Source organism: Pan troglodytes, chromosome 10 (assembly GCF_028858775.2).
Source record: "Pan troglodytes isolate AG18354 chromosome 10, NHGRI_mPanTro3-v2.0_pri, whole genome shotgun sequence".
NCBI lineage: Eukaryota > Metazoa > Chordata > Mammalia > Primates > Hominidae > Pan > Pan troglodytes.
Genome location: NC_072408.2, coordinates 110,118,687 through 111,272,119, shown reverse-complemented (window position 1 = coordinate 111,272,119; position 1,153,433 = coordinate 110,118,687). Strand labels below are relative to the sequence as shown.

General features: G+C 41.7%; 12 protein-coding genes, 5 long non-coding RNA genes, 2 other non-coding genes and 2 pseudogenes across 75 annotated transcripts in view; 9 read left to right on the top strand and 12 right to left on the bottom strand.

The window, feature by feature from the left end:
• CHST11 (carbohydrate sulfotransferase 11) overlaps positions 1 to 2,648 on the bottom strand; it is a 305,461-nt gene extending 302,813 nt beyond the window's left edge. Inside the window, exon 1 of one of the 2 annotated variants that reach the window (XM_009426132.4) lies at positions 1,901 to 2,648. In XM_009426132.4, coding sequence (XP_009424407.1) covers positions 1,901 to 2,018 — 118 coding nt within the window. In that variant the 5' untranslated portion in view covers positions 2,019 to 2,648. The remainder of the gene's footprint in view (positions 1 to 1,900) is intronic. The other variant, XM_001159706.7, reaches the window with a different exon arrangement.
• Positions 2,649 to 60,882: 58,234 nt separating this feature from the next.
• On the bottom strand, positions 60,883 to 74,827 carry LOC107967625 (uncharacterized). The gene is made up of 3 exons (XR_001708247.3): positions 74,619 to 74,827; positions 62,111 to 62,285; positions 60,883 to 61,154 (listed from the first exon to the last, which is right to left on the bottom strand). It is a non-coding gene; the product is annotated as an uncharacterized LOC107967625 (long non-coding RNA).
• A 37,720-nt stretch (positions 74,828 to 112,547) lies between these two features.
• TXNRD1 (thioredoxin reductase 1) lies at positions 112,548 to 174,822 on the bottom strand. The gene is made up of 15 exons (NM_001122669.2): positions 174,672 to 174,822; positions 172,746 to 172,855; positions 150,337 to 150,459; positions 148,416 to 148,488; positions 145,819 to 145,938; positions 142,661 to 142,803; positions 142,109 to 142,224; positions 140,378 to 140,603; positions 137,325 to 137,417; positions 136,333 to 136,409; positions 135,081 to 135,237; positions 131,120 to 131,227; positions 128,439 to 128,534; positions 123,506 to 123,640; positions 112,548 to 114,405 (listed from the first exon to the last, which is right to left on the bottom strand). The coding sequence occupies exons 3-15, from the start codon at positions 150,421 to 150,423 to the stop codon at positions 114,337 to 114,339; spliced, it is 1,500 nt and encodes a 499-aa protein (NP_001116141.1). The 5' UTR covers positions 150,424 to 150,459; positions 172,746 to 172,855; positions 174,672 to 174,822; the 3' UTR covers positions 112,548 to 114,336.
• A 40,991-nt stretch (positions 174,823 to 215,813) lies between these two features.
• Positions 215,814 to 216,468, bottom strand: LOC100614425 (large ribosomal subunit protein uL6-like; annotated as a pseudogene).
• A 108,081-nt stretch (positions 216,469 to 324,549) lies between these two features.
• On the top strand, positions 324,550 to 345,474 carry NFYB (nuclear transcription factor Y subunit beta). Of its 9 annotated transcripts, none has more exons than XM_016924077.4 (9): positions 324,581 to 324,724; positions 327,335 to 327,419; positions 331,027 to 331,111; positions 334,348 to 334,441; positions 336,638 to 336,768; positions 339,464 to 339,661; positions 341,564 to 341,645; positions 342,409 to 342,488; positions 343,120 to 345,101. In XM_016924077.4, the coding sequence occupies exons 3-9, from the start codon at positions 331,103 to 331,105 to the stop codon at positions 343,150 to 343,152; spliced, it is 627 nt and encodes a 208-aa protein (XP_016779566.1). In that variant the 5' UTR covers positions 324,581 to 324,724; positions 327,335 to 327,419; positions 331,027 to 331,102; the 3' UTR covers positions 343,153 to 345,101. The 9 variants fall into 9 exon arrangements, with proteins under 9 accessions (XP_016779572.1, XP_016779569.1, XP_016779566.1 ...); XM_016924078.3 differs by lacking the exon at positions 324,581 to 324,724 and adding an exon at positions 324,758 to 325,490; XM_016924080.3 differs by lacking the exon at positions 331,027 to 331,111 and having other exon boundaries at positions 324,552 to 324,724.
• Positions 345,475 to 359,427: 13,953 nt separating this feature from the next.
• Positions 359,428 to 398,144, bottom strand: HCFC2 (host cell factor C2). 5 transcript variants are annotated; one of them, XR_010147733.1, is made up of 16 exons: positions 397,865 to 398,144; positions 396,273 to 396,421; positions 394,499 to 394,659; positions 383,089 to 383,297; positions 381,911 to 381,995; positions 380,142 to 380,248; positions 379,847 to 380,035; positions 375,741 to 375,908; positions 374,782 to 374,834; positions 369,267 to 369,444; positions 367,269 to 367,472; positions 366,399 to 366,472; positions 365,142 to 365,185; positions 364,353 to 364,490; positions 360,741 to 360,926; positions 359,428 to 359,935 (listed from the first exon to the last, which is right to left on the bottom strand). XR_010147733.1 is itself a non-coding variant. In NM_001280186.1 (15 exon segments), coding segments are annotated over 15 exon segments (2,379 nt in total). In that variant the 5' UTR covers positions 398,028 to 398,057; the 3' UTR covers positions 359,441 to 359,620.
• GLT8D2 (glycosyltransferase 8 domain containing 2) lies at positions 398,116 to 471,492 on the top strand. Of its 5 annotated transcripts, none has more exons than XM_016924072.4 (13): positions 398,116 to 398,434; positions 409,236 to 409,421; positions 412,318 to 412,713; positions 439,164 to 439,298; positions 440,988 to 441,034; positions 445,429 to 445,521; positions 457,246 to 457,417; positions 461,045 to 461,162; positions 463,011 to 463,095; positions 463,699 to 463,811; positions 466,032 to 466,198; positions 467,027 to 467,139; positions 470,902 to 471,492. In XM_016924072.4, the coding sequence occupies exons 5-13, from the start codon at positions 441,016 to 441,018 to the stop codon at positions 471,069 to 471,071; spliced, it is 1,050 nt and encodes a 349-aa protein (XP_016779561.1). In that variant the 5' UTR covers positions 398,116 to 398,434; positions 409,236 to 409,421; positions 412,318 to 412,713; positions 439,164 to 439,298; positions 440,988 to 441,015; the 3' UTR covers positions 471,072 to 471,492. The 5 variants fall into 5 exon arrangements, with proteins under 5 accessions (XP_016779561.1, XP_024203795.1, XP_009424400.1 ...); XM_009426125.5 differs by having other exon boundaries at positions 398,135 to 398,639; XM_024348027.3 differs by lacking the exon at positions 439,164 to 439,298.
• Positions 471,493 to 471,608: 116 nt separating this feature from the next.
• On the bottom strand, positions 471,609 to 494,680 carry TDG (thymine DNA glycosylase). 2 transcript variants are annotated; one of them, XM_509324.7, is made up of 10 exons: positions 494,402 to 494,680; positions 483,402 to 483,544; positions 480,382 to 480,623; positions 479,501 to 479,570; positions 477,545 to 477,680; positions 477,261 to 477,343; positions 477,090 to 477,184; positions 475,552 to 475,723; positions 474,750 to 474,875; positions 471,609 to 473,529 (listed from the first exon to the last, which is right to left on the bottom strand). In XM_509324.7, exons 1-10 carry the CDS (start codon positions 494,422 to 494,424, stop codon positions 473,387 to 473,389), a joined length of 1,233 nt encoding a protein of 410 aa, XP_509324.3. In that variant the 5' UTR covers positions 494,425 to 494,680; the 3' UTR covers positions 471,609 to 473,386. The 2 variants fall into 2 exon arrangements, with proteins under 2 accessions (XP_509324.3, XP_054520601.1); XM_054664626.2 differs by lacking the exon at positions 483,402 to 483,544 and having other exon boundaries at positions 494,402 to 494,658.
• Positions 494,681 to 494,733: 53 nt separating this feature from the next.
• On the top strand, positions 494,734 to 509,405 carry UQCC6 (ubiquinol-cytochrome c reductase complex assembly factor 6). 3 transcript variants are annotated; one of them, XM_003952277.4, is made up of 3 exons: positions 494,734 to 494,947; positions 503,859 to 503,976; positions 508,982 to 509,405. In XM_003952277.4, the coding sequence occupies exons 2-3, from the start codon at positions 503,869 to 503,871 to the stop codon at positions 509,087 to 509,089; spliced, it is 216 nt and encodes a 71-aa protein (XP_003952326.1). In that variant the 5' UTR covers positions 494,734 to 494,947; positions 503,859 to 503,868; the 3' UTR covers positions 509,090 to 509,405. The 3 variants fall into 3 exon arrangements, with proteins under 3 accessions (XP_003952326.1, XP_003952327.1, XP_003952325.1); XM_003952278.4 differs by lacking the exon at positions 494,734 to 494,947 and adding an exon at positions 503,210 to 503,459; XM_003952276.6 differs by lacking the exon at positions 494,734 to 494,947 and adding an exon at positions 503,384 to 503,530.
• A 3,292-nt stretch (positions 509,406 to 512,697) lies between these two features.
• HSP90B1 (heat shock protein 90 beta family member 1) lies at positions 512,698 to 535,753 on the bottom strand. 3 transcript variants are annotated; one of them, XM_063784793.1, is made up of 19 exons: positions 535,515 to 535,753; positions 530,690 to 531,341; positions 529,631 to 529,733; positions 528,838 to 528,979; positions 528,314 to 528,430; positions 526,970 to 527,301; positions 523,472 to 523,583; positions 522,817 to 522,936; positions 521,003 to 521,119; positions 519,079 to 519,216; positions 518,919 to 518,996; positions 518,728 to 518,793; positions 517,831 to 518,100; positions 517,306 to 517,551; positions 516,746 to 516,882; positions 513,926 to 514,004; positions 513,681 to 513,836; positions 513,193 to 513,312; positions 512,698 to 512,990 (listed from the first exon to the last, which is right to left on the bottom strand). In XM_063784793.1, exons 2-19 carry the CDS (start codon positions 530,736 to 530,738, stop codon positions 512,961 to 512,963), a joined length of 2,412 nt encoding a protein of 803 aa, XP_063640863.1. In that variant the 5' UTR covers positions 530,739 to 531,341; positions 535,515 to 535,753; the 3' UTR covers positions 512,698 to 512,960. The 3 variants fall into 3 exon arrangements, with proteins under 3 accessions (XP_063640863.1, XP_016778093.1, NP_001233416.1); XM_016922604.4 differs by lacking the exon at positions 535,515 to 535,753 and having other exon boundaries at positions 529,506 to 529,733; positions 530,690 to 530,904; NM_001246487.1 differs by lacking the exon at positions 535,515 to 535,753 and having other exon boundaries at positions 530,690 to 530,846.
• Positions 535,754 to 545,255: 9,502 nt separating this feature from the next.
• TTC41 (tetratricopeptide repeat domain 41) lies at positions 545,256 to 617,047 on the top strand. The gene is given in 16 exon segments (XM_016924071.4): positions 545,256 to 546,159; positions 549,739 to 549,919; positions 554,912 to 555,126; positions 563,710 to 563,870; positions 567,443 to 567,884; positions 571,203 to 571,442; positions 577,014 to 577,212; positions 578,118 to 578,296; positions 590,412 to 590,551; positions 594,261 to 594,437; positions 598,519 to 598,661; positions 599,536 to 599,662; positions 599,664 to 599,689; positions 603,558 to 603,691; positions 616,156 to 616,285; positions 616,377 to 617,047. Coding segments are annotated over 16 exon segments (3,978 nt in total). The 5' UTR covers positions 545,256 to 545,339; the 3' UTR covers positions 617,041 to 617,047.
• A 2,471-nt stretch (positions 617,048 to 619,518) lies between these two features.
• NT5DC3 (5'-nucleotidase domain containing 3) lies at positions 619,519 to 693,682 on the top strand. Of its 4 annotated transcripts, none has more exons than XR_010148142.1 (17): positions 619,520 to 619,840; positions 644,631 to 644,815; positions 652,832 to 652,906; positions 653,384 to 653,439; positions 661,085 to 661,175; positions 662,732 to 662,869; positions 665,763 to 665,823; positions 666,248 to 666,350; positions 666,495 to 666,596; positions 670,851 to 670,932; positions 672,237 to 672,323; positions 674,293 to 674,433; positions 679,495 to 679,559; positions 681,771 to 684,371; positions 688,566 to 688,754; positions 689,844 to 691,099; positions 693,593 to 693,682. XR_010148142.1 is itself a non-coding variant. In XM_009426121.5 (14 exons), exons 1-14 carry the CDS (start codon positions 619,633 to 619,635, stop codon positions 682,021 to 682,023), a joined length of 1,647 nt encoding a protein of 548 aa, XP_009424396.1. In that variant the 5' UTR covers positions 619,520 to 619,632; the 3' UTR covers positions 682,024 to 687,582. The 4 variants fall into 4 exon arrangements, 2 of the variants coding, with proteins under 2 accessions (XP_009424397.1, XP_009424396.1); XR_008538561.2 differs by having other exon boundaries at positions 689,749 to 691,099; XM_009426121.5 differs by lacking the exons at positions 688,566 to 688,754; positions 689,844 to 691,099; positions 693,593 to 693,682 and having other exon boundaries at positions 681,771 to 687,582.
• A 103-nt stretch (positions 693,683 to 693,785) lies between these two features.
• Positions 693,786 to 872,224, bottom strand: STAB2 (stabilin 2). 17 transcript variants are annotated; one of them, XR_010148140.1, is made up of 70 exons: positions 871,930 to 872,224; positions 868,454 to 868,587; positions 864,984 to 865,099; positions 838,811 to 838,896; positions 837,252 to 837,321; positions 827,668 to 827,763; positions 822,100 to 822,225; positions 821,111 to 821,307; positions 819,068 to 819,201; positions 811,292 to 811,425; positions 809,531 to 809,613; positions 807,402 to 807,551; positions 805,359 to 805,502; positions 804,749 to 804,805; positions 804,475 to 804,600; positions 800,002 to 800,055; positions 799,270 to 799,350; positions 797,044 to 797,196; positions 793,685 to 793,747; positions 791,285 to 791,371; positions 790,387 to 790,473; positions 789,207 to 789,318; positions 785,932 to 786,112; positions 783,998 to 784,091; positions 782,391 to 782,549; positions 776,736 to 776,831; positions 774,942 to 775,037; positions 771,819 to 771,866; positions 770,046 to 770,182; positions 769,490 to 769,604; positions 767,136 to 767,213; positions 764,362 to 764,460; positions 764,166 to 764,273; positions 760,774 to 760,905; positions 757,043 to 757,171; positions 755,700 to 755,756; positions 754,587 to 754,682; positions 753,327 to 753,522; positions 751,779 to 751,874; positions 748,813 to 748,858; positions 747,884 to 747,960; positions 746,559 to 746,684; positions 744,439 to 744,512; positions 742,498 to 742,569; positions 735,245 to 735,364; positions 734,172 to 734,219; positions 732,980 to 733,063; positions 731,335 to 731,481; positions 730,076 to 730,216; positions 728,696 to 728,755; positions 727,149 to 727,325; positions 724,906 to 724,995; positions 722,698 to 722,844; positions 721,012 to 721,068; positions 719,700 to 719,826; positions 717,900 to 718,049; positions 715,178 to 715,282; positions 713,757 to 713,864; positions 711,348 to 711,541; positions 709,792 to 709,933; positions 707,158 to 707,291; positions 705,316 to 705,448; positions 705,041 to 705,206; positions 704,790 to 704,896; positions 702,223 to 702,342; positions 701,239 to 701,379; positions 699,098 to 699,208; positions 698,107 to 698,235; positions 696,901 to 697,017; positions 693,786 to 694,219 (listed from the first exon to the last, which is right to left on the bottom strand). XR_010148140.1 is itself a non-coding variant. In XM_016924065.4 (70 exons), the coding sequence occupies exons 1-70, from the start codon at positions 872,005 to 872,007 to the stop codon at positions 694,169 to 694,171; spliced, it is 7,791 nt and encodes a 2,596-aa protein (XP_016779554.4). In that variant the 5' UTR covers positions 872,008 to 872,223; the 3' UTR covers positions 693,786 to 694,168. The 17 variants fall into 17 exon arrangements, 9 of the variants coding, with proteins under 9 accessions (XP_016779554.4, XP_509322.6, XP_016779557.4 ...); XR_010148138.1 differs by lacking the exon at positions 705,316 to 705,448 and adding an exon at positions 704,122 to 704,424; XM_016924065.4 differs by having other exon boundaries at positions 705,316 to 705,453; positions 871,930 to 872,223.
• Positions 739,297 to 739,399, top strand: LOC112205167 (small nucleolar RNA U13). Its single transcript, XR_002939016.1, has one exon. It is a non-coding gene; the product is annotated as a small nucleolar RNA U13 (small nucleolar RNA).
• LOC104001670 (uncharacterized) lies at positions 742,083 to 755,106 on the top strand. Its single transcript, XR_673589.4, has 4 exons — positions 742,083 to 742,186; positions 749,991 to 750,055; positions 751,710 to 753,923; positions 754,411 to 755,106. It is a non-coding gene; the product is annotated as an uncharacterized LOC104001670 (long non-coding RNA).
• On the top strand, positions 803,706 to 805,876 carry LOC129136680 (uncharacterized). Its single transcript, XR_008538562.2, has 3 exons — positions 803,706 to 803,814; positions 804,402 to 804,489; positions 805,189 to 805,876. It is a non-coding gene; the product is annotated as an uncharacterized LOC129136680 (long non-coding RNA).
• Positions 867,251 to 867,382, bottom strand: LOC112205129 (U8 small nucleolar RNA). Its single transcript, XR_002938983.1, has one exon. It is a non-coding gene; the product is annotated as a U8 small nucleolar RNA (small nucleolar RNA).
• An 8,346-nt stretch (positions 872,225 to 880,570) lies between the features above and the next one.
• LOC104001668 (uncharacterized) lies at positions 880,571 to 911,813 on the bottom strand. 4 transcript variants are annotated; one of them, XR_002938860.3, is made up of 6 exons: positions 911,682 to 911,813; positions 910,009 to 910,108; positions 909,023 to 909,132; positions 901,994 to 902,181; positions 895,717 to 895,861; positions 880,571 to 881,198 (listed from the first exon to the last, which is right to left on the bottom strand). It is a non-coding gene; the product is annotated as an uncharacterized LOC104001668 (long non-coding RNA). The 4 variants fall into 4 exon arrangements; XR_001708236.4 differs by lacking the exon at positions 910,009 to 910,108; XR_010148136.1 differs by lacking the exon at positions 910,009 to 910,108 and having other exon boundaries at positions 895,717 to 895,858.
• A 42,351-nt stretch (positions 911,814 to 954,164) lies between these two features.
• On the bottom strand, positions 954,165 to 955,800 carry LOC100615572 (glutaryl-CoA dehydrogenase, mitochondrial-like; annotated as a pseudogene).
• A 1,084-nt stretch (positions 955,801 to 956,884) lies between these two features.
• C12H12orf42 (chromosome 12 C12orf42 homolog) lies at positions 956,885 to 1,153,164 on the top strand. 13 transcript variants are annotated; one of them, XM_063786012.1, is made up of 6 exons: positions 956,885 to 957,037; positions 980,691 to 980,789; positions 1,050,430 to 1,050,498; positions 1,083,290 to 1,083,401; positions 1,146,114 to 1,146,485; positions 1,149,913 to 1,153,163. In XM_063786012.1, exons 1-6 carry the CDS (start codon positions 957,026 to 957,028, stop codon positions 1,150,359 to 1,150,361), a joined length of 1,113 nt encoding a protein of 370 aa, XP_063642082.1. In that variant the 5' UTR covers positions 956,885 to 957,025; the 3' UTR covers positions 1,150,362 to 1,153,163. The 13 variants fall into 13 exon arrangements, with proteins under 13 accessions (XP_063642082.1, XP_001157072.1, XP_016779548.1 ...); XM_001157072.7 differs by lacking the exon at positions 956,885 to 957,037 and adding an exon at positions 957,513 to 958,132; XM_016924059.2 differs by lacking the exon at positions 956,885 to 957,037 and adding an exon at positions 962,948 to 963,202.
• LOC107967622 (uncharacterized) lies at positions 961,410 to 963,064 on the bottom strand. Its single transcript, XR_001708235.2, has 3 exons — positions 962,851 to 963,064; positions 961,867 to 961,925; positions 961,410 to 961,505 (listed from the first exon to the last, which is right to left on the bottom strand). It is a non-coding gene; the product is annotated as an uncharacterized LOC107967622 (long non-coding RNA).
• Positions 1,153,165 to 1,153,433: the final 269 nt, after the last annotated feature.

The window sequence follows — 1,153,433 nt, the reverse complement described above, 5'->3', positions numbered from 1 at the left end:
TACTGGCATTCACGGTCCCAGCAAAACCTGAACACAGCTCTAGAGTCTAGACCAAATCACCGGCCCCTTGTTTAAACTGTTTGAACCCCAGTGTATCTGTACACCACCAGTCCCCTGGCGCTCTGGGGTGAGTCTGGCCCGGTCTCCGGTGGCCCCAGGAGCTTGGCACTCTGAGATGCCCCTGGCTGTCTGGTCCTGCCCACTGCAACCAAGGCCTGCCTGCCGGAATGCAAGCCAGGTCCATTTTTAAATTCCTTTATAAGTTTCACAACCGCAGGTTTGGGTGAGGAGACAAACACCGCTGTAGTTTGCTGACATTAAACTAAAAATACCCAGCTGCAAACAAAAGCCATCTTTAACAGGGCTGGCTCGGACGTCCTGAGGTTACATGTGGTAGAGTCGGAACATATCCTTGGCAGTGTGGCTGCCTTAACAACTGCTCCAGACCGAGTGGGGCAAAGGGGCCGTCTGTCCCTGCGCTGTCAAGGAATCTGCAGCCTGCAGCCCTGCCTGTTTGATGGAAAGAACAGCTTTATTCCTCTGCCATCGACCCAAACGCAGGCTTGATGAATTTGGGACTGCGTCTGCTTAAAGTGTTAGATACACAGTGAAAGGAGAAGGCGGGAGGCAAAAATGAAAAACACCAACCCCACTTCCCTGGAAGGAAATGCGTTTCCACCTCCCTCCTCCTTGCAATTAGAAAAGCAAATTATTGCTGTGACTACGCTGAGAAAGGCAACTCGGAGGCGTAGAAAATGGATTTCTGAGCCAACGTGGCCCGGCAGGGGGCTGCTAAGGGAGGGTAAAAGGGAGCAGGGGAGCCACGGCTTGGCGGGGAGACCCGCGTTACCCGGAAGGCTTCTCGGAACGTTCTACCTGTTGGGCTTCGCAGCCGAGCTGCTCACCCCCGGCCGCCGCGCTCGAGGGCGCCCCTCCCTCTCCAGAACCCAAACTTTCCCTCGCACCCCTAGGAAGCGACGAGCCTCGTCCCTCCCCCAGTCCAGATTTCGGACGTGGAACTTTGCCTGAGCCACAAGGGACCGGAGGAATGGGGTTCATTCCCACGCCGCCCGGGGGATTCCCGTTGCTCGGATCCCAGAAGTGGGGGATGCAAAGGAACGGTCAGCCCAGGACCTGGCCAAAGTTTCCTCCAAAACTGCAGTGGTCAAGGCGTGACCCAGGAGCTCGGAGTTTCCAGCTCAGGGGCTGGGGGCTGGAGCAGGCCCCGGGGCACCAGCCGCAAGGTCACTGCGGAGCCGGACCCCGGGGGCAAACGGCCGGCGCGTGGTGGAGGGGCAACGCTGGGCACCCGACCACTCTCCACACCTGCTCAGCTCTGCGCCGAGCCCGGGACACGTGGGAGCCCAGTCCCGGGCTCCCAGCCTGCTGCAGGGACTCGCAACCTCGCCGGGGCGTACACCCTTCGCCCCCGGCCCGGCAACCAGGAAGAGGCGGCTAGCCCGGGCGCAGAGCAGCCGGCTCCGGGTAACTCTTTCATCCTCCGACCTCGGCAGCAGCGGGGAGGGAGTTTCGCTCTCCTCAAACCAGCCCCTCACTCCCGGTTGCTTCCCACACCTCTCCGTTTCCCTGCTACCTCGCAGACAGACAGACAAGGGACACAAAGAAAAAAAAAAAAGAAGAAGAAAAAAAAAAAAAAAAAACTACCGCCCCTCCTGGTCCCATCCTCCAGCCCGGAGCCGGGAGGAAGAAGAGGGGGAAGCACACCTTCCCTTCTCCTCCCCATCCCGACGCGGTGACCCGGGTAGATCTGGGCAGCCAGGAGCCCCGAAGAGGCCGAAGGCGGAGAGGTAGGGTTGGAAGAGGCAGAAATCAGGCGGAGCGAGCGAGAGCGCGAGAGAGAAAAAAATATCCAACAAAACCACGCTAACGCGCCCCCTACCTGGGTGCAACATACTTTGGAAATAGAAGATGACCAGGATAAAGGATCCCAAGCAAGTGGCCAGCACCATCCGGCAGATTCTGTTCATCCTCATCACTTCCAGCAGCGCTGGCTTCATGGCTTTGTCCTGGCTGCGGGGACCGGGGTGTCCGGGAGGCGCGCCCGGGGCGCAGGAGCAGGGACCCCGCCGCGCGGACCGGAGCCCGGGAGGCGCGGGGCAGAGCTGAGCAAGGCTCAGAGGGAGGATCGGACTCGCTTCGCGGACGCTCTCGGAGCCCCCAGCCCGGGCAGGGGTGTGGAAGGTGCCGGAGTTGGTCTGGAAGTGCTGAGATGCGTGGACCCGCTGGCTGCGCGCTCCTGCTCCTCCTCCTCGCCGCTCCGCCGCCTCCTCCGATCCCGCCGGCGGCCGCCGCTGCCTGGTCGCGGGCCGGGCGGCTGGGGTGCGAGCGGTGATGGTGGTGCCGCCGCCGCTGCCGCTGCGCTGGCCGCTGTGGCTGTCCGACGGGCCCTCTCCCTTCTCTCCAAAGGCTACTTCATTGCGCTCCAACGATCTATATATTCCGGGGCTGGGTTTTACCAAATGCAACTCGCGGCCCCCGGCGAGGGGAGGGCGCCTGCGGAGAGCCGGGAGGAGGGAGGGACCCTAGCGCCGGGGCGGAGCGTCGCGCTCCCCCCGCCCCTACCCGGGATATGGTCGCGTCCAGCTGTTGCCCGGGGAGTGCGGTGTGCGCGCCGCGCTCCCGCAGGGTCCCAAAAGCCCTCAGTACCCGGCCGGGCTCGGCCGCCGTCTGGAGGTTGTGTCAGCGTTTCCATGACAAAACCCGGAGAAAAAAAAAGACGAAGAAAATCGCCTCGGTGCTGCCACCCACCCCCGCCAGCGTTTGGAGAGGGAAGTGGCAAGCAGCGGGCTGGGTCTCGGAGGGAAGAATTAAGGGTTAGGGGGTTTCTGGCGGCTGGCAATTATTTAAAATCCCTGGGCGACGTAGCGGGGAAGTTGCCCCAAACCCCCAGGGAGCGAGTGCCCATTTTCCGACGCTCAGAACTGGGCGGTTTCGTTTTTCTTTCAAAGGACAGCCCAGCTGGGGAGTCGGGGTTAAAGAGGGCTGATTTGAAGTCAAGGTTAAGGAAACTGCACGACCCTCGGGTCAGGCGACAGCTGAGCTTTCCCGGGGACTTATACAGACAGAATCTCTGACACCCACCATCACCACCATTCCTCAAGGCAAAAGGGATTTGTGGGTTGCAAAACTCTGCTACCCCAAAGGGTAGAGCATCCTCCAAATTATTCAAAATTAACAGCAGTCTTAGCTGGGAGGGGGTGAGAAAATGCCCCTAGGAAGCCACCTCACCCAAGTCCAAAAAACTGCTGGAAAAGCCAAGCCAGCCATAGCACTGGCAGGTACATGGAAAGATGGTGTTGCTTTCTTGTATTGTGTAAAATGACTTCCAGTTTCCAATTCCATGCATTTAGGCTGTTTCACAGTCAATAAAGTGGACACAGCCAATAGTGTAGGGATCACTTTTATGTCAGGAAAAAAAAATGTTATTGTAAAGACTAACCTTTGTGCCTTATCAAGTCATTACTAATTCAATTAAAAATGAAATAAGATACTGTGTCTTTCAATGCCTCTCACAAAATAGGCATTTGATAAATTCTTATTGAATCTGAATGTAATGGGCCTTATCCTCCCCTCGATAGACAGAGACACAACTTGCAGTTAGACACATGCAACAAAAACCACCTGGGCAACCTCAGTTCCCTTCCCCCAGAGTTCTCCTCCAGCAGTTGCATGGTGGGGAAAGTAACAAACTCAGCAGCCTTGCCTTTGATTACAGAAGACAATCAAAGCACAATATTTATGTAGCCGGTGTGCGCTGTATTAATTTGGACTTACCTGTGAATGAGTTGCTTGCTCAAGGAAGCCAGGCTGAACAAGCTTCAGACAGAGTCGTTCTCCAGTGATTCTTCTGCTCTGGTGATAGGAGATCAGGAATGGGAGTTGCACTGCACCCTCCCCACCTCCCCACCATCATCACTAAGAAAGGGGATTCCTTGCAGAGGGCATGGCTTAGATGGGCATTTGCACAAAGCCTTTGCCTGGAATATCAGTCTTTCATTTAACACTTGGCTTTACAGAGCCAGGGAGGGGAAGGGATTTACTCCCAGGTCACCCAAGTGACCTCTCACCTCATAGGCCAAAGACTTCAGTTACCTGCCCCAAAGCCTGGACATGCACAAGGCAGTTTGGGAAGTCACAGGGTCAAGGGAGAGATCAGAAGTCTAATTCCCTGTGAGTCATAGAGATCATGGAGTTGGCCCACATGGTGGGGGAGGATGGTGAATCATGCCCAGCATCCATTCTTGCATTCCCACAATCAGGAACCTGCCCAAACACAGTGAGGATTAAGCCTGTGACACATAAGCTACCACCTCTCCCAAGAAGTCTTTGCTGTTTTCTCACCTGAAATTGCAACTTTTCTCCTCTGCGCTGTGAGCACTAGGTCCAAACCTCTTTTGGGCCACTGTACCCACTAGGCTGAACTCCTTCCTGGAGATCCAAGTTGTCTTCATCTCTGTCTCTTTCTAATGCCCAGCACAATGACTGGTACATAGTAGGTACAAATAAGTCAGAGGCAGAGAGGTAATGCCTACTTGGACTAGGAAGTTAAATTAGATCACCTCTAAAATCTATGGCAAAGGTCAGTGGTAATGGTCTGTGATTCTGTTGTTCTATGCACATTGAGGGGTGATGAAAAAATTCTGTTTTCTCCTTCATCACACTCTAAACTGCCCAACTACAGTTAGAATCATTGCTTTCTTTCCATTCCTAGCCTAAGAAAATTTTGTTACATCTTATGCTATATAACAAATATTAGCCAAGTAAAGGACAGTATTAACTGATAAAACTGAGGAGAAAAATTTTATACTTTGAGCATTGAAAGAGGAACGGATCAGTCTTCAGATCCTTTCTCCCTCATCTTTCTAAATTCCCTTTTGCCCTGAAAGATTCTGCAGATTGGCATTGTGCTCATTGTGGGACCTGGCTTGATTGATTGACTCTCCAAATTCAACAACATGCAAATGAAACTGGGGCCTGCCTTTTTTTTTTTTTTTTTTTTTTTTTTTTTGAGATGGAGTCTCACTCTGTCGCCCAGGCTGGAGTGCAGTGGCGCGATCTTGGCTCACTGCAAGCTCCGTCTCCCGGGTTCACACCATTCTCCTGCCTCAGCCTCCCGACTAGCTGGGACTACAGGCACGTGCCACCACGCCAGGCTAATTTTTTGTATTTTTTAGTACAGACGGGGTTTCACCATGTTAGCCAGGATGGTCTCGATCTCCTGACCTCGTGATCCGCCCACCTCGGCCTCCCAAAGTGCTGGGATTACAGGGTGAGCCACCGCGCCTGGCCAGGGGCCTGCCCATTTTAAAGCCTGGCATGGCCCTGAAAAACTGGTTGAGGAGAAAGTCTTATTTATGTTGACGATCTTGTAGAATTTATAGCAGGGGAAGAAATCGGTGTGAAGTCACAATTCGGGCTTGTGGGTGCTGTTGTCAATGGACTGACAGATGTTTATGTGGCCCTTCCAATCCGCGCAGGCTGAGCGCCTCCTCATTCCGGCAGATTATACCTACAATGCACTGTCTTGTTACGATCTTGCAAACCTGGCAACGTTGCCCTTTTCTGCACCTTGTTGGAGAGAAAAGTGGGCCCAGGGTACTAGTAGACAGAGAGCTCTTCAGCATCCTTGAGGGGAGAGAGGGATGTGTCTTCTGCCAACATCAGCCAGGGGCCCCAGACTGGCTCCTCCAAGGACTGGCGCTGCCATTTGCATCTCTCTGGCACCTCTAGCACAAAGGACACTCAGTTAACCAGAGCACAGTAAATATTTGTGAAGTTGAATTATAAACCATTTGCCCGCAGTACGTGGAGATCTTAGGGTACAAATTTTCTACAGGTAGGTAAACCGCAAATAACACAAATGGGTTACTCATGACATGACTCTGAGAGCAGGCTCTGCTTTGCAGGCTTTTCTGAACAAGGTGGAGAAAAAGACAGCAAGAGAGAAAGGGATTGAAGAAGGGAAAGAGAAAGGGAGAAAAAGAGGGGAAGGGAAGAGACGAAGGGGGAGGGAAGGAGAGGAGAAAGGGTTGGAGAAGAAAAGGAAAGAATTGCCTGGGAAAGAGAAGGAGGAAGGATGGGAGAGGGAAAGGGAGAGAAAAGAAGAAAGGAGGAAGGAAAGGAGAGAAGGGAGGAAGGAAGGGAAGACAAGATGAAGAGGGAGGAAGGAGAGAGGGAAGAAGGAAGAGAAGAAAATAAAGGAGGGAGGAGAGGAAGGAGGAAAGGACTATCCCTCATTATTCTGTCTCACTTTCTTCTTCTTTTTTTTTTTTTTTTTTTTGAGGCAGAATCTATCACTCAGGCTGGAGTGCAGTGGCGTGATCTTAGCTCACTGTAACCTCCACCTTCCGGGTTCAAGCAATTCTCCTGCCTCAATCTTCTGAGTAGCTTCAGTACAGGCATGCACCACCATGCCCAGCTAATTTTTGTATTTTTAGTAGAGATTGGTGTCACCATGTTGGCCAGGCTGGTCTCCAATTCCTGGCCTCAAGTGATCCGCCTGCCTCAGCCTCCCAAAGTGCTGAGATTACAGGCGTGAAGCACCGTGCCAGGCCTTGTCTGACTTTCTGATGCCGCCTTTGCTCCTCCACCTAGTTTAGGCCCGAAAGACTCCTCTCCCTCCCTTACTGAGGACCAGGTCTGTGGGACCCTTGGGCCCTACCCCAAGCCGACTCCAGCTGCCCTCTGGATAGCCCTGGCCACCTCCCTGTCTCCAGGCACAGCCCAGAAATCAGTTCCATGAGCCACTCATCCCTCTCAAATATTTCTCAACTGGTGGCCCCTGATCAACTCCTAAACTCTATCTGCATAACTAGGAAACCTCCAGCTCCTGGCCCTCCACCCACCCCCTCCTCCCCCCACCAGGTGCCTTCACTGTGTTTTTTTCACTTTGCCCCTGCCAGTCCCTCTGCTGGCCCCATCCACCAGATCATGCAGGTCTTTCTATGGAGTCTTTCCAGGCCCCCTGCCTGCCTCTTGCTGCTCCTCAGTAAGGACATTAGCATTTCTTGAGCACACTTTGACGTTCATGGCATGATAATTTATTGAAATATTCATTTGTGTGTGTTATCCTCCTATTTCCACTTCTCCACGCCCCCTCCATTTCAGGCAGGCTTTGTGCCACCTTGCCTGAGGGATTTGATGAAGGCTTCCTGGGAGAAAAATTTAAAACTGTGGAAGAGATAATGGCAGGGAGAGAAGGGGGTGTTGGGGGTGGATTTGTGAAGGAATAAGTGAGTGCCCTGCCCCCTTTTGCCTGGGAGGTGGATGCTCCATAGGTACTAGTACCTGGGATGGCTAAAACCTGGCACAGTGATCCCAGTGCCACCAGGGATTCCAGTGCCCTAAGCATGGCACAAAAGTCACAGAACTGCTGACCTGAGGGAGCTTTAAGGACAGAGCCAGGCAGATGCCTTGGAGGTGATTCGTGTGGCCAAGAGGGCCTGTCATGCTCGGTGCCAGGGCCAGATTAAGATGCTGAGAACCTCTGAGTGCTGGGAGCTTATGGTGTACCACTCCCATATGTAATTCAGAATAGAAATAATACTAAAGAAGGAAGCTGGGCGCATTGGCTCACGCCTGTAATCCCTGCAATTTGGGAGGATCATCTGAGGTCAGGAGTTCGAGACCAGCCTGGCCAACATGGTGAAACCCCCATCTCTACTAAAAATACAAAAATTAGCTGGGCATGGTGGCAGGCACCTGTAATCCCAGCTACTTGGGAGGCTGAGGCAGGAGAATTGCTTGAACACTGGAGGCAGAGGTTGCAGTGAGCCAAGATCGTGCCACTGCACTCCAGCCTGGGTGACAGAGTGAGACTCTGTCTCAAAAAAACAATAATAAATCAAGAAGGAAATACCTTTTAAAAGAGCAAAGTTCAGATTTGTTAATGTTTTTTCTCTCAGCTTTATTTAAATATAATTTACATAAATAAAATATATTCATTCTAAGTATACAGCCTGCTGAGTTTTGGCAATTGTCTATAGGTGTATACAAACCCTCATCACCATAACCAAGACACAGAGCATTTCCATCATTCAGAAAGCTCCCTCTTACCCCTTTGCTGTTGATCCCCAGCCCAGACCCTGGACCCAGGCAACCACTGATCATCTTGCTTTCATTATAGTTTTGCCTTTTCTAGAATTTCTTATAAAAGGAACCATACTGGACACAGCCCATCATGTCTGGCTTCTTTGACTTAGCAAAGTTATTTTGAAATTCATTCATCTTGTTGCATGTATTAATATTTAATCCTTTTTATTGTTGAGCATGGATTTACCATAATTTAGTTTTGACTGATGGACATTTACACTGTTTCCAGTTGTTAGCTGTTACCAAACAATGTTGCTATGAACAATTGCATACAAGGTTTTGTATGGACAAATATTTTATCTTGGGAAAATACTTAGGAAACTTTATAAAACACTGCCAAACTCTTCTCCAAAGTGGCTATATCCCTTTGCATTTCCACCAGCAAGGTAGGAAAGTCTCACATCCTCACCAACACTGAGTGTTGTCAATCTTTTTAATTTTTGCCATTCTACTGAGTGTGACATGGTATCTCATTATGGTTTGAATTACATTTCCTTAATGACTAGTGGTGTTGAGTATCTTTGCATGTTTGTTAATCATTCATGAATTTCTTTATAAAATGGCTGTTCAAATCATTTGCCCATTTTTAAATTCATACTAGTATCCAGTTGTTCTAGCACCATTTTATTGTATTATTATTTTATCCCGTGTTGTGCAATTAGAGTATGCTGCATCGGGACATAATCCTCACAGGCAAGGTATAGTCCTCAAGGCATCGATAATAGACCTAAGATTCTGAGGATGTTGTAGAAATGAGGCCAGAAAAGCATAATCTAGTTCATGTTGTTCCCCTAGAAAATCCTTCAGGATGTTCTGTGTTGTTCACCTACTAGCTGTTGTATTCCATGAGTTAACAACGGGCAAAAAAGAACATCTGTCCACCAAGAAACAAGAGGCCACATCACTGTAAAACCTCAGTGGGCCCGTTTTACTTTATTCATTAAGGACCTGACTGGATAATCCAAGAAATGCAAATTACAACACCCCTCATCACAGTTTACAGTAATTACTGGTTTAATGTCTCTTTTTCCTGCTGGTCTCTGAGCTTTCAGAGGGGATGGCTAGGACCATGTCTTTATCACCACTGATTAACACAGAGTTGTCTAAAAATACATATTAAATGAGTAATATAATTTTTACCTGGCAGCTTGGCAATGACTGTAAAACACTGACAATTGTCAGTACTGGGAAGGGTGTAGGAAAAAGGGAACTCTTATAAACTGATGGTGGAAGGTGGTATAAATTGATACAACTTTTATGACATTTCTGGAAAGTGATCCAAGACCAAAATCACTAAGTTATTGATTGATGAAACTGAGGCATTCATGTACTTAGCCGTGCTAAAATAACCTAAATTTTTAGTAATAAGGATTTAAATAAATTAGAAAGCCTCTGTATAATGGAATATTCTACAATACTATATTTACATATTCTCCTGTTTTTTGCATAAATAAGCAAACATAATTGTATTTATATACAAATATATATGTTCTCCATACAACAAAGTATTGATAGTAGGTATTCTTGGGCAGTGAGACTTTTTAATTGATTTACTGTATTATCTAAGTATTTTTAAAAGAGTACATATTATTGTTTAAAAGGAAAAATATGTAGCTATTTTCATTTTCAGATGGAAAAAATTCTGTCTAATCAAAGAATATGTTTCTTAAATCATCAACACCCAACTTAAGCTCCTACTTCTTCCATGAAGCTTTCTCTAATTATTTCAAACCATAGAGTTATCTTTATGCTTATAAGAATTAAACCACTCCTCTATAATTTGGCACTTCATATACAGTTGCAGAGTCATTTTGTGAGCTGTGCCCTATCTCCTTGGCCACACCATACAAGCTCACGCAGGTTGACTGTTAGAACCTGCTGTCACAGAACTTGGTGCAATGCTGACCACACACTGATGACCCACACGAACTTGCCGATTAATTTCCTGGTATGTTAGAATGGCCTCTGATTGCATACCCACTGTGGGCAGACTCTGCTATGCACTTTACATACACGACCACTGATCCTCATCCATCACACAAGGGCAGCATGAGTATCCCCTCACACAGATGGCAAAACTGAGCCTCACAAAGCTTAAGGGACTCACTCTTACTTACACATCTGTTAATTGGCAGAGGTGGGGTGGGATTTGAACCAAGCTTATAAGGCAGCAAGGCCCATGCTTCTGAGAGTCTGAGAGTATCCAGCATACGTTCTTTTTTTTTTTTTATACAGGGTCTCACTCTGTTTCCCACGCTGAATGCAGTGATGCAAACACGGCTCACTGTAGCCTCAAACTCCAAGTCTCAAGCTCCTCCTGCCTCACCCTCGTGAGGAGCTGAGACTACAGGTACACGCCACTACACACGGCTAATTTTTTTATTATTTTTTGTACAGATGGGGGTCTCACTATGTTGCCCAGGCTGGTCTGGAACTCCTGGGCTCAAACGATCCTCCTGCCTTGGCCTCCCAAAGTGCTTGTATTACAGGTGTGAACCACCACAGCACTTGGCCTCATATTTGTATGTTCTACCCATGTCTAGCAAGCACCATCTCCAGGCTTCTTGTCAAGATCAACCTTTAAAGGAGCTTGGGAGAAGCCTGGGGCTGCAGGATAGGAAACAGGCAATTAAAGGGGAGCTTTTCCCCCAGGCAGCTGGGTCCTCCCTTCTCACTCACAGACTTGCTCACTTCCAGGGACTTTCCGCAGGGCAAATCTCATGACTTTTAAAGCCCCCTGTCCTCCTCTTCTCTTCCCCTAAAAATAGTTGTTTAGAAAGAAGGATAAAATGAGTCTCTGTAAATAATTGGTGCAAACAATTCTCACCTTTGTCTTTTTTTTTTTTTTTTTTGCCCTAAAGTGCAGTGAAAAAGCATGTCTCTCAGAGTTGTTTCTGGACCTCTCTCTAAAGATGAAAGGGCTCTCTATAAACCTGCTCACCCAAAGGACTGGGAGGTAGCAGGGAGTCCAAAAACAGGAATTATCTAAGTATTCAGAGAGTTTTTTTTGCCTAAAACAATCCCTTGCATTATGCGGGCAGCCTGAGAAATATTTGTTAAATATTTGTTCATAAATGTAAAACTTTTGTATGTCAAAGGAAAAGGAGCAAAGTTAAACAGCACATAAAAAATGTGGTGAAAATATTCATTGAAAAATGAAAGATAGGCCAGGCACTGTGGCTCACACCTGCAATCCCAGCACTTCAGGAGACCAAGGCGGGTGGATCACTTGAGGTCAAGAATTCGAGACCAGCATGACCAACATGGTGAAAACTACAAAATTAGCCGGGCATGGTGGTGGGCATCTGTAATTCCAGCTACTTGGGAGGCTGAGGCAGGAGAATCGCTTGAACCTGGGAGGCAGAGGTTGCAGTGAGCCGAGATTGCACCGCTGCACTCCAGGCTGGACAACGAACTGAGACTCCATCTCAAAAAAAAAAAAGAAAAAGAAAAATGAAAGATAAAAGGTTAAACGTCTTTGTGATATGCTCACACATCTCCCATTAGAAGTGAGAGCTAAACATTGGGTACGCAAGGACACAAAGATGGGAAGAGTAGACACTGGGGGTTCCACAAGGTGGGGAAGGGGATGGGGGACACAAGGGTCGAAAAACTACCTATTGGCTACTATATTCATTACTTGGGTGACAGGATCATTAGAGGCCCAAACCTCAGCATCACGTAATATACTCATGTAACAAACCTGCACAGGTACTCCATGAATCTAAAATAAAAGGAAGAAAAACTTCTTTGTGATATGTAAAGATCTCATACAGACAACTAGTTAACCCCACAAAGATCCCAATAGACACAGGAACAAAAACAATTGACAAGATTTTTCACACACACACACACACACACACACACACAAAGGACATATACCAGATAGTAAAATATAAGGAAGCATCTAATCTGGCTTGGTTCTGTGTCCCCACCCAAATCTCATCCTGAATTGTACTCCCATAATTCCCACAGGTTGTGGGAGATAATTTGAATCATGGAGGCGGTTTCCCCCATATTATTTTTGCGGTAGTGAATAAGTCCCACGAGATCTGATGAGATCTCATCAGGGGTTTCCGCTTTTGCTTCTTCCTCATTTTTCTCTTGCTGCTGCCATGTAAGGAGTGCCTTGCACCTCCTGTCATGATTCTGAGGCCTCCCCAGCCATGTGCAATTGTAAGTCCAATTAAGCCTCTTTTTCTTCCCAGTCTTGGGTATGTCTTTATCAGCAGTATGAAAACAGACTAATACAGCATCCAACCTCAATAATTAAAAAGAGGCAAACCGAAATAATAAGACACCATTTTAGTTTATCAAATTAGCAAAGATGTGTGTTAGACAATACATTTCCCTTGAGGCTGGAAAGGGTGGAATGCAAAGGAGCCACCCAAGTGTTGCTGGTAGAAGCTACTGGAACAACCTCTTTGAAGTACACTTTGGAATTCTTTTATCCCAGCCATGGGATGGAGTTACCACACTGTGATTACTGGGAGAGTGGGCTTTGGAGTCAGACAGGCCTGAATTTGCCTGTGGCCAGTCACCTGGCATATTTAAGCCTCAGGTTCCTCATCTGTAAAATGGGAATCATGACACATATTTTCAGGATGTTGTGAAGACTACACAAACCTAAGTCAGAGCACTCAGAGGCACCTACAGCATGGGCTGGGACAGGAGCTGGTGGTGCAAAGAAGCAGAGCTGGTAGAGAACCCACTTTCGTGGTGGCCACAGCAAATCCAATGGCTGTGGCCGTGGTGGCCTCACTGGACCAACCATGTGCTGTGATCTTGGCTATTGCTGACCTCCCTTCCTTCCTGCTGATTTTCAAGCCATTTCCCAGCCTTTTTAGCGTTTCTCTGTGTTACCCACAACACTTTCAATAAATTCCTTTTTTGCCTAAATCATGCTCTCCGTTGCTTGCAGCTAAGAGCCCTGAAGATGCAGATCACAAGGTATGGGCAGAGAGGCAGAACCTATAGCTGGGCCACCAATGTCTAAGGAGATTGATATTTTCCCTTTTGTGGCCCCTTGCTACTAGGCAGTAAGCTAAAATGGATCCCAAAGACCAGTCATCGTAAGTATCATTCTATTTTCTAAATACCTTTGTTTTTCTAAATGCATTTGCGACCCAGCCTGCCCAAATCTTATGGGGGTTGAACTCAGAGGTGGGTTCGCAGTCAGGAGGCCTAGGCTCAAATCTCAACGTGCCTCTAACTAGCTGTGGGAGTGTTATGGACTGAAAATCATATGCTGAAGCCCTAACCTGCAATGTGTCTGTATTTGGAGAGAAGGCCTTTAAGGAGGTAATTAAGGTTAGGTGAGGTCATGAGGCTGGGGCCCTAATCCAATAGGATTGGCATCCTTGCAAGAAGAGAAAGGGACACTAGATAGCTCAGTCTTTGTGCCTGCCCAGAGGAACGGCCATGTGAGGATACAGTAAGAAGGCAGCCGTCTACAGGCCTCACCAGAAACCAACCCTGCTGGCACCTTGACCTTGGACTTCTAGTTTCCACAGCATGATGAGAATAAATGTCTGTTGTTGGAGCCACCCAGTCTATGGCATTTGATCTGTCGCCAAGGCTGGAGTGCAATGGCCCGATCTCGGCTCACTGCAACCTCTGCCTCCAGGGTTTAAGTGATTCTCCTGCCTCAGCCGGCTGAGTAGCTGGGATTACAGGTGTGTGCCACCCCACCTGGCTAATTTTTGTATCTTTTGTAGAGACCGGGTTTCACCATGTTGGCAAGGCTGGACAAAGTGATTTACCCAAAGTCACTGAATCAATCTGTTCAGGCTGCTACTATAAAACGCCAACAATCGAAATGTAATCTCTCATGGTTCTGGTGGCCAGAAGTCTGAAATTGAGATGTTGGCAGGGCTGTGTGCTCCCTCTGAACTTTCTAGGGGAGAGTCTTTCTTTGCCTCTTCCAGCTTCTGGCGGCAACCAGTGTTCCCTGGCTTGTCCCCATATCACTCCAGTCTCTGCCTCGGTCTTCACATGGCCTTCTCTGTGTCTGTGCTGTCTCCTTTTCTGTATCTTATAAAGGCTTATTATTTGTTATTTGATTTAGGGCCCACTAAGATAATCCAGAACCATCTCTTTACATTAATTACATCTGCAAAGATGCTTTTCCCAAGTAAGGTCACATGTGTAGGTCAGGATGTAGACATATCTTTTTGGTGGCCACCATTCAACCGACTGTAGACAGTGATAGTGATATATTTACTGGGGCAGCCCCTGCAGTTCTTGTTTCCAGTTGCATAGGCACATACCTGCTTCTCTGACCCTCCTAGAATTTCTGTAAGCTACCTTTAAAACATTCATGTTCTTAAGTTAGCAGAGTACTTGCCTCTAAGCAAGAACTCTGACTGATACATACTTGACTTTCCAAGTCTCACTTTTCCAACTGGAAAATGCAAGGATCGGACCAAGTAACTTTTAACATCCCTTCCTATTCTGGTTGATTCTAGAATTGTCAGTTGAGCTTGGTTCATGGAGAAGTGACAGATCAATGCCATCAATATTAGGAACTCAAACGAAGAGTCTTTAAAATGTGATCTCCATAAGGAGGCTCTGGGGAGCTGTCTCTTGCCCTTCGGAGTGATGTTTCTCAAAAAACAGCAGGTCAAGTGATGAGTTCTGGTAAATAACAATAACCTTGGAATGCAAATCTTACTCTGTGGTGTCAGATTTTTAATATTCAATATGTTAGATAATCTCTTCATGATAATGATAAAGCTAGGCTCTGAAAATGAAATTGAGAATGCTGATCAGCAAGGGGAGAGCAACAAGAACTAATTGCACACAGCAGGGTGTGAATTTTCAGAGCCATAGAAACAGGAGTGACTATGCTCACAAGAAAGCTCGAAGCAGCATGCTTCAGAGAGCACACAGCGCTTAGGGTCAGAGTTCTTATCCCAGCCTGGCCACCAGCCGACATGTGTCCTGCAGCCAGTCACTCCCTTGCAGCCAGTCACTCCCTTTCCCTGGGTCTCCATAGCTGCATGAAATGAAGCCTGAGGAAGCAGTATACTGATGTACAAGGGTTAGGATTTGTTAAGTGAAAAGAACTGAAGTAGTAACTCTCAGCAGGAACATCCTCTGGGGGAAAGGGACTCAAATTTTCTCCCCGATTTTAATTGTAAGATCAATGGCATTTGGGTACTAACATGCCTTCTCTTGGGTGGTACTGGATGGTGCTCCATAGTGTTGAACTTCCACAAAATCAATAATCAGATCATCCAATTTAGGTGACTCCTAACCACATAACACTATTAGTCAGAAACATCTGGGTTCAGAACTTCAACTCCAACTAGCTTAAACAAAAAGAGACTTGATTGGCTCCTGTCATTGGGATCTTTAAGCTGTCTTTAGACATGACCTGATTCAGGTTTCTAGCTGTGTCTTAAGGAGAATGCCTCTCTTTCCAGTCCTTGGCTCAGCTTTCTTTTGTGTTGTCTTCATTCTCAAGTGGCTGCCCGCCCGTTCCAGACTTCTCTCCAGCTCAGTATCCAGTGTAGAAAGGAAACACCCCCTTCCTAACAGCTCCAGCAAGAGTCTAGAGCTGCCTTCTGAAGGGCCTTGCTCACCCCTGACCAGCCACCGTGACCAGAGAATGTAGCATGCTTGTTGCCCAGGCCTGGAGGCTATGTTCTGCCCTGGAGCCAGGAGTGGGGTCAGCCCCACTCACGTCACCAGACCAAGAATGGGGCCAGGTGGTTTCTCCAAGAGGCAACTACCTGGAGAGGCCGAGATGAATTCTATTGTAGTTAATAAGAGAGGATACTGCATGTGTTAGTTTGCTATTGCTGCTGTAACAAATTACCACAAACTTAGTGACTTCAAACAACACAAATGTATCATTTTACAGTTCTGGAGTTCCAAAGTACAAAACCAGTCTCAGTGGGCTAAAATCAAGGTGTCAGCAAGGCTGCCTCTCCTCCAGAGGCTGTGGGGAAAAGGTCTGTTTCCTAGTCTTTTTATAGCTTCTGGAGGTCTGTCACTTGCATCGCTTGCCTCATGGCCCCATCCTCCATCTTCAAAGCCACTGTATAGCCTCTCTCTTCCTCTCTCTCTTCCCCTCTCTCTTCCCCTCTCTCTCTTCCTCTCTTCTCTTCTTCTCTTGTCCTCTTCTCCTCCTCTCCTCCTCACTTCCTCTCTTCTCTTCTTCTCTTGTCCTCTTCTCTTCTCCTCCTCTCCTCCTCACTTCCTCTCTTCCTCTCTCTCTCTCTCTCTCTCCCCTCCACCCCACCTCCTGCTTCCCTCTTACAAGAATGCTTGTAATTACATCAGGTCTACCCAGATAATCCAGGATAATCTTTCCATTTCAAAATCCTTAATTGGGTCACATCTGCAAAGTCTCTTCTGCCATTCAAGGTAACATAATCACAGGTTCCATGGATTAGGACAGGAATATATTTGGGAGGCCATTTTTGTGGATGGGAAAGAACAGATATTCCTTACAGAATCTGCACCTGCCCATAGATTATAAGAGACAATAAAGATCTAATGCTAGCAACAAATAATATGTAGCAAGAAGTTTAGTAGAGTCAAGTGTGAAGATATAAATTCAAGCCTAAACTCCACCATTAACTAGCCCTCTTTGACTCAGTAGTTTTGTCTGTATAATGGACATGTCTACCTCAATCTCTGAGTTATCATGACCAAAAGGTCATGAAAACACGTTTACAAATGCAAACTATCATTTCTAGAATGAAAATCATGGAATGAAACTGGGGGATATGAAATTTCACTCACCTTTGCAGTCATTCACACCAACCCTAATCTATGAGGCTTCTTTCTCCAGAGTAAGGAAGGCTCCATCTAGAGCAAAAAGGTCATTCATCAGATTTGGATATTAAAGTAGCATGAGGCTGTGCACGGTGGCTCATACCTGTAATCCCAGCACTTTGGGAGGCCGAGGCAGGTGGATCAACTGAGGTCAGGAGTTCGAGCCCAGCTTGGCCAACATAGTGAAACCCTGTGTCTACTAAAAATACAAAAAAAAAAAAAAAAAAAAAAATTTAGCTGGGCGTGGTGGTGCACGCCTATGATCCCAGCTACTCGGGTGGCTGAGGCAGGAGAATCGCCTGAACCCTGGAGGCAGAGGTTGTGGTGAGCTCAGATCATGCCACTGCACTCCAACGTGGGTGACAGAGCAAGACTCTGTCTCCAAAAAAAAAAAAAAAAAAAAGTAGCATAAAAAGCCAGAATTTGCCAAGAGATAAAAGGATTTACTATACTCCCCAAGGTCCTGTTATGTGGCCATTAGGTCATATAATGTGCTAACACATTAACAACAGCTAAAACTGGCTGCCCAGGTGCCAGTTTTACTGCAGATATGATGTGGTTTTAGAGACATGGGAAGCCATGTATTCCCACCTCAGTGTTCTATGGGCAGGAGAAAAGACAAAGAGGCAGAGTGAGCAGTTTAAATGCCAGCGTTCTTGTTCCCTCTTCCCATCCGCCACTTCGGGACAAACATAGATGGATAATAGGACCCAAGGGGCACTTAGGTTACTAGACAGTGAGGAGGTCATGCTAGACTTCCCCATGTGTACCAGTGGAGGGGAGAGCATGGCAAAGAAGTCCCCATGTGGTCACATCCAGCCCAGGGTGGTAGCATTGGTGGAAGGAAGTGCCTGTCTGGCTAGATGGCCTGCCACAACCCTCCTGGCTTTCCATGGCCTGCCCAGGATGTACAGGGCTTCAGAGAGCAAATGGTCTCCAGCAGGACCTAGAACCTACTGTGACTCAATGGCCTCCAGTCCAGGGATGAGGGAGATACATGTGGCTCTGAGGCCTCTGGCAGAAAAGAGTTATCATAGTCAGTTTGAGACTGCTTGCAAGGTTGGCCCTTGGCTGGCATCTACAAACTTGGATTTGGGGTGGGTTCCCAGCACTCCCAGAAAGGACAGGAGCAGCTCGCTGCGCCTGAACTCTTTGTACAAAAATGTGGTTTATGCTGAACACCTGCCTTCCTTCTGGAAGCCCGGACTTTTGGTACATCCTAGGCCACAGATGCTTATGTGACTGACCCTCAGTAAAATCCTTCGACTGACTCCTAGGCTTAGTGGCACTTCCCTGGTAGACAGCATTCCACATAGGTTGTCACAGTTCTTTCTAAATAAACTAAGTATACCCTGTGTGACTTCTTGGAATTTTGCATCTTGTCTCCTCCAGCTTTGCCCCATGTGTCTCTTTCTTTCACTCATTTTATTTTGCACCTGTTCACTATAATAAATCATAGCCATGACTGTGACTATATGCTGAGTCCCATGAGTCCTCCTAGCAAGTCTTTGGAGCTGAGGGTGGTTGTGGGGATCCCCGACTCAGGCCTTTCTTCCCCTGCCCCCAAGATGTCCCTTGAGTTCTCTTCTATACACCCAGCTGACTCTTGCAGAGAAGCAGGAGTGGCATGGAATCTGAACCACTGAATGTGGAGCTGACAGGCACGTCCCTTCCAGAGGCTGTGTGTATTACTTACTGGACTAAATGTTGATTTCTCTCCTTCTTACCATTCACTACATTTTTGGATACTTCTAGGTGTAATGTGAACAAACACTCAAGCCCTGTGTCATTGTTATTGTAAAATGTCACTTTCTCACTATTCCCATGTGTCCACCTCTACCCTCCCCACTCAGCAGGTGACAGGGCAATCTGTTCATGAAAGAATTGGTCTCCCCCTCATCAGGCCAGTTCCTAGGAATCTCCAGCACCAAGTCCATGCTCAGATCCATCTCCTCTGAACACTGACCCTATCTCTTCCATATATATATATGGAAGGGAAATAGAGAAATCCTTTTCTCTCTTGGTAAATTCTGGTTTTTCATGCTACTTCAATACCCAAATCTGACGAATGACCTTTTTGCTGTAGATGGAGCCTTTCTCTCTCTAGAGAGAGAAGCCTCATAGCCTAGGGTTGGTGTGAATGACTGCATATATATGGAAGAGATAGGGCCAGTGTGTGTTTTTTAGATATTTTAACATATACATTTAACATATATGTATACACATGCATCTTATATATACATATATACGTCTCATATATATAATCTCATATATATACATCTCATATATACACATCTCATACACACACACACACACACGTTTGGTGGCCTGTTTTCTTATCTGTCAGATGAGAGTGGGAATTATAAAATACCTAAATTGTTGACCATTGCACATGAAAATTGCATAGTTATGTGTGAGTGTATGTCTCAGCACAGACAAATAACGTGCTAAGCACACATTACATTCCTCAGTAGACTTAGGAACTTTTTATTAAGCTTTCTTTTTTATTCATTATCCTTAATACAATCCACAAGTCCTCATAAAGAAATTATATTTATATATAGATTCATTAAAAAATTCCCAGTTTTGGCTTGACCATGGAGAATAAGGTGTTTGTCCATTTGTGTCTAGGTGGGTCAAATGTAAATAACTTTAGCACCAAAAGTTTAACCAGTGAGAAAATATTCCCTGAAATCCAGGGGCCATTCCATAAATTGATGCCTGTGAAACACTGGCCTAGTAGATCTGAGAAGCACCTGCCAGGGCTAATAGACCAGGATTTTTCAGATGGAGTTCACTCCAGGCAGGTGTCAGGATCAGAAAGCTCTTTTTTGATGCTGCAGTTTCATGTTTCTTAGATCGTATTGTTAGTGGTGAAAATTATCCAATTCACATGGTACCAAAATATGTTATCGGCAGCAAATTTGTAGGGGTCTGCAGCAACCTCAATTTTTGCCTCCTCAGAAGAAAGAATTCAACTAAGGGGCAGAAGGCAGAAGGAGAGACTGGGGCAAGCTTTAGAGCAGGAATGAAAGTTGATTAAAAAGCTTTACCGCAGAAACAAAAGGCAGGAAAATACATTTGGAAGAGGGCCAAGCGGGCAACGTGAAAGGCAAGTGCACGGTTTGACCTTTGACTTGGGGTTTTGTATGTTGGCATACTTCCAGGGTCTTGCGTTCCTTCTCCCGATTCTTCCCTTGGGGTGGGCTGCTGGCGCTTGAGAGGGGAGCGTGCGCAGTGTGTTTACTAGAGTTGTACCCATGCTCACTTACAGTGTTCCTCCCTTACCAGTCCAATGTCCCTAGGAGGTCATGTGCCAGTTAAACTCCGCCATTTTCCCCTTTAGTGCTCATGTGTGAGCCCAGTCTCCCAACTCCTGAGATCTTATCGGGTAGCTACTGATAATCAGTTTCAGGTTTTTCTTCTCTATAGGGAGACTGCCTTTTTCTGGGGCTGGCTGCAACCAATTATTATTTTAGAGAGACAGTTAACCACCTGACCATCACCTGATGGCCACCTGACATTCCTGCTTGGGTTGGAGCGGGGCCTCTCCTGCCCTGCTCATGTCTGACTAGCTACTCACTGGAACAGGGAGACACGTACACACACACAAAGTGGAAGATGTTTTCAGAGAGTTACTCTGGAGTACTTTGAGGAAAATGAAATGGGGTTATGTGATCGAAGCTGGCTGGTGCAGAAACACTGCCTTAGAAAGGGTGGTCAAGGGAAGGCCCAGTAAGGATCTGACATTTGGGCCAAAACTGGAATAATGAGAAGTCAGCCATGTGCAAATCTGGAGGGTGCATCTCAGGGGCAGAGAGTGGCAGCACAAAGGCTCTAAGGCAGGGATAAGCCTGGTGTATTCAAAGGACATTAGAAGAGGCCAGAATGGCTACATTGTGTTGAACATGGTCGAAGAGGTGGGGTCAGATAGCAGGCAGGGGCCCAGTAGCCTAGAGTTTACAACCCAGATACGGCAGGAACTTTTGGCCATTCCTACCAACCCCAATATCTGGTCTATTCTTTCATAGCAATAAAACTTCCAAGTTTTAGCTAAGCACATGACTTCCTACAATAAAAACGACATCTCCCAGCCTCTCTTATAGTTAGATGATGTAGTCATGTGACTAAGTTCTGCCAATGAAGTCTTAGCAAAATTACCTTGCTTAAAAGATAGCTAGTATATGCTCTCTGCCCCTTCTTTTCCATGCCTCCTTCCTACAGGGGTCCTGCTACTTGGACCCATGATGCAATGACTGGTGCTTTTGCTGTCGTATTGTGTCATGAAGAGGTAGATCACATCCAGGGATGGTGGAACAATGACCTGAAAGGTGCCTGCATCCCTGAGGAGTTCATGGAGTTTAGATACACTAGGAAGTCTGGACTACCTACCTCCCTCTCTACCGGAGGAAGAAATAAACAAAGTAGATTTCTATTTTTTTAAGTCACAGTTATTTTGGGTCTCTGTTACCCTCAATTAAACAATAGCTGCCTTTGCTATCGATAGCCATAATAAAGAATATGGGTGCCTCCTAAGTTTTTGGCTTGAGCAATTGAATAGGTGTTGCCATTTAAGGAAGTGGTAAAGACTAAGGGGAAAAAAACCAAAAACAAGATTTGGGTGCAAATCAAGAGTTTTCTTTTGGTTATGCTGGAGCTGAGATGCTATTATACATCCAAGAGGATCTATAGACAGGCAGGCAGCTGAATATTTGAGTCTGAAGCTTGGGAGTGGGGAGGAGGCAGAGCTGAAGGCATAAGTTTTGAAGCCACTGTAGGTTGAGATGTCTCAAGAGTCATCAGCAGCACCATGTCCTCCAAGGGGGGGATGACCTTGCCTTGGCTGTGAAAGGTAAGCTTCATGTTATACCACAAATTCTTGGAAAAAAATGGAATTTTGGTAAATCAAATTTCATTATACCTATACTGGACAAACTTGCTATTTCAAAACATCCTTTCATTAATTATTTCAAGAAGTCTAAGTTTTTTTTCTGCCACTTCTTCTTTTACTTGTTTAGTTTGTCCAAATTTTGGTATTTGGGTCTTTTTTTTTTCAAGCATTCTTGCATTTTCTTTCCTGTAAATGAAAGTGTTAAAAAGATATTTATGCTGTTACAGTAGGTAGCTAGTCAGACATGAACAGGGCAGGAAAGGCCCCCCCACCCACCACCAGGAATGTCAGGAGACCATCAGGTGATGGTCAGGTGGTTCTTAACTGTCTCTCTAAAATAATAATTGGTCCAGCCAGTGCCAGGGAAAGGCAGTCGCCCTATCAAAGGGAAAAACCTGAAACTGGTGATCAGTAGCTTCCCGGTAAGATCTTAGCAGTTGGGTGAGTGGGCTCACACATGTGCCCTAAGAGGTAAAGTGGGTGAGTTTAACTGGAATATGACCTCCTAAGGGACATTGGGCTGGTAAGGGAAGAACGTCTCGAGTGAGCATGCGTACAACTCCAGTAAACACACTGCGCATGCTCTGCTCCCAAGCACTGGCAGCCACTGCTCATGCGGACAGCCCATCCCAAGAGGAGAATCAGGGAAGAAGAGACGTAAGACCCCAGAAGCATGCCAATATATAAAACCCCAAGTCGAAAGGTCAAACTTGTCTTTTAAGTCACCCACTTAGTCCTCTTCCAAGTATACTTTCCTTCCTTTTGTTTCTGCAGTGAAGCTTTTTTTTTTTTTTTTTTTTTTTGAGACAGAGTCTCACTCTGTCGCCCAGGCTGGAGTGCACGGGCACGATCTCGGCTCACTGCAACCTCCGCCTCCCGGGTTCAAGCGATTCTCCTGCCTCTCAGCCTCCCAAGTAGCTGGGATTACAGGTGCATGCCACCACGCCCAGCTAATTTTTGTATTTTTGGTAGAGACAGGGTTTCACCATTTTGGCCAGGCTGGTCTTGAACTCCTGACCTCAGGTGATCCGCCTGCCTCAGCCTTCCAAAGTGCTGGGATTGCAGGTGTGAGCAACCGCGCCCGGCCAGCAAAGCTTTTCAATAAACTTTCACTCCTGCTCTAAAACTTGCCTCAGTCTCTCCTTCTACCGTCTGCCCCTTGGTCAAATTCTTTCTTCTAAAGAGGCAAGAACTGAGGTTGCTGCAGACCCCTACAGATTCGCCTCTGGTAACATCCCAACTCAAGAACATAAGCTTCATCAGGCCAGGGACCTCAGCTGTTTTGTTTAGAGTTAATTCTCCACACTGGCATAGAGTTGGTACTCCATAAATACTTGTTAAATAAATGAATGAGCTTATCAATTAGTTTTTCTCATCAACACATTTGAAATTGAATTTATCAATTTGTTTTATCATTAGTATTCCTGAGCTTCCCACAGAGATGCTACTGCTGTCTGGACAATTTCTTTGCTGCTGAGATAAGGAAAGGACTCATTTTCCCTGAGGCCTCATCAGGAGAGGAGGGAGAAGACTTCAAAGGAAACTCCGACTTCACTGCCTGAACTGGCCCTAAAGGAAAGGGGAAGAGAAAGATCAGGAAGGTTTTTGCAGCCTTTTGTGCTACCATGCTGTCTGGAAGTTTCTGAGCTGGGTCTCTGGGTGGTGGCTGCAGCTCCTGGGCAAGGTGGGCTGTAGCAGTCAAGACCAGTCTCCTTCCTAGTTCTACCACTTACTGGCTGTGTCAGTGTAGCATTAGGCAAGTCCCTTAAACACTCAGTGCCTCAGTTTCCACATTTGTAAGTTGACACAAATAGTGACAGCTCCTTCATCACGGGCTGTTGTGTTGATTAAATTAGTTAAAATATGTAAAGTGCCTTTTAAGCTGAATATATAATAAGCTTTCAGTCAATGAAATCGTTATTCTTAGATGCCAGGCACTTTGAGTATACTTTCTCTAAGTCTCCCAGATAACCTTGAAAAGGTAGCCATTTAACTGACAAAATAGAGGCTTGGAGACAGCAAGTTTTTTGGCCCAAAGAACTCCAGGGCTCCTTATACCTAATCGATTACCCCCGTAATGTGACTGAACCCCCTGAAAACCACCTGGAATAAGTTCTGGTTTCAGGGGCAGGACTACCGTCTTGATGTGCTAACTCAGCAGGTATGACCTGAGTGGCCATCACACTGGCTTATTTGGCTAAAACAAAAGTTCTTAACTTGTACTAAGACTTTACCCTGAGCTTAACCCTGGGATAGGCACTGCAGATGCCAAAGGTGCAGGAAATCAGCCCTTGCCCTGAGGAAGCTCACAGATCACGGGGGAGACAGGTGTGCAGACCAAGCCCCCAACATTTCAGTAAACAGTGGCCAGTGCTCTGCCAGGGGCCATGTAAAGCTTCCTAGAGGAAAGGAAAGGATGTCAGACTTCAGTCTAGAAGGAAGAGCAGAAAATAACGAAGCAAAAATGTGGGTGGGAGTAAGGAAGAAGAAGGATGGATCTGGGAAGAAAGAGCTTCCCAAAGAAAGGGAGCTGAAGGGACAAAGGTACAAACGTGTGGAGCAGGGATCTTTGTGTCGGTCACTGCTAAATCTCCTAGAATGATGGCACATAGCAGGTGACCAATAAATGCTTGCTGATTGAATAGGAAACCAAGGGAAATTAGGCATTATTGTTTGCAGAGACAAATGAGACTCAGAAAGGCTAAATAGTTTTCCCAAGGTTCACAGAGCTGGTAAGTAGAGTATCCAGGACATGAATCCAGCACTTTTGACTGTGAGCTGCACACAGACATAAAATAATAGTAAAATGGTAAAAAGTGGAGCTACCCAAACCAGGAGGAAAAAAAAAAATCCTCTGTCAACTCCAGAATGGATAAATTAAATGTGGCGCAGTCCAAGCACAGTGGCTCAAGCCTGTAATCCCAGCACTTCATGAGGCCGAGGCAGGTAGATTACTTGAGCACAGGAGTTTGAGACCAGCCTGGGTTACATGGAGAAATCACATCTCTAAAAAAAAAAAGAAAAGAAAGAAAGAAAGAAAAAAAAAATTAGCCAGGTGTGGTGGTGCATGCCTATAGTCCCAGCTACTCAGGAGGCTGATGTGGGAGGATTGATAGAACCTGGGAGGTGAAGGCTGCAGTAAGCCTGGGCAACACAGTGAGACCCTGTCTCCAAAAACAAAAGGGTGGTATAGTCACACAATGGAATACTATACAGGAAAGAAAATGAAGGAAAAACTGTCACAGGCAACCACAAGAATGAATCTCACAAGCACCATGTGGAGGAAAGAAGCAGCCACAAAAAATTACACAGGCTATGGTTCAAGCATGTGAAGTTTATAAGCAGGCAAATCTTTTTTTTTTTTTTTTTTAGATAGAGTCTTGCTCTGTTGCCCAGGCTGGAGTGCAGTGACCTGATCTTGGCTCACTGCAACCTCTCCCTCCCAGGTTCAAGCAATTCTCCTGCCCAACCTCCCGAGTAGCTGGGATTACAGGCATGCGCCACCATGCCTGGCTAATTTTCGTATTTTTAGTAGAGATGGGATTTCACCATGTTGGCCAGGCTGGTCTCGAACTCCTGACCTCAAGTGATCTACTTGTCTCAGCCTCCCAAAGTGCTGGGATTACAGGCCTGAGCCACTGTGCCCAGCCATAAACAGGCAAATCTAACCCATGATGTACCAAGTCAGGACAGCAATTACCTTTGGGAAGGAGGAGGGGGTTAGAGGTTGTGCAGGATCCCAGGGTGGCTTCCAGGGAGCTGAGCAGGCTCACCTGGTCACACAGGTGTGCTCCCCTGTGATAACTCATTGAGGGGCACACTTACGGTTCGTGCATTTTTCTCTGTTATATTTCTGTTTAAAAGTTTTATATTTTAAGTGGGGATGTCTATACTTTGCTTTAAAATTGGTTTCAGGATCAGTATTCCAGAAGATGTCTGTGATCACCCAGGTTGAAATTTAAATGAGCGAATGCCCCAAAAGCACTTAGCATGATGTCTGGAATGGTGGACTCTGCTCCATAAACGCTAACAGTTGTTATTATTACTATTATTATGTCTTTCACTTTCCAAACGGGAGCGGATAATTTTTTAAAGCACGCCGCAACACAGGTGCACCTCAAGCACCAGGAGTCCACCTTAAACAGGGGCAGTAGAAAAATAAGGGCAAAATCCCCCACCACTGGGCCCATCCAGCACCAAAGCTAATGCAGTTTGCCTGCGTGGCCATATGCCATGGGAGGGCCAAGCTGCCTGCCAAGCTCCAGTGCAGCCCAGATCCTTTCCCAGGTCCATATGTCTTTCTTTGCCCTTTTTTTCCATTACCCTGCACAGGATACCTTTTCATAACATGAGGCTCCTGGACTCAGACTGACCACAGGCGCTTGTGTTTTTAGGGAAGGAAGGCGGAGCAGCTGCTTGGAGCTGCTGGCCACAGGTGTGGGGAACACATTGTCCTATAGCTCACCGACTCCCTTCTCAGATCCCTTGTCATTTGGTGCAATCCCCCCAGCCCTTCTCGTCCTCGCCAGGCACCTACACCCCATCCTGGGCTTGTGTCTTCCTGCCAATGACACCCAACCCTGTGTCCTACCCCAGGACTGCTGCCCTGTCCCACCTCCTCCCGATACACTATAGTCATATGTTCACACATGCACACACATGCTCAGTCACACTCATATTCACTTCCACCCCATGCTTACACATACACGTGCTCACACACATTCTCATGCATGCTCACTCTCACTTATCAAGAACAACTCACAACAAAGAAATGTCCCTTGAACACCAGAAAAGCCTTGTGAATCCGGGGCAGAGTTTCTGAAAACACGGTCTGAACATCATCCCATCATTGTCCTATGTCACAGTCATCTGCAGTGGAAAACTTCACATCCTCCTCAGCCAAGCCCTAGACTTACTGAAACAGCATCTGTGGCAGCATAGCCCAGGAATCTGTAGCTTAACAAGTCACGGGTGGTTTTTACAATGAACCTGAGAGCAGGAGAAAAGGCAGGAGGGGGTGACAGGGTGCAGGCACCAAATGCTTCTGAGGTAGGGGTGCAGAGGCGAATGTGAGTCCACACCCCTGAGCCACAGAAGCCCCCAACTCTGCTCTAGGCATAACGGAGATGGGTCTGGCTGGGCTCAAAAGAGTCTGGCTATTGGCTGCAGGACTAGAGAGGGAGGCAGAGGCTCACTTTTTCCTCTTCAGTCGTGGGAACAAAGTGCCCAAAGACCAGAAAAGGGCAGATGTAGCTCTACAATAAGGTTACTTTCATTATCCTGGGAACTTCTGACAGGGGTTGAACATTAGATTGCTCAGTTATCCGTCGCTGGATAACCAACCATTCCAAAATGTAATGGCTAAAATGACAACCATTGTATTACATCTCACAATTCTGTGGGTTGACCAGCTGGCTCATTTCTGCTGCTCTTACCCAAAGTGTTTTGTATGGCTTCAGTGAGGGTGGCAGCCAGGGCTGGAACATTCAGCATGGCTTTGCTCATATGTCTGGCACCATGGTGGGGATGGTTGGAAGGCTCTCTCCACGTGACCTCTCCACACAGCTAACCTGGGCTTGGCTCTCTCCACGTGACCGCTCCACACAGCTAACTTGGGCTTTGCATGGCAGCTGGGTCTCAAGAGTGAGCATTCCACAAGAAGTCCTACTTCCTCACCCCAGATACAAAAGGATACAGTCATGGGTCACTCAATGACAGGGATACATTCTAAGAAGTGTATAGTTAGGCAATTTCATTATTGTATGAACATCATAGAGTGTACTTACACAAACCAAGATGGTCTAGCCTGGGAGCAATAGGCTGTATCACGCAGCCTAGGTGTAGACCTAGGCTACGTGATACAGCCTGCTACACCTAGGCTATCTGAGACAGCCTACTGCTCCCAGACTACAAAACTGTACAGCACGTGACTACTGAATACAGTAGGCAATTTTAACACAATGGTAAGTATTTGTGTATCTAAACATATCTAAACGTAGAAAAGGCACAGGAAAAATACAGTATTAAAATCTTACGGAACCACTGTCATATATATGCAGTCCATCATTGATTGAAATGTCATTATGTGATGCATGACTGTACATATGATTGCATTATATTAAATTCTAGAAAATGCAAACTAATCTATAGTAGCAGAAAGCAGATCAGTGACTGGGGACAAGGGTGGGGAGTAGAGAGAAATGGATTATATATACAAGGGCATGAGGAAGCTTTTGGAGGTGATAAGTATGTTCATTATCTTGACTATGGTGATGGTTTTGCAGATGTACAATTATATCAAAACTCATCAAATTATGCAGTTTATTGTATATCAGTTATACCTCAATAAAGCTTTAATAGAAAAATAATAATATGCAAAACATAGAAAATATATATTGAAAATATGTTTTCTACTGCAAAGAGCTGCCCAAAACAAGTATATATATTTGTTTTGGGCAGCTCTTTGCAGCAGAAAACGTATTCTTGAGTTTCATCATTTATAAGCCTTACAAATACTAAGACATGTATTGGCAAAATCTGTTGACACATCAACCTAGACAGAGAAGATACTGCTTTTCAGTTTATTGCATGAACCCCTTCAGCATCATGTGACATCCCATCAATACATTGATTGATATTGTATTCCCTGAGAGTGAAACCTTTCCAATCCCTCATACTGCATCTTGTCCTGGCAGTTTACTCACTGAAATTTTACAGGCATTATTAGGTTCTCACTACCTGTGTGGCCTTCCCTTTTCTGGCCAATAAGTTCTGCTACTAGATCTTGCTTCCTGTGCCTGAGGGTGGATTTTTAACAAAAGCTTTCCACTCTTTGAGATTCCAATTGCCATTTAAAATAGCCTCTTACCTTACCAATAGCAGTGACGCGTAGGTCAGTATGTTTTCAGTCTGCCAGGCCACTGTTGCACTTGTGAGTTGTTTGCCACAGAGACACACGGTGGGGTGGGTGGAGGGGGGTAGGACCACGTGGATCACCAGCCTGCACAAAGCTCATTGAAGAGTGGCTTTCATCACAAGGAGCAGCTTCTCTGTGTCCTGAAGATTGTTGTCTTAGTCACTTCTGGCTGCTATAACAAAAATACCATAGATTGGGTGGCTTAAACAGCATTTATTCCTCAAAGTTCTTGAGGCTGGAAGTCTGAGATCAGGATGCCAGCATAGATGGTAAGAACTCTTTTCCGAGTTTGCAAATGGCTGCCTTCTTGCTGTATTCGCATGTAACAGAGGGAGAGAGATTATCTCTCTCAGTGTCCATTTTTATAAGGACACCAATCCCGTTCATGAGGGGTCCACCCTCATGACCTAATCACCTCCCAAAGCCCCCACCTCCAGATACTGTTACACTGGGGTTAGGTAGGGCTTCATATGTGAATTTTGGCCAGAGATATAGGCATTCAGTCCATAGAAACTGTAATTCCTCATTGATGACTTCAGTTTCAGGTCCTATGTGTGATTTTCCATCACTGATTTTACCAGGACTGTCTGTAGGTCTAGACCTGGAACTTTCCTCCATCACATCATACATCATCTTTACAACTCACCACATGACACTCAAAAGAAATTGTAAACACAAATGTTAATAAAATACAAAATAAAAAGCACAAGAAGTCCGAGTGCCATGGCTCACGCCTGTAATCCCAGCAGTTTGGGAGGCCGAGGCGGGTGGAAAGCCTGAGGTTGGGAGTTCGAGACCAGCCTGGCCAACATAGTGAAACCCTGTCTCTCCTAAAAATACAAAAATTAGCCAGGCATGGTGGCACACGCCTGTAATCCCAGCTACTCTCCTGGAGGCTGAGGCAGGATAATCACTTGAACCTGGGAGGCAGAGGTTGCAGTGAGCCAAGATCATGCCACTGCACTCCAGCCTGGGCAACAGAGCGAGACTCCATCTTAAAAAAAAAAAAAAGAAAAGAAAAGAAAAGAAAAGCACAAGAAAATGAAATACAAAACACAAAACTTCACAATACAAAGTCTGTTTTGCAATGTTTTCAATGACAGCGAAGAGGCAAGGTGAGGCAGCTGGGTCACAGTGGGTGAACATTTCAGTCTTAAAATTTCTGAGTTTCTATTACACCAGTAGAGCTAGTTTGCTCCTATAAGCCAGTCAGCAGCAAGTAAGGGGAGGCTGTGGGAGGTCACGTGGGAGGGAGAAGCTCATGCCATCATCCTACCCTCCTTACTTCTGGGCAATTCAGAATTCGCTTGTTATCCACAGCCTCCCTGTCTTGACTCAGTGGACTCATCTGAGAATGGACTCAACAGAGTGGACATAGCTCTCCAGCACACTGTGACAGGGTCTGTGACAGTGAGTTTTAGGTGCCAGCTTGGCTAGGCTGCAGTCTTCAGCTACTCAATCAAACACTAACTACTTGTTGCTGTGAAGGTATTTTACAGATGTGGTTAAAGTCTATGTATTAGTCTGTTTTCACACTACTACAAAGATACTACTTGGGACTGGGTAATTGATAAAGGAAAGAGGTTTAATGGACTCACAGTTCCACATGGCTAGGGAGGCCTCAGATAACTTACAATCATGGCAGAAGGCAAAGGGGAAGCAAGGCACGTGTTACATGGCAGCAGGAGGGAGAGAGAGAAGGGGTTAGTGCCACTTATCAAACAACCAGATCTTACAAGAATTTACTTATCAACATTAGAAGAGCATGATGGAAACTGCCCCCATGATCCAATAACCTCCTACCAGGTCCTTCCCTCAACCCATGGGGATTACCATTTGGATTATAATCAGAGATGAGATTTGAGTGGGGACACAGCCAAACCATATTAGTCTATATAATCAGTTTATTTTAAAGAAGGAAGATTATATTACATCGTCTGGAAGGGCCTGATTTAATCAGTTGAAAGGCTTTAAGAGCAGAACTGAGGCTTCCCCAAGGAAGAGGAAATTCTGACTGTAGGACTATAGTTCAGCTCCTGCACCTGGGGTTCCAGGCTTCGTTCCTCATGGCCTGACCTACGGATATCAAACTTGTCTAGGCAGTCCCCACAATGGCTTAAGCCAATTCCTTGCAATACATCTCTTAATATATAAAACTTACTTATTCTGTTTTCCTAGTAGAACCCTGATTGCTTGATTGATTCTGGGGTTAAAAGACCTTTAACAAAATTGCAAACAGAGTTGCTGTGTTGAAGTCCTTTACTGTATACATAAACATAACATGGCACACAAATTTAAGTTATGATGTGGGCTCCTTTTGCAATAACAAGTTTTCATGGAACTGGGTTCTGTGAAACTCTAGTCTAGAAACTCTGGTTCAAAGTTGCAGTTCTGGGCCACTCATTGGCCCTCCTTCTCCATTCAGATCCAGTATTCTTTCTGACTCGGCTCATCCTCTGGTGTTTAGTTTATTATCTGAGCCCTGCTTTGCAGGATGTTTTAAATAAGCAACGCTTCCAGTTCTTCATGGTCCAGGGACTCTCTCCTACCCTATTACCCTGTTCCTCCTGCCCTTGAAAACCAATCCCCAAAAAACTATCATTGGACCCAAATAGAAAATCAAGCTCTCCTTTCCTTATGTGGAAAACAAAAATAATGATTCTTTTCCTGTCCAGCTTCTTAGGACTGCCATGAATCAAATGTGATAAAGGATTATTCTGAAAATGTAAAGTCATGAAGATAGTTATGTCATCATTATCTTTATAATTATCTTAATTATTAATATAGTACTAAACCCACCAATTATTCTCTTCCTGCCCACACCTCCTTTTTTTTTTTTTTTTTTTTTTTTTTTGAGACAGAGTCTCGCTGTCTCACCCAGGCTGTAGTGCAGAGGCGCAATCTCGGCTCACTGCAAGCTCCGCCTCCCGGGTTCACTCCATTCTCCTTCCTCACCCTCCCGAGTAGCTGGGACTATAGGCACCTGCCACCATGCCCAACTAATTTCTAATAGAGATGGGGTTTCACTGTGTTAGCCAGGATGGTCTCGATCTCCTGACCTCGTGATCTGTCCGCCTCGGCCTCCCAAAGTGCTGAGATGACAGGCATGAGACACCGCGCCCTGCCTTCCACACCTCCTTTCTAAGAGAATTTGCCTTCATCATAAACCAAGGTGGTGGTAAGCCACTACATTTATACCAGGTAGTGTAGAGAAGATAGATTACTAAAAACATTGGGTTTCTTCAAGAATTGGCTGTAGTTCTGCACTCAGGATCCATCGGTTAGGGCTCTTGAGTTGCAAATTTCAGACACCTCAACCACATTGACTAAAGAAAAATAACTTATCAATCCCATAAACTGAAAATTCATAGTTGACTGTCACCACTAATGATTACATGATACTAGAGGCCATAGCCAATGAGAGAGGAAGAGAGTGAGAGTGAGAGAAAGAAAGAGAGAATGTAAAAATTGGAAGGGAAGAGATAAAGCTGTCATCATTTACCTAGGAAAATCAACAGGATTAACAGGATAATTACTAGAACTTAGAAATAGCATTGCCAGATACAAGATTAGCCCATAAAAATCAATAGTATTTCTTTACACTAGCAATAAATCAATTGAAAAAATTAGACACTTTTTAAAACATTTTAATGTCTCTAAAATAGAGATGCATCTTACATTGATAGCATCTTAGATTTGAATAAATACAGAATAGAAAATAAGACACCATTCACAACAGCCACAGACATTTTAGTGTTTTGGAAATAACAAAGGCCCTCTGTGGAGAAAACTTTAAAATTCTAGTAAAGGAAACAGAAGATGATCCCAATGAGTGAAGTGACTTTCTTGTTCTTGACAGGATGATTTAATATTATAAAGATGTTGATTCTCTCCAAATTAACCTATAAATTCAAGGCAATCTCAATAAAAATTCCATACAATTTTTTTAGAATTTTTAGTTATATAGAATTCCATAAAATTCTATATAACTTAAAGACCTCAATATGAAAGATAAAGACTATAAAGTTAACAAAACAAAATGTAGGCTGTGTGCAGTGGCTCATGCCTGTAATCCCAGCACTTGGGAGGGTGAGGAAGGAGGATTGCCGGTGCCCAGGTGTTTGAGGCCAGCCTGGGCAACGTAGTGAGACCCCATCTCTACAAAAAATCAAAAATTAGCCAGGAATAGTGGTGCATGCCTGTAGTTCCACCTACTCAGGAGACTAAGTTAGGAGCATCACTTGAGCCTGAGAGTTCAAGGCTTCAGTAAGCCATGATTGTGCCACTGCACTCCAGCCTGGGCAACAGAATAAGGTCCTTTCTCTAAATAAATAAATAAATAAATAAATAAAATGTAGAAGAATATCACTGTGACATGGGGCCAGTGTTTTGCAACCTTCTTTTAATTATCACCTAAAACTCATAAAAACTCCTAAGAAGTTTTTTTTAAGACTTTTTCTTCCTAAATGTAACCCTCCAGGGGGGATGTTAATGCCAGTTATGTTGGTTTCCTATTTATATATATATTGTGCATATATAGATATAGATATATAGATATAGATATCTGTGCTTTAAACATAAAAGAGTTGGGTTTTTTTCACCTCCCAAGAACCAATTTTCACCCTCATGGCGGGGGCAATAACACCCTACAAGGCTGAAAATTCATGCATGCACAGGGGTAAGAAAAAACTTGAAAAAAAAATCCAGACACATAAACCATAAGGCAAAAGATTGACAAGTATGATTTCTCTATTAGTTTCCTCTTGCTGCCATACAAATTATCACAAATTGATTGACTCTCATTTATTATCTCACAGTTTTGCAGGTCAAACCCAGTGGGCTCAGCTGGGCACTTAGGCTCTCACCAGGCTAATATCAAGGTGCCAGCTGGTATGGGCTCTTATCTGGAAGCTCTGGAAGAGAATCTGCTTCCGGACTCCTTCCGGTTGTTGGCCAAATTCAGTTCCCGGCAACTGTGGGACTAAGGCCCCTGTTTCCTTGCTGGCTGCCAGCCCAGGGGCCCTTCCCAGCTTCTAGAGGCCATAGCCAATGCTTGGTTCGTGGCCTCCTTCCTCAGTCTCTCAAGCCGGCAACATTCAGGCAAGCCCTTCTCATGATTCACACCTCTGTTTGCTCCTTCTCCATCTGTCCTCCTACAACTCTTGGATGCCAGCTGGAGACATTTCACTGCTTTTAAGGACTCAAGTGATGAGATTGGGCTTACCCAAATTATCCAGGATAATCTCCATTTTAAAGTCCTAACCTTATATAAATCAGCAAAGTTTCTTCTCTGCAGTACCTAGGTTAGTGTTTGATTAGATAATCAGAGAAACGAAATCTTGGGATGACATCTTTAGAATTCTGCAGACCAAAAGAAAAAAAAATAGAATTCTGCAGGCCAGAATTCCATTAAAATTAAGGATCTCTGATCCACAAAGGACACTGTGGACAAAGCTAATGGGTAGATTAAAGAAAAGGGGAAATATCTTCAATTTCTAAAACCAACAAGGGGTTAAATACCATACTACATATGGAACACTTGTGAACCAACAAGAAGAAAGCAGCCCCAGTAGAAAAATGGGTGATGAATATGAACAGGCAGTTTATAGAAGGGGTAACCCCAAATACTTACAGGTATATGGAGAGATGTTGCAAGTTATTCGTAATTAATGAAATGCCAATTAAAAAAATATGAGACTAGGTGCGGTGGCCCACACCTCTAATCCCAGTACTTTGGGAGGCATAGGCAGGAGGACTGTCTGAGTCCAGGAGCTGGAGACCTGCCTGGGCAACATCTCTACAAAAATTTTGAGACCCCCATCTCTACAAAAATTTTAAAACTTAGCTGAATGTGGTGGTGCACACCTGTGGTCCCAGCTACTGGGGAGGCTGTGGTGGGAGGATCACTTGAGCCCTGGGGGTCAAGGCCGCAGTGAACCATACTCATACTACTGTACTCCAGAGTGTGACCCTGTCTCAAAAAAATAAATAAAAACATGACATATTACCTTTTTAAAATTTGACCAGCAAAAATTAGAAACCTCAATAATGTTAAGTGCTAGTGGCAAACAGAGATACAAGAACCCTTGGGTGGCAAATACAGATACAAGAACCCTCGCCACTGGAAATGTAGACTGACATCCATTACTCAGAGAAATTAGCCATTACTTAGTCAAATCAAGTGTCTCCTCAGACCCAGCAATCCCACTGCTAATGTTATGACCCAAGGAAATTGTTACATAGCTCCACAGGAGACACATACAGCATGTTCATTGCTGTCAGGGGATTTTGTGATGGTGGTTGTGGGGTATAGATATGAAAAAACACAGTGAATACACACCATGGAGAAGTATGCAGTAATGAGAAGCAGTTAGAAAGCTGTTAACCACAGTAGCATCATGGAAAGACCTCAGAGACATGGTGCTCAGTGACAAAAGTAAAAGAAAGAAGATATGATAAAATTATTTGAATAAATTAGAAATGCTTACAACCACTGCAGACAAAGTCCCATATTAACCATATTAGAGTGATTGCCCGTAGGAAGAAATGGGGAAAGGGGAGAAGGGTAAGAGTTAATCAGAGATGAAGAGATTTTGCATACAGTGCCGTGATCTGAGGATGATGATGAACTCAGCCTTCTGCACAGATGTCTAGTTCTTTAAAAAGGCAGTAGGCAGAGATGGGTTCAGGCACAGCTTCACTCAGGCCTCAGGCAATGCCACCAGACTCCGTCTCTCTGCTCTGTGTCATCTGGAATTGGTTCTACCCTCAGTTTGGCTTGGACAGAAGTGGAATTTGATTAACTACAATTTTCAAGGCAAATATGTGCTCTGCTTAATTGAGTAATCCAACTTACTAGGCCATACCTAGACTTGTGGTTGAAGATGCAACATTTATTAGTGGTCTTTCCTGCCTTAGTAATTTTAGCCAATTTGCATGTGACTTACTAAGGTGTCTGGCATGTCCTTTTGAATAGTTGTGGTCGTCTTCTCAAAACTAACAGTACAAACATTAAACTGTGGGTAAAAACATCTATGCTGATAAGAGATCTCCCTTGCATGTGGTTATGTTCTAATTAAGGACTTGAGATAAGCTCATTTACCTATTTTCCAACAAGTGAGGAGAGAGGTACGAGTGAATGTTCATTCCATAGGGACTCTAGCTTAGTCAGAATTAAAGCTTTCATGAAAGCTTTCCTCTTCCAGTGTGATTTTTATTAGTGATAATATTGGGGGAAGGCCTGCTTCAAGTCTCCCCCTCAGTGAGCTCCATGAAGTTCCCACCCCGATCCCCTTCAAAAGTAATTTATCTTCCTGGTGAGTTTAGAGCGGACCAGGGCATCCCTGGCTCTGTCCTTCCCTTTATTTTCACTCTGTAGCCCCTGGCAGCATCATTGTCCTTGACTGTTGCATTAGTGTCCTAGGATTGCCAAAACAAGTTACCACAAACTGGATGGCCTAAAACTAAGAAATGCATTCTCTCACAGTCCTGGAGGCTGTAAGTCCGAAATCAAGGTTGTCAGCAGAGTTGATTCCTTCTGGAAGATTCTGGGAGAATCTGTTCCATGCCTCTCCCCTGGCTTCTGGGGGCTCCTGGCAAGCTTTGGCCTTCCTTGGCTCATAGCTACATCCCTCCAATCTTCTCTCATCTTGGCATGGCTTCTTCTCCATGAATGTCTCTCTGCGATCTCTTAAAGACACTAGTCATTGAATCTGAGGCTCACCCTGATCCAGAATGGCCCCGTCTTAACTAATCACATCTACAAAAACCCTATTTCCAAATAAGGTCACATTCTGAGGCCCAGGTTGATGTGAATTTGGGGGGATACTATAATCCAAAACAATGGTCTAGACCTGCAATCACCCAGGCCTGGGTGGGTGAATTGGCCTAATGCAGAGTGAAGGCAGGCACGTATGGATTAGTAAGCAGAGTGGGCACATATGGATTAGTAAGCTGTTGGGTCAGACGTAGGCCACCCATCTGCTATCGCTTCATCAATAATAAAGGTCAGAAGGGAGTTCTGACAAATCTCTGCCTTCTGCAGGCAGCAAAACACCTTGTGCTCCAGTGAGAAGTGAGGAAGAACAGTAGCTTGCTTTGAGTCCCCTTTAAGACCCTGCGGTCCTCCAGGTGCCCCCCTGGCCATCCATCTGGGAGCAATCAACATTCTCCAGCTTCCCTGGGTAGTTCTGTGCTGTTCAATTATGCAGCTACCAACCCCGGCATGTGAGCAGAATTTCTAACCAAAACCCCTACCCTGCAACAGAGAGGCGTATCCAAGGAGACTGGCAGGTAAATGCGAACACGATAAATCAGGATCTTGATGCTGCATTCTTATTGCCTTTTTCCTCTGAAGGGACTTCTGTGCTGCCCTCTCAGCAGACTTGTTACAGATGTCATCAAACCTTGGGTGGCACCTGAATGAGAATGTCACCCCATGTAGTTCCAGAACTGTTAGGATACAATCCTCTTATTCTGGAAACCCAATTCCAGCTCCCTGCTGAAGATCTGGCTTGGTTGGGAGGGAGGGGGGAATCAATACTACCGCAGAAGGATCTCTCGACTCTTCCTTTCTGTGCAGCTTCAAAAAGACTATTTTAAAGATATTTGCATATGCCTTCATTTTCAGGTCACTGAAAAGATTCTACCTAACCAAGCATAAGAACTTAGTCCACTTATAAGCCCAAAAGACAAAGATGGTGGCAATATTTTTTTACAATGGTTACTATCAGAAAATTGGAGTTGAGTGTCTGGAGTTGAGCAGAGGAAATTCACATTTGAACTAACAGTAAAAGAAATAATAAATATTCTTGGCCCTCAGCTCATATTGTAGGCATTGGATCATCCCTTCTCTGACTCTAACATCAAGTTTACAAGGTTTTTCCTTCTTTTAATTCCCCACCTGGCCGTGGTACTGAAGCTTTTAGTCTGGTGCAGGGAGTGTCTTCACCACCATATGTCACTGCTTTGTCATTGATAGTTTCTTCTACTGAACTTGTGTAAATGAAGAAGCAATTGGGAACTTCCAGTGTGTGTTCTGACCCTGCAAGTGGGCCACTAGTGGTATCCTGAGCCCTGAAAACCTGTAACCTGACAATATTTCTAGTTCTGGTGGAACATGTTATTGTATACATGTTGCTTAAATTCAAGCCACCCTCACTGGTATCTCATCAAAACCAGTCAGCCTACTGTGCATTCTAGAGGATTTCTTCTACAGAAAAAATGCAAGTGCATTGTCTCAGGGATAGGACCCATCCTCACTCAATACAATTAACAGTCTCATTGGGAAAAATTTCAAAATGCAGGTGAACACATCGACAAGCCCTTGAACTGCATGGCAGCGGGAGGAGGTTGGCTCTGAAGTCTAAGCAAAGATGTGCAACATTTAAATTACCTGAGAAAATCCTTTAAATGCTCATCAGGTACACAGTCTTCCTCCTGCATCTCTACAAAGGGCTAGCATGGTTAGTTTTCCCTCCAATACTGGGGCAGATTTCTGTTTCTTTGGTTGTCCCCAAAGATGAAACAGCAGGCTTGTACTTGGAAGATATTTCATATAATGATGTATCTTTTAGGCACTTTAAGTGCAGAGGCAGGATGCTCACACCACACAAGTTGCATGGAAAGTAAGACTGGGGGAACAGCTGAATCTCTTCTCTCCCTCTGGGATGTAGACTCTGGCTTTTTACCTGTCCTCCATAAACATGTGGAACCACTGCTCATTTTACCCTGCACACACTGTGGTTTTCCACTTGCTAACTTGATCAAGGATGCTTTTCTCCACAGTCTCTCTCCTATTCAGCTCATGTGTCACCTCCTCCACGAAGCCTCTCGAATCAGCCTCCCTTGCAAAGCTGGGTTATATGACCCTCTGTATCCCACAGGATCCCGTTCGTCTCTCTATCATTATGCACTATTTCATTAGAGAGTTTCTGTTTCTGCCTCATTACACGGTGAGCTCCTGAGGACTGTAGCTGCGTCTCACTCAACTCAACATTGCCACATATATTGGCATCTAGAAAGTGCTGGGTAAATGTTGAATAAGTAAACAAATGGTTGGCTTTAAAAGATGGCTAGGGTTGAAATAGATTGATAGGGTATTCTGGGCAGGAACAAAACTATGTGCCTGGCACAGAGTAAATTTTCAAAAAAAGGTAACTGCTACTATTGTTTGTAGTGCTTTCTGGAGAAATGGAAAGACTGATAAGGCCCCAAAAGCACTTCTTGAGTGGAAAAATCAGATCCAGCAGGGTTTTTTTTTTTTTTTTTTTTTAGAAAGATCTCGCTAACTGTCATGATAGTGACATGGGGCCAGCTCCCTTAGTGAGGTTACTGAAGTCACTGAAGACTCACAGACTGGTGTATGTCAACAGAAGGTGGGCAGAACCAACTTGTAGGGACTCAGTTGCCTTTCCCTAAGCCAGTGTACAAACAGAAATGCTGATTGATTTTCCTATTCACCACAGGAATCATAGCTCCTTTCTGCAAAGTAGACCCATTCGTTTCTCCCAGGCAGGTCTTCAAAGGAGGCTCTAAATTTGAGAGACGTTCGCTCAGTCATCAAATGATTGAAGTGGCAGGGATCTGTGGTTCTTGAGAAACATTCCTATTCTAAGGCCAGGTGCAGTGACTCACGCCTGTAAATCCCAGCACTTTGGTAGGCTGAGGTGAGAGGGTCACTTGACCCCAGGAGTTCAAGACCAGCCTGGGCAACACGGTGAGACCCTCACCTCTACAAAAAAATTAAATAATTAGCTATGTGTTTGTGGTGCACACTTACTGTAATCCCAGCTACTTGGGAGGCTGAGGTGGGAGGATCGCTTGAGCCCAGAAGTTCAACCAGCCTGGGCAATGTAGTGAAACCTCATCTCTACAAATTAAAAAAGTAATAAGGTAGCTTGAGGTAGTCAGAAAGAACCTCTCCTCATCTGAGAGGGTCAACATTTTTTTGTGTGTTTTCTCTGTCTCTGCTTTCTGTGAATATCTATGCCCCTTACACCCCTTCTGGACTCTTCCTTTAGGCATATTAATGAGTTAGTCTTGTCTTAATTGTGCCTAGGAGCCATTTCCAGGTTAAAAGAAAAAAAGACCATGTCTTTCAGGAGTTTACCCTTGTAGGAAACACAGACTTGTAAAAATAATTTCAAAATAAGGGAAGTGCTGCAGGAAAGCTGTCTTTGGAACCAGAAAGAGGGGGAAAAGGGAAAAAGAGTAAAATCAAAAGAGCTGGGTGTGACTAATACTAACATAAACCAAAAATAAAATTCTAAGTCCACAACTGGCCAATGGACCCCACCCTCTTGGCCAAGGGCATTCCAAAGTTAACCTGAAAAGCTAGTTCAAGCCATGATGTGACGTGAGGTTCAGACATGCCTCATTATACCCTCCTCCCATTGGAATTTAGGCACAGCTGACTAGCATTAACATAAAAAGAGAGACCTTAATACAGATAGACTCTTTTACGTCTGATCAGAAACATTCTCTTCTGTTGATTTTATCTGCATAATGGGAAACTTGGTCACCACAACCCCTTATCTTAACCCAGACATTCCCTTCCACTGATTCTAGGTCTTTAAATAATAACTCTTTCAACCAATTGCCAACTAGAAAATTCTTGAATCTGTCTATGACCTGGAAGCCCACTCCCCCACGAGTTGCCCCCCTTTTCCAGACTGATCTTATGCGTATTGATTGATTGATGTCTTATGTCTCTGTAAAATGCATAAAACCAAGCTGTAGACTGACCACCTTGGACACATGTTCTCAAGATCCCCTGGGACTGTGTGATGAGCCATTGGTCACTCATATTTGGCTCAGAATAAATCTCTTCAAATATTTTACAGAGTTTGACTTTTTTCATCAACACTGACTAGGCGGACTTGGGGGCCTTGGAAACCTGAAGCATAATTAGGCAGATAAGAGTTCAAAGGAGAAGACAGATTCCAGGACATATTTTTGGACAGAGTATGAACTGAGTGATAAACCAAATTGTGGATGGAAAGGAAATTGGAGAAAGTCAATGATAACCCTTGGGCTGCCCCTGATAAATTCTGCTGCCTCCCAGGTGTGGAAGAATTGGTGATGAAGGTAGAATTTCCAAAGATATATTTGCCTAAGGCTTCTGGGTACTAGAAATGCCTGAATCTAAAGCAACTATCTCATTCACGCTTTTATCATGACCCATGAAATTATTTTCCCTGGTGGCAATTGGGAGAGTAAACAAATATGTTGCCAGAAGCAAAGGTGTAACAACTATTGGATCAGAATCAGACAAAGCCGGGCTTGAGTCCTCACCTAATGGCTTAGAGGCCATCATTTCTCTGAGCCTTAGGGGACAATAACAATATCCTAAAGGCTGGTGAAGATAAAATTAATAATAGTTAACATTTGAGCACTTACCAGGCACATGCACCATCTCGAGTGGTTTACATGGACCAACTCATTTAATCCTCACAACCCACTATGGTAAGTGCTGTTATGATCACCCTTGCACTGATAAGGAAACTGAAGCACAGAGATGTTAAGTGAGTTCTCCAGGGTCACACAGCTGTGAATCTAACCTCTATCCCTATAAACTGTAGATAACTTACAGAACCAAAAAGTGTCTGAGGGAGCTGTCTTAATCATTTAGAGGTTTATTTAGCCAAGGTTGAGGACACACCAGGGAAAAACACACAAGTCACCAAGGTACGTGTGACCTATGCTTTTCCCAAAAGAAGCTTTGGGAACTACAGTGTTTACAGGGGAGAGAACAAGCAGGAGGGGAAAAAAGGGAGGGAGGGTAGACAGTGAGGCAGACGGTTACATTTTTATAAGGCTCTGGTTAGCCTCCATAAATCTACATTTTACATGCTAAAAGAGAATAGAGGAAAAAATCAATTATGCATTGTCTTGTGCTCAGTAAATCTATATTTTACCTAAGGTAAAGTAAACATGTGAAAGGCGAGAGGACAGGAAATGTGGCTATGACAGGGGTTGTGAAATTACAGCTATCTGTTTGAGAACAAAAGGAAGACAGCGTTGGTGACTCAGTTCCTAGGCTTAACTTTCCCTTTGGCATGGTGAGTTTGGGGTCCTGAGAGTCTATTTTTCTTTCACATTTACAAATGTTAGTTAATGGTAATTATTTATCAAGGCCTGTTACACTGCAGGAAGTTTTTTTAAATTATTTATTTATTTATGTATTTTATTTTTTGAGACAGTCTTGCTCTGTCACCCAGGCTGGAGTGCAATGGCGTGATCTCAGCTCACTACAACCTCCACTTCCCAGGTTCAAGCAATTCTCCTGCCTCAGCCTCCTGAGTAGCTGGGATTACAGGTGCATGCCACCATGCCCAGCTAATTTTTGTATTTTTAGTAGAGATGGGGTTTCACCATTTTGGCTGATCTCGAACTACTGACCTCGTGATCCATCTACCTTGGCCTCCCAAAGTGCTGGGATTACAGGCCAGGAGGTTTATTTGTATTATTTCTAATTCTTAATGCAATGCCAAGAGGTAGAAATCAAATCACTCCTTTTTACAGATGAGAGAACTGACTTCTAGAGAGCTAGGAGCTAGGTACAGAGCTGGGAGGCAACCGAAAAATTCAAGCCCAGCTCTGTCGCATCCCATACCTCTCCATTCCAAACAGGCCTTTCTGAGGAAAGATCCAGAAGCTGAACTGAAGACCTTAGATTCTGGATAAGAATTTACCTTCCATTGTTTAACGAGTATAGAGTTTCAGTTTTACAGGATGAAAAGAGTTATGGAGCTAGATGGTGGTGATATTTTTACAACACTATGAATGTATTTAATACCACTGAAATGCACATTTAAAAATGGTTAAGATGATAAATTTTATGTAACATGTATTTTAACACAATAAAAATGGAAAAAAATTACTTTCCATAATTCCCTCTACTACTCTGAGAGAAGAAATAATTTTGGCTCCTTCTAAAATCTGAAAGAAAAGAGAGAAAAAGCACATATAAGTAATGAGAGAAATAGTTTGGCATTTTCAATATCCCCAAACCATGATAATGATAATAATTTTTAAGCAGCAAAACCCTTTCCAGGGGATAAAACAATCAGTGTCCCAATAAGGTAGATGGATGTAGCCAACTACTCAATTATTTGACCTTTGTCTTCTTGGACAAAGGTCCAGTGCTTCTTGTCCAGCATTGAGCACCCTCTAACCCAGGGCCTGCTGGTCACTTAGGGCAGCAGGTATCACACTCCAGCATGCACAAGTCTCTTGGAGATGCTGATTAAACACAGATTTCTGGAAATCATGTGTCCTTACCAAGACTTGTACGTGAACATTTATAGTAACTTTATTCATAATAGTCATAAACTGGAAACACCCACATGTCTAATAAATAGACCAACTGTGGTACATGCTAGAGTACTCCTGAGCGACCGAAAGAACAAACTTGGAATCTACACAACAGTATGGATAAATCACAACAACATTAGGCCATGCCGAAAAACCCAGATACGAAAAGATGCATCCTATGTGATATCACTTATGTGAAATTCTACAACAGGTGAACTAATCTATGGTGATAGCAAGCAGATCAGTGCGTATCTTGGGCTGGGGTGGGGAGGTTAGAAGGGAGACTGACTGCAAAAGGATACAAGGGGATTGTGTGGGGTGATGGAAAAGTTTTATGTTTTGATTAGGGTAGTGATTACATGGTTGTATATATTTGTCAAAACTCACAGAACTGTAAGCTTAAAAAGGACACCTTTTATTGCATGTAAATTATACATGAATAAAATTGATTTTTAAAGCAAAAAAAAAAAAAAAAACAGATCCTGGGCTGCATTTCCAAAGATCCTGATTCAATGGACCTGGGTGAGGCCCAGGAATATTTATTTATTTATTTATTTATTTATTTATTTATTTATTTATTTATTTTTGAGATGGAGTCTTGCACTGTTGCCTGGGCTGGAGTGCAGTGGTGCAATCTCGGCTCACTGCAACCCCTGCCTCCCAGGTTCATGCAATTCTCCTGCCTCAGCCTCCCAAGTAGCTGGGACTACAAGCACCCGCCACCACGCCCGGCTAATTTTTTGTATTTTTAGTAGAGACGGGGTTTCACCGTGTTAGCCAGGATGGTCTCGATCTCCTGACCTCATGATCCACCTGCCTTGGCCTCCCAAAGTGCTGGGATTATAGGCATGAGCCACCGTGCCCAGCCCAGGAATCTTTATTTTTAATAAAGTACCTTATGTGATTCTAACGCAGGTAGTCAAAGGCCACACTTAGAGAATCATTACCCTGGAGGGTTTAAGGAAGACCAAATCCAGGGTCCCTAGAAATGGTTATATCTAATTGTTAACCTTTCCCTTCTTGTACCTGCAAACCTTTGCCTTGTCAGTCAATAAATATTTATTGAACTGTTGAGGACTATGAACAACACTTGGCTTTGTGGTAGAAAGACAACATACTATTTATTTCAGCAAACTAGGTGAAGAGGTAGGACTGCTTCATTAAAAGAGGAATGAGTAGTCCAACTATCTTCCTATTCCTTTCTGTCATTGTTGTTCTTAACCTCAAGGGCACAGAGTCCTTGGTTTATGACACCTTCCCATCATTGATCCAAGAAAGGCTCTCTTTTACTTAAATAATTTATTTTAGTATTAAGAATTTAAATGTAAGGCGAGGTGCAGTGGCTCATGCCTGTAATCCCTGCACTTTGGGAGGCTAAGGTGGGTGGATCACCCGAGGTCAGGAGTTCTAGACCAGCCTGGCCAACATAATGAAACCCCATCTCTACTAAAAATACAAAAAATTAGCTAGGCGCTGTGGCATGTGCCTGTAATCTCAGCTACTTAGGAGGCTGAGGCAAGAGAATAACTTGCTCCCGGGAGGCGGAGGTTGCAGTGAGCTGAGATCATGCTACTGTGCACTCCAACTTGGGCAACAAGAGCAAAACTCCATCTCAAAAAAAAAAAAAAAAAAAGAATTTAAATGTAAAAAACAAAACTTGGCTAGGTGCGGTGGCTCATACCTGTAATCCTAGCACTTTGGGAGGCTGAGGCAGGCAGATCATCTGAGGTCAGGAGTTTGAGACCAGCCAGGCCAACATGATGAAACCCCATCTCTACTAAAAATACAAAAATCAGCCAGGCGTGGTGGCACACACCTGTAATCCCAGCTACTCTGGAGGCCGAGTCAGGAGAATAACTTGAACCCAGGGGGTGGAGGTTGCAGTGAGCCAAGATCACGCCACTGCACTCCAGCCTGGGCAACAGAGTGGTACTCTGTCCCAAAAAAGCAAAACAAACAAAACTTGAAAACTTTTAAGAAAAAAATAGGTTAACTTTTTAATTCCAGGGTAAGAAAAGATTTTTCTTAAGACACATAAAGCATCAACTATAAATGAAAAGTTGATAAATATGATTACATTAAAATTGAGCTTCTATTAATTAAAGAACACCTTAAAATGAAAACACGATTTACAAACTAAGAGGAGAAATTTGCAACACATGTATCTGACAGGATTAGTATTAAGAATACATGAAGAACTCCTGTATATGTATGTTCAGTTTGTGTATCCAACTGTGTATTTGACATCTTCATATGACATTCAAATTATAAAACTAAGCTATGAATACCAACCCACCCAAAACCTGTTCTCTCACCATCTTTCTCATTAGTTAACAGCAATCCCATCATTTTAGTTGGACAGGCAAAAAACCTTGGCATCATTCTTGAGTCTTTTCTTGCTCTCACACTTCACATTTATCAGCAAGCCCTGTTGGCTCTGTCTTCAAAATATATTCAAGTCCTTCTCACCACCTCCACAGATACCACCCTGACTCAACTAACTATCATTCTTCCCCCAGATTATTGCAATAGATTCTCTGATGGCCTTCTGTGTTTGCCTTGTCCCTTCATAATCTGTTCTCAATGTAGCAGCCAAAATGGTTCTTTTAAAATGTAAGTCATATCTTACCTCTCCTCTGAACAAAGCTCTCTGCACCTTCCCAAGTCGCTCTACAGGAAACCCAGTCTTTCCACTGGTCAACAAGGTCTCCATGATCAGGCCCTCTCACCTAACTGACCTTACTTCTAACTACTTACTCTGCGTACCCTGCGCCAACCACACTGACCTTCTTGCTGTCTTAGACATTCTGGGCATGTTCCCACCTTGGGGTCTTTGCACTTGCTGTTCCCAAATATCTGCATGGCTCTCTCCCTTACTCCTTCAGGTCTTTGCTCCAAGGTCCACTTCTCAGTGAGTCTTCCCTGACCATTCAGATATCAAATTGCAAGCCCTTCATACATGGCTGCACTTCTCTCCCTATTTCCAACTTTATCTTAATAGAACTTCACTGCCACTTAGAATGCACATATTATGCTTTTTAAAAAATGTTTATTGACTCTCTCCCCTGAATAGAATATAAGTTACATGTGGGCAGCAAATTTTGTCTTCTTATTGTTGTGTTCCCAGTGCCTAGCATTCTCCAATTTGTTGGGTTGATGAATTAACTAATGAATACAATCTCCTACAACCCTCCTCTGTCTCTCCTCATTTTTGGATATTTTCTGTACCATCCCCTATGCTCCATTCGCTCTGCTACCCTGGCCTTCACATACGCTTTTCTCTCTTTCTTTTGGCTTAATAAACTCCTGTGCAATTGCTCAGACCCAGATCAAATACCACCTCCTCTCGGCAGCCTTCCCTCACTCCTCCAGGCAGTATCAGCCACTTTGTTCTCTGAAGTTTCCCAGCTCCGTGGTAGATCTATCATGCTGTGCCTCACCCAGGTGCACAGTGATCTCTCACTTGATGATGAGCCTCAAAGACAGTGGCTGTGTCTAATTCATATCTATATTCTCAGCACAATCCCTGGCTCTTCTCCCACCTGTCTGCCTTTATGACCCACACTAGTCCCACTGGCTTCTTTCTACTTCTGAACTTGGCCGAACCATCCAACCTGAAGGCATTTGCATTAGCTCTACACAGAATGCTCTTCACACACACGCACACCCTTCACCTGCTCAATGCCATGCCTTTTTTTTTTTTTTTTTTTTTTGAGATGGAGTCTCACACTGTGGCCCAGGCTGGAGTGCAGTGGCGTGATCTCGGCTTACTGCAACCTTCACCTCCCAGGTTCAAGCAATTCTTTTGCCTCAGCCTCCTGAGTACCTGGGATTACAGACGTGTGCCACCACACCCGGCTGATTTTTGTATTTTTAGTAGAGATGAGGTTTCACCACATTGGCCAGGCTCATCTCAAACTCACGACCTCAAAGTGATCTGCCCGCCTCGGCCTCCCGAAGTGCTGGGATTACAGACGTGAGCTACCGCACCCAGCCACCATGCCTGTTAGATTCAATCTTCAGGCCTCAGCTTAATGTCACCTCCTCAGGGAGTTCTTCCCTAATCTCCCAGGCTAGGTTAGATACCATCCCTCCCCGCATTTTATATTCTCAGGCTATCCTCCATTTTCCTCCTTAACACTTATCACAATTAGAATTATATAATCATTTGTGGAATTACATATTTGATGTCCATCTCTCCCACCAGTCTACGATCCAAGAGACCTTCATTCTCCTGTACTTTACTATCCCCCAGTGCCTAGCACAGTGACTGACACACAGTAGGTGGTTGAAAATCATGTGTTGAATGAATGAGTGAGTGGATGCATGGATAGATAAGCACTTTGTCCTTCACTTACATTTTGGATAAATAAAGTGTTTATCAGGATGATGTGGGCTGGGTTCCTGCTCACCTCTCCCCACTTCCTTTCCTATAACTTGATGAATACATCAGAGTATTATTTTCTTTCACCCCAGTCTTGTGATTGCTACTTGATTTTATATAAAGGGATTACTGGTAAAAAGGATTAGTTTGGACTATGATCCATTCCTGGTAATACCCTACAGGGAACATTTTCTTGAGGATTAGAAAACAAAATTTCAGAGGCAAGATCCTGTTATGCATAGGATTGATATTGGGCAACCAGATATCCTCCAGCCCCATGATTAGACACAGGGCAGATAGGAATTAAGCCTCAGGCAACGTCCCTATGGAAGAAGGACAAGCCTTGTTGGATTCTTATACCCCAATCGTCCCAGCATGCGGTGTCTCAAAAACATTTCAGCCAATTCCCTGATTTTGAACACCACTAATTTTATGAACAAGAGCCCATTTCTTACATCTATTAGGTTGTTAGCCACAAGTTTTACCAATAAAAACCTACTTCTGCTATTCTCTGTGCTAATTAGTAAGACACCTGGTGTTGGTCAGTGATATGGAAAACAGAAGAGCTGGCAGCAGGTGTCCTGAGGTGTGACCCTTCTGCGTGAATGTTAATTAATCACCCCTGGGGTGTAGATTCCTAACTGGCTTAGTCAGTTGAGCTGCTATAACAGATTACCATTCACTGGGTGGTTTAAACAACAAACATTGATCTCTCAGAGTTCTGGAAGCTGGGAAGCACAAGATCAAGGTGCCGGCAGATCTGAACGCCTGGTGGGGACCAGCTTTCTGGCATGCAGATGGCTATCCTCACATGCCAGAAAGAGAGCAAGCTACCGCTCTGACCTCTTCTCATCAGGGTACCAATTCCATTCGTGAGGGCTCCACTTTCATGACCTAATCACCTCCCAAAGGCCCCACCTCCTAATATCACACTGGGGATTAGGCTTCAACACAGGAATTTTAGGGGGACATATATATTTAATTCACAGCACAAACACACACAGGTATATCACGCCACGCCACCTAGAACTATGTATCTTAGAGTAGATTGCAGACCTTATAACGCTAAGGTTTTTTTGTTTTGTTTTGTTTTTATAACCTGAGGTCCACAGACTCCCAGGGAGTCCTTGCATATAATTCAGGGAATCTAGATTTTAGGTGGGGAAAAATTACTTCTTTATTTTCATTGACCTCAGTATTTGCAAAACCTGTGATTTTGTCATCAACGGAAGTCAGATATTTTCATATCCCAGTATAACTGCTGTGCATATCTTGAGATATCATTAATATTCATTGACTCTTCTAGATGATTCATCCCACTGATGGATCTTTCATTAACTATATTACTGTATCATAGTAATTTCTACATTTTTTTGCCATATATTAATATGTAATAAATCTATTTCATAACGGTTTGATAACTGTATTGCAATAGAGTGGGTTTCCTTTACAATCCTATGTCTTTTATTTTAGGCATTTACAAACATTAATTTAAGAAGGGGTCCATAATACAAAAAAAGAATTTTGGACATGTCTGAGAACCTTTTGCCTCATAGGCTAGTCCTCCAACACATTGCTTCCCTTCTCTGCTTCTGGACTGAAAATTTGCAGTACAGTCTTTAAGATTCTGGCCAACCAGAAATATGTATTCCAGTGGCTTAGAATCATTCTGCCAAGATACTACTATCCGTTGGGTTCCTGGGAAAGTGGACTCTGAGATTGAGATTTGCATGCAGGACATTTACTGGGGACTACACAAAACCTGTCCTGTAAGGGGAGTCAAGGATACAGGATTGGAAAGAGGGAGAGGCTGGATGATGGCGCAATCACAGCAGAGGGCCTAGCCCAACCAAAGTGGCTGACCCCAGGGAAGGAGATGTCCTGGGGTGAGGCAAGGCTGTGTGGGGATGTAGCTATTAGCCATCAGCTACCAACAAGCCCAACAACTGGGACAATAAGTGATTTGGTCCTGGAGGGGCCTGGGCAGCCCAACATGACATCCAGGACACCTACCCCACACCGCGTCCTGCTATGAGTCACCCACCTGCACAAGCTCTCTCTACTGCACAACTGTTCTGCAAGGCCCACTTATCACCCCATTTTACATCTGAGAAACTGAAGTTCAGAGCCAGTAGGTGATGCCTCAGTGAAGTGCAGCTGGGAGGGGCTCACCTGGGCAACTCTGAGGTCTGCTGGGCTCCCGGGTCCCCTCTGCATATGGGGGGGTCAGTGTCGCCAGCTGACCCTTCTCTTAAATCTGAGACTGCAGGTGATACAACTCAACCAGTTCTCCAAATGAGAATCAGTGAGCTGAAGAATTCTTCTGTTTTCACTCAAGTTTCCCCTCAGAACTTGCGTCTCCCTAACACCTCCTGTTTCTGGTCTGAAACCTCCCTATTTAAGTCCACAGCCCTGGTCTCTTCCCCACTCCACCATCAAATCGTGCCTCCCACCATCCTCCTCGCTCCCAGTGCCCCCACCCTTCGCATGCATTCCGTCCTTCCCTTTCCACGGCCACACCCACTTTCACCTCAGGAGCCTGAAGAGCTGTCTGGTGGCTACTGGCGCCCTGTTTCCAGCTGTATTAGCCTGTTCTCATGCTGCTGATAAAGACATACCCCAGACTGGGTAATTTATAAAGGAAAGAGGTTTAATTGACTCATAGTTTCACAGGGCTGGGAAGACCCCAGAAAACTTACAATCATGGCAGAAGGGGGAAGCAAACATATCCTTCTTCACATGGTGACAGCAAGGAGAAAGGCAGAGCGAAGGCGGGAAAAGCCCCCTATAAAACCATCAGATCTTGCGAGAACACACTCAGTGTCACGAGAACAGCATGGAGGTAACCGCCCCCATGGCTCAATTACCTCACACCCAATCCCTCCCACAACACGTGGGATTATGGGAACTACTATTCAAGATGAGATTTGGGTGGGGACACAGCCAAACCATATGACTGGCCTACTTTCTCCCCCTCCCTGTCCCCACCAGCCAGACGGACACGCCTCGGTAGCCCCAATCACATCTGGTCATAGCTCCCCATCACCTCCCAGATTAAGCATCGGGTCTTCATCACCGCCTTCCTCACTGCCTATCACCTCCCACACATGCTGTGCTCAGGCTGCAGCTGATCTGTGTGACTCACTCCATTCCCCACTTTTGCTCATGATATTCCTTTTGCTGGAAATTCTCAGGAGGAGTGTCTGTTGAGTGCCTGCCATGCCAGACACCACTGAAGAGAGAGCAATGGAACGGGGTTGTGTGTTACAGGGCTTTATTCTTTACTGGAAAAGGCAGGCAGTGAACAAGTCAATCAACGCCATCATCACAGATCCCAGCAATTGCTATGAAAGCGGTAAAACAGGTTCAGCTGACCTTCCTGATCATGCGCCGTGAGTGGATTACAGATGTGCAAAATGGGGAGCCCCTGGAAGTTTCTGCTACCACCTCTGGCTTATCCATTCAGTCCAGCAAGCCACATAGAGTACTGTTTCTGCCTCTGCCATAATGTGAAAAAGGCTTGAAAAGCATGAGTGCTGGGGAAGTCCCATGTGAAATGGGTGCCGCCAGTGGCCTGGCTGCTGCCTTGGCATTTGAGCTGAGATGGAAGAGAAGCCCCAGGTAAGAAGGTTCAGGGAAGAGCAATCCAGGCATGGAGGCCAGCAGGTGTGCAGAGCTGCAGGTGCTGCGAAAGCAGAAAGGAGTCCCTGGGGCTGAGCAGAGGGGTCGGGGTGGGAGATGATGCAGGAGGAGCGAGGAAGGGCCAGATCCTCCCATTCATAGTGCAGCCTACAGACCCACCTCACCTGGAACTTGCTAGAAATGCAGAAATTTGGCACCACCAGGGGACTACTGAATCAGAATTTGCATTTTATTTTATTTTATTTTATTTCATTATTATTATTATTATTATTTTTAGACAGAGTCTTGCTCTATTGCCCAGGCTGGAATGCACTGGTGCCATCTCGGCTCACTGCAACCTCTGCTTCCGGGGTTCAAGCAATTCTCCTGCCTCAGCCTCCCAAAGTAGCTGGGATTGCAGGCACCCGACACCAGGCCCCGCTAATTTTTTATATTTTTAGTAGAGACGGGGTTTCACCATGTTGGCCAGGCTGGTTTTGAACTCCTGACCTCAAGTGATCCTCCCGCCTCAGCCTCCCAGAGTGCTAGGATTACAAGCGTGAGCCACCACACCCAGAATTTGCATTTTAGTAAGATCCCAGGCAATACATATGCACATTAAAACTGTGGCCAGGACAAGGCCACATAGGGCCTTATAGGCCATGAAAAGGAATTTTAAATGATCTCTCCCTCTTTTTGAGGTCAATGCCTAGTGCTTATTCCTCTAGGAAGCCTGTCTTGATCCTTATAAGCTGTTGAAATTTACAATCTTTTAGGTGACTAAAATGTACTTGGCCCTAGTTACTGAATCAAACTATTTGAGGTCCAAGAGTATGTCTTAGTCATTTTTACTTAATTTAGTTTTTTATTTTTTGTTTGTTTTGTTTTATTTGAGACAGGGTCTCACTCTGTGGCACAGGCTAGAGTATGGTGGCACGATCACAGCTCACTGTAGCCTTGACCTTGTGGGCTCAAGCAATCCTCCCACCTCAGCCTCCTAAGTAGCTGGGACTACAAGTGCATGCCTCCACAGCCAGCTAGTTTTTCTATTTTTTACAGAGACAGGGTCTCACTATGTTGCCCAGGCTGGTCTCAAACTACTGGGCTTAAACAATCCTCCTGCCTCAGCCTCCCAAATTGTTGGGATTACAGGCATGAGCCACTATGCCTGGCCTCTTAGTCATTTTTATAATCTCCAAATCCCCTTGTAACATCTTGCTCATAGTGGGTAAATTGCCAGGAAGAAAAAAACAAAAACAAAAAATAATACAGTCATGTACTGGGATATGTCAGGTAGAGTGATACCATATTCAAATAAGACTCTGAACTCTTTGCAGGTAAAGTGACAGAATCCAACTCTACTGGCTTAAGCAAAGAAAGGGAGAACTTATCTCCCATAATGGAAAAGTATAGGAGAATAGCTTCAGGCATGGCTGGATCCAGGTGTTCAAACTATAATATGTAATCAGGAATCTGTTTCTCTCCAGTTCTCTTATTTGCTTTCCTCCATTCTGGCTTCATCTTTAGGACCAAGTCCACGTATTGACAAAAATGGCCTCCAGCAGTTCCAGACCTATAGTGAACCAGCCTAACAACCTAGAAAAAAGAACCCTCTTTCTCAATTTTTTTTTTTTTTTGAGATAATCTCGCTCTGTCTCCCAGGCTGGAGTGCAGTGGCGTGATCTTGGCTCACCACAACCTCCGCCTCTCAGGTTCAAGTGATACTTGTGCCTCAGCCTCCTGAGTAGCTGGGATTACAGGCATGCGCCACCAAGCCAGGCTGATTTTTGTGTTTTTAGTAGAGATGGGGTTTCACCACTTTGACCAGACTGGTCTCAAACTCCTGACCTCAGGTGATCCACCCGCCTCAGCCTCCCAAAGTGCTGGGATTACAGGTGTGAGCCACTGTGCCCGGCCCTCTTTCTCAATATTGAGGACTTTGGTCCTAGGCCAAAGAGGGCTCAGGAGGTAGGATTTAGCCCCACCTGAACCACATGGCCTGGGAGTTGGGGCAGGGGAGATCCCTAAAAGAAAATCTGATGCTGTTAGCAGAAAAAGGAGGAAGGATGTCGAGCAGGGAGCAAAGCCATTCACTACAGCTGGCATCAGACAGATGCTGTGCCAGCATTAAAAATCAGGATGTGGAATGACATCTGTTAACCTGGGGAAAAATTCAGAGTCTTGCTAAGTGAAAAAAGTAAGCTGCAAAACACTACTGTGAAATGACACCATTCCGAGGTATGAAAATATTATAGTGTAAGTATTCCTAGAATTAATTCTTAAGGCAATATCCCAATGCACCCTGGTGAAGTGGAAAGTTTTCTTTTTTATATTTGTTTGCAATTTTAAAATTTCTATACTGAATATCTATTGCATTTACTATTATTTAAAACACATTTTAAAATTAAGGTGTGTGTGAGGATTGATTTTATGTGTCAACATGGCTGGGCTATGGTGCCCAAATATTTGGTCAATCATTCTGAATGTTTCTGTGAAGGTGGGTATTTTTTTTTTATGAGATTAACATTAAAATTGGTGGACTTTGAGTAAAGCAGATTGCCACCTATAATGTGAGTGGCCCTCATCCAATCAGTTGAAGGCCGGAATAAAACAAAGACCAACCTTCGGAGCAAGAAGGAATTCTTCCAGCCGGCTGACCTTGGACTTGAACTGCAACTTTTCACGGAGTCTCCAGCAGGCCTATCCCATCAGATTTTGGACTCATCAAGCCTCCACAATTGTGAAAGCCAATTTCTTAAAGTCTCTCTCTACACACACACACACACACACACACACACACACACACACTCCCTGTTGGTTCTGTCTCTCTGGAGAACACTAACACAATCCAGCTCCTGCCTTCTATCAACTCCCCGAAGAAGATAACAGCAGTCAGGAAGCTTGTGTCCCAGCCTGGGGCTGTCTCTTACCAGAAGGTTGGTCCCAGGCAACTCCATTCTTCCCTGAGCCTAGCTTCCTTATCTCTAACCCCGAGGGTGACTCACTATTCCAGCCTTGACTGACTGCCAAATGGCCCCGACAGGGCCAGTGATAGTCCCACAGTGCCCGTCCTTAGTATAATTTCTCAACACTGAGCTGCCAGTCACTTATTTCTGAAGATTAGGTACTGCCATGAGTTTCTTTACACAAGAAGTCAGTGTGGAAAAAAAAAATAGAATAAAACAACAAAATCTCCCAAGCCGAGAGACTTTTCTAGTCACTGATGAATAGATAAAAAGAAACGTCTGTTTCATCTTCATGCTTAAAACACCTGCAATATCAATACACTTCCCGATGTCATCATTAGCACTGAGCAGACTGATCCATGCTTAAACCCAACAAGACTTAGCTCCCAGTGTAAAGGGCCTTTGCCTCTTGGCTCACCTCTCTGGCTTTGTACTTTCTTTGTGCACTGAAGATCAAATGTGGCATGAAGTGAGAAACTCACTTCAAACCCCCACTCCAAATCGTTGAACAGGTTCTAAAAGCACTGGAGCTGAAAGGCCCCTCTCATGATTCCAGCCCGTGTGCACCGGACATGCCCAGAAATGAAGCCCTGCCATTGTCTGGGATGTGTCTCATTGACGTCATCAGCAGTCTTCCTTGAGTTTCCCAATGTCCCCAACGCTTCCCCTGGTAGTCAACTACCCAGGTAGTTCTCTTGTGGCTTCAGGAATGCTCAAGGAGACCCCTAGGGCCTGTTGAAACAGTCCATTAATGAAAATCATTCTGTCCAGCCTATCATTCTTATGCCTCTCAGATATGGCAGCCCCTTTAGAGAACAAAAGATTTCCATGCTTCCTTCACTATGTGGAAATGAAATTTACAGATAATTTTACCTCCCTGCACACACAATTTAAAAAAAAATCAATAGAATGTCCTATCTATACTATGAAGAAGGAATAAAAGTAATTTAGGATAAAAACAGACGTAATGTAGAATAAAACAATATCCATGCTGTCAATCATTCCACAGTGTTTATGAGTGTCTCCCTCCAGGCAAGGGTGTCAGTGCAGAACAGCAAAGAAAACTGTCAGGAAGGGGGATACAGCATTGAAGGCGTGGGCTCCTAGCTCAGGCAAGACCTTACTGGAAGTCCTAATGAAGTAATTAGATGCTTGCATCTCCTGTGTTAATGAATTCAATGAATATTTACCAAGTGTTGACTGTGGGGCAGGCACTGTTCTAGGGGACAGAAAGTCAGGAGTGAACAAACCCTTTCCCCGCCGGGTTGCCATTCCAGGCAGGGGCATAAGTTTCAATTTAAGAGGAATGAGGAGGTCAGGAGCCAGTGTCTACAAGGAAATCAAATGAGCTGCAGGTATGCAAGGACATGAGAAGAAATGTGAGAATATCATATCCTGCAGGAAATGGAGGGAGGGAGAGTCATGGGTCACCCCCAGGTCTCAAGCCCTGCTGAAATTTAGAGCAAGAATGCTTCACTGGAGCAGAGCAAGAAAAGAAATATATCTGTGTCATCTTAGAAAATACCCCAGACTTCCCAGATCTTGAGACCTTCAGAAACACAGATTAAAAGCAACCCCTAGGCATCCTTCTGCCTCCCACCTCATAGAATTGATTTTGGTTTTTCCTTCTCCCTAGAATGCTCTTTGCCCAGGAATCCTCACAAACTCTCTCCTTCACCTCATTCAAATTTATGCTCATGACACCCTTTAGGGAGGACATTCATGTCCACTATATGCAAAAGAGCTCCCACCCTCACCCCATCCCAGCCTGCCCTCCTACTCCACTCCAGTTGTCACTCACCACTCCTCAACAGTGTGTTATGTATTTACCAGTTCCTTTGGTGGTTGTCTTGTCTCTCCTACTCAATCTAAATTTCATTAGAGCAGGGGCCACCTGTTTCATTCATTGCTGTCACATCAGCAATTGGGACACTGCCTGGCACACAAGAGGCCCTCAATAAATATGTGTATGTTCTGGGTACTGTGGCTCACATCTGTAATCCCAACACTTTGGGAGGCTGAGGTGGGCAGATTGCTTGAGCTCAGGAGTTCAAGACCAGCCTGGGCAACATAGCGAAACCCTATCTCTACAAAAATATAAACATTAGCCTGGTGTGGTGGTGTGCACTTATAATCTCAGCTACTTGGGAAGCTGAGATGGGAGGATCACTTGAGCCCAGGAAGTGGAGGTTACAGTGAGCCAAGATCACTGCACTTCAGCCTGGGCAACAGAGCCAGACCCTGTCTCAAATAAATAAATAAATAAATAAATAAACCATAGAATCAATATCCAGTGATGTGCTAGAGCTGGCTGACTCCAGCATGAGAGAGTCAATTGCATGCCTCTGGTCCCAAATGTGTATTTCATGATGTAGGGTTGGTATCTTAAAATCTGCCATGATGGGAGTATTTACACCACAGTAATTGGCCAATGCTACATGTCAGAGCTCCTTCTCCCACTGGAAAGCTGGTTGTTATACATTTATCAGTACATCATTGGACATAAATAAACATATGCTACTGGAGTATATCACCTTTGTTAAGAGATGTGGTTCCCCTACAGCTCTGAAGACAAACCATTTCAACCCCAAGTTGCTGCTTCTGTCATAGGCCTAACAAACTGGTTGAATGGCAAGAAACCCAAACACCTTATATTTATTCTCTGCACACAACGTTACTGATATTAGTGTGGAAGTGCATTCTTCGTGACACTAGAGCCATCTCAGCTAAGAGGCAACCATTTTTTTTGCCCTAGTAATTAAAAAATGGCAATTGCTAGTTATTAAAATAGGAAAGTAGATAAATAGCAATGATAATTACTGCATTTTTCTCTTCAGAGAAAACAGCAATACTGTATGTAGTCATTTTCGATAAATATAGAAAATAAGTAATTATTGCTGAAGCTATTCATTATGAATCTCTATTCGCAATCTCACTTCTGCAAACACCATTCATTGTTTAAAATAATGGTTCTAAAGGGCAAGGCAAACTTCTCATTACCGGCTGGCAGGCACCCGTGGATGGAGAGGTGGCAGGCACACGGGGCAGCTTGGCTAGTTGGTCATCTCAGTGCTGATTGTGAAAATAAGTTTGAAAAGATAATCTTATCCAACATAGAAAAAAACAAAAAGAGTGGCCGGGCGCGGTGGCTCACGCCTGTAATCCCAGTACTTTGGGAGGCCGAGGTGGGCAGATCACGAGGTCAGGAGACCAAGACCATCCTGGATAACACGGTGAAACCCCGTCTCTACTAAAAATACAAAAAAATAGCCGGGCGTGGTGGCAGGCGCCTGTAGTCCCAGCTACTCGGGAGGCTGAAGCAGGAGAATGGCGTGAACCCGGGAGGCAGAGTTTGCAGTGAGCCGAGATCGCGCCACTGCACTCCAGCCTGGGCGACAGAGCAAGACTCTGTCTCAAAAAAAAAAAAAAAAAAAGAAAAAAACAAAAGGAGCAGAAAAGACTAGTGCATCTGTCTGTGGGCCAGCCAAGGGCGGCTGCAGGTCAGGAGCTCTAATTAAGCAATGTGCAGTGGGTGGAGGGGAACTTGGTGTCCACTCAGCCACAGTGCTGTTTTCATGTCTAACCTTGATTGAACCAAGCTTCTCAGAAAGCCCAACCCTAATGGAAAATAAATTCTGCTGAATTCGAATGGAGCCATTAACGTCTCCCTTCTCAGGTCTTGAAACATTTATTTGCTTTAAAATACACGCACTCATCTCAGTTCTATTAGGAGTCAGAGCCAGCTTTTGCCTGGGAGCAGATTTATCTCTGCCCACACCCTCCCACCCCCTTGCTGCTCTCCTCCCCAGGCAGGGCTGAGCCGCAGGGGAGAAGGGACAGGGGCAGAGGCCAGAGCATCCCAGGGGCTTCCCTCCTCATCAGCTCATGGGAGTTGCCTTAGTACCACCCTGCGGTGCTGAGTCCTGATGAGCCCCAAGCCCCTGTCCCTCCAGGAGCTTCCTTTATGATCTGAACAAGCCCTACTCTCAATGATTGGAGAAAAAGTCTTTTTTTTTTTTTTTTTTAAATTTGAGACAAGGTCTCACTCTGTCGCCTAGGCTGGAGTCCAGTGGCCTGATTGTGACCTCCTTGGCTCAAGTCATCCTCCCACCTCAGCCTCCCAAGTGACTGGGACTACAGGCATAAGCCACCATGTCTGGCTAATTTTTAAATTTTTTATAGAGACAGGGTCTTGCTCTATTGCCCAGGCTGGTCTTGAACTCCTAGGCTCAAGCAATCCTCTCAGTTCAGCCTCCCAAGATGCTGGGATTATAGATATGAGCCACCTGCCTGGCCCTAGAGAAAGATTCTTAATCCAGTGTCAGGAATTTGTTCCAAATGCTGGCTTCATCATTTGAGGAAGCCTGTCTTCCTCCATGGGTCTTAGTTTCTTCATCCATTTGGAAGGACAGGCTGGATCTGCAGTTCCCAGGGGGGTACTGTCCCTATGAGGTGTTTTGGAGATCTTCCAGAGCATCTCTGATTATCACAGTGATTAGAGACACCATTGGCTTTCATGGGCATTGGCAGGCAATGCCTGGGACAGTCTTGCACAGCAAAGAACTGCTTCATGTCCCATGTGACTTTCAAAAACCCCACTGCACATTCCCATACCTGTGTGACTTTGTGAAGTCACTTTGCTTCTTCATACTTTTACTTTCCTCTTTTTTTTTTGAGACGGAGTTTCGCTCTTGTTGCCCAGGCTGGAGTGCAATGGCACGAACTCGGCTCACTGCAACCTCCGCCTCCTGAGTTCGAGCGATTTTCCTGCCTCAGCCTCCCAAGTAGCTGGGATTACAGGCATGTGCCACCACGCCCTGCTAATTTTGTATTTTTAGTAGAGATGGGGTTTCTCCATGTTGGTTAGGCTGGTCTCGAACTCCCGACCTCAGGTAATCCGCCCGCCTCGGCCTCCCAAAGTGCTGGGATTACAGGTGTGACCCACCACGCCCAGACTACTTTCCTCTTCTTTAGCTAAGAAGTATTGTTCTCAAGGCTCAGGCCAGGTTGGGCAGTGTAGGAGTCTATGAGAGGAATTCAGATAAGTATGTTCATTCATAACAAATATTTCTTGAGCACCAACCAAGCACTGGGTTCTGGGTTGGATGCTGGGGATACAGCACTCAGTCAGACACATGTAGTTCTTGTCTGCACAGGGCTCATAGCCCAGTGTACTCAAATCTGTGATTCTGGAAAGGATGTTATGCCCCTTTAATAATTAACACTCAGTCTCTATTTATGTGGCCCCATTAGGTGCTGGGCATGGAGCTACTACTAGAGATTCAGAGATGAAGGGCAGTAGGCAAGTAAACAGCAAACCAGAGGTGGTGGAATCCATCCTGTAATGCAGGTTGCATATTACAAGATGAGAGCTACTATCTGTCACATACTTACTATGCGCCGGACCAGGAGAGGGACTTTTGTTGTTGCTGTAGAGACAAGATCTTACTCTATCATCCAGGCTGGAGTGCAGTGGCACAATCACAGATCACTGCAGCCTCCACCTTCCGGGCTCGAGCAGTCCTCCCACCTCAGCCTCCTGGGTAGCTGGGACTACAGATGCACATCACCATGCCTGGCTAATTTTTTGTACTTTTTGTAGAGATGGGGTGTTGCCACGTTGCCAAGGCTTGTCTCAAACTCCTGGGCTCAATCGATCCACCTGCCTCGGCCCCCTAGGCCAGCTCACGAGAGGGACTTCACATACACGATGTCATTTGAGCCTCACAATAACCACATGGAGTAAGCCAGCCTGTGTGTCACTGTCACAATTTTTGCCATTTCCACCTGCCACCTTTTGTTATTTACTTGACATTTTTCTTTAACCAACTCGCATAATTAAACCAATCTTTGTCCTAAGTGATAATATCTCTGAAATCATAAGGCTGACGAGGTTTTTGTGTGTGTATTTAATACTTTGTTGTGGTCTGAATGTGTGTGACCCCTCAAATTCATATGTTAAAACCCTAACCCTCAATGGGATGGTATTAGGAGGTAGGGCCTTTAGGAGTTGATTAGGTCAGGAGGGTGGAGCCCTCATGAATAGAATTGGTGTCCTTATAAAATGAACCCCAGACACACATACGTAATGGAATACTATACCATATTATACCATACTATACCAATACTATACCATACCATAAAAAAGAATGAGTTCATGTCCTTTGCAGAGACATGGATGAAGCTGGAAGCCATCCTTTTCAGCAAACTAACACAGCAACAGAAAACCAAATACCACATGTTCTCACTCATAAGTGGGAGTTGAACAATGAGAACACATGGGCACAGGGAGGGGAACATCACACACTAGGTCCTGTTGGGGGGAGGGGGGCAAGGAGAGGGAGAGCATTAGGACACATACCTAATGCATGTAGGGCTTAAAACCTAGATGATGGGTTGATAGATGCAGCAAACCACCATGGCACATGTATTCCTATGCAACAAACCTGCACGTTCTGCACATGTATCCCAGAACTTAAAGTAAAATAAAAAAAAAATAAATAAATAAACAAAATTTTTTTCAAAAAAGAGACCCCAGAGAGCTCTCTAGCCATCTTTCCATCAAGTGAGGATGCAACAGGAAGTTGACAGTCTACACACCGGAAGAGGGCCCTCACCAGAACCCGACCCTGCTGGCACCCTGATTTTGGACTTCCAGCCTCCAGGACTGTGAGAAATAAATGTTGCTTAAGCCACCCAGTCTATGGTTCTTTGTTAATAAAGAAATACCTATAAAACAAATATGTAATACATCAAGAAAGCATACCTATAAAACAAATGTGTAAGAAGTGAACATTTAAAACTGTTTGGGTATACTTAAATCATCTTGTGTATCAGACACTGGGAAATGCTGGGTAGATGGGCCTGGGTAAGGAATGCTAGCTGCTATAAAAGCAACATGCCCAGTGTTTATTTTTCACTCGTGTCACGTCCAGTGTAGCTGATTAGGGGGTGGAGGTTCTCCACCAAGTCACTCAGGGACTCAGGTTCCTTCCATCTAAAAGCTCATCCTCCTGGAGCCTTAGAAGCTTCCCCCTGGATTCTCAGCTCCCAGCTGACAGGTGTAGGAAGAGAAGTCATCACATGCTATTGGTCAGAGTCCATCAATATGACCCCTCCCTAACAGCAGGGACACTGGCATGTGTGGTTTGTCCATGGGCCCTGGAGGAAAGAAAAACAAGTTTTGGTGAAGATCCTAGCATGGTCTCTGCCACACACAGATAAGAATTTCTACTTTGGAAACACTAAGGCAAGAATTTCCATTTTACAAGGGAGGAAATAAAGGCTTTAAAAAGCAAAGTGCTGCTGAGTGTGGTAACTCATGCCTGTAATCCCAGCACTTTGGGAGGCCAAGGCGAGAGGATCACCTGAGGTCAGGAGTTTGAGAACAGCCTGGCCAACATGGTGAAACCCCGTCTCTACTGAAAATACAAAAATTAGCCTGGCACGGTGGCGGGCGCCTGTAATCCCAGCTACTCAGGAGGCTGAGGCATGAGAATCACTTGAGCCCAGCAGGCCGAGGTTGCAGTGAGCCGAGATCACGCCACTGCACTCCAGCCTGGGTGACAGAGTGAGACTCTGTCTCAACAACAGCAAAAACAACAACAACAAAAATTAAAAAAAAAATTAAAAAAGGCTGGGCACAGTGGCTCATGCATGTAATCCCAGTACTTTGGGAGGCTGAGGTGGGCGGATCACCTGAGATTGGGAGTTTGAGACAAGCCTGACTAACATGGAGAAACCCTGTCTCGACTAAAAATACAAAATTAGCTGGGTGTGGTGGCGCATGCCTGTAATCCCAGCTACTCGGGAGGCTGAGGCAGGAGAATCGCTTGAACCCGGGAGGCAGAGGTTGCGGTGAGCTGAGATCGCACCATTGCACTCCAGCCTAGAGGCAACAAGAGCAAAACTCCATCTCAAAAAAAAAAAAAAAAAAAAAAAAGAAGTGCCTTTCCCCAGGTGACACAGGTATTAAGAAGTAAGGGTGGATCCAAGCCAAAGCCTATGTTTCAATCTCCCTCTCTCTGTGCCCCTCAAGGATTGCCATAGTGCTATCTCCTGTGAACTCACTCCTGACCTCCAGATCTGCACCTCAAACCTTCAGCAGATGTCCTCACCTGTTGTCCCTCCAGCACTGCTAAGCATGTCCTGAACCAAGGTCATCCTTTCTCCCCACTTCCCAAGGCCTGTTGCCTTCTCCTTCTGAATGTGCTGTTATAGAAAATGGATCCACTGATAAAGCCAGAAAACTGGAGCTTCTTCTAGAATGTCCCTGTCTCAGAGTGCATTTAGCTGCAAGTAACAGAAAACCCAACTCAAAATGACTTAAACCACTAGAAAATGTCCCACTTCCTATAAAAACAAGTCCCCACATGTGGGGGTTTCAGGATTGGCAAATGTGGTGGTTCAACCACACAATCTAAGGACCCAAGTCCCTCTGTCTTCCCACTTGACCGCCCTCAGCCCTTGGCTTGATCTCTTCATGATCTCTTCATGGAACTCCACTGTAGTCCCAAGATGGCTGCCTGGTTCCAGGCAACACACACAGAAAGGAAAGTTTCTACTTAATAGCCTTTTGCCAGGATTGTGTCACATGCCCATTCCTAAACAAGTCGTGGGCAGGGGCTTCCCATGGAATGATCAGAATGGCTGAGACTAATAACGGTTGGATTTTGTGTGGAGACCTAGCAGCTGCTCTCCACAACAATCCTTTGGTTTTATAAAGGATGAGCACCTTTCCTGCCAAGAGAGGATGAGCACCATACAATATCTGTACACTACCCTCTTCCTTACTCCAACTTCTAGCCAATCACCACAGCCTGCTGATTTCACCTCCTTCATTTCTCTTGGTTCCATATCTTACTTTTGATCTCCATTTAAGCTATCATCATTCAAAACCTCAGGAAGTTGGGCAAACTTTTAACAGTGAATTACTTCATTAACATATAAGTCCTTAAATGCTAAAAAGCACATTCTCTTAAATGGTTTGTCCTGTCCAGTTGCTCCAGCAAATAATCTTTTCGTCACAGATATACAAAGATAAATTTTATTCTGGTTTTTGTGCAAATTGAAAGAAAAGAATAAAGAAATTCTAAAAGTGAGACATCAGAATTCATGGGTTGGTACTGTATTTGATGTTTTCCAATTCCAGAAATAATTATGACTAAAATTATCATAACATCTGATTTTTTTTTTTTTTTTAGACAGGGTCTCTCTCCCATCACCCACACTGGAGTGCAGCGGCGTGATCACGGCTCGCTGCAGCCTCAACTTCCTGGGCTCAAGTGATCCTCCCACCTTAGCCTCCCAAGTAGCTAGGACTACAGGCACACACCACCACGCACAGCTAATTTTTGTGTTTTTAATAGAGATGGGGTTTCTCTATGTTGCTCAGGCTGGTCTTGAACTCCTGGGCTCAAACCATCCACCTGCCTCGGCCTCAAGTGCTGGGATTACAGGTGTGAGCCATCATACCCGGCCTAGAATCTGATTTTTGAAGATGCCTTAAATAACTTTGTTTTAAGGTGGCTCATGGAGAGTATTTAGATTCTACATATTGGTAGCTAACTACCATTTGAAAAATTAGTGAGAAGTATTATCACAAAAATAGATACTTATGTGTATTGTACATATCCAAAACTTGCAATCAGCTGGGTGCAGAGGCTCACGCCTGTAATCCCAACACTTTGGGAGGCCGAGGCAGGCGGATCATCTGAGGTCAGGAGTTCGAGACCAGCCTGGCCAACATGGTGAAACCCTGTCTCTATAAAAATTAGCCAGGCATGATGGCAGGTGCCTGTAATCTCAGCTACTCAGGAGGCTAAGGTGGGAGAATCACCTGAACCCAGGAAGTGGAGGTTGCAGTGAGCCGAGATTGCACCAATTCACTCCAGCCTGGGCAACAGGGCGAGACTCCATCACCAAAAAAAAAAAAAAGAAACCCTGAAATCTCCCTGTAAAGAAACGCTCTACCTACACTCATCTTGTGATATCATAAATACTAATTTTATTCTTCCAGTTGCCAAAAACCTTGTGTATTAATTATATATTGTGGCATAACAAATTGTCCCAAAATTTAACAGTTTAAAAAGCACACATGTATTATCTCAGTTTTGTGGGTGAAGAATCTGGATATGGCTTAGCTGTCCCCTCTGCTTTGGTGTCTTTCTCAAAGAACAGTCACACTGTTGACTGGTGCCGTGCTCTCATCTCATGGCACAACTGGGAAGGATGCACTCCAAGCTCACGTGGTTCAAGATTCAGTTCATCAGGGGTAGCTGGACTGACATCTTCAGTTCCTGGCTGGCTGTTGGTCAGGGGCTGCCCTCAGCTCCTTGCCATGTGGGCCTCTCAACAAGGCAGATTGCTTCACTGAAGTGTTAAAGCCAAGAAAGCAATGGAGAGAATCTTCCAGCAAGACAGAAGTCACAATCTTGGTGATATATCCACAGAAATGAGATCCCATCAACTTTGCTGTAATCTATTCATGATTAAAAAAAAAAAAAAAAAAAGGCGGACAGGGTGCAGTGGCTCACGCCTGTAATCCCAGCACTTTGGGAGGCCGAGGTGGGTGGATCATGAGGTCAGGAGTTCAAGACCAGCCTGGCCAAGATGGTGAAACCCTGTCTCTACTAAAAATACAAAAAATTAGCCAGGTTTGGTGGCGCACGCCTGTAATCCCAGCTACTCGGGAGGCTGAGGCAGAAGAATTGCTTGAACTTGGAGGGTGGAGATTGCAGTGAGCCAAGATTACGCCACTGCACTCCAGCCTGGGCAACAGAGTGAGACTCTGTCTCAAAAAAAAAAAAGTCACTAGGTCCATCACAGACTCAAGAAGAAATAAGTTATACAAGAGCATGAATACCAGGAGGTGGGGGTCACTGTGAGCTGTGTCATAAACTGCCTACCACGCATTGGAGTCATCCTCAATTTCTCACCTTCTCTCATATCCTCTATCCAATCCTTCAGGCAGTCCAGCAGGCTGCACCTTCAAAGCAACTGACTCAGCATCAGTTTGCTGATGGTTTGCTCAAATGTCACCTGTTCAGTGGCATTTAACCATCTTACTTAAAATTGTAACTCACCCACAGACACACATATTCCCACTCCTCTTCCCTCGTTTTTCTTTATAGCAGCAATCACCATCAGACATTCCAGATATTTAATCGTCTTTTAAATTTGCTCTCTCTCCACCTTAGCATGTAAGCTCTGTGAGGGCAGTGGTTTTTACCTGTTTTGTTTGCTGCTGTATTCCCCAGGCCTAGTGCAGCACACACAAAACAAATATTGTGGAATGAATAAATGTTAAAATACATGGAAATATGTTCTCTTTTAAAAAAAAAAAAACCTAAGGGAACACCTTATTCAAAGAATGTCAAAGATTCCATCATCTATACACACATAAGTATAGACTCTGTTGGTTTCACTAGGCTCCTAAATGGAGACCATCACAGCTCTAGCCACCTACTACCCATTCCTAACCCCTCCTATACCAAAACCAGGTGAGATTGGCCAAAGGAACAGGCTCCATTTCAGACTCAAAATTCTGGGGTGGTCTCTGACTTAGCCTTGAAAACCACACTCCATGGACCTCCTGGTCTAAAACTACAGGGGACACTCTGCCAAGGAAGCCCTTAACTCCAAAAGACCCTGCCTGCCAATGGGCAGACCATGGTCATGGGTAAATAGCAATGGGAGGCAGCCAAGGACAGAAGGAACCGGGTGTATTTTTCTGCTTAATGACCAATGGCCAAGAGGCTCAAGGGACTCTTTGTAACCTAGAGCGCCTCAAACTTTTCCACACCAGTATCGTTTGGGGCAGCAAAAATGATCACTGAATCCTGGGGGCTTGGAGGTCTAGACTGAGCTGACCAGGAAGTTAGAAATGTATCTGCTCATCTTAGTTTTCACTTTAAGATTCACCTGGATTTCAGATATTCCCCAGTAATGCAGCTGCATTGAATTTAATGCAACAATAATGCTTTAAATTACTTACACATTTTTTCAAAAAATTCTACCTTTTTTTTTTCAGTCAATGAATGCAATGCTAAAGTACCAAGAAATTCTGGAAAATTTGTACTGAATTGAAGTGAGTGCATACTGCAAGCAGATTCAGGGCAATTTCTTTTCATGATAGCTGGAAAATTCAGATGCTCATAAACATTTGGGTGCAGAAAGCAGATGGCAGACAGCAAGGAAGTCTCAGGGGAGAAAGTGCTGTCAGGGAGGAAGTACCACGCACCTCTTTGAGGCTCCTATCCATGGACATTCTGTATTAGACCATTCTCACACTGCTAATAAAGACATATCCAAGACTGGCTTATTTATAAAGAAAAAGAGGTTTAATGGACTCAGTTCCACGTTCCTAGGGAGGCCTCACAATCATGGTGTAAGGTGAAGGAGGAGTAAAGGCACGTTTTATATGGTGGCAGGCAAGAGAGAGTGTGGAGGGGAACTCCCCTTTATAAAATCATCAGATCACGTGATATGTATTCACTATCACGAGAATAGCATGGGAAAGACCTGCCGCCATGATTCAATTACCTCCCACTGGGTCCCTCCCACAACATATAGAGATTATGGGAGCTACAATTCAAGATAAGATGGATTTGGGTGGGGATACAGCCAAACCATATTAATTCCATAAACATCCTCTTAGACAGCAAGAAGCTGGTATCAGATGGTGGAATTTAGCAGTCTCTGATCCCAGTTGCTCTTTCTCTCTTTTTTTCTGTCTCTCTCTCTCTTCCCCTCCTTAGAAAACAGTTTTCAAAAGATATTTCCATGAACTAAGATGAAAGTTATTTCCATGAACAAAGATGACTGATTTTTTTTGTGTTCTATTTTATCACCAAGGCTGTAACTTTTGTCACCTGAAAATGAATTAAGCCTCCAAAGACTCGGTCTCCATAATCAATTATAGCCATTGATATCTCAAATTTCATTGTCATCCTATCAGTCTTGTAAAATACAATAAAAGCAATAAAATAAAATAAAATTTGAACTAATTCAGCCTTTTTAAAAAATCTGCTAAATACAGTATTGAGGGCTAGGCTTTCCTATTAGGTCAAACACTAAATTCACAGGTTTACCCTTTGTCCTAATGTCTACTTAAAACTTGGCAAACAATAATAACTCAGGCCTGAATTCAGTCCTTGACAACTGAGATTGCTTCTTCCCTTGACAAAGGCTGCAAACATCTGTGTAGAAGTCATCAAAGTCACTCCCCATTTCAATATAAGTTATGAGAAGAGATAAGTACCCAAACTACTTTTATTTCTACTCTTTTCAACACTCCATGGAACACAACGAGAAACACTCTGGTGTGAGAGGCCATACATGAATGAAGCAGCACCTTCTGGAATGTTCTGGGTGATAAATAGCGTTGATGCAAGTTTCTTCTGCTGCTATTTTACCAGTCACACAATTGGCCTCATTTTCACAACATATTTGCACTTTTTTTTTTCTTAATCAGTGTTATGCTTGTTAAAATACAAATCTGGTCAACAATTCACCAGTTATTATCTGACACATTGCAAAGTAGCACCTCTCTCGGTGAGATGCTATCATACAGACCCTGGGGCTGACTGCCTGGGTTGGAATCCCATCTAGCTCTACCAATCTCTGCCTGTGTGGTTGCATCTTCTAAGTGCCTCAGTTTCCTTATCTATAAAATGGCTCTTGAATGAGTTAACATGAATGGAGCACTGACCCATGGCAGATTAGAAGTTCTATATGTGTGAACTGTTACTGTATTTTATTGTATGTAATATGTTGTTAATTATAACATGCACCATTATTTTATATATCATTGAGGAAGCAAACCGAAGATGCTACTAGTTAAATTATGACATAGTACTTTCTTAGATCTCTTAAAATTTTTAAGACTTATTGAGGGGGTGGAGCCAAGAAGGCTGAATAGGAACAGCTCCAGTCTACAGCTCCCAGTGTGAGCGACACAGAAGACGGGTTATTTCTGCATTTCCAACTGAGGTACCGGGTTCATCTCACTGGGGAGTGTCGGAAAGTGGGTGCAGGATAGTGGGTGCAGTGCACCCAGCATGAGACAAAGCAGGGCGAGGCATCCCCTCAGCTGGGAAGTGCAAGGAGTCAGGGAATTCCCTTTCCTAGTCAAAGAAAGGGGTGACAGATGGCACCTGGAAAACCGGGTCACTCCCACCCTAATACTGCACTTTTCCAATGGTCTTAGCAAATGGCACACCAGGAGATTATATCCCGCGCATGGCTTGGAGGGTCCTGCACCCACGGAGCCTCGCTCCCTGCTAGCACAGCAGTCTGAGATCAAACTGCAAGGAGGCAGCGAGGCTGGGGCAGGGGCGCCCGCTATTGCCGAGGCTTGAGTAGGTAAACAAAGCGGCTGGGAAGCTCGAACTGGGTGGAGCCCACCGCAGCTCAAGGAGGCCTGCCTGCCTCTGTAGACTCCACCTCTGGGGGCAGGGCATAGCCAAACAAAAGGCAGCAGAAACCTCTGCAGACTTAAATGTCCCTGTCTGACAGCTTGGAAGACAGTAGTGGCTCTCCCAGCACGCAGCTGGAGATCTGAGAATGGACAGACTGCCTCCTCAAGTGGGTCCCTGTCCCCCGAGTAGCCTAACTGGGAGGCACCCCCTAGTAGGGGCAGACTGACACCTCACACGGCTGGGTACTCCTCTGAGACAAAACTTCCAGAGGAACGATCAGGCAGCAACATTTGCTGTTCACCAATATCCGCTGTTCTGCAGCCTCTGCTGCTGATACCCAGGCAAACAAGGTCTGGAGTGGACCTCCAGCAAACTCCAACAGACCTGCAGCTAAGAGTCCTGACTGTTAGAAGGAAAACTAACAAACAGAAAGGACATCCACACCAAAACCCCATCTGTATGTCACCATCATCAAAGACCAAAGGTAGATAAAACCACAAAGATGGGGCAAAAACAGAGCAGAAAAACTGGAAACTAAAAATCAGAGCACCTCTCCTCCTCCAAAGGAACGCAGCTCCTCACCAGCAACGGAACAAAGCTGGACGGAGAATGACTTTGGCGAGTTGAGAGAAGAAGGCTTCAGACGATCAAACTACTCCGAGCTAAAGAAGGAAGTTCAAACCCATGGCAAAGAAGTTAAAAACCTTGAAAAAAAATTAGACAAATGGCTAACTAGAATAACCAATGCAGAGAAGTCCTTAAAGGACCTGAAGGAGCTGAAAACCATGGCACGAGAACTACGTGATGAATGCACAAGCCTCAGTAGCTGATTTGAAGAATTGGAAGAAAGGGTATCAGTGATGGAAGATCAAATGAATGAAATGAAGCAAGAAGAGAAGTTTAGAGGAAAACGAATAAAAACAAATGATCAAAGCCTCCAAGAAATATGGGACTATGTGAAAAGACCAAATCTACATCTGATTGGTGTACCTGAAAGTGATGGGGAGAATGGAACCAAGTTGGAAAACACTCTGCAGGATATTATCCAGGAGAACTTCCGCAATCTAGCAAGGCAGGCCAACATTCAAATTCAGGAAATACAGAGAATGCCACAAAGATACTCCTCGAGAAGAGCAACTCCAAGACACATAATTGTCAGATTCACCAAAGTTGAAATGAAGGAAAAAATGTTAAGGGAAGCCAGAGAGAAAGGTCAGGTTACCCACAAAGGGAAGCCCATCAGGCTAACAGCTGATCTCCTGGCAGAAACTCTACAAGCCAGAAGAGAGTGGAGGCCAATATTCAACATTCTTAAAGAAAAGAGTTTTCAACCCAGAATTTCATATCCAGCCAAACTAAGCTTCATAAGTGAAGGAGAAATAAAATACTTTACAGACAAGCAAATGCTGAGAGATTTTGTCACCACCAGGCCTGCCCTGAAAGAGCTCCTGAAGGAAGCACTAAACATGGAAAGGAACAACTGGTACCACCCACTGCAAAAACATGCCAAATTGTAAAGACCATTGAGGCTATGAAGAAACTGCATCAATTAACGAGCAAAATAACCAGCTAACATCATAATGACAGGATCAAATTCACACATAACAATATTAACCTTAAATGTAAATGGGCTAAATGCTCCAATTAAAAGACACAGACTGGCAAACTGGATAAAGAGTCAAGACCCATCAGTGTGCTGTATTCAGGAAACCCATCTCAAGTGCAGAGACACACATAGGCTCAAAATAAAGGTATGGAGGAAGATCTACCAAGGAAATGGAAAACAAAAAAAGCAGGGGTTGCAATCCTAGTCTCTGATAAAACAGACTTTAAACCAGCAAAGATCAAAAGAGACAAAGAAGGCCATTACATAATGGTAAAGGGATCAATTCAACAAGAAGAGCTAACTATCCTAAATATATATGCACCCAATACAGGAGCACCCAGATTCATAAAGCAAGTCCTTAGAGACCTACTACAAAGAGTCTTAGACCCCCACACAATAATAATGGGAGACTTTAACACCCCACTGTCAACATTAGACAGATCAATGAGACAGAAAGTTAACAAGGATACCCAGGAACTGAACTCAGCTCTGCACCAAGCGGACCTAATAGACATCTACAGAACTCTCCACCCCAAATCAACAGAATATACATTCTTTTCAGCACCACACCACACCTATTCCAAAATTGACCACATATTTGGAAGTAAAGCACTCCTCAGCAAATGTAAAAGAATAGAAATTATAACAAACTGTCTCTCAGACCACAGTGCAATCAAACTATAACTCAGGATTAAGAAACTCACTCAAAACTGCTCAACTACATGGAAACTGAACAACCTGCTCCTGAATGACTACTGGGTAAATAACAAAATGAAGGCAGAAATAAAGATGTTCTTTGAAACCAAAGAGAACAAAGACACGACATACCAGAATCTCTGGGACACATTCAAAGCAGTGTGTAGAGGGAAATTTATAGCACTAAATGCCCACAAGAGAAAGCAGGAAAGATCTAAAATTGACATCCTAACATCACAATTAAAAGAACTAGAGAAGCAAGAGCAAACACATTCAAAAGCTGGCAGAAGGCAAGAAATAACTAAGATCAGAGCAGAACTGGAAGAGATAGAGACACAAAAAACCATTCAAAAAATCAATGGATGCAGGAGCTGGTTTTTTGAAAAGATCAACAAAATTGATAGACTGCTAGCAAGACTAATAAAGAAGAAAAGAGAGAAGAATCAAATAGACGCAATAAAAAATGATAAAGGGGATATCACCACCGATCCCACAGAAATACAAACTACCATCAGAGAATACTATAAACACCTCTACGCAAATAAACTAGAAAATCTAGAAGAAATGGATAAATTCCTCGACACATACACCCTCCCAAGACTAAACCAGGAAGAAGTTGAATCTCTGAATAGACCAATAACAGGCTCTGAAATTGAGGCAATAATTAATAGCTTACCAACCAAAAAAAGTCCAGGACCAGAGGGATTCACAGCTGAATTCTAGCAGAGGTATAAGGAGGAGCTGGTACCATTCCTTCTGAAACTATTCCAATCAATAGAAAAAGAGGGAATCCTCCCTAACTCATTTTATGAGGCCAGCATCATCCTGATACCACAGCCTGGCAGAGACACAACAAAAAAAAGAGAATTTTAGACCAATATCTCTGATGAACATCGATGCAAAAATCCTCAATAAAATACTGGCAAACCAAATCCAGCAGCACATCAAAAAGCTTATCCACCATGATCAAGTGGGCTTCATCCCTGGGATGCAAGGCTGGTTCAACATACACAAATCAATAAACATAATCCAGCATATAAACAGAACCAAAGACAAAAACCACATGATTATCTCAATAGATGCAGAAAAGGCCTTTGACAAAATTCAACAACGCTTCATGCTAAAAACTCTCAATAAATTGGGTATTGATGGGACGTATCTCAAAATAATCAGAGCTATCTATGACAAACCCATAGCCAATATCATACTGAATGGGCAAAAACTGGAAGCATTCCCTTTGAAAACTGGCACAAGACAGGGATGCCCTCTCTCACCACTCCTATTCAACACAGTGTTGGAAGTTCTGGCCAGGGCAATTAGGCAGGAGAAGGAAATAAAGGGTATTCAATTAGGAAAAGAGGAAGTCAAATTGTCCCTGTTTGCAGATGACATGATTGTATATCTAGAAAACCCCATCGTCTCAGCCCAAAATCTCCTTAAGCTGATAGGAACTTCAGCAAAGTCTCAGGATACAAAATCAATGTGCAAAAATCACAAGCATTCTTATACACCAAAAACAGACAAACAGAGAGCCAAATCATGAGTGAACTCCCATTCACAACTGCTTCAAAGAGAATAAAATACCTAGGAATCCAACTTACAAGGGACGTGAAGGACCTCTTCAAGGAGAACTACAAACCACTGCTCAAGGAAATAAAAGAGGATACAAACAAATGGAAGAACATTCCATGCTCATGGGTAGGAAGAATCAATATCATGAAAATGGCCATACTGCCCAATGTAATTTATAGATTCAATGCCATCCCCATCAAGCTACCAATGACTTTCTTCACAGAATTGGAAAAAACTACTTTAAAGTTCATATGGAACCAAAAAAGAGCCCGCAATGACAAGTCAATCCTAAGCCAAAAGAACTAAGCTGGAGGCATCATGCTACCTGACTTCAAACTATACTACAAGGCTACAGTAACCAAAACAGCATGGTGCTGGTACCAAAACAGAGATATAGACCAATGGAAAAGAACAGAGCCCTCAGAAATAATGCCGCATATCTACAACTATCTGATCTTTGACAAACCTGACAAAAACAAGAAACGGGGAAATGATTCCCTATTTAATAAATGGTTCTGGGAAAACTGGCTAGCCATATGTAGAAAGCTAAAACTGGACCCCTTCCTTACACCTTATACAAAAATTAATTCAAGATGGATTAAAGACTTAAATGTTAGACCTAAAACCATAAAAACCCTAGAAGAAAACCTAGGCAATACCATTCAGGACATAGGCTTGAGCAAGGACTTCATGTCTAAAACACCAAAAGCAATGGCAACAAAAGCCAAAATTGACAAATGGAATCTAATGAAACTAAAGAGCTTCTGCACAGCAAAAGAAACTACCATCAGTGTGAACAGGCAACCTACAGAATGGGAGAAAATTTTTGCAATCTACTCATCTGACAAAGGGCTAATAGCCAGAATCTACAATGAACTCCAACAAATTTACAAGAAAAAAACAAACAACCCCATCAACAAGTGGGTGAAGGAGATGAACAGACACTTCTCAAAAGAAGACATTTATGCAGCCAAAAGACACATGAAAAAATGCTCATCATCACTGGCCATCAGAGAAATGCAAATCAAAACCACAGTGAGATACCATCTCACACCAGTTAGAATGGCGATCATTAAAAAGTCAGGAAACAACAGGTGCTGGAGAGGATGTGGAGAAATAGGAATGCTTTTACACTGTTGGTGGGACTGTAAGCTAGTTCAACCATTGTGGAGGTCAGTGTGGCGATTCCTCAGGGACCTAGAACTAGAAATACCACTTGACCCAGCCATCCCATTACTGGGTATATACCCAAAGGATTATAAAACATGCTGCTATAAAGACACATGCGCACGTATGTTTATTACAGCACTATTTGCAATAGCAAAGACTTGGAACCAACCCAAATGTCCAACAATGATAGACTGGATTAAGAAAATGTGGCACATATACACCATGGAATACTATGGAGTCATAAGAAATGATGAGTTCATGTCCTTTGTAGGGACATGGATGAAGCTAGAAACCATCATTCTCAGCAAACTATCGCAAGGACAAAAAACCAAACACTGCATGTTCTCACTCATAGGTGGGAATTGAACAATGAGAACACATGGACACGGGAGGGGGAACATCACACACCGGGGCCTGTTGTGGGGTGGGGGTAGGGGGGAGGGATAGCATTAGGAGATATACCTAATGTAAATGACAAGTTAATGGGTGCAGCACACCAACATGGCACATGTATACATATGTAACAAACCTGCACGTTGTGCACATGTACCCTAAAACTTAAAGTATAATAATTTTTTAAAAAGACTTATTGAAAGTAATTTTTTAGACTTATTTAGACATCTCGTGTCACCCTTGGGCACTCAAAATAGGAAAACAAGTGAAAAAGGTTGGTTAAGTTATTCCCAAACTTTTTCAGAGAGTCTAAATCTTGTTTGTGATTTTCAGCTCAATTTTGTCATTGTGTGTATCTCTCAACACAAAGTCACCCTTTGCCATCAAGAGCGTTGATGAGGAAGCAGTTCTTACAAAGATGCTACGGTGAGGTCTCAGAGGTTTCTCCCAGGCTGCTGACACTCACTCATTCTGCAAATTTTGTTCCCGGGTCTTTCTGGATCTCACCAGAAGGTGTCGGCAATGACAACCATGTTATGACCTTGTGTCAATGACTGTAAGACACTGATCTTAAGACCCATCCCAATTACACAGCTGCTAAAAATGTATGTGGGTTAGGGGGTGGGGGGCCGTAGAATTGCAGCTTAGAACCAATGAAATGTTACTATTATTACATTTTCATTACAAATAGAGCAAATAAAGCTTGCTAAAATGGTTGAATCATCAATGTCACCCTTTCATCAAATGGTAAGGTAAAGAACCACTAACCTGTATCAGGATCTCAACTAGTTCAAATGCAATTTCTGAACACTTTCAATTTGTCATTTCACAAAGGCATGATTTTCAGCGTGGTGCTTAATTTTGACCCAAATCAGGTTCGTGCAATTCCACCAAGGTTTTTCTTGAGATGTTCAGGTCACTGTCCAAGTAGTTCTCAAAGGAAATGTCAATTTTTACTTATATATTTGATTATGCATCTGTAGGAATAAGAAATACACATGATGTTGATTCCCTTCAATCAACTTCTCTTTATCTGCGCTGGGCTGCCTTGCCTGTGATTCCTGGGCACACTCTGAAATAGAGTTGCACCTGAGCAGTGGTTCTCAAATCTGGCAGCAGTACAGTGCCCTGGAGAGCTTAGTGACAAGAGCATAAGGAATGGTTGCTTCCACAGAACACCTTCTCCAAAAGTGACTCTTTTTCAACAACTTTTGCAAGGTAATACATTGATTTTGTAGGGGTGTTAACATGTGATGAAAGAAGTGAACGCAGCTATGGGGAGGGTTTAGGTTACAATGCTGTCTGCCTCAATCACAAGTCCAACCCCAGTCAGATGAAATAATTTGGCAGTTTGCCAGCTACCCAGGAAGAGTCCAGCAGAGTGGTCAAGCAGCTCGCTGAGATCCTGAGGGAGCTTGTCCCTTTCCGTCCCTCCTCTCTGCCACACTCAGCGTTGGCTTCATCAGAAGGCTGGAACCCTCACGACTGTAGAGTGACTTCCAGGAAAATCGGAGTAATGTGCTCACTGAGGAGGCCCTAGGAAATGGCAACCAACTGATTCACCTGTTTAGAAATTACTGTGAGGGTTCTTTAGAAGAAATAAAATATAGAGACTACTGTAAAATAATTCAAAGGATGTTTTTAAATACTCATAATCCCAGCAGTCTTACAAAGACCTTACTTCCATTTGTTAATTATGACCTTCTCATTTTAATTCCTCACAGCATATCTATATAGTTTTGTGTATAATTTTTTCTCTTGGTATCTTTATGTAAACATTTCTTCATGTTTTATAGTCATTGCGTTATTTTAAATAACAGCATGGCATTGCTTTTTATTGAGATACCACAGCTTGCTTAACGAAACTCTATGATTTCTTCCAGTGATTCACTGTTGCAGGCCGTGCTGTGATGAAAATTTTTTGCATATGGCACTTTTATACACCTACTGCATAAATAATTTTCATTTTCTTTCTTGCCCTATGGAAAAGAAAGGAACTTTCTCAGGACCTCCAGCAAACAGTTCCTCAGCTGCATGGGTCACATGTCTGTTCCCGAACCAATCATCAGAAGCGGGTGGGGAGTGTCCTAACACCCGCCAGTCCCACCCCAGAGCTGCCCAGAACAGTGCCTGGACCTCAGCAGTGCTCAACAAATACGTGGTGAATGAATGAATGATTTCTTAAATGGACAGTCCAGCTTCAGTGAGCAACTACATCAAAGCAGCTGAGAGTCCTAAAGTTGCCACCTGGGCTTCTAACACATTCCTTGCTTTCACTGGCTGAAACTGTGACTGATAGCACGGCAGAGAAGCCAGTGTCTCTGGGAAATCATTGAACTATATTGATTATGTAGAAATTTATTTATAAAGTCTCATTACAGGCTATCTTCCTCACTTCCCAGCTTCTCTTACTTTTCCAAGAAAGATTTCTAATTAGTCATAAGTCTCTTAAGTAGTTGGAGGAGGAGGAAGAGGACGAGAAACTTTGATGGTCTCAGAGGAAGAAACAAACATGACAATGTGTAAGACGTTTTAAATGAATTTCTTTTCTTTTCTTTTCTTTCTTTCTCTTTTTGAGACAAGATCTTGCTTTGGAGTGCAGTGGCACGATAACAGCTTGCTGCAGCCTTGACCTCCTGGGAAGTTATCCTCCCACCTCAGCCTCCCAAGTAGCTGAGACTACAGGCACAGGCCACCACACCTGACTTTTTTTTTTTTTTGTAGAGACAGGGTCTTGTTATGTTGCCCAGGTTGGCCTCAAACTTTTGGGATGAAGCAATCCTTCCACCTTGGCCTCCCAAAGTGCTGGGATTACGGGCGTGAACCCCCAAGCCTAGCCTTAAAATTAATTTCTATTGGCTTCATTTGTTAAAGTTGACAAGGTGAGATTGCTATTACTAGCATTTATCTTTACTGAATTTGATCAAATTTATTCTCTCCTTTGCACACTGGAAGTGCGAGTAACATTTCTTCCTTCTCCTGCTCCTCCTCCTGATAACAATGGTGATGATGATGGTGATAATGATGGTGGTGATGATGGTGATAATGATGGTGGTGATGATGGTGATGATGATGATGGTGATGATGGTGGTGGTGATGGTGGTGATGTTGGTGGTGATGATGGTGGTGGTGATGGTGGTGGTGGTGATGGTGGTGATGTTGGTGGTGATGATGGTGGTGGTGATGGTGGTGGTGATGGGGGTGGTGATGGTGATGTTGATGGTGGTGGTGGTGGTGGTGATGAGAGTGGTGATGGGAGTGGTGATGGGAGTGGTGATGATGGTGGTGATGACGATAACAAACATATATTAAGACTTACCATGGCCGGGCATGCTGGCTGATGCCTGTAATCCCAGCACTTTGGGAGGCCGAGGCGGGCAGATCACCTGAGGTCAGGAGTTCGAGACCAGGCTGGCTAACATGGTGAAACCCTGTCTCTACTAAAAATACAAAATTAGCCGGGCTTGGTGGCAGGCGCCTGTAATCCCAGCTACTCAGGATGCTAAGGCAGGAGAATCACTTGAACCTGGGAGGCAGAGGTTGCAGTGAGCCATTGCACTTCAGTCTGGGCAACAAGGGCAAAAACTCCACCTCAAAAAAACAAACAAACAAACAACAACAACAACAACAACAAAACCACATGTCAGGCACTGTTTAAAATGCTTTATATGCATTAAATCATATAATCTCTCAACAGTTGTCTCAAGTAGGTACTATTATTTTCCTGATTTTACAGATGAGGAAACCAAAGCAGAGAGGCTATACAGTATTAGATACTGGGCAAAACATGGAAGCAGAGGGAACTACCCACCCACCTGGGCATGCCAAAGACCACTAGTTAGGTATGTTGTGTGGCTGATTCTTCTACCTATAACATAGTTTTGATTTGGACCTTAAAGATTGGGCAGTTCCATTAACTCATTGCATTGGATAGACTCAGATAGGCTATGCTACAGTGACAAGCATTCCCCAAATTTCCTGTTTGTTTCTTGGTTATATAAGCAGGTAGGTGTGGGTAACAATCCAGGGTGCCTGTTCTCCAGGCAGTGACACACAATCCAGGCTGCTTCAGTCCGTCTTGAGAGAAGGCCTCTACATTTAACATGGCAGGGAAGGACAGAGGCTGAAGTGTCACATGGAGGCTTCCACTGACTCAGCCTGGAAGTAACACACCTCACTTGTGCTCACTTTCATTGGCCAAAGCTAGTCATTAGTCATGTGCCCCCACCCAAAGAAGGAGAGGAGAGCTGGGTATTGGTGAGCACCAGTAATGTTCACCATACTCACTCATTCAGTAAGTAAGTACCTTCCAGGCCAAACAGGCAATGTGCTAGACTCTGGGTGTTTTAATCCATTCAGGCTGCTATAACAAAATACCACAGACGAGGTGGCTTATACACAACAGAAATTTATTTCTCCCAGTTCTGGAGGCTGGATGTCTAAGATGAAGATGCCAACAGATTCAGTGTCTGGTAAGAGCCTACTTCCCGGCTCCTAGACGGTGCCTTCTCACTGTGTCCTCACGTGGTGGAAGGGGCAAAGGTCTCTCTGTGGCTGTTTTTATAAGGGCACCAATCCCATCATAACAGCCCAATCCTCATGACCTCGTCTAAACCTAATCACCTCCCAAAGGCCCCACCTCCTCATACCATCACCTTGGGGGTTAAGTTTTCAGCATATGAATTTTGAGGAAACACAAACATTCAAATCATAGCACTGGGGATATAAAGATAAAACCACATGAAGCCCTTTCCCAATCCTTATTTATTTTGAACTGGATCTGTTTTCGCAGAGTGCTACACTGAATAATGGCCCCCAAAGACATCCATATCCTAATCTTTGAAATCTGCGAATATGTTACTGCCCATGGTAAAAGAAAATTTGCAGACAGGTTATTAAGGATCTTGAGATGAGAAAACTATCCTGGATTATCTGTATGGGTCCAAGGTACAAATCCTTAAAAGGACGCAAGAGGATCAAATTAGTAGCAGAAGATGGGGTGACGGAAGCAAGAGGTTGGAGAGATGTAAGAAGGGGTCACAAGGCCAGCAACATGGATGGCCTCTGGAAGCTGGGTAAAGCAAGGGAACGGATTTTCCCCTGAGGTCTCTGGAGAGAACACAGCTCTGCCAACATCTTGATTATAGACTTCTGACCTCTAGAACTGTAAGAGAATAAATTTGTGCTGTTTTTAGCCATTCTATTAGTAGTAATGTGTTACAGCAGCAATTGAAAACAAGTACACCTATGCTAGGGCTGAGATGGGAGAGGTACAAAAATTAGTGACAATAGGAATGGCAGGGCACGGTGGCTCACGTCTGTAATCCCAGCACTTTGGGAGGCTGAGGTGGCGGGATCACCTGAGCTTAGGAGTTTAAGACCCAGCCTGGGCAACATGGTGAAACCCTGTCTCTACTAAAAATACCCCCCACCAAAAAAAATTAGCCAGATGTGGCAGTGCACACCTATAATCCCAGCTACTTAGGAAGTTGAGGTGAGAGGATCACTTGAGCCCCAGAGGCAGATGTTGCAGTGCACTGTGATCATGCCACTGCACTCCAGCCTGGGTAACAGAGTGAGACTATGTCTCAAAAACAACAATAATAATAATAATAAGGCCGGGCGTGGTGGCTCACGCCTGTAATCCCAGCACTTTGGGAGGCCGAGGTGGGTGGATCACGAGGTCAGTAGTTTGAGACCAGCCTGGCCAATATGGTGAAACCCCATCTCTACTAAAAATATAAAAGTTAGCTGGACGTGGTGGTGTGCACCTGTAGTCCCAGCTACTCAGGAGGCTGAGGCAGAAGAATCACCTGAACCTGGGAGGCCGAGGTTGCAGTGAGCCGAGATCGTGCCACTGCACTCCAGGCTGGGTGACAGAATGCGATTCCGTCTCAAAATAAATAAATAAATAAATGTGATAAAATAATAACTGCCAATGTCCATCAAGCACTTACTCGATGCTGGGGCTGGCATGGTGGCTCCCTGCCCGTAATCTCAGTGCTTTGGGAGGCCAAGGTGGGAGGATCACCTGAGCCCAAAAGTTGAAGGTTACAGTGAACTATGATCGTATCACTGCACTCCAGCCTGGACAACAGAGCAAGATCCTGTCTCTAAAAAAATAAAAAATAAAACTTCACTACACTATGAGATGAGATGAGTGTCTTTATTATCTCCAGATGACAGTTGTGAACCTGAGGCTCACGAAGGTTAAGTAACATTCCTAAGAGGGCACCACAGCTGTGGGTGGTCAAGACAGGATTTGGACTCAGTCCAGAATCTAGCAAAGATGTGTACAAGTCTTGCCCAAGGCACACTGCTAGCGGCAGAGGCAGGACAAAACCTTGAGCCTCCCAACTGACTCCAGAGGACTCTTTCCCTAAAGTATACTTAACGTGGTGGGGTAGATCAAAGTATCTGCAGGGGGCAGGATCTGGAAGGGGTGTGGGCATTGAGCCAGCCTGGAAGGGACGTGGAGCCCAGGGTAGATTCTTTAAGATTCTTTCCAGGCCTGGCCGGGGTGTTGACACTTCATAACCACACAGAGGCTCCGCGTGGGCATGCTTGTCTCAGCAGCCCACACGGAGGTAGGTGCCTCTGACATCTCGCAGGAGCCTCCAACCAGCACCACCTCTCAAGCCTTCCCTCCTTTGTCAGTAGGGAAGTCAGAGAAAGTATTACCAAGTCCACCAACCCAGAGCTCGTGGGGTCCTTGCAGCTTCTAGACTCTAAAGTGCATCTCACTTAAAGAACAAATGCCCCACAGACCAAATCTAGCTAAACAGAGGTTCTTCGGTCCACTGTTGGCCTCCAAGAGCAACTGTATGTTTTGAGCGCCACCTAGTGGTACCCAGGCCCCCCAGCGTTTTTGACTTCTCAAACCTGCCCTTAAGGACGGAGCTCCTACCTCCCGCCTCGGAGGTCTCTCCAGGTAGGCTAAGGTGACTTAGAGGACCGCCAGCCCTTCTGGTTCCAGAGCTCTTCAGAGAGGTCCAAGGCCAGCTGGTTCCTCGAAACTGTGGGTTTACATCGGGACTGCCCCATCCTGGACTCTGCCTGTCAAGAATGCTGTCCTGGATTAGGGCACAGGAGAATGCGTTTTGTCATTGATCTGGAGGGAGGGAAGGCATGTGGAGGAATCAGCATCTCATTTCAATGTGAGAGAAACTAATGGAGGGAAGAGAATTTTTTAAAGCTAGTGAGAACACACATTCGTTTGACAACTTAGTTAAAAAGGACCGATTCCTTGAAAAATACAAATGACTACAACTCACCCAATGTGAACTAGATAATTTGAGTATGCCTACAACTGTTAAGGAAATTGAATTTGCAATTTTAAAACTCCCAAAAAAGAAGTCTCCAGATCCAGATGGTTTCACTGAAGAATTCTACCAAATGTTTAAAGAGGAATTCACACCATCTCTCTACATTCTCTTTCAGAAAATAGAAGAGGAGGGAACACTTTCCAATTCATTTTATGAAGATAGTATTTCCCTGATATTAAAACCACAGATAGGACTGAGTACGGTGGCTCACACCTGTAATCCTAGCATTTTGGGAGGTCAAAGTGGGAGGATGACTTGAGCCCAGGGGTTCAAGACCAGCCTGGGCAACAAAGTGAGACCCTGTCTCCATAAAAATTACAAAAATTAACCAGGCATGGTAGCATGTGCCTGTAGTCCCAGCTACTCGGGAAGCTGAGGCCAGAGGATTGCTTGAGCTTAAGAGGTTGAGGCTGCTGGCTGGGCACGGTGGCTCATGCCTGTAATTCCAGCACTTTGGGAGGCCGAGGTGGGCGGATCACTTGAGGTCAGCAGTTCGAGACCAGCCTGGCCAAGATGCTGAAATCCCATCTCTACTAAAAATACAAAAATTAGCCAGGCATGGCGGCACATGCCTGTAATCCCAGTTACGCAGGAGGCTGAGGCAGAAGCATCACTTGAACCTGGGAGGCAGAGGTTACACTGAGCCAAGATTGCGCCACTGAACTCCAGCCTGAGCAACAGAGAGAGACTCTGTCTCAAAAACAAACAAATAAATAAATAAAACCAAGGTAGTAAAAAAAACCTACAGATCAATATCCCTCATGAATATATACATGAAAATCCGTAACAAAATATTAACAAATAGAATTCAGCAATATATCTCAAGGATTGTACAGGATGACCAACTGGAGTTTATTCCACAGATGAAAGGGTAGTTGAATACTTGAAAATCAATCAATGCAATCCACCATATTAACAGATGAAAGAAGAGAAATCATATGATCATATAAATTAATGCAGAAAAAGCATTTGACAAAATTCAGCACCCATTTGTAAAAAAAAAAAAAAACTTACAAAACTAGCTAACACACTTAATGCTTGAAAGACTAAATGCTTTCCCCCACAAAATTAGTGACAAGGCCAGGAGGTCCACTCTTTTTTTTTGAGACAGAGTCTCACTCTGTCACCCAGGCTGGAGTGCAGTGGCATGATCTTGGCTCACTGCAAGCTCCACCTCCCGGGTTCACACCGTTCTGCCTCAGCCTCCCGAGTAGCTGGGACTACAGGCGCCCGCCACCACGCCCGGCTAATTTTTTTTTTTTTGTATTTTTAGTAGAGACGGGATTTCACCGTCTTAGCCAGGATGGTCTCGATTTCCTGACCTTGTGATCCACCTGCCTCTGCCTCCCAAAGTGCTGGGATTACAGGCGTGAGCCACCGCGCCCGGCCAGGAGGTCCACCCTTATTCAGCATAGTGCTAGAAGTTACAGCTAGTGAAGTCAGGCTAGAAAAAAGAAAAAGGCATACAGTTTTGCTTATGTTTGCAAATCAAGAAGATTAAGGTCACTTATGAAGCATAACGGGCTTTGTCTGCTCAGGGATTCTTCACACTGGTCTTCATTTTAATTTATTTTAACACTACAGAGATGAGGAAATCACTTGAGAAATTTTGTAATGAACTAGCAAAGCCCAAGTTCCACTCCCCATGACCGGCTTCATCTGGTCCAGGGTAGGGCCTGAGCATCTGAATTTTGTAACACTGCCCAGGTGATTCTAAGGTGCACATTTAGCAAATGTGAGAACCACTTTACTAAAGGGAGAGCTTCCAAAAAACACCCAAATACAGCGCATCTCCGGGTTTGGTTCCTGACCAGTTGGCAGCCTCAGTGTCACCTGGGAGCTTGTTAGAAATGCCCAGCCCCAGGCCGGGCGCGTTGGTTCACGCGTGTAACCCCAGCACTTTGGGAAGCTGAGGTGGGAGGATCACCTGATTTCAGGAGTTCAAGACCAGCCTGGTCAACATGGTGAAGCCCTGTCTCTACTAAAAATACAAAAATTAGCTGGGCACGGTGGCATGTGCCTGTAATCCCAGCTGCTTGGGAGGCTGAGGTGAGAGAATCACTTGGACCCAGGAGGTGGAAATTGCAGTGAGCCGAGATCACATCACTGCACTCCAGCCTGGGTAAAAGAGTGAGACTATGTCTCAAAAAAAAAAAAAAAAAAAAAAGAAAGAAAGAAAGAAAGAAATGCCCAACCCCAGACCCCACCCCAGACCTACTGAATGAGAAACTCTGAGGATATGACCCAGAGATCTCCTTGTTCAGAAGCCCTCCTCTGATTCTGATGCCCACTCAAGGCTGAGAACCTCTGCCTCAGCAGACGAATTCTAGGAGAAACTGATTCACAAACTACAAACTAAACCTGGTTAAAAAGCATCGAGAACATTGTTCAGCCTCCGTGGTGATCAAAAGAAAGGCAATGTAAAAACAGCAGTGAAATCCCATGTGACACCTGTCAAATTAGTAAATTTCAAAATCAGGCAAAGAAATAATAGTACTTCATGATTCCCTTTTCACACAACTAGGTTAGTACAACCATCTAGTTTGCCAAGGACTGAGGTTCCCAGAATTTGAGGCTTTCTGTGCTAAAGCCAGAAAGTCTCTGCAAGCCAGGACCAGTTGGTCCTTCCATACAAGACTCATCAGATCGGTATCACTATGGTTTACTCTCTGTTGTCCCCATGGGACTGTAATCCATAGGGACAGGACCCTGTGTGTCTTGTATTATAGCCTTCTCAAAGGCATCAGAGTCTAGAGGGGAGGAGAATGAGTGCTGAGTTCGGTCTGTCTGGCTTCAAGTCCTAACTCCACAGATTATCAGCTGTAAGACCTTGAACAAGCTATTTCTACTTTCTGTACCTCAGTGTTCTCATCTGAAAAATGGGTATGATAAGAATGACACAGGACTGATCTCATGAGGATATTGTGAGAATTGAACATGAGTTACTGCATGTGACCCACTTAGAATAGTGCTGGGCATATAGAAAGTGCTCGATGATGTTAGCTACAATTATGAAAGGAGGGGAGCCCGCAAACCCCATTTGAGAGATTGGAAGTAATCGCATGGTGGTTACAGAAGCTGTAGGTGGCTGGATTTTCTGGATGGTGGATAGACAGCAGCCTCTGGCTATCTCCAAAGGGTCAAGAGGGAACTTTTCAGGGTGAGGAAGATGACACAGGGGGGCCGCAGGCTGCCCCTGGCCTTCCCCTTTCTGGGTCCCCTACTCATTTTCCCTTAGACAGACTCCCTAGTGCCTGGGGTCCTCAGGGCTCCTGGCCTAAAACTACACTTTCCATTGAATTCTCACTTGAGGAGGCCCGGGGCTCTCACTGGAGAGGCCACCACAGGAGGGTGGATGCTTCTGTTCATTGTTGAGGAACCAGGACTGAGCTTCTAGCACAGGGTAGGTACTTTGTAACTATTTGTTCAATGATTAATTTTAATGAGTCAATCTTTGTTTTCTTTGTTTTTATTTTTGTTTTTGTTTTTTTTGATAGGGTCTCTCTCTGTCACTAAGGCTGGAGTGCAGTGGCACAATCTCCACTCACTGCAACCTCAACCTCCTGGTTTCAAACAATCCTCACACCTCAGCTTCCCAAGTAGCCAGGACTACAGATGTGTACTACCATGCCCAGCTAATTATTGTATTTTTTTTCTTTTTAGAGATGGGGGTCTCACTATGTTGCCCATGCTGGTCTTGAACTCCTTGGCTCAAGCAATCCTCCCTCCTCAGCCTCCCACAGTCCTGGAATGACAGGCATGAACCACTGTGCCCGACCTACATACCTTTTTAATTATCGTCATCTATCAGTGCCCAGATCTGCCTCATCTCTGGTCCTGCCCTTGATCAAGACCCTCCCAGCTGTGTCCTTCCTGTTGGGTCATGAACCAGGAAGCAGAATGGCCATACACAAAATGGCTGCACCTGGGAATCCCCCAGGGGTCCTCCTCTCCCCATTCGCCGCCTTGACTTGAGAGATAGCAAAGGGAAAGAGAACATACTGGATGCAATAGTCAGATGCCTAAATCGTCTTCTTTATCACCGTCATTAGGAACCTAACACAAGAGCCCTGTGTCCTGGCTCCTCAATGGCATTGCACATATTCTCTCGGCTCTGAGGCGCTAAATAGCCTGGTTGTTAGACTTAATGGGAGCGTCCGTCCAGAAGAGAGTGCTTGTGAAAGCAATGAAGGCTGAATTCACTCCACTCTTCCCCTCACCCTGCCCTCTGGAATGTATTATCCTTCCTGTGTGTCCCTCCGGGACATGCCACTACCAACGCTTTAACAAACTTGCTCATCAGTTTCCCTTTCCTAGCCCGTGAGTTTTTGAAGGACAGGGACCCTGTTCATTCATCATTTGTTTAGGGAACCCCTACCTAGGAGGTGCCTGGTACTACCCTAAATAAGGCAAGCAGAGATGAATAAGACACAGCCGAGGAATTTATAACTAGCTACCTCCTGTCTTACTCATCTCTGCCTCCTTGGCATTTAACACAGTGTCTGGTAAATAAGACACATGTTTGTTAAATAAGTGGATGAATATCCCTAAATGACCCCAAATCAGGCTATGGAAGGTGCCGTAACTAAAATCCATTGTAGCACTGCTGTGGCAATCTAGGCCTCCTCCTTGCCCCTGCCCTCGCGGAGGGGCAGCGATGGGGACAGGCCGGCTCTGAGTCACGTAAGGACTGAAGGCATCCTTTACAGGGCAGAGCAATAGCAGTGCAGCCAGCTACTGATCTCAGCCCGGTCCTGCCTTTTGTGGAAGAGAGACCTGCAAAACCGAGACCTGTTTTTCAGGAGTGGAAGCGGATTCACAGTGTCACAGTGATCTTTGTTGTCATTTTATTTTTTTCCCTTTTAACAAAAATTGGGTCACATAGTACATGCTATTTGGTAACTTTGTGTCTTCCCCCACCCCCCAGCACTTACTAGCTATAATGAATATTTTTTCCAGATTACTAAACTTACACATTAAGCACCCTTTTAATTTTTTTCTGAGACAGGGTCTTGTTCTCCCATCCAGGCAGGGGCGCAGTGGTGCACTCACAGCTCACTGAATCCTTGCACACCTAGGCTCAAGCAATCTTCCCACCTTGGCCTCCCAAAGCACTAGGATTATAGGCGTGAGCCACCACGTCAGCCTTAAGCACCCTTTTTAATGGTTATATAATGTTCCATCTAAGGGAGGTATATCACCCTTTACTTAACTATTTCCCTGCTTTGAGATTTTAGGGAGGTACCAGATTTCTGCTATAATGAATATTCTTATCCTCAAATCCTTAGGAAAAATTCCTAGAAGAGGAATTGCTGAGTCAAAGAGCGGGTGCATGCTAACCACTGCTGATAGTTATTGCCTTACAGAAAGACTTTCTATGAGGAATGTATGAGCAGCCCCCCACCTGCCGTGAGCATTAGTGGACCATTTTATACAGATCCACAGCCCTTGTCTGAATCCCTTGGGACCTGATGTGTTTGAGAATTCAGGATTTCCTAGAGAAACACAATGTGTTTCTGCATACCCTGTCAGATTCCCAGCAAGGTCTAACAGATCCACAGTCTAACTCATTCATATTTCTTCAGGAAATCATGTGAACGTCCACAATAAGTGAGATAAATCAAGACCACAATGAGCCTCATGGCAGCTCAGGGCAAGTTTTCCCATGAATAAACTTTCCATTTTCAGAGTTTTTGCAGGCGGGATTTCTGGAGGGGAACATGTGCACCAATGTCAAGTTGCTCTGCTGCTTTGCAAGGGAAATTGGCTTCGGGAAGACACGAGAAGGTAGCTCAGGAGAAAGATTAAGTCACCTGCTTGGGAGGAAAATTAGATCTGGGTTTACATTCTAGCTTCACCTACGATAAGCTGGGTGACCCTGGGCCAGTGACTCACCCTTTCTGGGCCTCAGTTTTGTCATCTCTGAAGAGTACACCCATGCCAGAGCTGTAGAGATGACAAAGGATAAGGTGTATGTAACGCTTAGCACACACCTAAATGGCGTTGAATCGATGGCCTTCAACAACTTGCGCTAGTAAATGGCAGAGCTGGGAGGTGACAGCTTCTGCTTTTCCCGCAGTGCCAGGTGGGACCAGTTGAACACTAAGACCCTTCTCATCTGGCAGCCCCCAAAGCCAAAGCCCAGAATTCCCACTATAATTCACTCAAGCAGAAGGTCCAAAACTTTGGGTGGAAGGAAGGCCCAACAGGAACCTCAGTGGAATTTCTCTCAGTGGCCCCACATGGCTTCTGCCCACCTTGGTGGTGCTGGGGCACTCTGTCTCCCTGGCGCCCTACTTGGGTGGGGCCAAGCCCAGGCCAGCCCCACCCACACCTCCGCCGGGACCTATTTTGGTGTCCCAGTGTGTGGCTGTTGCAAACGAAAGCCTGAACAGTTTGATGCTACAGTTCCAGGAGCAGGCCAGCCCACCACCCCTCACACCCCTCCCTGGGCAGGACACCAGCAGGTCCCACAAAACATCAAGCTGCCTCATTAAGGACAGGGGCTGTCCAGCGGGAGGGGGTGTGAGAATGGGCAAAGGTGTGGTGTCCTCTGTCAGACCACAGGTGGGTGCTGTGGTGGGAGGGGAGTGTGAGGGCAGCAGGGGTGGCGGGAAGGGATACAGGTCTGCAGGGACAATGCGAGGCCTCTTTCCATCTCATCCAACTCCCACAGACCGACAAAAATCATCCCTGGGATGTTTACAAAACTTGGGGAAAAAAAAAAAAAAAAGAAGGAGGAGAAGGAACAGAGTGGGAAATAAAGGCCTGAAAAGGCCTCTGTGGAATCCCTGCTGTTTACAAAGCTTCACCGACACAGATTCTAGCACCTCTGTTGCTAAAGGCTCTTTGCACTGAGAACTCTTTCTGAGATGAGCTTGCCTTTGCCAAGAATAATTTTGCCAGCTCTGAGTTGCTATCCACCAGGAGGTGGGGAGATGGAAATTTCCAGAAGCCCCCTATCCAATGGGGCCTTTCACAGCTTACTCAATGGACTCTGGAAAATAGCAAACCACCATCTCATCTGTTTAGAAAATACTGCAGGGGTTTCTTTAAAAGAGTTTAAAACATATTCTAGAATCCACTGTAAAACATTACCAAAGGTGTTTCTTAATTGCTGCTAATTTTACACAGCAATGACTGTATCTCTAAATGGGCCTTTCAATCTTCATCTATGTAGATATACACGTTTACATTCTTTAAATCACAGTATTATTAAATTTCATTTAGCAACATCCCGTAAACCTGTTCTCCTGGTTTGATAGTCCTCTTGTTAATTCTAATAATAGCATGCCATTTCATTGCATTCATATACTACAGATTTCTTAACCAGATAGTACAAAATAATTTTCTACCATTATAAACAATGCTGCAATGAACATCTTTGTGTATATGCTCTTTTCACATATGAGCTGCTTAAATTAATTTTCAGTCATTTGCTAAGCTTATGTTTATTGGGTACCTACTATGTATGTTAGGACCTAGGGGTAAGTGAACAGAACAGATGCAGTCTCTGCCCCACAGTCTAAATGTTCTATATTTTAATAATTTTTGGATCTTCCTGTGTGAGGCTCAAATATATTTTTTAAAATCCTCTGAGTTTAAAATGGTAGCATTTGCAGCTGAGAAAGTATACACTGAGGGCTGCCAGCTTCAGGAGGAGATGGAACACAGAGTTTCCCGATATTGTTGGAGGTGGGGCTAGTGAACCACACCCCTCTCTTGCCTACTCATGGAGCCTGCCAGGGTCCCAGGGATGGACAGCAAAGTGGCAGCTCATTTTTACAAGAGGTAGGCTGGGGATGAGGCCGGGCGTGGTGGCTCATGCCTGTAATCCCAGCACTTTGGGAGGCCAAGGCGGACGGATCATGAGGTCAGGAGATCGAGACCATCCTGGCTAACACGGTGAAACCTCATTTCTACTAAAAACACAAAAAAATTAGCCGGGCATGGTGGCGGGCGCCTGTAGTCCCAGCTACTCGGGAGGCTGAGGCAGGAGAATGGCGTGAACCCGGGAGGTAGAGCTTGCAGTGAGCCGAGACAGCGCCACTGCACTCCAGCCTGGGCGACAGAGTGAGACCCTGTCTCAAAAACAAAAAAAAAGAGGTAGGCTGGGGAACGGGAAGCTGGGGACAATGTGCAAGGCTGCCAAGACTGCAGTGCACAAACGAACTTGCCCATCCATCACAGAGGCTGCTGGAGGACCTCTGCAGACCTCCATCCACCCCCAACCCCAGGGCCTGGCCCTCTTCACCCTTGGTAGGGGCTGGCTCCTACAGGGGAGGGATGAGCTGAGCACGCTCACTCTTTCTCCTGAGCTCCCTAAATCGGGTAACTCTCTCCTCTCCTGACAGAGGCCGGGATGCTGCTCTCCTCTGGGGGCCCTTCTGCATGGACACATAGATGGAGACCTAAAGCTCATGGGCAAGGTTGGCCAGTCTCTGCGGCTTACAGCTCCCTTCCCCCACCTGACACGCACTCCTAACACTCACCTCCTCTCAAAGCCCAGCCTGGCCCTGCTGGGCTTCCAGGGCCTTGTCAGAGGTCCTTCCGGCCCAGGGAAGTCTTGGTACTGCCCGTGCAGCACCCAGGGGCTGGGAGACGGCTGGAAGTGGCTGGACGGGGAAGGGCAGGATTCTCTCCTCAGCCAGCATCTGCTTCCACCCTGGCGCTGCTGGGACTGCCATTCAGGAAGGTGGTGGATTCCGGGGCAGATGATCAGGAGGCAAATCCCGCTCCCCCAGCTGCAAGCTGATTTTCTGTCACATCATGGTGGCTTCAGCATGGCTGAATTAACTGATTCAATCCTTCCTCTGTGCCAGGCATGGCGCTGGCCTTTTGACATCTTTGCTCTATTGGATCCTCTGAGCAGCTCTAGGGTCCAGGAGCATTCGTTGTTTCTCCTTCACACGTGAGGGTAGATGACTTCTCCAGGATCACTATGCTAATGGGCAGTGACTGAGTTCAACCCAAAATGTGTCTGACTCCAGAGTTGTAGTTCCCAGCCTTTCTGCTTTGTCGTGTATACAGCACCTGGTAAGCCTTCCCCACCCCCTTCCCTAGTCTCTTTTGCCTTCTTTCCTGAAAATGCATGAATTGCTTTCAAAACCACTTCTTGCATTAGCAAAGAGGAAATAAAGAGGTTCTCAAGATGTCTCTGAGACAAGGGGTCCCCAGCCTCTGGGCTGTGGACCGGTACTCATCCGGTCTGTGGCCTGTTAGGAACTGGGCCCCACAGCAGGAAGTGGGGCGAGTCACTGCGGGCAAGTGAGCGAAGCTTCATCTGTATTTACAGCCGCCCGTTATCCCTGGCATCATCGTCTGAGCCCCGCCTCCTGTCAGATCAGTGGTGGCATTAGATTCTCATGGGACCATGAACCTTATCGTGAACTGGGCATGCGAGGGGTCTAAGTTGTGTACTGCTTATGAGAATCCAACTAATGTCTGATGATCTGAGGTGGAACAGTTTCATCCCAAAACCATCCTGACCCCCCTCACCCCCCGACCGTGGAAAAAATCGTCCTCCATGAAACCGGTCCCTGATGCCAAAAATGTTGAGGGCTGCTGTCTTAGACCACACAAGACGTTCATAGTCATCATCAGGAAAAAAAGTAGCATCCCTCAACGGCCAGACCTTCCATCTGCTGCTGGTTCACACGTAAGAATCACCAACACTAACATAGCACGTTAGAGGCCAGCCCCTGTCCTCGATACCTTACTCACCCAGAGTTAACTTACTTACTAATTAACTTTCCTTACTTCCCTGAGTTAACTTATTTTGTCCTGACAACCACACAAGGGAGGTGCTGCTATTGCCACCCCCATTTTCCAGCTGAGGATGCTGAGGCACAGAGAGGTTAAACAATATGCCTGAGGTTACACAGTAAGTGATTCATCCAGGATGTGAACCCAGGCTAGCTGGTGTTAGAAGCTGCCGGTGTAGCCACATTCCTCTAATTCCTTGAGACAAAGGAAAACAAAGAAGCCCATCCGTTTAGGGAACCAGGATGCTGTCGTGGTTGGCAGTGGTGGTATTTCCGTCAGTCCTTTTGGCATAAATACCTCTAGATTATTTCACAAAACAGCCCCTGGCAAGCGTCCCTTATTTCCTAAAAAGGGGTGGCAAGGTGGCAGGTGGGGCTGGCTTACTGAAGCCTTATTCTCCTTCTTAACCAGTAGACTCGCCTTATTCTCAAACCCAAGTTCTTAACCCTTCTTAGCCCCTTTATTGACTCTCCCTGATTCTCAAGTGTCTCCCTGCATAAAACATGCCATTTCCATAATGTGGCCTTTCTTACTTCTGGAGACGTCTCTTCCTCGCAAATATTGACAGAGCCTTTCCCTGCCGCTGAAGTAACACTCACCCCCACCCAGGCGGCATTCTCTGCTCCCCTGTATACCTTGAAGTGTATCTACAGGGTTGTTCACTGATTTTATTTGCAGGAAGAACTGACAGGCCCCTCGAACTTGCAGCAAACAATGAACAGAACGAGGATTGAAAGAGGTGAGATTTTTAAAGTAAATGCTTTAAAAAGCAAAATATGTGGTGGCTCATGCCTGTAATCCCAGCACTTTGGGAGGCTGAGGCAGGAGGATCACCTGAGCCCAGTAGTTCAAGACCAGCCTGGGCAATGTGGTGAAACCCTCTCTCTACAAAAAAATACAAAAATTAGCCGGTGTGGTGGTGTGTGCCTGCAGCCCCAGCTACTTAGGAGGCCGAGGTGGGAGGATCACTTGAGCTGAGGAGGTTGAGTCTGCAGTGAGCCTAGATTGCACCACTGCATTTGAGCCTGGATGTCAGAGTGAGATCCTGTCTCAATAAATAAATAAACAAATAAATAAATAAAGGAAATACTTAGACTGCTTAATGACGATTTACTTCAAATCCAAACCTTCCAAATAGGAAAAAAAAAAAAAAAAAAGAAAAGAAAAAGAAAAAAGAAAAAGCAGGCTGCTTTAGGACGATTCACTTTGCTTTCCCTTTTGGCAGCTCTGATATTCTGCATGATGGCTAAATGATAATGAGCCCTTATGACAACTGCTGGGGAGAGACGGACCTTGGATGGGGTGTGGGGCGCAGACATGAAACACACATCCATTTCGCCTACCTCCCTTCACTGTCTAGTGGAGTCTCTGCTTTATATGCTGAGATAGACACTCTTCATGTGCTCTATAGATTAGAAAAGCTAAAACTCGGCCAGGCGCAGTGGCTCACGCCTGTAATCCCAGCACTTTGGGAGGCCAAGGCAGGCGGATCACGAGGTCAGGAGATCGAGACCATCCTGGCTAATATGGTGAAACCCCGTCTCTACTAAAAACACAAAAAATTAGCTGGGTGAGGTGGCACACGCCTGTAGTCCCAGCTATTCGGGAGGCTGAGGCAGAGGAATGGCATGAACCCAGGAGGTGGAGCTTGCAGTGAGCTGAGATCGTGCCACTGCACTCCAGCCTGGGCAACAGAGTGAGACTCTGTCTCAAAAAAAGAAAAGAAAAGAAAAGAAAAGCTAAAACTCACTTTCTCAGCTTCCCTTGCAGCTAGGGATGGCCCAGGACAGAGATCTGGCCAATGAGTTAAAAGCAAAAGTGTGTCAGGCAACACCAGGATGGCTGTGGAAAGGGTAGAGAGGCAGTCCTATCTTTCACCCCCTCTTCTTACTGCCTTACTAAATACAGACTTGATGGCTGGAACTACAGCAGCCATTTTGTGACCATGAGGGAAAGAATGAGAAAATTGCAAAGAAGCAGATCCAAAACCTCTGACGTTACTGAGTTGCTTCTCCAATGTCCACAACCAACTGGCTGCGACTCCTTATGTCAGAAAAATGACCATATATTTATTTAAGCCCCTGTTAGTGGGTGTTTGTTACTTAAAGCCAGGAACACACCTACTTAGGTGTTATTATCTCCATTATTCAGATGAAGAAAGTGAGGCCCAAGCCAATGAGTGTCTTGTTGAAGGTCCCATTGTTAACCAACAAAACGTAACTGAAGTTTTTCCATGCTTTGTCCTGGCCTCTCCCCATTATTTCTCAGCTGCCTCCACCAGCCCAGCAGAAATTCCATGCAGCAGAAGAATCTATTGACCATGAATGACTGGTACTTCATTCAAGCAGTTAAGGAGTTTCCCTGGGTCAGTGGTCCAAGTGTCTGTGTGCAGTCATAAGGCTCCCTCAATGTTCATATGTTACTCAGTTGGGCCTTTGTCATTGAAAGCGAAGAGGACATTGTCTTAGCTGTCAGAAGCTTTGGGACTGTTCTTTAAGTCTGGCTTAAGTAATACTCAGTGACCTTTCCCTTCTCAGCTTAGAGGTATGGTTGAGATCAGTCATTGGCACCCCCAGGTCCTGACCACCATCTTACTATACAGTGGCAGGGAAAAGGACAACTGGACATTTACTGTGTCCAAAAGGGATGTAATGACCTTGCCCTCCTTCTGCCTGTGTAAATGCTTGTGTGGACTAATCCCTTACAGGCCGACCCAGCAAGACTTCTCCATTAACTCCCTTCTGCATGCTGGGCAGGGTGGTTTCCTGGATTCTTATCCCCAGTTCCCCAGTTCCCAACCTCCAGCCCTGGGCTATGGTGATTTTCCTGTTAAAATATTCTTAAGTCCTCTGTATCGTATGTTGCCTCACTCATCACAATTGTAATGAAATCATGATTTATGCACCATTGTTTGTTTAAGGTTTGTTTCTCCTATTAGGCTGGAAGCCCAGGTGGGGCTTGGAAGTAGAACACCTTTAGTGATGGTCTTTGGATAAATAAATGCAGGGATAACTGGGTGGTTTCAGTGGCTCTTTCTTCTTCCTGCGAATCCCCCAATCTCCGCATCTCACTCCAGAAGCTGGCATGTTCTCTTGGCATCTGGCATTTTTTCCTCCTTTTCTGACTTAGCTTTTGTTTTGGACCTTGAGATATGCATAGAGGTAAATAATAATAATAACAATTAGCATTTTCAAGTACTTAGTATGGCCAAGCACTGTGCTAAGTGCTTTGTAAGTATGATCTCATCTAATCTACATATCCACTCTCTAAAGCAGATGCTACTGTTATTTTCATTTTATGGAGGATTCGGGGCACAGTGAAGCTCAGTCTTTTTTTTCAAGGTCACACAGCTAGTAAGTGGCAGATCCAGGATTCAACCTGGACTCCGGGCTGCATGCTCCCCTAAATGCTCTCACTGTCCAACAGACGTGGCCCTGATCATTTTGGATCGTCCAGCCAGGTTGAGGAGAAAGTTGTTACTCAAATAATCCCACTGTATTAGGCAGGGTTCCCCAGAGAAACAGGAGATAGATGATAGATAGATGACAGGTAAATATATAGATGATGATAGATAGATAGATAGATAGGCAGATAGATGATAGATAGATAGATGATAGATAGGAGATTTACTATGGGAATTGGCTCAGATGGTTATGGAAGCTGAGACATCCCACCATCTTCCACCTGCCAGCTGGAGAGCCAGGAAAGCTGGTGGTGTAATTCAGGCCAAGTCTGAGAGCTTCAGAACCAGGGAAGCCCATGGCAAGTGGGCAGGGGAGGTCACTGGTGTAAGTCCAGAGCCTGAAGGTCTAAGAATCAGGAGCTCCAATGTCCAAGGTAGGACAAGATGATGGATATCCCAGGCCCCAAAGAGAGAGCAAATTCACCCTTCCTCCACCTTTTTCTTCTATTCAGGCCCTCAACAGATGGGATGGTGCCTCCTGCAGTGGTGAGGGTGGATCTTCTTCACCCAGACTAATTCAAATGCTAATGTCTTGGTAAAGGAATTTAAGAGATGAAAAAAGAAAAAATGCTAATCTCCTCCAGAAACACCCTCACAGACACACCCAGGCATCATGTTTTATCAGCTACCTCGGCATCCCTGAGCCCAGTCAGGCTGACACCTAAAATTAACCATCACACCCACCATGATCAGCACTGTGAAGAAAAATTCTGAGGGACCCTGGCTTTGATCACCAAATCCTCTGTGACATGGGGACAGCCTGCTGAGCACCAGGGTTACTCCTTCGGTGCCCTCCTGGGGTGAAGCCACAGTGGATGCAGGGAATAGCTCTTCATGACTATGTCCCTGGCTTAGGTTCACAATCCCTGGAACGCATGCCTGTAGGGCTGGAAGATGCTGCAATGCTCCGCCTGGCCTCCCTTCCCGGACGCTGCTTTCGCCCAAGCCCTCATGCACTTGGATTCTCTGCAGGCCCTGCCCACTCGTCTTCATCCGGATTCCCAGGCTGCCTCTAGACAAGACGTAGACCAGCCAGGAGCCCTGTCCTCTGGAATGCACTTTAGAATCTTCCCACACAGTGCCGGGCATAGTGGCTCACGCCTGTAATCCCAGCACTTTGGGAGGTCGAGGCAGGCAGATCACCTGAGGTCAGGAGTTTGGGACCAGCCTGGCCAATATGGTGAAACTCCATCTCTACTAAAAATACAAAAATTAGGCCGAGCGTGGTGGCTCATGCCTGTAATCCCAGCACTTTGGGAGGCCGAGGCAGGTGGATCACAAGGTCAGGAGTTTGAGACCAGCCTGGCCAACATAGTGAAACCCTGTCTCCACTAAAAATACAAAAAATTAGCTGGGCATGGTGGCGGGTGCCTGTAATCTCAGCTACTTGGGAGACTGAAGCAGGAGAATCGTTTGAACCTGGGAGGCGGAGGTTGCTGTGAGCCGAGATTGCGCCACTGCACTCCAGCCTGGGCGAAAGGCGAGACGCTGTCTCAAAAAAAAAAAAAAAAAATACAAAAATTAGCCAGGCGTGGTGGTGGGCGCCTGTAATCCCAGCTACTTGGGAGGCTGAGGCATAAGAATCACTTGAACCGGGAGGTGGACATTGCAGTGAGCTGAGATCGCGCCACTGCATTCCAGCCAGGTCGACCGAGCAAGACTCCATCTCAAAAAAAAAAAAAAAAAAAAAAAGCCAGGTGCGGTGGCTCATGCCTGTAATCCCAGCACTTTGGGAGGCCAAGGCGGGCAGATCACCTGAGGTCAGGAGTTCGAGACCAGCCTGACCAACATGGAGAAACCCCATCTCTACTAAAAATACAAAATTAGCCAGGCGTGGTGATGCATGCCTGTAATCCCAGCTACTCTGGAGGCTGAGGCAGGAGAATTGCTTGAACCTGGGAGGCGGAGGTTGCGGTGAGCCGAGATCACGCCATTGCACTCCAGCCTGGGCAACAGCAGCAAAACTCTGTCTCAACAAAAAAAAAAAAAAAAAAGAAAGAAAAAAAGAAGACTCTTCCCACATAGGGAGATGTAAAGGTGACTTAGATCTAAGCTGCCCTCAGGGTGGTCAGCTGTCCTAATCAGGAGCATACATTTCATCAAGGTCCACACCCTAGAGGGGTGGCTGCGTGCTTCAGCTGTCTTCCTCTCTGATCTACACTGGAGATTTTGCTGTTTAGCAAGAATAAATGTTAGAAGTGGGTTTTGTTGATAAACTAGTGCCTTTTTAATGACTAGAATGGAATCTAAAAATGAGCTCTCTTTAGTAAAATTTGTGATTTTCAGGTATGCGGATAAGCTAAAATATTCTAGAGCCAGTCCCCATCCCTGTGGGAACAGGGTATAGATCTGGTGTTAAGGCTTGTGCCATATATCCGGTTCATGAAAGGGCCTGAGTCCAGCTGCCGGTTCAGAAGATGTGGGGACATTTGCCTCGGTGAGCCCTTTATCCAAGGTCCGGGTGGAGCACCTAATAGGGCAAAGAATTGGGCCTCCTCTGGGTTTATCAAACAGGTTGAATGACTGCTTTGGGCCTTCTTGCTGGTATGTGTCAATCGAGTAGTGACATTTTAACCAAGTAGCGAGGTAGGGGAGTAACTTACCTCACTACCTCTGACAGCTAGTAGCCTCTGCTAACCTACCAAAAATCACCTAATTATTGTACACGCAACCCAATACCATAGGTGTGGGTCCTTTTAGAATTCCATGGGGGGTTTTTTGTATAGCTTTAGAAACAGCTTTGACAGTCTAAGTTCTTAATACTTGACAGAGGCCGGGCGCGGTGGCTCATGCCTGTAATCCCAGCACTTTGGGAGGCCGAGGCGGGTGGATCATGAGGTCAGGAGTTCGAGATCAGCCTGACCAACATGGAGAAACCCCGTTTCTAGTAAAATTCAAAAATATGCCGGGCATGGTGGGGGACGCCTGTAATCTCAGCTACTCGGGAGGCTGAGGCAAGGAACTGCTTGAACCCGGGAGGTGGAGGTTGCAGTGAGCCGAGATCGCGCCACTACACTCCAGCCTGGGTGACAGTGACAGGGCGAGACTCTGTCTCAAAAAAAAAAAAAACTTGACAGCAGCGTTTCTCAGCCTCAGCACTGCTTCTCATTTGGACTGGACAAGTCTGTTTTTGTGTTTGTTTTTGTTTTTTAGACAAGGTCTCACTCTGTCACCCAGGCTGGAGTGCAGTGGCATGATTATGGCTCACTGCAGCCTCAACCTCCTGGGCTCAAGCAATCCTCTCATCTCACCCTCCCAAGTAGCTGGGACTATTGGTGTACACCACCATGCCCAGTTAATTTTTAATTTTTTTGTGGAGACGGGGTCTCAGTATGTTGCCTAGGCTCGTTGCAAACCCCTGGGCTCAAGCAATCCTCCTGCCTTGGCCGCCCAAAGTGGTGGGATCATGGGCATGAGCCACCGTGCTGGGCCTGGACTGGAAAAGTCTTTGTTGCGGGAGCTGTCCTGTGTGCTGCAGGACGTTTAGCAGCATCCTGGCCTCCATGCATTAGATGCTGGGAGAAACACCCAATTCCCATGCCCAGTTGTGACAACCAAACATGCCTCCAGACATCGCTAAATGTCCCCTGCCAGGCAAAATTGCCCTGGTTGAGGATCACTGCTCTGGTACAGTAAGGTGAGAAATTCCAATACAGTTAATATGTCAATTAATCAAAGAAGGGATCCTTCAACCTCCCACTTGAACTGGGGCTGTGAAGAAACATGTTGGCCAAAACACAGTCCCAGGTTTCCACTTTCTAGTGGAGAAATAACCTTAAAAATGATGGAGAAGCCGAGCGCGGTGGCTCACGCCTGTAATCCCAGCACTTTGGGAGGCCAAGGCGGGCGGATCACCTGAGGTCAGGAGTTCGAGACCAGCCTCAACATGGAGAAATCCTGTCTCTACTAAAAATACAAAAAATTAGCCGGGCGTGGTGGTGCATGCCTGTAATCCCAGCTACTCGGGAGGCTGAGGCAGGAGAATTGCTTCAACCTGGGAGGCGGAGGTTGTGGTGAGCCGAGATCGTGCCATTGCACTCCGACCTGGGCAACAAGAGCGAAACTCCATCTAAAAAAAAAAAAAAAAAAAAAAGATGGAGAAATTAGATCTGGTGCACATTCTAATCTTTTTTTTTTTTTTTAAGATGAAGTCTTGCTCTGTCGCCCATGCTGGAGTGCAGTGGCGCAATCTCAGCTCACTGCAACCTCTGCCTCCTAGGTTCAAGCAATTCTCCCACCTTAGCCTCCCAAGTAGTTGGGATTACAGGTGCACATCACCATGCCTGGCTAATTTTTGTATTTTTTTAGTAGAGATGGGGTTTCACCATGTTGGCCAGGCTGGTCTCGAACTTCTGACCTTGTGATCCGCCCATCTCAGCCTCCCAAAGTGCTGGAATTACAGGCGTGAGCCACTGCACCTGGCTGCACATTCTAATCTTTAAGTCATCTGAACACTTGGGCAAGAGCACAATCCAAACACCCTCAATGAAACAGGGGCCCTGGAACATGAGCCACTATTGCCATCTTGGCTGTCCCCGAGCAGTTAGCAATGCCAGAAAGTCCCACATCCCCATGGTCAGGAGTGGGTCTTTCCACCTGAGATTGCTTTGTACAAGTGTGACATTTGATCACTGTATAAATACTGGAGCCTTAGCATCCTTGAAGTCACTCAGCTTCCCTGAGCCTCTATGCCTCCCTTTGGACATTAAGGCTGGGAAGGCTTCTCCTTTTGTGCTGGACAGAATGGGTCCTTGTGGCATCTTTCCTCCAGCTCAAAGATCCATCCTCCTCCTCATGATGAATGCACAAGTGCATCTAGAAACAATATGCTGAGCGATACCACGAGCCAGGCATCCTTGGAGATGTCACTCCTCTCTGAATCCCATAGGGACTTTTAGGTGTCATGGCCCTCTTTGGAGCTCTGATAGAGATCAGCCACCATCTCCCTGGAAAATATACATGAGCACAGGATTTTGCATAAGGTTTCAGAGGCTTCACAGGGGACCCCTTTGGGAGTGAGCGAACCAGGTGAGGAATATTTGGCTGGAGGCCTCTAAGACTGCTTTCAGTTCCAACTTCTGTTCCTGGAGCAATGGTGGCCTCGTGGGGGAAACCCTGAGTCGGAGACCTGGGAGAGAGGGCGACTGAAGATGGAAACTGAGACGGCATGAATAGCACCATCGCAGGGTGGGAAAGAGTCCCTCACGAGCTGTCAGCTTTTCTGTTACCTCAACTGGATGCGAAAGCCCCTTTACCATCTCCCTCTGCTGGCGAATGCTCCGCAGCAGAGAGAAGCCTCAGGTTTAGCAACTTCAGCTGGCAACAGCGTCTGGCCAGAATCTAATGCCAGTGTTTTGTTTTCACATCTTTTCTTCCCCAAATTCTTTGTTTTTATTGAATTCCAAAAGCCAAAAAAAGTATAAATGGAAATACACAGGAATGTTCCTTAAAAGTGGGCCCCACCCCTGCCCCTAGCCGTGGGTTCTTCTCCCCACAGGTAATCACTACGCACCTCTTCTATGTCCTTCCAGAAATACCTTATGCTTATGCAAGCTACAGAAATAGGTGTTTTTGCATTTATTTTAAAAATTAGTCTGTATGGAAAATGAGACTGGTTTCCATTTATGGTTTCAATCTATGGGTGTCTTTTAAGATAAATGTGTTTTCATTTAAAAGAAGTAGGAATCGCTTTGATGTGCAGTGTTAGTAAATACAGTGATGACAAAATGTATGACCGAGGCGCGTGATGACACAGACCAAGAGCTGCGAAGCCCACGAGCATCTGCTCCCAGTTCTGCTCTCCGCAGTGGGGGAGGTTGGAAGGTCTTCCGTTTAGATCCAGGCCCCCTGCTTAAGAGCAGCCCCTGACAATTTCCCTTCTTCACCTAGGAAGGACAGAAAGACCCAGTTGGAGGCAGAGACCCTGACCAAAAAGGCTCCCAGCCATTGAAGGCATCTGTAGATGGGACTTGGCCAGAATATCAGAAGCGTTTGGGGCCTCTCTGTCTCTATTGCTACATCCAAGGGAATGGCGGTTCAGGTCAGGTCATACCTGATGTGTATTTGCATCCAGAAAGAACGTATCACCTGGATGCCATCCCTCCCCTTGCTGCATGGGGGGCGTGGGTGCAGGTGTGTACAACACACATACGTGTGTGCCTGTGAGCCCAGGGTGTGAGCCTCAGTAAAGGAGAGGAGAAGCTGCAGAAACAAAGCAGTGACTCAAAACTCCCTGTCTCAGCACAGCACTGATCTCTCCAGCAGCAGCATTTAATAGTTATGCATAAAACATGAACACTTATGCATGAATGAATTTCATTATAAATACAATTAATGATCTCGTTCTCAGATACAACACCTCAGGAATCTAATGAACAAAGTTTACAGAGAGTCACATATCACTCTCTATAACTAAATTCAGATTTCAGGAGAGTGCGTGAGGCAGGACAGGCAAGCCCTGAAATTGGGGCTTAGCCCAGGAAGGTTCTTGGCTTCACTCAGGAAAGATTTCAAGAGCAAGCCAGTGGTAGAAGAAAACAGCTTTACTGAGGCAGGAGTGTTACAGCTCCATGTCTGCTCCCACAGAGCAGGCTACCCCACAGGCAGTGTGCTCAGAGTAGCAGCTCAGAGGTCGTTCTGCAGTCATATTTATACCCACTTTTTATTACATGCAAATTAAGAGGCAGGTTATTCAGAAATTTCTAGAAAAGGAATGGTAACTTCCAGGTGTTGCCATGGCAATGGTAAACTGGCATGGCACTGGTGGGTGTGTCATATGGAGAGGTGCTTTTGCCCCTCCCCTGTTTCAGCCAGTCTCCAATCTGGTCCGGAGTTTGAGCCCTGCCTCTAGAATAGAGTCCCACCTCCTACCTCATATGCAGACCGTCGAAATCAGCCCACATAACTCAGAAGCACGTACAATTCTTATCAACAGCTTTAGGACCTGTGTTGAATTCCAAAATGATGAGACAACTTTACCATGGCACAGAACAATTCTGAGATTAATTTCAAAAGGGCAAAATAAAAACACACTCAGAAATGCATGCAACTGCCATAAATAGTCACTGTATATACCACTGATCGTCACTTACATAATAACAGGTTTGATTTTCCTAAAGCCACTGGATTCCTGCTCATTCATTGGTTGGAAGGATCATGTGACTCTCCAACCCAGTTGAACTTTGGGGAAACCTACCCGAGCATCTGGCAGAGAGATGTTCACTGGGAGATAAAAGCTCCAAGTTCCAGGCACTACCTTCAAATAAATGTGTGCCTTGCTTCTCAGCAAGCCTTGAGAAGGCTGAGGCCACACCACAGAAAAAATGTGAGTCTTATACACTTGGTAGACACCTATGTAGTTTTTAAAATAGACTTTCTTTTTTAGAGAAGTTTTAAGACCACAGCAATACTGAGCAGAAGGTACGGAGACTTCTATATACTCCCTGCCCACATACATGCACAGCCTCCCCCACTATCAACTTCACCCATCGAAGTGGTCTATTTGTTACAATTGACAAACCTACACTGATACATCATTATCACCCAAAGTCCAGAGTTTACATTAGGGGACACTCCTGGTGCTGCACATTCTATGGGTTTGCGCAAATGTGTAATGACATGGATCCCCCATTGGAGTATCACACAGAGTAGTTTCACTGCCCTAAAAAAATCTAGTTTTTATATACCAATTTTTTTCCACTGAGGAATACACTATAAGCTTTTTTCTCATATCATTAACTACTTTCTGAAAAACAAGATTTAAATGGCTATATTAGTTGGAGTACAGACTAAGCAGCTATGTCAGAGACCCAAAATTCAGTGTCTTCAAAGAGTAGTCTACGTAAGACGTTTGTTCTTTCCCACCCAGCAGATGGAGGTGGGGGTGGAGGATGCTACAGGGTGTGGGTCATCAGGGCCCTGGTTCCTTCCAACTTGTTGCTCAGCATCTGCTTGCTTCTTGACTCATCTGCTTGCTCATGGCTGGCCTCCAGCCCTCCAGAGTGGGTGTCAGGTCATTCACAGATGCAGGGGAAAGAGAAAGTGGAGAGCAAGTGTTTTTCTTACACGGAACATAACACTTTCACATCCATTCTATCCCAGAGCTTAGCCACAGAGCAACTTAGTATCATGGAGGCTGGGAAATTCAGTACATAGCTAGGTGCCCAAGCACATTGCTAAAATCTATGTATGTGTAGAGGTTGGGGGGGGGGCAGGGGGAGGTTCTACTACCAAAAAGACAAAGGGAAGAAGGACAGAAGAACAATTAGATCTTTCCAATCATTTGGATGAACTGTCTCCCACAGTTGGATATTTCAATTATTTTTCATTTTTCACTAATATAAACACTGTGAACACCCTTATACACCTAGCACCCCCTTTGTGCCAGCCACACTATTCTAAGCACTTCATGTGTGTGTTAACTTGATCCTCACAGCAACTCTGGGAGGTGAGCACAATTATTATCTCTATTTTATGCTAAGAAAACAGAGGTACTGGGGGCTAAGTTACCCTGCTGCAGGGGCTGGGCTTGTAACCACTGCTTGTAGGAAAGCCTGCCTGGGTCAGTGCTCTTTCTCTTCAACACCTCTCTATTTCCATTCACTTCCTATTTCCCTCTCCATAGACGGCCCCTCTGATGCGGTGCATGTGTGCTATTCTGCTTGTAAAACATGTACCATGGTTTCATGGGCATACATTTTTAGTACACAGAAGCGGTTATAGGGGGCTCGGTCTCTTTTTCTTTCTACTCGCCTCTACCCATGTCATGAGTACTCCCCAAGTACTGCTCCATCATCTTGCATCTGCCGCAGCCTACTCATCTATTCCCCAGTGAGGGTCATCAGGATGGAGTTCAATTTCCCCACACTGCACACGGTGCCATAACGGGTGTCTTCATGCACGTTACCTCGGGGATACACAGAATTTCTCTGGGGTTGAGAGCCAGGAGCCGTATTGCTGGGTCATGGGCTACACAGTGCTTGAGGTCTAAACACTGAGCAGCAAACAGTCTCTTCTCCAATCAGCAGGGCCTGATGGTCCCCTCGCCTAGCTCATCATTTGGCATTAACCAGCTTTCTGATGTGTGCAAATCTGATGGCTGTAAAGCAATCTCTCATTATTTTAATTTGCCTTTCTTAATGACTCGCAAGTTTGTACAGCTCTCCTATCCTGGTTGACTTTCGGGTTTTATCTTTGGTGAATAAGCAGTTCAATGTCCTTTGCCCATTTTCTTTTGTGGTTCCTGTCTTCTTGTTGATTCGCCAGACTTCCTTGAAGTCACCTGTGTCTAAATTCCTTATCGGTTTTAGACACTGAAAAGTCCCTTCCCACATGGTCATCTCTCTATTAAACTTTTTCCATGATGGTCTTCGTGAATCAGAACTTCTGGGGCAACTGGCACATCAGTGCTTTGCCTTTTGGTTTGTGCTGGAGACCATGGTTTAAGAAACCCTCACCCACCTCTAGGTCACAGAGGTATTTTCCTATATGTACCATATAAATTTTACGGCTGTACCATATACATTTAGGTCTTCAATATGTTTCAAGTCTGTCTTTGTCATCCAGTGTTAGGTAAGGATCCAGTTTTATAGCTACACACATAGCAAACAAGTTTTCCCAGAATTATCTGCTAAACTGTTTGCCCATCCCCCCTTGATTTGCAAGCCCTATAAAATTTTTTAGCTATGTGACCTTATTCACTCAAGCCCATAAACAAAGTGTGTTCCAGTAAAACTGAACACCAAAGTGGCAGCCTGCTGTTCACAGGGATGGACACTAGGAGGCACACCTTCTCTTTTGCTTTGGAGTCACCCCATGCCACAGAAGCCACATAGTGTGAGCCTGGGCAAGTGACTGACTCTGAACTTCCCTTTTTTCATCTAAAAAGTGGGTGTAGGGCCGGGTGCAGTGGCTCACGCCTATAATCCCAGCACTTTGGGAGGCTGAGGCGGGTGGATCACTTGAGGTCAGGAGTTCAAGACCAGCCTGACAAACATGGTGAAACTCCGTCTCTACTAAAAATACAGAATTAGCCGGGCATGGTGGCACACACCTGTGATCCCAGCTACTTGGGAGGCTGAGGCAGGAGAATTGCTTGAACCCGGGAGGCGGAGGTTGCAGTGAGCCGAGATCATGCCATTGCTCTCCAGCCTGGGCAACAAGAGTGAAACTCCATCTCAAAAAAAAAAAAAAAAAAGAAAGAAAAAAGAAAAGTGAGTGTAACACTAGTTCTAAAGTTCTTATAAGATTAGTGGAGCCACTGCGTGGACGGCGTTTTGGATGTGCAGTTCTTTCTCTGCCTGCAGCTCTCCTCAGTAACGCCTCTTCTCTTTTCATTTCTTCTCTGGGCCATTTTAAGGCCTTTATTCCTCTACGCACTGTACTTCCAGAGCCCACATCATTCCAGACATAATGAAATGCATCACTTTCCCACTTTCAATGTACTTCATTTACAGACATACAGGAATCAGATCTAATTGCATTTGATTGGCATAAGGCAAGTATGTAGGCATTTAAAGATTTGTCCGTTGTAATTTTCTTCTGTTGAGTTATTTTCCTTCATATTCTGGAGCATTTTCAAAATGGTTTCAAAGGCTTTTGTAAACACTGGGCGTTTTGCTCATGGCACTTAGTGGGGATGAAACAGCCTCGCCTTCTCTACCTTAGCAACACTAACAGATCTTGTGGATGTCATTCGTTTTTTTGTGTGGATATTGACTCAGAGTCCTCCACTCTCCTCCCTCCTGAGCCCCAGAACCACCTTCCTGTCTTCTCATTGGTGGACCCCACTGAGTGCCTGGCCAGGACTTCCAATTGAGGATGAGTAGTGGCCATGAGGATTAAATGTTGCTATGTGCATAGCACTTACAACATAACCCTACTACGCAGGAAGTAAGCATATGAGAAAAATGTGACTATTATTACACGATTTGGTCAGAATGGAGAGTGGAAAGGAAGGTTAAAGAGACAATTTAGTAGGCAATTGCAAATCAGAGCAAAAGATAAAGGAAGCCTTTAAAAAGGTGGTTGCCATGGAAAAGACGAGACCAAAGAGAATGAAACCTGTGGGACTTCACAGTGTTCTTTCATTCCAATGATGTATAAAGTACCAACAGTGTACTTGGAGCTGCTCTGAGAGCTGGGTTGATGGGAAAGCAAGAGAAAGTCTAGTCTTCCAAAGAAGAGTCCAAGGGGGCAAGAGGAGGTGGGAAGACAGCAGCCTCCACACAAAGCTTTGGTCTCCCCACCCTCAAGCTCGGGACAGGCAGTTCAACAACAGAAGCCTAAAAAGTGGCTTATCTGTTGGCCTGAAGCATACAATTACTGCTCCTATTTTACAGAAGAGGAAACTGAGGCCAAGTGAGGTTAAGCACAGATAACTTGGCAAAAACTGCGCTGCTGGGATTCAAACCTGTGTGGCTTGGGAATTTAATCTGCTCAGAGCCCAGCTGTTTATTGGTTCTGCAGGGCCAGGCTTAGGGTGAGGGAATAAGAAACTGAACTCTCAGCGCTGTTAAAGGACCGATCTTGCTCTGGGAGAGCATGTGCCTCCTTGGATTTTGCGGCCGGAAGCCTCAATCTCATCCCAGCCCTGTCCCCGTGTGCCTTCTCTGCTTCCCACTGCCCCAGAACGGTGCCCAGCGTTGGCCTGCATTTGGGCGCTTCTCTTTCTGTCTCCATGCCCCTCCAAGCCCCGAACCTGGACTACATCCATGCTTTCGCTTGCCAGTGGTCTGCCTGGAGCGTCCTTTCCTCGCCCCTGTGTTTCTAGATCTAAACCTTACCATCCCTCATCATGGACAGGGTCTCCAGGATCCCCAGGGAATCCTCAGGCAGCTCTGTTCCAGTGTGGGCCCCTCCTATAGCTGCAGGTTCCCAGCAGAGCTTATCTCTTTTCTATAAGCATTCGTGCCCTGTGGTACTTCATTATTCTTGAGACCTTAAATACCCTTCTGGGTTGATGCTGTGACATTTGTTTAACTGTATCCTGGACTTCATTCTGGAACTCTGGACTCATGTCCAACTGCCCACTCACCATCTCTACTCAGACGTCTCATAAGCATCTCAAACTCAGCGCCCAAAACCCAAGCATCTGATAATTCCCACCCGTCTTCCTATAGTTTTCCCACCTCAGTGAAATGACACTTCCAACCTCAGTCCTTCCAATTCTTCAAGTCCAAAACTCTGGAGTCATCCTTGACTCCTCTCTCTCCCCCACCCCACATCCAATTTAACAATAAATTCTACTCTCAAATTAGGTCAGAATGTCCATCCACTGCTACTACCATGGCTTAGGCATCATCTTCTCTCCCTTAGATTACTACAGCGGCCTCCCTGCTGGGCTCCCACCTTCCACCCTTTCCTCACCCTCAGGCTGCCCTCAGCCCAGCCCCAGAGTGCTCCTGAGCACCTGTAAGTTAGAAGCACACCCCTCCTCTGCTCAGAGCCCTCCAATGGCTCCCAATGGTGCCAGTGCAACAAGATCCTAACCACCTGCCCCTCTCTCCCTGTTCTGTCTCCAACCTTGACTCCTTTCCCCACTCAACTCCACCGTACTGGACATCCCTCCAACCTCCCAGACATGTGCTGCCTCAGGGCCTTTGCACTTGCTGACCTCTGTGCCTGGAATGCGCTTTTCCCCAGATATCTGCTTGGCTTTCTCCCTCACTTCCCTTGAGTCTTCAGCCAAATGTCACCTTCTCACTGAGGTCTTCCCTGACCACCTTAATTAAAATTCCACTGCCTATGCCCCACAGCCCTAACCCCGCCTCTGCTTAGATTTTTCTCCATGGCACTAATTTCTATATAGTTTACTTATTTGTGTTAGTTTTGCCTGTTTACCTCCACTATAACATAAGCCTTTCAGGAAGAGGATGTCTGATGTTTGTTCACTGCTCAGCTCTATTACCTAGAAAGGTGCCTGGTGCATAGTATTTGTTGAAGAAATGAAGGAATAACAATTTTTTTACACTCACCCACCTTACGTGACCACACTCACCCTAGAGTTGTGTTTCTTCATTTCGTGTCCACTGTGCTCCGGACATAAAGGATAGTCCATAATTTTCTTCCTTGACTCTGCTGACTTAGCACACACTCACCCAGACTGTTTGCCTTTGCAATTATTAGGCAGGTTCTACCTCATTTTCCCGACATACAAGAGGGTATCACCATCATACACAAAAGGAAGCCAATGGCAAGGACTTCTGATGCCTCACTTGAGGTCTGTAGGATGTGTTTCCCGCATACCTACCACATGTGGACTGCAGGGCCAAGGACCTGTCGGCTTTTTTTTTATAAGCAATGTATGCTTTCTTCACACTCTTCAATTTCACTGCAATCAAAAGTGTGCTTACATGGCTGGGTGTGTTTAAGAATGTAGGAGAATCTACAAAGATGATGATGGGCAGGATGGTGGCATGGAAAAATAGATAACTGGAAGTTAAAACTGGCTTCTGTGTTTGGCTGTTTAACCTTGACCTTGATGTTGACTCGGTAGCTTTGCCTATTTAGCCCTCAGTTTCTGCATCTGCAAACAGACTTGGAGGAGCTGACCTCCCTTTCCAATCTCAAATACTATGAAATAGTGCTGGATAGATGAACAACTGTACTAAAGGACGTTCACTGGTAAGACCACGCTCACTTTGAGGGCCAAGGGACGCAGAAGCATCCTAGTCTGCTCTGCTCAGCTCCTTGTGAGATCTTGTGGCACAAAAAAGTGCCCAGAAGGCAATGTGTCAATGCATCAGTGAAGTGTATTAGCAGGAAAGGTACTGCAGGGAAACCCTGCTTCCTTGCTATGGAACCTCACGTTTAAAAACTTAATGCATCCCTTTTCCTTTCCTAAATAAAATCTTGTAAAATGTTAAAAGTTGAGTGCTGTGATATAAAGGGGGTATAAGGCCTGGCTACTTGTTCTGTAACCTCCCTCTCCAACTCCCACGTATTATCTATTGCTGTGTCAGAAATTACCCCAAAATTTAGTGCATGTTTAACCCATTCCTCGACTTCAGACTGATGTTGGAACCATGGTAGGTGATGGTCAGGAAGGGCCTTCTGCTGTAGCATCTTTCTTTCTAGTCTGGTCTATTTCTGTATGTGAAAACTTGATGGACATATTCCTATTACCTAGTATTCTGCCAATACTCCAAGCTGCACCCTCCACCCCCACCTCTTCTAAGCTGCTTGTTTTAAAAAGTTTATTAAAAATATAGATATTATCCCTTAATAGTTTAAGGTAGAACCAAATAAAAAATAGATAGATAGATAATACTGATAAACAAATGCACAAGTCCTGAGCGACCTTTCAGTCATGGTTGCCCCTTCCTAATCCCATCTTCTATTGTTTGGCTGTGTCCCCACCCAAATCTCATCATAATTGTAGCTCCCCTAATTCCCACGCGTTGCGGGAGGGACCTGGTGGGAGATAATTGAATCATGGGCAGCTTCCCTCATACCGTTCTCATGGCAGTGAATAAGTCTTACGAGGCCTGATGGTTTTATAAGGGTAGACCCCCTTCACTTGGTTCTCATTCTGTCTTGTCTGCTGCCACGTAAGACGTGCCTTTTGCCTTCTGCCATGATTGTGAAGGCTCCCCCGCCACGTGGAACTGTGAGTCCATTAAACCTTTTTTCTTTATAAATTACCCAGTCTCGGGCATGTCTTTATCGGCAGCGTGAAAACAGACTAATACACCATCCACTGTTCTACCCCTTCATTGGTAACTACTAGCTTCTATTTTATGATCATCATTTTGAATTCTCTTGCTTTCCCTTAGGGTATTACAATTTTATCTCTAAACACTGTATTTCTTAGCTTTGCCTGTCTGTACACATAATGAAATCATATTGCACATACTCCTTTGACTTTTTCACTCAATACTGTTACTTAGATCTATTTTGTTACGTATATCCTGCTGTTCGTCTTCTGTTACATGGACACACCACAACTCATTTGCCCATTCTCATGGTGATGGATATTTGGGCTGCTTCCACGTTTGTTTTTGGGATTTATTTTGTTTTGCAATTAATAACAGTGTTATGAACACTCCTGTACACGTCTTTAGGTACGTAGACAGTGCATTTGTGCTGGGTATACACCTAAGCGTGTAACAGCTGGGTCATGAGCTATCCATGCGTTTAATTCTACTGGGTAACGGCCAGTACCGTTTTTTGGTTTGGGGGGTTTTTGCTTACACCTAAATGATGAAAAACTCTATTCTGCATCAAAGTATCTGGAAAATGAAACTGCACTGGGTGCAAATGATAGATGAGGAATGACCTATGTGTGTTAAGTACAAAACTCAATTATACAATTATAGAATTACTATTACTAGTAACAGATACTCCAAATTATCAATGTTTAAGTAGAAGTAAAACATGATTTACCATACTAAAAGGCTAGACGTGACATATGACAGAATTTTAAGCCAGAAGCTATAAATGTAGCATCTATGTGTATATTTTAAAAATCAAATATTGGGAAAAAAACAAATATTGAGGAAGAGCTCTGGCCTTAAACACATCTTACCTGAAATCCAACCAGAAAGCCAGTCCATGATCTTTTAGCAATTTAAATTCATTGTATTAAAAAAAATTATGAATGCTAAGTGAATCCAGGGACAAAAAGGGCACCTTTTTTTTTTTTTATTAAAACTACAAAATAAACTGGCTTTGTTAAAACATGTAAAAAAATTTCAAATCATTTTCGAAATGTTTGATATGCTGATCTTCACTGTTTTCCGAAGTGATTGAATAATTTACATCCCCACCAGCAATAATAATAAGCGTTCCAGTTGCTCCATGTCTTTGCCAACACTGGATACTGGCACTCTTAAATCTGCCATACAATGGGTGCATGAGGGCTCTCCACAGAAACAATGGATTTTATACATATGTGTGTACATAAAATACGGAAAGAGATTTTTAGGAGGGATTGGCTCATGTGATTATGGAGCCTGAAAAGTCCCACAGTCCCATCTGCAGGCTGGAGGCCCAGGAGAGTGAGTCATGGAGTTTCAGTCCAAACCTGAAGGCCTGAGACCAGGGAACCAAGGGTGCAAGTCCTAATCTGAGTCTAAAGTCCCAAGAACCAGAGCAGCAAGGTCTGAGGGCAGGAGAAGATGGATCTCCAAGCTCAAGGGCAAAGAGTAAATTCACCTTTCTGCCTTTTGTTTGATTTGGGCCTCAAGGATTAGACAATGCCTACCCACATTGGTGAGGGTGACCCTCTTTACTGTCTCCTGATTCGAATCAGTGTTAATCTCTTTCAGAAACACCCTCACAGAAACATCCAGGAATATTTTACCAGCTCTCTGGGCATCCCTTAGCCCAGTCAAGTTGACACATAAAATTAACCATCCAGGCTGGGACAGTGGCTCATGCCTGTAATCCTAGCACTTTGGGAAGCCAAGGCAGGGTGATCACTTGAGCCCAGGAGTTCAAGACCAGCCTGGGCAATAGAGCAAAAAACCCAATCTCCACAAAAACTTAAAAAATTAGCTGGGCATGGTGGTGCATGCCTGTAGTCCCAGCTACTTGGGAGGCTGAGGTAGGAGGATGGCTTGAGCCCAGAAGGTCAGAGGCTGCAGCGAGCTGTGTTCACACCACTGCACTCCAGCCTGGGAGACAGAACAAGACCCTGTCTCAAAGAAAAAAAAAAGTAGCCACTCACAGTGGGTATAAAATGGTATCTCACTTCAGCTTGATTTGCATTTCACTGCAATTTAATTTGCATTTCCCCTCACTAGTGAGGCTGACTTTTTTTCTGTTTAGGCCCTTTCTACTTTCATTAACATTTAAATCAATGGCTCCTGACATAACAGGAAGAAATTAAAAGGCTTCCTATATGGCCATCTCTGATAGTTATGGCTCTACCTGTCAATCCAATTACACCAATGTTCTAAGTGCTTCTGTAGTGCCAGACCTTGTGCTAGAAGCTGTGGGGCACACAGAGGTAAAGAACCCTCATTATCTAGTGGTGGTGACAGACACACACACTACACTCCATGCAGAGTAATTCAAAGAGCTCTAGAGACAATACAGAGTACCCTGGGAGTACAGGTAGAGAACCAGCTGGAAGTTACGCAGAGCAGGTGACCTTTGAGGGAGGCTAGTAGTTATATGGGGACATAGAGCAGATGTAGCCAGAACAGGCATGGGAAAGCGCAGGCTAGAGCTGCAGATAACAGGTTCAGGGTCTGGCAGGGGACTGTGGGTCTAGTTACAGGCCTTGGGAAATCCTCAAAGGCTTGAGACAGGGAAGTTCAGGCAATAAGAGCCTGGCTCTAGTGGGAAGTAAACTGGCAGTGGAAAGTCCAGTTAGGAAAGTGTTAGAACATCTCAAGACAAGGTATTTATTAAGCGTGTAGACAGCATTGCTTGACGGCATGTGAAAATGTGAAGTCCCAGGAATTGATGCAGCAGACCTAAAAGCTTCCATTTGTCAGAGATGAATGGGAGGCTGCACTGCGAGGTAACTAAGAGGTAGCGCCTTTGAGGTCACAGACCCAACTCTGGCCTCAAAAACGTGATGCATTAACTGGCTGTGTAATCCTAAGAAAGTGACTTACACTTCTGAGCCTGTTTCTCCATCTATAAATGGGTGCAAAAGCACCTTCTCTAATAGGATTGTTGTAAGGATCACATCAGCCAGGGTGTGTCAAGCACAGTGCCTGCACGTGTTGCAGTAAACACTCATTTAGCTGTTGTTATTATTAGCACCCTGCAACTACTTACCACAGAAAGAAGTACAAACTGGGAAGGTTTTTGGTAAAGATTACATAAAAGAGGAGTTTCTGCTTAAAAAGTGATACCTAAGAAGATTAAGTGCATGTGAATGCATAATCTGAACATGGTAATTAACATTTCTGGAAACATTTATTGACCATCTATGTGCCTGATACTGCCACAAGATGGGAAATGGCAATGAACTAATCAGTCTTTCTATACTTAAATCAGCATAGCATCATTGGAGCCTACTCAGCAGCTAGCTTTTCAACACAATATCAGAGATCTACTCAATACTCTTGCAAAGACTCCCAAGACCATCATTCAGTAAGAAGGCACACGTGGATATTATTAACGCCTTTTAATTTTAATGTTTCACATTGTTTTTTTTTTTTCAGAAGATTTGTAACAAAAATACATGGAACTTAGTATATGTTTCAATAAAATGGGTAAATACAGAATCTGAACAAGACAAGTCTATAAGATATAATCCTTCTTGTGGGGATAGAACATTCCACTCCACTAAGAAAAGAGAATCACAACATGATTAGGCCTGATTATCTCATACCGCCTACTGTTCTAATTTCAGAGACTGGTGGACTTGGAGAAAAAAACAAATTAAAAATAAATAAATAAAACTGAATATGGTCAACTGCCTCAATTGCTCTCTCCTTTTCCCTTTTCCCATTTCTTTACACAGCCAAATGAGATGAGGACGTGAGGCAGAGCCCTGTGGGGGACGGTCAGGGGCTCTGCTGCCTAAATGCCAGGCAGATGCATGGGTTCCCTGAGGTGGCCCAGAAATGTATTTTGACCACTCAGTGCTGCAACTGAGAAATACAGGTAGAGTAGCAGGAATGAAAAAGAAGCTTCAAGAACTGCTGGCAGGAGGCCTGATGTCCACAAGCACGTGTTCAAAACTCAACTTACACAGTTAGAAAAGACAGCTGAGATAGAATCCTCAGCCAGTACATTGACAAACACATAACTGAGGCATTAATACCTCTTTATAATAATGCAAGTTGAAATGCTAACAAAGCATAAACACTTCTGCAAAAATTCCACAAGGCACAGTTGTTCATTCAACAGAAAAAGTCAAAACCACTTGGTTTTTAAATGAAAATCCTTCACATCCACCTGTGTTCAAAATATTAATAATAACTTATGATATTAATAACTTCCTTTAAAAAGCAATTACCACAAAACAGCTAAATCATAAGCATGAAAAGACTTATTTTCCTACTAATGTAGTCTTAGAAAGAAATAGATACCCAATGCCATTATTTTTTTTAGCATAAAGCTAAAGCTACCAGAAAAACTTTTAAACAAGTTACGTGTTTTCCATTGCAAATGATCTCAGCTTGCTTAGACCAGCACACAATAAACTAAAGACAGAAAGATATGTACTGTTTCTCCCACATTTCTGGTGTATGTCTGCCTCCATGACAAATAATGGTGAGAATCATACTATACTACCAAATGCCAGGCAATGGCTGGCCAAGTAGCCATTTCCCTTCCTAAACAGACCTTAAAATAATAATCATCCATCATGTAGCACACAGGGGCAAATTTGGCTAGAGTTGATCGCAGATGTACTTGTTTTGGGAATATATGAGAGAAGAAACTGCTGAGCAGGTCAGTAAAGAACAGTCCATTTCAGCTGCAGGACAGTTCTCTTTCCCGGGACAAGCCTACATAGCCTCCAAGGGAGCCAAACTATCCCTTCCATGCAACAAGACACCTTGCATGGATACTCTAGCCATGACTTGCTTTTGGACAAAAATCAACTGCTAACGTTTTTCATCTCTAATATCATTAACACCATGGAGAAAAAAGGAAAAAAATTCAACACTAGAAAACTTGACAACGAGAATAAGAAAATCCACAAGGAAAGGTCATGCTAAAACTGATTTGACAGTTGTTCCATCACCGCCTACCACATGGGCTTGAGACTGGTGACTTCATGGATGCATCCCTTCGATGCCCTGCCAAATGTCAGCTTCAAGTCTGTCAGTGACCCCAGTGTGATGCTGCCTGCCGTCTATTCACCAACTCTTATCCAAGAGATCCAAGGGGGCCTTGGGCGGTGGTAAGCACAGGACACGCAGGTGCCAAGAGCCCAAGAACCCTCTAGAAAACTTCGCCTTGGATTTGGGCACGGAAACGAGTCAGTGGTTTGCAGTCTTGGCAACAGCATCCACACTGGGGCTTAACCTCAGCAGCCAGCCTGGAGGATGCTTGCCCCAGAGCGCTTGGTCACAGACAATGTTGTGAATACCTGCAGGGGAAGAGAAAGCACAACATCTTCAGATGCCTGAGCAAATGAGGTAACAGGGAACAGTTCAGATAATGCCATATGCATTAAAACCATCTTAGGCGACTACCAAAATGAATAAAACAGAGAAGTAGTATGATCAAGGATATCTTCTATTTCTCCAGAGAATAAAAGGGAGAAGACATTTTAAAACCAAGATGAAAGAGAAAAAAAATTTAGGTTATATCTACTGAAGAATTTTGTTAGCATGAGGATGATTAAAACAGATCAGGTACCCACAGGTGCTTGTCAACCCTCTAAAAGAAATTCACCATAAAATATTTTGGATATAAAGAAGGGTGCCCAGTTAGCCCTGTGTGTGCCACCCCATTGGCCTTTTCCTCCTTTCCCTCCACCGAGTTGGTCTTATCATTCCTAGGCATTTCTTCCTGCATTTCTCTTGTTTTTTTAAGAAGCTTTACCTGCAAATGGCAAGATGATGTAGATTCTTTTGTTACCCTGCTTTTTTGTATCCCATATGGATACAAATAGCTAATTCTTCCATTTTTTTCACTGAATGGAGTTTGAGTCAATCACTATAGTATAGAACAACACATACAGTCTAGTATATATGGTGTATATTGTAGTATTCAATTATTCGACTAGTGAATATGAATCACACATTTGGGCTCCTTCTGCTGGCCATCCAAGCTGTTGCCAATATGCTCTTTGCAATACGATGCTGTGACATTCCAGCACATCTCCTTGCACACAGAGCTGAAGTACAACTGCTGAGTCAGAGGGCAGGTGAAACTTTGGCTTGACTAGACTTTCAAGGTACCTGAACCAACCTATACTCTCATTTGCAGTGACTAACAAGTTCTCCTTGTTTCATATCCTTGCAAACATTTGATGGTTGTGGACTTGACAGTTTTAGACAATCTTTACTTGCTACTGCTCAAGATTGCCTGTACGTAAAAACAAAAATACTTGTGAATAAGGGGGAAGACAGTTTTGTGTAAGGGAGGAACAATACTGAGAAAAGTCTTTAGTCTGTTTTAGCCTCAGAGGGTGACAAAGCCTTTACTTCTCAAAAAAATCCAGACCAAATACTAATGGCCAGTATCTTAAAAAGTTTTAAAATACAAATGCATTAGAAAATATGGATAATTCATATCCAAAAAAAAAAATCATTATAAGAAGAAAGAGGCTCATCATTGTTAGCAAAGATATGCTAAAATCCTTGAAATCGTTATTTTATTATTATTTTTATTTTTGAGACAGTCTCACTCTGTCACCCAGGCTGGAGTGCAGCGGCACAATCTTGGCTCACTGCAACCTCTGCCTCCTAGGTTCAAGCGATTCTCCTGCCTCAGCCTCCCGAGTAGCTGGGATTACAGGCACCTGCCACCATGCCCAGATAATTTTTGGATTTTTAGTAGAGACAGGGTTTCACCACGTTGACCAGGCTTGTCTCAAACTCCTGACCTCAGGTGACCCACCTGCCTCGGCCTCCCAAAGTGCTTAGATTACAGGCATGAGCCACTGTGCACGGCCAATAGTTATCCTTTTTATACTCATTATAGAAAAAACATTGACACTGAATTTTGCAACATTTTAATTAGCACTCTTATATGCAATGCTGGTGACATTGTAAACTAGTACAACTTTTTTTGGAAAGGCAATAAAATTCCTTTGTTTAAAAAAATATAGGAGTACAGATGAGGACGGGGAAACAATACATGATAATAAAAATAACTGTGTTAGAAAGGGGTATTAAGGGCAATTCAAACATGCTTTCTTTTCCATTTTTATAATGAGGAAAAAAATAAAGAGCCAAAGAATACATTTAAACAAATTCCAGGCTTATCAATTTGCAAGCCTGGGTTCTATTTCTCAGAAACTGATTTAGAAATAGAACTTGTAGGAGATGTGGATACAAAACTAAATCCACCAAAATGAGCTCTTATCTGTTTTTTCTCATATTGATGTTGTTCTTATGTTAAAAAGATGGAGGAAGCCAAACTGCCATCGTTGAACAGTCTAAATAAAAAACTGGCCAGGCACCGTGGCTCACGCCTGCAATCCCAGCACTTTGGGAGGCCAAGGCGGGAGGATTGCTTGAGCCCAGGAGTTTGAGACCAGCCTGGGCAACATAATGCGACCCTGTCTCAAATATATATATATATATTAGCTGGAAACAGTGGCATGTGCCTGTGGTCCCACCTACTCAGGAGACTGAGGCAGGAACATCGCTTGAGCTTGAAAGGTCAAGGCTGCAGTGAACTGAGATCACACCACTGCACTCCAGCCTGGGTGACAGGAACCCTATCTCAAATAAATGAAAAAAACTGCTTGGGTCAATTTTGACAGATTTCATTCGTACACAACTGTTTTAGAATTTTTATAAAAACATGTATTTTTAAAAAATGAGCAGAAGGGGCAGCCTCCATGCCCTTCCATCCCAACACACAGGACTCGTACAAGGGTCAGGAGCTGCTGGAGGCTTTCCACCTCACATACTCTTATCTGTCCCCACCACTTCCAGCCGCAGAAGGCTCCCTCACTTTAGAGTGGGATTATATTGACTATTAAATTAAAAACAAACAAAAAACACAAAAACTTTTAATATTTGGCACTAAAATTCATTTTAAGACATTACAAGGAAGTATTTTCAAATGCTTTCCTCTTGAACTATTGTTTTTCTCCTCTACAAGTGAACTTGATTAGTTGAAATTACTACTCATAATTATGTGTAATCCGTTTCCTACTCAATGACTGTGGCTCAGGTGTTCAGAATAAATGACCACCAACCCCATCTCACACTGAATAAGGCAAATGCATTGCTAATGCCCCAGGCGCTGAGAATCCCTCTCACACAGGACGTCAGTCAAAACAAGAGTAGCCTCTCCTCTTACAGCAATTCTAGAATTCTAGTAATTCCCTTTGGAAATTACTTTGCTAAGGAATTTGTCAACTTTTGTAAGTAATTACTCCTCAGAGTCAAAGACTGCTCTCAATTGCCCAAGATTTTTACCAAAGTGAGTCACTGTGCCAGCCTACCACAGCTGGCTCTGGAGCTGCGGCTATTTTTGAGCACTCAGTTTAAAGTAGTACTCAGGACTGGTTTAAAAATTATTATTATTTCTAATTCATCCACTGGACTAACACTTGTGAAATTCACTGACAATGTACTGGGGAAATGAAATTTTAAAAGGCATGTAAAATTAAAACACCATTGTTTATTACTAGATCAGTCACTGTCAAATTATTGTTAAAATTTCTAAACTTTCTTCTTCGTTTCTAGCCTTCTTTCATTATGGACTAATAACAAACATTCTGTGGACCACTTCTGAACCGCATTCCCCACAGAATATCACATTCCCCACAGAATATGTCTGGACGATAAAAACAGTGGGTCCAGTAGCAAATCCAAATACTATCCAAGTCAGAACCCAGCATTTGGCAGAGAAAAGAGTTCCTCCTATGAACCCCTAAAAGACTTCCTTGGGATAAATGCCCAGTTAAGTAGTGGGATTGCTGGATCATATGGTAGCTCTATTTGTAGATTTTTGAGGAACCTCCATACGGTTGTCCACAGTGGCTGTGCTAGCTTACTCACAGAAGTAAAAAGTAGAACAGAGATTACTAGAGGCTGGTAAGGGTTGGGAGAAGGAGATAGGGAGAGATTTGTTAAAGGATATAAAACTACAGCTAGATAGGAGGAATATGTTCTATAGCATCTTAGGATAACTATAGTTAAACAATAATGCATACTTTCAAATAGCTAGAAGGATATGGAATATTCTCAACACAAAGAAATGGTCAATGTTTGAGATGATTGATAGGCTAATTACCCTAATCTGATCACTATAAACTCTGTGTTTCAAAACATCACTATGCACCCCATAAATATGTACAATTATTGTGTCAATTAAAAATAATTTTTTAAAATGTCCATAACTAGGAGTTTAAAGCCTTTGGTTTTTCAAAATCCAGTATCAACGCAAGTAGTTCACAACCAGGGTTTAAAAAAAAAAAAAATCACTGGAGCTTTTTCACAGTATGTATCTCTCTCCAACCCCCATTAAAAATACTGGCATGATGACCTTTCAGTCCAGCCACATCATCTCCCCTCCCAAGCCACAGCCACATCTATAATATCCTGGGGAAAAAACAGCTAAAAGGTGCAGCTATTCGGCATCTATTAAATGCCAGGAACTCTCCTACTACACACTTTACAGGTTGCATTTTAATCAACCCTACAGTTAGATATTCCCTTATTTTATTTTACTTTTTTTTTTATTTGAGATAGAGTCTCGCTCCAGGCTGGAGTGCAGTGTCGTGATCTCGGCTCACTGAAACCTCCACCTCCCAGATTCAAGCAATTCTCATGCCTCAGCCTCCCGAGTAGCTGGGACTACAGGTATGCACCACCACACCAGGCCATTTTCGTATTTTTAGTAGAGACAAGGTTTTGCCATGTTGGCCAGGCTGGTCTTGAACTCCTGACCTCAGATGATCTGCCCACCTTGGCCTCCTAAAGTGCTGGGATTACAGGCGTGAGCCACTGAGCCGGGCCATTTTGTTTTATTTTTTTGAGACAGGGTCTCACTGTCGCCCAGGCTGGAGTGCAGTGGCGTGATCTTGGCTCAGTACAACCTCTGCCTCCTGGGTTCAAGTGATTCTTGTGCCTCGGTCTCCAACATAGCTGGGATTACAGGCATATGCCACGATGCACAGTTAATTTTTTGTTATTTTTGGTAGAGATGGGGTTTTGCTATGTGGCCAGGCTGGTCTCAAACTCCAGGCTTCAAGTGATCCACTCGCCTCAGGCTCCCAAAGTGCTGGGATTATAGGAGTGAGCCACGCCTGGCCTCTTACTTTATTTAATGTGGAAACTAAGCTTCTGAAAACCTGGGTGGTATGGCCAGGTCTCACTGAGAGGAATTGGCTGAGTGAGATTACAACCCAGGTCTGTGTGTCTCCACTACATTCGTGTTGCTACCAAGAATCATTTCCATTTTTAAATTCTATGCCAAATATGGTAGGACAGTCTGTGGAGATGAAGTATCAGCTGCACAATGTGGTGCTTTGGGGTCTGGACTGCCTGGGTTTGAATCCCAGCTCGGCCATGACCAGGCTGGGTAACCATGGGCAAGTTACTCAACCTCTTCGTCCTTGGTTTCCTCGTCTGTCAAATAGATACACTACCGCATCCACCGCATGGGGTGCTCACAACGACTAAGTTAGTCAACAGGCAGGGACACAGTACCCAGCACACAGCAGGCCCTCACACACATCAGTGGTTTCGTCCTTGCTGTCACCTCGAGTCTGCTCTTGCTATTACTTCCTGCTGCAGGACACAAACCTGAGTGGTCTTCAGCTCTCCCTCTTCCCATTCCCAGCCAGCTGCCAAGTACTATCAACTCTGCCCTCAAATACAACCGTGTCACTCCATTTCCACTGCCACACCTCCGGCCACTATCATCTCCTCTCATGCACCTCACCAGCCACATAACTGGATCTGCCACTTCACTTGCTCGCTCAGTCCCACTTCCACGGTGCAGCTGGAGGAATGTTTCTGAACAATGTACCTGATCATATTACTCCCTGCTTTAGACCTTTTGGCTGAATCACAATGCCCCAAAGGCAGTCAAAATACCCTTCCTTAGTTTACAAGACCATCACTTACCCACCTGTTTCTCCAGCATATATATACAAAAAAAATATATATATATATATATTTTTTAACTCTCTAAGCTCTTTAAGCTATGCCAATATTGAGGGTCTTCTTCAGTTCCTTGAATGAGCCATCCGCTTTCCCACCCAGGCCTTTTGTACAGTGTTCTCTCACTAGCTAACACTCACACATTGTTCTAGTCTTAGGTAAGAACTCCCTCCAGAATCATCCTGCCCCAACATCCTACGATATTGTGAAATGAGAAGAAATATGTATTTGGTCTTCCATCCTGTCCCTGGTTCCTGGCAAGGGAGCTTCTAAAACCCTTGGAATTTCCCGAGTGACACTAGTGAGATGAGCATCTTTTGCTATTCATATGAGCCCCTTTCAACCACACCTGAGCTTATGCTAATGATGTGACTCTTGGTGGGGCCCTAGATAGCTTCAAGATGGCGGCTGGTTGCCAGAGGAACCAACCATGTCATCAGAGGTAGAATTTTTAGCCCCAGTTCTGGTCCCCTACATCTGGGGAGGGAGCAGGAGATTGGGTAATTACCAATGGTCAATGATTAATCAATCATGCCTACATAATGGGACCTCTATAAACACCCCTAAATAAGGGGTTTGGAGAACTTCCAGGTTGGTGAATATCAAGGTGCTGGGAAGATGCCACACCTAGAGAGGACATGGAAGCTCTGTTGTCCCCCGCCTCCCCACAACCACCTTGCCCTGTGTATCTCTTCCATTTGGCTGTTTCTGAGTTGCAACCTTTATAATAAACAAGAAAATATAAGTAAAGTTTATTCCTGAGTTCTGTGAGCCATGCTAGCAATTTATCATGGGAACCCCTTGACTTTATAGCTGGTAGGTCAGAAGTACAGGAGGCCTGGGCTTGACACTGGCCTCTGCAGCGGAGGCAGTCTTATGGGAATGAGCCCTTGCAGGATCTGATGCTAACTCCAGGCAGCTGGTATCAGAATTGAGTTACATTAGAGGTCACCCAGCTGGTGTCTAGAAAGCTGGAGAATTGGTTGTTCTAGACAATTGGTTGTTTCTAGACACCCAGCTGGTGTCTAGAAAGCTGGAGAATTGGTTGTGTGAGCAAAACCCCCACAAATCTGGGGTCAGAAGTGCTCTGTGAGTAAAAAAACAGATCACAAGAATCTCTGAGGCAAAGACCACAAAGGTGGCACCCCAGTGCCTCCAGCACTTTATATCTATCCTGATCCTAGGACCCATCAGGCAGAATTGTTAACTGGCACATCACCTAGCTGCCTCCTCTCCTCCTAAGCTTATCTCAAATCCCTGCTGTGTCCCCAGTGTCCAGCACGGCACTGTGCACACAGCTTGACAAGTGTGTTCACAGAGTGTGATTTCACCCAATTTTTTTTATCTTCTTAATCAGCCAACAGCTTGGGGAAAACAAAATATCAGAATCCTATCAAAGCACCAGAACATTCAGCCTCTGAGCTTCAACATCATAAGAGGACCAACAGATGGAGATGCGCAGCCTCAAATGTGCCAGGCATACGAAGGAGAACAGGCCTTTGGCTGACCTCCCCACAGCCATGGGCTTCAGGAGACGTCCTGTGTCCTCACTGCATCCTTCTGCTCAGCTGGCAGTCACCCTGCCAGATGCTGCCGTGTACGCTGCTGCTGGATCACAGCACAATAGCCTCCTGAGGGGGTCAGAGGCCAGCACACAGCAGTCTTTCAACAAGCCCACTGAGAGCTGAATTCAGACAAAAAATTAGACACTCATATACAAAAGACAATAAAATCGTCTTTTCCTTCGTCCCTATCAAAAATGGTTATTGAAGCTTGTGAGTATCTTGAAATGGCATCTACATTTTTAAATATACTCACTATTGTGGGTTGAATTGTGTCCCCATAACCCTAAAAGGCATGATCAAGTCATAACCCCCAGTATTTGTGAATTTGGAAATAGGGTATTTGCAGATGTAATCAAGTGAAAATGAGATCATGTTGGATTAGAGTGGGCCCTAATCCAATGACTGGAGTTTCTTTATAAGAAAGAGGAGGGAAATTTGGACACAGACACACAAGGGATGAGGCCATGTGAAGAGGGGGGCAGAGATTAAAGTGATACATCTGCAAGCCAAGGAACGCCAAGGATTGCCATTGCTACCAGAAGACAGAAGAAGAGGCAAGGGAGGATTCTTCCCTAGTGCCTTTGGAGGGAGCTTGGCCCTGCTGACATCTTGAGTTTGGACTTTTTTGCCTCCAGAACTGAGAGAGAGGAAATATCTGCTATTTTTAAGCCACCCAGTTTGTGGTACTTTGTTACAGTAGCCCTGGGAAACTAATGTACTCAAGAAAGCAAAGTTAATTGGCTCCTTCCCAACACAGGCAGTTTGAGTCATTACACTGAATAAAAGATCTATCGCACATTAAAGGCATTAATCAAGACTTCAGTTTTTATATATTTTTTTGAAGCTTAATTCTATTTCCGTCACAAAAACAGCAGCTTTCTATAAATGAAAGAAATAAATGATGCCCTAATCTCTCAACATGTTAATATTTTAGGCTTATATCCCAGCCAGGTGCCTATTAATAGAGGAGGATTCTCGATCACAGAGAAGACAAAGCAAAAGAAAGCTAAAATGTTTTTCCAGGTCTTAAAGCTGACATTCCACATACTCAGCAATGAGTTCAGTTGTACAAAAGCAACCATGAACAGACAGAACAACCAGTCATGGAGCTGCTGGATGAAATCTGGCAAGAATGTGCATATGTGTGTGTGTGCGTGTTTGCAAGTGCAATGTACACCTTGGAAGCCACTGGCTACAACAGATAATCACTGCAATTTTCAACTCCATATATAAGCTGGTATAGTATGACGTGCCTCCTCCCACACCTTCCCAAGTTCTCCAATATAAACACATTTTTGGCTTACCATTCCTATGCAGTTAAGTATTACAATATTCAACTCTTGGATGATCACTGGTAGCGAAGAAACACTGACACCCAGAGGCCTAGATTGGTCAATTTCTAGTTCTACTGTCATTTGATCTTTTGAAAGCATCATTTTCAAATCTCATTCACTGATACCATAAGCTGAAGAGGCAGACAGTATCAATTAGCCTCAAGATAGCTGTGGAATAACTAAGATTGAAGCTCTTCCATTATTAACTGATTGCCATGAAAATAATTTAGAAGATATGATAAATAAAATATTTAAGGCACAGCTCTATAAATCACTCTCATAATTTTTACCACTTAACGACATGACGGAAGCCTCCAGCTCATACCATGAGCAATCAATATTGAAAGACGAAAACTAATTTTTAGAGACAAAGCCCTCTTTTGAGGAATCATCATCAAACTCAGGGTCCTACATCTGCCATGTATAAGCTGGGTGGTGTGCTTCTATGTGGCACATTTTAAACATTTTAAACTGTATAAGTGTAGATGACCCACCTCTGCACAGACAGGGTGGATTCCAATTGTGCTGTCCAGCTGCTTTTTGGTCAGTCCACATTTGAGCGCAGCTGCAAAGCCTTGTGTAACTTCTCCAGCATTTGGACCCAGTACGTGAAAGCCCACAACACGTTCCTAAGGCAAAAAAAAAATACAATAATGCAATTAAGCTGATTTTTCTCCCCTTCTCACAGCTTAGAGCATTTCTCCAGTCTGTTTCTTAAAAATCCAACTCAAAAATGACCAGAGACTGACCGGGCGCAGTGGCTCACGCCTGTAATCCCAGCACTTTGGGAGGCCGAGGCAGGTGGATCACGAGGTCAGGAGGTCGAGACCATCCTGGTTAACACGGTGAAACCCCGTCTCTACTAAAAATACAAAAAATTAGCCGGGCGTGGTGGCGGGTGCCTGTAGTTCCAGCTACTTGAGAGGCTGAGGCAGGAGAATGGCGTGAACCCAGGAGGCAGAGCTTGCAGTGAGCCGAGATCGTGCCACTGCACTCCAGCCTAGACAACAGAGCGAGACTCCGTCTCAAAAAAAGAAAATGACCAGAGACTTTTTTTTTTTTTTTGAGATGGAGTATTGCTCTTCTTGCCCAGGCTGGAGTGCAATGGCGCGATCTCCACTCACCGCAACCTCCGCCTCCTGGATTCAAGCGATTCTCTTGCCTCAGCCTCCCGAGTAGCTGGGACTACAGGCAGGCGCTACCACGCCCGGCTAATTTTTTTGTATTTTTAGTAGAGACGGGGTTTCGCCATGTTGGCCAGGCTGGTCTCGAATGCCTGATCTCAGGTGATCCACACACCTCGGCCTCCCAAAGTGCTGGGATTACAGGTGTGAGCCACCACACCTGGAAAAACGGCCAGAGACTTTAATGACTGCTGCTAACAGCTACTTAGGCTAAAGACTCCCCAACATGAACCAAAACATAGAGTATGATGTTCACTTCAAACAGGAACAAAGAGACAAGGGACAGCTACAAGTGTTTACTCAATTTTATGAGAAAAAATACAAAAGGCAAAGATGCCTGCAAGTCTTTAATCACCAAAATGTTCTGGAAAATATTATCAAAGGGCAGGGTGTCCTCACGTCCTGTATTTGATTGTCTCAGCTCCACAGAGACTATCTGTAATAGCTGGGACCCTTAAGAGTAGTCATTCAAATTAAAAAGTCATTTTGACTGGGCATCATAGCTCAAGCCTGTAATCCCAGCACTTTGGGAGGTTGAGGCAGGAGAATCACCTGAGGCCAGGCATTCAAGACCAGCCTGGCAACATAGGGAGACTCTGTCCCTACAGGAAAAAAAAAAAAAAAAAAAATTAGCTGGGCACGGTGGTTCACATCTGTAGTCCCAGCTACTTGGGAGGCTGAGGTGGGAGGAATGCTTGAGCCCAGGAGGTTGAGGCTGCAGTGAGCTATGATCACACCACTGCACTCTATCCTGGGTGACAAAGTAAGACCCTGTCTCTAAAAAATAAAATACAAATAAAATTTTAAAAGTAATTTTAAATAAGGTTTTGAGGATAAATAGTGCAAGACCATTAAAGTCTGAAAACATTTTTGTTTTGTTTTGTTTTTAATAGACATGGGGTTTTGCCATGTTGTCTAGGCTGGTCCCGAACTTGTGAGCTTAAGCAGTTCACCCACCTCGGCCTCCCAAAGTGCTGGGATTACAGGCGTGAGCCACTGTGCCCAGCAAAGTCTGAAAACATTTTTGAAAGCAAAAGAAAAATGTCTGGCACTCTAAAATACCTGTGTAGAAATTATTTTGGATAAATTTGAAATCTCAAACTCTGGCTACCTCTGCCAAAAGCAGAGAAATCTGATGCACTCTACTGTTGAGCTGATAGATTTTCAGCGCAGACTCTGACTAGACTATCTAGTGCAATCTCGTCATAACAGATGAGGCAACTCAGGCTGTGGGGTGCAGAGCTTGTCTAAGGTTCCATCACTCCCTGGAAACAATCAGGAGGTTGTTTTGTTGACAAAGGACTGTAATATATTGCATATGGTACTCTTACACATATTCGCCCTGACGATTCCGGGTTTATGGTATGAATAAAGTGTATCCATAGGAGGAACTACTAAAAAGCACTTAAAATAGATTTCCATGTAATAATGTGGAAAGGGTCTCAAAAAACAAGAGATTATTAAAAAGTTGCAGAGCTCTACATAATGAGGATGCCACCTGCAATTAAACCACGAACACTGTATAATGTGTATGCATTCATAAATAGGTGGCAAACATAAGAACGTAAGCATGAGACCCTTCGACTTCAAAGTTTTACCTTTTGAAGTGAAGGAAGACAGAAGACTGCATAGGCATAAGATAATAGTTAATAGCATGGTATCTACATTGTGTGAGAATAAATGTACAGATCTGCCCTTCCCTAGGTAAATGATTTGAGCACAGTTACTTAACTTCCATGTGCTTCAGTTTCCTCATCTATAAAAAGGGGGAAACAATAGCATATATACCTCACAGGACTGTGTAAGGATTAAATAAGTTAATACCTGTAGAGCTCTATAGTGCCTGGTACACAGTAAGTGCTCAATAAATATAAGCTGTTATAAACTGCATATATGATGGTTTATCTCTTATAAGAAAAAAGCCCTGAAACAAATACAGCAAAAATGTTAACATTCCTTGACTTTGGATGGTGAGTACCTTCTTCATCTTTATTATAAATATTTTATGTAAAAAAAAATAAAATAGCAGAGAACAAAAGCCAGCAGATAATAAACATTGTAAGTACAATTTAGAATCAAGGACATTTAGACACTGAAGTCAAGTGACTGATTCAAAATGAATAAAGCACGCCCCAGGGATAGTGAAGTTCTACAAGCTTTTACCTCAGATTACTCATGACAAAAGAGCAGTAACAGATATTCATCTTCTCTATTACTATCTTTATCTATGAAAATAACCGAAAACACTGTCACCCTACTTATGACCTCAACTACTGACAGGTTTATTGGTAGGAAAATTATTTTCCACATTATTCTAGCAATGCCATTTGAACAAATGTAACATTGAAAAAAGAGCAAAATACATATGGTTAAAATGGATTTGCTTGGTAGGAAGGAAACCTTCAAGGTTTCACTGACTGCTATGAGCAATTGAAGTCTCTCTCAGTGAGACAGGGGCAGTTAATGTACTGCCAGTGAGAATGGCTGACATTTTCTCCTTTTGTCTGCAGTAAAAGTGATATCTAATGTATACTCATATAAACAAACTTTTGAGAAAATTTGCCTAAAAAGAAAAAGACAACTATATATACAATTGTTATTTATGTTAGCTGTGTAGCTCATTATGGGTTATCCTAGTATATTCATTTGAATCTTTTTTGCAGAGGATTCAAGAAAATGTTTTCTAAAACCCTTGGTTTTACCAAAAAACCAACCTGTAACTGTCCTACTGCCTAAAGCAGTAGTTTCCAAATAGGATACATGGCTTAATTATATTCAAATTTCAAGATTAAAACATTATCAGTTTACTAGGCTTTTAACATACAGATTCTTTAACATCATTTATATTTTCACTAGGTCGTTTCTTTAAAAAGTGTCAGCTAAGTTAAAAAGATCAGTTTTCTTAAGAGTCAATATTAAAGAGAGTGTGTGTATATGAATATACCAGTGTCCCACAGTCAAAAAACTTCAAAAAATATGAATTATCCAATGCCTCATTTCATATATATGGAAAAAAACCCTGTGAGGTATAGAGTTTGCTCACAGGCTTTCACAGGTTTCTGCTAAAAAAGTACTGTAATAGGCCGGGCGCGGTGGCTCACACCTGTAATCCCAGCACTTTGGGAGACCAAGGCAGATGGATCACCTGAGGTCAGGAGTTCGAGACCAGCCTGGCCAACACGGTGAAACCCTGTCTCTACTAAAAATACAGAAGAGCTGGGCATGGTGGTGGGTGCCTGTAATCCCAGCTACTTGGGAGGCTGAGGCAGGAAAATCACTTGAACCTGGGAGGCGAAGGTTGCAGTGAGCCAAGATCACGCCACTGCACTCCAGCCTGGGCAACAGAGCAAGACTCCGTCTCAAAAAAAAAAAAAAAGGACTGTAATATATTGCATATTGTACTCTTATTCACCTGGACAGTTGGGGGTTTATGGTATGAATAAAGTATATCTGTGGGAGGACTACTAAAAACCACTTAAAATACATTAGATTTACATGTAATAACACCAGACTAGCATTACATGTAGCATCAGGCAATGAAATCTTAGAACTCAATTAAGAGCTCTTTCTTAGTAGTGCCAGCTGCTGAGGATCAAACGTGCATTGCTCCTGTTCTTTTTTGTTATTCATTGTATTTAGATAGTCGATGACTTTATTGTTCCTCTTCTATAAACACAAACACAGACAGTTCTCAAGTTGTGCCTTTGGTTCCTTCACTCAGTAAGTTTTGGCTGCCTGTTGACTAAGTGTAGGGCCCTGTGCCAGTGAAGATGAGGGGGCAGCAGGCAGTGCAGCCAAGGTCCTTGCCAGCTGCTGATATCTATTAGCTGAGACAACTGGCATGCGAAATACTGAAGGAATGCCATCTGCACCATGTGACCAACTAAGCTATATATTAAAAACTAAAGCCGGGTATGGTGGCTCACACCTGTACATTCCAGCACCTTGGGAGGCCGAGACAGGCAGATTACGAGGTCAGGTGTTCAAGACCAGCCTGGCCAACATGGTGAAACCTCCGTCTACAAAAATTAGCCAGTGTGGTGGCGCGAGTCTGTAATCCCAGTTAGTTGGGAGGCTGAGGCAGGAGAATCACTTGAACCCAGGAGGCGGAGGTTGCAGTGAGCAGAGATAGCGCCACTGCACTCCAGCCTGGGCAACAGAGCAAGACTCCATCTAAAAAAAAACAACAACAAAAAACAACAACTAAATAAAATTACTGGAAAGGATTGAGAATTAAACTTACATTGTCTTTAGTATTACAGATTATTTTTGCATAACATTTGTTGTTATCTCTTGACGGAATCGTCCATTCCAATGGCCAAAAGTAACTATGGTAAACCTAAGAATATACAAAAGCAAAATTTAGACCCATTATTTTAAACATTAAGTCTGTCAAACATATATGGTGAAAGACGGTAGAGACTCTTTAATAAGTAGACTTTCATTAAATAATAAAATTCATGGAATAAATAGGAATCTGGTCAAAAGGTAAATGACTTTCAACTCCTTGCTGTCAGGCACTTTTGCTATAAGCTCATCCCTTAATTATGTATATCTCTACCTCAAAATAGTACACCCTAACTAATAACAAAAAAGAGCAAGGGAATGAGAGAAATAAGCCATTTAATTACCTGCTGTCATACATTGAAAACACACACACACCCAAACTCAATACTATCTTGTTATCCACTGTGAATGACAACTTGGGCAAGAAAAAAATAAGGTGCCAGGATCAATTAAGGTAATTATCTAGTTCTCTTGCTAAATGCTTCCAAAAGACATTTCCTCCTTTGGCATTATTCACTAAAAGCAATGAAGGAAGGAGATAGGGAAGGAAAGAAGGAAGGAGATAGGGAAGGAAAGGAGGAAGGAAGGGTGGAACGACAGCATCCTTTCTAATGTAATTCCTGGTTGACTAAATGGATTTTTTTTTTCCTCCAGCTGCTAGCCTCAGTTCAAAACATGATTCGCTACCTTTTACGAGCAAACTGATTATGAAGACATAAGAAGTGTTCTTCCATGTTGTGATAAATAATATAATTTTAAAAATAAACATGGGTTACAAAATTTAATGTACAGTATCACAGTATCACAATTATATAGGAAAAAAATTAAAGGAATCACCCCAAATTGCTAACAATTGCTGTTACAGCTCTAACTCCATAAGTAATTGTTTCCTCTTTCCCTTACATTTTTCAAAGTTTCTTCAACTCAAACACGTTATACTTCTATAATAACAAAGCAAATTTTAAAAAACTTATTGTCTATCAAGAAATATGAAATATATATTAAAAATTTCAAATTTTAATTATATATGTATGTCATGTATATACACACTCACACAGGAAATCTATCTTCAAAAAATAAACTGAGAAACAATGAATTATGAAGATGTCATTCTATTTATAATAATGAAAAACTGTAAACAACCTAATCAAAGAATGGCTTAACAAATTACAGTACAGCACCCCTTAAAAGAAGAATTACACATTTTTTTTAAATGGAGATTTTAGAGAATTAAAGACAGGAAATGTTCATGACGTAACATTAATATTAAGCTTGGACCTAAAACTGTGAGTAACTTCATCAAACTTTGAAAAACATTAAGACATACACACTCACACAAAATCACACACACATATATATATATACATAAAATATAAAAACGCATCAAAATTAGAGAAAAAGAAACTGGAAGGAAATACACAAAAATATTAATGGCAGTTATCTCTTCATGAATTAAAATTTCCTTTTTGATATTTTCCTAATTTTGAAACTTCCTATAATAAAGATATACTATTCTTTTTTTTTTTTTTTTTTTTTTTGAGACGGAGTTTCTCTCTTGTTGCCCAGGCTGCAGTGCAATGGCGCAATCCTGGCTCACTGCAACCTCCGCCTCCCGGGTTCAAGCGATTCTCCTGCCTCAGCTTCCCAAGTAGCTGGGATTACAGGCATGCACCACCACTCCTGGCTAATTTCGTATTTTTAGTAGAGATGGGGTTTCTCCACGTTGGTCAGGCTGGTCTCAAACTCCTGGCCTCAGGTGATCCACCCACCTCGGCCTCCCAAAGTGCTGAGATTACAGGCATGAGCCACCATGCCAGCCAGATATACTATTGTTATAATCAGAAAAAAAGGTTAATAATGTGTTACTAATAGACCAACATATTACATGCTACTACCAGTGCATGTAATAAAAGATTATTAAGAGATTTAAAATAGGCTTTTTATTTTTAAAAATTGACTTATTCACAAATTTGGTCTTTCAAAAGGTTTTATTGGAAATTTTCCCTAAAATGATTTAAAACAGCAGTCCTTTTGGGTGGCATTATTTGTATATACAGAAATAGTGTATTTCATGTGCATTTTCTTTGACTCCATGATAAAATGTGAGCAGAAAAGTTAGTACAAATTAGAGAGTAATGCTAGAAACAAGTAGTACTAATGGCAGGAGCAGTGAAAAATTTTTATTTTTTCTTTTCATTTTCCTATAATTAATCCAGAGAAATCAATAAATGTGATTTTAAAAAGTAAAAGGAAATACGATTGGGTCAACTGACAGAATTAGAAAATGAAAATTAAATCAGATAAAAATATTACACCAATACCAAATTTCCTGAAAGTGGTAACTACACTACGGCTATATAAGAAAATGCCCTCGTTCATAGAAATACACAATAAAGTATTTAGGGGTAAAGGAGAATTCAACTTACTCTCAAATGATTCACAGAAACACACACACACACAGAGAATGAGAGACTACTAAAAGTGTATAAAATAAATTGGCACAATGTTAGTAATATGAATCTGGATAACGGGTATATGAAAATGCTTTGTACTATTTTTCAAGTCTTCTATATATTTTAAATTCTGAAGAAAAAAAAGTAGTGATATAACATAGGAGAAAAGAGGAAAAGAACTTACCTCAATATTTTCTTCCCCAAACTTCTCCACAGCTTTCTCCTCAGAAAGGCCACAAGCACCATATTCCAAAGGAGTAAATACAGTGGTTGGAACATTTTCATAGTCACACTGTTTAAAAATGGAGGTAAGGAGTTATAATAGGCAAAGTTATAACTTAAAAAAAAAGGTATTCAAAAAAGTCAAAATTGACAAAGGAAATAAGAGTAATAAATTTCTACCAAAGTATGTGAAGTCTCAATCCGAGATATTAATTAATTAATCTACTACATTGAGAACCATTAACTTATTTGAAAAGTTTAGTAGATAGAAGTGTGAAGTCTGGTAAGACTATGAGAAAAAGATTCATGCAGCTTCTCCATCCATCAACCAACTGATGTTATCAACAATGACACACTTTTTTCCCCTTAATAAAGCAGCCAAAAATAATACTGGTGTACCCAAATCTGATAGTTTTGGATTATCAGTGATAAAAAATTAAAAGATTTCTTTAAAACATCAATTAGGTAATACATATTAACAGCCATAAAACATTTTATCCTTTTGGCCCAATAATCCCACCTTTAGAAATCTATAATAAGATAATAGATATTATAATTTAACATATAGATATATAGTACGATATATTACTATATTTTACTATAATATACAATACTAACATAGTAATAGTTTGATATACAGAAAAGGCTACATGTATTAACTGAACATTGCTGTAGTACTCAATAGTGGCAATGTTGGAATAGCTTAAAAATCCCAATTAGGGCCAGGTGCAGTGGCTCACACCTGTAATCCGAGCACTTTGGGAGGCTGAGGCTAGTGGATCACCTGAGGTCAGGAGTTCGAGACCAGCCTGGCTAACATGGTGAAACCCCCATCTCTACTAAAAAATACAAAAATTAGCTGGGCGTGGTGGCAGGCACCTGTAATCCCAGCTACTCGGGAGGCTGAGGCAGGAGAATCACTTGAACCCGGGAGGCAGAGGTTGCAGTGAGCCAAGATCACGCCATTGCACTCCAGCCTGGGGGACAAGAGTGAGTCTTCGTCTCAAAAAAAAGTAAAAAAAAAAATCCCAATTAGGAAGTGGTGCTATAGTTCACACCCTTAATGTAAAACTGCACTATGCAGCCATTAAAATGGTAAAGAAGACCATGGGGAAAAAAAGGTTAACTCTTAGGACTATTTTTCAAAGCATACTGTATGATGTTAACAGGTATAGATGACAAGGGGATTCCATAGTCAAATGAACTTGTAAAGAACTGGATTAAGCAAATAAATGAGTTCCTCTATCAGATTTCTCAGAACTTTTAATATGCTGTGAATTGTGAAAAAATATATTATGTAAATGCCAAGGGTTTATAATGCCATCTGGTAAAAGCCTAGCAGTTATACTTATACACAGAGGCAATCCAAAGTAACATTCTGCATTTAAAATAAGAGAAGTACAATTCTCACTCTCTAAAACAGGGAGATAAAATCTTTAAAATATGCTCCCCTCTAGAAACAATAAATATAATCCATTTTCTCTAAAAAAAAATACATAGACCCTTGGAATTCTAATTTAAAATAAAGGCAGACAACCACTTATACCACAGTGGTGTATCAGGGACCACATTTACCCTCCTGCTTTAAACAACTAGGAAACCAGACAGGGATGAAGCAACACATTTTAAGACATCGACCAAGAGGCAGTGCAAGCCTGTGATCCCTGCGGGAAGGGAAACAAATGAGATGAGTCCTGTGACTGCTCCAGCTTACTGCTCAGAGACAGTTTCTAAGCCTCAGTGCAGAGAGGGAGAGCTCAAACAGAGCCCAGGGTCTTTCCTGGAAGCCAAGGTGGTTTCAAGTTGCAAGGCAGAAAACCAGAAAGGATGGAATTGCACGCATAAAGAGAGTTCTTGAGGTCTGTAGAGGTCTTCCTAGATTACGGCTGAGACAGAGAAGAGTATGTCCAACGGAAACAAAAAGATCCATGAATTTTTTTTTTTTTTTTTTTGGAGACAGGGTCTTACTCTGATGCCCAGGCTGGACTGCAGTGTGTGATCACAGCTCACTGCAGCCTTCACCTCCCAAGTTCGGGTGATTCTTCCACCTCAGCTCTCTGTGTAGCTGGGACTAGAGGCGCGCACCACCTCACCGATCTCATTTTTTGTATATTTTGTAGAGATAGGGTTTCGCCATGTTGCCCAGGCTGGTTTCGAATTCCTGGGCAAGTGATCCTCCTGCCTCAGCCTCCCAATGTGCTGGGTTACAGGTGTGAGCCACTGTGCCCAGCTGTACCTTACTTTAAAGTACAACTCCATTCAATGTTTTAGCCTTTTTTTTTTTAAGGAAACCACTGAGATATGAATTTAAGAATAAATTAAGTGCATCCAATCTCAAGCTATATTGAGGTACCAGATATTCAACAACTGCAACAATGCATACAAGATGTAATTCAAAGAGGTAGTCTTGTTAAATTTATTCTAAATAGTAATACGAACCAACTGCTATTCCCTCAATAATCAGTCAATCTGGCATTCAAAATCTTTTTTAACCCTCAATCCATTAATTCAAAATATGAGATTTTATTATGCTACATCCCAAATAACCCCAGGTCACAAATTTTGCTAGCATCACTCTTTGAGATTCCCATTGCTGTAACCAACTGAAACCAATGTAAGGAAAATGGGTAATGCCAAAATTCTTTACAACTAATGTTTCTGGAAACCTTTTTAAAAAACAGCTGTCTTTATTCTTTTCTGGCCATCTAGTCCCATGAAACATACTGAAGTGTTTTAACATCCTATACTGACTTTTAAAAAATCATTTTAAAATTCAATATAACATTTAACATATTCAACATCCTAAAACAGATATTTTCCTTTTTTTTTTTTTTTTTTCTGAGGCAGAGTCTCACTCTGTCACCCAGGCTGGAGTGCAGTGGCGCAATCTTGGCTCACTGCAAGCTCCGCCTCCCGGGTTCAGGCCATTCTCCTGCCTCAGCCTCCAGAGTAGCTGGGACTACAGGCGCCCGCCACCACCACGGCTGGCTAATTTTTTGTATTTTTAGTAGACACAGGGTTTCACCATGTTAGCCAGAATGGTCTCGATCTCCTGACCTCATGATCTGCCTGCATCAGCCTCCCAAAGTGCTGGGATTACAGGCATGAGCCAACGCACCTGGCCTCTAAGACAGATATTTTCTAAGGACTGGGTAATAAGGCCTGAATAGTGGTTTAAGCTACTTTGTACACCGACACCATTACCTAAATCCTCAAGTCCTTTTATAGCCTAGATAAGTGCCATAAAAAGACTCAGAACATTTTATTTATATTGGTAATGACGAAATTGACATAAAATACAACTGTTTAGAGTATATGGATATAAAGTACACTATTCAACAATAGTGCTGAAACTTGATTAATCAAGCTCTTTTTATTCATAGTGTGAATCCAAGATGTCAATTTTCTTTTTTTTTTTTAATTTTTTTTTTAGATGGAGTCTTGCTCTGTAGCCATGGCAGGAGTAGAGTGGCACAATCTTGGCTCACTGCAACCTCTGCCTCCCGGTTCCCCGTTCAAGCAATTCTCCTGCCTCAGCCTCCTGAGTAGCTGGGATTACAGGCATGCGCCACCATGCCCAGCTAATTTTTGTATTTTTAGTAGAGATGGGGTTTCGCCATGTTGGCCAGGCTGGTCTTGAACTCCTGACCTGGTGATCTGCCTGCCTCAGCCTCCCAAAGTATTGGGATTACAGGCATGAGCCACTGTGCCCGGCGGAGTGTCAATCTTCATAATAAAGTCACAATGTACAGCAGCCTTAATAATATCTTGTCTGGAATACAACTAATAAAGGACATCTAGGATGCCATCACCAGAATAACTAAATTATTCAAGATCTGCGAAACTTCCCAACTGCCCCCTAAATAAGGAACTGGGAGTATTACTGACAACAGTATCTAATGGGCAACAAGCACAACACTCACCTTGACAGTGGAACCTGCATAGAGCCTCTGAGCCAGCAATCTTCCTGCCTGGATTGCAACTGGGGTGAGCTCCACCTTATCCTCCAATATATCGCCAATGGCATAGATGTAAGGCACATTGGTCTGTTCTTCATCTGTGACAGGTATTTTTCCAGTCCTGCAATTTTATTCAGTTAAAAATCATCATTAATTACCATTATTAATTAAGGAGAACAAAATCTTCCGTTTTTCCAGGGAAGCCCAAAATTGTGACTCTAGCTGAGGGCAATGTTCTAACGTATTAAAAATAAAACAAAACAGCTCAAAGGAACAAAAATCTTATCAGATAATGACAATTCTGTCCATGGTTCTGAAAATCAAAGAAATAAGAAAACTCTAAGAAATCTGAGAATGGAAGAACTCCAACACAGTGGTTAAGAGTGAGGATTCTAAATTATAACTCCCCTCAAAATGGATAAAAGAAAACAAACAGGAAACACTAATGTGAATGGCACTGGAAGAAAAGTTTCATTTCTTCATAGTTGAAGAGCTCAACTATGGTAAAAATTAGGTTTAAAAAATCTAAAATTCGGCCAGGCACAGTGGCTCACACCTGTAATCCCAACACTTTGGGAGGCTGATGTGGGTTATCACTAGAGGCCAAAAGATGGAGACCAGCCTGGCCAGCATGATTATAGGTGTGATGGCAGGCGCCTGTAATCCAGCTACCAGGGAGGCTGAGGCACAAGAATCACTTGAACCCAGGAAGCAGAGGTGGCAGTGACATGAGATTGCACTACTGCACTCCAGCCTGGGTGACAGAGCGAGACTCTGTCTCAAAAAAACAAACATACCAACAAAAAACTAAAATTCTATAATTGACCAATGCTGTAAATAACTGAAATAGTATTAAATATGACATAATGGGCCAGGCACAGTGGCTCACACATGTAATCCCAGCACTTTGGGAGGCCAAGGCAGGTGGATCACCTGAGGTCAGGAGTTTGACACCAGCCTGACCAACATGGCGAAACCCCATCTCTACTAAAAATACAAAAATTAGCCGGGTGTGGTGGTGCATGCCTGTAATCCCAGCTACATGGGAGGCTGAGGCAGGAGAATTGCTTGATCCCAGGGGACGGAGGTTGCAGTGAGCCGAGATCGTGCCATTGTACTCCAGCCTGGGAGACAAGAGAGAAACTCCATCTCAAAAAACAAAAACAAAAACAAAAAAAACCCCACAAATATGACATAATAAAGATTTTTTTCTTACTTTTCATTTATCTTCACCCCTACGGTTTCTAAGCCAATTTTTCTTGTGCAAGCATCTCTTCCTATTGCCAGCAACACCTGAAAAATTATTAATATATTAGTGACTAATAACAAAAAGGCTTTGCATTTATTACCTAATCATATTTTTCTCTGCTTATTAAGCTAATCTGATTTCATTTTTCAAACTTGGAAATAAATATTTCAGTAAGAAAGTAATGCAAGAGTTTAAATAAATTAAAATCTTCAGAAAAAAAATCCTTTGAACATATATGATATAGTAGAAATTATTTTCCACTTCTGATTAGGAAAAAGAGAATTCATAATGTCTTAATAAACCTATCCAAGTTTAAAGACAATGACATCATAGTCTGTAACTAAATTATTTTTTAAGTGGTTGCGTGGGGAGATGAAAGGAAAGAACACGGGACAGAAATTCTGGCTCATTTAAAAATTCTGTTGCCTTTGTATAGCCATTTGACTAATAATACTTTAAGTTACAGTGGAAAAAATCTGAGGCCATCCCTTTACCAAAACAACTTTTTTTTTTTTTTGAGATGGAGTCTCGCTCTGTCACCCAGGCTGGAGTGCAGTGGCACAATCTCGGCTCACTGCAACCTAGGCCTCCTGAGTTCAAGCGATTCTCCTGCCTCAACGTCCCGAATAGCTGGGACTACAGGCGCACGCCACCACGCCCGGCTAATTTTTGTATTTTTAGTAGAGTCGGGGTCTCACCACGTTGGCCAGGATGGTCCCGATCTCTTGACCTTGTGATCTGCCCGCCTTGGCCTCCCAAAGTGCTGGGATTACAGGCGTGAGCTAACACACCTGGCCACCAAAACAAATTTTAATATCATAAGTTATTGAGATGTCTAAGAATTGGCATAGAACCAGTACATTTGGAAATCACTAAGAGCCATTTTAAGTTCCTATAAGATACCCAATAAGCATGTTATTTGCTTTCTGATAAAGTATTAACCTGGGCCCATTCCTTACCGTATTATATTCTCCTTCAATGATTTCCTCACTATTGGTGGACTGAGCTACTACTCTGAGTCGGCCTGGTGTCCCCGCTTCAATTTGTTCAACCTGTAAGAGTGATAAAGTTTTACTGTGAAATAAAGACATTTATCAAGTTGGATTCTCTACCTTCCCCTTCCATCTGGTTAACCCAAAGTTAAAATATAAAATCGTGCTTGAAAAGTCTTTTATGTCCCATCTCCCTCACTTAACATTATTAGGATGATAAATGATTATTTCCTTCTTTTTCACTGCTCAATGTTGTCTGCTAGAAGGGCTTTCTTTGAAAGAGTTCTCAAACAATAAAATTCAGAGAAAAATGGGGGGGAAAAGCAAGCTACAGAAAGCACACTACCATCCCTAAAATCAAACCAATGACTTACTGCTTTTCCCAGGTTTCTATCTTGTGATTCACCCAGAATCATTAATCCCATGGAGGGCAACTGTTGCCCAAATTCAGAGATTCTCTTTTGACCACAGATGCTCAGCTTTCATTGACAACAAAGGATAGATTACATTACAGCAGGTCCATAGTGGTATGGGTAACAGTTACAAAGTCTTAAAAATCGGAGTGGGCAAGGAGATGTGGGTGTTTATCAGAACCAGGGGGTGTTTTCAGTTGTTAAGGATGCAGAAAGAAATGAGCAAGCCCTGATACTTGAGTGATGGCAGAGGAGAATAAATATACCAACCCACTACAAATAGATGTCAACAACAACCTACAGACTAGGTATAATGACTTAGAAACCCACCTGGGGTCGGGTGCGGTGGCTCACGCCTGTAATCCCAGCACTTTGGGAGGCTGAGGCGGGAGGATCATGAGGTCAGGAGATCGAGACCAGCCTGACCAACATAGTGAAACCCCGTCCCTACTAAAAATACAAAAATTAGCCGGGCGTGGTGGCAGGTGCCTGTAGTCCCAGCTACTTGGGAGGCTGAGGCAGAAGAATGGCGTGAACCCGGGAGGCGGAGCTTGCAGTGAGCCAAGATCACGCCACTGCACTCCAACCTAGGTGACAGAGCAAGACTCCATCTCAAAAAAAAAAAACAAAAAAAAACGAAACCCACCTGGGAAACTATCCAGGGTTATTTTATTTGACATCAATAAATAATAAAAATTTCTTTCCTGAATTCCCTTTCCTTCTTATATAGTTAAATGAGCCTCTCTGAACATACTGGAAAAGTCTTTCTTGTTTAATTTTAATCAAAATGTTCTAATCCTTGGAAAAGAGCTTAATTGGTCCATTGCTTAAGATTTGTTTGGAAATGATAAGGGCCTCATCCCACCTCCACCCTTATTCACTTTTGTACTTCAATCAGGCCTTTTTGGTATCTAGAACAATATTTCTCCCCACAGAGCCTTTGTACACATACTACATTCTCTGTCCAAAATGTACCCTCTCCCCACTCTCCACAGAAGGTTCCTTCCATTCGGTCACTTTATAATACAGCAAGAGTTTAATACCAGCTGTGGGAATCAGATACTCTGGTAACCCTATTTTACTAGGAATAGTCCACCAGGTTTTCAAAAGGGTCCACAACTCCCCAAATGTTAAAAAATTGTATATAGGAAGATGTTACTTTCTATCAGTACAGCATATACATACAGCTGTTGTTTACGAATCATAGCTCTAATGCAAATATAGCATATATACCTCTACTCTAAAAAACAGCTACAGGCCAGGCGCAGTGGCTCAAGCCTGTAATCTCAGCACTTTGGGACGCTGCACTGGGAGGACCACTTGAGGTCAGGAGTTCAAGACCAGCCTGGCCAACATGGTGAAAGCCCTTTCTACTGAAAATATAAAAATTAGCCGGGTGTGGTGGCACGCACCTGTGGCCCCAGTTACTCAGGAGGCTGAGGCACCAGAATCGCTTGAACTTGGGAGGCAGAGGTTGCAGTCAGCCAAGATTGGGCTACTGCACTCCAGCCTGGGTAACAGAGCGAAACTCCGTCTCAAAAAAAAAAAAAAAAAAAAGGTAAAAATAAAAAACAGCTACAGTAATCAAGCACTGACAGCTTCCAGGAAATTTGTGCCTTAATCTTCATAACAATATTATGAGATGATTCACTTTAAACTTACTCTCTACCAGGTACTTTTCTAATTACTTTATAAGTGTTCGCTAATGCAATCCTCACAAGAATTGTTAGATGCTATTTTCAACCTCATTTTACAGAAGAAACGGGTTCAGAGAGGTAACTCTTCCAAAGTCATAGAGCAAGAAACTGGCAGAATATTATCTGAATTCAGGTCGTTCTGATCCCAAAGTTCATATTCTTATCTATCAGCATTAGGAGATCCATAGTCACATACACAAGTCAACCCACTGAGAGATGAAAAAAAAAAAGACAACTATAATTCCTTAACTTTAACAAAATAGTCCCACCATTTTCCCTGCACTAGAGAAAATTATCTATTAGTCTGAGACACACACTAAGTGTTCAATTTTGTCACTCATATATGAAAACATTTGTGATAATGGTAACAAATCCCAGATGTGACTTGGCATAGTATTAGCTCCTTTCAAAAGATTAAAAGAGCGAAAAAGGTTAGCACACATAAATAAATGAGATAATCACTTTCAGGGATGCCAGAAGTATGTAGTGTTTATGTAGTGTTTATGTTATCATATACCAAGGGGAAATGTCCTGTGGGGAGCCAGGGAGTGCAGGTGGGGCCTAGTGTTGAACTCTTATTTAAATCTCTGGTACATATGAAGAAACAAAGTATTAACAGACCAAAGATGACAAAGGAATGCATAAAGGAAAGCATTAAACAGAAGAGAAGAAAACCAAAATTTAGAAAGTTGACAAAGGAAGAGATTATTAATCTACAAATAAGAACAAAGCTATATAGGTGTTTAGATGGTAGGGAGGTACAAGTTTATATACCAGTATACAACAGTAGGGGAATCAGCATTCCTGATGGTTTATAATGCTGAAAGGATGCTTCTACCACCAACTCAACTCTCTTTTTGCCTTTTACCGTGAATGTAGAATCAACAAACCTACAGGCAAACCCACTTACTTTAATTGGTACGAACTGTCTTATAAACTTGATGCCATGTTCTTCCATGTGTTCACCAATTTTGTTGGCCATGTCCTGGTCAAATCCTCTAAGAAGAATGGACCTAACCATAACAGTGACGTCTAAACCAATACCAGCAAGAAATCCAGCGCACTCCAAAGCGACATAGGATGCTCCAACAACCAGGGTCTTACCCGGGCAGTAAGGCAAGGAGAAAAGATCATCACTGGGGAAAAAAAAAAAAAGGAAGAAAGAAGAAAAAAAAAGTTCCTATATAAATAATTACTAAATCCAAGTACACATTTTTACTTTGACAAGAACATACTTTCAAGATGATAAACATTCTACTAGCTACACACATAATACATGAGAAGTTTTTATAATTCTTAGATACCCTTTCTTGCCACTCAGTTGCTTTGGGAGTAGCTCAAGCTACCCATAGCTAAACACAGCAAACTGTGTAACTTCTGATGTTAGTCAGTTAGTCCAATTCATCTTCACACTAAATGATTTTGAACTGTTTGGAACAAATTATAGATTTGCAAACCCTAACCTCCATCCTCATGCCACCACTCAGCTCTGAGGTGGAAAAACCTGTGTTGCTTGTCCTCAGCTGAAACACCAATTATTATCAAGAATGTGGACTAGGATGCAGAAAAAAAAAAAAAAACTTTCAATATCTTATAATATAAAAGCCAACTATAAGGAGTAGAACCTGACAAAAGTCTTCTAGTTGAGCTAGGGACACAGAGATCATAAAAGCATGTTAGAGAATGAGTTTTTAAAAAATAATGGAAGGGAGCCTGCTATTGTCTGAATGTTTATGTATCCCCAAAATGCACACATTAACATCCTAAACCCCAAGGCAATGATATTAGGGGTTGGGCTTTTGGGAGGTGATTAGGCCATGAGGGCAGAGCACTCATGAATGGGGCTACTGTCCTCATAAAAAAGGCCCCAGAGACCTGCCTCTCCCTCTCCCACCATGTGAGAAAGGATAAAAGCATATACCAAAAAGAGCCTGAAGGAGTAGAGCAATTTATAACACAATCAGAAACTCCTGAGCAAAAAGCATCCAAGAAGACACATTTACCAACACTCTGTCTTAATGACTTCATAATTGAAAGCTCCTGAACAATGTCAGCAGTGTTACCATTTGACGGGCAAAAATAAACCACACAGCAAAACATCTCCTTGCTTGACTTGTTTCAGGAGGTCCTTCTACACTGACACTGCAACCATTCAAACAGCATTGAGTAGGGTCTAGATTCTGATAAATCTAAATGGCCTGACAGCCTCTAATTCTTTTAGCAGCCACTCTGCAAGTGTTAAAGGGTAATACATGATCCTCATTTTACAAAATCTAAATGTATATATGTATCATACCTATTTTACAAAATGTTTGTGAATATCCATTTGGTTTTATTACATACTTTCATACTCATACATGCATAAATAAATTTCGAATACAAATGTAAATCTATACTAGTATGTTAGTGATACTCTGTGTAGCAAGATGACCAATGTTTGAAGTTTTCAATATTTAAAATGTTCTCCTTTAAAATCATTTTTCCTTTTTCTCTTTCTCCCAAACCGCTGCCCCCAGAGAGGGCACAATGTGGCAAAGAAATCTGTCTGAAGCCCAAGAAATTGACGCAGTGGGTTTGAAGAAAAATGCGAAAGCAATATCCACAAAGGGTTTTTCTTTTCCACCCTGCTTTTTTTCTTTACCTGCTGATGCAGTATTCTTTGTCACCAGGGATGCCCAAGTAACGTGGTCTTTCACCAGTGGCAATGAGAAATCTCTCTGCTGAATAAATTTTTTCTTTGCCTTTATTATTTGTTGCCTACAAAGGAACCAATATGAAAACCTTATTAAGTAATCATTCCTCAGAATTGTAAACTTCATAGTTAACAAAGGCCATTCACTACATTGTCTCATTTCATCCTCATAATGAGGACAATAATATAGTAAAAAGGATAATTAAAAAAAAAAAAAGGATAAATTAAGACTGAGTAGTTAACAGACTTACTCAAAGTCACAATGTTAGTAAGTGCTGGAGCCAAGCCTCAAAACCAGGCGGTCTGGTCCAGCATACTTACACTTTACCATACCTCCACACAAGGCCCCATAGGATGATATGATAGCAAAATCACCAAACTGGATAGTCTGGGTCACAGTGGCTATTACTTTTATTATAATACTTTAACATTTTCTAACCAAAGCTTTTAAAAAGAGAAAAAAGAAAAAAAAAAACGCTAGTCAGGATGTCACACAATTACCTTAATCCTGTGAGGACCAATAAATTGCCCGTAAGCATTCTCATAGACGACTTTTTTCTCCCGCAGAGCTACTCGGTAGCCCCAATTCAAAGAGCCAATGTGATTCTGTACAGCTTCTATCATTCTGTCCCAATCATGCTTAACTGTATAAGAAAATAAGACAAAATCTTGTTTGGCTTTTCAACTGCTGGCAAAGATCATTTCTCAATAACCACTCAAGTGAAATACAGGGAGTAGAGCTCTAAAAGGCAATCTGAAAGGGCAAATCCTCCATTTTGAGCACATATGCCACTTTTTCATCTTCAAATATTCTCTTATAAGACTAATACAATTAAATAATACAAGACAGATCCCCTGACAATTTTAAACTAAAATAACAATACACAAACTTTTTCCTTCTTTATCTAGAAACGAACTTGAATTTTACTGATTTCTGGGATATATTAAGGCTTAGGATTCTGTGTTTGTAAGAAAATCCAAGAGATTCTGATGTAGCCGAGTATGGAGTTACTACACTAGTAACAGTGTTTATGCCAGGGGCTGGCAAACTGCACCATGGGCCAATCCAGCCCATCAGCTTTTTGTAAATAAAGCTTTATTAAAATACAGCCATGCTTATTTATTTCGATATTTTCTAGTGCTACTTTCACACTACATAAGCAGAGTTAAGTAGCTACTAGAGACCCTATGCCCCAAGAATCCTAAAATATTTACCATCTGGCCTTTTACGGAAAAAATTCACTGACTATTCATTTAGACAGGATTTTAAGAGTCTTATCACATTTCCTCCAAACTCCCATATCTTATCAAAGAGAAAACTTTTTTATTCTTTTTGATTCTGTCATAATTAAATTAATCCTTTAAGTCAGGACACTAAAGTAATATTAAATTTCAAAGGATAAAAATCAACCCTTTGGTTGCCCAGACTGCCCAGACTGGAATGCAGTGGCTCAATCTGGGCTCACTGCAACCTCCGTACCCCTCAACCCAGGGTTCAAGCTATTCTCGTGCCTCAGCCTCAAGAGTAGCTGGGACTACAAGTGTGGGCCATCATGCCCAGCTAATTGTTTATATTTTTAGTAGAGACACAGTTTTGCCATGTTGGCCAGGCTGGTCTCAAACTCCCGACCTCAAGTGCTCTGCCGACTTCAGCCTCCCAAAGTGCTGGGATTACAGGCATGAGTCATTGCACCCAGCCTCAATAATCTCTTCCTTAGAGACAGGGTCTCACTCTGTTGCCCAGGCTGGAGTGCAGTGGTGCAATCAATCACAGCTCACTGCAGCCTTGAACTCCTGGGCTCAAATTATCCCCCTGCTTCAGCCTCCTGAGAAGCTGGGACTATAGGAGAGGGCTTCCAGGCCCGACTAATTATTCTTTGTAGAGACAGGCTCTTGCTTTGTTGTCCAAGGTAGTCTTGAACTTCTGGTCTCAAACTGATCCTTTCCCCTTGGCCTCCTAAACTGTTGGGATTACAGGCATGATCCTGGCTGGCTATACAGTAAGTTTTGAAAATAGGCTTATAACACTTACTGGCCAGCCTCTGGAAGTGGGAATGACAGCACAAAAAATTGATTTATAGCCTCCAAGAGAACAGATAGATCATGGATATTGAATTCATATGATCATAATGTTAGAATTAGAGCAAACCTTAAGAAATTGGTTCAACTGAAAAAAAAAAAAAAAAAAAAGTAACTGCAGATGCCACTGCGGTTATGGTTCTAGAGGACCAGGTAGCTTGTGGGTAGGGAAGGCTGCAGGAAGCTTGGACTAACCTCCCTGCCTGGCCTCTGTCTACCACCACTACAAAAGGCTCAGGACTTGCTGTTTCTCTGCTAGGAGTGGAATAGAATAGTATATAGCTCACCCACATGTGCTAATCATCTAAGCTGCAGTAATTATCAATGTTTTACAAAATTTCCTCTTATATCCCTCTCTCTCTTAAGGGTCTGAGCAAACAATGTGACCCCAACATTATAAAACTTTAAAAGTTAGTGATTTTCTAAGATTCCAGACTTGGAAAAGGTACTATTATTTTAAGTAGGAAGTAAAAGCATCAACAAGAGAAGCATAACTAGTTTGAGTGAGAGCAAAATTTTTCCAAGTATACATTTATGCCTTATCTTTACATTTAATAAACAATTAAAACCCCAAAAAAGCCACAAAATGTTTATCCTGGCTACTGGCTAGAATATTTTCCCTCAAATGCTCCATAATGCATAGGTCTCAAACCTCAAATCACATAGGGGTTGGAGTTTCACTCTTCACAACAGAGTGACATATGTCATAAATTAGCCAGGAAGCTATGCCAGATCTCATTTTATTCTTCTACTAAATAATGCAATCTACTTTCTAAAATTAACAATTCCGCCAGGCACGGTGGCTCACACCTGTAATCCCAGCACTTTGGGAGGCTGAGGCAGGTGGATCATGAGGTCAGGAGATCGAGACCATCCTGGCTAACATGGTAAAACCCCATCTCTACTAAAAATGCAAAAAATTAGCCAGGCGTGGTGGTAGGCGCCTGTAATCCCAGCTACTCGGGAGGCTGAGGCAGGAGAATGGTGTGAACCCAGGAGGCGGAGCTTGCAGTGAGCTGAGATCGTGCCACTGCACTCCAGCCTGGGCGACAGAGTGAGACTCCGTCTCAAATAAATAAATAAATAAAAATAAAATTAACAATTCCAATCTCTTAAACTCGTCTAGGGTTTCTAGGGTACTCTAAATAGTTTTAATCCAACAAAGCCTAACCACCCCCTCCTGAACAAACAACCCCCACCCCCCACAAACATCAGCTCATGAAACAGACTTCTTTGGAGGGAGAAAAATGCAACATGAAAGAAAGCAAATGCAATTAGTACTTCCTTACAAATTATAAACATTGTATGATTTCTCACAAATACTACATGACAATATATTCAAAAGAACTCTAATTTTATATTACAGAAATACCATAGTCCAAATGCAGTATCTGTTGTTACCATAACAACTATGTAAATACTTGACAAAGGATAACTCCAGTGATTATATCCATCAAAAATGTAAACAATAAAAACAACTAGGCTATTTGCTATCTTCATGAAAATGGACAACGCATTACAAAGATTGCAGCTCAAACCCCCAAAAGCACAAACAGAAGAGTAGCTTTTCCCTCTCATACCTGTCTCCTCGACTTTCCATCCATAATTTCGAGAGTCTTGCAGGGCTTGTCCTAACAAAGCTGCTTGATGCATCAGTTTTTTAGGTATGCAACCCACATTCACACATGTTCCTCCGAGACCTACAACAACATTGAGAAATCAGTTTATAACCTGCTTTCCAAGCCTTACAAACATTCAAAGAACAAAGTCAACAATTATTACAACTCTAAGAAATATTGTATTATATTTGCTTAATGTGGTCAGTAATAAAGTTTATTCCTAACTCTTACAACATTCGTAAGTTCAGAGACCCTTACATACCAAACACGGTAACATCATCCTAAAACAAAACAAAAAGAGGGGCAGATTTCCACAATTTCCGTATACTTCAAAGATACAAAATTAACTGACTGCTGATAAAGATGCCAGAAATTGAAATCTTACTATGTACACAACCCTATACAGACGACCCGACTTACGATTTTTCTCTTTATGTTGATACCCATACACCCATACTGTGTTTCACTTTCAGTTCAGTATTCAGTAAATTATGTGAGATATTCAACACTTTATTATAAAATAGGCTTTGTGTTAGATGATTTTGCCCAACTGTAGGTTAATGTAAGTTTTCGGAGCATGTTTAAGGTAGACTAGGCTAAGCTATGATGTTCGGGAGGTTAGGTGTATTAAATGCATTTTCGACTTGTTTTCAACTTACAAAGGATTTTATCAGGATGTAGTCCCCCATTGTAATTCAAGCAGCATCTGCACTTGCCATTGAATCTATGCAGAGGTAACTGATAAAGGGGTTGCTATGCTGGGGATGATTAGAGTGCAGTGGGTCTTAAACTGCATATAAAATTTGGTGTATATTGACTGGGCGTGGTGGCTCACGCCTGTAATCCCAGCACTTTGGGAGGCCGAGGCGGGTGGATCATTTGAGGTCAGGAGTTCGAGACCAGCCTGGCCAACATGGTGAAACCCTGTCTCTACTAAAAGTACAAAAAATTAGCTGGGCATGGTGGTACGTGTCTGTAATCCCAGCTACTCAGGAGGCTGAGGCAGGAGAACTGCTTGTACCCAGGAGGTGGAGGTTGCAGTGAGCCGAGATAGCGCCACTGCACTCCAGCCCGGGCGACAGAGTGAGACTCCATCTCAAAAAAAAAAAAAAAAAAAGAAAGAAAAAAAAAAAGAAAAAAATTTTGGTGTATATGTGCATTTTTTTAAGGAGGTGGCCTACAGCATTCACTTGGTTTTTTAAAGGATGCATGACTTCCCTTGCTCCCTAAAAATAGGTTTAGTATCCCTAAGCTTAAAGAATATGGTGACAGCTTGTTTCCATTAGAACAAAACACATGCAGGTGACCAAAATGACATAAGTAAGAGTGAAAGATGGCAACAGACTTCACAGCTCAAAGTAAGTCCTCTGAGTAGAATGCTACCAGTTGTCACTCTGGAGTATATGCTCCACAGGTCAGAAGGGATATACCTAGTACCAAGAGCAGTGTCTGACACAGATTGACACATTAAATATCTGCTGAATGGATGAATCAGAAATTGTGACATCGCCTTATCTGGACTTCCTGCTTCTTGGTTCCTTCTAATGCAAGCAGCCAAGTAATCTTTAAAAAATCTTATATTATCACATGGCTCCCCTGCCTTAGAGTCTTCAAAGGCTCATTTATATGCTCTGATTAGTCCAATTTAGTCCAAATTATATGCTTTGATTAGTCCAAATTCCTCATCTTGGCCTACAAAGCCCTCAATAGTGACACCTGCCTTCCTCTCTGGTCTCATCTCACACTACCACCTCCAGCTCCCATTATCCATGCCACAACCATGAAGGACTTTTACCTACCTCAGGGCCTTTGTATGTGCTATCCTCAAAGAAAGAGAAGCGGCCTGGAAGGTTCTGCCTCACCTTTTGACAGCTGGCTCATTCTCATTCTTTGGCCTCTTCTAAATGTCACCTCTTCAGATGTCTTCCTTGATAATCTTCTCGAAGTTAAATTCTCCTTTATCCACTTCCTCTCTATGCCACTATATTAATTTTTTCAATACCGCTTACCACAACTCCTAAAGTTCTTAGGTATCTTTTGTCTCCCCACTTAGAATATAAGCTTCACAAGGGCATGAACTTTGAATATGCCAAGTTTGCTGCTATATCGTCACTGCCTTGGTTCATAATAAATGTTCAGTAAATATTATGAACATATAATTCATCAAGACTCAGAAGCAGCAAGGGCTATACAGTAGGGTATCTGATTCCAACTCTTGTTGAATGTAGGAGGTAGATTTAAAACAAATCCACATATGAAAAGTTTAAATTTTCAGTTATTAAGCCCCTATATATGCTAGATTACTCAAATATTTACCTTTAAATCATAGCTTGTAGACAGGGTTCTTACTTCTTGACTCTGTGCCAAAGAACCTAAATTTTTAGCATTTAACCTGATCCATTTTAACTTGGCTCAAATAAAAGATATATATGTTTTGGGGCTGGTTTTTCTTTAACTTAGTTTTTGATTTTTTAAATTAGGCTTTAGGAACCAGTTAGATTATTGCCAGGGGAAAACTACTTCAGCAACGTCACTTCTAGAGTATCTTAAAAGCTTACCCCATCTAGTTCCAAGAGGGGTGGGAGTGACAAAGTCCAGGACCATCACCTTCTTGCCATATTGGGCTGCCTCCTGGAAAATAAAATTATTAAAGTGAGTTGGAAAGGTTTACATGACAGATTGGAAATGGGCTGTTAAAAATCCATGATTTTTTTTTAAGCTATAGAGCTTAAAGCATAACGAATAATTAATACCTGGGTACTTCACACACCATGATGATTAGTTAAACTCCAGGATAAAAATTAACAGATATTCAGATAGTTCTGAGAGTAGATTTTAAAATTATGCAGAATAGAGTAGTAAAATTGTTAGAATCAGCTGGAAACCTTAGACTTCTCTCACATAATTCCACTCAAACAATAACAGATTCAGCAATAACCTGAAAAAAGAAAGTGGCCATTTCCAAGCAAGTTGCCAAGTAGCTGAAAAAGCAGGTTTACTGATAGTCTACAGCCCTTAATGCAACCTGTATCCTATAAGGTGATATTTTAAAAATCATTTTAAAGTTTAATCTAATTTGGTTTCTAAGGCAGAATACTGAAGAAGTTTTTCTTCTGTATTACAAGATTTCCTAAAATTTTCACATGAGGCGCTCATGAAAAAGTTGACAACATCTATGATATTTCCAAATATATTTTTAGGGAGGGAAACAAGAGTTAGAAGTTTGTTTTGCAGAATATCTTTTATCATTCTCAGAGAATAAGCTTTGAATATTGGCAACTAGACCTCCAAAGGTTATTTGAAAAGACTGAGTCTACACGTCTTTCAAACACACCACCACTGGAGTAAAATACATCAGGTATTATTCCTCAATTACTTTCAGTAAAGCATTGCTTCATGCTACACACTGGTGTGCAGTATTTGGGCAGCTTCTACCCATTACTGATTCAGCACAAGCTATACCTTAGGGAATTATAACCACTTCATCTTTTAAAGGAACCTGTTGGGTAAGGATGACAGGCCCAAGGGGTCCTCACATGGGAAATTTATCTTGATTCAGAACCAGGAGCCTCACTGCTAACCTTCTTCATTTATACATCCTCTTCCCAATCACCCTCAGACCACAGAGTTAGTGGTTATTAGATAACCTCACATACACAAAAAGCAAATCATTTTTAATAAATGGGTTTAAGAAACCCAATTGCTCCCCATCTTTTTTTATATTGGAGAGAAGGGGTTATGAACAGGGAAATCATTCAAGTGAAAAAGACAAATATTAACTAAGAAATATTAACTAAGAAACATATTTGCTTAATTTCAGACCATTTCCACACAATACCCATATATATGTGTGTGTGTGTGTGTGTGTATATATATATATATATATATATATATATATATATTTTTTTTTTTTTTTTAAGACAGAGTTTTGCTCCTGTTGACCAGGCTGGAGTGCAATGGTGCAATCTCAGCTCACTGCAAACTCGGCCTCCAAGGTTCAAGCCATTCTCCTGCCTCAGCCTCCCAAGTAACTGGGATTACAGGTGCCCACCACCACGCCTGGCTAATTTTTGTATTTTTAGTAGAGATGGAGTTTCACCACATTGGCCAGGCTGGTCTTGAACTCCTGACCTCAGGTGATCCGCCCACCTCGGACTCCCAAAGTGCTGGGATTACAGGCGTGAGTCACCACACCAGGCACAACACCCTTATTATCTCTGAAAAATCAATTAAACTTAAAGTGAACGGAAACATGTTCCAAAATACTGGGCCCTATACTTTAATATAAGGAATGTATATTTTAATCAGGAAAAATGATTTATAAAGTGGTCCCTTACGATGTCCATGTCCTGCCCAAGTTAATGTGCAAAATGTCACAGGAGTGGATCAAATAAATTCCACAGAGAGAGGAGAGAACCCTGTCAGGGATGTTAATATTCTAATCACCACCCAGACAACAGACAACACAAGGAGCCTTGCCTTAGCAGCTGCCAGACCTCCTGAGCCACCTCCAATGATGATAAGGTCATAGTCATAGGACTCGGGAAGATCTTCAGGGCCGTTCATTTTTAGTAGCTTCTGAAGTCTGCCCTCCTGATAAGCCTAAAGAAAAATAACAGAAGAGAAAATAATTTAACTTAAAATCAGCAATGTCCAAAAAGCTTTGTAAGAAAATCTTTTCTTAAAGAAAAACAAAAGGAATTTTCAAAGGGAAGATGTTGTTTAATTACAGCATACAGATGGAAATATTCAACCTTCCTTAAAGTTGTGAACTGCTTGCTTTATCTTAGTTTATTAACCCCAAAGACGGTCACTGCTAACTACTTTGAAGTGTTCGTATAGTACCTCTACATAAGTAAACCAACTTAGGTCTAAATCAGGTTTAATCATTAGCCTTTTTTTCCTAGAATTTTTAAACTAGGTTTTAAAGATAGGGGCTTGGTAAATATGGGCATAGCTTAATCTCAATATAACAATTTTAAAAGACCAGCCAAATATTTATTTAAGACATTTCTATACTGTTTGGCTGGGGCATAACATCTAAAAATTCAGAACAAAACTGTCAATTGATACTGACCTGCATGAAAAGTTAAACGTGAAAGTTGCTGCTTTTGTAGGATATTTTAAATAGGCACAACTCTGCAAAGCTCATTCCTTTAATTTGCATATGCATGAAGTCTCCCATATTTAATATTTACTTTCCATATACTTAGCAAGTAACAGACTTTTATAATTTAGGTGTTAGACTTAATTTTTAAAAAATCATTTCATTCCACTAATATAATTCTGATACACATTAATTGTATTTCATATTCGTTTAATACAATATTTTGGTGATATATTTAATATTATCGCTTACTAAAATAAAAGTCTATGTTAACAAGAGATAATGACTGAGAAAGTTGTTAACAAGCACAATAAAATGTTTTCAAAAAATCAAGTAGGCCAGGCACAGTGGCTCACACCTGTAATCCCAGCACTTTGGGAGGCCAAGGCGGGAGGATCACTTGAAGTCAGGAGTTTGAGATCAGCCTGGCCAACGGGGTGAACCCTGTCTCTACTAAAAATACAAAAATTAGCCAGGTGTAGTGGCGGGTGCCTGTAATCTCAGCTACTCCGGAGGCTGAGGCAGGAGAAGCGCTTGAACCCGGGAGGCAGACGTTGCAGTGAGCCAAGATTGCGCCACTGCACTCCAGCCTGGGAGTCTCACAGAGTGAGACTCCATCTCATTTTAAAAAACAAACAAACAAAAAGCCTAACTTTAATAACAAAAAAAGCCCCCAAACTTACCAGCCCAAACTGCACATTTCTCTCTTGCCTACCATCAGATGTAGGGAGTGAAAGGCAGAGCTTGGGGTCAGCGGAAGAAGAAGGTTCTTGGGATGTGGAAGGGGGTGCGGTGGAGCAATGTGAAGGAGGAAGCACAGCACTGTGGCTACCTGTTGGCAGCATGGCGGGCATACGTAGTGGCTCAGGGACTGAAGGGAGAACATCTGGAAACCAGCAACAGTGGGGGCAAGACTGCACCACCCTGACAGTCTGCACAAAAGGCCTAGCACAAGAGGCTGGTAAACACAGCCAGTAGTCATCAACTGGCATTATGGCCAAGGTTCCTCCTTCAATACAAAGCACTGTGGGGGAAAAACAATTTGGTAATAATAGCCATTCGATCAAAGGATCAATTATGCTTCAAGTAACTAGTGTGACTCCCTACTCGGTCTCAAAGAGCATGACTTCCTGGTTTAAGAGTTAACTAATAAATCCAGTTAGATGTTCTGCTGGAAAAATAACATACAATCATTTTTTATCTCAACCTCATTTTATCTGCATGAAATTAGCAAAGATGGTGACAGAACACAATAACTGGCTGTCTAAATGAAAACCATGGTTCTAGGAATCCCCCTCCTCCAACATACCTACTAGAACAAATACCAGAAAATGTATCCTCATGCTGAAAAGTCACATATTCCCTTCACCAATGTTTACAATCTGTTCCTTACTGAAATTCTGTATGTAACCTGGCTTCTCCTGGTTCAAGCTTAAAGTCAAATTGTATCAACCAGTGCACAGATTTTACCAAAAAAGCTCTGAATGAACCTCACCATTTTTAAGCACTGTAGGTAAAATTTACCAATTGGCAAGACACAGGCAATTGAAGCATTCAGTTGACCTTAGAATGAAACATTATGAGACTGAGTGAGGTGGCTCATGCCTGTAATCCCAGCACTTTGGGAGGCCGAAGCGGGCGGGCTGCCTGAGCTCAGGAGTTCACAATCAGCCTGGGCAACACGGTGAAACCCCGTCTCTACTAAAATACAAAAAAAATTAGCCGGGCGTGGAGGCCTGCACCTGTAGTCCCAGCTATTCGGGAGGCTGAGGCAGGAGAACTGCTTGAACCCAGGAGGCGGAGATTGCAGTGAGCCAAGATCATGCCACTGCACTCCAGCCTGGGTGACAGAGCAAGACTCCGTCTCAAAAAAAAAAAAAAAAAAGAAACATTGTTTTTAAAATTTTAACCAAACTTAAAATTGAAAGTGCTATCATTCAGTTCCATGTAAGTGGTACTTCACCTGAAATATAAATAAGACAGACAGTAGAAAACAGCTCCCCCAAACAGTAGAAGGTAGCACAGAGACGGGATAAGGAAAGGAGAAAAATTCCCCCATCCTCCTCCAACTACAACTGCTAGAAATTATGTCCGCTGACTGTGGTGGCTGCTACAGAGGTTCTCAAACTCTTTCATCTCAGGACTCCTTTACAATCTTAAACAGAGCTTTAAAATTGAGACTCCAAAGAGCTTGTTAATGTGGGTTTTATCTATTTTCTATATTAGAAATTAAAACTAAGAAGAAACTTAAAATATTCATTAACAAATTAAAAATAATATATTTATTAAATGTTAACGTATTTTTATTTTACAAAATTTTTTAATTAGAAGAATGGCACTGTTTTGTATCTTTGCGATTCTCTTTAATGTCTGACAACAAAAGACAGCTCATATCTGTTTCTCCATTCAATCTGTTGCCACATCACCTGTCATATAACCTCTGGAAAACTTCACAGTTTACATGCAAGAGAATTAAGAGTGAAAAGGGCAGCCAGGCATGGTGACTCACGCCTGTAATCCCAGCACTTTGAGAGGCCAAGGCGGGTGGATCATGAGGTCTGGAGATGGAGACCATCCTGGCTAACACGGTGAAACCCCGTCTCTACTACAAATATAAAAAATTAGCTGGGCGTGGTGGCAGGCGCCTGTAGTCCCAGCTACTCGAGAGGCTGAGGCAGGAGAATGGCGTGAACCCGGGAGGTGGAGCTCACAGTGAGCCAAGATCATGCCACTGCACTCCAGCCTGGGCTACAGAGTGAGACTCCATCTCAAAAAAAAAAAAAAAAAAAAAAAGAAAGAAAAGGGCAAACAGCATCTTACTATTATGAAAATAATTCTGACCTTAAAGTATGCCAAAAGGGCCTCATACACTTTGAGAACCAATGCTATAGAATATGAGATGACCTGCAGGCAATTGTCACTTGTTGGCAAGGCTTACACATTAGATAGTCTTCCCTTTCATCCACCTGCCTGTCATAGTAATCCCTTTCCCCAGACCCACTCCTAGTAAAACACTGCTCCAGGCTCCCCCAAAAAGGGCACAAAACAGAAAGCAATTCAACTGTGGCAGTCTTTTAAAATCGGAATAAGCAATCCTGACTTTTCCCCTAAACATAGTTTCTATCCTTTGCCAGATTTGTACTTTTATTTCCCCTACCATTATAGATGGCTCTGATGCAGAAATAACCTGCGTTGAAATACTTGCTCTACCACTCACAAGGCCAGGTGACTTCGACCAATCACCTAATCCTTAACGAAGCTAACAGGTTCCTGACCTCATCAAATGGCTGAGTTTAAGAAAGATAATGCATGTTAGCATAGTGGCTGGTAGGAATTAATCCCTTTAAGTTACTAATTCTCCATCTCCTGAAGAAGGGAAATTGCCTGGAACTAAGTCAAGAAGTGCTGGAATGTATTTACACTGGTGTCCTCCGCTGAGCTTCCCTGCGTCAATCTCCACTATTTTGAAATGCCCTCTTCCTAACAAATCTTGATCCAGTATATAGACAGACAAGCATAATGTTATTTCTATTCAGTATACAAACGTATTAGCAAGAAACAAGCAGATTTGCAGTTTGATTCTTAAACTCTATAAATTTTTAATCTCCTTTTTTCTTCAAGGTAAGCAGTCACTTTAATTTCAAAATTTCAAAAATGATGAGGCAATCCATCCTCCTCATCATTTTACTGGTTGGTGTCATGCCAACCACTAAAAATAGAAACAGAAGTGGTCAACTTTATATTTTAACAGCTATTAACTTTAGAGAAGACCAAAAAAATTACCTCTCCTAAGCCTCCAGATTCTCTATTAATGCTTTTAAATCATCACTGTCAAATACTCCTAGTAAAGACATGAGACATTCAACAGAGCAACTGAATGTCAGTAAAGTACTGGGGCGGGATCTTTTTGCTGTCATTAAGAGTACTTTTTCTTCCAACAGCAGATCTCTGCAAAACCCAAGGAACTTGGTTGGTAGAGACATGCTGGAAATGAGGATGAGTGAGATCAAATGGTGCTTCCATGACTGCTACTATAAATCAAAGGATACTAGACACTAGCAAGGGTCAGCGCTCTTTCATATGTGAAAGGAGTAACTAAATTTAGAAAATAATTTGCCAAGTTTCATGAGAAAGTTCTATTTTTGCTAAAACCTCTACTCTATTATTGGTGAAGAACCTCATCTCCATACATGAAAAATCCTTCCTCTCAGTCTTGGTGTCATTTGTTGAGTCTTTGGATTTCCCTTTCCTGTACCACTAGACTTACTAGGAAAGTTTGCCACTGCTATGCATAACAGATACCTAAACATTTGCCAAAGTATTGTTTAATGGCAAAATTCCACGACTACCAAAAATTAAGCTCCTATAGGGATCAAGGGGAAGAAAGCTTATGGGCATGCTTACTGCACCTTCTCAAGTTGTTTTCTTAATGACCCAAACTTTTGGCAATAATCTCCAAATAAGGTTGTAATTTATGCAACGGAAAGAAAAAAGCCTTTATGGCTTTACACTAAGTGAAGAACATCCAGATAAACTAACATGTTTTAGTTTCAGCAGGGTCAGTTTCCTGGCATTTAAAGCCCTATTAAGAAATGCAAAATTTGGCTCACACTTGTAATCCCAGCACTTTGGGAGGCCGAGGCGGGTGGATCACTTGGGGCCAGGTGTTCGAGACCAGCCTGGCTACCGTGGCGAAACTCTGTTCCTACTAAAAATACAAGTATTTGCTGGGTGTGATGGCACACACCTGTAATCCCGGCTACTTGGGAGGCTGAGGCACAAGAATAGCCTGAACCCCGCAGGCAGAGGTTGCAGTGGGCCGAGATTGCACCACTGCACCCCAGCCTGGGCAAGAGTGATACTCTGTCTCGAGGGGGAAAAAAAAGATAGAAATGCAAAATTAAAGTGGGACAAATATTCAAAGTTGTTACATGATGAAAAAGCGTAGATTGTGAAGGACATTCTATGTACTAGCAAAGACCACAAAGGGACACTAGGGGCCAGAGAAGAAATTCAGTAGATAAAAACTACAACTGGATAGCAAGATTTTGTGTTCAATGTATAATAGTTTGACAAAAACATCTTCTCAGGATACTAATAGATGAAGTTATTCAATTGTTGCCCAGCTTATCAAATATAATAGTTTTTCCATAAATCTAATGGTCCTCTCGTGCCTAACTTCTAACAATTCCATGCATTTGACCTTGCTATTCTCTTGCCTAGAATGCCTTTTCCTTCTTCGTGTTTCTACTCACCTTTCATCCTTAGCTGATACCTCAACTACTACAGCAGAGACACTACTTTTGCTGAGTACAATAACAGAAATTGTTTAGAATATGGATACTCACTCATAAATCCTAAGTCTTCTTTGCAATGACTTTTTTAGTCTTAATGTTGCATATTCACTGCCTTACAGACAGGTTTTTTTTTTAACTTTTGTTTTTTACCCACTCTTTCCCCAACCTGGTTAGGAACCCTTTCTGGGATTCTCTTGGTTCCCTATTGACAGAGAAAGCAACGCATCACAGACCATCATCACTGATTTTCGTAAATTATTATGTTTTGCAAATTATCAAATATCCCTTAATTTGGTATCCAAAACTTGTTTTTATTAATAGTCTTAAAGGGCATTCAATAAAACGCTCCCATAAATATGCCAGTGAATTTGTTTTAATAACAGAAGATCATGACCTTATAAATTACTAAGAAAAATATGCTGCACAGTAAAACAATGTCTGATGTTCTTGAAAATACTTTTTCACTTTACAAGAGATACAATATGTGCTTCAGTTTACATTTTACTCTCCATCTGAGATAACTTCAGAAAAAAACACAAAAAGGATCCTATACTAAGAAATCTTTAGTATGAGGAGTATGTAATCATAGCCTCAGAAATTTCAAAAGCTGCCACAATGTTTTTCCACTCCTGTAAAGTCAAAGATATAACTCCCTGTTTCCTGCCATGGCAACTGGAATCATTTCCCTCACCCATTTGGTTAACATTCATCGGCTCTAATATTGGCAGCCTGTCTTCATCAAGCCTTATTCTTGCAAAACCATCTCTTACCATAAAAGAAACATAAAATATATTCTCCACAGTACGAGAAAAAGAGTTTGGATCAACCACAAACTCAAAATAGGACACAGGAGTATCAGGACACTTTCGAAAGTAGGTTTGCAACAATCCCAAAATCCTTTCTACGTTTTTTTCTGTCGATTCTGGATAACTACTCAGGTCCAACTTCCGCAACTTTGTAGGCATGTTGCCATTTTCTTCCATCTTGCGAACTTTTTTCTGGTGTTCAAGTCGGGTCTTTGGTGCAGTACGTTCTAGCTTGAATGAACCAAAAACAAAATGGAATGTCTCAGCTTTTACCATCCAGGATGTTGCTTCCTTTTCTATTGCCTTCCAGAAGGAAAGAGCTATGCTATCATCACAATCACTCAACTTGTCAGGATCGCCTTCCATCCAATTCAGACCCACGAACAGAAACAGAAAGTCACAAAATGCTAACTGATTAAAGAAGTTCATATCTGAGTTTAACTGCTTTGCCTTTTCTTTACCCAAATCAGAAGCCATAACAAGAAACCGGGCGTCGAGGGCTGCTTCTCTGGTTCGGCTCACGCCATCAAAGAGGACGTTGGCTTCCTCCAGGGCCTCGGTTAAGGAGTTGTTCGCCGAGCTCACGATGTCCTCCCGGTTCTGCCGCACGCAGTACATGAGCTGCCGGTACTGCCTGCGGATGCTGCGGCACTTCTCCTCGTCAGCGGTGAGCTCCAGGAGCTTTGGGTCTATGTCGGCCTCCCCAGAGCTGAGGTCGTCGGAGCAGCCCGCGGCCCTCACTGACACATCCATCTTCATCGGCGCTCCCTCCGCCGCCGCCTACTTCGCCGCGTACTCGCTACCGGGGATGATCACGAGCTGCTCCTCTCCTTTCTCTTCGTCTCCCTTCCGGGAAGCTTTTTCAACCAACATGCCGGCCACGGGTATCTCTGAGGTAACGGCCCTCCCGGCGTGTGGAAACTGGCGGCAGTTAGAGCCGAGGACGCCCGCCCATGCGCACTAGCGGCCCGGCCCGGCGCGACCCGCCCCCAGCACGCTCCGCGGGAAGACAGCCCCGCCCCGGCCCGGCCCAGCCACAAGCCGAGGCGCTCGCTCATAGACCAGCGCGGCGCTCCCAACACGCGCAATGATGGGCCCTGACCTCACACGTGACTAATGCCCGCTCAGGGGACAGCTATTCTTTTTCAAAGCGTTTACCGACTGGATCACCTCACTTTAAAAAAAAACACTTTTGGACAACTTTAGACAAAACTATTGAGGAGACTAAAGGTCCTGCGCTTTAAAACGCTCGCTGCCATCATATACTGCAGTGAGGTCGACCTGGTTTTGGTTTTTTGTGAACTAAATCTGGCTGGACTGTAAACCGTCGGTAAGGCCAAGGACCGTGAAAAGCAGAAACTCCATTAAGCAGGCTGAACTCTCAGTTCTTTTGCAAGGTGGTGTTTGGACTCATTATACAAATGTAAATCGGGTTAATTACTTTCACATGTCCTCTTAAAAACCAAGCCCCCTCCAATACCCATCCCGAGTATCTGTGGGATCGGGGGAGCCTCCAATATCCGTGCTAACCCCTGCAGGAAACTGGGTGCTGGGCACGGGCATTACTCAGGTGAACTTTGGTTCTCCACTACCCAGGAGTGGAAGAATAGAATGGGTAGAGATCTCTGCAAAAGAGCTATTTACTTGGAAGCTTGCCAACAGCTAAAGGCCACCGACACTGAATGGGTAGTAACTCTGAACCCTAAAAGGTGGGCAAAGCTATGAAAATTTCAGATACAGTCTAAGGATATGAAAGCTTAATCTGTAAACTGGGTGAGTAATCTGCGTGGGAAAATTTACCCATTGGATTTAATGGGGTCACTGGAAACTCAAGTGCAGTTAAAGACGTGACTCCTTATCTGTCTCACCAGCAGCAAATTGCAAATAGCAAATAACAATGGGAATGGCCGGGCGCGGTGGCTCACGCCTGCAATCCCAGCACTTTGGGAGGCCGAGGCGGGCGGATCACGAGGTCAGGAGATCGAGACCATCTTGGCTAACCCGGTGAAACCCTGTCTCTACTAAAACTACAAAAAATTAGCCGGGCGCGGTGGCAGGCGCCTATAGTCCCAGCTACTCCGGAGGCTGAGGCAGGAGAATGGCGTGAACCCAGGAGGCGGAGTTTGCAGTAGGCCGAGATCGCGCCACTGCACTCCAGCCTGGGCTATAGAGCGAGACTCCGTCTCAAAAAAAAAAAAAACAAAAAACAAAAAAACAAAAGGGAATGAATACATCTGGTTTTTAAAGAGAACATGCGCACAAACAACCCATGAGCATCAACAGCTTTTCAAACCTGCAACAGGTACACCTTAAAAAAAAAAAGACACCCACAATTGCACCTGTCCAATTGCCAGTTTCATAGCACCAGGAAGTAAATTAGCCCTACCTTCCTTTATGCATATAGACTTGTTCTATTTCTTTAGCATTAGCAGAAAGTTTTTTGTAAATGTATAAACAGCAAAATCTAGTAGTATTAAGTTACTCCAAAATCCTTATATTACCATTTGCTCCCAATTATTTTATTAACTAGGGGTAATTCAGGGAGATACGTGCATTTTTCAAAACACCATGCATTACGGTTAGTTGTACATATATATGATCCTACCCTATTAGATTGTTGGCTTCTCAAAAACAAAAGCTGCGTTTTAGATCTTCCAAACATAGCTGTTTTTACACGGAGATGCACTTATGTACTGAATGTATAACTTAAAATAGATTTAAAACTATCCCAGCATCTACAAGTTATTTGGCAGCAAAGATTTAAGTTCACAGATTCGTGGAATTAATCCTACACACTGAAAGGAAAAGTTGACTGCTCTTCAGAAAAAGTTCTTATCCCTCTTCTAAAATAAAGGAAAAATAAAAGAAAGGTAAGTTGAGACCCAGGATCATTAAAGGATCGTATCTGTCCCAAGTCTGGCCAATTACAAACTAGTATTTAAACTTGTTTTAAATCTTAGGTGAAAATACAGTTAAGAATTCCAAGACCGAAATCCAAAAAAGTCTGCTTTTACAGTGAACGATATTCTTAGGAGCTTCTCACATCCACTTTAAATTCAACAAAAGCAGCTGGGCACGGTGGCTCACGCCTGTAATCCCAGCACTTTGGGAGGCTGAGGCGGGCGGATCACGAGGTCAGGAGATCAAGACCGTCCTGGCTAACACGGTGAAACCCTGTCTCTACTAAAAATACAAAAAATTAGCCGGGCGTGGTTGCAGGCGCCTGTAGTCCCAGCTACTCTGGAGGCTGAGGCAGGAGACTAGCCTGAACCCAGGAGACGGAGCTTGCAGTGAGCCAAGATCGCGCCACTGCACTCCAGCCTGGGCGACAGAGCGAGACTCCATCTCAAAAAAAAAAAAAATTCAACAAAAGCTACTTACAAAAGAACTCTAACAGATAAGCCAACCCTTCCCACCCTATGGTGCCTATTTTCTTCTGGCTCAGAGGAAGGAAAATAGGCTGACACCAATTTGCTACATAAAGACCCTTTCATCTAAGAATTTCAAAATGCCTTAGAAAACTATATTCTCCCAACCTGCTTATAAAGTATTACTAATACCATTTACAGGGATTTCTCAGGAGATAACAGCCCACACAACTTGCTCAGAGCAACAAAGCATATCAAGGCAAGCATTAAGTTGTGATTTACAGTGCTGAATGCATTCTATGCTAGATCTCCAAGAACTTTATTAACATGTAACTTAGATCATCCTAAGAAAGGCAGACTTGCATTATGTTCCACCTTTAAAAATCTGCCTTTAGGCCAGGTGCGGTGGCTGACACCTGTAATCCCAGCACTTTGGGAGGCCGAGGTGGGTGGCTCACCTGAGGTCAGGAGTTTGAGACCAGCCTGATCAATATGGAGAAACCACGTCTCTACTAAAAATAGAAAATTAGCTGGGCGTGGTGGCGCATGCCTGTAATCCCTGCTACTTCAACCTGGGAGGCAGAGGTTGCGGGTGAGACAAGATTGCACCATTGCACTCCAGCCTGGGCAACAAGAGCGAAACCCCGCCTCAAAAACAAAACAAAACAAAACAAATCTGCCTTTAGACATTGCTACAAAATAAAACAATCTCAAGTTCAATAACTCTCCCCAATCATATAAAGAATGGGATTTCCATGCCGGTTAATCTTTAAGTCATTAAACAGTGATTTCCTAACCTAAAGTCCAAGTGCTACTAATAATTATTTAAATGAAGCTTAAAAAGAAGAAACTGCACTACTGATAAATTTGTCTGTGACCAGGAATAGAAAGCAAGAAGCGCACTGGTACTTCAAAGAAACCAGTGGCGTCTACCTTATTCCCGCAGTATAGACTAGTTCAGGCAACCATGAGACTGAGTTGCCTCAGAGATAATTTAGCTCCCCTCTTTCCCCTTTTTCCTCTTTCTTCGCTCAAGAGTTGCTACCCAGGGTTCAATACAGACCTCCATTTCCTTTCCTCTTTTCTTCAGCCTTTTCTCCTATATTTTCAGTTCCTTTTCTAGGAGTTTAGGTTAATTCCAAGCATTCTTGAGCTCTTTCCCACAACCCATACTGCTCAACACAAACGTGATAGGATGGATGACAAAGGTCACATGTCTCCCTGTAACCAAATAAAGGAAGAAGTCACGAGTCCACTATTTTTCTCCAGTGAGGTTTTGCTGTTAACACTTACCTATAACAAATGGATTTTTAAGAGACTTTTTGGAGCCAAAGCCAGGAATCAGTCAGGTTTGAGTCCCACAATCTAACATATACACTTATCCTAATAGCTACCTCCCTAAACTTTTCTGTTCCTTCTTTCATAGCAGCTTTTCTCCCTTCATACCACCATGGCATCTGTTTAATATTGAGTTGTGAAGAAATGTGGTAAAATTCCTAGTTTGATTTGCCAGAATTAGCAGGACATTAGGTATAGTTTCTCTTTCATCTTAACTTTTTTTTTTTTTTTTTTTTTTGAGACGGAGTCTTGCTCTTGTCACCCAGGCTGGAGTGCAATGGCACGATCTCGGCTCACTGCAACCTACACCCCCCGGACTCAAATGATTCTCCTGCCTCAGCCTCCCGAGTAGCTGGGATTACAGGCACGAGTCACCACGCCTGGCTAATTTTTGTATTCTTAGTAGAGACAGGGTTTCAGCATGTTGACCAGGCTGGTCTCGAACTCCTGACCTCGTGATCCGCCCACCTCAGCCTCCCAAAATGCTGGGATTACATGCGTGAGCCACTGTGCCTGGCAGTTTCTCTTTCATCGTAATTTTCTTTAAAGTTATGTTTGTGTGTATATATTTTGTGTTTTGTTATTATTAAAGGTGAACTTTGCTATGATAAGACAGATATCTGTATTTTTTTTTTAATGAAAATTAGTTTCTGAAAAGACCACAGACTGTGGGAGGGGACGATCTGGGTTCCAATCTTGACCTATTACCTATTAGTATTATCTTAGCCAGCTTGCTTAACCTCTCAGCCTCCAGTGTCTTTATTTATAAGACGGGAATACTACTGCAGTTGACCCTTGAAGGAAACAGCTTTGAACTGCACAGATCCACTTATACCAAAAGCAATAAAAAATACAGGTCTGCCTGCTCCTTAAAGAGGAAAAAGCTTGTGAGAAATAAAGAAATAAATACTGTATTTGTGAGATGTGATGTTTCACATCCGGTGAATACAGAGAGCTGACTTTCCATATATGCTGGTTCCACAGGGTGGACTTTGGGACTTGAGTATGTATGAATTTGGGTATACACAAGGGTCCTGGAACCAATCCCCTGAAGATACCGAGGGACAACTGTATTTATACCATATAATTACTACAGTGAATGAAAATTATGTAATATATCTGACAGTGTTTTCAACTACTGAGTAGGTACTTAATAAATCAAACAATCCCAAAGATAGCAAGTGTAAAAAAAAAAAACTGTATACAAACCAGTAGTTTCACTTCTGAATGTTGCTTTAGGAACAGAAAAAAATTTAATTTATTTTTTATTTTTATTTTAGATAGTCTCGCTTGGTCGCCCAAGCTAGAGTGCAATGGTGTGATCTCAGCTCACTACAACCTCCGCCTCCCGGGTTCAAGTGATTCTCCTGACTCAGCCTCCCGAGTAGCTGGGATTACACGTGTGCGCCACCGTGCCCAGCTAAGTTTTGTATTTTTAGTAGAGATGGGGTTTCTCCATGTTGGCCAGGCTAGTCTCAAACTCCTCATCTCGTGATCCACCTGCCTCAGCCTCCCAAAGTGCTGGGATTAGAGGTGTGAGCCACTGCGCCCGGCCCCAGAAAAATATTTTTAAAGGTTAAATCAATAAGGAGGAACACAGGAATATATTCCACTATAACAAATACCAGTGAAAAGAAATTTGCCATATAACAAAATTTTAAAAACCTACGAAGGCTTCAACTATTCAAAGTGTGTACAGTAACACTTTGAAGGGTAATTCTCTGTACCAGATATTCTGAAGCAGATCCACAAATAGTCTGAGTTTATATGCAAAATTATTTATGTGCATTTTTCTCAGGAATAGCTCCTTAGATTTCAGCAGATTCTTAAGTCTAGTATCTAAAAGAGGCTTTGAATAACTGCTTTATTCAAATAAGATGGCATTATTATTGGAGAAGTAAAAGAGTCACTAAATAATCTGGACTCACTCATTTGAAATACTTTGGAGTAGATAAAATCTCCACCCTTGCTCTGTGGTCAAATCATATACTTAATGACACTTTAAAAACCCAGTGCTGGCTGACTTGCCAAGCCTCAAGAATATAAACAAGGGCGTGAGATGAAAAGAACAACCTTTCAGGTTACAAGAGCCTCCACAACACCTCAAAAGGCAGCAATGACTAGGAGTGTTATTTTGATAGACAGGGAGGGTAAGAAGGACTGGGTATGTGGCTATAAAGGATGCAGCATTCTAGGAACTCCACTAAGGGATCAAATGAAAAATATCTGCATTATTAGTTTCCACTTACTTTCTTCGAAAATTGTAACATAAGTCTATCAGATGTCTCACTCTGCCATACAGAGTGGTTGTCATCATTAAAAACAAAATCAGGCCGGGCGTGGTAGCTTACACCTGTAATCTCAGCACTTTTGGAGGCTGAGGCAGGCGGATCACCTGAGGTCAGGAGTTCGAGACCAGCCTGACCAACATAGAGAAGTCTTGTCTCTACTAAAAATACAAAATTAGCCAGACGTGGTGGCACATGCCTGCAATCCCAGCTACTCAGGAGACTGAGGCAGGAGAATTGCTTGAACTCAGGAGGTAGAGATTGCAGTGAACTGAGATCACACAGTGCACTCCAGCCTGGGCAACAGAGCAAGACTCCATTTCAAAAAATAAATAAATAAATAAATAAATAAATAAATAAATAAATATAAATTTATTTGTCAACAAGTGTTTGTATATTACTTTTTTTTTTTTTTTGAGATGGAGTTTCACTCTTGTTGCCCAGGCTGGAGTGCAATGGCAGGATCTCCGCTCACCGCAACCTCCACCTCCCAGGTTCAAGCGATTCTCCTGCCTCAGCCTCCTGAGTAGCTGGGATTACAGGCGCCCGCCACCACACCCGGCTAATTTTTTGTATTTTTAGTAGGGAAGGGGTTTCACCATGTTGGCCAGGTCAGTCTCAAACTCCTGACCTCAAGTGATCCACCCGCCTCGGCCTCTCAAAGTGCTGGGATTACAGGCATGAGCCACCACGCCCAGCCTGACAAATGAATTTTTAAATAAGTACATTGCTCTACAGACTTGCGTTAGAGATTACAAAGATAGTGCCTAGCCCGAGGTCAACACAGGTGCTCAGTAAATACTAGCTAAATAGATGTGAAGTGACTTTGTTCCCAACTGACCTGGACACACCTGCATAGAATGCTGAAGGCAGACAATGTTGCTGTCATACAGCTTTTAATTCTGAACTGCTTTCCAATATGCTGCCTAGAATCTCTTCTGAACAACCTAGAGCTTGGTTCCTGATAGCCCATCTTCAATAAAACCAGATACCTTAGAGCTAAATCCTTTAAGTGAGTCTCTTCTGGCCCTACCACCATCTATTCACTCAATACATATTTACTGAATGCACACTAGGTATTAAAAAATAAGCCGAAGCCAACAAAAAGCCTTTTGTAAAGACCTTATCTTACAAAAAATTTAAAAATTGGCCAGGTGTGGTGGTACATGCCTGTATTCCCAGATACTCAGGCGGCTGAGGCAAGAGGATTGCTTGAGCCCAGGGGGGTTGAGGCTGCAGCGAGCCATGATAGTGCCACCGCGCTCCAGCCTGGGTTAGAGCGAGACCTTGCCTCTAAAGAAATTTTTTTCAATATATGGAAGATATTAAAATGTATCTTTTTTTTTAGAAGCCCAGCCTCATTGTTCTCTTAAAGAAAAGTACAAGTAGGCACAGAAGAATGAAGTTCCATTCAGCAAGCATGTAATGAATGAACACCTACCATATGCCAGCACTATGCTAGGAATACCAAGATTTGCATGGGCCTGACCTCGAATCATGAGCACACCACAGCATCTCATCAAGGACACAAGCATGTATCTCAATAGCAATAACATTAAGGCCAAGTGCCAGAAGTATGAGTACATGAGAGTGAGCTTTGCAGGCAAGCAGGCCTGGGTTCCAGTCCTGACTCTGCCACTTAACTAGCTTGTAATCTGGGCATGCTCCTTAAATTCTCAAGGCTTTTATTTTCTCTTCTGTAAACCTGGATAATATCACCTCCTTCACAGGACTGTTGTGGGGATTTAATCACTAAGTATTAACAACATTTAGAGTCTAACACATAATAGGTATTCAACAAATAAATGTTATAATCATTAACAGGCATATTTGCTTAGGTATCTGCTGGGCTCTAACATATGCCTGGGACCACAGGCATAAAGAATAAGACTAGCTCTCTGACCTCGATAGGTAAGCCAAAAAGTTATCATTGGCAGGATTCCTCCTTTTCCAAAAATAAAGACTTATGGGATTGTCGTGGGAACAGAGGAGGAAAGGAATGGAAAACTTTGGTCTTGTATTCTGAACGGGTAGGCAGTTGGAAAAGTGGGTTGGGGTAGGAAGAGAAGACAGGTGTTGAAATAAAGAATAGAAGCGAGGAGGAAAACTGTAGGGAGAAATATTTTAGCTGCAATGATAGTCCCGGGAGCCTCCAGTAAGTGAGGGAGCAGAGCAGGAGATAATCAGAACAGCAGGTTGGGGCTAGACCCTGGAGGGCATTGAATACCAAGCTAAGGAGCTCCCACTTCATTCTGGATGCAGATCTGGGGCCAGCGAGTAGCAATCAGGAAGATGACTGGCAATATGAGCTGGAAGAGAAGGGAGATCAGAAGTGGGAGGCCAGTTAAAGACTGATGAAATGGTCCAGGCAAAAGTAAATAGGGGCAAGAAGGTGATGCCTAGAATAGTCAGGCGCTGGTGAGTAAACAGGAGAAGTGACCGGAAATCTGAAGTCTATACCACCAGAATTTTGACGCTACTATTAAAGAACAGATACACAGCAAAAAAAGAGATTTGTGTTTACACCTGGTAGAAGTAGGAGGAGCTCAACACGACTCTACAACCAGTAAATTTCTACGTTTATTTGCAGTTCTAACAGTCTAAGACTCTAATAAATCTTGGTAGTCCTCACCCCTTACTTCCTTTTAATGTACGCCAGAGAATCTGTCACTTCCCTCATCTTCAAAGCAATCCTCCAGTCCTCCTCAGGCCTCAACTTTAATCAAGCCAAAAGCAGATACATTACTAATGCCTCCAAAAAGAAGGGATTATTTAAGAGGATAGAAACAAAATAAATTGTGTTTTCTGTCAAGTTCTGGTAGCCTCTGCAGTTAACAATAGTTAAGAAAGGGGATGGTTGGAGAGTTATTCAATTACCACTCATGTCCTGATGTCTATTCACTTAAGATTCTGGTTTCTGGTAACTTTAGAAGTTAGACTTGAAAGGAGACCTGGCTGGGTGCAGTGGCTCACACCTGTAATCTCAGCACTTTGGGAGGCCAAGGTAGGCAGATGGCTTAAACTCACGAGTTTTGAGACCAGCCTGGACTGTGGGTGGCAAGCCACCCAGGCACCGAGGCAAGAGACAGAGGACACGAGCTGTTCCAGTATAATATAAAACAAGAATTGTTATACCAGATATAGATCTTAGATGTGATTATATGAGTATCATTAATCATTAGTTGGTAGCAATTACTTCTTATTCCAATATTACGATAATCCTCACTCAATAATCATAGCCTAGGAAAAACCAGGCCATACAGAGATAGGAGCTGAGGGGACATAGTGAGAAGTGACCAGAAGACAAGACTGCGAGCCTTCTGTTATGCCCGAACAGGGCCACCGGAGGGCTCCTTGGTCTAGCGGTGATGCCAGCATCTGGGAAGACGCCCGTCACCAAGCGGATCGTGGTCCAGCAGTAGCAAAAGGTGTCAAGAAACAACACCCGCTACTTAGCAGACCGGGAAAGCGGTGGGGGGAGGGGGGGGGGGTCTCCCTTTCCCCGGGGGAGTTTAGAGAAGACTCTGCTCCTCCACCTCTTGTGGAGGGCCTGACATCAGTCAGGCTCGCCCGCAGTTATCCGGAGGCCTAACCGTCTCCCTGTGATGCTGTGCTTCAGTGGTCACACTCCTAGTCCACCTGCATGTTCCATCCTGTACACCTGGCTCTGCCTTCCAGATAGCAGTAGTAAATTAGTGAAAATACTAATAGTCCCTGATGTGTAGAAATAATGGCGTAAGCTGTCTTTCTCTTTGTCTCCTCTCCCTCTCTGCCTCGGCTGCCAGGCAGGGAAGGGCCCCCTGTCCAGTGGACACGTGACCCACGTGACCTTACCTATCATTGGAGGTGACTCACATTGTTTACTCTGCCCCTTCTGCCTTGTATACAATAAATAACAGCGCAGCCCGACATTCGGGGCCACTACCGGTCTCCACGCATTGGTGGTAGTGGTCCCCCGGGCCCAGCTGCCTTTTCTCTTATCTCTTTGTCTTGTGTCTTTATTTCTACACTCTCTTGTTGCCGCACACAGGGAGAGACCCACCGACCCTGTGGGGCTGGTCCCTACACTGGACAACATGGTGAAACCCCCAATATACAAAAAATACAAAAATAAGCTGGGTGAGGTGGTGTGCGCTTGTAGTCCCAGCTATTCGGGAGGCTGAGGTGGGAGGATGGGTTAAGCCCAGGAGGCGAAGGTTGCAATGAGCCAATATCAAGCCACTGCACTGGGCAATAGAGCCAGACCTTGTCTCAAAACATAAAAGGAGACCTGCCTTTGTCTCAGCATCTACCCCGCAAGACTGGAACATGGGGCCACCGCAACTGTCCACAAAATTCACCTGGATATTAATCCCGCATTGCTTTGTGCCTGTCATCTCTCCTAATATTGCCCTGAAGAAATTATTTAAGCCTCGAGTTGCCAGTTTTAGTCTTATCTCCCAGGATTACCTCAAACTACTAAAGTCTTAACTATGTCTGACACTTGGTATTATTCCAGTAAATACTTTTTCACTCACTCTGCTTCTCCTCTCAGTACCACCAATAGGCCTCTCTACAAGTGATTTCAAAACCCTGGAATCCTGAGGGAGATGCTGATTTACATACAAAAGAGGTTCCCTATAAGAATACTGGAACTTTGCTTTAAAAACCAAGATGTTTATGAAAGCCATGTCTTTGAGCAGTAGGAACTCTATTCATAGTTCTTAACCATCTTGGAGGTCCCTAGTTCCAACTTTATACATGAACATACAAAAGCCCTGGCTGCAAACAGCTTGGTTCCCTATTTTTCTATTCATTGTTAAAGTGTTCAACAAAAAGTGTTCCTCCCCCATTGGGTTCCTATTTGCTGTTTTCTAACAAATATGTTTTGGGTATTAAAGACTAGTCCTTTGTTTTCCGCAATTCTAATTATCTCATCAAATGATCTTGATCAAACTACCCTATGTACAATAATATTAAAGCGTCTCAAACTTGACATTTATCCTAAAAATTATTGGAGGGAGCTTATTTAAAACAAAACAAAAACAAAAAGGCAAGCCGGGCGTGGTGGCTCACACTGTAATCCCAGCACTTTGGGAGGCCGAGGTGGGTGGATCACCTGTGGTCAGGAGATCGAGACCAGCCCGACCAACATGGCAAAACCACATCTCTACTAAAAAAATACAAAATTAGCCAGGCATGGTGGTGCATGCCTATAATCCCAGCTACTTGAGAGGCTGAGGCAGGAGAACCACACCACTTGAACCCAGGAGGTGGAGGTTGCAGTGAGCTGAGCTCATGCCACTGCACTCCAGCCCAGGCAACAAGAGCAAAACTCCATCTCAAAAAAAAAGGGGGGGAGGGGGTAGATTCCTAGCTCTTTCCCGAGTCTACTTCAAAAGAACTCGGGTAAAGCCTGGGCATGCATGCTTAACGAGTACTCCAGGGGATTCTGAGCAGGTGGTCTGGAGACTACACTTTTTTGGAACACTCTTCTGCAAAGCTTTCATCCTTTATCAAGGGAGTCACCTAGGCTCACCAACTTCTTCCAGCAGGATTCTCTCTCCCTTGTCTTCTATAGTACACTCACTGTGAAAGCAGGGTAGGTTTTGCTGCTGTTGTTTATTCAGGGAAAAGGGGATGAGGAAGAAACAATATTAAAAGGAGAAAGGAAAAGTGGACATTTTGAAGAGCTCCCTCCATTATTTATGTTGCAATTAAAGTATGAAATCTTAACCTTCTTTTTAAAGGTGTGGCCTTTAGGACTATAAGCACTCAATTCTCCACTAAATAAATGCCTTTCTCCACTGAAACCCAAAGCTCCCTTAAGGGTTTCAAAACCTACCATTTAGCCCCAAATGTGGGCAATAATTGGCTGAAAAGTTCACAGATCTTTCAAACCAATAGTCCTTACCTTGCTGTTTCTCCTTTCATTTTTTAGCACTCATTAAAAAACAAAAATAGGGCTGGGCCCGGTGGCTCACGCCCATAATCCCAGCACTTTGGAAGGCCGAAGTGGGTGGATCACGGCGTCAAAAGTTCAAGACCAGCCTGGCCAACATGGTGAAACCTTGTCTCTACTAAAAATACAAAAATTAGCTAGGCACGGTGGCAGGCGCCTGTAATCCCAGCTACTCGGGAGGCTGAGGCAGGAGAATCACTTGAACCCGAGGGGCAGAGGTTGCAGTGAGCCAAGATCGCGTCACTGAACTCCAGCCTGGGCAACAGAGTGAGACTCCTTCTCAAAAAAAAAAAAAAAAAAAAAAAGGCTGGGTGCGGTGGGTCACACTTGTAATCCCAGCGCTTTGGACTACAAGGTCAGGAGTTCGAGACCAGCCTGACCAACATGGTGAAACCCCATCTCTACTAAAAATACAAAAATTAGCAGGGTGTGGTGGCGTGTGCCTTTAATCCCAGCTACTCGGGAGGCTGAGGCAGGAAAATCGCTTGAACCTGGGAGGTAGAGGTTGCGGTGAGCCAAGATCATGCCACTGCACTCCAGCCTGAGCAACAGAGCAAGACTTTGTCTCAAAAAAAAAAAAAAAAAAGACACAAAGTAGAATAAGTTTACTTAAGAAATATGCTAAATGATTTCTTTTAAGTGTTCTTGGTGGTATGCTTTTCATTCATGGCACTATACCTCACTAAATGTCGTGACCTGCAGTCCCAGCACTTTAGGAGGCCAAGGCCGGATGATCGCTTGAGCCCAGGAGTTCAAGACCAGCCTGGACAACATAATGAGACCTCCATCTCTAAAGAAAAAAAAGTTTTCAATTAAAAAAAAAGAAAAAACATCAGAACATCAGACCAAATCAATTAAGTGAGTTCCAAAGCTTATAAAAAGAGTGACTCTTTTTACTCCCATTGCCATTAAAACCAGGAGTATCAGTAGAATTACATAAAGATCAAATTACTATATAACTTTGTAAATGTAAACTTATGGCACAGGTGAAAATAATAGAATAATCAGACGGGAAGAAATATACATATATATATATATATATATATTTTTTTTTTTTTTGAGACAGGGTCTCACTGTCACCTAGGCCAGGGTGCAGTGGCGCAATCTCAGCTCATTGCAACCTCCACCTCCAGGTTCAAGTTGATTCCCCAGCCTCAGCCTCAGTCCCAGAGTAGCTGGAACCAGAGGCATGTGCCACCAAGCCCTGGCTAATTTTTTTATTTCTAGTAGAGACGGGGTTTCACCATGTTGCCCAGGCTGATCTGGAACTCCTGAGCTCAAAGCAATCTGCCTGCCTCGGCCTCCCAAGGTGCTGGGATTACAAGTGTGAGCCACCGCGCCCGGCCAGGAAGGAATATTAATATAATAGACCGTTGTCTCTTTTTACCTGCAAACTAAAGGTCTGAGTAACACAATATATTTTAACTAAAGCTAAAAGCCTCTGTATTTCCATTAATTTTCCATTAATTTGCTGTTTGAAGTCTAGATCCATTCCCTATAACCATTTGTCAAAAATAAATAAAATACTTTTAAAAGAAAAGGTAATAAATAAAAATTCAAATTATTAGTATTTTTCCTAAGGCTGCAACACATCTAAATATATTTTTACATTTAACGCAGGCGTTAGGTTTACTTCTAAGAAGGCAATGTTTTCATTTCTTAAAAATTACAGAGATATAAATGGATAAGGACAAAAATCACATGGATCGTGGTGATGGGACTACGGGAAGTTTTCTAACCTGGTAATCTACCACAGGTGAGATAGAACATCACCCAGGTGTCCTGTTCCCTTAAACATGCACCCAGCCATGGATCATCTGAGGTCAGGAGTTTGAGACCAGCCTGGCCAGCATGGTGAAACCCCATCTCTACTAAAAACACAAAAAATTAGCTGGGCGTAGTGGCGGGCACCTGTAATCTCAGCTACTCGGGAGGCTGAGGCAGGAGAATTGCTTGAACCCAGGAGGTGGAGGTTGCAGTGATACAAGATCACGCCACTGCACTCCAGCCTGGGTGACAGAGCAAGACTTTTTTTTTTTTTTTAAATACATAAATAAAACATACATACACCCAGCCTCCAAGCATTTTTCTAACACTGTAGGCTATAAATCCCTCAGTGGCTATAACTCCTCAGTAGCATAGGTCTAAGGAAGGATTTCTACTGCGTTTGCTACCAGCCAAAGGGAAGACTTCTTCCTTTCCCTTCACCCAACTATTAACTCTGGGCTAAAAAGACACACCTGAAGGAAAACGAAGTCATCCCAAGAGCTTCCTGGTTGCTCTCCTCCAGACCCTGGGGTTTCCGGGTCCCCTACCCCTGAGAGAATTAAGAGGAAGATTACAGGGCCACCTTGATGACAAAGATAAGCATTTCCTGATCCCCTTTTCTCAGGACTTCCCTAAACAACTAACATTTAGCAGATTACATTGCTGCTAAAAAATTTTATTTACAACTGGGAGGGAAAGAGGAAGGGGAAATAGGAGAAAAAGGACATTTTAAAAAAGCTATTTTAAAAGATGAAAAGCGTTAGAAATTTCAAGTTTCCCGAGATGTGAAATTTGTCCAACGTCTCATCAACTTCGATTAACACATGCGCTAGCCCACGAGCGTTTTTTCGTCATTTCCCAGCGCTGCGTCCCGTTTGGAGGGTCACATCCACGCTGGCTTTAAAAGGCAGGCTGTGACCACGCTGAGCTCAACCAGCTCATCCCCCGTTTAAAAAGATACGTTACTCTCTCCTACCTTCAAGGTTGGACCATGGCCGCCTATCTTTCTCTGTTTCACAAACACAACGGGCAGATCGGTTTCCGCGGCCAATTCCGAGAGCGTTCCTTCCAGGGCCCGACCGTCCTCTGTGTGGCACAAAAGCAGAGCGGAGCGTGTAAGGTGCTTCTCCCCCGCTAACAGGCGGGAACTGCGCAGGGGGCGGGGCTTCCGTCCCGGCCCCGCAGGCACCGCGTGCCCTCTGTTGACTCCCTTGCAAGTTAGCATGACTTGCTGCATTTCTGACAAAGGCTAGAACTCACAATCAAGCTTGGAGTCTGACCCCGGCAAATCCGCACACTGGCTGAAAACATGGCCTCAAGGCTAGCTGTAAACGTCAGAGTTGTAGTCAGGGTTAAATCATTGCACTACTCCGCTAAAATTAAACGTCCTACTTTCCCGGTAAATCCCCAATTCAGAAAAGCTTCAAAAAAGAAGCTTAATACACGTTTATCTCAACTTTCACAAAACACCTCCCAGTTTGATCTTGCTTTCAACTCTGCATCTATACTGAATGCCAAAATCCAACTTCCAACGTTTCCTTGACATTTGAAACCGTGGAGCAAAATTAAGAACACTCTGCCTACCTGGTGCATTCTTAAAAAGAATCCTGAAGCAATACACAACGCTACAGATGAAACTAGGCACTAATGGTAAAATTTCACAAAGGGGTGAACTCAGTGGAACATACAGATTCCACAGTTACACTGACATGAGGCCTATTCATTAGACATAAATCACGCCAACATTCAAAAGTATAGCTGCTTATTTGGGAGGCCGAGGCGGGTGGATCATGAGGTCAGGAGTTCAAGACCAGCCTGGCCAAGATGGTGAAACCCTGTCTCTACTAAAAATACAAAAATTAGCCGGGCGCGGTGGCAGGTGCCTGTAATCCCAGCTACTCAGGAGGCTGAGGCAGGAGAATCGCTTGAACCCAGGGGGCGAAGGTTGCAGTGAGCCCAGATCGTGCCACTGCACTCCAGCCTGGGCGACAGAATGAGACTCCGTCTCAAAAAACAAACAAACAAAAAAACCAACAAAAAACAAAAAACAAAGTATAGCTGCTTAATTGTAATAATAGTAGCTAACATGTCTATACTGCTTCACATATATTTACATTTCAACTTCACAACCACTCTACAAGTAAGTATTACCAGGCCCAACTTACAGAGAGGGAAACAGGTACAGAAAAGCTAAGAAACTTGTCCAAGCTCAAGGAGCTACTCAAAAGCAGCGGCAGGATTCAAACCCAGGCAATGTGGTCGACGCGTTTAATCACTATCCTGTACTGCCTGAGAGAGTGAGGAAGCCCTGGGGTCGTCGTCGCCGCCCCATTTAATAGTCTGTGTCCAGCTGGGCACGCCACTTGATCTTTCTGAGCCTTGCTTTCCCCACTTGTAAAAACATGGAGACCCCATGTGTTTTGCCAACGTCTCAGGATTTCTGAGGATTAAATGGTGTGAAAATTCCTAGAGAAGCATTCTTACATAGTTATACTTTCTTAATGTTCTCAAGGATCTGTCAGTCCACTCAACACATTGTCATCTACATTTCAAGACTCGGACTCTGTAAGAAACGATACAATACCCATTTTCTCCGCTGTTCTGCAAACTGTCTCTACAAAGACCAAGAGGAAGGAAACCGCCAGCCTACAGGCGCCGGCCTCACCTACCACATGCTGAAGCTTTGTGTGACTGGGTCGAAACCGCACACGCCACGAAGCTGCCTGGGTTTGGAAAAGCCTCCCCGTCTGCTCAGACACGCCTTAAAATATCTTCCCTTCCCGGAGACGCACACTGCTGCACCCAGGCGCAATGCTGTCTTCCCCGCCGGCAGGCCGTCCCCCCGCGTGCTCCCATCCCTGGGCTCGCGGCTTTGTCTGGTTTCACCCGACGCAGAGCTTACAAGAATTTGAGAATGATGAAGACATCAGGCCCTCCTTCAGGACTCGACCACCTTTCGCTCTGCTGCAAATGCCGGAGTGAAGAAAACTGAGGTGAAACGGTTGCTGTTTCCTAATGGCTACGAGAAGCCACGCCCTGCGCCGAGCGGGCGGGGTAACTGCCAGAGTCAGAATGACAAAGCAGAAATCCACTCCTCGTGCAGCCCTGGCAACCTATGCTAATTGGCCTAGTAAGCTGAGAGCTCCTAATTGGGTGACACCACATCCTCTGCCTGCTCATAGCCGCCCCCAACCTAAGAACAGAGCAAAAACAATTTAAGGCAATTCTGGAACCAAATTTGGAATAAGTGTGTTTTTACTGAAGAAATTAGACTACGCCCTAAGGCAGTAGCTACAGAACTTTGCTAGCTGTTGTCATCACGTGAGGGTCTTTAGAATCCTGGTGCCTGGCTCCCACCCCTAGACATTCTGATGTCATTGGTGTGGAGTGTGACCTGGGCCTCTGCGTTTAAAAAAAAAAAAAAAAAAAAAAAAAAACTCCAAAGGTGATTCGAGTTGGCAGCAAAGTTTGGGACCCACTGCCTTAAGGTCATGGATTAGTCAGTTTGGCAGTTCCCTAAAGGAAGTTATTAGGCTTTTGAAAAGAAATGTCTAGTTCATCCTGACTAATCCTGAAAAGAAATGACAAATTCTTAGGAACACACCTAACTTCCCCTGAGAGCACCTCTTCCTTATCAGATTCTAAGTTTGGTATTTATTGTTTTTTTTAAGAAAAACTCAGAGTGTCTTTTAACTCCAGCTGCACCCAGCCACCTGCAGCTACTAAGGTGAGCCATGCTCTCTCATGCTTCCCTGCTCTTACTCATGTTCTTATTCAGCACTGTGCACTAGCAGGCTATGAATATTTGCTGAATAAATACATAATAACTGAATGAAGGAAGGAATGAATGTCTTTCCCACTTCTTTGATAATGCCAGATTGAAGCAGTCTCAGGTGAGAGCGTTGCGGGCTCCTAACAGCCAGTAGAAGCCACACTCCCTCTAAACAAACAGGCAACCACTGCCAGGTCCTGCCAGGCCCTTCCAAGGTGAAACTCAGAGGCTTGATTTAGCTTCTTCACCCTCTAAATGGGCACACACACACACTACACACACTAACTTGACACTTCCCCTATAAGGTGATTATTGACATGAGTGTTTGATTATTGACATGAGTGTTTCACCTGATTCTGGAGTCCCTAGAACAGAGAATGGATCTAGTACATGGGTGTTGAGGAAACAATGTGATTTAAGGAGGAAAGAAGGAAAAACATGAAAAGACTGGGTCTAAGGGAGAACACAAAACATTTACTCCTGGCTCCCAAGCCAAGTTCTGTATTAATCATTTTATATGCCTTTATCTCATTTAGTCTACCCAATGACCCATGAACCAGGGTCATAAACTCCTCATTCTTAGAAATATATTGAAAATACACCTTATTTCAAAAGCATGACTTAGGACACAGAAGGATCATTTAACTTGAAATAATGTACTAAAAGCAAGTAATAAGGATTGATTTGAAGAGGCTTGCCATTAAAAGCATCTTGTATAGACAGCTCAGAGTGATTATAATTAATATTTTCTAACGGCATTCCAAAACAGGCTAGATAAGGCATTTTAACTTCACATTGTTCCTAAGTGAGCAAATTATAGCAAAGATGCCCAGAGTAGCACCATGTAGTTATTTTTCTTTAAATTAAAATCACCATTTTAAAACCATCTTCTTTTCTTTCAAATCCTTCTTGCTGCTGTTAATAGCCCAGATGCCTTACCCTTGTCGTGAATTCTAGAGGAAAAACTCCTTAGTTCTATTTAGTTGCTGGTTAACGGAAGAAGAACCTCATCTTCTTCCACCATTTCTCACCATGCAGCAATTTATTTATTTATTTGTTTGTTTGTTTGTTTGACAGTCTCTTGCTCTGTTGCTGTGGCTGGAGTGCAGTGGCGCATCTCAGCTCACTGCAACCTCCACCTCCCTGCTTCCAGCGATTCTCATGCCTCAGCCTCCCAAGTAGCTGGGACTACAGGCATGCACCACCACACCTGGCTAATTTTTTGTATTTTTAGTAGAAATGGGGTTTCAACACGTTGGCCAGGATGGTCAAACTCCTAGCCTCAAGGGATCCGTCTGCTTCAGCCTCCCAAAGTGCTGGGATTACAGGTGTGAGCCACCGTGCCTGGCCGTAGCAAATCATAAACATAAAATGTTTTAATCATACATTTTGCATCTCTTGACTGGGCTCATTCTTCCTTTTCAGAATTATCTTCCCTCCCTAAGGGCCTAGTCCTTCAAAGCTCATCTGAAATGTCACCTCCTCTGGGAGTCTTCCTGGATTTTCACCCAGTGTTAATTGCTCCTTCCCTCTTCTTTGTCCCCCAAATACCTAATAATAATTACAAATCTTCTACAAGAGCTTTGGATAGGCAAACCTTTGTTTATTTTGTCTTTACAGAACCTGGTATATAGTAGGTACTCAGAAAATGCTGGAAATAGACCTCTCTATGTTCCTGAACTGTCATCTAAGCTACAACAAATTTATGCAGGTGTTTGATAAAGGCTCCTATTGTATTAAACTACTGTTCTACCTATAATAAGCCTTTCTCTCATACACACACACACACACCATACTGAGCTAGAATAATCTTTCTAACACCTAAATCTTCTTTACTCAAACCTTCAGTAGCTCTCTAGGGCCCTCAATATGAAGTCCAAGCTTCTCAGTCGCGTTGACATGGCAAGGCCCACCCTTGCTGAACCTAGCTGTCCACATATTCTGTACTCCACTTAAAGCAGGAAACATTGCTGAAGGAAACACAGAAATTAAAAGTGATTTCACTTTAAAGTTAAGACCACAAACTTCAAATGTATCCTCAATGTTGCCCAGCAATCCTTTGCATCCCTGGAATATTTGTTTTCTCAGGATCCAAAATGACAGTTTCACACGTATCCCTCTTTCCTCAAACTTCTAATGCCCCTACACCTTGCATTAGCTCATGACCTACTTTCTACTTTAAGAAAATAGCATCAATCAGACAGAACTCCCTTAACCAGCAAGCTGCCATATTCTCTGCCTTCACTCTTATTATTTCCTGATGAGAAAAAAAGTGGTAGGTAGTGAAGTCAGGAGTAGCCAGAGGTCAGACCCATTATCAGGCCACAGTCAGGATTTTGGATTTCATTTTATTTTTTTATTTTTTTGAGACGGAGTCTTGCTCTTTCGCCCAGGCTGGAGTGCAGTGGCCCGATCTCAGCTCACTGCAAGCTCCGCCTCCTGGGTTCACGCCATTCTCCTGCCTCAGCCTCCTGAGTAGCTGGGACTACAGGCGCCTGCCACCACGCCCGGCTAATTTTTTCTATTTTTAGTAGAGACGGGGTTTCACCGTGTTAGCTAGGATGGTCTCGATCTCCTGACCTCGTGATCCGCCCGCCTCGGCCTCCCAAAGTGCTGGGATTACAGGTGTGAGCCACCGCGCCCGGCCGTCATTTTATTTTTATTTATTTATTTATTTATTTTGAGAGAGAGAGTTCTGTTCTTGTTGCCCTGGCTGGAGTGCAATGGCACTATCTCGGCTCACCGCAGCCTCCGCCTCTCAGGTTCCAGTGATTCTCCTGCCTCAGCCTCCTGAGTAGATGGGATTATAGGCATGTGCCACCACGCCTGGCTAATTTTGTATTTTTAGTATAGACGGGGTTTCTCCATGTTGGTCAAGCTGGCCTCCAACTCCCAACTACAGGTGATCCGCGTGCCTCGGCCTCCCAAAGTGCTGGGATTACAGGTGTGAGCCACTGCACCCAGCCTGGATTTCATTTTAAATGTGTTAAGAAGCCAGAGTGTGAGGCCGGGTGCAATGGCTCACGGCTGAAATCCCAACACTTTGGGAGGCGGAGGCAGGTGGATTACGAGGTCAGGAGTGCGAGGCCAGCCTGGCCAACATGGTGAAACCCCGTCTCTACTAAAAATACAAAAATTAGCTGGGCATGGTGGTGGGCGCCTGTAATCTCAGCTACTCAGGAGGTTGAGGCAGGAGAATCGCTTGAACCCAGGAGACGGAAGTTGCGGTGAGCCGAGATCATGCCATTGTACTCCAGCCTGGACAACAAGAGCAAGACTCCGTCTCAAAAAAGCAAAAACAAAAACAAAAAAGACAGTGTGAAGAGAAGAGATGGAAATGATTGTTGTACATTCAAAGAATTGCTCAGTTATGTGGAGAATAGTGAAGGCCAACTTCACTTGTGTGTGGATTCTCATCTTTTATTTCCTTCTTAATATTAATGAACATCACTCTTGAAATTAGCCTCCCTCTCTGGCATCATCAATTGCTTGTTCTCTACCTGACCATTAACATCATCATACAAATGCAATGTTGTTTTACCATTTTAAAAAAGCCTCCCGACCTGGTGCAGTAACTTACACCTGTAATCCCAGCATGTTGGGAGGCTGAGGCAGGAGGATTGCTTCAGGCCAGCAGTTCAAGACTAGTGTGTACAACATAGCAAGACCTTGTCTCTACAAAAAAAATTACAAAAGTCAGCCAGGTGTGGTGGTACCTGCCTGTAGTCCTAGCTACTTGGAAAGCTGAGGTGGGAGGATCACTTGAGCCCAGGAGTTTGAGGCTGCAGTAAGCCATGATCATGCCACTGCTCTTCAGCCTGGATGACAGAGCAAAACTGTTCCCAAAAAGAAAGAAAAGGCTCTCATGATCCCATGTGCCCCAACCCTTGCAGTTACCACCACCCCATTTCATTGCTCTCCTTCACACACACACACAAAGCTTTTCTGAAAGAGTTCTTTGTACCTTGAAGAAGAATAAAGTAGGGTAGGGAAGTCAGGAAAGATCTCAGAATGTGATGCTTGAGCAGAGCCCACAGTGCTATGAGGGAACAGGCCATGAGAGTACCTAGGGAAGAAATCTTTCTAAGCAGAGGAAAGAGGAGGTACTTGTGAAAGCTGATCATAAAATTGGGTCATTCTTGTCATTCCCAATTAAATCAGAGCCAAGGGGCTAGGGGGAAAAGCACTCAGCGTACAAAACATTGCTCCAAGAATGTAATTCTCTGCAAGCCTGACTGCTGAAACTGCCTGTTGTAACCTGAGACCAGCTTTATCTATAAATGCTAAGAGAACTTGCTGAAACTCTAGGACTAATTTTGCCCACTGCCATCACTCACCAGAGCTTGCTAGCTCCCCAAACCCTAACTAGTCCCAAAGAACTTTCTTGAAGAGCAATATGTAACAGCTCTCCTGTTTCTAAAACCTCTAACCTTCTCTTTGTTCTTCAGACATACTGAAGACCACCCTGTCTGCATATATGCCCCAAATTGCTATTCTTTCTTTCCAAATAAAAAATTTTAATTTAGAGACTTGTCTCACATTTTTATTCTGGCTTCAACATACTAAAGCCCTAAGCTAGGAGTCTGCTTGACTTATCCAAGAATCCACAAAGTAACCAGTATGTCTAAAGCATAATGAGTGAGAAAAAAAGTGGTAGGAAGTGAGGTCAGAGGAATAGCCAAGGGTCACATCCATCATCAGGCCATAGGCAGGATTTTGGATTTCATTTTAAATGTGGTAAGATGCCAGAGTGTGAAGAGAAGAGAAGGAAATGATTGTTGTATGATAAAATAATTGCTCAGTTGTATGGAAAATAGGCTAAGGAGGGCAGGGACTTAAAAGTGGAGATATGGCCGGGCACGGTGGCTCATGTCTGTAATCCCAGCACTTCAGGAGGCTGAGGCGGGCGGATCACGAGGCCAGGAGATCGAGATGAGCCTGGCTAACACAGTGAAACCCCATCTCTACTAAAAATACAAAAAATTAACCGGGCGTGGTGGCAGGCGCCTGTAGTCCCAGCTACTGGGGAGGCTGAGGCAGGAGAATGGCGTGAACCCGGGAGGCGGAGTTTGCAGTGAGCCGAGATCCCACCACTGCACTCCAGCCCGGGCGACACAGTGAGACTCCATCTCAAAAAAAAAAAAAAAAAAAGGGGAGATATACAGACCTGCTAGGAAGTTACTGTCCTGGTCCAAGCTAGAGATAATAAAGGCTGATTAGTGAGGTTAAAAAATACATTTGAAGGTAAAGCTAATTGCACAGATATATGTTGTACAGTTGTACAGATGGATGGAATAAGAGATGTAAGAGAAAGAGAATCAATGATAACGCTAGATTTCTGGCTTTAGCAATGGGGTAAATAATAGCACTGTTCAATGAAAAGCAGGAACACCCAGAGAGGAGGAAGAAAGATGGGAGGTGGGGGAAAACAATAGTTTGGGACAAATCCATAGTATGGGTTAACAGATCTATTATTATCCAAATGGAGAGGTTGACTAAGCAGTTGGATATGTAAGTATGGAGTTCAAGGGAGAAGTCAAGGCTAGAAATAAACATTTGGTGTCAAACATAAAAGATATTTAATACCATGTGTATTAGTCACAGCTCTTCAGAGAAACAGAACCAATAGGATACATGTATAGAGAGAGAGATTTTTTTCTTTTCTTTTTTTTAAAGAATTGACTCACACAGTTGTGAGGGCTGATAAGTCTGAAAACTCCAAGGCTGGCTGATAGGCTGGAAATTCAAGCAGGCATTGATGTGGCAATCTTGAGACTAACGGTGGTCTGGGTGCAGAATTGCTTCCTCTTTGGGAAACCTCCATCTTTTCTCTAAGGTCTTCAACTAATTGGATGAAGCCCATCCACATTATGGAGTGTCACTAGCTTTACTCAAAGACTACTGATTTTATTGTAAGTCACATCTAAAAAATACCTTCACAGCAACATCTATGCTTTTATCTGCCAAACAACTGGGCACCGTATGCTAGCCAAGTTGACACATAAAATTAACTGTCACTCCATGGGACTAGATGAAATTACCTAGGAGTTAATGTATTTAGAGAAATAAAGATGGCCCAGGACAGAGCCCTGGCACGCTCAAAAGAATCCAGCAATGGAGCCTAAGAAGGAGCTGGCAGGAGGTAGGAGGAAAACCAAGACTGTGTGGTGTCTCAGAAGCCAATGAAGAAGTGCTCCAAAAAGGAAGATCAACTATTTCAAGCGCTGCCAAGAAATCCTATAAGGTAAGGGCTGAGTCATGGAGGTCACTTATGAAAATGGTGGTAGGTAAGAAATCCTAATTAGAAGAAGTTCAGCAAGAAACAGAAAATAAGGAAATGGAGGGAGTAAGTATAGGCAACTCTTAAAGGGGTTTTGCTATAAAAACAAAACAAAACAAAAAAACAATAGGAAAGGAGCTAAAGAGGGATGTAGGATAGAGGAATTTTTTTTTTTTTTTTTTTTTTTTTTTTTTTTTTTTGAGACAGAGTCTCACTCTGTCACCCAGGCTGGAGTGCAGAGGCACGATCTCAGCTCATTGCAACCTCTGCCTCCTGGGTTCAAGCAATTCTCCTGCCTCAGCCTCTCGAGTAGCTGGGACTACAGGTGCATGCCACCACACCCAGCTAATTTTTGTATTTTCAGTAGAGACAGGGTTTCACCATGTTGGCCAGGCTGGTCTTGAACTCCTGACTTCGTGATCCACCCGCCTCGGCCTCCCAAAGTGCTGGGATTACAGGGGTGAGCCACTGTGCCTGGCCAGACTTTTTGGTTTTTTTGGTTTGTCTAAGAAGGAAATTATTACAGCATGTTTTTATGCTAAAGGAATAATCCAGTAGAGGGAACTTTGGCAATTTCCAAAGAAGGAGCAAAAAGAGATAATTGCAGAACCAAAGTCTGTTTAATATACCCTTATTATGCAGTGTAGACTTTGAAGTCAAATCCAGGTTCTATTACTAACTGCACAGCCAAGTTACTAAGCCTCTCTGCTTCTTCATCTTCTTTCTACAAGGCCCTTTGTGGTCCTTCCACCCCTTCATCTCACCCAAACTTCTCCTCAATTCAGTCATTAGCTTGCTTTCAGTCCCTGTAATTACTGTCCTCCCTCCCACCACAGGGCTTTGCTAACTTCCAAGCATTGAGCAAATCTAGTTTGAACAGGTTTTCCTTGGGAAAACCAACAGAGAAATCCCCCTATGAAATGTTCTCATGTTACCATCTATTCTTTCTGCCTAGTACTTACTACCATTGCAATCATACTTTTATGAGTATTTGATCAATGTCCGCCTCCCTCACTCTAGAATAGCACAGTCCAAGAGGACTTTCTGTGGTGATGAAAATATTCTAAATCTACACTGTCCAACCCAATAGCCACTCACCACATGTGACTATTAAGTACATAAAAGATGGCTAGTACAGGTGTGGATGTGAAGTTCTAATGTTATTTAAGTTTAATTAATATAGATGTACATAGCCACATGTGAGCAGGGACCAGGATTAGTTATGCTCACCATCATGTTTCCAGCACTTAATATAGTATGCACACATAGTTAACTGATCAATAAATAATTGTCGAGAGATTAAATCTGTAAAAATGCAGATATTACTTAGTTAATTTGTATATTCCATCTTTTTCACAGAGAAAAGGAGAAAAGCTTTTACATGGTAAATGTTAGGGGGTCCTCAGTTTTATAAAGGTAATTTGGCCTTTAAGAATTTGATCAGAGGCTGGGTGCGGTGGCTCACGCCTGTAATCCCAGCACTTTGGGAGGCCGAGGCGGGTGGATCATGAGGTCAGGAGATCAAGACCAGCCTGGCCAACGTGGTGAAACCCTGTCTCTACTAAAAATACAAAAAAGTAGCCAGGTGTGGTGGCGTGCACCTATATTCCCAGCTACTCAGGAGGCTGAGGCAGGAGAACTGCTTGAACCTGGGAGGTGGAGGTTGCAGTGAGCCAAGACGGCACCACTGCACTCCAGCCTGGGTGACAGAGTGAGACTCCATCTCAAAAAAAAAAAAAAAAAAAAAAATTAGGCTGGGCGCAATGGCTCAAGCCTGTAATCCCAGCACTTTGGAAGGCCAAGGCGGGCGGATCACGAGATCAGGAGATCGAGACTATCCTGGCTAAAATGGTGAAACCCGTCTCTACTAAAAACGCAAAAAATTAGCCAGGCTTGGGGGTGGGCGCCTGTAGTCCCAGCTACTTGGGAGGCTGAGGCAGGAGAAAGGCGTGGACCGGGGAGTGGAGCTTCCAGTGAGCTGAGATCACGCCACTGCACTCCAGCCTGGGCGACAGAGCAAGACTCCGTCTCAAAAAAAAAAAAAAAAAAAGAATTTGATCAGAGGCCAGGCATGGTGGCTCACACCTGTAATCCCAGCACTTTGGGAGGCTGAGGCAGGCGGATCACAAGGTCAGGAGATCAAGACCATCCCAGCTAACACGATGAAACCCCCTCTCTACTAAAAATACAAAAAAATTACCCGGGCGTGGTTGTAGGCACCTGTAGTCTCAGCTACTCGGGAGGGTGAGGCAGGAGAATGGAGTGAACCCGGGAGGCGGAGGTTGCAGTGAACCAAGATCACGCCACTGCACTCCAGCCTGGGTGACAGAGTGAGACTTCGTCTCAAAAAAAAAAAAGAATCTTGCCAAAGGTCACAAACCAGGTAAGTGTTGGAGCTGGTATATAAATCCAACTGTGCCTATCTCCAAATCCATTGTTTGTCTTACAATTAAATAATATAGAGTGAGGAACAGGCTAAAAACAGGTAAAAACAACAAGTAAATCCAGTAAACTTGATTTGTAGGGACAAAAAAAAAAAAAAAAAAACCCGGTAACCTTCTGATAACAAACAAGGAAAAAATCATCCATGAAACATCCACCCTGAAAACTTTGGAATCTACTCAGGGGACTATGACCTGTAGTCATTCTGTCTTTATTTCTTTTGTTTATTTGTTTGTTTTTTGGAGACAGAATCTTGCTCTGTCATCCAGGCTGGAGTGCAGTGGCACAATCATAGCTCACCACAGCCTCAAACTCCTGGGTTTAAATGATCCTCATGCCTCAGCTTCCCAAGTAGCTGGCCAGAGGCACATACTACCGTGCCTGACTAATTTTTTTTTTTTTTTTTTGAGACAGAGTCTTGCTTTTTGCCCAGGCTGGAGTGCAGTGGCGCGATCTCAGCTCACTGCAAGCTCCGCCTCCTGGGTTCATGTCATTCTCCTGCCTCAGCCTCCCTAGTAGCTGGTACTATAGGCGCCCGCCACCACACCCAGGTAATTTTTTTTTTGTATTTTTAGTAGAGACGGGGTTTCACCGCGTTAGCCAGGATGGTCTTGATCTCCCGACCTTGTGATCCACCCACCTCGGCCTCCCCAAGTGCTGGGATTACAGTCATGAGCCACCACACCCGGCCTATGCTTCATTTAAAAACTTTTTTTGTAGAGACAGGGTCTCACTTTGTTGCCCAGGCTGGTATCAAACTCCTGGGCTCAAGCAGTCCTCTCACCTCAGCCTCCCAAAGTGCTGGGATTATAGGCATGAGCCACTGTGCCCGGCTCCCATCTTTATTTCTTATATCAAGCTATATGAAAGACATCTGTTTACATGTCCCCACTCTTAGAACCATCACTTAATGAACACCTCTGTGCCAGGAACTTTACATGTTCTCATTAGTCATCTCAATAACCCTTTGGGATATATATTATTACCTCCATTTACAGATGAGTAACCCAAGTTTAAGTGACTGTCCCAAGAGCCGACAGCTAGTCCAGGATTTACGCCTGCATGCTCTTCACTCTCCACCACAGTATTATTTACTTGAGGGGTTGGTCTTTCTTACCCTGGCATCTGGCACAGTGCCTTTCCCATAATGGGCACTCACTCAAGCTTCAAATTCAACTGGCACTTCAGCAGGCTTTTGACTGTTAGTGAAGTGGAAAAGAGAAGAAAGGGAGTGTAAAGTGTTCTGGTAAACCAGTTCTGAGTGGTGGTGGGGAGGCCCTGATTTGTAGTATTTGCTAATTTCTGGAGTTGAATACTCCCACTTTGGCTAATTTCAAGCTACCAACCTACTTGCAAAATTCCTTGATGTTTAACAAGGGGTCTCTTGAGCTGGTACGAGCCAGCTCCAGCACACTGCCCAAAAGCTCAAGTCGTCAGGTACAAGTTACTTTCACTTCTCTGTCTTCTCTTCCCAGCAGCTCTCTATACTTACATGTCACTGCAACCTCAGAAGAATAAGGATTGTTCTACCTCTGCTAAAGCTCGCCTTTACCAGAGCACTGCAACCTATAACCTATCCCAATTCCAAGTGGTCTTAGGTGACCCCACCTTTCTTCAACATCCTCTTCCTATCTTGTATTCAGGGCCGTTCAAGCCATTCCGCCTTCAAATGTGCCCAGGTCTCCTCTTTTGTAAATCTCTGGGCTAATCCCATAGCATCATCTGGCGTTCTACTAACAAGCAGTATAGCTCAATAGTTATAAGAGCCTGCAATGAAATCACGTAACCTGGCTTTTCTGCTGGCAAACTGTGTGCCCTTAGGCAACTTCTGTTACCTCTCTGTGCCTTTGTTTACTCATCTATAAAATGGTGATAAATACAGTATCTACATCTCACGTGGTGATTGTGGAAAACGAGATGAGTAAATAGATGTAAAGGACGTAAATAGATGTAAAAGACTCAATAGCTTAGTTATTATAATCATTATGTCCTCATGCATGGTATAAATCCATGATGACCTCAGTGTGGTTAGAAGTTTGGATTTTCCCCTTTTACAGGTTGGTCATTCACAGTAACTGTCAACAAAGCATTACAGTGGACACCCATCAAAACTTAACTCAAGGCTGGGTGCAGTGGCTCATGCCTGTAATCCCAGCACTTTGGGAGGCTAAGGCCGGTGGATTACCTGAGGTCGGGAGTTCGAGACCAGCCTGACCAACACGGAGAAACCCCTTCTCTACTAAAAATACAAAATTAGCCAGGCATGGTGGTGCATGCCTGTAATCCCAGCTACTCAGGAGGCTGAGGCAGGAGAATCGCTTGAACCTGGGAGGCAGAGGTTGCAGTGAGCCAAGATTGCACCATTGCACTCCAGCCTGGAGTAGTACATTCATTTTTTCATTTTACTTTTAATTAGCAAGCAGTCTGTGGCTAAGCATGCCATTTTCCACAGTGCATATATTCTCATTACTCAGAGCTTGTCTTTTCTTGCCAGAAGAAGAAAAACATAATTTTCTTTTTTTTGAGATGGAGTTTGGCTCTTGTTGCCCAGGCTGGAGTGCAATGGTGCGATATCAGCTCACTGCAACCTCTGCCTCCTGGGTTCAAGTGGTTCTCCTGCCTCAGCCACCCGAGTAGCTGGGATTACAGGCATGCACCACCACACCTGGCTAGAAAAACATAATTTTCTTAAACAACTTGCTAAAAGGAGTGAAACGAACATGAAAAAAAAATTAGTGCCTGCATTGTGCATTACATGTACACATATGCATAATATGCACATGCTAGTACATGCAGAATATTCCCCTTCTGCAATCCACTTGCTTTTGGTCGCTCAGTGTCCCATTTCAATCTTAGAGGAAAGAAAAAGTTTTCAGGTAGAAAACCACTGACCAGAAGTACCTCAAGAGGTACAGGCTCCATTCCAGTCAACTCTCAGATGTTTCATCTCATAAAAGTGCAGATCAACCACCCTCACCACCAGCCAAGGAGTTACATACTAATTAGTAGTGGTAAACAGCTATTAGATCCTAAGATGAAAGAAGTGCCATATAGCTTACTATTATTATTATTTTTATTATTAATTTTTTTTTTTTGATATGGAGTCTCGCTCTGTTACCCAGGCTGGAGTGCAGTGGCACGATCTCGGCTCACTGCAACCTCTGCCTCCCGGGTTCAAGCAATTCTCCTGCCTCAGCCTCCCGAGTAGCTGGGACTACAGGCGCACGCTGCCACGCCCAGCTAATTTTTTTTTTTTTGTATTTTATTAGAGACAGGGTTTCACCGTGTTGCCCAGGCTGTTCTCGAACTCCTGAACTCAGGCGATCCACCCGCCTCGGCCTCCCAAAGTGCTAGGATTACAGGCGTGAGCCACCGCACCCGGCAGCTTATTATTATTAACCTCTAAATTCTTAAACACTATTAGATAGTTGATCTTGAGAAGAACATCCCCCTCTAATTTCTCTGAGAGCCAAAATCCCAGAAGCCCGAGACAGTTGATGGCTACTAGTCGTTAATGGAAAGCTATGGTCACTTCATGGAGCTGGGCCTGAAGGAGCCTTGGATCTTTCTAATGCTCTAGGCCCTGGTTTGAATTGAGAGTGACCTATGTCTCATTAAGAGGCATTCAGACCAATTTCTCCACCCCAAAGACAGATGAGAACCTTATAGTTCTCCACCAGTATATATCTGAATTCCTTTATCTATAGATTTTTTGTTTTTTGTTTGTTGTGTTTTGTTTTGTTTTTGAGACGGAGTCTCGCTCTGTCGCCCAGGCTGGAGTGCAGTGTCACTATCTCAGCTCACTGCAACTCCGCCTCCCGGAGAACTCACACCATTCTCCTGTCTCAGCCTCCCAAGTAGCTGGGACTACAGGCGCCCGCCACCAAGCCTGGCTACATTTTGTATTTTTAGTAGAGACAGGGTTGCACCGTGTTAGCCAGGATGGTCTGGATCTCCTGACCTCTTGATTCATGTTTTTGTTTTTGAGAAAGCCAGCTGACTATTGCTTTGGGGGCAGGTTTTCTAATCCGCTTCCTCTTTCTTCACCATCACAGGCTTCTGGATGTGCAGGATGGCGCTGGCCTGCAGAAGGCTGCCACGCGCAGGTCGGGGCGGTACTTGTTCTTGAGGATCCTGTGTCTGATGCTGCTGAGGGTGGCGCGAGCATTCTTGTTTTTTTCTGTTGTTTGTATGTTTGTTTTTTTGAGATGGATTCTCACTCTGTTGCCCAGGCTGGAGTGCAGTGACGCAATCTCAGCTCACCACAACCTCTGCCTTCCGGGTTCAAGCGATTCTCCTGCCTCAGCCTCCTGAGTAGCTGGGACTATAGGCGCACACCACTATGCCTGGCTAGTTTTTGTATTTTTATTACAGACGGGGTTTCACTATGTTGGCCAGGCTGGTCTCGAACTCCTGACCTTGTGATCCACCCGCCTCCACCTCCCATTAGTGCTGGGATTACAGGCCTGAGCCACCCTGCCCTGCCCGAGCATTCTTGTTAATGGTGGTCTGCACGTAGAAGGTGGCAGGCTTCCACTGGCTGGATCTCTGCTTCACAACTATGAAACCTTTGCCGTGGGCTGCCGGCTCCACTCCCACAGTCTTGCGTTGAATAAGCCCATTGTAGTGGAAGCAGTTGCAGGCCTTCAAGTTATTGGGCACGGTGCTGTAGGTCTGCTTATTCCTCTTGATCAGGAAACTGGAGCAGTGCCAACCACCCGTTGCAGATATGCAGACATGACGGCTTCTTTCGCAGCTGCAGCCGGAGACTGAAAATTATCTATAGATTTTAAATGCTTTTTTTTTTGAGATGGAGTCTCACTCTTGTCGCCCAGGCTGGAGTGCAATGACGTGATCTCGGCTCACTGCAACCTCTGCATCCCAGGTTCAAGCAATTCTCCTGCCTCAGTGTTAGATATGAGTTCTAAATTTCTTTTCAAAGAATCAATATATCAGTATGTTCAATTCTTTGCCTTCTACTTTTTTTTCTTTTCTTTTTTTTTTTTAGGGGGAGTCTCGCTCTGTTGCCCAGGCTAGAGTGCAGTGGTGCGATCTGGGCTCACTGCAAGCTCCGCCTCCCAGGTTCATGCCATTCTCCTGCCTCAGCCTCCCGAGTAGCTGGGACTACAGGCGCCCACCACCATGCCCAGCTAATTTTTTTGTATTTTTAGTAGAGGCTGGGTTTCACCATAGCCAGGATGGTCTTGATATCCTGACCTCGTGATCTGTCCGCCTTGGCCTCCCAAAGTACTGGGATTGCAGGCGTGAGCCACAGCGCCGGGACTTTTGCCTTCTACTTTTAAACTTAACTTCCTCGTAAAGCAACCTTTTCGATTACCTACTCCACTCTGACTCATTCCGATTATCTGCTCCACCCTTAAGTCATTCCAATTACCTACCCCACCCTGACTCATTCCGATTACCTGCTCTGTCATAACGATTTTTCCCGCCAAACCACTCACCCTGTCACTCTCTTTAAATTAGTGAATTGGAATGTTTAGCCTTTGCGATCTAACCCTAGCCAATAGGGGAACGACACAGCAGCAGGGGCCACATGTGTCAGGGATAAGAACCCCTTCCCCTCCCTTATCGAAGTGTGTAACTTGCCTTGCTGAGAATTAAAAAGAAAACTTTATATTCCAGTGCAATTTCTTTTGCGGCACCGAAACTTTACTTATAACATCAGCCTCCGGAGTAGCTGGGATTACAGGCACTTGCCACCATGCCTGGCTAATTTTTGTATTTTTAGTAGAGACAGGGATTCACCATGTTGGCCGCTGGGATTACAGGGGTGAGTCACCGCGCCTGGCCCTAAATGCTTGTTTGCTCTTTCTTAAAGTGAATCCAAATACATCTTTCTTTCTTCTTCTTTTTTTTTTTTTGAGATGGAGTCTTGCTCTGTTGCTCAGGCTGGAGTGCATTGATGTGATCTTGGCTTACTGCAACCTCTGCCTCATGAGTGTCAGGCCTCTGAGCCCAAGCTAAACCATCATATCCCCTGTGACCTGCATGTATACATCCAGATGGCCTGAAGCAACTGAAGATCCACAAAAGAAGTGAAAATAGCCTTAACTGATGACATTCCACCATTGTGATTTGTTTCTGCCCCACCGTGACTGATCAATGTACTTTGTAATCTCCCCCACCCTTAAGAAGTTTCTTTGTAATTCTCCCCACCCTTGAGAATGTACTTTGTGAGATCCATCCCCTGCCCACAAAACATTGCTCCTAACTCCACTGCCTATCCCAAAACCTATAAGAACATTTAATGATATGGCCGGGTGTGGTGGCTCATGCCTGTAATCCCAGCACTTTGGGAGGCTAAGGCGGGCAGATCACGAGGTCAGGAGATCGAGACCATCCTGGCTAACACGGTGAAACCTCGTCTCTACTAAAAAAATACAAAAAATTAGTGGCGGGCATCTGTAGTCCCAGATACTCAGGAGGCTGAGGCAGGAGAATGGCATGAACCTGGGAGGTGGAGCTTGCAGTGAGCCCAGATCGCACCACCGCACTCTAGCCTGGGCGACAGAGCAAGACTCCGTCTCAAAAAAAAAAAAAAAAAAGAAAGAACTAATGATAATCCCACCACCCTTTTCTGACTCAGCCTGCCTGCACCCAGGTGAAATAAACAGCCTTGTTCCTCACACAAAGCCTGTTTGGTGGTCTCTTCACACAGATGCGCGTGAAACTGAGTAGCTGAGATTACAGGCTTGCACCACCACACCCGGCTAATTTTTTTGTATTTTTAGCAGAGACAGGGTTTCACCATGTTGGCCAGGCTGGTCTCAAACTTCTGACCTCAGGTGATCCACCCCCCTCGGCCTCCCAAAGTGCTGGGATTATAGGCGAGAGCCACCACACCCGGCTAGTTAATCTTTCAATTATCTCAGGAATATCCTGAGGCTATATTGCTGTAAAGGAGGCTATATTACCTCCTACTCTGCTTGACAGGATTCAATGTTGACCATTAAGTGGCTTTCCTCCTTCTCTGAGGAAAAACATACATTAGGCCAGTATTTAGTCATTGCCCTTTCTAAGATGGCAAAGTATTTTCCGTCTCACTACTATCAAATAATGGCCATATTAAGGTGTTTCTATACTTATGATTTAAACAGGAGACAAATGGACTTACAATGAAAATCCTAGGGCCCTTAAGAATTATGATAAATCTACTCTGCCTTTGCTTTAGAAATGGAACAACAAAGCCTGAATGACAGCACATCTGTTTACAACTTGGTTTATTTTAAGCCCACTGTTGAGACCTATTGCTCAGAAAAAAACACTTTTGAAAATATTACTGCTCATTGACAGTGCATGTGGTCACTCAAGAGATCTGATGGAGATGTACAAGGAGATGAATGTTGTTTTCATGACTACTAACAAAATCCATTCTGCAGCCCAGGGATAAAGGATTAATTTTGACTTTCAAGTCTTATTATTTAAGAAATATATTTTATAAGGCTATAGCTGCCATAGACAGTGATTCCTCTGACAGATCTGGGCAAAGTAAGCTGAAAACCTTCTGGAAAAGATTCACTATTCTAGATGCCATTCAGAACATTCATGATTCATGGGAAGAAGTCAATAATATATCAACATTAACAGGAGTTTGGAAGAAGGTGATTCCAACCCTTATGAGTAACTTTGATGAATTCAAGACTTCAGTGGAGGAAGTAACTGAAGATATGGTGGAAATAACAAGAGAACTAGAATTAGAAGAGAAGGCCAGGCATGGTGGTGCACATCTATAATCCTAGCACTTTGGGAGGCCAGCATAGGATTGCTTGAGCTCAGGAATTCAAGACTAGCCTGGGCAACATAGTGGGACGCTGTCTCTACAAAAAAAATTAAAAATTAGCTGGGTGGGCTGGGCGTGGGGGCTCACACCTGTCATCCCAGCACTTTGGGAGGACAAGGCGGGCAGATCACGAGGTCAGGAGATCGAGACCATCCTGGCCAACATAATAAAACCCTGTCTCTACTAAAAATACAAAAAAAATTAGCTGGGCATGGTGTCGTGTGCCCGTAGTCCCAGCTACTTGGGAGGTTGAGGCAGGAGAATTGCTTGAACCCAGGAGGCAGAGGTTACTGTGAGCCGAGATCGTGCCACTGCACTCCAGCCTGGGGACAGAGCAAGACTCCATCTCAACAACAACAACAACAACAAAAATTAGCTAGGTGTGGTAGCATGTGCCTGTAGTCCCAAGTACTTGAGAGGCTGAGGCAGGAGGATCACTTGAGCCCGGGAGGTTGAGGCCACAGTGAGCCATGACTGCATCACTGCAGCACAGCCTGGGTGACAGAGTGAAACCCTGTCTCAAGAAAAAAAAAAAAAAAAAAAAAAAAGAAACACAGAAAAAGAAGAAGAAAAGAACCCACAAAAAGTAGAGTCTGATGACATGACTGAATTAATGTAATCTCATGTAAAATTTGAATGGATGAGGAGTTGCTTTTTATGGATGAGCAAATAATGTTTTTCTAGAAATAGAATCTACTCCTGATGAAGATGCTGTGAACATTGTTGAAATGACAACAAAGGCTGGGCACAGTGGTTCACGCCTATAATCCCAGCACTTTGGGAGGCCAGGCAGGCCAGATTACCTGAGGTCAGGAGTTTGAGACCAGCCTGGCCAACATGGAGAAACCCCATCTCTACTAAAAATACAAAAATTAGCCAGGCATGGTGGCAGGCGCCTGTAATCCCAGCTACTCAGTAGGCTGAGGCAGGAGAATCACTTGAACCTGAGAGGCAGAGGTTGCAGTGAGTTGAGATAGTGCCTGGGCAAAAAGAGTGAGACTCTATCTCAAAAAAAAAAAAAAAAAGAAATGACAACAACAGATTTATAATATGACATAAATTTAATTGATAAGCAGTGGCAGGGTTTGAGAGGATTGGTTCCAGTTTTGAAAGAAGCTCTACTGTACGCCAGGCGCGGTGGCTCACGACTGTAATCCCATCACTTTGAGAGGCCAAGGCGGGTGGATTACATGAGGTCAGGAGTTCGAGACCAGCCTGGCCAATGTGGTGAAACTCCATCTCTACTAAAAATACAAAATTAGCCAGGCGTGGTAGTGCAGCCTGTAGTCTCAGCTACTCAGGAGGCTGAGGCAGGATAATTGCTTGAACCTGGGAGGCAGAGGTTGCAGTGAGCCGAGATCGTGCCACTGTACTCCAGCCTGGGGACAGAGTGATACTCCATTTCTTTCTTTCTTTTTTTTGAGACGGAGTCTCGCTCTGTCACCCAGGCTAGAGTGCAGTGGCGCGATCTCAGCTCTCTGCAAGCTCGGCCTCTCGGGTTCACTCCATTCTTCTGCCTCACCCTCCGGAGTAGCTGGGACTACAGGCGCCTGCCACCATGCCCGGCTAATATGGGTGGTTTTTTTTGTATTTTTAGTAGAGACGGGGTTTTACCGTGTTAGCCAGGATGGTCTCCATCTCCTGACCTCGTGATCAGCCCACCTCAGCCTCCCAAAGTGCTGGGATTACAGGCATGAGCCACCGCACCCAGCCAGTGATACTCCATTTCAAAAAAATAAAATAAAATAAAATAAAAGAAAGAAAGAGAGAGACAGAGAGAAAGAGGAAGGGGCCGGGTCCAAGTGGCTCACACCTGTAATCCCAGCACTTTGGGAGGCCAAGATAGGTAGGTGGATTACCTGAGGTCAGGAGTTTGAGACCAGCCTGGACAACATGATGAAACCCTGTCTCTACTAAAAATATGAAAAATTAGCCTGGCGTGGTGGCAGGTGCCTGTAATCCCAGCTACTTAGGAGGCTGAGGCAGGAGAATTGCTTGAACCCGGGAGATGGAGGTTGCAGTGAGCCCAGATTATGCCATTGCACTCCAGCCGGGGCAACAAGAGCAAAACTCAGTCTCAAAAAAAAAAAGAAAGAGAGGAAGGAAGGAAGGAGGGAAGGAGGGAGGGAGGGAGGGAGGGAGGGAGGGGAGGAAGGAAGGAAGGAAGGAAGGAAGGAAGGAAGGAAGGAAGGAAGGAAGGAAGGAAGGAAGGGGAAGGGAAGGGAAGGGAAGGGAAGGGAAGGGAGGAAGGAAGGAAGGAAAGAAGGAAGGAAGGGAAGGAAAGGGAAGGGAGGGAGGAAGGAAGGAAGGAAGGAAGAAAGGAAAGAAAGAAAGAAAGAAGGAAAGAAAGAAAGGAAGAAAGACACCATCACATCTGGGAACACCTATCATGATATCAACACCATGAACATTATACGTAAGACAGGTGGGGCAGGTCATGGAAGGTTCTACGGGATAGTCTCAGAAAAAAGAAAGAAAGAAAGAAAGGAAAGGAAAGGAAAGAAGGAAAGAAAGAAGTAAGGCAGGCTGGGCATGGTGGCTCATGAGACTCCAGCTCTACAGAAAATACAAAAATTAGCTGGGTATGGTGGCACATACCTCTACTCCCATCTACTCGGGAGGCTGAGGTGGGAGGATTGCATGAGGCCAGGAGTTCAAGGCTGCAGTGAGCCAAGATCATACCACTGCACTATAGCCTGGGCAATAGAGCAAGACAGACAGACAGACAGAAAGAGGAAAGAAAGAAAGAAAGAAAGAAAGAAAGAAAGAAAGAAAGAGAAAATAAAGAGCTATATATAAAGGTTTCTTCCTATTATTATTAATTATTATTATTATTATTTTTTTTTTTTTTGAGAGGGAGTCTCACTCTGTTGCCCAGGCTGGAGTGCAGTGGCGCGATCTCAGCTCACTGCAAGTTCCGCCTCCCGGGTTCAGGCCATTCTCCTGCCTCAGCCTCCCAAGTAGCTGGACTACAGGTGCCCGCCACCAGGCCTGGCTAATTTGTTGTATTTTTATTTTTATTTTTTTATTTTATTTTATTTTATTTATTTATTTATTTTTGAGACGGAGTCTCGCTCTGTCGCCCGGGCTGGAGTGCAGTGGCGCTATCTTGGCTTATTGCAAGCTCCGCCTCCCGGGTTCACGCCATTCTCCTGCCTCAACCTCCCGAGTTGCTGGGACTACAGGTGCCCGCCAACACGCCCGGCTAATTTTTTGTGTTTTTAGTAGAGACGGGGTTTCACCCTGTTAGCCAGATGGTCTTGATCTCCTGACCTCGTGATCCGCTCGCCTCGGCCTCCCAAAGTGCTAGGATTACAGGCGTGAGCCACCACGCCCGGCCCTGTTGTATTTTTAGTAGAGGCAAGGTTTCACCGTGTTAGCCAGGATGGTCTCGATCTCCTGACCTTGTGATCCGCTTGCCTTGGCCTCCCAAAGTGCTGGGATTACAGTCGTGAGCCGCCGCGCCCAGCCAACTAATTTTTTTTTTTTTTTGAGATGAAGTCTCACTCTGTCACCAGACTGGAGTGCAGTGGCGTGATCTCAACTCACTGCAACCTCCACCTCCCGGGTTCAAGCGATTCTCCTGCCTCAGCCTCCCTAGTAGCTAGGACTACAGGCATGCGTCACCATGCCCAGCTAATTTTTGCATTCTTAGTAGAGACAGGGTTTTACCATGTTGGCCAGGATGGTCTCGATCTCCCCACCTCGTGATCTACTCACCTTAGCCTCCCAAAGTACTGGGATTACAGGCGTAAGCTACCGCACCGGGGCTCTTCCTAGTATTATGATCCCATGAGGAAAATGAACAGGCAATTCAGATAATGAAATACAACACAGTGACTACAATTTAGATAGTCCCAGCTACTTGGAAGGCTGAGGTGGGAGGACCACCTGAGCCCAGCAAGGTACACATAGGAAATACAACATACAGGAAAAAATATTGTGCCTCATTAATAATCAAAGTGATACAAATTAAGATAAAGAAATCTGTTTTTACCTCTCCAATAGGCAAATAATGATTTTTAAAAACCTATTATTATTTCTTTTCCTTTTTTTTTTTTAAAGATTTTGTGTGGGACTGGCTCAGTTTGTCCAGCCAGATCACTTTTTTTTTTTTTTTTTTTTTTAAGACGGAGTCTCGCTCTGTCACCAGGCTGGAGTGCAGTGGTGTGATCTCAGCTCACTGCAACCTCCACCTCCCGGGTTCAAGCGATTCTCCTGCCTCAGCCTCCCAAGTAGTTGGGACTACAGGCGCACGCCACCACGCCCAGCTAATTTTTGTATTTTTAGTAGAGACGGGGTTTCACCATGTTGGCCAGGCTGGTATTGATCTCTTGACCTCGTGATCTGCCTGCCTCAGCCTCCCAAAACACTGGAATTACAGGCAGGAGCCACTGCACCTGGCCCAAAACCTATTATTATTTCTTACTACTAAGTACAGGGAACTCTTTGAGCTTATGAAGTTATTAATTAGTACACACCGTTTAAATGGCTCTAGAACCTTAGAATTGTTCATACTTTGACCCATAAATCCATTCCAGTAATCTATCCTAAGAAAATAATTCCAAATACAGCAAAAACTTCACATACAAAGAAAAACATTTCTAACCTATTATTCCACAATAGCAAAAAATTGGCAATAGACTGTTTGTCCAAATATAGTAGAATGGCTAAGTAAATACATGGACTATTTTGTAGTCATTGAGAAAATTAAGAACTTATATAACATGTAAAATATTAAATAATAAAACAGAACAGAGTTTACAAAAAAGACATAAAATATTAATAGTGGCTATCTCTGGATGCAATTATATGTGATTTTTTGTATTTTATTATACTGTGGTTTCCAAATTTAAAAAAATTAACATTTTTATAGACAAAACCAAAATGCTTAAAGAATATTTTGAGCCTCATTCATAAAATAAATAGAACAACCTCCCATGTCTCCTCATTCTCTATGGGAGAAAGCCTCTTTACTTTTCAACTCTTAACCTCTCATCATTCTCTGCCCCAGGCCTTGCCAGTTTTGCTCTAAATGAACACGCCATGATGTTTTCTAAGTTGCTTTTGTTTACAAATTTAAATGTCTTACCCACTACCTTTGTCCGCCTGTGATCCTACAGCCTTTAGAGATACCAGATTACACTGAAATTGGAAGTGAGGCAGAGGCAAACAAGTAAAATGATCTTAAAGAACGAGGTTGTGCCTTACTCATCTTTTCTCTCCTGCCAGTGCTTGGCATATAAATAGGTGCCCAAAACAAATCTGTTGAATGAGTAAGTATCAATACCAAAGTGGTGAGAACTGAGCTAGCTAGGGTACCTCTGCTCGTGAGGGGTTTTTATTTGTTCAAGGAAAACAATGCCAAAGAGGCAACCAGGGAAGCAGACAGGCCTGGGCTTGACACAGCAACATTGAGCAAGTTATTCAAATGCTGAGCATCTGCTTCCTCACAACAACAGAATTAATTCCAACAACCACACAAAGCTGTTGTGAGGATTAAGTAAGAGAGATATGAGACACTGCCATAAAAAGAAACTCAAATATTAGTTCCTCTCCCTCTTGCTGAAGGCGTTAAAGCCATGTCCTCCATAAGCAGCCAGGAGACATGAATAATACACATCAGAACCCCCAAGCTAGTGACATATGGCATCCAGATGCACACTTTTGGCAAACTCCTGAAATCTTATGTCTGTTTTCCACATTTATAGCTATAGAATGTCAGCAGCTGCCAGACCAAATTAAGATGATTACACTGATGTTGTCTGTTCCTTAGATCAAAGCTCCTAGGAAGACACCTGAAGTATAGATACAAGTCTTTGTAAATCAACTGGCCCTGTGAGTGGCAGCTCATCCACAGGGATAGCCAAGGTGTGTGTAGCTGGCATGGTGGCAGATTGTACAACCTCTGCCACCAAACACACCACATGTGTGTGCAACAGACACCATCACATCTAGGAACACCTATCATGATATCGACACCATGAACATTATACATAAGACACTAGGGGCAAGTCATGGAAGGTTCTACGAGATAGTCTCAGGAAGTAGTGGGAGGGGCCACAAGTTGCCAATAGGTTCACTAGAAAGCCAGCCACCCTGTATACTAATACTTTACTATGTTTTTATTTCCTCATCATAAGAAGGTGATATCACCACCTACCTGATTGGTGGTATTCTGAAGATTAAATAGGAGAACATGCATGAGCCTCTGACACAGGGAGGATAGCATGTATGACTACTACCACTACCTACACACAGGACATGAATGCCAGGCCTCCCGGTTCTGAGTTTCTCTCTCCAATACCAATCTCAGTAGGACTCAGTGGACCCTGATGGTTGTTTTCAAATAATAACCTTAATTTATGTAGACTGGCCAAAATACAGCCAAAAGAAGGAAGAAGAAAATGTTAGGATGAAGAGAGAGGATCCCCTGGTAGCACAACTTCTCTTCTTGATTTTCTGTGAGAGGTGATACTACTGCAAACACAGGAATTCACGGGGCACTCACTCCATTACCAATCCAGTTAGGCAGTACACAGGCCCTCAACTCTAAAGGAAAATAAGAGGAATTTGCTGGAAAAAAAAAGAAAAAAAAACACAAACAAGTCTAATTCCTTTAGACAGGAAGCACACCTGCCTAGTATACTACTGTATTCCCAGTGCTTAGTATACAGAGCCTAGTGCACAGCAGGCACTCAATAAATATGCTGAATGAATAAATGCACCCATGTGATTCTATGCCAAATACTCCTGTCTACCAATTGATCTTCTGACTTTTTAAATACCCACTATGATCCAGGCCCTGGGAAGATTACGTAGCCAACACTGGTGTGAAAATCATGCCTATGGAGGGTTCTTTTGGAACCCAGACGAAACAGATAAAGGAGGTGTTTATTCATGAAACCAGCACTTAGAAGACTGCATCAGCAGTTCCAGCTCCATGATTACAAGCTCCTCGAAGACATCAACAAGATCACATCTCTCCTGTGTGGCTAAGGCCAACTGCACATGTAGAATGGTGTTCCTCCTATGCTTGGGACAAATAAATCTCACAAAATCAAAACTGTGTTAATATTCATGCTTCCTACTTGCCTTAGAACGGGGTGTCAAACTTGGTCTTTTTTTTTTTTTTTTTTTTTTTTTTTGATACAGAGTCTTGCTCTTGTTGCCCAGGCTGGAGTGCAATGGCACAATCTCAGCGCACTGCAACCTCCACCTCCTGCGTTCAAGCAATTCTCCTGCCTCAGTCTCCTGAGTCGCTGGGATAATAGGCGCCCACCACCATGCCTGGCTAATTTTTGTAGTTTTAGTAGAGACAGGATTTTGCCATGTTGGCCAAGCCGGTCTCGCGCCTGTAATCCCAAAAGTTTGTGAGGCCGAGGCAGGTGGATCACCTGACATCAGGAGTTTGAGACCAGCCTGACCAACATGGTGAAACCCTGTCTCTACTAAAAACACAAAATTAGCCGGGCATGGTGGCACATGCCTGTAATCCCATCTACTTGGGAGGCTGAGGCAGGAGAATTGCTTGAATCCAGGAGGCAGAGGTTGCAGTGAGCTGAGATTGCACCTTTGCTCAGTGAGCTGAGAATGCACTTTCTTAGTGAGCTCAGTGCATCTTTGCTCACTGAGCTGAGAATGCACTTATTTCGTCTCAAAATAAATAAATAAACATAGTGAGAAGACTGGCATTGTTTCACATTTTTTGAATTTTTTAAGCATCGGTCCTAATAAAAAACAACTAGATTCCCATATTTGCTTCTGGATTAATTTGTTGCAATATGCGTTGTTTTGGTAGAAGTAAATGAAAAATCCAGTCTCACACAGAAAAGTAGTTGGAAAAGGAGAAATTTAATAGATTTTTCAGTCACCGCACCTCCCCACTGGCAACACACATTTAAAAAAGATAAGAATAGTCTGAAAAATGATAGAGAAAGTAAAGAGGACATTTAAGAAAGAACAAGGGGGCCAGGCGTGGTGGCTCACGCCTGTAATCCCAGAACTTTGGGAGGCCGAGGTGGATGGATCACCTGAGGTCAGGAGTTCAAGACCAGCCTGACCAACATGGAGAAACTCTATCTCTACTAAAAATACAAAATAAATTGGCTGTGGTGGCGCATACCTGTAATCCCAGCTACTCTGGGGGCTGAGGCAGGAGAATCGCTCGAACCCGAGAGGTGGAGGTTGTGGCAAGCCCAGATCGTGCCGTCACACTCAACCTGGGCAACAAGAGCAAAACTCCATCTCAATGAAAAAAAAAAAAGAAAGAAAGAGCAAGGGAAGTATAACTGGGGAACCACCAGGACAAAAGTCAATTCATAATCCAATGCTTATTTTCTGGGACTGAAAATAAAGTTCATACATGTATTAAATCACAGACTCTTAAAACTTCCTTAGCCACTTACTAACAGATTTAGAAATAAAACATCTGCCATTTGTTACCAAAAAACACAAGTTTTCCAGATTCAGAGAGTAAATCCTTACAAATCATGCTCCCCAAGCACTTAGTGCATTCATCCTGCCCATCTCTTCCGATGTTACCTCCTTCACCTTTCCCATCCTTGAAGGACATGTTCATTTGCTTTATCTTATATTAGTTTAATTTGCTTGTTTGTTATTGTTCCGTTTGGTTATTTTTCCCTAGTTCACAGCAAGTTGCAAGTGACTTAAGTTTCCCGGGAAAATTTGTATTTTTATAAAAGGCTACTTTTGGACCCAGAAGAAATTTTATTTATTGAGATTACCTTTCATACTATGGAGTATTTGGGGGCAAGAGCCTTCCTTGATGAAGGAATAGAAGGGTCACCGTAGAGGAGCCAGACAACATGGTATTATGGAAATAACATAGGCTTCAGAATTACATGGGCCTGTGTTCAAATTATAGATCCAGTATTTATATGAAGTTAGGGAAGTTTTCTGTTGTTGTTGTTTTTGTTTGTTTGTTTGTTTGTTTTGTGAGATGGAGTTGTGCTCTTGTTGCCCAGGCTGGAGTGCAATGGCGCGATCTTGGCTCACCGCAACCTCTGCCTCCCGGGTCCAAGCAATTCTCCTGCCTCAGCCTCCTGAATAGCTGGGATTACAGGCATGAGCCACCATGCCCGGCTAATTTTGTATTTTTAGTACAGACAGGGTTTCTCCATATTGGTCAGGCTGGTCTTGAACTCCCGACCTCAGGTAATCCTCCCACCTCTGCCTCCCAAAGTGCTGGGATTACAGGCGTGAGCCACTGCACCGGGTCAATGTTAAGGAAGTTAATTGACTTCTCTGGGATTCAATTTCCTCATTTATAAAATATAGAGAATATCTTCCTTGCTGAGTTCATGTGAGGATAGGTGACTATACTTAACCCAGCATAGTCCATGTAAAACAGGGACTAACACTCTATATTTGGTAGTTATTATGTGATGCTCTCTGTGTTAGAGAACCTGTCTTTAGAAACATCAAGTAATATGTCTTGCCACACAACTACCTCCTTCCTCCTGACCCTAGAAATGAAACTTATGGCCGGGTGCGGTGACTCACACCTGTAATCTCAGCACTTTGGGAGGCTGAGGCGGGTGGCTCACCTGAGGTCAGGAGTTCAAGACCAGCCTCAACATGGAGAAATCCCATCTCTACTAAAAATACAAAATTAGCCAGGCGTAGTGGTGCATGCCCGTAATCTCAGCTACTCAGGAGGCTGAGGCAGGAGAATTGCTTGAACCTGGGAGGCGGAGGTTGCGGTGAGCTGAGATCGCGCCATTGCACTCCAGCCTGGGCAACAAGAGCAAAACTCCATCTCAAAAAAAAAAAAAAAGAAATGAAACTTATATGCCAATTGTTCATATCTCCCAATTGCCATATATCTTTCTCTGTCTAGTTGAATCCTTTCTTTGTTGTTGTTGTTGTGGTTCTGAGACAGAGTCTCACTCTGTCACCCAGGCTGGAATGCTGTGGTGCGATCTTGGCTCAGTGTAACCTCTGCCTCCTGGGTTCCAGCAATTCTCCTGCCTCAGCCTCCCAGGTAGCTGGGACTACAGGCGCACACCACCACACCCAGCTAATTTTTTTTATTATTTAGTAGAGACGGGGTTTCACCATATTGGCCAGGCTGGTCTCAAAGTCTTTACCTCAGAGAATCCAGCCACCACAGCCTCCCCAAGTGCTGGGACTACAGAAGTGAGCCACCATGCCAGGCCCTTTCTTTGTATTCCTTTGGAGACTGAGCAGAAGCTGTCAATGCCCAGGACTCTGCTTCCTTAAAGCTACTAGGCATGAAGTTTACCTCCTCTTCCTAATCTGGAAGGGCCCACTTTTCCTAATAGAAATGATGGTGCTGGCCACTAGCAGACCCTTTTTATTTTTCGAAACAAGGTCTCACTCAGTAATCCAGGCTAGAGTGCAATGGTGCAATCATAGCTCACTGTAACCTTGAACTCCTTGGCTCAATCAAACCTCCTGCCTCAGCCTCCTGAGTAGCTAGAACTATGGGCTCATGCCACTGTGCCTGGTTAACTTTTTAATTCTTTATTTTTGTAGAGACAAGCTCTCACTCTGTTGCCCAGGCTGGACTCAAACTCCTGGCCTCAAGCGATCCTACTACCTTGGCCTCCCAGTGTGTTGGGATTAGAGGCGTGAGTCACCAACAGGCCTAGATTAGATTCTTAATAATGTTTGCCTGTGAGCCCTTGGGATTTTCTGACCCACAAAAAAGGAGCACCATGGTCCTAGAAAGAAGCTTTCCATTTTACTCCACCAATCTTTCTCTCCCTGGGATTTCCCAGTAGCACTTTTCATGGATCTTTCACCTTTACTGATCTTTGTATGTCCCTGCCAAAATTTCTGAATGCATCTCAATTTATATTTAATTCAAATACTATTTGTATTACTTATCAGAAAGGAGACAAATTTGCAAAAGTAAAGTTACCATAAAACCAGCAAATACTGTATCTGTAACTAGATTCATGAGTAATAAGAAGAATAATTTCAATAAGAGGAAACTCTGGGTAATACCAAGGCTATAAACTAGGTAAAGGCTAAAGGTAAATATGATTAGCTCCAGGAGAGTACCCTGTCCAAAACACCAAAAAGAAGAATCAGCTAGCAAGTGCTCACTAAACAATAAAAACCTCAAGGAAGACAAATTAAAGCCAGATAGAATAAATGAGATAAAATGTACAGTCAGCAGCTATGATTTACATATTAAACAGAAACTTACCTGTTTGATCAAGTTCAAGCACAAAATAAGGAACACACAGAGATTTAAATAACTTCTTTACCTGGAAGAAGTTGAAAAACAAGGAGGAAAATGAAAAATGAGGTTATAACCAACAGGAGAATCTCTTATCCAGCTTTGTTACTTCCTTCCTCAACCAGCCTTCACCTTTGAAAACTTTCCAATTCACTTTTATGTAACCCATAAGATTCTCCCTGTTGACAGAAATGATATTTACAAGAGTATCTGAAGTCTGTTGATTCTATTCAATTGTCAATGATTCATCTGTATCGCTTCATAAGACACATTTTATATGTTTAGTGACTCAGTCTACCTCATTATAAAATGGGTTTAATATTATGTTTAAAAAAGCAGGCCGGGCGCGGTGGCTCACGTCTGTAATCCCAGCACTTTGGGAGGCTGAGACGGGCGGATCACCTGAGGTCAGGAGTTCAAGACTAGCCTGGCCAACATGGGGAAACCCCGTTTCTATTAAAAATACAAAAAAATTAGCCGAGCATGGTCGTGGGCACCTGTAATCCCAGCTACTCGGGAGGCTGAGGCAGGAGAATCACTTGAACTCAGGAGGCGGAGGTTGCAGTGAGCCAGGATTGTACCACTGCACTCCAGCCTGGGCGACAGAGTAAGATTCTGTCTCAAAAAAAAAAAAGCATTGGAACACTTAATGTTTCCAAAGCATTATGTGGCAAACCTGGGAAAAATATATTCTACAATAGTCAAAGTATTATTTCTTTTTTGGCTGAGTAACCCTCAACCAATAAATCAGTTACAAAAAACCTATTATGCTCTGAGACTATTAAATAAAACAAACAAAAAATCTTATGCTCATGGTTATACAAATTATACTGGTAAAAAACAAAATTTTATTTAAAAGTTACTTATACCACTAGATAACATTTAAACTACTGACACAAGAGACTTTTATGTACAAGACACAAACAGTCTGTCAATAATTTAGGAAAGTTTAGAACCATATTCCTCCAGTTATACAATAAAATTTAAAAGGCCAGAGTAGCCTGAAGTTCACAGAGATGATCAATGAGGAAAATGATTCTTGAAAAAAAAAAAAAAGAAAAAGAAAATATATTCTTGTCTCATTCTAAACTTAACTACTAAAACAGTACTTCCTATTGTATGGAAGTACACTGGGAGATTTCTATCATTTCTATAGGACCAAATTCAACATTTTGATAAAATGGGAAAATAAGTTCATTCATACAACCTCATTAGTCTTCTTTTTCTTTTCTTTTTCTTTTTCTTTTTTTTTTTTTTTTTTGAGACAGAGTCTCACTTTGTCACCAGTGGAGTGCAGTGGCACTATCTCTGCTCACTGCAATCTCTGCCTCCCCGGGTTCAGGCGATTCTCCTGCCTCAGCCACCCAATTAGGTGGGGTTACAGGCATGCGCCACCACACCCAGCCAATTTTTGTATTTTTAGTAGAGACGCGGTTTCACCATATTGGCCAGGATGGTCTCTATCTCCTGACCTCGTGATCTGCCCACCTCGGCCTCCCAAAGTGCTGGGATTACAGGCATGAGCCACCATACCCAGCCAGTAGTCTTTTTCTTAAACTCTTTTAGATGTCACCTAAGCCCCAGTCTGAATCTGAATTCAGTTCCCCCCACCACTCTGAAATAGCTATAAGAAATAAATATTGCAATTCTGAAAAGGTGGAGAGGGATTATCTTTGCACTTTAAAACCTCTTCACAGCAAGATGCATGCAAAACACATATGGTAACTAATGTGTTATGCAAGAGCGGAAAGCTACCTTTACGTAGACGTTAGTTTCCTTATGGGCACTTCCCACCTTGAATTAATGCAAATGACATTACTCATCCCATAGAGAAATACACATTCATCAGACCAAGTACAAATATAAAAACAAAGTTTCTCTATTCTGATTTACTCATATCCCAGTTGTTAAATGAGATGATTAAATAAAAACTAAAGAAAATAACCTGGGAAAATTCTACTTCAAGGTAATTTAAATAAATAAATAAATGTGAATAGCTAAGTATATGAGTTGTACACCCTCAGAAGAAATTCACCACTTTACCAGGAAAAGCACCTAATCATCTTTCATGGCCAAAGACATCGAAAATTAATTTCCAAATTAACTGGCACCAATCTGAAAACAATCTGAAATCAACAAGGTAAAACCAGGGGATGTTTATCTAGAAGACTTGACATACCCAGGGATTGTTTGGATAATGATATTAAATAAATTTGCCAGGATGACTATATGTTGTTGTTGTTGTTGAGACAGTTTCACTTTTGTTGCCCAGGCTGGAGTGCAATGGTGCGATCTCGGCTCACTGCAACCTCTGCCTCCCGGGTTCAAGCAATTCTCCTGCCTCAGCCTCCCTAGTAGCTGGGATTACAGGCATGCATCACCAAGCCCGGCTAATTTTTGTATTTTTAGCAGAGACGGGGTTTCTCCGTGTTGGTCAGGCTGGTCTCCTGACCTCAGGTGATCCGCCCGCCTTGGCCTCCCAAAGTGCTGGGATTACAGGTGTGAGTCACTGCGCTCAGGCAACTGTATGTTTAAATAAGCATGCAAATAACTAACCAACAAATGTTATAGGAAGAGTTCTTCATTCCCAGGCTAGTTTTAATTAAGTAAAACTGGGGGAAATACAGGCAAGGCTTTACATTTTCAGGGATAGGCAGGAGAGCTGGGAAATGAGGGAGTTAGTAGATTTCAGAGATCACAGTAAGAATAAGAACATTCTGGGGCATAATAGGGACTAAAAAAAGAAAAGAAAAAAAGAACAATGACAGGTCAAAGAGATCTGGGATTGCAAGGAGCATACTGACTATCTACCACTAGTAGCAATCCTGACCGCTAGCCCAACTTTTCATTCCAGAACTACAGCAGGGTTAAAATTGGAATTTTCTGTTTATTTATTTATTTCTTAATTTTTATTTTATTTATTTATTTATTTATTTATTTAGATAGAGTCTTGCTCTGTCACCCAGGCTGTAGCTTAGAGGCACGATCTTGGCTCACTGCCACCTCAGCTTCCCGAGTTTTAAGTGATTCTCATGACTGTGCCTCCTGAGTAGCTGGGATTACAGGCATTCACCACCATGCCTGGCTAATTTTTGTAGTTTTAGAAGAGACAGGGTTTCACCATGTTGCCTAGGCTGGTCTTGAACTCCTGGGCTCAAGTGATCTGCCTGTCTCAGCCTCCCAAAGTGCTGGGATTACAGGTGTGAGCCACTGTGCCCATATGTATTTATTTTAGAGACAGGGTCTCACTCTGTCACCAAGGCTGGCGTGCAGTGGTATAATCATAGCTCACTGTAACCTTTAACTCCTGGGCTCAAGTGATCCTCTCACCTCAGCCTCCTGAGAAGCTAGGACTACAATCACATGCAAACCATGCCGAGATATATATATATATATATATATATATATATATATATATATATATATATTTTTTTTTTTTTTTTTTTTTTTTTTTTTTTTTTTTCCATAGACATAGGGTCTTGTTATGCTGCCCAGACTGGTCTCGAACTCCTGGCTTCAGGAGAACCTCTTGCCTTGGCCTCCCAAAGCATTGAGATTACAGGCATAAGCCACTGTGCCCAGCTCCCAAGTCTTTAATAATGTTTGAAAATATGAGTAGAGTGACCGAATGCCTGGCACATAGTTGGCATTCAAATGGTAGCTATTTACCCAATGATAGGATTAATTGTACTTAGCATTAAGTCAGGTATTTGTTGATTACCATTTAATCTAGCCTCAGTACTGACAGAAGGAAGATTAACCACCCAAGGTTTTAAGTCCTGATAGGAAAAGGAAAAATGCAAGTAGTTCTTTTATCTAACAAACACTGATATAGTGTTTACTATGTGTCAGGTATGTTCTATGGCTTTTATAAATATTAATTAATTTAATCCTCATAACAAACTTATGATATAAATACTATTATCATCCACATTTTACAGATGGGGAAACTGTGGCACCACAGGTAAATAACTAAAGTCACATGGCTGATAAATCACAGAGCCAAGATCCACACTCTGACTTTAGAGTCCAGGCTCTTAACCTGTTTGGTAACGAAAAAGACTAGACAAGCACGTAATTTCAGAACTAAGAAAACCCTCAGGCTGGGCGCAGTGGCTCACGCCTATAATCCCAGCACTTTTGGAGGCTGGGGTGGGAGGATCACGACGAGCTCAGGAGTTCGAGACCAGCCTGGCCAACATAGTGAAACTCCATCTCTACTAAAAATACAAAAATTAGCCAGGCATGGTGGTGTGCACCTGTAGTCCCAGCTACTTGGGAGGCTGAGGCAGGAGAATCACTTGAACCAGGAGGCAGAGGTTGCAGCGAGCCGAGATCACACCACTGCACTCCAGCCTGGGCAACAGAGCGAGACTCTGTCTCAAAAACAAAAACAAAAAAACCCTCAATAAGCAACTAGTTCAAGCACTTCATTTTAAAGATTAAAAAAAAGGAAGTGGCAGGCGGTGGGTGGGAGGGGCAGTAGGTCCCAAAAGCAGATAAGAATTGCAGAGCTAGATAATTAAGCCCCCAGAGGCCAAGAATTACATAGCAGATTTCTAATGCCCAGCCCTCTTCTAAATTCTCTAGCACTTACTGCCTGTCCAATCATGTAGAATTTAGCATGGGTTATCTGAGATCATTTTTCTTCTTAAGCCTATGTTGTGCCCTCAGTTGAGCTAAACCCCCAGGGATGGGACTTGTGTCTTCTGCCTCTTTGCAATCCTACTCCCAATATGATGTCCTACATGAAAGGCATCACTATCATATTGATAGGGATGAAGCCTAAGGTGGCATCGATGCAGAATGTGTTCAGGAGAGACACAAGGATGAAAGGGTCTCCCTACTTCAGTGTTTTCGCCGCCCACCTTCCTTTTTCTTTATTTGGGAAAAAAGTGCACGTGTGCACAGACACACACACATGCAGAATGAGAGAGAGAAAGAGAGAGAGAGAGAGAGTCCAAAAAGCCCATAAGCCCATTTATTTCTATGTAAGGCTTCCAGAATAAAAAGGCTTCTGAATTCAAACTCCTTGAGATCTGGAAAGTAAATCATGGGGCAGACAAGTTGAGAGAAAATTAAACTTAATAATAAAATCGGCCGGGCGCGATGGCTCACGCCTGTAATCCCAGCACTTTGGGAGGCCGAGGCAGGTGGATCACAAGGTCAGGAGATCGAGGCCATCTTGGCTAACACAGTGAAACCCCGTCTGTACTAAAAATACAAAAAATTAGCGGGGTGTGGTGGCGGGCACCTGTAGTCCCAGCTACTCAGGAGGCTGAGGCAGGAAAATGGCATGAACCTGGGAGACAGAGCTTGCAGTGAGCCAAGATTGTGCCACTGCACTCCAGCCTTGGCAACAGAGCGAGACTCCGTCTCAAAAAAAAAATATATATATATATATATATATAAAAAAAATAATAAATTAACCTCTCAGTGAACCTGGACAGATAGCCAGTTATATTTACCTAAGACTCCATTGTGTAGGCCTAGAGCTAAACTTCAGTGACATTTAAATGCCCTCAGCCTTCCTATGAAGCACCAGACAGATCAGGTTTGCCTTTCAATTCTCACCTTCGTTAATGGTTAATTCCACCCTGGTTTATTCAGGGTGGACTAAACTAATCCTCCCCTTGGCTGTAACCACTGACCTTTTCTCTCTGATAATCTAAGATTAAGAACCAAGTAGGAAACAGTTTATTCTTTGTGAAGTTATTTTCCCCATAGTAAACCACAGCATGAAGAGATACTTATCAAAATTTGGTAGTACCCTAAGTAACCATTCCTTATGAAATATTCCCTACAGACATATCTGAAAGGGCCGCAAATCAACCGGTTTGGTAACTCCCCCACCCTAACCTTCCCTGACCTCGACTACCTGAATATGTCTCATACTTCCCAAAAGCTCAGAAAGAGATTATTCAAACAATATTTTGTTATCAAATCCACATTTTACAATTACTCTGAAGCAAGTTACACCTACATATACTTTTCCTTTTTTTTTTTTTTTTTGAGATGGAGTCTTACTCTGTACCCCAAGCTGGAGTACAGTGGCACTATCTTGGCTCACTGCAACCTCTGCCTCCTGGGTTCAAGTGATTCTCCTGTCTCAGCCTCCCGAGTAGCTGCGACTACAGGCACATGACACCACGTTGGGCTAATTTTTGTATTTTTAGTAGAGATGGGGTTTCATCATGTTGGCCAGGATGGTCTTGATCTCTTGATCTTGTGATCCGCTCACCTCGGCCTCCCAAAGTGCTGGGATTACAGGTGTGAGCCACCGCGCCCAGCCTACATACACTCTTCCTAAAGGTAAAATCCAATTGTTTACATTTGAGCTCAAAAGTCTGTCAAATTCCTTCAATTCCATTTAAACCCCTTGAGTTTAAAGCCTTACCTCAGTACAGCGTGTGCATGTGGACCTACTGAAGATGACCACAGAGTGACCGTCTATATAGGCCTGAAGCAGGGCTCTGGAGTCTGCAGTGGCCGTGCTGGTGAATCCTGCTGGGTTCTCTGGCAAAGTTTTACCAGGGTGATGATCTTTAGCTAGAAGTAATGGAAGTAAGGATGGTAATTATCACAAAGGAAAACATGATGATGCATTTTCTAATATTAGGTTCACTCTAAAAGCATTACCATTTAAGTCCCACAGGCCAAAATAAGGAATCTGAGGAAGGAAGGACTCTAATGAAGATTATAGATTTACTTCTTTCATCTGACTGGAACCTCTGACATATTATTCAATATTCCTAACTCAGATCACACTCAAGATATGTTCTCAGGGGATCCTGCCAAGTAACAAGCCATAATCAGAACCTTCCCTGGACACAGGAAAATAAGTTAACAGGTTGGAAATACTGAGGCCACATTTTATGCCATCTCTATTCCCAACCATGGTTTAAATGCAGACAGGCCAAATGTCAGACAGATGTCCCCTTCCAACACAACCCTGCTTACAGACATAGGGGCAGACCAGTCAAACCAAGGCTTACATGTTTTCTCCCAGGCTAACTCCTGGATAAGCAGACACAGGATCTTCAGGCAAGATGCAGCAAGACTGCAATAAAAATACTTTCTGCGAATTATTTTCTCCTCAGGATTTTGTGCTGGCCCAATCAGGCATCAAAACAAACATGATCCAGCTTAGTGGTATGTTATCCCCACATGACAGCACTGTCATCCTGGGCATCATCACCAGTCAAAACCACCAAGAGATTGCTACCTCCAACTTGTAAAAATGTTTAAACTATCCATCTTCTTCAGGGCCCACGAATAAACCAAGTTCAAGCCCACCCTTACTACTTGTTCCTTAGGTGATTTCTTCTCATTTCTGCTGATCCAAGTAAGCCATTCATCCTTCTTCAATCTCCTTATCATCTTCATAGTTGATATTGTATTTATCCAGGACTAGACAGAGGGTTAATGTTTGTATATCTCCTTTCATTTAATCCTTCCAGCAATATCGTTAGGTGGGCACTGCTACCATCATCCCCATTTTACAAACAAGGACACAGACTCAGAGAGGTTATGCAACTTCCTCAGGGTTGCACAGCTTACAATAAGTAATGGAGCTAAAATTCAAACTTAGGTTATCATTCTCTAGAACCTACACTTAAAAAAAAAACAGCTTTAAAATATAGAAGTCTTTTTGAAATATAGTTTTAAATTTTGATCAAGTCAAATTTATCTTTTTCTTTTTTGCTTATACTTTTGGTGTCATATCTAAGAAACTATTGCCTATTCCAAAGTCACAAGGATTTTATTTTTTTTCTAAGAGTCTTATAGTTTTAGTTCTTACTTTAGGACTATGATCCATTTTAAGTTAATTTGCATGTGTTCTATGAGGCAGGCATCCAACTTTCTTCTTTTACATGTGGATAACCTGCTGTCTCAGCACCATTTGTTGAAAAGACTAATCTTTCCCTATTGATGTATCTTGCCAACCTTGTCAAAAATCAATTGACCATAACTGTAAAGGTAGCGTCCATGCTTTTAACCAGTATGTTACACTGTTAATACACCTAGACTGATATTTAAATGGTGTTAATAAAATCAGCTAAATCCCCAAAATGTTTATCATTAATCATTATTATTATTAATCATTATGTCTAGTAAGCTTTCACTTTTTTTTTTTTTGAGACGGCGTCTCGCTCTGTCGCCAAGGCTGGAGTGCAGTGGCACGATCTCGCCCTCACTGCAAGCTCCGCCTCCCGGGTTCACGCCATTCTCTTGCCTCAGCCTCGCGAGTAGCTGGGACTACAGTCGCCTGCCACCACGCCCGGCTAATTTTTTGTATTTTTAGTAGAGACGGGGTTTCACCATGTTAGCCAGGATGGTCTTGATCTCCTGACCTCGTGATCTGCCCACCTCGGCCTCCCAAAGTGCTGAGATTACAGGCGTGAACCACCGCGCCTGGCAAGCTTTCACTTTCATCGTACTTTTGGTACTATGTGTTTTTAAACCATGAACATGTATTATTTTATAAAAATAGTTTTTAGAAAGATAGTTAATTTAAGAAATTTTAAAATAACCCCTATCATACAATGTCAAGACAGGGCAACAACCAAGAGACTGTTTCATTATATACCAGACAATCAAATGTTACTAATACTTAACATATGGATAGAAAAGTGAAGAGGAACATAGAAATCTCCTTATCTTTGAGATATAAGCACTATGATCTGAATGATTCTATACCTCTAAAATTTCTCTGTCAAAATCTTAATTCTCAAAGTGACAGCATTAGAAGGAGGGGCCTTTGGGAGGTGATTAGGAGCCCTCAAGAATGGGATTAGCGCAGTTATGAAAGAAACTCCAGAGAGCCCATCTCCCCTTCCACCATGTGAGGACACAGCAAGAAGGTACCTACTGAGAATCAGGAAGTGGGCCCTCACCAGACGTGGAATCTACTGGCACCTTGATCTTGGACTTCCTAGGCCACAACTGTAAGAAATTGTTTTCTCTTGTTGATAAGCCTCCTAGTTTATGTTATTTTGTTTTACTAGCCTGAACAGATAAGAAAATGAGAAGTGGGTTCTTCTTAAAGAAAAACTAGCTTGTTGTAATTTCTCGCTTGTAATTTCTCTGGGCGGGGGGCGGTGGCTCATGCCTGTAATCCCAGCACTGGGAGGCTAGGCAGGAGAATCACTTGAACCTGGGCGGCGGAGGTTGCAGTGAGCCGAGATCATGCCACTGCACTCCAGCCCAGGTGAGAGTGCGAGAGACTATCTCAAAAAAAGAAAAAAAAAAGAAAAGAAAAACTAACATCTGTGCCAATTAATTATAGGATCCCAGAAGAGCAATGGGACTTATGTGTTGCAGAGTATACCAGACCAATCTATTCCTACAGTATCTGCCTTCCGTAAGTGGAAGGGAGGCCTCTCAACGCTTATGTGCATCTGAATAACCAAGACTTCCTAGGTCTCATCCTTGTCCCTACCCTACTGAATCAGACTTGCAAGGCATGGGCCTAAGCATGCATATTTGTGTGTGTGGCCAGGCGCGTGGCTCACGCCCGTAATTCCTGCACTTTGGGAGGCGATGCAGTTGGATCACCTGAGGTTAGGAGTTTGAGACCAGCCCAACATGGTGAAACCCCCTCTCTACTTAAAATACGAAAATTAGCTGGGTGTTGTGGCATGCGCCTGTAATCCCAGCTACTTGGGAGGTTGAGGCAGGAGAATTGCTTGAACCCAGGAGGTGGAGGTTGCAGTCAGCCAAGATTGCACCACTGCACTGCAGCCTGGGCAACAGAGTGAGACTCTGTCTCCAATAAATAAATAAGTAAATAAATAAATAAACAAACAAACATTTATGTGTGTATATATTCATATATGTTCACACACATATATGCATATATTTTAAATGTTCACTGGTAGTTCTAATGCATACTGTTAATTAAGAACTATTGGACTAAAGCAACATGACACATGACGATAGCCTCATCAATGACACTTCAAAATTTTAAAATTAAACTCTAGTTCTCATTTTCTGTTCTCCATTTTTCTTATTTTAAAAAGTAACGTATAAGTAAACATTCCTCGTGGTAACATTTCAGAGAATGAGAATCACAGAATGTTAGCTTGGGAGAGACATCTGGGGTCACTAGGCCAACTGTGTTCATTCCACTGATGAGGAAACTGAGGTCCAGTCAGGTAATTAATTGGTATCAGCATCAGAGCTGTCACACAAGCCTCCTGATTCCATAACGCCTTACTGACTCCTTCGATTTCATGGGATGACTGACTCTAAAAGCAGGTGACAATTCCTTACATAACATCTATGCCAAGGGCACCACCCAACTATTAGGCTCAGATATTTGCCAAGACACAGAACAGAGAAGGCCATTACAAGGAAAGGAATAACTTCTGTGATTAAGAAGAACTGCATTCTTAATGGGGAGAGATTGTTTACCAAACAAACAAACAAACAAACAAATGTACAAATAGATGGAAAGATAGGTAAATAAATCGTAAGAGGTTAGCCACTAACTGTAATCAAAATCATCAGAATTTTTCCTTAAATTCTGCCTCTAACAAAAAAGGAAAATAAAATTTTGTTTATGTTTATCATTTGCTTATTTTTCCCCCTCAATTTTGAAATAAAATTTGAAGCAGCATTCAAAGAAACATGTTAAGTAAATGTTGCAGGAACAGCACAGAACCAGGTAGTCAGAAAAATGCAGATAAAACTGTAATGGGCCAGGCGTGGTGGCTCACACCTGTAATCCCAGCACTTCGGGAGGCTGAGGCGGGCAGATTGCCTGAGGTCACGAGTTCGAGACCACCCTGGCCAACATGGTGAAACCCTGTCACAATGAAAAATACAAAAATTAGCCAGGCATAATGGCGGGTGCCTGTATTCCCAGCTACTCGGGAGGCTGAGGAGGGAGAATCACTTGAACCCGGGAGGCATAGTTTGCAGCGAGCTGAGGTTGCGCCATTGCACTGCAGCCTGGGCGACAGTGAGACTCTGCCTCAAAAAAAAAACAAAAAACAAAAAACAAACAAACAAACAAAAACTGTAATGATAGGTTGCTTTCATTTTGCCCCAAATTTTTTGCCTAAGATCAATTCCTAATATTTGGATCCATGAAGTACTTACTATCCACTTGTAACAACTGAAACTAAAGAGTAATAATAAAATAGTCTCCCTACTTGTATTTATAAAAGTAAACAGAGATCAGTAAAAGAGATTAGATAGACCAGAAAGAGACAAATACAGAATCATTTATGATTTTTAAAAAGCCATCACGTGGCCGGGTACAGTGGCTCACACCTGTAATCCCAGCACTTTGGGAGACCGAGGCGGGCGGATCACAAAGTCAGGAGATCGAGACCATCCTGGTCAACATGGTGAAACCCAGTCTCTACTAAAAATACAAAAATTAGCTGGGTATGGTGGTGCACGCCTGTAATCCCAGCTACTCAGGAGGCTGAGGCAGGAGAATGGCTTGAACCCGGGAGGCAGAGGTTGCAGTGAGCCGAGATCGCACCACTGCACTCCAGCCTGGTGACAGAGCAAGACTCCATCTCAAAAAAAAAAAAAAAAAAAACCATCACAAAGCAATAAAATGTACTTTCAAAATAGTATGGCAATGATGACTTGATAATTTGGGGAAAAGTTTTGTTTTTGTTTTTGTTTTTTTGTTTTTTGTTTTTTTGAGACAGAGTCTCGCACTGTCGCCCAGGCTGGAGTGCAGTGGTGCGATCTTGGCTCACTGCAAGTTCCGCCTCTCAGGTTCACGCCATTCTCCTGCCTCAGCCTCCCGAGTAGCTGGGACTACAGGCGCCCGCCACCATGCCCGGCTAATTTTTTTGTATTTTTAGTAGAGACGGGGTTTCACCGTGTTAGCCAGGATGGTCTCGATCTCCTGACCTCATGATCCCCCCGCCTCGGCCTCCCAAAGCGCTGGGATTACAGGCGTGAGCCACTGTGCCCAGCTGGGAAAAGTTTTTTTTTTTTTTTTTTTGAGACGGAGTCTCGCTGTATCGCCCAGGCTCCAGGCTGGAGTGCAGTGGCGCAATCTCAGCTCACTGCAAGCTCCACCTCCCGAGTTCACGCCATTCTCCTGCCTCAACCTCCCGAGTAGCTGGGACTACAGGCGCCCGCCACCACGACTGGCTAATTTTTTTGTATTTTGTTTAGTAGAGACGGGGTTTCACCATGTTAGCCAGGCTGGTCTCGAACTCCTGACCTCGTGATACGGCCGCCTCGGCCTCCCAAAGTGCTGGGATTACAGGCGTGAGCCACTGCGCCCGGCTGGGAAAAGTTTTTTCATTTTATTATTGTATAACACAGCATATTAAATGGAACCTTTTCTATATCTCTAGTGAGTAATAACTTCCAAACTTAGAAGTAAATACAAACAAAAAGAGCAACAGACTATACTGTAAAATAACAATAGTTTTTTGGGGTTTTTCCCCCAAATCAATAGGTCTTTTATTGTATCATTTAAATATCACAAATAGGTCTTAGGAATCATCCGGCATCTTGTTTCTATAGCTGGACAACTCTTAGATCTTATTTATTAGCCTGCTGAATAGTTCCTTTTTCAGAGACATAGATGCCATCCCCAAATTTCCTGATATCCTTGTTTTTAACTGTTTGTGGCTTGCTGAATCAAAGCCACTGAATATGAAACAAGGTCAATGTCGTTTCCTTCAAGGATTAATTCATCTTTCTGGGCTTGAGATACTGAACAAGCAACACCTGGCCTCATCCAAACCCTGCAGATGTATTTTTCAGCCAAGAAATTTCGGATTTCAACAAGAGACTCATTCTCCTGGATAAGGACGTTGATGGGGAAGTGGGCATACACAGACCTCATCTTGTAACGGAAGCCCATTGTAACACCCTTGTTATACCCTTCTATGCATGATTACAAATAGTCTGAATGCCAGCCAGCTCCTTTCTGTTTCCCCACCATTTGTCAATCTGGTGCCTCTTTTTTTTGCTGAGTTCTTTCTACATTGATGTAATTGAAGTCCCTCTACAGGGTTCCTCTGGGGCCCTTCACAATCACTGTGTGTCCCTTCAGAGTAATGTCAACAGTTTGATTGCTGAGAATGATCTTCATTCTTGCAGTAGATGCAGCAAAGAAAGATAATAGTTTTGTATAAGGTGAAAGAGCAGCATAGGGAAAATACTTGTAGGAAAAAAAAAAGAATAAAACAACAAAAAGAACTCCAGCAAATTGGTAAGAAAACAACAGGACCACAAATGATAAAATGAATAAAGAACAAAAACAGCCAATTCATTAGAAAGAAAATATAATAAAAGATCTATTTATTTTATTTTTATATCATAATGAGAAATGCAGATTCAAGTGATGAAATGTCTTTTTTTTTCTTCTTCTTCTTTTTTTGAGATACAGTCTCGCTCTGTCGCCCAGGCTGGAGTGCAGTGGTGCAATCTCTGCTCACTGCAACCTCCACCTCCCAGGTTCACGCCATTCTCCTGCCTCAGCCTCCCGAGTAGCTGGGACTACAGGCGCTTGCGACCACGCCTGGCTAATTTTTTTGCATTTTTTTAGTAGAGACGGGGTTTCACCGTGTTAGCCAGGATGGTCTTGATCTCATGACCTCGTGATCCACCTGCCTTGGCCTCTCAAAGTGCTGGGATTACAGGCGTGAGCCACCGCGCCCGGCCCCGAAATGTCATTTCTTACATACAAAAAAAATGAAAACTCCCAGTGCTGATAAATGTACACTGAAGTGAGTCCACAGGGCTGTGTAACACAAGCTAATACTATTCTTTTGGAAAACAATTTGACAGTGTGGGTCAAAAACTACTCAAATGGCCATACTTTTTTTTTTTTTTTTTTGAGACAGGGTCTTGCTCCAACACCCAGGCTGGAGTGCAGTGGCTCCATCTCGGATCTCGGCTCACTGCAACCTCCTGAGATGGCCATACCTTTTAACTCAGTATTCTTTTTTTTTTTTTTTTTTTTTTTTTTGAGATGGAGTTTCGCTCTTGTTGCCCAGGCTGGAGTGCAATGGCACTATCTTGGCTCACTGCAACCTCTGCCTCCTAGGTTCAAGTGATTCTCCTGCCTCAGCCTCCCGAGTAGCTGGGATTACAGACATGTGCCTGTGCCACCATGCCCGGCTAATTTTGTATTTTTAGTAGAGACGGGGTTTCACTATGTTGGTCAGGCTGGTCTGGAACTCCCAACCTCAGGTGACCCGCCTGCCGCAGCCTCCCAAAGTGCTGGGATTACAGGTGTGAGCCACCACGCCGAGCCTTAACTCAGTATTCTTATTTGTGACGACTAGCTTTAAAAAAAAAAATCTAAAATAATGAAAACATTGAAAGACCCCTACCTCCTAGCCTTCTCTTAGGAAAAGCTTTCAGTAGTTTTTATTAACATAGCTACTATCACCTAGTAAAATGGGGATAGTCCCAAATTCCCTTTCAATAAAAGTGCTATAGCTTTAGGATCAATCATGTTAACTCCCTGTAAAACCCAGTGGAACAAAACAGGCCACAGGCCTATCAATACTCACTATTCCCGACCTCCTGAACATGTCCATAACCTTTCTAGATACAGGGACAAAGTTATACCTTGCCTCAGCCTTTCTCTCTCCCAAGCCTAAGCTGCAAAGAGGTTCTCTCCCTGCTCTACAGCCTACACCCCTTTCTTTTCCCTGTCTTCAATCCCTTCTTTTTATCCAATTATTACCAACGATTTCATTATAACATCATTAGCTATTGCAAAAAATTAGAAACAACAAATGTCTGACATTAGAGGAATGGCTAAATTACAGTAGCTCTCTTGTTCTAACCTTATTTAGTGGCCGCATACTATTCAAGATTCAAAATAATGTGGAAATAGTTTGACACAATTGTTAGTTTTTAAAAACCTAGAATACCAAGTCCTATGTACCATAGTTTTTACAATTCTGTGAAACTCGACATATAGGAATCCTGAAAAAGAATGTGCAAAATGGTCATATTAGTTATATTGGCATGACAGAATTATCCATGACTTTTCTTTCCTGTATTTCCCAAACTTAAAAAAAAAATTAAAGTAGCATACCAGCCTATTGCATTTGTTCCTGTCTCTGACTTCACTAAACAGAGAAATTCATTGAAATCTTTGTACTCTTAGGGATATAAAGCAAGATATTTGAACTGTGGGATTAGTAAAGGGATTACTAAAGGAAAACACTTCCACTCCAGGACACTCCTCCTCAAGAAACATCTTCATACAATTCATATGTGTTTGTACCTGCCAAAACCACTGACTCTCACCCATGACTACTGCCACCTGAAAGCCTGCAGAGAGCCAGGTTTTGAGTGGCTCTCAGTCTACACATTGCTTAGAGAGCTATATAACTGATACTTATCTCTTTGGAGAAACCTTGATCAGCCACTTAGCTGTGGGAAGAAGCTCTAGTTTGACAACAGAGGAACATCATGGTACATAAGGAATGCAACTTAACTGGGGGAAACTGGAAAACAGAAAGGTAGCATGAAATATGAAAAGCACAGGTAATAAAGCCACTCTCCTATTTTGAGTTATCCCCAAGTGGCATTTCACAGTAAACCAGGACAATGAATGAACTTCAAAGCAGGGAAACAAAGGGGAAAGCAAAGAGGAGCCGGGCAGATGAAAGCACATGGCAAGGCTAAACACAGACGAAAACTGCCATGTGTTAGAACTTGAGTTTTCGCCATTAATGAACAACACGATCACTTCAAGTGTGATGATAAAAATTTTACAGCACGCCACTCTGCCTGCTGTCATCACTTTCTGGTTTACAGGTTTGTCATGCACATATTTTTACTGGTTGCCTGTGGTTAAAAGCATCTGGACTGCAAGTCAGAAGAAATCAAGGATTTCCACAGAACCCCAGACCTCTTAACAAAACTTATTCAGTTCAAGCGCAAGGAGTATGGCAAACACACCACCACTCTCAGAAGATTCCTTTTAACAAAGTAAGAATTATTACAATATTTTATTCAACCCACAAGACACACAAATATTACTCTTGGGTCTGATAAGACCCCATCAAGTAAAGAAGTTACGCCATAAGAGACCCAAGAGTAGGGAAGCTTAAATGGGTAAGCTATACCCATTACTGTGTCTATAAATCAAGTGAAGACAAGAAAGTAGTTATATGTGTTTCTGAAAGTCTGTAGGATATGAGACAAGCTGGAAAAATAAAACAGAAGTCTTTATGGAAACACAGGAAGGAAGACTAAAGACTCCCTAAAAGGACATGATAATGAATTTCTAGTGTTGAAATTAATAATAAGTACATTGTAGTTATTAGTATTATTTATTTACCAAATTGAAATAAAACCCTAGGTAGGTTTTTTAGCCTTAAAAGGATTTTTAGTTTTTACAAATAAATGTCATAAGAAGAACTTAACTGCTATAAAAAGGACTACAATATCCTGGTTATAGCTCTTGTGCTTGTACCTCCTTCAAAGGAGTCTTATTTAAGGTTAAGATTAAACCTTAGTTATGTTGGGGTCCTAGCCAAGAATTCCCACTTGCCTCACTCCACAGTTGTATTCTAATATGATTATATGCCAGGTCCAGGATTCAGTGGCTGTGTGAGCCTGAGAATACACATTTGAAAGGAACTCTCTTTTCCGCAGAGGACTGGTTTATGGAATGGTTCATGATAAGAGAAATTACGCCAGAAATCCATGTAGGCTACCACTGTAACTAGACACTGTGTTTGAGGTAGGAGAGGGTGGGGGTTAGTCTTGGTTTACTGGATCACTCAGCCCCAAGAGTCTCCTGTCAGGGTTGGGCTCTACCACAGGGAACGTGGAAGAGGTACTGAAGGACCAAATGGAAGAAGAAAAACATATCCTTTCTTTCACCTAGCTGTAAATTTAATATTGATGCTGTTAATAAGATAAGAAAATCATTTTAAAAGCAATACTACAGAGCTTTTTTTTTTTTTAGACGGAGTTTCACTCTTGTCGCCCATGCTGGATTGCAATGGCACAATCTCGGCTCACTGCAACCTCCACCTCCCAGGTTCAAGCAATTCTCCTGCCTCAGCCTCCCAAATAGCTGGGACTACAGGCGTGCGCCACCATGCCTGGCTAATTGTATTTTTAGTACAGACGGGGTTTCACCATCTTGGCCAGGCTGGTCTCGAACTCCTGACCTCATGATCCACCCGCCTTGGCCTCCCAAAGTGCTGGGATTACAGGCGTGAGCCGCCGCACCCAGCCACTACAGAGCTTTTAAAAAATCATTAGTAGGCCGGACACAGTGGCTCATGCCTGTAATCCCAGGACTTTGGGAGGCCAAGGCGGGTGGATCACCTGAGGTCAGGTGTTCTAGACCACTCTGGCCAACTTGGTGAAACCCCATCTCTACTAAAAATACAAAAAAATAGCCAGGTGTGGCGGCGTGCGCCTGTAATCCCAGCTACTCAGGAGGCTGAGGCAGGGGAATTGCTTGAACCAGGGAGGTGGAGGTTGCAGTGAGCTGAGATTGTGCCCTGCACTCTAGTCTGGGCGACAGTGAGACTCTATCTCAAAAAAAAAAAAAATCATTAGTATAAAAAAGAAAAGATGTTGAATGAAAAAATAAAATGTTAAAGTTTTTCTTAGCATATCACCTTTTAAAACTGACTTAAGAAATCAGACTTTTCACTGAGCATGGTGGCTCACACCTGTAATCCCAACAGGGAGGCTGAGAAAGGAGCATCACTTGAGCCTAGGAGTTCAAGACTAGCCTGGGCAACACAGTGAGAACCCATCTCTACAAAATAAATAAATAAATAAAAGTAAAATTTAAAAAGAAATCAGACTGGCTGGGTGTGGTGGTTCACGCCTGTAAACCCAGCACTTTGGGAGGCTGAGGCGGGAAAATCACCTGAGGTCAGGAGTTCGAAACCAGCCTGACCAACATGGAGAGTCCGTCTCTACTAAAAATACAAAATTAGCCGGTCGTGGTAGCACATGCCTGTAATCCCAGCTACTTGGGAGGCTGAGTCAGGAGAATCGCTTCAACGTGGGAGGCGGAGTTTGCGGTGAGCCGAGATTTGCCATTGCTCTCCAGCCTGGGCAACAACAGCAAAACTTCATCTCAAAAAAAAAGAAATCAGGCTTTTCTCATCTGTGAGAGAAATACCATTGGCAGCCGGGCACAGTGGCTCACGTCTGTAATCTCAGCACTTTGGGATGCTGAGGCGGGCGGATCACCAGGTCAGGAGTTTGACACCAGCCTGGCCAACATGGTGAAACCCCATCTCTACTGAAAAATACAAAAATTAGCCGGGCATGTTGGCGTGAGCCTGTAGTCCCAGCTACTTGGGAGGCTGAGGCAGGAGAATCACTTGAACCTGTGAGGCAGAGGTTGCAGTGAGCCGAGACCGTACCACTGCACTCCAGCCTGGGCGACAGGTGAGACTCCGTCTCAAAAAAAGAAAAAAAAAACTGGGCGCAGTGACTCATGCCTGTAATCCCAACACTTTGAGAGGCCGAGGCGGGCGGGTCACGAGGTCAGGAGATCGAGACCATCCTGGCTAACACGGTGAAACCCCATCTCTACTAAAAATGCAAAAATTAGCCAGGCATGGTGGCGGGCGCCTGTAGTCCCAGCTACTCAGGAGGCTGAGGCAAGAGAATCGCTTGAACCCAGGAGGCAGAAGTTGCAGTGAGTCGAGATAGTGCCATTGCACTCCAGCCTGGGTGACAGAGCAACACTCCAAAAAAAAAAAAAAATTCCACAAAGATATCTTTTCTGGACAAAAAACATATACACAGAAGACAATGTAGGTGCTTTTTCTGATTGTAAAACCTGAATTACAGTCATTAAAATATAAAAGGAATCTGTGGACAATTACTAAACTGATCCTTCATATAAACACATACTATATACCAGTTGAGAACTCAATTAAGCTAAAAAGTTCTCTTGCCTATACTAGACCAATAACTCTCACAATTTCACTAAATATGCTTTATACATATATACAGAAAATACGTTCTTTTTTCATACTGTTACGTTAGTATTAAGAATATCCAGTAAGTGGAGTAATCCTAGTTCACTAAAATGTTCAGTCAATGTGACCAACAACAGGGCTTAAAAGAAACTACCTGAATCAATCTTCCCAGTTGAGATCTCTCACAAAAAGTTGAGAAATAAGACACGTGGTTACACTGTATTTCAACAGATTTCTTTTAACCCCAAGGTTTAAGAGAAAACTGCAGAAAACAATGGTACTTAGACTCTCTCTGATTCAGTAACATTTTCTGTTTCTCACACACACCTACAAACAGGATATCTGGAGGAAAATAAAACTTAATAAAAGATACCCTACCAATCTATACAATCTTGTCCAGAAAATACAAGGGGAGGGGCCATTTTCAAACTTATTTTATGAGGTCAGTAGTATCCTGATACTCAAACTAGACAGAGACAGTACAAGAAAAGGAAACTGTAAATCAATATCCCTCATAAACAAAGATGCAAAATTCTTCAACAAAATAATGGCAAATTGAATCCAGCAATATATAAAAGGAATAATAATATTCCACGAGCTAGTGGGGTTTGTCCTGGGAATGCAAGGCTGGTTTAGACTGCTCATATTAACAGTATAAAAAATTCAATTATATGCCAACGAATTAGATAACCTACATGAAATGAACAAATTCCTAGAAAGACATGATTACCCAAACTGAGTCAAGAAGAAATGAGGCTGGGTGTGGTGGCTCACGCCTGTAATCCTAGCACTTTGGGAGGCCAAGGTGGGTGGATCACCTGAGGCTAGGAGTTGGAGACCAGCATAGCCAACAAGGCGAAACCCCTGACTCTACTAAAAATACAAAATTTAGCCAGGCATGGTGGCATGTACCTGTAATCCCAGTTACTTGGGAGGCTGAGGCATGAGAATCACTTGAGTCTAGGGAAAAAAAAAGGAATGAGAAGCTAAATAGACTTATAATCTTGAATAGACAAGAGATTGAATTAGTAATAAAAACTCTTGGCCAGGTGCGGTGGCTCACACCTGTAATCCCAGTACTTCGTGAGGCCGAGGCAGGAGGATCATCTGAGGTCAGGAGTTCGAGACCAGCCTGACCAACATGGTGAAACCCCGTCTCTACTAAAAAGACAAAAAATTAGCCAGTTGTAGTGGCACACGCCTGTAATCCCAGCTACCCAGGAGGCTGAGACAGAAGAATCGCTTGAACCCAGGAGGCAGAGGTTGCAGTGAGCCGAGATCACGCCATTGCACTCCAGCCTGTGGAACAAGAGCGAAACTCCATCTCAAAAAAAAAAAAAAATTCCCACAAAGAAAAGCCCAGGCTCAGATGATTTGCTGATAAATTCTCCCAAATGTCTAACACAGAATTATCAGCAATTTTTCACACTCTTTCCAAAAACAGACGAGGAGGGGATACTTTCCAATTCATTCTATGAGATTGGTATTACCCTGATTCCAAAACCAGACAAGGGCATCACATGAAAAGGGTGTGGTGGCGGGCATCTGTAATCCCAGCTACTTGGGAGGCTGAGACAGGAGAATCGCTTGAACCCGGGAGGCAAAGGTTGCAGTGAGCTGAGATCACACCATTGCACTCTAGCCTGGGCAACAGTGCAAGACTCCGTCGCAAAAAAAAGAAAAGAAAACCACAGACCAATGCCCTTTGTAAATATAGACAAAAAAAATTATCCACAAAACATTAACAAACCAAATCCAGCAATATATAAAAATTTTATACACCACGAGTGAATGAAATTTATCCCAGGATAAACCTTGCACAGGTTGATTAAACATATGAGAATCAATCAATGCAATACATCATATTAATAGAATAAAGAATGAAAACCACATGGTTATTTCAACAGATGCAAACATTTGACAGAGTCTAACACCCTTTCATGATAAAAACACTCAACAAACTAGGAATAAAAGGAAACTTTTCTACCTGATAAAGGTCATCTATGAAAAATCCACAACATCTTTTTTTTAAGGCTGTAAATAGTTCAAAATAAGTTTCCTTGACTCTGAAAAACAAAACAAGGATCAGCAACATTTCAAGCAAAAGTCAAAAAGGGTGCTTTAACTTTCTGAGTGCAATCCATTTAGTTAACTTGTGTTTTGCTTGATATTTGTGAACATGTCAGTTCTTTATGAGTCCCATACATTCTTTCTCTATGTCAATGTTACAATCTTAAAAGCTATTAAAAACCTGCATTTGAGAACACCTGTTAACGTCCTTAATATAGCTTGATTATAAACCGTCTTTTGAGAAAGAACAAAGCAAGACAACAATTGTCTGCGAATGATAAAATTTGCAGGATAGTTAGCTAAAAACATGACTGTAGACCACCTATTTGCATTTTGATGACGCTTGCATTTTACCAATAATCCTTGAGACTATTTTTATTTCTCAAAGTCATGTGAACTAGAAAATTTTTTATTTAAGCGTTTATTTTTCTTTTTTCTTTTTTTCTTTTTTTTTGAGATGACGTCTTGCTCTGTCGCCCAGGCTGGAGTGCAGTGGCGTGATCTCAGCTCACTGCAACCTCAGCCTCGTGGGTTCAAGCGATTCTTCTGCCTCAGCCTCCCGAGTAGCTGGGACTACAGATATGCGCCACCACACCCAGCTAATTTTTGTATTATTAGTAGAGACGGTTTTACCATATTGGCCAGGCTGGTCTCGAACTTCTGATCTCATGATCCGCCTGCCTCAGCCTCCCAAAGTGCTGGGATTACAGGCATGAGCCACCACGTCTGGCCTAGTGCTTATTTTTCTTTAAGCCAATCAATTAGAGCTCTTTTTATAGACATTACACACAACACATCTATAACAACACAGACAGAATATTCAGCACTTGTTAAGATTTTTCATTTGCCAGTTTCTTAATTGTATTACTGGCTTTAGGGTGAAACCCTTGGAGGAACGGGGCCGGGTAGTACGTGTTTTTTAGGGCCTAATAAGCAGGCACAACTGAAGGCAAAGACAGATCCCTAAAATTAACGGTGCCATTTTATACTGGATTTTGGGTCCCCAAAAGGAGGAAGATACTATGGGAGAAGACTGTAGTGCTTCTAGCATGCATTTCATTGCAAGGCAACTCCAAGCTAATTGGCTTAATTTGTAATTAGCCCATCCCTCAAGGGAGTCTCATCTCTTATTGGGGTATGGGGATGTCTCCATATCTTTCAGATGGCCCAGAGCATGCTTCTCTGATTTATAACTACTATTAGCCACCCTTTACAGTGTATTTTCTACACTGTAAGTTATTACACACCAAAGCTCTCCCACAGTGTGAAGTAATTTGATACCCCCAAAACTCAAAAGCGGTAGATAACACAATACATAACAGTACAGAGCCTTTGATTTTGAGGGAACTATCTGCTTTTAATTTGGAGAGTTTCATGAGGAAAACAGAGGTTTTTTTGATTTGTTTCTTATTCCCTCCCAACCCCCCCAGAACGGAGTCTGTGATGCCTCCTCTGTTTTTCTCCAGGAGTCCCATGTTACCAGAAGTTATCTTAGGGCCTCTCATGCATGCATTAAGAGTGGTAAGACAAAAAATGGAGAAAAATAATTCAGTCAACTGAGAAGAAAAGAGCCTTTTTCCAGAAAAACAAGATCCAAGAAGAGAAAAACATAAAGGCCTTAAATATACCTATAACCCTGTAACTTGAATATCCACTTTTTTTTTTTTTTTTTTTCGAGACAGTTTTCACTCTTGTTGCCCAGGCTGGCATGCAGCGGCGCAATCTCAGCTCACCACAGCTCTGCCTCCTGGGTTCAAGCGATTCTCCTGCCTCAGCTTCCCAAGTAGCTGGGATTACAGGCATGCACCACCACACCCGGCTAATTTTGTATTTTTAGTAGAGACAGGGTTTCTCCATGTTGGTCAGGTTGGTCTCAAACTCCCGACCTCAGGTGATCCTCCCATCTCAGCCTCCCAAAGTGCTGGGATTACAGGTGTGAGCCACCATGCCTGAACTTTTAATTAAGCTCAGTGCTCTTTAAGAAAATCCTTTAAAATCCCTTGTTACTCGACTTTAGCCATGCCAAGCAGTTAAGATTTTTGGCTTTTGAACTTTACAAACAGTAACCTCACAGGTGAAACCAATGAGCCTTAATTAGGTTATGACTTAATGCAAGTGTACAAGGTATTTTCAAAGGAGTGATAGGAAGCTTTTGAAACAGTCATTGCAAAATTGTGACTGAGACAGTGAAAGAGATCTGACCCAAACAATTCCATTTTGTTTTCAGCCCCCAAGCTGTCCTTGCCCATCCCTGGTTTAGGCCGAACCAACTTTGGGAGGAGTCGGATTTACAGTCTATAGTCTAAAACAAAGATGATAACAGCATTTCCCAAGATATACTTCCCTCTTGCCTGGGAACAGACCAAGAAACTAGCCACAAGATTAGAAACCATGGCCCAGGAGCCTGCAGCTGGAGGCTACAAGATTTTGACCCTCCCTAAACCGCTCTTAAGGTTAGCACTTAAGATATTTTGTAAACCCTGCCCTTGATGGATCAGCTGGCACCACCCAGATTAACAAACTGGTTTACTTGATTTTGTGGCCCTCACCCAGGAACTGACTTAGCACAAGACAGCCACCATTGTAAAATTGCAGGGACTAAAATAAAGTATTGCCACATGGCTACAGGTTATGTTCCCAAGGACATGAAACAACATGGAAGCTTGTAGCCAAGTTTGTTACTGACCATTTTGTTGGGGTGGCTCGAACAGCAGGCTTATGGGTTTCTGGGCCTGCATTCTAACCTAAGATACCCTTTCCTCAACAGAACCACACAGAAAGGCATGCAAAGCACACCAGATTGTCTACAGCTTAAAACTAACCTCACAAATCCTTTTTCATTAACTATAAATTTACAGAGAATATAAACAATGATCCTTATTATCCCTTTTACTGGTTTGCACAAGGAAAGAGAAGCCAAAAGCCCAACTGGTAAACCTTTTTACCCTCTTGACGGCATATCAGCCTTCTGGGTTCCCTTTGCTGGAAACAGTGAGTTCTTCTTTAAAGGTTCTGCTTGTCCTCTATTTTCAAAGCCTAACTTCCTTGCCTCCTTGCCCCTAGGTACGGTAAACAACCTTCCAGCCATTCCCAATCTGTAACCCACATCCGTTCCCAATCTGTAACAACCCACATCTGTTCCATATTTGGCACCCTTACTTCTGTAGCCCCCACCCCTGCTCCATTTCAAGTAGCAAATCAGGATCAGCTTAGATTGTGCGGTCCGACCCCAACCAATGGGGATCAGACACAGTAGCAAGGACTGACTGCATTAGGGATAAAAACCCTTCCCTCCTTTGTTCAGTGTGCTCTCACAGTGACCAGAAGAATGAGCAGCACCTTTCTGCAGAAGTAGATTTGCCTTGCTGAGAAATTGTTTGAGTGCTCATTTTCTTTGCGACTCCGAGCTCTTATTTCCAACACCTTCCCCCAGCTCAACTCTAAGCCAAGCATTTTAAGATTTGGAAAATTAACTTTTCCCAGGTTGGAAGAACATTACTTAAGAGATAGAAGCCATTTTAAACTGCAAAAGAAGGAGAAACACCATAGAAAGGAGTTCCAATTGAGGGTCATCAAGAGGTATTGCCTCTTTTCCTATTGGGAATGGTGTTCCCCCTATTTCTTTGCCTTCCCTATTTTTTCTTTTCCCTTCTGGCCTACTATAGGAGATATATTGCTCATCTCCAAAATTTTCTTCTGCTTGCAGAGCTGCCTGTTCTAGCTGCAGTTAGAGTTTGGCTCAGAAGCAGCATAACATTCCTCCATGAGAGGTCAAATACCTGAGTTAAATTTTGGAAGGCTTCTTTTTTTTTTTTTTCCCCTGACTTTAAAATGTTTATTCTTTAAAAAATTAGTTGCTTTTTGGCCAGGCACGGTGGCTCACACCTGTAATCCCAGCACTTTTGGGAGGCTGAGGTGGGTGGATCATGAGGTCAGGAGTTCAAGACCAGCCTGGCCAATATGGTGAAACCCCTTCTCCACTAATAATACAAAAATTTGCCAGGCATGGTGGTGCGTGCTTGTAGTCTCAGCTACTTGGGAGGCTGAGGCAGAAGAATCACTTGAACCCGGGAGGCAGAGGTTGCAGTGAGCTGAGATCATGCCACTGCACTCCAGCCTGGGTGACAGAGTGAGACTTCATCTCAAAAAAAGAAAAAGATGTGCTTAAATCAAATACTTTTTAGTTCATGTGACTTTAAGAAATAAAAACAGTCTCAAAGATTATTGGCAAAATGCAAGTGTCATCAAAATGCAAATAGGTAGTCTACAGCCATGTTTTTAACTGTAATTCCTGCATATTTTGTCATTTGCAAACAAATTGTCTTGCGTTGTTCCTTCTCAAAGACAGTTTATAATCAAGCTATATTAAGGACTTTAACAGGTATTCTCAAACACAGGTTTTTAATAGCTTTGAAGATTGTAATATTGAAATAGAAGAAGAATGTATGGGACTCATACAGAACTGACATATTCACAAATATCAAGCAAAATAAGAGTTAACTAAATGGACTGCACTCAGAAAGTTAAAGCAACCCTTTTGACTTTTGCTTGAAATATTGCTGATCCTTGTTTTGATTTTCAGAGTTAAGGAAACTTATTTTGAAATATTTATGGCCCTAAATGATTCAGTAAGGGAGCCAGGTGCAGTGGCTCACACCTGTAATCCCAGCACTTTGGGAGGCCGAGGCAGGCAGATCACCTGAGGTCAGGAGTTCAAGACCAGCCTGGCCAACATGGCGAAACCCCATCTCTACTAAAAATACAAAAATTAGCCAGGCGTAGTGGCTGGCACCTGTAATCCCAGCTACTCGGGAGGCTGAGGCAGGAGAATCACTTGATCCTGGGAGGCAGAGGTTGCAGTGAGCCGAGATTGTGCCATTGCACTCCAGCCTGGGCAACAAGAGCGAAACTCCATCCAGAAAAAAATGAGTAAGGTATACTCCTGTGAACAAAATTTGGAGCATTTTTATTTTTCTCCGTCTGGTTCCTCTAGAATTTGGAAACTCTGTGAGTACTCTTAACTTATGGCAATATAATTGTTTGCATCAGTGCAATAAAAATCCATTTTTCTTTGTCAACAGGACACAATTGGAAAAACAGGTTATTTTACCGTGAAAAGTAAAAAGTTCCTCTTCAAAGTTTTCCTTTTTGTTAAAGAATAAATAATAAATGTTAGAAATAATAGTTTCTTTTAAAAACTAACTTCCTTCAAGCTTCCTTGCTTTTTGCTAGTAACTCTTTGTTAAGCCCTATGTAGCTGTTAAATATAGTAAGGGAATAAGTACATTCTATGTCCTTGTACTTTAACCAAGTTATTTGTTCTGGCTTATAACCTGCTCAGACATGTCTGAAAATGCCCAGGCATTCCCAGCTTACAGCATACATCTCTTCCTTATTTGGAAATGTTATTATTCTCCTAGTTTGCAAACAACCCCCTTCCTTCCTTTGTTCTCCATTGTGCATTTACCTATTTAGGAAAGTTTTAAGTTTTTAGCCAATCAGGATCAGTCTAGATTGTGCAGTCCAGCTCCAGCCAATGGAGATAGGACACAGCAGTAAGGACCCAATGTGTCAGGGATAAAAACCTCTGCTTTTCTTTGTTTGGTATGCTCTCATGACAATCAGGCTTCTTAGAAGCATCTTTTCTGCAGAAAAGTAAAGTTGCCTTGCTGAGAAAATTCATATTCGAGTGCTATTTCCTTTGCAGCACCAAAAATTTATGTCTAACACGATCAAGGCTTTGACTGAAAGGGTGTGTTTCTCTTTAAGGAATCAAGCTTGACATGCAGAGCCAATAAAAGCCCTTGGGGAGCACTGGCCTCATGTCTTGTCTACCCAGTCCCCACACAGAGTTCCTAACCTGTGGTCAGTAAAGAACGTCACTTTTTTTTTTTCATGCGGTGTCTCGCTCTGTCACCTACGCTGGAGTGCAGTGGCTCCATCGGCTCACTGCAATCTCCACCTCCCAGGTTCAAGGAATTCTCCTGCCTTAGCATCCCAAGTAGCTGGGATTACAGTTGTGTACCACCACACCCAGCTAATTTTTGTATTTTTAGTAGAGATGAGGAGTTTCACCATGTTGGCCAGGATAGTCTTGATCTCTTCACCTCATGATCTGCCCACCTCTGCCTCCCAAAGTGTTGGGATTATAGGCGTGAGCCACCGTGCCAGCCTAAGAATGTCACTTTCTAATAGGCCAGGAACTCCAAGTTTATCTTGGGACCTCAAGGAGAAGAGGATCACCCAAGTTACAGATATTTGAGGATACAATCCCATGGCTGGGCTTGGCTTTAAAGGTCTTATCTGAAATTCCTTGTGGAATAGTGTTTCATCAAAGCCAATCCAAAAGACCTATGCAGAAATAACCATTCTTGCTGCACTTTAGGCAAATAATCAGGCCAAGTATAAGACTAAAGTTTATTCTATGAACAACACACACAGTCCTATAATAATTTGTTTTTACCAAAAATAAGGACTGGAGAGAGAAATTGTTCTCCAAAGCTTATCATACATTTGTCATTAAATCCTAGTCTCATTAATTGTTTTTAAGCTTTTTGCCTACATTTTAAACTAACCCTGCTTATTCCTGTGGATGAAGTGGTGATCTCCTGCAGCTTGGAAGAAACAAAAAGGGATGGGTAACGTAAAAATCCGGATCAATATGGTAGTTCTGAGCAATTATCCTGCAAATTTTGCCAGGTAATGAAAGTGAGTAGGGTGCCCATAACCCAGAGGTTTCTTTGTTTGGGAAAATAAAATCAAGGAACTTCACAGACACCCCCCAGAGGGAAATTCTATATCTTGGCAAGTAAAATTTTAGATGAAAATTATTTACTACACCACCCTGATGGGAATTGCTATACTCACTCTACTATTTGCAATAGGGTTACAGGTACTTAAAGATCAAATCAAAATTATTGACAGGCTGAGGGAAAAACGGAGGCTTCAGCCCCGGGTGGCTACAATCCCTCTTTAATGCATTCCAGTCTTCTTTATGGAATTGGTTAACCCCTTTATTAAGCCCTCTCTTGCTTATATGTCTTGTATTAATATTTGAACCCTGTATTCTCAATACTATAAATCAAATTGTTTTCTCTCGCCTAGAAGCAATCCAACTCCAAATGCTGCTGCAAACTGAACCATGCATGGACACACCATTCTTCTGAGGACGCTTATCGACCCCAGGAGGGGCCCTAGCTGCTGTTCCCCATTTGACACCCCTTTTCAGCAGGAAGTAGCCAGAAATAGTTGTCGCCCAAAACCCCCTAACAGCAGTTAGGGTGACCTCTCCACAGGGGAGAATGTTATAGGAGTTATTAATAAATTATTTTAGGCAGAGAGACAGGAAAAGGCGTCCTTGGGAAGTTTTCGTTTCTTTTAAAGCAGCTCCAGAAACGTTTCTTGTCTAGCAGGAAAGACCGGGCTCTTAGAGCCGGGCAGGCAACCTTTGATATGCAAATGCAGGCCATTAGAAACTGAATCCACCCAAACATGGTGATTCCCACCCTCTTTTTCTTGCCCTTGCCCCGACATGTGCCTGGCAACATGGTCACCCCCACACATCCTCACGTGTGTAAAACATCATGGCGCCCTGCATTTGCATACTAAAAAGCTAGGGTGGGAGGGCCAGATTTTTCAGGGGCTTCGTGAATGACATGCTGATCAAACCAATCCACTGAGCCCTATGCAAATCAGACACCACCTCCTCCAGCCTCCTCATATAAGTAGCCACTTTTCTGCCCCACACAGGGTTTCCTCTTGACTTTCCCTCTGTCTCTGTATGAGGGAGCTTCTTCCTTCTTTCTTGCCTATTAAACTTTCCGCTCCTTAAAACAAAACAAAACAAAACAAAACCCAACTAAAAAATCGAAAAAGACTTTGAACAGACATTTATTCAAAGACGATAAACAGTAAGCACGTGAAAATATGCTCAACATCATTATTCATTACGGAAATGCAAATCAAACCACAGTGAAATACCACTTCACACCACTAGGATGGCTAGAATAAAAAAGATAGACAATAACTAGTGTTAACAAGGATGTGGAAAATTTGGAACCCTAATACATTCCTGGCAGAAATGTAAAGTAGTATAGACACTTTGGCAAACAGTTTAGAAATTCCTCAAAAAGTTAAACATGGCTGGGCGCAGTGGCTCATGCCTGTAATCTCAACACTTTGGGAGGCTGCGGTGGGTGGATCACCTGAGGTTGGGAGTTCGAGACCATCCTGGCCAACATGGTGAAACCCCATCTCTACTGAAAATACAAAAATTAGCCGGGTGTGGTGGCACGCACCTGTAGTCCCAGCTACTCAGGAGGCTCAAGCAGGAGACTTGCTTGAACCGGGAGGTGGAGGTTGCAGTGAGCCAAGATCACACCACTGCACTCCAGCCTGGGTGACAGAGCAAGAATCTGTCTCAAAAAAAATGAAAAAAATGTTAAACATATAGTTACCATATGGTCCAACAATTCTATTTCAAAGTATATGCCTAAGAAAAATAAAAAATATATGTGTACATGAAACTTGTACATGATGGTTCTCAGCATTATTCATAACAGCCAAAAAGTGGAAACAACCCAAATGTCCAAGAACTGGTTAAAATAGAAATAAAAATTGGCTGGGCGCAGTGGCTCACACCTGTAATCCCAGCACTTTGAGAGGCCGAAGCAGGTGGATCACGAGGTCAGGAGTTCAAGACCAGCCTGACCAACATGGTGCAACCCCGTCTCTACTAAAAATTCAAAAATTAGCCAGGCATGATAGCGTGCACCTATAATCCCAGCTACTCAGGAGGCTGAGGCAGGAGAATCGCTTGAACCCGGGAGGCAGAGGATGCAGTGAGCTGAGATCTCGCCATTGCACTCCAGCCTGGGCGACAGGGTGAGACTCCATCTCAAAAAAAATAAATAAAATAAAATGTTGTATATTCATACAATGCACTGTTATTCAACAATAAAAAGAAGTACTAATACATGCTGCAATGTGAATAAACCTTTAAAATATTATGCTAAGTGAAAGAAGCCACTCATAAAAGACCACAGATTGTATGATTCCACTTATAAGAAATGCCCAGAATAGGCCAAGGCAGGCAAATCACTTGAGCTCAGGAGTTCAAGACCAGCCTGGGCAACACGATGAAACCCTGACTCTACAAAACATACAAAAATTAGCCAGACATGGTGGTGTGTGCCCGTAGTCCCAGCTACTGAGGAGGCTGAGGTGGGAGGATTGCTTAAGCCTAGGAGGCAGAAGTTGCAATGAGCCAAGATGACACCACTACACTCCAGCCTGGGTGACAAAGTGAGACCCTGTCTCAAAAAAAAAAAAAAAAAAAAAGAAAAGAAAAGTAATGCTCGGAATAGGCATATCTATAGAGACAGAAAGTAGGCTAGCAATTGCTAGGGAAAGAGTGAAAATTTACTGCTAATGGGTATGGGGTTTCTTTTTGGAGTAATGAAAATGTTCTAGGCTGGGCGCGGTGGCTCACGCCTGTAATCCCAGTACTTTGGGAGGCCGAGGCGGGGGGATCACCAGGTCAGGAGATGGAGACCAGCCTGGCTAACACAGTGAAACCCCATCTCTACTAAAAATACCAAAAATTTGCCAGGTGTGGTGGCGGGCGCCTGTAGTCCCAGCTACTCAGGAGGCTAAGGCAGGAGAATGGCGTGAACCCGGGAGGTGGAGGTTGCAGTGAGCCGAGATCAAATCATTGCACTCCAGCCTGGGCAACAGAGCAAGACTCCGTCTCAAAAAAAAAAAAAAAAAAAAAAGAAAAGAAAATGTTCTCAAATTCAATAGTGGTGAAGGTTGCATTCTAAACTGTGCACTTTTAAATGGTTATTCCCCCCCGCCCCCACTTTATTTTGAGAGAGAGTTTCACTCTTGTTGCCCAGGCTGAAATGCAATGGCGCAATCTTGGCTCACCACAATCTCTGCCTCCTGGGTTCAAGCGATTCTCCTGCCTCAGCCTCCCAAGTAGCTGGGATTACAGGCATGTGCCACCGCGCCCGACTAATTTTGTATTTTTAGTAGAGATGGGGTTTCTCCATGTTGGTCAGGCTGGTCTCAAACTCCCAACCTCAGGTGATCCACCTGCCTCAGCCTCCAAAGTGCTGGGATTACAGGAGTAAGCCACCACAACCGGCCTATATTTATGGTATGTTAATCAAATACCGATTTTTTTTTTTTTTTTTTTGAGACGGAGTTTTGCTCCTGTTGCCAGGCTGAAGTGCAGTGGCACAATCTCGGCTCACTGCAACCTCCGCCTTCTGGGTTCAGGTGATTCTCCTGCCTCAGCCTCCCGAGTAGCTGGGATTACAGGCATGCAACACCACACCCAGCTAATTTTATATTTTTAGTAGAGATGGGGTTTCTCCATGTTGGTCAGACTGGTCTCTAACTCCTGACCTCAGGTGATCTGCCCCACTCGGCTTCCCAAAGTGCTGGGATTACGGGTGTGAGCCACTGCACCCAGCCTTATATATCAATTTTTAAAAAACGTATATACCAATGCTTATAGCAACTCTATAATCACTAAAAAATGGAAAAAATCTAAATATCCTTCAATGAATGAAAGGGCAAAAAAATTATGGTACATTTGTATAATGTAATACCACTCAGTAATAAAATGAAGTAAACTATAGATACACATGACAAATTAGATGAATCTCAAAAGTATTATGCTGCGTGAAAAAATCAATCTCAAAATGTTATTTTGTGATTCCATTTATATGGCATTCCTGAAAAGACAAAACTATATTGATGGAGAACAGGTCAGTGGTTCCAGAGATTGGAATACAGTTGTATCCTAATCAACTGGGGAGGCTGTAACCACAAAGGGATAGCATGGGTGAAATTTTGTGGGGTAACGGAACTGTTATGTATCCTGATCATGTATACATATGTTAAAATTCATAAAATGAACACCAAAGGCCAGACACGGTGGCTCCCACCTGTAATCACAGCACTTTGGGAGGCCCAGGAGGGAGGATGGCTTGATGCCAGGAGTTTGAGACCAGCCTGGCCATCATAAGAAGACTTCATTTCTACAAAAATAAAAATAAAAAAGTTAGCCAGGCATGGTACCACTCACCTGTGGTCACAGCTACTCAGGAGGCTCAAGCAGGAGGATTACCTGAGCCCAGGAGTTTGAAGCTGCTGTGAGCTATAATCACACCATTGCACTCGAGCCTGGGTGACAGAGCAAGACCCTTTCTCCAAAAAGAAATAAATTAAAATAAATAATAAAAAATTAAAAGGACACCAAAAATCTATTTTATTTGTATACCAATTTTAAAAATAAAATTAAAAAGATATCCTACTAGATATATTCGTTACTCAGCAGTTGTTATAAAAGACTGCACTAGAGATCTTAGGAGGAGGACATGAATTTAAGGATCACTACTTTCAGATAACTGGTTCCAGAAATGTACTTGAATGTAGCAAATTCCTCTACCCAAATCTTTTCCAAATATAATTGACAGTCTTTTGGGTCTTAACATATTTATTACTTTAAAGCAAGTTATTCCTTACTATCTTGAGCTACTGACTTACCATATAAAATAAAGTGAATGAGTTAAAACCTTAGTAGTCATTCAGGCATGCATTCCAGGAGCCAAGACCGGAAAAAAAGACACGTCTTAGATAACACATGGGAAATTACCTTGCGTATTGTGGAATCCAAAAATGCTAGGTATTTTTATTTGGAATTATTACATTTTCTATGCATTTACGGGCCTAATTTTAATTTTATGGGAGACAGACCTACAGAATTTTACAGCTTGAGAGGACTTAATATTCATCCATTCACTTCATTTTGCAAATGAGGGAACTAAGGCGCATAGGTGCTTTGGAACTTGTCTAAAATCACACAGCTATTTAAGGATATAACAGAAACTAGAATTCCATTCTCTTCACTCTAATTCTCTTTCCACTTTGCTCAAATGACTTGTGGAGCCATAATCTAAATAAGTAGCCTGAAATATAACAGGAGATCTCTGTAAAGATCATCTTATATTGGGGATCAACCTTAGAGGCTACATTGTTATTATATCAGGCTCTTCTGCTTCAAGATTATATTCCAGGGACATAACTGAACTTATGGAAATGAAGTGATAAAGGTATTCTACAGTGCTTCATAGGCAAGGGTCAGTGAGCCCACAGCATTCAGCATCTACAACCTAAGCTGGACATTTTTGGCTGTCTTCAGCATCCGTATAACTGTCTACCTGTCCCTAAATATAAGGTTAAACTGTTATGAATAAGCTCCTTTTTCTTTTTCTTTTTTTTTTTGAGACAGAGTTTCACTCTTGTTGCCCAGGCTTGAGTGCAATGGCGCCATCTTGGTTCACTGCAACTTCCACCTCCAGGGTTCAAGTGATTCTCCTGCCTCAGCCTCCCAAGTAGCTGGGATTACAGGTGCCCACCACACGCCCAGCTAATTTTTTGCATTTTTAGTAGAGATGGGGTTTCTCCATGCTGGTCAGGCTGGTCTTGAACTCCTGACCTCAGGTGATCCGCCCACCTTGGCCTCCCGAAGTGCTGGGATTACAGGCGTGAGACACCGTGCCCGGCATAAGCTCCTTTTTCTATTGTTTCCAGATACTGGTAATCCACTAAAAAGTTTGATTTTATTTCAACTGCTTATTTTAATGGGAAACAGTGCTTCATGTTCAGGTCTTATGAGGGGATAGAGGAATCCAGGTGTATTAGTCCATTCTCACGCTGCTATAAGGACATATCTGAGACTAGGTAATTTATAAAAAAAAAAAAAGAGGTTTAATTGATTCATAGTTCTGCATGGCTGGGGAGGCCTCAGGAAACTTTTAGTCATGGCAGAAGGCACCTCTTCACATGGTGGCAGGAGAGAGAATGAGTGCCAAGCGAAGGGGGAAGCCCCTTATAAAACCATCATATCTCATGAGAACTCACTCACTATCATGAGAACAGGCATGGCAGAAACCGCCCCCATGATTCAGTTATCTCCATCTGGTACTGCCCTTGACACATGCGGATTATTACAATTCAAGGTGAGATTTGGGTGGGGACACAGAGCCAAACCATATCACCAAGGTTTCATTAGACGTGCCCAATCACTCTATTAAGTAAGGCAGTAGAGCACAGTGGTTAAGTACACTAGCTTCCGGCATGAGAATCCTCGCTCCACTACTTAATAGTTGTATGCTTGTTACCTCTCTGGGCCTCACTTTCCTCATTTGCCTGTTGCAGTGATTAAATGTGTTAATACATATAAAGCACTCAGCACAGTACCTGGATCATCATAAGCATTCAATAAATGTTACTCCTTTTCATTAAAGCTCTCAGAAGTTCTACATTACGCTAGAAAACAACTCCATATGGGCATATTTACTCACAGATCCCCAGCACCTACAACAATGCCTAACATATGGAAGATGGTTAGTAAGTATTAAATGAATAAATATTATCTAATTAACAAGACTACTTTGGTGTTATCCCCTCTTTCAAAAAAACTGTATTACTGGGAAATACAATGTTCCATATGGGACATTGGAAATACACTGTAAAAAATCTGCATTCTCTCACCCTCATAACAATGGCAATTTTACCTGCCTGAGATGTCCCATTTGTAGGATTCCAGTGATTCAGGGGCAAGAGAGGTAGATAAAAGAAGTTTTCAAGGGGGAAAGAGATTCCTGGGTTGATCAAACAGTGGGGGAGAAAATCAGGAGGGAATAACTTGACACAACTACATCTGAACATTTACCGAGCATCTACTATGTGCCATGAACTATCCCAAACAGGAAATTCAACTCTAAACAAGACAGCTACCAGGCGCGGTGGCTCATGCCTATAATCCCAGCACTTTTGGAGTCCAAGGCAGGCAGATCATGAGGTCAGGAGTTTGAGACCAACCTGGCCAACATGGTGAAACCCCGTCTTTACTACAAAAACAAAAATTAGCTGGGTGTGGTGGCCACCTGTAATCCCAGCTACTCGGGAGGCTGAGGCAGGAGAATTGCCTGAACCTGGGAGGCAGAGGTTGCAGTGAGCCGAGATTGCGCCACTGCACTCTAGCCTGGGGACAGAGCAAGACTCTGTCTCAAAAAAACATAAATAAAAAATAAACAAGACATCCTTACCCCCAGGAGCTCAGTCTAGTAGAATGCTACACGATACACTATATGTCCTATAAAAAAAAAATGAGAAGAGCCACAGATGTCCAGAAAGGGCAAAACTATCTCTACTTGGGGAATTACAAAACTGTCATTTGGACTGCATCTTGATGTGTGAGGAGAGTTTGCCCAGCAAAGAGAAGGAAGGATATTTTAGGTAAAAGAGAACAACCATTCATGAACAGATGAGTGAGGGAGTCTGGCAAGGTCAGGGAACAGGAAAAAAAAAACTTGTGCCACAAGCTTAAAAGGAGACCTAAACTTGTCAAACGTCCTTCATCCTTAAAGGAAATTTCATCAAGAGTTACAGCTTTGACTAATCCAGTGCGAATGGTTATGCATCAGCGCCTATGCAAAAAGAAACAATCTCACATATATTTCCTTTGCAATCTGCCCTCTCCCCTTCCCACACTACTCTGCCCACACGGAGGGCCAGAGTAACTAAGTTGCCTTTGTTGTTGTTTTAATAAACACCATTAGCACTCCTTAGCAAGTCTGCACCAGCCACTGGTCCCCAAAGCCGGCTGCCAGATGCAGCAGTTCATGCTCCCTCCTCACCAGTCCCCACCTTCAGCTGCCTCTCAGTGAGTGATTCAAGAGTTTTTACCACTTTTTCCCAGTGCTTGATCAAGGGTCACCTCCCGGTTTAGCTTTCCTTTTATTCTGCTTCAACTGGACACACCCTCCCTACCCACAGGTAAGGATTTTTACCAGTCCAGCACATCTAGAAAGATCCCATGGAATCCCATGAAAGGAATGGTACAGCGAAACCATGCTCCTTGGTCTCCCAACAATGGTAGTCCAGTGTTACATTTCTAACAAACTTGACTTGGGAGTGGGGAGCTGTTTGCTAAGTTCTATTCCTTCTATTCCCCTTCTTCCTTGATCTCACTCTATACATAAAAGAGTGAAATCTAGCTCTTGCTCCAAGAGGTAAGATTACTTCTCTAAACCTAAAACGAATTTGATGACCAAGAGCCTTGTACCCACTTCTAAACAAATCTTTGTGATAAAGCACTTAATGAAACATTGACCCCATATAGAGTGCAGCAAGCCTTCAATTTGCTCACAGTTGTTTTAAACATTTTTAAAAGTTTAAATGCACATACTTGAGAAAAGCTGCTGCACATACTTGAAAAAGTAGAATTTTGGCAGCACATTTGAGGGGATTAAGCAGCTTAAAATGCCACTATATAAGTGAGCAATAATCTCAAGGCAGCCATAGCTACACTGTAATATCCACAATCTTAAGAAAAATGTCCAAACTTGGAAGTAAAGAAAGAAGTTGACTAAATGTCCTTTCAATGTCATACTGGACCATGTTTAACAAGCCCACCCAAGGATCATTTAATTTTCTTAAGAGAGTGTATCTGTACTTGACTTTGCTGTTTACTATTTTATTAGAGCCTAGACACTGAAGTTTCATGTTAACTCGTACATTTCTGCTCAGTAATCCCAAAAGTTCGTTTTGTTTGTTTGTTTGTTTTTTGAGACAGAGTCTCACTATTTCACCCAGGCTGGAGTGCAGCAGTGCAATCTCGGCTCACTGCAACCTCCGCCTCTCAGGTTCAAGCGATTCTCCTGCCTCAGCTTCCTGAGTAGCTGGGATTACATGTGCATGCCACCACCTGGCTAATTTTTGTACTTTTAGTAGAGATGAGGTTTCACTATGTTCACCAGACTGGTCTCGAACTCCTGACCTCAAGTGATCTGCCTGCCTCAGTCTCCCAAAGTGCTGGGATTACAGGCATGAGCCACTGCATCTGGCCCAAAAGTTAGTTTTATTGCTCTGTGAGACATTAACCAGCTTTGTAACTACTGTACTAGCAAATTCAATTCATCATTTCTTTGATTATATGTCCCTAGTCCTTGAATTTGCCTTTAAATTAGCTTTACCATTTTATTGGTTCTTTCATTTATTGGTTTAATTAATGACTAAGTTTTGATACCTGTTTTTTTTTTCTGTACAAGATCATATTTTTAACGTTTCGAAAACCATACTTTGACAGCGGTCATTTACACTGTTCACTCAGACACTTCTCTGCACTGTGTTACTATCTAAGAAAAACTGTTTTCTGCCCCAGCCACTTCTATACATTCAAAAGACACCATTTTTTTCTCATTTTTAAAATGTGTGCCAGCTTGACATTATTCTACACATTCACAGACCATATTTACCTGCAATCACATCTTGTTTGACCCTCAGTATTTTGCTTAATTGCATTACTGCTGACATTCACAAGCTGGGAAGTCACAAAAATGATAAATAGAGATTTCTAGTTTCTCTTGAAAAAAAGCAGGTCTGGCCACACTACACTCATTTTCCCACCCAAAGAAAGGGAAGCTCAGTAGAAATTGCCCTGTCTGTACAGCATTCTCTCCTCAGTCCACCCCAGTCTCCACCACTCTCTGTTGTTTACTACCTGCCTGGTTCACTCATTTATATGACCTGCCTGTCCCTGTAGATTTTTAATTTTCGACCCATTAATTGTGGCCTCTTAATTCTTCCCATAATAAGTTATTTCTGGGTCTATACAACTTCCCACCACCTGCCCAGCTCAGTTTTTCATCTAACAGACACTGTCATCTGAAGTTTCTGTATACACCTTCCATAAACACACTAAATTGTGGCAAAAATAACTTTTCTGTTTGTCAAAGTTGGGAGCGTACTTGAATGTTGAAAGCTGAAAACCACTGCACTACCACTAAAACCAACAGGTGGCCGGGAGCGGTGGCTCATGCCTATAATCTCAGCACTTTGGGAGGCTGAGGCGGGCAGATCACCTGAGGTCAGGAGTTCGAGACCAGCCTGACCAACATGGAGAAACCCCTGTCTTTACAAAAAATACAAAATTAGTCAGGCGTTGTGGTGCATGCCTGTAATCCCAGCTACTTGGGAGGCTGAGGCAGGAGAATCGCTTGAACCCAGGAGATGGAGTTTGCAGTGAGCCAAGATCATGCCAATGCACTCCAGCCTGGGCAACAAGAGTGAAACTCCGTCTCAAAATAAAATAAAATAAAATAAAAATCCAAACAAACGAAAAACCCAACAGGTAGATTTGTTGCTGTTTTTCTGAGACAGGGTCTCCCTCTGTCACCCAGGCTGGAGTGCAGTAGCCTGATCATGGCTCACTGCAGCCTCGACCTCCCACGCTCATGCGATCCTCTCACCTTAACCTCCTGAGCAGGTGTGACTAACAGACGCACGCCACCATGCCCAGCTATTTGTTTTTGCAGAGACTGAGGCTCACTTTGTTGCCCAGGCTGGTCTTGAACTCCTGGTGTCAAGCAATCCTCCCAGCTGGGCCTCCCAAAGTGCCAGGAATACAGGCATGAGCCACCACAACCAGCCAGATAGTTTGTTTTTAACATCAAAGAGTGATTTGTGATAGTCATTTATAGTTATATACATGTAGACTAGTTTCTACCAGCAAAGTAATGCTCAGAGCTAGAAAGTAGGATAAGGAATATTCATGAAATATTCTCTGATGTTTTATGAAGGTAAAGAAAGGCATTAACAGATTAATTCCTTCTTTTGAGTTCTTTCAAGGATTTAATCCAACTGTAAATCTAAAATACCGCCCCCCCCGCCCCCCTGTTTTTTTTCTTTTGGAGACGGAGTTTCGTTCTCATCACCCAGGCTGGAGTGCAATGGCATGACCTCAGCTCACTGCAACCTCTGCCTCCTGGATTAAAGCAATTCTCCTGCCTCAGCCTCCTGAGTAGCTGGGATTACAGGTGTGTGCTACCACGCCCAGCTAATTTTGTATTTTTTTAGTAGAGATGGGGTTTCACCATGTTGGCCAGACTGGTCTCGAACTCCTGACTTCAGATGATCCAGCCGCCTTGGCCTCCCAAAGTGCTGGGATTACAGGCATGATCTACCGCACCTGGCTTAAAATACACTTTTTAAAAAAGCTAATTTAAAAGCTTTAAATACTCAGTACACATTAATACAAAGAAGTAAACATTCAAATGTGAAAATCCAAATAATGAGTAATGACTTTAAATTACCTGGTTAAAATCAACAAAAAGCAAGATTACTCTACAATTATCTAGCGCATCGTGTAATACTAACTTCTGATTGCAGATTGCATGACTGCATGCCAGTCACGATCTCTGGTTCCATTCCAAAGCTTTCAATTTCCTCTTGGGGCATCTGACTCACCTTTATCAGCCTCAATGATCTGCAGTAGCAACCTCCACCCCAGCCTCAGCCCCATTGCTATGGATAGGCACCTCTGCCCAGAAATAGGTGATTTGACGCTGGCCTAAACACCTCACTGCAGTGTTCTCAGGCCTTGGTTCAGATAGAATCACTTGAGACACCAAAAATGAAGCTTCATTCACTCTGAGGCTGATTTAGTAGGTCTGAAATGGAGAACAGGAAAATGAGTTTTTAATCTACACATCCCCAGCATGTAATTAATTCTCTTGCAGGTGGTCTTAGGACCGCACTTTGAAAAAATACTGTCTCCTCTCCTTACTAGAAAAAGCTGGTCAATGTTAATAGCATTGGCTTTTGGAACATTCCTCACTTATTAAAAAAAAAATTGCCCTTTGCCATATGAGTCATATAAACACATTTACTGATTTGTAGGGCAGTACGCCAAGGACTGTGGGAGATAAGATAATGAACAAAACACATTCCTGATCCTCAAAAATCCAGCAGGAAAAATGTTTGCAAGCTCATTAAAATAGAATGGAATGTGTGTTACAGAAGAAATACTAAATGCTAAGTGCCAAGATGTTAACTCCCTCTGCCATTCTCCTGAAGTGGTGTGTACCCATCTACTTTTATGATTACACATCATGACACTGCATTTTCTACGCCATTCTTCTCCACGAGACTCTATGTTCAAGGACTGAGATCATGCCTTGTTTATCCCTGAGTTCCCAGTGCCTGATAAATAATAGATGCTTGGTTGAAGAGTCATTCAAGCAAAACCTTCTGCATCATTAAGAAATTAGTTTCTTGAAACTTAACCACATAATTTTAATTTGAGAAGGAACTTAGAGATCATATGGTACTTAAGGAAGGTGGCTTCTAGAGTGTTTGTAGGTGACACACAAAAGAACATTTTTAATGTCAATAGTTATGTATAATATGGGCCTGGTGCAGTATACTTCGGGAGGCTGAGGCAGGAGGATCACTTGAGGCCAGGTGTTCGAGATCAGACGGGGCTGTTGTTTAGTGAGACCCATCTCTACAAAAAATTTAAAAATTGAGGCTAGGCATGGTGGTGTGTCCCTGTAATCCTAGCTACTCAGGAAGCTGAGGCAGGAGGATTACTTGAGCCCAGCTGTTCAGTTTCAGTGAGCTATGATTCATGCCACTGCACTCTAACCTAGGCAACAGAGTGAGACCCCATCTCTAGAAAAATCATCATCATCATTATGTATATATGTATGTGTATAGAAAAATATCTAGGCTGGGCACAGTGGCTCACACCTGTAAACCCAGCACTCTGGGAGGCTGAGGTGGGAAGATCACTTGAGCCCAGAAGTTTGAGACCAGCCTGGGCAACATGGCAAGACCTCATCTCTACAAAATGTAAAAAAGTTAGCTGGGCTTGGTGGCACACTTTATCACTCGGGAGGCTGAGGTGGGAGGATTGTTTAAGCCCAGGAGGTTGAGGCTGCAATGAGCTATGATTGGGCCACTGCACTCCAGCCTGGGCAACACAGCAAGACCCTATTTCAAAAAAAAAAAAAAGAAAAGAAAAAGAAAAATACCTAGTATAAAGCCGTGCTTTAATAGATTAATGCTTAAAATATGCCTAAATTTAAGTTTCAAAAAGTAAATGTAAATAGGTGAAATTCTTCTATGCTGTTAGAAATCAGAGTAGTGTTTGCCCTTGGTATGGGGGTAAGAGACATTAGAGGGGCTCCTGGGGTACTGGAAACGTTTATTTCCTCAGCTGAGTGTGGGCTGCATGCATGTATTTTGTTTGTAAAAATTTAGCAAGTTGTGTTATAACGAGTGAGCTTTTCTGTATTATAAAATAGTTCAGGCCGGGCGTGGTGGCTCAAGCCTGTAATCCCAGCACTTTGGGAGGCTGAGGCGGGCAGATCACGAGGTCAAGAGTTCAAGACCAGCCTGGCCAACATGGTGAAACCCCGTCACTACTAAAAATACAAAGATTAGCTGGGCATGGTGGCGGGCGCCTGTAATCCCAGCTATTTGGGAGACTGAGGGAGGAGAATTGCTTGAACTCAGGAGGCGGAGATTGTGGTGAGCCAAGATCATGCCACGGCACTCCAGCCTGGCGATAGAGCAAGACTCCATCTCGGGAAAAACAAAATGTGGTGTGTGTGTATATATATATTCCATTTTGTGTGTGTGTGTGTGTATATATGTGTGTGTGTGTATGTACATATACACACACACAATGGAATCTTATTCAGCCTTAAAAAGTAAGGAAATCCTGTCGCATGCTACAATACAGATGAAACTCGAAGACAGTATGCTAAGTGAAACAAGCCAGTCACAAAAAGACAGACACTGTATGATACCAACTTATATAAGCAATCTAAAGTAGCCAAATTTCACAGAAACAGAAAGTAGAATGGTGGATACCAGGGGCTGGGGGAAACGGAAAATGAAAAGTTAACGAGTTGGCATGGAGTTTCAGATTTGCAAGATGAAAAAGTTCAGGGGATCTGCTTCACAACAATGTGAATATACTTAATACTGCTGAAAACTGTACACTTAAAAACGGTTAGGGTCAGCCGAGCGCAGTGGCTCATGCCTGTAATCCCAGCACTTTGGGGAGCTGAGGTGGGCAGATCACCTGAGGTCAGGAGTTCGAGACCAGCCTGACCAACATGGTGAAAACCTGTCTCTATTAAAAATACAAAATTAGCCAGGCGTGGTGGTGCATGCCTGTAATCCCAGCTACTTGGGAGGCTGAGGCAGGAGAATCGCTTCAACCTGGGAGGTGGAGGTTGAGGTGAGCCAAGATGGCGCCATTGCACCCCAGCCTGGGCAACGAGAGCGAAACTAAAAAAAAAAAAAAAAAAAAAAATTAAGATGGTAAATTTTTTTTTTTTTTTTAACCACACACAAAAAGAATGTAGCTAAAGAAAAACAGTAAATAAATGGAAGGACATAGATATCAAGAAGATCCTGAGGATGGTACATGAAAGGTCAATTTGGGATGCACCTGCTCAAACTCCTTCATTGTACTAATGGCCACAAATTAGCTGCCTGACCTTGACCTTGCCTGACCTTGCTCCTACCCTGTTCCTTTATTCTTCCCTTCCCCTAATCCAAGTCCTCAACTCCAGCAGGATATACAGGCCTCCCTATCTCTAGCATGGTCTCACCGGCTGCTTCCCCTAACAAGAATGTTCTCCCTTCAGACACCTCTGCCAAATCCTACCTCTGTGGGAGCTGCCATCCCCACTTGGCTGTTTTTACCACTCCTTTTAGCCCTTCACCATATGCTGCCTTGTAACTAAACTGTAAGCCTTTGAAAGAGGCAGATCCTACAGCATTTAATAATTCTAGCCATTGGGCAAGGCACTTTTTGGAGCCTCACTTTCTCAAGCCTATAAAAAAGGTGGAGGCGGCCATATGACTATGACCAGGGCTTTTGAGTCAGATGGCCTCAACTGGTATCCCAGCTCTTCCGCTTACTAGTTGTGTGCTTTGGGTAAGTTTTATAACCTCTTTGCTTCTCAGTTTCTTCATCTGTATAATGGGGTTTATGATAAATCTCTCAGTATGGCTGGAAACATGAACCAAGATTATTACCCATGTCTAGTGCTTCCAAAGGCCCCTCTCATGTCAGTGCTTAGTAACCACTAGCCATTATTGGCATTATCCGGACAATGGAGAAGAGACTGGGAGCTTTCTCTTCTGGAAGAACAAGTGAAGGGATAAAGCGGGATGATGGTGGGAGAAATGTGCCCAAAATTCAAGGCGATGGAGAAAGGGGGCCGGGAAGGCGTGTCGGACAAGATTCTCGATGGAGGAGGATGCTGGGAGTGGGCCGGGGGCTTCTGGAGAGGTGAAGGGGCACCCCCGGACTCGGCTGTCGGTTTGGTCGCTTCCCCCGTAACGTTTCTTTGGAAACACGGTGCTTGTAGGAAGAGGACGCCCTAACGGGCCCTGAGCGAAATCAGGCGGGTCGCTGCCTCTCGGTTCGGTTTCCGACAGGTTTCCGGGCAGGTCCTCGCGGCGGGCCCGCTCCTCCTTCCACCTCCCACCTCTCTCACAGCCAGCGGGCGGGGCAGCCCTCGGCCGGCCGCCGGCCTCCGTCTCCCGGGGTGACCTGGGGGAGCGTTTCTGGGGTCTCCAGCGTGGCGCGCGGTCAGTCACTGACTCCAGTGAGGGGCTTCAAGGCCGGGGCTCCGGGGCACTTTATCCCCAACCCCGGCCGGAAGGCCCGCTTCGGCCCGTCGACCTGGGGACCAGGCCTTCGCCCTCGGTCGTACCTGACCTACGGCGGCCATCGCCGTTCTTGCCTTTCGTCTGCAGCTCCGTTGGGGCGGCCGCCGCCACTGCCTTGCCCTCGGCGCAGCCCATGTCGCAAAAGGCCCTGTGGGAACTGACGGAGCCGAACGACGCCTGGCGGAGGCCGCGAGCCCCCTGCCGGCCGCGGGTCGGAGAACGCGGTGGGCGGGGCGCTCGGTGACAACAGCGAAGTCATAGCCCGTGTATCTTCTTCAAGGTCGTGAATTTTTTTTTTAACAGGAAAGAACGGTCGCTAAAGGTAAATTGGAAAATGCAGAAATGGAAAGGAGAAAAGAGCGCACCACCCAAAATCTTATCCTTCGGCCGGGCGCGGTGGCTTACACCTGTGCACTTTGGGTGGCCGAGGTGGGAGGATTGATCGCTTGAGCCCAGGAGTTTGAGACCATCCTGGGCAATGTAGGGAAACCCTGTTTTTACAAAAAATAATTTTAAAAAATTTATCTTTCACACAAACTACTTTTGCTGTGTTTACTATTTCTTTCCAGTTTTTCCCCTCTATGCCTAGTTTTGCATCCAGCATTTCACTTAATACTAGTATTTTCCATACTATCACATTGTCTTGTAAGCCTCCCAGATAACCACCTGGCTTCCACTGTCACTTCAGTCTTTGACTCTTTGACCGTAGATGAAGCATACACTGAACATCGTAGTTTCTTTTTAATACACTTTATTTTTTAGAGCAGTCTTTTTTTTTTTTTCGAGACGGAGTCTCACTCTGTCACCCAGGCTGGAGTGCAGTGGCGCGATCTCAGCTCACTGCAACCTCTGCCTCCCAAGTTCAAGCGATTCTCCTGCCTCAGCCTCCCGAGTAGCTGGGACTACAGGCGTGTGCCACCATGCCCAGCTAATTTTTTGTATTTTTAGTAGAGACGGGGTTTCACCGTGTTAGGCAGGATGGTCTCGATCTCCTGACCTTGTGATCCGCCCGCCTCGGCCTCCCAAAGTGCTGGGATTACAGGCGTCAGCCACCGCGCCTGGCCTTAGAGCAGTCTTAAGTTCACAGCAAAAAGACCATCCTATTTGAACAGAAATCTGGTCACGCCACCCTCAACTCTACCCCCACCCTTTATTTTATTTTTACCAGCACTGAGAGCCTTCTAACTTACCCTATATTCTCTGTCACCTGCTCCCACTCCCTCCGCCAGCCTCCCCACGACACCCTGCCCATGTAAACGCTGCCAAAATAGAACCTTTGCATTTTTTTCTTGTATCTTGGCCTTCAGCTCAGGCCAGGTGGCCTCCCCCACCTCTTGAAGGAAAGCAGGGAGGAAGCGGGGAAATATTAATTTGAATAATTATAATAATGTAATAGTCCATCCAATAGAGCTACTGGACGATTACATAGCCTATTATTAGATGTTCAGTTTGTTTTTTATTTTTAAAAATTATGAATAAGGCTGCAGGGAACATCTTTGTGTTTATAGTTTTAAGGCTGTCATTACACGTTGCCAAAATTGCTTTTTTGGAACTGTGGTTCCCATTTGAACTCCTACTAGTAATGAATGAGAGTGATTTTTTTTAACACCAAACCACATTGCGGCACATCAGGTGCACAGTCACTGTTCTCTATCAGTGCAGTGCTCTGTTTTTCCTTCTTTCAATTAACTAACATATGGTAAGCATCCAACTTATGCCTGGCTTTGTTTAGGGTTACAAGGTGACTCAAATTCCCTGGTCTCAAGGAACTTCCACCCCAGCTGAGATTTAGCGAACTTGTCTGGTCACCAGATGCGTGGCAATTGTGTGGGCCCTTTGTTTTCATTTGGGTTTGTGGACAAGCTTATACCCTGCTTCTCTGGAGAGCAGCCCAGAGTCAAAATGCTCTTGGAAAACACTGGGTGTTTATTTGCTTAAACACAGAAAACAAATAAAACCGAACCAAAGGCTTTTTTTTTTTTTTTTGGAGATGGAGTCTCGCTCTGTCGCCCAGACTGGCATGCAGTGGCACGATCTCGGCTCACTGCAAGCTCCGCCTCCCGGGTTCATGCTATTCTTCTGCCTCAGCATCCCTAGTAGCTGGGACTACAGGCGTCCACCACCACGCTAATTTTTTTTGGTATTTTTAGTAGAGACGGGGTTTCACCGTGTTAGCCAGGATGTTCTCAATCTCCTGACCTTGTGATCCACCCACCTCAGCCTCCCAAAGTGCTGGGATTACAGGCATGAGCCACCATGCCCGGCCACCAAAGGCTTTTAATAACAGACATTGCACAAAGCTAAAGTAAATCTCTCTCTCTCTTTTTTTTTTTTTTTTTTTTTTGAGATGGAGTTTTGCTTTTGTTGCCCAAGCTAGAGTGCAATGGCACGATCTTGGCTCACTGCAACCTCCACCTCCCAGGTTCAAGTGATTCTCCTGCCTCAGCCTCCCAAGTAGCTGGGATTACAGGCATCAGCCACCATGCCTGCCTAATTTTTTGTATTTAGTAGAAAAAGGGTATCACCATGTTGGTCAATCTGGTCTCAAACTCCTGACCTCAGGTGATCCACCTGCATCAGTCTCCCAAAGTGCTCGGATTACAGGTGTGAGCCACCGTGCCCGGCCCTAAAGTAAATCCTAATAACAACTTCATCCAAGTGTTTGGTGTCTGTAGTAACTAATGCAACTAAGCCAGGACCCTTTAAAAGCAAAGTTCCCTCCCTCTGCGAGCCAGGTCTACAGTTCCTCGGTTCCACTGGAATGACTGTTTCAGAGATTTTTTTTTTAAATATGCTATTCAATTTATGTTAAAATTACCATTTTATCATCAAAATTCCAACTGTGGCTGTCATGTATTTTTCTCTATTTAGTAGTACATATATTTAACTAAAATGATGGCTTTCCTGTTATTTTAAACACCTAGGCAAAAGTATCTGAGAGTCATGTGCCTACCTGTGTCATCCTATCATATGTATAATAGCCAACAATTTGTTGGGTACTTATGGCGAGCCAGGCATCCTGCTAAGTCCTTTACTGGCATAAAAGTATGCTCATCTCATGTTTTTCCTGCAAGAGCCACATTTAGAAGGGTCTCTTATTATTCCTATTTTACAGAGGAGAATCCTGATGCTTAGGGGATTAATTGCACAGGATCACAGAGCTTGATACTGAAATCCAGGTTTCCTAATTTCCAAGCCTCTGCTCTTAACCACTAACCTCTCTTATTACTATGACATCACACTCCACTAATTCCTATACATGAAAAGAATGTTTCCCTGGGAACTTTGTTTTGAGTTTTAATTTTTTTTTTTTTTTTGAGATGGAGTCTCACTGTGTCGCCCAGGCTGGAGTGCAGTGGTGAGATCTTGGCTCACTGCAAGCTCTGCCTCCTGGGTTCACGCCATTCTCCTGTCTCGGCCTCCTGAGTAGCTGGGACTACAGGCGCCCGCCACCACACCCAGCTAATTTTTTTGTATTTTTAGTAGAGACGGGTTTCACCGTGTTAGCCAGGATGGTCTCGATCTCCTGACCTCGTGATCTGCCCGCCTTGGCCTCCCAAAGTGCTGGGATTACAGGCTTGAGCCATTGTGCCCAGCCTAATTTTTTTTTTTTTTTTTTTGAGATGGAGTCTCACTCTGTCACCCAGGCTGGAGTGCAGTGGTGCCGTCTTGGCTCACTGCAACCTCCACCTCCCGGGTTCAAGCAGTTCTCCTGCCTCAGCCTCCTGAGTAGCTGGGACTATAGGTGCACGCCACCACACCTGGCTACTTTTTTGTATTTTTAGTAGAGATAGGGTTTCACCATGTTGGCCAGGCTGGTCTTGAACTCCTGACCTTAGGTGATCCACCCACCTTGGCCTCCCAAAGTGGTGTGACCCACTGCACCTGGCCATTGAGTTTTAATTTAATTATACATGATTTGTTTAAAGAGCATCAAAAGGGAGGGCATCTCTTCTTTTTTTGAGACAGAGTCTCACTCTGTCGCCCAGGCTGGAGTGCAGAGGCACACTTTCAGCTCACTGCAACCTCCATCTCCCGGGTTCAAGCAATTCTCCTGCCTCAGCCTCCTGAGTAGCTAGGATTACAGGTGCATGCCACCACACCCAGGTAATTTTTTATGTTTTCGGTAGAGATGGGGTTTCATCATGTTGGCCAGGCTGGTCTCAAACTCCTGACCTCAGATGATCCACCCACCTCGGCCTCTCAAAGTGCTGGGATTACAGGCGTGAGCCACCATGCCTGGGGGAGGGCATCTCTTTTCTACCCAATAATAATTAATTCCCAGTCCTCATCTTCCTTGGCCTATCCATGACATATGACCCATGTTTCATAATCTCCTCCTTAGAATGATTGGCTTCCAGGGTACCACACTAACCTAGATTTTCTCCTATTGTACTGGGTGCCCCTACTCAGTCTCCTTTGCTGGTTCCTCCTCAATTTTCCTGGCACTTAATATTGAAGTGCTAAAGCTCAGTCCTCGAACTTCTCCCCTCCTCTCTCTCTTACAATCTGCATTTGCTTCTCTGGTGATCTCCTTTAGTCTCAGAGCTTTAAATGTCATCTATCTGCTGACAACTCCCAAACTCATGTCTCCTGCTGCAGCCACTTTCATTAACTCCAGGCTCACATATTCACCTGGCACCTGGCATCTCCACTTGAGTGTCTAATAAACACCTCAAGCCTAAAATATCCAAGCAGATTGTCCCCTCCCAAACCTACTCCCACGGTCTTCCCCATCTCAGAAAATGGCAACGCCATTCTTCCGGTTGCTCAGGCCAAAAACCTTGGCGTCATCCTTGATTCTTCTCTCTCATACTCCACCTTCAATTGGCCGGCAAGTCCTGTCCACTCTACCTTCAAATGATATTTTAAAATGAATAAATTGGCCGGGAGCGGTGGCTCACGCCTGTAATCCCAGCTCTTTGGGAGGCCGAGGCAGGTGGATCACGAAGTCAGATCGAGACCATCCTGGCTAACATGGTGAAATCCCGTCTCTACTAAAAAAATACAAAAAATTTAGCCAGGCGTGGTGGCAGGCGCCTGTAGTCCCAGCTACTCGGGAGGCTGAGGCAGGAGAAAGGCGTGAACCCGGGGGGCGGAGCTTGCAGTGAGCCGAGATCCCGCTACTGCACTCCAGCCTGGGCGACAGAGCGAGACTCCGTCTCAAAAAATAAATAAATAAATAAATAAATAAATAAATAAATAAATTCCCTACATCCAGCTTATAGGAAAAAGAAGATAAAGGAACAAATTAAACAACACTATGGGGATGTAAATGGCAAAATCCAGAATCTGCCAATTTCATCCACAAATACAGTAATTGCAAGGGAAGAAAAAGAGGAAGTGGGAACTTATTGATGAAAAGAGACTTAGGATATATGAAGTACCCAGAGTTGTCAAATTCACAAAGACAGAAGGTAGAATAGTGGTTGCCAGGGATTTGGGGGAGGGGGAAATTAGGAGTTTAATTTAATGGGTACAGAGTTTTAATTTGGTAAGATAGAAGTAGTTCTGGAGACGGATGGTGTGATGGTTCCACACAGTGTAAATGTGCTTAATGCCACTAAGCTGTATACTTTAAAATGCTTAAAATTGTCAATTTCTCATGTATATTTTACTACAATATAAAGAGGGAGAGAGAGAGAGAGACAGGAGACACATCAACCAAATGCAGTGCACTTTGGGTTCTGATGTCAAAAAACATCAACAAATTAATTTTTAAAAAAATTGTGGCCGGGCGTGGTGGCTCACGCCTACAGTCCCAGCACTTTGGGAGGCCAAGGCAGGTGGATCCCCAGAGGTCAGGAGTTCAAGAGCAGCCTGGCCAACATGTTGAAACCCCATCTCTACTAAAAATACAAAAATTAGCTAGGCGTGGTGTTGTGCGCCTGTAATCCCAGCTACTTGGGAGGCTGAGGCAGAAGAATCGCTTGAACCCAGAAGTCGGAGGTTGCAGTGAGCCGAAATCACACCATTGCACTCCAGCCTGGGTGACAAGAGCCAGACTGTCTTTAAAAAAAAAAAAATTCTTTATATCTGAAAACATTTTGAATATGGACTGGATACTTAAGATTGTTAATGTTTTATTTGTGATTCTATTTTTGTAGTAAGGTTTTTTAAAAGTACTTTTCTTTCAGAGATACATCCTGAAATAGTCGCAACTGAAATTATTATGTATCTGGGATTTAAAAAAAAATCTAATAGGCCAGGTGTGGTGGCTCAAGACTGTAATCCCAGCACTTTGGAAGCCCAAGGCAGGTGGATCACTTGAGGTCAGGAGTTCGAGACCAGCCTATCCAACATGGTGAAACCCCGTCTCTACTAAAAATACAAAAAAAATTTAGCCGGGCATGGTGGTGCATGCCTGTAACCCCAGCTACTCCGGAGGCTGAGGGAGGAGAATCACTTGAATCCAGGAGGCGGAGCTTGCGGTGCGCCGGCATCGTGCCATTGCATTCCAGCCTAGGCAACAAGAGCAAAACTATATCAAGAAAGAAAGAAAGAAAGACAGACAGACAGACAGACAGACAGACAGAAAGAAAGAAAGAAAGAAAGAAAGAGAGAGCAGAAAGAAAGAAAGAAAGAAAGAGGGAAAGAAAGGAAGAAAGAGAGAAAGGAATCACCTTCTATATAATGCAAAATGGTAATAATATAACAACATAAGGTAACCTATAATATAGCATCATAATTTGCTATGCTATGCTGTAGACATTTTACATAACTATCTTGGTTATTGTCTGCCCTCCCCAAAATAATGGACACTCATCAGGGCAGGAACTTCTGTCTTTATGTTTACTACTGTATCCTCAGCACCAAGAACAGCATTGCTGAAGGAGACAAGAAGGAACATCAATGCAATTTACAAGCTGATGATCTTGGGACAGCATTCATTCACTCAAAAATTACTTGTGGGCTGGGAGCATTGGCTCACGACTGTAATCCCGTACTTTGGGAGGCTGAGGTGGGAGGGTCGCTTGAGCCCAGGCATTCAAGACCAGCCTAGGCAATATAATAAGACTCTATCTCTACAAAAAAATTTACAAAAAAACTTAGGTGGGCATGGTGGCGCCCGCCTGTAGTCCCAGCTACTACTTGGGAGGCTGAGGTGTAAGGATCACTTGAGCCTGGGATTTCAAAGCTGCAGTGAACTGTGATCACACCCCTACACTCCAGCCTGGGTGACAAAGTGAGACCCTGTCTCTCAGAAAAAAAAAAAAAAAATTACTTATGGAGCCCTTGCTGTGTGCAGGCCACTATTCTAGTTGCCACAGGATAATAATTTATAGAACTCACCACCCTCTACCATAATTTTCAGTATGAGATGATTGATGGAAAAGCCACCATCAAACCATATTCAGAACATCCCATTTAAAATAAACCATCAGTCCACCTCAGAGGACCTCTCCACAGTTGGAGTTTATCAACAAAACCCTAGAAGTCTCAACAAGATTAGGTTCCGTGATTACGTGGTTAATCTTTAAATGCTGGCAATTCAGATACAGTGCATTCTGGAATGGGTTGGAGGAATACTCTGTTCTAGTTAAATCTGTTGGCCTTACATGGACTTCCCTCCCCCTGCCTGCTCCTCGTACCATCATTCATGGTTACAGTTATCCCTAGCCAGCCAAGTTCTGCTCATTCTACCTCCTAAATATCTTTCTAATCCTTCTGCTGCTCCCCAGCCCTACAGCCAGTGTCTTGGTCTCCCCACCCCTCATTCCCCACACCCCACCTTGATCATAGTCCTAGCCACAGTGTCTTCTCCACCTTCAATCTTGTCCCCATCATATCCTTCCTCTGCGTGGCTGCCCGCAAGTCCTTCTGTGACATTTCTGCCTCATGCGGTTCCCAAAATCTGCATCCATTCAGCACACACACTCGACACCTGTTCCAGGTCAATAAATCACAGTGGGAGGAGCCAGGACTCCAAAGGAGAATAAAACAAAACAAGCTTCCTGTCACCTCAGTGTGGTTGGAAGAGAGGAGAGACACGCAAATCAACATGCAAATTCCTGAGCATGGCACAGGAGTTGGCCCTTCATTAGTCTGTGTCTCCCATTGCTTTCCCCAAAGCGAAGTGCACCGTGAAGCCACATCACCTGTGGGCCACCCTTCCTGGGCTGACTTATCTCTACCCCTCTTTCAGCAATGGGCTTGCTGGGCCAGGTGCTTCCAGAACATTCTGTCCTCCTATCATTGCACTTGGGCTGCATGGTATTTATTCCTCAGAGCAGCTGCAGAATGTCTCTTACAGAGGACTTCAAAGGACAGAGACTGGATAGAGAAAGAATTTGAAGCTGGGTTGACCAAGTACTTCACATGAGATCATGAAAACTCTAACTATATCAAGAAATAGCTGTGGCTGGGAGGCTGGGAGGAGGGAATAACTAAAGTTCCCCCAAGCTACCCTGTGATACCACCACTGTTTTACCTACAAGATTGTGAACTTGTTAAGGGCAGCCTGTGTCTAATTCACCCTGTGTCCCTGGGGCCCAGCTAAGTGCCTAGGAGAATTATGTAAATAGCCTACAGCAAAACATCAATCACCAATTATATACTGAAAATAATTCTAGGCCGGGCATGGTGGCACATGCCTGCAACCCCAGCACTTTGGGAGGCGAAGGCAGTTGGATCTCCTGAGGTCAGGAGTTCAAAACCAGCCTAACCAACATGGAGAAACCCTGTCTTTACTAAAAATACAAAATTAGCCAGGCGTGGTGGTCCATGCCTGTAATCCCAGACACTCGGGAGGCTGAGGCAGGAGAATCGCTTGAATCTGGGAGGCGGAGGTTGCATTGAGCCAAGATCGCGCCATTGCACTCCGGCCTGGGCAACAGAGTGAAACTCCGTCTCAAAAACAAAACAAACAAACTAAAAGTAAAAAAATTAGCTGGGTGTAGTGGTGCACACCTGTAATCCCATCCACTCGGGAGGCTGAGGCAGGAGAATCGCTTGAACCTGGGAGGTGGAGACTGAAGTGAGCCAAGATCGCACCACTGCACCCCATCCTGGGGGACAGAGCAAGGCTCTGTCTGAAAAGAAAAGAAAAGGAAAAAAAGAAAAGGAAAACATTCTAGTTATTTTAACTTTCTGGTTGTTTGAATTTTGCACTGAAATTTAGACTTTAGGGCCATTTCCCTAGATCTAATTTCCCTAATATTCAAACTTTTTGCTTGAGTCACACACAAACTGTGTTACATTTTAAAAGTGATTGTAATACTCAGTCGCCTATTTGTAAGACCATCTGTGGTCTAGTCACTCAAAACAACCAAATATGCAGACAACATAAAGATGAAATGAATGTTGGTTTCTTTTATTGTAGTTGTGATGGATGGGAAGGTGGCCTCCAAACCACCTGTGGTGGGTCACTGGAAGACAAACCTGAAGGGTTTGTTGCACCTAATGCAGTCCAGTCAGGATCAGTCTGTGCCTCAAAAGGTGCCTGACCGGGCACCACTGAAATCCTAGGCAAGCAGAGTACGAAGCCAGGCTCTTTTTTTCTCCTTTTTTTGAGACGAAGTCTCACTCTGTTGCCCAGGCTGGAGTATAGTGGCATGATCTCGGCTCATTGCAACCTCCACCTCCTGGGTTCAAGTGATTCTCTTGCCTCAGCCTTCTGAGTACCTGGGATTACAGGCATGCGCCACCATTCCTGGCTAATTTTTGTATTTTTAGTAGAGACAGGGTTTCACCATGTTGTCCAAGCTGGTCTCCAACTCCTGGCCTCAAGCGATCCACCCACCTCTGCCTCTCAAAGTGCTGGAATTTCAGACATTAGCCACCACACCCAGCCCCGGGAAGCCAGGATTTTGCCAGGCTTTTTTTTTTTTTTTTTATCATACAGACCTAAATTGGAGTCTTACTTCTTGCATTCATTAACTTGTGATTTTGAGTAAGTTACTGAACTTCTTTGAGGTTCCATCTTCTTTATAAAATGAGAACTATAGGCTAGTCATGGTAGCTCATACCTGTAATCTGAACACTTTGGGAGGCCAAAGCAAAAGGATTGCTTGAGGCCAGGAGTTTGAGACCAGTTTGGGCAACATAGCAAGACCCTGTCTTTACAAAAAAACAAAAAAAGCAATTCACCAGGCATGGTGGCACATACCTGTAGTCCCAGCTACTCTGGAGGTGATTAAAAGCCAACCAGTTTGAGCCCAGGATTTCAAGGCTGGAGTGAGCTATGATGGCACCACTGTACTCCAGCCTGCATGACAGAGCCAGACCCTGCCTCTAAAATAAAATCGGAACTATTATAATACCTATGTGGCATGATAGCTCTGAAGATATAAAATAAAAGCAAACAATCAGCATGGTAAGTGGCACACAGTAGACACTCAAGAAATGAATGTTTTCTGCCTTTCCCTGTTGGCTGTGTTCTACAAACGTCTCCTGTGAAAAACTCCAAAAACTCTTATAGGATTTGGCATTATTGCTGATATGGTAGGAGGGCAGGGAAATGCTGGGTAGAAAAGACAGGGTCCCTGGCGAGGGCTCCACCCTCAGGCCTGTGCCCACAGGCCTAGATGAGGACAGGCATTCTGTTTTCACACCCAAAAGGTTGCCTTTTGGCCCACCACGCCTCCCAATCCTGTGCCCATAAAAACCCAGGACAATAGTGGGCACACACACAAGTGGCTGGACATCAAGAGGAACAGAGGAGCACACCAACAGACACCAGCAGACAGCAGCAGGCCAGTGACAGCAGAACGACATGGACACCAAGGGGAATTCGGCCAGGGGCAGTCGGAGGAGAGTCCGCTGGGCGGCCCGGCTTCAGGGGAAGACAACCTTCACACTCTGGCTTCCCATCCATCTTCCCCCTTCTGGCTTCCCACCCATCTCGCTGGGAGCTACCTCCACCACCCAATAAAATCTTGCATTCATCCTCCAAGCCCCCGTGTGATCCGATTTTTCCAGTACATTAGAGCAAGGACCTGGGATACAGAAAGCCCTCTGTCCTTGGGATAAGGAAAGAGTCTAACTGAGCTGATTAACACAAGCCACCTATAGACAGCAAAGCTGAAAGAACACACTGTAACGCGCGCCAACTGGAGCTTGAGGAGCTGTAAACACTCAACCCTGGATGCTGCTGTAGGATCGAGCCCAAAAAACATTCCCCATGATCTGCCCATTTGCATGCTCCCCCTAGGGCTTTGAGCAGTGGGACACCAAAGAAGCGAGCTACATCCCTGTCCCACACCCTGAGAGGGGGATAAGGGAGCTTCTCCTACTTCATTACCCCCATTTTGGCAAGTGAGGAAATTGAGGCCTCAAGTCTAAACGGTGACAAAACATTTTGCTCCTAAAAAAGGGTTCCACAATTACTTGGTTGATTTAATCTCTAAACATTAACAACCGAGATACCATATGTTTTCCTTTATACAAAATGAGGCCAGGTGCGTTGACTGACACCTGTAATCCTGGCACTTTGGGAGGCCAAGGCAGGTGGATCACCTGAGTCCAGGAGTTCAAGACAAGCCTGGCCAACATGGTGAAACCCGGTTTCTACTAAAAATACAAAAAGTAGTCAGGAATGGTGGTGGGCACCTGTAGTCCCAGCTACTCAGGAGGCTCAGACAGGAGAATTGCTTGAACCCGAGAGGCAGAGGTTGCAGTGAGCCGAGATCATACCATTTTACACTCCAGCCTGGGCACCAGAGCGAGACTCTGTCTCAAAAAAAAAAAAAAAAAAAAAGCAAAACTATAAATTGCTTTCAATTTTTTCTGAGTCCCACAGTGTTGAGAAATCCTACACACTAGTCCCTGTAAAGAAACTTCATCTAGTTTATAATTTTCTTAGGGCCTGGCTTTGTCTTCCAATACAAGAACAATTTTCTCTGCCATTTAAATTTTTTCCCCCCAGTGACTAAGAGTTGGTTAAACACACGGTTACTACTGGCTCTTGCCTGAAGAATAGTGGGTTTTTAAAAAAAGTAATACATACATAATTTTTTCCCCCCAAAATATACAAAAGAGGCCGAGCGTGGTGGCTCACGCCTGTAGGGAGGCCGAGGCATGCAGATCACTTCGAGACCAGCTTGGCCAACATGGTGAAACCCCGTCTCTACTAAAAATACAAAAATTAGCTGGGCATGGTGGCACATGCCTGTAATCACAGCTACTTGGGAGGCTGGGGCATGAGTATCACTTGAACCCCAGAGGCGGAGGCTGCAGTGAGCCGAGATTGTGCCACTGCACTCCAGCCTGGGCAACAGAGCAAGACTCTGTCAAACACACACACACACACACACACACACACACACACACACACGAGTTTACACTAAAAAATCTCTCTCTTCCACCTTACCCCATGCCCCAAATTCCTCTACCTGGAGGCAACTACTGTTAGCATGTTCTTATGGATCTTTCTAGAGAGAATCTTTGCATTTACAATCAGAAGACAGCTTTAAGATGAAAATTAGGATGCTTTTCTTGTGTCAAGCAAATGAGAATTTAGTTTCAATGATATAACAAATCAGTCAGCTTCTAGGGGTGAAAATCAGATTAGCCTAAAAAAAATTGAGCCTTAAGAATGACTAAAGGACAACCAGCTTGGGGACAAATTTGATTTTTATTTTATTAAAATGGGCTTTCCACTCTGAGTTTCTGGAGCTAGGTGTCCTATGGAAAGATACTCCTGTGACTGGATTCTCTATTAAAAACAATATTGTCTGCTATCTGAAAAACAGTCCTGAGAAATCTTTATCTACACAGCAATAAAAGGAAAAAGATGGGACATAAGAGTGTTCACAATTTAATGATGCTCTTACAAAGAAAGCAATTTAAGAAATGAATCAACTCAATCGAGGAATAAGTTGACTCTAGAATTTTCAATGTAGTATTTAAATTTGATTCATCTAATGAAGAACATGGTGTGCACCGAGTGAGAACAAATCTAATTCCATACAATAGCATGTATTTTACCTTTGGTTGACTCTAGAATTCATTTATTTAGCAGATATTTATTGAGCATTTACGATGTCCCATGCCTCCCTCATGCCAGGGATGGGGAAAAGGAGTCAAGCAACTATACAAATTATTATTCCTGCTTCACTCTTTATCTGTTTTCCCAGCCATTTTGTATTTATTATTTCACATGTGTCTCCCAGAAACCCCATGAGGTCCAGAGAGGTGAAATGACTTGCCTAAAGACATGCAGAGGACACATGGCAGAGTGGAAAGTTTTTTTTTTTTTTTTTTTTTGAGTCAGAGTCCCACTCTTGCCCAGGCTGGAGCACAATGGTGAGATCTCAGCTCACTCCAACCTCCGCCTTCCTGGTTCAAGTAATTCTCCAGCCTCAGCCTCCTGAGTAGCTGGGATTACAGGCATGCACCACCACCCCTGTCTAATTTTTGTATTTTTAGTAGAGACAGTGTTTTACCATGTTGGTCAGGCTGGTCTTGAACTCCTGACCTCGTGATCCACCTGCTTCAGGCTCCTGAGGTGCTGGGATTACAGGTGTGAGCCACCGCACCCTGGCCCATGCATGTTTATAGCAGCATAATTTGCAATTGCAAAAATACTGCAACCAGCCCAAATGCCCATCAATCAATGAGTGGATAAAGAAAATTACACACACACACACACACACACACACACACACATACACACACACACACCCCATGGAATATTATTACTCAGCCATAAAAAGGAATGAAATAATGGCATTCACCTGGATGGAGCTGGAGACCATTATTCTAAGTGAAGTCACTCGGGAATGGAAAACCAAACATCATATGTTCTCACTTATAAGTGGGAGCTAAGCTATGAGGACACAAAGGCAATTGACTTTGGAGACTTGGGGAAAGGGTGGGAGTGGGGTGAGGGATAAAAGACTATATATTGGCTACAGCGCACACTGCTCAACTGTTGGGTGCACCAAAATCTCAGAAATCACCACTGAAGAACTTATCCATGTAACCAAACACTACCTGTTTCCCAAAAACCTATTAAAAAAAAGAAAAGATTATCACCACGGATATCCCAGAACTCAAAATTGAAGCTGTGATAATCCCTGGAGCCACAGAGAAGTGAAAAACTGTGAGCAGAAGGTAGGAGAAACAGATTTCTTTTTCTGTGATGCCCATTTCTGCAAACACCCAGGCACCATGTGGAAAAGTTATCCTGGACTCAAGGCTTCTACACTGGGAAAACTGAGATTTCAGTGGACACTCTGCTTCCCCATTATCTTGGATTCCTATGCACAAAAGCCATTCCTGCCTCAATCCAGGGGAAGCATTGCAAGTGCCTATAGAGAGAAGGACCCTTGAGGGCAGTTGGGGACACAGTGAAAGTGGGGCTAGCAGCCCCAGTGTGTGAAACGGAGGCTGGTCTCCATTCAGACAAAGCAGATACTGAATCAGAGACGTATTTCAGGAGCATGATGCTGTAGGAGGTGTGAGCCATAGGTCCTCTGGGCATGAACCCCTAGCCAGCCTCCCCACACAGCTGGGGCATTCTCTTTGGGACCCTCCCCCTGAATTCAGGACAGGCAGCACTTCAAACTTTCATGAGAACTGCAGCAAATCTAGGCTTATGGTGCCATCTAGTGCCATAAAGGAGGCAGTGATCTAGGGCTAAGGGAATCAACAGGCAGCCTGCACAAAACCTCTAAAAACACGTATGCTAGAAACACTAACCTAGACAGCAAAATAAACAATCCATCATTGGAAAGACCTAGACATATGTGCATAAAAACAACAGCAAACAGGGAACCATGACCTCCCAAATGGATGAAGCAAGAAGTAACCAGTGATTAACCCCAATAAGATGGCAATATGTGAACTTTCAGATCAGGAATTCAAAATAGCAACCTTGAGAAAACTCAGCAAACTCCAAGATAACACAGAGGAACAATGTGAATTTTTTTTTTTTTTTTTTTTTTTGAGACAGAGTCTCACTCTGTTGCCCAGGCTGGAGTGCAGTGGTGCCGTCTCAGCTCACTGCAACCTCTGCCTCCTGGGTTCAATTGATTCTCTTGCCTCAGCCTCCTGAGTAGCTGGGACTACAGGCGCGTGCCACCACACCTGGCTAATTTTTTGTATTTTTAGTAGAGACGGGGTTTTGCCATGTTGATCAGGCTGGTCTCGATCTCCTGACTTCGTGATCCACCCACCTCAGCCTCCCAAAGTGCTGGGATTACAGACGTGAGCCACCGTGCCTGGCCCACAATTTAGAAATTTATCAGAGAAATTTAACCAAGAGATTTAAATAATAAAAACAAATCAAACAGAAATCCTGGAACTGAGACACACATTTGCTGAACTGAAAAATGCACCGGAGTCTCAACAGCAGAATTGATCATGAAGAAGAAAAAAATAAATGAGCTTTAAAAATACGCAATCAGAGAAGAAAAAAATTAAAAAGATAAAGAACAACCACAGGATCTAGAAAATAACCTCAAAAGAGCAAATCTAAGTGTCATTGGTTTTCAAGAGGGAGTTGAGAAAGAGCAAGACATAGAAAGCTCCCACAAAATAATAACAGAAAACTTTCCAAACTTAGTGAAAAATATAAATACCCATATACAGGAAGGTCAAAGATCAACAAACATATTCAACCCAAATAAGACTGCTCCAAGGCATATAATAATCAAACTTTCAAAAGTCATGGACAAAAAGTGGATCCAAAAGGTAGCAAAAGAAAGAAGCAAATAACATACACATAAAGGAGCTTCAATTTATCTGGCAACAGACTTCTCAGCAAAAACCATACCAGCCAGGAGAGAGTGAGATGACATACACAAAATGCTGAAGGAGGAAAAAAAACCAAAAAATGAAAAAACCCCTGCCAACTGAGAATGTGATACCCAGCAAAACTATCCTTCAAACATGAAGGAAAGATAAAGACTTTTTTAGGCAAACAGAAGCTGAGGAAATTCATCACCACCAGACCTGTCTTACAAGAAATGCTAAAAGGAGTCCTTCCATCTGAGAGAAAAGGATCCTAACATGCAACAAGAAAATCATCTGAAGGTATTATGTTGGTGCAAAAGTAATCACAGTTTTTGCCATTAATTTTTTTTTTTTTTGGATAGAGTCTCGCTGTGTCACCCATGCTGGAGAGCAATCTCAGCTCACTGCAACCTCCGCCTCCTGGGTTCAAGCAATTATCCTGCCTCAGCCTCCCAAGTAGTTGGGATTACAGGTGACTGCCACTATGCCTGGTTAATTTTTGTATTTTTAGTAAAGATGGGGTTTCACCATGTTAGTCAGGCTGGTCTTGAACTCCTGACTTCAGGTGATCTGCCTGCCTTGGCCTCCCAAAGTGCTGGGATTACAGGTGTGAGCCACCATGCCCAGCCATTACTTTCAATGGCCAAAACTGCAATTAATTTTGCACAAAGCTAATATAAAATTCACTGGTAAAATTCAGTATGCAGACAAATTTAGAATATTGTAATACTGTAATTGTGGTGTATAAATCACTCATAGCTCTAGTATGAAGACTGAAAGACAAATATTACACAAATAACTATAATAATTTATTAGGAGATAGGAAATATAAAAAGATATAAATTGAGACAACAAAAAGTCAGAATGCGGAGGGGAGAATTGGAGTTTGAGTTTAAAACTTTTCAAGTTTTTTTCTGTATGTGTGTGTAACAGGGTCTCAGTTTATCACCCAGGCTGGAGTGTAGTGGCATGATCTCGGCTCACTGCAGCCTCGACCCCCTGGGCTCAAGTAATCCTCCCATCTCAGCCCCCTGAGTAGCTGGGACTACAGGCATACACCACCACACCCGGCTAATTTTTTTTTTTTTTTTTTTTTGTGGAGATGCCATGTTACCCAGGCTGGTCTTGAACTCCTGAGCTTAAGTGATCTGCCCACCTTACCCTCCCAAAGTACTGGGATTAAAGATGTGAGCCACTACACCTGGCCTTAAAGTACTTTTGTTTGTTTGTTTTCTTTTCTTTTTTCTTTAAACTTTTTCTTTTTATTTATTTATTTTTTTGATGGAGTCTTGCTCTGTTGCTAGGCTGGAGTGCAGTGGCGCGATCTCGGCTCACTGCAACCTCCAACTCCTGGGTTCAAGCGATTCTCCTGCCTCAGCCTCCTGAGTATCTGGGACTACTGGTGCATGCCACCATGCGCAGCTAATTTTTGTATTTTTAGTAGAGACGGGGTTTCACCATGTTGGCCAGGCTGGTCTCGATCTCTTGACCTCGTGATCTGCCCTCCTTGGCCTCCCAAAGTGCTGGGATTACAGGCGTGAGCCACCACGCCTGGCCTTCTTTTTGATTTTTCAGGTACACAGTAGGTATATATATTTATAGACATACATTAGATGCTCTGATATAGGCATGCAATATATAATATCTCAGCATGGAAAATGGGGTATCCATAGCTTCAAGCATTTATCCTTTATGTTACAAACTATCCAATTAAACTCTCTTAGTTATTTTAAAATATACAATTAAGTTATTATTGACTATAGTCGTCCTGTTGTGTTACCAAATAGTAGGTCTTATTTATTCTTTCTATTTTTTTAAACCCATTAACAATCCCCACCTCCCCTTCTTTTCATTTTGATCAAAGTTAAGTTGTCATCTGTTCAAATAACTTGTTATATGTATTAGATGTTTTGGTAAGCCTCATGGTAACCCAACGTATAAATCTATAATAAATACATTTGCTTTTTAAAAATAAAAAGCAAAGAATTAAAACATACTACTAGAGAAAATCACCTAACCACAAAGGAAGACAGTAAGAACGAAAGACGGGAGTTACAAAACAACCAGAAAACAAGTAATAAAATGGCAGCAGCAAGTTCTTACCTATCAATAGTCACATTGAATGCAAAAATGGACTAAATTCTTCAATTAAAAGGCATAGAGTGGCTGAATAGATTTTTTTAAAAAAAACAAGACTATCTGCTACCTACAATAAACTAATTTTGTCAGGCATGGTGTGGCAAACCTGTAGTATCATCCACTTGTGACGCTGAGGTGGGATGATTCTTGAGCCCAGGAGTTTGAGACCTGGGAAACATAGCAAGACCTCATTTCAAATAAAAAGAAAGAAAAAAAAAGAGAGAGAGATGGAAAGAAGGAAGGAAGTAAAGAAGGAAGGGAGGGAGGAAGCAAGGAAGGAAGGGAAGAAGGAAGGAAGGAACACTTTACCTGTAAAGACAAAATAGACTGGAAGTGAAGGCATGGAAACAGATATTACATGCAAATGAAAATCAAAAAGGAGCAAGAGTCAGCCTACTTATATCTGATAAAATAGACTTCAAGACTAAAACTATTTAAAAAGACAAAAAAGTCGCTATATAATGATAAAGGGGTCAATTTAGCAGGAGGATATAATAACTGTAAATACGTATGTACCCAACATTGGAGGAGCAAAATATATAAAGCAAATATTAATAGAACTAAAGGGAGAGATAGACTGCAATACAATGAGTAAGGGATTTCAACATCCCAGTTCCAGTAGTTAACAGATTATCAAGGCAGAAAATGAGCCAAGAAACATTGGAGTTAAACCAAACTCTAGACCAAATGTCCCTAACTGATGTTTAGAGAGCACTGTATCCAACTCTTGCAGAATACACTTTTTTTCATTAACACATGGAACATTCTGCAGGGCAGATCATATGTTGGATCACAAAACAAGTCTCAACAAATTCAAAAATATAAAAATCATATCAAGGATCTTTTCTGACCAAAATGAATAAAACTAGAAGTCAATAACAAGAGGCACATTGGAAACTGCATAAGTGCATGGAAATTAAACAATATGCCTAAACAACCAACAGGTCAATGAAGAAATTAAGAATGACATTTTAAAATTTATTGAAAATAATGAAAATGGAAACACAACATACCAAAACCTATGGGATACAGCAGAAACAGTGCTAAGAGAAAAGCTTTGTCAAAAAAATAAAAAGACTTCAAATAAATAACCTAATGTTGAAACTCAAAGAACTGAAAAAGCAAGGACCAACCAAACCCAAAATAAGTAGAAGGAAAAAAAAAAGATTGGAGCCAAAATAAATGAAATTGAGACTAAAAAACTATTTGAAAGATTAAATAAACAAAAGATTGTTTTTTAAAAAACATAAACACAATTGACAAACCTTTAACTAGACTATGAAAAAGAGAGAAGGCCCAAATAAATAAAATCAGAAATGAAAAAAAGACATTACAACAGATATCACAGAAATACAAAGGATTATTAGAGACTATGATGAACAACTATACACCAACAAATTGGAAAATCTAGAAGAAATGAATAAATTGCTGGACACATACAACTTAGCCAGATTGAACCATGAAGAAATAGAAAGCCTGAACAGACCAATAACAAGCAATAATATCAAAGCAGAAACCGCTCAGGACTAGATGGCTTTATTGCTGAATTATACCAAACATTTAAAGAAAAACTAACATCGGTTCTCTCAAACTATTTCAAAAAACGTAAAAGGAGGAAATACTTCCAAACTCATTCTATAAAGCTAGTGTTACCTTGATACCAAAACCAGGCAAGAACACAACAATAAAATAAAACTACAAGCCAATATCCCTAATGAACATACGTGCAAAAATTCTCGATAAAATACACCAAATTCGATAACACATTATAAAGATCATTCACCATGATTAAGTGGGATTCATCCCTGACATGCAAGGGTGGTTCAACATATGAATTGACCACAAATCAATAAATGTTATATATCACATTTATGACATAACAGAACCAAGGACGAAAACCATATGATCATTTTAGTAGATTCTGGAAAAGTATTTGACAAAATCCAACGTGCCTCCATGATAAAACTCTCAACAAATTTGGTATAGAAGGAACATACTGCAAAACAACAAAGGCCATAAAACACAAACCCACAGCTAATGTCATACTGAACAGGGAAAAATTGAAAGCCTTTCCTCTAAGATCTGGAACAACACAAGGATGCCCACTTTCACCATTTTTATTCTGAGCAATTAGGCAAGAGGAAGAAAAAAAGGGCATCCAAATTGGAAAGGAAGAAGTGAAATTATCCTTGTTAGCAGACAACATGATCTAGTATTTAGAAAAACCTAAAGATGCCACCAAAAAACTGTTAGAATTGATAAATGAATTCAGAAAAGTTTCAGGACACAAAATCAACATAGAAAAATCAGTCTTTTATACACTGATGGCAAATAATCAGAAAAATAAATCAAGAAAGCAATCCCATTTACAATACCTACAAAATAAATAAGATACCTAGGAATAAATTTAACCAAAGAGGTGAAAGAGCTCTACAAAGAAATCTGTATAACACTCATAAAAGAAATTGAAGAGTTATTTCAAAAACATTAAAAAATCCCATGCTCATGGATTGAAAGAAATATTGTTAAAATGTCCATGTTGGCCGGGCACGGTGGCTCATGCCTGTAATCCCAGCACTTTGGGAGGCTGAGGCAGGCGGATCATGAGGTCAGGAGATTGAGACCATCCTGGCTAACATGGTGAAACCCCACCTCTACTAACAAAAATACAAAAAATTAGTCGGGCGTGGTGGTGAGCGCCTGTAGTCCCAGCTACTCAGGAGGCTGAGGCAGGAGAATGGTGGGAACCCAGGAGGCAGAGCTTGCAGTGAACTGAGATCACACCACTGCACTCCAGCCTGGGCAACAGAGCGAGACTCTGTCTCAAAAAAAAAAAAAAAAGTCCATGTTACCTAATCTAAAGATTCAGTGCAATCCCTATCAAAATACCGATGACATTCTTTACACAAATATTTAAAAAATCCTAAAATTTGTATAGAACCACAAAAGACCCCACATAGCCAAAGGAATCCTGAACAAGAAACAAAACTGGAGGCATCACACTACCTGACTTTAAAATATACTACAAAGCCATACTAACCAAAACAACATAGTACTGGCATAAAAGCAGACACATAGACCAGTGGAACAGAAAAGAGAACCCAGAAATAAATCGACACATCTTCAGCAAACTCATTTTTGACAAAGGCACCAAGAAATTATTTGGAGAAAGAACACTATCTTCAATAAATGGTGCTGGGAAAACTGGATAATCATATGCAGAACAATGAAGCTAGACCCCTATTTCTCACCATATACAAGAATCAAATCAAAATGGATTAAATACTTAAATGTAAAACCTGAAAGTACTAGAAAAAACATTGAGAAAATGCTTTAGGACATTGGTCTGGGCAAAGATTTTGGGGTAAGACCTCAAAAACACAGGCAACAAAAGCAAAAATGACAAACAGGATTATATCAAGCTAAAATGCTTCTGCATAGCAAGAGGAACATCAACAGAGTGAAGAGACAACCTACAGAATGGGAGAAAATAACTGTAAACTATTCATCATACAAGGGGTTAATAACTAAAATATATAAGGAACTCAAACAACTCAAAAACAAAAAAAACCCAAATAATCAAATTTTAAAAAGGGCAAATGATCTGAGTAGACATTTCTCAAAAGAAGACATACAAATGGCCAATAGGTATATGAGAAAATATTCAACATTACGAATCAGGAAAATGTAAATCAAAACCACAATGAGATATCATCTCACCCCAGTTAGAATGACTATTGTCAAAAAGACAAAAGATAAGTGTTGATGAGGATGTGGAGAAAGGGGGACTCTTATACATTGTTGCTGGGAATGTAAATTAGCACAGTCATTATGGAAAATAGTACGGAGGTTCTAAAAACTAAAAATAGAGCTACCATATGATCCAGCAATCCAACTGCTGGGTAAATATCCAAAAGAAAGGAAATCACTATATTGAAGAGATATCTGCACTTCCATGTTTATTGCAGCACTATTCACAATAACCAAGATATGGGATCAACCAAAGTGTCCATCAGTGGATGAATGGATTTAAAAAAATGTGGTATATATGTACAGTGGAATACTATTCAGCCATAAAAATGAGTGAAATGCTGTCATTTGCAGTAACATGGATGGACTGGAGGACATTAAGTGCAATAAGCCAGGCGCAGAAAGACAAATATCGCATGTTCTCACTCACATGTGGGAGCTTTAAAAAGTTGATCTCATGGAGGTAGAGAGTAGAATGGTGGTTACCAGAGGCTGAGAAGGTAGAGGGTAGAGGAGGATGAAAAGAGGTTGGTTAATAGGTACAAAAATAGTTAGAAGAGCCAGGCACAGTGGCTCACACCTGTGATCCCATCACTCTGGGGGGCCAAGGCGGGCGGATCACTTGAGATCAGGAGTTGAGACCAGCCTGGCCAGCATGGTGAAACCCTGTCTCTACTAAAAATACAAAAATATTAGCCGGGTGTGGTGGTGGGTGCCTGTAATACCAGCTACTCGGGAGGATGAGGCAAGAAAATCGCTTGTACCCGGGAGGCGCGGAGGTTGCAGTGAGCCAAGATTGTACCATTGCACTCTAGCCTGGGCAACAAAAGTGAGACTCCGTCTTAAAAAAAAAAAAAAAAGTTAGAAGAAATAACTTCTAATATTTGGTAATACAATAGGGTGACTACAGATGACAATAATTTATTGTATATTTCAAAATAGCCAGAAGAAAAGATTTGGAATGTTCCCAATACAAAGAAATAATAAATATTTGAGGTGATGGATATCCCAATTACCCTGATTTGATCATTACATGTTGTATGCATATATCAAAATACCACATGTGCTCCAGAAATGTGTACAATCATTATATATCAATTTTTAAACATTATGTTCCTAGAAATAAGCTCTAGTTTCTCATAAAATTAAAAAAATTTTTGTGGAATGTGATACAAATTTAATATTGAATACCTTCTTTTTATATTTTATTTTTTCATCTAATTAATTAATGTAAAGAAAATACAAAAAAATTTTTTCACCCATTTAGACACTCTCAACTCCCATTTGGTTTATCCTATAGAAAATATAATCTTTTATATGAAAGCATGTCCTCAATAAATTTGGGAGTGAATGGATCTATCCCACTCCACTTGTTCCTCCTCCAGACATCTGAGTTCTCCAGCCCCTGTACCTTATTCCATTGTAGCTCCTTAAAGCCTCAACAACCTTCAAGGCCCTGCTCACATCTCTTAGTCCTTCAGATTTATCAGCCGGAGTCATCTCTCCAACTTTCTTTTTAATATTATTAACCATTTATTGGCTGGGCGTGGTGGCTCACGCCTGTAATCCCAGCACTTTGGGAGGCCAAGGCGGGTGGATCACCTGAGGTCAGGAGTTCAAGACCAGCCTCACCAACATGGTAAAACCCCGTCTCTACTGAAAATACAAAAATTAGCTGGGCATGGTGGTGTGTGGCTGTAATCCCAGCTACTGGGGAGGTGGAGGCAGGAGAATTGCTTGAACCCGGGAGGTGGAGGTTGCAGTGAGCTGAGATCACACCATTGCACTCTAGCCTGAGCAACAAGAGCAAAACTCTGTCTCAAAATAATAATAATAATAATATTAACTATTTATTTATTTACTTACTTACTTACTTAGACAAAGTCTTGCTCTGTCGCCCAGGCTGGAGTGCAGTAGTGCAATCTCAGCTCACGGTGACCTCCACCTCCCAGGTTCAAGCGATTCTGTGCCTCAGCTTCCCAAGTAGCTGGGATCATAGGGACACGCCACCAAATCCAGCTAATTTTTGTATTTTTAGTACAGATCGGTTTTTGTCATGTTGGCCAGGTTGGTCTCAAACTCTTGGCCTCAAGTGATCTGTCTGCCTCAACCTCCCAAAGTGCTGGGATTACAGGCATGAGCTAAGGCGCCTGGCCTACAACATTTTTTCTAGCCTCCCCTGAGGCTCTGCTGTAGCCCTGAGCCCAGCCCTAATCTGTATTGTAGCAGCAACACTTGAGTATGTGTCCATCTCCTCAAAGGAATTATGAACCTTTGGAAGAAAGGGGCCTTTATATCTCTCTAGAGAATTGTATAGAGGCTCAGGATGTGTTTACTGAAATAGAATTAGAGTATAAGGTGGCTCTGTGGCACAAACTTTAAGAACAGCGGGGAAGACAAGTTTCAGATCAGAATCATATGTCTTTTGTTTTTCCTGCTGGTGAAATTTTTGCTAAGGCAATGCTGATAAGAATAATATATTTTTAAAAAAGAATGGTAATAAAGAACAGTCTCAATACATACTTCCTTTCTAAGATATATAAGGTGAGGCAAGGCTAGGTATGGTGGCTCACACCTATAATCCCAGCATTTTGGGAGGCTGAGGTGGGCATATGACTTGAGCCCAGACATTCAAGACAAGCCTGGGCAACACGGCGGAACCCTATCTCTACAAAAAATACAAAAATTAGCCAGGCATGGTGGCACACATCTGTAGTCTCAGCTACTCAGGAGGGTGAGGTGGGAGGATCACCTGAGCCTGGGAGGGTGAGGCTGCAATGAGCCATGATTGTGCTACTGCACTCCAGCCTGGGCAATAGAGTGAGACTTTGTCTCAAAAAAAAAAAAAAAAAGTGAGTTATAAAAAAAGAGAACACCTCAAAAATGTATTGCTTTGTATCCATATTTGTGTTAATTTAATGTGTCAACATGGAGGGTGTTTTTAGATGAGATTAACATTTAAGCCAGGCTCAGTGGCTCACGCCTGTAATCCCAGCACTTTGGGAGTCCAAGGCAAGTGGATCACTTGCGGTCAGGAGTTCGAGACCAGCCTGGTCAACATGGTGAAACCCTGTCTCTACAAAATACAAAAAAATTAGCTGGGTGTGGTGGCACACGCCTGTAATCCCAGCTACTCAGGAGGCTGAGACAGGAGAATCACTTGAACCCAGGAGGCAGCGGTTGCAGTGAGCCGAGATTGTGCCATTGCAATCCAGCCTGGGTGACAGAGCGAGACTTCATCTCAAAAAACAAAAACAAAAACAGAAACAAAACAAAACAACAACATTTAAATTGGTGTATTTTGACTAAAGCAGATTGACCTCCAAAATGTGGGTGGGCCTCACCCAATCAGTTGAAGGCCTGAATAGAACAAAAAGATAAGCCTCCTCAAGCAAGAGGGGGTTTTCCTGCAGACTACTTTTGCTTTTTTGTTTGTTTGTTTATTTATTTATTTTGTGAGACAGGGTCTTGCTCTGTTGCCCAGGCTGGAGTGCAGTGGGATAATTATAGCTCACTGCAGCCTCAATCTCCCAGGCTTAAGTGATCCTCTCACCTCAGCCTCCCAAGTAGCTGGGACTACAGGTGTGCACCACCACATCTGGCTAATTTTTAAATTATTGGTAGAGGCAGGACCTCCCTGTGTTACTCAGGCTGGTCTTCAACTTCGGGGCTGAAGCAAACCTCCCACCCCAGCCTCCAAAAGTGCTGGGATTACAGGTGTGAGCTACTGTGCCCAGCCCAGACTGCCTTTGGACTTCATCTGCCAAAGGGTCTCCTCGGTCTCCTCTTGCCAACTCACACTGCAAATTTTGGACTTGTCAGACCCCATGATCATGTAAGCCAATTCCTCATACAAGAATGTAAGCCAATTCCTCATACATTCTTTAGATCTCTTTCTATATCTATTTATCTACATAGCCTATTGGCTCTGCTTCTCTGTAGAACTCTGACTAATACAACATTATGTATGAATGTGCATTCAAAGCCAATCTGGAAGATCGGTTGTAATTTTAGAAATGCTTAGTATGCCACCCTAGCATGCCACCCACCACCTATAAATCCTGTAGGCTAATTTATCCCAGCCACTTTGTGGCACAACAGAATGAAGGCTGAAATGGCAGGATGGTGTGTTACTTCATTTCCACAAGGCAAAAAGAAACAAAATAAACACAAGATTATTGATGTGTCCCCATGTGCATACTAAATGTTCATACATAATCAGGTTACTGAATAATACATTCTTGAAAGCATTCAGTTCTTCTTTAATCACTCTGTATTGCTAAATATTTTTTAAAAGCCACATGTGGCTGGGCACAATGGCTCACGCCTGTAATTCCAATGCTTTGGGAGGCTGAGGTGGGCAGATCACCTGAGGTCAGGAGTTCAAGACCAGCCTAGACAATATGATGAAACCCCATCTCTACTAAAAATACAAAAATTAGCTGGGTGGTGGGTGCCTGTAATCCCAGCTACTCGGGAGGTTGAGGCAGGAGAATTGCTTGAATCCAGGTGGCAGAGGTTTCAGTGAGCCAGGATCACACCACTGCATTCCAGCCTGGGTGACAGAGCAAGACTCTGTCTTAAAAAAAAAAAAAAAAAGACATGTGCACTGCAGTATGGACATATGATCATGGTATAATATTTGCATTAAAAAAGATAGGGGAGGCTGGGCATGGTGGTTCATGCCTGTAATCCCAGCACTTTGGGAGGCGGAGGTGGGCAGATCACCTGAGGTCAGGTGTTTGAGACCAGCCTGGCTAACATGGTGAAACCCTGTCTCTACTGAAAGAAAAAAAAAAGAAAGAAATACAAAAAATTAGCCAGGGATGGTGGTGGGTTCCTGTAATCCCAGCTACTCGGGAGGCTGAGGCAGGAGAATCGCTTGAACTCAGGAGGCGGAGGTTGCAGTGACCCGAGATTGTACCATTGCACTCCAGCCTGGGTGACAAGAGTGAAACTCCATCTCAAAAAAAAAAAAGAAAAAGAAAAAAGATAGGGGAAAATATATTGATATTTGCTTGCATATCTATGAAATTTCTCTGGAAATTTACAAAAGAAACTGATGACATTGGTCGTCTTCAGGGAGGGGGACACTGGAATGGTAGGGGAAACAGGGTGGATATTCTATTTTTTTTCCATCTATCCTTGTGTAACTTTTGCATTTTGAACGATTTTTATATTTTGAACCACAGTATAGTATCTATTCAAAAAGAAATTTCAAAGGAAAACAAATAATTTTTGCCTTTATTTCCTCTAAACTTTTTGGGGGCTAGGCACTTTAACTTAGGATACAACAAATAAGTCCCTGAAGAAAAATATTCAAGAAGTATTACCTAGAGCCTACTGGGTACTGGGAACACAGCAGTGAACAAAACAAAGACAATCCCTGCTCACATGAAACTTAAATTCTAGCGTGGGAAGACAGTCAAGAAAAAACAAGTAATAATAAATAGGTAAAATATATTGTAAGTTAGACAGTGTTAAAAGCTATAAATGAAAATAATTGAGTGAGATTTAATAATTAATTTATGTGTCAATATGGAAGGTGTTTTTAGATGGGATTAACATTTAAATTTGTGAATTTTGAGTAAAGTAGATTGACCTCCAAAATGTGAGTGGGCCTCATCCAATCAGTTGAAGGCCTGAATAAAACAAAAAGATTTGAACAAAGATGGAACAAAAAGGGGGTTTGAGATTGCTAATGGGGATTTGGGAGTGATAAGACTGGGAGTGATAAAGGAGTAAAATTTTTTTTTTTTTTTGAGACGGAGTCTTGCTCTGTTGCCCAGGCTGGAGTGCAGTGGTGCCATCTCGGCTCACTGCAAGCTCTGCCTCCCGGATTCACACCATTCTCCTGCCTCAGCCTCCCGAGTAGCTGGGAATACAGGCACCCACCATTACGCCCGGCTAATTTTTTGCATATTTAATAGAGACGGGGTTTCACCGTGTTAGCCAGGATGGTCTCCATCTCCTGACCTCGTGATCCACCCGCCTCGGCCTCCCAAAGTGCTGGGATTACAGGCGTGAGCCAGGGCGCCCGGCCAGGAGTAAAATTTTAACTAGATCATTAGAGCAGGCCTCAATGAGAAGGTGACATTTGAACCAACACTTTTGTGAAATTGAAGGTGAGTCTACTCTTTTTCTATGATAATGTTTCACCATTCTGCTTCGTTATATGAAATTATCGGATCTTACTGATACAGAACGGCTGGGCTCCTGGCTAAACCTCACCCTTAGGCCTGGAACTGTGGCCCTAAGTGAAAACAGCTGACCCAGTTTTTCCAACCAAATATTGATTTTTTGGCCTGCCACTCTACCTATCTTGTGCCCGTAAAAAGACTTCAGCTGGCAGAGCATTGTAAGTGGTGAGCAGACAAGTGACTGATCATCAGGGATACAAGTGGCTGAGCACTGGGGACTGCGGATAGACACTGCAAACTTCAGACAGTGCGGCTTCAGGGAAAGATCACCTCTTTCCTGCACCATCCCCTTTCCAACTCCCCATTCCAAGGAGAGCCACATCCATCGCCCAGTAAAATCCTCCGCATACACTACCCTTCAATACATTCGTGTGACCTGATTCTTCCTGGATGCTGGACAAGAACCCGGGTGCCAAGAGGGCAAGAGCTCGAATGCTGCTGCGGGGCCCGCACAGAGCCTGCTCCCGCCAGAGAGGAGTGACCGGCCAGTTCCAGCCTTCATTCCCTCCTGTTCCCTCACTCACTTGCTTGCACACTCTCTCGTGAGGAGTGGCCAGCCGCAGGCTGAGCGAAATGAGCCACTCCAGTTCCCGCCCACGAAGGGGGTCAAGGTCAAGGGAACAATCCTGTCTCACTAATTACTCCACATTGTTTTTCTAAACTATTTGTGGAAATACCAGGAATATCAAATAGGTTGTAAAAGAGTTTATAGGTAATTGTTGAGTGCAATGTTTTAAAATTAAATGTAGCAAGGAAGTTCCCAGAATCATCAATTTCTTTGTGGTGGGCCTTTACTTTCAGTGGAACTGGTATCATTTAAGGGCACACCAGAACACTGAAAATTCCTCAATCTCTCTTTCTAATCTACTTTCAGTGGCCCAAATTTCTTTAACAGAGGTTAATGCTTTTCAATCCACAATAAGAGACAAGAAAAAATGTAAAAACTCCTTTCAAATTTACTTCCTGTATAAGAGAGTAGCTCTGGCCAAGCATGGTGGCTTATGCCTGCAGTCCCAGTGCTTTAGGCTGAAGTGGGAGGACTGCTTGAGGTCAAGGGTTCAAGACCAGCCTTGGCAACATAGTGAGACCTTGTCTCTACGGAAAAAAAATAAAAAATAAAAAATGTAGCTGGGTCTGATGGCACACGCCTGTAGCTGTAGCTACTCAGGAGGCAAAGGAAGGAGGATTGCTTGAGCCCAGGAGGTTGAGGCTGCAGTGAGCTGTGATCGAGCCACTGTACTCCAGCCTGGGTGACAGAGTGAGGCCCTGTCTCAAAAAAAAAAAAAAAAAAAGAGAGAGAGAGAGAGAGCGGGGGAGTGGCTCTATCGTCAAATTGTCTGAAACCAGATTCATTCTTTCTAGCTACGTCAACTTGGTCATTTTCTTTTTTTTCTTTTCTTTTTTTTTTTGAAATGGAGTCTCGCTCTTGTCGTCCAGGCTGGAGTGCAGTGGTGCAATCTCGGCTCACTGCAACCTCCACCTCCCGAGTTCAAGCAATTCTCCTGCCTCTGCGTCCCGAGTAGCTGGGATCACAGGCCTGCGCCACCACGCCTGGCTAATTTTTGTATTTTTAGTAGAGATGAGGTTTCACCATGTTGGCTAGGCTACTCTTGAACTCCTGGCCTCTGGTGACTGGCCCGCTTCAGCCTCCCAAAGTGCTGGGATTACAGGAGTGAGCCACCGCACCTGGCCTCTTTTTCTTTTCTTTCTTTTTTTTTTTTTCTTTAGAGATGAGGTCTCATTCTGTCATGAGACCAGCCTCCAGACTCCCGGGCTAGAGTGCAGTGGCGTGATCATAACTCATTGCAGCCTCGAACTCCTGGGTTCAAGTGATTCTCCTGCCTTAACCTCTCAAATAGCTGGGACTACAGGTGGGCATCGCCATGCCCAGTGAAAGTGTATTTCTTTTTTTATAACAACAGAAGATTGGAAATAATCTAAAAGTCCAGTGAGAGAGGACTGGTTAGATAAATTATGACACATTCATAAAATGGACGCTGAGCCTCTGTAAAAGGAATGAGCAAGCTCTTATGCACTGATATGCACAATCTCCAAAATAATTTTTAAATAAAATAAACCAGAACAAGTTACATAGCTGTGTGAATAGCATACTACCATTTGTTTAAAATAAAAAAGAAGAAAAGAGAGGAAGGATTTATATACATACTTGCTTGTAAGTACAGTAATATCTCTGGAAGGATTTATAAACAAACTAGTAACATTCACTGCCTCCAGTGAGGTTTTTAGGGAGCTGGAAATAGAGGTGGAAGTGACTTTTGCTGCATATATCCTTTTGAACCTTTTAAATTTTGAACCATACAAATGCATTACCTATTTAAAAATAGGATAAAACTTTAGAAAAATGTAGCCAGGGTAAAGTCATGATGAAAGGAGGCAGAGATAGGAGAAAGGAAACAGAAAATCAACTGTTGTAGAAATTTGGCATTATTATTGATATCTTGGGAGAAATATGAGCCAAAAAAGTGCATATATGAATGTGTGGGTGTGTAGGTCTGAAAAAATTTGCAAATACAAGAGAATCACCTTTCGTTTACCATTGTGGGCCTTACACTAGAGATGTGTTTGGACTGGCAGGTGAGTGTGGCCTGGAGTCAGGAAGAAGAAGCCACCCCTCTGTGTTTCAGGCATCACAGAGCACATGGAACTCCTAGAGGGATTTAGGAAAGGGAGAGACTGTGAGAACTAATCTTGGCAGACCAGGTGGAAGAAGGTTTATTTCTAAAAGATTTGTGTAAAAAGGGTGGAGTCAGGAGTAGGGAGGGAAAACAAATTAGAAAAAGAACAGAAAGAAGAAATATTAAAACTCTAGAAAACTGATTCTGTGCCAGGTAAAGTACTTGCAGTGGGATCTGTGGGTTTTGCCAACATCCAGGTCCCTTTCTGATAACAGCACTCTAATTTTCCTTAAGCACCCCTTTTCTTCATCTGCATTAGGGTTTTACAACCTTGACACTATTAACATTTGGGATCAGGCAATTCTTTGTTGTGGGGGACTGTCATGTGCTTTGTAGGATAAATGGCAGCACCCCTGGCCTCTACCCATGAAATGCTGGTAACATCCCTATCCCCCAGTTTTATGACAACTAAGAATTACTCTAGATATTGCCAAATGTCTCCTAAGGTTCAAAATCACCCCCCTTCCTCTTGAAAACTACTGTTCTATATGGTTTATGCCAAACCAATACAAGTCTCCAGGTTTAAGAAAGGGCACATAACTCAGACCTGGACAACCAGAGCATTTGCACCCTCTGACTACGGTGTAGTTCAAAGATGGGCATCAGCTCAAGTTGGCCCACAGTCAATCCCATAATGGTAATCAGGAAAGACATGCCTTTCTAACAGGGTTGCTGAGAGAATAAGCACTGTGCCTCAAGTGCACCCAAGTAGGCAAGATGAAGCTGCTGGAATAATGCCCCTCCCCCACCAATTCTGAGCCCCTGGATCCAGCCATGCCTGAAGTCAGCCTGTGGTGGGAAGAATTCTAAGATGGCCCTCCCAAGATTCTCAGTTCCTGGTTTACACACACCTTCTAGCCGTTATTCAAACACTAAAACTCTAAGTGCTGCTGTGGAGAGATTTTACTGATGCTATTGATATGAACAGGAGGCAGGGAAATACTAGGTAGAAAAGGGTGGGGTCCCTGGTGAGGGTTCCACCCTCAAGCCTGGACCTGAGGCCCTAAATGAGAACTTCATATCTCTGTTTTCCTGCCCAAATGTTGCCCCCCACACCCCCATCATGTGCCCATAAAAACTCCAAGCTCCACTGGCAGAGGAGCAGAGCAGCACGGCAGAGAAGGACAAGGACAGAAGCATCTGAACATGGAGAGGAGAAGAAGCAGCTGGACATTGGAGACTCTGGTTGGAGAGGAGTTTGGATGGGATGGTGGAGAGAAGTTCGGGTGGGATGGTGGAGAGGAGTTCCGCCATTAGGGAAGACCACCTTCCCACTCCATCCCCTTCTCAGCTCCCCATCCTGCTGAGAGCTACCTCCACTGCTCAGTAAAATCTCTACATTTGCCATCCTTCAAGTCTGGGTGACCTCATTCCTCTTGGGCATGGGACAAGAATTTGGGATGCACTGGGTGCAGGATCCCAAAAAGGCTGTCACACTGGCCCTTTGCCCTCGCTGGCAGAGGGCAGCCACCCCACACAATGAGACAAAAGGCCCACTGAGCTAGCTGGTAACATGCCTTCTGGGGCTCAGGGATATAACAGGCACCCCCCTCACCAGGACAGCAGAGCTAAAAGAGCATTGTAACACTCTTGGGATGCTGCCACAGGGCCCACACAGGGCTTGCTCCCATGGGAGAGAAGCTGCTGGAGGTTCCAGCATTCTTTTGCTCTGGTTCCCGTACCCATCCTGCTCATGTGCTCCCTTCCATAAAGGGTTGAGCGTGACAGCAGAGTAAATTAGCCACCCCTGTTGCAAGTCCTGCAAAGGGGTCAAGGAAACTCTCCAGTTTCATTATGAAGGCCTAAAAGCGGTTGTGGGTAGGATTGGGAGATGATCTGGGTGCCTCATCATCTGAGGTGAGAAGAGGAAGTCAGAGAGAGACACTCTAATTAATCTGGAAGAAAGCAAACATTCATGCTGTGAACTGCCTGTGGCAGGGACATGGGAAGGAACCATGGGTAACCTCTAGGAACTGAGAGCAGCACAGCCGGGGAGGAAATGGGACTTCAGTCCTACAACTGCGAGCAACTGAATGCTGCCAACAAGAAGAATGGGGTTGAAAGCAGATTATCCACAGAGCCTCCAGATGAGAACTCATCCCAGCTGACCCCAAGATTTCAGTCTTGAACTGTGAGACAATACATGGGTGGTGGTGTGAGCTGCTAAATTGGTGCTACGGCAATTTGGTATGCAGCAATAGAGAACAAACACACAGACCTACCTCTAGGTTTTCCAGTTCTGTGAGCCTGTGCATTCCATTTTTTACTTAACCTGGTTTGTGTTTTGTGTTTAGGTCACTTGTTTCCAAAATATTCCTGACTGACACAGCATCGTGCAAGCATTATCTCATGTCTGCCTCCTGGCAACCCCATGGGGTAATTTTTCTCCTGTGTTTTTTTTAAGATAAAATTTACAGTGAGATGCACAAATCAATACAATGATCCAATTCAATAAGGCTATGAGATAATGTTTTGCTTAGGACATTTCCAGTTGCAAACAACAGGAACCTATTTGAAGTGGCTTAATGGGGGGACGGGTGGGAAAATTATTGTAAAGATATAGATATATCTCATGGAATTTGCAGTGGAGAGTGCAGCTGGGCCTGAGGAGGACATGCCATGAGCAGCCAGCTGGTGTTCATGCCACCTTTGACCTGCATGGCATCTACCTGCATACATTTCGCTAGAAAGCAATTCACTAGAATCATTTACTTATTGAATGGCTTATGTCTGCAGGGAACTGTGATAGATAACTAGGAATCAGAAATAAAAGACATTGTTCCTTCCAACCAAACTTGTGGCTGGAGTTGCCCCCAAAGCAGTGGCAGGGAAGTTCCCACAAGAGAGAGCCCCAGATGGTCTTGAGATGGGGCTGGATGGGATTCTAAAGAAAGAAGCACTAAACACAAGGATGATCAGTCCAAAGTGTTTATTAGTGGGACAGACTTACAGAGTGGGCTGCCATGTATCCCCCAGTGGTCAAGAGAGAAAGCAATGTTCTACCTAGGTGTGTCCACCATGACGGGGTCAGAATGTGGAGTTTATATGAGGGTTTAAAGAATTTGGCTCAGGTCAGTGTCTTGAGCAACAACCTAAACCAAACTAGGCAACTTCATCAGTGCCTGGGAATGTTCAAGGCCTTGGCTTGGGTTCAAGCCTGCAGGGAAAACATGCAGCTGGCTGGGTCGCAGAGAGGTCAAAGGCACTCTCAGGCAGGCTGAGAAAGAAAGCGGGTAGGGAGATGCTGGAGGACCCTACATATCCTGTCTTCAACAAGCCACTAATCTACAGAGAAGAGTGGATAAGTAAAACAATTATAGACAACAGTGATCGGCCTGGCTCAGTGGCTCACGCCTATAATCCCAGCACTTTGGGAGGCCAAGGCAGGCGATTGCCTGAGGTCGGGAGTTCAAGACCAGCCTGGCCAACATGGTAAAACCCCGTCTCTACTAAAAATACAAAAATTAGCTAGCCATGGTGGCAGGCACCTGTAATCCCAGCTACTTGGGAGGCTGAGGCAGGAGAATCGCTTGAACCCAGGAAGAGGAGGTTTCAGTGAGCCAAGATCATGCCACTGCACTCCAGGCTGTATGACAAGAGCGAGATCTCCTCTCAAAAAAAAAAAAAAAAACTGATTATAAAGTACTAAAGTAGACCTATAGTAGACTGGGTACCAGGGAGGACTTCCTGGAGGTGATACCCATGCTGAGTGGGAGTTGGCCAGGCAATGAAATGAAAGCCAAGGGCACTTCAAAAGTGTGGAAAGTGCTGGGAAGGGTTGCTTCTCAATGCAGACTGCACTGAAGAGCCTGTGTTGGGAAGAAAGTAAATTTGTAAAGGGAGTCAGGGGACAGATGCTAACTGGCTTTGCACGTTGCATCCAGGAATATAGATTTAATCCAGAGGGAATGAGGAGCCATGGAAGATTTTTAAGCAGGAGAGTGACATCATCTGATTGAGTTGTGTTGTTTTTGTCGTTGGTGGATGCAGTGTGGAGAACGGTTTGGAGAGGTTCCAGGATTAACTCCTGTAGGCCTGGAATTGGCCTGAGATGAGCCACTGAAGTGAAACACGTACCTGCCAGCACTGATCCCTGATCCCTGGTCAAGACATGAAACCTTCTGACTAATAATGTTACTTTGTAATCATGGATTCAAGGCAAGTTTCAGGACAGTTTGCTGAAAATTGTGAGACTTTAATGATAACTGTGAGATTGGTAATTTGCGCTTGGTCTCAGTGAGACCCCTGGGGAGCTCTGCCACTGGGGCAGTTACATAGCAAGAATATACCTATGTGACCAGCAGGGGATAAGAAATTCAGCCTGTCCTCCCTTTCGGACACCCTGGTTGCAAGGTGTTCAGTGCACACGTTAGTGATTCCTGATCTAAAAGAGAAAGTGCATCCATTCAGCCTTGCAGAAAGAAAGAGTAGGATTGGAGCCTGCATCTGGCCTCTCCAGATCCTTTGCTGTGATGCAGTCTTTGGCTACTTCCTATACATTGCCTTACTTTATGCTGTTGTGTGATTGTATCCTTTCCCTGCAACATTGTCATTTTGGGTCCTATGAGTCTTCTTTAAGAATCAAACCCTGTCTAACTGCCGCCATTACTGCAGGGCAGGGATGACTGGTTCAATGGTATCCCAGTGCCTAATATAGGGCTTAGCACAAAATATGCATTATTGGGAATATTTGTTGAATGGTTCATCCTAGCAATGGTGAAGAGTGGAGAGCTGAGGCAGGCATCTTGCAATCTAGCTTCACTGATGCCCTTCAATGTCTAACCCTTGATAGCTGCTCAGTAACTGTGTCTCAAATGCATAAGTAAATGAAAGAAGGAATGCATGTTCTATTTACCCAGACTTGGCAGTGATCTCAAGGAGCCACAGGGCAAAAGAAAGGAAGGCCAACGAGACAGCCACATACAGCTCATCTTTCGTCAGGACTCCTGGACACCCCCATTTAAGGACAGCTTCTCGTGGATCCTTTAGAGAAATTGTTCTGAAGTGAGAGGATCCAGCTGATTTTATTTTTGCAGATATTTTACCCACGCTCCTCTGTCTACATCACCCCAGGAGTTCATCAACTTTTTAAAACTGCCAATGATGATCTAAAAGCAGCTTTTTTTGTACTCTTTTATTCTTGTCAAGTCTGCCTCTTCTACAATTTCCCTTTCCAAAAATGACCTCTAATTTTGCTTTGCCCTAAAAACTTCTAAATAGAGGAATTCCCCTCTTAAAAAAAAAAATTCGTTAGAAGTCCTGTATATAGAGAGATCTTAAAGTCTTATCATGTATTGGGCTTCTCTCTTTTCATCTTCTTAAGCACAAAGTGGCCCCCCAAAATGTGTGAGGCCTTTCTCGAGTTCCATATTATTTCTATTCAGTAGCCATGAAACTACTTTTGTGCCAGAGATAGGCTTTGACAGAGGGTCTAGGAGTAAGTATTCTATTTCAGGTTCTTCTGAGCATTAATGAGAATGAACTCAATGGTTCATTGAAATCAGTGGAGGAAAAAAAAGTGGATTTGCCGTTGACTTTAGTACCCAGAAAATGAGCCCTGGGTTCACTAACTGATATAGTTTGGATATTTGTCCCCAACCAAATCTCATGTTGAAAGGTAATCCTCAATGTTATAGGTGGGCCTGTGGGGAGGAATTTGGAACATGGGGGCCTCATGAATGGCTTCGGCCATCCCCTTGGTGATGAGTGACCTCTCGCTCTGAGTTCACACGCGATCTGGTGGCTTAAAAGTGTGTGGCACCTCTCCACCCCTTGCTCCTGCTTTCACCGTGGGACATGCCTGCTCCCACTTTGCCTTCCATCTTGAGTAAAATCTCCTTAGCACATCCCGAGAGGCAGATGCCACTATGCTTCCTGTACAGCCTGAAGAACTCTGAGCCAATTAAACCTGTTTTCTTATAAATTGCCCAGTCTCAGGTATTTATAGCAATGCAAGAATGGCCTAACACATTTTTATATCTAACCCACACCCTCTCTGAGTAAAGTGGAGATCATAATGAAGTATTTTTATTTTAAAAGTATAGGCTGGGCATGGTGGCTCACGTCTGTAATCCCAGCACTTTGGGAAGCTGAGGCAGGTGGATCACTTGAGGTCAGGAGTTCAAAACCAGCCTGGCCAACATGGTGAAACACTGTCTCTACTAAAAAAATAAAAATTAGCCAGGCATGGTGGCGTGAACCTGTAATCCCAGCTATTTGAGAGGCTGAGGCAGGAGAATCACTTGAACCCAGGAGGCAGAAGTTGCAGTGAGCCAAGATAGCACCACTGCACTCCAGCTTGGGTGACAGAGCAAGACTCCGTCTCAAAAAAAAAAAAAAAAAAATTATAGTAGCTGGAGACTCTGAGGTACAACTGGCAGAAACTAACTAGAATAAATGAAAAGAGAATTTATTGGCTCATATAAAGGAAAGTCAGTTGCCTTCAGGCACAGCTTGATCTAGGAGCTCAAATGATGTTGTCAAATCACGTTCCCTTTCTCTTAAGCAGGTTTTCTTTACTAGGGATTATAACGATCACTAGCAGCCCAAACTTACTAGTTAAGCATCTTCAAGGGAAGGAGAGTATCTTCCCAAATCCCCCTGGCAAGAAAATCTACGGAGGATTTTAAATGACCTTATTCAGGTCATGTGCTGAGTCCTGAATCATTTATTATGTTCAAGGGCATGGGGTCCTTTGGTAGGGGCAGTCTGGGTCTATGGCAGGGTGGATATAATCAAACCCACTCAAAATACATGGGGCAAGTTTTCCCATAGGAAAGAAGAGTGCTGTTTCCAGAAAAGGGAAGGACTGTCAGGCAGACAAGCACAACAGATGTTCCCCATAGAAGGCCTTTCAAAGTAACTAGTCAATGGAAGAGAGAAGCAGAAGAAAATAATAAGTTGGGGTAGGGTGGCATAGACTTCATTTTTTTTTTTCATTTTCAATTTCTTCTTTTCTTCCTTCATCTCTTCTAGTAAGTCTCCTTGGTGCTGGAAACCATAGCAGCAGAGGCTGAGACTGCGGACTTATGGCATGAAGTGATGAGAGCTTTAGTAGAGATACGAATAACCCAGGCTGGGCAGGCCTCCCTTCCTGAGAGCATAATTTCAAGTCAGGTCAGATGGATGATGAGAAGGAGAATTTCAAGGTGAAGGAGGGGAGGCAAAGCCAGGCCAGGCAAAAGGCATAGCTGGCACCAAATGCTGGCATTCTGGCTGTCAGACGCATTCACTGAATGCCAGAAGGTTCTCTGTGGCTGGAACCCAGGCTGGGAGGAAGTGGGCTGGGTAATTAGAGAGGAGCTGGGAGAGGGACCTCCAGGCAGATTGTGAAATGCCTTGAACCTCACGCCAAAATGTTTGGACTTGATCTTATCTCTGGGTTTTGAAGAGCAGGGGAGTCTTTAGACTCTAGAGTCAATTTTTCAAATATCTTAACGATACTATCTCTGGCAGTTGAGGGGAACATGGGGGTGGAATTGGGCAAGACTGCTGGCAAGCAGCCCAGTGAGGAGGTCAGGGCGGGAATCCTGGCAAGAAACTTCGAAGGCCACCAGGGCAGTGACAGGAGGGTGGGATTCTGGAGGCAAAACCCAGGGAGAGTCCATGGGGTTTGGCCACTGCCAACAGATCAGGGCAGAAATGGTAAACAGAAGAGGCACAGGGAGGCAGGAGCTTGAAACAAGGAGCTACTGCCCTCCCCCGGCCAATTGGCCACAGAATGAATCATCCATTAAGATACAGGAAAGTTCACCACATTCTCAGAACAGAAGATGCTGGCTGCTGGAAAACAATGTCAGGAGGTCTTGTTGCATAAGTGTAGCTTTTATTTCGTTCACTTTTCAACAGATATTTATTAGGCTCCTGTGATGTGCCAAGTCCTGAGTTAGATGCTGGGTATAAACTGTGAGGTGGAACAGACACCATTCCTTTCACCATGCAGCTTTCTATATACTGTATAGGAGACAGACAACAAACAAATGTATATCTAAGTAAAATGAATGAACCGTATTAAGTGTATGAAGGCAATTGATTCTGGGTGCAATGAAAAGAAGTGATGGGATAGGGGGCAGGGAACTTCCTAAAATGAGTGGTCAAGATAAGGTTGGGTTCTGAGGGGGACTTCACATCACTTTTCACCTGGGGAGGGCACTGAGGGCACTTGCCAGTCAACTATATGTTACTTGACACTGAAGACCACCTCATTCTGCAACTACCTGTATCTCTTGGAAAATACCCAAACTTAAATCCACTAATTAATGATAGTTCCCCAAGTTTACAGTTTTGTTACCAAGAATCTTTTTTCAGCTTTTAAAGTGACATTAAGATATTGGGCTTTGATTCATATTTAAGTAGTTAAGACCCAAGATTACATATAATTGTATGAATAAGGAGAACTAAACTGATCATTTTCAAAATAACTGCATAATCTCATAACCCACCCTCATAACTTGCTGGGAAATATGTTGTGCTATCATTTCAACCAACAGAGTTGAAAGAAACTAAAAGAACAATTTACTCAACCTGTTAAAAATAAATTATTGTGACTTTCTGTAATGTGCTTACAGAAAAGGAACAGAAAAAAAACATTTTTTTCCATTTCTTCAAAATATGAACACAATAAACCTAAAGTTGTGTAATCTAACACATTTCAGACTTTTTATAGATAGAAAATAATTTTTTCCCAGGACGCAAGAGAAACCCACATCTCTTTAATGTTTTTTGTGTTTTCCTTTTTCCAGCCTGAGAATCACTTTAAACTTCTTAATAATAAAGACTTGAAGATGTTACGTTATGGGCCCACGACTACAGATTATAAATCTTAGTGATGGAATTGAATACCGTTCTGCCAAGTTCCACTCTTTTAACATCCCTAACTGGAAAAACTACTATTATACAAATAATATATGCTCATAAAAATCCAAATTATGGCCAGGCGCGGTGGCTCATGCCTGTAATCCTAGCACTTTGGGAGACCGAGGTGGGTGGATCACCTGAGGTCAGGAGTTCAAGACCAGTCTGACCAACATGGTGAAACCCCGACTCTACTGAAAATACAAAAATTAGCTGGTCGTGGTGGCGTGTGCCTGTAATCCCAGCTACTCAGGAGGCTGAGGTGGGAGAATCACTTGAACCAGGGTGGCGGGGGTTGCAGTGAGCCGAGATTGTGCCATTGCACTCCAGCCTAGGCGACAGAGCAAGACTCTGTCTAAAAAGTAAAAATAAAAAATAAAAAATCCAAATTATACAGAAACATACAGGTTCAAAAGGTCCCTCCATCACTGTAGTAGGCCCTGTTGCTTACTTACCTGACATTCATCCACCACTTCCTTATTCCTAACAGAACCCAGGTTTTTTGCAGTTTCCCACCTTCCCCTCAACAGGCACAACAGCCACATGCTTCTGGGGAGGTGGGCACTAGCTGAGACTGAAAGTGTGGTCCTGTGGTCCTGATTGGTCTCACCTCCCCTTGCTAGTAATTGGTTTAAATCAGGATATGTGACAAATAGGGGACGTTAGCTAGGGCACTTGTTCTTAAAAAACAAGAATGCAATGGCCAGGCGCAGGGACTCATGCCTGTAATCCTAGCCCTTTGGGAGGCTGAGGCAGGTGGATCACGAGGTGAGGAATTCAAGACCAGCCTGGCCAATATGGTGAAACCCCATCTCTACTAAAAATACAAAAAAATTAGCTGGGCGTGGTGGCATGTGCCTGTAATCCCAGCTACTTGGGAGGCTGAGGCAGAGAATTGCTTGAACCTGGGAGGCAGAGGTTGCAGTGAGCTGAGATCGCGCCACTGCACTCCCCCAGCCCCGGCGACAGAGCAAGATTCCTTCTCAAAAAAAAAAAAAAAAAGAATGCCCATGAACGCCATGAGAATGTCCTCTCAGATCTCCAGCTGCTGGGAGCACTGCTGATGGATGGCTGCTGTAGTGTCTGAACATCTGAGGCCACAATTCTCAGTGGCTGCTTCCAGCCAGTGACAGAGTGTGTCAGGGATAGTAAGACAGCTTGTTTCTGAGAGATGTGGGACTCCTCTGACAGGTGACTTTGGCTAGAGAACTCAGCAACAGCATTGCTGAATTTTCCTTAGAAGTGCATGGCTAAGACACTCTCCTCCAACCTTCCACCCTAACTTCCTCCTCTCTTGTGTTCAGACCTTCATCAATCTCTGATGGCTCTCCCAGCCTCCATCACCTCCCTCCTCAATTTCTCTTAAAGGCATTTCCCCTAATAAATTTCTAGCACATTTAATCCTGTTTTGGTGTCTGCTTTTCATAGGACCTAGATTAGCACAATGCTTTCTCTGCTATGAATGCTGTTAAGTTTGGATGTGCCTCCTGAAACCTCTGCACCTACCCCTCACAACAGGAGCCACCTGAGAACAAAGCCTCATTACTGAGCAGATATGGGACTCCTTTGACAGGTGACTTTGGCTAGAGGACTCCACAACAGCATTGCTGAACTTTGCTTAGAAGTACATGGAAAGCAGAAAGATGGAAAGAAGAGCTGCTGTGTTCACCAACCCCAGGGTCCCTGTTTCCATGGACTTCTTATTTTGCAAGATAAGACACTTTCTTATTGTATATTAAACGCTGGCTGAGTGGGGTTTTTTTCGTTTTTTTTTTTTTTACTGGCAACAGAAAGCTTTGTCACTGATATAGTTACTCTCCAACCCCACTTCCCAGAAGAAGCCTCTGATAACATTTACTATGAAATTTTCCAACACATTTACAAACATTCATACTTTGCAACTTCATTTACTTTGTAGTCATCAATATATTATGTATTAATACATTTTTCCATATCAGTACATATAGATCTACCTCAGTCTTTTTCATGGCCACATAGCATTCTATAGAGGGATGTGCCCTAATCTTTGTGCCTCTATCAATGATCATTTATTTTATTATTATTATTTTTGGTATAGAACAGTTGGTACATATCAGTGACCACTTATGTTGTGCCCTTTGTCTACCTTAAGAGACATGAGGAGAGAACCACTGAAAAAGACTTCCCTCAAGGGAAAATTACTATGTTCCTCCTTTCTCCATCCCTAAAATGGGGCCTCCCTTAATGCTGGTTCAATATATATATATATATATATATATATATATATATATATATATATTTTTTTTTTTTTTTTTTTTTTTTTTGAGACAGAGTCTCACTTTGTTGCCCAGGCTGGAGTGCAGTGGTGCGATCTCGTCTCACAGCAACCTCCACCTCCCGGGTTCAAGCGATACTCCTGCCTCAGCCTCCCTAGTAGCTGGGACTACAGGCACGTGCCACCACTTCTGACTAATTTTTTTGTATTTTTAGTAGAGATGGGGTTTCACGGTGTTAGCCAGGATGGTCTCGATCTCTTGACCTCGTGATCTGCCCACCTTGGCCTCCCAAAGTGCTGGGATTACAGGCATGAGTCACCCCTCCCAGCCTGGGGCAATATACTTTTAAATGAACATCAAAAGCAAATAAATCAAAAAAATTGTACATAATTTGGCTTACAGTCATCCACTGTCATTCTCCAAGACCCATCTGTCTTTTGTGCAGATCAAACAGGAGTTTAATGGGAGTGTGGTGGGAATCACCACTTCTGCATCTTTCAAGTCCTTGATGGTGACACTAATATCTGCAATCTCTCCAGGAATTGTTTTTGCTTTTGGTTTACAATTTTCCTAGGCAGAGGCAGTTCTAATGGCTTCCACTTGGCCTTTCCCACCTAGTAGCCCTCTCCACAGTTCAGGAAAGCAATGTAAGGACTCTGCCAGCTGCTGCTTAGTATGTCTATTCCAATTATGTATTCTTATTTATTTATTTATTTATTTTTGCCACAGAGTGTTGCTCTGTCTCCCAGGCTTGAGTGCAATGGTGCAATCTTGGCTCACTGCAACCTCCACCTCCCGGGTTCAAGCGATTCTCCTGCCTCAGCCTCCTGAGTAGCTGGGATTACAGGTGCCTGCCACTGCACCCAGCTAATTTTTGTATTTTTTAGTAGATACAGGGTTTCGCCACGTTGGCAAGGCTGGTCTCGAACTCCTGACCTCAGGTGATCCACCCGCCTCGGCCTCCCAAAGTGCTGGAATAACAGGCATGAGCCACTGTGCCCGGCCCCAATTATGTATTCTTAAACTGGGGAAATAACTGCAGGTGGTTTTGGAGACCCACTGGGCCCACTGTGAGTTAAAACTTCATTGAGCATCTGACCTCCATAAGCCCCTACTCTGGTGGACCACAGTGATGTTTTAGGTCTCCTGAAACCAACATCAGTTTAGAGCAAATCTCAAGAAGTCCCGAAAGGAATTGTAGAGTTATCTCTTCCCCAGTGTACAGTTATACCAGTAAAAGGCTGTAGGTCCCTCCCCTAGGCTGGGAGAAAGATTAACAGTATACGTATTTCCAGTGGTGTACCCAGGTCCTTCCTCAAGGGGATCTGACCTTTCCTTTATTCAAGGGGTTCAAGGTCTGTAAACAGGCTCAAGTCTGAAAATTGGTTGAGCACCATGATTCTATTTTTTATGATTCAGCTTAGGCTTTTGTTCACTTGACCTAGAAGTTTTCTGCTTATGCAGATCCAGGAAGAATTTAGTAGGCTTCCCATCTATTTCACTTGTAGGAACACCATCAGCAATCAGCCAACGCCCTAGGTTTGCATCTGTCAAGCTATTCTGATTGCAGCTTTGACTCTGCTGTTCTGTATGATAACCACGCCCACCTTGCCTTGTTGCGGGGAGGGGTTGAGTGCTGCCATCCCGGGATCCAATTACCCCTAATGCATCTAGGCTTCCTAAGTTAATTTAATTCCCAATTACAGCAAATTAATCAGACTTAGTAACATGGCACGGCACACATTTTGTAGAAGACAAGATCTCCCAGAGAGGCCTGGTTGCAGAGGAGCAGCCTAAGAGTACGTGTGGAAGAAGACCGAGTATTCCAGCCTATTCCACCCACTGGCGCCTCCTCTGGCCCTTCCCTTCTGCCTTCCTTACTCTTCCACTCCATGGCCTCGCCTCCTTCTTGGCTGGGGTTATGGAGACCGTGATGGAAGGAAGAACAAGTTGACTTGGCTGGAGGGATCTTTTTGCTGCAGAAAGAGTCTCTGCTGCGCTGGTTGGGCTCAGGGGACTGGGGAGACCTGCAGGTCCACCGCCGCACCCCAGCCGGCCAGCCTCCAGCCCTTGGGCCCCGCCCCCGTTCCACCGGCCCCGCCCTTCCCCCAGCTCCGCCCTCCGCCTGCCCTGTCCCCGCCCCCTGCTCCCCTCCAGGAGCACTGACCTCTGGCTCTTGCAGGCCCCCTGTCTCCAGGACTAGAAGTCACTCGCCTTCCTTACTCTGCAAGGGGTTATTATGAGTCTGTAAAGAGACAAAACGAGGCTGAAGTGTTCATTCTAAGGCGCCGTTATTGTTAGAGCCAAACGACCAATGTGGTTCACCTGACGCAAGCCTTACCTTCTGAGAAAGGGACGGGGCCTCGAATCCGGAAGCCCATCGCAGAGGTCTGGTGTTGAAGACTCAACTCTGAACCCTGATGCTCACCGCAACGACTTCTAGCAAAACTGCATAGCTTCGCCATTCCAGGAAGCACCCATTTGAGCCAGCTGATTGCAATCACTTATTGACCTTAAACTGGCCCAGTTTGGAGATGGATTTTGTCTGGGTCGGAAGATAAAAGCAGCTTGCTTGGCTTTTTCGGAGCTTTTTCAGCTTGCCTACCTATTGTAGCAAACATTAAAATAGCACCGGCTATATTACACATCAACTGTAACTGCTGGGATTACAGGCATGAGCCACTGCGCCCAACCTCTCTTTGCATCTTTATTTTTACATCTGTATTTGCTTGAAATTTTCGTTGATAAAATGTAAGAAATTCTTTGGAAAGAGTATAATTTTGCTTTTAAAATTACTTATGTATGAATAACTCATTTAATTTGGTTATGATTTCTTACATATCAGTTCATGTTTTGGAATCTTTCCAAGTGAGAAAATAATAACAACAATTAGTACACGTCTAGTACAGAGAATGTGCCATGCACTGTTCCATGCACTGTTCCAAGTCTTTTGCCCATTTAATCCTCTTAAAAATCTATGAGGTTAGTGGCTGGGTGTGGCGGCTCATGCCTGTAATCCCAGCACTTTGGGAGGCCAAGGCGGGTGGATCACCTAAGGTCAGGAGTTGGGAGACCAGCCTGACCAATAGGGTGAAATCCTGTCGCTACTAAAAATACAGAAATTAGCTGGCGTTGTGGTGGGTGCCTGTAGTCCCAGCTACTTGGGAGGCTAAGACAGGAGAATCACTTGAACCCAGCAGGCAGAGGTTGCAGTGAGCCGAGATCACGCCATTGCACTCCAGTCTGGGTGACAGAGCGAGACTCTGTCTCAAAAAAAATAAAAAAATCTATGAGGTTAGTGATATAATTTATTTATGGGATTAGAAAGAATGAGGACACTGAAGTTCAGAGATGTTGAGTAACTTGCTGCAAGTTACACAGTAAAGAGTGGAGCCAGAATTTGGACACAGGCAATTTGGCTTCACAGTTCATGCCCTTCACCAGTATGCTAATTTGCAATTTATTTCCCAATATAAGGAAATTTTTATGAATGCAATATTGAACAATTAATGAAGTTGACAAGAATCAAGTGCTTTATACACACTTGTTTCACATTTATTAACTTATATTTTGAAATTTTCTCTTTATATTTTATTAATTTTTTTTTTTTTTGAGACAGCTCTGTCACCCAGGCTAGAGGGCAGTGGTGTGATCTCAGCTCACTGCAACCTCTGCCTCCCAGACCAGCAATCCTTCCACCTCAGCCTCCTGAGTAGCTGGGACAAGTGCAAGCTACCACGCCCAGCTAATTTTTGTACTTTTTGTAGAGATGGTGGTTTTTGCCATGTTGCCCAGGCTGGTCTTGAGCTGTATTTTAGAGCAATACTGTTTTTCAAGGTCCCAGATATTTTTACAGGCTCCAAATATTTCACAAGCCCTGGGCCTTTCCTGCCCTGAGATCTAAAGCAGAAAATTGATGAGCTCTCTGGCAATACTTAAGTCTGATTCTCTTTGCCTCTGCCCTCTTTTACCAACCTTGCTGAGGTTTTGGATTCTGACATATCCTGCAGATCTCCAGGGTTTGCCACTTTCCATGTCTGTGATGGTTAATGTTAGGTGTCAACTTGACTGGGCTAAGGGATGCCCAGGTAGCTGGTAAACGTTATTCCTGGGTGTGTTTGTGAGGGTGTTTCTGGAAGAGATTAGCATTTGACTCAGTAGACTGAGTAAAGCAGATCCACTCTCCCCTGTGTGGGTGGCATCATCCAATGTGTTGAGGGCCAAATAGAACAAGAAAAGTGGAGGAAGGGCAAATTCTCTCTCTCTGTCTCCCTCACTTTCTTTCTCCCTCTCTCTTCTTCAGCTGGGATATCCATCTTCTCCTGCCCTCAGATATCAGAATTCCTGGTTCTTGGGCCTTCATACTGGGACTGAATTACATCATCAGCTTTGCTGTTTCTCCAGCTTGCAGATGGCATATTGTGGGACTTCTTCTTTCTTCTTCTTCTTTTTTTTTTTTTTTTTTTTTTTTGAGATAGAGTCTTCCTCTGTCACCCAAGCTGGAGTGCAGTGGTATGATCTTGGCTCACTGCAACCTCTGCCTCCTGGGTTCAAGCAATTCTCCTTGAATTGCTCAGCCTCCCTGAGTAACTGGGACAACAGGCGCATGCTACCACGCCCAGCTAATTTCTTTTTTTTTTTAGTATTTTTAGTAGAGACAAGGTTTCACCATGTTGGCCAGGCTGGTCTGGAACTCTTGAACTCAGGTGATCCACCCGCCTTGGCCTCCCAAAGTGCTGGGATTACAGGCGTGAGCCACCGCGCCCAGCCGATATTGTGGGAATTCTTGAAGGCCTCCATAATTGTGTGAGCCAATTTTCATAATAAATCTCCTCATTTCGAACACTTGGACACAGGGTGGGGAACATCACGTACCAGGGCCTGTTGTGGGGTGGGGGGAAGGGGGGAGGGAGAGCATTAGGAGATATACCTAATGTAAATGATGAGTTGATGGGTGCTGTACACCAACATGGCACTTGTATACATATGTAACAAACCTGCACGTTGCGCACATGTACCCTAGAACTTAAAGTATAAAATAAATAAATAAATAAATAAATAAATAAATAGATCCAATATATGAAAAAATGAAAATAAAAAATGATTTTAATACATAAGTTCAAGAAGGTATAGGAAGCATTTAAAATGTTTAAGTCGTGACATAGTAGTGGAAAAGATCAAAATAAAACTTATAAAAAATAAAAATTAAAAAATTAAAAAAAAACTCCTCATTTCTCTCTGTCTCCTATTGGTTCTGCTTCTCAGGAAAACGCTAATACCATACCCCCACTGATTGTTTCTGTCTGCCGTCTTCAGTACCTCCACAGCCTATCTTCTTGAGTGGACCCTGGTCCATTTTGACCCTTAGTTCTTCTACCTTGGGCAACTGGTATCTGTTTGCCCTAGGGAATGTCTCAGCTTTCCCAGTTTCCCCCAGCTCCAAGTTTGGTTGGCCACACTTTGGTCAGAATCAACAGGATCTGGCCTACAGAAATTCCATGAGATGGGCAGGCAAGTCTCACCTCAAATTTTTTTTCTCAACCTCCACTTTATCAGTTCAGCCTGTCCTGAGGACTTGGAAACATTCTCTCCAATGGTATTTCTGGTTTTTGTTTGTTTGTTTGTTTTTTGAGACCAAGTGTCAATCTGTTGCCCAGGCTGGAGTGCAGTGGCGTGATCTCAGCTCATTGCAACCTCTGCCTCTGGGTTTGAGTGATTCTCATGCCTCAGCCTCCTGAGTAGCTGGGACTACAGGCGTGAGCCACCACACCTGACTAATTTTTGTGTTTTTAGTAGAGATGGGGTTTCACCATGTACTTAGATTTATCATGCCTTGAAAATGGACCATTTAAAATGTTTTCTCACATGGCTCTACAACTTACTTGTCTTGGGCCATTTTTTAATTCCCTAAATTAGAGGTTCCCAGCCTTTTTGCACCAGTGATCGGTTCTGTGGAAGATAATTCTTCCACAGATGGGAGCAGGATGGGGGGATGCTTTCATCAGTCATTAGATTCTCCTAAGGAGCATGCAACTTAGATGCAGCCCAGATCCCTCACATGCACAGTTCACAATAAAGTTCATATTCCTATGAGAATCTAATGCCACTGCTGATCTGACAGGAGGCAGAGCTCAGGTGGTAATGTGTGCGTTAGGGAGCAGCTGTAAATACAGGTGAGCTTTGCTCGCTTGCCTGCTGTACGCCTCCTGCTGTGCTTCTCGGCTCCTGCTGTGCTTCTCGGTTCCTAACAGGCCGTGAACCAGTACTGGTCCGTGGCCCAGTGGTTGGGGTCCCCTGCCCTAAGCTGTATTGGAATGAACAGACTCTTGAATTCCAGAGACCTCCAAGAACTCAGAGGCACTCCAGGAACCAATAGAGGCAATTCAACAAGTGGTACTTTATTCACTAAGGAAGGATGGAACCCATGCCAGCAGACCTAAGCCTTCAGAGATGGCGATGAGCTTACATATGAGATCACAAAATCAAAATCCTTCAGGCTTGTTACCAGTAAAGATTTTTAAACATATGTTTTGGAGGAAAAACTGATTTGGAAGTTGACAGTTCATCTGCCCTTTTGATCTTTGTGTCAGTCTATGCTTATCTTTTTATTTCTTGGTACATTACAGAGTTCTCATTAAGTCACGCTTGGAATGCATGCTTACCCTGTGCTCACAGTTATCTTTAGGGAGGGTTTGTGGCTAGTAGTCCTCCCCAGCAGGTGAGGGCCCAGGGCAAAATACATTCTGTCCCTTCCTTCCAACTCTAAATGTTTAAGGCAAGGTAAGTCATATTAAAATTACCACAAAGAACAGCCTCAAGTGGAAAATAAGACACACGATAAGATGACTTAGGAACATAAGGGAACCCAGTATCCTATAACCTGTCTGCCTCCGGTGTTGCAGGAATTTGTGGGCTGACTGTGTGTGAGTCTTTTCATTATTTTCTATTGCTCACTAACTAAGCTATTGTCACACCCAGTTGGTCACCACACAGAAGCTGGATCCAGAAATACCACTGGAGGCCGGGCACGGTGGCTCACGCCTGTAATCCCAGCACTTTGGGAGGCTGAGGCAGGTGGATCACCTGAGGTCAGGAGTTCGAGACCAGCCTGGCCAACATGGTGAAACCCCGTCTCTACTAAAAATACAAAAATTAACTGGGCGTGGTGACAGGTGCCTGTAATCACAGCTACTTGGGTGGGTGAGGCAGGAGAATTGCTTGAACCGGGAGGCAGAGGTTGCAGTGAGCCAAGATTGTGCCACTGCACTCACTCCAGCCTGGGCGACAAGAGTGAAACTCCATCTCAAAAAAAAAAAAAAAAAAAAAAAGTCTCACTTTTGCTGTTCTTCGTGCCTGTAAGTCCATTCTTTGGGACTGGATGGGTGAGTGTCTTTCTCACAGCCAGAAACACAACTTGATATCACAGAGAAAGGAAAGAAGAAGAAAATGAAGCCATGCTGTATTTTAGCTTGTGGATATTAATGTTGCTATTTGCATCATTTCCCACAGTTGTTTTGACATGAATAGTCCAGGAGCGTGCTATGCAAGGGTTTTCTGAGCATGGTGGTTGTCGTACGGGGCGGTGATGGGGATAAAGTGGAGAGAGAGAATATGACAGGTGTATAAACTGGCCTGAGCCACCATGTTGCACAGCTGCAGGGGGTGCTATTCACTATAGTCTAAGTGAATGGTGCTCCCTGGAGTCATGCACGGCATCATCTGAGCCTTGGAGGTTTAAGAGAATAAAGTAATCATCTCACTAGTCCAGCTGAGAAATGTCCTGGCCGACAGACAAGCAGTCCTCTCCCAGCAGCCTAAACCACTTTGTCTACTCAGTGGTTTTTCTCTCTACTCACACCACTCAATACTTCACTTCTGACACCAGATGTGTGTGGGTTTTTCTCCATACACCAAGGAATTTCTCATCAGGCACCAGCTTTGCATCCTATAATTCCATTCGATTCTGACACTATCTACCTAGAGATAGCATCAGATCCCATGGGTTGAGGACCCAGTCCCATAAGACTGCTTTAGATGCCAGTTGCAAGCCCAAGGTTGTGATTAGTGCTTCCAGCCAATCAGCTATTGAGAAGGAACAGAGGTCCCTGCTAGGCACCCTCAAGCATGGAAATAAAGGCAAATCTTGAGTTCATTTAAGGGAAATCCTGGGAACCTAGCTAGCCCTGAGAAGTAAATGAGCAACTTAATAAGCAAAAAGGTAATAGTAGCTTAAAACAATAGCCAAGGAAGTTAGAGTCATGAGATGTTTGGTTCTCTGTAGAAACTAAAGATAACATGTTAACAAATAGCCCTGAGTTGTTCTTTAGAAATCCAGACCCCTGCCAAATGGATCCACTGGCACACAGACCTCAGATAAGGGGAGAACACTGAGGACTGAACTCTGGCTGCCATTCTTTGTTCTAAATTTCTTCCTCAGGGGCCAGGAGGAAGTCACGCCCATGGGCCAGACCTAACATTGTTTTCTGATGACCCCAAGTCTTTAGATGAAGCTTTCCTTCCCTAACCAATTGCAAATCAGAAAATCTTTTAATTGACCCATGACCTGTAAGCCCTTGGTTGAGGATATCCTGCCTTTTTAGGCCAAACTGATGTTTAACTTCCAAGTATTGGTTTACAATTTTGCCTGTAACTTCTGCTTTCCTGAAATTTACCTGTACCTTTAAAAACCCTTGGTTTGCAGAGGTCAGATCTTGAGCATGAACTGCCAGATTCTCCTTGCATGGCACACTGCAAATAAATGCCCTCCTTTCTCTCACTGCAAAATCTCAGCATGGATGTTTGGCCTTACTGTGCCAGGCAAGCAGGCCCCAGCTCAGTTTGGCAACACTATAAACTGGAGTTACCATGACCTCCTCCTTGGGTTCAACTAAATTGCTAGGACAGCTCATAGAACTCAGGGAAACACTTTACTTATGTTTATCCATTTCTTATAAAAGATATAATGAACAGATGGATGGAAGAGATGCATCAGAAGGCTTATGAGAAAGGGCACGGAGCTTCCATGCCCTCTCTGGGTGCTCTACCATCCAGGTACCTCCATATGTTTGGCTATCAAGAAGCTCTTCAGGCCAGGTACGGTGGCTCACCCTTGTAATTCCAGCACTTTGGGATGCTGAGGCGGGCGGATCACTTGAGCCCAGGAGTTTGAGACCAGTCCGGGCAACATGGCAAAACCCTGTCTCTACAAAACATACAAAATTAGCCAGGCCTGGTGGTGGGCACCTGTAGTCCCAGCTACTCAGGAGGCTGAGGTGGGAGAATCACTTGAGCCCAGGAGGTAGAGGCTGTAGTGAGACGTGATTGTATCACTGCAATCCAGCCTGGGTGACAGTGAGACCCTGTCTAAAAAAAAATATTTTCAAACCCAGTCCTTTGGTGTTTTTATGGAGGCTTCATTACATAGGTACAATTGATTAAATCATTGGCCACTGATGATCAACTCAACATTTGGCTTCTTTCTTCTCCCTGGAGGTTGGCGGGGTGGGACTAAAAGTTCCAACCTCTAACTTACATGATTGCTTCCCCTGGCAACCAGCCTTGGTCCTGAGACTGCTTAGGAAGCCCTAGCCTTCAGTCATCTCATTAGCATATAAATAGACATTTATCCCTTCAGAGGTTCCAAGGTTCCAAGAGCTATGTGCCAGGAACTAGGGGCAAAGACCAAATGTATGTTTCTTATTATATCACAAGAAATAGGCTTTATATCCCAGAGCCTAAAACATTTACTATCTGGCCCTTTACAGAAGAAATTTGATGATCCTTTCTTTATAGCAAGGGCTATATCTTACTTCTCTCTATACTTCGAGCCTCCTGCAACATCAATGTTGGGTAAGCAGAACCGAAAGGGAATTTGTAATTTATGATTAGATTTTGATAAGATTTCTGAAACCCTTACAATGTTCTCACTTTTGTGATTCTGTTACCCCTTGTCAGCTCAGAAGAAAAGAGGAAAGCTAGCCAAATGATTGGGGGCCTTTGGGAAAACATGACAGAGACCTAGACCTGAAAAGCAAGCCCACAACCTTAGCTGGGAGTAGGCTCTTCTGTGCTTCCTCACATCCAGCAGGAAATCATGCCAGTGAGAAAGAAAATAAAAAAAATTTTTTTTTTTTTTTGAGATGGAGTTTTGCTCTTACTGCCCAGGCTGGAGGGCAATGGTGCGATCTAGGCTCATGGCAACCTCCGCCTCCCAGGTTCAAGCAATTCTCCTGCCTCAGCCTTCCAAGTAGCTGGGATTACAGGCATTTGCCACCATGCCCAGCTAATATTGCATTATTAGTAGAGATAGGGTTTCTCCATGTTGGTCAGACTGGTCTCGAACTCCTGACCTCAGGTGATCCACCCGCCTCAGCCTCCCAAAATGCTGGGATTACACGCATGAGCCACTGCGCCCAGCCAAAAAGAAAACTTTTTATCTGAGGAAGGTGATCAGGCCCAGAGAGGCATAGGAGTGAGGCAGCAGTCAAGTCCCATTTCCCCACCTCCAGCTGAGTAACTGAGTAATCATCTCTTGAATCTTCCTGTTATGTATAGACTCTGGACTGAGTGTCACCATAAATGGCTATAAATTAACCTAACGATGCCACAGGCTGGACACCATAACTCATACCCTATATATAGTTCAGTAATATACAGCCAATCACTAACCAATGTTATTTCTCTAAACCAATGAGAATTCCTGACAAATAACTTTTGTAATTGCCCCCTCTCCTGATTCATCCTTTTTTCTTTAAAACCTCGAGCCACTTTTTTATTCTCCAGAGCACTTCCCAAGGTAATTTGGAAGTGTTTCCCAGGCTGCAGTCCTCAACCTTGGCCCATATAAATATTTACCTGTTTTTGCCTCAGTTTATTTCTTTATGTCAACAACAGGCTGAAGGTAAAAAAAAAGAGTAGGAACAAATATGGCTGGGGAAAACAGTTTAACTTGAAATACGAAATAATTCTAACATACAAAAATTGTATCCTTCATCAGGCTTTTTGGCATTCTCCATATTCAATACTTTTCTAGAGATTCCTGATGTGGTTGGCTGTGTCCCCACCCAAATCTCATCTTGAATTGTAGCTCCCATAATTCCCACGTGTTGTAGGAAGGAGCCAGTGAGAGATAATTGAATCATAGGGGCGGTTTTCCCCATGCTGTTCTTGTGGCAGTGAACAAGTCTCACGAGATCTGATGGTTTTATAAGGGGTTTCCCCTTTCGCTTGGCTGTCATTCTTTCTTGCCTGCCATGATGTAAGACATGCCTTTCACCTTCTGCCATAATTGTAAGGCCTCCCCAGCCATGTGGGACTGTGAATCCATTAAACCTCTTTTTCTTTATAAATTACCCAGACTCAGGTATGGCTTTATTAACAGTGTAAAAATGGACTAATACAGTTCCTTTAATTTTGTTTACTGACATAGCATTATGAATCAACTTGGCCTAATTGCCATTTATAGAACATTCCACCCAACAAGAGCAGAATGCAAATTCTCTTCAAGTGCACACAGAACATTTACCAAGATAGAGCATATTCTGGGCCATAAAACAAGTCTCAACAAATTTAAAAGAATTCACTTCCTACAAAGTGCATTTTCTGAACACATGATATTAAATTAGCACTCAATATCAATATTTGGAAACTAAATAAAGCACCCTTACCCTTGGATCAAAGAATAAATCAAAATGGAAATGGGAAAGTATTTCAAACTAAATAAAAATGAAAATGCAACATATCAAAGTTTGTATAGTGCAGCAGAATTTAGAAGGAATTTTGGAATAATAAATATTTACATTATAAAAGAAGAAAGGTGTGAAATCAATGACTCAGTTTTCATATTAAGAAACTAGAAAAAGAAAAGCAAATTAAACCTTGAGTAAGTAGAAGCAAATTAAACCTTGAGTAAGTAGAAGGATCCATAAAGATCAAAGCCAAAATCGGTAAAATGGAAAACAGGAAAACAATAAACATTAATACAATCAAAAGCTGATTCCTTGAGAAAAGCCATAACATTAATACATCTCTAGCTGAATGATCAGGAAGAAAAGTAATAAAATAATTTTTTTTCGAGACAGGTTCTCACTCTGTCACCCAGGCAGGAGTGCAGTGGCATGATCTCAGTTCACTACAACCTCAGCCTCCTGGGCTCAAGCAGTCCTCCTGCCTCAGCCTCCCAATTAGCTGGGACCACAGGTGTGCACCACCATGCCTGGCTAATTTTTGTATTTTTTGTAGAGATGGGATTTCACCATGTTGCCCAGACTGGTCTTGAACTCCTGGCTCAAGCAATCCTCCTGCCTTGGCCTCCCAAAGTGCTGAGATTGTAGGCACGAGGCACTGCACCCAGCCTAAAACAAATTATTAGTATTAAAAATAATAGAGGTAGGGATGGGCGCGGTTGGCTCACACCTGTAATCCCAGCACTTTGGGAGGCCCAGGCGGGCAGATCACCTGAGGTCTTGAGTTTGAGACCAGCCTGACCAACACGGAGAAACCCCAACCCTACAAAAAATACAAAGTTAGCCAGGCATGGTGGCGGATGCCTGTAATCCCAGCTATTTGGGAGGCTGAGGCAGGAGAATTGCTTGAACCCAGGAGGCGGAAGTTGCAGTGAGCTGAGATTGTGCCATTGTACTCCAGCATGGGAAACAAGAGCAAAACTCCATCTCAAAATAGTAATAATAATAATAATAATAATAATAGAGGTAACATCATGATATTTATTAAAAGGATAAGGGAATATTATTATCAATTTTACGCCAATAAATTCAACAATTTAGGTGAAATAGACAAATTCCTTGAAAGCACAAACTACCAAAGATATGATGAATCTGACAGATTCATGATTAAAAAAAAAAATTAGCCAGGCGTGGTGGCTTATGCCTGTCATCCCAGCACTTTGGGAGGCTGAGGTGGGCGGATCACAAGGTCGGGAGACCGAGACCATCCTGGCTAACACAGTGAACCCCTGTCTCTACTAAAAATACAAAAAAATTAGCCGGGCGCGGTGGCGGGCGCCTGTAGTCCCAGCTACTCGGGAGGTTGAGGAAGGAGAATGGCATGAACCCGGGAGGTGGAGGCTGCAGTGAGCCGAGATCATGCCATTGCACTCCAGCGTGGGCAACAGAGCGAGACTCTGTCTCAAAAAAAAAAAAAAAAAAAAATTCTAGGCTGGACACAGTGGCTCAATTCTGTAATCCCAGCACTTTGGGAGGCTGAGGCAGGCAGATTGCTTGAGCCCAGGAGTTTGAGACTGGCCACGGCAACATGGCGAGACCCCATCTCTATAAAAAATACAAAAATTAGCTGGGTGTGGTGGTGTGAACCTGTAGTCAGCTACCCTGGAGGCTGAGGTGGGAGGATTGCTTCAGCCTGGGAGGTGGAGGCTGCAGTGAACTGTAATTGTGCCAAGGCATTCCAGCCTGGGCAAGGGAGGTTCCTGTCTAAAAATAAAAACAAAAACAAAATCTCCCCAAAGTAGGAGTAGAAGGGAACTTCTCAACTTGCTCTAGGGTGTTTATCAAAAACCTACAGGTAACATCAAACTTAATGGCTACCAACTAAATGTTTTCCCCCTAAGATTAGTTATAAGGGGAGAATGTCTGCTCTTACCACTTCTACTTAACATTATATTGAAGACTCTAGCCAAGGAAAAGAAATAAAAGGTATTTATATCAAAAAGGATGAAGTAAAATTGTGTTGATTCACAGATAACATGATCATTCTTGTAGAAAACCCAAAGGCGTCTACAAAAAAAGCTACTAAAATAAGTGAAATTGCAGGATACAAGCTATTTCTACAAAAATTCCTATGTACTAGCAATGAACAATCAGACACTAAAATTAGAAAAACAATACCATTTTCAATAGATTAAAAAATTATGAAAATTTAAGTCTTCTGGACTTTCAAATCTCAGGACAGCCCAAGACCCTGGTAATTTTCTGTGATCCTAATGGCTGAAGCAAAATAAGTTACAGTAAAACAAACAAACAAATGAACAAAAAACCCAAGACAACAACAACAAAAACTTTACAAAGAATGAGTGATATTACTAATCTTTTTTTTTTTTTTTGAGACAGAGTTTCGCTCTTGCTGCCCAGGTTGGAGTGCAATGGCATGATCTCAGCTCACCACAACCTCCACCTCCCAGGCTCAAGCAATTCTCCTGCCTCAGCCTCCTAAATAGCTGGGATTACAGGCATCTGCCACCACACCCAGCTGATTTTGTATTTTTAGAGACAGGGTTTCTCCATGTTGGTCAGGCTGGTCTCGAACTCCAGACCTCAGGTGATCCTCCCGCCTGAGCCTCTGAAAGTGCTGGGATTACAGTCGTGAGCCACCATGCCCGGCCACTGCTATTCTAAACTCACTCAATTAAGTAAAAACAGATAGCTACAATTTTCACATTAAACATTCAGTCTTGTAATCCCACTCTCCTGTATACCTAATTTAAATACATTTAAAATGTTTTATTTAGAAGAATGGTAGTATGTTAATATTTAATCCTCTCATGTATAAAGTTTGAGTGAGCAAAGAAAAATATCACATTCATCAAGAAATACAGTCATCTTAAGCTAAAGAACCATAATTCCAGTTATTCATGTGTAAAATGCAGCAGCAATGTTCATGGAAAAAAATGGAATTTTTAACCATGTGAGCTGCTTTTGCACTTTGAGAAAATGAACAATTTTGTTTTAGATGTCATTGTTCTTCCTTGCATTCAGAATGTGAATGTTCATATACTTTGCAAAATAAGACCTACAGTTGCCCTTGAATCTGTATTTAATCAAAAAAAATTTTTGTTTTGAGACAGGGTATTTTTGTATTCTTTTTAGTAGAGACAGGGTTTTGCCATGTTGGCCAGGCTGTTCTCAAACTCCTGATCTCAAGTGATCTGCCCACCTCGGCCTCCCAAAGTGCTGGGATTACAGGCATGAGCCACTGTGCCTGGCCTGTATTTAAATTTTTGATATAAGAGGAAAATATAAAAATAAATGTGCCTACCAAATAGAAATGTTCTTCACCTACTTCAGAATTAAAATGATCATTCCAGCTAGTTCTCCTTATAAACTCCAATTATTTTTTTAATTATGAAAATCTGACAAAGAATTGCAAGACCTAAACAGTGAAAACTATAAAACATTGCTGAGATAAAGATGATTTTAACAAATGGAGAGATATACTATGTTCATGGGTCAGAAGGCTCAGTATTATTAAGATGTCAATTCTCTCCAAATTGCTGTTAATTTAATGCTAATGAAAATTACTGCAGGCTATTTGTAAAGAAAAAAAAAAAGACAAAGTGATTCTAAAATTCATGCAGAGGCCTGGCGTGGTGGCTCACACCTGCAATCTGAGTACTTTGGGAGGTTGAGGCGGGTAGATCACTTGAGGCCAGTAGTTAAGACCAGCCTGGCCAACATGGTGAAACCCTGTCTCTACTAAAAGTACAAAAATTAGCTGGGCCTGGTGGCACATGCCTGTAGTCCTAGCTACTCGAGAGGCCGAGGCAGGAGAATCGCTTGAACCCGGAAGGTGGAGGTTGCAGTGAGCCAAAATCACACCACTGCACTCCAGCCTGGGTGATGGAGCAAGACTCTCTCAAACAAACAAACAAAAAAGATGGGAACAATAGACGCTGATGTCTACTAGAGAGGGGAGAAAAGGAAAGGGGTAAGGGCTGAAAAATTACTTGTAGGGTACTATGCTTGTTACCTGTGTGATGGGTTCAATCATACCCCAAACCTTAGTATCATGAACTGTACCTTTGTAACAAATCTGCACATGTACCTTCTGATTCTAAAATAAAAGTTGAAGAAGAAGGCTGGGTGTGCTCACTCATGCCTGTAATCCTAGCACTTTGGGAGGCTGAGGCAGGAGGATCACTTGAGCCCAGGAGTTCGAGACCAGCCTGGGCAACATGGCAGAACCCCATCTCTACAAAAAATACAAAAAAATTAGCTGGGTATGGTGGTGTGCACCTATATTCCCAGCTACCCTGGAGGCTAAGGTAGGAGGATTGCTTGAGCCCAGGAAGCTGAGGCTGCAGTGAGCTGTGATTTTGCCACTGTACTCCAGCCTGGATGACAAAGTGAGACCCTGTCTCAATAAAAGAAAAGAAAAGTTAAAAGAAAAAAGACAGTGTGGTATCAGCATAAAGACAGAAAAATACAGCAATAGAACAGAATAGAGAGTCCAGAAACAGACCCACACATATAAGAATAACTGATTTTTTTACCTTGTCAATGCTACTTGCAAGATGAGGCTATAAAATACGTCTTGGTTACTCTGTCTCATGCCAGCTACACTGTGAGAAACCCTTTGGAGAGCCCCCTGTGTCAAGGTACTGAGAAGGTACTGTCAAGGTACTGGGAAGATCCCAACAACCATGCGAGAAAACTTGGAAGTGAATCCCCCAGCCTCACTCAAGCCTTCAGATGACTGCATCCTCGGCAAACAGTTTGACCAAAACCTCATGACAGAGTTGGAACCAGAACCTCTCAGCAAAGTTGCTATTAGATTCTTGCCCCTGAGAAACTGTGTGACATAATAAATGTTTGCTATTTTTTTTGTTGTTGTTGTTTTTGTTTTTGAGATGGAGTTTCACTCTTGTTGCCCAGGCTGGAGTGCAGTGGAGCATTCTTGGCTCACTGCAACCTCCACCTCCCGGGTTCAAGCGATTCTCCTGCCTCAGCCTCCAGAGTAGCTGGGATTACAGGCACCCACCACCACAACCAGCTAATTTTTTGTATTTTTAGTAGAGATGGGGTTTCTCAATATTGGTCAGGCTGGTCTCAAACTCCTGACCTTAGGTGATCCACCCGTCTCGGCCTCCTGAAGTGCTGGGATTACAGGCATGAGCCACGGCACCCAGCCAGTGTTTGCTGTTTTAAGGCACTAAGTTTTGGGAGTAATACTTTACACAACAATTGATAACTAATAGAGGGACTATTACACAGATGTGAGCAGGTTTAGGAAAACCAGTAAGAGCCAGTGTAGTTCCTTACGGTAACAACAGCCAGAAACCACTTGACACCCAAGTGTGAGAAAGCAAAGGGAAGGATGCATTTCAGAGTCTATGGAGAGTAGGGGAGTTGGGGGTGGCCCCACCAGGGCTACAGGCTTGGGTAGGGGGAGGCAGCGGCCCAGCAGGAAGAAGCCAGGGAAATAAACACCCAACCTTGATTTCTTCTCTTCTTTGTTCCGTTGGTACCTCTCTTCACTGGCCAAACTCAAGAGTAGGTAGGGCTTGAGTTCTGCAGCTGGAAGAAGGAGGAGGTCACAGGGCTGGGCAGAGGTGAATAGATGCCTTAGGGCAGGGTTCCCAAATACCTGGGCCACTGGCTGGTACCAGCCTGTGGCCTGTTAGGAACTATCTGAGCTCCACCTCCTGTCAGATCAGCGGGGCTGTAGATTCTCTCAGAAGCACAAACCCTGTTGTGAACTACGCATGTGAGGGATCCAGGTTGTGGGCTCCTTATGAGAATCTAATGTCTGATGATCAGTCACTGTCTCCCATCATCCCCAGATGTGACCACCTAGTTTCAGGAAAACAAGGTCAGGACTCCCACTGATTTTACATTATGGTGAGTTGTATAATTATTTCATCATATATTATAATGTAATCATAATAGAAATAAAGAGCCCAATATCTGTAATGCACTTGAATCATCACAAAACCATCCCTCCCATCCCTTGTCCACGGAAAAAATGGTCTTTCATGAAACTGGTCCCTGGTGCCATAAAGGTTAGGGACCACCGCCTTAGGGAGTAGGAGGCAGAGGTAAGATTTACACCAGGGCTATGGACATGGAAAAAGAAAAATGGAGGTGAGTAGCAGGGCAACAGCAAGAAACATCGGGTGGGGAACAAGAAGGACTGTGATTTGGACCACGATAAGGTTGCTCACTGAGCAGCAGAAAGTTCTCTGATGGGCAGATCCAAGGGGCAGTTCAGCTTGGAAGGGCTTCTAGGAACAGAAGTGGCTTAAAGCCTGTTGTGCTGGCTCTCCACTTCCTTATATTTCAATTGTTGCCCTAGGCCAGAGGGCAGCAAGCCTTTTCTGTCAGGGGCAGATAGTAAATATTGTAAACTTTGCATTGCAACAACTCTGCTGCCATTGTAGCAGGAAAGCAGCAAAGACAATACATAAATGAAAGATGTAGCTGTGTTCCAATACCACTTTCTTTACAAAAACAGGCAGCGGGGCTGCAGGCCATAGTTTGCCAACCCCTGCCCTAGACAGGTAAGAATTTTTTCATTGTTTTGCCTTCAGGTACATTAAAAAAAATTTTTTTTTAAATTTTAATTGTTGTGGGTGCATAGTAGGTGTATATATCTTCAGATAGACTTTTGAATGGGCCTTTTCCCAGGTCTGGCTCCTGCCAGATAAATTATCTGAACTTCTTTCAGAGTACCAGGAATGAATGAGTCAGTAGATTCTGCTGTAATTCTACGGATGTCTCCGAATGAATGCATGTGTAGTTGACTAACTATTAATGAGGGATATGGAGCAGGAATTTCCAGTTCCAACATTAGATTTAAGGTATTTTCTGAAAATATATTAGATTAAAGGATAGTTTTCCTTTCATGCCAGGAACATATTCTAGCCTGGTGAAATGTTTAAGCTTTGAAATCAGACATGTCCGAATTCATGACCTGTCATTTTCTAGCTGTTTGGTTTGCTGAGCCAGTTTTCTCTCCTGTAAAATAGAGATAATACCCACCTCATAGGTAATGATAGGCCATTATTATTATAAGGGATAACAAATACACTCTTTCTTACTTAAAACTTTTTCTCTCTTCTACTGTCCTCTTGAAAATGACTGGTTCTTGAAGTTTGTTCCCAAACTGCAGGCTTTTCATTCCCGAAATGCTCTTCAAGCAAAACCAAAATAGATCCCAGACAATTTATATATTCACTGAGACTCTGACTGCAAGCAACAGAAACTGAATTCAAACTTACAGAAGGGAAGAAAAAGAAAGATAAGAGTGACTTATTGGATACTAGAGTAGTTCTCAGAATTGAAGCTCAACAATTCAGCCTTAGGTAAAGAGGAACTAGAGAAGCTCAGGGATCTTCAGGGATTAAGTGCCCCTTCCTCAACTCCCCCCACCTCCCCCTTTCCCCCTGCCATCATTTCTCTCAATTACCTTTCCTATGTAGACAAGTATTTTCTATATCTCAAGGAAGGTATCTGTTGGGAATTCTGGGTCACATCATGACTTTATCACCTAGGAGCAAAGTAAATGTTTGCTTTTTCTTCCACTAGATCTAGATTTAAAAACCCAATAGAATGATCCTATTTGGCCTGATTTGGCCCACTCCTCAAGCTAATCCCTGTGGCTGGGGGAGGTGAGGTACTGTAATCAGCCTGGTTTGTGTCAAGTATCCGTGTAATAGGATTGGCTGCACCCTCTAGGACCATGTGGTTGGAGGTGGGGGAAAAGCAATTATCCCCAAAGAAGGAGAGCAATGTCACTGAAAGAAGAGTGAAAAGGCATGCTGGGCAGACAGGTGTGTGCTGTATTCACAAGAGAAGTCTACTCTATCGACTATATTGACAATTATTTTTATAAGTGCCTGCTACGATTACAGTGCTAAGATCCTTAAACAAACATGGCCACTGACTTCTGCCACTGTTGGAGGTAGTGGAGGCAGCTGTCAGGCAAGAGGGCCATGAATAGGGCATTTGGAGTCAATTTAGTGTAAGATGTGGGAATACAGGTGCACACCACCACGCCCAGAGTTGTCGCAATGCAAAGTTTACAGTATTTACTATCTGCCCCTGAAAGAAGGTTTGCTGCTCTGTGGTCTAGAGCAACAGTTGAAATATAAGGAAGTGGAGAGCCAGCACAACAGGCTTTAGGCCACTTCTGCTCCTAGAAGCCCTTCCAAGCTGAACCGCCCCTTGGATCTGCCCATTAGAGAACTTTCTGCTGCTCAGTGAGCAACCTTATCGCGGTCCAAATCACAGTCCTTCTTGTTCCCCACCCAGCATTTCCTGCTCTTGCCCTGCTATTCACCTTCATTTTTCTTTCATTTTTCATATTAGGTAGGGATTCTACATAATAGTTTTCTTTCTTTTTTTTTTTTGAGACAGTTTCCCTCTGTCACCAGTGGCGTGATTTCAGCTCACTGCAACCTCCGTCTCCCAGGCTCAAGAGATTCCTGTGCCTCAGCCTCCCGAGTAGCTGGGACTACAAGCATGTGCCATCACACCCACCTAATTTTTGTATTTTTAGTAGAGATGGAGTTTCACTGTGTTGGCCAGGCTGGTCTTGAACTCCTGGCCTCATTTGATCTGCCTGCCTCAACCTCCCAAAGTGCTGGGATTACAGGCATGAGCCACCACACCTGGCCTTTTTTGATTTTTTTGAGACAGGGTCTCACTCTGGTTGCCAAGGCTGGAGTGCAGTGGCACAATCTTGGCTCACTGTGGCCTCGACCTCTTGGGCTCAAGAAATCCTCCCACCATAGCCTCCCAAAGTACTGGGATTACAGGCATGAGCTACCATGCCCCACCTACCTAACAGTTTTCTAAATGATCAGGTGTCCTGTAAAAGCTCTATTTTAGTGCCATAAAATGTAAAAAAAACTTTTTTCAGCTGAATATCTTAAAAATGTAAAGCCTAGTTCAGAAGTGTCTCCCCTTTTTGAAGTCCTCTTTTGTGTCCCTCAAGCTCTGCATACTTCTCATCCTGGGTTCTCTCTGGGATCCTAGGCTTGTGTCACTAACTATAAGCCTTGCAATAATTTATTTTGCATTGCATATTATCTAAGAGGTGATATGTGTTGTTTTTTTTTTTTTTGAAACGGAGTCTCGCTTTGTCACCCAGACTGAAGTGCAGTTGCACGATCTCGGCTCGCTGCAACCTCCATCTCCCAGGTTCAAGCAATTCTCCTGCCTCAGCCTCCACTGGGATTACAGGAGTGTGCCACCACACCTGGCTAATTTTTGTATTTTTAGTAGAGACGGGGTTTCACATGTTGGCCAGGCTGGTCTCAAACTCTTGACCTCAGGTGATCCACCCACCTCAGCCTCCCAAGTGCTGAGATTGCAGGTGTGAGCCACTGCACCTGGCCAGAGGTGATACATGTTAACTCAGATGACAGGAGATGTCAAGCAGTATCAAAATGAATGAAACTAACTTCTCTTTTAGTTATTATGTCTGGGACCATACCTGACATGGGATACAACCAGTACTAGCTTAGACAAAATGGAGAACTAGAGATTGAATTCTGCAGAGTCTCTCCTCTGTTTCTCCTTTCTGCTATTCTCTTAGTGTTTTGGCTTTTTCCCCAGGACTGGTGGCAAGTCAAGCAACAGCCACCAGGGCAGCTCCACCCAGCTTTGATACCAGAAAGGGACTGACACTTGCTCTCCCTGGGGTCAAGTTTACAAATCCTGGGTAAGGGTTCTGGCCTGGTTCAAAGACTGTATCCAGTGGGGCAGTAGAGGCTCATGTCTGCCCTGGCTTGAATCAGGTGCCCAATCCTGCACCAATCACCAGGGGCCAAGGGGATGGAATCTGTCAGAAGAGAGTGGTCTGCTCTCTGTTCCCATGGGAACCTCACAATTAGAGTCAGGGAAATGTACATTTCCCAGAAGAAGGGGGAAGCCTATTCTGGATGAAAAACAGCAGCAGGCCTCTTCAGAGTTTACTGTCTCTGCACCTGTGATGTGAGCACCAGTAACAACATAAAAAATGGAAGGGAAAGGCAGGAAAAGGCAAGGTGGGGCTGGGAATAGAGATGGGTCTCCCAGAGGAGGTCTGGGACTTGAACTGGGCTTGGAAGGCAAGGACATCCCTACATGAGACAGCTGGGGAAGGAATTTTTGGAATGGGTTGGAGGTTGAACCCGCCTCAGTGGCCAAAACTCAGATCTGTCATCAGAGGCCAGGTTGGTAACATAAACTGAGAAATAGCCTGGTAGAAGCCAGGGGTTGGTGGTGGGGCTTGGGGGAAAGGAAAGAAGCCATGGCTTTCCCCAAAATACATTTAAATCCCTCTCAAAGTTTGGGGTAGAAACCCCCCAGACTTGTATAGGTGAAATAAAAATAAGTATGCTGCCTACAAAGGCAACTGGATAGGAGTTTGTAACCTTTGAGCTAGATGGTCTCAAGAATTTTTTAGCAATTCCTGCTGGGTGCAGTGGTTCACGCCTGTAATCCCAGCACTTTGGGGGGCCAAGGTGGGCAGATCACTTGAGGTCAGGAGTTTGAGACCAGCCTGGCCAACGTGGTGAAACCCTGTCTCTACTAAAAACATAAAAATTAGCCGGACATGGTGGCGGACACCTGTAATCCCAGCTACTCAGGAGGCTGATGCATGAGAATTGTTTGAACCCGGGAGGCGGAGGTTGCAGTGAGCTGAGATCATGCCAGTGCACTCCAGCCTGAGCGACAGAGTGAGACTCCATCTCAAAAAAAAAAAAAAAATAATAATTTCTTAGCAATTCTGCTGTTGAATCTGTGACTGATTATAGGCAAACAAAGTGGGGGGAGCATTTCCAGCCAGGAAAACCCTATTTGGGAAAGTGATTAAGACAGGATTGTGCCAAGTTGGGAAGAGGCAGTTTGCAGAAAATCCTTTACTTAATAGTTCATAAAACTCAGAGACCCCCTCAGAGTGAGGTCGTAAATGCTTTGTTTTTTCAACTTTATTACCTAGGCTCAGAAAATTCAGTTGTGGAAATTCTGTCTGTGCTTATAATTTTTTATCCTTTGAATGGGTTCTCATTAAACTCAATCAGTGTGGAACTGGAGGCATACAGGTGGGAAGATCTCTGATTTTGAGGCAGCAGAAGTGTAAGGGCTCTGGAGACGGGTGGGAGTGACCGTAGCCTGTGGGATAACTCTGTCTAGGTGTTTGTTGGAGGTGAAGGAATCAGGGGAGGTGGGGTGGAGTGGGATCATTCTTTCAATAATTTATTCATTTAGTACACTTTTATTCAGCTTTGAGCCAGGCACTGTTCTAGGCACAGGGGGTGCAAGGATGAAAAAGACAGATATGGTCTGGCTCTCCACAAATTTACATTCCAGGCCAGGCACAGTGACTCACACCTGTAATCCCAGCATTTTGGGAAGGCAAGGTGGAAGGATCACTTGAGTCCACGAGTTCAAGACCAGCTTGGGCAATATAGGGAGACTCTGTCTCTACAAAAAATAATTTAAAAAAAGTTAACCAGGCATGGTGGTACATGCCTGTAGTGCCAGCTACTCTGGAGGCTGAGGTGAGAGGATCACTTGAGCCTGCAGTGAACCATGATCGTACTACTAGACTCCAACCTGGGAGACAGAGAGAGACCCTGTCTCAAAAAAAAAAAAAGAATTTAATTCCACAGGGAAATGTGCTTTAGTGCAGCAGTCCCCAACCTTTTTGGCACCAGAGACCAGGTTCATGGAAGACAATTTTTCCACGGATGGTGGTGGTTGGGGAGGGGAGTTGGTTTCAGGATGATTCAAATGCATTACAGTTATTGTACACTTTATTTCTATTATTATTACATTGTAATATATAACAAAATAATTATCACCATAATGTAGAATCAGTGGGAGCCCTGAGCTTGTTTTCCTGCAACTAGGCAGTCTCATCTGGGGGTGATGGGAGATAGTGACAGATCATCAGGTACTAGGTTCTCATAAGGAGCATACAACTTAGATCCTTCGCATAAGCAGTTCCAATAGGATTCACACTCCTATGAGAATTTAATGCTGCTGCTGATCTGACAGAAGGTGAGGCTCAGGCAGTAATGTGAACGACGGGGAGCAGCTGTAAATACAGATGAAGCTTCGCTTGCTTACCTACTCGCTACTCACCTCCTGCAGTGCAGCCTGGTTCCTAGCAGGCCATGGACCGCTAACAGGCCATGGACCGCTAACAGTCCATGGCCTAGGGGTTGGGGACCCCTGCTTTAGTGAGAGAGATGGATGTAACTACAGGACCTTGTCTTGGAGGATCAGGGAAGGCTTCCTGGATGAGGTGATAGCTAAGCTAAATTATCTGAGGGGTGTATAGGAGTCAGCCAAGCAAATGGCAAGGGCTGAGGAGTCAGTTGCCACAACTTTCCAGGTGGGATTACAGATTAAGCAAACCAAGAATGTGCTTGGGGATCAGCAAAGCAAGGAATTTTTTTAAAAAAGAATTTGATATTGAGAAACATAGAAAATTGTCCATCATGAGAAAAGCCAGAGCTTTGTGGGACTTCTATCCACATACTCTACAGTGAAGCATCCTTTTTATTTTGAATTACATAGGGGTAGATATGGCATCATCACCTTTTCAGTGCTTGGAGCCACTGAACAGCCTGAGGAGTCACCCTGGCTTCAGAGGTGGAAGGGATGTCTCTGGCCCCCCATTTTCTCCCCTCCACTTCCCTCTGCAGTTTCTTCCCCTCCAGGCTCAGCCTGCCTCAGCACCCTTTCCTTCTAGGGTATTTCCTACAGTCCTTATTAAAATTTACTGCTCTTTTATTCCTTCCTTTGGGCACCTCTAATCCACAGTGTTAATTATCACATAGTATATCAATTACTCCCATAACTGTTAAACTAGGTAAACTTTAATAGGTGGCATGATTCTACTGTAATAGAGAAAAATTAATAACTACACTTTTTAAATACTCACATTCTTAATTTTGATTTCTTTTTTAGTAATCCTCATCTCAACAGTTGTAAAGCAATAATAATAATGGCTAATAATCTTAGCTATTTTTCAATGTGCGAGGCTCTCTTTGAAGATCTTTATACTAACTCATGCCTCTCAACAACTCTGTGAATTACCTTGTTATCTGCAAAGTGGATGAGGAAGGTTATCAATTTGCAGAGGAAATTGAGGCACACAAATTATGTAGCCTGTGGACCCAAGATCACTCAGCTGGTAATTAGTAGCAGCAGGATTTTAATTTATCAACCTAAGTAACAAACAGAGAGGGGCCCTCTAAAAGAAGATGATGTTTGGGAATAGAGCACTGCAATGGGAAAACACATGCCATTGTAAACTATGTGAGTATTCAGGGAGGTAAAGGAAGACAAAGGTTTCTAAAGAAAAAAATGAGAAGGATTACAAAATTGTTTTGAAATAATTGTCTTTGGCTACAAAGATCAATAACAAGGGTGATACTGGTCCAAGGTTGGACAGGCAGCTGCTGGACAGATGCTCTTGCAGAAACACTTTTTGGGCAGGGTTGTAGTTTTTGTGGAGTCTTTTTTGTTATCAGGTACACAAGCAGGAGATCCTTTCTTCATGGACTTTGCCATGAAGAAAGAGATAACTTCTTAGGGTTTTCTTAAAATTAGTGACTCCATTTTGATTTTGACAACTTTCACAAAACCAAACAATCTACTCCACAGCCCATCCTATCATCCACTCAAATTACCCAAACCAACCATCTAAGAGTAAACCCCATTTCTTCACTATTCCCTTTTTGGTTGTTGTTGTTGTTGTTGTTGTTTGTTTGTTTTTTTGTTGAGATAAAGTCTTGCTCTTTTGCCCAGGCTGATGTGAACATGGCTCACTGCAGCCTCAACCTCCCAGGCTCCAGTGATCCTTCCACCTCAGCCTCCTAAGTAGCTGGGACTACTGGCACGTGCCACTATGCCCAGCTAATTTTTAAATTTTTCGTAGAGACAGGGTCTTGCCATATTGCCCAGGCTGGTCTTGAACTTCTGGGCTTAAGCGATCTGCCTGTCTCAGCCTCCCCAAATGCTGGGGTTACAGGTGTGAGCCACCTGGCCTTATTCCTTTTTTGCACCAAAATGTTCTACCCCTGAAATGTATCATCAATCCATTCACTGCACTCCATCTTTCCACCTCCATCCCCACTGCTATAGAAGAAACCATCAGGAGAGCTCACCAAGAAGTAAGTTCCATGAGTGCAGGGACTTGGTTTTTTGTCTCCGTTGTCTCCCCAGGGCCTGGCTGACACACTGCAGATGTTCAATAAAAATGGACCAAATGAATGAGTTCTTAACTGAAATCAACAAGAATGCATTGAGCACCTATTCTGTTTTACAGAGAAAACTGTTGACCTTCAACATATTTACTTGCAGTTTTTCTCTGTAAGTATTCCTATATATATATGAATTGGGATCATATCGTATCTCTTTATAGTTTGCTTTATTCTCAACATCTTCCCATGTTTTAAAAAATTCTTTGAAAATATTTTTATAGCAGGACAATATTCTATTTTATGACATGTTTTCTAATCATTTCAAATTGTTAGACAATGAAGTTGTATTTGTTATTTATTGCTGTGTAACAGATTACCCCAAAACTCAATGGCTTAAAACACCAAACATTTAGTAATACTATCTCAGTTTCAGCGGGCCAAGAATTTGGGAGTGACTCTGGCTCAGGGATTTTTAGTGCTGCAATCAAGCTATCAGCTGGGCTGTGGCTATCTCAACACTCAGGCAGATGAAGACCCACTTCCAAGCTCGCTCACTTGGCTGTTGGCAGAATTCAGCTTCTTGCTGGCTGTTGGCTGGAGACATCAGTTCCTTATTCTATTTATCTATATCTATACATATCTATATCCCTCTATATGACTATAGATATAAATATATAGATCTATCTACATATAGATCAATAGATATAGAGATACACACACACACACACACACACACACACACACACACACACACAGTGAGAGAGAATGAGCGAGAAAGGTGACCCAAGATGGAATTCATGGTTATTTTGTAATCTAATATTAGAAGTGACCTCCCATTTTGCCTGCTGAATTTCATTCACTAGGAGTGAGTTGCCCTGGCACTCCTCTCTCTCCCCAGCCCGACACCCTGTGCCCTCAAGCTGCCAGGCCCCCTCCTGTCAGGGAGGACAGTGTCCAATAAACTCCTCCACCCACAGGCTTCCTGAGCTTCGACAACCCGGCCAGCGCGCAGACCGCCACCCAGGCCATGAACGGCTTCCAGGTCAGCATGAAGAGGCTCCAGGTGCAGCTGAAGCGGCCCAAAGGCGCCAGTTGCCTGGACTGAGCACCCGTGGGAGCATCTCCCGCGGGAGAGCAGGACTCGAACAGGGCAGGATGCTGAACGGGCTCCATTTAAAAACCTGCACATGTATACCGGAACTTCAAACCAAATTAAATAAATAAACAAATCTCTCTCTCTCTATTTATAAATGACAACTGTTGAATGACACCCTTGACATATCAGCCAATATCAATCAAGCTGAAGACTCCAGACACTGTCTGTGTGACTCTAACATTTCTTCAAGAAAAAGAGCATTTATGGAGTTAAGAGGTCACATATTTGGGGGAATATATATGACATAAATAAGAAGATGAAGAAAAATGAAAAAAAAACCCACACGCACACACACATAGCAACTTTAAAACAAAATAACACGAGACCAGACATGAGGCTGAAGGGCTGGGAACTGGTAGGAGAGGCTGCTTTTCCAGCCTACAAGCACCTGAAGCAGGCCTGGTCCACAGGGGATAGCTGGGAGGCCACTGAGCATCTCTATCTGTCGTTCTTTCAGCTATTTAGGGACCAAAGGACCAGACTTTTTATGGCAGCTCTATGTGTAGCCCTGTGTCAAATGGAGGGGGAATGGAGGACAACCTCCTTCCTGTCTTGTGGCTGTTCTTGACACAGCTTAGAGCGATTCTTCAAAAAATGTAATAAAAAAATTTAAAAAAAGGAAAAACAACCCGTCACTGCCTTTCAAACAGCAAGATAATAGTTCTTTGATAATTTGAGAGGCGCTTTGATGAACTTTGAGAGGTGCTGTGACACTTTCCTATGGTTTTTTGTATTCTATGTCTGGATGGAGCTGTTAAGATGAACAAATTGGTGGATATTTGGGGAAAGCAACACAAATCTTAAAACTCATTAACCACAAAGTGTGAGCAAAGAAGGAGGGGAAAAAAGGGACTTACCAGGCAGGGTCATTGTTGTGAAAAGTCTGTAAATGCTTCTAACTCTTCCCCTTCTTAAAATCATAATAGTTGTAGAGAATTTTAAAAAGGAAAAGCCTAAAATACCTATATAATAGAAGAAAAATAGAGAAAAGCAAAATAAATAAATAGATAAAAATGGAAAAAAAAAAAGAGATGTGAATCGATAAGTCCAGCCCATACCCCAGGGGAGGACAATACACAAAGGTGTGAATACTAGGAGGTGCAGAGCCTTCGGGCCATTTTAGTTTGCTTACCACATAGTTTTCCCCCAATTGTTTCTATTGTTAACAGCGTTGTTATGAATATCTTATTACTTATTACCTGTATTACAAATGATTTCCTGTGATAGTTTTTTTGACTAGGTGTGTAAGAACACTGATAGGGTTTGGCTGTGTCCCCACCCAAATCTCATCTTGAATTGTAGCTCCCATAATTCCCATGTGTCATGGGAGGGACCCAGTGGGAGGTCATTGAATCATAGGGGTGGGGCTTTCCTGTGTTGTTATCGTGATAGTGAATAAGTCTCACGAGATCTGATGGTTTTTTAAAGGGGAGTTTCCCTGCACATGCTCTGTCACCTCCCGCCAAGTAAGACAAGACTTTGTTCATTTGCCTTGTGCCACGATTGTGAGGCATCCCCAGCCATGTGGAACTGTAAGTCCATTAAACCTCTTTCCTTTATAAATTACCCAGTCTTCGGTATGTCTTTATCAGCAGCGTGAGAACAGACGAATATAAATGCCTTAAAAGCTGCCAAAGCACATACTGCTTTCTAGAAAGCTCTCCCATTATCAGCATATAAGAGCATCTATCTCAGGCTGGGTGAAGTGGCTCATGCCTGTAATCCCAGAACTTTGGGAAGCTGAGAAAGGAGGATTGCTTAAGTCCAGGAGTTCAAGACCAGCCTGGGCAACATGGTGAAGCCTCATGCCTACAAAAAAAAAAAAAAAAAGAACATCCATCTTATCACATCTTCATCTTCATCTTTGCTGTAAAATTATTTGCTTATGTGTTAGGTTTTCCCGTTTTAATTTGTCTTTGAGGTGAACCTTTTCCCCTGCCCACATGTTCATTAGCCATTTGTATTTTTTCTTTTATGAGTTTTCTATTTTATGTGCTTTGCTCATTTTTCTATTGGGAATTTAGTGTTTTGCTTAGAATTTAGTGTTTTGCTTATCAATTTGTGTGTGCTTCACATATAAAAAGATATGAACATATACGAAAAGGTAGGATCCTTTTGGTAAAAGCTTTATTGAAATATAATTTACATACCATACAATTTTCAAATTTAAAGTGTACAATTTACTGTTTTTTAGTATACTCGCAGATTTGTGCAACCATCCTCACAATTTTTTTAAAATTTTCTTATTATTTTTTAAATAATAAGATGGAGTCTCATTCTGTTGCCCAGGCTGGAGTGCAGTGGTGCAATCTTGGCTCACTGCAACCTCCACCTCCCAGGCTCAAGCAATTCTCCTGACTTAGCCTACTAAGTAGCTGGGATTACAGGCACCTGCCGCCACACCTGTCTAATCTGTGTATTTTTAGTAGAGATGGGATTTCACCATGTTGGCCAGGCTGGTCTTGAACTCCTGACCTCAAGTGATCTGCCTGCCTCAGCCTCCCAAAATGTTGGCATTACAGGTGTGAGCCGTTATGCCCGGCCCTCACAATTTTAGAACATTTTCATCACCTCACAGAGAAACTCTATACCTTTTAGCTATCACAACTCGGGCTCCCCCATCTCCTCCCTTAGCCCCCCACCAAAGAATAATCTGCCTTCTCTCTCTATGGATTTGACTATTCTAGATATTTAATATAAATGAAATCATATAATCTGTGGTCTTTTGTGTCTGACTCCTTTTACTTAGATAATGATTTCAAGGTTAATCCATGTTGTAGCATATATTAGAGCTTCATTTGTTTTTATGGCCAAATGATATTCCATGGCATTGATATATCATATTTGCCCAGCTACTTGGGAGGCTGAGGCAGGTGAATCACTTGAAGCTGTGAGGTGGAGGTTGCAGTGAGCTGAGACCGTGCCATTGCACTCCAGCCTAGGCAACAAGAGCGAAACTCTGTCTCGAAATAAATAAATAAATAAATAAAAATAAAAGAAGAAAGCTGCCATAAATGTATATGTTTTTGTATGGATATATATTTTCATTTATCTTGGGCATACACCAGGAGTGGAATTGCTGGGTCAAATGGTAACTTTTATGTTTAGCTATTTGAGGAACAACCAGACTGTTTTCCACAGTGGCTGTACCACTTTACATTCCCACCAGCAGTGTGTGAAGGTTCCAGTTTCACCATATCCTTGACAACACTTGTTATGATCGATCTTTCTGATTCTGGCCATCTAGGTGGGTGTGCAGTGATATCTCACTGTGGTTTGATTTGAATTTCCCTTATGACTAATGATGTTGAACATCTTGGCATATGCTTGTTGGCCATCTGTGTATCTTCTTTAGAGAAAAGTCTATGGGGACCCTTTGAATAAATAGTTTTTTTTTTATAAGAGGGACTGGGGCCAGGTTTGAGGCTTGGTTTCCAGCTGTGTGACTTCTTGGTTTCTTAAACTATGAGCTTGTTTTCATGTCTTTTGAGTTGGGCAAATAACACCTATTTCATAAGGTCATTGTGTGGCTGAAATGAGAAAACATGCAGGTAGCATTTAGCAGAGTTCCTGATATGTAGTAACTATATAATAGATGAGAGCTGTTTTCATGATTTTTTAAAAGGTAACAACACAATAAGAACTATGTTTTCTATGACCTGGCATTCATATGTAGGATTTAAGAAAACAAGTTTTCAGGAAGATTAATATGGCCTTGTTATATTAAATGGACAGGGACACCAGTTTGGAAGTGACCCAAGAGTTTAAGCAAAAAAATAAAGGAAATGAGAAAAGAATGTTCTCTGCCCTTCTTTCCTATCAGAGACAAGGATTTCCTCCTGTCCTCAGCCTCAGCAGCCCTAGAAACGAGAGTGATCTTGCTGCTTTTTCAAGCTGATCAAGGATTTTTTAGTCATCTTTGTATATTAACTTACCCAATACCTGGGGAAATAGTGATGAATATGTTTTGGATTTTTTGATTAACACATCATAATAATGTGAGGAATTTTAAATGTGTTCATTAACTGTGTTTCTGTGGAGGAAGATGGCACATAAGGCTTTGGTAATCTCAGGGTCATTTATATTATCAATTAAAACAATTTTATACCATACCTGTGCATGCATTCATTTAGTACATACTTATGAAGCCCCTACTATGTGCCAGGCACTGTTTTAGGCTCTGAGAATACAATGGTGAACACAAGGTCTTTGCACTAAAGGAGTTTATATTCTAAAAAGGTGAAACATTCAAAGTCCATTCATTCAACAAATATTGAGTACCAACTGAATGCTGGACACTATTTTAGATGCGTGGGATGCATTGGTAAACAAAACAAGCCAAATTCCTTGTCCTCATAGGGCTTACATTTTAGTGGGAAGAGACAGACAATAAATCATAAACATAACAAATAAGGAAACTATGTAATATGTTAGAGGGTTATAGCTGAGTGGGGGTAGGTAGTTGGAATTGCAATTTTTAGATAAGTGATCAGGGCTGGCCCTATTAAGACATGGAAGGAGGTGAGGGAGTGAGCTATGTGGCTATCTGAGGGAGAATGTACTAGGCAGATGGAACAGCCAGTGCAGAGCCCCTGAGGCAGGAGCATTCCTGGCAGAAATAAGGACTGCAAGGAGTGCAATTAGCAAAGGAAAAGGTAGGAGGAGATGAGGGTAGAGGGGGAGTGGAAAGGGAATAGATCAAAGATCCCATAGGGTGTTGCCCAGTGAAGAGGCCACCATTCACGTCTGCAACAATTAAGTGCTGAACATATTTCTTGCTAACCAGAGGAGAGCAGTACTTGTAAGACAGTGTCTCTGAACAAAGGAATCTGTGAATCTTATATAGTGTTTTGGGAAGCATGGGGTTCGGAGGTTGGGGAACTCTTAGAAGCTGGACTGTTTAGAGATGAGTTGACCTTTAGATGTGGAAGAAGGATTACTAGAGTGTGGCTGTGGCTGATTGGCTAATTTTCAGAAGAAGCAAGTCACTGATCAGGAGATTGTTATTGATTGATTAAAACAGATTCTGGTTGTTTCTTGTCACTATGACCAAAGAACAATCAGTATCTTTTTGTTGCTCAATTTGGAATGAAGGAAATTGCCACTCTGTCTTGCAAGGCCACTGGAAAGTCTTTGTCTTTTACTTTGAGGGAAATGAGGAGTTAATAGGGGATTTTTGAGCAGTGGAGTGACAGGATTTGACTTATATTTTCAGAGGATCTGAAATCTTGGCCGCTGTGTACCAGAGTGGAAGAGGGGAGACAAGTCACTGCAGTCATCCTGATGAGAGATGTATTAGGTTGTTGTTGCATTCCTGTAAAGAAATACCTGAGACTATGTAATTTATACAAAAAGAGGTTTAATTGGCTCACGGTTCTCCAGGCTGTACAGGAACCATAAGGCTGGCATCTGCTTCTGGGGAGGCCTCAGGAAGCTTCCAATCATGGTGGAAGGCAGAATGGGAGCAGGAACTTCACAAGGCAAAATCAGGAGCAAGAGGGAGAGGGGGAGGTGCTACACACTTTTAAACCACCACATCCCAAGAGAACTCACTCAGTATCTCGAGGACAGCATCCAGGGGATGATGCTCAACCATTCATGAGAAAGCTACCCCCATGATCCAATTATCTCCCACCAGGCCACACCTCCAACACCGGGGATTACATTTCAACATGAGATTTGGCTAGAACATCCAAATCCTTTCAGGAGATGTGACTTGAACCACGGTGGTAGTAGTATGGGCAATGAGAAGTGTTTTCTTCCTTTTTTTTTTTTTTGAGACAGAGTTGCTCTGTCACTCAGGCTGGAGTGCAGTGATGCAATCTCAGCTCACTGCAGCGTCCACTTCCCGGGTTCAAGTGATTCTCCCATCTCAGCCTCCTGAGCAGCTGGGACTACCAGCATGCAGCACCATGCCCAGATAATTTTTGTACCTTTTGTAGAGACAGGGTTTCACCATGTTGGCCAGGTGGGTCTCAAACTCCTGAGCTCAAGCAGTCCACCCTCCTCAGCCTCCCAAAATGCTTGGATTACAGGCATAAGCCACTGAGCCTGGCCTGTTTCCATTTTAGATATATGTACTTATAGCCAACAAATAAACAAGATAATCCAGTTAGGCTAAGGGTATTGGAGCAAATATAATCATATTTACTTTTACATAGAATAATATAGCTGGATGACAGGATAGAGAGTAACTGGGTGGGGCTACTTAAGAAGAAGGGATCAGGGAAGTCCCTCATTGAAGGGGCAAGACCTCAGTGATGAAAAGAAGCCAGTGAGGATCTTAAGGCTGGTGCGTGTGTGAGGAGCAATGCATAGGCCAGTGGGTCTAGAGGGTGGTGAGGTCAGGGTTGAGGAAGAGCCACAAGCCGGGTGGGAGAGGGAAGCTGAAGCCAGATCCTTCTAGGCCTCAGTGCATAGAATGGATTGAGAAGAGTGGAGCAAGAGAAGAATCAGGAAGGTGGAAGTGGAGACAATATTCTACTAGACACTGTCCTCATGGGAATTTTACGAGACCTCATTGAAGTGATGAAGTAAAAACTGTGAAGTCTTCATGGGGCCAGGGATTCTGTTTCATTGTTTGCTTAATTATGATGCCTAGAGAAATGGCGATATGAACTAACTGGCAGCTGTGGTGTACAGACTCGAAATAAAGACACTCAATTACCTGTCTCTGACTTTGAATGCAAAGACTAGGTTAGCTGCAGTGTTTTTTCCAAGACTAAATTATGATCTTGGCCTTCCTCTTTCACCAAGTCATCAGAAAAATGGTTAACATTTATTGGGGGCTTCCTGAAATAGACACAGAAGAAACAGAGGACACAGAAGAAACAGAGAACACAGGTTGGTTGTCAAGGCAGGATGACCTAGGATCCAACTGCAGAGGGGATGTGGACCGGGTTCCATTTCTCCTAGAGTTCTGGCTCCTCAGGGTAAGGAGAGTGATTCATTCACCTTTGTAGCCCTTGGGCTCCTAGTACAATGCCTGCAGAATGTAGGAGCTGATATTACCTTTTAGTGGAATTTGAATTAAGCACGTAGTTTAGATCCACAGTACTGAAATGATAAACTATTAACTCAGAAAAGTAGTCATCTTCACATCTTTTGGTTCACCATCCAGAATTGGGAGAAGGATTAGTCATCTTTCTCCCAATTCTTTTTTTTTTTTTTTTTTTCTTTTTTGAGACAGAGTTTCATTCTTGTCGCCCAGGCTGGAGTGCAATGGCGCGATCTCGGCTCACCGCAACCTCCGCCTCCTGGGTTCAAGTGATTCTCCTGTCTCAGCCTCTCGAGTAGCTGGGATTACAGGCATGCGCCACCACGCCCGGCTAATTTTGTATTTTTTAGTACAGACGGGGTTTCTCCATGTTGGTCAGGCTGGTCTCGAACTCCCGACCTCAGGTGATCGGCCTGCCTTGGCTTCCCAAAGTGCTGGGATTACAGGCGTGAGCCACCATGCCCAGCCCCTTCTCCCAATTCTATTACTTTATATTTCCTGCCTTTGAACCTTTGAACACATCATTTCACTCCTTAATCTCCACTTTATGGGTAAGCATAGAGAAAGGGAGAAATTAAACTCAGGCCAATTTTTTCTTTTTTCTTTTTTTTAAGCAAATAACACCTTTTAAATGTTTGATGGAGATTGAAGAAATTCATGCTATATAAAGATCTTAGGATAACTTTTTTTTTTTTTTTGAGATGGAGTCTTGCTGTGTCACCTAGGCTGGAGTGCAATGGTGTGATCTCGGCTCACTGCAACCTCTGCCTCCCGGGTTCAAGCGATTCTCCTGCCTCAGCCTCCTGAGTAGTTGGGATTACAGGCGCCCACCACCACGCCCGGCTAATTTTTGTATTTTTAGTAGAGACCGGGTTTCGCCATGTTAGTCAGGCTGGTCTCGAACTCCTGACCTCAGATGATCGGCCTGCTTCGGCCTCCCAAAGTGCTGGGATAACTTTTTTTTTTTTTTAAAGGGCTTTCTATGTATACATTATCCCAAACAACCCTGAGAAGCAGACATTTGGCCAAGATCACAAGCCAGTAAGAAGGGGGGTTGGAATTCAAGTCAGGTTGTCTGATGACAGTGGCATTGCTACTTACTCCTCTTGTCACAATTTGGGGCTTTCATTTGTCTTTTCTTCCATACTTGCCGCAGAAATGTTTAAATACTCTGAGAAACAGTAGGAACTCTATAAATAAAAGATCTCTGTATTTTTACATAATCAAAGCTGGAGAGTTTAATGTGGTGCAGGCCACTCGGTTAGTGGAAGCAGAGGGCATGCCATCCCCAGCTCCGGTTGCAGTGAGTGGATCCAGTGTTGGATTACCCACCTCTGGGATGGTCACTGCTAAGCGAAGCTGGACTCAGGACTGCAGTTTGAGAAAGACAGCGAAGGAGCTTGGCTGCACAGAGGCAAGAACGGGCCACGGATTCTTGCAGCCAAAATGTCATCTGGTTGGGAAAAGCCGCTTGTCAATCTGCAGCTACTAGAGGGGTGGGGGTGGGTGGAAAATGCAGCATCTTAAGTTCAAGATTCAGGGTGAAGGCTGGCTAGACTTAGCAGGGGTCTGCATCTTTAGATGAAATGTGAAAAACACCCAAGCTCAGGGACCAAATGACAGGGAGCGCTGTGCATGCGGCGACGCTAACAGGGACCCAAGGAAAGAAAACACGAGGCGCTGAAGGCGCTCCAGGAGGCCCCCGCCGTTCAGACCCTCCCGGTGGCTCAGGCGCGTCGTCCTAGGGGGCGGCTTCTGTCCTTGGTTTCCCCTTCTTAAAAATCCAGGCGCAGGCAGGCTGAGCTCAGGCGGCTGAGGCACCTCCACGTGGCGGGGGAAGGGGTGACAAAGAGAGGGACGCCCGAGAGATCCCGCTTCGCACAGGCCCGGGTCAGCACCGGGAAGGAGGCCCGCCTAGACCCGAACGGCGCGCCCGGGTAGCGCCCTGGAAGACCTCGCGCCTAGAAGAGCGGCATACGGAGCGACGCGGCGGCCTCACAGGAACGCGGGACTGGGCCGGGGGCGGGGCGGGGGTGGGGCGGGGCCGGGGGTGGGGCGGGGCGGGGCGGGGCCGCGGCGGGCGGGCGCGCGGGCGGCGCGGAGGGAGGGTGTCGCGCCGAGGGAAGCGGCCCGCGGCGGAGGGAGGGGAGGCCGAGTCCTGGAAGCGGAGCTCCGCGCTGGGACTGGTTCCTTCGCAGCCATTTTCTGTCCAACCAAACAGCCGATTGGAGACGGGAGCCAACCAGGGCTGCATTGGAGGTTTGTGTCTCGCTTCGGCCAATGATCGCTCCTAAACCGACTCCACTTTAGCTCGAATGAAATGTCCGTCTCCTCCCGGCGCCGTCCCCGCCGCCAACGCCGCCGCGGCCGGGGGCACTCGCCTCCCGCCCTCCCGCGCGGGCCGAGGCCGGGGCCCGCGCCTGCGAGGCCGCTCCCGCAGCGGGCCGGGCCGGGGAGCGGGCGCGGGGCCGCGGCGCGGCTCTTTGTGCGCCGGGCAGAGGAGCGGCGGGACGCGGGCCAGGCCACCTTACCCTCGCCGCCGTTGAGCTCCGGGCCCGGGGCCGAGGAGGGGCCGCGGGGCTGCGTCGGGGCCCCGCGCTCGACGGCGTCCCGGGCCGGCTCCATTTTGTGCGGGGAGCCGGCCGAGGGGCGGGAGACGCGGCCCGGGCCCTGGCCCCGTAGCCCCGGCCGCGGCGCGAGTCCCCGGGGGCGCCCCCCTCCCGCCCGCGGGGCTGTGGCGGGGCCCGGCGCTTTGTCTGCCCGCACATCCCGGGGGCCGCGCGGCGGGTGGGAGGCAGGCGTTGGGCGCGGGGCCGGGGCGGCCGGGCGAGTCAGGGGATGAGCTCTGGGGGCCTGCCTCCTGGCACTCGCAGGGCTGACAGGTCGCCGGGACCGGGCCGTGGGGCCGGGGCCACCCAGGCACCTGCGTGGGGAGGAAGGCATGGCTTTAGCTTCCCCGCAGCCTGGTTTGCGCGTAAAGAATGCAGCCATCTGGCGGCTTGCGGTCCCTGGACTTGCCCCGAAGGTGGGAAGGAAGCCCTTCGGATTGGACTAAGGTTTTAATCATTAGTGGTGGGAGGCGGGAGGATATGCAGGGCCTTAAGGAACGGTAGTCTTAGAGAACAAAGAATTACAGAGCACCCACAAATCGTAATCTCGCCCAAAGCACTCTAACAGGATAATTTAAACAAGGTTAGGTAGCCTGCGACCTTTAAAAAAAATGGCATCCCACTAACCCGCATGGACCCCATAGTTGCGTGGTTCGTGCTACAAATCACTGGGGTGGTTTCATCTCTCTTAGTATGGAAACTAATCAGCAACATAAAGTGATGAAAGCAAAAGGATCAATATCAGTGGCACTAATCAGTGGGGGTTTTATTTGTAAAGTATTGAAAGTTTAACCAAAATTCCTTAAAAGGCAAATTATTCCTTCCCTGCATTGCTCTTGTATCTTAATTTAAGGATTACTGTATATTGATGCAAAACTCTGGTTGTTGATGCCAAAGAATGGAGGGTGGAGGAAGGGACTACTGCTTTTCTTGGATACAAATTTGCATTTCTTAAAACATTAAACAGATGTATGCATTCCCTTGAGCTTTTACATATATCAACCTGCCCTTAAGAAAATATATACCATATGAGGTGACAGTGTTTTTCTTTAATGTACTGAGTCTAAATATATACTGAATCAACTATTTGGGTGAGTGAGTGTGGTGTGGTATGACTCCCTGCCCACACCCCCCTCCCCCATTCCAAGCAAAATACATAAATATAGCTCCCATGTTTTAAGTGTTCTGAGGGCTTATTTTTTCAAAGACACTCTTTAAAAAATAACACTTCTCGTTACAAGGAAGGACTTTTCTGAGCAGTTTTGGGGTTAGAGGATACTATTAATATTTGAAAAGAAATTATAAATTACTTTTAATATTATAGCAAACGTCAAGCAGTTTTTGCTACCTGGACCCTTTTAGTGGCATTAAAAACTTTCAATTCAGTGGCTACAATTTTTTCTGCTGTTTGCTAGATTTCATGCTTGGATGCGTATCAGTATATCTTCTCCCTTTAAAATTAACACTGAAAGGATGTGTTTTTGTTTTGGCATCCTACCCCTCCCCCATTTAATTGTTTCCTTTGAGAAAGAATGGAGCAAATGAGGAATGAAACTTGTAACACAGCAATTGGTACTAATTTGTTCAGCTATTTATGCCTTACAGTGAGACTGAAGTGCTATTTCGATGCAATTTTAGTCAAAAATGGTGGTGCTTCAAAATTATAAATAAGGGTCTTGATTGTGTTGCTTTTTTGATATCTTCTCAGTGCAGAATGTATCTTCATTACAGTATAATCTGAGATTCTTAATTGAAAAGCATTATATTCTCAGATAATTTTTTCCTCCTCTTGAGCTATAGAATGCCTAAATGTTACTCTGAAACATTTAAGAAAACCATCACCAAAAAATTAAGTTGATAAGGGGTGTGTTTGCATCTTGAGTGTTAATGTTTTCAGTAATTTAGATGTATAATTTTTGGTCTCTTGCATATTATATAATTTGGTCGCTATTTGGTGTATTGTAATGAATGTTTATGATGAATATGGCTAAATTCAGGGTTATGTTGGAAAATCCATTTTCTCCTTTCCCCATGGAATTAACTTGTTTTTAAGTTCTCCAAAATAAATCTTACAAGTCAACAAACATTTATTGGATGCCTTTTTATACTATTTTATACCATGTACTCCATTGATTAAGAATAGTAGTCAAAATTATACAAGCCCTCTTTAATTTTATGAGAAAAAAAGCCTATAAGTGATACATTTGATGTATTTTTACTACTGATAGATGTTAGGTCCTAATAGATGTTTATCTTTTAGGTTGAAATCACAAAGATTAGACACCTTTTTAGATAGGTGTTCTTCAGCACCACTGACAACACGGTTCTGACAGTATTTCATGACAGTAAGTGTATTTTACCATTTTGGTTGTTAATTAGATTTGAATAGTAATTGGCTGGAAATAAAATTGTGACCGATTTATACTGGAGGTGCCTGGTAGAATGAATGCATTTCAAGTCTAGACAGACAGTATCTCTGCTCATTCCTGTTGCTTCCTTATTTTCAGCTTCTTGCATATATTATTTCCCACGGGTCCCTAAGTGCTGTTGAGGCTACAGGGTAGCCTGTCCCAGCTGTAAAGGGGCTGTCTGTTTAGCCAATTAATTGAATACTTAGGGGACAGTTATGCCCAGAATGGAAAATGCTAACTCTTAAGTGCAGTAGATATGGGAAGAAGAGAGGCATGGTGAGCCTGGGTACTTGGGAGTGTCACAGAGGGATCCTGCAGACCTTGAACTGGGCCTTGAAATAGAGGGTGGGAGTGGATTGGTGAAGGGTGTCACCAAAAGCAAAAGCCTGATGGCAGGATGGGCAACTTAAGTTTAGGGGATCGGGAGTAGAGGTGCATGGTCCAGGGTAGATCTCAAAGGATAATGTAGGAAAGAGAAAGCACTTGTCCCCTCTGGATATTTAATTCTGGATGTGCTACTATATCTGTAACCTCGGGTGTGTTACAGCTTCTTTGAGCTGTGGTCGCTTCACTCCTAAAATGAAAGAAGTGCACTCAGTGATCCCTAAATAAAGCACATTCTAGCACAAAGATTTTTATCAACCATGAAGATAGAGAAGAGTAGGAAACAAGTTTGGTTAGGTTAAATGTGTGATCTGCTCATGTGAAGTCATGAAAATGAGGTTTGGATTTGACACAGGAAGCCTTTAGGAACCTTTGAGAATAGGTTCAAGAGTATAGAACTGGTGTTGTGGTGAGATTAGTCTTATAACAATATGTTAAAATGGGCTGGGTGGTAATCCAGTGGAAATAGGAAAGGGAAAGCATATCTAGGAGACATTTTTAAAGAGGTAATAGATGAGGTAGAGCTTGAAGGAGATGGAAGAACCTAAGATGATGCTGGTATATTTGGCTGGGCAGAGTGAAGGGCTGGTATTCTTCTTAGTAGAATTACAGTAGTGGAAAGGGAAATCTCCCTCCTTGCCCCCTTGCAGGGAATGGGGCAAGGTGAATTTCATTTCCCAATATCTTAAATTTGCCGTGATGAGATATTAGACATGCCCTACAGGCATGGGTTGCTTGAGTGGCAAGCAGAATATTGGTTGTAGATTTGGCATTTATGAGCATAGAAGTGATATTTAGTGAGTTCATTAAGAAAATAAGGGAAGAAAGAGAAGGATAACCTTGGGTGAAACAATTAGGGGGTGGGGAGGAAAGGATATTGCTTTGGAAATCAGAGTAGGAGAGAATTCCAAGCATAAATGTGTGGCGAGCAGTAGCCAGCACTACAAAGAACAGTCAAGTAGGATGAGGACAAGATCACTGGCAGCTTTTAAGAGTGGTTTCTTCTGGGTTGGGGTTAAAAAGTACATGTTCAGGAGTTTAAATAGGAATGAAGAGGTGTCTTAACAACTGTCAGGGCAAGAATGGTAGCTAGGCAAGGGTATGGGGCAGAATTAAGATTTTATATATCTCTGTGTACTTCTGTATGCTTAATGAGGGAGACTAAGCATGTTTAAGGAAGAGTGAAGGAGCTGGTAAGGAGGATTGAAGATACATTATAGAAGAGGAATCTTTGTATTATTTCTTATCCTCAGATAGATAAAAGGAATGTAACCCAGAAAACAGGTAAAAGGGTAAATTAAGAGAGAGAAGAATCTCTGCCTGGAAGAATAATGAGAACCGTATTTGAGGGGGCAATACTAAGATTACATTTGTCAAGTTCTTACTATGTATCTTGCACTTTGCTAGGTGCTTTTTATACAATAGCTTCCTCATAGCAACATCACTTTAAAAATAGGGAAGCTGAAAACACAAAGAGAGCTCATAAATGGGGAGCCAAGCTTCAAACCCACGAAATCGGTCCTGAGAGCCAGTGCTCCTCACCGTCGTCCAGGGTGCACTTCTTAACCATCTCACAAACACCATCCTGGTTTGAGAAGCTAATTTCAGTGTTTTCAGTGTATAATCAGTGGCCTTATAATGTAAAGGGGACAAATTAAAGAAGTAGGTGTAAAGACTGTATGAAAAACTACCAGGCAGGAATGCTGTAGAGAGTAGTTGGCATCTGAGGCCCTGGATTTCAGTCCCATTTACTGTGTCACCTCAGGCAAATCATTAGCCTCATGTACCTCAGTTTTCTCACCTGCGTCACAGGCTTGTGAACATTGCATGAGATATTTAGAAAGTGTTCAATAAATGTAAACATTAAAGAGGGCAGTATTTGTTTGTGGAACAAATTATTAGCATAGTTTAAATATGGCTACATCAAAAAAATAAAGATTTATTAGCCCACTACCTGTTTATTTCAAATAATATTTTCAAGAATAATTCTGTCAATTCAACTAAATAATGAGAATAGTCATTAAAATGAATTTATTGGGATTTAACCACTCTTTGTCCATATTTATCAGTTCCCTTGAGTCTTAACGATTCATCACTGTCCATGTCCCCTTGTCATTATCCTACATGCTGTGCTCTTCCAGCCTCATTACCTGGATGAAATCCAACACTTTTGCTTTTGTAGTCTCATATCAGGCCTTTCAAGTGTCACACTGGACATACTGGCACCACTGTAAACTCACGGTCATTAGCTTCAGCTAGGCTTACACTGTCCAGCACTCCCCTCCCTTTCCTTTCCCATTCTCTGCGGTGACAGCTGTCTGTCTCTCCAGCTGCAAGAATCCCAGCATTATCCTTGGTCTTCCTGTATCTCTATCAGTCAGTCACCAAGTCACCTACTAAAAAGCTGTCTAGTTGTTCTGCTTCTCTTGATCTCCAGCGCTCTCACCCAGACCTGATGCTAAAATGATCATTATCTTGCCTGAAGTCATGCCCTGACTGCAGCACTGCAGTCCTCACTGGTCTTCTGTGCCTATTTGTGCTCCCCTCCAGGTCGGTTTCTGTACTGAACTGTAGCCAGAGGGATTTTTTTTTTTTAATGTGATTTGTGCTCTTCTGCTGAAAACTCTTTGATTTCCTCTTGTCCACCGGACACTGCTTGATCTAGCCCCTCCTTAGCGCCTTCCAATCCACCAGTACTGTATTTCTTGGTTTTCTCTGCCTAGAACATTCGTTTCCCACCTTTCTTTTTGCCTGACTGATTTCTGTTTATCTGTCAGTCTCATTTTCAATGTCATTTCCTAAGATAGCCTTTCTTGACCCCTCAGACTAGTGAGGTCCCTTTTGGAGTAAACTCACATAGCACATAACAAAACATCTTTGTTTTTCTTCGTACTTGGCACTAGCAATTACTTATTTGTAATTATTTTAATAGCTATATATACCACTTACTGAGTATGCCCATTGTACTATGCTGTCTTTACATGGATTAGCTCCTAACCTGTACAGGAGCCTGGGAGGTTAAGTCTTGTTCTCATCCAGCTTGTTCAAGGTCTCATGGTAAGTGGCAGGGAATTCAAACTAGGTGATTCGATTCCAGAGCCTGTGTCCTGGAAGGACTAATAGGCTCTGTTCTCTACCCCTTCACCCTGCCTCCCAGGTTATGTAACATTTGTCCTGCAAGCTGAGGACAGAGACCTTGTCTGTTGTTGACAGCTACGTGACCAGCACATAGCATGAACCTGGTAAATACTAAGCGCTCACTCAGTAAATATTTGTTGGCTGGCTTACTGACAATCTACAGTCTGTTTTATAAGTTTTTATAGGATGTTTTAGACCTAGAAAAAACCTTTGGGATGCATCTAGCAAGTTTTTTTCCATCATTCTTATATATAGGCGAATGGCTGGCATATTCTAAGCATCAAAGATTAGGTTGACTTATTGAGTGAAAGGTACTAAGTGCCATAGAGCTTTAAAGAACAGAACATTTGTTTTTGAATTGCAGAAAGGATAAATCAGAAAGATTAAAGGAGGATAGAGAACACTGGGATTAAAGTCTGGGGCAGGATTTTAATGGTAGAAAGATAGAGGAAAGGAAGACAGAAGGCGTGAAATGATAGAAAGCTAAAACTTGCGGAACTGAAGACACATACAGTTAAGCAGATGATGTGCGGCTTCTCTTCAAAGGAGGGAGGATGAGATCGAATGTCTGTGGGGTACACTACGTGCCAAACACTGTCTTTAGCAGCTTTCTAGTCTTTATTTAATTCTGACAACTCTAGGAAATACTTTTATCTTCACTTTTAGAAGACTGAGGTTTAGCGAGGCTAATGCTGTTAGTCCAAATGATAATCATGTTGCTAATTCCAGTGCATGACAAGATAATATGATTTAAACTTTTTTCCTTTAATACTTTTGTTTGTGTTATATTTCTAAATTAATTCATCTCCCAGATCCGCTTGGTTATTTGAACAGTGTCTTGCTCATAGCCAATTTTAAAAGACTTAACGGTATCATGTAAACACTCATTCAGGAAAGAATTTCTGTTATTCTTCCCAACCCACCGCCTGCCCTCCCCACCCCCAACCAAAGTTTGTTTCCAATTGTAGGCTCTGAAACAACCACTTTGGTCCTGTCTCCTGCACCTTGATCTTCCTTAGGTTATTGTAAAAGCTAGTCAACTCACAGGTATCATAATTGACCATTCTTTTATGGCTGTAAAAAAAAATCCATCATGTCTATTAAAGGATACTCTCCTAGTATGTTAGCATTTTAGGATCAAAATAGCATTTGATTTTCGGGCACTGTTTCACATTTATTTGTGTTAGTTTAAGATGGGGAGGGTGGTATTGTTATTTACATTTTATATGGAAATACATTTAATTGGCAGGGATGCTTATTTTCAGGGGATCAGTAGGAGAGTCAGAATCAGGTCACTGACTTTGTTGTTTACTTCTTAGAGGCTACTAAAAGTATCAAATAGGTACCCTATGTTCACAGATTATTAAAGGTCTGTAAATTCTATTTTCTACCCCCTTACAACAACTATATAAATTATAGAAATGTGTCTCTATCTACAGTTATATTAGGCATCACAGTCAACAGATGCATGAAAGAAATGCCGTGTTATTGAAGACCTGGAAACTAGCCCAGTATTTTAATATTAAATAAAAATTCAACAGAGATGGAGAAGACATGTGTTATACAAGGACTAAAATTTTGCAATTAATAACATTAAGTTTATACTGGGTCCTGGGCCTTAATGAAGGGTCAAATTTCTTTGTTCAGCCTGAAAGTATATGTGAATTACACTTGATTTTTGCTATACTTTTTATTCAGATAATGCATTTAACATTTTTTCACTCACAGATATCTTATTTTGAGTAGTAGTATTTGCAAAACAGAAAGCCTTCTAGGATCTGCCATGTTGGTGAAATTGAATGGAGCCAGTTCAGGGCTTATGATTTACTTTTTTCCAGACTTTCCCTCTTGGAATTCTTTTAGCTCTCAGCAAAATTAATTAAGCAGGCTTTTTTTAAAATAGGAATTTTAACTCTTATTCTTGTCTGTGCAGGTAATTTTCCTATCTTTATACATAGATCTTCCTGACCCCTCCTCCTGACCCCACGCTGTCACTGAGGCTGGAGTGCAGTGGTGTGATCACAGCTCACTGCAGCCGCAACCTCCTAGGCTCAAGTGATCTTCCCACCTCAGCCTCTCAAGTAGTTAGGACTACAGGCACATGCCACAACGCCTGGCTAATTTCTTAATTTTTGTTTTTTTTTAGAGACAGGGTCTCACTGTGTTGCCCAGGCTGATCTTGAACTTCTGGGCCCAAGTGATCCTCCCACCTTGGCTTCCCAAAGTTCTGGGATTACAGGCATGAGCCACACCTGGCCCTGATTTGGCAGGGGGAGAGAAAATTAACCTTTGACTAGAATCAGGAGTTTATGGGTTCATTCAAAACATGGGTGTACTTTTGGCTTGCCTGGATACAGAATTGTGCAGAGAATCCGCATGCTTCTTATACCAAGTAACAGTTTGAATGGAGACATTGTCTATTTTGGAACTTCTATGAGAAAGCAAAGAAAGTTCGCAAGCAGGAGCAAAAGGAAAATCAGGGTTTAGCAGGAGAGCTGGAAGTGATGGATACAGGTGAATTCCAGTTGATGACTTAAGCTGATTTTTTTTTTTAAGAGACAGGTTCTCACTACATTGACCAGGCTGGTCTGGAACTCTTGAGCTCAAGCAGTCCTCCTGCTTCAGCTTCTGAGCAGTTGGGGCTACAGGTACATGACACTGTGTACAGCTTTACTAAGCTGATCATCATTCCAGGGATAAATTAGGTTGTAAGTCAGGGTTGCCTGTGGTACTATATTTGAAGATTATGCACTTAAAAAGAAAGAGGCATATGCTTTAGATTCATTTCCTTGTCGCTATTGGCCTTATGCTTATATCACTTATGGAAGATGGATAGGGAAATCTTGAATCGTGGACAAATTGTGGGAAAGTTTCCAAATCAAGAAATATAGGCTGGTTGTGGTGGCTGATGCCTGTAATCTCAGCATTTTGGGAGGCTGAGGTAGGTGGGTTGCTTGAGCCCAGGAGTTCCAGACCAGCCTGGGCAACATAGCAAAACCCTGTCTCTACTAAAAATACAAAAAAATTGGCCAGGCGTGGTGGTGCATGCCTGTAGTCCAGCTACTCAGGAGGCTGAGGTGGGAGGATTGCTTCAGCCTGGGAGGTGGATTCTGCAGTGTGCTGTGATCACGCCACTGCACTCCAGCCTGGGCCACAGAGTAAGACCCTGTCTCAAAAAAATAATTAATTTTTTAAAAAAGAAATATAAATTCTCTTTTAGTAAGCTTAAGGCTATGAAAAGTATAATTGACGCATCATCCTGTGACAGTTTATAAGTGTTGAATCTGTTACGTTTGTTAGTACTTTGAAAAGTATTGAAAAACTGTTTTTCTCCTCATAGATGGATGGTGACAGTTCTACAACAGATGCTTCTCAACTAGGAATCTCTGCAGACTATATTGGAGGAAGTCATTATGTTATACAGCCTCATGATGGTAAGCAAGCCACAATTAGAACCAAATTCTCAAGTTGAAGCAAGTTAGAAAGTGGACATTTCATTAATACGGTGTTTTAGGTTACTTTTGTCTTTATAGGAAAATTTACAATCTTGTGTTACGGTTCAATGAGAAAGTCTAAAAAGGCGCACCATGCTATTTTTATTAGAAATAGTCTTCAAAAGAATGAGTCCTTGAAAAGACTTTTACTATAAAAATACACCTTGTCTAAAATCTGTACAGTTTCTTTTAAAATTTGTTATCGACTTCCTGTTTAAATGTTAAATAAGAAATTTATAATCAATTGATAGGATAACTAAAATAATTATTTAGAGGGTGAGTTAAATTTCTAGCTATTATATTTCTTGCACTTATGATTTATTTTTGGTTTTCATTCAATATTAACTTTGAACTATGTCAGGTATTAGAATGGTAGTGTTGGCTCAGTGTGGTGCTCACACCTATAATCCCAGCAGTTTGGGAGGGCAAGGTGGGCAGATCACTTGAGCTCAGGAGTTCGAGACCAGCCTGGGCAACATGGTGAAACCCCACCTCTACAAAAAAATTAAAAAATTAGCTGTGCTTGGTGGCATGTACCTGTAGTCCCAGCTACTTAGGGGGCTGGGGGCTGAGGTGGGAGGATTGCTTGAATCCGGGAGGTAGAGGCTTCAGTGAGCCATGTTTGCACCACTGCACACTCCAGCCTGGGTGACAAAGTGCAAAGTGAGACCCTGTCTCCAAAAAAAAAAAAAAAAAAAAAAAAAGAAAGGCAGTGTTATGTTGGCCTATCAGAAATAATTTACTTTTGTGGCATTTTGGTTTGTAAAAAAAAAAATTTTTTATTTTTTATTTTTTTTGAGATGGAGTCTTGCTCTGTCGCCCAGGCTGGAGTGCAGTGGCACAATCTTGGCTCACTGCAACCTCCGCCTCCTGGGTTCAAGCAATTCTCCTGCCTCAGCCTGCCCGTTAGCTGAGATCACAGGCGCCCAGCACCACGCCCAGCTAATTTTTTTTTAGTAGAGACAGGGTTTCGCTGTGTTGGTCAGGCTGGTCTCAAACTCGTGACCTCAGATGATCTGCCTGCTTCGGCCTCCCAAAGTGCTGGGATTATAGTCATGAGCCACCACGCCTGGCCTGATTTGTAAAATTTTTAAAAATTGAGATATATTTTTAGAAGAAACTTGCCAGAGGGATTAATTTCATCCTGAAACGGATATTCAAATAAATTAATTCTGATAACATCATTTTAAACACATAAAAACGTAAATTGAATCAACTTAAGTGCCTTGCCTCCTTACTTAGTACATATGAAGAGTGGGCAGTTTACTTACAGGATACTGCATTTAGTCATAAAAGGATGTTATTGGTACTGCGCAAGCTTCAGTTATAGCTAAATTTATATAATTTGAAAAGTCCCTTTTTGTATGAACAGTTGGATCACTGCTCTAGCTTTGTTCAAAAACTAGTTACATTAGTAAGCCAACTGGATCAGTAATAATCAAGTCCAGTTTTTCCATTCTTTAAAGAATTTTATATAAACTTTATACAGACAAGACAACTTTATATCAACTTTAAAAGTTTTATATAGACTTTTACATAAATGAGTTTATATAAACTTGGGTTTGGAGAAACATACAACCTCTTAATCTAGCAGTATTGAAGGACCCATAGGTTACGGTCTGTAAGTTTTATAGCTAAGTCATATAATAAATATTTATGAGTACCTACTCTGTGGAAGGTGCTATACCAAGCTGTAGGAAACACAAAGCTGATTCGTGACATTAAGTAGCAAAAATCTAATAGGAGAAATGAGGAATAATAAAAATTCTAAAAATGTGTAAGAGAAAAGGCATAGAGAAGCACTTATATTTTATGAAAGAAAAGATCATTTTTGAAGGTGGTATGGAGATGTTATTTGAGATTTTTGGAGAATGGGCAAGTAGGATTTTAGCAGGTATATTTGAGGATAAAAAGTGTTCTAGGCAGTGAGTCTGAAATTAATTAAAAAAAAGTTCAGTTCTGGCTCTGTAAAAATTATGAAGAGACTTGCTATCCTAATCCCTAAATAATGGTTAAGAGGTGAACCAGAATGATTTTATTCTGGATCATCTTGAATGATTTTATTCAAGATAGTTTTTTCTATCTTGAAATAGAAATAATAAGAAGCTTTAAACCTAAATATTTTTATTTCTTTAGATACTGAGGACAGCATGAATGATCATGAAGACACAAATGGTTCAAAAGAAAGTTTCAGAGAACAAGATATATATCTTCCAATAGCAAACGTGGCTAGGATAATGAAAAATGCCATACCTCAAACGGGAAAGGTAACGTAGAGGAGAAATTTAACTAGGTTTTTTCAAGGGAAACACGAAACTACATGAATTCATAGGTCATGGGTACAGTTAGCTGTTGATTTCAATCATTCAGGCTTTCAGCAAATCAAATATTTCTTTCATGTCTACATACACAGTTACTGAACAGTGTCCCATTTTCAATTCTGTCATGTCCCTAAATGTTCTCCTCTCTCCCACTTATTGGAGGCAGATAAAATAGAATTTAGACTGTTTTTTTGTTTTTTTTTTTTTTTTTGAGGGGGGGACAGAGTTTCACTCTTGTTGGCCAGGCTGGAGTGCAATGGTACAATCTCCGCTCACTGCAACCTCCGCCTCCCAGGTTCAAGCAATTCTCCTGCCTCAGCCTCCCGAGTAGCTGGGATTACAGGCATGCACCACCATGCCCAGCTAATTTTGTATTTTTAGTAGAAATGGGGTTTCTCCATGTTGGTCAGGCTGGTCTTGAACTCTCGACCTCAGGTGATCCATCCGCCTTGGCCTACCAAAGTGCTGGGATTATAGACATGAGCCACTGTGCCTGGCCCGACTGTTTTAAAAAATAGGTACGTTGTCAGAACTATCAGGTTTGGGTGTATGAAGCTGTAACTTTTTTTTTTTTTTTTTGAGACGGAGTTTCGCTCTTGTTGCCCAGGCTGGAGTGCAATGGCGTGATCTTGGCTCATTGCAACCTCCACCTCCCAGGTTCAAGCGATTCTCCTGCCTCAGCCTCCCCTGGTAGCTGGGATTACAGGCATGAGCCACTGTGCCCGGCCTGAAGCTGTAACTTCTCCCATCCAACTACTAACCAGGCCCGACCCTGCTTAGCTTCCGAGATCAGACGAGATCGGGCGCGTTCAGGGTGGTATGGCCGTAGACTGAAGCTGTAACTTCTATAATGTTGCAGTAAATTTAGGTCGTATTGGTCTGATATAGGTGTAATAAGAATTTTCCAAAACAAATCCTGGTATTTGGAAACAGCTATTTTTACATAATTATAGATACTAAGATACATTTAAATTGATTTTTTTTTTCTTAAGTAGTTTTGTCTTCTTAGAACTTTTAAAACTCATTGTCATTGCTCATCACTTGGTCTGAATTAAAATTCACACGTTTTATATCATTTTCTATTGGTAATTTTTCTGTCATTTTATAGTTTAAAAAGACTTATGGAAGTAATAAAGCTTACAAATAAATATGCTATTAAAATACATCACTAAGCCTAGAACTTACAGTTTGAGAATTTTGTCCTTATGTTTTAAGGAAAAAAAAGCACAAATGCTGATTATTGCTTACATAGGCTATGTATGACCAGCTATGCCGCTGGTCAGTACCATAGCCACAAGCCATGTGCTCAGGAGCACCTGAAATGTGGCTGGTCTGAATGGAGATGTGTTGTAAATTTGAAACACCAGATTTTGAAGACTTAGTATGAAGAAAAGAATTAAAATTTCTCATTTAAAAATTGATTCTATGTTTAAATGGTAAGAATTTGGCTATATTGGGTTAAATTAAATATATTAAAATTAATTTTATTTTATTTTATATGGCTACTAGAGAATCTAAACTGACATATGTGGCTCACATTATATTATCTTGCTTGACTGCATTTATGCAGTTCTTGTTTACTTTCTCCAGTATGGAAAATAGGCATGGCGGTGAAAGACAGTGTGTTTCGGCAGGGAGTTTGAGTGGTATTGCTGTTACAAGTGGCTTTGCAATTGCTTGATTAATCCATTGGAGTTTCATTTTTAGACCCCAGACCCTTAAGGGAAAAATTGTTTTTATAATGAAGTGGCAGATGTGTGCTTCTTTAGGCAGGCTTTTTAGTAAACTCAAAACCTGTATCTGACACTGTGTATCCCAAATAATAAAAAAGTCAAAGTCACCGTATGTTATTATTTCTCTCTTTTCCAAGCCTTATGTGAATTCAGTTTTTTAGTTCCTGTTTTGCTTTTTGTTTTGTGGTGTCTTTATTCATGGAAATGCTAGGGCAGAGAAGTGGTACCTAAGTCGCCCACAAAATATGCATGGTGGAATGGATTTTCCAGGGGCACTGGGTTATTAAGAGTTTTCATCCTCTGTGGGGTGGTAGGAACATCCAGTGATTGCTGTTTTATATCTTTTTAAAACTTTTTAAATTTTTTTTTTGAGACGGAGTCTCGCTCTTTTTGCCCAGGCTGGAGTACAGTGGCTCAATCTGGGCTCACTGCAACCTCCACCTCCTGGGTTCAAGCAATTCTCCTGCCTCATCCTCCTGAGTAGCAGCAATTACAGGCACCTGCCACCATGCCCAGCTAATTTTTTGTACTTTTAGTAGAGATGGGGTTTCGCCATGTTGGCCAGGCTGGTCTTGAACTCCTGACCTCAGGTCATCCGCCCGCCTCGGCCTCCCAAAGTGCTGGGATTACAGACGTGAGTCACCCTGCCCGGCACTCTTTTACATCTAAATTAGATTTGTTTCTGTAAATAGTTGTCAAGGCTTCTCTCACTTGTATTTGAGCTTTTATTCTGACTCTGAGGTGTGGACTTTTGATAGCACACATTGTGTTAATGTTATAACATATATTTAAGAGATTAAATAGTCATAAAGTGAAGATGTGTTCTTCTGAATAGGCTTTCATTTTTGTAGGTTGTTAGGAAGGTGATGGTTATAGTTTCTGTAATTTACCTATGATTTTCTCTTCAGATTGCAAAAGATGCCAAAGAATGTGTTCAAGAATGTGTAAGTGAGTTCATCAGTTTTATAACATCTGAAGCAAGTGAAAGGTGCCATCAAGAGAAACGGAAAACAATCAATGGAGAAGATATTCTCTTTGCTATGTCTACTTTAGGCTTTGACAGTTATGTGGAACCTCTGAAATTATACCTTCAGAAATTCAGAGAGGTAAATAAATTGTCTCCCATTGTGCTTTTTTTTTTGTTCTTTTTTTTTTTGAGATGGAGTATCGCTCTGTTGCCCAGGCTGGAGTACAGTGGCGAGATCTCGGCTCACTGCAACCTCTGCCTCCTGGGTTCAAGCAACTCTCCTGCCTCAGCCTCCTGAGTAGCTGGGATTACAGGCGTGCACCACCATGCCTGGCTAAGTTTTGTATTTTTAGTAGAGACGGGGGTTACACCATGTTGGCCAGGCTGGTCTCAAACTCCTGACCTCAGGTGATCCACCTGCCTCGGCCTCCCAAAGTGCTGGGATTACAGGTGTGAGCCACCATGCCCGGCCCCCATTGTGCTTTTAAGAAAATAAGAGACATTATTTTAATTTTGTAAATGTATTACTTGTTTTAAAAATTCATTTTGTAGTAAATTATGTAACATTTCTCAGAAGTATTTAATTGCTTATATCAGCAGTCCTCAACATTTTTGGCACCAGGGACCTGTTTTGTGGAAAGCAATTTTTCCACACTCTGGGGTCAGGGGAGGGGTGCGAGGGGTAGATGGCTTCAGGATGAAACTGTTCCACCTCAGATCATCAGGCATTAGTTAGATTCTCATAAGGAACGCACAGCCTAGATCCCTTGCATGCGCAGTTCACAATAGGGTTCCAGCGCCTATGAGAATCTCACGTGGCCGCTGATCTGACCGAAGGCGGAGCTCAGGTGGTAATGCTGGATTACCAGACCCTCACCTCCTGCTGTGTGGCTGGGTTCTTAACAGGCCACGGACACTCATCAGTCTGCAGCCTGGGGGTTGGGGATCACTGACTTATATTACAGTACTTAAATAGAAAGTCCTTTCTTTTTCCCTTTGTTTATTACTAACTATAGCATAGTTATATAATGATTTAAGGGCACAGACTTTGTATTCAGACTACCAGGAGGCTGAATCCCAGCTCTGCCACATGCAAATTCTGTGGCCTTGGACAGATTATTTAATTACTTTAGGCCTTGGTTTCCTCATCTGTAAAATGAGGCTAATAGTACCTATATCATAGAATTATGGATGGTACTAAATAATGTTCAGTGCTCATTAATGTTACTTCTTGCTGCTATTGTTAATTTAAAAGAAGTAGCATTAAAAGTAGTAAGGTTGGAGTCTTTTAGATAATAAAAAGAGGAAGGTATAATCATATGTCTTATTATTGATTGAATTCTTCTATATTTCTTAGGTTTATCTTTGCCTGTAGGAATGGATTTTGTGAAAAGCAGTTGAGTTCAGCATATTTATTTCCACATGCCAGCTTAGGTGTCAGATTCACATTACTTTCAAAATATATTCTTAATATCTTTAGTGTTTGAATCCCATTAAATTAGTGATATTTGCATGGAATAATTGAAGTAGGAAAAGAATGTGTAAATTCCTGACATTATTTTTACAGATCTTCAGTATCATAGGAACCTAGAAGTATTTGGTCAAATTAATTTAGGAATTTTTAACTCTCAGCTTGCTACAGTACTGCCCAGTTGGCTGAGAGACATATATATACTTAAGTGATCACTTGGATCATTTGTAGATTTATAAGCTCAATATTGGTGGTGTTTTGCGGACTTCTTCATCTGTAAGTAGAGTTCTCTTACCCCTTTGATATGATGTGGAATTAGAATAATTTATTTTTATCTGTAAATACTTTGCTTTCTAGGTCATTACTAACTGTCTTGTTAATGATTACAGCTTATATTAAAAGTTAGCCTTTTGAAAGCCTTCTTCATATGTAATTAACCAGAAGTGTTAATAAATACTCTGCTTAGAGTTTGTAATAATAGAAGCTCCTAATTTTAGCCAATAAGTAAGCATTTGCATTTGGAAGACAATTTCATTTGAATATCAGTGACTTTTTTTTTTCCTTCCTCAGGCTATGAAAGGAGAAAAGGGAATTGGTGGAGCAGTCACAGCTACAGATGGACTAAGTGAAGAGCTTACAGAGGAGGCATTTAGTAAGCATTGTTATAATACAAGTCATGTAGATTGTTAGCAATGATTCATACTAAGTATCTAATGGTATTTTTGGAATGTCAGCAGTGAGTATTTTGACAAAGCACTATTTTAAATAGTTCTTATCAGTTCATGCCCTTTTATTTGAAGTCAGTGAGTGATAAGTGTAGAAAAGTTTAATTCTGTAGACATTATAACCTTTCACTGATAGTTCTGACTGAGTTCTGTAGCCCCTAGTTTTTGGTGAAGATTCATATGAGATAGGAATATTAAGGAAATGTAGTTTGTAATATAAAATCTTATGATTTAAATAAATTTGAACTCAGTTTTTTTTAAATTGAGTATCATGTTGTCATATTGGTGAAATAAAAGGGCTATGTTGAGTAAATTTCTCATTATATATATTTCTCATATGTAAACTATATGCTGCTCAGTTATATGTTGCTCCTAGCCAAACCTCATGGTGTAGTGTAGTTTAATCATGAATCAGAAACTTCATCTAGTCTGTCTACAGATTTGTACACATGGGCAGTTAGCTAAGGTACATGTTAGAGATAGGAAAATTGAAAAGCGCAATATAAAATAATGTGGTTTTTAGGGAACATTTTTTAAAATGGAAAATTGGAGGATTTATTATTTTGTCCAAGACTACATCATTGATACGGGGCAGAATTGTAATGAGACATTAATGGTACAACCTTAAGATACAACCCAAGAAAGTAGATATAGTTCATTTCCCTCTTTAACTAATTTTTTTTCTTTTAGCTAACCAGTTACCAGCTGGCTTAATAACCACAGACGGTCAACAACAAAATGTTATGGTTTACACAACATCATATCAACAGGTACAGTCCTTTGTATTTTAAATGCTTAAAAAATTTGATTGTATTGACAGGGCCCCATGGCTCATGCCTGTAATCCCAGCACCTTGGGAGGCCGAGGTGGGTGGATCACCTGAGGTCAGGAGTTCAAGACCAGCCTGGCCAACATGGTGAAACCCTGTCTCTACTAAAAATACAAAAATTAGCTGGGCGTCATGGCGGGTACCTGTAATCCCCTCTGCTTGGAGGCTGAGGCAGGAGAATCGCTTGAACCCTGGAGGTGGAGGTTGCAGTGAGCTGAGATCACACCACTGCACTCCAGCCTGGGTAATAGAGTGAGACTCTGTCTCAAAAAAAAATTTTTTTTTTTATTATATCTATTGATATAGTTAATTTCAACATGCTATTAAGGACCTGATAAAGAAGGTTATTAAAATTGTGTTTTCTCAATGTAGATAACAGTATATAGTGTTCTCTTAATAGTTAAAAATAAGCATATGTTCATATTTGCATAGGAGATTTCTAGAAAGATACACAAGAAATGGGAATTAGACTTGTTATTGTCTTTTTATTCACTGAATTTTTATAATATGCATATGGTACTTTTAACCTCCTTTTCTTTAATTCTGCTCAATTTAAATTTTTCTAATCTTAGATTTCTGGTGTTCAGCAAATTCAGTTTTCATGATCTGAAGAAATGATGGAATGGGGAGTGTAGAGAAATGAGAGTCTGTATGATTCTGGAACAGAGACATCAGAAGGAAAGACTGGTGAAAAGATGTATCTTTGTATATTAATAGCTGTAATGTAGCTTCCTGATGCTTGACTAATTGAGGTGTTAATTCTGACTTGAGAATCTTTTTCATGAATGATTTTAAAGAAAAATTTGGATTTTAAAGGTATTAAAATATTTTTGTTTTGTACGAGAGTTTGTTGCTCTGTATGACTCCTGTATGCATTGTATATTGCAATTTATTACTGTCAGAGATTTGTAGACAGTTTCTTATTTTCATATTGAATCATGTTACTTTTGTAATTCAAGTAAGCAGCTGGGTTAATTCATGATGTTTGCCCTTTTAATAAAATATAAGGGTAGAGTTCATTTTGAATGCAAGTTGCCTTTATTATAAATTTGAGTTTGTCTTGGTTATACCTTGCATGATAACCTAGCTAGATTTCTAGCATTTGCTGTATTTATTAAAATTATTATTTTTTTTGGTAAAACATTAATAGTTTAAGCAGCATCATTTTTTAAAAAAATGTAATTGAATAAGTGTGAATGCAGAAGCAAATATTGTCTGCCCTGTTAAACTTGGTGCCCATTAACAGTGTTTACACTGTTCATCGTGCCTGTTAATGTAGTTTTAGTTATTGGAGCTTTTTTAAGACTAGATTTGGTTTTGAGTTACATTTTTAAGAATGTGGGAATACATTTAAGTTTAATGTAGTCCTAGTGCTCTTGAAATGGTGCCCCTTTCATTTGGTACATGATTTTTTTTCAAATCATATCTTCAAGTACTACAGTATCCTCTTACAGAAGAGGAGTTTTATAGTCTGATGGTAAATGTCTTCGTTTTACCTTTTTAATTGAAATGTCAAGTTTCCTATTACACTATGGAAACCAAGAAACATCAGACATCATTGCGTGTACAGACCTTTTGCATGGGTGAGTGAATGAAATGGAGAACAGAGTGAGTGCTGTGAACGGTGTGAAATAGAAGCCAACTTCTAGTATGCTGTCTTCATCTCTGCAATAAACTAAACGTAAATAATGTAACTTTGTATAATTTAGTAGTATGTACTTGGATTGTTTCTTTTTGAAAAGTGAGGATTTGTATTTTCTCATCTATTCTTTTTGGTGTTAATTAACTTGAGGGATTTCTTTTTTAAGTTTTTAATATCAAAAATTGCTATTGTATAGTTTGCCTAAAAGGAAGTTGGAGTGAATATCATCTTTGAAGGACACTCAAATTTATAAGGTAGAAGCAATTTCCCAGATATAGGCTGAACAGAAACATTTACTTTGCCAGAAGGAGCCTTTAGGAGTATATGTGGGCTAATCAGAGGTTAATAATGTCCTCATCTCCTACTCTCCATTTAAAAAACAAACTTCATTGTAGTAAATTCAAATAGGAAAAAATGGGGGAGTAGTTAAGCAAAATCAACAATCATCCTACTATGTTGAAAGAACCAATGTTAATATTTTGATAAATATCATTTGTCCTTTTACTTTGCTAAATATGTATATTTTTATAAAAATGGGCTCATATTGTGCATACCGTTTTGTAACCTGCTTTTTTCACTTAACAATATATTGGGAACATCTTTTCCAGGTCATGCATAGTCTTCTGCATCATTTTTATTGGTTTATTATTCTGCTGTATGAGTCAATCATAATTTATTTAATCTTCTATTGGATATTTTGACTATTTACATCTTTTCACAGTTATAAACAGCACTTCACTGAATCCCATGTACATCCATGACTGTTTTCTTAAATTCTTAGAATTGCTGGGTTACCAAATATGCAAAATTTTAAGGCTTTTGATACTTCGTTATGAGTGTATTTTTGAGATATTTTCCACTTGATCCAAGCAGTGTGTCACTATATAACTGATAAAAGCACTTGGTCTTTGATTTACTGTCTCTAAAATTATTTTAAAGATTAATATTTGTTCAAGTAGAGAATGAAGATAAAAAAGGAATTTGAGGCCAGGTATGGGGTGTCTCATGCCTATAATCCCAGCACTTTGGGAGGCCAAGGCAGGCAGATCACTTTGAGGTCAGGAGTTTGAGACCAGCCTGGCCAACATGGAGAACCCCCCGTCTCTACAAAAAATACAAAATTAGCAGGGTGTGGTGGTGCACACCTGTAGTCCCTTACTCTCTGGTGGCTGAGGCATTATCCCTTGAACCTGGGAGGCAGAGCCTAAAGTGAGCCGAGATCGCGCCACTGCACTCCAGCCTGGGTGACACAGCAAGACTCTTGTCTCAAACAAACAAACAAACAGGAATTTGAGTAAATTTTAAATTAGTATATACTACAACAAATTTCCAAACTTCATAATTTGCTAGTAGTGCTAACTAAAATTTTACACCAGGTAAAATCAGGTCACCTTTTTTTTGTATTGACTTCATTGTTGGACTTCATACTCTGATGGGAAAGAAAATGGACATTCTGAATGTGTCAGGTGCATAATATCCTAATTTATGCTTGTCAGAGCTGGGGTCTCTGTCTTCCTTGGCCCATGTTGCATTTAACTGAATGTCATGTTTTCTCCTCTGGAACTTTTTATGTATGCAAGCTCCCATGTTAACCTATCATAAAAATGTTTTTTATAATTTTGTAAACATTGCTTTCTTGAGTATCTAAGAGAGAAATGGGTTTCCGTGAGTGAGTTCCAGGTAGAAGAAGGGGACTTAGGTAGCTTCTATCTTAGATAGCTTCTATCTATCCCCTCACTACCTCACTCTAATGGAGATGCTTTAAAATCCTCTTGAGTCCAATGAGGATTGTTTTTTAAATGCTGCCTTCCAAATGTCACATACTTAGATATGACAGTGTTTGAAGCTATTTGTATTTTTTTCCCCTCCTACACTGTATTATGTGTGCAGTGTTTTCCTTTCTTCAAAAACATGCCTTATTGCCTGTTTTCTGGGTTGCCTTAGTGAGTTAAAGGAGTACCAATTAACTTTAATAATTCTAATTGAATATAGTTATGAGGGCCCAATTAAAAGGACTTCTACAGCAGTAGAAATTAGGCATGAAAAGTGGAAAGAAGAGTTTCTCCCATTTGCTAAGAATGAAATCTTGCAATGCAAGATTTTTAAAAAATATTTTCTCTTAAGGAAAATTGTTATTTTATCAACAATATAAACAAGATGATGTTTGTTGCTTTATGTGATAAAATACACTTTAAGTCATTCAAATAAGTAATAATTAGGCAGCTTCTTAGAGGGCTTCAAAAGAAAAGTGATACTGGGTGAAATCTGTTTTACTAGTCTATTTTAAATGTATTTTTTGGTTTCCCTGAATTAGGCAGCTGATAAATTAATTTACATAAGTTAATAATTTGTATATTGACCTTAAACTCCTATTAAGTCATATAATGTGCTTGTGAGTAAAAAATGGAACTCTAACTTTGTTTTTTAAGGAACTATACTACACTGCCTGAAAAATATTCAGTTTTAATTTATGTTTTCTTTTAGAGCTAGAAATGTTACTTCACCAAGTTTAGCTCTCTCTTGACTGGGGAGCTCCAGTCACCCCTGATCTCGTCTAGGCTCCTTATGCCAAGTTCTTTGCCTCTCCCACCCACCTGCCATGACCTTAAACACATAGACTTCCCTCTGCCTAGTCCCACTCATTCTTCAGGTCTTAACTTCATCAGAAAAGGTCCTCAAACATTTGTAAAACCTTTGTACTAATCACCAAAAACAGAAAACAGCACCACCCAAAACTGAGGAGATGTGTAATACAGCCTTTTATACTGGCTGCTGTACAGCCCCTTAGAAATTTGTTTCAAGACTGCTGCTTTTTGTACCTGATTTTAAGGATTTGTGAAACCATAAGGCAGAATCCCTTCAAATCTTGGGCCACAGATGGCACTGGCATGGATTCATTTCTCTGGCTTCTGGCCATTGCCTTTAAAGAGAGACACTTGCCTAATAGTAAAGTTACAGTTTTCCCTGATCTTACTCCAGACTGTTTCTTTTTCCACTGCATATTAAAGGGATACCTGTGCAAGACAACTTATTATAAGAACTCCTTTACCAAAATTAATCTGAGCAAGTGTGTCAGGTAAGAATAAAGTCATTAAAATATGTGCTGGCCCTTTTTTTTTTTTTTTTTTAAGACGGAGTCTCACTCTGTTGCCCAGGCTGGAGTGCAGTGGCGTGATCTCAGCTCACTGCAACTTCCGCCTCCTGGGTTTAAGCAATTCTCCTGCCTCAGCCTCCCGAGTAGGTGGGACTACAGGCGCATGCTGCTATGCCCGGCTAATTTTTTGTATTTTAGTAGAGACGGGGTTTCACCGTGTTGCCCAGGCTGGTCGCCAACTCCTGAGCTCAGGCAATCCGCCCACCTTGACCTCCCTAAGTGCTGGGATTACAGGCGGGAGCCACTGCGCCCGGCCACTGGCACTGTCTTAAAGGCCATGTACTAGTTTTAGGGGAGCAAATTACGTTAATAGGTAATTCTTTTTTCTTCCACAAAAATATACTGAGATTATAAAATTCTGATCCATGGCATAAATTCTTGCCTCTTTTAAGGTATAATTTAGATCTTCCTTGATTGTCCTCTAAGAGCAAGCAGTAACAGGTTTGTGTCATACTTTTGCAACTGTTTTCCAGGGCTCAATTTCAGAGTACATCTGAATGAAAGATATTTCTGAACTTTGAACACTAGGCAGTTGTTGAAAACAGGTTACTGGGCAAGGAAAAGTCATAACAGAAAGTGCCTTTCAGCCAGGACAGGTATGCCAAGGAGGCTCATTCATGCATATATAATCCCCAATATTAGGTTTACAAGAAACCAAATCCAAATTCTTTTTTCAGATCAAAGCAATCATTAATCAAAGAACAATGTTTGGGACATTTAAGGAAATGGCAGAGCCATTCCTTACTTTGGAGGAAGAGTCTATCTTTAAAAAAAAGTTTCTTTCTGCACATTGCCAACCTTGCAAGTAGCAGTCTCCACACCGTAAAAGTGCTATCTTACAGAACTGTACAGAGAGAACCAGACATCTTGGAAGTACCATGTATTCTACTCACATAAATATGGGCAAACTATTAATCTAGACTTCAGTTCCAAGAGTAAGACAGCCTAGATAACCTAACAACTCCCAGTTAAAAACCCCCAAATGCTTTATAACATAAAATAATGTGAACTATCAGCAAATTAATTGAATAATGCATTTTTAAAGTGTATCATGAAAGCAGGGATTTAGACAAGCTACTATAACCTATCCCTGACATTTGGAAATATGCTTTTAAAGAAACTAATGTGTTAAACATTTAAACCTCTTGAAGGATTAACCAAGAAAAATGAGAAAGCACAAATAGGAATGAAGGTCAACTAATAGATGCTGTGGAGACTAAAATGATACAAGAATAATATAGACAACTTCATATAGGAAAAATCTTAAACTAAGATGAAATGGATAAATCCCTAGAAAAAAATAATAAACTGAAAAGAGGCCAGGCGTAGTGACTCACGCCTGTAATCCCAGCACTTTGGGAGGCTGAGGCGGGTGGACCACGAGGTCAGGAGATCGAGACCATCCTGGCTTACACGGTGAAACCCTGTCTCTACTAAAAATACAAAAAATTAGCCGGGCGTGGTGGTGGGTGACTGTAGTCCCAGCTACTCGGGAGGCTGAGGCAGGAGAATGGCATGAACCCAGGAGGCGGAGCTTGCAGTGAGCAGAGATCATGCCACTGTACTCCAGCCTGGGCGACAAAGCGAGACTCCGTCTCAAAAAAAAAAAAAACACTGACAAGAATAAAATCCTAATGTTCTTATAACCTTTAAAGACATTGAATACAAATCTTCCATTAATGACCAAATAGTTTTAAAGACTGTTCTGATCTTAAACACTTCCAGAAAATTGAAAAACTCACCATTTCATGAGGCTAGTATAATGTTGATACCAAAATCAGACAATGATAGGACATGAAAGTATTATAGACTGATTTTACTCATGAACATAGGAGCAAAACTATTTGTTTTTATTTATTTTTGAGATATTGTCTTGCTCAGTTGCCCAGGTTGGACTGCAGTGGTGTGATCTGGGCTCAATGCAATCTCCGCCTCCCAGGCCCAAGTGATTCTGGTGCCTCAGCCTCCTGAATAGCTGAGACTACAGGTGCACACCACCACGCCCAGCTATTTTGTATTTGTAGTAGAGATGGGGTTTCACCATATTGGCCAGGCTGGTCTCGAACTCCTGACCTCAAGTGATCTGCCCGCCTCGGCCTCCCAAATTGCTGGGATTACAGGCGTGAGCCACCGTGTCTGGCCTATAGGACCAAAACTAAACAAAATATTGGCAAATTGAGTCCAGCAAAGTATTAAAACACACACACACCATGACCAAGTTGGGTTTATAATTGGAATTAAAGGTTGGTTTAATATTAAAAAGTCAGTTACCATAATTTATATATTAACACATTAAAGGAGAGACAGAAAAAAAGCCTTGAATAAAATTCAATATCCAGGCCGGGCGCGGTGGCTCACGTCTGTAATCCCAGCACTTTGGGAGGCCTAGGCAGGCAGAACACAAGGTTAGGAGATCAAGACCATCCTAGCTAACACGGTGAAACCCCGTTTCTACTAAAAAATAAAAATAAAAAAAAATTAGCCGGTCGTAGTTGTGGGCACCTGTAGTCCCAGCTACTCTGGAGGCTGAGGCAGGAGAATGGTGTGAACCCGGGAGGCAGAGCTTGGAGTGAGCCGAGATTGCGCCACTGCACTCCAGCCTGGGCGACAGAGCCAGACTCCATCTCAAAAAAATTAAAAAAAATAAAAAAATAAAAAAAATCCATTCATAATACAACTATTGGCAAACTAGATAAAGAAGATAACTTCCTTGGCCAGGTGCAGTGGAGCACTGGCCATCTTAGCACTTTGGAAGGCTGAGGCAGGAGGATTGCTTGAGCCCAGGAACTGGAGACCAGCCTGAGCAACATAATGAGACCTCACCTTTACAAAAAATTTAAACATAAGCTGGGCATGGTGGCACATGCCTGTAGTCCCAGCTACTTGGGATACTGAGGCAGGAGGATCACTTGAGCCCAGCAGATCAAGGCTGCAGTGAGCTGTGATCATGCCATGCACTCCAGCCTGGATTAACAGAAACAAAAAACCAAAGCAAAAAACAAAAAACTTCCTTAAACTGATAAAGGCCATTTACCAAAAAAAAGCCACTAAACAGTGAAATGTTAAAAAAAAAAAAAAAGAAAATCTTTAAATCAGGGTTAAGACAAGATTTACTATCAGTTCCCTTCAACATTGTTCTATAGGTGCTAGCTAGCACAGAAATACAAGAAATTTTTAAAAAGTTGTAAGGATCACAAAGGACAAAAATTGCCACTATTTGCAAATGTTAATTTAAAAAACTCAAAGGACATCTAGATAATTGTTAGAACTAATAAAAGTTTAGCATAGTTGTTGGATCTAAAATCAATACATGCCAATATTATTTCTATATAATCAGCAATAATCACAATGGAAAGTATAATTTTAACAGGTATAATTTTACCTGTTACCAGATAGAAACAGGTAAACTAAATTTAATTAAACTGAATTTTAAAAATCAGCAACAATCAGAATGGAAAGTATAATTTTAAAAATTCAGTAATTCAGTAAAATTCAGTTACCATCCATAACAGGTAAACTGAATTTAATTAAACTGAATTTTTAAAATTATACTTTCCATTCTGGTTATTGCTGATTATATAGAAATATTGTTATGCATTTTGAATGAAATTAACAAAGTCAATAAAAATAATGAGAAAAATTTTAAGATAAAAACAAATTTTAAAAAGATAAAAATTCAGTTTACAGCATTAAAAACTATAAAACCACTAGGATGAAATCTAATACAAGATGTAAAGGCCTTTATGGAGAACATTTTTAAAGTTCATTGAGACATTAAAGAAGACCTAGTAAATGGAAAGCTACACAATGGTTTTGGCTGGAAAGACTCATTACTGAAAAGATGTCAGTTTTCTCCAAGTGGATCAACAGATAATTTAAAATTACAAAGACAATACACAAACTGAGAGAAGATATATGCAATATATTTAACTGACCAAGGATTGGTATCCATCATATGAATCAATGAAAAAAAGACAGACAACCTAATAGAAAAATGGGCAAAAGACAGGAATATTTCACAGAAGAGGAATCATGATGACCCATATATGAAGAGACACTCAATTTCATTAGTAATCAGGGAAATGCAAATTAAACCCACACTAAGAAACCACATAATAGCCATCCAGTTGGCACATACAAAGATAGTCAAGACCAAGTGTTTGCCAAGATGTGAAGCCATGGGAACTCTCAACCACTGCCAGTGGGAGTATAAGTTGGTACAAATGCTTTAGAAAACAATTACCAAGTAAAACCCACTCCTTAGAGCAGCAGTTCTCAGTTTTGGTCTCAGAACCTCTTTCTATCCTTAAAAACTATTGACAGCCTCAAAGAGCTGTTGTTCATGTGGGTTATATCTATCAATATTTACCATATTAGAAATTAAAATTCAGACTTTTTAAAACAGAAACATACAAGTATACTTGATTAGCTGCCAGAGTGATGATGTTATCATACATCTGGAAAATGTGAAAAAATCGAGAATGAAATGAACAAATAATGCCTTAGTATTATTATGAAAATAGTTTTGTCCTCACAGACCCCTCCCAAAAAGGTCTCAGGGACCCCCAGGGGTCCCTGAACCACACTTTGACAACAACTGTCCTAGAGCAACTGCTGTAAAAGTGCACCAGGAGACAATACAAGAAGTCATTCATTCCTCAAATATTTATTGAGCATCTACCTGGTGCCAGGCATTGTTCTGACATTGGGAATATGGTAGAGTACAGAACAGACAAAACTTCTGCCCACACACAGCTTACATTGTAATTGGGCAGAATGTTCATAGCAGCATTGTTTGTAATTGCAAAATGCTGAAAACAATCCAAATCTCCATAAATAGAAGAATGGATAAATAAATTGTGAAATAGTCATACAATCGAATACCATACAGCTGTGAAAACATGAAATACAGTTACATGCATAAACATGGATGGGAATCTCAAAAACAATGTCAGAAAAAAGAGGTCACAGAAGAATACATACAGCATGATTCCATTTACATAAAAGTTCAAAAACAAATCTAAACAATATATTATTAGGAATACATACATAGATGGTAGAGTCACAAATAAAAACATGGGAAATTATTAACAAAAAATCCAGAATGTTTACCTCATATAATCTATGGAGGGAGAACAAATGGGGGATTCTAGGCAGCTGAGAATGTTCTAGTTCCTAAGCTGAAGGCTGAGTACGTGTGATCATGTTATTTTTTAAACCATACATACACAATATACTTTTGTATTATTTCACAACAAACATTTTAAAAGAAAAAAGATACAAGGTTATGCAATATGTACTTTCATCAACAAAGGGAGAACATCTTCTGATATTTCGGCCACTACTGTGCTATGCAAATCAGTCAATTATAATAATGGGGGAAGCAATACATGATAATATGAAAAGGAAATGAGTATGGACTATTCCTCACAGAAGTTAACTAGATTCCCACAGGGTCAAGATCCAATGAGATGGCAATATTATAGCACTGTTCTTCCAAGTTGGCTTGGACTCACTGGCATGACTCTGGTTAATTGGTTACTTTGTTCTCTGGGTATAATCATTTATATAAAGCAGATAATGAAATGATAGGTGATATAAATTCCAAATAAATTGACAAAGAAACCACCTCTTTACTGAATTATGTTGACTTTCAAAAGTACAAATTTCCTCTCACACATTCTCCTAATAATGATTCATGTATTAAGTATTCCAAAAATATGGAAAGTGTATGGCAGCAACTGACCGTTTCTCCATATTGCTCAATAACAGGTGCCTTGCTGGTCACACAAATGTTATAACAATTTTGCAATCACGTCTTTACCAAGGTTATCAATGTCAGTGCCATTTTGTAGACTTAAAAAGACATAGTTAAGATGCAATTTCTCCTGATTCAGAAAACTAGCTAGAAATTTTGATAAACAATCTAAAAATCCTCAAAAATTAAATGGATCTTGAAATAATCAGTGTGTCCCTGTATCTAAACAGGGCAGGTTAAAGTTATTATTTTGGGTTAGGAAGTTGCAGGAAAGTAGAAAGTATATTCTCCAGGTCCAGTCTCTCCAACTGGGTCTAACACAGGATTGCCAACTCACCAGAAAGCTCCAGGTATTGCTGTAGCTATTTTTAAAATCCTAGGCAGCTACAAGACCTAGAATCTTATCCACATGTAAGCTGGACTGGACAATGCCACCAGGGGGTGCTAAATCGCAACTGGCAGGATGATTGTGAATCAAGCAGTTTTATCTTCAGATCTCTGCCCACTCTCTTACATGCTATGCTTTGTTACAGCGGATGATAAACATTATGGCTGTAGCTTTTTGCCCCTTCCCCAATATGAAAAGAGAAAAGGAGGTAACTCTTCTTAAATTCTCAGAGAACGTCTACTCTATCTTCTCAGTAGGAGGAATGGATAATCTTTTTGGTTGGAGCTGGACATTTGTTGGAGTATAATTGACTAGTGGACATGGTTTTTCTATGTTCAAAAACAAACACCAGCTGCTACCTTTTATTTTTAACCTGTATGTGCTCATACCAAAGGGCTCATCTTGTGCCTTCCTCAATTCTCACGCTCAGGAATGATGGATCTTTTAGCTTCCTATCTTTGGGGGGGTAAGAAGACCATGAAGGGGAAGTGGGTAGAATGGTGGTGGGGGTGGGGAACGTTTCCTTCTCTGTGACATCTTCCATATCTGATATGCCACCAATTCATACTTTCTTCTCTTTTATATGTAAACACCCTGACATCTCTAGGCACTCTTCAAATATCTTTTGAACAAGCAAATTAAAATCAGTAAATAAGGAATACTTCTGTAACCTTCACAACCTCATCTCTACGACTTCCCAGCATTCTCTCTATCCAAGACCAAAGGCTTTATAACCTTGCATTCTCATAACTTTTTTGAATGTGAGGTACTGGCAGGAGTGGTACCCAGATTGTGAATTTGATGATTAAGTAGCAGGCCTTTGCTCAACCTAATTTATCCAAAATACCAAATATATAAAACAAAAGAACCTCATGCTCAGTTCCAGATCCCCTCTGCTGAGATTAATAGGCCCACAAGTGGACACTATTTTGAACAAGGAAGCTGGTGTTCTCAGATTTTACGGCCTTTTTTTTTGAGATGGGGTTTCACTCTTGTCGCTCAGGCTGGAGTGCAATGGCGCGATCTCAGCTCACTGCAACCTCCGCCTCCAGGGTTCAAGTGATTCTCCTCCCTCAGCCTCCTGAGTAGCTGGGATTACAGACGCCTGCCACCATGCCAAGCTAATTTTTGTATTTTTAGTAGAGACGGGGTTTCACCATATTGGCCAGGCTGGTCAATCCTCAGGTGATCCTCCCGCCTTGGCCTGGGATTACAGACATGAGCCCTTCATTCGGTTTACAGAATTTATTGATTTTTCCCCCAGAATTTTGTAGTTCATGTTTTTCCAGGAATGATCACAGTAAGTTTTTTTCTGGAGTCACAGAAATACGTAAGTCTAGGGACTAACTATAACTAGAAAACTTAGAAAGGAGTTTTGCCAATGTCATCTCATTTTCCTGAGTGTAAGAATCTTTTGTCCTACAAGTTTAGAGGTGATAACAGTGACCTGACTTGATATTAACAGAATCCAATGCAGTTCCAATCCTGGTAACCATGTCCTTCAGCAGTTCCCTGAACTTATATAGGTAGGTAATTTCTAGTGTCAGAGATTAACTTTTGACAGTTTTAGCTTATTTTGATCATCCAGTGTTAAAAATCATAATCCAGCAATGCCCATAACCTCATGAAAGATCTTTCTTCTTTCTTTCCTTTAAGAAAAAAAACAAACCTGATCTGGTAGAAGGACCTTTTCAAATCAAAGACCTCCTATACTAAATCTCTTATCCCAGAACTTCTTTTAACCTAATAGCAGGGCAGGGTAAGACAAAGCTAAAGAGTTTGCATTTCCTCCAGATACTTGGCAAATCTGCAAAAAATCTCTTTCCCTTTCAAAGCTTCCCTCCCATTCTGACCTCTATTTAGGAGGAGTGGGAATATGAAGAAGTGTAAAGGTGACAATTTTCTTTACCCGCTTGTTAAAATATTTAAGTACCAATTAACTAGCCAGCCAACATGGAACGGGTATAAAGACCCAATCTCTGCCTTGAAGACCTACCATCTAGCAGATGGAGAGGGACATGCTAACAAATAGGGGCGCTAAGTTTTTAGACTGCTATGACAGAAGATTTAACAAAGGACAGTGGGAGAACAAAAAGAAGGGGTTAAATCTACCTGGTGGTGGAGTATGTCAGGAAAGACTTCTTCAGATTGGCAATTTGGCCTGAATCTAGGAAAAAAAATGAATGGGGACAGGTGGGAGTAAAAAAGGGAACCATAGACAGGAGGAGGTGTGTAAAGATGGACAGAAAGCATGGTAAGATAGACACTACAAAAATGAGGAAGTGCCAAGACAGTGGACAAAAGTTTCAAATGACAAGATTAAATACGATAAAAGAGTTCCCTGGATTTGGGAAATGGGAGGTTATCCTTGAACTTTGCTAGAGCCATTTCAATGGAGCAGCAGGTCAGAAGTCTGGCTGCTATGAATTTAAAAGGATGAAAAGAATAAAGAAAAATATTTTAGAGTAAATGAAAAACAAAAAAAAGGTGACAACAAGTTTAGACTATTTCTTGGAGCCATTTGCCTTTTTACTTTCAAGCATACTAGTTCAGGTGTGACAAGGGTTACTTACATAGGATTTACATTTCTATGAGAAAACGACTCCCAACTGCCATCTTAAAAACTTAAAAACAAGTTTTTAAACATGATCCATTCTTAATTTAAAGGCTGCCTATATTATTTCAAACAATACAGGCAGCCTTTTAAATATATGTTTAACAATTATTAAACTTAATTATTAAATATTAATTATTAAACATGTTTATATGTTTAATATGTTTACATAATGTTATTTTAAATATAAAATCAACATTTCTACAGATTTACTCTGCCATCACTAACTTTTCTTTCATATCCTTCAAAATAAATAACACCTGTAATTGTTTATAGTAGAAAAGGTGCTTTATTTTACATATCATTGGTACACGATACATAAAACTGCCTAAAATCAGTCTTGAAAAACACAACAGTCAGTCAGTTACACCTTAAAGGGTCAAAGACCAAGTCTATTTTGCAAGCTACTTCATTTATGATCAAATGACTACAATAATTTAAAATACTAATAATGTCTTCATATCCAATGTTACAAATGATTTTTGTTACAAGGGCTGTAATTTTTTAAAATAAAAATATCTTTAGCTATAGACCTTATTTCTAATCAGAATGAATCTTTGCTAGTCTACAAGTCTTTGAAATAATAGATCAACAATTTCACCTTCCTATAGATAATTGTATTTATGTAATTGGGTAATGAGGCAGGAGTCCTTCATACATGCAACCAGATTATTTCAATTTTTTAAAAAATGCAGATAAAATTGAGTTTATATATACCCTATGTCTAATTAAGTTGCCAAAGAAGTTTATTAAACTAAAATGAAGCCAATATGATATTTTAGAAAACATAATTCTGAGAGCATGCAACATCAAAAATATTTTTACTACTTATGAGAGCCAGAGTTGCAGAACACAGAAGAGGACTGGCACAAAGGCTTGTTATATTTGAACTGCTTACCTGACCGGGAAGAGTAAAGAAAGTCATTTAACTCAGTGCAAATCCTATGAAAAATATCTGCATGATACAGCCTACTGCTACACAAAGGGATCTTCACTTAGAAAATGTGCAAATCATAAGAAGCTAAATGCACTTCTCTTGCTATTTGCTCCAATTCATTCTATTCATCAGCACACAGCTCTAAGATCTCTTATTAACTACTAATGTCAAAGCCACAGAGATTTCTTAATGGCATTTTTTAGTCAGCAATCCCTTATCACAGAGATAAATATGACTGGTGCTTAATGTACAAATGCCAAAAAAAAAAAAAAAATAGAATCTGGGCTAAGTCTCAAGGCAAAAACATTTATGATTTTAACAAATCCCTCAGTATAGAAAGACTTCTCTTCCCTCTAAAAAGTAAGTCATATGTTAGAACCACAGGTTCAGAATCACCTCCTGATCCAGAAGAGTGGAGGCTTAACTGAATCAAATACTAAACAGGTATAAATGTGCACACTCAAACAAATATTCTATCCTTTGCTTAAAATCAACGTATTCCTTGTTATCAGGAGAAGGGCTTCAAGATGCACGTTGTTAATTAATGCAGAGAAGAAAGGGTTAAAAGCCAAACTTTTTCTATTAAAGCAATAGATCTTTAAAATAACTGGGCTTGAAACACATACTTTTAGTATAACTTTCCATTCATATTCTTTTTATAATTAAGTATACACATATACACAACAAACCCTAATATTTAATATGTGCAAAATTGCTTACCATGTATTTTAACTTTGGTTAAGTATTTGTTTAGCCTATATCAGATACATTACAGAAGCTAGACAAATGATTACAAACATAATAATGAGGTAAGTTAAAATTCTACTAGTGCAAAAAGCAAGCATATGCCAAAAGCAAAGCATATGAATTAAACAAATGCAGAATGAAGCTCTCACCAAGGGCATTGCTGGGATAACAAACCAGAGAAGCTCCTTGTAAACATTGTAAAGTACACATTTAAAGAGTAAAGATTCATACAGCCACAAAAAAGGTATTCTAACAACACCATAGTAGTGCATTTATTTTATCTTTAGAGTTTGGAAACCACTCATTATGTGTCTAACAATTTGCATATTTTCTTCAAGAGAAACTTAATTAGTGAGACACATTAATTACAAATACTGTAGTATAAAAATCCCAGTTCTTTACAAAAATTATATATTAAAATATTCTATACACTTTAAATTAGTAACTGGAACACACATATATATCAATTCTGCACAATTAAATCCATCTTTGCTGGGGGCTATCATACATGAAATTTGAGGACATAGCTACTCAGTCAACCTAAACTGGCATAAGGTTATGTGGTATAAAAAAAGATAGACCTGTGCCCCTGCAGTTATTGAAGCTCTTAGTTTGAAATATCTTTTCTGCAATTATTGCTCTGTATATTAATTCCAGATTTAAATAGGCAGTGGAACCATGAAATTCCTAAAAGGTTTAAAACAAGTTACCTGTAGCAGAGTGTTTATAATGCCTATCTGTATCTTTAAGGTTGTAATGGAACCTGAGTTAGCTGTCTAATGCTTATATTTTCATAGTAAAAAAGTTTATACAATTTCAAGGTAAAAACAATGCAAAAATAAAACATTTAGAGCATTTACAAAAATCTTACAAATGTTTAAAACACTATTTTAAAACTTGTGTCCTGTTAAGGTGCTTGTTTTTTTCTCCAATAGGAGGACATATACTTTAATTTTGAATTCAATTATGAAGATTTTAATTTTAGCAAAAGCAAAATTAGAGCCATTAAGACAGATGAAAATGTTCAGGGACATACTTCACTTCTACTAAAAACACAAAACCTTAGTGCTGAAAGGGACCTAAAAGATAAACTGCTTTAACTCCCTCATCTGTTATGAGGAAAATGAGGGCCAGATAAGTTAAGTGCTTTGGCCAAAAATATATTCAAATATATTGGCCTGGTAAGAATCAAGAAAACTCATTGTTCTTGTTGTATTTTACCATGATTCTTGGAAAATAATAAAAGTTCAAAAGCAGTTTCTAAACTTGCCTCTTTTTTAATTTCTTAAGCTCTGTGCTAACTGTAAACAAAGAAAGGAATCAAATAACTATTAGAATTATTGTAGTATCACACATATTATCCAATAGAAGACAGTTGTTAGAGGAACACTGCTCATATAGAATCAAGATAGAAGGAGTACTCAAAGGTAGGACATTTACAATGTAGAGAACATTTACTATATAAGACAGCATAGTATACAACAGCCAGTTACCAGAATCATCTCAATAACTCTAGGATGACTGGGTTACACAGCCCTTATAAAAGATATTGGGGTAATAAAGCTTTCTAGCTTTTATCTTAATTTCACTGTTTTTCTTTATAAAAGAGCTATATCTGTAAGGAAGAACTCATATACTAATTTTCAGAGAGTCTTTGCTTCTTTTCTTTTATTTGGATCTATAATTCAGCAAATACATTTTAAGAACAATTTACAAACTCAAGTTCATAACTGCTGGAGACACAGCCAGAGAATACTCTTTTAAATGACAAATCTTCATAACCAGTTACTAATAAATAATCATCATCACAATAGCTTCAGTAAAAAAACCAATTCAATTTAAAGGTGCTTTCTTATTGTTACCTTGAAGCCACCGAACTTGTGTAGCTGGTCCATATCCCTTTTCATTCTTTGCTGATATCCTGAACACAATGGCAGGCCTGGATGTATAATCAATATGTGCATTTGCAAGTTGCCCAGCAGTTACTATACATGATGTCTTAAGACCACAATAAATCCTCATGAACACAAGTTGACTTGGATTATCTTGTATCTGTGCTGTGCGGATAGCCAAGTAGGCTGAATATTCCAAAATATTTCCAGAAGGTGAGGTTGGAGGTTCCCAGGAAAGGTGGATACCTTCAACATTCTTGAAGGGGGGGGAAAAAAACAGGTTAAAGGTTCTTAAGTTTCCTCTGTTATCACTTATTATGTTGAGTCTATCTTTAGAATACAAAATGCTCATTTTTACTAAAATAATTGCATTAGATGTTACATCTTTTATTGTTGATTTTTAAAACCTACCTCATTTGGATCTACAATGTTTAATTTCATGCTTGCTTTTCAAAAACACAACTAAGTTTAAATGTCTGCCTGTAATATCCCAAAACGGGGATTTTTATTTCCTAAACAATCTCTAGGGAGGGACAGGACATTAGGATAAAATATAATCCAGTTTCGAGTGCTCTATTAAAATTCTCCAGCCAAACGTTTTCGTTCCATAATAACAAGAACAAATTTAGAAGCATACCAGATTTCCCTGCCTTTCTGTGATTTGGATGCTGTAGTTTTGCTTGAAATCACATGCACACATAGAGGGAGACAACACACACTGGGGCCTATCAGAGAGTGGAGGGTGGGAAGAGGGAGAGGATCAGGAAAAATAACTAATGGGTACTAGGCTTAATACCTGGGTGATGAAATAATGTGCACAACAAACCCCCATGACACTCATTTACCTTTGTAACAAATCTGCACATGTACCCCTGAACTTAAAATAAAAGTTAAAAAAAATGAATGATTAGCTAAAATTATTTTTTAAACTTTAAATCCATCCTTTTAGGTATCTCTCATTTCATTAGATAGTAACAAGAATTTCTAAACTGACAGTTTACTTCACATGTGAAATTTCAAATAATTTAAAATCACCAACAAGTCTTGACCCGATGTCTCACCTTTGAAATTCTGACTGCAGAAGGAGCTCCAGGAAAACCAGGAATACAAGTTTTAAATTCACTGATTTTGCTGAAAGGACCTATCCCACAACCATTGATTGCAGCAACCCTGAATCTGTATCCTGTGCCTGGAACAAGATCTTGTTTCTTAAGCAAGCTGTAGTCAGGTACATCTGCATTTCCTACCTAAAATGTAGTATATGCAAAAGTCAAAGAAAAGGTACAACTAATATATTAAAATTTTAAAAATTATTCAATTTTTATTAAACAAAAAATCTTTTAAAGAATAAATTATGTTTTAAGGTTCTGGTTCACATTTATCTCCCTCTCTCTCACATGGAATGAACCCTCCAATAGACAAGCAACCAAGTCCATAAATCTGTGCTCCTTATCCAGAGGTGAGCACTCTTTTCAGTTGAGAATCACTGATTACACAGAGAAATGTAAGAGCATTCTGCACGTGAACAATGTGAAGGTAGAAAAGAAGATACACCGTCAAATAATAGTCTGCCCAGGAACAATACCCTTTAGAGACAGGCAAGCAAGCTTCATAGAAAAGGAGTGACTAGCATGTAGTATAGAGCATTTTTTTTTTTTTTTTGAGACGGAGTCTCACTCTGTCTCCCAGGCTGGAGTGCAGTGGCACAATTGGCTCACTGCAACCTCCGCTTCCCGGGTTCAAGTGATTCTCCTGCCTCAGCCTCCCGAGTAGCTGAGATTACCGATGGCTGCCACCACACCCAACTAATTTTTGTATTTTTCAGTAGAGACGGGGTTTCGCCATGCTGGCCAGGCTGGTCTCGAACTCCTGACCAAATGTGATCCACCTGCGTCGGCCTCCCAAAGTGCTGGGATTACAGGCGTGAGCCACCATGCTCAGCCTATAGAGCATTTTTTTAAATTAAAATTCAACAGACACCAAATAAATGTTAAATAATTAGATTATATACTCTAGGTAGGAAGATAATAACATTTACAACTTTCAAACAATTTTTACATATTCTCCCTAACTCTCCCAGTTAGACAGAGTGCCACTGTGTTCTCGTACTTTAAGGGAGCCATGTCATCTCTATTTTACAGATGAGGAAACTGAATCTAAGAGAGATTAAACAAGTTGACTTGCCAAGATCACACTGCTGAATGCTGGAGCTAGTGATTTAAACCTAAGTTTACTAGCTCTAAATTTTAGGCTATTTTTTTCTTTTAGGAAAAATCAGGTAGCTACTAGGCCCCTAGACACAGACACGTCTTTATATATGAAATCAAACTACAGTGAGAAATTTCACTGGGCATAATACTAATTATTAACTAGAATTTCTATTTTTGTCAAGAATTAGAAAAATTCTATATGAAAAAGAGGGATATGAGGAGTAATAGTAGAGCAACTAAAATATATATAAATATATAGGATATAATCCTCATTTGTGCATATCTTCGGGAGATTCAAAATGAACATCTATTTCCTTGCAATTCTCTCAGAAATTGTCCATTTAATAATTTTTTTTTTTTGAGACAGCATCTCACTCTGTCATCCAGGCTGGAAAGCAGTGGCCTGAACATGGCTCACTGCAGCCTTGACCTCCTGGCTCAAGTGATCCTCCCACCTCAGCCTCCCAAGTAGTTGGGAGCAGAGGCACGTACCTTGCCCAGAAAATTTCTTTATTTTTTGTAAGACAGGATCTTGCCATGCTGCCCAGGCTGGTCTCGAACTCCTGGGCTCAAGCTCCTCCCACCTTGGACTTCCAAAGTACTGGGATTACAGGCATGAGTCACTGCACCTGGCCTTCATAAATTTTTCCAATGTGCTTTGGAGCTGTTATCTATTTAATAATTCTTAGAAGCTTAAATGTCTAATTTACATATATATATAAAATATCTCATATATGTATATAAGGTCCTCTTTAAGGGGTTTCAGAATCAAGGGAACATTAGATTGTATTTAATAGCATATCAGGGTTTTTAGATTTCTTTTAATTGTAAAATGAGGAATAAAAAAAATTTCTTTTTCAATAGGAAAAAAAAAGTTCCATTCTCTAGACACACTGGTTAACAAAATTAGAGCTATTTCAAAAAACTCTTATTTGTGCTAGTCAGACTAGATTATTTATGACTCAAAACCCAGCTCATTGGCTGGGTGTGGTGGCTCATGCCTGTAATCCCAGCACTTTGGGAAGCCGGGACGGAAGGATCACTTGAGCCCAGGAGTTTGAGACCAACCTGGGCAACATGGTGAAACCCAGTCTCTACAAAAATTATCTGGTCATGGTGGCTTGTCCTTGTAGTCCTAGCTACTCAGGAAGCCAAGGTGTGAGGATAACTTAAGCCCAGGAGGTTGAGGCTGCAGTGAGCTCAGATTGCACCACTGCACTCCAGCTTGGGTGACAGAGCAAGACCCTGTCTCAAATAAACAAACAAACAAACAAACAAAAAACTCTCCACCTCAGTGATTGTATAAGTTTTTTGTTTTTTTTTTTAATTTAGAGATAGGTATTGCTATGTTGCCCAGTTTGGAATGTAGTGGCTATTCACAGGTGCTATCATACTGCACTGCAGTCTCCAACTCCTGGGCTCAAGCAATCCTCCTGACTCAGCCTCCTGAGTAGCTGGGACTGCAGGCATGCTCCACCACACCTGGTTCAAAGATTTTTTAAATGACATGCTTGTGATGTAGTCCATACAAAGGGCCTTAACACAGAATACAATGTAACTTGGTGATATGATTTGGATCTGTTTTCCCACCAAATCTCATGTAGAATTGTAATCCTTAGTGTTGGAGGTAGGACCTGATGGGAGGTGATTGGATCGTAGGGGCAGAGTTCTCATGAATGGTTTAGCACCATCCCCCCTTAGTATTGTATCGTGAGTTCTCATGAGATCTGGTTGTTTAAAAGTGTGTGGCACCTCCCCACTCCACGCATTGCTCCTGTTCGTGCCATGTAAGACATGCCTGCTTTCCCTTCACCTTCTGCCATGATTGGAAGTTTTCTGAGGCCTCCCCAGAAGCTGAGCAGATGCCAGCATCATGCTTCCTGTACAGCCTGTGGAACCTTGAGCCATCCAGTCTCAGGTATTTCTTTTTTTTTTTTTTCTTTTTAGATGGAGTCTTACACTGTCACCCAGGCTGGAGTGCAGTGGCACCATCTCGGCTCACTGCAAGCTCCACCTCCCGGGTTCATGCCATTCTCCTGCCTCAGCCTCCTGAGTAGCTGGGACTACAGATGCTCGCCACCACGCCCGGCTAAGTTTCTGTACTTTTAGTAGGGACAGGGTTTCACCGTGTTAGCCAGGATGGTCTTGATCTCCTGACCTCGTGATCCGCCTGCCTTGGCCTCCCAAAGTGCTGGGATTACAGGCGTGAGCCACTGCGCCCGGCCAGTCTCAGGTATTTCTTTACAGCAATGTGAGAATGGCCTAATACATTTGGTATACAGAATTCCCAATTATATAGATTGTGGATGGATCCCAATTTTACTCATTCAAGTGACCTGAATCAGGGTTCTAAAAAAGAAATCTCATTCTTAATTTTTTTTTCCTTTCCCTAAGTTATTGGTAGAGAAAAATCTCATCCTTGAGGCTTATAATTTACAATGTAGAAAATATATCAATAGCTACCTTTGAGATGCTTTGCTTCCCTTTTGGCAGCAAATAAAACTGGCTCACCAAAGCTGTATTATTTTTAAAAATTCCCACATCACACCATTGTTGCTCTCCCGCTTTCACTGTGGCCACTGGATTTGAAGGAGTCTCTTTCTAATTTCAGAGAAAAAAAATTTATGAAGACTCTTATTGAATATATGAAAAATTTCAAGATTTAATAAGTCCATGCAGTGTTCTACAAGTAGGTATTTGGATAAACACCACAACATTAACAACTCATAAGTAAATAAAGTCTTAACAGATTAGGTCAACTGACAGTGAAACAGGGATGCCAATTCAAACACAGGAGTGACAGGCATTCTCCAAGTCAGTAGCTCTGTACTATCAACCTAGCTGGAGTTAGCATGCTTTCCAATCAGTGATATGTTAAAATGCCAGCTATTTTATAGAACATTGTCATTTCAGAGACTCTCTCAGAAAATGTAATTCCTTTAGCGTAACATTACAACTTGCTCCAAAAGGAGCAAATACAGAAAAATTCATTCCAAGCTGGCTCATTTCTAGATCCAAAAACAACTAGCAAAAATTCAGTGATCTTTGCACTTGAAATACCTGTGATTCTCCAAACCTAAAAGGAGAAAAAATGTTCAAAACTAAAATGCAATTTGAATATACTTTAGTATATACTAAAGAGGAGTAGATTAAACAGTTTTACATTTTTTATCCTGTTTTAAAACAAATAAACTTCCTCTACCTTAAGCTACTTTTAGTGGTAAGTGAATTATACTTATCCCTGGAACTAACCTTTTAAAGCCATCTTCTTATAAATGAGACACTGTTTCCAGAAGCTCAAAACAAATGTGCACTTCAGTTATTTATTTCTGTCTTAAATATATAACAGCAGAGGTACATGCTTATAATTCACATTTTTTTAATATTTAGGCTATCACACATGACAAAGTGAGCTAACTAGAAGAGTCTTTAAAGTTAAAAAAAGTAATAGCTTTAAACTTGTTTTCATTTTATAAAGTTGTAAAAACTCTCTTCAACAACTTTTATAAAACAACTGGCTCCAACTCAAATAACAAATACAATTCTGGCTGATGCATGGCAAAACAGACTCAAGAGAAAAAATATTCATTTTAGTAATCCTTCCCTAAGAAGAGTCTAAAAACACTAGGACTTAACATTCTGGAAAGATGAAAGCTGATAAAGGTAAATATATGGTCATAACCCATAAAGTCATGATTGAAAGAAAATAAAAACTAAAGAGAATTCTTAAAGATTCTAAAAGTTAAATTTAGGTCAAATGAAAACTCTTGCTCACAGAAATTAAGTTGAAATGACTAATAACAAAAAAAAACCTCAAAAGTACATATATGTATGTATTATCCTTGTATTTATCTAAGTAAGACAATCTTGGTATATTTGTAAGGCACTTTCCTGGCATTTAAAGTTTGGTGCCATGCATACCAAATTTGGCCTATGTAAGACAACCAAATATCAGAGATTATTGGGCTACCCTACATTTATGTCAATCCACTATTGCAATATTCTGTTGTGCTCCTATTAAGCAGCTAGCAATACAGCCATTCAAGTTTTATGTTCCATAACACACCTTATCTTTTAACCATTAATGTAATTTACACATATATATACACATATATGTATGTATATATACATACACACATTTCTGATTATAAAAATAACATTGCATTATAGAAAAATATAAAAAGCATAAAGAAGAAAGTCAAAAGTATCTGTGGCCCCCCACCTGGATTTCAGAGTGGTTATGTGTGGGTACATGTGAGAGTATAAATGTATGAACTGCATGTATTTTTTAACAAAATTGGGAACACAACACATATGTTATTTTTTATCCAGCTGTTTCACTAAACATTATACTGTGAACATTTTCCTATTCAATCATTTATTTCTAAATTTATGTCAATTCATTACTGAGACCTGAGAATCTTTTTATGAAATTATTTAGAAGTTGCTCAGCATTTAAAAGTACATAATCATGTGTAAACATGCATCATCACCAGGTCATGTACTTACAGAAAACGGCGTTGCTGTAGCATGTGTCTCTACACGGCTGATCTTCGTTGCAGGCAGTGCATATGTTTCATCAACTAAAAATTAAACAATTTATCAGATAAGATTTACATAACTTATCAGATACATTAAAATATAATTTTTAAATATATATTTAATGCCACCAACTGTAAACTTAAAAATGGCTAAGACAGCAAATTTTATGTTACGTGTATTTTATCACAATAAAAAACAGCCAGAGGGTATTGTACTATTATTTACAATAAGTAGTAATATTGACCCTTTAACTCAAAACAATTCATAAACTTCATTTTTCAAGGGTTTGATGACTAGCTAAAACTTCAGAGAATGTTCACTAAAGATGCAATACAATTCCTATTTCAAAAGAATAAAGAATTTATCAAATTAGAAATCAAGCAAGTTGGAAGAATTGTTAATACACAGTCTAGAACCAATCTTGTCTAAAAAAAAGTTTGCTAAATTTATTCATGGTAGGAAAGACACATTCTGATTGTATTTCAATAGTGTGTGCTAATCTAAATATTTTATGCAGAGAATATTTTATAAAATAATTTTAAATGAAATGCTTTATCTGTTTACATTACATTCTGGAAAGATGAAAGCTGATAAAGGTAAATATATGGTCAAAATCCATAAAGTCATGATAGAAAGAAAACAAAAACTAAAAAGAATTCTTAAAGATTCTAAAAGTTAAATTTAGGTCAAATGAAAACTCTTGCTCACAGAAATTAAGTTAAAATGACTAATAACAAAATTCCAAGATGAAATGCAACTCCCATCTAAGACAAGTAAGTTTGATGAATTTATATACATAAATGGTTCAAAATACAGTATGTGAAACACATTTCAAACCTTCAGATTTGGTACTGAATGTTGTTAGTGAAGTTTCATCTTTAACAACTGCCCCATTTGTACTGGATGATTCAGTTTTAATGGTCTGCTGGGTTACCATAGTTTGTGTGCTGGAAACAGTACTGGATACAGATGTTTCAGGAATTACTGTTCTTACATCCAGGCAACTACTTAGAACACCTACATTTGCTGAAGTGTGAGGACCTAAAATAAAACGGAAAAGGTAATTATTAATATGATATCTGCAGATAATTGTTGTGTCTTATCGTTCTTGTCATATGATTCTTGGTACTTTCAGTTTTAAAATCATACATGAGCACCACAAATGGTATTAGTATGAATTATCCATTAGGCATAAAATGTTTAGAAAAATAAAGTGCATTATATCCATAATGGATATCCAACTTTTTACCTTCCTCGTTCATTCTAAATACCGAACCATTGTTCTTGATTTTCCACTAAATCATAGATCAAATGGCTCTGCCCTTCATTTCAGGAAAAAAATATTAGAGGTCATTAGGCATGAATTATCTCAATTTTCTGCCTTCTCTGGCTGCAAACTAGAATTGTACTAATAATTGTGCTCATCCTCCCTGTCTTCCATTGCAGAAGATTTGCTGACCTCTCTCCTAAAAAATCTGAATGTATCTTCCTGTACTCTTGGTCCCATTCCTTCCCCTATATGTTGGGACCCTCATCAATCATTCCTCTCTCTTCAGGGTTTTCAGATTCTTTGTCAGTAGGTTTTGGTCCTTGGCTCGTAAACATCATCAAATCCCTGAAGCAAACAACGCACCTCTTTATTTACCCAACAATTCCCACCAATTACCTTCTCCCCTTACTAATTCCCTTTAGAACAGTTTATACTTCCTTGATCTCCCCAAAATTTGATTTCTAGCACACTACTTTAATAAAATAATTCTGGCAAACATCAATGATTTCTAGGGGATATTTTTCAATTTTCATTTACTTGACTTTTCTGCACTGTAAACAATGCTGACCACATACTCCTTTTTGAAGCTATTTTTCTTCCTATGACGTATATTTATTCATTCCACAACAGTGAAGTCTACCATGTATGAGACATTGTATTTGTTTTTATCATGGTGAAATAAGGCAGGCATAGATCATGCCTCACAAACTTAAGCCTTCTTCTTGTCGCCCTTTACATATTTTTCTGTGCATTAAATACCATTCCCAAATCCATACATATGTCCTGGACACTGTACCAGGTGCTAGGAATCTAGCAGTGAACAAGTCAACAAGATCCTTGCTCTTTTGGAGATTACATTTAAATACTCTTAATTTCTAAATTTATGTTTCTAGCCTAGTATTGCCTTCTAGACTCCAGGCCTAAGTATCCGACTGCCCATTAGAAATCTTTACCAGTATATTGCTGAAGTGCCTCAAAAACAGAGTTCAAAGTTGAACCTATCTTTTCCAAAATCTGTTCTTGCTCCTATATTTCCTATTTTGGTGAAGAGTATCATTATCTATTCTATTGTCCAACCCAAAAAACTGGGAGTCATATTCAACTCATTTTTATTTCTCATATACAACCAGTTGTCAAGTCTAATAGATGAAACCTTCTAAACGTCTCTTAAATGATGAATTCTTGCCTCTCCATTTCAGCCACTGCTTTAGTCTCTGTGTATCTCCTGGAGTCAGCCACTGCTTTAGTCTCTATGCATCTCCTGGAGTCCTAAAAGAATCCCTAACAAATCTCCTAATCATTTTCCACTATAGTTCTTCCTGATGCAGAGGCTATTCTTTAAAAAAAAAAAATTGCCTCATTTAAATTCCATAGTTCATAACTAATCATTACTGTTCAGGTAAGTGCTTACTTGGTATTTTAACATTATTCTAACCAGGTTGAATATGGCAGTTTTTTGCTATTAGGAAAATGGATCAAAACTGTACAACATTTACTTTTTCAATGACTATTAAATTCCCCACCGATTTTATAAAAAGCTTTAGTTTAAAATGTCGTCCATATACCTTCATTTTTCCTTAGCATATCCACCACATGACTATTATGATTAGAAGCATTTGATGCCAAAGATGGATATAAAATGGCATTAGAATCCATCAGTGCTTTAAACTCTGGTTTGTTTTTCATTGAAGTTTCTTTTGTGGCTGGCTGTTCAGTTTTTGTGCTGTTTATTGTATCATTGATCTACAAGAAATATAACAGATTACTGTAGTAAGCAATATTCAATGAAATACAAATACATGTAAAAAACAAGCAAAATAAGTTACAATTTAAATACTTTTTATCAAAATAGAAAACACCTAAAAATTACATTATTAATTTCTACAGGATTATTCTTCAATTTTATAATAGTTTCTAAGAAAACAATTTCTTTTCACTTAATCTCCATGCTCAAAAGATCAGTTTTGAAGAGGGAAGGGAGAGTATATTTTGAGGAAAAAAAAACTACATTTTAATAAGTGATAGCTAGTATCACAAGCAAATACATATATAACACAGGAGAGAACAAAGCTACTGGGTCTGGTCAAATTTTCTTAAAGGGCAGACATGTATCCTAAAAATATGATAACTACAAAAGTAAAATCTCAGCTATATGGAATCTTCAAGCAAATAAACTATTTTATATGACTGAGTTTTCCATATAAAGATTTCATACATATACATATCATTATCCTATACCATGAAGTATTTTGGATAAGAATCTCCCTAATTACATTTTTCTTAACCTTCTTAAACACACTATAATAAACACATTCACACTTTTTAAAAAAAATTATTACTACTATTATTATTTTTGAGATGGAGTTTTGCTCTTGTTGCCCAGGCTGGAGTACAATGGTGTGATCTCAGCTCACTGCAACCTGCACCTCCTGTGTTCAAGCAATTCTCCTGCCTCAGTCTCCCAAGTAGCTGGGATTACAGGTGCCCACCACCATGCCTGGCTAATTTTTTATATTTTTAGTAGAGACAGGGTTTCACCATGTTGGCCAGGCTGGTCTTGAACTCCTGACCTCAGGTGGTCCACCCACCTCAGCCTCCCAAAGTGCTGAGATTACAGGAGTGAGCCACAGCGCCTGGCCTAAAAAAATTATTTGTATTTTTTATTTTTTTTGAGACAGGATCTTGCTCTGTTGCCCAGGCTGGATTGCAGTGGCACAATCACAGTTCATGGCAGCCACTGCCTGCCAAGCAATCCTCCTGCCTCAGCCTCCCAAGTAGCTGGGGCTACAGGCACACACCAGCATGCCCAGCTAATTTTTCTATATTTTGTAGAGATGGGGTTTTGCCATGTTGTCAAGGCTGGTCTTGAACTCCTGAGCTGAAGGATCTACTGGCCTCCCAAAATGTTGGGATTATAGCTGTGAGCCACAGAACCCAGCTGCCACATTTAAAATGTTTTGATAATTCAAGTCATCAATGTGAATATCAGTTATTAAACCTATAGGTCTACCTAACCATAAAAGTGACCTGGCTTCATTCAAATACCCTAATATTGTTGTTCTTTCTAATTACCTGTTTTTTGTTACTCTTCTGTCTCTATTTTTATTGTTGGCTCATAATTTCTCATAGCTCTGAGGATACTTGTCTATAATATGCCCTGTGCTTGCCCTTAATTGGTGGTGCTACTGTTTATAAGTGATGATGATGATGATAGCCACAACTATGCCAGGCATTATGGCAGGCAGTGTACTATATATATCCATAAACTCTGTATCTTACTTAATCTTCACAAGAATCCTATCAGTAAGATAACTTGACCCTTTTTTTATAGATGAAGAAAATGATACTCAGAGAACTTAAGTAATACACCTACAGCCAGGTAGCCAGTAAGTAACAGCTAGAATTCGAATTTGGTTTATTTCATTCCAAAATCCTTACATCTCGAATGTGCTTTTTGCTTAAAATCAGACAATCAGTCTAACTGGAATTTATAAAATAAGTATAAATAAATCTTGAGAATTTTCATTAAACATGATAGATTAAACACATTTGCTCTTCAGGAGATTTCTCCAAAACCCAATTCAAATGACAAAAAAGGAATTTTTGAAAGTATGAAGCTATAACCTTTTAAGGAAAAAGAGAATGGCAGAAGAGAGAATAGTAGATAAGCTGTAAAACAGAAAAGCTGGAGCTAAGAGCCTTCTCCTAAGTGGAAAGTCACTGAGATGTGGCCCATTTGTGCCCCAGGGCCCAGTGCAGTCAGTGGTAGCAGAGGTGCAGAGTACAAGAAAACGCTGGAGGCCTGTCACACAGAAGCCTGTTTAAGAAGGGCTGTAGCCCTAGTTCTGCTCTCCCAGCATACCAAGCCAGAGAAATTCCTCTCCTCCATTCTAGCTGAAGATGGGAAATAGGTAGAAAGGTTGAAATGTGAGTCTCTAGACTACGCTACGGTATCGCTCAAGTGATACAAGTATGAGGATGATACAAGTATGGGGAGAGGCACCCCTACTGAAAATAGGAATTAAATGAAAGTCTAAATGCTGAACAAAAAGATACCTTCCCTCCAATCCCCTTACTAAGCTCCCAGAATTCTGATAGCCAGGCTCATAACCCCTAAGCAAGAGGTTGGAGAATTCTTAGGGGAAACTAATTGGTCTAAGAAAAAAGACCCACTGATACTGACATTTGTTGGTCCCCGCCCACTTACTCTTGTTAAGGTTTACTAAGCAACAAGCCACACCCACAGGCATAGGCCTTCCAGGCTTTTTTAAAGCCTCACTTTAAACAAAAAGGGACAGCCAAGCATCACCAGACACTTGATGACAACCTCTAATGTGGAAGTCCAAGGTTAAAACACATTGAAAAATAAAAAGGAGCTTGAAAAAAAGAAACATAACAAAGAGCAGACTAAAACTCCAAAATTTTTTGAAGTATAATTCTTCAAGAGAGAAGGAAAGATATTATATTTATGAAACAAGAATAGGGTGCTATTAACAGAAATAAAGAATAAAATGAGGCTTTTAGAAATTAAAAATGTGGTTGGATATATTTAAAATGTAAAAATTGGAATACACAGAGAAAACAGAAGATAAAAAGCAAAATCAGAGGACTAGTTTATAAAAAAAAAAAGAAAAGAAATTGAGGGAAGAAATCATCAGTAATGAAGGTCATGAGTTTCCCGAACAATGGGATCCACTGGGTGAGGCACACCAAATGAAGACATGCACTCTAAGGCACACCATTGTTGAAATTTCAGCATACTGGGGATAAAAAGATAAAAAATTAGGTCATATATAAAGGATCAGGAATCCAAATGGCATCACACTTTTCAATACCAACACCGAATGCTAAAAGACACTAGAAAAAATGCCTATAAATTTCTGAGGGAAAAACTTCCAATATAGGATTCTATAAGCCAGCCAAACTATTAGTTAAATAGGCTAAAGACATTTTCAGATATGCAAGATCTCAAAAAATTTACCTTTCAAAAGCCCACTTCTCAGGGGGTTGCAACGAAATAAAGGAAAACACAAAGAAAGAGGAAGAAATAAGGTCAAGAAATATGGGCTGTAACACAGGAAAAAGATAAATTCCTATTATGAAACAGAGAGAAGTTAGTTCTAAGGTGACAGCTGTGCAGCAGGCCTAGAGAAGAACCAGTACATAAGGACAGGGGGCTCCAGGAGGAATGGTTCCAAGAGGGGAAAAAAGAAACTACCTTTATGTCCAAATATCTTAAGTTTTATAATTTTTTAGAAAATTTGAGTATGAATTAATGATAGACAAGAAGAAAACTAAGCAAGTGAAAAAGTGAGGCCATTAATGCCAGGAAAAACAAAGTTGCATGAAAAAGGAGTAATTATCATAGCACACTACATGGCTCACCTGCAACTATTTCACCATCACAGTGTAAACATCAAGTCATAATTCTACTAAAAATATGTGAAGGATGTGGGAATAGGAAAGGAGGGGATGAGGCAGAATTGTAAGAGATCATTAAATTGTCATCTTTCATTATTGAAGACAACTGATCCAAAAGTAGACCCTTCAACAACATGAGTTTGAACTGTAAGGGTTCATTTCTGTGTGATTATTTATTTATTTATTTTTTGAGATGGAGTCTTGCTCGGTCACCCAGGCTGGAGTGCAGTGGCACAATCTCGGCTCACTACAAGCTCTGCCTCCTGGGTTCACACCATTCTCCTGCCTCAGCCTCCCAAGTAGCTGGGACTACAGGCACCCGCCACCATGCCCGGCTAATTTTTTGTATTTTTTTTAAGGAGAGACAGGGTTTCACCATGTTAGTCAGGATAGTCTCGATCTCCTGACCTCGTGATCTGCCCGCCTTGGCCTCCCAAAGTGCTGGGATTACAGGTGTGAGCCACCACGCCTGGCCGTGGATTATTTTTAATAAATACAGTTGGTCCTCCATATCTGTGGGTTCCACATCCTCAACCAAACACATATGGAAAATACAGTATTCGCAGGATGCAAAAACTGTGGATACAGAGGGTCGAGTTTTCGCATTTGCAGGTTCCACAGGGCCAACTGTGAGACTTGAATATCGAGGGGACTGTGGGGGGTGGGTCCTGAAACCAAAGCCCTGCAGATACAGAAGGACAACTGTGCATAGTTAGATACCAAAAGAAAGCTACAATAGTTTAAAGTAGTTGCTTCTAGGGAACAGAAATCAAGAGCAGGTAGGGACAGGGTAGGAAACTACTGCTCTTCATCATAAGCTTTACAGTATCATCTAAATTTGTGATACACACACATACACATATATAGTATATAATCAACATATAACATAGGAATATATATAATAGAAATATTATGTCTAATATGACAGGCTACTTACAAACTGTATGAGCTTTACTTGTAATAACTCCTTCCTGACATACTATAAGTATGACATGATATACTTCCGGACCTATGCCTTTACTGGTCTTCAGTCATATTCAGAACATATGAGCCAATACCTACATCAATTTCCTTGAAAACAGTCTACTGAGGTAGATGGCAGTTTACCAAATAAAAATAATGAATCTTAGTAAGCATATTCATTAGTCTCTACCAAGACCTACTGTGATGCACTTCATAAACAAGAAAGAACCTCACAAGTGTTCAATTTAGTAACTGATATTTTTCAGTAAACAAAATACATAGTAAAGAAAATATTTTATACATATTTTTAAAGTACATCTTTAGATGTTTGTTTGTGTGACATTTAGAAATGGAAAAATAATAAACACATAAGTACACATTACATTCAATTAGTCTGATGCTCTGTGTAATGCAGCTAGGCTTCCCTTGGCCTGGGTTTTCAATTCAGGCTTCTGTCACAGCGATCTGTGAAGCTTTCTTCAAAAACAGAGCTACCTGGGCATTTTCCTAAAGATTCTGCTTCACTAGATTTGAGGAAGAGCTTGGGAATCTGTGTTTGTTTACCTCAGAGATAACTCTCAAGTGCAGGCAGGATTAAGGACCCCTCTTCTAGAGTAGTAGTATGCTAAATATCTGAATAAAAATTGAGACTATAACCATAAACATCCAATTACCTTCATACACTTTTTTACTTACACTGTTAGGAACGATGTTATTACTGCCTTGTCTGTGAGGGTCCATCCTGACTCCTGAAGGAATGAGAAAGATTCAGACTGATATGCTCTTAATTAGCTTCAATAAAATATAATTAAATATTTGTAAAGTTACATATTAAAGTTTAAAAAGTAGTATCTTTACCAAAGGTTATATGTTTTCTTAATAGTTTGCTTAAGTTGACTGAAATCCTCTCTGGAAAAATGTGCAAAATTTGTGTTTGCTTTTACTTCCAAGGCCTATTTAGTTAAAAATACTTTTGAAAAAAGCTAAGATATTTATGAAAGCAAATTAAAGCCATCTGCTGAAGTCAACTAATATGTCAATTTAGGAAAGTACATAAAAATGAACTGCAGAAAACACAATCTATCCTATGTGTCTATGTGTTCTACTACATCATAATGGTAAGACATCCAAGTTTTAGAACTGAAATACAATGTATTTGAATTATCAGGCATGGACCTAATGTCATAAAATTTCTTAAACCAAACCTAATCGCAGACTTTTCTGCAGTGTATATATATATATACACACACACACACACGTACTGCAGTATATGTGTGCTTGTGTGCATGTGTGTGTGAATTTTTTTTTTTTTTTAAGACAGAGTCTTGCTTGTTGCCCAGGGTGGAGTGCAGTGGCATGATCTCAGCTCACTGCAACCTCCACCACCTGGGTTCAAGTGATACTTTTGCTTCAGCCTCCCGAGTAGCTGGGATTACAGGTATGCACCACCATACCCGCTAATTTTTGCATTTTTAGTAGAGATGGGGTTTTACCATGTTGACCAGGCTGGTCTCAAACTCCTGACCTCAGGTGATCCACCTGCCTCAGCCTCCCAAAGTGCTGGGATTACAGGCGTGAGCCACCATGCCTCGCCTGCAGTATATATTTTTAAAAGCATGTGAGCACACATACTTTAAGCATGAAAATTATGTTACCTTGCATATTTGGTGCTGCTGAAGAATCTGATGATGCAGCTTGGTATGGCAAGTCTGTACTCAACTGCAAAAGATAGCCCTCAACTGTAGACACTTCATCCCACTTGACATGAAAGGAGTTGGTAGTGGCTTTGATCAGCTGTACTTGAGATGGTGCCGGTGGTTTCTCTATAGAACAATCATGATATTATACATTTAAGTTTCCAGTGTATAAATGGTTTGCCGATATAATTTGTGTGGACCAGAGCTTTGAAAACATCAGCAATGAACATTTCATCTGCTTACCAAGACAGGGAAAGTTTACTCAGATAAACACAGCTACAGTAGGTCAAATAAAAATAGTTTGGGGTTCTTATTCTATTTATTTATTTATTTATTTATTTATTTTCGTAGACAAATATATCTATAAACAAAACAATCCAGTATGAAACTACCAAACTATATGAGTCTTCAGATTTGGAAATGTGTTTAATCCTAGAAGGAGTTTTTCTGGGGGAAGCTGGGAATCCTAGAAGGTTTTTGGGGGGAGGCTGGGGAGAGGCAAGGGAAGCCAAGTATTAAAGCTACATTATTTTATCTTTCTTAGAAGTTCTAATATTCTTTAATTTTATGAGCCAATTTTCAGCCAACAGCGTACATTTTAGCAATTCTGTTAATGTTAGCAAAGATAACTTGGACATGACATTTTACAAAAGCATAACTTCTCTGAAGTTAATACCCCCTTATCAAGACTTGTACTACCAGCTGGGCATGGTGGTTCACACCTGTAGTCTCTGCACTTTGGGAGGCCAAGGCAGCCTGGCCAACATGGTGAAACCCCATCTCTACTAAAAATATGAAAATTAGCCAGGCGTTGTGGCTGGCGCCTGTAATTCCAGGTACTCGGAAGGCTAAGGCAGAAGAATCACTTGAATCTGGGAGGTGGAGGTTGCAGTGAGCCGAGATCACAACACTGCACTCCAGCCTGGGCGGCAGAGTGAGACTCCGTCTCAAAAAAAAAAAAAAAAAACGGTGGGAGGAAGAGATAAATCCTTAACTTCCATAGCAGAAAGTGAGCACATTATTGCCTAAATGAAAACAAAATACATCAGAGTAACAATATATGCATGTGATATAGAGATATGGAAGTAAAGAATCATTTAACAGAGTTAAGAACAAATAAATGCTTGTAAAGCAAGTAAAATGAGGAAAGGTGCGAGCAAAGAACTGTGATTTTTCATAGAAAGCCTCATGGAATTCTATTACTCTTTTACATGCTATCAAATGCACAAAGTTTAACTAAAAGTGAAAAAAAGAAAAAAAAAAAACAAGATGAGCCCCCTCTTCCACCAAAACTGATGCTAACTTATCAAGAGGAAAAGCAAAATCTATATTTTGCCCTTATGATCATGGCCATGATTACTTTTAGAAGAATACTGATATCTAAAGCTCATTATGAAAAGGTTTATAGAAAAACAGGCCATTCAAATCCAATTTTTTAAAATCTTTTTAAGTCACAGATCCCTTAGAGAATCTGTGCAAAGTGATATAATCCCTACAGAGAAAAATTCAGTCATACACATTTTTTTCATCCAATTTCAGAGACTGAAGCTTATCCTTAGACTTTAGTTAATAATTTCCAATTTCAAAGATAAACCAGTAAGTTGAATTTTCTATATTTTTTTCTTGCTTGCTAGTATATGCTTCTTCCACAGAAAGCATTTACTCTCTTGTTTCATTATTTTTTCAACTATCTTAATTTTAAAATTAAACTCTTTTTACATTACAAAAACAATACATGCTACTGTAGAAAATACAGACAAGTAATGACAGAAAAGCTTTGAAGAAAATGTATAATCTCAGCTCTCAGATAATGCTTTGGTGTGTGTCCTTCCAAGTTTTCTATTTATAATTTTGAAAACACTGGAGTCATTATACGTTTTATAATCTGTTTTTCTCATATAACATCACATATTACATCTCCAGATCTAATTTCTCTAATGGCCACTAGATTCATCTATTCATTCAAATGCCTGCTTGATTTTATTTCAAACTTAGCATGGTCTAAATGGAACTCTTGATTTTCTCCACAATGCTGTTTTCTCTCAATCTTCCCTATCTCAGTAAAATTCAAGCTAAAAACTTCATCCTCCATTCTTCCCTTTCTTTCACTTGCCACACAAATTATCAACCAGTTCTGTCAACAAGAACTCCAAAATATATCCTGAATTTATCCAGTCCTCCCCTCCTCCATTGTCACCACTATAGTCTAAAACACTTTTTTGACTACTGCAAGAGATTTCTAACTTGTCTTGCAGTGTGCACCTACAATTTTTTCCATACAACTGCCAGTGACCATTCCAAAATGTACATCAGAATGTGTCACATCTCTCCTTCAAACTTACACAAAACTTCCCACTGTACTTTAAAAATAACTTAGAAATTCTAACACCACATTCAAGGCCCTATGTCCTGTGGTCATCTCTCTAACCTCCATTCCTACACTTTCCTCTTTGTTTACCCAGTTCAAATCTGTTGCCAAACACACCAAGTATTCCCATCTCAGACTCCTTGTATGTGCTGTTCCCTCCTCCTGCAGTGGTTTCTCTGGCCTTTTTATGTGGGTAGCTCCTTCTTACCATTCGAATCACATCCCATGTCATCTCATCACAGAAGCCTTTTTTGACTACCCACCCTGAAGCAGCCACCACTCCCATGCCCAATAGCTAACACCACTATCTCATGTATTCATATGATTAACAGAAACTGAACTTATTTTGTTAACCTGTTTCACTATTGCTCATTATCTCCTTGCTGTCGTACCCACTCAGAATGTAAGTTCTTTGTGAGAGCAGGCGCACTATCAGTCTTGTTTGCTGCTATATTCTCAGCATTTAGAACAATTCCTGCTACGCAGCTGTCAATCAGTATTTATTCAAAATTGATGTGAGGTACACATTTTTAAAAATTTTGGTGCTTTAATAATTTTTTTCCCCCTTTAGAGACGGGGTCTTGCTCTGATACCCAGGCTGGAGTGCAGTGGAGCAATCAGAGCTCACTGTAGGTAGACTCAGACTCCTGGGCTCAAGTGAACCTCTTGCCTCAGCCTCCCAAGAAGCTGGGACTATAGGTGTGAGCCACTGTGCCTGGCTAATTTTTTGTTTGGTAGAGATGAGGGTCTCACTATGTTGTCTGGGCTTGTCTTGAACTCATGGCCCCAAGCAATCCTCCTGCCTCAGCTTCCCAAAGTGCTAGGATTACAGGTGTGAGCCACTGCACCCAGCCTCCAATATATTTTTTAAAAATCTTTTATTTTAAAATAATTTTAGATTTGCAGAAAAGTTGCAAAGATAGTACAGCATTGCCATAACACCCTGACCCCAGCTTTCCCTTTTCTCCAGCTTCCCCTAATATTACCACATTTGTTAAAACTAAGAAATTATTGGTGTAATACTATTAACTCAACTATAGACAACTCAGATTTCACCAGTTTTTCAATTAATGTCTTTTTTTGTTCCAGGATCCAATCCGGAACACAACATCACATTCAGTTGTAATGTCTCCTTTGTCTCCTCCACTTTTTGATTATTTCTTAGTCTTCCCTTGTTTTCCTTCACTTTGAAACTTCTGAATAGTACTGCTCACATATTCTTTGTAGAAGATCTAGAATGTCCCTCAGTTTGGGCTTGTTGATGTTTTGTCATAGTTAGGCTGAGGTTATGGATTTGGGAATACCACCGAGGTACTTTCACTTATCACATGATATTAGGGAGTAAGTGATACTAACTTATCACTAGTGATATTAACCTTGATCACTTGATTAAGGTAGTGCTTGCCAGGTTTCTCATGCTTGCCAGGTTTCTCGTGCTTGCCAGGTTTCTGTAAAGCTACTATTTTCCCTTTCCATACTTTATTCTTTGCAAAGGAGTCTTTAAATCCAGCCTACACTCAAGGAGAGGATAATTATATACTTCTCAGGAGTGGAGAATAACTATACATATTGTTTCTTCCATTCATACTTAATTATGGGAAACAAGAGGTAGTAGCATTTACAGTAAGTCTCAAAAGGCAGACATTTGAGTGCTTACCTAAAGGAAAAAGTTTATTTGTTAAATATTCTTACCTACCAGTATCAAGATACCAAAGATCCTTGCAGCAAACTTGACTATTCAGTGCTTTTTTGTAGCCATCTCTTCCACTCCAAAAATACAATCGAGTGCCAACTGCAACAGCGCAGTGGCCAGCTCTTGGTCTTGGTCTTGAATTTTTTTTATCTTCCTGAGAATCTGATACTAGGGTGGTCCACTCTGTTGTATCTGAAAAGATAGAAATATCCATGACTAATCTTTTGTTCTTAACAAAATTACAAAAATTATCTTATTAATAAAGATTAATTCAATGAGTAACTCTTAAAAGACTCACCCAGATTTAGGTAAGAAAATGAACTGGTACATCTCCATTCACAATCATGAGGTGAAGTCTCAGTATTTTCCCCCTTATGTGGGACCCATCCACCAAAAATGTACATCCTGAGCAACAACAAAACAAAAACATAAAGTAGCTTATTTCATTTTACTTCTTGGATTTGAAGTGCTAAGAATAGAAAAATTTCCTATCAGTTGACTCAGAGCTTCAGAACTATTCATTCGCTTACCATTGTCAAGGTAATGGGAATAAGAAGATGAATAAAGTGGTCTTTTTTCAAGAGTTTACAATTTTATGAAGCAGTACAGAATCACAATTATTTCTCTCTGGCAAGTTACTTAAAGTGAAGAATATTTCAACTATAATATATTTAAAAATCAATATTGCCTATAATATACTAAGGGTACCTCAGTCAGAGAGACACTCAATTGATCTATGACATCCAAAGTCAAATTTAAGATTGTATGCATATAGTAACTGAAGAGGATTAAATTTCATATAACTTTGGTCATTGATATCACTTAAACAAAAAACTTTAAACTGTGTTCCTTTAGGGCCCTAGGAGTTCTTAAGACAAGCCTGACGGCTGCTGGAAGAGAAAGGCTCATTAGGCAGAAATCAGGGCCCATTTGACCTGATGTCAACCAGATCTATTTTTTTTTATGCCAACCAGAGATTTTTTTTTTTTTTTTTGAGACAGGATCTTGTTCTGTTGCCCAGGCTAGAGTACAGTGGCATGATAACGGTCCACTGCAAACTCATCCTCCTGGGCTCAGGCCATCCTTCCACCTTGGCCTCCCAAAGTGCTGGGATTATAGGCATGAGCCACCACGCCTGGCTACAGCTCTATTTTTTAAAATCCATTTTATATGTTGGGGTTTCAATGGAAAATTTCATTTTATAAAATGCCTCTTCAGTTAAAAAAATGTATAAGATTTTGTTTAAATGTAAAGACCATCCTGTTTGGTTTTGAGTTTATTTAAAAAAAAAAAAAAACTAGGTTCTACATTACAACAGTCATTTCATAAACTATTACATTTAATATTTAATATTACTGCAATAGTAAATATTTCATTAAATTCTAATTAAACAGTACTTCTAATTGTGGCACAATGTTGCACAAATAAGGGAATTTGTTGATGGTAGTAACAGTCAACATTTATGGAGTGCTCACTTCATACCAGAAACTGTTCTAAGCATTTCATATGTATTAATCCATTTAGTCTTCATTACAGCCTTGTCAAGTAAGTTTTACTTTAATCCACATTGTATACTTAAGGAAAGTGAGGTACAAACAGATTAAATTTTCTTGCCCCAGGTCAGACAGGACAAGTACCAAAGCTGAGTCTTGAATTTAGGCAATCTGGTCACAGAGTTTGTATTCTAACCATCAACTCTATATTGCAATCTAAAGCATAATCATTAAGAGCATGTGCCTCAGTACAAATGAAGCACTACCAAAAATATGAAAAAGGAAAAGTGAGTTAGGTGATTAGTTTGGCAACACCCAGGTTAACACTTACATAAAGCCTACACTGGGCAAGGCATTATAAGGAATGCAAAGAAGTAAAAGAGAGAGCATAAGAAAATGGCACATTAAGTATTTTAACTTCTACAGACAAATTATTTTAGCTTCAGTCAGCACAATCAAACTTTGTTAAGTTTCATAATCTATTTCCAAGAAACTACTAGCATTACTTTCTTTGTGTGCTTCTTAAGTTGTTTTTTTAAAAAAAACAGAAGCAAAATACAAAAAACCACCATACTTGTTTCCTATAACACTGGCTGTATGAAGGCTTCGTGGAAGTGGCACTGTCCCTTTAGTTTCTGGTTTTGACCATGACATAGTTTCTAAAAGTAAAAATAATTATATTAGCAACTTGATCTAACAACAGTAAATTACCTCAACTTGCATAATTTTAAAAAATAAAACAAGGACTTACCAAAATGAAACAAAGTATTTTAGAACAGTTATTTGAACATTATCTTAAACATTTCCAGCTTACATAAACTGCCAATCAGAAATTTATTTACACTTAATGTTAGTACAGTTAGCCCTCCATATCCATGGGTGCTGCATCCATGGATTCAACTAACCACAGACTGAAAATATTCACAAAATCTTTGGCTGCACTGCACATGTCTTCTTTTTGTCATTATTCCCTAAATAATACAGTATAACAACCATTTATATAGTATTTACATTGTATTCGGTGTTACAAGTAATCTCAAATGGAGATGACTTAAAGTATATGGGAGAATATGCAAATACTACACCATTTTATATCAGGGACTTGAGCATCCATGGATTTTGGTATCAGGGGAGGTCCTAAATAAATCTTCCACAGATACCGAGGGATGACTGTATTTGTAATAAATAAGTATGCTTAGGGTGCCACCAATTGTGAATTAAAAACAATATTAGAGATTTTACCACTTTAAGTAAGAGTACACTGGACAGAAGATAGTCAAAGGTGAGAGGCACACTACCCTCCAATCATTCATTCCTAGGATCCCTTTAGAGAGAACTACCTAAGGGTTTTTTACTGACCACGAATAACATTGTTAATGCTACATTTCCTGTAGATAGGGTAACCATATAAAGTTATCATCCCCAACAGGACATTTTTCAGAGTGAAAGGGAGTATTGTACTATTGATAATTACACAAGACAATAAGCATAAACCAGAATCATCCCAGGTAAACCAGGACATAAGGTAACCCTATTTATAGAACGCACAAGAGAGTTACTATCATAAACCAAACATTCATTTTCTCAATCTGATTTATCAGCAACCATTCATATCACACATATGCTGTCCCTGGGGCTACAAGTGCTGGTTATAAATCTAAGTACAACTCAATAAATACTGCAATCAATAATATTTTTCAAAGCATTTTTTTAATTTGCCCTATTCCTGAGCCTGAATCAAGTTAAACTTACCTAAGTCAAGCTGCCATAGGTCATCCAGGCGAGCACCACACATTCCACCAAAAACATACATTTTAGGACTTCCAGAATCTCTTTTGCAATATATAACAGCTGTGTGGGATTCTCTTGGAGAAGGCACAACCCCTTTAGTCACTGGAATGCTCCAACCCACAACACCAGAGCCATGCTGTAGCTCCAACTCATAAAAATCATTTAAATATCTAGGATATCACAGAAAAAATTAAAACATTCAGATAATATATACCCTTTATTTGCATTTTATTTCTATTTATAAAGATAAAATGTGCTTACTGTGAAAAGTTCATATAGTACAGAAAGGCATTAGGAGAGCAGAAACCCCAAACCTCATTCATACAATACATACTTATCAAACACTACTATGTACCAGGCACTCTTCTGGGGCTCAGTAGTGAGCAGAAGAGATTAAAAATAATTCCTGTCATCATTTAGCCAACACTCTTATCAATGACAACTTGCCAACTGTTGGTGTTAAAACATAGCTACAAATCCTCTGACAATCTTCCCATCAGGAAGTTGGGTCTATGTTCCCTTCCCTTGATTCTGGACTGGTTTGTGACTGCTTTGATTAATAGGGTATGGTGAAAGCACACTATGTGACTTCTGAGGCTGGGTCACAGAAGGCCTAAACAGCTTAACTAGAACACTCACTCTTGGAATCCTGAGCCACCATGTAAGAAGTTCAACTCCCATAAAACTACCATCTGGGTGGCCATATGCAGGTATGTAGGGTGACAGAACCAGCTGAGTTTGTCCTTCAGCGTCGCAGTTGAGGCATCAGACATAGAAGTAACCCCTTCAAGCCTTCTCAGCTGACTGCCCAGCCATCCCTCCCGTGGCCTATTTGAATTCCTGACCCACAGAATCCATGAACATAATCAAATGGTTATTATTCTGCATCATTAAATTTTGGGGCAGTTTACTGTATGGTACTAGATAACCAGAACAATCACTATTGAAAATATTTTGATAAATATCCCTTAAGACACCTCTGTCTATGGATAAACACATATGGATAAATGAGGCATACTAAAAATGCTGCTTTGTAACTTTTAAAATTTTCACTATAATGTCATAGCAATGTCCTACATAGCTTTTTAACTTTAGAAAGTGGCACTAAGTTTCATGGATGTTTTGAAGTTTTGAGCAAAATGACTTTTGTAGAAATCTATTTCCTACAAAATTATTATTCAAGTGTAAGGGCAAAAATTGTAACATTTCAGGACATATAAAACTTCAAAGTTTAGCTACATAATTGTTTTGGGGAAAATAATTCTAGGATGTTATCTCGGAAAAAGAAAAATAAATCTAAGAATACTTTGAATAGGCCTGGCGCGGTGACTCACGCCTGTAATCCCAGCACTTTGGGAGGCTGAGGCGGGCGGAACACGAAGTCAGGAGATCGAGACCATCCTAGCTAACATGGTGAAACCCTGTCTCTACTAACAAAAATACAAAAAATTAGCTGGGTGTGGTGGTGGGCACCTGTAGTCCCAGCTACTCGGGAGGCTGAGGCAGGAGAATGGCGTGAACCCGGGAGGCAGAGCTTGCAGTGAGCCGAGATCGCGCCACTGCACTCCAGCCTGGGAGACAGAGTGAGACTCCGTCTCAAAACAAAAATAAATACATAAATAAATAATAAAGAAATAATACTTTGAATAAGAGAAATGGTAGTAATTTATGGTTACATCTAAACTGATGTTCAAATATATGGTTATGAGATCTAAATAACCACTAAGAAAAACTTACTACAAAGTTAATTTTTAATATTTATCATAACCTGGAATAAGATTCAAAAATATATGGAACATACAGAAGAAGGAGGTAGGCAAAAGAATGTTTAAAAAAAGACAGTAATTTATTCCCAAGGATGACAGGATATTTTCACTGTAAACATGTGTTAATTTCCAAGCAACTAAAGTATGCACAAAATTAGCACATATAATTCTCAAATCACTAGAGGGAAACAGTCAAAGAAAAATAATAAATAGGGAAAAAGTAAAGAAATGGGAAAAAAAAGCAAAGTATAGTATATAGAAAGCAGTTAATAAGATAGTTTAAAAAAAAAAAACAAAACAGGCCAGGGGCCAGGCACGGTGGCTCATGCCCAATCTCAGCAGTTTGGGAGGCCGAGGCAGGCAGATCACCTGAGGTCAGGAGTTCAAGACCAGCCTGGCCAACATGGTGAAACCCCGTCTCTACTAAAAATACAAAAAATTAGCTGGGCGTGGTGGTGGGTGCCTGTAATCTCAGCTACTCAGGAGGCTGAGGCAAGAGAATCACTTGAACCTGGGAGGTGGAGGTTGCGGTGAGCCGAGATCGCATGGCTGCAGTCCAGCCTGGGTGACACAGCGAGACTCCGTCTCAAAAAAAAACAAAAAACAAAAAACAAACAAACAAAGAAAACAAAAAAGCCCCAGCATAAACAATGTCAAAAGAAGAAAAGACAAACTTAAAAAGTTTAGTACACGTTGGAGAAAAAAAGGTCAAATTTTCCTAAAAATCCAGATAATGACCGCTTACACAACAGACTGACAGTTCACAGAACAGGAAATAAAAATTATACATATATATATACACACAGACACAGACACAGATGTATAAACATGCATGTACACGAACACACATATACATATACATATGCAAATGTTTTCCCTCATCACAACTTAAAAAAATCTGGCATAGGCAAGAAAAGGGAGGAAAGGCAACGAAGCAGAGTGGATGGAAAACACAAAATACAAGGGCAGAATAAAACTGCCCTATTATAAGACAAAATCTGGTCAGGGCTGGTGGTGCGGGCAGGAATGCAGAGGAAACAAAATACAAAATATAAGGGCAGAATAAAACTGCCCTATTATAATACAAAATCTGGTCAGGGTTGGTGGTGGGGGCAGGAATGCAGGGGAAACAAAATACAAGAACCCCAAATCTAAGTATAAGCTATGAAAATCAAGGATAATATTAAAACTATCTAAAACTAATGTGGCATAGGCTTAAACTGTTGAGAATGGATATCAGCCAGTATGCTATCCAGTTCATATTGGCTATTAGCCCCATTTACAAAAGACAAATCTGCAACAAAACGATGTACACAAGTTGAAAATTAGATACACAAGAAACAAAACACAGATCCACAATCGCAGTGGGAGACTTGAGCATGTCACTCAAAAGTTGATAAGACCTAGACTCACAGAATAAAAAAGCTTCGAACATTCATTTAATAGAGCCAGGTGCAATGGCACATGCCTGTACTCCCAGCTACTCAGGAGGCTGAGGTAGGAAGATTACTTGAGCCTAGGAGTTATCCAGCCTGAGCAACATAGCAAGAACACATCTCTAAAAGCAATAATAATAAATACATAAAACATTGATTTAATAGACAAAGAACCTTGTACACAGTCAAGAACTCATGGTCTTAATGAGCACCTATGGAATCACAAAAATTGACTGTGAAATAGGCACAAACGCATCTTTATAGACCACATTTCCTGACCACGATATAATAAAACTAGATATTGGCAATAATAACAAAACTTTCCACTTGGAGATCTTTAAAAAATTGTAGCAAATTACTATTAAAGAGAAAATAGAAATCTATGACAATAAAAGCAGTATGTATCAAACCCTATGGCATACGGCCAAAGATATAATCACAGGAAAATAACACTGAAAAAAAATGAACTAATGAGCATTCAAATTATTAGAAGTTAGAAAAAGCATTCAAACTACTAGAAGTGTAAAAGATGCTGGGCATGATGGCTCAAGTGGGTAATCCCAGCACCTTGGGAGACTGAGGTAGGAGGACTGCTTGAGGCCAGGAGTTCAAGACCAGCCTGGACAACATGGCAAGATCCTGTCTCAACAAAAAACTTAAAAATTTAGCCAGGCATGGCTGCATGTGCCTGTAGTACTAGCTACTCAGAAGGCTGAGGTGGGAGTATAGCTTGAACCCAAGAGTTCAAGGCTGCAGTAAGTTATGATTGTGTCACCACCCTCTAGCCTGGGTGACAGAATGAGATCCTGTCTCTAAAAAAAAAAAAAAAGGTTAGGAACAAAAGTTGAAAGAAATGGAATAGAGTTAAAGAGTTAAAGAAAATAAACTAAAAAGAAAAACAGACAGTCAATAAAACTAAAAAACGGCTCTTTGAAATAAATAAAATAACAAATCACTAGCAAGTCTGATTAGACAAAAGTAACATTTAGGAATAAGAAATGAGATATAAAAATGGATATAGAGATTTTAAAGATAGAGAGAATTGTCTTTATAACTTTAAAACATTTTTAAATAAATAATTTTTTTTTTAATTTTTACAGACAGGGGCTCATTATATTGCCCAGGCTAGATTTAAACTCCTGGGTTCAGATGATCCTCCTGCCTCAGACTCCCAAGCAGCTGGGACTATAGGTGCGTACCACCACACCTGGCTGTCTTATAACTTTTAGAAATAAATTTAAAAATCTAGATAAATGGGTAACTTCTCAAAAAAAATTACTAAAAATTATGAAAGGTTGAAAACCTAAATAGATCAATACTTATAGAAGAAATTGAAAAGGCAATAAAAGATCATATACCAATCCCAGGTAAATATGGAAAATTTATTCTAAATATTCAAGGAATTAAGTTATTTAAATATAATAAAAGATGGAGGGCTTTCCATGACCTCAGAACATAACCCTGATTACGTTTTCAAGGATAACATAATCCTGATACTCAAATCAGATTACAATAGCACCCTACTCCCCCAAATAAAGACAATACAGGCAAAATCGCTAATAAATATAGGTATTATAAATAAATGTTAGAAATGTGATTCAGCAAAGAATTCTGTAACACAGTAAAGTGAGATTTAACTAGGAATAAAAAGGTGGCTCATATTTCAGAACCTCAATTAATTAATTAAAATAATTCACAAAATTCATGGATTAAAGGAGAGACACAGTAAGCTCCAAAATGAATTTAAACTACCTCAATATACATTTCTTGTTCAAAAGAGAGAAAAATAAAACTAGTAAGCTGGAAATTTAAGAACATTTTGGCCAGGCATGGCGGCTCACGCCTGTAATCCCAACACTTTGGGAGGCCAAGGTGGGAGGATCACTTGAGCCCAAGAGTTCAAGACCAGCCTGGGCAACACGGAAAGACCTTGTCTCTATGAAAAAGAAAAAGAAAAAAAAAGTTTTAAAATTAGCTGGGCATGGTGGCATACACCTGTGGTCCCAGCTGGCTACTCAAGAGGCTGAGGCAGGGGGACTGTCTGAGCCTAGGAGGTCGAGGGTGCAGAGAGCTGTGATCATGCCACTGTACTCCAGCCCCAGGTGACAGAGTGAGGCTCTGTCTCAAAAAGAAAAGAAAACGTCCTTAATGTTATTAAAATCACATACCAACAACCTATAGCAAATGCCACAATTAATGATAGAAAGGTAAATATATTAATGAAACAGAATAGAGTCTAGAGCAGGAATCAACAAATGTTTCCTGTAAAGGGTCTGATAGTAAATATTTTAGGCTTCATAGGCCATAAAATCTATTGCAACTACTCAACTGTGCTGTTTCAACATGAAAGCTACCAACAGCAACACAAAATGAATGGGGATGGCTGTGTTCCAATAAAACTTTATTAATAAAAAAAGACAGCAGGCCACATTTGGCCCACAGGATATAGTTTGCAACCCCTGGTCTAGAAAGCCTAGAGAGACACATTTATACAAGAATTAAGATATGACAGAGATGGAATTTCAAACCAATAGAAAACATGGCTTATTTAATAAATGGTGTTGGGAAAATTGAAAATCAACTAGAAAAAGAAGTAAAAAGCCTTACACTAGTCACAAAAGTATATCACAAATGCATTAATGTTCTAAACAGAAACAAAAGTGTGAATGAACTAGAAGAAAATATAGAAAATTTATTTTTATAATTTTCCTGAAGGAGAGTCTTTCAAAGCAAGATTCAAAACCAGAAAGCCATAGAAGAAAATATTGTCAAACATGATGAAACTAAACAGAAAACCCTTTTTAAAAAAGGCAAAGCCGGCTGGGCATGGTGGCTTATGCTTGTAATCCCAGCACTTTGGGAGGCTGAGGCGGGCGGATCATGAGGTCAGGAGTTCGAGACCAGCCTGGCCAACAAAGTGAAACCCTGCCTCTACTAAAAATACAAAAATTAGCTGGGCATGGTGGTGGGAGCCTGTAATCCCAGCTACTCGGGAGGCTGAGGCAGGAGAATCGCTTGAACCCATGAGGTGGAGGCTGCAGTGAGCCGAGATCGCTCCACTGCACTCCAGCCTGGGCGATGCAGCTAGACTCCGTCTCAAAAAAAAAACAAAAAAAAAGGCAAAGAGAAGACTTAGAAAACATATTTGGAACATATAAAAAAATATGTAAAGAACTCCTAAGAATCAACAATAATAAAAAAATTGAAATCCATTTAAATATTAGAAATAATAAATGAATTCAACAAGGTCACAGGATACAAGATAAATAACAAAACCAAGGTTGTGTTTCTATATACTAGCAATGAACAATCCAGAAATGAAATTAAGAAACCAAATCGGCCGGGTGCGGTGGCTCACGCCTGTAATCCCAGCACTTTGGGAGGCTGAGGTGGGCGGATCACGAGGTCAGGAGATCGAGACCATCCTGGCTAACATGGTGAAACCCAGTCTCTACTAAAAATACAAAAAAAATTAGCTGGGCATGGTGGCGGGCGCCTGTAGTCCCAGCTACTCGGGAGGCTGAGGCAGGAGAATGGCGTGAACCCAGGAGGTGGAGCTTGCAGTGAGCTGAGATTGCGCCACTGCACTCCAGCCTGGGCGACAGAGCCAGACTCCATCTCAAAAAAAAAAGAAACCAAATGGATTCATAATATCCTCAAAAAGAATAAAAAACTTAGGAATACATTTACCAAAATTAGAAAGAGTAATACATACATTGAAAACTACAAAATATTGCTGAGAGAAAATTTAAAAGATTTAAATAAATGGAGAAACATCCCATGTTCATGAATTGGCAGACCCAATATTATTAAGATGGTGATTCTCCTCAAACTGATATATAATCAGTGAAATCCCTATCAAAATCCCAGTAAGCCTTTTTGTACAAATTTTACTTTTTTTTTTTTTTTTGAGACAGAGTCTTGTTCTGTTGCCCTGGCTGGAATGCACTGATGTAAACATGGCTCACTGTAGTCCTGGCCTCCTGTGCTCAAGCAATCCTCCTGCTCTGGCCTCCCATGTAGATGGGACCACAGGCACATACTACTACACCCGGCTAATTTTCTAATGTTTTGCAGAGACAGGGTCTTGCCATGTTGCCCAGGCTGGTCTCATACTTCTGGGTCAAGTGATCTGCTGGCCTCAGCCTCCCAAAGTACTGGGATTATGGGCGTGAGCCACTATGCCTGGCCAAATCACATTTCTGATTAAAAAATAAAATAAAACATAAAACTTATATCCAGAATATATAAAGAATTGTTACAACTCAATAATAAGAAAACTATCAATTTCAAAACGGGCACAATATTTGAATAGAAATTTCACCAAAGATATATGAATGGCTAAAAAGCACATGAAAAGATGTCCAACACTATTAGTCGTTAGAGAAATGCAAATTAAAACCACAATGAGATACTACTTTACTCCCGCTAGGATGGCGACAATAAAAAAGACAGACAATAATGAGTATTAGCCAAGGTGGAGAAAGTAAAACCCTTATATATTGCTGGTGGGAATGTAAAATAGTGTAGTCAGTTTGGAAAACAATTTGGTAGAATTTCTTAAGAAGTTAAACAGGTTGAGGTGGGAGGATCACTTGTGCCTGGGAGGTGGAGGCTCCAGTGAGCTGACATTGTGCCATTGCACTCCAGCCTGGGTAACAGAGTGAGACCCTTTCTCAAAAAGAAAAGAAAAGAAAAGAAAAGAAAATAGTTAGGTCTGTGTGGAGGATCGTATTAATGTGTTCCCAACTCTTCTTTCCCGGTAGGCACAGTATATATCCTTAGACCACTGACTCTGGCCTTGGCCATATGGCTGGTTTGACCAATGGAATGTGACCAGAAATGAACGTGTGCTTTAAACATAGGCTTTAAAAAGCATTGTATGTAACTACATGCACCTACTGGCCCTCTGAAGTAGAATACCCTTGAGAAGCTTGCCCCATTATAAACAATAACCTAACAAAAGCTAATACATGAAAAAGGGTACATGAAAAGTGTTACATGAAAAAGGTTCCAAAAGATGTACATCAAATTGAATTATGTGTATTTGCCTATGTTGGGGGATAGTGCTGTTGAAAGAATACTGTACACTTTCTGATTTGACTTTTTACCAGTGTTATTTTAAAAATCTGTTTAATGGAAAAAGTTTTTTAAAAGACATGTGTTGAAAGTAAAAGTATTGGCCGGGCGTGGTTGCTCAAGCCTGTAATCCCAGCACTTTGGTAGGCTAAGGCAGGCGGATCATGAGGTCAGGAGATCAAGACCATCCTGGCTAACACGGTGAAACCTCGTCTCTACTAAAAAACACAAAAAAATTAGCCAGGCATGGTGGCAGACGCCTGTAGTCCCAGCTACTCGGGAGGCTGAGGCAGGAGAATGGCGTGAACCCGGGAGGCGGAGCTTGCAGTGAGCTGAGATCGCGCCACTATACTCCAGCCTGGGTGACAGAGTGAGACTCCGTCTCAAAAAGAAAAAAAAAAAAAAAGTAAAAGTATCTGGATTACTGTGGTGGGATAATTTTTTTTCCTTTTCTGTAGTTTCCAAATTTTCCATATTTTAGTATTTCTATATTTTAAAATAGTTTGGAAAAAAAGTTAAGATCCTACCATCAATCTAATGCAGGTAAAAAGACATTATAATGGTTGATAACTCTACTGTATTATATGCTATGGTAACCTGAAAGTGCTTTGAAAATTATACCAATGATCTTATTTCACTATCACAATGACACTGTAAAACAGGTATTTAATCACTCCCATTTCACAGTGAAGGAAACAGGCTTAGATTATTTGCTCTAAAGGACACACATGATAAGACCTGAATCAGAAAACAGCCCTTTGGACTCTAAATCTCCAAAGCTTTGAGTGCTAGAATGACAATGTGATCAAAACACTATGTGAATATTATTCGGGCTTAAAAAGAAAAAAATATTGCAGCCATAAAAAAGAATGAGTTTGGCCGGGCGCAGTGGCTCACGCCTGTAATCCCAGCACTTTGGGAGGCCGAGGTGGGCAGATCACGAGGTCAGGAGATCGAGACCATCCTGGCTAACGCGGTGAAACCCCATGTTAGTCTCTATTAAAAATACAAAAAATTAGCAGGGCGTGGTGGTGGGCGCCTGTAGTCCCAGCTACTCGGGCGGCTGAGGCAGGAGAATGGCGTGAACCCAGGAGGCGGAGCTTGCAGTGAGCCGGGATTGCGCCACTGCACTCCAGCCTGGGAGACAGAGCGAGATTGTGTCTCAAAAAAAAAGAGTTCATGTCCTTTGCAGGGACATGGATGAAGCTGGAAACCATCATTCTCAGCAAACTAATACAGAAACAGAAAACCAAACACTGCATGTTCTCACTCATAAGAGGGAGCTGAACAATGAGAAAACATGGACAGAGGGAAGGGAACATCACACACCAGGGCATATAGGGGGTTGCAGGGCAAGGGGAAGGAGAGCATTAGGACAAATACCTAATGCATGCGGGGCTTAAAACCTAGATGATGGGTTGATAGGTGCAGCAAACCACCATGGCACATGTATACCTATGTAACAAACCTGCACATTCTGTACATGCACTCCAGAACTTAAAGTAAAATAAAAATAAAAAATAAAAAAAGAGAAAGTCTAAAAAAAAGAAAGAAAAAAATATACTACCATTTGCCACAGCATGGATGGAGCAGCAGGACATTATGCTAAGCAAAATAAGACAGACACAAAAAACAATATTGCATGATCTCATATGTGAAATCTTTTTTTTTTTAACAAAAAAGGTAAAACATATAGAAATAGAGAATAAAACAGTGGTTACCAGGGTCAGGGTGACAGGAAGGGAAGGAAATGGGGAAATGTAGGTCAAAAGATACAAAGTAGCAAATACCTAGGATAAACAAATTGAGAGATCTAATGTACAACACGAGGACTACAGTTAATAATAATGCATTGTATTCAGGATTTTTGTTTGTTTGTTTGTTTGTTTTTTTAAGATAGGGTCTAACTCTGTCACCCAGGCTGGAGTGCAGCAGCACGATCTCGGCTCACTGCAACCTCCACCTCCCAGGCTCAAGAAATCCTCCCACCTCAGCCTCTGAGTAGCTGTGACCACAGGCGCGTGCCACCATGCCCAGCTAATTTTTTGTATTTTTGGTAGAGATGGGGTTTTGCCATGTTGCCCAGGCTGATCTTGAACTGCTGGGCTCAAGCGATTCACCCACCTCGGCTTCCCAAAGTGCTGGGATTATAGGCATGAGCCACAACGCCTGGTGGTGACTACAGCTGCCCATGCCCCAGGCAGAAAAAAATGGGTAACTATATGAAATGACGGATATATTACCACTATAGTAACCACTTTAATATATATACAAAATATCTATCTTATACCATCATGTTATATACCTTAAATTTACACAAATAAAATTTATTAAAAAAAAAAAACTACATGGAACAGTATAGTTCCCCAAAGGAAAGAGGAATTCTTTGCAGACAAAACCAACATTAGCTATAATAGGGGTCAACAATGTAGACAGCCCCATTATTTACAATCTGTGCCAGCAAACTACACGCTGTGGACCAAACCTGCCTACGAGCTGTTTCATAAAGGCTTATTGGAACTCAACATACAAACAAACAAACAAAACATGATGTGAAAAGAAAAGAGGTAGTGAATTAATTCTGTTTGGGAAAAAGGAGGAAAGAATTGATTGTAAAAGTATATGCTAGTGTGAACTACTCTAATAGCTTCCTGTATAAAACATGGAAATGATAGCTTTCATTTTATAATCAGTTTTGTCGCCAAATTCCCAGAGAAATCTAATTTTAAAATAACCATCTGTTGCTTTTCATTATCATTTATGAGGCAGCTAAAATGCATTATGGCTCAATATATACAAATATATTGATACAAGCAGTTACATTAATATTAATTTAATAAGATGATTTCTCATTAGAAAGACACAGTTTTTTTGTTTTTAGCTCCAATGCTTTCTGAAGAAAAGACACAGTTTTGAAAACAAGTATGCTCCAGGGACTAAGGAAAACACAAACACACACAAATCTGTCCACTGTTAGGTTGAAATGCAAAAAGCTAAGCATCATCCCTTTTAAAAATTAAAGATGGAAAAAATAAAATGTTCCTACTCTAAATCATAAAATAAGCATTTGGTCTGAAAGGGTCAGCATACCTGGGAACATTATTGTTTGAATCTTCGCTTTCGTTTGCCAGGCCACCAAACAAATAGCATTTGTTACCATATAAAGAGAAGCTATGTCCAAGCCGAGGACAAGGAGGTAAACCAGAAGGAGGGGGATGGGGTTTCACTTTTTTCCATAACCAACGACTTGCCTAAAAAAAAAAGGGCACAAATACAGTCAGACAAAATCAAGAAAGCACTCCTATATTGTCAATAGTGCAACATCATATCAATACATTTTAATCTAAATCCCATCAGAAGGCACTAAAAAACTACTTTTGGGACAAATGACAAATAACCAGCTAACTTCTGGAATTAAAATATATGTTCCAGTAGACATTCAAGTTACTCTTCCATATTCACAGATTTCCATGGCAAACTCAGCATATAATAATAAACACTAACTGTTCTAAAGTATTTTCCAAATGAAAAATAAAGTATTATACATAGCTTCAAGATTAAATGTAATATATATATTCTTACTTTCTGAAAAAAGGTAATCCATGAATGGTAAATATTTTAACCTTTTAAAGGTAAACATAAAGCTCATTTAATACATCAAATTCCAAAACTTATTCTCTGGCCATGGATGTTTTCTTTAGCTGAAATTATTTTTGCAATGAGTTGCTTGTAAATAGGTATAACCACTCACATCTGCCAATTAGCAGATACCCGCATGATCACCGCCCTAGGGATAAGGCACAGATCAGGAAGAAAAGTCAACAAGGGCTATGAGTCTGGTTTAATAAGACTCAAATTTAGAAAGGTTATGGGAAACTGTTACTCCTCTTTTGTATGTATTGTCAAGGTGGGGGTGTAGTAAATATTAGTATGAGGGTAACAATTTCTAAAACACTAAAGCAGTGGTTTTCAAAGTATAGCCTAGGGGCCAGGCACGGTGATTTTCCAAATGTGGAAAGTTTTATTCAAAGTTGTGAATCTGTCAGTTGATACCAATGCCAACTATCCCTCTGTGAGTCCTGCAGTACTTAATACTTAAGAACTTGCGGCACAGCACGGTGGCTCACGTCGGGTAATCCCAGCACTTTGGGAGGCCCAGGTGGGTGGATCACCTGAGGTCAGGAGTTCAAGACCAGCCTGGCCAACATGGTGAAAACCCGTCTCTACTAAAAATACAAAAATTAGCTGGGCATGGTGGCACGTGCCTGTAGTCACAGCTACTCAGAAGGCTGAGGCAGGAGAATTGCTTGAACCCAGGAGACGGAGGTTGCAGTGAGCCAAGATTGTGCGGCTGCAGTCCAGCCTGGGTGACAGAGCAAGACTCCGTCTCTAAACAAACAAACCAGGAGCATCAGCAGCTGGGAACCTGGTAGAAATGCAAATGCTCATGGCCTTCCTCTGACTCAGAAACTCTCTGGGTAGGACCCAGCAATCTGTGTTTTCACAGGTTCTCCAGGCGCTCCTGTTGCAGGCTAAAGTTTCTACTGCACTAAGATACAAAAACCTAAATACATAACATGTACAACTGATGCTACGTAACAGATATCTTGATGTTATAAATGTTGCACTGGGTATGGGAAAAAGACTTGCCAGGAAACTTTGGGTTTTAAGTGAAGTGGAAACATTTTCTATAAAGCTATAAAAAGTGAAGTTTACATTACTTGAATAATATTACTTGAATAATACATTACTTGAATAATATTAAAATGTGTTAAACAATGTTAGTAATGTTGCAATCTTTTGAAAAATTATGAACAATATCATTATTAAAGCCTCAGAATGAAACAATATTAAATACACTTACTTGTAACTCATATAACTCATTGCTGTATCTTCCATATTCAACCATTCCCCCAAATACTAATATTCTGGTACCATCACAGACAAATCCATGGGCAGCACAGCCTGGAGGGATATCTCCTCTAACAGCTGGCAGAAACCACTGATTCGTAGCTAGTTGCCAAAATAAAATGAAAACCGATTATAACAAGCAACGGTTATCATATACTATCAGCAAATATATATCATCAATATCAGTGGGTCTCAACTGGGGATGATTCTGCCCCTCAGAAGACATTTGGTAATGTCTGGTGACATTTTTAGTTGTCACAACTGGAGGGGGCTGTTACTGGCATCTAGTAGGTAGACGCAGGGATGCTGCCAAACATCTTACAATGTGCAGGGCAATACAGGGCAGCTTCCCCCAACCTCAACAAAGAATTACCTGGCCCAAAAGGTCGAAGAGTGCTGCTGTTGAAAAATCCTGATCTGTATCATTTAATTCTTACAAAACGCCCTGCTGGGTGAGTATAAAAATCTCTATTTTACAACTGAAAATTGTGAGGCTTAAAAAGGTTTGGTAACTTTAGCGCTGATCCTGGGCAACCGGCAGAGCAAGATTCAAATCAGGTCTAATTTGTTCCAAAGCCAGGGATTTTACACTAAGACCAAACTGTCAGTAACTTTTCACCTTCATATGCTGGGGCGCTGGGAGGAGGAGAGGGTGAACAAAATAAAACTTCTCAGACTCCACTATTTTGTTAACCTTCAAATTATTCCTGTGATTAAGTTGTTTGGTCAAAGAAAAGTTATCGGTCATGAAGTAGACCCAGAATTCCATCACTGTCTTTACACCAAACAGATTTCTTGTGACAGCCTGAGCATTTACAAGAGGAAAAAAAAATTAAATCCAGTCTCCTTTCTATTCCACAGAGGTCCTCAAAGATAGGGGCTCCCTGCCCAGGGGCACTTGTGATCTGCAGTGGTGCTCAAGTTATGACAGTCCTCTTTCCGAGGGCCAGTCCAGAAGGGCGCCCACACCGAGTATGCAGACACAAGGCCGCCTCACCACGTCCCCGCCGGTTTAGAGCGCGGCCCACGGAGGGGCTCTTGACCGTTACCTGCCAAACACCGGGTTGTATTTGAGGCGAGAGTGCCAGAAGGCCTCTCGTTTTCCCTCCTCACCCCCTAGACGGTCTTCCTCCTAAGGAAGGAAGGCAGGCAAAGACGGGAAGGCCCTAAGGAACTTTGGTTTGGAGTGGGTTTTGTTTTTTGACAGAGGCGAGATTTCGGGGAGTGGCCCAGGCGGTTGGACATGGTCTTCTGTCGCCTGCGTCCGCTTGTCGGGCTGGGGTGGGGGCGTCCGGGATCCCCCGCCTGAAGACCGGTGCGCCCCGCTCGGGGTCCGTTGCGCCCCAAGGGCCCCGGAGATCCAGAGCTGCGGTCCGGGACAGAGCTGCGGGACCCGGGCCGCCCGGCTGAGCCGCGCTCCCCGCCGCCCGCCCAAGGAAGCAGTGACCGGGCGGTGACAGCTGTCAGGGCCGCGGCCGCCGCCTCGCCTCCCCTCCCCCTCCGCAGCTCCAGCAGGCGGGGCCGACAAGCCGCCGCCGCGCCTACCCGTGTTGTAGACGTGCAGCTCATCCGCGATGCCCTCATTTCCCCCTCCAAAGATGATCATCAGCTCCCGGATGGCCACCGCTCGGTGTCCGTGCCGGGCGCGGGGGACCGGCCCCGTGAAGGAAGAAACTCGCCTCCAGTTGAGGAGGCTGGGAGCCGCCATCTTCCCAACCCCCGCCCCTCTGCCCACAATGCACCGCTCCCGCCTCAACCGGCTGCTCCCTGGGGAGGGCGGGGACCCGCCTCCAGCTGTGCTGGGGTCACGTGGCCGCGGGCGCCGGGGGCCAGGCTGGAGGCCCGCGGGCAGTGGAGAGACGCTGGGGAAGGGGGGTCCTGACAGGGGAGCCCCGCCCCCACCCCAGGCGACGTGGCCAGCGGCCACCCGGAGCAACGCACCTTAGGGTGGAAGGACGCTTCCCACTGACCACGTCTCCCATCCCCACCCAGAGCCTCCCGTTCGGTATTTTGGGAAGAAGCCACAGCATCTTCCTTTACGTCCACTTTAATTGAGCATCTAGGATGTGTGGGCGAAGCAGTCTCACAGGCAACGTGAGAGAAGCTCGGGTAGAGGTGCGAAGAGCTGGGAGCGCAGGGCGGGGACCTCGCACGGGAGGGTGCGGGCGGGAGCCTGCCTCGCGAGCCCGGGCCACGGCCGCTGCTCCCGACCGTGACTGGGACCCGGGCAGGGAAGGTCGCTACAAAGCCTGCCGGGCGAACCGAAGGCAGCTTTGTGCGGAGCCATGCCAGGAAGCTTGGGAACCGTGAGCCACAAGAGGTATTTTTGCTTTGTTTGGCTTAAGCAGAGGAGAGATGGTTTTCTAGGTTTCTGTTTCATTGCTAGCTAACAAGTGAGGGCTGTCCACAGCCTGGCATGCCCTAAGTGCCTCATGTGTATTAACTCATGTAATCCATCCAACAATCCAGTGAGGTGGCTCCTGTTATCTCCCTTTCATGGATGGGGAAATGAGGCACAGTGCAGTAAGGTAATTTTCTGATGGACACAAAGGAGAGGTGTTGAAAAAAAAGACTGGGGCCAGGATTCCAACACAGGGCTTCTGATTCCAGAACCCCCAAGCCCTTATATCATATACCATACTGCCTCTGATAGCAGTCATATCCAACCATTATACCATACTGCCTCTGGTAGCAGTCATACGCAACTCTTTATTTTTATTTATTTATTTTAGATAGGGTCTGGCTCTGTTGCCGGAATGCAGTGGCGCGATCAGAGCTCACTGCAAGCTCGAGCTCCTGGGCTCCAGTGATCCTCCTGCCTTGGCCTCCCAAAGTGCTGGAACTACAGGCATGAGCCACCGCACCCAGCCAATGCAACGCTTAATAAGGCCTAGCTGCCCTATGATTTGGTCCTACACATAATCACACAAGTCCATTAGGAATAAAACTGCACTGCATATGGGATTCATGCCAAATGAGTAGATTTTAGCCGCTCTTGCCACAGAGACACAAAAAGGGTTGGTGGTAACTATGTGAGATGATGGATATGTTAATATGCTTCACTATAGTAACCTTGTGACTGCCTGTTTCAGCTGTCCCCAACCTTTTTGGCACTAGGGACCGGTTTCATGGAAGACAATTTTTCCACGGACTTGGCAGGGGAGTGGGTGATATAGACTTGGCAGGAGGATGGGGGCTATGGTTTCGGCATGAAACTGTTCCACCTCATATCATCAGGCATAAGATTCTCATAGGGAGTACACAATTTAGATCCCTCCTATGGGCAGTTCACAGTAGGGTTCGAGCTCCTGTGAGAATCTAATGCGCGGTTGATCTGACAGGAGGCGGAGCTCAGGAAGGTCATGGGGGTTCCGAACAGGCCGAGGACTGGTTGCTGGGGACTGGGGACCCCTGGTCTATATGATATCAACTTCATATTGTATATCTTAAATATCCACAATACAAGTTATTTTTTAAAATTTTAATTGAAAAAGGACTGGGCATGGTGACTCACACCTGTAATCCCAGCACTTTTGGAGGCTGAGACAGAAGGATCCACTGATCCCAGGAGTTTGAGACCAGCTCGGTCAAGATGGTGAGATCCCATCTCTATTTTTATTAAAGAGAGATAAATAAGAGATACAAGTCCAGTGGAAGAAAAAATTGAAAGCAATTTAAATCCCTACCTCAGATTCTCAAGAGGTACTGAAAGGAGAACACAGACACTGTATAGTAAATTTCCTAAAACTCTTTTTTCCTCTTATTTTACCATTTTCAATTTCTCTTATATGCCTCATTCACCCAACTCCCTTAAACCTCAGCATGCTTCTCCACCTTCTCATCTATCTAAGCTTTTTTTGAGAGATAACTCTCTACGTTTTAAAAAGGAATTCTCAGGCCGGGTGCGGTGGCTCACACCTGTAATCCCAGCACTTTGAGAGGCCGAGAAGGGCAGATTACCTGAGGTCAGGAGTTCGAGACCAGCCTGGCCAACATGGTGAAACCCATCTCTACCAAAAATACAAAAATTAGCCGGGCGTGGTGGTGCATGCCTGTAATCCCAGCTACTTGGGAGGCTGAGGTAGGAGAATCACTTGAACCTGGGAGGCAGAGGTTGCAGTGAGCCAAGATGGTGCCATTGCACTCCAGCCTGGGCAACAAGAACAAAACTCTGTCTAAAAAACAAACAAACAAACAAAAACCCCAAAAGGAATTCTCACTATTTTTTTTTAGCTTCTGCTTCTTAAATTCTCCCTCTCACTGAGTATTAACCCAATTTTTTTTTTTTTTTTTGAGATGGAGTTTTGCTCTTGTTGCCCAGGCTGGGGTGTAATGGCGCCGATATTGGCTCACTGCAACCTCCACCTCCTAGGTTCAAGCAATTCTCCTGCCTCAGCCTCCTGAGTAGCTGGGATTACAGGCATGCACCACCACGCCTGGCTAATTCTGTATTTTTAGTAGGGATGAGGTTTCTCCATGTTGGTCAGGCTAGTCTTGAACTCCCAACCTCAGGTGATCTGCCCGCCTTGGTCTCCTAAGGTTCTGGGATTACAGGCATGAACCACTGCGCCTGGCCAGCCCAATTTCATAATATGTCCAAAGAGAATTTGGAAAGGGAGGGAGAAATAAGATGTCTGCAAACAGAAAAGAGGTTATGAATATTTATCTATTAATATTTTTCTATGTCACATACATAACATAGGAGGCTCTTAAATGTTGCCATAATAAAGTTTTTATGGATTTGAAATAAAACTGGAAGAGTTGGAATAAAGCAGTGAGTTTTTCATAAAACCCAAAGTGTTTAATTTAAAGAACTGTACTTTGTTCTGAGAGTTTTGTGCCTAGATGGTAGTTTTTTTCTAATGCCCTTATAGCACAAGGTTAAAGGAAAAAATCAAACGTTCCAACCCTAATGTTGAACTTCAAATTTAAAAAAACTAGTCTATGATATTTGAAAGCCCGAGAACCCTTGAACTAGGAGAAAAATTAAGGCAAAATATTTTTAAGACAAAAGAGATTGCAAGCTATAACTGGTGGCTTAGATAGGGAGCTGCAGGGTGATGAGGAAATGTGTACTAGTTTCCTAGGGCTGCTGTGAAACAATAGGAATGTTTTGTTTCACAGTTCTGAAGGATATATAAGTCTGAAATCAAAGTGTCAGTAGGGCTGTGATCCCTGCAAAACCTGTAGGACAGAATGCTTCCATGCCTCTTTCTAGCTTCTGGTGGCAGCTGTCAATCCATGGCAGCCCTTGACTTGTCAATGAATCACTCCAGTCTCTGACTCCATCACATCATCACGTGGTGTTCTCCCTGTGTGTCTGTCTCTTCTTTTTTTTTTTTTTTTTTTGAGACAAGGTCTGGCTCTGTCACCCAGGCTGGAGTGCAATGGTGCGATCTCAGCTTGCTGCAGCCTCCACCTCCCAGGCTTAAGTGATCCTCCCACCTCAGCTTTTGGAGTAGCTGAGATTATAGGTGTGCACTACCATGCCTGGCTAGTTTTTAAATTTTTTCTAGAGATGAGGTTTTACCATGTTTCCCATGCTGGTCTTGAACTCCTGAGCTCAAGCAATCCTCCTGCATCAGCCTCCCAAAGTGCTGGGATTACAGATGTGAGCCACTGCGCCCAGCCTCTTCTCCTCTTGTTATAAATTCACTAGTTATATTGGATTAGGGCTCATCCTGTGATCTCATCTTAACTTGATTATATCAGCAAGGATCCCATATCCAAATAAAGTCATATTCATAGGTACAGCAGGTTAAGGCTTCAGCATGTCTTTTGGGGGAGGTACAATTCAATCTATGACAAAGTACATAATCCAATGGGAAAGATGTTTTAGTAGAGCAGTTTTGAGTAATCTGTCCTTGAGGGAGGCATCTAAAATAGGTCCCCATTTCACAGTAAAGTACCTTCAATCTCTGAAACTTCAAGAATGTAGTTTGGAAACAACAACCTAGGAGGAGAGTTTGGAGAAGAGGGATGGAAAATAGCACCCTGAAGAAGCCAGCATTGATGGGGTAAAGACAAGAGGAGGCACTCATGAAGGAAATAGAGAATAGGTAGCCAGAGAAGTTAAAAGGGAACTGGGTGAGGGTGATGTCAAAGAAGCCACAGGCAAAGAGGGTTTCATAGAGGCAGAAGTGGTAAGGAAAGCCAAAAGCCACAGAGAGGTCAGGGAAGAAGAGGACGAAGAAGCAACTGTTGGATTTGCAAATTAGGAGGTTAGTAGTGGCCTAGAATTAAAATGTTTTCAATGGAGTGGGAGGGAAAGAAGCCAGAGAGAACTGAAGCATGAGTTAGAAAATGCGGATAACATGTGTAGTCTATTCTTTACAGAGACTTGGCCATGTAAGGAAAGAAAGAACAATGGCTGGCAAGGAGAGAGAGGTACTGTGTAAATTGTTATTATTTTGGATGGTGAGACTTGTGGGCCCAGAAGAAGGATCCAGTTGCAAACAAAAGGTCGGAAGAGCACAACCAGCAATCATTTCCAACCTTCTCCTTGCCTGCCTCTCATTATTGAGGCTGGGAAGGAAAAAAACAAACAAACAAAATACAAACAAATAAATAACTTTCCCAGACTACTGTACCCACTCTCCTTCAAGATGACCCCCAATGTCTGCTCTCCTTTTCTTTTCAGTAACAGAATCTGGACTCTGAGCTGGGCACATGACCATTCTAAATAAAAACTAATTTCCCAAGCTTCCCTCAACTTGTTGTGGCCTGTGGCTAAATATTGACCTATGGGTTGTAAGCAAAAGTAATATATATAATTCCAGAATGTGTTCTGGAGGAGGGAAGCTTCCTTTCTCTTACTCTTTCCTGCTGTCTGGAATGTAGATGTAATGGCTAGAACTGGAGCAGCCATCTTGGACCATGAGCTGGAAGAAGCCTAATTTCCTGAGTACTTAGTGAAGTAGAGCAGCTCCACTGGAAATTACATCCCATAGGGCAAGTAGATCTGTTCAGAAAGAGCTGGGATTTGGTGGATCAAGGTCCTGGAGGATCAAGAAAAGATGGATCCTGAAGTCCATGTATACCTACATGTATACCAGGGTTGAATAGATACATTCATTCTCTATTATAGATTATATAAATATTATGTATTCTATACATGTACAGGAATCCCTCTTTAGCCATGGTTTCACTTACCCACAGTCAATGCAGTCTGAGAATATTAAATGGAAAATTCCAGAAATAAGCAATTTGTAAGTTTTAAATTGTGTAACATCCTGAGTCACATGATGAAGTCTTGCGCTGTCCCGCTCTTACCTGCCTGGGATGTGAATCATCCTTTGTCCAGTGTTTCCACACTGTATGTGCCACCTGCCCATTCGTCATTGAGTAGCTGTCTTAGTTAGAGGTATATAGGATTTGGTGCTATCCGTGGTTTTAGGCATCTCTGGGGGTCTTTGAATGTATCCCCCTTGGGTAAGGGAGCATCTGTTGTGTTATAGAAAGCTCTATTGGACAGTGCTGCTCTAGACTTTTTAGGCATATGTTAGAGAAGGTACTTTCATCTCTCACTACTTCCTCTCCTCTCTGCCCACTCCTCCGTATCAAACACCCACCAGAGTCATTTACCTGGACTGTTTCATTTGGGGTTAAGATCAAGGGCTTTAAGACCCAATAGGTTGTAGCTACTTAACTAGTTGTATGGCCTTGGTCAAATTATTTATCCTCTTTGAACCTCAGATTCTTTGTCTATAAAATGGGAATAATAAGAGCATCTGCTTCTTAGGGTTAGTCAAAGGATTAAATGAGATAATATGGTTCCAAAGTGGCAGCAAGGAAGCAAGCTGGCTTCACACCCCCCAATGGAAAACCCAAAACTAATATTCAACACTGAAATTATCACCAGCAATATCCGAGAACTCAAATTTGAGGATGAGACATTTGCTGGGGCCACAGAGAAGTTTAAAAAACTCTGAGCAGATGGTAAGAGAATCAGACTTCCATATCTGTAATCCCCTCCCCACAATCTGCCAGGCACCAACTGCATGAAAATTTCCCCCAACTCACAGTCTGTACACTGTAAAAAGTGAGATCAAGGCATAGACAACCAGCTTCTCCACAATCTTGGGTTCCCTTGCAGGAGACTTGTCCCAGCCTCAACCACTAGAAGCATCAGCAGTCCCTAGAGGAGAAATATCCCTGAGAACAGCCAGAGACAAAGGGGAGAGGTGAGACTACCATCCCAGCTCTGGAAACTCTGCTGTGTAACTTGACAAAAAGAGATGGAGACACCAAATCATAGTGGCTGTTCAGCAGCACCACACTGTAGGAGGTTGGGTCCATAGGTCCTTTGGACACTGAACCCCTAGCTAGCCTTCCCAAACTACTGGGATATCCCCCATTAAGGACGAGGGGCACTGATTATTTATTAGAATGGAGGCAAATGTGGGTTTCAGCACCATCTAGTGCTGAAAATGGGGCAGCGACCTAGCAAGGGGGGAAAAAAGAAAGAAAGAAATAGGTAAATGAAATAATACATGTAAAGTACAGGCAGTCTTCACTTTGCATGATAGCACTGTTCTGTAAACATGATATGCAAGCCAACACCCTTCAAAGTGATCTCAATTATCAGTGGGAAAAATTACAATTGTTTTGTGATGTTTAAAAACTTTTGTCAAAATATTAAAAACTTTCTTACTGTTGGATATAAATATATAGAGAAATGAAAAAATTGTAAACCTAATATTTCTTTATTATGCCATAATTTAAAACAGAAATATTGAGAATTAACGTGTTTTGCTTTTTTTTTTTGAGACAGGGTCTTTGTCACCTGAGCTGAAGTACAGTGGCATGATCACAGCTCACCACAACCTTGACCTCCCAGGCTAAAGCGATCCTCCCACCTCAGCCTTCTGAGTAGTTGGGACCATAGGTACATAACACCACACCTGGCTAACTTTTTTATTTTTTGTAGAGACGGGGTCTCCCTATGTTGCTCAGGCTGGTCTTGAACTCCTGAGCTCAAGCCTCAGCCTTCCAAAGTGCTGGGATTACAGGTGTGAGCCACCATGCCCAGCCTCCTTTCTAAGTTTTCCTTTGTGATTTCAATGTTGTGAGATATCTTTCAGCATTCCTTTAATGTGAATTTTTTGCCCATGTCACTTTCTGGAACATCTTTATCCTTTTCCTTACAACTTCCTTCCTTATTTATGTTCATAAGTTTACCTTTACTAAGTCTCTCTGGATGCCCATCTGGAGTTGAACAGTGGCAATGTCAACATTCCCATGGCCACCAATTTCTTCTGTAACTCCAGTGATCTTTGATTTGAATTTCACTGCCACAATAATCACTTTTTGTTTCTTTGCTTCACTTTTATCTTTATTGGCAAATTCTATCGTCCATTTTTTACAATGTTACTTGGAGATAAAGAGGCAACACAACTACATGCTTTGCTGTCTGTGCATAACTAAATAACAGATGTCCAGTGACCAGTCACCAGCAGACTAGAAATGAAGTGATGTGCTGTGGTCACTGACCATGGCGTGCATCTGTTATTTACATAGTAATTTTGTGGACTGAAAACCTGGCAGCAAAGCTTGTATTTATGCAATTACTTACAGTGAATATACTGTGGTAACTGAAATTTGAACTGTATTATTGGGGGACTTGTGTTATATAACTAAACGGTGCTAATTGAAATCTGTGCTGTTACCATGCCAAGCAAGGACTGTGCTATACTTACGCAATGTCTGACATGTAGTTAGCATTTAATAAGTAGTAGATTGTTTTATTTCTATCATTATCATGATTTTATTATATTTCTACACTTTCTATTCCTCCTCCTGAGCTGCAGGCCAAAAAGTCAACCCTAGAGTGAGAATCTGGTGCTGGAGGTGGCAGACAGTCCTGTGTTTTCAGCCAAGAGTGTAAATTGCAATGTCTTTAATCTCAATTGAGGACTCAGGCCAAGGGCCAAAGGCTTATTGCCAGAGGTCTGAGAAGAGGTTCTTGGGAGTGCTAGCAAGTGGGCAGAACTCGATAGCAGAGATCCTGGGCAGGGACTGTTGCCGAGGTGAGGGAAACAGATGGTGTCTGAGAGGTCTGTTTACAGATTGCAGGGCTCCAGCCATGGATCTTGGCTGAAGCTATGGCCAAAGCATAGAGAGTGCAGCTGGCAAGAGCAAGGCAGGGCTCCAGGCTAGATAGAACCTAACTTAATTGCCAGAACAGGGAACTGGGCCAAGGAAGAAAAACAGTTACCGCATGCGGGAGAGAGGGAACTCAAGTGTGAGACTCAGGTGCTGGAGCAATTGCTGCAGTTCAGGGAGTAGCAGGGGAAAGCAAGAGCACCGAAGCTCAGGGCAACAGGAAGATGACCTGCAACTGAACCACACCAGGCAAAAGAGAGGGAATTGAGGCTGTTATGGTAATTCCTGCCCCATATGTGTGATCTTGGAGCCCAGCCATGGGAGACGAACGTGGCAAAGAGGCTTGTCAGCCTGACCCAATGTGGTAATTCATGTACTACTACAGAAGACTTATTCCTTTCCTCCCAGGCAAACTTATCAGCTTTAATAGATTTTATCTAGGACCTTATCTAAAAGTTATATACTCAGTCAAGGCAGACCCAGTTAGCAAGAAGAAATGATGAACATCTGACCTTCAACTAGTAAGAAATAAACATGGAATAATAGAGACTAAGATACATGTTTTGTTGACAAGTGATACCACAAATATAAAATGCATGTGAAATGCATACATATTGCATGGGGTTGCACTCAGGCATGTAACTAAATCTAACCAAACTTAGTTGACCACTTAAGGGTTTATTTTCCTCACATAGCAAGATTTTCCATAAGTAGTTAGTTCAGGGCTGCTGTGGTGATTCTCTGCCATCTTTAGCATATGCCAGGCTGCAGAATGACAGAGTGCCAGGGACCCCATTCATATAATGCAAGGATATTTTCCATTTACTTCTACAGATCTACTCTCAACCCTTCAACCTGTTCAGTGTCCTGAGAGGCTGACCTGAATGGATTATAGCACTTGAGCTTCTTGCCCTCTGACTTCTAGTTGGATTTGGTCAATGGGAGACACTACCAACAGGAGACTGTGAGGCTGGGGTAATCAGCCCCTCGTCCCTTTTGTGCAGAGCACCACAGGTTGGCTGTATCCCAGTGGGAGGGCTGCTCTTGCTGGCCACCCTCTCCATATCCTCTCTCCACGTCCTGGAAACCACTCTCTCTTGTTGCCCTTCAGAGTTTGGGGTGGTAATAACTCCCTGCTATTGCTAGCCCCAGGGTACTGCATCATCTCTTAACCATGTTTCCCTGACAGTGATTACACCTTTTCAATTAGTGCCTTTTTAAAAAGTCTCCACCATTACCCTATTGGAGGGAGCTGTCTGTATCCTGCCAGGACCCTGACTGATTCAACTCTATAGTCACTGTGCACAACCAGTGTGGCCATATGCAGCAGCACAGTGCGGGCCTCTTATCCCCATGGCTGCAAGGTGGCTACTTCACACGCAAGCTTCAAGGTTGGATTTTAAACAGGAAGAAAGGGCAAAAGACACCAAAGAGCTCTTTGCCAGGAAAACACTAGCTTTCGAGGAAGTACTAGACAGCAGATGTCTGCTCACGTGCCACTCTAGCTGCAGGACATCCAAGGAGGAGAATCTTTTCAAATAGGCATTTTGCTGTCCAAATGAAATCGTGTTTCTATTAGAAGGGAGGAAGCAGAGCAATGAACATGGGGAGGCAGGTATCCAAAGGAAATAAAATCAGTATTTCAATGGGGAGGCAGATATCTCTTTGAAATACTGATTTTATTTCCTTTGGATATCTGCCTCCCCATGTTCATTGCAGCATTATTTATCATAGTCAAGATATGGAATCAACTTAAGTATCCATTGATGGGTGAATGGATAAATATATTGTGGTACATATATGCAATAGAATATTATTCAGCCATATAAAGGAAATCCTGCTATTTTTGACAACGTGGATGAAACTTGAGGGCATTATGCTAAGTGAAATAAGCCAGATACAGAAAAACAAATACATACAATTTTACTTATATTTGTAATCTAAGAAAGTCAAACTCATAGAAGCAGGGAGTAGGTGGAATGGTGGTTGCTAGGGTGAGGGGATGGGGAAAATGGGGAGATGTTAGTCAAACAGTATAAACTTTCAGTTATCAGATGAGCAAATTCTGGGGATCTAGTGTAGAAAATGGATGGTGTTGGATGTGTTAATTAATTTGATTTTGGTAATCATTACACAGTGTACATGCATATCAAGTCAACACTGTACATCTTGAATGTATTCAGTCTTTGTCAGTTAAATATTTAAATTTAAAATTAAATATTCAATTATATATTATTCAATAAAATCAATTACATGTTATAGTTCAATTTCAATTAAATATTACTTTTTTTTTTTTTGAGATGGAGTCTTGCTCTGTTGCCCAGGCTGGAGTGCAGTGGCGCAATCTCAGCTCACTGCAAACTCCACCTCCCGGGTTCAAGCCATTCTTCTGCCTCAGCCTCCAGAGTAGTTGGGACTACAGGCGCCTGCCACCGTGCCCAGCTAATTTTTTATATTTTTAGTAGAGACAGGGTTTCACTGTGTTAGCCAGGATGGTCTTGATCTCCTGACCTCGTGATCCACCCACCTTGGCCTCCCAAAGTGCTGGGATTACAGGTGTGAGCCACCGCGCCCGGCTAAATATTACTTTTGTTTCAAAACAACAGCAATAATAACTTCCATTTCTTGAGTCCTTATTGAGTGCCTTACATGCATGATGTCTTTTAACCCACACAAGAGTCCTATTAGTAGTCCCCACTTAACAGATGAGGAAACTGGAGGTAAGACCTGTGCTCACACTAGGTATGTCTGTCTCCAAAGGCCACTCTGGTGTCATGCATATCCTCTGTTTCTTTTCTCATTTCTTCCCCAGGGAAAATCTGTGCATACAGTGTGGACATCTAAGTCATACATAACAAGCCTATTGCATCCTTGGAGCATGGCACAGCAGGAATAAAGGAGAAAGAAGCTGGAATCAGACAGTGGGGGTCAGGGAGAAGATCTATAACATTCTGCTAGGTGGATGAGAGATGCAAAGGAGATGACATGATCTGTGAAGGTAATTGCACTGGGCAGGTGTCAGCTCAGGCTGCTGTCCACATGATGCCTGGGACATGTCTGAGGGACTAGCCTGCTGCAAGTTAACAGCACATAATTCTGGAAGGGCAGTGGGAAACCCTGAGCCAGAAGTGGTTCTTATTTTCGCTCATGTGTGTGCAGTGAGTATTTAGAGCATAGGATATTGTGCTGCCCCTGAACCTTATGACTTCCCAGAGGTGACCAACGTTTTAGCTAAAAACATTTAGCTAAATGTTTGAATGGAATTGTGCTTTAAAATAAGGTACAACTTGCTGAGCATGGTGGTGCATGACTACAGTCCCAGCTACTCAGGAGGCTGAGGAGAAAGGCCCAGGAATTCAAGTCCAGCCTGGGCAACATAGCAAGACACGTCTCTACATAATAATAATAATAATTAATACATAAAATAAGGTACAAGATGCTGGGGGTAAAGAGAGAAGAGGAGGGGCATCATGTCAAGCCTCTCCAGGAGAAAGGACACACCTGCTGGATTGTGTGAGGGATTTAGAATAGGGGCATATAAGGGATCACAGGGCAGTCAATAATTCTACACAGGCAGCAAATTTGATGCTGAAGGGTGACCAATGTGGATGCCATGCCACTTAACGCTACTGTTGCAGCCGCAGATCCTAGTATTTGAAATATGCCTCAAGAAGGAAACACTTAAGAAGTGCTGAATAAGAATTCCAATCCTGGCTTCATCGCTAACTTGCTTTGGGAACTTGGGCTTTAATTTGCTCAAAGCCTCAGTTTGCTCATCTGTAAATTGGGGCAAATAACATCTGTTCAACTTACCTACCAGAAATGTTGTGTGGCTAAAAAGAAATAGAAGATATGAAAATGCTTTGGCTATATTCAAAGTTCTATATACATGGAAGATATTCAGGATCCTCCCACCTTCAAAGTTCATATCTAAGAAAAACCCTACTAAATCCTTTAGAATGGAACTGCTCAATATAGTAGCCACTAGCCACATTGACTACTGAGTACTTAAATGTGACTAGTGCAACTGAGGAACTGAATTTTTAATTTTATTTAACTGTAACTAATTTTAATTGAAAAACTGATACTCTATTCAATTACTGGAAAACTTTTAAGTACATTTGGACCAACCTGGACTCGTGAATCTACTTTTGTTCCCAGTGTTTTTTTCTATTTTTTTATTGATAACATAATAGATATACATATTTTGAGTGTGCATTCAAACATTTAATATTAATACATTCATATAATTTGTAAAGATCAAATCAGTGTAACTGGGATATCCATTACCTTAAATGAATCTACTTTTTAAATGGTATTTATAAAATCTAAATATATGTGAAGTGTTTCTGCTTAAATTTAGTGTTTGAATTGAGATGTGCTCCAAGTGTACAACACACACCAAATTTCAAAGACTTAGTTAAAAAAAAAACACTGGGAAGGGCAGGAGGAAGGGAGAGATAGGGAGAGATTTGTTAAAGGATATAAAATTATAGCTAGATAGGAGGAATAGGTTCTAGTGTAGTATGGCCATAGTTAACAATAATATATAGCTTCAAAGAGCTAGAAGGAGGATATTGAATGTTTCCAACATAAGCATCAATATTTGAGATTATAGATATGCTAATTACAGTGTTCTGATCACCATACATTGTATATTGAAACATCAATATGTACCCCATGAATATGTACAATTATTACATGAATATGTATCAAAACAAATTAAATTTAAAGACAAAACAAAGAACATAAAACATCTTCTTAATAATGTTTTATATTATGTGTTGAAATGATAACATCTTGTATATATTGGGTAAAGTAAAATATATCATTAAGATAAATTTTACCTCTTTGTACTTTTTTCTTAATGTGGCTACTAGAAAATTTTAAATTATAGCCAGGTGTAGTGATGTGCACCTGTAATCTCAGCTACTCAGGAGGCTGACACGGGAGGATCGCCTGAATCTTGAAGTTCACGGCTGCAGTGAGCTGTGATCACGCCACTGCACTCCAGCCTGAGTAACAGAGCAAGACCCTGTCTCTTTAAAAAAAAAAAAAAGTAAAATTGGCCGGATGCGGTGGCTCACGCCTGTAATCCCAGCACTTTGGGAGGCTAAGGCGGCGGATCACCTGAGGTCAGGTGTTTGAGACCAGCCTGGCCAACATGGCGAAACCCCATCTCTACTAAAAATACAAAAATTAGCTGGGTGTGGTGGCGGGCGCCTGTAATCCCAGCTACTCGGGAGGCTGAGGCAGGAGAATCATTTGAACCGGGGAGGCGGAGGTTGCAGTGAGCCGAGATCTCATCACTGCACTCTAGCCTGGGAGACAGAGCGAGACTCCGTCTCAAAAAAAAAAAAAAAAGTAAAATTACAGGGTGGCTTGCATTTTATTTCTGTTGGAGAGCACCACTTTAGAAAGAGACAGTGAGCAGGGAGATCCTTATATCCTTATAGGAAATAGGAAGAGGAGTCATTGCAGAAATAAATTCTGTGATCCCAGACAAAGTGCTGGCACCATCTCCCGGGTTTGAGAACCCACCGCAGAGATACAGAACAGCGCAGATTGCAGTTGAGGTCAGCTCCCAGCTCCCTGCCTCATTCCTCTCTGATTCCTCTTTTGTTCAGGCACAAAAACACTCCATCCTGAAACTTTTGTCATTATTGCCTTGGTAGAAGAAGACCACAGTTGTTACCTGGGTTTTGATTTGGGGACAACAGCATTTCAATGACTAGGAGATTTCAGGAGAAGCTAGTGGCCATGAAGATTCTCAAAATCAGCCTGAACTTTATTTTTCACTGGTGTTCTTTCAAAGTTTGCCTTCGACTCAACGTGTGGTAGAAATTCACCCTGAAAGCATTTGCTCTTCTCTGGTTTTGTGTCTTTTCCTCCAGAACAGCGTTGTTTTTTTTGCATGTTTTGCACTTAGCCAGAGGAAGTCTGGCGCATCCGAGCCGGCCAGCCGAGCACATCTGGAAGTGGTTTCTGGGGCCGCCCCTCTCTGCCAGCGCAACTCCTGGGTTCCCAGCGGCTTCGCGCAGAGGTGGAAGAAACCCGAGACGTTCCAAAGTCAACGCAAGCAAAGGGGAGTGCGGGTCGGGGAGGAATATTCTTTTGGAAACGTAATATTGGCCTTGGGGCTCTCCAGCCCTTTGGGACTTCCAATGGGATCTTAGAAGCAGCCGAAGCAGCGTGAGGGCAGCAGCCCAGGGCCAGCCACGATTTGAACGCTCTGCCTTGCAGCTCTTCTGGACCGAGGAGCCCAAAGCCCTACCCTCACCATTCACCAGGTAAATAGAGAAATTTACGAGCAGTGTGCAGTCGTTCCGTTTTATCCTGGCCGGTCTGCAGCAGTTCTTTATTCTGCTACAGACCCAAGAAAGTAAATCAGAGGTGTCAGATTGCCCCACACAAACTTTGCCTTCAGAAACTTCCCAGTCCGAATTTGTAGCATTCCAGCGGAACCCTTTTCGGCCATTTCCAGCAAATCCAGTGTGCAATGTTTTTCACATTCTGGGCTGCATTTCCAGACCTGAGTTTCTCCTCCTTCTCTCCACAAATATGATAATTTACTATTTGTATCAGATTTTAAACATAAAAATCAGCAGTTAGGATGTGGATGAATGCTATTATTTAATGAAGGTATGTCCTGAGCCACAAATTATTTAACTGAGCATGATTCATGTTTTCAGAATCTGCTTTAGGAAGCTGTTCTGAGGATCTCCATCCCCCCAGAAAGAACTGGCCGTTGTGGAAACCCAAGTGAGGCTTATTGTAAATACAGTAGTCGTGGTGTTTGGGTTGAAAATGCTTTTTAAACATTAAAAAAGATCTTATGTTTACTTTATAAGCAAGTGTCACACATTGGACAAGCCTGATATATAATTTATGAAATAAGAAGGATAGTTAACATGAGAGTAAAAAAAAAAAAACCTGAGAGAGAGTGAGAGAAAGAAAACATGATGATATCTGAATGTCTGGATGTGCTTTGAAAAAAAAATCAGTCCTCTCGTTGTTTGGCCCCTGTGCAGCCAAATATCCAAAGTGATATTGGTTGGTTTTTGTCTTTTCCTTTTCCTCCAAATGTTCTGGTGTGGCACTTCTGTGTAATATCCTTTCTATATTACATAATGGAATTCCAGTTCTCCCTTTAATGCACTTGGAAGTAGACTGTGCAATGCAGTGGTAAGAACATAGGCTCTGGGGTCAGGCTTACAGGACTGAATCTACGTGGTGCCACTTACACATCTTCTAAGCTCGACTCCGGGTGAATTGTTTAACTGCATGCACCCTAGTTCCTCATCTGTAAAATGGAAATTAAATGACCTAATGTCTATAGAGGACATAATACAGGACCTGCAAAGTAGTTAGGCCTCAGGAAAGGTTAGCTTCTCTGATGGTGCTGATGATGGCAGTGGTGACAAAAGTGATCATGCATCCTGTTTTTGGCAACACCTCTGCTTTTGACCATGGTTCCCTCTGACAGTCCAGTCGTCCAAGTGTTCCTCATACCCTAATATGTCATCTCTCCAGCACTTTGCTTTCTTCCTTTCTTCCTTCAGACACCTCTCTTTCTTTTATTTCCCATTCTGTCTTTCATTATTTCTTCTTTGTGCTTCCTCTTTCCTTGCTGAGAAAATGTGAGGTTCATTAAGGCACAGCCCTCATAATTTTCATTTCTAGTTCCCGAGGAAAATGATTCTAAATCCTTTTTAATTTCAGCATTTTCCAAAGAAAGTTCTGAGGAAACATAGTCCCATGGGAAACTCTGTGAACTATATCACCCTCTTAGAGATCGCAAGGCATAATAGCATTTTAAAGGTCCTGAGAAGTCCTGTAGTAGAGAAATCCTCTTAAGGTTGTTTAACGCAATGATTCCCAAACAGTTGATCACTGAACCACCTTATCACATAATGTAGGTTAACATTTCTAGGAGCACACTCTGGGGTGTGCTATTCTGGACACACTTGTTTTCATTTTGGTTCCTCTTTTGGACATCCTATTCTCCACCTTCCCTGGAGCTCATCCAAGGGGATGCCTTGTTTTTCCTTCTCAAGTTAAGGACATAAGATTATCATGTGTGTTGTACTGGTATATAGAAAATCTGGCCTAAATTGGAGATCAGAGGTCAGCAAACTTTTTCTGCAACGGGCCTGATAATAAGCCATATGGTTTCTGTTGCAACTGTTCAACTCTGCTGTTGCAGTATTAAAACAGCAGAGAAACAAAAAATAAGCATGGCTATGTTCTAACAAAACTTTATTTACAAAAACTAGTGTCAGGCAGGATTTGACCAGGGGCCACAGTTTGCTGACCCCTACTCTAAAGGCTTTTTGTGAAAGAATTTCTCATGCTAGCACAGGAGAAAGCAAGACAAATTCTCTATAAACTGAAGACTCTCTTGTCCTGCACCCCTAGTGCTATGGTCTGAAGGTTTGTGTCCCCCCAAAATTCATATGTTGAAACTCTAACCCCCAAGGTGATGCTACTAGAAAGTGGGGCCTTTTGGGAGGTGGTTGGGTCATGAGGGCAGCACCATCACCAATGGGATTAGTGCCCTTGTAAAATAGGCCTAAGAGGCTGGGCACAGCGGCTCACACCTGTAATCCCAGCACTTTGGGAGGCTGAGGCAGGTGGATCACTTGAGGTCGGGAGTTTGAGACCAGACTGACCAACATGGAGAAACCCCGTCCCTACTGAAAATACAAAAAATTAGCCAGGCGTGGTGGTGCATGCCTGTAATCCCAGCTATTCGGAAGGCTGAGATAGGAGAATCACTTGAACCCAGGAGGTGGAGGCTGTGGTGAGCTGAGATTGCACCATTGCACTCCAGCCTGGGCAACAAGAGCGAATCTCCATCTCAAAAAAAAAAAAAAAAAAAGGCCTAAGAGAGCTGGTTCACCCCTTCCACCATGGAGGACACAGCTAGAACGTGCTATCTATGAACCAGAAAGTAGGCCCCCACCAGGCACTGAATCTGCCAGCACCTTGATCTTGGGCTTCTCAGCTTCCAGAACTATAAGAAATAAAGTTTTGTTGTTTAGAAGCCACCCAGTTCAGGCTGGCATGGTGGCTCATGCCTGTAATCACAGCACTTTGGGAGGGTAAGATGGGAGGATCTCTTGAGGCCCAGAGTTCTAAACCAGACTAGGCAATATAGCAAGACTCTGTCTCTACAAAAAAAATTTTTAATTAGCTGGATGTGGTGGTGGTGCGTGCCTATTGTCCCAGCTATTCGGGAGACTGAGGTGAGAGGACAGCTTGAGCCCAGGAATTCGAGGCTATAGTAAGCTACGATCATGCCACCACACTCCAGCCTAGGTGATAGAGTAAGACTCTGTCAAAAAAAAAAATGGAGTAAGACACCTGTTCTATGTATCTTGGTGAATCTTGAGTAAACCTTTCATTATAGCAAAAAGTTAAAAGGCAAGAGATATTTTATTAGAGGACAGACTCCTGAGTCCTGATCTTGTCCTTTCTCTTTCCTTTAGTGAACTCTTACTCTTGTCCTGTTAATGACTTTGTAGCTTGCATAGCTTAAAATGAAGTGCTCTGTTAAATGTGTCTATGCATTTGAGAACTTCAGGGTGCAAGTCTTGCAGAGTTAACTCACAGAGCTTATGTCAGTTGCTTGACACAGTGATAGCAACCATAGCGATGGAAAGTGGTTGGCTGTAGTAACTATCAAGGTGGTTAAGAATGTGAACTCAGAGCCAGGCTGCCTGCGTGTAAATATTAGCTCTGCCACTTATTAGTTGTGTGACCCTTAGCAGACCTCTTAATTCTCTGAGCCTCAGTTTTCTCACCTGTGTATTGGAATAATAACTTTAAGGAGTTGTTGTGATAATCCGTGAATGAATATTTGTAAAAGTCGTAGAACAATGCCTAGCACATAGAATTGCTATGTAAGTGTTAAAATAATAATAGTTAATACTTATGTAGCAATAGCTTTGTAATATGCAGAACTATCCCGTTTTACACATAGGGTTTTGTAAGTCACCCCATGATTACACAGCTAATTAGGATTCACAGTCAGCTCTGTCTAAGGATAAAGCCCATATTTCCACTAACCTACACAGCTCTCATATTTAAGTCATTCAACAGTACTTTTAGGAACCCCCCCTTTTATCTTGCTTTTTGATTCCCAGATCATTTCCTATTACTCCCTACCATACTATAACCACGGCAGACATGATTAATCAATCACTTTCTTTCTTTCTTTCTTATTTTCTTTCTTTCTTTCTTTCTTTCTTATCTTTCTTTTCTTTTCTTTTTTAACTGAATCTAGTGATGGCTTCAGATTTCTTCTCAATCTAGCAATCCCAACAGCCCATTCCATAGCCAATCAGAGCTGGCATGTAAAATGAAACACAGGGGCACTGATTTTTGGAGTATTTTTCTGAAGAGCCTTTCCCACTTTGCTTTTTGTTCCAAGGCAGAGCAAATTCCCTTAGCCACTGCCAGGTCTCAAAACATTCTTTCCAGGTTTGGCCACATGCCTAAACTCTTTGGTATCTGGTAAAATGGCTCCCCATGCAAGGTCTTCAGGGGCTTATTTTTAAACTTACAGGCCTCTTCTCATGCCCAGAACAACTCTCTGTACTCTCCTTTTCTTCCTACTCACAGGCCCTAGAACCTCAACCTTCTTTTCTCCCCTCTTTGAAGATGCTACTGCCCAGTGCCTTGCCTGCCCTGCAGTAGCTCCCAGCTCCACCTCTCTGTCTGTCCTGAAGACAGGCCTGCAGGCAATTTCTTGTTAAAGGCTTGGCTATTTATTACCACAGAGAAACCACACACACGGAAGTCACTAGGGCTAGGAAAGCTCACAGAGGTGTAAAGGGCACAGTTCTGGGGCTCTTTGTTGTGCCAGTAGCAGGAAGGCTGATGAGATGACCAGAGCCCTCTGCTTTTATTCCTGGAGTGGGATCATCAGCAGTTCCCCTCCTTCTGGCTGAGTCCTTTCTTTCTGGGGCTGAAGAGCAGAGCAACAAGAGCCTCTCCCCTTTTCTTTCTCTCTCCTGATTCTCATTGATTCAACACACATTTATTGAGTTCCCACCTTGGGGCAGGACAGGCAGATGGAAGTGAGGAAGCCACATTCGCTGTCCTCAGTGGTCTGTCTGGTCCTTCTTTTAAAGATAGATATGCTGAAATATTTAGGGGGAGAAGTGTCATGATGTTTACAACTTCCAAAAATATATATGTACATATGAAGTTCAATTAAGTAAATATGTCAACATGTTAGCAACTGGTGGATCTGGTGAAAGGTATATGAGTATTTATTCTTCGAACTTTTCAGCGGTCTTGAAATGTTTCAAGCGAAAAAAAGAAAAAGGAAATCAAACAAAAAATTAAGGCTACTCAAGCTGCATTTGTGTTTCAAATGAACTTGATATGATTATCGAACAACAAAAAAGTTACTATGGCCGTTAGGCCAGTGATGGATTGAGGAAGGGGAGTGTACAGAAATTCTAAAGGCAGGAAGGCCAGGTGGGAGGTTATTGCAGAGGTGTAATTAGTAGGACTCGGTGATTGAAGGAGGAATTAGGAGGGAGAAGTTGAAGAGGAATCTGAGAACCCCAGAGAAGGAGTTTCCGTAGGGGAGGTGCTAATTTCAGTTGTGAATGTAGGGGCTTTGAGATACTTGTGCAGCACCCTGAGGAGACAGTTGCACATTCATCCCTTTGGTCCATAAATGTTTTCTGAGGGCTTATATTGCCAGGCACTTGTCTAGATGCTGGGTGTATGGCAATGAATGAAACAAAATTTCCTGCCTTCATGGGGCTTATAGTCTGTCATTTGGATGGCAGCCAGTACACCGGTGATGACGAGGCAGTCTGTTGGAAGATGGTAATTGCTGAGGGGATGCAATTTGTGCATTGTCGGGGTTAGAGGCTTTTGACTAAGAGACTGAGAGACATGAGGGGGCAAGCCATGTAGATATCTGGGAAGAGGATTCCAGGCAGCAGGAATAGCACGTGGCCAAGGCTCTGAGGCAGGAGGCTGTCTGGCAAGGAGGCCGGTGTGATCACGCGATACCTTATGGAAGGATGCTGTAATGACTTTGGTTTTTGCTCTGAGAGAGACAGGAAGGCCTTGGAAGGTTTTGAACAGAGCACAGCACAATGCGACTCCTATTTTCACAGGTTCATTCTGGCTGCTTTGTTGAAAATCAGCTGAAGGGAGACAAAGGCAGAATAATATAGTCAAAGGCTAATGTGCCAGGGTGGAGCCACAGAAGGTGGTAAAAATTCTGGATCTATTTTGAAAGTGGAACTGACAAGATTTGCTGTCAGTGCACATGGGAATGAGGAACAGAGAGGGGTTAAGGAAACACCAAGCTGATTTTTTTGTGGAGCAATTTAAAAAACGGAGTCACAGCCGGGCGCAGTGGCTCACACCTGTAATCCCAGCACTTTGGGAGACCAAGGTGGGTGGATCACCTGAGGTCAGGAGTTCAAGACCAGCCTGGCCAACATGGCGAAACTGCATCTCTACTAAAAATACAAAAACTAGCTGGGCGTGGTGGTGCACACATGTAATCCCAGCTACTAGGGAGGCTGAGGCAGGAGAATTGCTCTAACCCGGGAGGCGGAGGTTGCAGTGAGCCAAGATTGTGCCACTACACTCCAGCTTGAGAGACAGAACAAAACTCCATCTCAAAAATAAAAATAAAAACTAAATGGAGTCACCCGAACTGATTTGGGGAGGATTATGGGAAGGGCATGTTTCGGGGGAAGTACCAGAAGCTCAGTTTTGGACACGTGGATTACTATAAGTGCAGATGCCAAGTGGCATCTGGAGTCTGGAATCCATGTGAGATGGCTGGCCTGGAGACAGAAATTTGGGAGTTTTCAGCATATAAATTATATTTAAAGCCATGAGTCAGGATGAAGTCTCCTAAGGAGGGAGTTTAGAGAAAGAAGAGAAGAAATCGCTAAGGTGTTCCAACATTTAGATGTTCAGGAGGTAGGAGCAACCAGTGAAAGAGACAGAGAATGAGCCATCAGAAAGGTGGAGGAAAAGCAGGTGAGCCGAGTCCCCCAGGCCACGTACAGGAAGCATGTAAGGAGGAGAGAGCGGGCACATAGTCTGCATCTCACGCACCCATGCCTCAACCCTAGTGAGGAACAAGTCCTGTGGTGCAGTTCTTTGCATGCCGGGACCTTGTTAGCCAGAAGATGTTCTCTCAGACTCTGCCCCATTCCAGTTTCTCTTGGTTCCAGATCTCTGCCTTTTACTCTACCCCAAGCTTGTCCAACCCATAGCCCACAGGCCACAGGCAGTGCTGGACAGCTTTGGATGCAGCCCAACACAAATTCATCAACTTTCTTAAAACATTATGAGATTTTTGTGTGTGTGTGATTTTTTTTGTTTAGCTCATCAGCTATGTTTCATGTTAGTGTATTTTATGTGTGGCCCAAGACAATTCTTCTTTCAGTGTGGTCCAGGAAAGCTAGAAGATAGGACACCCCACCCTACACATTCTTAAGCTGTCCAGCATCACTTCCTTGGTTCTCCAGTTCTCTATCCCTGACTTCCTATCAGTTTGCTACCTCTTTATAACTCTGATCCCTCTCTTAATTCCCCACAATCAGCTTATCCCCAGGACTTCATTTCTGCAAAAATTTCTTGAGAACCTACTTAATCTACTGGAATGTCTTTGACTTCAAATACCAGAAACACTGATTTACGGCAGCTTAAACACATGGGTTGATTTCTGTCACATAAGAAGTTTGGAGGAGGTAGGTATTGATGGCGTTGATTCAGCAGTTCGATGACGTAAGAGCTGACCATTCTGTGTAGCTCTTGACCTCTCCCTCATGGTCTCAAGGTGGCTGCCTAGCTCCAGCCATTATGGCCCCATGCAAGGCAGGAGGAAGGGGGAGTTGACACTTCATCCACAAAGGAAAAGCTTTCTCAGATATTCCCAGTAGATTTCCACTTAAGTCTCTGTGCATCAGATCTATATTATGTGGCTACTACTAGCTGCAAAGAAGGCTGGTAAAATCTTTATTTGGATTTTCCTCTCTCTCATATGGAAACAGGCAAAGGAGAAAAGGATGGGAAGAGCTGTTGGATCAGCCAGCTATCAAGGCTGCTACACTACCAAGTGCCAAATGCTTGCCATGAACTGGAAATACAGAAATGATTAACGTAGTACCCGTCCTGTCCCTGGAGCTTGCGTTCTAGTAAGGAAACATAAGAATGAACGGAGTATCTTGGTTTGGTTTGGTGGAGACCAGGAGCCTTCCCTGACCCCCATGATCTGGTCAGGTGCCCCTCCTTGATGCTAAAACAATATCCCATGCTTACATCTACCAAGGCATCTAAGCATACTGTATTGCCATTATATATTTACTGGTGTCTTCCCTTCCCTTCCCCCAAATGTGGACTAACTGGGGACTTATCTTTGAATCTCTAGTGCCTGGGTGCCTGGTATATTCGTAGAGGTTGAGTAAATGTTTGTTGAATGAATCAATGAAATGTCAAGGGAGTCCCCTAATTACCTTCTTGTCCTGGGTTGGGCCCTTATCCCATCTTAGCTTTGTTGTTGTTGCTGTTGTTGTTGAGAAAGAGCCTTGCTTTGTCACCCAGGCTGGAGTGCAGTGGTGCGATCTATGTTTACTGCAACCTCCGCCTCCCAGGTTCAAGCAATTCCCCTGTCTCAGCCTCCCAAGGAGCTGGGATCACAGGTGCGTGCCACCACATCCAACTAATTTTTTCTTTTTTGAGACAGAGTCTCTTTCTGTCGCCCAGGCTGGAGTGCAATGGTGCGATCTTGGCCCACTGCAACCTCTGTCTCGCAGGTTCAAGCGATTCTCCTACCTCAGCCTCCTGACTAGCTGGGATTACAGGCGCCTGTCACCACGCCCAGCTAATTTTTGTATTTTTAGTAGAGACAGCGTTTTACCATGTTGGCCAGGCTGGTCTCAAACTCCTGACCCCAGATGATCCACCCACCTCAGCCTCCCAAAGTGCTGGGATTACAGGGGTGAGCCACCATGCCCGGCCCCACACCCAGCTAATTTTTGTATTTTTAGTAGAGACGGGGTTTCACCATGTTGGCCAGGCTGGTCTCGAACTCCTGACCTCAAGTGATCTGCCCACCTAGGCCTCCCAAGGTGCTGGGATTACAGGCGTGAGCCACCGTGCCCAGCCCCTTAGCATTTTTAGCTAGTTAACTCATATTTACATTCCAATAGCAAAATCTCTAACACCTTGCCAGAAAACAGTGCTGACTCCCCAATCACTTTTGTAATGTTAAAAATAAATTTATTTATTCTCATATTCAGCAGAACTCTGAACTTACAAATTTACACCCAGTAAAGTCACAGCACAGCATCTAAAAAGCTAAAAGTACCTATATACTCAAGTCTCATAGTACTTAGAAAATGGGATGCTTAATTTTTCAATTTGTTAGGCTGGGCGTGGTGGCTCACGCCTGTAATCCCAGCACTTTGGGAGGCTGAGGCGGGTGGATCACGAGGTCAGGAGTTCAAGACCAGCCTGGCCAAGATGCTGAAACCCTATCTCTACTAAATATGCAAAAATTAGTTGGGCATGGTGGCACGCGTCTGTAATCCCAGCTACTTTGGAGGCTGAGGCAGGAGAATCGCGTAAACCCGGGTGCCAGAGGTTGCAGTGAGCCAAGATCAAGCGACTGCACTCCAGCCTGGGCGACAGAACAAGACTTCGTCCCAAAAGAAAAAAAACATTTTTTTTTCAATTTGTTGTTTTTTATTTCAAAGAGATGTATAGTTAATCTGACTCATTTGAATAACAGTGAGTGAATTGCAGATACTGTTATCAAAGATAGCAATTCTACAGGCATAAATAATTTTTTTATTATTATACTTTAAGTTCTAGGGTACATGTGCGCAACGTGCAGGTTTGTTACATAGGTATACGTGGGCCATGTTAGTTTGCTGCACCCATTAACTTGTCATTTACATTAGCTATTTCTCCTAATGCTATCCCTCCCCCTGCTCCCACCCCATGACAGGCCCTGGTGTTTGATGTTCCCTGTCCTATGTCCTAGTGTTCTTATTGTTTAATTCCCACCCATGAGTGAGAGAACATGCAGTGTTTGGTTTTCTGTCCTTGTGGTAGTTTGCTCAGAATGATGATTTCCAGCTTCATCCATGTCCCTGCAAAGGTTGTGAACTCACCTTTTTTATGGCTGCATAGTATTCCATGGTGTATATGTGCCACATTTTCTTAATTCAGTCTATCATTGATGGACATTTGGGTTGGTTCTGAGTCTTTGCTATTGTGAATAGTGCGGCAATAAACATACGTGTGCATGTGTCTTTAAAGCAGCATGATTTATAATCCTTTGGGTATATACCCAGTAATAGGATGGCTGGGTCAAATGGTATTTCTAGTTCTAGATCCTTGAGGAATCACCACACTGTCTTCCACAATGGTTGAACCAGTTTACACTCCCACCAACAGTGTAAAAGCATTCCTATTTCTCCACATCCTCTCCAGCATCTGTTGTTTCCTGACTTTTTAATGATTGCCATTCTAACTGGTGTGAGATGGTATCTCATTGCGGTTTTGATTTGCATTTCTCTGATGGCCAGTGATGATGAGCATTTTTTCATGTGTCTGTTGGCTGCATAAATGTCTTCTTTTGAGAAGTGTCTGTTCATATCCTTCGCCCACTTTTTGATGGGGTTGTTTGTTTTTTTCTTGTAAATTTGTTTAAGTTCTTTGTAGATTCTGGATATCAGCCCTTTGTCAGATTGGTAGATTGCAAAAATTTTCTCCCATTCTGTAGGTTGCCTATTCACTCTGATGGTAGTTTCTTTTGCTGTGCAGAAACTCTTTAGTTTAATTAGATCCCATTTGTGTATTTTGGCTTTTGTTGCCATTGCTTTTGGTGTTTTAGACATGAAATCCTTGCCCATGCCTATGTCCTGAATGGTATTGCCTAGGTTTTCTTCTAGAGTTTTTATGGTTTTAGGTCTAACATTTAAGTCTTTAATCCATCTTGAATTAATTTTTGTATAAGGTGTAAGGAAGGGATCCAGTTTCAGCTTTCTATATATGGCTAGCCAGTTTTCCCATCACCATTTAATAAATAGGGAATCCTTTCCCTATTTCTTGTTTTTGTCAGATTTGTCAAATATCAGATGATTGTAGATGTGTGGTGATATTTCTGAGGCCTCTGTTCTGTTCCATTGGTCTGCATCTCTGTTTTGGCATCAGTACCATGCTATTTTGGTTACTGTAGCCTTGTAGTATAGTTTGAAGTCAGGTAGCGTGATGCCTCCAGCTTTGTTCTTTTGGCTTAGGATTGTCTTGGCAATGTGGGCTCTTTTTTGATTCATATGAACTTTAAAGTATTTTTTTCCAATTCTGTGAAGAAAGTCATTGGTAGCTTGATGGGGATGGCATTGAATCTATAAGTTACCTTGGGCAGTATGGCCATTTTCACGATATTAATTCTTCCTATTCATGAACATGGAATGTTCTTCCATTTGTTTGTGTCCTCTTTTATTTCGTTGAGCAGTGGTTTGTAGTTCTCCTTGAAGAGATCCTTCACATCACTTGTAAGTTGGATTCCTAGGTATTTTATTCTCTTTGAAGCAATTGTGAATGGGAGTTCACTCATGATTTGGCTCTCTGTTTGTCTGTTATTGGTGTATAGGAATGCTTGTGATTTTTGCACATTGATTTTATATCCTGAGACTTTGCTGAAGTTGCTTATCAGCTTAAGGAGACTATGGGCTGAGACGATGGGGTTTTCTAAATGCACAATCATGTCATCTGCAAACAGGGACAATTTGACTTCCTCTTTTCCTAAATGAATACCCTTTATTTCTTTCTCCTGCCTGATTGCCCTGGCCAGAACTTCCAACACTATGTTGAATAGGAGTGGTGAGAGAGGGCATCCCTGTCTTGTGCCAGTTTTCAAAGGGAATGCTTTCAGTTTTTGCCCATTCAGTATGATATTGGCTGTGGGTTTGTCATAAATAGCTCTTATTGTTTTGAGACACGTTCCATCAATACCTAGTTTATTGAGAGTTTTTAGCATGAAAGGCTGTTGAATTTTGTTAAAGGCCTTTTCTGCATCTATTGAAATAATCATGTGGTTTTTGTTTTTGGTTCTGTTTATGTGATGGATTACGTTTATTGATTTGCATGTGTTGAACCAGCCTTGTATCCCAGGGATGAGGCCAACTTGATCGTGGTGGATAAGCTTTTTGATGTGCTGCTGGATTCAGTTTGCCAGTATTTTATTGAGGATTTTGCACTGATATTCATCAGGGATATTGGTCTAAAATTCTCTTTTTGTGCTGTGTCTCTGCCAGACTTTGGTATCAGGATGATGCTGGCCTCATAAAATGAGTTAGGGAGGATTCCCTCTTCTTCTATTGATTGGAATAGTTTCAGAAGGAATGGTACCAGCTCCTTTTTGTACTTCTGGTAGAATTCGGCTGTGAATCCATCTGGTCCTGGACATTTTTTGGTTGGTAGACTATTAATTATTGCCTCAATTTCAGAGCCTGTTATTGGTATATTCAGAGATTCAACTTCTTCCTGGTATAGTCTTGGGAGGGTGTATGCATCCAGGAATTTATCCATTTCTTCTATATTTTCTAGTTTATTTGCATAGAGGTGTTCATAGTATTCTCTGATGGTACTATCGGTGGTGATATCTCCTTTATCATTTTTTATTGCATCTGTTTGATTCTTCTCCCTTTTCTTCTTTATTATTCTTGCTAGCAGTCTATTTTGTTGACCTTTTCAAAAAACCAGCTCCTGGATTCATTGATTTTTTGAAGGGTTTTTGTGTGTCTCTATCTCCTTCAGTTCTGCTCTGATCTTAGTTATTTCTTGCCTTCTGCTAGCTTTTGAATGTGTTTGCTCTTGCTTCTCTAGTTATTTTAATTGTGATGTTAGGGTGTCGATTTTAGATCTTTCCTGTTTTCTCTTGTGGGCATTTAGTGCTATAAATTTCCCTCTACACACTGCTTTAAATGTGTCCCAGAGATTCTGGTATGTTGTGTCTTTGTTCTCATTGGTTTCAAAGAACATCTTTATTTCTGCCTTCATTTTGCTATTTACCCAGTAGTCCTTCAGGAGCAGGTTGTTCGGTTTCCATGTAGTTGTGCGGTTTTGAGTGAGTTTCTTAATCCTGAGTTCTAATTTGATTGCAATGTGGTCTGAGAGACAGTTTGTTGTGATTTCTGTTCTTTTACATTTGCTGAAGAGTGTTTTACTTCCAACTCTGTGGTCAATTTTGGAATAAGTGCAGTGTGGTGCTGAGAAGAGTGTATATTCTGTTGATTTGTGGTGGAGAGTTCTGTAGATGTCTATTGAGATCCACTTGGTGCAGAGCTGAGCTCAAGTCTTGGATATTCTTGTTAACCTTCTGTCTCATTGATCTGTCTAATATTGACAGTGGGGTGTTAAAGTCTCCCATTATTATTGTGTGGGAGTCTAAGTCTCTTTGTAGGTCTCTAAGGACTTGCTTTATGAATCTGGGTGCTCCTGTATTGGGTGCATATATACTTAGGAAAGTTAGCTCTTCTTGTTGAATTGATCCCTTTACCATGATGTAATGGCCTTCTTTGTCTGTTTTGATCTTTGTTGGTTTAAAATCTGTTTTATCCGAGACTAGGATTGCAGCCCCTGCTTTTTTTTTGCTTTCCATTTGCTTGGTAGATCTTCCTCCATCCCTTTATTTTGAGCCTGTATGTGTCTCTGCACATGAGATGGGTCTCCTGAATACAGCACACTGATGGGTCTTGACTCTTTATCCAATTTGCCAGTCTGTGTCTTTTAATTGGGACATATAGTCCATTTACATTTAAGGTTAATATTGTTATGTGTGAATTTGATCTTGTCATTATGATGTTAGTTGGTTATTTTGCCCATTAGTTGATGCAGTTTTTTCCTAGCATCGATGGTCTTTACAATTTGGCATGTTTTTGCAGTGGTTGATACTGGTTTTTCCTTTCCATGTTTAGTGCTCCCTTCAGGAGCTCTTGTAAGGCAAGCCTGGTGGTGACAAAATCTCTCAGCATCTGCTTGTCTGTAAAGGATTTTATTTTTCCTTCACTTAGTTTGGCTGGATATGAAATTCTTGGTTGAAAATTCTTTTCTTTAAGAATGTTGAATATTGGCCCCCACTCTCTTCTGGCTTGTAGAGTTTCTGCTGAGAGATCTGCTGTTGGTCTGATGGGCTTCCCTTTGTGGGTAACCTGACCTTTCTCTGTGGCTGCCCTTAACATTTTTTCCTTCATTTCAACCTTGGTGAATCTGACAATTATATATCTTGGGGTTGCTCCTCTTGAGGAATATCTTTGTGGTGCTCTCTGTATTTCCTGAATTTGAATGTTGGCCTGCCTTGCTAGGTTGGGGAAGTTCTCCTGGATAATATCCTGAAGAGTGTTTTCCAACTTGATTCTATTCTCCCCGTCACTTTCAGGTACACCAATCAAATGTAGATTTGGTCTTTTCACATAGTCCCATATTTCTTGTAGGTTTTGTTCATTTCTTTTTACTCTTTTTTCTTTTAACTTCTCTTCTCACTTTATTTCATTAATTTGATCTCCAATTGCTGATAACCTTTCTTCCACCTCATCGAATTGGCTACTGAAGCTTGTGCATGCATCACGTAGTTCTCGTGCCATGGTTTTCAGCTCCATCAGGTCATTTAAGGTCCTCTGTACACTGTTTGTTCTAGTTTGCCATTTGTATAATCTTTTTTCAAGGTTTTTAGCTTCCTTATAATGGGTTCAAACATCCTCCTGTAGCTTGGAGAAGTTTGTTATTACCAACCTTCTGAAGCCTACTTCTGTCAGCTCGTCAAAGTCATTCTCCGTCCAGCTTTGTTCCATTGCTGGCGAGGAGCTGTGATCCTTTGGAGGAGAAGAGGCGCTCTGGTTTTTAGAATTTTCAGCTTTTCTGCTCTGGTTTCTCCCCATCTTTGTGATTTTATCTACCTTTGGTCTTTGATGTTGGTGACCTACAGCTGGGATTTTGGTGTGGATGTCCTTTTTGTTGATGTTGATGCTATTCTTTATTGTTTGTTAGTTTTCCTTCTAACAGTCAGGTCCCTTAGCTGCAGGTCTGTTGGAGTTTGCTGGAGGTCCACTCCAGACCCTGTTTGCCTGGGTATCACCAGCGGAGGCTGCAGAACAGCAAATATTGCAGAACAGCAAATATTGCTGCCTGATCCTTCCTCTGGAAGCTTCGTCCCAGAGGGGCACCCACCTGTATGAGGTATCAGTTGGCCCCTACTGGGAGGTGTCTCCCAGTTAGGCTACATGGGGGTCAGGGACCCACTGAAGGAGGCAGTCTGTCTGTTCTCAGAGCTCAAACACCATGCTGGGAGAACCACTGCTCTCTTCAGAGCTGTCAGACAGGGATATTTAAGTCTGCAGAAGTTTCTGCTGCCTTTTGTTCAGCTATGCCCTGCCCCCAGAAGTGGAGTCTACAGAGGCAGCTGGCTTTGCAGAGCTGTGGTGGGCTCTGCCCAGTTCAAGCTTCCCCACCCACTTTGTTTACCCACTCAAACCTCAGCAATGGTGGACGCCCTTCCCCGTGCCAGGCTGCTGCCTCGCAGGTTGATCTCAGACTGCTGTACTAGCAGTGAGCAAGGCTCCATGGGCATGGGCCCCACCAAGCCAGGCACAGGATATAATCTCCTGGTGTGCTGTTTGCTAAGACCACTGGAAAAGTGCAGTATTTGGGCGGGAGTGTCCCGTTTTTCCAGGTAAAGTCTGTCACAGCTTCCCTTGGCTAGGAAAGGGAAATCCCCCGACCCTTTGGGCTTCTCAGGTGAGGCAATGCCCTGCCCTGCTTCGGCTCACCCTCTGTGGGCTGCACCCACTGTCCAACCAGTCCCAATGAGATGAACGAGGTACCTCAGTTGGAAATGCAGAAATCACCCATCTTCTTCATCAATCACGCTGGGAGCTGCAGACCAGAGCTGTTCCTATTCAGCCATCTTGGAATGGAATCCAGGCATACATAATTTTTAAGGAAGTAAGCATGTTCTTGTAAATATTGTCTGAATAATTAAAATGACATAAAGTTATTGATAAGAACATTTTATCAAATATTAGTTATCAAATAAGAGTTTTTTGTTTGCTTTCTTCAGCTTTATTGAGGTATAATTAACAAATAAAAAATGTATATATTCAGCCAACCCTGGTAGCTCATGCCTGTAATCTCAGTGCTTTGGGAGACCAAGGTGGGAGGATTGATAGAACCCAGGAGCTCAAGGTTACAATGAGCTATGATTGCACTACTACACTCCAACCTGGGTGACAATCCTGTCTCTGAAAAAAAAAATACATATATATATATATATATATATATATATACACACACACACACACACATATATATATTTTCAAGGAGTACAATGTTTTAATATACACATTGTGAAATGATTACCACAATCAAGCTAATTAACAAATCCATCACCCTCACGTAGTTGCCTTTTGCGTATGTGCAGTGAGAACCCTTAAGATCTACCCTCTTAGTAGATTTCAAGTACACAATACATTATTAGTAATAACAGTCACCATGCTGTGCCTTAGGTCTCCAGAACTTGCTCATCTTATAACTGCAAGCTTGTACCCTTTGACCGACATTTCCCCATTTCCCCACCTCTCTGTCCCTGGTAACCACCCTTCTACTCTCTATTTCTGTAAGTTCAACTTTGTAGATTTCTCATATAAGTGAACATGCTGTATTCATTTTTCTTTACCTGGCTTATTTCACTTAGTGTAATGTCCTCCAGGCTCACCCATATTGTCACAAATGGCATGATTTTCTTCTTTTCTAAGGTGAAATAATATTTTATTTTGTGCATATATATGTCTACATACACACACATACTCATATATATACCACATTTCTTTATCCACTCATCCATTTATGGACACAGGTTAATTCCATATCTTGGCTATTCTGAATAGTGCTGCGGGCTGGGTGCGGTGGCTCACACCTGTAATCCCAGCACTTTGGGAGGCTGAGGTGGGCAGATCACCTGAGGTCAGGAGTTGGAGACCAGCCTGGCCAACATGGTGAAACCCTGTCTCTACTAAAAATATACAAAAATTAGCCGGGCATGGTGATGTGCACCTGTATTTCTAGCTACTTGGGAGGCTGAGGCAGGAGAATTGCTTGAACCCAGGAAGCGGAGGTTGCAGTGAGCCGAGATTGTGCCACTGCATTCCAGCCCAGGTGACGATACAACGAATCAATGTCTCGAAAAAAAAAAAAAAATAGTGCTGCAATGAACCTGAGAGTGCAGATCTAGCTTTGATACTGATTTTCTTTCCTTTGGATATATACCCTAAAGTAGGATAGCTGCATCATATGGTAGCTCTATTTTGAATTTTTTGAGAGACCTCCATATTGTTTTCCATAATGGCTGTTCCAAATTACATTCCCACTAGCAATGTACAAGGGTTCCCTTTTCTCTACATCATCACCAACACTTGTTATCTTTTGACTTTTTGATAATAGCCATTCTAACAAATGTGAAGTGATATCCTATTGTGGTTTGGATTTGAATATCCCTGATTATTAGTGATGTTTAGTATCTTTTCATATACCTCTTGGCCACTTGTGTGCTTTCTTTACAGAAATGTCTATTCTGGTCCTTTGCCTATTTTTAAATCAAGTTATTTGTTTTTTTGCTATTGAGTTGTATGAGTTTCTTATATATTTTGGATATTAACTTCTTATCAGGTATATGGTTTGTAAATAATCGCTCCCATTCCACAGGTTGCTTTTTTATTTTATTGATTGCTCCTTTGCAGTGCAGAAACTTTTTAGTTTGATGTAGTCCTACTTGTTTGTTTTTGTTTTTGTTAACTGTGCTTTTGGTGTCATATTCAAAAAATCATTGCCAAGACCAATGCCACAGAGCTTTCCCCCTGTTTTCTTCTAGTTTTACAGTTTCACATCTTACACTTTTAATTGTTATTATTAAATTAATAAATAATTAATAAAAATGAATAATTACTTATTTAATATATAATTCATTTTGAGCTGGTTTTGTGTATGATAAAGATCCAATTTTTTTGTTGTTAATATCCAGTTTTCCCAGCACCACTTACTAAAGAGACTATCCTTTCCCCATTGTGTATTCTTTGTGCCTTATGGAAGAATAGTTGACCATATATGCGTGGATTTATTTCTGGGCCCTCTATTCTGTCCCATTGGTCTATGTTCCATTGATCTATGTGTCTGTTTTTATGTCAGTACCATACTTTTTGGATTACTATAACTTTGTAAATATAATTTAAAATTAGGAAATGTGATGCCTTCAGTTTTGTTCCTGCTCAAAATTGCTTCAGTTATTTGGGGGCTTTTGCGGTTCCATATGCATTTTAGGATTTTTTTTTCTATTTTTGTGAAAAATGTCATTGGAATTTTGATAGGGACTACATTAAATCTGTAGATTGCTTTGGGTGTTATAGACATTTTGACAATGTTGATTCTTTCAACCCCCATCACTTTTTTGAGGGCATAACTATATAAAGTTCTAGAATGTTAGATCTAATAGAATTGTCTGCTTCAGTCATAATAATGAGGAAACTGAGACGGAGAGAGATGGAGTTATTTCCCTAGAATCACACGATCATAATGGCTTGTATAAGTGGGGTTCCAACTGTTTGCCAAGTACTGTTGTAAGTACTTAATGCATGTAAATGTATTACTGCATTTAATCCTCATAAAGCCTTATATTACCTTCATTTCCTCAACTTTTTATTTAGAAATTGTTTTAATTTATAGAAAAGTTGCAAGAAGAGTATAATGGCTCAACCAATTTTGCCACATTAGCATTGTCTCAGTACCTCTCACTCTCTCCCTCTTTCTACACACAAACAACCCGGAACCTCTTGACCTTTCACCCCTAAATTAATGTATGTGTCTCCTACTATCAATGATATACTCCTACATAACCATACCACATTTATTCTCTCAGGAAATTTAACATTAATGCCATAATATTTCCCCAATTTCCCAAAAATAAACTTTGTAGCTCTTTTTAAACATTTGGTTCAGGATGCAGTCAAGGTTCACACTTTTTTTTTTTTGAGATGGAGTCTCACTCTGTCACCAGGCTGGAGTACAGTGGTGCAATCTCGGCTCACTGCAACCTCAGCCTTCCAGGTTCAAGCAATTCTCCTGCCTCAGCCTCCGAAGTAGCTGGGACTACAGGTGCACACCACCATGCCAAGCTAATTTTTGTGTTTTTAGTAGAGATGGTGTTTCACCATGTTGGCCAGGATGGTCTTGATCTCTTGACCTCATGATCCACCTGCCTTAGCCTCCCAAAGTGCTGGGATTACAGGCGTGAGCCACTGAGCCCAGCCAAGGTTCACACTTTCCATTTCATTGTTACATTATCAAGCCTCTAAAGAGTTCCCAATGTGGTTTTTTTTTTTTCCTTTCATGACACTGACATATTTGAAGAGACCAGGGCAGTTTGTCTTCAGAATGATCCATGATTTGGATTTGACCATGACGTTATCCATGATAGAATCAGGTTAAATATCACTGGCAGGAACATATTGATATTTATCACATCTCAAGGCACAGGATTTCAATTTGTTTCATTTTGTGGATCTTAAGTGTGATTACTTTGAGAATGTGAATTTTCTGTACCCCAACAACATTTTACCCCCTATCATTTTAGCATTCACTGAGGTTTTTTGCCTGAATTACTTATTAGCATGTTGATTGTAAAATGGTATTACAGACATTTTATAAGTGAGGAATCTTAAGTTTCCAAGGGAAGGCGTTCTTATATGGTTCTTATACATTGTGGAGCTAGGATTTGAACCCAGGTGGTCTGACTCCAAGGCCCACAGTCTAATACACTAATTGTACTGGAAAAGGATTTTCACATGATTTTCCACTTGATTTCAGTGCCCTCAGTCAGAAACTGTGTCTTGTCCTCTTGGGATTTTTTTGTTTTTTGAAACCCAGGAAGTGCCACCATCAGAGATGAGATGAAATTGTAAAAAGGAAGGATAGGTTGAAATTCAGGCATGCCAAATCTTTATGCAATTATACACACACACACACGCACATGCACACACACACACACACACATCATTTTTTAAAGCAAACTTTCTGTTGAAACTGCATGCTTCTCAAGGACACCACTCCTGCCATATGGCTTAAGGTTTCCTACAACAATCGGCTTCGGGAACTTACCTTCTTGGCTCATTACTGCTGTGCCTTGCAATTGGCATGCGATTATCTGCATCCTAAAGCTTCTTGTTTCATCTTAAAGAGATTTCAGAGTTGGCAACACACTGGACGGGGAAAGATGAACCCCCTGTTCAGATGAATCAGCACTTACTATTCCTCTGCCTCTGGAGTGGTCTCATAGTTACAGTAACCGAGCACTCAGGAAAGAGCCGACCAGCATTGCCTGTGAGCTGTAAAGCTTCATCAACACACGGTGAAATCTGTTATCTGGAGCCCAATTCTCCTAACCTCTGGTGTAGCCGCAAGGGCCCTTTGAGAGCTCAGCACTTTGTGGTTAAGGGCTTTGAAGTCAGAGAGCTCTAATTTTTATTCCCAGCCCCATCATTTACAAGATTTATGATTTTGAGCAAGTTATTGAACCTCTCTGAGCCACAATGTCCTCATTTGAAAAATGGAGATAGTAATACATCCACTTGAAAGGTGTTAGAATTAAAGGAGATAAAGTACCTAAATAGCCTGGAGCTGCGTGCAAATTAAATTCACAATAAATGATAGCTATGATTATTATCTGACCCCTGCAAACTGCTCCCCATATTCACACAGCATTCTGGCCACAGCAAATTTATTTGTAAAGACTTTTGTTTGTAAGAAACTGAACCTCATTTCAAAACAATTTAAGGAAAAATTGTGAAGTTACTGGTTTTCATAACTAGGATGTCCAGGAAGTGGATGGCCTGAGGGACTTAGAGCTCGGCTTCCTTCTGGTCTTTGCCCCGTTCTCTCCTGTGATACCAGATGGCTACTTTCATGGAGTGGGAGGAGGGGCCACATGGCCAAAGATCATTCTAGGCTTCCATCATCCCCGAAAGTTAGATGCATGCATATCACCTAAAATCCTAAATGGATAAAAGGTACCTGAAACCCTATCTCAGAAAAATCCTAAGTAGTGTGCTGTTTTGACCCAATTCTTTTCCAGGTGCAAAAGGGGAAGAGGAGAAGGGTCATTGCCATGCACTCAGAGCTCTTGGGTGTTCAGTCTATAGCCCAGGAAAATAAAAGGAACATTGTAGCTGGTTGTTTACAGTGAATTAAAGACTTGAATCAAATCTCTGTTGAAGAGTTTTCCTAGATGACTGCCAGCAAATTCTCATAACACTTTGGTTCATGAAACTGTGGGGACCTATGATATCCTTCCTTTCTCAATTACCTCCTCGGGCTATCTCTGTCATGTTGTTAGTTTCTAAAGGTTATTATTCCTGGTTTGCAGTCTGCAGCCTCCCGTCAAATGTCAAGTTCAGAAGTTCCTTTGAAAGACCATAGTTAAGAAGGATCAACTTAATTTTAAAATAAACTTTGAGTTTTCAAGAGAAATTGTTTTTCATGGCAAATTAACTTTTTTTGTGTGAGATAGAGGAAGTCAGTTGCCAACTCCTGGGGTAATTGGCAAAATGTCACAAACAAGTGAATGAACATAAAAATGTGACAATATTTAACTTTAGATTTTACGGTAAAATGAATGTTGTCATCTAAAATCCTTATCTAATGGTTAAATTTTATTTTTTCATCAAACCTGTCCTATCCTATGCTTTGCTTAATGCCTACCACTTCTCCTAATGAATATCCAAGGTACTGTATTAAGCATATAGATAGATACATTGTAAATTGGGAAAACCGGGAAACAAAGTCTTAACAGGTATATTTCGAGAATAGAGGGAGGGTGTCTTAGCCTTCTTGATTTCAGAGCACAAATAAAATACTCCAGAATATAAAGCAAAGATCGAATTTGAATTTGGGGAAATGTTTGGTTGAAAGTTTTTCATAGTAGATCAACCCTTTTCTTGCCTGCTTGGTCCTGATAGTACTCTGAGAACATTATTGAATTTTTTTTTTTTTTGAGACAGAGTCTTGCTCTGTTGCCCAAGCTGGAGGGCAGTGGTGTGATCTCGGCTCACTGCAACCCCCTTCTCGCAGGTTCAAGTGATTCTTGTGCCTCAGCCTCCCGAGTAGCTGAGATTACAGGTGTGGCCCACCACGTCCAGCCAATTTTTGAATTTTTAGTAGAGATGGGGTTTCACCATATTGTCCAGGCTGGTCTCATATTCCTGGCCTCAAGTGATCCGCCAGCCTCAGCCTCCCAAAGTGCTGGAATTACAGGTGTGAGCCACCATACCTGGCCACATTATTGAATCTTTATTTGATGATGTAGCTCACTTTTTAGTTACTGATGACTAATCATATCTGTAATTCTTCCTGTAGAAAGTATAGGAGATAATAAAAAACCTGTGTGGATCACTTGCTCCCTTCTTTGGGACACATGTCATCCTCTAGGTTCAAACTCCTTGCCAGATTTGAAGTCCCCTTTGAATACCCTGAAATTGGAACAAAATATTAAAGAAAACAATCAGTTCCACAGAAGGAATAACAAATGGTCTCAACAAATGACTTTTTCAACAAATGGTCTTGGAACAACTGGATAACCATATGCTAAAAGATTAAGTTTAATCTACATTTCATGATATATACAAAAATTAACTCTAAATGTAAATATTAAGTCCAAAACTATAAAATTCTCCAAGAAAACATAGGAGAAAGTCATCATGACCTTAGGTTAGGCCAAAATTTATTAGATATGATACCAAAAGCATGATCTATAAAAGAAAAAAAGGCCAGGTGTGGTGGCTCATGCCTGTAATCCCAGCGCTTTGAGAAGTCGAGGCAGGCAGATCACTTGAGCTCAGGAGTTCAAGACCAGCCTGGGCAACATGGCAAAACCCCATCTCTACAAAAAATACAAAAATTAGCCAGGTGCAGTGGTGTGCACCTGTAGTCCCAGCTGCTTGGGAGGCTGAGGTAGGAGAATCGTTTGAGCCTGGGAGGTGGAGGTTGCAGTGGGCCAAGATTATACTACTGTACTTGAGCCTGGGTGATGGAGTAAAACCCTGTTTCAAAAAAAAGAAAAAAATAAAATGAATTTGACATCATCAAAATTAAATACTTTTGCTCTGCAAAATTTATTGTTAAGAGACTGAAAAGACAAGCCACATACCAGGGGAAAGTATTTGCAAATCGCGTAACACAGGGATTTTTTTTTTTTTTTTTTTTTTTTTTGACAAAGTCTCACTCTGTTGTCTAGGCTGGAGTGCAGTGGCACAATCTCGGCTCACTGCAACCTCCACCTCCCAGGTTCAGGCAATTCTCCTGCCTCAGCCTCCCGAGTAGCTGGGATTACAGACCTGCACCACCACGCCTGGTTAATTTTTGTATTTTAGTAGAGAAAGGGTTTCACCATGTTGGCCAGGCTGGTCTTAAACTCCTGATATCAAGTGATCTGCCAGCCTCAACCTCTCAAAGTGCTGGGATTACAGGCATGAGCCACAGCACTAAGGCCTGACACAGGACTTGTATGCGAAATATATAAACAACTCCCAAAACTCAAAAATAAGAAAATAATTCTATAAAAATGCACAAAAGATTTAAACAGACATTTCGTCATATGTGGATGGTAAATAAACACACAAAAAGATGCTCAACATGAGTAATCATTAGGGAAATGCAAATTAAAATCACAATGCAATTCACCCATTATAACAGCTAAAATAAAAAAAATACCGGCAATACCAAGTGCTGACAAGAACACAGAGCAACTGGAACTTTCTCACCATGCTAGTGGGAATGTAAAATGAAAATGTTTCCACTCAGGAAAAAAGATTGTCAGTTTCTTTCTTTTTCTTTTCCTTTTTTTTCAGACAAGGTCTCTCTCTGTCACCTGGGCTGGAGTGCAGTGGTGCGACCATGGCTCACTGCAGCCTCGACCTCCAGGCTCAAACAATCCTCCCACCTCAGCCTCCTGAATAGCTGGGACCACAGGTGCCCACCACCATGTCTGGCTAAATTTTTTTCTCTAACTCCCCCCATTTGGTTTTTGAGGGTTTTTTTGTTGGTTTTGTTTTGCTTTCATACAGACAGGGGTCTCACTATGTTGCCAGGGCTGGTCTCGAACTCCTGAGCTCAAGTGATCCTCACACCTTGGCTTCCCAAAGTGCAGGGATTATAGGCATGAGCCACGGCGGCCAGCCTAGATTGGCAATTTCTTATAGAGTTAAATATATATCTACCCAAAAGACCCAGCAATACCACTTCTAGGTAGTTACCCTCTATTCACACAAAACCTGTAAACAAGTGTTTACAGAAGTATTATTCATAATCACAAAACAATGGAAACAACCCAAATGTCCTTCAGTGGGTGAATGGATAAACTGTGGTATATCCATTCAATGGAATACTATTCAGCAATAAAAAGGTACAAACTATTGGTAAAGGCAATAGCAAGTATGAATCTCAAAAACATTATGCTAATTGAAAGAGGAAAGTCTCGCAAAATATTACATCCTGTAGGATTCCATTTATATGACATTCTGGAAAAGACAAAACTGTAGAGAGAGAGAACCTATCAGTGGTTGCCAAGGGCTGGGTGTTGGGCAGGGCCTGACTACAAAGTGGCGGTGCAAGGGAATTCTTTGAGTGTTGGCATTGTTCTCTACCCCATTTGTGGTGGTCGTTACAAGAATCTATGCATGTGTAAAAGTCCATAGAACTATAGAAAAAAAGGAAATTCTAATGTATGTAAATTTTTAAAAACTTAAAAATCAGCTTGTCAAATTTTGAAGCTGACATGGTAATATTCCTTTAGTAAATGTGTCATGGAAAAGAAGCCTATTTAAAATGAAAACAGACATACTGAATGTTTATTATACAGAACCATTTGTGTTTCCCTGGGTGAAGCGCTCTTTCTGATTCTTCAATGCAGTCTAAAGAATTCAGAAAATACTACCTAATAAAAAAGAAATAGTATGCATAGCAATTTTTTAAAATTTTATTTTATTTTAAGTTTTGGGATACATGTGCAGAATGTGCAGGTTTGTTACATAGTTAAGTGTGTGCCATGGTGGTTTGCTGCATCTATCAACCCATCACCTATGTATTAAGCCCCACGTGCATTAGCTATTTATCCTGATGCTCTCCCTCCCCCTGATGCATAGCAATTTTTAAGAACATCAAGAAAGAAACTCACAGTAGGAAATACGTGTAAATCCAGAAGACCGGAAAAAAATTTGCTTGTCAACATGTATCAAATACCTTGGCAGAAAAATAGTTCTCATGGGCCAATTCTTTATGCTCTGAAGCAGCAGCTGGTCTCTTTTGTTAAAAGAAGTTGTTCTTGGAATACATCTAGTTAATATGCCTCTTAGAATTTGCCCTGCATTTTTCTTATGCAAAGGACTTTATGTAAAAAGTTGGCCTGATAGAACATGAGAATGGTTGATGATGTGACAGTTATAGTTCTTGCTGCTTAGCAAAATATAATGCATCGTGTGTGTGTGCATGTGTGTGTGTGTGTGTGTGTAGAATCTCCTGTGCTTACTTATATATATGAATAGATAATACATTAGTATGATTTGACATTCTGTAGATGCCAAAGCTGCTATTTATTAGTCAGAACACTCGTGTGGGGCTGTGCCAGCCATTTATAGCTGGTACCCATTTTGATTGATCAGTGCCAAGGGCCATATGAGTTATTAAATATGTTCAATATAAGTCCTGTAAGACTATCAACTGAAAAAAATCTCCCTTTTTCTACCAGCTGACCCCTATATTTTCTGTAATCTTCAACACAGAGACAAAAAGACCTTTTAATATTGGGTTACTTGAAGTTGGGTAGAGGTGTGTATTTTAATTACTTTAATCGTGTATAACAATGTGAAACAGGCGTATCTCATCGCAAATCTGTCCCTGACAGTCCTCCAGCCTTTCTTCCAGGGGTCTCTTTCTTTCCATTTGTGTTTCCTTCTCCTTGCAGTCACTCTGAAAGCCTGCCCTCTCCTGATGTTTATCTGGGACCAGATAAACATCCTACTGTGGGATGAGATAAACTTTCTCATCCCACAGTGACCATCCCCTGGAATATTATTGCTGTGAGCTTGGGGCTACAAAAAGACACACGACAAATCTGGCAGCTCTTCTGAAAGGAGCAGTTTTTCTTTTTTTCTTTTCTTTTCTTCTTTCTTTCTTTCTCTTCTTCTTCTTCTTCTTCTTCTTCTTCTTCTTCTTCTTCTTCTTCTTCTTCTTCTTCTTCTTCTTCTTCCTCTTCTTCTTCTTCCTCTTCTCCTCCTCCTCCTTCTCCTTCCTTCCTTCCTTTCTCTCTTTCTTTTCTTTTCTTTCTTCTCTCTTCTTTCTTTTTCTTTTTTAAAACAGGGTTTTGCTCTGTCTCCCAGCTGGAGTGCAGCAGCCATGGCTCACTGCAGCCTCAACCTCCTGGGCTCAAGTGATCCTCCTGCCTCAACTTCCCGAGTAGCTGGGACTACAGGCATGCACCACGATGCCTGCTAATTTTTGTATTTTTTTGTAGAGATTGTTGCAGGGGGGTCTTATTATGTTACCCAGGCTTGTCTCCAACTCCTGGGCTCAAGCATCTGCCCACCTCGGCCTCCAAAAGTGAGCCACCACACCCAGTAAAACACTTAAAATGTCACTTTAGGTCCTGTGGGAAGAGCAGCGTGGAGGTGGGCTGAGGTTAGAAGGTGCAGAGCGTGGAAGAAGATTGTGAGCTGAGTATTGGACATCTGTTCTTGAATAGTCCCTGGGCCTGCCATAGGAAAGGAAGTTCTCCAGGGTAAGTGACTTGGACTTTTCCTTTTCCTCTAATAACATTTTTTCTTGGGCTGTGGCCGAACCTTAGGATTCGGTTCATCCCTTATTCAGACCAGGTTAGCTTTTCCCTGCTCTCACCTAGCCATCCCACCTAGGCACAGAAGACCTTGCTTTCATAACAGATAGCTTTCTCCCTGAGGGGGGAACTCTGCCAGCAGTTAAAGGAGTGATTCCTTTCCACTACATTCTTGCACAGTTCCCATGAATTTGAAGGTAAAACAAAAAACATGAAAGATACTTTGAGCTCATTGTGAGCAATGTTGAGTATTCACTCTCCTTAACCATCAGAATTCCCTTGGGAATGTTTGAAAAACAGTGCTTTAGGGCTTTAACAAAGTTAAACACTGATGGAGGGGGTTTAATGCACTTAAAATAAAATCCAAACTCCTCTTCAGGCACAGTAGTATCCGGCCCCTAGGTACCTCTCTGGCCTCTTCCATCCAGTCTCTCCTTTGGTCCACTATGATCCAGCCACTTTGAGCTTCTTGCAGTTCCTAGAATACTTAGAGCTATTTCCAGCCCCAGGGCCTTTGCACTTGCTGTTCCCTCTGCCTGGGATGCTCCTCTGCATGTTCTGCCCTTGACTGGCTCTTGCTCTTCTTTCCCTCCAATGCCATCTCCTCAATGAAGTTTTTCCTGATTTCTCCTCCTGATGCACTCCCTACCCCTGTTCGTCTTTATCCCAACATCTCCTTTGCTTCCTTCGTAGCACTTACCATAATCTAATACTTTCATGTGTCACATTTTAATATCTGTTTCCCCCACTGGACCAAAAGCTTCAGGAGGATAGGGACCAGTACTGTTTTGTTTTTCGGTGCATCACTGGGAAGTGGCACAGTGCTGGGCTTTTAGTAGGATCTCAATATGTAAATACTGAATGAATGATTGAATTGAGTATAATGCATGCCCCTCCAAGGGATTCTTGAAGATGTAAAATCTGCCTTATCAAGGAATGAAGTTATGATAGTAGAAAGATGGCATAGGGTTGATATTTTAGATCAGGGACATCTAGTATGATACTTCCAGTTTCTGCCATCTGCTCTGCTGACCCAGAAGGCTGACAGAGCTCTTTTTACAAGAGGTTAAAAAAAATTCTGGGCTGGGCACTCTGGCTCACATCTGTAATCCCAGCACTTTGGGAGGCCAAGATGGATGGATTGCTTGAGGCTAGGAGTTCGAGACCAGCCTGGGCAACATGGCAAAACCCCATCTCTACTAAAAATAAAAAAAATTAGCCGGGTGTGGTGGTGCATGCCTGTAGGTCCAGCTACTTGGGAGGCTGAGGAAGGAGGATCGCTTGAACCTGGGAGGTGGAGATTGCAGTAAGCCAAGATCGCAACACTGCATTCCAGCCTGGGTGATGGAGCGAGACTCTGTCACCAAAAAAAAAAAAGAAAGAAAGAAAGAACTTCTGAAGACAAAAGATTAGCTTTTGAGGACCCTTAGTAAGGTTTGTTCAACCAGAGTCATCGCTTTTGAAGACATGGGCTAGTATTTATTTTGTTTCCAAAATTTTAGATTTGGAGCAGTAAAAAATGATCACACACTTCACGATATATCAGTCTTTCAGAGAAGGCATAGTCCTTAACACTTGTTGATGAGTTTTAAGTTGATTCTCCTTTAAACAGATTTTTTTTCCTTTAATCCACAGGTTACAGTTCTTATCCGCGTGAATACACATGGCTCTGTTACGAAAAAGTAAGATTTCAACTTTTGAAAATAATGATTTAAAAACAGATATTTGGGAGGATGGTTTTGAGGCTAGGGCTTGGCTTTTTTCTTCTTTCTTGGATTGTGTTTGATTTTCATGGATAGTTTTCCCACAGGCACTTTTTGGCATCATCATTTCCAGATGATTCCCATGGAGAGTTGTTCAGTATTTTAGTCAGAAGTGGACTTATCGGCTGGGCGCACTGGCTCACGCCTGTAATCCTAGCACTTTGGGAGGCTGAGGTGGGCGGGTCAGTTGAGCTCGGGAGTTCGAGACCAGCCTGGGTAACATGGAGAGACCCCATCTCTACAAAAAATACAAAAATTAGCCAGGCGTGGTGGCGGACACCTGTAGTCTCAGCTACTCGGGAGGCTGAGGCAGGAGGATCACTTGAGCCTGGGAGGCAGAGGCTGCAGTGAGCTGAGATTGCACCACTGCATGCCAGCCTGGGAGACAGAGTGAGACCCTGTCTCAAACACACACGCACACAAAAAAAAAAAAAAAAAAAGAAGAAGAAGTGGAAGTGAACTTACAGCAGGGATCATATATTTCTATAAAACTTGCAAAAATAATGCATTTTCTCATTTGGAATAAATATTCATGTTCATAGCTAATTTAGCATTTGTAATTTGTAATTTTGCATTCTTAGTCTTAAAGAGTCATCTCGAATCTTCATACCCATCAGAACCTGGATTTGCCTCTGATTTTAGATCCAGTAGTTTGTGAATTTGAGGAGAAACATAGTAACCTAATTCTGTGACCCTCAGGGTAGGGTTGCCAGATTCAGCAAACAAAAACTCAGAACAGGACAACCAGTTAAATTTGAACTTCAGATAAACAACAAATAATTTTTTAGTATAAGTATGTCCCAAATATTGCATGAGACATACTTTCCTGGGTAATTTTTGTATTTTTAGTAGAGATGGGTTTTCACCATGTTAGCCAGGCTGGTCTTGAACTCCCGACCTCAAGTGATCCACCCGCCTCAGCCTCCCAAAGTGCTGGGATTACAGGTGTGAGGCACTGCGCCCGGCCGTGGCAGGTGAATATTAATCAGGCCTGTTGATAAACTGTAGAATTTTGTCCATTTTCTGTCCATTTTCTGCTTCTCTATAGTTTTGTTTTAAATGGAGTCTAGTATCTGATTGTCCCTGGCTGAATCTGATAATCCATTAAGGCAGAGAGGAACTGGGTGTCAGCAAAATAGAATCACAGCCTCAGGATGTAGCTTTGGAGGGCATCCACGGAGACTCTTTTACAAATGGGAAGACAAAGGCATAGAGGCCAAAAAATAGATGCATATGATGTCAATAGATTAAGTCTCTTGATGCATAAAAATAATAAAAAACAATACAGGCCAGGTGCGGTGGCTCATGCCTGTATTCCCAGCACTTTGGGAGGCCGAGGCAGGTGGATTGCTTGAGTCCAGGAGTTCGAGACCAGCCTTAGCAACATGGTGAAACCCCGTTTCTACTAAAAAATACAAAAAATTAGCCAGGTGTGGTGATATGTGTCTATAGTCCCAGCTACTTCGGAGGCTGAGGTAGGAGAATCACCTGAGCCTGCAAGGTTGAGGTTACAGTGAGCTGAGATCACACTGCTGCACTCCAGCCAGGGCAACTGAGGTGAGACCCTGTCTCAAAAAAGAAAAAAAAAGATAAAATAATAATAACAGTGATGCATAACCATTTGTAAAGTCTTTATTGGGCCTGCATTGCCTTGGTTAACTCTCAAAACAGTAGTGCAAGGTAATGCTTATTATTACAATCTTCATTCAGCAGATAAGCACACCAAGCTCAGAGAGGTTAAGATACCCCTCGGCCATACAGCTAGGAGGTGGTAGAAAGGAGATTTGAGTCTGACTTCAAATTCACACCCTCTTCCCTTCTACCAGCTTTTCCCAAACTTTAGGTAGGTGTGCACTACACATGCCAACATGCCATCTTCTCAATTTTTCATCAGCTGTGTTCCTTCTGTCCTAAACATTTCTTAATATTTTCTTTAGGCCAGGCACAGTGGCTCACGCCTGTAATTTCAGCACTTTGGGAGACCGAGGTGGGAGGATCACCTGTGGTCAGAAGTTCAAGATCAGCCTGGCCAACATGGTGAAACCCTGTCTCTACTAAAAATACAAAAATTAGCCAGGCATGGTGGTGGGGGCCTGTAATCCCAGCTACTCGGGAGGCTGAGGCAGGAGAATCGCTTGAATCCAGGAGGCAGAGGTTGCAGTGAGCCAAGGCTGTGCCATTGCACTCCAGCCTGGGCAACAAGAGTGAAACTCCATCTCAAAACCAATTTTGTTTTCTTTGACTAATTTTAAAAATTTATAAGTGTACTTCATAATAGAAAGTTTTTATCCTTACTGTAAATGAAAACAGAATGATTTCCTATCATTAAAAAAAAAAGGTAGCTTTAAATACATATACAATTAGGAGAATGTGATTCAACTCTGGGTAGCTTTTGTTGTGTTCCTGCACATAAAATCAGAAAGATTGACTTTCTCATATGGTGATTAAATATTAATGCTATGAACATGAACTTCCTCAGTCATTTCATGCACAACCAGTGCTATATGTTCCATACTCAAGAAAACACTGTTTTACACCACTCTACTTCTCAGCAGATCTCAAGGGCCAACATCACTGGAACAAACAGAGCCGGAGGCTTGGAAGCATTGAGGTCTTCTGTTTACCCAGGGCAAGAATTTTCTTTCTTTCTTTCTTCCTTTCTCTCTCTCTCTCTCTCTTTCTTTCTGTCTTTCCTTCCTTCCTTCCTTCCTTCTTTCTCTCTCTCTCTTTCTTTCTTTCTTTTCTTTCTCTCTCTCTCTCTCTTTCTTTCTTTCTTTCTCTCCTTCTTTCTTTTTTGACAGTCTCCCTTTGTCACCCAGACTGGAGTGCAGTGGCATGATCTCGGCTCACTGCAACCTCTGCCTCCCAGGTTTAAGTGATTCTCTTGCCTCAACCTCCTGAATAGCTGGGACTACAGGCATGTGCAACACCTGGCTAATTTTTGTATTTTTAGTAGAGATGGGGTTTTGCTATGTTGGCCAGGCTGGTCTCAAACTCCTGGCCTCCAGTGATCCACCTGCCTTGGCCTCCCAAAGTGCTAGGATTACAGGTGTGAGCCACCACACCCGGCCTGCACATCATCCTTGACCAAGGGTTGAATTAACTGAGAAGCAGCTGTGTCATAATGGCTAAGAACATGTATTTATAATTACTACTGGCTCATAAGAAGAATCACATAAATTCAACAAAATAAAAGCCACATACGGCAGACCCACAGCTAGTATCATACTAAATGGGGAAAAACTGAAAGCCTTTCCTCTTACATCTGGAACACGACAAGGATGGCTGCGTTTCACCACTGTTATTCAACATAGTAGTGGAAGCCCTAGCTAGAGCAATCAGACAAGCAAAAAAAATAAAGGGCATCCAAATTGGAAAGGAAGAACTCAAATTATCCTGTTTGCAGATGATACGTTTTTGTTTTGTTTTGTTTTGGAAGGAAGGTCTTGCTCTATTGCCCAGTGGTGTGATCTTGGCTCACTGCAACCTCCACCTCCCAGGTTCAAGCAATTCTCATGCCTCAGCCTCCCAAATAGCTGGGATTACAGGCATGCACCATCACGCCCAGCTAATTTTTGTATAATTTAGTAGAGATAGGGTTTCACCATATTGCCCAGGCTGGCCTTGAACTCCTGGCCTCATGTGATCTGCCCACCTCAGCCTCCCAAAGTGCTGGGATTACAGGTGTGAGCCACTACACCTGGCCAATATAATCTTATATTTGGAAAATTCTAAAGACTCCCGCAAAAAACTATTAGAACTGATATACAAATTCAGTAAAGATGCAAGACCCCTGAGCAACAATAGTGTTCCAGGTTAATTCTTTGTGTTTGTTTGTTTTTGTATTTGAGACAGGGTCTGGCTCTGTCACCCAGGCTGGAGTAATTTTGGCTCACTGCAGCCTCCACCTCCCAGGCTCAAGCCATCCTCCTATCTCAGCCTCCTTAGTAGCTGAGACTACAGGTGCATGCCACCACGCCCAGCTAATTTGTGTGTGTGTGTGTGTGTGTGTGTGTGTGTGTTTGTTGTTGTTGTTGAGACAGGGTCCCACTCTGTTGCCCAGGCTGGTCTCGAAACTCCTGAGCTCAGCTGATCCACCTGCCTTGGCCTCCCAAAGTACTGGGATTACAGGCATGAGCTACCACACCTGGCCAGGTTAATTCTTTACTCTATATGCTGTCTCCTTATAGAAAGGTCTCAGATACCACTCCTCTGTGTCATGGAAGGCATCTACTCGCACTACCATTCTAAACTTTGTCACGTGATTTCAGGTTCATAGGTTCAATGTTAACGTGTTTCCATTTCTATTTCAGTTAATCAGGTGCTGCTGTTCCTTCTGATTGTGACCCTCTGTGTGATTCTGTATAAGAAAGTTCATAAGGGGACTGTGCCCAAGAATGATGCAGGTGAGCAGACATAGAATTCATTGAGTTGGGATACCCAGGAATGTGGTTTGAATATGTTCCTCTAGGTCCTTTCAATAGCTGGATTCAGGGACAAGTGACAGTTTGGTCAACTCCCAAGGACCTGCTAGTAGAATATCCGCCCTAGACCACCTTTTCAGTCGTGCCCTAGGATGGTCGGTGCTATTCAAACTTTAGCATGTGTGAGAGTCACATGGAGAGCTTGTTAAAACACAGCACTGGGCCCACCCGTGAGGTGTAGGATCAGTAGGTATGGGGTGGGGCCTCAAGACTTGCATTTCCGATAAGCTCCTGGTTGAGGCTGATGCTGTAGGTTCTTGGACCACAGGGTGAGTGCAATGCTCCACACCCCGTCTCTTTGGAGCTTCTCAATGACTTTGCTTATGGAAACCACCCTCTTTCTCCTCTCCCTGCTGGTTCATTCCCATCAGTGCAAGTCAGCCTCATAACTCTCAACTTGAAAATGGCCCTTCATTGGCCCTGTGGTCTCTCCCAGCTGCACTGAGAACCATGTTTCCCTCCTCGGGGGTGAATTGCCTGAGATGGCACCTTCAAAACTCCAATGCACACACAAAGTCAACCTCCATAAAAATCAGGAAGCACTGTTTATTACATTTTTAATTAATTTACTTTTTTTTTTGAGACAGAATCTCACTCTGTTGCCCCAGCTCGAGTACAGTGGCACAATAGCAGCTCCCTGCAGCCTCGACCTCCAGGGCTCAAGCAATCCTCCGGCCTCAGCACCCCAGGAAGTTGGAACTACAGGTGTGTGCCACCACACCCAGCTAATTTTTTGTAGAGATGGGTTTTGCCATGCTGCTCAGGTTCATCTTGAACTCCTGGGCTCAAGCTGTCCTCCTACCTTGGCCTCCCAAAGTGCTGGGATTACAGGCATGAGCTCCATGCCTAGCTAATTTACTTTTTATATAAATCAAGCAAATACACACTTATGGGCTGGCGATGGTGGCTCATACTTGTAATCCAGCACTTTGGGAGGCTGAGGCGGGAGGATCACTTGAGTCCAGGTGTTTGAGACCAGCCCAGCCTAGGCAACAAAGCAAGACCCCATCTGCATGCACACAAAAAATTACCTGGGCATGGTGGGGCATGCCTATAGTCCCAGCTACTTGGGAGGCTGGAATGAGAGGATCACTTGAGCCTAGGAGGTCTAAGCAGCAGTGAGCCCTGATAGTGCCACTGCACTTCAGCTTGGATGACAGAGTGAGACTCTGAATACAGTTATTCGGTGTGTTACATACATTTATTCCACAGTTTTGTTTTTTTTTCAGTCAGACACTTAGGGACTGGAAACACAACAGTGAACAAAACAACATCCCTATTCCCAGGAAGCTGGCATTTCTTTCTGATTATATTTTGTAATTTAAAAATTCATTTAAAAATAATTAAAAACATGTATAATCTGATCTAAATGAACATGGAATCTGCAAAGAGAATGATTTTCATACAAAGACATATATACAAATGTTCTTAGGGTATAATTCATAGTAGCCCCAAACTGGAAACAATTCACATGTACATCAACTTGTGAGGGATACAAAAAATGTAATTTATCCCACACAATGAAATACTTTTCGACAGTAAAAAGGAACAAATGACTGATACAAGCTGCAATATGGATGAACCTGAAAAAAAACTATGCTAAATAAAAGAAGTCAGACCTGAAAGACCATATATTGTATGATTCCATCTATATGAAATTTCTAGAAAAGGAAAAATCTATGGAGACACAGAGCACATCAGTGGTTGCCTAGAGCTGGGAGTGGGAATGGACTGACTGCAGACCAGGCAGCTCAATGGAACTTTCTAAAATTGGATCCTGGTGATGGTTGTGCAATTCTATAAATTTACTAAACATCATTGTACTGTATGCTTACAATGGGTAAATTTTAAAAAATCTGTATTCGTTTGCTTGGGCTGCCATAACAAAATAGCACAGACTAGGTGGCTAGACCATAGAAATGTATTTTCTCTGGTTCTGGAGGCTGGAAGTCCAGGATCAAGGTGCAAGCAGGTTTTGTTTCTCCTGAGGCCTCTCTCCTTGGCATGCAGATGGCCGCCTTCTTGCTGTGTCCTCACGTGGCCTTTTCTCTGTGCTGCATTCCTGGCTGTGACCCTCTGTGTGATTCTCCTCTTTTCCTCCTTTTATTAGGATACCAGTCTTACTGGGATAAGGCCTACCAAATGGCTTCATTTTAACTTAATTGCCTTTTTAAAGGCAATCAAGTGCACGGACATCCTGAGATGCTGGAAGCTAAGACGTTAACAAACGGACTCTGGAGGACACAATTCAGTCCATAGCAGTATCTACACCTCAATAAACTGTTCTAAAAGAGAGAGAGAGAGAAGGAAGTCACGTAAAGACAAATGTCATCTGAACTGACTCCACTCTTCATGCTTCAATCCCTGCTCATAAACCAACACATTCACTCAGCTAATCCCACCACAGACTCCCTTCTTCAGGGAAATAAGTAGATAGGTTTTAAAACAGCTGTTAAAACAGCTCCAAAGAAATGCACATCCTGACTGACTAATCAGACCTATACAGAGAAACAAAGCATTTGGACCACATGAATGGATCCATTATCACATGTTTATCCATTCAGTGTTAAAATTTTTTAAAATCGGTGTTATAAAATACCATTCAAACGAATGTAGCATTGGCATGGAAGAATGCTTGTGGTATGTTAAATGGGAAAAGCAAGTTGCAGAAGAGACTGAAAAGTATGATTCCATTTTGGTTTTTAAATAATAAGTGTTTAAGGTATATATATACATATATATATATATATACATATATATATATATATATATTTTTTTTTTTTTGAGACAGAGTTTCGCTCTTGTTGCCCAGGCTGGAGTGCAATGGTGCCATCTTGGCTCACCACTACCTCCGCCTCTGGGTTCAAGCGATTCTCCTGCCTCAGCCTCCTGAGTGGCTGGGATTACAGGCATGCGCCACCATGCCTGGCTAATTTTGTATTTTTAGGAGAGACGGGGTTTCTCCATGTTGGTCAGGCTGGTCTCAAACGCCCGACCTCAGGTGATCTGCCCACCTTAGTGTCCCAAAGTGCTGGGATTACAGATGTGAGCCACTGCGCCCGGCCCAGGTATATATTCTTTAGTATTACCATTAAGAAGGGTTTAAGGGGCACACACCACACTGGTTGTGTTATATATTGTTATAAAGCAGAGGTCTACTTTTGGAGTGGGAGTGAGAGGTCTGCAGAAAACAGTCACAATTTACCAAATACTCTTCTGTTTGGGCTGAAATTTTTTCAATAATTATGTATTATTTTTTATAATTTGAAAAACATTAATTCAAAGAACTGGTGTTCTAAGTTGATGTCCAGAGGCCCTGTGAAGTCCTACGTTCAAGTAAAACATGGCGGTATTCTCTGTAATATCCCCATTGTGACGCTCCATGTCATCTCCCGACACTTCTCTTGTGACTAGTGTGCTGGTCACTCACAGCTGTCCCACTTGGGGAGAGGTAAGCTGATACACTTGGCTAAAACCAATCCTTATTTGAAATGGAATTCTGAGTCATGGCATTAGAAAAGCAGACATTTCCTTTCTTCTAGGAATAGGCGTGGCTTGATCAGAGCTGCTTATGGAATGGACGAAGGCAGTATCATTTCTATTCCATTCTGCTAGCATTGTGATGTTTACTATTTTTGTTAGGCACCAAATAGTTTCCCATAGCCAACATTTTAATGCTTTGGCTCAGGCACCAGTTGGTACAATGAATCCGAATAATGGAGCAGATAATTCCTAAAGAAACTGCAAGGATGGAGCATTGATGAAGAAGGTACAGTTGATAAGCCTTTCTGCCACATTTCTCCAGTGTGCATTTGTCCTTCATTCTGTCCAGGGGGAACTTTTTGGCAGAGAGCAGTATTTTTGGCTTAAGTTAGTGCTCAGTTTCTCTACCTGGCAGAGGCCCCTAAGGAGTGTGGCAGTGTCATGTGTTGGCAGCAGAGCTGGACACTCAATGTTTGACCTTTTTCTGGAGTGTCCCCTCTTTTATGAGGACACTTTCCTTTTACCTTGTGCTTCCCACAGTCTGCTGAAGGCCTCCGCCTGACTCTGGCAGCCAGGCACAGCCCCAGCTTTTTTACCCTTCCCTCTTACTCCTCAAGGGCCCTGTTTTCTGAGACTCATTCATCAATTCCATTTAGTTCATTCCAGCAAACTTTCATTAAGCACTTCCAAAGTGCCAGACTCAGTGGGGATAATATAATGAGCTTACAGTCTAGTGGAGGAGACAGACACATAAATAGATTCTTCCAGGCATTGTGGCAAGTGCTCAAATAGAGATATCTAATATTCACCCATCTATTCAGATTGTATTGAAAATCTACTATGTGCCAGGCACTGGGACAGCTGCAGAGGATACAGAGATGAACAAAATACCTGTCCTCACAGAGCTCCTAGTGTAATAGGAGAAAGAGGAAAGACATGCAACCAAATAAATTCCAACGCAATTAATAAATTCAACCATAGGCAAGGCCACAGCATAGGGAAGGTGCGTGTTAATTTATGTGTAGGGAGCTATTAAAGGCTTCCCAGAGGATCTGATGTCAGTACCGCATTTGGAATGAATATGTAAGGGTTAGCCATGCAGAAAAGGATACTGAAATCATTCCAGGCGTTGGGAAGGAACATCATGTGCAAAGGCACTGAGATAAGAGTAGCGTTCAGGGAACCACGAGGAGTTTGGTGTTGCTAAAATAGAAGGAGGTGAGGCTGGAGAAGTCAGCAGGGGCTGGATCATGAGGGGCCTTGTGTGCCAGGCAAAGAAATGTGGCTTTACCTTTTAGGAACCAATGAGGAACTTTCAGCAGCAAAGAAACATAGTCAAATTCTCATTTTTGGCAGATCAGTTCACAGCCAGCAGGTAACATATCACATGATACCTCCATAAGATTACAACTTAGTCCAAAAGGAATAATCCTTAAGAAACTTTTTTTTTTGGTTTGTTTATAAAAATAATTCATGGTTTGTATTAGTCCGTTTTCATGCTGCTGATAAAGACATACCTAAGACTGAGGAAAAAAAGAGGTTTAATTGAACTTACAGTTCCACATGGCTGGGGAGGCCTCAGAATCAGGTGGGAGGTGAAAGGCACTTCTTACATGGCAGCAGCAAAAGAAAATGAGAGATACAAAAGTGAAAATCCTTGATAAAACCATCAGATCTCATGAGACTTATTCACTACCATGAGAACAGTATGGGAGAAACCATCCCCATGATTCACATCATCTCCCACTGGGTCCCTCCCACAACATGTGGGAAACATGGGAGTACAATTCAAGATGAGATTTGGGTGGGGACACAGAGCCAAACCATATCATTCTGCCCCTGGTCCCTCCAAATCTCATGTCCTCACATTTCAAAACCAATCATGCCTTCTCAACAGTCCCCCAAAGTCTTAACTCATTTCAGCATTAACTCAAAACTCCACAATCCAAAGTCCCATCTGAAAAAAGGCAAGTTCCTTCTGCCTATGAGCCTGTAAAATCAAAGGCAAGCTAGTTACTTCCTCTTCCTAGATACAGTGGGGGTACAGGTATTTGGTAAATACAGCCATTCCAAATGGGAGAAATTGGCCAAAACAAAGGGGTTGCCCCTGTGCTTGTCCAAAATCCAGCGGGGCAGTCAAATTTTAAAGCTCCAAAATGATCTCCTTTGACTCCAGGTCTCACATCCAGGTCATGCTGATGCAAGACGTGGGTTCCCATGGTCTTGGGCAGCTCTACCCTGTGGCTTTGCAGGATACAGCCTCCCTCCCAGCTGCTTTCATGGGCTGGCATTGAGTGTCTGTAGCTTTTCCAGCAACGGTGCAAGCTGTCAGTGGATCTACCATTCTGGGGTCTGGAGGATGGTGGCCCTCTTCTCACAGCTCCACTAGGCAGTGCCCCAGTAGGGACTCTGTGTGGGGGCTCTGAGCCCACATTTCCCTTCTGCACTGCCCTAGCAGAGGTCCTCCATGAGGCCCCCGCCCCTGCAGCAAACTTCTGCCTGGGCATCCAGACATTTCCATACATCTTCTGAAATGTAGGTGGAGGTTCCCAAACCCCAATTTTTTGCTTCTGTGCACTCACAGGCTCAACACCACATGGAAGCTGCCAAGGCTTGGGGCTTGTACCCTCTGAAGCCATGGCGCAAGCCCTATGTTGGCCCCTTTCAGCCATGGCTGGAGTGGCTGGGACATAGGGCACCACGTCCCTAGGCTGCATGCAGCACAGGACCCTGGGCCCAGACCACAAAACCATTTTCTCCTAGGCCTCCGGGTCTGCGATGGCAGGGGCAGCTGTGAAGCCCTCTGACATGCCCTGGAGACATTTTCCCCACTGTCTTGGGGATTAATGTTTGGCTCCTTGTTACTTATGCAAATTTCTGCAGCCAGCTTGAATTTTTCCTTAGAAAGTGTTATTTTTTTTTCTATCACATTGTCAGGCTGCAAATTTTCTGAACTCTTATGCTCTGCTTCCCTTATAAAACTGAATGCCTTTAACAGCACCCAAGCCACCTCTTGAATGCTTTGCTGCTTAGAAATTTCTTCTGCCAGATATCCTAAATTATCTCTCTCAAGTTCAAAGTTCCACAAATCCCTAGGGTGGGGCAAAATGCCCCTGGTCTTTTTGCTAAAACATAACAAAAGTCACCTTTTTTCCAGTTCCCAAAAAGTTCCTCATCTACATCTGAGGCCACCTCACCCTGAACCTTATTGTCCATGTCTCTAACTGGCTTTTGGTCAAAGCCATTCAACAAGTCTCTAGGAAGTTCCAAACTTTCCTACATTTTCCTGTCTTCTTCTGACCCCTCCAAACTCTTCCAACCTCTGTTTGTCACCCAGTTCCAAAGTTGCTTCCATATTTGTTGGTATCTTTTCAACAATGTCCCACTCTACTGGTACCAATTTACTGTGTTAGTCCGTTTTCATGCTGCTGATAAAGACATACCTGAGACTGGGAAGAAAAAGAGTTTTAATTGGACTTACAGTTCCACATGGCTGGAGAAGCCTCAGAATCATGGCAGGAGGCGAAAGGCACTTCTTACATGGCAGCAGCAAGAGAAAGTGAGAGATGCAAAAGCAGAAACCCCTGATAAAACTACCACATCTCATGAGACTTATTCACCACCATGAGAACAGTATGGGGAAAACCACCCCCATGATTCAGATTATCTCCCACTGGGTCCCTCCCACAACATGTGGGAATTATGGGAGTACAATTCATGATGAGATTTTGGTGAGGACACAGAGCCATACCATATCATGGTTACTTTAGTCAATTTGGAAAGTATAAGAAATACAAATAAAATCAAAATCACTCCTAATTCCATAAATAGACATAGGTCCATTTGCAAATATGTATGTATCAAATTGTGATCAAATACTAGAGAGAATTTTGTATTCTTTTCCTCCTTAACAGTGTTTTATGAGCATTCTCTCATGTCAGTAAATATATTGTGAAAACAAAATTATTCTAGTGGTGGAAATTTGAGATGCAGTAGCAAGCTGGTAGAAAAGACGTAGAAGGAGAAAGAGGAGGCCATTCAATGTGTCTTAAATTACACAAAATGCAGTACCTGGTAGTTAGTTTCAAGAAATGCTTATTGAATGAAATATCAGCTAGAACTACCCTGGACCTCAGGGATAGAGGTTTTCCAAAAAGGATCTGGAAAGAGAAGGGGGAGGGGGATAGAGTGGGTGGAGAGAAGGGAGAGAGAGAGTGAGAGAGAGAGAGAGAGAGAGAGAGAGCTTTAAGTATAAATCAGATGAGTACTTTATAGTGGATACTGGATACTCTGCTTATGGATCATTATTCTTCTCCATGGCTGAAAGTTGTATTGCGGTACTAAAGTATGATGTTATGGCTTTGGTATTTTATAGCATAGCCAGGCTCAAAAGAATAATTAATTATTTATCTTGTGCATTAGTCATGTTCTTTCATTTACCTCCTTCCTCTTGCTGTCAACGTTTGAGAAACTTGACTAGAATGGGGATAGGAGAGGGAAAATCACAACCAGTATCTTATAGCAGTGTAGGCAAAGTAAATATTCTGATTCAGGGAAGAGTTGAGGACTGTTGGACAAAAGAGGCTTCTCAGTTCTTTGTATGTTTTTTAAGTGTGTGTGTGTTTTAGGCTAGCCAACTGGCTCCTGTAAGATAGCTCCAAAATAATAGATTTTGTGTTATGATCAAAAGGGCTCACAGCCTTATGTGCTAGAATCCAACACTATGACCCCCGGATTTTGAGAAAAGCAAAGCTTTTTCTTGTAAATTGTCTAACAAGGACACAGGAGCTCAGCTCAAATCTGTCTCCCTGTGCTGGCTTTAAGGCAGTAATTTTATTAGAAAAGGCTCAGGGGTGGATTCTGGGATTAGTAGGTGATTGATGGAAGAGGAGAGGAGGTCTAAAAGGCATGCGCAGTTATCTCTTCATGCCACCTCATGGGTCTCATGTGCAAATCTGGGAGGAGTTAGTTTGAAATACAGGGTGGAAATCCAAGCTGTGACATCAGCAAGCTTGTTCTGCACAAACTTCAGTTGACCAGATTGGTTCCAACTGATTTCAGCCAGTTTCTTTTATTTATTTATTTATCTATTTATTATACTTTAAGTTCTAGGGTACATGTGCACAATGTGCAGGTTTGTTACATACATATACATGTGCCATGTTGGTGTGCTGCACCCATTAACTCGTCATTTACATTAGGTATATCTCCTAATGCTATCCCTTCCCCCTCCCCCCACCCCACACCTGGTGTGTGATGTTCCCCTTCCTGTGTCCAAGTGTTCTCATCGTTCAATTCCCACCTATGAATGAGAACACGCAGTGTTTGGTTTTTCATCCCTGTGATAGTTTGCTGAGAATGATGGTTTCCAGCTTCATCCATGTCCCTACAAAGGACATGAACTCATCCTTTTTTATGGCTGCATAGTGTTCCATGGTGTATATGTGCCACATTTTATTAATCCAGTCTATCATTGATGGACATTTGGGTTGGTTCCATGTCTTTGCTATTGTGAATAGTGCCTCAGTAAACATACGTGTGCATGTGTCTTTAAAGCAGCATGATTTATAATCCTTTGGGTATATACCCAGTAATGGGATGGCTGGGTCAAATGGTATTTCTAGTTCTAGATCCTTGAGGAATCACCACACTGTCTTCCACAATGGTTGAACAGTTTACAGTTCCACCAACTGTGTAAAAGTGTTCCTATTTCTCCACATCCTCTCCAGCATCTGTTGTTTCCTGACATTTTAATGATCACCATTCTAACTGGTGTGAGATGGTATCTCATTGCGGTTTTGATTTGCATTTCTCTGATGGCCAGTGATGATGAGCATTTTTTCATGTGTCTGTTGGTTGCATAAATGTCTTCTTTTGAGAAGTGTCTGTTCATATCCTTCTCCCACTTGTTGATGGGGTTGTTTGTTTTTTTCTTGTAAATTTGTTTGAGTTCTTTGTCGATTCTGGCTATTAGCCCTTTGTCAGATGAGTAGATTGCAAAAATTTTCTCCCATTCTGTACGTTGCCTATTCACTCTGATGGTAGTTTCTTTTGCCGTGCAGAAGCTCTTTAGTTTAATTAGATCCCATTTGTCAATTTTGGCTTTTGTTGCCATTGCTTTTAGTGTTTTAGACATGAAGTCCTTGCCCATGCCTATGTCCTGAATGGTATTGCCTAGGTTTTCTTCTAGAGTTTTTATGGTTTTAGGTCTAACATTTAAGTCTTTAATCCATCTTGAATTAATTTTTGTATAAGGTGTAAGGAAGGGATCCAGTTTCAGCTTTCTACATATGGCTAGCCAGTTTTCCCATCACCGTTTATTAAATAGGGAGTCCTTTCCCTGTTTCTTGTTTTTGTCAGGTTTGTCAAAGATCAGATGGTTGTAGATGTGTGGTGTTATTTCTGAGGCCTCTGTTCTGTTCCATTGGTCTATATCTCTGTTTTGGTTCCAGTACCATGCTATTTTGGTTACTGTAGCCTTGTAGTATAGTTTGAAGTCAGGTAGCGTGATGCCTCCAGCTTTGTTCTTTTGGCTTAGGATTGACTTGGCAATGCGGGCTCCTTTTTGGTTCCATATGAACTTTAAAGTATTTTTTTCCAATTCTGTGAAGAAAGTCATTGGTAGCTTGATGGGGATGGCATTGAATCTATAAATTACCTTGGCCAGTGTGGCCATTTTCACGATATTGATTCTTCCTATCCATGAACATGGAATGTTCTTCCATTTGTTTGTGTCCTCTTTTATTTCGTTGAGGCAGTGGTTTGTAGTTCTCCTTGAAGAGATCCTTCACATCCCTCGTAAGTTGGATTCCTAGGTATTTTATTCTCTTTGAAGCAATTGTGAATGGGAGTTCACTCATGATTTGGCTCTCTGTCTGTCTGTTATTGGTGTATAAGAATGCTTGTGATTTTTGCACATTGATTTTATATCCTGAGACTTTGCTGAAGTTGCTTATCAGCTTAAGGAGATTATGGGCTGAGACGGTTGGGTTTTCTAAATATACAATCATGTCATCTGCAAACAGGGACAATTTGACTTCCTCTTTTCCTAAATGAATACCCTTTATTTCTTTCTCCTGCCTGATTGCCCTGGCCAGAACTTCCAACACTGTGTTGAATAGGAGTGGTGAGAGAGGGCATCCCTGTCTTGTGCCAGTTTTCAAAGGGAATGCTTCCAGTTTTTGCCCATTCAGTATGATGTTGGCTGTGGGTTTGTCATAAATAGGTCTTATTATTTTGAGATACGTCCCATCAATGCCTAATTTATTGAGAGTTTTTAGCATGAAGGGCTGTCGAATTTTGTCAAAGGCCTTTTCTGCATCTATTGATATAATCATGGTGTTTTTGTCTTTGGTTCTATTTATATGCTGGATTACATTTATTGATTTGTGTATGTTGAACCAGCCTTGCATCCCAGGGATGAAGCCCACTTGATTATGGTGAATAAGCTTTTTGATGTGCTGGTGGATTCAGTTTGCCAGTATTTTTTTGAGGATTTTTGCATCAGTGTTCATCAGGGATATAATCTCAGAAGCAGAGAGAGTTTCATCATTTCAGCATTTTATTTTTCTAATCTATCATCCTGCAAACTCAAGAATTTCTATTAGTCATTGGTTTCTTTAACTCTTTGGGGGTATGGTTTCAATAGCGACGTAAACAAAATAGAAGTTTATTTCCTCTCTCAAGTATAAGTCTGATGTATCAGTTCCACAATTATCCAGATCAAGATTCCTTCTATATTATGGTTTTGGTGACCTCAACAAGTAGCTTCCATCTTGTGGTCTAAGCTGGCAACTCTAACTTCCACCATCATATCAACAGTCCAGCCAATGGGAAAGGGGAAAGGCAAGGGGGTGGGTGAGCATTCCTTTGAAGGGTAGACCCAGCAGTGGCACACATTACTTAAACCAACATCCCATTGGTCAGAACTTGATCATATAGAGCTGCACGGGAGTCTGGTAAAATAGTCTTCGTGGTTGGCTATGTACCAGCTAAAATTCCAAAGTTCTTTTCTAAGGGAAGACAGAATGACTAGATATTGGAGAACAATCAGCGGTCTCTTCCACACTATGCCATCTTCCCCAAGGAGTATGGAAGATGCATTAAACTGGCTCTACTGTGAAACTCTTTCATGTTCCAAGACACCAGTTTTTATGTTTCCAGATGATGAATCCGAGACTCCTGAAGAACTGGACGAAGAGATTCCTGTGGTGATTTGTGCTGCAGCAGGGAGGATGGGTGCCACTATGGCTGCCATCAATAGCATCTACAGCAACACTGATGCCAACATCTTGTTCTATGTAGTGGGACTCCGGAATACTCTGACTCGAATACGGTAAGTTGTGTCCTACAGACTTTGGCACTTTGTTTCCTTCCCCTCCCTCCTTCCCTCCCTCCCTCCCTCCCTCCCTACCTCTTCTTCTTCTTCTTTTCTTTCTTTCTTGCTTTCTCTCCCTTTCTCTCTTTCTCTCCCTCTCTCTTTCTCTCTCTCTCTCTCTCTCTCTCTGTCTTTCTCTCTTTCTCTCTTTCTTTCTGATAGGATCTTGCTCTGTTGCTCAGACTGGATTGTGCGGTGGCACAATCACAGCTCACTGCAGCCTTGACCTCCCTGGCTCAAGCAATCCTTCTGTTTCCACCTCCCAAGTAGCTGAGACTACAGGTGCATGCTACCACACCCAGCTCATTTTCTAATTTTTTTGTGGAGAGCGAGTCTCTCTTCGTTGCTTAGGTTTGTCTTGAAATCCTGGGTTCAAGCAGTCCTCCCTCCTCAGCCTCCCAAAATGCTGGGATTACAGTTGTGAGCCACCACACCTGGCCTCTACTTTCTTATATTTCCTTAAATAGATTTCCTTTCTTTTTGGATTAAGAAAAAAATTAACAGAAAATTAAAATTTGAACATATTATAAAAATGAAAGATAATTGTAAAATCTTGGTTTGGAGAGTGTCTCTCTGAGCCCAGAAATCATCCAGAAAAATGGACAGATTTGACTGCATCACATTTAAAAACTTCACAGTGATGAAAAATACAAGTGAAGCTATTCATACAATAGATTAGGACCAAGTATTTTTAACATGTATTATAGACAAAGAATTACTATCCAAAATATAGAATTGTTACAAAAATTTTAAAAACATCATTAAAAAATGGGCATAGGATATAACCAGATAATTCACAGAGGAAAAAAATACAAATGGCCAATAAACATGAAAAGGTGTTGTAGGCTGGGTGAGGTGGCTCACTCCTATATTTCCAACACTTTGGGAAGCCAAGGAAAAAGGATGACTTGGGATCAGGCTTGAGACCAGCCTGGGCAACATAACAAGACCTCTGTCTCTACTAAAAATTTTAGAAATTAGCTGAGGGTGGGGATACATAGCGGGAGGCCGAGGTGGGAGGATCCCTTGAGCCCAGGAGTTTGAGGCTGCTATAAGCTATGATCGCATCACTTAACTCCAGCCTGGGCAACAGAGTGAGACCTTGTTTCAGCTAAAAATAAATAAATAAGGCTGGGCGCAGTGGCTCACTCCTGTAATCCTACCTGAAGTCAAGAATTTGAGACCAGCTTGGCCAATATGGCGAAACCCCGTCTCTACTAAAGATACAAAAATTTGCTGGGCATGTTAGCACATTCCTGTAATCCCAGCTACTGGGGAGGCTGAGGCCAGAGAATAGCTTAAACCCAGGAGGTGGAGGTTGCAGTGAGCTGAGATTGTGCCACTGCGCTCCAGCCTGGGTGACAGAGTGAGACTGCATCTCCAAAAATAAAAAATAAAAAATAAATAAATAAATAAAGTTTTTCTATGTTATTAATAGGAAAATGTGAATTGAAACATTTTTGCATTGTTGAAAATGAAAATAAAAATGAAAACATATATGTCACTTCAGTGACAATTCTTCACTCATCAGGTTGGGAAAAATTAAACAGAACAACATTACCCAGTGCAGGAAAATGGACATGCTTATTCCTTATTTATACAATGTGCATTTTCTAAGTTGGTAAAGCATTTGGCAAGGTCAACATGGCAATATCTATCAAAAGGTTGTATGCATATATAATTTGACTCACATGCCTTTTCCTCTTCCAGGAATCTGTGCTACAAAAATTCTAGTACATATTACCAAAATACGTGTACAACAATGCTAGTTTCAGCATTATGTGAATTAGTGAAAACATTTCAAAGTGCTGAAATGTCCACCAATGGAAGACTATTTAAATGAACTGTGAAATATGATCCAGATGTTAAAGAAAGAAGGCACTCTGTCTAAGCAGACATAGGAGGTTCCCAAGGCATATTGTTAAGTGGAAAAAACTAGCTGCAGTATAACTCGTATAGTATGATCTACTTTAGGAAATTCAAAACCCCTAACTGTAAGTGTGTACGTGTACATGTATGTGTTTCTGTGAAGAAAAAGAACTGGAAAGCTATCAAATTGTTAACACTATCTCTTGGGAGGACAGAGGAATCAGGGAGGGTGCTGATGAAGGCAAGTTCAGGGTGTTTCAGTATTATTTGATCATTCAAAAGGAGAATATATTTGCATACTGCTTTTATAATTAAATGTTTTTGTAGTGGTGCCATCAGGAGGTACTGAGATCTGTAAAGGTGTTTGCCTATAATCTAAATGGCCCTTGGCTGCCCTGGGTTTTGATGTCTTGTGTATGCTTTCTGGATTTTCTGTCTCATTTCTCACTCTCCTTATCATACTATTGCTCATCATTCACTTAGCCTGTTGTTAACAGCCCATTAACTATCTATGGGTATGAAAACTAGATAACCAAATCCAAAAGGATGGCATGTATAAGGTTTCTGGGCAAGGGTTTGTCCTTAACAAAAGGCATGAGCCTCATGACTTTCTGACTTTGGCCAGGGGCTATTTCCCAGTTCTTGCTGTCCAGTCTACTCCCTGCCCCCTTTTACATATTTTAAAGTTTTTTTTTCATTGAAGTAGAATCCCAAAACAGAAAATTGTATAAATCCAGTGTGCAGTTTACTGGATCATCACAAAGTAAACACACTCATGTAACATCCAGCATGTTCTCACTAACACTTAGTATAAAATCAATCTTTTTAAGTTTGCCATTTTGATTAGTGTCCAGTGGTATCTAGAAATTTGAGGTTTCATTATTTCTAATGTCATTGAACACTTTTCCCACACACTTTGTAACCATTTGGAAGTAAGTGTTCAAGTCTCTTGCCTATTTTGCTGTTAAGTCTATCTTTTTTTAATTGATATGACCAATTATTTTTTCAGATTTTGCAGATCTAAATTTTGTTCACATTTAATTCTTTTGTTGATTTTTAGTCAACAACAAATACTACCCTAGGTGGCTTTAGTCATTCGATGTTTTATTTTGAGATTATTTCTACCAAGAACCTCATTATGAATTGGATACAGGATAAAAATTCTGCAAGACCAAGAAAACAGAAGGGGAGAGGGAGGGGGAAGAGAAGAAGGGGAACAAAGACAGATGGGGAAGATCAAGGGACCAAATCAAAGAGACAAAGGTAAATTCAAATCAGCCTTGGGGTCAAAACAGCAGAGTAAAAATGACTTCGATCAAAGTTGAAGGTTCAGAATGTCCTGTTTCATAATATTTCAGAGCTGTTACCACGTGGCGAAGATAGTACCAGCAACCACAGATGCTGCTTTATAAGAAAGAACACTTTTCATTCTTCCTGTTTCCTGGAGAAATTATTTGGATCTGGGGAGAGATTTGGTTATTACTATTTTGCTTCATTTCCTTTGCAGAAAGAGTTACGTGATTGAGGGGAAAAAAAGATTTAAAGTCAGACCAGATGGGGAGAAAAGTCAGAGGGATTTATTGGACTAAACTCTACTAAATTTACGCACATTTTAATTTTAACTTTCTAGGGAGGCAACAGATTGACCTTGGGGCAATAGGAAAATGGAGGAAAGAATTGAAGGGTATACTAGAGGTTTTTTGGTCATCTTTTTAGAAAATGGATTGAACATTCCAAACTGAGAGAAATAAACTTTAAAATCGTGGAATTCAACCCGATGGTCCTCAAAGGGAAGATCAGACCAGACTCATCGAGGCCTGAATTGCTCCAGCCTGTAAGTAGGGACCACACAGGTGCTGGGGACAGTCCTTGGTGAGACCTTTGTTCAGTAAAGGAGTGCTAGTCACCGGGATGCATGTGGAATATTATTTTTGAAGCCATGTGGAGTTGATCTCCACCAAACTCCGCTTATGTATAATTTATAAGTCAGCTGCTACAGAAAGGATTTAAGATGGTTTATAGAAGCACAATGAAGTTATTAAAGAAGAAGTGAAGCATTAAAAAAATGTAGAATGCATTTATGGGTGTGAATATGTCTGTGGGGGTGGGAGCTGGAGGAGGGCCAGGTAGCTGAGGCCAGGAAAAAGAGTCCCAAACCCACCGGCTGTTGGGATATTTAACTGTGATTGTACGTAAAATCTGCCTCTGAGTGTCCGACAGCTAAGAAAAAACAGTAGCATGATGGATTATATACTTCATAGTATTGACTAAGATAATATATTCAGGAGACACCATCTCTTTTCCTAGCATTGGAAATCTTAAGGTATTTTACTGCAAGAGTTCTTACAAAAGGGACCCTCTCCTGCATAAAAAGTGGTGTTTTTGGCTGGACGCGCTAGCTTGTGCTTGTAATCCCAGCACTTTGGGAGGCTGAGCGGGGAGGATTGCTTGAGCTCAGAAGTTTGAGACCAGCTTGGGCAACATATTGAGACCCTGTTTATACTTAAAAAGTTGTATTTAGTGGCCAAGCGTGGTTGCTCATGCCTGTAATCCCAACACTTTGGGAGGCCGAGGCAGGCGGATCGTGAGGTCAGGAGTTCGAGACCAGCCTGGCCAACATAGTGAAACCCCATCTCTACTAAAAATACAAAAATTAGCTGGGCATGGTGGCAGGCACCTGTAGCCCCAGCTACTCGGGAGTCTGAGGCAGGATAATCGCTTGAACCCGGGAGGTGGAGGTTGCAGTGAGCCGAGATTGCGCTATTGCACTCCAGCCTAGGCAACAGAGTGAGACTCCTTCTCAAAAAAAAATTTTTTTTTAATTAGCTAGGCATGGTGGCATACCCCTGTAGTCCTAGCTCCCTACTCAGGAGGCTGAGGTGGGAGGATTGTTTGAGTCTGGGAGTTCGAGGCTGTAGTGAGCTGTGATCATGCCACTGCACTCCAGCCTGGGCAACAGAGAGAGACCCTGTCTCAAAAAAGAAAAAAAAAAAAAAGAGTGGTGTTTTTGATAGCAGTTTTACAGAAACTGCAGCCACCTTCTACATACGATTGTTACTTAAATTCATCCCTGAAAATTTACTTAATTCTGAGCCCTCTGTCTATGATAGGATCTTCCCCCAATTCCAGATGTTGTCAGAGTACAAGCTAAGACTTCGGAGCAAGCAATGTTGTCAGTAATGAAACTTCGAAGTTCCTACCCACAGGTCATGCTGCTCCTTTTTCTAGTTCAAGGAGCTAAAAGGTTGAGCTTGCTGTTAGAATGACACACGTGTGTGTGTGTGTGTGTGTGTGTGTGTGTGTGTATTTAAGGCTGATTTGACAATTATCAAAATTACTGAATATAGAGAAAGGCAGGCGATTTGTGCCCTAAAAGATTGACTAACGAGCCTCTGTGACTCCCACTACAGCAGTTCGCAGAGATGAAAGTGGCAACAGCCTCGGCACTAGGGGGTTTGGATCTAGGAGAACGGCTGATCCGCCAGCGCTGGCTTCAGCCCCAGGCCTCAGATAAGTTGGGCACTGGGAAGCTCAGATGAGACATCTTGCTAGCTCCTGTTTTATTCCGCTCCAAAACTGGAGCTGAGCTGAGGCCATGGTCAAAGCCGACTCTCCAGTACCCGCAGAAGACACTAAGCCATATGCCTCTCCCCCACCATCATTTCTTCTGTTGTTTTAACAGCTGAACTTTGTTCGATTTTATCTCCCTCTACTTATCCACCAACACGAGAAAGTCATCTATTTGGACGATGATGTAATTGTACAAGGTACTCTCGCTAACTGCCAAGAACACTTGGAAAAGAAGCAGCTGATAAGTAGAATAACTGTCTCTCTTCATTTTTCAAATAGCTAATTGTGCAGCAAGTTTTGACTGCTTATTTAAGTTGTGAGTACAGTATTGTTGTAAATGTGGAAGTATTTTGGAAACGGGTTGATACTTACTGAGACAATCCAGTTGACACTCTGATTGTCAAAAACAGCAATAAATAGCTTGGTAGCCTTTCCTTTCCCTGTATGCCTATAATGTACAGAAATAAAGTGTCACGGATGACATTCTTAGGAGTGAGCTAAGTTTTGGTGTTTAAATGTTGTGTTCTATCTCTTCCACTACAAACAGGATACGCATTGGTGTGGTATCAACTTAGCAACAGAAATAAAGAAATTAGATGAGTGCCAGTTTGAACTCATCATCCAGTGGCTTTCTAAATCTGTAGGCAAGACTCTTAATAAATAAATAGTCAAGCCACTTGAAATCAGGGATCCAATACTCTTCTCCCATAGCAAAATCAAGAACTGTTTAAGCTCTAAGGCTCTATCTAGCCCAAAAACAAATGCTATAATGTTTTACTTGGTGGTGTTTCTAAATTCAGGTGATATCCAAGAACTGTATGACACCACCTTGGCCCTGGGCCACGCGGCGGCTTTCTCAGATGACTGCGATTTGCCCTCTGCTCAGGACATAAACAGACTCGTGGGACTTCAGGTGGGCATATGCTGTCTCAGAAATCCTCCCTTCACTCTACAACTCTGGCCCCTTCTCCCCCCTCTGCAACTCAAAATGAGTGTAACCTCCACCTCGAAAACCTTATGGGCCAGTCTGGACTGCGGGGAGGTGGAACAGTACAGGGGTCTGGGACTTTGGTTCATATCTTAGCTCCATGCCTTACCAACTCTGGGGCAACTTTCTTTAACCCTGCAAAGTCCCACCTTCCTTACCTGAAACATGGGAACAATCATGTCTACTTTGTTGTGTCTTTGTGAGCAGTAATGAAATAACATGGTGTCCAAGTGTCCAGCATGAAATAAAAGCTCCAGAAATGATCATTGTTACCTAGGTTGCTCATCACCATGCTCTCTGTCAGAGATGATGTTTTCTGTAAAAGAGACTTGCTGAACCATTGGTTCTATTTTCAGAGTTTTGACCATCACTTTTATCCCCCTTCCAGTAGAAGAAAATATTGATTTTGTTAAGGGTAAAGATCTCCTTACCCTGATGGAACTGAGGAAAGTTGAACCTACATGCAATGCTGAAACCGAAGGGGTAGCTTTGAAATATAAGGTGTTATTAAGAGTTAAATGCTGTTTTTCAAAAAAGCTTCTAGCAAATAATTTTATGTATGTGGCATTTTAAGGCACTTCAAGGCATAGGCTCTGGGACCAGATTCAATTTTGTCAAAATCTGGGCACTATCACTTGGTAGTTTTATGACCTCGGGCAAGTTACTTAGCCAGTTGTTTCTACCTCATTTGCCAAACAGAGGTAATAATAGTACTTCCTTTGTAGTTATTGTGAGAATTAAATTAGTTAACACATATAAAGCTATTACATGAGAGTAATGAGGTAGTACATGTAAAGTTCTTAGAAAAGGGCCTGGTGTATAGAAAGTACTCAAGTATTTCCATGACTCCTGTGTGAGGTTTGAGAGCATCACGTCAAGGAATTATAGATGATAACAGTCTATATGGGTGAAAGAATGTGTATGTCCTGCCCTGTACAACATTCATTCAACAACGACTTATTGAGTGCTTACTCTGTGCCTGACACTGTTTTAGGTACTAGTAATATAGTGAGCCAAAGGAAAACTCCTGCTTTTGTGTATTTCACATTCTAGTGGGAACAGACAGTAAACAAGTAAACAGAGGATTGGGGTGGAGGCGGGGCTGTATTTTAAATACAGTAATCAGGGAAGGCTCCACTGAGATTGTGCTGTTTGAACCTAAACTTGAAAGAATTGAGGGAACCACCTGTGCAGATGTTAGAGGGGAAACCCTCCAGGAAGCGGGAAGAACAAGTGTAAAGATCTTGAGGCAAGGGTGAGTCTGGTTCATTAAAGGTGGTCGCTGTTGCTGAGGGATCAAGAGGAGAATAATAGGAGTTGGAAAGGTATTGGAGGGTCAGATGATATAGGGTATGGCAGGCCATTTTAGGAAATCTGGCTGTTTCTGTGAATGAGATGGGAAGCTATTGGAGGAGCTTAGAGGAGATGAGTGACCTAGAGACAGAGTGGGGTGGAAAATAGTGGAAGCAAGGATACTGGTTAGGAGGAACTTGCAGAAATCCAGTGAGTGGCAATTATGGCCTGAACAGGAAGGTAGCAGTGTGGTAGTAGTGGCAAGAGAAGTGGTTGGCTTCCAGCATTTTGAAGATGGGACCTACACGATTTGCTGAAATATTTGGATGAGAAGAGAGTGAGAAAAAAGGAGTCAAGGAGGACCTAATGACCCCAGGTTTTTTGCCCAAGTAACTAGAAGGATAGAGTTGCCACTGACTGAGGTGGGGCAGGTGCAGGGAAGCAGGTTTGGGATAGGATTGGGATCAATTTTGGGATGTAAGTTGGAGCTGCCTTTACTAAGCATCTGAAAGGAGACATTTGGATGGCAGATGTAGCAGGAGTTGGAAGTCCAGAGGAGAGGTCAGGGCTGTCAGATGGGTGGTATTTAGAGCCATGAGACTGGACAAGGCTGTTTATGGAGTTATTGCTAGAGAAAGGCACTAGTGCTGCACTCAGACTTAGGGCATTCAGCATTTAGAGGTTGGAGAAATGAGGGAAACCAGCAAAACAAAACAAAAACAACAAACTACCCAGTGGCCAGTGACACAGGAGGAAACCCAAAGATACTGCACAAGGGTTTCAAGAAAATGATCATTTTCCAGAAACAAAAGATTCGCTGGTCAAAAGCATGCACATCCTGTTCCCTTACAGAACACATATATGGGCTATCTGGACTACCGGAAGAAGGCCATCAAGGACCTTGGCATCAGCCCCAGCACCTGCTCTTTCAATCCTGGTGTGATTGTTGCCAACATGACAGAATGGAAGCACCAGCGCATCACCAAGCAATTGGAGAAATGGATGCAAAAGAATGTGGAGTACGTGAAGGCTTCTCTACCATTTTTTCCATGCTTGGAAACAAAATCATTCAATTAATTTTCCACACATAGTTCAAGGGTTAGAAATATTTCACAGTCATCTTAGGTCAGATTTTCTTAGAGGCAATGTTAAGAAAGAAAAGGGGGCAGTCAATTAAAACCTTTCCTCAAAAGATATAAATCAGAGGAATCAAGATCCTGTGGAGCGAGGAGTCCCTGATTATACATTTTCCTAGTAAGCTGTTGAAAAATGTGACTTGAATCTTTTCCACCAAACAATCTTCATTTATCTTAGTTGAGTTTCCCCTCCTAACATAGATTTTTTTATTAAGGATTATTATATAAAGTCAATTTTGCTTTTTAAGGTTTATTTTTATAATTTATAATTTTTCGTTATCGGAGTTTTAAAATAGAGAAGATAAAAATAAGTCTAATACAAGCACTATTATCCCATCATTGTATTGCCTAGCAGTCTTGTGTATCTGGATATTTTAATACCATCAGAACCTTGAATTTGCAAGTAAAGTTATTCTAAATAATGTAGGATTCGAATTTGATCTCCTGTGTCTACTATTTAAAACCCTGGGAGTTAAAATGGCAAAATATTAACACTGTTACTCTAGGTGATGTATATAGGAGTTCATGGTATTCTTACTATTTTGTGTATGTTTGACAATTTTCAAAATGAAAATTTGGGGGAGAATGAAAGGCCATAAGTCTTAGTACATAGTGAGATAATGTCTTACATCATTTACAATATCAGATTCGACTTTATCTGAGTTTGTGGGGGCTCCAGGCCAAATGTTGTTTTTCTATTTCATTTCTTAGGGAAAACCTCTATAGCAGCTCCCTGGGAGGAGGGGTGGCCACTTCCCCAATGCTGATTGTGTTTCATGGGAAATATTCCACAATTAACCCCCTGTGGCACATAAGGCACCTGGGTAAGTATTTCAGAAAAACTGTTTAGAAAAACGCAAATGTCCATTTTATTTTTGTATTTTTGAGACAGAGTCTCGCTCTGCCGCCCAGGCTGGAGTGCAATGGCGTGATCTCGGCTCACTGGAACCTCCGCTTCCTGGGTTCAAGCAATTCACCTGCCTCAGCATCTCGAGTAGCTGGGATTACAGGCGTGTGCCACCACGCCCAGCTAATTTCTGTATTTTTAGTACAGATGGGGTTTCACCATGTTGGCCAGGCTGGTCTCAAACTCCTGACCTTAGGTGATCCACCCATTTCGGCCTCCCAAAGTGCTAGGATTACGGCATAAGCCACCATGCCCGGCCGCAAATGTGCATTTTATAGACCCAGTGAGCACCATAGTGAGGAGAGGGTGCTACATACAGCACCAGGTTGTTCAATTGAAATCCTCCGGGTGACCTTGGACAAATGACTTGACCCTCAGTGCTCAGATTCAGCAAGTGCAGCTGATATTCTGAGCTACCTGAGGAGCGTGTTTCTGGAGATTTATGGAAAGCCATCAAATTCATGCTTAGCATATAGTATGTGCTTAGTAAACATGAACTATTATAAAGAGAACTTTCGGCCGGGCGTGGTGGCTCACGCTTGTAATCCCAGCACTTTGGGAGGCTGAGGAGGGTGGATAACCTGAGGTTAGGAGTTCAAGACCAACCTGACCAACGTGGTGAAACCCGTCTCTGCTAAAAATATAAAAATTCGCTGGGCATGGGGGCAGGCACCTGCAATCCCAGCTACTCGGGAGGCTGAGGCAGGAGAATCACTTGGACCTGGAAGGCAGAGGTTGCAGTGAGCTACGATTGCACCACTGCACTCCAGCCTGGGCGACAGGATCGAAACTCTATCTCAAAAAAAAAAAAAAAAAAAAAAGAGAGAGAGAGAGAGAACTTTCACTGTCAAAACTTCAAAACCTTATTGAACTGTCAAGCCACACTTATTTTCTCTTGCAGTAACTTACAGTGGACAAAACCAAATAAATTAGCATAATGGCTTAGGATGAATTCAGAAAGCTGCCATTAAAATTTATCCTTTAAAAAGCAGTTGACTCTGTACTCTGTGAGTTCTCTAAGTCTTTTACTCACTACACAAGTGTAGGGTTTAGAGTATGAACTGGAATCCCAACTATGATTTTGGGCAGGTTACGGAATACATGTAAATTGCTTAGCATAGAGCCTAGCATAGAGGACACATTCACATCCACTGTAACACATGGCCACAATCCCTGATCCAAAACCGCTGGGCCAGACATGTTTGGAAGTTTAGAAAGGGTTTGGATTTTAAAAAGGTAATGTGGTGCTGAGTGAGATCTAGGTTTTACTGCCAAAGAAGTTATTAAAAAACCTTTTGTTTTCAGACCTTTGGGGATTATTTTAGAATTGTAGGCAATGGATATGCACTTATATTTACCAAGTGTCCATTACATTGCCAAGAACTGGAATAGGTTCTGTTAAGGAAGGTGAATATTATTTCTAATTCTCACAACAACCCTGCAAGGTGTTATGTCCCATAATCTTTTTTTTTTTTTTTTTTAAAGATGTAATTGTGGAGGCTGAGTTCCTGTATGCTCTCGATGATTCTGTGGGTTGCTTCTGCATCATTCCCAGAATCCTCTGATTTTCCTGAGCATGTATATGCACAAAAGAGTGCCACAGGGAAGTTAGTGTTCTGTCTGATTTGATTTACAGTCATGTTGGGTTCAACATTAGGTCAAATATCAACCTTTCCATGTGCAGATCCCATCAAAGTAGAAGGTCTATTTTTAAATATGTGTAGGAACAGTTATGCAGAGCTTAGATCAATAAGGTTACGGCATTTTATGATCTTGAGACAGAGACTCAGAATTACATTTTATGAAACATGCAATTTAGGCCAGGCATGATGGCTCATGCCTATAATCCCAGTACTTTGGGAGGTTGAAGCGGGTGGATCACTTGAGGTCAGGAGTTCAAGACCAGCCTGGCCAACATGGTGAAACCCCATCTCTACTAAAAATATGAAAAATTAGCTGGGCATGGTGGCACACGCCTGTAATCCCAGTTATTCGGGAGGCTGATGCAGGAGAATAGCCTAAACCTGGGAGGCAGAGATTGAACTGAGCAGAAATCATGCCACTGCACTCCAGTCTGCGTGACAGAGCTAGACTCCATCTCAAAAGAAAAAAAAGAGAAATATCCACTTTACTGACAAGTAGGAAGGGACATACTCTTCCCAAAGGAAAGATGTCATTTTTCTTTGTAGGACAGAGCTTCCATCTGTGCTGAAGGTTTTGGAATCAGGGATGGTGTGCAAAGTAAATCTACACAAAAATCATTTGAAAAATGAGGTTTCAGGATGTTCTGGAGGCAGAAGGGCAACATAACACTAATGGGCATTAAGTTTGGGTCTAAACAGGCAGGCTTAAGATTTTTTAAATTTACAAAATATATTTAGCTAAAAGCAATTTCATCACCCAAATTGCAAGCCCCTCTGAGGTAGTTCTGCATAGCCCTTCAGTTACGAAGCTGAGAGGTGAGGATGTCCTACTTAGTAGAGACTTTTCATGGGAAGGTGCCTCTTCCCAAATGAATATTTCCTTTGCATAGACTCTGATGATTGATAATTATTCGTTATGCTGCGATAGTTTCAAACAACTAGTTTCTCTTCTGCAGCTGCCGTCACAGCTATGTTTATTAGTAACAGAAGCCAGGTTGTGTTGTTGTTAACGTCATACAATAGAATAACATAACCCTAGCAAATCAACCCTCTCGTAATTCAATGGACTTTCAGCTGTTTAAAGAATATATATATCAAATTCCTTTTCATGGAAAGTTGAACACTATAGAGATTTTTAAAAAATTGTACATTCACACCACCTTAATGTAGTTCTAGAATAGGTATTCTAAAGAGTATTCTAAGCAATGGCACTGTTAGGGTAAATGCATAGTCTCTCGAAGTCATGACTTATGAGGGGAGTAATATTCAGGTGGAGATAGATAGCTGTTTGTTTAAAAAGTAGATCTTAGTCACATTTTATATTTAGACAAGACTGTTCAAAAGCAAATGTTGCCATTTTTCATTAAGGAGGTAAAATGCAGAGAAAAAAGAACCCCTATAAACTCTTGGGTGGGAGGGAAATTAATAGAACTTCTTGGGGGACAATGCGGCAATCTCTATCAAAATTGAAAAGGCACACATCCTTCAATCTAGCAATTCCACCTACAATATTTTATCCTACAGATATATATATATATTTGTACACATACACTAGACATACACAGAGGGCTGTTCATTGCTGTGTTTATGCTAATAATAGGATAGAAACAATCTAAATGTCCTTAATAAGGAACTTGGTCAATAAATAGTATCATTCTATACAGTCACTAAAAATAATTTGGTAAATCCACATGTACTGCTGTGGAAAGCTTCCCAAGACGGTAATTTTAAAAGGCAATGTCCACATAAAGAAACAAAATAATTTTTTTTTAAAGGCAAGGTAGCAGTATGCTCTATTTTGTCTTCTGTCTTTAAATATACATATATGCATACAGGTCAAACAATGCTATAACATTACTAGAAGGATTCACAAGAGACTAACAGTGGTTGATTTGGAGACCTGGGGTGGGTAGAAAATTCACTGTATAACCTTTTTATTTGTTTACTTTTTTTAAACTATGAACTTGTATTCAATTTATAATACAAAAATGTTGTTCTCTAACAAGCCTATTATTTTTCCTCTATACACAATGAAGGCTGGAATCCAGATGCCAGATATTCGGAGCATTTTCTGCAGGAAGCTAAATTACTCCACTGGAATGGAAGACATAAACCCTGGGACTTCCCTAGTGTTCACAACGACTTATGGGAAAGCTGGTTTGTTCCTGACCCTGCAGGGATATTTAAACTCAATCACCATAGCTGATATAACTCTACCCTTAAAATATTCCCTGTATAGAAATGTGGAATTGTCCCTTTGTAGCCAACTATAACATTGTTCTTTATGAACATTACCTTTGATACATATGATCCACAATATAAAAACCAAAAACTACTGTGTGCAAATTATACCTTGGACCATATAGGCATTGATTAACTTCTTTAAGTACATGTGATAACTATGGAAATCAAGATTATGTGACTGAAAAACATAAAGGAAGAGACCCATCTAGATACCAGCAATCAACCTGCTTAATTCTGAATGACAATTATATCCACAAATTTTTAAAACTTCTAAATGTATTTTTCACATGTAGATCTTAACAGGTTGCCAATCTTTTCTTTTATAAAACTATTACATTTAAAATATGCACGTCTGAAAAATAAAATATTCATCATTTTTATGATTTTTATCATGTTACTATTCTACATGTTAAATATAATAGAAGGTAAACTGACCTCAGGTTTAAAGGGGAAAGAATACCACTCAGTCTTGCTATAGAAAAAGCCCGTAACTTAAGGATAACAATTCTTAATATCTTTTATTGTGAAAGCCATCAGACTTTCAAATGAATTTTAAAATCTTTCAATATTATTTAATGAAAAAGTCTCACACTGTCATGTACAGGATATATCAACATTTACTACTCATCTGTCATGTTAGGAAAAACATCATTATTACACGCTTGGAAAATCCTCAAACCCATCTCTAGTGGATGTCTGTCATAATTTAAAGGGTATTTTCCCCATTCAAATAAAACAATCTCTTGTAAAGCTACAATAGTTATATACCAAAGCAATACCTAGTTACATGCTTTACACAGTCCCGTGAAAAAATAATTTAATTGCTCCTAATCCCTGATGCAAGGCACTTCAAAGCACCCGCACAAAACGTCCATGTAAACAGCAGTACAGTACATCATTTAAATAACATAAATGACTTTTACACAGCTTGACCTAGGAAAAAATAAAATCCATCATAGCCACAGCTAAAAAGCATGTTAAGATTCACAACAAGAATTTGTTTCTCTTATTATAAAGAGAAGAGCAATCATATAACCTCCTGGGGGTGGGGGAGACCTCATAAATATTTTATATTGATTGACAAAACAGCATGCTCCCTGGGTATGTATGAAATCAGAATACTCAGGAGTAACTGAGAGGATGCAAATGACATTTCTTAGTACCCAGCTTTAATATCTACCAGACCTGGTAGTCTGGATAATTTGTAGCACCATGGAAAACTCATTAGAAAATCACAAAGGTATATACCTCAATCTTTCCATGAGGTTCATTTAATTTATAGTAACAAACAGCAATGATGCAGATAAAGAATCTTTAAAATTATTGGCTTACTGGATTTACCTAGCAAGAAAAATTCTATATTACTTATTTTAGTACATCTCATGTACATAAAGCACCAGTTTAAATGAGAGTATCAAATATCTCCAGCATCTTTTTGCTTAGCCTAGAAGTTCATTTCTTATCACTTTCCATGGCACACTCTTAAAGCCAAGGAAGATAAAACTAGAATGGTTATAAATATGAATGGAGAAATTCAGTTCCTTCCCTATCATATTTACATGTCTCAAGTAAAACATAGATGAGTGGCAAAAGGTCTACTGCATTCTCTGGAACCTGCCACCCCAGAGTAGTTACTGGCTACTAGAGGATTAACACACAGGGCTGAGCAGGTCAAAGCCAGGGCTCTGTCAGGTAAGGGCCAGTTTTTACTACTGAGCAACTCACAAACACCACTGGTAAAGCAAAGAGGTCTGAGTGTGCATATAGCTCAGGGAACCCTGAGTTTACCCTTAGTTACCACTAAAAACTAACAAATGAGACTCCACTGAGGCTTAACTTCATATACAAAAATCAACACCTTTGCCTCTTTGACAGTGGTAATTATTAGCATGCCCTTCTTAGGTATAAAAGGGATAATGGTATATCTAGGTTTATGCACAGTTAAGAATCAACTACAAATATTCAGACTTGTATTTTAAAATTACAGATTAAAAGTGACTCCCAAAAGAAAATCAATTTCTTCATAAATGAAATATAGTATATAAAAAGCTGGAATGATGATTAGTTCAAATACAAAAGCTAGTATACAAAAACCCTACTTTTTCTTCCAAACTACTTAGGTTCATACGGTTCACACTACCACACAACTGTTCTACATTACAATTACACCACTAGAGTAAAATACTAATAAAACACTTCAGTTAGCAAACTGAGGTTCTACTTGTTGACAACTGCATTAAAACTGCAGCATTTAAGCAGAGCTGAGAAGCACCATTCTTAAGCATGGCTTTCTTCTTCCTGTTCTTGTGTTCCACAGTGATTATTAAAGGAAGGAATTTGGTCTGTAAATGACTGGGTCATCCACTGCCCATTAGGAATGCCACTGAAAGCTGATTCTCCTCTTAACTCCACGCTCTCAACTGCCAGAAAAGAAAAACAAAGTTAGTTTATGCCATTTAGAAATATTTGCTTTTTTTAAAATAGAGACTGGGTCTTACTCTATCGCCCAGGCTGGAATGCAGTGGCACGATCACAGCTCTTTGCAGCCTCAAACTCCTGGGCTTGAGTGATCCTCCCATCCTAGCCTCTCAAAGCACTGGGATTACAGGTGTGAGCCACCATATCAGCTTATTTGAAGTTTTTTTTTTTCTTTTTGAGACGGTGTCTCATTCTGTCACCCAGGCTGGAGTCCAGTGGTGTGATTTTGGCTCACTACAGCCTCTGCCTCCCGGGATCGAGGAGAGGCATATATATTATATATAATGATACTCCTGCCTCAGCCTCCCAAGTAGCTAGGATTGTACCTGCCACCATGCCCAGCTAATTTTTGTATATTTTAGTAGAGATGGGTTTTCACCACGTTGGCCAGGCTGGTCTCGAACTCCTGACCTCAAATGATCCACCCACCTCAGCCTCTCAAAGTGCTGGGATTACAGGCGTGAACCACCATGCCCGGCCTGGAAGTTTTAAATGATCAAAGTAGGAGATTTTAACAGTCTAGTGAAGGAGAATTATTATTAAAATAGTTAAGCAAGCTTCCTGAATACAACTGTTAAGTTTCTGTTCTATTTTCAGATACAGGACTCATTTGTTATTAAAGGAGGAAAATGCAACTAGGATGGCCTAGAGTTCATGACTTAAAGAAAATGCACTGTAGGCCGGGTGCGGTGGCTCATGCCTGTAATCCCAGCACTTTTGGAGGCCAAGGTGGGCAGATCACGAGGTCAGGAGATCGAGACCAACCTGGCTAACAGGGTGAAACCCTGTCTCTATTAAAAATACAAAAAAAATTAGCCAGGCATCGTGGCGGATGCCTGTAGTCCCAGCTACTCGGGAGGCTGAGGCAGGAGAATGGCGTGAACCCGGGAGGCGGAGCTTGCAGTGAGCCAAGATCGAGCCACTGCACTCTAGCCTGGGTGACACAGCGAGAATCCGTCTCAAAAACAAACAAACAAAAAAGAAAATGTACTGTAAAAGTCTGTGTAATTCAACGTGAAATAACCATCAATTTTTCACTATTAGTCACTAAATAAAATTTCATATTATCATTCCCATTCTTCAATAATTTACTCTCCTTCTATTAAAATTTTCCCCCCAATCCTGACCAAACCATCTTTGAAACATGTGGAGGGAAACATACTTAGCCCATTTGAAGAGAAGCCACAAGGTTCACTGCTGCATGGATTTTCTCCGTAAGTACCACCATATGCTGCCTCATAACCTGGATCATATTTTTCTTCCTTAACAGCCATCTTCTTTGCATCCTCTGTGAGGAAGGTAAAAAGGATTTAAATCTGATTTTGTACAACAATTTTAAAAGTAGCTTTATTCAGAAATCATGAACAATTCTTTTTCTTGAATATTCATATACACTGAGATACATCTCTATTAATCTTTTAAACTTATAGCATATACTAAATAAACACATAAGAACTGTAAAAACCGCTTACATTCAACTTTACGTAGGGTACAATATTTCTTACATCCCTCTGCTCTGGCACTCTGCAGGTGAATTATCTGCAGAAGTGCCAGAGTAGAGGGAAGACCTTGGTAAAAGGAGATTTTAACAGTGACTAATATTCATTATCAGAGCACTCTGGCTGCGAATATAATTGTTTTCTTTTTTCCTGCTTTTAAATCCATAAGATACTTTCTGTAATATATGTGTGTGTGTGTGTGTGTGTGTGTATGTGTGTCTATATATAGACACACACATATATGTATACGCACACAAGTGTATACACACATATATGTATATAGACATACATACTTATGTGTATATATGTATATAGACATACACACATGTATATATACACGTGTGCATATATGTGCACACATATGTATGTGTATATGTATATATGTATATGTGTGTATATATGTAAGTATATATGTGTATATATACACACACAAAATGAATAAAAGGAACGAGGACAGTAACATACCTTGGGCAAGCTGTAGGTCAAATGTATATTGCACCTCTTGAACGTCCATATTTCGTTCAATGCCTTTCAACTGATCTCTTAAGTCCTTCAGTTTTATGTAGTAATGAACTTTGTCTTGGGCTCGAGGAAACTGAGCACATCTTGCACTGGATGATGGCATAACATAGCAGAGCTAGAATCACAACATTTTATAATTTCAGAAATCTTATAATTCTATTGAATTCACTCATATTGAGATTAGAATATTTGTCTTTATTTGGGTTAATAACTTGATACTTAACTACATATAAATATATGTAAAAATCAATAAAAGTAGTTGCGTTTAAGGTTGAATTTGTAATACTGACTTATTACCAAGTCAGGAAGTGAAAAATAATGAGCCTCCGCCTAATGAGCTGCCTCCTGGGTTCAAGCGATTCTTCTGCCTCAGCCTCCTACGTAGCTGGGATTACAGCGCACGCCACCATGCCTGGCTAATTTTTGTATTTTTTAGTGGAGATGGGGTTTCACCATGTTGGCCAGGCTGGTCTCGAACTCCTAACCTCAGGTGATCCGCCTGCCTCGGCCTCCCAAAGTGCTGGGATTATAGGCATGAGCCACCACGCCTGGCCTCCAAATGGCATGTAACAGAGAATGATACAGTACTCTACAGGAATTTCTCTACAATTCACTACAGGTAGTGAATTTGTACCATTTTAACCAAGCAGACAAAGGTGGGCCTTTATTTAAGCAAAAACCAATGCTATAATAAAACTCATCAATTGCGTATTTATAAGAAATTATGAACAAAAACAATTTTAAAGGAGAAGTTTAAATATATTTAGGTGGCAGAAACATTTTTAGGTTTCCACAAAAACCTGGCAGCAAATTAGCTTCTCCATCAGTTAAGATGTTGTATATACAACGTGTAAATCTGTGCACTGTGTTGTTCTTTAAAAGTTGTAAATAAAACCTAAAACTATATTTAAGAAGCAAAATTGGAACCAAATGCCTGCAGAAGCTCTGTAGAGAGGACAATTTGAAAAACACTGTTATTTCATGATGACTTTGTTATAAGACAACAGTATTGAATGCCAGTTAGGTTGGCTGGAGGCTTGTCTGGGTTGTATTATTTATATGGCTCTAAAATGAAGTTGAGCTAAGATATATAAATGGGGCAACTGGTTTTCCTAATCAGGATCATGTCTGTGTTTCCATGTTTGTTTCACAAGAGTATGAGGGCTAAACCATTTGAATTTGACAACTACATGCCATTAAATGTATTCTGAATGTAGTATATGAGCCAGTTCCTCTCAATATTTTCACTGAATAACAACATCAAGACATTTAGCTGACAAATGTTTTTCTTTCTAATAAACCCTAATAGTATTTGAATTAATTTACAACTATTAGTTAAAGCTGATGTATAGGTATTATTCAACAAAATACAGTGTAATTGTTTTGCATGGCATAAATCACAATGGATAGGACAAATAAGGAAATTATCTAGAAAAAAATTCACATTTAGCTGATTTACAAATTCAATTTTAGGGACTTACAGTTTCTGTGTCTGGAATCTTATGGGGCTGAAGCCCAAATTCCAAGTTCTTAACCTTTACTCCAAAAACTTCTTTACTAAAAATTTCATAAATACCTAAAATGAAATACAAACATATTTACATTGCCCATAATGTTAGCAAAGAAAAAAAAAATTTTAAAGTAAATCTTACATTTTCCATTAAACACTGCTATTCGTGGCTGATATTTCTGTAATTTCTGTACTAGAATACGTCCTCCTTCACGAAATTCTTTACTAAAATTGAATTAAAAAGTAGTCAAAAATATAAATATGGCAATATTTATAATATGCTAAATTCAGACAGCTTTCAATGAAAGAGCATATTGTACATTTGTTGAGCTCAGCTTGAACTAGATACATATGATGTTCCTAGAATATTTGGGGCACCAGCATACTCAAGGTTCCAACCCATAAAAGCAAATGCTGTGTACTTACCTGGAGAGATCTTTGCTGCCGGGCGTGGTCCTTTCCACCATGTTGGTAAATCCAATACCATACTTCCCTGGTAGAGTGTGATCATCCATATGGTTCAGCTGGACCTCACTGAGCCCTGACATAAACAAACACTTCCCTGTAAAATGAAAATTCAGTTATTTATTTTTTTTTAGACAGGGTCTCGCTCTGTCACCCAGGCTAGAGTGTAGTGGCACGATCATGGCTCAGTGCAGCCTCGACCACCGAGGCTCAAGCAATCCTCCCACTTCAGCCTCCTGAGTGGCTGGAACCCCAGATGCACACCACCACGCCCAGCTAATTTTTGTATTTTTTGTAGACAGAGTTTCACCATGTTGCCCAGGCTGGTCTTGAATTCCTGGGCTCAAGTGATCTTCCCACCTCAGCCTCCAAAATTGCTGGGATTACAGGTGTGAGCCACAGCGCCTGGATTTAATCATCATAATTATCTTGCAAGATACTATTATTATCTCCGTTTCACAGGGGGTTGAGGCAAATGCCTGCCCAAGAATATATAGCAACTCAGTTTAGGAAACTTTGAGACTATTTTGCTTTACAGTTGGTGATACCACCACCTCACACATAAACATACAGCACTAGACTAACAACACTCAAACACCTTGACAGTGAAGAAAGTCAAAAGTCCAAACTTCCCTAAAAAAGGAATTTTTTAAAATAATAGGGACAATATGTTATTATTAGTTCCAAAACCACATTACTATCAGTTGCCCTAAATGTTTTGAATGTTACTATTAGATAATCAATTTCCTGAGGGTATACTGCATACACTGATCTATTAGGCAGTATAAAGTAAGATGATTTACATACAAGACAACTTATATAGAGAAGGCAATGCAACAGTAGTTACGCTTGTTTTTGTTTGTTTTCTTGTTTGTTTTTGTGATACAGGGTCTAGTTCTGTCACCTAGGCTGGAGTGCAGTGGAGTAATTATGGCTAACTACAGCCTCAACCTCTCAGGCTCAAGCAATCTTCCCAACCCAGCCTCCGTAGTAGCTGGAACTACAGGTGTGCACCACAGCACTCAGCTAATTATTTATTTTTTTTTTGTAGAAATGAGATCTTGGTATGTTGTACAGGCTAGTCTCAAACTCCTGGCCTCAAGTGATCCTCCTGCTTTGGCCTCCCAAAGTGTTGGGATTACAGGCGTGAGCCACCAGATCCAGCCAACACTTGGTTTTAAAACTTACTCTAAAAATATGAGTCTTTACTACTATTTTATGCTCTGCTAGAAAATAATCACCAGAAATCTGGGAAAGTTAGTATTATGTCTGCACTGCCACAAAGATGTACTATACTATCGTTACTATGCCTATAGATAACAACTTTTAAAAAATCATTTTTAAAAAGTAATACAACTTGGCTGGGCGTTGTAGCTCACACCTGTAATCCCAGCACTTTGGGAGGCTGAGGTGGGCAGATCACCTGAGGCCGGGAGTTCGAGACCAGCCTGACCAACATGGAGACACCCCGTCTCTACTAAAAATACAAAATTAACCAGGCGTGGTGGTACATGCCTGTAATCCCAGCTACTAGGGAGGCTGAGGCAGGAGAATCACTTGAACCTGGGAGGTGGAGATTGTGGTGAGCCGAGATCGCACCATTGCACTCCAGTCTGCGCAAAAAGAGTGAAACTCTATCTCAAAAAAAAAAAAGTAGTACAACTCATTAGAAACAATTCAAACAAAAGAGAAAGTACTCTTATTCACATCCCTCCATTCTCATAGACTAAAATGTTAACAGTAACATATCATTTCAAACTCTCTTATTTTCATGTACAGACACACACACAGAACATGAAACACGAATGTGTATTTACAGTCTCTTTCTTTTTAAAAACACAATTGGTTTTTCTGAAAAAACCTGTTAACAAAGATACCTAATTTAAAAGTAAATTAATTTAAAAGGTAACCACTTACAAAAATGGTTTCCAGGTCCAGGGTAATGATGCCCTTTGTAAGCAGCCATTAGTCCTGGGTTTATGCCAATCTATAAAACAAAACAATTAGACATTTCATCTTAAAAAGCAGGACCTAAGCCTTAGCGTTTCTATGGAGGAGTGGTGGACAAAATTGAGTTGATTAAAATACAAATTTAATTCAGCATCATAAGCAATATCATTTATCAATTACTACTCTTGATCTGAACAAAATATTTCATATATGGGAAAGATTTTCTTTATTTTAAAAGTTTTGCTGTTATTTTAAAAAACCACTTTGACTCCTTTATGATCCCAGGCCTCTCACCCTCACCAACTGGGCTGCTTTGAGTCTGGAAAGAGAGGTCCTGGAACAATCAATCTGAGCCCATGTCCAGCCACAATTCTGATTCTCAACTTTCAACAAGAAGCTCGCTCCACATCACCTACACAATTGTTCACATGCTGTTTCTTACAGTTACTGAGAAAAATAAGAGCTTAAAATTAGTGCTACCATTTATCAAGTCTCCACAGGTATCATTCAGTTGAAGTGATTCACATGGATTCTCTCATTTACTTGCAACCCTATCGGGGGGTGGTATTATCACCCCTGGTTTATCAATGAGAAAACCGGTGTTTAGAAAGGTTAATAAGACTTATCCAAGATTATACTTGTGACAGGATTTGAACCCAGTCTAAATTTGGAGCCCACCCTCTTAAACACTCTCATATAACACAACCTCATGAAGGTGACACCATTTACCACCAAAAGGATTCTTAGAAATGGTCCTTTTCAGCAAAATGCTATTTGCAAGGACAACTGTTAAGTAAAGCTGATCCCCCAATACTACTTATAAAATCCAACGAGGACAAAGATCTTACAATGACAATGTCCAGATTGAAGGTCAAAATATCAGGGAGAGTCTTGGTCAGAAGTTCAGCTTCTGAAACACCATTAAAACGGTCTACTTTTCTTTTTACTTTAAATGTGTCTGTAATTTTTTCTTGTTTTTCTTTTGATCTTGCAGACTTGCCAGATTTTTTTGACTCAACAGGTTTTTTGGGTTCCACTGGTTGTTTTGGTTCTGTTGTTCTGGGTTTTCTTTTTCTTCCTTTTGGAGCCTCTGAAATACAAATAATTTCCAGAAATGCAGAAAATCTTAACTTAGAAACTTTAGCAGCTTTCCCAGAAAAGTTACCCAACTAGCACCTTTTGTACCTGTCTCCCCAAAATTAAGCTCTTACAGTCCCAACATGAGTCTCCTCTGCAATATCTTCCCTTTCTTTCTCCCTAGAACTGGGTTCATGCAACCCCCCATGCCACTCTCCTTCCCCTGCTAGCTGTTCGTAGGAAGAATAATCATGGACTATTATTTTCGACACAGTATTACTTGGCATCTTAACCTCCTCAAGGATACAAAGTATCTACGTATCATTTTATATAAATTCTAAATGTAAATACATAAATAATTAAGTAAACAAGAACAGAAAAATAGAGAAACAGGAAGGAAGGGAAACATTTTAACTCAACTTCCCCAGCAGAAAACCACAAATGGGCCAGGTATGGTGGCTCATGTCTGTAATCCCAGCACTTTGGGAGGGCAATTTGGGAGGCCAAGGCAGGCAGATCACCTGACGTCAGGAGTTCAAGACCAGCCTGGCCAACATGGTGAAACCCCCGTCTTTACTAAAAATACAAAAATTAGCCAGGCATGGTGTCGTGCACCTGTAATTCCAACTACTCGGGAAGCTGAGGCAGGAGAATTGCTTGAACCCAAGAGGTGGAGGTTGCAGTGAGCTGAGATCATGCCTCTGCATTCCAGCCTGGACAACAGAGCAAGACTCTGTCCAGAAAAAAAAAAAAGAGAAAGAAAAAAGAAAAACACAATGGCTTGTGGGCTTGTTTTAGAGATGAGGTGTATATTCTGTTCCATACATAGTTGAAGAGGGGAATTTAGGGGTGCCCAGGATGACATCTCTGGGCCGGCAGTATTTTTCAAAAGGCAAGAGGAGGGATCCAACCTCAGGACGTAAAGCAGTTTCTCAGCCTCCACACTATTGACATTTTAGGTTGCATAATTTTTTGTTGTGGGTGGCTGTACTGCACATTACAGAATGTTTAATAGCACCCCTGATCTCTACCCACTAGATGCCAGTAGTAACCTGCCCAGTCTTGATCATCAAAAGTGTCTTCAGACAATGTCAAATGTCCCTTGGGAGGGCAAAATCACCCTTGATTGAAAACCACTGACCTATAGTTACCCAACAGGAAGCCTGATTTTCTTACCCTTAATTATTTAACATTTCTCGTAACTACTCAGGCCTCTACCCTATTCTACTCCTCTTTGGCGTTTCCCCAATCAAGCCTCGCAGGATACAGGCAGTCAGTCCCTCCTCTCTTCTGCCTCACATTGTCTTAGCCACTCCCTATGCCAACAGATCCACCATCACTGGCATGTAGCTGGGGAAGTCCTAATGCGGAGGCAGAGTTATTAGATGTGTTCCTGCAATCATAAACCGAAACCCTGAGCACATTTCTCATAAAATACTGTTACACTGGAGAAAATCATTAACTTCTCTCCAACCACTCTCCCACCGCCGGAACCTATTATTTTCTTCTAATTCTCTGTCTTGGTGAATGGCACCTCCTCCAACCAAATGCCAATGCCAGAAACCTGGTAGTTACTTCTGGACTCCCCTTTCTCCCCCACTACCCTGCCATGCTCCCCCCAAACACATGAAACCCATTAGCCATGGCTAGGTAATTCTACCTCCTAAGTGTTTCCTAATTTTCTCCACCCCTTCAGGTCCTCCTCAGTGCTCCCCTAGATTATTCAAACAGTGTCTCTAATCCATCTAATCCACTCCTTGACTCCAAGTTTTGTTTTTGTTTTTGTTTTTTTGAGACAGAGTCTCGCACTATTGCCCAGCTGGAGTGCAGTGGTGCAATCTTGGCTCACTGCAGCCTCTCAGCCTCGGCCTCCAGGATTCAAGCAATTCTCGTGCCTCAGCCTCCCCAGTAGCTGGAATCACAGGCGTGCGCCACCATGCCCGGCTAATTTGTGTGAGGCAGGGTTTTGCCATGTTGGCCAGGCTGGTCATGAACTCCTGACCTCAGGTGATCTACCCGCCTCAGCCTTCCAAAGTGCAGGGATTACAGGTATGAGCCACTGTGCCCGGCCTGCCTCCAAGTTCCGACTTGTTGTCTACCAACCAATCTATCTTCTCTAATATTTCCAGGCTAATTTGTAAAGCACCAGTCAAGTAAGTCATCCCTTGCTTACATTCTCTCAACAGCTCCCTATTGCCTTCATGACAGAATATAAATTTTTTGGGATAAAAAACAGGTTTCAACTGGCCCCATCCAGCCTCATCTCTCACCATTTCCTTGTTATATCCCAGACTCCAAGGACAAAGAATTGCTCTGTTTCTGGCCATGCCATGCTTATGTATGTCTGTGCCCAGCCTGTGTAGCTCCCTCAGCCTGGACATGTCCCTACTCTGATCTTTATGGGGATGAAGCCTCCACATTGTTGGAGTTTCAGAGCCCTGGTGTTATTTCTCTGCTCTGGGAAGCGGCCTCTGAGCCATCAGTCTGAGTTAGAAGCCAACCCCATAAGCTTTCAGGGCATTCATTCTATGCCTCTCTTCACTATATACTGTGCTGAGCTGTAACATGTATTTACTTATTACTTTTCTCTACTAGATTATGAGATATTTTTGGGCAGGACCCATGTTCTTTTATTCCCCAGAACCTATCAGTGCTTAGCACATACTAAGTACTTAAAAAGTGGATTCGACTTTTTAACACTAAAATAGAGCTAAAATTCACCATGAAACCCTTTCTCAAATAAGCTGGCTGATCCGATGTTGAATTTTCTAAGCTCTCATGGTGAAACTACCTTGCACTGGTTCCTGAGCAGGAGCTGGGGCTGGAACTTCTTCTGGCATTTGCTGTTCATTCACAACTGCCATATTAGGAGCTTCAGCCATCAGTTGTTGAAATGGAAACGTATAAAAAGCTTGAGCTTGCTGAAGGGAATAGCTGAAAGAATAATGAAGCATGAGACGTAATGATAAAATTACCCAAATGTAAATCCAAATGATCAGCTGTACAAAAATCTTCAGTACAGTATTAAGTATTTTGTAACCAGACTGAAGTATTTATTTGGAGTGGATTACAGAGGAGAGATCTAGTCCTGTATGTACATGTTCACCAACCTTTACTGAGTGCTTACTAACCAACCATTAACTCTTGCACTGTTTAAATGATAAGATGTGTCACTGATAAAACTGATCAGTCCTGTCAAGTCAGCCCATACTTTCTCTGAAATAAGATTTGAGGGAATTTTCTAGTAGACAGACTTGAAAGGTCTATCAACCCATACAGGGTTAAGATGTCCCCAAATACAATTTGTGCCCCTACTTTCCTTCAGTATTTAATCACCTGAAGATCCCCTCCAATCTAATTAAGATTCTCTTTTAGTTTATTTTTATTTGCCTGTTTACTTATTTTTTCATTAGTTTGTGTGTGTGTGTGTGTGTGTGTGTGTGGGGAGACAGGGTCTCCCTCTGTCACCCAGGTTGGAGTGCAGTAGTGCGATCTTGGTTCACTGCTACTTCTGAGGTGGGAGATCTCAAGTGATCCTCCCACCTCAGCCTCCCAAGTAGCTGGGACTACAGAAGCGAGCCCCAATGCCTGGCTAATTTTTGTAATTTTTGTCTAGACAGGGTTTTGCCATGTTGGCCAGGCTGGTCTTGAACTTCTGAGCTCAAGAGATCTGCCCATCTCAGTTTCCCCAAGTGCTAGGATTACAGATGTGAGCCACTGCACCCAGGCCTATATTTGATTTTTATTGATGGTGGTATTTTTGTTTTGTTGGGGCTAGGGCTTTTTTTTTTTTTTTTTTTTGCCACTGCTATGGTTTGAATGTGTCCCCCAAAGTTCATGTGTTGAAAACTAAATCCCCAATGCAAGTGTTGAGAGGTAGGACCTTTATGAGGTGACAAGGCCGGGCACAGTGGCTCACATCTGTAAACCCAGCACTTTGGGAGGCCGAGGAGGGTAGATCACCTGAGGTCAGGAGTTCATAACCAGCCTGACCAACATGGCAAAACCCCGCCTCTACTAAAAATATAAAAATTAGCCGGGCACAGTGGCATGCACCTGAAGTCCCAGATACTTGGGAGGCTGAGGCAGGAGAACTGCTTGAGCCTCGAAGGTGGAGGTTTAAGTGAGCTGAGATTGTACCACTGCACTCCAGCCTGGGTGACAGAGCAAGATTCTGTCTCAAAAGAAAAAAAAAATGGTGATTAGGTCAAGAGGAGGGCTCTGCCTTCATGAGTGGGTTAATGCTATTATCACAGGAGAGGGTTCCTGATAACACGATGAGTGGATGAGTTCAACTCCCTTTCCTATCTCTCTCTGTCACAAGTGCTGCCTCACTGTGTGATTCCTTCTGCCATTTTATGATGCAGCAAGAAGCCCCTCATCAGATGTAGCCCCTCCATCTTGGACTTCCCAGGCTCCAGAAGTAGGAGCCAAAAAAACCTCTACTGTTTATTAATTGCCCAGTCTATGGCATTCTGAAATAGCAACACAAAATAGATTCAGTCACTAAAGAGGAACATGAAATGGATATTTTGTAAACGTGTTGAATTTATGAAGGAAAAAACCTCTAAACCTCTCTTCTGAACACGATTTAAATTTTGTTCAAAGTATTCTGTTCAAAGGAAACAATGTGGGCTTTCAAAGAAAACAATTTAAAAAAAATACTTCTCATGGCCTTAAACCACTATCTCATGGTGTTGCTATTAGCATAAAACCAGAGAAGTAAACACATATTTGATGAAACTCAAGTTACAGCAAATGCCAAATAATGCCATTAAATAGGCAGGAGAAGAAAAACGGTAGAAAATAAAATGGAAAAGTTTGCTTTACTATTTGGAGAGGAAAGTCATGTTTTCTTTTTCTTTTCTTTTTTTTTTTTTTTTTGAGACGGAGTCTCACCCTGTCGCCCAGGCTGGAGTGTGGTGGCGCGACCTCGGCTCACTGCAAGCTCCACCTCCCGGGTTCACGCCATTCTCCTGCCTCAGCCTCCCGAGTAGCTGGGACTACAGGCGCCCCCACCACCACGGCCAGCTAATTTTTTTTTATATTTTTAGTAGAGACAGGGTTTCACCGTGTTAGCCAGGGTGGTCTCAATCTCCTGACCTCGCGATCCACCCGCCTCGGCCTCCCAAAGTGCTGGGATTACAGGCATGAGCCACCGCGCCCAGCGAAAGTCATGTTTTCTACGGCAAGATACTATACTGATCAGTTTTCATTCTCTATGATATTCATTGAAAGGGAGCAGGAAGCTCAGAAAGCAGATTAAAAAGGGAAATGAGGCCAGGCACGGCAGCTTATGTCTGTAATCCTAGTGCTTTGGGAGGGCAAGGCGGGAGGATCACTTGAGGCCAGGAATTCAAGAGTGGCCGGGGCAATATAGCAAGATCGCCACCTCCACAAAAAAATTTTAAAACATTAGCTGGGCATGGTGGTACATGCTGGCAGCCCCAGCTGCTCCGGAGGGTGAGGCAGGAGGATTGCCTGAGTCTAGGAGTTCAAGGTTACAGTGAGCGATGATCACACTGCTGCACCCCAGCCTGGGGGACAGAATGAGACTCTGCCTCAACAACAACAACAACAACAACAACAAAAGAGGGCAAATGAGTACACTTTAAATGGATGAACTATGTAGTATGTAAATCATATCTCAATAAAATGGTTAACAGGAAAAAAAAAAGGCAAACTAAAGCATTTCCTGGATAAGCTTAAATGGCCTGGGGAAACAAAGGATAACAGATCACCCCAAGCGGCTGGGCTAAATGTTGGCAGCTCAAGATAAACAGAAGCCCAATTCCAATGGACAAACCACTGGAGAGGCATTTCCACTTCCAGCTATCTTTAAGGGTAGGTTGGTAAAGCAAAGATTAAGAATGAGTGAGAAAGAGATTAACCTGTATCATAAGAGTTTTATTTCTTTTATTGTTCACAAATTAAATAAAAATAAAGTTATGATTTAGTAAACTACAATACATTAACATGAGAAAATACTATGCAGCTAAAAAATTAAGTTTATTTATCTTATGTAAAAGAACAGGAAAGAGTTTATATATATTTTAAAACAGAAAAGAATACAAAATAGTATAACTAAGGCTACACATAAGGGAAAATATGTAGACAGGGACTAGAAGTTAAGATGTAGAACTATGCTTAGAAGCATACCTGGCACAAAGTAAAACGTCCTTTTTTTCCATAGTTTTATTTAATATTATTAGTAGCTCTATGCAATAAATTGTTAAAATATTGGTTGTTCAACATTCATGATTTAAATATTCTAATGATGAGTTGGATATGGCTAGGTTAGATCTGGAAGTCTTGAGCAGTGGTCCTATGGCAATTCTAACTAAAGAAACTGCAAGTTCTGACTGTGGTCAGTGGCAGCTTCCCAAGATTCTAATAGCACCTTGATTTAGCTTGAATATATAGAAACAAAGGCATATGGTGACAATAAATGAGCGAGCAAAAGAATGCATGAGATGTGGCTGGGCGCAGTGGCTCACGCCTGTAATCTCGGCGCTTTGGGAGGTCAAGGCGGGCGGATCACCTGAGGTCAGGAGTTCGAGACCAGCCCAACCAACATGCAGAAACCCTGTCTCTACTAAAAACACAAAATTAGCTGGGTATGGTGGCGCATGCCTGTAATCCCAGCTAGTTCGGGATGCTGAGGTAGGAGAATCGCTTGAACCCAGGAGGTGGAGATTGTGGTGAGCCGAGATGATGCCATTGCACTCCAGCCTGGACAACAAGAGCGAAACTCCGTCTCAAAAAAAAAAAAAAAAAAAAAAAAAAATGTATGAAACGTGTTTTTACTCTGTCACATGGTCAGGAAGGCAATCTACCTACCACTCTCCCATGTTTCTTACTACTGCTCTCAGAATTTCACATGTCCCATTTTGAGCACTTCATGAAAATGCAAACTGAAAATACATAAATTAGGGAGACACCGTTCACATTACAACAGGATTCTTTACTTTAAAAAAATTTTTCAAAACTTTTAGTATAGTCGGAGGTCATTAATCATCTTCAGAAATTCTGGGGTTCAGAAGCTGAAAATCAAAATTCTAGAAATCACAGTTGGCTGAATAAAAAGTGAAAAATAAAGAGGAAAAATAATCTGAACTTTTATATTAGGTATATCAAGTTTGAAAGAAACCTAGAAACTTATCTATAATAATGATATATCCCTTAATCTTTCTAAAAATGGACTGTGGCATTTTACAAAAAGTTAAATTAGAACAGGTAAAGGAAAATAAACCTATGGAAAATCAAATGTGTTAGTTCTGAGGAATACACTATCTTCGAGCATTAAACTTAGTTTGTTTACCTCAACAGCTGCCTAAAAGCCAGAATAAAAGACGGTGGATTACAACATTCTTATTCCTTGGCAGAAGCAAGCATTACATCTACACAAAAATCTTCATAAACTTGAATGCTAGTTAACTAAACAGTTCTGGATAACTGGCCGGAAACAGTGGCTCACGCCTGTAATCCCAGCACTTTGGGAGGCCGAAGGGGTTGGATCACGAGGTTAGGAGTTCGAGACCGGCCTGGCCAACATGGTGAAACCCCATTTCTACTAAAAATACAAAACTTAGTCAGGCGTCGTGGCATGCGCCTGTAATCCTAGCTACAGGGAAGGCTGAGGCAGGAGAATTGCTTGAACTAGGGAGGCGGAGGCTGCAGTAAGCCAAGATCGTACCACTGTACTCCAGCCTGGGTGACAGAGCAAGACTCTGTCTAAAAAAAAAAAGGGGGTTCTGGATAATTTTATCTTCTATTATAATAACAACTAAATGTATAAGCAGCATAAACCTGTTTCAACCTCAGTGTGAGGATATTTCTTAAATACATTTGTATATGCATAATGATCGTTGCTACTTTATAATCCAGAACTCTGCAATGTTTCTGAGCAATAACTCTATGAGAAGGACAGTAACAAAGAGCATTTAGTCATTTATCCTCTCGGGGTATCCATTCCCTCACCATGAAAATGAGGAATTAGATTCAGTGGTTTCTACATATGTGGACAATGTATAGGAAATAGGACTAGATCTGTCTAGACTCAAAACAGACCCCAAAGACTTTCTACTTTGTATAACTTCCTGATGTTAAACTTACAAGCATGATTGATTTTATTTCTCTTTGTTCACTTTTCTTCCCCCATCATTTATCTTAGTCTCAAATATTCTTCACTACCTCTCTCTCTCCCTCATTTTCCTGTTTACCCCTTTTTCTCTCCTAGCCTCCATTTGCACTTACCTTCTGTTGAACTGCAGCACTCATAGATTGTTTTTCTGTTGTTTTTTCTTTGTTTGGTTTTTGAGACAGAGTCTCGCTCTGTCACCCAGGCTGGAGTGCAATGGCATGATCTCGGCTCACTGCAACCTCTGCCTCCTGGGTTCAAGTGATTCTCCTGCCTCAGCCTCCTGAGTAGCTGGGATTACAGGCACCTACACTGGGCTAATTTTTGTATTTTTAGTAGAGACAGGGTTTCACCATGTTGGTCAGGCTGGTGTCAAACTCCTGACCTCATGATCTGCCCCCCTTAGCTTCCCCAAAGTGCTGGGGTTACAGGCGTGAGCCACTGTGCCCAGCTAGATTGTTTTCTTATAGCTGCCTGGAACTGATGAACTGTGTACAGTCATCCTTTAGTTACTAATCAATCTTTCTAAAAATGGACTGTGGTATGTACCTAGTTTTGCATACATGGGGGACTGGTTGTAGAACCCCTCACAGACACCAATATCTAAGGATGCTCAAGTCGCTTGATATAAAATGGCATAGTATTTGTATATAACCTATGCAGATCCTCCCATATACTTTAGATAATCTTTACATTATTTATAATACCTAATACAATGTAAATGCTATGTAAGTAGCTGTCATCCTGCATTCTTTTTATCTGTATCATTTTTTAATGTTGTTATTTGTCTTTTTTTCCCCAAATAATTTCAATCCACAGTTGGTTGAATTCTTAGATGCAGAATCCATAGATATGGAAGGTCGACTATATTTTCTGATAGTCTTTCTCAAAACACACATACACACACTCCACGCATAGAGTTCATTAAGAAGTCCAGTTAATTCAGATTTGCTATTTTTTTATTTTTTTAATTATTTTTTTTTAAGAGATGGGGTCTCACTCTGTCACCCGTGCTGGAGTGCAGTGGCATGATCATAGTTGGCTGCAGCCTCCAACTCCTGGGCTCAAGTGATCCTCCTGCCTCAGCCTCCTGAGTAGCTAGGACTACAGGCACACACCACCATGCCTAGCTAGATTTGCTGTATTTCAAAAAACTAAATTTTTAAGGTTTTCTCTAAAATTAATGACTCCAACTTCTTTTATCTTCAATTATTTTACACTATTTTAGGGATTTAAGTTGCTTTTTTCTTTTTTAAGAGACAGGGTCTGGCTGGAGTACAGTGGTGCTATCATAGCTCACAGTAACCACACACACCTAGGCTCAGACAATCCTCTCACCTCAATCTCCTGAGTAGCTGGGACTACAGGTACATGCATCTATGCCTGGCTAAATTTTAAATTTTTTGTAGAGATGGGGCTTCACTATGTTGCCCAGGCTAGTCTTGAACTTCTGGTCTCAAGTGATCCTCCCACCTTGGCCTCCCAAAGTGCTGGGATTACAGGTGTGAGCCACTGCACCCAGCCTAAGTTGCTATTTTCTAAATACATTTTATTATCTTCACTTAAAAAAAAGCATATACCATACTGAATACTTACAAAATAATGAACAAGGCTAAATAATCCAAATGCTCAACTAAAGGGGTCTGGTTATGTAAATTATGATGCGATAGCACCATAACTATTATTCCATTTGGTATTGCTAGATGGAGGTCTGTGTATTCACCATATGTACAGTCTACTAGAAACTGTAAATATAAAGATTTAGAATAAGCCAATCCTCATACAGTATTCCTCAAATAGTATAATTCCTCATGTAGTATGATTTCAAATTTCTTCATTTTTTGGTGCTCGGAATCAAACAAAACTCCAGATAAAGCCTCATCAGCCCGAAAATGAGCAGGGCTACCAACTTGCTCATTTTGGAGACAAACTGCAGAACCCAAGACACTAGCTATACTGGCACCCACATTATACTGTTGATTCACACTGAGTTTCCCATCAATGAACACTGTCCTTGTATCACTTCTCCCTCATTCCACACTTTATCACTGATTTTTCTGCAGCTGAGTATAGGATCGTGCCTCTTTGTAAAAGATGATTCACCATTCCAGTCAGTCAGGATTTATCTGGACTCTGATTAAATCAATCAGTTAATTCCACAAATTCCTCCCAGGCTTGGGTCACTCACAAATTTTATCACCATGCCATCAGCACCCTGACGTTAAGGTACTGAAAGGAACAAAGTTAGGGATAGAGATACATGGCATATGAGTACAGACCTCTCTTCAGTCTGCCTGATTCTTTCAGTAGTAAGCCAGGTTTTTATTTCACCTAACTGGATTGCCATCAGTCCATCTCCATCTTGCTCACTAAGAGAGGCAGTAAAGCACATTTGCTAGCTAGAGAAGCAGCCTTTGAAGCTAGGTCATCTGGATTCAAATTTCAGCTCTCCCATTTACTAGCTCTGTGGGCAAGTTCCTTAATCTCTTTATGCCCCTGCTTCCACATCTGTAAAATGGGAATAGTACCTAATAATTGGTTAGGAGCATTAAGCTAGTTGGCCTATGTAAAACATCCAAAACAGTACCTGGTATATAATAAATTTGCTATAATACTACTGTAGGTACCTCCTGCCAGCATCCTTCTGATGCTGCCTGTCTAGTATAGGTCTTGCTTTCTTTCTGAACTGATACTGTAGTGTAGTGGTCACTAGTTATGCCACCATGCCCAGCTAATTTTGTATTTTTAGTAGAGGCGGGGTTTCACCATATTGGCCAGGCTGTTCTTGAACTCCTGACTTCAGGTGATCCACTTGCCTTGGCCTCCCAAAGTGCTGGGATTATGGCGTCAGCCGCTGTGCCCGGTCAATTAGTTTCTTTTAAAAATGCTCAGTAACCATTGATAAGTAAAAATTTTGTTCAGGATCAATGTCAACAGAGGACAGACTCCACCTCTGGAAGAACAGGAACCCACGTGTTTATTTCCAGGCCCCTTACATTTGCTACAAATCCTCAAACACTGCTTTAATCTGGCCTCTCCCTTGAAACACAACACATGCAGGCCAGGGCATATGATTCTGTTAGAACACCTGAAACTTCTCCTAAATGCCTTCATTGGTCTTCAGCTTTAAGTCTTACAGATATTCATTCTGCCATTTCCAGTCAGACAATCATTTTGCTAACATAGGAGATGTAAAATCCAAATCAGAACAAAGTACTTAGGTGTTCTGTTGTCTGCTGCCACCATGCCAGCAGACTGGGGAGAAAACCCAAATCTTTTTTATTCTTCTTGTTGTCAACATCAAACCAAAACAGTCCTTCCTGGTCTCCTTAACATTTCTATAAAGTCTACTCTCATTCAAGGGTTAATCTTTCCTGTTGGTATTCTTAGTAGTCCATGCTACTCTCTTCCAGTTACTTTTGATTTGGCATCCTATTTTCCATCTTCGGTAAATGTCTTTTTCACGCCTGAGGTCACGGGAAACTCCCCAGTACCCTTAGAAAATTCCTCCTTTATTCCTCTCTGGTTGATTGACTGTAAGCACTTTCTAAGACTCCTGAACTATTTTGCCATTGAAATAAAGTCTAGGCTGGGCGCTTTGGCTCATACTTGTAATCCCAGCACTTTGGGAGGCCAAAGTGATCACTTGAAGCCAGGAGTTCAAGACCCGCCTGGCCAAAATGGTGAAACCTCGTCTCTGCTAAATATACAAAAAATTAGCTGGGCGTGGTGTTGGGTACCTGTAGTCCCAGATGCTTGGGAGGCTGAGGCATGAGAATCGCTTAAACTTGGGAAGCAGAGGTTGCAGTGAACGGTAATCGCACCACTGTACTCCATCTTGGGCAACAGAGTGAAACTCTGTCTCAAAAAAAAAAAAAACAAGAAAAAAGTCTGTATTCATGGAATTTGAATTTTCTTCTTTGAATATCTGAAATTAGTCTTCTAAAAAAGTCGGCTGGGCGCGGTGGCTCACATTTGTAATCCTAGCACTTTGGGAGGCTGAGGCAGGTGGATCACTTGAGGGCAAGAGTTCAAGACCAGACTGGCCAACATGGTGAAACCCTGTCTCTACTAAAAATACAAAAATTAGCCAGGCCTGGTGGCAGGCGCCTGTAATCCCAGCTACTTGGGAGGCTGCGGCGGGAGAATCGCTTGAACCCGGGTGATGGAGGTTGCAGTGAGCCAAGATCCGCCACTGCACTCCAGCCTGGGCAACAGAGCAAGGCTCTGTCTCGAAAAAAAAAAAAAAAAAGTAAATTTATTTTTTTTCACATCCCACATTACATTTCTTGATTAGCACAGTCAAGGGTGACAGAGAACTACTCTCTTAAGGATTACCTGGGGTCTGAGTCATTTCAGAAGATTACACAGAATTTTCCACAGTTCCTGAAGGTGAAAGCTTTTCAAGGCAAAATAAAATCTGGTCTATAGCCTTTTGGATGAAGTCAGGCCGACATTATCACAGCTTTGAGCTAAACAGTGTATTGAAGTCCTACTATTTTGCTGTAAGACCCTGAATAAAGTCTTACAATGTGTAATTTATTCTTGGCCCAAGTTTCAATTCTGCTCCTAAGTGAGGTTATGAGAGAGAGATTTCCACAAATTTTGGTGAATTCTCTTATTTGTAAAGTTCTTCTGGGAAAGAAGTGGAGTAATTTATTCCAGGACTTGATCCACAAAGTCAAGATAAAGTCCAAACTTTGTCTACATATATCTCTTTTCCTAAACTCTAATTTATTTTGGTTAGTGTGCCCTTTCATGTAACACCAATTCTCGGCATGTCAGAATCAGATTCCAGACATGCCAACTTTACAGACATGAACAGGCCCATATAAGTCTCTTGTATTGCCTAAATTCAGCTTCCATTAGCCACTGAGAGTTAGGATAATTCTTCATTAGGCATAGGTTTTTTTCCTTTTAATTTCAATGTAAATCATCACTCTTTATCTTTTAAAAAACTGTCACCATATCCATTTTTTAAAAGTTTAGTTTTCCGCCAGGAGTTCAAGTCCCTAAATCTCTTGCTTTTGCAAATCCTTCTCTTGACTCCCCCAAAGGACTTTTTAAAAACGGATTCTTAAGATCGTCCCCAAGGCCACTGGAAAACTCAAAGGTCATTTTTAGATTGACTACTCGAGAGTGGTATACATATTCCCACAACAAAATTATCTAACCCGTGACCCTTAACGTTGCTTTCAGTAGGCCTTTGGGGTGGGGGGAAGCCGCAACAAATCAACCAACTTTAAAATGAAAACTCCTGGAGCTGGAAATGTTCGACACTCATCTTTACAGCTCTCTGCGTGGTAATGGAGGGTGAAGGAAAACCCTTCTAGCCAAGAATGGCATCCAGAAAGACACATTAACCAAAGACTGCTGAATGCTTACTAATATATTTTATAGTCAACTAGTTATCGCGGGAAACCAAAGAAGGGTCCAGGTGCACCAGGTAACCCTCAGAGCAGCACCAACCTCCACCGCCACCGCCGCAGCCAGGGAAGGAAAGGCCGACCAGGCCACAGTGCGCACGCGCGGCCCCGGCCTTTGTATTCGGGCCGGGATTTAAAAGACCCCTGCGTGCGCGCGCTCGCCAGCCAGCCAGCCGCCCAGCAGTGAGGGGCGCAAGGGAGGGGCGGCGCTGGCCCCGGTATTACCTGCCCGCGTTCTCCGCTTCCATTCCCCGAGGCCGCTGATGCGGACGGCTCCACCTGCCAGGCACACGGGCAGCCGGTCTCTGTAGTACCGCGTGGTACTCACTGCGGTAAGACAACCCCAGAGACCTGGGCCCGATGGCTGGCAGTACCCAGACAGTGGCTGGACTCAAGCTCCTCCTCCAGGCTTCTACCGTCCCCCACGGACCCTCTTTCTGTGCTGCACTTCCGCCTCCTCGGAGCCAAATCCCACGCGTACTGGCCGTCACGTGATGCAGGACAGCCCAATCACGCTCACCCCCTTCTCGTTGGGCGCCCCAGCTCCGCCGCTTGGCCTTTCGGGAAGGGTGGAGGACCAGAAGACGGGGACAAGGAGCGCTCTGCTGACGTCAGCTTTTGTCTCCAGTATTTTCGGGGGCTGGTGGACGCGTGAGCTATAGGGTGCTGTCCTTGGGGTGCTGTGTATATGGGATGATGACGCTTATCAGCATTATCTAGTACTTTCCACCCCGAAATTCGCCCCGATTAAAGACTGTGTTGCATTATCAGGTAATGAGATGTGAGGGAGGGACTTTGAAAGTGGAAAACCTGGGCGTCGAGGCCACTGTGCCATCTTGGGCCTCAGTTTCCTTATCTGTGAAATGAGGGTGAATGTAAAGCTGCTGTGTAAAATGTAAAGCTCTACATAAACCACTCTCTGCATTACTTTGGATATATGAGAATATTAACGTTTGACGTCTACGAGACTAGATCCCATTCGAGCATCACCTCCCATAACCTTACAGACTAACCCCTCTTTTAAATCTCAGTGGTTCGTAATCTTACAGACTAACCCCTCTTTTATGTCTCAGTGGTTCTTGCAGCTGGCTTTTGTTTCATTAGTTCTCAATTTCTGTCACTGGTGTTTGTACTTTATTAAGGAACTCTTAATGGAATAGGCTTTTGGGTTTTTCTAGTTTGCAGGATGATGAAAAACATGGCTGCTGTATTTGTTGGCTTTCCTGAGTTTATTCATATAGTAACAGGTAACTCCAAACCTTCAGTGGTTTACAGCCACAGAAGTTTATTTCTCACTCACGTGATCTGTGAGCTGGGAGATGGCTGTGGCTCTGTGCTCCATGTATTTTCTTCATTCTAGGATCCAGGCTCTCATGAGTAAATACAGAAGGATTTTTGTAATATATCAACTGTTTAAAGTTTAAGTGAAACTTTTAAAACAGTACAGAACTTTTATGAATACCCTGTCCATTAGTAGACACTACTCAGAACCTGGCACATGGTAAATATTCAATGAATATATGTTGAGTGAATGAAAAAAGCCCATCCTCTCTGATTTTGCCAATGGCTCAGGACCATCGTCTAGAAAAGTCTTACAGCAGGTGGCTTGCCTCAGTTATTTCAGGGCATCCAGAAAGACACATTAATCAAAGACTGCTGAATGCTTTGGGAGAGAATTCTGGTGACTGAAAGTGTGTGTGAAGAGAGTAAACTTTTCTCAGGATGTCTGCACTCGGGGAATTACCCTTGGCAGCAAGGGCTTCCCTCACTGTGGGTTGCTGTGCTGGGTCCTGCCAGCTCCATTCATAACCTCAAGAGACCAGGGTCCTCTGCCCAATCTTGCATGGCAAAAGAAAGTTAACATGAGGAGGCCGGGCGTGGTGGCTCATGCCTGTAATCCCAGCACTTTGGGAGGCCGAGGCGGGTGGATCACCTGAGGTCAGGAGTTGGAGACCCACCTGGCCAACATGTCAAAACCCCATCTCTGTCACCTGTAGTCCCAGCTACTCGGGAGGCTGAGGTGGGAGAATCGCTTGAACCAGGGAGGCAGAGGTTGCAGTGAGCTGAGATCGAACCACTGCCCTCCAGCCTGGGCTACAGAGTGAGACTCCGTCTCAAAAAAAAAAAAAAAAAAAAAAAAAAAGGCTTATGGGAGGAGTTCTCGGTGAGGACACTGAACCTGAAAATGGTGAAGCAGTTGCAGCAAACTGGCTTTTATCCCATCAGTGTCTCTCTCTCAACATCCTGCATCTGAGTCTGGAAGACAAACTTTTTCTGCTTGTGAACCTGGCCCACCAGAGCTTTTAGCAATCTAGAAACAGAACTGGGAACTTCCTTGTAAACTTCCTGAAGATTGATAAATGACATCTATAAAAAAAAAACACAACTTGTCTTTATTCATTGCTCTGGTGCTGGTTTATGTAGAAAATCCTGTGGAACCTACAAAAAACCTAGTACAGCTAATAGGTGAGATTCGCAAGGTTGCAAGATAAAATATCAATATAGGAAGATCAATTGTAACTTATGTACTAACAACAAACAATTAGAAAAAATACCATTCACAATAGCATCAAAAATATGAAATATTTAAGGATAGAGCTGACAAAAGATGCAAGATTTCTATCATAAAAAGTGAAAAGCATTGCTGGTAGAAATTGGGTAAGAACTAAGTACACGGATATGTTGTATTCATGGATCAGAAGACCAAATATTGTGAAGATGTTTAAAGATTCAATATAATGCTAACCAAAATCCAGGTAAGCGTTTTTGGGTAGAAATTGACAAAATGATTCTAAAATTTATATGGAAATGCAAAGATCTAGAATAGCCAAAGCTGGGAGAGCTAATACTGCCTGACTTAAGAATTATTATAAGGCTACAGTAATCAAGACAGTGTTAGCCGGACGCAGTGGCTCATGCCTGTAACCCCAGCACTTTGGGAGGCCGAGGCGGGCAGATCACCCAAGGCCAGAAGTTCGAGAACGGCCTGGCCAACATGGTGAAACCCCATCTCTGCTAAAAAACTGCAAAAATTAGCCAGACGTGGTGGCACATGCCTGTAGTCCCAGCTACTCAGGAGGCTGGGGTGGGAGAATCACTTGAACCCAGGAGGTGGAGGTTGCAGTGAGCTGAGATCATGCCACTGCATTCTAGCCTGGGCAACAGAATGATTCCCTGTCTCAAAAAAAAAAAAAAAAAAAAAAAAAAAAGTGTAGTATTAGCATCAAGAGAGATAAATATATATCAGTGCAACAGAATAGAGTCCAGAAATAGACACATACATGGACAAGTGATGAACTGATTTTCAACTAAGCTTCAAAGGCAGTTCAGATATCTATATGCAAAAACAAAACAAAGTTGTACGCATGACGCAGGGCAGGCAAGCCCTTAGCCCAGGAGTGTTCTTGGCTTCACCCAGGAAATAAATCAAGAGTGAGCTGAAAACAGTTTTATTCAGGCAGCAGTGTTACAACTCCAAGACTGCTCCTGCAGAGCAAGGCTGCCCCATAGGCAGTGTGCTCAGAGTAGCAGCTCAGACACAGTTCTGCAGTCATATTTATACCCACTTCTAATTATATGCAAATCAAGGGGCTGAGTATGCAGAAATTTCTAGAAAAAGGGAGGTAACTTTTGGGTCAGTGGGTTACTACCATGGAAAGGAGTGGTAGCATCTGGGTGTTGCCATGGCAAAGCTAAACTGACGGGGCATATTAGTTGGTGTGTTTTATGGAGAAGAGCTTCCACCTCTTCCCTGTTTTAGCTGGTCCTCAATCTGGTCCTGTGTCCAAGCTCCACCTTGGGAGTCAAGTCACACCTCCTGCCTCACACCATATAAAAAAACAAAATGGATCATGGACTTAAATGTAAAACCCAAAGCTGTAAAATTTCTAGAAGAAAATATAGAAGACAATATTTATGACCCTGGGTTATATTTTTTAAATATAATACAAAAGGAAAAATTGATAAATTATACTTTATTAAAATTAAAAACTTCTCTTAAAAAATTAATGAAAAGCAATAAACTGGGAGAAAATATTTGCAGATCATATCTGATAAAGGACTTGTGTCCAGAACATATAAAAGAACACTCAAAACCCATAAGAAGACAACTCAGTTTTATAAATGAGCAAAAGATTTGAACAGATACATCACCAAAGAAAATAGAAGCACAAGAAAATATGGTCATTTGTCATTTAACAACAGGGATATATTCTGAGAAATGTCACTAGGTGATTTTTTCATTGTGAGAATGTTACAGAGTGTACTTCCACAAATCTAGATGGTACAGCCTACTGTATACCTAGGCTATATTGTATGGCCTGTGGTTCCTAGGCTACAAACCTGTTCAGCATGTTACTATAGTGAATACTGTAGGCAATTGTAACACAATGGTAAGTATGTATCTAAACATAGGAAAGGTACAGTAAAAATACAGTATTAGGCCCAGCACGGTGGCTCACGCCTGTAATCCCAGCACTTTGGGAGGCCGAGGCATGTGGATCACCTGAGCTCAGGAGTTCGAGAACACCCTGGGCAACATGGTGAAACCCTATCTTTACTAAAATACAAAGAAAACTTAGCTGGGCGTAGTGGCGGGCACCTGTAGTCCCAGCTACTCGGGAGGCTGAGGCAGGAGAATCGCTTGAACCTGGCAAGCAGAGGTTGCAATGAGCCGAGATTGAGCCACTGCACTCTAGCCTGGGCGACAGAGCGAGACTCTGTCTCAAAACAACAACAACAACAACAACAACAAAACCAAACAGTATTAAAGATAAAAAATGTAGCAGGCACTTACCATGAATGGAGTTTGCAGAACTCCTTGTTGCTCTGGGTGAGTCAGTGAGTGCGAAGGTCTAGGACATTGCTGTACGCTACTGTAGACTTTATAAACACTACACCTAGGCTACACTAAGTTTATTAAAAAGTAATTTTCTTTGTTCAATAATATATTAACCTTAGCTTTCTGTAACTTTATAGACTTTTTAATTTTTTAAACTTTTGACCTTTTTGTAATAACACTTAGCTTAAAACACACATTGTACAGTTATAAACAATTTCTTATATCCTTATTCTATAAGCCTTTTTTCTGTTTTTAATTTTTTTTTTACTTTTAAAAATTTTGTGAAAAACTAAGACACAAACACACACATTAGCCTAGGCCTACACAGGGTCAAGATCGTCAGTATCACTGTCTTCCACCTCCACATCCTGGAAGGTCTTCAAGGGCAATAACCCACAGGGAGTCGTCATCTCCTATGATAACAATGCTTTCTGGAGTACCTTGTGAAGGATCCGGCCGAGGCTGTTTTACAGTTAACTTTCCTTTTTTTTTTTTTTAAAGAATAAAAGGAGTACACTGTAAGAACCATAAAAGTATAGTAAATAGATATATTAGCAACAAAATTTATTATCAAGTATTATGTAGTGTACATAATTGTATGTGGTATACTTTTAGATGACTGGCAGCACGGTGTGTTTACACCAGCGTCACCACAGACACATGGTGTTTGACAGTTATGATGTCATTAGGCTATAGGATTTTTTCAGGTTCATTGTAATCTTACAGGGCCACCGGTCGTGTATGTGGTCCATTGACTGAAATGTTGTTATGCAGCATATGACTGTATCAGCACATGAATGTCTGTGACCCATTTAAAATTTTTAATATGGTGTGGGGTATGTGTCCAAGGATTTTTATGTTTTTGTGTTTTTTTCCGCATATAAAAATATCTGAATCATTAGTCATGAGGGAGATGTATATTAAAACCAAAATGAGAAACCATTACCCACATATTAGAATAGCTAAAATAAAAAAGCCTGACCAGAGCAAATGTTGGAGAGGATTTGAAGGAACTGGATGGGGATGTCTCATATGTCTCATACACTGCTGATGGGAATGTAAAATGGTACAGATTGGCCGGGTGCGGTGGCTCATGCCTGTAATCTCAGCACTTTGGGAAGCTTAGGTGGATGGATCACATGAGGTCAGGAGTTCTGAGACCACCCTGGCCAACGTGGTGAAACCCTGTCTCTACTAAAAAATATGTACAAATTAGCCAGGCGTGGTGGCATCTGCCTGTAATTCAAGCTACTTGGGAGGCTGAGGCAGGAGAATTGCTTGAACTCAGGAGTCAAGGTCACGCCACTACACTCCATCCTGGGCGACAGAGCGAGACTGTTTCAGAATGAATGAATGAATGAATGAATGAATAAATAAATAAATAGCCAGGCATGGTGACTCATGCCTATAATCCCAGCACTTTGGGAGGCCGAGGCAGGCGGATCACCTGTGGTCAGGAATTTGTGACCAGCCTGGACAACATGGTGAAACCCCGTCTCTACTAAAAATACAAAAAAAATTAGCTGGGCATGGTGGCGTGTGCCTGTAATCTCAGCTACTTGGGAGGCGGAGGGTGCAGTGAGCCAAGATTGTGCCTCTGCACTCCAGCCTGGCGACAGAGCAAGACTCCATCTCAAAAAAAAAAAAAAAAAAAAAAAAAAAAAAGTAAAAATAAATAATAAATTTGTATAGCTGCTTTGGAAATTCGTTTGGCAATTTCTTTTTTAAAAAAGTTAATTATTATTATTATTTTTTGAGACAGACTCTTGCTCTGTCACCCAGGCTGGAGTACAGTGGCACGATCTCAGCTCACTGCAACCTCCACCTCCTGGGTTCAAGCAATTCTCCTGCCTCAGCCTCCCGAGTAGCTGGGACTACAGGCGCACACCACCACAGCTGGCCAATTTTTTTATTTTAGTAGAGATGGGGTTTTACTGTATTGCCCAGGCTGGTCTCAAACTCCTGAGCTCAGACAATCCGCCTGCCTCGGCCTCCCAAAATGCTAGGATTTTAGGCATGAGCCACCGCACCCGGCCTGGCAATTTCTTAAAAAGTTAAATATACACCTTCCATATGCTCTAGTAATTCTTCTAGAGATGTACCTAATAAAAATGGAAGCCCATGTTCTCAGAAAGACTTCCATACCAGTCTTTCTCATATATTTTACTGGTCATAGTAGCTTTTTATCTATCAACCAATGTCAACCTAAAATAACCAAAAGGGTCAGAATCTAACTTAAAGAGGGTTTATTCAAGCACAAAGAGTAAGAATGGACCACCTGGAAACACCAGCTCCAAAGGAATGGAGTCAGCGTTCTGAAGTAAGAAAGTTAAGATTTCATTTGTATGGCAGAGACAGGAGTTTTTAGCAGGATTGCAACACTTTTCATACAAGATTGGCACAAAGTTACAGCAATTTGGTTGGTTATATGCAGTGTTTCTTTTTGGGAAGGTGCATTTAACACTTTTTACAGAGGGTGTAATACTCATGGGTTTTCTGTTATCTGGTCTCAGCAAAGCAGGACAATAAAGGGCAAATTAATCAAGGGTCATTAAGAAAGCAGGAGGTTTTTGTCACTGGCATTTAATTTTCTCTAGTGATTGTATAGAACAAGAAAAAGTGAGTTAATATATAATCTGAGAACAGAAGTTGTAACCGTATGTGACTCAGATTAGTCACATCTCTCTCAAGGCTTAGTGTTTTTTTTAGGTTCCAACATTTTTAAAATTTTATTTATTTACACACCAACAACTAGAAACAACCAAACTGTTCACCAATAAGTGAATAGATAAACCAATTGTCGTCTAAACCCACCTAGCAATAAGGAGTGAACTACTAAGACATGCAACAATGTGGATGAATCTCAAAATAACTGAGCTGCATGAAATAAGCAACACAAAAAATAGTACATACGGTATAATTCTATTTATGTAACATTCCAGAAAATGCAAACTAACTTATAGTGACAGAAAGCAGATCTGTGATTACCTAGGGAAATGAGGCCATGGAGGAGGGAGGGAGTAGAAAGAAGCACTAAGAAACTTTTGAAGGTCTTGGGTATGTTCATTATCTTGATTGTGGTAATGGTCTCACATATGTCAAACATCATATTGTATACTTTAAATATGTGCAGTTTATTGTATGTCAAATATACCTCCATAAAACTCTTTACAAATATGAGTATTATGATTTGTCATACAACTTTAATCCTTCAGAATTTAGCCTTGCACTAACTTTTTTTTTTTTGAGACGGAGTCTTGCTCTGTTGCCCAGGCTGGAGTGCAATGGCACGATCTCAGCTCACTGCAACCTCCATCTCCTGGGTGCAAGCGATTCCCCTGCCTCAGCCTCCCGAGTAGCTGGGATTATAGTCATCTGCCACCACGCCCGGCTAAATTTTGTGTGTATATATATACATATATATTTTTAAAAATATATAATATATATTAAAAATATATAAATATATATTAAAATATATAACATATATTTTAATATATAATATATATTAAAATATATAATATATTAAATATATTAAAATATATTATAAAAATATATATTAAAATATATAATATATATTAAAATATATTATATATTAAAATATATATTAAAATATATATTATATATTAAAATATATTATATATTAAAATATATATTAAAAATACATTAAAAATATATATTATATATATATTTTTTAGTAGAGATGGAGTCTTGCCATCTTGCCATGTTGGCCAGGCTGGTCTCAAATTTCAGGCCTCAAGTGATCCGCCCGCCTTGGCCTCCCAAAGTGCTGGGATTACAGGCGTAAGCCACCGCCCCCGGCCCTTGCACTAACCTTTTACTTAAAAATCAACCAATAATCAAAACAATGGAAAAATGCCTGGATTAAGTTATGTCGATTTCAAATTTCCCCTTTCCCAGTAGCACCAGGTCATAAGGCCACAGCTGTCTGGATGTGGCTCTATTTCGGGTATCAAAAGACGCCAGACACAGGGACAGTGAGTGCCTTTAACTTCACTCTTAAGAGGTCACAGGAGGGTGACCTCCCATAAAAGCACGCAAATGCTCAATGTGTGACTCCACCCCTCCTGAAAAAGTGGTAAAGGCGTGCAGTTTTCTTTGTGTGCACGAAAGAACAAACGATGTAATAATAGTCCACGGCCTGGCCTTAGATTCCACATCTGCCAGGAAAATTTAACTATAGGGAGAGTGATGGAGGTGCTGGGAGCCTGGGGCTGAGAAAGTGTGGGAACTGGTTTAAAAAAAAAAAAAAAGTCACTGGCTTTCTCCCAGCGCCCCACCTCCGCTTGCGTCACGTGCCTGAGCCGGCAGCGCTCCCGCTTTCCTGTCCGGTGCGGCCCCGCGTCCCTGTATTTTGGGTCCGGCCCGCTCGCCGTACGCTCCGTCCGCCCTTAGACCTGTTGCCCAGCATCCCTGCAGTTCGCGGTACAGTCTCTAGTAGAGCGCGTGTATAGAGGCAGAGAGGAGTGAAGTCCACAGTTCCTCTCCTCCTAGAGGTAGAAGGGGCGCGGGGAAACGACCTGGTATCGGTTTTCCGCTTGCTGATAAAGAGCTCCCTTTAATGCCGCAGGCCGGCGCCCCTCACTGGTAAACGATTGGGGCTGGGCCTCGGCCTGGAGGGCGTTCGTCCTCTCAGTGCCCTCAGCTCGTAAAGGAGGAAACCGAGGCGTGGGGTTGGGCGAGAACCCAGGGGTCCTGACCGTGCACCTCCTGCACCCCCGCCGCCGTGTGTCTCGTGTCCAGCGCTGGCTGGAGCGCCTCAGCCCTGGCGCGGTGCAGTCGTGAGCTGGAACTTCTGACACTGCCCCTTCCTTCCCCGTCCAGCCTGCCGACCATGCCCGCGGGCGTGCCCATGTCCACCTACCTGAAAATGTTCGCAGCCAGTCTCCTGGCCATGTGCGCAGGGGCAGAAGTGGTGCACAGGTACTACCGACCGGACCTGGTGAGTGCGGGAGGGCTAATATTTTATTTTTGAGCCAAATATACCTTATTTCTTTGTAAATTACCCAGCCTTAAGCATTCCTTTATAGCAATGCAGATGCTCCTGGACCACTCCATTCTCGTTGTGGCAGCAAAAGTGATCTTGAACGAAATTAGGATCACATTTGCCCAGGACCCAAAACCTTTGGATGGCATCCCATTGCATCTAGGGCAATGCATGGCCTGTGAGGTCTTACAGTCTGGCCGCTGCCTACCTGTGGCCTATCTGCCACCATTTTACCAGTTCTTTCCCCTGTTAACATTCACGCCTGCTTCCTTGCTGTTTCTCCAACTCATCAAACCTGTCCCCATTTCGAGGCCATTCTTTTTATTATCCTTGGCATGTCCTCCTCCTCCCACCCCACCCCCCCCAACAACTTGGCTTGGTTTCCTTCTTCAAAACTTCAAGTCTTAGCACAAGTCTCTCCTCCAGCAATGAGGGTCCTTGGGCTAGCTCCCAAAGAATTCCTCCTCTGCGATTCCGTCTCATCTTTTGTTTCCATAGAGCACTTGTCTGCAGTTCTTTGTCTATTTATTTGTTCTTTGTCAGTTTGCTTCAGTAGAATGTAAGCTCCAGACTGTGTCTGTCTGGTTCGGTCTTGTATCTCAACTGCTTGGAATGTAGCAGACACTCAATAAGTATTTGTTGAATGAAGGATGAGTGACTATAGGCATTCAAAGGAGGGAGAAATTTAAATTAATTTTAATAAGCATTCATTAGGAACTGGAATTAAAGGTTCTTTTCAGGAATTAGAGTCTTGGGGAGGTGGAGATGAGAAAGTATGGCGCAAATAATTACAAGAATGTGCTGTTATGCTATAGGTGTGAATAGTGGTTTAGAGCACAATGTTGGGAGCAGTCATTTCTGTTTGGACTCTGCCTGGACAGGTAACACTTTTAGAGAGTCAACCATTAGTGTTTCTTTTTTTAGAAATTTTTATTGAAAAATAATTTTAAAAAAATTAGACAGGTCTCATTCTGTTGCCCAGGTTGGAGTGCAGTGGTGCAATCAACTCACCGCAGCCTCACATTTCTGGGTTCAATCAGTCCTCCTGCCTCAGCCTCCTAAGTAGCTGGGATGACTGTGAACCATCACACCCAGCTAATTTTTAAATTTTTTGTAGAGACAAGGTCTCAAAATGTTGCTAAAGCTGGTCTCCAACTCCTGGCTTCAAGCAGTCCTCCCACCTTGGCCTCTGAAAGTGTTGGGATTACAGGTGTGAGCCACTGTGCCTGGCTCCATTTGTATTTGCACTTATGTTTTATTTTTATTTTTTGAGACACAGTCTCACTCTGTCACCCAGGTTGGAGGGCAGTGGCACAATCTGAGCTCACTGCAACTCTGCCTTCCGGGTTCAAGCAAATCTCATGCCTCAGCCTCCTGAGTAGCTGGGATTACAGGCGTACACCACCATGCGTGGCTAATTATTTCTATTTTTTAGTAGGTATGGTGTTTCACTGTGTTGGCCAGGCTGGTCTTGAATTCCTGGCCTCAAGTGATCCGCCCGCCTCTGCCTCCCAAAGTGCTGGGGTTACAGGCATGAGCCACTGTGCCTGGCCCATTTGTATTTTTAACATCAGTTAATTGTCACTACAATTTTGAAGGTGTTATTTCTGTTTTCAGATGAGAAACAGGTTGAGAAGAGTGAAGTTGATTTCTCAAAGTCACATAGCTTAGTGAGACGATTTGAGGATCTGAAGCCCAAGCTTTCTGTTTGGTATGTCTCTTTTTTGCTCCTGTTCATAAAATAATCCAATACTCTTGTAAAACACTCAAATTGAGTTCAAGTATGTAGAGTAAAAAGTGAAAATCCCCCCTCTTATAACCTCCTTTCTCCTGTCTGCTCCCGACACGTAACTACTGTTTCTTGTTTGGTGAATATCCTTCACTACTTCTCACTGTTGTTGAATGCCCACTGATATGGGTTGGATATTTGTCCCCTCCAAATTTCACGCCGAAATGTGATCCCCAATGTTGGAAGTAGGACCTGGTGGGAGGTGTTTGGGTCATGGGGACGAATCCCTCATGAATGGCTTGGTGCCCTCCCTGTGGTGATGAGTGAGTTCTCACTTTATTAGTTCATGAGAGCTGGTTGTTTAAAAGAACCTGGCTCTCTCTCTCACTCCCTCTCTTGCCATGTGTTACACATGCTCCCACTTTGCCTTCTGCCATGAGTTAAAGCTTTCTGAGGCCTCACCGGAAGCTGGACTGATGTTGGTGCCATGCTTGTACAGCCTGCAGAACCATGAGCCAAATAAACCTCTTTTCTTTATAAATTACCCAGCCTCAGGCAATGCAAAATGGACAAATACACCTGTGCATGCATGTGTACACACACAGTTTGTGGAGTGTTTTTCCTTCATGTGAATAGGAGTTCACGTACACATTTCTCTGCAACTTCCTTGTTTTGGTTAACATCTACATAAATAGACATTTGTGTATATTAAATCTTCTTAACTATTGCATAGTATTTCATAATATAGCTGTGACATATTATTTGATCAATCCCTTATTGACATTTAGGTAGTATGTAGTTTTTGTACAAACAATGCTGCAAGAGCTCTTTCTTACAACTTCAGAGTGCTTCTCTTTTAAAAAGGGTTCTATTGAGCATCAAGAATACCTAGTGGAGACAAAGTGACAAGAACTTTCCACAGTAATGCAGATTAGTCTATAGCTTGTGCAGGAATAGACATCAGGCAGGCCTTGCAAAAGAAGGAATGCCTGGGATTTGACCCTGGGAAGTTGACCTTTGATTCACCCATTTCATTATAATTGGGAATGTGCAAGGGTTGTTACAGCAGCTACCTGTACCTTGGGAGGAGATAGAATGAAGCCACAGTCTTTAGAAGGGCCATATTGAAGGGTCTAAACTCACCTCAGTTTGATTGGGTGGTGACACTGGCAATGGAGTATCTCTGTAGGAACTTGAAGGCCCAGGTGGCTGGCTGTGTGTTGAAAGCAGTGTGCTTTATTAACATTTATATGTTCTTTACCTATGTCTTTTGGTTTTGCTCCAGCAATTACTGTCACTGTTGTCAACCACTTTGTTCTTTGTAGCAAAACAGGATCACAAGTCTTTCAGTCAGAGAACTGGAAGGTCTGGGCAGAGTCGAGCAGAGGAGACCATGATGACTGCCTAGACTTGTGCTCAGTGCTGTGTTGGGGAGAACTGCTACAGGTGCTTTTAGTTGTCCAGCTCAGCTCATCTGAATAGCAAAGGAGATGACTCTGTTGTAGTTCAGGTTGAAAGCTAGGAGTCATCCTTAATTCCTCTCTCATACTGTACATATGAGCAGATCCCACTGGATTAACTTGAAAGGTACATCCAGATGCTGCCTGCTTCTCACCACCTCTTTTGCTACTACCCAGTTCAATCCACTGTCAGTCACTTTCACCTGTTATTGTAATAGCTTCCTGACCTGTCTTCTGCCTTCGACTCTTGCTCTCCTGTGGTCTATTCTCAGCAAAGCTACCATTATCATCTCTGTACACTTGAGTGAGGACATGCCACTCTTCTCAGAACTCTCCGGTGTCTTCCCATTTCAGAGTGAAAAACACTGGAGACTTTATCTCCCCACTCCCTTTTTCCTCTGCACTTGTCTCCTCTTAACCTCTCTGTGAATACTTTGTACCAGCTATACTGACAACCTTGCTTCTTCTTGAACCTGAAGCCACACTCCTGCCTTAGGTCCTCTGCACTTGTGGTTCCATCTGCCTGAAATGCTCCTAGGTAACTGCATGGCTGCCTCCCTCATCCTCCTCCATGTCTTTGTTCAGAAGTCGTCTTCTGAACACCAGTAAGCACACAGAAAGATGCTCAGCATCATTAGCCACCAGAGAAAGGCAAATCAAAACCACAGTGAAATACCACTTCATACCCACTACAATGGCTGTAGTAAAACAGATAGTAACAAGTATTGTCAAGGATGTGGAGAAATTGAAAGCCTCATGCATTGTTGATGGGAATATAAAATAGTGCAGTGGCTTCAGAAAAGCCTGGTAGTTCCTCAAGCAGTTAAACAGAGTTTCCATATGACCCAGCAATGCCACTTTTAGGTTTATGCCCAATAGACATGAAAACACATATCCACACAAAAACTTGTATATGAATGTTCAGAGCAGTATTATTCATAATATCCAAAAGGTGGAAAATCCAAATGCCTATTAGCTGATGAATGGATAAATGGTATATCCATACAATGGAGCATTATTCAGTAATAAAAAATGAAATACTGATACAAGCTACAACATGGATGAACCTTGAAAACATTATGCTACCTGAAAGAACACAGAGGACCACATATTATATGATTCCATTTATAGAAAATATCCAGAATAGGCAAATCTATATAGACAAAAAGAAGACTAATAGTTATCTATGGCTATGTGGGGGAGGGTTGTATGGAAATGAAAGTGACTGCTAATAAGTATGGGGTTTCTTTTTGGGGTGATGAAAATTTTCTAAAATTTATTGTGGTGATAGATGCAGAACTCTGTGAATACCTTCCTGGAATGCAGGGATTTTGTATTTTTTTGCATACTGCTTTGTGCTTTGCATATAATAGGCACTTAATATTTTTGAATTAATAAATTAATTCCTAATGCCTATTTTCTATGCCAGGCACATGGTAGAGAGTCAGTAGATGGTGCAGGAATGAATTTCCAAATGTGGAAAGTTTTATTCAAAGCTGTGAACCTGTCAATTGATTCTGATGCCAGCTATCCTCTGTGAGTCCTGCAGTACGTAATGCTGAAGACCTTGCCAGGATGATAGACTCATATAAACACAGGGTTAGAAAGGGACTTAGATCAACCAGAGCTTCTCATAATAAAGAGTTATCATTGAGTAGCAAGCAAGGGAACTTTTTGTTATTTTTTACTCTTTAAAGTCTTCTAGGTTACGTTGAATTACAGCCTTATTAAGGGTTAGACATTTATGTTTTTTGTTTTGTTTTTTTTGCAGACAATACCTGAAATTCCACCAAAGCGTGGAGAACTCAAAACGGAGCTTTTGGGACTGAAAGAAAGGAAACACAAACCTCAAGTTTCTCAACAGGAGGAACTTAAATAACTATGCCAAGAATTCTGTGAATAATATAAGTCTTAAATATGTATTTCTTAATTTATTGCATCAAACTACTTGTCCTTAAGCACTTAGTCCAATGCTAACTGCAAGAGGAGGTGCTCAGTGGACGTTTAGCCGATACGTTGAAATTTAATTACGGTTTGATTGATATTTCTTGATAACTGCCAAAGCACATATCATCAAACCATTTCATGAATATGGTTTGGAAGATGTTTAGTCTTGAATATAATGCGAAATAGAATATTTGTAAGTCTACTATATGGGTTGTCTTTATTTCATATAAATTAATTATTTAAAACTATGAACTAGTTTCATTAATTGAATTTGCTAAGTGGAGTTATTTCTCATTGCTAAACTGTTTTTTTTCAAATTCTAGATCTCTGCTAACTTTAGTAAATGAACACCAAAGTGGTGAGCTTTGATAATGCATTTTGTGGATACAAAATCATCGCCTCATCACTTTCTAGAATGAAAGGCTGGGGGCATTGCTCACCTTTTGCGTGAAGAAAAGACCTGTCCCTTAGAGCCAGTTTTTGCTTAAGGGGAGGACAGACCGTCGTCACCCAGTGGACCACGTGAATGAATGGATGCAGTGCATGCTTTAGAAGCACCGCATACCTCCTTTTACAGGTACAGAGTAAGTGGTCTGGCTACTGAGGGAAAGAGTCATGATTTGAATCCGAGTCTCCTGTAAGACAATGACTTCATTAAGGTGAAAAATCAGTTTTATGGTTATTAAAGTAAAAATTTACCTTGGGTAAAAATGCCATCTTTATTTCATTAAGTACTGGTTCTAAGTGACTTCCAATAAGATACATTTTCTTCCTGTTTTGAAGTTGATCCCCATTGTGAAAAATATACATTGTAGTGGTCATGGAAATGCGCCTTCCATACTCCCTAAGGAAGGCTTGTTGCCCTAGCATCAAGCATGCCAGCAGCTTTCAATGGTCAGCTTCTAGGATTGCCTCGGCTACGGTGGCCTTGCTCAAAGCCATGCCTCCTGAAAGGGCCCAAATCCAATGACTGTTGGAGGTGAGAATAGAAAGGCCTGGCCACTTCAGCACGTGAGTGGTGGGCAACTCTGATGGGCCCACCACAACTCCCTATGGGGTTTATGGACACTGTCTTTGGATCTGCGTTGCAACTCAACTTATACCTCTGCTCAGTCCTGTTTCCTTTCTCAGGTGTTGATCGAAGGGTACGCCTTCATAGACCCCCTGCTAAACTGCACCTCAGTGTTTCTTGGAGAACCAAATCTGTAACATATATACATTAAAAATTAAAGGCAGTACTATATTATCCCCTAATAATGATGTTTTTTAACTTAAAAGGCCAAGACAGACCAGTTGCAACCTGTTTGGTAATTAAATTAGGCCAGTTAAACAGTTTTTATGCAAGACAGGTATGATTGAGCTGTTTACCACAAACTGAAGGAGTATGATGCTTTCCTGCTAGGAACAACAGAAATTTAGAAATTGTAGGATTCTGAGGAGCTATAGTGTCAGATATCACTAATTCAATGTGATCTGATGGCTTTGATTTCTATGAGTATATCATAGCAGTATTAACAATGGTAATGCATAGTGGCCCCAAAATGGGAAACATTTCAAGTAGCAATTAATATAAGCCTGTATCATAAAAGGAGGCTATATATACCTTAATTATAGCATGTTTCTGTAACTGAGCTGCCATTCTACCACAAAGGGAAAAGCAGGGTGGTTTTCAGAAGACGTACACTCAAGTAGGGAAGCTGGTAATGATTATTGCAAACTAATTCTAGAAAAATACCTTAAGGTAGGGAGGGGGTAGGGAAGCATCAACAGAAAAAGAAGTCCACAGAGGAGTACTAGATCATCAGAAAAACTGTAAAGTCTCTAATGAAACTTTGTAGCACATAAATTAAGTTGTGTAAGATTTTCTAATACACACATGATCCTTAAATATACAGCTAAGACATCTCTCTAGCCCACAGTAAAAACAACAAAAACTTAAGACTACCATTTCAGTTGGCTGTAACAGACTAGTGAAATTAATTGTTTCATAAACAAGAGTACATTTCAAAATATAGGTCAATGTGGATTTTCACTCAGTGCCGATAGTTATCTCTGGTAGGATTATGGGTGATTTTTTTCAAAGATAGCTTTTTTTTTTTTAAGTTTAGATTTACAGAAAAACCACATCTAGTAGAGTTCCCATATAGCCCACGCTGTTTCTATGAATGTTGTCATCTTAAGCTACCATGGTATGTCAGTTAAGAAACCAGTATTGGGGCCAGGCGTGGTGTTTCATGCCTGTAATCCCAACATTTTGGGAGGCCGAGGTGGGCAGATCATTTGAGGTCAAGTTCAAGACCAGCCTGGCCAACATGGTGAAACCCCATCTCTACTAAAAATAAATTAGCCAGGCGTGGTGGCGGGTGCCTATAATCCCAGCTACTCAGGAGGCTGAGGCAGGAGAATCGCTTGAATCCAGGTGGAGGTTGCAGTGAGCCAAGATCGTACCACTGCACTCCAGCCTAGGAGACAGTGACACCGTCTCAAAACAAGAAAACCCAATATTGGTACAATACTCTCAACTGTACTCTAGACTACGGACTTTAGATTTCACGTTTTTCCATTTAACATCCTTTTGTTTCCAGGGTACCACACTGCATTTATTAATAGTTGTCATGTATCTTTAGTCTTCTGCCATCCATGATTACTTCTCAGCCTGTTTTTCTGAGGAAAATTTTCTGGAAATTTTGAAGAATACTGTTCACATATTCTAAATATGTCTGTTTTTCTCATTAGATTGAGATTACAGGTTTTTGGAAACCACAGCAGTACAATTCACTTCACATCCTATTGGGGGTACACATCACTGGTAATATTAACATTGATCACTTGGTTAAGTCTGCCAGGTTTCTCCACTGCAAAGTTACTTTTTCCCTTTCCATACTCTGTTCTTTAGGAGTCACTTAATCTAGCCCACATTCAAAAAGGAGAGGAAGATTAAGCTCCACCCTATGAAAGGGGGAGTATCTACATATATTTGGAAATCTTTAAGGAAATTCTCTCTTCTCCCTGTGGAAGACTTTTTAAACTCTTTGGTTTTTCAACAGTCCCAAGCTCCCGAGTTCAAATAATCCTCCTGCCTCAGCTTCCTCAGGAGCTGGGACCACAGGTGTGTGTCACCATGACTGGCTCAACCTTTGATTTTTTAAAAAAATCTTTTCTTGGGAGGCGGAGGTGGGTGGATCACGAGGTCAGGAGTTCAAAGACCAGCCTGGCCAAGATGGTGAAACCCTGTCTCTACTAAAAATACAAAAAATTAGCCGGGTGTGGTGGTGGGCACCTGTAATCCCAGCTACTCAGGAGGCTGAGGCAGAGAATTGCTTGAACCCGGAAGGTGGAGGTTGCAGTGAGCAGAGATTGCGCCACTGCACTCCAGCCTGGGCAAAAGTGAGACTCGGTCTCAAAAAAAAAAAAAAAAAAAAAAAAAAATGTCATAAGCCTGAGTCACTTTTCTAAGAAAAAGAACTGAAGACACATGATTAAAAAAAAAATTTCAGCCAAGTATTAGGTAGTTCTCTGCAAGACAGTCAAGACACTGAGTATTTGGGATCTTTTTTATTTTTAAACACATGACAAGATTTTACATCAAGAATAGTCAGTTAAATAGTACAAATTTACATTCATGAGGAATGTTAAAAAAAATTCAACTAAAAAACCCACTTTTTCCTGTGACCCATAATCCCACATTTTACAGTGCAGGGGAGAAGGGGATTGGGGGGCATCCAAAACAAGTCTCTCCCAAAAGAAATGATGTAAATTTCACATTCCCTCTCCACACAGGATCCAAATGGTGAGAGTATAATTTACAATTCATCTTTTTCAACTGTAGATTCCTGTAAATAAATAAAAAAAACCCAGAAGGTATTAAAAGTTAGCAGAAAAAAAACCTAGCTCACAGGTTTGTGCATGAAATAAACAATTTAAATGCTCAGTCTGACTTCTATAAGTTACACAGTCTTAACTTTGCCAGAATTAAAACTCTGTCCTAACTTTGCCAGAACTGAAAATGCAAGTCACATTCTTGATTTGCCATACCTTTGCTGTTTCTTCTTCTTCATCTGTTCCCACATCCATTTCTTCATCTTCGTCTTGCTCTGTGTCTTCTGTTGTGTCTTCTGCTGTCTCTTCAGGTTCTTCTTCGGGCTCTTCTTCCACCTAAACACAACATTTATGGGCCCATTAATGCCTTGGATTTATTTCCACTTTGCTCATTTATATGTATAAAATCATAATTAATGTCACTTCTGTTTATTCAGAACCACAGACTAAATCCTCTAACTAGAATGAACAGCCAAGCTAACAAAAGGAGGCAGGCAAAAAGGAAAGAGGACGTAAAAGGAGGACTTAGTTTCTAGTGCAGTGCCTGACACTACAGGGATTCAAACATTCAATAAAATTCTTTCAAAAGGTAGAAATTAGGCAAATGTCTCAAAGCTACATCCCTCAATCATGAGAGGCCTATTCTGAAAGAACAGAAACAAAGAAAGCCAGCCAGCCTTTGCGGGAAGGTTGGGGGGACAAACCTTTGCATCAGGGTCAATGTTCAAACTGAGGCGAAGCATTCTTTCTATTCTATCTCCATATGCTTTAGTGTCTGGTAAAAGATACCCTGACCGAAGCGTTGCTGTTTCAAACAAAACCACAGCAAGATCCAAAACTGTTTTATCATCTTCATCTTCCTGAAATGCAAGAAGATGCACTAGATTAATATTAAAAGATACAAAGTACTCAAATTAAAAGACAAACAAGAGGACTGCTGTAATACTACCTTAATTCGTCGAAGCATGTCTCTGATCAGCGGGTGTCTGGGATTAATTTCAAATGTTTTCTTCTGACTCGCATAGTAACTGTTAAGAGATAAAAATGAACATTAACAAAACATCCAATTTTAGGGTTCATACGTTTCCCTTATTCTTTCATAATTACAGAGAACAACTCTTGGGGGAAAAAAAAATCAAAATGTACTATTGACACTTGAACACCACAGGTTTGAACTTATATGCTATTTTTTTCCCAATAAATACAGTCCGCCCTCCGTATGTGCAGGTTCAGCAACCAAACTCAGATAGAAAATACTGTATTCTTGGGATGTGGAATCCACACACACACAGCTCCCACTCTTCATATACATGGGTTCCACAGGGCAGACTGGGGGACTAGAATATTTGTGGATTTTGGCAGGGGTCCTAGAACCAATTTCCCTCATACACCTAAGGACAACTGTACTTTTCTAGTCTACTTTATCTGCGAAGTCAATCAACCTCGGATTGAAAATATTAGAAAGGGCAAAACAAGAAAAAAATAAAAAACCCAATATAGTATAATAGCTATTTACATAGCACTTACATTGCATTAGGTATTAAAAGTAATCTATAGATTATTTAAAGTACATGGGAAGATGTGCATAGGTTATATGTAAATACGGCACGACTTTACCTAAGGGACTTGACTGTGTGGATTTTGGTATCCATGGGATGTTCTGGAACCAAGACCCCATGGACAAAAAGGGATGACTGCACTGTTTCCTTATTTAGTTTTTATAGAGACAGGGTATCACTATATTGCACAGGCTAGTCTTGAACTCTTGGCCTCAAGTGATCCTCTCACCTCAGCCTCCCAAAGTGTTGGGATTACACACGTGAGCCATGTGCCCAGCCTGTATTGCTCCCTTTTAACGGGGAGGTGGGGTGGGAAGCAAGTGGACACGGTTAGATGAAAAATGAAATGAAGGGAACTATTTTATTTACTGATGAGTCCCAAGTACCTGGAGCACTGCTGAACAGACGAACTGATTTAATGTCCTGTTTGTTCCCTCTTAGTTTATTCTTACTACCGTAATTGTAGCTCTGCCTCCCCAAGTTCAGAAAAATCTATGTAGCCTCTGGATTGTGCTCCAATAATACCTTCTCCACGATGCCTTCGCCAATGATTCCAAGAAAAATTAACTTCTTTTATCTGAGCTCAGTTCCAAATGCATTTTGAATATACCTTCAAAATCCTTAGCTTTTTACTGTTGGTTGTGATTATTCTCTCTTCTCTAGTTTAAAGCTCTGAGGACAGGGAGGAACCACATCCTTCCCTATCCTGGTGTACCCATTATCTATGTAGGGCTTGGATTATGACTTGCTTTTTTCCCTCTTTTTTAAATAAAAAAAGAGACGGAGTCTGTCTATGTTACCCAGGCTAGAGCTAGAGTGCAGTGCCATTACAGCACACTACAGCCTCGAACTCCTGGAATCAACTGATACTCTTGCATCAGCCTCCTGAGTGACAACAGGAGTGAGTCACCATGCCTGGCTTTGATTTGTCATTTTCACTAGTCTAAATGTTAGAAAAGACAGGAGTTATGTCTACCTGTGACCATCAGTGCATGGACATAGTAAGTCTTCATGTTTGTTGGATGCAAGGTAACTTCCTATTAATCATTTCCTGAAATTAATAGGTGGACATGTTTTAAATGGCCCTTGTACTATTGCAATGGGATATCAGATAAACAGAACACTATTCTCTGCATGAAATTTATAGTTAAAAGACATTTATGGAATTTTAGAATTGTGACAACAATGGAGACTACATTTGTGAGAAAAGGCTTTAAGAAGAAGAATCCTGGCCAGGCGCAGTGGCCCACGCCTGTAATCCCAGCACTTTGGGAGGCCGCAGAGGGCGGATCACGAGGTCAGGAGTTCGAGACCAGCCTGGCCAACATGGTGAAACACCGTCTCTACTAAAAATACAAAAATTAGCGGGTGTGCTGACAGGTGCCTGTAATCCCAGCTACTCAGGAGGCTAAGACAGGAGAATTACTTGAACCCAGGAGGCGGAGGTTGCAGTGAGCAGAGATTGCGCCACTGTACTCCAGCCTGGGTGACAGAGCAAGACTCTGTCTCGGGGGGAAAAAAAAAGAATCCTTAAGCTAGGCCTTGGGAGAAAAGGATGATGACTAGATAGCATATCAGAAACATACTCCAGGTGAAAGAAGAGAGAATAAAAGTAGGGGAGAAGTCATTTTCAAGGTCATTGCTGTGACATTAAAACATAAACTTGAAATATTATATTTCTTGAAAATAAAGAGTACCAAAGACTCACTATACCTCCAGGTATAGGCCCTTGAGTTCAAATACTGTTAATTCACAGGTCCTGTACCGTCTACTTTATGAGACATTCTATCTGGATACCCATAATTTAATGCTTGGGGGTGTGGGGGACGTGATTTGAAATGGACTTAACTCACTTGAGGAATGTTGTCATTAACCTCATGTGCAGCTATTACATTTAAAAATGTAAAATAAATTCAGATATTAGGCTAAGCATATAATCCAATGCAAAAGTAAAGACTATGCATAACACATTAAGAAAATTCCCATTTACATATCAAATACAATAAAATCATAAAATCATGAGTCAAAGACCTTTTCTTTCTCAATCAAATGTAGGAGAAATCCCTTCGTAAACTTGTTGTCTACCTTATAGTAGACAGTGGTAGACATTTAAGGCAATTTTACTCTTTGTATTGAAGCTGGTATTATCTCCAAAACGAAGATTGGGTAAGGGGCAACGCCCTGGCAGGGACTTTCCCGAGGATGCTTACTTTGTAGAGATGTCCTTGCCCGTTTGGTACGCTTGTGCTTTCATGATTCTCTCCATGTTGCCAGACCATCCGTACTGGCTGGCCACCAAAGCACACGGAGATTCTGTCAGGCGCTGAGACACCACAGCCTTTTCAATCTTAGGGAAAGAAATCAAGTCATATAAATTAATATCAACAGGTAAGGTCATTCAGCAATTGTCTTTCAACTGTCTAAGACTTTATCACTTAAGATCATAAACACAGAAGCAGGTCATAAAAATAGCTTTTCTTAAGGTTTAGGAGAATTTGCAGGGGCACTTACTTGATAATCTGAATTTTCTAGTCAGAAGTTTAAATACCACCTTTTAAAAACATAAAATTTAATTTGTAACAACTTAAGTTATTAACAAAGCAGTATTGTCGAAAGTTTTAAGCTTTCTCCCAATAATTTAATTACATTAATTAAATTTTTACCATTCTAATGGTTACAAAGTAACCAGCTGCAGCTTAATTTGTTGACAAAATAACTTTCTCTTAAATGCAGATACTAATATTTCCACAATTTGTAATTTCCACAATACCTTGTCCTTAAGGGCTTTATCTTTCATCCAATTCAGCAGAGGCTCAAATTCTTTCTCAACTGCTTCACGACTCTCCTTAGTTTTCTCACTTTCATCAAACTTCACTCCTTCCTTGGCAACATTCTGGAACCTCTTCCCATCAAATTCGGGAAGGGCCTGAATACAGTATTCATCCACAGGTTCTGTGAGGTAAATAACTTCATAGCCCTTTTTCAGAAGTCGCTCAACAAATGGAGAAGATTCAGCCTACAAAATTAAGAGAAGTCACAAAGTTTTCCAAGTCTGGCCCTGGTGTATTTGTTTATCCTAGCAGCTGCTATGTTTATACATTATTAAAAACCCCATTTTACAGGTGAAGAATTAAGAGGTTCAGAGAATATAAATGACCTTCCTGTCAGTGACTGACCAGGCCTTATAACTACTCCAGTTACACAATTAAGTTTTCCTTTTCTCCCCCTCAAGAGTTGGCTATAAATCCCTAGCTACCTTCCAGAATGGCTGACAACACTTATGAGTTCATCTCACCTCTTTTCTGCTGGACCCAGCCATGAAGTAGATTTTGTCTTGTTTTTCCTTCATTCTTTCCACATACTGGTCTAGGCTAGTAATGTCAGTTGGATGATGAGAAGACTGGAACCTAAGAAGTTTAGCAAGACGTGTTCGATTCGAGTGGTCTTCAATCACACCAAGCTTGATGTTGGTACCAAATTCTTTCCAAAAAGTATCATTGTATTTATCATCAGCAATCTTCTTGATCATGTCCAGTGTTTTACGAACAAGCTTCTTCCTAATCACCTAAACACAATGAAAGAATAACTGATTAGAGAAGTTAATCTCCAACTTTTGGGAATGTAAGGTACCCAGGCAGGAGTGTGAAAGACACAAAGACGATATCGTTATTGCCATTTATTGAGGGGCAGGAAATGGTGAAGCACTCCAATTCATTCAGATTGGGCTGAAATTCAGCTGTCCGTGCAAATAGCCACAAGATTGCCTTAATGTTTATATTCTAACCTTAGGACTCAGTGATACTCTCTCTCTAGCATCTAAATGAAGTGAACAAATATGCTACTTTCAAATACTTTTAAATTCAAAAACTAAAGAGTCTTCTAATTATGGAAGTATTGGAGGGGAAAGGTTTAATGAAAGGCTTGATAAAAAGGTGGCTATGTGTCTAGATGACAAAATGTTAATCCTGGACCTGTACAATTCTTTAATTTTTTTCTAGATGTTTGAAACTTCATTATTAAATGTTGGGAGAAAAAGAATCAGATTCTTAGGATCTGATTACTCCAGAAAGAAAGGAAATTCATCTGAAGAATCATGGACCAGACCCAAAATCTGGTTACTCCACAAATGGAGCCTGTCCTCTGAACCCCAATCAAACAGCAAAGTGGAGAGTTTCTTCCCAGAGACACTTACCTTAAGCAGTTTATGTTGCTGAAGAGTCTCGCGGGAAACATTCAAGGGGAGATCATCTGAGTCCACCTTCAGATGGCAAAAGAAAGTTCAGTGAGCAATAAAACCACTGGAAGAAAGCAAAGCCAAACAAACACTCTACACTACCAGATCCCCACAACAATCACCCCTTCTCCCAAACTTCAGATACTTACCACACCCTTGACAAAATTGAGGTATTTAGGCATCATATCATGGAAGTCGTCTGTGATGAATACACGGCGCACATAGAGCTAAAGAGACCAAAAAAAAGTCACTTTCTGGAAATTAAACTTTTCAAATTTTAAACGCAGCATGTACTACTTAAAAACTCACCTTAATGTAATCGCTCTTTTTAGATCCATATTCGTCAAACAGACCACGTGGAGCAGATGTGGGTACAAATAAAATTGATTTGAAGGTAACTTCCCCTTCAGCAGTAAAGTGAATATAAGCCATGGGGTCATCACTTTCCTGTGGAAAGTTGGTATCTTAGTCATTCAAACGACACAGGAGAAAAGCAGTGCAAGAACTAAGCAATGTACTATGTGGTACACATTCAGTTTAGCAATTAACTAACAAAAAAATTTCCTTTACTGGCGGGAGGTGGGGAAGAGAAAGAAAAGGGTAGGGGGAAGAGAAAGAAAAGGGTGGAGTGAAGAAATGACTAGAATTGCAATTCTAATTCACTAGACATGGTTGTTTTGATGATGATTGTCAATAACATTATTTCCTAAACTCGCAGAAGGATGGATGAGTTTATATTTCTTACGTATGAGAGAAGTGAATAGGAAAACCACCACCCTGCCTAAATGACAAAATTACATACAACACTTCAGTGTGCCCTTGAACTACAGTAAGTACTCAAGAACATGTTTCTTCCATGGAACTTAGCTCTAAGAGTGGCTACAAAGATGTATGTAAATACCTGTAAAACAAAGTCGGAAATTCTCTTGATCTGCATTATTTATTACTGTACCACACATATGGCTGTTAAGCACTGAAATGTAGCTAGTTCAAATTCAGATGTGCTATTAAAGTGTAAAATACATTTTGAAGGCACAGTACAAATTTTAAAAAGGATATAAAATGTCTCATTATTAGTTTTTATATTGATTATGTTGAAATAATACCATTTGGGGTATGCTGGGTTAAGTAAATTATACTATTAACATTTCATGGTTCCTTTTTTTGTATGGCTTCTAAAAAATTTCAAATCGTGTGGCTCACATTAATTATATTTCTAATACAGCTGCTTTATATGAAGTAAGTTTATAGACACTAGGCCTTTAGAGTTTATGGAAATAAAAGTGAAGGCAGAACCAACAGTGTTTTAAGAGTTGAAATTTAAAGGATATGGAATAGAGAAAAGAACAAATACAGACACAGAATATTAAGTTTTATTTAGCTATGGTTAAGTCCACTAGAGCATTCTACTGCTTGTACTAAATGCTGCTGGGGAAACATTAACTTGAAACAAACTTTATCAATGCTAGTTTTGCATCCTTAAGAGTTACAAGAAGGGATCAGTAAAAGAAGAAAAAAAAAAAAACAGGCAAGGAAACATAAATTTAGTAATTATTCCCAGGCATAGGATCTCACAATAAGTGTTTGATGTCGTAAGCAAGCTCTTTAAAGATTATATTAAAAGCCACTTAACATGATTTCATGTTTTACGGGTTTTGTGGTGGAAATCACACATCTACCTATGTAGGTGGTTCTTAATCTTTTTTTGTCACACAAAACCCTTGGCAAGCTGGTGAAGCCTACAGATGCCTTCTCAAAATAATTTTTTTTTTAAAAATCACATATTACAAAATACACAGGAATAAAAAGGAAACCAATTGTGTTTAAACAGCCATAAAACTGTTTCAAACATTCTTGATTTTGTAGTTTCACTATTAACTAAGAGCTAGGACTAATTTTAATAACTGCTGCAATTTTGAAGTAGTGATGAGTATAATAATTCAACTTAAGTAAAAATGGTGTGTTCTAGAAACCAATTACTCTCAAAGACCATCTCTACTGAGATGTCAATCTCAAAGGTTCATAAATGTGATTTTAATTATGACTAGGTCAATAAACCAGAAGTAGACATATTATAGTTGGCCTAAAGGTCTTTTTTTGAATTTTCTCACTGGGAAAAAATGGGAATGGACCATCTCATATTCATGGTCACATACCATATACAATTAAACTAAGAGGGTGATATTTTGTCTATTCATTAATAACCAGAAACTAGGGAATTATAAATATTTACCTTTGAAAATGATTTGTAGAAAGCTTTGTATTCATCTTCTTCTACCTCTTTTGATGGTCTCTGCCATATTGGTTTGATATCATTCATAAGTTCCCAGTCCCAGACAGTTTTTTCAACCTGAAGTTATTATAGTGTTTGATTAGTCTCTCTCAGCACTCACCAAGGTTATCCTAGCAGTAACCATGGCTTCAGTAGATTTCAAAAGACTATGTAAAGACCCAGAGGACTGGTGTGGTGGCTCACGCCTGTAATCCTAGCACTCTGGGAGGTTAGGGTAGGAGAACTGTTTGAGCCTAGGAGTTCAAGACCAGTCCAGGCAACATAGCAAGACCTCCAACTATACAAAAAACTTTTAAAAATTAGCCAGTCATGGTGGCGTGTGTCTGTTGGTGGCGTGTGTCTGTGGTCCTAGCTACTTGGGAGGCTGAGGTGAAAGGACTGCTTAAGCCTAGGAGTTCAAGGATGAAGGGAGCTATGATTGTGCTACCACACTCCAGCCCGGGTGGCAGAGACTCTGTCTCCAAATTAAAGAAAAAAAAAAAAAGGGCACCAAAGGATACCTGTTATCTAGTAAGGTTTCTGCCAACTGTATCAAAAGCAAAGTATTTTTCTCAATATTTAATTCAAAAAGACAATTGTTAACTGATGAAAAGCCACTTAAGTTTTTCTTCATTGTTATTATTTTTTTTTTTTTTCTGAGACGGAGTCTCGCTCTGTCGCCCAGGCTGGAGTGCAGTGGCGCGATCTCGGCTCACTGCAAGCTCCGCCTCCCGGGTTCACGCCATTCTCCTGCCTCAGCCTCCCGAGTAGCTGGGACTACAGGCGCCCACTACCACGCCCGGCTAATTTTTTGTATTTTTAGTAGAGACGGGGTTTCACCGTGTTAGCCAGGATGGTCTCGATCTCCTGTCCTCGTGATCCGCCCGCCTCGGCCTCCCAAAGTGCTGGGATTACAGGCGTGAGCCACAGCGCCCGGCCTTCATTGTTATTTTTTAACTAGCAAAAATGTTTCTTGAAAATATTTGTTTTGAGGTTAGAAGGAAATACATATTATATATTCCCATTTCATGACTTAAAGAAATCCAACATTTTACAAAAATATTTCTCAACCACCATGATCAATACTTCTTAGTCTGCTACTTAAGCAAGCCAGACAACCATTTTTATAGTTAATCTCTGCATGATAAAAAGACAAAAGAGGACTCAGAAGGCTTTTTAAGATTTTAAAATTCCAAACATATAAGCCACCAGTCAGTCCTAGGCAATATATAAAAGTTAGAAAACTCTTCATAAAAATGACCTGGGTTTGATACTTAAAACTTTCTACAGGACAAAGTATTCAACATACAAACAAAGGCCTTATTTTTTTTTTTTTTTTTTTTTGAGACGGAGTCTCGCTCTGTCGCCCAGGCTGGAGTGCAGTGGCGCGATCTCGGCTCACTGCAAGCTCCGCCTCCCGGGTTCACGCCATTCTCCTGCCTCAGCCTCCCGAGTAGCTGGGACTACAGGCGCCCGCCACCACGCCCGGCTAATTTTTTTTTTGTATTTTTAGTAGAGACGGGGTTTCACCGTGTTAGCCAGGATGGTCTCGATCTCCTGACCTCGTGATCCGCCCGCCTCGGCCTCCCAAAGTGCTGGGATTACAGGCGTGAGCCACCGCGCCCGGCCCAAAGGCCTTATTTTAAAAGCTGGCTCCATGGACTTAGCACCTGAACTGAAGCTGACTTCAAATCAGCCAGTGCATACTTAGGTTTTCCTGGTTTTGCCTATACATGTTAAACAATATCTTATGCAGGGAGATAAACCAGACTTACTTTTTTAGTCTTTGGTTTCTTTTCTTCTTCTTCTTCCTCTACTGCAGCTTCATCATCAGATTCTTCTTTCTCTTCTTTGGCTGCTTCTTCTTCCTCCATGGGCTCCTCAACAGTTTCAGTCTGTTGAAATAAGAGAATTATGGTTAAACTCATTTGTTTAACAATTCTGATTTTGTCTACAGAATATGACATAACATTACAGGTCAAAAAATAGGTTTTTGTAAGAAAACCCTGAGAGTATCCTTAACTAATAGACCACATTTTGCCTTCATTCTTTTTTTTTTTTTTTTTGAGACAGAGTCTTGCTTTGTCGCCTAGGCTGGAGTGCAGTGGGGCGATCTCGGCTCACTGCAACCTCCGTCTCCCGGGTTCAAGCAATTCTCCTGCTTCAGCCTCCCGAGTAGCTGGGATTACAGGCGTGTGCTACCACACACCCAGCTAATATTTTTGTATTTTTAGTAGAGACGGGGTTTCGCCATGTTGGCCAGGCTGGTCTCAAACTCCTGACCTCAGGTGATCCACCTGTCTCGGCCTCCCAAAGTGCGGGGATTACAAGCATGAGCCACCGTGCCGGCCTGCCTTCATTCTTTTAGTGTTGAATATTTAAATACGTGCCAAGGTAATACATATAAGTTTTTAATCAATATAGATTTACCTTGCTGCTCCATACATAAATAGGAAAGTTTATGAACTGTGAATATTTTTTGACGAGATTTTTAATTGTATCCAATTCAAGGTAATCAGATGCTTCTTCTTTTAAGACAAGGCTGCAAGAAAAATTCGATGTTTAGAGACACCTAACATTTAGAAGATCTGATTATACATTCATTTAAATACCATGGTAATAGCCAGCAGTTCAGTATAATCCAAGATGTCCTAATTATTCATGTTAACTCTCCATCACCAACAAGGGTTTGTGAGCTAAAATGTAACACATGTAGATACGGTAAAGAGAAGAATCTCTACATTACCTCAAGTGGAGAATAACCTTAGTTTTAAGTAGAAAATTAAAATATTCCCAACCTTCTGAATAGATTGTTTTCATTTTTCAAGGTGAGAAAGCACTGAAATATTCTGGAGAGAAATGGAATCATGCACTCTCATAGCTCTTACTGTTATTCCAGAAACCTAATGATTATTGTAGATAACTATTCCTAATTAATGAAAACATTTTCCTTAAAAAAGCTAGAAAATTAATCTGGTTTATATTTATATCTGCACTATCCAAAATGGCAGCCACTGGGCACATGTGACTTATTTAAATAAAATGTACAGTTCAGTTCCAGTTATGCTGCCACATTCCAAGTACTCAACAGTCACATGTGGCTGGTGATCGCCAAAATGGAAAAGTGCAGATATAGAACATTTCCACTATTATATAAAATTCTACCGGGCAGTGCGGGGATTACAGGTGTGAGCCACTGTGCCCGGCCTAGAACCTACTCTTAAGCACAGTAGGTAGTCCATATCTTGATACTTGTGTTCCCAATTAAGTATGGGAAATGGTCTATCTATGGTTCCCTCCCTGTCTCAAAAGGCTCATTAGTTTAGTGGTACCTGGCCAATAAGTAGCCATGATATGACAAAGCCTAGTGAGTGACTAGGCCCCTGGTCTCAGAGCACATGTTCTAGTGATTTGGGGATTAAGAGTTCAGTTTTGGATGCAAGTAGAAGCTGCTGGTTAGATATCTTAGGTAGAAGCATTTAAAAGGCAATTAAACACATGAACACAGAGCCCAGCAGTGAGACCTAGACAAGGGGCTGGCAAGCTATAGCTGTACAGCTGGCACCCATTGGAAATTTTATTGGGACACTTTTTTTTGGACCTCTGTCACCCAGGCGTGATGATGGCTCACTGCAGCCTTGACCTGCCAGGCTCAAGCAATCCTCCTACCTCAGCCTCCTGAGTAGCTGGGACTACAGGCATGCACCACTGTGCCAAGCTAATTTTTTATTTTTTATTTTTGTGGAGATGGGATCCCATTATGTTGTCCAGGCTGACCTCAAACTCCTGGGTTCAAGTGATCCTCCCACCTCAGCCATCCCGAGGTGTTGGGATTATAGGGATGAGCCACCACACTTGGCTGGGACACATCCTTATGTATTGTCTATGCCTGCTTTCAAGCTAAACAGAGTTGGGACATGTGACAGACCATATAGCTCACAAGCTAAAAATATTTACTAGCTGGCTCTTTCTTTTTTGTTGTTTTCTTTTATCTTTTTTTCTACTAGCTGGCTCTTTTAAGAAAAAGTTTGCTAACTCCTGATCTAGGCTAAGAATATAAATTTGAGAACTAGAGATGGAACCTGAGGCCGTGGCAGTGGATAAGACTACATAAAGATCACATGGACAATGAGAAAAGGGCTGAAACTTAACTTGGAGAAAATGTATGTTAACATTTAAGAAGTGGGCAAAGGAAATTTTTAAAAAGATATGCATGGTCATGGAAACTAGGTCCTGGATAGGTGTTAGCAGCCATCGTTCCCTGCATGGAACTGTCCTGTTTAACCTCACTTATTCATACAAATGGCTGCCAATTAAGTGTTAAGCTTTGGGAATGGAGCTTCCAACAAAATGTTTGCCTTCGTGGAGCTTATATCCAGATAATTTCACCTGCTTCTTAGCAACCTGACATTAACATCTCTTGGAACATCACTTTCTATCTTTCCTTCGGAATGATTTCCCTATCCTCCTCCAACATCTAGCCCAGTGCTTAAAAAGAGAGGGCACTGGGGCATAACTCTTAGTGATGCCTCCAAATGAGACCTGGAGATATCAATGTTAGTGACAAAGGCAGGGAAAGGTAAATTGGGAACACAAGTTAAAAAAGTACTAAAATGCAGTCATCTAATTAGTCTTCATTAAAAGAACATCTGCTGCAGTAAAAACAGGAAATGTTACTTTCTAGGACGAAGAAAGTTGGTCACAATGATAAGTATGTGCTTCTTTCCCTTAATGTTAAGAAAATTTAAAACTGAATTAAGGGAAAAAAATTGAAGCTGTGGGCACATTCTGTCACTCACTTAGCAGGAGTTGGCAAGCCAACTGACCTCTGAAATAGAATTTCCTCATCTCCAAGATGGTAAAATTTTAAAAAGGCAAAAAGCTGCCCTGTCTACGTCACAGTGCTATAAGCAACGAGAGCTACTGTAGGGCACTGGCTCTGTCTCACCCATACAAACAACAGTTACTGGCTTAAGAGGGATCTTAATTCAAATTTAAAAACTTGTAACTATCCTTAAATGATGTATTTTATTCCACAGTTTTCACAACTTCCATGAACTTTCTTTAAGCCCTTTATCTCTACAAGCCAGCCCCAGCCCTGGTTGCTACCACTCATCTTGAATATTTTCAAGAGGAATATTTCCCCCAAAGAGTCTCCCCTTGTCCACTCCTCACATCCTCCACACCACCTTGAGAATCTTAAAAAGTTCATCACATTCTGGCTGGGCACGGTAGCTCATGCTTGTAATCCCAGCACTCTGGGAGGCTGAGGTGGGTGGATCACGTGAGGTCGGGAGTTCGAGACCAGCCTGGCCAACATGGAGACACCCCATCTCTACTAAAAATACAAAATTAGCTGGGCGTGGTGGCGCATGCCTGTAATCCCAGCTACTTGGGAGGCTGAGGCAGGAGAATCGCTTGAACCCAGGAAGCGGAGGTTGTGGTGAGCCGAGATTGTGCCATTGCACTCCAGCCTGGGCAACAAGAGTGAGACTCTGTCTCAAAATAAATAAATAAATAAAAGTTCATCACATTCTATCCGTAACTGCCACCGAAAAGAACTCTGTTCATCTAGTGAGCATGCTGTGCCTCCATGCCTTTATTCAGGATGCTTCACAGACAAACTACTCTTCTAACCTGGGAAACTGACCAAGCCCTCCTCTGTGGGTACCCAAGAAGCCTTCTCCCTTGGGGAAGCTGCTGCTATTTCCTACTTTATACCCTCCATGTACAACAGCAATCACAAACCTTTGTGCCTGGCCCTTTGCAGGTCCTCAAACATTTCTTCAAGTGACAACAGTTCTGTTTCCTCATTTTACAGGCAGGAAAATTAAGGCCCAGAATAAGTCATTTGCTCAGAGAATAGAACTGGAGAGTCAAGATCCTCACCATGACTATTAATTCTTATAAGGAATCGGTCATACTCACGTAATTGTCGTTCCCCGTCCTAGAGTGTTTCCTCTTGGGTCAGCAATTACAGAAAATTCATTGGAGTCAGACTCCCAGATGTGCTGGGTATCGTTGTTGTGTTTTGAAGTGACAATAACCTTATCTGCTACAAGGAAGGCGGAATAGAAACCGACACCAAACTGGCCAATCAATTCAGAAGTTGACTGGCCGTCTTCCTGTGCTTCAGTCATTTTGTTTAAAAACTCGCTTGTCCCAGATTTGGCTATGGTACCAAGGTTTTTAACCAACTCTTCTCTGGTCATTCCTACACCAGTGTCTGTGACATGCAGCAGGTTCTTCTCCTTATCACACTAAATGCAAGACAAGAACCAGATAGTTGTATTTAATATTTACATTATGCCAAACAAATATTGAGGAACTAACAGCTTTGGGTCCCATCAATTCCAATACGGAAAACTAAACTGAGATATTTTCCTCCACATAGTTTTTTATGGCCTTTTCTGAAAGTGTACATCTTAAAGTAATTTATGTATTTCAGAAAGTATTAATATCAAATGGGCAGACTGGCCTAAATGTCAAAGGTTAGAGGCTGACCTAAATAAAACAAGTTACCTTTGAAGAAAAACAATTCAAGAAAAATAAAATTTTATGTCTTGCCTATTTCTTTACTAGAATACAAAACAACTTGAATGATTCCTCTATTTGGAATCTGTGATGGATCATTAATATTCTTCACTCAATATTCCTGGCTGTCTGCCTTCCAGAAACTTAGGAGTACTCTACTTTCCATTTAAGAATGGCTAAGGCCATGTGACTAGTTTTGTCCAATGAGTTATAAATGGCCAATGAGTTGTAAAGGAGAGCTCTGTTTTCAGGCTGAGCCTTTAATTATAATAGTATGAGACCCTCTAAGCTTGCTCTGCACCATGGCAACCGGCTACACACTCCAGATGGCTGCCCACGCCTCTGTCCCAGCCTGAGGATGAGGCAGAGCAAAGACCACAGGCAGCCTGTGATCAATGATTTAAGCCAGGGGCTGGCAAACTTTTTCTGTAAAGGGCCACACAGTAAATATTTTAGGCTTTGGGAGACTTATGTTCTCTGTTAAAACAACTTGACTCTGCTGTTGAAGCACAGAAGCAGTCACAGATAATAAACAAATGGGCATGGCTGCATTCCAATAAAACTACTTATAAAAACAAGTCAAGTTAGATTTGGCCATAGTTTGATGACTTTCAAGCCACTGAGACTTGGGGTTTTTTTGCCACTGCAAAATAATCTAGCCTATCTTGACTGATAGGGATCCTCTACCTTTAAGGATTCCTTTTCCTTTAAAAGAAAGAAAAACTGCCTTACACTTACCTTAATTTTGACTGTTAGTTCCTCATTTCCAGAAAGAGCATTTTCATCAGTCAGTGATATTAGCCTTATCTTATCTAAAGCATCAGAAGCATTTGAAATCAGTTCTCTCAGGAAAATCTAAATGGAAGCCAGAGGGAATACACTTAGACTATCCTCAAGATGCATTAAGATATTCGATTTTATGCCAAACCCATTTATTTCTTCTCTGTACCTTATAAAAGCACTCTTATTCACCTAACAGTGATCTTCAGGTATGCAATGCAAGAAGTTTAGTTTATGTGACTGCCCTTAGACTCACAACTATTATCAGGCCATGAACCTATTTAGAGGTAAAGGAAAAGGAAAATGTCTGACACTCCCTTTCTTCCCAGATATCTGGTAGCAATTCTTGGACATATTAGGTATTTAAAGGTTGTTACCTACTTACTTGGATACTACATTACTTTTGCAGTAAATTAAGCAAATTTAAGTAAACAAGTATGCCACCATACAGAGATAAAATATTCTAACCACATGTTGCTTACCTCTTTATTTTTATACAATGAATTGATGATAAGTTTCATCATTCTGTTAACTTCGGCTTGGAAGGCAAACTTTTCCGACTTCTCTCTAAGTTCTCTTATTTGTGATGCATTTAATCCATCCAACTGAATAGCTTCTTCCTCTCTAAGGAAATCAGTTAGATAAGCAAATATTGCATGGCATAGTTCCCTTCAAAACTAGAGGAATTATGATGAAAGCACAGGGGCCTCTGAATATTGTCTTGGGGGTTAAAATGGAAACCTTTATAAAATATTACTGATATACCGTCTTATGTTAGCACAGCAGTAGGCTACCTTTAACATTGCACTGGAAATACTCGGTTCTTAAAATTGCCAGAAAAAAAAAAAATCCCAACTTTCCTCTACTAAAAAGCAAAGTCATACTCATTTATGCTCCACAGTGAGGACTTCAAAACTGTCAATAAGTCCCAAGAGGCCAAATTTTAAAATATTGTTCAACTGACAGAAATCCCATTTTTAAACTTACTCGGTGTACACAGTTAATGAATACAAATCCAACTGAAAGTCTCTTCTATAAAGTCTTACAAAGTTTATGGTGCTAGTATTCTGCAATATAGTTTTCAAAGGAATTCACTCAATTTTCATCACTCCTAGGGACAAGTTAGGAGGTATGTATGCACACAACTCACCGGGTATTTAAATACAGGGTGTTAGACTTTATCTGGACCTTTGGAGAAGAGATACATAAGAAGTGACCGTAACTCACAAGGTTCACACGGCTTATCTGTATACGTAAGTTCAAATGAACACAAACCTCTGTACTACTTCATCATCCGTCCTTGATCCTTCTCTACTTTTACCCAGATCCTCTTCTACTGTACCATCCACATCAACTTCATCGTCAGCTCTGACCGACCCTGAAGATTTAACACGGGCAAACTCTTCAACATCACACTTCTCCAAGGAGGATGATCAAATAGGGAAGGGTAGGAGTTGCAAAATTCAGTTGGTAACTAAGGGAGGTGGGGATGAAAGAGTGCATTCCCTGGTTTAAATACCAAAGGTAAAGCCAAGACAGAACATCTATTTAAGTTCAGATGCTGAGGTCTCCAGTAGATCCTGAAATACGGAGGCAGTCACCACTTCTAAACAGTGTGTCTCCGATCATTTATAAAAAACGTTAAGCAGACTGATACCAGGCCTCTTCTACACCCACACGTGTTGCGCGCAGGCCGAGCCAAGGCCTCCCAACTGATCAAGCCAAAACTTCGGCCTTCGTTAGCACAGGTCAGAATGCAAATAGGATTTATGCAACCTCTGGCGAGGGGAACTGAAATTGAGCCCAGAGGCATGAGAAGGGGGAGAAATGTTAAGAACCGAACTCCAGCAAAACCGAATCAAACACGCTGACACTGCCATTCCGCTGGCCCCAGGCCTCACGCTCCCGAGGCCAGCATCTAAGAAGGGACACGGGCTTGCGAGGAGTCGGAGTCTGGGGAATTAGGGGACGGGAAAGCTGGGATGGCCGAAGGTTGCGGTGGCCGAAAAAGTCCTCCGGGCGGGGAGGGGGGAGGGACTCGCACAGCTCCCGGGGGAGCCAGAGCCTCAGAGAGGCCCCACCCCGAGGTCGCTGAGACCTCCGGGCGAGATACTATTAGATCTGTAGGGGAGTTAGATGATGTTGCTCTCTTTTTTTATTTCCAGAGGAAGAAGAGAATAAACGTAATTCCCTTGCCCTCTTTCGAGGAATGGTGACGTCCCTTGGCCCACCGCAGGCCCCGGGATCCCCCCTCCCACGTTCAACGCCCCCAGGACCTTCGAGAAGCTGCCGCGTGTGTGGAGGGGGTACGTCTGCTCCTCCAGAATCACTCACCGAAGGTCAGCAGGACGCAGCAGAGGCCCAGCACCCACAGGGCCCTCATGGCGTGCGGCCGGTGAGTCTCAAGTCCCCTTCGATCGCAGAAGCCACCTCCACCCCCCACCCCTGGGTTCGGATCCTCACACCTCCAGCCGCGCGGTCCGCCCACTACACCCCAAGCAGGTCGGGCCGCTTTTCACCCCCACTTCTCGCGGGCGGGGGACGGGAAACATGAACCCACCAATCACGCCGCACCACGCACCCACGGCACCCAATGAGGATTCGTGAGGGGGGCGGAAGTCCACCAATCGGAGCTGTCCAGGTGCGGTGACCGATGCCCGAAGCGTGGCTCCTTCCGATTGGTCAGGGTTTGCAGCTTTTCTCCAATCAAATGGCTCCGCGGGCCCCTCACACGTGGGACCGCCCCTTTGCCTGGGCGGCCTTGGCCTCTAAGGGAAAACGTCCAATGAATGTAAGCAGAGAACACATCCATCCTTTTAGAGAGGTCGCGGCGGAACTACTTCCGGATCCTAGAGAGCGTTTATTCCGTGACCGGGGAAACGGTAGCCATGGCAACGTGTTCTTCACCCTTTCCCATCTATGCCTGGGGTTTCGTTGGAAGTGATTCCAGCACGACTTTCGCGGCCAGCTTTCTCGTGTGGCGGCGCTTCTCGGAAAGAAGAAACACACGAGAGAGGTTGCAAATCCCCTAGAACCCTTTCAGATTGGGGGGGGGGGGTGGCGGTGGTGAGAAACTACAGCTCCCGGCATGCAACGTCCTAGGGGTTCACTGCATTGAATGCTGGGGGTCGTAGTCTTTGGTCTCTGAGGACCAGCTGCGTAGTTTTGGCCCTTTCTTTCACGTTCCCCCAGCGTGTCTTTGCCAGAGCCCTGCCCTGCGTCTTAGATGTTACATCTCGTTCTGATTACAGTAGAGATATGTGCCTATTCCAGGAGTCTCCATTGTACACAGCTTTTAGAAGCGGGCCTAGAAAGCCTTCATGCCTCGGGCAAGGCCGCCCTGTTCTGGGGGGTCGGTCTGAGTCTGGGGGCTCCGCCTCCGGCTCGAGAGCACGCGTTTCCGAATCCGCCTACGAGTGCGTCACTTGGGCAGCCGGAGCCTTCACCTCCTCTGTGCCTTTCCGCGGCCGGAATCCCCAGGCCTTCCTTATCTGGTTTACAGAAGAACGTGGTTGGGACCTTCCCGACCACCTTAGGGAAATCGGGAGCAGCGCTGAGGCCTTCGACTCCCCAATAAAGTACAAAGGCGGCGGTGACCTGACGGTCGTAGAACCCTTTCTGTGAATCAGGTGGAGAGCGTGGTGGTAAAAGCGGGTCTAGCACAGAAAAGGAAAGCCCTTAGTTTAGCGAGTGCAGGAGGATGCACCTGCAGATATTTGAAAGCAAAACCTGTGGTGCTGCACATGAGAACGGGATTGCAGCTTTGTAACTTCATAGAAATACCCTGTCCGTGTTCAGAAGGACATATAAAACACCAGGTGTCTTTCCTGTGAGGGAAGTCCCTCATGCTAAACTTGTGCCTTTGGAAATATTTTCTACGTCCCTTTAACCTACTCTATACGTTACCCCCACGCATACCCGCGCCCGTCTCTGACATAGACACCCCACTTCCTTATTGCTTCCTCCAACAAAATTGAACTTTGAATATCTTTTCAGATAATCGTCCGAATTCCTGAAGACAAGTTTTTTAGTGACAGTCTGTCACAGTCTTTTACAACTTCCCGTATTTAGTGTGCGGATCTTGGCTCTGTGGTTGGCGCTCACGTGTTGTGGTGGTGCCTTATTTACATCTGCCCAATTTACCTACATTTGTTATTAGTAAGCAAAGAGTAGCTTACAAAGAATGCTTTATGTATGCTTCTGTGCTTTCATCTTTTTTTAAAAGAGCATACTAGAGCGTGAATTACATTCAGAGATTTCAGTTGCATTTTTGTATATTTTAACTCCTTTATTTTTTGTTTTGAGAGAAAACTGAGTTTCTTCACTTTTTTTTTCTGCATTTCACAGCTCAACTTCTTGACCTTTTCCTCCAATTCTGAATAAGTAAGCAACCAGTTCTGAAACTGCAAATGCCACCTTAACTAGTGAGTGGTGGGGAGTTGGTGCTGCACCTGGAGGGAACTGAGACAGAGACATATCCTTCAAAATAGAGCCACTGCTTGTGGGTAGACGTTTCTGCAGATGATGGTGGGAATTCATGAGGCAGGCAGAGCACAAGATGGTAGGCTGGCAGAAGATGGCGGGTCGTTGTCTGATCAACTCTGTCCCTTAAAGATTGGCTCTCTGGGCTGGGCGCAGTGGCTCATGCCTGTAATCCCAGCACTTTGGGAGGCTGAGGTGGGCTGATCACCTGAGGTCAGGGGTTCAATACCAGCCTGGCCAACATGGCGAAACCCCGTCTCTACTAAAAACACAAAAATTAGCTGGGCGTGGTGGCGCATGCCTGTAATCCCAGCTACTCTGGAGGCTGAGGCTGGAGAATCGCTTGAACCCAGGAGGCAGCGGTTGCAGTGAGCCCAGATCACGCCACTGCACTCCAGCCTGGGCAACAAGAGCAAAAATTCCATCTCAAAAAAAAAAAAAAGATTGGCTCTCCGGCTGAGTACCTTGTAAAGAGAATAGGCCGCTTAGTTAATTCCCAGCTTTGTTGTTTCTCGCTGTGGTCTCTTCACCTCTTCTGACTTTTGACCTAGTTCCCATCTTGGCCTAGCTCCTCCAGAACTAACACTCCAGATAGTTATTAAGTTTCCTGCCTTTGTATCGGATTCCCTTGTCCTAATTTTAGCTTTTCTCTATGTATTGCTGGAAACAGCTACTGTTGTTGTTGTTGTTGTTGTTAAGCTTCTCCTTGAGCAAAGCTAACCCCACTAGATAGCACCCCACTTTGTAGTTAAACTCGGAAGGAAAAACCAATAGGTAAAGGAATGCAGTTAAGGGCACTGGATAGCTCTCTAGTAGGCAGGTGTAGTCCAGCAGTGGGGAGTCAGGGGGAAGGCAGACTGGGGAGACCAAGGCAAGAAAGCAATTGGCATCAGGGAACATTAAGGAATAGAGCCAAGCTCCAAGGTGAATTGGTTGGTTGGTTGATTGGTTTATTCATTAATTAACTCATCATTTCAGCAAATGTTGAGGGCCTAGTATGTGCCAGGAATTATGCTAGGTGCTAGAAATACGGGTGAGTAATATAGATATGGTTTCTGTTTATATAGAACTTGTGCAAATATGTTTTTTTTTTAATTTTTAAATTTAAATTTTAAAAATATATTTTTTTGAGCCAGGGTCTTGCTCTGTTACCCAGGCTGGAATGCAGTGGCAGGATCATGGCTTACTGTAGGCCCAACCTTCTGGGCTCAAGCAGTCCTCCCATCTCAGCCTCTTGAGTAGCTGGACCGCAGGCATGTGCCACCAACATCTGGCTAACTTAAAACTTTTTTTTGTAGGCCTGGCACGGTGGCTCATGCCTGTAATCCCAGCACTTTGGGAGGCCGAGGTGGGCTGATCACTTGAGGTCAGGAGTTCGAGACCAGCTTGGCCAACATGGTGAAACACCGTCTCTACTTAAAAAATACAAAAGTTAGCCAGGTGTGGTGGTAAGCACCTGTAATTCCAGCTGCACAGGAGGCTGAGGCAGGAGAATCACTTGAACTCTGGAGGTGGAGGTTGCAGTGAACTGAGATCACACCACTGCACTCCAGCCTGGGTGACAGCGAGACTCGGTCTCAGAAAAAAAAAAAAAAGAAAAAAAAAAGGGATACTTTGAGCTTATTATGAACAAAGTTGAGGTTTTTTTCTTTTGTAAAGATGGGGTCTCCCTATGTTGTCCAGGCTGGTCTCAAACTCCTGGGCTCAAGCCTGCCTCGGCCTCCCAAAGTGCTGGGATGACAGGCGTGAGCCCCTGTGCCCAGCCTTGTGCAAATATTAACAATGGAGTTACAGCATAAGTGCAAGTATCTTATTTAAACTGAAGTAAAGATATAAAAGAATGTCTGCAAAGGAGTACCAGGGAACTTTTTGGGGTGACAGAAATGCTCTTGATCTTGATATCAGTAGTTGTTAAAACTCATCAAACTGTACACTTTAAAAGGTTAAATTTTGTTATGTATACCTCAATTAAAGAAAACTAACAGCAACTATCATTCTAAACAACAAAACACTAAAAGCCATTTCACTAAAAATCAGGAACCAGACACAGATGCTTGCTGTGGTTAGTAATGTCCCACACAGTTTAGGGGGATTTAACAACACAAGAAATCAAGTAATTGGCATAAATTTGAGAAAAGGTGGAGTCCTTTATTTTGAAATTCCTTCTTACTGATGACAATTGCATGTCCCAGAAATCCAGGAGACCCTAGGGTTTTTTGTTTTAAGTATAGAATGATTAATTCCAGCTCTAGTAGCATATACTTAAGTTGCTGCGGTTAAAAAGCTTATAGTTGGATCTTGGAAGTGGGTGGGTGATCTGCCTCGAGTTGAGCCACTGCCCAGCCCCTTAAAAAAAAGTATAGAATAATATGAGAATCTGGTAAATTATTGGCTATCAGATAAATATATAAAAATCACTAGTTTTGCTCTAATCTTTCAAAAAACACATTGAAGTGAAAATTTTAAAAAGCGTCACTCAGAGACAAAAACCATAAAATACTTAGAAATAAACTTAAGAAAGACATAGTTGCAACATGAAGAAAACTATAAAATATTGAGGAATATAAAACAAATGAAGAACTTGGGTCAGGTCCCATAACCCTTATATTATCTATTGTTGTATAACAAACTACCCCTAAATTTAGCAGCTTAAAATAGTAAACATTTATTCTCTCACACAGTATCTGTAGGTCAGGAATCCAGAAGCACCTAACTGGGTAGTTCTGGCTCGGGTCTCTCATGAGCTTGCAGTCAAGATGTTGGCTGAGGCTGAAATCATCTGGAGGCTCAAGAGGAGCTGGAGGATCTGCTTCCACGATGGCTCCTTCACATGGCTGTTGGCTGGGGCCTCAGTTCATCATCACATGGACCTCTCCATAGGGCTGCTTAAGTGTGCTCACAGCATGGCAGCTGGCCTCCCCTGGAGTGAGTGATCCAAGACAGAGAACAAAGCAGGAGGCACAATGACTCATAACCAACCTCAGAAATCACACACCATCATTTCGGAAACAACCCTACTCAATGAGATTATATGAGGCTGTAAATACCAGCAGCCAGAGAGCACTGGGGCCTGTTTGGAGGCTACTTATTATACCTTAGTTGCAAGGCAAGCTGGGAAAGGATTTACATGGCATTTTCAGCTTCTCTCATGGGAGGCTCAGAATCATAAGGTGGGGGTTTTCCTCATGTAAGAATGAGATTCAGATGCTGCACAGTGAAAAAGAATGATGTGTCCTCTACATATTTGAATATACAAACAGATCAGTGCAACCAGTTGGGCATGGTGGCTCAACACCTGTAATCCCAGCATTTTGGGAGGCTGAGGTGGGTGGATCACTTGAGGTTGGGAGTTCAAGACCAGTCTGGTCAATGTGGTGAAACCCCATCTCTACTAAAAATACAAGAATTAGCCAGGCGTGGTGGTGTGCACCTGTAATTCCAGCTACTGGGGAGGCTGAGGCGGGAGAATCTCTTGAATCTGGGAGGTGGAGGTTGCGGTGAGTGGAGATTGTGCCACTGTACTCCAGCCTGGGCAACAGAGCAAGACTCCGCTTCAAAAAAACGACAAAAAAAAAAAAAAAAAGAAAAAAGAAAAAAAATCAGTGCAACCAAATAAAGAATCCAAAAATAGATTGTTTCAATTTAAGATAAGGCAAAAGTGATATTTCAATTCAGAGGGGAAAGGATAGTTAATATCATAAATGATACTAGCCTTGACTGGTTATCCATCTCAAGCAAAATAAAGTTAAACTCCTATCTTGCACCATATAAAAAATAAATTCTTGCTTATAAGAAATTAAGAGAGCCTGTGAGTATACAAGGCAGGGATGGGAGAGACTTTTTAAACCAAGAATGAGTATCCAGACAATTTAACAGCCTAGGGTGTTTCCCATGCCTCTTCCTCCTGGACAGGCTCTGAGCTCCGATTTTTGTCTGTCTAGCACTAGCAAGCACCATGAAGCCTCTGAACTTTGCTGAGCTTCTCAGCATTGTGCCTTCTAAGAATATTGGTTCTGAGTGGCATAAGAATCAGCAAACACTTTAAGGGGGAAAGGCAACAGGAAATGGTAGGGTTCACTTCTCAAAGCTTCCCTTCTCTCTGGAATCTTGCCTCTTGAAATCCTGGTTGCTGGGTATCTATCTGATGTCTTTAAATAGTTTCTCAGGTATCTCCTTCAGCTTCTCTAGTGGTTCTGGGGGGAGGGCCGTTCTGCTTGAAATTGTCGTAGTTGAATGTAGGCGTAGATGTAGATTTGCATAGTAGATGTTGAAGTCCTTGGTCCCGTTGTCATGTTTCCAAAACACCAGATTTCACCTAAGATGTTAAGCAACCACAATTATTTTCTCATATTATCCTTTTGGTTGTTTCTCATCAAGCAATTTATATGATGTTCAATATTTCCAAACTATGGAACTTGTATTATTTTTGGCTATAGAGCAATAAGTGTGTTTCTAAATATTAGATGTAATTACAACTATATTTACATATGTTCTCTTTTTGACAAGTTTTAACTGCAATTTTGAGTTACTTGTGATCTTTTCCCCAGACCCTGTTACCCCAGCTCACACCATATTACCCTCCTTGAGAACTGACTTTGAATTTATAAAATGGTTACTTGCATCTGCTAATAAAAACCTCTGGGTACTCTGACTCTCTTATATACAATCAGAAAGTTTCAACCTGTCATAAATTAAATTCATTCATAGTCTTGTAGCTTACATTTCATTTCCTTAATAGGAAATAAACATCTCCCTAGAGTCTGCCTTACAAATACAGATCAATTTAAAAATATGTATCCAGTTATCCCCTGTCAATTCTGGATCCTAGCAGAGCGCAAGAAGAACTGAATTTCAAACAGGGATTTGTTAAATTTAAAAATTTGGTAAATAAATTCAGTATTTTGAGTGATCAAATCAGCCACGTTGATAATAATTTATATTAAGGACTTACTGGAATTTTAGCACTGGAAGGAATCTTAGAAATTATGGAATTCCACAATTCCCGCTTTTGGTTTTAAATTATAAAACTAATAGAGTTTCATGATTAAAAATTAATTGGCACAGAAAAATACAAGTTCAAAGGTAAACGTGACTGGGCACGGTGGCTCACACCTGTAATCCCAGCACTTTGGGAGGCTGAGGCGGGTCACCTGAGGTCAGGAGTTCGAGACCGGCCTGGCCAACATGACGAAACCCTGTCTCTACTAAAAAAATAAAATAAAAAAATTTGCCAGCCGTGGTGGCGGGTGCCTGTAATCCCAGCTACCTGGGAGGCAGAGGCAGGAGAATTGCTTGAACCCAGGAGGCGGAGGTTGCAGTGAGCTGAGATTGTACCATGGCACTCCAGCCTAAGCTACAGAGTGAGACTCCATCTCAAAAAAAACCAAAAAAAAAAAGGTAAACATTCCAGGCTTCCCCTACTCTACTATTCTTAATCTCTAGAGGTTTCCTCTGATGAAGTTTTTTTATGTGTGCTTCCAGAAATTTTGTAGTGTGTATGTATATGTGTGTGTGTGTACATATATGTATGTGTAATAAAATTAGAAATCTTAAATAGATTAAATAGAACAATCCACACTAGGTTATTTCATTTAATAGATCTTAAATGTCTTACTCCTTTTTATCTGCCCTCCTATTTGATAGGCCTTTGGATGGTCTACAGTTTGTTGCTATTATAATGAAGGAATGTTTTTGCACAACTTTTTATATTTGTGCAAGTTTATCTGGAGAACAAATTGTTAGTTTTGGAACAGTTAGGTGAAAGAGTATGTGCATTCAAATTTTCATGGATATTTACCAATTTTCCTACAAAAAAGGCTATATCAATTTATGCTCCTGTCTCAAGCCTTCTCCACCTTTTTTTTAAAGCTTAGAAAATTTGAGTTCCAGAGAAATTAAATGCTGTCCGAGAGTTAGGTAATGGCAGAGCGAACAAACTCATATTTTTAAAATATCCTACATTGTTCTAGCTACTGCATACCTCTTAACCACTACTTGAACAGTTTGAGAGGTTTTTTTTCTTTTAAAGAAAATTTATTTAAACAAAATATTTGTTGTAGAATATTTGGAAATTAAAGGAAAAAGTTAACCGGACACAGTGGCTCACGCCTGTAATCCCGGCACTTTGGGAGGTTAAGGCAGGTGGATCACTTTGGGAGGCCAAGGTGGGTGGATCACTTGAGGTCAGGAGTTCAAGACCAGTCTGGCCAACATGGTGAAACCCCGTCTCTTCTAGAATACAAAAATTAGCTGGGCATGGTGGCAGGTGCCTGTAATCCCGGCTACTTGGGAGACTGAGGCAGGAGAATCCCTTGAACAATGAGCTGAGATCATGCCACTGTACTCCAGCCTGGGCGACAGAGTGAGACTCCCTCTCAAAAAAAAAGGAAAACAATCAAGGAAAAAAATTAAAATAACCCATATGCTGTAATCAGATATATCACTATTAGCATCTTGATGTCTTTATTAATATTTAACACATTTTAAGTTAAAAATGGGATCACACAGTAATACTGTTTTATAACTGTCTTTTTCACTTACCAATATATGATAAACATTTTCCACAAGATATCCAATTTATTATTGTTAGACCTTTAGTTTGTTAGCAGTTTTAAAACCATTGTAAATATCGCTGCAATGAAAATCCTTAGAGGTAAGTGCTTATAGACAAATAGAATAACGTCCTAAAATTGGAATGCTTGCTAAAAATACATGATTTGTTTTACAAGGCTTTGGCTATACACTGACAGATTGCCCCTAGGAAAGTTGTACAAACTTGCATTCTCATCAATTTACATTTTGAGCATAACAATTTTTTTTTTTTGAGGTTGGGTCTCACTCTGCTGCCCACGCTGGAGTGCAGTGGCATAATCTTGGCTCACTGCAGCCTCTGCCTCCTGGGTTCAAGCAGTTTCTCCATCTCAGCCTCCTGAGTAGCTGGGACTACAGGCACGCGCCACCAGGCCTGGCTAATCTTTGTATTCTTTGGTAGACACGGGGTTTCGCCTTGTTAGCCAGGATATAAGAAGCTTTTTAAAAAAGAAAAAATACAACTAGGGGCTGTCAGGGGTAAAATTACTAAAATGATACTAAAATGATTGTGGGGTGGGGGTGAGGTGGGATTTGAATATAGAAGTTTCTAAGCCTTAAAATGTTGTAAGAAATTCCTGAAAAAGGTCAGAGGCATTTTTGACCAGGTAATAGATTTTCTTATAACTTTTAGTTATAAAGAGCTACGATAAATACAGTGATATTACTGAGGCTGCTTCATCGCAAAATATGAATTCAGACATTTGCACCAGAAATAATATTAACAACAATAATAGGAATAGCAAACATTTATTGAGGACTTTGTGTAGATCTTGCAGATTCTAAAATGTATATTAGGCCGGGTGCAGTGGCTGACACCTGTAATCTCAGCACTTTGAGAGGCCGAGGCGGGCAGATCACAAGGTCAGGAGTTCGAGAGCAGCCTGACCAACATGGTGAAACCCCATCTCTACTAAAAATACAAAAATTAGCCAGGTGTGCCAGGTGTGGTGGCGTGTGCCTGTAATCCCAGCTACTCAGGAGGCTGAGGCAGGAGAGTTACTTGAACCCAGGAGGCAGAGGTTGCAGTGAGCCAGGATCACGCCACTGCACTCCTGCCTGGGCGACAGAGCGAGACTGTCTCAAAAAATAAACAAATTAAGTAAAATGTATATTAAACAGTGATAGCTTGATTGAGAAATCTGTTGGGAAGGATATTTCTTAGTGAGAAGTCTACCTTCACAGTGTTAAAAAAAAATTTAAAAGACAAAGGCTTATGAGGTGCTTATTATACAAGGCCTCATTTATTCCCATCTCATGGGTAAGGTCAGTATTCCAGATTTACAGCTGCAGAAACTGTGTCAGAGTCAGACCCTGAGGCAAGGTTTATATGACTCCGAAGTCCATGCTCAACCTCTGGGAGTGTACCCAACAAAGTAGGAGGTGCCACTGTGATGCCAGTTGCTGCTATCAGGTGGGCCAGGGTCAAAATATTAAATAACATTGACTCCCTCGTGCAAAAGTTGAACGCTTTCAATTCTGTTTCAGTCTTACTGATTATGAGAAGAGAAAGTCAGTTTGGTACACGTCTGTCTAAGTACACGTTCATCTTTCCCTTTCTAATGAAAAGAACTGTGTCTAACTAGAATTTAATTACATTGTTTTCTTTTTAATGCATTTATTTATTTATTTATTTAGAAAGGGCCTCTCTGTGTCACCCAGGCTAGAGCCCAGTGGTTCCATCATAACTCACTGCAACCTGGACACCCCTGGGCTCAAGCAGTCCTCCCTCTTTGGCCTCCCGAAGTATTGGGATTACAGGCGTGAGCCATAACTCCTGGCCTTAATGCATTTATTTTTATAGCTACTGTCTATTTGTGCCATATAGGTGTTTTTTCCTCCACTTACAGTAATAATGAAATATTTCTAGTAATTTTTTTTTTTTGAGACGGAGTCTTGCTCTGTTGCCCAGACTGGAGTGCAGTGGCGTGATCTCAGCTCACTCTTAACTTCTACCTCTCGGGTTCAAGCGATTCTCCTGCCTCAGCCTCCCAAGTAGCTGGGACTACAGGCATGTGCCACCACACCCGGCTAATTTTTTTTGTATTTTTGCAGTGAATTGGTCTGAGCTTGGACCTTCGATCTGTATACTATGCTGTCTCCCATATTTAGCGGTGTTTTATTCACATTGCTATTATTATGGTCTATAACTACTTTTTTTCTTTTTTCACTTAAACATTTTCCTCTTGCTATATAGTTCTTGGATTTTTAAAAATAATCAACTTTATTTTGATATAATTTACATTAAATAAAATGCACCCGTTTGAAGTGTTCAACTGATAAACTTTGATGAATATCTACACCTGTGTAACCACCACTATAATTAGGATACAGAACATTTCCATCATTCCAAAGAGTTTGCTTGTGCTCCTTTCCATTTATAGTATTTCCTCCCCAAACCTTCTCCAGCTAACAAATGAGCTGCTTTCTGTCATCATTTTTTTTTTACTTTCTCTTTGACCTATGAGTTATTTTTATGTGCATTATTATGTAATGTAATGTCGCTCTCTATTCCTAATAGTAGTCCTTATTCTGCAGTCTGCTTTTTTTCTGAATAATAATATAGGCCCTTTAGTTTACTTTTAAATAGTGTTTGCATGGTATATCTTTTTCCAACCTTTTACTTTTATTTTGTCTATCTCTTTATATTTACAGTAGATTTCTTCTAGGCAGCATGTAGTGGGGTCTTTCTTTTTAAATCTTATCTCCTAATCTCTCCCTTTAAGGGAGGGATTTACATCTAGTTTAATTATTGATGTTATGGGATTTCAATCTGCCATCTTGCTATTTGTTTTTTATTTGTCCCATCTGGTTATTTTTCTCTTTCTCGGCATTCTTTTGCACTAATTGATTATTTTCAATGATTCCAATTGATCTCTCCTATTGACTTATTAGTTATGTTTCTTCTTAAAATTTGTATTAGTTGCTATAGGGTTTACAGTGTTTACCCCCACTTTTTTTTTTCCCCGAGATGGAGTCTTGCTCTGTTACCCAGGCTGGAGTGCAGTGGTGCCATCGTGGGTCACTGCAACCTCCACCTCCTGGGTTCAAGCAATTCTCCTGCCTCAGCCTCCCAAGTAGCTGGGATTGCAGGTGCGCACCACCACACCCAGCTAGTTTTTGTATTTTTAGCAGAGACGGGGTTTCACCATGTTAGCCAGGCTTGTCTCAAACTTCTGACCTTGTGATCTGCCTGCCTCGACCTCCCAAAGTGCTGGGATTACAGGCGTGAGCTACTGTGCCTGGCCTCTGAAGAACTTCTTTTAACATTTCTTATTGCACAGGCCTTCTGGAAGTAAATTTACTCAGTTTTGTTTGTCTGAAAAAGTCTTCAGTTTTCCTTCATTTTTATAGACATTTCACCTGATATATAATTCTGGGTTGACCATTTTTTTCTCCCAGTTGGTACTTTAAAGAATTCACTTGGATGGTGCAGTGGCTCACACCTGTAATCTCAACACTTTGGAGACCAAGGTGGTAGGATTGCTTGAAGCCAAGAGTTTGAGACTAGCCTGGGCAACAAAGCAAGACCCTGTCTCTACAAAAAAAAAAAAAAAAAAAACAGATTATAAAACAAAGAATTCACTCAATTATCTTCCTTGTTTCTCTGTGTGATGTGTCTAGGTGTTTTATTATTATTTTTCTTTTTATCTTTTTTTTTTGTATTTATGCTGCTTGGGTTTATCTGACTTTCTTGGATTTGTGGTTTGATGTCTTTCATTATTTTTGAACATTCAAGCCATTTCCCTCCCTGCCCAGCTATGTCTTCTGCCTCATTCCCTCTTTTCTCCTTCCAGTACTTCAATTATATCTATTTGGAGTAGATGAAGTTGTTCCCATAGTTCTTGGGAGTTTGGTGGTTGTTTTCCTCTCTCTTTCTTTTCCTCTTTGCATTTTAGTTTGGATTTCTGTTGTCCCATCTTCACGTTTTCTGATTCTTCTGCTGTGTTTAGTTTTCTAGAAAGCCTGATGAAGGAATTCAACTCTGATACCATGTTTTTTCTTTGTAATGTTTTCATTTGAGTCTTTCTCATAGTTTTCATCTCTTTGCTGAAACTTTACATCTATTTATGCATGTTTTACATATTTTCCACTAGCTTTTTTTTTTTTCTTTCTTTCTTTTTGAGATGGAGTTTTGCTCTTGTTGCCCAGGCTGGAGTGCCATGGTGCGATCTTGGCTCACTACAGCCTCCACCTCCTGGGTTCAAGCAATTCTCCTGCCTCAACCTCCTAAGTAGCTGGGATTACAGGCACACACCGCCTCCTCACCCAGCTAATTTTGTATTTTTAGTAGAGATGGGTTTCACCATGTTGGCCAGGCTGGTCTCAAACTCCTGGGATTATAGGTGTGAGCCACCTATGCCCGGCCCTCCACTAGCTTTTTTTAACCTATTATTCATAGCTATTTAAAACTTATCTGAAGTTTCCATTATTTGACTCATCTCTGAGTGTGGTTCTGTTTATATATCTATTGATAAAGGACTGGTAGTGAGTAAAATAGGAATGACCTTTGATCACAGGGGAATAGGAGAAGGTAGAATCTGCAAGGGCCAGTAATCTATCTTGAGCCTCCGACATGGCTGGTGAGGCGTCTATTTATAAAACCCTCCTAGCGTCTATTCTGCCATCTTTCCGAATTTTTTTTTAAATAGTGTGAGATTGTGGTTTAAATTACTCTTTTCTAAATTGCCACCTATTTATTACAGTACTGCTTATTACATAGGTGTTTCCCACCCACCAATTTTATAGTGTCTGCATGACCTAGGGTCTTATCTTTATACTATGGTGGCATCATACTGTATGTGTTCTGGAGTAAGACTGACCCACGTTTAGATCCTGGCTCTCCACTTCCCAGCTAACTGACTTTGGATGTCCTGTTTATCCTGTCTGCACTTGTGTTTCTTCATTCATAAAGTAGGGTGGTAATCCTAGCTATCATAGGATTGTCAGGACAATTCCATGCAAAGGGTTAACACTTTTTAAAAAGGTACTGCATTATTATATTGTTGTCAGGTGATCTTGATGAAAAATTGCTGTATAATGTGATATGTTTTTCCACAAGTGAAAGCAATAAATATAACCAAAGAAAAGCTACATTTGGCATGGAAATGAGTTGTATCAAGAAAAACCTCATAGAACTAGGTTGTTACCATATTTTTTTTTTCTGAGCTCTTGCAAGCATAGCTATGACATTGTCGGAGGGTGTATGTTTTTCCATTAGCTCAGTGGAATTTAATTCATGGAGGTGAGTGGAGTGTTGTATGAGCCTGCACAATATAAGACTAAAAAAATTCCCTGAACTCTCCCAGGTTCTTAGATCCAGACTTCCTTGCCTCTCAGCTGCTAGCTGCTTTCAGTCTACGGTCTTTGTTCCTCCTGTCCTGACTTCATCTTCATACCTGCTTTCATTCTTGCTTCTGGTCACAGTCATAGGTCTTCCTTGGCTTGTTCTGCTCTTAAAGACATTGAGTTCCTTTTCTGGGTTTGTTTTCTTTTTCACACTATCAGCAAGTGCCCTTGCATAACGTCCAAAATCATAGGGGACAGAAGTAGCAGCTGGCCGCAGGGACACTGAGAAGGTAGAATGGGAGGCTCGGGGAAAGATGGGGAGGCCTCTGGCCTGTGCCCACTTGCCTTCTGGTTCTCAGTTCTTCAGCAAAAGCTTTGGAAGAACAGGGGAGACATGCACTGCCTGTAATCCTAAAATGAATGTTTTTTTCTTTTTCAGTCCTAACTTAAACTGGATTGTTTTTCAACTCTGATCTGTCCCCTGGTTGGCATCTCTCACCTTCCAATACCGATAAGAAACAATTTTCAAGGAAGATTTCCACCTGTTCATAGCAAACATAACTGGGAGGAAGATTAGAAACAGTGGGGGTCGGTGGCTGTGCTAGGATGAAAATTGTGATATTTTATGCATAGTGTTGTCCCCAAGGAAAGAGAAATGAGCCAGAAGACAAATGAGAATGTAGAAAGGTATACCCAATTCCTTCAAAAGCCCCAGAAACCCATTCAGCCTTACATCTGCTCTATTCTGAATGATTTTCAAGAAGAGAGAGACATTTTGGCAAACAACATCTTCCCTCAGCTTAATGAACTCTGCAATTCCCGGGGCACATATTTCAAAGCCGTGGACCTGAGTTGGTCAGCATTAAAGGCCCTGAAATCCTTACCCACCCACCTGTTTAGACAGTATTCTTGTCTTCACTCCCAACGTCTGAAGCTCTGCCTTGACTATGTGAACAGCTGCTTTCCCTTTTTCATCTGCATGCTGGGTCAGACGTATGGAGACTTCCTCCCTGACTACTCACATTTCATGACCTCCAAAGTGACTCGCTTGTCAAGCTTATCCAAAGTAGAACAGAATCTCTATGTTGCTGCCAAAAACGGTTATCCTTGGGTTCTGGAGAACCCCAACTGCAGTCTGACGGAGTTTGAGCTAATCCAAGCAGCATTTCTGAATGAATCTCAATTTCAGTATTTTTACTTTAGGACTGGAACCACACTGCTGAAGGCTTTAGATGATGAGGAAAGGGGAGAGAGGCTACCCTGAAGTTCTTCAACAAACGAAGAGGAAACATTGAGGATTGGAAAGCTTAAGGCCAAGATTATTAGTAAAGGGCTCCCTGTGAGATTTTATAGTGATCTCCACGAGTTGGGTGAGCTGGTTTTCAAGGACTGGTCAGTTGTGATAGAAAAACTTCATCCAGCCACTTTAATGATTGAAAATATAGGTTAGTAAATATAGAGATAACTAAGTCCATTATCAACATAAAGGTAATGTTTTTATAGGTCTTCCTTGTGAAAGGAATTTTTAAATGATTGCAAATATTCCTTAAGCATTTAAAAATTATTATTGTGTTCTTGTGACATGTATTTTTCCACTTTGAAGATTTTTGCAACTGAAAATAAGAGCAAGTAATGAGTCAGTCATGGAAGATTGTTTAGGGGGTTAAGGAGCTCAGAGAAGACCCAAAATATCTGGCCGTTAAGTGAGTCTAGAGCAGTGGTTCTCAACCAGGGCCGATTTTGCTCCTTCAAGGGACATTTGGCCAAGTCTGAAAACATTTATGATTGTCACGATTTGGGGAGAGCTACTGGCATCAGCGATACTGACAAGCATCCTACAGTGCACAGGACAACCCCCATAATAAATAATTACCCAAAATTCAGAAATACTGAGCCAAGAGGAAGAGAATCAACTTTTATTAATTTTCTGGTGCTTTGGTTATGCTATTACATTTAATCTTCAAGGTTTAACCCTGCTAGGTAGGTATTATAATTCCGATTCTGTAAATGAGCAAATGAAAGCTGCTGTGTAGCAGTGAAATGACTTACCAATGTCACATAACTAGTGAGGGACCAATCCAGGATTTGAACTCAGGTCTCTCTGACTCTAAAATCTATGCCTGCTCCTTTTCACCTTTTTTTTTAAAGTATGATTCATGGATTGGCAGCCTGAGCATCACCTAGTAGCTTGTTAGAAAGGTAGAATCTTGAGCTCCATTCCAGGTCAACTGAATTAAAATTTGCAGTTTAACAAGATGACTAGGAGCTTTACATGTATGTTAAAGTTTGAGAAGCATTGCCTGACATCATATTGCCTCTAAATGAAATGATTACCATTATTTTTGGAAATAATGTCCTGTGGACATGTACCAGATTAAAAAGGGAAGAGTCTGTCGCCTAGACAGACTTCAGGAGGGATCTGTGATGATAATATGAAAAATAGACTATATGAAAATTATGTAAAACTGTATGAAAAATATAATGTTTATATGCCTATGTGTGTCCTGGGGGTAGGAGGATGGCCTGTGTCTTTGATCAGATTCTCAAAAGGCTTAATGACCCCAAAAGATTATAAATTACTGATGAAAGGGCCCAATTAACATGGGGATGGAAAATGGTGGCAGGTGGTACATTCTCAAATGCTTTCAGGGACCAGGCACACAATAGTCCTTGTAATGTGATAGGGAGCAGATGGATCTGTACTGAACAGGAGAGTCATTTGAATTCAGTGTGGGTGGTGGTGGTGAAGACAAACCTCTGCAGGCTAGACAAAACTCTGCCTAGAAGCCAAATCATCTGGACCCTGGAAAAAGAACATTGTATCAGTTCCAACTCTTTTGGTTGCAGGTGACTCAAACTGATTTTAACGAAAAGGGAATTTATTAGCTTATATAACTAAAAAGGCCAGAATTAAGTCTGACTCAGCTCAGGCTTCATTCAGTTGCTCAAATGATGTTACCAGACCCTCGTCTCTGACTACTTCTCAGCCTGGCCCTGCTGTCCTGATGTTAGCTCAGCTCCTTAGCTTCTCTATCGTGAAGGAAGAGGAAGATGGGCCATAGCAGCTCCAGGTTCAAGTCCAGCAGAAATGGCTCAAAGTCCTAGCATTCCTAGCATTGAGTCTTTCTGGCTCTGATTAGCCTGACCTGGGCCATATGCTTGCATTTGATTCAATCACTGGGTGTCAAGGGAATGTGATGCTCTGATTGGCTAATTCCGGGTCACAGGCCACTTCTGGAGCTGCAAGTGGAGTTAGACTCCTTGGAATAATATGAACTGAGAGTTGGGATGGGTGGCTCCCCGATGATAATCCAGGGCTGTTACTGAAACTAGGGTAGGGTGGTTGGATGTTGAGCAGCTAAAAATAACCTACATATTTATGACAGGCTTGGGGTTTTAGAATCTGACAGACAGGTCGTTGGATCTTGTATTTTTCAGCTCCTAGTTATGTGACCTTGAGTGCATTACTTAGTGTTGGTAAACCATTGTTTTTTCTTCCGTAAAATTGGTTAACATTAACCACTTTGAGAGTAATTATGTAAACCACTAAAAACAGCACCGGACACATATCAGGCACAGAGTTAATAACTAGTGAGAATGAATAATAACAAATGGGTTCGATAAGAATATATACATTTGGTTAAAGTCAGAAATGTGGTTAATATTAATATTCTTTTACTAATCTTAACCTGAACTGCATCTATTGATTAATATTCACTAATGTGTTCAAGAATATAGCCTTTCTGTGTTTTGGGGTTAAGGTCATATTATTTCTCCATAGTATTCTCCTTAGTCTTTGATTTTGGATATTACTGAAAGGTTAGCTTGTTTTAGACTTTATTCTTGAATGTATATATGTGGTCTAAATGTCTGAATTAGAAGGCATGGAATGGATGGATTATTTAAAAAATAATCCTTCCTTGCTTTAGAGGGAAGCCTTAAATTCTTTCTCTTTTGGTTCTTCAGTGCTCTTTAATCACCTAGGTAGCTCCAAAATCTCATAGTCCGCAGTTAGGGTAGTGATAGGCCATTTGGGCAGCTGGTAGTTATTGTAAGACAATGTAGAACTATCAGTTGACACTCTTGACCCATAGAAGTAATTTTGAGGTCCTTGAAGATCCCTGAGACTATTGGATGAGGTTCAGGGTTCGTGCAAGAGGACTGTTAGACTGTGAGGTCATCCAGATTCTGTCTAAGATCTTGAAACTTGAAGCTGACCTTGGCCAGCTTGTGGATCCTCCAGGTCTATTCTGGTCCTGTCTGAGTCCTGGGGCAGCCCTGTTAACTATGAAGGTACAATGTGAGTATTTTTGGAACTTACCAGGCTAAACTATCTGGTGTTCCTTTTCCTGCATGTGTTGATAACAGCCTTTACTCCTAAACCAACAAACACAGGGAATATGGGTATCTCCAGAGACAGGAGGGCATTTTGGGAGCCCAGAACACCCTGACTTTTATTAGGCAATGAATTTAGAATTGCAGTAAATTAAAACTGGAAGAAACTTTAGAAAGTATCCATTGTCTGGCCCCTCCCCCTTATTTTATCAGAGAGTTTAAAAAACTTGCCCAATGGCAGAGCTGCAGCTATACCCATGGTTGTTATCCTTATTAGGGCATTTGTCCTAAAAATATACCCCACTTGCTCAACCTCTGTCATAGATAGACACACATACATACCTCACAAGACTGGATTAGATAACTTCCTACTTCACTAACAGTTTGAAAAAATGACCTGCATTATATAGCAAGCCTAATTTTTTTGCCCTTGTCATTCTGAGGTCATGAAATAACTTGGAATCCTAAGTAGGATTCTATGTACAAATAGCAGAAGAAATGTTCAATTGTTTTCCTGTAGTTTTCTTTCATTAGTATACTGAATGGGCTGTGAAATCTGGAATATTTCACAAACAGAAGGTGATATAGATACAGAGAGATACCTTCCTGGGCATTTGTAATAACATGTAGAATCAAAAATGTGAAACTACTAATCTAAGTTATTAAAACTTATCTTTTTCACTATCAAGACTACAAGCACAGCTTTGAACGTTTCTGTCACGAAGAGTTTACTGAGAAGTGAAAGCAAATGTTTGTTATTTCCAAGGAGTCAGATAGGACCTTTGAAATCTTGGAAAAATTTGCCTTAAAGGATGTGGAACTTGATTTTAACAATGTGGCAGCAAATTCCAGTTTAGATTCTGTCCCCAGGTAAGATGTCAAGAAATTCTAAGCTCAGGCAGAACAGCCTGACTTTGGTAAACGCAGTCCCCCAAACTTGGAATGCCTTTTCCAACTTTCCCCATTCTATGCTCATCCCTTCAAGCAAGAGAGACCCCCTAAAAGCCAGCCAGGGGTTAGAATTTTCTTATCAGATGTCACTCTGCACTTGCAAAATTTTTCTGATGTTTCACATAGTTTCCTCCAGTATCCTCAAGAAGATTAGACACTTCCAGAGTGCAGGGAACCACCTTCTTTTTTCTCCCATACATCAAAGGTGGTCTAAGTAATTTTTGAGAATGATGGAGTGACTTTAAAGAGAAGAAATTAGGCCAGGTGTGGTGGCTCACACCTGTAATCCCAGCACTTTGGGAGGCGGAGGCAGGTGGATCACGAGGTCAGGAGATTGAGACCATCCTGGCTAACATGGTGAAACCCCGTCTCTACTAAAAATACACACAAAAAATTAGCTGGACGTGGTGGCGGGCGCCTGTAGTCCCAGCTACTTGGGAGGCTGAGGTGAGAGAATGGTGTGAACCCAGGAGGCGGAGCTTGCAGTGAGCCGAGATCATGCCACTGCACTCCAGCCTGGGTGACAGAGCGAGACTCCGTCTCAAAAAAAAAAAAAAAAAAAATTAGATTAGGAAATATGAATAACGCATCTGCTTAATATTGTGTAATTTACAAAGAGCTTCCACATGTATCATCAGCTCATTATTAATTACATTCAGATATTCATCTAGCACTTATGAAAATGATATGGACCATATTATTTCTGTTTGTTTGTAAAGAATCAGGTTATCTTGAGCTGGGCACGGTGGTGTATGCCTGTAATCCCAGCTAATCAGGTGAGGCGGGAGGATCCCTTGTGCCCAAGAGTTTGAGCCCAGCCTGGGTAACATAGTGGGACTCCATCTCTAAAGAAAAAAACAGGTTATCTTACTCAACATATGCACTCCTTCATTGTTTTATCCAGTATACTCTACAATAAAACCTCCATATCTTTCTCACCCTGGGTGGTGAAATACCGTGTTCACCACCCACAGGCATTAGGAAGCTGAGGCCAGCAGTGAGAGAGCTGGGGTTACCCGTGGTATCCCTCCCAGTCTCATCATTGGAAGTGGGGAGGTTCTTAGGATAGCTTTATTTTTTCCATTCTCATTTTCCAGCTCTTAAACCTTGCATCTCATGTGTCCTGTGAGAGATTTGTGCTTTGAAATAAAACTGCAGTGCTGGGATGGCTAAGGGCTGTTTTTCACCGTTGCTGTCCCAGGTTCAGAACCTACTGGTTTAGTTCATTCAGGGACAGGGCTACCAACATTCTTGTGGTTCTGGGAACCCATGCCAAGAGGAAGACAATTTATTCAGTTAATACAACATGGTGCTCAGTCAATATTTTCAGACTACAGGAGAAACATGTAGGTCATGTGTTAAGAATATTAGATTTAAGTAGACAAATTCATAGAGACAGAAAGTTGTTTAGTGCCTATTGGGGGAAGAGGGTGGTGAAAGAAATGGAGAATGATCCTTAGTGGGTACAGTTTCTTTTTGGGGGTGCTGAAAAATGTTCTGGAATTAGATGGCAGTGATGCTTGTACAACCTTGTGAATATATTGAAAACCATGGAAGGGTACACTTTAAAATGGTGAATTTTTTAGTATGTGAATTATTTCTCACTTAGGTTATAATTTTAAGTGTTTCAGAGTGGATGAGAAATGTAATAAATTTTATTGCAATTGAACAACTCAAATTATTGTGCTCAGTAAAAATATAACAAATAAGCCCTTTTATATTAGATACATGAAAACATTCAGGGCCTTGTTTGCTTTGCCATTTGGAAACAATGCTCTCTACCTTAAGTTCCTGAATAGTGTGTGTAGGTCAATAGAAAAGGAAAGTTCTTTTCAGGTTTCAAAGCATTGTCTTAATAACCAACTATATAGATCAATAGGATCCTTTTTTTTTCTCATTTCGAAAGGAACCACAGATTACTTTGCAAAATGAAATGTTCTTTTTGTTCGTGAGAAGAAATTTAAGACCCTACCCCTGATTATGTGGATGTCTCTTATTGCAGCGTTCCTTCATTTATTTTACCTGCTAGATACAAGAACTGTTCTAGAGATGGGATATGGCAGTGAACAGAAGAAACAAATCTCTGCCTCTACAGAGCTTGCATTGTGGAGACAGGCATGATAACTATGTGAAATATGTAGTATTCGTGAGATGCCTTCAAGTGCTGTGGAGGAAAAGGAAACACTGGAAGGAATTAGACCATCTGGTAGGGTGAGGGAAGCCCTCACTGAGACGGTGACATTGGGGTAACTACCAGAGATAGGTGAAGGAGCAAGCTATGCACATATGGATTGGAAGAGCATTCCAGACAGAGGTCATAGCAAACGTGGAGGCCCGGAGGCTGGAGAAATAGCAAAGAGGCCAGGCGGCTGGAAGAAAGTCAGCTGTAGGGTTGGTAGTAGGGGATGAGGTTGGAGATGCAATGGACAGCGGGGAGGATGTGGATCTTGTTTGGTCTTACAGGTCTTTGTAAGGACTTGGCTTTTACTGTACTACTTTTGAGCAGAGCAATAACCTGCTTACATGACTCCTTTTTTTGCGGGGGGGGACAGGGTCTTGCTCTGTCTCTCAGTCCAGAGTGCAGTGGCACGATCCTAGCTCACTGCAGCCTCAAACTCCTGGGCTCAAGGGACCCTCCCACCTCAGACTCCCCAGCAGCTGGAACTACAGGTGCATGCCACCATGCCTGGCTAAATTAAAAAAAAAAATTTTTTTTGAGACAAAAGTTATGTTGCCCAGTCTGCTGTCAAACTCCTGGGATCAAGCAGTCCTTCTGTCTTGGCCTCCCAAAGTGCTGGGATGACAGGCATGAGCTACCATGCCTGGCCTCTATGACATTTTGATGGACTCACTCACACTGCTTGGTTGAGACTGAAAGAGAGCAAAAGTGGAAGTAGGGCACAAAATCAAACCTGACCGTTCAGATTTGATGGTGAAACCATTTCAGCAATAAGGCATTGATTCCAAACTCATACTAATGGAGATGGAATTATTATTTTATTATTAGTATTATCATTATTATTATTATTTGAGATGGAGTCTCGCTCTGTTGCCCAGGCTGGAGTGCAGTGGTGCAATCTTGGCTCACTGACAGCTCTGCCTCCCGGGTTTGTGCCATTCTCCTGCCTCAGCCTCTTGAGTAGCTGGGACTACAGGCGCCTGCCACCACGCCCAGCTAATTTTGTTTTTGTATTTTTAGTAGACACGGGGTTTCACCAGGATGGTCTTGATCTCCTGACCTCGTGATCCACCCGCCTCAGCTTCCCAAAGCGCTGGGCTTACAGGCATGAGCCACTATGCCCAGCCATGGAGATGGAATTCTTATGAAGCAACTTCTAATGACACTGTTTTAGGTTTCTCTTTTTTAACGAATTTTCAGGCTGATTTTCTTCTTTGCTGAAGCCGAATGTCAGGTTTACTTATTTCATTCACTCACTGAACAAGTTATGGTCAGGTGTTGTGCAAGTCACTAAATATTCAATGGTGAATAAGGTGAGCCTGGAAACTATCCTCCTCATGGAACTTAACATCAGTGAAAAGTCACTAGACACGTATTTATTGAATGATAACTGTGTAAGGCACAAGGCCAGAGTGAATTTCATGGACCTGAGAATACTTTGCATATTCAGAAGCTTTTCAGTGAAAAAGAAAGCCACAGAACAAGTTGTGTTATGCTCCTGGCAGTTCAAAGAAATCATATTCATGCAGTATTATCAGCTAACACACCCCACCCAGTAGAAGACTCTCAGTGAGTCACTAACAATGATAATAATTTAGTTGATTTCTAATTTGGTGGTCGTCAGGATTGAAGGGAATTCTTGGCATATGAATGCTTCCCTCCTCTCCCCTTCTCTCCCCTCCCCTCCTCTCCCTTCCCCTCCCCTCCCCTACTCTTCACCTCCTCTCCCCTGCCCTCCCCTCCCCTCCTCTTCCCCCTCCCCTCCTTTTCCCCTCCCTCCCCTTGCCCCTCCCCTCCCCCTCCCCTCCATCTGCTCCTCTCCCCCTTCCCCTCCCCTCTATCTCCTTCCCTCTGTCTCCTCCCCTCCCCCTCCCCCTTCCTTCCTTCTTCTTTCCCTCCCTCCTTCCCTCCCTCCCCCTCTCTCTCTCTCTTTCTTTCTTTCTCTCTCCCTTTCTTTCCTTTCTTTCTTCTTCCTTCTTCCCTCCCTCCCTCCCTTCTTGTCTTCCTTCCTTCCTCCCTTCCGACAGAGTCTTGCTCTATTGTCCAGGCTGGAGTACAGTGGCATGATCTTGGCTCACTGCAACCTCCATCTCCCGATTCAAGCAATTCTCCTGCCTCTGCCTCCCAAGTAGCTGGGATTACAGGCACACACCACCACACCCAGCTAATTTTTGTATTTTTAGTAGAGACGGGGTTTTACCATGTTGGCCAGGGTGGTCTCAAACTCCTGACTTCAACTGATCTGCCCACCTAGGCCTCCCAAAGTGCCAGGATGACAAGCATGAGCCACTGCGCCTGGCAGTGCTTCAATTTCTGATGCTCTTCCAATATGATGTTACACGAAGGACCAGCCTGGCGTTGGTGGTGGTAACCCAAGGGAGGAGGAGCAAGCCAGATGCAAGGGCAGTGGACTAATGTGGTCGTTTCCCTCCCCAGGCCTTGGGACCTTTATGTAACCCTGGTTCTTACTGGACAGACCTAGGATTTGTCTAGCTGGAAGGGCCTTCCAAAGTTGCTGTCTCTACTCTTCTAGTTTTACACAGGACAAAGCTAAAGCCCAGAGGGTGAATGACTTCTTTGAAGCTGGCTGAGGCCAAAATTGAAACTAGAACTTTATCTTTTAGAAGGAAAATGTATGCAGGACAATTTTCTTTTCCTTCCTTCCTTCCTCTCTCCCTCCTTCCCTTCCTTGGTAAATATTCTTTACATTTTATTACCCTTTTATTTTTCAGAATAAATCCTACTCCAGCTTACAAGTCTATTTTGCTCTTGTCTGGAGAACACGGTTGTGGGAAGTCCACTCTGATTGCCAACTGGGTTAATTACTTCAAAAAGAAACATCCGAGCATGTTGTTGATTCCTCATTTTGTGGGCAGCACCTGTGAAAGCAGCTACATCATGTCTGTGATCCATGACTTCATCACGGAATTACAGTACAGAAACTACGGTGAGAGAGTCAGACTTACCATTCATTCAGGACATGTCAGGGCAGTTAGAAATGGGTGGCTCTCTCTTCTGCTCATGTGGCTGTTGTTCCCTTGCTCTGATCTAAACCCTGTATTGCCTCCCACATCTACCCACCTCTTCCCTCACAGAGCTAGGCTTCCTTCCTCCTGCCTGTCTCCTTCCTTCCTGCTTGCCTTCCTTCTTTCCTCCTTCCTTCCTTCCTCCCTTCCTTCCTGCTTGCCTGCCTTCCTTCCTTCCCTCCTTTCTTCCTTCCTTCCTCCCTTCCTTCCCTCCCTCCCTCCTTCCTTCCTTCTTTCCTTTCTCCCCTCCTTCCTTCCTTTCTTCTGCCTCCCTCCCTCCTTCCTTCCCTCCCTCCCTCCTTCCTTCCCTCCCTCCTTCCTTCCCTCCCTCCTTCCTTCCCTCCCTCCTTCCTTCCCTCCCTCCTTCCTTCCCTCCCTCCTTCCTTCCCTCCCTCCTTCCTTCCCTCCCTCCTTCCTTCCCTCCCTCCCTCCTTCCTTCCTTCCCTCCCTCTGTCCCTTTCTTCTTCCCTCTCTCCCTCCCTTCCTTCTCCCCTTCCTCCCTTCCTCCCTCTCCCTCCCCCCCCTTCTCCTCCATCCCCCTCCTCCTCTCTCTTTCTTTTTTCTTTCTTTCACCAAACATTACTTGAGTACCTTTCTGTGCCAGGGCACTATTCTAGGCAGTGGAGATACAATAGTGAACAAAATGGACACCAGTTTTTACCTCATGGAGTTTTCATGTTATTAGGGGAGGGAGGAGGACAAAGAATTAACTGTCACTAAATAAGAGACTTTTCGATAATGGTAAGTTCTATGAAGAAACCCAAAGCAGAGAAAGAGGTAGGCAGGATGTGTAGGAACTCTTAGGATTTTAAATAGATTATTCTGGGGAATCTCACTGAGGAAGGGACAATTAAATACATCACTGAAAGAGAGGAGGGAGGGAACCAGGCGGGTGTCTCGGGAACAGCACTGTTGGAGGAAGCAAGTGCCAGGCCCTGGGTGGGACATGCCTCTCTACTACTGCTGCCCTACTCAATTCAATAACCATGTATTGAGCAGGTTCATTCTCTCATTTACTCACTCATGCATTACAGAATATTTATTGGTTGCCTGTTCTGTGCTGGACACTCTTCCCAGTTCTGGGAATAGAAGAGTAAGTCAGGCAAATAAGGTCATAGCCCCCATAGATGTTATGTCCTAGTTGACAACGGTAGATAACAAATAAATAGGAAACATGTCAAATAATTATTAGTGCCATGCAGTGTGATGTGATAAGGTGCCAGGGTGGCTATTTGAGCAGTCAGGGACTATGTCTCTGTCTGAGGGCAACTCTAGCTGCCATATCAACTGAATCTCATTTCAGTGGCTTCTCAAAGGGAAGCTTATTTCTTACTCATATAAACAGTATAATATGGGGTCCCTAGTTAGGTAACAAGTCACTTTCCTCCATGTGGTGACTTGGAGACACAGGCTTTCTTTCCATATTAAGGCTATGTCATCCCCTGGGGCCTCAGAGCCCTCCACTTGTGTTAGGGGGAGGGGAAAGATCTCCTTTTTTTGCCCTTGTCATTCTGGTACTACAGGCACATGCCACCAAGCCTGGCTAATCTTTTGCATTTTTAGTAGAGACGGATTTTCACCATGTTGGCCAAGCTGGTCTCGAACTCCCAACCTCAGACGATCCTGCCTGCCTCGGCCTCCCAAAGTGCTAGGATTACACATCTGTTCCTCAGAAGTCTCAGACTGGAAGGGATTCATAGCCACCTCCACACCCATTCTTTTGACAAGCACTTGGCCACACTGGGCCCACATGGCCACACTGGGAACTGAGCAGGGATAGAACAGTAACCCCGCCCTGTGGAAGGGGGAGCATGGGCTTTTGTGGAACAGGTAGCCATCCTCTCTGCTACTTTCTCTGTGGAGATCTCATGGACACGAAGGTAGCAGCCATGTGGAAACCAGGAGAAAGAACATTCCAGGCGAAGAAAACAGCTCAGGTCATACAGCTTCTCAGCTGGAAAGCAAGTTGAATGACTTAGAGAGGGAAAGAGAGCCGGTGTGGCTGGGTGGCAATGGACTGCAGGAGGGGAAGGTGGGGCCACTCTGGGCTTTGCAGGCCATAACATTAGGTTTGGATTCTATTAAGTGCAGTGGGAGGCCAGTGGAGGGTTTTAAGCAGGGGAATGACATGATTCGATTAATATTTTTAAAAGACCAAAATCAATCTGGTGTGTGGAAAATGTGTGTAAGGGGACAAGCATGAGGCAGAGACAGGTGTTAGAGACTACTGCAATAGTCCAAGCCAGAGATGACAGTGGCTCAGAGAGGACAATAGCAGTGGAGGTGGAGGGTTTTGGGTGGATTGAGGATTTGCTGATGAATTGAATGTGTGGGTTGGAGGAAAGGGAGGAATTGAGAACTCCTAGCTTTTGGCTTTAGGAAGCTACATGGGTGGCGAGGGCTGTTGACTGAGATGGGCCAGCATTGGTGGGGCGGTGGAGGGGAAGCAGGTTTTGAGGGAAATGTAGTTCTGCTTTGGGCACGTGATATTTAAGTCGCCAGGTGTGGGCCAACATGTAATCACAATCGTGTGGGACCTGTATTGTGCCTGATTGTGCTAGGAGCAGCTAGGGAGTCTGACCACTTGCGTTCAAACCTTGTCTCACTACTTATTAGCCGTGTGACCCTGGGTGAGTTATTTTAACCCTCTGTGGCTCAGTTTTCCTATTTGTAAAAAGTGGGTAATAATAATTATTTTTAAAATGTGCCTTACAGGTAGTTGACAAGATTAACTGAGATAAAGTATGAAAGACCAAGGCTCTTAGTAAGCATTGGCATATAGTAAGCGTTGATAAATCTTAGCTATTACTATTGTTAGGCGCCTGCTGTGTATTTCCATGTTTGTATGTGTCTGACTTTGCTTGCTTTTGGGAATTCATCTCTTGTCATGCAGGGACACGTACCCATGTGTGCCTTTGGGCCCTAAGTGAGTATGTGGGTGCCCAGGGTGAGTTTTGATGGGTGTATCTTATCTCTATAAAAGGGTACAGGGATTTGAGTTTCTTTCTGTGCATGTGGTGGGTGTCTGTGAGTAAACAGAGGGAAGAACACGTGTGGATGAGGTCTTTATGGTTGCATTTCTCAGGGCATATAAAATGGATAAAGTCAAAATCAGTAGAAGCAGGTGTGACTGTGTCTACACAGCGACTAATCCTATTCTGGCACATCCCAAAGGTGTTCAGTCTGGCCAGGCTGATGATGTAAACTCCGTGCTACACACTCAATTACGATTTTATTCCCAAAGTGAATTGTTATTTTAATGAACGTGTGTTTGGATGCAAAGAACTCCTAATAAAAACAGCTGCTGTCTTTCAAAAAAAACCAGATTTTTAAGCTGACAACAGTAGAATAGGCTCAGGAACAGCCTACGAATACTTGACACTTTCTAACCCTGAGAGAACACCCCTCCTCATTAACAAGAGGAAGGGCTGGTCCTGGACTTGGCCCACAATTCTGGCTCTGTCACTTATTAGCTGTGTGATCTTGGGCAGTTTACTTAAGCTCTCTGTTCCCCAATTTCTCATCTGTAAAATGAGAATGGAGTTCACAGTACTAACCTCATAAGGCTGTGTGAGAATTAAAACATAATACAAAATTTTAAAAAGCTGCGTTAAAAAAAAACCAAAAAACATAATACAAAATACAAGTAAGGAATTTAAAGTAGTACATGGCACGCAGCTGCGATTATTGTTGTTGTTGTTATTATTTATTATTGTTGTTGTTATTATTCCTTTCTGAGCTAGAGAAAGAAGCAGGGTGTGGGGGCTGCTAGGGGAAACAAGACATTCTTGTTCATTAGCTGAGTAGGGAGAGGAAGGACTGCAAAAACAAGAGTTTGCAGCTGTCATCTCTGCAGCCCAGAAAGCCTGCAGGTGAGCGGAGAAGGCTGGCCCCAGAGTCATTTATTGTGGCTGCCTTTGCTGAGACCTGGTTTCACCTGGGTGAGGTGGATGTGGGCAGAGGAGGAAGAGCTGCTGCTGCGAACACAGCCAGCCTGAGAGGCCAGGTGCTCAGAGCAGATTCAGCCTCTTTGCAGAGAGCATTTTTCTGCGCCCCACCTCAGCTGTCTGAAGCTGCAGATCCTGCGTGGGCTGTGAGCCAGGGACCCTTTCTATCTGGGGCACCTAATCACACCCAGTGACACTCATATTTCTGCTCTTCTGTCCTCAATCCCTGCTTGTCAGGATAAAGGGATCTTGTAGATGGGAACTGCCTGTAGCCAGCTCTACTGACTCCCACACCCTTTGCCTGCCTTGTAGGCAACTGGTGTCACAGAAGACATGCTTCACGGAAGGTCAGAGTAGTCACTGACTTTTTTCTTTCATTTTTCTCTTTTGAGACAGGGTCTTGCTGTGTTTTTCAGGCTAGAGTGCAGTGGTGTGATCATGGCTCACTACAGCCTTGACCTCCTGGGCTCAAGTGATCTTCCCACCTCAGCCCTCCTGGTAGCTGGAACCTCAGGAGTGTGCCACCATGCCTGGCTAATTTTTAAATTTTTTGTACAGACAGTGTCTTGCCATGTTGCCCAGGCTGGTCTTGAACTCCTGGGCTCAAGCAATCATCCAACCTCAGCTTCCCAAAGTGCTGTAATTACAGGCGTGTGCTACCATGCTCAGCATGGTCACTGATTTTCATATTTGCATGTTTCCTTACCATGTGACCACGTGGAATCTGGGGGCAGGTTTGAATAAGTTCCATTTATTGAAGGCTTTCTATGTAGAGGTGCTAAGGGCTTTATCAGCATCTCATTTAATGCTCTTAATGGTCCACCCATAGAATTATCCAACATAGGAAGAATGGGGCTCAGAATGTCAGAGCCACACAGCTAAGCAAGGGCATAGCAGGGAGTGCAAACTCAGGTCTCTGTTGGGATCTAAGCCCCTAGTCCTCATCACTACACTGCCATCCTCCTTGAGCCAGCAAAGGAAAATTTCCCTCCTGTGGATGCTTTTTATCAGTCTCCTCTCCCAGCATCGGGAAAGTCTCTGCTCAAGTTGGTGATGTGGAATGGACAGAAATCCTTGGCAGAGCTTGCCAAGCTTTTCACCTTGGGCCCTGTTGACTTCCCAGCCTGATCTCTTTCCCTTTGCCCTACAGGTTTGATCTTGGAGCACTCCAGTCACTTCCATCCCTCCATGCCTTTGCCCATGCAGTTCTCTTCTCCTAAAATGCCCCTTCCCTTGTCTCAGGGCAGTGGAATCCTTCTCATCCTTTATGGCCCTATTCGAAGGTCACCCCCTCCATAAGAGGGACTGATGGGTACCTCTGTCCCTCAGCCCTAACTTTGACCACGTGGCACAGGACCCCCAGTCCCACTGCGTCTTAGTTTTCACAAGTGTCTCCCTCCAGGCACTGTGAGCTTGCCTCCCTAGATCCCTCAGGTGAATTATAAATGGTCCTGTGATCTGTCTTATTGCTTGTCTCCCTGTGTAAGTTCTGTGAGTTCAGGGATCATATCTATTTTATTGGCCATTGTCATACCCAGTGCCTGACACAGACACAGAAGCTTCTCAATAAACCTATGTTGAATGATGAGAGATAACACTGCTAAAAAGTGGCTGTTTAAACACGTGAGCTATTACCATTTAAATGAGGTAATTGGCCATTGTCATTTAGTAGAGACAGATTGTTCCTGCCAAAATAAGGAGAAATGTTTAGAATCATTTTCCAATACTAGTAACACTGACTTTATTGTCAACATTGTTTTCAGAAAAAATAATTATAATCACCAAAAATGTGGTTTTGAAACCACTCAACATATATATTTTCCTTCATATACAAAGATATAAATCTATAAGCATCAGCCATGAGTTTTTTTTTTTGGCTTAGAATTAATTTTTGCTGATTATATTAGTGCTCTATGCTCTGTGACTGTCAGGCAGTATATACTTCCTGAGGTTCATTCACATTCACCTTGTCATTTACACTCTATGCCAACCATGTGGAAGAGGCAGAGGATCCACACCTCTGTGGGCTCTGACAGGGGCTGCTTGTGAGCCATCTACACTAAGAAATGGGGGCCACACATGGCTTGAAAACAAATCATTAGAAAAAATAGTATTTTAAAAGCTCCTGATGATCTGTGTGTTCACATTCCCTTCACCTCTCTGGGCCTCAGTTTCCTCATCTACAAAATGAAGGGTCTGGACTAGGCTAGATGATTTCCAAGAACCCCTTCTGCTCTAAAATTCTGTCATTTCAGTTCTGAAATCTCAACGATGCCCATAATTTTAAAAGTTTTTAAATAAAAACTCAAGGGATGAATCATCAGCTGAATTTCTTTCTCTTGCCTTTCTTGAAAATCATTTTTCATTGTTTGACATAAGCTCAATCTCTATCTTTTCTGACACCTTCACTTTCTTAATGTCCCACATTCATTAAAAAAGTTTCAAGTAATCGATTTTATGATCGTTTTGTGTTATAAAAATCTCTTTAAAAGTTAACACAACTCTACTATACTATAAAAAGATGAATATAGAGAAAGTAACTTACTATAAAACAATGTGTATTTGAACATGTAAATGCTCAGACTTGAATCAAAGACGTAGTGCCTCTGTATAGGAAATCACCATAAAAGCAATAAGTTTCAGTCTATAAATATAGGTTGATGTGGGTGTGTCATAGTAAAGACTCAAACATTGGCCGGGCATGGTGGCTCACGTCTGTAATCCTAGCACTTTGGGAGGCCGAGGCAGGCAGGATCGTCTGAGGTTGGGAGTTCGAGACCAGCTTGGCCAACATGGTGAAAATCCGTCTCTACTAAAAATGCAAAAGATTAGCCAGGCTTGGTGGCATGTGCCTGTAGTACCAGCTACTCGAGAGGCTGAGGCAGGAGAATCACTTGAACCTGGGAGGCAGAGGTTGCAGTGAGCCAAGATCATGCCACTGTACTCCAGCATGGGTGACAGAGTGAGACTCCATTTCAAAAAAAAAAAAAAAAGAAAGAAAAAGGAAAAAAAAAAGACCAAACATCATAGGCAATATTGCTATTGGGTGGTGATTTTCTGAAATGGTGACTAAATCTTGGTGTCATTTTAGACAAAACAATGTATAATCTTCCATCAATTTATGTGGTGTTACATTCTAGAAAATTCAGTGTGTTTTAAAACCATACAAAAAATAGTTTGTTTTTATATGTAAAATGGAGTTGGTTTCTAGGTTAGGTCATTATCAATTTTTTTCTCCCCCTTACGTGATTGTCGAAATATCTGAACGTCAAGTAGACCTGGGGGCAAAGCTTCATTGGGTGTGGCTGTCCTGTGTTGTAGGATATCTCAAAACCCTGGAACCTCTCCTGTTAAGAACTACTGCTCTAAGCAATGTCCTGTTTTTCAACTGTTCATGGTACCTTCCTATGTCCCAGCCTTTGGCTGTGCTGTCTTGATGATATGCGCTTCTCCTCGTCTCTGCCTGTGTACCCTTAAAGGCTTATTTGAAGTGTCTTTCATACAGAGCTTTTCTTTATTGTGATGGTTCTTTATTGTGATGGTTCTACATCAAGCTTCAGCGGCCTCCAGACTCATATTCTGCCTTGAAATTTGGCTATTTGTATACAGAACCAATTTCCACTTCCTTTAGGTGGTTGACTTCATATATGAATCATTTTATCTCCTCTCGGCATCTAGCATGGAACCGTCACATAATAGGCAACTGATAAATATTTGCTAAACATAATTACTCTCAACGACTCTAACAAAATCTTAATGCATCTGAGAGACCTAATCCATTAAAGGTTCTACATGTGACTGTATTTTCCAGACCTCAATGTGCTTAAATTTCTGTGGAAAATATTGCTTGTGAAAAATAAAAGCAAGACGGAAGTTGCAGTAAAATATTCTTAGGGTATTAGGTAGTTGATGACAACTTGGGGTTGCTGCTACTAGGTCACTTTATCACAGTCTGAAAGTCAATCATCTCTAATGACTTCCTTTGCCTTTTGGGGGTTCATAGCTTAGTTCTTTCTAAGAATGTATACTTTCCAGAATCCAAAGTCTAGGGCCCAATAGTGTGGCTAGAGTTTAGGATTATTTCTGTTAAGTTGAAGATGGGCTAGGGCCAAGGAAACGAGACAGTGGGTGGGAGCTTCTATATTTGAGCATTACTGGAAGAGCCCAGGGTGGTGGCTGTGACCCTAAGCACACACCCAATGTTAAGGAGTGTCAGAAACTTCACAGATCACAGGGCTTCTCTTCGTATCCAACTCCTTGTAACATGACCTGTTTTTGCATTCTGGAAGATGAGAGTAATGTTTTGGATCACACAAAAATTTTTTTATATCAAATCCTGAAAATGTATTGGAGACAATCTGGTGGTAAACATCGCTATTATCTCTTCTGGGTTGAATATTTTGAAGATGGTAATCACATGTATACATATGTATGTTAGACGTACAGCTGTGAGTAGCACTCATTTTTCCCAACCTCTTCTGCTTCCCCAGCCCATAAACATGTTTTAGCAATGACGGAATCATTTCCACCTAATTTGAACAAATTTCTATGCTGTAGGTACTCAGCTTGAAACAGATATTCTTAACGAAGACTCAGATGGCTTGGTCTTTTCACTTCTTGTGGAAGTATTCATTGCTTCCATCAGTTTAAAGCCATACATACTTGTACTAGATGGAATTGAAGAACTGATTGGCATTTATGGGATTTCAGGTCAGAAGGTAACGTCTTTTTAAAATAACCCCTATTTTATCACAACTTTATAAAAATAAAACAATTTAAAAGAAGAAATACAAAGAATAAAAACTTCATTATTTAGGATGTATTATATATAACACCTTTCCATTGTATCACACATCTCTGGTTTTAGCCAACACTGCTTTTAGTTACTGCTTTATATTTTAATTAATTAAGAGACAGGGTCTTGCTGTGTCGCCCAAGCTGGAGTGCAGTGGGATGATCATAGCTCACTGTAACCTCCAACTCCTGGGCTCAAGCCATCCTCTTGCCTCAGCTTCCAGACTGCAGGCGCACACCACCATGCCTGGCCAATTTTTTTCAACTTTTTGTAGAGATGAGGTTTTGCTATGTTGCCCAGTCTGATCCTGAACTCCTGGGCTCAAGCAAGCTTCCCAGCCTGCCTTCCAAAGTGCTGGGATTACAGGTGTGAGCCACCGCACCCAGCCCTGCTCTATATTTTATTGAACAAATACTTCTATAATGTATTTACAATGGGCCAGGCACCATTTTAGGAACTTTAAGAACATTAATGCATTTGGCTGGGCATGGTGGCTCACGCCCGTAATCCCAGCACTTTGGGAGGCCGAGGAGGGCGGATCACCTGAGGTCAGGAGTTCAAGACCAGCCTGGCCAACATGGTGAAACCCCATCTCTACTAAAAATACAAAAATTAGCTGGGCGTGGTGGCAGGTGCCTGTAATCCCAGCTACTTGGGAGGCTGAGGCAGGAGAATTGCTTGAACCCGGGAGGCAGAGGTTGCAGTGAGCCAAGGTTGTACCATTGCACTCCAGTCTGGGCAACAGGAGTGAAACTCCATCTCCAAAAAAACAAAAACAAAAACAAAAACAAAAAAGAATATTAATGCATTTAATTCGCACAACAACCATATGAAGAAGAGACTGTGCTCATCTTCCCTATTTACACAAGGCGAACTGCGCACAGAGATGGTAGGTGGCTTGTCTAAGGTCCTAAGATGGTTAAGTGGTGGACTCAGAATTCAGACATGGGCATTCTGGTTCCAGCCACTGAGGCCTTTCCCCATGCACATATCTGCCCCCTATTTTATACTTTGATCAGTCTTACTGTTTTTTGTGTTTTATAGTTTGGCCTACCTCATCTTCACTGGTTTTACACATACAAAATCGCATTCATGGGTTGTCATCTTCAGTTTTTCTCCTGTTTGAAATAATATTGGATCAGTGGAACCTCTACTAATACTTGGCACTAGTTATTACTTTGGGAAGCAGCTTCTTTAAAACTCAAAACTATATGTAATCAATCAATTATGTGAATAAGATCTGTTTCTCATAGAAAATATGATAAAAAAGAAGAAAATAGGAAATTAAATACACTCATAGTCTCACCACTGGTAACTATTTTGCTGCTGTATACCCTTTTTCCTATGGATATCTATATATACATATACATATACATATACATATTTATGTAAAGAAGTTACACACCACATTGTTTCCTAACCTGCTTTTTAATTTAATATATCATAATGCTGGGGGCGTAGCTCATGCCTGTAATCCCAGCACTTTAGGAGGCCAAGGCAGGCAGATCACTTGAGGTCAGGATTTCGAAACTAGCCTGACCAACATGGTGAAACCCCATCTCTACTAAAAAAAAAATACAAAAAATTAGCCAGGCATGGTGGTGCACAACTGTAATCTCAGCTACTTGGGAGGCTGAGACAGGAGAATTGCTTTAACTCAGGAGGTGGAGGTTGCAGTGAACTGAGATGACACCATGGCACTCCAGCCTGGGTGACAGAGTGAGACTCCATCTCCAAAAAAAATTGTATATATACCATGAGCACTTACTATAGGCAAAGCACTATTAGCAAGGACAGACAGACATAGTCCCTGCAAAGAAATGGAGCTTTCATTCTAGTGGGGAATGGCAGACATTAATGAAGTCATATCACTCAAATAAATATAAAATTGCAACTGTGACGTGTGCTGCTACAGATTGGTATGTAGTATTGTGACAGCCTCTCATGAAGCGATGGCTTTCTGGAAGAATGGCCTGAGGCAGAGCTCTTTAGAAGGAGGAAGGATGGCCAGACAGTTACCTGAAGCAGTTTAGGGCAGCGATTAGGAGCCTGCCTCTGGTGCCAGACCCTTGGTTTGAATCCCAGCTCTGCCACTTAAGCTAGCAGAATGAATTAGATAAGGCATGTAGCTCCTCTATCCTTGAGTTTCTTTCTCTGCCTTTCTAGAGTGTTGTCATGAGGATAGAATGAGTTCATGTATTAAAATTATGCCCAGGATTTAATTTATAGAGGTATGGTCAGGCGACCACATGGAGAGGCCGGTACCACTGAAAGATGAAGTCATTACTTATGTTTCCTGAGAGAAGGGGACACGCTGTGCAGGGACCCAGGGAAAGGGTGGTCAGGAGGCAGAGGACAGGAGCAAGGGGAAACTGAAGCCAGAGCCTTTACTGGGGTTTCTATAGGAATGGCAAGGCAGGGCAGGGTAAACAGTTTAGGATTGGCTAATTTGAATTTTTTTTTTTTGAGACAGCATCTTGCTCTATAGTTAAGGCTGGAGTGCAGTGGCGCAATCACGGCAATCATAGCCTTTACCTCCCGGGTTCAGACCATCCTCCCACCTCAGCCTCCTAAGTAGCTGGGACTACAGGCTGTGGGTATGAGCCATCATGCCCAGCTAACTAAAAAAAAATGTTTTTGTGGAGATGAGTTCTCCGTATGTTGCCCAGGCTTAATTTGAATAATTCTGATGGGCTTTGGGCACAGAGGCTGCCTCTAGTTGTCTGGTATTTGGCCCTGAGTTGATTTAGGGCAGGGTTGTTGTGTGAGTTAGATCTGCACACTAAAGGCAGATTCCAGGCAGGCTGTCCACCACCTCCAGTAGTTAGCTAGCCTTGGGAAGGGCTGGGTCTGTAAGGTCCTGAGGAATGTTAAATCATCCTAAGATGCAGAAATTAAAAACCGTAATTAATACAGTTAGTACCTACAGACACATTCAACACAGTGCCTGGCTCAGAGTGAGTATGTGATGGTTGGTGTTATTAGGCAAAGAGGTATTGTGGGAAAGGCTATTAAAGGAATTGAGAAAAGATTGATCTTATTAAGTATTTATTTTGTTCCAAAATAAAATGATTTAACTCATGATAGTATTGCTGCACAAAGTGACAACTTCTCAGCATAAAATAACATCCTCTTTTTCAACTGAATGGTTCCAATTGCACTCTCCAGTTTCCTCTGGTTATTCCTGTAGGTCATTCTTCAGAATTACGTGATTTTATTAAATTACTTGCTCCTAGGAACCTCCTCTTTTTAGAGTTCGCATTTGCACAATCAAATTCATAACTGACACATGAGTCAAATACGGTTCTATTGAGTGTGACCTGATATTTTCTTAGCACCATAATGCCTACAATTCAAGTTACTATTAATAACCTTCACTCCAACCCTTATTCTATACTTACTCCCCATATTGTACCTACTCTAAGTTGAAAAACCATCAACAAAGTAATTTTAAAGTCTTTAATGTTTTCAAATGTCTTTGATTCTCTCCATCAGGTGAAAGATTTTTCCTGGCTGCCACACTCACTCTCCCCTCATTGCAAATTTATCATGAGCACTGTCTCTTCCAGCCTGTCCTACAAGTCGTTGTGTGCCCGCCCGGATGTGAGGACAGTGGAACTCATTAGCACAGGAGATGAAGAAACAAAATTAAACATCTTTAGAAAGCATCTCTCCATTCCCATGATGGACCCCTTCCAACAGAGCACACAGGCGTTGAGTAAAAAACCAGACCTGAGTCCTTTAAAACTCACAATCCTAGCCAATGAATTGAAAGAATGTAGAATCAACCACAATGAGTTTCAGTGTATGAAGGAATACTTGGAGGCTGTCTCTGTTCAGGAGCTCTGGGAATTGGTTCTCAAACGCTGGATTGAAGACTACAGTTGGATGTTTCAACCCAAAAGGGCAAATTCAGACACTGTGGCTTCAGGAGAAGGTAGGCCTTGGCCACTGTTGACAGCTTAGTGGGAGTCCACAGGGAGAAAGATGTGTGGTAGACTCCTGCACAGGGAAGGGGGCTCTAGGGACAGGGTTGTCAGAGAAAACACAGGATGCCCAGTGAAATTTTTCTTTTTTTTGAGGCAGAGTCTCATCTGTCGCCCAGGGTGGAGTGCAGTGGCACGATCTTGGTTCTCTGCAACCTCCGCCTCCTGGGTTCAAGAGATTCTCCTGTCCCAGCCTCCTGAGTAGCTGGGATTACAGGCACCCGCCACCACATCCAGCTAAGTTTTTGTATTTTTAGTAGAGACAGAGTTTCACCATGTTAGCCAGTCTGGTCTCATACTCCTGACCTCGGGTGATCCACCCACCTCGCCCTCCCAAAGTGCTGGGATTACAGGCATGAGCCACCATGCCCAGCCTGCCCAATGAAATTTGAATTTCAGATAAGCAACAAATGATCTTTAGTGGAAATATGTCTGAGATATTGCATGGGACATACCTATGCTAACAATTATTTGAATTAGAGATAAATAATAATTATCAGTATAAGAATGTCCCAAATATTACACAGGACATACTCAACACTAAAAATTACTTTATTGTTTATCTGAAATTTATATTTTACTGAGCATCCTGTATTTTTATTTGCTAAATTTGGCTCCTCTAAAGGACTCTGTGTGTTGGCTGTAAGGAGAACTGTATTAGACATAAATTTCAGTCACATTTTTCAAGAATCTAAGAAATGGAGCTTTCTTATTTCTATAAGTCAATGTATCTCTCTTCTGAGCCCACAGGCCTGCTGATGGCAGACACCTCATCAAGTCATTTCAGGTTAATTCCATCAATATGGTTTGTTTTCAGTGAGCTCAGGATTTTCTCAGTCAGGCAAGGATTTGTGGCCTTCCCATATCTCCTTTGGGTTGATCTGAGATCCAAGGGCCTGGGTGCTGGGTGGCCTTGGTTGTTCTCTGTCCCTGCCGTCTTCCACCTAGGTGGCCATGGTCTCCATGGTCCACAGATGTTGACTTATCTGCACTTCTGGCTTCCTCTAGGACACCCGTGTGCCCATCTGTTCTAGGTTGCTGGATCTATGTGGCTCCCGTCTGATGGGGGCCACATCCTAACAGAGGGTCCTCTCTCCTCAGCCAACTTCTGTGCTCTGCTTGAGTCTTGTTCTCCTCTCTGATTCTCTCCTGTACTTTCTCAGTTCCACAAATGCTTTTCCTCCTGAGTGGGGGAAAAATCCTCTTTAGATCACCCTGAACTTATCTGAGTTTATTGTTTGTCATAAAAAGAATTTATTCCATGTGTTAGTCAAGAGTTTTTTTTTTGTTTGTCTGTTTTGTTTTAAGCTAGGGTCTCACTATGTTGCCTAGGCTGGCCTCCAACTTAAGGGATCCTCCTGTCTCAGCCTCCTGAGTAGCTGAGATTACAGGTGTGCCACCACCTCACCTGGCTGCAGGAATGTGTTTTATGATATTCAACAATCAGGCTTTTGAGAGTCAAAATTTGTCCCTCAAGCCATTGTTCCTACCATGAATTTCAAAAGTCTATTTTGAAACTTGAGTTTTTCTCTGTTTTTCTCTGCTATAACAGTCTTCTCTTAAGGGCAGTGAATTTAAAATGGAGCAGGGATGGGGAAGTGGGGGTGAGAAGCAGAAAATACTTGGAATGAAAGACACAGCTGGGCACAGTGGTTCATGCCTGTAATTCCAACACTTTGGGATTCTGAAGTGGGTTGATCACTTGAGGTCAGGAGTTTGAGACCAGTTTAGGCAACATGGCAAAACCCTGTCTCTACTGAAAATACAAAAATTAGCTGGGTGTGGTGGCACGTGCCTGTAATCTCAGTTACCTGGGAGGCTGAGGCAGGAGAATCACTTTAACCCGGGAGGTGGAGGTGGTAGTAAGCCAAGATAGTGCCACTGCACTCCAGCCTGGGCCACAGAGTGAGACTCCTTCTTAAAAAAAAAAAAAAAAGAAAAAAAGAAAGACACATTGATTGGTGCAACATATCGTCCTGCCCTGTTTTTTTGTTCTACAGTTTGCATTTCTGTAAAGAAAATTGACTTCAAATTTACTGCGCCCTCCTGCACCTACAAGGAGGTGGAAACTAGTTCTCTGTGCCCTTAGAAGAGTCACTCAGGCAAAGTGGCCTGTGGCTGTGTTGCCCTCCATCTCCAGGTTTGTGCAGGAAAGCCCAGGTCTCCTCCCCACCAAAGACTGCTCCACCCCCCAGCTCTGCCCAGCCACTGCCACTGAGGCCCAGGGAGCTCAGCCACAGGTGCAGGAAGAGCTTGGTTAAGCTGAGGCCAGCTGGGTGCAGTGGTTCACACCTCTAATTCCAGCATTGTGGGAGGCCGTGGTGGGTGGACCACTTGAGCCCAGGAGTTTGAGACCAGCCTGGGCAACATGGTGAAACCCTGTCTCTACAAAATATACAAAATACCAGTCGGATGTAGTGGCACGCACCTATAGTCCCAGCTACTAGGGAGGCTGAGGTGGGAGGATTGCCTGAGACCAGGAGGTCGAGGTTGCAGTGAACTGTAATTGTGCCACTGCACTCTAGCCTGGGTGACAGAGTGAGACCCTGTCTAAAAAAAAAAAAAAAAAAAAAGCTAAGGCTAACATCAGGGAAGCTTGGCTGACTGGGGTTGCACAGCTCTGCCTTTGCTTCAAGATTGCAGGTAATTTGGGCTCATTCCCTAGTCCTAGCATAGGAGATAAAGTCAGAGTGGTAGACTGTGTGTTACCATTTCTCTGAATGGTCTGAAGGATCTCTTTGTAGTCGGCTGATCATAAAGCCAGAAGGAGGTCCAGCTATGGTGGAAAAATCTAAGGGTCAGGTGGGTAATGAAGAGCTGGCTTAAGTGGTGTCTGTGACTGTGCGACAGGAGAACAATCATACAGAAAAACCACTCACAGCCATAAATGCAAATTAGGTGTTGGAAAACCTTAATAAAGACTGCTAGGCAGAAATGCTCGGTGTAATCATCAGCAAGCTTTCCAGTGTGTAACCAGAGCTCTGGATGTGTTCGTTGTGACTGTGGATGATAGCTTAATGGTTAACAGTATGTATGGGCTCTGGAGCCAGGCTATCTGGGTTCAAATCCCAGTTCTGCATTTATTTCTGTGTGACCTTGGGTAAGTTATTTCACTTCTCTGTGCTCCGTTTTCCTCATTTCACAAGGGCTATAATAGTATTTCCTATAGGATGATTGAAAAAGAAGGTTGTTGAATCATATAAAACATTTAGAAAGATACCTGGCTCATGTTAGCTCTGATTCTTGTCATCATCACGTTGCCTGTGCAGGACTGGACAGCTGGGTGGCCGACGCTCTGTGCTTACTGTGCCTGTCGCATGGTGGCTTGGCTGAGGATGAGCTACTCCAGCTTTTGGACATGCTGGGCTACAGGAATCATTACAAAGTGACCGCCTTGCACTGGGCTGCCTTCCGCAATGCCACCAAACAGTGGGTCCAGGAGAAGCCCAATGGCCTCCTGTATTTCTGGCACCAGTCCCTGCGAAGTGCAGTGGAGCACAAGCTTCTTGGTAAGTAAGGCTTGAGTCTGTGGAAATACCTGCTGGTTAAGGGGTTAAGAGAAAGCAGGAGCCACATACAAGGGAAGCCTTGTAGTTGGGATTTTTCCCATAGAAACAAATCCACAGACATATATAAAAATGGTTATATGTTAGGGTTTGTACTTGATTATGAGTAACTGAGACCTGACTTCAATGGCTGGGGTTTGTTCTCGCCTATAATAGACTTCTGGGAACAGGCAGTCCCGAGCTGCTCTGTTGGCTCCACAAAGTCACCTGGGTCCCAGCTCCTTCTGTGTCCCTGATTCACTACACTGCGTGCATTCTCAAGGCCACTTCATCGGATGGCTGCTGGAGCTCCAGCCATCAGGAAGGAGGAAGGGAGGAAGAAGGGCTTGCCACTTTCTTTTAAGGAGCTTTTCTGGAAGTTCCATACCAACATTTCCACTTAAGAGTCTTTGACTCAGAACTTCATTAGTTGGCTACAGCTAGATATGAGGGAAGCTGGGGTTGGAGGTTTCGACTTGGTGCATTGCTACCCCAAACCAAGGTGGTGTTCTGACACTAACAAAGAAGAGGTAAATAGATTCTGTCTCTGCTCCAACTGTTTGCTTTTTTTTTTTTTTTTTTTGAGTCTCGCTCTTGTTTCCCAAGCTGGAGTACAATGTTGTGATCTCGGCTTACTGCAACCTCCGCCTCCTGGGTTCAAACGGTTCTCCCGCTTCAGCTTCCCCAGTAGCTGGGATTACAGGCACCCACCACAATGCCTGGCTAACTTTTGTATTTTTTTAGTAGAGACTGGGTTTCACCATGTTGGCCAGGCTGGTCTTGAACTCCTGACCTCAGGTGATCTGCCCGCCTCAGCCTCTCAACTCTTCTCTAATTCTGAAATCAAATTCGTATCCCCTACTGAAAAGGACTGCAGGGCTGCACCTAGGAAACTTTGGCAGTCACAGACACCTGACCTAGGAGCAGAGCACTGTTTGTCAGTTACTTGCATAGAGCGCTTCAGGTCTGAGGACTTGAAAAGTCTTTAAATCACAGTCACTGGAAAGATTCCAAGCTCTGCAAATTTCCTTTTAACTTTACTATGTTCTTTTTTACTTTCCTTTTTAACAAGATAAATCCTTTATACTGTTTCCCTCCTACATTGTAATCATTCCCACTGTCTCAAGTTATGTGATGTGGAGGAGAGAGAAGGCCTAAGAATGAGGATGCTCTTAGATTTATGTATGGTCCTCTGTTCACTTGCTGTGTGATGGTTTGCAATGCATTCAATTTCTCCATTTCCCTGAGAGCATTAATACCCTTGGTTGTGCAGGGACTAAAGTGTCATGGTGTGGCTGTCAAAATTCTGGGTGTGTATTGCACCCCATTTGCTGCACTGTCTACCCACACATAAAGCACTGCTGACAGTATTCACTACTGTCAGGAAAAAAAAATGTCATGCTGCAGAATCAAGCTGTGAGTAGCATCAGGAATTGTAATAGCAGTAATTCACCTCCATGTGGCCTGGGCAGGAGAAATAAGCCCATCCTCCAAGGATGGGAAAGATCCAAAAGCCAGAGCTGTAGTACTTGAATCCACTATGTTGGATTTTTTTTTTCCTTTTTGTTGTTGTTGTAAAGGGCTCTCTTTCTTGACTCTTGTCCAAATGTCATATCAATCATTTTGAGGTAAGCTGGTCTCTCTTAGTCACATGCATCTGCATGCATCTTGCCTGTGAAATTAATGCCCTATCTAGCATTATATTCAATTTGTAACCTAAATTACTCCTACCATAAATTGGCTAACCTAGAGAGACCCTTTGACCTCTAGGCTGTGATGGAGCAACCTCTTTTCTGTTACTAAAACTGAGGATCGTTTGGTCTTATATACTTTGTATGTTGCACACATGTGTGTGCATACACATATGCATGCATATTAGTGTGGCTTCAAAGGAATAGGGCAAAGGAGAGCTGTAAAGCTGAGAAATGCTCCTCTGTTGCCTATAGGCCATTACGTCTTGTTAATACTGATCATGATAGCCACATTTGTTTTTAGTTACAAAATTTAATTGTAAGGATCAAGCAGTGGTTATTTGTCAAACCAATCCACATTGCCAGCTTTGAAGTGTTCAGATGCAAATCTTTTTTTTTTTTTTTTTTTTGAGACAGAGTTTCACTTTTGTCAGCCAGGCTGGAGTGCAATGGCGTGATCTCGGCTCACTGCAACCTCCGCCTCCTGGGTTCAAGTGATTCTCCTGCCTCAGCCTCCTGAGTAGCTAGGATTACAGGCATGTGCCACCACTCCTGGCTAATTTTGTATTTTTAGTAGAGATGGAGTTTCTCCATGTTGGTCAGGCTGGTCTCGAACTCCTGACCTCAGGTAATCCACCTGTCTTGGCCTCCCAAAGTTTTAGGATTACAGGCATGAGCCACCTCGCCCGGCTGCAAATGTTTAAATAAATGTGATAAATACCAGTCATGTTTTCCTAACATTGTTCAGGATCTACCTGAACTTGATTCTGGACATAGTTCAGTACAAAAGCATAGGAGAAAGATAGTGTAATCAGCAATAATTAAATGAAAGACAGCCACATTTTTTTTTCAGTGCTTTCACTGTGCCAGGCACTTATATATTATTTTACTTATTTCTCATGCAACCAGAACATTCTCAGACTAGGCTAGGTCATTTCCCACCAGCACCCTGGAAAGTCCTCACCTGCCTCAGGTGTTCCTGGGTCCATGGCAGTGTCACCTGTGCTCACTCATCTGTTTGTTGGCTGTAGTCACCAGAGAGTCTCTTCTGGTTTCTGCTTAGCAATGTAGGTGCCTCACGACTGTCCCTGCTGGTGTTTTTCACTATGAGAAAACCAGACTTCATGCCAGGGGTCCCTCCCTCTCCTTTGGTCTTAAAGCAGCCAGATCTTGAGGTGCTGGGGTAGTGCTGGTTTCCATCAGAAGTAGGGGCAGGCATCTCCTGGGAGATCCGAGCACACTGCATGCCCTTCTCCGGCAAACCCCACCCTTCTCAGGCTCTCAGGGAGCCCTTCCTGGAAAGAGCCTCTTTCATTTCTTCTTGTAATGCTGCACCCTGTAAGAGTTCCCAAAAAAACCCAGTCTATGGTGCCCATTTTTTCCACCTCTGTTGAGTAGAAGGAGTTTATATAGCATAGTGGTTAAAACTGGGATCCCAATGCCGGACTCAGGATGAGCCCTGGGTTTCCCACTTGCTAGTTAATGACCTTGGCCACATTATTTTACCACTTTGTGTCCCAGATGCCTCATTAATAAAATAAAGTACCACCTTCATACAGTTCTTACTTGTGAGCATTCGGTAATGTAAGTTCTGTAAAGCACTTAGCATAGTGCCTGGCGCATAGTAAAGTCTCAAGAAATGTCAGCCATTATTAACTCCTTCTTCGTTTTCCTCATGAATCTTCTCTATGGCCTCCTACCCACCACTCTTCCCAAGATGGCCCATGCAAATCAACTGGTGATCTTGACTTCTGTGGGCCTAAAGATTATTCTGTTTCATCAGGCACCCTCAAGCAAGTCTGAATTCCCTGAGACCCATTCTAGTTTCATTGAATAGATGTTTGCTGAATGAATGTGCAGGTATGCTTGGCTCCTGGTTTTTTGGATCTGCTGTTTCTAGCAGTTTCCATCTCTATTGTTTTGAGGGTCAGTACTAAACCTCAGCCTCCAGTATCTGCCTGGAATCAGGAGCTGGAGGGCTGAGCACAAGAGAGAAGGTGTGAGCCACCTGTACACAGCACCATGGTCTTTGGAACATGAACAGCCTCATTGCTCCCTGTCCCTGTCCTCATCTCATGCTCAGGTCTGCATGCTGTTTGGCAAACAGAACCATCTTCCCTCCTTCTGGAAATCACCATGGCATCTTACTAGAAATGATTTCTTGTGGAGAGCAATGGCTTTGGGTTTGGATAGAACTGGTGTGACCTGACGCGAGGTGCTTACTTACCTCCCTAAGACTCAGTTTTTCACCTGCAATGTAGGGATAACAGTATTTGCCTTGAGGGTAATAAAATGCTAATTCGTGTAAGGTATAGCATCTGGCACTACAATAAGCACTAGTGGTGGCCATTTGAGCCAAATGCCAAAATTTCTAGCCCACCCTCCCCCTCCCACCATGGAAAACACTTCCTGGCCCCCTTGTTGGGTGGGGCCTTGTGACTAAGTGGCCACTGGCAACATTAAAGATGGCGGCTACTCTGTCAGTCCCACAGAGAGGAGACCTGGATTGGAGTTCCCAGTCTCCAACCTGTGATGGACATAATAAACCTTTGCTCTTTTAAGCTACTGAGATTTGGGGGTTGTCTTTCAGTACAGCATAATCTAGCCCACCAATCTAGCACTACGTAAACATCGGCCATTTAGTCTGTCATTGAGTGCGGCAATGTGTATAAAGATGATGCTGGGGTCAAACCATTCCTCACATCATATGTGTAGTTGGAGGAGCAGTGGCATTAAACCAGAAGGTTGGAATGCTACTTCTGCAGTTACTGGTCATGTACTGACCAGGGGTAAGTCACCTGTCTCTCTGATTTTGTCAAATGGGGATGCATATCTATATCCTCCTCATGAGGTTATTTTAAATTAAATGCTGCATTTTCTGTGAAAATGTTTTGCATACTTTACGTATTGTGTTTAACTCTCCAGATCTTGAACCCAGGTACTATTTATGCCAGTTCTTTCTCTCCCTCATTCCCACCCCACTTTCCCTTTTATAACCACACACATAGTTTTGCCATACACAGTGGAGGAGGGGAGTTTTTTTCCTGCAGGGGCCTGTTAGGCACTGCACTTGCCATCTGGACACATCTGCACGCTTTAGACCAGATAGCATGGGGTCTCTCCATATGGGTGGGTGACCTGGAAATCATGTAAGTGGAAATGAAGAACGGTTGTTTAAACAATGAGTTCCCCTTTTGTCAGAGTTCTTACAAAGAGCTGGGCTTGGTGTGCCACCTAGCTGTGTGTTCCATTATCTTGCAAGAAAAAGTGACAAGCAGAAAAGTTAAAAAATACTTCTATTTTAGTTTTCAAGGACAGAAATCACCAGGATTTAGTTAAACCAACCCTTTTGTTTTTGAGAAGCTTATGTCTGGGTAGTATGATCTACTAGAGCCATATCTCTTTGGAAATGAAGATATAGTAGTCTTGGCTCCAATATTAAATTTGCCATTTGTTTGCCAGCTACCCCTTGGCTCGTATGAGATCCAGGCAATGGCTTAACTTCTCCAAAATGCACACTATGAAATGTTCAAAAGTGCTTATTTAAGCAGTAACCATAGTGTATATTTAAAATAGAAAAGTAGGTTACAAATGTTTCCTTGGGGGAGGGGAAAGACTTAACATGGAAAATCAACATGCCCACAAACTTCTCCAATTCTAGGTCAGCGAGCGTAACTAGAACAAATTCTTTGGTAAATTCAGACTGATGTATAAGACACAATTTTTTCCAGTTACACTGACTTTTATTTCTCTAATTACAGCCACAGAGTTGTCAAATTTTTGCTGCAGTATTTTCATGTACTAAAAAGTCAGAGGCATTAAACTATAATTGATTTTAAAATAGGTGTAATCACTCCTGTCAGAGAAAGCAGTCCATGTTCATTTCAGAGCCCAATGAACCACAAGAAAACACATTTTCACCAAGTGTTGATCAGATACTTCCAACGGCAAACCTCTTTCTGGACAGTGTATCAAGAATTACCATGGCATATGAAAATGAGTGGATGCTTGCGGGGGTTGTGCGGCTTTCTCTCAAGCCCTAGGTAAGTCTTGCTGTTTTTATATCATTGTATTTAGGCAGATTTAGCTTTCCCTTTTACCGGTGCTATGTTTAGATACCCATGTTCCCTTGAACAAGTTGTATCATTCATTTATCCATTCAAGCACCCATCATTCATTCAGATGGAACCATCCTCTGGCATCAACTTCTGTGGTTGCTGGATCTCCAGGGTTACTCCCCTTGGTCTGTCTGGCTCTGCAGAGTGTTCATTTCTCCTCTTCACTCTATGTGGAGTCCTCCCAAAGTTAAGTGGCATTCCAGAGAGAGGAGGGCAAGGATGAGAGCTGGAAAAGGTAGAAGATTGGGCAAGCTCTGCTAGACCCTCCTATCTGCTTCCCTTCCATTCCCTTCTTTTCCCTGTACTACTTTCCCTTCCCTCTTACTCCCTCCCACCCACCTCCCTTCCCTTCCTTGTCTCTTTCTTCTTTTCCTCTGACTCATTAATTCAGCAAACATCTATTTATGACCCATCCTGTCTCCCACAACCTGCTAGGCCCTGAGGGTGCAGAAGTGAATAGATACAGCTCTAAGCCTGTAGGTGCTTTCCATCTAGTGGGGGAAGATGTGGAGCCAGAGAATTACTGTACATGGTGGTAATGCCTCGCTAGAGCAATGATGCAATGAACTTTTGCAAGCACAGAAGAGGGAGGGGCTGGTGCTCTGCCTGGTAGACCCAGGGAGCCTTCTCAGAGGAGGGGGCTTCCTGGGTGGATCAGGAGAATTGGCTTTGACTGCTGAAGAGTGAAAGGCTCATATTTATCCGGTGATCTCCAAAAGATATGTTAGGTAAGATGTTTATGAATAGGCTACTGAAATGTGGTAAGTAGAAGAGCTTCCTTTAAGGCCTGAAATACTAAAATGATATCTATTAATACATTGTGTCACAAGTATCACAGACTTTATATCAAAAATCCAAAGCCTGGGCTTCTGGACAAGGCTGCACCTCATTCACTTCTGGAATGTATTATTGGAGGCCGGCTATGATGTCTCTGAGGCCTATTTACTTTCAGTGGCCAAGATTAAAGCAGATCAGTGCCATACAATGAGGAAGAGCGGTACACTCTCAGGTATGTGAGTTGCAATGTTTCAGTAGTCCATTTTGCTGGGATATAGAGTGGCCAAAGTTATGATTCTCCTGTTTCCTCACATAATTCTGATCAATCCAACAGACCTCCCTGATTACTCCTTTCTACAATTGAAGCCAACAAGTTTTGAAGACAAGAAATCAGGAAAAAGTGTTAATTTTGAAATGGCTTCTCTTTATCTTCTTGCAGTGACTCTTTTTTTCTATTTTCTATTTTTTATTTTTTTTTTTTTTGAGACGGTGTCTTGCTCTGTCATCAGGCTGGAGTGCAGTGGTGAGATCTCGGCTCACTGCAACCTCCGCCTCCTGGGTTCAAGTGATTCTCCTGCCTCAGCCTCCCGAGTAGCTGGGACTACAGGCACGTGCCACCACACCCAGCTAATTTTTGTATTTTTAGTAGAGGTGGGGTTTCACCATGTTGGCCAGGATGGTCTCGATCTCTTGACCTCATGATCCACCTGCCTCAGCCTTCCAAAGTGCTGGGATTACAGCCGTGAGCCAGTGCGCCCGGCCACAATGACTCTTTTTTAGGGGTTTGTCCTTAACATTCTTTCTGTCTCTCCACTTTTTCATGGCTTCAACCACAGCCTTAATACCTTCTGTCTTTCCAGCTTGAACCTCTTTTTGGAGTACCAGCTACATCCCCTCTTTTATGAGAGCTAGTAAGAGTATTATTGCTTGATTAACAACTTTCCTGAGTGAGCAGTTAACATTTCAAATTAAATAGGTGAAAACCTACATTATTTCAGGATTTTCTCTCCCAAATTGTTTTTCCCGTGATCCCTCTGCCTGCTGATGGTAGCAGCAACTTTTTCCAGCACTCAGTATTGAAAACACTATTTCAAGGTGGCCTCAATCAAGATGAAGGCAGCTATTCTTTGACCTTCTGCTTCTGTGGCTTGGGTTTGGACAGCACTTTGGTTAATATTTCTTCCCTTTGTTCTCCATAAGCAAGCCCCTTTGCCTGCCCTCTCTCCTCTCACTCTCTTTCATCCTGCATTTCCTGGCTTATTAAACAGAATAATAACCTTCATTCATTCTTTCAACGAGTATTAACTCAGCACCTTCCCTGGACTGTGAACTCATGGACTCACTGACACAGCAATGAACAAGGAAATGAAATCCTTCTGGGCTTTACAGTTCAGTGATCATAACAGATTTTGAGCATTTGTTATATGCCTGGCTTTGAGTTAAGTACTTTATATGTGTCATTTTGTTTAATTCTCATAAAATTGCTATAATACTAGTAATATCTTGATTGAATTTAAGGAAACTGAGTCTCAGACAGGTAAGTTGCTTGAGGTCTGCCAGATAGTTAGGAATAGATTTGGGCTTTACCACATTTGTACCCCTTTTGATCCTTGAACATCTAGACTTTGCCTTCATCCTTATTGTCATGTATGACTTAATTTCAGAATTTGTCTGACCCAGCAATCATCCAGGTGGAAGAACCCAGGCAATCCTCATAAAGATACTTGTGTGTGGAATGCAGCCAGGATCTGTCTGGACATGGATCTATCTGGAAGTGTGTCAGTGCTTAGGGATGCGGGGCAGGGGAGTGGAGGGAAGGGGGCAGGAGGGGACGTTTCTGTTTTTCACAGGAAGCTGAACACTAACCAGAGGAAGACTAAACCTCCAACAGGGGGTAAAAGTCTTTCCAGACAATGCCACAACTGCTTATCATAGCATGGTTGTTACGGTGATGTAAGGGGCGAGGGGATGAGAGTTGAAACTGGTAGGAAATCACCTAATATTTCAGCGTGTGAAGATTTCCTGGATATAAATGAGCCGAGTTAGAATTCGGTGGGGAACATCGTAGAGCTCTCCTGGTGATTCTGTAAACATGATGTCACCTGTATCAACATCTAAGATCCTGCTGGTTAGTATCTGTATTATTCTGGACCTCCAGGGGCCTCTCAGCAAGTAGTCCTGGCCTCCATAATTGCCTCTCACATACATCAGATTAAATCATGCCCAAGTCCTGTAGAATTTACTTCCATGAAGCCTCTGGCATCCATTCTCTCATCTCCGCCAGGGCTTCCTTTTGTCTGTCTGGACCAGTTTCATAAAGCAAGGCTATGATCCAGCCACTCTACTTATTGTAGCTGTTCACTGTCTTACCTTACCTCCCACCCTGGCTGGGAGAGTCAGCCCATGGCCATCTGGGGGAGTTTTCCTCAAAGTCCTTCCAGGACTGTGTGGGCCTACTTTTCTCTGTGAGTTGCTAAAAGTAGAAGTCACAAGCTTAAGTACTTATCACCAAAGCAAGAGAAAAATTTGTTAGATTCATCAGAACAAGGTTTAATTACAGCAGGAATCTCATATCATAGCCATAGGAGGTATTACAGTGGTCTGGTCAGCTGTCTGGGCCTCCCCAAACATGTTTTCTTATCATGATTATGTAGCCACACACAGCCCTGAATCAATTCGCCCTCCTGGGGTGCTGCTGGAGGTAAGACCCTTAACTGGACTATTTTTTTTTCAAAGAATTCTGGGAGAAATCCTGTTTTATAGTGTGCCATCCTGGGAGCTGCCTGTCAGTTCAACCCTGCCCTCCTTTTGTAACAAAGAGGTCTGGGCAAATGCTGACATTCCTCCAAACTAATTTGACACTACTAACTGAGGGCCTGCTTGTGCCATGCGTGGTGCTAGATGCCAAGGATACAGCAATAAGACAGACACGGTTCCTGCCTTAAGGCAGCTTATGGTCAGGTGTAAATGACAGACATTAAAAAGCAATTTGGCCCGAGAAAAGACGTTCAAAGTGGTGGTGGCATAGAACATAGAGCAGGGAGGTGGCTCCTTGTCTTCAATCTGACAGAGTGACAAGGGGAAAGAATTCCAGGGAGAGGGAACAGTATGGTTGAAGAACCAGAGTTGAGAGGGAGCGTAGTGAGTCTGAAGAACTGAAGAGTCCAGCATGGCTACAAGAGAAGGTGGACAGTGAAGGGAGCCCTGAGGCTGCAGAGGCAGGCAGGAGCCCAAGTACCAAGGTCATGCTAAGGAGTCAGCCCTTATCCAAACAGCCGTGGGCGGCTATGAGGGGATTTAAGCAAGATGGTAACAGGTTTGGTTTTAAAAGGTCACCTTGGGTATTATGTAAAGAATGAAACGAAAAGGGACAAGTGTGGTGTCACGAAGAGCTGCTAGTAGTAATAACCCAGATGGCAGACAATGTTGGCTTAGAAGGTGGGGTGGAAGGTTTGAAAATAGAATCCACAGGACGCAATCATCAATTGGGTGCAAAGAAATGGAGGAGTCAGAGATGACTCCCACGGCTCTGACTTGAATGACTGGGTAGATGACACGGCCATGGACCCAAACAGGACACACTCCCAAAGGAGGGAGTTGGGGGACAGAACCCATGTGGAGTTTGGAGTCACTGTAGAAAGCCAGGAGGGGGTAATCACTGGGCTCAGAAAAAGAGCCAGTCCAGAGATGCATACCTGTTTCTGGATGGAAGCCAGGAGAGGGAAGGAGATTGTCAGGGAAGGGGAGAAGAGAGGTGGGCCTGGGACAAAATTCCAAGGGATAAGCAGGGGAGAAGGAAGCAGCAAGGGGAAGAAGGAGGGGTTAGAGGGTCAGGAGGAAAACTGGGACTGAGAGTTCGAAATTCCCCCAAGGGAGGATGGATGTCAACTGAATTAATTTAATTAAATATCTTCAGATTCCATTTTGAGTTACCATCTTCTCTATGCTGTGTTGAAGCCCTACTCTGATACTTGACATTTTGTAAAAGTCTGTTACAAACAAATGGTTTGGGGAAAATAAAGGAGAATCCATTGTGTTCTACATTTGAAGACTGTGGATCAGAGAGGGGACAGCAAGCAGCCTCAGGAAGTGCAAACCCAGCTGGGACTTTGGGGCCCAGGGTGGGGGCAGAAGTTTAGGGTCTGGAGCATCAGGTAAGAGTCAGGCATCACCACTGAAGCCAGACAGATGGGGAAGGGGATGTAGGACAAAAACTCCTTTCCCCCAAACCCACCAGTGGGAAGAAGAGGCTTGAGGAGGGGAGGGCCAGATCCCACTATTGGGTGGAGAAGAACTTTCCAGGCAGGCATGCTTCAAAGTAGAAAGAGAGCTCCAATTCCTTGCCTAGCCTCTCTCCCCATGCAGGAAATGACTGAGGATCCCCTTTTAGGGTCTCATTCTTCATTATCCCCTGCTGCTTTGAGAGATAAATAGGCTACTTATACTTTTGACTGCTGCCTACTTCTGGAAAGTTCTTTAAAATCCCAGAGTTTTCTAAGGGTGCCTCAGTTTCATTAGTTGGCTGGGGGACTGGAAGAGTGTCTGATGTCTCTCTTGCTCCTCGCTCCTCGTTGCTGCTGCTGGGGGATGGAGTGCACACCTCTCTCCTAGTTTTTCCCTCTGGACCGTGAAGTTTGGCTCCCTCTGGTGGTTTGAGAATGACAAACCTAACAGGTTGATGGGAAATGATGTGCAGTTTGGAGTCTTGAACTTGTATCTCCTTGGGTGCTTCTTGCCCAGTCTACTTGGTGCCTAGGTTTGTCCTTCCTTGCGGCACTCATCTAGGGAAGTTGCGTCTCTGATTGATGACCGGTAGGGAGGGCTTTGAGCCTAGAGGACAGCTTCTAGGCTTGGGTCAGTTTTTATAGATTTCCTGTGGCATAATACTCTTGTTTTTGGTGGGAGCCCTGGGCCACATCAAGGTGAAGAAAATCCAATTCTAGCTGAAGTTGCAGTTCTGGACTGTGTCAAAGACGAGAAGAGACAGACTAGGAGCAGATATGGCATGTGCAAGCAAGCGATGGAGGTACTCAGAGACATGATGCCTATGTATCCAACTGCCTACGTAAGTCTGCACTTGGATATGGTCTCCAAAACATCTTAGACCTAAGATACCTAAAACTGAACTTGTGAACATCCTTCCAAAAGCAGGTTCTTTCCCAGGAACTGTCTCTGAAATTCCCACCTTGGAGTCATCCTAGTCACCTTCCTCTCCTTTACCTCATCTCCAAGTCTATTTCATCAATGAGCCCTGACGTTCTTTACTTCCTGTTTTTCAAAGTTGTTCACTTCTCCATCTCTGCCACCACTGTCCTTCTCTAAGCTATCATCAGGGCAGCCATGTACAGTTGGGAAGATTACTAATATGCATTTAGGTTCCTCTGTGTCTTTTCATGGTTTAGACTTCATTTATTTTTATTGTTGAATAATATTCCATTGTATGGATTTACCACAGTTTGTTTATTCATTCACTTGTTGAAGGACATTTTGGATAATTTCAGTTATTGGTGATTATGAATAAACCTGCTATAAACATTTACATCCAAGTTTTTGTGTGGCCACAAGTTTTCAAATCAATTGGGTAAATATCTGGGAGTACACTTGCTGGATCGTATGGTAAGAACATACTTAGTTTTGTAAGAAACTGTCAAATTGTCTTTCACAATGGCTGCAAAATTTTACATTTTCTCCAGCAATGAATGGGAGTTCCTGTTGCTCTGCATCCTCATCAGCATTTGGTTTTGTCAGTTTTTTGGATTTGGGCCATTCTAATAGGTGTATAGTGGTATCTCATTACTGGTTTAATATGCAATTGCCTAGTAACAAATGATGTTGAGCATCTTTATGTATACTTACTTGCTACCTGTACATCCTCTTTGGTGAATTGTCTGTTCAAATCTTTTTACCATTTTTAAATAAACTTTATTTTAAGTTCAGAGGTACATGCGCAGTTCACTATATAGGTAAATTGCATATCATGGGGGTTTGGTGTACAGATTATTTCATCCCCTAGGTAATAAGCATAGTACTTAATAGGTAGTTTTTTGATCTTCACCCTCCTCCTACACTCCAGCTTCAGGTAGGCCCCAGTGTCTGTTGTTCGTTGTGTGTGCATTTGTTGTGTTCATGTGTACTCAATGTTTAGCTCCCACTTATAAGTGAGAACATGCAGTATTTGGTTTTCCGTTCCTGCATTAGTTTGCTTAGCATAATGAACTCCAGTTCCCTCCATGTTCCTGCAAAGGACACGATCTTATTCTTTTTTTATGGCTGCATTATATTCCAAATTGTGAATATACCATATTTTCTTTTTCTTTTTGAGACAGCGTCTTGCTCTGTTGCCCAGGCTGGAGTGCAGTGGCGTGATCGTGGCTCACTGGAACCTCTCCCTCCTGGGTTCAAGTGATTCTCATGCCTCAGCCTCCTGAGTAGCTGGGACTATAGGTGTGCACCACCACACTCGGCTAATTTTTGTATTTTTAGTAGAGATGGGGTTTTGCCATGTTGGCCAGGGTGCTCTCGAATTCCTGACCTCAAGTGACCCACCTGCATCAGCCTCCCAAAGTGCTGGGATTACAGGGATGAGCTACTGTATCCAGACCCATATTTTCTTTATCTAACCTACCACTGATGGGCATTTAGGTTGATTTCATGTCTTTGCTATTGTGAATAGTGCTGCAGTGAACATACACGTGCATGTGTCTTTATGTAGAATGATTTATATTCCTTTGGGATATACTCAATAATGGGATTGCTGGGTCAAATGGTAATTCTAAGTTCTTTGAGAAATTGCCAAACTGCTTTCCACAATGGCTGAACTAATATACACTCCCACCAGCAATGTATGAGCCTTCCCTTTTCTCTGCAACCTTGCCACCATCTGTTATTTTTTGACTTTTATAGCCCTTCTGACTGGTGTAAGATGATATCTCATTGTGGTTTTGATTTGCATTTCTCTAGTGATTACTGATGATGAGCATTTATTCATATGTTTGTTGGCTGCATGTATGTCTTCTTTTGAAAAGTGTCTGTGCAGGTCCTTTGCCCACTTTTTATTGGGGTTGTTTGTTTTTTGCTTGTTAATTTGTTTAAGTGCCTTATAGATTCTGGATATTGGACCTTTGTCAGATGGATAGTTTGCAAATATTTTCTCTTATTCTGTATGTTGTCTCTTTATTCTGTTGATGGTTTCTTTTGCTGTGCAAGAGATCTTTAGTTTAATTAGTTCCCACTGTCAATTTTTGTTTTTGTTACAATTGCTTTTGGTGTCTTCATCATGAAATCTTTGCCAGAGCCTATGTCCAGAAAGGTATTTCCTAGGTTATCTTCTAGGGCTTTTATAGTTTCAGGTTTTACATTTAAGTCTTTAGTCTATTTTGAGTTGATTTTTATATATGTTATACGGAAGGGGTCTAGTTTCAATCTTCTGCATATGGCTAGCCAGTTATCCCAGCACCATTTATTGAATAGGGAATCCTTTTCCCATTGCATGTTTTTGTCAACTTTGTCGAAGATCAGATGGTGGTAGGTGTGTGGCTTTATTTCTGGGCTCTCTAGTCTGTTCCATTGGTTGATGTGTCTATTTTTTACACTAATACCATGCTATCTTTATTAATGTAGCTATGTAGTAAGTTTTGAAGTTGGATAGTAGTCATGTTTTAATTTTGTTCTTTTTCAGTACCATGCTGGCTATTGTAGTGGATACAATTGTGTCTTCCAAAAAAGATATGTTCAATTCCTAACCTCCTTATTTAACCTTATTTGGAATCTAACCTTACTTGGAAATAGGGTATTTTCAGATCTAATCAAGTTAAGATTAAATCATACTGTGTTATGATGGTCCCTAATCCAATGACTAGAGTTCTTATAAGAGAGAGAATTTTGAACATAGGCACACAGAGAAGAGAGCACCACATTAAGACAAGGGCGGAGATTGGAATAATGCATCTACAAGCCGAGGAACACCAAGGATTTCACAGAGTCACCAGAAGCTGAAGAGAGGCAAGGAAGGATTCTTCCCTGAAGCCTTCAGAGAGAGCATGGCCTTGCTAATACCTTGGTTTTGGACTTAGCCTCCAGAACTGTAAGAGAATAATCTGTTATTTTAAGCCACCCTGTTTGTGGTAATTTCTTATAGCAGTCCTAGGGAGCTAACATAGCTATTAGGGGTCTTTTGCCTTTTCATATAGACATTAGAATTAATTTGTCAGTATTTACATAATAGCTTGCTGGGATTTTGATTGGAAGTGCATTGAATCTATAGGTCAAGTACTGAATTGTCATCTAAACAATATTGAGTGTTCCAGTCCATCACCGTGGAATACTTACTCATTTATTTAGATCTTCTTTGGCTTCTTTCATTAGAGTTTTGTGGTTTTCTGCATATAGATTCTAAATTTGTTAGATTTATGCCCATTTTATTTTCTTTCGGTGCTATTACAAATGGCATTGTGTTTTTAATTTCTAATTCTAATGTTTATTGCTGGTGTATTGGAAAGCAATTGACTTGTGTGTTAACCTTGAATCTTGCAACCCTACTATACATTACTTGTTATTTCCAGGAGTTGTTGATTCTTTGGGATTTTCTACATAAACAATTACAGCATTTGTGAACAAAGACAGTTTTATTTCTTCCTTCTCACTATGTATACCTTTTATTTCCTTTTCTTGTCTTATTGTACTAGGTAGTACTCCTAGTATGATATTAAATAGAAGTGGTGAGAAGGGATATCCCTTTCACTGGCATCACTCTAGTGAGTCCATGCCACCATTATTATCTCTCACCTGGCCTATTGTAATAGCCTACTTACTGGTCTTCCTACTTTAGTTTTTGTTCCTGTGAAGTGTATTGTCTGTGCAATAGCCAGAATTAGGTCTTAAGAATATAGACCAAATCATGTCACTTCCCAGATTAAGGCCACTCCAATGGGCTGCAGTTGTGCTTATGATACAATTTAACTTCTCAGCCTAACCTACAATACCTTATATAACTTGGCCACTGCATGCCTGGGTAACATCACCTTTTACGATTTTTCTTCTTAACCTCTAGATGCCAGCCACATTGGCCTTCTTTTTGTCCTTCAAGTACATTTCCCTTTGGGCCTTGGCACCCACTGTTAACTTCTGCCAAAAATGCTCTTTGTATTATTGATATTTGTAGCACCAGTTTTTTCTGTTTATTCAGATCTGAGCTGAAGCATGACTTTCTCACAGTGGCTTCCTCAATATAATGTTACGTTTAGCCATTCTTGATCATGCTAATGTATCTTAATTTTTTGTGTAACTTTTACTGCTACCTGACATTGTCTTCTTTACTTTAAAAAAAAAATCTGTTCCTGCTTCCCTGCCCGTAGGCCTTCCAGCCACTGGCAGTCAGGTCCTTGAGAGTAGGCCCCTTCCTCTCGGGTTTATCGCCATGTCTCCTGTGTCTGGAGCAGCACTGGGCATGGGGTGGGTGCTGACTGGCATCTTTCTATATCTTTATCCTTCCCTTGAATCAAATGCCCTTGTTGTCTCTACTCTTCAGTCTTCTCCTTTCAATTTTCTAGACTCCACACTTTTTCCTGCCCTAGAGCCTTTGGACATGCTGTTCTCTCTGCCCAGAATTTCCCACATTCTCCCTCACCATTTTGCTTCAAAACTTTCTGTTCTTTCTTTAATGCTCAGTTGAATTGTCACTTTTCTGGAGAAACCTTCCCCAGTTTATATTACCGTCTCATTCATGATTATTTTCATAGTTTTAATTTTGTATCTACTTGTATGATTATGAGATGGTCTGTCTTCCTTATTATTTTGACAGCCCAAAAAGCAAGGCCTGGGCCTGCTTTGACTCCTCTTTTGTCTACTCCCCCCAGGACTCTGCCTGGTCCTTGACAAGTGCCCATGGTGCTCAGGAAATGATTGCTGAAGAAATGAATTCACTAAAGAAGAAATACCAGATTCTATTGGTTCTAAGATGCATACTTTCTCAAACTAAACATTTCTGAAGTAAGGATGCGTCTTGCAATTGAGGCATGTTAGAGTTGATGAAAAACAGTATAAATTGTTAATAAATATGTTAAAATATTCTATTTCACTAGTAATCAAATAAATGCAAATTAAAACAACAGTAGGGGCCAGGCGCAGTGGCTCACATCTGTAATCCTAGCACTTTGGGAGGCCCAGGTGGGCGGATTCCCTGAGCTCAGGAGTTCGAGACCAGCCTGGGCAACATGGTGAAACCCCGTCTCTACTAAAATACAAAAAATTAGCTGGGCATGGCGGTGTGCACCTGTAGTCCCAGCTACTCAGGAGGTTGAGGCAGGAGAATTGCTTGAACCCAGGAGGCGGAGGTTGCAATGAGCTGAGATCGTGCCACTGCACTCCAGCCTGGGCAACAGAGTGAGACTCCATCTCCAAAAAACAAACAAACAAACAAACAAAAACCCAACAACAGTAGGATGCTATATTTTCAGGTACCAAACTGGCAATTATTTTTTACAAGGATTTTTATAAACAATAATAATATTGGTAAAGATGTGAGAAAATAGGTACTTTTACATGATACAGGTAAGAATTTATATTGGGACAATCTTTCTGGGGAGTAATTTGGCAATATGTATCAAAGCCTTAAAAATACGAATCTACTGTGATTTTCAATTTCTAAAAATTGTTCTAAGGAAATAATCGGGTGTTTACAAACATTTCTGTGAATAATTCTCATTAGGTAGCATCTTATAATAGTGAAAAATTGACTAATGATAATCTGTAAATGGAATAAAATCTGGTCTTAAGTATGTATGCTCTCAAAGAATATTTAAGGATATGGAAAATTGTTCACATTATGTTTATGATAGATTTTAAGTACCATGAGAGCAGAAATGATTGATTGTATTATGTTTGATATGTATCCAGTATCTAGCACATCTACATTAGGTGTAGGATGATCCCAATTTTAATTTTAAAAAGGTGTATATGTGTGTGTGTGTTTGTGTTATATGGTACACACAAAAGATTAGAAGTCATATAGCAATATCTTAAAGATTACCTTTGATGCAATTATAGGTTTTTAAATTTCTTAATTATAGTTTTCTATATTTTCTAAGTTTTCTATAACAAACATATATTAGTTTTATAATGAGAAAAATTATGTTTGTCTTCTCAGACTCTACATTGGTGCTAAGTCAGTGAATGTGAGCATGTGGTAGGGTAAGAGGAAGGGTTTATGAATAAGGGTTTCTTAAGGCAAAGGAGATTGTTGAATTGAGTATTAAATGCAGTGATGGACATCATCCATTTCAACCTGAGCCCTTGTCAGGAATCTGGAAGCAAAGTCCTCCTGGATGTGCAGAAGCCTCACCCTGGGCAGGAGCCCATCCCTGCACTGTTTGTCTAGGCATCCTTGTTTGCCTGCTCCAAGCAGCTCCTCCTGACTCGGAGGCTCCATCTCTTGCTTCTTCCTCTAAGTTCTCATTCCCACCCCAGGCCCCATTGCTTGAACGGCCACTTTGCACAAACGTCCTGGACTCTGGCTCTCAGCATTCTGTCTCCCTTGTCTGTGTTTTAGTTTTTGCTTTTTGACTTGAAGCACCATAGCTCCAGCCTCCCTACAAAGCTGAGGGTTGTGGAATGTGATCCATGGAAAAACAGGCAGAAAGAAAGCAGGAGAACAGTCAAGGCTGAGGTGACTTCAACGTGAGCAAAGGAACAGATGAGGAGCAAAGAATATATTTATGTCAAACATATTAAATGCCATAATTTTAACAAATGAACAAATGTAGACATTTAGGTACTGGAACATATGGAAAAGGAAATTCTAAAAATGAAGCTTTGCAGCACCATGTATTTAATTGGGTCTTTAAGTTAAAAAATTCTGTTTTCATATGTGTATAAGGTATAACTACACACACACACACACACACACACACACACACACACACACACACACACACACTGTATGTCTCCTTATTTTGTTCTTTTAGGATTTTCTTTCTGTTAAAGCCAGCAGTTCAAGATAGTTGCAACAGAGGGCAGAATGGTGTAAGAAATTTAAATATCTTTTTCTTCTTATCTGAAAATCACCCCAAAATACAAATTAGAGCAATGCATGGATTGAGCTATAAATACTCTTTTTTGACTAGTTTTCAACGTTTACATACAAAGATTATTAGTTATTTTTCATGTCATAGTATAAACTGTTTGGCATTATATGTAAATCTTAATACAAGCAAAGTGCTGAACCCTTGAGAGAGAACCTGAACTATGGCTAATGCATTTAACTTCTATATCAATATTAAGATTAAGCAATGGGTACTCTTTGTTCTTTTCCAAACATGCTGTGGGATTATTTACTTTTCTTTCCATTCTAGTGCTGCAATGCAGGCTTATTGAACTTACTGTCCTTGACAAGTGTCGTTTAATGTTCTTTATTGGGAGTTTTTTGAAGTTTATGGGCAAGACCAATGAAGCAGAAGAGTTGTTCTTGAGTGTTGAGGACATGTTAGTACAGGTAAACTGAGAGTATATTTTAACTCCTTCAAACTTTATTCCTTTTGTGTTAGATATTTTCAGATATTATTTACCTTTGTTCATGTAAAATTAATTTAATGCCATAGAGGAATCCATTTTGTTCGCCAATGAGGAAGCTATGATTTTAACCCATGCCCGAACTGCACATTAATGACAACAAACAATAAGTAGATAGGAATCATTATAGAATGAATGAGTGCTGATAGGTGACACTTTGGGAAAAAAAAGAAATGTTCGTGAAGCAAAAATGGAAATACACTGCTAGATTGAAGTGAATTAATAAAAGACTAGCCAAAGACTTGGTTATAAGTTTCATAAAGATGTTGGGAGGCCAGGCACAGTGGCTCACGCTGGTAATCCCAGCATTTTGGGGGGCCAAGGCAGGCGGATCATGAGGTCAAGAGATTGAGACCATCCTGGCCAACATGGTGAAACCCCATCTCTACTAAAAATACAAAAATTAGCTGGGCATGGTGGCGCGCACCTGTAGTCCCAGTTACTTGGGAGGCTGAAGCAAGGACAATCGCTTGAACCTGAACCTGGGAGGCGGAGGTTGCAGTGAGCCAAGATCGCTCCACTGCACTCCAGCCTGGCGACAGAGCAAGACTCCATCTAAAAAAAAAAGAGATATTGGGGAAGGTTGATTGATGTCTTGGCCCTATATTGATTTGCTTTTTCTGAAATATGAACTTTTGGCTTTGTTGACTACAATGAAAGCATCACTCATAACATAACTCATAACATAACATAACATAACTCATAACAACTATATGCTTATGATGACATTTAACTACTATTTTATTTAATGTAAGTTTATTTTCTGGGGGGACAGGGTCTTGCTCTGTCATCCAGGCTGGAGTGCAGTGGTGTGATCATGGCTCACTGCAGCCTCAACCTTCCCGGCTTAATCAGTCATCCCACCTAAGTCTCCCAAGTAGCTGGGACCACAGGGGTGCCCTACCACGCCTGGCTAGTTTTTCAATTTTTTGGAGAGACAGGATTTTGCTACGTTGCTTAGGCTGGTCTCAAACTTCTGAACTCAAGCCATCCTCCCATCTTGGACTTCCAAAGTGCTAGGATTATAGGTGTGAGTCACCACTCCTGGCCTAACTGCTATTTTTTTTTTTTAAGTGTTAACTTTCACTGATTTTAGTAGAATTTGTGGATTTAGGGTAGTCTAACTCAAGACAAAGCTGTTTTTATTTTAAAACAAAGACCTTTAAACTTTCATAAAACACTGCCCTCGTCGCCATCAACATATGTCTTTCTAGAAGGAGTTCTAGTAAAGAGACTTTAAAGACTCAGCAATGAAAGTCCTTTTATGGCAGAGACCATGTTTGTTTATCAATTTTTGTTCCTCCATGGCATATTATAGCCTGTGGGTGCTTAATAACTGTCAGAAGTGAATCTATAAATCAATTTGAACTGGCAGGTTCCTCCATGCCCTTAGAAGGTGGCATGCAATTGTGAACAGAGCATGGGCTGTTTTCATACTGACCCAGATTTCAATCCCAGTTTTGCCACTTTCTGCTTGTGTGATCTTGGTAGGAATTTTAACCTGTGCTTTGGTGAGTTCTCATTTTTGAGGATTCTAATATCTATCTCAAGGGACTGTTAACACGGTCAAGTAAGAAGGTGCATAAAGCACTTCACATAATGTCTGGCACACAGTAGGATCTTAAGTATAGTAGCTATTTTGTTGTTACTGTCTTTGAGTAATGAAGCAAATGAGGCCTAGGTGAGAAATATAAGGGAGTTTGATTTAAGCTTTTAAGAGAACTTCCCACTTCAGAGTGCTCCTTCTGGAGGCATCAATCTTATGATTCTATCTTCAAAATATTTTTGCAGAAGTTCTTTGGGACTAGCCACCGTGAAGACTATTAAAAGAATGTTTTTAGGCTCTGAAGGCACTTCCAAAAGAGGTTTTATGACTATTTGGGGCAATAACAACTTCTTTGAAATATGTGCCTGCCATTCTTTTTTTTTTTTTGGTTTCTAACAGGTTATTTTTAATACAAATCAAGTTTGGCATATTTCATTTTTAACATTACTTCGCTTTTGAAGTGGTAACTGAACCTCTCTAATGCTGTGTAAATGGAGATCAAAATATTTATAGAGGCTTCATCATACATAACCGAGCTCCAGGGATACAATAGCAAGAATCAAACATGATTTCTCCCCTCAGGCAGCTTGCAGTCATTTGGGAGAAATAACTATTAATAAGACATTAGTCCAATGATTATTCAAATCAATATATAATTACAAACTGTCTTAAGAGCTAGTAAAGAATATTAATGCTATGTAAATATAGTCGTACATCACTTAAAAACAGAAATCTGTTCTGAGAAATGCATTGTTATGTACCTGACATTCTTTTTGGGTGGTCGTTGCTTGTTATAGCAAACTAACATTCTTGAGGGGAAAGAGCTTGTTATTTGTGATATATGCATTCTGTACTGTACTGCTTTTATAATTTCTTCAGATAAGGTCATTTTAAAATTTAATCCAGTGGTTTTCAACTAGGGGACAATTTTGGTCCCCAGGGAACATTTGGCAGGGCTGGAGACATTTTTGGTTGTCATAGCTTGGGGGAGAGTTGCTACTGGCATCCAGTGGGTAGGCCAGAGGTGCTGCTGAACATCCCATAGAGCATAGTTCCTCACAGCGCAGGGTTATCCTGCCCAAAATGCCAGTGGTGCCCAGGTTGAGAAACCCTGATTTAGGTGATATGTTTATTAAAAATTGATCTCTGGGGCTGGGTGTGGTGGCTCATGCCTGTAATCCCAGCACTTAGGGAGGCTGAGGTAGATGGATCACTTGAGGTCAGGAGTTCAAGACCAGCCTGGCCAACATGGTGAAACCCCATCTCTACTAAAAGTACAAAAATTAGCTGAGCATGGTGGTGCGTTGGGTCATTGAATTCCCCTAAAAATAATTTACTACCCCCCCAAAATTATCTTTACTTCCCCATCTCCCTTCTCCTGAGAGGCACGGTATTAAAACGTCTGTATTCTATAATTCCCCACTGTGCGTGCTAACAAATGTGTATGCCATTTCTCCTATTAATCTGCCTTTTGTCAGTTGATTTTTTCGGCGAAACTTCAGAGGGTAAAGGATAAGTTTTTCCTTGGCCCCTACATCCTGAAATAAATATGCTAGACCAGTAAGGGGAATTTAAATTCAAGTCTCTGTGCACAAATGTGTCAAACATAAAGTTAGCTGCTCTCTGGTCACATTTGAATTCAAGCAGTGTTCACAGCTATTCATTTGAATTCTGGATACCACCTCCTCTGAAATCTTTAACACATGCAAGACATTGTCACGTTATTCTTTAAAATTTTTTATTTCCACTGGGCACGGTGGCTCATGCCTGTAATCCCAGCACTTTGGGAGGCCAAGGCAGACGGATCACTTGAGGTCAGGAGTTCGATACTAGCCTGGCCAACCACAGTGAAACCCTGTCTCTACTAAAAATACAAACATTAACTGGATTTGCAATGCCTCCCAATACTTCTTTCACCATAACCATTATCTTATATATATATTTAGAATTTCCTAAGAAATGATGTAAAGCATACAGTCTTTTTCAATGTCATTATGAGTAAGCCTTTGTTGGGTAGGTATCTGGTATCTGTATGTATCCTAATGCTGTGTTTTCTTAGGGGTGGTTCCCTTTTCATTTTGTACAGAGCCAGTCCATGACAGACATGCTTCTCAAAGTACAGAATGCTATTGGAGAACTGTATCTTGAAACTGGAATGACTCAGGAAGAGTTCCAGTATTTCCAGAAAGCATGGTCAAGCATGCTGCGTCTTTCACTCAGTGACTTAGAAGACAGCCGGGACTTGGTGAAGCAGAAAGGTACGGTGGGCACATGCAGAGGGAACAGTCTCTCGTGTGTCACAGAGTCAATCTCCTCCTGGACTCTTCCCACCTGTGAGAAAAAGGAAATGGATGTGTGTGTTTTGTTTACTTGGTGTTTTTGTCTTGTTTTGTCTAGTTTTTGAGACAGAGTCTCGCTCTGTCACCCAGGCTGGAGCACAGTGGTGCGATCTTGGCTCACTGCAAGCTCCGCCTTCTGGGTTCAAGAGATTCTCCTGCCTCAGCCTCCCAAGTTGCTGGGATTACCGGCGCTCACCACTATGCCCGGCTAATTTTTGTATTTTTAGTATAGTTGGGGTTTCGCCATGTTGGCCAGGCTGGTTTCGAACTCCTGTCCTCAGGTGATCTGCCTGCCTCAGCCTCCCAAAGTGCTGGGATTACAGGCATGAGCCACGGTGCCCAGTCTACTTGGTGTTTTTGGAGGGCTGGTGGGTATGTGAGGATTGAACATAAAGTGTTCCTGATTCTGATGGACCACCCTACTAGAATGTCATTGTGTGTTAGGGTGAGCTTCAGAGAAGGAAGCTTCAAGCAGTAAGGTGGGGGCATCATGGTTCAACTCTGAAACCAGCTTTTCTGGGTTTAAACCCCTTTTCTTCACTTATTAGCTCTCTGTGCCTTTAGAGACATTACTTAAACTTTCTGGGTCACAGTTTTTATATTTATAAGGTAGGGATAAAAATAGCATCCACATTACATATTGTTGTGAGACTAAAAGCTGGAAAGCACAGAGAATGGTGCCTGGCACATAAGTAGGTACTAATTGATGAATGGCAGCCAATGTTTTATTCTCCAGTATTTGATGCCTGAGGCCACTGTGATACCACTGATATAGCAGAGACAAAGAATGTTTAGCGGATTAAGGTATTAAGAAATTTTGACTCACTCATTTACAGTCATACTAGAGGTCTCTAGACGTGTGTCACACTTACATGGCTGTATCAATTAGATTTTGTTGCATAAAAAACCATCCCAAAACTCTGTGGCTTAAAACAATGTTTATATTTGCCATGAGCCTGTAGGTCAGCTGGGGGATTCTACTGGTCCAGGATGGGCTCAACAGATTTGGGCTTGGCCCGGGCAAGCATCTGAGGTCAGCTGGCAGGGCTGATGGGGCTGGCTGGTCCAACCTTACTTAGTTGTCTGGTGGTTGTCTGGCTGGGATGACAGTGGTGGCTGGACCATGTGTTCCTCATCCTCCAGGAGGACAGCCTGGTCCTCCTCACTTGGCAGCTCACAGGATTCCAAGAGGGAGAGCAGAAGCCTAGACTTAGGCTCAGAACTGGTACAATGCCTCTTTCCATCGCATTCATTTGGCCAAAGCAAGTCACCAGGCTGTTTCTACCTCTTGATAGGAGGAAGTACAGAGTAGCATAGCATGGCAAAATGTAGTTGGGTAAGGACTAGTGTAGAGAATTGCAGCTGTTTCTGAAATCTGCCCCATGGCTAGAAGATCAAAGGTCGCCTCGGGCAATTCTGTCCCATGGCTAGAAGATCAAATGTCGCCTTGGGCAAGCTACTTACCCTCTCTAAGTTTCTCATCTGCAAGTTCACTTTGGTAGTGATAGTTATCATTCATTGAGTGCTTGCTGTGTGCTTTATGCTGATGATCTCTTTTATCCTCAAACATACCTCATACAGCATGTATAGCTGAATGTCAGAGAGATTAAATAACTTAAACTACATCAGCTCCTGAAGCTATCAATCTGAAGCTGAGAGTCCAAGCTAGGCTGTCTGACCCCAGAGCATGTCTGGGCAACTCCTTGTTGTACAGAATTTCTTCTAGACATTTATGAAGCTCTAATCCTTGGTATATAGAGTCTAGCTTCCACGTTGTTGTCCTAATGCAGGCAAGCCTGGTCACAGGTATGCTGGGACCTTGGTGGCAATCAGGGCCACTTATGTGGCACAGTGGCAATCAGGGCCACTTATGTGGGAGCTGGGCCTGGCCCTCCAGAGGCAGCTGAAGAGTCCAAAATGCAGAGTTTCAAGGGGTCAGGCCACCATGGCTTGGTATATATATGTGTTAATTTTCCAAGGAGACCAAATCAGCAGGGGTAGGGGAGCGGGGACCTGGTGAAATGGGATGCCAGGAAGTCATTTGTGGCAGCTTTGATAGGAGCATGCTGTAGTTCTGGTCCCCTGACAAGGGTTAGGTGTGGGCTTATGGCTTGAGCAAGCAGATGAAGAGGTGGGAATGAGGATTCCACCCTGACCAGCATTCACGCACTCAAGAGCTGTTTACCGAGTGCCTGCATGCACCAGGTGCTATGCTGAGTCCAGAAAAGTGGTCTAGACAGGAGCACCAACTCTACCCTCTAAAGGAGGTGCCACAGAAAATAGAAGTGAGCCAACCCGTGAAATGATTGCAAGCTGTCATAAATGCAAACAAGAAATAGAGCTAGAGCATTGGTGTGTGTGTGTGTTGGTGGGGGGAATATTTGTGAAAGGCAGATCAAGATGCCTCTTTGGGGAGGAGACAGTGAAGCTGAGACCCAGTGGACTATTGGAGCCACATGTGGTGAGAGAGGGGGCAGTCCTGGTAGAGGGAAGAGCATGAGATGGGGGAGGGCTGGGCCTGTCCTAGAAGTGGAAGGAAGCCTCAGTGAGCAAAGAGCAGGAGGCAGCTGGACCCTGATTGTGCAGGGTCTTGGGCTTCGGGCCTCAGGCAGGCATTTAGATTTTATTCTAAGTGCAAAAGGAAGCCATTGCGGGGACTTAGGGTGGGGATGACACCTCTGATTTCTGTCTTGAGAACACTTTTGCTGCTGCATGGAGAATGGATTACATGTTGGGTAAGAGTGGACACAGAGAGACCAGTTACATGACTGTCCTGCCCTGGTGTCCAAGAGCAAGGCATGAGGCCTTGGGTGGAGGAAGACAGAGAAGCCTACAGTGGGCATTGGGCAATGAATTAGGCACTACTGATGATGGCAAGAGATGCTACTTGATAGCTTAATGCTAATCCTTCTTAATGAAGCCTGAATTCCATAGCACAAGGAGTTAAATCTGCTCTTCTGTGCTGCCAGCAATGCTCTAATAACACCTTCTTGGAACATTATTCTGTGAGTCTGCTAGAGCTGCCATAACAATCAGTGGACTGCAGCCTGGGTGGCATAAACAATAGCAACTCATTTCTCAAAGTTCTGGAGGCCAGAAGTCCAAGGTCAAGGTGTCAGCAGGGTTTTTTTGTTTTGTTTTGTTTTTCTCCTTAGACCTCTCTCTTTGGCTTGCAGATGACTGCCTTCTCCCTGTGTCCTCATATGGTTTTTTCTCGGCATATGTATGTATGTGTGTCCATCCTTATCTCCTTTTCTTCTAAGGATACCCATCATATTGGATTAGGGCCCACCCTAATGACCTCATTTTAACTTACTTCTTTAAGGACCTTATTTGCAAATACTATCACATTCTGAGATACTAGGGGTTAGGACTTCAACATACAAATTTTGAGGGAACTCAATTCAGCCCAAACAATTTTTTTTTTCTCTTCCCATAACAAAGTGTGGCTTAAAAACCATTTTCTACTCTTTAGGAGTCTGTATTATTGTCAAAATATTTAACTCTCAATAAAGGAACAAAATTACGGGGCCTTTGCAGAGAGTGCATTCCCAAGGCAGTGCATATCTAGGTACAACCCATTATTTATTAATTGGGTTTGTGAGACTCATTCGTGTGCTTCTTGTTATAAGGCTGTATAGTTTTATTGTGTCTTATTGCAGGACTGTACTGGCTGCCTTCTGTAGGGCTCAGTTACCTTGGCTTCATTGTATCCATATTTTCACTCTATTTCTGACCTGTTCATTTGCAAATAAACTCAGAATTTGGTTTCAATCTATTGTCTTGGCTCCTTGGCTCTAAACTGTTGTGCATACACAAACATGTCACGTGAAAACCAACCTCCATGCAGTATGTGTCAGTAGTGGATTTATTAAGAAAAACCTGCCTATTGCCAGTGATGAAATGATATTAAATGCCATGCCTATTGACATCTTAATTCTTTTGTGGAAAAAAGAAAACCCTTAAGCATTATATTCTTTGCCAATTTATTCCCTGCAGTCAGAGTTTTGAACAAATCTGGCAAAGTCAGCATCTGAAGAATACTTAAAAGAAAACCACATTTTGGAATATGCAACTGAAATTTCCAACTTACTGGATAATAATCCCCGTGATCAAGCTACCATGAAATACATCGAAGGTGTTCTAATGTAAACATGTATTAAAAATTTTTTTTTTGTTTTCTGTACTAGCTTTTATTCTTTCAATTAAGATATTTAACCTATACCTGTTCATCCGTTTCCTAACTGATTTAGTTAAGAAATGCTGATGGTTAACGTTTTTATTCTCTAGCTTAGTGGTTCTCAGCCGGGGCAATTTTGGGCCCTTTCCCACCTAGGGGACTTTTGGCAATGCCTGCAGACATTTTTGTTGTCATGTCTTGGGGGATTATTATTGGCATCTAGTACGTAGGGGCCAGGGATGCTGCTAAACATCACACAATGCACAGGACAGCCCCCCACAACAAAGATTTATCCAGCCTAAATGTCAGTAGTGCTGAGGGTGAAAATAGTGCTCTAGTTTTTAAATTTTTTTTTTAAGAGTCAGGGATCTTGCTCTGTCACCCAGGCTTGTGTGCAGTGGTGCAATCATAGCTCACTGAACAGGGCTCAAGCGATCCTCTTGCCTTAGCCTCCCAAGTAGCTGGGACTACAGGTATGCACTACCATGCCTGGCTTATTTATTTATTTATTATTTTTTTAGAGATGGGGTCTTGCTATGTTGCCCAGGCTGATCTTGAACTCCTGGCCTCAAGCAATCCTCCTGCATCAGCTTCCTGAGTAACTGGGATTACAGGCAGCAGCCACCACACCCAGCTCTCTAGTTTCTTTATAAAGATGTGCAAATTTCTTATAAATCACTTTGAAGTTCTTGCCTCGCTGCTATTATAAATTGCTCTTTTTTATATTTTCCAGGACAGATTTTTTATATAAAATCCAATATGTTTATGAGAATTATGTTTGATTGCACAATGAATGTAACCAACATGCCCAGTAAAAAATGCACATGTGTTTTTATTTTCAGGTTCGTTGCTGGAAATACCTCTCTTGCAAAAATGAAACTTCGAGAGTGCTTAAATATCAGGAAAAGCTTGTTTGGCCAGAAAAACATGCTGGTTGGAGAAGTTATGGAATTTTTAGCGGATTTGCTATTTTTTTCCCCAGAGAGATAGTAAAAAGTAAGTTTTTATGAAATGTTTCAAGAAGTGTGTCTTCCTGTCTCCCCGCCAAAAGTGCCCCTACCAGTGGCAGGGAGGTCTGGGGTTACTCATCAGGGGTAACTCTTGTAATACTTCTTTGGCTCCAGCCCTGCTCAGAAGCCTGGGGATTCACCCCACCATAATGTATTCAAAAGGAGCTCTTGGGCTGGGCATGGTGGCTCACACCTGTTAATCCCAGCACTTTGTGAGGCTGATGCAGGCAGACCACTTGTGGTCAGGAGTTTGAGACCAGCCTGGCCAACACGATGAAATCCCATCTCTACTAAAAATACAAAAATTAGCTGGGCATGGTGGCGTGTGCCTGTGGTCGCAGCTACTTGGGAGGCTGAGGCAGGAGAATTACTTGTACCTGGGAGGTGGAGTTGCAGTGAGCTGAGATCGTGCCACTGCACTCCAGCCTGGGTGACAGAGCAAGACTCCTGTTTCAAAAAAAAAATAGTAAAAGGAGCTCTTGGCTCACAAGTGGTGAGGAGGTTCTGGCAGTAGAGAAAGGACATAGGAGTACAATGTGGTTGTGAGTGGTTCCCAGTGCCACTCATAGGCCTTGTGAGGAAGATGCTCTTACTTCTGGGTCTCTATGCAGCCCTCAGCCATGGCCATTGTCTGTGGTACCACACCATCCTGCTCTCTCTTCTGCAAGACCTAGGCCAGAGCCTCCAATGCCTCAGGTCATGTTCACCAGCCACCTCTCCTTGCTCAGGGAGTCCTCTTATTCTCCTGTGATGTGCGGGGTTCCCCTCAGTGCCTCACACAAGACATCTCAGTTTAAAATACACTTGTAGGTGCCACCCTCCAGACCGACTGAGTGTGAGCATCTTCCAGGGCTGACCGCTACTTCTCTTGGCAGGTTGCTATGAGAGAAGGTTCTTTGTGAACCCACAGACAGCCATGCACACACTTGCTTCCATAGCCGATTTAGCTGTGTGGATGGTTAGGGATGCTCTAGGCTACATTATGAAGTTGGGAAGTTTTGTTTTGGTAGCCCCTCTTTCCTACTGTCACTGAGTTCGTTTCCTGGGCTCTATGTTTGTCTCAGACGGAGCACATCAGCCCCACCAGGGCCCAGGGCTTCAGCTGCTATTCCATAAGGTGAGGGTTCCCTGTTCCCTGGCTTGCTTTTCCATTTCCATTTCCCACGTTCCTCCAAGTCATTTTCCTCCAACCAGGCAGGTGACCTCTTGCTGCTTTTGCTTCCAGGAAGACTAGGATATTGGTCATCTCTTAACACTTGAGTGCAAATCAGTATTAACCCTTTCTAAAAGGCATTTAAAGGGTAACTACCTTTTAAAGAGTAGCCCAATTAAGGGAGGACCTAAGGGTACAACAGTGGGTGCTATATAGTAGTGGTGAGATGGTGGGCTGTGGAGTCTGATTGCCTGAGTTCACCTTTCATTTCTGCCACTTAGTAACAGTGTGAAGTTACTGTTAAGGTCAAGCACTTAACATCTTGGTATCTCATTCATTTTCTCCTTGGTAAAATGAAGGAAGTAACAGTGTCTTCCTGGCAGGATCTTTGTAAGGATTAAGAGATCCTATACGTAAAGAGCTTACCAGAAAACCTGGCACACACTAAAAGAGTTTGATAAATTGAGTCATTCATATTTTATTATTTTGCTCCCCAGCAGGTGTTTTTTGAGGCACTTGATACCACATACGCCTCCTCTTAGTCATGTTAAGACCAGCACTGTGAGCAGAGAACAGGACTTTCTTTACAGAAGCAAAAAGCTTGACTGTAGAACCGTTGCCTCGTAAAAGAAAAATCTAAACACGTAGCATACTGACTGAGTCATCTGTCCTGCCTGGCTGCCCCACCCCAAATCACAAGACACTCAGTACTGCCGGGCCAGCCTTGATGACCATACATGGATGGCTTCCTCCAGGCCTCACTGTCAACAGCCAACCTTCGAAACAACGGAGTAGCCAACCATCTCCTTGTTGAAGGTTATCTTTAGGTGACTGTGTCTTTCACTTTGGTTCAAACCAGGAGACATTTTGTTGTGTAACTTGACTCACCTCTCAAGCACGTGTAGACCCTTTGCCCTGGTGGCCAGGGGCCCTCGAGACAGCACTCATGCACCACAGAAGTGATCCATGGGATCCTGAGGGCCTTGTAGAAGGGGTCTGGGTAGGGTTGGACAAATGAGGTCAAATTAAAAAATTAAAGTTAAGAAAGCAGATCAGAGAAGAGTGAACAAAATGTTTTAAGAGGAACAGTGACAGATTCTTAGTGAAATGATTGTCATCTACTTTCCCCCAACCATTTGCCCATCCATCTGTAGTTATCCTTCGGTCAGCATCCTTGGCACAGTCACCTTATGGAATGGCAGCTGAAGCCCTGGGCCCCGGTGGGGCTAATGCGCTCAATCTGAGACGAGCATAGAGCCCAGGAACTTCTTCCCTTACCCAGCTCCGTTTTGTCTCCTCTTATGAAAGTCATCAGAAACAACCCCAAAGTGTCCTCGGCACTTTTGACCTTGTTGGCCCTCTCCTCGCAAGCATTTGACAGAGTTGAAACTGTACTCTCCTGGGTGATCAAGCCAGCTCAGCTTCTTTTATGGGTTCCTTTTCTCTCCCTGCCTCTTGCCCAAACATCAGCGTCCTCTTGAGTTTGGTTCCTGGGCTTTATGCTAGTCTCAGATGGAGCACATCAGCCCCACCAGGACCCAGGCCTTCAGCTGCTGTTCCGTAAGGTGAGCGCTCTTTGTCTCCATCTTCTCAGGCCTCTGTTAGCAGCAGCAGCCATATGCTTCCATCTGTTTACTGGACATCCTCACTTGAGTATTCCACTGGCGCTCCAGAGTCAATGTGCTCAAGACTGGACACATACACCCTCACCCCCTGACGGAATTCTCCTTCTCCCACCTCACTTGGTGCAGACACCATGGCATCATCTTAATGATACATCTTAGCAATGTTTATCATCAGTCACTGTGCTGACACATTACACTGATTTTCTCATTTAATCTCCATAACAACTCTGTTATCTGTATTTTTTTTTTTTTTGAGACAGGGTCTTGCTCTGTCATCCAGGTGGGAGTGTGGTGGTGTGATCCTAGCTCACTGCAGCCTTGAACTCCTGGCTTCAAGTGATCTTCCTGCCTCGGCCTTCCAAAGTGTTGGGATTACAGGCATGAAGTACTGCGCCCGGCCTATTATCCCCATTTTGGACATGAGAAAGTTGAGGCTTAGGAGGCTGAGATGCTTGTTCCCCAGCTCTAAGGTGGCGGGGCTAGGGTTAGCACCTGGGAAGTCTGATTGAAGAGCCCCTGAGCCTGACCACTGTGGCCCACTGCCACATCTGCCTGACTTTAGAGCTTGAGCTCTTAACCACATCACTCTCTGCACACATAGCAGCCCCCCAGCACCCCCAGCATCAGCACCACCACATCCAGTGCAACACCACGCCCTAGTAAATCTCCCTTCGCACCTGTGGCCACTGTGTCAGCTCAGACCTTCATCGATCTTCTTCCTCTGGCCTAACTGGTCTCCCTGTCTGTGGCCTCACCTGTTTCAGTGTGTCCTCCACACTTCTGCCCAGGCAGATTCTAAAATGTACATTTGATCATATCAGGCTCTTAATGAAAACTCTTCACTGTTAAAGTCAAAATCCTTAGGTTTGCACTCAAGGTCCTTTGTGGGTGGACTCCTGCTTTGCTCTCCAGTCTCCCCTCCTACCTCAAAGAAATTCTCAGAGGGCAAGGGTTAGTCATACTCATGTTTGCTCCCCAGCCCTAGCACCAGCATTCAGTAAATGTTTGTCGAATGAATGAACGAATGCATGCCAGCCTTCTTTGATGCAAACTTTAATTAAATTTCTCTTTTCTAGATTCCAAAGGAAGCAAGTACTTAAATATTATAAACAAGTGATAAAAATAAAGGAAAATGCAGAAACTCTGGCCAAGTCCTCACTCCTCAGGAAGCAACTGAGCATCAGCCTCAGCGATACGTTGTGTAAATTAGGTAATCACGCCCATCTATTTGTTATATGCAGGTGACTTTTCCCTTTGATTCACCTCATACTTTGCTTATTTTTAAAAAGTCTCCATTTTTGAACCAAGCAACTCCTGTTTCACAAACTTTAAACTATTTTTGCTACCTACTTATGTTCTCCTAGTAGGAAAGGTATCTCTTAAAATCGTTTCCATCCCATTTTTCATTCTTTTGTAGGCTGAGCTCCTTGCTTGACCACACTCCTCCCCCGTCAGTGTAGGTTCCCACCTTTCTTCCACTTCTGTCCTAAGACATTGTTTCTACTGTATATGAATAGCTTTCCATACCTTTTCATCTGTGATGCTAAAGTAACATGTGACCAGAAATAACGAGATGGCTTTTCACAAGGGCCCACCCTTGATTTTAGCTGTAAGACATAAGTCTCGGCTGTGCGCAGTGGCTCATGCCTATAATCCCAGCACTTTGGGAGGCCAAGGCAAGGTCACTTGAGGCCAGGAGTTTGAGACCAGCCTGGCCAACATGGTGAAACCCTGTTTCTACTAAAAATACAAAAATTAGCCAGGCATGGTGGCACACGGCTATAGTCCCAGCTACTCAGGAGGCTGAGGCAGGAGAATTGCTTGAACCAGGAGGTGGAGGTTGTGGTGAGGCGAGATTGCGCCACTGCACTCCATCCTGGGCAACAGAGTGAGACTCCATCTCAAACAAAACAAAACAAAACAAAACAAAACAAAACACTATCAAGGGTCCTGTCGTCTCATTGCCACAGGGCATTATCTGTTCTTCAACCAAAACAAGTAATTTTCAACCGGGGTGATTTTGCCCCCCAGGACGAAAGTCTGGAGAAATTCCTGATTGTCGTGACTGGAGCTGGGAGGGAGGTTAGGAGATGGGAGTGCTACTGTTATTTAGTGGGTGGAGGCCTGGGATGTGGCTGAACATTTTACAATGCCCAGGAAAGCCCCTCACAACAAAAAATTATCCACCCTCAAATATCCACCCTCAGTAGTGCTGAGGTTGAGAAACCCTGACCTAAACCAGCTGCTTTTCCCAGCTTGTGTGCTTATCATCTGTTTTACAAGAAAACATGATTGCTTTCAGGGTAGTCACTTGCTGAGGAGAAAAAAAGCTTTAAATGCCTGATACCTGTAGGAAAGAGCATTTTCAATGTGTAGATTTGGGAATGTGTATGTGCATTTTTTTTTCACTAAATATTTCTACGCTGAAGCAGTTTTACAAACAGAAAATACAGATACAAATTTAGAGAAAGTTTATGGACAAAGAACTAGTATATTTAATCTGATCGTTTCATATAATATTCTGTTATGTAACAGTTTTCGTGTCTGGTCTGTGATGGGAGGATAATATATTCATTTACTTTCAGATATGAAGGCATCTGTAATAGTAGCGATTGCAGTGTTTTTTTTTTTGTGACTTCTTAAATAAGTCTACATTTCAGTTTTGCAGTCAATACTCAACGGTGGTTAGACCAAGCATTTTTATGTGAGGAGTCATCTCTTGCTGCTATTTCTTGCCGTTATCTCCTGCTGTTGATTGAAGTTGATTCCTTTAATATAAGGCCCACTTCTGGCCCACAGGAACGTTGTAGATGGTTAATCCAACTGCTAATGTGAGATTTGTGTGCTGTGGTTTCAATTGGTGAATGGTGAGAGCAAATCAATATCTTCGGTACACAAAGGCAAGAGTGGAGGGAGGGAAAGTAGTCTGTTTATGGAGACCTCTGAACCAGCTGTCCTTCAACATGTAACAGGTATTTTTAGTTTTCCTACCTTTAATGGAAATTTTCTATCTAAATGGAAATGTGCCTGAGTGGACTCCATAAAATAAGAAGTAAGCCAGAGCCGCAAATTGTTGGGACTTCTCACCATTAATCATTTTTAAACATGTCTTAGGCCCGCTGCAGTAAAAAGTGTTACCAAACATTAGTCCTCAAAGCAGTTCACTTCGAGGTCAACAGCTATGTATTTTTCATGGGAGTTGGATTATATTTTACTATGTATAATATAATATACATGTATAATTATGCATACTATGGTATACATATAATTACGCTGCATTTATTCAGCAAGTCTTTAAGTACTTTATACCTTGTAATGCATATCAGAATGATATGGTGGTATTATCTTACCCAGCTAGATTGTTGATCTGGGGTGGTTTGGGAGAATAATTTACGCTATAAAGAAAAACAATTCAGCTGGGTGTGCTGGCTCGCGCCTGTAATCCCAGCACTTTGGGAGGCCTAGGTGGGAGAACTGCTTGAGCCCAGGAGTTGAGACCAGCCTCTGAGCAACATGGCAAATCCCCATCCCTACAACAAATACAAAACATTAGCTGGGCATGGTGGCTTGCACCTGTAGTCCTAGATACTCGGGAGGCTAAGATGGGAGGATAACTTGAGCTAGGGAGGTCAAGGCTGCAGTGAGCCAAGATCCTGCCTTTGCACTCCAGCCTGAGTGACAGAGTGAGATCCTGTTTCAAAAAAAAAGAAAAGAAAAACAATCCATACCCCTGACCCCCAACTACCCACTTGATGTTCATAGCATGAAGCCACCCACCTGAAGGCAACTGAAATGATTGCTTGCATCTGCCTTTGTGACTTTGGATTCTGGCTCATATGCGAAACTACTATTAATATTTGCTTCCTTTGTCTGTAGCTTGTCTCCATTGTGGGGCAGATCCTTGGGTGCCCTGCAGGGGAGATACCCATCACTTTGAAGTGGTCCCCTAGATTATCCAATGTGACTTTTATGAATGCCATGTGGCTTGTATTTTAATTCATCCCAAACATGCCTTCTAAATTTGGTAAAAATCTGTCTTGGTCTCTTCTGGATGCAGTAGCAGATAAAGAGACAAATAGATAGACACTAGGTTGCCCATGCTCAAAGGATTGTACTAACTGCTCTGCAGGATACAAAAACAAAAAAGATAACTTCTGTCTTCAACTTCAAGCAACTTATTTTTTTTTGTTGTTAGGTGGCAATATAAACCTATAATAAAAAAAAATAGCACATTAAAGATTTAAAGCATAGCCTGGCTGGAGGGGATTGAACTGAGTTTTGGTTTTATCTTGGCCATAATCAGCTGTGTGACCTGCAGCAAGTCACAATGCCTCTGGCCCAAGTCTGTCCCTGGCCCCACATCATAAGATGTGAAGGGGATCAATTGAGAGCTGTCAAGAGGGGCTATGAGGAAGCATCGGGACAGAGGAGGTGTGTGGAGTGGGAGATAAACAAGAAGAACAGGCAGTGGTGGGAGAGTTGAGTCAGTGTGCTGATTTGAAGGAAATTCTCTCCTGTAGGGAAGTGGCGACTTAAGACTGAGGAAGGCTTGGGGGCCAGTGATCCTCTAATGAGCTTGTTCTATTTAGGAAATTGTTTTGGAAACTCTTGAAAATTGTTTACAGCTCATCAAGGCTGTCTAAAGTCTGTCCACAAATGTGCAGTGAAGAGTTCCCTGTCCATCTTATGGAATTTAACCCTTACCCTTGTCACCCTCTAAGGTACTAAAGTAAATAGCACAGGTTGAGCATACTTAATCCAAAAGTCCAAAATCTAAAACATTTTGAGTGCTGACATGATGCAAAAAGGAAATGCTCATTGAAGCATTTCAGATTTTGGAGTTCTGGGATTAGGGATGCTCAACTGGTAAGCGTGATGCAGATATTACAAAATCTAAAAAAATCAGAAATCTGAAACCCTTCTGGTACCAAGCATTTTGGATAAGGGATACTCAACTTGTACTTTACTACTTGAAATTATATATTTATCTGTTCACTAGGGGTTTTTTTTTTCATCTCTCTTGCTATAAAGAAGAGACATGATCTGTCTTCTCCACCATTGTATAACATGCTCTTAGAACAGTGGGTGGCACTTAGCAGGTACTCATAAACACTTGCCAAGTGAATGAATGTAGGATAGAGGAAATGCCTTAGCTAATTCAGATTTACCCTCCCACTTTAGAAGTGCAAGTATTGATTATTAAGGGCATTTGAATGTTAATTACTTATATGCTTGTCATTCATTTATTAATTATAATATTTACTGCACCTATTAAGTGACAATCTCTATGTTAGTTCCTGGGAGTATAACAATGAACCAGACCCATAGAGACCAACACTACCTTCCCTGAGCTCACATTGGGGGAGAAGGCTGTCAGGCAACTTAAATACACAATTTAACTGCAATTGTGGAAAGTGTTACCATGGAGACAGCAGTTAGACAACTAAATACACAATGGCTTAACTACAGTTGGGGAAAGTGCTATCATGGGAAAATACAAGTACTAACAGTGACCTTGATCTGTCAGATGGAGGGGCGTGAGTTGGGGATGCATCTCAGGAAGTGATGCTGAAATTGGATCTGCAGGATGAGAGGTGGCTCACTAGTAGTGGGAGAGAGGGAGGAGAAGAGTCATCCAGGCAGTAGGAACAGAATTTTCGAGGCTGGGAGGAGTTTTAAGGGCTCGGAGTGCAGAGAGCAATGTGGGGAAGGAGGTGCACAAGGAGGATATTGGAGAGGTGTTGGGAGGGCTGGGTCACAGGCCTCTCAGGCCCAGTCAAAGATCTGGGGTGTTACCATAAGAGCAACTGAAACCAGTACGGGATTTTTGCAAAGTAGGTAAGTGTGAGGAACCCAGAGCCTTTCCTCTAGCATAATCTTCACAAGAGCTTTCTAATATTGTATTCTAAGATCATTTTGTGAATCCAGAATCCATGAAAGAGCACAAAGGACATGTTTGTGACACTCATTTTCTCTTCCTTTCTGAGATGCATATTTTAACCTCTCAAACAGACTGTGAACTCCTGAGGGCAGGGGCCTTATTATGTATTCTTTGCATCTGCGAAACATCAGAAACAGTGCTAGCTGTACGTAGATGGGGCTCTGTCACTGTAGGTAGGCTGAGAAGTGGATAAGCAGGTTCTTTCTGGGTAATTTGTCTTGGGTTATCCAACAGAAATGATGGCTCTGCTCCAGGCTAACAGTATTGAAAGAAACAACCCAATTGTACTTTTATCTATGGAAAACAATGATCTTTAGATGACTTTTCAGATTTCATTTTAGAGTTCAGGTTAATGAAAATTGCTAGCTTGAATGTCATGACACCTTTCTTGATCTTTTATTTTACTTTTTTTTTTTTGAGACAGTCTCTGTCACATAGGCTCTGGAGTGCAGTGGCGTGATCATAGCTCACTGTCATCTCAAACTTCTGAGCTCAAGTAATTCTCTGGTCTCAGCCTCCCAAGTAGCTAGGACTATAGGCATGCGCCACTATGCCTATTTTTAAAACATTTTTTGTAGAAATGAGGTCTCGCTATGTGACCAGGCTGTATTATTACATTTGAGCAACATGTATAATACAGTGTAATCTTCCAAGGGGTATGAAAATAGTGGGCTTCCAGCAATTTTTGATAATTAAGATTTTAATTATAAAATCACATTTTTATATGAGATTATAGTAAGCACATATTAAGATGACAGATTTGTGAGAGGGTGACAAATCCAGTTTCAAGTACAAATGTTAACCTAATAAGACTGTTAATTCTAGAGATTTTAGTGGGAACCCTAACTATGAAATGAAGGTTTTTGTGATTAATGTTCCAAGCTACCTCTGACATAGAGCAATCTCATTGCTCTCCTTTGATGAGCGTTTTACATTTGGCTATTGAGACACCACATAAGTGGGAGAAAAGAACAGAAATGTGGCTTTTTCATGTTCCATTATATCAAGCTGAGTGTTCTGTACTGAACTGTTTGTTTTGGATGAAGTGTGGTAGATAACATTATGTTACTTCTCTCTCCCTGGGATTCTGTTTAAAAGAAATGCCAACCGTCCTAGTCAAATTTAGAAGGAAGAAATTAAACAAAGGCTCTAGTGTCTAGTGGGTGACTCTTAGCCCCTCTGAGAGTCAGTCCCTTCTCTTTGTTTCATTTTTAAATTCCCTCTCAGTCCCTTCTCTTTATTTCATTTTAAAATTCCCAGCTCAGCCAGAACCCTCTTCAACTGTAGCAGTTGGTCTCTTAATCCAAGTCAGATAAATGATACAGACAAACCTTACATTTTAACTTAAATATAAATCCATTCTTTCTCCGGACTTTTAAATGTGTAATTAAAATATCTCTCTCTCTTTCTCTTTCTCTCTCTTTAATGGGTCCTCTGATTGGAATTAGATGTCATCTTCTCAAAATGCATCACCCTCCATTTCTAGTTTTGGTTTCTGAAGGGTAACAACAATTGTGATGCAGTCTGTGTGCAGTATCCTTCTAAGTTGCCGCCTTTTCCCCCCTCAATCTTTTGCAGTTATCTTGTCCACTCACAATTTGGACTTATTTTTCTTAGCAGCTCAGGGTATTGAGCCTTTCCCAAGAATTCAGTCTGGTTTTCAGAGAAAACAACTCCTTGTTATCTCATACTCATATCTTATTAGTCTGTATTGCAGTCAATTAAATTACCAAATTAGATTGACATACTCAATTGACTCTGGGGTATACCAGAACCCAACTGTTGGGAATAGAAGTATGCCAGCAAAGTAGAGATAAGCCTGCTAGCTGCAGGCATTTAGTGTTACCTGGACATTGGGGAGTATGTTTTATAGAAGAAATGGAGAATCCTGGTTAATCCAGAAAACCAGTTTATGTGTGTTAACAGAGCTTACTTTTTATTTGTGTAGGCTTAATCATTTTTAATAGTTTATATATTTGTAAACCCTATTGGGTGCAAAAAAAATGTCAAGTAGGCCTCATAAACTTAGAAAACTTTTAAACCTGGAAAGGGCTCTAGAGGTCACTGAACTAATTTTAAAGCTGAGGGAATAGCAGATACATCACATGACCTGCCCCAGTACATTTGATCAGAGAATTCTATGGATTAGATATTATAATCATCGAGGCTCACAAAGACCAGGCACAGCTAGTAAGTAGATCTAAGACTTGGCATCCATTTCTCTGACCCCAGTCCCAAGCCCTTCTCGCTGTTTGTGAACTCTAGGAGTTTGTGGTCTTGTTGGGGTGACAAGCACATGAAGAGAAGTGCAATCCAATGTGTTATGTACTGTGACGGACACTGGAGAGGGCACAGGGATGCACAGAAACGAGGCAAGAAGGAAGGCTTTCCAGAGACAGTGGCTTGGGCTGTGAGTTCTGACAGGTGCCCGGTGAAGAAGTTCACGAGGAGCATTTTAGGTAAGGAGAATCAGCATGAACAATGTCAAGGAAGGGAGAACTTGGGTGGTTTGAAACTCTGGAATGGGGAGAGTTGGGGAATGATGCTGGAGGAATCAGCAAGGTTTACCAGGCTCAAGGGCTTGACAGGGAAGCTGCTGTAGGATTTCCAGCACTAAGGGGCATGAGTAAGTTTGTGTTTAAGATAAAACAATCTTGTGACCAAATGGGGGATGGAATTGGTAAACTAAGAGGGGATGGTAGAAATAGAGAGAGAGTGTCAGATTTGAGACTTAGTAGGTAAATCCAACAGGCTCGGTGCTTGATTGGATGTGGGAGGTGAGAGAAAGCCAAAAGCATTTCCCAGTTTACGACTATATCATAGGTCAGTGCACCTGGGTTCATGATGCTGTTGGCATTGCAAGAGAGGGAGCATAGTTTGGTAGGGTGGGGTGGGAGCCACAGTGAGCTAATTTGGGGCCTGTTGAGTTTGAATTTTCTATCTAAGTAGAGACATTCAGTAGGCAGTAGGACATACGAGTCTGGTGCTTAAGAGCTTGAAGACTGAGCCAGAGAAAACATTTGGGAGTCCTTAGTGTACACTTGCTGGCTCAACTCAGTAGAATGGTTGAAAGAAGCAAGAAGAATGTAAGACAAGACAATGGCCAGAGATAGAACTTGGAAGAATGCCAGTATTTAAGGGGTGAGAAGAGGAAAGGGCTGTAGTAAAAGATGAAGAATGGCTCCAGAGGCAGGCCAAGAAGCAGTCAAATCAATGAAGCCAAGAGTGGAGAGTGTTGAGAACTGACCGCCAGATTGAGTACGGACCGCTGTGTTTAGCAACACAGAGATCACAGGGAATGTTCAATTTTGGTGGTAGAGACAAAAGCCTGTTTAAGAGAGAACAATCTGTTCCCTCTGCTTAAAGGTGGGGCTCCTGCACAGGCCCGTCTCCTTTAATTGATGCAGTGAGTTCATGCAGAACTGGGGGAAGACAACAGAGGATGCTACTTGCCATCTGCAACCAGGTCCTTTTGGGCCAGACTAGGCCACGGTTTCAGTGGAGTGGGGTAGGCGAAAGGACCCCTTAACCTCTTTTACTGTTTTCTTTGGGGCAGAAATTGAGGGCCCATGGAGACATCCAATTGCAACCTTTTACTTTATCTGGGACAATGATACACAGCTTTTTCCCTAACCTGTTTATAGATACACACATTTATGGAAAGAATAAGCAAACACTTCTAGGTTAAGTTCATAGTTAAAAAAAAAAAGAATGAGCAAACACTTAGTTTCTCAAACTTAAGGATTTTGGACAAGGAAACTTTAGACACAGCCTAATTATCAAACAAAAAGAAACATTCAACAAAGAGCCTTTAGATAGTGCCAGACCTTCCTTCCTCTTTACAATTGCAGCCCATCTTCTAGAATCTAGACAGAGACTATGGGCTGTGATTGTCCTCACTTCTTAATCCCATTCGCTCCCAGCACAGAATAACTCAGTGGATGCTGCCCAGTAACGAACTATCCCTCCCAGGGGTGGTTCATCCACTGAGTTATTCATTCAGGGAAACTTCCTGAGACCTCTGTCAACACTGGAGAGATTTCACTGTCACCTGGAGACAACTGCCTGGATTGTTGCTGTTGGCCTGGGAAAAAAGTAAACATCTCTCACACTGGACTGGCATTGCAAAAATCCACCTGTTAGGTGACAGCAAATATTATATGAAGCAAGAGGAACAGGACTTAATTTTAATTTCAGTAGAATAAAAATTAGGAAAAATTGTGCTTTAGAAGAGTACTTAATAGGATAGAGGACTATCTTTGGATGAAATATCTTGTTTTGTTTTTCTAAGGAAATAATAAATATTCCACCATCTTTTTAATGTTAAGCACTGAAAATAAAGTGGGGAGACTAGGAAAACTTACTACTTAAAATCTGAGAACAGATTCCTAAGAGTGTTCCTCGGACCTTCCCCCCATCCCCACTCCCAATTCACATTCCACTGGAAATAAGATGGGTGTGGCTCTGTCCAGAAGTACAACATAGAAAAGGTAACTGATGCTTTCTTTCTAGATGTATTTTTATGGAAAATCTTCCCTGGAACCAACAAAACAGGAAGAATAGTGTTCTCTTTTCTCACTTCTAGAAGTTATGGTCCTGGATCCTAGGGACCTGAGTTGGAATCCCAGTTCTGCTATCTTCTTGGCTTGTGGGCAATTGAGACTCTCTGAGTCTCAATTTTCTTACCAATCAAGTGGTTATAATATAGTCTACCTATAGGGTAATTGTGAAGATTTAATGATATAATATATGCAGAACAGCCAATAGAGTACAAAATTAAATGTTAGGTTCCCTCCCCATCCAGGGCAAAGGTTTGAGGTGGGAAGAGGTTCAGTGACATCTCTCCAATTTAAATTCACCCATTCTGGTCTTTCCTTTTTCCTGGGTTGGGAGAACTGACCGGGTTGACCCAACTGGTACCAGCTCCAAGAAAAATGGAATAAACTGGGGTTGGGGATGAGGCAAGAATGTCCTTTCCCTGGCTTGCTTGCCGCCTGAGTCAGATTGCATCCAAGAAAGTTCTGAGGTCAAAGCTATAGGTCAGGTCTAGAATGGGTCACCAGGGAAAAGGGGCATGAGGAGTTGTGTGTGGCCAAGAGAGAGGCGGGTAGCAAAGGCATGAAGTAGTGTATGCAAAGGGCACCAGAAACTTGTCCGCATGAAAATCTCAATCCCATAGCAAGTCAGATTCTCTTCAGGGGACTTGGGCAGAATGAAGAGAGTCAGTCACACCTGTGAATCTGGTTATTGGTGCCCAGAGAATCTCTGAGGATGGGTTCTGTGTTTGCCACCACATGACACATCCAGTTTCTGTTTTTCTCCACTTTTCCTTTTAAGGCCAATGCAACTTGGTCATCAAGAACAGGGTAATTCACAAGTGTCTTCTGCTGAGCTAGACTGAGGCACCTGGGAACATCACAGGGAGTCATGAAAATAGTTCAAAAAGAAGAAACATAGTCACAGATCGCTAAGCAGAGACAGCAGCTGAAATTTCCTATAGGATTTCCAGAGAAAGCTTCAGGCAATGTGAGATACAGGGTCTGATCCTTGAAGCAGAGCCACAGAGAGAGAACATCTCTGCGAGCAGAAGCCACGGCTGATATTCAGAAGCACAATCCAGAATGGGGAAGAGGCAGCCTAGTGTAGCAGTGCAGGGCATGGACTTGGGGATGAGGCTGACCCAGGACTGTTCTTCCATGAACTAGAACAAGTTCCTTAAGCTCATCCAGCATGCTCATCTTTAAAAGACAAGTAAAATGAAACATGCACTAAAAATTCTCTGGAAGGACACATTAGAAACTAACGTCAGTGATTCCATTTTAGAAGACTGCACAGATGGAGACAGAGAAGGGAAAGACACTTTTCACTTTACAGTTTGATATATTTTCATTTTTGAACCAGGTGGACAGGTGATGATAATTTATACCTTATAAGATTACACAGTCCTGACAGATGGTATTTATATATATTTGCTGTTATTGTGGTTAACACAGGAACACTGACTGGGTCATCTGTCAGTGTTTTTAGCCTTTACACAGGCAGCAGTCTCTTTATCACATTTCTAAGCCAGTGCCTTACACACACCAGCCTTACGTTATGTTTATAATCAATGGTATAAGTTCAGCCCCTTAAAAGCAGTCTTGTAAATGGGTAAAATGAATAAATAAGTACCATCTGCAAGTTAGATTGTAAAATGGATTGTTTTTATTTTAACAAATTTTAGAGAATTCAATTTTATTATTATTATTATTATTTTTTAAGATGGAGTCTGGCTCTGTCACCCAGGCTGGAGTGCAGTGGCACGATCTCGGCTCACTGCAACCTTCAGCTCCCGGATTCAAGTGATTCTCCTGCCTCAGCCTCCCAAGTAGCTGGGATTACAGGTGCGTGCCACCACGCCCAGCTAATTTTTGTGTTTTTGGTAGAGACAGGGTTTCGCCATGTTGGCCAGGCTGGTCTTGAATTCCTGACCTCAAGTGATCTGCCCGCCTTGGCCTCCCAAAGTGCTGGGATTACAGGCATGAGCCACTGTGCCAGGCTGAGAATTCAATTATTGACTGTGGCAGTTTGAAATTTTTTTCTCAATTTTTTTATTTTGAAAAATTTCAAACCTTCAGAGAAATTTCAAGAATAGTGTAGTGAAAGGTCATATAACCTTCACCTATCTTCATCAATTTTTTTTAAAATTGTAATTATTATTTTTTATAGAGACAGCGTCTCCCTATGTTTCCCAGGCTGGTCTCAAACTGCTGGGCTCAAGGAATCCTACCTCCTCAGCCTCCCAGAGGGCTGGGATTACAGGCATGAGCCACCCACCATACCTGGCCCACCAATTGTTAATATTTTGCCACATTTGTGTTCTCTCTTTCATATACAGGCACAGACACATATATACGTATTTTTTTTTCTGAACGATTTGAAAGTTAGTTGCAAACATGACACTTTTATCTCTAAATACTGTACTTCAGCATATGTCTTCTGAGTACAAGGACATTCCCCCATATAACCACAATAATCAAACCCAGGAAATTTAACTATTACCTAAGACTATTATCTAACTATAGTCCATATTCAAATTTCCCCAAGTATCTAGTAATGTCCTCTATACCTGTTAACTTATTGAGGATCTTGCATTGCATTTGTCTCTTTTAGTCTAGATTTAAGTACCTTTGTTTTGTCATTATGACATTGACTATTTTGAAGAGTTGAAGTCAGGTTCCATCCTCCCATCCCTATCGCAATGTCCTTCAATTTGTATCTGTCTGATTCTTTCTTTCTATTTTTTTGAGACAGGGTCTCACTCTGTTGTCCAGGCTGGAATGCAGCAGTGCAATCTTGGCTCACTGCAACTTCGGCCTCCCGGTCTCAAGCGATCCTCCCACCTCAGTCTCTCAAATAGCTAGGACTATAGTCACGTGCCACCATGCCCAGCTAATTTTTGTATTTGTTGTAGAGATGGAGTTTTGCCATGTTGCCCAGGTTGGTCTTGAACTCCTGGGCTCAAGTAGTCTACATGTCTCAGCCTTCCAAAGTGCTGGGATTACAGGCATGAGCCACTGTGCCCAGCCTGATTGTTTCTTTATGATGAGACTCAGGTTAAATATTTTTGGCAGAATATTACAAATAAGTCATGTTCCAATGCCACCTTTTATAAATGTTTCTTATCCTTCTCTTTTAAATGTGTGAAGCCAGGAATAATAAAAAGTCTAATAATCTTATTTTCAAATATCTAGCAGGTCATTTATTGGCAAGTGACTCTTGTCATCACGTCATGATTGAGGCAGTAGGCTATTTGTACAGATCACTTGATTTAAGGGTGATCCACCTGGGATCTTCTCATTCATCAATCCATGGAATCCTGCAGTGAGTTTCTGTTTCATGTTCCAAACAGAAGTATGCTTCTGGTTATTCATGCTATATATATGACCTCTTGACAACTTTTGATCTTTTGCAGCCTTCTGAGAGAAATTGAGTGGATCCGGAGCCGGAGATGTTGGCCTCAAGGTATGAGCCAGCAACATTCTGAGGGTTCTAGGAATGGCTTCTCATTATGGAAGCACTTGGTTAAATTAAACTACCACAGTGCTCAGAGTTCTAATACAGTGAGCTCTGCAATGTGCATGAATGCAGATAAATTACACAGGGCTAGAAGAATGGACTTGGCACCTCAGACAATTTCAGATAAATCAAAATGTGCTCCTGGAAAAGGGAAAAAGAAACCCATTATTTGCATATCTGCCGAGGAAAAGATACAACGGAAGACACAAAATAATGCTGAAATATGGAATGGCTCAGGAAAGGAAGCCTCAAAGAAAAAGACAGACTATTCCTCTAACATTTTATCTTTGGGTAAAATGAATGGTTTAATAAAGCTTTCAAGGCAAAGAATTTTGTTAGCTAAAAGCGAGAGTGGAGAAGGCGAAATCACCACCATTTACCACCATCCCCTGCCATGGCCTGTTAGCACAAAAAACCCTGGGGAATCTGAGTTCATATCAGAAAAGTGGCTTTTTCATAGCCCAGATTATATTTCAATATCTCAGAAGTCTTTTTTGCAGAGAAGACTTCACATTGAAACAAAACTGTTGAAGACCTCAAATGATATTAATAAAGAATAAAAATGTATCATGGGCTTTTTGGCATCTGTTTTTTCCACTTGTCTTTAATTAGAACTCTTTTATTGGATATTTTGTTCTGAAGTACACAGGAAAGATAATAATCAAGGTCTAGAAATATGATTAATAGGCACTTAAACACTATAGCTCATTTTACTTAAGGAGAACAATTTTTAGGTGATTCACATTTCTATGGTAGGTTGATCTCATAGTGTTCCATGTTTCTGTGTTGATCTCATAGTGTTCCATATCCAAAAGTATACAGAAGCAATGTTATTAAAATTCTAATTGTGTTATTTTTGCATTGCTGTAGTTTATCTATTTTGAATTTATGAATTAATTTTCCATGTGAACAAAATTTACAATTGCTATCACCAACCCTTTTTATGAAACATGAATTTAAAAATATATAATTTGGCATAAAACTAAAACCATAAAGTAAGTTTAAAGTACCAGAGCCTGTGTATTTGATATCATATCTGTTTTAAACATTTTATTGTCTCATTTTATCAGTGATTTGTAAAACATTAACCATTAACTGTTAAGGATTACTTATTGGCTGCTTTCTTCCCTGTCACCCACCTAAATCCTACATACTATATGTTAGGAGGCCAAATGGAAGAATGGGTTCAGTTGTGTGGTTTTAGGAAAGTTATTTCATCTTTCTTGGCCTCGGTTTCATTACTGTCAGCCTTCTGTATCTGCAGGTTTGCATTCGTGAATTCAACCAACCATGGATAAAAATATTAGAAAAAAAATCAACAATGAAAAGTAATACAAATAGAAAATACAGTATCACAACTATTTACAGAGCATTTATATTGTATTAGGTATGAAAAATAATTGAGGCCTGGTGCATTGGCTTGCACCTGTAATCCCAGCACTTTGGGAGGCCAAGGTGGGCGGATTGCTTGAGTCCAGGAGTTCGAGACCAGCCTGGGCAACATGGCGAGACCCCGTCTCTACAAAAAAATACAAAAATTAGCTGGTCATAGTAGTTCACGCCTGTAATGTCAGCTACTCAGGAGGCTGAGGTGGGAGGATCGCTTAAGCAGAGGAGGTCGAGGCTGCAGTGCACTGCGATCATACCACTGCACACCAGCCTGGGTGACAGAGAAAGACTCTGTCTTAAAAAAAAAAAAAAGTAAACAAGATGGTTTAAAATATATATAAGTATGTGTGAACGCAAATACTAGTCATTTTATATAAAGGACTTGAGCATCGCAGATTTTGGTATGTAGGTATGGGGCAGGTGTTCTGGAACCGATTCTCGGCAGGTATAGAGGGATGACTATATTGTAAAATTGGAGAAATTATGGAGTCTGCTTTTCAGGATTACTGAGAGGATTACATGAGATACTGCACACAGCAAGCCTTCAATAAATGGTAGTTTAAACCCAGATGCCACCTTTTTCCATGAAACACCTCCAGACCCCTCCATCCCACAACTGGAGCATACACTAATGCCTTGGGTTATTTGTCTTAAACTGTGTTCCACCCATTTCACACAAGCCAGTATGGTCTCCTTGGCAGAGTGCCAGCCTTGAGGGCCATTCCCCCTACTCCACCTGCTCAAAATTAAGTAACCACAGGACAGCTTGGGAAGTCCTTGCTGCCCGGCGATTTTCAGCAGGGTTCTGGCTGGGCCACATCAGTCTTTCCTGCAGAAGCTGTGTCTGACTCAGTCCACACAGAATTGCCCCCAGGCAGGGAGGTTGCGGTTCATTTGGCTTTAGTGGAACCACAGGCACAGGACGGGTGGAGCCTAGCAGGTTTGAGAGAAGACCTGTGCACCGAGCCGTTAGCGTGGGCAGGGGCAGGAGCTGGGTGACCATGTTCCAATGACCTCTGCCGCCAGGCGGAAACCTAGGCGGGGGGCGGGCATTGGCCTTCCAGGCTGTGTAATGGGAGGGCCCTTCAAACTTACTGAGGTCTTAAGGGGCTGGGATCCTCCAGCCGACATCAGCCCATGAGTGGAACCTCGGCCCAGCCACCCACTCACAGGTCCTGGATAAATCTAAGCTGGGGATCGGGGACGTCTCAGAGGGGCCCCATGATCCAGGGGAGGTCCAGACTGCCATTAATTAGACTGCCAGAGGCCATTAATGCGGAGAGAGGTCACCTTCTAGGGCCGGGGCCAGAGCAGCTGGGGTGGGAGGGGCGCTGTCCTTGTGGCCAGAGCTGGGGGTCAGTCCCAGAAGGCAGGACGAAGGTGCGGCGGAGCTGGGCGGGCGGCGCTGGGGTCGTACCTCATCATTCCATCCCATGTGGCCTGCGCGCCACCACACCACACGGCCACCCCCGCGCCACCCTGAAATTGACCGCAGCAGGCTGGGCGTGGGGCCCCCGGCCCCGCCCCGCCCCGTCTCCGCCCCCGCCCCTGACCCGCCCACTCCCCATCGACCCCGCCCCCGTTAGACCCCGCCTCCGACTCCGCCCACTCCCCGCCCCGCAGCGGCGGGAGGGCAGGCCTGCGCCGCCACGTGTTCCGACGCAGGAGCCGCCCGCCTGCAGGGCAGAGCGCGGGTAGATCTTGGGCCGGGCAGCAGGAGTCGCAGAGCGGCGCGGCGGCGGTGGCGGCAGCAGGCAGCAGGCATGACCATGGCAGCGGCGGCGGTGGTGGCACGCGGGGCCGGGGCGAGGGCAGCGACAGCGGCGGCTTTGCGGGGTGGCTGCGGGACCGCGGCTCGGGGGCGGCCGTGTGCGGGCCCCGCCCGGCCCTTGTGCACTGCACCCGGGACCGCCCCGGACATGAAGCGCTACCTGTGGGAGCGCTACCGGGAGGCGAAGAGAAGCACAGAAGGTGAGTGAGGCGGCGACCCCGCCCCGGCGCCTGGGGCCCCTCCTGCGCGCTCAGCTGGGAAGCGGGCGCCCTAGGACCCGGACCAGCCCAGCTGCAGACCTCCAGGGCCTCCAGTCGCGAACCCCGGTGCCCACACCCCCAGCCGCAGGCAGCATCGCTCCTGCGGAGCGACTCGGGGAAACGGGGAAAAATGCGCTCTAGAAACTTCACAACTCGCGCCTTTCCCCGGTCGGGAAAGCTGTTGTATATATTCTTGGGATTTTTAGCCCGAAATCTGCATCTGAGGGGCTTTGGGCCGCGCGGGGCTGGGGTTCCTCAAGCCTCCCTTGGGAGCCGGCCACTCCCACGCACCGTTAGGTGTTGTTACTCATCAATAGTAATAATAGTAACAGCCGAGTCGGGCTGGCACAGAGATGCCCAAGAGCGGGGCTGCTGGGGAGGTGGCCGATCCCGAGGCTAGTCTGTTTTCCTTTTGGTGGGGGTGGGTTGGGATGGGATGGGATGGGATGGAATGAGATGAGATGAGATGAGATGAGCTGTGCGGTGTTTGAAAGAGGAGAGGTCCAGGTGGGGAAGGTTCTGGGTTATCCATTAACCTCGGTGAGGAGGGGATTCTAAGGCTGTGAATGGGAACTTCATGGCCAGGTGCACATAAAATGAGCTTGGCTTGGTTGTTACTACTAATGAACTAATAAATACCAGTGCCAGGCACGTAGATTATCTCTAAATCGTTCCTGTAATCTACGAAGGAGGTTCCACATCCCCATTCTATAGATGGGAAAGGCGAGACTCAGGTTTAAATGACTTGGCCAAGGTGACGCCTAAATTTAGGGACTGTCTCAGCTCCTAACCCACTGTCCTGTTTCCTGTGCTCCGTTGACTATTTGGGAACCAATAATCCATTGTCGCTGTTGTTTCCAAGGAGGATTCAGAACCGAAATTTGTATATTGGTTACTTCTTGTTGTGGAGGTGGCACATAGATAGGGAGAGATTATTTGGTGAGCAAGAACGTTTTATAGGATCACATTTTCCATTTTTTTTGGCCAGAAGTCAGTTTAATGAAAAAAGCAAATTGGAGTGATTTTCAGAGGGGACGTAAAATGACTAGCAATGCAGAATTCTATGAAATGGTGGCTTACTTTCTTAGTTTCCCTTTGCCAAGAGTTAATTTTGCTTTGGCTTTTGAAGCTGTTGTGTGGTATGGTGGAAAGAAGACTGGCTTTGGAGACATTGGGAATTTTGCAGGTCTTAAGAGATGAAAGGAATATAGAAGATTATCAAACCCAGCTTTTGGGCAGGCAAGTTTTTTTTTAACTTGTAATTCTTATTGAGATAATTGTATATTTACATGCAGTTTAAGAATTAATAGAGGGGCCAGGTGTGAGCTCACGCCTGTAATCCCAGCACTTTGGGAGGCTGAAGCAGGCTGATCTCTTGAGCCCAGGACCAGCCTGGGCAACAAAGGAAAACCCAATCTCTACAAAAAAATGCAAAATTTAGGCAGGCGTCGTGGCTCACACCTGTGGTCCCAGCTACTTGGGAGGCTTGAGTTGGGGAGGATTACTTGAGCCTGGAAGGTTGAGACTGCAGTGAGTTGAGATTGCAACACTGTACTCCAGCCTGGGTGGCAGAGCCAGACCCTGTGTAAAAAATAAACAGAAAAGGACTAATAGAGGGAGATCTGGCATACACTTTATCCAATTTCTCCCAGTGGTAACATTTTGCAGAACAGTAGTACATTATCACAACAGTATATATTGATACAGGCCACAGATCAGAGTGTCATTTTATTTGTACTTGTGTGTGCACATGCATGAGAGCACAGATGTATTTCTGTACAGTTTTCTCACATGTAGGATCATGTATCCACCACCACAGTCAAGGGACTGAACAGTTCCTCATAAAGATCCCTCATTCTGTCTTTATAGCCCCACCCATCTCCCCCATCATGCTCTCCCTTGTCCCCAATCCCTGGAGCACTATTTGTTCTCCATTTCTAAAATTTTGTCATTTCAAAAATATTACGCTGATGGAGTCATACAGTATGTAACCTTTTGGAGTTGTTTTTTTTCACCAAGTATAATTTCCTGGAGTTTTATCCAGTGTTATGTGTATTGTATCAATAGTGCATTCCTTTTTGCTGTTATTTCATGGTATGTACATAAAACAGTTTGTTTGTTTAACCACAGATTAGCTCTATTGAACCATTTACCCATAGTTCAAAGGACATTTGGGTTGCTCCCAGTCTGGCTGTTACAAATAAAGATGTTGTAGACATTTGTGTACAGGTTTTTGTGTGAACATACATTTTCATTTCTCTAAATGCCAAAGAGTACAATTGCTGGGTCAAATGGCAATTGCATGTTTAGTTTTATAAGAAACTGCAGGCACAATTTTTTGCCATCCTGATTTATGGATAAGGTTTGTTGCTTGCTGCCTGTGAGAACTGGGAGGTCAAAATAGGCTTGAGTTTCTTCACCTGTAAAATGGGGCTGCAGGTAGCACTAGCATCACAGGGTTCAGGTGAGCAATGGATGAGTCCATCCATGAAAGGCATTTAGGACAGTGCCTGGCACATGAGACAGCTGAAGCATGGGATGGGGAAGATCACCTTGTGATATGGTTTGGCTGTGTCCCCACCAAAATCTCAACTTGAATCATATCCCCCAGAATTCCCACGTATTTTGGGAGGGACCCAGGAGGAGGTAATTGAATTATGGGGGATAGTCTTTCTTGTGCTATTCTCATGATAGTGAATAAGTCTTGAGATCTGATGAGTTTATCAGGGGTTTCCGCTTTTGCTTCTTCCTCATTATTCTCTTGCTGCCGCCATGTAAGAAGTGCTTTTCACCTCCCGCCGTGATTCTGAGGCCTCTGTGGCCACGTGGAACTATAAGTCCAAGTAAACCTCTTTTTCTTCCCAGTCCCAGGTGTGTCTTTATTAGCAGCATGAAAATGGACTGATACAGTAAATTGGTACCAGTAGAGTGGGGTGTTGCTGAAAAGACACCTGAAAATGTGGAAGCGACTTTGGAGCTGGGTAACAGGCAGAGGTTGGAACAGTTTGGAGGACTCAGAAGAAGACAAGAAAATGTGGGAAAGTTTGGAACCTCCTAGAGACTTGTTGAATGGCTTTGACAAAAATGCTGATAGTGATATGAACAATAAAGTCCAGGCTGAAGTAGTCTCAGATGTAGATGAGGAACTTGTTGGGAACTGGAGCAAAGGTAACTTTTGTTATGTTTTAGCAAAGAGGTTGGTGGCATTTTGCCCCTGCCCTAGAGATTTGTGGGACTTTGAACTTGAGAGAGATGATTTAGGGTATCTGGTGGAAGAAATTTCTAAGCAGCAAAGCATTCAAGAAGTGACTTGGGTGATATTAAAGGCATTCAGTTTTAAAAGGGAAACAGAGCATAAAAGCTCCGAAAATTTGCAGGCTGACGATGCAGTAGAAAAGAAAAACCCATTTTTTTGAGGGGAACTTCAAGCCGCCTGCAGAAATTTGCATAAGTAGCAAAGAGCCTAATGTTAATTCCCAAGACCATGGGGAAAATGTCTCTAGGCCATGTCAGAGACCTTCATGGCAGTCTCTCCCATTACATGCTTGGAGGCCCAGGAGGGAAAAGTGGTTTAGTGGGCTGGGCCCAGGCCCAATGCTGTGTGCGCTGTCCTAGCTGCTCCAGCTGTGGCTGGAAGAGGCCAATGTAGAGCTTGGGCTGTGGCTTCAGAGGGTGGAAGCCCCAAGCCTCGTCAGCTTCCACATTGTGTTGAGCCTACGGGTGCACCGAAGTCAAGAATCGAGTTTGGGAACCTCTGCCTAGATTTCAGAAGATGTATGGAAACACCTGGATGCCTGGGCAAAAGTTTGCTGCAGGGACGGGGCCCTCATGGAGAACCTCTGCTAGGGCATTGCGGAAGGGAAATGTGGGGTGGGAGCCCCCACACAGAGTCCCTACTGAAGTACTGCCTAGTGGAGCTGCGAGAAGAGGGCCACTCTCCTCCAGTCCCCGGAATAGTAGATGGCCTCCCCAGCCATGTGGAACTGTAAGTCCAGTTAAACATCTTTTTTCTTCCCAGTCTCAATTATGTCTTTATCAGCAGTGTGAAAATGGACTGATACGCCGTTGGACCAGAGTTTGGGCTTTGATGTGTGACAGTCCGAGGAGGATTTTGGAGTATGACAGCCGTGTTACTTTCCTCTCTGACCTTGGTTTCCTCCATTGCGATATGGGATTAAGGTGGAGATTTTTAGTGTGTGCTTGGCACCCAGCAGATGCTCAGTAGATAGTAGCTATTATTATTAATTATGAAATAACTATCAGTCTTAGCACATTTAGTAAGAGGTGGAGGTGGGTTATTTAGCTCTAGAGTCTGGGTCTCCTTGTGATTAGGGCAGTGCCATAACTAGCTTTGTGTCCTTGAGCAAGTCACCTAATCCCTCCTGGCTTTGGTTTCTGTCTCTGTAAAATGAGGCCACTGCACTAAATAATATGCAAGTCTTTTTAAGTGTTTGAAGTATTCACATGTTAGAGGTACAGGATTCGGTGGACCCTATCTTCTCTTCATGCCCACAGCACAAATGCATGTGGTCCCTATTACCCCTGAGAATGTGGGGTCATTCATGAGGCTTTTTCTTCTTTGTCTTGTCCAGAACTGCACCATTCCTTCTCTCCTCTTGTTGAAGTCTGTGTGAATTTATGTGCCCAGCTTGAGTTCCTCCAACAAGCATTTATTAAGCACCCAGCAGTGGGTTTGAAGGCTGCTGGTTCACAGTTGGATGAGTCTGATAGGGAGGGTTCAACAGTGGCTGAGTTACTGCCTGTACAGAGCTGGGGACCAGTGTTGCATGGATGAGGATTCTGGTAAACAGATGAGTGACATTCTACCTCAGGGGAGGCAAGCAGCGAGGCCCAGGGGCTCAGGGATGCAGGAAATGTGTCTCTGAGGCTGACCCTTGAGCTTTGTCTTGTAGGAAGGCACAGTCAGAAGAAGTACTGGTGAATTCATTTAAAACATGTAGATCTCCCCACCCCCAGTTGCAAGAGGACAAAATAATTTTATTTTCTTACTTTCTGGCCACTTGATCTGTTTCTTTCATCCAAACAATCTGTCCAGGTGTCTTCCCTTTAAAAGGCTCCCAGAGTGAAGCCTGCACAGGGAAAGGATGCTTTTTAAAGCTTTGTTTTACCCTTTCGCTCCCATCCTTCTTGTCATTTTAAATAAAAAGTTTTTAAAAAAACTTTATTTTTTAGATCAGCTTTAGATTTACAGAAAAATTACATAGTTTTTATAAGCCCTACACCCATTTCTCTTATTAATCTCTCACGTTACTATATTTGTTCCAATTAATGAACCAATACTGATACATTATTCATAGTTTACTCAGATTTCCTTCGTATTTACCTACCCTCCTTTTTTTCTTCCAGCCTGCCATCCAGGATAGCACACTACATGTAGTTGTCATGTCTGTTCGGCTTCTTTAGGCTGTAACAGTTTCTCAGACTTTTTCCTGTTTTTGATGACCTACAGTTTTGAGGAGTACTGGTTACATACTTTGCAGAATGTCCCTCAATTGGAATGTTTTCCTTTTTCCTTTTTTAGCTTGGGATTTTTGGATATGTGAATGTTTATGCATCCTGTATCAAACTCAGCTCAAGAAAAGCTGCTTTATATTTTTAGGAAAAGAAATAACTGGTTTAAACCTGTAGCAAAAACATTAGCTGCTGCAATTTTCCCCTGGAGCAGTGGTTCTCAGTGGGAGCTGGAGGGGCAGTTTTGTTCCCCAAGGGGTGTTTGGCAATGCCTGGAGACCTTTTTGTCACAGCCAGGGGAGAGGGGTGCTGCTGGCCTCTAGAGGCCAGGGTTGCTGCTAAACATCCTACAGTGCACAGGGCAATATCCCATAACAAAGAATTATCTGGCCTCAACTGTTGCTAGTGCCAAGGTTGAGAATCCTCGTTCTAAAATGAATTCTAAGAAATCTTTGTGTGACCATAATTGAAAGGGCTGGATATGCCTATGTGTGGTCTCTTCTTTTCTGTTGTGCTTTAATGTTGCGTGTGTCTTCTTTGAACTCAAGCTGTGGCCTTCCAGGTGTGCTCATCAGATACTTGGCCTGTCCTGTTAGGTACAGAATGGAAGCCTTCCTACTCCTTCAAGACGGGTTGCTCCAACCTTATATTTTGTTAGTCGCACGGATTTTTTTTTTTTTTTCATTAGAATTAATCTTGGAGCCTGGTTTATTTAGAATGTTTCACTACTTGGCTGGGGTTATAGGCTGTATTAAATTGTGGAAAGAAGTATGGGGATTAGTTAGAAGCTTTTATAGGGTGTTGAAAGATTTATTCAAAGTTCTGGGTGGAGACCATTTACTAATCAGTCAAAAATTATGTGCTGTATTTAGTGAGGACTGTGTCTACATGATGATGTAAGCTTAGCGTGTATAAGCATAAGACACAAGGATAATAATAATTCTATATAATATGTAATATTAAATACAGTGAATAGTAATAGTAAGCATAAGTTCCTCAAGCAACTGCATTGGGTTAAAGATACTCTTGAGATAATTTTAAAATTAGACCAATATTTCTCAGACTGTTTCACAATCTTTTGAGAGATGTGGTTAAAGAGATGTAGAAAATACATGTTAAAGAAGCTTCTTTGTAGCTGGGCTTTTCAGAGCTAGCTTCGGAGCCAGTGAGTCAGAGCCTTTAAAATGAATGAATCTCTAAAATGAATGACGGGTGTAGTAGGTTTAGTGCTTCCCAAGTAAATTTGACTGTGGAGGACCCTTTTTGAGGTGATAAGTCTATTTTGAGGCTTGACAGAATATACTTGGGAAGTTATAATAATATGCCTAATAAGAACATATGTTGATAATACTGAAAGATGCTTACAACCAGAAATGTGCTTTTTCTACGCAGCAGGGATATAGAGTAATGGAGTCATAGGACCCACTGAGAATCTGGAGAAAGCTGTGTGTTTTTTCTTTATAAAAAGACACATTTGCAGTATTACACATAATACTTGAGCACACACAAATGATTTTGTATATAACTTCAGGGGATTCCAGGGGCATCTTAGTGTCTTCTGGTGACCCAGTGCTCATTTAGTGCTTCTGTTACGCTTTAGGAAAGTTTGAAGGATTGAGCTGTTATGCTCAATGATCCTTATGGAGGCAGAACTCAGCATGGGGACTGTTTTTTAGATTTAAATTTGCTGCTGGGTCAAGAAGCCTGCCTGGAATAATGATATTTTTTGGCCTGACTTTTGCTGCTGAGTGTTATGATTTTCTGTAATTGCCATGGAGGTGGCTCGCTGATCTACCAGTTGAAAGCTAGAGTTCATTTTCCCCTTTCATTAGGGTGTAAATTCTGGGTAGGGTAAAGAGGAAGTGAAAGGAGAAAAAATACAAAAAGGAGATTAAATAATTTTTTTGCCAGCTTTTGAAGGTAAGACAAATTAAAAAAAAGAATTCAGTGGTCCTCAAACTGATAGGCACATCGGAATCACCTGGGAAGCTTGTTTAAAAATGGAAATTCTGAGGCCCTAACCCTGGAGATTCTGATTCCTAAAATGTGGAGGTAAGACCCGAGAATCTATATTTTTACAGGCCGGGTTTGGAAACCAATCTTTTATTGAACTCTTAAAGACATGTGGAAACAGATGTCCTCTAACCTTCAAGAGTTCTTTTGGACTTTGGCTTTCAGCAGTCTGGCAGACTAGATCGTCTAAAAACCTTTTTGTATAGAATACCCACACGCTGAAAAAAAATATAGAGGACTTTCTCTTGAAGTCATAACTGAACTCTGAGAAACTGGAGAAATCTCAAGGACTAATAATGAAGAGGAAGCCGAGGCCAGGCGTGGTGGCTCAGGCCTGTAATCCCAGAGCTTTGGGAAGCCGAGGTGGGCAGATCACTTGGGGCCAGGAGTTTGAGACCAGCCTGGGCAACATGGTGAAACCCTGTCTCTACTAAAAATACAAAAATTAGCTGGACGAGGTGGCATGAGCCTATAATCCCAGCCACTTGGGGGGCTGAGGCGTGAGAATTGGCTTGAACCCGGGAGGTGAAGGTTGCAGTGAGCCGAGATCACACCGCTGTACTCCAGCCTGAGCGACAGATTGGGATTCTGTCTCAAAAAAAAAAAAAAAAGAGGATGCTGAAACCCGAATGATGACCAGCCTTGAAGGTGTGACTGTTCTGGGAACACTTGTTGGCCTTTATTGGTCGTGCCTGCTGGGAGGGAAGACTAGGCATTGGGCGCACACACACACACTGTTGGAGACTCTCCTATAAAACCTGGTGGCCACAGAGTGCTTCCTTCCGTGCAGGGAGACAATAGAGAAACTTGTCTCTTTTGGCCTTTGCTCTAGATATTTTTTCTGTGTGTTGGGGGGGCAGGTTTTGGAAGTCTCCCGTGACCTTGTAATCACAAGCTCGTCCTCACATGGATTTGGGTTTGAATTTATTCTTCTTGTATTGTCTGGCAATCTGTATGAGTCCATTCTTTTACATTGCTTTGAAGAAATACCCGAGACTGGGTAATTTATAAAGAAAGTGGTTTAATTGACTCACAGTTCCACATGGCTGGGGAGGCCTTGGGAAACTTAGAATTGTGGCAGAAGGCACCTCTTCACAGGGCATCAGGAGAGAGAATGAGTGCCAGCAAGGGAAATGCCAGATGCCTATAAAAGCATCAGATCTCATGAGACTCACTCACTATCACAAGAACAGCATGGGGGAAGCTGCCCCCATGATTCAGTTACCTGCTCCCGCCCTTGACACATGGGGGTTATGGGGATTACAATTCAAGGAGAGATTTGGGTGGGGACACAGAGCCAAACCATATCACAATCCCAACTGAGAAACTGAGTGATAGTGATCTGGGACTCCTGGTAGAAGACAGTGCAAACTCTCTGGATAAATAGACCGTAAACCCAGGCCTCCTAGGATTCTCAAGATTAGATCTGAGCTTACAATCCAAAATTTAAAAATACACAAATAAGCCACCATAAGGGAGAACCAGCAGAATCAGCAGACAGCACAATTAATATGAATAGGACTTAAGATATTGGAATTTTTAGGTAAAGAATATATGTAGTGCTATCTATGAGTGTTTGAAACTTTTGGAGAAATAAGAGATGAAATGGAAAATGTGAGCAAAGAATATGAAACTACTAAAATGATCAGACAGGTTTTAAAAAGAACCAAATAGAAATTTTAGAAATTAAAGTTTCAATCTTTAAAATTAAAAGTTTAGTGGAATGATTTTAATTGGCAGATTAGAAAAAGAAGAAAAAAGAATTAGTGGTCTGGGGGATAACTCTGGGAACATTACCCAGACTATAATATAATCAAAGAGATGGATATTATGAAAACAGTTGACAGACTGATAGCGTGAGAAGTCAAACATATGTCTAATTGGAGTTCCAGCAGGAGAGATTGGGAAATGGGGGAGAGAAAACACTCAAAGAAAAAATTGCTGAGAGTTTTCCAAAACAAATGAAAGACAGAATCCTCAGATTTAGAATGCAAAGCAAATCTCAAGCAGTATGAATAAGAAGTAATATATACAAAAGACAAAGAGAATATCATAAAAGTAGCCACAAAGACCCAAAGGCATAGTAGTTAATAGTATAGACCATGGAGCAACATACCTGGGATCAAATCTTAACTTCACCATTTATAAGCCATGTGACCTTAGGCAAATGATGTCTGTGTGTCTCAGTTTCCTTATATGTAAAATGGGGCTAACAATAATACCTGTCTCCGAGGATTGGTAGGTTTAAATGAGTTAATGTATGTAGAGTTTTTAAAATAGCGCCTATTGCGTAGTAAGTTCCTTGTAAATGTCAACCACGATTATTGATGGTATTATTACTACAAAGGACTAGGAGACTGATAGAGTTTTGAACAGTGATAGCAGACCATTCAAGACAGTAGATCACCTCAAAGTGCTGAGAGAAAAATGTCAATTTAGAATTGTGTATCTAGCTCAATCATTTAAGAAAGAGTGTAAAGAGACCTTTTTTTTTTTTTTTCTGATTAAAAGCTAAGAGCTTTACCATCAAGGAACTCACTAAAGGAGGAACTTTTAAAGGATGTATATGTGTCAGGAAAAAAAATCCCAGAGGCCTTAGATGGAAGTGAAAATGGAGAAAAAAGAAATTGGTAGAGATGTGAATAAATCTAAACAAATATTGACAGTGTTGAAATCAGTCCAAAAGTGGGTAGGAGAAAAGGTAAAAGACACAGAAAAAGCAAGAAATAGCATAGAATGTGATGGGGGAAATATTTCCAAATATATTAATAATCATGATAAACTCAGATTAAAAGACAGATCGTCAGATCAGATACAAGAAACATTCCAGCTGGATGCTGTTTATAAGAGATGTACTCCAAAACAAAGATGTAGAAAGGTTGAGATTAATAGAATGGGAAAAGATATCTTGGGTAAATGGTAACCAAAGAAAACCAGCAAGTTATTAATATCAAACAAATATTGAAATGGTATTAAAGGGAAATACATACTATAAGAAAGGTTGCAAACCACAGTTCATGGGCCAGTTGTAGCCTGATGTCTCTTTTTGTATGTTAAGTTTTATTGGAACATAGCCACACCCATTTGTTTCTGGTTCTCCTTTTGTGCTAGGATGTCAGAGCTGAGCAGTTGCAACAGACTATATGCAGAGCCCCAAATATTTACTAACTGACCCTTTATAGAAAACATGTGTTGTCTGCTGAACTAGAACTACAGAAATATACCTACATGGGTGACTCTCACTAGAATAATTTTGAGTAAAAAGGAAAAAGCAAGTATTGCAGGCATATACCAATTACAAAAGGTTTTAAAACACATAAAAATACTATAGATTACTTGTAGGGACACACATGTATGTGGTAAAAGTCTAGAGAAATGCAGGAGAGGCCGGGTGCAGTGGCTTACGCTTGTAATCCCAGCACTTTGGAAGGCCAAAGTGGGCAGATCACTTGAGGCCAGGAGTTCAAGACCAGCCTGGCCAACATGGTGAAACCCTGTCTCTACTAAAAATACGAAAATTAACCGGGCATGGTGGTGCATACCTGTAATCCCAGCTACTTGGGAGGCCGAGGCAGGAGGATCACTTGAGACTGTGTGGCGGAGTGTTGCAGTGAGCTGAGATCACACCACTGCACTCCAGCCTGGGCAACAGAGTGAGACTCCGTCTCCAAAAAGAAAAAATGCAAGAGAGTGGTAAACACCGAAATCTGGGTAGTGGTAATGTCAGAGGCAGGAGGAGTCTGCAGGTGAGGGTGGAAGGGATTTTATATCCCACTTGGATGGTAGGGATGTGGGTGTTCTTTGTATTATCTTGACCTTTCTTTATGTCTTAGAAATAGCAGGATATATTCTTTAAAAGTCTTCCCCATAGTTTAGGCATATGATGTTGATCCTGTGGTCGTACAAGAAAGTAGTAAAAAGATTTAAAGGAGAAACATGCCACATCATAACTTTCACATTTTCAGATAGGAAAGAAATGCCTGAAATAGGAGAACCTAAGACTCTGGCCAGTGGAGGGGCCTCTGGAGGTCATAGAGTTCAGTCCTCTGCTGGAAGAAGGAATCCCTTTTTCCATAGACTTTATTAGTGGCCATCTGGCATCTGTTTGAGCTTGTTGTGTGATCACAAGGCTGCCCATTTTATTTTGGATGGCTAAGTCACAGAGAGTACTTTTGATTCCCCTTCCATATGATAGTTGCTTAAATATGAAGGTGGTGATCATGCATCATCACTGCAACTCGCCTTTGATTTGATCATTTTGGAAGCTCAACTTTGCTTTCACTCTAGTTTGTCAATATCCCTTTGAAAGTGAACCATTTGTTCCTGACCATGTGTGGTCTGACTGGTTCATGGTGGAGGGAAGCAACTGGCTCTTCCTTGGTGAACAAACACTGTACTTCTGTAACTTTAAAAGTTAATTCGTGTTCAGTTTGTGGTCAGCCAAATCCTGACTTTGTCCTTCTTGTATTGACATGATGTAATTTTAGAGAAGGAAAATAAAAGCTTTAAAAAAATCTTCTTTGCAAATAAGTACTTAGAAGACAATGATAGCATTCTATTATTTTTTAAAAGTCAAATACTACATGTTATATCTAGGAGAATGCAGAGAGAAAGAGAGGCTAGCTGATTGATCAAGCTGGGTTTTATAGGAAATTTTTATACTTTAAAGGATTGGTCCTTAATTTGAGTAACTCTTTTTCACTTCACTAGGGTTTTGAGGAACTGTTTCATGATAAGTTAATTGATAAGGTAATGATGTATAAACCTGAATATAATTTTAATTTGTATGTAGAGACGCAACTCTCTGCATAGACTGTGATATTTTGTTCTCATTCGAGCAGAAAAATCTACTTGAGAAACACTACTAGTGAATATTAATCCTTAGCTAAGGTAGCAGACCTTTCAAACGTTTTGCCCTCAGTACTCTTTTATACACTTTAAATTATTGAAGATCCTAGAGTTTCGGTTTATAGATTAGTCTCAAGTAGACTTTTAAATAATGTATTCTGCCCTTATGTTGATAGTGATTGTATTAGAAATTAAAACCCAGAGAATTTTAAGATATGTATTTATTGATTCATTTAATTAATTTATTTTTTAAATAAATTCCCAGGCTGAATTTATTTAAAATTCTGACTCTGACTCCCAGGCTGAAGTGCAGTGGCATGATCACAGCTCACTGTAACCTCCATCTCCTGGGTTCAAGCAATTCTCCTGCCTCAGCTTCCCGAGTAGCTGGGATTACAGGTGTGTTCTACCACACCCAGCTAATTTTTTGTATTTATAGTAGAGACAGGGTTTCACCACGTTGGCCAGGCTGGTCTTGAACTTCTGACCTCAGGTGATCCGCCTACCTTGGCCTCCCAAAGTGCTGGGATTACAGGCATGAGCCACCACGCCTGGGCATATGTATTTATTGATTCATTTAAAATACCAGTCTGTTAACTGTCAACATAAATTTTCATAAAATGCGATTTATGAAAAATGACTATTATCCAAAATAAAAGAAATTTAGAAGAATGTCATGGTTTTATATTTGTGCAAAGTTCTGTGGTGTCTGGATTAATAGACAGATTCTCAAATCTGATTCTGTCTATTGCAGTATCCTCTGGCAAAAGAGGTGAGAGTGAAAAAGGCAGATCGTCTCTGAATTTTCATTGCTTCTGTAACAAATTACCACAAATTAGTGATTGACAACAGTACAATATATTGTCTTCATAGTTCTGGAAGTTAAAAGTCTGACATAGATCTCACTGGGGTAAAATCAAGGTGTTGCAGGACTGCATTTCTTTCTGGAGGTTCTGGGGGAGACAGTTTTCTTAAGCTTTTCAGTTTCTAGAGGCTCCCCACATTGTTTGTAGCCCCTTGCATTTTCAAAGCCAGCAATGGCTTTCTGAGTCTTTCTCAAATCACATCCCTCTCACACTGAATCTTCTGCCCTCCTTTTCCACACTTAAGGACCCTTGTGATTACATTGGGTCCACCTGGATAATCCAGGCTAATAACTTTATTTGAAAGTCAGCTGATACCAATCTTAATCCATCTGCAACCTTAATTCTCCCTTGCCATGTAAGGTAACATATTCACAGGTTCTAGGGATTAGGACATGGACATCTTTGGAGAGCCATTATTCTGTCTGCCACATCTTACTATGAGAATAGTTTTGATCTCAAAGATTCCCTGGAGAGGAGGTTGGGGAGGTTTCCCAGATTATGCTGGTAACTACTGATCTAGGAAAACTTATTTGTTGAATGAATGAATAGAAAAAAGAAGGGACTGACAGTTACGAAGCACCTACTTTGAGCCAAGCACTGTGCCAAACATTTGACCTGCCTTGTAATGTTTAATGGCTGTGTGACTTTGGGCCAGCTGCTGCTTAGCCTTATTTTCCCCATCTGCATATGAGGGATTGTAGTATTTACTTCATGGAGTTCTTGGGACATTAATTGAGGTGATGAATGAGAAGAACCTGGTGCATAGCATGTGGATGGCATTTATATAGGCATACGTATTTCTTTTCTACTTCCTGTATATTCTAATGAAAAATTTTTGAGTTTGCCTATTTTTTGATCATTCGACATGGCTCTCTTCTCTTCGATAGGGTCTTGCTCTGTTTCCTAGGCTACAGTGCAGTGGCACAGTCAAGCTCATTGCAGCCTTGAACTCCTGGGCTCAAGGGATCCTTCTATCTCAGCCTCCCAATTAGCTACCTGTGCCTGGCTACTTTTAAAATTTTTTTGTAGAGACAGAGTTTTGATTTGCTCTGCAGGCTGGTCTTGAACTCCTGGCTTCAAGCCATCCTTCTGTCTTGGCCTCCCAAAGCGTTGGGATTACAAGTGTGAGCCACTGTGCCATGCACAATTTTCTTTTTCTAAGGACTTTTTCCCCTGAAGCTGAATGTACTTTTCTTTTTGATCAGTTCTGTTGATTTTTTTAAAGATTTTTTTTAAAGATTAGGTTGTCATTAAACCATTACTATATTTAATTTTATTTCAAATGTAGTTGTATGTAGTTTTATTTTTGTAACTTCAAGAAGTGTGATGGATTTCTGTGGAGTAGTCAAAATACAGATATTACTTACAGGGTAATAAGAGGTATAATTTTAACTTTTGGTGGGAGTAGTATAAATGTCATGTGCATTATTAATTAGTCAGATGAGTAATTGTATTTGTCATGGATTGCTTCTCCTTGGAGACGATGCAAAATATATAAACTAATGGAAAAATGAATGTTTCTTCTTAGATTATCAGACACAATAAAACTGACTCTTGAATTGCCTCTTCCCGGGGGGGCATGCCCAGCCCCATGCCAAGTTCCTCTGTCTTGCATCAGTGTGATGTTTGTTGGTCTTCCCCACTGCCTGTGATATTGCTCTGTATTTATAATCCCCATGTGGCGCCCTGTGCACTGTCTGGCACATTGTAGATATGGTAAGTGCTTATTGAAAAGGATTTCCTATGGATCTAGTAAATGAGAAAACCAATTTACAAGGATACTACAGGTTGTATGATCTCACTGATGTAAAATTCTAGCAAATGCAAAGGAATCTTACCAAAAGAAAATGAGTAGTGGCCTGGGGCTGGGCAGGGGTGGAGGGAGGGTGGGCTGGAATTTAAGGGAATGTGAGGAAAGGCTAGGGGGGTGTTAGGTGCTCATTGCCTTTATTGTGTTGATGGCATCACAGATGTCTCTGCAGCATATGTCAAACCCCATCAAACTGTATACTTTATGTACAATTTATTATATTGCACCTCAATAAAACTATAAAGTGAAAATACAGAAATAAGAGAAGTACTCCAGTTTAGCCTGGCTTGAATCTGGTACCCACCTCAGGAGTGGCCCAGCGTGAGTCAGGTGTTCTGCCCTGGACCAGCAGCTGTGACTGGAGGGGCAGATCCCAGAAGAAACTGGAGAAGAGTCACTTCTTACATAAGGATTGGAGCATGCTGGGCGGGTAACCCTATCAGTGTTCACTTTCACTGTGGAAAGGATACCTTGGGCATTTTGTTTCGTCTCAACATCTGCCATTGGACTATTGCAGAAGTAAAAATGACTTAAAACAGAGTGGTTATTAGAGATACTGGAGAAAACAGTTTCTGGGTAAAAATTTAAATCTCTTTAAGGTCTAACAGTTACACACTCTTAAGAATTGTCGTCTCAACCTTGGCCTTCAAAGTCACACTTTCTATTCAACTGTTTCCTTTATTGTAATGAATTATTAGCAGAAAGGATATTAAGTGGACACAACTATATCAAATAACATTTGTTGGCACTAAGTGTAACATACCAAAACATAAACAAATGTGAGATTGCATTATGATCAACTTGTTCCCTAGCATATCAGAAGAGGTTCACATGTTTCAACCATTAATAGCAGAACTGACTTTACTGCCCTGTGCCTAGCCTGACTGGGCAGAAGGAAGTTGGAACTTGGTGAAAGTTACTAGGAGATAAATCACCTGAATTAGGGTGTCTTTTTCTTGTCATTTTCACTGGCAGTTACGGATGTGAAGTTTAAAAGTTTAAAATTTGGATATAGGACCTTGAGTTCACCTGTAGTGGAGATAATGGAAAGGGTAAATACTGCCTCAGTGTAGAAACGAAAAATGCCTATGCTTATTTTCACATTTCCAATCCATAGGTATACTTTTAAAAGAAATTTTGAAACCTTGATGTTTTCAATCTACATGTGAACTTTTAAAGGAGAATTTGAAGCCATGTTAAATAAATATGAAATCTTAAAGTATTTGGAATATCTGGGAGTATTCTTGAAGTATATGAATATTATGAAATATAAACAGAAGTTGAGATTTGGTCCAATTAGGGAAAAGCAAATTTAAAAAAACCCCAGAAAACAAACCAAAAAAATGCTCTGTTTTGTTGATTTAGGAACATAGAAATAGATATTTAAAATGTGACCTCGAGCTGTTAATTTCATCTTCATTTTCCTCTGTGAAATGGGTGTAATAGTGTCTTGCATTAAGTGAGGTCGTATACTTCTTAGTGCCTGGTATATAGTAAATGCACATAATTATTATCCACTAGATTAACTTTTTGGTTGACTGAGCACTGGGGAGATTAACAGAAAGCCTCGTGGTACATGGAGGGTAGCGGAGAATGGAGGCTTTTTCTCCGTTTTTTTTTTTTTTTGTAACTTCTAAAATTCTCCAGGAAATTTTTCACCTCTTCCATTTCTTCTTCAGGGACTTCTGATGTGTATATTCTTTTTTTTTTAGAAAAACAGCTTGAAATCTAGGACATATACCAAAAATAAAAATCATAACTAAAGAAAAATGCCATCTTAGTGTCTCTGGGATTGTGATTTACTTTATCAATACAATTGAACTTTTAAGGATTTTCAAGTGTATCTCACCTTCTCTGATCATATTCTTGCTAACATAGTTGGGTTTCTGAGTTCAAATATCTGAGATGTATGTTTGGGCCTCCAAATGGAGCATGTTTTCCCCCAGTTTTTGCTTTATTAATATCAATGCAACAAAATGTTTGCATATAAATCTTTACCTATATCTCTATTTCCTTAGTATAGATTCCTGGAAAGGGAATTACTGGGTCAAAGGGTATGAATATTTTTAACAGACTCTTGATACATATTGCCAAGCTGTTTTCTAGAAAGCTTGTTCTGATTTATATTCTTAAACAGCAAGGAGTGAAGCTGCCCAGGTCCTGGCACCAGATTCCGTTATTACAGACAAAACAAGAATAGAACACCCCCAAAACAACACACACAGATAGCACTACCACTAGCAGCAGAAACACTGCTGCAATCTGACAAGAGGAAAATGACTTGTTACTTTATTTCTTAGCCAAATAACACATGCTTATTATAGAAAACCATGTAAATGAAATAAAGACAGTAGAGACATTTGCATTTCCACCTGTTGAGACACCTACTGTTAACTGTGTTTACTTGTTTTAATTTGCTTTTTTTTGGTAATTCGAGTGGTTGAACATTTAGTTTACCAGCTATTTAATTTCCTTTTGTATGGATTTTTAAAATATTAAGAATACTAGACCATTGCTGTTTGTCTTTTCAATTTTTTGGTCTAATATACTCACCTCTTTCCCCAAATCGTTGTTTTCATATTTTTAGATGCATAGGTGTTAAAAAATCTTATGTTGCAAATCTGTCAATAGTTTTCTTCATGATTTATTCTGTTGCTTTTTTTTTTAACATTTGGAAAGTTATGTTTTATTCAGAGATGAAATAAATGGTATATATTCTTGTTTTTAATGTTCAAAAATTTTAAACTCTGACTCACATGTTTCTTTTTCTACGTTTTTAATGTTTAAAATTTTTAAACTCTGACTCACATGGTGTTTTGTTTTATAGCATAATTTGAAGGCAAGTCTTACTTGACATTCTTTTCACATAGCTGATTGGTGTTTATGCATAGACATTAGACAGAGACAGAATATTCCAGGCAGATGTAACTCTGGTCAGTATTCAGCTACAGCATATGTTGGAGAACACAGAGCAGTGGATGACCCATCTTGTTGAAAGTAGGGCACGGGAAGGAGAATTTAAGATTGGAGAAATGGATTAAAGTATACATAGGGAATGCCTTTGATACCAGGTTAAAAAGTTAAAAATTTATCGTCAGAAGTTTGAGTGGCTGAATTTTCTTAAAATAAACTTTTTTAGAATTCCTTTGGATGTAAGCAACAGAAAACTTAACTCTTTCCCATTGACATCTTTTCCAGGTTCCTAGCAGTGGCCCCTCACATCTCCAGATTTATGTTCTCTTAAATCTACCTTTGGAAGAAAAGAGTGCCTCTTCCCTGAAATTCCCTTACAAATCCAGAAATTGACCTGATTGGACTTATTGGTTCACTTTGGCTGTAGAGAAAGTATGATGATTGGCTGGAGGGGATCCCATGTCTGCCTCAAACTAGTCAGCATTCTTAAGGGAATTCAGGTGCTCTGTTAGGCCAGGCCTGGGTTACATGCCCTCCTTCTGGAGTCAGGAGTGGAACCCCATGAGACCATATAGTTTGAATGTTGGGGAGGAGAGGTTTCCCAACAAAATCATGGTATTGAAGGTATATCAGTCAGGTTAGGCTAGGTTATGCTGCAGTGACAAGCAACACCAAAATCCCAGTGGCTTATTACAGACAGCTATAACAAAGCCTATTTCTCACTCATGCAGAGTCTACTGGGGGACCCCCACAACTCTGCAGGGCAGTCAGCTCCACGTGGTGGCTTAGCCTTCCAGCCTCCACTTCATGTTGTAGTGTCTGTATCATATCTCCATGATAGGCACGGTAGGAGAAGGGAGTGTGCCCAGCTCTAGAAGTGACACATGTCTCTTCTGCCTGTGATCTGTTGCGACCAGAGCTGGCCAGAGTCAGGAGTGAGAAGTGGAGGGAGGATTATGCTTCTCCCCATGTGTCTGGAAAGTGGAGCCAACTGGATGGGAGCAAGTATGAGATGGCACAGCCACACTAGAGGGGCCCAGACACCCAGTGCCCACAGCCATCGCTTACCACAGGCAGCCTTTGGGACCTCGGTTTGTCAGATCCATCCTTTGCACCCTCCTGTCTTTATCTGACTGGTTCCTGGGATAACGATGAGAGCAAGTAATGCATTTGGTAAACTTTTAGAGCTCTCCAGTACTGTGTGCCTAAGGCCTGAGTGACAGGCACATCATATTTTTTAAAACATTAAGAATAAATATTCATTGACATCAATCAGGCCATGAATTTCTGCTTGGTGTTGTCTCCACACACTGCTCTGTGACAGCTCTAGGCCTGTACTAAGGGAGAGTCATTTAGCATTTCTGAGCATTAAAGAAGACAAAGTACTTGGCAAAAATTGTACTTTCCAAGCTCACATCTTTACACAGCTTAAAAATGTTTCCTTGAATAAGTGGAAAGTGTCTGACTTCTGTACCAGAATGAGGTTCTGCCTTCTTTCATATTCTCTCTCTCTCTCAACAGTAATGATAAAATTTAGACAAGAAATGGTATTTTTCTGTGATGGCCTTAAAAAAGCAAAACAAAATGGAGCAGCCACTATGGAAAACAGTAGGGCAGTTCCTAAAACAATGAAAAATAGGATTACCATATGATTCAAGAATTCCCCTTTTAGGTATGCACCCAAAAAGATTGAAAACGAGGATTTGAACAGATACTTGTATGTTCATAGCAGCATTATTCATAACAGCCAGAAGGTAGAAGCAACCCAATGGCCTGTTGATTGACAAATGGATAAACAAAAGGTGGTTTATGTCTGCAATGGACTGTACAGCCTTAGGAAGGAGAGGCTGACATATGCTACACCATGGATGAACCTTGAGGTCATTATGCAAAAAGACAAAGACCATATGACTCCACTTCTATGAGGTTCCTAGAATAGTCAGATTCATAGAGACAGAAAGTGGAGCGGTAGTTGCCGGGAAAGCTGGGGTGAATGAGGAGTTGTTTAATGGGTACAGTTTCAGTTTTGCAAGAAGAAAAGAATTCTGGAGCTGGATGGTGGTGATGGTTGCACAAGGTGAATGTGCTTAATACCACTGAATTGCACTCTTAGCAATGGTTAACATGGTAAACTTTATGTAATGTATATTTTGCCACAATAAAAAACACAAAAAACCAGAACCAAAACAGAAAGCTTACCAGTTTTTCCTATAGGTTTTTCACCACATTTCCCAGTGCTCTGTGGGATAAGCAGACGAAAAGCTGGAAGCTGCTGAAAACTGGAAGTGCCAGGGGCCTCCCAGCTTGCCACACTGTGTGCTGGAGGGTGCACAGCTCCCAGCTCAGAGTGGCTTGCGTTGGAACTGAGTTTTGCTCAAGCTGTGGCCACAGCAACAGAGCTGTCTCTCCATTTCTTTGTACTGATTGTATAGTCTTGCTGTCATCATCCACTATGTACAAAGGAATTCACTTTCTAGATTGGTACCCACTCTTGTTTCTCCTTTGAGAAAGTGCATAAGTGACTAGTCAAGAGGCATTCAGTTTATACTTTAGAGTCTAAAGTTTAGCCAGACTGTTTCTGTTTTTGTGAGTGGTTGGCGTTCTTTTCTTTTGCTTTGTAATTATTCATGTTTGTTCTTAACTTTGCTTCCTAAAGTTTGCACGGGGTGCCAAGATCCCTTTAAGATGCTGCTCCTCGTGTTCAAGGATGACACTTTAAACATCCAGGCTTTCAGGTGATGGTGTCATGTGATGTACGTGTCTCAGGCTTTCACTCCCACAGGGGAATTCCCATGCAGCTTTTGGAGATGTGCTGACCAGTCACGATTTTTTATCATAGTAGTTTTTCCTTGAGGGCTTCACATAGTCTTCTGAGGTAGCAGGAAGGGAGGGAGACTTTCTTGCCAACACCATTTCTAAATATAAACTTCTAATTAAGCAGGCTGTTTGAACCTCCTTTGGAAAGGTCATTTGTGAAAGTGGAGCTTTTGGTCATTCTGTAAGCGATTCCCCTTCACTTGCATCATATGGACAATGCCATGTGGTCATATTCAGAAAATATCATCAGCAATGGCCCATTGATTTATATAAGGCCAGAGGATCTTCGGTATTAGATATCAAAGAGCTTAGGTCTGCCAGCTTCTCCTCTTCCCTAGAACCAGTTCTTGTGAACTGCCTGCCTCTAAGTTTCTTAAATGTCTGTAACAGATATGTCTTATTGGCAAAATAAAAATGAAAGCCATGGTTGTTGTGGCTGGGTGCAGTGGCTCACGCCGGTAACCCCAGCACTTTGGGAGATGGAGGCAGGCGGATCACCTGAGGTCAGGAGTTTGAGACTAGCCTGGCCAACATGGTGAAACCCTGTCTCTACTAAAAATACAAAAATTAGCCAGGCATGGTGGTGCACACCTGTAGTCTCAGCTACTTGGGAGGCAGAGGCAGGAGAATTGCTTGAACTTGGAAGGTGGAGGTTGCAGTGAGCTGGCATTGTACCACTGCACTCTGGCCTGGATGACAGAGCGAGACTTCATTTAAAAAAAAAAAAAAAGCCATGGTCGTTATCTCATTGATTTTAATGAAAGAAAAACCAATAAAGAAATGGAACTGTCAGTGAATCGACTGTTTGGGTTTTCAGTAGGCTCAGTCACATCTAGATTGTCAGTGTGAGTGAAATTAATTTATTGGTTCATACATGTACCTTCATAATGACCTGGAAATTCTGTGTAGGGATATAAAGCCTTGGTTTTAATAAACTAGGTGCAATGTGGGAACTTAATTGGGAGCCATGAATAGGCTTTAGGGGATGAATCCCATGAAATTTTCTGCAAAATCTGCATATGCATGGAGAGGATTCCGTAGCTTCTGTTAGGTTTTGAGAGGGATTCAGATCTCAAAGCTGTTAAGGAGCCTTGTGAAATGCTCAGAATACCTCACTGTGGCTGGGTTGGTCCCTGACTGGGGCCTCAGTGCCGTGACTGGAGCTGTTACTATGCAAGAGGAATGCTTCTTGAACGTTTCAGGTGGCTTTTTAGAGTGAATGAGTATATTATGTGCCATTCATAGTCAGAAAGAAGTGAGTAGAAAGGAAAGGGGAAGCTCAGAAATGATGGATTGACTTTCTTTTATTTTAGGAAAAAATGCACCTGAAAGGGAGTTAAGAACATAGATTCTGGAGCCAAACTTCCCAGGTTCAAATCCCAGCCCTGCCATTTGGTGCTGGTGTATCCTTAGCAAATAAAGTAATTTCCATGCGTCTCTAGTGTCTTCGTTTGTGAAATGGGGATAAAGTAGTATTTGCTTCCTAAGGTTGTGGGAAGGATTAAATGAGAGAATGTAAAGTCTTCTTGATAGCATGTGGTACATGGTAAGTGCTTAATAAATATTAGCTGTTATAATAGAGCCAGGTGGTTGTCCTTAGTAATGTGAAAAGTAGTAAAATATGGACAGTTCAGGTTTTATGTACATGTACCTATCTCCAAAAAGTCACCTGCCTTCAGCATTTGTCTGCCTGTGAGCCATTTCAAGAAAATTTTGGTGCATAAACATCATAAAAGGTGAAAAAAAAACTGTCATATATAATTTTAGCAAAATAGGATAGTCTGTGTTTTTGTCATAAAAAATTGGATGATTGTGTTTGTCCTGTTAAATGATTAATCTGATGAGAATATCACATTTTTTTGTCTTTTGAAATATATTGCTCAGTCTTTGATCCTGAATTTCATCTAGGATATGGCCATGGAGGCCTCGTCATCTGAGATGTCACCCTTATGATCAGTTTCTCCATCATCATTAGGCCTAGAGAACTGCTGTCTCTCTCTGCATTCACCTCCTGGCACATCTGATAACTGTGAGATGTCTTGCCCTGTTTGCTTTCTTTTTTTTTTTTTTCTTTTTGCTGTTATGGATGGAAAATGAAAAACTGATTTCTCAACAGTGTTCCATGAAAGCAAAAAAAAAAAAAGAAAAAAGAAAAGCCTGCAAAGATGGTATCTTCAGACTTCTTTTATACCTTCTTGAAAGTGATGCAGTTCTTTGCGCAGTGCCATGAGAACTGAAGGATGATGTCATAGTGATGACTTATTTCACTACTGCACTATCTTAAGTAATTTCTTATTCTCCTGCTTTCTTAATTTAGTCTTTTAAAAAATCATAGGTGGCAATAATTGAGAGGTAATGATGAAATAATTCTAATAATAAGCATTTCAGCATACTGGAAAAATAAGATCACCAACATCCTCTATCACATCTTAGATTTTTTAAAAGGGTCCAGTGGACTCATGGAAATTGTAAAGTAGAATGAATTTTTGAAAGGCTTCCAAGAAAAAAATAGAAATCATGAAGTAGCAGTCCTTACAAATAGTTAGAACTGCTCAAAAAAGAAACCCAAACCTAACATCCAGTGGACCCTGATGGTAGAAGGTAGTCACACGTCTACAAACCCATCTGAAGGAAATCATCTGAAAGGCGAAGATTAACACATGAAGGTGCTCATTGCAGTGTTATTTTTATTAAATAGGAAAAAACTTAAATGTGTAACATAGAGTACAGGTTGGACATACCTGATCTGAAAATCTAAAATCCACAATGCTCCAAAATCTCAAACTTTTGCATGCTGACATGATGGTCCAATCACTCATTGGAGCATTTTGAATTTCGGTCTTTTTGATTAGGGAGCCACGATTGGTAGGTATAATGCAGATATTCCAAAATATGAAAAAATCCTATATCCAAAATGGTTCTGTTCCCAAACGTTTTGGATAAGGGATGCTCAACCTGTAGTAGGTTGATTATGGCACACCAATATATATCAAAGTCTCATGTAATAGTTTGTTCTCAAGAAGTGTAGGATCATGATTGAATATTAAATTTAGTGAGCTCAATGCAAACCTGTAAATATAGTGTGAGGTTAGCTATGTAAAATATATACATAGAAAAATGTTGGCAGCAAATACATAAAATGTCAGTAGTTTTTTTCTGGGTGGTGAGATGATGTATGATATTTAGATTTTGTTAACTATACTTTTACTTTCTAAAATCTGCAAATGTATTTTTTAAACAAATCTTTTTTGTGATGTTGAAGCAAATGTTCTTTTCAGTAGCAAATGTTCTTTTATTGAGGAATAATTTATATACCATACAATTCACCCTTTTAAAGTCTCCCATTCAGTGGTTTTTAGTACGTTCACAAGAGGTGTTCAGCCATCACCATTGGCCAGGTACAGAGGTGCATGCCTGTAATCCCAGTACTTTGGGAGGCTGAGGTGGGTGGGTTGCTTGAGCCCAGGAGTTTGAGACCAGCCTTGGCAACACAGGGAGACCCTGTCTCTACAAAAATTACAAAAATTAGTAGGGTGTGATGGTGTGTGCCTGTAGTCCCAGCAACTCAGGAAGCTGAGTTGGGTGGATTGCTTGAGCCCTAGAGATTGAGGCTGCAGTGAGCTGTGATTGTGCCACTGCACTCCAGTCTGGTTAACAGAGCGAGACCTTATCTCAATCCCCCAAAACCATCACCACCATCAATTTTAGAACATTTTCATCACCACAAAAAGAAATTCTGTGCCCATTACCAGTGAGCGGTCTTAGGCAACCATGAATCTCCTTTCTGTGCCTATGGATTTGTCATTTCTGGACATTTCATATGAATAGGATCATGCAATGTGTGGTCTTTTGTGGCTGGCTTCCTTCACCAGCATGTTTTCAAGGTGAAGCAAATCTCTTTTATAGTCTAGTTTACTCATTTTTTTCTTTAGAAATCATACTAACCCTTATTTATTATGTAGTATAATGTATTTTTTTTCTTTATTTCCAGAATTGGTTCCTTCCATTATGAGCAACTTGTTGAATCCAGATGCCATTTTCTCAAACAATGAAATGAGCCTGTCAGACATTGAAATCTATGGCTTCGATTATGATTACACCTTGGTGTTTTATTCAAAGCACCTCCACACGCTGATATTTAATGCTGCACGGGACCTTCTCATCAATGAACACCGGGTAAGATCACAGGGACATTTCAGGCTTCTCCCTCCTCTTTTCCTCTTAGAACAGCCTTGAGCTGACATGACCCCAAGTCTGCCACAGAGAAGTCATTTAATAAATTGTTGCTAAATGAATAAGTAGATTTTGTTCCCTTCCAAGTAACTCTTATCTGGAAGATGATAGTTTTTTTAAAAAAAGTCTTTAGATATCTTTTGGCAAAAGACCTTCCCAAGATGCGCATTAGTGGAGATTTGGCTGTAGATATTTACACTCTCGTCTTTCACAGAATGACACGGTGTCTCCTGGAGCTTGATGAATTGGCAGCCTGCCTGTTGAATTCTGGTTAGGAGGAATTCCTCAAATGATAGGAGATGTTTTACCTTCAACACCAATTTGAATTGCTGAGTACAGCATATTTGAATGCCTTTCTTCTGATACGTAGTATTGTTGAGAGTTTTTAATGAGGAAGGAAAAAAAGAAAATATGCAACCCTATCATTTTTTTCTGTAGTCTGATTTGAGTACACATTTCAGGAAGCAGGATAAGAAGTGTCCTCAGAAGTCTTGTGGGCCCGTACCCTTTGAGACCCCTCCCTGGAAGTACAGCTCAGCTCTCCATCTCAGACAGGTGCATATTGACATAGGAGGTGGTTCTGATTTTTGGGAAGTTCTTCCATGGGTTGAACAATTTTGCCTTCATACAGCTGTTACCATTGACCTCTTTTCTTCCTTGATTTACTGCTTCACATGTTTCTTAAGCCTCCTTGTGCCAAGCCCTGCAATACAAGCTGGGAAGATAAAGATGAGTAGGAGACAGGCATTGCCCGTGGAGAACCAACAGCCCAGTGGGGTCGTTGGTCACGTGGGTAGATCAGTTATGCAGCCTCCTAGTGGAGGTCTCCTTAGACATTGAGTGTGTCTGACTGTGATGGTTAGAACAACTTTCTCTGCCTTAGGGAATTGGGGAAGCAAAGAAGAAGGTGATATTTCAGCCAAATCTTGAAGGAGTTGGCAGCAAAGGAGGGCTGAGGGTGGGTATGAGTAACTTCTAAACCCAAATTATGCAAACTACTATTTTATATTTAACCATTCGAGTACCAGACATATAATGGGCTAGTGTTGTATAGACCAGCCATTACGCCCTCTAAGACTTTTCCCAAGTTGATTGTTCTTAGCTCTTTTAACTGTTCTCATTTGTCCTCTTTTCTTTTCATCGTCCTAGTCATCTTCCTTTGTGTGTGCTCTGGTTTGTTTCTCTCAAATGTGAGGCCTTGAAGATGTTACCCCAGGTGGGGTCTGGCTAGAGTGGAATAGAAGGAGACCATCACCTCCCTGGTTCTGGATGCCATACTTTTATTAATGCAGCCAAAGTTCTCCTTAGTTTTGGATCCTAACCATTAGATTCAGCATATTTTCTGATCTCCCTCAGCTCTTGGTTATCTGTGGATTTAAGCAGCTCATTTTGTCCATATCCAAAATGCAGTCATGGCATTTGCCAAAAAGAAGCTTCCCTTCTGCCACTATGCCAGCAGCCTGCTTTCTTTAGTTATGGCCACTTTACTAGATGTAAAACCACCTGGCCACTTGGCATCCAGCGCAGGTCTCGTTTGTTCAAGGGACTACTCTCTTCCATCTAAACTGCGGTCCTTTGCCTGGATCATGAGATGAAAGCCAACTAAGAACGAGGTGGTTCTGACCTTGGTTCCTGTCTGCCACCCCATGCCATCTGTTCACTACCCCCTAAAAGGTGGATCCAAAGGGGTGTTGCATTGGTGCTGGCATTTCAGTTCCAGGTCAGCTGCAGTGTTTTCTGTGACTTTGATGTCATTTATAAAAAGCAAGCCATGATCCCAGTGGCAGTGTTCATTGATTGTCCACTAGGTGCTGAAAGCACAGGTTCTAAGGCCTCACTGCTGGGGTTCAAATTCTGCCTTTATCACTTAGTTCCTACATAATCTTGATTGACTCACTCAATTCCTCTGGACCTCAGTTTTCTCCCCTGTAAAATGGGCATAGTAACAGTGCTTTCCTCACAGTCACTGTGGTAAATGAATTAATAAATGTAAAGTAGATGGCACATAGAAAACACTCAATAAATGTTAGCTATTTATTAATACTAATACTATTGTTTCTAATCTGTACAACAACCCTGCACACACATGTTGTCTCTGTTTACAGCTGAGGAAACTGAGGTTCAAAAAATTAAGCTACTAGATCAAGGCCACAGGCCAGTAGGAGACAGAACCAGGATTTGAACTCAGGTCTGTCTGTTTCCAAAGGACTCTATTCTCTCTTCGACTCCATGTCGCGTCTCTTATGGGGTTACTAACACCATTCCATCCTATGGTTTTTTTTGTTCAGATGCAAATAAAATATTCATGAAAATAAAAAATTTGTGAACATAAAAAGTTTATGAAATTTGAGGGGAAGAGAGATGAAATAGATGGATAAAATAAAAGCTGCAATCACTATTATTTGAAAAGCCTCTAGATTTAAGATCATTGAAATTTCATTCTCATTATGTCTGTTTGTTGCTTTGATAAAACTATAGTTATAATACTAATTATATCAGGCATATTAGTAGAGTCAGTTATGCTTACGCAAATTTTTCTCTTCTTCTGATTAAACAAAATAATTCTTCGAAGATGCACTGAGTTCAGGGCCATTTTTGCAGCCAAGACCGATGCACTTTGTGTAGTTGTAGAAATGGAAAGACATCGCTTTTGAGACGCACAGTCATAGAACAGTAAATTTGCAATTTAGCATCTCTCCAAAAAGCAAACATAAAAGCTTCCAGCTTCTTCGTAATTACCCTTTTTAAAAAATAAGCAATTTTTACAAAAATGGAAATTTTAAAAAAAATTGAGTAATAACTGTCTATATTTTGATTTTATTTGTCCACCAAGGAATAGAAAGGGAGGGGTAGAGAGCTCTTGATTTCATCTCCCAGCTTCACACCTTAGTCAGCATTTCGTCTCTTTAGTTGGCACCATTGATCACCTGATTGTTCATATCCAAAGCATTGGCTGTGACCCCTCGCACTCCGTGTCCATGTCTGATCTCTCAGCAAATGCTATGCTCTCTTTTTCCTTTAAATAAACTTTTAGGATAGTTTTAGGCTTACGGAAAGGTTGCAAATACTGAGTTCCTGTATGTATACACCCAATGCCCAGTTTCCTCCAGTGTTAACACTTGACTAAGGTACATTTGTTACAACTAAAGAACCAATCTTGATACATTATTATTCACTGAAGTCCATACTTCCTTCACATATTTTTGGTTTTTATCGAATGTCCATTTCCTGCTCCAGGATCCCCTGCAGGACACCACATTGCAGTTAGTTGTCATGTCTCTCAGGCGCCTCTTGGCGTTGACAGCTTCTCTGACTTTCCTTGCTTTTTTAAATGACCCTGACAGTTTCGAAGCATGCCAGTTAGGTGCTATGTGCGTTTTCCTTATGATTAGCCTGGGTTATGGGTTTGGGGGAGGAAGACCACGAGGTGAAGTGTGGTTTTCATCCCATCATAGTGAGGGTCTCCCCAGCCTCCTCCAGCCGTCTCCTCTCCTCCCCTCCTGCTCCTTGAACCTCCAAACCCTTTCCTACTTCTGCCTTGGAGCACTCTTTCTTCCCCCAGATGAGGCTTGCTCCCGGCTTGCTTCCCTGCCCCCGCCCACCCGCAGATTTGAGAATGCTTGTATTGCATTTTCTTTTAGAACATACACTCCAAGGCGTTATATTCTGTGTGTGTATTTGTGTATGGTCTACCTCCCCAGGTAGAATGGGAACTTTGCAGGGGCAGACACTTTTGTCAGTTTTGTTCATTGCTGTATTCCCAGGCCCTGGCACAAAGTAGGTACTCAGTAAACATTTGACATCTGCATCCGTGAGTTCTGCAGGTAAGTGGGAGAGTTGTGCTTCATGTGGGGCCAGCATCCTGATGAGGTCATTTTACTCTAGCATCATGTTTTGTGTGGATTTCAGAGAGCTTAGTTTTTGTTCCCTTCTGCATTGCCTCTAATTAGATGCGTAATTTAGGCTACTTTAAATATTAAACTGAGACCTCTGGAAAGCAGGTATGTTTATAGGCCTCTGGACCTCAGGAACCCACAGCAGTGTTGTAACGTAGCGCTTACTAGCTGTATTTGAGAGCTGTAATTACCCAGGACTGTAGGAATTAGGCACACATGGAGAAGTCCTGGGTTCGCTGCTGCATTTTGGTATTAACTTTGCTTGAAGCTATAGGGACGTTTCTGTAGCATTTTCAGGGGGACACTTTGCTCTTTATCAGCACACAGGAATTTGCCCAGATTTTAACTGGGATTAGAACAAAGTCAAGGTACTAAAGGAAACCAGACTGGGCCTAAATTAGAATTTTAATAAAAACCCTAAGTCAAGGGCTTTATCTTTTATATTTCTTACTGCTTTTAGGGATACCAGTTATCTCCATAATACTTCACCTTGGGTGAGTCTTTTTATTTTTTCCCCCTTGGGTGGTGAAAAGTTTCTAAACTACGAAAAGTCCTGAAAATCTAGCTGAGACCGTTGGAGAGGACTGTAACCAACTGGCTGCTGTGAGCAGCTCTGGTTCTTGGGCTGGATGTCACTGTTAACAGGTGTTCTACTGATGCTGTGTGTGTGTGTGTTGGAAATGGGCCAATCACGAGGATGTTTTTGACTAGGCTGGTTGTATGGGGAGATTACAATTTAGGGGCAGGAGTAGAGCACAGAAATCACCCTAGTCAAAATGGTTCGACTAGAAGAGGCCTTGGAGAAGACTTACCTAAAGTCATACAGGAGAGTAGCAGGGGCTAGTAGGGTGGACCTAAAACCCCAGGCCGCCAGTTCTCAATCCAGCGAAGCCACTCAATTTTATTGAGCACTTGCCATGTGCCAGGCACTGCCCTGACTTGCCACATGCATTTTTGGGCTGAATCCTTTGCAATTCCAAAAGGATAGGATTCTTGTTATCTTTTCTTTGTAGATGAGAAAACCAAGGCTTAGAGGGACAGACGACCTTGCCCAGGGTCACCCAGCTAGCACATAGCAGGACCAGGATTTGATGCCTGGTCTCTCAGCCCTGGAACCTGTATTCTTCATTATGACATCGTCCTGTTGGGGCTTTTCCAGCTGCGTCTGTCAGTTTTCAAGATCATTGATATGGTTTGGCTGTGTCCCCACCCAAATCTCATCTTGAATTGTAGCTCCCATAATCCCCACGTGTCATGGGAGGGACCTGGTGGGAGGCAATTGAATCATGGGGGTGGGTTTTTCCTGTGCTGTTCTCACAATAGTGAATAAGTCTCAAGAAATCTAATGGTGTTATAAAGGCGAGTTCTCCTGCACAAGCTCTCTTGCCTGCTGCAATGTAAGATGTGACTTTCCTCCATGATTGTGAGGTCTCCCCAGCCATGTGGAACACTGAGTCCATTAAACCTCTTTCCTTTATAAATTACCCAGTTTCAGGTATGTGTTTATCAGCAGCGTGAGAACGGACTCATATAGTCACTCACTATGGTCTTTGGACCAAATAAACATTGTGTATTTCTCAGGAGTGGCTCCCCAAGAATAACATTGAGAGTGAGAGGCAAGCGGAATGTGAGTGTGTGGAGGGCATGTCCTGCTGGGGAGCCCAGATAAGCCTCATTCAAAGAAAGAACCACCAGACTTTTCAGCAGTAAACACTCTCTTATTTAAGTGCTAGAAATCAACTAAAATAGTTGGTGCTCCACTCGTAACTGCAAATGCTTTCAGCAAACTTGTTGAACCCCTCTGAGGTGGCAGGTGCTGCTGTCACAGGGAGGCGATGAGTGTCCAGTATATAGTGGCTCAGAGTTGGTTCAGAATTGATTATGTGGTGGTTAGGGGTGGACTTGGGTGTGATACAGACCTGGCTTCAAATACTGGCTCAACCACTATCTAGCTGTGTGACCTTGGGCAAATTCCTTGCCCCTGATCTTCAGATTATTCAATACTAAAATAGGCTTGAGATGCCTGCTTCCTTCATGCTGGTGTAGTGAGGGATAAAGATAAAGAAAGTCATAGAAAGTGTCTAGTGTGTGGCACATAGCATATGCTCAGTGAAGGCACCGCTCTCAGTGACATATTAAAATATTTCTCTCCTGTCTGCCCTCTTATTATCCATCAGTCATGAGTTTAACAGGAGATTGCAGAGCTGCTGAAGTCCCTTGGCCCCCCTTCAGTAAGCAGATCCCGGGTGCCAAGCGTTGGGTTCTGTGTCAGCTTGTCAAGTATGTCTGCAAAAATGCAGGACCATACACAGGGTTCTCAATTCTTGGAAACGCCCATGAATGGAAATGTCAGTTTGGTGATTTCTTGGCATACATGGCAGGTGGTGGATAAATGATCCCAAATGTGACATTTGAGTTAGTGCTTTGTGCAGCTTGACTTGAAAAATTGCCACATGCGGGTCAGCCTGCTGGTCCCAGGAAATGTTTTTGTACAAATGGAACCCTGGCTATGAAATATTAGCAGCTCAGCCATGGAAGGAGGTTTCCTGGGCACTTAATAGTTGTCTGGGTTTTAACTTAAGCAACTTGCATCACAGTTGGAAGGTCCTAGTGATGTTGCCTCTCTAGACTCAGGAATAGATGTTCTGTCCTGCAGGTCTATGCTCCGAGGGCAGAGGGGCAGTGGGGAGAGCAGGGGAGAAAGCCCCAGCCTGATTCTCTGCCCACCATACCCTAGCTTGTTTCATTCAGAACCTCTGATGTCCCTCTGAATAAAATGGGGATGGTAGGGCCTGCCGTGTAGTAGCAGCAGAAATGGTGCCCACAGATCAGTGCCATCCACAGGGTAGCTTGTGTCCTAATTCTGAGATTTAGGGAGAGAAGTAAGGACTTGGATACCTGGTGCAGTAGATAAGGAGGAGCCAGCAATTTTGCATAGTGTGAAGAATGGCTTGATAATAGGAAATACCAGGGGAACTGGGCTGCTGTATTAGTTTCGTTTTCATGCTGCTGATAAAGACATACCCAAGGCCGGGTAATTTATAGAGAAAAAGAGGTTTAATGGACTCACAGTTCCATGTGGCTGGGGAGGCCTCACAATCATGACAGAAGGTGAAAGGCACATCTTACATTGGCAGCAGGCAAGAGAGAGAATGAGAACCAAGTGAAGAGGTTTCCTCTTATAAAACCATCAGATCTCATGAGTATGGGGGAAGCCGCCCCCATCATTCAGTTGTCTCCCACCAGGTTCCTCCCACAACATGTGGGAATTACGGGAACTGCAATTCAAGATGAGACTTGGCTGGGGACGTAGAGCCAAACCATATCTGCTGCCTTCACAACTGTTCTGAGACAGAGTGCTGGATAGTAACCGTAATCCATGTGCCAAGGAAGGGCCTCCCTAGGCCTAGTGTGGGGAATGCTATGTCTGACAGCCATGGGGTTGCCCAGCTGGAGGGTGGGCAGTGGCCAGCTATCCAGATGAGAGAAGCAATGAAAGCTCTATGGAGAGGCTCCACTCTGAGAAGTTTTCACCTTAAGGCTCTCCGTGAAACCTGGGGCTGTCCAGGGGCCTGCCACATCAAGGTGCTCACATATGAGTTGAATGGATGGTTGACAATGAGTTTGGGTAAAGCTGTGCTTCCAGTATTAGGGGGAACATTCCAGCCTCTCTGCAGCAGCCTTGAAAATAAAAGGAGGGAGTGATGGGTGGAGATTGAAGCTGATGTGTTCCTGGGGTCTTAGGGATCTGGGAGTCTAGGGACACAGGTAGGGGAGGGAAAGAGAGGAGAGAGTTGAGAGAAGTTGGCAGGGGAGAGAATGAGGCCCAGCCTGTGCTTGGGCAGATGGACAGGGCGCAGGGCAGGATGGAAGGCTCTGGCCAGCGTGCTTGCTAGGAGGCGCTTGGATTGGAAGCAGAGGGACAAGCTGTGGTCTGCCCCTTCTGACCCCAACCTCCCACTGGTGTATCAACTACCTCAGCCTTTGTACAAGGGCCAGATCTGGACAGGATCCTGCACTTGGCACATTGTTGGCTAAAACCAGTTCCTTTCTTCTTTCTTAGTATCCAGCAGAAATCAGGAAGTATGAGTACGACCCAAATTTTGCAATTCGTGGACTTCATTATGATGTACAGCGGGTAGGTTTACTTCTCCTGTTTTTCTATGGTTTAATGATGTTTGGAAATGAAATGTACTGTTGGTACTTTTCTTTACTGAACGGGCAAATTAGTTTTAAATTATGTTATTTGGGACTGCAGAACCACATTTATTCACATATATTTGGATAGAATCTTCTGGAAGAGACTATGTATTAGAAAAGCATAAATGCATTTAGCTATTTAGGAGGTACTGTTTATTTCTAGTAGTCATTTTGGTGTTTGGAGGAGGAACCAGTTGCCATATCTATTTTTTTCCCCTGTCTTTTGCGGATAGGCCATTTCTTTAAAGAGCTGTACAGCACATTAATTAACAAGCAACCCTTTCAGGAATATACAGTGTGCTTCCTTGTTAGGGCAGCCTAATGTTGATAGGATATATGATGACACCTGGATGGCTCATGTAATATGCAAATAGTCGTACATTATTTACATGTGCATATGTTTATGTTTTTAAAGGCAGTATTAATGAAGATCGATGCTTTTCATTATATCCAGCTGGGAACTGTCTACAGGTAAGAGTAAGAGGAGATACATTTAATTTACGTGAAGTAACCAGGTGCTTTGGGTTTCAGGACCCTCTGACTGTTTAATGATGAAGAGGGCTGCAGTGTGAATATGATTCATTCATTCACTCACTTACTCAAGAGCATTTGTTGAGGCCTGCTACCATGCCAGGTGCTAAGGGCTTGGTGTGCATTGATGTCCTCAAGGAGCTCAGAGTGTGGGTGGGAAGTCATGTAAGTAAACTTGACTGCAGTTCAGAGTGACAGAGGTGATGATAGAAATGTGCTCAGAGGTCGGGAGCAGTCTGGAGGACTGGAGGAAGGACTGGTTTTCCAGAGATGCTGGCTGGCAAGCTGAGGGAGGGTCCTGATGAGGAGACTTGGAGCAGGAGGGCTATGGGGGTGAGGGAATAGGGTTCTCCTTCCCACCATGGTATTTGGGTGGTTTGGATATTGAGACTTTTTTTTTTTTTTTTTTTTTTTTTTTTTGAGGTGGAGTCTCGCTGTGATGCCCAGGCTGGAGTGCAATGGCACAATCTAGGCTCACTGCAGCCTCTGCCTCCCAGATTCAAGTGATTCTCCTGCCTCAGCCTCCTGATTAGCTGGGACTACAGGCACATGCCACCATGCCTGGCTAATTTTTATATTTTTAGTAGAGACAGGGTTTTACCATATTAGCCAGGCTGGTCTTGAACTCCTGACCTCAAGTGATCTGCCTGCCTCAGGCTTCCAAAGTGCTGGGATTACAGGCATGGGTCACCACGCCCGGCCATCTTTGTAACTTTTAAAATGGAGGACTTGGCCTTTTTTTATTCTCCAATTTGGGAGGGGATTTAGGAGTGTGATTTGTATTTAGGTGCACAGCTTATACTTAAAAGTATGTCTTAGCTTACATTCTTCTCTCACAAACTGTTTGTTAAAATTAATGCTTGTTTATTTTTAAAATCAAAGTGAAACATGGATAGAGTCACACAGTCAAACAGGATTAAAGATGTCACAGGGGTCAGCAGTAATCTTCTGTGCTCCCCCCTCTGCCCCTAAAACCTTTAAAGTCTTTAGATTTTTTAAGTAATGTGCTCATTCTTCTATTTCCTAATTTATTAATTCTGGACATTGTCCCTGCTGTGGTAGATAAGGACTTAGCTTTCTGGCACCTCCTCCCACTTCTCCAGTCTCATTCCTCTCATCTCATTCAGATCTCAGTTTTTGGTGGTTGTACTGGTCACTGTTTACATTATGACTCAGAAGGTCTTGCCTGGTTCACTCTTTTTTTGTTGTTGTTATTGAGATGGAGTCTCCCTCTTGTTGTCCAGGCTGGAGTGCAGTGGCGAGATCTCGGCTCACTGCAACCTCTGCTTCCCAGGTTCAAGTGATTCTCCTGCTTTAGCCTCCCAAAGAGCTGGGATTACAGGCATGTGCCACCACGCCCGGCTAGTTTTGTATTTTTAGAAGAGACAGGGTTTCACCATGTTGGCCAGGCTGGTCTTGAACTCCTGATTTCAGGTGATCTGCCCGCCTCAGTCTCCCAAAGTGCTGGGATTATAGGCGTGAGCCACTGCATCCAGCTGGGTCACTCTTAAGCCAGGTAGTGCCGTGCGATTATTTTCTTTCTTGTACAATATTTTGTTTTTCTTAGATTTTAACAATAATCTCAGTTTTTGTTTGCCTAGTTTTCTGTGTAGGTATCTCTGATTTTTTCCAAATAGTCCATTACAAATGTTAGGCATGTATTTATTTTCCAATAATTCAAATGTTTTCAATAATTTGTCACTTTTTTAAAAAAAAAATTGACTCTCCCCTCCTGGTCTGATCTGGTTTGGTTGCTTGTCTTGGGACTTCCCTTTGCTACTTTCCCTGTTTCAAATTCCCTTCTCTTCCTCTCTCTGGCTTTACTCCCTCACTTTGCTTGAGTATATCCTCCAGTAGCCTCCTGGTGCCTCCTTGTGCTGAGCCTTTCTGCAGCTTGTGGTGGGGAATCAGTTCTTGTCATGGGTATACCCTTGCAGGCCTCTGTTATCAGTGTTAAGTCAAGATACCTTCTTTGCATCCAGTGTTTGTCTTCCAGTGTCTTGTGGAAATGTCTTGTCTATTGATGTCTTTGCTCTCATTTCCTTTGACTGTTTTTACTGTCACTTTAATGGTGTTTCAGGATGGAGAGGAGGTGGTGGTGATGATGGTAATAATATTACTAATAGCGACTAGCAAATATTGAGTCTTGCTATGGGACAGGCACTGTTATAAGGGTTTTGTTTAACTCATTCAATCCTCAAAATAACTATATGAAGTAGGTACTATTATTAGTGCCAGAGGTGTTAAGTAACTTGCCCAAGGTCACACAGCAAATAATTGCCTGGGCTAGAATTCAGACCCAGGCAGCCTGGGTCCAGAGTCTGTGCTCTTGGCCACCATGCTGTGTGGCCTTTCTTAAGGTACAAGGGATAGTTGGAGTCCCTCAACACATTTTTTTGGGGGGGGGGGTCGGTAATGAATGAATCTATTTTAGTATGGACAGTTACAAATAATCTTTCCAGCAAGATCACATCTTGCTGTGAAACATGGATGGAGCTGGAGGCCATTATCCTTAGCAAACTAACGCAGGAACAGGAAGCCAAATACTGCATGTTCTCACAAGTGGAAGCTAAATGATGGGGACTCATGGACATATAGAGGTGAACAATAGACTCTGGGATCTACTGGAGGGTGGAGGGTGGGAGAAGGGAGAGGATCAGGAAAAATAACTAATGGCTTAGTACATGGGTAATGAAATATCTACAACAAACCCCCATGACATGAATTTACCTATATAACAAACCTGCACATGTACCCCTGAACCTAAAAGTTAAAACAAAAGACTTTTCATGTATTTTGTAAGTAACATGTATATTAAATATAATTAATACATTTTTGTGCACATGTCTCATTTTCTTAGGATAAGTGAAATTGCCAGGTGAATGTTGTTCATTCATTTTAAGGCTTTTGAAATGGCTCAGTTGACCTCCAGATTGTACCATTCCCAACAGACTTACTTTTAACTTATATTTTAAAGTTGTTGCTACATTTAACATATTACAATTTTTAGTTTTTCTTTCTCTAAACCTCTTAAATGAACATTGATTTGTTCCCCTACTCATAGCTCCTAATGTTTTCCCAGAATTATTGTTGCAGTGGTGAGGGTGGGGGAGAGAACGAAGAAGGCAAGGTTATGCATGTTTATGAGAATCCTCACCAGGTCTCTCTATTCTGTCTCTCCATCTCTGTTTCTGCTGTCGGCCCCCTCCATAGACACTTACCCCTTCTCTCCTGGGTTCTTGGGGTTTGCTGCAGGGCACTCCATCCTGGACATTCTTGCCAGACTGATTCCCTAAATCATTACTCCCAATAATCCCCTCCTCTGAATGCCTGGATGGCTCCCTGCTCTCTACAGAATAAAGGCTAAGCCATATGCTTAGGCTTAGGTTTGAGATTTTTATCAACCTACTTTAAACTCTTCGCTTCCTCTTCTTCCATACACAGCTCCTTGACTTACTAGATTGGTCAAGACGCTTGGTTGAAAGTGACTGAAACTGAAACTGGCTCAGAAACTAATGGTACAGTCCACAGACAGAGTGAGCTTGCAGGTGTGGCTGGCTCCAGGGGCCAAATTGCTATTGTCAGAACTCTTTCCAGCTCTTGGCCTTCCTCTCTGGCTTGGCTCACTCTCAGGCAAGCCCCTCCTTGGTGACCCCTGGCACTACCAAGCCCACATCCCCCCAGCTCCAGGTCAAGAAGAACAGAGGAGCTTTGTTTCTCCACATTCCACTGGAGTCTCAGGACTGAATCTCATCAGAATGACTTGAGTCATGTGTTTGGTCTTGAACCATTATGATGAAGAGAGACAGGATGCCGGGCAGGCAAAGACAGCACAGGGATTCTTTTCCCTTGACATCTTCTTTCTTGCCACCTGGCATTTGCTCCTGCTGGTGTTCTGCCAGCGTGCAGTTTTCCTTCCTCTCTGCTTCTTGAAATCCTACCCACCCTCCATGGCCAACTTGTGGTGAGTCCTCTGCTCACCGTCTCAGCCTGAAATGCTCTTTCTCCCCTTTCTTCTCCTGGGGTTCACAGGAGAAGAATTGCCTTGTTTCTTGTATATACACTGTCCATTGTGTCAAGGAGTATGGACAGTGTATGAGGCGTTCAGGGAGAAGGAGCGTTCAGAATGAGGCTGTAGGAAGTTCACTGTTGCATCGCTGCTGAGAAGGGTGTTGAGGTGAGCTGGACTCTGGAGGGAGTGTGTGGACTCGAGTCACTCACGCTTCCTGGGTGCGAACCCCAGCTCCATGGCTCACACGTGTGTGGTCTTGAGCAATCTCTGGACCCTCTGAAAGCCTTGGTTTCCTCCTGTAAAGCAGGCATGATTCCAGTGCCTGCCTAAGGGGCAGCTGGTGAAGATGAAGCATACCTGCACAGGGCCCAGAGTATAGGGTGGTGCTGCTGGGCTTCGTGCCTCACATCACGGGGTTTAGTCCACTGAGCCTTGCGTGTAGCCATTTCCACTCTTAGCACCACTCAGAGAAGAGTATTACAGGGCAGGAGGATGTCTGATGGAGACAAAAACAGCCTTTCTCTGCCCTAATGTGTTAAATACATTTAAAAAAAAATGCCAGCCCGTCCGGGCGCTGTGGCTCACGCCTGTAATCCCAGCACTTTGGGAGGCTGAGGCGGGTAGATCACGAGATCAGGAGATCAAGACCATCCTGGCTAACATGGTGAAACCCCGTCTCTCCTAAAAATGCAAAAATTAGCTGGGCGTGGTGGTGGGTGCCTGTAGTCCCAGCTACTTGGGAGGCTGAGGCAGGAGAATGGCGTGAACCTGGGAGGTGGAGCTTGCAGTGAGCTGAGATCGTGACACTGCACTCTAGCCTGGGCGACAGAGCAAGACTCCGTCTCAAAAAAAAAAAAAAAAAAAAAAAAGCCCACCCCAAAGCAAGTCATTAGGAAGCCTTGTACCTTAGTGGTTTAATTAAGATCCTGGGCATGCAGAAATGTCACTTTTCTTCTCTTTCACACCAGAAGGGGCCATGAATGAGAGAAGGTGGGAAGAAAGTGTCCCTTTCTAAGGGACACTTTGTTTCTAAGCAAAGTGTCTCAGCCTAGTTTATTTCTAAGCCCTGATGCAGGTCCCCAGTCCCTACACCAGGGTGAATTTTATGATGTTTGGCCCACAGGAGTGAGTGCTGCCGGCTGGGGAGGTGGAGAGGGGTTCCCTACTGCAGCCTCATTTTTGTACCTATAGTTTAAGTTTTTACTAGGAACCTTGTGAAAAGCTGGGGTGGTTCCTTTCACAGCCACACTAGTGAAGCCTCTCTATAGTGCTTACATAGACCAACTGTTCTATACGTGGTAGCTCCTGTGATCTTCTCAGTGACATCAGGAAATAGGTACTTTTATAGTTCTCTGCTTTAAGAATGAAGACTTTGAGACCCAAAAGGGATAAATTACTTATCAAGGTAATATCCCTAGTGATGAAGGGAGCGGGAATTTGAAGCCCTGGCAGACTCATTCAGATCTGTGCTCCTAACCTCGTGTTTCTCATGCAGAGCCGGGGAAAAGGAGCTTCCACTTCGATTTCAACGCTGGTTGAGGCTGCATTCAGATGTGGCCGGGCAATCTGCCCATGCCTGCTGCAGTTGTGTTTGGCTCTTCGTTCGATGCAGCTGCTTCTTGGGGAATTCAGCTGGCAGATTTCACTGCGTCTTCTGAGCCGCCATTTGGTTGCTTGGCTCTTGTGGATGCAGCCTGGGTGGCTGTGCCTGTGCCTTAGAGGCAGCAGTGGCTTCCAAAGGGCAGGGAAATAACTCTGACCCGGCCGAATCACTTGACTTTTTATATTTTCTCTCCAGTGTTAGAGCCTTAGCAGCGTGGACACATGACTGCTGCTACTCAGCAAGGGCTGATTTCCAAGGTCACTGCCTCGAATGATCTGGCTTAGTGCCAGTGTCTTATCTTATTTCTGGAGCAAAGATAAAGGGAGTCCGGTGTTTCTGTTTTTTCAAAGGCCAGTAGTTGTAACAGGTTAATCAAGATGAGAGGCAAAATATTAATGAATCCACTCAGATAACTTTTTAAAGTAATGTGGGTGATGGAGACGGGAGGAAAGAGGTTGAAGTGATCTTTTTGTTAACGTTACATATCAAAACATAAATGATATCGTACATAGGTTTTACTGTGGACCATGTGGTTTTGTATGCTAAGCAACCTGTTGTGTTAGTAACTGAAATTCTTCTTGAATTGTTTATACTCCTGTTGTAGCACAGCGTGACATTTCCTGTACTATTCAGTCTGTTGTTTCGTAATCATTGGTGTCTATTTCTCAAGCACTTTCTCCTCCACAGGAGGGGTGGAGGAGCAGGTGTTTCCCCTCCTGACGCTTGAGAGTGGATGAGTCCAGGTGAATAGGTGAAGGCACCTGCTGTAGTCACTGGTGGCAGAAGCAGGAGTGAAATCCTGGCCACTGACTTCACAAATCTTTTTTTTTTTTTTTTTTTTTTGGTATGTGGAGGAGGTGGATTCATTTGCAGATTCCAGAGGCAGGCAGATGGTAGATGAGGAAACTGGCCTTCAGTGTCACAAAGCATTCAGGGTCATGTCCTCTCCAAGGTGGTGGTGCCACAGGGCTTCCTGCCTCATGTCACGGGGTTTAGTCCACTGAGCGTTGGGTGTGGCAATTCCCATTCTCAGCACCTGTATTAGTCTGTTCTCACATACCCGAGACTGGGTAATTTATAAAGAAAAAGAGGCTTAATGGACTCATAGTTCCACATAGCGGGGGAGGCCTCACAATCATGGCAGAAGGCGAAAGGCATGCCTTACATGGTGGCAGGCAAGAGAGTATGAGAGCCAAGTGAAAGGGGAAACTCCTAATAAAATCATCAGATTTCGTGAGACTTATTCACTGCCATGAGAATAGCATGGGGGAAACAGCTCCGGTGATTCAGTGTTCTCCCACCAGGTCCCTCCCACAATCTGGGAATTATAGGAGCTACAATTCAAGATGAGATTTAGGTGGGGACGCAGCCAAACCAAGTCAGCCCCTATCTCAGGCTAGAGTATTGGAGGGCAGGAGGATGTCTGATGGAGACAAAAACAATCTTTCTCTGCCCTAATATATTAAATACATTAAAACAAAAGCCAGCCCACCCCAAAGCAAGTCATTAGGAAGCCTTGTGCCTTAGTGGTGTGAGAGCCTGGACCATAGAGCCAGAAAGCCTGGGTTCTAATCTTGACCTACCACTTCCCACTTTGGTGACCTTGAACAGGTACATGACCTTTCTTTGCTTCAGTTACCTCAGCTGGAAATGGGAAGAATAATGGTGCCTCCCTCCTAGGATTGTTGAGAATTACAGGAATGACTAGGTGTAATTCATATCTGGCCTATAGTACATGCCATGTAATATTAACTATTATTATTCCTGCTCTTGTTACCAATAGAACAGTAGTAGTAGTAAACATAGTAGCATCTTACCTGATATTTGTGGCATTTACTTGTGGCACATTTTGCCTCGTCATGATGACAGTGCCTTGCGCCTCAATTGAAAAATCCCAGCACTGCACAGGGGTGTGAAAATCATTGGTTTCTCTAGTTGAGCTCTTTAACTGCACCATCTGGTTTTTCCAGAGGCCTCAGTGTTGTCCCTGATGAAGAAGTCATTGAAATGTACGAGGGGTCCCACGTGCCCTTGGAGCAGATGAGTGACTTTTACGGAAAGGTAATGAGAAGCACTTTATTCATTTAAAGCAGCCTTTTTCCTTCTTGAAACATGGCCTTGTCGAACTTACCTACTGCTTATATGGAATGGACAGGGAAATTTGAGATTGTGTGTTGAGAGAGACTAGCATTTGAAGGGGACACCCCCAGATTCTTTCATGATTCTCCTTTCTGAAGCACTTCCTCCCCACCTGATGAAGGCTCTTTTCACCTCCCACATACCTACCCCATTTGCCACCCCATCTCCAGGAATGTCCCTAGTTTCTGGAGTGGGGCTCCAGAACAGATTGGGGCTGTCGGTGTGACAGCTACTGCTTCCCCTGACGAATGGCTGTGAAATGCCAGAGTTGATGGCTACACAGCCACCCTTTTTACCTTCAGGGAAACCTCTGCTTTTCTATCTTTTGTGGTTCTCTTTCCACTCAGAATTTTTGCTTCTTGTCTTACTAGATGCACTCACTTACTTGCTTTGTCAAAATGAAATGGACGATGCCCGGTCAGCTAGTAAACTTAGTACAGACAGCCCCTGACTTACAATGATTCTACTTAGAATTTTTTGACTTTACAATGGTGTAAAACCATCGCAATTTCAACATAAATTACAGTATTCAATAAATTATATGAGACACTCAACACCTTATTATAAAATAGGCTTTGCATAGGCTAATATAAATGTTCTGAGAATGCTTAAGATAGGCTAGGCTGAGCCATGATGTTTGGTAGGTTAGATGTATAAATGCATCTTTTACAGTGGGTTTATCAGAATGTAACCTCATCATAAGTTGAGAATCTATAGTGTAAATCGCAAGTATTCAGAGAAGGGCTCTTTTTTAAGCTCAAATGTGGGCCGTGAGGTTCGTGCTCCAGTTCAGGAGAATTACATGAGTTTTTATGTCATTATGGGCAATAATTTGTTTGCTGGCTTTCCTCTGTGTTTCCTGAGTGTGAACCGGAAGTGGGAGTGAGCACAGGAGAAATTGGGAGGGGAAGGGTGATTAGACTCTGGGGGAAATCAGGGCATTTCTTTTGATATCCTAGTTATACTTAGAGTGAGACATCAGCTCTGCTGTGAATGATAAGGAACAAGGGGAACATTTTACTTTTTTTTTTTTTTTTTTAAGGCAGAGTTTTGCTCTTGTTGCCCAGGCTGGTGTGCAGTGGCGCCACCTCCGCTCATTGCAACCTCCACCTCTCGGGTTCAAGCGATTCTCCTGCCTCAGCCTCCTGAGTAGCTGGGATTCAGGCACCCACCACCATGCCCACCAAATTTTTGTATTTTTTAGTAGAGACGGGGTTTCACGATGTTGTCCAGGCTGATCTTGAACTCCTGACCTCAGCTGATCCACCTGCCTTGGCCTCCCAAAGTGCTGGGATTACAGGCATGAGCCACCACGCTCAGCCCATTGTCCTTTTTTATTATTAGAACTTTTCTTTTTTGTGTTGATGATGGGATCTCGTTTAGTCACGGAAAAGGCTTCCTGCTGTTCCTGGTGCTTCGTGGCTCTGTCCCTTGCGTGGGCCCCTGTTTCTAAAGCATTCCTTCCACCCTGTCTGCAGAGCTCTCATGGAAACACGATGAAGCAGTTCATGGACATCTTCTCCCTGCCCGAGATGACCCTCCTGTCCTGCGTGAATGAATACTTCCTCAAGAACAACATCGACTATGAGCCTGTGCATCTGTACAAAGATGTCAAGGTTGTATCCACAGTGAGAGATTACAGTGCTGAGTCTGTTTCAGCCTTTTCAGTGGGAGTCACAGAGTCTTGAACCTCCTTTCTAGGTTAGGTGTTTTAAATAGTCTCTTAGCTGGGACCTCTTATATGTGGTTTAACCTTGAACATTATAAGAAAGATGTTGTTACATCAGGAGAATTGGAAATCAGTCAAAAGTTTTGTTAAAACGAGATGGTGCTGACACTGTTATCTCAATTTTTGATCCTTTCTGACCAGAAGACCAAGGCCAGGGCCGGTGCACTTGGCCAAAGGGATGATGGGGATGGAAGTCCAGCCTGTACCTACTCACCCGTGAGTCTGCCCGAGCAAGGGTGCCTCTTCTTTTTTTTTTTTTGAACAGAGTCTTGCTCTGTCACTCAGGCTGGAGTGCAGTGGCGTGATCTTGGCTCACTGCAACCTCTGCCTCCCGGGCCTCCCGGGTTCAAGTGATCCTCCTCCCTCAGCCTCCCAAGTAGCTGGGATTACAGGCGCCTGCCACCACGCCTGGCTAATTTTTGTATTTTTAATAGAGACGAGGTTTCACCATGTTGGCCAGGCTAGTCTCCAACTCCTAACCTCAAGTGATCCTCCCATCTCAGCCTCCCAAAGTACTGGGATTAAAGGCTTGAGCCACCACGCCCGGCCAGGGTGCCTCTTCGTCACATGGGTTACATTCAAGCTCCCGGCTGGGGGGCCTGTGCCACTGTAGTTGCCCAGAAGGGATGCCTTTTTCCTTTGCCTACAAAGGTTCCATGTGGCTCTCTAAAGTCCTGCAAAAGCCATGCAAGAATCCAGCTGGGGGACGGGGGATGTAGACAAATGTAAATGTTTACGTGAGCATATACAAAGTCCTCACTTACTGTTGCCCATAGGATCTTGGCATCCGTGACTTTAAGTGAAACCGTGTGCAACAGGTCCTTGAATAACGCCAATTGCTTCGATGTCATTTTAGTTTTGACAAGGAAAAAAATTGATTTTGCTTTATGTCGTTTCACATAGAGTTGCAGTTTCTAAGAACCTACTGAAGATGTTAAGGACTTACTGTACAAATCATTTGTATTTATAAATTTATGTATTTTATGGTCACATGTTTATATATTTATATATGTTCTTTAAGCTGTATGAACTTTTTAGTACTAAAAAAGTTTATTTTATTTTATATGTATTTACATAGTTATAATATATTTACAAAAATATGTGTTTAAATATATTTTTTAAAGATACATATTTACACATTAAAATATTTTTGTTATATATTTATAAGTAAATTTAAGTTTTGGCAGCGTGAATCCTGGGTTTTAGGAAGATAGAGGATAAATTATAGTTTCTCAATATCAGTGTGGTATTATCCAAATTGAATTTAGGTATTTAGTTTCTGTTCTCTTTTTTGTGTATACACTTTGTCTTTAAAAATCTGTAAGAATCACTTGTAGCAGCCTTGTGCATTCGTAAGGCGAGATGTTGATTTGAAAGCTCAGTTTTTACTGCAAGTGTTGCTACCACCAAGAGCAAATACTTGTGTAGAGCTTAGTAGGTCCTAGGCACTGTTCTTATGAGTGCTTTAGGCATGTTAACTTACTAAATCTTCATAATAATGCAAGGTAGGCACTATTCTTACCATTTTACAAATAAGGTCATCGAGGCACAGTGAGGTTGAGTTGCTTGCCCAAGGTCACACAGCTGGTAAATAGCAGAGCCTTGATTTTAAGCCAGGCAGTCTGACTTGCATTTAACTGCTGCCTTCTGCTGCTGGTGTGAAATTGAATCAGGCTTGTGCTGAAAGGTAATTGAGGTTGAGATTGCAGTCCAGAAGTGCTCACTCTTAACAGAAATCTCCCAGCAACAGTCTAAGGCTTAGACACAATTTTGCTTGCAGCCCTGTCTCCTGCTACTGGCTCTAGAAAGTTTCCATAGGCCTCTAGGAATGTCACCACGTAGAGGCTCTGGGCAGTGTCACCTGCCAGTGGGACCCTGTTTTGACACCTGCCAGCTATCATGCTGCCATACTCCTGAACCCACAAAGGGTTTAACCACCTCCTCTTCCTCTCCCTGGACCACATCTCTGCCTGAGCTACAATCTCATTGCCAGTTCGTTGCCCTACTGGTGGTACCAAAGAGAGAAGGAGGAACCTGTAAGCTATTTGTCTCTGTCTCTCATTCTGTGTTATAGAATTTGCCGTTGGGGTCTAGGGACGGAAAGGGCACAAAGATAAAAGAGCAATAACTCCCTTTGTCCAGATGGCCAGGGATCATTTGTTCACAGTACTGCATATAAATTACTGTCTATCATGTGGGACTTTATTCAGAATTATTCACAGAAATTACCTCTTCCAAGCACTCTTTTGAAAATTCCATTGGAAATTGCCACCATCACCATGGAAACTTTGGCTTTCACAAGGGGCTGCCTATGAAAATGGACCAGAATTGGCTGGGTGTGGTGGCTCATGCCTGCAATCCCAGCACTTTGGGCGGCTGAGGCAGGTGGATTACTTGAGGCCAGGAGTTGGAGACCAGCCTGGCCAACATGGTGAAACCCTGTCTCTATTAAAAACACAAAAATTAGCCTGGTGTGCTGGTGGGCACCTGTAATCCCAACTACTCTGGAGGCTGAGGCAGAAGAATCACTTGAACCCAGGAGGCAGAGGCTGCATTGAGCTGAGATGGGACCACTGCACTTCAGCCTGGGTGATATAACAAGACTCTGTCTCAAAAAAAAAAAAAAAAAAAAGAAAACAGACCAGAATTTAGATTTCGTGTAGGGCCTGGATTGTCAGACTTTGTAGGGACAGAAGTTACCATGACTGCCATTTCACTTGTACTGTTACTCAGGCTGTCTCAGTTGTATTTTCGCTGATTAAAAATGTATCTTTTGGCAGGATTCAATTCGAGACGTCCACATCAAAGGAATAATGTACAGAGCAATTGAAGCAGACATTGGTATGTGCTCAGCAGTATCACGAAGAGAGTTTCAGCCTTTCCGTTTCTTTTGCAACCATGCCGGCATTTTACTTTGCATTCCAGGTGCTAAGCAGGGGCTGCATGAGTGCTCTGTAAGGACCTGGCATCCTGGCATGTTAGCCTTCTCCTCTTTGTCCTGGAACTTGACATAATTCTGACTTAAAAGGAGAGGCACTGGCAGCTATAGCCACTTAGTTGTTTCCACTTAGACCGAGGAGGCAGGGTCTTTGTGAATGATGCACCAGATGTACCCATGTTCCACCGGACAAAGCTTCTTCCTTAGGGCCTTTATTCCCTTTCCTGTGCCTAGGACAGTGCTGGACCCAAACCCCCATTTAGAAAGTACTTGCAGATTGACAAATATCATGCTGAATCTGTGTGTGAATTTTTCTCTTGCTCTTAGAAAAGTACATCTGCTATGCTGAGCAGACCCGCGCAGTGTTGGCCAAACTGGCTGATCATGGCAAGAAGATGTTTCTCATCACCAATAGCCCCAGTAGCTTTGTGTAAGTTGCTCTGTGTTTCATTGCTAGCTTCTGGCACACTCCTTGTATCCCATTTGTTTTAGCAGCTGGAAATTGGAAAGAAAAAGTTACAGACATAGTTAATCTCTTTAATGTTAGACTAACCTGGCTGACTTGTTGCCCTAGGGACAAAGGGATGAGTTATATCGTTGGGAAAGACTGGAGGGACCTGTTCGATGTGGTCATTGTTCAGGCTGAGAAGCCAAACTTCTTTAATGATAAGCGAAGGTGAGTGTTTATTTTTCTAGGGGACTAGATTTTATTCCTTTGCTGCTGTGAATATATAGATGGTGTGTCTTGGTAAAATCCAGTTGCAAAATCATAAGCATGTGAGATTATAGCTTTTGAATTTTAACCCTTCTAGCAAGTAATCATGAGGAGAGTGACATGAGCACGTAACAGACAGTTTGCATGCATTGAAAGGGTTCTCAGTTCAACTTGAGCTACTTCAGACCCATGAGGTAGGCTTGAAGAAAATGATTGGCAGTGACGAAAAAGCCAAACTTATTATCACATAGTAAATTAGATCTTTAGATGCAGACACATTGTGAAGCATCAGAAAACAACAGCAACAACAAAACTGCCTGTTGGGTAGCTCTGTAAATAGAGCTCTCATTAGTGTGTTTAAAATTGCAGTTGGATTTTGCAGAGCTGCTCTGCAACACAGGTTTTGCATCACGTGCGGTAAATCTCTATTAACGTCTTAATATCTTCCTGCCACTGTAGCCGTGGGAATGGGGAAGCAGGTAAGTTTTAGGTTGTGACAGGGACAGAGTGTGCTGTTAGTATTTAGTGGGTAGGGATCAGGGAACGCTAAAATATCTTTTAACTTGTGGGACAGGCCTGTTCACCAAGAGCTGTTCTCCACAAATGCCCACAGTGTTGAGAATCACTGCACTAGGGTTCTAAAAAAATTACTTGTATTTGTATAATAATGGGCAAGTTTTGAAACACTTTTACCCCCATGTTTATTCTGTAGCTGGTAAGCAGGTAGTCTGTTCCTCTCTGTTAGGTGATTTGAAGCATCAGGGTGTGGTGCCCTGCAGTTAATGCTTTAAATTCCTCTTGTCCCAGTTTTCCACATGTCACAGTGACTCCAGGAAGAAGAGGCAAACCAAGAACCATGTGCAGGGACTCAAAAATGCTTGGTGGGACTCAAGAAAATGAGTGTGATGAAAAACAGCTATAAACTGTGGCTTGCTGCTTTGTTACTATTTTGTCCCACTGACTGGCGGCTGGAGTCATCCCAAAGACAGTGGCAAGGGAGTTCCTACATGGGAGAGCCGCAAACCGTCCCATGATGGGGCTGGTTGGGATTCCAAAGAAAGAAGCACTAAACTCTGGGGTGATCAGTGCAAAGCACTTATTAGAGGAACTGACTTACAGAGTGGGCTGCTGTGCATCCTATGGCACAGGGTCCCCAACCTTTTTGGCACCAGGGACCGGTTTCATGGACGACAATTTTTCCAGCAGGTTTGTGGGGGTAGGGTGATGGTTTCAGGATGAAACTGTTCCACCTGAGATCATCAGGCATTAGATTCTCATAAGGAGCACACAACTTAGATCCCTTGCTTGTGCAGCTCACGATAGGGTTCCGCTACTATGAGAATCTAATGCCACCACTGATTTGCCAGGAGTTGGAGCTCAGGCGGTAATGCTCTCTCACCCACCGGACGCTCGCCTCCTGCTGTGCGGCCCGGTTCCTAACAGACCTTGGACTGGTTTTGGTCTGTGGTCCGCGGCCCGGGGTTTGGGGACCCCTGCTCTGGCAGACAGGAGAGAAAGGGATGTTCTACCTAGGTGTGTCCACCAGGAGTGGGTCAGGATGTGGAGTTTATTGAGGGTTTAAGGAATTTGGCTCCAGGCCAGGGCTAGTTTCTTCCAGTGTCTTGGGGAGTATCGTAAAAACCTTTATCGGTGTCTGGGAGTTTTGAAGCATGCAGAGGAAAACATGCACCTAGCTGGGTCAGAGTGGTCAAAGGCACTCCTGTCCTAGAGGAAGAAGTGGGGGAGGTTGGGGGCCCTACAGTAGCTGATATGATGCCCTCACCATTTTCTTAGTGGATTCTGGGGTGTGGTCAGGAGAAGGGCCCTGTCTCTCTTTTCACCAGAGAGCTCCTCTGCTTTGTTATGTTTATAAAAAGTGAGGGGGCAGGGTCCTGGACTCGTTTCCCTGGATGGCGCAGGCAGGGTGTCTCAGCCCTCTCCCCCAAACATCTATTTTGTCTTTGTTCTTGAAGCCTAGGGTAAGAGCTGAATAATTCTCCATCTGTATTCATCCTTGTGTTATTCATAATAATGAGAGGTCAGAAACAACCTAACAGCCCTACAGTAGGAGATGCCTAGTTAAATTTGGAATAGCCATGTGAGGGGGTATTACGCAGTCATTAAAAATGATGTACTTGGCCGGGTGCGGTGGCTCACGCCTATAATCCCAGCACTTTGGGAGGCTGAGGCGGGCGGATCACAAGGTCAGGAGATGGAGACCATCCTGGCTAACACGGTGAAACCCCCTCTCTACTAAAAATACAAAAAATTAGCCCAGCATGGTGGTGGGCGCTTGTAGTCCCAGCTACTCGGGAGGGTGAGGCAGGAGAATGGCGTGAACCTGGGAGGCAGAGCTTGCAGTGAGCCGAGGTCATGCCACTGCACTCCAGCCTGGGCGACAGAGTGAGACTCCATCTCAAAAAAAAAAAAAAAAAAAAAAAAAGATGTACTTGGGCCGGGGTGCCGTGGCTCACACCTATAATCCCAGCACTTTGGGAGGCTGAAGCCAGAGGATTGCTTGAGCCCAGGAGTTTGAGACCACCCTGGGCTACATAGGGAGACTGTCTCTACAAATAATTAAAAAATTAGTTGGTCACACCTGTAGTCCCAGCACTTTGGGAGACTGAGGTGGGCGGATCACCTGAGGTCAGGAGTTCAACATGGTGAAACCCCATTTCTACTAAAAATACAAAAATTAGCCAGTCATGGTGGCATGCAACTGTAATCCCAGCTACTCAGTAGGCTGAGGCAGGAGAGTCACTTGAACCCAGGAGGCAGAGCTTGCAGTGAGCCAAGGTTGCACCACTGCACTCCAGCCTGGGCGACAGAGTGGGACTCTCTCTCACAAAAATAAAATAAAATAAAATAAACTAGGTATGGCAGTGCATGCTTGCAGTCCCAGCTATTTGAGAGACTGAGGTGGGAGTGTCACCTGAACCCAGGAGGTCAAGACTGTAGTGAGCCGCGATTGTGCCATTGCACTTCATCCTGGGGAACAGAGTGAGACCCTTTCTCCAAAAAAACCAAAAACGTATTTGGGAAAAAAAAAAGATGATGTTGTATTACTGTAAAACATGATGTATTTAAGAAGATGTAATCACTTGGGAAATTGCTCACAATATTAGAGAAAAAGGATATAAATTAGTGTACACAAAGTGATCCTCATTTTATAGTCATGAAAGAAAGATAAATTTCATAAAAAGACTGAAACATGAACTGAAATGTTAAGTGTACATGGTGGGTCTAGAATTCTGGGTCGCGTACCTTTTTTTCATTGTATTTTTCTGTATTACAATTAGGTAAAAAAATTATTTTTTTAGGGTAACACTTATTTTTACCTTAAGGCAAACAAACTGTGAGTCCTTTGGGCTAACACTGCCAGGGTGAGGAATGAGGCATTATCCTTACTTCCCAATTTCCACCATAAATTAGTGCTTCTGGTCTTCTGATTTGTTTTTTATCTGGAGTGGCTTAATTTCAGGTATAAAGCCAGAAAAATATACTAAGGCAGTATTTCCGTAAACTTTTCTTCATAAACAGGTTTTCTGCATGGTCAAATAAATCCGGGAAATCTGGGTGAAAGAAAGTTGATTACAGCAGGGCTTTTCAGAGCCATCAATAGCTTTTTAAGAGGGACATATTTAGTGCATGGTGTTTTCCAAATTTATATGACCCTGGAATTCTTTTTTTTGTTTGTTTTTGTTTTTGAGATGGAGTTTCTCTCTTGTTGCCCAGGCTGAAGTGCAGTGGCACAATCTCCACTCACTGCAAGCTCTGCCTCCTGGGTTCAAGCGATTCTCCTGCCTCAGCCTGTTGAGTAGCTGAGATTACAGGTGCCCGCCACCATGCTCAGCTAATTTTTGTATTTTTAGTAGAGATGGGGTTTCATCATGTTGGCCAGGCTGATCTTGAACTCCTGACCTCAGGTGATCCACCTGCCTCAGCTTCCCAAAGTGCTGGGCTCACAAGAGTGAGCTACTGCGCCCAGCCCCCTGGAATTCTTTTTTTTTCATGGAACACCTTTGGATACTGGGCTTCACACAATTTGGGACGTATTGAATTAGGCCAGGGAATGTGATGGTGGAGTTTTGGTTTCGGGTTTTTTTTAGGTTTTTGCAGGGAGCTACTTCCCGTGATAGTGAATAACTCTGGTATTTCATAGAGCAGACAGCCTGTACTACTCCATGTCATAATGTTTCCCATTTCTGTTGTTAGGCCTTTCCGAAAGATGAATGAGAAAGGTGTCTTACTCTGGGATAAAATCCATAAGTTGCAGAAAGGCCAGATATACAAGCAGGTATCTCATGACCAGCTGATCCTTTTTGTTGCTTTGCTTTGTGGTCGGTAATAATGCTAATAGCTGATGTTCATTGTGGCTTACTGTATGCCTGGCACAGTTCTGAGTGATTCCCATGAACTGATTGATTATAACTTGGTGGTAAGCTTAGGTTTAAGTCAATATATTTTCAATATGCTAGTATCTAACTCAAAATTGAATGTTTTTTTAAAAACAAAATTTAAGGCATGACTTTCATAGTGTGTAATATATAAGATGCCAGTAGTAAACCTTGGAAATTTCTCTTTAAGGAGCACTTACTCATGGCATATTATTCACTCAAATTACTAATTATTTTCTGACAATACATGTTTTGTACACAATTTTGTGGGTTTAAAAAAAATTTATTAAGACAAGGTCTTGCCCTGTTGTCCAGGCTGGAGTGCAGTGGCATGAACATGATTCACTATAGCCTCAACCTCCTGAGTTCAAGTGATCCTTCCATTTCAGCCTCCCAGGTGGCTGGGATCATAGGCATGCACCACCACACCCAGCTAATTTTTAATTTTTATTTTTTGTAGAGACAGGGTCTTGCCATTTTGTCCAAGCTGGTCTTGAACTCTTGGGCTCAAGCAATCCTCCCACCTTGGCCTCCCAAAGTGCTGGGATTACAGGCATAACCATCACACCTAGCCTGTGCACAGTTCTAATATATTTTGGTGTCATATGAGGCTTTCAAATATTTGAATGAATTATTGCATCGGTGACCATTATTATGTTACTAAAGTTCATTTTTTAAAAATATGAATACATTCTTGGTGGGTATATAACAATCTGATGGATTTGGCAATAAGTGTATTTTCTAGGCCTTGAAAAATTAGCTTTGATAAAGCCATTCTACTTCTAGGAAGTTAGCCTAAGAAAATTATGAAGATAATAGCTAATACAACTTGGCTATGAGAATGTTTATCATGAAGTTGCTTACAAAATAGATAATGTCAACTGTCCAACATCAGGGAATTGGCAAAAGGAATCATGGTACTTCCCAGCTGCTATCATTGCATGGTAGACTATTGACATGGAAAGATGGCCACAGCATGTTAAGTGTAGAAAGATAGTTACAGTGAGGTGTATATAATATAAATCCTTCTTGAACAGTGCATTTGACATAGAGGAAAGATTTCCCATGAAGGTGCTTTTATCTTTATATTTTGATATTTAAAATAAGTTATAAAAACAATTTTTAAAAGTTTTTAAAAAATATTTTGTACTGTGGGTTAGACAGATCTCTGTAATATAATAACTATAGTTTTCTCTGATTACAGGGTAATTTATATGAATTTTTGAAGCTTACTGGATGGAGAGGATCCAGAGTATTGTATTTTGGTGACCATATATACAGTGACCTGGCGGTGAGGGGCCCTTTTTTCCTTTGTTGGGGGACAGATGTGTTAGTCTCACTTACTAAAGAATGTATCTTTTATTTAAGGATGTACCTTTTATTTAAGAATATATCTTTTATTTAAGGTCATCTTTATGCTTTCATAAAACCTAAAAGTAGGCTGCATTTTTTTAATGTCTTTTTTTTTTTTTAACAGAACAGGATGGATCAGAGTTGTAAAAAAGATAAATATTTTTTGGAAATGATGGAAATAAGCAGTTCACTCAGAGTTTATCAGAATAATCTTTCCATTTAAATAATAAGAAATAAATGCCATTGTTCTTTTTCCTTTCATCGATGCATCAAAAAACATAAAATCCACCTTTGAAAGTTTGCCACCGTTGGGAATATTTAAAAGAATGTGCTGTAGGTTTTCATGTATTATTAGGAGGAAGAGAAATATTCAAAGGCTTCAAGAAACTGAACCAGTGGGCTGGGCACGGTGGCTCACACCTGTAGTCCTAGCACTTTGGGAGGCCGAGGTGGGTGGATTACTTAAGCTCAGGAGTTTGAGATCAACCTGGGCAGTGTTGTGAAACCCTGTCTCTACTAAAAATACAAAAATTATCTGGGCGTGGTAGCACACCCCTATAATCCCAGCTACTGGGGAGGCTGAGGCAGGAGAATTGCTTGAACCTGGGAGGTGGAAACTGCAGTGAGCTGAGATCATGCCATTGCACTCTAGCCTAGGCGACAGAGTGAGACCCTGCCTCAAAAAAAAAAAAAAAAAAAAAAAATTGAACCAGCGAGGAAGGTGGGCATCCTAAGCCCTCTTAGACTCTTGCATAGGACTTAGGATTCTGGCTTTAGCTGAGTAGCCAGACTGAACCTTTAGAACTATAAATCAGCTACCACTTCTTTTAAAACCTGAAAGCCTTTCTTTCTCCCTCTGAGTAAAAGCCTGAGTTCCTATGGTTGCCCACTGGATTTCCCCTTCCCCAGCCCACCTCTGAAGACATGCTCTGCCTCTGCCCCCCTGTTTTGTCTCTTCTAGGTTCCCTGACTTGTTGCTTCTTAACATGCCACCCTCCAGCTTGTTCCTGCCCCAGGGCCTTTGCACTTGCTGTTCTTCAGCCAGAATCTTTCTGTTTCCACATATTTTCATACTTTCCCCCACCTTGTCCTTGTATTAGCCTGGTCTTCCTAACTACCCTGTATAAAATGGAAACCTCCTTGCTTCCTCTCCTTATCCTGTTATTCTGCTTGATTTTTGTGCCTTGTACTTATCCCCACCTGCCATTATGTATTTTACTTATTTATTGTCTGTATTTTCCACGAGGGCTGGGATTTCTCAGTTTTTTTGTGCATTGTTTTATCCTCAGTATTCAGGGCCTGGCAAATAGTAGTGCTTGATAAATATTTGCCAAATAAGAAAATGCACATTTAGTATGATGACTATATGTCTTAGATTTTCCAGGACATAGCTGATACTAGATATTCTGGCCTGTTGTCAAATATGGGGTGACAGCATTTGGAATGGAAAATGTGATCATGCATGCTTATGTTGTATGTGATCATTCCAAATCTGAGATTCCATGGTTCTCCATAACCCAGAGGGCCTGGCACACAGAGGTCTGTGGATGAATTGAATGAAGACCTTTGGTAGCATTTAGGTCAAGCCCCTTTCTGCCCCTGACCTCATTTTTTTTTTTTTTTTTTTTTTAACAGACCATGGTTAATGATTCCAGACCTAGTGTTTCTGCAGGGGTTGTGACTCACAGCAATTATTTCCAGAACTGAAACTTTCTTGGAATGAAATGATCAAAGGCTGGGGCCAAATAGGTTTTAATTAAATGTAATTCATTGAATTCAGCTTGGTGAATAACTAACCATTACCATCAAAAAGTAATTAAATGAATGCCTCTCATGTCTGGGAAAATAGTGACATAGTTTAGATTCTGTTGAGACTGACGTTGACTTTTCGTGATCTTTGTGATCAGGATTTGACCCTAAAGCATGGCTGGAGGACTGGTGCAATCATCCCAGAGTTGAGATCTGAGCTCAAAATCATGAACACGGAGCAATACATTCAAACCATGACCTGGCTGCAGACCTTGACTGGCTTATTGGAACAGATGCAGGTTTGGATATATTATTTTTCTCTCTCACTTTTTCTTTAAGCCTGAGGTTAGAAAGTTACTTCAGGTATTTTCTGCTTAATTGTTATAAAATATGAGGCTTAAGTTGTTTTCAGTAGACTGTAGAATAACGATTGGGGTTCTTTTGCCTAGACAGTGTTTGTGGGGCCTTTGTTAATGCAGGTGTTTGCTCACATTCCTCTGTCAGTGAAGATCCAGTGTCCTCACTTCCACACTGAAGCCTGCTAGGAGCTCTCCTGTGGGATGCTGGGATTCAGGAAGCCCTGCCAGTGCTTGAGTCTGTGCTGGTTCTGTCTGCACCTGCTACGGTGGGACTTCTCCATTCTGGGCCTCAGTTTCCCCATCTGTGAAATAAAGGGGCCGGTGGAGCGAAAACTTCAGTCTAGGCACCATGGCTTACTGGAAAGAGTCTCAAAGCAAGAGTCAAGATCCCTGGGTCCAGCCTTAGTTGATTCTGAGGATAATACCTGCAGTTTGCTGGCTTACTGGAGTTCCCTGGCAGTTACTTCCTTAAGTTAAGTTAGGCAGCCAGTTTTGGCTGGTAAGTGAGGAATGGCAGTTTTATCAGTCGTTTCCTGGCCCATGGAAGCTGCCTCTCTTTTGTAGCTGTATCCCCTTAATTCTCCATGTGCCCCTTTCCTTTCCAGTTCCATGAGGCACCTTGCTTTCTCCCTGGCTCCAGCTTGCGTGGGCTACAGCCGTCTCAGCATGGGTGCTGACATTTTTAGGATCTGGGCACAGGTGCTTGCTCTCTTGGCTAACACACCTGCAACCTGTGGCCACAGCCTATTGCCCATGCCTGCCCTCTGGCTTTGGAAATGGGCAGGGAATTGCCTTGCCTGCCCCAGCTGGCACTCTGCTTGGGGGTGGCTGAACAGTGAGATCAGGCAGGGCCATGAGTGGCAGGCCAGATTCTGGCTCCAGGTGCATGCATTCCAGAGCATGGGGCCCTGCACGTCCCCCTGGGCCTTGTTTCCAGGATGCACTGGGCTCCATTAGTTCTTGGCTCTTCTCTGATGAGAATCCTCTGATGAGGATTTATTCTGTTTCCCTCACTATGCTTGTCTGTGAGATGATTTACTAAAAATATACAGTGTCAATTCTGAGTTAGTGTAGTTTAGAGTCTGTGCATGTCATACACTACTAATAGTTACTTTTTATGTGCTGGACACTGTGCTGAGTGCTGGCTGTATACACTTTGCTCATTTAATAGTCACAGCTGTCCCTTGCAGGTAGGTACAATTTTCCCATTTTAGAATAAGGAAACAGTTTTTGAGAGGTTAGGTATCATTCATGTCTGAGGTCATAAAATGGCAGGGCAAGGCTTGAACCAAGTCCCCAAGTCCATGCTTCAGAGCACTGCTCTAATGTGCCTTCCCGTTTAGAGGATTCGGGTATAGGCAAGGCTTGACTCACCCTCAGTGAAGTCTCTGTGACTCTGGCAGCTGGTCATATGCACAAACACAACTGCATGTAGATGGTATCAGTATATTTTAGCTTTGGAAAGAGGTTTTTTTTTTTTTGGTTTTATCTTGTTTTCCTTTTTCTGACCTGTGTAGAAAGTTGACTACTAAGGAATGTGTGTTTTAGAGAATGGAAGTGCTGAAAATATTTCTGTGGTTTGTAAAATTAGTTATACGAGGTGTGGGGTGAGGGAAGGAAGAAAAGGGAATTGAGGTTTACATAGCTGCCCCCATTTTGCAGGAGAGAAAACTGAGACTGCGAGATAGGTGACTTTTCTAGAATCACAGTTCTCACTTGGCAAATCAGGCTATGTAGAAAGGTCGTAAGAACTTACCGTGTTCTGGACACCAAGACCTTTAAGTTCATTTCATCTTCACAGAAACTCTTTGAAGTAGTTCTGAAGCATCACTGCCATTTTACTGATGAAGACCCTGAGGCGCAGAGGAGATATAACTTGCTCTAGTGAGGGGTGATGCTGGTGTTTACACACAGGCCGACCGACTCTAGACCCTTAACCTCTGTGCACCTATATTGATTGCCTTGGGTTCTGGCACTTTGTATAGAGTTCTGTCAGGTTGGATTCACTAGGATATAGAGGTGTACAGCTGCTAACTAAAAAAACATCCAAATCAGTGTCCTATCTCACTGTCACCCCCTTCCTCAGTGTTCCCTTAGAAAGTTATAAGTTATTCCACTGAGCCTGTGGTAGATGTTTCTAGAACTCCCCCTTGGGGATTATTTTCAGAGCATGTAGCACATTATTTGGACAGTTTTCTGAGGAGAAAAATTGGTCCTCTGAGATTGGGTTTGATTTTTTCGGAGCCAGCAGAGTGTCATTTTTTTGTTTGTTTGTTTGTTTGTTTGTTTTGAGATGGAGTCTTGCTCTGTCGCCCGGGCTGGAGTGCAGTGGCGCAATCTTGGCTCACTGCAGCCTTCACCTCCCAGGTTCAAGCAGTTCTCCTCTCTCAGCCTCCCAAGTAGCTGGGACTACAGGCTTGTGCCACCACGCCCAGCTAATTTTGTATTTTTAGTAGAGATGGGGTTTCACCATGTTAGCCAGGCTGGTCTCAAACTCCTGACCTCACAGAGTGTCATTTGGAGCCGAGTCTCATGAATGAAATAGAAGTATATAAATTTTGGTTGTAATTTCATTAGTTAGCTTTGAAGTGCATTCCAAAATGGCTGTGGTTCATGGTGGTGGTGCTGGCATTGGTAGACGCTTCTCAGGTAACCAACCAGTCAGAGGCCACATTTAGACCACGGGTCGGCAAGCTTCATCAAAGGGCCACATGGTAAATATTTTAGGCTGTGCAGGCTCAGGTAACCAACCAGTCAGAGGCCACATTTAGACCACGGGTCGGCAAGCTTCTGCAAAGGGCCACATGGTAAATATTTTAGGCTGTGCAGGCTGTAGGCTCTGTTGCAGCTACCCACCTCTGCACTTGTAGCACAAAAGCAGCCGTGGACAGTATGTGAATGAATGGTTGTAGCTGTGTCCCAATAAACTTTATTGGTGGACACTGAAATTTGACTTTCATGTAATTTTTACATGTTAGGAAATTCTTCTTTTTTTTTCTTTTGAGGCAGTCTCACTCTGTTGCCCAGGCTGGAGTGCAGTGGCATGATCTCAGCTCACTGCAGCCTCTGCCTCCCAGGCTCAAGTGATTCTCATGCCTACCCTCCTGAGTAGCTAGGATTACAGGTGTGCACCACCACGCCCAGCTAATTTTTGTATTTTTGAAGAGACTGGGTTTCACCATGTTGGCCAGGCTGGTCTCGAACTCCTGGCCTCAAGTGATCCACCTGCCTTGGCCCCCCAAAATGCTGGGATTATAGGCGTGAGCTACCATGCCCAGCCTGTCATGAAATTATTCTTCTTTTGAGTTTTTTTTTCCCCAACCATTGAAAAAGAAAAACCCATTTGTAAGCTTATAGGCTGATAGAAAAATGGGCCGGTGGCTAGACCGATGTAGGCTATTGCACTGGCTAGATTGTAATATCTTTCTCAAACAAGGGCAAAGATATGTAGCCAATCTGTTTTGCCCCTAAAGAGCTGATTATGCCCATGAACAACCACTGGAGATGGAGATGGCTGAAGTGCCTGTAGGATCAGCTCTCTGTGGGGCTTCGGTTAGTCTTTTCCAATGTTAAGTACCCACTCTAGAGTGCATGGTTTCACTTGAAAGATTAATGATAGCTAATGAACACACACTGTCTTTGAAATATTTTAAAGTGGATTTCAGAACCAGAGGCTCTTGTTTTATGGAGTTTGGCCTTGTAGGGGGACAGAGCTGGAGAAAGGGGGTTGGGCACTGGGAGAAATCTTCTTTTTTCAACGGGAGAGACTTGGGCATGTTTAATGGCTGATGGGAAGGATGCAGGCAAGAGGGCTGTTCCTATGAGAGAGATGATAAATGGTGGGAAAGGTTCATGGCAGGGCAGCCAGCAGGGCGCCCCAGCCAGCTGCTGGGTGCTTCGTGGGAGGTAAGGCCCGAAGGGTGGCCGAGTGAAGGCGCAGAGCTCAGGGTCCGCCTCTGAGCACGCGTCCCTGGCCTCCGATTCCTGGGGCCTTTCTCCTTTACATGTCCCTTCAACAGCCTTGGGGTTCAGAGTCAAGCTGTTGAACTGAGCAGATGTGATAAACAGAAGGTTCTTGGCTCCCATGTCAAAAGCAGATGGTTTGCCCGCTTGGTGTTTTCCTCCAGGTTCTAAGGTTACCCCTGTGGTCATGAATTGCAGGGAGCTGGCCTGTTCCCTGCGATCATGTGCACCTTGGATTCTGGCCTCAGTGTTTCTGTTTAGCCATAAGAACCTTGGAGAGGGACTTGTGAGATTCCATTTGTTAGATCATGGGCAATTGGCATTTTCTTTTTGCCTTTCGCCCATATTTTGGCCCACCAGAAAATGCTCTGCTCTTCCTTCTCATTGAGGTGATTTGCCTTCTTGCCTTTTGCAAAAAATAATTGTTTTTTAAATTAAACACTTAATATAATATTAAATTAAAAGGTTTATTTATAATTCTACTACCCTTGTACAAATTAAAACAAATTTTTATGTTAATTTCCAAATGTAAGCACATACTTTGACATGCTTGCAATTGGTGGGTATATACGCCATTTCTACTTAACTATAACGTTTGTACACATGTATATAATATGTATAATAGGTAGCATGTACTAAGTATTTGTACATTATAGTTTGTACACATGTATATAATATATGTGTAATGGATGTATCATGTGCGTAATGGATATATCACATACATGTGTTATACATACATGGATACACATGCATTATGTTTATATGTAGTCTTTACTGATAGGTTAATAACTTCATAATACATCTTAATTTGTTAAACCACATTTCTAATGTTGGACATTTAAAACAATTTTTTATTCATGAAGAAGGCAGGGTTTCAACTGGAAAGTCTGAAAAATGTATTATTTCATTCAGGTGCCAGCCTCTGAGATGTAAGGGAATAAAATTTCTCCTAGAAAAACTGCTCATTAAAAAATTCTCATTATGTAATGAGCTTATTTGAAATCAAAACAGTTGTAATAATTGACTTGTGTCCTACAGGTTCACAGAGATGCTGAGTCACAGCTGGTTTTGCAGGAGTGGAAAAAGGAAAGGAAGGAGATGCGGTAAGAGAGGCCTGTATTGAATGTGTGCGTCCACCACCCTGTTCTGGCTGTGCTCAGCCCACATGTGTTCCCCAGGGCCAGCCTGAGGCATAATGTTGAAACATCCTATTTTAGCTCCCAGGTATGTCTGCCTCCCCCAGGATCCAGAATCAGCTACCTGCTGTTGGTAACATGTGACAAATTTCCTTGAGGCCAGCCATCACCCCTGTCATTCCTCCACCCTTGCCATCGAAGGCCTTTGGAGAACGGAGCCTTTCCATCTCATTCCTCCTTCCTGCCTGCCTGACCTTCCCATCTGGGCAGCTGGTGGCCCAGTTGTTAATAATGCTGGCAGCACCATGTGGCTACTGGGCAGCACTGGATTTGGGCTCTTAACCCTCAATGAATTCTTAGGGCTCCTACGACCCTGGTGCTTATTTGTAACCACAGCTATTTCAAGAATGTGCAGTCAGTAAGCAGGATGTTAACTGATAAAGAAAGCCTGCCCGCCATAAGAAAAGTTTGGTGGGTGTCTGTCTTAAGGGAACCCATACTGACAATCATGCTTCCCTAGAAGGATGCTTTATACCATTTGCATGAACTTTTCTGACTTTGTGCATGGCTTTCTTCAGCCGCTGGGTATAGCCGTCTCTGAGCTTTGGAAACAGTGGTTACTGTGGGATTCTGTCCTCTCAGCAGTGGGCAGCCTGACTCCAGGGTTCATGTGGTGGTGTGCGTGGGTGGGTGGATGGGGCGTGGAGAGGGGGCAGTGAGTCCATTCCTCAGATTCTGCAGAAGCCAAAGCTGTATTGCATTTAGTTTGTCCTCCTCCCTCTCAGAGTGTTGGCTGTCTGAGTCTTATTCTAACTGCTACCAACTAACTAGTGGCTTTTATCACACAGCTGTGTAAATGATTATATTTTTTGCTGTGTTTGTAAATGACTTATTAGCAGTCAAATAGAATTCATTCATTTTAATGGAATACTCTGTGTGTAGGGTCCCAGCCATCAGAGAGAGTGCACATCCTGTGTTTGTATGATAGGGATGTTGATATAGACATACATGCACGTAAGGATGACTGCAGGGGGTTATGGGGCTTGGATGGGGTGAACAGCCTCACTTCCGAGGAGGCTGCGAGGCATTGAAGTATGTAATGGTTGGGGGAGATTTACATCACATAAAACAATCCTTAATTCCTCCATCTGAGCACTTGAGAGTTTACAACATGCTTTTATTTTGCTTACCTTACTCAGTTCTCACAATAACCTTGTAAAACAGGGTCTTGATCCTTTCGGTAAGGGAAGTGGAGCCTCCTGAGAGCATTTCGTATTCCTCTGTGTACCATCGGGAGCAGCTGTTGCATCCTGTGTTTAGGTTTGGGAGATGGGGCGTGTGTATTTAGAGAAGCTTGCAAAAGAATCTGGAGCCTTGAGACAGTTAAGGGGGAAATGTGACCAGAGTCGTTTTGATGGATGGATAGACAGGCTGTTTTCTTTTCTTTTCTTTTTTTTGAGATATTTTCTCATTCTGTCACCCAGGCTGGAGTGCAGTGGCACAGTCACAGCTCACTGCAGCCTCAACCACCCAGGCTCAAGCGATTCTCCAACTTCAGCCTCCTGAGTAGCTGGAACTACAGACATATGCCACCATGCCTGGTCAAATTTTTTGCATTTTTGTAGAGACAAGGTCTCACTATGTTGCCCATGCTGGTGGGCCAGGGCACAAGTGATCCACCTGCCATGTCCAGGCCAGACTGTTTTTTTTGTTTGTTTGTTTTTGTTTTTGTGAGACGGAGTTTTGCTCTGTTGCCCAGGCTGGAGTGCAGTGGCATGATCTCTGCTTACTGCACCCTCTGCCTCCCTGGTTCAAGTGATTCTTGTGCCTCAGCCTCCTGCATAGCTGGGATTACATGTGTGCGACACCACGCCTGGCCAATTTTTGTATTTTTAATAGAGACGGGGTTTCACCATGTTGGCCAGGCTGGTCTCGAACTCCTGGCCTCAAGTGATCTGCCTGCCTTGGCCTCCCCAAGTGCTGGGATTACAGATGTGAGCCACCACACCTGGCTCTAGGCTGTTTTCCTAATTAATATTTGGGGCTGCTCTAGGCTAACATTTTTCTCAAATGAGTCCTATTTTTTTTTTTTTAAAGAAGTGATTTTGATTTCAGTAGTTTAAAAACAAGGCTTTTTGAATCATTCTCTGTTGCTTTGCTTTTTTATTGCCTCTTCAGAGAAATGACCAAGAGTTTCTTCAACGCCCAGTTTGGAAGCCTGTTCCGCACAGACCAGAACCCAACCTACTTCCTGAGGCGCCTGTCGCGCTTCGCTGACATCTACATGGCGTCTCTGAGCTGCCTCCTGAACTATGACGTCAGCCACACTTTCTACCCCCGGAGGACTCCACTGCAGCACGAACTGCCCGCCTGGTCAGAAAGGCCCCCGACCTTCGGAACCCCTCTCCTGCAGGAGGCCCAGGCCAAGTAGCCAAGGGCAAAAACTAGAAACTGTAACTGCCCCTGATTGGGCAGGCATGATGGGGTTGACTTCATGTGGGTCTGAGTGTTGCTTTTGGAAAAGATACAGATAAGCCTTTTGATATTTATTTTGTACCTTACGGAGAATAATTCTCCCAATGGTTAAGACAGGAGCTAGCAGCCCACCCCTCCAGCCTTTCCTTCCATGCAGGGCTGAAAGGCAAGCTTCACATTGGAAGTCTGATTTCGCCTTTTTGTTTACTGAGGTCCTGGAACATCAGGTTTCCTGGGATAGGTGAGACCACTTGATGCCATGTCTGTATTCTAGCAGGTCAAGCTTGAAACGGTTCTTGACTCCACCATGGAACATTTCCTGAACATTTACGGGCTATGCATTGGGAACTGCAGGGGCACAGTGATGGGCAAAGATTAGCTGCTTCCAGAAGGCTGATTTCGTGGGCTCCACAATGGTAAAATGCTGCTGTGAGTGGCAGAGAGGTTCCCCAGGTGATGGCCATTTCCCAAATCATTTGGTACTAAGGCTTTGACATTCTGGCACATCGCATCAAATAGAACACAGCCTCCCTGGAAGGACTTAAGTGAGAAAGAACAAGAGAAGCTGCAACTCCTGGACCCTTTTGTCCTCAGTGTGTGGTTCCTGCGTCCTTCCCCAGCATGGAGGAGGGCAGGAGAGAGGAGATGAGAGCTCTGGTCAAAACCTTCCAGCTAGTGGAACAGCCTTCTGTAGAGCCTTCTGTAAGAAACGAGTGGGTTTGAAGAACCAAAACATTTGTGGTAGGTCTCCCAGGAGCTTGTTAAACCTGGAAACACCACCTGAGTTGGTTTCATCTGCTCATTGGAAGAAAGAAAATGAACCAGGAAAAAGCGTCTTTGTCATGAAATGCTATGCCATGCCACCCACCCAGTTGAATTGGAATCCTGTTAAAACATGAGATTTACCAGAAACAGTCCTTGTCTAGATGGAAACAAACAAGATCCTGGCTTCTCTCTAATGAGTTATCAACTGAGAGGTGCTTGGATTGGCCAGGGGAGGAGGAAGATGGCCACCACAACTTAGCCATGTCCAGCCTTCTCTTAGATTTCACTCCTGTGGTGTTTGTGCGACTATTTGGGAGTTTGTGTAGTTTGTTTTTGTTTGTTTGTTTTGTTTTGTTTTGTTTTGTTTTAGATGTCTAAGATGGGAAAGGGCGAAGGACATTGAAGCTAAGGAATAGATATGACCTAGCTAACCAAGCTTTTCTCATTTCTTTCTGTTTTGTTTTGTTGAGATGGAGTTTTGCTCTTATTGCCCAGGCTGGAGTGCAGTGGCACAATCTCAGCTCACTGCAACCTCTGCCTCCCAGGTTCAAGCGATTCTCCTGCCTCAGCCTCCCAAGTAGCTGGGATTACAGGCATGCACTACCACGCCCGGCTAATTTTGTATTTCTAGTAGAGATGGGGTTTCTCCATGTTGGTCAGGCTGGTCTCGAACTCCCGACCTCAGATGATCTGCCTGCCTTGGCCTCCCAAAGTGCTGGGATTACAGGCGTGAGCCACCGCACCTGGCCTGCTTTTTTCATTTCTTTCTAGGGGCAATGCAAGTGGCATGTATTCCTTTTGTTGGAGGGAAGAATCCTTAATTGCACCTGCATTTGTAGTATCCTTCAACGTAAAGTGCATATTTACTGCACTCTCTGAGTGCTATGGGAATGTCTGCTGTTATTAGTTATGGTGCTGCTAATACTGTTTTAATTGCGTATGCTATATCAATACTTCTGTTCAGATTAGCCTAATCTAGTATTGCTAAAACTCATTTTAAGCTTTTGCGGTAACTTGTATATATTCTTAAATCTAAAGGATGGCAGGAACATGAGGGGAGCTTGTGGAGAGTGCTTGCTTATTCAACATTTTTATTGTGATAAATGTATGTAACCATCTATTGATGAAATCCAAGTCTGGCATTCCACGGGCTCCTTGCCAGATGGCAGAAACTTAATGAGTTATATAGCATCCTTTGTAATGCTGCTTGTTATAGTTGGAATGTACTTGTGATATTTGGCTGTATTTAACTATAATGGTGAAGGTGACCCTTTAGATCCAATAAGGCTTCTCCCCATCTTTTCTTCTACATTTTGTTATGAACACAGTAAGGCACAGTAGTATGTTCTTTTTTTGGAACAGGGTAGGCATTTTGTTTATTGTTTGCTTGCTTCTAGGTGTTTTCGCCATCAGAGTGTATTGGAGGCTGACACTTAATGGGTGTGTGTTGCGCCCAGAACTGCTCGGTGTCGGGGTTCTAAAAGAATGCGCTGGTGTTCTTGGCTTCAAGTTTCTGCTTTGGAGAAACAGATTCAGGAAGTAGGTGTTGCTTAAAAATAATTCTTGGTTTTTATCTAATCAGATATTCATTGGTTACCTACCAGGTGCCAGTTATAGGGTGTTTTGTTTACTCAAGAATGAAGTAGAACTATTTTTAAAACCTGTTTCCATGAGTGTTTACATTAGGTGACGTAAGCTTTGAAGGAGAAAAACATTTTCTGGGTATGAATAATGAGTTTTGTAATCAATTCCCAGTTAGAAGAATTTTAGTCTCTGGGCCATTGAGCTTGGCAGGGTTGAGATCTCCCATGTGACAGAAGCCTGGCATCTGGGCCATTGAGCTTGGCAGTGTTGAGATCTCCCATGTGACAGAAGCCTGGCATCTGGGCCACCAAGGCTCACTGACTGTGTACCTTGCAGACTGTAGACCCATGTCGTGGCGGTAACGGGGCCGAACACAGTCATTCCCATGTGAACGATGGAGGCACATCCCACTTTATTATTAATCCTTGTCTATACTCAGTCAGGACAGATTTTAACTTGTCGCTGTCATGACTTTCTTTTTTTTTTGAGGCAAGGTCTCGCTCTGTTGCCCATTCTGGAGTGCAGTGGTGTGATCTCGGCTCACTGCAACCTCTTGCCTCCCAGGTTCAAGCAATTTTCGTGCCTCAGCCTCCCGAGTAGCTGGGACTACTGGTACATGCCACCAGGCCTGGCCAATTTTTGTAGTTTTAATAGAGATGGGGTTTCACCATGTTGGCCAGGCTGGTCTCAAACTCCTAGCCTCAAGTGTTCTGCCCACCTCAGCCTTCCAAAGTGCTGGGATTCTGGGTGTGAGCCACTGTCATGCCTGGCCTCGTCATGACTCTTTTTTTTGAGATGGAGTTTTGCTCTTTTTGCCCAGGCCGGAGTGCAATGGCACGATCTTGGCTCATTCCAACCTCCGCCTCCTGGGTTCAAGTGATTCTCCTGCCTCAGCCTCCCGAGTAGCTGGGATTACAGGTGCCCACCACCACACCCAGCTAATTTTTTTGTATTTTTAGTAGAGACGGGGTTTCACCATGTTGGCCAGGCTGGTCTCGAACTCCTGACCTTGGGTAATCCACCTGCCTTGGCCTCCCAAGGTGCTGGGATTACAGGCGTGAGCCACCGTGCCCAGCCTATCATGACTCAACTGGGATCTGGCACACTGCACTGGGTGTTTTGTTCTCTGATGTGCACATTGATAAATGCATATTGGTACAAGGGAAACGAATCTGTTTTCAGCCATTTAAAAAATTGTGTTGTAAAGCAAACAAAAATAGTTTGAACATTTAAAAATTACTGTTTAATATTGTTTGACTGATTTTCTAAGAATTATGTGAACAGTGATGAGTCCAGGGCAGCAGCCATCACAAATATGACAGTCCAGCAAGGCCCATGGAGGTCCCTTTGGAAGGGACTTGCACAGCTGATTTTCTTTTTCCAGTGTTGTTTTTACGGGTGAAACGTGGCTTTTGAAATACTTTAGTTGTTTGGCTTAGAGCTCCCACTTTCCCCCTAACATAGTGCCTGTCTGTTTTTTAAAACATTTTACCCTTCAGCACTATTTTCTGCTATTCCCATTAATATTATGTAACATAAACCACTTGCTACTGATTTGGGCATATTACAGACTACAATTACTAGTTGCTTTGAATGCATTGGCACTCTTAATTATTGCAAAGGAGAATTGAAAAGTAGTCTTGTGGTCCTAGTTAATTTAGCTTTGGGCAAACTAAGTGGCTTTTCTTCTGTCCTCTTCTCAAAAGGCCTCTTAAGCAGCAGAGACTGGGCTAAATACTGGAACTGAATTCCACTTTTCTGCCTGCACATTTGCTGCCAAAGACCACTTGGGGCTCCTTGTCTAGAATGCTCTAAGACGAAATTTGGCCAGACACAGGGTTCCTTGATTGCTCTGTTCAACTAATAGAGAACCTACATTTTGCCTTCTTAATATCGACTTTCTTTTGTACCAGGTTTTTCTTTCTTTCTTTTTTGCCTTAGGAGCTTAGCTCAAAGTTCAGCTAACCTTTGACACTACTAGTGTCATTTAGTAACAGTAACCTTTGACACTACTAGTGTCATTTAGGAGCTTAGCTCAAAGTTCAGCTAACCTTTGACACTGCTAGTGCGTCCAAGAAAGGGTAGGGAATGAAGTACCCTTAATGCAGGGTCAGCAAACTTTTCCTGTAAAAGGCCAGATAGGAAGTATTTTTGGCTTTTTGGGCTGTTTGCTTTTGCTACTTCTACTGTGGGAATGACCATGGTCATGGCTGTGTTCCAGCACAACTTGATTTACCAAGACAAGCTGTGGGCTGGATTTTGCCCTCAGGCTGTGGCTTGCTAGCCCCTGCTCTAATGGATTGTGTTGGCAGCAATGGCAAGATTCCCTTGCTGAGAACATGCAGATGAATAACCTTATAGCTGGGATGCAGAGAGGAGAAAGTTCTGTAGGTAATAAGTGCACTGTATTCCCTCTGAGCTACTTCCTGGGCATAGTTACATGTATGGCCAGTGTGTGTACTTGAGCCATCAGGCTCAGACACTTGTTGAATATACCTCTCATCGCATTAGTTTGTAATTGTGCTAGTGCGGGTGCTGAGCTCAGCTGCCCGGATGACCTTTCCAGACTGAAGGACATACGCCCCTAACAGCTGGGAGTGCTGCTGGCTGGCCATTTACTTCCAGCCCTTATGGGGAGTTTCCCCTGCTGAAGAGCCCTGCCTGCCCCAGATCATACCCCCTTCCTGCCTGTAACCCTTACCGGCTCCATATGGGGTACAAAGGGCTGGCCTCCTCACCCCAACTTGGGAAACCCTCTGGGGCCATCCCAGCTCCAGAGCCCCTTGTGGGGTCAGTGAGACCTCATTGTGGCCACATTGCAGCCCAGTGCCTCTCCCTGACAAGCCTGTACCCAGCCGGCTCAGCCCACAGCACTGTCCTATGAACCTTCCTGCACGCCATTCTCCACCTCAGTATCTGCTTTCGGGGAACCCAACCTGCGACAGTGCTTCTGTGCGTTTTCAGTCCTGCAGGTTTGAACCCTGACTTTGGAGACTTTTCCAATTATCTCGTGGAATGACAGATTGTGCCTGTATGATATCAGGCACAATTAATGCAAATTAGGCAGACCTATTTATTCTAGATGTGAATTTGCTATTTATTTTAAATGTTGATTTTATGTGTTATGTGACTCTGAACTTATTGCCAAATAAAAGTTTGAATTGTATCATCTGGTTTATTGTCAGTCACCTATTTTGTGTGCTTAAGTCTGCCACGTTAAATTCTGATGAATCCACAGTATCGTTTTCTAAAAAGGCATTTTTTTCCAGGACTTGAGGTTATTTCTACAAAAATAGATAAAGGAGATCTTGGATTAAAAAAAAAATTCTAAGGGACTTCAAAAAGTTTATCCCTGAGAGAAGGGATAACCTTTTTTGGGGAAAGCCCAAAGGTTTCTTCTCACTACCCCCATCTCCCCCCACCCACAGCAAGCACACCCACTTGTTTTCAGAGCTTGAAGACTGTCATTCCTCCCGTGGATATCTTTTTTTTCCTCCCTTCGATCACCTGCCTTTGTGTACCTGTGATGGTGGGTGTTGGTGGACTCACTAGCAAATCTGCCCCATATTGATTTTTTGGGGGCGATTTTCTGGAAACTTGGCATGTCATCTAAGAGGAAGTGACAGCCTGCTCCTCTGCCTGAAATATGGGCTGCTTCTCTTTCCTGGAGTTGTGAACGAGCTTATAAGACACTTGGGGCTTCCAGAACTTTGGGCTTGGCTCAGCAGAAATCCCGATGATGTGGAATGCAGTTATTTGGGCAGTGAAGGCAGCAGAGAGGAGAGCCTGAGCTCAGCTCAACCCAGCCTTTCCCTCCGTCCCCAGTGGTGATTCCCAACCTTGGCCAGCAGTGCCCCCTGGGGACAATTTGGAGATGTGGGGAGAGGTGGGTTGCAGGGTGCTTGGGTTTTGCAGTGATGGGGAGGGGATGTCTAGTATTTTGAGGGCAGGGACCAGGCATGTTAAGACCCCCTGCATCGTAAGGGAGAGCCCAGTACACTGAAGCATGGTCCCCTGTCTACACATACATCTACGTGATACAATTCATGTAGGTGGAAACATGTTTATAATTTTCTAAGCCTAGAAACTCTTTTATAGGTAACCACAAAAAATTTTTGTGACATAATTTTAACATACTGAATTTTCCAGGAATGCAGCTATATGTAAACCAAAGGCAGATTTTGACTTCATCTTATTCAGAGCTTTATAAGGAATTGTTCGTCATTTCAGAAGAGCACATCGTCCACAGGAGGCCACTCCTGGCATTTGAGTCGTGAATCACACCCGTGTCAGTCTGCATTTCTACTGGTCATTTCCATGAAGATTATATAGACGCACGTATGTAAGACTGTACTTACTGTCTGAGTCCATTCATGCTGCTATAACAAAATACCATATGCTGATTTAGCTTATAAACAACAGAAATTTACTTCTCACTGCCCAGGAGGCTGGCAAGTCCAAGATCAAGGTGCCGGCAGATTTGGTGTCTGGTGAGGCCTGTTTCCTGGTTCACAGATGGTGACTTCTACATGGTAGATAGGTTGAGGGAGCTCTCTGAGGCCTCTATTATAAGGGCACTAATCCCTTTCAGGATGCCCCTCCCCCTTAATCACCTCCCAAAGGCTTACAGGCTCACTTACCACCCTCCTAGTGTTATCACCTTGGGGGTAAAGATTTCAACACAGGAATTTTGGGGGTCACAAACATTCAGACCATAGCACTTAACCTTTATTTTAAAATGTCAGCCAGGTGCAGTGGCTCATGCTTGTAATCCTAGCACTTAGGGAGGCCAAGGTGGGAGGATTGCTTGAGCTCAGGAATTTGAGACCAGCCTGGGTAACATAGTGAAACCCCATCTCTACAAAAAATAAACCACATTAGTTGGGTTTGGTGATGGGTGCCTATAGCAGCAGCTACTTGGGAGGCTGAGGCTGGAGGATCACTTGAGCCCAGAAGGTTGAGGCTTCAGTGAGCCATGATTGAGCTACTGCAATCCAGTCTGGGTGACAGAGTGAGACCCTGTCTCAAAAAAAAAAAAAAAAAAAAGTCAATTATTTAAAAACTCATTAGTCAAATATTTTCTAAAATCCAAATTTGTTTTAAGCAATTATAATTGTCTTCATTGTGTCTTCTATTGGAATTGTAGCTGAGATTTTACCAAGTAAGTATGTATTTTATTGTAAGTTACTTTGTCTTTCTGTTATAGAACATTATATATACATTTCTAATTCTTCACTCATTTATTTTTTAATGACAGGTTTACATATATAGCTTTAAAAGGCAAATCTAAGCATACTTCCTTAAAGATGCATTATAAACTGTTTTCTTTCAGTGAATGGAAGTGTAGAATATTACACTGATTTAAAAAAATCGTGTGAGGATAGGCCATGTTTTCTATGAATTACTTTTCATGTCGCCAAGGAGCAGGTGCTCTGGGTCAAGAACTGCAGATTTAGAGAAACTGCCTCGTGGCTGCACATCCATGCAGGCCCCTCCAGGAAGTCCTGCCGAGAGGCTGAGCCTGCCTGCCCCAATCCTTCGCATTACTTTCCTCCTCAGCAAAAATATCAGGTATGGGAAGTTGAGGCAAATTGTCATCCCTGGTCACTCCTCTCACATGCCTTTTCTTCTAAGGTAATTCTAGCAATTAACAAGCTAACACATTTGTCGTTAAAAATGTTTCAGAATTTCTTTGTAAGTAGTTGGGTGAGGTGATCTTTTCCTCCCTGCTCGTAAGACAAGAAGAGATGTTGGGTAGAGGCTCAGTCCATATCCCTTTCTGAATAGCTATGCCTCTGGCGTTAGTGGCAGTCAGCTGGGGTGGCCAACAGCTGTAGCCTCCCACCCTGCATCCTGGGTCCACCAACTGGGCAGTAACAAGGAGCCTGGACCATGAGAGGGGCAGTTGTCTGCATGGGTCCCACTGACCCGGCACCCCTCCAAGCTCCATTTGCCTAGGGCCTGCTCTGTGCCCTGCGCTGTTCTGGAACTGGACATAGCAAAGACCCTGCTCCATGCAGGGCATGTGTGTTGGGGACGGAGTTTTCCGCTGGTGTTTGCCTCAGGGCTCAGGAGTGGGGAGCCGAGTTGTCAAGAGGTGGGAAGGGGAAGTAATTCAACACTAGTGCACTGCACCCCATGCTGAGGGCCTGCTGGGGATTGGCTCATATTACCTCATGTGACAGGCTACAGTGCAAAATAATTTGTGCCCCAGGAGTTTCAGGAACACTAACAAGGGCACACAGTAATTGCGAGAAGTTGGTTGGTTGGGCCTGAGTAGGCTAAGCCCATCTGGGTGATCCCCCATCCCCTTTGCCTGTGCCAGTGGAATGTGGCATCTTCAGACTCTAGGGCAAGTTTGTGTGTGTGTGTTGGGGGGAAGGGCATTTCTAGGAAAGAAAGTTCCTCACTGTTCTGAGCCAGCTCCTATGAGAGGCTCTCTCCTGAATGTAACACTCTATGGAACTGACAAGGCCACTTTATCCCCTCGAGGAAATCTGCTGTAGGTGCACTCAGAGGGCAGCGTGGGAAGACACTGGGTCTTCGATGATGTCTTCGAGGCTCTGAGTGGAATCAACCCTGAGGCTGCCCTCCTCTGGGTCTTCCAGTAACAGCTAACAGTAAACCTGCTGTGCTGTCTAAGCTAATGTGGAGTTGTGTTTTCGGGTCCTCAGTCTGCTACGGTAAGGCCTGCATACAGTTGATACTTCATCCTCAACAAACTTGTGATGTTGAAGTTTTTCCCTTAACTATTAAGTAAGGGAGCCTACAGTTGAACCTGTTTCTTCTGGTTGTAAATCTCAGGTGTTTCTACAGAAGGTATTCTCTCTCTTTCCCTCTCTCTCTCTCCCTCCCTCTCCCTCCCTCTCCCTCCCTCTCCCTCCCTCTCCCTCCCTCTCCCTCCCTCTCCCTCCCTCTCCCTCCCTCTCCCTCTCTCTCTCACTCCCTTTCCCTCTCTCTCCCTCTCCCTCTCTGTCCCTCTCCCTCCCCCTCCCCATCTCTCTCCCTCCCCCTCTCCCTCCCTCTCCCTCCCTCCCTCTCCCTCCCTCCCTCTCTCCCTCCCTCTCCCTCTCCCTCCCTCTCCCTCCCTCTCCCTCCCTCTCCCTCCCTCTCTCTCTCTGTCCCTTTCCCTGTCCCTCCCTCTTCCTCTCCCTCCCTCTCCCTCCCTCTTCCTTTCCCTCCCTCTCCCTCCCCCTCCCTCCCCCTCTCTCTCTCCCCCTCCCTCTCTCTCCCCCTCCCTCCCCCTCCCTCTCTCTCCCCCCTCCCCTCCCTCTCCCTCTCTCCCTCCCTCTCCCCCCTCTCTCTCCCTCTCCCTCCCCCCTCCCCCTCCCCCTTCCCCCTCCCTCTGTCCCCCCTCTCCCCCTACCCCTCCCTCTCCCTCCCTCCCTGTCCCCCCTCTCCCCCTACCCCTCCCTCTCCCTCCCTCCCTGTCCCCCCTCTTCCCCTCCCCCTCCCTCCCTCCCTGTCCCCCCTGTCCCCCCTCCCTCTCTCCCCTCCCCCTCCCTCCCTCTCCCTCCCCCTTTCCCTCTCCCTCCCTCCCGCTCCCCCTCCCTCTCTCTCCCTCTCCCCCTCTCCCTCTCTCTCCCATCTCTCCATCTTTCCCTCCCCCTCCCTACCCCAAGTTTGTATGAAACCCTGCTTGTGATAACACAATTTTTTCAAACTTTTTTTGGATGGAGTCTTACTCTGTCACCCAGGCTGGAGTGCAGTGGCAGGATCTTGGCTCACTGCAACCTCCGCCTCTCAGGTTCAAGCGATTCTCCTGCCTCAGCCTCCTGAGTAGCTGGAACTACAGGTGTGCACCACCACGCCCGGCTAATTTTTGTAGTTTTAGTAGAGACAGGGTTTCACCATGTCGGCCAGGCTGGTCTTGAACTCCTGATCTCAGGTGATTCACCTGCCTGGGCCTCCCAGAGTGCTGGGATTATAGGCATGAGCCACTGCACCTGGCCATTTTCAAACTTTTTAATGGGCTGTAGTATCCCAAGTGTTAATTTTTTTTTTTTTTTTTTGAGAAGGAGTCTTGCTCTGTTGCCCAGGCTGGAGTGCAGTGGTGTGATCTCAGCTCACTGCAACCTCTGCCTCCTGGGTTCAAGCTATTCTCTTGCCTCAGCCTTGTGAGTAGCTGGAATTACAGGTCCGTGCTACCACGCCCAGCTATTATTTTTTTTTTGTATTTTTAGTAGAGATGGGGTTTCACCATGTTAGTCAGGCTGGTCTCAAACTCCTGACCTCGTGATCCGTCCACCTCAGCCTCCCAAAGTGCTGGGATTACAGGCATGAGCCACCATGCCCAACCTCAAGTGTTAATTTTAACTGTGCCTAACACCTGGCTAATACCCAGGCCAAGGTTTCCCTTTGCCTTCTGAAGGAAGGGGTCTCGGTGCAAATCACTCTTGCAGTGTGTCCAAATGGGAGGGGCATCTTCAACATTCTTTGGCAGGTTAATTGTATTTAAAAGACCCCAAAGCCAGCTCACCTGTAATATTTGGAAAGATGATGTATTATTTAGTTATCATGTCTTCTTTGAGATATAACTAACAACATACCATGAAATTCACTGTTTTAAAGTGTACAATTTCGTGTTTCTTAGTATATTCATAAGGTGGTACGACCGTCACTGCTATCGAATTCTTCATCATCCAAAAAAGAAACCCCATACCCATTAGTAGTCACTCCTCATTCCCCTGGCAATCAACCTACTTTCTGTCTCACTATCATCAATTTGCCTATTTTAGACATTTCATATAAATGGAATCATATGATATGTGGTCCTTTGTGACTGGCTTCTTAATGTTTTCAAAGTTCATCTGAACTATTGCATGTATCAGTACTTCATTTTTTAGGGCTAAATGTTTTATTGTTTGGAATACCACAGCTTCATTTATTTTTCAGCTGATGGACATTCGAGTTGTTTCCCTTTTTTTGGCTTTTATGAATAATGCTACTGTGAAGATGCATGTACAAGTTTTTGTACAGACATATCTTGAGTTCTGTCTTTTGGATATATACCTAGGGGTGGCATTTTTGGGTCATATGGTAACTCTGTGTTTAACTTATTTTTTTGCCAAACTGTTTTCTACAGTGGCTGTACTATTTTGGATTCCCACCAGCAATGTATGAGGGTTCTATTTTCTCCACATCCTTTCCAATACGTGTTACTGTTTTGATTCTAGCCATCCTCGTGGGTGTGAAGTGGCATCTCATTATGATTATCATGTCTTCTTAAAGAAGCAAACACAACCAAATTCAGAAGAATTTATAAGGCTGGTGTCTGATGATTGAAAAGGCCCCAGGAAGTGGATTTTGCCTTCAGAGTTCAACTCCTCCTCTGGTGCAGTCCCAAAACACTAGGTTTGTTCTGTTGACTTTGTTTCTGTTCCATAAACCTTTATTGTGCACAGTTCCTGTGTCAGGCACTGGGCTAGGGGCTGGGATACAAAGATGGAGGCTTACAATCTAACAGGGAAGAAAGATCACAGTTACCCATCATGTAGGGCAGAATGGAGCAGGTGCCAGCTGAAGAGTACAAAGGAAGAAGAGCCAAAGGGTCAGAGGAGGAAGCTGTACTGGGTGGGCACAGCAACACGTCTCCCACCCACAGAAACAACCCCCAGATCAGCCAGAGAGATGAGGTATGGCTTCTGAGTGCTTAAAGGACTTTACGTTCCTAAAAGGCAACTGGTGCTGAGAATTCACAGTTGATGGCCCAGATGGCAGTGAGTGATGGCTGGCATCTCCCGTCCAGGCCCTCACAGTGTCCCCAAGGGGTCATTGCCCTCAAGCTGCCGTTCTTCAGAGTCCTGGAAAAGAGAGGGTTGTAAGGGGGCAGGGCATTCTGTGTGTTGAGTCCTAGTTGAATCTTTCTGGTGGCCACTGGTCTGAGGCATGACTCTCCCTGAGTGCTGTGAACACGTATGTGCTGGGCGTGTTCGTTTGTGCTGCTGCCTTGTGTTGGGAGGCAGGATGGGCTGGGGGTAGGGCCACCTGTTTTAGTCTCTCCTGCTTGAAGCTGGGTGGCCCAAGACAAATCATCCCAACTCGGCTGCAGTTTCTTCATCTACAAAGGGTCATAATATACCTCACAGGGAGGTAGGAGGATTAAATTAGAGCCTACATTTAGCAAGGTATAAGCACCTCACAAAAGGTGGCTAATAATATTATAAAAACTCCTTTCGGTTTGAAAATTCATCTTGAACCAGTGGTGGCTCTTGAGTGCCTGAGAGAGTGTAATAGAAACCCTGCTCAGCCGGGCATGGTGGCTCGCGCCTGTAATCCCAGCACTTCGGGAGGCTGAGGCAGGCGGATCACTTGAGCTCAGGAGTTCGAGACCAGCCTGAGCAACACGGTGAAACCTTATCTCTATAAAAAATACAAAAATTAGGTGGCACATGCCTGTAGGCCCAGCTACTCGGGAGGCCGAGGTGGGAGGATCACCTGAGGCTTGCAGTGAGCCCTGATGGTGCCGCTGCACTCCATCCTGCGTGACACACCAGGACCCTGCCTTAAAAAGGCCACACTCTAGAGGTGGCCATGCCAAGCCTTCTACTGACTTTAGCTCCGACTGGCACCCAGGCTTTGTCAATTAGCATAATAGATGCTAGAAATGGCTTTTCATGGGTAAAACTAGTGGTGGTAAATGTGTCTGGAGTCACTAAAAATAGTGTCAAAGGCGTGAGAATGTAGCACGTCACTTTGTAAGCTGGTACCTTATGCTTAGGATTCCGGAATGTTTTTGCCATGTAGTCTGAATAGTAGGTTTAGCTGAATCCTGCATTTAGGCTACTTTCTCACCTGCCTCAGGTAAATCTTTCATGCATGGTGCTGATAGAGCCCTCAGAAGGGGACAGACAACAGGGTAGGCATGGGGTGCATTGGAGAGGATGTATGCATTTGTTTCTGCTTTTTAAATGAAGGTGATTTCAGCATAACAGTACTTAGTTAACAAATGTAATTTAGCTGAACTTACCACCTCCCTTTTTTTTTTTTTGAGACAGAGTCTTGCTCTGCTGCCCAAGCTGGAGTGCAGTGGCGCAATCTCTGCTCACTGCAACCTCCGCCTCCCGGTTCAAGCGATTCTGTTGCCTCAGCCTCCCGTGTAGCTGGGATTACAGGCAGGCACCACCGCTCCTGCCTAATTTCTGTATTAGTTTCTGTATTTTTAGTAGACATGGGATTTCACCATGTTGGCCAGGCTGGTCTTGAACTCTTGACCTCAGGTGATCCACCTGCCTTGGCCTCCGAAAGTGCTGGGATTACACGCATGAGCCACTGCACCCGGCCTGAACTTACCCTTGAAATGTGAACCAGAAGCCTTTACATGGGTTTGATTAAAAAAATATGATTTGCAATCTGGTTATTTTTCAGTCTATTGCATTTATATTAAATCTGTTACCACAGGCATGAAGAACCACAAGATATTTACCTTGGTTTACTTTGGAAAAATAATAACATCTGTTACACTATACAAACTTCAACATGGTGGAAGAAAACATTTCTCTCCTTTTATAAAAAGAAAAATTAAGTTCTATTCCTATGTAGTTTTTTCAGTCGAGAACTGGTATTAAACTACAGGCAGGATGTACTTCCACATGTGTTATGTATGGGGTACCCTGCCAAGGGGTCCCCCTGGATTGATGTCAATGGAGGCCCCAGCCAAGCTAAAGCATCACTGATTCTAGAGATAAATGGTCCCCTTCTGAAAGACCAGAGCAGAACACCCACCCATATATACTATAAGGCCTCATCAAAGAAAAGTAGCTCCAAAAGCAAGAAAGCAGCAGCTCTGACAACAAGCAGTAAAATCTTGGACAACAATGTCAGTGTAAGTAAGTTTAAAGGACATCTAAGGCCAGGTGCAGTGGCTCACGCCTGTAATCCCAGCACTTTGGGAGGCCGAGGCGGGCGTATCACCTGAGGTTGGGAGTTCGAGACCAGCCTGACCAACATGGAGAAACCCTGTCTGTATTAAAAATACAAAATTAGCTGGGCATGGTGGTATGCGCCTGTAATCCCAGCTACTCGGGAGGCAGAGGTTGCGATGAGCCGAGATCGTGCCACTGCACTCCAGCCTGGGTGACAGAGTGAGACTCCATCTCAAAGAAAAAAAAGGACATCTAAAGGAAAAATCCTTTTTCCATCTTGTTTTGCACCTGCTACCTCATAAATGATTGCAGCAGAATTCAGCCCAAGACTTTTTTTCACCGTGGCATCTCACCTGGTCATGAGATTGGGCTTGGATAACAACCTCTTGTTCTCCCCTGATCTCTGTTTGTTCAAGGATTCTGCTGTCTACCCAAGAGAACCCAGGAACTCTGAACAACCACACTGGCTTCAGTCAGCTTGCAAAACTGGCTTTTAGGCTTGTTACCTGACATACATTCTAGAAATGAACCTTCTTTGGTACAAAGATCTCCATTTCCTAAAAGACATCATTCCCCTGTACCCCAAGGGAACCTATTCCTAGATAAGAATGCAAACTCACCGTGAAGGGGTCGTAGGAAGGTTCTGGGGGAGCTGAGGTTGTGCTCTCATACAAGGGGTTCGAGATATTCTCAGGCTGCTGCTTGCCAAGAGCTGCAACATTAATGTCCTCTTCCGACTGTTTGGAAAGACAAGCATGAAAGCCAGGAGCATCCCCAAAGCAGGAGCGTCTCAGCCAAGTTGGCAGGTAAAGCAAGCCACCCTTTGCCTCTGGGAGCTTTTCCTTTTTTAACAGTACTTTGTTGAGAGATGATTCACATATAATAAAATTTACCAGCCTTTAGATTCAGCTCAGTGACATCTTACTGATGTCTACCCATTTGTGATCACCACCAAATCGGCACATAGGGCATTTCCATACCCCAGGATGTGTTCACATGCTCTTAGCCTGCCGGTGCCTGCCACCCAGGGTAACTGCTGTTCTGACTCCCATCACCCTGAAGTGGTGTTGCCTGTCCTTCAACTTAATATAAATGCAGTCATACAGCCTATACACTTTTGCTAAAAATGGGGATTTTGAGATTTTCCCTGGAGCTTATAAATATGCAAGCTGTCTGCCAGAAGGCAGCAAACTGCTGCTTGGGGGCTCTGCACCACAGCCTTTACCAGGAGTGTTTTGAGGAGAGGGTGGGCCAGAGAGGAGGACAAAGTCCATAAGGAAAGATGCTCAACTGCTGTGCTGCTGCCCCGGCCATATTCTTACACAGCCAGCCAAGAGCTGGCTGCTGATTGGGATGTGGACTCAACTGTTCAAATAGAAATCAGTGTCACTGGCTGCAGCATAAAGCCTCTGGCTGTGTAGGGTCCCTAGCCCTGTCCCCCAGTTCTCAGAGCCTGTCTTGAAGCCCAAGCTAGGTCATGGGGTGTGCTTGTGCAGTGAATCCTCCAAGGTAAACAAGACTCCTAGGTCCTAGTGAATGTGCCTCCAGGCCAAACCCCTGGCACAGAGGCTCAGGGTGGGTTCTCTCCTTGCCAAGCCCTGTCTCAGCCAGAAGGAGGGGCTTGGAACCACCACTGCTGTTCCTCCTAAGGGCAGGGACCCCATCCAAGCAGCAGTAAGCGTGGGGTGGGTGGCCGCCCCTGCTACTGTGTGACACACTGCTTCTGGGTGAGGACTCTGGCGCAGCCACCGACTGAAGCAGCCCAGGTCCAGGGACTGGGTTTTTGGAGAGGACCCCATCATCATGTTACCATTTTTCTCTCTTACCTCAAAATGCTGGAAGCCGATTGTTCTCCGGTTTATCCGAAAGTAGGAGTAAGCAGCCAAGGCAACAGCCCCAGTCACCAGGATGATGGCAAAGAAGATCCCTGCTCCCAAGCCAGTGTGGGTCAAGGTCTGAACACAAAGAAAGGAAAGGGGCCCATTCTTAAAACTTCTGACTCCCCAAAAGGGGAACCCTTGGTGGCCCGAGGCATTCTGGAGCCAGTGGGGATAAAAATACTGACATGTTAACATGTATCTGGCCCTTATTACTGCCAGGGTCTAATAACCTTCTGTGAAATAACCCATTGAAGTGTGATAATAACCCAAAGAGATAGGGAGAGTTATTGTGGGAGAACTGGGGCACAGAGAGGTGAAGCACTTGCCCGATATCACACAGCCAGTCAGTGGTGGAAGTGGGCTTTGAACCCAGTCTGGCTTTGGAGCTTCTGTGCTTAACCACTATGCTATGGAACTCTCCAGCAGCTCACCTCTCCCCTCATGCTTTTGCAAAAAAGAATACTAACAACCACCATCACCAACTTTTATATAGCATGTACTGTGTGTCAGGGGCTGTTCTAAGTGTTTTCCATTTCTAACTTACAATCCTCCCCAAAACCCAGGAGGGAGGCATTATGAGCCCCATTTTGCAGATGAGAAAATTGGGACTCAGAGATGCTACCAAGTGGAGGGGCCAAACCATAGCTTAGGATTTCTCACTCCCCTTCCAGCGCTTCCTTTGTTGGCCCATCCTCCCCCTTTCATTCAACAGATATTAATGGTGACTGGTGCTGTGTTGCTAATGCTTGGGAGTGGGGATGGCAGGAAGCAGGGTTGGGCGGTCCTGAAGCCAGCTACCTTGGAGGTTGGAGGCTGGAGGCTCCTCCAGTCTCTGGAGGAAGAGGGAGGAGGACAGGGCTTCTGGTAATGGTTTGCCTGTTGGTGAGTGGGCACCGGGGCTCCTCCTGGCCCGTTATCAGGGACCCTGGATACTCACCACGGGGGCAGGGGGTGCTTTTAAAGGCCTGGAAATGACATGAATGATCCCATTGGAGGCAAAGATGTCCCACTGCACAATGGCTCTTCCATCCACAAACCTGGTCTCCGTCTAGGGAAATGAGAAGAGGGTTGATGGCTTTTACTCTCCGAGTGGGCAGCCCTCCATGGAGGGAAGTTGTTCGGTTTTCCCAAGGCCCCTGAGCCCATGTTTCAGGTTTGTCTCCACTGATAGGCAGCCCAGGACTTCTCCTCACCCTCTGGACAGCCCAGAACACATTAATTGTCCTGTGCCAACAAGCTGATCTGAGGGCTGCAGAGAACCTTATGGGTCATTTGTCCAACCCACTTGTCTGACAGATGAGTGATCAGAAGGAAAGTGGCCTGACCCAGATCACCCAGGGAGTAAGTGGCAAACCCCATGCCTGTGGACTCTGAGTCCATGCACTGAACATCACACCACACTGTTAGAAAAGCTGTATTTTAAGTGATGTCCCAGTGTGATTTCCTGGCTTGTGTGGGCAGAAGCTGAGGCCCTGTGCCTCCTCCCCTGCTGAATCACATCTTCATTTTAACAAATCTCCAGCAGATTCAAATGCACATTAAATTTTGAGAGACACTAGTCTAAACTGCTCTTAAATAGAAATCATTTAATGAGATAAATATTTAAAACCAATATTTATTAAGCACTTGCTACCTGTCAGGCACTACTCTCTGCATGTCTCAGAACCTGAATCCGACATCATGGTTATCACCACCTCCACCGCTACCCCCACGGTCATCTCCATCAGTATCATCACCATCATCCACACTGAAGGGGCTTAGGACATGTCACCCCAAAATAACGCCATTTTGGGCTGGGCATGGTAGCTCACCCCTGTAATCCTAGCACTTTGGAAGGCCGAGGCAGGCATGTCACTTGAAGCCAGGAGTTCAAGACCAGCCTGGCCAACATGGCAAAACCCCATCTCTATTAAAAACACAAAAATTAGCTGAGTGTGGTGGTGGGCACCTGTAGTCCCAGCTACGCGGGAGGCTGAGGCAGGAGGATCGCTTGAATCCGGGAGGGGGAGGTTGCAGTGAACCGAGATTGTGCCACTGTGTTCTAGCCTGGGTGACAGAGCGAGAGACTGTCTAAAAAACAACAAAAAACCACCCCCCACACACCATTGTGGCATTATTAGTTATTTTGAGCAGAAGTCACTTGAGAAACGGCAGTTGCAGGAAGGGTTCCCTGACCTGCTGTCTCCCTAAAAGCAGGTAATACAATTTCCCGTGAGAAAGTGCCCCTTCTGTTCCAGAAGAGAACATCCTTACTGGAGACTGGGAGTAGATGACGAAATGGATCTGTACAAACAAATCTACTGAAATACTCCTTATCTTCCACTCATATCCACCATCTATTTCTTCGTCATGCCACAATTTACTGCCCTTAGCCTAAAGCTCTTTATTTGATCAATTTTCCACAAATGTATCATTTCTTTAAAAAGCAAATAAGCTCTTGATCCCAACTGTTCTTTGGGTCTCTATTTTCCATATGAGGGTTCCCTTGATTCACATAAAAGATTAAATAAAATGTGTATGCTTCTCTCCTATTTATCGTATGTCTATTTAATTCTCAGGCCCAGCCACAGACCCTAAGAGGGTAGAATAAGTTTTCCCTCCCTTGTATCACAATCATGAAAATAATGACCTGTATCATCACCATCACCACCATCACCATCATCCTGATTTTTCAGATGGGGAAATTGAGACACAGGGAAGCTGGATAACTTGTTTAAGTCCTTACAGTTAGCAAGTGGCAGAACTGGGATTCATACTGGGGTCATTTGACTTTGGAGCTCATGTTAATGCCTGGAATAGGCTGACAAGCTGACCAAAATGAAGGCGGAGAATCAGCTTTAAAATGGGTTCATTATCCTTCCCCATTACCAGCTTCTGAAGCTGCCCTATTTCCCAAGGGGTAGGGGCTGCCCAATTGTCAGTGTGGTATGCTGTAGTGGGCAGTTAACACCGTCCCCTATCTGCAGGTTTAGAGTTTATGTTTGCATAATAGTTGCCATCTATTAAGCACCTACTGTATGCCAGGAACTTTGCATGCATTATCTCCCGTTCTCCCAAGAAGCCCAGAAGACTTTGTACCGGTTGGAGTGGGTCCTGGCTGGCAGTGATGAGCAGCTTGCTTCCCAGCCTCGTTTGCAGGGTGGTGCCATTGACAAGGTCATTGTAGAAAAACATGCTGACATTGGCGAGGTGGTGCTCGATGTCCCGCCCAGACAGGGTCTGAGAAAAAAGGAGAAACACAGAATGCTCTTCAAAGGCCAAGCAATATTTTGTCTTTTTAATGATGGGGATGACGAAGAAAATTGCTTCTCATGGCCTAGGCTTTCCTGCCTCCATGTGGAGATCAGGAAATGTCAAGGTTTTCTTAGGCTTCTGGTTGTCTGGGCTCTGCCAGAGGCCATCTATAGCTAGGATGGGGGATTGAATGTCATTTGTATTGTCTAGAGCAGAGCTTTCCAGCGGTGTCTTGAGGTAGGCAGAGGTATTGCTTTCCTCAGCCCTCAGGTGGCTGGTGGGGCTGTTGGAGCCTCAGGTCAGCCACCTGTGCGTGAATTGAATAAATACCGCCAATCCTCTGTGTGCCGTGATATGAAGAAGGTTGGTGTGGAACACAGATTGCATCAGTGGCCCTGGTTCTTCCCCACTCCCTGCACCCCTGGCCCTTTGCCCCCCATGCTGACTTTGGGCTCAGTCATGTGACCTATCAGGCCAGGGGCACATTAGCAAATGTGACCAGACAGAGGCTTGAGAAAGCACTGTCGGGACAGGGCCTACTCTCGCCTCTCTCACTCCCTGCCATTGCCCTGAGAACTCGCCTGGGCTAGCCTGTTGGACGATGAGAGTTCCATGGAGCAGAGCCATTGATGGCCCAGCTAGAGCAGCTGACAGCTGGTCTCAGACCCGAGTGTGCCACGACCAAGGGAGTGGCCACCTGATCTGCAGATGATCTGTGAGCTAAATAAATGTGTAGCCACTGAGTTTTCAGGTAATTTGTGACACAGCATTGTTGTGGTGACAGATAACATGCTAGTCTAAAGCAAAGGCACCAGGGACTCAACTCACCTCATTCTCCCCCAGCCCACTGTTCTGTGGCACAAAGAGGGTGCCGCGGATGGACAGGTCAGTCAGGTGTTCTAGAAATGCACGGCCTCGAGCTGAGCTGTTGGAATAGGCCAACACTTCCTGGGGAGAAGGAGGAAGTCATCAGAGGGGCCAGCCCTGGTGTGCAGGGACCTGGGTGGCTGAAGAAGGTCCCAGGGCATCACCCATCTGTGAATATTCATGGTGTGAGCCAACTCAGCCTGCTGCTCCTTTGCTGTGTCTTCTGCCTGCGCCGTGGGAGAGTTTGAGGACTTTTCCTTTCCTCAGTGAATCCTATGGTTTAAGACACAGCCACGTCACAGCCCATCCTCCACGTGGCTGCTTGAGCAGCCCTTTGAAAGGTGCATCAAATCTCGAGTCTTCTCAAAATCCTGCAGTGGCCCCCCACTTCACTCAGAGGAACAGTCCAAGTCTTCATAACAGCTCACGAGGCCCAAAGCCTGTGGCTGCTGTTGCATCTCTGACCCCGGGCCTAGCTTGTCCTCTCTTGCTCACTCTGTTCCAGCCATATGGGGCCTCCCTGCTCTTCCTCAGACTTGCCTGGCACGCTCCTGCTGCTCATCCTTTGTTGGACTGTTCCTTCTGCCTGGAATGTTCTTCCCCTAAGTCTGCATGGCTCACTCCCTCTCCCCTGTTTACACTTTGCTTACATGTCACTTTCTCCCCAAAGCCTTCCCCCATCACTTCAGACAGAAGGGGGACCCTGGGGTGCCCCCCCAGCCCTGCTCCACTTTTTCCATAGGATCTGGATCTATCATCTTCTAGCACTCAATACTATTGACGTGTTTGTTCCATTTATTGTTTGCTTGCTTGTTCACTGATATATCTCAAGCACATGGTAAGTGCTAAATATTCACTGATCAGGCTGGGTGTGGTGGCTCACACCTATAATCCCAGCACTTTGGGAGGCTGAGGTGAGAGAGCAGCTTGAGCACAGGAGTTTGAGACCAGCCTGGGCAACATAGTAAGAGTCCATCTCTACAAAAAGTTAAAAAATTAGCCAGTGTGGTGGTGTGTGCCTGTAGTCCCAGCTGCTCTGGAGGCTGGGGTGGGAGGAGCCCTTGAGCCCAGGAGGTTGAGGCTGCCATGAGCCGAGATCATGCCACTGTACTCCAGCCTGGGCAACACAACAAGACTCTCTTAAGAAAACAAACAAAATATATATAAATATATAATTTTAAAAATATATATTTACATACTTTAATATATATTTTATATATATATATATATATATATATATTTTTTTTTTTTTCCCCTCCTTCTGGGCTACTGAGGCCCAGAGAAGGTAGGTAATTTGCTGAAAATGTTTTGTTCTGACACCGTCTTTTCTTTGAAATGCTGTTGTAAGCCAGGCTCCCACACAGCAGAAAGATTAGTGTGGGTGTTCATCTCTAGTGTATTTAATGGTGGTCCTGATTTTTAGACCAGTGAGATGGATATCTTTGGTCTGTGGACAGAGACTCCATTTTGGGGTCCTTGGTCTAACTTCCACATGGATCCTACAAGCCCTATACTCATGCTCAGTGCCCTTTCCTCCTGCGGTCACTGACTGTAGATTCTACTCGGAACAGTGGCCCAGGCTGTCCTTGTTCCGTACTCTAAAGCATGAGGGGGAGGCTGGAACCAGGCAGTCTGAGATTGAGCCCAGCTCTGATGAGTTAGGCTGTGTCCTTGGCCTTGCTAAGCCTCAGTTTCTTCATCTAAAACGTGGATATAGAAGTGGCCTTATACAGTTGCATGAGGATTTAGTCCTTCTAACAAGTATTTATGGAGCACCTGTCATGTGCCAACTGCTATCTGAGGGTTTGGGGAGACAATGGTGGTCAAGGCAACGAAAATCCTTTCCCTTATGGAACTTACATTCTATGGCTTGAATGAAATGTCCTCTTAAATGCTCAAGAAATGTTAGCTGTTGTTATTGTTGTTGTCATTATTACTGTTAGGTCAGTTCTTTGATCAGTCAGCACCAAACCTTTCTCCAGATGAGGCTTTCTCTTCACTGGATATGACTTGTAGAATATTGACGTGACTTTAAGTGCAGTGCAAGACGCAAATTGACTCCATTGTAATTTGGCTCACTGGGTGATCACCAGGCAGGCTTAGCTAACTACATCCATGAAGAGGATTAAAGAGTGTCTCATTTGTGTAGATCATGCTCTTAAACTGTTGCAGATACAAACAGAGATGATAATACCAGCTCACAAGAACATAGAATTTTCCATGTACAGACCACAGGTCTAAATGCTTCACAACTATTAACTCATTTAATGATCACAATGACCCTACATGGTTGATGCTACTACCATCTCCATTTTATAGATGAGGAAATTGAGTGCCAGAGAGGAAAGTAACTTCTTTAAGGTTTTACAAGTGAGTGGCAAAACTAGGCTTTAGATTCAGGCAAGGTGGTCCAGCACCCATGCTCTTAACTGTGACTGTGGCCTTCAGCTTAAGGCCTCACCCCTCTAATACCTGCTATGAGGCAACCCCTCCCTGCCTGAGGCAAACCAAGCAGACATGGTACATACCGTCAGGAAGTTTGTGAGTGAGGGGAAGGACATCAGGACCTGCAGCAGGTTCCCACTGCATGAGAAGCCATCTCCCACATAGCCCACCTTGCAGGTGCAGTTCACATCTGGAGGGCAGAGGCACACAGGGTCCCACACAAGTAAGGCAGGGGCCAGGGCTGCACTGCTTCTGCTTGGGGAGTGACTGGCCAGGCTGAGGATTGCTCAGCAGCTGCATGGCCCAGAACCTGAAGTGTAGCTGGGGCAGTTACCTTTCATCCGATAGCAGAAGACATCCCACATTTCACTCTTGTTGGGTCTAGGTCCATAGTCCACTATCCCAACCACACCAGAGCCACAGTTCTGGGAGGCGAAGGCTGTGGGGTAGGCAACCCGCCCGGTCTCCAGCCAGCCTGCTGAGCACAGGTGGTACTTGGCCTGCAGGGATACAGACAGGGCCATGGGTCAACTGCAAGTTCATGTGTTGTGGCATCATTTGGTTAATGTCTGATTCCCCTATTAGGCCATAAAACCCATAAAGTCTCACTTTGCCTATTGCACCTCTGTGCCTGGCACACAGTAGGTGGTCATTAGATGTTGATTGATTGAGCCACTGGGTGAACAAAAGTGTCCTCTCTTGTAACAGGTGCCCAGGTCTTTCATACTCATTTCTCTTCTCTCTGCTCTTGAGAAAGAATTTGCTGTCATCCATTTATACTAGGTGCAAATTTTTCTGCTAATGGGTTGATAGAACTCTGATGATAGAACTCTAATTTTTTTTTTTTTTTTTGAGGTGGAGTCTTGCTCTGTCACCCAGGCTAAAGGGCAGTGGCATGATCTTGGCTCATTGCAACCTCCATTTCCCAAGTTTAAGCAATTGTCCTGTCTCAACCTCCTGGGTAGCTGGGATTACAGGTGTGCACCACCATGTGCAGCTAATTTTTGTATTTTAGTAGAGATTGGGTTTCTCCATGATCAGGCTGGTCTTAAACTCCTGACCTCAAGTGATCCACCCGCCTCTGGCTCCCAAAGTGCTGGGATTACAGGCGTGAGTCACCACGCCTGGCCTAGAACTCTAATTCTTCATCATAATATCATCATTGCTCTCATCGTTATCATAATTATTGTCATCCTCCCCATCATCACCACCACCATTATCATAATCACCACAACCACCATCATCATCATAAGACTTATTGGGAGCTTATCTGGGGTCAGGTTCTCTTGCAAGAGTTTTTCATGTGTCAACACCTTTAACTCTCAATCAACCCTATGAGGTGGGAACTTTTTAAATCCTTATACAATTGGGAAAATTGAGGCAAAGAGAAGTAACTTGCTCAAAGTCACACAGCTGGAAAATGGCAGAACTGGCATTCAAACCCAGGTGGTCTACTATTCCAGATCTTTTAATAATCTTAAAAATTGAGTTCCTACTGTGTGCCATATTACATTTAGTCCTTCCACAAACATTCCAGGTAAGTCAGAGATTTTAGTGGCTTGATCAAGGCCACATGACCAGCAAGCAGGAGAGCAGAGATTCAGATTCTCCTTGAGTCTGGGTCCTGGCATCAAAGGCTTTATTCCTTGGTAAAGGAATACCAGGTCTGAAAAAGTAGAGATTTGTTAGTGATGGAGGTTGGAGAAGGGGCTTTAAAATCATACCTACTAGGCATTCATCTCCTCTGCTCCCAGTGATAAACCACCAGCCTGGAACTCCAACCTGCTAGCTTTTCCAAATGGGTAGGACTTCTAGTTTTAGAGGTTAAGAGAGCAGCACCTGATCAAAGAGCTCCGTTTCCTTCCTGCCATATCTGAAAGCTTGTGCAGTCTCTTTTTTCTTTTCACAGTCCCTCCAGCCACAGAGAGCCCCAGCTATTCCAGGGAAACTCCACTGTTTTGTGGGTTCGGGGAGATCCACCCTAGGCTCGTGGGTATTGCTGTCTTTCTGGTTTCCAGCTGTGAGGGATGCACTTCCAGTCTCCACTTCTGCCTTGGCAATTGAATGTCATGGTTGAAATAGACTTGTAAGAGTCAGGTCTACCCTTAAATATTGGATCTGCCACCTCTTGGCTGGGTGACATCAGGCACTGTACTTAAACTTTCTAAGCCTCAGTTTCCCTATCTGTAAAATGGGAATAGTAAGTAACACCTGCTCTGCCTCCAGAGATGTTGTAAGGATGAACAATAATATCCACGAAGTACCCTGCACAGTCCCTGACACATAATAGATGCCCAATAAATGGACATGGTGACTGTTAGCATTGTTCCAGGAGCTACCTGCACTCCCTTGCTTGAAGGCAACAGCTCAAGTCTCCCCCATCTTAAGAAGGGGCTGCACTTCCGCCCCTGCAGACTCTGTCTGCACAGAATCTGCTAACTGAAGACCCACCTTCTGGGCATAGGAGAGCTGGTTGTAGGTTGCCATGGTCGCAGCTTCGTTGGCACAGGCCTCTCTGGCTTTGTCAAAGGTCAGCTTATACTGGCCCAGTGGGGAGCGTAGATGGAACACCCCAACAGTGGTATCTGGATGAGGAAGAGGAGGAATCGCCCAGGTCAGCCCACCAGGTTGGCAGTGTTTCCAACAATGGACTCTGAAGGACTTTCAAAACGAAGGCCAGCTATACCCCAGGGTGTCTCCAGAAGCCACTTTCCCTTCAAGTTATGTTGAAGTACATCATTTAAAATATTTCTTTTCTAACTATAAAACTAGCATATGTTCATTGTAGAAATTAGGGCAATACAGAAAAGTAAAATAATAAGCAAAAACCACCTAAAATTCTATTCTCCAGAAATAATCATTACTCCATGGCTAACATTTTGGTGTATTTCCTTCTAGAATTTTACTTTTTTTTTGGTAAATTTTTAATTTGATATAATTTGACATTCTTTCAATCTTCTTTCCTATTTATTCATGTTATATATACTCTAAATGTGGTAGCATACTGCCGATGTAGTTTTCATAAATCTTTTTAAAACAACATTAAATCATAATTATATCCCAAAATTATAAAATTTCTCTGGTAACATGATTTTCTCCTCCTCCCCATATTTATAATTGAAAAATTTGTTGTGACCTTTACAGCTATAAAAAACACATTAAAGTGAGTTTCTGCCCAGGGCTCTGTGTGTTTTCTGACCCCTGCTGTGCCTTTTTAAAAAGTTTTAAAAATTCATTTCCCCCTAAGATACTGGAAGATTTTTATCATTGGTTCATAGCTGATATCTTTCCTAACCAAACAATTCAGTGCAGACACCAGCAATAGTTCAAGAAGCAAGTCACATTTTTATATTGTCAAGTTCATTGTATAATGCCACAAAAATGATACTTTCTACACCAAAGAAGACTAAGTTTTTCTCGTTTGAACATATTTCAGTAGCACAGTGCGTAAGTCAAATGATCTTGGCCATATCTGAAATGCAAACGCCAATTTAACAGCTTGGAGAAGTATGGAAAAGTGTTCCTTGTCTCTTTATTGAGACAACAAAATACCTTACAATGAATTTGAGTAGATGTATATCAATATATTTTATCATCATTTACTATTAGATATATATGTTTCTAATTTTCTGTGATGTTAAATAATGGTGGGATGGGTATGCTTATCTTTTTTCAATTCTCAGATTATTTCTGTAGGATGGGGTCCTGGAAACGGAACCATCAGGTCTCAGTATGAGTTATTTTAAGGCTGTCTGCTGCACACATTACCAAATCGGCTGCAAATCATGAAGGCAGTTTGCCCTCCTATGAACCGTGTGAGGGCAGGCGCTTCCTCCTGAATGTGGGATGGTTCTGTAACTGTGCCTATAGGGAAAGCTGGGGCATTCTCCCAAGCTAATGGTAACCGCACAGCTCCAACAGAAGGGAGGTCCAACGTGATGCGCAGTCACTTAGTATCACTGCCAACATTCTTGGCATTCATAAGAAAACAGAAGAGAAAAGCCCATGGGAGAAGCTGGACCACACTCTATGAGGTGGGTAGATTTCCACTTGGAAGTGGGCTTTGGGAACAGGTGGGACAGGCTGAATGAACTGTGTCCTAAAGAAAAAGCCAAGCTCTTCTTGACTTCACAGTCCCAGGGGCAAATAACTTCCAAATCAGCTGGTCCCAGCTGTGCATTTTTGTCCCCATGCTAAGTAGCAACTGCCCATAAAATCTTTCTGCTTGGAAGTGCCCCTGTACCTAGACCATAGAGTATCCCCAACCAAGCTTTCAAACCTCTCGTCACCTTCCCTCCCCAGCTGCTTTAACCCAACACCACCACTGCATTTGGTCTCAGGATGGAAACTTTATGTCATGGCTGAGCCTTTCCGTTTCTCTATTCTGTGTCCATTGTTAGTTCTTTCAACCTCATCTCACTCGTCTTCTCAGTACAGACCCTGCTACTAGGGGGTCACAGCCTTCATGTGTCTTCCTCATGGCTTCATCCTTCTCAGCTGACCCTTGATCATTCTCTCCTGGCCATGCTGTCCTGGCCAGCAGAAATGCCTTGCTAGCTCCTCTAGCCCAATTCAAGCCTCCAGAAAGTCTCTACCAGAGACCACATCTGTCAAACAAACCCAACCCTGGAGAGATCCAGTACATACTGATTAGCCATAAAGTGCAGTGCCCTGAGTCACTTTCTGAACCACTGAAGTCCCTCTGCCTTGGCTAGGAACTATGTTTGTGGGTCCTTTCTGGCTTCCTCCATTGGGTTTCAAGATGTCCTATTGCCCATGCCTCTGCACTTCTATGTGGCTTTTCGCTTTCCTCAGCCTCCCAAGTAGCTGGGATTACAGGCGCACACTGCCACAACCGGCTAATTTTTTGTATTTTTAGTAGAGATGGGGTTTTGCCATGTTGGCCGGGCTGGTCTCCAACTCCTGACCTCAAGTGATCCATCTGCCTCGGCCTCCCAAAGTATTGGGATTACAGGCTTAAGCCACCAGGCTTGGCCTGTTTTGTTTTTCTTCTTTCCCTTGAGGGTCCCTTCCCCAGGCCTGAAGAGGAGGGTGCTTTGGGCCATAGGCCCTGGTCACACTAACCCTGGAAGTGGAGGTCGACACATTTGGCGTCTGCATGGCACTGCCCATTGTCCTGTAAGCAGCGGTCAATGGGCAGCTGCTCCGGCTCACAGTTCAGCCCATCTCCGACATAGTGACTTTTACACTCACACTTGTGCTTGCCCTGTGGAGGGAGAGTGGGAAGAGATGAAAAAGTTCCTTCTCTAGGACCCCAGGATGCCCAAGTGCCCATGGGACCAATGTCCAGCCTAGGAGGTGTTCAGATGGACCAAGAGAACTTGCCTTTCCTGTCCAGTGGGAATAACTGCTACGTCCTGCTTTTATGCAGGCTTATGATGAAACCTCATCCTTTACATCTCAGTTCAAATGTGACTTCCTCAGAGACAGCCTCCCTGACCACCCTACATAAGTAGCTTTTCCATTCCCTTCTATCACATTGGCCTGATTTATGTTCTTCACAGGGCTCCTTGTGCTCTCTGAAAAAATTCCATGCATTTGTTTCTGTACAGTGCATTGCCCCCTCTCTCTCCTTGTGCACAAGCACCAGGAAAGCAGGGACTCTGTCTTTTTGTTGTAACCCTGGGACCTGCAAGAACACATAGTAGGTGCACAATGACCACTGGTTGAATCAATGAATGATCCCCTTTAATCCCCACAACAACTCTATGGTGTCTGCATTATTATGAGGCCCACTTTACAAATGAGAAAACTGGGGCTCAAAGAGTAATTAGCCACCTCCAGGTCACACAGCTTGTCAGTCCAGGAGGTAAGACGCAAAAGTAATCTGACTCTAGAACCACATTTATAACCAGGAACGGACATTATCTTGCATCATCTTTTCTGCACTTTTCCTGCCACATCTTACCAGCTTTTTTTTTTTTTTTTTTTTTTTTGAGACAGAGTCTTGCTCTGTCACCCAGGCTGGAGTGCAGTGGCACGATCTCGGCTCACTGCAAGCTCCGCCTCCTGTGTTCATGCCATTCTCCTGCCTCAGCCTCCCGAGTAGCTGGGACTACAGGTGCCCGCCACCATGCCCGGCTAATTTTTTTTTTTTTTTTGCATTTTTTTAGTAGACATGGGGTTTCACCGTGTTAGCCAGGATGGTCTTGATCTCCTGACCTCGTGATCCATCTGCCTCGGCCTCCCAAAGTGCTGGGATTACAGGCGTGAGCCACCGTGCCCGGCCAGCTTTTTGTTTTAATAAGCCTTTTATTTAGGATAATTTTAGATAGATAGAAGGGTGGCCAAAGAGCAAACTCTCCTATACTCTCCACCCACTTTCCCCTGATGTCCAACATAACTATAGCACATTAGTCAGAGCTAAGAAATTAATGTTGGTACATTACTGTTAACTAAGCAATACACTTACGAATTTAACCAGTTTTCCATGGACGTCCTTTTTCTGCCTAGGGGACTACCTTGCATTTAGCCCAGTGACTTTTAACAAGAAACAGACTGTGCTAGAAAAAATGTTTAGGAAGAGTCCAGGAGATAAGCAGAGTATGGGAGGTGGAAAGGCAAGGAGGAGCAAAGCCCAAGGGGCTGCTCCCAAATTTCCCTGGGAAAGAGCGACTCACCGGGCCTGTCATCTTACAGGTGGCGTGCTCGTGACACCCTCCGTTAAGGCCGTCTGTACAGGGGTCTATCTCTGTGCAGCTGTGCCCGTCCCCTTTGTATCCCTTCTGGCAGCTGCAGGAGACCTTCGTGCCCTTCTGGGAGCATCTGGCCACCTTTGCACAGCCCCCGTTGTCCTGTTTGCAGAAATCCACAACTGCAAGAGCAGAGGAGAGAGGGCTCAACTTACCACCTTCTGTGGAACTAGGGCTTCAGGTCAGGGTATGGGGCAACACAGCACTAGTGGTGTTGGGTGAGTAAATGGGCCCCTGCGTGTTCGTGCTTCTCTCTCCATGCCCTGTGGCCTCTGTGCTGGCCTTTGCAACATGAATATTTTTGGGACACCCTCATAGATGCAGCCTGATGACATCTGTCCGCTTCTGCCCCCTTTGTCATATACCTCCAGGCTTGACTTTGGTATCAGTTTTCAGAATAAATTTGGATTTTTAATGTTAGGACAGTGTGTGTGTGTGTGTGTGTGTGTGTGTGTGTGTGTGTGTGTGTGTGTGTGGTGTAGAGTTAGTACAATATTGAGCACCCTGTGAGATAGACATTGTTGTCCCCATTCTGTAGATGAACAAACTGAGACTCAGCTTAACTGACCTGACAAAGGTAAAACAGCCAAAATGTGGCCTGGCTGAAGATTTAAACCCAGGTTGGTTTGCCTCCAAAAATCCATGCTTTCCTCACTGTGCTGCCTCTTAGAACCTTTGTTTTTATGATCCCCCAAATATCGACCCAACAATAGATTAGCTCCAGCCTCAGGAGTAGCTGAAAAGCCATCTGCATTTATGCAGCCACTTGAGACCCTGGAAGAATAAATACAAGGACAAGAAGACTCATTCTAAGGATGGGAGGGTGGGAAAAGAGAATCTAGGTCTTTGTTGCCATTGTTGAATGCTGACTCACTTCTGGAATGCCTTGTAGCTGAATAAAGAACAGGTATAGCAAGATCTAATTTGTGTAAAGAAAGTATATATCTCTGTGAATATTTATCCATGAAAAATATTAGAAAGTACATGTGGCTGAGACTGCTGATTTTTCCCTCAATACCTAGTCTCTGTTTTCTTCTTCCTCTTCCCTTTTTTTTTTTTTTTTTTTGGAGACAGAGTCTTTTTCTGTTGCCCAGGCTAGAGTAGAGTGGCCTGATCTCAGCTCACTGCAACCTCTGCCTCCTGGGTTCAGGTGATTCTCCTGCCTCAGCCTCCCAAGTAGCTGGGATTACAAGCACCTGTCACCATGCCCGGCTAATTTTTGTAGTTTTAGTAGAGATGGGGTTTCACCATGTTGGCCAGGCTGGTTTCAAACTCCTGACCTCAAGTGATCTGCCCACCCCGGCCTCCCAAAGTGCTAGAATTATAGGTGTGAGCCATTGCTCCCAGCCTAGTCTCTTTTTTTCTGTAATAATAGATTTTCAGGTGGGTTCATGGTTGCCCAATAAAAGACTACATTTCCCAGGTTCCCTTGTAGCTAGGCATGACCAATGATGAGATTCCAGCCAATGGGATGGGAGCAGATGTGATTTTAACAATTCCTAGTTTGCATTCTTAAAGGGAAGGAGGTTTGCCTCCTTCCTCTCCTTCCATCTTGCTGTCCAGGCCGGGCTTATGGTATTGGCCACCTCAGGTGAGGTGAGTGAACGATGGCAGAGCCACAAGATAAAAGGAGTTCAGCCCCCCAAATGAGCTTTCAGAGTGAAACTGTATTAGCCCTGAATACTTCCAACCTGTTATATGAGACAATAGGAAACATCTGCCTTATTTATGCCACTGTTCATTTGGGTCTCTGTATGGCTGAACCTATATCCTAACTACTATAGATGGATATTGCAGTGTTCACAGTGGTTCTCACCTAGTGGTGAGAGTATGTTTAGGTTTAACTTCAAAAAATGGTGTTGTGTATTTTCTGATTTTTTTTTGAAGGCTGGATTACTTGTAGAGTTAGAAAAACACTCTAAAGTTAGCCAGGTGCGGTGGCGCATGCCTGTAATCTCAGCTACTTGGGAGGCTGAGGCAGGAGAATTGCTTGAACCTGGGAAGCAGAGGTTGCAGTGAGCCAAGATTGCACCATTGCACTCCAGCCTGGGCAACAAGCGTGAAAGTCCATCTCGAAAAAAAAAAAAAAAAAAAAAGAAAAACATTCTAAAGTAAAGTGCATCCCAGTTTGCAAAACAATTTTGAAACCCTGACCTAGAGGGTGAGCAGATCAAGCATGAGCACACCCATTAAAGAAACTGAGTCATAGACAGGGTAGGTGCTGCTGAAGTGGCTCAGACAGGAAGGAGGGCTAGGATGAAGCCCAGGCACTGTGAGCAAGTCCTGCTCCTCTCCCACACCACGCTGCTATTTCACTTGTGCACAAAGGTGGCTTACCTGTGCATGTGATTCCGTCACCTTCATAATCCAGGTTACACTCACACGTGTTGTTCTCCTTACAGGTGGCATGAGCAGAACAAGGAGGCGTACACACTGCAGGCAAAACTGCAAAGAAAGGGGCCACTTTCATTCTGCACCCATGGTGTGAAGAGTTAAAACCCATCTAAGGAGACTTTCCAAGACTCTCTCTGGACGACCACTGTGTTCATAAGTGCCCCCGTACAGCAGGAAGATGGGGTGATTTGCTAAGGTCTTTTCTAGCCTTGGAGATTCTGGGATTCTAGAATTACTCTTTTATAGTAAGACATGATCTCTGCAATGTCATTGAGATTTATATGAGAAAAAATGTTCTTTAGGGGCTATCAATTAAAACTTTATACCACAAAACTTATTAGCAGGAATGAACTTGGCAGATTAGCTCTCTGGCTCTAAGGACAGGGGTTCCCGATGGATATGGTTAAATTGGAGAAATTCCATGGCCTTCTGAGGGCACCACTGAGCTAGGGAGAAGTCTGGAGCTTTGGTATTGGCTGGGGTTACAGTGCATGCAGGCAGCAGGAGGCCATGTAGTGCTTAGGGAAGGAGGGAGGAGGCAGAAGGAACAGGGAGGAGGAACTCAAGTTAGCCATACTGCTGCAACCCATGAAACTTCAGGTTGCTAAAGCCCACAGGAAGGGCCTCGCCATGCCCTATGACCCCAGAGAGGATTAAATAACAGTCATTCACATGGATAATTCAACCAGCACATTTCAGATCTACCAGAACACAGGGCTTTGAGTATAAAGGAGACATCAGAAAACTGACCATGTAGTAAGGATTGAGCTATGACAATGATTATAATGATGAGTGTGCTAACGGCAGCTGCTTGTTTTGAGCATCTGCATACACTGGGAACTTCAAAACCATGCTCGCTGACCCTGCCAGCAATCCTTGCGTTGCAGAATGTGTAGCATGGAGTTCTTTTTAAGGATAAGCAAGTCAAGGCTCAGAGAGTGGTTATCTAAGGCCATTCATCTAGTAAGTAGCAGAACCAGGGGTCAGACCCTGGTCTCGGGCCTTCAAAGTGATTTCCATGAAACCACTCAGCCTCTGTGTCAGTACCCATCTGGGCCCCAAAATCACCAAGACGAGGCACAGTCCTTGCCTGAACCTGGGATTCTGTGCTTGAGGTGGGTCCTATAATCATACAGGATGACATGCTAGTTTCATAGGTTTGAGTTAAATCTTTTCATCTAGTTTTACTGCAAGTCTCCATCCTCCTGAGGCCTGGGGCTACAGATCTGAATTATCTTTTACCACATGGACCTGCTTTGTCACTTTTTTCAGATGTCACTCAGACTCCCAACCTCACTTGTATGCTCTTGGCAGTGTCCACTGCAGCCCTGGGCTGCCAGCAGCTGACCACTCCCATGACTGACCTGCCTGAGTGTCACACGAGGGGCCTGTCCACCCCGTTTCACAGAGGCACTGCCCGGAGCCCATGATGCCATCATCGCACTGTCCGTGGTCTGAGCAGCCACAGGCTGTAAACAAATTAGGATATGGTCAGTCATCAGGGGTTGAGACCCAATCAACCAGCTCCCTGACCCCTTGTTTGCTATGCATTTTCAGTTGTGGGAGGCACCATGCTTATGTCACAGTCATTCATTCATTCACTGAAACATCTAAAAAATAACTTATTCAGGGACTATCACAGGCCAGGCACTGCTAAGCGATAAGGTTACAGGGAAAAACATAATAGAGAAGGTCCCTGTTCTCATGGGGCTTACAGTCTCAGAGTGCCCAGCTGTTGATCATATAATTATAAGTGAGATGAATGTTATAATCACAGTAGAGAGTATCATGGGGTACGCAATGAACATTTAGGGAGATCATCTCATCTGGGGCTTCCTGATGGAGAAATCTATTTAAAAGTAAAATTTTGGCTGGGTGTGGTGGCTCATGTCTGTAATCCCAGCACTTTGGGAGGCTGAGGTGGGAGGATTGCTTAAGGCCAGGTCAAGACCAGCCTGGGCAACATGGTGCAACCCCGTATCTACAAAACAACAACAACAAACAAAAATTAGCCAGATGTCGTGGTACACGCCTTTAGTCCCAGCTACTTGGGAGGCTGGGATGGGAGGACTGCTTGAGCCCAAGATGTTGAGGCTACAGTAAGCTGTGATCACACCACTGTATACCAGTCTGGGTAACAGAGTGAGACCCTGTCTTAAAAAAAAAAAAAAAGTAAAATTGTGGCCAGGTGCAGTGGATCATGCCTGTAATCCCAGTGCTTTGGGAGGCTGAAGCAGGAGGATCGCTTGAGGCCAGGAGTTTGAGACCAGTCTGGGGAACATAGGGAGACTCAATCTCTACAAAAAATTTAAAAAATAAAAAATTATTTGGGTATGGTGGCATGTGCCTGTAGTCCTAACTACTCAGAAGACTGAGGTGGGAGGATTGCTTGAGCCCAGGAGGTTGAGGCTGCAGTGAGCCATAATCCCGCCACTGTATTTCAGCCTGGGTGATAGAGTGAGATTTTGTCTCAAAAAAAAAAAAAAGTAACATTAAAAAATATGTACCAATTCCACCACCTCTCACCACCTCCAGCACTACCGTACTAGCGCAAGTCACCATTAGCGCTGGCCTGGGTTGTTGCATTATTTTCTCCAAGGGGCCCTGCTTCTGTGCCTGTTCTCCTACAGATACCCTCCCCAGAGCCATCCTTTCTAATCTCTTCACAACACCCCTCTGTTCACAACCCTTTGCTGGCCTCCTGTCACACACAGAGCTAAAGACCTTTCATTGGCCAAGAAGATCTGGCCCCTGGTGACCTTCAGATTGCATTCTCTTCCTCTCTTCATCCTCTTTGCCCACTCCGCTCAGCCACCCTGGTCTTCTTGCTGTTCTGTACACACCAAGCTGGCTTCTGTCCCAGGGCCTTTGCACTTGCTCATCTCACCTCGAGGAAAGCTGTTCCTCTGGTCTGCACTGTCCACTAGCTACGCGTGGCTATTTAAATTTAATTAAACATTTGCTTCCTCAGCCACACGTTTTGGGTGCTCGATAGCCACATGTAGCTAGTGGCTACCATACTGGCCAGTGGAGTCATGGAGTCTTTCCCGCACTGCCGAAAGTTTGATTGGCCTGCTCTTCATACCTCATGCTTGGTCCCCTTGTGTCTGTTAGGTCTCTACTCAAATATTCCCTATGTGAGGTGTCTTCTAAAACAATGTCTCCTTTCATTCTTCACCCTTCTACCTGCTTCTTTGCTTTTATATCCTTTATAACTATTTTTTAGAAAAATTTGTGTCTGTAAGCCTTTTGAGAGCTGGAATTTTGTCCCTGTCAGTCCCTAAACCACAAATCCCTAGACATTGGAAATATTCAGCTGGGCACAGTGGCTCACACCTGTAATCCCAGCACTGTTGGGAGGCTGAGGCGGGTGGATCACCTGAGGTCGGGAGTTTGAGACCAGCCTGACCAACGTGGAGAAACCCTGTCTCTACTAAAAATACAAAATTAGCCGGGTGTGGTGGTGGGCACCTGTAATCCCAGCTACTCAGGAGACTGAGGCTGCAGAATCGCTTGAACCTGGGAGGCAGAGGTTGCAGTGAGCCGAGATTGTGCCATTGCACTCCAGCCTGGGCAACAAGAGCGAAACTCTCTCAAAAAAAAAAAAAAAAGAAAAAGAAAAAAAAATTGCTGACTCTTGAGCAAATCACTTAAGCTCTTTGTACCTTGGTTTCTTCATCTGCTACTTGCAGATAATAACAGTACCTATCTCAAAGGGTGGTTAAGAGGATTGAATTGTAAAACATTTGTGCCTGGCACATAGTAGGCACTTAATCAATGTCAGCATTCACTATTAGTAAGGACTTAGTAAATCCACGTTGGTTGAATGATCGAATGAACATTGTTCAGCCACATCTTGCCTTAGTGGCTGCTGGGGACAAGTTTCACTTCTAGAGGCGAAGCTTTTTCATTGGTAACTGGGAATGCATCCAAGGAGGAAATAAACACATAGGGCAGGCAGATTGGAGGGGTGTGGCTGAGAGAAAGGACAAAAGGATGCCTCCAGGTCAGGCAGATGGCATGAACAAGGACAGGGAGCACACAGTCAAAAAACAAGCTCTAGCACGGAGAAGCGGCGCCACATACGCAGACAATCAGGCCCGAATCTCCCCGGCCAGCACATCTCACACGCCGTCCCATTGAAGCCGGTGTTGCATTTACACTCTCCGGTGGCCGAGTACTGATCAAGGCAGACACCCCGGTTATTACACGGGGCATCTGGTCCTCCAGGGCAGGCTGGAAGAGATGAAACAGCAGTGACTCAACAGTCTCCCAAAGCCAGAGCAGCTCAGCACCTTTGTAAATGTGCTGTGGCATCTGACTTCTGTTAGCCCAGAGGGACCATCGCCTTCAGTGTCAGTGGATATTTAAGGCACGTCACTGCCCTATGGGACATGAACTTTATGGTATCTGATATGATTCTGTCTTGGCAGGGTGATACACTGAACTGTGCACTGTATTTGGGGGTTTGTGCACTGGATTTGAGGATATCTGGGTTGAGTAATGAACTTGCTCTGAGCTTTTGTTTTCTTAGGTCTAAATGATGGTGATAATAATGATGATACAGTGTCTGCTTGACCTATAACCATGTTGTTATTGTGAAGATCAAATGAGGCATTATAACCGAGAACATTTTGAAAATATGAAGCACTGAACAAATATTAGAATGATACTGATTTTCATGAATGGTCCACACTTTAGTGATGGAGGGTGGAGCTGGGTGGTCACGGGGGCTCTCAACCCAGAGTATTCTCAGTGAGATTATGATGAATGGAGTATGCATGCTAGTAAAAATCACAGCTGCTGGAGACAGACCAGTGGGACCTTGGGTTTACTTCTTATCCTCTCTGTGCCTCTGTTTTCTCATTTACAAAATGGGGACAACAGGCCAGGCACGGCAGCTCACGCCTGTAATCCTAGCACTTTGGGAGGCCAAGATGGATGGACTGCTTGAGCTCAGGAGTTTGAGACCAGCCTGGGCAACATGGCGAAAACCCAGCGTACGAAAAATACAAAAAAATTAGCTGAGTCTGGTGGCATGTGCCTGTAGTCCCAGCTACTTGAGAGGCTGAGGTGGGAAGATCACTTGAGCCCAGAGGGTTGAGACTGTAGTGAGCTGTGGTCCTGCCACTGTACTCCAGCCTGGGTAACAGAGTGAGACCCTCTCTCAAAAAAAGTCGGTGGGGAGGGGAAGACAACAATGGAACCTACTCCCTAGGGGTTGTTGCCCAGATTAAATGTTTTGATATGTATGGGAAAAAGCACTCAATAAAACTCAATAAATGTGCCTACTTAGAACAACATGTAGCAGATAAGTGCTTTTGAGGCATTTGTTATACTGCAGCTGTTGATGTATTGTTGGCTAGAAGTTAACACAGGGGTTTCAGGATGGGCCCAAATGTGCTTTGGCAAGGAGCCCTTTCCTGATGAGGTAACAGAGGGAGCCAATGCTATACATCCTCTACCAGGGACAGGGGTGCGCTCAGGAAATTATGGCCCATACATACTGTGTCAGTACATCACCTGCCAAGGGAGAGTCATATCAAAGTCTTTAAACATGCTTATCAATATCATGGAAATCATGTTGCACAGCATCAAAAATGAAATACGGTGTATTTGGCACCATCATAAATGTCTACGCTGTAATGTCAAGGGAAAAAGCAGACACACAATTACAATATATGCACAGCAGGATCTCAACTCGATAAAAAAAATATGCCAAAGTAGAAGGAATGATACACAACTCTTCAGAGTTCTGGGGTCTGGGAATCATTATTAGCAGTGTTTCCCCCATCCCCCTATAATTTTGGTACATTCAAAGACTGGACAATGAGCAGGAGCATATTACCACTTTTAGAGTTGCGAGGGGGGAAGAGGCACCCTCACCCTGACAGTCTCGCCCGAAGTAGCCCTTGCAGCACCTGGGGATCTGTATCACCAGGCTGCACCGCTCCCGGCAGCCTTCCAGGTTCCTCTTGAAGGGCAGGTTGTAGAGACACTTCTGCTTCACACCCTAAGGGAAGAGAGTGGACCATCCCTTCACTTACCACTGCAGGGACTAGGGCTCTGGGGCTCTAGTCTGTGCCCTCATGGAGGATCTTAGGTACTGCCCAAATAAAAAATGGGACTTCCAATGTGAGCCAACTTTTTTTTCTAAGGTAATATTTTTCCTATGGGAGTCAACAGACCTATGGGAGTCAACAGAAACACGCAGATGGGGGAGGGAGTAGATCTAGGGTCCATGGGAAGATTTCTCCCCAGTCTCAAGGGGAAGAACTTTCAGACCCTTAGAGTGCTCTGCAAGTGGCATGGTTGCCTGGGGAGGCAGTGGGAAGGAGGTAGCTTGCTGTCATGGAAGGGGTGTGGGGCACGGCTCCCAAATTGTAGGCAGGGAGGGTATGAGTTAGATTTTGTTTCATAGAGATATTTTTGTTATAGGTTTTACTAGTAGACTAGAAAGAGCTTGACTTTGAAATAAGTAATACAAAACAGCATTTAATGAGCACTTACTATGTGCCAGGCACTTCAGTGTACCCACATTTTTAAAATTTACTTTTCCTAATAGCTGCACAGAGAGTCCATTATTAGCTCCATTTTACAGAGGCAAACCTGATAGGTCATAAGATTTGTCAAAGATTATGGAATTTGACCCCATACCTGTGGACTCCAAATTTCATTGACTTAAACATTACTCTCCATTGCTCTCTGGACTTTCATCCTAGCATTGCTCCTTACTAGCTGTGTAGCCTTGGGCTGATTTCTTACCCTCTCTGAGACCCATTTTTCTCATAAGTAAAGTGTAGGTAATAATAGCTTCCTATGAGTATTATAAAGAGGGATAGAGTAATGAGTATATAAAGGCTCAGCACAGAGCCTGGGACATGGAGAGCAGCCAACAAAATGCAGCTATTTTTATAATCATAATTATCTTCTAAGTCCTTCTATGTCTACCATCCCATGACTTTTCTAGACAGGTCCTAGAACATGGGTTGACAGGTTGCCTGGGCTGAGAATATCTATCTTACCCCATTGGCTTTGTTGTTGAAAGAATGACATAAATTACATTTATGCAACATATGTGCACGTGCGCGGGCACACACACACACACACACACACACACACACACACACACACACAGAGGTCTGATAATGAAACAGACCTATGGCTCTCCAAACATTATCACTGCAGTCTTAATTACCTTTGGTTTACTCCACCTTGGGCAGCTGGGAGTATTGACACAGCTCCCACACTCCCCCTAGTATGCAAGAAAAGAAACACTTGAAAACCAAGAATATCAGAAAACACAAGGAAATGTTCCTGATTAATACCTGGATGGATTAAGGGCTTAACTAATCTTGATTAAGACTCTGGCTATGATCAAGAATACGAAAACAGGCCAGGCATGGTGGCTGACACCTGTAATCCTAGCACTTTGGGAGGCCAAGGCAGGAGGACTGCTTGAGGCGAGAAGTTTGAGACCAGCCTAGGCAACACAGCAAGACTCCATCTGTAAAAAAAAAAAATTAGCCAGGCATGGTGGCACATGAACTTGTAGTCCCAGTGACTTTGGAGGCTGAGTTGAGGGGATCACTTGAGCCCAGGAGTTCAAGGCTGCAGTGAGCTGTGATTGCACCACTGAACCCCAGCCTGGATGACAGAGCAAGACCCTATCTCAAAACAACAACAACAACAACAAAGAATATCAAAACACACACACTAACTTTGCCACAGATAATTCTGAAGATCTGTCTTGGGCATCAGCTCCGTGGTTTTGTTCTCTGAAGGGAAAATCTGTTATACAGAGCTGGACCAGGGCAGTGTCTTACAGGCATATGCTATTAGCAGTGGGACATATGGGTGCAAGTGTTAGTTCCATTTTAAGTTAAATGGGATACTTTTGGCCAATCACAAATACTATTTGAGCCTTAGTTTTATAATAAATAGGGATAATAATTCTTGCCATTTGATCTTCAGAAGATTGATGAGGAAAAATGATTAACTGGAAAATATGTGTGGAATGTAATTTGGAAATTAAGAAGACCCCTGTTGTAGAAAGGACAACTGGTTTCATCTCCTACTTTGGCTGACTGGGATCCAAAAAATTTGGGATAGTTATTGAAATTCCCAGGGGATGCCAGGTACTGATATCAACTGGTGACAAACTTTGCCATGTAAAGTCACTTTACCTCTTTGAGACTCAGTTTCTAAATCTACACAATAGGGCAGATGATAGCTATTCCTATTATTGGATTATTGTAGGGGTAAGCTAAGCATTGAACACAATGGCTGGCTTCAGGGGAGTACTCAGTAAAGGTGCTGGATGGATGAATGAGTGAATGTAAAAATGCCTCACACAGTGCAGGGCCTGGGATAGAAGTTCAATCAATATTGTCAAATGAATGAATCAATGGGTAAGTGAATAGAGGTGTGAGTGGCATATCATATTAGACTGACTATGTGAAATTGCCCTTTTCATAGGCTCCAGACTGTCAAATATCGCAATTTCATATGGTGTAATCTGTCAGACATTCAACAAATGTTTGTTGAATGCATGAGTGAGTGACTGAATAGAGGGATGTGTTTGAAAACGAATGGCAGTTGGCATATGGTTGGTATCCAAGAACTGTTTTCTCAATGATAAGGGAGTGAATGAGTGGGTGAGTAGATGGGTGGATAAACAAGAATATTCCAGGCTGTGTGGGGCTAAGTAGATGCCTGTTGCTTCTGAGTCTAAAGAACTACATCATTTGGCCCTCAGGTCTTCTGGGTCCTAGTCTTGCTGAGGACAGGCCCTTAATGGTTTCACAACAGGGTCCACACTGGATCATGAGGGCCATTCTTTGGCTTAAGGTTCTCTTACTACACTGTTGCTTTTAGGACTGACCGAGGCATCGAAAGTAGTAAAGGTGTCACAGCGGCCCCCCAGGGTGGGATCAATCAGCAGACAGTCAATGCCGTAGGCCACACCCAGGTCAAACAAGAGCTCCCGCTGCACAATTCTGCAGGTTTGGCCATTCAGAAAGAGGTCACCCTAAGAAAGAAAAAAAAAAAAAAAAAAAAAAAAAAAAAAAAAGAGAAAGAGAGAGAGAGAGAGAGAGAAACAGTCAATCTCTTTCACACATCTCTTCTTTCCCAGCCATGTAACATGGCCAGTAACTGCAAGACTCAGGAAGAACTTAATAAAACCCCATGTATTTATATATTTATCAAATACCCAGCATGTATTATGTGCCAGATACTGTTCTAAGTCCTTTACCTGTGCAAATTCTTTTAATTCTTACAAAAATCCAAGGTGGTTGTATGGATGTAGCTACTATTATTAGTACCCATTTACAGACGAGGGAACTAAGGCAGTGAGAGGTTAAATGACTTGCCCAGTGAATGGAGGTGTGGGCATTTGCACCCAGGCAGTCAGCCTCAAAGCTTGCCCCCTTGACCCCTCTGCCTCACTTCCTCTACCAAAGGAGAAACGTCAGCAGTGGGTGATAGGTTGGAGCAAGGGTGACCTTGCTGTGGTTAGGGATGAACTTCGCTGATGTGCCCTCTTTGTGTGTAGTCACTGAGTCTCCTCATTTAGTGCCAGCACCTAGCAAAGTGCCCGGTTCGGCTTTCTTTCCAGGGTGTACAAGTGACAGGCTTTAACTTTGTAATGATAATTTCTTTTTTCACATGTACCAGGCATAATCAACTGGGCTTTGGAGACATTATTTCATTTAATGCTGGCAATAATCTCAGGGCTTCCTTTCCTGAGGTCACCCAGCTAGTAAGTTGATGGATACATTATTCTTCCAATATACAAAATGCTTTTAGAAAGCTTTTGAGAGGAAAACAAGATAACTCCCAGCATCTATGGATGGGATGGAGATAGTGTGACTCAGTGGAAGGAACACCAGAAAACTGTGGTTAAAGCCTTGCGTGTTCACTCATGTACTATGTGACCACGGGCAAGTCACTGAACCTCTCTGAGGTTCATTGTTTTTTTCACCAGGTAAATAGAGTAAAGGATTTCTAATATAGGGTTGTTATACAGATCAGACTAAATAATATATTGCAAAGTGCTCTGAAAGCTATATCAACACACAGATCAAGCAGAGGGCATTCTTACTATCCTTCTCTGATAGTTGTCTATTTTGGTCTAGGGAGACAGGACAATCCCAAGAGTGTACACTGGGATAACGTACCAGAAGCTGGAATGAAAAGATGTGAATACTCTTCAAAGTCAGTTATAAATTCAATGCAATTCTAATTCAAATACCAAAGGGATACTGGTCATAAGATGTACGCAGAATGTTGTATGGAACTTGTTGGAATCCTCCTTGAAGGGAATTAACTCAATTGGGAGATGCATCCCTTTTGCCCTTCCTCCTTCCCACTGCCTGGAAAGTAGACATGGTGCCTGGAGCTCCAGCAACCATGCTGGACCTTAGAGGCTTGAACCATGTGCTGCAGAGCAGAAAGAGAAGGCACCTCTCCACTGAGCCATCATACTAAAGATTTCTTTTATGAAAGAGAATAAATCCTTATATATTTAAGTCAGAGGATTTTGGCTTTTCCATGATATGCAGTTGAAATAATCCCATTAGACCTACTCATCATATGGAATTACAGGAAGACAGAATTGTTCAGGAACTAGCCAGGGAAGGTAAAAATTGCAAACCTCTCAGTTGGCTGATCTAGGTAAGTATAGCCCAGAGCTGGCCCTGACTGCCAAGAGAGGGTTGGAGGTGAGGTCACAGTGGTGGGGCTGGGAAGGAAGAGAAAGGAATGACTGTATACTTTCCTGTTTCAGGAAAGTATCTCACATTGGAAAATGCTCTACACAAAAAATGAAATCAACTGGAAGCTGCTCTCCACAGTGTAAGAGCTTCCTGCCACCTGCTAGGAGGGCTTGGGTTGGCCAGGATTTATCAGGTTTTTCATATCCAATTACGCAGTCTCAGGAAAAATACCTCTGAAGGTAGTGAGAAAAAAAATGAGCCTGCTATGAATGGAGGGGAAAAAATGAACATCTCCTTGAAGGGGCAGTTGTTGGGGAATAGCTTGCTGTGAATGTGTTAACCCCTCCCTGCCCACCCTTCATGATGATACTCACGATGTCCCTGCCAGCTCCACATTTCACACTCAGCTCTGAACCTTGCAGGGTCTTCCAGGCAGTGGATGTGGGAAGATCCACAGCTAAAACCTGTAGGAGTGATGGCACCACGTGACTGCCCCAAATTTGGGCCGAAGAAGGGACGGCCCGAAGGAGCTTTACCAAAAAACCAAATTCAGATGCAAAATTTTCCACGAGTTATAATAACTTTAGCTTTACAAATGACCGTAGGTATAACCAATGGGAAGAATAATCGGGGCTCTCTGGGAGGTTGGAAATTCCTTCTTGAGGGAAAGAGTTGACCAGGTGGACTGGTTTCAATCACCCTTCCATCTCTCATCTATGCTTGGGAGTCTCTGAAGATGCAGTCTTAGCGTATGAAGCCAATGAAAGAATGAGTGGGTGAGGCTGGGAAATGACATAGGATGCAGTTATGGGTGGCACTGTGCCCCTCAAAGAGTTATGTTGAAGTCCCGACCCCCAGTTCCTCAGAATATGATCTTATTTGGAAATGAGGTCATTGCTGATGTAACTAGTTAGGATGAGGTAATCCTGGAGTAGAGTGGACTCTTAATCTAGTTTGAATGGTGTTCTTATAAGAAAGAAGAGGCAAATGCTACGTGAAGGCACAGAAACACACAGGGAGAGACAGCCCTGTGATGGCAGAGACAGATTGGAGGGATACACTACAAGTCCAGGAGCACCAAGGATTTCCAGAAGCCACCAGAAGCAGAGAGAGAAGCATGGAGCAAATTCTCCCTCAGAAACTCCAGAAGGAACAACCTTGCCAGCTCCTTCATCTCCGACATCTCACCTCCAGAACTGTTTACTACAAAAAAAAAAAAAAAAATTTCTGTGGCTTAAGCTGCCCAGCTTGTGGTAATTTGTGATGGCAGCCCTGGGAAACTAATCTAGATGCTGTGGATGAACTAAAGTTGGGGCATTTGGCATTCTTGAACTGAGCAGACTTGGTCCTGGAGAGAAACATGAGTCCTGGATGAGGACTCAGGATGGCTGCCATGTTCCTATATGATTGTGCTTGCTCCTATATGATCATGTTTGCTCCCATATGATCATGCTTGTTCCTATGAGACTGTGCATGCTCCCATATGATCATGCTTGCTCCTGTATGATCGTGCTTGTTCCTATGAGACTGTGCATGCTCCCATATGATCATGCTTACTCCTATATGATCGTGCTTGCTCCTATAAGACTGCATGCTCCCATGTGATCATGCTTGCTCCCATATGATTGTGCTTGCTCCTATATGATCGCGCTTGTTCCTATGAGACTGTGCATGCTCCCATATGATCATGGTTGCTCCTATATGATCGTGCTTGCTCCTATAAGACTGCATGCTCCCATGTGATCATGCTTGCTCCCATATGATCGCGCTTGTTCCTATATGATCGTGCTTGCTCCTATATGACTGTGCTGCTCCCCTATGATCGTGCTTGCTCCTATGTGATCATGCTTGCTCCTTTATGATGTTTGCTCCTATGTGATCGTGCTTGCTCCTATATGATCGTGCTTGCTCCTATATGATCATGCTGCTCTCATATGATCATGCTGCTCTCATATGATCATGATTGCTGCTGTGATCGTGCTTGCTCCTATATGATGATGCTTGCTCCTATATGATCATATATGTTCCTATATGATCATGTATGTTCCTATATGATCATGCTTATTCCTATATGATTGTGCTTGCTCCTATATCATGCTTATTCCTATATCACATATGTTCCTATGTGATCATGCATGTTCCTATATGATCATGCTAGTTTCTATATGATCGTGCTTCTCTGATACAGTTAATCAGTTCAGGGGCCACAACTGATTGAAGCTGGATCAATCAGTCATTTGCCTAGAAATTTTGGAATTGGATGAGAAAGAGTCCATCTGGAAAAACTTGAGAACTGTTTTCAGCAGCCATTTTGCCAGGAGAACTAGGAAGGAGGAAAGACTGATCTGCAGTAGAGAGGAATGATGCTCTTGGGTATTGATTAAAGTAAAAAAAAAATTGGCAGGTCCAAGGAACAGAATCAAATGTGGTATACTGCAGGAGCCAATCAACCATGGCCAGTCAGAGGAGGACACAGTGGGGCAGGGGATGCTGTGGCTTCCTGCATACAGTGGAGACAGGGACGCACTGACAGTTCCTAGGCCACAATGCCTTGGTGCTGAATTTTATCACCACCCTGGGACATTCTTGCACTTATGTCTGCACGTAAACTAAATACCTTGGCATCTCGTATCACATGAAACTTCAAATACTCCTTCAGCTTGTCCTTGTTGTCTTGGTTGAACAGGAAGTCCTGTTGTTCAGCAGGTAGGGCATGGAGGGCTTGGTCGGTGGGCCAGAAGAGAGTGACTGGGGTGTGGATGGGATCGGTGATGACACTCAGCAAACCTGAGTCCTGAAACACAGGGATTCAGCCCCTTGCTGGCTTGAGCAAGGCCCAGACATGTGGGCAGGGGTTCTGTCTCTGAGGATTCTCCTCTATGCTCAAGCCCATGGCTTACTGGGACTCTGGATGGTTCAAGGGTGATGCAGCTAGAGAAACTAGAAGCCCATCACACCCCAACCATTCTGACCTACAATTTTTTTCTTACTTTTGAGACAGGGTCTCACTCTGTTGCCCTGGCTGGAGTGCAGTAGCACAGTCACAGCTCAATGCAGCTTCAACCTCGTGGGTTCAAGTGATCCTCCCACCTCAACCTCCTGAGTAGCTGGGACTACTGGCATGCACCACCACACTCTGCACATTTTGGTATTTTTGTAGAGATGGGGTTTCGCCATGTTGCCCAGGCTGGTCTCAAACTCCTGGGCTCAAGCAATCCTCCTGCCTTGGCCTCCCAAAGTACTAGGATTACAGGCATGAGCCAACTGTGCCCATCCTGACCTATATTTTCTTGGACAGCAAATCAGAAAGTCAAATTCTGGAGTCCCCAGGGACTGCTCAGGGTTGAGGAACAGGGAAGAGGGAGCCTCAGAAAGATGCTTGGCCTGCTCCTCCCTATTCTCCTCTGCAATCTTTTGTTCATACTGGATGTTTCTACTCAATTCATGGGAACAATCTCTGAAGTCAGTAAGATATGGCTTTTTTTTTTTTTTTTGAGATGGAGTCTCACTCTGTCACCCCGGCTGGAGTGCAGTGGTGCAATCACAGCTTACTGCAACCTCTGCTTCCTGGGTTCAAGTGATTCTCCTGCCTCACCCTCCTAAGTAGCTGGAACTACAGGTGAACACCATCATGCCCAGCTAATTTTTGTATTTTTAGTAGAGATGGAGTTTCACCATGTTAGCCAGGCTGGTATCAAACTCCTGACCTCAAATGATCCACCTGCTTTGGCCTCCCAAAGTGCTGAAATTACAGGCATGAGCCACTGTGCCTGCCAGAAAGATACGGTTTTAATTTCTACCTGCCTCACAGGCATAGAGTTCCCAACTCTCCCATGCAAATTCCCCATCTTTATAATGGAGTTGATAATTCCAGATGTGAAGCACCTAGTACACTACTGCCACATTCCAATTTCTTTCCCTCTCCCCAGCCTCAAATTCTCAATTTCTAACTCAGCCAATGTACATTATATAGCTCAACAAGCCATATAACATTCTAAGGGAGTGGCAGAGAATGACTTTGCTCTCCAGAAAACTGAGACTTCCCCATGCAGATCCCACAACAGCTGGCCAATGTCAAAACAAAACAGAAACAACAACAAAACAAACAAAACAAAACTTCTTTAGGCAGGTTATCCTCTGAGTCAACTTCCCCTAAATTTTTACCTGTATTAAGTTGCTAAATTTGATGTAGCCATTGTTTGTTGCCAAAGTCGTAAGATTTTGCTGCAAAGATAATAAGAATGGGCATGAAACTTTTCCTTATACAGTTTAAGAGGAATTTAACAAGAGCTCAAGTGAAAAAAAGTAAAGGTAACATAACCTGATGGATACATAGATGGGCTCATCAGCACCTGCTCCAATTCTCTTCTGACCATGCTTTTCTGCATTCTAGAGACTAGTAGGCTAAGCGCTACTTTTTCCCAGACTCCCTTGCAGCTAGAACCCCAATGTGATATATAAGGTCCTCCAAGCAGAAGCACTTGTGCAAAGCTTCTTGGTGGAAAGAAATAATACGAGGTGGCAGCAGCTGCTAGAAGGGAGATCAACCCCTCTGGCAAGCACAATGGGGACATCTATAGCCCAGTGTCCAGTGTCCAAGGTGGTGAGGCTGGAGACAGGTGGCAGTCACAGAGCTGTGACAGCCAGGACAGCCAGAACAGCCTGGTGTTGGTGGTAAGGTTATCAGGTTAGGTGTTCACCCTTTGTGTGTGTGTTTAATTAAAAAAAACTTTTTTAGACAGGATCTCACTCTGGTTGCCCAGACTAGAGTGCAGTAGCATGATCTCAGGTCACTGCCCTCAGCTCATTGCAAGCATCTGATCCTGGGATGAGGTGATTCTCCCACCTCAGCCTCCCAAGTAGCTGGGATTATAGGCATGCACCATCACACTTGGCTAGTTTTTTGTATTTTTAGTAGAAACAGGGTTTCACTATGTTGCCCAGGCTTGTCTTGAACTCCTGGACTCAAGCAATCTGTTCATCTTGGCCTCCCAGATTGCTGGGATTACAGGTGTGAGCCACTGCACCTAGCCAGGTGTCTACCCTTTGTAGACCTCCTTGGGCTGCTCTGCTCCCAGCTGTGTAGCATCCAAATTAGGCTCTACCCTTCCAGAGATTTGATGATGTATCTACTATCTCAAGAAACTTTTTTTTTGTCTAAGTGTAGTGGATTCTGTGTTCTGCTGTGAAAGACCTTGACCTATATTAATAAATAAAAATAAAAGTTAAAATTACATTTTCTGTCAATTTAGAAGGAATTTTACTCCAGAATTAATTTTATCTATCTTCTCCATTTTCTAAACCTATGTAAGACTACCTGTCCTTGTGGATGCTATAGAAAAACATATAAAACCCACTTATCAATTTAAGATAGTCTTTTACTTATTTATTTCTTACTAAGAATAATGTTTACTAGGCTTTTAATAATAGCTTGAGATTGAAGCAGAAAAAGAAAATGTTTCAAAATGATGACTTCGAATCAGAATAGAGATGATAATGTATTGAGTCACTCCAGGCCGAAAACATAACAGAGAGTTTACCTACCAGAATTCTTCCAGAGGTGTCTTTGGGAGTGATAAGCAAATTTTTGGGAGATAGCAATTTGTCTATGATATGAACAATCCCATTAGTACTGATGATATCACTGGATATGATCTTAGCTTTATTATTTATATACACCGTGCTCTGAAATCAACCAAAAACAAAAAAGAAATGAGTGCAAAGTGCAATAGACACAAAATTGCTTCTCACAGAATGCTTTACCAATGTGTCAAATTATCAGGAGCAAAAACTGAATATCCAAGTTAATACTTGAGTGTATTTTTATTATGATTATAAAGTGAAAACAGAGATAAAAATGTAACTTTCACCTGGAGAAGTTAATTATAACATAGAATCATCTAAAACAGTAATTTCAATATGATTCTCCAATCTGAAATAAGCAAGCAGCTCAAAATTGGCTTCTCTTTTATATTTGTTCTATACCTCCTCCCCTGGCTTTTTTCCTTCTGCAAGGAATTCTACAGTCACCATTTGTTTCTCTGTAGTAGGGAGGGACTGGACCAGTCTGGTCAAGTGGCTTGGATCAAAAGCTTTCAACCTTCCCAGCTTCTGACTAATGCTACCAAAAGCAGTTCTATTTACTACTTGGAGAGGCCTGCCTCTGAGTTTTAATCCTGGCTTTAATATTTGCTCTTTGTGTGACCTTGGACAAGTTACTTAACCTTTCTGAGCTCAGTTTTCTTATTCGGAAATTAAGGATTAACACTGTCTATATCAAGGGAGTATTTTGCAGATTAAATGAGTTAGTACACATCAAATACTAAGTGCCTGCATACAGAAATCACTTAATGTATGTTATTATTATTTCTTATATTACTTTAAGGAAAAAAAGAGAAAGAGGACCTAAGGATAAGGCACTTACTTTGTTTAAAAAAAACCAAACAACTTTTATGTTCAGGGGAACATATGCAGGTTTGTTACACAGGTAAACTTGTGTCATGGGGGTTTGTTGTAGAGATTATTTCATCACCCAGGTATTAAGACTAGTACCTATTAGTTATTTTTCATGATCCTCTCCCTCCTCCCACTCTCCACCCTCCACTAGGCCCCAGTGTGTATTGTTCCCCTCTATGTGTCCGTGAGTTCTCATTATTTAGCTCCCACTTGTAAGTGAGGACATGCAGCATTGGGTTTTCTGTTCCTGCATTAGTTTGCTGAGGATGATGGCCTCCAGCTCCATCCAGGTTCCTGCAAAGGACATGATCTAGGGGAGAGAGGACCTAAGGATAACTGGCATCTACCTGAGAGACGGAGATGACTATTGGCTCTCCTTGGAGGGAAGTAGCATTTGAGATCAATTTCAGGTTTTCCAGAAGCAGCTGGTGGCAGGCGACCACATGGTACCGAAGAACCTGGGGCATTAAACCGTATTTGTCCCAGTCTTTAACCTGTAACAGAAGATCAGAGGGTTTCAGCCAGAGGCAGGAGTCTTTTGCTGCAATGTACCATTTGGCTCTCCTGTCCTCCATTCTCTCTTCCACACCTCTCGGCCCACCCAGACTCTGGGAAGTAAGCTTTGTGGTCAGGATTATAGAGTGGAGGCTGTTCAGACAAAAGGGAGGAAGTGACTCTAGCTCCTTTCTTGCCTCCATTGTGGAATCTCAGTGTGGAAGGAACATGGGGTTCCTCTGGCCTGGATTTCACAATACATGTTGCAAAGATCCCAAGTTCTGTGAGACGATCCTCAAAAAAGAATTTTCTTGTGAAACATGCTGGGAAACACTGCATAGTATATAGCCCTCTTGGAGAGGTATCAGTGCCAGATTTAAACCTTTAGTAGTGGGAAGATCATGACGTATCTCCATTTGGAATTCAAAATACAAACAAGGCTGGGTGCAGTGGCTCATGCCTGTAATCCCAGCACTCTGGGAGGCCGAGGCGGGTGGATCACTTGAGGCCAGGAGTTCGAGACCAGCCTGGCCCACATGGTAAAACACCATCTCTACTAAAAATACTACTCCGGAGGCTGAGGCATGAGAATCACTTGAACCCAGGAGGTAGAGGCTGCAGTGAGCCGAGATCATGGCACTGCACTCCAGCCTGGGTGACAGAGCAAGACCCTGTCTCAAAAACAAACAATCAAACAATATTAACATAAAGTAAATAATCAAAAGCCCACAAAATTCTCATTGTTTCATAACTCCTTTAATGGCTTTTTATTTTGAATTATAAAGTGTCAAGTTCTTTCAAAAACTATTTTTGTGCCTCTGCTTTGCTGGTGTCCAAAATACAGGCATGGAGAGGCTGGGTGTGCAGTGGTTAAGGACATGGGCCCAGGTTTGGGTCTTTGCTCCACCCCCTGCTAGTCATGTGATCTTGGGAAAGCTACTTCCCTCAGTATTCACAGCTGTAAAATGAGGATCACAGCAGAACTCACAGGGTTGTTGTGAGGACCAAATGAGTCATTCTAAGCCGGGTACTCAGAACAGTGTTTGACACTCACAGTAAATGTTACCTATCATTATTATGAATGGGCAATCCAGTATGAAGAGCCCCTGTGAATATTAGAACAGTAAAGGCTCTGATAAATCCTGCAAGAAAAGAATCTATTTAAATCTCTTTAATCCAGCATCTCTCCCTCCACTCCCCCGTTTTTTGTCTATGGGAGGTCTAAATCACTTGAGAATTGTTAATCTTCTCCAACCTCATACTTTGTTCAGGAATGTCCTTTAGAAAGTCTCTGGCCAGTGGTTACCCCAAATCCACCCGAATGTTTCCCCTGACAGGGGTCCCTGTGCCAAGAGGCAGCCCCTTCTATTGCTGGTGAGTTCCACCTGATCTCAGAGCTCCTGCTTAGAAACATCTCCAGTCTTGGTTCCAGGGCGAGGCCCAAGGACTATGTTCCAGCCGCAGACCTCCCCCTTCTGCCCACAGTCTCATGCTCACCCGAGCTTCCTCATCAAAGGCTGCAGATAAAGGTGCAAAAACAGTGAAGGGGCCTGGGCCGACCAGATCTTTCACGAAATGCTCCTGTGGGAAGAAAGGTGAGGCTCACACATCACTCACTTAACATCAACACATGCCGGGGCTCAAACTAATACCAGAGATGATGGCACCTGGGTGAAGCAAAGACTGGATGAGGAGACCTCTGTTTCAGTCTTGGATTCAAATGAAACCCAGATTCTCCGTCGTTGAAATTGTGTGTGGTTTTTTTCTCATTATAAAATTAACACGTTTATTGTATTAAAGATTTTGAAAATACAGCACAAAGAAAAAAATAATAGCTGCCTCCCTAGTCCCACCACCTAGAAGCAGCTCTTACTATTTTCAGGTATTTTTTTCCAATGTCTCTTGCACATATCAGTATTTTATATCATTAGGATAATAATACAAACATAAAACGTAAGTTGATATACTTAACTGTTATAATTGTCTTCTTGCAATTCTAAGATCATATGGTTGCTATGAGCATATTTTCTTCTAGTTTTTAATGATTTTATTAAAATCTTATTTCTTATATTTTTATGATTTTATTCTAGTTTTTTATATTTTATTCTTATATCTGAATCTCATTCAGATGTATGATGTGCAGAAAGATCAAACTTAATTTTTACCCCAAGTGTTAACCAGCTGTCCCAGTCACACCTTTTTCTCTACCAGTGTGATGGGAGTCTTTTCATGTACTACATTCTTATGTAGAAAATTCTAGAAATCCAGGGTCCCAGACTTTCTTCTACCCTCACCAACTCTAGAGGCCACCAGTTTATCCTGTATTTGGCTTGAGGCTGAACTCTTTTATTTATTTAGTTTTGAGACAGTGTCTCCCTCTGTCACCTAGGCTGGAGTGCAGTGGCATGATCTCAGCTCACTGCAACCTCTGCCTCCCAGGTTCAAGCAATTCTCACGCCTCAGTTTCCAAGTAGCTGGGACTACAGGCCTGCGCCACCATGCCCAGCTAATTTTTTTTGTATTTTTAAAAGAGACGGGGTTTTGCCATGTTCCCCAGACTGGTCTTGAACTCCTGAGCTCAGGCAATCTGCCTGCCTTGGCCTCCCAAAGTGTTGGAATTACAGGTGTGAGCCACTGCACCTGGCCTAGGCTGAACTCTTATGGCTAGACAGACATGTATATTTCCTACCTGCAACTGGAAGAAATACTGGGAAGTTTTCGGGTTCTTGGGAAGCTCCTGCAAACAAAGAGTAGCTTCACTTAATGCCTGTGAAATATATATAAGAACAATACAGGGTTGTCATGGGATGATTTCTCTGCCATCCCTTCAGCTGGAAATCTGTAACACCGGGCCTTTTTGGAGCTTCATCTGTAGGCTGACAATTAATGTTCAGAATGACTATGTGGACATAGTGTGAATTCTATAACCTTTCTGGAATCGCCATCTGATTTATGAAAGAAAGGTTCAGCCATTTCCAGAAGTATCTGAACTTTAAGAGCATTTTCTGACTTTCAAATACTTAAAAAAAATCAGTTATAGGTTTATGGCAGATTTGATTACTCTAGTAACAATATTTGATCAGCCAGAACATTTTTGTCCCTCTTTAAATAACTGAACATTTACTTTATAATAGACAGAAAGCTGCAAATATCACCTTGCCTCAACCACTATGCTCAGTACACACACACATGCACACACACGTGCATACACACATGCACATATGCACCTGCATGCACACACAAGCACACACACGTACACACATGCACACACACGTGTACACACATTAACACGTGCACGCACACATGCACATGCACACACGCACACACTGCAATCCACGCCATGGTAATGTGGTTGAGCTATTGAGCACTCCGTGTCCTTTGCACATATTACCTTATTTTAACAACCTGATGGAGTTTGTACCATCATTATTTTCTTTTACAGATTGGAAAATTGATATACAGAGAGGTGACATAATATGCTCAAAGTCACATTACTAACCAGGAGAACTGAATTCAAACCCAGGTGTTTCTGACTCCAGAGCTGTCGGTCCATCTTAATCCCTACATTACACTCTTCCGCAGGTCAAATGAATTCCCAGAGGAAGACAAAATTTCTTTTCATTGCTCATTTATGTAAAATTGCCTTTCATATTTTTATAGCGCTTTACATTTCACCAAGCTCTTAAATATTCCTTAGCTACCTGGATTCTTGGCATTTTTAGGGAAGTAGAGTTTACTTGATGGAAACATGTCTCGCGTTACCTGATAAATGCTGCCGCGGCAGGTAAATCCATCTCCAATGTAGTTTGGCTTGCAAGTACAAGTCCTTTCTACTTGCCCAGTGTGGTTGCAGATGGCAAATTCACTACAGCCGCCATTTTTCTGGTAAAATTGCCAAGGGGCAAGGGATGGGGATTAGACCAGTTAGTTTGCCAGCTCTACCGATATTTACAAAGCAATTCTGCGTTTGAATTCATTTTTTGTCTCACTCTCTTTGATTCATTTGTATTGTTTATCCTTTTCCTGAGCTTGCCTTCCAATTCCCTATGCTCATAGGGGCATCTTATTCACCTGGCCTTGTATCCTAAGATGACAGGTCCCTTTGAGCAGATCTCCAGCCCTGTACAGGTAAGCCCAGAGTTGCCAAATTGGAAATTTCTCAGCATCCAGGTATTAACTAGGAAGACCCCACCTGTTTGATACTTCCCAGCTTTAAGCTAAACTCTGATCATAGGAAAAGGTAACCATTATCAGATAGAAGGCAGGTGGTACAAAATAGAACACATTGTCTCAGCCCTCAAAGAGCTTATAAGTTGTGGAAGATGGGCAGAGACCTAAAATACAAACAAAGCAAAGCACGGTTCAAAGCTAACATCCATGGGAACGCTCACTGCAGGGACACTCACCCCATGTTCCTCTACACACGCATCACCTGACCCCATAGGCCCCTTCCTCACGAACCCTTCCCCGTGCTTTCTCAAAGTCATTGCCATTAGCAACTTTCTGACATTCTCACCTTAGTAAGCTCCCTTCACCTCTTCCTGCAGAGGTCTTTGTCTCCTGCAAACATTGCCCTTCCTGTGCCCCTCAAGTGAAGCTGTTTTCCTCCACTACCTCCACACTGGTGAGAGATTGAAGTGGCAATGTCCTGGCTGTGCTGGGAGAGTGTCTTTATTACTGTACATTGTCACTTCCAAACACCCTCATCCTTTAAACACATAGTATCCATAATCCTTTACCAATTTTTACTCTTTGGTCCTAATGGTGGTGCCTGGATCACCGCCTTTCCCTTCATTCTTGATGTTGCCATCCTTGGCAGTGTCAATAACCTTGTCAATGGCCTCTACCACCCCTGCCCCCATCCCCTGGCTTTGTAGTCAACATTAAAGTGCACTGACTGCTCCTGAGAGCTCCATTTCAAGCATCCCTCTCTCTCTGGCCACCAACTTTTATCATTTCAACTTATCTCTTCTAATACTGCAGTCTCCAACCTCCTTTGGTCCACAGGAACCTCCCCTCCTTTGAGCTTACTTCTTTCTTCCCAGCATTCCTGCCCACCCACTCAGTCCCCTCGAACCCCAGCCAGCTGGCAAGGTGGAACACTGTGACCCTCCCTGGCTCTTCTCTCCCTCCATCACTATGGCTTGGCAAATCCCTAGCCCTCCTGGGCCCCACTCTAACTTCTCTGGGTCTGCCGGGCTGGCGGTGCATTGCCTGAGAAAGTCACGATACATGCTATCTGGACTCCCTTCAAAGGTATGTACACAGATGCTTGCACTTTTGCAGTACATTTAATTTCCCTCTCTCTAGAGATGATGTTACGGTTTGCCTGTGTTCCCACCCAAATCTCATTTTGAATTATAACTCCCACAATTCTCATGTGTCATGGAGGAACCTGGTAGGAAGTGATTGAATTGTGGGGCAGGTCTTTCCTGTGCTCTTCTTGTAATAGTGAATGAGTCTCAGGAGATCTGATGGTTTTAAAAATGGGAGTTACCCTGCACAAGCTCCCTTCTCTTATCTGCCACCATGTGAGACATGCTTTTCACCTTCCACCATGATTATGAGACCTCCCCAGCCATGGGGAACTGTAAGCCCAATAAACCTTTCTTTTGTAAGTTTCCCAGTCTGGAGTATGTCTTTATCAGCAGCATGAAAATTGACTAATACAGATGACATTCCACTCCTCACCTTTCTCAACTCTCAATTACTGTCCTCTCATCTTAGTTGATGAGCCCCACTTGTGCCTCATGGAGAAAAGAGACACAGGTAACAAGAACCACCTCATCTCCCCATCCTGAGCTTCACCACTTGTTTGGGTCTGAACTCAGAGACTGTGCTTTCCTTATTTAACAAGTGTACTAACAACTAACTAACTAATGGACTGACTCATTAATGGACTCACTAGTTCATCACTGACTAATATACTGACTGACACTACGTCTGCTTCTATCTGAGGGTGATGTCTCCACCTGGGGTCTGGGTCCCACTCCCTCTCACCCCCTCCTGTAACAACAACCTGCTCTCCTTCAGGAGTGGTTTCCTCCCCTCTATCAGATCATACTCCCCAGCACAAAAACATGCCTTCATATTACTCATCTTGAAAAAAGCCAAACTCCTTTTTTTTCCTTTAAGAGAACGTACTAGGTATAGATGAACAAAGACTGACCATGAGTTGACTCTTTCACCTGAGTGTCAGGTACAGATGGGTTCATGTATTAGTTGCTCTAGTTTCATGTAGGTTTAAAATTTTCCAGGGTAAAGTGTTAGAAACATTACTTACTTTAGTCCACATCCTTCTCCATTAACTACCCATTTATTTGCCCAGGAAGATCCTTGCAAATGTCTATGTTTCTACTTTCCTTACTTCCAATTTTCTTCTCAACTTACTTCCAGGCTCTTGGTGCCACTTTTACACAAGCCTCCACCTTGATCTTGTCTTCAAGAATTGAGACCTTGAGAAGGCAGTGGTCAGTTCTCTTCTCTCAACATAGGTGACATCTCAACATCCTTTGCCTGTACAATCACTCCTCTTGAAACATTTTCTTCTCTTGGCCTCTGTTGACACTATACTTGATAAGTGGTTTTCCTTCCACATTGTGGGCTTTTTTACTGAGGCTTCTCTGTAAGTACTTCTTCCTCTGCTCAATGGCTTAATATCCAGGGCCCCTCCACCTGCCCCGTCTTTGCCTCTAACTTTCATCTTGTGCTTCAGCCAGTCCCCTGTGTTTAAATACCATCTGTGTGCCAATGACCGCTATGTTTGTACCTCTGTCATGATCTCTCCTTCAGGCTTACATTTCACTGGAAATCTTCACTTGAATGGCTACCAAGCAACTCAAACTCAACAAAAAGACAGACCTGTTGATATTTCACTCAACATTTCCTCCTAAGCCATCCTTATCTTCATGAGTAGAACCAACATGTCTCAACAAAAAATCTAGATAGTGTCCTTGATTCCTTTTCCTTGTATTTCCCATATCCAGTCTATCAGCAGGTCTTATTGGTTATCTCCAAAATACATCCCCTGTCCAGTGATTTATCTCCCTCTCTCTCCAAGCTGGTCTCAAACTCCTGAGCTCAAGTGAACTTTCTGCCTCAGTGCCCCAAAGTGCTGGGATTATAGGCATGAGCCACCATGTCCACCTGGCCCAAGCGACTTCTTATTACACCCACTGCTATAGCTCTAGTCATACCACCCTGGTCTTTCTTGGTCAGCTCCATTAGTCTTTTACATGGTCTTCTTGCTTCTGCTTTAGAACCCCTATCCTGCATAGTCATCACAGCAGCCAGAATGAGATTTGAGAGCCAAGCCAGACATTGACATTGACCTACATGATCATCCAGTGGCTTCCTAGTCACAACTGGAATAAAATATAAGCTCCACAGCATAGCCTACATGGGGTAAGGTGATCTGGCCCCTCTCACCACCTCCCTTTTATTCCCTTTACTGCATTCACACTGGCTCTTTCTTCAGTTCCCAGAACATGCCAAGCTCTTCCTCTTCCCAGGACCCCTGTCTTCCTCTTCCTTTTGCTTATACATTTTCCCCAAGATTTTCATGTGGCTGCCCGCTTCTTAACATTCAGGAATGAGTCACCTCGGCAGAGAGGCCTTGTCTGATCACTACGACCCTTCCCATCTCACCCAGTCTCTGTTCCATCAACATGTTTGCCTCCTGCTCTAGTCTAAATGTTTGTGTCCCCCACCTAACCCTCACTGTGATGGTATTAGGAGGTGGGGCCTTTAGAAGGTCATTAGGTTCATGAGGGCAAAGCCTTTATAAATGGGATTAGTGCCCTTATAAAAGAGAGATCCTTTTGTGGTTCATTAGCTTGATATTGGGTTTTCACACTATTCTATGAGATGTGCCTCCCTCAAAACTTGTTACAACATTGACACATTACCCTTCTGATGTGAAAAGAGAAGAAAACAGAGACCCAAGGGAACTCAGTTGTCCCTTCTACCAATGAGCAAGAAGGCACCGTCTGTGAACCAGGAAGCAGACCTGCAGCAGACACAGAACTAGCCAGTGCCTTGATCTTGGACTGCCCAGCCTCCAGAATGTGAGAAATAAATTTCTGTTGCTTATAAGCTACCCAGTCTCAGGTATCCTCTGTGCTGTTAAAGCAGCACAAATGGACTAAAACAGTTTGGACTGGGGACTAACTCAGGAAAGGCAATGTTTCACAGTCCTTGTTGGTAGGACTTGAGCAGAAATAATTGTTCTTGGGCCAGATTTAGCACCAGGACTATTTTGTTTGTTTAGCCCAGTATTTAAAAGAGCTTTTTGGAATGAATTACCATCATTTACAAATTAGTAAAATTTACATACAAATTCATAAATTTTCATATCTTTTAAAATGTCAGGAGTACTGTCAACACTGGGCTGACATAGCTTAGAGCACCAGTCAGTTGGAGTAGATATTTCCCCATTAGAGCAGCAATATGATTTGGGTCTTCCTGTTGATATTATTCCCTGCCTGGCCCCTGATGGCCTATAATTTTACAATCTTGCAATAGAGTTAATTCCCATGGGAATATGCTGCTGAGATAGAGTAGCAAAAGACCTTCAGAATCTCCCAGGTCAGCTGTATCAGGAGTCATTTGTCCAAGACAAGGTGGCCATTTTTTTTTTACAAAACATGAGTGGCCCATGGAAGAATTGCTGTGAAAATTAAGCTGGCCATAGTTCTAGTGGTAATAGCTTCACATCTCAGCCCCCATCTTTTCCGTAGCTTCTTCTTTATTATCCTTACATAACTGTTTCATGTAGAGGACATTGATCTCTTGAGGAGCTTGCCAGACAAACACAAGGAGATAACGGGAGCCTCAATTGAAGAAGAAGGGCTTTAATTACAGGGAGTCTGCACTGTTCTCATGTCAACAGCTGGAGGCTCTCAGGTGGGAAGTAATATAAACAGGAAAGCAAGGTGTTGGGATTGGGCCTTGTAGGAAGAACAAGCACCCCAAGAAGTGGTCAAGGGTGCAGGTCTTGAGTAGGACAGAGATAGGCTCAAGTGCTGGCCATGCCACATACTAGCTCTGTGGCCTTGGGCAAGGGCCTTCACTCCTCACAGCCTAGTGGGTTGAACTGTCCTAAGGACTGGATGCAACTGTGGATGCAACTTATTTCGAAAAAGAGTCTTTACAGATGTAATTAAGGATCTCCAGATAACATCATCCTAGATTAACCACTTAATGCCACAAATGTCCTTGCAAGAGAAGACACAGATACAGAAGTGAAGGCCATGTGAAGATGGAGGCAAGATTAGAGTGATGCGGCCGCAGGCCAGGAATGCCTGGAGTCACCAGAAGCTGGAAGAGGAAAGGAAGGATTTTCCCACAGAGCCTTCAGAGGGAGCACATCTTTGCAGGCACCTTAATTTTGGATTTGGTCCTCTAGAACTGTGAGAAAATACAGTTCTATTGTTTTCACCCACCCAGTTTGTGGCAGTTTGTTATAGCAGTCCTAGGAAAGAGGCACAGCTAGAGTCTCTTTGTCTGTAAAATGGGGTTAATAACAGTTCTTACCTCATATGGCTGTTAGAGAAATTAAACGAAAGAATGATTGGGCACCCCTAAGCACAGTGGCTGACCCCTGGCAAGCAGTGGATATGAATGTGACATTGATGCAGGACTTCAGAGGCCTAGCTGACCACACAAACTGCTCCGGATGTGACAGGCTGGGTCAGCAGGCTTATCTCATCCCTTTGGAGGTACCAGGCCTGGGACAATTAGGCTCTGAGCAGCAGTAGGTGACTAGCCCAGTTTGAGACTCAGTGATTAATGACTGAGTAAACTCCTCGTTTGCATAACATGGGTCCAGCCTGCAGTCAAGGGTTATAAGAAAATCAGAAGATCCTGCTCCTGCCAGGATCGACATGCAAACGGAGACAAGAAGTGTGTCAACAATATCCTACAGACTGGAGGAAGAAAGTCAAAGCCCAGATGTTAGTGGTAAAAGGAATTCCAGGGACACTTATAACCATCCAAGGAAACTGAGGTCCCAAGAAGCAAACCAACTGAAAACCCTAGAGTCATGTGGATCAGGGCTGGGAGGAATCTAAATGGCTGTCTGGGTTGATAACCCCTCTGTTGCTTCATTCCTATAGTTAAATACCTTGAGTTATAATAAGCTCATTACTTCTCAAAACTCTCTATGTCTGGACAGTTCTAATGAAATAAGTGAGTTAAGTTGAAAGAAATCTGTTTTCTTCTAATGTCCATCCGCTGGTCCTAGTCCTACTGCTTGGACTTACACAGAACAAGAACAACCCTTCTGTTTTGTGGCAATCCTTGAAATGTTGGTGGCAGCCTCCACCCTACATCCCAATTCCTCTTTAGAGAGAGAGAACTGGGAGAACTAATGATGTGTGCATGGACATAGGAGACACAGTGCTTCTACCCCCATATGAACCCCTGCTCAATGCAGAGCATCTAGAACTGGATCTTCTGTTCTAAGGTAGAGTTATCATGTAGAATGGGGGTGGTAGGGGCCATGGAGGGTAGTTGTGGGGTGAGAGTAGAATCATCTTCCTTAGCCTGTCCTCTAGGCCTCTGTGATGACAGAACAAGCTTTTGGAATGCTACACTATATTGTTGACTCATAGTGCACTCGCTGTGGATTCCTACGTGTAAGTCTAGGAGAATAAGGAGTGGAAAGTTGCTGTGAGGTTTACCTAAGAGGGCTTCCTAGAGGAGGTGAGAGACATGCTTGGTGGAAAGGGATCTTTTTCATAAGAGTTGGCAATATGGATAGGGGATAAGCAAGTGGATAGACTTAGCTCAGTATGGTGCAGCCAAAGGGGCAGGCTGGGGGTAGCAGACTGTGCCTTCTCTCCTTTCTCCCCAACATTACAATGGAGTGTGCCAGAGAAACAAGCCTCATGGTCAACACACAGCTCTGAGGCCTCCAGAGGAAGAGTTCCTCAACTCTGCATCCCCTAGAAGTGGGGTGGGAGGCACCCTGGGCTCTGAGGCTTGAAGGATATCCACCCTAGAGCCATACTCACCGTTAAGCAGACGTTGATGAGCGTGCAGACCTTTCCGTCTCCAGTGTATGCTGGCAAACAGTTACAGGCAGCCTGTCCAGGAGTAGAAGCACATGGGGTCATTTCGCAAGTGGGTTCTGTACTGGCCGCATGGTCTGGCTCTCAGACCTGAACTCCATCATGGTCACGGTAATGTTAGGAGAGTCTCTATTTGATGTTGGTAATATCTATTTTATAATGATAATTGTCACCCTATGTTTAATATTTTAGCACTTGACACACTTCACTTGAGCACTGGGATCTCATGCACATCCTATCTTTGTTGCTAAGATACCTTTTTATTTTCTTTTTAATATTCTCACTCCATTTGGTCCCTTGCCTTCAGGTATTCACCTCTTTTCTTTGATTGGTAAAGGTCAGTTGAGAAGAAGCCCAACTATATCCCACTCTCATTCATACTCATATCTTGCTCATCTGCGCCCATGCTGAGCTGAAAGGCACCAGTGCTAGGAGATGCTAAGGAGAGACCTTTATAGCCCACTGAGGTGTGCACATGGAAACAATCTATCAAACCCATTGGTTGGCCCAGGAAGTTGGGTGGAAGCTTCAAGTTGAGGGAGGGGACACTGTCTGAAGAAGCTGGGGACAAGGTCCCATGTCCCATGTCTGCGCAGGAGCACCCGGCCACTGGGCTGAAGCCCAGCTCACACTCTATTCACTGATGTCCCCAAAGGAAGAGACACCTGCTCCCACTGTTCCCTCCCAGGAGGCAGCTTTTCTAACTCACACAAGGGCCTCCTATGTAGCAGCAAGGGCCCCGGGTTGATGTCTGCTTCTTAGAACTTTAAGTCATCATTGGTGCCAGCTAGGGCTACACGGGCAGGTTTTCCCGTTTCTCTTCCTCTTTCTTCACAATGGGCCCCAATATCAGTGCAAACCTTTTCCAAGACATCACCAGCTGTCCCTCCTCAGCTAACGTCTTGTTCTCAAAGTTCAACTCCATGTCCTCCTTTACTGCCTCCTAGAACTGGATGGGCACCCTTGGAGGTCCCAAGCACCAAAAAGTTTATAGATTATCTCCTACCTCATATGTAGTTTGAAATAAAAACTACCAAACCTCAAAAGATGTCTAAGAAAGCTCAGCATTGACTGTTCCGAATTCCCCCATGACTAAATGTGTCCACACACATGCGCATGTGTGCTCACACAGTTCTTTCAAGACAATTTTTTTCCCTTATTTTTGCATACTTTAGGTACTTGCTTGATCTGCCCATTGAAAGACCTGGCACTGAGGTCTCCAGATGGCTCAACTAGGTCAATAGAACATTCACTGGTGACTTCACTTTGTCATCCAGTTTTGGATATATGTGATTTCCTGCCTGGCCATTTTGCTTGTTCACCATGTGGCAGAAACTGAGGAAGGCAGAACTTGGGTCTCCAGGCCTCCAGCTCCCCCCACCCTGTGACCCCCATTCTCTGATGCGGGCGCTCTCATGTTTTCCCCACCTCCCCTGGCCTGCTCTCCAGACAGAGGCCGCAAGCTCATGGTACTCAGGGCCATGTGACTGGTAGAGTGCCCACAGTATTATCTTCCACCATTGCACGTGTGCTTCAGAGCCTTAAGCCAAAGATAAAGTGTGGGATTCTGGGCATCAGAATGCTGAAAGAAAGTGGAGTATTTTAGGGGACTGTCTAGATGCTTCTGGAATCACATGGTATTTGCAGATACCTACTTCTCCGCACTCTAGGGAAGCCCCTTGTCCTAGTACCCTTGGTTTTCCCCCATTTCACCTCATTCCCAAAGAAGGGCCTCTCGATTCTTTCAGAATTTCCCCTAAAGTATTTATTTTCAGCTGCAGCTCTTTAGAGGTCCGTTCTCAGCCTCTTTCTCTCAGGCCTGTGTCTAAAGACCTAGGAGTTCCCTTTTAGGAAACCTAAGGGCCTGGGAGAGGTGGCACTCACCTGGTTGGGTCCTGTCTGTGTGCACTCCGCATTCTTGTCACAGCCCCCATGGTTCTCCAAACACGGGTTGATTTCTTTAAAACAAAAAGCCAACAACTGGCCTGGAAATCAAGTCTGGTTTCCAAGTGAAGCCAGCTTGAGGGATGAGCTAAGATGGCTAACTGACTGAGGGGAGCGGGTGTCAAAGCATGATTCAGTTTTCTGGAAGTTCTGAGACAGAAATAACTGAACTAGGAGGGTACTATATACGGTTTCTTAAGATTGACTATTCTGGGATAGGCCAGTTCCAGCAGAGGGATTGTCTACTGGCTTAAATCAGTCCGTGGAATAAATTTGAGCATTTGTAGCAAAGTACTTGAAACCACAGAATCTTGGAGTCTAATCTAGGAGTGCTATGAATGAAGAGACTTAGGAATTAAAAACAATCATTTGCAACCATCACAATATAGATTGGTTCAGGGAAGAATCATCAAAAGATGCTAAACTAAGGAGCATATTTTGAGGGGGAACAACATATCTTCTTGGTGTTAAAGTGTGTCTCCTCTGACTGCTTATCAGTAGCAAAGTAGAAAAAAAAATAACTGTACAATGGAAACATCACAGCACCTTCACTGAGTGGTCAAAATTAACATCACACACAGAGGGCAGAAGGAGAGCTCAAGGTTCCCTGAGACAGATGCAATATCACTTGTGTGACATTTGGGCCTTGAGTGTATAACCTGAATCTAAGAATGAAAAACGTCAGGCAAACCCCAAATAAGGGACATGCTACTAAAAAAAAGTTGGCGAGGTGGAGGATATTATTCCCATGTGTTAATGTCATAAGACACAAAGCAAAGCTGAGGAACTCTCCCAGATTAAAGGGGACTCAAGATACATGACAATGAAACACAATATCCAGCCCTAGACTTGATCCCTCACTGGAGGAAAAAATGTCAAAAAGGACATTATTGAACAACTGACAAAATTAGAATATGAATGGTAATTAGACAAAAGTATTACATCAATAATAAATTTACTGAAGTTGATAACTGTGCTGTGGTTACGTAAGAGGCTATCCTTATTCTTAGGAAATATACACTCAAGTATTTAGGAACAAAGGGAATACAATATACACAGATTACTCTCAAATGGCTTAAAAATGTATATATACAAAGAGAGAAAATGATAAACAGGGCTAAATGGTTTTTTTTTTTTTTTTGGAAATGGAGTCTCACTCCATCGCCCAGGCTGGAGTGCAGTGGCACAATCTCAGCTCACTGCAACTTCTGCCTGCTGGGTACAAGCGATTCTCCTGCCTCCGCCTCCCAAGTAGCTGTGTGTGCCACCACACCTGGCTAATTTTGTATTTTTAGTAGAGATGTGGTTTCACCATGTTGGCCAGGCTTGTCTCGAACTCCTGACCTCATGATCTGCCTGCCTTGGTCTCCCAAAGTGCTGGGATTAGAGGTGTGAGCCACTGCGCCCAGCCAGGGCTAAATGTTAATAGGTGAATGTGGGTAAAGAACAAGCGGGTCTTTTTTGTGCTACTCGTATAACTCTTCTATGTCAATTTTTTTCTAACTAAACAGTTAAATTCAGACAACTTACTATGGCATACCTTTATAGTAGAACAGTGTGTGGATATTTAAATAATGTTAGAGGTATACTTGTTTTCAGGGAGAGTTACTTTGATATATTGCTAAGCATAGTAAATGCTGTATATCCTGAGATACCATTTTTGTTAAAAAAAAATACATGTAGGCATAGCAAAATGGGGTAATGACAATAATAAGAGCACTATCTTCAGCGTATTTTCTCCAGTACGTGTGCTTTCTTTTTCTACAGTGAGCATGTGCTACTTGTATAAAGAGGAACTAATAAAAGTTTAAATGTTCTGTCATCGCCATGATGTTTAATTGGAAAATGTATCTCCTTTTACCCTTCCGAAGTAATTTTTGGACATGACATGCCTTCATACCCTGTGGTCACTTTTCCATGCCCTTATACTTTCCTGCCCTGGCAAATGGAATACTGACCTCAGTTTTGTGTCCTGACAATCAGGGCACACACGTTGGAATCATTTAATAGGGCTATGACTCTTATACCATTTCGCCGATGGAAGAGGGAAGGACACCTACCCAGGCACACAATGCCATCACCCGTGTAGCCTGCTTTGCACGTGCACACTCGCCTTCCTGGGGTGGTTCTCTTACAGTCAGCCTTGGCAGAGCAACCTCCATTGCTGATCTCACAGGCATTGATTGCTATAGAAGATGACACAGAGCAGAAGGGGAGAGGGAAGGGCAAAAGCCATTGATGTATTTTTCCTCAAGTCATTGAGAAATGGAACATACTGCAAAACTACTTGAGCAGGCACTGGATTAAATATGGCCAATTCCCAAAAACAGAGAGCAAGTAAAACATCTGTGATTTGCCCTTTCTAGCTGCTTTTATTAGCATTCTGTACACATCCTACTGCAGGACACACCTGGGGATGAAGGCGAGTCTACTTAGCCCTCTGGGAGAATCCCCAGGGTAAGATGGTCTAGAAAGCAGATTGGCGTGATCATTGTCCAGTACTGCCACAATCTGGACCAAAGCCTGCCAGGACACGGTGCTCAAGAGAAAAATGACCTTAAGATTTTCCATTTTTTCTAGCACCAGACACCATAAGAATATTAGCTTGCATTTGTCGAATTCTATGTGCTGGGTCTGTTCTAAGCACTTCACAGGTATTAATTCAGGTTATTGTCCAACTCAGTGAGGGAGGTCTTCTTATTATCCCCAAGTTGCAGATAAAAATAATAATGCAAAGAGCAGTCAAGAAACTTTCCCAAGGTAATGTAAGTAATAAGTATTTAGGTTCAAACCTGGGGAGTCTAAGTTGACCTGAGTTTTCAACAGCTGCATTATTCTGCCATTGAACACAGAGAGCTCACTTAACCTCAAAACCACTCTGCAAGGGAGGTAGTTTTAAGTTTACTTTACAAATGAGCTATCCAAGGCCACCTGGGTAGTTGGAGGAAGAACCAGGGCTCAAATTCTTTTTTAGTCTGCTCCAGACCCTCGATACTCCAGCCATACCCTAGGCCAATCAAATCAGTGAGTTAAATTCTTTTTTAATGGACACATAATTGGACATATTTCTGGGGTATATAGTAATGCTGTCATAATGTATAGATCAGGGTAATTAGCATATCCATCATCTGAAACATTGATCATTATGTGGGTTCTCAACACAAATCACTGTTTTTTAAAGCTTCCCAGGTGATCCCAATTGTGGTCAAGGCTGTGAACAGTTGGTTTCCTGTCCCCAGGCACAATCAACTGCCCCATTACATGCGATTCACCATCAGTGGTTGGCACCAGCTGCTGAGGCCCATTCAGACTGCAGGAACAAGAACCTCTCAATAGCCTGTGCAAGCCTTGCCAGCCCCCCCAGCAAATTCCTTCCTTCGCTTGCCTGTGCAGATGGTCCCGTTTCCTTGGAATCCTGCTGCACACTTGCATGAAGCTGTACCATCTGAGTTGGTGAGGCAGCTGCAACAAGGAAGGACAAATGGGGTTTGTAGAAAAATACTCCACCTCCCACCACATGACTCACAAATGCCCTTCCCCCTCAGTATCCTGGCCCCTGCCCCCATGAGACACTCATAAGTCCTGCCTGAGGCTTGGGAGAAGAGTCTAATTCTGGCATAACCCCACCACAAGCAGCTAAAACTGTACTCATTTATCAGGCAAACTACAGCGTGCATAGATATAGGTGTCAGTTCAGGAATAAGATGGGTAGCTGCCAAGCTTTAGAAAGCCACTGATGTGCTAGGAGCCATGTTTCATGTATTATTTTGTGTCATCTACTCACTATCCAATAGCCCTGGCAAGTCGGATTATTCCCATTTACAAATGAAGAATCTGAGGCTTTGGAGGGATTCAACGTTGGACTCAAGATCATGTGGTAGTGCAAATAACAGAGGCTGACTTTGAATTCATGTCTAACTCCACTACTAGGTACTTACTTCATTAAGCCTCTCTGGGAGTTAGCATTATGAAGCCAAGTTATGCCTTGCTGTGAGTCAGGAACAAGGTTTATGGAAACTGAGGCCCACTGGGTTTCCTCAGTCTCCATGAGAGTCCTGGTAGCTTGGACTGGGGTAACAGTGGGCATTTTCATCAATGTGCCAGGTAAGTCAGATGGCAGCTTGTTGGAAAGCCTGGATCTGGCTATTCGATAGTGGCCTCTTCAGAGATATTTTTAGTTTCATACTCAAGTTTATCCTAAGCCCTCAGAAATGGTGTCAGGAAACAAATCCCCTGAGGATAGAGACTAGGGTAGACAATATTGGGGAAAAATCCCCTTTACACTGTCCCCAGAGTTGGCCCAGGGCTACCTACTTGGCGCTGGTATGGCATGTCCCATTGCAGTTGTCTTCTGTGGTTGCTGAAAAAGAGAACCAGTTGCTGTCTTAGCCCTCTTACTAAATCTCACCTGAGGATTTTTAGTATTTTGTGCTCAGAAAAGCTACTGCTTTGGAAGTGATATGTATCATGTGAGCGATATAAAACTATGAGATCATGTCAATCCTTTTTTATACTGGCTGCCATGAAGCTCAAAGCCAAATCTGAAGGTCAAATACATTGATGGTGTCTTCTGTTTGCCAGGCCCTGTGCTAGGCAGTGAGGATGCAAGAGTGAATAAAACACAGAATTCTCCCTGGAATGTGACCATGTGCTCTTATGGTCTGGGTGTTGATGTGTACCCCTCTTCTGGGTTTTGATTTTCTACTTTTATTTGCATTTCCTATGCTATCCTTTCTAGTTTATTCCTAACTTTATTCCCAGTTTTCATCATTTTATTATGGAGTGCTGTAAACAAGTAAAACTATAATTATAAAAGATTTTTTTGCATGTGCAGAAAATCAGGGCTTTGCACACAGCAGGTACACAATATTTGTTGAATATGTAAATTTCCTGGACACAGCATAGGTTATTGCTCTTGGATGCCTACCTATTTCTTGACAGGACAGGATCCAGAAATAAATCATTAGAGATGAGGGAAGAATACTCTTGGATAGGATGCTCATGTTAAGAGCTTTTGGGATAGAAATCTTACCAGTCCTGGCCGAGTCATACAGGAGGTCCTGAAACAGAGGCCTGCAAAAGTGGTCTGTTTTGTGTCGGAGGGAATTCAGACTCAAGTGGGCTGGAATGGAGGCAATTTTGTGCCTGTGTCTTATTCCTTGAGCCTAAACAATCCCTTTCTCTCTATTCTCTACCTATTGGCATTTCAATAATGTTTTATGTCCTCTTCTCTGGAACCTGCTCTAAACCTTTGAGCCAACTTCAATTAATTGATAGCAGCTTAATGGTGTGCTACTTTGAGAAGGGTTGGGTGCCCCTGGCTGGTCACAGAGGGAGGGAGTGTCATGATTGATTAGTGATGTCTGCTGTGGACTTAGGAGTGAGGAGTTGCACACAAAGGAGTTGTCTTCTTTGTTATAGTCTACAGGCTCTTTGCTTTGTACTCCATACCACAATTTTTCCTTTTACTAAATATTTATTTCCTTTTCTAGACTGGAAACTTCCTGTGTAGAATGTGCACTGGAGACAGGGATGGGAGATAAGTCTGGAAAACTGGGTGAGTGTTCATTGGTGAAGAGTCTTTGTGCTCCACCCTGCTAAGGAGTTAGGACTTTCTTCTGTAGGCAATGAAGAACCACAGCAATTTGTCAAGTCCTGGGGAGGAGCTGGGGTGAAAAACACGATCTATGTTTTGGTAAGTTCTATCTGGCAGTAATGGGGATTACAGAGTGGAGGAAAATAGGACAGGAAACAAAGAGACCACAAGGCTACTGGTGAGAGGGGAGCAGGAGGAAGAGATGGATTGAGAGATGTGGAGACATGGAATATGTTAGGTATGTTAGTGAGGGACAAGGAGGTATGGAAGCTGAGTAGGGAGGTTCCTAGATTGGGTGACCAGGTGCATGGGTGGTGGGGTTTTTCTTCAGAGTAGAGAAAGCAAGAGGGGAGAGCCTATTGTATTTATTCTGGGGATTCACCGAAAATGTCCTACTGTTTATGTGACCCCATTGCTTCCTGCTTCCCTCTCCCAGGCTCTCAGAAGCCTGGCTCTGTACTCTGACATTTGACATCTGCTCTGGGATATTTCTTTGGCTTGGGACCATTCAGACCTCCCAATTCAGCTTTTCATCTAACCTTCCTCCCTGACCCCTTGTTGCTGACCATTAAAAGGCAACTGCATTCCCTTGATTTTTGCATTGCCTGGAGCTTTGGGCAAAGACGCCCCCTCTGTCAATGCCACATCCATGGAGCCCCCACTAGGCTGGCAATCACTTGTGATCTCCTCCCCAGCTCCCATCCCAGAAGAGGGGGAGTCTCTGATACCTGCTTCCAGGGGTATTCTCTTCAATCCAAAGTCAGAATGATTTTTCTTAAGTGCCAAATATGATCATATTGCTCCCTTGTTGAAAACTCTTTAATGGCTTCCTGTTGCCTTTAGTGAGAAGTCCAACCTCCTTAGCCTTTCACGGCCTGGTGCCTGCCCACTGCTCCAGCCTTTTCTCATCAACCCTCCTCTTTGCCCTTAAAGTGCTCTCATTCTGCAATCCTTTGATTCCCTAAATGTGTTGAGCTTTCCCATGTCTTTGTGGTATTCCAGGTGCTTCTTTCTGCCTGAAATTCCCTTCTCTTTGATCGCCTTCACCTGAACCACATTAAGAAAAATCAATGTGATGTGGTGGGATTGAAAGAAATGGGCCTCTCAGACGCTGTTGGCAGGAGAATAAATTGCTATTTCCTCTGGAGGACAACCTGGCAATAAGTAGCAAGACCTTTCCCCAGACTGCCATCCTGACTCAGAAATCTCATCTCTAGGAATTTGACTAAATGAATATGGTTATTGTAGCAGTGTTTGAGAGAGCAGAAAATTGGTTCAAAAAAGTGTAGCATGGTCATACTGTAACATTTTGTGGAGATTACAAATTAATATTTTTCTATTTTAATCACAGGGAAAGATATCTATATATATTGTGAAGTGGAAAAGTAGGTTACTAGACAATATGTAAATTGTGATTCCCTACACATTTGCTTATATACCTAGAAAAAGGTTGGGAGCCTAATATAAAATATCAGTAATAGTTCTTTCCTGCCTTGGGGTTATGCGTGATTTTATTTTCTTCTTTCTGCTTTTCTTTATTTTACAAACTTTTTGCTGCAAGAAAGAATCATGTTTATTTCCAGAAGAAGTAATAAAGGTGTCATTTCTATTTTAGAAAGAAAAATGTAGCTGCTGAGAAGCAAAGCTTAGAGCAGATTATAAATACTGGAAGCCTCACTCTTACCATTGTCACAATGCACTCCTCGCCAGCCAACATCACAGTCACAGGAGCCATCTCCCAAGGGTCCTTGGTTGCATCTCCCATGGACACAAGAACATGCTAAGTGGAAAAACACCTGCAAATCGTCAGATTCTAACCCATGTTCAATAACTCATTTGTCATTTACTAGGTTTGCTTTATTGCACTTAATTCTCCAACCTACTTCTAGGAATCATAGTCTTTAACAGGGGTCTTGAATCACAAAAAGGGCAGGGGTGCAGGAGACAGAATCTAGCAAGTTCACAGGTGAACAAGCTCTAGCTTCAATGAAGTGGCTCAGACTGCAGTTTTGAGACAGTGTAGCACTGAAGATCTGTGACCCAAGCAGTGTGAGAGTGTCCTCAGTCAAGGTTACCTGAGGATCCAGGGTTATGCAGGACTCCTTTGATTGGAACCACTTTTGCCCCTTAATAATGGACTTCAGGAAGAAGCCCATTTGACACTGGGTTTGTATAAGCCTGGTGTGGCACTGCTTCCTCAATTACACAGATGAGTCTCTGAGAACTTGATGAAAGCTACAGATGCCTTCCCCAGAAAAATGTATTCAGCTTTAGCGGTTTGCTGAATCCCATGAGGGTCATCTACAAATCCCATTTTAGGAACTCATGCACAAATGCAAGCAGATAATTACTCCAAATAACACGGGAAAAAATCAACACTGTAATTCCAAGTGAATATTATATGGCCCAATTATAATGATTCAATTGTACATTAATTTTGTCTAGCTTAGACCAGCTGAGGAGAAAACAGTGATAGCCAAGTGAACTGTATGGTTTTTAGTACTAGGTAGAATAATGCTTTGTTAGGAAACCCAAACTCTGGAGTCAACACTCTCACAGCTGTGTGTTCCTGGACACAAGGAAATCTGGATGTGAGAATACAGATGACTTGGCTCAAACAGATCATTGTTTTTGCAAAAACTACTTAAAGCATGTGTCTTGCTGCTGGTGAAACAATAGAGTGACCCTCAGGTAAAGAACAGCATGATCTAAAAGCAAGCTTTGGAGTCAAGAAAGGTGTACATTCAGTTCTGAGTTCTGCATCTCATCAGGTGTACCCTTGGGGGAAGTCATTCAACCTCTTTGCCTTACTACCCTTATCTGTAAAATGGGCATAGCGATACTCAAGTACCTAAGGTTCCTGTGTGGATTAAATGAATAACATATGCAAATCTGTTTTTCAAAGTATCAAGCAATGTCCACAATGGAAAGTTTAGCCGTGATGATTAGTGTGCATAGGCAAATATAAAAACGCATTTGGGCTGGGAATGTCAATGAGCAAACTGGAAGTGAGTTGGTAGGTTCAAGTTAGAGACTGAAAATGTTTGGGAACACTGCAAATGCAAATGACAACACAGATGCTCTTATAATTCACAGTGATAGTAGCAGGTGGGATTCCAGCCCACTTGGGGAGACAGGCCAGCTAGAGAGCACGTGTGGGATCACTCTTTCCCTGCATATTCCTGCTTGGTTTCAGCAGCCCAAGATCCTCTGTGGAGAGGACGGTGCTCACCTTGGTCACAGTGGATGCCGTACTTGCCCTCGGTGCAGGTCTCGCAGGCTGTGCCGCTGAAGCCCTCCCCACACTCACACACACCTGTGCCGTTCACTCCATCCAAACAGATGCCATTACCAAAGCAGACGTTCTGGGCATTCCCTGGGCAGGGCTGGCATTGGGGGCCAAAGAAGCCGGCACAGCATTCTCTCGTCTGAAACAGAAGGACAAAGCTTGACAACGCACTTCTATCCTCTGGTGTTGTCCAGCCTCGGTGTAGAAATCCTGCTGTGGGTGACTTCTTGTGCACCTGTTTCTTTGAACTCACATGGAGTGGGTGAGGGGTGGGGGCAGGACCCTCTGGGGACTGGGTGAGGCTTGGCAATTTCTAGGGGTGCTAGGAACAGGACCAAGGGCTCCAGTAAGGAGGTAGGAAAGAGGGAAAGGAAAAAGGCATGTCAGAGAAGAGGATGAAGAAAAATGAGAAAGGAGGAGGGGCAGCAGAAGAAACTAAAGAATAATGCCTGTGATGCTGGAGACTGGGAGGACCAAGGGGCCGTCTCCAACCCAGATCTGGGCCCCTTCACATCGATGTTATTTCGTCTACTACTGAAGGTGAGGAGGCCTCTGCAGGTGAGGCTTTTGGCATTTTACAAACCAATCTTTTGCAGTTCAGGGAAGCCCTGTAGGGTGTCTGCTTGGGTTTGCCTTGCCTTTATTCTTGAGTGCATTAAAACACAAAATCTCCCCCACCCCTATGCTCTGCGGCCTAAGGGCCAGATCACCCCATCTCTGCCCAGCTAGGCAGAGGTTATGTCTAGTCATCTGGTAAAGGAGCAGCACAGGAAGTTCTCATGACTTTTCCTGCAAATTCCAAAGGCACCGCTAGAGGTAGTTAGCCTTGGGGTCCTGTTTTCTAAATGACCATGTGCACCTTATCTTCACAATGTGAGTGGACACTTTCTCTCTTTTGCTTACAAGCATGCTCACAGAGCTACCCTGTTGTGAGAACAGGGTGGTCCCATTAGCCTCTCGGACTCTCAGTTTTTTTCATCATGCAACTGAATTGAATTGCATCTTTTACCCATTTTCTGGATTACAGAGCTGTTCTGAGCTTTACTGCTACCACTACTACATTGGATGACAATGATAATGCAAGTAACAAGGAAGAGGAGATGGCAGAAAGCATACATGCACAGGGATTTTGAAAAGGATACCATAGGATGGATTTTCCCAATGGTGCTGCAGTAGTTAGTATGATTCAATTATTGTACTCACAATGACGGTTCTCACACATTTTGGCTGGCACCCAATAAACAGGGTTCGTCTTCCCATGAAATAAGAGGTATAGATGCATCTCATCTTCTCATTACCCTGTGAAATATTAATGACTGCGTCAGCTCCTAAGTTAGGAAAAAGTTTTCCAATCTCCGAAAGCAAGTAGGTGGGTGATGCATTGCTGTCTCTCTGACTAAAGTGTTCTGGGAAGGGAAGGTGGTGGCTTGTTGGCATTGCTTCTTAAGCAAGAAAACATGAAAACACAATGTTGGTTGCCGGAATGCCAGGTGGCAAAATCCAATAATTATACTTTAAAGTAGTACTCCATGAAAAGAACATTTCTTTAGAATACCAACTTAAGTTTGCAAGAATTGTAGAGTAAACCAGGTAAAAATGTCCTTCCAGCACCGTACATGGACTCAACTGAACTTTGGTTTCTATTGATTTATAGTCTGCTTTGGTCCAGGAAAGGACTAAGGCTGCATACAAAGATTACAATATACAAGATTAAATTAAACCTCAAATGAGAACATCTGTATGGTTGTTATAGATTAAAATTTATCATAAATTAAAAATTATCATATATTTAGTAAAAACTATTATGCTGTTGAAGGTACATGAGTATTCTTTGTAATGTAATCAGAAGTATCTTTTACAATAAATAGCAACAAGAAACATGGATTGTCCACCTCCTCCGTATCTGCCATCTGTTTCTTTGAGAAAGTTAGTTGCAACTTCAACTATAAAAGGAAATCAGGCAGGTGGAATATATCCAGGCTGGATATGGTTTTGGATATGGAATCTCTCTTCTCTGACAAGATTTCTTGCTGCTGTCCTCAACTGGCTACTGGGATATGAAAGATGTAGAGCATAAAAAATTTCTGTCCTCTCTGTTGATTCATATGAACCCATTTATGTTTATTAAATTTTGCCCTGGTCCAAAAAAATAGATGTAAGATTTTACAAAGATGCATATAATATAACGAGGTAAAGTGTAATTCAAATTAAGTGAAGGAATGAGGGAAGTGCAAATCACATAATCTTGAGGTTCATTTTCTAACTGGGACTCCTCGGATCTGGAAACTATTTTATCAAAACAGACAAAATACTTACTAGAGATTTAGTTCCGAATGGGCAGGTCAGCTCTGAGGAGCATGTCCTACATCTTCCCTTGGTAAAACACAAAAGCAATCAATGTAATTAACTTTAGTGCAAAATGAAGCTGCATGTCCAGAACTTGGAAATGAAGGTTTTTGAATTAAAAATCAAGGCAGATTATCTGGGCAGCCTCTTTAATGTTCTTTGAGACAAACACTTCAACTCCTCTGGGTCTTGCACATTTGCATCACTTTTCTCCAAAACACTCTTCTGACTCTGCTAACTCTTTAAAGTGTGACCTTATCTCATTTAAGTCCAAATTCTTTTAACAATAACTTTTATTTATTAAAAACCAACTATTAAGTGAATTGGGCCAGATTCAGAAACTCACAAGTTACTGTACCCAGTGCCCAGCTTCAGAGCACATTGCTAAGATGAGGGGTTCAGCATGGAGATGCCCCAGAGATAATACATGCTATTACAAAACAAAGAGTAAAAGTTCACAATGACAGAAACCCTCAAGCTCAACCTGTTCCTAAAACAGGAGGTGGTCAATGTGTCTAGTTCTGAACCTTAAGCCTACCAGACAGGATAATGTGGTTGTTCAGGGTTCCAGCTCTGGGCCAGGCTGCCTACATTTAAACCCCTTCTCTGCCACTTGGTAGTGTATGAACCTGCGTGTATTAGTTAACCTCTCTGGCTCACTTTTCCCATCTGTAAAATGGGGATAGTAATAGTACCTACTTGGTAGAGTATTGTGAGGATTACACAGGTTAGTGCATGTAAAATGTTTAGAGCAGTGCCCGGCATATAACAAGTGTCCGATAAATGTCAGTGGTTATAATTATTGTTGAAAGGTCCTACATAGCCCCATGAATTGGCATGAAAAGCCTCCATTATCATATTCCACAATACACTGAAATCATTCATTTCCTTATTTTCTCTACTGGTAGAGCAGGCTTGGCCCATAACTGCCATAGGGGTACCATGGTTCCTATCCTGTGCCTGTCCTAGATATGGCACATTTTCCCTTTGAAGAAAGCCATGGTCCAAAATCCTGCCCAACACAGCACACCACTCCCCCCAACCATCCCCACACACCCGGCAGCCTTTCCCAGGCACACAAGGTACAACCTCTTGCACTAGATCACAAGCCCACTGAGGGCAGGGGTCATGTCTTATGTATCTTTGTAGAACCACAGCCTGGTATGCTCCTTAGCACATCAAAGATACTCATTCAGTGGTTTATGGACTGAATTGATACACCTTAATAGAAAAGCCTCATGCCCCCAAAATTATAAAAAAAAAAAAGCCAATATTCTTTAGTTCCATCATTGGCTCTGGCCCATAGAACTTACTCGTATAATAGTAGTGTCATTATTATCACATCTGTTCTTCTGAATTTCCAGAACTTTTCCCAAGCCATGGATCACTCCCTTATCAGTGGCTACATTGGTGTAGTTTATTGGAGCCTCATTTACATAGAGCTGTGAACAACAGGGTTAAATGTCACTTTTTATGACATTTAAAGAGATATGGAGAAGATAGGAACTGGAGGTTAGCAATAGGACAATTGCCTAGGAGATATTACAATATTCACCTGGAGATATAATAGTCACTTGTATTGGAAAGAGCTCTGACTTAGGAGCGGAAGTCTGAATAACAGTCCTGGCGCCATCTAGCTGTGTGACCTTAGGCCAATTGCTTTCCTCTTCTGAACTTTAATTTTCTCTTTTGTAAAAGGAAGAAGTTGTTCTACATAATTTCTAGGTATCTTCCATGAAGCAAATTAATTGGCTTATGTTTGTTTGAAAAATACCACCCATGATCATTATGTTAGTGCCCACCGGCAAGACGGCTCCATGGACTTGCTTAGTTGTGCTGTAGACCAGTGGTTCTGGAGGTGGTAGTGCCTTCCATAACCAAGAATCGAAGAATGCAACTGTTCCTTTCAGTATGTCTCCGCTTCATGGTTAATGTGCAAACAACCCTCAGAAAGGCTAATGATGGTTATACAAGAATAAAAATAACTGATAATTTTTTAAAAAATGGTATATTTATATCTGTCCTTGTTTAGCGTGTCCATAAACATCCAAGGCATGGGTATGAAGTCTGTATCTAAATGCCGCCAAGTCAAATTCAACTTTGAGTTGCAATTTGTTTTGATTTTTTTTTTTTTAGGGAAGAACACTGTAATGAGTAATCAATGAAAAATAAATGAAGCCATGGATTCATTCATTAATATAACACATCTATAACTGGAAGCAAATCATTCTTTGAAAAATTGGGGTGGGGTGTGTGTGTGTGTGTGTGTGTGTGTGTGTGTGTGTGTAGCAGGGCTGAAGTTGGGAGAGTGGAAAACTCAAGTTAGGATCCAACAATGGTTTAAAATTCTTAAATTCATATATTATCCCAGAAATCCATGTTACAGCAATATTAAAATGACCCTACTAAGTGCTTAATTCAAACTTCCACTGAATGTTAAAGTCCCTTACGATTTACTTGCAGTCAAATGAGCTTCCATTTGGATGTTGGGATAAGTCTGGCTGAACTCCACAGAGGTGTTCCAAGGTCTGTGTACATTTGGAAAATTAAGAGGAAACCTGACTTAGTCTCAAATGGTGATTGTAATAAATTTCCAGAATTCTAAGATGTTGAGCTATTTTTAAATACTAAAAATAGAAGAACATTTGATATTGTAATACTGTTGATTTGGCATTTTAAAAAGTCTAAATTATTTCCATTCTGAGGTATATTCAGAGAATTATGGATCACATTGAAATTTTGACTTGACTGTGTCTACTCATTTAGAAAGCATTTCTCTTAGGAACACTTTTATACTGTTGGTGGGACTGTAAACTAGTTCAACCATTGTGGAAGTCAGTGTGGCGATTCCTCAGGGATCTAGAACTAGAAATACCATTTGACCCAGCCATCCCATTACTGGGTATATACCCAAAGGACTATAAATCATGCTGCTCTAAAGACACATGCACACGTATGTTTATTGCGGCATTATTCACAATAGCAAAGACTTGGAACCAACCCAAATGTCCAACAATGATAGACTGGATTAAGAAAATGTGGCACATATACACCATGGAATACTATGCAGCCATAAAAAATGATGAGTTCATGTCCTTTGTAGGGACATGGATGAAATTGGAAATCATCATTGTCAGTAAACTATCGCAAGAACAAAAAACCAAACACCGCATATTCTCACTCATAGGTGGGAATTGAACAATGAGAACACATGGACACAGGAAGGGGAACATCACACTCTGGGGACTGTTGTGGGGTGGGGGGAGGGGGGAGGGATAGCATTGGGAGATATACCTAATGCTAGATGACGAGTTAGTGGGTGCAGCGCACCAGCATGGCACATGTATACATATGTAACTAACCTGCACATTGTGCACATGTACCCTAAAACTTAAAGTATAATAATAATTTTTAAAAAAAGAAAGCATTTCTCTATACTTCCATTGTCATAAGAGAAAGTAAATTACTATCAATAAAAGCCTCTATTGTATGAATATTTCTTTCTCTAGACAAAAGAATTTCTGCACACATGGAAAAATGAACGCTGCAGCTCTAAAATTGATTCAGCTAACTGCATTGGACATTAATCTCTACATGATGAAATAAAAGGTGACAAACACATACAGAAGCAAAAACGAAGCTCTGTCAATACCATAATTACCAATCCTGGAAAAATAAAAAGTATATTTAAAAGGGCCTCTTCCAAGTTATTACACAATAGGTAGACTTATCTGTAGGAGTCTGAGAAAAATATTTGAAGTTAGATTATTCTTTAATCAATCAAGAGTCAGAAAGACTTTTTTCCCCATAAGCAGATAAAAACCATTTTACATAAAAATTTACTTGTTATTCAGTAGTGACACCACTGAAGAAATTGTTTTTAAAATTATACTTTTTAGAAAGGTTCAAATATTATCGCTTAAAAAGTTCTGTGATTAAACCTTCATTTCAATATAGTGTTTAGTGTCTCTTAAATAATTTGTTTTAATTTTTCCTGTGATAATTTACATTAAAATTATGAGTTTCTTATTGAATTTCAAACTGACCTTTTTACTTGATATTTGAAATATGTGAGTAGAATTTTATAACTGAAATATATTAAATATTTAGCCTCATGAATTCTTTTCTATGAATTGTAAACACGTTTAAATATTTAGGTATCATGTGAGATGAACACTAGAATACCAGTGTGGTGGTCGGTTAGTCCTAGGACTGCAATCTGTCTCTATGGTTATACAATGATAATAACATTAATACACTTGGCTGCTGGCTCCTGTGTATGTCATGGGGCTCTTATGCCCTGGAGCCCACACCACTTCCTGGGAATTAGGTTGATCTCCCAGGTTCCCTCCCATCCTAGGCACGGCTTGGGGGCCATCTGTTGGGTTTGTTATACCAGCGCTGAAGGACGCCTATGACTGCAGAGATTCAACGCCACAATTTGTAAGGCTACACTGATCATCTGAAGGCTGGCAACTGGGCAGGAGAGTGGGAGCTTGACAGTCTGGTTTAGGCTTTACTTTATGGTGAAACACAGACAACCGTTTTGTGTTGGTAAGGCTTAGGAAGCACTGGTGAGATGATCCCAATATGGAAGTTGACATGGTTTGGCTGTGCCCACACCCAAATCTCATCCTGAATTCCCACGTGTTGTGGGAGGGACCTGGTAGGAGGTAATTTAATCATGGGGGCAGGTCTTTCTCATGCTGTTCTTGTGATAGTGAATAAGTCTCATGAGATCTGATGGTTTCATAAGGGGGAGTTTCCTGCACGAGCTGTCTTTTTGCCTGCTGCCATCCATGAAAGACGTGACTTGTGCCTCCTTGCCTTCCACTATGATTGTGAGGCCTCCCCAGCCACGGGGAACTGTGAGTCTGTTAAACCTCTTTTTCTTTCCAGTCTTGGCTATGTCTTTATCAGCAGTGTGAAAACTGACTAATACAGAAGTGATGAAGGATGACAGGAGCCAAGACACTCATTCCTCATACTCTCCCTGATGTAATTCTCGGTGGCATTGCTGGGGTTTTACATAAAAGGATCGTACCTGGTCATTGTGGAGAAAGAAGCTAAGGAAATAGGAGAAACCCAGCATGGTCTCACGATGCATGCCATCGTGCAGGTCATTCTTCAGGAGTTTCTCCTCCAGGACCACATGATACCGGAGCACGTCCTCCTCCTGGATCACACACAGAATTGAAAGTCAGTCAAGAGATCAGCCTGACAGTTACCCAGCTTCTCCCATGTGCTGTCACTGTGGAGATTACGAAGAGGAACAACAGCTTGTCCAAGTGGAAGTTTTGACAGAGGTATTAAGACACAATATTCAATATGAAAGTGAGTTGTGAAACAGATGGCTTCAGAGAACTTGCAAATTTTCCAGATAGCACAGTCAAGAACTCATTAGAGGATTCTAAAACCCAGACTGAAGATGTGAGAGCTGGGGGTAGATTTTAAAGGTGATAATTCTTTGGGCAGAACTGCTGAGAAGTTAGAGTCCCCACACCCCAGCCTGCCTTTCACCTCTGGGGCACGAGAGGAGCTTCACTAGGATGCTCCAAGGACCTTGATCTGTGTCTCGTGGAGATAGGGTGGCATGTTGGATGGGGTCTGACCCAGGCAGGGACTGCTGGTGAGCTGCCTCTTGGTGAAGTGAGGAGGGTTGTTGCTGCGTGGGACAGATTTGCACTTGCATAGTTGGCTTGGGACAAGAATGTGGGTGTTTGCTGTGGCTCAGACATGGGGAGTGTCTGAGAGAGCCTGTGTCAGCCTGGATGGGCAGGCTCTCCGGGGCAGAGCTAGGGATGGGCTCTGTGGTTTTAGGGTCCTTCCTGCCCTCTTCCATCCCTCTTAACCTTCTTACCCTCTTGATGTCTCTTCCCAACCACTAACCCTTCTTACCCCGCTACTTCAAACCTAGTGAAACCAAAATGGAATGTAGTGAGATCAGAAAGGGAAGAGAAACATTCTGTGGGGAAGGAGAGGAGAAGGTTCCTAAGTGATTGCCTGTCAGCTCCAAATCCACCTCCTACACTCTGCTTGATGATGCTGGGGCTGAGGCTGTTTCCCACATTTCTCCTTTACAAGGGGCTCCCTATTAGGGTCTGCCAATGAGAAGCTCTAGACAGTCAGAGGGCTGGAGGGGAAAGAGGAACTCAGTCCTTCCTGTTCTCTCCCTGTTCCTATTGGCATCACCCAGCCTCACTTCTCTTCCCTGCAGTGGCACCTGAATCTGGTTGGCAGTTTCCCGTTACTTGCAGAGCCAGCTTAATCCTGCCCTCTCCGCTCATAAGACACCAGCCAGGCAATGCCTGCTCCTGGAGGTCTGGGTCTCAGACCCACAGAGACCCTCGCCACTCATCCAAGCTCAAAGACACCAGCACCAGCTGAATAGTGACCCCTTCTCAGAGGCTCTAGGTTTATACATTTTAGAAATTCCAACCTCCTCCCATTGTTCTCCTAGCTTTAGGGGTCATAAGTGAATCCTGTGATTGCTACCACTGTGGTATTTCTCTCTCACTTTAACCTTTCATTTATACAGCTTTATATCCAATAAACAATTCATTCTATCAAATTCTCAGTTTATGTAATTGGTATGTTTTCCATCTCCTGTGGACCTTGATTTAAGGACCAAGATGTTTTCTGCACCAAGCTCTGCTGTGGAGCAGGGAGGGAGGAAGAACTAATTTTAAATCCAATTCAAAGTGTTAATTATTGTAAGGAATTGGATTCTTTATTTTTACTTAGCTGAGACTGAGTTTGTGACTTAAAGTACATTTGTCACCAAGGTGATTATAGGACTTTTTGGGAAGGCAGAGAGGCTATGGGACTGTCTGAAGTTTCATTCTGTGGCAGAAAAATAACATTTCTCACTGAAGAGGTTAAAGAAATGGGTTGGGTTAGAGGGCAGGGAAAAGACAAGGTAGATGATTTCCAATTCCATCCCAGGAGTGCAACATGCCTGTTACAGGAGTTTAGGACACTCTCCCTGCCTTCAGAGCTTATAATCTAGTTGGAGAGCTAAGACTTGCTTCTTTGAGAAGACAGTTCATCCTATTGGGGATACATAATAAATGCTGAAAGGGGGTACACATGGTGTGAATTCAGAGGCGGGAGAGAGCAGCTCACCTCAGGTGGCCAGGGCCAGCTTCCCTGAGGAGGTGGGACTGGACATGATGAGTGGATAGGGACAATTTAGGAGGTGGTGAGGAAGAAGAGCAGCCTTCCTTATTTCCTTATTAAATAAGAAAAATCCCTATTTGCTGAAAATTCAAACGCCATTTTCAGTTCAATCTTGTCATTTCACTTTTCCATCAAAACCTTCTCGTCCATAGCCACATACTTAATACAGCCTCACACAGAGACTCTCCCATATACAATCCTCCCCCATAGCAGAGCTGCTGTGTGTTTTATGCATACCCCTGGAATTACACACTTGAGCTCATAGGAACAAGCATGCAGGTGTCCCAGGAAGCTGGAAGAATCCTCATGATCACCCCTCCTCTCCTCCCCCCGTCCCTGGCCTTTCCTTGGTTCCAGTAGCTAAGATGTCAGCAGCAGGGACCTAGAGGGGTGGATTATCTCTTTCTTCCTCCTCTTCTCCCCTTCTCTATTTTCCCTGATTCCTAACATCTAGGGGTAAATAGTCAAAGTTTGTCGAAGGATTTTTTCAAAATTGAAGGATTAATTCAAAAGCTTCAATCATGCCACGATCTGACTTAAAACTCTTTTGTGGATCCTGTTTCTTACAGGACTAAGTCCAAATGACCTCTCCAGGTATTTAAGACTACCATAAGCTGATCATAATTTATCCGATATTCAGTAGTGGCTCCAGAATTTTTATACGGGAAGGGCCCAGGGCCACCCCACCCCCACCCCACATGAGAAGACACATTTGAAGCTGGATTTGCACGGCAAGCACACTGTTTTCACTTCCATGTTTATATTGGGTGGCTGAGATGAGGATGTTAATAAGATGGGGGTGGCACTGAAAGCCCCGAGAAGCCACCCCTGAGCCCACTCTTTTCTCCCACCACTGCTCTGGAGAAACCATGTGGTTTCTCCATGTGGTTTCATCACTCGGGCTAGAACCAGAGTGATGGTTCTATAGATAGATCCTAAACAGGCCAAGCACCTGTGGGTTTGGGCTGCCTTTGTTCATATTTACATATACACACCAACACCACACCTTAATGCACCACACCTGCATCCTTGTGTATACAGGCTCAAGTGTGCAATTCCAGGGGCATGTGAGTAGCATCCAGCAGCTCTGACCGAGGGGATGTTTGTGTATGAGAGAGTCTCTGCACCAGTCTACGTCAAGTATGTGGCTATGGACAAGGATGAAGGAGTGAAATGGCACACAACTAATGGATTACAAACACTGAGTGTTTGAATTTTCACAAAATAACTTCCCTAGTTATAGTTCTTGACACTTACTAGAGACAAGACTTTCTTCTCCCTGATGTAATTCTCGATGGCATTGTTGTTTGGAGCAAACACTGTGTAGGCATCGGCAGCCTCAATTGCATTCGCCAGATTATATTGCTGCGATGGAAAGAGACAAGAGTGCATGAGGGATTCCTGTTCCTGGGTAACCTGAGCATGGTGGTCAGGCAGAGAATGTGGTACTTGCAATGATGTAGCCCCGGAAAATGGAATAGTCAGGCATCTGTTCCAGCCGCATGAGCAGGTTTGGTAAGGAGCCAGTTAGACGTCTTTGTGGGACCAGCACCTGAAAAAAGAAACCCCAGAATCCTGTTAGCATGTTTTGGTAGGACCTACTGCTTTTCGATACATAGGAGAGTCTAATGCCATTAACCTCTTTAGGCAGTTCGATGGATTGACATTGACAACCTTTTGAAGATTACTCACAGTATAAAAATATTCCAGGATACAGCATGACAAGGCTGGAGCAGAGTTGGAGATATTAGTCATTCAATTTTATGCCTTACCGTTAAACCTCCTTGATTAGAGAAAAGTTCTTCTTGCACAAAAGACTTTCAGCTTCTCCTAAGTAATTAATTCCAGCTCGCATTAATCTACCTTGTCAGAGAAGACCTTAGACCAAATCGAAGTGAAACACAGCAGGTTGCAGCTAATAGCTAATCCTTTCTTCTTGGTTGTTATTCTTGTGTTTATTCTTTAGGTTCTCCATTTATTTTCTCTGAAGTCTCAAATCTACTGCAACCCAGTGGCCTGAATGTGGCTTGTAAAAATGTTTTGTTTGGCTTGTGCTGTGTAATAATAGGACATTTTTACATACAAATTTAGATTGCCTTTAAAAAAAAATCAGTCTGAATTTCTGCAGACACACAGCTGCAGAGAGTAGCAGCAGCCACTTTCATTATAGGCTCCACCACTCCCTAATGTCTTCTACTTGGGACATACTCCTTACTCATTTTGTTATCCATCTGATCTATCTGGGCATTTGAGTTTGCAAGCTCTGCATAATTAACCTTCTGGCCAAGATCACTATTTTCACCTTCACATTCTACCTAGAACTTTGTCAGATTGAAGAATTCAACACTGGAATGTTTTTCTAATCTAATCAGTCTTTTTCCAACATTTATTGCTTGCCTACTACAGGCCAGGCAGTGGGTATACAAGTGTGACTGAGGTCTGGGTTCTGCCCTAAATGAGCTCACAGCGTACTACAGTAGAAAGCCCAATCCAGTCTGCTGCTTGTACTTAAAAATAAAATTTTATTGGAATACAGCCATGCAAATTTGTTTACATATTGTCTAAGTCTGTTTTTGCACTACGGTGGCAGAGTTGAACAGCTATGATGGAGACCATGTGACCTGCAAAGTCTAATAATTGTATCTGGCTTTTTCCAGAAACGTTGTACCAACCCCTGTGTTGGAGGAAGACAGACACACTTCTGAGTTGTTGGAGCTGAAGGGGGAGGAGGGGCTTAAGGTGATTAGATGGGATTTGGCAGATTCAAGAGCTATGAGGAGAAGGCCTGATAGAACTTGATGGTTCTATGTCTATGTCACATAACAATAGGCAGTGATGAGGGCCACTGAAAATCAAGAAAAAGACATTCCTTTCTCTAGGAGTTTGCGACCCCAAACAGGGGTGCACAGCATGGGGAGTGAAGTGGGCTGGGATTTAGCTAGCCTCCACTCTGGCCAGGCACCTTTATGCAGGGCACAATGGTGGCCCTGACAAAGATGCCCTTGATGCCAATTGACAGATAGAGAAGGAGCTCCTTAGGGAGCGCCTGCAGCCCAGAGGCTACACAGATAACTGAATCAATTAACAGCCATCTTGTACTTTTTTTTTTCTTTTTTAGTAGAGAGGGGGCTTCACCATGTTGGCCAGGATGGTTTCGATCTCTTGACCTTGTGATCCGCCCGCCTCGGCCTCCCAAAGTGCTGGAATTACAAGAGTGAGCCACCGTGCCCAACTGAGAACAATTTTAATTAAAACACAATTAATTGTTATTTTTTTCTGATCTTCCATCTTACAAAAATTCCCAATGTACCCTAAATTCCAACTTGCAACTTTCATTTTAAATGAAGATCCTAATATGGTAACTGAAAATTGCAGGGTAGCTTACAATCCCATTTCTCATTATTCTTTTTTTCCTATGTCATACCTTTGTTATACTGGGTATTAGAAGAAAATAAAAATGTCACCATGCTTTTTATATTCTTTTCCACTTTTTTCCTTAGGGCCTTCCCTACCTCATCTTTTTAGGATGCATTAATGCAGATAGGAGAGTGGAAAAGTGATATGTAATCACATGCCTCTCCTCCAGTTCTTGATTATATCCCATCTGGTTGTATAGACTTCACAGTGCCAGGGTGCTTAAGCTCAAGTGTGTTTTTTTTTGTTTTTGTTTTTGTTTTTGTGAGACAGTCTCGCTCTGTTGCCCAGGCTGGAGTGCAGTGGCTTGAACACAGCTCATTGCAGTCTTGACCTCCTGGGCTCAAGTGATCCTCCTGCCTCAGCCTTCCTAGTAGCTGGGACCACATAGGTGCATGCCTTTTTTTTTTGGTAGAGAGAGGATCTCATTATGTTGCCCAGACTGGTCGTGAACTCCTGGGCTCAAGCAATCCTCCTACCTCAGACTCCCAAAATGCTAGGATTATAGGCGTGAGCCACAGCACCTGGCCTCAAGTGTCTTTTGAGATGTTTCCATAAACAAGAAAGATAATATATGTGACCACATTTGATAAAGGGCCCGTTGCAGAATACAGGCTGGATAAATGGAAACTGAGTCTCATTGAATCAATAGACTCTCTTGATGGTTTTAAAATAAAAGTCATGAGGCACAGTACCGGTTACTTCCATATAAGGCTAAGTATTTTTCTATTTTCAAAAAAAAAATGCTGTATAGGACGATAAACAACAAAGGGAAAAGAGATGCTGCACGCACAGGAGAATGGAATCTTGTACCTTGTTGATGATGTGTATCACTCCATTTGTGGCTGCGTTGTCCCCATCGACAATGGAGGCCCCTTCAATTGTGATATTCTGTAAATGCAAACCACAGTGGGAAGGTGAGTCTTTATAGAGCGCACCTTGGGATTGAGATGATCTCTGGGGTTTCTGCTTTTTGAGCAGCAGTGACCTTCATACTTTTGGGCCAAGACCCACAGTAAGAAATACCTTTAACTTGTTGTCCCATAGACCCCCTCTCTCTCTCACACACACGTGCGCGTGCACACACACACATACATGCACACACAGAAAAAGAGAGAGAGAGAGAAAGAAAAAGAGAAAGAGAAAGAAAGAAATAATACTTTCCCCTATGTGGGAGGTACTGTGATCATCAAGTTTATTCTATTCCATGCTATTTCATTGACAAAAGTGCTGTTGGAGGCTCATTAAAGTGACCCTGTGGTTTGACCCTGGAGACAGAATTGTGGGTTGAGCTGTGTCCCCCTCTGCCCCCACAATTTGTATACTGAAATCCTAACCCCTAGTACCTCAGATGATGACCTTATTTACAGACAGGGTCTTCACAGAGATGATCAAGTTAAAGTGAGGTCCTTAGGGTGGACCCTAATCCAATTTGACTGGTGTCCTCACAAGAAGCAGGAATTTGTACAGAGACAGCTACACTCAGAGACTGCCATGTGAACATGAAGATGCCATCTACAACCCAAGGAGAGAGGCCAAAGACAGGCCCTTCCCTCAAAGCCTTAGAAGGAACCAATCCTGCCCACATCTTGATCTTGGACTTCTGGCCTTCAGAACTGTGAGAAAATAAATGCCTGTTGTTTAAGCCTCCCAGTCTGTGGTACATTGTTATGGTGGTGTTGGCAAACTAATACAGATGGTAATTGACTTTGCTGATCAGAATCCAACTACTTTTTGAGGCTATGAATTGCATAAGAAATGGGGCTAAGTAAAATCCAACCCACCCACCCACCCACTCAGCCACCAATCAACACCAACTGGACTCTACTCTTTCTGGTTTCCTCTCCTCTTCTCCCCATTTGAAATCCCTTCTGGGAACCCTGGTCTTGTCTCACTCTGAGCAACTCCCAAGTCACATCTGCAGAGGACCTGAAGAAAACCCTCCTGGCAGGAGATATTTATATAGGACATAGGAATGAACTCATTACAAATGTGTCTTTAATGATTAGCTCCTCTAGGTCAAGGGCCTTGATTGATTTACCTCTGAATCTGTAGGGCCTGGGATATGCCTGCCCAGATGGGTGTTTAGTTAATGCTTGCAAAGATAATCAATGATTTAAAACACCAATAAATTAGCATGACTGTAGGAATCACCTTACAATGTATTTGTATATCAAAACATCATATTGTACACTTTAAATACATACAATTTTAATTTAAAACCTGATGGAAAATAACTTCAATGTCACCAGAATTATCATAAGATATTAAAAAGCCATAGGACCACTGTTTTCTGCTTTCTAAAAGAAAATATCTGATGAGTCACATATATGTAGGTATTACTACACATAGATCTTTTTCATAGTGCTCACACTGATGAGTGGGAGGGTAGAAATGTTTTAGGGCAGTAATTCTCAAACATTTTTGACTGTGGCCCATGGTTCATGGATGTAGCAGTTCTCATTTTGCAGTGGAATCTTCATTCTCATCTTGTGCAATTCACAGAAAGAGCTCTGAAACACTGCCCGTGCAGCAGGGCGGCCAGACTCCCTCACAGAATTCTGAATCGGAGTCTTTGACACACTGTAGAAAGTGCCAGATGATAAGCTTCTCTAGGGCTGGGTTCTTCCTTGGGCATTGCCCTATCTCCAGCACCTAGATCTGTGCCTGGTACATAGTAGTAGGTGCTCAATAGTTGTTGGTTGATTAACTCTACCTTAATATAAAATTTCATTTCTCTAATAAAGATTTAATTCTATAAAGATTGAGTATATATAGACTCAACTCTATAAAGATTCAATTTCATTTCTCTATACAGATTCAATTACTAATAACCAGGTCTTAACCAACTATACGTCAAAAGAAAAGTTGTGGAATTGCACATCCTTTACCCTTTCTGGGTCAGTCTGTGGTCTGTTGTGAGACTTGTGGCCAATCAGTGGGCAGAAGGCCACATTTTAGAGGATCACTGCTATAGGGTAACATGTATATGTGTATGTATTGATATATGATGATAATTATTGCAGCTGGGTGATGCCCACATGAGGGATTCTGTTCTCTGTAGTTTTGCGCATGTTTGGAAGTTCCCATAACATGAAAATTTAAAAAGTACAATATAAACAAAGCTGTTATGTTTCAAGTAAACAGACAAATTCCAGAGCTCTTACCCCATCCACCTTTGCCAAGTGAAGGAAGTTGCCCTGCAAAGATGTTGCCAACATGTCAGAAGAAGACAGGGTCTGCAGATCTGCCACTCTGTATGTGCCCAGTAGCATATGGTACCTGAAACAATAGTCCACAAAGGCTATAATTCAATATAAATGTATGGGGCTGTATCATTGAATAGTTAAGAGAATAGGCTCTGGAGCCAGATTGCCATAGTCAAAATTCAAGTTCCCCCTGCAGTTACCAGCCTTGGCTAGATTTAGTTACTCAACCACGCTGTGCTTTGGTTTCCATATCTGTAAAATGGGAATCATTACAATATCTATCATAGGGTTGTTGAGAGAATTAACTGGGTTATATGTAAAACAGTGCTTGGCAGAGTTGGCTGTCAGCAATTGTTGACTATTACTATCCTGGGGTGGGAGGAAAGGAGAATCCTGGAACATGTTCAGCTCCACGAATTTGAAGGACCATGTGGTTTTCCTACATTGGACTTGAAAGACATGTTTACACGGATGCCATTCAGATACGATGTAAAATAAAATAAGTAACACCTACTTTATTAGGGCTGGAATATTGCTCTGTGACAACCAGAAGCTTTTCTCATCCTGGTCCATGTCCTCAGTAGCTTGTTGGGAAGGCACGAGGACAGTGAGGTTTGAGGTGGCTGACAGTGTGGGTTGTAGAGAAGCATTCTGAACCACAGAAGGAAAATAAAGTGACCTGCTTATGTTAGGGGACAAACAGAGCTGCCTTAAATGCTTGGAAGAGATGACAATTTCCCATAAGATACTGGAAGGGTCCTAGGGTCTCCTTTCCCAAATCCACCCCACCCACTGGCTGTTGCCTCATTTTCCCTTATGAGACTCATTTAATTCAATGTATGAGTCTTATCAAAGCAAATCTGCCTTTGATAATCAGATCACACTTTCAGTCATTATAAGTCCTTTACACTTTAGTCTAAATGAAGAGCCAAGAAATAGCCTTAATAGGTTCTTGTGAGTATGTGTGTGTGCAGAGAACCTTGAGCATTCATTTTTTTTTTCTTTTTTTTTTTTTTTGAGCCGGAGTCTCACTCTGTTGCCCAAGCTGGAGTGCAGTGGTGTGATCTCAGCTCACTGCAACCTCCGCCTCCCAGGTTCAAGCAATTCTTCTGTCTCTGCCTCCCGAGTAGCTGGAATTACAGGCACATGCCACCATGCCTGGTTAATTTTTGTACTTGTAGCAGAGACGGGGTTTCACGATGTTGGCCAGGCTAGTCTTGAACTCCTAACCTCAGCTGATCCATCCGCCTCAGCCTCCCAAAGTGCTGGGATTAGAGGCATGAGCCACTGCGCCCAGCCACCTTGAGTATTCTTGGACGTCTTTGAAGTAAGGATGGTGGGGAGACCGCAGGAACAGTTTCAGCATGGGAGAAACTAGAGGGCTGAAATAAAACCTTACATAAATTTCATTCTTGCCTAGAGAGCCAGTTTTTGGTAGAAGCAGTGGCATGTTTATGTTTAACAACTGGATCTCCAGGAAAAAGAAAAAAAGCCAAAAGACTTGGTTTGTAGTATTTACTGATTTCTATGGCGTAAATACTCCCACCAGGGCTGATTTCAAGATACCAAAATGACTGTATCAAAAGCGGAGTTAGGAAAAATGTGCACAATCAGCTTTCGTGAGCGAGTGTGAACAGGGTTCAGCACATCACTGGGCCAGCTCATGCCTGTGGGGTGAGACCAAGAATGAAGAGTCTAGATGAAAGTCAGCATGCTCAAGAGAGCACGCTCAGTCTCTTCTTTTACCTATGCTGGGATGGAGAGTTCAGAGAGGCCCCATATAGAAGCAACAGGAAGCTGTCCTGGGGTGGGTGCTGACCAGGCATGGACTATTTGGCATGTGTCTATTTTAAGGGGATAAACCATTTGTTGCAATGGCTGGCTGGGCTTGGCAGCTCTTGTTGAGCTGAGAGTTAAGCACATATGAAGTATGTCAGATTGCAGCTATAAATCCCAAATCGAACTTGGTGAATTACAATGATGAGTCATGTTAACTTACAAAAAAGAATCCTGTGATGAATGAAGCCCCCTTTCTGCCCCCCACACACTGATGCTCAGAGCAAACCTCTGATCAATCACATCGGCGTCTTCAGGGGTGGGACCTACGCAGGAATATTTTTTAAAAATATGTTCCATGTGGTTCCACAGTGCAGCCAGGGTTGAGAAACACTGCTCAGCACAATTGCCTACCCTCCTTACCAGCTGCATTTTCGGTTTTCTATTGTATGCATTCCAAGTTTCTAAAATATACACATTCCCAATCCTAAGTCCCAATAAAGGTACTCACATTTATCCACCGGTTAAATATAGCTGCTTCGGAGAGAAATGACAATTCCTTATTCATATCATGCAAGGGAGGGAAGAAGAGATGGGAGAGAACACAGAGAAAGAACAATGAGAAGTGCAATCACAGTGCATCTCTGGGTCACCTGCACTCAGCCTTCCTGGGGCTAGGCTCGTTGTCCTGGCCTGCCTCCCTGATGCTGATGTGAATGGGTGCTCCAGCTAGCTGCATTTCCATGCTGACAGAACCGCACATTTCTTTCACACTAAGGTGGCTTGGTTATTCTCTATGGAAGTAATTCCAGGAACTTCGAATGAAGCAACAACTCAAGGTTCTTCCAAATCAGAATTTAGGCTGTAAGAACACGGCTACCTAGACGCTAAGTGGGGGTCACAGAGCTCAGCAAATAGCCCCCTTTCAGAGCCGTTGGTGAGTAGTGGCTCAGAACAATGGAAGCAAACCACATGGGTTTTCATGTTGGTTCTGCCATTTCCTAGTTCCCTAGGCCAGTTACCTAAAGGACCTCAATTTTCTTATCTGTAAAATGGGCATAATAAAAGCTCCAACTCACAGTTTGATAAGAGAAATAGGAGTTGTTTTTTTAAAGTGATTAGAGGCTGGCATGCAGTAATTTCAGTAAGTTTTAGCCCCTATTATCTTTAATTTAACCATATGGCTCTCTCTCTCTATAGAGCCACCCCAACTGGTACTGGGGTGGGGTGAAGGGAAGCTATAAGATATGAAAGGGGATGTAAGATATTGAAGGGAAAAGATGGCCCTGGCTCCTCTATGACTTACAGTTGTTTAGGGGAAGTTCAGCCTTGAAAAGATAACCAACATTGCTGGCAAAGCAGTGACATTTGAAGGCGTTATAGTTTTTTTTTTTTTTTAATGTCTCTAAACACAGAGTTATTAAAAAAGACTGGGTTCACTTCTTGGATCTGCCATTTACCGGCTGTGTGATCTTGGGCAAGTCACTTAACCTCTGAGAACTCAAGTGCTTTATCTGAAAATGAATATGGTGAAGCCTTGCTCCAGGGATTATGAAAATTAAGTGCATTAATATATGTGAAAATATTTTTTAAACTACTGAATACCAGAAAAATGGCAATATCATGATCCTATGCAAATTTACATGAAGACAATAAGTCTCAGTGCTGACTCAATTCCATCTAGTAGTTGAGGTTATTAAGCAAGTCAATAAGCACATGTTAAAAAAGTAAGTTAGTAAGAAAGTGAATAAACACAAGAGCAGAGATGCCTGAGTAATCCCTTAGAGGGGACATTTTAAGGGAGAGGAGGGCTGAGGTGCACCTGATCTGCTGGTGGGAAGGCCAGAGTTGGGGAGGAGAGAGAGGAACATGGCAGACCTGGAGCTGGGGAGGTGGCGGCTAAACTGCAGCGGAAAGCTGTTTAGAAGAAAAACAAGTGGGCTGGGCATGGTGGCTCAGGCCTGTCATCCCAGCACTTTCAGAGGCCGAGGTATGTGAATCACTTGGAGTTTGAGGTATCTCACACGGCGAGACCCTGTCTCTATAAAAAATACAAAAATTAGCTGAGTGTGGTGACACATTCTTGTAGTCCCAGCTACTTGGGAGGCTGAGACAGGAGGATCACCTGAACCTGGGGAGGTCAAGGCTGCAGTGAGCCATAATCATGCCACTGTACCTCAGCCTGGGCAACAGAGTGAGATTTTGTCTCAAGAAAAAGACCAAAAACAAGAGTGAAGTCTGTGTGGAGATACCTGGAGAGCCAAGCTGAGGACTTAATTTTGCTTTTCGTGGGAGGAGAGGGACGTCGTGAAAGCAGGATTTTAGAATTTTAGGAAACAGGGTCTGTAGCTAGTGCAGAGAAAATGTTGTGATTTATGTGCCATGGTCTGCATGTCAGGAGACAGCTCCTTGGCCTGACTCGGTGAGTAGAAGGCACAGTTGACAGTGAGAGGGGAAGGGTGGAAAGGGCCCCCCAAGGGCAAGGTTCTTAGGGCGAGACTCTCAGTGCAGGCTGCGGGTCCTGGGAATTGTTAGGCTCGTGATTTCAGCAGAGAGGAGGGGCAGGAACTCAACAGCAGGGAGTTGAATAAAAAGTAAGTGATGAGGAAATTTGTCAATTGACTTTATTTCTCATTTTGACAAATATTTATAAGCAATAGGACTGATGTAGGAAACAAGACAAAGATCATCTTTCAAGAGTTTATGGTTGTAGAGGGACAAATATCACAAGTTCTCACTGATATGCAAGAGCTAAAAACATGGATCTCATGAAGACAGAGAGTGGATTCGTGGCTACCAGAGACCAGGAAGGGAAGGGGAGGGAGGGGATGAAAAGAAAATAAAGAATATAAATGTATTTATTACTGCTGAACTATATACATAGAAATGGTAAAGATGGTAAATTATATATGTATATTTTACCTCAATAAATTAAAAAAAAGTTTATGGTCAAAATAGAAAAATGTAGGAGCAATGCTGATTTAGTGTGGCCCATGCTGTACAGATAGAATGTTCTACACTGGTGGTTAAATATTTGGGCTCTGCACTTGACAGCTATCAGAGCTATCAGCTGGATTCCTCACTCTGGAGCTGAAGGGTGTTGGGCAAGTTTTGCTAAGCCTCTCAGTTTACCTGCCTGTAAAATGGGCATAATAGTAGCAGAAGGTTGTTGAGATTTAGATGGAGTGCTACTGCCTGGTAAGGACTGAGCAAGATGCCTGGCATAAAGAAGTGTGTACACACACACACACATGCGTGCGCACACACACGCGCGCACGCACACACACACACACACACACAGCACGGGTAAGCAAAGGGTAGCCCAGACAGGAGAGCCCAGTGAACCCAGCAGAGGCCAGTTAGTTGCTCTTTAGGAAGTCTGAGAATGGAAACAGGTAGAGTACCAAGAAAGAGAAGTAAGGACTGCTTGGTACACTGCCAAAAAGCCAGCTGCCTTCAGCCTGTAGAAAACATGTGACCCACAGAGCATGTATGTCATCTGTGAGAAACAGCTTGCTTCATGTAAAATCTCCTGCAGCAAAAGATATGTCAATAGATCACTTTAAAGGCATCTTAGCTAAGAGGTTTTTAAAGGGTTTTGTCTATATTATTGAGTTCATCATCGATGACTTACCACTGCTGCGTTTCCATAGCACAGAAAGCCATCTCCTTCATAGCCCTCTTGACAAACACAGCTCCAGACACCAGACGAAGTAGATTGACAGCTTGCCTGAGAAAACCAAGATGAAAGAAATGGTTACCCCCAAAAAAAGTTAGACCTGAGTTATATCTATGAGACGACAGGCTCCATCTAAGGTGAGAACTGCAAATTTGGGGCTGAAAGATGGTAGAAGTAACCCATAGACCCTTTAGTGTTGCAGTGAAAGTCTCCTGTCTGCATGTTTGATGCAGCTATTAATCACGATTATTTATTCTCATCCCTGCCAGATTTAGCAAATAAAAAAATACAGGATGCACAGTTAAATGAGAGTTTCAGATAAATGAGTAAGTTTGAGTATACGTTTGCCCATGCAATATTTGGGGCATACTTGTGCTGAAAGATTTTTCAACACATACTTGTGCATCTGAAATTCACATTCAATTGGGTATCCTGCATTTTATCTGGCAACCGTATGTTGGTTCTTCCAAGCTTTGCAATGGAATGAAACTTGCAATAGCTACTCACATCTGGAATGTCAGGGCTTGGTTGGGCTTAAATCAAGCAGGAGTGTGAGAGCTCCTTCAGCTTTGCAAAATGTTCTTGAGATTCTTGAGTAACAGACACCTTGGGGGCATCTCCGTCCTCATTTTTCTTCTATCAGAGAATTAGTCCCCCACGCCCCACCCTGCACATGTACTAGGGGTGGGCCCTGGCAGCTATGTTCATAACAACCCCACTTCTTGGCCACAATTGACTGACTCATATGTAGACACCTGCACCCAGTTGGGCCAGTTAGATCCTTTCCTCTATGATTTTGAACGGGGACATGGGGTGCTAATAAATTAGAGGGCATCACTGATGGTGGGGGAACCGTTTACCTCAAGACGTACACAGAAGCACTACAAGTTTGGGGAATGAGACAGAGGCAGAGAGAAAGAAAATGCACAGAGGGAAGTCAAATGAGAGGTCACATTGTCTCAGAGGACTGGGGAAAGAAACTGCTTAGATTCTGGTGATCCTGCTCTCCTCATGTCCTGGTTCTGGGCTCTTGGGAAGTCTAGCTATACTTCCTGCCTCTAGATTCCCAGAGCTACCCTGGGGGTCCTCCCAGCAAATTTATCTTCTGCATGGACTCTGTTACTTGGAACTCCAAACACTGTGATTAAGGCATCAGACTTCACTGGTTCCTATGTTTGGTGCTTAGCATTCTTTTGAAAGCATAACCACCCCCAGCCCTAATACCTTTGCCTGATCTTTCAAAGTTGAGAAGCAAGGCACCATTTACCCTTGAATGGGCATTTTCACCGATAACTTGTAAAACTCTGTTGTGACATTCAAAATGGAAGTCCGGTTACCTCTTAAACTATCCTTTAAACTGTTGGTTTAGAGGTGCCAGGTTTAGCAAATAAAAATATTGAATGACTTGTTAAATTTCAATTTTAGGTGAAAAATGAGTAATTATAAGTTTATCCCACACCATATTTGGGACTTACTTGTGCTTAAAGATTGTTTGTTACTTACTTCAAAATTAAATTTAACCAGAACTTCTGTATTTTACCTGGAAGTCATATGTTGGTTCTTCCAAGCTTTGGAATGAAGTAGAAGTTGCAATAACTACTCGCATTCTGCTTAGAGATTCCCTTTTGGGGGTAAGAGATTTTGTTCATCACTAGGCCAGACAGGAAATAATCTTTCTTTCTCAAGCATTGTTTTTTTTTTTTTTGTTTTTGTTTTTTAAGTAATGAAAACCAAGGTTAAATAACTCACCAATGGATGACATTTCCCGGTTTGTTCCAAGCATGAAGTTATTGGTTCACAGTCAATCCCATTTCCTCGAAATCCTTTCTTGCACTCACACTCATTCTATAATTTTAAGAACAGAGTCAAGTGGATTATTGAAAGCAAGTGCCTTCCATGTCTTGCCCTCACACAGCACTGAGAAATGTACTATGGAAACTGAAGCTGCTTGGCTGTCCCAGAGAACAGTGTTAATGCCTTTTGCTTGATACACTTCAGATTCTAGAGTTATTAGTCTCCATATTCTACATTACATTTTCCAATATGATAGTTTCTTGGTACTCTCTTCCTGAATTTATTTATATATTTATTTATCTTTTTTGAGATGGAATCTCACTCTGTCGCCCAGGATGGAGTGCAATGGCATGATCTTGGCTCACTGCAACTTCTGCCTCCCAGGTTCAAGCGATTCTCCTGCCTCAGCCTCCTGAGTAGTTGGGATTACAGGCACGTGCCACCACGCTTGGCTAATTTTTGTATTTTTAGTACAGATGGGGTTTCACCATGTTGGTCAGGCTGGTCTCGAACTCCTGACCTTGTGATACGCCTGCCTCGGCCTCCCAAAGTGCTAGGATTATAGGCATGAGCCACCACGCCCAGCCTCTTCCTGAATTCTTTACTCCAGAGGGTCCTATGGAGATAGTCTCAGAGAGAACTTGAGCCCTAAAAAGCATCATATTGGATGGCCCTTCTACCTAATGAGAAAGGTTAAGCAAGCTGTGGGGTATCCACTTGGTGGAGATGCATGCATGAGGCCATTGCTAGCCTGTAAGGCACTTTGTTCAATTTAGAAACATTTGGCTCCAGCACGGTTTGTCTTTTTAAAGCAGCATTCCTCATAATTAAGGTTTGTGTCTACTTGGAAAGTCTAAAAGTTTCCAAGCCAACTAGTCCCAGCTGAGGGCAATCCTAGACACGAGGGCAGTCTCGATCCTCCCCTGGCCTGATTTCTGTAATTGTGCACAAGGGCTGATGGGAGCATCAGAAAACGAGGATGGATGTGGACACACTCAATCTGAGTCAATGAAAGAGAATGAATCCTGGGTTTTTGATCCATTCTGTTTCTTATAGAACACCACAAAGAGACCCCCCTCTTTTCCCATCTTCCCATCAGGATGTTTTTCAAGTTTGTCTGCAGAAAGGAGGACAGAGCAGAGAGGAGACAGATACTGTAAGAGGAGACAGATACTGTAATAGGTTGAACTGCGTCCCCTTATTCCCAAATTCATTTGTTGAAGTCCTGACCTCCAGTACCTCAGAATGCAACCTTATTTGGAAATAGGGTTGTTACGATACAATTAGTTAAGATGAGGTCATACTGGAGTAGGGTGGGCCCTGAATCCAGTAAGACCAGTATCCTTATATTAATAAACAGGGGGCTTTGGGAGGCCAAGGCGAGCAGATCATGAGGCAAAGACACCGAGACCATCCTGCCAATGCAGAGAAACCCCGTCTCTACTAAAAATACAAAAATTAGCTGGGTGTGGTGGCACACACCTGTAGTCCCAGCTACTTGGGAGGCTGAGGCAGGAGAATCGCTTGAACCCGGGAGGTGGAGGTTGTAATGAGCCGAGATCGCACCATTGCACTCCAGCCTGGCAACAGAGCGAGACTCTGTCTCAAAAAAAAAAAAAAAAAAAAAAAGTAGGGGGGAATTTGGAGACAGATACACCCACAGGGAGAATAACATCTGAACGCGAAGGCAGAGATCAGGGTGATGTGTCCACAAGCCAAGAAACACCAAGGATTTTCAGCAAAGCACCTGAAATTAGGAGAGAGGCATGGAACAGCTTCTTCACAGCTCTCAGATGGAAACAACCCTGATGACACCTTGATCTCAGACCTCCAGCCTCTACAACTGTGAAACAATACATTTTTGTTGTTCTATGCCACCTAGTTTGTGGCACTTTGTATGGCAGCCCCAGAAAGCTAATACAGACACCAAGGCATTTTTTTTCCTTTTCTCAAGTGCAATCTGCCAACTCAAGTGCGTCAAAAATGAATGCAATTATTTACTGAGTGCTTGGCAAGACGTAAGACTGCAGTGAGCTTTTTCACAATTAAGACTCCTGGAGCCACCTTTTTAAGCTAATTTTCTCCAGACCCATGAGCAGGCTCTGCTGTCAGAGAAATCAGAAAGATAAATAGGAAAGCAGCCCTCAGACGCTGTGGAACAACCAGACCATGGGACTTACCCTATGTGGCTTTTACAACATTTATCACTTTAGCGTTATACATAGGTTTGTCTGTCGCCTCGCACAAGATCGCATTTCTTCAAGTCTGGCTGAGGGCCCTGGCCACGGTAATCTCTTATCCTCACCACTGAGCTTAGTGGCTGAGTGGGTGTAGGTACTTGAGAAGTGTTGGATGAATGAGGGGAACATCTGTTTCATTTTGTCTGGCCAGCATCTGTTCTCTCACTTTCTGGAAACTACACGCCATTTGGCTCTGGGGACACCATCACTCCCCCTCTCCTAGTCCACATGATAAAATGTGGCTGATTCCTCCACCCCAGGGTGGGGTGCAGGGCCTTGGCCTGTGCTTATCACTGCATGTTCCACCCTGGGCCTCCCCAGCCTGATTTCTGTAATTGTGCACAAGGGCTGATGGGAGTGGTAGGAAATGAGGATGGGTGTGGATGCACTCAATCTGAGTCAATGAAAGAATGAATCCTGGCTTTTTGGAGGAAGTTACCAGAAAATGTACTCCATTCTGCTTAAGAGTTGCGATGGTATAAATTGGAAGTGGCTGGAGGTCATCCCTCACCCCAGGAACCTGGGAAGAAGCTGAGCCAAGAAACAGACCCTTTATGCTTCCTTCTGAGCCCTGAATCATGTTGTACCAGCAGCTAGATCCATATATGGCCTTTAGAGTCACGTGGGCCAAAACATTCTCTTTTCTTTTTAAACCAGCTTTTTTTTTCTTCTTAAGAATCGAAGTAAATATATGTATGAGAAAATGTATCATTTTAACCATTTAAAAATGTATAGTTAAGGGGCATTAAATACATTCACATTCGTGTACAACCATCATCACCATCCTTCTCCAAACTTGTTTTCATCTTCCCAGACTGAAACTCCAGACCCGTTACACAATAACTCCTCGTTCCTCTCCCTACTCTAGCTCCCGGCAGCCACCATTCTCCTTTCTGTCTCTATGAACCTGACTATTCTAGGAACCTCAGAGCAGTGGAATCACACAGTATTTGTCCTTCTGTCTCTGGCTTATTTCACTTAGCAACACTTCTTCAAGGTTCACCCATGTTGCAGCATGTGTCAGCATTTTCTTCCTTTTTAAGGCTGATTGCTATTCTGTTGTATACATATACCACGTTTTGATTATCCATTAATCTGCCAATGGCCATTGGGTTGTGTTCATCTTTTGACTACTATGAATAATGCTGCTATGAATACGGGTGCTTAAATATCTGCTTGAGTCCCGCTTTTGATTCTTTTGGGTGTATACCCAGAAGTGGAACTGCTAGAGCATATGCTTATTCCATTTTTAATTTTTTGGGGGAATTGCTGTGCTGTTTTCCATAGCAGCTGTACCATTTTACACTTCCACAAGTAATTGAGTTTTCTCTTCTAACTGAAAGATTTCTCCCTGACACAGATTTTCTATCCCTGTCCCATTGCCAACTGTCACTCCCCGAGAAGCACCTTCTGTGGTCTATTGAAATAGTTTACCCTAGCTGTAAATAGACATGTCAACGTTGAGGCTTTGCCTGGGTGTAGTGTGCTTCTATCTCCCACCAGTTTTCAAGAGTGGGAGGTGGGCTAGGGTGAGAGCATGCCATGCTGTTAGCTAAGCAGTTCCACTTTTTAACCCTAGCTCCTAATCATGTTGACCCCCCCTTTTTTTTTTTGATACAGAGTTTTGGTCTTGTTGCCCAGGCTGGAATGCAATGGCACGATCTCAGTTCACTGCAACCTCCACCTCCCAGGTTCAAGCGATTCTCCTGCCTCAGCCTCCCGAGTAGCTGGGATTACAGGCATGCACCACAATGCCCGACTAATTTTTAGTAGACATGGGGTTTCTCCATGTTGGTCAGGCTGGGCTCGAACTCCCGATCTCAGGTGATCCTCCTGCCTTGGCCTTCCAAAGTGCTGGGATTACAGGTGTAAGCCACAGTGCCCGGCCCATGTTGACCACCTTTTAACCCCCTGTGGGGGTCTCTTTGGAAAGAGTTCTGTACAGATCACTAACTTTGGTAGTTATGAGCTCCCAGAGGAGCTCCAACACTTCTGACTGTCTCTGCACAAGTGTCCAGCCCTGCACTGGCCCGCAGGACCGATGTTCCATCACTCATTCCTAGCAGAATGGAGGAGTGAGTGGGAATGATGCCTAAAGCCACAGACGGAGGCCCTAAAAACTTCTTGGATATTTTTAAATAAGGCAGATTGGCTGGGCATGGTGGCTGACACCTGTAATCGCAGCACTTTGGGAGGCCGAGGCAGGTGGATCACCTGAGATCGGGAGTTTGAGACCAGCCTGACCAACATGGAGAAACCCTGTCTCTACTAAAAATACAAAAACAAAATTAGCCGGGCATGGTGGTGGGTGCCTGTAGTCCCAGCTACTCGGGAGGCTGAGGCAGGAGAATGGCATGAACCCAGAAGGCAGAGGTTGCAGTGAGCTGAGATCGTGCCACTGCACTCCAGCCTGGGCGACAGAGCGAGACTCCATCTCAAAAAATAAAATAGGGCAGATCTCCATTTGTCTGGGTAAATTCCTCCATGAAGGAAAGGGAAGGTAGGAGGTGGGCTTTAATATCTCATCAAGTTCCACTACAAGCTCTGGGTTTCTCTGATTATTAACTTGTGCACAGAAATGAGAGGTCTGAGAACCAAAAGGCTCGGGGTCAAGTGGGAGATATCATGGTGAGCAAGGTTAGGCTTTCCTCAAACAGAGCCATCATCATGGGAAGAAATATATTTCTCAAAGAGCTGAAAATAATTTGTAGGTCTTTAAAAAAGTTCAGCCTAAAACATAAAAGTGAGAAACTGTATCAAGATTCAAAAGATAAGGGGGTTGATTTAAAATCCCGGTTCCCATCTTCCGTGTGTTCTGACCTCCTTAGCCTTGTATTATAAACACACCTGTTGGTCCTACCTGTGGAAAGAGGTGGAAGCAGGTGGGGATGGATGGGGGAAGGGAGCCTTATCAGTCGTCTCTTTTTCCATTGCCACAATCCTAGTGGAGTTGGTAGCCCCTCCCCTGGAGCTGCTTAATTTTTAAGCTGTAGCCTTCTCTGCCTTGTCCTCCATTAAATGACAGTGAGTGAAAGTGATCAATACACTGCAGAGCTATAGAAATATAAGGTTGGTCCAGGGTGGTGACTAAGAGGGCAGCCCTGGAGTCAGACTGGGTGCAAATCTTGCACTATTATTTATTTTCTATGTGATTTATGCAAATAGCTTCTCATTGCCTCAATTTCCTTTTCTATAAGATGGGATAATAATACATCATAGGTTTGTTGTCGCAATGAACCCATGTTCACTGCCACGAATGACTGAAAAAAGCTGCAGTAAGTTCTAGCCAAAGTACTTCTGTGTCCTGAGGGGAAAGAAAAGTCACTGCAGGATTCCTGCTTTCTCTTTGCTCTCATGACATCCAGCCTACCTGCCCGGGACCCACATACAAACAGGTTGCGTTGTCGTGGCAGCCGCCTGCACTGGGCAGCAGGCAGTTGTTGATCTCCAAGCAGTCTCTCCCATTCCCCGTCCAACCTTGCTGACACACGCAGGTGTGGGTGCCCGTGCCAGTTTTGATGCATTCTGCCTGCAGGAGGAAAAGAAAAAGCAAAGCCTCTGAATCCTCAGTCCAGCCACATGATTCCAAAAATAAGAGAGAATTTCCAGACATATGTTCCAGAAACACATATTTGCATTGAGTGAGGTGGAAATGCTTAATTTACATTGAGATTCATGAAAAGATTAGGTCATTTAAAGAACAAAATTGCTTGGAACTGGCCAGCTCATGGCCACTGACATCACTGTGTTAGTTATTAAGCCAGGGACTGTTTATATTGTTTTGCAGGTGTAAACCATCATCTTGAGGAAAGTATTGTTATTATCTCTATTTTACAGCTAAGGAAACAGGTGTTGTCCAAGGTCATGCAGCTATAAAAAGGCATGAACCCAGGCCTGTATAATGTGGGAACCCAAACTCCACTATAACAGCTCCCGGGCCTCTCAGGAGGAGCCTCGCCAGGAGGCTGGAGGACAAAATGAGAAGGAGAGAGGGATACAAGATACGGTGTTGAGCTGAGGCTGAGGGGGATGGGGTTGGGATGGGGCTCGCTCAAAGGGAATCAAAGGAATCTGTAGGCTGGGGTCAGGTGGTTTCATCTAGATTTTATCCTCAGAGCCAGAGGAAATTACTGAAGGGGCTTAAACCTGAAAAACATGATCTGATTCACTTCAAGCCACTCTGGCTGTGAGTGGACAATGCACTGTGGGTAGATAAGAGGAAGCAAAGAAACCAGTTACTAAACCATAGGTAAGGAATGAAGGTGACTAGGGTCAGGTGGGGGTGGCGATCATTGAAGGGAATTAGTAAAATCAATGGTAGGTTCTGGATACACCCCTACCAACAACAGAACTTAGTCACTTGACTCCCCTAGATCCCAGTTTCCTAATCAAGTAAAATGATCACTTGAGCCCAGGAGTTCGAGGCTGCAGTGAGCTATGATTTCACCACTGTGCTCCAGCCTGGGTAACAGAGTGAGACCCTGTGTCAAAATAAAATAAAAATTCAAGGTTTAAACACAAATGCTTCATGCATATGAAAAGTGATCAGACATTGACCTGTGGAATGTCTTTCCGCAGGATTTCCTAAAAAACCCAAACAATCAACTGAAAAAAGCCAACAAGAAACCAGGCAGGGCTGGGCGCGGTGGCTTAGGCCTGTAGTCCTAGCACTTTGGGAGGCCAAGGTGGGCAGATCACGAGGTCAGGAGTTTGAGACCAGCGTGACCAACATGGTGAAACCCTGTCTACTAAAAATACAAAAATTAGCCGGGGTGGTGGCACGTGCCTGTAATCCCAGCTACTCGGGAGGCTGAGGCAGGAGAATCGCTTGAATCCGGGAGGCGGATGTTGCAGTGAGCCAAGATTGTGCCATTGCACTCCAGCCTGGGCGACAGAGCGAGACTCTGTCTCAAAAAAAAAAAAAAAAAAAAAAAAAGAAAGAAACCAGGCAGGGTGGAAATGAAGACCAGTACTCACATTGCGGCTACAGCCTCCTGGAGTTAGTCCTGTGCAAGGGTCCATCTCAGAACACACAGTTCCATCTCCTTCATATCCTGCTTTGCAAATACAACTGCAAAGGAGAGTGTGCAATATCAGCCCCAGAATAAGCACCAACGACCCAGAAGAGAGCCAGCCAGCTAGAGATGAGCCAGTTCCTGGCCAAATGGCTCCATCGTTTGCTCCTGTGGAGGAAGCCAGCGCTCAAATGTGGTCGGGGTACTTCTGGGATCTGTAATCAGATACACCTGGGTGGAAATGAAGCCCGCCCACTTCTCAGCAGTTGTGTGACACTGCACGAGTCCCTTAACAACTGAGAGATCTTATTTCTCATGAGGAAAATGGGCCTAATACCTCCCATATAAGGCTGAAGGTTAAATGAGCAAATGCACACTGAGCGTTTAGCAGAGCGCTTGCAGATCATAAATCTCAACACCTGACAGTGTCTCTGCTCTTATTTTACCAGAACCTGCCTTTTTATAAGTCTTCCTGCTCAATACTAATTATTACCTCTGGTTCAGCAAAGAAGAGTTCTATTCTGTCTTCTATGCAACAGCTCTTAAAATATTTGAAAATGACAATCAGGTCGAGACTTATCCTCTCCCATTCTCTGGCCCCTCAGAGGTTTTTTCCCCCAACGCCACATTTTCAAGTGCCTCTTCTGCGAGCTGACTTGGTTTCTTGACCCATTACCTTTCCAGATGCTCCTCTCAAAATGTTCCGTGATGACACTTTTACTATTAAAGGTGGCCCATTCATTCATCTATTCAACCAATATTTGTTGAGTGGCCTATGATAGATGCTGGGGACATTGTACCCCCAGGTCTTACTGCAAATTCAGTCATACATGCCTCACAAAAATTAAAAAAAATAAATTTCATGTATCAAGCTTCCTACAGGAATAAAATACATTATCTAGTGTCCAAATGAAGAAATAGGTTGATCTGTTCCAATAATGTTTGATTTACCTAAGGCAATATAGTTCATACAGACCCATGCCGACAGTCCTCTGTGGATGATTTCATAGGTTTCAGCGGTAATTTTGATTACATGTAGTTTTGCCTTATGCACCGATATAGATCCTAACTCCTTAGGAAAAGGCATTTCTATTGTACAATTGTGGAAAAGAGACAGTCTCTTGTCTCATATAGCCTATAGTCTAGTGGGAGAGGCAGACCAAAACAAATAACTATGTAAACAAAAATTAAGAAAAGCAGTGCAAGGAGAGGACCAAGAATTCCAGACATCCTCTGCATTTCCCAGGATAATTTAGGTGGTTACTGCCTTGGAGCTAGGTATTTCCAGAGAGGTAAATTTCCTCTGGCATTTTCCCCCTCAAACCCACTGCAGAATGCTAGACAGTATTAAGGAAACAAATGGCAACCTATTGATTAAAGACCCAATTTCCTGCAAGATGCCTTTAACAGGGGAGCAATTATTAACAGCCTTAAAAAGTAAAGGTGTCTTCAAAGGTTGGAAAGTTGGTGGACAAATCTTCATTTCTTTCATATGTGGTTATAATAATTATCGTTTCCATAATGGAACATCTTTGATGTGCTAGCCCCGGTGCTAGGTGATTCTGCATTGAGTTCTGCTAATCTCCACAACTGCCCTGCTTGGTAGGTATCATCATCCTCACTGTACTGTTGAGGAAAGTGAGGTTCAGAGAGGTTAAGTAACTTGCCCACAGTCACACAGCTGGTAAGTTTCAAAGCAGGGAGTGCTGCAATTGAAACCCAGCTCAGACTGAGGTTCTTTTCACAAACGCCACACTGTCAGCTAGAGATAACAGGCCTCAGTTCAGAGTTCAGATATGGGTTGGCTCCGTCTACAGGTAACACAGCGTCATTAAGTGCCATCCCCTTACACTTAATGACTCAGCGTCATTAAGGGCCATTCCCTCACAGACCTACCTGGCTGTCCCATTGCTGTATTCACAGGTGGCGTGGATGTGACAGAACTGCACGTAGGGCCCACAGGCTGAGGTCTGCTTATCACAGAGTCTCCCGGCAGAGCCGTCTCTGCATGTGCCAGTGAGGCAGGCCCCATCGCTGTCTATCCTGTTATCGCATGTTCCGTGAACGCACAGGCATTCTGAAAGAGGAGGAGGGACATCCGTCCAGGCCTTGGGGACAAGCCAAGCACTGAGGCAGAGCACCCTGGAGGACAGGGACCACCTCTTCTCACCCACCACTCACTCTTGTCAAAGCAGAATTGGGGCTGAGCCGGGAGAAGACTTAGGCTGCTATTTCTTGGAGTCTCAAGTGTTCTCAGAGTGCCTGGGACAGCCCTGGAGAGCTTGCTTGTCCCACCCAGGAGGGGAAGAACTTGGTCTCAGAACTCCTTTAAGGCTGAGCATGGTGGCTCATGCCTGTAATCCCAGCACACCGGGAAGCTGATGTGGGAGGATTGCTTGAGCCCAGGAGTTTGAGACCAGCCTGGGCAACATGGCGAAACCCTGTCTCTACAAAAAACACAAAAATTAGCCGGGCATGATGGTGTGTGCTTGTGGTCCCAGTTACTGCAGAGGCCGAGAGGTGGTAGGATCACTTGAGCCCAGGAGGTTGAAGCTGTAGTGAGCTATGACTGCACCTCTGTACTCCAGCCTGGTCAACAGAGTGAGACCCTGTCTCAAAAACAAAACAAATAAAAAAAAAAAAAAAGAAAAAAGAACTCCTTTTTATCTATATGTGTGTGGGGTGTGGGGAAGAGGATGTGACACTTTGAAAGAGGCCAAGGAACTCCATTTTCAACTACTTCCTGGTTGGAGAGTTTAGCCTGGAAATTTCTCACCTTTCATGAAGATATTCTGGAATAAATAGAAGTGATCTCCCATGCTGGCAGGGCTCCTGATAAGTAGCTAATATGTTTGTTTTTCACTCTATCACAGCAAACCAATGATAACCAATAGGCGATATTTGGGCACTGACTTCATTCAAGGCACTGGGTCAGCCTTCCACATGCACCATCTCATTAATAGTCACCAGGCCCAGAAGGTAGGTACTTTTATATCCCCCATTTTTCAGATGAGGAAGCTGAGGCCCAGGGAGAGGAAGCAAGTTGCCCAACTTGCTGCTAAATTCCCAGGCAGAAACTTAAACCAGGATTCAAAGTCCATTTCTGTTCGTGACTGTGTAAACACCGTAGATCATTATATGAACTGGCATTTCCATATCACTGTTATCATTTGAAACCTTAGCTGCTGAATTTGCTTTCAATTGTAGGTATTTAAAAATTGTAACACGGGCCACCTCATCAGACTCAGGTTCCTATGCATGTGAAAGTGGAAAGAAGGACATGGAGATTTTCAAAGGCACCTGGAAAGGATTGGGGGTGCTTGGAAAATGATCAGAAATAAAGGAATCTGGAGTTTCGCCCCAGAAGGGACTCATGGGAGAGGAATTCGTGTGGGTGCTTGGAGCCATCATCCAGGAAAGAGAACAACACAAGTGAGCGGGGCTGGAAAATCACAGCCAGACTTAAAGCAAAAAAGAATTGTTATACAATTTTAGGGAAGTCAGCATTTAATTTGCAAGGTACGAGACCCCTGTATGAGACTGTGCACAGCCGTAGCCCTGGATTGAGAGGTGTGACAGCTGGAAGCCCACCGCCCCATCCCAGCCTTGCTGTCCTGCCCGGCTGGCCTCAGACAAATGCCAACATTGTCAGGCCTTGGGATAAACCCTGATTTTTTTCTTCCTCTAATATGGAAATCTAATTTGGCAAAAAGAACATTGGAAAGGGTTCAGTAGCCTTGACCCTGATGTGCTCTGCTTTCCCATCCATCCTGAGAGTTATTTGTGAAGATCAAATAAGGTAGGAGAGCGGAAGGGTTGTGTGTTTCATAGGAAATGTGTGGAGTTAGTAGCGACAGTAAGAGGAGCGGCTTTGCTTATTGATGACTTGCTCAGTGCAAGCTCTGTGCCAAAAGCCCGAAATTATGGTCTAATTTAATCCTGTCAGCAAACTATAATGTAGGTACCACTATTATCTTCATTTTATAGGTGAAGAAATAGCCATTTTCTGAGATCAGACGGTTGGTAGGCTGGAGTGTGGGGACTTCAGGATGGTCTGACTCCACAACGAGCTGTTAGCTTAGAAATATATGTCAAAAATATACATATGCGTATTTAAATATATACAGGATGTCATTTTAAAGAACAGAATGAGGGAATGCATTTTCTGAGGTTGCATAACTTTATTTTTTTCAATGCCTATTGTGGTGGAACTTTCTACCTGTTCTACAAGCTTCTTGATATTTATGTCACTGTACTTAGACTAACAGCAACAACAATAGATAAAAATAGTGAGATAATAATATTTGTGGCACATGTTTTGTACTAGGCATGGTTCTAAGGCAAGCGGTTTCCATTTATAAGTTGTACTAACTTTAAAAGACACTTGCTATTTTCATCATCCCCATTTTACAGATGAAGAAACTGAGGCCTAGAGAAGTATAGTAACTTGCCCAAGGCCACAGGCCTTGCAAATAAAGGAGCTGATGGAAGAGGTCTGCCTGAAAGGTAGGGAGTGAATCTGATTCTTTTTTTTTTCAGATGGAATGTCACCCAGGCTGGAGTGCAGTGGCTCAATCTCAGCTTACTGCAACCTCTGCCTCCTGAGTTCAACCATTCTCCTACCTCAGCCTCCAGAGTAGCTGGGATTACAGGCACCCGCCACCACACCCTGCTAATTTTTGTATTTTTAGTAGAGATGGGGTTTTGCTATGTTGGTCAGGCTGGTCTCAAACTCCTGACCTCAAGTGATCCACCCACCTCAGCCTCCCAAAGTGCTGGGATTACAGGTGTGAGCCACTGTGTCTGGCCTGAATCTGTTTCTTGATATAGAGCCCACTATCACTTCAAGAATGTGGAGAAACCTTTGGAGAGTGGTCTTCAAAGTGTGCTTCCCAGACCAGCAGTGTTGGTGCCCCCTGGGAACTTGTTAGAAATGCAAATTCTGAAGACCCATTGGGGCCTAGTGAATCAGAAACTCTGCAGGTGGGGCTCAGGGATCAGTCCTCTGACACACGCTCCAGTTTGAGAACCAAAGCTTAATGAATGCTCTGTGATGATGGCGTAACCCAAGCAAAGGGGTCCTGAGACACCAGCCCTGCACCAGCACCCTGCTGCAGCACGAGAGGGAACCTTGCTTAGGAGTGGAAGGAAGCTCTGGAAGTGCCACTTACTTTTGTTACACCGAGGTCCGTATTTATTGGGATCAGAGCAGAACTGACACTGGGAGCCTTGGAAGCCCTCCTCGCAAATGCATGTCCCGTTGCCGCCGAGGCTATCTGCACACTGGGAGCAAAGGCAGGGCCCGTGGGCCATTAGGACACATAGTTCTCAGGTGTTTTCATTTCGTGGCCTGACTTCTTTGAATTCAGATTAAATCCCACTTGACATGACCCTCTGGGACTCCTCGTGGAAAGTGGAGTCATGTGATATTAGGGAGGCTGCTAAAGCAGTGCCGAGCTTGGGAATCCCAAGCCAGGATTTAGAACTTTAAGGGAAGTCACTCAAGGGGGCATCACAATGCTGAACTGGGAACCTTTCAACAATGCTTAAGGGATAAGTGATAAGACAGGGGCCTCCAGAATGAGTGACTAGCCTCCCTTTACAGTCTCACCTGCTCAGCTCTGTGACTCCAAACTGCAGTGTTTTCTCTCTTCAGTGGTAAACATATTTGCCTCCCACCTCTCTAGCCCTGGCAAGGTCATATGTGTGCTGATTGACATCAGCGTTGGGTGTGGGCCCTTTCTAACCCCTGGCCGCAGTCATTAGTACTGGCCTCTCCCTATTCTCCTTGTCCACATGGTGTCCCCACTCATGGCTGATACTTTCCCCTCGAAAAAGCCACGTTTTAGAGGCAGGCTTATTAAATGCACAGATGTATAATTTCCCTGTATGAACCACAGCTACTTTTGCCTCCAAGCTAGATGAGTTAAGTTTCGGCTGTTACATTTCACTAGGTTTTGCTCATAGGTTCAAAAAAGCAATCAGGAGGCAGAGCTATTTTTTAACTATCATAAAATCTTAGTTCTGGAAGGAGTCTTGAAGATCAATGCAGGTCAACCCTGATATCTCCCACAGGAGGAACGTGAGGCCCAGAGATCCTTGTTGAGTTACCCAACGTCCTGCAGCCCGCAATAGAGAAGCAGACTAGAGGCAACATTACCGGAATCTCTCTCTCCCATCCCCCATCCCAGACCCAGATCCTTCTACTGCAGACACCTGCTGTTCTTTTAGTAAGGGGTCATTTCTTTTGCTTCCTGGGAAGAGTAGCTGGCATTATATCACATTTTGGTTTAGAAGTTTTAAAAATTATTGTTTGATTTGACTTATGGAAGGCCAGTCTTCAGTATTCACCTGTCCATTTCCTGAGCATGGATTTGAGAAGCCTCCTGGACACTGGTTGCAGTCAGGTCCATAGAAGCCTTTGCAGCACTTTGGAATCTGAAAAACAAAATGCGTGTTCCCCTTTGAACCCCCAAGTAGAGCACCAATTCCTCAAAGGGGATGCATTTTAATTTCCATTATTATACTAAGCCATATTCGCCTCTCCTTATGAAGTTGCCCTTTTCTTTGGCAGTTGATGGCATGGCTAGTGCTCAGTCATCTGGTCACCACAACTCTACTGAGCCCCTCCCCTGAGTGCTGGACTGGCTGTAACACTGTGCGAACGGACAGAGGGAGGCTCATGCTTGTGGAGCCAACGTTCTAAGTTGGGGAAGAGTCAATGTATGAATTTTAAAAATAGTAAAACAAGATCATTTCAGAGAACGGTGAGTGCTTGGAAAACAAAGTATTATCATCCAGTGGTGGCAGGTAGGGCCAGAAGTCAGGTGGGTACTAGGGAGGCCACTGCAGATTGGTGGTGACAGTGCTGGTTAATGGAGACACTGAAGATGAGTTAGCCTCAGGGAAATCTGGAAGAGCATTCAGAGGGAGGGAATGGCAAGTGTGCATGCTCTGAGGTAGGAATGGGGGTGAGAGGCAGGTCAGAGCCACAGGCAGAGGGTGGGCCATGTGGGGAAGTGTTAAGAGTGTGATCTGTGTTAAGAGGGTAGGGAACCATGGGAGGCTGTGATGCAGGAAAGGACAGAGTCTGGCCACCATATGAAGAATCTACCTTTGATTCCTCTGCAGGAAGACAACAGCAAGCACGGGCCACCTGTGACCACGTGGACCCTAGGACCCAAGAGCATGGCCCTGGAGCTGCCTGGCCCTACTGGCCTAGACTAGGCCTCGGCCACGCGCTCCTCACCTTCACAGTGGCATTGCAGTACCGGGCACAGCCGCTCTTCAGGCTCCCAAACCTGCCACTGTAGACACATCTGTGTGTGAAGAGTGCCTGGAGAAAGCCAAGGAGGGAAAGCATGGCAGTCAGCATGTTTAGGTCCTCCAGGCACTGCACACCCTCTGCAGACACTTGCCATTGTACTTCCATTTCACCACTGACGTCAGGAGAGAGTGCTGGACCACACCAGCAGACCTGGGTCTACATCAGAGCTTGGACACCCTTTTTTGGGCCTGTTCCCTTGTTGGTGGAATACAGGCCAGAGTTTGCATCATCCATGGCCCACAAATCTTTATTCCCTCTTCCATGCCACAGCAGATGTCTCTAAGCAGAAAATATTTTCTGTTCATTCTGGATACGGTCTAGTCTCCCCTTCTGATCTATAGCCATCTCTAAGATCTCCTACAGAGACATTTTGGAGCCCCCAAAGGGTCTATCTACACTTCATTGAAAGGTTTGCCAAACAAAATTGTGATAGTCTGAGTTTTTCTCTTAGGAGTGGGGCAGATTTATATGCATCCTTCCATTCTAACCAACAATGCCCACTCATAATTATCTAGAACTCATGTTTACTGAGAACCTTTTATGGGCCAGACACATTGCACAGATGAGTTCATCAATCTTCAGTTCTATGTGGATGTTTTTCATGCCATTTTTTATAGATAAGGAAACTGAGGCCCAGATAGGTTAAATCATTTTTTCCAAGAAACACTGATAGTAAGTATAAGGTCTAGAGAATGGGTCTTATCACGTACAGACTTTAGGATCACAGTCATGTAGCCTCTGTGGGCCTCAGCTGCCTAATTTATAAAATATCAAGAAAATATTGCTGAGACAATAATGCTGATTTCAAGTTTTGTCATGAGAATTTAGTCTCTGGTTCAAATTTTGTTTAGATAATTGTTGATGTCAAGCTTACCCCTTCATCTTAGGCTGTTGCTCAAGAAGGGAGCAATGAGACTTTCCTAGACTATAAAATCCTAAAATATTAGCTATATGAAGGAATTCTGAGGTCACTGAGGAAGGAGCACTACAGTCCTTTTGTTGGGAATCTCAGGATAATCAACCAGGTGTGGGTCAACAGGATTCCCGGGATGGGTAATTTGAGGGCTCCTTTTAGGCTCCTACCCATTTTTAGGCTCCTACCCATGTGTCTGATTTCCCTTTCTTTTCCCTCTTCCTTCTCTTTCCCTGGGCTGAGACAATCATAGAATGGTGATTAAACATGCAGAACAAATCATGGTTCTGCCACATCAGCTGTGTGACCTTGTACAAGGTAGTTTACGTTTCCTTGCCTTAGTGCCCTAATCATACACTGGTTATGGTGATAATATACCCACGTCGTGGGGCTGCTGCATAAAGCATTTAGAACAATGTCTGGCACACAGCAATCACTGTGACACCAGCCAACACAATTTCCTCTTCTCCTCCCTCTCACATTCCCTGGTTGACAGCATCCTGAAGGACTCAGGGGTAATGGCTTTGTTAAGCAAAATAAATATCTGAACACCTGCACCTATTTAATTTTAATGTTTTGCTTTACTAAATACTTCACAATAGAATCACATTAAAGAGCTCATAACCTTCCCTAGTGATCTATTCTAGTGTTTAATGCTACTTCTCGTTTGTAAGTTCTTTCTTATGATAAACTTACAGGCAAAAATTTCTATCATCATTTTTGCCTTAGAACACTTTGCTTTTTACCACCAATAGAGTCCTTGGCATATGAATGATAGATCGTTGCACAACTGTTTTCCTTTTTAGATGGAGCGTCTCAGATAAAAGCAAAATGAAATGATTTCTTATTCATCCTCATGCCTCTGGAAGCAAGCACTATGTCTGATATATGATCAATCCTCAATAAATGTGTACAGAATTCAATTAAACTTGGAAGCTTTTGATAGTCACAGTATTATTTTCTTGTATGTCTCTGCAGAAGAGTGCTTGGGAAGAACAAATATTAGGACTTGTTTACAGACAGTTCTGCACAATATGCCAGTACCACCCAAAAGTGGACATCTATAATATTACAGTCCCAAAAGGGAAAAAGTAGACGGGAACTGAGTGCCTTCTTGATTTAGATATTGTGCTTCGGTTTTTATCTACGTGAATCTTTTTGTTATTATCATTTACAGATGAAGAAACAGTAAAAGGGTTAAACGACTTCTCTAGGGTCAATGAACAAGGATTCAAACACAGGTCTGTGGGATCACTTTCTACCATCCCCCATATAGTAGGCTACGAGCCCATCTTATATTACCCCAGCTGCAATTAATATCTTCTAAAGAAGGAAGGTAGATAGGTTGAGAAACCACACCAGTGGGGCTGCTTGGGTGATCTGTGCTTTCATGAAGCTGTCACACTCACTGTGGGCTCAGAGTTAGCAGGACATCTGCTCCAGTACACCAGAGAACAGCTCACACAAGTGCCCTGGAGGGAGATACAGGAGGTCAGTGCAGGTGTCCCTATGAGAGGGAGCAGTGGCGATGGTCCTGTGGCTGGTTTCATGCTTCCCTCCCTGTGAAGGAAACCCCACTGAGCCATGATCCTGGCCTCTCTACCCACCCCCTCCCCACACCGACTCCACCGTGGGAGAAGGAGTGAAGTCAGCGCTGGGGGTGGGGGCTGGTGGGAGGAGTTTAGGAGAGAAAACTGAGCCTGCTCAGAGCAGCCCCCTTTTTTACTTCTTTCAGAGCCAGCCTGTCCACGGGCTCCCAGCTTCTGATCAATTCTGTGCATGCAGGGAGGCACCTGCCCCTGAGGGGACATTGCAGTTATTGACCTGTGCTAGGGATGAAGTATTAGCTTTGGTTACAGACTTAAGGCCATGTCCTCCAATTAGCTTAGCAGCAATATAGCCGAACACTGAATCTCTGCCTTTCAGTCTCCTGGATTCTCCTCTACTGGTTCAGGGTGATGGAATTGGGAGTGTGCCTCCAATTTCTCCAGATCCTCTCTGACCTTCTCCATCTGGCTCTGTGCCCCAGAAGGTAGACCGTGAAGGATGTTCTCAAGCTCCCTTGCCAGCTTCTGATTGGTGTTGGCCAATGTCCAGTCACTAGCAGGATTTTGGTGGGTAGGAGGACAACAAGGTCAAGGATTTCATCCCTGCTTCCTCTCTGCTTTGGTACCATCCCTACAGCTCCTGAAGGAGGTCACCTCTTCCACGCTTCCTGCTCTCACTGGGTTCAGGTAACTCTATGTCCTGTCCCTGGGCTCTTTGGTCCCCAGTTGCAGTGGTTTCCTGCTTCTCCCTCAAAGCTCCAGCAAAACTTATTCGTTTCCTTAGCCCTGTCCACACCTCTGCAGTAGCTCCTTCATCAGAATCTCTTCGTTTGGATCATCTCAGATGGATTCTGTTTCTTGTAGAGACCATAACTAGTACAGAGTGTTGTTATTAAACGTCTAAAATCCAAACATACATGGACAATGTATTTACCAGGCTGATGGATTCAGCCTGGTAAACACTGAGACTTCCAGAGGGTACCAGCTGCTTCTACTCTTTGCTAGTCCTAAATACTTTCCAGAGAATGCATTTGGACTTTTGATGAACCCACTCAAAAACCATTCTAAACCATGTAGAGCAAATAGATTCGACTTTAAACCTAGAGAAACTAGTAAAGGAAGAGTTCATTCTAAGGCAACTATTAGGAAGTTCTTTTCCTTATGTAATCAAAATTCTTTGGGTTGTAGCTCAAACCCACATCTTGATTCTGTTCTTTAGGGAGATGGAGAATAAGCTTTTGAATAATCTGAAATCGAACAGGTGATGCACCTGCCCAATCCTTGTTTCTACAGAATGAACCAAACATAAATCACTGCTGGGGACTGGCTAGGAAAGTGACCATGTTTCTGCCTCTCTTAAAAAAGGGGTTCTCAGCATGGAATCAAATTCTCCAGATGGCGTCTGACTGGCACAGAGGATCAGCTCCGTCCTCTGTAGCCTAAATCATATCAGAGTCATTACATCAATTAAAATATCTAGAATTAAAAGAATCAGCCACAATCCTGTGCCAGGTGCTTGGCCAGCTATTTCCAGCCTTCATAACAAGACGAGGAATCAGTAAAACAAAACAATAAATAAAACGAGACCATTTTTCCTTGTTTAATGCTCATGTTCCAAGGATATTGTCAGAGCAATCACTAATGTATTATTGAAGCATCCTGAAAAGAAAGACCCAGACCTATTATTGTTAAAACTTGGGGTTATGTTTTCCATGGGAACTGAAATAGTGCATGTACAGCAGTATTGGAATTTCAGGTGCTTTGATTAAAACTGGCTGAGCTGGCCGGGCGCGGTGGCTCACACCAGTAATCCCAGCACTTTGGGAGGCCGAGGCAGGCAGATCACGAGGTCAGGAGACGAGACCATCCTGGCGAACACAGTGAAACCCTGTCTCTACTAAAAATACAAAAAAATTAGCTGGGCGTGGTGGAGGGCGCCTGTAGTCCCAGCTACTCGGGAGGCTGAGGCAGGAGAATGGCATGAACCTGGGAGGCGGAGCCTGCAGTGAGCAGAGATCCTGCTACTGCACTCCAGCCTGGGCAACAGAGCGAGACTCCGTCTCAAAACAAAACAAACAAACAAACAAAAACAAAACAAAACAAAACTGGCTGAGCCAAAAAGTTGCTATGGAAATAGGAAAGGCTAGAGGGTACAGAAGCTCATAGGGAAACAGAAAGTTTGGTTTTTTGAAAAGTACTGCAGAAAGACGGTTGATTGGCTAGGCTAGAGCAGCTACCTGAGAAGAAATTCTATTTTAAGTCCCTCTTACAGTAAAGCTGTGAGCCTGGAGCAAGTGGTCCCAGATGACAGGGACAGGGGAAGGAAGAGGCAGGAGACTGATCCTAAATCCCAGGGGTTAGGTTGGAAAACCCTGATCGGATCCCAGAGCTCTGGTATAGTGGGTAAATAATATCTTTCCAAAAACTTGTGTCCCCTGGAACCTCAGAATGTGATCTTGTTGGGAAATAAGGTCTTTGCAGATGTAATTAGTTAAGCTAACATGAGGCCCTACTGAATTAGGGTGGGCCTTAAATATAATGATCGATGTCCTTATAAAAAGAGGAGAGGTGGGTAGGACACAGAGGCTCAGGCCTGTAATCCCAGCACTTTGGGAAGCCGAGATGAGAGGATCGCTTAAGTCCAGGAGTTTGAGACCAGCTTGGGCAAGATGGTGAAACCCCATCTCTACAATAAAAAACTAGAAAAAAAAATTAGCCAGGTGTGGTGGTATGCACCTGTCATTTCCAGACTGGGCAACACAGTGAGACCCCTGCAGCTACAAGCCACGGAATGCCAAGAATTGTTGGGAGCCCCCAGAATCCAGAAGGAGGCAAGGAAAGAAAGATTCTTCCCTAGAGCCTTCAGAGGGAGCATGGCTCTGCTATCTTGATTTCAGACTTCTGACCTCCAGAATTGTGAGAGAATAAATTACTGTTGTGGCAAGCCTCCCAGTTTGTGGTAATTCATCATGGCAGCTCTGAGGAGCCAATATTCCTGGGCAGCATCTATCATTGCGGAAATTCCCCAAGGAACTGTGGTTCACAGTTTATGAGGTGGGACTTCAGATCCACCTGCATCTTCATGAAGACGGAAGCCCTTTGGGGACAAGGTTCTGGAAGTCAAACTTTCTTTGACACCTTTCTCAGAATTGTGAGGAGTGGGATGCTCTCTGCTCTGAGGGGCTGTTTGGGGCCCTTACTTATTTTCCTAGTTTTCTTACCAGTTTCATCTCTCTCTTTGTTTCATCACATCGATGGGGCAGAATCGGGACAATGGAGGGAGGAATGAGAACTCCTGTCAGTGTGTAAATTCGGCCATTTTTGGCAGTGATCTCAATTTCTTCCATTGCCACATCATTTGCCAGAATCTGTCCCTGGAAAGAAAAAATGACATCTCTAATTCTGTACTATTCTGTACTGCAGGACTGCCAGTGATCCTCAGGCAGACTGAATGGTGGCAACTTTGCTAAAAAGTCCTCAACATCACTTAACTTTTCATTGGAGGGTAGGTTGCTATTATAAGGGTTTGGCTGACAGGGAAAGATTGAATCTGTTCAGTGAATTCTTGACTAACACCAGGCAAGGATGCCCTTGTAGCAATGGTTCTTGCAAGTGCAGGGCTAAGTACAAATTATAATTATTCAAGCTCTGCAATATACTTGCTGTGAGACCTTGCGCAAATTCTTTGACTCTCTGTGGTGAAATAGGGATCCGTTCATTTGAATACATTTATTGACCTCACTTATGCTCTGCCTTTGGAGCTGGGTATACATCTGTGAACAAATAGATGAGTTCTTGTTTATGTTTTAGTGGAGGGAGCAGAAAATGAACCAATTAGCAAAGATTTCTGATCTCCACTTTCCTCATAAACCTGCCACCCACCCCCTGCAGTATTAACGACAGCTTCATTCTTCTGGTTGCTCAAGTCAAGCTCCATGAGTTATCCTGGCTTCCTCTGTCTTCACCCCCATTTAACCCATCAGCAAATTCTGCTGTATCTACTTTCAGAATATTAGGTTGGTGCAAAAATAATCACAGTTTTTGCAATTTTTTAAAAATTGCAAGACTGCAGTTACTTTTGCACCAACCAGATACATTCAAAATTCAGCCACTCCTCACCATGTCCCTGCTACCACCCTGGTCTGAGTTACCGTCAGTATTCTCCAGATTATTGCAATCAAATCTCCTCACCAGCCTCTCAAAATGTGTGCCTGATCATGTCATTCCTCAGTTCAAAATCCTCCAACTGCTTCTCCTCTCATTCCAAGTAAGAGCCTGCATCCTTACCCTGACTTCTTAGGCCATGCATGACCTGACTCCCACTCTCCTCCTCTCTCTCTTGCCCAGCCTCCTTTCCTACTCTTCTCCCTTTTGCTCTCTCTGCTCTAGCCACACTGGCCTTGCTGTTCCTCACACAGCCCAGCATGCTCCTTTCTGCTCTGTGCTTTTCACCCTTGCTGTTCCCTCTGGAATGTCCCCCGGATATTCACACTGTTTGTTCCCCTAATTCCTTCAGGTTTTGTTCAGATGTTTCTTCCCCATGAGGGCTTCTTGAGTATTTATCTAAGATGTCAGCTCCATCCCCACCTTCTGTCCCCCTTCCTTGCTTTGCTGTTTTTCTCCTTAGCACTTGCTGCTGTCTAATTGATGATATATTTTATGCATTTAACTTATTTTCTATCCCCTATTTACTAGAATGAAATTTCCATACAACCAGGGACTTTTGTCTGTTTGTTCATTGGTCTGTCTTCAGGACCTAGAACAGTGCCTGACGCACAGTAGGAACTCAATAGATATTTGTTGAAAGAATGAGATAATCATCACCATCAACAGTGATTCTATATCAACCCTGTGCTGCTGGATGTTTGTTCATATTGCAACCCCAGGGAGTTAGATGAATAACGCAGCCTTCTTTGGAGTTTTAAAAATAAATTGTGTTCCCCTGACCTCAGGGTCTTTGCACATGCTCTCTCTCTCTTTTTTTTTTTTTTTGGTCTGGAACTCTTTTCTACTGATCTCTGTCCAATTTCACTTTATTCATAGCATGGCCAAAGCATCACCTCCTCAATGAGGACCTCCTGGCCTGAAGATGCTCTCAGACTCCTCCTGTTCTGTGCTCTCACAGCCCCCTGAATTTCCTCTTGGGGGCACTCATTACCATTGTAATTAAATAATTAACTCATTGCCCAGTGAGTTATTTAAAGTCTGTCTTCCCTGCTGGGATAGAAGTCTATCTTTTTCACTCCTTTATTCTCGGCATCTAGTGCAGACTCTCACACATGTAGTTGCTCAGCACATATCTGCTGAGAGAAGTGAGCAAATGAATGAAATAATCATAAAGATTTTAAGCCCATGAGTTAGCATAGAGGCAGGATAAACTGATGAATAATCATTATCGAGGAAAGATGTGTTCAAGTGATGGTGGCGGTGGTTGAGTTTTCACTTACGTTGTCGGTGGTGTTGAACTGTATGAGCTGGTTGGCCATGCTCCTGATGTGAGGGGTGGAGATGAGAGTGGCCACTTCAAGCTGCAATAAGAAGAGAACAAAAGGCAGATATATATATATATATATATATATATATATATATATATATATATATATATTTTTTTTTTTTTTTTGAGACGGAGTCTCGCTCTGTCGCCCAGGCTGGAGTGCAGTGGCGCGATCTCGGCTCACTGCAAGCTCCGCCTCCCGGGTTCACGCCATTCTCCTGCCTCAGCCTCCCGAGTAGCTGGGACTACAGGCGCCCGCTACCACGCCCGGCTAATTTTTTGTATTTTTAGTAGAGACGGGGTTTCACCGTGTTAGCCAGGATGGTCTCGATCTCCTGACCTCGTGATCCGCCCGCCTCGGCCTCCCAAAGTGCTGGGATTACAGGCGTGAGCCACCGCGCCCGGCCAAGGCAGAGATATTTGGGGCCACACGCAGGGCCCTGAGTTCTTAAAGTCCTCACTAGAAAAAATAGACTTCAAAGTGAAATAAGTAAAGGGAGTTTTGATCTCAAGAGTTTTTGTGGCTTTGAAGATCGCTCTGATAATGGACTCATTGTTCACGGCTGAGGGTTTATTCAGAGCTACAGATAAAGGACATTTTCTAGCATCAAAATATTGGAATTCAAGACTAAGTTAGCTATCTTGGAAGCAGAGAGAAAGTAGCAGCAGGAAAAGTGGGGCCAACCTGGGTAAATGGGACAATGTGGTATCTGACGAGTTCCAGAAGCTTCCGAGATCCCTGCAAAGGAACCAAATACTTCTTTAGTCAATGAAGAAAATGCAACACTTCCACTCTTGTGGAATCCTCTTCAAATGACGTTAGACAATCAAGAAAAATGACCCATAATCTATTGGGAAATCCAGGGTGAGAGAAACCCCACCTCCAAATAGCTAACATTCACCAAATTCCCACTCTGTGGAAGAGGCTGTTTTGAAAGCATAATATGCATGTCTCATTTAATCCTCCCAACAGCCGTGTGAGGTGGGGACTCCTATTGACCCATTTTATGTGTGGTAATACTGACATTCAAAGACATGTCCAAGGTCAAAAAGCTAACTCAGGATATGAGCCTAAGAATTAGCCCAGGCTCTCAGTTACTCTGCTCCATCACTTCTCAGAATGTCTAAGGCTATATTCCGGATTTTCTAAGACAGCCTTGATTTATGATTATGTTCCATTTGCTCCATAAATAAACGTCTGTTTGTCAGACCACATACAGGTCATTTAGGATTATAGAGTCATAGGGATAGCGATCACCTCTTCCTTCCATGAGAAGTTTGTCCCTCTCCTTCAAAGCCCTTTCCAAGGTTTCTCAAGCTTCATAAAACTGAAGCAGCAGTGGAGAAAAGAGGGTCCTAGCCCCACAAAGGAGACCATAGACAGGATGAGCAGCCCTTATAGGGTGCCCTGGAAGAGGCTGCAGAGTTGAGGAACACAGGGACCACACTCTTTGTGAGAAGAAGGCAGCGGCCACAGTGGTCTGCTGTAATTTATCTGCAATCTCCCAGCTAAGTCAGAGATGGGAGTTACAAGCTTCACAGCCCTCAAGTTCTGCTATTTAAGTAGCACAGCCACAGTCACTCTGGCTTGGAAAAGTGAAGGATCACAAATCAAGATCCTAATAACTGCCAAGAGGTTGAATGTTCTAAGAACAGGTTGCAACAGCGTGAAGTCCCAGGCTAAGAGAAAGCCCTGCTGAACCGGAGTTTCCTCACCCAGCCTCCTCCCTGCATTTGACCTTGGTCACTGTGCCAAGGGAGTTACCTGTTAGTAGCAGGACCACCTATCCTGGCTTGTCTGGTACAACCCTGGTCTATGCCTATTGTCCTGGCACCTCTATTCACTTTCAGAAGTGACCTGGCATGGATGATAAGTTATGTGGCCACCATATCTATTAGCCAATAGCATTATGTGCAGGGCAGGGTTATCAATAAAAATGTTGAAATTGACCACCAGTTAGCCAGCCCTGGAAGTGATGCTTTCTGCAGCCCTGGTTCTGTTACTATGTGACCTTGAGCAAGTCACCTAGCCTTTACATCTCAACTTACATCTTCAACTTATGTCTCAGTTACTGCATGGTATTCAGAAATGGAGACTTACAGGCAGAAGCAATGTTATTACATGCTCTGATGCTCCAGTGGTTGAAGGAGTGAGACAAAGTGGGGACTGTTGGGAAACATCCCCCAAACTTGACTGCATCCACCAAACTGGACTGCAAACTCCTGGAAGGCAGGGGCTGGGTTTGTCTGGTTTGCTAACCACCCATCACCATGTCCCCAGCCAGTGCAGTGTGGGACATACAATAATTTTTCCATAAACATTTGTGCCAGTAAATTAAAGGGCATGGGTAGGGGTCCTGGGAGGAGCACTGAGCTGGCCTTCAGGAACATGAGATCTAGTCCTGGTTCTGCTTGTGTGTAACCTTCCGCAAGTCACTTAACCCATGAGTCTCAGTTTCACCTGCAAAATAAGGGGACTGGTATGGATTCCTTCCAGTCTTCTGACGCTTCTATAGGAAAGCATTTAGCAATGAGATAATCCACTTTCAAAGCCTCAGGAATTAATTATTGAATCCTTTTGACAAGAAGCAGAAGAATGAGAGGGACAAAGGAATTCATCCGCATCACTCCCGTTACTGTGTGTGCCTGTGTCTTATCTGGCTGAGATCTATTGGAGCCATTGCCCAGTTCAAATTCACTCCAGTGTGGCTCGAACAGGACATGTTTCCAGGAGCTGTCGTTGTTGAAGAGCCTTTTGGTGCGACACATTCTTTCTTTTATGAGGGCACTCCCTTCCTGCTGTTTTAGGTAAAAACAAAACCAAACAAAACCAAACTCAAGTTCTTTGGTGCCAGACGCAGAAAGAGATAATTTGACCTTGAACTCTATAAATTCAAGTCCCTTTCCCCACTTTACTTGCAGAGTGTCTGTGAATTGGCAAGGGCAGGTGTCTTGCTCTCTTTGCTTTTATTTCTGTCTGGTTCAGTGATGAAACCGTGAACTGGGGCTTGTAATCAGAAGCTGTGGTCTCTGCAGGACTGGGAGGGTTTCCAGACTGAAATTTTGCCTCAGAGAGAAGTAGAAAGATACACTGGGAAGAAGACATGGCATTCCAAAGTCAGAATTAGAAGCCCTTCTTCCAAAGAGGACTGTTTATTTTCCATTTCATTGGCATAGCCGATGGGGAATTTCCTGTACTCTTCCCTGAAGATAAAGCTGTTAAGATGGATGGAGACAGAAGGAGCTTCCTATAGGTTGAGAAAAATTAACCCCTCTGTACCTGAGAAAGAAGCAGAAATGATTGTACTTCTCACCTAGAAATTGAAATGGAAAAGCAGTTTTTAACTCAGAACAAAGAGACCTGAAGTTTCATGTTCTTTGCAGGCAGAAAGATACGCCTTGGAGAGAAACAAGATTGAGAGCCAGGAGCAGTGGCGTGCATTAACCATTTTTGTGGTGTAAGTATTCTTACCAAAGGCTTATTTCAAGCTATAAATGTCATCTCATTGAACAGAGCTCAGAAGAGATGTACACAATCTACTCTTGAGAGCTTAAATGAGTCATTTCCAGATACCACTGGAAGGAGTTACAAGGGAGGAGAAAGAGAAGAATGTTTGGAACAAAGGTGGCTGACAGAAAAGCAACGAGGTTGATTTTTTCCTATTCTAGTTAAAAGGTTTTATTTTAATTTTAAGTGTGTCATAGAACTCCTTTATTATTATTATTATTAAAATGTGCATCAAATTAGAAGCTATGTACTCAGGGAGGCCACATAATCTCAGGATTTTAATAATTTCTTAGGGGAACAACATTACCTTTTTTTTTTAGCTCACTTTAAGTATGAATGTGAGTTCTAAAGAGAGGTCTAGCAGTTTTCTGCAATAGCTAGGTTTCATAAAATTTGGGTGTGAATCATATTTTGAAATATCATTCTATTTTGGAAGACCCTGGGAAATCTGAATTTTCTATGGAAACTTATAACTAATCTTTTCATATGTTGAACATCTGTTTGCAATGTAAGAGATTACTTTTGATTTATCTCCTTGTTAAGTTTTAAAAAAATCCTAAGTTTTTTGAAGGCAAGATATCCTTATAGATACCTGAAAGCATTCTAAAAAGGGATATATATCTATGTGAATTCCTAAACCTAACAGGCAACAACTTTCAGCATTCCCAAAACAGTGTGGGCTGGGGCTATCTGAATTAGAAAGTTGGTGGTTACCAGCGTGTCTATTTCTGGGCCTCATCCCAGCACCACTAAACCAGAGTGCTTGAGGTAGGGCTTTGGAATCTGCCTAGTTAGCAAGCTCCATGGATGGTTTCTGTCTACACTACACTTTGGGAATCACTACCCTAAAAGACTGGGACATCCTTTCCTCCTTCCCTCCACATTCTATATAGTCAACACTGATCTTTATGAAGTCATAGGTCATCTCTCCCCATTACCAAGATGGTGGCATAGTTTCAGGGCACTGGAAGAAAGCATGTGACCTTTCACGTAATTCCACTATTTGACATTCTAACAAACAAAATTCCACAATAGGCTGTCCTCTTCAAGTTAAGGCTATTATTTCTGGGAAAGGAAACACTTTAAAAGGTTTCAGTCATTGACACCCTGATATGAAGAAGTCAATAATTGCCCTTTTAGAGGAGAATGTGAGAGAACTGAAAGCCCATGGTGGAGAAAGATGAAAGCAATAGAAAGGAAAGGAAAGGCTGAAGCATCTAAAAATAACACATATTCTTTTTAAAGTTTAGCCTAGACCTGGCCCTGAATGGCCTAGTTTAGGCTTCATTCTCTAGGTGGTTTTAGAGTTGTAGGGAACTTGAAGTGTTGATTTTACTAGTGAGAAATATTAGAAGAGTCAAGACAAATCAAACCAACCATTTAGGCCTGGGATTGCAAATACATTTCATTTCCTGTATCAAGTCTAATTGATCATGGCTACTTGAAATTCTATCGAAGAGACTGAAGCCACATCCAGGCTTAGTTCCAGAATGTTGTGATTGATTAGTGATGCCTGCCTTGGTTGTTGGAGGGTAGGTGGTGATACATGTACAACTTATTTACTATCTCTCGTTTAGGAAAAACCTGTTTGGACACAGACTGAGGCAGTGCTGCTGACACGATGCCATCAGAGCAAGCAGAATACGGTACCTCTGGAGAAAGGAGGTAATCGAGAGTGCCGTCCTTCATGTTATTCAATGCTTCATTATTTGGAACAAAAATGGTGTATGGTCCACCAACTCCATCCTCATCTAAGGCATGTCCCAAATTGGTTTCCTGCATTTGGGAAATGAAATTTTGTATCTGCAGCCTACCTTGGACAAATATTTAACATAATTCCCCAGAAATTTATAATTGACACCCCTGCTAATTTTACAAAAGTCTTGACATAAATATTTTTCAGAAAATTATGAAAAGTGCTTACCTCTAACAAAGATCTGAACTTGCTGTACCTTGGTTGTAGCATTGTCATTATGGTTTGCTAAAAAGAGACATTTTGCTTAAAAATCGGGAAATAAAATATTGTGATTTAGGAAATACAAACTCTAACATTTAAAGACTGATGACAGAGTTTATGTGTCAGTATGGATTTATATAAATGAACCTGGTCAACTGCAATGCATTATATAAATGTTCGCTGTCGTTGAAACAGTAGTTCAGATCTGCATGTTCTGAAGTATCCTTTGGCCCTCATCATCTAGGTCAGAAGTAATAAGTTTTATTGCAGCAACAACTGCCCTCTATAAAATATTTTCATGATGACTGGTCATGGACTGAGTTGCCTGATGCAGTAATAAAAGAGGTAAAAAAAAAATCCAGATCTTTCCCACATATGTTACTGTACGTCTTGCTTTCTTTCTGCAGAGATTCCCAGGTTTCTATTGGAAACAGACAAACCACCTCTTCTTCTCTCTGCTCGGGATCCTAGCATAAATGAAGCACAAGCACAGAGTGCTGGCATGCTCTGGATGTGACTCTCCAGGGAACAAAGGAAGATGGACCTGGCCTGATGTGACTTTTATCTGAATACTAACCTCATTGTTGCTCTCAAATGTGGGTTCTAACTTGTCCATGGCTCTGTCAAGGATGTGCAGAAGCCCATTGGAAGCAATGATGTCCCCTTGTATAATTTTTACCTTCTTTTTGCCTCCATAGAGTTTAAGCTTTATTTGATTGTCCTAAAACACCAAAGAAAGATAAAATAAGATTACTATGGTGTCCTGGAAGGAGCAAGCACTGGAGTAGAGTCAGAAGTCTTGAGTCCTTGGGCTTTGATATTTACTGGCAATGTGATTTTGGATAAGTCACTTAATCTAAAGTGGGGATGAAAGTATCTGCTTTGTTAACCTCACAGGGTTTTCATTAAGATCAAATGATATGATGTGTGAAAGCACTGACAACTATATATGCTATACCTGGGCAAGGTATTATCAAGCTCTTCTCCAGCAGACTGCAAGCTTCATAAGGACAAAACTATTTAATTTACTATAAATTCATCACTCACTTTAGTGTCTTGCACAGAGAAGGCACACAATAAAAATATTTGTGGAATAAATAACTGAAGCTAATTCCTTCTTCCTGCCATATAACTCCTAATAAGTGACAGACTTAGTAAATATTGGTTGAATGAATGAACAGGTAAATACATGCATATCCTTGTGAGAAAGCAAGCCACATCTTCCTATCTGTCATTCATCCATCCATGCATGCATCCTCCATCCATCTCTCCAACCATCCATCCATTCACCCATCCATCCGTCCATCCATCCATCCACCTATCCATGCATCCTCCATGCATCTCTCCATCCATCCATCCATCCATCCACCCATCCGGTGACCTATCCATGTATCTACCCATCCATCTGTTCAGTGACCTATCCATGTATCCATCCATCCATCCATCCATCCATCCATCCATCCATCTATCCATCCACCCAGTGACCTATCCATGTATCTGTCCATCCATCCATCCATCCATCCATCCATCCAGTGACCTATCCATGTATCCATCCATCCATCCAGTGACCTATCCATGTATCCATCCATCCATCTATCCATGTATCCATCCATCCATCCATCCATCCATCCATCCATCCATCCATCCATCTATCCATCCACCCAGTGACCTATCCATGTATCTGTCCATCCATCCATCCAGTGACCTATCCATGTATCCATCCATCCATCCAGTGACCTATCCATGTATCCATCCATCCATCCATCCATCCATCCATCCATCCATCCATCCATGCATCATCCATCTTCACACATGCACTGCAGCAGATTGGTTAAGAATGTGGACTTTGGAGCCACATTTGAATCCTGGCTCTGGCACTTACTGTGTGGCCTCTCTTCTTTCTTACTGGAGCAACAGGGATTATGACAGTCCCTCCTTTACAGGGTTATTGTGAGCCTTATGTAACACAGATAAAGATTTATCCCCATACTTTGCTTAGAACAAGCACTCAAGGATCTATTAACTATTGATGTTCAGTAAAATGTAATAGTATAGGTCCTATGCCTATATACATGCACATTTTGTTGACTAATCACCTGCTCCCCAGCTCAATAAAATCACAGAAAGAGTTAAGAAGTGGGAGTGGGGTGGGGGAGGATGGGTTTATATAAAAAACAAACAGAACTAATGGCATTGGGAGAGAGGAATGTTAGGTTGGAGAAGATGGATCAACTCCAGCAATCTAAAACAAATACAATCTATTTCCTTCTATAAGAGGAATGCTGATCTGGCTTTGTGCTGAAGCTTTCAGGAAACAGGTTTATAGCAAAGTTTCTCCTTCCTGCTGGCAGTTGAATGACAGTTGCCTTGAAAACTAAATCAGACCAGACCAAAGTCAAACACTTTGTAACCCCCTTTGCATAACACTCCACCCTTCCTCCATGGCCTTCCATGGTGTTGCTGTCTGTTTCTTCCTATATAAGGTGTTTGACAAATAATACATGAGGAAAGAATTTCCTTGTAATTTTTCACAAACCCCAAACAAAAAGAGAGAGAAGGCTATGGGCATTGGCTTGGTGGATAATTTAGTTCTGGGAGTGAAAATCAGAGGAACCCTTACCTTATCGCTGTTGAAGATTTCCCCCGACTTTCCAGTCAAGGTGTAGAACGTGTCTGTGTTATTCATATATTCGATGTTCATCTGACCAGCAATTATGTGGAGTTTCACAAAGTATTGAGCAGCTTTATTATCCACCAAAAGCTCATTTACCTAAGACAGAAGAGCCAATTTTACTATTATTTGAAGAAGAAAATGAGTTTTGTAACACATGCTGTGCCTTACTTATTATCAAAGACATCAAAGCCAGGGCACCCTAACTTGGGTTTGGGCTTTTGCAAATACAAATGCATGAAAGCACTGACAATTATACTTGCTATACATTACCATCGGTGCAATCAACCCGGGCCAGGCCTTCCAGGGAGTAGAAACCTGGAGAGTTGGAGGCAATGCACAATCTACTGTCAAACCAGGGGAGGTTGCTTTAGCATTGAAACTGACATGGGGAAAGCACAGCATCGCAATGGCCCCAGGAGGAACAAGGAACAAGGAATCTATCTTGAACATGGGAAGCAGATGGGAATAAAATATGAAGTTTCATGGAAAGAGTAGGTAAAGCAAGTAAGCTGATTGTACTTTTGAATAGAAAAGTTAAGATTTTTGAAATCCATGGGATCAAATCTACATTTTGTCATTACTACGTAGTCAACACTGAACAGATGCTTATATTAACTCTGTGTAAACTATGTGTTAAATGAGAGACCACGTGCAAAGTGCCTAGCCTAGAGGCATACAATGTTTGCTGGTTCTTTCCAACAGGAGTGGTGTGAGGACATCTCTGAAGGTGAACAATAGAGAGATGAATATCAGACAGGTTAATCGTGGTGGTATATGAGGGTTAGAGAGCCGGCAACTTACTGGGTTTTGATTCATTGCAACAAAAATTATTATCACAAAATATCTTGGATTAAGATAACCCAATTTTATTTTTTCATTTTTATTTTTTCCCACTTCCCAGATTTCAATCTTTTATTGGCTTCCATCATTTTATGTGTATTTGTTAATCCATTTACTTAAATGTTTATTTATTTCTGGCTGACCTGTTTCACAGAGCATTTAAGACAGATGACAAGAACACACAATAAAAATCAAGATCTGGGCCAGGTGCAGTGGCTCACGCCTATAATCTCAGCACTTTGGGAGGCTGAGGCAGGCAGATCACGAGGTCAGAAGATGGAGACCATCCTGGTCAACATGATGAAACCCCTTCTCTACTAAAAATATCAACATTAGCTGGGCATGGTAGCATGTGCCTGTAGTCCCAGCTACTTGGGAGGCTGAAGCAGGAGAATAGCTTGAACCCGGAAGGCAGAGGTTGTAGTGAGCCGAGATTGCGCCACTGCACTCCAGCTTGGGTGACAGAGCAAGGCTCCATCTCAAAAAAAAAAAAAAAAAATCAAGATCAGGAAAAATAAAAACACATGTTAGATGGTAAAGGTGGGAGGGAGAAAGATATATAGAATACCAGTTCCTACACAATGATTAAAATGGAGGCCAGTGAAGATAATAAGTTGTATACAAATCGATAAGTCCATTATTTACATTAAACCAAATATAACTATATTAGTGATGCCATCTCGATAGGACGCCTCCACCAGGCACTACAAGTTTCATTCCCACTGGATGACATTATCTCAAACAACAGCTGCTCACACTGAAGACTAAAATTTCCTTCTTATTTTTTCCTTATCGCTTGTACCATTTATAATGATTTAAAAAACCCACATATCTAGCTAATACATTAATTTAATTCTTCCTGTGGGAAGTGAGCAGTTTTGCATTAAGCAAATCTTCTTTATCACCTGGATATATGTTAAGAACACTCAGTGGTTACCTGTAGAGGGTAATGATTGGAAAGGGGGACCAGGGGGCCTTCTAGGTTGCTGGCAATGGACTTGGTGTTTACACAAGTAGGTTCACGTTGGGAAAATTCACTGAGTTGTACACTTACAATTTGTATACTTTCTGTAAGGATGTTATATATCACTAAAAGAAGTTTATCAAAAAATCACCATCCTTATCATCAGTAGGTTTAATTTTAATGGGGATTTCCCACTTTAAATAAAAGAAGGTACTCCCTACTAAGGCTTTTCATATTAGCCCTTTGGTGTAAGGTCATTTTAAATACTCACATTGAATCCTTTCAGTCCCTTGTCTGTAGGTAACAGCACCGTGAAGGGTCCCAGCTTACTCAGTGGCCAGGCATAAGCTTTGTCTTAGGAGTCGAAATAACACAAAGAAAGAAAACGCCAAATGAGTCAGTCAGTGGTAGAGGAGGAGTAAAATCAGGCAACAGGTCTTGGGTCACGACCGGTCCATTTATGCCCTTCTCTATTCTAATGGGTATGTGCAGGCCCTGTGTCAACTGGGAATCTCTCTAAGAATGTAAGGCACCCTAAAGCCATGGCCTCAATACATTCCACATAATGCCATGAGAGTTTTCCTGCAGACAGCCTCAGCTTCAAAGATACCCTGGCTGAGCAGTTCAGGCATGACAAAATCCTACCACAACCCCAGGGTCCCTGACCCTGCGCTTAACTTTCTGAGTTGTCACTGTCTCGGTGAGCAAAGATGCAGCCCTTGTTTTTATCCAGGGCCAGCTCAGAAGAGCCCTGATGATTGGTTTAATGCTCTGCAGTTACCATGTTGAAATGCTTAATAAATTTTGCACAAAGAATCCTACATTTTCACTTTCCAGTGGGCCCAGCAAAGTATGTAGGTAATCCTGCTTCCATCACCTGGAGAAGCTGGGATGACAGGACAGGCTCTGTGTTCTCACACCCAGAGGCAGTGTACAAGGACTTTGTCATGGGGAAGGTGAAAGGTCAACAGGACTCTGTCTAGGGAAATGTTGGAGGGCCTGGTCTGCAAAAAACACTACCTCCCCACTGTCTGGTCCCATTTGGTATTCTAAGAGTTCTTAGAGTAAGGCTGTGAGGAAACTGGTAGATTGCCCCTGAGCCCAAGGGATGCCACTAATACTTGATGCCCTATGGGATGCCTTGGGAAAAATGGGATGTTTATGCAGGAGACATTAAATGGGATATTTAACCTTAAGATTTATGCAGAGAACACAGCATTGACCCATCAATTACACTTGTTTATCTATGTTCTTGCCGGGAGATCATTTTTGGCAACTGGTAAATTCCAACATAAAAGCTGATATTTTTAAAGTTTCTGTTGATTGGCCAAGTCTGTGTTTTACTTTTTTCAGAACGGCTGGATTTGTGTTTTATTGGAAGTTGTGTCCAATGCTGTGATCAGTTATAATATTTCATTCTCTAGAGAGTGTGGAGTAATGGCCCTTAGAAGCCATTTGCAAATACATGAGGGTGTTTTAGGCTCTCACCTTGCCTGGGGGGCTGGAGGTGAATGTGTCACTGTAGGCAATTAGTGACTGGGGGACCAAGGGTGCTAAGATGGTTGCATACAACCAAGACTATTCCAAAATTCAAACAGCCCCTCCACTGAGGAACAAGGATGCTGCCCTGGGGTCTCAGTCACCCTCTCTATTCCCAGTTTTACCTGCCAAGCTTTGTTCATACCTGAAGGATCTAGAAGGTCAAGGATGAGGGGGACAGTTTGTATCCTCACATCAGTAGCTGTCCTGTTCTTACTGTTACTGCAGCTCTGTTGGTCTATGGTGACCCCCAAACCCTGTCCTCAGCTCTCTGCCTGCTAATTCTTGCATTGCTAGATCTCTTGGTACTATCTCTTTGCTTGTCTTCTTTGAAACAGCTGCCTGCCCTTTCCCTCTCACCTGCATGACCCCTCCAAAAAGGCTGATTCTAATAGACAAGGCTCGCCTGTCCCTTTCTGAATCATTGTATCTTGCAGATGCCCTTTCCTGAAAGAGGACTTTTGTGTGGAAATCTGTACCCATAGCTGCATACCTAGGAGTGAGATGAAAGAGGTCAGCCTTCCTTGCCATTTTCCTCTGGGTTCAGTATTTAATTCTCTGAGTCGCTCCATAATGTTTCCATAACACGTTAAGCCATCACCCACGTAACCTTTCTGGCAAATGCATCTACAGAGAGGGGGAAAAGACATCCTCAGGGTTTTAGAGCCATTGAGTATTTTGATCATACAGTCCAATCCCCTCATTGAACAGATGGAGCAAAGGATGCCAAGGGTAGAATAGGGACAAGAGAGCATTCCTAGCGTGGTATCTGACATCCAGTAGCTCCTCAAGAAATGGATGCCTAATAAATTAAATGTATCTGTCAACACTAGATATCTTTGTATGCTCTTTGTCTCAGTATTTCTCAAAGTGTGATCAAGAAACCATGCACATCAGAATCACTTGGAGTGCTTAATATATTTAATATAACATATTTAATATAATAAATGTGGACTCTAGGGCTCCACTGCATGACTGAATCAGAATAAGCTACTGAATTCAGCCTGCAGGACAGCAAAGATTCAGCATTATTGATCTACTTAGAATGCTTCCCCCACCCCCGGCTCCTTCCTAGCTGAGAGCTCTGCTCAATTGCCACTTCTTTCAGAAAGGCTTCCTTGATTGCCTGTCTCTTTCTCCACTCTCTCACTGTGTCTCCATTATATATACTCTTATGAAACCACATAGCTCTTCTCCATAGCAGCGATCATAGTGCAATTTCACCCTGATCTGTGTGATTATTTGATTAATATCTGCTTCCCTATAACATTTGAGAAAAGAGTGAGGGTAAGGGCTATGTGTGTATTTGTTCACTGTTGTGAACTCCAGAATCCAGCACAGGGTAGGTCCATAATAGGTGCTCAATAGTTGTACAATAAGTAGTAATTGAATTAAATAAATAGCAAACAATGAAGTATATAAACAATGAAAATAAATATAGAAACTATGAAATAAATATGTAAACAATGAAAATCACAGAAATTTTGTACAATAGTTTCATAAGACAGAAGTAGAGTTAAAAATGTACTATCAGTGGTATGCTGATAAATGTTTAACAACCAACTCTCTGGGGGAGGGGGAAGCCCTAATTTGTAGCATTTGCCAATTTCCATGGTTAATATGCCAATCTTGACCAATTTCAAACTAATAAGATGATGCTAACCCTCTTGTGAAATTTCTGAAAATTTAACACTCAGCTCTTGTGAGTCCATAAGCTCTGGCTATAGCAGGCCACAACTATGCAGTATAGAGGAGTTGACAGCTGGCTGAAATTGACAAGGTGATGAGGAAGATGACTTTCACAAGCATCTTGGAGATGAGCCAGGAACCAAAGCGAAGTAAGGGAAGAACATTCCAGAGAGGAGAGATGCAGGGAACAAAAGATGTGCTGTGACTACATCACAGTTTTGCAGTGCTCACACCACACCACAGCTGGGACTCACATTGAGGAGAGCATTCTAAAGAAAGACTATGCACTCTTTTTTTTTTATGGTTAATCCACGTGTGTTTCTAAATATATTTCCATGGCAAATAGATTACATGTTCAACAAGTTTGCTGCAGACCTTCAGAATCCTACCACCCTCTGCCTGGATTGTTGCACAGCCTCTACCTGGTCTTTTTGCCCATATGTTCTACCCTGAAATCTGTTTTTCATGCAATCTCCTGACTGCGCTTTAAAATTCTGGCACCTGTGTGCTTAAAACCCTCACTGACTCCTTTTATCCACATGAGAAAGTGTACACAGGAGAATCCTGCTCTGTCTTCTTTTTGGTGTCCACTGAAAATTCCAGCAGCGCTAAACTACTTCTTTTTTTAGGCTGTTATGCCTTTCTCAGCCTGTCTGTCCCGCCAGGAATGCTTTCCCATCCTCACCTTATCACTCTGGTGTGACCTCTCCCCAGCTGTGTTGAGCACTTCCAGCACATCCCATCGATACCTCTATCACAACCCTATCCACCAGAATTACCTCTGGAGACATTGTCTCTTCTGCTAGATGGTACACTGTCCTAGAAGATGGATCCCAACTATAATAATTCCTCATTATATCCTAGCACTTAGGGCAGTGCCTGATTGTTTAACTGATTATTTACTGATTATTTAAGTACCTTCTTAATTCTAGGAACCTTCTAGGTAAGAGAGCTACAAAGATGATAATAAGAGACACTTTGCCCTTCTTGAGTCTTACATGCTAAGGATGGACCTGAAAACAAAATAATTATAGCAACATGGTAAGGCCACTTGACCTCCTTGAGTCCCAGTTTCCTCTTCTATAAAATGGGTTTAATAATACCTTTAGGATAGTTGATAGAGAGATAAGGAAAGAAAAATAGCACTGTGACAGACATATAGAAAAAGCTCAATGCTTGGCAGATGATAACGACAAGGACAAGGCTGACATGATGAAGAAGGTGACTATAATGACAACAGTGACCTAGAGGTGCTGGGATATACCAGGACAGCCCATAGAGAGATAAATGAAGTTTCATTGTAAGTGCCATGATAGAAGATTGAATAGGATGCTATAGGGCATGGAGAAGGAAGTAACTGATTTTACCTGGAGAAATAGGGGACAGCTTCTAGGAGAAAGTAATATTTAATTCTAGAAGGTTGCATATGAGTTCTTTCTTTCTCTTTTCTTTTCTTTCTGGAGTTTTCCCTCTTGTTGCCCAGGCTGGAGTGCAATGGCGTGATCTCAGCTCACTGCAACCTCTGCCTCCTGGATCCAAGTGATTCTCCTGCCTCAGCCTCCTGAGTAGCTGGAGTTTTGGCCTCCCAAAGTGCTGGGATTACAGGTGTGAGCCACCGTGCTCGGCTGCCTATGAGTTTTCTAGCTGGACAAACACTTGGGGGATCATTTACTGATGAAGCCTTTGGGGTTTTTATGAAGAATTGGCTCTCAACCAGAGGCAATTTTGCCCCCACTCCCCAGCCCCGCACAGAAGCCATTTGGCAATGTCTAGAGACATCCTTGGTTGCTACAACTGAGATGGGGATCTGCTTACACAGCCCAGCCCCTCACAACAAAGAACTGTCTGGAAAAATGTCAGTAGAGCTGAGGTTGAGAAACCTTTTTATAAGGAATTACTAAAGTAGATCTAATCATGAAACAATTTAATACAATCAAATAACAGTTTCCTACTTAAATGTCAACCTCCTCTGCAAGCACGGTGCTACGCTAATTTAATGATGGAAAGGAGGAGACTGGTGACTCTGGGAAGTGATATAATACAACAGTCATTCTTAAAAATTAATCCTACTATAAGTTACATTCCTTCATTTGAAGACAACTGTTAACAGCAAGACATGTAACCTTTACAAACCACTGAGTATGTTTCTCTCTAAAAGTTTCTTGAGTTGTTAGGTGGCCAATGGTCTGTTTTGTGTCAAGTGACTTGGCCTTTCTTTCCTAAGGATTGCAGGAGAATCATATTTTAATGGCCTCAGTGCTAATGGAATGCATGAAACATCACTATTTTAAATTTTTATTTCAAATCTCAGTCCAAAGTCTGAGATGTTATGAGACCAGTTTCTGACTTAACTGTTCTCAGTTGAGCCATGGAACATACACAACATCACCTCTTTAGGAAATTGTTTTCTTTTTATTAGGAGTAAATGTCTCTTGCTGTCTTAAGGCTTTAAAAACACCCAGAAGCCATTTGCATTTTATAGTTATGGGTTAAAATTAATTACACTTAATGCTGGTTGAGATTTAGTTAGTATATAGGGTGTCTCAAAGTCTTAGTACAGTTGCTTCCTTTATTTCTTCACTGGTTCATTTCATTTCTTCATTGTTTCATTTGTTCCTCCAAATTCTCACTCATTTCACTGTTTTTTATTTCTTATTTTATTTTTATGTTTAATATTTGTGGGTACATAGTAGGTGTATACATTTATGGGATACACGAGCTATTTTGATACAGGCATGCAATGCATAATAATCACATCAAGGCAAATGGGATAGCTCTCATTTCAAGCATTTATCCTTTGTGCTACAAACAACCCAATTATATTCTTTCAGTTATTTAAAAATGTACAATAAATTGTTGTTGACTGTAGTCACCTTGTTGTGTTATCAAATGCTAGGTCTTATTCATTCTATCTGTTTATATTTTTTGTACCTATCATTTCACTGTGTTAATTGGTGACAGGCATTGTTTCAGCAAAGATGAATAAGACATGGACCTTATATTCTAGTTGGGGATTGAGATAAGTTCTAGTAATAGCCAGCATTTATTAATAGCTCTTATGCTACATAGTCTTATAAGGGCTTCAGTGTGGTATCTTTTCTAATGCAACAACCCTATAAGGTAGGTCCTGTTATTAGCCCCATTTTAGATAAGGAAACTGAAGCACAGAGAAGTTAAGTATCTCACTCAAGATCACACAGCCTGTAACTGGCAGTGCCTATGCTCACCGCCACTATGCTACATCCTTATCACAGTTCTGGACCCTAAATTCTCTCATAGACACATTCCAGGGTGCTCTGGGAGCCCAGAGGGAGGGGCATCAGAGAGCACTGGGAGGACAGGGAGGCATCCTAGAGGTGAAGATACTTAGGCTGGCCATTGAAGGAGCAGCGTGTTAGGCTGACTCACAGGAGGTGGGTGGAGCACGGAGATGGCATCCTAAGTGGAAGGAAGAGCACGTGCAAGGGCCAGGAGTGGGGAGCACCATGGCATGTTTGAAGAACAGTGCGATGGACTGGATGTTTGTGTTCACCTCAAAATTCATATGTTGAAATCCTAACCCACAGTGTGATGGTATTATTAGGAAGCATGGCCTTTGGGAGGTATAATAATTAAATCAAGAAAGTAAAGGCCTCATGAATGGAATGAGTGCCCTTAGAAAAGAGGTCCCAGAGAGCTCCCTCCCCCTACCCACCTTGAGAGGACACAGTAAGAAGTCACCACCTATGAATCAGGCTTCACCAGATCCTGAAACTACTGGTACCTTGATTTTGGACTTCCCACCCTCCAGAACTGTGAGAAATAAATTCCTGTTGTTTATAAGCCACTCAGTTAGTGGTACTTTATTATAGCAACCCAAACAGACCAAGACAAATAATAAGTAGTTCAGCAGAACCTGAGGCAAGGGTATATTCACAAGTATGGTGGAGATAATGCTGGCTTATCTGCACCTGCTATGAACAGCCACTTTTGGCCATACCCTCCATACCCTGGGAATGGTCTCAGGCCCTGGAAGCTGGTTTGGAGCTGTTTGGGCAGGAAATTACAGGCTTCTGAGTACCCTGAGTGTGGTCTAGTGGGGGGCCCGGGCTCTTGGGGAGCATGCCCCTTTGGACGTTCAGATTCCTTGCCCTGGAGTAGCCAGCAGAGGGCCAGAATGGGAGCTTCTAACATGCAGTGCCCAGGGGAGGGGCTCCTGTTGCCCAGGTCTAAGGGTCAAATTGCTGGAAACACATCTGGCAGTGGCTGAGCTGGGATTTAAAACTAGATCCATCTGAGAATGTCTCTTGCCACTGTACCATGTTGCCTTGGAAAGGACTCTTGGGAAGACTGTTTACACTGAGGATATCCCAACCTGTACAGATCTTATATAAACACTGAATATCATCAATGTCACTAGCATTCCAAGAGTCCCTACACTTCACTGTTGTTTGTACTTTTGCACAACTGGAATGTAAACTGTGCTTATTACAATAGGCCCACTCAGCCGTGTCCTGGCTATTTTTCAGCTGAGTTTAGTTAAATGAGAGAGAAATGCTCATCTCCTCTACTGTCCCTTACTTCCTACATCTATTAATAAGTAAAAGTAAAAAGGCAAAGCATAAAGTTATTTGTTCTCAGTAAGAATCAAAATGGAGCTTAGCGTTTAAAAGCATATTATATACATGAACTCATTAGCTCTCCACAGGCAGAGATTCCTGGTCTCTAGACCTACTTGACAGGTGAGGGAACTGTGGTTTAGAAAAGTTTAGTCTTGCCTAAGGTCACCCCAGGGGGAGTGGTAGAGTTCATGTTTCAACCCACCCTTCTTGATCAGGTGGACTTCTGTGACAAATGCAGTCTGATTTTGAAGATTCTGCATAAGCTACTTGCCATATTGAGAAGGCATAAATGAAATAAATTTTTATCCCAGATGAACTAAATTACCTGAGGACTGATGGCTTCATATTTTATCAATATAACTTAGCTAGCTTTTTTACTTAGGCCTTTTTTGGCTGAAGACAGTCAATTTGAGGTGTGGGAAGGTTTGTGGGTGATACATGTACCCCTAACATCACAATGTTAGGTTATCTGACATTCTAAACACAAATTTGGAAGCAGCTTATATTATTCTGATATTCCCATTTCATTTTTAGATTTTATCTTCTCAAACACAAGGAAAGAGATCGCTTAAGGTATTCTATTTAGACTTTCTCAGAGGGTGGTAAAACATGCATACACCAGCTTGTTTGGTTCTCAGCATTGCCAGAATATATGTTTGAGGGGAGGGTGTGCCTGGATGCATATGTGTGTTGGGTGCCTCTGTGCCTATATGCATGGCTGTGGTGTATTTGTGTGTGCATTCACATGTATTGAAGGATTTCTAGGTGCCAGCTTCTTCTCAGAGATTGATGAATGTAATCCTGTTTAACTTTCAGCACAGCCCTGGTGGGAGGTATAGTTCTCTCCCTTTTATCGTTGAAGAAACATCAGTTCAGAGAGGGTAAGGTAAGGGGCAGACTTGGGATTTGAACCTAAGTGTTCTGATATCCCAGCTCTTTCCACTCCATGTACAATAAGTACAGATCTATTTATTTTTCCAGATAGGACATGATGATAATACAACCTGTCGGGGCAAATCTACACACTGACCACCCAGTTATAAAAGGCGTGAACTTCCCAAAAGATGAAGGGGGCTCTGGAATCACAGAAACTGTTTTATCATGCTATGGTTCGATGTTGATTGTGGTTTTGAGCTCACAATGGCACTATGAGTCTTTCTCAGATGCTGATGATAGCGAGAATTGAAAATGGAACAGAGATAGAAACCTCAGTCTGCGAGTCAAAGACTTGGGTTCTAGCTTCAGGTCAGTCACTAATGAAAACACATTACACTGGTGTCATAGTTTCTAGAAACATTCTCTCATGTAATCATCACAACAACCTTATGAAGTATAAATCATTGTGCTCCTTTTACACATGGAGCAACTGAGGCCAGAGATATGGTGCCACTTTCCTTGGTCATGCATCTTGTAGGTATCAGTGCTGAGACTTAAACCTAGATCTTTAGTCCAAATACCATCTTCTTTCTATCATGTGAGCTGCCTTTGCCTCAGAAACTTTCACACAAATGTTTTTATTCACAGTAAACCCCTTCTTTTGAAATCTAGAGTCCAGGAAACACCACTAGTTCTTATTCACTTTCCCTAGTCTTGTTTTGCACCACTAACAAGCAATATGTCATGAGTGAGGAAACAGGCATGTACATTAGAGGTCATAACCCTGTAATCTCAACAACCATTTGTTTCCCCAGTCGCAGTGGCTTCCTTCTCCCACATTCTGACCACTTCATATCAAGTTATCAGGCCACATCAATATTCCAGAGTATTCTAATGGTCATTATAAAGGAAATAATTGTTGAGTGTTTAATTAATTAAAGATTTATTGAGTACCTACTACAATCCTTGCTCCTACTATGTGGGGTGGGGGTGGATACAAGGCTGAATAAGACACATTTCCTCCCCTTCAAGAAACTTACAGCAATGACTGGACACCATTTTCAACACTTGGAAATGTTGGTGGAGGAATTGAAAAGACTTACTCAGTTCGGCCTGGTGCGACGGTGGTGCAATTTGCATTCCTATGACACGGGTTATCTGATTTACATATATCAGTCATACTGCACCCCACTCCAGGTACGAAATTCTGGTAATGCTCCTTACACTCGCAGTGAGACTTCAGTAGACAGGGAGAGAAAAACAAATAGGATCCTAGTTAGTTACTTCAGCTGGCATTCTTCTTTAATTTGTATTTTTATTCTTCCATAAAAACTCACTCAGAGTATGTCTGAAGTGTGGACTTAAACTAAAAATTTGTCAAAGTATCTAAAAGTAGAAATCATGTTTACACATGTCACCTGCTGGAAAGCTTATACTCCTTGCTTATAAAGTTTAGCTTCAATTTTCTTGTTTCCTAACCCTTGACCTCCCTAGCTCCATAATTCCCAGTTTTAGATTGTCTATAGGTGAGCAGAAATTGATGTCCAAATGGGAGGTATTATTGCTTTAGAATAATGGTTTTCAACCAGGAGTCTCAATCTAGGACACACTGGACAATATCTGGAAACAAGTTTTTTTTTTTTTTTTTTTTTTTTGAGACAGGGTCTCACTCTGGTTGCCCAGGCTACAGTGTAGTGGTGCAATTTTGGCTCATTGCAGCCTTTACTTCCCAGGCTCATGTGATTCTCCCACCTCAGTCTTCCGGGCAGCTGGGATTACAGGTGTGGACCATCATGCGCAGCTAATTTTTTGTATTTTTAGTAGAGACGGGGTTTCGCTATGTTGCCCAGGCTGGTCTTGAACTCCTGGACTGAAGCAATCCATCCGCCTCAGCCTCCCGGAGTGTTGGGATTACAGGAATGAGCCACCATGCCCAGCCTGGAAACATTTTTGAGTGCCATGATGGGAGGAGGCGGTGCTACCAGAGGTCAAGAGTGCTGTTAAACACCTCACAATGCACAAGAAAGCCCCTTCCCACAAAGAATTATCCAGCCCAAAATGTGAAAAATGCTGAGGTAGAGAAACCCTGCTTTGGAATCATGCACGTGCTGCTTCTGTGTGAACAATGGAGAATTTCTAAGACTTGAAAATCTGTCTTGGAACCCATTTTCAGAGATAAAGCATATTTTTTATCTCACATGCGAGGTCTTGACATTCATGGCATAACATTAATTTTCCCATAAAGACCCTCATTTTACAGATGGGAATTTAGCCCCTTGAATTTTTCTGCAATCCTGCCCCAGAAATCGATAGCAGAAAAATGTTGCATAATATATCCTTTCTCTTTGGAGGCAAGGTTGGGTGGATTCTCTGCAGGGAATTCTAGGAACATTCCCATCAGCTAGCATCCAGGTGATTAGACTGCATGGCTATTTGGGTCAGGCACTGAGCCCTTCCTCCTACCTGTGCAGCAATACCCTTCTGTATGGACACATTTCCTTCACTGAAGGCTTGATGTGCAGTTATGGACACAGAAGGCATCCACTAAATAAATACTCAATGGACGAATGTGCTATTAGGGCCAAGGCTCTTTCCACTGGATTCCTCAGTGAGGGTCTCCTGACCAGATTTTTTATCAGTCAAGGTCCTGATGTCATTTAGAGGGACAGTGTCTCTCCCCAGAATATTCCCACTGCTCCCTATAATCTATCAGTGCTGCCTGACATTTTATCTGTTTCATTCGTTTGGAACAGGGCATTTTTGGTTCTAAGAGCACCTTTTAAATTAGAAAGCCATTGCAGAATGGAGGATTGCTGGTAAAAGTCAATCATATGTTCAACAGTTAATTTGTTAATCTAATTTTGAATTATGTGTATATTTTGCCAAACACCATATAGGACTGTGACAGGAGAGAACGTAAGACAATTAAGTTTGGATGGGGAGCTGGGAAAGTGTGAGTTTAAAGGATAGACTGGGTGAGCAGGCACTGATTTCAGGCTCTGAGCACATGGAGGACCATCTGGAGGGGAAGACCAAGCAGAACATTGAAAGGGAGAATTGGGATGCATAGAAGACAAATGATACCTGTGACACATAGTGGCTTGTCAAACTTCTAGATACATCAGTTCCCTACATCATTTGCTCACCTGTCCAGGCCCATCATATTTGCACACTGTAGACTTTGTAGGGCAGTTTCCAAAGTTAATTTGGCAGGGGTCCACAGGCAAGCACACTTGGCCATCCCCACGGTAGCCTTCTTGGCATGTACAACTGTGCCGATTTGGTCCCAGGTACGTACAATGAGCATGAGGGTGGCAGATTTTTCGTAAACACGGATTGATGGCTTGAGAGGCAACAGCAAAATGAGAGGCAGTTAGTTAACAGGGATGGAGAAGGAAAACTGAACCGTGAGCAACAGTGGATCACAGCTTATCAAAACTGCAAAGGCAACTCACAGTTTTCAAAGACAAACATTTCCTTTCATTTCCCCCTGAACCAGACAGATTTATGTATGGCCATCAGAAATTGTACAAATATTGTGTTGATATATTAGTAGGCCATTTTGTGTATGTAGTTAAATATAAAACAGCATGAAAGAAAACATTAACACTTACAGAATTTATAATATGTACTAAGCCCTGCTCTAAGAATTTGCTATGTATTAACTCATTTAATCTTTACAATAATCCCTGAAAGTAGGTACCATTATTATCCCCATTTCCTAGACAGAAAAACTGAGACACAGGCAGGTTAAAGGTCATGTAGTCAGTAGAAGGCAGATCTGGGACTGAACCCAGACAGTCTGTCTTGAGAGTCCGTGTTTTTAACTGATACATAATACAGCTTTTTATAAAGTGAATAAAATCAAAAAGATAAAATAAGAAGCATTAAATGTTCTAACATTGATTAAGGTGATATGGAAACATGTAAAAATCTATATATGTGCTTTCATAAGAGAAGGAGAAGCTGCCATTTATTGAGCATTTTGCTTGGCACCTTTTGTATACGTTTCACTCAACTACACAGAGAGAAATAGAAATGGTCATTGTGTTAAGGAGGTTGTGAGATTTTTTTTTCCTGTTAAATAACCTAAACATCTCAATGAATAAACTAGCAGAATCTAAATTCTACTCACGGTCGCAGTATTTGCCATCGCCTCGGTAATTGGGAAGGCATTTGCATTCCAGTTTGTTTTCATCTTCAGTGGAAGGCGAACATCTGGAATTTTCTGGGCAGAGCAAGGCTGCACATTCAGGGATGGCTGCATAGGAAAATTGTTGAAGTACTTGCATTAGTAGAATAACCAGTTCTTAAGACCCCCAAACTGCAGTATTCCCTTTTATTAAAAAGCAATACAAACTCATTGTAATAATTTAAAAAATACAGAACACGTAAAGTTAAAATTGTCTTCTTGTTAGTCTCCCAAATTTACCGATATCATCAATCAATAAAATATATTAATTTATAACATTTATTTGTCTGATTTTGTAACAAAATAGAATCCTGTTAAAATATTTAGCAATGTAATTTTTAATTTAACAATATATTATGAAAGCCTTTAAGGATCTGCCTTGATCTCTAGTAACTGCATAGTATTTCAAAAGGTAGGTGTGACGTAGATGGCTGTCAAAAGCTATGAAGAGTCTGACATCAGCCAACTGGCAAAGTGAACAAGCTGGGCTAATAAAGTTTCATGGATGCTGGTAGAAGATACAAAACTTCTGGGTTAGAGTGAAGTACAGCTTAATACTTACAGCAGGGGCAGCAGCCAGGGTATCAGCATTTTGGCACCAGTTTTTCCAAACCTCAATTCCCATGGGGCAATTCAAAGAGGACTAGACTGAGACATGTACATGCAGTGGGTTTCATTATAGGAGGTGAGCCCTGATCTTAGGGTACCTATTTTTTTTTTAAATGGGCAATGTATTATTTAGGGACAAGCAGGAGACAGAAACCACATAATTATTTGAACAGGGAAAGTTGTACTATAAAGGATTATGAACAATTAAAATCATGAAAAATCAGCTAGTGAGAGTTTAAAATAAAATAATTCTAAAGAATAAAGAAACCAAACACCACATGTTCTCACTTATAGGTGGGAACTGAACAATGAGAATGCATGGACACAGGAAGGGGAACATCACACACCGGGGACTGTTGTGGGGTGGGGGGAGGGGGGAGGGATAGCATTAGGAGATATACCTAATGCTAAATGACGAGTTAACGGGTGCAGCACACCAACATGGCACATGTATACAGATGTAACAAACCTGCACGTTGTGCACATGTACCCTAAAACTTAAAGTATAATAATAATAAAATTTAAAAAAAAGAATAAAGAAATAGCAGGTCTATAAAGAGCAACTACTGTACTAGGGCTGAGACAAGTACCCAACGTATAACCTTCTTCCCTCCAGGCTGAGATCTGAATACCACTGGAAAAGCATAGCGTTAGTCACTAGATAGCAAAGTTGCAGAGATGCCTTGACAATATTTGCTGGAAATCTGCTCTCTGGGGTGGCTGGGAGGTCATGCATGGGGAGGTCACAAGCCTTGGAACTCACTAGGTGCCAAAGGAATCTGTTAGCCAGTGGGCGCTGCTGGCAGCAGCAGCTAAGAAGCCACCTCTCTGTCATGCAGTGCACCTCAGTGTGTGGTTCAGGCCTGGGCAGCTCCAGACCAGCTGTGTGGGATTCAGGGGATGTGTCCAGCTCTCCAGATGACCAGCTCTTCAGGGGCCTTGCTGTGCATGGGGCTGAGGAGAGGAGTACCGAACAGCCTTCCCCTGGGCTGAGGCATGGGCCTGTGCAGTCTGGGGCTCCTGGCTGTGCTGCCACTTCCTGAGTCAAGCACTGGACAGTGTGCAGTGGCCAAATGCTGGAGGGAGCTGAGCTCTGCAGGAACCCGGCACTGGAGAAACTATGTGGGGCTAAGAAACAGAGAAAAGCTGTTTTTCAGGAGCCTGGTGAGTGAGTCAAACCAGAAACAGGGAGAGAGCCCCGGCTTCCTCCTCTACAGTCCTTCTGGCACTCTTCATTGATAAGGCTTCACGTTTTGCGAGCTAGTGAAGGAGAATCATTTATAAAGCCCAGCTCCATTATCACAGAGCAGGCAAAAAGGGTGACTTTGGAGCTGAGAGGCACTGGCAGTGAGCATGCCTGCCCTTTGCTCCTGAGGGAGATACTATGTCTTCCAAGTCTGTTCAGTATACAAACATCCTTGAACACATGATCTGGAACAAAGAGCAGTCAGTGTATTGCTCTCAAGATGTGCACACATGTGAGAGATGCATGGAGAATTGTCTCCCAACAGTGGCTAGTTGAGTAAAATAGTTCACAGAGACTATTCCCCCACCCCTTCCATAAACCCGAAGTTTTGGCAGAAAGTGGCTGCTCCTTCAGGATTACATTTTCCACCCCACTTTACGTCCAGGAAAGATCACGTGACTAGTTCACTCTGACGGAATATTGAGTAGAGGTTTTATATATTTTTCCTGGACTTTCATAAGCAGGTGCCTCTCCATCTTCTCTTTCCCATCTGTGATGGCGGGAAGCAGAGCACTCTGAGGTACTAGAGAATGACAGAGTCACAAGATGGAAAGATCTGGATCCCTAATCACCATGCAGGGGGAAGCTGGCGCCAGCCAGGAACACCCACATTGGACTGTTACATGAGTGAGAACTACACTTCTTTAGTGTCAAGCCAGAGGTTCCCAATAATTTTTTCAAGGTATCCCGACATCAAAAGAAACACCGAAAAGATTCATTTATTTAGTTGTTAGAATCACTTAGCAGCCATTTGAAAAAGTGACATGCTTAATAGAAAAATGTCTATTCTTAAGTAACCACATTGACCTATGTATAAGACATGTGAGTGTGTTGGACACTGCACAACTTCTCAAACTTTAAAGTTTGATACAGATTGGAGACTGGCACCCTCATTTCAGTCACATTGATTTTCACACGGTACTTGCCTTTTATCATAGCAATCACTGAAAATGTACCTTTGCAAAGATAGGATGTCACTGCAAGGAATTAGTGCGACCTCAATGTTGAAATTGTGAACCAACTCAAGCTAGCAGTTCATGTGGTATCTGACAGATGTATCTCTGTGTTTCCCTCAGAAATTTAAAATACCAATAGTAGCCAGTGAATTTGATTGTAGTACCTTGGGACACCTTGGCGCACAATTTTAAAACCATAGTGTTAAGCCACTGAAGTTTTGTGTTTATTTTTTATAGCAACTAGCATTATCCTAACTAGTATAGGATGTACCACAACTTATTCAACCAATTTCCTACTGGTGGGAATTCAAGTTGTTTTCAGCTTGTTATCTTCCTACAAATAGCATTTCCATAAATTTATTTGATCATATATGCTTACCTTTGTCTAATTCCTCTCCTCTCCCGGGGTAAATTCTTAGAATTGGGGCCACAGAAGCATACTATAAGCATACCTTCAAATTTAGTAAATAAATTTCTCCCATAGGTTGTAGGAATCCACATTCTTACTGTCATTTTTCTCATACCCACAGATGGATATTATCTGTCTTTCCAATCTTTGTAACATAGTGGGCAAAAATAAAAAAACAAATGAAAATAAACCTCCAGGACTCCAAATATGACTGCATTTTAATAAGTATGTATGTAACGATTAGTGGACTTAGCACCTTTTTCATGTTTATTGCTGGTTTTCATTTCTTCTTTCTGAGACGGAGTCTCAGTCTGTCACCCAGGCTGGAGTGCAATGGTGTGATCTCGGCTCACCACAACCTCCACCTCCCGGGTTCAAGTGATTCTCCTGGGTCAGCCTCCTGAGTAGCTGGGATTACAGGCACCCGCCATCATGCCTGGATGATTTTTGTATTTTTGTAGAGACAGGGTTTCACCATGTTGGCCAGGCTGGTCTTCAACTCCTGACCTCAGGTGATCCACCCGCCTCGGCCTCTCAAAGTGCTGGAATTACAGGCATGAACCACCAGGCCCGGCCTGTTTCCATTTCTTATTCTGAAATTTAGACTTTGGACTTTACATGAATCCAATTTTTTGTTATAAAAATGTACCTGCCATGTGAATTTTAAATATTTTTGTCCTAGTCTCTTGTCATTTGGCTGGACAGAATTATTATTATTATTTTTACTTAGAAGCATATCTATTAGGGTTTTCCCTTAGGCCGGCTTCTGGACTGGGTCTCCTGCCTTACTGAGAAGGCCTCTGCCCAGGAGTCCACTGCACAATGGCAGGAGTGGCCAAGGAAGGAGGCTGACTGAGGACCACAGAAGACCTGTCCTACCCACTTGCCTTTGCATTTGAACTTGAGGCTTTCATGGCTGTTCCAGCTACAGGAAGAAGACAGAGGCTGAGTTTATTCATCCTGTTACTACCACCGCTCACGGCATCTCAACCGCTTCCAATAAAATGAGTTTGCATTTGCTGACTTTCAATCTCACCCAACCCTTTCATTTTACAGGAGACTAAAGTCCCGAGGATAAGTTAAATGAGGCTAGTGGCACAGGCAGAATGGTCGATTTCTTAACATCTCAGCTCCCCGGCTCTGCCATCCTGTGAGTTTCTCCTTCACAGGTCGATGTTAAGTTTTGCCAGTAGAGGGTGCTGGCGGGACACGGTGGGAGGCGGGAAGTCCTCTTTCTGCCTCCAGGGTGCAGTGTGCTGCTGCTGCTGCGTGTTCCTTTGCTGCTGCGGCAGGGTCTGTTCAGGGATGCTCTGCCTCAGCGGTGCACCCAGAGTTCCTCAGTGGCTGACCTTGCATCCTTGGCCTGGACCTAGCGACCACCTTCCCACAGCCCTCTCGACATAAACATTGTGTATTCCAGGATTTTGCCTGAGAGGCCCCTGATTTCCTGTGCCTCACCCACCAGCCTCAGCTCCCCAAGGCCCTGGAGGGTTGCCCCATGCCTGCTAGGTGACTGTGGTCCAGTGCTGGCCTGGATGAAACAGCAAACTTCTCGGCCACCCACCACACCATCTCCAACAAGGTTTAAATCCAGCCTTGGGGACGGCCACCCCATTCCAAATTTCTCCTTCCTTTGTTATGCTCCATCCTCTCTAGAGTTCTCTTTGCATTTTTACAGCTGCTCTCCTATCATAGCGTACTAATTATCCCTATTAAACTTCCCTTGTTTAAATCACCCCTTGGTTTCCAGCTCTTGATTGGACCCAGTATAATAGATTGCTTTCAGAATTTCCCATGGATTCACATGACTTGAGTCCCAGCTCTCCTATTTACTAGTTGTGTGGCCTTTGGTGAATCACTCAGCGTTGGTGAAGCACCCTTTCCTCTTCCTTAGGGCTGTTAATGTGTTCCGCCTTTGAGGCTCATAATTGAGAAGATGCTGTATCTCCTTTACTAGGTGACTCACTTGTTGCGATGGGTTGTGTTGGCTTCCCAGTCCCAGTGTCCTTCTCTCCATTCTACCCTTCACCTGGCCTCCAGTTCAACCTTCCTAAAACACAGCTATAGCCTTGACACCACATTGCTTCTGTTCTCTTTCTTCCTCCTCCTCCCTTTCCCTCCTCTTCTTTCCTTTTCTCTTCTATATTCTCTTTTTAATTTCTGGTTTCTTTCCAGAAAACTTTTGGTGGTACCTTGCCCCTGCAGAGAACCAGTAACAGATACAAAATTGAAATGCATACATTTCTGCCTATTTGATCTGGTGTGGCATTAAGGGAACTAGCAGTACTTACGCTTGTCACACTTGGGGCCAGTGTATGCAGAGTAGCACTCACAGGTTCCATCGCCATCTAGTCCACTGTTGCACACCCCATGCACACAGTTGCACACTGGAGACAGAAAGTGGGGGATTTTTATTACCTGACATAGACTGTTGCTAAACATTCTGGAAAGCTAGTATTTTCAGATCATCTTTGCTGAGACTCTGCATGTTGTTTGAACTTTGGCTCCTCTCCCTTTTATCAGCACCAGGTTTTTTTTTTTTTTTTTTAAGTTTAACATATGGATAGGAATGCCTACTTCCTGGGATTTCTATAGAGTCAGGTAACATAATGTATATAAAGCATATGAGGCATATCATATGCATTGGAGTTCTTTTCCCTGCTCTCAAACTATTTACTTCATCTTTGGATACCTCAACAAGAGAATTAATTTAGTGTCTTACATACACCTGTTATGTTTAAAAGAGAAAAGCTACTACTAACTCAATCACTGTTGGTAGCAGATATCTATATAAATAAGTCCTACCTATTGATGGGGTGATGCAAGGATAAAAAAAGGAAAATATTCCAAAGGGTCTAGAATAACCATGCCATATTTTCTAGCTTGATGTTTTAGCCCAGTGACAGATCATTTCAGGGATGATAAATGAAGGGCATTTGAAATGAATGTGAATGGTCAACTCTTTAGTTTGTGGTTGGTTTGTAGCAAGATTTACTATCAGGCTAGGCCATTGTCATCCTATGGCCAGCCCTGTCTGCAGCATGTTGTATTAGTTTTCTATCACTGTCATAACAAGTTCCACAAACTTAGTGGCTTAAAACAACACAAATTTATCTTATAATTCTGGAGGTGAGAGGTCCAAAATGTACTCATTGAGCTAAAATTGATGTTTCAGTTGGGCTGCTATTCCTCTGGAGGCTTTAGTGGAGAATCTTTCCTTTTGTCTTTTCTAGCTTCTAGAGCCCGTCTTTATTCCTGGGCTCATGAAACCCTTTCTCCATCTTCAGGGCTAACAATGGCGGGCCAAATCCTTCTCATGCTACCATTTCTATGGTTCTCTCTTCTGTCTTTCTCATCCACTTATAACAACTCTTGTGATTACATTGGACTCACCTGGATAATCCAGGATACTCTCCCTATCTTAAGCCAGCCAGTTAGCAACCTTTATTTTACCTGCAACCTTAATTCTCCTTTGCCATATAACCTAACATATTCATAGGTTCCAGGGATTAGGACATTTTGGGGGCTCATTTTTCTGCCTACTACACGTGTCTTCGGTGCACGTAAGCCAACTTAATGTTAGCTCAAATGAAACATAATTAAGAAGATGCACCTGCTTAAAAACTTAACCAGAAATACCAGCAAAGCAAGGATGAATAAAGTTTAAAGTATTCCAAACATCTAATAAGCCATCAAATCCTTTGTTTTCTCTGTCTCTGTCTCCCACCTTGATCTTCTGCTCTTCATCTCCACTGGTGCCATTCTTGTTGAGGCCTTTATCATGTTTTGCCTGGACTATTACAGTAGCATGATACCTCGTCTTGCTATTTCCAGTTTCTTGCCTCTCCATTTCATCCATTTCATTTGATTAGCAAAGGCATCAGGGTGACCTTCCCCAAAATATCTCAATGACTCTCAATTACCAACCAAATAAAATTTAGATTTCTCAGTTTGGTAAACAATGGTCGCTCCAACCTGACTCTAACCTTGATAAAATTTCATTTTCATTTTTCACCACTTTATTTTACACATCTTAGATTCTTAGCATGTGGGATGATTCATTCACTATTCATCTTCCTTCCTTCAAAACACTTATGGAATACATATTATGTTCAGAGTACTGCGCTAGAGATTAATGCCTAAAAATAAACAGGACAAAGTCTCTGCCATCAAAGAGATCAAAATCTAATGGCAGAAGAAAACAGCCAATCACAATGCACTGGGATAAATGCTATGACATAACCAACCAATGGGAGCTGGCCAGGAAAAGATAAAGTGAGGTTGGCCCAGGGAAGACCATGCCAGGTGGAAGCAGCAGGAAATGCATCTTGCACGTTCACACCTCCAGGCTTTTCCTCTGCTGTGCTCCCTTTTGTGTGCTAACTGGAATCCTTCAAGGCCAGCCAAAGCCCCCACTTCTGTGTTGCCATCTCAGTGGTCTCCAAACAATCTGTGCTCCTCTGGCTCCAGCAGCACTTTCTTTGTTCCGTGTCCACTATTGCACCCTACGACAACTAGAGGTTTGTTAATGCCTGACAGCTGAAGACCACCAGGAGCGCACCAATGGTCAAACCAAGTCAGAAGCAAGGGTGAGCCATTCTGGGAGAAGTAGCAGTAGGCTCTTATATCAGCCAGGAGAGGCAGTTGCTGGGTAATTCTCATGGTTGTCCATTGTTGTTGAGTCTCTGTTCAGACATGATTATTCCCTGGCTTAGTTTTTGTCTTTTCCTCCATGGATATGGTGAGGCTTTTTTCTGATGGTGATATTCTGTGACATTGTTTATGCTCAGCAGCAGAACACCACAGCCTCTCTGGTAGCAACTAGGCCAGCAGCCAGGGGACAGCTGTCAGGGCTGCTGTTTTCTTTCTCAATCTGTGTATTTTTTCTCCCCTATTAGATTGGAACTGCTCAGAATGACCTCCCCACCTCTGTATTTCCCCACATCTTTTATGGTGCCCTGTAACAATACCAACAACTACGCAACTAAATTTTAGATAAAGACATTGTCTGGCAGGGCCAGGATTAGGGTGAGGAGAGTGAAACAGGGTTGTGCAAGTGCAGAGCTGCATCCTGCTGTTATTTAGCATTTTGATGTTTCGTTCAATAATTTTTAAAGTATTATTGTCATGGGTTGAGTTTTGTCTCCCAAAATAATATGGTGGAGTCCTCATCCCCAGTACTTCAGAATGCCCCTATTGGGAAATAGGGTCATTGCAGATGTAATGAGTTAAGATGAGGTCATACTGGAGTAAGGTGAGCCCATAATTCAATATGACTGGTGTCCTCATAGGAAGGGGAGATGCCACAGACATTAGGTGAAGAGGCATGTGAAGAGGGAGGCCGAGATTGGAGTGATACTGTCACAACCAAAAACAGCTGGGGCTACCAGAGGCTGAAAGAAGCAAGGAAGGACCTTCTTCTAGAAGCTTCAAAAGGAGCATGGCCCTGCCAACACCTTGACATTTGACTTCTCGCTTCCAGAACTGGGACAATAAGTTGCTGTTGTTTTAAGCCACCCAGTGTGTAGTACTTTGTTGCAGCTGCCCTAGGAAATCAGTGCAGTTATTGGTCTTGATTACTGAGTTTTTTTGATGCCTCCTTAAATTTTGCACCCAAGGCCCCACACTTCTCTTTATTGAGTGCTTACTATCTATCAGGCATTTTGCCAAGTGTGTTGTCATGCATTATCTAATTTACCACATCCTTTGAGGTAGGTATCGTTACTACCAGTGTATCACACATGAAAAAATGGGAGATAACTAGCTCAAGTAGTCCCTCAAATAACTGAAGAATTAAATTGGATTTGCAGTGTCATCCTCTCTTCAAAACTCAATTGACATTGTTTCTATTTTAGCCAAGCACTTTGATATCTACCTATGGCTGTGGATTTTTGGAATAAACAAGTTCTGGAGAGCAGTCAAGTTGGTTATGGAGATAAGTGGGGTGAGGAGGGAGTGTACTATGGGCTCAGTGGAGAAGATTCAATTCAATTCAAAAATATTTACCCGGCTCCTACCTAGTAGCAGGCACTATATTAAGCACTAGGTATACAACATGTCAGTAATTGATAATATCTAAAGTCCAGGAGCTCACAGTGTAGTGGGAAGCCAGGCTCTAGGAGATACAATGGTGATTCCTGCCCTAATTGTTGTCATGCACCCAGTGGAGGAAGGTGAGGGGCACAGAGGGCTCCTGCTCCCAACTCAGATGCAAATTACAAGTGTTGTCCTTGTCACTAAGATTGCCCTCCTGGCTGTGTGGTATTGGCCCATGGCCCTGGCATGAGCCTCTCCCTTCATGCTATCTTCCACTACAACCTCTATACTGGATTGACTGCCTGGCACTGGCAGCTTTTGGCAGCCTCTGACACTGCATTGCAGGCTGCCAGCTGCTGCCAGGAACATGCCCTTGGGAAGGAGATGTAAGTGGCAGAGGGTTTCCCAGATCATCATTGAAAGAGCCCTTGGTACTTGTTAACCAGTCTCAGCAAATCTCTAAAGACACATAAAACTTGGGTGGTGTGACTTTAAAGTGGTGAAAGCCATGGCCGTGCTGGTCAGAGGGATGGTATGCTCCTGTGACATGCCCCATAGCAGAGTAAGCTGCTCCCTCTCCTGTGCTCCCATAGGATCTTGTCTGGGCTGTGCACTCTGCATCATCACAGTTGTCACCCACATTTCCAGCTCCTTGGGACTGGGCACCTAATCTCATCACTGTTAGGATCCACTTCACCTGTCTGGTGTGTAATGTATGATGGACACTCACCAGAGGCAGACTGGGGCAGTGCTTAGGGGCCCAGGCTCTGGAGTCACATATGTGGGGTCAAATCCTGCCTCTGCCCCCATAATAGCTGCATGGCCTTGAGCAACTCTCTCTGCTTCTTCATCCATAAAAGGAGAACCCCCACCTCCTTTGGAGAGTCATAGTGAGGATCCAAAGAAATCCCTCTGCACATGGTCTGACACACAGCAGGTGCCCAGCAAATACTAGTGACTCTTCTTAACAGTACATGGTTGTGTGATTGATTTGGGGATCATGTTAGAGAAAACGGGCTTTGCAATCTGGCTAGCTGGGAAGGAGGCACTGAGCAGGCTGGGGCACTGGCCACAGAGATGAAAATCTTTGGCTGGTGCAGCTCGAAATCATCTCTAAACCAACAAGCAGTCTGGTAGGAGAGTGCCCCCACAGAAGATTACAGCCAGTATTAAAAATAAACTGCACCTAATAGAGCTGTCCTACTTACAGGCAGAATGGCCACCTCCCGGGACCAACATCTCATTGGATGACACAACACTGGCACCCAGTGGATGCCTGGATGAAAAGGTTTGCAGTCTCCATAGTCCTTGTCAGTGGGAAATGACCAGGCATCGCTGAGTCATTCATTCATCCATTCATTCATCAGTGACTTGCTTGCTGTTGGATTACTTTTGTCCTCACTTAATACTTCCATTGATTGAGTGCTTGTGACATAATACTAAGAGCTTTGCTATGTTGTCAATCCCAAGAAATAGATGTTATTATTCCTGTTTTATAGATGAGAAAGGTTTAGGGGATTTAAATAGCTTGCCCTCGGTAACACAGCAATTAGGGTCTGTTTCAAACTATGGTCAGGCTGAGTTTAAAGCCTGTTCTCTTAATTGTCACGTCCTAAAACTATGATGTCTAATTTGGTAGCCACAAGCCACATGTGGCTATTTAAATTTGAATTAAGTGATATTAAGTGAAATTTGAATTTTAACTCCTCAGTTGCACTAGCCCCATTTCAGGTGCTCAATAGTCATATGTGGCTAGTGGCTCCTGTATGGGACAGTGCAAACAGACAATATTTCTATCATCACAGAAAGTTCTATTGGAATCCAGAGCTTGGAAGTTTTTCTCTTGGGTCTCAGTTTAAGTTTCCAGTTTTCTTATTTAAAAATTTAGGTGTTGTCCAGTTAGAATGGTGATCATTAAAAAGTCAGGAAACAACAGGTGCTGGAGAGGATGTGGAGAAATAGGAACACTTTTACACTGTTGATGGGACTGTAAACTAGTTCAACCATTGTGGAAGTCAGTGTGGTGATTCTTCAGGGATCTAGAACTAGAAATACCATTTGACCCAGCCATCCCATTACTGGGTATATACCCAGAGGATTATAAATCATGCTGCTATAAAGACACATGCACACACATGTTTATTGCGGCACTATTCACAATAGCAAAGACTTGGAACCAACCCAAATGTCCAACAATGATAGACTGGATTAAGAAAATGTGGCACATATATACCATGGAATACTATGCAGCCATAAAAAAGGATGAGTTCATGTCCTTTGTAGGGACATGGATGAAGCTGGAAACCATCATTCTCAGCAAACTATCGCAAGGACAAAAAACCAAACACCGCATGTTCTCACTCATAGGTGGGAACTGAACAATGAGAACACATGGACACAGGAAGGGGAACATCACACACTGGGGCCTGCTGTGGGTGGGGGGAAGGAGGAGGGATAGCATTAGGAGATATACCTAATGTTAAATGACAAGTTACTGGGGGCAGCACACCAACATGGCACATGTACATATATGTAACTAACCTGCACGTTGTGCACATGTACCCTAAAACTTAAAGTATAAAAAAAAAATTTAGGTGTTGAGACCATCATTCTCCCTTTCACTTGCCCTTTCTCCACAACACTAAGTGTGAAGGGAGGATACTTCCTTTATTTGGAAATGTTGGGAATTTCCCTGCGCATCTGTGCTCATCAGTAACCAACACCAGTGTCTTGGAGATAACATGGGTCTTCTTCCTAATTTGTCATCTCCAGACAATTACTAGGCTTTCTTGGGAACTAAGCAATGCTGGATGCTTTATTTACTCCTTCCCATTTCAATATTTATTTAGCATATGTGATTTAAATTCTTAAATGGCAGGGAAGGGTAAATTTGGGAGGAGACATGCTATTTCTATATAGTTGACTGATTACATTTTAGTTGCTGTCCTTTAATGTAACGTTTAACTTTAAAAACACACGGGACACCAATATCCTTTTTTTTTTTTTTTTTGAGATGGAGTCTTGCTCTGTCACCCAGGCTGGAGTGCAGTGGTGGCACGATGTCTGCTCACTGCAACCTCAGACTCCTAGATTCAAGTGATTCTCTTGCCTCAGCCTCCCAAGTAGTTGGGATTACAGGTGCGCACCACCACACATGGCTAATTTTTGTATTTTTAGTAGAGATGGGGTTTCACCATGTTGGCCAGGCTGGTCTCAAACTCCTGACCTCAATGGATCCAGCTTTAGCCTCCCAAAGTGTTGGGATTACAGGCGTGAGCCACTGAGCCCAGCTCCAATATCTGTTTTAAATTTGCTTTTGCTAACAGTCTTATGAAATAATCTCTATGGAACAGTGGGTGAAGAAACACCTATGATTAGGGGATGCTAGGGAATAATAATCATAACATTTATTATGCACTTATTATCCCATTAAATCCTCTCTAAAGGAGGCAATATTGTTTCTATCTTTACAGATGAAGTCACAGATAGCATGCTTCATAAACTTACCTATGTCTCCATGATTAGCAGGCCTAGAGCTGAAACCTTGTCTGAGTCTAAAGCCTGGGTTCTAAAACTGTGCTTCTGGGTCAGGAGAACATCACTGGAGCAAACTAGATAATTCATTCATTGATTCACCTAGTCATATACTCACTCACTCATTTATTCATCCAACAACAGTGTAGTGAGTGTCTACCAGGCAGGCAGCAGGTAGAAGGTACTGGAGATAAAGATACCACAGCACCTGCCTAAGAGGACCTCATGGATTAGAACAAGGCAATGCCTCTGCAATTGCAGATAAAATTTATTACAGAGTTTGCAAACTTATGGGGGTGGGATGTGTTGTGTATGCATAGGTTTTCTTGCCAAAAATATTTGAATCGAAGCAGTTTTCTACTGAGTTTAATTTTTCCACGAAAGTCAGGGCCCAAGTGGTGTTGGCAAAAAGCTACCCAATATATTCCTTTTTGGGAGACGTGGATCTAGCAGACACTGTTTCTACCATGCCCACATTCTTTAGACCTTACTGACTGCGATTGTGAGCATTCCAGCTAACTTCCAGGATCCACAGCTCTTAGCCTGAGGGTTTTGTGTGAACCTTAGGATGAGCGCTTGGCCTGGGTGCTCCCTATAAACACTCTAAGTGGCAGGGAGTGAAAAACTCTCCCCACTTGACTATGTATATTAATTCCCTGTTGCTGCTGTAACTCATTGCCACACACCTAGTGTCTTAAAACCACACAAAGTTATTGTCTTACATTTCTGAAGTTCAGAAATCCAAAATCACTGTGCTAAAATCAAGGTGTTGGCAGTGTTGTGCTCCTTTTTGGAGACTCTGGGGAGAACATGTTTCCTTGCCTTTTCCAGCCTCGAGAGGCCACCCACATTCCTTGGCTCATGGCTCTTCCTTCTTCAAAGCCAGAAATTGGCAGATCGAGTCTTTCTCATATTTCGTAACTCTGACACTCCTCTTCTGCCTCCCTTCTCCATCCTTAAGGACCCTTGTGATTAACACTGGGCCTTCCCAGATAACCCAGGATAATCTCTTATCCTAAGGTCAGCTGATTAGCAACCTTAATTCTATTTGCTACCTTAACTTCTCTTTGCCATGTAAGGTACCATATTCCCAGGTGCTAGGGATTTGGATGTGGATGTGGACATCTTCAGGGAGCCGTTATTCTGCCCACCACACTATGGCTCCTTTCCCCTCAGGTGAGATGACTGAGCTGTGTGTTCTGCACCGACCCCCAGAGCTCCCTGGGGCATCAGGCTCCAGTGGTCCACAGTGGCACCTGGCTTAATAACATCCTGTTTATTTTCCCCATATTACTTCCTCACATCCTCGTGTTTCCTGGGATCACCATTCAAATAAACTAACTACTTGTTACTCAAATCTCTATCTCAGAGTCTACTTCTGGGGGCAGCCAAAAATAAGAGAGTGAACAAGCCAGTCTCAAATTTGTTTCTTTAATTTGGAGCAACAATCACTGACCACCTTAGGGAATTATTTGTGAACTCCCAAAAGGAAGGGAACCATTAGAATTAGGTGGGGCCCACAGTTTAATTGGAAGCCTATGGATCTATGCTGAGACCAGGATCCAGAAAGAGCCCAGAGAAAAGCTAGGCAGGCAAGGAACAGGCAGTGGTGGAATCCTAGAGCCTGGGGAGAGGGAATCATAAAGATGGGTGGAAGCATTTCTGGGGAGTAGCTGACTGCACATGCCAGGGCTGAGAACCTCAGGAAACACTGTCTCTGTTTTCAATGACTGCATTTAACAGCTTTGTTGTTTTGTTTTCTCTATGTAGACTTGGTTACACATGTTAAAGTGAACTAATCATGGCTTGATAAGGACTCTGTACTTCCATATTTGAGTCCTTGTGGATGAATTGCAACCTAGCTTAATAGGTAGACGAGATTGAAAACCTAACTTAGGAGTATGCACCTGTAACAATAGCTGAGTTTTGGCCAATCCCAGCAGCCATACTTGGATCAGTCATATACTGCTGAGTGTTCAAACTGTGTTCAAATAAGGCAAATGCCGAGCTGTAACCAATCCAGCCATTCTGTACCTCACTTCCGATTTCTGTATGTCATTTCCCTTTTTTTGTCTATAAATCTTCTTCCATCACATGGCTTCACTGAGTCTCTGTGAATCTGCTGTGATTCCGGAAACTGCCTGATTCATGAATTGTTCATTGCCCGATTAAACTCCTTTAAATTTAATTCTGCTGAAGTTTCTTTTTTATCACACATAACTATTCAGTGTTTTCTCCTCAAGGAGCAATCTTGCTCATGGACTGTCAACCCTTACAAATGTGATTACACAAAAATCAGACATACCTGATGAACAGCTGGGTCCAAATAAGTTGTCGTCAGCACAGGTTTCACAGGCTGTTCCACCAAAGCCTTCCTGCAAAACACCCCAGGTGGTTGACATTAGACCCAAGGTGACCCATGGTACCAAGGAAGGCCTTGGATTTCCAACTCAGCATTTGTTTTTCAAATATATTTTCCCTCTGTGCCTATCCTGGAGCTTCTTCTTTCTGTTTATTTGTGTTATCATTGCATACATTAATCCCCATGTCATTTTGTACTAAGGGTCTGAAGCTCTGCAGGAGAAAGCTGCTTTGTCAGTCCAAAGATATAAATAGATAGCAAGTGCTAGCAGCCATATCCCAACTTTGCCCAAGGGTGAAAGGAAAATGCTTTCAGTTTTGCATTTTTGTTTTGAGACTGAGTCTCTCGCTCTGTCACCCAGGCTGAAGTGCAGTGGCACGATCTCGGCTCACTGAAACCTCCGCCTCCCAGGTTCTCCTGTTTCAGCCTCCCGAGTAGCTGGGATTACAGGTGCACACCACCACACCCGGATAATTTTTGTATTTTTAGTAGAGACAGGTTTCACCATGTTGGCCAGGTTGGTCTTGAACTCCTGGCCTCAAGTGATCTGCTCACCTCGGCCTCCCAAAGTACTGGGATTACAGGCGTGAACCACCTGCCCAACCTCAGTTTTGCATTTCTGAAGACAGTTGAGCTCAATCCTTTTCAGAAGGATTTCCTTGTATTTAAATCCCCCAGGGCTTGAAATGTGCAAAAAGTCACTTTCATGAGATAACGAAGAAATTCTTCAACTGGTAAAAGAAAATCTTGAACTGGTAAGCCTAACGGTTCACAAAGGATGCAGAGGATAGCACCATAAGGTTTGTCTGCTAATAGTGATTATTAATATTAACAATGACAGCAATTTCTATAGTCCTATATAGTGTCATAAAGTATTTTCACATATATGGCCTCATTTTACTTTTTCAACAAATGTTATTACATAGATACTGTTTCAAACTTTTTTTTTTGGGTGGGGGGGGGACAGAGTCTTGCTCTTGTCACCCAGACTGGAGTGCAATGGCACAATCTCAGCTCACTGCAACCTCTGCCTCCTGCGTTCAAGCAATTCTCCTGCCTCAGCCTCCTGAGTAGCTGGAACTACAGGCGCCCACCACCACACCCAGCTAATTTTTGTATTTTTAGTAGAGACGGGGTTTCACCATGCTGGCTAGGATGGTCTCGATCTCCTGATCTCGTGATCCTCGCCGCCTCGGCCTCCTAAAATGCTGGGATTCCAGGCATAAGCCACGGCTCCCAGCCTCAAACCCATTTTTACAAGTGGATATGCTTAAGACTGAGCAGTTAATTGACTCTCCTAAAGGCCCCCAGGCTATAAATGGTCATTTTGTTGCAAATTGCACATTTTTAAAAAATTAATACCTTCACCGCTTAAGACCTTCGCTGTATATGTGTGTGTGCACGTGTGTGTGTGTGTGTGTATGTGTATGTTTAAGGAGGATCAACAGGTAAGAAGATGGGGAGCAGAAACCAGGAAAGGAAGAACACATTTTTGAACTTACTTGGCAGGAGCAGGTTCCATTTCCTTCCATGCCTTCAGCACAACTGCCTCTGCCATTGCAGGGTGACCCCGCTCCACCTGGGCACTCTAGGGAATCAAACAGCTCAGATGTATTCATTCGTGACTGCACACAAGCATTCTGCAAGGATGTGCTTAAGCACCTACTAAGTGTGCTAGTTGCCAGGGATAAGAAATAATTGCAGAACCTGTTGGTGTCATCTAGGGTTTTACAGAAAAGGCAGGAGTATACACAGGTGAATTGCAATGTGGTCACGTGCTGTATTAGAAAGTATCACACTATCTACCATTTCTTGATAGTTTGCTATACACTTCACAATGATCAAATTAGATCACTCCTATTGCAACCTTCAGGGGTGGTTGCTATTGGTGCTGGTTAGCAGATGAAAAGACAATTTCAGAGAGGTTGCATATACTCACCCAAGGTCTCACAGTTTGTAAGTTGTAAAGCTAGGACTTTAAGCTCAGCCCTTGGCTTGACTAAGGCCAGGCCTCTTCATAGGTGTGCTAGACAGGGTATTGAGGGAGTCCAGAGAAGGGAGGTATTGATGCTGCCTTAGGGAGCCCAAGAGACATCCCTGAGGAGGAGTTATTTAAATGGGGCTTTTGAAGGTGCAGTAGGAATTGGCTATCCTTAAAAGGAAAGGCTATTTCAGGAAGAGGCAATAGCAAGTACAAGGTCTTGGAATTGTAAAAGGGCATGACCTGTTCTGGGAATGACAGAGTTTTGTGGGGCTGGGACTTGGGAGCTGGGTGTGAGAGTTGTGGGGCAGGGAGGGGGGGTGCGTGTTGCTGATGAGGTAAAATGTGACAGTTGGGGCCAATTAATGAAGTGCCTAGTATGGTAAGCAAAGGAATTTAGATTTTATTCGGAAGCTGATTCCTAACGTGCATAAATTTTTGTACTTCTGTGATATTCTAGATCTGAATTGTAGCTTTTATGGACATTTATTAGAGGACATTCACTAAACATTCAGGGAATATCCTAATATGTGCCAAGCATATATTTCATGGTGGGGCAGGGGGACATTTAGCTAGAAAGCCAGAAATTACAATGCCCACAATCAAATAGAGAATTAAAAATTATGACAAGTGACAGAAGTTTAAGGTACTATTGTGATGAGGATGAAAAGAAATTCTACTTCTTTTTATACTTGCTGTTGTTCTACACTTTGAGTGCTGAGTTGACATGGGTTTATTGCCAATATGGATGAGCTCTGACTGTTTAAATTAGAAATCTGGACCTGCAAGCACCAAGCAGAAACCATGCAATGACCATGAAATGTGTCTGTGTGAATGAGGCAATATGAAATGTTATCCCCCATTTAAGTTAGCAAGGTAAGTGCCTCCCACAAGACAGGAAGTTCTAGATAATTGTATTAGTCCATTCTCATGCTGCTAATAAAGACATGCCTGAGACCCGGTAATTTAAAAAGGAAAGAGATTTAATGGACTCACTGTTCCACATGGCTGGGGAGGCCTCAAAATTATGGCAGAAGACAAAGAAAGAGCAAAGTGACGTCTTACACGGCAGCAGGCAAGAGGGCATGTGCAGGGGAATTCCTCTTTATAAAACCATCAGATGTCGTGAGACTTATTCACAATCATGAGAACAGCATGGGAAAGGCCCGCCCCCATGATTCAATTACCTCCCCCTGGGTCCCTCCCATGACACGTGAGAATTATTACAATTTAAGGTGAGACTGGGTGGGGACACAGAGCCAAGCCATATCAATAATAATAAAGGAAGCATTTGTTTACAACTCACAGCAATCCTCCGAAGTTAAATCTTATTTTTAGCCATACTTTCTAGATGAGGAAACAGGCACAGAGTGGTTAAGTGACTTGGCCAAAGTCACTCAGCTGGCAAGGGGTAATGATAGACACACTTAGCCTTCCTCTACTGAAGTGACCACCTTCCTGCTGTCCCTTCCCTCCCATCCCCATCACATAAGAGCTTTGCCATAAGCTTTCCTGTGCCACAGCTCATTCTGCCATACATCTTCCCTGTGGCATGTGAAATCAGCATCCGTGGAAAATAAAAATGCAGTTGTCTTAGTCAATTCAGGCTGCTATAACAAAATGTCTTAGACTGGGTGGCTTATAAACAACAGAAGTTTATTTCTCACAGTCCTGTAGTCTGGGAAGTCCAATATTGAGGTTCTGGCAGATTCTGTGTCTGGTGAGGGCCTGTTTTCTGGTTCATAGATGGTGACTTCTCACTGTATCTTCACTTGGTGGAAGGGGTGAGGGAGCTCTCTGGGGTCTCTTTTATAAGGGCACTAATCCCATCCATAAGGGCCCTGTTCTTAGGACCTAATCACCTCCCAAAGACTTTTACCTTTTAATACAATCACATTGGGGTTAGGTATGAACATATGAATTTTGGGGAGACACAAACATTCAGACCATAGCAGCAGTTCTTGAAGAAAGAGACTTCTAAGCATAAGAAAGGCAGCTCTCTGAAAAAGACCCTGGGGGCTCCATTAAGTTACTAGGCTAGTTCTTTAGAAGAACATTCATAACATGCAGGTACTATGGAGGTGGGAGTCATATCCATCTGTAGATGGTTTTCTCTCGGGCTCCTTCCGTTTCCTTCCTGCATCCAGAATATTAGTAAACTACACAGTCTAAATTGCCCATTTTGATCTGTGGTATTGCCACAGCAGTGGCAGAGCCAGGCTCAAAACCTGGAAAGATGCTCCAGAATCTACTGCACCATTTATCACTAACATCCACCATTATCAGGCAGGTATGCACCCCAGGACAACAGCTCAGGTAACAGGCATGTTTGTGGGGCAAGGGAAGGGGAAGAAATACTGATGGGTAGCTAATATTCATAAGTATTCGAAAAGCAAGACATTGGTTTGGGTTGCTCTCACCAACTAGGCTAGTAGTGGCATGAAATGTGATGCGATTGTGTCATGGGAGGAGCTGGGACATTGCAGTCAGAATGTTCTGGGTTCAAATCCCAGCTAAACTCTTTGCTTATAACCCTTTGCTTTTGGCAAAGTCAATGCCTGACTCTGAGATTCAGTTCAGGTGTATGTGGGGACCATACTGTCTTCTAGGTAGGTTGTAGTAGGGATTGGAAATATTAGGTGCTTAACGAATGATAGTTGCTATTATTCAGAGTGGATCTTCTTTAGGTTTTGTTTTTTCAGATTGGTATTGTAACAGTTAAAACACTCAGGAAATAAATTACTCGTACTTGTTTGAATCAGACCATCTAAGATCTTTGATATTTACCAGTGAGCATACAGACTTGGTTCTTATTTCCATGATCCTACCAGTCTAGTGAGGAGAGAGTTGTGGATTTAACAGACACTCTGGTAATACTGACTCATGGACTGGGATAAGGGTTGTCAGGGGAAGAGATCTAGAGCTCTCATCACTTCACCTACTTGATGTTACTTACCAATATTTACCAAAAATAATCTAATTCTGAATGGCCCAGTTGGTTTAGATCTGATCTCAACAGATGGCGAAAGCTAGGTCATGAAGAAAGGGCCTTGTTAAAGATTTTGGTCTTTGTCTAAGGATGAGCAGCAGGAGGTGAGGATGTAGAGGAAGGGAGAGAGCTGAATCAAGCAGGGCCCAGGTAAACACTTGGGAGCCAATCTGAAAACCAACTGAGCCATTTGAGTTCACTCATATTGTTGAGCAAAGTGTGCTAAGAGAGCATCTTCATAAATCGTTCACCATCAAATAGTTCTTCTCCTGTTTGCTTTTTATAGGGGGCCCCTCTTGAGCTGAGACAGTGTTTTGGGAGCCAGGGCCAGCCCTGTGCAGAGCTAGGAAGGTAGTGACAGCTCCCCAACTATTTCCCTCTCTTGTTCCCTGTACCTTTCCCCAGAAATGGGTGTACAAGGAGCTCTCTGGGTGACACCCAGTTTGCCTTCTGGGCTTGCTCAGAACAACACAGGGCCTCCTGAAGCCTGAGACTCAGCAATCAGTGCCACCTTGCAGAAATGTCCTCCCAGGTATTTTTACATTTTCAGGCAATGATGCCTAAATCCCAGTCTCCCAAACTCACATTCCACTGAATCTGTTCCTCCAAGCATGGAACCAACTTATCTCCCCATCTTGCACTCTTTCCATGCAGCCAAACAGATTATTCCCTGCTCTTCTAGACAGGCCTTTCTCTCCATTCCTTACTTGTGCTTTTCCCACTTTCAAAGACCCTTTCCCTGACCCTGCCTCTGAGGCAGATTTGACTTCCATCGTCTTGGTGCCTGTTCCACTCAGCTCATTCCTGTTATAACACATGTGGCAGAACATGGGGCAGAGTCATTTGCTGTGAATATAACCATGCTCTGGGCTACACTGATCAGAGAGGAATTGGAGAGCTTCCCCAATCCAAGCTCCCAAGAGTGTGACCTTGTGTTTAGGAAGTCTGGACATTCTTCTTCCTTAGGGACAGTTAATATACCTTTCTTTTAAAAAATTTAAGCAGGTGTTCCTCTAAGGGTGATTCACTGGACAAGGTGTTTGGAATCCCTTGGGAGTGGGGAACTTTTACAAAGGCAGATTTCCAAGGCCCTCCTCATTAGGTATGTGATATAGTTTGGCTGTGTCCCCACCTAAAATCTCATCTTGAATTATAATCCCCATGTGTCAAGGGCTAGACCACGTGGAGGTAATTGGATCATGGGGCAGTTTCGCCCATGCTGTTCTCGTGATAGTGAATGAGTCTCACGAGATCTGATGGCTTTATAAGTGTCTGGCATTTCCCCTGCTTGCACTTACTCTGTCCTGCCACCCTGTGAAGAGGTGCCTGCTTCTCCTTTGCCTTCCACCATGATTGAAAGTTTCTGTGGCCTCCCCAGCAATGCAGAACTGTGAGCCAATTAAACCTCTTTCCTTTATAAATTACCCAGGCTTGGGTATTTCTTCACAGCAGTGTGAGAATGGACTAATACAGTATGCGAGCCATTAACAAGCACCTCTTAGATCTCCAACTTCAGAAGCATAATTACCTTGAAATCTACTATTTTTTCATGAGACTACACTTCTCATGACTCCTTCTAGCCCATGACTGAGCATGGTAGAGATGCCAGGGCAGGCCCACTCCTTTAAGATGCAGGCTTCCTCTGTGGGTGATTTTGGCTAGAGGACTCCCCATCAGCTTTACCAATTTTTCTCAGGCCTACATATAGTCTAAAGCTTTTCCATCCAACTTTCCTTGACTCCCTCTCTTGTTCACAAGGGTCAGACCTGCATTGCTGTCTCCCTCTGCTTCTCCTGGCTTTCTTCTCATTTTTTTCATCACACCTGTTTCCTCTAAGTAATCTCTTGTATCTCTAGCCCTGCCTGGCATCTCCCTTTTGGAAGCCCTGGACTAATATGCCAGGGCAGAGAGAGCCTTTGTGCAAATTAGAAAAAGTCTTCCCTACCCTCACTACTCTTGTGGATATATCCCCACAGACACTAGGCTTAGAAAGCAGACGAAACTAAAATAAATTGAAGGTGCCCCTTCCTTTTGGTATACCAGGCCCACACTAGAGTGTATGGTTTGGCAAGCTGAGAATGGGCTGAATTTCAGTCCAATTTCATCCCCTTGGGCAATAAGAACCTGCTACAATTTTATGCAAAACCTGACACTTAACACCTACCAAATAGGGATTCCCTGGTGTAAGACTCAGGAAAGAACATTTTAATAGGTGTGGCAGGTAATTCCACTACACATTAATATTTGAGAACCACTGGGTGTGCTGGACAAATTTATGTAGATTGTCCTAAACAGAGAGGAAGTGAAGATTTTTATGCCTAGGAGGCTGCTGGGAAGCAATGCCTATGAGTTGATGTGCCTTTGCATGGGATGGTTGTGTGGTGTATCAGCTGGACACTAGGCAATGTTTCTGGTGCTTCAGAAAGGTTCTGATGTGGATGAACTTAGCAAGAAGAAAGTTCCTGAACACTTAACTGGAATAAGACTTGCCTAGAAACAACAGAAGTTGTTTTCTAGTTGCCTAGAAAAACCTGTAGCACTGGGCAGCTGGTGGAAGGCCAGTGCTGTTCATAGGGAGATTTTGTACACTGACTTAAAGCCACTTTGACTAATCAGCAGTTAGGTTATTTTGGTAAAAAGGTAGAGCCTCCAGTGGTTAGAGGTCAACAGGAAACTTAGCTCCTAAATTGTACCACCAGGTATGTTGCAATGAAAGAAAATTCTGTAAACTTATCCACCAGGCACTAAAATTCATATTATTTCTTCTTAAAATTCTCAAAGAGCTCCACTCTATGCCTTCAGCCCTCTGTCAATGGCAACAAATCGCTAACACAGGGTACTCCTCAAAATGGACACCGAACAAAGTTCAAGAATTTTTTAAAGTACAAGAATAAGAAGCACCCAACAAAGTAATATTTGCAATGTCTGAATTCAATAAAACTTACTAGGCATAAATACTGAGGGAAAACACCAGTTAATTGAAACCAACCCAGAGATCACATATATGATATTATTAGTAGACAAAGATTTAGAAATAGTTATTATAACTGTACTCTATGTATTCAAGAAGGTAGAGAAATAAGCAAGTTAAAAAAGAAGAAAGATATAAAAAAAACCAAATTGAATTTCTACCAATGAAAATACAACATTCAAAATAAAAATACAAGATATAGAATTAACAGCAGTTTAAAGACTGAGAAATAAAAGATTAGTGAACTTAAAGACAAGCAATATTAACTATACAAAATGAAGAGGAGAGGGTTCCAAGATGGCCGAATAGGAACAGCTCCAGTCTACAGCTCTCAGCATGAGCGACGCAGAAGACGGATGATTTCTGCATTTCCAACTGAGGTACCAGGTTCGTCTCACTGTGGATTGTCAGACAGTGGGTGCAGGACAGTGGGTGCAGTGCACCTAGTGTGAGCTGAAGCAGGGCGAGGCATTGCCTCGCCCAGGAAGTGCAAGGGGTCAGGGAATTCCCTTTCCTAGCCAAGGAAAGGGGTGACAGATGGAACCTGGAAAATCGGGTCACTCCCACCCTGATACTGCACTTTTCCAATGGTCTTAGCAAACGGCACACCAGGAGATTATATCCCGCACTTGGCTTGGAGGGTCCTACGTCCACGGAGCCTCACTCATTGCTAGCACAGCAATCTGAGATCAAACTGCAAGGCAGCAGTGAGGCTGGGGGAGAGGCGCCCGCCATTCCTGAGGCTTCAGCAGGTAAACAAAGTGGCCGGGAAGCTCGAACTGGGTGGAGCCCACCGCAGCTCAAGGAGGCCTGCCTACCTCTGTAGACTCCACCTCTGCGGGCAGGGCATAGCCAAACAAAAGGCAGCAGAAACCTCTGCAGACTTAAATGTCCCTGTCTGACAGCTTGGAAGACAGTAGTGGTTCTCCCAGCATGCAGCTTGAGATCTGAGAATGGACAGACTGCCTCCTCAAGTGGGTCCCTGACCCCCGAGTAGCCTTACTGGGAGGCAGCACCCAGTAGGGGCAGACTGACACCTCACATGGCCGGGTAGCCCTCTGAGACAAAACTTCTAGAGGAACGATCAGGCAGCAACATTTGCTGTTCACCAATATTTGCTGTTCTGCAGCCTCTGCTGCTGATGCCCAGGCAAACAGGATCTGGAGTGGACCTCCAGCAAACTCCAACAGACCTGCAGCTGAGGGTCCTGATTCTTAGAAGGAAAACTAACAAACAGAAAGGAGATCCACACCAAAACCCCATCTGTATGTCACCTTCATCAAAGACCAAAGGTAGATAAAACCACAAAGATGGGGGAAAAAAACAGAGCAGAAAAACTGAAAATTCTAAAAATCAGAGCACCTCTCCTCCTCCAAAGGAATGCAGCTCCTCACCAGCAATGGAACAAAGCTGGATGGAGAACGACTTTGACGAGTTGAGAGAAGAAGACTTCAGATGATCAAACTTCTCCGAGCTAAAGGAGGAAGTTTGAACCCATGGCAAAGAAGTTAAACACCTTGAAAAAGACTAGATGAATGGCTAACTAGAATAACCAATGCAGAGAAGTCCTTAAAGGACCTGACAGAGCTGAAAACTATGGCACAAGAACTACGTGATGCATGCACAAGCTTCAGTAGCCGATTTGATCAACTGGAAGAAAGGGTATCAGTGATGGAAGATCAAATGAATGAAATGAAGCGAGAAGAGAAGTTTAGAGAAAAAAGAATAAAAAGAAATGAACAAAGCCTCCAAGAAATATGGGACTATGTGAAAAGACCAAATCTATGTCTGATTGGTGTACCTGAAAGTGATGGGGAGAATGGAACTAAGTTGGAAAACACTCTGCAGGATATTATCCAGGAGAACTTCCCTAATCTAGCAAGGCAGGCCAACATTCAAATTCAGGAAATACAGAGAATGCCACAAAGATACTCCTCAAGAAGAGCAACTCCAAGACACATAATTGTCAGATTCACCAAAGTCGAAATGAAGGAAAAATTGTTAAGGGCAGCAAGAGAGAAAGGTCAGGTTACACAAAGAGAAGCCCATCAGACTAACAGTGGATATCTCAGCAGAAACCGTACAAGCCAGAAGAGAGTGGGGGTCAATATTCAACATTCTTAAAGAAAAGAATTTTCAACCCAGAATTTCATAGCCAGCCATACTAAGATTCATAAGTGAAGGAGAAATAAAATCCTTTATAGACAAGCAAATGCTGAGAGATTTTGTCACCACCAGGCCTGCCTTACAAAAGCTCCTGAAGGAAGCACTAAACATGGAAAGGAACAACCGGTACCAGCCACTGCAAAAACATGCCAAATCGTAAAGACCATCGAGGCTAGGAAGAAACTGCATCAACTAATGAGTAAAATAACCAGCTAACATCATAATGACAGGATCAAATTCACACATAACAATATTAACCTTAAATGTAAATGGGCTAAATGCTCCAATTAAAAGACACACTGGCAAATTGCATAAAGAGTCAAGACCCATCAGTGTGCTGTATTCAGGAAACCCATCTCACGTGCAGAGACACACAAAGCCTCAAAATAAAGGGATGGAGGAAGATCTACCAAGCAAATGGAAAACAAAAAAAAGGCAGGGGTTGCAATCCTAGTCTCTGATAAAACAGACTTTAAACCAACAAAGATCAAAAGAGACAAAGAAGGCCATTACATAATGGTAAAGGGATCAATTCATCAAGAAGAGCTAACTATCCTAAATATATATGCACCCAATACAGGAGCACCCAGATTCATAAACCAAGTACTTAGAGACCTACAAAGAGACTTAGACTCCCACACAATAATAATGGGTGACTTTAACACCCCACTGTCAACATCAGACAGATCAACGAGACAGAAAGTTAACAAGGATATCCAGGAATTGAACTCAGCTCTGCACCAAGTGGACCTAATAGACATCTACAGAACTCTCCACCCCAAATCAACAGAATATACATTCTTCTCAGCACCACACCACACTTATTCCAAAATTGACCACATAGTTGGAAGTAAAGCACTCCTCAGCAAATGTGAAAGAACAGAAATTATAACAAACTGTCTCTCAGACCACAGTGCAATCAAACTAGAACTCGGGATTAAGAAACTCACTCAAAACTGCTCCACTACATAGAAACTGAACAACCTGCTCCTGAATGACTACTGGGTACATAATGAAATGAAGGCAGAAATAAAGATGTTCTTTGAAACCAACGAGAACAAAGACACAACATACCAGAATCTCTGGGACACATTTAAAGCAGTGTGTAGAGGGAAATTTATAGCACTAAATGCCAACAAGAGAAAGCAGGAAAGATCTAAAGTTGACACCCTAACATCACAATTAAAAGAACTAGAAAGCAAGAGCAAACACATTCAAAAGCTAGCAGAAGGCAAGAAATAACTAAGATCAGAGCAGAACTGAGGGAGATAGAGACATAAAAAACCCTTCAAAAAATTAATGAATCCAGGAGCTGGTTTTTTGAAAAGATCAACAAAATTGATAGACCGCTAGCAAGACTAATAAAGAAGAAAAGAGAGAAGAATCAAATAGATGCAATAAAAAATGATAAAGGAGATATCACCACCAATCCCACAGAAATACAAACTACCATCAGATAATACTATAAACACCTCTACGCAAATAAACTAGAAAATCTAGAAGAAATGGATAAATTCCTCGACACATACACCCTCCCAAGACTATACCAGGAAGAAGTTGAATCTCTGAATAGACCAATAACAGGCTCTGAAATTGAGGCAATAATAGCTTACCAACCAAAACAAGTCCATGACCAGACAGATTCACAGCCGAATTCTACCAGAGGTACAAGGAGGAGTTGGTAGCATTCCTTCTGAAACTATTCCAATCAATAGAAAAAGAGGGAATCCTCCCTAACTCATTTTATGAGGCCAGCATCATCCTGATACCAAAGCCTGGCAGAGACACAACAAAAAAAGAGAATTTTAGACCAATATCCCTGATGAACATCGATGCAAAAATCCTCAATAAAATACTGGCAAACCGAATCCAGCAACACTTCAAAAAGCTTATCCAGCATTATCAAGTGGGATTCATCCCTGGGATGCAAGGCTGGTTCAACATATGCAAATCAATAATCGTAATCCAGCATATAAAGAGAACCAATGACAAAAACTGCATGATTATCACAATAGATGCAGAAAAGGCCTTTGAGAAAATTCAACAGCCCTTCATGCAAAAACTCTCAATAAATTAGGTATTGATGGGACGTATCTCAAAATAATAAGAGCTATTTATGACAAACCCACAGCCAATATCATACTGAATGGGCAAAAACTGGAAGCATTCCCTTTGAAAACTGGCACAAGACAGGGATGCCCTCTCTCACCACTCCTATTCAACATAGTGTTGGAAGTTTTGGCCAGGGCAATCAGGCAGGAGAAGGAAATAAAGGGTATTCAATTAGGAAAAGAGGAAGTCAAATTGTCCCTGTTTGCAGATGACATGATTGTATATCTAGAAAACCCCATCTTCTCAGCCCAAAATCTCCTTAAGCTGATAAGCAACTTCAGCAAAGTCTCAGGATACAAAATCAATGTACAAAAATCACAAGCATTCTTATACTCCAATAACAGACAAACAGAGAGCCAAATCATGAGTGAACTCCCATTCACAATTGCTTCAAAGAGAATAAAATACCTAGCAATCCAACTTACAAGGGATGTGAAGGACCTCTTCAAGGAGAACTACAAACCACTGCTCAATGAAATAAAAGAGGATACAAACAAATGGAAGAATATTCCATGCTCATGGGTAGGAAGAATCAATATCATGAAAATGGATATACTGCCCAAGGTAATTTATAGATTCAATGCCATCCCCATCAAGCTACCAATGACTTTCTTCACAGAAGTGGAAAAAACTACTTTAAAGTTCATATGGAACCAAAAAAGAGCCTGCATTGCCAAGACAATCCTAAGCCAAAAGAACAAAGCCGGAGGCATCATGCTACCTGACTTCAAACTATACTACAAGGCTACAGTAACCAAAACAGCATGGTACTGGTACCAAAACAGAGATATAGACCAATGGAACAGAACAGAGCCCTCAGAAATAATGCCACACATCTACAACTATCTGATCTTTGACAAACCTGACGAAAACAGGAAATGGGGAAAGGATTTCCTATTTAATAAATGGTGCTGGGAAAACTGGCTAGCCATATGTAGAAAGCTGAAACTGGATCTCTTCCTTACACCTCATACAAAAATTAATTCAAGATGGATTAAAAACTTAAATGTTAGACCTAAAACCATAAAAACCCTAGAAGAAAACCTAGGCAATAGCATTCAGGACATAGGCATGGGAAAGGACTTCATGTCTAAAATACCAAAAGCAATGGCAACAAAAGCCAAAATTGACAAATGGGATCTCATTAAATTAAAGAGCTTCTGCACAGCAAAAGAAACGACCATCAGAGTGAATAGGCAACCTACAGAATGGGAGAACATTTTTGCAATCTACTTATCTGACAAAGGGCTAATATCCAGAATCTACAAAGAACTCAAACAAATTTACAAGAACAAAACAACCCCATCAAGTGGACAAAGGATATGAACAGACACTCCTCAAAAGAAGACATTTATGCAGCCAAAAGACACATGAAAAAATGCTTATCATAGGCCGGGCGCGGTGGCTCATGCCTGTAATCCCAGCACTTTGGGAGGCCAAGGCGGGCGGATCACGAGGTCAGGAGATTGAGACCATCCTGGCTAACACGGTGAAACCCGGTCTCCACTCAAAATACAAAAAAAAAAATTAGCTGGGCTTGGAGGCAGGCGCCTGTAGTCCTAGCTACTCAGGAGGCTGAGGCAGGAGAATGGCGTGAACCCATGAGGCGGAGCTTGCAGTGAGCCAAGATCGCACCACTGCACTCCAGCCTGGGCGACAGAGCGAGGCTCTGCTTATCATCACTGCTCATCATCACTGGCCATCAGAGAAATGCAAATCAAAACCACAACGAGATACCATCTCACACCAGTTAGAATGGCAATCATTAAAAAGTCAGGAAACAACAGGTGCTGGAGAGGATGTGGAGAAATAGGAACATTTTTACACAGTTGGTGGGACTGTAAACTAGTTCAACCATTGTGGAAGTCAGTGTGGCGATTCCTCAGGGATCTAGAACTAGAAATACCATTTGACCCAGCCATCCCATTACTAGGTATATCCCCAAAGGATTATAAATCATGCTGCTATAAAGACACATGCACACGTATGTTTATTGTGGCACTATTCACAATAGCAAAGACTTGGAACCAACCCAAATGTCCATCAATGATAGACTGGATTAAGAAAATGTGGCACATATATACCATGGAATACTATGCAGCCATAAAAAAGGATGAGTTCATGTCCTTTGTAGGGACATGGATGAAGCTGGAAACCATCATTCTCAGCAAACTATCGCAAGGACAAAAAACCAAACACCACATGTTCTCACTCATAGGTGTGAATTAAACAATGAGAACACTTGGACACAGGAAGGGGAACATCACACACTGGGGCCTGTTGTGGGCTGGGGTTAGGGGGGAGGGATAGCATTAGGAGATATACCTAATGTAAATGACGAGTTAATGGGTGCAACACACCAACATGGCACATGTATACATATGAAACAAACCCTGCACATTGCGCACATGTACCCTAACACTTAAAGTATAATTTAAAAAAAACAGAAAAAAAAAACACAAAAAAACAAAATGAAGCATGGAGAGAAAAAAGACTGAAAGATAATGAGCAGACCATCAGTGAGTTGTGGAACAACTTCAAACATTTTAATATATGTATAACTGGAGTCTCTGAGAAGGAGGAAGGGAGAAAATGTATTTGAAAAAAAAATGTTGCCAAAATTTCCAAATTTGATGAAAAGTATAAACCCATAGATCCAAGAGCTCAAAGAATACCTAGCACAAACAGTATGAAGAAAACTACACACTATATAAAATTCCTTAAAACCAGTGATAAAAAGTAAATTAAAAGCAGCCAAAGGGAAAAAGGATTTATTATGCTGAGAGGAACAAAGACAACAATGACAACAGATCTTTTTTTCTGTTTTTGTTTTTGTTTTTTGTTTTGTTTTTGAGACAGAGTCTTGCTCTGTTGCCCAGGCTGGAGTGCAGTGGCATAAGCTCAGCTCACGGCACCCTCCACCTCCCGAGTTCAAGCAATTCTGCTGCCTCAGCCACCCAAGTAGCTGGGACTACAGGTGTGTGCCACCACGCCCAGCTAATTTTTTGTATTCTTAGTAGAGACAGTGTTTCACCATGTTAGCCAGGATGGTCTTGATCTCCTGACCTTGTGATCCACCTGCCTCATCCTCCCAAAGTGCTGGGATTACAGGTATGAGCCACCATGCCTGGCCAGCAGATCTTGTTAGAAACAATATAACTGAAAAGACAGGGAAACATCTTTAAATTCCCAAAACCAAAAAATTGTCAACTTAAAATTCTATATACAACAATCTCTTTCAAAAACAAAGGCAAGATAAGGACTTTTTCAGACATATGAAAGGTAGAAGAATTCATCACTAGATATCCTGCACTACAAGAAGTGTTAAAGAAAATTGGTCAGGAAGAAAAAATTACCAGATACAAATCTGTATCCACATAAAAGAATGAAGAATGCTGGACATCGTCATTATGTGGTTAAATGTAAAATATATTTTCCCAATATTTTAAATCATTTAAAGGATGGTTCATTGTTTAAGGAAAAATTGGTAACAATATAATGTGGGGCTTCTAACATATATAGAAGTAAAATACATAACAGTAATAGCACCAAGGATAGGAGTGTAGAAATAGAAGCATATTGTTGTAAGATTCTTGTGCATAGAGTGATGTAATATCAGTTAAATGTAGACTGTATTAAGTTAAAGATTTATTCCATAAACCTTAAAGCAAACATTTAAAAAATTGCCAAAAACAAAGGGTGTAGCTAGTAAGCCAACAAAGGAGACAAAAGAGGATCCTAAAAAAGAATTAATTAATACAAAAGAAAGCAAACAAAGAGGGCAAAAGGAACAAAGAACAGATAGAACAAACAAAATAAATAGCAAGATGATGGATGTAAACCTAACACATTAAATATAAATGGTCTAAACAACCTTAATTAAAAGACATGGGCTGTCATATTAGTTGAAAGGGCAATAACTAACTATATGTTGCCTACAAGAGACTCTAACTATATGCTGCCTACAAAATTGTATATTTTAAATATACAATTATGTTAAAGGTAAAGGAGAGAAAAAAGCACACTAACATTAGTCAAAAGAAAGCTGAAGTAGTTCATATTAATATTAGATGAAGTAGATTTCAAATTAACATATTTTTACCGGGGATAAAGAAGTTCATTTCATAATGTTAATGGAATCAATTCATCAACAGAACATAAATCATAAATATGTATTGACCTAATAAGAGATTTTCAAAGTACATGAAACAAAAACTCATTGAACTGCAAGGAGAAATAGGTAAATATACAGTTAGAGTAGAGATTTCAGTACCTCTCTCTCAATAATCAATAGAACAAGTAGTCTTAAAATTATTAAGGATATTGAATCATATTACTTATAAAAATAAAAATAAACAATTATTAAGTATAGAAAAGACTTGAACGGCATTATCAATCAATTTGACCTAACTGACATTTACAGAATACTGCATCTAAAGGTGGCAGAATACACGTATTTTTCAAGAGCACATGAAACAGTTGCAAAGACAGGAGATATTGTAGGTCATAAAACAAGTCAATAAATTTAAATGGATTCAAATAATGTATGTGTTCTGACCACAATAGAATTAAATGATAAATTTCCTTCTAAGCATGGTATTAGCTTAATCTCACAAATTTGATATCTTAATTTGCATTCACTGAATAAAAGAAACATATTTGGAAACAATAGCAGGAATATATGTGAAAAATTATTCTATTTGGAAGTAAAATATTATACATAAAAGTAACCGATTTCAAAGAATAAATCAAGATGGAAATTAAAAATTACTTTGAACTGAATAAAATTGAAACACAACATATCAACATTTATGAGATGCACTTAAAGCAGTGCTTACAAGGAAATTTATTGCACTAAATAAATACTATATGAGAAAAGAAGAAAGTTTTTAAATAATGACTCAAACTTACAACTTAAGGTAAAGAAGTTAGAAAAATAATAGCAAATGAAACCCAAGCAAGCAGAAGATAGGAGGTATAAAGTGCAGTGGCTAATGAAATAAAAATTAGAAAAGCAATAGACTAAATAAATGAAACCAAAAGCTGGTGAATGAAATGGATGAACTTATAGCCAGACTAATAAGAAAAAAAAGAGAAGATGAAAATTACCAATCACAGAAATGAGAGAGGGGACATCACTACAAATCTTGTAGACATTAAAGGGATGATAAATGAATATTATGAACAAGTTTATGCCAATAAATTTGAGAATGTAGATAAAATGGACAAATTTATTGAAAGTAAAAAACTAGGAAAGCACACTCAAAGGAAATAGATAACCTGAATGTTCTTATATCCAAGAAATTGAATTTAAGGTTAAAATCCTTTACACAAAGAAAATTCCATGCCAAACGGCTTTGTTGGTGAATACTATCTCACATGTAAGGAAGAAGTTATATCAGTTTTACAAAAACTCTTCTAGGTAATTGAAGAGGGAATATATCTCAGTTTACTCAATATAGGGAGCATTATTATCCTGATTCCAAAACCAAATACATAACAAGAAAAGAAAACTATATACCAACATCCCCAATGAGTACAGACACAAAATTTTTAAACAACATTATAGCCAACTGAACCTAGCAATATACAAAACTGATAAATACATCATGGTCAGTGCAGTAAGGTTAAAAAATGACATAAAATGAATGCAGATTAGAAATAAATAAATAAAGTTGTCTATTCACAGACAACATTATTGTCTATGGAGAAAATTCCAAAGTATCTCCAGAAAGTTATTAGAACACATCAATTTAGTAATTTCTCAGGATATGAGGTCAATATACAAAATCAATTCTATTTCCATAAACTAGCAATGAACAATTAGGGATTGAAATTTCAAAAAACTGTTAGAAGTAGAACCAAAAGCCATGAAGAACTTAGGTGTGAATCTGATAAGAATTCTGCAAAATTTGTAAGCTGAAATTTATAGAACAGTGATAAACAAAATAAAAGAAGTCCTAAGTAAATGGAGAGCTACGCTGTCGTTATGAACAGGAGGAATCAATATTTTTAGATGTCAGTTCTCCCTAAATGCATCTATTGATTTAATGGAATTCAAATTAAAATCTTAGGAGGACTTATTTTGTTGTTAGAAATTGACAAATTGATCCTAAACTTGAATGGAAAAGCAAAGGTACTAGAATAAGCAAAATAATTTTGAAAAAGGTCAAGTTGGAGGACTTACACTACTTCATTTTAAGGCTTACTGTAACACTATAGTAATCAAGACAGTGTGGTATTCATGGAAGGATAGACATATACATCAGTGGAACAGAATAGAGAGTCCAGAAATAGACCCGTACATAGACAATCAGTTAATTTTCTACGATGGTCCAAAGGCAATTTTATGAGGCGAGGATCATCTTTTCAAGAAATGTTGCTGGAGTTTTTGAAATTATCTATATGCAAAGAAATGAATCTTGATCCATACTTCAAACAATATACAAGAATTAACTTGGAATAGGCCGGTGCGGTGGCTCACGCCTGTAATCCCAGCACTTTGGGAGGCTGAGGTGGGCAGATCACGAGGTCAGGAGATCGAGACCATCCTGGCTAACATGATGAAACCCCATCTCTACTAAAAATACAAAAAATTAGCCAGGCGTGGTTGCGGGTGCCTGTAGTCCCAGCTGCTCAGGAGGCTGAGGCAGGAGAATGGTGTGAACCCGGGAGGCGGAGCTTGCAGTGAGCCGAGATCGCGCCACTGCACTCCAGCCTGGGCAACAGAGCGAGACTCCATCTCAAACAAAACAAAACAAAAACAAAAAAAAGAATTAACTTGGAATGGATGATAGACCTGAATGTAAAGCCTAAAACTACAAAGCTTTGAGAAGAAAATATAGAAAAAAATCTTTGTGATATGAGGTTGGTCAAAGATTTCTAGATATGATACAAGAAGCAGTATCTATAAAAGCATGATACATTTGAACCTCATCAAAATTAAGAATGTTTTCTCTTCAAAAGGCAATGTACGAGACTGGAAAGACAAGACACAGACTGGGAAGAAGTATTTACAAAGCACACATCTAATATCTTAAATATTTAAAGAACTCTCAAAACTCAATAATAAGAAAACAAACAACCCAAAAAACATATAAATAGCAAATAAGCACATGAAAAAATGCAAATTAAAATGGGTTACAATGCAAGTCCACTACACATCCATTAGAATGGCTATAAAAAATCTGATTATAGCAATTGCTAGCAAGGATGCCAAACAACTGGACTCCTCATACATTGTTGATAGAAATGAAAAATAATGTAGATACTTTGGAAAACAGTTTGGCAGTTTCTAATAAAGTTGAACATATTTTTACTCTACAATCCAGGACACCCGCTCCCAGGTATTTACCAAAATGAAGTGAAAACTTACATTCACCCCAAAACCTGTGTGTGAATGTCCGTGGTGGCTTTATTCTTAATTGCCCCAAACTGGAAACAAACCCAGATGTCTTTCAGGTAGTGAATAGCTAAACAAACTGTGTCTAGCCACAGAATGGAGTACTGCAAAGGATTATAAAGGAATGAAACTACTGATACAGGTAATGACATGGATGCTTCTCGGATTCATTATGCCAAGGGAAAGAAACAAGACTTAAAAAGGTACATACTGGGTACATACTGTATGATTCCAATTATATGACATAAAGGCAAAATTATAGACACAGAAAACAGGTTAGTATTTTCCAGGGATTGGGAGTTGAAGGAGGGCTTGACAACACAGAATTTGGGGGGATATGCAACTGTTCCCTATCTTAATTGTGGTGGTTGCCACACAACTCTTCAGGTTTGTCAAAGCTTGAATAGCTGTATACTTAAAAGGTTGAGTTTTATTGTATGTAAATCATGATAATAAATTTTAAAAAATCTATTAGCACTGATCGTGTGTCTCAAAGACTGGTGTGGAAAAGGCGATTAATATCCAAAAAATGATTGACTAAATTCCACTTCTATTTAGACCTTAGAAACATCCTTTTCTATAGTTTATTCTCACTGGAAAGGAAAACAGATTCAGACACTAGATTCATAAATGTCTATTTTTAAACACAAGGTAAGTTATATAATTTCCTACTTTCAATCGAGAAATCTTTCAATTTGAATGTTTTAATATAGTTGCAAGAAAATAAATGTTCAGGAGGCATTTCTTCAGGTTCAAATAGCCATCTAGCAAAGCATTGCTGAGCACATTCCAGAAACCAGACCTTGGTCTTTAAGGGTTTCTTTTTCTTTTCTTTTTGACATGGAGTCTCGCTCTGTCACTCAGGCTGGAGTGCATTGACGCGATCTTGGGTCACTGCAACTTCCGCCTCCCGGGTTTAAGCAATTCTTGTGCCTCAGCCTCCCGAGTAGCTTGGATTACAGGCACCCACCAACATGCCCTGCTAATTTTTGTATTTTTTGTAGATCTGAAATTTTACCATGTTGGCCAGGCTGATCTCAAACTCCTGACCTCAAGATATCTGCCCTCCTTGGCCTCCCAAAGTGCTGGGATTACTGGCACAAGCCACCTCGCCCAGCCCCTTTAAAGGTTTCTTGACTCCCCCTTTTTTTTTTCCTCTTTTGTGCTGCCCTTGCTTTATTGTTGTTGCTGTTATTTTAGCAATGTAGACCCTGGGTAGCATGCCAAGCACATTACGTGTACTATCTCAGTATTTAATCCTCACAATAGCCCTATGAAGTTGTTGTTATCACCATTTTATCTAAGAGGAAACTGAAGCCTAGCAAGGTTTGGTAACAAGGTCACAGCCACTAGGCTCAGAGATAAGGATTCCCATTCAGCTCTGGCTTGTAATTTTGTTTCTCTGTATGGACTACTTATAATATTTTGCATAGCTTTTACATTCATTTAATTGATTCATTCGACATTTGTTGAATGCTTACTATTATCTTCAAAGCTGGCAATAATTTCTCTCATATTTTCACAAGAAAGTAAAATAAAATTTAGCCAGGACAGGAAGGAATGTGCCTGTCTCTTGCTGTGGTCAGGAAGAGGCTGGTGGGGCCGACTTTAGTGCTTATTTCTGAAGAAGTGCCCCAACACATCCTCCGCTTTGAAACAAGTGCTCTGCCATCCATCCACAGTTCTTCAGGTGTCTGCCTGTAGCTGTGCAAAGGGTGAAGGCATATGCTGGCTGGATATGCTATCTCCTGGGGGCTTCCTTGAGCCACAACATCAAATATTCTGCAATGGATGTGAGGTTTTCTCTATAGGAGATGCTTCACCCTGGCCCAGCCCTCTTGCCTAGTGGCTTGTGACCCAATGGACAAAAGGCCAAGGTGAATACTTATTGTTATGGCCTGAATGTTTGTGTCTCCCTAAATTCATATGTTGAAGCCCCTGACCTCCAATGAGATAGTGTTTGCAGGTGGGGCCTTTGGGAGGTGTTTAGGTTCAGATGAAACCATCAGGGTGGAGTCTCTGTGATGGGATCAGTATCCTTATAAAAAGAAGGAAAACCGGAGCACTAGAGTGCCCTCTCTCTCTCTTTCTCTCACTCAACAAACATCTGTTGTTTCAGCCACTCAGTCTATAGTATTTCGTTGTAGCAAACTGTAGCTGACTAAGAGATCACCTTCTTTACACTCCTCAAGCACAGGCCTTTGCTGTGGCCTGAGACATCAGTGTGACCCATTGGGTCCACCCATAGAAAGGCAGACAATCATGAGAAAAACAATACACATATGGGACCATAAGCTACACAAAGAAATGAGATGTACAGAAATGTCCTTACCAAAGTGCTGAAACTATGTAGGAAATTAGTTATCAGCTTAATGAGAGAATTTATTGAGCATGTACTATTGCCAACCACTTTTCATGTAGGTTCTCATTTTCACATCTAAATGAGGAAGGTATTATTATCTTCATCACTCAGATTATAGGTAAGAATACTGAAGCGAGGTAATTTGCCCAAGATTACATGGTCGTTAAGAGTTGGAACTGGCATTGCAATCAGGCCTAACTTAAGAATTTGAGTCCTTAAGCCTGAAGGCAGAGTATAACAGGTCAGCACTTTAGAATATAAAATCAAGTCAGTAAACACTCCCTGAAATAAAGAGGCCCACTGGTGGTCTGAGAAACACAAAAGACAGAAATGCTAACCAACATGTTCTGGAGGCTTACCATCCACCAGGCACATCCTAAGTGCTTTCCACATACTAGCTCACCTCAGTGCAGTCTTTGGAAGCATCATGAGGAAGATAGTACCAAAGAATAGGGTTACCAGGTAAAATACAGGATACCCAGTTAGATTTAAATTTCAGATAGGCAATGAATATTGTTTTAGCATAAGTACATCCCTAATATTGTTTGCAGATTAGTTAGTTATCTGAAATTCAAATAGAACTGGGTGCCCTGTATTATTATTTGCTAAATCTGGCAACCCTGCAGAGGGAGTAAGTCTCAGAACTGAAATAGAATAAAGCTGGGAATGGAAGCCAGGAAATCTGACTCTGGAGTCTGCAATCTTACTGTAAAACCATGCTGCCTCTCAGAAGGGAGCTCAGGTGTCATGGAACCAACCCCAGGCAGAGCAGGCACCCAGCTAATGGTGGAAGCAAGAATTCCAGGGGTGGGCTTTGGGCATCCTGACTTTCCTAATGCAGGAGGCTTTACCATTATAAGCTGTCAGCAAATCAGCTGGTCTGTTTCTTTAAAGGAAGATAATACACTTCCTGCCCCACAAGAGACCAGGGACTTCTCTGTAACTTTATCTCCTAAGAAACTCTAGAGGTGCCTATTCCATGTCACCACCTTTGTTTAAAAGCTTGGTGCACAGTGCTAGGCAGAAAATATGTCCCAATATTCCAGGTATTTTGGAAAGCAGGAGAGAGTAATGAGCTAGAACTGGGGTCTGCAGTGAGACAGTCCCTGTTTCCTGGTGTGTGGCTCCACACTTGTTAGCTGGTTCTCTTTGGGCAGGCTGCAAAACTCCTCAAAGTCCCAGTGTCCTCACCTGGGCTCACAGGTACAATTGTTTTTACTCCTCTGCTCCCATGTCAATTTCCCTCATTAGTCTGTGAGCTCCTTGGGGATAGGGACTTATCATACATGTTGATTGGGAATGGGGTCTATCATATATCTGATTGTACGCAGCATATAGTAGGTGCTTAATAAATGCTTGATTTTTTATGAGCTGGCCAACGCTGGAAGGAACTTGGGAGAAAAGGTAGCAGGAATGTGGGGGTATGAGGAATCCTCATTTTATGGCCTGGATAGATTGTTTTAACAATTTATGAAAACAGCTCATTTGGTTTTTAAACAAAAATTTTAACGAAAAAGTGTAATTTATTTCCTGCTTTTCAAATCATCTTCTATCATCTCAGGCCCCCATTAGAGAAAACTACGGTAAAATTGACATTCTTAGCAATGATGCTTGAAAGACATATTATATAATTTGCTACAAGGGCAGGTTTCCAATGCATTGTGATGCTCACGAAGCTGAGCATCGTGACCTATTCTAGAATTCTAGGTCTAGCATCTAGACCTAGAATGACCTATTCTAGGTCATTATCACATTTCCTTGGGTCACCACTACTCTGGTGGTCTCTTGCATCCTGACTTTCCTAATGGAGGAGGCTTTACCATTATAAGCTGTCAGCAAATCAGCTGGTCTATTTCTTTAAAGGAAGATAATACACTTCCTGCCCCACAAGAGACCAGGGACTTCTCTGCAACTTTATCTCCTAAGAAACTCTAGAGGTGCCTATTCCATGTCACCACCTTTGTTTAAAAGCTTGGTGCACAGTGCTAGGCAGAAAATATGTCCCAATATTCCATTTATAGCTCTTGTTGGATTTGTCTGCCTGGGAAACTGAAGTGAAATATGTTCTTTAAGTGAACTCCGCATTATTTGTCACTCAGAGCAAAAAAGGAAATGCCTAAAAGGATGGTTTCAAATCCTTGTGGTCTATTATTTGTAACCTGGGTAGTGAATGGCAAGAAAAATGCAGTGAGAAAGAAAAAGAGGCCTGGAAATGCAAATAACATGATATAAAAAATAAATTTAGATAATTTGATGACATTGACCTAAAAAAGAAAAATCAAGACTATTTCTTTTTGAAATAATCAGATTGTTTTGTCTACAACTGAGTTTGGGTGTAACTCCTTTGCACATGTTCATTTTCCATTACTTTGAGTTGTTACACAAATCCATTAACGTTCATGGCAGAATAAAAAAAAAAGTAAGATGTTCAAATTAAAAAATCGATTTCATCCCAAATAGAATATCGGCTGTTCAGACATGATTAAGTTTCAAAGTAGAAATGTATTTTTGTGCTAATGAGGAAAGATCTCCATGTGCACATTTGATAAAGTAGTATAAATTTTAATTAGGGAGAAGCAGGTTACATTCAGGTAGAAATACCTTCCTTATGTCAAGATAATATTATTTTTTTCCCCAAGTGAGAATTCATGCTTTATTCTTAATTTTAGAAGATGATAGTAATTTTTTTCATTGCGCTTCTTTACCTTCTACAAGTTTTCAGCGTTGACCATAGGGTGATTTCCCAATTTGAGTGAGATATATTAAAGTAATTTTTGAAATAACCCAGAAGTGTTACATATGAATGTATTTGTCAATGCATTAAAAAGGAAGTGGATGTTCCATTTGCTTTGGAAACAAGGCCATTCTGGAGCTTGGGAATGTGCTTCCTCAGAAAGAAGGATAGACCCATGTCAGCAGCTCTGAAACGGCCTTATCCTTACGGAAATGTAAAGTGATAGTCAAGGTTTTGCTTGTCATCACCATAAAATGTGAGAGGTAAAATATACTGCCAAGTAGAGGTTTTATCTTTTTCCCTAGCCAAAGGAAGGAAGCCTTTCGAGACATCTAGTGTGTTTGGAAGATGAAGATAAAGAGGAGTACCGTTTTGCCCCAGTGAAAGGACAGTAGAAATAATGTCCAGGCCTCAGTTTTCATGTTTTGCTTCCCTGGCTTTGAGGCCTGTTTGAAGGAAATGTTTGAACATTCAAAGAGCCCTTTTGGACTCTTTTTTTTTTTTTTTTTTTTTTTTTTGAGATAGGGTCTCACTCTATTACCCAGGCTGGAGTGCAGTGGCATGATCTTGGCTCATTGCAACCTCTGCCTCCCAAGTGATTCTCCAGCCTCAGTCTCCCAAGTAGCTGGGATTAGAGGCACATGCTACCATGCCCAGCTACCTTTTTGGACTCTTTTGGTTGTAGATGTGGACCTTGCCTCATTGGTCTGCACATAGCACAGTGTGATGGCATAAACCTGCTAAAAGATCTTGAATCCTTTTTGCCTGCTCATGCTTTAAGAGTTACCCACTGTTAAAAAAGGGTTCAGAGGAGTGTCATTTTATTCATCTTTCATTATCAGGGTCTATTTTGACTTTGAGTCACCCATTCATTTATTCATTAAACACTTACAAAATTCCTTCTTTTTGTCATAGACTGCCAAGTCTTATCACCTAGGTTAGTGTTTTAAAATCTCAACTACAGTTTTGTAAAGTAGGACTTTTAGCCCCCATTTGACAGATGAGGAGAATAAGGAGTAGGCAGAAAGTCACTTGCCCCAACCAGTAAATGGTGGGATGAAGTTCTAGCTGCTGGCCCAGTGTTCTTTTGCCCTCCTGGCTGTTTTCTGACATTCATATGTCGGACATGCTGACTTTTGTACTGCATCTTTGACAAAGCCGTTCCTTGTCTTCAATGTTTCGGATTAGTAACTTAGCATCAGATTTGTTTTTGTGGGTTAGAAAGAGAAAAGCAAATCTAAAAGTTCTTTCTTTTGTATCAAAATGTCTATGAGAACTAGACATGATCATGAACACATTTGGCACAAACAATGTTCTTAAAATCTGGAAGTCGGAGTTAATTGCTTTAAAAGACACTGCATTTGATTAACAGAGTTAATTGCTTTAAAAGACACCTGATTCTTATTTGCTAAACTCTTAGAAATATGCTGTGCCAACATGCTGAGGTAAAACTGAGCATAGAGCAGTTAGTAGACAGAAGCGGCAGGATCTCTTGAACCCCAAACCTTGACCTTTCCAGGGCAAGGAGTCTAATCCAGGCATTTCCTGGGAAGGCAGAAAGGACCTGCCAATCAAAAAAGACATTACCAACACATTTTGAGGCCCTGCTTTTTGAACAGGTTTGCTCTGGGCAGTAGGACAGAGCAGAAAGAGGTAGGCTTTGGTGCCAGGCAACTTTGAACTTGAACTTGCTTTATCACTTACCAGTCCAAAGGAAACTGGCAAAATATAATTTTAAAATCTGATTTCTCATAGGCAAAATGGGGATAAAAATGTCTAACTCAAAGATTTGTTTTAAAAATTACATCTGGTAATATAAGCTGAGTACCTCTCTGGTACCTAATGTCAGCAATATTGAGTAAATACAAGCATTTATTCATTTAATCGTTAGTTAAAAACACAAATAAACAAACAAAAAACCCAAAAGACATTATACAAACAGTATGGATTCAACTATTTACAAGTTATATGGAAAAAAACCCAAGACTGAAACATGCCAAAATATTTAAGGTTTCCTATATGTGACAGAATACAAATTGATATTTTTTCTTTCTTTATACCTTTGTAAACTTTACAAGTGTATATAATTTGCTTGTATTACTTTAATCAGAAAAAAAAAACAAAGCAAAAGAGAAACAATCTCTCCTTTTATGTGGATCCTAAGGAGATGTTTTCATTACATCTAAGAAGATGGGGAGTGAATTGCAAATTCATAAATTAAAATACCTGATTTTTTCCTACCAAAAAAAGAAGACTTTACTTAATTTCCACAGGTAGAAATGACTCAGTCACTATTTGAGTGTTAGTATCTATACTAAGGATAAAAGTTCAATTTCAGCTATCAAATGCTATGCTTGATTGCAGAAATCTAACTATACCATTGATTCAGACTTTGCTAGTAGTTTTGCTTACAGTAAAACCTGGTCAGAATTAATTTTTATGTATATGTGTATTTGCATCTCTACACAATTAACTTTACACAGTTTCTTTACCCTGATGTGTCTTAAGTCTATCACTTTAAAGTTTGATATTCCATCCTAAGACAAATTTTTAGAATATTTAATTATTATTTTGGTTGCCAAACAATAACTACAGTCTTTGAGACATTGTAACAAAATTTATTCTTAAAGAAAATTGTATTTGGGGGTCCTAATAGCCCAGGTTTTAACTTCCTTTCTTTTGCAAATATCTTTTAAAATAAAAATGGGTATCCTTTCAATTGTCCCTTTTTCTGGCTTATAAGGGAATTCTTTTAAAGAGAGATCTCTATCAGCAGTAAAGCAGATTGCTTTGTGAAAGCTAACAGGGCAAGAAAGGTTTTCTACATATAGACTAACACAGAGATTTCTACAAACGGATGTTAACATTCTTCTTTTTATTGGGCTTCCTTCATCTCAATTTTCTATGAAATGAGATACCAAGAAGCAAGTCTCAAAGTCCAAGCATTGTGCCACTTACCTATACAGTCTGGGCCCCAGCGGCCAGGACAACACCGAGGTTGGAGATAGTCCTTCCTACAAATATGGCGGCATCCGGGGAGAGACAGAGAGTATGTTCTGACCTCAAAGGTGTACCTTGGAGGGTAAAGAGAGGACATTAACCCACGATAAGAGCAATGCAGTTACTCTAGGTGGTAGAATTGCCTTAGCTTTCAATTTAGGTCTTAATATTTACCTACAGTTAAAAATATCTAGATGGAACACATTTGGCTTTCTAGGTAGCATAAAACTTAATTATGATTATTTTTAATTGTAAGAACTGGATGAAAAAATCAGAGAACAATGAACATACGGGGGAAATATCTAAAGTGATATCAGAAATGAAGTTAGTAGATGAAATAAATATTAAGGCCTAGGCACATGCTAGAAGTATACCTAAAACTTATCACTGAGTATCCTAGCAGTCAATGCAGGAAGGGAGAGATCATGAGTTACAAAATGCACAGTATGTGTGGATTTAAAGCAAACCCATTGCTCAGGCTTAGCATATTTATTGGAGATATTGCAGATGTAGAAATGTCTGTGGCAAAGGCAGTATAATGCAGCAAGGAACATTTCCCACAATATCCTTGTAGGAGATAAAATGATGAGTTCCTTAGAAGAGTTTCTAGTGCCAGCTGAGATATAGTTCTGGAATAACTATTCTATGGAGGTTAAACACTATTGTCTATTTAAAGGGATCTCTGCAGGCATGGCTTATTCTAGGATTAGACTTAGTGTATCTAGAGACAATCCTTCATAAATGTTGTTTCTTTCCATTTCTTTCAACTGGGCTGCTGTTAAGAATAACGTGATGATGAATTCAAGATTGTCCTCCCAAACCCGTCCTTGAAATACAGCTGATTAACAGCACAGTCACATACTTTACGAACAGTCAAGTTGGGTATAGAGTTGACTTTTTTTGAATGGTTGAGAATACTGGCAGGGACACTTCTTCACGAAGGTGGGCAGAAGGAGAGTCCAAGGGCAGGACCAAATATCCCTTCAGGAACTAATTTTGAAAGAATACAAGTGGCCAATAGGTGTATAAAAAGGTGCTCAACATCACTAAACACCAGGGAAAGGCAAATCAAAACCACAATGAGATACGTCCTCACAACTATTACGATGGTTATTATAAAAAGCATGAAACAAAAGGCAACAAGTATTGGCAAGGATGTGGAGAAAAGGGAACAACTGTACACTGTTGGTGAGAATGTAAATTGGTATAACTGCTGTAGAAAAAAGTATGGAGGTCCTTCAAAAATTAAAAATAAAACTACCATATGATCCATTAATCCTACTTCTGGTTATATATCCAAAAAAATTGAAATTAGGATCTTAAAGAGATCTCTTCACTCTCATGTTCACTGCAGCATTATTCACAATAGCCAAGACATGGAAGCAACATAAACATCCATCAATGGATGAATGGATAAAGAAAATGTGGTATATACATACACTGAAATATTACTCAGCGCTTAACAAGAAGGAAATCTTGTAACTTGCAACAACATGGATGAACCTAGAGGATATCATGCTAAGTGAGATAAGCTAGACACAGAAGAACAGATACTATATGATCCCACTTATATGAGGAATATAAATAGAGTGGAATGGTGGTTGTTAAGGGTTGGAAGGATGAGAAAATGGGAAGGTATTGTTCGCAGGGTACAAAGTTTTGGTTACGAAAGATGAAAACATTCTATAGATTTAGTGCCTAAACAATAACATAATATATGCTTAAACATTGCAAAGACAGGAGATCTTATGTTAAGCGTTCTTATCACAAAAAAGAGGGGGGAGAAAACTTTTGAAGATGATGAGTATGTTTATGATACTGATTGTGGTGTTGGTTTCATGGATTGTACTTATCTTCAAACTCATCAAGTTGTGTACATCAAGAATGTCCAGGTTTTTGTATGTCAGTAATATCTCAATAAAGTGATTTTTAAACAGAACGAAAGAACATAAAACAAAAGAACCAATCTTGAGTTTGTTCCAGCATAGATGAATGATAGACCAAAGTCATTAAATCTAAAACATTTCTGAATGCAAAAGTTTTATCCTGTGTGTGTGTGTATGTGTGTGTGTGCTTGTGTGTTTGTGTATTGGAATATAACCAAGTGTCCACCTTGGCAATGAACAAAAAAGTAGCCAGTACAAAAAAGTTTTCAGCTTTGGTAATTGAGTGTTAACTGCTGCATATGCTTGCTAATTTTTTTTTCTTTTCTTTTTTCAGAAAGAATCAGAAGCAATCAAGGTGTTACAAGTCCTGATTATGCAGAGACATTAATCACGTACCATACGAACTTCAATCATCGTATTAGAATCTAACCTCCAAAAGGAGGAACAGGTAAAAGTTATCCCATCTGATGATACCCACTGCTTGCTAATTCTAGGTTAGTTAATGCTGGGAAACTTTTATTTAAAATGATGATTTTGATTTTAGAATATAGTGTGGTCACATTAAGCAAATGTGAATTTAAAATAGTGTGATATAATAGTGTTAAGATTTCATTTCATGCAAAATAAAAAAAAAATCCTTCCATCCGGAATTAAAAGCAAACTCATTGAGTACTATCTAATTTCTAAAGAAACAGGCTGCGCAAATAGAAATTGCATTTGCAGTTGAGCCCCATGGCTGCACCCATTAGCTAGTGAGCAGAACCACTTGTCATCCTTTGCCAGAATTAGCCTTGAGTTATCAGAGTTTTGAATCCCAAGAGGTCTTCAAGAATGCAAAGTTTACATAAAATGCAACCATGCTGCAATTCATCTTTCCCCCTTCTTCGACTTCTAATTAGTATCAAGGTCCATAGCTGAAGAGATGACTATCACACTCAAGGCTTTTAACACATTCAAGACTAGAATTCTTTCCAAATTAAATAAAACCCAGATTTTCAAAATACAGGCAAAATGAAAAGAGAATGTTTATGTGCAATACAAAATAAGTCAATTTTGTATTAAAATGTGAGTGAATAACAATATATATTTTATTTTTTGAGATATAGTTTCACTCTGTCACCCAGGCTGGAGTGCAGTGGCTTGATCTCGGCTCACTGCAACTTCCTCCTCCTGGGTTCAAGCGATTCTCGTGCCTCAAGCTCCTGAGTAGCTGGGATTACAGGCAGGTGCCACCAGGCCTGGCTAATTTTTGTATTTTTAGTAGAGATGAGTTTTCACCATGTTGGACAGGTTGGTCTCGAACTCCTGATCTCAAGTGATCCTCCCATCTCGGCCTCCCAGAGTGCTGGGATTACAGGCATGAACCACCACACCTGGCCAACAATATATATTTTAGACTTAAGTTCATAAATTGTGAGTTACCTAAGTTTGGGCTTATTGTCTTAGAGCAAGAGAAAAGTCATGGAAATGCTTTGCAGTTTTTGAGACAGGGAGCTTCAAGTTGGATTCATAGTTCCATCACGTTTATTTTCTCATGAGTACCTGCAATCTCGAACCCCTACAGAGCCACTGGTAATCTTGGTGTAACCATCCGGGCACTTGACTCCAAGGTTGAGAGCGCAGGATCGGCACTCGGTCCTAATTGTAAGAAGAGACTTCCTATCACATCTTCTGGCCTGTGTAAATATTAAAAAAAAGAACATTAATTCCTGTTATCAGAGTCTTGCAAAACATCTAGCATGGCCAATCTTCTCCACTGGAATGTCTCCAATCATCTCAATGGAACGTCAGGGATGGTGATAAGGTTGATTGGTAATGACTGGTTTGCTCCTTTCAATCTTATCTGGAAAGAGTATTGAGATTAATAAGCAATGTCTGCCATGGCTGTAGGTGAAAGAAGAGCCACTGTTTGTACCATACATTTGCCATACCTGAGATAGAGTCTGAAATCTAGCAAGGTAAGATAATGTTATTATCCACATTTATCCAAGTGGGGAACCTGAAATATATGGCAGAATACACTCTCAAGTGAAAAATTCGTAAAGCAGGTTATTAAAGGTCAATTGGTCATAGATCAGCAGATCTCAAGGATGTTCTTTCATCATTGATTCCACAGGAATGTCTGCTCTGGAGCCAGCACTGTGCCAGTGCCGTGGAGGATACAGTTACTATTTCAGAGATATTTGCAATCTTTAGATTACAATCCAACTGAAAAGTAGGCTTCCAGAGAGCAGGGATCTTTCTCTGTTTTGTCCACTGTTGTACCTAAGCCCTAAAATAGTATCTGATGCATAGCAGTGCTCAGTGAATACTTGTTGATTAAACAAATGAATTGGGGAAATCAGATGTGCTAGAAACAGTTATTTAGCAACATAAGGTGGTGGAGATGTAGCTACTAAATTGAATGATCCAGACCCAATTTGGCACTGTCTTTAGGATCCCCTGTTGCTCATAATGCCGAGGCTGATCCTCCCTGAGAGATGCCTCCCTTTCCTCAACTTTTCTTCATTTCCTCATCAAGCTTAAGATGGAGCAGCTTTGTACAACAAAGAGAGACTAAACTTGGGGATCAAAAGACCTAAGTTTGGAGTCAAACTCTATATCTTGCTAAGTGTACAATCTTGAATGAATTGCTTACCCTTTGCCATCACCTATAAAGAGGAGATATTAATAACCACTCTTGAGGTTATTGAGACCTTTAAATGATGACGGTCACTTAAGCAGGTGCAAATTTCCTGGCAAAAAATGTCTGAAGTATCACAGGTGGTGAATGCTGGCTGCTGTAACTCTTCACTCACCTTTGTGCCTGTTTCCTCTCCTAACTGCCATGTTCTCACTGGGCTGCTGAACCATATCCTTCAAGACCCTGTTTCACACCACCTCTTTCACAAAACCACACTCATTTTTCTTCCTTTTCTCAACTTCTACTCTTCCTGTGGCTGGCCCAGTGGAGCACATTTTGTTGGTTTTTGCACTCCATTAAAAGACACCTCATTCTTATTTGCTAAACTCTTAGAAATATGCTGTGCCAACATGCTGAGGTAAAACTTAGCATAGAGCAGTTAGTAGAGAGAAGGGGTAGGATCTCTTCAACCCCAAACCTTGACCTTTCCAGGGCAAGGAGTCTAATCCAGGCATTTCCTGGGAAGGCAGAAAGGACCTGCCAATCAAAAAAGACATTACCAACACATTTTGAGGCCCTGCTTTTTGAACAGGTTTGCTCTAGGCCGTAGGACAGAGCAGAAAGAGGTAGGCTTCTTCTTGGGCAGGATTGTGTCTCATGCTTCTGTATTATCCCACAGGTCATCCACAGGCCTAATAATAGGTTGGTTGTGGTGGAAATGTCACCACTGCTTCTAAGTTCATTGAAATACATAAAGCCTGCATAAAAAGAAACTTTACATCTTCAGAACGATTATTGGTTATGCATCCATTCAAAGGTATCTTCTTATTTGATCTGCACTGCTCTGAAGATAAGTAGGGCAGGTATCATCATCCTCATTTTAGCTGGAAGAAAACTGAGGTGAGGGGTGTTGCAGTGACTTGCCCAAGGTCACCCTGTGAGTTACTGGTCTTGTGATTCCTTGATTAGCCCTTTCTCTTTCCTGCACCTGAGTGGAGTATAGAAAACTGAAATTTCTATTTTTACCAGGAGTTTTCATTTGGTGATCATCATGAACCAAAATAGCCCTAGAAGTTTCTTTATTGAGTAATAACAAAAGCTACACTTAGATAGAGTTTGAATTAACCTCCTTTAATTGTCAGGACACCTCCACATTTTTTTTTAAAGCAGGCTTTTCTTTACATGAGGGTTTCACATTTGGATAAGTATATGGGGTTACAGTACTTTGTCTTTTCTTTCTTTGTGGGCTAGATTTAAAACCCTCTTCTTAAGAAACATCTTGACCTTCAAATTGCCCTTTTCAAAAGAAAAGGCTCATTGTCTGTCTCATACAGTATTTACAAAGTTGTCCTCTCTGAAAAGTAAATTCAGCTTATTTTAATTAGTTAAGGTCTGATTTCTGTATGAATGCAAACACTTGGTGATAATGATGATGATGATGATGGTGATTAAGAAGATGATGATGGTGATGATAATTACTACCATTTGTGGAGCACTGTCAGGGGCGAGACTGAAGCTTGAAGAGATTAAAAAGCGTGCTCAGGGTCAAACAGCTGTGGACAATCATGACTGATCCTCAGACCTATTTGTTAAACAGAAAAATGAGATCCACAGTTCAAACTCACCCCTACCAAATTTCAAAGCTGGAGCACTTAGCTATTAGGCCATCTTCCCATATTTTCATGAAAACATTATCAGAGCATGCAGCCAACTGTAATAAAATTGGTGTTGATAAAAATTTGCCTGGCACAGGTGCAGAATCATGGTTAAGATTCATTCTTGATGGATCAGAAATCACATGCTGTCTCACTGACAGCTGGCCTCACTCTGTGATGACACCTCGGTGAGCTTGCTTGAGGGTTCGGTGCGCTGATGTACTTCGTAGGGGCTACTGGTAAGACCTCCCTGGGAACTTTTACTACAGCTCTGTGGAAGGCAGAAGAGATGAAAGAGTGAAGGCCTGATGATTTTGGAAATATTTCTGATACTCGTGTTCCTTAGTGAGATATCCACCCTGGAATTCCCCAGACCATCTCTCCACAGCCATAGTTATTTTCTAGTCAGGAAGATGGGATGGTAGATATTCACAGTAATGAGACTACTAGAACAAATGAAAAACAAGATGCCAACAGCTGCACTGGAAAGAGGATCGTTAGCACTAAGATTAGAGGTCCCAACAGCAGCGGGGTGCTTCAGTACAGGAAGAGCAGCAAGTGGGTTAGCACACCTTCGGAAAGATGGTGCATCACAATTAGGACTTAGTCTCCAAAAACATTCTCTGTATTTTATGAAGTCCAGATTTCACCCTTTACCCATAACAACAGAGGAAAACGACAAGCTTTTGAACATATCATGACAATTAACAAATGAAAAAAATATGTAAGTCTCCTCTTACCTGCCCTGTGGTTTCAGCTGGGGAGCAGAAATTTTGTACAACCAATCCAAGACAAAAAATTACTAAATGTTGTAGCATGATGAGGAAATATTTGCTCCTTCTCTGTGCCAAGCACCTGTCAGGCTGACTTAGCTATTTTAACTTAGTTTGATAAACTCCCAGTGAATTCTTTCTCATTTCACTGTTTACTTTTAAATCCCTTCCTTTCCTTTTTCCTAGATCGAACCAGGAGATAGGTGAGACCTGCCTTCAGAAAGGAAAAATGGCAAATCCAGGAGTCTTGGTGAAATTGGCCACTGTAAATGGTCTATATATCCTGCTGAATGACAGGATATCCTGCAGGGGCTGAGGCAGAGGCTTGGCCCGGGATTTTTGTGCCTGCGAAGCTCTCAGAACGGTCCTGCCTCTCCTCTACTCTGCCCCCACCTCTAGTCCTGCCTACTGCTGCCCTGCGGCCCTGTCAACGTTTCCACAACCACGCCATGGAACACTGCAGGCCTTTTGGTGCCAATGCAAAGGTCCAAGCTTGCTGTCGAGCGGGGTTGGGGGAGTGCCCATAAGTGAGCACGGTCCCAGGTATGGAATGAATGTTGCAGAAACCTTGCAGGAGGTGGTGGCTTCACCCTGGAGAAACTCTACTGCAAAAAAAGTCTCCTTGCAGATGCTGACAGGTGGGTGTTTGACTCATTCTTTCTTCTTTTCCATGCCACTTCAGTAACAAGTGACTAAGCCTGTAGGTTCAATCTTACCCTTTAAGTTCCAGATCTAAAGCCACCCCTTCCAGGAAGCCTTCCTGTGCTGCCCCTCCACAGGACCCTGAAGATGCTCCCACAATTTTGCACATAAAGCCATGAAAGCCGAGGTCACATCTATCTGTCTGTCTCCCATGCCCAGCTATGAATGCCTTGAGGACAGAAGATATAGCCTCATCTTCTCTGTACCCCTTGATGCCTAGAGCAGAGACCTGCACTTCAAAATAATGAAAACAGTTAAGGATAGTAGCCATCACTTTTTGAAAACTTACTACATGCTAGTCACTATTCTAGGCCTCTCCATGGATTTAGTTGTTTAATTCTCACAGTACTTGGTAAAACAGGATGATTCTTCTCATTTTACAGAGGAGGAAACTGAGGCAGAGAGGTTAAGGAATTTATCCAAGGCCACACAGCTAATAGGTGGTAAATCTAGTATTCAAACTGTGTGGCCCCAGAGCCAGTACTGTCAACCACTGCCCTCTGCTGCTGAAACAATCAATATTTAATGAATAAATAAATAATAGATGGTATTCTCAATTCTATTGGAAACCATGATGGAAACGTGTCAGACCCAGCACCAGGAAGGATAAGGTCTGGACTTATTAACAAAACAGGGCACGTCTCATGACACTAAATTAAATGGGAGATTCATGCACTTACAGATACTAATTTTGGTTAAATGATCCTTTATTTCTCTACAAAGTTTCTCTCTCTCTCTCTCTCTCTCTCCCCCACCGACTCCTTTCAACTTTTGAAACAACATTTATAATGACCGATAATCTAGGAAACTTTTCCAACATAGGCCCCTCAGAGGCCAGCCCAGAAACCTGGGTGGGGAGCTCAAAAAAAAAAAAAAAAAAAAAAAAAAAAAAAAAAAAAGCCTAATGCTTAGCTCCACTCCAGAATAACCAAATCAGAATGCCTGGGAGTGGCGCACAGGAGAATTTTCCAAAGCTTCCTGGGTGATTTCACTTGCATTGGACTGTTGCTTGAGGAGAAATGGATTATGATTGTGTGAAGCCAGTGAGACTTTGATATTTATCTGTTACAGCAGCTGTGTTACCTTAAAAAATATACGAGGGACATAAATTGGATGCTTCTTTCTGATTCTTTTCTTTCTAAAGGATGTAGATAAAAATCTGGGACTTGGAACAGGCTCAATTCCAGGTGAAATACTAAAATGAGCCCATACTAGCATTTCCTAAATAATGTTTTATTAAATACAATTTAGTTATGGAAAATGCTGTAGGGGTAGTGGGGAAGAATTCTCTCGCCAGATAATTTGGGACGCCTGTCTCTCATGTCCCTTTCTCATGGATTGGCCATGCTTGTTAGTCCATTGAAAGTTCTGAGAAGTCCTTTAAAACAACGCAACCAAATGAAACAAAAAACAGTTCAACTTTGCTTAAGGCAGCATTTCCCAAGCTTTTTAGACTAAGGGATGCTTTCTGTTTTTGCAAATTTATATTGGCAACCTCCAGATTCTGTGTTCTATCAGTGTCTCTAAGGGAAATGCCATGTTAGACTTTAGCAGGTAGATTATTTCATTTTTCAGTTCCTAGAAGTGGAGGTTAGCCTGCCAGTGGCCACAGAGACCTGTGCATACAGTTTATCAATTAGTTGCATTAAAAAATGCCTATAACGCACATGGCATCCTTTAGAAATTGTTTGAATAGGTGTGTTAATTAATTTTGTTTCTGTTAGGCTCTTTTGATTGCTATAAACAGGGATTCTTCATGTTATTTTAAATCCCTGTCCCCTCTCCCTAAAATGTGCCTGCAATTGACAAGTAAAGTGCTTAGACTGGTACCTAGCACACAATAGGTATTCAGTCACCCTTAACTATTACTCTACAGTTAAAATATGCAACAGACAGCAGCTATACAGACCTCTACCCTGAGCCCACTGTAGCTCTGAAGTAGGTCTGGATTTTCCCCTGTCCTGGGTTGTCTCAGTTTTGCTGATCCATGTGTCCGTGTTGGGTGAAATGTCACTTTCTTTATTGTCGTCTATATTCCTTTTGAAGATTGTTGTAATTTCTGTCTCATTTTAAGTGGTTTTTAATCAGCAATATTCCATGGGCAGTGTGCTCCCTCCAGTTTCCTCCTTGTGCTGTGGACAGTCACATAAGACTGCGTGCGGCTGTCCTCTCCCCAGGACTGCTGTTTGCTCTCTCACTGCCTCCTCTTCACGCCATCCTTGATTAGCACTCACCTCCTTTGCCCCTGCGATCTGTCCTCAGTGGCGACAATGTGAGAGGTTATAGTTTCCTCTTAGGTGAGAGGAGGAATTTTCTGATTGGAATCTGAAGAGACTTTTCCTGTATTGGAAAAGGAAAAAAATTGGGAAATGTTGGAAAGTTCCTGGGTAACAATGGGGAATATCCTCTGTGGCTGTAGGATTCTGTTACTTGTTAGTGTTTCACTGCTCTTTTCTCTATGTCATGCTTGTCACTGAGTTTTTAGTCCTTGATCAGTTTGGGTAATAGCATGGTTCATGTGTGCTTTGAGAAGGATTCAAGAAAGAGGAGTCACCACCTTCATCATCATCATGATCACCATCACATCATGGCAGACTCACACATAGCTTTCACCATGTGCCCAGCACTCTTCTGATCTTTAACTGATAACTTATTTAATCTTTTAAATAAATGTCACCAAATCTTCATATTGATTTAATACATTTAAATTTTAACACATTGAATATTCACCATAAGCTGAATGTGTAAGTATTCCTATTATTTATAACTTGCAGATGAGAAGACTGAGACAAAGAAAGGATGAGTAACTAATTACGTAAGTATTACTATTATTGCCATTTTTCAGGTGAGAAGACTGAGGCAGAAAGACCATGAGTAACTTGTCCGAGGTCACAAAGCTAGGGAGTGGTGGGTAAGGATTTGAATCCAGGCAATGTGGATCCAGAGGTTGATGCTGAGACATCCACTTGACTTGTTTTGGTCTTTCATGAACCTTGAACAAGGTCTTCCCGAACCTTGTGAGATGGCCAATGGGATTGGAGTTTATTGTTATGAAGTAGAACAAGTTTAGCTGTTTACGTCGTATCTTTTTCTTGCAGGAGAAAAAAGACTAGAAATTGCAAATCTGAGGTCAATTTTCTGGTTAAAAAAGGTTTTTTAAAAAATTCTTTTGGCAGCTTTTGACCAACTGAAGAAGAAAAAGATCTCAAAACGGCAGCTAGGTATAGATCTTTCTTGAATAACTATCTAGATAATTGAAAATTTGCTTCATAGTTTCAACAGATCCAACAACTCCTAGAATTTTTCCAACAGAAAGTGGTGCTTTGGGAAGTGACAATTTTAGAAAAGAGATAACAATAGTAAGTCCCTAAAAACTTTCAGTAGGATAAATCAGTGAGAACCATTTGGAAATGCCTCCATGGACCCCGCCATGACTAATGGGGGACCTTGATAAAATTGATTCTGGCCAAGGTGGAGCGAGCAGAACTAACAAAACAAGCTTTCAAAATACCCGTTTATGATTTCTAGTAGTTAAAAAAATGCTCTCCCAGTGGGAGAGAGAGGTGTTTCTGCTGCACCCTGTGGATTTCTTGCTGAGTAGGCATTTTTAATGAAATCCAGCTTTATTCTACAAATAGGTTGGTGTTAGATTCAGCTGAGCATTCCTTTTGTCTACTCATTGGGCAGAATTCCTGGCACCTGAAACATCTTGGCTAGAGGCCAAAACACTTTTTATCTCTCCTTTACATCTTATTGTAACATTCAACCAATCCAATGGCTATTTATATTCCAAATATTGAAATTATTAAAAAGGAATTATCTTCCTCCTCCTCTTCCTTGTTTGATGTCTTTTTTATACTGATCATCTGAGCAATATTGCAGTTCTTTTTTCTTTGTCCCTCTCTTCTTCCTGGTTGGGTAAGGCAAAGGACTTAACAAGCTAAACTGAGAGTAGTCTATAGTTTTCTATCATGTTTTGAAATAACTCCTGCTTAAAAAAAGTTTCAAGTGAAAATCTAGAATAATATATTATTTGGCTTGATTTATAAAGGTAGCTATGCTAAATATTATCTTTATTTTGATTGTGTAGACATAGGTTATGTCCGATGGGATGACTTTTTTTCTTGGTTGTCATCACACAGTAAGTTTTACTTGTCTGCTTATTTACTCAAAAAACACTTATGGAATGCCATTCATTATGCTGTACTCTGAGGGCATAGAGATAATTAAGCCATATTGCCTTGTGCATTATAGCTTCCAGCATACTTTCATACTTATTATATCATTAAACTTAAATATTACTATGCCTTTGTGAAATATACTGAGCAAAGGGTATTATCTTGATTTGGCAGATGTGAAAAGTGAGGCATAGAGAAATTGAGCCGTTTGTTCAGCGTCGATAAGTGAGTATGTGATTGAACTAGTAATAGATGATGAGTAATCTTACTCTAGTCTTATGCTTTGCCTGCTGTGGCAGCCACCATTCTGATATTTGATACCTAAGCTAATGAGTGGATTAACTGTGGTTCATTGGGTTCAGTCATTAAAACCCTTACCTGAGCTGGGGGCTCTTTGTTGTTACATTGAGAGGTGGCCATGGCCACAGAAGCTTGAAGAGTGAATATAAAGGCCACAGCTGAGATTCACACAACCACAGCATACTTGGACCACAACCAAATTCTCAAAGTTTCATTATATGGATTTGTCATCTCTGGCGTAACATAAGGTGGACACATTGGATCACTCAAGGCTTCTTATTATATGTAAAAGACTTGGCCATGCTGTAGAAACTGGGATGACACCAGCCTTACAGAGCAGACGGTAACACACACACCTGCCCGCCACATCTCTGCCTTAGTGACCTGTCAAGATCTTGAACGCTCTTCCCCTAAACAGCCTTCATTTTCTTCAAGCCCTTATTCAAATCCACTCTCTCAAAGAGACCTGCCCAGACTACACTACTAAAAACCTCAACATGCATCCCTCCTTGCTCACGGCTCCAGCTTCCCAGTATCCTGATCTTTTATTTCCCTTGGTATATATCACTTTCTAAGTGACCATACAATTCACTTGTGTTTTATGTTTATTGTTTGTTGTCTACCTCCGCAGTTAGAATATATGCTCATTAAGAGCAGGGATTTTTGTCTGTTAACCGATATATCCAGATACCTGGAAGACTGCTGGAGATACAGTAGGCACTCACTACAAATGTTTCAAAGAATAACTCATGGAAGTGAAAATTTCCCAGCTGCATAAATAAGCAGATTATATAATTCTGGTAAAATACCACCTTCCTCAAAAAAGCATTTATCTAAACATGCTGCTTTTTTCTTTCAATTCCCCGAGCTGCTTATAAAATCAGTTCTTTCTGCTCCTGCCATTCAGTCCTGCCATAGTAGCTTCTTCTAAATGCACCATTCTAAAATCTCCGTGTTTCTTGGTGAGTTTTTTTTTCACATCTTATTCTATTGGGTTATTATTTTGATATCTGGGAAGTCAAATTCTTGTAACTTGTGTTCAGCATTTTTCTACATCTTACAAATGAAATTATTTTCACCCGTAAAGTCCTCTTACCTTTCCATACATGGTGTGTGTTGATTCAGAAAATGGTTAGTTCCATATACATGATAGGTCTGGCTCCAGTTCTGCCTTGAACTATTGGCCCTGACCTTGTGCAAGCCCCTTAGCTCGTATGATAAAACAAGTGAGTTGGACAACATAAGCTTCACTCTGCCTTTCCACATTTACAGGATTATAAAATACTCTTTTCATCCTTCCCATGCTAAGGGGATTTCTCCCCCTCTGAATTTCTTTAAGCTTTGAGCATTTGATGGTTGGTTTGAATGCTGGGTACATCATCGAGGAATATAGTTGTTATTTTCTCCCCCAGGGAATCAGAAATTGCTTCAATCCCCCAAAATTACTTTCTCAAAGAACACATAGAAATATTCTAGGATTTGGAGATAGAAGGAGTAGTGGGGATATATTCAAGGTAAGATTTATTGTTATGGTGGTATTTTGTCCAAAGCACTTCATCAGCCTGCAGAGACAGAGATCAGGTTGAACCACATGAAATAGTTACTCTTTTAGATAAAAAATGGACTAACCCTAGCAACTTCATATGGTTTACCCTAACACATACCTGTTTAGTACTGTTCATGATTACAAAAATATTCTAAACGTTTAGAAGATTATTAGAAAATCTTCTAAATGTTTAGAATAGTTTTAGAAAATCTTCTAAACTTTTAAAATATTTTTAGAAAACATTCTAAAGTTTTAATCTTCATAGAGAGGCACTCTTTCAGTCCATTGCCATTTCTTGGGGACTGAATTTTTTAGGAGGGTTATTATTGTGAGAATCAGATACCGGGTTTCAAGAGACTGTCAGTTTCAGTTGAAATGTTTCTGTCTCTAGGTAGGATGTACACAGAGCCAGTGTGCTGCCTCTGTTTAATGCTTCCCATCCTGCAGAGAGGGCCAATGAATATATGTCCATGCCTTCACTTGGCCCTGGCACCCTCTCTGGTTCCTCTGCTTCGTGCTTTGAGAGGAGACATAAATGCACCCGGTTGTTAGTAGGAACTGACAGGGCAATAGGGTTTCCTGCACACTCATCAGATACTGGTCTTTTCAGGAGTCAGCCTTCCAAGCAGGGGATGTGTCCAAACACGTGTCTCCCTGCCCTCATGGCCCTTTCCTTTTCCTTTGTTAGTTTAAATCTTTCCACACAGCAAACTTTCTTTTCTGGTGATTTTTGTTTTTCCTTTTTGTGGAGACCAGTCAGCAGGTCCGGCTCTAAGCAAAATTGTAAAGTAGGCAAAGTTTCTCCTCAGCTCCCCGCTCAACTTCCCTTTCAGCATCTTCCCTCCCCCATTCATTCAGTTGTTCAATCAATCAACATGTACTGGGGGCTCACCATACCCAGGACACTTTTCCGGTTAGGATGTTATTTCATAGTGGGCAGAGATTAATGATTTGGTATTTACATAGTCATAGTGAACATTGATCCATCCAATTGCTCAAGAGTGATCTATTTTTCTCACCACCAATATCAGAAATTCCTATTGATTTTACCTTCAATAGGTAGAATCTTATCATGAATCCAACCACTTCTCTACATCCCTGCCCCTCCCGCCTTGGTCTAAGCCATCATCTGTTGCTTATATTATTGCAGTAGCATCCTACTTGACCTGCCTGCTTCCACTTTGCCTCCTAAAATTCATTCTGCAAACAGTCATCAGAATTATCTTTAAAGATACATGTCAGACCAAGTGTTTCCAGCTTAAAACTCTCCCATGGCTTGGAATCAAGCACCAACTCCTTGTCTGTGGTTTTTGGTTTTATCTAACCTGAATCTTCTCTCTGGCTTCATCCTGAAACAGTTTATAAGCTACTCTGCTAGACCCACCCTGCCTTTATTCTGTGTCTTTCACACGCAGAGTTAATTCTCATTTTGGGCATTTTCACTAGCTGTTTCCTATGCCTGGAATGCTCTTCCTTCTGATTGTTGCATGATTGATTCTTCCTTCCTTGGCATCAGTTATCATTTAAGTGTCACCTCATGGACAAGTCACTCCTGATTACTCAAGCTGATGTGGTCATTAAGCTGCTGCATTGCACCCCTCCATTTTCTCCTCATAGTACGTGTTCTATGTGATAGAATGTAATGGTATCTTGTTACTGTCGATCTTCCCTAACGGAAGTGTAAGGCCGACGAGAGGAACTTTCCACAGCATTTCTCCAGTGCTTAGAACAGTGCCTGCTCCACAGTAGCCAATCAACACATTGTTGTTGGGTAAATTTAGAAGTAATTGTCATGTGCTCTTCACTTTCCATCTATTTTACTATTTAATCTTCTCAAATCTCCTATGGGGAACCTACTGCTAAAAGAAAAACCTTAGACAAATTAAATTTAACAGTTTAATTGATTCACGAATTGGGCAGTCTCCCAAACCAAAGTAGGTTCAGATCAACTTCATGCTGCTGCATGATCAAAAAACATTATGGATAGAAAAAGGAAAGTGATGTATAGAAGACAGAAGTGAGGCACAGAAACAGCTGAAGTGGTTACAGCTGGACATTTGCCTTATTTGAACATGGTTTAAGCAGTTGGCTCCCTTCGATTGGTTAAAACTTGATGATTGGCACAAGAGTAGATCACACATCTAGTCAGGTTATAGTTCACTCTGTACGAAGAAACCTTTAGGCCAAATTAAAAATACATAGGGAGGCAGCTTTAGGCTTCATTTAATTTAACAATATTATTATTATCTTTGTTTTATAAATCAGAAAACTGGGGTAAGTAGAGATCTCTAAGCAGGCTGGCTACATAACTTGGGCCCAGTGCAAAATGAAAAGGTGAGCTGTGTAACCTTGGACAGGTCACATAACTGTAAAGACCCTTGGAGTCTTCAACTCAAGCCCATTATAGTTTTGACTTCTTAGGATTGTAGCTTTTCTGAGTCTTTGTGGAGAAAATTTCTTTCCTTTTTTCATTTTTCTTTTGTTTCTCTCTCTCTTCGAGGACGATCAACCTAAGAAAATATAATTTAAGGATACATAAGTCAAAAAGCAATTCATTTTCTTTTCTATTTCTATTGTGGTAAAATATATACAACACAGATTTTACTATTTTAACTATTTGTAAGTGTACAGTTTGATGGCATTAAAAACATTCACATTGTTGTGCAACCATTGCCACCATCCATCTCCAGGTTTTTTTCACCTTTCCAAACTGAAATTCTGTACTCATTAAATAGTAAGTCCTTCTTCTCCCTTCCCCCAGATGCTGGCGACCACCATTCCACTTTCTGTGTCTATGAATTTGACTATTTGAGGTACTGCATGTACGTGGAATCATATGATATATGTGATTTTGTGTTCTTTTATTTCACTTAGTAGAATGTCTTTTTAGTTTTGTGAATAATGCTAGAACACTGGTGTACAAATATCTCATTGCATTTCTGTTTTCAATTATTTTGGGTATATACCTGGAAAATGGAATTGCTGGATCACATGGTAAGGATATGTTTTGATTTTTGAGGAACCACTGTACTGTTTTCCACAGTGGCTGTACCATTTTACATTCTCACCAACAGTGCACAAGGGTTCCAATTTCTCCACATCCTTGCCAACCTTTGGTATTTTGAAAGTAGCCATCCTAATGGATGTGAAGTGGTATTTCACTGTGGTTTTGATTTGCATTTCCCTAATGATCAATGATACTGAACATCTTTTTATGTGCTTATTGTATATCTTCTTCAGCAAAATGTCTAATAAGATCCTTTGCCCATTTTTAATCTGGTTGTTTTCTGTTATGGGAATTCTTTATATATCCTGTGAATTAATCCCTCATCAGGCATATGATTTACAAATATTTTCTCCCATTTTGTGGGTTGCTTTTTCACTCTGCTGACAGTGTTCCGTGTTGCACAAAAGTATTTAATTTTGATGAAGTACAATTTATTTTTACTTTTGTTGCCTCTGCTTTTGGCATTGTATTCAAGAAATCATTGCCAAATCTAATGTCACAAGACTTTTCTGCTACGTTATTCCTAAGTTTTATAGTTTTAGCTCATACATTTTATTACTTTGGTATTTTTTTTGTGTCTTTACTGTAGAAAAAAGTTCCACTAAAGCAATTTCTTAAAGAACAGACAATATTACATTTTATTAAATAAATACATTGATTAAAACATTTCAGTTTAATATGGCTAACAATCACAGTAGCAAAAAAATTGAAGGATCAAGAGGATAAAAAGAGTAAAAAAATGAGAGAGGAAGACAGAACCGTAGAAACTGTGGGAAGGATAAACAAGAAAAAAACCCTCTCTGGTAGCTGAAAAAGCAAAAATCTGATTAATCAATCCTACTCTTAAAGAATACATCTACTTCAAGGTCCAGGCGCAGTGACTCATGCCTGTAATCCCAGCACTTTGGGAGGCCGAGGTGGGTGGATCACCTGAGGCCAGGAGTTTGAGACTAGCCTGGCCAACATGATGAGACCCTGTATCTACTAAAAAACTAGCCAGGTGTGGTGGTACTTGCCTGTAGTCCAGACACTTGGGAGGCTGAGGCAGGAGAATTGCTTGAATCCGGGAGGTGGAGGTTGCAGTGAGCTGAGATGGCGCTACTGCACTCCAGCCTGGATGACAGAGCAAGACTGTCTCAAGAAACAAAACAAAACAAAACAAAACAAAACAAAAAAACACTGATTTCAAGCATTTAATATAATACCTTGCATATTTTAATGATTATCTAAATTTTGTATGCATAGAGGTTATTGAAAAAAATATAATGGGAAAAAGCACTTACTTCATGCTTTGGGAAACATTAGGCAGAAAACAAAAGTTAAAAAAAGATGAAGTGTCTTTGAGTAATGGCTGATTTTGCTCTTAAAGGCGTACGAGCCACCCCTAATAGTCCACACCCCAGGGGATTGTGCAGTCCAAAAAGGAAGGTCAATAGACTTTAGGAAAAATAAACACAAAAGTTATATTTTCTTCCTCGTCTTGTACTTTTAGTAAAATTAAACCAAGGGATTCTATCGGCAGGCACAACAATCTTTTTTTTTTTTTTTTTTTTTTTTGTGGGCGTTGCGGGTGGGGGAGGGAGTCTCGCTCTGTAGCCCAGGCTGGAGTGCAGTGGTGCGATCTCGGCTCACTGCAACCTCCACCTCCCTGGTTCAAGCGATTCTCCTGCCTCAGCCTCCCGACTAGCTGGGACTACAGGCGTGTGCCACCACACCCCGCTAATTTTTAATATCTTTAGTAGAGACGGGGTTTCACCGTGTTAGCCAGGATGGTCTCCATCTCCTGACCTCGTGATCCGCCTGCCTCGGCTTCCCAAAGTGAACAATTTCTTGGAGTGAGAGCCCACAGACAAAAACCATGGGTGTGGCTGGGGGAGCAGAAGTCGCGCTGCAGATGCCTCATTCCCTGTCCTCTCTCACTTCCCTTTCTGCCCAGGAGGAGTTAGCAGGAGACTGACTACCATGTGGTGGGACCAGCTGCCTGATTTTAAATGTGTTGTTTTCCTTTCTCTGTAGCGGGACAGGTGCCTCCTGGAACCACAGAGGGCAATGGCCCGTCAAAGGGCACTTCACCCTCAGGGGGGAAGGGGGCTAGAATGCAACCGCTTTTTAAAATGGTAAAGTTGTCAGGGAAATGGTGGACGGTGATTCTGTTCCTGCAGAGTTAGTTGAAAGCGTGAATCCTGATTTGGTGAGCCTGGGGTTGGCGGACGTTCTGGAAGGCGGCGCTGCGTGTGAACTGAAAGCGCCCATCCGAAAAGCAGGCGCCCTTAGTTACACTTGGCACAAGGGCGGGCTTCCCTCAGAGAACCAGGAAACCTCCAGTGCTGGAGCGGGGACCAGAGGGCACTATGGCAGCATCTGTCCTTAACAGTGACCTCGTGTGGTGGCAAGGGGCAATGACAGCATTCCACCCCGTTTTTCTCCCAGCCTGAGCAGGGGAGCTGTATTGAAACCCCTTTCGGACTGTACAATCCCTTAGGGTTTGTCAACTCTCCAAAGGTGGGGTGAGGTGTACTTGTCTAGAAAGAGGTACTGAATTTCTTGTCAAATAAGGTTCATGGGGCCTAGGGAGGTGATTTAAGACAATAAACAATTGCCTCTGGTTTGTGGAGCAGTTCATGCCAGTTACATTTTAGTAGCATGAAGAGGGCATTCTGAACTTTGCACTTGGGTCCCCTCCTGTCACCTACCAAGGGAGAGTTTTCAGTTACACCTGGGAAATGTGGCTTTGGGTCTTTGATTGTCTACGCTTGTGTGTCTCTCTGGTTGCTAATACATGGCATCTCTTGGGTCCAGAAAGTTCATTTTATCCAGGGTGAGCCAACCAATTTGTTTTGGGTAGTGAAATAATAATTTCCTCCCCACAGTCCATGCCAGTAAGATAGGAGGAAGAGCAAGCGTGGAGGAAAAGAGGGTTTGAGAGGCAAGAGAAGGAGGGAAGGAGGAGAGAGGTGAGGGGAAACATCACAGAGCTGAAAAGGGAGATGCCTTCTTTGGCTGAAGTGAGGGCAAAAGAAGCAACATAGCTCTGGTTCATCTGCATAGTAACAACCGTAAGTATTTCTATAGTTGTGTTAAGTGTCATGCATATTCTCAGCACTTACATAAATTGCCTCATCCATCTTCAACAATCCTATCAGGTAGGTACTATTATTATTTCTCATTTATCTATGGACAAATGGAGGCACAAAGATATGACACGCCTAAGGACAAGCGCTGTAGTTTGGGGTTCAAATCTAGGTTCTTTGGCTGCAGATTCTGAACTCTTAATCTTTCCTTTTGCTGCCTCTTTGCCATCAACAGAATTGGGAGGAGAGGAGGGTAGAGTTCATTGATGGCTGACAATAATGATATAACTCAGACAATTTTAGTAGCAAGAGAGAGAAGACCCAAGTCACTGGCATAAACCAAAAGGGAATTTATTGATTCACACAAATGGAAAATTCAGAGATAGGTCTGGCTTCAGGCACGGTTTGACTCAGGCTTTGAATGATGTCCTCAGTATCTGTGTCTCAGCTCTGCTTCTTCCAGGTTGGCTCCATGCTCAGGCTACTCGATAGCCCTCAGGATTTAAGGGACACTTCCTCCCTTCACCCAATCAATGGGAAAAGAGAGTTTGCAAATCTGGGGAAAATAATCCCTAGTAAACGTATTTTCATGCAATGATTATTTTCCCCAGAATCCCCAGCAAACCTATCTTCATGCATTATTGGTTCTGATTAAGTTTAATGCCCATCTGTGGCACAGACTAACTCACTGTTTACCAAATCAAGTTATCCTTCCTTCTGCAGAAGCTAGACTGCATTTCCCAACCTCCCTTGCAGTTAGATTTGGCCATGTGACAGAATTCTGGCTAATAAATGTGGGCAGAAGTGACATGATCCTGATGCTTTCTTTCCTTTCTGGCTGACTGGAGTGAAGATGACTCCCAGGGCATACTTGGAACCATAACCACATGTTTAAGATGGGTGGATCAACCGAATAGAAGGAGCCTGGGTCCCAGAATCACTGCATGGAACAGGGTCATTCAATTGGGATCCATTCATATGAATAAGAAATAAACACCTATGATAATAAAGCCATGAAGATTATGGTGTTTTTCTTGTAAAATAGATTACCAATGTGACTAGAGGGATGGGATATATGAAAACCAATTGGGATCCATCTCTGGGACTGGAAAGGAGTAATTAGCCAAACCACACAGCTGAGAATGGCAAAGGGGCTGATTATCAGACAAAATTTAAGTTACTAATAAGAGAAGGTGAGAGAGTTGCTAGGAAGTCAATGACAAATTATTAGGGCAAGTCATGAAGCCAGGAGTCAAATGGCAGACTTAGGCAAAGACATCATCAGGCATTGACTTTACTGCCCAGTAGTCATCTGGGACAGCTGGTCTACCACTTCTTTGAGGGCTTTGAGGACTTATTCCAGTTGCTCATTCATCTGGTCTTGCTCAAGGCCCCCTGTGTACTAGGCAATGTGTTAAGCTCTGTGGGTAGATACAGAGATCAAAGGGAGATGGCCAGGCATTCACGTTTGAACTAGGAACTTTGGCAGAAGTTTCAGCAGACAATTATGTTCTAAGAATATAGTCCAACCCAAACCCTAACCAAATCTGAACTCCAGCTTTTTTCTTGTTTTTGTTCTTTGCTCATTGATTGACCTCTCTGAATGTAGAGGTCCACTTTTTAAAATTATACTCCGTAGAGTTAAGCAGGATTGGGATCAGATGTATCTGTTTCCTTTGCGACAACTAGAGACAAATGTACTATTTTAGAGTCTTTGACTACGGTCTGTCCCCTTTGCTCTCTACTCTTCATATTATCTCAATATAAAGTTCAATGTATTTTCTGCAATTACTAGCTTCCTCTCTCCCTCTCCTGCTTGAATCAGGCAGAGCATGCAACACTTGGAGCCGACTATCAGGAACTCAGTACCATTGTGTCTGATTTACAAGTGATATTTATGCCCTATTCATTCCCAACAATGGCTCAAAGAATTCCCCAGGACAATAATAGAGCTGACACATCAGTATGAAGTGGTCGTAACTTCATGAAGACCTGGATAGGTCAGGACCAATGATAAATCAGCTGTTTCCTGCCTAGTCATTTATTCAATTTGTGAATTTTTTTAAAACAATAGTTACTGATGACCTACTATGTGCCAGATGCTGTTTTAGGCCTGTTTCTTTCTTCCTAGCCTAGGGCTCAAGAACCTTTCTCTGTAAACAGTAAGAGAGTAAATATTTCAGGCTTTGTATGTCATAAGTCTTTTTTGCAATGACTCAACTCTGTAACTATAATGCAAAAAGAGCTTCAATAAAACTTTATTTACAAAAATAGGGAGTGGGCAGGATTTGCCCTCTAGGTGCTAGTTTGTCTATCTCTGGTCTAGCTTATTGCTGACCATACTCCATCTCCATTCCTTGTAAGGTTTCATCTTCCTTTTCCTCTCAAAATTTCAGAACCGAGAATTCCATTAGTTAATCAAATGGGTCAAATCAATTCAGTTCTGATTCCAAAGGCTCTGTAGTTTGTTTCTTGTTCAATAATAATAACAACAACAACAATAATAGCTGACAATTATAAATCATTTATCATGTGCCAATCACTGCTCTAATCACACTTTCCAAATAGCAACTTATTTTCTCTGACCAGGTACAGAAAGGCAAAGAGGAAGTTTAGGTAATAATGATACATAAAATCGTTTTGGGCTATTGTTTTTCAGTATCACATATATTTACCAGGAGCCATGTTGAGTGTTGTCCATTTATTATCTTACACAGCCTTCCAGTAGCACTTTGAGGAAGGTATGATTTTAATATCCTTTTTATGACTTAGAAAATAGAGGCTCAAAGTGGCTTAATAACTTGTCACAAATCGCAGGTGTGAAGTCAGGACTTGTTTCTGTCTCCAAAGTTTATACTCTTATTTGCCATAATGACTTGTCTGGAATAGAGGAGAATTAATAAAATCCACCAGAGGGTAATGTGGGTGTTACTATGATTATATTTTATTTTTAAATTAAAACAAATTTCCTTTAATGGTTCAAGCTTCTCAGAGGGCAGAACACCGAGATGTCTGTGTCTCTGGGGCTTTGGCATTATGATGACTGTCATTTACAAACACAGTGCCTGAGAGGCCTCATTAAATCAACAGTACAATGGGACGCGTTGAAACCTAAGCGCAGCTGCCTCGCGGAGGAATGCCGCCTGTAGGACGCAGAGCCTGGCCTTTATCAGGCTGAGGTGGGGTGGCTCTGGGCAGAGGGCACACGCTGCTGCTCCACCCTGGAATGCAGTCCCGCGGCCGGCCGACAGCTGACAGCCTCCCCGCTTGCCTGGGAAGGGGTGGTCTTACCCATAGATTATATCTTGAAAGCTGCCTCTTTTCGTGTCTTTTTGTTGTGTGGCTCAAAAGAGTCGCTCAGCTGGCGCAATTGCTGTCAACAAAAGGAAGCTCTATTTGAACAGAAGCAGGGCAGGCTGCCTTGGGAGGCGTAAGTGCGCCCTCCTCAACATGGATGTTGAGTATGAATTCTCCTGGATTTTGCAAATGAGGGTTGTAGTGGGTCATAGGCATGTTTTGAGGAAATCCCTGGCCTTGAATAAGCAAATCGTTTTGTGAACGCATTGCCTTTCTGGTGGAGCATGTATTTAGTGCTACATGGAATGGCAGGGGACTTCTTCTTTCATCTCAATTTAAAGTGCTACAAACATAAGTCGGCCCCAAATGACTTTCTTCTGCATGCTATAGCAAACATTATCAGTGAAATAGTGGACTTTTTAATGACTAGGTTTTAGAAAACCTGAGTTTTAGACTCAATTCTGTCCCAAAAAACTGTATAACCTTGAATTGATCTTTTCAGTTACTTGAGTCCCAGCTCCTTTATCTGTTAAATAATGAGGCTGATAGAGATGACTTAAATTTTCCTCCTGGTTCTAAATTTTATGCTTAAGCTGCTTTTAAAAAACTATTTTGTTTTAGATTCAAGGGGTACATGTGCAGGTTTGTTACATGGATATATTGTGTAATGGTGAAATTTGAGCTTCTGGTGAATCCATCACCCAGTCAACATTCTACCCAAAAGGTAATTTTTCAGTCCTTCTCTTCCTTCCTCCCTTCACCCTTTTGGGGTCCCCAGTTTCTATTATTTTCATCTTTATGTTTATGTATACCCAGTGTTTAACTTCCACTTACAAGTGAGAACTTGTGGTATTTGATTTTCTGTTTCTTAGTTATTTCACTTAGGATAATAGCCTCCAGCTCTATCTATGTTGCTGCAAAGGACATGATTTCATTCTTTTTCATGGTTGCATAGTATTCTAGTATACACACCACATTTTCTTTAACTGTTGATGGACACTTAGATTGATTCCATGACTGCTATTATGAATACGATTATGATACACATGGAAGTACAGATACCTTTTTGATATAACAATTTCTTTTCCTTTCGGTGGATACCCAGTAGTGGGATTGCTTGGTCAAATCGTAGTTTTAGTTTTAGTTCTTTGAGAAATCTCTATACTATTTTCCACAGGGGTTGTACTAATTTACATTCCCACCAATAGTGTATAAGCATTCCCTTTTCTCTGCATTCTAACATCTGTTATTTTTTGACTTTTATTAATAGTCATTCTAATTGGTGTGAGATGGTATCTCATTGTGGTTTTAATTAGCATTTCTTATGATTAGTGATGTTGAACATTTTTTCATGCCAACAAGGCCTCTTGCATGTCTTTTTTAGAGAAGTGTCTGTTCATGTCCTTTGCCTACTGTTTAATGAGGTTTTCTTTTTTCTTGTTGATTTGTTTGAGTTCCTTATAGATTCAGAATATTAGTCCTTTGCTGCATATATAGTTTGCAAATATTGTCTCCCATTCTGTAGATTGTCTGTTTACTCCATTGATTGTTTCTTCAGCTGTGGTGAAGCTCGTTTAGGTCCCATTCATCTATTTTTGTTCTGTTGCATTTGCTTTTGAGGTCTTAATCATAAATTATATGGCGAGAGGGCTGCATTCAGGGGTGGAGCAGTAGCTTGTGCCCTCTGCCCAGAGCCACCCCAGCTCAGCCTGATAAAGGGCAGGCTCTGCATCCTAGAGGCAGCATTCCTCCGTAAAGCAGCTGCACTTACGTTTTAAATGCTGACCAACGTCCAGAAGAGTTTTTCCTAGGTTTTCTTCTAGGGTTTTTATAGTTTCAGGTATTATATTAATTCTTTAATCTATCTTGAGTTAATTTTTGTATGTGGTGAGAGATAGGAATCTAGTTTCACTCTTTTGCAAATAGCTAGCCAGTTTTCCCAGCATTGTTTGTTGAATAGGGCAGTGTCCTTTCCACATTGTTTATTTTTGCTGACTTTGTTGAAAATTAGTTGGTTGTAGGTATGTGGTTTTATTTCTAGGTTCTCTATTCTGTTCCATTGGTCTATTTTTGCACCAGTACGATGCTGTTTTGGTTACTATAGCCTTGTAGTATAGTTTGAAAACAGGTAATATGATGCTAGCTTTGTTCTTTTGCTTAGGATTGCATCAGCTATTTGGGCTGTTTTTTGGTTCATATGAGTCATAGAACTGTTTTTTCTAATTTTGTGAAAAATAATGTTGGTAATTTGATAGGAATTGCATTGATTTGGTATATTGCTTTAGGCAGGATGGTTATTTTTAAATGATATTGACTTCCAATACAAGAGCATGGGATGCTTTTTTGTTTGTTTGTGTCATCTACAATTTCTTTCATCAGTGTTTTGTCATTCTCCTTGTAGAAGTCTTTTACTTCTTTGTTTAAATATATTCCTAGGTATTTTTTGTATGTGGCTATTATAAATGGGATTGAGTTCTTGCTTTGGTTCTCTTCCTGAATGTTGCTGATATATAGAAATGCAACTGATTTTTGTATGTTCATTTTATATACTGAAACTTTACTGAACTTGTTTATCAAGTCTAGGAGTATTTTGGAGGACACTTGTGGCTTTTCTAGGTATAAGATCATGTCATCAGTGAACATAGATAATTTTACTTCCTTTTTTCCAATTGGATGCATTTTATTTCTTTCTCTTACCTGATTGTTCTGGCTGAGACTTCCAGTAGTGTGTTGAAGAGGAGTGGTGAGACTGGACATCCTTGTCTTGTTCCAGTTCTTAGAGGGAATGCTTCCAGCTTTTATCCATTCAGTATGATGTTTGCTGTGGGTTTGTCATATATGGCTCTTATTATTTTGAGGTATATCCCTTCAATGCCTAGTTTTTTTAGGGTTTTCATCATGAGTGGATGTTGAATTTTATCAAATGCTTTTTTCTCCATTTATTAAGATAATCATATGGTTTTTGTTCTAAATTCTGTTTATGTGGTAAGTCATATTTATTGATTTGTATATGTTGAATCATCCTTGCATTCCTGGAATAAAATCTATTTGATTGTAATAGATTATCTTTTTGATGTGCTATTGGATTCAGTTTGCTAGTATTTTGTTAAGGATCTTAGGATCTATGTTTATCAGGGATATTTGCCTGTAGTTTTCTTTTTTAGTTGTGTCCTTAACAGATTTTGGTATCAGGATAATATGGATTTCATAGAATGAGTTTGGGAGGAATTCTTCTTCCTTGATTTTTTGGAATAGTTTCAGTAAGATTGGTACCAGTCCTTAGTATGTCTGATAAAATTCAGTTGTGAATTTGTCTGGTCCTCATTTTTTTTATTGGTAGATTTTTAAATTACTGATCCAATTTCATTACTCATTATTGGTCTGTTCAGGATTTCCACTTTTCCTGATTCAATCTTGGGAGGTTGTATGTTTCCAGAAATTATCTAGTTTCTCTAGTTTTTCTACTTTGTGTGCATAGAGATGTTCATAGTAGTCTCTAATGATATTTTGCATTTCTGTGGTATCAGTTATAATGTCACCTTTATCATTTATGATTTTTTTTAATCCTCTCTCTCTCTCTCTCTCTCTCTCCTTTTTTGGTTAATCTAGCCAGTGTTCTATCAACTTTGTTAATCCTTTCAAAGAACCAACTTTTCATTTTGTTGATCCTTTGTATGATTTTTTTCATCTTAATTTTATTTAGTTCTGCTTTGGCATTTGTTCGTTTCTTTTCTTCTGCTAACTTTGGGTTTGGTTTGTTCTTGTTTCTCTAGTTCCTTTAGATGAAATGTTAGGTTGTTAATTTGAGATCTTTCTATCTTTTTGATGTAGGCATTTAATGCTATAAACTTTCCCCTTAATACTGCTTTTCCTCTATCCCAGAGGTTTTTGTATGTTGTGACTCTGTTTTCATTTATTTCAAAAAAATTTTTAGAATTCTGCCTTTATATTATTGTTTACCCAGAAGTCATTCAGGAAGAAATTATTTAGTTTCCATGTACTTGTGTGGTTTGGAGATTTTCTGTTGGTATCAATTTCTAATTTTATTCCACTGTGGTTTGAGATGATATTTGATATAATTTTGAATTTTTTGAATGTATTGAGACTTGCTTTATGGTCAAGCATATGGTCAATTGTAGAGAGTGTTCCATGCAAAGGTGAGAAAAATATATATCCTGCAGTCATTCAGTGGAATGTTTTATAGATATCTGTATTAGGTCATTTGGTCAAGAGTCTAGTTTAAGTCCAGAGTTTGCTGATTTTCTGTATTGATGATCTGTTTGGTGCTCTCAGTGGGGTGCTGAAGTCTCCCACTATTGTGTGGCTATTTATCCCTTTTTCCTAGGTCTAGTAGTATTTGTTTTATAAATTTGGGTGCTCCGGTGTTGGGTGTGTATATATTTAGGATAGTTAAATCTTGTTGAATTGAGTCCCTTATTATTATATAATGTCCTTCTTTGTTTTTTGTTGTTGGTTGGTATCTGTTTTATCTGATGTGAGAATATCAACTCCTACTCTTTTTCGTTTTTCATTTGTGTGATACAACTTTTTCTATCCCTTTACTTTGAGCCTGTGGGTGTCTTTACCTGATAAGTGGGTCTCTTGTAGACAGAAGGTGAGTGCTCATTTTTAAAAACAAATTTACCAATCTATATATTTTAAATAGAGCATTTAGGCCATTTATATTTGAGGTTAATATTGATATGTGAGGTTTTTTTTCCTCTCATAATGTTATTAACTAGTTGCTTTGTAGTCTCAGTTTTGTAATTGCTTTATAAGATCTATGAACGTTGTACCTATGTGTGCTTTTATGAGTATTTTCCTTTTGTTTTCATGTTTAGACCTCCTTTGAGCATTTCTTGTAGTTGGTCTAGTGGTGATGAATTCCTTTAGTGTTTGCTTGTCTGGGAAAGACTTTATTTGTCCTTCATTCATGAAGCTAAATTTGGCAGGATATAAAATTCTTGGCTGGCATTTTTTGTTTCCTTCTTTAAAAGGCTAAAAATAATCTCTTCTTGCTTGTAAAGCTTCTGCTGAGATGTCTGCTGTTAATGTGATAGGATGTCCTTTATAGGTGATTTGACACTTCTTTCTAGCTGCCTTTAAGATATTTTCTTTAGCGCTGACCTTGGATAGTCTGACAACTATACACCTTGTTGATTTTTTTTGTGTGTGTGTGTAGTATCTTCCAGGTGTTCTCTGTATTCCTTGTATCTGGATGTCTACATTTCTAGCAAGATCAATAAAATTTTCCTAAATTATTCCCTCAAATGTGTTTTCCAAATTGCTTACTTTTTCTTCTTCTTTCTCAGTAATGCCTATATGTAGTAGATTTGGTTGCTTTAAGTAATCCTAAATATCTCAAAGACTTTGTTCATTTTAAAAAATTATTTTATCTTTATTTTTGTCTGAGTGGGTTAATTTGAAGGACCATTCTTCAAGCTCTGAAATTCTTTCTTCTTCTTGGTCTAGTCTGTTGTTAAAGTTTTCAACTGTATTTTGAAATTCCATTAGTGAGTTTTTCTTTTCCAGAAGCTCTGTGTGAGTTTAAAATCTATCTATCTATCTATCTATCTATCTATCTATCTTGTTTTTCATATCCTGAATTGTTTACCTGGTTTATTGGTTTTGGTTTTCAACTTTGTCTTGGATCTCATTGAGCTCCTTACTATCCATATTTCAAATTCTTTATCATTTGAGAATTGTCATTTCAGTTAGGGTCCATTGCTAAAGAGTTAGTGTGATCCTTTGGAGGTGTGAAAACACCTTTTTTTGGTAATGCTAGAGTTTTTATGCTGATTCTTTCTCATCTGAATGGGCTGTCACTTCTTATTTTTGAGTTTGCTGTCATTTAGATGGGACTTTTAAATTTTTAATTCTTTTTTCCCTTGAGGGTATAACTGTGGTGTATGTTGTGTATGATCATTTGGATTTATTTCTGGGTGTTTTGGGGACCCAACACTCTGTATATGTTCCTTGGTTATGGATAGCTTTAGGGCAGTGGCTTTCTCAAGTGCTGCTTGTTATAGGAATGCACTGGACAAATGAGCAACACACTATCTATTGTGGGACTGGGAGTGTCTAAGGAAGCTTATCTTATGCACTAGCATTATGTCCTTTGGACAGCAGGTTTATAATTTGGTGGTGAGGTTCAATCTCCAGTTCAGTAGGTGGTGCTTAAGAGTAAGAGCTTCCTTGCCCTTGGGTAGCCCAAGGATGAGTGGAGGCACCCACCCTGGGGGCTGGTCGGGGGAGTTCCTGTTGAGATGCACTGAGGTCTCAAGGGTGTACTGGCTCCTCATCCTGGTTAGGCAGGAATGTGATCCATTTTCCTATCATGCCCTTGTTGCAGGGCTTGTGACCTTTAGTATATATAGACATTTTGTGTTAGTCTGTTCTTGCACTGCTATAAAGAAATATCTGAGACTGGGTAATTTATAAGAACTGAGCTTTAATTCATTCACAGTTCTACAGGCTGTACAGGAAGCATAGAGGCATCTGCTTCTGGAGAGGCCTCAGAAAGCTTCCACTCATGGTAGAAGGCAAAAAGGGAAGATGCACATCACATGGCCAGAATAGGAGCAAGAGTGTGAGAGAGGGAGGTGCCACACACCTACAAACAGTCAGATCTCACAAGAACTCACTCACTATCATGAGGACAGAACCAAGCAGATGGTGCTAAACCATTCATGAGAAATCCACCCCTATGATCCAGTCACCTCCCACCAGGTTCCATCTCCAATACTGGGGATTACAATTCAACATGAGATTTGAGTTGGGACTAATACACAGACTATATCAATGTCCTTTGGCTCCTGAATGCTGTGCAACAGAGGTCTGCAAAATGCCCTTCTGGCAGCTACCATTGAAATAGCCTCAAGGCAGAGCCTCTTTTTCTAATCCAGAGCAAGACAACTCTGTGGCTTGTCTGCCCTCTGTTGCTGGTATGCTGCTCTGTGTAGGGAGTGGGAGATGAGCCTCTTTCTTCGTGCAAGTCTGAGCAGCAATGAGCTCACTTTCAGTGGGGGTGCAGTCACCATGAAAAAACATTAAGCAGGCTGTCTCCAAGTGTGGTTTTGCACCAGCCCCCAGTGGGGAAAGACTCTGCTGTGTTCCCAACAGTGATTGGGGGGAGCAGGAGATAACCTCCTCTCCATTTCCATTCCCAGACACTGGTGTCATCCCCTTCAGAGATGAGCACTGCACCTGTGTTTCTTTTGTTCCAAGGGGCATTTTGGCAGGTTGTGTTGCCCCCTACCCTGGGGTGACTTGTGCCAATGGCTTGATCTCCAGGGATCCCACAGCTCCTTATGAACCTGCTGGTCCTCTGTGGTTGCCAAAGTCAGAGTATATTCTGCGGTATATTTGTGGGGGTTGTGGTGATGTGGTGACACAAGGGCTGAGGTTCCTTGAGGAGGGCAGTGGCCCACCATGGGTGCATAATCAGTGTGGCATCTGCTGTCTCAGTGTGAGTCTGAGGGGAGTGTGAGCACACCTGCCCAAGCTGGTCACTTGGTGCTCTATCCCCAGGAAGATCGAAAATTGCCACTGACAGCATTGCCTAGGCCTGCAAGGGCAAAGAGGCTCCCTGACATTTTGGCTGTCAGCAGTTTATCACAGAGGTGAGGGGAGTGGAGAAACACCCCTACCTACCTTTCCCGTGGTATTCCAAGTTCCTTGGGGATCAATCTCTGCCCGACTCTTGCTGCTTTCCTTTTCTGTGCCCCAACTTCTTTCCATGTGCTCTCCAGCAGGTCCTGGATGTCTTCCCTCAGTTTTTCATGTGGATCATGACCTGCTGGAGGATGATAGCCTTGTGGAGCAGAGGTGAGTCACCCCAATAGTCTCAGCTGAAGCTAGTCTAGATTACCTAACAGTCAGTGGACTCCCAGCTGCATGAGTGAGCTAAGATGAGATAGCAGAGTGCCTAGGCCAAACCCTAGCTGAACGCAAATGTCTGAGCAAGAAATGCCTATTTTTGTATCACAAAGAGATTTGGAGACATATTTGTTATGCAGTGAAAACTTACTGATACATAAAATCAGGGAATTTCATTTCTGTTCTACCCCTTAAATGCTAGGCTTGTTTATTGTGCAACTGGGACCACCAAAACAATTCTAGATCTTGTCTAGGGTAGACAAATGATCAATTGGCTGTAGCATATCATGGTAATTGACAAGGGGATCAGAGGACATCTGGGATTAGTCCAGGATACACATTCCTGGGCTAGACCAGAACCAGATTGACCTTGAGGCAGGAGTCCTGGAGATGCACTTAGAGATGATTCACTGCTTTGCTGGACAGAAGTACCCATGAAGACTTACTTGTTCAAGGAACCTGAAGAGCATAGGGATACCCATCAGTAGCACAAACTTGGTACACTAGAAGCCAGGGATTGACTGCTGACTCTTAAAAGAAACCCTCCAGATAGCTTATTCATCAAGCTAATCCAAATTATTTGTTCATTGAAGTAAGGGATCTCACTGCATTGACATATTTTAAGTAGCTTCACAGAAGGGAAGGTGTTATGTCAGAGGCAATGGTTAAAATGTTTTAGGGGTCCGGTTAATGTGAGTCTTTCAATGTAGGGGCCAAAATGATACAGACACACTCTGATACATAATGGTGTGGGACTGATGATGTCCATAGAGAGGTGAGGTGTAGAAGGGAGTCTGAAAAGTAAGCAGTTATTTCATGAGCCCCACTGAGAATTCTGAGGAAGGGCCTATCCCCCTGACGTGGGCTTGCTGAGTCATCTGTTGTTTGGATAAATGGATTTTCAGAAAGTTCCTGAAACAAACAATGCAGTATTTGGATTTTCATCTTCTTGGCAAGAAATTTCTGAAATGGTAAAATCATGTTGGTGCTGAGTGCGGGACAGTAGGGTCGTGTCACTGGAGGCAGTAAGCCATGCTGAGGTAAGGATTTCTGTTCTCTAGAGTCAGCGAAACCTATGTTCTTCCTGTGTGGACTGGGAAATTGCATGACTTCTCTGCATGGCCCCCTTTCACTGGCAGAATGAGGATAATGATAATTCATTTGGCAAAGTGTTGCTGTGAAGACTGAAGGAAAGAGAGCAGGGGATGTGCTAACACAATGGCAGGTATACAGGAAACGATCAATTGATCAGAGTTATTCCCAGATTCCAACGGCCAGAGACTCACACAACTTTAGCAGAAGTTCTGAGGTGTAAGATTTTGGTTATTCCAACCACTAGAATGAGAAAGGGAAGAAAATACAGCAGCCCCAACATGGAACAGACACTCCAGCATCAGTAATTGAGTTTGAAAGGTGTGAGACCCCTGGAAACTGTAAAAAGGTGGAAATTATAATGATGCATTTATAGCTTTACGGAAAGGAACTGTTAGAATAATAAATTGATTTTGCCAGCCCTGACTCAGAAATCTTCCTGCAGCAGAACATATAATCATTACTTGCTTTCAAGCCTACGGAAGGAATGCAGCTGTACTGACCTGCCTTGGACTTCTGACCACCACACTGTAAGGTAATAAATTTGTGTAAGGCACAGATTTGTGGTCATTTGTTTCAGCAGTAACAGGAAACCAAAACAAGAGGAGGCATAATACTTTTTTAAAAGGGAAAGGGGTCTTGAGATCAAAACATTTGAAAAGTCCCAGATCATCTAGTGTAGTAATATCGGCAGAGAGGAGGGAAACAGGATAGTGAGACAAGAAAAGACACACCAGGAGCCAGGTGGCAATGGTGCCTTGGACCTTATCTTCCATTTTTGTAAAGGGTAAGGGTGTAGTTCTTTGTCTTTTTGTTTGTTGTTTGCTTTAAGCAATGCAGTCCTGGAATGGACTGAATGTTTCTGTCCTCCCCAAATTCACACGTTGAAATCCTAACCCTTGGTGGGATGGTATTAGGAGGTGGGGTCTTTGGGAGGTGATTAGGTTATGAGGGTGAAGTCCTTATTAGTGAGATTGCACCCTTATAAGAAAAGGCCTCAGTGAGTCAGCCTGCTGTCCTTCTGCTGTGTGAGTTTACATTGATAAGTTGGATGTCTGCAACCGAAAGACTGCCCTTACCAGAACCTGGTCATGCTGGCACCCTGATCTTGGACTTGCAGCCTCTAGAACCGTGAGAAAGGAATGTTTGTTATTTAAGCTACCCAGTTGATGGTAATTTGCTATGGCAACCCAAACTAACTAAGGCAAACCCTTTCTTCAAACTGGAAGGAAGCCTCATGTACAAAATCCACAAAGCTGGGGCTTGCTCTGGTTCGTGTGAGAATGTCAGGAGCTCCTGCCCCCTCTCCACAGCCACGGAAGAGGCTCCTTGGAGCACAGTGTGAAGACCCCTGCCTTGGGGTCTGAAGTCACATTAGCATTGTAGTGCCTAATAATTCACCCTGGGGGAGAGAGGATTCCAGAGTGATCAAGCAGGGAGATATGCTGGGATAGGGCCTGATCCCATAAGGTAAAAGTCTCAATGAAAATGAGGTGAATAAATCAAGAAGTATTTCAGGTAGCAAGTCAGCCAGATTTGATGTGGATTGAATGATGTGGGTGAGGGAGAAGGATGACTCCCAGTGACCCCTAGATATGCTATTGTGGGTGAAATATGTGAGAACAATGACAGCAGCTAATATTTATTGAGATGGCACCATATACTGTGTACTTTGCAGGCATGATCTTGTTGAATCCTCAAAGTGACTAAGAGGTATGCACTCTTTCACCCCCATAAAGATGAGTCATGGACTTTGCGTATGACTAGCAAATAGCTGAGCCAGATTCCAACATGGGGAGTCACACTCCAGGGCCTGTATTCAACCATTGCTTGTCCTGTTGGTGACTGACCACTGAAACAGATAGTGGCTGTTTCTTCACTGCTTTGGGCTCAGTAGGCCACTTTGAGAATTTAATGAAAGCTATGTATCCTTGTACCAGTAAAATGTACACAGAAACTTATACATGAATTTTGCTTATGGTTTCAAGGAGTTCTGAAGTGAATCCAGGGATCCTTACATTATCCCCAGATTAAGAACTAGTACTTTTGGATAAGTTTTATTATCCTTATTTAATAGATGAAGACACTGAGTCTTGCCAAGGTCAATGGATGTGGCCCATGTGTGCCACACTTGGCTAGCAAGCTGATCTTGCATCCACTGTCTCTTGCTCCATGTGTGCCCCACTTGGCTAGTAAGCATCAGAGCCTGATCTTGCATCCACTGTCTCTGGCTTCAAGCCTCATTTCCCTTCCTTTCTTCCAAGTTTCTTTTCCCTGAAGGTAATAGGTTCTGTTCCACAAGCATTTAGAAATCCAGAATTGTAATCTTTGCTCTGCCACTAATTTGTTTGTGACTTTGGACAAAGTAGTCAACCTTGTAGTTTCCCATCTATAAAATGGGAACATTAATGACCAGTATATTTAACTCATAGAGTTTGAGAAATTATAAAGGGCTTTTATTATTTACATAAATTTACAGTCTAGCCTGCAGATAAAGTCTACATTTTCTATAAATTACTGCAATATATTCAGGAAATTATCTAAAAACTTCAATTGATTTGAAATGTTTTGAGACATTTTTCCCCCTAGTGCTTTAACTGTCTTGAGGCAGTGGTATCATACAAGTAATTAAACAACTTTGAAGCATTCAGAGAGATGATCATGGGAATAATAATAACAATTACACTTGCTGTAAGATATAACATAAAGCTGAGGATCATTCATTCCATTCACTCATTTGCTTATTTATAATTCATTTATTTAATGGATACTCCTGGGCATCAATGACATGCCAAGCATAATGGTATGTGGTGGTGATGCCAACAGTGAACAACAATCACAGGTGTCCATTCATCAGTGAAGAGAGAATGTGGACACCTAGTGTCACACACCTGCTTACTCTTCCATTCCCACCTAACCAGCTTTTGTTACACTTCTCGTGTTGAGATGCTCAGGGATGTCACAGGGCTTTTGAGTCTGCTGTTTTCTCTGCCTTAAACACTCTCTTTGGTGTTGTGTCAGGGTCCCTGAGACCATCCTTAGGCTTAATGATTTGCTAGAACTCACAGGACTCAGAAAAGCTGTCATGCTCAAGGTGGAAATTTCTTACAGTGAAAGGATACAGATTCAAACCAGAAAGGGGAAAAAGCACTTGGGGCAAAGTCCAGGAAAAAACAGGCCCAAGTTTCCAGGTGTCCTCCTCCAGTGGCGTCACATGGGCACACTTCATTCTTCCAGCAATAGTGTGTGACTGCCTGAGTAAAGTGCTACCAACTAGGAATCTCCCCTGAGTGAGTGTCCACAATTTTTAATTGGGGGCCAGTTGCATTGGCATGTAGTACCTGCAGGATTGATGTTGGCTACACAGACTTCAACCTCCTAGAGCAAGAGCAGGCATTCACCATAAATCACACTGTTAACATAAACTATGTGATCAAACTGGTACCGTGTTGCCCAAGGCTTTGGGCATAAAGACACACTCTTATCAGGCAGGGCATTCCAAAGCCTCAGAGCTCTTCTCCCAGGGTCCTTCCTGAAGACAGGCTTTTCCTGAAAATGTGCAGGGTTTGAACAACCCAGGTTTGCTGAGTTAACCTTTGCCTACACAGGCCCCAGCTCGTTGTTTACTTCCTTGGGGATGCCGTCCCTAACTAGGCCAAAATTTTCTAATTTGACTTCTCATAGGGCTCTGTATATAACACTTCTTACAGTGTCAGCTTTAAAACTGCATATGTTATTATGTGTTTAACATCAGTCTCTCTCACTAAATTCTCTCCCTAATGTAGGTAGGGTCTGTTTTTGATCACTATGTACCTCCCGCACCTGTCAAGGGTCTAGGCCTGGCCCACCGTAGGGATAATAGGGACTGAGTCTATGTGTTTTTGAATGAGTAAATAAAGAAAAACCTGAAACGATTAGAATTTACTGTAGATTCTATGAAGGAAATAAACAGAATACCGTGCTAGAGAATGACATTTGGGGTACATGAAAAGATGATATTAAATTAAATCATTGGGGAAGCCCTTTTGCAAAGGAGATCTGAGAGATGAGGAGGAAGTAGACACACACAGAGCCAGGTCAGAATATTCAGGAAGAGGGAAGAGCAAGCACAAAGGCCTGGACAGGCTGGATCCATTCTGGGAACAGAGAGGACATTAAGGTTCCTGGAGTACCATGAGTGAAGGGGACAGTGAGTTAAAACAGAAGTGGGAGAAGTCTTTTAGTTCACAAGAAGGACTTGGGATTTCATTCTATGTGCAATGGGAAGCTAGGTTTTAATGAAGGAAGTGATGTCAATTGATTTATATTTTTAAACATTTTTCTTAGTTGCTATGAAATAATAGATTGGAAGGGTCAAGAGTGGAATCGGGGATGGGCCAGTCGGGAGGATTTGGTGACAGTCTAGCAAGTGATGACCAGTCTAGCAAGAGATGGCATGGGATGGACTAGGGGGCTGGCAGTGGAAATGGAGAGTACAGGACTGATCTAAAACATATTTTGGAGTCAGAACTCACCACTTGATGGAGGGATAGCAAAAAAATAGAGGAATTCTATAGCGCAATGTGTGTATCCTTGGAGTAAATGTGTCAGATGTTGAAGTCAAGCAAGGCCAATTTAACATTTTCAATCATTTTCTAATGTTAAAATGAAATTGGCAGACAGTTCAGAATGAATTCTTAAAGAAGACAAAAGCTTATGTTAGGCTTTTTGGTTTTGAGTCACTTCCAGCTTAGTGCTTTAGCAATCTTAGTTTGGGTTCTTCAAGGAGCAGCTTGGGGAAATTCTTAGTTTTGGAGGTGGTCCCAGGAAACACGGGTAGGGAAATGGGGAAGGGGAGACAGGATGGGAAGTGTCCATCATTAAGCAGTTTAGTGTTTTGGGTATCTGGGGCTGGATCCTGCCAGGGAACCCAGTTGTTTGGGAATCTCAGCCCAGGTTTGGGGGGCTAGGGCATATATACCTCAACTCCAGTCCAACACTGCTTGAGGGACACTCCTGGGGGCTTTTGTTCCTCAGCACATCACCTTGTCATGTGGCCCAGGCAGAGTAGGCTCTGGTGACCAGAGGAGACCTCCAGGCAAATACGTGCAGATGTTAGCAACTGGGAGTGGTAAGTCCCATATGGTGTGGCCTGGACAACAATATCTGCTATGCAGAGGAAATAACATCAGCAGTTAATCAAATGCTCTGTAAACAGAATGTACTGTGGCTTTCTCTCAAAGGATTAGATAATTGCACACGTGAACACTCATAAATTAATTTCTGAGCTTTTTTGAGTTAAAAAAGCTTTTGGACATATTTTCTGTGGTTTCTAAACCTTGTGTCCTCTAATGAGCTCAAACGTTCTTCCTATTATTTTATTTTTCTCCTTGCATGGTTCTGGATGAATTCAAATAGTTTCTTGGAATTGAAGATTGTTTCATTTCCTCTTGGACACTGTACTAGTTTCCTAGGACTGTTGGAACAGATTACCACAAATCTAGTGGCTTAAAGGAAAGCAAATTTATTCTTTCACAGTTCTGGAGGCTATTCAGAAGTCAAGGTGTTGGCAGGGCCACACTCCCTCCAAAGGCTCTGTGGGAGGATCCTTCCTTGCTTCTTCCAGGCCTTTTTTTTTTTTTTCTGCATAACTACAATCTCTGCATCCATCTTTAGATGGCCTTCTCCTCTTCTCCCTCTGTCTTTTCTCTGTGTGTCTCTTCTAAGGACACTTACCATTGGACTGAGGACCCATCTGGTCAATCAAGGATGATCTCATCTTAAGATCTTTAACTTAATTACGACTGCAAAGATGCTTTGTCCAAATAAGGTCACATTCACAGGCTCTGGGGATTAGAACAGGGACATGTCTTTTTGGGGGATGCCATTCAACCCATACAGAACCTGTGAAGATTGTTAGTTTGAACCCTCTGACAAGAGTACTCATCTAAATGTAGCTAATGAACATTTTTGAAGACCGATTTGCATGATCTCTCCATAACCAGGTTAATTCTACTAGATTGCTCCCTTTCTGTCCTTCCTCAGAACAATTGCTCCAAAAAATAGGTTGGCATTTTACATACAGAAGAAGCAGCCTCTGAGAAAGTAACACTCAAAGCCAACTTCCTGAAGAATTATTTTGCTGACATGGTTTCTTGAGTTATTGCCTTGATATTCCTTATGACTAAGCCCCAATTTTCAGTCTATGATATTTCAGTGTCAAGTGATGTGCCATGAGAAGTTCATGGCTTGGCAGAAATAACAAAATAATATTACGTATCATCTTTGAGTGCTTATACTGGTCCAGACAATAAGAAATCAAGGAAGGTATGAATATCTCCATTTTCAGATGAAGAGCAAAACTCAGAGAGGTCATGTAACTTTGACATAGGAATTTTAATGTGTGACAGTCAGGCTTTGAACCCGGGGGGGGGGGTGACTCCAAAGCTTGTGTTCTTCCCACTATTACATGCTGTATCTGAAGGCAATACAGGACACTCTGTCAGAGTATGTCTTTTATTGATGGTAGCAGATCCTGCTGGTACTCCATCCACATCCCTGGATCTTGCCACATCAGCGTAGGGGACTGACTTACAACTGCTCTATCTGTGTCTTTCTGCACCGTAGCTTTCTCCCAAGCTGATAAGGGCTGCTCTCCTGCACACAGGACAGGTGAGAAGTGTGGAAGTGGAGTGGGGTGGGGTGGCAGGTGGGGGTGAGGTAGAGGGCAGGAGAGGGGATTAACCACACCCTCCTAGTAGTTCTCAACCAATGACTGGTGAGAGTTGATGTATGAACACCTTCGCTCTCTGGAGGTATAATTCTGAAATGCATGTTCTACACCAGGGCTTCTTAAGCCTCCACGTGCATACAAACACTTGGGGTTTTGTTCAAAATTCTGATTTGGTAGGTCTAGGGTGGCACATGAGCTTTGATGTTTCTAACCACATCTCAGGAGATGCCCGTGCTGCTAGTCTGCTTTGTATCAGAGCTACTCAAAGTGTGATCCTTGGATCAGCAGCATTGGCAGGCCCTGGGGGCTTGGTGAAAATGTCAATTCCTGGGCTTCAATATAGACCTACTGATATGGTTTGGCTGTGTCCCCACCCAAATCTCATCTTGAATTTCCACATGTTGTAGGAGACCCGGTGGGAGGTAATTGAATCATGGGGGCAGGTCTTTCCCATGCTGTTCTCGTGATAGTGAATAAGTCTCATGAGATCTGATGGTTGTATAAAGAGGAGTTCCCCTGCACAAGCTCCCTCTCTGCCTGCTGCCATCCATGTAAGACGTGACTTGCTCCTTCTTGCCTTCCACCATGATTGTGAGGCCTCCCCAGCCACGTGAAACTGTAAGTCCATTAAACCTCTTTTTTCCCCCAGTCTTGGATATGTCTTTATTAGCAACATGGAAATGGACTAATACACCTACTGAATCAGAATCTCTGAGGGTGGGACCCAGGAACCCGTGCTTTAACAAGTTGCCCAGGTGATTCTCATGCTCACGCAAATCTGAGAAGCTCTACCCTGCTATTTTCCAGAGATTCCCTGCAGGGTGAAGCCTACCATGACAGGGGGCTTGAAAAACACTCTGTTTTGCCTACCGTCCTTTCCCAGGCTCACTTCCCAGATCCCCTAAGGATATTTCACATTACCTCCCTGATATGGTTTGGCTCTGTGTCCCCACCCACATCTCATGTCAAATTGTAATTCCCAGTGTTGGAGATGGGGCCTGCTGGAAGGTGACTGGATCATTGGCATGGTTTCTAACAGTTTAGTAGCCTCCCCCTAGTGCTGTCTTGCGATAGAGTTCTCAGGAGATCTGGTTGTTTGAAAGCGTGTAGCACCTTCCCCTTCTCTCTCTCTTTCTTGCTGGACATTTGAAAATGTGCCTGTTTCCCCTTCACCTTTTGCCATAATTGTAAGTTTTCTGGGGCCTCTTCAGAAGCAGAAGCCTGTACAGCCCATAGAACCATAAGCTGATTAAACCTCTTTTTTTTTTTAATAAATTACCCAGTCTCAGATAGTTCTTTATAGCAGTGTGAAAACAAACTAATGCACCCCCAAATGGACTATTTGCCCTTAAACCCTGGTCTCAGGGTTGGCTTCTGGAGAACTCAAACTGGGAGAGCAGTTTATTAGTTTGCATAATTATTGGTCTTTAGCATGTTTAAGCTTTGCTTAAATGCTTTTGGCTGACTAGCACAAACCTTTTATTTTTAACTCTTGGGCTACAAGCCGGACATCATCCCTTTTCTCCCCACCACCTGGTTTTCAGTTTTTCCCCTTTTCTTTCCAGGCTACTCTTATATTTATATTGGCCAAATGTCATTTATATCTGGGGTAGGAAAAGCATAGTGCCCTGATTTTGTTAACATAGTTTTTTGGAACCCACCATGCCCATTTGCTTATGGATTGTCTATAGCTGCTTTGGAGCTCTATCCACAGAACTGAGTCTTTAAGAGAGATCACATGGTCTGCAAAGTCAAAACTTTCCTCTCTGGTTCTTTATAGGAAGGTTTGCTGATCCATGACCTATATAAAAATAGGTGACTGGCTTTAACCCACTTCTCAGCCCTCCTGCCACCCCACCTAGGCTAGTCTGTTTCTGAGACTTCCTTCTGAGGGATTTGCTGGTTCTCTCCTCCCTCAAACTGGTGCAAAGGAAAGAGCAGTGGATAAGGTGTTGGGATACCTGGACTGAGTCCTGGGTCTGTCCCTTTCCAGCTGGGGGATCTTGGGAAAGTGACTTCCCTGGAACTCCTCTGTCTCCTCTGGTAAAATGAAGATCAGCATTGTCCAAACTTCACTGATCATAGGAACCATCTGGGCACTTACTAAAAACAGATTCCCAGGCTCTACTTCTGAACACAGTGAGCAGGTGGGGCTGGGGTGGGGACTGGGAGGCGGCACATTTGCCAAGCATCAGGGGGAATTTAGGAAACTGACTCAAACGATTTCTAACGAACTTTGGATGCTAAAATACTATGGTCTTATAAATAACACTAATGAAATTGTTTTTTTCCTGTGGGTATACAATGTTGCTGGTGAAGAAGGTTGAGATTTGATGGTCTCTTTGAACCTTTCAGGAGGAGGATGGGAAAAATCTTTTCTGGAAGTTGGAATGCTTCCTTGTAGACTGTGTTGCTCAGAGAAGCTGTTTCCTTGTTTTAAGGGCTGCAGTACTATTAGGACCATCTCCAGGGGAGGACGGATAACTAAGTGAGCCTGAGAGTCCTATGCCTTCTTATACTAATACTTCTCCAAACCTTCATTTTTGCTGTTAGAAAGAGAAAAGGTAGGATTCGACCAGTGGCTCTCAACCAGGGGTGGTTTTTGCTCTCCAGGGGATATTTGGCAATGTCTGGAGACTTTTGGTTTTCAAACTGAGAGGAGGAATGCTACCGGCATCTAGTGGATGGAGGCTACAAATGTTTAACGCCCTGCAATGCACAGGACAGTCCCCGCGACAAAGAATTACTCAGCTCCTGATATGGTCAGGCTTTGTGTCCCCACCCACATCTCATCTTGAATTGTAATCCCCAGGTGTTAAGGGAGAGACCTGTTGGGAAGGGATTGGAACATGGGGCTGGTTTCCCCCATGCTGTTCTCATGATAGTGAGTGAGTTCTCATAAGATCTGATGGTTTTATAAGGCAGTTTTCCCTGCTCTTGCTTGTTCTCTCTTGCCTGTTGCCACATAAGATATGCCTCTTCCCTTTCCACCATGAGTATAAGTTTCCTGAGGCCTCCCCAGCCATGTGGAACTGTGAGTCAATGAAACCTCTTTTCTTTATAAATTACTCAGTCTTGGGTATGTCTTTATAGCAGTGTGAAAATGGACTAATAACAGCCTCAAATATCAATAGTGCCAAGGTTGAGAAACTCTGGATTAGACCCATGTGCTCACCAGTGACATTTGTGAGGGTGTAAATGGACCCAGTATTTGTACCAAATACCCAGTATTTCTACCTCAAGCATTGTCTCTAGGGTGAAAATGTCCCAAATTTCATTTGATCCCCATAGAGATATTTCCTTTTCACCATTCCCTTGTAGCAAGTACTCACTTCTCTTGTGAAACCAATTAAATTTTACAGGAATTAATTATTTGTCTTTTGTTCCTATCAACTATGGCTTCCTAAAGTCAGTATTGATGAAAATTCCTTTTGTGTTTTTTGTTTTTAATAAATAGATTTGATAGCATCACCAAGTTTATTCTCAGACAGGCTTAAAGGGAAAACTCAAGGAGTTTCAATGCTCTCTGACTAACAGGGGAAACAGAGCCACTTATATCAAAGTGAGGTTACAGAGCAAAGCTGGAGAGGTTACAGATAGTGAGTCAGTCTTCATATCACCAGTGTTCACACTACAATTTAAATGAGCAAACCTAATTTTCTACAGCATGTCACCTAACTAATATAAGTTCCTATAACAAACACAGAGTGAGTAAATGCAATTTCTCATAACAAAATGCAAACAAGCAAACCTCAAGGTCAAGGTTCATGCCATAAGAGATCACAATAAACAGTTTAAGTTAAAAAAAAAGTCAACATATCACAGAAGTGTTTCTTGCGAATAAATGAGCCAAGGCTCAATTTCTTGATGACTGGATAAAAAAGTCTGTATAAATCTCACTTGAAGGAATCATCACCCTAACTAGACTAAGGTGATTCTCTTCCTCCTCCTCCTTCTACTTCTTTTCTTTTCTCTTCTTCTTCTTGTCATCTTATTATTTTATTATTATTGTTATCGTTATTAGTTTGAGACAGAGTCTTGCTCTGTCACCCAGGCTGGAGTGTAGTAGCAAGATCTTGGCTCACTGCAACCTTCACCTCCTGGGTTCAAGTGATTCTCCTGTCTCAGCCTCCTGAGTAGCTGGGACTACAGGTGCACGTCATCATCTCCAGCTAATTTTTGTGTTTTTAGTAGATATGGGGTTTTGCCATGTTGACCAGGCTGGTCTTGAACTCCTGACCTCAAGTGATCCATCTGCCTTGGCCTCCCAAAGTGCTGGGATTACAGGCATGAGTCACCAAGCCCAGCCTTTAATATTATTTTTTGAGAGACAGGGTCTTGCTCTATCACTCAGTCTGGAGTGCTGTGGCATGATTATGGCTCACTGCAGCCTCGAACTCCTAGCCTCAAGCAGTTCTACTGTCTCAGCCTTCCAAAGCATTAGGATTACAGATGTGCACCACCATGCCAAAGCATATTCTTATTATTTTAACTATGTCTGAAAGAATAAACAGTTATAAATATCTACAGAAAATGTTGAAAAAGAAGAGTAATAGACACTTGCCTGCTTAGATATAAAATATATTATAGAGCCATGACAACTAAGATATATGGTATTGAAATCAGAATCAACAATTCCTGAAATAGATTCTTCACTTATGATCAAGAAAGAAAAAGAAGTGGAGAAACAAGCAAGGGATTGATTTCTAAATACTTAGAAGAGAAGTTATTCAGGAAAAAGTAAAGCTATAACAGCTAACATCATACTGTAATAAAAATAAGTTCTTAGGTATTCTATTTTAAATATAAAAATAACACTATAAGTGATAGAACAAATTGTACATAAATATGTAACTGATTCTAGACATTGGATTTCTAAGAATAAAAAAAGTGAAAGAAAACTATAGATAATCCTCATTGTAAATATAATTAAGGGCAAAAATTGAAAAAACATTGCTTGCAACAGATATAACAAGGGCTAATATCCATAATATGTAAATTAATAAGACATAATAAGAAAGCAACAACATCCTAATAGAAATATGAGGCAAGATACATATAATTTACAAATATAATACCATGTTATTTGATACATATGATGTTTTCTGAAAAACGTACAAAAGGCTAACTTTTTTAGCTATCAAAGAAATAGAAATAATAATGAGATAATTTTTCAACTATAAAATTTTGGGCAAAGTTTTAAAGATAATTATGATTTTAGCAAAGATGTAATAAATGTATGTGCTTGCACTTGGCATAAATGTAAATTGTAACTACCTTTTTGGAATCCAATTCATCAGCAGAGGCTTGTATCAAGAATCTCAATGAAATGAAGAAAATTTGACCCAGTTGTTAATTATGCAAAGATGCTTATATCAAGTTTATTCCTAATAGCAAAAAAGAGAAGAGTAAATGTTAAAAATATGGAAATGATGAAATATATAAACAGTATATTAGGACGATGGAATACTCTACAAATATTGAAAGAGTATTTCATGAGCTTTGAGACAGTTTTAACAGGAAAAGTTACCACTCAAAACTTAGGACTCCATGACTTTGAGTATAGTTGTATTCTGAATTAAGTGAATATATTCTTTTTGCATGTTTATATGTTTATACAAAAGTAGACGAATGGATGTAGGCACAACTGAAAGAAAAGGAAATTCGTTAAAATATTAATATTGTATTAATGGATGAAATTATAGGTGATTTGAAAGTTCTTTTTTATATTTTTCATTACCTTTGTTACTTGCAAATATTTATTATATTTATATGTAATAAAAGGAGTAGTTTCAAAAAGAAAACTCTGATATCTTAGAGCCATGGAGTTACTAGAATATAATTTCTGACAGGGAACTTTACCATTTTTGAGGTGGAAAAACTGAGACTCAAAGAGTGTGGTTGCAGCCTAAAGTAAAACAGGCTGTCAGCAGCACATGAGAAATAGCTTTAAAACAAAGAAAGGAACAGGCAAAAGTGCTTGTTAGGGCCTCGTCAGCCATCTGAACGAACAGCGGCTGACAACTCCAAGAGTCTGTAATTTGTATGAATGTCATTTGTATAGATGTCTGGAAGATTGGTATATCAAATGATCTATTGGGTAGTAATTTAAAAAAATGACTGCCATTGTGAGTGAAAAGCTGGGTTTTAACATTGATCTACCATGTTCAGAAAATCCACTTAAGCACTACCTTTTTAAAACACCACTTTTAATTTATCAATTGTTTGATAGGTTTTAACTGACAAGTTTCTTCTTCCCTTACCTCCCTTTATCCTCTCTTCCTTTCTTCCTCTCTGCCTTTCTTCAGCAACATATAAAGAAAGTCATCTATCTGTCAGGCACCGTACTAGAAACCAGGGACTCTAGAATGACAGAGACATGAAAACAATCTGCACACACACAAACAAGTGCATGTAAAGCTGGTGAAGTCTGAACAAACTCTGTGGGTTGCATTCATGTCAGTTTCCTGGTTTTGATCATGTGCTGTAGTGATGTAAGATGCTACCATTGCGGAAGTCTGAGACACGCATGGGACCTCCCTGCACATTTTTAAATAAAACTTCTAATGTATCTACAATTGTTTAAAAATAAAAAGTTGAGGAAAAAAATAACAAACCAAACCAACCCAACCTAATAAGTACTGTAAAAGATGTATACACAATGTGATAGAAATAGAGAAGGAAGGACTAACTCTGTGAGACCTTATAGATCTTCATAGAATAAAAAATGAAAACACATAAAGGGTTTAGAAGCTCATAAAGTCTGAACAGTGACACTTAGTAACATAGATATTTTAGAATTGGAAGTGTTTTTGAAGTTCAGCAAGAGTTGGAAAATCAAGTTTATGGATGAATTGACAGGTCCATAGAGGTGAGGTGACCTGAAGTGAGACTAGCTCGGGTCATGACATTTTCCAGGTGGTGTGGCAGGAAGTGACTTTGTTGTGAGAACTCAGATTTTTTTCTTGGGCTTTTGGATCCTCAGAAGTCCAAACTGGTTCTCCCCACTGTTCCAAGATGCATGTTCACAGAATGCCCACCACGAGGTGGCAGTAGAACATAAGCCATCCCCATCAAAATTACACTGAGGATGTGTGGTTGGAGATGGAGTCATTTCCACATATCTTTAATTGTATACGTTAATCACGACTGTTATGCTCATATGTTATGTTCATTATAAAATATGCCCCAAATCTAAATATTAAAAGTTGATGCAAAGATGAAGTAAGCAATTCACATGTGATGTCTTCATTCTATCAATAGCTACTATCTTCAGGCAGAATATGTACTTATTCTGTTCATAGTTCATAATTAAAGAGAGTGGATGTATGTCCTTATTTCAAATGGCCTTTTCATAATTTTACCTTTTTGAGCTCTATTTATGTCGAGTTTCATTAGATGGTCATTGTTTTTATCTAAATCGTGGCTGATTAGTACTTGGAGGAGTGGCATTTAATATAATTAGTTTGAATTATATTCAATTGCTATCTTTTAAATATAAAAACTGAGCAAATATTGACAGTTTCATGTAGTTTAACCTGTAGCTGCCTTATTTGCGTTATCTTCAGTCCGCATTTTCTTTGGCAGAATTCTTTTTTAAACACTTGTCCATTTTGGAAGAACTGATTAATTTTATGTTAATTAGGTAGCAAAGGGCTATCTAAGCAAAGGGCTGCGGCACCTCCACGTTGGGGAGCTCTTGCTCCTCACTCAGGATTCCTCACTTACCTGGTGTGACCACAGACCCCTGACGCAGGCCCCAGGCCAGAGCCCAGTGTCAATTCCGATTAGTAAAACCTTATTTTTTTCATCATATTTTCAAGTAAAAATACATATAAACTGTTTGAACAAGATTTTCTTGCAATGCAGTGGATTATCTTACTGTCTAACTTGCTCATTTTACAAATGAAGAAATAGGCCACGAGAAGCCTATTACCTTAGTTTCACACAACACTGAGCCATGTTGCACCATGTGACACCACACTAGCACTCTCCATTGTACACTCAAGGTGGGGAAGGGGAGAGAGCTTTAAAAAAATCCCAGTCTTGGATTCGCTGTTAGAGACCTGTGTTGTCACAGTGTGCAAATCTTATTTCATTGTCTCCAGAATTCTGGAAACCTTCAGTTCCACACTGAAATTGGAGAGTTTGGAATGTGGTACCTTTTACTATTCCTGCCTTGGAAGAACTTCGTGCTTAAGGAAAAACCTCCTGCGTTCTTTCAGCCCCTGAAGCAGATCACATATCTTTCCCCCTGTCTAGCTTATAAACTACTTGAAGGCAGTAACCATGTCTAATTTGTTTTTCTATTCCCTCAGTGGTTGGTTCAATGCCTGGCACACAGAAGGTTGTTTAATAAAATGTTTACTGAGTTGGATGGAATTTCCATGTAAGACATTTAAATTTAGGCAATCACGACCTGATTGAAGATTGTATTTGTATAGGTATAGTAGGACACTATTCAGGGCTTTCCTGAGTTATAGCTCTCAGCTCGGTCCAATAGAACTTTCTACAATAATGGAAATGTTCTGTATCTGAGCTGTTCAATGCATTAGCTACTAGCCACAAATGTCTGCGGAGCCCTTGAAATATGGCTAGTGAGACTGAGAAATTTAATCTTTATTTAGTTTAAATGTAAATAGCCATTATGTAGCCAGTGACTACCTCATTAGACATGGGAAGGAAACATATTGTTTGCTTTGACCCTACTGAGTTTTTGGCTGGGGACCCTGTAACAAAAGACAGATTAACAAAAGAAAAGCATACATACATTTATTTAATGGAAGTTTTATATGACACTGGAGCCTTCATAAGGAAATGAAGACCCAAAGAAGTGGTTAAGTCTGAGTGTTTTTATGCCAGGTTTGATGAAGACTGGAGAGTCATGGAAGAATGTGGTTGGATAAAGGTACAAGCTAAGGGTAATAGACTGGAGGAAACTTAGCAAGGCCTGTTCATCATCTCCGTGTCCCTGTGTCTTTGGAGACAAAGATGTTCCTTTTCTCTGGGCATAAGGAGGGTACTTCTCATGTGAGGGTTTTATAGCCTGCATTAGGGGAGGGTCAGAAAATCTTTCCTTCACCTGCTGTTTCTCAAATTCCTTCAGCTTAAAACATTTTATATGCCAAAGTGCCATATTTTGGGACAGCATGTCCTAACCCCTGTCATTCAGTTGGAAAATATAGATGATAAAGTATTAAGTTTTAGTATCTTCAAGCTTCAACGTCTTTCATTTTTTTTCTACAATGACTTCCATCAAAACACCTGATCCTTTTTGTAACTTCTCACCATCAGGCGACTGAAGTTCTATTTTTCCCCATTTTCTTGTATCTTTTAAGATTCCCAGGAAATATTCTTTCTGCTAAGTGTTTATTTTGCTCAACCTGTCATCTAAGCAACCAAATTACACACAACATAAAAGCAACCACAAAAGGAGTGATAATTAAAAAACAGAATTGATCCTATCATCCCCTTAGGGAAGATGTGCCCTGGATCCTTTCAGAGGGAACACTGACAGGACCATTTGTCCAGACACTCGAGCTCAATGAAACAATATTGGTTTTTCCATAAGGACAAATCTGTAACCTCATTTTCAAAAAATCTATATAATTTACTTTGCCACTTAAAGAAGTTAGTATTGAATCATTACATGCTGAGTTTCCGAGATTCAATTCCTTGGCTATGTGGTCACCAGTTTAACTCCTACCTATTCTTCAGTGATTGGCGTCACTCCCTAGGATACTTTCTCTCAGTGTTTAAACTTCTCTCAGGGTTATCATGAAGGCAAAATAATGCACAAAAACCACCCACTTAATATCTGAAATATAGAAAGTGCTCAACTAATATTAGTTGTCTCTATTCCTAAACTAGAGGCATTCTGTCCAGATGGAGAGTCTGAACCATAGTGGAGTTCATTAAATTGAGCTTTGGGATTAAGACTGAAGGCCAAGTCATACAGAGAGGAAATAATTCCAAGGTTGGGAGCAGTCCAAGGTGGGTACTGTGAGTGGTCTGAATGTGGAATATAGAATGATGCAGCAGAAGTGGTTCAGGACTGATCTGGGAAAGAGAAGAGAGTGCTATAGGTACATTATCATCCAGAGCTACCTGAGTGGCAATTTAAGGGACCGGTGGAGGATCATTGGGCCAGTTTCTTTATTGCTGAGCAAGGTAACACCTAAACCATCAATGCATTTTTTCTGTTACATTTTAGTCTTTGCCATAGACTTATTAACGTTTACAAATTTGGAAGAATATTTTATTGCACATTTTATTAAGTTGTATATTTTCCCTCTTAAATAGTTTTTTCCCCTTATTTTCTCCCACCATCTATCTTGCCTTTCTTAGATATTCTGAAGTGACCAAATACATAGTTGCATATGCAACTGTTTACATCTTTGTTTATGCTCTTCTACTTATACAAATATATTTAAATGTTTTTTATATTTATTTCTACAAAAATTGGGTTATATTATATACATTTATTTGCAACTTGCTTTTATACATCATGTATACCCAACATCTGCTTCAACTATTCATAAAAAACTTGGAATGCATGCTAGAGTTGGTATCTAGTCTTATTCCCAATTTAAAACAAACCTGTTTTCTATTTCTGAAAGAATGCTAGATAAGATATCCTGAATTACCTGCCAGTGAAATCCTCAAATTCAGAATTTAAAAAATCCTAAGATGTACTAATGAGCTGGTAGGAAGGAAAAAATCCAAAGAGGTAATCAAATTACTAAAGACACTTTCAATTTGAGGCTACTTGCTGAAGCCCCAGCTAAGTTGAGTTTTTATTTTCATGGTCTTTTAGGGACTGGAGAAAGGGGGGGAAAAACTGGATTCCATTCAAAGTGGGAAGTGTAAGGAGAGACCTGAGATAGTGCTGGGAACCCAAAGTCCTGCACAGGTTGAGTGTGTTGAGGTAAACTAAAAATAAAGCTATCCACCCCTCCTAGCAGGGAACAGGAAGAAAAACTGCATGCCTTGAAAGTTGGTACTAGATAAAGCAGCAAAAAAAAATCAATAGATGGATTTAACAGTGGATTAGACATAGTGAAAAGAGAATCAATGAATTGAAAAATAGGTCTGAAGAAAGTATTCAGAATGAAGCACAAAGAGACAAAACAATAAAAATATTTAAGAAAGGTTAGGAAACACATAAGATAGACTGAGATGGTTTAATATTTGGTATTGTAGAAGAAGAGAAGTGAGATATGAGGGAGAGGGAATGTTTGAGGAAATAATGGCCAAGTATTTTCCAGGACTGATGAAAAACATCAGGCTTCATATTTAGGGATCCAATCCATCCCAATCAGGGTGAAGGAAACGAAATACACCACCTGGAAACGTCATAGTCAAATTCTGGAACACCTGAAGAAAGAGAGTGTCTTAAAAGCAGCCAGAGAACAATAGACTATTTATCTACAAAAAAATGGCAATTGTAACAGAACTGACTTCTGGATAGCAATGATGAAAGTCAGAAGACAGTGGAAGTTTCTTAATGTACAGAGAAAGTAACTGTCAACTTAGAATTACCCAGCAGAAAATCTTTTAATAGTTTAAGTGAAATAAAGACATGTTTAGGAATAATAAAAACAGAAGAAATTTGCTACCAAGAGACTCTTATTATAAGAATTCTAGGCCGGGCGCGGTGGCTCACACCTCTAATCTCAGCACTTTGGGAGGCCGAGGTGGGTGATCGAGACCATCTTGGCTAACACGGTGAAATCCCGTCTCTACTAAAAAAAAAATAAAAACAAAATTAGCTGGGCATGGTGGCAGGTACCTGTAATCCCAGCTACTCAGGAGGCTGAGGTGTGAGAATGGTGTGAACCCGGGAGGTGGAACTTGCAGTGAGCTGAGATCGCGCCACTGCACTCCAGCCTGGGCAACAGAGCAAGACTCCATCTCAAAAAAAACCAAAAACCAAACAACAACAACAACAAAAAATTCTAAAAGGATGTACTTGTGGCATAATAAAGATATTCCCAGATGGAAGATTCTTAGATGAAAGACAGACTGATTAGTAAGAAAGTTGTAAATATACATGTAAATCTAAAACAAACATAAATTGTATAAAACCTTTATGGTGATAAGCTAAGACAGAATTAACTACATCACACAACAAAAGCAGGGGCACTGGGAAGCGGGTGATTGGATTAAAGTGTTTTAAGTTTTTTTTTTTTGAGACAGATTCCCATTTTGTTACCCATGCTGGAGTGCAGTGGTGTGATCATGGCTCACTGCAGCCTCAAACTCCTGGGCTCAAGTGATCCTTTCACCTCACCCTTCCAAGTAGCTGGGACCACAGGCATGCACTACCATGTCTGGATAATTTTATTAAAAAATTTTGTAGAGATGGGGGCCTCCCTATGTTGCCTAGGCTGGTCTCAAACTCCTGGGCTCAAGCAATCCTCCTGCCTTGTCTTCCCAGAGTGCTGGGATTACAAGTGTGAATTACCATGCCTGCCCGGCCTAAGACTTTTGCATTGTAAAAGAAGAGAATAAATAGTCATGAGTTGCTTAATAGTGGGAATACATTCTGAGAACTGCATCAGTTTCTTTTTCTCTGGCCTCTTCTCCAGCTATGCATTTCTGTTGCAGTTCCAACAACTCCTCATTAGTCAGCTCCTTAAGAGCCACTTCTAGGAGCTCCTCAATGTCATCCTTATTCACATCCAGGTTAAAGTTCTTTGTCATCTCAACCACAGCCTGGTTGTTTTTACAACCTCCTCATCCTTGGCAAATCCTTTTTAATCATGGGCAATCCTCTTGAGTGTCTTCTTCCAGATACCATTCACACATTCCTTGGTGACATCACCCCAAACCCAAGCAAGGTTCTTGATGCAAGGTTCTGGTCGTAGATGTTGTAATTCTTTCAGAGTTGCATCTGTGTCTTCTCAGTGTCTTTCTCTGCTGCAGCAATAGTGCAGGCAAAGGTCCTCCTCAGATAGTAGACCTTAAAAGTGGCTATAACTCCTTGATCCATTGGTTGAATCAAAGAGGTGATATTTGGAGGGAGAAACACTGCTTTGATGAAGATCACAAATAAAAGGAGGATGTGCAGGAGCATCATCAACAATAAGCAAAATCTTGAAGGGGATGTAATTCTCCAAATAGTACTTCTCCATCTCTCTGGCATAGCAATTCAGGAGGGCTTCTTGGAAGGGGAGCTAGATTATCTACAACTTCTTATTGTTCTTGTAATACATTGGCCACATGCACTTGTTCATATGCTTGAAGGCCCTGGAGTTTCCACTGTGCCAGATCACAAAGGGTTTCAGTCTGTAGCCTGCAACGTTGCCCCCAAGCAAGACTTCTGTCTTTAAAAGCCTTGAAACCTGCATCGATGTGGCCTTCTTGTGGGTAAAGTCTTTCTGGGCATCTGTTTCTGGAATACGGAGGTTTCATTTGTACTGGAGACTTGCTCTGGCAAGTGATTTTGCTCCACATTCAGCTTATCTAGAATTTCCAAGAATTCTTCAGCTGCCTTCACATCAGCACTCACAGACGCACCACTCATGTTCATACTATGTAATGAATAATGATTCTTGAAATGTTTAAACCACCCAGAGCTGGTAGTAAATGCAACACTATAGTCAGGTCCAGCTTATTCTTTCAACATCCCAAGAAAACTTTTTCTTTGACTGCTATTGTCATGGTGCTGACAGGAATATGCTTCTGTATCTGCTCCTCAATGCAAGTCATTAGAAGTTTCTCCATATCTGATGTAGGCCTGCGTCAATTTTTTGTTAGTCTCATTGCCTTCAATGAAGCAGATCCTTTAATAGCTCCTGTGACTTTGTTCATGTTCTTCAAGATTGTAGCTGTGGTGGAATGGGCCATGCCTGACTGGTGAGCTGTGGTGGAATGGGCCATGCCTGACTGGTGAGCAGTAACCATCACTGATTTTCCACCTTCATAGTTCTTCATCACTTTTAAATTTGTTTCGAAGTCAATAACTTGATGTGGCCTCTTACCAGCAACATAAACCATGGCTTTTGTACAATTAGGGGCCATAATGAAAAAAAAAGATTAAATCAAACACGAGATAAAATAATGCAATCAAGAGACATGGTAAACATGAAATGTACGAAGCTGCTGCCAGAATACTGTTTCACAGTAAACTTTTTTTGTAAGTACACAAGTACACTTTAAAATAATGATAAAAACATAGCATAGCAAATAAACCAGGAAAAGTCGTTAATTAACATGATCAAGTATTATGTACTATATATAACTGTATGTATTATACTTTTATACAACTGGTGGCACAGGTTTGTTTATATTAGCATCATTACAAATTCATGAATAATGAGTTGCACTGTGACATTAGGATGGCTATGACATCACTAGATGATAGGACATTTTCAGCTCCATTAAAATCTTATGGGACCACTTTCATATATGCATCCTACCATTGACCAAAATGTCATTATGGGGAGCATAACTCTATGTGATTAATTTGAGATAAAGACAACTTAAATGGGAATTCTGTAATTTATATGGAAATCTTTAAAATAATAGAAATAGTGATTGTAACTTCTAAATCAGTAGAAGAGAAAGGAGAATAAAGAAAAAAATTAGCCGGGTGCAATGGCTCACACCTGTAATCCTAGCACTTTGGGAGGCTGAGGCTGGTGAATTGCCTGAGCTCAGGAGTTTGAGACCAGCCTGGGCAACATGGTGAAACTCCATCTCTACTAAAATATAAAAAATTAGCCAGGCATGGTGGCGTGCACCTATAATCCCAGCTACTCGGGAGGCTGAGACAGGAGAATCGCTTGAACCCGGGAGGCAGAGGTTGCAGTGAGCCCAGAATGCACCACTGCACCACAGCCTAGGCAATAGAGCAGGACTTCATCTTTAAAAAAAAAAAAAAAAAAGAAAAAGAAAGAAAGAAAAAAAATTCATTCAATTCAGAGGAAGGCAAGAAAGAAGGAAAAACTAAACACAAAATGTGAGGCAAATACAGAGTACAAAATAAATTGGTAGAAGAAAACCCAAATATAGCTGTCATTGCAGAAAATTAAGTGGTAAATGTTCCAGTTGAAATATAAAGACTGTCAGACTGGGTTTAAAAAAATACAGTCATATGCTATTTAAAAGAGATAAACTTGAAGCATCAGGATACAGAAAGATTGGAGATAAATGGATAGGAAATGATATTGCAGGACACAAGAAAGCTGCTGTTGCAATATTAATAATTTTAGACCTGAAGGCAAAAAACACTATGAGACATAATGAAAGTTACTGCATAACAAGAAACGGCTCAATGTGTGGGAAAAATATAAACATTCTAAAGGTGTATTCGCCTAGCAACATACCCTCAAAATGCACAAAATCAAAACTAACTACAAGGAGAAAATGACAAATCTACAATCATACTAGGGATATTTTAACACTCCTTTCTTAGTAATTGATACATCAAGTAGACAAAAGTATCAGTAATAATATGGAAGAATTGAGAAGTGCAGATGAGAAACATGACCTCGGCCGGGCGCGGTAGCTCACACCTGTAATCTCAGCACTTTGGGAGGCTGAGGCAGGCAGATCATGAGGTCAGGAGTTCGAGAACAGCCTGACCAACATGGTGAAACCCCGTCTCTACTAAAAATACAAAAATTACCTGAGCATGGTGGCATGCGCCTGTAATCCTAGCTACTCAGGAGGCTGAGGCAGGAGAATCGCTTGAACCCAGGAGGCAGAGGTTGCAGTGAGCTGATTGCTCCACTGCACTGCAGCCTGGGTGACAAAGTGAGACTGTCTCAAGAAACAAAAACAAAAACAAAAACAAAAAACGACCTCATGGCCTCGTGTTCAATAAAGTATGAAGTGAAAAATTAAGTCTCAGAAGATTACATTTAGCATGTCACCTTTTTATTAAAGTTAAGAAAAATTAAAAATTAAATATACAGGCCAAGTGCGTTGGCTCATGCCTGTAGTCCCTGCATTTTGGGAAGCCAAGGCGGGCGAATCATGAGGTCAGGAGTTCAAGACCAGCCTGGCCAACATGGTGAAACCCCGTCTCTACTAAAAATACAAAAAATTAGCTGGGTGTAGTGGCAGACACCTGTAATCCCAGCTACTCAGGAGGCTGAGGTAGGAGAATCGCTTGAACCTGGGAGGCAGAGGTTGCAGTGAGCTGAGATTGTGCCACTGCACTCCAGCCCTGGTGACAGAGTGAGACTCCATCTCAAAAAAAAAAAAAAATTAAACTTACAATTTTAGGAATGTACATACATGACATAAGATATATTTTAAAAAGTAAAGGTATGATGAAGACAAGATTCAGTATAATGATTATTTCAGATGGGAAGAGGCGTGGGAACAGAACTGGGGAAACACACAGGTAGATGTAGCTTGTCAATATTCAAGTTCATGTATTGGATGGTGGTTGATAGGTGTTTTTTCCTTATTAAAAAAAAAAAAGAACCAAGCATAATATTAATCCAAGCCTGTGCAATTGATTTTATGCACACATACCCACACACACACACATACACACGTGCACAGACATATGTCTAGAGATGGACTGTATAAACTCAATTCTCACTCTGCACTCAATGTCTTTGTACTTTGCCTCCCTCCTTTGTAATATGAAGGTGATAATAATTATGTTTATTACATCATGGTAAACATTAAATGAACTATACATTTGAAGTCCTTAGCACTGTTTGATGTATATGATGGGATCCATAAATGTTAGCAATTATTATTCTTACCTCTGAGAGAGAACAGAACTTCTGGATATCCTGTGCTTCTGTTTCGTTTTGCTCTATTTGTACTCGTGCTTGCCTTCTTCACTTTTCTGAGATAAAGAAGTACTCTTCCCCCTCTTTAAGGCCCACCCCTTCACTCAAACTCTGAATCTCATCCCCTTCCATTATCTCAATATCCTCATTCCATAAAATGCCCTGCTCTCTCTTGCTTCCTCAGTCTTCTTAGATCCATAAGGATTTGGCCAGGAAAACAGAAACCACTCTAGGTATTTCAAGCAGGGAGAGATATAATACAGGGACTTGGAGGCTCACAAAACTGTTGGAAGGGTTGGGTGTGGGAGGGGGGCAAAGGCCAGAAAAGCCATTACTAGCTTTCAGAAAAACAGTTTATCCAGAAATCACAGAAAAGTGCCACCAATGATCTCAGTAGTTGAATCACCCAAGTGGATGATTCACAGGAAGATGCCTGGAGGTCTGACAAACTTTATGCCAGTCCTTTGCCATTCTTTGTTCCCACAGAAGCAATAATGACTTCTACTTGTCTTCTGCCTTTTCAATTTTGTGCCAGGGCCTCTCATTGGTGAACTCTAAATGGACACCTTCTAAGGGACTCTGAGAGGTGTAGTTTCCAGGCCTCCAGCCCCTGAGACAGAGAAAAACGTGGAAGGATTGGGGATGAATGCTGCTTGTCAATAAAATAAAATGTAAACAGTATCTGTTACACTCTTCCTGTCTACTGCATTCTTCCATCTGTATTTTAACATGCGCAAATCTTTTACCTCTTCAGCAAACCTTTCTGGATTCCATTTTTCTTCCCAGCTAGCAGCTTAGATATCTCTCTTCTGCTTTACTAGAATTCTTTTTGGAAAGAATGCACATTCCATTTTCACTTTCTCACCTCCGAATTTTTCTTCAACTCATTTTCATCTGGCTTCTGTCCCCACAATCTCCCTGTGAATGTGGAACAAGGTTATAAGTGATCTCTTGTGGTTTAATCTACTAAATACTTCTAAGACTTTAAGCTTTTTTCTTTGCAGCAGATATTGGTGACTACTCTCTTCTTCATAAAGTTGTTTCTTCCTTTAGTGTCTGTAAAAACTGGTATACTGGCATAATTTTCTTTTTACAAATTCATAATAGAAATACAGCCACAAATCTCCCTTTTTAAGATAAAACAGGCTCATGCTTAATTAACAGGAAATCCATTATCTTTTTCTTGAAGCTGCTAACTTTATATTATCCAACTATTCTGAAGGCTTACAAAGCCTAAGTTGGGGGAGACCTGGTGTCTGCTTAATCCATTACTGCTATTGCTTCTAGCAGCCCCATGGCATGTTTGTCAGAGACTGGGGCTATAAAGAATGTGCTTTAGTTCTTCCAAGGAGAATGAGGTCAGTACTTCAGAAGGAAGGGCTAAAGGAGATTGAGGATTCCACAGCTTTGACTTCCAAGATGGTAGCGCTCCCCTTTCAGTCCCCTCTACAGCCACTTCTCAGCACTTCTATATAGGAAAGACTTAGGAATTGCCAAAAGATTATGGTTGTGTTTGATTATGGCTGCAGTTTTGTGTTGGTAAAACTCTTGCAAGTCACCACTTTCTTGGTGTCAGCCAGCTCTAGAAATATTGAACCAGATTTGTTCTGATATACTTTAGTTCTGTGGAAGTCAAACCACAGTTTTCTCTTTCTTCCATGGAATATGATAGCTAGGGATCCCTCGGTTTAATAGGTGTTTTTTTTTTTTTCATAAACCTTAAGAACTCAAACTATCTGATTTGCAATGACTACCCCAGACAATGGAACCACTCACCAACCCTTCTGAAGGAGGCTATCTTTGAGATTTTCTGGAAAATTCTATTTCTTTCTCTTCTGTGCTAGAACTGGAAGCTGTCTTTGCTAAAGGGAACATAAATAAAAAACACCAAGTATTATTTCTAACAAAATGAAATACCATACCCTTCAGATTCATTCATTCATTCATTCATTCAGAAAATAGTAATTGAGAATGAGCTATGGGCCAGGCACTATATACTAAGTCCTGGGGAAAAGTAGTGAATACAATTAAAAAAAAATCCCTCTGCTCTCATAGGGTTTTCATCCTAGCAGAAAGAGACAGACAATCGCCAAATTAAAAAGGTAGACAATATAGCATGTTAGACAGTAATAAACACTATACAAAAAATAAAAAAGGGGGATAGGAACATATAGGAGAAACTGGAATTTTAAGGGCGGTAAGGGAAGGCCTCGCTGATGAGGTGGCATTTATTGGGATGGAAGTTTAAAAGATGGGGAGTCACCTGGGCACTCTCGGCTTCTTGTGGAGAGTGACAAGAGCAAAGGGAGAAAAGGAGAAAGGACATAATGAGATTGGTCCTTCTGTCTCAAATGCAGTGGTGGTCATCAGGCTATGGATGTTGGGGTTGGTTTCTTGCCAAGAGCTTGTGGCACCCTTCTCTTTCATCCCAGTTGTTGGACATGTGACGGCTGGGGGAGGGATGGTCTCATCCTTCTTGCCAATGTCTTACTCCTTATTGAGTTCATCTTTAAGGCCTTCTCTCCAAAGTGCCATCCTCTACGCTATTATCTTTTCATTCTGTATATTTTCCCTGGCTACTCTTATTTATGGCCATTGCTTCAATTGACATCTATATGTTAAAGATTCCTAAGCCTAAATCTCAGCCCAGTTCTGTTTCCTGAGACCGACACCCATACCTTTCCCTTTACCTGACATTACCACTTAGAGAGCCAAAGACATTTCAAACTCAAGATGTACAGATCTAAATCATCCCCCAACCACCCTTACTCTTGTGTTGCTCTCTCAGAGAATGGTCCCATCATCTACTTTGTTGCTTAAGTTAGAAAACTGAGGTTCATCATTGACTCTCATCTTTGACATCTAACCAGTCCCCACAACCGCTCCTAATCCAACCAACCACCTCCAATCCAACCAACCTACCAACTATCAATCAATTCATTCTTACAATTCCTTATCATCAGCCAGGCATAGTGGTTCATGCCTGTAATCCTAGCACTTTGGGAGGTCAAGGCAGGAGGACCGCTTGCTGCCAGGAGTTCAAGACCAGCTTGGGCAACATAGCGAGAGAGCATCTCTACAAATAATAAAAAATAATTTGTTGGAGGTGGTGACATATGCCTATGGTCCCCGGCTACTCTGGAGCCTAAGGTGAGAAGGTCGCTTGAGACCAGGCAATCTAGGTTGCAGTGAGCTGAGATGGTGCCACTGCACTCCAGCCTGGGTAGCAAAGTGAGAACCCATCTAAAAATAAAAAAATTCTTATTATCTCACAGATCTACTTCCCTCCATTCCCACTGCTATTTGTAGAGTTCATGTCCTCAACATGTCTTGCCTAGATTATTTCTATGGCTTCATATAGCATCTCATCCTCCAGCTTTGCCTCTCTCCAATCCATTCTCCAAGAGATAGCTATTTTGATTTTTTTGAAGAATAAATCTCATATATTACCTCCCTACTTTAAACCCTTTGAAGAGTCTCTCTTGCCCTTAGAATAACATATAACCTCCTTAGCCTGGCACACAAGGCTCCCATGATCTACCGACCTCTGTAGCCTCATATAAGCACTATAGCCACACCCATAATCCCAGCTACTTGCTGGAAGGTTCGATTTAAAAAAAAAAAAGCTGGGCGCGGTAGTTCATGCTTATATTTTATACTTATATATAATATAAGTTATGCTTATATTTTATACTTATATGTAATATAAGTTATGCTTATATTTTATACTTCAGTCTTGAATGTCTCACAGTTCCCTGAATGGGCCTACCATGCCCAGTCTTGTTATAAAACTATCCTTTCCATCTGAGGCAACTTTTCTTCCCCTTTATTATGTGAACTGTACCAAACTTTCAGGATTTAGCTTCTCTATCCCTACTTTCTGGGAAGATTACTCCAAAATGTTGGCCTGCCATAGTCTCTCACATTCTGGCAGAGGACACAAGGCTCTTGGGTCAGAGACAAGGGAAGGATTACTAGAAATAACAGTTGCCAAAGTATCACTGCTTTCCTGCCCTGATTTCCTGAGCTCAGTCTCCATAGATTGAGATAATAAGGGCCAGGTGATACTTGCACATGTTGTGGTTGTATTACAGGAAAGGAACCCCAAGCTTAGAGAACCTGAATCTTTCTTATTGGGTTGCAAGCAAACAGTTACCCCAGGGAAAGACATTATCTTTATCATACTGAACAGTAAACAAACTTGCCTTTTCTTCTAGAGGGAAATCCTATTTCTCTCTTCCCAGGCTGTTGGCTATACAAACATTTCTGAAGAGATAGTCTGAGCAAAAGGGCAGTTAATGCTTCTGCTTGCAAGACATGCAGAGTTGTGAGAGACCCATAGAGAACCGTCTCACCCCACTTATTACCGGTTACCATAATTGCTTATTCATTTCATATTTTCTCCAATCATACGGTAAGTTTCTTGAGGAAAGAAGACAGTCTCCTTTCATTGCTGTATCTTTAGGACAGTGACAAGGGCATAGTAAATGTGAAGTATTTGTGGAATGAATGAATGAGCTCATTCATTCTACTTGTGACACAAGGTTGGGAGTGAAGATCCATGACCAGCTCTTCATATCCGAGGCTAGAGTTATACCCAGAAAGTAGTACTGGGGATTCCTTTTATGGGTCATGGATCCGTTTAGTCTCGCTTGGCATGTAGTCAGCAGCATAATTGCAGGAATAGGAAAACAGTGGTAATTATGATGTATCTCCACATTTTCTTCCCTTTCTTCTCTTCCAGAGCATGTAAGCATGTGAGCCTCAGAAGAATTTCTGTGGTATTTATTTGAGTTTAACTCTACCTCTACACAGCGATTGGCAGATATTTTTCGTGTATGAAAAAATTTTAAATAGCCATCAAATAATTTTGATAAAACAATAATGCCCACAAGAATGTAAGTTCAATGAGGATAAGTATTTTCAGAGATATAGGTCCTTAATCTATTTTTGTTGATTGAATTGAAGAATTTAATTTGTTGAGCACTCACTGTATGCCTAAGCATGGGGCTAAGCACTTAATATACTTCATTTAATTTGTACAATGACCACATGAAGCAGGTGCTGTATTATCCCCATTTTGCAGATGAGGAAACCGAGGCTTAGAGAAATTAAGACTTGCCCAAGACTGCACTATTGGTAAGTGCTGGGCTAGTGTTTAAACCTAGGCAGTGACTCCACACAAAGCATTTCTCTGCCCATGAAAGTGCTATTGTTGAAAGGTTATCATTTATCAAAAAGAAGGAGAATAGCATATAAACCTATGTTATTTATTTTCAGTGGATTATAATCTGGTTCTGTGATTTGAAAATTTGTAGCTTGGTGAATATTGTGTGAATCACCAAAATCAAGTTGCAGACATTTGACCATTTTTGACCAACAAAAATGTCAATTTCATATATTTCAACATAAAATATGTGCCGCAAAAGTTATCTCAGAAAATGTTGCTTTCAAACGTAGCTTCAGAACATTAACTATCTAGAATACAGTGTGTGCTTTGGTTCCCCAGACCATGCCTGGCATGGCAGTTTTACTGTTTACATAGACCCGGGGGTCATCCAGAGGACATTTTTGTGGAAAATTGGGACCAGAGAGAAAATGTGTCTGAGCTGAGACCCATGAGGACCAAAAGCACAATGGACGAGAGCAACCAGAAAGACCACAGTAGCTGTTGAAGATACTGAACTAAAGAGAATCAGATTAGCTGGAAGGTCTTCTGGGGTACTAGCAATATTCAACTTTATACTGCCAGAATGAATTCCTGTCTGGGAAGGGACAATTTAAGAAAATTCAAGTTCCCCAAAACTAATTTGCTGTTTTCAGCAATGACAAATTCCCATAGTATTTGGTAAGTATAGCAATTATTGAGTTAGAGGACATAACCACCATTGTTGCAAAAAGTTAATGCTCTCGACTAAATATTCATTTATATCGTTAGTATTATGAAATGCAGCCAGAGAATGTTTAGAAACTCACTCTGCTGGTGGAATGAGTCTGAAAGGAATCATATTCTGTCAAGGACTGAACCGTAGGGTGAACTTTTGTGTGATTGGCATTGGTTCCAGTCATGCCAGCAGAAACACAATTCCCCGTTGTCTCCGTGATCCGCGCTTCACCTTGCCTGTGGGGCAGGGGCGTTTTGATGTGACCTCTTTGAAGACTCGACTCTGTGTCTGCCCTGTTGTTAGAGGAGGCTGGCAAGACTGACACTTCTGTAATGGTTATGGCGGTCATCCTCATTTTTCTATATTTCATCATACAGTTAGTAGGTCACATATACTAATGGTAATTTAATAAGCATATCATGCAAATGGCACAGGACAGTGTTTGATTTTGTCATGGAGGTCATAGATCTGAGAGTCAAAAATATTATACATAATTGTGTCAGAAGTTGAGAATTAAACAAAGTAAAATAGAGCTATTTTTCTTTCTTATTAAATTTTCTTTAGTTTAGAACATGACTTGTGATACATACTGCCAATCAAATACATGTTTTTTTTTCCAGATGGCACAATATTGTTTTACAATTTTCTGGTATAAAATGTTTTAAATACAAAGTAGGTAGGTATAAAAGAGAAAGTAAAATGCTCACCATTCAGGGACAACCATAATCAATATTTTGTACATATTTCTAATCAAAGCATATAAATAAATCCATTTATAAAACACATTGAGATCATACCATACACAGTTTTGGTATCTAGAGTGTTTCTACTTTGTATGTTATAAACGTTTTCCCATCTTTAATACATATTATTTTCTCACCTGGTTTTTCATGGCTGCACGGTATCCATCATGCAGATGGGTGTGAAAAATTATGGAGCTTTTTATACACAGGGTGTAGGGAGAAGCACCAGGAGTTAGAAGATATAGCTTTAAACTTTTGTTCTTTGAGTGCCTCAGTTTCTTCAACTATAAAGTGGAGATATTAACATTTGCCTGGCTGCCTTGCATAAAAGTTAGGTGAGTTTCTTTGAGGCATAGAGCAGAACATGATAGCAAGGAATTTTTATTTAAAGGTGTGTTTATGCGACATGTTAAGGTTTTACAGATAGGCCATTGCACCAGAGTCTGCCTTATCATTTGGTCTTAAAAACAGAAAAAAGCCAACAAAGATCATAATCTAAGTTATATGTAAACTGTAATCCCACAATGCTTCATAATGCAGTTTTTAAAGTTTAGGTTAAAGCAAAACTCTTAAAGAACCAGCATGCCCTTTTAGAAGGGATTTGTCTTCAACCAACAACCTGTGTAACCAACTGAAGCACCAATCTGGAAATATTGCTAGGGCCTTGGTCTTTAAACAAAATCACTGATGGGCTTTGATACTGGATGGGAATTTAGAGAGGTCTCTCAGATTCTAGGAATTGATATATTTTGATGAATGTGAAGTTTTAATATTTACCAGGTTAATATTCTCTTACCCAAAATGTAATGAAAAGGACTTGCTACTCAAACCTCTGAAATCATGAGCTGAGAGGAAATCCAGTGATCTCAATATCTCTGGTTCCAAGACCCAACTCTTTGCTTTCTTTTGACAACAGAAGACCCAGATTAGAAAAACTGTATTCAAGGGAAACAGCCCTTGATTCTGTGCTACTGCTATAGGCAGGCTTCATGGATTATCCTAACATTCTGACAGAAGGGTAGGGCTAGCAAGAAATTGTGCTCTCTTTCTTACCACATGCACAATTTTAGGACCCTTTTTGATCACAACTCAGGATGTGGCAGGGTTTATAAAAAGAAAAAATGATTAAAAAATGGAAGCTTAAACTCTCTACACCACTGCCCAGCCTAAAAGTTAGCTGGCACATTATTTTTAATGTCATCAAGAAACTCTCTTGTGGGGAATACATATATATCAATTTTCATTGCAGAGAAAGATGATTTTAGGACTGGGTTACAGATCCTTCAAGTTGGAGGAGATGAACTTGATGGATTCTGCCTCATTAGTCTTACAGTGATGTTTCCCCCCTTTTCTTTGAGAAATATGTCCCCTGGAATTGTTGGGCAATGTGGGAAAATATTGTGACAAACATTCCTGTTTATGTGTGTCATGGGGGCGACTGTTTTGTTTGCATCGCTTCTTGCCTCTGCCCCTCCTTTTCATGGTCAGCAGTTCCCTGACAGCTCAGATTCCTCTGCTGACATCTGTTATAATGAGAGCTGTGGCGGGAATAGATTTGCAAAATGATGGGCTCACAATAGGACAGAGCTGTTCCCCAAACTTTCCTTGAGGTAAGCAGATGGGGTCTGAAAATAGAGCATTTGAACCGATTAGGTCTAGGTGAACGAATTTATTCAACACACACTGAAGAGTGATTCTGCACCCAAATTCTTTCCCTATCTCCTTCACCCCTCACCTCCCCCATCTCACCAATAGGAGGGTTTCCGATGGTGTGGGTTTTTTCCCCCCTGAACACTTGCCGGGAGACAGGCCCTTCCAGTTCCTAAAGCAGAAGCATGCTGGGTATTTACCCTGTGCCAACCGTCTGAACAACAGAGAAAACCCACCCCTCATGCCTCATAATGAGAAGCTGGGGCAACACATGGGGCTTTCCCACTCGTCACAAATGATGGCTGTTTGTGCTAGTTAACCTTTTCTAAGCCTGGGTCAGCTCCTGCTGGGAGGCAGGGGCGATCTGGAGAGAGTGAAAGCCTGGCAGACCCCAAAGTCTCCAGCACGCCTTGGCCCCCAACACACGCCACCGCCTTTGCAGAATGCCAAACGATCCCACATCACGCTCTTCATAAGTCAGCCAGGCTCCATGTGCAGCTGACAGTTCGGATTCCAGAGGAGAACTGCTTCCAGGAACACTCTGCAGATACTTCCTGATAACTTTTATTTTCTGGCATAGCTTACCTTCTCTTTTCAGAGGAATCTCTAAAAAAGGACGAAATGGAAATTTTCCCATCTTGGGCCTTATTATTTTCAGCAATCTCCACTAGCTGTGTAAAGAGAAGACTTCTTTGTACTTTCAAAGCCTAAAGTCAAGTCGGTAATACACATTTTAATAACTTGTGCCTTAAGCGTATTGACTGAAGCAAAATGAAGACAGGGCGATTAAGAAATATACTCCTAAGCCCCATTCTTTTGGTATCTGGGGAGAATTCTGAAAGTGTCATGGGGGAATGCTATCTAATGAAGTATGGGGGAGGAAAAGCAGCTGAAAGGGAAATTTTGGAAATCTCTTTGGGGGTGAGGGAAACAGAAGTTTAAAAATGATGAAAATTCAAAGCCCAAGTGGGGGGTTGATTTTGTCTCACCATTGAAATAGCCAAACCTCATAAAAGGAATCAGATGTTGCAAATTGCAGGTTGAAATGATCAGTGGAAATGCATTTATCACAGCTGCCAGGTTTCTGAAGAGCAGAACTCATACCCTGTAACACACTCCAGAGAGACCCAAACAGTCTGTAGGGCTCAAATTCTCAAATCCCGCCATCCCTGACTATCTCCTGCTGCCAGCCCAGACCTGTGGATGATTGTGTTAATTCAACACCATCTGCTAATAGGGTGGTATTGTTCAGAATGGTGTGTTTATGTGGCAACGGGTATCCTGAGAAGGGAGGAGAGCCGACGCACTGTTGAAATAGTTCATTAACCACAAAAGCAGTTAGCTGTGAGAAGCTCTAATGCAGAGCTGCTACAGCATTTACAGGAATAGACAAAGTCTAACATTTCAGGCATTACATGCTGAGGAAATCCACCTTTGAGTTATATCCTTGCTTATTTAAAAGCAATCCTATGGGCTCCTTTAGAATTTACTATTTGCAGCTATTAATAATGGTAAAGAGAGGAGTAAAATAAGTGAACACAAAGGTTGAGATCTTGTGCTACTGTTCATTGTGATGATTTGACACCAGATGCCGATACCTGGATAGGATTCACCCCTATTTTTAAGTCATGCTCAGGCACCTGGAGGATGGGCATTTATTGGTTTTCATGGTATAGTTTGCAATGGTGTTTTTTGTTGTTGTTGTTTTTTCCTTTGGTGCACACTCTTATACTACTTTGGAAACATTGAATGGTAGAAACAACATGGGTTCAGGGACCAAAAAGTTTGAATCTCTGCCCTACCACTCACCGCCTCTGTGATTTTGAACATGTTTCTGAAATTCTCTGAGCCTTGGTTTCCTCATTGTCTAAAACATGGACAATACTTGCCCCAAACAGTTATTAGAGGATTAGGTAGAAGAATGTCTGTGAAAGCATCCAGTGCAGCATTTGGCACAAAGTTGGTGTCTTCATTTGGTGTTGCTATAAAGGAATACTGGAAACTGGGTAATTTTTATAAGGAAAAAAACTCAAATTTATTTGGCTCGTGATTTTGATGTCTGGAAAAGTTCTAGATTGGGCATCTGGTGAGGGCCTCAGGTGGCTTCTATTCATGGCAGAAGGCGAAGGGGAGCTGGCATGCAGAGAGAGCACAGGGTGAGGGAGGAGGCAAGAGAGAGGAGGGGTTGCTGCCTGGCTCTTTTTAACAGCCAGCTCTCTGGAGAACTAACAGAGCTAGAACTCCCTCACCACACACCGAGTGGGCACTAATCTATTCATGAGGGGTCCCCCTCCATGACCAAAATCCTCCCAATAGGCCCCACCTCCAACATTAGGGATCAAATTTCAACATGAGACTTAGAGGGGACAAACATCCAACTATAGCATCAGGCAAATGAATTTTCCCTTGACTGTAGTCTCTTTCATGCCAATTCACAGCTCAAATACTACTTGTAAGCTATATGACACTGGTTGGACCTAATTGAAATTTGTCTGTTGCTTTCTCAATTTTTTTCTTATATCTATGTCTTCATCTTCTCTTCCTGACTTCTTTCATGAGCAGAATCTATATCTATGTCTATATCTATCCCTATGTTTGGCACTTGTTAAATGTTCCATTTCTTCTACCATTCATTCATTGATTCATTCATCCCATGAAATCTATTACATGCCTATAGTAAGCCAGTATTGCAAAAGAAGTATAACTAAAGTCTATATTTTTTGGGAGCTGACAATTTGGGGATAGAAAATATGATAGCTGCCTTCAAAATCTGAATGGCTATTGTGAAAATTATGAGTAATTAATGGGGCAAGGACCCCGTTTTACTTATCCCATTGTCTAAACCCAGAGCTCAGTCCAGACATGCCTTCATTGTATAAATTTAAAAGTTAAAGAACAGAGATGATATTTGCTTAGTGGGTAGAAGTAGGAGCAGTTGATAACAAACACTGGATTTCATATCAGCATAAACAAATTCTAACATTGTGAAGGCATGTGGTCTCTCTTGAGGAGGGGTGAAATCCTAGCCATGGGTGGTTCAGGTTCTGGCCCCCTGAGAGATGTGGAGGAGAGGCTGCAAGCCTAACTGGGAATTTATGGTCCCTTCAGCGACATCTGCATAGCTATGTGTTTGTAGGCTTGAAATACTGATTGTATCAGGAAGGAAGGAACAGGAAGTACCAGAAAGGAAGAGAAAACCCTACTCATGATAGCATGAACAATAAGAGGATTTATTAGCTCATCAACAATATGTCAGAATGAGGGAAACTCCAAGTTGGTTTCTGTAGAAGCTCTATAATGTTGACAAGCACCTAGTGGGCACTAATCTATTCATGAGGGGTCCGTCTCCATGACCCAAACTCCTTCCATTAGGACCCACCGCCAACATTAGGGATCAAATTTCAACATGAGATTTGGAGGGGACAAATGACAAGATTCCTTCCATCTTGTCATTCTGTAGTCTTTAGCATTTTTCCCTCAGAGTAACCCCCTCATGCTTACAAGATGGCTGCCACAGATCCAGCTCTCAAGCGCAGACATGTTCATGTCCAGTGGCAGAAAAGAAACCATTTCTTTCTGAAATTTTTTTGGTAAGGAAATCTTTCTCAGAAGCCTTTCAGCAGACTTGCTTCCCATCTCATTGCCCAAATTACAACGTACACCAAATTTAACCAATCTCTGACAAGAAGAAGAGGACCAGCCTATAGGCTGCCAGAAGTCAATTGGGTTCTCTAAGTAAGAAAGAAGAAAAGTAGCTGCTGTTGAATGGGAACCACTAATGCCAAATACAGACAGCCTGTTGCAATGAAGAAAGCACAAGTTTTGGTTCTGTTCTACTGTTTGGTAGCTGCGTGATCTTGAGTGTACTAGTCTGCTCAGGCTGCCATAACAAAATACTGTACATTGGGAAGCTTCAACAATAGAAATTTATTTTCTCAAAGCTGTAGAGGCTAGCAGTCCCAGATTGAAATGCCAGCTGATTCAGTTCTTGCTGAGGGCTCTTTTTCTTGCCTTGTTAACAGCTTTCTTTTCCCCGTGTCTTCACGTGGCCTTTTTCTGTGCACATGGAGAGGGAGCATGTCAGGATTGAGCTTTCTGGTGCTTAATGATTTCCTTGCTTCAAACATAGTCACATTGGGGGTTAGGGCTTGAACATATGAATTTTGGGGAGATACAATTCAGTCCATAGTACTGGGAAAATTACTTAACCTCTCTAAGCCTTTCTTTCCTATCTCTGCAAATGGGACTAATCATATACACCTCCTAGTGTTCTCCTGGGGATACAATGAAATAATGACACATATGCTGAAACTTACCCCAAACCCTTGAGTTACATTAGTTTACATTTTGTTCTTTTCACTCTATCAACTAAAACCAGACAACTCGTGCAATGATAGAAACTTTGCCAAATCACATGGCTTTCCATAGTGCATATTGATTTTAAGAATTGAGTTCTGGTTTCTGACAACCAGAGTAGCTTAAATATGCTTAGAAAAAGCAAATAATGCTTTATTTGCCTGAAGATTATATTATTTCTTCTCAAAGTTAATGTGGTAATTTTATTACAAAAATATTATTAAGGATTCCCTATCATTCTTTCTTGAGGATTAAAGGGAATAAAATTGAAAGCTCGGAATATTTGAAAGATAAAACACATGTGGGTGATTGGTTTCTTGCAACTAGCAGAGATGCTTAAAAGAGCAGCCTCTGAAGGCAGATTTTGTTTTGTTTTGTTTTGTTTTGAGACAGAACTTCACTCTTTTGCCCAGGCTGGAGTGCAGTGGTGCAATCTTGGCTCACTGCAACCTCCGCCTTCGGTTTCAAGCAATTCTCCTGCCTCAGCCTCCAAGTAGCTGGGATTACAGGTGCCCGCCACCACGCCCAGCTAATTTTTGTATTTTTAGTAGAGACGGGGTTTCACCTTGTTGGCCAGGCTGGTCTTGAATTCCTGACCTCGTGATTCACCTGCCTTGGCCTCTCAAAGTGCTGGGATTACAGGCGTGAGCCACTGCGCCTGGCCTGGCAGATTGTTTTTACTGGATGCATCATATTGACAAAATTATTTGACTGCTGTAGGTGTCAGTTTTCTCATTTGTAAAATTGTAATAATACTACTTTAATTATAATAATATTGATACTTATAATATTTTGCTAATGGGGTTACTACAATTAATTATAATAATACTGTTAATAATAATATTTTACCTCAGGGGGTTGCTATGATGATAACTTGGGTTAATATTACACATGAAGTGCTTGGATCAGTGCCAAGCTTGATCCATCATCACCATCATCAACATCACATCATCCACAAATAACACTCTATGAAACAACCTGTAGCCAAATCTTTGCATTCATTGAGATGGATTCCTAAAGGAGCTAAATTATGGTGTCACAATGCATTTGTCACTCAGCTTCTTTAAGATTCCAGAATTTCATAGCCAGGTGTGGTGGCTCATGTCTGTAATCCTACTACTTTGGGAGGCACAGGCAAGAGGATCACTTGAGTCCAGGAGTTCAAGACCAGCCTGGGCAACATAGTGAGACTTCCCCCCGCCCAATCTCTATAAAAAATAAAACAAAATTAGCTGGGTCTGGTGGCACATGCCTGTAGTCCCAGTTACTTGGAAGGCTGAGGCAGGGGGATCACGTGAGCCCAGGAGGTTGAGGCTGCAGTGAGCCGAGATTGTGCCACTGCACTGCAGCCTGGGTGACAGAGCAAGATCCTGTCTCAAACAAAACAAAACAAACAAAAAACAAACAAAAAAAATCTCCCCAGACCTGCCCCCCTGCCCAAAAAAAAAAAAAAAAAAAAAAAAACAACTAAAAAGAACAACTTCCAATTTAGCTGGGCCAGCCATGTTTTGTGACAACATTGCTGGGAGTCAGGAGAAGATAACTCTGATCAAAACCAGCTGCAGGTCCTGTGATGCTGAACTTTTCTTGTCACTGTGATATCACAGGCATGCCTGAAAGTGCTTCCTGGAGGTGTCCTGTAACTGTCTTGGCACTTATGTGCAGTCAATCTGTTGATGGACCTCAGAAAACTACCTATGTTCTGCCCCTTAGCAGCTATTCATCATGGGCTACCTTGCCAGGGAATGACCCAGGGCATTGTGACAGATCAGTTTACTTAATGGATTACACATTTCAAATAACTTGAAGTTGATTTGGTCCAGCCTGACTGTGTTGCTGGGCTGATCATCATTCTGATAAATGACAAGGTTGCTGGGTTTGTTCCCTGGTGATATTTTAGAGGGAGGACTTGCCCAGGGTTTAGCTGTGCTTGGTGCTAATGGAGAAGGCACGTGGAGGCTTGGGAAGCAGGTCTCTCTGGTTTTGGAACACAGAGGACACACACAGAAAACCTGACCAGGCACTTTTTTTTTTTTTTTGCCACCTCTGTGTGCCTCAAGGCAGCGTGGCTGGAAACGATGGGAATCTGTTCTTGCCAACGCTTTGATTCCTCCTTATAGGACCATCCCTGGCAGAAGGATGAAATTGGGGCAGCTGGAAAGACTCAAATAACTGAGCTTGTCTCCCCTTTAATCTTTCTTTGTAGGTGAACTAGAGGCCAGAGAACAAACAGGTGATAAAAGAGCAAGAAATCCTTGCAAAAGGATAGGCAGAATGCATCTTAGGGGCTGTGAAAAGAAGCTAAAGAAGGTCAGATTCTGTTACACCTTAAACCCACTTAAGCTGAGCAAGGAGAAGAATTGAATTAAACTGTCAGAAGGGAAATTTTTCCAGGAGCAAGGGTTGGATAATGACTGTGCTTTACCCAAAGTGTACAGCACTTGGCATGTCCCCACACGTCCCCAACATGCCTATTCAGTGAGTGAATGATGGCGACAGGAAGGACTCACGGGCCTCCATCCTGATCTTAGCTCCAACACTTATCTCTATGGTCTTGGGCAAGTTCCGTACACATTCTGAATCTGTTTTCTTACTTTTAAAGGGGAACTAATAATACCTCTTTTATGGGGTTGTTGAAAGGTTTAAGATATATATATATATATATGAAAGTGATCCTCATATTCCAAAAGCTCTACAACACCTGTTTTAAGTGATATGAAAATAAAACAATGCTGTAATTGCTTAATGATAGCTTCTAAACACCGAGTGTCTATATATAGACACTACATATATATACATATATAGAGTATATATACGTATATATGAACTGTATATATATACTGTATACATGAACACTATATATACATATATATAGACATTTGATGTTTAGAAGCTATCATTAAGCAACTACAGCATTGTTTTATTTTAATATCACTTAAAACAGGTGTTATAAAACTTTTGGAATATGAGGATCCCTTTCTAATGTTAATGTAATTTGCAGATACCCTTTAAACGAGGATACTATTATTGATAGAGAAGACATATAATGGTCAAAAGCTATAAAAAATCAGTAACATTTTTAGAATGAGTTTTTATTTGATGAATTGAAACAGCATGTATACACATAGGCTGTCTAAAGAAATGATGAGACATTTCTTCCCTCTGCAGACAAGGTACAGTGATTATATAAACTATTATGAGCTCCCACAATAGCTCCATAGACCGCCAAGTGACTGGGACCTACTGGTCCAAAAGGATTAAATTCTAACTATAGATGAGCATCTTTAAAAGAGAGGGCTCATTTATCTTAGCTATTGATATTGAGCTAAGTTAGATGTAGCAGATGGCCTTGCTGCACAGAGATGGCTCTTCAGACTGACATCATTCAATCTTGGGATTGTTTTTCCCTCCTTGGGACTTCTAGGTTTGTGCTTACTAGCCACAGAGCATGCTAGACACTGTCTCCTTCCATAATCCTGTAACAATGGGACTTGTTTCCAGGCTGACCTGTTGAGTCTAGCAGAGTAGCCTCTGACTGTGGAAGTTTGGTTCCCCTGTGTAATTTCTTCTGCCATCAAAACCATTGTGGACTTGCATCTAAGTAGAGTCTGAGATGAGGACTTGTTTGCAGGCAATATATTTTGGGAAGTAATTTCAAGGTGCAGGGAGTGAAAGCCCATCCAAGGGCGTGTTATTAGCTGGTTACTGTTGAGGGCAATAGGAACACAATCCTGTTGGTGACTCTCTGAAGAGCTGTGCAGAATATACCTCGAAATAGTCTCCTGAGACATGAAAGAGGGGGGCATTCTAAAAATCAGCTCCCATATCCCAGTGGTCGAGGAGTGCCCTATGGAATGTTATCTCCCATTTCCTTCCAGGTTTGCACGTGTGTCAGGATGACTGGCTGGGTCTGTGCTGGAGAGCCATGAGAGATGAGGGTGCTGTTGAGGTGCAATGTTGCCAAATGGCTCCTGGGCATAGCTGGTGTTACAGAGAGGGCCGGGACAAAAAGCCCAGCTGTATTAGTCCATTCACATGTTGCTAATAAAGACATACCCAAGACTGGGTAATTTGTAAAGGAAAGAGCTTTAATGGACTCACAGTTCCACATGGCTGGGGAGGCCTCACAATCATGGTGGAAGATAAAGGAAGAACAACCGATGCCTTACCTGGTGGCAGGCAAGAGAGAATGAGAGCCAAGCGAAAGGGGAAACCCTTTATATAGCCATCAGATCTCGTGAGACTTATTCACTACCATGAGAAAAGTATGGGGGAAACAGCCCCCATGATTCAATTATCTCCACCTGACCCTGCCCTTGACATGTGGGGATTATTGCAATTCAAGGTGAGATTTGGGTGGGGACACAGCCAAACCATATCACCAGCCAAGGGAACATGAGGTGCACAAAAGGTGCCAACCAGGAGACAGCACAACTGAGGGAAGACAGAATTAAGGATCAGGTCTGGTTATCCATTAATGTCTTTTGAGCACCACTCTGTGCTGTTAATATATCGACTTAGGCACATTTAAATTTTAGAGTTTATTTGAGCAGACAGCAATTCATAAATCAGGCAGCACCAAACTGCAACTGGTTGGGGCTCCACTGAGTGGGAGAGGGGAAAATGTTTATGAGGTGTTAGTGGAAGCAAGACAAAGATGATATTTCATTGACTAAAGTAGAAAGTCCCTAGTTAGAGGTTAGTGGGTAGTTTCTCTTTTTTAAAAATTAAATTAAATTTTAAGTTCTAGGATACATGTGCAGGATGTGCAGGTTTGTTACATAGGTAAACATGAGCCATGGTGGTTTGCTGCACCTATCAACCCATCACCTAGGTATTAAGCCCCACATGCATTAGCTATTTATTCTGATGCTCTCCCTCCCACCACTCACCCCAACGGGCCCCAGTGTGTGTTGTTCACCTCCCTATGTCCATGTATTCTCCTTGTTCAGCTCCCACTTATAAGTGAGAACATGTGGTGTTTGGTTTTCTGTTCCTGTGGTAGTTTGCTGAGGATAATGGCTTCAAGCTCCATCCATGTTCCTGCAAAGGACATGATCTCGCTTTTTAAAATGGCTGCATAGTATTCCATGGCACCTCTTAATCCAGTCTATCGTTCATGGCCATTTGGATTGATTCCATGTCTTTGCTGCTGTGAATAGTGATGCAATGATTGGTTAAGTTTGTTTTGTTTTCCTAGGCTATGACTATTCCACTCTGGGTTCAGTTTTAGTTGGAACTCAAGGTGCTGGAGCCATCTCAGACTAATGGTCCCTGAATTAATTATTTCCACAGTGCCATACGTTGCGTTAGCTGCTGGAGCTGAAAAGTTTAATGCAGCACAGTGTGTGCCATATCCTACAACCTATAGTACATAGAGCATGATGACATGGCAAAATAAAGGTGTTTACTGTCTAGGAGGGAGACAAGCACTATAGTAGATGTCAGCATAAAAGCCTCTCACAACTTGGAAGGGAATGACTAATTCCTTCTGGAGTTTTGGGGGAAGGCTTCACAATGAAGGCAATAAATAATTAATTTGGGTCTTGAAGTATGAATAGGAGTCCATCATGTAGTAACAGGGAGGCAGGACATTCACACAAGAGAGAGACAGATGAGTGTCTGGACTGGGCATGCCCATGAAGTCTTCACAGTTCCATTTTTTTCCTTAATAGCTTCTGGCTCAGGCCATTATTTCAGTTAAGTTTTTGTTAGTTTTATTTTTTTTTTCATTATGTTTTTGAGACAGAATCTGACTGTCAACTGGGCTGGAGTGCAGTGATGTGATCATAGCTCACTGCAGTTGTGAGTTCCTGGGCTTCAGTTATACTCCTTCCTCAATCCCCAACAACTAATTTTAAAAAGATTTGTTGTTGTTGTTGTTGTTAGGGGCAGAGGTCTTATTATGTTGCCCAGGCTGGTCTCAAACTTCTGGCCTCAAGCCATCCTCCGACTTGGGACTCTCAAAGTTCTGGGATTACAGGCATGAGCCACTGCACTTGACTTTTATTTTTTAAAATAATAAAAAATATATATTCTGGGAGGAGTGTATATTATAAGGTTACATTTAGGTAAACAGAGGGAACGCACAGGAGGTATTTCACAGGCCAGGCTGATGATCTCAACACTCTGCCCCTGGGGTCCCAATAGAATGAAATTGCCCCATCACCACTCTCTCCTAATGTCCTCGCCTGGGACTACATGTGCCCAGGAGTTGTGGGTAGTTTGTTCCCTTACAAGGGGTACAGGCACACCATACATCATGGCTTTCCCTCTTCTATGACCACCTATTCTGAGTCTTGTGAATCATTCATATTCACTGCTCACCCTCCACGTTAGTCAAGTGGGACTTCTTTGTCACTTTGAGGAATGCCTGTGGCCGCTCCAGCATTTGCCTCATCCCTGTTTGCATCCAGACATCTCCCTGTGGTGCCCATCTCGTTCCATCATCAGAGTCCAATGTCCTTTGTCTTCTTCCCTCCTCTTTCTGTAAACTTGCTCTCAGGATGAGCCCTCACAACCACCACTTCCATCTCAACATGGGTTATTCAGATCCATGACCTTTTCAGCCTCATTCCTCATGGCTGGTTTCTGGAATTTCCTGACCCCAGTCATCTGTGGGGAGATGTATGTGGGTGGCTGGGAGGAATTTGTGTCTGGAAATGGGTTGGAGGGGTAGATGGAGGGGTGAGGGGCTTCCTAGGACCATGAAAATGACATGGATAGGCAGCCTCTTTCTCCATTAAAGCACAGGCCATGTTCTTATGTTTTTTTCTGTATGGGCCTGATATTTATTGTTTGCTTATTGTAGTCCAGGTTTGTGCCCCCTTTCCAAAAATGTCGTCACATTAACTAGATGAGAAGTACACCATTCTATTCTGTGGATGAGGAAATAGACCTAGAGGGTTAAGTAATTTGTCCAATATTATATAATTTCTAGGTGCTGAATCAAGATTCCATTCCAGGCAGTAAAAACATATCTATTGAGATGAATTAAATTACTGTCTGCTTAGTACATGGTACTAAGTATCTAGTAAGGTGAACTTGGTGCTTTGGGACATAGTATGAAGTGTAGACTTTAAATCAACTCTCAACACATGACTAATATATTCTTCCATTTTCATACTGCTATAAAGAACTGCTCGAGATTGGGTGATTTATAAAGGTAAATGGTTTAATTGATTCACAGTTCTGCATGGCTGGCAAGACCTCAGGAAACTTGCAATCATGGCAGAAGATGAAGAGAAAGCAAGGCACCTTCTTTACAAGGTGGCAGAAAGGAGAAGTGCCAAGCAAAAGGGGAAGAACTCCTTATGAAACCATCAGATCTCATAAGAACTCACTCACTATCATGAGAACAGCATGAGGGAAAACACCCCCATGATTCAATCACCTCCACCTGGTCTCTCCCTTGACATGGGGGGTTACAGGGATTACAATTCAAGGTGAGATTTGGCTGGGACACAAAGCCTAACCATATCAACTAAATGCAGAATCTGGATTTCAGAAGGGATTTAGGTTCAGATCCAGATTTTTATTTCTTAGTAGTTGTGTGATCTTGAGTACATTATTTAAATAAACCTCATATTGTAAAGATGGGAAGTAGGATGTAAAAGAAATAATAAAGAGATCAGGATGCCTGGAAGGGAAGGTTTGGACAGAAGAAATACGGATGAAAAAAGGTAGATTGGAATTCATAGAGGGTTTTTGTCATTTGTGGCTGCCTGCTATGTTTGAACATTTCTCTATACAATGTGAAAGTTTCTAACTTTATATGTCCTTTTCAAGGTTGAGGGCAAAAACACATCTCTGGACTCCCTTGTACCTGGGATGCAGGTGTGTGGCTTAGGTTCTGCCAGTTGGGACCACCCATATAAGACTTGATTCAGAGGATAAAAATGTCATCACATGTGGGAGTTTGCCCTACTTAAGGGAGAGTCAGTCTTCTGGGCATGGTGGGGGCAATGGTGTCCACTTCATCTGGGGCATTGGCAGAAGTGTTTCTGGCGTCTAGTCCCAAGGAGGATTGATGCTGAATGGTGGTGGTAGTGACATTTCACTAGAGAATCCAATGGGATGGCTTGGTTTCCTGGCTAAATGGCTTCAGTTTCTGGCTCCTTGGCCCTCAGATTCCATGAGCTACCTGGCTTCTTTTAATACATTCCTATTCTGCTTAAACTAGCCAAAATATATTCTGTTATTTGCAACCAAGAACTCTGACCATACATCAGTAGACTGTGGCAGGCCTGTGAGCCAATTGATGGCTTGAAGTTCAAAGTAACATCTGTGTATCTTCTCATGATTTACAATTTCTGTAACTCTTATATTCTGATAAACGAGTTTTAATTTCTGCTGGGCCTTCAGTGGCATTAAGATATTCCTACTGCTTTTTGAATATTGCTCATATTTTTTCACTTTCTGATTCATGATGTTAAAAACAACCACAAAAATGGAGTTATAATCCATAAACATGCCAGCAATTTACACACTCCTTTAGAAAAAAGAAAATAAAAAAATTAAAATTTTTTATTTTCTGCGGGTTTTCTTTCAAATCTTAAAAATGTCCTCTGTGACTCTTTATAGTTTTATTCTTTTCTCTGAGCAGGGCCTTGCTAAAAGCCATCAAGAAAAGCTAAATGCTGGAGATGGGAGGTTGATAACAGAGAAACATAAGAAACATACAATCCAGTTTGAGAAAAAAGACATTCTCACTGAAAAAAAATAATTCAAAGCATAGCTCAAGGCAATACACTTCCCAAAGGCCATCCTCTCTTGTACCACTGTGGTGTCTTTTAATAAAAAAAAAGTCAGAAAAGAAGTGTTGGTTCATCTAACTCTCCAACCACTTACCTAAAAAGGTCTAATGTAATTTGTGGCTCATCCATCAGGTGGCTCCTGCCACTCTTTGAACTTCAGGTGGACTGACAACATTTCATGTTTGGCATCAGCAAAGGCATTTCAAGGGCCTTTACTATTTATTCTACCCAAATCTCATGGGTAAGTCATCCAGGCTGCAGACTGTATGCTTCTCAATTCATGGTGCGGTTTCTGCAGGGATGTTGACTCACAGATGGAAGGGACAATGTGGATATGTAATTCTGATTAATTCCTAAACTCGTTTGACTAGAGTCAGTAGAAAAAGCAACTTGTCTGCCTTACCCAGTAAGTTCTCAAGTATACAGGCTTGGATGTATATGTGTTTACAAAAAAACCAAAAACCAAAAACCAATACACAAAAAACACCTCTTTCCCTGTGTTTTATCCTATCCAGCTGCTCCATCCCATTGGTCTTATTATGTCACCAACCTGATTTTTTGCCAAAGTTCTTCCTTATGTTGACATGTTACCACAGTGCAGAGAATAGTTTTAATGCACAGCCTAGTTTAAGCAGCCTTGTTTGATTCATGTCCTGGTCTTTCTTGGTAGTCCCTTTAATAGCTCTCAGGCAGGTGGTTTCTTTCCAGGATTTTGTTGTCTATGGTCTGTTCCTATGTTCAAAACTATGCAAGAACCCGTGCTCTCTATTATATCAGGTAGAAGACTATTTGTGTGATACCAATAACTATGTTTTCTTATTGCTTTTGTCATTTGTTTACCTTCCTATTATAAAGTCCTGTTTTTCTTCAGACATTTAAGCATGTTTGATATGGTTTGGCTCTGTGTCCCCACCCAAATCTCATCTCAAATTGTAATCCACATGTGTTAAGGGAGGGACCTGGTAGAAAGGGACTGGGTCATTGGGGCTGTTTCCTCTGTGCTGTTCTCATGATAGTGAGTGAGCTCTCATGAAATCTGATGGTTTTATAAGTGGTAGTTTCCCCTGCTCTTCTCTCTTCTGCCACCATATAAGACATGCCTGCTTCCCCTTCAACCATGATTGTAAGTTTCCAGAGGCCTCTCCAGCCATGTGGAACTGTGAGTCAATTAAACCTCTTTTCTTTATAAATTACCAGGTCTTGGGCATTTCTTTATAGCAGTGTGAGAACAGACTAATATAATGTTTATAAAATGCTATTTCAACTTGAATATGTATCATATGGTCTATGTTGCTTTCCATCAGGTTTACTCCTAAGTTATTTGTATATGGAATCTTTGTTTTAATCTCCTTTTGGGAAAATACTAATTTTTATAGAAACAAAACAAAAATTGTCTCTTTCTGTTTGTTCATTTTAAATTAAGATAAAAACTACAAGTGATAGTGGCTTCTTTGAATGATTGGCTAGCCACAGGCTGATTATATTATGTCCTTTAGTTATGATGGTAAATATTAAATGGCACATCAAGTTATTAACTTCTCATGTTTACAGATCCCCTATCATGATTTTGTTGCAGTAATTTTAAAGAAGTATATCCAATTTTTGTTAAACCAAACTTCCAAGTACTATCTATACTACATTGTATCTCTATAACCAAGCAAAAAACTCAATCCAGCATGTGCATCTACTCTCATTCATCTTTCTTACACATGACATTAGCTAGAGTACAAATATAAGGTATTATCTAGTCTTTCTCTAAGTGAAATCACCAGTGATTAATAATCCTATTTGCCTTATAAAATGGACATTAATAGCCCTTCTTTCTTTTAAAAAATAGATTATTCTATTGTGTATAAACCATCATGTAAAATATTACATATGATAGCTTGCTTTCTTGTTCCAGTGAAACATTTCTTTTTATTTAATGCAGTCTTGCACATACAACTCAGCATACATTTGAAAGTAGACAGTTTGAAAACATAATATTTGTAGTTCATTTTTTTGGAACCACCCCTTCTATAGCAGTTAAAGGCCTTGATTTGCACTTCACTGATGAGAGGCCAGAGCACTGAGGGATTTAGCTTTTCAAGCCTAGATTCAACTCCAATGTGCTGGAATGGAATACAAAGTACAGCTCTGCATTCATTATCACTTAATTATACAACTAGTTGGGTTTTCAAAGGAATTTTCCTCCCCAAAGCAAATCTGTGCCAGATGCTTTTGTTTTCCTGAAATGACATTTTCATATTAAAACAATTTTGAAGTCTTCCTGTTGCAAACTCAGAAACATTCTTATGTCACTTTTTCCCTAAGGATCTCCTGCTTTGATTTAAGAGCACAGGCCACTATGCATTTTTTTACCTCAAGAAGTTGTTCTTAAATGCAAAACAGCAACTATATTTTTTGCCTTTTAAATGATTAGCCAAAAAGGAAGACAATTCAACTCAGTTTGTGCTTCTCTGATTTTATATTTATTGCAAGTTTAAGAATAATGAAATCTGAGAACAATGAATATTTACATTAATATAGGGGTTTTCAAACTCAACACTATTGATAGTTGGAGCTGGATAATTCTTTGTTGTGTGGGGTGTCTTGTACATTACAGGATGTTTAGCAGTGTCCCTGGCCTCCACCCATTAGATGCCAGTGTCACTCTCCCCGCTTCCCACCCCATACCAGTCATCACAACCACAAAGTTCCCTTGACATTGCCAATTATCTCAGGGTAAGGGTAGGGGGCAAAATGGTCTCTGAGAATTGAGAACCACTATGAGGGACTAAACTAATAATTATTTGTGTGCTATCGTCTTGAACTCCTCTATAGGTATATTTGGGATTTCTGTTGCTCATTTTAATTCATATGGCAGACTTCTAATTGCCAATTTGGATTTAGAGGCTTTTATACTATTTACCTTGTATAGAATTGTCTGAGGGCAACATCTCTCAGCTTTGGTTCTTGCCCCCAGACAATACCTAGTGAACTGTTTTCTGTGCAACAGCTATAGTGCTCTTTTAAAAAGTCAGATCATATATTTTCTCTGTTCAAAAGCCTCCAGTGGTGCCACTTTACTCAGAGTAAAAGCCAGTGTTCTTATGATGTCTAAAAGGCCCTGAAGGATCTGACTTTGTCTCCCATACTCCTTCCCCATGGGGCCCCAGTCACATTAGTCTTGGTGTTCCTAGGCCCTGCCCTGCACACTTGTACCCTGGAGCCTTTGCATTAGCTCTTCCCGTCTTCCAGGAAGACGGTTCCCTTAGAGAGTTGCATCCATCTTGCAGTTTCTTCCAGTTGCTGCTCAAATGCTGCCTTTTCAGAGAGGTCTCCCCTGTCAACCCATCTGATATGGTTTGGCTGTGTCCCATCCAAATCTCATCTTGAATTGTAGTTCCCATAATCCCCACATGTTGTGGGAAGGACCAGGTAGAGATAATTAAATCATAAGGGCGGTTTCCCCCATCCTGTTCTTGTGATAGTGAGTGAGTTCTCATGAGATCTGATGGTTTTATAAGGGGCTTCCCCCTTCACTGGGCTCTCATTCTTCTCCTTCCTGCAGCCATGTGAAGAAGGACATATTTACTTCCTTTTCTGCCGTGATTGTAAGTATCCTGAGGCCTCCCCAGCTAAGCTGAACTATGAGTCAGTTAAACCTCTTTCCTTTATAAATTACCTAGTCTCGGTTTTGTCTTTATTCACAGCATGAGAATGGATTAATACACCATCCTTTCTCTCTATTCCCTTTATCCTTTTTATTTTTCTCCAAAACACTTGTTATCACAAAGCATAGCATATACTTGTTTTTTTTTAGTTTTCCTCACTGAAATGCATGCACCAGAAGGCAGACACTGGCTCTTATTAATGGCTGTGTCCTAGTGCCTGGCACATTCATTTGTCCAGCATGTATTTGTTGTTCAATAAACACTTGTTGAAGGATTGAATGCTTTTTCTGTTAAATAAATCTAGTTCAAGTGGGGCTTGATTCTCAGTCTTAACTTTTTTTCCCCAGTTAGAGTCCTGCAGGTCCAGAGATTGATTATAACTTATACTCAGAGAAAGACCCCATTTTCTAATCTGAGAGTGAAGGCTTTTTCTTTTTTTGTTGAGGGGAAGGCTGATCATAAAGTTTGGTTGTATTAATCAGGACTTTTTCATTTGCAAGAGACAGAAAATCCAACTCAGACAGGCTTAAGCAAAGAGGGGAGTATTTGTTTACATAACTAAAATCCAGTGATCTATCTGGCTTTAGACATGGCTGGACTAGCTGTGAAGTCATATTCTTAAGAATGTTTTTCTTTTTTTCTTAGCTCTGCTTCCTTTCCTGTGGTTCCATTCTCTTTCCATATTATGGCAAAAATGGCCAAATAGAGCTATAGGTTTTCCTTCTACCAGCAAATCCTACAGAAAGAGAGTTCTTTTTCCCTAGGGTTCCTGCAAACATTCTGACTCTCCTTGCCTGGCTGGGGTCACAGGTCCTTCTCTGAACCATTTACAGTGCCAGCTCCGGAACACCTGCCTCATCGGAGCCACAGGAACTGACACTGGAGGGGGAGCATTTCTCCAAGGGAATATCAGCAAGCTTTTTACCTGAAGGAGGAGCAGTGGAATGCTGGGCTGGCAGAGGAGTGGGTGTCCACTATCTTTTTTTTTTTTTTTTTTGATATGGAGTCTCACTCTGTCACCCAGGCTGGAGTGCAATGGCGCAATCTCAGCTCACTGCAGCCTCTGCCTCCCGGGTTCCAGTGATTCTCCTGCCTCAGCCTCCAGGGTAGCTGGGATTACAGGCACCCACCACCACGCCTGGCTAATTTTTGTATTTTTAGTAGAGACAGGGTTTCACCATGTTGGCCAGGATGGTCTCAATCTCCTGACCTCGTGATCCACCTGCCTTGGCTTCCCAAAGTGCTGGGATTACAGGCATGAGCCACTGCAGCCAGCCTACTCTCTTCTTAAGGATCAACTTCTCCCCTAACCACCACAACAGCAATCCTTACGAGTTCTCAAAGTCTCATTGAAGGGCACACCACATGGGTCATGTTCTTTTTCTTGAAAAAAAATTGATATACAATTTCTGCCCATTTTATGGGATATATGTGATATCTTATTACATGCATAGAATGTGAATGATTAATCAGGCTATTTAGGGTATCTATCACATTGAGTAGATATCATGTCTATGTGTCAGAAACATTTCAATCCTCTCTTCTAGCTATTTTGAAATACACAATACATTGTAACTAACAATAGTCATCCTCCTCTGCTTTCCAACAAGAGAACTTATTCCTTCTGTCTAACTGTATGTTTGTACCCATTAACCAATCTGCCTTTATTTTAACCCCCCACCCACCCACACACCCTTCACAGCCTCTGGTAACTATCATTCTACTGTCCACCTCCATGGAATTGATTATTTTTTAGCTCCCACATATGAGTGAGAACATGCAATAGTTGTCTTTCTGTGCACATAGACCATTTTCTATATTTCCTTAAAGGGAGCCAAAATATCACTGGAAATGTAATGAGAAGGTGAGAATTTAATTTACTGGGACTTCTCAGGAGAGTAGGACAGTGATAGGAATAAAAATATGCCTACTCTATTTAGGAAGGGACCAAGACTCCCAAGGATCAACCTCAAATATTAGCTTTCTTATTTCCCCAACTGCCTTCTAGGGAGAGTGGATTAGATTACCTTCAGGGCTTCTGTTTTAGTCAATTAAAGTGTAGCTCTCCAATACATAGGAGTGAAGATAGGGCTGCCCTGATTGTGTCCTTTTCTTACCATGCCTAACACTTCCAAAAAGAAAAAAGTCAAAATTACATTTATATATTTAGGGATTTCATATAAATTTAAATAAGTGTGAAAATTTTAAATATTTAAAGAATAGCAGTTTGAAGAGGTATCAAATCACTATTGTATCAGGGATGTGCTATTATTAGTCAACTTGGAGGTGAGTGAGTGTGTCTCCACCTGGGCCTGCTTCTACTTTATTTTTTCAAGTTGCACTAACAAGCCAGAGGCTCTTTTGAGTAATTGGATGCATTTATCTATGCTTCTAGAGAACATAGAGTTAGAGGTTGGGAGGAAGAGCGGTAAAAGGGGAGTTGAGCAGTGGAATAGGCCACTTTGGAATACCTTATACCCCAAGAGAAGATTAGAGTGTTTTTATAGTACAAGAACATTTTTTATACCTCAATTTCATATGAATAGACACATGGTATACATATGCATGCATTATATATAACATGTATTTTATGCTGTAATTATATTATAAATTATATAAATGTATACTATATGTTATATTAAATATAAACAATTTTATCAAATATATAAAAAATATATGATTTGTTTTTGTTCTCTTTTATTTGGACTTTCCAAATACTACTGGAATCCAATATAAAATCATAAGACTAGCATTTTTTAATCACTTTATTGATGTATTATTACATACATAAAGCTGTGTGTATGTAATGTATACAACTTGGTGAGTTTGGAAAGACCAGCATCTTGGGTAAGTGAAATTCTCTCCTTTTCTCCAAAGCATCCCATCTTCTCCTCCATTTTTTCTTGGAAGTTTTAACAAGTCAGAACCTCACCTGCATACCTCTTGAGAGTTAGAATGGTCAACCCTGTCCACTGGCTTCATGAGAAGAGGCTGGAATGGGAGCCTCCCACAACTTGCCAATATGGCCACACAATGTCTCCCACTGACTAGTTTGGGAACACCTGTCAAAGTGCAGTCTCTTAGTAGATGATGGGGCTGGACCTGATGTGCATGGTCAGGATTAAAAAGAGGATTGTAGCGTGTGCAGCTGGGATTAAGGATGGGTGAAGAACAAAATTGCAGCCATTAAAGAAGGGGTAAGATATAAGATCATCGATTTCCCATTGAAGTTTCATATTCTCAAATATCTATGATCTGGCCTCTCTCTAACCCACACCACAAAGGAAAAGAGCCCAGTGTGATAGTGTGATTCTGTAATTTTATCACTGAGTACAAAATTAAATGATTGTTTTAGGGAGATTTAAAGAAACTTATATCTCCGTGGCAGAATTCCCTGGTTTCAGAATGTCTAAAAGTCCAAGTCTGAAACAGGATTTAGAAACTTTTTTTTCATCTTCTTTATTTTTTTTACTTTTGTTTTATAATTTTTTATTTCTATAGGTTTTTGGGGAACAGGTTGTATTTGGTTACATGAGTAAGTTCTTTAGTGGTGATTTGTGAGATTTTGGTGCGCCCATCACCCAAGCAGTATACACTGAACCCAATTTGTAGTCTTTTATCCGTCACCCCTTCCCACACTTACCCCCAAATCCCCAAAGTCCATTGTATCATTCTTATGCCTTTGTATCCTATCACAGCTTAGCTCCCAACTATGAGTGAGAATGTTTGCTGTTTGGTTTTCTATTCCTGAGTTATTTCACTTAGAATAATAGTCTCCAGTTCCATCCAGATTGCTGTAAACACCATTAATTTGTTCCTTTTTATGGCTGAGTAGTATTCCAATGTATATATACGCACCACAATTTCTTTATCCACTCATTGATTAATGGACATTTGGGCTGGCTCCGCATTTTTGCAATTGCGAATTGTGCTGCTATAAACCTGCACGTGCAAATATCTTTTCTATGTGATGACTTCTTTTCCTCTGGGTAGATACCCAGTAGTGGGATTGCTGGATCAAATGGTGCTTTTACTTTTCATTCTTTAAGGAATCTCCACACTGTTTTCTACAGCAGTTGTACTAGTTACATTCCCACCAGCAGTGTAGAAGTGTTCCCTTTTCACCGCATCCCTGCCAACATCTATTATTTTTTGATTTTTTTGATTATGGCCATTCTTGCAGGAGTAAAGTTGCATCACATTGTGGTTTTGATTTGCATTTCCCTGACCATTTGTGATGTTAAGCAGATTTTCTCTTTACTTCCCATGCATGTAATAACAATTTCCATGTGTTTTGGCCAGAAGGTATACAAATAGCCTTGCAGGAATGACCTCTGAAAGCTAGTTAGTTTGCAGTGCTCAAAACGGGAATTCAGAATAAAATGAGAGTTGGTCTAAGGTCAGCATAGCCATGTTCAGTATCTAGTACCTGCTCTCCTTGGAATCGATGTTAAATTAATTTAAGCTTAAAAACTTGCTTCAATTTACCATTTTCTTTCCTTTGGCAGTATCATCTGTATTTTACCCGAGGATGCTTTTTTTGGATGTTGTTTAAATTGCATTTCCGAGGCTGTCTGTAGGTGCTTATGCTTGGCTCAGGGGCTGAGATTTATTTTTTCCTTTGAAAATGGCAGGTTTTGAGAACTTCCAGAAAATGATTCTTCCTTGAGGCTCTCAATTGGGTAGTGATGAATGCAGAAGGAGGGAGACATTCTTGTATTTTTTCCTGATTCTTCAGTAACAAATATTGCATCATTGAAGCATAAGGTTAGGTTTAATACCTGCTGAATGGCACAAATGAGTAGGGGTATGAGGAAACCCTGGTGTGAAAAGATGACTACTCATAAAGCTGCTATACTGAACACTTTACAAGCATTATTTCATTTTGGCATCAGGTGGGCTGGGTTTGAACACCACCTCCGTCACCTATTAGCTGCACACCTTGAGCAAGGTACTTAACATCCTTATGCCTCAGTTTGCCTCTTGTATAAAATAGAGAAAATAATAGCTACCTCAAAGAGTTCTTGCGAGAGTTAGCAAATTTTTTACATATAAAGCACTTCAAATACTTAGTACCTACCTGGCTTATAAGCATTTATAAATATTAGCTATCATTATTAGTTCTTACATGACTGCCACCTTTTTACAGATGAGGAAATTGACATTTAGAAAGATCAAATAATTTGCACAAGGTCACAGTTGGCAAGTGGCTGAGCCAGGACTTGAAACCAAGTGTTTCTGTCTCCTTTGCTTAGGTTATTGGTCATCCTATATTATGTTGCACAAAGGAACTTGCAGAGTAGGACACACATATTTACAAGTAACTGTAATTTCCAGCAAATAAATAAATAACAAATAATAAATAAATAAATGGTGCTAGGATAGATTACATCTAGATGGGGAAATGGGGACATTTCAGAGAGGGGTAACATTTCTTCCTAGCCATAGTATGAACAATTACAACACCGTCAGTCATATATTGACTGAATTGCATTTCTAGTTATTGGTTATGGGTATTCAAATTTGGCTTGGGACTTTTTTTTCCTATTTAAATGTTAAATTTGGAAGCATACCATGAAAATGATACCTCCAATGACTTAAATGTTGCTAAGACAAACTCAAAATCTTATAAAGCTCCTGGGAAATAATTTCTCTATGGATCTCATGTTTGTTTGGCAGGAAAATAATCCTTCCACTCACACAATTTATTAAATTTTGCTGATCTTATGGCCACCTTCTATTCTTTTTCTTGTTTTCACACTTTCACAACCTTTAAATGTTTTAACCTTTTTTGTTTCATAAGTTGAAAATGTATTTTATACCCCAATAAACTCATTATAAAGTTGAAAAATTATACATCAAATCATAGTAAGTTGGGGACCACCTGTATCTTAATTCACCCTTACAATAATCCTGAAAATAAGATATTGGACTCATTGTATGGATTACATTTGGAAATGAATGATTTGCCCAAGTTAGAGAGCCAGGCTGAGGGCCCAGATTCTCCTGCATCCAATGCCCAGCCCTCTGACTTCACACAGGGATGAATAGCTATGGTAGTTGGGGTTGAGGCACAGCTTGCATTGTCACATCCATGTCCTCCAGAAGTCATCAAATATTCTCTAATGGGAGAGCTGGGGTTCTTCAACATGCCAGGAGCTTATGTCTTGCAATGCCTGATGCTATGTTCAGGTCCTAAATTAATGGTTGTGCCTGATGCCTCTTCAAATATAATGGATCTCATGAATGGAACAGCTTGCTAATTCCACGTGTGTCGATGAAAGGTTGACTTTATTACCCGCCCCCACCCCACCAGTTTTTTGGAGACAAGGTCTTACTGTGTTCCCTAGGCTAGGTGCAGTAGTGCAATTATAGCTCACTGCAGCCTCAAACTCCTGGGCTCAAGAGATGCTCCCACCTCAGCCTCCTAAGTAGCTTGGAACTACAGGTGTGTGCTGCCACACCCCACAAATAAAAAACAATTTATTTATTTTTTTTGTAGAGATGGGGTATCACTATGTTACCCGGGCTGGTCTTGAAATCCTAGCCTCAAGCCATCCTCCTGCCTTGGCCTCCCAGAGTGCTAAGATTACAGGGGTGGCCCACTGTGCCCAACCTATTTTCCACTTTTATGCCCCCCTGCCCAATCCCTATTGGTACATACCCTGGTACAGCATAGAAAATTTAGAAAGTAGAGAAATGCATAACGCCGTAAAAAAAAAATATATGTATAAAAACATGTATTTGATACATCACCCAGATACCACTTTGTTGCATGCCTCTTCTAGCCCCTGTTTTATGTACTTTCTTTCTAACCTAGTTGAATTTATGCTGTATAAAATCATGCATCACTTTACAATGGGAACATTACTGACAAATGCAAAGTTAAGCAACTTTATCGTTGTCTGAACATCATAGATTGTACTTACACAAACCTAGATGGTATAGCCTATTGCTCCTAGGCTACAAAACTGCACAACATGTTACTATACTGAATACTATAGGCAATTGTAACACCATGGTAAGTATTTGTGTATTCAAACATATCTAAACAAAGAAAAGGTACAGTAAAATTATGATAAGATATTATAATCTTACAGGACCATCATTGCATATACAACCCGATATTGACCAAAACATCACTATGTGGCAACTGACTTTATATGTTTTCACCTCTTAAAAAATTTAGCTCTGCAGTGACTGCACTGGTTTTTTTTTGTTTTGTTTTGTGTGTGTGTGGGGGGGGTGGGGTGGCGTGGGGGGGTTGTTTGTTTTAGCATTATATAAGATAAATTGCAGAAATTTGAGATCCACTTAGAATAAATGGCTGGTGATACATCTTGTTTGATTTTCCAAGAATGTTTCTTATTCTTTGAAAAGTTTTGGATCTGACAGAGCAGTTAGAGGAGAGGATCTATCAGCTTTATAATGATAACATCAAGATCACCTAGGAAAAGCTCCAGGGGTTCACTCAGAAAGTGGCAAAGATCAGCCATTTGGAAACAGAGCTTAACCAAGATGGCCACAGAAGGAGACTGTGTACAAAGACCTGTGCATCCGGTCTGAGGTATCCCGCCTGAGCAAACTCAATGGGGGGCTCTGCCTGAGGAAGCAGGGATGGCCCAGCTGAGAGTAAATGTGAACAGAAACCAGGCAGCCAGCCCTGACCTCACAAGGCCACAGTCCCCGCAAGGCCCGTGGTGCTCTTGCCATCTCATTTGTGACCCCCTGTAACATGGTGTGTCCAAGCGGAGAAGCCAGACCACTGTCATTTCCCACCATCACGTGATGAGCTGTGTGGTGACAGAAAGAACAAAATCCCCTGCACCCCTGCTGGTCAGAAACCGTCCTCTCCGTCTACAGCCTTGAGCCCTGCATCCCTGGTATACACCCCCAGGGGCCTGGGCAGTGCTAACTTGGGTTTATTTATTACAGCAGAGCCTAAGACTCAGACATGGGCTAGACCACCATGTCCCAGTGACTCACAGCATTCAGATGTGTTCATTTCTCCTGTGGCTGAAACTACTTCTCAGGTGGTTACCAGTAAATGCCGTCCCTACCATGTTCCCATGACTCAGAGCACCCAGACGTGTTCATTTCTCCTGTGACTGAAACTACTTCTCAGGTGGTTACCAGTCAATGTAGCCCAACACTATGGGGTCAGACGTGCAGCCTTCTTATTTTCCTCTCCCTTATTCTGCTCCAATGTCCAGCATAAGGCACTAACCCCGGATGGGAGGGTTGGAGGGTGCACTGTGAACCCTTGATGGGAGGGGAGTCTGCTCAGGCAGAGACCAAGGGGGTCTCCAGGAAGTTGCTTCAATGTCACCCTCCTTCTCTCAATAGATGTTTCTTTTCCAAGGTAAATGGAGTCTGTTCTCATCCATAGTTAAAAGTGGACTGAGAAACTCTACAGAGAATTCCATCTTCTTTTTAAGGAACACATCTGAACAACTTCAGAAGGGAAATTCTGATATTTAAAAATCAGTGTCTCTCACTTCCCACTCCATCCGCTAGCTTCCTTCCTAAGCTCAGAACACAGCATTCCCATGGTCCAGCCAGGCCTGTCTCTGGGAAGGGGTTTGAGAGCTTTGGGCCACGGGCTGGATGGGCTCACTTGCCAGCCATGAATGCCTGGATTCCCGTGACAGCTCTTTCCAGGATCAGGGTGCACATGTCATGTGTACCCTCAGAGGTTTTCATGGCCTCTGAGTTCCTGATGTTCTGGACCATATGATAGTCATCAGAAACCCCAATGCCCCCCAGCATGTCTCAGGCCTGGCAGGCAATGTCCAGGCTTTTTTCATAGTTATTCCTCTTTAGCAGAGAGACCTGTCCGGGGGCCGCCTTGCCCTGATTCTTCAAGTGGCCGTGCTGCAGACAGGCGTGAAGGCCCAGCGTGACCTCAGTGAGCATGTCCTCCAACTTCTGAATCAGCTTGTGCCTGACCAACAGGATGCCAAACTGGATCCTGTGCAGGGTGTACTGCCTGGCCACGAGCAGAAAAGACTCAGCAGCTCCAAGCACTCCCCACATGATACCAGATCTGGCGTTGTTCAGGCAGCCAAAGGGACCCTCCAGGCTGCCTGCACTGAGCAGCACGTCCTCCACCTCCACGCTGTCCATGATGATCATGCCCATGGCAGAGGCCCGCAGGGAGAACTTGCCCTCAATCTTGGAGGCCAAGAGACCCCACATCCCCTTCTCCGACAGGAAGCCCTGAAGGTAGCCATCTTCCAGCCCACACTACAAACAGGTTGGCCACAGGTGAGGTGGTGACCTAGGTCTCACTGGATCCTGGTGGTGATTCAGGTCCCATTGGATCAGGGTGGTCCCATTGAGGTTGTAGCTCTTATTCCAGGGGTTATGGCAGGTTCTGATCTCCATGCTGCCGGGGTCACTCCTGCAGTTGGGCTCTATGAGCCTGAAGTAGCGCAGGAGCGCCCCCTTGGTCAGCAGGGGGCAGGTATAGGTTGCTGCAAACATAATTGCAGTTTTTGTCATTAGAAGTAATGGCAAAAAGCACAATTAATTTTGCACCAACCTAATACTTCTGCCACTGCTCCTCACTGATGTAGGTGTAGATAGGGTGCATGACTAGAGGAGGACTAGACACTCATTGCCAACCTGTAGCCACTGTCCACCCACTCCAGCTTTTAGACCAGAAGTGCATAGGCCACACATGAGACCCCAATACAGCCATATCCTTTGATGGTGGGGCCTAGTACACCCAGCTCCCACAGCTGCAATATGCTCCTCCCCATGAAAAACTTCAGTGCAATTGGCCAGCAGAATGCCAGGCATGAGTCATTGCTGGTGGTAAGTGTGGAAGGTGTTCCTGATGAGGATCTCATCTGCCCTCGTCTGCTCCTGCAGCACCAGCAGGTCCTGCCAGTTACACTCGGGATGCCAGGTGCCTCAGTGCCTCTGACCCTGGGCATGACCCTGTCATCCTGTTCAGGCAGCCCTTGGATTCTGGGACAGAATCCACCTGGGGCAGGCAGACAGTTGGGCAGGGGCTGCAGATGCACAGCGTGACCAGGGTCCTTATACTTGGCTGGTCAGCTCTGTGTCCTTCTATCTTTCTCAGTCTTGAGACCCACGTGTGCAGAACACGCCGGCCGGGTCTGTGGGCTCAGTAGCCCTACAGAGATACCTCTCAGGGTCATGCAAGCAGTGGGCGAGGGGGCGGAGCGAGGACTGTGACCTGGAGGAGCTGGGGCGCCAGAATGGAGCCGCTCCCAGCCATGGCCCTGGCCCCTGGGCCCTCCTGACCTGGTACCTCCCAGTTCACCAAATAGTTTAATCTTAAAATTCTTGGTGACAGTGAGTATTTTCCCAAAGATTTGTAAGCACCCACAGATTCCTGGCTTAAAAAACTATGTCTGTATTCCTTCAACCTATTAATTTGTCGAATCCTTTAGCTGTCCATTCTTCACTTAGTCTTCTCACTTGTATGATCATAACTGTTCTACGAAGAAGTTGGAGGAATTTTTGGCTCTGTTTCTAACAGATTCTCCACAATTTTGTTGATTGAGGTTTCAGGTGGCATTTATAAACAAGCAAGGGAACGACAGTAATTTATTGCTGCAAAATTACAGTGGGTTTGTAGTATCCTACATCACTGTAATATTGGACTATCAAAACTCATGAGGAACAAAACACTCGCCGTGAACCACGGCACACCTCAACATGCCTACCATTCTTTCCTTTCCCATTATACCACAGACTGGGGGTTCCTAAATTGGTTGCATATCAGAATCCCCAGAGGTAGCTTAATAAAAGGAAAGATTGGCAGGCCCCACTACCAGGAAGTCTGATTTGGAGATCTGGGGTATATCTGGGATACATAATCAAGGGATGCGATGGAGAGTCATTGAAGTGAGGCTGGCAGCGGGCAGGGCTGCTGTTTTACATGGGTGGGTAGAAAAGGCTTCTCTGAGGTTGTGCAGCTGGTTTGTGCTGAGACCAGAATGTTACCAAGGTGTAGGTTCTATGAAAACCTGGGAAAGAGTGTTCCTGCAAAGGGAGTGGCAAGAGCAAAGGCAGGCACACGGGAGGTGTGTTTGTAAAGGAAATAGGGAAACAGTGTGACTGAGGGATGGGGACAGTGTCCAAACCACACCATTCCTTAAGGGCCAGCTGAAGGAGCTTGCATTTCATTACAATTATGCTGTGCCATGATCTGATTTATTTTTTAAAAAAGATCACTCTGACTGCTCCATGGAGCATGGCATGAGTTGGAGGTATTTGGGAGTCTTGTTGAAAGCTGATGGTGAAGATGACATCTAAACTGAAATGGAAGGATGAGTGGGAGTTGGACCAGTCAAGGGGGTGGAGGGTGGAGTGTTTCAGGAAGAAGACTGGGCAAGTGCAAAGCCCTGAGGTGCAAAGATTGTTCTAGAAACTGACAGAAGATAAGGGAGGAGCCACAGAGGAAGATAGGGTCCAAGTGATGTGGCTTCCAGGATATAATGATAAAAAAGGTGAGTACAAAACAGCTAGGGTGGGCTGAAGGATCCTGACATCTTTTGAATGCCTACCGTGATCTAGGCATAGGTACTTTCTTTGTTATTGCTTTCAATGTAGCGCAGCTTGCTTTGATTTTTCCAATATAATCTAGTAATTTGGATTTTGGTTTCCTGACTTTTAAATGTTGGCAAGCTAGTTAAAAAAATGTCTTTTTAAAAACCCAATGTGAGTTAAATAAAAGATGTCTGTGGGCTGAATTTGGCTTGTGACTTCCAGTATGTGGTCTTTGAGCAGCATGAAAACCAACCCAAATGGTGCTTTTGTGCAAATTAGGAAAAGGTCTCCTTTGCTCTACATGGCTTCCTAAAGGAAAATTGTCATATTAAATTATATATGTCAATGATGGCTGTGATGAAAATGGCAACACTAGAGTTGCGCAATGTACACAGTCTGGACAACTTAACAGCTTTATCTTTGAGCAAGAACAGGTGGGAAGAAGCAACAGGAAAATATGACATGGGAAAGGGCAATAGGGTGCTGGCGCTAACTGGCACTGGATCGTCAGAGCTGATTGTGCACATCTTTTCCCAACTCTGCGCTCACTAACATCATGAGAGCTTGAAATCCACCATAGTGGGAGTATTTACCATTTAGCCCCCTTCAGCAGTGGAGGCTGTTCGTCCTCTCTCATCCCTATGTCTAGGAACAGAGGAAAGAAAGGGAACGGCACACTTTTATCTCCTTTTGCCTCTCCGAACCATTGCTACTCTGATCTTCAATTATCCCCCCTTTTTTTGACACTCCCAGTGAATTGCTCAAACCTCCTTTGCCTGACAACTGAGCAGGTTTACTGCTGATTTACCCAAATGAGAGCTTTGGTATCTCCCTCCCATGCCTTTCATCCACTCCAAGGCCCATCGGCCCACAGGGATGATCCAGGAAGCATTGCCGTCTCACAATCTTGTGACTTTATCAACTTCAAGGACATGTCACCTCTGCTCCACTTCAGACATGCACAACCACAGCCACATCTTGGATCACAAAGCCAACTTTGGAACAGCTGCATCTTTGAAATGTGATTATGATGACACCTTTTCTGCAGGATTGAGGTAAGGATTCAAAGACATTATGTCTGGAAAGCGACTAGCAAATGCCTTTCTTATAATAGATGTCCAAGGAAGGTTTCTTTTCTTGTCTTTTAAAGACAGGAACACAATTTTGAAACCCTGATATTTCTTCTTCCTTTACTTTGCAGTATTACTTCAATTTGACATAAACAGTTGATATTTAGTAAACTTTCTGCTAAGTGACATCCTTAGGAATCCATGCTCTTTCCAGTACTCCTGAGCTACTGGCATCCAATATTATTGGCGGCAATTGTGCTAACATGCACAACACAATACCCACTCTTTTAATTACAGAATATTCTTGCAGTAAAGTGACACTGATTCTCATCTGATTAATATTTATAGTTTTTACTTTTGGCTAAATGCCAGGTATCTTCATCATGTGAATTTCTCTGGCTTCCCAGTTCTCTTTTGCTGCCTCTCTTATTAGCTTATTTGTGTGAGCATATCTTTGTTTTACCCAATCCAGGAGTGTCATGGATTCCTTAAGTCACAAGCCTTCTACCCAGGAGGGGCTTTTACTGGGCAATTGTAACTAACTGTAAGTGGGTAATGAATAATTTTATGTAACTTTTCAGAAAAAACTTGAATGCTTACATTTGAGAAAGTGTAGGGAAAGGGTCGTGATGGTTTTGATCGCTGGTCAAAAATTGGTATGCCTGGTTAGTAAATGAAAGGGGTATTAGATATCTTTCAAACATGCTTCACTTTTTGCTATCTTTCTGTAGCTTCCATTGGCTTCTCTTAGGATCCCAAAATCTATACTCTGACATATGAACCATCATTTAAGCAGTTTGCTGCAAAGGAATATGTGTTTTTTCATAAACTTTTGCAAATGTGAGAATGTGTTAGCCATAGTAACAGTTAAAAGGCTGAAGTTTGTAATATATTATTATTTTAAAAGATATCCAAACTTACACGTGCCAGAGGTAAAATTATTTTCTCTGATGCAGGAAGACCTTGTATATTAAGGATTCTGTTTTCAAAATCTCTTTATTTTCCATTTCACTATGTATGTTACTGATCTAATTTAAGATCTTATTATTTTGTGCTTGAACAATTTCAATAGCATTCTAACTGCTCTTCCTGACTTCTCCTTTCCTTCTAAACTCACATTCTTATGTCTGATAATGTTCAAAGATGACTCATTGCCAGTTGTACTGATGTTCAAACAGTATTTCAAAGGGCAGTATAGAGTCCCCAGCCATGGCTGGATGGTGAGATTGTGGGCAGGGGACATATCCCTGCTTCTATTAGGACAGCTCTATATGGATCAGTTTTATCCTGTTTGGATTTCTTACAAGATTCTGCTTAAAACAAGTGTGCTGCTGTTGAAAACTATTAGTCCTCAGGACAAAATCCACATTCTTGGCATGGTAGTGAAATCCCTTCTCAACATACCTCCAAGCCAGTGTGGATCTTCCTTTCTCTTCTCCATTGTTTTGTTTTGCTCACAGTTCATGGCTCACTCATCACTCCTTAAATACAGATGCCCCTCAACCTTTGTTCATACTGTGATAACTTTCCTTAAAAAACATTTTCCCTAGATTTGGTGTGGTATAATTGACAAATAAAAACTTTCTACATTTAAAGTGTACAATGTAATGATTTGATATATGTCTACATTGTGAAATGATGACAATCAAGCTAATGAGGACATCCATCACCTCATATAATTACCATTTTTGGTGTGTGGTGGTGAGAACTGTCTTAGCATATTTCAAGTATGTAATACAGCACTATTAATTTTAGTCACCATTATGTATATTAGATCACCAGAACTCGCTCATCTTGTAACTGAAGGTTTATCCCCTTTGACTAACATCTCCCCATTTCCCTTACTCCCCATCCTCCTCGCTCCCCATCATCTATCAACTACCATTCTACTCTCTGCTTGTGTGAGTTAAGACTTTTTTTTAAAATTTATTTTTATTTTCAGTTCTGGGGTACATGTGCAGGTTTGTTACATAGGTAAATGTGTGCCATGGTGGTTTGCTGCATCTATCAACCCATCACCTAGGTATTAAGCCGAGCATGCATTAGCTATTTTTCCTAATGCCCTCCCTCCCCCCACCCCACCCCCCAACAGGCCCCAGTGCATATTGTTTCCCTCCCTGTGTCCATGTATTCTCATTGTTCAGCTTCCGTTTATAAGTGAGAACATGCAGTGTTTCTGTTTTCTGTTCTAGTGTTAGTTTGCTGAGGATAATGGCTTCCAGCTCCATCCATGTACCTGCAAAGGCCACGATCTTGTTCCTTTTTATGGCTGCGTAGTATTCCATGGTGTATATGTACCACATTTTCTTTATCCAGTCTATCATTGATGGGCATTTGGGTTGAGTTAGACTTTTAAATATTCCATACATAAGTGAGATCATGCAGTGTTTGTCCTTCTGTGACTGGTTTATTTAACCTAATGTCCTCTAGGCTCATCCATATTGTCACAAGTGGGGAGATTTTCTTCCTTTTTTGTCTGAATAATATCCCATTGTATATATGTACCACATTTTCATATACTGTCATATCTTTGCCTTAAATATCTTCCTCCTTTTGACTATTTGGAAAATGCAGTATTCATTTGTTCATTCATGCATTCATCCAACAACGATTTATTGAGCATCTGCTATGTGCCATACCCTGTTTAGGTACCAGGGACTGCTATTATATAGCCAAATTTATGACATCTTCTCTATGACATTGCCCAGGCAAAATTACCTGATGTCTTCTCTGTACTTCATGATACTTTGTCATATTGAGATTATTTTCTAGTTGATGGCATTGCTCTGATTCTCATGTATGCTTTTCTCTTTTTAAGGTTGATATCCATATCTTATTTGTGAATACATTTTTCCCTCTCATCGTAGCTGATTAGATGTTCAATAAATGAATAGTTTTCTCTCTTTCTTCTTTTTTTTTTTTGAGACGGAGTCTCGCTCTGTCACCCAGGCTGGAGTGAAGTGGCGCTGTCTCTGCTCACTGCAACCTCTGCCTCCCAGGTTCAAGCGATTCTTCTGCCTCAGCCTCCTGAGTAGCTGGGACTATGGGCGCGTGCCACCACACCCGGCTAATTTTTTTTATTTTGTTTTAGTAGAGACGGGATTTCACCATGTTAGCCAGGATGGTATCGATCTCCAGACCTAGTGATCCGCCTGCCTCGGCCTCCCAAAATGTTGGAATTATAGGCATGAGCCACCGTGCCCAGCCTTTTCTTTCTTTTAAAATCTGTTTGCACCACAAAAGAATGAGCTCTACAGGGATAGGGATCTTTGTTTATTTTGCCTGACACGTGATAGGTACTCAAGGATTATTTGCTGAAATTGATGAAGAGTTCTCATTTCTGTAGTGAAAACAGCAGCTGTAGGAATGGTAACAGAGTAGACAAAGGGCATTTTCAGGTGTTTTTGGTGTGCAAAACTGCACCTCTGTGATATTGTTGGGGTTAAGAGAGCACTGGGTATCCATAGCCACTAGCAGTACAGTCTTGGGCCAGTCACTTACCATTTTGGGGCTCGCTACCTTATCTATAGATAGGAGGGTTGGACTCAGCTCATCCCTTCTCTAAGTTGGAATGATGCCATGATTCTATGTATTTAGGAGTACCTTGTAGATTGAAGGGCATGTCTTCTCAGAACTCTCAACTTTAATTTATGGAAGTCATAATTAAAGTAAAATGGTGGGTAGAATTTTATATTTGGAGCAAGTTTATACATACAAACCTTTTCCCCTTCATCTATTATGTCAAAGCCATGGATATTTTGATAATTAACTTTTCTCTCTTGCATATGAATGATAAAAAGAAAGTGATACATTAGTGGAACTGTCATTTTCTGTGTGGTCACAGCAAATTTAAAAAAATGCATCTTAATCATAAAATTAGCCTGATTCATGGTGTTTCTATCTAGAAATTATAAAAGGATGAGAGAAATTTTACTCGATGATCACGAGACTTTAGCTGGAAAAGATGAACATAGGGTCAATAGTACAAACTTACTTTTTTTTTTTAAAGAAATAAATGCAGAAAATGGGTTTGAGTTGCTAAGTCAGAGAAAGGCTGTTGGCTTCCCAAGAGTTGCTAGACCTTTGAATGAGATCTAACAAGACTCAGAGTCTTTAAAAACAAGCTGCTTTTTTTTTTTTCCTGGGTAGAAATATTTTAGATGTGGGTGTGTGGGGTGGGGGGGGAGGGTGTCCATCCTGGGACTCAGGTGTGAATGTCCACTTTCTTTTGGTCCTGTGATTCTGCAGAAGAGTGTTCAGTAATTAGCTAGCCCAGAAAAAATATTTATATATTATGAGTTGTGATGAAGACTTAACAACTCTTTGGTTCTGTGCAGCCTATGGACAGCTTATGGGCAGGAATTAGGGGGTGTTAACCAGTCCTTTGTTGAAGTGTGTGGACTCCTCAGGCAGATGAGAACGACCTTTGTTGGCACAGCTAAATGTCCTTGACCAGTCGGAGGTGGGGATAGAGATGGGGAAGAGCAGAGAGTAAAATTTCTCAAAAGTTTCTAAACCAACTAGCATGACTTTGGATTAAAAGTGTCCCCAAATGGCCACTGTCCCCATCTACAGCCTTGCTCTGCCCCCTGCTGTTGGCTGCATTATTCCTGGCTGCACTACTCCTCTATTCAAAATGGTTTACAATTCCAGGCAGATGAGTAGGTGGAAGGGGGAATTTCAGGATTTCTGGGGATTACTACCTCCAGAAGTACCCCCTCCGTGGAAAATCAACCCATTTTGATAAACATCGGGATCCCCCTTGCCGCCCCCGGAAGAACAGGTGCCATTCATATTCTGATGTCGAAGGCTTCCCCAGTGCTTGGAGTCGTGCACAGGCCACAGTGTCAGATGAGAGGTGTGAAAGTTTTCTGTGACTTTGGTGGCAGTCGCGGGGGAGGGTCTCAACGGCAAGGCAGCCCCATTGTGGTTGCCCGGCGACTGCGGAGCGCTTGGAACCACGCTGCGCCGCGTCCCCAGGACCCAGCAGAGTGCCCCAGCTCCCGCGGAGGAGGCTGCGGGCGGCGCGCCGGGATAGGGACCCTGCTGCTCCAGGTAGACGCAGGGAGCGCGGGACTCGCCCCCTGGCAGGGTGAGGTAGAGCCGGACCGTTTGCTCTCTGCTGCTCCCCGGGACTCCAGCCGCGCCCGTGAGAAGAGGCAGCACGGCAGCAAAGGCCAAGGAGCGGAGGCAAGCGGCGGAACCCGTCGCGGTGGTCGCCGGCCCCCGAGCGGGTCGACCCGTCTCGGGGCAGGGGGGTGGGGGGCCAAGGAGCTCTCCTCCCCCGCCCCAACCCCCACCTCGCCGCCTCGGCCCGGACCGAGACGCACACGCTCCTTAATCCCCCGCCCCCCGTTGCCCCGGCGACGGCCCAGACGAGCAGGTGATGCATTGACAGCGAGCAGATGGTCCCCCGCGGAGGCGAGCGCGGCCCACAATGCGCCCCGCGCAGCGATGCCACCGCCGCCCTCCCCACCCGGCCGGCTCGCCGCCGCCCGCATGCTAATACAGGAAGGGGGAGGGGGTGAGGGAGGGAGTGGGGGAGGGGCCGGGCAAGGGGAGAGGCCGGGCGGAGCGGTGGGGGGCGGTGGAGGGCACGCCCCGCCTTGCTCTTTGCAGCCCTGCTCACCTCATTTTACTGAATGCCCTCCCCAGATCTCCGCACCAGGAAAGTTCCTCTCTTTACATGGAGAGACACTCTCCCTGTCCCGCTTCTCCCCCCAATCTTCCCCGCCCGCTCCAGCTCTCTTTTAATTCCCCCCAAGTGGTTAATTTCCATTGAGATAAACGCTTAACCCCTCCTTCAGCGCTCCTTACCCCTATTCTGCAGCCCCTGCCCACATCTGCTCCCTGCTGGCATTTAATATTGAATCTTGGAAGACCAGAGGAATGGATTTACCACCGCCGCCCCCACCCTGTCCCTACTTCTAGAGCTGGCCTTGACACTTGCTAAATGTGTGTAGACATATTATTTATCTCACATCCCCCCAACCCCGCACTTCAGGATCTTTTAGGCAGCTTCTTTTGGTCTTCCTTTCTGGAATTTCAAAAATAAATCACTCTTCTCCCTGTGACAACTGTGCTGCCCCCTCCCGGGAAACCCTCCCATTCACATAACCTCCTCCTCCCATTCATTCGACACCCCCTCCCTTCTTTACCCTATTCACCGCTGTGTGGCAAATTGAGGCGATCTTATACTAAGGGCATGAAAACTGCTAGGCACTATTCACAATTTTAATACTAACTTCATAGCTGTCACATAAATTCATTGCCGGGCCTACTTAAAATGGCCAAGAAGGAACTTTAAGAGAAGAAGAGGAAAAAAAAGTCTGAAGACACTGCCGTGGTGTCTTTCTTTGATTTGCAGGTGTTTTTTTTGAAACCATTACTACAGTAACTGCAGATAGTGTTTTTTTTTTATCTGCCACATAGAGTGCTTAAAAAAACCCCACCCATCCTCCTCCTTTTTATTTTACAGTAGATAAAAAATGCCAATAAAGGCTTAAAAAAAGGAATGGAGAGAGAAAGAGAAAAAGAGACTAGTGAATAAAGTTGGGACAATACAGGGTCACAGAACTGTCGAAACTAATGTCATAGTGTGGCTGTTGTACAGGCGTACAGAAAACTTCTTGTTTCTTGATTTTTATGGAGATTTGGTCTAAGGCATGGAGCACTCTCTGAACAGGTTTAGAACAAGTGGCAAAGAAAGAACTCTTCACAATAAACTCCCTTCTGATGGGCTTTATGCCCACAAACACCTGTGAGTTACAAAGAGGCATTGCAGAAGACAAAGGGAGGTGAGAGGGCCAGGCTATTGTGGAGAAATGATGCCTCATGTACCCATGGCCCTAAAAGAGGGTTGTTTTATTTTAAAACTTGTCTTAGATCCTTGCTATGCAAACTTACAATGAGAAAAGAAGCATTAGACTCTTCTAGGGGCTCATAATGACTTTTTCAAATACTTCTAACTCATTTCGAGCCTTCGTTTTGGTAAATTCTTACACTAGTGAATATTGTACTTACTGGAATTCAAAGAAAGATGACTTATCTTGAAGATGAAGTTAGAAATCATTATCTAAGAGTTAGAAGTAAGTAGTAAGAATGTTTGCTTTAGGGGTGTATAACATTTAAGTATATTTAACAATTTTATGAACTTATTTTTCATAAATGCTAATACTTTCATGCCTATTTCCTCTTAATTTCTTGTCTTTTTCTCCTTTTTCTTGTCTCTAAGGTTTTTTTTTTTTGTCTCCCCTTTTGGCTTTTGCTTTTTTCGTGTTCTTTGTAGTTTCCCCCCCACCAATAATTTAAAGAGGAGGGCAAAAATATGAAGATGTAAGGGGGTAAAATAAAGAGCTACAAGTTGAGGGAGATTCCCTTTGGTTTAGGGTGGCCAAGTCCTCTCTGAGGAAATCACATTTCAGCTGGGACCTAAAGCAAGTGAGAAAGCAGGGGAACACCAAGCAAGCAGAGGCACGTGCAAAGGTTCTCAGGCAGAAAAGAGCTTCAGGGATCCTGAGTCACTGAAGCAAGGCTGATATGGCCAGAACATTGTGAGTGTGGGGAACATCAAGCAAGCAGAGGCATGTGCAAAGGCCCTGAGGCAGAAAAGAGCTTCAGGGATCCTGAGTCACTGAAGCAATGCTGATGTGGCTGAAACATTGTGAGTGTGGGGAGAATATTGCAAGATGAGGTTTGAGAGATTAGCCAGAATCAGATAGTCGAAAGCTATATCAGATGTGGGAAAATACTGGATTTTATTCTAAGAGAAATAGGAAGCTACTGAAGGATTTTGAGGGATCTATGTGACGGAATTTATATTTTGTCACCACTACCTCTGCTTTGTAGAATATGGATTGAATGAAGGAAAGAATGGAAAGTGCAACAAGTGGTTAGGAAGCTGTTAGAAGGCTGCTGTAGTAATCCAGACAAGAAACAGCAGTATCCTGGATTAAGGTAGTGTTAATGGAAATGAAGATGGATTTAGGATCTACTTTAGGGAAAGAACTGATGAGAGCTGATGGATGAGATTGCTTGCGTGGGGTGAAGAGGGAAAGGGAGGAACTGACGGTAGCACACTTGGCAGATGGTGGTGCACATTGCAGAGATGGGGAAGAGAATCAAGATGGGGGTGTGGATCAATAATTCGACGGGTTAATTTTGAACTGTTGTTGAGGTGTCCTAAAGGAGATGGTGGGACTGGAGACAGACACTTGACTTGCCCTATGCCCTTATCCTTTCCTAAGCTTCTTGGGATCTATGATGTGGCATGGGATGAAGGGATGAGCTGGGCTGGTAAGATTTTCCACTTCCTGACTCTGAACTGGAAATACTGAGATAATCTGGCAGTTTGCATCAGGGAAGGAATTGAAAAGTCATGAGCTGGAGAAAGAACCATTAAAGATTATGATCAAATGGATGCCATGAATAAGTAGAAGTCTATGAAACACAGTTGAGGGAGAGGAAATTTTTGTTAAAGGTTAAAGAAGCTAGCAGAAAGGAGCAAGTTTATGGAAAGAAGATATGCCATGTGACTAGAGGAATATTAGGACGAAGACCTGTGAAGTCAGGCAGTTGAGGTGTTTACAGTTGCTTTTGACGCAGACTGAATCTCCTATTTCAGACTGTGAAACAGTAAGATGCAAATTGCTGGATAATGTATTTAAGGAAAAGATAAACCACAAACACATAGAATTAAGAATGAGGGCCAGGTGCGGTGGCTCACCCCTGTAATCCCAGCATTTTGGGAGGCCATGGCAGGTGGATCACTTGAGCTCAGGAGTTCAAGACCAGCCTGGCTAACAGGGCGAAACCCCATCTCTACTAAAAAGTACAAAATTTAGCTGGGTGTAGTTGCACACGCCTGTAATCCCGGCTACTCAGGAGGCTGAAGCGTGAGAATCACTTGAACCTGGGAGGCAGAGGTTGCAGTGAGCTGAGATCGTGCCACTGCCCTCCAACCTGGGTGACAGAGTGAGACTCTATCTTAAACAAACAAACAAAAAAACAAAATTGAAAACAAGGAGTTTCTAACAAGTTGGGGGTTATGTTTGGGAAGTCAGGAATTCCTTTTTCCCTTCAGAGTCCTGGCTCATAGAATAAGGCCTATTTTGATTCAGCTTATCAGCTTTATTGATGTCCACTAAAATGACTCTCTGAGTAAAGGGCTCCATGATAAAGATTAAAGTGAGAAATGAGGCTTGAGTTTTAAGCCAGGGTGAGTTTTCCATTCTCTCCAATCAAATTGACTGAAGATAACTCACAAATTACATTGGAGGATCTGGGGGTAGAAATAATAGTGACTGACATTTGCCAAGGTTTACAAGGTGTCATTGCCATGTAGAAACAAGGAGCTCAAGGCCTGCCATGTCTGAGCACAGGGAAGCAAAAGAAGCAGCCAGATAACAATAGAGTGTAGAGGTGGAACCTTATTACCTAATTCCTGCTAAATTTGGTCCATTAGATATAAGGCTTTCTTTAATCTTGCCAATTATCTCTTGAGGCAAGGAGTGTTTGTTTCTATATTTTTTTCTGGAGAGTACAACAGAAGCTACTACATCTACAATTCCAAGAAAATGGGATGGATGCACCAGAGTTTCCTCTTGTTATAGTACATATAGAGATTCAATATAAAAACTACTATGTAGAATTCAGTGGTAAACTATGCAGTTAAAATAGCCCAACAAATATTATTATATTGATGGGAAAAATAATTAAAATTAACTCAAGGAGAGGTGGATGACCTGATTAGAACAATAGTTATGACAAAGATGAAAAATGCTTTCAAATATTTAATTCCCAAAAAAGTTCTAAGCCCAGATAGTTTTACGAGTCAGTTCTTTAAATGTTTTAAGGAAAAAGAAGTTCCACATTATAGAAATTTAATACATAAACACTGGTGAAATTTTTCTAATTTATATGATTGCCAAACTGGACTAAGAGTATGATAAAACAAAATCAACAATTTTATGCATGCATATAGACGCTAATGTTCTAAAAACCCTATGCACACATTTAATTCATCAATGTAAGGTATGCTACTACCCACTAGATATTATTTCAGAATGGTTTAATATTAGGAATTCTAGGAATATATAACAATAATATAATAAACAAGAATAATCATATGGGAATTCTATTAAATACCAAATGTATTATAAAACTACTCCTTATAATATTTTATAAATTAGAAAGAGATAGATACTTATTTAACATAATAAACTATTTTAATATGAAAGCAATTATCATACTTAATGAAAAACACTAGAGGACTTTAAAATTAAAATTACAATTAAAACAAGGAGACCTATCATTGCCATTATTCTTTTTGATTGTTCTAAAAATTCTAGAAAATTAAATAAGATGTAAAACAGAAATAAGTGGTATAGTCATTGAAAAGGAAGAAAAAGATCACTAATTGCAAATAACATTGCTCACTGATATGTGAAAATAAAATCAATGGATAAATAATAATATTGAATAAACTGATTCAATACCAAATAAATACAAAATGCAATAGTTTAAAAAATTAATAAAGATAACTTAGAAATAAAATGGGGGATTTTGTATTTTTAAGAGAATTTCAGAGCAGTTATCCTATATGACTCTCCAAATTGACTAAAAACTGGATAAAATATTTTTAAAACATTGTAAGATGCATTTATGAGCTGGCATAAAGGTAGAAATCCTGAGAAATAACAGAATGCCAGAACTTAAATGATTTCTTTTAAATGTCGGAGACTAAGATTTAAATTTTAATGGCAATACAGAAGATAGGCTGTTAGAAATAAAGTGGGGAGCTTAGCTGAAACATAAAGCTGGGGATCCTAGTGTAGGAAGGAGCAATACATAAACCTGACATAGTTTGGGTTCCTGTTCCAAGATGGCCGAATAGGAATAGCTCTGGTCTGCAGCTCCCAGTGTGATGGACACAGAAGATGGGTGATTTCTGCATTTCCAACTGAGGTACCTGGGTCATCTCACTGGGACTGGTTGGACAGTGGGTGCAGCCCATGGAGGGCGAGCTGAAGCAGGGCGGGGCGTTGTCTCACCTGGGAGGTGCAAGTGGTCAGGGGATTTCCCTTTCCTAGCCAAGGGAAGCCGTGACAAGCTATACTTGGAAAAACAGGACACTCCTGCCCAAATACTGTACTTTTCCCATAGTCTTAGCAACTGGCAGACCAGGAGATTTTCTCCTGTGCCTGGCTCGGTGGGTCCCATGCCCATGGAGCCTTGCTCACTCTAGCGTAGCAGTCTGAGGTCAACCTGTGAGGCTGCAGTGTGGATGGGGGAGGGGCATCTGCCATTGCTGAGGCTTGAATAGGTAAACAAAGCAGCCGGGAAGCTCAAACTGGGGGAACCCACCATAGCTCAGCAAGGCCTACTGCCTCCATAGAGGCACTTCTGTGGGCAGGGCATAGCTGAACAAAAGGCAGCAATAACGTCTGCAGACTTAAACATCCCTGTCTAACAGCTCTGAGGAGAGCAGTGGTTCTCCCAGCATGGTGTTTGAGCTCTGAGAACAGACAGACTGCTTCCTCAAGTGAGTCCCTGACCCCTGTGTAGCCTAACTGGGAGACACCTCCCATTAGGGGCTGACAGTCACCTCATACAGGTGGGTGCCCCTCTGGGACAAAGCTTCCAGAGAAAGGATCAGGCAGCATTATTTGCTGTTCTGCAGCCTCTGCTGGTGATACCCGGGCAAACAGGGTCTGGAGTGGACCTCCAGTAAACTCCAACAGACCTGCAGCTAAGGGACCTGACTTTTAGAAGGAAAACTAAAAAACAGAAAGGAATAGCATTAACATCAACAAAAAGGACATCTACACCAAAAGCCCATCTGTAGGACACCAACATCAAAGACAAAAGGTAGATAAAACCACAAAGATGGGGAGAAACCAGAGCAGAAAAGCTAAGAATTCTAAAATCAGAGTGCCTCTTCTCCTCCAAAGTGTTGCAGCTCCTTGCCAGCAATGGAACAAAGCTGGTTGGAGAATGACTTTGATGAGTTGACAGAAGTAGGCTTCAGAAGGTCTTTAATAACTTCTCTAAGCTAAAGGAGTATGTTCAAACCCATTGCGAGGAAGCTAAAACCCTTAAAAAAAGGTTAGACGAGTGGCTAACTAGAATAAACAGTGTAGAGAAGACCTTAAGTGAACTGATGGAGCTGAAAACCATGGCATGAGAACTTTGTGACACATGCACAAGCTTCAATAGCCAATTCAAGCAAGCGGAAGAAACGGTATCAGAGATTGAAGATCAACTTTATGAAATAAAGCGAGAAGACAAGCTTAGAGAAAAAAGAGTAAAAAGAAATGAACAAAGCCTCTAAGAAATGTGGGACTATGTGAAAAGACCAAATCTATGTTTGATTGGTGTACCTGAAAGTAATGGGGAGAATGGAACCACGTTGGAAAACATTCTTCAGGATATTGTTCAGGAGAACTTCCTCAACCTACCAAGGCAGGCCAACATTCAAATTCAGGAAATACAGAGAACACCACAAAGATACTCCTCAAGAAGAGCAACCCCAAGACACACAATTGTCAGATTCACCAAGGTTGAAATGAAGGAAAAAATGTTAAGGGAAGCCAGAGAGAAAGGTTGGGTTACCCACAAAGGGAAGCCCATCAGACTAACAGCAGATATCTCGGCAGAAACCCTACAAGCCAGAAGAGAGTGGGGGCCAATATTCAACATTCTTAAAGAATTTTCAACCCAGAATTGCATATCCAGCCAAACTAAGCTTCATAAGTGAAGGAGAAATAAAATCCTTTACAGACAAGCAAATGCTGAGAGATTTTATCACCACCAGGCCTGCCTTACAAGAGCTCCTGAAAGAAGCACTATACATGGAAAGGAACAGCCAGTACCAGCCACTGCAAAAACATGCCAAATTGTAAAGACCATCAGTGCTATGAAGAAACTGCATCAATTAATGGGCAAAATAACCAGCTAACATCATAATAACAGGATCAAATTCACACATAACAATATTAACCTTAAATGTAAATGGGCTAAATACCCCAATTAAAAGGCACAGACTGGCAAATTGGATAAAGAGTCAAGACCCATTAGTGTGCTGTATTCAGGAGACCCATCTCACATGCAGAGACACACATAGGCTCAAAGTAAAGGGATGGAGGAAGATCTACCAAGCAAATGGAAAGCAAAAAAAAGGAGGGGTTGCAAGCCTAGTCTTGAATAAAACAGACTTTAAACCAACAAAGATCAAAAGAGATAAAGAAGGCCATTATATAATGGTAAAGGGATCAATTTAACAAGAAGAGCTAACTATCCTAAATATATATGCACCCAATGCAGGAGCACCCAGATTCATAAAGCAAGTCCTTAGAGACCTACAAAGAGACTTAGACTCCCACACCATAATAATGGGAGACTTTAACACCCCACTGTTAATATTGGACAGATCAGTGAGACAGAAGGTTAACAAGGATATCCAACACTTAAATTCAGTTCTGCACCAAGTAGACCTAATACACATCTACAGAACTCTCCACCCCAAATCAACAGAATATACATTCTTCTCAGCACCACATCACACTTACTCTAAAATTGATCACATAATTGGAAGTAAAGCACTCCTCAGCAAATGTAAAAGAACAGAAATCACAAGAAATTGTCTCTGAGACCACAGTGCAATCAAATTAGAACTCAGGATTAAGAAACTCACTCAAAACTGCACAACTACATGGAAACTGAACAACCTGCTCCTGAATGACTACTGGGAAAATAACGAAATGAAGGCAGAAATAAAGATGTTCTTTGAAACCAATGAGAACAAAGACACAACATACCAGAATCTCTGGGACACATTTAAAGCAGTGTGTAGAGGGAAATTTATAGCACTAAATGCCCACAAGAAAAGCAGGAAAGATCTAAAATCAACACTCTAACATCAAAATTAAAAGAACTAGAGAAGCAAGAGCAAATAAATTCAAAAGCTAGCAGAAGGCAAGAAATAACTAAGATCAGAGCAGAACTGAATGAGATAGAGACACAAAAATCCCTTCAAAAAATCAATGAATCCAGGAGCTGGTTTTTTGAAAGATCAATAAAATTGATAGACTGCTAGCAAGACTAATAAGAAAAGAGAGAAGAATCAAATAGACTCAATAAAAAATCATATAGGGGATATCACCACTGATCCCACAGAAATACAAACTACTATCAGATAATACTGTAAACACCTCTACACAAATAAGCTAGAAAATCTAGAAGAAATGGATAAATTCCTGGACATATACACCCTCCCAAGACTAAACCAGGAAGAAGTTGAATCTCTGAATAGACCAATAACAGGCTCTGAAATGGAGACAATAATTAATAGCCTACCAACCAAAAAAAGTGCAGGACCGGATGGATTCATAGCCAAATTCCACCAGAGGTACAAAGAAGAACTGGTACCATTCCTTCTGAAATTATTCCAATCAATAGAAAAAGAGGGAATCCTCCCTAACTCATTTTATGAGGCCAGCATTATCCCGATACCAAAACAACAACAAAAAAAGAGAATTTTAGCCCCATATCCCTGATGGACATTGATGCAAAAATCCTCAATAAAATACTGGCAAACCGAATCCAGCAGCACACTGAAAAGCTTATCCGCCATGATGAAGTCAGCTTCATCACTGGGATGCAAGGCTGGCTCAACATATGCAGATTAATAAACGTAATCTGTCACATAAACAGAACCAATGACAAAAAACACATGATTATCTCAATAGATGTAGAAAAGGCCTTTGAGAAAATTCAACAGCCCTTCATGCTAAAAACTCTCAATAAACTAGGTATTAATGGAACATACCTCAAAATAATAAGACCTATCTATGACAAACCCACAATCAATATCATACTGATTGGGCAAAAACTGGAAGCATTCCCTTTGAAAACTGGCACAAGACAAGGATGTTCTCTGTCACCACTCCTATTCAACATAGTGTTGGAAGTTCTGGCCAGGGCAATCAGGCAAGAGAAAGAAATAAAGGGTATGCAATTAGGAAAAGAGGAAGTCAAATTGTCCCTGTTTGCAGATGACATGATTGTATATCTAGAAAACCCCATCATCTCAGCCCCAAGTCTCCTTAAGCTGATAAGCAACTTCAGCAAAGTCTCAGGATACAAAACCAATGTGCAAAAATCACAAGCATTCCTATATACCAATAATAGAAAAACAGGGAGCCAAATCATGAGTGAACTCCCATCCACAATTGCTACATAGAGAATAAAATACCTAGGAATACAACTTACAAGGGATGTGAAGGACCTCTTTGAGGAGAACTACAAACCACTGCTCAACAAAATAAAAGAGGACAGAAACAAATGGAAGAACATTTCATGCTCATGGACAGGAAGAATCAATATCATGAAAATGGCCATACTGCCCAAGGTAATTTATAGATTCAGTGCTATCCCCATCAAGCTACCAGTGATTTTCTTCACAGAATTGGAAAAAGCTACTTTAAAGTTCATATGGAACTAAAAAAGAGCCCGCATTGCCAAGACAATCCTAAGCCAAAAGAACAAAGCTGGAGGCATCACACTACCTGATTTCAAACTATACTACAAGGCTACAGTAACCAAAACAGCATGTTTCTGATACAAAAACAGATATATAGACCAATGGAACAGAACAGCGGCCTCAGAAATAACAGCACACGTCTACAACCATCTGATCTTTGACAAACCTGACACAAACAAGAAATGGAGAAAGTATTCCCTATTTAATAAATGGTGCTGGGAAAACTGGCTAGCCATATGTAGAAGACTGAAACTGGGCCGGGCACGGTGGCTCATGCCTGTAATCCCAGCACTTTGGGAGGCCGAGGCGGGCAGATCACGAGATCAGGAGATTGAGACCATCCTGGCTAACATGGTGAAACCCCATCTCTACCAAAAATACAAAAAATTAGCCTTGCATGGTGGCAGGCACTTGTAGTCCCAGGTACTCAGAAGGCTGAGGCAGGAGAATGGCATGAACCCAGGAGGTGGAGCTTGCAGTGAGCCGAGATCGTGCCACTGCACTCCAGCCTGGGCGACAGAGCGAGACTCCTTCTCAAAAAAAAAAAAAAAAAAAAAAACTGAAACCAGATCCCTTCCTTACACCTTATACAAAAATTAATTCAAGATAGATTAAAGACTTAAATGTTAGACCTGAAACCATAAAACCTTAGAAGAAAACCTAGGCAATACTGTTCAGGACATAGGCATGGGGAAGGACTTCATGACTAAAACACCAAAAGCAATGGCAACAAAAGCCAAAATCGACAAATTGGATCTAATTAAACTAAAGAGCTTCTGCACAGCAAAATAAACTACCATCAGAGTGAACAGGTAACCTACAGAATGGGAGAAAATTTTTTGCAATCTACCCATCTGACAAGGGGCTAATATCCAGAATCTACAAAGAACTTAAACAAATTACAAGAAAAAAACAACCCCATTGAAAAGTGGGCAAAGGATACTAACAGACACTTCTCAAAAGAAGACATTTATGCAGCCAAGAGACGCATAAAAAAATGCTTATCACCACTGGTCATCAGAGAAATGCAAATCAAAACCACAATGAGATACTGTCTCACACCAGTTAGAATGCTGATCATTAAAAAGTCAGGAAACAACAGATGCTGGAGAGGATGTGAAGAAATAGGAAAGCTTTTACACTGTTTGTGGGAGTGTAAATTAGTTCAACCATTGTGGAAGACAGTGTGGCGATTCCTCAAGGATCTAAAACTAGAAATACCATTTGACCCAGCAATCCCATTACTGGGTATATACACAAACGATTATAAATCATGCTACTATAAAGACACATGCACACATATGATTATTGCGGCACTATTCATAATAGCAAAGACTTGGAACCAACCTAAATGTCCATCAATGATAGACTCGATTAAGAAAATGTGGCACGTATACACCATGGAATACTATGCAGCCATAAAAAAGGATGAGTTCATGTCCTTTGCTGGGATGTGGGTGAAGCTGGAAACTATCATTCTCAGCAAACTATCACAAGGACAGAAAACCAAACACTGCATATTCTCACTCATAGGTGGGAACTGAACAATGAGAACACTTGGACACAGGATGGGCAACATCGCACACCAGGGCCTGTCATGTGGTGAGGGCTGGGGGAGGGATAGCATTAGGAGAAATACCTAATGTAAATGATGAGTTGATGAGTGCAGCAAACCAACATGGCACATGTATACCTATCTAACAAACCTGCATGTTGTGCACATGTACCCTAGAACTTAAAGTATAATAAACAAGAAAGAAAAAAAAGAAAAATAAAAAAAAACATAAACCTGACATAAAAAATTCAGCAAAAAAACGGCTGCTTGATTCAACTTTTACTGTGGGAGGGGTGAAGAAAAATCGTAACCGTAATTTTCGTAACTACAAGCCAGCTCTCATAAATGCTTGAGTCCTTATGCCATGTTTTTGAGGGTCTGAAAAAACATTTCAGCTGGAGAATTTAATTTAAAATGGCCTGAGGCTGGATCCTTTCTGGGAAACTGTGAGTTAAACACAGGCCTTCGAGAATTTTCTTAAATTTTTTATTTTTTTAGAGCTGTTTCAGGTTCACAACAAAATTGAGAGTAGAGTAGACACATACCCCTTATACGCTATGCCCCTACACATGTACAGTGTTCCCCATTATCAACAACCCGATCCAAGTGGTACGTTTGCTACAACTGATTAACCTACACGCATCATCACCCAAAATCCATAGTTCACATTAGAGTTCACTCTTGGTGCTTGGAATTTTACATATAAGGTTCAAACTAAAATGAGAAGCTCACTGTCCAAAATCACAATACCCACAAGCAAAGAGGTAGTCTGAGAGACAACAGAAATAACAGACACCAATTTTAGACCTGCATAGATTTTTGATATTATATGAAATTAAGTATATTTACTATATTGAGAGGAAAAATAAGTTCAAAACTATAAGCAAGAAACAGATGCATAAAGTAAAATCAGTCATATTGTAAAAATAAACTTATAGAAATATATTTAAATTAAAAATTCAATAGGCAAGTTAAATAGTAGATAAGAAGAACCTGAAGAAGAGTTTAATGAACTGGAATGTAAATCTAAAGAGAATATCCAGTGGCTAGAAAGGTGGGAGACAAAAAAGAAAAAATAAACAAAAAGAATAAGTGAAAAGACATGGAAAATAGAAAAAGGTCTAACAAATTTAATCAGAATTCCATAAGGATAATAGAAACATAAGTTGAGAGGTAATATTTAAGGAGATAACGACTGAAACCCTTCTCAGAATTATTCAAAGATATATATCCTAACATACAGGAAGTCCAGCAAATCACAGACAGTACGCATAAAAAACAATTCACATCTAGATTCACGAAAATGAAACTAAAAATCCACATTCATATACACACAAAAGATCTTAAGCCACAGAAGGGACAAGCGAGAAGACTAGAAACAAAACAAAATAAAGCAAAATGCAAAACAAAACCCAAAACACTGTAGAGAATAGGCATTGGCAACAGACTGACCACTATCTTTACAACAGAAATAATGAAAACTATAAGATGGTAGAATAATACCTTAAGTGGACTGAGAGAAAATAATTGTCAACCTAGAACTGCACACCCAGCAAAACTATATTCAAGTGCAAGGATAAAATAAAGACATTTCCAAACAGACCTGAGAGTTTACCACCAGTAGACCCTCACTAAAGGTGATTGTAAAGGATTTTCCTTAAGAAGGAAAAATGTAATCCCAGACAGATTTGAGATGCAAAAAAGGCTGATTATGAAACATATTGATAAGTATGTGCATAAATCAAAATAATAGTTGACTGCAAAAAATTAGAACAATAATAGTGACGTCTAACTTGTGGGGGAAAAGAACAGCAATTTAGGCAGCTAAAATATTGGACAACAACAGCTTTGAATTTGGCAGTGGGTGGTCCATGTTAAAGAACCTTGTTTTAGTTACAAGAGTGTTAAATTTATAAAATACTTAGACTGTAAGTTAGTATACATGTTTTATTATAAAGGTAAAATTGTATGAATAACTTCCAAGACATAGAGGGGAGAAACTAGAAAAAGAAAAAGAAAAAATAATTTAGTCAATTCTAAAAGTGTAGGGAAAAAAAAAAAAAAACCCAAACAAAAAACAGAAGAACCAGGACACGTAGATAAGTAGAAAGCACATACAAGATGGTAGAAATTAAGTCCAAATATATCCATTATCACAATAAATAGAAAAGGGCTAAACTTCTTAGTTAAGATTGTCAGATGGTATTTTTTTTTAAAGTAACTCGCTTTATGTTGATTTTAGAAAACACACCCCAAACCATAAGGAACAAAAATGTTAAAAGTTCAAGTATGGAAAAAAATATGTAGTAAACCCCCAGGAAAATGTAGCCCACAAAAATACGAATAAAAAAAGAATTTAGAAAGAATGTCTTCAGCATTCGACTTCTGTCCTTCCCTTTACTTTTAAATAGGGACAGGCTAGATTTATTTTCTTCTGTTGAGAGATGAGTAGGATTAGGATGTGACAGACTCTTGATCATTTAAGAGTTTTCCTGTATGGTATACATTTCTTCAGTTTCTTAGAGGACAAGTTTTTCCTTATTTACTTTTTGGATTTTTTCATGACAGAACAGAGTAACTAAAAATATTTCTTTAGCCACATACATAAACCCATGTTTTATTTTTGGACATTACTTATCACACTATGGCATAGGTTTTACTGTGTTAGCAAAACTAACAAGAAAACTGCTATAGCTATATTAACATCATACTAAAGACTGTCTAAGGAAAAAAATTGGTAGAGATAAAGAAGAAAACTATATAATAAAATGATTTATTAAGAAGATATAACTCTAAACTTTAATGCAGCTAATTATAAACTCTCAAAATTATGAAAATTGACTGAACTACAGAAAAAAATAGAAAGACCCAATACATTAGTGGGAGATTTTAATATATCTCTGTCAGTAATTAACAGATGAAGCAGATAAAAAATCAAGGGATATAGATGATTTGAACATAATTAAAAGGCTTGATCTAATGAACAGTTATAGATTACATCCAATAATTCAAAAATATTGAATCTAAGCACATATGAAATATTTATTAAAATTGGCTACATGGAGACTATAAAATTCTCAATAAATTTCAGAGAATTGATATCAAACAAATCTTATTTTTGAATCAAAATGTAACCAATTTAAAAATTAATAGCAAAAAGATAATTGGGAAATAGCATACATTTAAACAACATATGGGTTAAGGAATCAAAATGCAAATGCAAAAGCATTAGAAATGAGAGATAATAAAAGCATTATATTTCAAAACATTGGAGGCAGGGAAAGTAGTATTAGAAGAAAATACAATTATTTAAATACATTAGAAAAGAAGACTAAACAGTGAATTAAAAACACAAGAATAGCAGAATAAGCCCCCAAAATGTATAAGAAAGAGAATAAATAATTTAAAACAAACACCCCCCACAGAGAAAAACGAATGAATTAGAAAATAAACATATAAAAAGAATCCACAAATATAAAAGTTTGTGCTTTGAAAAAATTAATAAAATTGACAAGTCTGTGGCAATATTTGTCAATAGAAAAATGAGAAATGCATTATAAATAATATTAAGAATTAAAACAGGGACATAATGGAATAGAATTGTTTATGCTGAATAGATAAAAATATGTGTGTATTACATATGTTTTAAAGTCAATGAATCTGGAAATCTAGGAAATAAAATAATTTATTTGAAAAATGCAGTTTACTAAAACTGACACAAAAAGAAATAGAAAATATAAATAACCCTATAATCATTAAATAAATTGAATTAATAGTTTAAATTTTTCCCACAAAGATAACATCAGAATAAGGAGATTTTTACCAATATAGTTATTCAGATATTTAAGGGGCAAGTAATTTAAATCCTATACAAACTATCAGTGGTTAGAAAAAGAGAATATTCTCCAAGTATTTTGCAGCTAGCATAACTTTGACACTAAAATAAGGTAAGGACATTATAAAGTGGAAAAAGGCAATTTCACTTGTGATCATTGAAGCAGAAAAAAAGCAAAATAAAATATTAACAAACAAAATTTAGCACCATCCAGCACTGTACTAAAAATAAAATACGTTATGACTGCGTTGTTTTTTATCTCATGAATGCCTGGTTCATTTAATATTGGAAATTTTGTTAATGTAGCATCACTTCAGCATCATTGAAAGGAAATATACAATCTTCTTAACAGCTGCAGAGGAGAGAGTTAATAGAATTTACTATCTGTCTCTAATTTAAAACCAAAAACTTTTACAAACTAGGAATAGAAGAAAAATTTACTTGATAAAGACATCTACAAAAATATTAAAATATGACAAATATCATACTTGATGGGGAAATGTATGAATTTCTGTTAACATCAGGAACAACCAAGCATATCCAACTTCTGTGAAGACTGAAACTTATACTATTTTGGGGGCTCTGATTCATGAGTGTTAGTATTTACTGACCTGTTGATATCACCTCCTCTTATTTTTTGCAACTCCACACCTAGTCTTCTTTTCTTTTCTTTTTCAACCCTTTAACACCTCTGTAACCAATATTCCTTGCCTTAACTTCCCATTGGTTGAACTATCTCAAAACTCAAGCTTCAGAACTACAAATAAGAAATTATGTATTAAAATTGATATAAGGAAGAATGCACAAAGAATATTGGAGACTTAGAGATTTAGGTCTTTCTATTCTGAGATCTTTTAAAACAATTTATTGGAAATGCTTCCCAATTTCACTAGGCTTCCCTTTCTATACCTAGAATACTCTGCAAATCCTAATAACTCCTGGAACTCACAGGGGCCTGTGCAAATGAGGGCCTAAGTTTTATTTGCTTCTTGAGGACCTAAGCTATATGTTTTAGAGATGTAAACTAGTGCAATAAGACGAAAACTCAAAGTTCAAAATTTTGAATAAAAAGGAACAAAGCCATTACTATTACTAGGTGATACAATTGTTCACATCAAAATCCCCAAATAATCAACAGACATATTTTTTGGAATTAATATGAAAGCTTAAGTAGCTTGCTGCTTTAAAACAATGTATAAAATTAAATTGCATGTCTATACTTTGGAAATGATTAGAAAGATGATTTAAAAGACATCATTACAGTGCAACCCCCCTTCCCCCAACCAACCAGCCAACCAAAGCAAGCACCACCTAGGATTATATCTTGCAATAGATGATCAAGAACTTTATGCAGAAAAGTATAGAATTTTATTGAGGCCAAGGTGCGAGTATTGCTTGAGTCCAGGAGTAGTTCCAGACCAGCCTGGGCAACATAATGTGACCCTGTCTCCACCAAAAAAAAAAAAAAAAAAAAAATTATTGAAAGTCACTGGCAAGAAATACTATGTTCATGGATAGGATGATTCTGGCTCTTAAAGATGTCATTTTTTTCTCTATTATTATCATTGCATCATTGTAAACCTGCTCTTCTTTCTCCATTCTTTGTTTATAGGGAGTTGAACTTGTCAAATTAATGTCTACAGTGATATGTATGAAACAAAGGGAAGAAGAATTCTTGCTAACCATCAGACCTTTTGCAAACAGGATGCAGGTAATGCATAAGAGATACTATATTTTCTTACTTTTTTTAGGTTAATAGGTTTGCTCCATTTCAGCCACTAATTTTGATTCTTGATTCAGTGTCATTGATATTATATTTTAGATAATCCTCTTAGTTTCCATATTTATCCATACTCACATCATTGTAAATTATAGCATAATTTTAAATGCCTTCATAAATTATTTTTTTCCCACTATTAGGGACACATTACATTTATGCTAGGAAAACTTAGAAATGTGTTGTCTTTGCTATTATTTATTTCTTATGTTACTAAGGTAACGCCACACCATTAGGATTGAGGCACATGTGCTCACTTTAAAGCTGCTGGTATTGTTCCTAAGAAGTTGCACAAGCCTGGGCTTTTAACTGAAGACAAACTTTTCACTGACATATAAAAAACTACAAATGCTCTGGTAATGGTAAGAATGATTCTGTATTAGTTCTCTGTAGCTGCTGTAACAAGTTACCACAAACTTAGTGGCTTAAAACAGTACAAGTGTACTATCTTCCACTTAGTTCTGTAGGTTCAGAAGTCTGATACAGGTCTCACTGGGTTAAAATCTAGGCGTTGGCAAGGTTTCATTCCTTTCTATAGACTTTAGAGGAGATTCTGTTTCCTTCCCTTTCCAGCTTCTGAAGGCTGTCTGAATTCCTTGACTCCTGTTGCTTTTACTCCATCTTCAAAACAAGTAACAGAGGGTTCAGTCTTCCTCACATCACATCATTCCAACCTCTTCTGCCTCCCTCTTCAACCATTATATTGGATTATATTATACTGGATCCGGGATAATCCAGGATCATCTCCCTTTCTCAAGGTTCTTAATCACATTTGCAACGTTCCTTTTGCCACCTAAGGTAATGTTCACAGGTTCTAGGCATTAGGACATGAACATCTGGCCAGGAATGTGGGCAAGCTCTCTAACTTCCTGTCCCCTTCCCCTGCTTACTTTACTGTGGCCACATTACCACCCACCCTCCAGACTTGGTGCTCACTTACTCTTCTCTCGGAGTAGAACACTTTCACCGAGAGATTCTTATGGCTTACTCCAATACTTTGTTCATATCTCTGCCCAGAGGTCCTGCCATGACCACTACACCTAAAATCTATCCTGTGCTTTCTAATCTTACCATGTATTGTTTTTCTTCATAACACTTCCCACTCCTCTGTGGCTCCACTTCTGAAAAGTAAGCTCCTTTAGGGTAGAAACTTGGCCAGCTTTGTTCCCCTGTGTTACTCAGGGTCTAGCTCAGTGTCTGGTACATAAGAGCTATGATGCATGAATGAATCAATTTTTAAATTTCATCCCTTAACATCACATTTTTTTTCAGTAAGCTGGATCACAGTGAAATCTCTATAATTTGAATTATGAGTTGAATTCAAATTGAAGTATGAAATCTATGGCCATTGTACTTTGTTATTTCACTAAGAGTGCTATTTGAGTAGCCAGATTTACAACTGACATCAGTAAGTAATACTCAATGTGATATATTAAGTATCCTTCTGTAAATACCCTACTATTGATTGTATTCTTTTGCAGTAGCGATTGATAATAATAGTGATGAAGACAATTAGCATCATCTTTGCTAGCATTTATGGACAACTTGCTATGTGCCATTAGTAAGTTCTTTACATTATTTAATCTTCTCACTCCATGAGGTCATAAAGTACACATTTACTCTTTTGTCTGCCCAAGAAAAGTATCCCCCTTACACAACACTTCTTTTAGGAAACTGCTTCTCTCCATTCCCACCAAGTGGTTTTGGAAACAGCCCAAGCACAATCCTTTGGCCTCTTGGCTATCAGGCTGGATATATGAACCAGTCTGGACCAATCAGAATCCTTTAGTGGGAATCCAATAGTTAACACGTAATCCATATCAAGCCAGAGTTCTTCCTCTCAGTTTTTGGACTCATTATGGGAAGAGAGAGTTTCTTTTCCTCTTGGGTCCAAAAATGGCAAGGATATAGCCTGGAGCTGCTTGTGGTCTGTGGCGAAGTGGACAGAGGAAATGGGTCAGGGACAGGAGTCAGATGTCCTGACTTATATAGTATGTGGTCTCATTTTCTCCATTTTATATATGAACAAACATGTCTCAGAGCTGTTATTTTCCGCAGGACAAATACCTTGTAAATAGCTAGTGAATGGTGGGGATTTTACCCCACATCAGCCTGCTTTCATTATCTATGTTTTCTTTAAATTTGCTGTATGCTCTGACATCCTAGCCACTTACTCTTTCCATACTTCCTGCTTTCTGAAAACACACAGCAAGGAAATGCACACTCTGTATTTCTAAAAAGGTGTTTCTTGGACAGTTGTTGCTCATCTGTACATCTTGTACTTGAATATGTTCACTTGAGGGTCTAGGGCTGGAATGACAAACAGGCCCCATCTTTCATGTTAATCCCAGGAGAATAAAGGTGGCTACCCACAGCTTTGTGTTGAGAAAGATTCTGAGGTTTCATCTGGCCTAGCAGAAAAGGAGGAAAGTGAAATAAGAATATAAGCTATTAAATTTGCTCAAAATGTTTGATAATTCAGATTGCCTTTTGGAAATACAGAGTTATACTTTTCAGCATCCAGGAAGTGTTGAACCAAGGACTCTTGTTTTTCAGTTCAAAAAATATTTTGTTAGCCCGGGACTCAACTTGTGTACCAAACCAAATTCCTCAACGGTCTTTTCACTGTGGAATGATGACATCTTCTAATGAACATCTTCCTTTGCAAAATGCCCAGACAGTTCTATGCTGCAATGATAGGAACAGCAACATGACCTGAATTTAGATTCTGGAACTGAGTGTCATTTATTGGGACCACTCTTTTTCGGTGAGAGAGATGCTAAATCACAGCCACCCTGAGAAAATTGTCATGCACTGGTATTGTTGAACATTTTCTAACAATCAGATTGGGCCTCACATTTTGTTGGTTGGAAGTTCCATTTCTTCATCTTTGGTCCAAGTTACTTAGCAATGACCAATCAAACTATGTGCCCACCATATTGTTTTGCATGTTTGACTAGAACATTGACAGATTAATAGGAAGGGTAAATAGCAGAGCACAACTGTGGGGGCCCAGTGTGGGGCAGCAGGATTGACTGCTCTGGACTTTGTTGTGTTTGCTCAGAGGAAGCCGTGGCAAAAGCCTGCTGGGATGAGGTGACCTGGGTCATGGGCATTTGTTTTTTGTCTCTATAGAAAACAATTGTCTTCTCAATGGAAGATGGCTTTTTTCTGAATCTACATGGTTCCACCAATGAGGAAGCATTTGCCATTCCAGGGTGCTTGCTAAAACACAGACATACAAATAAAAAGGCCACACAAAAGTTCAAATTTACTGTATTTTTTCAGAGAATCCTTTGACTTATGTTAACCAGGAGAGAAGCCTAACTTTGGAAAATTTATCTTGAGGGTCTCTAAACCTTTGTCTATTTACTGCTAATTCCCAATATTTGATGTTTAGAATTTTATGAAGTTTCAAAATCCAGCTACCTTTCCTTCTCCTACAGTTCATGAAGGCAGAACCCATGAACATGTAGCACTGTTGATTTTGTAAACCCTGGCTTTGGTAAAAATTTATTTTGATTTCAAAATTGCTCTACTCTGAATTGATATGAATGAAATACATTAATAATAAAGGAAAATCTACTTTGGGTAAGATTTAATTAATCAAAAGTGGTGGCTTGATTTAAAAGCCAGAGCTATGTTTCTGGTTGATAGATTTGTTTGAGCATGACTAATTTTACATTTACAAACTTATCATGGTTCTTTAGAAAAAGGTTTACTTTTAATAAAAGACTCCAAAGGGTTCCACATGGATTTTTGATGAATTATTCTTGATCATTCTTGATGTATTTTATACACACACGCACACACACATATACATACATACATACATGTATACATACATACAGGCATACATAGAGACAGAGAGAGATCAAGAATATATATATATATATATATATATATATATATTCAATCAGCCAGACTCTCTTTCTGATCTGGTAGGAATGAAGAGAGGGTCAAATGGCACTCTACAATTTTCCGTTTTGGTAATTTTAATTCTGCTTTGTCATGTCTGACTGGTGCTGTTTTCCAACTTTTTCTTCCCCTTCACTTTCTCTTCTCTTTACTCCTTTACTTTTTTGTGTCTGCCTTCCTAGAGCTTAGGGCTTAGGAAAGCCATGAATGTGTTATTGGTGGTGGTTGTGGAAACAATTTTCGTTTCTGGCTGCCTACTTCAGGTCCCATTGAGCTTTTTCCACTTCTAAAACTGAAAAACCACCATGGGATGGGGTGGTGGATGGTGATGTACTCTAAACAATGAACCAAAACCCCGTCAAAACTCAGGGAATAAAAACCTCTCAGTGGCATTAAAAACTAAGACTAATCTGAGTATTAAGAAAAATCAAAACATCTGCACTGATATGATATCCTTTTTATTCATTTAAAATTAACCAGTATTTATTATGCACATCCTCTGTGCTACTCAGAGGATAGTTTCTGCCCTCAGGGAGCTGAGAGTCTTGGGTTGAGGCATGGGGAAAGATAATTATACAAAGAAATACAATATGGCATTCCCAATTCCCCATAGTATTAATTATAGTACAGGGATTGGGAGTGAGCTCAGGAGACTGGTACCAACTCTATGTTTTCAAGACACTGGAAAATGCATGTGGTTTTGTGGCTCTTTATTAGACTAATCTCATTTGCAAGGCATAAAACAAATAACAATTGTCTAGCTGATGCCTGTACTATAGAAACATGGTAAAACTTGGGAAAGAGCATTGGACTGTAAGTTTTGTAGGGCAGAAATTGCACCTGTCACATTCACTGTATGGAGTGAGACTGGCACTCCATGAATATCTGTGGAATTAATGGATAGATAAGAAGCCTGAGGACTGTAGTTGCCACTTACTGGCTGTGTAGCTTTTAGCATGGCCTGGGGTCTCTCTGACTATCTGTTTCTTCACCTATCAAATGGCTCTGCAATACCTGCCCATGTCACAGTATTATCATAGGATCAAAGCCTATTGGTTTAGCATCCACTATATGGGAGGCACTAATCTTAAGGATTACATGTGTTGACTCATTTCATCTTCATAACACAAATAGGAGGCAGGTACTATTATAATTATTATTTCCATTTTACAGATGATTATGTGTCATTATTTTGTCAACTGTAAAGTACTGTATTAATCAAAGAAATGGCATTGTAATTATTATTTCTAATGTTCTAAAAGGCAAAAGCATGCAGATACCCACTATGAAGTTCTGTCTCTCATCTGACTCTGTGTCTGTCTCACACTGCCTTCCTCTGAGATTTATAGCATGAGAATATTTTGGGCATCCATTTTAATTAAGGATCTTTGGATGATGCAGAACCAAAAGCCCTGCAAATCTCCTCCAGAAAGAAAGATATATCTTCATTTTGAATATGTGTGCCCTGGAATTGGAACCAAAAAGCCACCAGGACCTGCTGCCATGCAAGAGATGAGCTTCTCTTTGACTCCGTCTTCCCCATGGGTACAGGGCCTCTCCCTGCTTCTCTCTGAATGTGTGTTCCATTCTTTTTTCCCTTCCACATGGCTTCTTCTGTTCCTTCATCATTGTGGTTTGTCTATAATTGCTATGGCCTTTCCATTTCCAGTGCTGTCTTGTGCACTTTTAGTTCTACTCTCACAATTCTTTGGCTTATTTTCCCATCATTCTAAGTGCTGAGATTGGGCCAGCTAATTTTCTCATGCTCTGCCATATCACAATTCTTTGGTCAGCTGATGGTCCGAAAATCTAGAGCAAGGAGAGCAGGCAGTGTCCTGAGCTGTGAGCCTGGTGAGGGCTGTGGCCAGGGTTGTTCTGTCCAACAACTGAATATAAAATATAATTGAGGTATCAATTTTATTGTTTGCTAAATGTACCAAATAGGGCTTTTTATTAAATAGTCTTATATTAGAATTTGTGAATAGAGATTTTAAGGCTTGTTTCTAATTTTAAAAATTGAGTTGTGGCTGGGTGCGGTGGCTCACGCCTGTAATCCCAGCACTTTGGGAGGCCGAGGCGGGCGGATCACGAGGTCAGGAGATCGAGACCATCCTGGCTAACACGGTGAAACCCCGTCTCTACTAAAAGTACAAAAAATTAGCCTGGCATTGTGGCGGGTGCCTGTAGTCCCAGCTACTCGGGAGGCTGAGGCAGGAGAATGGCGTGAACCTGGGAGGCGGAGCTTGCAGTGAGCCGAGATCACACCACTGCACTCCAGCCTGGGCGACAGAGCAAGACTCCATCTCAAAAAAAAAAAAAAAAAAAAAATTGCGTTGTATTAAAACTTTTTTTTTTAACCTGTAGGTAGTGACCTTCAGTTTATAAGAAGAAAAGTGTTTTGAGGTAATGACCTCTCAGATTTTAAGTCAAATGGGAAAAGGTAGTGAAGTGAATGTTTAAAGTCTCTGTGTTGTGATCAATTTGCAGCAGGTTATACAATCGATTTCGTGGGTTACTATCTACATTTTTAAGAAAGAGAAATAGAATGGAAAAATAGAGAGGTCAATGTGCTATATACATGTCAAGATGTTTCTTGTTTCCTGATACTTTTATTTCAGTTATATATATGTGGGTATTTATTGGCCATGATGTAAGATGCATTTCTTACCATGGGATGTAGACCAAAAGCTTGTAAGCTACCAGTGTAGAGGTTAAAATCTGGGTTTGGGGTCCTTTGACCCTGGGTTCAAATCCTGGCTGTACCATTTAGAGGCTGTGTTACCTTACAACTCCAAACCACAGTTTCCTCTTCAGCAAAATATGTTAATATGACTTACCTCATACAATCAAGATGCTAAATCAATGTGAGCAAACTGCTTAACATACAACTCAACATAGCTTATTTTTGTTATTTTAAATGAAATTGACCTCTGTTGGCTGTTTAGGTTAAGTATGGGAAGTTTCTGGAAATGCTTTACATCAGGGATGTGGGTACGAATTATGAGCAAGGTTAGGAAGTAGAGGAAAAATATAGAGCAGAGAAAACATCTCAGACATTTTAATGCCAACAGGAAAATCCATTTCTAGGTCCTTTCATGTGTTCTAGGTGACTTTCAAGTCTCTTTTTCAATGCAACCATGAAACACATTAATATTATATATTGTGTATATTCATATAATATTGTATATTATATGAATGCACTGATCCAATCCACAGAGATTCTGGGAAGAATGATGGGGACACTGGTAGCCCACAAGTTGAGTAAGGAAATGAAAAAGTGGAGAGTAATCCAGTGAGACATGATCTATTTCACCTCTTTTTTGCTGCTCAACAAATGCCCCAGAACACAGGAGTATAAAACAACAATCATTTTATTATGCTCATTAATTGTGTGAGTCAGGAATTCAGACAGAGCACAGTAAGGATGACTTGCTTCTGCTTCATGATATCTGAGGCATTCACTGGGCAGACACAAAGGCTGAAGTTGACTCAGATGGCTGGGGACCGGAATGATCTGGAAGCTTCTTCTCTCACATGTTTGGCACCTGGGCTGGGGTGATTCAAAGGCTGCATTCAGCTGGAACTGTAAATCAGCACATCTACTCAGGGTCTCTCTCTGTGGTGTGAACTTCCTCATAATGGTCTCAGGGTATTGGTGCTTCTCACAGGTTGGCTAATATCTCCAAGAACAAGTGTTCCCAAAAGAGAAGGAGGAAGATGCATTGCCTTTAATCACCTAGACTCGGAAATCACATAGCACCACTTCCATACTCTATTGGTCAAAGCAGTCACAAACCTGCCCAGATTCAAGGGGAGGGGACAAAGATCCTTTCTCTCATTGGGAAGAATTGAGAATTGCATGTAAAAAATTAAAAAGGAAGTTTTAAAGGCGTGGTAACAAGTAAAATCTTTAGTTGTGGCCTTTATACCTTCATGTTCTCACCATGAATGAATCACAGACAACTCGGGTAGAGACCATGAGGAGTCATTTATATTTTATTGTAGATGGTCTCTTGAGATATCTTTGGAATGGACTGAGCTTCCTAGTGATACTTTGCTTTGGTTAATTCTGAAACAACTTTGTATTTCTTGACTTTTCCCCTCCAAAAGGTAAGGTTAAAAAGCTGCCAGATGTCAGGACCACCAGCCTCGGACAGTGTGAAAGCATTGAAAAATTAGTGAGGAAAACAGCTTTACCAAACCACAATTAAAAGTCTCCTCTGCCTCTCCATTCTTTCTGCATTTTAAAGCAGGTTCTATCTTACTAAAAATCTCTTCTTAGGAACGCTGGGATGGGAAATAGAATTCTTGGGTTTTAGTCCTGAGTTCTTCACTACAGGAGTGGCCTGGGCAAACAATTTTGCCTTCAGTATGTTCCATGCTCTTTGAAGTCACTTTTGGTATTCAGTGACTCATTTTATGGCTTTCTAAATGGCCCAAATATGTTAATTTTATGAGCAAACTGAGCTATATATAATAACTTTTGTACACATAAACTGAAAATGTGACTTTCGATCTGTCATTTTACCTGTCAAATTAGCACAGATTAAAAACTCAATGTTGGTGAAAGTGCATTAATAAAGGCCTCTCCTACCACGTGGCTGAACACACTGTCTAATCGATGTGGCTTTCCTGCAGAGCAATTTGACTTGATTTTATGTATCAAATATGTTGAAACATCCATGCCCGTTGATTCCACTTATCCCTTCTGAGAATCTATCTTAAAAACCTAATTAGAGTGGGAGACCAAGATTTCTGTATAAGGATGTTCACTGCTATGTTATTTATAGTTATGCAATAATGGAAATCACCTATATTGTCTAATAATGGAAACATTTTATAACTTACAGTGCATACAAATAGTGATATTATGTGGCCAAAAAATCAGATTTTCTTAAAAAAGTATTCATACACAATAAATTTGCATAAAGTAATTAAAGTCTGCATGGAGAAAAACTGGCAGGAACTGCATCAAGATGTCTAGATACAATTATTGGTGCTTTTGTCCCCATTTGGAGGTCTTTCTGTTTTTCAAAAATCTATAATGAATGTGTATTATTTTTATAATCAGAAAAGAAAATGAATGATATTGATATATGTTTTTACACATCATTTTCTTTTCTTTGTGTTAAAGCCTGCCTCCAAAAAAGAGAGCTGGAAGGTTCATGCCTTCCTGAGTTTAACACTCACAAATGCTGTGCCTTCTGCCCTGCCCCTTCCCAAGCTCCCTGCTCCCTTTAACACCAATTGGACGTCCCATACTGGGAACTGCATCTGAGATGTGAGGGTGGTGTGAGGCTGAGAAAGGGAGTCAGCCAGGAGGTCAGGTGTGAGCCAGGAGGTCAGGTGTGAGATCTTCTGGTGGTTATGCAGTCCTACAGGCACTAGGCCGCCCAAGGCCTGCATGTGGCCCTTGGTTGAAGGCCTCAAATCTACAAGGCTATTAGCTAGATTTTACTGGAGTAAATTACCCCTGCTTTGCAAGAACATTAACAAATTACCATGAAAATGCTGTCATCACCAGCACAGATGTCTCTTAAAGGCTCACTTCAGTGGGTTTCTTTGGTCCCAACTCAGTAAGATTCACTTGTTAGTTCTACAAAAAGGGAAAAATGAATCTTGAGGTAATTTGTACTTTGGGTGAATTCATCGACCCGTTTTTTATTTTCTTTCCCCATAGGGTTTGTTTTGTATCCAGGCTTATGCACAACTTTTGTAAGCAGCAATAGCAGTTTTGTGGGCACTTGAAATGGGAGAGAATTCTAAAGTCGCTGCCTCCTGTTAAACACCAAGAATGGGGAGGATTGCCTCTTAGTCCAGAGTAAAAGATATCTGAATTAAAAACAATGAGAATTTTAACTTTAAAAGTCTGATTCTGGAAACAACTACAGGCTACAACTTGTATGTATTATAGTTTGCATTTTGAAGCTTACTAGTCTGGTTAATAAAATTACATAGCCATCCTATGAATGTAACTATTACATGCATTACGTTTAGAGTCCTTAGACGATACACACCCAGTGAGTCCTAAGAAACCATGCACAGGTTACATTTGGAATCCAGAATGGCAGGTCCCAAATATTAGGGTGAAAACTATGTACATCAATTCCTCTTTGAATGTTAGCATTTTATAACTGTCTGATCATTACATCTAATTAAAATTTGAAAGCAGGCTCAAAATCAGGAAGGTGGTTAAGAAGTTTATTAAGTAATGGTATTTAACACAAATTTGTATAGGCTGAATTTACATGATCAATTAGAGTTTGTTCTTAGAACGACTCACATTCAGAAATAAGTTATTTTCCAAAGCACAGCGTATGAAACTTTATCTATTTTGGATTTATTAATTAAGGTTTGTTGTTGGTACAAATTGTTTCCATTCTGAAATAGATGCAACTGGTTAGGTCAGTCAGAGACCCAGGTAGAAAAAGAAAATCTAGCTTTCCTTGGTTGTTTTCTGATCTGCATATAGGTAGAATACCCCACAGGAGGGCTAAATATGTAAAGAAAAGAGAAAAACAAGCCCTCCCACCCCCAAATGGATACACAGAAATTCACTAAAATACAAAGAAGTTTGGTTTTTAGTAATGTCAGAAAGTCCCCCAAATTAGAATAGCTAGATCACAGCATACATGAAGTTTTGTGTCATTGAAAAACAAATCTTTTAAATTACTTATGGCAATGGGCATCATGATCTTGTTAATGCTTTGAGTCTCAGGATATCCTAGTCCAGTCCTCTAAAGTCCTCTTGATATTCGGGCTTCTAAAATAGAGACCATTTACTAAAGTGCGTTGGCCCAAGAGGAAATATAGCAGACATCAACCCACCTGTTCCACCCTCCAGCGGGTCCTGAGGGCAGGACCCTCACTCCTACCATCAGGACTCTGCAGGCTCAAGGCTTGACTTGGGATGGGGTCAGTGCTTTCCTCTAATTGTATCTGGAGATGGGAACAGTCCCAAAGTGCACTGTGTGAAAAATTTATATCCATCAGATCGTTTTGCAGCAATCTCCTGTTTTTCAACAGGGGTCTCTAGAGCAAATACCTTTCTCCCCAGTCCCTATCCTCCCCATTAATACAATGAAGGATATTCTAAGTTGCAATATACAATGGTTATGTAATGATTAGGTCAATATGTGCATATTTAATAATTCTAGTAAATAGCAAATCTTAATTTTATAAATAAAATTCTTGTAAGTACATGGGATCTCATCAGTGATATCCACAGAGAAGGAGAATGCTTTTTTACATAATATTATCCAATATGTAACAGACAATTTACAGCGGTAAATATTTATTTTGCTCAGGTGTTTGAGAGGTTCAGCTACTTTGGTCTGGTTCTCAGACTCTCATGGCTCCCTCACATGTCTGTGGTCAGCTGTGGGTCCACTAGACAGCAAGGCTGATTTTGGCTGGGGATGTGTTGGCTGTTGACTGATCCAGGATGGCCTCGTCTGGGAAGACTGGGTGACTTGGCTCTGCTCTGTCTTTCACCCTCTAGCAGGCTAGCCAGAGCATATTCTCATGGCAATGGCAGAGGGCAAGACTGAACAACTCCAATAGTGCCTCCCCTTGAAGCCAATGCTTGTGTTTGCATTTGCTAGCATCACATTGGCCAAAGCAAGTAACATGGCTAAGCCTAGATTCCCAGTGGGAGTTGCCACAACGTTATATGGCAAAGGGATATGGATGCAGAGACAGGTGAATGACTCCAGCCCTAAATGCAATCAGTGTACCACATGGGGTAATGTTTTAAAACATTATATGATTTATTTTGCAATAAGACAGAGGAAGAGAGGAAGATGGAGAGGAGAGAGAGAGAGAGAGAGAGTCAGGGAGAGACAGAAATCTGTTTCTTTTTATAACCTATTATTAAAAGTGATAAACAATTACTTTTGCTGAATTTATTCATTAGAAGTGAGGTATTACTTCTAGCTCATACTTAAGGGAAAGTGTTACCCAGGGTGTGAATCTGAGGAGTGAGGGATGGATCAGTAAGTAGTATCTTAGAGGCTGCCACTACAAAACCCTCTGGGAGACTCTGATGAGCACCAAGTTTTGGGAAATATTGAATTACTGTAAGAAGACAAAGGGAATATTCCGAAAAGACTTGAGGATGTAGAAAATTTTACTCACGACACAGTAATAAATAGCTTACCAAACAAAAAAAGCCCAGGACCAGATGGAGTTAAAGCTGAATTCTACCAGAGGTACAGAGGAGCTGGTACTATTTCTTCTGAAACTATTCCGAACAATTGAAAAGGAGTGACACCTCCGTAAGTCATTTTATGAGACCAGCATCATCCTGATACCAAAAGCTGGCAAAGATACAACAGCAATAAAGAAAACTTCAGGTCGATATTCCTGATGAACCTCAATGCAAAAATACTCAATAAAATACTGGCAAACCGAATCCAGCAGCACATCAAAAAGTTTATCCACCATGATCAAGTCGGCTTCATCCCCAGGATGCAAGGCTGGTTCAACATGCACAAATCAATATACGTAATTCATTACATAAACAGAACTAAAGACAAAAACCACATGATTATCTCAATAGAGGCAGAAAAGTCCTTCAATAAAATTCAACATCCCTTCATGTTAAAAACTCTCAATAAACTAGGTATTGATGGAACATACCTCAAAATGAGAGCCATTTATGATAAACCCACAGCCAATATCATACTGAATGGGCAAAAGCTGGAAGCATTCCCTTTGAAAACCGGCACAAGACAAGGATGCCCTCTCTCACCACTCTTGTTCAACATAGTATTGGAAGTTCTGACCAGGGCAATCAGGCAAGAGAAAGAAAGAAATAGTATTCAAATAGGGAAAGAGGAAGTCAAACTGTCTCTGTTTGCAGATGACATGATCCTGTATCTAGAAAACTCCATCATTTTAGCCCAAAAGCTTCTTACACTGATAAGCAACTTCAGCAAAGTCTCAGGATACAAAATCAATGTGCAAAAATCACAAGCATTCCTATACACCAACAATTGACAAGCAGAGAGCCAAATAATGAATCATCTCCCATTCACAATTGCTACAAAGAGAATAAAATACTTAGGAATACAGCTAACAAGGGAAGTGAAGGACCTCTTCAAGGAGAAGTACAAACCACTGCTTAAGGAAATCAGAGGACACAAACGTATGGAAAAACATTCCATGCTCATGGATAGGAAGAATCAATGTCTTGAAAATGGCCATACTACTCAAAGTAATTTATAGATTCAGTGCTCTTCCCATTAAACTAACATTGACATTCTTCACAGAATTAGAAGAAACTACTTTAAAATTTATATGGAACCAAGAAAGAGCTCGTATAGCCAAGACAATTGTAAGTAAAAAGAGTAAAGTAAAAAGAACAAAATAAAAAGTAAAAAGAACAAAGCTGGAAGCATCATGCTACCTGACTTCAAACTACACTACAAAGCTACAGTAACTAAAACAGCATGGTACTGGCACAAAAACAGACACATAGACCAATGTAACAGAATAGAGATCTCAGAAATAAGACTGCACATCCACAACCTTCTGATCTTTGACAAACCTGACAAAACCAAACAACAGGGAAAGGATTCCCTATTTAATAAATGGTGCTGGGAGAACTGGCTAGTGATATGCAGAAAACTGAAACTGGACCCCTTCCTTATGCCTTGTACAAAAATTAACTCAAAATGGATTAAAGACTTAAAAGTAAAACCCAAAACTATAAAAACCCTAGAAGAAAATCTAGGCAATACCATTCAGGACATAGGCACTGGCAAAGATTTCATGATGAAAACATCAAAAACAATTGCAACAAAAGCAAAAATTGACAAATGGGATCTAATTAAACTAAAGAGCTTCTGCCCAGTAATAGAAACTATCATCAGAGTGAACAGACAATCTACAGAATAGGAGAAAATTTTTGCAATCTATCTATCTGACAAAGGTCTAATATCCAGAATCTATAAGGAGCTTAAGTTTACAAGAAAAAAAAAACCCATTAAAAAGTGTGCAAAGACATGAACAGACACTTCTCAAAAGAAGACATTTATATGGCCAAGAAACATATGAAAAAAGCTCAATATCACTGATCATTACAGAAATGCAGGTCAAAGCCACCATGAGATACCATCTTATGCCAGTCAGAATGGCAATTATAAAAAGTCAAGAAATAACAGATGTTGGTGAGGCTGTGGAGAAATAGGAAGGCTTTTACACTGTTGGTGGGAAGGTAAATCAGTTCAACCATTGTGGAAGACAGTGTGGTGATTCCTCAAAGACCTAGAGCCAGAAATACCATTTGACCCAGCAATCTCATTACTGGTTATATACCCAAAGGAATAGAAATAATTCTATTACAAAAACACATGCATGTGTGTGTTCATTACAGCACTATTCACAATAGCAAAGACATGGAATCAACCCAAATACCCATCAATGATTGACTGGGTAAAGAAAATGTGGTACATATATTCCATGTAATACTATGCAGCCACAAAAAAGGATGAGATTGTTTCCTTTGCAGGGACACAGATAGAGCTGGAAGCCATTATCCTCAGCAAACTAACACAGGAACAGAAATTCAAACACTGCATATTCTCACTTATAAGTGGAAGGTGAACAATGAGAACACATTGACACAGGAAGGTGTCTGTCAGGGGCTGGGGGCAGGAGAAGGGAGAGCAAATAGTTAATGCATGTGGGCTTAATACCTAGGTGATGGGCTAATAGGTGCGGCAAACTACCGTAGCACATGTTTACCTATGTAACAAACCTGCATGTCCTGCACATGTATCCTGGAACTTAAAATAGAAAAAAATTTTACTCATGAGGTACTATGGATTCTAGAGGGTACAATGGAAAGTTTTAGGGCTGTGGCTTTGAAACACTTTTGATAGCATTCCACATTTGGAAATACAGTTTTCATCCCATCTTAGTAACACCTCCTCCCAAATTGCATATAATAATATTTATCTCACTATATGTGATATACATGGATACTGAATTTCCTATTCTAGTCTACTCTATTCTACCCCATTTGATTCCATTCTAGTCTATTTAAATAATTGGTATTTCAGTCTGGCCAAATTAACCTCATGATGTGTCACATGGTCACAACTAGTAGTTATAAAATATTTATTTAGGGAAGTTAAGGAGAACTAGAAGAGGAAGGGTTCAGATTGTGAGATAGAAAACCTTAACCCCTCAATTAGTCTTGATAATCCTGGCCCTGTAATAGTCCAATAGCTACGAGTTACTAAGCACTCACTATGTGTTTAGCACTGCAGTAAGCTTTTATGTATATACTTTGTTTCTGTTTGATTTTAAGAGTGATCCTATTATATATCAGTCTCCTTTTCAGTTGGAAATGAGGGAACAGTTTCATTAATACAGCGGAAACTGAGGCTCAAATAACTTAAGCGTTTTGCTGAATTACACAAAGATAGCAAGTGACACAACCTGAATTTAAACCTGCCAGGGGTAGTTCCAAAAGCACAGCTCTTAGTCATTGCTGTGATCTTGTCCAGGATGCTGCCCAGACCATGGGTAAGTGAAAAACAAAAGATGTGAATGCATTGTTATTATTCTCCACAGATAGGGTTTAATGAGTAATCAGAGCAATGACCCTACCATTTGTTCTTGAATATTTAGCCATCATACTGACGGTGCTTTAACTGATGTGCAGACATGCCTAGATTTTCTATTCCTTTTCTGATTTTACTCCTTAAATTTTATAGGTCTGATTGTCTTATAGAAAATGATACATTTTTCCAATGCAGTTACGCTTTGCTTTTACCTAAAAAGCTTACTTTACTATAGGTTTAGTCTTTGCACACATATATTTTGTGTGTGGCTTTTAGGGGACATTCTCATTTGGGCTGGTAAAGAAGGAGTGCTACAGCAACCACCTATGATGTTACTGAGATATCATAACAAACATTTTAAATAATTTCTTTGTCTGGACTTAGGCTATCTTTTATAGCTTATCAAAAATGGAAATAGGCCGAGTGCAGTGGCTCACACCTGTAATTCCAGCACTTTAGGAGGCCAAGGTGGGTGGATCACCTGAGGTCAGGAGTTCGAGACCAGCCTGGCCAACATGGCAAAACCCCATCTGTATTAAAAAATACAAAAAAATTAGCCAGATGTGGTGGCGCATGCCTGTAATCCCAGCTACTCAGGAGGTTGCGACAGGAGAATCACTTGAACCTGGGAGGCGGAGGTTGCAGTGAGTGGAGATTGCACCATTGCACTCCAGCCTGGGCAACAAGAGCGAAACTCTGTCTCAAAAAAAAAAAAAAAAAAAAAAACCAAGCAAAAAACAAAACAAAAATGGAAATAACATCCAGCTTTCTATATGATTGTTAGATTGATTAGCATACCTGAGTCTTAAACTCTGCTGTATCTACCCTTGAGTCCAGACTAAGTAGATGTGCCAAAGAGTCCAATATTATGAATGTGATTATTTTTCTTTGAAACATATTATATTTGCATAGCACTTTGCCACTTACAAAGCTCTTTTCTAAATATTTTTCTTCTTCAGATCCTTAAGATAACCCTGGGATGAAAAAGGGGCAGATAATTTTATGACCAGTTTTCTAGTTGTAGAAATGGAGATTCTGAATGGTTAAGTGCAATGTATCGGATACTTGATGTGCACTAAGTCATTTAATCCAAATCTCAGTGTTACAAAGGAGGGAACCAAAACTCAGAGAAGTTAGGTGACTTATTCCAGGTCACACAGCTAATCAATTCAGAAGTGAGACAAGAATTCAAGTCTCTAGATTCCTATATCAGTACTCTTTCTACCACACTCTGCCACCTCTGTTCCAGTTCCATAAGTATAAATGTAGACATCACAAACACAGTATCATTTATGTTCACATGTCTGTACATGTTATGGAAATATTTTATAATGCAAAGTGGGTCTGGAAGATAGTCTATGTACGTTTTTTTTTCTCATTAGAAATGTGTTATTCAACTTCTTAGCAGATCTAACATTTCCTGACTTTAATTTCTAAGCCCATGACATCATCTGTCCTCTAAAATGGACAATGTAATGCAGGATTATGTTGTTAGGGGATATAAAAAGCTATTTGTCATCTTCAAAAGTAAGAGGGAGCTCTGATGTAGCTTAAAAAGTAAAGTTTGTTGCCCGAGCTAAGTGATTAGACTGCCAGCAGTCTTTTGCATGCTCTTCAAGCATATGTTTCAAATGACATATTTGCATATGTGTAAGAATATAAAATAAAATTTCACCATAATTCAATAAATGGGGTCCAAAAATTTTATTCTCATAAATTATTGTATTGCTTTTTTGAAGGTTAATAGAAGACAGTATTTTTAACCAGTCTGTACTGTCATAAAGCCCACAGACATAGAGAATCAACTGAATGGTATTAAGTTGTTCTACAACAAATCTACAACAGACTATAGACTGCACAGAGAAAATCCCAGATGATCATGGACAGTCGCTTCCTAACTTGCCTCTGACCCACTCCTCCCTGCAACAAGAACGGAAGCTTGTTAGAGGATGGGAGTCAATCACCAATGACCTTACACAGTATCCAAATTTACACCCTCTCAAGATTTTGCAAAATATGACATATGCATTTATGCTCACACATACATATTTAGTTCCCAACTTACAGATGGGGTTTCTTACTAAAATCTGTTTATAAATAGGTTGTTTATAACTCAAAACACATTTTTTCATAGAAATTCTCCATCCAAAAACATTTACTAAGTGCCCAAAGCTGAGCTCTCAAGCAGCTCCCATTCTTCTGGTTAGGTTCTGAAGCCAACTTCAGAAACCTTTAAGGGCAAAACTGCAGGTCCCATTGCACAGAAAAGCAGTACTGGAGAGCGAGTCCAAGACTCCACCCTCAGCCTCAGTACTGGACCCTACGTGGCAGAGAGCAAGGTGCTGACGAAATCCGTTTACTCTTGCTCTTGTGCACACAGCTGGACTGCATTTCCCAATGTCTCTTGCAGTTTGATGGATGTGACCATGCAACTTGTTCTTGTCAACAAATACGTGTGGAAGTGATAATTACCATGTGCCGACCTGGCCCATAGTAATCTTTCCCAGGAATTCCTTTGCTTTCAATCTCTCTCTCTCTCTCTCTCTTTTTTTTTTTTTTTCTGTTCTGTCCAATGTTTGGAAGAGAATGTCCACCAGTCTCTAGGGGTTGACCAAACAAAGGTCCGTGAATCATTGTGTAAAGGTTGCCTGCTATGTGCCACATGGATAGTTGGATATACAAAAATAAATTTCAATTGTGTAAAATCACTGAGCTTTTGGTATTTATCCATCAGAACAGCGAGCCTTAATTAATACTCTTTATGAGTCCTGTGCCCTTGGAGTTAAGCCACTTTGGACTGAACTTTTCAGAAAGATGGGGATGGCAGTAAAGGGGTGCAATATAGGAGGAGGCTCTGGGTAGAGGGCAGCTTTCAAGGTTGCTGAGGAGGCAGGCATCTTGCAGTAGAGGTATGGAGAATGACAGAGGAAAAGGGTTTTCAGAAGTGGGTGATAGCTCAGCCATGAGTAAAGCTCAGCTGTGGCAAGGCCTCCAGGTAGAGCAAAGCCAATGTCAACAGAAGCTCTGTCTACACAGTGTGCTTCACATAAAGACCTTGTTAATTTGCAGTTTGGCTTTATCTAAGTGTCCCTTTTTGAAATATCTAAGTTTTCATTGAAAGTTGTATCTGCAACTGGAGAAAATTGCGACCTATTTGTGTTAGGCCATTTTTGCATTTCTATGAAGAAATATTTGAGGCTGGGCAATTTATTAAGAAAAAAAGTTTAACTGGCTCGTGTTCTGAAGGGTGTACAGGAAGCATGGCACCAGCATCTGCTTCTGGTAAGGCCTCAGGAAGCTTACAATCATGGCAGGAGGTGAAGCAGGAGCAGTCATCTCACATGGTGAGAGTGGGAGCAAGAGCAGGGGGAGGTGCCACACACTTAAAACAACCAGGTCTCCAGTGGATACACTCATCGAAAAGGGGATGGCACTTAGCCATTCATGAGGGATTTACTTCCATGATCTAAACATCTCCTACAAGACCCCACTTGCAACACTGGGATTATATTTAAACATGAGGTTTGGAGGGGACAAATATCCAAACCCTATCACTAATTAAAAAGCAGTGGCGGCTATGATAATTCACTTTTTAGATCTGTGGTGAGGCCTTGCTTCTCAAGGGCTGCTCTCAGCCCGTGGCCAAGTATGGCAGAGAGACTGAGATGAGCCCTTCCTGGGAAATACGGGATCCCTCTTATGGCCAACTTTAGCTTGAGGACTCCTTCAAGTTGTAGATATTTTCTTAGACTGCATGCCAGTCTAGGAAGCTTCCATACACCCTTTCTTCTTTCCTTTCCTCTCTCCTTCCCTCAGGGTCAGATTTGTCTTTTCTCACATCTCCCACAGATGTTTCCCCTAGTAAGTTTTTTTTTTTTTGCACATTTAATACATCTTGGTGTCTACTTCTCAGAGAATCTGAACTAACCCAGAGGTCATTCTGTTATTCTAATCTTTCTGTTTGTGACTGTAAAATGGGACAAATTCTCCTAAATTGTGAGAGATCCTGTGGTCACCTGTATAGTTCCCCAACTAGGTGAAGTTCAGTGATAGACCATGAGTGTTAGCCCTTGAGCAGTTTATAGCATTATAGCAAAGGTGTGGTTACCCAGGCCCCTGTGGTCCATCCAAGAAACTGGACAAGTTGCAAGAATCACTGGAGACAGAACTTCTTGCTTTTAAACACAAGGATTCATGATGGGGATGACAGAACAAAAATGAATGAACATTTACTAAGATCTAGCTGAGCTGGATGTTTTCCATATGGGATTTCACTGGATTATTAAATGAAAGTTCATTTCAGGTAGATATTTTTATCTCAAAGGGGGGATGCGATGCAGAGACAGTAAGTAAGGTGCCTAGCATCACACCCTGGGTAAGCGCAGAGCTGCTATTTGATCTAGTTTCGCCTATCCTATAACTCATCATACTTGTTCTGTTTCACCACATGCCTTTTCAGAGAGCAGTCTTGCAGAGAATTCTTGGAAAAGTACTATTTTTTTTTTTCTACAAAGAAAGGTAGAAATCTCCTAGTTTCAGAGTCTGTGGAGAGCGTAAGTTCTCCTTCTCTGGTTTGTTGGATTTGTTCCTGCCCCCAACGTCTTCTTTATGTGAAATGTCTCATAATTAAAAAGTGCAGATTCTATACAGACACAGAGTCTTTTCAGTATAGACTACATTTCCAAAAGTGGTTAATATGCATGGATGTGCTTGGAGAATTAGATTTCTGTGGTCTTGACTTTAATTGCCCTGTCTAGATATGTGATTAAGCTTTTGTTCTTTGTTTCAAGATGACCAGTCAATGGAGTTGTGTAGTTTTAATTTTATCTGAAGTGCAGTTGGAGGACAGGCAACAGAGCCTAATGCTTTTTTTCTCCTCTCCTTCTCAGTTACGATGACCATTAGTTCAATATTTTCAGGTCTTATATGAAATAACATCCTGTTATGGCCACATTTTTTAGTCCAATGTGAAGTTTTTAATTTTAAAAAGGTTGTAATATAAAGGGGGTAAGAAAGATTGAATTTTACTTGTGCTTTGACTCCCCCCCACCCCCTGCCAGGAGGGCAGAGCATATAAACGTGAAGCTTGTGGGAAGTGGAGAAAAACAGTTTAATACAAAATTGTAGGTCCCTGTTTTTGAACATCTGTTACCATGGCAACTGATTCAAATGCCTGAAAGTTAAGTTGCTATTTAGGCAACTTAACTAGATGTTTTTGACAGTATGGGAACTAAATATAATTTAAAAACAGACACATGTAGATCCCCATTCAGCTGACCTGGCTGACACAGCAGTAAGACATTGGTCTGCGAGATGGACCATCTTCCTGAATACAGTGTACAGGGATGTACAGCATCCCTGATGAACAAACACAGGACATTATTAGCTTCATCTTTTCTGTACTTTCAAGCCACAGAGGAAGGGCAGACTAGCAATTTTTGGGGTATAAACATGGAAAAAGAAAAGTTAATTTCCAAGAGAAACATAGTGTATACCCTGCCGGTAGCTTCTATTACTAACTGCCTTAAAAGCTATTTTCTTCCCCCTTGGGAAAATGATACAGAAGTTCGGTTATATCTTCATGTTTAATTCAAATGACAAACTTTCAGAACTATTCCCTTATCATCATATGCTTTAGATTGAAAGTAGAAAAATAAATAAATAAATAAATAATTCCAGTGTTTCAAAGTAACAAAGTCCAAGTTCTGTGAACAGAGTAGTTCTTCAGTATATATTTGTGAACTGAGGAAAGATCACAAAAGGGAGAGGAAACATCATATTCGGGTGGTTTTTTTCTCTCTATTATGCATGGGTCATTTTAGCTTCTTAGAAATTGCATTTTCAGAACAGTGTTGGGATCAAATAATCTTCATCATCCTGATGAAAATTTCAAAGCAGATTATTTTAAAAATCAGACAAAGAAAACATAAAGAACAAATGGCTGCATAAAGGATTTTCCTGGATTGTTTATTAATTTGATTTAGTAAAGTAATACATAAGAAATACCCTTGAATTGGTGGGGAATTTCCAAAAGAAAGAAGATAGATGGGTTCAGAAGGAAGAGGAAAACCACAATGCAGTTTCTAAGGTCTACATATAAGCCTCAACCTTTAAGCAATAGTTGATTTTCATGGAAGTATATAGACAGTACCACATATCCAGGCAGACATCAGTGGAAATATTCAATGTTAATTTACTTTATATTTTGCTAATAATTTTTTTATCATGTGTGCTATATGCTGTTTTCATAACAAGAATGGTAAACTATGAGTTAAATGGTTCCTTTTCCTGGTGCAGCAAATGTGGCGATTCTAGCACACTAAAGCAGGCACAGAAGGTTTTGTATTGACTTTTGACAAATTTTGAGAAGTCAGTTTTACTTCCAGAAAATGTCTTATAAATGTCAAAAGCCTTTATGTTCTAAGGGGCTCTGTTTTAGAGACATAAGTGACAACATCTCAAGTAGACAGGGAAGTGCAGGACAGGTCTCTGGATGGACCTTGGTGACCCAGCTTTTTCCCCCTTTCTTGCTTACAGTTCTCAAGAATAACTGCAGAATGTGCTGGAAATGCAACATTCTGAGATAAAGAGGAACTGGTTGGGCTTCATTTCTGTCCCTCCCACCACAGAATGACCTACAATGCTTTAGCCCAGTGAGTGCAATTGCCCCGGGATATAAAACCCAAGGTATTGGGTTTTCAGGGTTCCTTAGCTGCAGTGAGATGTGGGGTATTTGCAGACAAGACTCCATCCACCCTCAGAAACTTTCCTGAGACTTGGGGGATCAGCTTGCCATAAATCCTGTGCTTCTATTGTTCCCTGCTGCCTATGTATGAGTAATGAAGTTGCTTCCCTTAACTTGTTCTGTGAGAGTTCTGTCTCATGGAACTCAAGCAGGAGACAGAGTAATTGGTGCATGGTGAATCTGATTCTCAGGAAGAATATGTAGGCCTGAGATTCTTAGTAAGTGAAATTTATCCTTGATACAGCAAAAAGGAATATTGTATAAGTGGTTGTTTTGAGTAGAAAACAAGCATATGTTTTAGAAATCTCTAATATATCTCAGAAATACTTATTCTAAGCCTGGCAGCATAAAAATTAATAGAGAAGTTCACTTGTTTCTTCTTCTCCTGCTCTCTAAGAAGAGAAAAGGACAAAAAGATGCATCAGTTTATTCTTAAGGTAAAATCGATGAAAGTAGAAGAGGAACCTCACACCCCCAGGGATCTTGTGGTACAGTGATAAGACTTCTTGGGCAGTGTTGAGAGGAGCAGAGAGGAAGTGGTGACCAAGATGGTGATGTCAAACCAGGATGCATAAGAGTTTATTTGAGGTAGAAGAACAAAACAAACCTAAGAGATCAGAGAATGAAATTTTTAATGAACATTGCTTTGGACCACGTTTTTCAGCCCCATTAAAACTTGGAGAGTGTTATAAAGATAGACATTTCTGCTTCTATCACCCTTCTTTAAAAAACAGCATCACTCCAGAACTGGAATACAAGAGCCATGGCTTTACAAACTTTATACAAATCTCAGATTAATTCAATTGAACAAACATCTGAAAGCGTGGGAGATTGCAGCACATCCTCAGTTGCAGCATCATCTTGAATAGAAGTCTCATGGCTTCCTTTTACATCGACTCTCTATGTAGCCACTTCGCTATATAATCTGAAGGCTCTAAAGTTGAGAAAGACAGAGTTCTTTCCTCTGAGAGGTAGTAATATAGTAGAAAGACTTACATGTTATCAGGTATGCTACTACTATTACTAATAACTTATATTCAAGTGCTGTGCTAACTGCTTTACATGTGTTAACTCATTTAATCTTCATGAAAACCTATGAAGTAAAGTAACTCATTGTATCCTCATTTAGGGAATAGAAAGTGAAGAACTAAAAGGTGAAGGCACTGGCTAAAAGTCACTTACCTAGTAAGATATAATGCTGGGTAAATATATACAGGAGTGTGAGACACGTGCTGTTCAAAGTCTCAAGATTGTTGTGACATGCTGTGAACACAAAGAAGAAAAGCTACTAATCCTAACTGGATAGGAATTATCAGTGGAAACAAAGATGGAATGAAATAAACCAAGAAACAAGCTGATGATTTTGGCAACTGGGCAGTTTTTGATGACATTTAAGGCAAGTTTCAGCAAGACAGTAGAAGCAGAAACCAACATCCAGTGGGCTAGGGATAGAATTGTGAAGTAACTTTCAGCAACTCTTATGAAGTCTGGTGATGATAAGAAGGAAAGAACTGGTGACAGAAACCTGAGGAAAAAGTAGATAAGGTCTTTTTTGGATACAGAAATTTGAATATATTTTTGGCTGGTGGAATAGGGAAGATGGAAATATCACAAATAAAAAGAGAAATAGGATGCTTTCCAAGATGTATTACATAGTTTCCTGTCTTTTTCAGCAGAATATAAGAAAGATTTAAAACATCTTTCTTAATGACTTAAGATTATTATCATGAGTTTTGATTAGTATTCCCTGTTCTAATTCTGAAATGAGATTTTCAAGTCCGTTGAAACTCCAGTTTAGTGAAATTCTGGCATTCCTAGGAAAGCTGTGGTGGCTTGTGTTTTAAGAAGAACTGAGCACAAACTATAGACTTCCTCTCCTGAAATAAATGCCTAGAAATTTAAGAAACAATATAAATATGTAACCATCTTCAAAAATAAGGAGAATAGATTATAGAGGACCAGAGCAGGGAAGAATTCTAAAAAGAAGCAAAGCATATGGGATCAGATTAAGGAAACTATAGCTCAGGACCTTGTACGATGGACTGTGGCTACAAAAGGTGAGTTCATGGTTGATGGTAGGGTGGTTAGATGAGATATCATAGTAACAATTATCCAGGTGTTTAAAATTGGTGTTTTCTCTCTTTTTATTGGGTCTGTCCTGCCTCTAAGTGCTTATGTTGAGTAAAGGAGTTTTGTTAGAGAGACAAGGTGGTGAACAAGACAGAAGAAAGAAGCTATATGTTTAAGAGATAAGCCATTGTGTGGAACAAGTACAGAAAGTAATTTAACAGGAAATCTGATTTATTAAGTTGAGTGAAAAAATCAAAAGTCACTCAATATTGGAAAAAAATTGCAACCAAGAAGAGGAGTTTAAAAGCTTAATGAATATTAGAAGAATTTACATCCAAGGAAACAGCGAATAAAGCCATGACAGCAAGGCTTTACAACGTATATAATTAATATTATTAGGGAGATAAGGAACAAAAGGTTATTAGGGAGAGATAAAGATAAGAGCAGAAATTAATGACATAGAAAATAAACAGAAAAGCTCACTAAACCAAAAGTTAGATTTTTGAAAAGATGAATACAACAACAAAAACTTTGCCAAAGTTGATAAAAAATAGAAACAAGGAAAGAATAAATGAAAGAAAGACTGAAGGTGCAAGCAAATAATATTATGAATGAAAAATAAGACATAATTACAGACACAGAGATGAGTATGACAAAGATGTATTAAAACTTTATGTTAATAAATTTGAAAACTGGTAGAATGAAAAAATTCTAGAATAATATAACGTTAAAAGCCTCTTATATAAATATAACTTTATATAAACCTTTATATAAGATAAATAATAATCTAAGAAGAAATAGAAAACCTGCATAGTCATTAAAGAAATAAAATTAATGCTTTAATAAGTCCATTAACAGGGAGTTAACACTTCTTTTATGGGAGAGTTATACTGTGCATTGAGAGAATTGATTATTCTAGTCCTAGGCAAACTTCTCCAGAAAATTTAGAATTATCAAATTGATTGCAAAAAAATTTCCTTTTCTTTTTTTTTAAATATACTATCAGTTCTAGGGTACATGTGCACGACATGCAGGTTTGTTACATATGTATACATGTGCCATGTTGGTGTGCTGCACCCATTAACTTGTCATTTACATTAGGTATATCTCCTAATGCTATCCCTCCCCGCTCCCCCCACCCCATGACAGGCCCCAGTGTGTGATGTTCCCCTTCCTGTGTCCAAGTGTTCTCATTGTTCAATTCCCACCTATGAGTGAGAACATGTGGTGTTTGGTTTTTTGTCCTTGTGAGAGTTTGCTGAGAATGATGGTTTCCAGCTTCATCCATGTCCCTGCAAAGGACATGAACTCATCCTTTTTTATGGCTGCAAAGTATTCCATGGTATATATGTGCCACATTTTCTTAATCCAGTCTATCATTGATGGACATTTGGGTTGGTTCCAAGTCTTTGCTATTGTGAATAGTGCTGCAATAAACATACATGTGCATGTGTCTTTATAGTAGCATGATTTATAACCCTTTGGGTATATACCCAGTAATGGGGTGGAAAATATTTCCTTTTCTAATTGTTCATTCCTTCCTAAATCTATGCCATTTGCCATATGACTTTGTAGCTTCTCCTATCGAGAGGTGGAATCTATTTCCTTAATTCTTGCATCTGACTCAGTTTTATGATTTATGTGATTTACGATTTTATGTGATTTATGATTTTATGTGATTAGAATGTGGTGGAAGTGATGGTGTGCTAGTGGTCAGCCTGTGCCTCCAGAGCTCTTTCATGCTTCCATGCTTTTGGAATCCTGACACCATCATGCAAACAACCCCAGGCTAGCCTATTAGATGTGAAAAACCTGTAATCCAGTCATCCCTGTCACTTCAGCCCATAGCCAAACAACTGCTCGTCAGGCGAGTAAGGACATCCTAGATGATCTGGTCCTCAGCTGATTTATCTGTTAAGCACAGACCTATCAGTGAGCTTGGATAAGTTTGGCTTCATCTGGCCTAAATCAACAGAAATTCTCAGTGGACCCATGAACTCCCGAGCAATAATAAAGGCTTATTGTTTTAAGTCATTGAGTTTTAGGGTGGTTTGTTACATAGCCATAGTCACCTGATGGAAAAATTGGTACCTAGAAATTGAGTGCTATTATAACAAAAACCTAAAATATGTAATATTGGTTTTGGAACTCGGCTACAAGCAGAGGCTGGGAAAATGGCAAGCAAACTGGCTGCAAAACCTGGAAAAGTGGTGATAACATTGTTATTGGAGGCTGGATAAGGGTGACATATGCTATGTAATAAAGCAACTGGCAATACTATTGCCTGAATTAACTTTCCTAAGGGGAAAATAGACCCAACAAATGTTTGGGTTTGGCTAAGTTTGTTTCCAGGCAGAATGTTGGAGAGTCAGCTGATTGCCCCAAACTGTAGATAATATGCTATGGCAAGAAATAAATGAGTTTAAGAAAGAACTGGCCAGTTTGCAAGCATAATTTATAGGGCACATATAGAGACCAGAATTGGCTGGGTTAGAAAATAAAATGGGCTGGGTGCAGCAGCTCATGCCTGTTATTCCAGCACTTTGGGAGGGTGCAGTGCTAGGATCCCTTGAACCCAGGAGCAGAAGACAGCCTTGGGAACGTAGACAGACCTGTCTCTACAAAAAATAAAAAATAGCTAGGCATGGTGGTGCACATTTGTGGTCGCAGCTACTTGGGAGGCTGAGGTGGGAGCATTGCTTGAGGCTAGGAGGTTGAGGCTGTAGTAAGCTATGATTGTGCTTCTGCGCTCCAGCCTGGGCAACAGAATGAGACCCTGTCTCAAATAAATAAACAAATAAATAAATAAAATGAAAGAAAAGAAAAAGAAAATAGAAAATATTGTCTCCATTTGGCAAAAGGTGTTTAAAATAAAATGGAACCTGGAGGCATAGATAAATTTGAAGTTGTGCTCAACTATGTGTTGAGACCTCAGCATTGCGGTGTCCTACAGCAGTCTGACACACCCAAAGTGACAATGATATAGAGAGAGGAAGAGGGAGATGTCTTGAAAACAACTGTGCGTATAACTTTCAGCAAATACATTTAAATGGAATCAGATGTATAAAAGGTCCAGGAAGTTCTTAAGTGAGTTGTATGGAAAAAGCTTTATCAACCTGAAATTGAATAGTCTGAGATTGGTAAAATTCCAAAATTGCCTTTGGGCCCCCAACTTTCTATGGACTGAAAGCAGGCTGAGAAACTTACTCAGCTGCCAGTGCAATCTACTTCTATTTCAAGAAACCTAGGCTGTGATGTAAAAGGAATCACATCTCAAAGGACAGAGCCAAGATTCATGGTAGAACCAGTGGGTGGAGCAAAAAACCATGAAGAACAGCAGATTGGGAGCCACTCCTGGAGAGTAAAACTGGAGTCTAATTAATGACACCTTCTTAGGGGAGACCGTGGGGTTGACCTGGCAACAATTGCTCAGTAAGATTTTAGAATTGCTGTGGAACGATGCTGTGAATGCATCAATAGATAACTGATGCACTGCCCCTTCACCTCAAATTATTTGTCATGGAAGGATAATCTTGATATCAAAACCAATGAAAGAAAACATGAGAGAAAAGTTATAGAACAATTTCATGAACACTGATAGAAAATACTGATCCAAAATATTAGTAAATAAATCAAGAACACCAAGTTTATCCCAGTAAAGCAAGAGGAGATTAACATTAGAAAATCAATTAGTACGTAATCTTGATATCAAAAATTAAAAGGACAGTGCAGAAAAGGAAAGTTATAGGCAATTTCACTGGTGGACATTGATGCAAAAATCCTAAACACAAATCTAGTAAACCAAATCTATCATGTTAAGTTTATCTTAGGGATGCAAGGGCAGATTAACATGAAGAAATCAATTCATTTACCACACTAATAGATTAAGGTAGAAATCTAAATCTAAGGTAAAAACCTAAACCTAATATATTTAATCTAAATACCTAATCAATATATACAATTAATTCCAGTTCATATAACAGCAAGAAACAGAAAATTCAATAATACAAGATATCATTTACAAAACCTAAAAAATTAAAAGATATAACTTTTATGCAAAAATTATAAAACCTTATATTAAGATACATTAAATAAAATTTAAAAAGTAGAAAAACAAAATATATTTATATTTGAAGACTTACTATTATAAAGATGGTCATTCTTCCCATTAATTTTAGAGTTTGTGCATTTTCACTTGAGTGAATGCTTTTTTTTTTTTTTCAAATGGAACTAGAAAAAAATTCTAAAGTTTAGATGGGAGAACAAAAAGGCAGGAATGACCAGGATACTCCTGAAGAAAAATAAATTAGGGGAGGGAGAATTGCCTTATTAGATATCAAGAATTGTTATAAGTATGTAGCAATTAAAACATGATTATAGAGAAATAGCCCAATGGAATGGAAGAAAGAGCCACGAATATGGAAACTTGACATCTCACAGAGCTGGTATTACACACCAAAACATATTATTATCTTATTTTTTTCAAGTGCTTAATAAGTGATTGTTATCATGTCTATTTTTTAAATTTATTTTTTATTTCAATATGTTTTTGGGGAACAGGGGGTGTTTGGTTACATGAATAAGTTCTTTAGTGGTGATTTCTGAGATTTTGGTGCATCCATCACACAAGTGGTATACACTGTACTCTATGTGTAGTCTTTTATCCCTCACCCCTCTCCCAACCTTCCCCCCAAGTCCCCAAAGTCCATGGTATCATTCTTATGCCTTTGTGTCCTGATAGCTTAGCTCCCAATTATGATTGAGAACATACAATGTTTGGTTTTTCCATTCCTGAGTTACTTCACTTAGAATAATAGTCTCTGATTCCATCCAGGTTTCTGCAAATGCCATTATTTTTTTCCTTTTTATGGTTGAGTAGTATTCCATGGTGTCTATCTATCTATCTATCTATCTATCTATCTATCTATCAATCAATCATATTTTCTTTATCCACTCATTGATTGATGGGCATTTGGGCTGCTTCTGTATTTTTGCAATTGCAAATTGTGCTGCTATAAACATGTGTGTGCAAGTATCTTTTTCATATAATTACTTATTTTCCTCTGGGTAGGTACCTAGTAGTGGGATTGCTGGATCAAATGGTAGATCTATTTTTAGTTCTTTAAGGAATCTCCACACTGTGTTGTATACTGTGGTTGTACTATTAATAGTTTACATTCCCACCAACAGTGTAAAAGTGTTCTCTTTTTACCACATCCACACCAACATCTATTTTTTTTTAATTTTTTGATTATGGCCATTCATGCAGGAGTGAGGTGGTATCGCATTGTGATTTTGATCTGCATTTCCCTGATCATTAGTGATGTTGAGCATTTTTCTATATGCTTGTTGGCCAATTGTATATCTTCTTTTGAGAATTGTCTGTTCATGTCGTTATCCCACATTTTGATGAGATCGTGTTTTCTTGCTGATTTATTTGAGTTCTTTGTAGATTCTGGATATTAGTCCTTTGTCAGATGTATGGATTGTGAAGATTTTCTCTCACTGTGGGTTTTCTCTTAACTCTGCTGATTATTTCTTTTGCTCTGCAGAAGCTTTCTAGTTTAAGCCCCATGTATTTATCTTTGTTTTTGTTGCATTTGCTTTTGCGTTCTTGGTCATGAAGTCTTTGTCTAAGCCAATGTCTAGAAGGATTTTTCCAATGTTGTCTTCTAGAATCTTTATGGTTTCAGGTCTTAGATTTAAGTCTTTGACCCATCTTGAGTTGATTTTTGTATAAGGTAAGAGGTGGGGATCCAGTTTCATTCTTCTATATGTGGCTTGCCAATTATCCCAGCACCATTTGTTGAATAGGGTATCCTTTCCCAACTTTATGTTTTTGTTTGCTTTGCCGAAGGTCAGTTGGCTATAAGCATTTGGCTTTATCTCTGGGTTTTCTATTCTGTTCCATTGGTCTGTGTGCCTATTTTTATACCAGTCATGCTGTTTTGGTGACTGTGGCATTATAGTATAGTTTGAAGTTGGGTAATGTGATGCCTCCAGATTTGTCCTTTTTGCTTAGTCTTGCTTTGTCTATGTGGGCTCTTTTTTGGTTCCACATGAATTATAATATTTTTTTTTCTAGTTCTGTGAAGAATGATGGTAGTATTTTGATGGGAATTGCATTGAATTTGTGATTGCTTTTGGCAGTATGGTCGTTTTCACAATATTGATTCTACTCATCCATGAGCATGGGATGTGCTCCCATTTGTTGGTGTCATCTATGATTTTTTCAGCAGCGTTTTGTAGTTTTCCTTATACAGGTCTTTCACCTCCTTGATTAGGTATATTCCTAAGCATTTTATTATTTTTTTTTGCAGCTATTGTAAAAGAGGTTGAGTTCTTGATTTGATTCTCAGCTTGGTCACTGTTGGTGTATAGCAGAGCTACTGATTTGTGTACATGGATTTTGTATTCTGAAATTTTGCTGAATTCATTTGCCAGTTTTAAGAGCTTTTTGGATGGTTCTTTAGGATTTTCTAGGTGTATGATTATATCATCAGCAAACAGTGACAATTTGACTTCCTTTTTACCAGTTTGGATGCCCTCGATTTCTTTTTGTTGTCTGATTTCTCTGGCTAGGACTTCTAGTACTATGTTGAATAGAAGTGGTGAGTGGACAATCCTTGTCTTGTTCCGATTCTCAGGGGAAATGCTTTCAATTTTTCCTCATTCAGTATAATGTTGGCTGTGGGTTTGTCATAGATGGCTTTTATTACCTTACCTTCCATCTTGATTTCATTGTTGACCCAGTGATCATTCAGGAGCAGGTTATTTAATTTCTATGCATTAGCATGATTTTGAGGATTCCTTTTGGAGTTGATTTCCAATTTTATTCCACTGTGGTCTGAGAGAGTACTCTATATAATTTTGATTTTCTTAAATTTACTGAGACTTTTTTGTGCCCTATCACATGGTCTATCTTGGAGAATGTTCCATGTGCTGATGACCAGAATGTATATTCTGCAGTTGTTGCATAGAATGTTCTGCAAATATCTGTTAAGTCCATTTGTTCTAGGGTATAGTTTAAGTCCATTGTTTCTTTGTTGACTTTCTGTCTTGATGACATGTCTAATGCTGTCAATGGAGTATTAAAGTCTCCCACTATTGTTGTGTTGCCATCTATCTCATTTCTTAGGCCCAGTAGTAATTGTTTTATAAATTTAGGAACTCCAATGTTACATGCGTGTGTATTTAGGATTGTGATATTTTCCTGTTGGACTAGTCCTTTTATCATTGTATAATGTCCCTCTTTGTCTTTTTAAACTGTTGTTGCTTTAAAGTCTGTTTTTTCTGATATAAGAATAACCACTTCTGCTCACTTTTGGTGTCCATTTGCATGGATATCTTTCTCCACCCCTTTACCTTAAGTTTATGTGAGTCCTTATGTTTTAGTTGAGTCTCCTGAAGACAGCAGAAACTTGGTTGATGAAATCTTATCACTTCTTCCATTCCATATCTTTTAAGTGGAGCATTTAGGCTATTTACATTCAATGTAAGTATTGAGATGTGAGGTACTATTCTATTCATTATGCTATTTGTTGCCTGAATACCTTTTTTAAAATTGTGTTATTGTTATATAGGTCCTGTGAGATTTATGCTTTAAGGAGGTTCTATTTTGGTGTATTTCAAGGATTTGTTTCAAGATTTAGAGTTCCTTTTAGTGGTTTGTAGTGCTGGCTTGTTATTGGTGAATTCTCTCAGCATTTGTCTGTCTGGAAGACTGTATCTTTTTTTCATTTATGAAGCTTAGTTTCACTGGATTCAAAATTCTTTGCTGATAATTGCTTTGTTTAAGGAGGCTAAAAATAGGACCCCAATCCCTTCTAGCTTGTAGGGTTTCTGCTGAGAAATATGCTGTTGCTCTGATAGGTTTTTCTTTATACCAAATCATATTAGAGAGCTGGCATAATATGTAAATTGCTTAGAACTGTGACTGGCATGTAGTAAACAGTGTATAAAGTTAGCTGCTATTGTTATTGTTATTAGTACTACTACCATTACCATAGATTGGTGATGAAACTATGGACTTATCTGTAAATGGTGCTATCCCATTGAAAAAAAGGAAGTTGACTTTCGCCTCTTGCCATATACAAAAACCAATTCAAGAGCAATAAGAGACTTAAATAAAAATGACAAATCTCTAACATTTATAAAAGACAATATAGAAGAACATCTTCATGACCTTAAATGAGGGAAGATTTTCAAAAACAAGACCCAAAGAGTACTAACTATAAAGAAAGGTCTTGATAAGTATAGTACTTAAAGAATTGATTCCATTCGTTTAAGCATCATAAGGAAAACAAAATAATTGGAAAGCTCCAAATGGGAGAGAGTATTTGCAATACATATAATCCAGAAAGAATATCTAGGGCACATAAATAACTCTTTATAAAAAAAGCAAACCACAACAGGAAAATGGGAAAGGACTTGCACAAGCATTTTACAGAATAACCTATGCTGATGGCCAGTCAGCAAGTGAAGATACTCGTTCTCATTAGTAAATCAAGGAAATGCAAATTAAATTCAAAATGAGATAGCAGCAGGCACACCAAAAACCCCCCCAAAAACCCAAAAAAGAGTAAATGGAATGTTGGTGAGGACATGGAACAATTAGAATCAGTACAAATTTGTACAACTAGTTGGAGAAACAATTTGATATTATATGGTATTGAGTTGAAAAAACTGTTTTTCCTCTGCTCTCACACCACAACAATCAACACAGACGAAACGTGGGATTTTCCCCCACCAACAAACAAGCAATCAGTTCTGCAGTGGACACCAGCTGGGTTTCCTCCAATTCAATTCTGACATCATCTACCTGGAGACGGTGTCAGATCCCACAGGTTGAGGGAGAAGAGAATGATAAGGAACAAACTCACATAGCGTCTACCCCTGAGAGACGGTATGGGGGATGAGTACAGATTGGCAAGCAGTACACAGGAAGTATCAACATGATTCGTAACAGTTTTTTTATACTTTGGATTGTGGGTTCATGTATGTTTATGGTTTATTACTTATGGATATCTACATATGTTCTCTTTTATAATCAAGTATTTTATATTTAAAATATCAAAAATATATTTAAGAAGTAGAAGAAATATATCAAAGCTTGTATAGCAATATTAATTTAAGGTAAAATAGATTTCAATGCAAAAGACATTTAAAGAAAAAAAGAAAGGGGGAATATGATATTGATAAAAGGATTAATTACTAAAGAAGGTATGATAGTCAACATAACTTTGATGTATACATCAAAAACTTATAAAGAAGAAGAGAACTTGCTTATTTGTGCAAGTATATGTACAATCTTATATGGAGAAACTAATTCAAATTCTAGTTAAGTCTTCAAGACACATCTTTCAGAAACAAATGAATCAATTAGACAAACATGAGTATGGCCACAGAAGATAGAACTAACACAATTTGCAGGTACATACTTACACATGTGACTGTGTGCCAATACAAATACAAATGGAGAATAACATTATTTAAAAATATGCTTGAAAAGTTTTACCAAGTTAACTCATACTAGACAGAAAGGATATTTTAATGCATTTCAAAAAGTCGATATTATATAAGCCACATTGATGACAGAATTATACAATAAATGATGTTTAAAATGCTTCTAATTTTACTTTAAATTTTTATTTAGAAGTTACAAACTAAGAACTAAAAAATAACAGAAGAAAGCCCTTTGTATTAGAACCTGTGAAACCCATGAATCCCACGTGGGGCTCAGGGAAAAATGTAGACCTTTACATGTATTTTATTTAGAAACAACAAATAGTATAAAAATGAACTAAGCTTTCAACTTAAGAAGCTAGCAAATTAATAACAAAGTTGGCATTAATAATTATAATTAGTAAAGATAACATAAATTATTAAAATGGGTAACAAACAGCAAAGTTGATCCATAAAACCAAAAATTAATTTTTGTAAAAAACAATAAAATAAAACTTTGGCATATATAACCAAAGAAAAGGAGACAAATGGCACAGGTAAAGAATTTTTATTTGACATTGATGATAAATACAGGTTTTAGAAACATTAAAATGTTAAAAAAAATGTGCAACATGAAATCTGGAAATAGCTAATTAAAATTTCAGTTTCACGTTTCGAGGACTTAGCGTCACCCATCCAATTTGATATCATCTATAAAGTGCTTAGTCTCTTTCTCTTTCTATGCCTTGAAGAAAATAAGCTTATGTCTGATCTCAACTCAACATGACTTCTTGCACAGCCTTTTTCTACCCTTTATGGTATGTGCCAACCCTGCTCAGCTGGCTAAACTCAGTGGAGAAAAACACTGCCAAGCAGAGGTTTCAAATGAATGACTTCAACATTTAATTACAGATATGTTTTGTTTGACCTGCAGAGAATTTTTAATTTTTTGAATTATTGCTAATTGAAAAAATGAAGAGATTTCACCTAAAAATTTATATTTTTGGCATGGCAAAAATCAGAATTGCTGAGGGTTACATGAGGCTTGTGCTCTTCCATTCACAATAGTCTCCAATGGGGAGTTTGGAGTGAGAGTCCTGGAATTTAATCTCATCTCTGCCACCCACTAGCAGATTGTCTCAGAAAAGTTACCTAAACTCTAGAGTGCACTAATTTTCCTTATTTGCAACATGGAGGAAACATCAGGCTTAGAAGGTCACTGGATATTGACCAAGATAATGAACATAAAAATATCTGGCAGAGTTCTGGGCCACTGGTTGAGGGCTCATTCTGTATCAGTTTCCTCTTCTGCCTTTGTTGTTCTTCTCTACAACATAAAATTTCTGGCACTTGTTAGTCGTAGATAAGCAATAAAATTATCTTGACAAAATATTCAGCAATAATTAACATTCTCTGTGTAGGTGTTTGAAAAGATGAAACTTGTGCTGTTTGATTTCAGTTTATTCTAATATATAGAAGTTACTAGCCATGCACCTCCTTACTAGCCTGAAACTCAAGACTTCAGTTCCTTTTTTTCCCCTTCTTCCATGTGGTAACTTTCTCCATTTGACTGTAAGCTGCTTAGAGCACCTGCCCTGTTTACTACTTAGTTCTCAGAATGTAGGGCAAAACCTAGTGTCTAATAGGCATTAAATAAAATAAATATTTGTTGAATGAATGATTGAGAATGTGTAATTTCCAAGGTTATTTCCCTTTTAAACAGTTTGAAAAATTAATTTTTTTTACTCTTTAATACATATATTCTTTCATTCATTTACTCTTTTCTTTTTAAAAAGATCTATGTATGATACATGGAAAGCATGTAGTGCAGTGTCTGACACATAGAAAGCACTTAATGTATTATTTGTTAATTTAAGAGTTTTATTATCTACATTGTTCTGATCGTAAAGCCCTGAGATTTGGTGATTTGTTAAAAAATGATAAGGCAGGGTATATCAGGATGGGAATAAAAGAGGCTATGCCAGGATGTACAGGGAACTGGCAGAATGGAGTGCTGATTTAGATTGCAGCAGGAAGGTGCAATGATAGAATAGGCTAAGGCCCCATTTGTGAGGTTGGAATGTCAACGATAGGGCTTTGCAAGGGAAGCCTCCTTGTCTTCAGCCTGCGAAGATCTTAGGTACCCAAACCAGCAAACTGTTGTTGACTTGCACATCTGTGCTGTCCAGTGCATGCAAATGTCATTGTTCACAGAACTGTCATCCCCGTAAGACTGTGAGACCAAAAATTGGATGTGAGATCATCAATCGTATCGCTCCTTGCTTTTGTGAAGAAATAACAGCCGTGCATGCACATTGGTTATGGTTAGTTGCTGACATTATCTCATTATAAATATCTAGAGAAATGTATGTATGTCAGATTTCATAATGTGGAATTTCATAATAAAAGTGATGATATAAAATGTTAACATTGACAGCAGTAAAGGGAAAGTTGTAAAAGTGGAGGAAAATTTGCATGTGAAAATTTTGGTGGACATTTTAAAGGTTATGATACAGATTTTTGACTTTATTTACTTATTTATTTTTGAGATGGAGTCTTTCTCTGCCACTCAGGCTGGAGTGCAGTGGTGTGATCATAGCTCACTGTAACTTTAAACTCCTGGGCTCAAGTGATCCTCCCACTTCAGCCTCCTGAGTAGCTGGGACTACAGGTGCATACCACCAAGCCTAGCTAATTTTTAAATTTTTTTGTAGAGATGAGGTCTCACTATGTTGACCAGGCTGGTCTTGAATGCCTGGCCTCAATCTGTACTTCAGCCTTGACTTCCCAAAATGTTGGGATTACAGAGATGAGCCACCATGCTGGGGCTAGATTTTTGATTTCTAAGAGAAAATAATTTGTCTTTAATGATTGAGTTTTCTTTAAACTGGATTCACACTTCCCCTTTTCTCAAGAGAAGTTTCTGTTATTTGAGAACACATTTCCTGTTTTCACATTTGCTCATCTGAATATGATGCCAGACCTGAGAGAGAAAGGATGTTGTTCTGCACATCTTGAAGACAGCTTGCTTTCTATTGTCCCCAGCCCTCAGCTCACCACTGCTGCTTTTGAGGACTCTCCCTTGGTGGGCTTCAGTCATTCAAACCTGACTCCATTAGGTGCTGCTCACTGCCTTGGAGGCTGCTGCTCCTGTGTGTCAGATCCACAGAGATATCCGAGTTCAGAAATGAGTGGAAAAATACCCATGGTGGGCAGGAAGAGGTGAGAAATTTTTGGTTATGTGAGGAAGGCATTTCTTAAAATAGCCCAGTTTGAAATTGTTGCTTAGTTTTCCTTTTAATGATCAGTTTCAGTTTGAAGGTTTTATATCTACAGGAAAAAAATATTTCAACCATTTTTGCAAAATTTGGCCAAAAGGCTTGAGCTTGTATTAGTATTACCAGTGGCATTAAATCATGAGATCATTTGGTAAAATGTAAATTTCCTCCCCCTTCTCTGTCCAGTAGTCTAGGAAATAAACTTTCTAATATGCTTGGGTTGGGGAAGGGTGCCTCAAACCTCATGGGCTATTTGGAAAATATAATACTTAGGAGTCCAACTAGGGAGGAAACAATATTTGCTTTTTGACAGAGTAAAGTTGGTGCTTATCAATTAAAAATGATGCTGGCCATAGGTAGTTAACTGTTTGCTAGGTAAATGAAAAGTAGTTTATTTTTTAAAAATAATTATGGCATGTGTTAATATTCCCAAATTCAAACATAGCAGAAATATAGTAAGATTTCACCCATTATTAGCTTGAAGCAATTCTTGTGTACCCTGTGGTTATATGCAAACTTAATAGATGCTAAGTGTAAAAGAAAGATTCCATGGTCAGAGGTTGAGAAATGATTGGTGAAGGAATTTAAACACTTTTTTTTTTCACTGTAGAACTTGGCCTAAACTACTGCACATTGTAATTCTCCAAGAGGGGAGCCACGGTGTGGTGTTGTACCTCATTTGAAATGGAGTTAGGCCAATCTGGGTTTTAATTCTGTGCCACTCTTGACAAATCACATAACCTCTTTGAGTTCTGGTTCATCTGCAAAATGGGTCTAATAGCACATATCTCATGGATTTGTAGTGCACATAAAACACTCAACAAGACTATTTGCATAATAACAAATGTTAATTTAAAATTTATGACTCTATTTTCCTTTCTTGAAGTTAGGGGTCTATGGTGAAGTACCCACTTGTACCAGAGTAGGAGTTTCTTTTTTTTTTGGTATCTGTGAGGCTTTTATTTATTTATTTATTTATTTTATTTTGTTTTTTTTTAATTACACTTTAAGTTTTAGGGTACATGTGCACATTGTGCAGGTTAGTTACACATGTATACATGTGCCATGCTGGTGTGCTGCACCCACTAACTCGTCATCTAGCAGTAGGTATATCTCTCAATGCTATCCCTCCCCCCTCCCCCCACCCCACCACAGTCCCCAGCGTGTGATATTCCCCTTCCTGTGTCCATGTGATCTCATTGTTCAATTCCCACCTATGAGTGAGAATATGCAGTGTTTGGTTTTTTGTTCTTGTGATAGTTTACTGAGAATGATGATTTCCAGTTTCATCCATGTCCCTACAAAGGACATGAACTCATCATTTTTTATGGCTGCATAGTATTCCATGGTGTATATGTGCCACATTTTCTTAATCCAGTCTATCATTGTTGGACATTTGGGTTGGTTCCAAGTCTTTGCTATTGTGAATAATGCCGCAATAAACATACGTGTGCATGTGTCTTTATAGCAGCATGATTTATAGTCCTTTGGGTATATACCCAGTAATGGGATGGCTGGGTCAAATGGTATTTCTAGTTCTAGATCCCTGAGGAATCACCACACTGACTCTGTAGGCTCCACCTCTGGGGGCAGGGCACAGACACTGGATCCAGTTTCAGCTTTCTACATATGGCTAGCCAGTTTTCAAAGCACCATTTATTAAATAGGGAATCCTTTCCCCATTGCTTGTTTTTCTCAGGTTTGTCAAAGATCAGATAGTTGTAGATATGCGGCGTTATTTCTGAGGACTCCGTTCTGTTCCATTGATCTACATCTCTGTTTTGGTACCAGTACCATGCTGTTTTGGTTACTGTAGCCTTGTAGTATAGTTTGAAGTCAGGTAGTGTGATGACTCCAGCTTTGTTCTATTGGCTTAGGATTGCCTTGGCGATGCAGGCTCTTTTTTGGTTCCATATGAACTTTAAAGTAGTTTTTTCCAATTCTGTGAAGAAAGTCATTGGTAGCTTGATGGGGATGGCATTAAATCTGTAAATTACCTTGGGCAGTATGGCCATTTTCACGATATTGATTCTTCCTACCCATGAGCATGGAATGTTCTTCCATTTGTTTGTATCCTCTTTTATTTCCTTGAGCAGTGGTTTGTAGTTCTCCTTGAAGAGGTCCTTCACATCCCTTGTAAGTTGGATTCCTAGGTATTTTATTCTCTTTGAAGCAATTGTGAATGGGAGTTCACTCATGATTTGGCTCTCTGTCTGTTGTTGGTGTATAAGAATGCTTGTGATTTTTGTACATTGATTTTGTATCCTGAGACTTTGCTGAAGTTGCTTATCAGCTTAAGGAGATTTTGGGCTGAGACAATGGGGTTTTCTAGATATACAATCATGTCATCTGCAAACAGGGACAATTTGACTTCCTCTTTTCCTAATTGAATACCCTTTATTTCCTTCTCCTGCCTAATTGCCCTGGCCAGAACTTCCAACACTATGTTGAATAGGAGTGGTGAGAGAGGGCATCCCTGTCTTGTGCCAATTTTCAAAGGGAATGCTTCCAGTTTCTGCCCATTCAGTATGATATTGGCTGTGGGTTTGTCATAGATAGCTCTTATTATTTTGAAATACGTCCCATCAATACCTAATTTATTGAGAGTTTTTAGCATGAATGGTTGTTGAATTTTGTCAAAGGCTTTTTCTGCATCTATTGAGATAATCATGTGGTTTTTGTCTTTGGCTCTGTTTATATGCTGGATTACATTTATTGATTTGCGTATATTGAACCAGCCTTGCATCCCAGGGATGAAGCCCACTTGATCATGGTGGATAAGCTTTTTGATGTGCTGCTGGATTCGTTTTGCCAGTATTTTATTGAGGATTTTTGCATCAATGTTCATCAAGGATATTGGTCTAAAATTCTCTTTTTTGGTTGTGTCTCTGCCCGGCTTTGGTATCAGAATGATGCTGACCTCATAAAATGAGTTAGGGAGGATTCCCTCTTTTTCTATTGATTGGAATAGTTTCAGAAGGAATGGTACCAGTTCCTCCTTGTACCTCTGGTAGAATTCGGCTGTGAATCCATCTGGTCCTGGACTCTTTTTGGTTGGTAAACTATTGATTATTGCCACAATTTCAGCTCCTGTTATTGGTCTATTCAGAGATTCAACTTCTTCCTGGTTTAGTCTTGGGAGAGTGTATGTGTCGAGGAATTTATCCATTTCTTCTAGATCTTCTAGTTTATTTGCATAGAGCTGTTTGTAGTATTCTCTGATGGTAGTTTGTATTTCTGTGGGATTGGTGGTGATATCCCCTTTATCATTTTTTATTGTGTCTATTTGATTCTTCTCTCTTTTTTTCTTTATTAGTCTTGCTAGCGGTCTATCAATTTTCTTGATCCTTTCAAAAAACCAGCTCCTGGATTCATTAATTTTTTGAAGGGTTTTTTGTGTCTCTATTTCCTTCAGTTCTGCTCTGATTTTAGTTATTTCTTGCCTTCTGCTAGCTTTTGAATGTGTTTGCTCTTGCTTTTCTAGTTCTTTTAATTGTGATGTTAGGGTGTCAATTTTGGATCTTTCCTGCTTTCTCTTGTGGGCATTTAGTGCTATAAATTTCCCTCTACACACTGCTTTGAATGCATCCCAGAGATTCTGGTATGTTGTGTCTTTGTTCTCGTTGGTTTCAAAGAACATCTTTATTTCTGCCTTCATTTCATTATGTACCCAGTAGTCATTCAGGAGCAGGTTGTTCAGTTTCCATGTAGTTGAGCGGTTTTGAGTGAGATTCCATGGTGTATATGTACCACATTTTCTTTATCCAGTCTATCATTGATGGGTATTTGGGTTTGTTCCAAGTCTTTGCTATTGTGAATAGTGCTGCAATAAACATATGTGTGCATGTGTCTTTATAGTAGAACGATTTATAATCCTTTGGGTATATACCCAGTAATGGGTTTGCTGAGTCAAATGATGTTTCTGGTTCTAGATCCTTGAGGAATCACCACACTGTCTTCCACAATGGTTGAACTAATTTACACTCCCACCAACAGTGTAAAAGCGTTCCTTTTTCTCTACATTCTCTCCAGTGTCTGTTGTTCCCTGACTTTTTAATGATCACCATTCTAACTGGTGTGAGATGGTATCTCATTGTGGTTTTGATTTGCATGTCTCTAATGACCAATGATGATGAGCTTTTCTTCATATGATTGTTGGCCGCATAGATGTCTTCTTTTGATAAGTGTCTGTTCATATCCTTTGCCCACTTTTTGATGGAGTTGTTTGTGTTTTTCTTGTCAATTTGTTTAAATTCCTTGTAGATTCTGGATATTAGCCCTTTGCCAGATGGATAGATTTCAAAAATTTTCTCCCATTCTGTAAGTTGCCTGTTCACTCTGATGATAGTTTCTTTTGCTGTGCAGAAGCTCTTTAGTTTAATTAGATTCCATTGGCTTTTGTTGCCATCACTTTCAGTGTTATAGTCATGAAGTCTTTGCCCATGCCTATGTCCTGAATGGTATTGCCTAAGTTATTTTTCTAGAGTTTTCATGATTTTTAGGTCTTATGTTTAAGTGTTTAATCCATCTTGAGTTAATTTTTGTATAACATGTAAGGAAGAGGTCCAGTTTCAGTTTTCTGCATATGGCTAGCTGGTTTTCCCAACACCATTTATTAAATAGGGAATCCTTTCCCTATTGCTTGTTTGTGTCAGGTTTGTCAAAGATCAGATGGTTGTAGATGTGTGGCATTATTTCTGAGGCCTCTGTTCTGTTCCATTGGTCTATATATCTGTTTTTGTACCAGTACCATGCTGTTTTGGTTACTGTAGCCTTGTAGTATAGTTTGAAGTCAGGTAGTGTGATGCCTCCAGCTTTGTTCTTTTTGCTTAGGATTGTCTTAGCTATATGGACTCTTTTTTGGTTCCATATGAACTTTAAAGTAGTTTTTTCTAATTCTGTGAAGAAAGTCAATGGTAGCTTGATGGGGATAGCATTAAATCTATAAATTACTTTGGGCAATATGGCCATTTTCGTGATTTTGATGCTTCCTATCCATGAGCATGGACTGTTTTTCCATTTGTTTGTGTCTTCTCTTATTTCCTTGAGCAGTGGTTTGTAGTTCTCCTTGAAGAGGTCCTTCACATCCCTTGGAAGTTATATGCCTAGGTATTTTATTCTCTTTGAAGCAATTGTGAATGGGAGTTCACTCATGATTTGGCTCTCTGTTTGTCTATTATTAGTGTATAGGAATGCTTGTGATTTTTGTACATTGATTTTGTATCCTGAGACTTTGCTGAAGTTGCTTATCAGCTTAAGGAAATTTTGGGCTGAGACAATGGGGTTTTCTAAACATACAATCATGTCATCTGCAAACAGAGACAATTTGACTTCCTCTCTTCCTATTTAAATACGCTTTATTTTTTTCTCTTGCCTGATTGCCTTGGCCAGAACTTCCAATACTGTGTTGAATCGGAATGGTGAGAGAAGGCATCCTTATCTTGTGCCGGTTTTCAGAGGGAATGCTTCTAGCTTTTGCTCATTCAATATGATATTGGCTGTGGGTTTGTCATAAATAGCTCTCATTATTTTGAGATAGGTTCCATCAATACCTAGTTTATTGACAGTTTTTAGGATGAAGGGGTGTTGAATTTTATTAAAGGCCTTGTCTGCATCTATTGAAATAATCATGTGGTTTTTGTCATTGGTTCTGTTTATGTGATGGATTATGTTTATTGATTTGTGTATGTTGAACCAGCCTTGCATCCCAGGGATGAAGCTGACTTGATCACAGTGGATAAGCTTTTTGATGTGCTGCTGGATTCAGTTTGCCAGTATTTTATTAAGGATTTTCGCATCAATGTTCATCAGGGATATTGGCCTGAAATTTTCTTTTTTTGTTGTGTCTCTGCCAGGTTTTGGTATCAGGATGACATTGGCCTCATACAATGAGTTAGGGAGGAGTCCTCTTTTTCTGTTGTTTGGAATAGTTTCAGAAGGAATGGTACCAGCTCCTCCTTGTACCTCTTGTAGAATAAGGCTGTGAATCCATCTGGTCCTGGACTTTTCTTTTTGTTGTTAGGCTATTAATTACTGCCTCAATTTCAGAACTTGTTATTGGTCTATTCAGGGATTCGACTTCTTCCTGGTTTAGTTTGGGAGGGTGTATGTGTCCAGAAATTTATCCATTTCTTCTAGATTTTCTAGTTTCTTTGCATAGAGGTGTTTATAGTATTCTCTGATGTAGTTTGTATTTCTGTGGAATCAGTGGTGATATCCCCTTTATCATCTTTTATTGTGTCTGTTTGGTTCTTCTCTTTTTTCTTCTTTATTAGTCTGGCTAGTGGTCTGTCCATCTTGCTAGTCTTTTGAAAAACCAGCTCCTGGATTCTTGGATTTTTTGAAGGGTTTTTCATGTCTCTATCTCCTTCAGTTCTGCTCTGATCTTAGTTATTCTTCTTCTAGCTTTTGAATTTGTTTGCTCTTGCTTCTCTAGTTCTTTTAATTGTGATGTTAGGGCATCAATTTTAGATCTTTCCTGCTTTCTCCTGTGTACATTTAGTGCTATAAATTTCCCTCTAAACACTGCTTTAGCTGTGTCCCAGAGATTCTGGTATGTTATGTCTTTGTTCTCACTGATTTCAAAGAACTTACTTCTGCCTTAATTTCGTTATTTACCCAGTAGTCATTCAGGAGCAGTTTGTTCAGTTTCCATGTAGTTGTGTAGTTTTGAGTGAGTTTCTTAATCCTGAGTTCTAATTTGATTGCACTGTGGTCTGAGATACTGTTATGATTTCCGTTTTTTGCATTTGCTGAGGAGTGTTTTACTTCCAATTATGTGGTCAATTTTAGAATAAGTGTGATGAGGTGCTGAGAAGAATGTATATTCTGTTGATTTGGGGTGGAGAGTTCTGTAGATGTCTGTTAAGTCCACTTGGTCCAGAGCTGAATTCAAGTCCTGAATATCCTTGTTAATTTTCTGTCTCATTGATCTGTTTAATATTGACAGTGGGGTGTTAAAGTCTCCCACTATTATTGTATGGGAGTCAAATCTCCTTGTAGGTCTCTAAGAACTTGCTTTATGAATCTGGGTGCCTCTGTATTGGGTGCATATATATTTAAGATAGTTAGCTCTTCTTGCTGCATTGATCCCATTACCATGATGTAATGACCTTCTTTGTTTTTTTTTTTTTAATCTTTTTTGGCTTAATGTCTGTTTTATCAGAGACTAGGATTGCAACCGCTGTTTTTTTTGTTTTTTTGTTTTTTTTTTGCTCTCCATTTGCTTGGTAAATATTCCTCCATCCCTTTATTTTGAGCCTATGTTTGTCTTTGCATGTGAGATGGGTTTCTGAATACAGCGCACTGATGGGTCTTGACTCTTTTTCCAGATTGCCAGTCTGTGTCTTTTAATTGGGGCATTTAGCCCATTTACATTTAAGGTTAATATTTTTATGTGTGAATTTGATCCTGTCATTATGATGCTAGCTGGTTATTTTGTCTGTTAGTTGATACAGTTTCTTCAGAGTGTTGATGGTCTTTACAGTTTGGTATGTTTTTGCAGCGGCTGGTACTGGTTTTTCCTTTCCATATTTAGTGCTTCCTTTAGGAGCTCTTGTAAGGCAGGCCTGGTGGTAACAAAATCTCTCAGCATTTGCTTGTCTGTAAAGGATTTCATTTCTCCTTCACTTATGAAGCTTAGTTTGGCTGGATATGCAATTCTGGGTTGAAAATTCTTTTCTTTAAGAATGTTGAATAATTGCTACCACTCTCTTCTGGCTTGTAGGGTTTCTGCCAAGAGATCTGCTGTTAGTCTGATGGACTTCCCTTTGTGGGTAACTTGACTTTTCTGGCTTCCCTTAACATTTTTTCCTTCATTTCAACCTTGGTGAATCTGACAATTATGTGTCTTGGGGTTGCTCTTCTCGAGGAGTATCTTTGTGGTGTTCTCTGTATTTCCTGAATTTGAATGTTGGCCTGTTTTGCTAGGTTGGGGAAGTTCTTCTGGATAATATCCTGAAGAGTGTCTTCCAATTTGCTTCCATTCTCCCCATCACTTTCAGGTACACCAATCAAACGTATGTTTGGTCTTTTCACATAGTCCAATATTTCTTGGAGGCTTTGTTTGTTCCTTTTCATTCTTTTTTCTCTAATCTTGTTTTCACACTTTATTTCATTAAGTCTATCTTCTACCTCTGAGACTGTTTCTTCCACTTGATCAATTCAGCTTTGATACTTGTGTATGCTTCACGAAGTTCTCGTGCTGTGTTTTTCAGCTCTGACAGGTCATTTATGTTTTTCTTTAAACTGGTTTTTCTAGTTAGCAATTCCTTTAACCTTTTTTCAAGGTTCTTAGCTTCCTTTCATTGGGTTAGAACATGCTCCTTTAGCTCGGAGGAGTTTGTTATTACCCACCTTCTGAAGCCTACTTCTGTCAATTCATCAAGCTCATTCTCCGTCCAGTTTTGTTCCCTTGCTGGCAAGGAGTTGTGATCCTTTGGAGAAGAGGTGTTCTGGTTTTTGGAATTTTCAGCCTTTTGGGGCCGGTTTTTCCTCATCTTTGTTGATTTATCTAGCTTTGGTCTTTGATGCTGGTGACCTTTGGATGGGGTTTTTGTGTGGACGTCCTTTTTTGTTGATGTTGATGCTATTCCTTTCTGTTTGTTATTTTTCTTTCTAACAGTCAGGCCCCTCTGCTGCAGGTCTGCTGGAGTTTGCTGGAGGTCCACTCCAGACCCTGTTTGCCTAAGTATCACCAGCAGAGGCTGCAGAACAGCAAAGATTGCTGCCTGTTCCTTCCTCTGGAAGCTTGTCTCAGAGGGGCACCCACCAGATGCCAGCTGGAGCTCTCCTGTATGAGGTGTCTGTCAACCTCTGCTGGGAGGTATCTTGCAGTCAGGAGGCACGGGGGGCAGGCACCCACTTGAGGAGGCAGTCTGTCCCTTAGCAGAGCTCAAGCACTGTGCTGGGAGATCCGCTGCTCTCTTTAGAGCTGGCAGGCAGGAATGTTTAAGTCTGCTGGAGCTACGCCCACAGCCGCCCCTTCCCCTAGGTGCTCTGTCCCAGGGAGATGGGATTTTTATCTATAAGCCCCTGACTGGAGATTCTGCCTTTCTTTCAGAGATTCCCTACCCAGAGGTGAGGAATCTAGAGAGGCAGTCTGGCTACAGTGGCTTTGCCGAGCTGTGGTGGACTCCGTCCAGTTCCTACTTCCCAGTGGCTTTGTTTACACTGTGAGGGGAAATCCACCTACTCAAGCCTCAGTAATGACGGACACCCCTCTCCCACTAAGCTCGAGTTTCCCAGGTCAACTTCAGACTGCTGTGGTGGCAGCGAGAATTTCAAACCAGTGGATCTTAGCTTGCTGCTCTCCATGGGGGTGGGATCTGCTGAGCTAGACGACTTGGCTCCTTGGCTTTAGCCCCCTTTCCAGGGAAGTGAATGGTTCTGTCTCGCTGGTGTTCCAGGCACCACTGGGGAATGAAAAACAAAACAAAACAAAACAAAAACTCCTGCAGCCAGCTCGGTGTTTGCCCAAATGGCTGCCCAGTTTGTGCTTGAAACCCAGGGCCCTGGTAGTGTGGGTACCCAAGGGAATCTCCTGGTCTGCAGGTTGCAAAAACCATGGGAAAAGCATAGTATCCGGAATGCACTGTTCCTCATGGCACAGTCCCTCACAACTTCCTTTGGCTAGGGGAGGGAGTTCCCTGACCCCTTGCACTTCCCGGGTGAGGTGTTGCCCTACCCTGCTTCCACTCGCCCTCCGTGGGCTGCACCCACTGTCTAACCAGTCCCAGTGAGATGAGCCAAGTACCTCAGTTGGAAATGCAGAAATCACCCGCCTTCTGTGTTGATCTTGCTGGGAGTTGCAGACCGGAGCTGTTCCTATTCGGCCATCTTGCCAGCCACTCAGTATGTTTTTATACCCAGTAATTTTCTTATTAGCTGATAGGAGATCATCACAAATGAATGAAGACAAAAGGAAGTAGCAACATATTTTCCTTATTATAGCTGACCCCAGAGATACAGATTCAGTTCGTAGATTCATTAGCTCATTTCCACAGCATTTATTTTTTGTGCCCATGGCATGTGACAAATGGGAAGAGGCACCATGTGCAGGGGGATCTTAATCACTTTGGAGCTTGCGCTCAAAGGCTTCACTTCTGCACGGTGATTGGTGTAGATGCATTTCTAGTAAGTTAAGTTGCAATGTCCTCCATTCATTCATTTGCCAAAATGGCCCAAATGTCATCCAATACACAAAATTATAACAAAAATATAAACAGAGTAAATAGCATCATGCATTTACTTTGAAATCCATCTTCAGGTAATAGAGTTGAATAAATTTTTATATTAAACAATGAAAAACTTATGGCTTATTTATAAATTTCAGTAGAACTACTCTGGAGTCTAATTCTCAACTTGTTATCTTTACAGGGGATGCCGAGAGCTTTGACTTCATTTGGAATGTTAAATTGCCATAATTCTTTTTTTGAAACTCATTAAATTTTAACTAGAGGCATGCACTTTCTGCTCAACTTAGGGGAAAAAAGTATTTTAAATATCTGTCAAGTCTGTCGTCATTCCTCATAGAAATGTGACTAATTTTAGGCCTGAAAATGTTGATCTGCTCCAAGGAATGCTGCAAATGTTACCCAGTGAACATGCAATGGAAGCACATGTACAAACAGTAGAGCACAAAATCTTCTCAGAAGTTTCCTGGTGTATTAATACTGGAAGACTTGATTTGAAAATTTCCCATTCAACTCTACTAAAGAGTAGGGGATGGGGTGGGGAGAGAAAACCCACTTATCTTAAAGATTCATGATTCAAGCGCCTGATAGAATCTGCAGTTTCCATAGTGCTGGGCCCTAGATTTCCCTTTAATGTAATTAAGCCTCAAGATTTATGAATACAACAGGCCAGAACTTGATCCGTGTTCATTTTCAATTACTGCAGTGAAAGGGCTCTATCCAGATGTCTCTATTTACAGCATTCAGGCAGGCCAGACCAGGGGCCAAGGGGGGAGGGCCCACAAATTGTCACACTTGTTAATTCTTCACAGAGGATACTCAGCTGAGGTCCTGGCTTTGACCCTGTGACAAAGGGCTGGGGGCCCCAGGGCAAGGGCATCAATGCTTCCAGGGACAACACGGTGACCCATGGGGGTCACTCCTTCTGCTTTGTAGGTATTTGTGTAATAATGGGGTCCATTCCTTATTTTTATTTCTGTTACAGTTCTGGGGGCATCGAAGGAAAAATACTGGCTCCAATGTGGATGTGAAAGACAAACATATATAATGAGAGCATCAAGTGTCCCCTGGCAACAGTAACCATGATAAAATGCTACAGGGAAAATACACAGTATGCAGTGACCCACATAATTGGGCCTATTTTGAGAGCATTGTTTTATTTTTCTTTTGAAGGGTGTTGTGTCTTTTTTTTTTTTTAATGTTCCCAGGTTGCAATTTAGTTTTGTTGGGATTATTGGAACACAAGTGTCTTTTTTCTTGTTACAGTTACAGTCTTGCTTGTTTTGGAGCTGGCTTTTTACCACCAGATACCCACCTGCTAGGGCAGTCTAAAATATTCTGTTTTATTTCCTTTATTTTTGCTTTAAAAAATTTCTATGCTTTCCATGGCCATTCTACAGGTTTCTTAGACATGGGCTAAGTGTTTTCTTACACTGGGACATTTGCATTGAGGTATCATTTTAAAAGGAAAATCCCACACAAAAGACTTAGAAATAAGAGCCCAGCAGGGGACTCAGAACCACTAATGAAATGTACCGCATCCAGTAAAAAGCCCCAAATCCTACTCCACACTTTTCCTCTGTGGCGTGTGTCTAGTCCATCATTTTATTTTCTCAACTCACAGGCCAGAGTCGTTACCTTGTGAAAAAGAATGAATTGGGATATTGCTTTTGTTGAACAATAATTGGCTGTTATATTAACGTGTGGCCCAGTAAAATGGAATTGTTGGCCAATTCTCTTCCATTTCAGAAGGTTGTTTCTTGAAAGTACTGCAAATCTCCTCCTTGATTAGCCCCTTTAAATCAATTTTGGGTTTTTCTTTTTTGAGTCATGACCTTTACAGGACTCAAATTCATTTCAGTGAATTTAAAGAGATTTGAATAGAACAAGGGGTTGTTCAAAAATAGGGCTTTCAATCAGATTTATCCATTGTTGCTTTTCTGAGCAACATCTCTTTTTTCTTTATTTAAGGAGCGATTTAATAATTCAATACTGAGTCTAATCAAGTTCAATACTTCATTATACATAAAGCTATCCCTCTGGCTCCAATGAATACATTTTAGAAACAAATAATATAATTTCTGACCATCTTATTATTATTATTATTATTATTATTATTATTTGGAGCATGAATGTAACCAGGAATATAAGACAGGCGAATAGAATTGAAATATTTTGCAATTAGTCATTCCTTCTGGAAAGTTGTTATCTAGACAATTTAGCAGTTAATTTGTATCTTTTGCACACACACTTGTGCAGACATCAGATCTTTTTTCCTCAGTTCCTAGAGGGAATTATAGCCCAACGGTATGTTTCATAACAGTTGTTTTAGAACAGTATTGAAACACTACTACTATACTGGAATATTAGTTCTTTTTTTGAGTTTTGTTTAGTTCATTTGCTACTAGTTGATCATGCTGATATTTATTTATTTATTTATTTATTTATTTATATTTATTGACAAGGTCTTGCTCTGTTGCCCAGACTGGAGTGCAGTGGTGAGATTATGGCTCACTGTAGCCTTAACCTCCCAGATTCAAATGATGCTCTCACCTCAGCCTCCTAAGTATCTGGGACCACAGGCACACACCACCACACTCAGGTAATATTTTTTATTTTATTTTGTAGAGACAGGGTCTCCTGATGTTGCCCATGCTGGTCTCAGACTCCTGGGCTCAAGAGATTCTCCCGCCTTGGTCTCCTAAAGTTGTGATTACAAGTGTGAGCCACTGCACCCAGCCCTAAAATATTCTTACATTTATATTTATTTGGTTTTACTTTTCTCTTTGCCTCCTTTCCTCTCTTCTACATTATCTTCTTCCCTTCTCTATTTTTTATCCCTTGTCATTAGCCCCTGGGCCTCTCGTGTCTCTGTAGCAGGCTAGGCACTGTGAGACAGAAGTTGCAAAGATGAGTAAGACAGGCTTCTTGGTCCCTAGGACATCATTCTCAACCACACAATCTTCTCATATTGGTGCACTGTGATTACTTAAAGGTATCTTTGTGAGTAAGTTGTACAATAAAATAAAAGATTTTGAAAATATTTGAAAAATGTGTAAGAATAGTTTCACTGTCTTCTCACTTTATACTATGCTTTCTTGAGTGGGAAGAAATAGTGGAATTAACGCTATTTTGCTGGGAATTATTCATAACCACAAATAATCCAATGGTCGTGTCAATCTACAATGTGTATAGTGCAAAAGAAACATGCAGGCTGGGCGCGGTGACTCATGCCTACAATCCCAGCACTTTGGGAGGCCGAGGCGGGCAGATCACGAGGTCAGGAAGTCGAGACCAGTCTGGCCAACATAGTGAAACCCTGTTTCTACTAAAATCAACCGTGTGTGGTGGTGTGTGCCTGTAATTCAAGCTACTTGGGAGGCTTAGGGAGGAGAATCACATGAACCAGGGAGGCGGAGGTTGCAGTTAGCAGAGATCGTGACATTGCACTCCAGCCTGGGTAAAAAAAAAAGAAACATGAAACATGCAAAGTTTGAGAACCACTGCCTTAGAGAGTTTGTATTAGAAGGGGAAGTGCTGACACAAGGAGACAATTGATGAGCAGTAAAGGGATACAGAAGACAAAAGGAGAGGGAGAAAACTGGAAGCTCATCGTGAGTGTACAACTTAGCAAAGATCTCGGTATCCACGTCCTCATGTGGCAGTTTGCAAGATTTCCAAGTCTTCCAAAGAATCTTCAAAGGAAAGAAGTCCCCAATGTGTACTTTTTCTATGGTTGTTTTTGTAAGTACAAAGGGTTCAGTTAGAGGGGTACTGCAAACCCACCTAAGCAGACAAAACCAAGTTGTTTGAAATGTTAATTATCAAGCTGTAGCAATTAGAAAATATCTATAATATAATGTTACATTGAAAAAACATATGTTTACAATGAAAACAACTATGTAAAAGTATGCCTATGAAGGACAATACAACTTTTCCCCTCTGTAACATTTCCTTTCTAAAGAAATGTTTTTAAAAATGCAATTTTATATGATATCTGTGTCATTTACTTGGCCACATGTTAATATAACAGCCAATTATTGTTTATGCAAAACAACTATATATAGTACTGTTACATAATTTTATACAATTAATCACAGTTATGGAAATTTTTTGTTATAGAAAACCCTTTGCACACATTTAGTTTTGTGGCAGAAAACCTTCTGTATAAAGCCCCTGCTTGACTGAAACTGGAGGCAAATAATATCAGGGTTCGGGCCCCTGGAAGCAGAGCTATGACAAGGTATCCACACAAGGTGGCCAGGAATGGAAATGACTAGAGGGTGATTCTGAGCTAATATTCTCAGAAAGGCCAAGGTCAAGCTGGGGAAATCAGGTTTAGTTGAAGGAGTGAACACAAATAGATCTGAAGGACTGGCAAGTGTGCTGAGCAGAGTTGGAGAATTTGAGAGTCCAGCATGGGGGACTCTGTTTAGGGTTATTCAGAGAGTTGGAGTCACTGGTCTTTATAGCCATCACCACCGTGATCCATGGTGGGTTAGACTGGATTACAGGAGGAGCCCTGGGGAGGTGAAGGACTTGTCTTCCCCGCTGCTTCCTGTCTCGTCACCCATCTCCTCTATGTCCTGATTCTCCTCTAGTCTGTTTTATCCCATAACAACTTCCACCTGGGGCCCAAGGTGACCTTTCTAAAACCTATCTTGGACCACTTTTGGCTAAGATCAAGTATAAAACGTATCTTGGCTTAAAAATTTACACCTTTGCTTAAAACATGATGACTCCTTATTGCCTTCAGAATAAATTCCAAACTCCTTTACAATTTTTTTAAGGTTCTTTGCCATCTCAACCCTGCTGCCTCTCCTTTTATCTGCCTTAAACTCTGTTTCCCCCTTAGCCTGCCATCTCACTGAACTCCCTGTGGTTCTCTGAATGTGCCGTCATTGAAAGATGATAGCATTTGTGCGTGCAGCTCTTCCTGCCTTACCTCATATTCTCATTTAACTTTCATCTAGATCTAAGTTTGGATGGCTCTTTCTTTGGGGAGCTTCCCATGATATCCCAAGACTGACTTAGATTTTTACCCTCTAGTATAGCTGTTCAGGACTCATCTGTTTAATTCTTTTTCCCTGATGGGCTGAGACTACCAGAAGCACATGTGGAAAGAAGTGCAGACCTTTGTCAATAGTAGATATAAGATAAGCGAACTGTGTAATATGGCTACCAAAAAAAAAAAAAAAATTAACGGAATGTTACATACAGAAAATGAGCTTCCTAAAATTGTTTTTAAAGCATTTTTTTTTCTGCCTATCTGTTGATTGTAAACTGTTAGTGTTTATTGCAGTGATTACACTGGTTTGAACTGGCCCCTCTTCCTGTATCACAGTAGCTGCTCATGATCTGGGGCTTGTTATTTTCAACAAGGATACAGGAATGATAAATTCATGGGAATAAAACATCCTCTTGAGACTGAAGAAAGCATTAAATCATCCCACCCGAGACCACCACCAAAAAGTATTGTGTTTATTCACATACATGCTACATTTATTACTATATGCAGACAGTTAAAAAAAATTTGCTTCCAGGAATACAAAGATAGATATTTTTGCCCTGACATAACTATTTTACAAACACTCTATTTTCTCTATTAAAAGGATCTCCTGTTCCATACTTCCATACTTCTGATCTTCCATAAGAAGATCAGATTATCTTCTTAGCATTGTATGTTAGACAAGAGTAGGCCATATGATCCTATCTAAGAAGATGGCATGCCTGCTGGTATCTGGCTTTCATGTCCTTTGATTTGGATTCTAGGAGACCTGTGTTCACGAATTGATGATTCCAAAACCCTGAATTTTTCCGATGTGAGGATTACTCCATTAAAAGAACAAATATTTCTCCAGTCAGTGAAAGGAGGATTTGGTTAGGTAGTACTTTAGAAATAGATCTGGTAGTACTTTAGAAATAATTTAAATACCATTTCTATGTTAGTGGTAGAAATAAGAAGTTATTCTAAATAGCTCTTGGCCGTAGGGTAGAATAGCAAAGTTATCTTTTAAAAATGTCACTATGAACAAAGTTGAATTAGGCAGAATTAAAGAGTTAATGTATATTCTTTGCCAGAATTCTTCAGTGTCAACTAACTTTGTAAAATCTGGTTTCTGTTACTTAAATCTCATGTTAATAATGCCATTCATTAATTAATCTAACCATTGACTCCTGCATACATTCACCCATTTATCCAGTGATTCATTATCTTTCTATCCACTCACTCATCAGTCCAACCACTTCTTATCCTATCCATTTCTGCATCCATCCATTTATCTATCTGGCAAATCTTGTGCAAACGTCTACCCAGTATAACTTTCCAGTTACTGAGAGGATTCAAAAATAATTAAGATAGTTTATCTTCTCAAAGTGCTTAAAGGTTAATAGCAGTCTCTTAGGTAATTAAGATTGGGACCTGGATGCGGATAGGAGAGAAGAGAGTGGAAGGCAAGGGACAAAGTATGGATGCTGCCATACACATGGGAAAGTGTAAAGTGCAAAGGGAACAATGAGGTGTGTGAAAAGGTGTGTGCAGGGGAATATGGAGGCTAAGGCTGAAAGATGGTTTGGATAAAGGAGCTGAAGCCCTTAAATGCCAAATGGAGGAGTATGAAGAACCTCTGGTGATTTACGAGCAGGGAAAATAACATGAAGTTTAACTATTCTTTAGGAAGATCAATCCAGGTCGTTTTAGGGGATGGATTGGATGAGAGCAATATGAGAGAAGAGGGAGACTGGTTAGTGCTACAAGATAATTAGGTTTACCCTTTAAATCACTTACAGCATACAAACTTTGCCACAGTTAAGTGGGGGGGATTTTCCCATTAAAATTACTCAAGTATTGTTCGTATTTCAGAGACAGAAGAGGGAAGTTATGCCTATGTTACTCTTTTTAGTTTATGTTCAATGTTGACTGTCTCCTAAATATTGAAGAGAATAATTTATATATTCAAACAAACTCTTCCTGGACTGGTACATTCAGATAGCTTTTATTACAGTGAGATAGGGAAGGTATGGAGAGAAGACATAATTATCAAAGTCCATGTTTGAAAATAAGGGAAGGATAGGCCCTTTCTCTTAATAAAATAACATCAATCCATTCTCCTTGCACATACTAGTTATAATATCTTTTGTGCAACTAATGTAAAAACAAACATTTAACTCAGTTGCAAAGCTTGCTTTGAAGCATACTATTCAAGGTTTAGAAGACTAAAACAGAGGTGAAGAACTCTGTGTCAGTTCTCAAGGTCATTGAGTTGAAAGAAGGTAAAATCAGAATTATGTAAAGTATGGAACAGGAGATCCTTTCAATAGAGAAAATAGAGTGTTTGTAAAATAGTTACGTCAGGGCAAAAATATCTATCTTTGTATTCCTGGAAGCAAACTCTTTTTTTTTTTTAACTGTCTTGCATATAGTAATAAATGTAGCATGTATGTGAATAAACACAATCCTTTTTGGTGGTGGTCTTGGGTGGGATGCTTTAATGCTTTCTTCAGTCTCAAGAGGATGTTTTATTCCCATGAATTTATCATTCCTGTATTGCCTTGTTGAAAATAACCAATCTAAATTTCTCTGCGGAGTTGCTCTCTGGCCATCACTGGATTTCCAGGCTCTCAAGAAAATGTGTATACTTTTCTAATATGTTGAGCTCTGCCCAGTGCAGTGGGCCACTCACTTCTCCCATTCCCTATAATGCACTAAACCTTTTGGTTCACAGAATGTTCTCTCAGATTTTGCGAGCTTCACCAGCTCTCCAAATCAACTGAAAAACTGGGAGTCACAACCCTTTTTTTTAAACCTACATTACTTTTTATATCAATTTTTGCATTATTTTATGAAAATGTGCATACCCCTACAGAATGACATAAATTTTGATTAAAATGAAAACAAGCAACCAAAATGACACCTAGCACACAGACCCATGTGTTGCACAAGTTGCACATGTATACACGTATACACACTCAGTTGCAGAAAGGCCAATAAAAAAAAAAACAAACCACTAAACAAAGACAATGGTGCCTCAGTAATCACCTGCTAAATCATGTAGACCCATCTGAAAAGAATGAGGAAACCTACAGAAAAAGGCAGAGAGTTTTTTTCTTCTTGGAAACAGGAGGGAAAAAAAGAATAAAATTTGGCACTTTATCAGCATGGCAGCTGTGCCTGTCTCCACAAGAAAACACCATCAAGCAATTCATGAATTCATGTTAAATAATTGCTCTTCACGTAAGGTGACTATTGTGTTCTGTCCCTAATTATGAATATCTTACAGTCTGATTTTTGGCACATTTACTCCTGTTTAAAACCAAATTAAACTCTGAAAGCATATGTTACTGTAAAACATGAGTCTCAGGCGGTCATAGCATTTTGCAGAACATTATTCCGCAGCTATCTTAAAAATCAAAAGCACTTGATATTGATTTCTATTTTCATTGCACTGTGATCTGAGAGTGTTCTTGGTATTATTTCAATTTTTAAAAATTGATTGAGACTTGCTTTATGACTGAGCATGTGGCTGATCTTAGAATACGTTCTGTGGTGGTTGAGCGGAGTGTTCTCTAAATGTCTATTAAGTCCAATGGTTAGTCAATTGTTGAGTTTAAGTCCAGAGTTTCTTTGTTAGTTTTCTGCCTTGATGATTTGTCTAATGCTGTCAGTGGGGTGTTGAAGTCTCCCAGTAGTATTGTGTGGTTTTCTAAGTCATTTCCTAGGCCAAGAAGAACTTGTTTAATGAATCTGGGTGCACCACTGTTGGGTGTGTATATATTTAGGATATTTAAGGCTTCTTATTAGATTGTACCTTTTATCATTATGTAATGTCTTTCATTATCCTTCTTAATTCTTATGGTTTAAAGTATTTTTTTTCCCTAATATAAGAATAGCTGTTCCTACTCTTTTTTTGTTGTTGTTTTCTGTTTTCATGGTAGATCTTTCTCTATCCTTCTACTTTGAGCCCACGGGTGTTGTTACATGTAAGACAGGTCTCTTGAAGACAACAGATGGTTGAGCCTTATCTTTTTATCCAGACTGCTATTCTGTATCTTTGAAGACAAGGATGCCCCTCTCACCACTCTTATTCAACGTAATACTAGAAGTCCTAGCCAGAGCAATCAAGCAAGAGAAAGAAATAAAAGGTATCCAAATAGGAAAAGAAGAAGTTAAACTATCTCTCTTCACTTACAATATGATTCTGAGTCTAGAACGACTCTGCCAAAAGGCTCCTAGATTGGATAAACAACTTTAGTAAAGTTTCAGGATGCAAAGTTAATGTATAAAAATCAGTAGTATTTCTATACAGCAGCAACTTCTAGGATGAGAGTGAAATCAAGAACACAATCCTACTTACAATAGCCACAAAGAAAATGAAATATACCTAGGAATACAGCTAACTAAGGTAGTGAAAGATCTTTATAAGAAGAACTATAAGACACTGCTTAAAAATATCGGATGCAACACAAATAAATGAGGAAATATTCCATGCTCATAGATTGAAAGAATCAATATAATAAACATGGCCATACTACCCAAATAAATGTACGGATTCAATGCTATTCCTATCAAACTACCAATGTTATTCTTTGCAGAATTGGAAAAACGATTCTATGCATCTGGGAAAGGACTGGTATCCAGAATCTGCAAGGAACTCAAACAAATCACCAAGAAAAAAACAAACAATCCCATAAAAAAGTGGGCTAAGGACATAAATAGACAGTTCTCAAAAGAAGATATACAAATGGCCAACAAACATATGAAAAGATGCTCAACATCACTAATTAACAGGGAAATGCAAATCAAAACCACAATGTGATGCCACCTTACTCCTGCAAGAATGGCCATAATGAAAAAATAAAAAAAAAATAGGTATTGGTATGGATGTGGTGAAAGGGAACACTTTTACACTGTTGGTGGGAATGTACAGCCACTGTGGAAAACAATATGGAGATTCCTTAAAGAACTAAAAGTAGAACTACCATTTGATCCAGCAATCCCACTACTGAGTATCTACCCAGAAGAAAAGAAAATCACATTTTCACATGCATGTTTATAGCAGCACAATTCACAATTGCAAAAATATGAAACCAGCCTAAATGTACATCAACCAATGAGTGGATAAAGAAAATTATAATGAAGTATATATAATATATATACACACACACACACCATGGAATACTACTCAGCCATAAAAAAGAAACAAAATAATGGCATTTGCAGCAACCTGAATGGAGTTGGAGACCATTATTCTAAGTGAAGTAGCTTAGAAATGGAAAACCAAACATCCCATGTTCTCATTTATAAGTGGGAGCCTAGCTATTAGGACACAAAGGCATAAGAATGATACAGTGGACTTTGGGGACTTGAAGTGAAGGGTGGGAGATGGGTGAGGGATAAAAGACTACCCACTGAGTACAGTGCACACTGCTCAGGTAGTGGATGCACCAAAATCTCAGAAATCACCACTAAAGGATTTATCCATAAAACCAAACACCACCTGTTCCCCCAAAACTATTGAAATAATAATAATAATAATAATAGAGTAAATGCCAAAATAAAATTCATATGGAATGAAAAAAGAGCTTGTATAGTCACAGTAATCCTAAGCAAAAAGAACAAAGCTGGAGGCATCACACTATCTGACTTCAAACTATACTGTAAAACTGCAGTAGGCAAAACAGCATAGTGCTGGTTCAAAAATGGACACACAGACCAATGGAACAGAATAGAAAACTCAAAAATGAAGCCACACACCTACAGCCATCTGATCTTTAACAAGGCTGACAAAAAAAAGCAATGGGGAAAGGACTCCTTATTCAATAAATGGTGCTTGGATAACTGGCTAGCTATATGCTGAAGATACTTTCACCACCTTTCACCATGTACAAAAATTAACTCAAAATGGATCAAAGATTTAAATGTAACAGCTCAAACCATAAAAAATCCAGAAGACAACTTAGGAAATACTCTTCTTGACATTGGCCTTGGCAAATAAGTTTTGGCTAAGTTTCCAAAAGCAATTGCAACAAAACAAAAAATAGACAAGTGGGACCTAATTAAACTAAAGAGCTTATGCACAGCAAAAGAAATTATCCACAGAGTAAACAGAACCTACAAAATGGGAGAAGATATTTGCAAACTATGCATCCCACAAAGGCTAAATATCCAGAATCTATATGGAACTTAAATTAACAAGAAAAAACAAATAACATCATTAAAAATGGGCAAAGTATATGAACAAATACTTCTTAAAAGAAGACATATAAGGAGCCAATAAATATATGAAAAATGCCCAGCATCACTAATCATCAGAGAAATGCAAATCAAAACCATGGTGAGATGCCATCTCAGACTGTAGAAAGCAGTCTGGAGATTACTGCAACTTAGGTTTGCAGTGAGTTGCAGTAAGCCAACCTCTGCCTCCCAGGTTCAAGTGATTCTCCTGCCTCAGCTTCTTGAGTAGCTGGGATTACAGGTGCCCACCAACATGCCCAGCTGATTTTTGTATTTTTAGTAGAGACAGGGTTTTGCCATGTTGGCCAGGCCGGTCTCGAACTCCTGACCCCAGGTGATCTGCCTGCCTCAGCCTCCCAAAGTGCTGGGATTACAGGCGTGAGCCACTGCGCCCAGCTGTCTCTTTCAAATTTTATTCCAGTTTACCTGATGAACACCGTCACATGTGTGTATATCACAATATTATTTATTTGGTTATTACTGTTTAGTGGAGGTAAAACAATCTTAGTGTTTAGTTGAAATGCAGTTTAATAAAAATGGGCTTGGTGTTCAATATATATCTCATTTCAGTTCTGAACTATGACATTTTACTTGTGCTGATTCCACGGTTAAAAATTTAAACTCAGTTAAAATGTGAGTTTTCAGAAAGAGTTTCAGAAAATGTGCTTTATCCTGGGTTATCAGATGGTGTTTTGCCACCTTGGTTGCAAGTCCTGATGTGGCACCTTTGTTAAGTGTTGTATACTTTATGCTCTACTAACTCAGATCACTGTAATTAGTTGCCAGTGATCATTGCATTGGTAACCATCTTGGGCTCCTCTATAACATATTTAGAGTAGAAGTATGTTATAGCCTTCAAATAAACTTTTTAAGTAAATTTCTTTCTCTCTGCCTGTCTCCCTCTGTGTATGTGGGTGTGTGTTTGTGTGCATGCATGTGCACACATGTATACATAATTGTTTTAGTCTGTTCAGGATGCTGTAACAAAATACTTTAGATAGGGTAATTTATAAACAACAGACATTTATTGCCTGTAGTCCTGGAGGATGGGAAGTCCAAGATCAATGCACAAATAGATTCAGTGGTGAGGGCTTGCTTTCTGCCTCAGAGATGCCTTCTTTCTGTGTTCCTCCCATGACAGAAGAAGATAACAAGCTCCCCTGGGCTTCTTTTTCATAAGGGAACTAATCCTATTCATGAGGGCTCCACCCTGATGACCTAGTCACTTCCCAAAGACCCCACTTCTTAATGGTATTAAGGGGTTGGGAATTAGATTTCAACACATGAGTTTTGGAGAGATACAAACATTCAGATTATAGCAATAATTGTTTGTATCACAATTTTACTTTCTGTGCTTTTACTTCTGCTTAGTAACTATATTGTATCTGACAACATTATATCAAATGAAAAAAAGTAGAGTGTCATGGTAAGAATACACTGCTACAGTTTTGCATAATAAAATTGACAGTAAGTTCCCTTTTGATTATGATTTTTAAAAACTTTTGCATATTAAAAATATTAATAGAATTAGCTATATAGTTCTATTAGAATAATGTCATTACTAAAAGAGATAGTTTTTTATATATAGAGCAAATTAGCTGCATATTAGCTTGATGTGATGATAAGGCTGGCAAATGAATCTGCAGGTGTGCAATGCACTACAGCATGGACAAGGGAGGATGGAAACAACTGCTGTCTAGTATTTTTCTGTACACATGCCTTGAAGGAAATTAAGAATAATAGTAAAAGTTATTGGGGTATATTTGGAGGCACTTTGGGCACACATCTTGGTTCAAATCCTCCTTGCTTGGTAACTGAGTATCCTTGGACCTATCATCTAATCTTTCAGTCAGCTATTTTATCTAAATAGAGATGACAGTAGCTACTCTATACAGTTGCTGAGATGTGCTCAGTAACCGTTGATTTCTCTTCCCGCTTTCCTTATGGCTGGCTTTCAAGAGTGTGAATAGACATGAACATACAGAGTCTTCTACTTTTAATCTGATTTGTTTATCTGAAAGGACAAAGGTGAGACTGCTCTGATCCCTAAGAATAGAACCACCCTGGGAATAACTCCTCTGTTCTCACTTGCCCTGCTTTCCATGCTATTCTTGCTGGAATAAAGTTACAGTTCCAAATGTTCTTCTGGCAGCTCTTTCCAAGGCACTACCTAGAGCAAAGATGGTTGAAGTATGGGTAGATATTCCCCATCCATCCTGGGGCTTGCTTGTGGCCATGACAATCATGCCAGTCAGTCAGGGCCTCTTTCTTATGAAACCTGGAAGCATCTCCAGGGAGCCACTCCCCACTTGGCCTAAGTTGGCATTTAAGTTATCCTGACTTAAAAATTCTATAGGAGAAAGCATACAAATTGGAACACAAGGGTCTTGACTCACAGATGATCACACAAATATTTTTGCTTCTTTTTCAGACAAGCATAGAGATTAAATGGATTACTGAAGATCCTAAATTGATTGGAGAAGCAGGATTAACATTTGGGGTTCTTGACCTCAAAATTAAGCCTCCTTTTAGTTTAGTCTTTTCAATTTTTCCTTCTGAAAATATTGTCTCCCTGGAAGTGGGTGGCTGCAAGAAACAGTGAGTTTGAAGTCTTTGCAGAATTATGCAACTACTGACCGGATGATGACAGTGGGGTAGGAGAGTTACGGGAGAATTCAAACATCAGCTGGCATGTTGGATTAAATGATCTTTAAGATGTATTCTGGGCCCCAGATTCTGAGATTCTCCCTACAGTGTCACTTAGGAATGTAATTTCCTAAACATGAAATGTCTCAGGAAGTAAGTTCCATGTCTGGGACTCATTTGCAATTAGACATTCAAGACTCTAAATAACATTTGGGTTAATTAACTTTTGCCTGGTTTCATAAAACACATTTAGTACTTCTGACCATCTTAGTGTATTGTGCTCAATATAAGATTGTTAGTAGACTTGTGAAAATTACAAAATTTAGAAAATAAGAATCATGATGAAAATACTGAATACATTATTTTAAAGTCAAGGAATTGCTAGGTGCATGACATGATATCATAATTATTTTCTGGTAGGGAAAAAATCTTATTTATCTGCATACTCATCTTAAAAAAGATCTATTAAAAAGTTGATAATTTAAGATAATTCCAGAATATGAGATTTGAGAAGTGCACATCTGTCCATTTTTGACCACAATGAATGTTAAATAGATTTTCAAGTTTTTTTTATGGGTATCAAAGTGATGTTCTTATTGAACCTTAAAAGCCATAGTGCGCCTTCCTTGTCTCCTGTCCTCCCCCTTGCAGCGTTGTAAATCTAACTTCTGCCCGTCCTATTGTTCAGAAAAAAGCAGCCATATTGTGCTGATTGCTATTAAATTAAAGCAGAAAGGGAGAGACACAAATGTGGAAGCCCATCTTACCAGCAGGGATACCACTATCTTTTATTTTGCATTTTGGGAGGGTCAGAAAGTCATGACAGGCCTCTGACCTCTGATAACCTCTTTGATGCTTCTGTGTGCAGTTTTTTGGGGAAGAACTTAATTAAATACAATTGAATTTCCCTGCTAACATTACCACTGAAAGGACTCCTTTTAGATGGCTCAGTGTTTGCTGGTGAGGAACAAACAAAGATGCTTCTTTTGTTCCTCAAAGAAAAGTTAGCATATGTTAGTTAAGGATTTGTGATTTCTTTTGACTAGACTGGCGGGTTCCTAAAAATTCAATGAGTCTTCTGAAATGGTAACCATGATAAAACATGAAATATGCGGTTAACTAAAACCCTAACTCTCTTTATTCCTGTTGGTTATTACTAAGGTTAATCGTTTAAAGAATTTACTATGTTAATCTATACTTAAAAATTATGAGCATTTATTTATAATGAAATTGCTAATGTTTGGATACATCAAATATAACTTGTTCATCTCCTGGATTTTTTAGGTACCAGAGGAAGGGAAGAGTTACCAGCAGATGCGCTTTTGTGCTTTTACCTAGGAGACAGTTAAAACAGGAGTTGACAAAAAATATACAGTTTTTGGTTTTGAACAGTTTGTTGAAACTTTAAGAAGCTTGTCTACAAGCTACACTTTAATAAAATGCAATAATCTATGTACTCTATAGGTTAAAAATCCATTTTCCCATTGTTACTCTTGGGCTTCTGAAATCAGTGGCTGATAATGACAAATGGAGGAATCAGTTTTATAATCATACACAAATAATAAGTTATTTTATTCAAATTTGAGACTTGGTACTTATTGAGAGAGGAATCAGGTTTATATCTTCTTAGATAAAAAGAAACTTTTCATCCTAGATGATTTTGTTTTCCTTGAAGAGAAGATTAGAATTAGGAGCTGATGCTTTTGAATTTAAAGTTGACTACTGTGTGTGTTAAGCCTACTTCCTCACCTCCACACCCTCTTCCTCTGTTTCTAAGCTTTCCCAGATCTCTCTAATTATTTAGGGGGAGAAAAAGTCAACACTTGACTCTGCTGACCTATCTGGCTGCTGCTCCGTCTCTTGTTTCTCATGCATGGTTAAATTCCTAAAAATGGTGTGTACTACACCCACAGCCTATATTTCCATGTCACTCTCCAGAATCTAGTTTCTATGTTCACTATATACTATGTACTCCAGGGGAAGGTGCCCACAATCAGGGCTACCATGTAAGTTTGATGTTATACCTTACACATGACTCCAAGCCAAGGGGATAGGAAGAGGCTAAAATTTTGGTGCATTTAATGGCTAGACTAAGTCCTACCATGGGACTTTATCTGCCAAGAGGGGGGTGCCATTGTTACTATGATGATGATAATGATTATTTTGTGCTTTGCCTGAAGGCTCCATAGGGCTAGCTGTGGCTTTGTCAACAATTCCCTTGGTCCAGTCTCAGCCTTTACTGTCTGATCTTATTTTTCAAAATCTCAACCTTTGAAAAGCATGTGATCAAGAATGAAACCTCATTTGTCTAAAGGGTGCAAAATTCTTTGTCAACAGGAGGTCTTCCCCAAGGCTGTTAAAATCTTAAATCACTATGGGATTGGGATGAATTGTAGTTGACCTTTGAACAGCATGAAGGTTGGGGTGCGGTTGCCCTGTGCAATAAGAAATCCATGCATAACTTTTGACTCCCCCAAAACTTAACTATTAATAGCCTACTGTTGACAGGCAGCCTTACCAATAACAGAAACAATCAATTAACACACATATTTTTGTATGTTATGTGTATTATATACTGTATTCTTAAAGTAAGATAAAGATGTTATTAAGAAAATCATAATGAAGAGAAAATATATTTGCTATTTGTTAAGTAGAAGTGAACCATCATGAAAGTCTTCATCCTTATTGTCTTTACATTGAGTACGCTGAGGAAGAAGAGGAGGGGTTCGCCTTCTGTCTCAGGGGTGGCAAAGATGGGAGAAAATCACTGTATTAGTAGACCTGCACAGTTCAAACCCATGTGTTGGTCAAAGGTCTACTGTATTTTTCTGTGTATTTAAACAAAATACTAGTTGAGGGAAGAAAAATAAAGATTAAAATCATTATGTAAAAATGCAATGCCAGTCTCTTTTTTTTATCACTTGGCTGTCTCATCCCCTCCCCCTCTGCAGTCATCCTGATGGGAGACACCTGAACACTGTGAAGAGGCTGCAGGCTTTATGACTACTAGGAAGGCTCACCTTGGAATCGCAACTCCACCACTTACTCAGTGATATTGCCTTGGCTGTCATTGAGTTCTCTGGGCTTCAGATTTTTCATCTACAAAATAAGGATAAAAATTGTTGGCTGTCAATAATCCTTTGGTGGAGGATAAAGGGAGTTATTACAGGGCACAACTACTGTTTGGCCTGGCAGCAGCTCATAGCAGAGTCAGAATGTTCTCTCAGTCTACACTTTCCCTGTGCTGACCCTCTGTTAACATTACTTTTACTTGTTCTTTTCAACTGGATTTTTTTTTTCTTTTTGCTCTTTCTTCAACATCTGGCTCAGCTGACATCTCTTCCAAGAAGTGTTTACTGATTCTTCACATTTGTCTAAATCTTCTCCTTAGGTCTGGGAGAGGAGCTCCCCTGGTACCTTATGCATCCATTTTTACAGTCTTTATCCTGTTGTGCTGTAATTGCACCAGGGGAGCATTGTGGAGATTATGCTTCATTTATTTTTGTATCCTTGGTACTGAACATAGTAAATGGCAAACCAATAACTATTTGATAAGCTGAATTGTCTTGATCTCAACATCTGGACAAGTGGAGAGAAAAGCATCAGCAAAGCCATGGCAGTTGGGAAACATAGATCATTAGAAGCAGTGGTGACCAGACCCCTTCCTTGTATGTTTCATCTGTAATGGATATTCCTCTATTGCTTAATTTCTGATCTATTACACTATCCAGGTCTCTTCTTGGAGAAGAACTGATCTATTTCCAGGGCTTCAGCTATGTCTTTTCTTGACCATACAACCTCTTGAAAGCAGCTATCTACAAAGATCAGTAGATCAGTACCTTGCTGTTCCGGAACCAACATCACCTGGGAGCTTGTTATAAAACCAGAATCTCAGGCCCTCCTCTAGACCTCCTGAATTAGAATCTGCATTTTAGCTACTCCTCAGGTGATTTTGATGTACAGTAAAATATAAGAAGCCCTGGATTAGTAGTACGTGCCTTCAAGAATAGTGTATTCCCTGAATTTGTTGATATTTAAATGCCTTTGCCTATGAAGTCTCAGGGAAAGACATTGGGTCTGTTGCAAAGAGAATGAAATAGTACACTGGTATATTGATGAGATCTTGGCCAAAATCAGGCAGTAATTTTCTAACCAAGTTAACCACAAATGAAACAATCCACATTAGATTAGAACTAAGTAGACAACCTACATATTTAAAAAGGGTTCAAGTAAGTGAGAAATAAGTATTTCATCTTAATGTCTTGATCCTCTGCTTGGATAGAAAATGATTATCCTCTTAAAGAGAGACCATTTCTTTAGAAAGAAATACACTACCCCACATCAAGGCAAACATGTTTTTTATTTGGTAGTAGTTTAATGACCGAAGCAAGGATTTCAAAAGCTGTCTCCTGGTTTCCATTCCAATCTCAGAGGCAAAGCAAGTATTTGCTTTCAGCATAGTTGACACCCAAGCTTTTTGCAAATGTTTCCACAAAGCCAGCTGTCCTTTGTGGATCCCCCTGGGAACTTTTCTTTTGGTTACTAACCCTCGAGAGCCTATAGCTCCCTATTTGTGAAGGTATTTGTCAGATGGAAAGAGGTCATGACTCTTCAGATCTTTTTGAGGAGCATGATCAAGACTCCAGTTTGAAAAACTTTATCCCTTTGCTCAGACCTTTGGGCTCATCTGAAGACCCCCTTCTCCAGCCTTATCATCCCATTGGAACATGCCCCTCCACACACATAGATAAACAAAAACAGCATGTCTGTAGCATTTCTTGGCTAGTATATTATAGGGTTAAAATTCTGAGAAAATTCATTCCTTATCTGAAAACTTCATTGGATTTTAAATGCATTTTTATACTAACATTTCTGTTGATGAGTCTTGTGGATGCATGAAATTTTATGTTTACTGCTTTTGTTTTATCACCAGTTCAGTCATGGTTTCTCCCTGGATCTCGCCTTTGTATCTTCCCTAGTACCTTATTCCCTCCTCCTTTTTAAATAACAGAGTCCCAGAGAGTGTTTAATGACTGACCTCTAATGCCATGTGCTCAGTTGAATAAAAGGCTGTGGTCAAACACTCATCTGGAGAATCATGTTACAAAATCGTCAGTGACAAAGACCTGCTACTGAGATATCGTGGCCTTCCAAGGACCTGATGGCGGATTCAGTTTTTACTCTTCACGCACCTATTAGGTGGTTCAAGTGTATAAATGCGTGCATGTGCACTTGCGTGTGTGTGCATGCCTGTGAGCGTGAACAGAACAAAAACCTGAACTCTCTAGCACATACCACCTGTTTTCACATCATTGTTGTTACAAAAGGCTTTTTTTTCCCTCCTTTAATTAGCTGAGCTGTCCTATTTTTTCATAATTTGCCTCTTCTCTAACATATGGGCTGTAACCGTATTTCTTTTCATTAGACCTGAGCCTTGTTTGTCATTTATACCATACTTTTGCCTTTCTCTTTCATTTGGAAAGAAAGAGAGGCTTTTCTATTATTTTAGAGCAAAGCACCTCTGGTTTATGTGGCGACTCTTGTGGCTTTCTAAATGCACTTGATTTAGCTTTCAATGTGTAATTACTGCCAAACAAGTTAATTGCTTTATAAGTGTCCAAAATTCCCTGGTTTAATTTTGCTTTCATTTAGCAACCTTCATTATACATCCACTGTTCAACATAAACACAAATGATTGTTAATGAATGCCTAATGCCATATTCATTAGAAAATCAGGTTAATGACTGACAGTGAATATCCCAGCTACTTTATTCTTTCAACCTTTTATTTATTTATTTTTGCCTTGTTGATTACAATAGCTTTTTTGTTTACCAGGCAATTCTACCTGTACTCCTAGTCTGTTTCTTTCTGGACTCCTCGTCTTGCTTAAAAGTTCAAGGTAAAGGTTTCTAAGGTACTCCCATTCCTTAATTGTTCTTTCTTCCTTCTTCCTGCAGATACCTCCAATATATGCAGCTATTTGTACATAAATTATATCTCAATAATGCTTTATAAAAAATTTAAAAACTAAGATAATCAGAATGCACATGATTTCCTTGGGCTATTGGCTACCATAAAGTCTTGTTGTTTGGAGAACAGAAATCTCAGGACTGCTTTGTATAGATGGTCAGGTGGTACACTGAACTACCCTAAGAGGTATTGTTTTTGCATCACAGTCTCTGTGAATGATGCCACCCTGCTGTGCCATCCACAACTTGCATAGCTCTGAGGAGTGGCACTAAGAAATCTCCACTGAAATAAAAAATGTATCAGAGCAGGGTGGTTTGGGACAGCATTCAGTGCTTCGTGCTGACTGCCCTGGGCAAAGGTTGACTACTTGGAAGATACCGGATGTGTGAATGTACATGGTTCGAGTGAGTGGCAGGAAGTCCATGGAGAAGGAGAACTGAGACGCAAATTATCGGGATGGGCCTAATTTTCCCCCGGTGATTCTTGCTTTGTAAATGAAATTCCTTCCCCTCGCTGCAGACATGGCTTTTCCAATCAAACCAGCAGCTGGGGTTCAAAGGCTATGCATGTATGCTGATAATCCAACAGAGGACGATGGGCAGAACACAAAGTCCAGATTCTGAAATTTGAGCCCTGGCTTGTCACTACATGGTTGTGTGATCTCGAGCAGTTTCCTCATCTATCAAATGCAAATGTTGGCGATTTAGAATTCCTTCTGGCTCCACACCCTGTGACACCACATTCCTTTTGGGATGACAGGAGAGTGCCCCTGCATCCTTTTTCTTTTTTTTTTTTTTTGAGATGGAGTCTCGCTCTGTTGCCCAGGCTGGAGTGTAGTGGGGCGATCTCAGCTCACTGCAAGCTCCGCCTCCCGGGTTCACGCCATTCTCCTGCCTCAGTCTCCGGAGCAGCTGGGACTACAGGCGCCCACCAGCACTCCCGGCTAATTTTTTTGTATTTTTAGTAGAGACGGGGTTTCACCGTGTTAGCCAGGGTGGTCTCGATCTCCTGACCTCGTGATCTGCCCGCCTCGGCCTTCCAAAGTGCTGGGATCACACGTGTTAGCCACCGCGCCTGGCCCCTGCATTCTTTAAGTGCATTGATTGGATGCTTACCATGTGCCCAGCGCAGAGTTGATGTCAGGGATACTAGGTAGAAGACACATTTTCTTGATCTCATGAGAGGACATAATGGGGGGGCCCATGCGCCCCACCTGTCTTTGACAGGCAGTACAAATGCATCACAGTTGTAGCACTACTCAGCTTCAGTGCTGTGAAATCTATTACCCTCCCCAATTATTTACTCCAGATTCTAGTAATTTTACCTATTTCCACCACCTTGGGTCCCCTTCTACTTCTCTTGTCAACATCCTTCAGTCATGGTACTTTGATCTCAAAGAAGCTCTTGCTTCTTCTTCCATTTTTGTCTCAATTTCTGTCTCTAGTCCATCACCCAAGTCTACATAATCTGTATTCCTTGACTCCACCTATGTCTGTACCTTCATAACCTTTAGTGTTATTGGAATCTTAACTTTATTTGTGTGATTCTTTGGTTACTACCTCCTGCTTTAGACTCTAATCACCTCTGGGAAAAGTAGTGGGCAACTCACCATTGTTTTTCTGACATATACTTGTATCCTGGTGACAGATTTTTTGGGGGTCTGTCCTTCATGACACCAATCTTAACAGACTGGTTTTAGCAAATACTGGGCAACAGAAAGTCAAAGACCTTGAGGAGCATGACTAACTAAATAAATAAAAAGCACCAAATTGAAAACCAGAAGTATGAGAACAAATCCTGATATTATCTTATTAAGGTTTGATATTTTAAGTAAAATTGCAAGTAAGCTTCAAATCAAATGTCTGGTTTGATATTTGAGTAAAATTGTTCTCTTCCATTGTGAGATCCTCAGGGGTTACCTCTTCTGACATCCCTGAGTATATCTATTGCACGTATTGTAGATTTGTTTCAGTCACAGGTTTCTACAATGATAATTCTACATGCCAAGCAACTCCAAATAAGTGACTTTCAACAAGAAACATTCATTTCTTATTTATGTTCATGGGCCTGTGGGTTGACTATGGCTACATTGGGCTCAGCTGGGATGGGCTTCAGGCTATGGGAGGTACATCAAAGTCACATGGCAAAGGGTGTAAATGTTTAATTCTATTTCATCCCAATATATCACCATATTTTCAAAATACTTCATCTCTCTCTTTCATCACATGTATCAGAGTTAAAATTTTACATTTATTTGTGTGATTATTTCGTTAATACCTGTGGCTTCCTCTGGACTCTTGAGGATGGGAAGTGTGTTTTGGGCTCACCATTGTTCCCCAAGCACCTGGGACAGTGTTGTGGGCAATATCGGGTACTCAGTGAATGAACAGCCATTGTTTGAAAGAATTAGCTTCTGATCTGCCTAAAAACCATCTCAGGAATGGAAATGTTTCTTTGTAAGAATTATTGAAGTGATACTAAATGCCTTGTTTCTAATGTTTCAGAAATCCCCTTGCTATATTCCCATTGTGAGCAGTGCCACCCTGTGGGATAGAAGCACACCCAGTGCAAAGGTGAGTCAGCGGAATGTTATGTGCAGGGCTGCTCCATAGTGCCGTCCTTTTGGGTTCAGTTGCTTTACACGTAAGCAGATTTGTTCCTTTGTATTTTTGACTTTATAGCTAGTAAAGGATTTTTTAAATTTTAAAATAAGAAGAATGTTAAAAGACATTTCCTAGAAAACTTTGGATCTCTGTTTGAGAGTCACGCCACCTCCTTATTCTTTGCACACAGATATGTACACCTAGAAAAACCTGTATCATCCACTGATGTCCAAGAATAGAAATCACAGTGCATTAGGGGTCTTTGCAGTGCCTGTATGAGGCCAACATACAGAAACTAGGGCAATAATTTTATCTTACCATCATACATAACAATTTACAGCTGAGTTCTCTAGGCAAAAAGTTGACCTGTTAGTAGTGTTCCTCTCCTGTACCACCTTCTACTAATTGGTTGCTAACGCTCTTTTTCTTGATGAGAGCCAAAGTGAATGTTTGTCCCTACGATGTGCATATGCATGACTATGAATGACTATGATGTGAACATGGAGATGGTCACCATGGCTGGCAAGTCCAGTTGTCATGGAGCTGTGGTAGCTTTCCAGATTCAGTCCCACCGGAGCTTTGTTTACAAAAGCAGGATTGGGATAAAAAGAACCTTTCAGCCAACACTGAAATTTACATCCTAAGGGCTTTAATCACCTTCATTTCCTTCCTATTTACCATGAAGGGAATTGCAACTTCCTCTAAAAAGGAACACAGCCCAGCAATACTGAGGAAATCACAACATCCCAAGCACATGAGGAGGAGATAGTTTTCTCTTCTGTGGACTCCCTTTTTCAAAATTCGTGAGCAGGATTGGCTTAAATTACAGCTTGCAGAAAAGTAGCATATGGTGACTGAAAATACGATTCAAGAGTAGAAATCAAAGATGTAGAAAATCACATTTTAAGATTAATGGAAAAGGCCAATAGTAGAAAAGATGAAAAACATGACCTAGTTGAAAAACATGACCTGGTTTTCTTACTGTTCTTACTTTGCACTAAAGCAGAGGAATATAGCTAAGTAAGGCACCTGCAATATGGTGTTTCATTAGTTATATGTCCATTTGGACTTTAAGGATCTGTGCAACTGAGGGATTCCATGACTCCCAGAATGGACAGTGTTAGAAAGGAAACAGGCCCCAGCAAAGTCCCTTTGTTACTACTATTCCACAACTAGTATGTCAAGGCTCTTAGAAGGCAACACTTCATGAAAGGGGACCACAGATCCAATCTCTCATCAAGGAGTAGTGCAGGTGACAATGAGAGTTGGCATTTAGCTCATACTGCAGCAAGATGATGCCTCTGGAGCTCACAGACCAGTGCCCCCTGGGTGCCACTCCTTTCCTCTGACAGCTTAAGTTAGGACGGGGAAGTGAGTGCAGTCCTGTGTAGATCAGGGCTTGGCATCAGCTAGATCCTCTTTTAAATTGCATCATCCCTTCCTCTCTCTTTCTTCTCTCTCTCTTCCTCTCTGTGTTTTTGTGGCTTTGGAGGAATTATAGAAATAGGACTAAAAACTTTTAAGATGTATATCTTTAAAATACTTTCATATTATTTGTTTTATATATAGTATATACAGTATATTGACTGCCATATACTTTATTATATATTATACATGGTATATTATGCACTGTACATCAGATGTTATATAGCACATGTATATGAAACATATATCATATATAACATACTATCATATATGTCAGATAACCTGTATTGTGTATGTGTGTGTGTCTTTGCGTGTCTCTGTGTCTGTGTCTGTGTGTATGTTTTCCAGTATTATACCTTACATATATTGTATTTACTGACCACCTAACAATAGTCAGATACTAAAAGCAACAGTAAAGAAAAAAGTCTTTGCTTTTTAAGAGACTATCAATAGTGAAGAACATAAATAATGGGAAATTATCAGATAAATAATTCAGATAAATAATTCAGGTAGTTCCAGGAAACTGCTTTGTTATGAAAGCTGTAGATTGGTGGTAATGAGGCTGAGGGTCTCTTGGGGTGAGAGGAGGGTGCTGCTTTTGCTAGGGTAGGGTGGTCATGGAAGGCCTTTCTTCTTCTTCTTTTTTTTTTTTTTGAGTTTGCTGGATCATATAGTAATTCTACTTGAACCTGGGAGGTGGAGGTTGCAGTGAGCCAAGACTGCACCATTTCACTCCAGCCTGGGCGACAGAGTGAGACTCTGTTTCAAACAAACAAACAAACAACAACAAAAATAGACTTAATAGTGAGCCTTTAGAATCATTTTCATTAAAATAAAGAAAAACAATGACTACTATTATTACGTCTACTCAAAATTGTCCTCGGGGTTCAAAGCAATAAAATATAGGGAAAAATATATAAGAACTGGGGGAAAAAGATAATATTGATTATCTACCTGGAAATTCTAAAATTATCTCCAAATTATTAAAATATATAAATTATTAAAACCAAAACTATAAATTACTTTGGAATAAATTAAAAAAATCATAAGACATCTATGGAAAAATGTATAAAACATTATTTAAGGATACAAAAGAGGGTGCCCAAATAAATGAAGAGATAGTATGCATATGAACGAGAAGTCCATCATAGTATTTTTGGTGAAGTTAAAAGAAGACTGATCCTATAAGTTAAATGAAAGATCAAGTTATGATCTTTCAGTTATGAAGAAGAACAAAATATGGGAACTTGTTTTACCAGATATCAAGACTTTTTATAAAGACTCAGTCATTAAACAGCATGCTATTTGCTCAAGGGTAGGCCCTTGGAACTGAACAGAATATATAAATCTGATATACAAAAGAAAGGATATTGGATACTGATGGGGAAAGGAAGGACTATTCAATAAATGGGGTGGGGACAACTGGTTATGCCTACAGAAAAAAAAAAGGTAATATTATATATCTACTCACACTAAATAGAAAAGTAAACTTTGGGCAGGTTTAAGAAAACAGTAACTTTTAGAGAAAATACAAAATATATTTTATGATCTGAGGGGTATAAACGGGTTTCCTAAGGTATAAAAATCATAAACTTTCAAGATATGTTGATAAATTGTACTACATTAAAAATTAAAAAGTTTCCTTTACCAAGCTTTATAACAAAAATAAAAGACAAGTTACAAGTTAACAACAAATATTTGGAGGGCAAGTACTAACAAGGAATTTATATCTATAATTTACATAGAATTCCCACAAATTTCTAAGAGAAAGATAGTTAACTGGGTAGAAAAATGAGCAAAGGATATGAATTGACAATTCACCAAGAGGAAATCTGAATATCCAATAAAAGTATAAATAAATGTTTTAGTTCACTAGTGTCAAGGGAAATGCAGATAAAAACTGTAATGAAAGATGATTTCATACTCATAAGTTGACACAAATGAAAATGTCAGATGATAAAAAGTGTTGACAAAGGTATAGAGAAATGGAGAGTCTTACATAAGCTGCTGCAGAATCACTTTAGAGAGCATTTTCATGATCTAACACAGTTGTAGAATGCAAACACCTTTTATTTTATTTTTTGATACAAATATTTGTACATATTTATGGGGTACATATGTGATATTCTGTTTAATGCACTGACTGTATAATGATCAAGTCAGTGTGTTTGGGGTGTCCATCACCTTGAGTATTTATCATTTCTATGTGTTGGGATCATTTCAGGTCCTTTCTTCTGGCTATTTTGAAATATATAATACATTGTTGTTATTGATAGTCACCATACTCTGGTAATGAACATTAAAATGTATTCCTTCTATCTAAATGCATGTTTATACCCATTAGCCAACCTTTCTTTACCCTTACTCTCACCCTGATATGCTTCCCAGCCTCTAGTATTCATCATTCTGGAATGCAAACAAATTTGACTCAACAATTTCCACCAAGGTATGAAATTAGAGACTGTGTACTCAATGAAGACACATAAAGCAGTTCTCCCCAACCTTTTTGCCATCAGGAATTGGTTTTGTGGAAGATAATTTTTCCACAGACAAGGAGGGGTTTGGAGGAGATGGTTTCTGGATGAAACTCTTCCACCTTAGAAGATCATCAGACATTAATTAGATTGTCATAAGGAGTGTGCAACCTTGATCCCTCGCATGCACAGTTCACAATAGGTTTCGAGCTCCTGTGATAATCTAGTGCCACCACTGATCTTACAGGAGGCAGAGATCAGGTGATAATGCTTGCTCCCAGCCTGGCACTCACCTCCTGTTGTGCCACCTGGTGCCTAATGGCCTGGGGCTTGGGAACCCCTGACATAGAGGACTGTTTTCTGATGCATTGATTTGTAATGGAACATTAAAAAGCACATGTTCATTAACAGGAGAGTAGATAAATACCTTGTGGCCTAATTTATGCAATGGTCTGTTGCAACTAGTTTAAAGGAATAAATTGAAGCTATACAGACCATCAAGGATAAATCTCAATAATCTGATGGTGAATGAAAGTATCAAGTTATAGAATTACTTACATGTTTGGTAAGACAGATACTGTCATTTAGAAGATAAAATTATACACCTTTGCTTTTCCCTCCCAGTTTAGAACCATTTGAGATGTAGACACACAGATCAGACAGATGGTGGTAAAAATATATTCCAGGTCAAAGCTGGATTGAAGAGCTTAGTAATGTTTCCAAAAATATAAACAGATCATATTCTTCTGCTCACAGACTTCCAATGGGCTTCAATTTTACCACAGTAAAATCCAAAGTCTTTATCATGGTTCCAAGACTCTACATAATCTGGACCCCTCTACCCTACTGGCCTCCCCACTTGTATTTTACTCTCCAGCCCCTTCCTCTGCTCAGTCCTCCAAGCACACTTCCCTCCTAGGTCCTTTGCAATGGCTGTTTTGTCTACTAACAATGCACCTTCTTTCAGGTCCTGAGCCCCACTTGCCTCAAAACCAGTAGACCTGGTCTGGATGCACTCTCCCAAGAAACTCGCCAACTAATGACCAAGGATCTAAAATAATGGTGTCCAAATTTTAATTGCAAATGTCTAGCAATGATAAAAAATTTAGTGCCCATATCTCATATACTTATATTTAGACAGATATGTACTACTCCATTCATTAAAATGTTAGAAACTATATTATAATGTATTTATGTTAGTATTAGTCAATTTCTACACTGCTATAAAGATACTACCTGAGACTTGTGAGACTGGGTAATTTATAAACAAAAGAGGCTTAATTGACTGACAGTTCTGCATGGCTGGGGAGGCCTCAGGAAACTTACAATCATGGTGAAAGGTGAAGGAGAAGCAAGTACCCCTTCACAAGGTGTCGGGAGAGAGAGTGCAAGGGAAACTGCCACTTTTAAACCATCAGATCTTGTGAGAACTCCCTCACTGCCACGAGAACAGCATGGGGGAAAATACCCCCATGATCCAGTCACCTCCCACCAGGTCCCTCCCCTGATTACAATTTAAGATGAGACTTGGGTGGGGACACACAGCCAAACCATATCAACTATTATGTTATAACTATTTATATAATATAACAAAAGTTATGACATAATAGTTGATATATGTATATTATATATAGTATATATATTATGTTATAACTATGTTTTATATACGTTATGTTATAACTATGGTATACCATAACAGTATATAAACACTATATAATATATAATGCATATATACATAATATATTATATATAATGCATTTGTAGTATATATTATTATGAATAGCATATATATAGCGTATATATATTTTTATGACTATGTTATAACTGGAGTACTATTTTATAACTATTATGTTATAATGTATATGGCATAAAATAGTGCTTTATGTCTCAGTTATTCAGTGGGATGTCCCATTGAATTTAAACATAAAAGAGATCAATTATAAATGATTATCCTTTCATGTCTAATCAGATGCTTTCGTACTATTTTTAATGAATATGTCAAGAAACATTATACACATTGTAAGAATAATGGGTCTGGACCGGGCGTGGTGGCTCACGCCTGTAATCCCAGCTCTTTGGGAGGCCGAGGCGGGCAGATCGCTGGGTCAGGAGATCGAGACCATCCTGCCTAACACAGTGAAACCAAGTCTCTACTAAAAATACGAAAAATTAGCCGGGCGCGGTGGTGGGCGCCTGTAGTCCCAGCTATTCAGGAGGCTGAGGCGGGAGAATGGCGTGAACCCGGGAGGCAGAGCTTGCGGTGAGCGGAGATCACCCCACTGCACTCCAGCCTGGGTGACAGAGTGAGACTCCGTCTCAAAAAAAAAAAAAAGAATAATGGGTCTAAAGCCACATTTCTATTGGTGTTCTTACTAAATTTCAAATATTGTGGCCAACTTCTTGAAAATGTATTTGAGATCATCATTCTTTTTACTTTGTAATGTGGCAGAGGAAGATATCATATTAGAAAAAAGGAAGCGTGTTGGCTCAGTCATTTTATTCAATTGATCAGTTCAACAAATATTTATTCAGTACCTGCTGAATGATAGAACGTAAGATCCATGAGGGCATGGCCTAGTCTGTCTTACTTTTTGTTGTATCCTTAGCTCCCAGCAGGATGCTGGTACAATGTAGATGTTCACTTGATTTTTATTGAATAAATGAAGGAATAAGTGAGTACTTTGCAGGTACTGGAGGCACTCTGGCGAGCCTCTGTTCCTGCTTTTCTATTGCTGTGTTTAGTTGCTGTTCCTGGAATGACCTTGCTTTTCTCTGGAAGCTCCCACCTTTGTACCATATCTCCCACCTGTCTTCCCCTTGTTCTCAGCATGTAGCCCCACACTGGATGGAATTTCTCTGCCACAGTTTGGAGTTGGTCTCAGTTATCAGGCCTCTCCTTGGGGAATAAGAATGGAAAGCGACCCCATCTGTACTTCCCAATGAGCTGCCCACTAAAGCCACCCCTCCAGTGCTTGCTTTCCTGCTGCTCTTCAGGAGCCCTTATTGATAGAATTGTTGGGAAACAATCGTTAGTATTTGTGGAAAAAAATTGCTTTCTGAAAATTATGTTCAATGGTTTCGTGTTTCAAACACATAACCAAATCAGCGATTATAGTTAAACACGTATTTTAAATTATTAGCATAGTGGAGACACAGGAGAGTTGGTCATAAACAGGTTTGTAACCTTGGACTGCATCTTTTCCACAGCAACTGTTAAAGTGGACATTTTAAAGAACAAGCCAGAATGCATCCAGGCCATGGGTGACCTGAGGACTCTAAGAAGTCAGGTAAACGTAGGGCAGGACAGACAGCCTGTGGCCTAGAAAAGAGCATCATGTTCTCAGCAGGTGCGAGTTAGATTTGTACAGAAAGGCATTTTAAGATGTTTTATAAGAGAGTAATTTGAGAAATAGAGTGTCTTCATCTCAGCATGACATGGCGCAGAGCTCACTCTCAATCTCCTCTCTGACTTTAGCAGGGATTAACTCCTGCTGTTTCTGAGATGGTCTGGAGATACCTTTTATATTCAACTAAGTGCTTCTTTGGGCATTTAAGTATGAGCATGGGAAGATTTTAGAAATGTTTACTTTTTCTGATATCCAGTATGAACATCTGAAAGAAAAAGTGTCCATTCATTTTGGCAAAACTACTAATAATTGGCCCAGATGAGAGCTCGCAAGTAAATATCCTATGGAAATGATATGAGGATGATATCAGCATACCTGGGGAAGGTTCCCCTAGGATTCCTCTGATTTCTAAGAATTTGCTCTGCCTAGAGTCATAGAGCATAAAGCTAGAAAGAGTTGCTTTTCAGTGGTGAAATCATAGGCACAGAGTTATGAATAAACGCCATAGGTTTTGATTTCTAAGAGATGTGTATTGTTGTCTGGGTTAAATTAATAAGTATTAGGTGTTTCATTCATTCAATAAATTGTATTAAGTGCAATATATACTAGGCATTAATTAAGGCATATAGCAGTGAACAAAAAAACCCTGACCTCATGGAGTTTTCATTCCAGTGTGGGAATCAGACAATAAATAGATGGTCCAGATAGTGATAGTGATACTACAGAGAAAAAGCAGGATAAGGGAACGGAAGCATGTGTCATTGTTGATATTTGTCATATAAGAGCCTTATTTGCAAGCAGCAGAAGCTAGTATAGTTTGGATGTCTCCTCCAAATCTCATGTTGAGATATAATCCCCAATGTTGGAGTTGGGGACTGGTGGGAGGTGTTTGGGTTATGGGCGTGGATCCCTCATGGCTTGGTACTGTTCTTGTGATAATGCGTTCTTGCGAGATCTGATTGTTGTAAAGCGTGGCACCTCCCCACCCCTACTTTTTCTCCCTCTTGCTCCCACTTCTATCATGTGAGATGCTTGTTCCCTCTTCCCCTTCCGTCATGACTGTAAGCTTAGAAGCCCTCATCAGTAGCTGAGCAGATGCTGTTGCCATGCATCCTGTACAGCGTGCAGATCCCTGTGAGCCAATTAAACCTCATTTCTTATAAATTACCCGGTCTCAGGTATTTCTTTATAGCAATGCAAGAATGGACTAACGCAGAAACTGATTCTGGTTGATTGACCAAAAAAGGAATTAAATAAAAATAACTTTGGATGCTTTACAAGATTATCAGGAGGAGTAGACAAGAAAGGCCAAGGATGGACTTCCAGGAACAGTGTCCCAAGGGACACTGCACAACTGATATGATACCTGATACCACCTGCCACCACCTCCACCACTGAGAATGAGATACCACAGCTTGTATTCCTGCCACTTCTGTGGCAGGAACTCAAATTTGCATTTTCTGCTACTGCACAGCTGCCAGAAAGAGAATGAGAAAGAGAATTTCCCGTCCTTTCCTCATGTATTACTAGTTCATGAGTCTGGCTGCTAATGCAAGTGCCTGAACATTGACAGTGCTACTTCACAGATTTGTTTCAAGATTAAGTGAGTTAGAGCTAATAAACAAATTCAGCAAAGCTGCAGAAAAATCAACATACAGAAATCAGTTGTGTGTCTATGCACTAGCAATAAACAACCTGAAAAGGAAATTAAGAAGAACAATTTTATTTAAAATAGCATCAAAAAGAATAAAATACTTAGGAATAAATTTAACCAAGAAGGCAAAAGATGTGTATGTTGAAAACTGTAAAACAGCTGAAAGACATTAAAGATGACCTAAATAAATGGAAAGACATTCTATGTTCATGGATTGGAAGACTTAACATTAATATGATAGTACTACCCAAAGTGATCTACAAATTCCATGCAATCCCTATCAAAATTCCAATGGAGATTTTTATTTAAATTATTTAGAAATAGAAAAACATATCCTAAAATCCATGTAGAAACTCAAGGGATTCCCAAATAACCAAAACAATCTTGAAAAAGAGCCAATTCAAATGTTCATACTCCTGATTTTAGAACTTACTACAAAATGACACTAATAAAAACAGTGTGGTACTGGCATACAGATAGGCATATAAACTGATGGAATTGAATAGCGTACCAAGAAATAAACTCTTACATGTATGGTCAACTGATTTTCAACAAAAATGCCAAGATCATTCAATGGAGCAAGGAGTTTTTTCAACAAATTGTTGTGGGAAAACTAGATATTCACATGCAAAAGGATGAAATTGAGCACACACCTTACACTGTATTTAAAAATTAACTCAATATAGATCAAAGACAGACATGTAAGAGCTAAAGCTATAAAATTCAGAAGAAAACATAAGGCAAAATATTCATGACCTTAGATTTGGTAATGGTTTCTTAAATATGACACAAAAGCATAGGTAAAAAACGAAAATATAGATAAATTGGACCTCATCAAAATTAAATTTTTTTTGTGCATCAAAGGCCACTATCAAGAGAGTGATCAGACAACTTACAGAAATGGGAGAAAATAGTTATAAATCAATCATATATATATACACACACACACATCATATATACTATTATATATATAATTATATGTGATTAGTATATATGATATATATGGTTAATATCCAGAATATATGAAGAATTAAAAGTCATCATCACCAACAAAAGACCAACCCAATTAAAAAATGGGCAAAGGACTTGAAAAGAAATTTCTCCAAGAAAGATGTACAAATGGCCAATAGGCACATGAAAAGATGTTCAACACCATTAGAGAAATGTAAATCAAAACCACGATGAGGTATCACTTTATACCCATCATAATGGTTGTTATTTAAAAAATGAAAAATAATATGTTTTGGCAAAAATGTGCAGAAATTGAAACTCATGCATTGCTGGTAGGAATGTAAAATAGTACAGCGATTGTTAATACAGTTTGGTGTTTCCTCAGAAAGTGAAACATAGAATTACCATATGACTCAGCAATTTTATTCCTAAATAATCAAAAACAGAGAAATGGATACTTGTATACCAGTGTTCATAGCAGCATTATTCACAATGGCTAAAAACAAAAACTCAGTGCCATCAATAGGTGAATGGATAAATATATATATATATATATATATATATAAAAAACGCAATATGATTCAATCATAAAAAGGAATGGAGTTTGATACAATGTGGATGAACCATGGAAATATTATGCCAAGTAAAATAAACCAGACACGAAAGAGCAAATATTATGTACTTCCGCTAATATGCAGTGTGATGGTTCATTTTGTGCCAACTTGATTGGGCTAAGGGATATCCAGATAGCTGGTTAAACATTGTTTCTGGATGTGTCAGTGAGAACATTTTTAAAAGAGATTAGCATTAGCTGTTCTTTGCTCAGCAGACTGAATAAAAATCATCTGTCCTCATCAATGGGGGTGGGCATCATCTAAATTGTTTATTGTATGAGCCTACATAGAACAAATGAGTGGAAAAAAGATGAATTTTCACTCTGCTTGAACTAAGATGTCATCTCTTGCGCTTGGACATTGGCTTGCTGTTTCTCAAGCCTTTGGACTTGGACTGGGAGTTACACCAGTGGTTTGCTTGATTTTCAAACCTCTGGGTTTGAACTGAAACTATACCACTGGCTTTCCTGGGCCTCCAGCTTGTAGACAGCAGATCAAGGGACTTCTTATACTAAATCTGTTTCTACTTATCTATATATATCCTATCGGTTCTGTTTCTCTGGAGAACCCTGATTACCACATGTAGTATTTGAATTGCCAAATTCATAAAGAGAGGAAGTAGAATAGAGGTTACCAGGGGCTGGGGAGAAAGTAATAATCGGGAGTTATAGATTAATGGATGCAGAGTTTCTGTTTGGGATGATGAAAAGTTCTGGAAATAGTGGTGATGATTATTGAGCATTGTGTATGTACTTAATATCCGTTAATTATACACTCAGAAATAGTTAATGCAGTAAATTATATGCTCTGTATATTATACCATAATTAAAAATAAAGATTAAATGAGGTAAAACACTTAGAACTTTGCCTGGAACATAGTTAAATGCTGTATAAGTGGTAGCTATTATTATTTTGTGCCAGATACTGGGGATGCAACCGTGACTAAGGGAGCAGGGAGGAAAGACAGATCTCTTATATCACATACAGAGGAATAAAAATCAGACAGTAGAACCTTCAGCAGCAATGATGGAGGCTGGCAACAATGGAATAACATCATTAATGTAATGGGAGTTACAACAATCTAGTGTTGTGTACCTAGCAAAATGATCTTACAAGAACAGAAGTGAAATTAAGATATTCTAAGACAAGCAAAAACTGAGAGATTTCTCTGCCAACAGACCATGATGAAAGGAGTTTCCAAAGATTGTGTTTCAGGAAAGAGCACAATGGCCCCAGAGAGATCTAAGGTACAAGGCAATATGAAAACAGAGAAAACTTGGAGAGTCGCAGACACAACGCATGCTGCCCAGCTGCATCAGACTGAGCCTTGTGACTTCTCTGGGCTCTATATCTTCATGGACAATGGATGCACTGAGGAGCCCCCTGCCCCTGTGACCTTCTACCCTGAGTAGAACTTTTTCTGTGGTCAAAACTGATTGGGTAGCTTGTTGAATGAATATCAAATACTGGGAAGAAGGAAGAGGAGCATACAGTGGAATTTTTACATTTTTCTTTCATTGAAAGGAAAGGATGGAACTGGTTAACAAGTCCTTGGACAATCAAGGTAACAGAATTCAGAAGAAAGACATCAAATGCTTCCAGAACCACAATAAGAGATATGTAGAAAAGAGAGTATAAAGCAGCAATTCACCTGAAATTTGACTTCTAGAAGGAAAAGACTCATTTATTCCTCCTTTCCTTTGGCCTCCCTCCTCAGAGGAGAGCAGATCCTGAGAAGATACATCTCACGATGGGGAACAGAGTTATTGTGGATCTGACTCTTTAATGATATTTTGCATATAGTCAAATTCCACTTTCTACTCCTAAATACAGAAAGAAATGGGAATCTGTAGCAGTCTTCTCAGTCCTGCTGAGAAGGGGGGATTCTTAAATCCCCCACCCCCAACCCATTCCCCATATTGTTTTATACAGTTCAAGGCTATGGCCCCTCTAGTGTCATCTTCCTCCCTTACCAGTTTCTCTCAAGAGCCCCTATTTCCTGCTCTGGTAAGAGGGATTTGGGGATGATGGAACATTCCCCCTGGCATGGGTCAGGTTTCCAGATTGAGTTGCCAAGCACAACTGTCATCTGTCTCAATTTGGACCATGGGCTAAACTCAACCCCAGGGGCTGGAAAGCAAGCACAGCCCATACCCAAGCTCGCTTATGCGGAGCCTGGGCCACCAGTCTTCCCAGAATCTTTGGTCCCAACCAAGGCCACCCCTGGCTGCCTGCATGACCCTATTCTATTCTGGCCTGAGAAGGAGGAGGAGGCGGAGGAGGCAGAGCAGGGAGAACACTGTAGGTTTTGACCAAGACTAGAAAACCATGCATATGTCTTATTAAAGTCTAGGAGGTTCTCTGGGCCAGAGAGAATATAATAATCATTCATGTTGTGTCTCCTCATTTCCATTTGGAGTTTTGGGAGACCTTCATCAATATAAGGCAAGAGCAGTAGAGTAGAAAAGGTAGTATGTCCTTTTATTCTGAGTGTGTGAAATATTTCAGGCATCTAAAAGTCTAGAGAAAACTATAACAAACTTGTGTACCCATCATTCATCTTAAGAATAAACATTTTGCAAATACAAATGCAGTAGAATCCCATTTTCAAGGAGAGAAAGAAGAGGTTGGGGAAGAGGGAGAGAGAAAGAGAGTATACTTGACAAGCACCCCAGTTTCCCCACAGCTTAACAGCGGCATGGGGCAGGGGATCCAGAATTCCTGGTTTGATGCAGAGTGGGGTGTAGGAATGCTATAGGAGCCAGGCCCAGGAGTAGCCTGGGGTTTAGGCACTGACCCCACCCATCTGGAGGTCTGTTGGGACCTGTTACATCAGCTATGGAGAAAACAGGGAGAGAGATCAAAGCAGAAAGGCCAGACAGGAAGAGACTCTCCAGAGGCCAGGAATGGCCCAGCAGATGGCACTCAGAGTTAACACCCCCCCCTTCTCTGGCACCAAGGAAAAATTTTTCTCCTGCAAAGCTCCACGCTGGAGGGGCAGAGTAGGGTGCACACTTAAGAGTGGAGGACACTCTGAAAATGACTTTAACATTTGAAATAATTGGGTTTAAATTCTGAATTGGCTGAGCAATTATCTAAAAAGAGATTATTTTAAACCTTGTAAGTTACCTTGCAGTGTTAAGATAAATTGTTTACTGCAAGTTGAGTTGGATTAAGAAAGTAACATTAAATGTGTTAAAAAAGAAAAAAAGAGAGAGGAAAGGGAAGGGAATATCAGTTAGAAAAGTGAGAGGAACGTCTCAGGACTTTGAAAAGGTATGATGGCAGAGCGCAGTCTTGTTTTCATTCATCTGTTCATTTGACAAACATTTTTCGAGTACCTCTGACATATTAGGTATTGTTCTCGGTATTAGAGATAGACAGTGAGCAAGACGAAAGATAGTTTCCAGTATTAGAGCTTACATTCCAGTAGGGAGAGACCAAGCCACTGCTAGGATATATGGAGCCTCTGTTCAAATGTACAATGGGTAGAAGAAGACACTTTCTCCTGTATGATGCAACCGCCATCCCTGGTTGACAAGAGGGATGTTGGCTTGAGGCCAACCCACTCCTCTTCCCCTTGGCAAGGCTTGCACTGAACAATCACATATAGAGGTTCTGCACAAGACAGGTAATACACAAAATGAATAAATAAAATAAATGGCAGTTCGATGGTTGTAAAGAACCCAAGGGGAGTAAGCGTGAGCATGTCTGTGCATGTGTGCACGAGGGTGTGTGTGTAGGGTGGTAACTTTTAAAATATGGTGGTCACTGGAAGCTAATAATAGTATTTAGCAAAGAGGTGAAGGAGATGAAGGATTAAGTCATGAAGATATTTGGAGGAAGTGTGTCCAGGGAGAGGGAACAGAAAGTGCAAAGATCTTGAGGCAATAGCAAGCCCGGGATATTGAAGGCACAGTAAAGGGGCTGGACTAGAGCAAGTGAAGGGAAGATAGTAGGTGATAGGTACATGGGTACATCCATATTTACTTAGGACAATTCAGGTTTATACTTGAAGTTCCAGAATAATTATTACTAGGCTCCCCTTTCGCACTAGAAGTGCTCACAAATGGTCAAAGCGGTTCCAGATCCTGTTCAGCCTGGTAGGAAGGCACTGGGGATTTGAATGGGATGTGGAGCTGTGGGAGGGCTGTGAACTGCGAGCTGCCGGATGTGACTTTGGTTTAACGGGACTGTCCATGCTAACTTCTTGGAGGTGGAGGAAGAGCTAGCGGTTAGGGATTTTTCCCAAGAGATTGGGGTTCAGGTGCATGGGCAGCCTGTCTGGTCCTGAGGATGCCCTCCCAGGTCTAGCACTTGGAGTCTCGGTCAACAGTCCGACATGCGTGAGTGTTCAACCACTTCAAAGCTAGCTGCACCAAAAGCAACTGGGGAAAGGGAGTGCAATTGCAGTCTGCTTTGAGTCTTTAGAGCAATCCTATGTTGCAAGAGCAGTTGCTGTATTTTGGATCATGCTAACTCTCTGTAGCATAAATTTTTTGTGATAAACTCTATGCCTGAGATCAAAAGATTACATTAAAAATGATTTCAGGAAGACTGCCAGTGGTAGAGGACTTTGAGCACTTAACCAGAGTCATTCGTTTTCCCATGGTGGATGTGACACTGATCAGATGAGTTTTAGGACTTAGCGTTTTGGGAGAGCAGAGATAAGTCCATGTTATTCAGCTGGAGATAACTGGGAATCAGAGCAAGAAGGGTACTGATAAGGCCAGTTCAGTTCCGGAGTAGAGATTGGAACTGCCACCAAGCTCTTAACTGTATTCCACATCACCTACAAATGTGATGCTGAGGCTGCTAGTACCTGCTTTGAGGTGGCTACTGCTTGAGTGGGTGACAAACACAAGCAGAATAATTGGTTAAGGATAGTGATTATGCAGACAGACCCTAGGATCAGACAGCCTGAGTTCAAATCCTGGCTTTGCCAATTTATGTCCTGGGATTTTCTGAGAAATGTCTTATCTTTCTGCAACTCAGCTTTCTCATCTGCATATGTGGTAATAATGACACCAACCTAATATGGTTGTTGTGGGAATCAAGTGAGTTAGATGTAAAATGCCTAGAACCATGCTGCCAGGCATGCTAGCTGTTACTATTATTTCCTTTGACCAATGTTGTTTATATTTGTGTCTCTTTTTAATGAAGCTGAGCCTTTTTGATCACAGTGATCAGCATGCTGTAGTCTTTCTGGTTTGGGGAGTAGGTGAATAATTTCCTTTGAGGTTCTCTTTATATCCATCACCAAAGGTTGATTTTAAGCCAAGTGTGAGGGTAGCTTCCATGGCAATTTAGCCTTTGTCTCAAGTTACCATTCTCCTTACAAGTATGAAAAAAATCAAAATTAAACTTGGGTCAAATTTCAAAGTAAAACTTTTATTTTTAAGATATAAATCTGATTAGGCAAGTGAAATTTAGAATCGTGGTAAACAAAAATGGATCATTCTCAGAAAAACAAGGTGAGATTCTCCAATAAAGAAGAGAATATCATTGCAATTTATTACAATTTAAAAACTTTATTGAGTATTATATGGATGTATTTGTGGATTCTGTTTTACCTGCGAAGCTTTCATATGCTACTAATGGGTTACTTTTAACACAAGAATAAGTACATCTCAAGGAAGACCATATCTGGATTCATTACTCATCATAAGTGTAATTACTGTTTAACAATATTATGAAGGGCTGGTGATGAGATGCAGGTGTTTAAACATGCAGTGCCAATAGATTTGACACGGTATTCAGTTCCAGGCGTATACATTTTTAAAGATTTCTATTCACCAAGGGGACAATAAAACCCCACACAATGGTAAGTATGTTTGCTAAAAACATGAAGTGACTGGTTAATTTTTAGTCTTTAGATTTTAAAATGGAATATTTCTTTTTTCAGCAATAGTGTTTCTTAACTTACTAGTCTATACACTATATTTTCGGGTTAAAAAATGAAATGTGGATGTATTGATCAAGTCCACCAATTTGGGAACCATCTCTGGTTCAAACCATCTCTGGGTTTTGGGACAAACTGCATGCAGTTCAATTTCAGACTGAGCAAATAAAATACAAAGTGGAGGCTTGACGAGCATTTTTACCTGAAATTATTGGTACTTAGTAAAGTTGTACCCCAACCCTCTAGCTTCCCAGATGAGAAGACTGAGGCTACAGAAGACCATGATTGGCATGATTTGCTCAAGAAAATTCGGCTGGTGGTTCAGACACTTTAGACACGAACCTAGGTCTCCTAATTTTTATGTCTGAACTCTTCCCAGTGTGTTACATGGCCTCCTGTTAACCCTGAGGCTCTAATTGTTTGAATTCTTGATTCACTATATCCAGTCAATAGACATCTTTGAATACCTATTGTGTGCTAGGTTCTGTGCAAGTTCTAGCTCTGGGATAACTGTGTAATTCCTTGACTTGATTGGATGTAACTATTCTGCTCTTTAGTCTCTGATTGGTTCATGCTTTCTTTGATGTATGCATGTTAATGTTTTGATGTTTGTGTCCTGTCTTGAATGGTTAGCCCTCAGTCAAGAAGGAGTGGGAGAAACCACCATTTACTTAATACTGCTGTGTATTTTACATGTGTTACCTTTATAAAAAGATTATGAAGCTGGTACTTCACCCTAGACAAAGATAAGCTAAATCACTTGATAAGGTTAAATATCTTTTAAGTGACGGTATGGTAGATTAGTTCACCCACCGCTTAATGTAGTGCCTGGTATACAAACCACCTGAATTGTGTTGAATGAATGCTGGGCTTTAAACTCAGACGTAGGTGGCTCCAGTGTTCTTTTCACCATATTTAGTTGCCTTTTTGTTTCTCCTAGGGTCAGGAGCACCCCCCACTTTTTTTTTGAATGTCGCTTAGCATGTAAGCAGTCATTTAATAAATATCTTTTGCTTATGATGACATATAAATTCCTCAGTGCTTACATAGCTGCTATTACAGTTTTTTTAAGAAGAAGAAATTATATACTTGTAAAATTAATTTTTGAAGTTGTCATTGGAAGATCAAGACAAATAACAACACTTTGAATAGTGCTATGAATACCATTCAAAACGCTGGAGTCATGAAAATCTACCCACTACATCCCTGTAACCACTGCTCTGGGCTTGAGACAGTTCTTTCTGCCCTGTGGCTCTCACACACTTCGGGTGATTTTCCTTGTACATGATATGATGACAGCACCTAGGCTCTGCTTATTTAAACAATTTACATGGATGGGTGATTTTAGCCCAATCATGATAGCTTACATTGCTCTGGACTAAGCACCTTATTGGTATTATCTCATTTTAGTCCTTTCAACAGTTTTTCAAAATACTTTGTTATTTTATAGGCAAGGAAAGTTGAATTCAAGAGTGGTTAAGTATAGATGAACTTCTGTAATGCAGGCTGAACTGCTATGTCATTTATGTTGGCTGTGGTTTATTGCCATACTCCCAGTTATTTGCTTACTTATTCACTGATTTTCAAAAATGTGTATTAGTTGTTATTATATGATGGTGAGCCAGAGAAACACAAATCAATTTTTGCCAAGAGTGCATTTATACTCTCTCACATGTACAGAGATACATGTACAAGGTTTATTCATTGCAGCATTCTTTATGATAGTAATAAACCAGAAACAACCTATATATTTAACAGCTGGGGATTGTTTCAATGCATTCTTAATATTATAGAATACTATGTCCTTTTAAAAAGAATGAGGCCAGGCGCAGTGGCTCACGCCTGTAATCCCAGCACTTTGGGAGGCCAAAACAGGTGGATCACCTGAGGTCAGGAGTTGGAGACCAGCCTGACCAACATGGTGAAACCCTGTCTCTACTAAAAATACAAAAAAATTAGCCAAGCATGGTGGCAGGCACCTGTAATCTCAGCTACTCGAGTGGCTGAGGCAAGAGAATTGCAATGAGCCAAGATTGCACCAATGCACTCCAGCCTGGGCAACAGAGCAAGACTCCATCTCAAAAAAAGAAAAAAAAAAAAAAGAATGAGTCAGAACACTATATCCTGAAGAGGAAATTTATACATAAAAGAAACATGGCACAGGCAGTAAGTATCATATTGTGACAAGGACAATGTACAGGTGCATATTCCTGATCTTGACCTCTTCTGATCTTGACTGGTCTTTGAAGAGCAAAGTGCCTTTGCTGCTTGGGCCAGCCATGCCAGGTTGGTTTGTTGGGTTAATCAGTGATGGGTATAGAGAAGAAGTGAAAGAACTCTAGAAAGGTTAGTGATTTTGGAGTGAACTGAAGTGACTAAGGAAAAAGATAAACATATAGGAAAGGTAGGAGGAAAGAGGGGAAAGACTAGAACTAGAATGGATTGAATTTTGAAGAGACAGCTTTTTGGGATGGAAGAGAAAGAAAGGTAGGAAGAAGCAGGGGAATGAGTAACTGTCCTTTGGCAAGTTTAGCCACCTGCTCTCAGCTATAATTTCTGCACCTGTGAAATAGGCACCGTGCTCTTTATTTCATGGTATTGTAGCAAGCATTTGGTGCGTTGATTTAAACATCTAGCTCAGTGCCATGGAGACGTACGTCTATTTCTACTATATTTGGTCTTCCTCTTTAGTAGATCTCATTAGGGTCAAAGCAAAAGCATATGGGCTAAGGCCAGCGGTTTTGGGGCAGGAAATACACTGCTCATCTGCTCTACTTTTTTCTGCTTTGTGTCTGCTACTGACTTGACTCTTTAGTCTTCTGCTACTATTGCCTTAGCATCTTTATAAACATAATCTCCATGAATCTCCAAAGTCCTAATAATCTAACATGGTTCTACAATGCTGACGTGGACATTTTGTTACTAAAATATAAAAGCAATCGGAAGTAGATGAAATCAGCCATAGAAATTGTGAAGCACAATTTTCTATTCTAGTCGTTTGGCCAAAGTAGAAAGAGAATTACTAATTTTTCATGAGGATAGAAAATAGAAACAAAAAAAAGCCATGATTCCATCTTTTACTTTGCTAGTACAATAACCAATGGATTGGTGGCACCTGCTACTCACAGTTCTCAATTGTATATATTTAGTGGTGATTCTGTCAGGCTACTCTAAATTCTCTAAAATTCTCTATGAATATTGTCATTTAATTGTCATAACTATCCAATCAAGTAGAGACTATTATTGTCTTCACTGTACAGATGAGGAGACTGAGGCAGAGAAAGATAAAGCAAAATTTTTTTTTTTTTTGAGACAGAGTCTCACTCTGTTGCCCAGGTTGGAGTGCAGTGGCGCGATCTTGGCTCACTGCAAGATCCGCCTCCCAGGTTCATGCCATTCTCCTGCCTCAGCCTCCCGAGTAGCTGGGACTAAAAGCACCCACCACCACGCCTGGCTAATTTTTTGTATTTTTAGTAGAGACGGGGTTTCACCATGTTAGCCAGGATGGTCTCAATCTCCTGACCTCATGATCCGCCTGCCTCGGCCTCCCAAAGTGCTGGGATTACAGGCGTGAGCCACCGCACCCGGCCCAAGATAAAGCAATTTGCCCAAGTGCCCGATCCAGGATCCAATCTGGGCAGTCTAGCTCCAGCGTCTGTGCTTTGGTTCACTGCACACATTGCTTCTGAGTGCTGATGAGTACACCTATTTATTATTGTTGTTGTTGTTGTCATCATCAACAATGTTTTCCCCTTTCTTTTCCCTCCCTCAAATAAACCTCAGCTACAAGTAAGAGCTCAAGAGAAGAGTATGGAAAGGTGGGGAGTGTGCTAGTTACTGATTCTAAGAGCTTTGCTTGGGACACCTTCACCCTGTGTTTGCATCCTTTGACAATTGCATTATCCTGTCAATGTGCTCAGCTCTATAGAACATTCCATACTTCTCTAAGATCTTTTGGATTCTCCATACTGTCTTAAGAACCATGAGAAGTAGGAAGGGAAGGGAACATTGTTCCTGTTTGACTAGTGTTCAGTTTAGTGATTTGCTCAATGTTGGGGAGTTGTTAGTGCCTGAGCCAGCAGTGTAACTACTCTGACGAGTCCTAATACATTTCCTTTTGCTTCAGGATGGTGTCAGAATGAGTATTTCTGTAATACAAGCAGCTCGAGACATATCACAGAAAATAAGTTTTCTGAGAACCCAGAGGGGAAAAATTATTTGTACTAGAGGTTAGAAATTTGAGAGATAGAACCAACTCAGATTACGAGGATGAATATCAGGTACCCTATATATACAATTTGGAGTGATGGGAGCCAGATGGACAAGTTATTTAACCACTCTGTCACTCATTTTCCCCATCTGTAGGATGGGGATAATAAAGTACTGATTTCTTAAGGTTATTGTGAGGATTTGATGAATTAAAAATGTCTAAAGTGTTTAGAACAGTGCCTGGTCTGTAGCAGGTACTCAATAACATGTTAGTTGCTGTTAGTTTATAATAAGCAAGAAAATAAAATGTACTTTTAAATAAAACATATACTTAAGGAAAATAATGCTATTTTTCTCTTTCAAAAGCAGTTGCTTCTTTATGGTTTGGAGAATCTCAGCTAACTTACCTTGCAAATTTTACAACTTGATTTTATTCATCCTCATAATTAGATTTGGTTTTATACAACAAAGTTCTAATTCCTCGTTTAAATAATTTCCCCACTCTGGGTTTCCAGCATTTATTCTTTATGATACTTACCGACATTACTTGTATTCAGCAATGAGCACTCTGACGCCATCCTGCTTTTGCCAAGAAGTGCTTTTCAAATTTCAGATTTTTCCTGCAGCATAAGATTGAGAAATAACAGTTTACAAAAAAAAACTCACAGAAGCTTAACATCAGTTTATGCAGTGACCTCAATAGGTAACTTTGAGTCTCCTTTAGTAAATTTTCTATGAAAATTCTAGTTGGTCTACTTCTTATTCATTAGAAATAACTTTCACTGGAGGAAGTCAGGCCAAAAACCTTGCCAGCATATTTAACTTCTTGTCCTTTAAGAAATTATACTTTGATTTTAGAGGTTCAACTTTACTAGATAATGAAATTATCATGGTGGAACAAGCCATAGAAATAATAAATACAGTAATTCTTCTTTGCCTATTGTGTGCTTTTGCTATTCATAAATTTTAGGGCCTTAGATATTAGATACACTTACGTAAGGCCTCACTAACGGTAATTATCTTTTGGCTAAAGAAAAAGCCCAAATGAATGCTAAGCTGCATTATCGCTTGGCTTCTGACATGAGCTGATAATCAGATTTTCTTGCTTAAATCCATGGTGCTCGAACAATGCTACCCACTGTCTGTGCTTCCCGATATTACCCTTAATTAGAAAGAACAGAAACACAAATCTGAATTATTTCAAAATCTGGTTTCCATGGTCAGTGGTTTGAAGGGCTTAACTTTATTATAAATAAACCTGGCTTTATTGGCTAATGAAATCTGAAATGCGAAGCCTGGGATGGAAGGGAGGGTAATACTCTGATGTTTACACATCCAAATATCCAGTGTGGGCAAAATGTATTGTAATAAATCATTGGATAATTGAATTATGATTCCTTTGTCCAAGCATGATCCAAACCCCATCACTACAGAGAACCTGGAAGGAACTTGAATTTATGTTTTCTTAAGAAGCAACATCTTTAGGTCTAGTAATATATCTATCAATAGCTGTCAAGGAGATGTTGATCTATTTTATATTTCCTCCCAAGTTAGTATTTTTTTTTCCTTTGACACCTTAGAGCACATAGTTAGAAGCGTGTGATGGTCTGGCCTTGTATCCATATGCATCTTCAATGTATCATTCTCAAATATTCACACTGAGCTCTTTTTGCAGCATAGAATAATGTGTGGGCTGGTGTCTGAGGGAGGCAGATAATGAGATGGGACATCAGTTGTATTTTTATTTATGCTCTTGTAAAAAGAAAGCTAACAATAGGTGAGGATGGCTGTTCCCATTTGGGTGGATAATTAATACCTAAGTGGAGATAGTAACTTTGTGCTTCCCCTGGAAAACAACTTCAGAAAGCTGATTTCTAGAACCATGATCACATATAAAACCTCAGATGATATTGAGAATTGTGATTTTTGTCTATATTTATATCTATATATCTATGTATCTCCTTCTTCTCTGTGGATGGTGGAGACCTAAGTGTCTATGTGTGTGTGTGTAAACTGTAGTCTTCACCTTTTTCATTCATTGTTTAATTTTTTTAAAACCCTATCTTTTCTTCATTTGCAAACATTATCTTTTCCCTTTCAATTTTCATTGATATTTTCTTTCCATTCATTTGCTTTCCACTTCTGTGCTAGGCACTTTGTGGTTGCTTTTCCACTTAAACATTCACAGCAACAATTGTTACTCTTAAATCTTGTTTTCCAGATCAAGCTATTGAAGCTTAGGGAAGTGAAGTAATTTTCCTGGGATCACATAGCCAGTAAATGGTAGAGGCAGGATTCCAACTCAGGTACGAATTCCAAATCCCATAATCTAGAGCATATGTTATACTGCTCTGCCAAGCTGTGTGTTAGCTACTTTTAGATTATTCCCTTTGTCTTTATCACAATTCTGTTTCATTGGCTGAGGTAGAATCCCCTCTCTCTCCAGTGACCGGAGACCAGGCTGAATGTGTCTGAGGTCCAGGTACCTGCAACTTAAGTGATTCCTCATGGGGTCCAGGATTTGCCTTGGATGGGGATAGTGAGGCAAGAAGCATGGCCGTTACTACTTTCAGGGAGAATAATCATAGAGACAAGTTGGTGCCTATGGTGATCCTGGTAAAAAGAATTGGGAGGGTGCCTTTTGAAGAAGCTGGATGGATACTCCAGGACCGCGAGATGGAAAGCCACAGGACAAAAAAAAATCATCCAAATCTAGACAGTGTAGACGAGTGAGCAGTGAGGGTATCTGGTCAAACATGGTAGACTGGCCATACTTATTTATATCCCCTTCCCTAAACTCTGTAAAATTAGTGGTGAAACAGAGCCTCTGAATGGTATGCTGCAAATAGGTTGCATGTGGGCAGAAATATAAATTTATTGAGTCCTTTTGGTGGTCGTGTAGGAGCTGGAATAGCCAGGTCAGCTCAGGCTAGTTCCCCCTGGCTTTGAGTAGCTTCTTCCATTTACCTCAGCATTCCCTACAACTATTATCCATTTTTAATGTCACATGATTTTGAAAGATTGAAACGCCCTGCTTTAAAACAAAATGCATTCACACACAAGGATAAAGACAAAGAGAGAAGACTATGCTAGGTGAGGAATTTCAACAATTTTTGGAAAGCTGTGAAGTTGGTTAAAAAGTGATAACTGAGTTAACAGAATGAAGAGACTCCCAACTTCAGTCTACACAGGGGCCTGATGAGGAGAAGTGAGTCAATTCATGCTACCCCCCAGAAAAACCTGGATCCTGAAGGTTCTCCATATCTTCTAAACCAGGGAATGCACACAGGGCTTAGAACAGGGGCCTGGTGAGGGGCTGGATGCAGAGTTCTATTTCCTCTTGGCTCACCCTGCAGAGTCGGGACAAATATTTATTATCTGGCAAAATTAGGCTAGAAGGACTCCCAGCTCAGGGATGAGGTGGGGGCTCCAAGTGGGGATTTCTTGAAGTTTTATATCACACAGGGCTTAGAAAAGGGGCCTGTTGAGGGGCTGGATGCAGAGTTCTATTTCCTCTTGGCTCACCCTGCAGAGTTGGGCCAAAGATTTATTCTCTGGCAAAATTAGGCCAGAAGGACTCCCAGCTCAGGGATGAGGTGGGGACTCCAAGTGGGGGTTTCTTGAAGTTTTATATAGTGGCCTGTGGGACACTCGGGCCCTTTCCTCCTGCTCTCTACCCAGAATGCTACCGGTCTGGTAAATACATTCTTGGGCTGGTGTTTGGAGGACATACCAGGGGAAAGCCTTTCCCATTCTGACGGTGAGGGACCTGTCATTGGAAAGGTAGGCTGGCTGCCCCATCATGCTTCAGGGAAGCCCACTGGTCATAAGCCCTGACTGAGTGAATCCAGAGCTGCAGTCAGCCTTTTAGTGCCTTATTGTTAAATATGAATGACAGTCAAGGCTCTCAAGGATCCTTGAGGAAGGCTTTTAACATAAGATAAATGAAAACAAGCAGAAGAGAGAAGCTCAGAAGACACTGAGACTACACAGGGAACCAAAGAATATGAACACAAATCTAACACTACTAAGGCAAGCCCAGACCCTAAGATCAAAATACTCAGGAATAAGGGAAGAGAGAACATCCATTAAATAAGAACAGGATGCCATATTTTAAAAAGTGACAGCAACAAGAAGAAATAGACAGGAATTAAATGTGTGAAAACCAAGATTTTTAAAAAGAGCAGCATAAGAGTGAAAAGATAAGTTAAAGGAAGCCCTTAGAAAGTAGAAAGAAAAAGCCTTAAAAATGGAAGGAGAGAGAGGGGAGAGAGCAAGAGAGCGAGAGAGTGAGAGAGAGAGAAAGAGAATGAGAACACAGAGGGGAGAAAATTATTCCTAAAAAAGAAAAAATATTTATAGAATTGCAAGACAGGAATTTCCAGATTGATATGGCTTACTCGAGTGCCCAGTATAATGAAAGAAAACCCACACTAAGACGCTTTGTTATAATGTTATTTCAATAGTGACAAAGCGATCATAAAGGTTTTCAGAGATGTAAGAACAAAGAATACAAATAAAACAAACATCTCCCAGATAGATCACAAACAAAGGAACATAATGGTATCAGACTATACCAGCTTTTGATGCTAAAAGACAGGGAAATTTTCTTTTTTTAATTATTATTTTAAGTTCTGGGATACATGTACAGAATGTGCAGGTTTGTTACATAGCTATACATGTGCCATGGTGGTTTGCTGCACCTGTCAACCTATCACCTAGGTTTTAAGCCCCGTGTGCATTAGGTATTTGTCCTAATGCTCTCTTTCCCCTTGCCCCCCACCCCTCGACAGGCCCTGGTGTGTGATGTTCCCCTCCCTGCGTCCGTGTGTTTTCATTGTTCAACTCCCACTCTTATGAGTGAGAACATGCGGTGTTTGGTTTTCTTTTCCTGTTTTAGTTTGCTGAGAATGATGGCTTCCAGCTTCATCCATGTCCCTGCAAAGGACACAAACTCATTATTTTTTGTGTCTGCATATTATTCCTTAGTGTATATGTGCCACATTTTCTTTATTCAGGCTATCATTGATGGGCATTTTAGTTGGTTCCAAGTCTTTGCTATTGTAAAGAGTGCTGCACTAAACGTGTGTGTAAGTAAGACGGAAATTTTCAAAAATGTATGTGCACTTGTATAAACAATCTTCTGTCTAACTTGAGGCAATATATGGTCAATTGAATACACTCAGTAGATGGTAGATATTATTTTCTTTCAAAGTGGCAAGATTTTGGTCTCAGATTTTAAGCTTTGGTAGGAAGTGATCTTGCAGGTTAGGAGAAGGGCCACCTCCAAATGTCATGAGTGAGAAATATAGAATTCCTTCATCTGGCTGACAGCCTTTGACCTTGTCCATTTGACTATGAGAATGTAAGGCTTAGCCTTAAAAATTGTACAGAGACAGTCAGGGCAAGCTACATAATTTGTGGAGCCCAGTGTAAAATGAAAGCAGAAGAAAGGGTAGTTAATAATACTAAAATGTAAAACTTTTTTCTTTATAACTATGTTATTAATTATAAAATATAATGGGGTAATAGCAATACATGAATGACAATCTGAACCTACAACCTGAACAAATTAATATTTTGGTGTCATAATTTTCTATGATGCAATAAATAATAATATGTTGCTATGTGATATCCTAATTGATCATAAGCCGTTTTTTGGGGCTTGCTTTCTGCACATTCCTTTACTAGGTCATTATAAGTTATACTTTTAACAATTTCATCTTTAAGATTGCAAATCATTTCTGATAATTTTTACTTTGAGGAGAATCTTTTTACTGATACAACTGTCCCTAAAACTGTTGAGTATTTTACAGACTCCAACAACACTGGGATACATTTCTGATAAATTATTCTGAAATGTAAATTTTAGTACATCTAGAGCTGATGATTCTTACAGAATAATTTTTCTAAAAAGATTTAAATTTTCATTCAAATCGGTCTTGGATAACTCTGAATTTAAATTTAAATTTATTAAATGTCATTTTTATGTTTCTCCTGACATTTCCTATAATTTTCAAGTCTTACAAGAAACGGAAAGTGGCTTTATGATTTATATATAATTTAAAGCAATTCCATGGAGGTCTTGCTAATCCAGTGCAAATAGAGAGAGAGTCACTTCAGCTCATTACTCCATGGCTTACTACTTACATTGGCAACAACAAAATACTTCATTTTAGTTGTAAGGGTTGTAAGTTGTAGCAAATATCATCTCTTTCATTTTTGGAATACGTAAATTACCTAGAATATTTTGGCTTAACTGTTTGTTTGGAGATTGATGCCAACTAAGACAAAGTGAGCATTGTCCTTATCAGAATCATCTTTATCAGAACTGGTCAGTTTTATCTAGAGAAAGCTTGTCCAACCTTCTTGCTCTAGGTTGAACAAAAGCAACCAGGAGCAAGCCACACATGGCCCAGGATGCAGCATGGGCCACATGCAGCCCAGGACAGCTTTGAATGTGGCTCAACACAAATTCATCAACTTTCTTAAAATATTATGAGATTTTGTGTGTGTGTGTGTTTTCTCATTGGCTATTGTGTGTGTTGGTGTATTTTATGTGTGGCCCAAGATTGGACACCCCTGACCTAGAGTGAAATAAACTTCCATAAACACAGACTACATTTTGAACCCTCATCTCACAAATACAGATCTCTTGACACCAGGCAGAACAGGCAAGAAATTACAGCTTACCCAGCTCAAGCTAGCTTACCAGAGAAGTAATTCAAAGCCAAGAGACGCTTGCCTCATGCTGGTGAAATAGCTGCAGCAGCCACAGACTCTATCATCCTCACAATCAAACCTCAATCTTGGAAATCTCAAAATATCCCATTATATCTCGCTGGTTCTGAACTCCAATCCAAGCAGCCAATGGAATGTGATGTGCTCAGATCTGGGCATTTGTTTTGTCCAAACTATATGGATCAAGAACTGGGGAAGAGTAAATCCCCAAATACTCATTCATGAAAGTAGAATAAAAGTATGTAGGGAAATAAAAAGTGACAAAAGTGGTGGCGGTAATAGAGGTTGCAGCATTCCCTTTGAATTAGAATTCAGCTTAGTGTAAGAGAGTGACTAAAGGCTTACACACACATCATTTGTCTCCAGACCCAGATTGCCATCAGCATTGATCAGATCACAACACTTGGCAGTAGGTTATTTCACCTTAACACTGCATTGCATATGCCTCAGTGGTAAGAGATTAAGAGCCATGATTAAAATCACACAGGGCATGATGATACCATATCAAATTGATAATGCTCCATGTACATGTAGAGGAAATAATAGTTTGATCCAACATTTTTATATTTAGACACTTGGATTTGTATACCCAGTGGCTATTCTCAATCACAAATTGATTTTCCACTTGCTGAAATTCCATTCTTATCTTATTGTCCAGATCTTACTTTTCCACCAAAGAATGATTCTGGATTTCAGCAAAACCAATTTAGAAAACTTTCTGCCAAATAATAAGGCTGTTGAAGAAACCTACACTTTTGGTTTTGGTCTGCAGTGGTGGTACATTTTTCATGATCATGTGGGACGAATACTGAGATGGAGAAACTCCAATTTCTTTCCTTGTCCTCTAATTACAGTTGCTGCTAGGTGTCCTAAAGTTGAAACTTCCTTTACATATTGCCAAGAGAGAAAGAAAATATGCCTTCATTGGCTACTGTACTTAGAATGGCTTCTAAAACCAAGCAAGAAAACCACAGTGTTCTTGGCAGGCAAACAATTGAAAAGTACAGGTGCTGGGAGTGTGCACAGCCCCAAAATCAACATGACTTGGGAGGAGAGGGGGTTAGATAACAAAGAAAGGTGCTTTTCATTCAGAGAAATTTATTTCTTTTAAATATTTGCAATCTACAGCCAATAGCACATGAGGCCACTTGGCATTATTTCCCAACAAAGGGGAGGGCTGGTGGTAATGAGCAGATGCTTGAGTGGCCTGTGGCGTGAGGTGCGCCATCCATCAAGAAGATCAATATTTACTGTTCTTGTATCTTTGTGGTGAAAGTTTGCACATCTTAAAAGAAAAAAGGTGGGGGTTGTGCTTCCATATATAGAGCACGGGTTTGACTTCAGGCAGTGAATCAACTAAAAGCCACAGTGTCTTCCCAGAGAGGAATCAGTACCCATCTCCCCTGCCCAATGAAGAAATGTAAGGTGTTTTAAGAAGCAAAATGCATCTGGTCCATGATATGGACTGCGTTTGTCTTCATTCGTTCTTTTTCACTTCAGTAAATCATACCTTGATGAAAGGTGCAATTTGAATATAATACTGCATTTCAAAATTTGTTTTAAAACATAAATTAATTCCATTCAGTTAAATTCAAAATATATCAATGAATCAACATGACTCATGTAATAGGGACTGTGCTAGGCACTGGGCTGACCAAGATGAAGAAGATGAGATTCACTGCCTTAGCTTTTTGGTGCCTCAGTTTTCCTACTTTGTCATACTTGGATCACAGAGGAGAGAGTCCTGTGAGATGGGGTTGAGGGCAAGAGATAAAAAGATGGTGGGTCATGACCAGCCTCCTATACCATAGAAAGGACTCTGTGTTTGGTTCTTTAGGTCAGAGTGTGATGGGCTGAGGATTTGTTAAAATTCAGATCCTGATCCAGCAGGTTTTAGGGTGAGGCCAGAGAATCTTCATATCTAACAAGCTCCCAGGTAATGTTGGTGATGCTGGGTCCTGAGCCACACTTGGAGAAACAAGAAGTTGATCACTTGTATCAGTCACCTGGGATGACTGCTAAGAGTGCACATCCCTAGGCTTATCCCCTTAGACATATGTGAATCAAAATTTGCATTTAACATGTTCACCAGGTGATTTTTATGCATGATACAGTTTGAGAACCACTGTTTAAATGGTGGGAAATCAGTGAACACTATTAAGAAGGCCAGTGCCATATTTAGACTTGGGATTTAGAAAGATAATGTGAGAAAGAGAATTCAATGGAGGCGAACTGCAAGCAGGGATGTGGATGAAGATGCTAATAGGTGGCAGAGGACTGCAGAGGAGGGAATGGGACTGGAGGACATTGAGAGGGTGAGGTTGACAGAAAATGGCTGTGCATAGATCTGAGGGATAAGTGAGGAAGTGGAGGCCAGGGTGATCTTCTAGTTTCTCTTTTGGACACTTATATTGCTGGCTGTGCTTACTCTAAAATGTGGAAGCAGTATGGAATGGGGTTAAAAACATGGGCTTCAGAGTAGGAAAGAGTGGATTTGAGACTTGCTTTCAATACTTACTACTTCTGTAATTTTGATAAGTTACTTAGTTTTTCATCTGTAAAATTGGGGTAATAGTTGTTGCAGGATAGCATTAGCCCCATTTTGTAAAGGTAAAAACAGGAATAGAGAAGGTAAGTTGCCCTAGCTTGTATAGAGATCAAGATGTGGAGATGAGACTTGGATGTGGGCCTACATGATTTTATAACCCCTGCTCTGAATTGTCACCTCCAAGATTGCCCATGCATACATGCTGTCCAGATGGACAGTGGCTCTAACCAAGTCAGGAAAATAATTTTTGTCTCACTTTCTCTCAAGCCCTCTCTTGGAATCACTGCTGTTCCTATGGTACTCCTCTCTCTTTAAAATCGTAGAAATTCTCTCCCTTTCACTTATTTTAGCTCGTCTGTGATGATTTTTAAGAAAGACTTTACTCAATATCAAGCAAATATAAAGAAAGAAAATGCTAGCAGCAAAAAAGTCTTATAAAGAAGGGGTTTCTGACCCTTCCTTAGTTAATCTCCCATGCTCCGTGACTGGTACAACTGGACTGGGTCTCTCAAGTCCCAGCTGCCTCTTGCCATTTAAGAGGTGTGTGTCTTCTTAAGCTTCCGTCTCTGCCTCCTTGATCCATAGTAATGGAAAAGAGAGAGTTCCTACTCCAGTGCCCTCCTAGGAACCTCCCACTTAGCTTTTTTTCTGGTTTGAGGCACAAACCTTTTTCTCAGGGGTTGGGTAGAGTTGGGTGAGTGATAGGCCGTATGAAGTGACAAGATGAAAACCTTACCCTTTCAGTAGGATACTATTGCTTATGCAGGGATGATTTGATCCTGTACAGACTCAGTAAGTTAATGCTATCCTGAACACATAATATTCACAATATCCAAATAGTACTATCCATTAATATCCAATATCCAAATGTATATAATATCCAAATCATCTGAATCGATAGTATCTAATCATATCCAAACAATAAAAATTACACATCAAACCAATGGGAAGTTGGTTCTGATTACATGTTTAATGAGTGGTTTTTATTTATTTATATTATTAATTTTTAACTTTTATTTTAGTTCAGGAGTACAAGTGCAGGCTTATTATATGGTGAATTGTGTACCACAGGGGTTTGGTGTACAGATAACTTCCTCACCAGGTAATAAGCATAGTATCCCATAGGGTATTTTTTCTGATTCTTTCCCTCCTCCTCCACTCCACCCTCAAGTAGGCCCTAGTGCCTCTTGTTTCTCTTCTAGTATCCATGTTTTTTTGTTTTTAGCTTCCACTTATAAGTGAGAACATGTGGTATTTAGGCTTCTGTTTCTGTGTTAGTTTGCTTCAGATAATGGCCTCCAGCTTCATCCATATTGGTGCAAAAAACATGATCTCATTCTTTTTTATGGCTGCATAGTATTCCACGGTGTATATGTACCACATTTTCTTTATCCAGTCCAACATTGATAGGCATTTGGGTTGACTCCATGTCTTTGCTATTGTGAATAGTGCTGCAAGGAAGACACACGTGCATGTATCTTTATGTTAGAATGATTTATATTCCTTTGGGGGTATATATATCTAATAATGTGATTGCTGGATCAAATGATAATTCTATTTTAAGTTCTTTGAGAAAGTGCCATACTGCTTTCCACAATGGCTGAACTAAATTACACTCCCATCAGCAGTGTATAAGTGTTCTCTTTCCTCTGCAATCTTGCATCTGTTATTCTTTGACATTTAGTAATAGCCATTCTAACTGGTGTGAGATGGTATTTCATTGTGGTTTTGATTTGCATTTCTCTAATGATTAGTGATGTTGAGCATTTTTTCATGTGCTTGTTGGCCACATGTATGTCTTATTTTGAAAAGTTTCTGTTCAGGTCCTTTGTCCACTTTTTAATGGTGTTGTTTGTTTTTTGCTTGTAAATTTGTTTCAGTTCCTCATAGATTCTGGGTATTAGACCATTGTTGGAAGCATAGTTCGCAAATACTTTCTCCTTTTCTGTAGGTTGTCTGTTTACTCTGTTGATAGTTTCTTTTACTGTGTAGAAGCTATTTAGTTTAATTAGATCCCATTTGTCAATTTTTGTTTTTGTTGCAATTGCTTTTGGTGTCTTTCTCTTGAAATCTTTGCCAAGTCCTATGTCCAGAATGCTATTGCCTAGGTTATCTTTCTGGGTTTTTATAGTTTTAGGTTTTAGAATGAATAGTTTTTGATTTAAATCAAATTGGATCCTTACTTTTGACCTTATTTCATATTATTTATCCAATATCTTTGTAGCTCTTTCTCCTCTTTATTTTCTGTTTTTGCCATTTCAAGGTGACAAAGCTTGATTTAAGAGCCTCTTCTCCCCCACCTTCTGACACCCTTCCCTATCACCTGCCTCTCCATTCTTTCACACACTGGCTGTTCCCAGTGCTTGGAATGACTCTCAACCAAGACCTCACATGGCTACTCCATCTGAGCCTGTGAATCTTTGTTTTCATGTCACCCTGTATGAAAATGTATCACCCTGTATGAAAATGTATCTCTTATTTTATGTTTTTCATCTTAGCAATAGAAAAATCACCATCCAATCTATTGTAGATATATTTGTTTTTTTTTGTCACTCTCCACTAATACGTCAATTTCGTGAGGGCAGAGACTTCTCCTCTTGTATCCCCACTGTCTAGAATAATATCTAGCATATAGTGTAACTGAATAAGATTTTTTCAAAGAACAAATAATTAAGTTAATTAGCCTCTTTAATGAATACATAAGAGGAATGTGCATGTAAAGGTAACTAGAGTTAACTGTGATTGTTTTCAGGATTGTTTCATTTAAAGAATAAAGAAACAAAAATATTTTAAAAATATCACTCACTTTAGGGAAGTAAGAGTGCTAGGTGGCATGAATTATTTTGGAGCCATTGACCTAATTTTTTTGTGTGTATTTTTCTCCTCTATCTTACAGCACATCCCTTGTTATGAAAGAACTTCAGTACCCTGCTCCAGATTCATTAATCACATGAAGAATTTCTCTGAATCTCCTAAATTTTGTAGTCTACACTTTCTGAATTTTCCAGGTAAATTAAGACATAATCCCAAGACAGACCAGAGTTTCCAAAGAAACTCTGGAATATGTACAGGTAATAATCATAAAGATTGTATTGAAGAACAGTTGTGCTATGTTTCAAAATGGCAACAAAAGAGGGAATTCATTGGCTCATGAATTAGTAAATCCAAAGATGGACTGGCTTAGGGCATGGCTGGATCCAATGTTCACCAATAATATCATGATTAATTTCATTTTATTAATTTCCCCGTTGTCTTCACTAAGTTGGGTTTGTTTTCAAAAAGGGTAGCAATAACATGCCCTGGCAGCTATAGGCATATTCGATTCTTAGAGCTTGTAATTTCAAAAGTACAGAAACCCTCTTCTTTCATTCATCTAGAACAGTCTCTACTGCTTATCCAATGGCTCTAATTGGCCAGACTTTGGTCTTATGTTCACCCCTGGAATCCAGGTAGCTGGGAGAATGGAATACACCAGTCAACATTTGCTACTTCTGTGGCAGGGGAGGTAGGCCACTTGATTGACTGCTGCACTTAAATTACACAAAATGTGTGGGTGTGTGTGTGTGTGTGAGAGAGAGAGAAAGAGAAAGAGAGAAAGGCAGATAAAGAGAGAGAATAGTAGAAGGATGATTTCCCTAAATAAATTGATATAGGACAAGCAAAAGAACATCATTTTGTGTCAAGCCCAAAAGATATATAATTGTATTAGTTATATTCCCCATAACATTGTCACCATAGATGATTTTGACAACCTGCGACTGTCCATAAACTCCATTTTTAGGACCATTCACTGACCTGAAAGGATATATTTAAATGTGCCTGTCCAATTTACTACCTAAGAGATAATGAAGTTTTTAGGACAACTGATAAAGCAGGTAACTGCTACATTTTCATTTGAACAACGCATTATTTTGAATGTGTTTATTCATTCACTTATATTTATATGCTAATAAAATTCATTACATATGTATTCATATCAGGGCCATTGAAAGGTTTTATTGATTTTATAATGGTTTCAAACTCTTGGAGTAATGTAATTTTAATGAGTTTTTTGAGAATCATATTGTGGTACACACTCAAATTCTACTTAAAAAGAACTGAAAATTTTTTTGGGGGGGAATAATACATTTACATGGTTCAAAAACTAAAAATATAAAGAGGTATATAGTAGACAGTCTTTTTCTTACTTCTGCTCCAATCTGCCTCATTCCCCTTTCTCCCATGGGAAAACACTTTTACTGTTTTCTTGAGAATCCTTCAATATTTTCTCTCAGCAAAAAAGTGTGTTTATGAGCAAATGAAAGTGTACAGGTGAGCAGCAGTATTCTGCACCTCAGTCTTCACTTATCACTGTATCTTGGAGCTCTTCCCACGTCAGTGCATTGAGTGCTTTCTCATTCATTTTTCTTTTTTTTTTCTTTCTTTATTTTCTTTTTTTTTTATTTCCATAGGTTTTTGGGGAACAGGTGGTGTTTGGTTACATGAGTAAGTTCTTTAGTGGTGATTTGTGAGATTTTGGTGCACCCATCATCAGAGTATTATACACTGAACCCAATTTGTAGGCTTTTATCCCTTATCCACTTCCTACTATTTCCCCTGAATCCTCAAAGTCCCTTTATCATTCTTATGCCATAGCATCCTCATAGCTTAGCTTCCACTTATGAGTGAGAACATACGATGTTTGGTTTTCCATTCCTGAGTTACTTCACTTAGAATAATAGTCTCCATTCCCATCCAGGTTGCTGTGAATGCTATTAATTCATTCCTTTTTATGGCTGAGTAGTATTCCATCATATATATATCACGGTTTATCCACCCGTTGATTGATGGACATTTGGGCTGGTTCCACATTTTTGCAACTGTGAATTGTGCTTATATAAACAAGCATGTCCAAGAATCTTTTTCATATAATGACTTCTTTTCCTATGGGTAGATACCCAGTAGTGAGATTGCTGAATCAAATGGTAGTTCTACTTTTAGTTCTTTAAAGAATCTCCACACTGTTTTCCATAGCGGTTGCACTAGTTTACTTTCCCACCAGCAGTGTAGAAGTGTTCTCTTTTCACCACATCCATACCAAAATCTATTATTTTTTGATTATGGCCATTCTTGTGGGAGTAAGGTGGTATCGCATTGTGGTTTTGATTTGGATTTCCCTGATTATTAGTGATGTTGAGCATTTTTTCATATGTTTGTTGGCCATTTGTATCTCTTTTGAGAATTGTCTATTCATGTCCCTAGCCCACTTCTTGATGGGATTGTTTTTTTCTTGCTAATTTGTTTGAGTTTGTTTTAGATTCTGGATATTAGTCCTTTGTCAGTTGTATAGATTGTGAAGATTTTCTCCCATTCTGTGGGTTGTCTGTTTACTCTGCTGACTTTTCGTTTTGCCACGCAAAAGCTTTTAGTTTAATTAAGTTCTACCTATTTATCTTTGTTTTTATTGCATTTGCTTTTGGGTTCTTGGTCATGAAATCCTTGCTTAAGCCAATGTCTAGAAGGGTTTTTCCAATGTTATCTTCTAGAATTTTTATAGTTTTGGGTCTTAGATTTAACTCCTTGATCAATCTTGAGTAGAATTTTGTATAATATGAGAGATGAGGATCCAGTTTCATTCTTCTACATGTGGCTTCCCAATTATCCCAGCACCATTTGTTGAATAGGGTGTCCTTTCCTTACTTTATGTTTTTGTTTGCTTTGTCAAAGATTAGTTGGCTGTAAGTATTTAGGTTTATCACTGGGTTTGCTATTCCGTTCCATTGGTCTATGTGCCTATTTTTATATTAGTACCATGCTGTTTTGGTGACTATGGCCTTACAGTATAGTTTGAAGTTGGGTAATGTAATGCTTCCAGATTTGTTCTTTTTGCTTGGTCTTGCTTTATCTATGCAGGCTCTTTTTTGGTTTCATATGATTTTTCTAGTTCCGTGAAGAATGATGGTGGTATTTTGATGGGAATTGCATTGAATTTGTAGATTGCTTTTGGCGGTATGGTCATTCTCACAGCATTGATTCTGCCCATCCGTGAACATGGGATGTGTTTCCATTTGTTTATATGAACTACAATTTCTTTCAGCAGTATTTTGTAGTTTTCCTTGTAGAGGTCTTTTGCCTCCTTGGTTAGGTATTCCTAAGTATTTTATTTTATTTTTGCAGCTACTGTAAAAAGGGTTGAGTTTTTTATTTGATTCTTAGCTTGGTCACTGTTGGTGTTTAGCAGAGCTACTAATTTGTGTACATTAATTTTGTATCCTGAAACTTTGTTGAATTCGTTTATCACTTCTAGGAGCTTTCTAAAGGAGTCTTTAGGGTTTTCTAAGTATACAATCATATCATCAGCAAACAGCAACAGGTTTGACTTCCTTTTTACTGATTTGGATGCCCTTGATTTATTTCTCTTGTCTGATTGCTCTGGCTAGGACTTCCAGTACTATGTTGAATAGAAGTGTTGAGAGTGGGCATCCTTGTCTTGTTCCAGTTCTCAGAGGGAATACTTTCAACTTTTCCTCGTTCTGTTGTATGTTGGCTGTGAATTTGTCATAGGTAGCTTTTATTACATTGAGGCATGTCACTTGTATGCCAGTTTTGCTGATGGTTTTAATCATAAGGAGATATTGGATTTTGTCAAATGCTTTTTCTGCATCTATTGAGTTTATCATGTGATTTTTGTTTTTAATTCTGTTTATGTGGTGTATCATATTTATTGACTTGCATATCTTAAACCATTCCTGCATCCCTGGTATGAAACCCATTTGATCATGGTGGATTATCTTTTTGATATGCTGTTGGATCTGGTTAGCTAGTATTTTGTTAAGGATTTTTGCATCTATGTTCATCAGGGATATTGGTCTGTATTTTTTTGTTATGCCCTTCCTTTGTTTTCATATTAGGGTGCTACTGGCTTCATAGAATGATTTAGGGAGGATTCCCTCTTTCCGTATCTTGTGGAATACTGTCAATAGGATTGGTACCAATTCTTTGAATGTCTGCTAGAATTTAACTGTGAATCTGCCTGGTTCTGGACTCTTTTTGGCTGGTAATTTTTAAAATATAATTTCAATCTCGCTGCTTGTTATTGTTCTGTTCAGGGTTTCTAATTCTTCCTGATTTAAGCTAGGAGGGTTGTATATTTCTAGGAATGTATCCATCTCCTTTAGGTTTTCTAGTTTATGTAGGTAAAAATGTTCATGCTAGCCTTGAATGATATTTTGTATTTCTCTGATGTTGGTTGTAATATCTCTCATTTTCTTTCCAATTGAGCTTATTTGGATCTTCTCTTCTCTTGATTAATCTTGCTAATGGTCTATTAATTTTATTTATCTTTTCAAAGAACCCACTTTTTGTTCATTTATTTTTATATTTCTTTTTTGTTTCAATTTCATTTAGTTCTGTTCTGATTTTTATTTCCTTTTTTCTGCTGGGTTTGGGTTTGGTTTGTTCTTTTTTCTCTAGTTCCTTGAGGTGTGACCTTAGATTGTCTATTTGTGCTCTTTTAGACTTTTTGATATAGGCATGTAAGAGTATAAACTTTCCTCCTTGCATCATATTTGCTGTATCCAGAGATTTTTATGGGTTGTGTCACTATTATTGTTTAGTTCAAAGAATTTTTAAATTTCTATCGATTTCATTGTTGACCCAATGGTCATTCAGGAGGAGATTATTTAATTTCCATGTATTTGCATGGCTTTGAAAGTTCTTTCTGGAGTTGATTTCCAGTTTTATTCTGCTGTGGTCTGAGAGAGTACTTGATACAATGTAAACTTTCTTAAATGTATTGAGGCTTGTTTTGTGGCCTATCACATGGTCTATCTTGGAGAGAGTTCCATGCACCGATGAATGGAATGTATATTCTGCAGTTGTTGGGTAGAATGTTCTGTAAATATCTGTTAAGTCCATTTGTTCTAGGGTATAGTTTAAATCCATTGTTTCTTTGTTGACTTTCTGCCATGATGGCCCGTCTAGTGCTGTCAGTGGAGTATTGAAATCCTCCACTATTATTTTGTTGCTTTCTATCTCATTTCTTAGATCTAGTAGTAACTGTATTATAAATTTGGGAGCTCCAGTGTCAGGTGCATATATATTTAGGATTATGATATTTTCCTTTGGATAAGACTTTTATTATTACATAATGTCCGTCTTTGTCTTTTTTAAGTGTTGTTGCTTTATTATTTATTTTGTCTGATATAACAATAACTACTTCTGTTTGCTTTTGGTGTTCATTTGTATGGAATGTCTTTCCACCCATTTACCTTAAGTTTATGTGAGTCCTATGTGTCAGGGGAGTCTCTTGAAGGCAGCAGATACTTGGTTGGTGAATTCTTATCCGTTCTGCAATTCTGTATCTTTTAAGTGGAGCATTTATGCAATTTACTTTCAATGTCAGTATTGAGATGTGAGGTACTAATCCATTAATCGTGCTATTCATTGCCTGTATACCTTGGTCTTTTTAAATTGTATTTTTGTTTTATAGTTCCTATGAGATTTATGCTTTAAAGAGGTCCTGTTTTGATGTTTCCAGGATTTCTTTCAAGATTTAGAGCTCCTTTTAGCAGTTTAGTGCTGGCTTGTTAGTGGCAAATTACCTCAGCATTTGTTTGTCTGAAAAGGAGTGTATCTTTCCTTTATTTATGAAGCTTAGTTTCACTGGATCCAAAATTCTTGGCTGATAATTGTTTTGTTTAGGGAGGCTGAAGAAAGGTCTCCAATCCATTCTGGCTTGTCAGGTTTCTGCTGAGAAATCCGCTGTTAATCTGACAGGTTTTCCTTCATAGGGTACCTGGTGCTTTTGCCTCATGGCTCTTATGATTCTTTCCTTCATCTTGACTTTAGGTAACCTAATGACAATGTGCCTAGGTGATGATCTTTTCACAATGAATTTCCCAGGTGTTCTCTGAGCTTCTTGTATTTGGATGTCTAGGTCTCTAGCAAGGCCGGGGAAGAGTTCCTCAGTTATTCCCCCAGATATGTTTTCCAAACTTTTAGATTTCTCTTCTTCCTCAGGAACACCAATATCCTTAGGTTTGGTCATTTAACATAATCCCAAACTTCTTGGAGGTGTTGTTCATTTTCTAAAATTCTTTTTTTTGTTGTCTTTTTTGGATTGGGTTAATTTGAAAACCTTGTCTTCGAACTCTGAAGTTCTTGCTTCTGCTGTTTTTGATTCTATTGCTGAGACTTTCCAGAAGCTTTTGCATTTCTCTAAGTGTGTCCTTTATTTCATGAAGTTGTGATTTTTTTCTTACACTATCTATTTCACTGAGGGTTTCTCCCTTCATTTCTTATATCATGTTTTCAATTTCCTTAAATTGGATTTCACCTTTTTCTGGTGCTCCTTAATTGACCTTCTGAATTATTTTTCAGGTAAATAAGGGATTTGTTTTTTGGTTTGGATCCATTGCTGGTGAGCTAGTGTGATTTTTTTGGGGGGTGGTAAAGAACCTTGTCTTGTCATATTACCAGAATTGTTTTTCTGTTTCCTTCTCATTTGGGTAGGCTATGTCAGAGGGAAGATCTGGGGTTCAAGGCTGCTGTTCAGATTAAATTGTTCCATGGGGTGTTCCCTTGATGTAGTACTCTCCCCCTTTTCCTGGCAATGTGGCTTCCTGAGAGCTGAGCTGTAGTGATTGTTACTTCTCTTCTGGATCTAGCCACCCAGCAGGGCTACCAGGCTCCAGGCTGGTAATAAGGGTTGTCTACACAGAGTCCTGTGATGTGAACCTTTTGCAAATCTCTTAGCTGTGGAAACCAGCACCTACTCCAGTGGAGGTGGCAGGGGGGTAAAATGGACTCTGTGAGAATCCTTAATTTTGGTTGTTTAATGCACTGTTTTTGTGCTGGTTGGCCTCCTGCCAGGAAGCGGCACTTTCAAGAGGGTATCAGCTGTGGTAGTATAGTGAGGATCAGGCAGTAGGTGGGGGCTCTAGAACTCCCAGGAGAATATGATTTTGTCTTCAGCTACCAGGGTGGGTAGGGAAGGACCATCAGGTTGGGGAAGGGTTAGGTGTGTCTGAACTCAGACTCCCCTTGGGTGAGTCTTTCTGCAGCTGCTGTGGGGGATGGGGGTGTGATTCCCAGGTCAATGGAGTTATATTCCCAGGAAGATTATGGCTGCCTCTGCTGTGTCATGCAGGTAGTCAGGGAAGTGGGGGAAAGCTGGCAGTCACAGTACTCACCCAGCTCCCATGCAACACAAAAGGCTAATCTCACTCCCACCATAGGTACCAAGTTTGTTTCTAGGCAGTGGGTGAGCAGGGCTGAGAACTTTCCCTGGACTAGCAGCCTCTCAACTGAGAAAGCACTTAGGGCTTTTGCACCTCCCTGCCTGTTGAGTCTACTGGATTCCCCTCCTCTGAGTTCTGGCCAGGAGATTTCGCATTGGGTTGGAATTGCTACAAAGTTCAGATGGAGGTTTCCTTCTCCCTGTGGTCTTTTCCCAGTACCTCTGGCAGCCCTCCCCAAGGACCCTTGTGAGGCAAGTCAGAAATTGCTTCCCAGGGACCTAGAGAGCCCACAGGGCTTTTCCTGCTGCTTCCTCTACCCCTGTATTTCACTCGGCTCTCTAAATTGACTCAGCTCCAGGTAAGGTCAAATCCTTTTCCCTTAATCTAGACCTTCAGGTTCCCCAGTGAGGGTGTGTGTTCGGGGGCAGATAATACCCCTTTCCCACTTTCACAACTTGGGCACTCACTGTCTCCTGGGTCCTGCAGGAGGAAACCACTTTCTTCATAGGGTCTGTGGATTCTTTTGGCTTTCCTGGTATATTTCTGCAGTAGCTCTGGAGTAAAAGTTCATGATATAAGTCTCCACATGCTGCTCTGTCTGTCCCAGTGAGAGCTGCAATCTTGTCCTGCCTCCATACAACATTTTTTTCCCCCAGATCCCTGTTAAAGGCTTGCAGTTGGAAACTCAAATGGTGCAAGAGTATAAACTGGTACTGGAATCCAGAGCCTCATTCATTTTCCTCACAACTTCAGAGTAATATATTTTATGGATATACTTTAACTTATTTAGCTTGTGCCCTTTGATGAGCATTAGTGATTCCCCCAAAGGGCCCAATAAAATCATATGAATTTCATATTTCACGGCTCTGATGGCACATATTAAAAGTTGATTTTGACCTATCCTGCTTTTGATAGTTTTATGGAAAGAGTAATTTAGGCTTATTTCCAGCCTACTGTGGTAACTCAATAAAAGTAAATGCCAACTTCTTTATTCTTTTAAAAACACAGTGGAGGAACAGAGAAAATAATTGCCACTATCACTAGCTGAAAAATATGTGACTTCAAGATTTGGTATACTAGGATCTTGAGAGTTGAGATTATGGGTATAACTTTGAGAAATAACATAGTTTATAATTACATGATTTGCTCTGATAGCCCTAAATTCCTTGATATTTGACTTAGATTTGGAGACATGAAGCCATTAGGCATGCTGGGATTGAGGAGGCACTGATGGGAGGGACTAGGAAGACAATAGAAACCCTCCAGAATGAGGGACTCACTTAGTTGGAGGTAGGAGTCATCCTTAGGACAGATGAGCAGCATTGTGGTTCTGGGAGCCATATCTGGATAGGAGCAGAGCCCTGCTAGTAGGTGGTGATTAGGGTTGAGCACCTGGGAATGGAGAAGAGCCATAGCTAGGTTGGTTGCTAGGCAATGGGAACCATTAATTTTTTTTTTTTTTTTAAGTTTTGCCCCTTCATCCGCTGTCTCTAACTCCTGCTAGATATGATCAAGTTGCATGGGAGTGATGTAATTTGATCATATCTAGCAGCAGTTAGAGACAGTGGTTGAAGGGGCAAGGCTGTAGGTAGGAAAACTACTTTTGGAGCTATTACAATCATCTAAGTAAAAAACAACAAGGGCATGGATATGGCAGTAAGGTAAAGGGGATGATTAGGAGAACTACTTAGGAGGTAATATTCACAGGGCAGGATCATGGGTTAAAGCTGAGGATTCAGGGTGAAGGTCAAGTTGGGGAAGGGCTTACATATTCATTAAGTCATTCAACAAAGAACAACTGATCACCTGTTAAACGACTGGCACCATGCTAGTTTCTGGAAACACAGAAGTGAGTAAGAGATGGGTTCCTGCCCTCTTGGAATATGCCCTTTGAGGAAGGCAACAATTAATAACTAAATAATAAATAAGCAAGATTATTACAGATTATAATGAAAGCTATGAAAAAAGAGATGGATGAATTGTCTCATGCCCCTTCATAATCCACCCCTTCTCTACCCCAGTCCTGACAAATGCTGATTTGTTTTATGCCCTTCTGATCTTACCTTTTCCAGTAAGTCATGTAAATGAAACTATACAACATGTAATTTCTTAAATCAAACGTCTCATTTAGTGTAATGCATCCTTGTATATATATATATATTCATAGTCCTTTTTATGGCTAAGTGGTCGTCCATTGTATGAATTCACTACAGTTTGTTTATTTGTCAGCTGAAGAATATTTGGGTTGTTTCAGTTTTTGTAAAACTTTTTGGAGAGTTCATTGAGGTGATGAAATGTTCTATAGCTTAATTTTGATAATGGTTACAAATCTGTGTGTTTGATGAAACACATATAGCTGGGAATTAAAAAGAGTGAATTTTACTCTACAAATTACACTTCAATGAACCAGATCTTTAAAAGATATATACCTTAGACTTCTTTTAAAAAGGTAAGAAAAAGTTAAAAAAAATAGATTATTGAATGAGAATAACCCAAGATTGAAGAGGATTGGGGCCATTTAAGATATGGAGGTCAGGGAAGAACTCTGAGGAATTGACGTTTGGCCGGAGAGACAAGATGTGTGTATTTATGTGTCTAAAAATTAGAAAAGAGACCAGTGTGGCCAGAAGAAGCAAAAGAGTAGTGTGATTTGAGATTAAGAGTCAAGTAGGGTCCAGACTATGAAGAACTTTCTAGGTTACAATGGGGAGTTTTGGATTTATTCTGGGCTCAGTGGGAGATTATTCAAGATTTTAGGTAGAGCTGTACCACTTCTTATTTACTTTAAAATATGATCACACTGTTGTTGTTTGGATAATTAATTGTAGGGGGAACAAGTGAGGAAGCAGGGAGTTCACAGTAAAAGTCCAAGTGAGAGATAAAGAAGAACCTGATGATGGTAATGACAGATGGGAATGAGTGGGTGAAGGATGGAGACAATTTTTAGATGGATAAAACCAGTAAACTTCACTAATGATTAAGATATTTAGATAAGGGTGAGGTAGGCATTCACAATAATTCTTGAGGTTTTTGTTTGTTTGTTTGTTTGTTTTTGTTTGAAACAATATGGGTGATGGTGATGGTACTGCCATTTACTGGGTTGGAGAATTGTTAGGCGAGGACCAGTTTTAGAAAGAAACATATAGAGTAGAATAAGACTTATGTCTTCTATGGACTCAGTCACAAAGTCTGGGGGGTTTTTGGAGATTGCTATCTTGATTAACTTGGATGAATTGCTCTTACTCCTGAAATGGCTTATTCCAGATGCTGCCCTTGAATAACTCCAGTCATCTCATATCCCTGGGATCTCTCTATTCTTCTCAGGACTTGATTAAGTAAAATGCCACAAAATTGCAAAAATGTCCATGATAATTCATTGGCCTCTTGAATGTCACTCTTCCCATTAAGAGGTGGAGTTTATTGCTCTATCCTTTGGATTTCAGCTTGACCACATGACTTGTTCTGGCTAATGAAACATTAAAACATATTACATAAGTAGGTAATTTAAAAGTATTGGGGTTTGCCCTCTTGCTGATGGGAACCCTTACGTCATTCTATGAATGAGCCTAAGATGATGAGAAACATGGAGTCGTCACCCCAAATGACAGCAGACATGTGAGTGAAGCCCCTACTGTACCAACCAGTCTACCAATTTTTATACATACAAGGGTGGTCATCCTAAAATATCCAGCTTAAGATGAGCAGACTCAGAGCAGAACACCCCAGTCAACCGACAGAATCTTGGAAAATAATAATTTTAAAAAGTTATGTTTTAGAATGGTTTATTACACAGCAAACGCTAATTGATAACACCACCTAGAGTTTCAGTGGTGGTAACCAACCTCAGGCTTACTGCTGCCTAAATTTATTCTATGAATAACGTTGTTACTTGGCCTTATTTGTAAATGAATGCTACAGCAAATATAGCACCTGGCTGAACTGGCCAATGAAAGGGGTTAAAACTGATCCACAAAAGAAACTTGGAGTTTTTGGTGAAGACTGACTCCATGTTATTCCCTCATCAGTGGAGCATCAGCCCCTCATTTTTCTCTCCTAGTTATGATCATGATGTCAGATGCCAGGCCCAGTATGATGGCAATGATCAAAGAAGGAGTTTTCGGAGTCCCAAATGGATGAGCAACTGGGACCTTGCCTGCAGCAGACAGATGGAGCATTCCTCTTATAACATACTTAACTCTTTGGTTAAAAGCAACAAATATGGATTTACTTAAAATAACAAGTAGGGATTAGATTGCTATTTTTGCATTAAAAAAACCACCCCATGTGGCATGAAGAGAACAGAAAATGGAACATTATAAAGCTACATCTCATTTCTTTTTATTATTATTATTTTATTTTATTATTATTATACTTTAAGTTTTAGGGTACATGTGCACAATGTGCAGGTTAGTTACATATGTATACATGTGCCATGCCGGTGTGCTGCACCCATTAACTCGTCATTTAGCATTAGGTATATCTCCTAATGCTATCCCTCCCCCCTCCCCCCACCCCACAACAGTCCCCAGAGTGTGATGTTCCCCTTCCTGTGTCCATGTGTTCTCATTGTTCAATTCCCACCTATGAGTGAGAACATGAGGTGTTTGGTTTTTTGTCCTTGCGATAGTTTACTGAGAATGATGATTTCCAATTTCATCCATGTCCCTACAAAGGACATGAACTCATCATTTTTTATGGCTGCATAGTATTCCATGGTGTATATAGTATTCCATGGTGTATATGTGCCACTCTACAATGAACTCAAACAAATTTACAAGAAAAAAACAAACAACCCCATCAAAAAGGGGATGAAGGACATGAACAGACACTTCTCAAAAGAAGACATTTATGCAGCCAAAAAACACGTGAAAAAATGCTCACCATCACTGGCCATCAGAGAAATGCAAATCAAAACCACAATGAGATACCATCTCACACCAGTTAGAATGGCAATCATTAAAAAGTCAGGAAACAACGGGTGCTGGAGAGGATGTGGAGAAATAGGAACATTTTTACACTGTTGGTGGGACTGTAAACTAGTTCAACCATTGTGGAAGTCAGTGTGGCGATTCCTCAGGGATCTAGAACTAGAAATACCATTTGACCCAGCCATCCCATTACTGGGTATATACCCAAAGGACTATAAATCATGCTGCTATAAAGACACATGCACACGTATGTTTATTGTGGCACTATTCACAATAGCAAAGACTTGGAACCAACCCAAATGTCCAACAGTGATAGACTGGATTAAGCTACATCTAATTTCTTCCAGCTGAACAGAAGTTAACAAAGGAGACCATTTTGCCTAATACACCTGAATAGATACAGACATTCTAGTGGGCATGTTTAAAGAGGTTCCTGTTTGTTTGTGACTTAGAATTAAGATCTGAGCTAGAGTAAAAAGTTATGGAGTCATCAGGAGATGATAAGCAATTCTTGAGAGTGGATGAGATGATCAAGAGAAGGGAGGAGGCATAAAAGGGAGGAAGCTGAGAAGCCATGTGACCTAGAAAGGTAGGGAAGGAACAGAAACTAACAGGAGGCATTGTGGTTAGAAGCTCCCAGTCAGGAGTTAGACTTTTAAGTTTGAATTCCTAATTAGCCATTGACTTTGGGCTTAATGTCTCTGCACTTTACTTACCTTGAGTTAAAATGAGGATCATGATAATATCTAACTCCTAGGATTTATTGTGAGAGATGAATGGCACAATATAGTTAAAGTCCTTGAAACAGTGCCTGGCCCATATTTAATGTTCAGTAATTACTAGCGTTATTTTTACTGCATTCAAAGGATTTCATGAGTTTCAAGAAAAGGGAAAGGATAGTTAGCATCCAATACTAAGGGAGGACAATTAAGAAATGTACTAAGAATGCCTATTTGATTTAACAGCTAGGATGTCTTGCTAAAATTGACAAAAACTGTTTTTCTAGAGTCATGGTGCTCAAACTAGGGTGCTGAGATGTGAGGAATGAGGAGGTGGTAAGGCTATTGGGGATCCAGGCCTAGCTCAACCACTGGCTGTGTGACCTTGTACAAACTGTTCAACCTCTCTGGGTTCATCTCCTTGGCTATACAGCAGGAGGAGGTAGAGGAAGAGACTGGATAATCGAATTCCCATTTAAAAAATATTCTTCAGTCAACTGATGAGAACCTGGATGGTCAACAAGCAGAATGTTGTAGAAATGATCATCTTCCTTTCAGATGGGTGGGTCAATGACCAGCCAAAATGTAAGACATCTGACTTCTCATTTTCCTTCATGCTGCTGCCTTCAGAGCCAGATACATACACCAATACAGAAGTATATGCAGACAAGAGTGTACGCATGTATGTGCAAACACACCTACACATACAAACACAAATCACGCTCTTCAGAGATCCATATGGTAAGACTGCTCATAAGCAGATTATGCCACAGACCACAGATTTAGCCAACACTTACTGACAACTTGCTATGTGCTGAGTGCTCTGCTAGGAGCTGGGTATACACAGACATATTGGTCATGGTGATTTTTCTCAAAGGGGGAATACTCTAAGGACAAGGAAGCAGCTGACAACGAGTTCTATGATACAGTTCAACAAATATTTATTATTTTTTAATTTTTATTTGTAATGGGTACATAGTAATCGCACATATTTGAGGGGTACACTGTGATGTTTAATATATGTATTCATTTTGTAATGATACATCAGGGTAATTAGCTTATCCATCACTCAAACATGTATCATTTCTTTGGTGAGAACATTCAGAATCCCCTCTTCTAGTTATTTGATAATATACAATACAATATTGTTAACCATAGGCCAGGCATGGTGGTTCACACCTGAAATCCCAGCACTTTGAGAGACCAACCTGAGAAGATTGCTTCAGCCCAGGAATTTGAGACCAGCCTAGGCAATATAGTGAGACACCATCTCTACAAAACAAAACAAAACAAAACAATATTCTTAACTATAGTTACCCTACAGTGTAATAGAATGCCCCAACTTATTCTTCCTATTTATCTATAATTTTATATGCATTTACCAATCTAACAAATATTTATTAAATGCTGACTCTGCACCAAACACTGTTCTGGGTACTGGAGGCAGCTATAGGAAAAATATGGATAAAGTCTTACAGTGTACAATTATTTCTAAAAGGGAGGCCTCACAAACTTTCAGATTTCTGATGAACCGCATTGATTGTTATCAAACAGTTGATCTCAGAATGTTACCTGGGAGGTCTCCCAGCTTCTGGCCTCAGTCTTTGCAGTAGCATAGGGACCATGACTTGGAGAACATGGGCAGATGGGAGGCTGAAAGGTGAGAGGGGAGCTGAGATCTCTTTTACTTGGGCTAGTCCAATTTCACTTGGAAGCCGTAATTCTCCCTAGAACTGAAAGGCATGTGCTTCTCATGTTTCTAAATGTGCTTTGGGAAGGTTTCTGTGACTGTTATCATACACCATCATTCTACTGGACTAATAGCAGCCTCAGACCAACTCCTTCTTTGAAAAGTCTCACAAATATTGGAGACTGCTGTATTGTAGACCACAGAGGTTTTGTGCAGACGACTCATTGTTGCTTCTCCTAGGTAGAATAAGAAGAGATGAAATGGATTCAAATCATCTTAGTTTGTACACATATACTTCATGCTAGGTTTCAGAATCACATTATAGGCAACGGAAAGCGATGAAGCCTGATTGAGCCTTGCTGGGTAACTCTCTCTCTCTGATTCCCTGAAGATTTCTTTCTCTTTCTTTGGCATATCCAAAGTCTCCCATTCCTCTCACACTAAAGCTTGTGAGAAACCTTTCAGATGCTGACAGGACTCTTTCAGGTTGCTCACCCTCGTGAAGGGCTGGTGGTTCCCACTGGATCCTTGAATATTTCTGTGTCATTCTCACCACTGTCTTGAGAAATGTTTGGAGTGGAATTTTTCCATCCCTCCCGTTGGTGAAAACCACTTTTCATGGGTTGACAGAAATTTGCATTTGGGGGGTAGTTTTTAGCTGTTCAGCTTTTGGGGAGAAGTGATGCAAATACAAACCCGGGGCTTAGTTCTTGGGAAATTCAGGAAGTGTCTCCCAGAGAGGGAGGGGGAGAAAGACAATTGTCAAAGTGCTTCTGCTACTGGCCCTCACATAAACACTCTTTCTCTTTTGTTCCTGCTGGACCCTGAAGAATAAAACTCAAGCACAAAGCAGAAGAGGTACTGGCAAGTGAATGCAGCAGTTTCCTAATCCATGTGGATCAAAACATGCAAGTTTTGATTCTGTAAACCATCTTCCTTAGCATGCTGGATTAATCACATGGATTAATAAAACACAGTCGCCTTCTCTCACTGGTGCCTTCAAGTCTTTGTACTTGCCCCCAACCCTCTTTTTTTTTTTAAATACAGTGGAACTCCATGAGAACAAAAAGGGTGACATTTTCTATGAGTACCATGGCCATCAGTCCATTGGTCCAAACCCTGTGGAAGGTAGGCTGTCTGCATTTCTCAGTGTGCAAAAGTCTTGTTTTGCGCCTTAGGGAAAACTCAAGGTGTCTTTTGGACTCTACATTTTGTGTAGTTTTGCTATGAGTGAAAAGTACCACATTGAGGTTCTTTACTTGCAAACAAAAGCAAAGGCTAAATGAAAGGCATTTAGTACATGGTGATTAGGGCCTTGGTTAGTGAGTATGCATTTGTCTCAACTTTGTTTAGCCTGCTTACCTTTGATAAACCTACACTTCTCTGTTTTTTTGGGACACGACCAGTTGGTCTATGTCTAATTCAACCACAGAAACAACTAACATTCCTTGAACTTGACTATGTGCCAGGTATTGTTATGACACTTTTCCTCAAGTGTCCATTTAATCCTCATAAAAAATCCTATGGCATAGTCATATTATTATCTCCATTTTCTGACAAAATAAGTGGTTGCATTGAGACAATTTAGATCTGGTACCCTTCATAGCCTGTGACTGTAACCCACGCTGCTATTCTTCCATGCCTGAAGCCTGTTTGTTTAAGCCTGTTTAATTGTGCCTTCAACAATTAGATTCATGCTCCCACTCTATGTTTTAATGTTTCTTAGTGCACGGGGACTTTAAAGAGGTAAGATAATATGGTAGATCATTTCCTGTTTCATCCCACAGTTGCTGTTATTCATTAGTTAGAAAACCCTTATTGAAAGCCTCATAGGAAAAAATAATACAGAAGGAGAAAGGGATAGAGGGAGCAACTGAAAATGGGAGAAAAGCAAAGTCTTGAAATATACCAAGATATATGGATACTTTGATATCTGGTACTTGCTTGTTTTAGTGCCATTGTGATAGAGGGAAGGTACTTATTTTTATTTCTTCATAGTCTCTATCCTTCACAGCACCATCCCTCTTTCCTTCCCTCCATAGCGAGAATTCTCTTTTTCTCTTAGCCTACTTGGCCTCTGCTTCAAATTTACAAGTAAAGGAGAATTCTACCCTCACCAGTAAGCTCCTGGGCTCTGCTTCAAATTTACAAGTAAAGGAGAATTCTACCCTCACCAGTAAGCTCCTGGGCTCTGCTTCAAATTTACAAGTAAAGGAGAATTCTACCCTCACCAGTAAGCTCCTTGGCCTTTCTTAGGCAGATCAGGGCAATGGGTAAGTGAAGAAACAGGGAAACAGAGGAACAAGAAAAATTCCAAGAGTAAGAGAAGAAGAATTACAATGTCAAGTGGGGCAAAGAGGAAGGGCAAGGGAGCTTGTGGTGGTAGCTGGGTGAGGATGGGCTCCTGGGAGCTTGGAGCAGGGGAGGATTGTGGAGAGGAAGGGAGGGACAGTTTCTGTGTATATGGAAGAGAGAGTGATGGGGGAGAAAGAGAGGAAGAGGGTGGAGGGGAAAGGGGGATAGAGAGGGAGAAAATGAGCAAAAGTTAAGAAAAGAGGCTTTTAAGGAATTTGTTGTGTCTTGTAAATCTAAACCTTCTTCAGTATTTCCTCAATAGACTGAAATTAAGATTTAAATTAATCTTCAATTATTTTTGGACACCAGTTAAAATTTATTTTATCAAGACTTCTAGACACATCTAGGCCAGAAGGAAGCACGAATGGGCTCTACTTCTTAGGGGTGACACATCTTAAAATCGCCAGGCTGTGTGCATATGTTCTACCCGACTTCTTCTTGGTCTGACTCTATCATTAAAATATGTGGGAAATGCCAGTTGTTTCTCCTCAGACATGTGTGAGGTAGCTGATACATTTATTCAGTTTCTATTCAAAATAGTATGCGTTGAATGTGCAAATCAATGGTGAAGGAGACATCGTCCTTGCCCTTTGATAAAAGAAAAATTTCAGCCAAATTAAATATAAAGGAGTTTAATTGAGCAATGAACAATTTGCGAATCAGGCAGCCTCTGTGACAGGGTAGGCTCTGAGGCTTCTGTGCAGCCATGTGGTAGAAGAAGATTTACAGACCGAAAAGGGAAAGTGGGAAACAAAAAACGGAAGTGAGGTACAGAAACAGTTGGATAGGTTACAGGTTGGCGTTTACCTTATTTAAACATGGTTCAAACAGTTGGCTACATTTGATTGCTTGGTGATTTGCACAAGTGTAGGCTGTGGTCTGCTTACACCTCAACTTGTTACAGTTCACGATGTACAGTAAAACCTTTAGGCTGAACTTAAAATATGTAAGGAGGCAGCTTTAGGCTAAACTTGATTTAACACCTTATAGAGCTTATTTTCTAGGGGAAGGAGCAGAAAATAAACCATTAAAATATACAAACAATGCAATTACAGATTGTGAAAGGGACTATAAGGAAGGTAAACTTGAAGTAACTTCCTGTGAAACTGATAGTTAAACCTGGATCTGAAAAGCAAGGACCTAGGTATACAAAGAACTCTGGAGAAAAAAAAAGTCTCAGTAATTTTTAGTGAAATATCTGGGAAATATATATTTTAATAAGATTTCCTCACTTCTCTCTTTTTGAAAATCCAGGTATTCAGACAGATTAGATTTACCTAATCTGAACAATACAGAGAGAAAATGGACTGAGAGAAAAGAACATTATCAAGGATGTGTGGGACAATAACAAAGTGCTAACATTTGCATTGTTGAGGTTCCTGCAGAAGAGTAGAAGGTGGGACTGAAAAAGTATAAGAGTTGCCTCTTATCCATGGGGGAAATACATTCCAAGATCCTCCCAGTGGACGACTGAAACTATGGATAGTACTGGATCCTATATATACTATGTTTTCTCCTATACATAGATATGATGAAGTTTAATATATAAATTAGGCACAGTAAGAGATTAACAATAACTAATAATAAAATAGAACAATTATAACCTTACGCCAGTATCACTACTCTTGTGTGTTGGTGCCATTATTAACTAAAACAAGGATTACTTGAACACAAGCACTGCGATATTGTGACAGCTGATCTGATAACCAAGACGACTAGGAAGTGGCTAGTGGGCAGGTCGCATGTGCAGCATGGATACACTGGACAAAGGGGTGATTCACCTCTCAGGTGCGATGGAGCAAGATGGCATGAGATTTCATCATGCTTTTCAGAATGGTGCATAATTTAAAATGTATGTGTGGTTTATTTCCAGAATTTTCCATTTAATATTTTCAGACTGTGGTTGAGTGTGGATAACTGAAACCATGGAAAGTGAGATGGTAGATAAGGGGGTCTTCTGTATATGAAGAAATAATGGCTGGAAACTTCCTAAATTTGGTCATTATCTTATCTTCCTAAATTTGGTCATTTTAATCTTTTCTCAAATACATTTAACCCTTTCCACAATATTCTTTAATTTGTATTTTTATGATTGAAAAATTCATGAAAAAGTATATTTTAATTCCTTTGTAAAGCAAGGAATTTTGTGGACTATACTTACTCCTAATGCAACTTCTCATTTTTGTATATATAATTTAGAATTTGGACATTTTCAAGTAAAATTTTAAAGAAGAACATTTACTTGATATGTTTCCTGATCCTTTGCATATCTTAAAAAACATTTTACCATTGTATTTCCATGTGAATAAAAATTTAACAAGAAGTAAAGTTATTTAGTGTTTGTAGATGTTAGGACATTGTCTCTGGCATTTGAAATTGCATAAAATGAAGCATGGTACCAATCTTATTTTTGTACAGAAGTAGATGTTCTTTATTTTTCTACCAAGATACTTACACAGTTTTTCTTTATGAAAAAAAAGAGATGAAAAGTAAAATTTGCTAGGATAAGTTAATACAAGACTCCTTTAAATTAACTTTACTTAAAACACAGTGAACTCTTTTGGTTTGAATTATCAGGATTTTTCACCACATTATTTTTCTTAAATTATATCTTTGCTTATTGATTGGATTTCAGTTACTCTTTCTATGTTTTCAACAGGGAAGTCCGAAATTTCCTAGGTTCCTCATCTTCCATCATATTTTCTATTCTCTCACAACTTTCATTTCTTTGTTCTTTTTTCTTCATTAAAGGTGGGCTTCTCAAGTTTGTTCTGCATATCGAGACTCTGTCAAGTACAACTAACAGAAGCTGCCATGCCCAGTGTAGAGATCCTGCCCTAGTTTCTCTCCTCTTCTCAGGATGGCCTCACATTCTAGAACAGCCCTCTTCCTGTGTCAGTGAGCAGACTCTTCTTAGAAGTTCTCAGCAGACTTCCCCTCAGATCTCAGACTTTAACTAAGTCATGTGACCTCCTTTAAACTAATCACAGTAAGAGGAATGAGACTACCATTAGTAGAGACTTTCCCTTGAGCTGGGAAAAGGATGACTTACTTGAGGTATGGATATTGAACAAAAGGTGATTTCTGTTTGTGAAGAACATGATTTCTATTTGCATCAACAGTGTCTGCTGCATCCTCCTGACTATTGATTTGATTTTGTCACTGTGTTGATTATTCAATTTACTCATCCATTTTGCTATTGGACATTTAATTTCCTTGCAATTGTTCCTTATCTCACCCTGCTCTGTTTTGTCTCTGCTGATTGGTCTTTGCTGTTCATCCTGTAGTTTTTAATCATCAAAAGCTCTTATATTGTCATTTTATCCTGTTCTTTTCCTGGTTTCTGTTCCTGTTCAGTAAGGCTATGTCTTTTGTATACCATTAAGGATGCAAAACTCTTTTTCAAAAATTCCCAAAATGACTGGTTCCAGGAGGTTTTTCTGAGCCTTCAAGACAACCTTCTCTATTTTGCTATAGAAAAGTACCTATTATGCTTATAGGTAACATTGTATGAATTCACATTTTAAAAAATCTTTGAACAGCAGTATCTCAGGTCCTTGGTGTTTTTTAGAAGACATGATGTACAGATGTCATTTGGTCATTTGCCTCTGTTCATTGTTCATTTGGAAGTTATTTCAATCTTTCTTTAGTTGGTAAGTATAGGCTAGGCCTGTTCCCAGGGTTTTGCCTACATCTTCTAGTGTTCTTCTCCCACAATAAGGTAGGATCTTCCTCCACTGTCTTGTTTTCCGGTACTCACGAATTATAAGAAAGTTTACAACTCCAGCAAGCATTATTACCATGAGGCTTCTCACTGACTTAATGCTTCACATGTAGATCTCTAGGTTCTGGGATAGACTGCACAACTGCCATTCTTATCTCTTTCTTATACATTCCAGCATGGTTCAAGGGCAGGGGCTGGAGTAGTACATGGCCTGCCTTACACATCAGTGTGCATAATACATAGGAGTGGCTGTGATTTTTTGTTTTTATTTTGTTTTATTGATATATTGATATATTTCGTTTCTCCCTGTGAATAGTTATTATCATACAGTAGTAATCATAGGGTATTTACAATTGCGTGCTTTGCCTTAACTTGCCATTACGTCATTTTTTTTATATTGCTTCATAGTTCAGGTCAATAAACCTATATACATATTCTTTTAATGGCTCAATGATATTATACCCAGTTGTCTTTCAATTATTGAATTAACCACAGACCTTTGCTTTCTAGGGTTGCGTGTGTGGGCAACTGGTTGGAGTAAAATGTCTCCCTCCTGTTTTTTCATCAGTTGGGGCTCCTTTGTTAATCTTGCAGAGTATGGCTATGGATGGCTCCCCACCTTGTTCTCATTCCAATTCTTTTTTATATAAATGCCTTTTAGAATCAAGCATAGCGTATTTCTCAGGCTTAGATTTTAGTAGGAAGTGGGAAGAGGCTGCACCTGGGAATGATGGCTGGTAGATGGCACTGTTCTTTGAATAATGAATTTTCACTTGCTATTGTTGATTTTATGGAATTTTGCCATGTAACCTTGTCTACATTTCTTAGCATCTATAAAAGTGGTAATTATTCACAATAGCAAAGACTTGGAACCAACCCAAATGTCCATCAATGATAGACTGGACTAAGAAAATGTGGCACATATACACCATGGAATACTATGCAGCCATAAAAAAGATGAGTTCACGTCCTTTGCATGGACATGGATGAAGCTGGAAACCACCATTCTCAGCAAACTATCACAAGATCAGAAAACCAAACACCACATGTTCTCACTCATAAGTGGGAGTTGAACAATGAGAACACATGGACACAGGGAGGGGAACATCACACACTGGGGCCTGTCAGTGGGTGGGGGGCTAGGGGAGGGATAACAGGAGAAATACCTAATATAGGTGACAGGTTGATGGGTGCAGCCAACCACCATGGCACATGTATACCTATGTAACAAAACTGCACATTCTGCTCATGTAACCCAGAACTTAAAGTATAATAATAATAAAAAAGTGGTAATTACAAAAGATGGAGACTGTCAGTGATGCTGTGATGTCAGCTCTGTGAAGGGCTGACCAACAAGCTGTTCCATATTTCTCACTGCATGATAAATAATTTCTTTATTAACAATGAGCTTATTGCCACTTTCCTTAAGACTAAACAGGTAAGCAAGAATGCATTTTTGATAGTATGTAGCTGGAAACTTGTTTTAAGCCATAAATACCTCATGCACTAGTCTTTGCTTCAACCTGCAGTTCTGTCAAGATGGTACCTGACTTTGGAATAGAATCCACAGGGCCAACAGCACATGAGAATCTGGATACAGATGGCTTATTGTAGTGCAACCATGTCACTCAGTTGCCGAAGGATTCTGCTTAGGATGGGCAAACTACTGGAAACAGATGCATTTGTATAGGAGTGCCTCTTGTAGTCACACTGAGGCTTCCAGAGAGGAGTAACAACTTTTCTCTGCTAATTACATCTACTAGAGACTCACTTTATTTCAGGACTCTCTTGTGTGGCACAGAGATGATTTGGAAAAAGAATGTTCTGCTATACATCAAATGGCATGACTTAGCCATTTCACAATATATACCCGTGCTGGTACCTCATATTGTATACCATAAATATACACATTTTTTACCCATAGCTTAAAAATAAATTAAAAATAATTTAGAAAAAGAAAGTAAAAAGAGTATTCTTTATTATATGTGGTTAAGCACTAGTGTTAATGTGTTTATTCATTTATAAACCACAGTTATGTGCTGTATGGAATTAGGATAGAGATAACCTGCTAGTTACAGCAGTAATAACATTATTTATTTAAAGATTTGACCAATTCTAATTTAATATTTAATGGCATATAATTAAGGAAAGTGATTACAGTCAAAACTGTGGAGGATTATAATCTGCTTCCTCTATGTTGTAGAAAGAAAAAGAATCTCTTTTCTATGAATTTTCTTGTTATTTAACATTGAAGAATTGTAATTAATAAGAGCATGCTGCAGATATTTCAATTATTATGAAAAATTCATTTCAGGAAGTATGGTCAATGGAGTGAGAAGTTCTCCAATTTCCATAACTTGACAAAACTTATTGCTTTGAAGAATTATAACTGTGCACTTATCATTGCTTTGAAGGCTTATAGCCCCATGTGCATAGTTATTATCATACAGTAGTAATCATAGAGTATTTACAATTGCATATTTTGCCTTACCATTACATCATTTTTTCTATATTGCTTCATAGTTCAGTTCAATAAACCTGTATACATATTCTTTTCATGGCTCAACAATATTATACCCAGTTGACTTACTATAATACTATTGAATTAAACATTTATCCCTTGTGGGACATTTAGGTTGCTTTTATTTATTTATTTTTCCTTTCATGAATAAGTTTAAAATGCTTGCTTCTATAAAATTCAAGAATCATATTGAAATGAACTATTGCTCTGGCTACATATTTAATAGGAATATCAGCAAAATTAGTCCTAATGAAGCATCCGAGATTTACAAAGTTCTGCACAGAGGCAAACATAATCCCATAATTTTCTGATTAATTGGTTTAATCTGCAAAGGTGGTGATGGTAAAAGTGCTGTGAATGGATGGCACTGGAATAATGATAATAATGATGAGCACATCATCATCAACAACAATAATAGTGATAAAACATTTACTGAGCCCTTATGATATGCCAGGCACTCTTCTAAGTGCTTTCTGTGTAGCAACTTATTTGATCCTCACAGGAATCCTATGAGTAAGGTCCTATTATTATCTGCATTTTACAGAAGAGAAAACATACAAAGAGAGGTGAATAATTCCCAGTTATTATAGAGTTAATATTTCTTGGATGCTTTATGTTGATGACTATGTAACTGATTTACATGTATCCCTTTATTTAATGATCCCAAAAATCCTTATGAGGGGTATAATTAATACTCCAATTTCTGTAGATGTAGTATTTGAAGCCAAAAGGGGCAAGTCAGGTGACTGAGGTCATAGTGCTTATAAAGATCAGAGACTTTACCTAACTCTGCCTAAATCCAAAAGTCAGGCAAAAGCTAAAGTCTTAGCTACTAAGTTGTACTGCCATCATGGGACCTGAATCCAGTGAAGTTAAATGATTCACCCAGAGCTACCTTGTGAAGAGTAGCTGTCCTATACTGGAACCATGTCACTTCTCCCAGTTCAGTGTCCTTTCTGATACACTGTTGTGACTTCTCTTTTTTGTATCTCCCTTTCCCAAAGCTGCCTCTCTCTCTCTGTCTTCTCTTGCCTCACTCTTCTTTTTCTGTAGACTAGCTGTCTCTGCTCTGTTTGTACATGGATGATCATAGGCAGCCCAAAATATGCCCTTGTCTCCCAGGTCACCAGACTTTCCAGCCAGTTGATCTAGCCCCTGTGCCTCAATTTCAGATTTTTGAGAACGAACAGTTTAATTGATCCAATCAATCCCAGGGCTTACCCAATCACCTGTGTTGTTGTGTGTGTGTGTCACATGGTACCAGGCTATGGGTGGGTCAATTTCTCTAAGATGGGTCTATAGGCAGCAAAGTAGGGGCTGACATGTCATTATGTCACCGATTGGAACCAGGCTAAAATCCAGAGATTTCTAAATAGGGGAAAGGGGCTGTGTGGGTCTTGTCATCCATCGGTCACTTCACTGGCCAGCCTGTGTACAAAATTCTCGTGTATAATTCTGCATGGAGGGGTTTAATGTCTGATAGTTACCCCTGCTCTGTCATCCACATGTCCATTTCAGCAGCTGTCCTCTTTGCACCATGAGAACACAGCTCCGGGAAGTTTGAATTAGATTAATTTTCATCTTTGCCAATGAGGTGAGGAGGACTTCTTTATCTTGATCCAAGATTCAGCTGCCCTGCCATCCCTCTTTATTGTATAACAACAATGAAAACAGCTAAAATGACTTGATTTTGCACAGCTGTAGGAGGGCCTCCAGCCTTTTTCTAATTTGGTCACATCAGGTGACATTTGGTAACATGCCTGGGCTTGGCTACTGCTTCTTGTCTGGATTGGAAGATGAAAAAGATATGTCTTTCCTTGTAGATATGTACATTCAAGGCACACAGATATACTAATTGGTAGTGCTTAATATGTTTTCAATTCAAAGAATTTGTACCATTAAAACTAACAGCCCTGGAGAAAAACAGTGGACTTTCTCCTCATGTTTTAATTGGGGTATTAGTAAAAATTCTGGCATCTGAAATGCTATTAAAATGCATGTCAGGAAATGTTTTCTTTTTTTCTTTTTCTTTTTCTTTTTTTTTTTTGTGACAGAGTTTCACTCTTGTTGCCCAACCTGGAGTGCAATGGTGTGATCTTGGCTCACTGCAACCTCTGCCTCCCAGGTTCAAGCGATTCTTCTGCCTCAGCCTCCCGAGTAGCTAGGATTACAGGCACGTGCCACTATGCTCGGCTGATTTTTTTGTATTTTTAGTAGAAACGGGGTTTCACCATGTTAGCCAGGCTGGTCTCGTACTCCTGACCTCAGGTGATCCGCCCGCCTCGGCCTCCCAAAGTGCTGGGATTAAAGGCGTGAGCCACCATGCCCGGCCACAGAAAGTGTTTTTTTGCACTGATTCCAGTGCCTCAGCTGACTGTATTGCTTCTTTTAAGATCATTCAACTACATAATGACTTCTATAAATATTCTTTTTGAAATGAAAAACTTTGTCTGTAGTCAAAGTTTCAAAAAAATCTTTGATTTCATCAGGTTTCCCATTTTAAATGAAGATTTTAATTTTGCTGCACTGAATTATTATTTTTATCAGGGCAAAAAAGTAGTTAATCAAAAGGAATTGATTTTGTGATTTAAATACCTATATAGAAAAAAATTAAAGGAAGATATGAAATGTCTCCATTTCTTATGGGAAGACATTTAGGGGAATAATTTTGTGGGTTTCTTGGGTGTAGAAATGGTTTGTTTTCACTTGCAAATGTTAGAATTTTAAATTTTGTTAAGTCCCATTGGCAGCAAATATTGATATTTTGAAAACGAATTATTCCATTTGGATTTGTGCTAAAATTCTACTACTCGCATATTTTCTTTTTATTTATTAAATGGTAAAACAGCTCTGACAGCTCCTTAGAACTCTGCATGGTAGATGAAGAGTATAAGCTGTACACAGGGTGAGGAGGTAAAGGGTTCTGAAATAGCACCCTTGCATGTGCCCAAGCACTTGCCTGGTTATTTTCTTTCTGACATCTGGGAAGAGCAGCAGAGACCTCTGTGTCAGGACAATGAAGTTTTCCTATCAATGTCGACCTTCAGAAACTGACGTAATTGCTCTAATTTAATGCAGTTCAGCTGTCCTTGCATGTTGTAGCTTCTGTCATGAAGTTTTGCTTAAGAGTGGGCTTGTTTTTGTAGAAAGATGGGATGCGGGCGGGGGGGTGGTGGGGAAATGAATATATAATCTTTGAATCTGGATTTGCTTTTTTTCTTTTTTAAACTTAAAAGAGCTAATGTGTTTTCTAACTTACAGGCTTTCTGATTAACTTTGCTTAAACTTCTTCCATAGTCTGCACTATGGGGTAATAATACTACAGTTGGCCAGATTTGGGGATTAGATGAGAATTTATACATGGAACACCTAGTATAGTGCCTGGCATACAGTAGGTGCTCCATGCATATTCGTTTTTCTCCATCCCTCCTCTCTATTTGAGTACCTTTTAAAATGGGACCCAAGAAGGCATCAATCCTCGTTTAGGTATCGCAAGGGTAAAATAACATATCCCAGACTAGATGGTATAAGAGTTGAAGTCTTCAGTCACTTGATATCTCTACAGCTTTTAGTTGTTAGAAAATTTTGTTAAAAGGTTGAGGAGCCCATCAACTTAAAAGTTTGAGGAGCCCATAAACTCAAGTTTTGAGTTTTGTCCTATGTCAGAGGTATCTACCCTTGCACCTCACTACCTAGAGGGTCTGTAAAAATGCAGATGTGCCTGCAAACTGGTCAGCTTGGTGTAGATATTTTATCTGTCTATCTATCTATTTATGTATCTATCTATTTATAATAGGTCTCTCTCTCTCTCTCGATTCTGTTAGGGTTCTCCAGAGAAACAGACACATAAGCTATACATAGATGTAGAAAAGAAAAGATTTATTTAACTATTGACTCACATGATTATGGAGGCTGAGAAGTCCTCCTTATCATTATTACCAAACTTTCTTCATCTTTAATATTCATTTCTTTGAAATATACTTTTACATTAATATAAGGCACTCAATATTTCTTTTGATTGTGTTACTGTGGGCTTTCTTTTTCTATGTTTTTACTTTAATACTATTTATGTCTTTATATTTAAAATGTGCTTTTTGTAGGCAACTTGTAGGTAGGTCTTGCACTGTTTAGTCAATCTGACATCTCTGTCTATTAATTGAGGGTGTTTAGGTCACTTACATTGTGAGTATTACTTTAGTTTGGTTTAAGGCTATCATCTTATTTGCATTCGTTTGTCTCATTTGTTCTCTGTTCTTTTGTCTCTTTTCCGTCTTCTTTTGTATTAATCGATATTTTATGATTCCATTTCATCATCTTTGTTGGCTCATTATCTGTAAATCTTTGTTTTGTTATTTCAGTGGTGCTTTGGGGTTTATGGTATTCACATTTAACTCTCTCTTTTGTGACCTCCAATTGTGCATGTATTGGACTTCTTGATATTCTTATTAATATTTTTAATTTTGGAGGAGGGTTTTTGCTGTGTCACCAAGGATAGGATATAGTAGCTATTCACAGGTGCCATCATAGTGTACTATAGCCTTCAACTCCTGGGCACCAACAATCCTCCCACCTCAGCTTCCTGAGTAGCTGGGACTTACAGGCATGTGCCACCATGCCTGGCAATATTTTTAAATTTTTTAAAATTATTTTTTTCTGTCTGAATTTTATTTTGGATAATTTTTATTGCAGTGTCTTTTTTTTTTTTTTTTTTTTTTTTTTTTTTGAGACAGAGTCTTGCTCTGTTGCCCAGACTGGAGTGCAGTGGTGTGATCTTGGCTCACTGCAAGCTCCGCCTCCCTGGTTCACGCCATTCTCCTGCCTCAGCCTCCCAAGTAGCTGGGACTACAGGTGCCCGCCACCATGTCTGGCTAATTTTTTGTATTTTTAGTAGAGACCGGGTTTCACCATGTTAGTCAGGATGGTCTCGATCTCCTGACTTCGTGATCCCCCCGCCTAGGCCTCCCAAAGTGCTGGGATTACAGGCGTGAGCCACTGCGCCCAGCCTATTGCTGTGTCTTCAGCTTAACTAACCTTTCTTTCTGCAATGTCTAATCTGCCATCCAGAGTATGTTTTAATATCAGACGTTCTAGTGTCCATCTCTAGATCCTCAATTTGAGTCTTTTAAAAGGTCTTTCTGTCTCTACTTAATATTTTGAACTTATGGAATAGAGTTATAACTGTTTTAATGTCTTTGCTCCTTTGCCTCCCTGGTAAGAACTGATTAGATGGCAAACATTGCAAATTTTACCCTTTTGGGTGCTGGATATTTTTGCCTTCTTATAAATATTCTTGTGCTTTATTCTGTGATACAGTTAAGTTACTCAGTAACATTATGATTCTTTTGGGTTTTGCTTTTAAGAGTTTTATTAAGTCAGGACAATAGAAGCAGTTAGTCTTAGGCTAATTCCCCATCACTGAGGCAAGACGCTTTTGAGCACACTATCCAGTGCCCCATGAATTATGAAGTTGTCCAGTTTGGCTGGTGAAAACAGGCACCATTCCTGGCCCTACTTGAGTTCCCACTAATCCTTTTGGATGGGTTCTTTTTAACTTAGAGTAGTTTCCTCGCTGCCATTCACTGATCAATACTCTGCTGAATACTTGAGGGGGACCCTCTACAGACTCCTGGAGAACTCACTCTCTTTAGCGCTCTTCTCTTAGTATTTTTCACCAAGAACACTATCCATTTTGCTCTCCCCAGCCCTCCTCTTTTCTCCTCAACTCAAGGAGTCCATGAGGCTCTGCCATGGTTCCCTCCCTGTGTCACAGCAGTAAACTTCTTTCAAGGGGCTAAGCTAAATAATCTTAGGGATCACCTTGTTTTCTCCCATCTTTCTGGGTTCACTGTGCTTTTAGATTGACATGCTAATTTTTTTTTGTAGCAGCTGTTAAGAAGTCTCTTATTCTTTCTCAGGAACTTTGCTAAGTATTTTCTAATTTGACAGTGGTTTCTTTTATTTAAATTCCAAGTGAATTATTTGAGTACAGATGAACTTCTGAATATAACTTGAAGTTCCAAAATGCTATGATCTTGTTAGAGTATCCATAGCACCTAAATGAAATATAACAAAAGTGTATTTGATTTTCATTCCCACCAACAGTGTATAAGTGTTCCTTTTTCTCCACAATTTCACCAGCATCTGTTATTTTTTGACTTTTTAATAATAGCCATTCTCACTGGTGTGAGATAGTATCTTATTGTGCTTTTGATTTGCATTTCTCTAATGATCAGTGATGTTGAGCTTTTTTTCATATGATTGTTGGCCATATGTATGTCTTATTTTAAAAAGTATCTGTTCATGTCCTTTGTCCACTTTTTTATGGACATGGATGGATAGAGGCCATTATCTTTAGCAAACTAACACAGAAACAGAAAACCAAATATCACAAAGTCTCACGAGTAGTAGTTAAATGATGAGAATACATGGAAACATAGAAGGGAACAACATATACTGGGGCCTTTCAGAGGGTGGAGGGTAGAAGGAGGGAGACGATGGGGAGAAATAACTAATGGGTACTAGGCTTAATACCTGGGTAATGAAATAATCTGTACAACACATCTCCATGACACAAGTTTACTTACATAACAAATCTGTACTCGTACCCCTGAACTTAAAAGATTTTAAAAAGTGTATTTGAACTTAGCTAATAATATATGTTTCTTAATATGTCATCCTGCCTTTGAGAGCCCAAATGCAAATAATATTTATGTCTTGAATTGTTTTTATTGTGAAGGTTAAGAAAAGGAAAGGATTCTAAATCTAATTTATTTGTAGTTTAAAAATCAGTAAAATGATGAAACATGAGCAATTATTTATGTTAATGTGAATGAATATTCCAGGCTGCTTTTTTATAAAAATGTACTTTTTAGTGTATCTTTATGAGAAGATCAAGATATGCTTGTGCCTTGTGGCTAGGTGTCTGTGTCATAACAGAAGTGAATTCAGCTCCTGATTTGATAAAGTGCTGAAATCAGTCAAAATGACTCCTCTCTTCCTCCTTCTTTCCTGTTCCCACTCCTGCTGGACTACATCCCACCCCTTTCTGCAAATGCACACATCGATAGTTTCTGTGACCCTGGGAATCAGCCAGAGAATCCATAGAGTATCTCTCTTATTTAACAAGTGCCAGGGACCCAGGAACTGTAGGCAATAGAATAAATCTATGCTCTAAAAGAAAGGGCGAATATGTTGGGAAAAAATAAAAACACTTTAGGAGGCTCTTAGCTTGTGGAGGGGCTCTACAAAGATATATAATCTGGCAGAAGATAATTGTAAAGATTAAATGCACTGCAAGAATTGCAAGTGGCCCCGAAAACACTTCTTCAGGCCTTCTTAGAAGTGCTTGCTGTACCGGAGCCAGACACTGCTCCAAGCTTTCCCAGGATGACATCAGTTTCAAGTGCATAAGCACAGCAGGAAAATTTAAAATCTGAAATGTTGAGTTTCAGGTGTTGTTGAGAGAGCTGGTGTGGAACTTCAGAGGAAAATTGAAAACATGAGTCTGTTTCTTAGTTCTGTTAGAGAGCTGTGGTCCTTCTTTGTACGGAGGAGGTAAGCAAAGCTTTGAGAGAGGTGGTGCACGAAAGAGATAGAACTTTATGGCTGTACCACTGCATATGATATGGAGCAATTTAAATGTAAATTTTCTAAAATAAGTAAAATGTAAAATTCAGTTCCTCAGTTACACTGGCCATACTCAACTGTTTAGTAGCTACCTCCGGCTAGTGGCTGCTATATTGGAAACCTATTTCCCAAAATTTGGTGGTAAAGGGAAAGCAGAAGATAAGATTGCAACTAAATAGAACTAAAAGGGTGTAGTCATTTATAAAGATAAAAGAAGAGTTCAAAATATCCTGTAGAAACATGGACAATTAATATAACATGGTCTTGGGAGAAGTATCAAGGGATGAAATGAGGTCAGGTAGAGACTTGATTGAATCTTGGCAAATAAAAGAGCACAGAAAAAAAAAGTGGGTAAGTGGAGACAGAGAGTAGAGGGTTGTGAAGGGGTTCATACTGGATGGCTTGCTCTTCTCAGTGGTGTAAGTATTGGGTTGGGAATGAGGTTTTGTTCTGAGGAGAATAGAGAAGGTTTGCGTGGCTACCATACAAGGATGTGTGTGGCTTATTAAAGGATACCCACCTAGAGGGATATGGTCCATGTCAAATATTAAAACCCCTTGGCCGGGCATGGTGGCTCACACCTGTAATCCCAGCACTTTGGGAGGCCAAGGCTGGCAGATCACGAGATCAGGAGATTGAGACCATCCTGGCCAACATTGTGAAGCCCCGTCTCTACTAAAATACAAATAAAAATTAGCCAGACAGGGTGGCGTGCGCCGGTAGTCCTAGCTACTTGGGAGGCTGAGGCAGGGGATTCCCTTGAACCTGGGAGGCAGAGATTGCAGTGAGCCAAGATTGCGCCAGTGCACTCCAGCCTGGCAACGGAGTGAGATTCCATCAAAAACAAACAAACAAAAAAACCTTGCCCCACAGGTTTTCTGTCTGTTCTTCTTCACAGTCTCAGGCTCTTGTCCCCAGAACTCCACCGGGACTTATAAGCCACCAGATAGGAGCAAACTTTTCAGCTGTGCACAAAGGGGCAGATAGCACATGAGACAGACTATGTCTGCAGGCATTTACTTTCTAGTTTACAGTTGACTTTTATTCTGGCTTATTCTTGACTAATTTTTGATCATAGACCACTCAGAACAGCATCTCTGCTTCAACCAAATGCAGCATAATTTAACCATAACATTGCAGAATGACATTTTTTTGGTTAGGCAGCAGAAGTATTTCCCTTAAGTGCAGTTTCCTTGGTGAAGCCACTTCACCCCAGCCCAGCCTTCTTCCTTCAAGGGTTGTACCTGAAACTGGGTTTGACACCCACCAACTGGATGAAGGTGGGGTGCTAGAACCTTGAGAACCCTTTGTTCAACCAAGTTATTGTTATGCTTCTCAGGGTGGGGAGCAAAAGGAAACTCATTTCTAATGCATTGTTTGGGCCATAAAGGGAGCCACTTCAAGCTGCTTATTTTTCCCAGCAATGCATTTTTAGTGTTTGATGAGTTGATGCATATAAAAAAAAGACTTTGCTCAAATTAAGACGGTCAATCCCTAATCAACTCCTTTTATGTTCTTGGTCAGTGTTTATTAACAGTTCCTTAAAATGTAAAGCTTTTATGGTCCCCAGGATTACATATATTTGATGCTTTTAGGATATATTCATTTATTGACACTCAAAAATAGCCACATTCTATAGGAGATCTACTATGTGTCAGGCCAACTTACTTTCTAACTCACAAAATGCTGCAAAATAGGAATTATTTTTTCCTCTCTCCTCACTCTTTGTAAATACATGAGAAAACTGAGGCTTAGAGGAATGAAGAGAGAGCTAGTCAGTGGTGAAGCTTGGAGTGAATCTCAGGATGTATGATTTCTAAATTATGCCATTGCCCCTCAGTTTTCTGACTAAAAGTGTGTGGAAAACACCAGATCAGCTGCCTTTCTGATGAAAAATGAAGCCTATATCTTCTGAAATTAAGATTTTGGCACAGAAAGACATAAAGACTATAAATATAGGCCAGTGATAGCGACAATACTAATTAGATGAAATTAAAGATGCCACTAGGCGCTATGTTCAATATCACCTTACAATGCCCACTGGCAAAGGTTCTCCAACTGTGACCTACAAAATGCCAGTGTTTCCTAGGGTAGTCTCATATAATATTCAAGATTGTTTAGAGTAAAGTATTTATTCAACAAATACTTGTTGAAAGTTTGTGCATTGTATTCCCAACATCCAATTGGGTACTGAGCTCTAGCTGCTGAGGACACACTGTGAGCAAAACAGAAGCAATTGTATCCTCAGGGCGTTTATAGTCTAGAGGGCCATGCAGATATTATTCTAATTGAGTCAAATATAAAAAGAAAATAACAGTTGTCATTGTGTCTGGAGCTAATTCGCATTTTGCTTGTGAGATTCTTCTTGGCTGTCTCATTAAATCAGCACCCCTCTGCTCATTTATTCTGGCGAAACATTTCTTTTTCAGCCACAAATAGGAGGGAGGATCTTTGGGGACTTCTGCCATGGTAGGATGGTCTGCAAACTGAAGATATTTGAGAACCACTGACCTATAGCAAGATTCTTTGAGAATTGCATTAGGGAACATTTCAATTGCCTGTCTCTTTTTCTCAGGGTTTGTATGTCTGCAGGCAGAGAATGTGAAGGCCAAGGTCAAAAAGCAGTTAGCTTCAAGCTTAAGTGGGAGAAATCAGTGTTGCCTGATTCCAGAAAACGCAAAAATAGATGCAAACTTAGGTATTTTTATCTTGCACCATATATGTTAAATAAATGTTTATTTCTGACCACACAAAAATCTTTCCCTCTTGAGAGCAATTATCTGCCTATTAAGGCTTCTATTCTTGGGATAATGAACTTGAAGCCTTAACTGGGTTCTTAAATCTTTATGCTAAAAGCATCCTACATATTTTCCATTGGAGTGTGGAGGTAAGTGTTTATTTAAAGAGGCCAAAAGGGTGCATCCTGCTTGAGCACAGGCTCTAATGTTAATACTATAATTTATACTCTCCTCTTATGCATCAATGGTAGAAAGCACTCTGTTGTTCAACTCTGATGTCCCAATCTTTATATGGACTGAATGCATCATTTTGAGCAAAAGAAGATTAAAGATGTTTTGTTAAAAGAAAGACATTTGGCTGTTAAAACTGGGCATCTCCCATTGGATTCCAGCCTCTCATAAAACACAGAAATAAAAATAAAAACAAAGCAATGAAACATACAGTTTATTCCTAAATGCTGTGGACTCCAGACTGTCACCTACTTGAAAGGGGGCAAAGCAAAGGAGAGGACAGAGCTTGAAGTTGGAAAAGAAAAAAAAATGTAGAACTTTTGTTAATGTATAGGCATTCAACTCCCACTGTTCATTAACACACATATTGCTAACGCTTGGCAATGAAGCGGACATTTTTCTTGAGTGGGGTCGAAAAACTAATTATTCGCCATATGGTGGTTGGCGCAGCAACAATTGCTGAAGCCGTGGAAGCAAAGGGAAGTTGGCCGAGCGATTTCTTTGGGCAGTTTGCACAGCTCTGACTCTCTTGACATATGCCATTCACGTGGCCTCTGGAGAACAGATGGGCTGGGGCTGGGAACGCAGGGGAAATCGTGGCTGGGATCTAGTGGCAGCCCTGTCTCTTTATCCTTCAGAATGACTTGGAGTCACATGGTATGTGAAAATAACAAGTGAGGAATTGTACTCAGAGGATTTCCCTGCCTTCTTTTATAAAGCCACAGCGTAATTTTGACTGCCTTTTCGTATTTTGTTTATTAAAGGGATCAGGGTTTTAGATGAAAGAGATTCCTTGGTTTTGGGTAGGGTCTGGTCTATGCCAGTGACACTTACTCATTGACAATAGGAAAAATGCTGGCAGTTTGATAAGGGATAAGAAAATAGAGGGGTTTTTAAATTAAAATTTAAATTACTCCTTATTTGTTCTCTTCCTGTTTGTAAATCTCACATAGGCAAGTTAAGATAAGAGCTGGTTTAAACTCAGGATACGCCAATCTCCTGAAATGAGTTTGTGTGGGTTATTATAATTTTTTTGTTCTTCAGAGGTTCTGATGCAGCAAAGTTGAAAGTAATATGAACATTGTACAGGCACAACTTGGATGCTTTTCGGATTTTACATTGTCCCAAAAGAAACAATATGGAAAAAGGAGGTGAAAGTTGCCAATTAGAAATTAACTCAGCATTCATATGCATAAAAGTACAGATTAAGCTAAAATTGTTCACACTCAGTGACTTAAATTTTAATTAAGAAGCAGCGCTTGAAGTTAGGGCACTGAAGTCATAGCCCCAGGCAGGCACTTATGCTGCTGTTATAACTCTGGTTCTTGTAGTAAATATGAGGCATTGTTCATGGTCTTAATTCTGGAGATTGATTTCCAAAGCTAACTCTCCACAAAGAGAAATGAGTGTCCTGGATACTTACGACAGTGACTCACATTTTGTGTGCTTTTGAAAGCAAAGTAGCTTGATTGAAGAATTACAGGCCAATTTTTTTTTTTTAATCTTTTTACATTTTGAAATTCTATCTCTGAAAATTTGGTTCTAGTACAACCAGATAATATTGAAAGAGGACCCTGATAATTTTTCAACTCATCTTGGATGTGATGTTCTGAGTTTTTAGAGCCAGGGCACAGTTTATCTGCTATAGCTACAAATGGAAAAAAATGGTTTTATTCTTCTTTGTTTCTTCCTTGCTTCTGAAATTGATTTTTAACTTTCAGTAAGTCTAATATAATTTAACTATTTGGAAAATTAAAGCTGTGTTTTTCTAAAGAGTGAGCTTTGTAGTTCCTTGTTATGTGAATTAAAGTCAGGTAAAATTCTAGTTTCTGACAATGGCAATAATGACTGACATTTATTGAGCATTTACTATGTAACAAATACTCTATAAAAACTTTATACATATGATCTCATGTAACCATCACAACCACACATGTGGACATTGAGACCCAGAGAGAGTAACTAACTTGCTCAAAGTCAGATAGCCAATAAGGAATGGAGAAGCAATTCAAAACTAGGTCTGTCTGATTTCAAAGTTCATCATCTCAATCACTCTATTATACTGCCTCTTTCTGAAGGAGAAATGTGGCAACATTAGAGGTTGTGGTAATGAGATGTAGAACCTGCTCAGATTGTTATTAGGCGAATGTCCATCACTCTCTTCTTAAATTTGTGCCATTTCTTTTAAAGGCCCGATGGGACAAGCATAATCGGCATTTTTCATCTTCATTGCTTACTATCTGAAATTCTTCTCTTTGTCTGCTAAGCCTTCGACTTACGTGTTACACAGTTTAAAGTGGCTTCCTAAATGTTCGTTTGATTCTCAAAACAGAGGGGCAGACCTGCTAATCCAGGGTCAGCAAACTTTTTCTGTAAAGGTCAAGATAGTAAATATTTTAGGATTTGCAGGACATTGGTGGACTGGATTTGGTCCATGGGCTGTAGATTACTTACATCTTAATTACATCTGTAAGGAACCTATTTCCAAATAAGGTCACATTCACAGGTACCAGCAGTTGGGACCTTTACATATCTTTTGTGGGGACACAATTCAACCCAGTACGTAGCCTGGGACAGGCATTACTGAGGATACATTGGCAGACAATCTAGACACAATCTTTCCTTTAAGAGGCTCCTATTGAATGGAGATAGACAACAAGCTCATAACCAAAATATTTTCAGGTAAGGATGAGTGCTATTAAAGAAAATCAAACATGGTCACAGCATTAAGACTCGGGTGGCTATTACAGCTGGTTTGTTGAGGACTCTTAAAATGGGTGTGTCAGCAGCATCTCTGTGCTGTTCTCAGTCTCCCATTTCATATCCCCAATCTAGCCTGCACTTCACTGTCTAAGAAATTGGCTCAAACACCCAATTGTACCACCCTGACTTATGCCTTTGGGAATCAATTTACATGGTGAGTGTGCTGGACAGGATATCACTTACTTTATGAACTTGGAGCAAGTTACTTTAAAAGAAAGCTTCAGTTTCATTATGCGTGAAATGGAATGATGGTGAATGGTGAGTTTGCTGGACAGGATACCACTTACTTTATGAACTTGGAGCAAGTTACTTTAAAAGAAAGCTTCAGTTTCATTATGCGTGAAATGGAATGATGGTGAATGTTAAGCATGCTAGTGTGTGTCAAGTGCTAAGTCCAGATCCCTGCACTTAGGTCCTCAGTGAACAATCACTCCCCATTGTGAACATGGTTTCATTTTGCCTTTTCATTCTCTTTCTACACCTCTTTTCTTTATACTTCCCTTTGCTCAAACCACTTTCATTGTCATGCTCTTAATTTCTGCTTCTATATATTTCCTAGAATTCCCTTCTCCTAATTTCTATTAATCAAGGTCCTCCCCATTCTCCAGAGCCCAGTTCCATTGCTGTACATTTTCCCCTGTTCTCACTATTGCATAGAACCAACTCTTCCTTGTTCTAATTCTCCATAGGAGTTCATGCTTCCTGCCTATACTGCTATCCTGTGTCTTCCCCCTTGTGGGCAATGACTATAGATACCCTCATCTATTTAATTCCATGTATCTAGGCTGCTGACAACCTTGCCAATGCCCAGCCTCCTGAGAGGTGTCCTGTGTCCGGCTCCCACGCTGCGTGGTCTCAGAGTTGTTTTGTTCAATTTTGCATTGTCTCTACAGCCTGCAGTCCTTCAAGACACAGTTACCTCTGCATTGTAATTCTTGTCAACCCTCTACATGAGTAAACTGGGGCCACATGTTCCTCCTCTCTTCCCCTTCAGCTCCCTGGACTTGCCTTACCTTTACTTCTTGACAGTGTGTGAGAATTAATGTCCTTTCACCAGACTGTAAAGTCAACAAGAGCAGAACCTTGCACAGTCTCTGCCACAAAACAGTTACTCAAACATTTGATGAAGGAATGAAGAAATGAATGAATAATTCCTTGCAGTTGAAGTAGCTGATGATTGGATCAGGGTTAATCATGAAATACTATAGATGGTTCTCAACTTTACTGATGGCTGGATTTACAGTTTTTTGACTTTATGGTGGTGTGAAATCATGGCAATATTGACATAATATACAATATTCAGTAAATTTCATGAGCTATTCAACACTTTGTTATAGAATAGGCTTTGTGTTAGGTGATATTGCCCAACTGTAGGCTAATGGAAGTGTTCTGAGCACATTTAAGGTAGTCTAGGCTAACCTATGATGTTCAGTAAGTTAGATATATTAAATGCAGTTTGACAGGATATTTTCAACTTATGATGGGTTTATTGGCACATACCTCATAATAAGTCAAAGAGCATCTGTATATCTTTTATTTAGAGAATTGGTTTATTTTATTAAGAAAAAGCCATGTATTAGCAGTTATGAGTCTTAAATATCATTCTAGGCTCCCTGATTATCTTTGGCTACTTTCTGTACTTTTGTAAGATAAATATTTATTCAGTAGTGGACTTCAATTTCATTTGCCTTATCAGGTATTTGCTGTGTGTTAGAACTGTGTTTGAAGCTGTTGGTGGGATATATTAGTCATATTCTCTTTCCCTAAGGAATTCATAGGCTGTGGTAAATATAGATAGTCCTTGCAAACAAGAGAATCCAGGTAAGAACATAGAGAACTATAATTCAAGATTATATAGGTTGTGAAAAGTAAAGCTCTGTGGGGAGTTAGAACAGAGAGGGCCACCAAAAAATAATACTCCTGGAAAGCAAGAGATAAAGATTTAAGAAGAGTTGTGATAGCGGACAAATGGCCTTTGTCCTTTCACATAGAGTCATGCTTTTCATGGCCGACTATCTGAAACAAATTCAGTCCCATATACTGCCTGTATGTTCTGAACCCAAGTAGCCAACCACTTCAGGTTATAGCTAATGGTTACAGATTATCCAGAATTTAACACTGAGGGATTTATTGAGACTAATGAGACTAATCCTGTTAGAATTCCCTATGTACCGCTGGGAGTAATTCCCTTACCTCCAATGGAACTCCCTCCTCATTCTTAAATTTGCAAAATAAGATAAAACAATATGACAATTATTAGTGGTATTTAACACAGATACAGTCTCTAAAACCAAGAGCCACATCCTTTGTACACAGGTTCATCTGGAATTGGGTAGGCTTATTAAATTCTTTTAAATAGATTATTAAAAGTAACTGATATAATCCCAATTAAACACTATAAAAATAATAAATAATGCTTGCTGTCGGTCTGAATGTGAAGAAAGATATTATAAAATTATGTGAGGGTTATTTGCTAATTATACTTCATGTAATACTTCATATACTTCTATAATTGAAGGAGTAAATGAGCAAAGGAGGTCCCACAACATTTTTCTCTCTCCAAAAATCTTCAAAGAATATGTATTGGCATGGGAAATGTCTCATGATGTGAAAAATAGAATACTAAATTATCTGTATTATTATAGTTATAATACAGATATGTCAGTGGATATACATATGTGTCATACAATTTATGTATATAATATTAATATATATTTATCACAATTTTCTATTAATATTTGTCTATTTGTAGCAATAGAAAGGGGGAAAGCTGGAATAAAAACAGCACAAAAATGCTTATAGTGGCTATGTACTTTTCCCCCCTTTTCCTTGTCTTTTCTTTGCCAAATTTTGTACAATGAATATGTAGGCTTCTATCATTAGAAACTAAAAGCCTTTGTGTTTTGTAAAGAGCAGTGGCATCATTTAGTTGAGTCTCTTTGGGCCTTTTTTTTTTTTTTTTTTAAGCAGGCCCGAGTCCATATTCTTAACACACAAGTGAGATTTTTAGTTCTTTTTTTAATTTTAATTTTTATTTTACTTTAAGTTCTGGGATGCATGTGAAGAACGTGCAGGTTTGTTACATAGGTATACACATGCCAGGGGGGTTTGCTGCACCTGTCAATCTGTTGTCTAGGTTTTAAGCCCCACATGCATTAGGTATTTGTCCCAATGCTCTCCCTCTCCTTGCTCTCCACCCACCGACAGGACCTTGTGTGTGATGTTCCCCTCCCTGTGTCCATGTGTTCTCATTGGACTTTCTTAGTAACCATTGAAACTATAAGGTGACAAGCTGGGAGATGTTAAAAATACTTTCATAGAAACATATGGCCCCTGCATGATGAAAAGGATAAAATGAGAGCCTTCTCTGTGTCCCCGATGGGTTATATGCCACCTCCTCATACTGCCATAGCTCTGAATGCATGCCTGCGTCCCTGCCATAGCTCTGAATGCATGCCTGCATCCCTGCGCTTATCACTGCATGTCACCATCTCCTCTGAATTTATTTTCACCCTCACCAGATCAGGATATTCTGAAGGGCAGGAACTGTGCTTTAGTTATCTTCATATTCCCAGTATTTGAAATAGTACCTGGAATAGAGTAAGGGCTCAATCATTATTTTAAATTCAGAAATGTTCAAGAATACAGAGGAGGCACATCTCTCACTCCTTGCAAGGTACTGAACTCCCACTGTTGGAATTAGGCCATTTTCACTTTCACCCAGACAGACTCCCTTCCTCAGCTTTCTTTCAATAACATGGCTTGCATACTCCTGGAGATGGAAACCTACTGCTCTGAGAGGTCATTCATTTCACTATGGCCCACTGGTATTTACTGGAAAGGTTATCTTTCTAGAGAATAAAAATGTTTTCTGTTCAATAAATGCTTTCACTCAATGGAACGGAACTTTGTGGAAAGGATTGAGTTTTGGGGGAGGAGAAGAGATGCATCTTCCTATTGTGAAAGAGGAATTTGCTGAAGAAATGGTGAAGGACGTATTGGATGAGGATGACTTTAATAAAATCTTGTTTTCCTATATGATACTATTTAATATAGCTGACATAGGTTGAATCTGGGTATAGGATAGTTTGTTACTTTTATCTGCTCAGCAACTAATATTTCATTTTTTTTTTCAAGTAACATCTCCCTCCTCCCGACTCTCAGTTCCTATAACTTGGGTGGGGCTAAGCCTACTCCTAATTTCCAGCAATGAAATCAGCACATAACTTGAATGAGTCCTATTAGAGCATTTAGTTCTCCCTGCATTGTGATATTGGTTCAGGGGTCGATATCTGAAGGCAGGCCATAAGATGTTATCTTTGCATTTTTGCTGGAACTATTGAAAAGGAGGGATATTTTTCCCTTGATGAGATTGCTAACATGTTATGATGTTGACCTAAAATACTGGTGACCATTTATCACCACGAAGAAGGAGGCTGCTTGAGAATTAGGCCAACCTGAAAAAAATAGTGCTGAGAGATGGAGTCAATCCTAATGATATCACTTCTACACACTTGAATTCAGCCATTTCTGAGTCAAGATCTTCCTGGAATTTTCAGGGCAAAATAACAAACTCAATTTTTTGCTCAAGCCCATTTGAGTTGGATTCTGGTTACTTGCAATGAATGGAGTCCTGTTTAATACAGAGGAGGTCTGTTCTTACTCTTTCCCAGATACTGAATTTCTAGTGTTGAAAATGTCTTTGGAATTGACATTTCCATTCTCTACCACAACAGACTCCTTTCTTCAACATTCATTCAATTATTTTAACAATATGGCTTGCATACTCCTAGAGATAGATGCTGTGAGAGGTAATCCATTCCACCACATCCTACCTGTATGTATGGTAAATATTATCTTTCTCCAGAGAATCAAAATGTTTTATCTGGTGACTTCAACACCTGGTCTTAATTCTGTCCTCTAGAGCAACAGAGACTAGAGGTTCTTTTTCTTTCTATATTTGTATGTCACTATAAATCATTGCCTTTCCTCAACCAACCTTACTTTCTCCAGACTGAATATCACTTCTTACTTTTATACACTTTTTCTCCAAGTGTGGTCCACAGACAGCGTTTTCAGATATAAAACAGTCTGTTATTTAGATTTTTTTTTTGTATCAGTATGTCACATGCAATATATTCATGGCTTTTCTGAAATTCAAGTTTAACTTGGTTTCCTATATAGTTTTATTTGTTAAATTTGGCAACCCTATGCCCAGAATACCTGTATTGGAATCATGCTTGGGGCTTCTTAACCAAGAGGTCCTGACACAAAAGCTGTACTCTTGTTCACTGAAGCTTGAAAACCACTTCTTTAGGGAGAAACTCGAGGCACAGGGGTAGGGAGCAGACAGGAGAAACCCGAAGGTCCCAGCCCGAGTATTCCAGGAACCTGGGATCTCCAGCTTCCCACTGCTGTGCCCCTACCTCGTCCCCTCCCTACCAGGAATGTAACTATTTCTTATACTCCTACATATCCTACTTTGGGCATTCTGTTATTGATTAATGTTCCAAATTTTGAAACTCTTAAAATAAAGCAATTTCTAGCAATATGTATTGAGTGCTTTTAATATGCCTGACACTGGTCTAGGCAGTAAACAAAAATGCCAAAGACCTTGCCTTATGGAGCATACATTCTAGTGCAGTAGCCAGACAGTAAACAAGTAAACAAACAAATATAATTTTAGGCAGTGCTAAGTCTTATGAATAAAAGTAAATCAGGAACAGGGTAAGGAAAGAGCAGTGCAGTTCAGAGGTGTCATTTTAGAAAAGGTGACCAAGGAAGGCCTCTCTGAGGACATAAGTTTTGTGCAGCTTGAAGGAGACAAGAAGATTGAGCCAATGTCAATGTCTGGGAAAGTAGCATTCTAAGCAGAGGGAACAGCAAAAGCATGGAACCTGGGTAGGAACAAGCTTGGAGCAGTCAAGAAGCAGGAAGAATGCCACTGTGGCTGGAGTGGAGTGCAAAAGGCAGAGGGTGGTAAGGTATGTAAGTAGAGCGGTAGGAAGGGGCTAGATCATGTAGGGCCTTGTGACCATAAAAATAAATCTTAATTTTTCTGTAAGTGTAATGGGAAGCCATTGGAAGGCCTTGAGCAAGGAAGCAACAGGATCTGATTTAACTTTTAAAAGGATCCCCCTGGTGGCTCTATGGAGAATAGACTGAAGAGTCTATGAGTGGCCGCTGGACCTTGGTTGTGAGGTTATTGCAGAAGTCCTGGCTTTTATCTTTGACAAGCCTATCTTGTTCTGCTGAGCTTCTTTCAATTCTTTCAAGAGCCCCATAATATAATGGTGAAAGAATATTGGTTCTGAAGCCCAATCACCTTGTGTCTGAATCCTGACTCTGTCAATTAGTAAGACATTAGCCAAGATTCTTAACCACCATGGGCCTTGTTTTCTTTATTTGAAAAAATGGAGGGTAATGATAACCTCATCAAATTGTTGTGAGGAAATTAAATTAGTTAATACAAGTAAAATAGTTTGAACTATTCCTGGCACATCATGAGTGTCCAATAAATATTATTATTGAGCACAATGTACTCTTTCTTGTCTTAGGATGCTATTGTTCATTTTTCTCCAATTCATCAGAGAATCGCTCATTCTCTGATGCTCATTCTCCATGCTTTAAATTGTCACAGGAAGCATGCTCATTCTCCATGCTTTAAGTTGTCATAGGAAGCCCTCCATATCATTTCTGCCACATTCTGTTGGGTAAAACAAGCCACAAATCCAGCCCAGATTAAGGAGGAGGAAAACAAGCTCTATCTTAATATGGGGCAATGTCACAGTGCAAAGGAAGGGTGAAGAATTGGGGCCAATATTGCAAACCACCACCACAGATGCCAAGACAACCATGCTGAGAGAACTGTTGACAAATGCTTGCTAAAGCACACACTTTTGTTTATTAAAGGACCCAAAGAACTTTGTCCCAAGGCAGCTTCAGCATGATGTCATGACCTTCAACCTTAGTATGGCAAGACTCAGCCTTCTTGTCATCCAGAATACTGGCTGTTTGCTTAGCCGTACTTGCTACCTTCTAAATGGTAAAGTGGCCAAAAGCAGTCTGGGAGGCTGATGATGTGAGAGAGAACCTGTAGTTGGGCAGGCACATGCACTTTGAGCCACATAATTATTTATTGGTAGAGATAACTGTGACTGGATGCCAGATCGGAGCAGTGTGGGGCCGCAGAGCCTAAGGTCTGTAAGCATCAGATGCTTTCAGTGCTGCCATTCTTGCCTTGCCACAAGAACGTCGTTCAAAAAGAGAGTCCTTCTCTCTGCCCATGAATAAGGCCTGCCTGCCAACACCAGTTCCAGCTGTGAACATGTAATCAGTTCTTCTATGTCCCCAAAAGGGTGGTCCCAGAGGCCTAAATTTAATTTTCATGCATATTTGTCTTCTCTCTCTACTTTATGCAAACACTACTTAGTTGCCAACACAGGCGCCAACTGTTTTGTTTGGATAATTGCTCGAAGTCAACCCCAACTATCAGGAGCTCCCTTTTACAGAAAGCACATTTTTGTTAATTTTCGGTTAACCAAATTATATCTTCCTTCAGTACCTCCTTCAGGGTTTCACCAATGATTTCTGCAAATATTTGATTCATTTTGAAATAGTTCAACACCAATGTCAGGTTTATTATCCTCCATGTTAGGTCATTGGAATGAGCAAGGGAAACAGGAGCTCTGCAGCCCCATGGATCATCTGCCACTGCAGTTTTTTCTTCCAAATAATTCTGTATTAGTCTTGCCATAATCAGCTGGTCCTAGAGTGGCTGTAAGAACCGAAATGGAGGTTTGTGGCCATAATAGGGAAGAGGGGACAGGGAAAAATGAGCACTTGTAAAACAAAGATCTTATTTTTATGGAAATGAATAGAAACTCTGAAGTAAGGATGAGACATATGGAATCGCATAAAATATGAACAGAACATTTTAAAATAGCAGGTCCTCAAAAATACTCCATATGGCCCAGTAGTATTTAAGGTAACAGAAAACAGTTCATGTTGCAGCAGCAAGCATTCATTCCTGGGGTTCAGGACTCAGTTCACAAAACTATACTTTCCAATTTGTTTTCAAGAATGCTTCCTTTGTCTATCTCTTGGGACTAATTTTTTTGGGTGAGTGGGAGACTTAATAAGTTATTAATTAATATCTGTAATTTTAATTAATTGTATTTTATTATTAATAGAGTGATAAATTACTCATAAGTTATTATCTCTTCTTCTACTCTACTGAATCAGTAGTTACAAAACTTACTGCAGTTTTAGAGCTTATTTAGAGTTTATAGGCTCTAAATGTTACAACATAATAATATTGTAAGTGCTTATGATTAAAACATAAATCTAAAAATGATACAGGACATTAAAATGACATCTCCTAAAAGTGCAGTTGACACATACACACTTCAATGCTAATCAACAACTGCTACCTAAAGAGTAAAGAAGTTACACATTTTAAAGAAAATTTTCTGATTTTTTTGCCATAGTGTTAAAGAGGATGTGGGAAAATCAGTGTGAACACCAAATGAATTTCATTATATAGAACTCTCTATAGATAAAATACATCTCAGTATACTTTGTGCCCTGTAGAAAATAAGATAAAATTTATTCATCCAATATGATACTAAGTCATGTTGAATGACTGCATTATAATATGTTATATGCCAGACTTACCAAAGGGAGTATTTCTTTTTAATATCTTGGGCTGGGGTGTAACTCAGTTCTTTGGATACTAGCTTTCTGTTTTCTTATTTTCATTTTAAATTTGAATTCCAAAAATAGAAATATCAGAAGAAAGAGAGAAACATATATTCTCACACAAATGTAATGAACTACTTTTACATATTCGAGAGAACATCTACTTTTCTGATAGTGAGCATCAGAAGTCTCATTCTTACTCCTTTCTTTAAGTTTGTAAACTCTGCCAGGACTATAACTGTGCTATTGTGTTGACATTCACTTCTTCATTTTATTTTGTCTGCACAGTCTTGATCTGCTAATTTCATTTTTCCTGTTGCTAAACTGTATTTTTTTTTGGATGAATTGACTGTATGTTTGGCTTTGTGTAGACATAGCTACACTGTAAGTTGGCCCCTTAATTCAATAATTCACCATGAAGACTGGTTTTCATCCTCACTGTGTTGAACAGGCATCTAATCAACCATTAATTTCCTTTTTGTTGGATGAACATAATAACTATTTCTGTCTTTCTTTCTGATGGGAAACAGAGGCAGAGAGGATCATGGGTTGCCGTAAGTCAGAAAGGGAGGCTGTAGAAATCCGCTTCAGGAGTTGCCCTGATAGCATTTAGGAGTGATACAGCAGGAAAAGGCCAGAATTTGGAGGTAAAAAAAGAGTTGGAGGAAAACTAATGGAAATATATATACATATATGTATATGCATCTACAGGGCACTAGACATGGTTCTAGGTACTTTATAGCCAGTGTAGAAGATTGCTTCTACCAATGAAAAGTTGGGCAGCCTTAATTTCTATAAGCCTATTTCTTCATCATCTGCAGAATGGAACAAATAGAATGGAACTGAGCAGTATTTTATAACCAGTAGGAAATATGCAATCATGCATTATTGTTACCTGGGGCATTGTCATTGTTACTTTTGTTTTTTGAATTCATTAAGAGATGGTAATAAGTTTGGCCATATTTATGAGGATAAAACAAGTCTTCACAACTTATCAAAGTATCTTTTTCATAAGCATTCCATTTTTTTAAGAGAAATAACAGATGAACCTAATGCACTCTTATGAATTTGGACATTTGTGGTGGCGAGACCAGTTTAAACGTTTTTAAAAAATGCAGTTTTAGTTAATGAAATACAATAACAGCAACTAATTTATTAAAGCTATTTCGATAAGACATTACCGAGATCTATCTGAAGTACGCTGGCCAAAAAGGGAAGTGGCTCATATATTCAAAGCACATGGAATTTGGGGTGAGGTTGGCCTCAGGGAGGCTCTGAGCCAGGATCTTCAGCAGTTCTGAGACCTCCATCTGTGCCTCTCATTCTTCCTGCATGTCATCTTCTTTTGCTCACTGTAGCCTCTGCAGTGAAAACAGTGAAATATGAAAACATGGTCTCCAATAGCTGCCAGCATCTGCCCCAGAAAGGTACTGAGATGTGGTCTGTTAAGTCCTAAGAAAAAAAAATCCATCAAAGGAGTCTAATTGTCCAAGTATGAGTGCAAGTTGCACAAACCTTGACCAATCAACTGTGAACGGGGGTAGGGTATCACCTTGGGTGATTTTCCCATTGCAGCCAGAGAAGGGAAGACTCTAGAATAAGGAAGTTCTCATTTAAACTACTTAGAGTAGTAGGATCATTGGCTTAAAGAAAGTTGTGTGCGTGTGTGTGTGTGTGTGCAGGCACGCACGCGCGTGCGCATCTGAGAAGACAGAATAAAACATAATTACTATATAAGTTTAATAATGCATTGCCAACCAGAAATTTTTTTTTTCTTTTATTATTATACTTTAAGTTTTAGGGTACATGTGCACATTGTACAGGTTAGTTACATATGTATACATGTGCCACGCTGGTGTGCTGCACCCACTAACTCCTCATCTAGCATTAGGTATATCTCCCAATGCTATCCCTCCCCCCTTCCCCCACCCCACAACAGGCCCCAGAGTGTGATGTTCCCCTTCCTGTGTCCATGTGATCTCATTGTTCAATTCCCACCTATGAGTGAGAATATGCGGTGTTTGGTTTTTTGTTCTTGCGATAGTTTACTGGGAATGATGATTTCCAATTTCATCCATGTCCCTACAAAGGACATGAACTCATCATTTTTTATGGCTGCATAGTATTCCATGGTGTATATGTGCCACATTTTCTTAATCCAGTCTATCATTGTTGGACATTCGGGTTGGTTCCAAGTCTTTGCTATTGTGAATAATGCCGCAATAAACATACGTGTGCATGTGTCTTTATAGCAGCATGATTTATAGTCATTTGGGTATATACCCAGTAATGGGATGGCTGGGTCAAATGGTATTTCTAGTTCTAGATCCCTGGGGAATCGCCACACTGACTTCCACAATGGTTGAACTAGTTTACAGTCCCACCAACAGTGTAAAAGTGTTCCTATTTCTCCACATCCTCTCCAGCACCTGTTGTTTCCTGACTTTTTAATGATTGCCATTCTAACTGGTGTGAGATGGTATCTCATTGTGGTTTTGATTTGCATTTCTCTGATGGCCAGTGATGATGAGCATTTTTTCATGTGTTTTTTGGCTGCATAAATGTCTTCTTTTGAGAAGTGTCTGTTCATGTCCTTCATCCACTTTTTGATGGGGTTGTTTGTTTTTTTCTTGTAAATTTGTTTGAGTTCTTTGTAGATTCTGGATATTAGCCCTTTGTCAGATGAGTAGGTTGCAAAAATTTTCTCCCGTTTTGTAGGCCAACCAGAAATTTTTAAAAAAACTTTCTAAAGTACTTAGGATTGTTATTTATATGTATTAATGCATTTGTGTAACAACTATAGAACACTCACAGAGCGTGGCATGCTAGGCACTGGGCTGGATTCAGAAAAACATAAAGATGCATATTCTTCTCTCTAATAACTTACAACTATTTTTTTAAAAAAAAGGTATACTCACCTAAGACATTCAGTTACAATGTGTCCAATGAGGATACAGCAAGAAATAACTGCAGTCATTCAGTAGACAGGGAGATCATTGTGAGCATAAGCAGCAGATGAGATACATGCTTATTCACTAATCTTTTCCTTGATTATTTTTTTTTCAAATCTCTTAACTAGAAATAAAGTCTAACTTTTTAAAAAGATGATATTTAATAACCCGAACCCCATATCTCTAATATTGAATGTAGAACTGTCTCTAAGCACAATTGTCAGTTAAGAAAGCTTGCTATTTGCTGTTAGGTTTAGTATTGAAATCATGTGACATAATTTAGCTCCATTCAGTTCTATCATTATAGTTTGCTTTGCATAACATTTAACCAAATGTGGCGTTGTCAGTAAACTCAGGCCTTTGAGTAAGTTCTCTTTTACTAACTGTATCAACAGTCTAAATCTTACTGATAGAAATTTCATGGATTTACCGGTCTTTACCATTAAGAAGATGCTTGAAGACTCTGAGGTGTTAAAATATGTGATTTCTCTTCTCAGTGTGGGAAATTACGCCTATTAGAAGGAGATACCATTTGGTGTAATGATTACATGTTATTAAGTTAATATTTCAATTGGGTTGCCTGATTATTCTAACCCCCTGTGGCCTTGAGGTATATTCCTTAACCATTATCTCTCACCGTAATGTCTGCTGCTGCTTCAAAGAAGTGAAAGGATGTTTGTTGAAAGAGGATATCATCACTCAAGATCATCTGCCTTGTTGGTGTCACCTGTCAGCCTAATACATTTATGTGGACAGCAGTAGGTTCTGACAGAACTTATAACGTTTTCTTTCTCGGTTGTGAAATATGATGGATGTGCCATACCGGTGACCTTTGCACAAGGCCACATGTTAATATTCAGGACCTCCCTTTTGTTGGCCTTGAACAATGGCTGTCATTAAGGAAGCTTGGTTTGCCAATATGCCCTCTGTTAGGATGCTGGACCACTCCTGATTGGTCACCAGGAAGTATCATGTGCCTTTGATGGAAATGACATGGAAGATGTATGGTCAAAGTGCTGTGCTCAGCACCACTGCTGTGCGAAGGAGAAAACCACTATGACCCAAATAGCCCTGCACTCAAACAATGTCGCACCAACCAAAGACAACATATTGGGAAGAAAAATGCTTGTAAACCGCGTGTGTTAGAAGATGTATTGGCCAGACGGCCATAGGGCAATCTTTGAACTATTGAAATCTTTAGAAATATTGTTTGGTTCTGAAACAATACTTACAAACCTAATTAATCAAGCATAGATGGTTTATTTTCAGGCTTTCCACAGTGTGTTGCTTTAATGCAAGAATAGGGTCTGTCGAGTTCTTTTGCTGTTTCACAGGGGCATGCAAAAACTCAGCATGGGTATTCTTGTTCATACAAGTTGAAGCTCTAAATTTCAAAATAATATCTATGTAGATCTCTGGTGATCCCTTCAACAAAGACTGGGGTTGGGGGTAGCCTGGATTTCTTTTTCAATTGTTTCTGACTCCCTGTGTGACTCTTTCCCCACTCTTCTTAATTTTATTCATCAGAATTATTTATCCATAGGTTCATTTAAGAAAGATCATCATTCCTGTTGAATTCTCTAGCATGAGGGGAAAACATTTTCGCTTTTTTTCTTAAAGAATAAACACAGTGAAGGGTTGGTTTCCTGAATATGTGCTGTTGAATGATGTGATTTAAAAGGTTCACATGTACAGCCCTTCGAATTTTAATATCAGCCCTTTTCCCATCTTAATATCATGTTTAAAAAGAGTCAGTGAGAAAATGTATGTTCTGAAGTGGGGAGAATGAAAGACTTGGAAACAGCCTCATATAAGAAAGCTAAGGTGTTGTCTGGACTAATAATGCAGGCAGGTAGCACAAGCCTTTTGTGTCTCCAGCAAGCTGTGGTTGACATAAGTTAATCATTTAGATGAAAGAATCATTCAGGTACTTAATTGCATGCAAAATACTGCTTCACCAGAGTTTTAGCACGATGTGAAATATTGCACTGGGGCATGGCAGCTGAATTGTGTGAGTACAATTCCTGAAGGTCAAATCCTGGTTATTCATTTAGAGGCAGATTATTGACATTGTGGATTCTCCAAGAGCTCCCCACTGTGTCCTCCAGGGCTATGTCACTATTCACCAGCTGGTTAGAATACACGGGGCAGGAGAAAGGAAAGGGACTGAAACTCAGCCCACAATTATACAGTTTGTAAGCAATTCAGATGAAAGATTTAGTGGGAGGGGAGATGCTCAAGTTCATTCTTTGTCAGGAAAATACATATTAAAACCACAATGCAGTGCCATTTTCTACCTGACAGAGGCAAAAATTCAAAAAACAATTCAGGTAATAGCAAGTGTTGGCAAGGATATGCAACAACAGAAAACTGTATTCACTGCTTATAGGAGTGTAAATTGGTATAAATATTTTGGAAAACAATGGGTATTCTATAATAAGATTGAAGATATGCACACCCCATGAGTTGGCACTCCTAGAGAAACTAGGGTACATGCACAAGAAGACATATACAAGGGTGTTCACAGAAGCCTTGTTTGTAATACTTTCTTTTTTTTTGAGATGGAGTCTTGCTCTGTTGCCCAGGCTGGAGTGCAGTGGTGTGATCTCACTGCAACCTCTGCCTCCCATACTCAAGCAGTCTTCCTACCTCAACCTCTGGAGTAGCTAAGACTACAGGCACATGCCACCACACCTGGCTAGCTTTTTGTAATTTTTGTAGAGACTGGGTTTTGCCATGTTGCTCAGGCTGGCCTCAAGCAATGAAACCACCTTGGCCTCCTAAAGTGCTGAGATTACAGATGTGAGCCACCGTGCCCAGCATGTTGGTAATATTAAAACAAAAACAACATAAGACTGGGCTTCACCCCTATGTCTGTCAATAAGAGAATGGACAAATACATTGTGGATACTCATATAATGAAATTGGGTGGGTCTGGGGCTATTTATTTTCTTTATGTATATGTTAACATGTGTATATGTATACCCTTTTGTACATATGATATTAAGTTGTAATATGTGAAATGGCCTATATTTGACCATTTTTGACCTACAAAATACCAATTTCATGTGGTAACATAGTGTTTCAAAAAATAACTAAATGAAGTTCATTAAAGAAAAAAATGCTCAGTGTAGTTAAAAAAAAACTACTCAGAATCTCATAGGCTTATTAAAATTGGAGAAGACTTTGGAGATCATTTTTATTTTTCTATAGATGGGGAAACCAATGCCTAGAGACATTCATTCAATGAATCAATGTATCCACTAGAACCAAATGCTCTGGCTCTCAGACCAATGTTTTTAAAATTATATCTCATGTTTGAAACAATTTGTAGTCTAGCCCAGACATTTAAAAATAAAACATTCCAATATAAATCTGTGTCCTAGGCTGGAGATTTTCTGTGATTTACATGCAACTGAATAAGGCTGATGATGTCATGGGGAAGAGGCGGTATCCTGGGAGGAGGATGAACTATATCTGAATACTCTGCAGTTATCTTCTGTTGCATGATGAGAAGCTGACCCATGTGTCCCTTTACTAGGAGAGAGGGGGTGGTTGAGTGATATTGGGAGAAAGAATATCCTTCTCTCAGAAGAAGGAAAAGGCACATTTATACTTAGCAGAGTGCCTGAGCTATGACAAATGCCTGTTCCTCTTGTAGCAAGTTTACTTTCCCACATCCATGGCAGACATCAGTAGTTGCTCCATGAACAAGACACAGCCCTAGAACTCTTCTTGAAAAATTGATGCCACAACCAATTTTGGGGCACTGGTGTTTGAGGCAAAACTTGTTTGCCGCCTTTGATGGGGGCAAGCCACTGTGGTGACTAGAGCTGGAATGAGTGACTTTGATAAACTGAGCAATGTAGACCAATCTCTGAGGAAAGAGAAGTGAAGTGGTTACCCTGAGGGAACTCTGCAAAAGAAGACAGAGGTGATCTGGTGACATGGAGTAGGGTGACACTGTAATACTGAAGAGCATTCACTGGAGAGATGAGGGATTCATTCATTCATTCTTTTTTTTTTTTCCAGTATAAGTTTTTGAGAATTTACTATGTGCCAAGTGCTTGGGATATGGCTCAGAGCTGGTACTTACCCTCATGGGGCTTACATTCTAGTGAGGGAAATGAACATTAAACTTGTGAACAGTTACACATATGGTATATGGTTAATCAAATAAAAATAAAGCAGGAAAAGGAGACATGATGGAGGTCACAGGGGGCTTTTTTGGAATGAAACAGGCAGTAAGCTCTTTTAGGAGCAGTTACTTTTTAGATCAATCAAGAATGAGACAAAAAAAGATTTCATATTATTTATTCCTTCTCCAAGTCTTTTCTTTTTTATGTAGATGAGTTTATGACCTATATTATTTTCGCTTTCCCCAAAAAACTTCTTTTAACCTCTCCTGTGGGCAAGTAGGCTGGCAATGAATTTCTCATTTTTGTGTGTGTCTAAAACAGTCTCAGTTTTTCTTTTAGTGCTGAAGGATAATTTTACTGGATATAGAATTCTGGGTTGGTGTTTTCTGTTTTTCAATAGTTTAAATATTTTATTCCACTGTTTTCTTGCTCTCATGATTTCTGATGAGAAGTCTACTGTAATCTGTTTTTAAGTAAATTTTAAATCAACAAATAAAAATAGTGTGTGTGTATATATACTATTTATATCAGTATATATATTGGTATCAGTATATATATATACAGTACTATATGTGTATATATATGTATATATTGTATTAGTACTCTGTGTGTGTGTATATATATATATACTGCATCAGTGCATGTGTGTGTATATATACATAAAAGCATTTTGTCTGTGTGTATGTGTATATATATATATATCTATAGTGTGAAGTGTGATGTTTTGAAATATATATACCTGTGGAATGGCCCCATCAAGTTAATTAACTTATGTATTATTTTACATACTTATCATTTTTTGTGGTGAAACCACTTAGAATCTACCCTCTTAGCGATGTTCAAAACACAATATGATGTTATTAACTGTAGTCACCATGTTGTTCAATAGATCTCTCACTGTAATTGTTATCGTCATTCTTCTATAAGGTGTATGTCTCCTTTAAATTTTCTAAATGTCCTCTGAGATGTCTGGATCTACTGTTTTGTGTCTGTCATTAATTTTAGGAAGTTCTTAACCATAATTATTTCATATATTTTTTTCTGTCCCATTCTCTCCCTCTGTTTCTCCTTCATGTATTACAATTATGTATATGCTGCACCTTGGAAAATTGTCCCACAGTTCTTGTATGTTCTGGTTTTTTTTTCTCTTACCATTTTAGTTTGGGAAGTTCGTATTGACCTATCTTCAAGTTCACTGATTCTTTGGCCATTTCCAATCTACAGATGAACCCATCGAAGGCATTTGTTAATTCTGTTACAGTGTTTTTTATTTATAGCATTTCTTTTTGATTCTGAATTTTCATCATTGTGTTTACCTTGCCATCTGTTCTTTTATGTTGTCTACTTGTTCTATTAGAGCACATATTAATCGTATTTATTTTAAAATCTTTATTTGAAAATTCCAACATCCATGTCATATCTGAATTTGGTTCTTATGCTTGCTTTGTCTCTTTAGCCTGTATCTTTTTGTGCCTTTTGGTATGCCTCATAATTTTTATTGAAAACCAAGCATGATGTGTCAGGTAATAGAAACTGGGATAAACAAATCTTTAGTATGAGGTTTTATGTTAATCTGGCTAGATGTCGGGTTGTGTTTAATGTTTGTTGTAGCTATAGGGGCCAGAGGCTTCAAATTTGTCCAGTGTTCTTTCTTTTTCCTATTCTCTGGACTTTGAGATTCCCTAACTACCCTTTCACACAGAGAGGCGGCATCTTGCAACATATTTAGTTGTAATCCACCGTTATTATACTGAAGCCCTGTTGGTGTGATGATAAGGTATGGATGGAGGGGGAAGATTCTATAATCTTATGATTAAATCTCAGTCTTTTAGTAAGTGTGGCTGTGACCTTCACAAGTGTTTCTTAGCATTTTTTTCTCCCTCTTAGGTTAGTAAGACAAGAAGGCTAAAGGGGGCTGGAGTGGGAAAGATTCCCTTCCCTCGGCTAGAACAAGGCCCTAATATGCTTTTGTTATGAAGAATTCCCTGGCCATGTTTCACAGTGATTACTCTTCTCTTCCTCCTGTCAAATCCAAATCTTCCTCCTGTCAAATCCATGATGGAATCTTTTTCAGACTTTCACCTTGGGAAACTGGTGGAGTTCCTTGAGGCAAAACTCACTAAAATATAGGTTCTCTCTAAACCTGGTCCCCAGAAGATTTTTATTCTCAAGCTAGTTCACAACTAGCCTCCTACAGCTCATCAAATTTATCTTTTAAATATTCCTACCAGTTTACAATTCCAGAGGCTTCTGCTCTAGGTAAACAGATCCTTGTTTGACTATTTGGATTCACTGTAAAAAACTACCAGGCACATCAAAGTTGCCATCACCTTTCACTGGGCAACTGCCGGCTGCCTTCTAAATTGCTTCTGCTCTCAAAACCCTTGGTTGCTTTCTATTGCTTGTTGTGCAACATCCCAACACCTCTCCTGTCCTCCCAACACCTCTCCTGCCCTCCCAACACCTCTCCTGTCCTCCCAACACCTCTCCTGCCCTCCCAACACCTCTCCTGCCCTCCCAACACCTCTCCTGCCCTCCCAACACCTCTCCTGCCCTTTCCCTCCATCCATCCGGGCTGCTCTCAGTTCTGAAAACACATCTGTCTTTGTCAGACTGGGATACTCTTTTTTTCCACTCCTGAAATGACTAAGCCCTTTTCAGCCTTCAGGCTAGTCTCAGATTAAGTATCATCTTCACAGGTCTCCACTCATGTTTCTCTGTCTCAGCACCTTGTCTTTCATTAATATCACTCACTACTATTTATAACCATGTAACTGTGGCCTGCTTTTGCCGCCTTCCCCTTGTAGATTGCAAGCCCCATGAGGGCATACATTTGCCTTATTCTGTCATATCTCCAGGGTCAAGTACAGGACAAGGCATATAGTAGGCATTCAATAAATATTTTTGAATGAAGAAATGTATAAGCTGAGGCAAACACTGCATGGATGAAAACGATATAATTTTCTACTTGAGTCCTTGCCACCGAAGAGGTCATTCAGGAGCTACAGAGGGAGAGAGGAAGGAAGTAATAACAACAACGATAATAACAGCTAAGATTTGTTAAGTATGTCCTATGTGGCAGGCACTGCTCTAAACTCCTGTTGTTTAATTCATTTAATCTTCATACCAATCCTGTGTGATAGATATTATCATTATTTTTATTTTATGAATGGGAAAACTAAGGCAGAGAACACTTAAGTAGCTGGGCCTAGGTAACAGGTAACACAGCTGGGAAGGGGAAAAGCATAGATTTGACTTGAGCAGTCTGGGTCCAGTGCTTGTGCTCTTGGCCTCCAACCTCTGCCACCTCTTGGGTGTGGTGCATCTCAGACTCTTCCTTTGCTTCAACCCTATTAGCTTAAAAATGACTTTCACTCCCCAGTTAGCTAAAAAGCTGAATAGGAGATGGCAGCCTTCATTAAACCCCATTATGTGGTGTAAGAATACTTTTTAAAGCCTAACACTGGAGTTTCAGCATTAATAGAAAATCTATTTGAGGTTTATGTTGGACTTTAGATATGCCGGAGATGAAATCGATTAGCTTCAGGCTCTTATTTGTGCCTAGAGAGAAAGGCAAAATGAGCTTTGGGGAATTAATTGTCTCTGTTTCATTTCTCCTTTTAGGACAATTGCCTCTAGTTTTTTCATAACATGAACATACTAGAGTTACAAGCATGAGAGAGAGGAAAAGACAGAGTGGAAAAATGAACACATAGAAGTTATTTTTTAAGGGATAGCTACAAGAAGTGGGTGTGAATTGGTCAGCTCGCTGGTATCTCAGAGGGGCTGAAAGTACAGGAGTTAACATATTTGTCTTTTTCTATTGTATCAAAACTGAAAATGAATACATCAGCATTTGTTATGATTTACCATGAACTGCTTTGCAGCTCAAAAGGAATGAGAAATTGTTTCTGTAAAATAGATTCTTTATTTTATTGTACCTTGAAATCATCTGCCACAATATTACTTCATATAAAATTGGCAACAGATGGAAGTCCTGTGCTGCAAAATAAGACACAGAGATGCTTACACATTAAAAGAACTGGTAAAACATGAATATTTGGAAGAATTTTTTTAACAACCAAAACACCAAAAAAGCCCCAAGTGTATCGGTAGTTGGGAAAAGTTGTGCCCTTGCCTCAGTAGCCTGAGGAAGCTGGAGGACACGGTTAAGAATGTTGGTCCTCGAGAGGCAGATAGTTTAAACTCTGATCCTGCTCATTTTATTCATTGGAACTTCGAGCAATTTAGAGAGTGCTTGACCTTTTAAAGATATCATTTCTTCTTCTGTATGTTAGAAATAATGCCGATAGCATTTTCTATGGGCCAAGGCATGGACAATAGAGCAGGGCCTGGCCAATGGTCAGTGCCCAGCCTTTGTTAGCTGTTAGCACCATGACCACTTGCATCCACCTCGCTTCGTCAAGCCCAGTTCATGGGAGTCACATGTATCCTCTGGCACTACTGGCATTGATTGTGTAGTAGAAAAACAAAACTCTCCCCAAATATGAAGACCTGGGTCCTAAACTCAGCTTCTTCACTGCCTAAGAAGGGAGTGTAACAAGACGCTTCCTCTCTTTGTATCTCTGTTTCCTCCTCAGTAACATAAGTAAGCCAGAGAGTTTTTGTGAGGCTCAAGTGGAGTTACTGGTATGAGAACAAAATGTAAAGGAACATGTAAGTTGTAAAGGAGCAAATAATGCTGGTTTCTGAAATGAGGACCATCGATAGAAAGATACCTGAGGAGAAAGACTTTATCGATTTTATAGCTCTAGTATATTCATGATTGTTTGACTGAATAAAAATGATAATAGCACCTGAAATCTCTGATGAGTGACTGAGATCAGTAGCTCCCTGCCCTGATTATACATTTTCATCACTGAAGGATTTACCGTGAACAGATACTAGGGTCCCACTCTCACTGATTGGTCAAGGGTGGGAGCACGTGTTTATATTTTTAAAAGCATGTCAGGTATTGTCTGATGTGCAGCCAGGATTGAGAAATACTGTATTCAATGCAAGAGATGTGTCACGTAACAAAAAGCTCTGGACTTTAAGTCATGGGCTATGGATTTTGGCTCAAGTTCTGTCACTATCTAGAATGGTAGATTTGAAAAATTATAAGGAATACTATTAATAAAAGCCACTGGAGATTGCAAAAGGACTTTCCTTTTCCAACAGTCTCTGTTTCTGATTGTTTGATGCCAAAACAACTGGTTGCTGTAGCCACTTAGGCAACCTGGTAGTTGTAGTTGTATCATAGAGGTAACCCAAAATTCATTCAGGGATCTGAGACGCTAGAAGGTTCTGGTTTGCTGAAGTTCATTTTGCAATAAATCAGCTGATCAACTTAGTCTTAAAAGGATCACTTCTATTGGCCTGGGTAATCACTGGGGTAGTATCTAGTATATGGTAGAAGCTGTAAATATTGATTGAATAACTAAATAAATAAGCGTAGTCACCACCTGTCCCAACATCATACCTAGTGGCTTATTAATTATTCCCTATACTTAAGTATAAGGAATACACACACACACACACACACACACACACGCACATGCATACACACACAATGCCTGTTAATATTGCAAATACAAAGTTGCTTTCTCTTCTGAGAAGCAGTGAAATCTTTAATGCACAGGTCATAAGATCCAGTTCCCTGGAGGTATTTAAACAAAGGTAGATATTGAAGTTGGTGGGGGCTCAGCCTCAGATGACCTTTAAGGTCTCTTTCAACCCATAACTCCTGGAATGCGAAAGTGTATAAAGTACCTCAGGCCTTCCATCTTGTTCTTGGTATTTGAACAACAGAACAAGGGCAAATAGAATGCTATTGGTTCTAGTGTTATTGGTTTTCCTTTAAGATCAAGCGATCCAGCGCTATTGTTTTGAAAAATTCTAAATGTTTCTCTGCATTTGGGAAAGCCTGCTAAATTTGTCTACTGTTTCAAATTCTGGTAGACATTTTCCAAGATGAAATGAGGCAACCAATTAAAATGAAAATGAAAAGCCTAACGTTTTGGAGGTAGACCAGATTTCTAGAGTTCTAAAATGTGCTTGCACACAGGGTTTGCAAATGCATTCCCACTGTTCTAAGCTGAATATTTATAAAATCATGTTCTGGGGTGAAGATTCTATGAAAGGAGGTAATTGATAGCGTGGCCTTTACGAGGCTGGCATAGGCCAAAGACACAAATTGGTGGCCTCTGATGATTCCAAGAGCAGTTGTGTTTTGTGTATCTCACACTACATTAAAAAAATCCAAAATGTTACCAACATTTAAAACTCAGAGGTTTTCACATGCATAAAAATACATGTTTCTGCTTTTCCTGAAAATCCAGAAAGACTATTGTGCATTGCTATAAAGAAATACCTGAGACTGGGTCATTTACAAAGAAAAGAGATTTAATTGGCTCCTGAGAAGGTGAAATAGGCAAGTCCCATGGCAAAAGTAGGAGCAAGTGAGAGGGAGAGACACAGAGAGAGAGAGAGAGAGAGAGAGAGTAGGGGAGAAGGGGAGGAGGTGCCACACACTTTTAAATGACCAAATCTCAGGATAACTCACTCACTATCACAAGAACAGCACCAGAGGGATGGTGCTAAACCATTCATAAGAAATCTGTCCCCATTATCCAATCACCTCCCACCAGGGCCCACCTCCAACACTGGGGATTGCAATCCAACATGAGATTTGGGTGGGGTACAAATATGCAAACTATATCAACTGTCTACAGTGGACCCACATTCTCTCATGGCAATAAAAGATAGGATCTGAAGGTCTCTGGCCCCTTATACTGGGACATATCACCCCAGAGTATCCCCACTTGGACCCTTCTTTCATTTCTGTCATCCGCCTGGCCTCTGAAGGCGTTTGCTTTGGTCTCCACTCTCGGACAAAGCTGTGGCTCAGGAGGACTGTGTCTGGGCATCTGGCATGGCCAATGCCCTCTTTGCCATTTGACTGTGCCTTGAATTCAGGAAATATGTGTCTTGCTACAAGTTTTTACAGTCCAGCACGGTTGCTTCTACCTGGTAGAACTCAAGAACTCTAACTTTTTCCTGCTCTCATTTCACACCTACCAGTTCCTGGTTTTCCCTCTTTTCTATCCCTCAAATCTGGACACTTTTTTTTTTTTTGAGTGAAAAGAGCTGGTATTAATGATTACGATTGACCTTTGAACAAGGCAGAGGTTAGGGGTGCTGACCTCTCATACAGTTGAAAATCTGCATATAATTTTTGACTCCCTCAAAATTTAGCTACTAGTAGTCTTCTGTTGACTGGAAGCTTATTGATAACATAGTCAATTAACATATATTTTGTATGTTATTTGTATTATATACTGTATTCTTACAATAAAGTAATCTAAAGAAAAGAAAATGTTTTTAAGAAAATTGTAAAATATATATTTACTATTCATTAAGTGGAAGTGGATCATCATAAAAGTCTTCATCTTTGTCTGCACGTTGAGTAGGCTGAGGAGGAAGAGGAAGAGGAGGGGTTGGTCTTGCTGCCTCAGGGGTGGCAGAGGCAGAAGAAAATTCCTATATAAGTGGACCTGCTCAGTTCAAGGGTCAACTGTACTCTAGGACAACATGTGTACATTGGAGCTGTTGTAGGTATAATCGTTTTCTAGGGCTGCTATAAGAAAGTATCACAAACCACCTGGCTTAAAGCAACATAAATTTATTTTTTCACAAATTCTGGAGACCAGAGGTCCAAATTTAACTACCAGCAGCGTTGGCTTTTTCTGGAGATTCTGAAGGAGAAAGCTGTTCAGTGCCTTTTTCCTAGCTTTTGGTGGTTGTTGGTGATATTTGGTGTTCCTTGGCTTGTAGGTACACCCCTCCAATCTCTGCCTTCGTTATCACATGGGATTCTTCCTGCATGTCTGTATCTCTGTTTTCTTTTCTTATTAGGACACCAGTCATATTGGATTAAGGACCACCATTTTAGCTTAATTATCTTTGCAAAGACCTGATTTCCAAATAAGGTTACATTCACAGGCACAGGAGGTTAGGACCTCAACATATCTTTTAGGGGACACAATTTATATCACAGCAAGCTAGGTCATTTGTTCATGCTACCTCAGGCCCCATGCCTTCCTGCAAATTGCCCTTTATTTGTCCAGACAAGTCTGCTCAACACCTCACCCAATCAGATCCCAAAGCTCTAAACACTTATCCTTCCTCATTCTGCTCCCTCCATGAATGATCTCATTCCATGTTACTGTTAGGTGACAGGTCATCCTATTAAATAAATGGTAAGGAATGCTAAACTACATTGACTCTCTAAAGTTTATCTGCACTGTCTAATTGAAGATGATTTCTGAATTATAAGAGTAAAACATATTGAGTGCATAAAATTTGAATATTACATAGAAGTTACCCAGAGTTTGAATTATACCTCTGAGAAACAACTGTTAATTTGATTTTCTTCCAGTTTTTATTCTTTGCCTCTTAAAAATCAAAATTATATACTTTTATGTTGCACTATAATAAGTATTTTTCCATGGAAACTCTAGTATACTATATAATGTTCAATATTTGTCAAGCATTTTCTAAATGCCAACTACTACCCTAAGTACTTTATGTGCATTATCTAATCTACTATTAATAGTTAGAATATTCCTAGAGGTAGATATGATTATTCCTATTTTATGAATGAGAAACTGAGGCAGAGTAAACCTAGAGAATTTTTTCTAGGCTACACAACTCGTATTTTGTAGAATCAGGATTCAAACCCAGCTCACCAATCTTCAGAGCTTGCACTGACAGCACTGTGAAGAATATCTTAACTTAGAAACAAACCATAATTCATTTTTATTTATATGGAAGCAAGAATCTCAAAAAGAATTGGCTTGGGTAATAAGATAAAGGCAAATGAATCTTGTATCTTTTCATCCCTTTCACAGCACCCCTCTCCCCAAAAAAGATCTCAGCACTCAAATCTCAATCCTACATTTGCATGCACACACAAGCACACACCTACACACACATGTGTGCACATGTGCATGCCCCTCTACCATTCATCTAGTTGTAAATCTAGGGAATTATTCTTCCCTTTTTCTGTGTGCCTCTTCCTCCCATAACCACCCCACTACCAAATTGGCTAAGAAGCCAGATTTGCTTCTTAGATATATCTTTAAACTGTCTTATCTCCATCTCCTCCAGGCCACCATCACCAGTGATAGGGAAATGTGGCATTGTACCAGCTCTGCTCATTAATATCTTTGACAGTTGGGGACTTTTTTCCTGTTTACTTTCTACTGAGATGCTAGAAATGTAGATATGAATGGTTCGAGTTGACACAGTAGGCTGTCAGTTTCCCACTGGAAATGAATTAGGTAAAGAAACCCACATCAACTGCTGGATAAGAATCAATGTGGATGGTATAGCTCTTTTCTCTCTGTGCTCTTTACAATATTCTAGGGCAGTTTTGAGCAATTGAGATTGTTTTTTACCTTCTGACAGTGCATCAAAAGGAGTGGCTTCAGCAGTCAATATTGGGCTATGGGGTTGACAGATGTGGATTCAAGTTTCAACTCTGCTAATTATTTGTGACCTTTAGCAAGCTACTTGCTCTAAGCCTGTATTGGTTCCTTAGGACCACTGTAATAAATTACCACAAAATGGGTGACTTAAAAAAACAGAAATGTATTCTCTCAGTTTGGGAAGCTACAAGTCTAAAATCAAGGTGTTCACAGGTCTGTGCTTTTTCTGAAGCCCCTAGGGTAGGATCTTCCTTGTGGCTTCTTCCATCTCCTGGTAGCCCAGGTGTTCCTTGGCTTGCAGCAGGCTATCTCCAATATCTGTCCCTGTCTTCACCTGGGTCTTCCCTCTGTGTCTTTGTCTTCACATGGCATTCTCTTGTGTGTCTCAGTTTCCTTTTCTTATAAGGACTCCAGTCTTATTAGATTATGGCTCACCCTAATCCAGAATGATTTCATCTTAATTTGGTTACATCTTCAAAGACCCTATTTCCAAATAAGGTCACATGCACAGGTGCTGCGGGTTAGGACTTTAATATATCTTTTTTGGCAGGGAGGGGAGGGGGTGAACACAATTCAACCCATAAGCCTCAAAACTAGCTTTCTGACCTGTGCAAGAGAGATAATAATACTATCTGCTAGATATGATTCTTTTGAGGATTCAGTGACAAACATGTCTGGGACCTCACACAGTGCCTTCAACATAACTAGAACTCAGCACAAACATCCTGTCCTCTACCTCCCTTTCCAGACCCTCCCCTCTTCTTCTTCTCCTACTCAGCTACCCTAGTCTGTCATTTTTGTTTACTCAGAGTAGAAACACAAAACAACCAAAAGTTTACATATTACCTGACTCCATCCTTCCTGCCATTAATTTAGCAGGTGTTTTTGGTGAATTTTTCAAACGAATGTATTTACCTTTCACAGTATTTCCAGAAAGGACTCAAAATTCAATGGCGTGTAAAAGACTACTTCATACTTGCCAGTACATAGTCCCCAGGTGTTCTGTAAGCACAGTTTCTTTTGATGAAGAAAGCTATGAAGAACTCCGTTCCTCTCCAGCACCATCCAGTGAAACTGATGAGGCCCCATTGATTTTTACTGCCAGAGGAGAAACCGAGGAGAGAGCCAGAGGAGCACCCAAGCAGGCTTGGAACAGTTCATTTTTGGAACAACTGGTTAAAAAGCCTAACTGGGCACACTCAGTAAATCCTGTTCACCTGGAGGCTCAGGGCATACACATCAGTAGACACACAAGACCTAAGGGCCAGCCCTTGAGCAGTCCCAAGAAAAATTCTGGTAAGTATCATGTTGTGGTTACTGACTCTTCTTGTTTCAACTGGTCACATTTTGTTTTTAACTTCAATATAAACAGAAAAAATATTGACTTCTTGGCCAGTCCTATTCTAGAAGGTACTGTAAGAACTGTAGTAGCCAGTCTTCAATGAAAGTCTGCTTGTTGTCAAGCATTATATTGGAGGAGAGAACAGGTGTGAGTTGATGACAGGTAATTTGATGATTCAGTTATTGCACCTGACAATGACAGCTATTATCATCACCATTCCAGCCACACTTATTAAGCTTTCACCATGTGCCAGACACTGTGCTAGGCATTTTATATTATTTTATGAAATCCTCATATAATATTCAGGCAGATCATACCATTATCCCCATTTTACAGACAAGGAAGTTGTGAATTCATAGCACAGGATATAGGAGGAATGATTCAAAGTAACGACATGGCCCAGAAGGGATAAGTTTTGACTGTGCTCAAATATCGACTCTCTCCCATCTCAGATCTGTAGCCATGATCAAGTCTCAAAAATGTTTTTGCAGCCCAGTTTTTTCATCTGTAAAAAATGACAATTATTACTTCAAATTAAATGATTTATATAAATAAAATTTCCTGAACATAGTAAGGGCTTAATGGGGGTGGTGATGACGGTGGTGGTACTTATGGTGCTGATTTTCAGACTGGAGGAGAGAAAATGTAAGGAAAAAATGTGGATCTCCAAATATTCCAAGAGCTGTCATGTAGAAGAAGGATGAGACTGATGTTATATAGTCTTTTCATTTATAGCAAGCTTGTCCGACTCATGGTCTATGGCTTTGTATGTGGCCCAACACAAATTCGTAAACTTTCTGCAAACACGAGATTATTTGTGAGTTTTTTTCTTATTAGCTATCATCAGTGTTAGTGTATTTTATTTATGGCCCAAAACAAGACAATTTTTTTCTTCCTATGTGGCCCAGGGAAGCCAAAAGATTGGACACCCCTGCTTTATAGGGACCTTTTGAGGTAGGTTTCCCTCCACATGTTTGTACAGTTTGTTGGAACTGACCAGAAGACAAGAGATAGATTTTGACTCAATACAAAGGAGAACTTTCTTTGAACTAGAAGAGAACGTACTGCATGGGCTAGAAGTGCTCAAGCAGGGGGCTGGGAGACCTTCTTCCAGAAAGGCTATGTCAGAGATTCCCTTGTTTCTGGGAGGCTGGGCCTGGTGATGGGAAACAGAAGATGCTGGTCGGCTAACACTTTTGAATTCTTACTATGAACAAGGCAATATGTTGAAATTGGAATGTACATCTTCAGTTTTGATACGCATGACTCTCTTCTGAGATAGAAACTGTTATTTTCCTATGGTTTAGTGCAGAATCCAGGTCAGAGTATTTCTAGATCCAGGTTCTAAATATGACTATGGTGACTCTTGAGTACTGAGCACTTGCCATGTACTTGATGCTTAACATTTTGTCAGATTCTTTCCTCCAATACTTAGCTAGTTTCCTTTCTCATTTCAAGTCTTTGACTTGAAATGTCACCTACTTAGGTCTTTCTCAACTTCCTTTCTCAGTTTATTTTTCATCATAGGGTTTATTACCAGCTGGCACTTAAAATTTATTCATTCACTTGCTCGTTAGTCTGCTTCTCCTCCCTACTTTTTATTGCCTGCATATTCCTTCTGTATCCCCAAGGTCTAGAATACTGCTGATCACATACTGAGCATTCAAATATTAATAAGTGAATGAACAAATTTAATCTCACTAGCAACCCTGTGAAGTAGGTAATATAATTCCCATCTTTCGGGTAAGGTCAAAGAGACTTAGGCCAGGTCATGTACCAAGATTTGAATCTGTGAAGTCCTGACCCCAGAGCTTTACTTCATTATACCACACTGTTCCTTTAAGATAGTTTGTTGCAAAATGTATCATTACTAAATTGCTTTCAGGGAAGGAAATTTCTATTTTTTTGGCTCAAGACATAGGAAAGCATATCCTGTCTAGGTCATGCCCTGTTGCTCCAAACTCCAAAGCTACATCAATGTTCTCTGGAGGATTCTTCTTGCACTGAATATTGATGGCAGTGAATGGTTCATCTGACAGGGCCAGAAATCCAAATCAACAGCTATTAAGCACCTAGTGTTCACAAAGCAACATGCTTGAAAGTTTTCATTTACTTGGAGATATTAAAATGCCATTCTGCCTTTATTTCAGGAAGTGATTCCTGCATTGGAGAATTCAGATTCACAAAAAATTTTTCACTGTTTGACTTGGGCATGTGGAATGTGCAGAGGGAGGTGCTCAGTACATACTAGGCATAGAACAGAGTTCGATGAACTAAACTGAATTACGTAAAGATACACTGGCTGTTTGACATCCAGTGTTAGGAAGGTACTATTCATTTTAATTATTTTTATGTATTTTTTGAATTTTGGAATGATCTGAGTTGCTCCAAATATTCTAGACATCTAAATGCTATTAAAAACCTTTGAAAGCTTCTAGAAAGTGATTTAAAGCACATACATTTTTTATTTAAGGCACATAAATTATCTTAAGTCACTACTGAAGAATTAGATTTTAATTTGTGTAGGTCAATGGGCAGAATTTCTCAGGTAAAATCTTCATGATTTATATATGTATTTACATATAAATCTTGAAGTTTATATATGCAATATATTATATAATATGGAAGTTTATATATACATATGAAAATGTAGGTAAATATATGTTTCTGAATATATATATATTCACACACACATATAGCAGTCTTGGCTATGTTGTAAAAAAACACATCTTTTGTATGGAAAAATTATTTCGTTGGGCAAAGAAAGAAAAAAGTCAAACTTATTAGTATTAGTGGATATGTGTGTGTGATGTAGACCCAGTCTTAGGTTAATTTACTGTTTGTTTTAGTCTTCAGCTGGTTTGAAGTTTCCAATAAAACTCATGAAATAACAGCCTCCTGTATTTAAAAAAAATCATCAGTTGACAGCCTACAGGAGCTGTAGACACATTTGCTTTTACATATCCATTAATAACTCCGCTTGACAATTTTCCAATCACAAACTTTCCCTTCATTTAGAAGTTCGGGCCCTATTTTAGCCACCGATTCTTCTGTGTCTCTCTCTTTAGGAGTTTTGAACAGTTTTCCTTGAAATAGAAAGTTTTCTGAGGATTATGCAAAAGCTATTTTTTTGTTGTTGTTGTTTTGAGGTGTTGGGTAGGTGGTTTCAAAGAACAGGAAAGGAATGGATAGCATTTTTGTTTTCTTAGAGAAATATGGGGAGGCAGGTGAGGATCATGTCAGGGTTTTTTTTTTTTTTTCTTTCCGCTCTGAGCACATTACAAATGTTGATTTCTCAGACGTCCAGTTGTCGCGGGGGTGCGGTGTGGTCCCGCACGCTTGAGCCTCATCTCTGTCCTGCTTTCCTGCTTTGCCTTCCAGGTTCTGCCGCCAGACCTTCCACTGCCATCGGCCTCTGCAGGAGGAGCCAGACGCCCGGCGCTCTTCAGAGCACCGGCCCGAGTAACACAGAGCTCGAGCCGGAGGAGAGGATGGCAGTCCCAGCAGGCGCTCAGGCACACCCCGACATCCAAAGCAGACTCCTGGGCGCGTCCGGAAATCCCGTCGGAAGAGGCGCGGTTGCCATGGCGCCGGAGATGCTCCCCAAGCATCCTCATAGCCCGCGGGACAGGAGGCCTCAGGCGGACACCTCCCTCCATGGCAATCTGGCAGGAGCGCCCCTTCCTCTGCTGGCCGGTGCTTCCACCCATTTCCCCTCCAAGAGGTTAATAAAGGTTTGCTCCTCAGCACCCCCCCGCCCAACCCGGCGTTTCCATACGGTTTGTTCACAGGCCCTTTCTAGGCCGGTGGTGAATGCTCACTTACATTGACCGCTGCGAGGGAATTGTTCGGCGAGTGCTGCCCATCTTCAAATCAATGCCTGCTCAGAACAACAGAAAGGGCCTCAGATGTACTGGTTTCCACAGAACCATTGTTAGGCTTTTGTGAAGCATTTTTGAACCTAATAAATAATGTCAAAAGTCCCTAGCGCAGCCAAAAATGTTCCTTTTGAAGCATCTCTAATAGTATTTTTGTTCTGCGGTGTCTCCCAGTGTTACAAAGAATTTGTGCCTCACAATAGGGATGGGGTACATCGCGTGCCACTTTGCAGCGTGCCTCTCGGGATTGTGAGGACCCCTCTTTGTTTTGCTTTCGCAGGTAAACGGTTTCACTTGCCAACTTCGCCTTTGGCTTAAGGATGTTTTCTAAGGGCCTTTAGAATTTCTAAAGAGAGGTTGGGAAAACATAATTGAATGTCTGTAATTTAATAATTTACATGAAATTTGATTACTCCTGATGTGCCCAGGGGAATTTTTCATGTCGTATTAAGGATTTAATGTCAGAAACCTGAAGCTGGACCCCAGTTTGAGGCCCTGAAACACTTGGAACCAAGTTTAATGTAAAAGAGGTGCTGAATTTGCTGATTTGTAATACAAAAAACTGGAGCAGCTTAGGGAACCTTTTATCAAACTGGTAATTTTAGGCAATACCTTTTATTTTGTTAATATAGCAGCTTTTCTTCACGGTAGGATTCTGAGACCAACTTCATCAATTGATTTTATGAGTTTAGTTTTTCTCTTTTTAATATAGTAGGGTTTTTTTCCCCTTCAGAAACAAAGAGAAGTCAATGTGACCGATATGCATACATGCAGTTTTGCACTCAAGTTCCTTGAAATTTTCCCACAAGCTTGGATTCACAGAGTTTGATAGATTGAGGTTGTCAAATCTTACTGCATTAAAAAAAATTTTTTTTTCTTCAGTTCAAATTAATATACACAGTATGATTACATTTAAGACAGCATAATGTCTCAAGTCCAAATTTAAGTCTCAAGGTTTTGAGAGGAATGAAATGTTATAAGCAATAACTTCCTAACATTTAAGAGTCTGTTTAGTCCTTTAGAGACTGAAGACTGTTTACTTTTTTTTAATATTAGCATGCTTTAAGAATTATGCACTTTAAAGAAAAATGGAACCCCTAAACTTTAGAGCTTTCTTGGTTCCAGATTAATATGATTTTTTAATAATAAATATGCTTTTATTTTTATTCATTTATTAACATGGTTTATTATAAGACAATGTACAGGTTATCAATGTTGATTGCTGTGGTTTCCTGAGGATATAATGGCATGTGCTTACCAGAGTTCATGTGACAATCACAAATTCAACTTCATGCCATTTGGTTGGAGATAAATGTGTTAGGCAAACTCATGGACTTATGTAGAAGTTTGATTCTGGGATATTTTAATTTGCTATTTAATTTCGAGTTAACACAACTGATTTTTTTTAGTTTAAGACATCATTACTTTAAGTTATTTTAAAACAATTAACCAAAAATTTGTAATGGTCAATTTCAAGAATAGAAAATGTACTTGATATAGTAGATGGATTCCTTCAGCTGTAGAAGTGCAAATTCCTGAATTTATTAAAAATGCAAAACAGAAGGAGAGATCCTGTTCAGAATTCAGAAAAGGAATACAGGCTAAAGACATAAAATATGTGGTATTCTAAAGAAGTTTCCCAAAGTGTGTTTTGTGAAACACTGGTATAAGAAAGATAGTTTGTGAGATGGAGAGTCCATAGATAAATATGTCTGAGAGATACCCACCATGCACCCTCTTAGAGAGTCATAGTAACATTAGGTGCCTGAGAAATCCCATAATAAAAAAAATCTGATAAACTCTGTTTAACCCAATGTCTAGCAACCTTATTTCATCATGGAATCCTGATAGATTTGTGTGTGTGTAAACACATACGTGTTTTTGAAAAAAACTTATCAGTACTTTGTACCACCAGTGTCCTATGCAACACCCTTGGGAAAAAATTGCTCAAAACTCTGTTCTAAATACACCAAAGTCTATGTAGATTTGTAGGGTTCAAAGTAAGGATTTCTTTTGAAATTAGTGAGGTAAAAATCAGGGCTAAAGAGAGAGCACTTTGAGACCCTATTCTTCCTGGGAGCAGTGTAATGAGCTGTCTCTGTTTATTTGTCCTCATTTTGGATGCACATGTTTGGGAGAAAATTAGTTGACCCAGCCCTGATCATGCTCTTTAGTGATGGATGAGAAGCATTTTCAACTCTGTCATCGTCATGGGCTGGAGGGGTTCAAGTCCTTTGGAATGACAGCTTCTTTTGTACTATAACTTAGACACAAATGCACCAAGGTAAATGTAGTGAATTCTTTCCCAATACCATTTGTTCTGAAAACAGTGCTAAATTAAACGGTAATAACTGAGGATGAATCCATTTAAGGAAGTAAATATTTTTATATGTAGCACAGGCAGTGAAGACTAGAATGAGGTCCTATTGTATAAAACATTTGTTTCATAGGTTCCGAGTTACAGTTTTCCTTTATTTCTTTATGTGGTTTGACTTATGGCTATGTTGTATTACCACACACTGTAAATATCTTTAAGGAACATAATATGCCACTTCATGGAAAAATATTTTTATGAAAGTTGCATTAGAAAATAAATATTGAGAAATATACAAATTTGGTGCACTGAAGAAACTAAGTATTTAGGATAATCTCTAGTGAATAATGTTTACAAATAAGGGCTCTTTTTATAATATATAAAATAATAATTATAATAACAGCTAATATTTATTGCGTATCGTACTAGAGACTGTCCTGTTTAACGTGTATTAATTCATTTAGTCCTTATAATGGCTTCACGAAGTAGTTACTATTATCTCCATTTCATAGATAAGGAAGCTTCATCTTTAATGATAATAATGATACATATACAAATATTTTTTTAAAAACTGTATAATATGTTATTTTATACATAGAGCTGTATTATACAATATATTATGAAAGCTAGTATATATGCATATATGAATATATTTGTGTTCCACCTACAACTATAAATCAGTTTTTATACCCTGCGGTTGGTACATAAGT

Coding starts and splice junctions, on each gene's coding strand:
- NFYB (XM_016924077.4), top strand. Junction 334,442..336,637: donor TGTTATACAGCCTCATGATG/GTAAGCAAGCCA, acceptor TTATTTCTTTAG/ATACTGAGGACAGCATGAAT. Junction 341,646..342,408: donor GCTTACAGAGGAGGCATTTA/GTAAGCATTGTT, acceptor TTTTTCTTTTAG/CTAACCAGTTACCAGCTGGC.
- HCFC2 (XM_063784794.1), bottom strand. CDS start 398,027: ATGGCGGCTCCCAGCCTCCTCAACTGGAGGCGAGTTTCTTCCTTCACG. Junction 383,298..394,498: donor TCAAACAATAATGTTCCCAG/GTATGCTGACCC, acceptor GTGATATCCTAG/ATATTTAAATGATTTTTATG. Junction 369,445..374,781: donor ATAACATCGTTCCTAACAGT/GTAAGTAAAAAA, acceptor TATTTCTTGTAG/ATCAATGATACAATAAACAG.
- GLT8D2 (XM_054664627.2), top strand. CDS start 446,082: ATGGCACCTTCAAAACTCCAATGCACACACAAAGTCAACCTCCATAAA. Junction 446,305..457,245: donor CCAGGAAGTTGGAACTACAG/GTGTGTGCCACC, acceptor TTATGTTTCCAG/ATGATGAATCCGAGACTCCT. Junction 466,199..467,026: donor TGGATGCAAAAGAATGTGGA/GTACGTGAAGGC, acceptor TTCATTTCTTAG/GGAAAACCTCTATAGCAGCT.
- TDG (XM_509324.7), bottom strand. CDS start 494,424: ATGGAAGCGGAGAACGCGGGCAG. Junction 477,344..477,544: donor GGCAGCAAAGATCTCTCCAG/GTAAGTACACAG, acceptor ATTCAATTTTAG/TAAAGAATTTCGTGAAGGAG. Junction 473,530..474,749: donor CTTCTCTTCAAATGGGCTAA/GTATGTTTCCCT, acceptor CTTTTCTGGCAG/TTGAGAGCGTGGAGTTAAGA.
- UQCC6 (XM_003952277.4), top strand. CDS start 503,869: ATGCCCGCGGGCGTGCCCATGTCCACCTACCTGAAAATGTTCGCAGCC. Junction 503,977..508,981: donor GGTACTACCGACCGGACCTG/GTGAGTGCGGGA, acceptor TTTTTTTTGCAG/ACAATACCTGAAATTCCACC.
- HSP90B1 (XM_063784793.1), bottom strand. CDS start 530,738: ATGAGGGCCCTGTGGGTGCTGGGCCTCTGCTGCGTCCTGCTGACCTTC. Junction 517,552..517,830: donor CTGGGTCCAGCAGAAAAGAG/GTGAGATGAACT, acceptor TTAATTTTGTAG/GCTGAATCTTCTCCATTTGT. Junction 514,005..516,745: donor GGCAAGGACATCTCTACAAA/GTAAGCATCCTC, acceptor ATCTCTTAACAG/TTACTATGCGAGTCAGAAGA.
- NT5DC3 (XM_009426121.5), top strand. CDS start 619,633: ATGACCATGGCAGCGGCGGCGGTGGTGGCACGCGGGGCCGGGGCGAGG. Junction 666,597..670,850: donor TTCTTTAATGATAAGCGAAG/GTGAGTGTTTAT, acceptor TTCTGTTGTTAG/GCCTTTCCGAAAGATGAATG. Junction 674,434..679,494: donor GCTTATTGGAACAGATGCAG/GTTTGGATATAT, acceptor TGTGTCCTACAG/GTTCACAGAGATGCTGAGTC.
- STAB2 (XM_016924065.4), bottom strand. CDS start 872,007: ATGCTACAACATTTAGTAATTTTTTGTCTTGGATTGGTTGTACAAAAT. Junction 811,426..819,067: donor GTCGCACCAGGCCGAACTGA/GTAAGTCTTTTC, acceptor CCCTCTCTGTAG/ATGCATTTGCCAGAAAGGTT. Junction 719,827..721,011: donor CAAGGTGGAGTAAACCAAAG/GTAATTAAGACT, acceptor CTCTTCCCTTAG/GGTGTGAAGCAGAAGTGTCT.
- C12H12orf42 (XM_016924058.2), top strand. CDS start 962,948: ATGTCGAAGGCTTCCCCAGTGCTTGGAGTCGTGCACAGGCCACAGTGT. Junction 1,083,402..1,146,113: donor ACACTTTCTGAATTTTCCAG/GTAAATTAAGAC, acceptor TACCTTTCACAG/TATTTCCAGAAAGGACTCAA. Junction 1,146,486..1,149,912: donor CAGTCCCAAGAAAAATTCTG/GTAAGTATCATG, acceptor TTTGCCTTCCAG/GTTCTGCCGCCAGACCTTCC.